The 1,049,383-nt window shown below is 40.1% G+C and overlaps 4 protein-coding genes and 1 long non-coding RNA gene across 11 annotated transcripts; 2 read left to right on the top strand and 3 right to left on the bottom strand.

The window, feature by feature from the left end:
- Positions 1-15,171: 15,171 nt before the first annotated feature.
- On the top strand, positions 15,172-55,031 carry TAF4 (TATA-box binding protein associated factor 4). The gene is made up of 16 exons (XM_080403644.1): positions 15,172-15,554; positions 17,525-18,613; positions 36,844-37,010; positions 37,544-37,663; positions 39,384-39,503; positions 40,245-40,367; positions 41,404-41,493; positions 42,555-42,806; positions 44,270-44,414; positions 44,771-44,885; positions 45,488-45,657; positions 46,267-46,397; positions 47,038-47,163; positions 49,341-49,397; positions 49,479-49,598; positions 53,499-55,031. The coding sequence occupies exons 1-16, from the start codon at positions 15,239-15,241 to the stop codon at positions 53,664-53,666; spliced, it is 3,309 nt and encodes a 1,102-aa protein (XP_080259770.1). The 5' UTR covers positions 15,172-15,238; the 3' UTR covers positions 53,667-55,031.
- A 38,090-nt stretch (positions 55,032-93,121) lies between these two features.
- Positions 93,122-557,408, bottom strand: CDH4 (cadherin 4). 4 transcript variants are annotated; one of them, XM_080403647.1, is made up of 16 exons: positions 556,491-557,408; positions 554,272-554,383; positions 272,668-272,891; positions 257,253-257,429; positions 195,663-195,818; positions 188,100-188,244; positions 174,488-174,660; positions 138,128-138,265; positions 118,177-118,362; positions 112,549-112,802; positions 108,973-109,115; positions 104,401-104,634; positions 103,082-103,315; positions 98,949-99,088; positions 96,872-97,036; positions 93,122-95,320 (listed from the first exon to the last, which is right to left on the bottom strand). In XM_080403647.1, the coding sequence occupies exons 1-16, from the start codon at positions 556,551-556,553 to the stop codon at positions 95,114-95,116; spliced, it is 2,751 nt and encodes a 916-aa protein (XP_080259773.1). In that variant the 5' UTR covers positions 556,554-557,408; the 3' UTR covers positions 93,122-95,113. The 4 variants fall into 4 exon arrangements, with proteins under 4 accessions (XP_080259773.1, XP_080259774.1, XP_080259771.1 ...); XM_080403648.1 differs by lacking the exon at positions 556,491-557,408 and adding an exon at positions 554,479-556,476; XM_080403645.1 differs by lacking the exon at positions 556,491-557,408 and having other exon boundaries at positions 554,272-554,472.
- A 27,777-nt stretch (positions 557,409-585,185) lies between these two features.
- Positions 585,186-629,095, bottom strand: LOC308070295. Its single transcript, XR_013930694.1, has 2 exons — positions 626,796-629,095; positions 585,186-597,470 (listed from the first exon to the last, which is right to left on the bottom strand). It is a non-coding gene; the product is annotated as an uncharacterized lncRNA (long non-coding RNA).
- Positions 629,096-1,001,832: 372,737 nt separating this feature from the next.
- FAM217B (family with sequence similarity 217 member B) lies at positions 1,001,833-1,010,432 on the bottom strand. 4 transcript variants are annotated; one of them, XM_080403949.1, is made up of 5 exons: positions 1,009,455-1,010,432; positions 1,008,259-1,008,464; positions 1,006,973-1,007,084; positions 1,006,786-1,006,871; positions 1,001,833-1,006,381 (listed from the first exon to the last, which is right to left on the bottom strand). In XM_080403949.1, the coding sequence occupies exons 2-5, from the start codon at positions 1,008,351-1,008,353 to the stop codon at positions 1,005,190-1,005,192; spliced, it is 1,485 nt and encodes a 494-aa protein (XP_080260075.1). In that variant the 5' UTR covers positions 1,008,354-1,008,464; positions 1,009,455-1,010,432; the 3' UTR covers positions 1,001,833-1,005,189. The 4 variants fall into 4 exon arrangements, with proteins under 4 accessions (XP_080260075.1, XP_080260076.1, XP_080260077.1 ...); XM_080403950.1 differs by lacking the exon at positions 1,009,455-1,010,432 and having other exon boundaries at positions 1,006,973-1,007,078; positions 1,008,259-1,009,445; XM_080403951.1 differs by lacking the exon at positions 1,009,455-1,010,432 and having other exon boundaries at positions 1,008,264-1,009,445.
- Positions 1,010,433-1,010,447: 15 nt separating this feature from the next.
- Positions 1,010,448-1,047,239, top strand: SYCP2 (synaptonemal complex protein 2; the record flags this gene model as incomplete). Its single annotated transcript, XM_080405900.1, has 44 exons — positions 1,010,448-1,010,993; positions 1,020,240-1,020,380; positions 1,020,623-1,020,768; positions 1,021,626-1,021,788; positions 1,022,378-1,022,402; positions 1,022,764-1,022,849; positions 1,023,683-1,023,771; positions 1,024,321-1,024,355; positions 1,024,972-1,025,114; positions 1,025,193-1,025,245; positions 1,026,243-1,026,288; positions 1,026,525-1,026,620; positions 1,027,094-1,027,154; positions 1,027,726-1,027,874; positions 1,028,772-1,028,846; positions 1,029,317-1,029,460; positions 1,030,533-1,030,632; positions 1,031,841-1,031,956; positions 1,032,724-1,032,819; positions 1,032,951-1,033,027; positions 1,033,065-1,033,181; positions 1,033,930-1,034,087; positions 1,034,446-1,034,540; positions 1,035,056-1,035,174; positions 1,035,962-1,035,992; positions 1,036,594-1,036,658; positions 1,036,766-1,036,823; positions 1,037,496-1,037,551; positions 1,038,080-1,038,128; positions 1,038,250-1,038,514; positions 1,038,813-1,038,880; positions 1,040,425-1,040,700; positions 1,041,497-1,041,686; positions 1,042,000-1,042,250; positions 1,042,377-1,042,547; positions 1,042,930-1,043,020; positions 1,043,605-1,043,745; positions 1,044,090-1,044,267; positions 1,044,864-1,044,956; positions 1,045,038-1,045,137; positions 1,045,878-1,045,936; positions 1,046,278-1,046,356; positions 1,046,793-1,046,849; positions 1,047,185-1,047,239. 44 exons carry the CDS (start codon positions 1,010,448-1,010,450, stop codon positions 1,047,236-1,047,238), a joined length of 5,208 nt encoding a protein of 1,735 aa, XP_080262026.1. The 3' UTR covers position 1,047,239.
- Between the last annotated feature and the right edge of the window lie 2,144 nt (positions 1,047,240-1,049,383).

The following is a 1,049,383-nucleotide window of genomic DNA, read 5'->3' as shown; positions in this document are numbered from 1 at the left end:
CTTATATCAGTGATAAAACAGCCACACAGTACTATGCAGTCCACAGGTTTATCCTCATGTCACGACAGCCTGCTTCCTTGCACACCGTGGCTCAGAGATCCAAATGCCCCAAGCTGTCCGCCCTGTGACCTTACGTATTTTATGGTGCTACCCTTCATGCTGTTTATACAGCCTGGAGAGCAGATCTCCCTCTCTGAACAGGGAAGGCTCCTTCCTTCTCAGTCTCTCTTAAGGACTTACATGTGCAGTCTTTCTCCCATTAGACTTCCATCGTTCTAGCATGGAGAGAGTTGCTAAAAAATATACATTATTTTGTATATATTAATTGAGCAAACAGTATTTTTCAATAAGAAAGTCAGCTCTTAAAGTCAATTTTTTTTAGCTTTTTAGGCTCTGCCTTAATTATAACCTATACAGAGCAAGAAAAGATTCCTTTTTTACTGCAGTAAACAGTGCCCTTTAGTGGACAAATTACTAGTTAGAAACTTCCCTGACAAAAAAACTCATCTAGCTCCCCTGTACGAGGACTGTCTAGTTTAAGAATGTGGAAAAGTTCAAGTGAAGATAAAATACTGAGAAATAATAATAATAAAATGCTCCATTTGGGGCAGTCAGAGATAATTATTTTGAATGGGAAAAAATGATGTCAGTATAGGCAATGCTACCAAAGGTAGAGAAGCAATACTCCCTCTTTTGGTTTATATTCTCCAACTCCATAATAACCCAATGTTCCTTATTTACACTCTTAAGATGTTTCTTAGAAATACTAAATGGGCCTCCAGGTTTTTCGGTTCAACTCAGTTTTTTTTCTTTACGCATGCCAAAATGTCACTGATTCATAAGCACCTCTAGTTCCTGTATTTTGTTCTGTATTTAGCAAAAGGTATTATGATTACTTTATCCTTTCAATTATTTTTTTAAATATCAGGAAGGAGAAAGGGACAATCACACGCACCGATACAGACTAATTAAAGCAATGTGGAAAAAGAAGAATACACAAAAGTGGCATGAACTATACACTGGTAAGAAGAGATATGCAAACATATCAGATTTTAGTTATAAACATCATGGCCATAAATTGACCTGCTTCTGGAAGATACTCTTATTGTAATGAATTTCCTCAGTATCTTTTGTTTGACAACAGTCAGAGATAACAAGTGTTCAGCAAGAAGAAATATGGCACCTGACATTTTAAATGCCCTGTTAGTGTTATTTATTCTGCTAAAAAATACAGTTCTTCATCCATTAAGTGTTGAAAGGGGGAATGAAAAAGCATCTTTCACTGTGTAAATTCATGGAAAGGGTGCGATCCTGGCATCCTTCATAGGAAGAGGGAATATTTGGCTTCATATAAAGAAGCCAATTGCAGTTCATCATGGTACTAGGAAGAAACTTAACGGAGTGGCACCTCGTGATAGCAGCAGACAGAGTTTTCACAGAACTGCATTTTGGACCACCGGTAACTGTGGTCTTTGGACACTGGGGGTAGGGTACAGTCAGAGTATGTAACTACATGGCTGGTCCATTTACAGGAAGACCTATGTTGCCAGAACTAAGGAGACTCCAGTGACAATTGGAATGCAGCTTGTGGCATTTGGGATGGTCACCACCGATACAGCTAGTGACATTTCATAGCAGTTAAAGAGCAACCTGTGACGTGCAGCCAGGCACTGGCTGCTGAACATCACCTCTTGCATCTGTGGAACAGTGGGATATGTTTGCAGTTGGTGGCAAAGAAGAGAAGAGAGATTAGCATGGAAAACGGAGGAGGTGAAAGTGGAAAAGAGATTTGAATTTGGGTGTGGCAGACAAAGCAAATGGTACAAAGGAAGGGAGAAACATGTAAGCCCTAGAGGAAGAAAAGTTAAAAACATACCAGTAGCCTCAAAGGGAAAGGTGGTAGCTGCAGGGAAGGAGAGTAAGTTCACCAAGGATAGAATACAACTCTGTAGTGATGCAAGGAATGGGTGGTAGAAAAAAGCCCAGCAATGAAGGAGAGACTAGAAAAAGATGGAGAAACTGAAAAGATGCAAAGATGAGAAAGGGGGGGGGGGAAATAATCCATCTATGTAAGTGTTTTTGTTCTAAATAAAGACAAGCAGAAGTAGAATAAAGAAAAAATACCATGTAAAGTCAACTGAAGGAAGCTAGAATAAAGGGAAGAGAGAGGGAAGGAGAATGGAATAAGGAAAAGATAGAAACATTAGTAAGTAGGAAAAAATAAAAAACTTGGTAAGTTCTATTTAGATAATCTGTGTTTCATACAATTAGTTTCTCCATTTCCCACAGTCTAAGAAAAAGAACTACAATGGTGTATGTAGAAAATCATCCTTCATTACATGAGTCTGTCTTGTATCTCAGGAAAAGAGGGATCTCTTCTGAAAAAAACTCCATCAAAACAATATGTATTGTTTTCTTTTTTATTCCAGAAATAAATACACAGGTTGTAATACCTGTAATACTGTTCTGTCCTCTCTCCCTTTTTCTTTTTCTCAGTTTTGAATCTGTGCCTCAGACATTTCAATCTTGATGTCTTTCATTCCACCCCCATATATCAAATTTAAAGTCAGTTTAACTCCTGGATTTAAATGAAATATTTTATAAAATGTCATAGTTTTAGGTTTTTGTGGGATTCGCTTATTTAATTAGTGCCTCGACTGTGTACTTAGTGGAACTAGCATAAATCTGCATTATTCCATTGCATTTCTCACCAATTCAAGTGCGTTGCACAGTCAAGACAAAATATATTTTACCAATAAGGATGCGATGGCAGAGAGCTTCAGCTTCTTACACAGACCCACAAATTTTGTGAGTGTCAAAGCAAGACCACAGTTTGGACATTGCTGTTTATTTCAATGCTCTAACTATATGAAATACAAATATAAGAGGAGGAAGTGTTCATGTGGGTTTGGCTGAAAGCAATCTTCTTATTTCATACAGATACATAGTCTTTATAAGTTATGGTGTCTGAGTTCTGTTATCTGAGACATTATCTGAGATTAAGCTTTACCTATAGAGATTCAAAAAGAAGCACTCTGAGTTACCTACTAGATTTAACAGGCTTGTAATTATACTTTTTTAACCGGCTTTATTATAAAAACACTCACATTAAAATAGTATTTTTTATCTTCTTGTCCCATGTATCATTCAATACCAATTTTTATACTGTAGTCACTTTACTCTTTTCCCTGCTAAATCAATAATTTTCTATAGTGAAAGATAGTTCTTTTCTATAATACAAAATGAGAATTTCTTTTCATATTTGTGAAAATCCAATGATAAAATTACAAAAAAAAATACTGGAGAATTTTTCTGTTTGCGTAGCACTTCCATGTGGAAGATTCAAATTACCATATGGGGGTTCAAATGACCAGTCTTACTTCTAAACTCTTCAGTTTTTTAGGTAGGTTCAATATATCCACTTAAATAAGCCAACAGTGCTGTTCTGACCTCCCCAGTCTTTGCTGTTTGTACTTCATGAATCTACAAGGCCTACTTAGAAAAGTTGTGTTTGGATACCTGAATTTATAGAGGTTAGAAGTCGTTGGGACACTTTTGATGCAACAGAGTAAGGAGGGAACATACATTTGCTTATTTTTATAAAACTGAAACATCTTGGACATGCATAACATCTTTTATTAGAAAGAATACAAACTGTTATTCCAGACTTCTTTCATACTCACATCACTACACTACAGTGTCTACTTTACAAGCTGTGAAAATGAGACTAAAGGGCCACACTTAGTACGATACGTAAGACCAAGAACACAACCCCAAATCCTGTCTGCTGTTGTGATTCATTCCATCGTTGAAGCATGAGGGGATGGAGCAGTTAGCAAATGCAAATACCTTTTATACTGAGGCTTTCTGAATCACAAATGGCAAGATGAAGTTATCCCGGCTAACTAAGTGGTGATTTATTCATGGGTGTGGAAGCTGGAGATCATTTTAAGAGATCCTTTTATGAAGACAGGTAAATGGATAATGCATGTGATAAAAAAAAGATTGACGAAGCTGAAGTTTGCGGTTTGGTCACAAAAATTGAAGGATGAAGTCTCACAAGCCAGACCTAGATTCTAAAAAAGGTGTTTAGGCGTCTCTCTCCCATTCAAATGAGTAAGAGAATTCAGACCTAAGTTTAGAAATAATTAGAGCATAAAGAGAGATAGTTGTCTATCTAGGACAGTGGGGAGCACTGAACATAGCCTAAAATACAAAGTTCCATTAGGAAAAATCTCTGCCTGGTGTTTTTTTGAGTTTTGCTGCATAGGCTGCTTTTTCTTGGATAGCGTTGCACTGAAGTGAACTGCAAGCCTCTGTGTGTCCTGCTCACAGACGCACTGATGTGAGGGGATGGGATGAGAGTGGGATTTCATAGTATTTCTTTAGGCATGAAGTGAGCAAAAGGTGGAGTGAAGAGCACACTGAATGGCGAATAGGAGACAATCAATGGAGAGAGGAGGCAAAAAATTGTCTTTGAGGGATGAAAAGCTGCAGAGGATTACTCTGCTTATAAAGATTTTGTAGGTTTTCAGGTTTATGCATTAACTAGGAGAATAAGAATCTGTGTATTTAGCTCCATGCCCAGCTTTCCAAGAGGTTCTAGAGCTGCAGTGATAACCAATGACCTAAACCCACTTCTAGGCTGAAGAGAGTCCAAGTTACAACAGGACTATTGCAACTGACCTACTTGGTACACTTGACAGTAGTCTCAGCAGAGAGGCTGAGGAGCAGATGGGAGTACAGCCTGATACATCGCTCTGCGGACAGTCTTTTCAGAACAAAGTCATATGTTTTGGAGAGTGCCAGTTGTATTCACTGCATATTTCAGATGCCTGGATGTCGCACGCTAGCAAACCTCGCCATTCCCTGTACAGAAATCTATCTTTACTAATTGGGTTTGGCTAAAATTCCGGAAGGCTCGATAGCAGTGTTTCTTTAAGAGCTCCTCCTTTTCCCCCTACTTCTTTCTCTCTACAAATTACTGAACACATTCTGGCTATCAGTAGTGCACACTATTTCATTGGCACTGAGGCTTGAATGAGGTTGAACCAAGACCCTTCTGCCCAGCTCTTGCTAGTGCAAATCAAATCATAGGTCAACATAAATCACTGGGCTGAGAACATAGAGGAAAGAGCTCCTTTATGAGATATTTCAGTTCAGAGACCTCATTTGTATTAATTCTCTACAGTGGACTCTGTTCTTGAGCCAAAGAAATGAATCTCTCTCTCCTTACCTGTTTTACAAACAACTAGTAGATTCTGCTTCTTTCTGTTCAGCCAGGTTAACTTGTCATTTTACCTAGGCTTGGCAGTATGCTGTTCTTTCCCTGCATAACATCTGCTGCAGTTTCATAGCTCGATTTGTTCTTGGACTTGTTTTAAAAGGCATGCTTCAGAAATGTCTTTGAGGATGTGAATTATTGGACATCGTTTTATCTGTTAGGGTGTTCTGCATTTATGTTTGTTATTTTACTTTTAAAAATAAGACTAAACAGGCTTTGGAATTTAAAGTTTGTAAGTTTTAATTCAAGTTTAGGTTAAAGATACTAAGAACGGTAAGGTAATTCATAGCGATAGGATTTTAGTGCCATTTCAGAAAGTAATTTAGTTTTGTATGACAATAAACTGGCATTTAATCTCCTTCACATTTTAGGAGCTAAACTATAAATCAATCTTCACATAAGACGGCAGTGTCTCTCTGGCTCACCAGTTCTAACTCACGCTTCTCCTTACTGTTGTAGTATTTGTGTACACACATTCCACACACACCTGAAAATTCTGACATCTACTGTTCCAAAGCCTTTGCATTATTTGTAATTCATACCTCCTTTCTCTAATATTTTATGTGTGACAAGGGTTTTATTAGTTAGTGCACTTTTAAACCACATTTTTCTTCTGTAAAGTAACCCTAATAATAACATTTGACATTTGGCACTTCAATTTTTTCCTTAATTCATATTAATATGCTCAAATTTTTTTCCAGTCCACCTCACAGCTTCATCTTGGACTCTGCATTTTACTCAGCAGCATCATCAGCATTTACTCGGCCCATGACATCACCTGTGACAAACTTCTAAAGGCTATCTGGGATGTGCAGTTGTTAGTAAGGTGTTTTGAAGGCAAAAGGTTTGTGCAAGTATAGCTGGGAGCAAAAGCTGGTCTGAAGAATCTCAATTGTTGATGAAGCAGAAAGAACCCCAAGTAGAGTTGAGGGTGAATGCAGGTGTGTGATGCAGGTGGCTCACTACTCCACCTAGATATAAAAGACGGTGGTGTGGCTCCTGTTGGAGAGATGATCCTTCTGAATTAAAAAGTTTTAATTTAGAACAATGAACTGCAAGTGAAGGTTTAAGGGTTCTGTTTTCTGTCAGTCTCTTTTAATGACAGGAGGACTTTAGGAAGGGGGCAACATGGCCCTGCACAGACTTTTTTTTTTTTTTAAGTCAGTGGAAATGCTGGTAGTAGTACAGGGGTAAGAACCAGCATGTTGTGTAATCATACCAGCACATGTACCTATATGTAACTTCACATAGCTTTTAAAATTGCAAGGATGTTAAGTTTGATGGGTTCTTGCTGGGGATGAAGGTGTAGCAGGGATGGCTTCAAGCTGCCAAGCTGTACAATTCTACTTAGATGGCTTCATGTCAAGTAATAGTAATGAATGAGTAAACTTATTGGCCCACTAAACTGTAGAGAGCAGCAAAAGTAGCTCCCTCTTTTGGTCTGCTGAAAATAATTCAGACCAACAAGTTTTATAGTTTCATAAAAACAATTTGACTTTCTTACACAAAAACATACACGTTGTCTATTGCTTCCCTAACTAATCATCTTTCCTAAATAAGACGTGGTATTTGTTGCCTGCCATTTCATCTGGTCGTTGATAAATGGTTACTTTACACAGATTGATGGGTTTATGGTCTTACCTAGAAAATTAAGTAAGAGTGACAGCAACCTTGTTTCGCTTTTGTGGTAATGGAAAAGTATTGCAAGTAACACCATACAGACCAAAGTGACAACAAGGAACAACTTAACATAAAAAACTTGGCCCTTCATCTGGGTGTGTCATTTCCTTTGGGTTAGAAGTTTTCCCCATCTTCTATTTTGAGAGATAAAATATTTGTCTGACTTTCTTCAAAACATGTACTAGTTTCCTCTGTCAACTGTGGGAACATATTCCATATCTGAGTTACTTGATTTGTTTGGAGTTTCAAAAACGAGCAAAAGCTCACTAAAAGGAATAGGGCAAGTCCTTGAACTCTGTCTCTGATAGTGAGAATATATTATAGGTAGTGTAAGAAAGTAACCTATAGTCTGAAATCATATTCTACTATTTTAGACTGCTGGAGAATTAAAAAAACACCCTTGTATAATAGCCTTTCATGCTGTGTTTTCATTAAGTCTGCAGCAGCTCAACGAAGAAGCTACAGCATGATTTATTTTAACCAGTTATTACAGAGAAGTCATTAAAAAAATAACTTGGCAAAATCTCGCTTACATACTTTTTGCATTCCAAATCCACAAAACGTTTAGATACAATCTCAATTCATTGCAACCAAAACAAACCTCCTTTACTAGATTTCATTTTTTTTTTCTTTAAATGATGATGTTTCCATACCTCTTCTGTCTGCACTGGCTTTCCAGTTCAGTGTCTTTTGTTTCTGTTTTTATAATGTCACCAAGATCAGTCAGGTTGCTCTGAGGAATCCTATTGTCTCCTAAGACTTGTAAGAGCATTTGGCAGACTATGAACTAGAAATGGAGTAGGGAAAATGATTTAGCCATTTTTGTCATCTGAAGATGACTTTCAGAAATGCTTACACATGTGATTATTCTTCCAGTTCAAGTCTACAAGAATCTGGATTTTGACCTGCGTATTGTATGTGTGCTGAAAGTTTTAGCAACTTTTCAGCCAGTTAGTTTCATTTGACATTTCTTATTGTTGAGCTAATAAGTATATATACAGACACACACACAAAATCCTCTTTTTACCTAACTCCTCTGTTTTAAAAGAAGGGTGCCATAGGGCTTTTGAATGATTTAGACAGGGGCATAAGGACAAAAAATGTGTCCAGCTCTGTTCCCATAACTTACAACCTCTAGGCGTTGTGATAAAAAACATGCCTATCAAATTCCATAGGACAAATGTTTTCAACTACAGCAACTGCTGTTTCGTGACTGATGTGGCATTAACTGTACCTGTTCTTGGCACTGATCAAGAACAAAGAGCGTGAAGATTTATCTTTAGCTCTTTCATTTCTTTTTTTTTATGTGGTTTTAAAGGTGAGCGAGTGGAGGGAAGCGTATAAAGAAAGAGGATAACACTGATTGCCATAACTGGTCAATTGTTAAACAAGTGTCCAGTAAAAACTCTTTTTGTTGGATCAAAAAAGCAATGATCTAAGAATGGTGTATCATGGTATTGACTGGAAAAAAATCAAGCAGTCTTCAGTTCTGTAAGGAGTTCCAGTGTTAACAGCGCATGCTGCTCTGCTCTCAGTGCACATAACGGGGAGTGCAATAGCATCACACCATGTAGGTTCCCATCTTCTCTGTCTCTTGGCTTCATCTGATATGCAGAAGATTATTAGGGAGAGGAGGAAGCAGTGCACATTATTAGCACATACAGCATCATCAGTGACAAGTTAGTAACTTGACCAGTTAGTATCTTGACATAGACAAGGAAATTTTCTGTGGCCTTTACATCTCAAGTGAAGCCTTCCTAACTATACCTCTTCAAAGTGACCTGAGCGACCAGTACTGTATGTCATGTATGAAGCTGGACAGAGCTGTAAGCAACTTTCTGACCATGGCAGCTACCAAGCTTGTGTCTGGAGGCACCGGGCTGATTTATCTGTTATTTTTCAAAATTGCTGGGAGGTGGAGAATTGGAATCTCGAGAGTAAAGGAGGAAAAGGACCAAGAGGACCAGTGATATGCGCTGCTCAAAAAGTAAACACTGAGGACTGGTGGAGAGAATGTTAGATATTGAATGATGCTGGAAGGCTCAGGGAAGAACTAGTACAGCTCTGAATCAAGAGGGCACAAAAGAGTCCAGAACTGGAGTATCTGTTGTATTAGTATACTGCTTAGGTTGTCTGAGGGCATATTGTTGGTAAAACATCCCTGGCAAGGTAATACTTTGCTCACAAAGAATCCCAGAACAATTGAAGCAAAAACTGCCCAAGTCACCTCTCACTAAAAATAAATACTTCAAACATATTCTAACAAATCCTGACTGTAAAATGTGCAAATTGGATTTCTAGTAATGAGACCCATCAGTAGGCACATTTCCTTGACATATTCTGTCAGAGTATCACTTGGAAATAGTGATTCAATTTTCCAAAAGTTACTTTAATTTGCTTAGAGATGAAAGCATTTTCATTTTGCCCAGTCAGTTCTAATAATTTGCTAAATTCAAAATATGTGAAATTATTGAAGCTAGTTGTAGTGACCAGAAGGACCACCAATCTTTTAATAATATTTTTTCCTGCGAATCATGTAGACTTGCACAAGAAAATTTTCAGAACAGATAAAACACAAATCTTTGATGACATGCCTGCTTCTTGTCTCTTCCACAGACAGAAATCTGGCCATTTGCTAGTAATCTCCATTCAGAAGATTTACTTAAAAAAAACATCTGCTAGCTGCTGTGATGTGTATTTGGAAACTTCCATCTCCTTATACAAGTGCTCTTTTTTTGTAGTAAAGTTCCCTAGCTCTTCCCTTACAGATGAGTCTGGATATTGATACTTCCTATCTTGGCAGGCAGTAAGTAGCCCGATAAATTAGATTAAGAGCAGTTGGGAAGTAGAAACAATATTCCACAGCCCCACAGTATATTCTCTGGGCCTCTTCTTTTGGGCACAGGATGTTAATTTGTGTGGACTTTGGTGTGCCTCAGTACAGCCATACTTAAATAATTCCCATGCGAATTGCATGTAGTATGTGTTAGTGTCGGAGTCTTCTAACTGTCTCATAAAAACTAGAGAAGATTGCCAAGGCAGTTGTGTGCTCAGCTAACTTTTCTTTTTGGAAAGCAAGCTCATACGTAGTCTCTCTCTAACAGATATTTTCTATGTATTTCCCAATTAATACCTAGGTATTGTTAAGTACCTTGTTTTTAAAAAGAGGATATCCCTCAAGTTGTCACGTAATATATTTCTTCAATCATATCTCACTATAATTAAATATATTTTATGAAAAGAAGAGTTGTTTGTTTCTCTGCTCCTCTTCTGGACTTCCAGTAACTGTTATGCAGCTGTAAACACTTAAATAAGCGGGTAGTTTTGCCATACCTCCTCCATAGCAGCACTGTGCTAGGTGTTCTGTCTGGAACACTGAATTGCAGTCAAAGGGCTGGTGCTTCTGTAGCTAGCAGAAATAGCCTGTCCTCAAGTGGAAATAGGAGTTTAGGTAGGTATGATTATCCTAAAATAAAAAGGGACTGTACAGTTGCTTTCCAAATCTACTGTTCATCTCTTTTTATTTTACAGTGCAAGGATTAAGACGTTTTCCTGGAGCATAACATACTTAATTTTGAATATTAATCCTTGACTATTAGGAGAATTAGACTTCTTCAGGGATTCACCTAAGGACAGCTGAAATACATGGGATGATTTTAAGACTAAGACTTTAACAGTAATTTCCAAGTCCAACAAGAAGACAGTAAAGTCCATAGACTGCAGAGAGACATTGAAGTTTTATTTATCTCCATGTGCATGTCTGTACTAAGGCTGCATTTACCACTAAAATCAAAGTAAAATACTTAAAACAGGAATATTTTTTCTACAGATTGTCAAACCTTTGTATTCCAGATGCATATGAAGCCTTGCTGTTTTCACTGAACACTTGTTAGCACAGACTGACAGCCATTTGCAGAAGAATCAGCACACAGGCTTTCAAATTTTACCAGCTGGGAGCTTCTGCATAGGACTGCATCATCTTCAGTCAGGGCTCCACTCCTTTATCTCCTCCTGACACTCTGTACTTACCAAATTGTCCATTGAGCTCTTGAACTCCTCAAAAAAGAAAAATTGGAAATGGGGTACAAGGCAGAAAGGTCAAGTGGGATACTGGCTATAAGGACAGTGAAGCTTTCGGAATAAAACCAAAATTTGCGTGGATTCTGTCATCTTGTTTGACTGAATTTGTGGAATCAAGGTGTTACTGGCTAAACCCTAACTTTCAGCATTTTAAATGATCAGTCGCTGGGTAAGGAACAGAGAAAGGGGCAGGAAAGGAGAGCAAAAAATTACCAGTCAAAACCATCACTATCAGTTTTTCATCTATTTATTGATGGGACTTTAGTATTCTGACTGGTCGGTTAAAACTTGTAGGAGCTACATACAGACACCCAAAAGCAACTCTCCTCACAAACCATCTGTAGGCTTCTCTGGTATGTCCCTTATCACCATAATCCATCCTGCCGTCACCTCTGTCAGATGTTCCTGTAATGAATTCTGGGTTAACTACATTTTTAGAAAACAAACAGAAAGACAATTGCATTACCACTTGCATCTTGAGATACAGGCTCTGTGCAATAGGGAAAAAAATAAGTATTTTAAATAATAGTATACTAAAACGAGCAGCGTAAAGGAACTGACGGTCCCATGAAGAGCAGCAAAGCTGGTGAAGGGGCTGGAGCACGAGTCTTATGAGGGGCAGCTGAGGCAACTGGGGTGTTTAGCCTGGAGAAAAGGAGGCTGAGGGAACACCACCTCACTCTGCACAACTACCTCATAGGAGGCTGTAGCAAGGTGGGGTCAGTCTCTTCTCCCAGGTAACAAGCGGCAGGACGAGAGCAAACGGCCTCCAGTTGCGCCAGGGGAGGTTTAGGTTGGATATTAGGGAAAATTCCTTCCCCAGAGGGTGGCCCAGCACTGGGACAGGCTGCCCAGGGACGTGGTGGAGTCACCAGCCCTGGGGGGGTTAAAGGACACGTAGATGTGGCGCTCAGGGACGTGGGTTAGTGGTGGGCTTGGCAGCACCAGGTTAACGGTTGGGCTCGATGACCTTAAAGCTCTTTTCCAACCTAAACCATTCTGTGATTTTTCCTGTATAGCTCCTGCTACCTTCTACTCTTTGACACTAGAGAGAATCCATACGTGCCTGTAACATTCAAGATCTTTTGGTGTAATTGCTGATGGGTGAAATAGATAGCATTCACTATATATAGAGTCTGATGACTACTACACCAACACTGATAATTACCAGTAATCCATTACTGGAATTCTTATGCAAGTTGCTCTTCCATACCATTTAAAACAGAAGGTGCGCAGTATGGGCTACAGAGGAGCTGGAATCCCAGTCCTGAAGATTCCAGTCTAGAAAGTTACTTCCAGTGTCAAACAAGAGCCAGAGAGTATGAAAAGATAAATTATTCAGTAATGAATGCTACACACTTATAATGCACAAGTTGTAACGAATCTCAGTTGCTCTTGTAATTTTGTAAAGTTGTTTACCTAGTATGGTAGATATGCCATATGGTACACTAAAGAAGAGTGTTAGAACAAGGACATGAAGATTTCTAGGTTTTTATTTCTGGTTTTGTATGCAACTGTAAACTACATTCAAGCTGTCCTAGAATGGGAGCAGGAGAAGAATATAAGCTGCCCTGACCCTTCATGCTGACTACTGCTGCCACTTGATAATTTCATCCGTCTTCCCTGTCACCCACTCTCCCTCCATCGCTCCTTGGGCGCTGTGGCCCAGCACTGGGCTGTACTCCTGGGTAGATGCCACGAAAGACAGACTGGCAGCCGCTCTGCGCCATCGGGCTGTTTTAGCTCAAGTCTAGCTTTTTTACCCTTAATAAATCATTTGAGCAGCTGATGTAGATTAACTCTTCCACTGGATAGGGAATGCGACCAGACTTCTATTCTGGATAGTTCTTTGGTATGTTGCTTATAGAATTTCACCATAGCTAAAACTAGCAAAGTGCTCCACTGTGGCAGTAGTGAACTGGCAGGGACCACCCCGCCTGAAGCTGCACTCCTGCCTCGTAAGAAACGGGCGGCACAACCTGCAACGCTGTCTGTAAAATTGCAGCTCCTTTGCAGCATTGTAGTTCGGCAAAAATTGATAAAATGGAAGTCATAGAGAAGAAAAATGTGTTTTCTTTCTCTCCCTTGAATTTTGAACGGTGACTGAGAAAAGCTGCAGAGTACAAAACACCTGAGAACAATAATAAAAGATTAATATAAAACTTCTCAGAGGACTTAGGCAGTCCCTTCCAGTGATGCCACCTGGTGAAGTGATCAGAGCCTTAGGAAAGGCTCAGCGCTGTAACTGCTCCTCAGGTTAAAGCAGGCGTGAGGACATGAGAAACTGGAACGGTAATATCACCATAAACTGTGGATTTCTAAGATTTTTGATTTAAAGATATTTACTTGCCTTCTTCTTTGAGGCCTACATGTTAAGAACAAACACCCTTCCCTTTGTTCCCCCCGTGAGCTTTTGCAAACAGCTTCTCCCTCAGACACATTTGCGTATCCAGGGCCAGGATGACAGGGGACAGTACTCCAGCTCGTATCTGGGGGCAGGATGAGCTGGGATGGTACTCCAGCACGTACGTATCTGGGGGCAGGACGAGCCGGGATGGCACTCCAGCCCGGTTCCCATCACTGGCAGTGCAGCCAGCCCGCAGAGCAGCTTCATTCATGTTACAGTGCAAGTTAAACGATCACCACAAATACGTAATGCAGGAAGCGTTGACACCCATGTTGGGGCAACCCTAAGCAGAGAAGACTTTGACCTATTTAAAGCAATCCCTTCTCACAGCTAACTTGTAGCTCTCGCTCTTCCAAGCCACCACCTTGACAATTGGCCACGGGCTACCAGGCTGGGCAACCCCGAGCACCAGCAGGTGCTGAGTGGATCCTGCTGCAACGCGGTCCCAGCCTCTCATTCCACCCATTCCCAGTACGTAAGAGCAAAGCTTATTTTATAGTCCTAAAATAAGAGGTGCTATTTTAAGCTTGATACGCCTTAAAACTTACCACATGCTACGATTTCTCTCTCAATTAATGTTGTCCCAATAGTTCAGTTTTCTGGGGGAAACAGTGCCTGGCAGCAGAGAGCGTTTCTTACAAGGCAGGTTGGATTTTTACTTTATTTACTTCCTTTCCGATGGTTGCACAACAGGGTCAAAGTGCAGCTCCCTACTGTAAGGCCGGCGCCCGGCGGGCCGAGCCCCCCCGGAGCTCGGCAGCCCCCCGGCCCCGCCGTCCGGCTCAGCCCCCCAAGGGTTAAGCGGCGGCGGGGGTGTAACACACGCCGCTACACGGGCGGGGACCGTCCCCGGCCGGCGGGGCCCCCGCCTCACGGCTCCAGTCGGAGCTGCGAGTGGCCCGTTCGAAATGGGCCTCTCCCTCTCTTCCCCCGCTCCCCTCGGCCTGCCCAGCGCCCCGCCCGCCCCGCCCGGGCGCGCTTCCCGGGGCTGGCCCCGGCCCCTCGGCGGCTCGCCGTGCTGAGTCAGGCTGCTCAGGCCGCGGCGGGAGCCTGCGGAGACCGCGCCTGGCACACGGCGCCGCCGCCCGCCCCCGCCGCCCGGCCGCTGCCGCACCGAGCCGAGGGGCCGCGGCCGCCTGGGCGGGCAGCGCTGCGGGGCAGCCCGCCTCTGCCAGCGGCGGAGGGAGGCGCGGGGGCCGGCTGCTCCTCCTCGCCCGCTGCCCCCGCCCAGGGCTGGGCGTGGGGCCTGGCCGGCCGCGTCCCCCCGTCCCCCCCCCCCCCCCCGCCCCGCCGCCGGTGGATCAGTTACACGCAGCTGGCACAGGTGTGGGGCGCCCTTCAGACCCGCGCCGGCGGGGGAGACCCGGACGCAGGGAGCAGCAGGGAAACATGCAGCCATTTTGGGCCGCGGCAGACAAAGAGCCGTGGCCGCCCCCGCCGCCCCGCCAGCCCGGGCCCGGGCCCGGCCCCGCCCGCCCCTAGAGCCGCGGCCTGCCGCGCCGAGCCCGCCGCCCCCCGGCCGCCCCCGGCCGCCGCGCCGCCGCCGCGCAGCTGCCGCCCGACTCCCAACTAAACGTTCGCAGCCATTTGCCCCGCCTTTTATAAAGGGCCGCCGGCCAATCAGCGGCGGGCGGAATCCCTCTCCGGCCGGTGATGTGAGGCTGGCGGCGTGCGCGTGCGCGGTTGGCGACGGAGTGTGTGTGTGTGTGGGGTGGGGGGAGGGAGGGAGGAGTGGAAGGGGAGGGGGGGGAGGAGGGAGCAGCTCACAGGAACCCTCCAAAAAAAAGATGGCGGCGGGCTCGGATCTGCTGGATGAGGTTTTCCTGAACACGGAGGTGGATGAGAAGGTGGTGAGCGACCTGGTGGGCTCCCTGGAGTCCCAGCTGGCGGCCTCCGGCCACCACCACCAGCACCACAAGGCGCAGGAGCCCCTGAGGGCCGCTGGGGGGCTGCTGGGGAACCATGTTGTGAGCAGCAGCAGTAGCAGCAGCAGCCCTAGCCCTAGCCCTGGAGGAGTAGTAGTAGGAGGCAATGCTAATGCCCAGACAGAGAGCAGCAGCAGCAGCAAGATGGGACTGAGTGCCCCAGAGATCACAAAAGCAGGTAACATGGGCAGGGGTGGGGGGCTCTGAGGGAGAGGGGCCCTCCCCTCCCCCCACTCCCCAGCTCCGGCTGCCTCCTTCCCTCACTGCTTTCCCCCCTTTTCCCTCTCTCCTCCTTCTCGTTGTGGCAGGAGCGGGAGTGCAAAGGGTGGTATCGATCATATGGGGGAGAGCCTCCCCTCGGCATGCCCCCTCGGTGTGTATCCGCGCCTCTGCGCCCTCCCCTTTATTTTCCCTCCTCGCCTCTGCTTACGAGAGGGTGTTTTATCATGTGTGGGGGCAGCCTCCCCGCAGAACCAGCCGGCAGTGCCCGTCCGTGACTCGGCCGGTCCCCTCCGCTTTTCCTGCCCTTGTTGCTGGAGTGTAAGAGGGGCTCTCTCGATCTGGGGGGCTGGGGGAGGCAGAGCCCACCCCCTGGGTAACGGCTGTGCCCCCCGTGCCGCCTGTGGCTGCCCCCCTTGCCTTCCCCGGGGGGGAGGTTATGGGGGGGATTCCCTTTTGATAATGCCGCCTTAGCTGTCTGTGTAAATGCTCCTTCCCCTCCCCCTTCTCTGTTGCTGAAGTGCAAGGGGGTGTTATTAATCATGACACCTATTTCCTGTAGAGGAGGAAGCGAGGGGGGATTTCAAGGGGAGGAAGTCCCTCAAAATGCTTCCCCCCCATATCTGCCCGCCTGGATATTCCTCCCCCACCCCCCTCCCTTGTTCCAGGGGCTTGGAGGGGGCATTCGACACCTCCGTTCCTCCTCTGCCCTCAAGGGGGTGTTGTCACAACACCAGGTCCCAGGAAGGGGGGGAATTCAGGCCACGACACCCCACCTCGACACCGTCTTCTGCCGCCCGCCCGCCCCCGGTAGCTCCCTGGGAACGAATGTGCCCCCTCTCCCTGTGGTGAAGGTGCGAGGGGCTAGTGTGAGGGCTGGGACTGAGAGCTCACTACATGGCAAGGGAGGGAAGCTGTTTTTCAGGGGAATTAAAAGAAATGCCTCCCCAGAACCTCTCTGCAATTCCTCCCCCCACCCCCCCCCGCCCTTTTTATTTCCTTTTTTTGCTTGCTTTCTTGTTGCTGAAGTGTAAGAAGATATTACAGACCCTCTGTTACGATTAATGAAGCTCTTCTAGGAGGATCTCCTTAACCCTTACAACGTGCATCTCTGTATCTGTCTGTCACTATTCTTTCCGCATTTCTGTCTCCTTAGGGCCAGGACCTGGACTGTGTGTGGTTGTACTTGTGGTAACACCAGGCCTCTCGTCAAGAGGCGTGAGGATTATTCAGGACAAGAAGCTACATCACCTTGTCTCTTCTCGAAACCAGCTTTGCTTTTTATTTATTTATTTATTTTTAAGTATCTCTGGCTGTGGGAACTTCAGATCTGGAAGAACAAATTCTGTAATAAAGTGGAGGGCTCTTCTGGTAACCTGCTCCAGGCCTTGCAGCACTACTTACCTTGACAGGCCAATGTTTTTCTTTCCTTTTACTTTTTCATGTTTTGCCATTGTTGAGCCTCCCGATCTAACTGTAGGAGATGAAAGGATTAGAGGGTAACATGTGCAGGGCATAGGGAACATGGCTTATTAATGTGTGCTCCACTGCTGTTTTGCCCTCTCTGCCATTGCACTTCTGTTGCTAAGCATTATGTCAGGTTCTAGAATGGGGAAAGAGGTCTAAGGTGGTCTTCCTCCTCCCTTCCTTTGGTTTGTATCAAATCTGTTTTCCCTGTTTTGTCTTACTGTAGTGTTGAAAGCAGGGGTGTCACAATTAATATTGAATATGCCAGTCTTTGGTGGGAAGTTAGAGGCTTCGAGATAATGTCTTCAAAGCTATGATCATTTTGTTCCCTGTCCCGTTTCTTGGCTCCAGGTGGGCTGCCTGGGAGATGGAGAAGACTTGGTGATGAGGGAGAACATTCTGTCTTCTCTGGACCTCTCTTCTTGCTCGTTCTTTCTGTTTAACCTTCTTGTTGTTTTGCAGGAGCAGGAGGAGTGCAAGGGGGCGTTATTAATCATAACACCAGGTCCCAGACTTCAGCTCTGGATGGAGCCACCACAACGAGCACCAGCACCACCACTGCAGTAGCAGGAGGATCTGAGGTCACTGCTGCTCCAGGGACCCTCAGTCAGGGCAAATCGGTGGTTATCAGCACTATGGCAACTGCCTTGTCCACCAGGAATGGCAAGATTGGGACCACAACAGTGCAAACTTTGAATGGGAGTAACGTGGTGATGAATTCTCACCACACAGGAAGTGCTGCTTTCTCTGGGACTCCTGTGACTGCTAACCCTGCTTCTGCACCTGCTGTTGCCCCTCTCGTTAACAATGGACCTGGATCTGTGGGGAAAGGAAATACTGTTAATGCTGTTTTGCCATCGGCTTCCAACACTGTCATCCAGACTTCTTTCCTTAATACTGCTGTGTCCTCTGCATCTTCCTCCTCGCCCACAGTTATCTCCTCGCAACCACCACCAAGCATTGGAACTGGGGCGCCTACAGTAACGCTTGTGAGGCCACCGATTCACACCGCAGGACCCACAGTAGCTGCAGCTGGTGCAGCCACTCAAAACGGGAGCAATACTGTGATCAATTCAACCATCAGTGTGGGGAGTTTTCCTGCTGTTGCTACAGCCACTGTGGGATCTGGAGTTTCTCTCCAGACATCGCTTGTGAACAGCCAGTCTGGTTCCACTGTGCCAGCAGCTCCCGCCACACAGGTCATCAAATCGGAGTCTCCTAAAACTATAGTCCAGGCAGTATCCCAACAGCAGACGCTGGCTACTGGTGGCCAGCCCAGTACTACAGGGGGTAACATGATTATTGGGCAAACTATGCAAGCTGGGCTCTCCAATGTTGCTCCCAATCCTGGTGGGATACCTCCTGCAGCTCCTGGCACCCCCACTGGAATGGCTAAAGGCACTGCCAATACAGTGGCACAAAGTCTGCCAAGGACTCCAACAGCAACTACGAGTGGAATCAGAGCAACTTTGACTCCTACAGTTTTAGCACCTCGTTTGCCTCAGCCACCTCAGAATCCAACTAACATTCAGAATTTTCAGTTACCACCAGGTAAGTAAGAGGATCGAGGGGTTTTAGTTTGGAAGTGTATTTCTTGCAGGGAGGAAGGGATCCAAATAAGATTTTTTTGCTGTTCAGTTGTGAGTTGTGGAAAAGGCATTACATTTAACAATGAGAATCATCTGGTTTTGAGTAGTAGCGTAGTAGCATTCTACTACTTTGCATATGATTTTGGGTGACGGAATAGTCTTTTCAGCAGTAATAATTTGAAAATAATTCTGCCTGGAGTCTTTGTTACTATGTGAGTATAGATGAAGCTGCAAATTGCCAAAGCATGACAATGGAATATTTTTATTATTAAATGAAGTGTTGCTATTTCATTTCTACGTAAGGCATTTTGACTTCTAAGGCGGTTTTGTCAGTAGTTCGTGTAACCTTTGCGTGCTGTTCAATTCCCTCTCTGTCCCTGCATGCCCCCAGTACCACAGAGCACTCATGAATAGAGAAGCGGCAGATACAACACAAGAAAACTGCCTTCTTTTGCTTTAAACATCTTCAGAGTCTAACTTAAAAACTCGCAGATTTGAAGCTTATGATCATCTTTTTAGTCACTGGAGTTCTGATACAAAAGGCAGTCTTCCTATGTCCTTACCTCACCCTGTTGTGTCTAGGGGTGCAGCTTTTGTAGTAGCTAGTCTCGTGCTTAGTGCTGAGCACCTCTGGACAAGCAATCTAGTCCTGAACTCAGTGAGTGGGTAAAAAAAAGCGGGATGAGAAGCATTTCTTTTTTGAGGAACTGTTCAGTCCCTCCTTAGATACCTTCTAGATTTGGAGATTTAAGCCTATATATTTGCTGTTACTTTGAACCAGGCTTGTACTTGCATCCAGGTTCATTTAAAACTGAAAATGCTTGTGTGAACCTACACATAGTTTCCTGTCTTTTTAATAATATATAGTAATAGGTATTCTTACTATTCGCTGTTTTCAGGGCAGTATACAAAGAATAGCTAACTGAATTTTGCTGCTAGTACCAAATGAAATCAGTGGTGGTTTGTATATCATCTATTTCAATTGGTCTTCGTAAAAATATATCTACTGAAACTCCTAACCAACCTTAAAACAATGCACCTGTCACAAAAGGTAGATCAGAAGCTGTACTATGTTACTGTACGCCATCGTTTTGTGTAATACACTATCTATGGTATGTGATGCCATGTAGTTTGATGAAGTCTGTCAAACATTCTGTGTGTCTTCAGTTCCAACTGGCATTAATATTCCTCATATGTTTTTTTAATAGAAGATTATTCCCTATAAGAGTAATTTAAATTACACCTGTTACTACTTCAAAAAATAGCAGTAAAACTTGTACCTTGAAAGTCCAGTGCTTAATTTGAAGCTCCTAAATTGATAGGCTGGAAAAGCCTTATTTATTTATTTATTGCCACAGTGTATCAAAGGATTTTTCATGTTTACAGTCTATTGCCATGTATACCTACGTTTTTACTAATGCTGCATTATAGACCTGATTATGGGAAAAATGCTACTGTTGAGTCCAGTGGGACCTTTTTTCCAGGTAGCTGATGTTTTCAAACTGCCATAGCACACTGAAATGTGTAACTCTTAGAAGCAGCGTTGCCAGTCCTTAAGCATAATTGGACCATAAATTGCTGCTTTGGAGGTCTTGATAGATCAAAGTAAAACAATATAGGTTCTAAACACTTCAGGTTTTTTATTAAGCACTTTTCTTGTCTGTCCTACACTTTAAGAAATATTTATAACTTCAAAATAATAGCATGACTTTTAAAATAAGCAAGTATACATGACTGAATACATAGAAATTGGAAATTGGGCTCTTGCATGATGAGACGGACAATATTGGAAAGGATTTTTTTAGTGAAACAGATTATTATTTTTTTTAAATTGCTTTGGTTTACATTTTTATACTTAGTGCAAGTAGCTGACTTTCAAAGTGTTTTGCATGAAGCGTTTCTTTCACAATACTTAAAAACCTGATGGATGTTGAGCTCTTACAGACATATCACAGATGCAAGGGCTAAGCATCTCTGAAAGTCTAGCCATGTGCAGCTGCTGTAACCTGTAGTAGAGTGCGTGTCCATTCATAGTGAAAGCAGAATAGATGGGTATGCTTTTGAAATCGTATTTCAAATTACAGTATCATAAGCCAGATTTTTAAAGGCAGCTTGGTAGTATGAAGCTGCAATTGCAGTGTTTGTATGCTGTGCATCTACTGTATGCATCAAATTTGCATTCACAAGTTTATGTTTTTAAAAGTTAGTAGTGCATGCTCATAGGGGTTTGCAAGGTTTAGTGCTGGAAATAGCTTCGGGTCATATGCTGCACATGTTGCTTTCTACACCAAGATTTACAGACACTTGGAAAGCAAATTCTTATGGAAGGTTTGACTGATAAGCAGCACATGCTTTATAGTTATTTTCTTACCCTGAATTACTGTTTCTAGCTCTCCAAAATGCAGTTAGCTTCACATGTGTGGAAAGCAGAATATAAAATGTCAGTAAGTGTTATTAACCTGGGACTTGAAAATTGGAAACCTTGAAAGGTTTCAAATGTTCTTTTAAAAGAACATCTGGAAAATAAACTCAATTAATGCTCTTTAAAATATATTACTTTTAGAATAATGCTTTGTATTACATCAAGGCATCAAATGTTGACTGACCAAGTTGGAGATGCTGGAAGAGCTAATGGGCCGTAGTTGTGACCTTACTGGATTCTGGTGTATCGCTTCTCAAAGAAACTGGGCTATTCAGAGTATCTGTGCATTAATAATGGTTTGCCACTTCTGACCTCTTTGAGGAAGAGGACTGTTGTGCTTAGGCTTTTCTTCAGGAGCCAATGTTGGAACTTGGTGGTCCAATTGGACAGATCCAGGTAATGAAGGTCCAAAAATAACGTTACTTACAGCTTCTTAGCAATGACATAAAAATATTGTCAGATGGTTTTCTAGGGGATGGAGACACAAGTTTCTCTGTATACAATAGTGCTTTAAAGATGCAACATCATACAATTTATTTTCAGTCACAGTTTCAAAAGAAGTTCTTTGTTTCCAAGTACTTCAAGCAATAATGTGAAATGTGTTGTGTACAGTAATATGATAAGGGGTAGGAAAATTGGTGACTTTGTTAACAGCAGAACATTGACTTACTGCTTTACAGATGCTCAGAAAAGTCTGCAGAAAAGTGTAACTGAGATTATGCCCTAAGATTAATCTTTTGCAGTGTAGGAGTTCTTAAAATGTTTAGAGGTCACTGCTGACACATGGTAGGATCATCTTGTAAAATGACAAAACTTGCGTGCTTTAAAATCACTTTTCAAAATACTGTCTTCTCAGCAATGCTGTAATACGGTTTCAAAACCAATGTCTATGAGCTTACACTTACTTTAGCAGCGCTGTCAACCTGAGGGTTCAAAGATTTGGTTTCTGTTCTTGCAGATGCTTTAGGTTGTTACTCTCTTCTGCTTTAGTTTTATGTATGAGCATCTCATAATAAGCTTTTAAAGGTGCCTGTGTAAAGAAAGGAGCAGGTTGGAGAGAGTGCTGTAGGTATACAGTAAGAACAATATAGAGCTAGTAGGTCTGGACAGTTTTTTCTACTAGCTTGTGTGAAACTGAAATCTAGAAACCTTCACTTCCCCTTGTCCCTCCCTCTTTTGTTTTACCTTCTGAGTGAATGTTGGTACTGTGAAAATTTGCTAGCTTGATCCTAAAGACTATTCCCACCCCCCCAATATGATTCTGTGATAGTCCTGTCTGTAGATAGCAGGTAGGGTAGGTTGTCTTTATGTAATTTATTTATTTATTTATTTATTTATTTTTTACTTCTGCTATCCTGACCAGTATTTTCATTAGCAGTAATGCAGTTGCGCAGCTGTAGTAGAACTGCTATCACAGATTTGCTTTGCTTTGTATCTAATAATAAAACTTCTTTTTTACTTTACAAAACGCAGTTGGATCTGCCAGTAGCTGATGATCAGGGATGAGGCGAGACTTCTTCATTACTTTCTTTCTGGAGGGTGTCTTGTGCCATTTCTGTGGTGGCTACAAGATGGGCCCTTTCCCAACTGAGGAACTGATGGGGCCCCTTTAAAAATTGAATGTTCCAGAGTTCTGAGCAGTACTAATGCAGATGACCCCTACAGTTGGTTTAAACTTACTATTGGTGCTTTCTAGAAGCAAAGGGGACCTGGAAGAACATTGGTGATATACATCTGCAGACCCTGGGGGGTGGACTACCTCTATTCGCATGTTCAAGGTTTTCTTCGTGGCCTTAGAGACTGTAAACTTCACTTGGTGCTAATGGAAGTTTAACTTTTGTAGAAACTGTTGATTTTTTAGCTTGTGTTAGCTATCCAAGAAGGATTCTGTCTTAGGCCTTGATTCTAGTAGCTTTAGGATGGGAGAACTACCTGAACACATACTGAATTTAAAGCACGGACTCGGATCCTTTCGAGTTGAGCAGTCATACTTTTTGGAGCTGGAGTCACTGAAAAGTAACGTCTGCAGGAGCAGTTCGGTTTCCTTCAGTAAGGAGTTGGGGTGCTAGGCTGTTGGGCAAAAGAGAGTGGATAGAAAAAGCAGAAAGGTGGCAGACTGAGAAGGATCAGACAGTCTTTTCATTGTAAAACAGTTTGTGTTACTTCTTCATCCTTTGGTGGGTTACTGTGTACTTGAAACTTACCCCAGAAGTATCTAAAGTAACTAGGAATATAAACAGATGAGGAAATCTACAGACTCCCATGATGCAAGAAATACAGAAAGGAACAGAAGAAATACTATGAAGTAGTGGAATGTAGTTGTTTCTATTTCTCACTGACTAGTAAGCGAGTTCAAACATATCCTGATTATAGTTTCCCTGTATGTTGCATGTACTGCCAATGTTATGCCTGTTAACTGTGTTGGCATGGCTCTATTTTGTTAAAATGATGTCTAATGCACAGTGATAGTAGGAGCTTCATAGAGTACTTATAGTATGTTTTACTTTCAAAGCCTTTTACAAAACTTAATCCTTGCAACATGCCTGTGTGGTTGGTAAATAAAGTAGTATGAACTCTGCTTTAGAGCTGGGGGAAAGAGCAAGTTAGAGAAGTTCTGACTTGCCCAAGGCCATGAGGGAATCGATATTTTGCCAAGATTAGAGCTTGGGAGTCCTATACTTGGCGCATAAAGTGGTATCTCTCTCTCTGAAAGATAACTGTGGATCTCTTCTGCAGCACTCCTCTGGGTGAGGGGTGGATTTTATGTTCAAGTCATGCATCAGCAAAAGGAACATTCCGCTTTATTTGAAATCTGCTACATCAGATCTGCCATATGTCACCAGGCTGAAAGTTGTGTTTGTTCTTATTGAAACTTTCATAACTGAGGAATCCTGCATGCTTAGCTTTGTACCTCAAAGAACTTAACTCAGAGCTGTGCAAGAAGTTATTTTTGGTTTTGTTAAAATGAGTGTCAGTGTCATGAGATGCTTTGCACATCTGATAAGTGTCTCTTTAAGCGATGGGTTCTAATGGGAATATAATTGCAATTCCGTTAAAGTATGAAAGCTATTAACTTTGACTACATATTGTTCAGTTCTGTTATGGAAAATACTGTTGTTCCTAACAGCCTTTGGATGAGCATGTGTGGATTTGCTTCATATGTCTGTCTACACTTGGTGTTTCTGGTTTTTTTGGGTATCGCTAGGCTTATGATCGAGGTTGTTGGTCAATCACCAGAAGAGAGTGATTTATTTCTTTTGAGCCATTTTGCACTCTACTCCTCTAGAAGTTACATGGTGTTTCTGTGTTCAGTGAGCTAAATGAGTTTTCCATCTCTGGAAATCTATGTGGGTTACTTCTGAGAGGAGCGCCTTGGTTTGAGGACCACAAATTTGGATGCTGCCCAGGACTTGAATCGCTTAGTAACACAGGATGCTGCAGCAAAGTTAGCAATCTGAGGTGAAAATGCAACAGTTTTGGGCAGTGATAAGACACAAATTAGTAGGTGTGACAAATTTTTTAAATTAAGTATTTTGGTGTATGTAAATTGTCACTATTGTTTGTCTTCTCTGTTTGGGAAATGATGTGTAAAAAGAGTCCTAAGAAAGCGTATGAAGTATTTCAGGAATGGGGTTGAAAATACTGATACTAGCCTAACTGTGTTTTAACAAAGAGAAGATACTGGCTCATGGAAAGCTTGCTTTTGGTTCTTACAAAATAAAAAAAAGTGTGGTCTAATACTAAGAGTCTGCTTAGTAGGAACCGGGACATAGAAGTCACTTAAGAACACAATATGTTAAACTTTTTTTGTTGTTACTATATGCAGTTTTTGACAGAAATACTTGAAATCAGCATTTTTACCTGAAAATAACTACTCTTGTCAGGGATTGTTCTCTGTGTTGAAGCTTTATGAATGTTTGTAACTCCGTTTATCTGTCTGAATCTGCTCCTGAATTTGATGCCATTGGTCGATGCTAAAAAGAAGGCTTCTGCCACTTGGAAGACAGGAAGTGTTAGCAAGTTTAACTTTTTTATGTTAGGCATATTATCTCTTGTGAAAGATTTGAAGAGGTAGTGGGATGAAAAAATAATTTTGAAAGTTGTGTTTCTCGCAACTGAAGACGATGAGAGAAAGGAATTTTTAGTTGTACTTAGTATTCAGTTGTATTATGATCTGTAAAGCTACATGTGAATGAAGGCCAGACTCTCTATAGAGAGAGAGTATGTGGTGCTCACAAGTTACAAAGGGCTTTTACTGTGCATGGCCACAGGGATGTTCCTGTGTACAAATAGTTTTGTGATCTGTGGATGTTGCCGAAGTTTCCCTGGTGCACGTCTGGGACCGAAGCCTCGGTACGTCTTTATCCCTTTGACAGATTTCACACAGTTGTTTTACAGAGGCAGTGGCTGTAGGGATATTCAGGCTTTGTTTTTGTGTTGTTATAAGTTGTTAATACATTAACTTGAATTTTGTTTTAAACTAATTAAGGTCTTGTCTCAATGCAAAATGTTGTAGTGTATTTATACTGATAGAGGTTTCTTGGAAGTTGTAAAACCTTTCTTGTTTGGATACAGTTTTTGCTGTATCAGCCTTCTTGCCTACTGCTTCCTCGTAAGAGAAGGAAAACAGCTTATACAGTAAGTATCTTTTACAGTGATATAGTTGTGTCCACACTGGAGCTTGTACTACTAAATTATTGTGACAAAATCGTCCCATTTCCAGCTCAAATGTTGAGAGAAGCGTAAAATCTGTACACAGACCAGGCTGTAATTAAACAGGTGTAAAGACTGTGCAATCACTCATATTTCAGATTAATGAAGCTTTTTTCCATTGAGGCCATTGGACGCATGAATAGAGCAATTTTTTTTTAACTTTATTTTTATTTTAGTTTTTATTTACCTTTTAGGACAGTTTAACCTTAGCTTAATCTGGAAACTTTTACCCTGGTTCTGTTCTGTGGTAACTTCCTTCCAGAAATGCTCGTTGTCTTCTGGAGGTACGGGTGTCTCGAGGAACTGAGAGCCAAGTTTTTACCACAAAATCTCCTGTCTTGGAGTAATTTTCTTCAGGTGTCTTTAGCGCAGTATTTAATGTAAACAGAAATAATTGTCCTTGAGGCCTTATTTATGTCTTTTATTAAGGGTTGTAAAAATACAGACTGTTATGGGGGAGAGTAAAACCTTCATTATCATCACTATATAATGGTATAGATTATCAATAATTGAGAAAGAGGTGATAATCATAAGGAATTGATAAAACTGCATCCTGTTTCTGCAGTGAGATCTGTTCGGCACCTCAGTAGAGCTGTCATAAGGCATTGTACAAATGCAGATAGTCTTTGGCTCTGCAACTGTTGTCAGCCTGGAAAGAACGTTTTGAAAATAAGAGTTTCTGCACTTGTATTACCAGTGATCAGAAAGTTACACTTTGACCATAAAAAGCTGATTCTCAGCAAAGTGCATAAATAAGTTATAAATCCTTTTACCCAGGGACAGTGCTTTTACTGTGTATTTGTACAGGATTTAGTGCAAGGTTTGGCTCTGTTGCCAAGCTCTTTTTGTGGGATTTGGAAAAGTATATTGATAAAAATTGAGTAACTTCTTGTCAGTGCAGAACTCTTGTTTATAAATTTGAACTGTAAATTATGAACACCTTGTATCTTTTAATTTTGATGCTTTTTTCCTTAAAATGCATTTCTAAAATATTTTTTCAGTAACATGTTGTAGCCAGTGCCTTGACAACTAATAACACAAAACTTGCACCAGTGTGATGTATTATTTTACACGGCTAGCGTGACTGTTTGAAGATTTGTATTGAATCAAGTAAGCTTGTTTAGTAAAAATGATCTAACTTACCGTTGTAACTTCTGGGAGTGTTGAACTTAAAGTTTTTAAAGTGTTAAAAGCACCACAGTACTTTGTACAGAATAAAGCACATGCTGGGTAGGCTCTGTACAGACAACCAGTATAAATTCAGTTGAAAAATCTGTGCTTTAGATACCAGAGTATAAACAAAAAATAAGCAATGAGGTGTGGTGTCACGCTCTAGTCTTTCTTAAATGGTTTGGGGGGGCAGCAAGGCTGTAGTAAGCTGTCTTCACACCTTCCTTCAGTTCATTAATCAAATATTTCTGTAAGGGAGGGTTAAATTTAGTGCGTCCCTCAGAATGTAATAACATCAGGTGCGTTCAGCGTTAAGTGGTGGCGTGGCGAGTGGGACCAGTTGTACTCACATGAGTCAGAAGTACCAGCTCCAAGGAGCAGCATGGAGGAGTTGCAGCATCTGTAGCAAAAGAGTCAATGGAGGTGGCCAGAAGAGTGTTTGCTGAGGGATCAGTGGAACAAGTCAGAAGAAGACATCTGGAGTAGGAAGGCTGGGGGTGGCTAAACTCTGCAGAAGTCTATAGAAAAGCATGAGGAGCTGTTAGTTTTTAATAAACATACATGCATTATGTTTGCAGTAGTAGCAAGGGTAGATTGGAAGAAGAGACAAGTGTTCATGCCATGAACCTCTTATTTCCTTTCATTCTTCCTTTTTTTCCCAGTGTATTATTTGGTTTTCTTTCCTTTGCTTTCCTCCATGGGGGAGGGGGAGAGAAAGCACTAATTATTTATGTGTTAGTCATACCCAGTCATTAAGCTTAGTCATTACTCAGGACTGTGCATTTGATGGTTGGTAAAAATCAAAACGAGACTTTATTTTGTTTAAAAGCTTATAGGTGTGAAAATACTTCTGTGTTCAGCCTAACTGAAGCAGCAGTGCTATTTAATAAATGTTGCTGTCAGCCAAATGACGTGTAACGTCATGTCCATGTTGATACTTTGTATTCGAACTCACAGGCATAGCGCTTGGCATACTCTCAAAGCAGAGTAACTTCTGTACCGGCAGCGAGAGAGTCGTAAAATCGCAGGCTGCCTCTGCAGAGGAGGATTTGAAGGGAACGTTTCCACCGAGGCTGCCCTGGGTGTAGCTGTCAGTCAGCTGGAATTGTCTGACATCGGGTCTCCATAGCTCCGGGTGAAAAGGTGAAAGAGTTTTTACACCTTACAAATGGTGTATACCTAGGGTAGGGCATTCACAGTGGGGACAAACTAAAGGAATGAGTTTTTTATCACTTTTCATGTACTTGTTTTAGGGTGTTGCTTTTTGAAGGAGAATACTGTGGATTTAATGCAGTATTCCTCATTAACTATTTGTGTGCAGACTGTGGTAAATGCAAAGTAGCTTGCCCATTCCAATTTCATCAGGTGCTTGAACTGCACTAATGTTGATATGCCTCGATATAGACAAACTGCCAGAAGTGAAGATTTAGTTGAGTTTTTCAATCTCCTATTTAGAATAACAGATCAAAAGAATTAGTGACATTTTTATTTTCTGTCTTCCTTTCTCAAAAAAGAAATCTGATTTTGGTATAACTGCGTTGTTGCTTGATATAAGCATATTGAAATTAATGGCAGAGCTAAATCTGGATCACTTTGAGATCAATAATTAAAGTAATCGGTTCAGCTCTTGATAGTGTTTTTCTTAGATCTTTCTGCATCAGGCTAAAGACAGATTTGTGTGATGATTGGGCTGCAGTTTGACAGAGCACTCCGGTGTTTTGGCTCTGTATGCTTGACTAGAAAGGAATGTTAACACACTTTCAAGGAACACAGCTTTCCAGAAAAGTAAAAATAGTTTCAAGTGACATTGTTGTTGAAGCATTTGTCAATTGTTGCTGTATAAAATGACATACTTCCCAGAACACTTCTTACACACCTTCTCAACTGAGCAGGTAAGATTTTTTTTCCATTTGGGATCACTGCTAAATACAATGGCTTTTTGGCACTCCAGCATATTTTTCCTTTAACTGTATTCTTAAAGGACTTGTGAATCAATAATCTACAAATGATTCACTTCACTTTTTAGACAGTACAGTTGAATTCTGTAGCTTGAAACTGTTTTCTTGCATAATAAGAGTAAGCAAAAACTTTTACTATGAAGTTGAATTTCTTTTGTCTGTTGACTCTTTAGTAAGAAGAAGCAAAAGCAATTTTTCATAATGTGAACTTGTGTACTTTGGTCTGTACAAAATACATTTTCTGTGCACTCCAGTCAGGATTTTTGACATTTTTTGAGAATGTATCTTTCATCTGTGTTGGTGATAATCGTAAATCAGCTGTTCAAGATTTAGTATTTCACAGACCATAACCGTTAGTTATGATCTGTGATCTGTGTTTGCAGATTGGGCATATGGGGAGAGTGATGACAGGCAAATGAAGCAGGGTGCTGTAGAAAATAAACTAATGCTGTACCAAAACTTTTAGGCATTGTATCTGGCTAAGATTTTACTTGATTCCAGAGTGACGTGAGCTGAAAAGCAGAAGAAGTGATGTGCTTTTGTCGATCTTGTAAGTTCTTGTCCAAAACTCCATGCCATGCCAATCTTCACTACGGTGTAATGTTTAGTGCCTGTCAGGAGAGACTCCAAGTGCTTTGTATTAGAGGTGCTCTGAAGCAACACCTGACGGTCATATTTTTTCATGCCAAGTTGTAGCTCACCTTAAACACAAAAGGTGCTGAACATTTAACAGGCACCCTTAAGATGTGTTCGGTGCAGCCTGGGCTGTGTGCTCTCAATACGAGTGTGTGCAGAGCCTCAGCATTCATTGCTTTAGGGCGCCCATTACTCTGAAACAAGAAGCGAGGGGATCTGGTACAGTATCTTGGGTTGCTCCAGTGTGCTGGACAGCTCTGTCACCACCTGGCTCTTTTATGGCCTGTAGACCTGCAACTTAGCAGGGAACGTATCTGCTGCTAGCTCAGTTCGTGCAGGCTGACCTCATCTGTGCCAGTGCAGTGCAAGTCGTGTGCAGCAGGTGAACTCACAGGTAGCTGTGGGCTCATTTTCAACAAGCTGGCTTGCTGGAGCTGGTACCAGCACTATGTAGACTTCTCCATAAGCACGATGGTTATCCTTGTGGAGCTAAGAAGCCTTTACACAAGTCACAAACCAACCACACTTGTTCATGAAGTTCAAGAACCTGGATTACTGATGGTGTCAAAGACTTTGGCAAGAAAGTTCAAGTAGAAGTTTTCTGGATTTGTTGTGCAGCACAGATCACCTGAGGTTCCAAGCATGTAAACTAATACAGTGTATCTAATGTGGTGGTGCACATCTCTCATCAAGTACAAAATACTGTGTCTTCAATAACATCTAATCCACAGCTGTGTTGCCATTCTAAGTTCTGTGTTGTGCATCTTGATTAGCAATTGCTGTTTCTCTTGAGTTGGTGTATAAATTGTCCTTCATGAGCTGCTATGCGTCTGCTGGTTTATTACAGATGTTCTTTGACATACGTAAATAATTCTAAATCTGCTAAAAGTTGTCTTGTATTAGGGAAGATTCCTTTAATTACCCAGATTTTCATGGAGCTGCGGTGGACTAGCACTGGTTCTTTCCCCATTTCCTGGCCTTCCGTTCCTATAGAGTGAGAACTTTTCCAGGCAGTTCAGTTACCATAAGAGGAGGAATGGTGGATTGTTGGACAGCATTGATGTCATACCAGGGTATTTTCTTTTCTGCAATAAGGTGCCATATCATGTACGTCACTGCTGCTGGAAGTTCTTCCTGTAGTTTGTATAGGCAGCTATCCTTTTCTCCAGCTGTCTCTCCACTATTCCAGCTTTTTTGTATTGGGAAAATCTTAGAAACTTTGTCCTTTTAAAAAGATTTTGCCATTCCAGAGTCTCTGTTTGCCTGATCCAGCCATCTGCAGAGCATTGACTCATCCCCTTTGCTTGATATGGGTTTTGTGGTGTATATGATACCAACTTGCATAACCTTACACACGCTTGCTTTCCTTTTGTTGCAACAGAATCTCTTCTGACAATGCAGAAGGGATGCTATTATAAAGCTTTCTTCTGCTAATACGGCACAGCCTGCTTATGGTTGCTGTCAGATTTTTTTTTGCCATGTCAAATGTTTGCAGCATCTTGCCACAAATGAGTATGTGCTTGAGAGCTTAAGGCACAAACTGCTTTGACGTTAAGATAACCTCTTGGTGAACTTCTTTGGCAAATCTAGTTAGGGTTTGAAGATTTGTCAATGTCAGTGGACTTTATGATCGATAACCCTCTTTTCTAGAGATGTTTGTAAGGACTTTGATTTCCTACACCAGAAGCATCAATCCTCTAGCTATTCTTTTAGGCTTGGACATTCTTTCTGAACATCAGCGTGTGTGTATGGAAGGTAATTCTTTGTTGCCTAACAGTTCTCCCTGACACTGACTGGTGGGGGTTGTTTTTTTTTTTTTTTTTTTTTTTTTGTTGTTGTTGTTTTTTTGTTTTGTTTTCCCTCTTCTGGAAATAAAGTTCAGTTACTTTTTTACTTTAAGAAGAGAATTTCCTCAGGAGACCGGAAAACAGTGTTCTCCATTCAATTTCAAGATCATGCATCCATTAATTCTTCTGTGATGTCTCAGCTGCTAAAATAAAGAACTTACTAAAAGTCTGTGTTCCTTAGTAATGGTTCTGAATTGATCTGGGTTAGACCATGAGTTACATTGTGGGTAATGAGCAAAATCTGTCAGACTGAACCTTCTGTTCTTCTGTTCAGTATCTGCGTCAGAGAGAGAGATGTTGTCACTAGTGATCTTACAGGATGCTTTCTAGGTTTTATATTTCACAGGTACGCAAGGGTTTCGTTCTTGCATGCTGGTATGCCCAGTGACAGGCATGGGCGTACCTTTGTATGGTCCTCGTGTTAGGTGCTTGCTAACTGGAGATGAAGTCTTTCAGTATGTCACCTACTGTATGAATAGAGTCCCTGAGAAATGGAGCATTTACTATGAGAGGGTAACACCTAGGTATGTTGCTGTTGGAGTGGCTTCTTGCTAGGTGTGCTTGTCAGAGGTGACAATTTGCTGCTGTGTATTTCCTCAGAAAACCTGAAGATGCCTGCTATATCTGCAGGAAGTTTTAACTCTGTCATTGGGAAGTCCAGCTCCAATAAATATTAATAATCTAGGTTTACCAGTGAAAACTGGTAACAGAATAGGAAACTCTTGGTTTGTGGTTTTTGGATGTAGAGGTTCTCTAGCAAGAAAGCTGCATGTCTCAGGGGTTATGTGGACAATCAGAGCGGTCTGCAAAGGCTAAATATTTTTTTTGTTGTTCTTTTATTATTCTGATAATTTTTTTCTTTAGTCTTTGCTAAGCCAAGCCACGTTTGAGAGAAAGATGGAAGAGGAAGGCATTAGAAAGAAGTCTGGTTTGTGTTTTTCTGACATGTCGTATGGCTAGAGCTCTTCACTTTTTATTCCAGTGCATGACTTTGCAAGTTTTACTAATTTAAAAAACCCCAACGAACAACAACAACAAAAAACCCCCAAAGCACAACACTTTTAAAATGGAAATGCCATTAGCAAATGGAAATACAAAGAGGGCAAATACAAGAGGTGAAGACAACACAGTATAGAAACATGCGGCTACATTATATAATAATGAACCTTTCCATCCAAACACTCTTGGAAACAGGAGAGATCTGGGAAGGTCTCCACAACAAGAACACGTGAGATGACCATTGTATTAGTCAAGAGTGCAAGTCGTCTTGGCATAAGGAGCAATCCAACTCAATTTTGTTAATCCTTCATTTGGAGCCACGATGAATTGTTTAATTCAAACTAAAATATGAGCCTCTTTCAGGATTCTTTTAATCCTCTAACTTCTAACAAAAATGGTAATTAATTTTCATTTTAATTAGTTTTTTAATGAGAGACTTGGAAAGAATGCTTGAATGTTTGCATTTTTAATAGTGAATATGATTTTGCAGTACACGTGATCAGAGTTTCTAGGAAAAAGAAGGCAGAGATGTTTAAAATGCCTAAGTTTTATTGTCACCTTTTCCTAATTGAACATTCCAATTATCTTTATTAGCTGTTGGGTCTCAAATAGCAATCCATCCATTTGTGGAACAAAAACCTGGATGGTAAACTTGAAGTATATTCTCCATCCTAACTTTAAATATGTTGCTGAATTGGAGAGGTGAGATACCTTGGTGTGATTCTAGTACCTGCTAGTCATTTCTGATCTAGTTCATACAGCATTTGCACCCTTATGCACTGGAGTTTGAGGTTATGATACTTATTTATATTTTAATATACTTAAAATCTAAGTTTTTGAATGTAAGAGAAAGTGGGTTGTTTTTTTTCTACATATGTGGCTGTCAGCTCTTCCTTTTTTTACTGTTGCAATGAATGAATCAACTGAGAGATGGTTAATGTATGTGTGGAGAGAGGGGGCTGTTATAGTCATACATTGATTTTGTTTAGAAGCGGGAAATAAATGGGACTTTCTTTTTAATTCTTAATCAAGTTAGCTCCAATGAGCTTTCTGAACTTCACTGAAAATCCACTTAATGCCAGCTTGGGTATAGTTTTGGGTTAGTGAGTTTCTCTTTTAGCTAATTGAGTTGGAAAAGAGTCTGTAGTTGGGCTGGGGGGAGTAAAGCTCTGAGAGCAGCTCCATCTCCCTTTTTAATGAATTCTCAACAAGACTGGAGAGGTGTTAAGGGTTTAGTCAAAAATTAGTTCTCTGCACACTACTGGTGGATTTCTGCGTGGAAGTTTCAATAACAAAGTTCATCACAATCTGAATTTTTACACCTTTTCTGAAATCACCCTTATATATAACTTCAAGCAAGTAAAATGTCTTATATCATCATACCACGATTAAAACTGGTGCAAGACTCGTCTGCTGCTTGTAATTGTCTTTGTTTATATGTAGGCCATCAAGTGTGCACAGCAATTCTATTTTCTAAAAATTTTTGTTTCTAAAAATCTATATTTCTAAAAAATCTATTGGTGGTAGACCCTAACTGAATGACATGCTAGAAACCATATAAATTGAAAATAGTTGCATGTCAAATATGAGTGCAGTATAAAAGAACTATTTAAATAGGGACCGAAATGAATATAGCATTGTATGAATTACTTTTTTTAACTTCAGTACCTGAGGGAAGGTTCAGACTTCCCATAGTTAGAAACTTAGCATGGTAGAGCTTAGAGTCAAGGTTTGAATTACAAATGATTGTTTTGTCTGTCTGCTGCCAAAAATTGAACTTTCTTGATGTGTTTTCTAAAGCTCACTTTAATATGCTTTTCAACTGTCTGTTTCAGCAGTTGTGCTATGTTAATGTGTAGGCATGTTCTCATTTTGCATGTAGCTCAGGGAGAATGTTTCATTGTTCAGGTATTGTGCCTGCTCTTCAGGGGTAGTCAACCTTCATTTTGTGGTTATCTCCCTTCTTTTCTCTCTCATTCACGTTTTGGGGAACAAAACAATGAGGTGACAGTACTGGTGTCCCGAGGGGTGGTTGTGCTGTTGTGGGCTGTCAATGTGTGCTGCAGACCCATTCCTGAGCCCGATGTGTGTATGGAGGTGCGGACTGGAACAGGTATTGTACAGCTGGTGCCTGATCCCATAAAGCTGCTCGTATGCAGGTGAGCTGCTTTGGGTTGGCACTTTCAAATAAGTGTAGTTGCTTTTGCGCTGAGGGAGAAGTTTATAAAACAAACACAACCCTCCCTTCCCAAACCCAAACCTAGAGTTAGTATCTCTTATGTTGCTTCTGGAAGGAAAAAATGTATAATTCTCTGAAGAATTTGGATGGTATGTTAGCCCTAGAATATCCTAGGGAAGCCCCAAAATGGTGACTCTTAAGGAAAAAGTTCCTTATGGGATGTCAGTACAATTCTGTGACGTTTAAGGGCTTCTGAAAGTACTGGCACATGTAGTTGCATGGGGCTTTTTCAGTTGCAAGAAACAACAAGCTTTAATATTTGCCATTGATTTGAAAATAGCTCCTGTAATCAGACTTCCACTGTACTGATATTTTCAGTTATAATAAAATCGAAGATGTCCACTGATTCAGTGTTTAGCTTCTTCAGCAGTTTACTATGAGGGATGACAAAAATGGGCAATGTGAGTTCATTTCCCAAGATTTTATGTTTGCAGATTTGGAGAGGATGCTAAGCTCTGTGCAGGAATGAGCTTGATGTAGTAACAGATCACTCTTTTTAAAACGTTGAATTTCTCTGTGTTTTGTCAGTAGCGCCCTCCTTGTAGTGTGAAGCTGTTGGTGAGAAAGTAGTGATGGCTCTAATGAGCAGCTAGCAGGATAAAGCTCTGTATTCACTATTGAGGTTTTAAAATTTCTTGTAGGCTGTGGTGATAGAGTATGCCCTTGCTGTTTTAATGAAAATGCTTCTCCCTACGTAAGTTACAGAAGAAAAGTTACTTTTTGGAAAGGCTTGCAAAATGTTTTTTGGACTTGACAGCTAAACTAAGTATTTATTTCTAGTCTGCAAGATTATAAGTAAGCTTTTCCCCCTCCTCCTTTCCTACAGAAAAACAGTTTGAGAATATTTGTTTCTAGATAGAACTGTTGCCCATAGCACATTGCACTCCCACCTTAACACTTCTAAATAAATTGCAATGGAAAGTCACCTTTTTGATGTAAACTAGTTTAACGTCTCAGTGTGACTCTGTTTCATTAAAAGAGAGTTAAGTAGAGGAGAAAATTAGGGGCAAATCAACCAATGTAATCTGGTTTTCTTTTGAACTCAATTTTTGTAGAAATCGGTATATGAATTTTTGCGGTTCAATGCTAATTTTCAAACAGTCCAAGAAAACTGTTTAAGGCATTGTCTGTAAACATTTCAGCACTTCAGCTGAATAGGAAAGCAAATAAAAGATTGATTCTTTTGAAGTAGTCATGCTCTGAGATGGCATAGACCAGATATTCAGATATTGTTGGAGAGTATGTATAGGCTTTTTATTCACTGAACAACACTTAAACTTTCTGATTTTAGTGGTGCCTCTTCATGGTGAAGTTTCCTCCTGTAGTTTGTTGCTCAGAAAGGCTGACTAATTTTGAGTGCCCAGTTTGTTTCCTTAGGTGGCTTTTCCAGAGCTGATGAGCTCCTGAGGCTCTCATGGAATGGCTGAGGCGTGCTGAATGAATGAGCGCTTGGAAAACAGTTCATGTTATCTAGATCCTGTTTGTGCCTTTGAGAAAGAGAGTCTGTCATCTGAAAATCTGCCTGGTAGAATCTGGTTCCCTATAGCTACCCAGTGGGGTTAAGTGTATTGATCTGAGTGACTGAGCAGGGAATGACTGCCTCGTTTCCCTCTCCATTCTATTTTTCTTTTGGGGTGTAACATGGCACAATGCAGTCTGTTGCAGATGCACACGAGAGAGATTATGATTTTACAGCCACTTTCGTTACTAAATTTGTTATGGGAAATTAATTTAGAACTTAGACAATCATGCTCTTATTGATAGTGAAGCCTATGTTTGATGGTATTTTTTTTCCTCTTAAAGACAAACTAACAGGAATCTTACCTATGGCAAGATTTTCTTTTATTTGCATTGTTTCATTAAACAGATTTCTTAGTAAAGAGCAGGTAGGATTTTTACATGATTGCTAATTTTAACTTCTAGTCACATGGAATTTTTTGGTTGGGGTGAAATCAACTCTGTTCTGATGCACACCATACTGAGCATTTTGATAGAGAAAGAGCGTTTCTGTAATTAAGCTATTCTGTACAAAATGTGATGATGCAGCTGGGTGGTTTGCTTGTCTTCTAAACCACTTTTGTTAGCGTGTAGTCTTTCAACAGTACATTAATTCCATATGTATCCAACTTAGATAAAAAAACTTGAAAAAATATGTGCTTACATTCTTTTGAAATATGAATGGCTCTTGACTAATTTCTTTTTTGACAGGCATGGTCCTTGTGCGTAGTGAGAATGGGCAGTTGCTGGTGATCCCCCAACAAGCCTTGGCGCAGATGCAAGCACAGGCACATGCCCAGTCTCAGCCTCAAAATACGATGACTCCTCGTCCTGCTACACCTACCAATGCTCCTCCAGTGCAGATATCGACAGTGCAGGTTAGTTCAGTAATTTGTACTGTTAAAAACTGTAAGTTTGTTTTTTTTTTTTTTTTGTTCTTATGAAGAATACACCAGAAAGTAAGATATAATGTTATCGATTTGGAGAAACCATTAATCGAACTGGTGCTATACAGGCTTTTCCACATGGTGTAGGCATTGCGTTTTGTTCCTAGTTCTGTTACAGTTTGGCTGTTACTCATCAAAAATATTTTTACCTAGCTGAATCACATTGTTTAAAACTGATATAAAGACGACCATTCAAGACCATATGTCATTAGTGTGCCTGTCTTTGCCAAAGAATCATTATCCTTCATGAGACTAAACGAAAAAAACGGAAATGGGTATACGTACACTGAGATAATCATGGTTGCATTAAGTTCAAGACTAAAAATTCTTTTCAGTGTTATAGTGGTCCTGATGCATTCTTTTGCATCTGTAATAATGGCAACTATCCAGAAACAAAGTACAAGATTAAGGCAGATTATATTTAAATATAGGAACTAATGTGGGTTTTTTTTCCTCTTCCTCAGGCTCCAGGAACACCTATTATTGCACGACAGGTGACACCAACTACTATCATCAAGCAAGTGTCTCAGGCTCAAACAACAGTGCAACCCACAACAACGCTACAGCGTCCTCCCGTTGTGCAAGTGAGTTTATAGAAAAGTGATGTATGAATGAGATACATTGGTTGTTAAGATAAACTGAAGACCTGCTCGAGACTGCCAGTAATAAAGGAAATGTAATTGCTAAGTGCATGGAGGAAGTATGTGCTGGATTATCCTTTGTAAAACATTTGCAGTTTTCAATTTACTGTGTATTTTAATGTTTATATAATTTTTATATGTATATTTTTCTTATTTCATGTTATACCTATATGCTTACATATATTTAAAGATATCCCGTTATTAGTTTATATTATCATAAAACTGACTAAAATAAAAAAACCTCTCGGCTTTCTGCCTCAAGTCACACCAATTCCCTTTGGATTTGGAGCTGTGATGCTATTCCTATGGTGGATTTGTAGTTCTCTGAATTCTGCAGCAAAATTTACAGTTACACTGGTAGCCTTCTCTTCCACAAGCCTTACAGGAGAGCCTGCTTCGGTCAGTGTACTTCAGGAGATTCTAATAACTTATACTAAGACACCGCTATTTCTCCATGTGGGCTGTCTTCTAGTAGCCTGGCCTGTATTAATGATGGGCTTTCTTGCAGATTTTTTTTTTTTGAGGGCGGGTGGTGTGAGTTTAAAACACAGTGCAAAAGTGTGAAATTCTCCACATGGCTTCCAGGCAACAGTGATACAATATGATTGCTGTCGCCTAATCTGTTTCATTGTGCTTTCTTCATCCTTTGAGTAGATGGGATTAGAGAATTTTAATTTAAAACATGCAGGTTTTGCTATGCATCCAGTTAACCTTTTTCCCCTCAAAGAGCCTTTGCCTATGCCAGTGATCTTTCCAGATCTAACAGTTAATTTACCTAACTGAATGGCCTTAATTTGTGCTGCTGTTACATTGGACAGAAAAAAAAAATCATTCCATCTGCATATTTTTTGCTGTAATGAGCATACCATGGACTTAATTTATCTTGATTTCACAAACTGAGACAAATTAAATCCTTGTCTCCTTTTTTTGTCTTCCAAAATACCAGTGAAAGCTAGCTTTGGCAGTGCTGGAGCCTCTTTTCTTGTGCATCCTTATATAAAGAGCAAGCTTACAAATGATTTATTACAATCCTGAGAGCTAGCCTTAGCTTGGTAAGAATTACTGTCTGTCAGGTTGGGTTGTCGTTAGTAATTAGACTGTTGGAAGTCCATGAATGTGCTGTGTATATGAAAAGTTCTTGTATACAATGTTGATACTTTAAAGGTAGTATTCCTACTTTGAATTACCAATTTGTCTGCAAAACTAGAAAAATGTTTTGTCCCATTGTTCATCAAAAAGACCTAGATCAGACCTGAGCTTTTGTGTCCGTTGTGTCTTTTTAGAAATTCCTCCCTTTGAAAGTGGCATTTAAGGGAGCAGGCAAAACAGCTATTGCATTCACAGAAATTTAGCATTCGTTTTAATTGTGTTTTGAAACCACAGTGTATGAGGCGATGTTTATGGTATTATTTTGCCGTTTTATTCAGTAACCAAAAATCGTGCAATTCTTAATCAACTTTTAGGAGCTCAGGTTTGAATGCGTAGTGGTTTGTGCCATCTGGTGGCTCGCTCTTTCCACTGCAGCTGATGGCAGGTTTGTAAACTCCTTTTTGTAGTAGCTGTGAAAGGTATTCCACTGTCCTGTCGCTCAGCTTGTTTGGCTCGGGAAAACAGGTTTTCCTGTGTTCCAAGTGAAATAATCTTATGTTTGTATTCTCTGCAGCCTCAGATTGTTCTGGGTGGTACTGCACAAACAACTACGCTGGGGACGGCAACAGCTGTACAAACTGGAACTCCTCAGAGAACAGTGCAAGGAACAACGGCAACCTCCACTGCTGCCACAGTAAGCTACTGAGTGCATTTAGAATCTTTTTTTACTCATCCCCATATACATGCGTGCAGGTATGTGTATATATATACACACGTACATAACACACACACACAGATCAGAGTGGAGACTAGTAAAGATGCAGGAGTCCTGTGAACTATTGGTCTTGAAAAGGTAATTTTAGTAGAACCATATAATTTACGAAGTGTGAACGCAGGTCACTTGAATTTTGATGGCTTTCAGAGTGTTAGTTTTGATTTCTCTTGTGGTTTTAAAGCACTCCTGTTTGTTAAAACATGTTAGCGGTATCTTACAGAAGAGTGAACTGTTCAGCACTGCAGAGTAGAATCAGTATGAGACTCATTCAAGATGCATGTTCCCAGGACTGCAAAAGAGGGGGAATCCATGCACTGGGAAGGAGGAGCTTTGCTGTTTGTTGTCCTGCTAAAAAGTGTATTTTTGCATACACAATGTGTCATTCATAAAATACTTGGTGTTTCCTGATTTCATTAGGAATCATAATTTATTAAATTTTGACAACAATGAGCAATACATATGTATACATGAAGCAAAATAATAATTTCAGCCTGATTATGTTTTAAGGGGTGAGGGACAGGAACCTATAAATAATATTCTGCAGTGATGAACTAGAGAAGGATTTTATTTTTCAGACTATACGGTCAGATTCTCTATTGAAAAGGGCTTATCTTCCTTTATCTGACTGTTTCCCTTCTACCCCTTCTCGTCTTGTGACAGGAAACTATGGAAAATGTGAAGAAATGCAAAAACTTTCTGTCCACATTAATAAAACTGGCGTCATCTGGAAAACAGTCTTCAGAGACTGCAGCTAATGTGAAAGAACTGGTACAGAACCTGCTGGTAAGAAGAGTTCATTAAAAGTTGTAAGATACAGTATCTGGGCAAATTTAGCCTCAAAACTGAGGTGTTTTTTTGTTTGCTTTCTTTTTTTGAGAGGAGGGAGATTATAAAATGAGATAAATCAAATTGAAACTTTGGTTCTTCTGAATCAAAATAAGCTTGTAATTGAGAGATTACTGCTTATACTCATGCATGAGAATGTGAGTTAAATTGAAGTGCAAATAGTGTAAATTAAATTCTACATGTTTTTATTGATAAAACAGTGAATAAAAAGATGAATTCTGTACTGGAGGGAGGATACTTCAGCTAGTGCAATAGCCAAGTGTAGGAAATAACAAGTTTTTACAAAAAAAACCCACAACAAGTAATATTATCTGAAACTAATGTAAAAACTTGACATAGGTAATATTTATAGAATGAGTGCTACTATTGCTTAGCCTAGTTGTTGGTAACCTTTAAGTTAAGGTAGAGCTCTCTATTCCAGGTGTCATCATGTGATAACCAGAGGTTGTCAGAAGACCAAAATTCAAAGTGTATCTTCTCCTGAGGAATATATATTTAGTTTTGAGAGACACATCTACCTTTTGAGCATGTGATGGGCACAACTTTTAGTTATTTGAAATGGGGTAACTGTAGTACCTTTTGGAAAAAAACAACACCGGAGATGGGGCTGCCCGGCTGCTCTGAGCCAATTGATAGTTGGCTAATTGCAGATCAGGTGAAGTATTCCTGTAGGTTCTGCCTGGCTCTTTGGTTTATAGATAGGACATTCCTGTAACAGTGAGAAAACTGGAGATGTTTCTTAAAATTGACTGAAAGGCAGGAAGAAGAAAAGGAAAGATGGGACTGTAGGTCTTACTAGTTGAAATTTGTATTAAAATTGGTTACTACCATAAAGCTATTGGTAACTAAAAATAGTGAAGGATGATAAAAACACTTATTTTCAATAAATTGTTGTCTTAAATGTTTTTTTATGTTGAATATCTGTAAATAAACTAACTTGTAAAAATTAAATTCTGAACGTTCTGTTTCGAAGGATGGAAAAATTGAAGCAGAAGACTTTACCAGTAGGCTGTACAGAGAACTTAATTCTTCACCTCAACCTTACCTTGTGCCTTTCCTGAAGGTATCTCATGTTCTGTAGTCTTTATATATTTTTGTACTTATATATTGGCAGCAAATGAACACAAGCGTGCCTTTTACCAGTGTAGGTAGAATTCCAAAACGGTGTAAATGGCAGTTTTAAATGGTGCATGGTTAGACTTTTGCTTCTGAGTTTGTTAGTATGACTCATTGGCACAGTCAGTAATGTAATTTCTACCATAAAGTTTTCTTTCTGTGACTTATAAGCAATTTCTCTCCATAGCAGCAAACCTATGAACTGATTTATTATCAGCTTTTTATTGGAAAGAAAACAAGAGATTGAATGATACAGAAAATCTGGACAAACTCATACTGTTGCCTGTGCTGTATACCTCTTAGTATGAATAAACAGAAAATTTGTCGCCTCTCAATAATAAGTCCCATTTGTCATAAATTTTATAGTAATTGAACACATCTCAAAATTATGTTTGTTCCAAAACATTTACCATTTGAAAATCAGAGGAAGTACAACAGCACTGTAGGGTAAGAATATAACTGCTTGACTAATATATGATTAAGGGTTATAGTTGTAGGTGTGTGTTGACGTTTCTGGGCACCTAAATGCTTTTTCAACCTTGAGCTGTTCATGAGGACAAAAATTGTTACCATAAGAAAATAACTAATGTAAGAATCCAGTAAAACACTGGTCTCTGAGCTGTTCTGAAGTCTTCCCTGGTGTTCCAGTATGTCTTTTAAGCCATCACATGTTATAGCTTGAGAGAGAGATAGATAGGAACACAATCAAGGAAAGCAGCATGGGCTTGGATTGTTAGATACATACCAGGGGGTCCAGATAGGCTTGCATAACCTAGATGCCCTTGATATCCAAGCTTCTACAGCTAAAGGTACTGTCACTCTGTCTGGCTTTAAATGTGAAGTAGCATTGCTGCGTGCACCCCAATCATATTTTCTCAGGTGTGTGCAGGTTGATACAATGGACTGAAATGAAATGCATTGCTTTATACAATTAATGTTTTCTTGTGTGATCTAGGATTAAAATACTCAAAAAAAAAAAAAAAATATTCTTTCCTTTCCTCTTTTCAGAGGAGTTTACCTGCCTTGAGACAGTTAACACCGGACTCTGCAGCTTTCATTCAACAAAGTCAACAGCAGCAGCCAACAACGCAAGCAACGATAGCCACAATTCCGTCTGCGGCAGTGCTTCTAAGCTCCTCAGTTCAGCGCACAGCAGGGAAGGCAACTGCAACTGTAACGAGTACTCTCCAACAACCTGTAATCAGCCTAACACAGCCTACACAAGTTGGTGTTAGTAAACAAGGGCAGTCTACACCACTGGTATGTAAACTGAAGTGCATCATCTGTTATTGCACAGGGTTTTTTTGATAATACAGTGACTTTTCTTTTTAAATTGGTGGTTTAGCTCAATCAGATCTTTGATCTCTTTAAAGAAACTAGCTACTAAGGAAAAAAAGTGGGATTTAAAATCCATTCTGGATTAAAATAATATAGTATTTCCTATTTTAGCATTAAATACTGGCAGATTGTCTCAGTCACTGCAGATCCTGAGAGCAATGTTCTGGAGGATCTTTTATTCCTCATTTCATAACTTTAACAACTTACGTAAAACATAAATTTACGCCAAAAGAGGAGAAAGAATAACCTTCTTGGGCCTGGACATAAACCAAATAAGAACAATATAATATGCATCACCTTTTTCCCCTGCTTCTCACAGCGAAGCAGCATCTGAGTGTAAGCTTTTTCTAAGATGTGTATTAATATACATTATTAAATTACTAGGGTTTTTTTTTGCTGCTTAGTACTTCAGTGTTCCCTGTAGAATGTTTGGCATTCATCTGAGCTGCTCTGTCCAGAAATTTTCAAGTAAAATAAAATGGAGAGATCTACTTTGTCAATCCACAAATATTTTTCACTTACTTTGAGAGAAAAACCGGTGATTTTATCAGTCTTACTGCCTTTATAACCTAGGTTTTATAGAAGGAGGTGGTTAGGAACCTAGCGAAGGAATAAAACCTGAACATTGACTAGTGCTGGATTTACAAGGAAATAGTTTGGCCTTTAACTTAACTATATAAAGTAGTAGCAAAAGAAAGACTTGCAGAGTTAAAGAGATGGAGCTTGCAAAATAGGCAGAGTCGGTAGATTTCTTTACAGTAGTTTGAAAGTAAGTTTTCTGAAAACTAGTTGAGGCCAGAAGACAGGTTTGCATAAATGGCTCTGTAGCATCGTGATGTAACCCTGCTTTTATGCGTTCATGTTCAGAAGCAGCATGGGTACAGTTGCCTGAGACTCAGTCTAACCTAACAATTGAGCAGTACAAAGCTACATGGCTATAGCTTATGCTGATTCTGGTTGAAAGTGGCATACGTAGAACCAGCTGGATTACCTTCATCGTGCCTCTATTATTTTTATTTCTGGAGTTTGTTCAGGCAGATCCAGTTTGCCTCTGCATCTCTAATGTAGAAACCACAGGCAGAAAATTTTAACTGAACCTTTGTGATTTATAGATGTTTGGGTTTTTTGGTTGTTTTTTTTTCTCACAGAAATAGGTTACTGATTTCTTTTTTTTGTGTCACAAAGTGGAATATTAATCTTCCTGTAAGGTATGATTTATCTAAAGAAATGTTTAAGTACCTTAAAATGTGCTTATTCTAGATCAATGAACAGATGTGTTAAGATCACAACTTACAAGTTGATTGTTAGGGTTTGTTCTTCCCACCTGACTCTTACCCTTAGTTGTGTCTCAGATTGTTTACGTTTTTTTTTCTTATTATTTGCAGGTTATCCAACAGTCTCAAAAAGCAGGGACGTTGATAAGGCCTCCACAGGTAACGTTGACACAGACACCAATGGTAGCATTGCGGCAACCGCATAGTCGTATTATGCTCACTACTCCTCAAATTCAACTGAATCAGCTTCAGACAGGTAAGAGGTCAAGGTATTTGATATATGCTATATTTGATAGCATTAACTGAAGTCTGGTTTATGAATGTCAGTTGTTAAATGCCCTGTAGCTTTATGGTGGCTGTTGTACTACTGCTAGAAATCTTTAGCGCATAGTGCCATAGTGGCTGGGGATATACACACGTCAGGGCAGCATTTACAGCCAGAGAAATTGTTTGGGTACTGGAATTGTGTGGGAGGGTCCTGTTTTGAGTGTGTGAAATGCTGAGACAGGGTCTTTGCACCAGACCCATTGCCATTCCTACCCCTGACTGGCTTGTAAATCTGAACTCTGGTACAGATTTGATGGGGTACAAATCTTGTCTTTCTCCTTGCAGTCCCTGTGGTAAAACCAGCAGTATTACCTGGAAACAAAGCTATTGCCACTGTTTCGACACAAGTAGCTGCTGCTCAGAAGAATAAACTGAAAGAACCGGGGGGAGGCTCTTTTAGGTGAGGAACCACGTGTATTTGTGCCTGTGCTGCCTGGGCAGCCTGCTGAACACAGGGGGAACCTTTCTGTGTGCTGCGGTGGTGCTGAATCGGACTGGGTAAACTTGCAAGAACTGGAAGGGGATTTTCTGTGGGCAGGTTTGCTACTTCAACTGAGACTTCAGCTGTGGACATACTTGTGCCAGATTGAATTTAGCGTTTAGCTGGCACTAAGGGTAAATACCAACTTCACAAACAACTCTGTTCCTTCACCTCTCCCAGCTCTGCTTGGGTTATTCGAATGTACAGCCTGCCTTAGTGATGAGTGTTATTGTTTTGGGATAGTGATGTGTCTGGTCTCTTGTTTCTCAGGGTGTTGAAACATTACGTAAGAAAGGATCTTGAGAAAACAGTTAGGAAGTACAAAACTGCCAAAATACTTCAAGTGCTCTTTGGAATCAAATTATGCTAGTTTTATTTTATCATATAATAAAAAAAAACAACTAAAAAGTGAAATAAAGTATTCAGGTTTACTGTGGAATTCATTATGTGCAGCTATGGTATTGTAGCAGTGAGTGCAGATAATCACTAAATGTGATTATAATGAGTTTTCCTTTCTTAAGGGATGATGATGACATTAACGATGTTGCATCAATGGCTGGAGTCAACCTGTCAGAAGAAAGTGCTCGAATATTGGCAACAAACTCCGAGCTTGTGGGTACACTAACACGGTCCTGTAAAGATGAAACCTTCCTTTTCCCGGCACCTTTACAAAGAAGGATATTAGAAATAGGTATGTTGATTTTTATATTTTTGAACTTTAAGAAAAAAATTTCACTAGTCTTGGGTTTAATTGAAGGCATTTTCCATAGAACTTGATTTGAATAGCTTAATGTTGCTGGAGTAGTTACCTTTTGTATATTCTGATGCTTCTGGGCAACCGTTCAGCTTATGAAAGTGGAATAATGTTAAGAGATAGCAAACCTATGGAGTCGCCCTCTAAAATGATGACAATTTAACATCAAAATTTCTGGACCTGGTTAAAATTCTGACTGCATAGACTGATAAGGCGTAACAAAAATAATGACGCTTACTTTTTAAAAAATAAATCCAGAAACACTTTTGTCGTGTTTACTTACTAGTTTAGAATTGATGGTGGAACAAAAAGCATTCCTCAATGATTTTTTATATTGTAGTATACAGCATTTATTAATGGATTGTAGATTTTGTTAAGCTAATGTAAACTTTCATACATATGCCTTTTCCTGTTTAATGCTTGTCTGAGAAATACCCAAAAGCCTTATTTTGCAAATGGCATTTAAATTTCCATGTCTGAGATTAGCCACATGTTTAGCTGTATCGTAAAATAACTTTTTACAACTGATTTGTGTCCTGACCGTAGGTAAAAAACATGGAATAACAGAAATCCATCCTGATGTAGTTAGCTATGTATCGCATGCTACACAACAAAGAATACAAAACCTCGTGGAAAAATTATCGGAGACTGCTCAACAAAAGAATATTTCTTACAAGGTAACTGTATTTAATTGCACAATTAAAATGGCAAAATTGCACAAATTCAGCAGGCTGGTGTGTTGGCTGTAATACATGCATTCAGGTGTTCCTCATTCTGTAAAGTCAGGTTGTTTATTCTCTTTGATTCGTCTTACATTAATATCTTAATACACATGGATGACTGGAACTCTTCAGTTGCCTATACAGAGTGGTTTTAAAACAAATGCAGAGAAACTGTGCCCTCCCCTTTATTTATTATGTCAAATATTTAGAATCTGAGTGATTGTACAATCAGATAGGCAGATAAAAGCACTGCTTTGAATTCCCGAGAGAGTGCTATCTGACAGATGTGTGTTCTTAATAAATGCAAATGCCTAAACAGTGTTTAAAGAACCCACACAGCTCTGTGAAGTATGTTCATGAGGTTAAAGCTGTGATGATATTAGTTAGAAGTCAAAATCTGATGATTCATGGAATAGAACAAAATGCTTTTAAGAATTCTAGCTGATTTGACTGGTGTAAATACATCCTTGCTATTTGTTTGAAAAGGACGAAGTGAACATTTGAGCTTTTAAATGTATATGTTCTTCTACAGTGCAGTACAATCTAACAGCTTTGTTAAGAAATGTAATGAGAAACATATTTGCCGTGTTTTCAGGATGATGAAAGATACGAACAAGCAAGTGACGTTCGGGCACAGCTCAAGTTCTTTGAACAACTTGATCAAATAGAAAAGCAGCGTAAAGATGAACAAGAAAGGGAAATTTTAATGCGTGCAGCAAAGGCAAGTGCTTGGATTTCACACACGTTTGCAAAGTGTCATTTTTGACGTCAAAACTGCAGTTTCTTTTCATTCTAAAGCACTTGCAATGAAGGGGAAGACTAATCTTCAAAGATGGAGCTTGATGAATGTGTTCTTCAGCTAGAGCTCTGTTCTGCTTTTCATGGTAAAGCATGTGAGACAGCTTCTTTGCCAGTCTCATTGCATGTTCCCAAATCAAAGTAGGTCTTAAAACTTAGGGGTTTGTACTTTGTGTTGTGAAAAAGATAAATTTTATAGCTTGGTGGTACTCTTAAATAGAATAGAGAGGTTACAGGTATTTTGGAGAGTAGAAATAGATTCAAAAAGATTTTTGCAAGTTGGAGAAGTACAGTAAATAGGAAGCAGTAAATGTAAGCACAAATGTAAGCATTAGACTTTGTAGTTTTAGTCAGCGACCTGAATACGGGTTCAATATGACTAGGCAGGAACACTCTAGAAATAATTCACAAAACAACTTAAAGTTTCTGTTGGGTTTGTGGTCTCCTATGAGTTGATAACGTCAAAATCCAGTTTTTGTAGTGCAGTGCAAGTTGTGAACTAACACCTTTGTTTCAGTTGGTTCCTGTTGGACCTGAGCTTGAATACTCAATCCAGTTTTTGGGCCCTACACAAAGTAGACTTCAGGAGGAAATTAATTTAAAGGTCTAGAAAATGTGACCTATAAAGTAAGATTAGAGAGTAAATCCATTTACTTCAGAAGAAAAAAGACTGGGGTGAGACATAAGTCTTCATGACTGTGCTTTGCACATTCATGTAATTCAGTTTGCTGCACTTAAAATGCAGCAGGAAAGACATAGGTTAATCGTTAGGAAAAGCGTAGTATTTTAAGGATACTTGAGCACTGAAATAAAATAGTTGATATTGTTGCTGGTCTAAAGAATGTATGGGATTAACAACAGTCAGGATTTGTTTGAATATAGTTAGTCTTGCTTTATGTGAGAGTACAGATGAAAGACTGTCTTGAAGTTCTTAGTGTTTTCAGTTTTATTTTTTTTCCAAGAAGTTAACTAAGACAACTGATATACGTAGCAAAACCCCCTAACAGGCGAACGTGTGTTAATAGTATTAGACAATAAAGTTTGCCGAAATTTTATGTTCTGTTACTTTCGTTCTGGTGAGGTTGAACCTCAAATACTGTGTTGTTTTGGGGCTTGGCCCTGCAGGACAGACCCTGAGGGGCTGGAGTGTGTCCAGGGCCGGGAAGGGGCTGGGGCACAAGGCTGGTGGGGAGGCTGAGGGGGGCTGAGGGCTCTCTCCAGCTGCCTGACAGGAGGGGGTGGGCAGGGGGGGTCGGTCTCTCCCCCAGGTAACAAGCGGCAGGACGAGAGCAAACGGCCTCCAGTTGCGCCAGGGGAGGTTTAGGTTGGATATTAGGGAAAATTCCTTCCCCAGAGGGTGGCCCAGCACTGGGACAGGCTGCCCAGGGACGTGGTGGAGTCACCAGCCCTGGGGGGGTTAAAGGACACGTAGATGTGGCGCTCAGGGACGTGGGTTAGTGGTGGGCTTGGCAGCACCGGGTTAACGGTTGGGCTCAATGACCTTAAGGGTCTTTTTGGACCTAAATGGTTCTATGATTTGAAAAATACGATGAATAGAAGTAATTGTAGGTGCTTAAGTGAAATGGGCAATTGCTAATGTAAATGGTCTGTTGGTCAGCGGTAGTTTGTTCCTATTGGAATCTGAATTGTGTGTAGGTATAGCAGAAAGATATGTTCTTAGTAAGTGCGTAGTTACACAGCAAGGGGAGGAATTTTTCCACAAAGTACAGGTCTAATTCCTTTTTTCATATGCAAAGTGTGTGCATTTCAATTCAGATCTGTGTAATATTTTTGTAATGGTTTTGTTTAAGGCATTAATGCTTAGCTATTGCTTTGCTGTTTTTAATAAAGCTGAAAAAGGGGATGCTTTTTCAAAAGTAGGTATCTGAAACTAGGAAATGGAAAACTACTTTTAATTTCTGGAAATGCTTTCCCCTGTTGCCCTCTCTGGGAGCTGTAGGTATTCTCTGTTCCCTGCTGAAGTTTAAGAAAAACTTTCATGTGCTGTGTAAAACTTAGAGTCTTTAACTGCTTTTGTAACCAAATTTATTTTTCTTTCTTTTTTTCCAACCATTCCATGTTCCTCCTTTATCAACATAGTCTCGATCTCGACAAGAAGATCCAGAACAGCTTAGATTGAAACAGAAGGCCAAGGAGGTAAGTGTTCACCTTAACATGAACTTTTATTTTGGAAATTGAAAGAAAAATAATTAACTCTGTTTGTTCCGGCAAATGCAGATGCAGCAACAAGAGCTAGCACAGATGAGACAGAGGGATGCCAACTTGACTGCATTAGCTGCAATCGGTCCCAGAAAGAAAAGAAAACTAGATTCATCAGGATCTGGATCAGGGACAGAGGTACAGTGTAATTGTAATCTTTGGTTTTGCTGCATCAGCCTCTGTAAAAAATCTTTCTGTTCAGAGCTTTTTCCCTAGTTTGTGGAAGTTTTCTGAGCAGCAGAAGTGTATTTTATGTTCAGATCTGTTTGCTCCAAAGCTGGGATCAATTTTTAATGTCTGTGTGGTGGCATAAGGAATAGAATTTGATTTGTCATTCCCTGATTCATGGAACTAGAGGAATGTTAGAAAAGCCACTGCTGTTCTCTCAAGTCTCTGCTTTTTTGGACCTTCGTAGTTTTGAGAAGAGATTGTTGTGGTTGTAGCCAGTCTAACTAAAACAAGTGCAGAGTAATGCTGCTGAGGTGGGTGCAGTGGTAGAATTGAATCACTGCTAAATTAGACAGCTGTAGCTTCAGGTTATAGGAACTTGCCTAATTTCTTTCTTCAGCTCTTGATTTGCCTTAGTTTTAGCTGTCTCTACAGCAGATTAGTTTGACGAATTCCATCTGATCACGATGATCTTGAATGTCCTTTGTATATTCTGCTGTTCAGTCTGGCCTTTTAAAAACTCTGCAAAATACTGTTAGTATGCTCGGTATCTGGTTAGTTTAATGTTAGTCTACCAATCTACCCAAATTTAAATTATCTGCTGTATTTCTAAACAAGTTAATAAACATGATATGGTATAAAATTGCTTTCTGTATGGAAGACATCCAATGTGGGATTTCTCTAGTGTTTAAAAAGAACCAAATCTTCTTAAAAGTTGAATTTTCAGGGCCAAAAGCTCTCTTCATAACTTGAGGATTTTTCCCTGCAGAGTTTTGTGACTAACAGCAAGTGACAGGATAGGAATAGTTTCATAATTTTGATTATTACTCCCTGACCACTTCAAATTTTCAGTGATGGAGCATTTATACTGTAGAAAAGCCTCTTGTTTCAAAAGAATTCACCTTGTTTTGTACTGAATTGCTAGAAGCAATAATTTCTATGTGCTTGATATAAAACGTTAGAGAACAATCTGAATAGTAGTAAATGTTTTTATTTATAAAAAAATCAAGCCTCGAGCATCTTTCAAAGTAGTTCTGAAATTTACTAAAATGCCTGTTTCTGATAATAAGACTTACTTTTATATAAGTTGACAAATTACGGTGTTAAAGGCTTATAAATGTGGTTTAAAATTATAAAACTCACAGAATGTGGCACTTCCACAAGATAGATGTGTATATAAATGAAGTTGTCTCTGAGGAATATGCCCAAGTATCTCATGCAGCGTTAATGTTGGCATTGCTTACTTATGCATGCTCAACTGTGCAATGTTAATAGTCTGTTAATGTCAGGTTATGGAATGTATTTTACATCTACTGTGAACACGTGCTTGTATTTCATCTAAATCTGACTAATTTCATTATCCCATATTAATCACTTACTGGTTAACCAATTAACTACAGGTTCCCTGGAAATCTAATCTTTTTGTCTGTTTAATTAAGAACCAGTTGCTTTTGATCTGATAGACTCACAGCTGTGCTTTGGCTGCTGTGTTACTTGACATTTTTAAATTGAGCTCCACTTGTCACCATTTGTGTACAGTTTGTAGTTAAGGCATATCACAAGAAGTGTGGAAAATAAGGTTTGTCATTACTTAGACACAGATTTGTAAATGCAAGCTTTTGATGTCTAGGGATGCTGAATCTTAATTACATGTAAAATCACTTCTAAGTAGTAATTGTACTGTTTTGTTTCAAAATTCAACAAAACAGGTTGCTGTTGGTTTTAGAGCTTTGTGTCGGTGTGATTTTATTGAAAGTTACCAAAAAGCATCTTAACTTACTCCATGCCTACAGGAGTAGCATAGTTTTGTGCCTTCAAAGACTCCTGAAATTTTACCATTGCGTTTGAAGTATTATAGTCTGCGTAATAAAATCAGGCTTGAGCTTCTACTAAAGAGTATTTAAACCCCCCCAAATTAAAAGTCCTTCCAGCCATTCTTTCTGTTGTCTTGTTATAGTCATATGTATATATCTGAGAAAACTTAGTTAGCATCCAGTGCTCTCCTGCATCTTCTAATTTCCATTGCAGTTGATGTACAACTTATGTGCCTAATTTCCAAGTGCCTTAAAATACCCCTTTGAAAATCCAGCCTTTAAACTATGTTCTAACTACAGGATTTCAGTGATTTGATGCTCACTGGTTCAACAGGTAACTTGCTTGAGTAACAAAAGTCTGACTTCACTGTTAGCAGTGTGGTGAAGCAGTAACACCTGCACTGAGCACGGTATACTACTAACCCAGAGAGAGTAATTTCTAGCACAGGTTTAGATTTGTTTCTTAGTAATGTGCACTGATCATGAATATACTACTTCCACGAGTAGAGAGGACTGTATTAGTGTGAGCCTCAGCAGCTTGTTCACACGGCTTTTGCACTACTCTTAAGTTTTTGCTTTTTTCAAGTCTGGGGTATTCTTATTTAGAACAATATTTTAAAATTCTCAAACTTTTAGGCAGATAAATTTTTATTCCCTAGTGGAACGTGTTTTGATCTTCTGGTGTCACTAAATATTGAAGTTTCATTAAAAATGAAAAGAAAACATTGTTCTAGTAAACTGGAGGAAAGAAAAGAATCCATAGATAAGCCACAGAAGTATAACCTGTGCCTAGTCACTCAGAACACCTTCATTGTTTCCATAAATACACAGAGAGCAAGGCATAGGCAACAGGCAACTGCCAGAAAGACTCCGGACTTTAAAATTCGCGGTGAAAGCTGGATTTTCGGTCTCTGTGTGCCATCTACTGGTGCCTGTGCCATCCTGCTGCCACAGCCGGGAGGCGGGGAGGGTGGAGGATGGATGCTTCAGCGCGGTTTGGGTCGCTGATGCTCTGAGCCGCGCTGCTCTTTAGCTGTCCTTGCTGGACCGTGCCCTTCTGGCAGCTGCCAGCCAGGCTGCGTCCCTCTGGCACCAGGATCACTTTTGCGGTACCATGTGCGCAGGATGTGATCAAATCCAAGTCTTCACTGGAAGAGAGAGATACCTTGTTACTATGTGGTGTTCCTGATGATTCTGATGGCTGATAGCTTTAAAGCACTCCAGGATTTCCTTGCTTGTAGAAAGGAAAGCATAAAAGTTGTAGAATTGCATTAATTGTATGTATCCTACCAGAACGGTGATTTCTGCAAGTGAAAATGTATGGCGTTAGCCCCAGCAGACTTGCTTTATAACTCACTTAATGGGCAGTTTACATCTAAACAGCTGAAGGATGTGGGTATCACTGAAGATATTGAACGATTTTTTAATTTTTTTTTCCTCCTGGTTGTTTGTTTTGAAGTGACAGATACAATAACACGCTATTTATCTCATTAGTTTGGATGGAAAACTACCAGTGTGTCCCAGAGGGCTAAGTATTGCTGAATGATGGAGAAGAGTTCAGAGATCGTTAGGGAATCTCTCGACTGTGTCTAGGATAGCTGCAGCTGTTGACACCAAAAGGAGAGCTCATGGCACCCTAACTGTGAAGTAAAGGGATCTAGGACATTATTCAAGACCTTGTGGTCCAGGGCATAGGACTGCTGCCCAGTTCATCAAGAACTCCAGGGCTACCCTTGGATCTGTATACCAACCTTGTGAAGATTATGGTCTCTTCCGTTTTGGTTGCTGGGATTGCCTACTGTTAGTGCCTTCCTAAAGATAAGAGCAGTGCTTTGGGTTTTTTCTGACTATATGAAATGCCACTGAATACTTCTGATTGTTCAACTGTTATTTATAAAAAAGAATTAAACCCAAATCTCTGATCTGGTAGCGTACAGCATACTGTTTGGTAGCTTCCTGTACGTAGTCACTTAGTTCTTACTTTGCATGTTTTCTCTGAACAGTTTTGGAATATCCGGGCACTGGCATGTTCTGATTTATCTGTTCTCATTTCCAGGGATCTGGTTCAAGTGCAGCAGTCCCAGGCAGCTCTGGAGTTGGAACAACCAGACAGTTTACGCGACAAAGGATAACGCGGGTGAACCTCAGGGACCTCATATTTTGTTTAGAAAATGAGCGAGAGACAAGCCATTCACTATTGCTATATAAAGCATTCCTTAAGTAAAATGGAAAAGATCAAGGTATTTTTGACGGAGAGACGCCTGAGGACATTTTTTAATATATTTGCAAATTACGCCTTTTTGTAACAAGCAAATGGGATATTGTTTAAAAAACAGCCACCTCTTTACATGGAACAGTTTTATATTCCTGTTTATAAATAAACTCTTCAGTATAAGAGAAATACGTTTCTGTAACAGTGAGGATACTTACAAGGCCTGTGGATACTATAAAAGGACAATTAAATTTTAACTCATCTCTTGATTGAGTGGCCTTCTTGCCAAACAAGCCATATATAAAGACTGACGGAATCGTTTAGCAAATAACTAGCTACCCTTTGTCAGCCCTGTAGCAGTTTCGACATTAATTGTGCATTTTAGTTCAGTTTTATTCAACTAAATCAATTACATAGGATATGTCTACAGCAGATGACCTCATTTCATTTAGCTTTTTTTTTATACAGTCAGTTAGCAAAGCAAACTGATTTTTTTTTTAAGAATATTTATCTTTCCCCAAAATGTTCAAAATCTAGAGGGATATACAATTAATTTTAAACATAACCTCAATTTTAATCACATTATTGCTTATTAGAGGCCCTGAAATCCCATAAAGGAGGGTTACTTCTGAATGTTTTAGCAGCATCTGTAAAAATGCATTTTATTTGCTATAGTTTGTAAAGCTGTAAAGTTAAAAAAGGAAAAAAAGGAAAAAAAGAGAAACCTTTTCAGCATAAATATATTTTACTTGCACTGTGTTTTTTAGCTAAAGTGAAAGCTTAGATTAAATAAAATCAGAGTTGAGAGGAATCATCAAAAGACTGTTTCTCAGTGTGAATCAAGTGTCGAAAAATGGTTGGTGTATTTTGTCAGTAATTGTACATAATTTTTGGCACATAACATAAAAATGGCTATGTAAACTATAATTATTTTGCTAAAAGACTGTATGCAAGCTGTGGGCCTACTTTAAAGATGTCCAGAGCAAAGTCCCTTCTTTGTACCTATTTTTTTATTACAAATATACTAATTGGTTCTTTATATTTTCAGAGGTTATTGTATTAAATTGTCTATTGATAGTACTTTTATGACTGTAAATACTTTGGCTTTCTTTGTGTGAACTCTCATGGTAGAATTTAACTCTCTTGCGTGTAAACTGAATGCTGATCAGTATTTTTATCAACACCTGACAACTGTTACACCCCTTTTATTTCGTCTTTTAGGAAATCCTGTCTTTCCATTTTTTTTCATGTAAATTTTGCACAGTTACTTGTTCATATGTAAATATTTTACTTTCAAAAATGAAGTTTTTAATTGCTATTGTTTTATATAGGATTGAAAGAAAATTAACTCCTTTATTAAAAACAAATTTATCTGTATTTGCTAATGTATTTTTCTCTCTAAATCTTTTCTCATCTTGGATTTATTTTTCTTGGTACAGTAAAAGATTAGTCTACTTGAGGGGTTGCCGTTTCCTAAAGATGCACTTTGGGTTTTTTTTTATTATTGTTTTGTTTTGTCAATATTTTGGAGGTACATAACTTTGTGACTCTCTACATCTCATTGTCTTGGGGGATCTTGGACTAAGATCAGTGGATAGTGGGTTTGATTTTGTTTTTTAAGCAGGGAAACTTTCTGAAGAGATTGTAAAAGTATTTTGGTTTTGTCTAATGAAGGTCTGATAAAACACTCTCTCCTTGAGCACAACCTGTTTCCTCAAACACAATTAACTGTGGTGGCTTTCAGAAGGGGTGACGTAAAACACAGAATTTGGAGCACAGCTGTGGAAGGATATAATCAGGGAGATGCTTTAGTTTGTTAACGTGAAAATCTGAGAAGGTGTCTTTCTCGTGCTTTCTGTCGCAAGCAGCTTCAAAAAGTAATAATTCACAACTGCGAGGGCCTAATCCTGCTATTAGGTAAATGGAAAAATCACATTAATTTGGTAATTATTTCTTGGATACAGACAAACCTTTCTACAGACTACAACCTGCTGTTGCACCGGCACCCAGCTCGGCACTGACTTGGTCCCATTGTCTCTGGAAAAACAGATTAGCCTGAAGTGATGTAGTGGCCTGGCGCTGCGCGTGGCACTGACTACAAGATTTTAATTGTTTGTAAACGCCAAACTGTCTTTCAAGTTGCATAATGTTATTAAGTGGAAAGAAAACAACTTTGACTTTTGGAAGAAACACTGTTGTAGCCTTTCTTTAACTGTAACGAGTATTGGTTGTAAATGTTAATCATCGCTGGACGGAGCACAGGATCTGCAAAGCTGTGGCAGGTTAAGTTGGGAAATAGCAAGTTGGAGGTAAGGCATGTTTGAAAAATTAAAGTTATGACATGGTGTGCTGTACTTCGCGCTCCCTCTTTGGTAGAGGTAGTAGCTTAGAAATATGCTGGAGAGGCCAAGGGATTTAGGAGAGAGGAATCTTCTATAAGACCATAGCTCTTGGCTTTGTTTTAAATAACAACATGGTTCTTAAGTGCACAGTCAGCCCTTCCCTCCATATAGTTTTTCTCAGCTTTTTAAAATTTCCCTTCTTTTAGTCTTGAAGAGCTGTTGGTGTCCACCTCCCTCCAGTAGTTCGAGTTTGTGTAGTTTTTGGCTGGGATATTGGCACTTTATTGTTGGTGCTGGAGTGGACAGTGCCTCGTAGCTGTGGGCATGCTGCTGAGGAGCTGTTCTCATGGCTTAGCAGTTGTTGAATTTGTGGTTTTTTTTTTTTTAATGATAAAAATGGTATCTATTTTTGAAGCTGCTCGGAAGCTTTACATTTCAGAGCAAAGTCACAGCTGAGGGAGGAGGGGTGGCATTTACAGGGCAATGCATGTGTACAGCAGCACTTCTCTTGTGCATTAGTGACCTGTAAGGAGAAAAGCTGGTTCTTTTCTGGCCCCTGCTCTTGCACAGCTCCACCAAAGAGTGAGGGTTAAATTTGCAAAGGAATTTCCTGTCCCTTTTCTTTGCCCTCTTCATCCAAAGACTGATGCAACTTCTTTGTAGTGCCCTCAAAACTGAAGGTGTGTGCATTGAAGATGGCCACAGCTGGGAGGCGCGCGCGCTCTCTCTCTCTCTCTCTCTCTCTCTGTGTCTACAATGGTTTATTTTACTTTTTTTTGTAATGCCACTTCCAGCTCAGTGTTGGGGACAGCTTGCTTCTCTCTTGCCTGTAAGTTTACCAGCATTCATGTATGTGACCTAGAGGTGGGCTTTCTACCCTGTTGTACAGGAGTCTAGATGTCTCTGTATTTTTTTAACACCTTTGATTAGTGCATAGCTGGAATGTTCCTGAACTACTGGTAACATTCCCTTCCTAGCACAAAAATTCAACAGAACAAACAGGATATAATAAGGTACCCTGAATTCAGCCTGTTTTTTGTATTTCATGGGCATGTAATTAAATAGATGTGTTTTCATCTATGAAATACACAGTGAGAGATGCATGCATGAATGCTCTGATAAATGCCATCAAACAATAACTAAGATTTTACTGGAGATTTTCATGTGATCCAAGAAATTCCCCATACTTCTGAGATCGTCTGAATTACAAATAATGGTGTGAGAAGTCTAATGCCATTCTAATCTTCACCATATTCATATGTTCACAGTTATTTTTCCATCTGCAGGGAAGAGTCTTAACCTTTGGGGGTAGGTTGGCAGCTTGGCTGGGCACACAGCTGTAATCACGGTTCCAGCAGTAGCGCTTCCCGGGAGCGTGTGTCAAGCTGTCTAGGTAAGTGTGCAAACCCTTACAGCTGTGTGTTCCAAGTGGGAGGGATCCCTTCTTTGAAGATTTCCAGTGTTCGCGCAAGGATTTTTACACATCTGGGCTTTAGGCAAGTGCAGGCCAGCCAAATGGATTGAAATGGGGTATAAAGTGCAGAGAGGAAAAAGTTCAGGTACTGGGGGTTGATCCTAATCTTAAGGTTTTTGGAAATGTTGTGCAAGCAGCACTGCACGTAAGGCCGGCTTCTGGGTATTTGGGGAGGTTTTTTGGCAAGTGATGTTCCCTGTTTGTGAAAGTTGCCAGGCTGGCAGATATGGAAGACGTTTGTTTGCTGAAGGGATGAACTGGGAGGGCAGCACGCTGCTGCCCGCTCTGCCTTGCTGACCTGCCTTTAACTTGCCTAATATGTGCCACCTCTGTAGGTGAGTGTCCAGGTCCTCCCAGTTGGAGTACCCTGCAGGCTGCCGGTGGGACTGGACTTCAGATTGCATTTTAATAGCACAGATCTGCCCCTCTGCTGCAAAGCTGCCACAGCCCAAACCTGCCCTCTCAGCTCTTCCCTTGCCACCCGGGCACGGTTTGCACCAGAGACTGAGGAGCAAGCCAGCACTCCTTTATTTTGGTGCTGTTATTACTCAGTGGCATACTGAGCTGTGAGAAAGGCAGCGAGTTCTTTAGAACTTGCTTTTAGGAATTCAGTTACGGTCAAGGTATTCCTGTGGCTCCAGAGGGAAACTTGCTCTGTGCTGCTGCAGACGTGGGAGTGCGAGCAGGAGCTCGGGGCGCACGGCAGGGGAGGCTTTGTGCTTCATAGCTGCTACCTGATTTTGCTTTTGTTCTGCTACTTCAGCAACAGCTTTCCTTATGGAACAGTGCACATTTTCCCTTTGTTTTCCTGCTTGGCTTATTTACTGTTACTTTCTGTAAGGAGCTGGGTTGCACCCTGTTTGGTTTCCTCCTGGGAGTTTCTCTGCTCTGAAGTCAATAGACAACTTGTACAAACAACACAAGCAGCCTTTGGTCTGTGATATGTACCGTGCTTCTGCAAAAGCACTGAATAAATGCATAACAAATCTCACTTTTACTGCATTGTGAAAGTATTGTATAGCTTTACTTGAGCCCTTACGTACTTTTCCAATTCAATAACAAAATTAAGTTGCCAAAAAGAAAAAAAAGTTGCTAGTGCTTTCTAGTTTACTGTGATGCATTTGGTACTCTAATTTCAAGTAACCACATTGGAGCGTTGCCCAATTATTGCACGTTGGGCTGTGAAGAACAATATATCTAATTTCCCAGGAGACCAATGTGGTGATGTTTAGATACAGCCTCTTTAAAGAGGAAATGAAAACCCTAATATTGCCTCAAGCATATCACTATTTAGCACTCGGGCTCTTTTACTCCGCTTTGAGAAGGACAGGAAAATCTGGGTAAGTTACGGGGAAAGCCCTTCACTTGGAGGTGGAGCTGGTGGGGTTGGTTGGTTGTACTTGAGAAATAGGAGTTGTTAAGTGCCTAAAAAGATGTGATACTCTCGCTCTCTTCATACTGGCACACAGCAGTGGTGTGTGATTTGATGTGGGGTTTTTCCTTCATATAGTAGCTTTTCTTTGTCCTTCTGACTTCTTGAATGGTGGGAGTACGTTTTGTGTGTCGGCGCTTATTCCTGATGCAGATAATGTTGTGGTTTAACCCTGGCCAGCAGCTCAGCTGCTCGCTTGCTCCCTGCCCCAGTGAGATGGAGGAGAGAACCAGAGGAGTAAAAGAGAGAAAATTTGTGAGCAGAGATAAAGACAGCTGGGGAGGTAAAGCATAAGCTGCGCAAAAAAGCAAGACACGGCACTTGTGTCCCACAGAAGGAGAGGCCTAGCACCCCCAGGGCAGCAGGGCTCCCGCACCACGGGGACTTGGGAAGACAAGTGATGTCCCATGGTATGGAATCTCCCTTTGGCTAGTTCAGGTCAGCTGTCCCAGCTGTGCCCCCTCCCCCTTTCTTGTGCATCTGCTCACTGGCAGAGCACAGGAAACTTGGAAAGCCCTTGACTTAGGATAAACATCACTTACCCACAACTAGAACATCAGTGTGTTATCGACATTGTTCTCATACCAAATCCAAAACCCAGCCCTGTACCAGCTCCAGAGAAGAAAATTACCTTGTCCTGGTTTCAGCTGGGATAGAGTTATGTCAGGTGTTCAGAGCAGAGCCCTAAACCAGTTGTGTTGGCAGAGCTGATGGTGAACACTGTTGCTGTCCAGCCGCGCTCCTGCCCCAAGCCCCTGGGAGGCCTGTCCCTCCCCGCAAGCCCAGCCCGAGTCCAGCAAAACCCCCTTGTTCTCTGCAAAACGCTGGAGAGCTGGTGTGGGCAGGGGTGAGGGCAGGAGCTGATAGCTGGGAGGGAAGGGAAGGGAAGGGAGACCTTCCCCTCTCCCCAGCCTTGCCTGGGGGTGGGCGAGCTGGCAGCTCTGAGCCCCTTCACCCCACAGGAGATGAGCCCCATTTTTAAAAGTAGCTAGACCAGGTAGCTGGTACCCACACAACACAAATCAGGGCTGTGCCAGCATCCCCCGTTTCCTTGGCAATGGGGGCACACAGTGGGCTACGTGGGGGGTGAGTGGGGTCCAGCCTGGGGGCAGCTGCCGTGGAAGAGGTGGGGAGAGGGCTCACCCCCAGTGCTGGCATCGCACCCCTGCGATGGGAATGGCTGGCTGGGGGATTTTACAGGCTTGGCCAGATCCTTTTGTGGGTTCATGAAGTTGCTTTGCCAGTGTGGGGGAAGGTGAGGAGGTGCTGCGTGACCCGGGGCTCCTGGTGGCCTGGGCTGCACCCAGCCGCTGCCCCTGCTCCCAGCCTGCTCTGTTTATTTACACATATATACATACACTTAAAATATGTGTTTGTGTATATATTTCTATATAAATACATGCATATGCACAGACACACACATATATATATAAATTTAAATGTTTCTGTTTTATATATATGTGTATATATATAGTATGTGCATATATATATATATTTATGTATAAAAGCCCCCCTGGCAGAGAAGCTCCCTTCTCCTGGCAGCAGGGCTGGCCTGTGACCCAGCAGGTCTCCAAAGCTGATTTTGGGGGATCAGGGAGGGTAAGTTGTCACCCAGAGCTGCTCAGAGGTGCTGGAGGGAATCCCTGCAACTGTGCGGCCAGGAGCCTCTCGCAGGTCTCGTCCCGCACATGAGACATGCGTAGGGGGATGCTCGCTTGGAGGGTGCGGGTACCAATAGCTCCTTCAAGGGAAGTCACTGGGTGTTTTTCAGCTGCATCCAGCGTGTGTCTCTGTTGTGGAGTATTTTGTGGGTGGATTTGGAAAGGAAGGGGGGTTGGGAGAGGAAGTGTGAGGGGGTGTGTGGGGGGGTGGGGAGCAATAAAGTGTTGACAAAGCAGTTCAACACTCAGCATGAGTTTAATGGCAGAAACCCGGGGTCAGCGCAGGGTTGGGTAGGAGAGAGTAACACGGTCAGCACCCAGCACTGGGGCTTGGGTGCCCCGCGGGTGGCGGAGAAGGAAAGGCGCGGGGGGGGGGGGGGAACTGGTCCGTGCTGTCCTGAGCCTTCACCCATGGGGGGCTAACACCGCTCCCCGCCCCGCCTCGGCTGAATTCCTGCTGAGGGAGCACATGGAAACCCGCCGCTGGGAATTGCTCTGTAATTGCCGTTAGTTCATTAACAAGGCGCCGCACCCGGCGGGCGGCAGGTGGTGCTCTGAGCCCGGCTACGCCGCATCCCTGCATCCTGCATCCCGCCTGCATCCTGCATCCCGCCTGCATCCCGCCTCCGTGAGATACGGTCCTGCCCAAACCACAGGCTGGGGTGGGGGGAATGCTTTTCTGTTTAAGGCAAAGTATAAATTATTCATTGACTGAGTGCTAATTAATACAAAGTGGGAAGGGGAGAAAGGGGAATGTAGCTTAGTTCATGTCTAAGAAAAAAACAACCCCAAACCTCCAATTAAAAAATAAATAAATAAAAAAAAGAAACGAGGACGGCCCTGTGTGCTTCAGCAGACTTTGATCCGAACGGGTGCCCCAGAATATTTATTTCTGTATTTAAGTCTTTTTGGAGGGCACAGTCACTGCGTGTAGCAGATGTCTGAGCTTCCAAGTGCAAAGGCAGGTACGAGCCAGGGGATTGAATCGAGGCGCAGAAGAAAGCGAGCTGCCGATTAGAAACGTTTACAAAACAGGACACAGATGTTCAAAGGGAACTTCTGGTGATGGCAAGATGTAAGAAAATCAGTGTCAAAAAACATGGTACACACGGAATCAACATTTTAACCATTGCCTCTTAATTTCCCCACTTCTTTCAAGTGCTGTGATTCCTACCAAGTTACAGATCTATAACGCTCCATACAAGATGTGTTTGAAGAGGATGGAGGTAAGCTGATGCCAGGACCTGTGGCTGCTGGAGGTAGGAAATCCCAAATATCTCAGGAATGTGCTTTGGGAGGGCTGTCAGGCAGTGAGAGCAGGGGCTGCCCTGGTTCTTGTTGCGATCAGCTTCACTGCTGCTTTGTGCCTTTGCAGGACAACTTCTGTGTGTGGAGGAGTGGGTTGGTGTGGGTTTCCCTGCTGCCTGGAGTTCAGCTGGGCTCCCTGTGGCTCTTCCTCCTAAATCCTTGTTAATCTGTGCTGAGTTGAGCAGTGGTGGGATTTTTTCCCTCCTCATCTATCACTGGGGGATGCAGTGATGGGTAGAGGTAGGCGCAGGGCCAGGCTGTGAGGACAGCAGAGGGTGACGCTGCTCCCATCCCATCCATCCACACTGCTGGCAGCAAGCAGAGGGTTCCGCCTGCCCCTGCTCCCAGCTCCCTGGATGCTTGAGTCACTGCACACCTCAAGGATACTCCACAAGCCCCACTCTAGTGTCACCCCAAGCTGGCTTGGCCCCAGCTGCCAGCACTGTTATGTCCTGGCCCCGACTGCCACATCGATTCCAGGTCAAACTGCCCCATAGGCAGCCCCGTGTTAGGGAATCGCTGGGTTTCTAGGTCGTTAAGTCCTTTGCTCTTTAATTCTTTGTCTCCTGAACACCCTTAAGGTGTGTTACAATCACCCAAAATGTAGCTGCTAATTGTTGGGTGTCCCTGGCAGGGAGGAAGAGCCGAGTCGCATTAAATTGCAATAATCAAGAGCTTCTGTAACAAATGAACTCAAACCTACTTGACAGGAGGAAGCAGAGGTGCTGCCTCACTCTCTGTGAAGGGCCATGTTTAGTGGTAATCTTATTTGTGATCTAATCAATATGTTTACTGAAGGAGAGAATATCATCAAGTATTACTTTAAGACACTTAGGGGATGTGACACCGTTTACAACTCGAATGTAAACGCGTTAGCTGACTGCATGTGCTAATAGGAAAAGCACGCTATGTTTTAGCAGGGCTGGAAGGGGGCTGTGTTTGGGGAGCAGGAGGGGACCTCATCTGCTTGGAATGTCAGGGATGGGCTACCCTGTCTGAGCCTCTCCTCAGCTCCCCATCCCACCATCTCCAAGCGAGTGCCCTGGCCCTTTCCTGAGCTCATGAGCAGGTGGTCACCTCCAGACTGCTGTGGCTGATGCTGACGCCTGCCCTGAGCCAAGCCCGTGTCTCCTGCCTCATGAGGCTGGAGAGATTCATTTCAGGAAGGTGATGTCAAAAGAGTTTTTTTCCCCCATAGGAGTTCAAGACATTGTTATGAACTGCTAACTAGTGCTTTCCATCAGGGAAAGACAAGTGGTGGCATCTTGCCTTCAGCCTGTCTTCTGCTTTTGCTACTTGCTTTGCTTCTCACTGATGCTGGGAGGGCCCCTTGACTTGGGTCAACACCAAGGATCATGAACCAGAAGCATCACAGTGTCCCCATTATGCCACCCCAGGCCGAGTAGAAGCAGATGGGGCTGTGTGGGGCGCGTGGTTGGGGAAGCGAAGGCAGTGGGAGGAGGAGGGCAGGCAGGAGCCGGCAACGCTGCGGGCAGGACCTGCCCCGGCACCAGGGCAGCTGCAGGAGCAGGGTCACCTGTGTCAGAGGACACTGTTTAAAGGCATTGCCTCTTTAAAGGAAGAGCCAGCTCATGCATTGGTAAGGAGGAAAAACGCTTTTGAAAGTGGAAATGAACTAAAACCAAACCCCCCGTTGGCTCTGTATGTTGCTGGAGAGGGAAATGCTGGCAGCTGTCCCCCAGCCGCAGGCAGGCGGAGGAGAGCAGGGCTTGTGCCCGCAGGTGAGGGTCCAGGGGCAGCCTGCTGGCTTCAGGGGCCTCCCTGGAAGCCTCTGCAAGAGCTGAGATCTCCAGGCTATGCCGCTGGCTGTGGGAGCAGCTCATGGGCACCCTCCCCTGCAGCTGCCAAACATCAGCCTGGCTCAGCAGGAGTGCTGCGGGAGTGGGGAGATCTCAGCGAGGGATTTGAGGCTCTGTCCCAGCCCAGTGCCTGGGATGACCACCAGCTCCATCTGTACCAAGTGTTTCTCATCCATTGGATGTTCTTAATAAGGAGCTGTTCCTAAAATAACTAGGGTTTTCTGAGAACTCCTGGTTTGCTCCTTCTAGGGCTTTTGGAGTGGGTTCTGATATGCCTGGGCCATCAGAGCTATGCAGGCACAACCTGTCAGTGCCGGTGATGGAGACTGAATGACAAAAGTCAGTGGGGACTGTGCCAGCCCTGGCAGCTCGGGGACACACGACTGTGGGGACGAAGATGAAGCTGTTGAAAGGTATATTTTCAGAGCCCTGTCTCCAGGGCAGCCCCCGCTGAAGCAGGAGTCAGAAGTATGAAAAATCAGGCTTTTTTTTTTTCTTTGGCGTGTTTTGGAAAATCTGGAGGCCTTAGTAAAAACTTACAGGGCATCACATAACATCTATAGCAATTAGGTTTTAATGCACCCAATGGAGGAGTTTCCCACTCACCCCAGGCAGTTAGAAGGTGCCTTTTGTCCTGAGAAGTGAGGGTTATACATATAAAAGCATATAATGTTTCCCTCATGAAGTTTTTATCCTGTCTAATGTATCCCAAAGCTCTTTAGAAACTGAAAAAACAGTCTCCAGAGTTTGGCTGTGGTTGCAGGGGAAGGGACGGCTGCTTAGTTCAATGCAGCCCCTGCAGACCAGCAGCAAGGGAGTGTGTTTGTGTCCTACCAGGGCAGAAGCACTGTCCAAAAGAGGTGGGATGGGACCATCCTGATGGGTTTTGGCCAGATGTGCTGAACTCCTGAACCATCTTTCAGTATCCAGAGCCCACAGCATTGCACAGGCACGCATCTACCCTGCTGCTGCAAAGCACCTTAAATCTGAGCTAAACTGACAAGGAAGCTGGTAGGAAAATAGAAACAACAGGAGAAATAAATGCTGCCTGTTGAATTATTTAAATTAAGACTTATTTGAAAGCTGTGTTTGCAGCAACCCCCTCCCCCTTTATTTTTTAATGAGCTCCAGTGCATTGAAAGGGGGGCAAAAAAACCCAATAAGCTTCCCCTTGCAGTTTCCTAACGTGTTTAATTAAACAAGTAGGAGAAACCCCTCCACCTACCGCTCCCAGATCAGGCAGCATCAGCGCTCCTTCCCCAGCACGTTATCCCTACCTGTGGGAAAAGGCCCCAGGGGATTTCTAGCAGGGCTGGGGGACCCCTGCTATGACTCAGGAGGGGTTTGGGGGTGCAGAGCAAAGGGTTCAAAGAGCTTCTCTCCAGGGAATCCAAAGAACACAGCCGGTCCCACTCATGTGAAGGCTTTCCTGCATCTCTAGTGCTGATGCTGCAGAGGAATGGACTCACCCCTTGCGTAGACCAAAGGGAAAAAATCACGGAGGGTAACATATGTCATTTTTACCCTTCTTTTGTTATTTTAATTGAATCGTGTCACATTGCTTTACTTTGCTAAAAATTGTTAATTAGCCGCTCAGAGCAGTGGGCCAGCAGGAAGGGGGAGGTCTTGTCTCTCTGATATTAATGCGGTAACTGCAGGGCTGAACTGGGGAGTCAAATAAAATAAACTATCTAGGGAATAATGAAATAGTTGGAGATAGCTGTGTGTGAGGAGGTCAAGCATGTGAGTTGGAGCTGGGGCCATTTGCAAACTAATTATGGCCAGTTATCTGAGCAGGGAGGTGGGCAGGTGGGATTAGGTGGGTTTTGGAAATTGTAACTCCACTCCTACTGCAGCCCCAACAGTAGGAATAGCAAAAAGCAGCTGATAGGGCATACAAGAAAATTATGATTTTTGCTTGTCTGTTCTTATCTTTGTCTCCCTACCTGTGGTCTTGTTTGGGAAGGGCCATCTCCCCCTGTACGTACCTTGCACGGTGAAGCCCTGTGTTGGGGGAGCCACCATTCACTGCTGTGCTTCAAGAAAATTGAAAAGCAAAGGAAACCCTTATGCTTTAGTTTTATCTCAAATACAGGAGGGGAGTGTAGGTGGAAAGCGAAATCGTTGGGTGGTGTAACACAGACATTCTGCTTTGCATCCAGGCTGCACAGGACAGGTGTGCGGGACGTGGCGGTGGCCGTGCCTTTCACCTGCCTGAGGTCACCAGCTCCCATGGGGCGAGCTGCCCTGGGCTGAGTGGGAGCAGAGAAGCACGAGTGGTGAGTGGGTTTCCACCAGAGCATGTTGTATGGGTGCTCTGGAGCTGTTATCTCAGCCAGGACATTCCCTGCCAGCTGCTGTCTCTCTGAAGTCACATAAATATTTTGGCTGTTGATCTCCTTGTTGCTGCTCTAGCCATTGGAGCAAGCTCGAGGCTGCTGGTCCCTTAATTTAAGGGGTACTGGACGGGAAAATGCTAAAGAGGTGCGATGTTTCAGGGATGTCTTCCCAAAGCACTTGCAGGAGACAGGTAGCTCTTTCCCCCCCACGCTGGCTCAGACTGCTTTTTACTCCTCATCTCCACTCACTTCCCGCTGAACCTCCCCGTGCCAGTGCAACGGGGCTGTACAACCCCGAGGAAGCCATGAGCAGCTGCTGGCATCCCAGCTTGTCTTCCTGCTGCCTGCAAGCAGGGAGCAGTGTCCCCACGCCGGTTTCTCTGCAAATCTTCAGTTGGCGTGTGGTGACACTTCCACAGTCAGAAACATTGTTCCTGGACACCCCGGCCCCTGTCCCTCTGTCCCTGCCCATCCTCACAACGCCAGTGCCCTGCTGCTCCTGCACCCACTGACTGGCAGGAATCGGTCCTGATCCAGCACATCCAGACCCGAGCACCGCTGCTCTCGTGTGGAGGGGGAGGGGGCTTTGCTTTAATTTTGTTATTATCAGATAGACTGAGTCACACCAAGATAAATACTGCAGATACTACAGTCTGTCTGCCTTACAAAGAAGCTAACATTGCTAGTTGTCACCATGCTATGAGAAATGCTGTAGAAATAGAGAAAATATAATAGATACTTCAGATTTGCAGCCTTAATGGCTTTACAGCACATCCTAATTATTATATATCTATCACATCAGTACACTGCGACACTCACATGGTATTTTTATTTAGCTCCATCTGGTGTATGATAACATGCTCCTGATACCAAAATGTGCATGAATTGGTACAAAATTTAATATATAGTTTTGCAGAGAATTTCCTTAAAAGATGTCCTGAAACAATCGGGCATCATGTAAAAAAATACTGCAGTTTGGACAAAGAAAGCACTTCTGGGGGGAAAGGAGGGACCCGAGTGATTGGAAGTACAGGTGCATGGGCGCGCTGGTCCGGGTTCCTGTGCATTGGACGTTGATGCTGTGTGCTGATCTCTTGGCACTTAGCCTGTATCCCGAGGTACAGGGATACAGCTTGATTTCAGGTTTTCTCTGGCTTTGCAAGAGATGCAGGAGTGGAAAAAGCCAGGCAAAGGGACACTGGAGACTGAGAAGCGAGATGGGAAGGGGCCAGCAAAACCCCCTGTGAATATGGGCCGTGGGGAAAGGCGTAAATACTGAACAGCAAAAGCAATCCTGCTTGCTGTTGCCTCCTTTGCCAAGAGTTTCTGACTTCTTCAGCTGTGCAGAGGAGAAAATGGCTTTACTTAAATGGCAAAACCAACAAAATAAATTCCCTGTTTGTTTCCCCTTCTCCTCGCCAATGCACAGTCCCCTGGGTCACACGTCCCCCACCGGCAAGCAAAGGGCAGCCGGATGGGTGCTGCCAGCCATCGTGGCACCATCCAGGGCAAATGGAACAGAACTGGGGGGTGTTGCAGGACACGTGTTAAGAGGGAGGAAGGGGCTTTGTGTGTGGGGGGGGTGGGAGTGGGTGAGTGGTGATAAATCCATTCCTAAGCTGTGGGGCAAAGGAGATGATGCACGGGCCTTGCTGCAAGCATCCCTTGCTGGGGAAACCCCCTGCAGAGCCCTGGGGATACACCAGCATTTAAACCCTCTTTTCTCTTTCTATTACAGAGATTCACCTTCGTTCTCACAGACATGCCCTAGAAAATGTAATTGTAGTGAACAACTCCAGTAATGAACTACTGGATCTGCAGAGAATCAGTTGATAGCCAGGCTAGCAACGAGCAAGTATTAAATACCTGGCTCCATCTAGCCCCAGGTGCCCTTGGAGCACGTTGGCACATTGCATTGACCCTTCAGGCTGCTTGAAAAAAAAGCACTGAGCAAGCACAGAGTCATAGAATGGTTTAGGTTGGAAAAGACCCTTAAGATCACCGAGCCCAACTGTTAACCCGGTGCCGCCAAGCCCACCACCAACCCACGTCCCTGAGCGCCACATCTACGTGTCCTTTAACCCCCCCAGGGCTGGTGACTCCACCACGTCCCTGGGCAGCCTGTCCCAGTGCTGGGCCACCCTCTGGGGAAGGAATTTTCCCTAATAGCCAACCTAAACCGTTCCCGGCCCTGGACACGCTCCAGCCCCTCAGGGTCTGTCCTGCAGGAGGGGCCCGAGCTGGGCACAGGGTTCGAGTGGCCTCAGCAGGGCCGAGCCCAGGGGGACAGTCCCTGCCCTGGCCCTGCTGGCCACACCGTCTGGGACACGAGCCAGGCTGCTGCTGGCCGCCTTGGCCACCTGGGCACACCGGGGGCTCCTGCCCAGCCGGCCGGCGACCAGCCCCCCCCGGCCCCGTCCCGCCGGGCAGTTCCCCCCGCTGTGCCCCCGGCCTGGGCGCTGCGGGGCTGCGGTGCCCACGGGCAGGGCCCGGCACGCGGCCCTGCTGGCCCCACACAACTGCCATGGGCCCAGACCCCCCAGCACCTCCTGCCCCCCAGCAGACCAGCCCGGTGCCTGGGACCTCCCCGCTTGGCCGAGGCTGCTGGTGGGTGACGCCAATTGGCCTGGGAAGCACTTCCAGCAGCTCCCGCAGGCTGCGTTCCTGCCGGTGAGGAGCTGTGTGAGGTTTTCCAAGATTGCCCGTAACGCCAGGTGCAAGAGGTAAGCGATACAGGCAGGTGAGCTGAGACCTCCCCATTTTGGTACCTGTGTATTCAAGTGGGATTTTCTGAGGGCATCTGGCTCTGCCTCAGTAGCAGAGCACTGGTGGCCACACAGACCCAGGTGCTGCGGTCAGGAAGGACAATCCCATCACAAGCTTCTGTATAAAACTGACCTACAGCCCCACGCGTCTGGTCCTACACTGAATGCAGAGCGTGCCCAACCGACTTGTGCCGCAGCAGAGGAATGAGGGGCTGTGCTATATTCACTGCTGGACTACTTTTAATCATATGTTTTCTTCCAAACAAAGAATTGCCAACTTGGTACTTAGAAATCAATGCATTTTATTCCTCACCTCCAGGCAGGCACTGTTTCCTATTAATGTTTTCCTTCCTTTACAGTCTAATTAAGGTCACCTGAACAGCAGAATGTTCCTGTGTTTGTTTTAAACTACCGTGCCTAATAATTTTTTTTTTTTTTTAAAACCTTGCATTGAATGGTCTGTGTCAGACCAGCACGTCCCTGCTGCAGGCTGGAGGCTCAGCACTGCCTCCCTCCTGCTCCAGGGCGGGAGCCAGCACATGTGGCCATATTGCATATGGTCTCCTGTGATGCTTTTCTTTAAGATATAGGAGCTCAGAAAAAGCCCTGGAAGCTGCTTGGCATTGACCCAGCCTCTTAGCATGAGCAGTAGCAGGGTACCTTGCCGTGGAATGACCTCTGAACAGTGGGAAAGTCCCACCTGAGCCCCGTGGGCCAGAAACACCCGAACAGTGGTGCATCTCCTGCAGTTTTCTTTGATGTAGTCCCCATGCTGTCAGCACTGGTGTCATTGAGCTTGGTTCAGTGTCACGTCTGATTTCATTGCAAATAACCTCAAAATCCTTTGAAGGGCATGGCTCCCCTAAACAGATTGTAGGACCTCCACCTACCTCTCCGCTATGTTTAAATCGAACTTCTCTGAATATATTACACCACAGAGCCATATGTTCAGTGCCACTTCCCTCAGCGTGTCATGTATTTCATCAGTTATAGGCTTCCTGAGATATATGGACATTGCCAAGAAAGGGAGCGGTGGATGAGCTGCAGCAAGAAACCCATTCTCAGCTGTTTGAGGAGGAGGTGGGCAGGGAGTGGGCTCGAGGGGCAACCACTATGTGCCATGCACAAGTAGGTCGCTTATATTTTACTCTGTAGATCCCATTCAGTGAATGGGGTGAGGATGACCCTTCCTTCAGCTGGTGTTGGTGGTCCTGCTTCTTGTCATAAAGCCTTGCAGCTTTCTGCACCTCTCAGCAGGCGGAGCTTTGCAGCTGCACTGCAAAGGTGGTTTTGCCACCCATCGGAGGTGAGTGGGTGCCTCTGCCCAGCCCCCTGCTCCTGTCATGTTTGCTGGTACGCCCAGGTTTGTTGGGTCTTTGAGTCCTGCTGTACCTACCCCAGCTAATACCCGATGCCCTGGGTCTAGCCCTGTCCCACTCAGTATTTTTCATGGTTTTCAGTCTGCATTTCCATGTAACACTTGGCTGGATAAAGGAAATTGGAGTGTGTCGGGCAAAAGGCATCAAGGGCAGTAATAAATTTTTGCTGCCATGGGAGGACGAACGTATTCCCTTCCCATCTGAGGAGAATGGTATCTGCTAAAGACCTGCCAGGTTTCATCTTCATTAATATTAACAGTCTCTCCATGGGGCCATCAGGTCCCCATCCCCGTAGCAGAGACCATGCCTCCTGCTCTTCTCCCACCATCCCCACCCTGGGAAAAGTCCAGTTCTATTTTGCAGGCTCCCTTGGCCCCCCCTGTTTTGCCCCCTTTGGCTGTGGCCACCCTGAGAGGGGCTGCCTGTGCCCGGGTGATGCAGCCACCACCGCTGGGGATGCGTGGCGTGCGGGAGGTGCTGGACCGCAGCACTCGGCCGCAGGCGCTGCCTGGCTCCGCGCTTGGCAGCAGTTTGGGTGCAGGCAGGGCACTGCCAGGCCCCGCTGAACGGGCACCGTCGAGTGCAATTACGGCTCTGAAATGTACTTTCCTGTGAATACGTTCCAGTACTGGCTAATATATGCTCTGATATTGGCACTGCTTTCGCTAATATTCCTGCCAGCAAATTCTCTGCTCTGCTTGAATATTCATGGGAAGCGAATGTGAAGAGAAGCACAAGCCTAAATGAGGTGAGTTCATTTAAAAATTCAGGCTCAAAATTCAGTGGCTATTTCTTGCAGCACTCACCCAAGCGTTAGCTCCTGCACTCTATTAATTTAAGCCTGTGTTTCGGACTTCTGAGCAAATTTTCTGCATTTCTCCCTCACTGAATCTGCAAACTTGTCCCCCCTCAAGATCAGTAGCTTTGTATAAAAACAGCAACTCTCCGCGCTGAACTTTGCAGTCAAAGGATTTGTTTTCCGTGACTCTTATTTAAATTATTCTGCCTTCACCTCCTCGTGCACGGTTCAGAGCGTGTGGCGGCTCTGTGCTGGGATTGAAATGATTCTTGCTTAGGCAAACTCTCATTTGAACTTGTCAAAGGAATTCAGTGTGTTTGTAATTAAATGCCTATCACACCTTCTTTAACCTCGCTTACATGAAGTCAAAGCGCTAAAAAAGCCTGTAAGAGGCAGAAAAGTCTCATTTGCACCTTGAAATGCCCATGTTTTCAGAGATCAATGCTGTCTGTATGAAACAAAACTATAAGCAACTTTCAAGTGCTTTTTTTGTAGTGCCTCTTTTACATATTGGATTTATGTCTGATTATATAGCGACTAAGGTGCAAGATAATAGGGAAACAGCCTCTAATGCATTAACTCCTTTACGCGTGCAGTGGCTCCAGCACGGCTTGCCTATGCTTTCTTGTGCTTACTCTCTCCTAAATATAATCATACCCAACCGAATGATGGAAAAGAAACACTACCATTACAAAGCCAAGCGTAGGAAGTTTAGACTGTATCAGAATTAGGGTAATTAGTGTTTGCATTACGCTGTTTCTCAGCTGTGCAACCAGTTCCAGGTGCAGGGGAGGCAGGAGGGGCTGCTGCTCTCCTCTTCCTCATGGGAGGTGCCATCAAGACCACCTGACCTTCTCCTTGCCCTCTGGCTCTGTGGCAGCTTAAAGCACGCCGCATCCATGAGTCTGCGTTGAGCTGGGAATTGAGCAAGCCTAAGCTTTGCCCAGCTACTGCTCTGCCCACGGTGCTATCAGGGTCAGCTGGAGGCAGGTACCTCTGTAATTGTCCATGAGCCACTCATGAAACACTATGAAATTTCCGATTAGCTGGGAAAAAGTGGAGATAAGCATGTAATTCTCAGTCCAAATTGAATCAAGCGTCCAAGAATCCTTTTCCCTCACCACTATATTACATCCACCACTGCCATCTCCCCTCTGCATCGTTTAGTGTAGGACGTTTTTCTTTTTAATTGGTGACAGACGTTATATTTGTAGTTTAAACTTTGCTAACGGATGGAAAAAGGGGGTTGTCGTCTTTATTTGATTAAAAAGAAAGGCTTTGCTGTTATGAGGATCTAATGCATAGCTTTTTTTGGGTTTCATAACCACTCCCGTGCCAGTCTGGTGGTGGCAGACTGGGTCTAGTCTCATGCAGCAGAGGAAAGCAGAAAGCTTAGTTTGAGATATGGCATCACATGGGCTTGAGGAGTGGAGTCCTGGACCGGGCTCATCAGGAAGCTCTGCCAAAGGGTTTGCATTAGAAATGCATTGATGCTGCTGAATATGGAAAGCCAAGGGAATATTAATGGACCATTTATTAAAAATCTCAAAGTCCATTTAGGAACCCGTAGAGACCCCAAGTAAACTAGAGATCAGGAGACAAACTGGTGCTGTTGTGTAAGGAATGTCAAGTCTGTGCAGCCAACCGGTTCCAGGCAAGGGACATCCCTCACGGACAGCACCCATGAGGAGAGACAGAAGGCCAGACCCCAGGTTTGCCGTGCCACTGACATCTTCCAGACAAAGCCCCAGCAGATGCTGAGCATGAGACAAATTGGAAAACCTTATACAGAGATAAATGAACGATGCATCAGGCCTTGGCTTGCCCCACTGGAGCAGCGTTTTGGGTGCTTGGAGGTGGCTTTTACAGGAATGGGTACCTACTGGAACTGTCCTTATTCTCTTTGCTCAGCACAGAGTAATTCCATTCTTCCCACCTGGAGTGAGTGCCCTTTCCCAAGGCTTTCTGATGTTTACTGCCTTTTGATATTTAGCAATCAAAACCTGACACAGACCCTTTTTTATTTCGTTCTATCCCAGTATGAAATTGTGAAAAATGTCCAAATCACAGGGATGGCAGGGAGCCTGTTCCACCCCATCTCAGTTGCTTTCCCAGCACTGGGCTCATCTTAAGAAGTACCAATCAATTATTTTTCTGTCTATGCAGCAGTTGCTCCTAATTGCTGTCTCCATTGTGCACCTTCTGGTTTTGAGCATGGCTAGTGGGAGGTTTGTGCTTGGCTTGAAAGGATGCAGGCTTTTAATGATCAGAGAACATGCCAACAAGCTGGAAGTTCACAAAGCAATGCCCTTATTTCTGATTTCCATTGTGAACTTCTCCCATCTGTGGCTTCTGGAATTTAACAATGTGGGGGAACCCAGAGTTGGGCAGGGAGGTTGCAGGATGGATGATGGTTCAACTGCAAAACCATCATGGGGGTGTTAAAGCAGACTTCTGGGGGCAAGCTGATGCAGTGGGATGGCTGTTCGTGGTAAAGCATGTTGGGGTGGTGCTTAGCAATCTGCATGCAAAAAGCTATGGTTCATCTGGTTGAGTTCACCCTCTTGCTGTACTCAGCAATCCCAACACTGCATCACCTGGATCCACCACCTGGAAATATTGGGGCAGGCAGGAGGGTTGAGCAGGCACCGAAACACTGATGGCTACAGCAGCCCTTCATTCCAGCACAGTCACAGCCTGTGAGTGGGACAGTGTGGTGGCATCAGCTTCTCCTGCACTTACACCAGAGGCTTGGCTTTGCTTCATCATTTATGTACCAGCACGAGAAACATGAATCCTGCGAGAATGTGCCTTATGCCCAAAAAAATTCAGCTTGGGCCAGGCGGAAGCAAGAGTCAGGTCACCCTGTCCCAAAGTGGCCTTTGCCAGTGAGAGCAAGACCCTTGGTGGGACAGCTGGGTGAGACAGCCCATGGCGATGGTCACTGGCCATGGTTAGCGCAGGGCTCCAGATGGATGCCGTGGTGGGTTCCAAGGGCAATGCAGAGCCGATGAAGTAGGATCAGCCAGCACCTTTGGAGGTAAAGCCCTGTGACGGAAGTAGAGGGCTGCCCTGCTCAGGGCTGGGCTTGCTGCTGCAGAGAGCCGGAGGAGAACTCACCTTCACCACCAAGCTGCTTTCCCCAGCCATGGGTCTTATTTGGCAGGACGGATTTGGACATGCTGCTTTGGCCAGTGATGCCTGTGATGGGACAGTGAGCAGCTGGGAAGAGCTGGAGGAAGGGACTAGTGGTCTTTCTCCCATGCTGGAGGGAAGCATCACTCCTGCAGCCACACACCCTGATTTTCTTGTACAGTTCCATGGAAGTGGGGATGATTGTGGTTAACTAGATAGGTTTTGGCAGAGAACTTTGATCCCATCAGCAGAGACAGGAGAGTGATGGAAGGGGAAGAGAGTGCAGGGAAGGGAGTGGGGGGGTGGGAAGCACTGTCGAGATGCTCCCAGCAGAAAGGAGGTGGCAGGTGCAGGGGGAGATGCTTCCCACTGCTGCTCAGATAGGCAAGGGGAGGGCAGGAGCTCGGTCTCCTTCCCGGGGAGAGCTTTATCTCAAACTTAAGCTGTGATTTCCATTGGTACCATCAGATCAGCCCCTGAAATGCTGGCAGAAAGGGCAGTTTGACATCAACTACTGTGGTCCTGTCTCTCCCTGGTTTCACAGCAGCCCACGGAGTGCATTGCAGACAGATGTGTTTGACTCGCAGACGTGATGTAGAGCAGAATATTAGGTGGTGTGTTGGGTTTGGTGATGCTCCGGGTTTTTTAGTGGGAACTAAGACACTGAACAAGCTGGAAGCAATGGCCTCAGTGAGCATCAAGCTGCCCAAATCCCTGTTCACGGGGCAGAGATCCACACAGCCACAGGGAACTCTGGCAGTCATGACTGGCAACACTCAGGACGTGGGGACGGAGCAGGCGGGTGCTGGCAGTCTGCCTGCTGCCAGCCCATCTCAGAGCCGGTTGCTTGTGCTTTTATTGAATCCTCCCCAAATGAAGCATCAGACATCCACGGGCTCGCATAGCTGATAGCAGCGCTGGGTGTGCAGTTCCCCTGGGAGCTGAAGGATTAATAAACCCAATGCAAAATAATTAATATCAGCTCTCCCTTTCTACCTTTCTTCTTTTGCAGGGGAGTGCTGTGCATAGGGGTCTCACCTGCATCTTTCTCCAACATGAAGGCCAGAGTTATCCTGCAGCTGCCACCATCCTGCTTCCTGCTTGGCTTCCCCATCTGCGGTGCATCCCGGAGGATGAAGCAAAACTTGTTGGGATCAGATCTTTTTTGTAAACGCAACCTCAGCACCCCCACACTTTAATACAGCACTTCCAGTTCTCTGCTGGAGGTTTTGTAGTGGAGGCTTCTAAAAAAAGGGGAATTTCTGGCATTATTTACAGTTAAAAAGATTGAGTTTGACACATTTATGGCTGAGACAGTAAATATGACTTACGGCAAATCAATTTACTACATTTGACTGCGACATACGTGCTGCCAGGGACTTGATTGAGAATTGACAGGGTTATTTGCTGGAGGGCTGGGAGATGCCGCCACGTTATGGTTGTCCAGGGTCCAGGCTGGAAAATCGCAACTGTCACAGGGTGCTGGGGGCTCTGCCTGCCCCAGCCAGCCCCCACCGTGCTGCTCCTTCTCCTCCTTGATCCTGGGAATCGCTAGCGGGGGCTGGGGCAGGAGGAGGCTGAGGCGGTCCCTTTGTGCTGGGTTGGCATTCTCTCAGCCTTGCCAAACTTTTGGGTTTGTTTTCTATCTCTTCTCCCTTTTCTTGGAGCCCATTTGGATGTCTGGAAACAGAGATGTTGAAAACTGAATTTATGCTACAAAGCAAAGTGGTATAGATAAGGGAGGGGGGTGAGGGGGGAGCTAGAAAGGCAGCCTTTTTTTATATATATTTTTTTTTCGCTGATGGCAAGTGGTAAGCATGTTTTATTTATGTATTCAGAGATCCGCCAACGTTATGTTTTTCTCCTGACTGATGCATTGGCTGCAATGACAGCTTACACCGAACTGGCTGTGCACGAGGCTTATTTACCCTCCACAGATGCCTTGCCAAGATTGACAGTGAATTATTCTGCACCTTGAACTGCGACTCAGTTAAGACAATGTAAATTTTGCCTCTTTATTAAAAAATGTTTTTTTTTTAAATGTGCAGATTATTTTTTCAATGAAAGAGGCTAGAGGCTTTTCTGACATGGAAAAAGCAAGGCACCTTTAAAAATTCTAGTAGACTTTACCTTCTACCTGCCTTGCTTTTCCCTAACTATGGTGTCAGTGGAGTGTAGGTGTCAGGTGAGAGCCAAAGGATGGAGATGCCTTTCTTCCTCTGTCTGCTGCCGGAGCACAGCTGGATTTTGCAGGACTGCTCACCCTGCCTGCAAGAGCTACCCTGTGCATTCCCAGTGCCTGCTCTCCTTTCCAGTTACACTGGTGAAAAGTCATTTGTCTGCTGTTCTCTGAAACACTTTTTTGGGTCCTGGTGGTCAAAACTAGATTAGAGCAAAGATCAAGGTATAAAATCTGAGTGAAATGCCCCAGGGTGCTCGTAGGGCAGCTGCCAGGCTGGGTCTGTGGTGGTAGGAGATGCTCATTCTCAGACACGTGTGTGCACAAGCACACACGTGTGTTTGGGAGAAGCTTTTACCAGCAGGAAAGTTTCTGTTGATGCTGGCTTGCTCGTGCCACACAGCTCCCCCCGCTGCAGCACGGCTTTGGTCCCGCTTCAGCCTCAGCTTGGGAACTACTTTGGCAAAATCATTGCTAAATGAGGTTTTTAGCAGCGTGCGGTATGGAAGGCATCCAGGATTGTGGTTTTCCAAGGTAACAGCCGAAGGAAAAAAAAAAAAAAAAGGTAAGACTGAGCTTTTGTTAAGTAATTAAAGAATTCAGACTTGCTGGAAAGCCCCAGGGCTGTGCTTCTGTGGCTGATCGGGAGTCTTTGTTTGCACGAGGCTGGTAAACAATTTGCGGTTCTTGGCAATAACCTGAATTATGTTGTACAAAAAAAGAAGTCTCAAACGCTGGGTTTATATAGTTATTTCAGAAAGGGAGAGGAATGAAGGAGGGGCTTTCTGATGGGGGATGGTGTTCACCAAGGTCGGTGTGAAGATGCCCTAGCTTCTCTAGCTCTGTCCATGGGATGCTTTTAGGTAAATAAAGTTCAGCAAAAGCAGAGTCCAGGATTAATCAGCATTGGCACTCCTTCCTTCAGATGAGGTCTAGCCACTGCTTTTTAAACAGCGGGGCTCGGTGCACAAAACATTAATATGCTCTGTATGTATCCTGGCGGTATGCTTACAGCCCAGAGATTTGCATGCTAAATCTATGCTCCTGGAGCCTCTACACCCACATCTTTAATTAAGCAATGCCCCGTGTTTCTGCTCTATAGGATAAGTGAATATATGCAACTCTAATGCACAGGAGATAATTTTGTAATGATTTCGCTGTTTGTTTAACTGAGGAGGAAGTTAACTCGGTGGGTTAGCCTTACCGCAAGCTACACTTTGTTGGAAAAATATATGGAGAAAGCAAACTGCAATTTCCCAGCTGGCATCAGCTGCCGAGACAGTGCCTTCGCCAGCGCGTGGGGGAGCGGTGGGCTGTCGGGAGCCTGTAGTGCTGCTCTGCTCTGCTCTTGGTAGGGCTGGGGTGAGCCCCCATCCAGCGGCCTGCACAGCTTTGGTCTGGGGCATGCTCAGGGGTAAGGGGAAACGTGAGAAGGGAATCAACCCAAGAAGCGCATCTAAAATACGCACTGCACTGCCCAGCCCTCTGAGGGTGACGTTTGCAGCAGAGGCTGAGGGAGCACATCCACCCTGAGCTGGGGCCACCCACTGTGTCCCCACACCCTTGGGGTCCCCACTGGTGCCTGGCCTGCAGGACGGCAGGCAGGTGGATGCTCACTTAAATCCCCTTCAGTCCTGCAAATGGATTGAGGAAGCTCCGCGGGCACCTCTTAGGAGGAGATTCTTCTTGGAGAGTCTCGTTTTTAAGCACTATTGACTCTGCCCAGCCTTGGGTCAAGTGGCGTTTGATAGTGTGGTAAAGGACACGTACTCCATGGTCTTTGTAAAGCCACAGGAGGGATATTTTTATTAGACACATCCACCGAGACTAAAAAAAAAACGTTTAGAAGAGGCACCCTTCTTTACTGCGCTGTGGAAAAGATCATCTGAATTAACATGAGCTTCTTGGCTATTAAATGGAAATTTCAAATGGGAAGAAAATTCTGCAGTGACTGCTAAATTGTGTGTCAGCAGAAAGGGGGGAAAAGCAATGTGTGTCATTCCTATTATCATCTTGAAATCCATCTTTCCTCTACATGCCATGACGGTGGATAATCCCCGATACGATGCCTGCATCGCTAATGTTTGCAGAGGCAGGATTCCTATTTTGGAAGACTTTTGCTCTACATATCTTATCCCCCACCTTGAAATTATGGTTTGAGATTATCTGAAACACTGAACACACTGTTCCTGGGGGGGTGAGTTTTGCCATCGGTGGCAGCAAATTGGCCTCTGAAGTCCGAGGAACCAAGAGCTTTTTGAAGCACCAAGTCACTGCTGGCGTGTGAGGGGCAGGGCTCCTTCTGGGCTGAGGTTTGACTTGTTGTGTCTTCACTTGCTGTGTGCCCAGCCTGCGGGGTTAGACCTGCTGACAAGGACCTGGGATGTTCTCATTACAGAAAAACGGTGCCAAGCCCAGTCAGGGTCAGGGTGAAATGGCAAGTGTGTATGCCAAAGCTGCAGAAGCGCATCTTCTAAAAGAAAAAGAAAGATCTGTGCTGCTTTTTTCTTGCCTGTGGACAAGCACAGATATCAGACAGGAATGCCAAGGTGTGATCAGTTTTGCAGCACCTGTATTTTCTTAACCTCTTGGTTGCACTAGGTGCGATTGGATGCTTTGCTGTGATGGGTTTAGATGTGAAGCGCATGAAGGTGGTTTAGGGGTGGCGAGATGGGGCTTCATCTCCACAGCTCCTCCTTGGGGCCCTGGCTCTCCCCAGGGCTGCTGTTGTCACCTCAATGGTGGGACAGCCCAGCTCCAGGGTAGGCTTACTGCTCTGTGGGGATTATCACGGTCATTAGCCAAGTGTCACGAGGTGGACAGCCTCGTGCTGGTGGGGATTTAAAGCAAGGTGTTGTAATTAGGTGGTGACGTACTGTATGAGTCAGTTTGTTGGCTTTGGGGCTCAGTTATGGTCTGTCACAAATCTCTCCAGCAGATGTCCTGGAGGGTCAAGGACAACCACATGCCTTTAGCCTTCAGCTCCCCCTGCCCCATAGGACAGGCACCGAGCAGGCAGGGAAGAGGTGGCTGTGACCTTGGCCACAGCTTTGGTTTTCCAAAGACCAGACCTGGTGCGTGCACATCTTTGCATGTGGCACTGAAAACCTGTGGACCAACTCCCTCCTTCAGCAAAACAACCTCAGCGCTAACAACTCCCTCCCCCAGCTCCCCGTCCTGCTCTGCCTGACAGGCGGCAGGAGCACAAAGATGGCCAGGAGGAGGAAAGTGCGGAGGGAAGCGCGATACAGGGGAGGAAAAACCTGAGCCGATGATGCAGACACTTGTGCAGAGGTTAAAAATGAAGTAATAAAACCTTTATACAAACTTCCAAATGCTTCTGTGGCCACACGCTGCAGCTCAAAGCAGGGAATAAATAAGAGAAAGCGCAGCTGGCTGTGGGCAGAGGGAAGCTGACAGAGCCATCACTCCTCCCGACTGCAGCTTCAGCAGGGGCAGCGTGAAAAATATGTCCCCACGGTGGCCCCATGGCCCCCGAACCACGTGGCCACTGCTCCCCATCCTCCTGGCTGGTAGAGAAAAGGCTTGGGGTTTCCTGATGCCTCCTGGAAGGTTTGGGCCATTGGATGGGGGGGCAGGAGGGATGATGCATAAGCTGTTTGTCAGGTCTCTGCAGCTCACAGCAAATGCCCTGACCGGCACAGCAGCCCACATGGTGGACATGGTGGTTTCATGTTCCCTGGCAGCCTGTCAAGGTGCGAGTTAAACCTTCTGTGTGGGTTGAAGGGTTTATCTTCCACCCCTTCAGAAAGCCTCTGAGAGGAGGTCTGTGGGTGGTGCAGGTGGGACACATCCCGCTTGGATTTGAGGAAAGATGGGAAGCAACCAGGGACTTTCTGGGATCTCATGACTTTTCTGCAGTGTTGGTGGAGAGGAAGGGCTCAGCTGGGGGCTGGGAGGCTGGGGGGGCTGCAGAGTGCTCTGCAAAAGGGGTATCGGGGGCTGTTGGGTGGCCCAGACCACTTGCCCAGTGTCCCCATGGGTGCGAACACCCCCTGTCCTGGTGATGCCCAGGGGTCAGCAGCTCCCCAGCTATAGGAGTCTGGGGTCTTCCCTGGGATTTGGGGTAAGGACAGACAAATTCAGCCCCTGTCTCCTCCAAAATGACGCAGGGCTTGATGCTTGAGACCAAAGGGCTGGTCTTAAAGTTGGGCCAACACAGGGGGCTCTCCGAGGGCATGTGCAGCATGGCAGGAGTTTTGCACAGGTCTGGCTCTTCCTCTTGCTCTGGAGCTACCTGTGAAGCTGAGCAGGAATCCTGGGCAGAGGGAAAAACGTGGGCATGGCTGGGGGTAAAAGTCCTATGAGCTCAAATCTGGCAGCACATGTTCCTGGAATAAGGTTCAGTAAATGCAACTGGGAATTCCCACCTCTGGGGCAGCCACCTGAGGGGTGGGAACCACCGTTATCCTTGAAACGGCTTTAAGTGGCTCAGTGTAATGGGACTTTTTATCCTCTTACTCTTTGCCTAGAGGAGGTCTGGGCTTTATCCTACCTTGTGAGCTTGGGAAATCCATGTACCCAACTTTCTGTTCTTTGGGTTGATTTCCTCTCTCTTGTGTGCCTTCAGATGGTTTCCTTTGTCTTTTCCTTCCCAGGCACCATTTCACTGTGCTCTCCTGCCCTGAAGAGCTTTGGTCACTGTTGTGATGGAGGAGAGCAATGATGAAAACAGATGTTTTCCGAGCGCATACCCCTTACTCAGGCTGATGCGTGGAGGATCCTTCAGCCCTGCCTTTGCCCTGGCTGTGTCTGGAATGGAGGTGCTGTGGAGATAAGGTAAAGTCCAGTTAAAGCATTTCACTGATGCACAGCAGCTCTGCATCATGGGCACCTCCAAAAAGGTGTTATCCGGATGCCAGGGGAGGGCAAGAAGCAACTCATGGGAGGGCAGGGATGATGCCACTTGCTGTCTCCCAAGGCTTTCACGCTATTTGCACTGACAAGAGGCTGTTCTTCGTTGTGTCTCTGGAGGTGCTAAAGACGTTGTGAATTCATCAGTGAGTTTCCAGAAGCAGAAATCTGCCACCGGGAATGCAGCTGGGCCCCTCCAGCTCCTCATGTGTGCAGTGTCCCCCCATCCACCCTGCTGGACTTTCTGCCAGTGACCTGACACCAACAGGCAGCCCCCTGTGCCACAGCAGCGTGAGGCTGCCTGCACAATTCACAAGGTGGGAACAGAAGATTTTTGTCCAAACGAGCTTCAGTGTAGAGTCAGGGGGTCTCTCCAGTCTCCATGCAAAAGCCCCTCCTGGCCACCCGGGCAGGAATGCTGGGTCACCCTGCCTGCACCGTGCTATGGCTCCTGGCTGTGAGCTGCGTCCGGCTCCGCTTCCAACCTCCGCTCTGTAAAGGGGTGTGCAAAAGCGTGTGGGTGAAACGCAGCTCTCCAAGAAGTTATTCTGCAGCCTCTGCAGATGAACTCACCGTCTCCTTAGCTTAAGGCCTGGGTAAAGAACTAATTGTTTGGACCTAAGCTGAAATCTGTTTCCACAAAGATGGATTTGTGACTCTTGCCAGCTTCCCCTAGAGGATTGCAACCTCATTTTGTTCCTCATGAACTTCTGCTGAGGTGTAAAATAACAACAATCTTGAGAGCTAAAATTGCTGAAGGATGGATTAAATTATAATGCAATCAGTCCGAAAGACCTGTCTGCAAGCAGCGGCATTAGGCTGTCCCGGGAGCGGGACACTGCCGGTGCAGGATTACCCAGCCCTTGCTGGCCGCTTTGTCTTCACCAGGAAACTGCATTTCTTGGGCAGGGAGATTACATTATCAGCCACCAAGTGTGGTCCTCGGGTGCCTTGGCATCACCCTGCCTAGGCCAGCACTCACTCTGAGAAGAGCTGTATAAACCCACAACAACAACAACAAAAAAGACACAGACGGCAATGAATATTTTGAGGTCCGCAGCACATTCCCGGGGAGGGATTACCTCTGACTTGCCGTCTCTGCGTGGACTTTAAATCACAACTTGAGAAGCAAGCCCTGTCTGGGGCCTGTTAATATGTATTTGTATAGGATTTAGCATAGCAGGGCTCCAATCCCACTGAGACTTTCAAGCATAAGCTCCTATAAATAACTAGGACAGAGCCCATGGGATGATTTTCGAGCATTTGAAATTCCCTGGGCCACGGCCTCATAGCCCTGGCAGCTCGGGGAGCGGCTGGCAGAGCAGGAGCCCCCTGGCCATGCCTGGCCTCGCTGGGCGCTGTCCTGCTCCCCATCCTGCTGAGCCCTCCGCCCTGGGGGTCCCGCAAGCTGGTCTCAGTGCCCTGGGGGTTCCGCACCCTGGTCTCGGCACCTGGTGCCAGTGCATCTCTCTCGTGGGGGGACTGGTTTTTTTTCTCCAGCAGCGATGTGGGGCCCTGAGTGCCTGGTGGGATGCTGGAGGGTGGATGCTGGAGGGTGGCCTCACAGGGAACGCGTCATTTCACAAGTGCCAGCGCGGAGGTGCTGGGTTCCTCCCGGCTCCCTGTAGCTGGCTGCAAGGGCTCTTGGAGGCTTTGTCCCTGCTCGGGGCAGGTTTAAGGTCTCCTTGCCACGGAGACTCATTTTTGCCTATATAAATTCTGTTTTATCTGCTCCTTGGGAAAAGCATCTGAGCTGACAAAGCTCTCCTTTGGCCCCTTATTTTTCACAAAAGGTGCAGGGACTTAATTATCTTTCTGGCTCTGTCCAATTTAGCTGCTCCTCATCAAGCTCAATGGTCTGTTTGGCGCAGAAGGGAAGCAGGGGAAGGGGACGCAGGCAGTGCAAGGCTGCTTTTTCTTGAGAAACCCTGCTAAAAAGACATCTCCTTTCTGGAAATGACCCAGTGTTGCCCTCTGCTCCATGCTCAGCTTGCAAAGGAGCCTCAGCATTGTTCGGCTGTGCTTATTAGGATGCTTTAAGAAAAGCGATCCTTGAGGACCCTGCCCTGATACACTCCTGCAGCAGGTAGGCTGAGCCTGGCCTTGGCCCTTTGGCCGTTCATCTGCATGTTCCTAAGCGATGAAATGGAGCGTTTCTCTTAAAAAGCCCCTTTTCTGCTTGGGCTGAAGCCTGTAGGTTTACCACAGCCTCCCCTGAGAAGGAGAGAGCCCAGGTGATGGGGACTGAGCTTCCACCTGCAGAGGGGTGGCATGGTCAGGGGCTCCCCCAGTGACTGGACATAACTTCCAGTTTATCTGGTCTCACTTTTTTGGTTCTTTACTAAGTTTGGTGGAAAAAGGTATTTTTTTGGGGTGGTGGTGGGGGGTGTTTTGGGCTTTCTGGGGGTTGCTTTTTTATTTTTTTGTGGAGATGTTGATGTGCTGAGATGGTGCTTGCGTTGCAAAATGGCAAGTTGAGCGGGGCCCCCCTTCTGTCGCACATGCGATTGCCTCGGTGCCACCAGGGTCCTTCTGCAGCTGCAGAAGCAGAAGAACAAACAAGAGCCACAAGCAGTGAACCGAAGCAGGACAAATGGAAAACCAAGATGCTCAGTGAAATATTTAGCGAACCATTTTGAGCAAGGAAAAGGTTGTTCCTCTTCTATTTATTATAAGGGCTGGATGCGAGGCGCTGCCTGCCTTCAGAGGGCTGAACGCCTGCAGTAAAGCCTTGCTTTCTGTTGGTATGTTTCCTTGCATTAAGGCAGGGAAGATGATAAAATGCTTTTGATCAGAGGCACTTAATAGCAGAAGTCTCCCGTACAAGTGTGTTTTCCTGCTTGCTGTACTTAGGCATGTGTCTCAGGCAGGGCTCGGTGGCTGTGATGATGCACAGCATGGCCGTGGTGGCACCTCATGCTGGCAGACCCAGGCGGTCCCTCCTTGGAGAGGGAGGTAATGCAGATTTCGTGTCAGCTTTGTCCTGGGTCCCCTGAGCCAGCCCGGCTGCTGCGCTGCAACGATGTTTGTTTGTTCTGGGATGGATATTTGCTCTCGGCTACATGTCTTTTACAAGGGCATAAATGTAATGTCAAAAGAAACCACTTCGGTAATGTACTCAAAAGTTAAATATTTTATACAGTACTATAGTAATGTGATGTATTGCCTTTGTGACATACTCTGCTTTTTGCCCAGGGTCTGGGATTTGGGACCATTTGCAGGGCTGGATTCCTCCATCCTCTCCTCTCCGGGGCCTCGTGTGCCTCTCTCACAAGGTGCTGAATTTCTTTCTGTCCCTACAAAATGCGAAGAGCAACTCAATCGCAGTTCCTGGCAAAAAGTGAATTTTGATTATACGATGGTTATTGTTTTAAGCTCTCAGGATCAATAATGCTATATTAAAGCAAGGTACTTGCTCCTTCTCGAGGTGCAATGTGAAAGGAGATTCATGATGATAAATGCATGGCAGCCCACGCGCTGGGTGCCGGGGACCTCAGCTGGGGAGTAGCTAGAAGGCACAGGCCAGCAAGTCTTCACAGAAATGTATATACCTATATGCCTAATTTGCACTTGCTCATCCCCCAGCTGTAGTAACCAGGTGATGTGTGACTGCCTTAGCAACTTCATCAGAGATGTTTGCAAGACGGCGCGGGCTCTGGAAGGCTCGGGTTGTAAGCCGAGGTGTCTGCAAGGTATGAAATGTATCCGGCAGCTTTAAGCAAACAGCAAAGCGTTTGCCTTTGGCCAAAGCCAAAGCGCTTGCGCAGCACCGACACCGCCGTGCTACCCGCACCAGTTGTCAGTGGTTCCTGGCACTGGGTTTATCCCACCCTATAAACCCACCTGGGGAAAGCTGTGCGGGCTACGGCATCACCCCCCGCCTCACCTGTGCCACAAAGGCTGGGAATGGGATGTTCAGCCCCTGATGCTACGGGCTGGGTATCGTCTGCGCAGCAGCACGCACTCAAGTGCATTTTCGCCGCGGACTATAAATGCTCTTGCACTACCTGGTGGTTACGTTCCAATCAATATGGTTTTCACAGAGCGGGATTAGTTATGTCACCTTTTGTACTCCAAGGTAACTCAAAGTACTTCATAAAGTAATGAGTTTAGCTGTAGATAGGACAGGTTAATGGCACGGCCGTTATGTACTCAGTGATAAAGCTTCCATGTGGCCTTGGATATTATAAATCTGGTTTATTAGAGTGGAAATATTGACAGAGGCCTGATTCTGCTTTACTCCTTCTGAAGCCTCCCAGGGATTTTTGACAATCCACTTCTGAGAGCTTCTAGCACAGATAGAAAGCGACTCTCATTTCTCAGCAGAAAACTGCTATTTTGGGGTGAGTGTTAACCCCTTGATTTATACTTGCAAACATTTGCAAGTGTTTGGAGGCTAAAACGGATCCAGGATAAGCATAAACCAGAGGGACTGTGCTAATTCTTCAGACCAAAATAGGGTCGAACTACTCTGAACTGATGCTGGCCGGCCAGGGCCAGCCTCGCTCTGCATCCTTCCCGTCCCACCTCCCATCCTGAGCATCGTGCTTGGCTGCCCGGCTCGGTTTAACAGCCGCTGAGTGTTCCATGATGATTTTTCCATATTTTTATTACCAGATCTAAAGGCAGATTTTTAAAGGCGCGCACAGCAGGCGAGCAGGTGGCACCAGGGGAGCGCACGGCGTCGGATCTTGCTCACCAAGGACAATGTAGCAGGAGTGTCCTACACAGAGTGGTTTGATGACTCCAATCACCCTAATGGCAGCTGCTGCTTTATGTTAAGTCCCGGCGGGAGGTGCGGGCTGTGCTGGTGGCCAGGTGCTCCACAGGCAGCCTCATCCCCTGGGCGACGGGGACAGCTTGTTCGGGAGGTCACTGCAGGGAGCCGGGGGCTGCAGGAGCGGCTGGGGCAGCCCCCCTTGCCCCTGATGGACAGGGCTGGGGCTCTCCCTGTGCTGATGGTTCTGCCGTTATTTGAATTATCTCCTCCAGAGAAAAAATAGCTCCTGGGGGCAGATGTGACCTGCACTCTCTGGTGTCCCTTGAGCAGCGCCAGAGCCTGCCATGCAGCTGCCAGCAGCCAGCGCCTGAGTCTGCACTGGCACTGAAATATCTCATTAGCGCTCACTAATCCTCTTTGTGCCTTTCCTACTATGAACCACCGGTATAAAGCCCCCCCTCCCCAGTTTTACTCCCAGCTGCAGGGCAGGGACGGTGTGGGGTTTGGGGTTCATGGCGCTGCACACAGTGAGACCCTGGCCCAGGGTGTGAGTCCCCAATTAGCCGGGGAGGGACAGTTTCTCTTCCACTGCAGGTGGCAACGACCCTCCAAAGCCACCGGGTCACTAATTAACGCAAAGCCACACAGTCACTTGAAGCAAGGTTTCCCTTTCCAACCCTGTCAGCCGAGTGCAGCTCAGCAAAGCCTGCAGGCGTTTCGGAAGAGGTGTGGAGTCATCTGGGTCAGGCTGGCTGAAAGCGCACCTTCCCGAGGAGGTGGACAGGACCTGGCGGCAGCCGCTTCCCGCGCCGCTTATCTCTGCCAAGAGGGGTCTGGGCGGTGGGGGACAGCGGGGAGGGCAAACCTGCCAGCAAGCCGTCACCTTTCGGAACAAAACCAGGAGTAGCCAGGAGGTTGCATCTTTTATTTTCCCAATTTTTCAGTCCTGGCCGTTGCACGAGGCCCTTGTCACCGGGTTGGAGGTGTGTGAGATTGCAGCCTGGTCCTTGTTTGCCCATCGTGGGGAGACTGTGCCATTACTCACGACCACCCCCCGCCGCTGCTGTCTCCCTGCTTGCAGAAAAGCATTGCAGCAAAAAAATAAAAAAATATTTTCTCATTAAAAAGAGGAGGTGGGGAGGGGGAGGGCAAGGCAATGAGCAGGGGAGATGGATTGTGCTGTGGCGCCGAGATGAGTGTGGAGAAGCTATACATTCATCACTGTGAGAGGGGACGGGGGAGAAAAATCCTACAGCTCTATCAGGGGAAAGCGTTTACTGTTGTGAAACGATGGCACTGCAAAGGACCCAGCACGCCCGTGGCTCGCTCCTGCTCGGGAGCGGGTTTGGCCCTGCTGGGTGGGGAATCCGCAGCTCCCAGGCTCCGGGGTTCAGGCTGGCAGCACCCGACTTCCCTCCCCATGGCATCCAGTGCCCTCTGCTTTGCACCAACACCCAAATCATTAATGCCTTGTTATCTCTGTCCCCTCATGCAGGACCTGCCCGGTGTGGGCAAGGAGGACGCAACCCCTTTGGTTGCCCTCGCTTGTCCCTGGTGCCTTTCATTTTAAGAGGCGTGGTGCTGCTCTGGCTGGTGAGTGCCTGTGGAGAGGAGCTGCTACGGCTGGAGGGGGAAGGAGGAGCGCTGGGGTTATTTGCAAGGTAACTAGTCAAAGGAGCTGCTTAGCTGCGTGTACAGGTCCCGCAGGTGTCCCCTGGCTGGCTCACACACATCGTGGTCCTTCACAGCACTGTAGGCTCTGCTTGGAAGAGGGAGAGGGATTGGCGTGCAGTACGGCTGCACACAGGGTCTTCTTCACAATGACTTTGCATACTAATACTAATACTGATGATGATGATGATACTACAGCAAAAGAAGCACAGCTCAGTCCCAGGGCTCCTGTTAGAACCAGGGCCTGGTGCTGCTGGGCAGGAGGGATGCACATGCCCAGGGGTGTGAAGGTAAAGGTGCTCAGCTGACGTGTGCTCCTGCTCACACACAGGACTTCAGGGTGTCATTAGTTATAGCTGAGCAAATTTTTCTTTGCATGTGGAATGAATGTTGCAAAAAACATAAAAAGGACTCTGGATACTTTTAGATTTTTTTTTTTTTTTTTTTTTTTTGACAAGGAGACAGCTAGGCCAGTGGTTAATAAAAGCATTTAATCTTCGCAATGCTTCCTCCGCTCCCACCCAGTGGCTGCTTTGACAGTGCTGGAGTATTGCATTTAGGGTTTTGGTTGGGCTTTTTTTGTTACCTAAACCAGCTTAATGTGTCCATTAACTCAGGTTTTGGTTAAAAAACCTGCTCCCTACTTAAAAAGATGTGGGGAAAAAGGTCTTTGTAATGCAAAAGTTTTATTCAGGAGAACAAAGAAAAGTTATTTCATTTATTGAAAAAAATCATAATCCCTGCATGCTTTGGTTTGATCTGAACCAAATTCTATTGCAAATTCTGGCATCTGCCTTTGACTTGGGAGGAAAAAAAAACAACCTAAGAGCCTATAACAACTGTAATAGTAGTTGTTACTATTTTTAATTTTGGTACAAAAGTCCATGGATTTAGGGGGAGAACAGCGGTTTTCATCAGCTTAATAAAACTACTCACATGGTCAAAGTTAAGCACACAGCTAAATCATTTGAGAAACAAGACTTTCTGCAGGCAGATAAGAGCCTAATAACACGATGATGAGAGCCCAGACTTTCCACAGCAGAAACTAATATTTGTGATGCAACAGTCTTGCATTATTCAGTAGTTAAAGATAATTCTAAGAAACAGAACAGCTTGAGAATTAGCAAAACTAGCAATAAAATATTCTTAGCTGACTCCGGGGGGAAGTAAATTGCCATGTACAGGATTTGCATTCATCTTAATGTTTATTAAAAATGAGACAACGCTGCTTTCCGCATGCTCGGCTGGAATAGCTCCGCAGCCTCTGGAACCACGCGTCCTTCCCCGCCCTTGCTCAGCCCCGGGTGCCTGCGGGACCTGCTGAGGCCCCTCACTAACTCGTGGCGTGTGTGGGTTGATGTTGGGGTGAGGGTGATGGAGACCCAACTACCTGCAAAATGTGAGTGGTCGCTGTTGGCGCTGTGCTAATTGCGTGCCTGGCGGTCGCTGCCTGGCCTTGCGGTGGGTGCTCGTGTCCCCTCCCCGGGCTCACAGGCAGAGGAAGAGCAGCTTAAGCAAGAAGCTGGTGGCCTAAAGGAGGTGCATGCAGAGAAGTGCTGCTGTGTGCAGTAATGCCACTGTGCAGGAGCTGGCACACTCTTTGCTAGGTGCACAGTGGTGTCTCCAACCATGGCTTTGCTCCTGCACGTGCAGAGAAGGTGGAGAAATGCAACTGGGAGCAGCAAGCTCAGGCTTCCTCTGCAGGGCACGAGCTGGTTTGGGGTGCTTGGTCATGCCCTAGATGTTTTGACCCATCCCTGTTCCCTGGCAGTAAAAGGACTGGCTGCTGTGTGCTGCAGCAAAGGCACTGGGCGTCCTGCTGCAGCAGCCAGGGGGATTACCAACATGCTGGCAAGTAAAGACCCCTGCATGTGTCTGAACAACAAAAAACCACAAAGATTTTGTGTCACAGGAGCAAAATTGCCACCTGACTGATTTGCACCAATGGTCCAGCGCAGCACAAGTGTGTCCACATTGGGCTGCGGGGGGAACCTGCACCACCGCCACCTCCTTCGTGGGCTGAGATGAGCCACGCTTCTTGCTTTAATGAACGCAGATTTCCCACCGCCAGACAAGTGCAGAAGCACCCGGGATCCCTGACCCCCCCCCCGATGTCGGTGTACCAGGAGCAACACCTGCAGGCAGGCCACCATTTACCAGCCCACTGCAAGGGTAAGTGAGCTGTCAGCAGCGAATAAGCTGGGGTGTGCATGTGGGAAAGGAAAATGAAATAAGGAAATAAAAATACTATTTTTAAAAAAAAGCAAGTGAGACTATTCAAAAGGGGGACTTTTATTTTTATTACACTGGAGCCAGGCGTCAGTGCGCCAGTTCAGCTTTGATACACAATAAATCAGCAAACCTGTCACTCAGTTTGGAAACCAAGATTGCAGTGGCACTAAAAACACATTGAAAACATTTACTTTCTTCCCTTTTTTTTTTCCTCTTTTGTTTTTGGTACAAAAATGGTACAAACAACAATACAAAATATTTGTGCTGTTGAGGGTTACAAAAAAAGGTTTTTGAACTGGGTTAACGGGCGCAAACTGCTTTTGCGCTTCAGCATGAAATACAGCAGAACAGCAGAAGTCTTCCTTGAGAACAACCACAGTCATGCGGGCTGCTACACAGCTTCTCCATCGTAAAAGGAAACATGCAAAATCATAATTAAAATAATAATTAAAAAGTGCTCCAATTATACATCTATATGTTGTTTTTTTTCCCCTATTTAATTTGTAGCTTCAAGCACTAACTACATTATGTACACATAGTGTGAGCAATTGTATATGGGGTTGGTGTGTACTGGAAAGAACTTTTATTTTCCCCATGAAACTGAGTTAACTTTGCGTGGGAGACACCTATGTTGTCTAGCTGCTGTTTTAAACATACTCATTCATTGTTATACAGCATTCCCCCCGCGCCCCCCCCCCCCCCCCGACGTTTTTTTTTCACACTTACAATGAAGAGCTCCAAAAGACATCACAAATAAAAGTCCCGTATTTTACCTTTAATATGTTTTTTTGAGACTAAACAAAGTTGCAATCTTGGCATCTTGTGTTGTACAGACCCTGCACTGACCATTGCCATTCTCCAATGCCCAAACGTCTACCCTATGTGAAGCAGTTGCAGGCGATACAGCCATCTCCTAAGTCCCACCTACTCCTGGAAGCTGGATTTGGACCTGACTATCCCTAAAAACCCCTCAAAAGAGGCCAAGCAGCTCAGCCGCAGGGGAGTGACCTGCCCGCCACTGCCTTACACCGCCAGCAGCATCGCCTGGTCCAACACGAAAAAGGAGAAAAAAAAAAAAAAAAAAAAAAGGAAAATGCAAAAGCACATCGGACACCTAGAACAGACTTGCCTATTTACTGTCATTAATTACCTGCTGAATCTCCTCGTTGCCTTGCAAAGCATTTCTGTGACTGATGCTTCTCCCTATTTACAGGCTACACAAGGAGCAGAGCGACGGCTGCGGGCACTGTGGTGCCACTGCTCCTGCACGGTCCCTGGCGTGGGGAAGTGCAGCCCTCACGCCCAGGAGCTGGGGAGGCCACAGGAGGTGTCCGGTGTGCCCTACGCCCTGGGAGCACCCTGTCCCGTCCCGTCCCATCGGCAGCGCGGATTGCTGTGTTGGTGCCCCCCGGTAACAGGGTAGGACAGTGGGATTTTGGGGACGGGCTCCCCTCTAAAAGCAAGTCCTTCCCCACCGCCTCATGGCGTGCAAAGAGCAGGGACCTGAACGTGTGGGCACTTCTTTAATTATTTGAGTTTAATGATTTAGTTTCGGTTAGTCAGAGAACAAGGATTCTGCTCTCAACACAATAACCGCTTCTGTGGCCTGTAAGAGAAACCAGTGACGGTGCGTTCAGGCAAAGGTGCCGTTTCCCCATCCCGGCTCCTTGCAAGCCACCGTCACCTCCAGCGGTGAAGGGAAATGTCACCTCATGTCCACCAGGATCAGAGCGAGGGGACCGAGCAATGGCACAGTCGCCTGCGTGTTCAGTGGGACCCCCTGGCTTAACGTAAGTTTTCTTAGCTGGGTTACAAACCGTAACTAGCATCAACATGCAAAAAGGTTTGCAAAAAGTGATCTCTTTTCACTGCTCGATGCGCTCCTCGCTTACCTTGTTGGTCCCACTGAGAGGAAAGGGGCCTGATGCTGCTGCTACTCTGTACAGCTCAGTGGTGGAGGATGCAGGGAGGGAGAGGAAGAAGAGGGAGAGGAGGAGGAAGAGGAGGAGGTCGTGTAGAGGGTGACTGAGCAGAACTGGGTCAAAAGACAACAAAATAGTTGGTTTGATTTATAAGCTTGTGGGGATGGAACGGCTGAATTGCAAATGCTGCAGATAAAATATCCGCTGATATTAAAAAAAAGTCGCCAACGGAAACAGGTTGGTTTATTTTTAAGCACTCAAACAGTGTTGTTTGACTCAGGTTGCATAAATATTCTCAAAAACCTGAAATGTTTAGACAAGCTGAAGTCTGACAATGACTCCTTCATGGCCAAGCGGCTCCTTTCACTGCACGTCCCATCCCCTAGGTGACAGCAGGGTGACACATGCTGCTGACCGGCCCTTACAGCCCCCGGCCCCAGCGCCGCAGCAGACGCCTCGCACCGCTGCCATCCCCTTCCCTACCTGAAACCCATCACCCCAGCCAAAGCCGCAGCAGACACCGTGCACCAAGCGCTCCGGAGCAGGGATTTAGCTCTTGGGTAAGTGGTGCCAGGTAGGTGGCACAGCATGGCTCACAGCGGAGACCTGGCCGGTATCCAGGGACCCGCACGAGCATCCCAGGAGCTGCGGCACCGCCCTGCGGATGGAGAACTGTCAGCATCGCCCCAGCGCTCGAGCCGCGTCCTTCTCCTGAGCCGGTGATGAGGTTACAGTGACAGACACAAAACACTGACGGGCAGTCATCAGCAAGAAACACCAGGTACATTTTTATTATTCGCTACTTCTGCTGTGACCGGGCAGCTTCTGCTGAGGTGCAAAGCCCCGATGGTGAAATACTCCAGCCTGTGGCTTTTCCGAAAGAAAAGGGGAAGAATCGAGACTGCCCGTGGGTAAGGAGCAGGGGCTGCAGGGCAACGTTCCCCCCTGCGCCAGGTGGCTGGAGGTTTGCCGGGGGCGGCCAGGAGGAGGTGGACAGTACGTGGCAGAAGCAAACTATGACTTTCACAGCGGTCACACAAGACGACTGAGTTCCCAAGTAGAGAATGGGAACTGGGAAAAGTGTCGGGTGCCGGCAGTTTTGCCAGGCACTGCGCTTCATCCCAACCGAGGCACATGCTGCCAGGGTGCAACGGCCTCGCCTCGCTGCTGCCATCAGAGCCGCCCCTCTCCCGAGGTCCGACCCATCGCCTCCTGGTTTCCTCAAGAACCTTGGGTGAGAGTGCATTCGCTCTCCGAGCCGTGAAAGGACAAACTGACCCATTGACTGACCGACCGACCGAGACAAAAAGAAAGATCGCGTCCTTGGTAGTTACTCACGTACCGGTGATGTTGGAGTCCCCTGGGGCAGACTTACCACATTCCACTTCATACAAGACACATTTCAAATGCTCGATAATGTACAGAAATTGCATTTTATAGAAAATATGATACAATGAAATATAAAATGCACTAGGAGCATTTCAAAAATCTATAGAGACGATCTTGCAGCCTAGTATACCCTCTGAAACGACGTCCACTCATCACCGCAAGCTCTCGTCCTCTCATTCTTGCGCTCGCTCGCGTGCACACTCCCCCCGCCTCCCCCCTTGAACTCTTAGCATTCATCTTGAGAATTAATAGAGATATCAAAAAAAGCGCGATTATCCCCTGGATAATCACTTTCCAATACTGTGCACATTCTTGGATTTAAATGAAAATATATCTAAGCACTTTTACAAGTTGTAGCGAACCCACTGCAAAATCGTCTGCAGAATATAAAACACAGGTAATCCAAGATTTCATAGCACATTAATTAAGTGGCTCATAATCCATTAAATGTGGTTTATATTACACATCCATGCAGTCTAAATCATTTTACAAACATTAGACATAAACCCACTAGTCCAAATCAGTAAAGGAAAAATGTAATAAAAAAAGCTAATAACTATTTGTTATTGGTTAAACTGACCCTACATATAAACTAGGTAGTATGCTACCATTTATAATACTGATGTTGAATTACGCCTGGATGCTGCAAAACCTCTTGCCTACTTGGCAATGCTTAGGCATATTAACCACAAGATACTTCACAGGCCCCTGTTGCACTTCTTTGCCAAAAAAATACATTGACTACGGATAGCAGCGCCCACCCATCAAACAGAAAGTACACACATGAGCCGACTTACACGGTGTTGTTGAGCTTTGGCTACTAACGCTCCAAGGCATTAATATTGTGCGAGCCTAACGTCACACGCAGGGATGGCAAAAGCGCTGACGAGCTGTCCCTGCCCTTAGCGCTGCCCCGGCCTGGAGCGGCGCCGCTCACAGCACCTGCCTTAGCGAGGGACACAGCACCAGCTGGTACCCGCAGAGATGTGGGACACCACCACCTAACCCAGCCGGCATTTACATCGCTCAAGAGGTTGTGGGAGCCAAAACACGCCGCTAGCATAAAAACAAACAAATGGACCTTTGGTCATTTCACAATTTACTTTGTAGGGTTTTAGGCAAGGTCTGTCGGAGATTTCTGTTGCAATAACCAAAGGCTTTATCAATGCTATAGTTCTATGCAGCTACATTGAGTGTGACCAGGTGATGGCAGAGCCCCCAGTCAGTATTTTGCATCTGATAACACTGAATTATATACAACATGACGACTAGTTCACCACCTGCTGAGGCTTAAAGATGGCTGTTAAGATTTCGACTCAAAACAACTTCCCCCCCACCCCCCACCCCGCCATCCTCTTCCATCCCAGAATGAGTCACCCCCTTAAAAAAAAAAAAAAAAAAAAAAAAAAAAAGGCAAAAAAGAAACAATCTCCACAGTTCCTTTTTGTTAACTCCTTCCCAGCTAGAACTGGCTTAGGGTCACATGGAGTGCTGCCCAGGATGGTTGTATGTTTGTTTTCATCACTCCTGAGATTGAAGGGAATCTGATACATGCACCAAAAGGCACTTTCAAATATATATATATATATATATTTTAAAAACAGTGCTTCTGTTCTAAGAAATTCAAGTTAAGACAGAGTGCCTTTCACTCTCTTTAGTCATAAAGCAGGTAAACGAGCAATATCCCAGCTGACATTAAAAAAACCAAACCAAAACAACAAAAAAAACCCTGCAGCAGAGACAAGTGTTCATGCGAGACAGCTCAACAGTCTAAAAAAAAATCGGAAAGGAAAAAAAAAGGGAAAAAAAAAAGAAACCTTCTATATCACCACTAAAAATAACAATACAGTCAGCAGGGGATATTAATTAAAAAAGCTGCCACATCTGTACAGTTCTTGCTTCTGCATCAGCTCTTTTGTTAACGTTGTTGTCTGTGGGTTTGTTTTTTTTTTTCTGAATTGTTTTTTTTCTTCTTTTTTTTTTTTTTTTTTTTTTTTTTAAATAATGTGAGGTCAGTTTAATCTTCCTCGCCTCCCCCGTACATGTCCGCCAGTTTCTTGAACCTGGGCCCCCAGTCGTTAAGGTAGTCGTAGTCCTGGTCCCCGGAGCTGGAGGAGTTGAGGGAGCTGACGGAGCCGGCGGTGGAGCCGCTGCCCTCATAGTCGAAGACGAGCAGTGAATCGTAAGGGGGGGCTGTGGGGTCGTTGTCGGCCGCACGCAGACCCTGGGGGGCAAACACATGGCATCAGTACCCACCGCGGGGTTTTGTGGTGCTGGTGCTAAGGGAGTGTGTTCAGGGACGGGGCTCCCGGCAGCAGAGCTAAGAGAGGATGGTGCAAGAGAAGAGAGGATGGTGAGAGAATGAGGGGCTTGGGGCTTCCCCGTGCCCAGCTGCCCCCAGCACAAACCCCACAAACTCCCAGTGCCTCTATAAGAGAGCCGGGTGGCGCGGGAGGGGTTTACTCCCAAGGATCCAGCCCTGCCCTTCCCGGGTGTGCCCGTTAAGATTTCCAGCTTGGCCAACGCAAGAAGGACCAGCACCCTTCCTCTCCTACCATTTGGTCATTTTGATGATTTGGATTCCTTCAGGAAAAACAAAATAACTCCTAGTAAAATGCTGCAATTAGGAGGGACTTGGGGTGTGTGAAATCCCGGGCAGAGGGTTGGGGAGCCTTGCTGCTCTGTGCGCTGTCGGCAGCAGTGCAGGCAGGTTGCGGAAACGGCCTCGGGATATGGAGAAAAAGAATTGCTTTGTTGCAGCCCAGCGTCAGGAAAAGCCTAGTGGGACAGACCTACAATAAAGCAAAATGTTCTGTACTCACACCTTCCGCAACCCCAGCCTCAGCGTGGGGAGATGGAGCCGGTTCCACTGCCGGGAACAGAAGCCCCAGCAGGTGTGAGAGCATCGTCACATGCATGGATGTGTGTAAACGTGTGTGTGAAGGATGGGCAGGAGCAAAGGAAGAAGGAATTTTAATGATGAAAATGAGAAAAAGCACAGCAGGAAATGGATATAATAATAGCATTAAATTGCTGTAACGTTTATTCTTCTGACTTAGGAAATGGATGATGTGTTTAGTCTCGGAGGAAATAATGCATTGATTGGTTTGTAACCAACTCAATCACTCAAAACTAAAAATGAGATAACCCAAACACGAAATGCATAGATATCTGTACAAGCGGATAGAGAAGCAGTAATCTAACACAAAGAAACCCGTAGGATCTGAGATGAAGCTCTCTGTTGTGCAAACTCTTTGAGGCTTTAGACCAAATAGAGCTTACTAAGAAGGTGCAGACTGGTGACACAATTACAAGCCCAGGAGCCACAGCTGGCACCTCTGGCTTTCAGCAAGCCAGGCAGCTGTGCCCTGCCTGCCACCACCTCCCTGCCACCACCTCCCTGCCAGGAAAACGCTCCTTTGGCCACGTCCAGACAATGTTTTTACTGACAGCAACTGCAACATTCACAGTGATCCAAGGGAGAGCGGGATCAGGTTATACCGCCTGGATGCTGAAAAGCACCATGTTTGTGATACCCACAAGTCAGAAATCTCACGCTTTTTGCTCACACTTTGGCTTTTTACAGGCTCGATGCCTCTATTAGGCCAAGTCCTGCATCCTTTGCTCATGCCAGTCATTCCCCTGGCTTGCATCAGACTTCTCAGGTGCATAATAGCATCACTTGATCCATGCAGCCAGGAAGACGTTGCATAGCTGATTTTAGCTGGCTGCTCAAGCTTTTAAGATGTGACACAGGACACCCTACAGAACTTACCTCATTAATAAAGTCACCAATATCCCCTGGATGTGGGATTACTGGTCTTATAGGATACTGTGGTTCAGCACCAATAGGTCTTTCATCCACTCTTCTGACTCCAGGTGTCTTGTTCAGCACATGATCCATGGTCTCCGGCTGCTGGAGCTGGCTTAAATCATAATCCTGTGACAAATGGGAAGGCATAGAGTGAAACCACGAGCTTTTCATTCAGACTATCTACCCACCCAATGTACAAACAAGTCGAGGGGTCTAATACTATTTCAGCTGAAGTTCAATGGCAGATTTTACATCTCTAGCTGTTACAGATGAACTAACATCTAACATCTCTAACTTACAGATGAACCCGACCCCTGAGTAGCTCATAAAACCAACCTCCTAAGGCTGTATCTTAAAACGTAAGTTAAATCAAACACTTAAACGTTTTCTGAATATTTCACACAGCCTCTCCATCTTTGGGATAAAAACCTGGTCTCTGTTTGTGTGTGCGTATGTATATGCATAACTTTTTGATGAAATACATAATATAATGTAAAGACACAGCATTGGTACACATTATTTACCATTTCCACAGAAGTAAAAACATTAAAATGTGTATTGCATTTATGCATGTAGGCCTTTCAAAGTAATTATGTTCTTTCTGCTTGTGAAAAATCCCAACAGAATAGGTTTCTATCAAGGAATGAGAACCAGGTAATATTTCATTAAAAATGTATTCATGTAGGTAATGGTGTTTTGCTGCTCTTCCTTTGCTGTTATTTTTAACGAATCCTTTCTAAAATATTTAAGCCTACAGTGTAGTTGCCTGAAACCAGATACTTCAGCTAGTTTGAATGCTTGTAACAGTACTTTGTTCTACTGGTAAAAGTATTCTTGTGCTCAGATGGAGATGATTGGATCTCCAGGAGCAGTATTTATAAATAACTTGTCAGCGACAAGGAAAAAGAAATGCTAATTGCAAGGATTTTTCTGTGGAACAAGAACTTCACAAGTTTTGGGCAAAGTCCCTGCTCCAGTTCCCCGGGAAGGTTCTCACCAGGCTCACAGCTCACCTTCGGATGCCACCAGGACCTCCACAGCAGGACGAGCTGCTTGCTCCTCAAGCACCAGCCCCAACCACTGAGAGCAGGACTCACCGCCACCCACCACACACACAGCAGCCGCTGCACGGACCCTGAACCATGCAGCCCACTTAAGCAAGCAAGAATAAAACCACTGTATGATGCAGAGTCACTTAATTTGCTTGAACATCACATCTGAGAGTGTCATGGGCTCTGGGGTTAGGTAGGAATAAAAAAACAGTGACTTAAACATGAGTGACCAAACTTTGCTCTTTTAGCTGAGGAAATACATCCGTAGCGGAGGGAGAGCACCTCCCAGGAGTGCAGACCAGTGAAGTTTTCATGCAACATCAGCAGCGGTGTCTGTTAAGAAGAAGCCACCGCAGAAAAACTGACACAACCAGGCAGGCTATGGCTTAGGGCTCTGTCACCAAGCAAAGCTTTGCCATTGTACGCTTTGCTGTGAAAAAGAAAATCCCCAAATGTATTTAGACACTTCACATAAACCACGTCCAGAAATTTAAAGAAATTAAAGGCATGTTAGAGACGACTAAGTAAACGCAGGGAAAGCCCACAGCAGCTCTAGGCTGAAACAAGTCAAAGCAAGTGCCTGCAGCCACAGGTCCGAGGAGAGCGGCAGCTGCTGGCTGGTTCTACCAAGATCTCTGATGCGGAATGGTACAATAAACAACTTTAGTGACTGAAACAACAGAAACATTGTTTAAACATGAGTTTAAACCCATTTTTAAACTGCCCCCCAGGGAGTAGAAAGATTCATGCGGCATCAGCCTCCTGGCATGATCCTGCTTGCAGGGGAGAGCGTCCCAGTGGCACGCTGAACCTAAGCTGGCTCTCACCAATGTCCACACCACACCAGGGGAGCCAATAAAGCTGCCTGGGGCACAAACAAGTGGAATGCAACCCTTTGCAAGTACTTTAGTGAAAATCATGTGGTTTCTGCCTTTTTGAGAGCACAGAATGCACAGCTGCTCCTTGGCCATGACCCATGGTCTCACCTGGTCTTCCTCTCCACCTCCCTCTTCGTCGTACTTCAGAATGTTGTCCCTGACGTCGTCCTCAGGGTCGATCAGGAGCTGCTTGGTGTGGCGTTCCTTCTCCCGGCGTTTCATCCACACCACGAACAGCAGAACCATGGCTGTAACGGGGAAGAAGCTGCGTGAGGCCAGGCTGCGCGCCGGGGCACGGCGGCGTGTCTGAACGCCTCGCCTGCCCTCTTCCACTGCGGAGAACTTCACCCGCTGCTAGTAAGAGGAATAAAATTTTATCCTATTGTGTGTTCTAATTTGTAAGGGAGAGATCAGTGCAAGCTGTAAATACTGTGACAGGCCTCCACTACAAACATTTCTTTAAGATCCATCACCACTGCTGATTGAGCTGATGTTTATCAGAAGTACAACACACAATCAAAGGAAAAGCAAACAGCAAGTGCGAAAACCTCAGCTTTCTGAAAATATTTGATGTAAAACCTGAATTTTCAGGAATAGATTTCTACCTTTGCTTTATTCAGGGGCATAAAATAAAGGCAGAGGGCAGACTGCTGCAAGGTGCTGGAAGCAGCTGGGTACAGACGACCACCACCTCTGCCTGACCGGCTGTCCCACCAGTGTGACACAGCGCTGCCTGTCAGCTCGCCAGCCCTGGCCATGGTGGTCATTTTGCTGTTGCCTGCAGTTGGCCAAGCAAGACTGGTTTGGGAAGCTGCATAGCACTGGGTCCTGTCATCCATGCCAGACTCCCTCATCCTCCTCCCGAGTGTCTGAGGGAGGCTTTCCAGACTTCCAGGATCATATTACCCAGGACATGAGCATATGCCTTTGGCCATCGATTTGCAAAACAGATCTAAGTTTGTTTGAAATCCTTTCAGAGAGCAGGGCTACCTTTGCAGAGCAGATCTGGTAGCACAGAGCCAACCTCCTCAGGCAGCAGCCTGTACGTGCCAGGCCCCGGCTAATCTCTCAGCACAGCGAGGGATGAACAGTTCTTGAATCATGAGAAAGTTTTCCCCATTTAAACAACTTAACCCAAAGGGAATGCTGGCTCCCCGTTCTACCACCTCATCCTTCAAAGGGCCACCCATGTCCCAGAGGCTGCGCGCTCCCTGTGACTTACTGCATGGAAATTGCTCTGGCAACTTAAGTCTCCACTAATAAAAGGCAACCGGACCTTGTCTTCTTCAAGAATCTGTCAATACATTTGTTTTCATTTTTGTGCTCAGCAGCTGCAAATAATGCCGTCAAAAATGAAATTCAGCCTGGGCAGCTGATGCAGCTACACCTCCCAGTAGCTGCTTCCTCCTCCATTCCCCACGCAAGCCACAGGTGAAGCTGTGGCAACCTGCCGGAGAAGGGAGCGGTGGATGGACAGCAGAGGTGGGGACGTGTGGCCCAGGTTCATTTCATCTGGGTCAACTCTTGACCGCACCGAACCGATGCAACCAACACAAGCGAACTCGGGCAGGACGTGAGATGCCAAACCTTCTTTGTGTTTTTTAGCTGCAGAAGGACAGCAAGCCATAGGGTTTTCTGTCCCTTTGCCCCTTCACAGAGCCTTGGCACTGCTTCGCCCAGGGCGAGGATGGAGAAGGGACCAGACCCTGGGGACACGGGTGGGCAGCCCAGACAGCAGCCCCACTGCCCAGGAGGTGGTTAGTGGGATCCGAGTTTTTCCTCCCAGCACCACAGTGTTTATACACAACAGGAATTCAGTGAAGTGAGCAGAAGAGGATGGGACAGCTAATTAGTGCCTTTGTGTGCCAATCGGCTGCCATCCCTGCCTGCCAGCTAACAGAATTGTTTTCAGATAGTTCAGCATTTCTTTAATGCTTATCCTAGATCTATTCAAGAGAGAAAGAAGAAAAGGAAAGAAAATGTAACTCTTATCTGCAATATAAAACCTCAGCTATTTAGCAGACTATTGAAGTCCACTTCTCGTTGTTCCTTTTCAAGTCTCTCACAACAAGATACCTGCCTAGTCCACAAAGACAATATTATAATGGTTACCGGGGTTTATCTTTTTCTTTCTTTTTTTTTTTTTTTTTTTTTTAAATGCTACTTTTTCATGCACTTGTGGAAAAATCTGTGCCATTAACGCCTTTACAGCTACCTTGAAAAAAAAAAATATCTTCAAAGTGTCAATAGCGGATGTAGTGCACTCTCCCTCCTTTTATTCACTCTGCAGAATGGGAAGTGCTATTACTGCTGTTAGACCCATTTTCACTCTGCATGTAGTTTTCCTTGAAATCTGTTGTCTTCACCCTTCACAATTTTTATGGCATTGCTCTTCTAAGTGTGTTATCTGTGCAGCTAATACATCAGGTATCAGGAAGAAGAAAACTCTGAGCCAAGGTAAAGGCAGAAACTTCCTTCACCTGAGCAACCTCAGATCTGTCCCCTTGGTGCTTCTTCCTTTTAAAGCCATCAAACCTTGACCTGCTGACGCTAAAATGGACAAATGGCACAAAAAAATCTTGCATCTGCCTTTTTCCAGGCTATTGTTCAGAGGTCATGATACAAAACAGACAGAAAGGAGGCAAAACACTGGAGGGATGTAACTGGAAACCTGCTCATCGCAAATTACATTTTTCATCACTGATACAGTGCTTTGCAGCTCTTGAAGATAAAAAAAAGTCAATTAGAATTACAGTGAATGTAAAAATAAGCTTTTGTAATAAAACCCATAATTTAAAATGGGATAATGTATCTGAAAAGGAAAAGAGGAATCTCTTAAATCAAATGTCCTTCAGCTGAAGTTAATTTCAGTCAATAGGATTTTCAACTGTTAAATCATATTTTAGCACTGGATTTATAAAAAGCAGCAAAAAGAAGCCCCGTGTTTAATCACCTCTGTGGCTTCCAGTGCAAACTTTTAGCCCCAGCGGCACGCCTGCACACCCCAGCGTGCCAAACGTGCCAGGGCTGACCAGCACCACGTCTGCTGCTGGGACCCCACAGCCACTGAAGGACAACAACTGAGCATCGTGGCTAGGCACAGGGACACTTCCAGCAGCTCACATGGGCTGGGTAAGGAGAGGGGACTGCACGGCCACAAACACCCAGTTTTCTTGCTTGCTCTCCAGACTGCTTCAGTAAATCAATTACACAACCACACATGCCCATCGCTGGCCCAGGAGGGTAGATGTTTGCCCAGAGATGACCCATTCTCCTAATGTACCATATCATATCCACATTAGGTGACATTTGTAGCATACGTCGCTCTGTCTGCTCTCTGTTTAAACACATTGGGGGTAAATATTAAATGTTATTTAGCACCATAACTCCCATTAGCTTTAATGCGAATCCCATGGTTTCATCCTGCGTTTCTTGATGAATATTTACCTCATTGTTCATTTCAGCGCTCATTTTTATCTATTCCTACTGTGCCAACTCCTGCTTGAAGTTATAATGATATCATTTTTATTTTTAAGTATATGCACACATGGTTATTGGTAATGCTCATGGAAGTCGGGACTAATAGCGTTGCTGGGCAAAAGGGATGGCTTAGCCTAGAGCAAAGGGATGGCCAAACCTTCTCTGCAATGCACCCCCAGTGCTCCTGACAAACTGGGGATCCTTCCTCTGAGTAGCCACAATCCACCATGACTCTCCAATCTGATGTGATTTTACAAGCAATGGGAACAACTACCATTCTCCTATTCCTGTGAACAACCAGAAAATGACAGCTACACACTGGTTCTGCCAGGGACTTGCCAGACTCTCATAACCAGTCCATCTGGTACTGGGAACCAGTATAACCACAGCCAGCCAGGGACCCGAGAGCTGTAGGATTTTGGACGAGTTTTTCAACTTTTTCCTACAAATGTGGAGAATCCTATCACGCTCACTATGTATAAGATGCTGTCAGGTGTAATGCTGTTTGTAAAGCTACTGGAGGCCTCAGAAAGAGCAGTCCGATGCGTGCCGGGAGCGCTGCAGCTCGTTCTGCTGGTGCTGCAGTGAAAGAGGTTTGAATGCAGATGTGCGACATCCCCCCCCAGCTCAGAGCTCCCAGCTCCATCCTTTGCATGGAGCCGGCATGGCTCTAGAAAAACACCACCTACAGAGACGGGACAACAGGGAACAGGGTGGGAAGCATGATGTCTCCCAGCGGTGTCAGCCCCTGCGGTACTTACTGAGCAGAATAATGATGCAGATCAAGATGGCGATGATGGCGCCCGTGCCCAGCCCCGCGGCAGCCACCGCCCCGATGGTGGTGCAGTCGCCGTTCTCGTCGCACGGGCACACCTTCACCTTGATGACAGACGTGTTGTACAAGGGGGGGTTTCCAGAGTCCGTCACGATGATCGGCACATCATACACACCCGCTTCCAGGTACATGATGCGTAAACTAAGTTGGGCGTAATCGCCTGGAGAGACCAAGACAGACAGAGAGATGACAGACGCCCTGGCAGAGCCTTGCAGCCACACTGGTACAGGCAAGGCTCCTCTGCCGGAGCAGTCTTCTGAGTCCTGAAGAAGAGGCTACCAACACCACACCCGGGCAGGTCAGCTGCAGACTTCTGCCCTACGTTTGGTCAACGACCAGCCTGGGTTTTGGAAAATACCGCGTGTTTTCACTGCTGCACTAACCTACCTTGATGCCATTTGCAAATCCGGTTGCAAGCATTTAACATGGCACGAAAGGCAAATGCTAAAGCATGGATGATGCTCCCTGGGTCTGGGCTGCTCCTGGCCACTGCTCACCCATCCTCCCACCTCAGGATTTTTTGGGAAGCCCACTGCCCACTGATGACATGCTCAGCCAGGAAATCCCTCTCGTGTTCCTTCCCATTGCGATACGAGAGCTGCAGGACTGAGCCCTGAGCTGTGAGGGCACAAGATATTGCTCTGGCTTGGCAAGAGGGTGCCAGACCTCAGCCAGAGGGACCAGCTTTGAAGCCAAAACCAGCCCGTGGCTCCATGATATCTTCCATCGTCTGCTGAAACTACCAATACGAGAAGCAATTAGGGCCATTTGTGGTTGCACACGGCAATATAAAAATCCTTCACATACTGGTAATCTTCACACTTACCTAGCCCTCCTGGTTCCACGCTAAATTAAAAGGCTGCCTTTATGCAATTACGGTCAGAGAAATGAACATTGATCCTGATTGTGGCTTATGACAATTACACTGGAGGAACATAAGGAAGACTGATAATAGCTTTTTTCCCCTTGGCCATTATGGATGATTTATACTCTGTTCACTACTGATAACTGTTCATAATTATGAACTGCATTAAAAAAAGCCAAGTGCCAAGGCTCTTAGAGTTATGCTGCAGGTCTGATACAAATCATTTCTGATTAACTATCTTGTCTATAACGTCAGCCATAATGTGCTTTAAAAAATAAAAATCAGATAAAAAAGTAGGAAAGTTTGGAAGTTTGAAACCGCACGTGGCCTCATTAGTGAATCAGAGTCCAAATGTCCTCAGGATTGCCTGCCCCATTTACCATTCAGCCGTGTTATGGTCCAGTTCTTCCTCACCGCAGATGGCACACTTGGCAGCTCGAAGACAAAGGGCCCAACATTTGGATCGATGTCAGCATCCGTGGCCGTTATGTTGATGACATTCAGGTTTGGCTTTTCACAGATCTGTGCCTCCTTTGGCAGGAGCTCAGGAGCATTATCGTTGATGTCGATTAGGTAGATCTGCAGCGTGCCAGTGCCGCTTGCGGGGGGTATACCTGAACGGGGAAGGCAGAGCCGAACATGGACTGATGACCATCTCTTGAGAAGCAACGGGATTGACAACACCATGGACCGGCCCCCTCTCTGCTTTCCAGTTTCAATAAACCAGGATTTTCACCCTCCCTCCTTGGACCTTATGAGGGACATACTGCACTTTCATGGTCCCTTGCTTTAAAAGGTACTATTAAAACTTCCCTAGGCGTCCTAATGTTGCCATTTTTTGCTCCTGCAGAACATGGAGGTAGAGTCCTGCAGATTTGTAGCCTATAGCATTGTCCTTAGTCAAACTCTAAAAATACAAGGAGGCGATACCCAGCTGCTGGCCCAAATTTTGGTAATGGCTGTTCTGAAGCGGAAAAACCATTAGAAAGATAGCTAACAAGAGGAAGAAGAGGGCTTGGATGGAGGAAAAAAAAAAAAAGTAAGTAGTGTAATCTGTTGGTCAGCATTTACTATAGGTAGCACTTGCTACCTATATATAGATTTGCAGACTGTTACAGTGCTTCAAAGAAAGCCCAAGTCTCCAGCCCATCCCACAGTCAGGCCTAGGGTTACAGTGAAAAGTCCTTGCTCAAAGCCTATGTTCCGAGCTAACCATCACCAAATGTGGTGGGTGACGCTAGTGACCCATGGCAGCAGCAGTATGTCCCAATATACAGTTCCTCACCCTCTCCACATTTGCCCCAACCAGCAGGGATGCCACAGCACAGCAGTCTTGGTTCGCCAGCCCCTTACTGATGAAGAGCCACATTTGTACGACTAATGACCACTTAAGCAAAGTAATACCCCCCCTGGTAAGAGAGAACAGCCTTCCCAGAAACGGCGCAGTATTTTCATTTCTCGCCCCACACGCATGTCTGGCAGCTCCGCGCTGGCCTGCCCACCGGCTCCCTTCTCGGGCAGCACTGCTTCAGCAATTCTTTTTAAAGTTTGTGCTTTCAGTCCTGGCTCTTCCTCCCAGTGCTGGATATAAAGCTACACAAACCACTTCCCCCACTAGGCTTTCAAAGGTTGCTTCTCCTTCCACAGACCTTCCTTCCTACATTCATTTCTCATTTCTGCTCCATCTTTCAAGGGAGCCTTGAAAACTCTGAAGGAGCCCTGAAAATCCTTCTTTCATGGTTCCTACATAAGCTCTTCAATCATTGATCTCATCCTTTCATCTAGTTAGCATAGTGTAGGTCTCCTTCTAAAACAATGTCTTTGATCAGCTTTGAAAGTTTCTGGAGAGACAGACAACCCATCAGGATACTGGGGCTGAACATGAAAACTGGCTTTCAGGACCAAGCAAAGTGATTTCACTGTGTTCACATTGCCCAGAACAGCTTCTGGGATGAACGCAAGCCCCACACTAGCCTTGGAGACGGACCAAATGCAAACTAGCAGTCCTGAGGGGCACCCACTGGCACGGGGCTGAAATAACCTGCAACTACCACACGTGCAAACGCAGCTTTGTTGGGTGACTGGGTGTTGCTGGGCTCCAGTTCCTCCTGGTTTTTGGTTCTTTCTGCTCCTGACTGCAGTTCTGGGGCAGTCTCGGGAGGAATGAAAAGCAAACAGGTTTTTAAATGTCCGAATACTAGAAACCATGGAACATTTCAAGTTATTTCAGCTGTCTTATGTGGAGAGAGCAAGAACATGGACAGAGCAGGTATTGATGTACTACCACAAAGGATCCTCAGACTTTATGCTCAAGAGGTGAGGACTGCTGTGGCACCACTGACTCCAGCGGAGGCTGGTCCGCTCCCTGAAATTAAGATTGAAATACTAATGACAGTATTTCAAAAGAAAAAGGAATGTACAACTGCTGCATCTACACTCAGCTGTTGCATTCTTGATCATCGCCTTTTTCACAGTGCCAGAGTCAGCGCGGCTGGAGCAAGGTACAAGCCAACTGGCTTTCATGTTCAGCTGCAAGCAGCAGTCACTCCCAGCCTGCTTGTGCGAAATTTCTAAGGAACTTGGGCCACCGTCCTAAAAAATCGTGGCAGAAATGAAGTAAACTGTGCCTGTGGCTAACCGGCACCTTGTCACTGTGTGCCTGCAGAAAAGCAGGCAGCTGCAGGCAGGGTCACTAACGCAGCCTGGTGGCCCACAGGATTGGGCCCCAAAGGGGAGTTCCCGTGGGCAGGACCCTGCTTCTTTCAGTTACGCAGTCTTTCTCCCCTACTCAGCTCTCTGGTTTATGAAACCTGTTGGGACATTTGAGTTCTCAGCTCCTGTGTGACACTGGTTGAAATTGGCTGAAGGGTTCAAACACTGCCAGGTTCCACACTTGTGTAGACACAGTGTGATCCAAGAACCTCTCTCCTCTGGGAAACCAGGCTAAAAATGTGCTGTTGATTAGGATTCCCCTTTTCTCCCCATTACACTGCAGCCAAGACTTTTCTTTAAGTGACTATCTCTGCACTGTAGCCCAGACAGAGCGGCAAGCATGTCCATGGAGCGTTTGGTTAAACTTCTTTTTTTATCACATACTGAAAACAGCAAAAATAACTTCAAGGAAACCAGATGCTGCTGTTGCTTCAAGAAAGAAAGAAAAATCCCCACCAAAACCTTGGGCCCAAAAGCCTTTCTTTGATGAGTTACGTGATGCTGGAGGACCTGCAACTTGGGAGAAATGTGGAAAGAGTCTATTAGCCTAGATGAAACTTTAGCTGTTATCCTAAGCACTCTAGACAGAATTTTAAATAAGGTGTTGCTTTATGTGCATTTTAATGGCTGCAATGTAGCAGTGATAGATTAATTTTTCAGAATAAAGAGATTTATCTAGGTCCTCACTTTCTGAACTGCTGAATGATGGATGTGGAGCTGCCAATGCACTGTAGCATCAGCGCCGAAGCAAGGGGTTAACTCCAAATCACGTTGTACTAAGTGCCTGGGATTTGCAAGGTTAGGTGGTGAGGATTAGTTTGACAGGTTCAAGCTCTACCACTGTTTCTGTGAGTGGTCTTGGCCAACTCATTTGACCTGTTTCGCCCTGCGGCTCTTGCAGATGAACACTGCTAGATCCCCTTGAAACTATTTTGGATTTTGCTGTCCTGGCTACCTTCACAGAGGGGAAGCTTAGGATGGGGCTGTGGGATCACACCAGTCCTACCATTGATGGCACAAAGAAGAGGCAGTATTTGCTTCCTGGTCCTGCTACTGAGCATTGAAACCCTTCCAGGAGTTTGCCCTGTCCCTGTGACCCAGGATGCAATGACTGAAGTGAAGCCTGAAACCCCAGAGCGAGGAAGTTTTCATTAGCCCTGCAAGCACCACCGCATCTGCTCATAACGGACATGGCACCCTTCAGCCTGAGGGATGGCAAAAGCTAACACAAAAACTGTCCTGGAAGCACCTCCAGAGTATGAGCAATATACTTCGGTGTTCACAGCCAAGCCTGGACTTAATTTTGCTGCTGAAGCATGGCTTGCGTTTGATGTGAGTACTCAGCACCCTGCAGGGGGAAGGTGAGGGTGGGAGAGGGGGAGGAAGGCCCTCTCCTTGTCCGGGGAAACCACTGAGCCCTCCACAGAGCCTCTTCCAAGTGGGAGAGTCAATGAACGAAGTAACAGCATGGCCACAATTAGGTACGGTTAGCAAAAAGATTATCAACCCCTCCTAATCAGAACGATGAAGAGAAATGCAGGGCAGCAGCAATGGATCACTTGCCCTCGCGTGACGCTAACGCTGAGGCTCACAGTACTAATTTGACCAAAAGCACTGTGTGATCTTTAATGAGTACAGAAGAGCAAGCCTGAACAAGGACTTCTCTGCAAGAGGATCTGTACTGGCCTCAGCCACTTTGATAATAAAACACCCCAGCATCCAGGCACGTCGATGATGGCTGAGCATTTCAGAAATGGTAGCGGACAGAGAGAGATTAGCTCCGATGACAGACAGACAGACACCCCTCATGAAAGCCACAGCAGTTCAATGGACCTATTTTTAATATCCTCCTGCCATCCCCTACAATTATTTCTGGTTTCCTGATGGAAGGCTTCCTGAACACTCTGATCAGCGCCTTTGGGACGATTACCAGAACCGGTGTGTTTGGCAGCCCTTGGAGAGCACATCCCTTTGATATTTTTTTAAGTTCAGGCTACACCGCTACACTGAACTCCCCAAATCGATTTTCCATTTGTCCTCCCCTTTCCCTTAATGACACTCTCCGTATACTGTGCACATTTAATTTACTCCAGCAATTTCCCATCCCACTTTCACATTTTTGACCATAAAAACCTGGGAAAAAGATAACTTATACTGACAACTCTGTCAGGGCATCATTTCTCTTAATGCATCACATTAGAGTCTTATTGAAGCATGAACAATGTGAAGCCTGGGCTCACCGTTGTCAGCCGCCAAGAACGTGGCCTCGTAGACATTATTCTTAATGTAGTCTGACTCTCGATCAAGGACAGCAGCAGTAGTGATCTGACCATTTGTGGCATTAATGTTCAGCCAGTTTGCAGGATCTGACAGCTTAGAGTATCTACAGAGAAAGGAAATAAATACATGGCAGTCTTTTCACTGACATACCCTTAATATTGCTTGAAATAAGGGTTTTCTGGACTCCTGACCCATGATTCAAAGGACCTCTGGATAACTGGTTTTGTTGACAAACAAAACGCTAATTGAGTATGTGGGTTTTGACCTCTACAATTATACAGTTTTTCTATTTCTTTCATTTTACAGGTTTTTCTTTCCACTCAGTGCCACGTACATGGCAGCTTCCTGCTGCTGGGAGTGGACATCGGCTGAGGTCTCTGCAGCCGAGGAGAAGTGGGGTCTGCAATGACCGCTGTGTCGGTAGCCTGAATTAGAGGGTGGAGTCCCGCTCTCTCCTTCTCTTAACATTGCCCTTCCTAAAACAGCTCTGGTTCTAAAGCCATGGATACGCCTGTTTTCTGCCCGTCACTAATAACAGCTTGGGAAATACCAGGCTGGAAGGATGGCTGATCCTCTGCAACAGAATCCTGTCTTCAGCAGAACGGCCCTGGGGACACGGCAATGGGAACTCACCGCTGTATTACAGCACGGATCCAAGGGGGAGGCGGTTTCAGGCCTGCTCTCCTGAAACATTTTCACATGTTCCTGAAACGGCAGGGAAGGGCATCCCATGCATGTGGCACCTTTGAAGAGGGCAGCAGCACAGCAGCGCCCAGCGTGCCCTGGGCTGGCAGGACCCAGCGGCACATCCACCTCCCAGCTACCCAGTCACCTCATCGCCCAGGTCTGTTCATGCGCTGTGCTGCACAGCCACCTACGAATGTGTCTTGTTTGGGGTAAATTTTTCCATATTCTCCAGATCAACGCGTTCTGTTTAACCTTTGTCACTTGCTTTTTTTCTTGGTTTTATTTTATTTGTTGCTTTTGGTTTCTACCTTTTGGTTTAGTACAGTTTGAGTTGAGATGGACCCTTGTTACCTAAACTGGAAGCTAATAAATGGCCAATCTATAAATTATTGAAATAAGCAAACAAAAGCTGAGCTTATTTCATGGGTAAATCAGACCTGCTGATAGTTTTATATAAATTTTTTTGTAGTCAGATACGCAGGTGGGAGAACTTCTGGCATTTGGTGAATATCCCTTTCCAGAAATGGGCTGTTTGAAGCTAAAACTCCAAGTGAAACTTGAGCTGCCTCAATCTGTGTGAGCAGGAAAGCAACACACAGCTGCACAAGCCCCTGCCAAAGGAAAGAATTACATTTCATGGAGCCAGACTCTTTGGGGTGTTTTCATTTATTTTAATATCACCACTGTGAGTCTCCTGCCCTTTCTCTGCTAAATGATCAGGGATCCAGTTTCAAAGCTGGCTTTGTGAATGTGTCTGTGGCTAACGAGGCTATCTTGAGGTGTGACATTGGCCATGCCAAGCTGTGCCTCACTGGAGATGCTCCTGCTTCCTTATATACTGTTTGTAAAAACTCTATTTCGTCAAAGACCATTTAGAGAGAGACTGAAAACCGTATGCAAGGCTTTAGCAGATGGATCAGCTCTCTGCAAAGCGGTCATCGTGGAACTGCAGGCTTAGCTTTTTGGGTATCTTTCCTCCTAACTCACCAATGCCAACTGTGAAGAAAAAACAAAATCTCCTTTGCATAGCTCACAAAGAACAGGACTCCATCAACACCCCCCCTGCTTCCTGCAAAGTCTTGGCACTGGGCTGTCCTGACGATGAGGGGCTAAGAGGTTGTACTGGGTTTGGAAACAAAGCGCTGGTGGATACACAGAATGTGTGTCCTGCAAGCCCTAGGAAAAAACAACTTGAGTAACTGGCTGTTCACATACACAGAAAGTCTTACAAGACCCTGCACACGCAGTGTGCGATGACAGGAACGGCTCAGCAGAGCTGGTCCTTCTCCCAGAAACGGCAGATGCTTCTTTGGATTATAGATCATCCACCTCCGGGTTAGAGCTGTTCTCCCCTCTGAAAACCAGCCTTGGTACGGACATCAGCAAAATAAAGACCCTTCAAAGGCCAATATTTCAAAAAGAACGTAAGAAAAACTGACTTGTTAGTTAGGATGGTCTCTCTCCTCAAAAGTCGCAATACCTGTCTAAAGACAACAAGATGAGGCAGTGAATAAACTATCATTTTCTAGACCAGACAGCTCTGTGCCAGGTGGAATATTTCAAACTCTTCCTGACACAAAGTGTCACAACTGATGTAAGTTTAAGGGGCCTCAGCTGTGGTCATGTCATATACCCAGGTTTTGCCAAAAATACTGCGGTCCTTACAGACTGAGAGTAAAAGAGAAACAAACCTCTGCGGATGCAGAACTATCCGAGAGCAGGAAACGCACATCCCGTCTGCACAGATGGAGGCTGAAATACTTGTGGAAGGTGTCACAAGGACCCTCATTTTCACACACACCTTTCTGTCAATGTATTTCCTGGCGGGAAGGTGTGTGAGTTGGGGTCCTGGAGCGTGGGATTCAGTCCCCAGTCTGCCCAAGCAGGACAAAACACAGGGACTGACACCCTCCTGGTCACAGCATGGAGTAAATCCAATCCTAAACTGCTTAGAGCAAACATCTGACTTTCATAAGGCTAAAATTTTGCCAGCTGAAGCCCACTCATGGAGAAAGCAGCTAGCAAGGAGGTTGTGTTTGGCAGTTGGTCTGAATGGAGAGGAAGGTCAGAACAAATCTCGCTCGCTGCAGGGCAGGAGGGGCTGCTGGGGTGCGTTGGATGGACTGGTGTTACTCAGATAGGGACTCAGTGCCAGTGGCATGTGAACGGGTGTCTGACTGCTCCGGCAATATGGAACTATATGACATCTTAAAAGCCTGTTCAGCAGCTGTCTGTAACCAAGCGAGCCTTGCTCTGGAACGGCTGACAGCTCCTCTTGCGCTGTGCTTTTTAAGCCAGGTTGAACCAAAATCGTCTGGAAGCAACACAAGCCATGATTAAAAATCCAAGTCACTCCCTTCAAGCCCTGGCCCCTTCTGTGCCTCAGTTTGTCCCTTGTAAAACAGAAATAACAAAGCTGCCTTTTTCTAAACCTCTGTATTTATAAAGCGTATGAGCAACACAGGTCAAAGCATCCTTGACAAGGCAGAGACAGAACACTGGTACAACGCAGCCCTGACCTCTGCCTTTGCAGCGGCGCGGGGCCCCTTTGCTACCGGCCGCTCGCATGTGAAGCTGCGAGCTGCCCCTCTGCGGCCGGCAGCGTGGGACCCTGCCCTCCCCGACCCAGCCGCTCAGCCTGGCTTCCCACAGCGGCTGGGATCCTGAGTTTACCAGCTTGCAAGATACTCCGCAGGCACTCGGCGGAGGGTGACAGTCCCGGCCAAGCACTTTACTCATATCACATCGGTCAGTTCGCAAATTAGCGTTCAGTGGCTTTGCTCCCCAAACTTGTGCAGCTGAAATCCCCCACCTGTACACCAGCTCACTTCGGCTGCCGGGTCTCCCACCTTACTGCCTGCTGCATGAAGCGGTCGGGATCCACGGCTGAAAACGTTGTCAGGACTGTCCCCGTAGGCACCCCTTCCTCCAGCCTGATTAGCTTGTGGTTTGTTGGGAAATACGGTGCTTCGTTGACATCTGTGACTGAAATGGTGACTCCTGCTGTTGACTGGAAGGACATCTGGATGCCACTGGCCAGGGGAGCTTGGTTTGATACCATCACTGTCAGCATGAAAGCTCTGTTCATCTCGTAATCGACTGCCTAAAACAAACAAACAAGCAAGCATAAAGCCAAGCAGAGAATAAATTCTATCTTCTGGCTGAAAGCTGCAAGATTTAGGAGGCAGATGATATCAAAGTCATTGCCTCATCTCCTTTCCTCCTGAGCTCAGGTCTTTTGAAGATGTAAATCCAGACCAGCTTCAATCCAGTGGAGGATTTGGTCTTCCAGTATTTGGAGGGTCACCTAGTTAAAAAACCCCCACAGAGCAAAAACTACAGACGGCAGGGAGGATTTGCCCTGTGTTTTGTTCCAGTGCTAAGTGGTTTCCAAAACAGAACCTGCCTGCGATAGCTGAGCGCTGGATGAACAAACCCACCAAGGGCTGCTCTAAATGCAACAGGCGGAGCCCGTTAAGAGAGACTGGACAGGTACTTAACAGTGTTATTAGCATTTAAAGCTGCTGCCTAAGTAATGAGGACAGTCTATGTGGACTCATGAGCCTCAAGTACTCTTCATTTTTCCACTTAAATGAGTTTATAAGCAGAGGTGGCACCACAAGGAACAATGCCTGGTCCAGTTACTCAGGTGGTCCTTCCAGTGGGACCTCTTGCCCTCTTGCAACAGGCCTCAGCATCTCCTGAGGCTACCTGCACGCTCCTGCGAGTACCTTGTGCTGCTGGGTGGCCACAGATCACTTCTCAACATGCGCATCAAGATGATGTGTCTTAGAAGCCAGAAAAATTGAAAAGCCATTGCTGGCACAACCGACTGAACCGCAGTATAATAATAATTTCTAAACCATCCCACTAATTATTATGAGGGAAGTCACTAATCATTTGCCAGGGAGGCTTGAGTTATGCAGCATCACACCTCTGCTTGTTAAAAAATGCTTTGCCGTAATTTATAAATTTAGAAGCGTAACCATTCTCGCTAATACCTTCCCTAGCGCTGAGTCTGCAAAGCGTACTCTCAGGGTGTAAAATGCCACCGTTATACCGACTTCGGCAGAGCTGTACTGATTTACATCAGCAAGATCTCGCTTCAGTGTTCTGTTTAAAACCCAGTATTGTCAGGAGAGAAATCAAATCATAGGAGGCTACACGAGAGAAACAAATTTCAGGGGCAAAAGGTAAAACAGTGGAATCTCTATTCGATTGAAGTGCAAATGTTCCTATTGCTAAATGGTTTCCTGACAGGCAGGGCCAACATTTAATAAATAAAAGGAAGCATAAAGATTCCCAGTACACCCACCAGCACTGATTCACGGACTTGTACCGCATTCAAAAAAGACGCATGGTAAAAGTTCCCATTTAAACACTATTCAAGGCCTTGAAACAATTTGACTAATGCATTTCCTCGATTTCTTTTCACACCCCTCTAATTTATATTCCACCAGTCCTCATTTTTTTCTGTGCGCTGGCTTGTTTGCTAACCTTGCCCAGAGCCAGCCTGCACCTCCCTCCCCACAGGGGCTCAGACGGAGCCGGGGGGGCCGATCCGAGCAGCTCCAGGGAGGAGTGATGCGGGGAACCTCTGGGCTCCGTAACGATGCACAGGACGCACTGACCGCACACATATCCGCTGGGATGCAGCCTAATGCAAGGGAGTGGTTTCCCCCCACCCCCAAAATGTAAAGCTGCTCGCTCACTCAGCTTCTTTCCCCTCTCTCCTAGGAGCAACAAAATCATGGCTGCAGAAAAGCTGTGCAGGGAGCGGAGCTGGACCAGCATCTCCAGTAACGTTTATCCCACAGACTGTCCTGGAGGCACCATGTCCGTCACGCCTCAGTCTGCAAGGGAGAGCCGACCTACCTCTTCCTCTTCTCTGCCCATCTGAGTCCTATTTCACATATTTTTGGAAGAAAAAAAAATGGTAAAATCAAGAGCCTGTACCTCCACAGCAGTGTTTGTGCTATGGTCCCCGGTGGGAGCTGAGCCCCTGGCTGCCAGGCACAGTACAGCCCTAAGCAAACTTCTTTCACACCGTAGGAAGCAGTTTCTACCAGAACAGCTCATACTTCTGCTCCCTAAAACCGCCTCCCTCTGAGGGTAACGGTGCACGCAGCATTCCGTGTCCTTCGCACCACAGTGACGCCTTCCACTTCCCTGCACCTCGCTGAAATGCCGCGTGCTGATAGCTCCAGCGGGGAGTCTGGGACAGGGTTTAGTGATGGGCTTGGCAGCGCTGGGTTAACAGTTGGACTTGATGATCTTAGAGGTCTTTTCCAATCTAAACAATTCTACGATCCCATGACAGCAGGGTCCTGAAAAAGCCCATGGAGCTGGTACATTTGGGACAAGGAGGTCCTGGACTGTTGCCTACTTTTTCATTTCATGTCCAAGAAGCACATAACATGAAATTAAAAAGCAGCACTTTTGCAGATACCCCTTGTTGGATTTGGATCTGGCACAAATGTCTCTGAAAGGCCCCCCCTGGAGACGCTGCACAACTTCCATCTCCACCAGTGTCCCTGAGCTGGATGTAGCAGAGTGAAGGTGAGGGCTCGCCGTGTGTCCTTTTCTCAAGGTACTTTTAACTGAAGTGAACAAATTTGCCTTATGTTATCGTTAAGGCAAATAATAACTGAAGCTTCAGCAGCATCTCCATTAAAAATTCACAGCTCTGATCCATGCAGAGTTTATAATAACATTTTACTTAGCCAGCTGCCACGGGGCAGCCACTGCTGCTCTTGGAGATTGTCTTTGGACTCTGCGGTGTCTCGTCGGAGTGGGAAGTTTCTCCCTCCCCTTGATCAAGGCTTTCTTTGAAGATTAGGGTCTTGCATGGTACGAAAATGGTTCGGAAAGGGATGAACAGAAAAAGGAAATGTTACACTTTTGGTGATGGGACTGGAGCTGCATATGGGGTTTTGCTGAGAGCAGCTGCTTGGAAGCATTTCTGGACCCAAACTCCCCTTAAAGGGGTGGGAATCCTTACAGAACACCCCTCCCTGTGTGGATGCTGTAACTGCCCTAGCCCAGATGCAAACCCCTTTGCTTGCAGCAGTGGGGAGTTGTGTATAACCGCCTTCAAAGAGCCACATGAAAAAAAAAAGTGTGTTCTGTAAATAAAAGGTTCATTGCTTAATTTTTTACCTGTGTTTTCAACCTACACCAGTGATCAAGCCAGCAAGAGGCTGCTCCCATACCACGAAGAACAAGCTCTGACCGGCCACCCAGTCTGACGTGCATACATTCCCCAAATCTTTAAGCATATTCACTTATTAACAGAGAACAAAATATTTCAAAGAAGAAGGTGGAATCCTAAGAGTCTTCCCTTCTTCACCATGAAAATTTAATCACAAGCAATTTCACTCATTCTCCCTGCTGAAAATACACCAAAAAGCCTCCCGGCTTGATAAGGGTAGGGAACTCCGGGCACCCAGGAGGATCAGGTGAGGTTATACAGTGAAGACATTCAATGCAATTTCAAGCTTTGAGCTCAGCTTGACAAGACAGGATTTTCATGTGGTTCTTTGCATTGTGATCGCTGTGGGTTACACAACAGTAGAAAGTCAACACCAGCATCAATGGTGTCTCGACAAATCTGCCCTGCTTTTTGACTGCAAGTTCTGAATCAGGGATGGCTCATTATGCAAAGTCCTTGTGTAGCAGTGATGACCATGTAAATCTGTTGTTCACTTTTATATGCCTTTAAACTACAGTCATGACACTTCGCGAGATTAAGAATAAGGGGTCCACTCCTGTCTGCAGTGAAAACGTTGGGATTTCGATTTCAGACTGGCTGATGCTGTCAACAGAAGTTAAACTCTTGCATTTTACTTTGTTTAGTGTTTTCTTTTTAAGCAGAAAATATATGCATACGGATACATGTATATTTACATACATATATGCCTCCACATACACAGGGCTGTAACTACTGCTAAGCTTGAAGAGGTTTTGTAACGTTGCACCAGAGAAGGCTGTCAACCGTCATTACAGAGCAATAAAGAGTGATAAATAAAAGGACCTTGCTGAAATACCATCTAGCAGGTAAGATGATGTCTCCCTCAAAGTTTCAGCAAAGTGGCATCTGCAGACACACACACAAACCTTACGGGTCAGCGAACGGGACACGCTCACAAGCTCACACGTTCCTACCAGTGTAACCTCACTGGCATTTCACTGATGTCATTTTCCCTAATACCCAAGCTGTATGTATTAATAATGACTGTAACTAATTAGCTACAAGGGAGCGGTGGTCTTTTTTTCACCACACAGCTATTCGTGAATCACGTTATTCTTTAAACATTAGTGTTTCTTCTTAAGTTGTTAATTAAAACTTTTTGTTAGAGAAGGCCAGACTTATCAAAAGATGCAGGCTTTATCCATCACAGCACGTATTATCCTTTTGAGGTGCAGTGCACAGCACATGCCATGCAAGCTCCTATAGATCACAGCAGCCTATTTGTGACACCTTCACTTTTTTTTTTTTTTAGTCAGAGGGAGCATCCACAGGCATCTTCTCTGGGAAGAGATTCAGTGAACACCGAATGGGTCTGTCTGTGTGTGAAATGACGGCAGAAGCGTTCATTGCCTGGACTGCTGGCCTCAGGAACTGGAGAGGAAGGAAATGCTGAAATGAAGATAAAGCCTTGTTCTTTGCAGGCAAGCAGGGAAACAGCATTTGATACCTGCAGATATCTTCAGGGTTCCACCTCACCTAACACTGAGGGCAACGGATGGAGGAAAGAAGGGATGATGGATATTTACAGTCTTATTTCTCAGAGTCTTTGGACAAGATTCTCTGCGGATTTAACCTGGGAAATGGCTTTCACCTGAGTGGAACTATCCTGAGCTGAGGATCTGTCCCACACTGTGTGTTTATCACTTGATACTAGGAAGAGGAAAGTTTCTCCAACTTTTCTCTGCCAAGCAACTCCATCGGAGGAAAACCTTTCCTTCTGTTACCAGGAAATTCACTCCTGCAATCTCTCCTCACTCCCTCCTTTCACAGAGGATCACTTGGCTGATCCCCTGCAGTGAAACGCCGCTCCTGTCTCACAGCTAACAGGGAGTTTTCTGGCCGAGAAAGGAGAAGGTGCAGCCTCTGCCCTAAAGCTGCCAGGCAGCACAGGGCTGCACAGCCCAGGTGCTCTTCCCTCTCACAGCGCTCAAAAAGCTAAGGAAGAGCAGGACACGGAGGTCAGGCTTGGATGCTGGGAAGAGCGTTCAGCACGTGAGTTTAGGAAAGCTTATGGTGGGTTGGGCTGAGCTGGGAAACCCTGAACCAGTGGCATACGCTTGGAGCCGAAGTATTCAGGACTCCTGCACAGAGATGGGGAACAACAGATCTGAGCACTCATATTCCCAGGCAGAGACGGCATGAAACAACTGCAGGCTTCTGGTGATCCTTGTGGCCTTAGCTAGCTGAAAGGGTGACAAAGATGGATTTGCTTTGGCTTCCCCCTTACCTTCACAACGGTTACCATGCCTTCGTTGGTGACGGGGTCTGTCCGGATAGTGAAATGGCCAGAGGGGTCTCCGCTGATGATGCGGTAGATGGCATTCCAGTTGGGGGAGTGAGGCTGGTCCCGGTCCATCACTGTCAGATTTGCCACCACAACTTCCACTCTGTTCTCAGGAACTTCTCCCGAATACTGTAAAGGAAAGACAGGAGCGGTCATGGTGGGAGCTTGCTGCTGGTCCTCACAGGTACCTCTCCTCCCCCCTACATCAGCACGCCAACTGGTTTTCCTATTTTTTTCCTTTGAACGTTTTCCCAAACCTTTCGAAGCCTAGTTTCACCTCTTAGCCCAAAGGAGAACAAAGCCGCTATCACCCAGCCACTGCCCAAGTTTCAGTAAATCCTCGAAGTAAACGAACAAAAAATGTCCCTGACATTCTCATTCAGATTCAGCAATCAGACAGTTAATGTCAACAGCAGGTACAAATGGCAGACTACAATGTGCATTTTTTAGGATGACTATATCCCTTTAACCTGAGGCATTTTGCCTCACTCAGATTTCAGTGATGGCATTTTATTGCTTCTTCCGTGATTTTATTTAATTTTCTTTCTTTCTTGCCCTTGATTTGATTTTGTCTCATTATTTGAAGTGTTTCTTGTGATCTTGCCACAGCCTTTCCTGGTGCTTAATTCGCTCACTTAGCACTGATTTTCATGGAGCATGTCCTGTTCAGGCACATCCTGATGCATTAGCTGCATTCTTTTCTGCTTCCCAGTCCTTGATTTATCACATGGGTGATCAGGGATCCTGGCCTGCGAATACTTCCAGTGTTCAGGGCTCACAAGCTGCCAGTAAGACACATTCCCAAATTTTCAACTGCCCTCATCTCTCAGCATCGCCTATTAGCAGCACTTGCAAATCAACACTCTGATTGACATATGGCAAATTAAACACTGGGGAAACAACGGGAGCGGCTGGCTCCAAGTCTGCCACTGCAATCCTGGCCCCAAACTGCAGGAGACGAGCACTTCCGAAAATCTGTCTTTTGGTGTGCACAAATGCCAGGTTATATAAATGATAATAAATCATTCCTTTGTTAGCACAAGAGTCCCTTTCCACTCCTAACCCTTCCCCATCCACTGGAGCCCTTCAGTTACGTGTGCTTATATTTAGTACATATTATTCCACCACTGACAGCAAAAATATTCAATCTGCCTTATGTTAACGTAAATTTAAATTCGCCCTTTAGTGGTATCCTGAATGGCATTTTGCCCTCCTTTCTGTTATGCACCTGTCCTAAACAAGTTTTCATTAGTGAATGCAGATGGCATCTCTTTCCAGCCATGCTGAGTGGTGAGGAAGAACAGTGGGAAGCTGCAAGATAATTCTAATTCTAGTACATGCTACAGATCTTCTTTTTGCTTTATTTCCCATGATTTCACTCATTCTTCACCCATTCTCTTGCCCAATTTGGAATCCCTGCAGCACACAGCTAAAGCAGGGGAAATATCATATGGAAATTTATCAAAAGCCTCTTGAAAAATCCATTAGATTATGTCATATGTACACTCCTATTATCAACCTTGTCTGAAACCCGCTCCAAAGAACTGAAGGAGATTAGTTAAGCAGGATCGTCTCGCACTAAATCCACATTAGTTATCGCCCATTTCATTAAATTAATGTTGTATGGCACGCCAGCAACGACAAGCTGATGAGCCCCCAGCCTCTTTTAGGAGGGGGTGGCACTGCTAACATCAAGGCATCGCATTGCCTTTTCAAAGGAGTTGAGCACTTTGTGCAACCACCTCAAACCTGTCACCCAGGACCATGTTTTTTTCCACCTGTTGCTACCGGGCTTGTGCCTTACAGCACCAAACAGAATTAACCCATCAAGAGCAAGCCATCGGCTGTATTTAAGACGTTTCAGAGGGCCAGCCCCACAGGCTGCCGAACCCCTTTAGTGTGTCATAACCCAAGTACTGCCGACGAGTTTGGGTTACCGGGAAAAATCCCACAGAATTGCCAACAGATTTTACAGCAGCCCGTGTAAAAGCCATCACAACATCCATTTTCAGCCCGTAGTAATAAAAGTTTACTACAAGACGTATTTTAAAAATATGAGGTATATTAAAAATTATAAATACACAAGCACATCTCAGTCTAAAGCCTGGAGGAAGATCGCAACAGATCGTAAAGGTTTTCCATTAGGGTAAACCCCACAATGCTAGGCACAGACGGTGCAATCCAGGAGTTCATCCAGTTGTTGATATCTATTAGGTACAGTTAGGGAGTATCAGTCCCAGGTAGCACTGAGGGAGGATGTTGTCTATTATGCTTAAAAAGCCAAATATTTTTCTGATGAGAACAGCACCTTCACTGGAATCACAGAAGCCCTCAAAAGACACCCAGGTTAAGAAGCAGATCTTGGAGAGATGCATCATGAAGAACAGAACAAGTTTCAGCAGCTACACAGCAGCAGCTACTGGGAATCCAAACCGGAGCCTGTCTTTCCTCCTTCTAACACTCCCCCACTATCATTATTATAAGTAAATGCTGTAATGTGTACTGTCCGCAATTGTCTTTACCTTTAATATAATTAAGTAATGACATTAAATTACATCTGCTAAGGGAAGGATGGCAGCTTTAAAGCTACCCACACTCCTTTGATGTCATTCCTTCCCTACCCTGGAGTAATTCAGGATAACGAACAATGCCATCTTTCACTACGCTGCTTTTCAGCATTCCCTGTGCTGCAAGTTATCTTTCATAAGATTACAATTGATTTTCAAATAAAGAAAAACACATCTATTCAAACAAGGTAAAACAATGGGCAATGAAGGAGCTGCTGGAGTAAACATAAGATTGATAAAGCAGTTCTTGACCTACACTTGTAGCATTTACACATATTCCCCTGTATTTCATTTAGCTTCACTTTCAATTATTGTGTTTGAAGTCCTTAATTACCAGACTGCTTTTTTAAAGACCATTCACAAGGATTTCTATGGCTGATTGTTACACACTTTGCTTCCCTTCTCAGATAAGGATTTGTCCTGAACCTGACATGTTCTTAAATCCTTGAATTCTGTAGCATCTTTCTTCCTCCCCTCCCATAAAAGCCCGTGCTGGCAAAAGTCCTTCTCTCATTTTGCTGGAACTGGCCTGTCTGAAGTCAAGCCTTGCTGAAAAGGTAATAATTCATTCTGATTTTCAGGTTGCTTCAGATTATACTACAATTGGTTAATCCCAGAGTTTGTCTTTCATCTCACTCGGTACCTGACAGCATATAAACACGCAGACAAGTATCACTCTGGAGGAGAAAGGGATTGACGTGGGGAGACAAATGATGAATTCACACAATGACTTGACTTTGTGCAATAAATCTGGGTTCTGGGTGGTGAAGCCTTGCACAGCAGAGCAAAACCAATTAGCTCACTGCAGCCACTCCTAGGGAGGCGTGGAATTGAGATGGATGAATACAAAGATAATTATTCAGGCTTGCTTCTAAAGGGAATTCCTTTCTTCCAATGTTCGTTCTTTTTTTTTTCTAGCTGGTTGTGCTAAAAAGCAAAGACTTGTTCACGTGAATGTCTGCAGGAAAGATTTTTGTGTTGTCTCCAAGATTTGCTAATGATGATGCAACATTTGTTATAGGCAGAAGTAGTTTCTGAAGGCTGAACTGCCTGGAGAAACAGTGATTTATGACCTATAGCTATGGATTAATGCAGAAGAATAAGGGCACCTCAGTCCTCTTATTAGACTCTGAGCCCTTCCTCCGACAGCTATGACTGCTGAAAAGTGCTGCATCTTCTCCCTAGCTCCCCTAGGCTGAGCGAAACTGAAATGAGAGCAAGAGAGCACACGTGTGCCCATGGCATGGGGTGTCCCATCCCTCACTGCTTTCTGCTGCCAGGCCACCCCCATCAGGCAGCGAGCTCTGGATCCGAGGGATGCGCAGCCAGGGAATCCCGCACAGAGAGGGCTGCACATGCCCACGCAAACGGTGCGAGCAGGCACCCAGCCTGAGCACCAGCCCGCAGCTCCTCCATGCTTAGAGGCATACTCCCAACCACCGGCAGGCATCCCAGCCAACTGTTTACCTTTTCCGCACAATATTTAACAAAGACACTTGAATAGCAGGCAAATTAATAAACAACTGTGGTCCGGTTGCAGCAATCTGTGAAAAATAGGAAAAAAAAGACGAAAATCTCCTAATAAATCATTAATTGTGATGTGCCTGCCCAGCTGCAGCGCGGAAACAAGCAAATGCCATCCTAATTGATTGCTTCTTATTCCATCTTTATAGGCCTGCATTTTTTATTGTGGGGGTTGAATAAGCCCAGAGGTGTAAAAAACCTCTAGATTGTACTGTGTATCTGCCAACTTGATATTTAGATCAATAATCCTCTTTTTCCCCCCACCTACTCCTACTACCGGTAATTTAGCTTTTCTTCCTAGCAGCCTAATTGCTGTTTTCTTAAGCCTTCCTATCAATTCTCTGACCTTTAATTTCCAATATTGTTTGCTGTATGGATGACTGTGCTAGGTCTGCAAGTTATCCCACCCCCCCCCACCGTACAGGTCAGACATGGCCATCAGCCTCCGTGGCGATCAAACAGCGAGCTCCACGCTCCCGCTCCACCGGTGCTGTGGCACAGACTGTGAGCTCGCTTGACCCCCCCCCAAATTGCCATAAAGTCAGGCATATTTTGCAAATCAGGTTTTGAGACGCTCATGTCTTAATCAGGTTTTATTAAAGAACTGCTCTGTCTAGTGTGGCCTCGAACGATGATCACTTTAAGTACCAACGTCCTCACTTTTTTTCTGAGGCAGCCCACAGCTCCCTTGCTTTGCTTTACACCAGCCAGCAACCCCTACGTAAGTCTCTCTGCCATTGTTTTCAGGCTCATGCCCACAACACTCCCTGCACTGCAGCGTCCCTGCTCCAACTTTGCGTTCACCTGGACCTACCCCACAGCCCGTCCATGTACGCCGATCACACTTCCGACGAGTTATATGCCATGTGGCAAATGCTTCCCAAAATGTTATCCGTAAAGCCCAAGGCGCTGCTGCCAGCTTGCGGTTCTGCTCCACGTTCCTCGCTCAGGAACGACTTGCTCGGGCTGCAATGCTGGCTCAGAGCCATCGGGCAGCACCAAGCCCTGCCCATCCAAGTGGGGGGAAGCAGTGACAACAAGCTCACCGACTTCTAAAGGATGCTCTGGACGTTCTGCCTGCATCTTCAGCGATCTGTGCTATTAAAATGCCTCACCTGCCTGCGAAGGAGCTCTGACAGCTCAGTGCTGGTGTGGGGGAGCCAATGCACCCGCCGCTGCACTAGGGGTTTCTACCAGACTGTTGAGCGATGCTCAGCGTGCCACTTCCATCTCTGCTGGATGAGTTTGGAAAATACCAGTTTGGCACTTCTGAAGCTGATCTTATGAAGGGATATAGACAACCCCTGCCGTGTTCCTGCAGCTGATGCCACCCATTGGCTTTATGCTTTGTCTTTACTGGCGTTGTTTTTTCATCTCAAGTAACGACTGGTTTTGGATTAAATTACAAGATCTACTCTTTGAATATGAAGACAAAGCAGGAACAGAGGAGAAGAAAGCAATACCCTTTCTTTCAGAAGAAGTAGAAGAAAACCCTTTCATTTCAGACTCTACGGTGTGAGGAAGGAACGTGCAGGTTTCACCTTGGTTCAAAGACTCTTAAGAGTACTTGCCAGGAGTTCAGAGACAAGAGCACATAATAGTAAAAGGATATTAAAAAAAAAAAAAAAAAAGTAGTTTGCATGTCTGAAAATGAGTACTAATTTTTTTTCATTATCAGATGTTACATTCTTGTGCCAGTATGAAAAGATGCCACAGAAATGATGACACAAGACACTATTCTGCTGCAAGATAACCATTTCCAGATAAATATATCTTATGAAATGAGGTTCGAAGTTTGCATAGAAATTTAGATATTTTATAAAAATGCATTACAACACAAAGGAGCTTTTTACAACGTTCATATGAAAGGTTTAAAAAGAGATTAAAATTATGTCCTTGGAAAGGCATATAGCCTTGTCAAGAAAAAAAAAAAGTCTACATTAACCCCGCATAGGAAAGTTGTACTTTATCTGTATTTCAAAGGCTATAAAGAACCACTTTAATCAACCTACTTGACTTTGGGACTTGCACGTCTCACTGAAACTCATGAAATCTGGCATAGTGTGGTTTCCAGAACACAAAAGCCTTTAATCTGTAACCCGGCACTCTGGTACATTCAAATCCTGATACTATCTCCTTGTTAGGAGCTAAAATTGTGTATTTATCCAAAATGGGATCTCATCTCGTCTAAATGATGTAGCCTTTGCAACAGTGACCTTTAACAATGGTTATACTCAACAATAAAAGATTTTGTCACGAGCCAGTGGAAACAGTATATGTTAAAATTCTGATCTGATAGCACAGCCTTTTATTTTCCAGTTTTAGACAAGAATCCTTTGAACATTTCATTTGCTCTCTTGTCTAACATACCTTTGTTTTTTGCCTACAGAATGAACAGCAGGAAAAGGTAGCTGATACCCTTCCGCAGACTATTTGATTGTCAGGTGTAATTAGTAATTCTATCTGTTAAATAGAGGCATAGATTTTAAAACAGCTGGAACTGCCTACAAAGCTTCATTTTCATAAAAAAAATAATTATATACATTTATATAATAAAACATTTTTGCACAGATACATCATTGCTTTACAGTGGTTGACAGCCCTATGCTTCCCTTCAGCTGCAGAACCCAAGGCAAAGTGACTTGCTCATGTCTCCCAAGGCAGCTGTAGAACTGGGGATGGAGCTGTGTCCTGCCCTCCACTGCCCGTGTTGGGTCCTGAGAACATAATTAATTCCTGTGTTACTTGATAAACCCATTAGGGCAGCCAGGATTAGTCTATTGATCTCCCCAGTGCATTGCCATGTAGCCCTGTGATCCCCGCTGAGCTCCCCAGATGGAAAACCTCCCGGACGGAAAGGCTGGCAGCACCGTGTGCTGGGGTGAGCCGCATCGCCAGCACCGCTCTGCACCACATCAGCTCCGGCTGAGGAACCTGAGGGGTTTGTACAGCTGGGGGAAAAAAAAAAAGAAAAAAAAAAAAAAAAAGGCCGAAAGAACAACCAATTGTAAAGCTCCACCATCCCCAAAGGCCAGCAGTGGTTCGGATATGGTGACCTCAAACTGCCAAAGCAGCAGGAAGACAGCTTTCCAACGCACAGGCTGTGCCATGTCCCCTTATGCTCTAAAATAACCCTCTTCCTTAAAAGAGGACAGAATTCATTCATTTGGTGGCATGTTAAACTTCACATTTCTTTCCCCTTCACACTGCAAAGTAGCAAAAAACCATACTGTTTTGAACAAAACTTAGAAAACATGTTTTTCCTGATTTACATGAACTGTGTGACAGAGTTCAGCTCCTAGGCAAGCAAGATATACTTCACAGGTCTGACTGTACTTCTTCATAAAACTTGTATAGAAGAGGATGTTTCATTTCAGGCACCTGGAATACAGTTTCATAAAGAAGGGCCTTAAGCTGGTAAGTCTCATTTAGGATTTTCTGATTAACTGCCCACTCCTAATAATGAGTTTTTGTTTTATTTTTTTTAGATTTTAAGGCATATAAAAGCTGCTCATGTGTCGCAGCACTCTCCAAACTATCAAGCTGCGACAAGGTTTTTTACCACCACATACCAACACACTCTTCACGCCAGTCCCTCTGCTGCCTTCTCCTGGTCTCTCCTCACCCAGGGCATGTGTCCTCTCTCTTCTCTCTGCTTCTTCCTTCCCTCTCTTCCTCGGCTGCTCCCTCTTCATTTGCTCTCAACCACTTAACTTAACCAGCCACACCTGCACCTTATCTACATCGGCCAACCCACCGCCCCTGAAGCCAGCCCACAGTTGTGTATTATCAACGCTCATTAGCCCAGCTTCATTCCACTACACTCGTGTGCCTTTGGGATCTGGAGACAGATATTTGGGAAAGGGAGAATTTTAAGAGTACTGAAACTGAATTTTTTACGTGCACTATAATCATCCTGGTACTGAAGGTTTTAAGAAGTTCCTTGAGTAGCACAGCTCAGCCAGTCTGCACGCTGACTCCTGCTCAAACCTCCTCTTCACTGCCACTGAAATCTCTGTTGTTTTCAGATTAGTCTCAGAATTAGCACATGGGGATTTTTTTTTTCCTGACTTGATCTGAACACCACAATCAGGCTGTAGAAAACCTGCAAGGTCTGGTTATAATCAGGGTTCCTCACTGGACAGAGCATCCTTGTAGGAGAAAGGCACTGAAGCCTACATTTTATTCTAAAAGTGCTGCTACTGTGGTCTGAAGATGTGATTTTCTGAGCCGGTGCCACCACGGCTAAATTTTTATGTCCTTACTGCTGCATAAAATGTAATGGCGATGCTTGTTGGTGGGGGGAGAGCTTGCACCCACAGGGTTTGTGTGCCCCCACCTGCTCCTCTGTGCTGTGGCTTCTCTGAGGAGGGAATGAGGAGTGGGGGAGGCATCCCCACCTTGCAGGGGTTGCTGAACAGCCCATCTGCTTTGCAGACAAACTCAGACTGTTCGGCTGCAGCCCTGCCCTGAAGCAACCAGAGGAAACCTGCCCCTCCGAGCCCACCTTTGGAGAGTCCCTAAAATCACAGAATCACAGAATAGCTTGGGTTGGAAGGGACCTTTAAAGGAGCAGGGACATCTTCAACTAGATCAAAATCTGGCAACACAGAAAAATGCATGCCCGTCTGCTTACAGTAATTCAGAGCAGAGAATGAAGACTAAATTAAATTAAATGTTGTGTAATTCATCAGCCTTGCCATGAGAAAGAGGCTTCTTGCTGAACCTGTGTTTACAACGGGAAAGCCAAAGCGCATGTAGCAGAGAGATGCAGCGAGCAGCGGGAGGATGCTGGGTCACACGAAAGAGAGAGTCACTATATACTTGTAAATTTAGGAAGGAAAACGTTATCATTTCTTCTCTGTTATTTTTTTTGGTAATTAAAGCATGTTACTACACGAAGCTGAACAGTTTGAAAAACTCTACCACGCTCAAAAAAATCTATGTGAAACCTTTTAACTGTCCTCTGATTTTAACTCTGGCTGTTCTCTGTGTTCTGACTCTTTCTTCTACAATTGGGAAGCGTTAAGACATCCTGGACAGTTAGAAATATTTGATAAGAGGAAACTCACAGCACTACCAAATCCTTTACTAAATCTCCCTTTTTTTTTCCCCTCTCTCCCCCCAGCGTGTCACTGAAGATTTCATAAGTGAAATGTGCTTAATGAAATTCCAGATATATATCCTCTTAACATGACATCCCTTGGAAGCAACTGTTTTTAAGGCAACAGAATACTGAAGAATTAAAAACCTGCCGACCCAAGGAAGTTAGCTAACTTCAGAAGGGGATTTATTTCAGTGCCTCGCAATAACCGAGTTACAAATGTATTTAAACTTCTCAGCCTTGCATCAGTGCCTGAGATGCTGTGTACTTTTAAGATAATGAAATAATCCACCGCAAATGGGTATTTGCGTGGGACATCTGGCAGACGTGGAGACATACCTGCCAGGGCTGCACGGATGCCCTTGCCTGTCCAGGGACCTCCTGGATGGTGCAGGGTGTCTGCATCCAGGCAATTGAATTGGGCCCTCCAAGGCTGGGTCTGGGCTCAGGAGGAGAATATGGATATTTAATATTTAATATCCAAAAGCAGACAGAGGCACACAGTCTAGAAGAAATCATTCAGATTTGAGAGAAATGCTACAGGTAGATAAATATTAGACAAGAAATGCTGGTGTGGGTAGATACGTGGGATATAGGAGCATGAATATCTGATTTCTCCTTGAAATTTTAGCTTGACCAACACACCAGAGATGATGGGAATGGTGTCTAATCCACACACACCTCTCAGGCGGGGGAGACCACAGTGATTTCCATCACAGAGCAGGAAGGGCATTTCTCTGCAGAAGTTCCCTTTGCCTACGGACACTTTGTCCAGAACAGCTGGCTGCGTCCCACCTCCCACGCGTCCCAGCACCTCCTTCTCCTGGGCAATTCCCCCACAGCACTAGGGAAGGCATCGCCCTGGGATGTGGTCTGTGGCTTCTCCCTCAGATCCCATACACATTAACGAGGGAAGGAGGAGGAGGAGGACAGAAGTCCCTGCTAAATGAGACATTGCACCAGGACATACAGCGTTGCCAGATGTTGCCAGTGAACCGGCTCAGGACGAACGGGTTACGGCAAGCGACAGCCGTCGGTGCTGTCACACCGCGTGCATGCAGGGGCAGTCTTGCCAGTGTACAGGTATCATCTGCGTTTTGCTAATATTAACTGCACAACCCAGGAAAACAGCAGGCTAGAAAATCAAACGTCAAAACAAATTATTATGTATCACTACAACGCTGATGACGGATACGGACATGCCGCTCAGCCCTGTTAATGACAGCTACCTGAAAGCACTGTAGAGAGAGCAGAGCATTGTGCTGTACATTCCAGGTGGGTGTACGTGCACGAGGTACGCAGGCAGAGGTTGGGCTGTTACTGCAACCGCTTACGTGCTGAGGAGGGGGGCATGAGCAGCTCCGTGGGCTCGACCCCCTGCGGGGCTGCAGCTCTAACCGGCTGAGGCTGCACTCTCTAGCACCAAGAGAGAAAGTTGTATTACACTTGACTTTACACCAAGCAGTACATGTGTCCTATCTGAGAAAGCCCAATAGAGTATTTTTTTATGTTCCTCTATTATTATTATTATTTTTTTTTTTTTTTTGTGACAGAAAATTGAAATCTGTAATGAAACCATCGTTCCCTTTTTTAAAATCACTGGTCTTTGGCAATTTTAAACTCCGAGGTCTGAAAAATTCATTACTACTAACTTCCATCAAGGGTGTTCCTGAAACCAAAATTACTTAATCAACTCAATTTAGCTTCTTGTGTAGACCTAATTCAGAAAAACTTTATCTTCTTGAATTGTTATTGCAATTAATTTCCCCCCCCTTCTTTTTCTGCAGCAGACGACATTTCAGTAATTAGATATTTTATAAAAATGAGTTATACATTCGGGGTAGTTTCACTTTTATATTTGATTAATCATATTACCACTGAGGTCTGGGTTTTGTCTCCAAGGAAAATTTAATGACCTCATTTTAATCCTTCTTTTAACCACCAGGCAGGTATCAATGAAGAGAAATAAAATTATATTCTCTTTTTTTTTTTCTTTTTCCAATCTCAAGATTACATTTGATGTTTTTTCTGTGTGACTGACCCATTTACAAGGAAGAATCTGGCTGATTCCAATTAGGTTCAGGACAGAATCAGGCTAAACACAGCCTTGAACTGTGCCTTAATAACTAATGCTCAGTGTAATGGAGAGGAACCAGAACTGTTGCACCAAACGGCAGTTGGTTTAAAGCACTGTACATGATTAATTTGGTGATAATTTGAAAATGAATGTACTGAAGGGAAATAAACAAAACAAAAGCCACTGTAAATTTACGTTTTGATTAATGGGGTCTATTAGTAAGAGACTTCTATGAAGGAGACCACATTTTTTTATCTCAATGCACATATACCCACACACTGTAATGGAATAATTCATATAAACCACAATTTATCTGGGAGTAGAGACTTGGATATTATTAATGACTGTTTGCCTTATATCAGTATCTATCTATGCTTTGAATCTAGCTACACGCATATCTATATTTGCGTATTTGTACATACACATCTTTGTATCTATCTATTCATCTTGCAGACTACACTAAGTAGTCTCGAAGGTATTTCATCGTTTCTGTCATCTCCTGCACTGGAATCACAGACCTGACAGAAATCACAGAAGGGGCTGATGCTCTTTTCATTAAGACATGAGGAATTATTGTTTTCTTATAGACTGAGAAATATCTTTCATTTTAGATGAAAGAGGTGATAAAATAAAGAGCAAAAGTTGAGTATCCACAAGAGAGTAAGAAACGTGCCCTGTTTTCCATCGCATTGCACTGGAAGGGCCTCTAAGCCCTTAAAGATGCTGTGCCTGGGAGGAGCCGCACTGCTCACAAAAAAAAATCTGCTCCCTGAGTTGGGGATCTCACTCTTTCCATACCAGAATCAAACTGTGCAGGCATCACACTTCCTAAGCTCTGATGAACAGGTTTTGCATTTAGGTAGGGATCCACCTCCAAAGGTTATTTGATTCAAAAGGCATGTGAAGCTGGAAATAATTTCTACGAAGCCATAAACGCTCTCCCAACCAGAGCTAACCTACGTGTCTGCAGCAGCAACGTCCCCAGCATTAGCGTGCAGAATCCTGGGCAAGACAGGATGGAAAGAAAGAATATTGCTTCTGCTTGTGCTCTCAGTTTGTTACTGCTACCTCTTGGCTTAACGTCCTTAGTCTGTGTTTGTTTGTTTGTTCATGACAAAGGTTTTCATCAGGACCTGCGATGAAAGGCAGAAATTCCACTTCAATTTATAAACCCTGAGTTTGTATTTAGGAAAACTACACTGAGTTGTAGTTTTTAAGACTTCATCGACTACATGTTTAATTGAAATGCACAGAGAATTAGGTAGATGCTCATGTACCCAAATGCTACTGGGCATATTAGCTTCACTTGAATATAATAATTTATTTCAGTTAGACAACGACAGCTCTGTAGCAGCCCAAGCTTTACTGCATAGTTCGGCTGAGCTTCATTTTGATTGGAAAACTGCAAGCGAACACAGCCACCTGGGATTTTCCGTGAAAGCACAATTGATTTTTAACGATAAAGCCCGTCTGCAGGACTGTACAGAACTCCAGGACTCCAGGGTTTGTTTTCAGCTGTAGAACAATGCAGTCCTGTAAATTTTCTCACCATGGTATTAGGTCTTTCCCTTTGCCAGCTCTGACCTGCACTGTTCAACTTGATTTCTCCCTCTTTGTGACAACCGCCTCGGAATTACACCACGGGCATAACGCTGATGATTTTAAATACTGCAGCATCCAGGCTAATCTATATTAAAATGTTATTGTAGACTTTCTGAATGGTGCAGGTGTAATGATGGGGACCGTGAGATCTGAATAGGTAACCGCATCCACAGCTCTAGTCTGTATGCTGGCACATCAGGTACATGGTGCTCAAGATTCAAGCCCTTGGTCCTTTTCAGATTTGGACACATGCCCGAGTCCTGGGTGATATTTAGCCACCCACTCCCACTGGGTCTTCCTGGGTCGGTGTGGTAAGACCTCTTTCTAGGAAACCCTTGGCAGACATCCTGGTCCATTCGTATGCCTGCAGGAAATCCCACTGAAACCCCGTTCCTGCTGGGCTCTCCCTGCACAGTGTAAGATTAATTCGTAAAACACGAGCATGCATGTAAGGGACTTCTCATAATGCTCACGTGCTGAATGCTTCTGGATACATCTGGCTATAAATGTGCTTAGGAAACCCCAAACCACTGGCAGGCTGACTTGGTTTCCCATTTTGGTTTCCTACCACCATTAAATATTGTTTCTCCAAACTAGACCTATTGAGATCATACATCACAGTCATGTGGAACTCAGTACCTTTCAGTCGGAAGGAAAAGCTGAGGGTTTTCTCTGCTACTTTGCTATTATTAACTCACCCTTAAAACCAGAGCTCAGCAGGATTCAACTTGGGGGGCTGGAGACCAGGTGAATCATCCACCCCAAGCTTTGCCACTTGCAAAAAAAAGAATCACATTTTGCAGCTCACATCAGCTATTTCTGCAGCTCTGGACAGCATTGCTCTTGCATTGGTTGATGCACAGCTATATTTTGTCCTCAAACAAACAATTAACATGAGAACAAATGCACACAGAACAAGGAATAAAATTCTGGCTTATGCTTGTTTGTTTTTCCAGAATATTGGCAAGTTCACAGAGCAGGAGGACTAAGTGAGCGCTATGCCATGGCTGTGAAAAAGGCAAATTTGATCCTAGGAAATATTAGTGCTCTTGTTGAAGACACTGAAAAATCTCATCTGGATTACTATATACAAATTGGGTCAGAAAAAAGAAATCTGAGCAGAGCCTGGAGCACAGCAGGGTTAGCAAGATAACCAGCAGAATGGAAAGCTGTAACGTAAAAAGGAGTTGGAGGATCTTGGCTTGTTTAACTTAACAAAATGATGCGCCCTAGTACATCAGGGTGGACATGGGAAAGAAAATGGGAAGGAAAAATCAAAACGGGAGAAGGAAGAACTATTTAGGGTAAAGGACAATGCTAGCATGGCAGTGCTGCATGGAGAGCCTGCTTCCCTTTCAAATTTCCAAGCATTTCTCGGAGTGGGCTCATTAGCATTTTCCACAGTACTCTGAGGAACCAGAATACCTGCACAGACAAAGGTCAGATGTTTTTGGCAGTGGAGTGCCAAAAACAAAAAGCCCTTTTAACTTGGGTCTCTCTCCATGTCATTTTGCTCATGAAGTGCTGAGCTCTTCACTCTGGATTTCAACGCCGACCGATTCAGTCCAGTACCAGCCAAGTTACTAACTCAGTGTTACTGTAGCAGCCAGAGATGAGTCTGATCTGACACTATTAATTAAATAGCCCAGTTAAAAGTGGCAAGAACTGCTTTTCCCAATGTACCTGCAACAGGTACTTGCCCCTCCACTGATCACTGATCAGCCAAATCCATTTTGTAACCTGATTAACCCTACCCTGCAACACAGCCCCTTCTGCTTGAATATGAGCATCTCTCTATGCACCGCTATTCCGTCCCAGGTGCTCTGCTCCGAGTTCACCGGCAGCCTCTGAGCATCCTGCCTTTCCCAGGCCGAGAGCCACCACTACCTGGGCGCTGGAAGCTGGGAAGCGCCCGCCCGTGCCCGAGAGTCGGGTACTAAACCTTTGGAGCTGTTCCTAATGGGAGTCAGTGCCGGGATTAGCCAGCGAGGCAGCGCAGCGGGAAGGGGATGTGGTCCTCGAGCTGCCTCTTTAAAACATGCTCCACTGGATTCAGCCTCGGAAGAGGAGATTCTCAAAGCAGTGCCAAAGGGCAAATTTTAAAGTAGCTTTAAATAAGACCTCCTAAGGCTCAGGAGCTTAAAGAACTTGAATAGCCCAGTTTCTTTTTTTCTTTTCTTTCATTTTTTTTTTTTTTTTTAAAGTAGAGGTTGATTGCCAGGCAGGTTTTCCCAAGAATTCACAAGCTCAACTAATCATGAGCACTTCAGCCCTGTGAAATAATATTTCCCTTACACAGGCTACTATAAAAACAAGTTCTGCACAGTAGGCAAATTTAAAATAACTTTTAATTAACATTTAAGACACAGAAGTCTGATCATGCAAATTCATCTGCGTCTCCTCTCTGCGCCTGATTGTTCCTGATTGAATACGATAAAAATAGACTTTGTACGAGTCAAGTGTAGGCATGGATTTCTTTAACTTCTCCTCCCCTCTGATTATGCATTTCCTTAGATAAAGTGGAAACCCTTGGATGGCTATTAACAGTATCACGGGTCAGACTGAAAAGGGCATCCTGCCTGATAGGAGTTAAAGATTCCACCGGAATTAAAGACATTCCTTCCGTGAGTAAAATAGATGCTTCCACCTTACATAAAACCTCACTTGAGACTATCCAGCATTGTTCTGTCTTAGCTGGCTTTTAATCTCTGAAATACCAACACTAATTTCATTGCACCCCCTGTTTAGCGGGGGTGAGCATCTGGCCAGAGGCTCAGCTACAGATCTATATTAGTACAGAAAAAACCCACAACTCGCCTGTACACAAGATAAATGTTTGCAGGGAGGCTGAGGCGTTTCCACATAATTAAGACATGTCAGAGGACATAACCCTGTTATGAGTTACAGAGACTCTGGATAACGGAGGGCACACTGATACCAGTACCTTGATCTTGTAACAGTAATGGAACCAGTTTCCCAGTAAAACTCCCTATAAACCCTTTAACAGTCCAGTTCAAGTGTCAGGATTCTACACCAGCAGTTGATTTCGCAGATGGAAAACCCACCAAAAATGCCATGAAAATGAACCAGCATCGCTACTCACTCTCTAAGGACTGTGGAAAACTTGAGCACGGGGGATTAAACTATCCTTTTCCAAGGCATCTGGCCCAGAGCCCGTGGGCACAGGCTGGTCGGGCACGCTGCGGAGGTGGCATTGCCCCTGCGCGCCTGGCATGTGCACCTCTGCTCTTCAGCAGGGAGAAGGATTGCCTCTCCATTTATTTTTGCGAGCAACAATGTCACATGAAGAACACAACACAAAGAGCAGGCTGAAGTCCCTTAGCCAGCTAGAAGAGCTTTCCCTGGGTCACGGTCCTGCACTAAATCATTAGAATTGCCCAAAATAGCTGCCTGTGATGTTTACGGCATTTCACAGGATGCTCCACTCTTCTGGCGCAGACCTGATTGCTTCCCACTCCAGGCTGGTCTCTTATGAGACATTTCCTCACTGTTAGCTGCTCTCTGATGCTTCTCAGCACAGCCAGATAGCATCGCAGATCAAGAAAACATTCACCATCACAAAAAACAAGAGCTGGAAAGGACTAGAGGAGGTCACCTCATCCTTGCTGCGCCCCAGCGCCTTGCAGTTCCATAAGGGTACCCTGGTCATGACCACCAGGACTGGTCATGACTCCTGCTGACGGACTTAAGAGTAACAGCGGACTTAAGTTCAAAATTGTTTCACCTAAAGACGGTGATTTCACACACCCCCCCCCCCCCCCCCTATAATTTTAGAATCCTTTGTATAAGGTGGAGCTTCTCCTTCCCCTGCTGTTGTGCAGGACCTTTCCCCAGCCTTTTGGGCGATGTGCTGAAGGGTACGAAAACCACACTGATCCGTTCTCATGTGGCAAACAATCATTCTGGACTTTTACTGGAGTATCTTAATTTCGTAAATTTAAGAATTTTCTATGTGATTTTATTGCTCCTTTTCCAGTTCTCATCTAGCACGATATTTCGATCACAGCCCATCTGGTCTTCTGGATGTCTGTAACCGACACACCTCCGCAGGTCGTCACCCCTGTGGACATGTCATTTGGGCACTTGTGTGCCTGTGTCTGAACTTCCACATGGTCCATGCACTCAGCCCCTTCCCCCCCTGCACGGCGTGCTCAGCTACGGCTGTGACCTGACTCTCCTGACCATCGCGGTGGCTGTTCTCTTCTCTCCCATCCCACTGTTAAATTTTACACAGTAACATTAATTCCTGCTGCTGAATATATGAGCTGTGACACCAGCATGGTGCAGTGTCCTCCTGAGCTACATTCTTATCCAGAAACGATTAAGTCTAAAAACACCCTGGCTGAATGACAGGTAATTTAGGAGCGCTATAGGGTGGGCCTTTGTATGTGTCTGTGCTGAGCACAGTTCCTTGAGTTCCTTTCATCTGGCAGCTTTCCAACAGCAAACCACAGTTTCAGTTATTTGGCCTATTTTGTTTTTACAACAGCATCTCAATACAGAAGTATTTAAAATAAAAGTATACTGTATCTCTCCAAACAGTTACCAGTCTTAAAAGAGACCATGAGCTTTCTTACTCTCTGAGGAGCTATAGATTTCCTGGAAAGAGATTTTTTTGCTATTTTTTAGAGGTGTTAAAATGCAGATCAGACTATTTAGGGACAGCAAGGAGATTCAGCTCAGGTTTAAAGAGACTGATCAGTCTGATGCTGTTGTCTCCATCAGTCAGGGAAAAACCATATCGAACTTTCATACTCGTGTGAAATTCATCCTGACTATACCTGGGAGTATATCAAAGCTGTTTGTTTCTGCAGATTTGGAAAATATTGTAAAACACCCCTGGTTTTCAAATCTTTATGAAGTCCCACGTACTACTGTGTAAAGCCCTTTGGCCCTTGCAAAACCCTTTCTTCAGTGATTGAAATCAGAGAAATAATGGTACACACCAATACTGCTCAGACGAAGAGTAGCATTTTCTATCCCTTTTAACGCAATTCTATAGGAAATGCTCTTGATGGCTTTTATTCCTTCTAGGTCTAACACACCCCAAGACATTAAATACTCTGAACTTACCTGAAAGCACATTTCCATTATCTCACCTTCCATCAGATTCAGCTTTGGAAAGTGTTCTGGAAAGCCATTAAACTATACCACAGAGGGATGCTGCCCTCCGGAAGGCACTGATGTGCATGTGTAACGAACCCTGCCATGGCTCACGCCGCTACCCGAAGCATCACCTCCAGCCTGCATCTGGAGACAAGGCCCAGGAACCCGGGTCATCTGCAACAATCTGTGCTTAAATGAGGTGGCCACTAGATGTCATTCCTTTTTCACACAAACGGAGGTTAAAGAAGTATTTACCTGGCAGAATGAGGTCCCGTGTCCCCGTCCCCCCACCCAAACACTAGCAAGTTGGGGCACACGCACTGCTGTGGTGAGAAGTCTCGTGGCCAGAGAGACACAAAGCTCTGCAGACCAGCTGCTAGAAAATTTTCAAGACAGGACAATCCCATGCTGGCAGGAGAAAGAACCACATGGCCCAAGACTTGTATCAGATTTTTACGGCTCTTTGCAACCGTATGTATCCCCCTCAAGGAGATATTTAACGACGACTGTACACTACCAAGCTCAGTGTATTCACTGGGACATGTGCTGCTGTTAAACCCACCTGCATTTGTTGGGGCAGCAACACGCTGCAGGTTGGCACCCAGATCTGAAAACACCTCAGGTGCCTGTTTTCATCTGACACAGGAGGAATTCAGTGCCTGCCTTTTTCCAAGAGTCTAGGTCCAAGTCCCTTCAACAGAAAACGCTGGCATGCTCAGGAGCTGAGCACATCACAGCCGTGAGCCCGGGGCCCGGTGGCGATGGGAAGGATGGACCCTTGGCTCCATGCCAGCTATGGAGCCGATCTGGGTCTGCGGTGGCATCAGTTGGGCTCAGCATGACTTCCTTGAGTTCTGCTACATATTTGTGGTTTGTAAGGGTATAACTAAGGGGAACCTTTGGTACTACATTAATAAATATCTGCAGACCCTTTAAGGTGGAATGAAAATTCAGAATAATATCAATAATAAAAACATTCCCCAAAGTGACTTGAGTACAATGCAGTTAAGACTTTCTGTATTTGTAAAAATTTGTTATCAGTTTAAGATCCATCACTTACTGCTCCTTGTTGACACTCGTATGAATATGGACAGTTCTCATTTATTAGCATGTAGACCTTTGTACGGCTCTGTGGTTTCTAAAATTACTACACACATTTCAGGTGCTCTATAGAAAAGAAGGCCAGAAAGAACCAGACCACATCATTGCACCTTCCAACTCTTCATTTTTACCTTAACCAGCTCTAAAAAATTTGTAATTTGCCATCTCTTTATTTCTCCCCTTGTCCCCCAGTAATAGCAACTTCGAGCACATAAGAACAGAATAGAGAAATACTGTGCTAATATAAGAAAGTTCTTTAACTGATTAAAACCAGATGTACTGAAGAATGTCCACACGTTTACTGCCGGTACACACAAATACATCTGTTAGAGCTATCAGTGAAATACAAATTTTACTGGATACTTGTTACCATTTAGAGTATTTACTGCTTCCTTGAAATCATAGCCCAGCTACTAAACACAAAATATCTCTTAGTGCTCAGGATTTCACTCATAAGCAATAATAACTCTGATATGTCTACAGCCAATTGCTGTGAAACAACTGTATCCTCTTTGGTGCAATCAGACATAGTCTGTTTGCCACATTATATCAGCTCCTTCAGCACCTCAGTGAAATTGGTCGCCAAATAGTGTTGCTGGTTCATGAATCATTCCTCTTTGCCTTTTCCCCTTTTTTCCTCCTTTCTCCCCCCCGAAAGTCTTTATTCCACTGTTATCTATCAAGTTCCTCCTGTCTGCCAAACCAGCTAAGAAAGACGACGGATATAAACATCCATGAATTACAAACACGTTGTGTGTCCATGCATCACTGTGCTGATGTATTGATACTTACAGTGCTGGTAGTGAATTCGGGTGGGTTGTCATTCACATCTGTCACCGTAATGATCGCTGTTGCCGTGTTTGAGAGACCATAGTTCAGATTTCCTTCCATATCTGTGGCTTGAACAATGACTATATACTGCTGAACTTTCTGGAAGAAAAAAAAAATAGGAAAGGAAAAACATGAGAAAGAAAAATGCATCCTGTAAAACACCTTGGTTTATTTTCTGTATACAAGCGCAATTCCTAAGTAGACTAAAGAAGTTAATTGGATTCAAAATGTTAGCAAAAAAGGACGGATAAAATTATCTATCGTGTTTTTGAAGGGATTTTTGCATAGATTGGTGGATATCACCTGTTTCATGGGAAAATAAAAATCCTATGGCCAACATTCCTTGGTTGAAATAGACATTTTTGTTAATTTTAAAGCATTTTCGGCAACATTAATTTCTGTCTTCTGAAAACCAGTAAAAATTTTGTTAATGTGTTTTCATTGAAAACATCACGAATAACATTATATCCCCCAAACTGACAGCAACATTGCCTGGCGTCTCTCCAGCTCATTCTGCTCACACAGTTCCATGCCCACAAAGCATTTTGATACTTAAAATACTCTCCATGTTTCAATCCTTAACACAATCTTGGTAAAAAAGGAGAATTTAAGTCCAGTATGGAAAAAAAAAAAATTCAATGCAATAAACAGAAGTTCAGGGGAACTGATTTAAATTCCTGGGCGCCCCAAACAACACGGCTCTTCAAGAAAAAGCCTCACAGAGCCAGCCATAAAATTCCTACATTAAAGTTCTTCTAAAAGACGCTGTATGTCATTGCAACTGGAAAATAAACCTGAGTAAAATAGGAGAGGGCATCTGACCTTGCAGGTGCGTACATCTCCTTGGGATGCTTCTTTACTTAGGAATATCTGCCTGCACTGAGAAAAGCCTCCTCGTCTTTAAAACTGGCCTCAACAATAACTTCTCATTTGGCTCTGCAGAATTCGCTGTGGGTGTCTCCACGTGCCATGCGCAGGGCGCACGGAGCACACTCCCGGCACGGAGAACCAGGGGGATGCAGCCCCAGCGTGACCCAGGGCACAGCTGAACCTTACGCCCCGTTCCTCAAGGATTAAGGTGTCATTACAGGTCAGAGCCAGGACACAAGGACTGAGCAGCTCTAATGGGGCATCCCAAGGGTGTGAAAACCCAATGGAAGAACAATGTTACGCAGGAAAAGCTTTTTGCAAAGCCAAGGGGAGGGACTTCACTGTGCAGAGACCTGCTGCATGCTGGACGGCTCCTGCTCTCCGCACAGCTCCGGTACTCAGGGGCTGCTCCTTTCCTGTACTGATGTACAGGCATGTGTAAAATGTCACATATCCACTGCAATTTCAAGGGGCAAGAATTAGGTTATTCGGGCCTCTCTATTACTATATAAACATTCCTGAAGTGCTGTAACTGGGTTCATTCTTTACCTCCTCTGATTGCTAGAATAACAGAGATCTGAATTTTAGCTTTATCTTGATTCCAGGATTTTTAATTGACAGATATTAACCTGCTGAATTGACAAGACATCCCACAGGAATCCATCAGCAACCTGCAACTGAGATGTATTATGGAAATGCACTTTCATTGTCTCTTGCTACTTTGTAAAATAAAACATGATGGAGAAATGCTGTTAGCCTGTGTTTCTCCTCATGCAAAAAGGTGCTGTTCATTACTCCATTTCTAAAGCACTGGGTAAACTGTAAGGCTGAAACGTCCTTATTAGTGAATGTAATTTCTATTTCATATGTAGCTTTTCATTCCGTATTCTCTCTTACAGACAACTTGGGAGGCTGACAGAAGCATTCTGTAACAGACCAAATACTTGTGAGCCAAATTAAGTTTAAATCACAGAAGGGGGAGGAAGATTATTTTAAAAACTAGTGGCCATCAGACTCCACGTAAATAAGAAAAGCAGGTTGGAGGCCCACATGAAGAGACTCCATTTCAACAGCGCATATAAATGGCAAAGCCACCTCTAATGTTCCTCACTGCAGTCAGATGGAGACACGTAATTCACAGCATTTCCGATTTGATGGCAGAGCTGTCGCACGTTATTGTAAAAGCTTCAGTGCTTCGTCAGCGACTGCAAGAGAAAAAAATGTTCCTGCCTTTCCATCAGCCGAGAGGGCAATAAACCAGCCTCCATCGGCGTGGGTGGTTCTTTCTGAACTCGGTGGTTTTCCATTTTAGCCCATCAGCAGACTGACCCCTGCAGAGCTGCTGGGCTCCCCGCTCCCAGTCCCAGTGTGCCCGCTGGGACGCCGGCAGCAGTGTACCTCCAGCCAGGGCACAGCCAAGGCAGCGCCCGTTCTGCGTCAAAAGCAATTCTGAAAGTCATGCCACCGTGATGCCAACTTTTATCTGAACTCCAAGAAAAAACTGCAGACCTTGGGTAAGGTCACATTCTGCCTGCACAGCACCTGTTGATACCAGGACCCAGCCTGCACACCTCCCACCGCCTTCAGCTCCTTTCTAGCTTGCTTTAATCACTCCTTAATCCAAAGCTTCCCCTGGAAAAGTGAATCCTCTTGTACAAGAGGGGGTAAGGGGCTAGAAAGTCTCATTTAAAAGTGCTGTTAACTTTGTCATTTTACTGCTTATTAAATTACACATACTCTGATGACACACGCATGTGTGTATGTGTACTCACAGACCATGTCTTATTAATCTCAGGTTTACAATAAATTTTTTTGATTTAACAAAGCGCCTTTCACTGAGCATCGTGCTACCGTGTTAATAAAACCCTCCATATAAATTCAGAACACTAAATTAAAGAAATTTAAAAGAAAGATTATATCAATCAGATAATACAATGCCAAAAATGAAAAAACCCAGAATTTATTCATGTACAAATGTACTGGCCACAAAAAGCTGGTGCGTAAGGATGGGAAGAGGGGAAGGATAGCAGAGGAGCGCTGCACATGTGCAAACAAGCACAGGGAGTCCAAGCCTAGTGAGAAAACATGAGGAATTATAGCAGATCTCGAATGGCTGGAGTGATCAGGTAGGTTCGTTACAGGAACGCGCACGTTTGAGATGGGAGCTATAGCAGGATGCCAGAGGCAGCTGCAGCAATCGGGGACACGCGAGAGGTGAGATGCTGGTGGAAACCTAAGGGACGTCACCAAAGTCACGCTGGTTTCCACCAGCTGAAGACCTAACTACAACGTTCAGAGCAGAAGTCCAATTTGACAAGGAGAATGGCCTCGGCTTGTACGTAAAGTTGTATAAAACTCAAAGGCATGCAAATCGTAGAATGGAATCGTAGCAACATTTAGGTTGGAAAAGACCATTAAGATGATGGAGTCCAATGGTAAACCCAGCCCTGCCAAGACCACCCAGTGGAAGCAGTCTGAGACTGGTCAAACCTTTAGGCACTTTTGCCATCCACATCCAGTTCCACCCAAAAGGCTCCCATGTGGGCACGAGGCTGGTGCTTTTAGTTTATAACCAGTTCCCTCTCCAGTGAGATTGGCCCCAACAGATAACAAATTACTGATTTTTTGTTTTTCTGTAGCTAACCTTTTTGCTTTTGTGCATTAAGCTGATTTTATTGAACTATTCAATCAATTTCAATTTCAACATGTCCTTCCAATTTGTCACAACATCTCCAGGGGCATCTTCATTTGTTGTCCTAATATTATTATTGTTACGACTATTAAAAAAACAGGCAGCCCCATGCCTCCAAGCACAAGAGACATTTTCTTGATGGCATTTTGATCATACAGAATAATTCTCATATTCTCTTTTTTTATAACAATGACATTTTAAATAGCACAGGACAGAAACTACAGCATAGAGGTAAGACAAAATGGTCCTAACCCAGAGAAATGTAAGAGTTACTCTGTGTTTGCTCTGACGGTGATGCTGTGGAACTAAAGAAATGAGCCTCTGCCCTGAGGGATGTAGACTAAAGACTCAGCCTTGGTGAAGTCCCCGGGAGGTCCAGTGGCCAGTATTTTTAATAAATCTAACAGATCTTCATGCTGAGGGAAAATAAATGTGCTGCTTCTATCTAAGCCAAGGAAAAAAAAACCCTCATCTTGATAAGTGCAAAGCTTTTAGTCTGACCCAAAAACTAAGAAGGGCTTTTGAAGGAACAAATCATGAAGGAAAGAATAATTAAAGGAACTGTGGAAGATCTAATCTGTCTGCTCTTCTGTCAATCATCTGATACAGTGCCACAAAGAAATACATCAACTACATTCCAGAAGATGGGAATCAGTTGAAGAAACTGGTTAAGCTGGTCAATGGCAAGTTGATCAAGGGCTTGGTTAAAAAACAGCAGTGCCTTGTACGGGAAGAAGTAACAGCTTGGAAGAAGGGGAACCTGACAAATAAATAACAGAAACAAGATGTGATTTAATAGTACAACATATAAGATAATGCAGCAAGGGACCAATAACAAAACTTTTCTGGAAGCTTTTGCACATGAGCAAGGAGGACAGGTACCATGTCCCACCAGCTCCCTGCCACTCAGCAAGGCACAAGCACTGCTGGCAAATGCATCGTGTGCAGTATTAGCACGGCACACACGGCAGTATCAATTCCTCATGTCAAGCACTGAGGGCTCATTGGGATGCTGTGCACAATCCCGGTCCCTTGTACTCACTGTGGAGCTACCCAGATCCGACCAGGTGCTGGCAGTGAAGAGCCCATTCACCGGAGGAGAGCCTAGAAGAGCTTGGCTTGTTTAGTCTAGAAAATGAAGGCAGATAGCAGATATGATTGCTGTCTATAAATACATCAGGAGGATAAACACTAGGAAGGCAAAGGAACAATTTAAATTAAAGGACAATGTTGACACAAAAACAAATGGGTATAAAGTGGCCATGAATAAATTTAGGCTAGAAATTAGTAGTTCTTTCACCACTAAAGGAGTGAGGTGCTGGAGCAATCTAATGCAGGGTCTAAGGAGCAAAAACGTTAAAAAGAATATAGTAAATTATGGAAAGAATCCTTCTGGTCTAGGTAGAAATTATGACAAATCGAGCTAAAGCAGAAATCAGATCTTCCAGCATTTTCTGTGTACAAACAAATCTTTAGGAAGAAAAGGAATAAAATCCCATTCAGTTCAAATACTGCCGTACATTTGTGTGAAAATGGTTTCAGGCTTAACACCAACCAGTTCCATCGGCACAGGCAAAGGAACAGGTAGGTGCCTGCGCTGCTTCGGCTGGGGCAGAGTCACCGTCCTTCGCAGCAGCTGCGCGGGGCCATGTTTGGGATTTGCGCTGGAAGCCACGTTGGTAACGGGGGGATGTTTCCATTGTCCCGGAGCAGGGCTGGCACAGAGCCGAGGGGCTGGGGGGCACACGGAGCCGGCAGGGGACACGGCCCCAGCGACCAAAGGGACATTCCATAGCGTGTGGCGCCGTGCTCAGCGTACAAACGGGGGGAAGGAGGAGGACGGGGGGCACGCTGGGAGCGATGGCGTTTGTCTTCCCAAGTCCCCGTGGCGCGGGAGCCCTGCTGCCCTGGGGGTGCTGAGCCCCTCCTGCCGTGGGGCGTGGGGAGCAAATGCCGTGTCTTGCTCTGCTGGTGCGCGGCTTCAGCTTCACCTCCCCAGCTGCCCTTGGCTCAGCCACGGGTTGTGTCACTCCTGCGCTCCTGACCGTCCCCCCCATCCCCGGGGGGAGCGAGCGAGCGGCTGCGGGGGGCTGAGCTGCCGCCACGGCGAAACCGTGACAGTGTCCCAAGCAAAATGACAGTTATTGCCAAGTGGCTCTCTCCATCACGACGGTACAAAAGACACGGTCTCAAATGCTTGGCCGAGCTGAGCACAGTCTTGCCGAGACAGGTTATAAACAAAAGTAAATTATATTCAGAAAGAGAATCTAAAAGAAAAAAGTATTTTAAAATGAACTCCTAGTAATGAAGTGCTATCTGTGATCCCAATTTTCAAATGCGCATGCATAGTATTTTTAGGAATACGGCTATTCCTGGTTTACACATGGCATTACTATAAATCACACACAAGCTGGGTAACTGCATACACCAAAGTCCAGAAATTGGTAATTATGTGATTATATTAATTTATATTTTGGACAAAGGGTTTGCAAAATTAGGACCTACATTTCCAAAGACCTGTACAAATATTGCCCAATTAATTACTACTTCCTGAGAAATGTATGACTAGCTAATTTTAGCATCATGTCTGGTAAAGCAAATAAGGTTACCAGGATGTTGCTGTAGGATATATTGAGTAGGAATCTACTGGTAAAGGAGATAGAAAATCTAAATCTTATTTCCTCCTGTGGCTACCCTCACACCTTCTTTATACTTACGTGTTTTTCTGTCTCCCCTTATTTTTGCAGTACCAATGAGAAGAATATGGGATGCTCTTCTGGCTCATTTTCTAAATAATTTTCTTACATGCTAGTGAAGTTTTGATGTTCACTTTTTTTGGTATAAGATAGTTGATGGTAATACACCAGTAATAAATACTGTACCAAAGCCAGGAAAGCCAATTTGAAAACAAATAAACAAACTCCTCACAAAACCACACTTGACTCTAGTAGAAATACTTTCGTAACTAGCCGTCATTTAAGCAAAACTCACAGGCAGACTTTTTAAAGCATTTATCCCTTAATACTCCCTACTTAGCCACAGTTAAACATGAACACGGATTTCCAGAAGAAAGCCCTAATCTGGGAGCTCAGTGAAGAAGGCAGCTTTCACCAAGCAACCAGAGCACCCGACATCTTTCACAGCTCCCCCCTAGAGAGGGTGGTGGTGGTGAGTGAGCTTCATCTGTGTGCCAGAGTCGAGCACAGAGTCTTTGATATAACTTGACCTTTTCATTTCTTACATATAGCGCAGCATCATGTCATGTGTGCAGCATTCTCGGCAGACATCAAACCCTGAGTCCATGCATCTTAATACACAAGCTGCTGCTTTCTGAGCTAAGGAGATGCAGTTTTGCTCCATCTCAACCATGCAGAACAGGACCAGGCACTATCAGAGGTGTTCACGCTCCTGCTAGGACAGGGCTATAACAAGGGAGGTGACCCCATTTTTAAAGCGAACAGGGCTGCTTACTCAGTGCTGCACAGCCATGAACAGACGGGTTCATTCTGTCCATTGGCTCTTCCTCCAGCAGGGCATGGTGTTCCCCATCCACGAGCATCTGGCATATTTGATGTTATGAGCTACCTGTGACTGCAGAGCTCCCAAGCAGGGGCAGCGCCTCAGTCACTGCATCTACCAACATGCAGCCTACTCTCCTCCAAACAGTGGTGTGTTAATTAAGCTGGTTTTCTTCCTTAATGAAGGTGTTGATGTGAAACACCCTGGCCTCTGACATGCAGGTCAGACCCTGTGAATCCCTGCTACCATCTGACCAAACCTGCCCGTCATTCAGATATTGATAAATGCCTCTGGGTCAGGAAAAGCCTTGGTGCCACCACCCACAGCTCTCCACATCGCACTTCATGGCACGCTCCCACCTCTCCTGCGCCATTAAAACCAGCACTGCAGTGCTGCCCGGCTGCTCGCTGTCACCACGTTTCAGCCTGGTGGCATTGCACGGAGAGCTGGAGGGAGATTTTCACACGCGGGGGAGATTTTCCTCTGCTGTTCTCCCAGGGAGAAGCAACGCCTGTGCCAGGGGCCATCCCCGGCTCCCACCGACGTCACACTTAACCGGAGTTTAAAGAAGAGGCAGGGAAGGGATGACTCCTCGTGCTAACCCTCCAGACGGCAGAGGATTCTGTAACTCAGAAAGAAGGAAAATATTCATCCAGGATCCGCTCCAATGAGCCCTCCTACTGCGCGCCCTGACTCACCGGCCGCAGCCCCGGCGGCTGTTCCACAAATCCTCAGAAACCAGCCCAGCACGTGCCCGTTTTTCCTAAGGCAAATAAAGCTTCAGAGGCCAGAAGCCAACCTCAGGATTTTCATTTGGCACCGCACCTATATTGCCAACCAGCCTTTCATAGCTTCCACCTGGCAGCCTGATTAACAACCAGCAATTCAACTTTTTGTTTAACACTTTCCCTCTCAGCACCTGAGACCTGTAACCTGTGGGGTCTCACACCTTATACCACTCATCTTTTTCCCTCTTAAGCTACTGCACTTTAAGATCATATTTTAAGGTGTTGCAATTTACATGTTTTAACCCATTTGGAGCAGCAGCTGCCACCGGCTCTTGCAGCCTCTCCCAGGGTGGGTGCTGAGTCTCCCACGCGGGTGTAAATGGGACCTGCTCCAGCCTAGCAGCTATTTTCTCTTTTGTGTGGCTGCTTCTGAAAGCAAAACAGCTTCTGGTGGTGGGTATGACACCCAGCAATAGAGAGCTGAGTTTTCATATGAAAGCATGAGGAAGTACTTTAAAAGTTGCCTGAAAGAAAGCCAGTATGATCTTTTTATCACAGAGAGGTTATAAAATCAAAGAACGCCAGAAAGCCTTTCAGGAGTCAACTCTGTTTGGCCTTTTAGTAGCGCGAGACCAAATAGTTCAGTGGCTGTTGCCCCTGGCTGCTTTTTTTTGTGTTAATCAGACAGCGAGAGTGGTGAGAGTGGAAACCTTTCCAAAGGACACTCGGTACAGCAGTTGTACCCAAAGCCTTCCAGCATCCCAGCTGCACCTCCCCGCAGCCTCTGTGACACGAGATATGTGAACCAAGCGGAATTGCTCACCCACCCCATCCCACTGTGAGAGGCAGGATTTCGCAGAACAGCCAGCTCCGGCAGCAGTGTTATTGACTAAGAATCTCATCTCAGAAAGCGATCTGCTAGTTGTCAGGGATACAAAGGGAAGCTTAGAAATATAAACTCCGAACAGTAAAAAGCCCCAAAACAAAACCAGAACAATCACCCCTCCCTAGCAGGCAGATAACTGAACACGGCACCAAAGACCAGGGATCCTGGTGGATCATTTTCATGATTTCTTAATGCCTGCTGCTAGCAACACTGCGCAGAGGAAGGGCTGTACTAAACAGGAACAGAGATGCTTTTGAGTGCGATACGCTGCAACCACACTCACCTGATATAGACACAGTCTCTTATTTTTTTCTTTTTTTGAGTGATTTTTATTCCTGAAGGATCAAACACTGAGCCTGGGCTATGAAGGTTTTTAAAAAACATCCAAGCTGAAACCCTGCTGCGGTGGAACACATGAGGAATATCAGTGCAGCAGCTTCTGCCCCAGGAAAGGGACCTACTGGGAAATACACCCACCACAACGGCCAGCTGGCCCGAATGCATCTTGCAGAGGGTTTGCTACACTCTGGCCACCACCTATGGCAACAGCATGTTTTGAAGTATGCTGTATACAAGGTTAATAACGAGGCAGGGTCTGTTTAACCTCGTACTTGTTCTAGACTGAGTTGCATAGGGTGGGGATTAGAGGTCATTTGTCAAAACTTGAATGCAGTTGCTTAAAAAATGTCAAAGTTCCCCCAAAATGTAAACAGTACCTCTATATTTAAGATTGTGACAGTGTTTCCCAGTTTTGGGAAGTATTACAACACGAACATAACATTTGTTGAAATTTTTGGGGGATTTTTTTGTCTGAGCCATGACAAATACAACACCAAGCCTGGAGCAAACAGAAATTAAGGACTGGCCTGTTTTCAGAAGATAAGTATGAAAAGAACACCATCACCAAAGACAGGCCAGCCTTGTGTAGCATTTCTGTTCCATTCTTAAATTGTTTTATGTACTGATGCTGCCACTGAGGGACCTAATAGATTTCCGTGACTCAAGGAGTCCCACGGAGGCGCTTGGTTTGCGCACAGTCTATTGGAGCTATTCAGGCGCTCTGGACTGACTTCAAAATTATGATCAGATTTATGATCAGAAGCTCCATTGTAACAGTATCTCTGTCCTTGGATAGTATCGACTTCCCTGTTTAGAAAGACTGTCAGTTAATGAGCTTCTCATATGGTTCTCTCATTTAATGCCAAAATTAGACTAACAGAATCATTAGAAATGGGTTACATGTCACTCTTCAGTGATCCAAACTACAGATCAGACGTAAGCCCAGAAGGAAGCAGGAGAGAAATAAGGAAAATGAATTACATGCTTCTGATGGTCAGCACTGATAGTCATGCAAGGGGGTGGCAGTGAGATGGTATGAGCTACAAATAAATTTCATTAAAAAAAGAGACATGACGAATATCTTGGATAACGTATTTTTATTCTGACTACAGCCACTGAATCGGTGCCAAACCAGAGTAGGTTGTGATTAAGGCTGCAGCTTGGAAGACCTGGGTTTCTTTTGCTTTTTCCCAAACACTCCCCAGGTGACCTTTAGTAGGTCATTTCATTTTTCCATGCCTCAAAGAAATTGAAAATAACACTTCAAAATGAAATTAAACCGCTTTCTTATCTCACAGTGATATCGTGAGAATAAAAAACCATTAGTCTGCTGAAGCAAAATGATGAGGAGGACAGCAGAAGTACCCATCTCCAGCACCCTTCCTTCTGGTGGCAACTGCAGTGGGTACCGGCACAGAAGTTGGCGTTCTGCACCTCAGCAGAAGCATGAAGCAACTCAGATCCAGCAGATGCTGCTTGCAACGACCGTCAATATTTTGCAGGCTTTATGACCCAGAGATCCAGGTCATCTTGCAAAGCACTCAGGAGGAGACCTGAGGAGTAAGCCTTCTAAATTTGGGCTGAGGCAATTTTTGTAAAACCATGAAATTACATTCGACTTCTCCTGGCCAGGAAGAGATGAGCAATAGTTCAATGTCTAGGTGGTCACATGGCAACTGTTGCTGCTGAGCGATGCCCTTTGGTAAATCTGCCAGCATTAAATTGATGCTGCTTCCAGGTTGTGTCTGCCACTTTCTGACAAAAGGAGTGAGTATTGAGAGACGGAAAAAATCCAAAAACCTCTGGCAGACCACAGAGACGGGGAAGTAAACAACAATCAGAGAAACATTTTTTTTTTAAATAAAAAAATGACCTTCTTTGGACTGGTGCAAACCAAATTCTTCCTGTAGTGTGTAACTTCTTGGTGATTACCCAGAGGCCAGGCTTTAGGATAAAAAAAAATCCTAGTTATGTCCATTGCACTCTTATAATCCACAAAACCTTTGCTGTCAAATGCTGCCAGAGCAATTTAATAAACAGGGAGAATGCCTTAATGTATTCTGAAACCTGAAAACCACCCATCATTAGCCCCACATGCTGTTTTCCTACTTTCTCTGCTTTAAGCCATTTAGCTGTTACAGCTGCTTTTCTTGTAAGTCTGACTTCTGTTTTTATCAGCCTGATTTGTTTTCTGGTATATCTCACTTGATTAAAAAGAGGAAGAAAAGCCTTTCACAATTCAAGTAAAACTGCCTTCTTCTTTCAGCTCTGTCAGGATGGAAGCTTGAAAAAGATCATCAAGCAGATCAGTGTAGGTGAATAAATATTCATAATATTGCTCATTATTTATACTCGCTCTTATTTCTGCAGACAGGCTTGAAATTCCACGCTCATGACACTGCTGCTATAGTCAGACCTTTTTGTTCTTAGGAACATGAGGTTTTCTAAATCCTCTCAATGCAGCAATTAAAAAAATAAAATCAATGTAATATATTCAACATAATACATTCAAACCATTTCCTCTAATCCTATACATATACACGTCGTGTGTGCAACACAAGGATCCTGGATTTTAAAATTAATGTCAGTCAGCAGCTCAACACAGGTCTTGGGAATCCATATGGTAGGTATGGTCTGGATAAAATAAACTAATCTGGTGTCATTTGTTATTCATTGCTGAGAATTATTTTAAGAAAATAGCTTGCCTAAGTCCTTGCAAGCTGCGTATCATATATGCCTTCACTGTGTATCATATATGCCTTCACCATTACAAATTGAAGGAACATCCAAACAGTGAAGGAACACGTTATATTCGGAAAAACAGCTGATTTAATTAAATTTGGCAGAATGAAAGGTTAGTGGAAAACAGTCAAATAACTGAGAAGAGATTAATGCAAGATGTTCCCTATTGTCTTTCGCTTAAGAGCTGTTTTACCCAGTATGGGTAGGGTCATGTCGTGTTGATTCGCTGAGAGAGAATGTGATTGACAGAATTCTTGGAAAAGAAACTCGGTTTGGTTTTGAAGTCGGAAATACTAATGGGGGCTTCTGTCAAAACCAGCTCTGCCTGCCAATGGCTGTTTCCCTGGCTTTAAGAGGGCTACACTCTTCCCAGCGCTGTAGATGAACGCTCCAGACATGATCCGCTGGCCAGGTTAAGTCAGCGTAGACCCAGCTGGAAGACCCCGCACTTAAAAGCCATCATGGGTACTACGCCTTGTTGGTACTACGCCAATCACTAATGTTGGGTCTACAGGATCAGCGCCAGGGATCGAGCAATGTAGGGGGGACAGCAAAAAGTCCTGCCTACCTCCTCCGTCGCTCTCCTCTGCAAACTCTGACCCCCAACGCCGTGGAAGTTTGCCAACCATTTTGTTTCAGCAGCAACTGCAGAGTTGCTTCGCATGGCACAGACCCAGCCCCTGCTCTGACTGCCACGTGGATGACACCTGAGGTAACCTGCAAGCCTTGCTTGTTACGGAAAAGTCATTTTTTATGGGAAAACACGTGCAAAGGAAAAGGTCTTCAGTGCTGTGGGAAAAGGAAGCAAAAGCTTATCCTGTGCACGAAGGATTTCAAGCTAGCTGGAAATTCTGACCCACAACATGAAACAAAGACATTTGAATATGAACCATCTTTTCCATTTGATATCGCTCGCTTTGTGTATATTTATAATGCCAAAGATATAACACACAAGACAAAAATATGCAGTTGATTAAACACCTGATTGTTGTACTACGCCTTGGTGTAGAAGAAGGGATACAATTCAGCCTGAATCTGACAGAACAAACACTGAGGTCCAGAGCAAAATGCAGTAATGAGGTTTGTGATCACTTACCAATGCAACACAGCTACAGTCACTTAGATGGTGCAAACCACCCACTGAACAAGATCTGGGATTAACGGAGGACAAAATGCCATACTCAGAATGAGGCATCTTGGTTATTTTCTTAGAAGCCAACGATCCTAATGTTTATATGTAGATGTACTAGATAAATACAAAAGAAAGCTTTTTTTATTAAACATTGTATTAATGCATTTGAGTGAAGTAAGGAATGGGTTATTATGTGTATTCTTACAAAAGGAAGCCCCCCAAAACAAAGAAACATTTGCAGAAAGCAGTCTTAATAGCGCAGAGCTTCCCGTGGAGCTTACTGATGGCTCTGAGCGCTCACTGCTCTCCGGGGTACAACATTTGGGGAATGAGAAACAGATCCCAGGAAAATATTGATTGCTATACTGAGCAGACATAGGTTTACAATGGAAAGCAGCTGCAGGGCATTTGGGCAAACTCACTTTTGGTCATGTCTGCATCTTTTGGGTTCAGTTGTTCCCAGAGGCTCAGCAGATGAACACTGCAATGAGGGCTGAAACCCAGCCGCTGGTGGCTCGGAGGCTTTGCAGATGCCTTCTGAAGGATGCAATGCCAGCTCTACAGGAGCCCAGCTTCGGCAGGACCTCACCACCCTCCAGGGTAGGTGTTTTCTGCTTTGGAGAGCGAAGACCTGTACAACTCAATATCCTGCCTGCTCAGAAGGTTTCAGACAAGAGATAAAATGGGAAGTGAGGAACAGGAACGAACAGCTTCATGATAAACTGAAAAACTGCTGATAAACTAAATGACTGAGAAGCCGGGCTGGCAGAGTGCCACTGGAAGAATTCGCTGTGATGAGCAGGGATGTTTTCCTTCCCATACTGGGCCTGTCAGCCTTAATCAGATCTCCGTTAGCAGAGTCACTGTATGTCCAGGTGAGACTACAAAGACAGCAATCATTATCATCCAGGAAACAAACTGCTCAGTGGCAGTGGCAGGAGGGGAAGGGCTGGTCAGAAGAGATCTTTAAAAAGCGCTCCAGAAGAAGTGTACTGATAGACAAAGTGTGAAATCTAAATGCCGCGTTTATTAATTGGAAAGAGCAGGGAGTTGACCAAGAAGGATTTTTGATAATCCTGAAACGTCCCAGCTGTACAGGGAGACCTTTGCCAGGGTAACATGGGCCCTTTCTTGTGTCCGTATGTAAAATGAGGATTGAGCGGTAGCCACAAGCCATTTCAATAATTGAAGGCAGAATTTAATTTTCTCAGATCAGGGCCTTAATCAAGCAGCATTTAATTTCTATGTTTTTTGTCATCTAAGGAATGCATGGCATCTCTGCAAGTGTCAAAGGCCTTTAAGTGACCAGGAGCAGGTTCCATCTTATGGCAGGGGAAATTTTATAAAGGACTCAGCACTGTAGAGACCCCCTTGAAAACCTCCCAGGTTCTTGTAATACGGAATTAACTTCACATTGCCACAAGGTATGAAAGAGAAATTTGCCAGCCATCTCTATGTAATGAAATGCAATTCCTATGGTTATAAAATTGGAGGAATGTAGCAGTTTCTTGGCTATTAGCTGCAAGAGGGACTTTCAGCATTTCAGTTCTCTCCATTCTGGCTACGTTTCCTCTAAAAAACATTTACGTATGGAAGGGCTGAATTTCATATGAGAAGCAAAATGACCCTGAATTTAGTAGCCTACATTATAAACTACTCAAAAGTAACAGGCTGAAATGAAAAATTGCAAAGCATAATTCTGACAAGATAATTAATCCTTGTTAACCCATGACCCGATCATATACGATGCTGCTCTGACGAGCTTACTGATATGCTATAAATAATGCCAGCATATTTTATTTTCTTTGTAGGCATAAATATTGACAAACTCGTACTCATTAAGCTTCTGTGAGCTGGGAATTATCCCCATTTCTGAAATGGGGAACAGGCAGAGGAATTAAGACTATTTTTTCAGAGGCATTCATCAGTATGGGGAGTCTTGAGATGCTGAATAGTTGTAAGCCTTCTTTCTGCGCAGAAGTAAAGCTGCATTGATCATATCCATACTGCACCAGTACCCATAGGTGCACCAGTTTCCTGAGCAGAATTACAGCAGAAAGCAACTTTTTGCCACTGTAACTAGATTGACTGTATGTTTTGGGCAGCAATTCATCGTTTTATGCTCAGTGACAGAACTAGCCCAGCAAGATGTACTGCAGATTAAAGATATAGGTACATAAAATAATTATTCGGAGACAAGCTGGGGTATGGATTTACAATGCCTTAGTCCCTCCACGGGATCTGTTTCCATGCTCCTCTTCATCCACTGTAACCCTGGGGCATCTTATCCCGCTTCAGGCTACATTGTGCTAGCTGCAATTTGTTGAATCCACGTTAGCTGCAACGAGTTTTAGGTTGGATATTAGGAAAAATTTCTTCAGGGAAAGGGTGGCCCAGCACTGGGACAGGCTGCCCAGGGACGTGGTGGAGTCACCAGCCCTGGGGGGGTTAAAGGACACGTAGATGTGGCGCTCAGGGACGTGGGTTAGTGGTGGGCTTGGCGGCGCTGGGTTAACGGTTGGGCTCGATGATCTTTTCCAACCTAAACCATTCTGTGACTCTATGATTGTCCTTATTCTAGTGTTGATACTTTCTGACAATTAGAAAAAAGTATGTTGTGGCATGAAGAATCCCTCAAAACTAAGTATTTTGGCTTTGGTTATGATGTAGAATTCACGTGAAACCATCTCAGCTGTCTGTGGCCTCATGCTCTATAATCTCAGCTCCCTGTGACTGGGGACACACGGGAAACATCCCCAGAAGTGCACCAGCATTTTCTTCAAAATCCAATTTAACATCTTGCCCCTGCAGCAGATTTAGAAGGGGCTGATGAGATTCTAAGTTTAATACTCTCATAAATAGTGGTGAGACGTGTACTTTTGCAAAAGAAAGTACCTATCCTACTCCTACAGCAGTATATAATGTGAAACTTCTGTAAGGCTTCTCACCTCAGGTTCTGGAGGTGGTGCACAAACCTACACCGAGTAAATGTTATAGATGTGTTGCTTTACTTCCTCCACTTCTCAGACAAAACTGCTGTGAAAGTAGAAGGACTAGAAGCTGATGTACTTCACTGCAAGCAAGAAGCAAGGCTGTAAAACCAGGCTCCGTGTGGACCTGGTGGGACCATCCTCTTCAGGCAGCACGTGAAGGGATTTGGGACTCTGGTCCTTGGTCTCTCCTAAGAATCTGGACGCTGTGATAAGTATGGGTCAAGATTTTTGTGAGACAGATTAACTCCTTGTGGGGAATAAGGCGAGATCATGAAATGTATTTAATTTTATCGTAAGTTGCGCTCATGTTTGTGTCCCAGAGGTGAAAAGGTTTTATCTCACTAACTGCAGTGTTTACCTCACTGAGGGTTAATGGGAGCTCTATGGATTTTTTATTTCTCTTTTCTTGTAGCAAATGTCAGAACAGTCCAGGTTGAGAAACGTATTAGCTGACAGCAGAAACAAAGTGCTAACTCAAATCAGCCGCAACAGGTCCTTACTTTGAGTCTTTAAGGTCTCTACCTACACCGTCAGCCCACGGAGCCATTGATGTGGGGCAGACCTTGCCCCACACAAAGTCAGCACTGTCCCTTGGAGGGGGTATGAGTGAAAACCGCAACGCACATCCCTGGCATCCCAGTTTCACCACTCCATTTGAAACAGAAAAGACTGTCCTGGGCTGGCAGCTCACTGCGGTCTAAACACTAGAAGGTGGACACCCACGGGAGGAGGAATCCTGCAGGCACTGCTGCGCTGAGGCGCCGGGGGGGGGGGGGGGCATGCGGCGAGCAGGCTGGAGGGGGGGCACGAAGGGGGTGAGATGGGTGCGGGAGCATCTCTGCGGAGGTTCTCTCATTTGCTTTATCGCACACATAAAAAAATTCACACTGGCCACGCTCCAGCAGCATGCAACAGATGCGGATTCAGGGTTTTATGGCTTTGCTCCTGGAGTGGCAGGCAGGTTTGGGAGGGTCTGTACGTTTGCCTGATGTTTTTTCAGCTTCTTTTTCAAGTGGAAGGGGACGTTCAACCCCAGGACCCGGTGCTGCTCCCTGGGGCTGTGCGCGCAGCACGTGACAGAATTGGGCTTCAGTATTTTTATAAAAGGGAAAAAAGCAAACAAACAAAATCAACAGATGGAAATCCTCAGATGGAAGGGGACATACTGGTTATTTAAAGAGCTTCTAAGGTCTAATGGAAAATTTCAAGAAGCCTTCCTTTTAGAACTAGCAGAGGTTTATTTAGCCCATATTTTCTGTTCGTTTTCAATCATTTTTCATAGCAAAGGACATTTGCTACCAGTGCTCATTCCTAGCATCTTCAATTGTGTATTCCTCAGCATTACTCTGGTTGCCACGGAGACAACTGAGATGCCACAAACAACATAAAGCTCTTCTAGTGCAGAAGCAGTGCACCGACAAGAGAAACATCCCTCGGAAACATGAAATCTTGCAGTGCTTGTATACAGGGCATGGAAAACGCGTGAGAGCTACAGGACATATAATGTGCTGGACCCCGAGTCTGGGTGAAGTGTTTCCCCAGAGCTGCTTCCCTGCTGCCAGCTGCTTCTCAAGCTGCACAAAAGCCATGAACCGTACTACTCTAGACCTGATGCCAAAGAACATTTTCTACCTGGATTTGAATAATGTGAATATATTAATTAAAGTTGATAATGGCTGATAATGATTTCCATCAGCAGTAGAACGTTGCTATATTTATCATTATCTATGAGATTCCCATACCTAATGGTAATTTATATAGAGAAGACTTAGACTTGAAGTAATGTCACTTGCCATCTTAACAACTTTTCTGGTAACACCTTTAAAGTCACAGATCATTGTTTTCTCAGACGACGAGTCCTTTTCTCAATATGTGAAGGAAAGCAAAGAGAGGAGATCAAAACCTCCAGGTTTCGCTTCGAGCAGCCTGCCCTTGAAAAGGAGCTGATTTTGAGACTGGCCACAACACTGGCAAAAATCTGAGAACAATTTAGCATTAGTATTTATTATGGACGCTACTTTGCAGAACTCCGATGTAGTTCATGGACAGAAGTAGGGCTTAAAGTAAAGGGAGATGGGGAGAGCGAGAACCGAAACTCCGTGCCTTGGTCCTTCCTAAAATCCATCAGAAGACACCTCTGAGACCGGGGAACGGCACCCCAGCTTCTCTGGCCTGAGCAGCACTGGCCCCAGTGGTTTAGGGCTGGCGGTCCCCACAGCCACCCCTTGGACGTCGGGGTAGGAGCATCTCTCCTGAGGCTGTGCGCAGGGGTCCTTCAAAACGGAAGCTTTGGCAGCAAGAAGTAGGAAACGTCTTGCAAAAGCCAGAGAGGAGGCAGCAGGAAGGAGGCTGGAAGATGCCTTCTGGGACACAGCTCTGGGGCTGGAAGGGTGGGCAAGGATGGCCCTGCCGTCATGGGGGAGAGGAGGGGATGACCAGATCCCAGCTATGGAAGCAGCCAAATCCTTGTGGTGGATCACAAAGGTCTATGACCCAGTGGGCCAGAGTTCATGGGACTGCCTTGGTACTCTCTCGATCTGGAAGTAGGAGGCATTTCTCCTGCTGCTGCTGTGCCTGGGCTCAGTGGGGCTTCTGGTGGGAGAGCCGCTTCGAGAAGAAAAATTAAGGAGTCAGACACCGAACATCAGCCAGTGACTGTGCTTTCATGGCAGTATAATCTAAAACCAGCTAAATTATATCTGACTACAAAAGCAGGGTTTTTTTTGATACCGGGTCACTGGATATAGACATGCAGCTGAAAATTCTAGGAAAAAAAATGAAAATAAGCATTTCCTATGAAGTAGGTCTTAGTGATACAAAATTTATAAAATATGAACTCATAAAATATGCAAAACAGATTCACTTTTAGCAAGTATGGACAAAACTCAAAACCATCAGTTACTGACAAACAGAGGTAAAACCAGTTTGCAAAATAAAATAGGAAAAAACCCATCTGGGAACCTCAAAATCTCTCAAAGCTGATGACATAACTGCTCTTGGTTTCAGCAGACCTAGACTCAAAGCGAGAACAACAGGAATCTTCTTAAATATTTGTTGTTAAGGTAAATCTAAAATGATTGTCTAGCACAATGTTAATTACATTGTACAGCAATCAAAACAGAGACGCTGTGTCTAATGAATCCCTACTCTCACCTTTGGAACAGAACTGGAGTGTCTTGTTCACCTCCTTATTAGCCCATAAATATTCTAATTAGGAAGCAACTCCAGATGAATAGGATTAGCAATAAGGACATTTTAGACTAGGTACACAAGAGATACTCAAAACTCTCATGTCTTATCTAAGGCTCTCCTGACATTTATAATCATGTAGAAACGCTAAATTTACATAGCTCTGCCTAATTAGACATGGTTGCAATTATGTTTGTGGGCTTCCTTTTTTTCCTGCCCAAGTGTAACTTACACTGTCAAAACAGGAAGCAGGAACTGAATAGAAGCTCAGCAAGAAATAAAAGTATTTTCTGCTATTTATTTTGTGCTGGTTTTAATTTGAAATTCATATTTCAAGCCATTTTTTTCAGATCACAAGCAAGCACTGGCTGTTATGGATCCAAGTCCAGATCACTGCTGCTTTAGATGTAAAAATGTGCTTTTTTTAGCTCAGCAGCATCTCAAGAACAGGCACTAAAACAGACCAAACCCTGCGAAAGGTGACACATGGTTTGCCTGTAGTAGGTGGGTCGCTCCTGCTCTTGATGAGAGCATGAAACGAAGAAACTGGCTTCTTCTGAGGACTGTGAGCTCCCTGAAATTCTCACCCTGCCGATGTATTTTGCTGTCTGCCCTGTCATTTCAGTCCCTCTCCCCAGCCTGAAAGAGCCTAAGCCTGACATTTCTGAAGTAATTCTGTGTTTGCCTTCCTTGGCCTTCAGGAAGATGATGAGGAGCAGGTAATCCATCAAGCTATATTTTCTGTGCAGCAAATGCTGGCATTATTGGGCAGGGGTTTGATAAATGGTGTGTATGTTATAACTGAATTTCAATATATTGTCTTTGATGTCTATAATCACAGATAGAGTTCTTTCACCTTAGCTCAAACATAAATCAAAGTAAGTGATACGCACTCAATTCAACACGCTTACACATTTCTGTTTCAGAAGTAAACCATAATCATGGAAACACATCTGTGTCAGCAGCCTTCACCTGCACGGAGCTCAGGCTGCAGCCAAGGTAGGTGGAGATGGCCATACATGTGTATAAACTCTCGGGACTGGGGTATTAGGAAATGCCCAAGGCAAACAGCCACAAATCCATTTTATTGACTGCTGAAGGTCTAATTCTCTCCACTCCCAATCACTTTGTTTGTTAGAAAAGCAGCATCTATTTGACTCCCATGTCATGTTTCACACTCCATGCAAATGATGCCAGCAGAGTTGCAGAGCCCTCGGAAGCCAGGCTTCCTGGTGGCAAAGGTCAGTGGCATAGCAGGACTGAAGAAAACCTTCTTAATAAAGGTTCATGAGGAATGAGAGAACAACCGAAGAACGGTATTGGAAATCTTCTGTTTACAGCTTCACTGCTTGCAATGTGGGAGAGGTGGAGAAACAGCAGTTCTGCTCGTGCAGGTTTGTAAAAGCCAAAACGAATCAATCAAGAAACCAAGTAACTTCCTTCTAGCAAACTAAAGAAAACCAGATCACGCGCAAAGTGGCTCACCTGAGCACCCTCAGACTGTTCCATGCACAACCCAGACCAGTAACGTCCATCAAGTCTAGGGTGAACCCAAAACCAGCTGAAACCCAAAGCCGGCTGAAGCCCAGCTGCAGCCTTCCAAGGACTTTTTCACTCGGGCTCCAGCGAGTTATGATGAGCTGGCATGAACTGAGTGCAATGGTGTGCTCCCAAAAGGACACAAAAGGTGTGTTTTCTTTGGCTAGGACATCAGCTGCATGCCCGCTTTCTTATCAAGCTTTCTGATCAGGAGTTGTATCAGACAAGATAGCTGGATCTGACAGTTTCCGAAGACAGCCCAAGGAGTTGAAACAAAATCAATAACCATACAAACACCACTCCCATCCTCTGCTCTGCTATATTTAAGATGAATCAATATGCATAAACGACTAGCGCCAGGCACATCTGCACTAGTCTAGCTCATAATCAACTTTGTCTTGTCTCAGCTTAATATAATTTTCCACCATATTAGCAGTCTTTATGATATCCTGTCTTTTCAAATAGACCTAATTCAGAATCACTACATAGTTCAATTGGATTATTTGAGTTGCACACAGACCCACACGTGCTCACACACACACACACACAAATCCGCTCTTCGGTGACAGCCTCTCCTCACTCCGCCGCGGCTGGGATTATAGCCATGTTTAAAGTGTTTGCAAGGAGGTGACACACGAGGCCAGAGCTAGCTTTTACCAATACCTCTGGCAGAAAAATTTATGTGTGTGTGTATACGTACACCTAACAGACTGGGAAAAGAAATGAACAAACTTATCAAGTACCATGCTGAAGCATCCATTAAAAACTGCACACACTTTTAATGACTTGGGTGAGGGTTGCTGTTGCATAAATTTATTTAACGTTAATGTCCCTAGTTTGCTGTAAATTTCACACTGTGAAATTACCAGGGCAATTCTAATGGAGCTGAAGCCTCCAGCTGCACTCTATGATAAAGGAGGAAATAATTAGGAATTCCTCTGGGAAGCCAAAGAAAGTCAAAGATCTCCTTCGAAACTGCTCCCAGATGAGCTGCTCATCAGCAAGCTCAGGAGGTGCAGAGCCACTCTCCAGCGCCAGGGGAAGTAGAACGAGCAGGACGCTTGTGCTGACGACGACTCCGCCATCAACTGACATTTAATTTGAAAGGATTGAAAGCTGGTGTCTGCAACAGCTTCTGCCAAGAAATGTATGAACAGTCAAGACAGAGCATGGAAGTGGTTTTATGTTCCAAGTTAGGATGATACTGTGTAATTTTACATCTAATCACCTAGTGTGAGACATAACCACCAAATACAGAGCTCCAAGAGCTCGTGCCTGAAGCTCTGACAGATGCCCGCATCATGAGAGGATGCTGAACTAGACGGGTTCTTCCAGGATGGCATTTTCTGTATTCCTTTGAACCCAGAGCTTATAGCTTTTGCCACAGTTCACATCAAGAGTGGAAAAAGGATAAAAAATAGTAACTGCAGAGACTCCTTTGTGCCAACATCCTTCCTCTTCCATCCCTGAAAACACCTCTTCCTCCTCCTTCTGTTTTATCCCCACCCTTGTCCTCCTTTGTATCTCCCCATTCCTGGAGAGGCAAGGACGCAGGGCAGATGTTTCTGCCCCCTTCTCCTGTCCCATCACACCCGCAGCATCACTGCGGGCTGACCTGGCCAGCGGTGCTCCCCTCCGCAGAGGCAGAGCCCCCCTTGGCCACCAGCCAGCCAGGGAGCAGCTGGAGAGCCCAGCCCCTGCCTCCCCCTGCCCCACGCTCCCTGCCTGGCAGCCAGCACCCTCCCCTCCGTCAGCCTTGAATTCAGACCCAGTCACGAGCAACCCCATAAACTGGTCAGACCATGCTGCTGAAATGCTAAAACCACTCATTGCCGGTAAGGAAAGCAGAGAAAGGTAAGAAAAACCATCCCCTAATGAAACAGACAGGCGGTATGTCTGCAGTTGCTCCCCGTGCGTCACTCCCAATAACACGTTGCAGTGTTCTTCAGGCTCGTTTCCCAAGAACAAATATAACTCTTATTTATAATGCAACAAAGGATAAAACAGGTTTCCTGATTCTGATAAGTGACTCTGTGATTATTTCTTCAATAAAACCCATCATGTCTTTCAGATTACTCTTTCACGTTTTATTCTGGTTTGGAAAAGAGAAGGCAGAGACGAGCGTCTCGGCGCCTTGAGTCACTTCGTTTATTTTCTCATTTATAAAACCCGGGGACCTGCTAGAGAACACTTCAATGGTACTTAAGGACTTCTGAACACTGGATTGAACTTTGCGGACTGGACTTGCAGCGGCATATAGCCAATGCACGGCTACAGAGAACATCACCCTTTATCAGGTAATTGCATCCTGCGAGACGATAACGCATGGACAGCAGGCTCGTGGCGTTATCACCGCAGATCACGACACAGCCCTCTCCTCGAACAGCAATCGTCTGCCTTTCCGAATAAGCAGCAAACTAATATGCTGCTGGGAAGCCTGTCAGCAAAACGCCTGTACAGTGCATCAGCATGCTCCAGATGTTGGCTGGCTGTACTGAAAGGGGGTGAAAAATGTTAAATGACATGTAATCACCCGCTTGGACTTTCTACTTACATTCAAATTTCTCTAACAAAAAAATGTACCATATTATTTACTGCGCCTTCTTTTAAGGTAGCTGTCACCATATGATTTAGAAACACCAAACATACTAAGAATGGGATTTTCTGTGTCAAAATGTCCCATTGAAATTCAGACACCTCCTTCTCACAGTCTGTGCAATCCTGCGAAGTAAACAGGGCCTGGACCTCACTGGAAAAAATCCCCAAACAAATTCTGTGTTTATGTAATGATGTATGTATTTAGGGCCACTCCAAACAGATACAGTTGGTTAGACTTGAAAATAACTACATGTGAAAATGCAAACAATAATTTATGTAACTTTAAATGAGTTTTTGCAAGATGTTTTGATGCGTTTTCCCTGAATGCTCCCCTGCACATCTGGTTATTAAGGATGTAATTTAGCCCACCTTATTTCCGATGGATGTCGTAAGAAAAGCACCATGCCTGTGCTCCTCTCTAAACCTGCCCTGGTACAGCATCTGGGGTCAGCAAAATAATGCAAAATCCATTTCTCAAATCTGTCAGTCAGCCTTTGAAGATGCTAATACTGCAGGCAATGGTCACTCTGAATTACATTAATAGGCTCTTATTGCAAACAGTGGAATTAGTTTTCAGAAGAACATCCCTAAATACCCATTTTGATATGGTGGGATGACAGTAGTGGCAGAGACCATATAGAGAGCTGAAGGAGCCTGAGGATGAAAACTGGTGGAGAATATTATGACAAAGTGGTTTCCCATCAGAAGATGCTAAGAGTGAAACTGCTCCCAAGAAAAGGCATTCAAAACCTCTTACTCACTTGGAATTTATTTTCATGTTACAAAATAGTCCCTTTAAAAGTGATTTTAATGGCTTGAGATAACTTTGACAAAAATAGATCTTTTAAAACATCAAACATCATTTTAGAAGACCAATGTCAATGTGACGTTTTTGCAGATATTAAAATAAAACCTGTTGATTCTCTCCAGCTTTTTTCCTGACCCATGATTACAGTTTTAAAAACTCATTTTTTTGTCCTAATCTGGGGGTGGGAAACTCTTACGGGGAATTTCCTGACTAATCAGGGTCAGCTACATGATTACTGATGCTTCAATTCCCGCTCCCACAGATATCGCTGAGAGAAATCTCCAGCTTTCTAGTTTGGGGGTTCACAGAAATGTTGCCACAGCCAAAGGAGCTGCAGGCGGGCCACCAACCCAAAGATCCATCCATTGTCCTGCAAGTTTCCCTGGTCTCCAGGCTATTTCACTGGCACTAGTGAAGTTTGGTGATGGCAAGCCAGTTTAGGTATGTCTATACGCGTCACGGTCAGGGCAGCGATTGCTTTGCAAACAGCTGGTACGTTGGATACATTCAGTGCCTCTCCAGCACATGCTGATGCACGCTACCTCCGCTTCTTGTCTCACAGGGCAGATTTTCCGATAGCTAGGAGCACTGGTACCCCTTCCAGATTTTCTCTTTCTGCTCCAATATGCGCTCATTTCAACGACATCTAGCTGCTGATGAACAAGCGAATGCTGTTCGTTACCTGTTCTGTCAAACACCACGTCTGCTTGTATCAAACATTAAGGGGGAAAAAAAACGCATGTAATTTACAAACCCTGTAACACATTTCCCATCACACTCCTCTGCATTGCCACGGCCACAGAGAGATGGAATCAGCCCAGATGAATGCATTTTCAGGGCTGAAGTTTAATGGCTAAAATAATTGCAGAAACATACACATCGCCAAAACAAAGCACTTCCAGAATAAATAACGCTTGGAGCATCCTCTCATCTGCTACTTCAGCTCACCTCGGCACAAGCTCCCCTGTGAGCAAACCACCTACAATATATTGGAGGGTATTTCAGACACTGCAGATCCCTATGGCTGGGCCAGCTGTACTCTGCTGCAAGCAAACCACAGGGTCGGCACAGAGTTAAAGAGAGAAGGATGCTGCTCGTCTTATCTCTCTGAAATTCACCTTTAGAAGGCGAAAACAATGCTTCCTAGGCAGGCATTTTATCTGGCATATGTTTGCTTGGGTGGTACCAAACTCTCCATTTAGAAAAGCAGGTACATACCAGAAAAGCTTTCCCAATTCTACAGGAGTCACTCACTGTTGAACTTACCAACCCTGCTTCCTATCTTCAGGCAACAGAGATCAGCCTGGCCAGTTTACCCCTGTTTGAGAATCCGCCCAAACCTTTAACCTTTAAACCAAGAGTCTTCCTCACGAATTCCACGTTGGTATGAACGTGAAACTGCACTCTATTTATTTTTCAGAGAGCTGTATAAATTAAGACTGGAAAGGCCAACTTATTGAATGTCTGTATAGTATGAATCACCACATTTTTATCCAATTAGTTCCCCTTCTAAATTTTAGCAATAGGATTTGAGGTCACTCAGTATGTGACCTGTTTACTTTAACTGAAAACTACACGTATTTTTCTAGAAAGGCATTTGGAACAGAAAGCATTTTAAGTCCAAAAAATGAATAGCTTGAATAAAACATCACTGTACTGACAACACACTCTACTTAATGAGGATTTCTTACGCTAAATCCCCACAATTTTTTCAAAATTGGAACAACAGAACAACAATGAAAGGAAAATATTTAGCCTAAAAATTAGGAGCAAAAATGGTGAGGTTACTATGACAAAAGAACAAACTGCCGCGCTGCTCTGCTGCTACAAGCTCCTAGAGGCTTTAAGGTGCAATTCTGGGAAAAACAACACACAGCACCTTCTGCCGGCACATGGCCCCTGGCAGGCCTTATCTGAGACCCTCTCCTAACCTGCAGTGAACGGAGAACTTCCCAAACCTCGGTACCTGACACTGTGATTATTTACAGCCAGTCTAGTGATGCTTGGAAGCGTCTTAACAAGAACAGCTCTCCCCTTCAAAGAGCCACGTTCTGGCACCTTTTTGGATACTAATTAGTACAGAACTCAAGGCATTAGACAGTATTTGTGGCACAGAATAGCAAACTCCCACATTTTTGTCCCTGTGCACACATTTCTGCCTTTTTGGAAGTACCACATCCCCAGCAACTACATACTCCATGATCCTGGCGCTGCTCCAAAGCTCAGATGAGATGTACTATAAAGACACTAGACATATCACTGTTTTAATTATATTTTACAAAGCACGTAATAGTCTCCGTGTTGTTTACACTGATAACTTTCCATTTTAAGAATACTTTTGGAATACAAGACTCTATATCTGGGCTTCTGACAGTTACATTCCTTTGCATTTAAGCTGCCTTTTTCTTATGTTCTGTTAAGAAAAGTCACTGCTGCAGACTGAAACATCCTGTAAACTCATTCATGCTCTGGCAAATGTGTCGAAGATAATATTTTAGTAAGAAATGTAGCCAAATATGCTTACAGGAATGAGTTGTGTTATTAAAAAAATGGTACTAGATCTAGGAAGAAAGACTTAACAAAGTCTCTCTTTAAAATGCTAATAACAGACAATGGTCTGTGGATAAGTTAATTAGTGGAGCCAGCTTGTGTTTAATTATTTCACTTGACCTGGTGCAGATTTAGACAATAATCCCGTTAGAGAGGGGAAGGGGCTGTTGGGAAGTATGTGATGTACCAGAAGAAAAACTTTAAATCTGCTGGAGCTGAGCAGGTAGTCTTCTATCTAAAATTGGAATGATACACTCTTCTCCAGTGTAAGACAAGCTCAAATGGAAAAAGAAATGCAGGTCTGAACCAGAGAGATTATGTTAAGGACCTGGTGAGCTTTCCACTCCGATACTTAACTTTTTCTTCCTCCTCCCTATTCAGCTGGGATTTTACTACTGAATAATGTATAAACCAACCCACTGTAGTCAGAGGTGGGATTCATGAGCAACTTGAAACAAGTGCAACCAGACTGTACCAGAACTCTCTGAACATACTAAATGTGTGTGAAGAAAGTAAAGGCTCTATAGACTATTAGTATATGTGGAATTTTCTTATGGAAGATGCTCTGAAGATTTCCACGCTTAAAAAAAGAGAACTGAATAGGTTAGGTATCAGTCCTATTCTTGCTCAGACTCTATAATCGGATCCAATTAAACTCAAACGTTTGTTTTATCTGAGTAGGTCAACCCCAAATCATGCAGCTTTTCAATTTGATAACATCTCTTCAATAGCTTGCCCAAATATGCATAAGAGGTCATTACAGTTTAATATGCAAATCAGTAGCATCTCCTCCAGAGGCTGTAGCACCTAAATGCTAACAATAATTAAAGAAAGCCAGGTGTATAAAAGACAGCCTAAGCCAAATGAAAAAAAAGAATTACAAAAACCAATGGTGAGCTACTCTGGCAGGCAGCAAATAGCCTCTGTGCACTGTCTGGATCGGAGGAAACTCTTCGTTTCAGCCAAAGGGTAGGACTCATTCTTGGTGGAATCAGCTCCATGGGAGATGTAAACTGGCTGTAGGTTTACTTTTACACAGTGGCTCTATCTGGTTAGAGCATCCTTCTGTGCACATCTTCAGAAAGCCACACAATGCACAGAGACCCGAGCTGAAAACTTCACAGAACAACCAGACCGATAAAAGCAGCACTGTTGCTCTGTTTGATCCTCTTTATTAAAACCAGAATTTGATGAGGAATGAAATGCCCTAGGACAGCAGCAGGGCCAAGCAAATTCAAGCTGTGCGTGGCAGCTCACCTTAGCAGATATTTATTGCAGAGAAGTGCTCTGGTGCCAAGGTGGGCTCCCCAGCAGCTCCTTCAACAGCTGTGTTTCACTGGAGCACAGGGATTGTCAGACTCATCGGGAGAGATGAAGTCTCCTCAGCAACTGGTCTCCAAACATGAAGCCAGCTTCTTAAGAGGACAGAAATGGCCACAAAACCATGGGTCGTTCTTCATCCCTCACAAACACCTCTGATGCTCTCCTCCATCAAAGGGCAAGAGGAGCAGTGAAGAAGACACCGCGTGTCTCAGTCATGAATAAGGCACTTCAGCAATGCCAACAGCCAGGCAAAGAATTACTGAAGACAAGTTCAAAATTAGCATTAAAAAAGTTGGTAGGACTGCTTCTGCTGGCAACAGGTTGCCCATGATTTTCTGGATCCCAACGAGTTTGTGTTGCATACACTGAAATAATGGGAAGAGCATGACAAGGTTTCATGGAAACTATCGAACTGGGCAGCTGGCTTAACAAACAGGCCCTGCTCTGCTCTGCTCTGCTCTTCCAGGGCATGCAAAGTGCTCCTTTGCCAAAAGCAGAGGTATCAAGGATTAAATGTCACACATCTATTGGTCAAGGATTAGAAATACAGGTGGCCATAAAGTGTGCTCTGGCTGTCCAGGCAATATGATTAAATACGTGTTTGTGGCACCATCTTACTTCCTCCATTAGTGTTTATCTTTGCTTGTCAATGTTACTAACTTCCTAAATCCCCCAGCGATGACAGGACCATTAGTGTCTAAGCACAGGGAGGATAATGAGTGAATATGTGTGGATGAATCCTCATCTAGGCCGAGTTTAAACAAACTCACTTTCAAATGTTGCCAACAGATCATCACAATTTGTATAACTAGTTGGTCTCCAGCCCATTACATTTGCATCCTCATCATCTTGCTGGTGAATTTTCTTGGGAGGTAAACACCATGGCTGTTTTCCTATCTACGCATTGGACTCCCACAGGTCCCAAGCTATTTATCAGCCTCTTTTTGTGGAAAGCTCTTTTATTCTTCAAAAGTTTCTCTTATCTCCAAACACTCTTTTTTTTTCAGTGAAGCACACACTCATGCTATTGTCTTCCAAGGCCCACGGCTCAGAGCCCTTCCTCTATCCGTTTTACTAGTCCACCAAGCTATCAGTTTTTTATCAAGGAAAACCAATCAGAAAAACCTTTCCACACACACGAGCTCCAAAACATGATCAACAGCATCATATTTAGAGAGTTGCTGCAACCATGCAGAAGACCAAAAGGTACAGATGATTCTGGTAACACTCACCAGAAAGACACACAGCCATCTATTGCAGAAACACAGACGGGGAGACATACTCTTTCTGTATGTTTCTGTACTGTACTGTACTGTACTCTGTACTGTATTTGTACTGTAACAAGGCTTCAGAAAAATGACATAATTCCCTTATGTAAAAAAAAAAAAAAAAAAAAAGGCGTTATTTCTATGATGAGGCTTCATTCACATCTTCCCCATCCTGCAACAAGGGCTACTGAGGAATACATTAAGCGGTGCTGGACCAGCAGTGCTTGGAGCAGATTTGAGCCCTACCCATCCGCTAACTTCTGCTATCTCAAATTACTACAAGTGGTCCTCCACGGGGTGCACAACGCATTTCCAAAGGCACTAAATGGGGTTAATAAAATGAACTTTCTTCACTGATGAGTGGTAGTGCTCCTCACCATAATTTGCTGAAAAAGGTAATTCTTGTCTGTAATGAGAAAATGAAATGCACGCTGGAATGATGGAGCAAGCTCAAATCAGTCCTATGTACAATGTAGAAACATAAACCAGAATCAAGCATATATCTACTGACTAAATTCAGCTTATGGCTAATCAGCTCTTCCTTTGACAGGATATGCTGCTGTGGAAATGGGATAATTTTATAACTGAATAATTTAACCAGTTTTATCTTTAAGTAATGGTTTCAGGCATATTAATATATAAAGCTTCAGTATTTACATTTTTGTTACATGGACCTGAAAAATTACAAGGTATCAAGAATAACACAGTATTCAGTGATAAATGACATTTACAGAGCGGCTTTCATCCCCCCCGAGTGACTTTGTGCACCACGAATCCCTGGGACGGCATGTAGCAGCAGGGCAGACAGCGCAGGGGCAAAACGCTTCCCGACAGCACAGGGAAGCTGTCGGACACGTTAAGGCCAAGACTAGGAGGGACAAGTAAAACACACAGCCTGACCTGCTGTGCAGTGGGTGCAGGAGTATTTTACCTGCTTATCCCTGTTAAGACTCTGGTAGTTTATGTCTGGCTTAAAGACATGTTCCACAAAGGCTTCCAATCATTACTTGAGTGCTGTGAGAAGTGCAAAAGCCACTTACCCTTGGAATTCTGTTACAACCCTTCATCTCAGTCATTGGAAAATATTTTGGGAGCCTGTGAGCCTGCAAGCTAAATACAGGGGCTTGTGGTTCAAATTCATAGAAATGGATGAGCTTCACTGGCAAAATACTTACTAATCTCTTAACTCACTCTCTCCTCCTGTGAGTTCAGCTGCAGATGCATTTTTGTGCATGTTTTAATGCAGTGGTACGGGAACTCCATCTTTAAAAGCAAGATACTTGTGGCTCAGCAGAACCTAACCACCTTGTTTTAGTTCTTCTCCAGAAAAAAATAATGGAAAGAACATGAAACCCAGAATCCCTCTCACTTTAAAGGACTGCTGCAATAGATACAAATAGCAAACACGGTGCGTGCTAGATTGTGCCTGTCAGAAGGTGACATCCTCTTAACCAATTTTGCATTAGTCCTTACTGCTCCTCGGAGATGGCTAATTTGAGTGAGGAAAATGGGAAACATAAACTCCTAGGCTGCAGTCAAGCCATTTGGATGTCGCTTTCTCTCATTCTTTGTATTTTGTCAGTACACATACACGACTGATAATCTGCTGCACGGATTCACTCATGTATCACTCGTATCGTGTCAAGATCCTTCAGCCTTACGCTGCAGCAGATGTTTCTCCAGCCCTGCTCAGAGGAGGAGGCACAGCTCTGCAGAACATCACATTGATATGCAGTGAGGGGAAATAATTAACAGGCAGAGATAATTTACAATAGAATAAATTTATTTTGTTATATTCCAGGGGTAGAAAAAGGATTGAAACTCCTGGACTCTCCTGTCAGGGGAAAGTTTCCTGGTACAGACAGTAAGGCTCAGCCTGCGTTACCTGGCGGCTACACCTAGAGTATCAGCTGGCTGGAAGACATAAATGCGGATGAAACCCCCTGTATTTGGGTAATCTCGAACTAGTGGATTGCCATCTACACGACTGTTTCATGAGGGTGAATTTTATCAGTCTCAACAACTAAACTAATTCCTATCACCAGTGCAATGTGTTGTTTGCTCCCAGCCAACGTCTGAAATGAAGTAACAAGGAGGTTTTGACAAGCTAATGCAATGACCTGGGGATAAATGTACCCAAAATAGTTACTACAGATGGTAAAACCCAATCTCCTATCAGTTTTCCAAGGAGCAGAGTACCTTTTTTCCCCCTTAACATAACATTTCAAATTTCTGCTCAGAAATCAGAAATGTCTAGTTGCACCAAACCCAGATTGCTGGAAAAGAAATCAACCATCTCTGTTAACAGGAAGAACTTCTCCCCAGAAAAATCCTGCCATTTCATTCATAAATAAAATAAGCCACTAACTCAGTTGTTGGCAGGCTCTCTCTTTTATCTTTCACTCACTTGAGAAAGACTAGCAACATCACATTTTTGGAAAGCCAAGTGCTGTAATCATAGAATCGGATTTCATGTATTTTTAAAAGCATTTGCAGCAGCAGAGATCCAATTGCTTTTAAAAGAAATACAAACACACAGAAATTCAGAAGAAGAAACTCAGAGCTCCTGGCTTTCTTCATTTCTTCAACACAAGATGAATGTGCCAGGAAGGGACTCATTTCTAAAGGAGATCTCAAAAAGTTAGCAACATTACACTACAAGCACTGCAGAACCGAAATACTTATTATCTCGAATAAGCCTGGATGATATCCGAGATGTCTCGACATTTATTGGCCTGCCAGCAGAGCGTGGGATCAACCAGCTCCTCTTCTCTCATTTCTTTTTTTTTTTTCCCCTCTTGCTTGCTGCAGGTCCGTGTTCATAAAATATTTAGGGAAGCTCTTCAGAGGATGATATTGCCTATACTATAGCCCCAGTGCAGGTTTACTGTGCTACTGAGACAGATATTCTGCCACCAGAGAAATCAAAAGAGCTGATGGAGCTGAATTACTGCACCAGGAGCTCCCCACCAGACCGACAGTCTGGGCTCGATCCCCGCCTGGGACGCCAGCATGAGCAGCGGTGGGCAAAATGAGATAACACGCACAATAGATCTGGTCCCTTTTGTATGGTTATAAGGAGAAATGTTACTTTTCAGAATGGCAAACAGAAATCTGCATGTTCTGCCTGTTTCTGAGCCCCAGCTGGGGACAGCTGGCCCTTTTTTCCCTCTTGTTATTTTCTTTCCAGTGGGGGGAGGGGGTGGGGGTGGGAAGAGAGCAATGGAATCTGGAATTCAGATGCGCTGCTAAATTAAGCTATCCGTTGGGTAGCATCTCCTAGTAGCACCACCCAGTTCTGCAGCAGCCTGCCATAAATTAAATAAGCTAGCATGGTCCCCTCCTACCCCTGAATGGTGTTACCCCTTGTTCACCTCCTGTGTTCACTGCCTTCCCTAGCAATCCACACGTTTTGTGCTCCCACCACTATCTGATCTTTCCCTCCTAGTTTGATTAAATCAGCTACAGATTTCCTGTGTTTCCCTGGCGTTTTCCTGTATTACAGCAAGTAGCTGCTTTTAACCTTTCCATCTAAGCCCGGCTGGCTGAACATACCTTTGAACCTCTGACGAACTCCAAATCCCTATCACTTTCCCTGTTAGTTCAAGGGATAGACGGTCCTTTGTTCCACCTTTGGCATTTCTCACCCTTAGGCATCCAGGAGCTTAAACCAGGCTGTTGCTAAACCGTCCTCCTTTAATAATTTTTATGAAGTGCAGTCCAATTATCTTTATCTTCCTTGGGGATCCATTCAATTAAGTGCAGTCATAATGAGTGAATGGACATAGAGCATTGTAACCATATTTACATCCAGATTAATGGGAACCAGGTAAGATAACTTTAAAGCCATCAATATTTTAATACCTTGGATTTTCATTTTGCTATCTTCAGCGTCAGACACATTTAGAGAGAACAGCACAATTTGAGAGGCTGAGTTTTTAATTTCCTCCTGGGTTTGTGGAAATGAGGGTTTAGAAACAGCAGCAAACTACATGAATTTGTCTTAAAATAGGTTTCTTGCAGGTTAACCAAAACACTTTTCATGACAAAACACAAGCTGAAACGCTCCGTCTGGTTTCTTGGACCTTTCATGAATTGAAGATAATGTAAGAAATCAGTAAAGAACCAATATTTAAGTGGAGATGCTGCAAGTATCAGAAAGTCAACAGGAATACTGAGCTAGAAACACCAGTTCTGAAGTGACTTTTCTCCTCCCTGAAAGACAAATGCTGGATCTGGAACATGGACTTGTCTCTCAGATGCAGAATAACTCGGACAGTTATTTTTGCTCCTGCTTTGAGGCACCTTTGCACTGCAGGAGCAAGGTAGAAGGGTCCAACGGAGACTGAACGGTTGGTTCTGTTTAGACACAGCTTAACATAATAGTGTCATAGGCACTGATAAATGTGTCAATAAGCATTTGGAGAAATAACTGGTATCCAGGGAATTTATCTTGGTTGTAGTAGTTTCAGCTGAATAGGTCAGATTTGTTAACATTTTAATTTACACAAATCTGCATTCCAAATACTGCTCTTCGGCTCCTTTTCCTAACAACAAGAAAATGTCAGCAGCAAAACCAAATTTACTTCTCTAATAGCTATCTCAAGATTTCAGGAAAAACAAACAAAAACAAAAACCCAATCTGTAGTACAGTTATGGGAGTGTTTAAACACATTTATCAGTTTAGACCTAATACAACTCTATGTTAATAAACCAGAAACTTTTGCTAACCCAGATGCAATCCTGAAACACAGCAGAGACCGCTGGGAATAACCATGTCCTGTAGCTTCAGGGCAGCCCCAGGATTATGCCCAGAGCTGATTGTTTCTCGATCCAAGGGTCCCTTGCCCAACCTGGTACTCGGCTTGGGACACTCAACACCATATTTCAACGCGCCAGCTTGCCTGGATTTCCCAGACCCAGTGCAACAGGGGAACTAACACGAAGCATATGGTTCCCCTGCAAGTTTTTAAAATACTTCAAATGCAATAAGATAAATAGGAAAAAAGACGACCATTTTGCCTTATCCTTTCCCCCTAATTATCACCTGCCTCTTTTTTCAGCTGATTTGCTGAGATTAAAACCTCTCTCCCACCAAGCTATCCCGATCTATGTCTCTGAAATTAATATAAACCAACGACCTTTCTGTACCCATAAAGCCCTATACTAAAATGCTGGCCCCCACTGATGTCAAGGGGGCAATAACAGTTCTGCCATTTCCATAAAATCAGCATTTTCCTGCCAGAATTCCGATCTTTCCTCCCAGTACTCTGCTACTGTCCCCCTGAGGGCTGCCAGCAGTTTCTACAGTGCTTGGTTCTCCTCTTCGACTGCAAGCATGCTGCAGGCTTCAGCATCGCCTAGGATAATCTACCTGCTTAAGATTCAGCTAACTTTCTGGTTCTCTAAATAAAAAGAGCAGGGAAAGGTCAAACCTGCCCTAGGTTGTGCTTGCCAAGTCTGCCACGTCAGGTGGGAAGGAACGGGCTCTGGTGCTCCTCCTGCTCCCCCAGCTCTGCTTCTTGCCTTCACATCTGGAAAGCTCTCTGCTCCACCCGACCTTCTCCTTGGAAAGCTGTTTCACACAGTGTCTACCCCTGGGCTGGCTCGCCCTGAAACTGTGCCCCGGGCAAGCCCCAAATCTGTGCTGTTCCCAGCCAGCAGCCCCGTCCCCATGCTGGTCCCACCGGCTGCCCCGGGGCGCTCCGCTTGCTTCTGAGCTGCTGCTGGTGCTTTTATCCGCTCCCAGCAGTGGCTCAGTCAGGATTCCTCCCGAAGCTGCCCTGCAGCTCCGAAGCAAAGCAGTGGCCCCGGACATGAGAATGAAATGGGCACCGACCGTGGCAGAGCAATGCCTGTCGGCCAGTGCTTGGCAGAGCACTCTGCAGTGGGACCAAAACACGCCGCTGGGGCTGATGTGCAAGGAAAAACATCTCCGAGGGGCTGGAGGTTTTCACCGCTGGGTTTGGTGTCCCAGGTAGGAATCCCAGGCACCAGCCTGCATGTGCAGCCTCCCTCGCACTCCATCCCTGCCCTCGGTCACAGGGGAGGGAAGGAATAGAGAACAAACCCAGTTTCTGGTGCCTTCTCTCGGAAATGCAGCACGCTGGCTCTCTCAAAATGGATTTTACTGGACTTGTTATCTCTGGGGACTGCTTGAACTTAAACATCCGAGGCCAAGAACTACGTAGGTCCTTACTTTTGTATTTGCCACACAGCTACACTATCTGTGGCTGGTTGCTCAATGAACAAATGATCCTTTCCATGCTTTACTTGATTGAGATCTCCTAACTGCATTGGACAGGTGACACTCCATGAACTGCACAGTTCGATGGGGAAAACCACCAGAACTTAACCTCTGGAGTTCTCTCCCTTCACAGCCATTGACACCAGTCCCCTCCTTCCCCAGTCACTCCGACGCACCGCTGATGCTACATTGATTTTTTGTTTAATGTATGAGGTATAGGGGCTTTGTCCTTGAGTTATACTCACAACTAGAGAAGGCAGAGCTCTGAGAAACATTATATAGCTTACACTGCCAGAGTACGTTCTTGTCAGTAAAACCAAAATTTCTTCTGCATTTGGAAAAGCTATACATTGTACAATGCCTGGAAGAAGAGGCATTAAAGGCAGAGCCTCGCACAAAACCAACATCACTGGAAGACATTTTCCCAGTTTGGAAACAACACAAGGATACCATCACGGAACAGGCAGCGTGTTGAGTATAGGCTGTGTAACTGCTTCCAAAGAAAACATGCAATGAACTAAGCAAGACAAGACTAGAAAAGGCTATAGATGTCTGGCACTTTAGTTTTCCCCTGACAGAAGGGGGACAAATGCCAATTTATTCATCTCCTGCTCCTTCTGGAGTATTTTCTACATCTTGTAGAAATACAAATTTACGCAAGGAAAATACCAGCTTCATGAGTTTGAAGACTCTCCCAGGGTTTCATTGACTGATATGGATTAAGACAAAAATGTCACATCAAAGCCATGATGCCCCACAGCTGCTGCAGAAGCAAAGACCAGGATCTCCATGTTGCAACTCAAACTTTCAGAGGCTTAGTATTCAAGACAGGGTTTGGGCTTTGCAAGTCAGCAACCCTCAACAACGGGGAACCTGGTACAATGGCTTTTAAACTCACCTCTCTGTCAAGTCCAGCAGCCACAGTGACAATGTCTCCCGTCTCGCTGTTAATAGTAAACATGTTTTGCGATGGGCTCTGTGGGGTCTGAGTCACAATTCGGTATCTCACCATCCCGTTCGCTGTAGTACTATCATCTGCATCATTTGCTGTCACCGTCATCACGTAGGTACCTTGGAACAAGAGAAGATGAAATATCAGGACTATCTCATTGCACAGCAGACTGCAGTCCCATTGACTCGGGGTCATGCATTTTACTCTGAAATGCTACGGAGCAGACATCCCATTTCAATCCAGCCAGCTAGGCACGGCGAGGATTATGAAAATAGCAACACTGCTGAGACTAGATGATCTGTAAGGATACTGATTACACATAACTGGTATATAGTGAGAATCCATATGAGGGTATCTATGATTAACTTCTAATTCTTGCAGTGATTGTAAGTTTTAAGGCAGCATTTTTTGTCCTGCAATTGCATAGATTCTCACAGGACATCTTTTTCAATCCAATCACTGCACTCACATGCATTCACAAGTAGAGTTTTATAGTGGAAAGCCCAGCAGACTTCTCAGCAGCTTCAGAAGGATCCCATCAACATGCCCATACCCAGTACAGGAAGCAACTGCCTGCTGCCTCCAGTTCTTGGAGAAAAGTCCACCTTTCTGGCCCCTTCTGGAGAGAATAAAACCCCATAATCCTGCAGAGCAAATGGAACAGCTGCTACCCAGCGGGACAGAGAATCAATGATTTGGTATGTGTGGCCAGTGATGTATTGAATTGTTGGTTTGTTTCTTGCTAATCATCAGTGTCTTCATTTGCCTTGCAAAAAGCAATCCCTACTTTCTAGATAGTTGGGAGTGCACTGATGCAGTGACAGGCTCATTATCACTGGAGTTTGGCAGCAGGGTGTTTTGCTAAAGTGGGAAATTATCATTATGAGGGTAAAAGATGTTACTTGATTGGATGGACTCCTGCAGCTGCATGGTCCTGTGACCCCCTAGAGCTCATAGGGCCCAGCTTTATGCTTGTTATATTGGTAGGAGAGAATGCCTAAAAGGGCAGACACATACTGGTTACAAAAAGAAATCCGCAACATTGGATTAATCTAGTAATATGAGACCTGGAAGGAAGAGTGGGAGGCAAAGAGAGACAGTGAAACCAGACACAACCTCATTTAGTGACCCCCAAAACCCAACAGCAACAACGGAGAGATGGAAGGTACCGCTTGAACGCTGCTCGTTTGGAAACCCTGAACAGACGAACCAATTTATGAGCCTGCTGTGCTGGAGGAGATGCAAAGTGGTTCCAACAAGAACCTAAGCTGATTCAAGATGGAGCCATGTGTTGTTTTACAAAAACAGTTGAGTGTGTTCTGCCCATTTGGTTAGATGTGAGCCACAGGCAAACCTGAGGACAGGCGGCTACATCGTTTCTTCCTGCCTCATCTGATGTGCCCAGATCCCCAGCTTGGTCACAGAGCTAGCAAGCCACCAGGTCAGAGAGGGCAGAGTGCTGGAGAGCTTGCATCGGTTTGCAAAAGACTTCAAAAACATACCCCGTGGAGGGGGGAAAGCTACCAATGGCTGCAGCATGCCCAAATTCTGTACCCTAGCCAAGTGGCTTTAAGCCTCGCGGCACGTATGCAATCCCCTCAGTATCCTCCCCGGCTCTGGGAAAACATTTCTTGGTGTTAGCAAGAAGTGGCCTCGTAAGTTTGTATTTTTGTACTGTGGAAAGTGCTTTGCTGATCTCCTTCCATCTGGCTCAATCAGGCTCTTTTTGTTCTCTGTGGTGAAGCATATTCCTGTGAGTTTTCTTAGTTCAATAAGAATTATAGATTAAAAAATAAATGAATGTGTAAAGCAAATTCTAATGATGAATACATTTCTATCTCTCTGCAATAATCCTGATTCACATTTGTGAAATGAAAACAAACTATTCAACAACTTTAACATTTTTCTGATCAATAAACTTCAGGAGAGGGAAGGAACACTGAATTGAAACAAGGCTGTGCAAGCAATGAATCTTCTTTCTCTTCAAGCATTCTTTTTTTGCTCTTTTGCAAAACCAGTTACATGAGACAACTGATACAAATGAAGAAGCCAACCCTTAGATAAGTACAGGGGAAATGTACAGGAGAAATTTAAATAGGAAACACGCTGAATGAGATGTTTGATTTGGAATATATGTTATCTTAACACATTCTATACTGAAAATGTCTCTGAACAGAATGTCAAAACCTGGGGCTAATGAAAACAGAAGTGGAAGAGGAAAACAGAATCTATTTTAGGACATGTGCAGTCTTAGGACATATTCCAAAAAAAACAGGTGGTATTTTGTGATGCACTTCTAGTGCAAGAAACAGCTCTGAAAGGAAAGTTATTTGGGCTACTAGGTTCAGAGAAGGGCACCAAACAGTTGTGGTCTTCCTTACTGGGATCTCTCAGACTGCACTGTAGTTTCCCAAATAAATCAGGATGTGTGCGGGATGGGGGTCCCCAGCCTGGCAGGGGAACCCAACAGGCTGCAGCTGTGCTGGGCGTGGGGCGAGCTGACAGCAGCTATACTGTGGATGGAGTGCATAGTGGGTCTCCTTCGCTCTCCCTGACCTTTCTGCTTCTTTCCTGCAGGGCAGCATTGGACTGAGCACATCTGCTCTAGAAAAAAGGGCTATTTCAACAGCATCTGACCTACATCCCCATAAAGGGAGATGGGACTGGACAAATGTCTCTAAAGTCATGAACTGAGCACCAGGGAGCTGTATTTCAAGAGGCAATCTGCTCCCTATCTCGTATCTTTAATTTTGATTATGAAACCCAACCACAGAGAAAATAAAGAGAGAAACTTGGCATTAATTACTAACTTGTAACTTAATAAAACGTCCTCTGCAAAGGGCCCTGTGTGGCTGCAGCACTCGGCAGCACGTGATGGAATTGCAGCAGCCGCTTCCTTCCCTGGCTCTCCCTGGGGCCACTTGTCTGACCACAATCTGCTGTAAACTGGCTGCAAATTACTTCTTCCTTTCTGCACTCTGGATGGCGGCTGATCTGGCCGCCCCTGTTCCTGTGCACACACATTTTCCACCTGGCAAAGTTGACCCAAGAATAAGAGCGTGATGGCACCTCCTATTCTCCGTGCTGAAGGGCACCACTCCCGAGAATGGCTCCCCGGGGTTCAGCTGGTGTAACTTACATCACCGTCCAGGTTCCACTCAGTGTGCTGTACATTTAGACTATCTTTAAGCAAGACATATCCTCTAGATACCTGTGTGCTGCAGTGAATGACATAAACATATATCTGTGCACAACAGTATTCAATAGAGCGATGAGGATATATACTGCTACAGTGTCTAACATCTTCTGGGTGCTATATCAAGTCTTCCACTATACTAAGATGGCTGGTGATGATTTACCTGCTATAAAAGTAAATAATGTGATGTTTCTATGTCCTATGCGTGGGGATATAGCCTCATATACTTTATATTGAAATAAAGGAAATAGATCCCCACATCCAGCCCCTCTGACTACACAAATTAGGCAAATATACAGCAGCAGACTGCACAATCCTCACATGCTCGAGGACTGAGGCTAGTGTAGTTAGGGTTTAAGGGGAAAAGTAGAGGCTGCCCAATCTGGCCTGCAGAATGTGTGTACACTTTTAGTGGAAATCCAGCTTTAAATCCCTATATCCTCCCCAAACAGAGACTGGAAGCAGTTATTACAGACCAGAAACACCGGGCAAACTCCTCCAAGTCACACTCAAGACCCCAAGGCTGCACTCTGCCACTCCTGGGTCAGACGCTGCCAGCGGTGATGGAACTACACCAGAAGTGTATGAGTGGGGCAAGAGGGACGTTACGCTTTCAGGGTACGAGAGAAGCAGTAGCTTTATTTTTCTGCTCTGAAGGGCTTGCTCTCAAGCACACTGACAATATTAAGTGAATGCGATGTGCCAAAACTTGGGAATTTGGCCCAGGCTGTGCAGTGTATCGCATAATGAATACCCAGTCCAGACGGTGTTTGGTATGTGTATTAAACTACACACCTGGCTACTAGCTCAGGTAGATAACCTGTTGAAAGAAAACCACTTCTCATCAAATAAGGCACATGGCATGTTAAATAAAACACCTAACCTAGTACATCATGTCAGTACTAAATCAAATTTGTTGCATGTTGAACAGCTCTTCCGAGAAGCAGATTGAATTATCATGCACAGCTAGTGATGACAAGATTACTGCGCATTAGCTTTCATTAACTAATGTGCCAAGTTCATATATCACCTGAGTTAAAATTAATATATGGCATGATGAAGGAGAACTATCAATAAAAGGCAAGACCCCAAGAATCTGCTGCTTCACAGTGCATTCCCTTTGATTTCCCAGAGACCGCATCTCCCAGATGTTATTTTGTCAAATGAGATATTTTTGTTTTGATCTAACAATGGACAAGACACACGACAGAGATACTTGAAAGGACCCCTTATGGAAAATATTCCCATTAGATTAATTAAGCTTTCTACAGGATAGGCAAAATAATGCCTTACAGACTTTGGCAGGATGGAAGCAAAGGGAGATTATTTTTACCTGTATATTCAGTTTCGTTTATAAATTTTAAAATTAATTGCATCTGCTTGTGAAAGGCTGCAAAAAGATACTGTTGGGGTCACTCTATCTCGTTCAGTCTCTCAATGTTAAGTAAAAATAAGGAAAACAAGAAAGATAGTTGCCCTGTGTATGTATAAGCAGATGAGCACACAGTCGTAAACAAATGTGTCCCCCCCCAGTGACTCTGGAATCTGAGAATCAGCTCAGTTCTTTCCAGCTCAGACGGTCCCAAAGCATGCCAAGGACTGCTAATTCACATCACGGTGTCTGCAATCTCTTTCTCCCATCTATGCAACTTCATTTCTCTGTAAAGACCGAGCTTTCACAGTTTTAAGGCATACAAACAGCATCTTAGAGCAGTTGTGCTCCCAAAGTCTTTGCTACAATTGCTTTATAATTACCATTTTTCTAAGCTGGTTTGATAGCCATTAGTTAGATTTAATGCATGTTAAAAGAAAGAGCTAATGGGCACTTACCAGGAATTCAAATAAAAAAAGTAAGATAAAAAACCCTTTCACTTTGCCCTTTATACCATATATCACTATAAAAATACACAATCCTCTCTGTCTACTGATGTGGTATAAACAGAAAAAGCTAAAACTTCATCTGGTTTTTACTGATAATGCTGATTCTCTATTCAGCTTTACCTTACAGTTTATATTTTTTAATGGCTGGTAAATGGTTGCAGAATCATTAAAGGTTGGTTAACCTTCTCAGTCTAATTTTGACCTACAAGATACTTAATTTAATCATTCCCCCATAGAAAAGCATTGAATCATTATGTGCAGACATGTGGTGATGGCCATATTACATTAGATCTTCACTAACCCAAGTTAATAATGGCTTTGTACTAATGCAAACCTCCCCTTACTCCTTATTTTTTTTCATCCCAAACTGGAAAGCTCACTTAGCGAATACTCTGCATCTGATTCTGGACAGAAAGAAGACGGTAATTGTTGATGGGAAGATTAAATACTAAAAAGCAGTGTAAAATTTACAGCATTTCCCCAAGCCAGAATTTTCCATTCAGAAGAATTTCCTGATACTAGCTCTCTTCCCCCCAGAGGATGGAAATCTCATGCCCCTACCCCAAACAGGAATACTTCCCCCTTTAAGGGATTTTATTCATTGCGACGAGGTCTCAGGAATAGAAACCGAGCACGCTAGAAAGGCAAAGATGTCACACCCAAGTTACAACGAGGAGTACATGGGGATCCTGAACAAGTCCTCAGAGTACACCTATACACCTGACTACCTGCATGCAACTTTCCTATGGAAAATATGATCTTTCTTACCAATCAACATGCTTAAGTGTGCCTGTGCTACCTGTCTTTTTAATTGATCAATAAAGCGAACAAGATTCTTCCATTCCCATCGCGGGGAGGCGAGGTGAGGGGCGGGATGGGGCTGTGTCCAGATACACAGGCTGCAATGCCACTGAGCTGTCCCAAGTTAGTTTTACTTGCCCTACCTGGGGTACCAGCAGCAGCCTAAAGGGCACAGCACAGAGCTCCTTATGGGTTAATTTACCTTGCCAGTAAGTATGAATTTGAGAACAGCACTTGGAGAACTGCTGTAGTGTTCAAGACCAAAACATCTCAGCGAATAAACCTGTATCTTCAAGTTAAAAAATAAAAGCATATTCACTAGTGATTTGAAGTACTTTCACATACTCATTGTTAAGGGTTTCAAATGAAAAATGGGGAGCCGACTCACCAAAGGTGCTGAGAGGAGTTATATAGGTAAACAGGAACGAGTGCAAGACATCAAGATGACAGAAGCACCTGAAACTCTACTGCAGAGGCAATAAATTGCAAATATACTTAAGCTAAACTACGTCCCACGTGCTCTAGATAGAAAACGCAATAGAAACAGCATTTTCCTTCTGAATTGATATTCCTTCAGTCACAACTGATAGCTGCTGTCATTCTCTTTCACTATTATTTTTGTAATCATTGGCAAATTTTGACCTTTCAAGCAGCTAACCTAATTCCTAAAGGACGCCGCTTCCTAATTAGCGGAGACATCAGATTCTCAGCCTCAAACAAGGCAAGAGCCAACCTAATGAGAATAAAAGAGAGCAAGCAGGTCTGGAGAGATGACTGAGCAAGCCGAAGATGCTGCTGTCATGCGGAACTGAAGTAACACCTTCTTATGGTTAAAATGAAATAAATACCTCTGGAGAGAAAACAAACGGATGCACTGAATGCAGCATACACTTGGGCACGGCCAGAGCTGAAGATAACTCCTGTACAGCAGCCTGCAGCCTACTGAGACCCCGCGTACCGCTGAGAAATAACAGAAGCAGAACTTCAAGGTGGGCAAAAGCACATTCAGCCTCGGAGCAAATAGTTTTCACTGCAGAAATCGATGAGCCTTGGCTGGGCTGAGTCCCTGCAGATGGATCCTCTTGACTCCCAGAGGCTAATTCAAAAACTGGAGAAAGCGTGACTAAGGACAAGATCTCCTGAACACCACTGCTGAACTGTGCCTAAAACCATGGCTAGGTTTTGTGCTTAACTGAAGGCACATGCAACTACCGAAATCAGGCAGATTTGGGTGCACAAAAACTGAGACTTACTACATCTTCTGCAAGGCTTGGATCCGATCCTTAAATTTTGACAATATAATATAATGTAAAATAATAAAGCAATCTAACATAATATAATACAAATACTATCATATATATAATACTATCTTATTTGTAAATGCTGGTTAAAAGGAGGCAGAGTATGGGTATTGCAGTGTTGTAACTCCCTTCTAAAGCGGTCACAGAACATGATTCCCTCTTTTTTTTTCCTTTATATCAACTTGGTCATTTTTTGTGGAGGGAAAAAACATCAGTCTGGGGATTTGCATTTTTTTCTCACCTACAGTCCTATAATTCACTTCCTTGCTCTTGGGACTGGATGCTTCTGAAACGGAAATTAAGAGCACAGATTTCATAACCACTCACCTCGAAACAAAATGGAAAGCACTACCACATGTGTCTGCAGAAAAACAATTTCTTGTCTGAAAATTGTGCTCGGCTGAGCAAAAGAACTTAAAAAAGGATATTGTGTATCCCACGTCTGAATGTAATGTGTGAGAGAACAGAGTCGGGCTGGACAAAGCCATTTTTAATAGCATATTAAGTGCAAGAATAAGAGCAGCACCTACCCAAGCTGAGGAAGGCACGGTATGGATGCATATATGTAGGCTCGTGATAAACCCAGAAGTAATGCACCCAGCCTGTGAAGAGATCTGGGACAACTGGAAGAATCTGTTGAGATTCTCCTCTGGCTCTTGAAGACTTTACCTTTACATGATCTCTCTGAAACACAGGGCACTGGCATTATTTCCAGTTCCCAGTGCTCCGATGGGAGCGTGCAACCCGTGCGCAACCTGGCTGCCCCCTGCCACGGCACCACCAGCAGCCGAGTCAGCCCAGGTCCATGAACCCATCCAGGTGCCCTGTTGAATTAGGACCTTCCTAAATTCCCAAATTAATTTACCTCCAAGCTGGTAAAAGAACATTGAATGTTTTAATTTTGAGCAGCACTATGGTGTTTTTGCAATGGGTTGTAATGGAAGAAAGGTGGTTTCACTCAGTGTCCTATTAGTTTTTAAAAATGAAGGGTCTCCCCTTCAGATCTCAGGTGCTGCCGCTTTTGTTTCCTCCCCTGCCACCCAGCGACCCCCGCTCTTCTCCTTCATGGCAAGAACAACCTGCAGGACACCTGGCACCTCTTTATGAATTGTACTGTCAGGCTGGAGAAGAGGAACAAGGCAGAATTGCAGAATCCAAATTCTCCACATGAATATATATACAAATGCAACGATATGCCTTAAAAGATTAATTTCACAAGCCTTAAATTGCAGTTTAATTTGAAAACTAATTCAGCCTCATAATTGGCTTTCTGTTCAAATCACTGAGGCTAAAGATTTAAATTCTTAATATTCAGATGACTTTCAAGTTTCTGGCCCCATCTGTGCATTAGTCCATGGTGTTAATCTCTGAGGGAATCTCCGCTGGCATAGAAATAAAATAAACAAACTGGGACACTGGTAGAATAATCGGCTTTTAAAATCCTTGGGTTTTTATATACTGCTTATTTTTATGAGATTTCTTTAACTCAATTTGCCACATATAGATTTGGCTTCCAGCTATTTCATTTTTCACGTGGCACGCTATCAACAATTATTGTATCATAGTTCCATGAAATCAGGAGGAGATGGGGAAATTTTAAATGACAACATTTCTAATGTAAGAAAGACCAATATTCCTTCATTTTGGAGGACCGTCTGTGCTCAGCACTCTTGCACACCCCCCCCCAGGGAGGGTGGCAGGAGTAAGCTATCCTATGCACCGTGAGAAAGGAGGAGCTGGAGGAAACTCTTGTTTCAAAGGAGCCACTTGGGCTCTGGCTACTGACTTGTAAGGGACCAAGATGTATCCAGAGAGTTATTGAAGTGGAAAGGATGAATGGGAATGGAAAAGGCCAGTCTGACAGGAACAAATTGTTTTGGAGAGATGTGTTAATTTCTGACAATCTTTCTGTTAAGACAAAATAGATACAACCCACAGCAAAGCACTCGAGTCGCTGCGGAGCATTTCACATTGACCTTTTCAGAACTGAACGCTTCAGTTAAGTAAGACATCCACATCCCACCATAAGGTGCATTTTGTGGTGGATATATCAAAACTAAGCTTCTGCAGTGACCAAAATAATCTTTCTCCATCACATTTTTGTTCCGTGATTAAATTCCCTTTTTTCTTTTACATTTAAGCATTTTCATTCTACCTTATCGAGCGACCTTTTTTAGGAGCTGCAGAACTCCTTTTGAAATGGCACTCCCCAAGGACACCCCCGGGGAGCTGCAAGCCCAGGGGAACACATGCAGGGGCAGGAATTGATGGGGTACAGAGTGGAAAAACCCACCCCAAAGCCCAGCTCCTTCATGCCATATGGCAGTGGAGCCCGTACGGTACGGCAGGGAGACGGGCTTGGAAAAGGCAGCAGAATCCTCGCCGGGCAGCGAAGCCGTGCAACCCGTCCCGCTTTATCAGCGCTTGAAAGGAACTTCTGCAGCTCCGGCAGAACTTTGCTGATTAAGGCTGCCAGAGGGACCGGGGGAATTTCAGCTCGAGCTTGCAGCTGCATTTTTAAAACTTGGCTGTGTTCTTCATATAGAGGCAAAGTTCAAAGAGGCAGAACATTATTCAATACGAGTAAAACACGGTCTTTTAAGATACCCTTTCAAACGGTGGCGTGTTAAATCAAAACAACTCACGGAAGGGGAGAGTAAGGAAGAAAGATGGTCCTGTGGAAAAGAAAATCCTGCATCACTACTCCTGCTCTGCATTTTTGGAAGGGCCTGCATTTACACATTTAAATTGTCCAGCTGCACGGCCTTAGGCTAGATAAGCTAGTAATGCATAAAAATGTTTTCCAGAGAGTTTCAGAAAAGAAAGAAGAAATGCAATTCAGTTTAAGAGCTTCACACATTTGAGCATGTATAGAGGCCAGGCTGTGACATGTCTTCACACTACAAAGAACTTTACTCCACCAAGAACGAGCTCCTGATTTCAAGAACACTATGCTACAGTGTAAGACACTATTTCAATTAAGTTCTTCTAATCTTAACCAGCAACAACAACCTATTATAATTAATAATACTTGACGATTTCTTCTCTATTCCTGTCAAGGGTTGCTTCAAGGTGACTTGCACAGCACAGCGAGCACGCTCCTTGGAAACCCGGGCAGTCTGAGCACTCCGAGTCTGGGAAGCCCCCTCACTTAAACCCCAGCATGCTGTCTGAGGAGTCTCTTCACATCACCGACAGTTCTTCCAGCTCTCGAACAACGCCCTGGGAAGGCTATTTGTGTTTTAGACTAAAGCAAACTTGCTTCTCCTGTGGGAGGCTAAGCACCCAGCAGTACTGCACCATGCTGCCGGTCGCAGCACACACCCTTCCTGCATTCCCATTTTCTTGGTTCACTCCAGCTCCTTTTGGCTTACTGGCTGTTGGGCCAGTAGGTCACACCTTACTTGACCACCCCCATCCCCTGCTGTGGCCAGGCACAATTTGCAGCTGTCCCAAAGGGTCAGCGACGAGGCACGGTGCTCTCTGGCAGCTCACTGCATCCCGGCTGCGATCCGTGGTGCAGCATCCTCCGGAGGCACAGCCCTGCCAGCAGTGCCCCTGCACTGGCTGCCCTCGCTGTGCCCCGTGCCCCCGGGTGTGCGCCGACAGCCCGTTCCTGTTCACCTGCAACGGGATCCGCCCCATGGACCCTGCTAAAGCCTTCCAGGGGCTTTCCCTGCAGCTCAAGGTCACTGCGCCCTGCTCAGTCTGTGCTCAACAGCATATTTTGATGGTCTTGCTCTGCAAAATTTCCATGGGTAGAGCTTGAGCTCCATATGTCCCTTTTTCTTCTTTTTGTTTTTTAATCTGGGCAAAATTCCTACTGACTTCAAACAGTTGTTGGCTGCTCACACTAGCTGCCCTCTGAGTAAGCACTTATTTGGGACACACTAATACTCCAGCTCCTTTTCTCATAAGAGGTGTGCAAAATTATTAAGAACATTGCAGATACTGTGGTAATCGAGTAATACTGCATTTTTAATCCCAGCCATTATAAATGGGCATATGGAAGATGTGAGAAATAACAATTGTACAGGATATCCAGGGAAGCATTTTGAGTCCTCAGGCGTAATTCAATAGCAATGAACAGTGGAAAATGAATGCTGAACTCCTGTAACATATAATAAGATTTTTTAGTTTGCTGGAAGCAAATCTGTACTTTATACATGGATATATGCATATATGTATTTATAAATGCATATACATATATAACATACTGTTGAATCAATACTGAACCCATTTTGCTGTTACCTCTAAGATATGAATGTCTTTTATTTGTCGACCACTGCCACAAATAATCATGAATTCTGGTCACTTATTTTTTCTCACTTTATTTTTCTCTCGCTGGTGTGGTACTTCCTTAGTTATTATAATATGCTTAAGCATCTCAAACTATAAAAAAGTTTCCAAATTTCGGCAAGATGTACTTAGCTAAATACATTGTCTATACTTGTCTCTACACAAAACTGGGATACGTAACTTTGAGGCAAAGGAGGAGTGTACAGACATCCACAGTAACTCTATGACCTCTCTATTCCTTTCTGAAAGACACAACGTCACGTTTATTGCCAAGTACATGGAACGAGGGCCTCAAATACCCAAACTCCCTGGAGGTTCTACAAAAGCAAAGAACTGAAATTCAATACTAATATAAAGCTTTAAAAGAACACCGATTAAACAGGGAAGAGGGAAAAAATCCCAAATACATCAAAGACAAATGTAATTGCTTTTGAATAAAACCAAATTGCTTTCTACCTACCTGCCTTAAAGGCAAGCACACCATCCTGGGATACAGAACACCAAAAATCACCGGTAGAAGCAGAGGCACAAGTATTTTGTAGGCAAAGTTATCCTATTCTGACTTAATAGCTCAAAGGCTTATCAGGATTTCAGACAAGAGGAGGATGCAATTTACTGCTTCTTTCACACAAATGAACAGAGCTAGTTAAAACATTTGGGAACACTTTGAATATCGATCTGTCCTAGAATAAGACGTAAGAAATTTGATTTGCTATGGAAATGTTGTATCAGTCTTCAAACCTTGATATGCCCCAAGGTGGCCTTCAAATGAAAACAGGAAAATCCTCTGAGAAGATGTCATTAGATCCAGCAGCTCAGGGACTTCTGATATCCCCCCTGCTGAGCAGGACCAGGATCAGCACTCTGAAACCAGTACATCACCACCACAGCGTAGCGGGAAGGGAGCTGTATCTATTCTTTCCTCAAAAATAATGTCACGTTTTGTTCCCACTACATGTCACCACAGCAGCCCATTCCTCACAATGCTGAAAGACAATCAATCATGACTGCGAATCACCTTGTTAAAAAATAGTGGCCACTGGAGACTTTCCTATGACACCTCAGGCAGCGGAGAAGCCGTGATAAATGTTTGCTGACACAAAACAAAGTCATGTGGTATTTAACCCCTCAGCTGGCAAACAACGGAGGATAAAATTGTCTTGGAAAAATCTCCCTCTGATTGCAGACTTCCAATTGTACTGGGGACAGTCTTCACAGTATAACTTATGTTCAAAGAAGGAATAAACTCATATCAGTTATGCTCAGCAATAAGGTAAAACAATCATGCTACAATACTGGAAACTGCAGGGTTATACTTAAATAACAAATCAACAATATAGTTGAAAAGAAAACATAAAGACCCTTATAACTGTATTTTTCCAAGCATATAAAACATGCTCACGTAAAAATCATCACTTGTATTCCGTGTACAGCATACAACCTCACTAATTTTTCACCCACAATTTTTCTGAAATTCTTTTTCAAGTTTTTCCCTATTTCACCCTCTGTAAGAAAAGGCCATGGGGATGGAAAACGAGCCAGCAATATCAGTGGAAATATCCTCACTTCAATAGGTTTGCATCGGGCCCCAAATAAGAACGTGCATTTTTCACAGCTCGGGACACAGACCTATCTGGAGGCTGACTGGGTGCCGGATATTGAGTTTGCAAATGAGTGGATTAAGTATCATGCAAGGCAGATACTCAGGATTTCAGGCAGAGGGTCAGCGAAAGGCCACTGCCGGGCCGGCTGGCAGTGCTCTGTAGTTAGAGTAACAGTCTGCACCTGCAGTGAGCGCATGAGAATGGCAATGGAGACATTACTCTTCAAAACCACTGCTTTTGCACATTCCACATCCAGGAAGGGACCATCAGGATGCAGGTCCCCTCTAACCCAAGCCTGCACTTTCTTTGCACCCAAAGAAATCCCAGACAGATTATCCTCACCTCCACCAGTCTTCAGAAAAGAGCCAGCAACAGCAAACCTCTGCTGCGTTTCCTCTATTTCAAGCGGCAAAGCCACCACGCCAGATCGATGTTTGAAAGCCCATGAAACTTTAAGACTTTTTTTTCCACAGTACCTGGTTTAGAGCCTTCATCAACAGATCCGTTATAGACTTGGTTTATAAACTCTGGTCTGTTGTCATTCATATCAATCACATAGATGTAAAGGTCAATAGGATTCTCCACCTTGTTTCCGTTCATATCCACTGCGTGAGCCCGGAGCTGGGAATAAGCACAATGAAAGCATAATATCAGCAATTGGATTTGTCGCAGAATGAGAGCCCGTGTTTTGTAAGAATTGACTTCACCTTATAAATACTGTCTTAAATTGAACTGAGAGGGTATCTAATTCCAGCAAAAAGCAGAGATGTGGTTTCCATCTAGACTCCTCACAGTTTTTCAAGCCTTAACACAATATTGAAATAATATTCTAAAATAGCAATTGTCAGTGAAAACACTTTAACTCTGGTGTAGTGATGCTATCTCCTTCACTGCTAATAGACCACTGTATTTTAATTTTTAAGACGTGGTGAACCTTGTCTGACAACCTGAAAAGCAAATTTTGCTTAGTTCCAAACAAAGTGAGGAAATGAGTTTTACTTGAGAAGTTTCTTATGGGAACCTGCAGCCTTTCATAGCCACTATAACAGGGATTAGTAAGTGAACAGATTTCAGAACGACACTAGCGTTGTTTATCCTTTATTTAATCATGGTCTCTAGGAACAGCAACAGCTACCGACCCCATCGCTCTATGCACCAGAAGACATAAAAAAAGTCCCTTTCCTTCAAATGATGGAGCCCCTGTGGCACTAAGAATGAAATATTTTTCTCAGGCTTGACTAAAATATCCAGTGATGAAGCATTACAATAACCAGAACCACAGTGTTAAGTCCTTAGTTAAACGGGAACTGTGGCTTTATCTTATTAGCAATAACCATCAGTAATAATGCTCAAAAACAAGAGCATCTGTTTTCTGAACAAAAGGGACAGATACAGCATGTCAAAATGAGTAATTAATAAAACAAAGCCATCAACAATAGTCTGGAACAATCAGTAATCAGGTGAAAAAAATGGATAGCTTTCTCATTAAAGGGAACAGATGGCTACTCTGAGTGGTGTGTGCGCTGACTGGAGCTGCCGGTGTCGGCTTAGAGAAAACCCAGCCGAGCAAGGCAAGGGCTGCCCGGCCCCGGCCGGGCAGGGGGGAGGCATCACCTGGGCGCGAGCGCTGCCGATTTCATTTGTCATCCCTCTTCACTGCAGCACCTGCGAGCATTGCTGACCCTCCACGCTGCCACCCAGCCCGGGGCCGGCGCTCGGGACGGCTGTGTGACACCCTGCAAGGCTGGCGGGAGGACGAACGAAGGCTTCGGAGAGCAGCAGCTGGGTGCAAGGGCTGGCTGGAAGAGCAGGGCTGAGGGACAGGGGACACGCCAGCTCGTGCCTTCAGAGGGCTCGAGGCCTCTGCTCCCTCCCAGCAGCTCCCTGGACCATCGGGCTGCTGCCGGGAGCCGGAGCCCCGGTGCCAAGGAGGTCTCTAGCTCCTCTGATGCATGACAAGTAGATGTGCTAATTGCATTAGCGCTGGTTTCTGTCTATCGCTCTCGCTGTGCCTATGATTGATGCAACTTTCTCCTTCATGTATGGTGTTCAGAAGTCCAGAGCTTAACAAAAGAAACTGCATGCTATTAGGATGGGCTGGATTAACATTTAATCAAGCAAAGAGAACAAACGGCCACATGAAATGAACAGGGATTTTTTTTTTTCCAAGGAAGTTAAGCAGCACTTTTTCTGTAAAGACCGAAGGAGTCTGGCTTCGTTTTCAATACAGGATGTACCATTTGTATTTCATGACTTGTAATGCTCTTAATATCTCCATTTCTTGCCTGCATACGAACTGGTTTGACTCCCACCTGTTGAGCTACCCTTCATCACGTCAGATGTAGCAATTCAATAACTTCACCAGTCAGAGGTCAGACTGCCTTTGAAAAAAAGTAATTCGGAGCTAAAATTAAAGTTATTATCTTCAAACTGAGGCAGCACTGGGCTCTCTCTTGCTGCATTTCCAGCAGCGGAAAAGGTTCCATTCAGAGATAAAGCAGAGAGCAAAGCTGCTATCTTCCCTTTCAGATCTGACTCTCCCCCTGCAAATTTTTAATTACATTTGATAACTTTTGTTTGAAATCTCCAGAAGTAAGGGATTTCTCAGCAATGCACGTCTATCTGCATGTTGCACTCACTAAGCACATGCACCCACAAATGTGTTAATTGCCAGCACTCAAGGAAAAAGATTCAATAAGCAAGACTGCAGGAATCTCATCCATCCTGCGGTGACAGGCACACATGTCACCTCTGTCCTGAGCCCAGCACTGGCACCTGGGCTGAGTTATGGGCGGGAGGACAGTGCCCGGGCACATGGGCACTGCTGCCCTGGCTAACGGCTTTTGGGCTGCCAGGAGGATGGCACCCTCTCCCCAAGCCCAGCACACCAGACACTGCACCCTCATGTCCTGGATTGTGCTGGTGCCTGGGGGTCCACAGCTGCTCTTCTCCTGCCCTCTAACGCAGCTGTTACTGCGCCCTTTCTGCACACCCCTCTTCTCGCTCCTGTTCCTTTCTTGCCTGACTTCAATAAACTTCTCCTCTTTTTTCCTCTTGTGCTTACTTGCTTGCATGAATTTTCTCTATTCACATTCTTTTAACAATTCTCCTGTGCCAACGCCTCCGTATCCTCCACAACGTGTTGCTCCCCTGTGGTCAGTGCCAGCTGCAGCAGAGGGAGGAGAGGCTTGAGCCAGAGGCTGGAATCTCAGCTCAGCTCCATGGGAGCTCTTACTCATTGGAGACCATTCCCAGCAGAGCCAGCAAAGGAAGAAGGGGCACCAGTGGGGCAATCTGTCCACTGGGAAACTAGTTTTATCTTTGAGGAAGATCTCCCTTGTTTCTCGTGCCCTACTCTTTGTATTAATGAGGGATCCTCAAGCTGGACAACACCCTGTTCTGGAGCTGTTCTTCGGATGCTGAGACAGGGCTCACTTGTGCCAGGCACAGTTTGAGTCTAACGTGGGGCTCAGCAGCTCAGGCTGTGACCAAGCTAGTGTTTTGGTGGTAGAGCGACGGACGGGATGAACAACAGATGGGTGTGAGTGCTTTGTGGCACTGGGCAAGGCACAAAAGGTGTTGGCTATGCTCTGTCAGGCACACACATCATGTGGAGTTAGAAAAACCACCAGTGAAAAGGCTGATGAGCACAACCTGGGCCATGGGACACATGCCCGACACAGGTCATGCACGACCACTCACATGGAAGCTGGTTGCTAGCTGGAGACACAGTTAAGGAACATTTATAAAGTTGGTTTGAAATATTTACATTGTCCTTAAGAGAGAGAACATGAAAGGAATAGAGAAAGAGTAAATAAAATCAAACAAAATACCTTGCAAAGGATTCTGAAAGATTAACACAGGTAGCCGGCTAATCTCCAGCTGGTGTATCACTCTGCTGTACACCAGCCAAGGAGCTGGCTAAGTATTTTTCAACAAATATTGTTTAAAAGTATGACAATTATTGCTATCATATTCAGCAGCAGCTACCACAGGTCTCTGACGTTTTTCTACTGACAGTTTCCAGTGTAAATGTAGCTGTTGGCATACAAATGATTCAGTATCATGACTATTGATTACACCGGAGGCTGGTGGTATCTGAAGGTAGTTAGTCAAAGTCAACACAGTGAATTGTGTTAAATATGAATATTACTTATGCACTAATACTACTAAAACAAATATACATTATCGATCAGTGACAGAGCCTTTAAGCAATAAGCGTACAATGTCATGCCTAATTTGTGTGCTCTTAATTGTGATTAAAGGTCCAAATTAAAAGTATTGTGACACAAATGGCTGGCATTCCTCACTAGAACTGGGTTAAAAATACTGCGATTAGTATCTCTTCTATCCCTTAATTTCTAGTAAACTTTCTTGCCTGCTTGCATTTCAAACAACTCCTTCTCAGACTATAACCCACCTGTTCTGCTCCAGCCATTTCTGTGACGGTATTTCATCAGTCTGAAGCTAAAGGCGTACACATGTGCCTGGGACTGGATTAGGACTTGCTTCAAAGTTTCCCCATAATGCACATTACTTGAGTATCATAATCAATGACTACTTACTGACATGTTTATGTTGATGTCTTTTGAAAACCGAGCTTGAAAAACATCTTGGAAAACTAACCTGTCAATTTACTATCCCTTGCACTTGCCAGGCCTAACTGCAGCTTGATATGAAACGGGTGTCTGGATCAGAAAAGACATTCAGAGTCACTAATTCTGTCAGCAGTACAAAAAGGACTGTGGGAACGCAGTTAAATAAGGCCAAGAGAACTCATGCATATTAAATATTACTACCTGCTGAAACTTACTTGGCATGCAATAAACATTAAGGGCTGACTGCAAGGGGAGATGCAACAACACACACCTGCCACAGCGAGATGGCAGCAGGAACGGGGAGAATGAGCTCGTGCCTGCTCTGGGAGTGTGCCCCCAGGCTGCATCCTCAGACACGGGCACTAAAGATGCTTGGAGTGGCTCCCACAGCATCACTCAGTGCAACGTGCAGTCCTGCACCACAACGTCGTGTTGCCTAAGTGGCTGCAAAGCCCTTGCCATTTTTTTCTGCTCATATTTGCAGCTGACTCTGCGTCTGGGATCTCTGGAGAGTTTGTACTGTGGTTTGCAGCACAGACAAGAAAACAGATGAGGCCAAAATGCAGCTGGACTTGCCATCACTACCACTGCCAATTGTGCTGGGAGGTTAATGCAGGAATGCCAGTGCGCACTGCACCTGGGCAGCCGCTGTGAATCCCAGAGGCGTATACATCTCTGCATTCATCAAGCTCAGAATGATTGTCCCTCAAAGTTCAAGCATGATGTTGAAAACAGGGGAAGTTCTGCTACAAAACTCCCGGTCTAATTAGAAAAAAATCTGTTTCACCTTAGGGAAAAAGGTAGGTTTCATCAGACAAATGGCTCACTAAATACGGGGAGAGTTAAAACACTAGTATTTTAAAAATGGTAGTCCTGAAGCAATACAGATAATTATGCATAAGAAAATATGTGTTGAAAATGTGGGAGTTAATGAAACAGAACTCGTCATATGTAGCCTCACAAACACTTGCAAATTCTTCTTCTTTTTTTATAATTAGTTTTTAGATTACCTGGGAATGAAACCAGCAACGACAACACTCGACAGTGACAGAGATGCTGAAAAGACTTCATTTTGTTTAGGACTGCAGAAAAACTGAAGCTATATAAAGGCACCCATCTCCAGCCAGTGCAGCAAGCCCGTACCGGACAAGAAGCCCATGTCCTACTGGGTAAAAGGGATGAGGGACAGTGCCTTGCAGCTCCACTGCCATCCTTCACCCCAGCTGAAGAGTTAAGCTACTAATCCAGGCTGAAGAAAACTCTACAGCAGATGTCAAACCCATTTGAAGATGGCCAAGCTCTACAGTTTGGATCTGAGCTGCGCCTCAGTCACTGCTCTTCCAGTACTCGGTTTAAGCCCGCTCCAAGCCTGCCTTTCCTTTCAATTAGAGACTCAGCTATAGGAAGTGATATAAATTCACTGACTTCTCCAAAACCCTCCACAGCCAAGTCTTTGGACTGTATCTTCTTTCTGGAAGCTGGCTTGGTTTTTTCCAGTGTTTAGAATCGTCCCTTCCTACTGTAAGTTTCTGTGCTGGTGTTTGGGTCATTGTGTTCTGCATGGTGTATCTATAAATGCTTTGTAAAGGGTTATTAAATGAACAGTTGATGGTTCAATATATCATCAATCCATTGCTACTGAGGCTGAAAGATCTAAAGGTTGTTTACAGCCATGACTGAAAATGTTCTCCATCGCCTTCTACTGTTCTGCTAACAAAGATTTTCTGTCAGTCACTATTCCTGTCGATAGGGTCTCATAACATACTTCTCAGCTATTCACTCCCTATAAACTACATCTTCCTGTAACCTTCAGAGGGTGAATATGCTTATTTACAGATGGATGTCAGCAGTTCAAGATTTCCGTAAGGAACAGAGAAGGCTGGAAATCCTGCAGGGTGTACGAGGCAGACTTACCCAGTCACCTCTGCCAAGGCAGGAATTCAGTTTACTGAATTCACTCTAAGCAGTAGGTTAAATTCCTTATTTGGAGGCACATGATCTGTTATTATGGAGGACAAAGTATTTTTTACCTTATGTTTTTGACTGAGTGATAGTAGACATCACTGTGGCTCCATCAAAAGTGTTACCTTGTGTATTGACTGCACGGTTATAATAACCTGGCACTGCTGAAACAATATCAGCAACGCTGAGATGACACACACAGTATCTCAAATATTCTTTTTTCAAAACAATCTCTCTTCAAATTTTCCTAGGCACAGCAAACAAAATAATTGTTCTTGTTCACAGAGGATAAAATAATTTTCCTTCGGATCTCCTTTTACCCAGGGGAAATATCTTTTTCCACCCAACTAAAGAGGTAATCTATTTTCTTTATCCTTCCACCCCAGTCCAGAAGCTGTGTCAACATGGTTAACTGGATACCTGATAAAGCTGACAGAATGTGCATCTCCGATGGCGCAGTTAGGAATATGGTGTCAGTGGAAGTGACCCATACCATTTCACTGACATTAGAGCATCCCTGGGAAGGGCTATTACAATGCCAATAGATGCGGCTAACACTGATACAAAGCAATCCATGAAACAACCTTTCACAACCACTCCAGGAGACAGCTAAAGCGTAGACGCAGAAAGTGTTTGAAATTTTGCAGGGCTATCATGCAAGGTGCAACACATTTTTTTAGCAATTTGTGGGACTGTATCTGCTCTGCAATTACGCTGTGCAATACAGGGGCTAGGATTTATATCAAAACATAACGGCCAATTACACTCTAAGCGTGCTGCAGGTAGAGCTTTTTATGAACCAGGATAGCACGAGGCACCACTTTAGAGTGCAATTAATCTTAATTAATTTCCTCATATTTAATATTAGCCTATCTGCATATTTAAAAACCTATCTGACACACCCCCATCATATTGCCTGAACATCTCCTAGTGATTTAAAATGAAAAATGACTATACCAATTATTGCATGTTTAGCTGTAGTAATGATACTTAAATTAGTAATTTCCCAAGCCATGCTAATGTAGTGATTGGCTTCTCATGGTTTTGGGGGGTTCAGTCCACCCATCAGTTCGCATGTGTTTAATAAGCAGCGTGAAGTTACACCGCTTTAAGCAAATGATGCCGACTTTGTCTCCTAAAAGGGCAGCAGTTCAGGGTCGCTTTGCATCGGCTTGGCTGATGTAGCGAGGGCAGGTTACACTGAAGGAAAGCAGAAGCAGAGCCAGCATCTCCATATACACCCCCCACTGCTCCGGCAGAGCGAGACTGAGCCTCGCCCCGTCAGCTCAGACCAGCAGCCAGCTCTGCAGCTCTCTGCTGACACAGGGAAACAGTCCCAAACCGCCAACTGGGCTCTGATTTTGAACAAAAGCCCCGGGCTTCCCAAAGCTGCATGTTCCTTCCTAACCCCAGCAATTCTGGTACAGTTTTGCTTTGAGCTTGTGAACCTAGATAAAACTCCAGATGTGTTATGCTTACATGGTAGGATGCTCTTTCTTCTCTGTCCATAGGGCGTGTCACATACATCCTGCCAGACACGGGGTCAATGCTGAAGACTTCCATCGGCGGCTGGTCAGCTCCCACTCCAGTGATACTGTATCTGATATGGATCTCTTTGTCCTTATCGGAACGAATCTGAGTGAAATAACAAAGACAGCAATCGATAAGTTTTGAACAAAAGCCATATGGATGTTTAAACAACTTTAAAGATCTGAGCCTGAAAGCTGCATAAATGTAATACCGCTGTCAATTTTGACAAGGGAGCTGTATGCCAAAGATTTGGTGAAAAGCCAGGATAAGTGTATTCCACATATTTTCAGCTATTTTTCTCCTCTTTTATTCATGACGATTCTCTAGGAATCATTGAAATTCTGACTTTTTGCCTTAGATGTGGAAGAGCCTATATGCATAAAAAAATGCTGTTTTCATGTTATCGAAACCCTAGGCTCCTGAAAGCATCCAAATTGTTCAGCCATAGCCAGAGTCTCCCAGCCATTAATCACTTCTGAAAACGCTGTCTGCAAGCTCCCACGTCGTGTTCTCAGTCCCTGTGACTGTGTGCACAAATACTCCCATGGAATTCGAACAACAGGGCTGTGTGCTCCCTCTTTCTCCAACCTTGTCTCTTGACAAGGCAAGGCTGGGAATGCCCAGTGGGATATTACCATTTCATGAGACTGTTTGTTGAGGAAAAGCTGTTTGTTACATTGCACCCGAAACCCTCTCCCTCCCATACCTTGGGAACATCACCATGAACCAAACACAGCACGAGTTACATGGACCTTTGATACAGAGCCAAGACAATAAAAAAGGGAGGTTAATATGTTGTCCTAGCAACCCTGACTATCTCTTTAAACTCAAATTTAATTTTCTGATCAAATGCTGGAAGAAGTTCTTGAAACAGCATGACTATTCCTGAAAGAATGTGCAAGGTACAAATAAATTACCACCCCCCGCACCATCACAAACTGTCTTGGCAGTATAAAAGTGACGTGCATAAATTTTTCCCTAACAGGTCTATGAATACAACAAAGTAGTGGGAAGATAATAGAAATCTCGTAGCTAAGTGCACGTTAGCGTCTCTGCTACGGCAGCTGCCTGCTCGGAGGAGCCTGAGTTGGCTCAGTGGGTTGCAGGAGCCCCCCGTGCCCTCCCAGACAGCCCCAATTTGGGGAGCGAAGGTCGTTTGCCAAGGGAAGGGGAGGCTTTGCTTGTCAGGCAAAGGAACTGGGACAGGGCTGTGGGCTGCTCTCGCACTCCTCCTGTATGTGACCTACTGCTATTTCTTCTTCTCCTGACGCGGGAGGCTGACAAGATGCTGAACGTGTTGGTGCAGAATAACATCAGATCCCCTGGCTCTGAGAATCTCCTTTGATGCCTTTGTCCCAATCATTACCAAGTTTGTCCACTGTTTTCTTTGTACTGCCTACCCCAAACAGCCTGCCTCTGCTAACGGCTAATAATGTCAGTTATTACTAGACACTGCCAGGATTGATTCGTGCTGCACCTACACTTCTGGAGCTGAAGGTCAGGGAATACAGACAGTTTCATCTGTCTTTTCTCTACAGGATTGACTGCTTGTTAGGCTATTAGTACCAAGGAAAATTGATTGGACTTACACTAGTATAATCACTTAAAAGAGGGGACATTGTGAAAGTGCCCTCACGCTGCACACAACAGTTTGTAGAGGTTTTTGTGGCACAGTGGGTATTTGTAATAGGGACCCGAGCAGACAGGCATGAATCCAATTTTTGTTAGCAAACCTGTGGGTGAAAGAGAGTATACTGAAATCAAGCTTTGCTTGCACAACTGTGGTTTTAATGACGGCAACTGACTCACCAGTTCAATAACTGAAGTTTGCAGTCCTCATTTTCAGAAAGTCAGCTTTCACCCTGCCAGGCGGAAAGGGCTGAAAACTGAATTTATGGGAATGTCTGTGCAAATGTATAGCTCAAGTCAGGGAGCTCAAGCTCTAACCCACTGCATACACATTTGTAGCTAGGCTTAAGGTTAGTGAGAATGTGGGAAGCCACAACTGGACCTTCAGCTTTGAGCCAGTGTGGGGTTCCCATCTTAGAAATTAAAGAGAGTAACAGGGGGACACAGTTGTGTGTCTGTCTCCATCCGTGTGGGTCTGCACAAATCCAAAGGATCTGTAATGCATCAGGATGAAACCAGCCCTGCATCCTTTACAAAGTTTTTCCTTAACAAAGGCTCAAGAAAAAAAACCAAACAACCCACCAAACCCAAGGTATCTGCACTTTTCTTGCCTTTCTGCTCACTGAAACATGGGAGCTGGGAGGGTCTCCCCAGCCCCAGCACGGCTCAACTATGGCTGTAACTTTAGCACAAGCACCAAACAGCAAATTAGTCTTGTTCCAAGGAACTAAAATGGAAGCAATTTTACCCTGAATCATGGAAGGGGAGAGTCTGTTAGTTCTTCGTGGGCATTTTTCTGCTCTATTTCCTGTTGCATATAGTACCCAGATGCCATTGTGATAGAAGCATTAGAAATGCATAGAGAGAGACAGAAACAGGGAAAAAGAGCCTGGATTTAAATATTCAGTGCTAAAGGCACTATATTTTATTTTCAGGAAATGCAGATAAACAGAAGCTCTCTAAGAAAGCTATGTACAGTTTAATAAAGTGTACGCTATAGGATGTCCTTGCAGCACTTTCATTAGCATTAATAGGGTCTAAGCTGTCTGTATGTAAATCATTGCAGATCTAGGAGATGAAATATATCATAAGATCCAAACGACTTACCCAATTATACTAAGAAAAATCCATAAGCTAATTATACTGCATTGAGCAAAACAAAGATAGGGGGAAACACGTTGCAAATATTCAGCAATGACTCATTATTTGTTGTTAATTGCCATCATCCTACAATAGCTTGCCAGTTACCTGTACTTAATTCCATTTCCAGTAAGAATACAAGGATGTGAAGTGTTCAGGAAAAAAAAAAAAAAATCACATAAGAAGTAGCACTTGTCACAGAAAGTTGCAAAGACTATTAACAATGAAGCATACTATATATTACTACCAGGGAGATATTCATCGCACAAAGGCACATGCTTTTTATATTGGAACATGTAATTTTAGCACTATTAATGAGATTTAAAAAAAAATAATAAAATTTCAGTAATCCTGTAACATTTTGACCAAAGGTTTCATTTGCATAATTCCCAGGGTGCAATTTAGTAAATCTTGTTGAGAAGTTAAGAACATTATCTGAATACAATGTAAGGTTTACTTCTTTTGTTGAAACCATTCCTGGAGCAGTTTACCATAATAATAATAAGAATAAAAACCCTCCTCTATTCCCAAGGAGCTCACTAGATCAGGAGAAAAAAAATTACTGGTTGGGCAAATTTACTGGCTGAAGAGTTGCTTTTTCCTTCATTTATGCCTGGGAAGTGAGAAGATGGTAACATAGCCATATGATAATCTTCTGACTGGAGAACATACAGCTGAATTATTTTTTCATTGATCTTTCCTTTTATAATGCAGTCAAGAGGTGTGCAGGGTTCTGGGTTACAGAACAGATGGCAGAAGGATAGTTTTCCTCAGCTACAGCTGTACATTTTTTACTCGGAGAACCCTTGGAGCTTTGAGCCTCTCCAGCGCCAGGCACAGTACAACACTGTGTATGATGACATGAGCAGGATGAATGATGATGGCTGATGACTGTCCTAAGAGGAATTTGCTTGTAAAGCAGCTTTTATGTTCTAAAAAAGCCCTCTGGGATAGAGCTTAGCGCGGACTGTTACACTGGTGAGGGAAAATGTCCCAGATCGAAAGGCAATTTACAGTGGAAGATGTGAACCCCGATCCTATCCTATCTCATGAACACAGGTGAGATTTTCCATGCAGGAACCCTGGGATGCTGAGTATCCTCACCTACACTGACAGATACAAATGGGCCATCTGGGAACTGTGGGACCAGCCACCAAAGCCACAGAGGGAACCTGCAGCAGAGCCGGGCACCAAATGTGCACTGCCAGACCTCTGCTTGGCTGTGGCAAGCAAGGACACAGTGGCCTTGAAGCCCAGCAGCGAAGCTGGGGGATGCAGAGGGTATTTAGCTTGAAGCATTGATGCACCATCCAAAACGGAGCACAAGGGCTGCAGTCAATGTTTGCAACTCAGAACCAGAACGCCAGGAATCTGACTCAGCTCTTGTTTCTATGGAGTAATCCCAGGAATAGGAAAAATCGGTGTGATTTCACAGAGGGCTATTTTCTAGTGCAGGTTCTGATATAATAACTCATATGTGTGAAAATGAACATTGCAACTCTTGAGATAATGCAAGGCTAAGCCCTTCAGAGCTGCCTTTCTACTTTATAGCAATGTCACATTTAGATGGGCTTGAAAAGCAGCCTGTGCTTGTGACACAGGACAGCATCCTGCTTTTACAGATAAAATCTCGGGGTTCGTGCATCTCCATCAGGATTTACTGGGTAGCTAAACTGTTTCTGCAAGTTTTACTGGTAAGCAATATTTCAGTTGATGAGCTCCTCTGAGGTACCAGATTTTATCACTCTGTTTTGCTCCTGTTGCTCCATATCCTCCTCGTGCTCTTAGCACTTCCATTTCTTGCTGTGGGGTTTTGAATTTACAAGCCCTCTCATCCTAGCAGGTGACAAGAATCACCGCAGATCGCTGTAACTCTCCTCAGGAGCAGAGGCAATACGGGCTACGGAAAGCTGTACTGTTAGCAGATTGGAGAACACCATTGAGTCCATAAATTACATAGTTTTTGGAGCATGACATTGCCAGAAAAAAGTAGCCCTAATAGAGATTGTTTAGGTGTGGATAAAGTAAATGCCTGTAAGCCTAGGAACCCAGGTGTGTAAGGAAAGGCTGAACAAAAAAGGACACCTGAGCCTACAGAAGAGAAGACGGATCTGTAACAACAGCACGTACCAAACGAACTACACTTAAGAGGATTCACTGAGCCGTACACAGTATGCGTTCTGCCCACCACAGTGGGATGGTACATGTAAGTACCTGCGAGTGTACCTAGAGAAAGCAAAGCAGGCCATTTACACTCTGTTGCATTTTCTATCCAAGGAGCAAACTAGAAAATCAATTTCCTTTGAAGTTCTCCAACTTGGCCTATAACATACGGAGTTAAGAATGCCCTTCAAAAATTACTTCATTTCCCAAATCTCCCACGGAATGCTATGAAACATTTGCACTAACATGACCTGGGGAGACTTAGACTTGATCTTTTTGTTTTATATAACCCATTATAATTATTAATGAACACATAAAGTAATGTAAATGATAAGCAGTAAGTGTCTTTTATTATTAAGCTCTTAGCTATTTTGCCCATTAAGAAAACCAAATTAAAATAATTGAAGACTATAATCTGTCATGCATTCAAAATGCTCCATAGAAATTCAGACAGGCAAACATATTCAAATTCTTTAAAAGAGTGCACTTAAGAGTCAGTCTAAGCATTCCAGGATTGGCTCATTAATTTTAGTGGAAATATTTTAATTCAGCTACTCTTACTGCTTATTGAAATCCTTGCTAAGGACTTACTTATTTATTTTTAACTGAATCTGCAATATGTTTAAGACTCATTTGTATAAAAGTTCTTAACTCTTATTTCACAGTTCTTTTAGAAGCCAGTAGAGACACATCTCTAGCTCTGTATTTCCAAACAAATTACTGCGTGCTGCTTAAAGAATCACATGTGGTTTCAATAAATAGATGCGAAAGTCAAATGGACAGTGAAAAATTAACACAGATTTGGAGACCCAACTAGGTTAAGGTGATATTTATTAACTTCTGTCCCTTTTTATCACAATGATCCCTTTTTGCCAATGATCCCGAGCTACTTTGCAGAAAGAAAGGACAACAGAAGAGCCTCTAAAATGCTTCAGATGTCTTCAGAGAAAAACATCTCTTCTGCGCCTTGCAGACAGGCTGCTTTGACATGGCAAGGGCAGCTATCATGTCTGAACAAAAGGAGTATTTCCATCAACTACAACACTGGGCTTAACAGCACCCTGCAAGTCTTTAGTTGCTACTGGAACAAAATGAGCGTCGCCGGAGCCAAGTCTCCCATGGCGGTGGTATTTGCACACAATGTTTAGGAAAAGATCTCTACTGGCCAAGAAAGAAAGGATGGAAACTTTAGAATTGTAATTGTGGATTTCTTTCTTCCCTCAGTTGGGGTTGGTTTCATCTCATACATAACTTTCTAAAAACTTTGTATCTGGTCTAAGATAGTCAGATAGACAGAATACCAGCAAGTCTTCCCAGACTGAAATCCATCCTCCTGTCTTGAACACTGAAGTATGCATCAAATTGCCTGGAAGAAGTGGTCTTCTTTTCCCACATATTGTACAGAGAGAACCCAGGACTATACTTAGACTAGATGCCTAATTTTCACATGTTTGAGATTCACTGCAATGAATGCCATTCTTTCTGCCGCTACAAACAGCATTTCGCTCCTATCACTACCACTACGCAAGAGGTTAAGTTTCTTGTTCTTCTTTAAAATCCAAATCCAAAACCGAATAGTAAAACCACTCCCTTTATCCTAACAGTTGGATGTCTCTCCTGCCAGGTTAAACCTTCCTCTGCTTCAGTGGAAACCTGTGCAAAGTGATTTATAATGTATTTATTTTGACGATAAAACAGAGTTAAACTAGTACGTCACAGAGATTAAAGCTGTCATTGAAGTTATTGATGTCACTGATGAGGCAGCCTGCATTAGAGAAGGAAAGGAAACTACAAAATGTTTGAAGCCAAACGAGAACAGCCCCTCATGCATGCCCAGCTCGCGCTTGGCCGCCTGCAGAGGAACCCATTCCTCATACAGCTCGCCTGCCTCTTCCCAGGAGGAGTTTGCTTTCTCTGCACGGACCCTGCGAGCGTTTGGCCAAGGCGCTTCACCAAATGTTCCACTGCTGAAAGCTTCCAGCGTTTCACAGGTCCTTTGGCTTTCACACGTCTCCCTCTGTCCAAGGGCTGTTCTCCAGCACAGAGAGGCCCTTCAGGCCAACTACTTCCATGTGGATACATTGGCCAACTACGTCCAAGTGGATACAATTCTCCAGAGCTTTCCCTATGCCCATCGGTAGCTTTGATAGTCTTCTCTCCCTCTCTCCCTTACAGTTTTTTTTGGAACTGTTTACCAGGGTTTTTCTCCTTTACCTGGATGCAAATGTAACATCAAGCAGACGGAGAACAGGAGAATATAAATCAGGCTCAATAAGGGGACCGTAATGCAGTGGGAGAGAAGAATTTCTGCCTGCAATTCTGGCCAATAACCATGTCTGACCCCATGCATAAGTATGGGATGAAAATGAACCTGTCAGACTCATGGTCCAATTCAAAACTACCATTATTCTGCTTGGCATAAAAGCAAACTAACAATTGCCTAGGAAACTGAATTTCATACATGAACAGATGAGATGCTACAAGCACAGAATACCTGGTGTGCAGCAGTGCAACCAGGCGCAGGTTCTGCGGCGTTTTAACTTTGCTTTCCTACCTGCTGAAACAGCAAAAATGTTATGTTTTAGCATCAGTTGCCTGGAACCAAGATGACTGAGGTCTGCAGGATTTGTGGGGCCAGTCTGCTCTGCGTAACTCTCTGACGGGGCTGGTTGCTGAGCCGTGACTTGGGACCAACAGCAGCGAAGATGCTGGCAGCCCAGCCAGGTCTCTGTCTTTACCAATGAAAACTCAGTAAATTGCAATTTGTTGCGTGGTCTTCATGATTAAATAATTAAGCAATTTTCATTACTCGCTATTATGAAGGTCAAGAAGCTAATGTGTCTGTATCAACTAACTGGCCAATGCTAATGGATCTTCCACATCTAATGGTAATTGATACGGCAGAGTAATTTCTAAAGCAACATGTGCCTTTCTTCAGGTCTTTTGCAGCTGGTTCAGTTTTTAAGTACTCCACTGTGGAAATGCTTTAGGCTGTAGCATGGTGAGTGAGAGGGAGGAGAGTGGCTCTGATGGGAAGAGAAGATTGCTATGGATCAGCAGAATACCAGCACGTGACCCACGTCTTATCACTGCCAGACGGTTGATAGCAGAAGCAACAGAACTCATTCTTACTACTCTTTCTCTTATCTCTCATACAAGAGAGCAGATTCTTCAGTGTAGTGACTGAAGGCATCCCAGTGGAGTTGCATGTGCTGCTACCAGGTGTGTTTTGGCCCTGAAGAACAGAGGCTGGTTCATACTGTGCAAGATGCAAGCGGCTGATATTAACTAACCGGGATTTGAAGCAGATGCACAAGCCCTCCTCTGCCGTAGAGGATGCTCCATGACAAAAGGTCAAAGAAAATACCCCTGAGAGTTCAAAACACACTGTTTCTTATTCCTCTGCTGGAGGAGCTGTGACAGGCAAGAGAAGATCATCCTTTAGACTCTATTTATGGAGGGCTACACACTGTTACCCTTACGCAGGGTACCATCCTGCAGCACGTTCTTGCAGCTGACCCTACCGCTGGCTGCTATGGCTATACCCAAATGAAGATTTAGGCAACAAAAACACATCACTTTGTCCTCATTTCTTTTTGAAGTGTGTCTGTCCTGAAGCCTCACGTTGCATCTGCCACAAAGCCAGCCTGGCAGAGAAAATCCAGCACCTCTCTGGGTAAAACTGAAACTCTGGGTAAAACAGGAAACGCAAGTGCTCAGTGCAGAAAATAAACAAGGGCAGCAAATACTGACCTGAAAAGGAGTAACCTGATCACTGTAACTAATGATTGAAGCCCTCGGCGAGTATAAATCCGTGTAGGCTCACTGGCTTCAAACACAGGCATGCTAATTTATTTCAGCTGAAAATCTGGTCCGCAGTGTTTAAAAATTAACCTGCACAGCAGAAGAACGAGTGAAGAACTATCTTTGTACAATGACACGCAGCAATTTAACACAAGCAGCATTCCTCTTGGTAGAACAGTGAGCTCGGACACAGGGAAAAAGTATTTGGTGAGGAATAAGCACACTTTTGTCCCAGACTCAAGGAATATAATTGGTCTTAGCGTGACCTCTGCTTTTGTAATGAGCTCTGGATTTCCCAGTCATATACAGCCATGCACTGCATTCACATTTTGTGTGACACCTACAGGCATTACTGGTCATGGAGAAGGGGTGCTGTGGCATCACTGTGAATGCTAGTCTTAGCATAAAATTCAGCTTTTGGACCTGTCTGCAGATAGTGAACAATAGCAAACAACAATAAAACCCTCTAGTGTGTGCACTCTGGAGAACAAAATCTGCAGAGGCTCATGTTTGAGACACTACTTTGGGATGCTTGCAGAGCAGGATTTAAAGTTCTGCAGTTCTCCAAGTGTCTCTAATAAGTTTAATTATAGAAAACGCAAACCCAATCGTTTATTCTGTAGGGTAAATTACATGGCACGGTGTATCCAGAAGTTATTTCAACGGTCAGTAAAGGGAAATGCCAACTGTGATCAGGCAGAAAATGAAATTCTCCTTGTGCACCACAGGAGCAATGCTAACGGACATCAGTGCAGGTCTAGACTTGATCATCCTTGTGGGTCCCTTCCAACTTGAGATATTCTATGATTTATTGTCCACTGAACAAGGCCAGTGTGAGATGACTTTGGTCGTAGGATTCATCCTCGAATGTTATGCAGACAAAACACTGGTTCCTCTCTAACTTTTCCCTGATGGCCAAATTCTGCCCATGGAGGGATACAGATGCTTCCGTCTGCAACAGGTAACAGCAGCTAAGCAGGACACCTGACAGCTGCATTCTTCCTTCAAGCAACCACTGAGCAAGACACCGTGAGAGCTCTGCAGTCAGGAACATTCAGCAGGGTAACAGCAAACAGGCACAAGTTGGGCACAAGCACCCCAGCCCACACGGCACGATCCAGCACCATGCCCACACGTACACACCTGGTGTCCCCATGCACAGCTACACACGCTGTGCACCAGCTACCCGTGCACCAGTGCTGAAGACCAGCGACAGCACACGCTGCCACGTGCTGCACTCCCCACCACCTGCAAGTGCCCAGCCTCCTGCTCCCCATTCCCAGCCCGCTTCCCCCTGCCCCAGCCGTCCTGTCTCACCTTCCTGCAGCTCAGTGGCTTTGCTAAGGGTCCCCCCGGCAGCTGCACTTGGGCCCCACTTTCCAAAGGTAGCTTTCCCTCTGGCGCGGGTGTCCTCAGACTCAAGACCCACCATTTCTGCAAATCTGCTTTGTGCCTCGGGGACGGGAGATTGCCTTCTAGGAAATTTCAAACCTGGCTGAACTCTGCTCATTTGGAATGACTTCACAGGGCTGAAATTTTGGCAAGCTTTTGTCTTTCATTAACTGTACTTCTGCATGGATTAGATCTGAGACCCCTGCTTAATTTGACTTGAATTCACGTTAGACTTACTCATATGACTTACTGATGTGTTTGCTGTCCTCATGCTTTTAACAGAAGAGGCAGACAGGCCTGCTTGAGGGCAAGGCGCCTTATTCTTAAATCTGTGATTAAATGATCTGGGATGTTTTAGAACCTTTTTACATCTCACTTCCATTTGCGGCTGATTCTGGTTTGGAATTTAACCCCTCAAAGCCAGTAAGACTCCTCAATAGTCATAAGCACAGACACAACCACCAGCCTCCCACCCTCCAAACCCCCCAGGAACAACAACCCGTTCACACAGGTAGTTCTGTTCGCAGAAGACACAAAGCACAGCTGCCTGAACAAGCAGCTGAGCAGCCACCCACCTGAACGGGGTACTCACACGGGTACACCCACGCACCCCACCGGCAGCCAGAGGGGCTGTGCTGGTGTGCGCTGGCACGCGTGACACTGGGGCACCGCAGGTGACATGCACTGCAGGGCAGCCCAGAGCTCAACTAACGTGCCACAGACCAATTACTTTCTAGGATCTCAAGAGGTTCACGATGAGAAGATTTCAGATTACTAACAGTTTGCAGGGGGGACACGTGAATTTGCTGATACCGTTTGCCTTTCCTGGCACCTCCACAAATAGGCACAAGGTGCAACCCACTTGCTCAGCTCTCCTGTGCAAACCTGCAGCTTGATGGGCTTGGCTAACAAGGATGGTGGGAGCCCTGTCTGATCTAGGATGCTAATGCTTGACTGCCTTTTTAATTGCAGATACTCTGACAGACATACTGAATTTCTTGTTTAATTTTTTTTGCAGTATTATTAATTGATAATTTAATTTCCGATCTGGCGAATTACATGCAATTCCTTCACCATCAGTTAAATGACAAGTTTAGAGCAGAACAGTTTAGGTAAGCAGATTGTCAGTGCTTATGGCTGTAAGACATAATTATGTACAGCCAACTGTGTAACGCGCTTGAAAAAATTATAAGCCTAGGCACAGAAATTAAAATTATTTCAAGATGAAGTTATACAAATACAGCTGCAAAAAGCTGCAAAATCCTATTAATTTATTCCAACTGTAGTGGGTAGTGCAGCAGGGTTCCAGCCCCCACCACCCTGCCAAAGAAAGTTTAACTGTAACACACGAGTAAGAGGCTGGATGTTTACATCTAAACATGGTTCCAGAAAACTATTTCAGCTATTATTTATGTACTCATAAACTTCTGGGCATCAGCTGGTAACTTGGCATGATGACTCCTCAGTGTGTCAGGGCAAACATTAAACACTAAATTACCATATGTCAGCTTTGGGTAGTTAATAATTCTACCACATCTTGGACTACTTGAAGGCTTTTCTGAAACTGCTGTCAAATCGAATCTTTCCTTCAATCAATAAAGCAGCACAATGAAATACACTATTTGTAGTGTCTAAAAGAATAGATTAGCAAAATACTGTAAATGCAACTGGCAGGGACTAACTCAATTTCTTAACGGGAGATGCCCAAAACACGTAGCAGTACTTTCAACTAGGTGACCCACACGAGGCAACGTCACGTATCCATATGTCCCCTACCTGTTTCTCTGTTACGTGCGCTTCTGGTTTGCCACCAAAGCCCCCCTACAAGCCCAGAGCTGCATGTTACCTGCAGATCTAACAGGCAGCAGTTAATTACGGGAACAATGTTTGTTCTGCACCGCTGGGTCTATCAATCGCAGCCGGAGGAGTAAAATAGAGAAAGGCTGCAAGCATAGAGAACGTGTCCGACCTTCTGCTTGTTTTCCAAGCTGTGTAATAGAGATATCTCTAGCAATACTGAAAATAAGGACCAGCAGCAATCTCTTGGAACAGGCAAATAAGGTAGGAAATGCAGAAATCCACATGCTGGGCTTTGTTTAAAGGGGTACTACCCACCCCAAATGGCACTTCTGCTGCCACTTTTACTCTCAGTCAAGTACAGCTGCAACTAACACACACTACTACAGTAAGTAAAACAGATTGGAAGGAAATGTCATTTCCTCTGTGCACTTGACAGCATCAATGACACATTTCAAGGTATTCAGCATTGGCAAATCAGGACCAGATCATCAGTGCAATTGTGTTCGTACCAAAGCACCTGAAACGTAAGTCAAATTATTTCTAGGGCTTGCTGCATGTCTTACTATGAGCATGCAGAAAATCTGGCTCCGGCTTCCCATAGCGCAGCCAAAGGTCATCTGTAGCCTCCACATGAGCTTTGGAAGATACTTTAACTTAACACAAACCGAAAGCAAAGGTGTTGCATTGCAGATGACTTCACTGAGCATCACCCAGCCTGGTCCTGGCTCCTGCAGGCAGTCCTCCAGGAACAAAGCTGGGAAACTCTGGTCTAGTTTCTTCTTTTGAAGCACAAATTAAATCTGAGCTCTTACAACATTTCTGTGTTTTCTCGTGCTCTTTGGTCTGTTCACTACGCCCGCTGTCGTGCTGCATTTTATAGCTCAATTGTAAGCCAGAAACATGCCCTCTAGGTTTTACAGATCCACTCCCTCCAGTACACGCATCGTCTTAAAGCCTTGTTGGAGACTGGTGACAGCAGGAGTGGCTCTGAAATGCAGTGGCCCCCCAACAACCTTTAAACCCATCAGCAGTGAAAAAAGGAAAACCAGGTCTTATAGACAATTTTTTTGAGGATTCTGTTTTTTTGTAATTCAGGTCACTCCATCTGATCCTCCACTGCTGACAGATTTAGTTGTAGCGGTTGTCCTCAGGCTGCACGGCCCTGAGAAAGTGATGTGAAAGTTGCTGGTGGCAGGAAATTGCTTTCATAATACTTTAAATTTTAAAAAGTTGATAATGACATAGGGAATAGGTCCTGTGGGAACAGGGAGGGTTGAAAATAATCCACCAGTGAAAGAACGGTGAACTGCTGACTTTCAGTTTTTAATTGGGATGGAATTACAGATTATCCTCTTCTATCAATCCCATACATACTCAAAAGGTGATACTAAAAAGGAACAGATTATTATTATTATTATTTCATACAGCATCTTTTTTTATCAGAGGAAATTAAAAGAAAACAGTCTGCCATACAGCAAAATCACACAGCTGCTTTATAAGCCATGCCTCGCTCTCCAAGCTAGTGTAAATCAGCATGGCTTCTTTTAGTTCAGGGGCTTTACACCGATTTCCACCAGCTGACAAGCTGACCCAGTATTTTTGTGGTGATTAGAGTGGGATATCGCTTCGTGTTTATTTCTAGGAAAGCTCAAAGTTGGCTCTTGTGCCTTTGAGAAGCTGGATGTATGCAGGGGAATGACATTTCTTCAAACTCTAAATCTTCAGGGCTTTTTTTTTTCCTTTTTTTTCTTCTTTTTAATAAGAAGCAGGAGGAAGATTTCCTGACCCTCTGAACTATCCCTGGTTTTGAATACACTACATGGTTTGCCTGTAAACAGAAGAAGAAAGCTCTTGTGTGAAACTTCTTAAACTGCAGAGGATGACGGACAGCAAATGGGATGCAAGCCAAGGAACATGACAATTAGCACAGAGAAAGTTTTCAGGGTTTATTCCATCAGTCAGCACTTAAGGAGGCTTTGAAGGGGAAAAAGCATCCTTTCATATATTAATCCACTACTTCTGCACTTTCCCCCTATTCCATGGATTTAGTGCTTAGCTGCTAAATATCTATATGCAGAGCTTTATTAAGAAGAGTTGGTTTGCTTTTTGAAAGATTCCACATCCATTAGTTTATATAGAGAAAAAAAAAAAAAAGGCAAAATCATTTCGCCTGCTGCAATATCCAGAGTTTAAATGACGATTTATTCTTCCCCAGCTTTTAGTGCTTAAAGATGGGGATGCAAGAAAAAGCCAGCATTTCTTCCAATGTTATTTCTGGTCACCACCTCACTAAGGAGTTGGGTTGTGCTACCAATGATAAAGGAACTCAGTGAAAGCGAAGAGAACCCCCTCTCCCCGCTTCACCCCCTTCCTGTTCTCTCTTGGCAGACTTCACATCTGAAGAGGCACCTTACTGTTCCAAGATAAAGTATTTTCTTCTTGCTTTAAAAAGAAAAAGTTCTGTCAAGCAAGAAGTTGGGCAACAGCAGGGGACAATGCCATACCAGTATTAATTAGCGAATTCCAAATGAATCATAGTTTGTGCTTAGCAGGGTATGCTTGAAAACCATGTGAACTTTTAAAATGCTGTGTTGAGCATAATAGTTGCAGCTTATTTTTACGTATTTTTTTAATAAGACTAACAAAGGAAGAGTTGCTTTGGAAGGGCATCTTATTCATTTCCTCCATGGCCCTGTTCCCAGGCATTTGTGCTCTTGTCCATCTCTTTATTTGGAGGACAACAGCCCTTTTGGTTCCAGGCCACTACTGGGGGACAGCAATTTTCCTCCAATTAAGAGGTGGCATGTGTGGCACTGCACCCTGAATCACCTAACAGGGGTGTGCTGTGACACACCACACTTGTCATTTCCATGGCTCTTTGATCCCCAGTCCCCAGGACTCCAAAATTTGCCTTCCCTGCAGAGGAGCGGTGCTCCTGCCGCCAGGCTGCTTCTGCCAGCGCTCCCATCGCTCTGCAGGTCGGTGCTTTCATGCACCCAGCTCCCTGCCTCAGCATGGGAGGCAGAAACGGGTGGTGGCTACATAGGGCAGCAACTGCAGTGACAGACTGATCTTAATTTCAGTATTATTTAGGTTGTGATTGAGCTGGGGCACCTGCCTGTGCAAGGCTCATCAATTCTCTTTGATTTGGAAGACTGTGCATCTGTGTCAGACTGTGAACTTCAATTTCAATGCAGAGCTCCATTGCTGTTTTTCCTCTCTTTCACTTGTATATTGAGTTGAAAAGACACAGGAATTAGAAATTGGTGCACGGGTACAGGGTAAGCAGTGATGGGAGGTTGTGAGCATTTATTCAGGTAGCATGCAAGAACAAGATGCCCTTGGTGATCTAAGAAACGGCCACACTTCAGCTCTGAATATCAGGGTGACGGTGAATCAAGAGCAGATCAGGCTGACAGCGTATTTCGCAACTGATCCGAGCTCCCTCAAAGGCTTGGGAAGCCGGTATGGAAAGGTTTCACTGGCTACACTTGAACAGGCAGCAGAAAACCCACACAGCTATCCAGAAGGTGGGTAGACCGAGCCACAGCTGACTGGAATACAGTGGTGGTGATTCAGCTTCAGAGGGGAGGAGGGATGAAACACCCCTGGGGTCCCTTCTGCCATAGGAAACCAACGCCACCTTCCTGGGGAGCATCTCTTTCAAGGTGGGTCGAGTCAAGGGAAGACACTGCAATTTTTAAACAATTGTGGTCTAAACACAAAGAATGTTCCAGAGCATTAAGAAAACTTATACAATGAAACATTATGATTTTTTTTTCTAGGCCTGTGTATTTCTTGAACCAGCAAAAGGAAGAGCAGTCTCAGGAAGCATTACCAACTCTGCCTGCCTGCTGGCTGGGAGGAGGAAGAAGGAAAAAAGGGGAAACCAAAAGAAAATAGAATCCCCTCCCTATTCTGCACCAGGATAACGCTGCTGCTTGCAGAAAGCTGGCTGTGGAAGGATTCAGCCACTCAAATCCACATTGCACAGCGTGGGTTTAATGTAACTCAAACCTGTCCACCATGATTTAGCAAGAAGAGCGATAATTGTGAGCCTCACATGTCTCCTTATGCTTTCTCTTACCCTGGCAAACAGAACTGACTGTGCACAGAAAAGCTGGGGGCTATTGCAACCTAAAGAACAATTGCAATGTCCACCGGGATCCAGAATATTCAGAGCTATTTTAATCAAATTACTATCGATTAGGGACAAACTAGAGTCTACTGAAGTTAATGGACAGATTTCCATCCACTTCAAAGGGCTCTGGAACAGCCTGTAACACAGAAACCAAGCAAGTCTCCAAATCAGAAACTGCATTTTGGTCTAACCCTGATTGCATGAGATAACTGTTTCAGCTGAAACATTTTGAAACTACTCTGCCAGAGACAAACATCAAACATCTCAAATAGCTGGAATCCAGCAAAGCTACCGGCAACCAAGGAGAGTCCAACAGCAAGTGTGGCCAGCTACAGCTACCAGAGACCTACAAACCAATGTATTCGCTCCACTGGTAGCTATGGAAGACCTTTATTAACTTAAAGTAGGAAAAGAACTCTGCAATTTTGTGCATGTATAAATATATATACTAACTTAGTTTTACTTTCCACGCAAGTTTATTTTCTTTAAGAAAGAGAAGACTTTTTCTTATTTTTTCCTGGAAAACTGTTACTGTTTAATTCCACACTACAAATGTATCGTTTGTCCTTTTGTCTTCACAGGACCTAATCATATTCTCTGAGGGATAAATACAGAATCATGACACAAGCAATTTGTTTAAAGCAGCTTCTCTTACTGCCTAGAACGTTTCATTGTCTTTAAAGCTATATATTTATGTGACAGCCAGACATCCGTTAAACCCCACAAATCTTAAGGGCTAAGCAGAATAAAAGGGATTTCTTCTTTTAGATTTCATAAGGGGAAAATCAGGCCTGAATAGTGGGGGGTCATGACTTTACCGACCTTCACAATATTGGGTTCTTCCCAGATTTCGTGTAATTTCAGTGTTGAGTCTGTGGAAGAAATAAGGCTATTTTCCTATTAAAGAAGCTAAAGAGAGCGAGCACTTCAAATAGCTTGTAGGGACCAGCAGCACCATATTGTTGTCAGCTCCAACATTATACTTCCCCGGTTTTCATTCATTCAAGAGGTTTAGCAGGTAAACAGATAAATCCCACTTGAAGTCACTTGTGCTGTGCTTGAATGGCAGTGGAGGCTGTACTAGCTTTCTTGATCACACAATAGTTGAGAAAATTTGATGCAGTTATTAAAAGAAGAAAGATATTGGGTTTAAATGCTCCATTTTATCCAGTTCCTTTTGTCAACATTCAGTGGGATGTTTTGCTCAAACTGTATCAGAGTAAGTACCAGAATATGCCCCCCCCCCCATATATATATTTATATACGCAAACACACACACACACTTTTTTTTTTTTTTTTTTTTATGGATGGATGGAGATCCCAGCACCACCATTACCAACAGAAGAAGAGAAGAATGCAAACATTCAACAAACATCTAGCTACCAGAGCCCTGATTGTCGGATCTTTTGATAGAAAACGGGACAGATCATTGTCCAAAGGCCGCAGGTTTTCCAGACCAACCCTTCCTAACATAAAACCCTTGGAGAAGTACAAACGTAAAGCACAGCAGTAGTTTCTGGGAGCTCTTTCTCCCGTTATGCTGCCGTTCTAAACTGCAACGCTCAACCAGAAAAAATGCTGTTTATTGTGCTTCTTCACACTGCTCCCAGCCAAGTGTCACCTTGCTGGTCACCTCAGGGTGTGCGACTGGAGCACTGGCCAAAGAGGGTGTACCTCCACCACATAACCATGCCTGGAATCAAAATATATGGTTTAAGCATCTCTTAATGTCCTATTATCTGTGGATCACTGACAGTGTTGATCATAACAGTCTGACACAACTCCGAAGGAGCTGTTATGGTCTATTGTATCAATAGGTACCTAGGGAGCCTTTAATCCGCAGATGCCTGGGTAATGACAGCATACCAAACCCACAGTATTTCTTTTTTCCTTAAAAGTTGCTACTGTTAACGCAGTAAAAAGAAGCAAAAAGTAATGTTCATTGTAAAAATAAAAGGCCCATTGTTTTTCACATGACAAGAGCAAAAAAAGTCTGAAACCCAAGGTTTTTCCCCTTTCAGTTGTAATATAAAAATGATCCAAAATGTTTACGCCAGGAGACAATTTGGAATGACTTGTTTTCCTGCTGAGCTATAATCTTGGTCAGCGGGAATGCTAGTGATGTGACTCAAACTGTACTGCTGCTGTAGTGTGAAGGAAAGAAGGGGTGAGCTGTCATAATTCTTAAATTAGCAGAAATGTTTTTTGTGTGTATGATGTGTGAAAGTATGAAAATAAGCGGGGGGGTGGGGGGAGGAAATTTTTTGTTTCCCTTGGAAACTGGTAGATGGATTTGAATAAGAAAAGTCTATTTCCATGTTAGGTTCTCACGAGGCTCCTGCATGCTGCAGAGACAGGCGTGGTGTGAAGGCACACATACAAACATACTGTTTTAGCAACAGAATTCAAACGATCCATAGAATATACAATTATCACTTAGGAAGTCATAGGCTTTTGATTTTTTCAGAGAGGATTCTTTCAAAAGACTTTGTGCAGTGAGGTCTGTGAGATGCCATATACCCAGAGCACAGAGGCATTCCCATTTGTTTTCCTGGAAAATGCTGTTAAAAAATGATTTGCTTAATAGAAAAATTGTGTTTAGAAGAAAAGAGTTAGAAGCTGCTTTGGAAACATTTGATTGCTCATTCTTTAAGCAGTATCTTTTTGCAGATACAAGATAGTTTTCAAAAAAGGGGATTAGTACACAAACATACAGTATCTCTGATGAGAAGAACATCGACTGTTCAATCCTACTCCCTTTTAATTCTGACATAGAAACACATCCACAAGAAGTTTTGCAAGAGAATAAACATCCATTGTGCTAGCAATTAAACCCTTACTCGTAAAAGGGTCTTAACGTTTCCACTGACAGTCATGCAGAAGAGTACCACTACCTCCTGAGAATTCTAATAAAAAAATTCTTGAACGCAGAACTGCGCTGTGCGACTTGGCACACTTTGGTCCCTTGGTCTTCAGGGGAAAAAAGGCTGGGTTACAACCCCCCTACGATAAACACACTCTTGACAGTATGTTCCAAAACATTATTTAAAGAGAGACTTCTGTTCACGTTATTAATGCCTTTAATATGGATTCTCATCTCCTCTTTTTATTACTTTGTGTGAGTTGTGAAAAGAGCTGGTCAGCACTTCAGAGCTCCCGCTGCTCATCAGTGACTGATGCTGGCCATAACGTTAAAGCTAACACCCCCCCCCCCCTCCCCCAATCCAGAATCCCTTTTTCTTCTCTCAGGGGAGGGACAGCAAACACATCCATCCCTCCCTGCCCTGCTCCTTCCAGCTTCCCACCAGAGAGCAACTCTGAGCCAGCACGGAGCTCGCTGGCTTCTTCTAGCTAAGAATACGGGAGCACAAGTTCTTTACAACTATTAAGCACTATATTACTTGGAACAAATCTACTGCCCTGTCAGCTCCCGGGGAGTGCTAGAGAAGCCCATGAGAACATCTGGTATCCTCAGAAGAAGACTCTGTGGGTGCTTGAGCAGCGTGTGCCCCCTCCCCTTGTACTGTGCTATCCTTTCCTCAGGGCAACAGCTGGCTTTGACAGCCTGTGTGTTTGATGGTGTGGATATCACACACATGGGAAAAGGGTCACAGTTTCCAAATCATCTGCTGGAGTAATGGGAGGAGACAGCTCCCCAGCAGCAAGAGCCAGAACATCTCTGCGCTCTGACATCATGTCAGGACACCGGGACAGTCAAAAGAAAACCAGAGATCTCCTGTGTCCTGAAACATCTGGTCATCTACATCAGACCAGTGGTGGTTTCAGATGGTGCCAAAGGCATCTGGGCTTCTCTCCTGTTTGCTTCATCTTCTGCACCTTCACTCTGAAGTAATTCAAAATATGGATCAGATGGCAAATTTTTAGTGATCATGAAAGCCAGGACCATTAAACGCAGGCAAACAGGACAGGTACAGTCCAAAGGTAAAATACTTCAGTCCTATCTTCTAATATACTAGTGCGGTCAGTCCCAGGCTCTGTCGGTAATAGTTTCTTATCCCGACATGCCAAGGGTTTATGTAACGTTTCTGACATGAACAGCACAGCAAGGAAATAAAGAGTCAGACAGTTCATATTCATGAGTAAACTATGCACACAAGGAGAGCAAGAGACCTAATCCATTCAGAGTCTGAGATCGGATCTCTGGGGATGCTTTAAGTTATTGCCCTACAGGATGCCTGCATTTTTTATCCAACTTAATGGTTTTCCTAATACCAAAATGCTACTAATTAATAATATGGCTGGATGAAAAAACTTGTATAAAGTTACTCGCAACTGGATTAAGTGTATCAAGATGTTTTCTTTGATATTGCCTTGTCAGTTCATAACAAGTGACTCTTCCATGCTTTCATGTCAGGTAATTCCCAAGAAATTCATGGCTACGATCTAAAATAAATGTGTGACTTTCAAATCAGCGAGGGCTGAATGATAGGAATTTTAAATTGCTGGGATAAAACTGCTAGCTACTTCATAACACTCATGCTGCTTCCAGATTTAATACCTGCCTTTTCAAACACTATCAATTCACTTAACATGTCAGTGGGGAATAACATTATTTTTCTTTATAAGGATCATGAACCATTTTCTCTTACAGAAATGTACCAATTACCCACATGCCAATTGTCCCAGACACACTCTGATCTTACAGCGTGGACATTCAATTCAGACGCACACAAAGCTTTCTGATGCTACAAAGAACCACTATGGGCTAAATACAGCACTGATGTAAGCAGGCAAATTTCTGCTGACATCAATGGAACTGCACTCCCCAATGCAGGTTCTGAGTTTTGCCCTCTGCCCTAAGAATCCGACAAATGCCGATGGAAGTCAGAGAGAAACCTTTCATGTGAAAAATACCTAATTTAAGGAATTAACAGAGTAAAGCCATAAAAAAAAAAAATGCTAGAAAGAAGACACTACGTTGTTCCACTTGCGCTGGGAATAGAGAAGTTGTGTCTTACTCTGCCATCTGGGACATGTGAGGATGGGGAATTACCACTGGGGCAAGGCAAGCGGTGTTTGTACTGTGCCTTGTACTGCTCCCTGCCCTCGCGGGATGCTCAGCATGGGGCGTGCAACGGGAGAAAGGGAGCCAGCCTTCAGCAAAGGCTATGCTCAAGGAAACATTGAGGGGTCAGGGACACGCGGTGGCACAGCTTGGCCACTCAGCGTGTAACGCTAGATGTAGTGTCTACAGGGCACAGCAAGTTAGCGCCAGAACTGGAAGCCGTGTATCTAAGCCTGCCCTCGCTAATTGGTCCTGCTGAGAGTTTGGGTACATTAGCCAGGGCAGAATGCCACACTAATGAAGCTGTACTGCTGCTGGGACCGGGGCTGGTAGTTCTGTAGGGCGCTGCCCTGTGCTAGGCAGGCTCTCCAGACTGCTCACAGCCACCGTGGCCACCTCTGCCTGCTGCTGCCCCATGCTGTGTCACCATACCCTGCCACTGTGCCACCGGGAGCTCTGCCTCCTGCAGGCGCTGATGGTAAAACAAGCCCTGACCGGTTAAAGTAGCTTCGTGACTCTGAAGTTGCATTTGCTGACTACCTCCCACAGCTATCAGCTTGCTTTACCTTGTGCAGGCTCCCGTGGAGGAGAAGGGGCACTGCTCTTTGATCCTGGGAGAGCTGGCAATGCTGGGAACCCTGCAGCAGCTCCCCGCCAATTTATTTCTGGTAATGAATTGTCCCACTGTCTCAGCATTGTTTACCGTTATTTATTCAGAGTATATCTGCATTATACATGCAATATATATATACATTATACACGCAGCCCTCACCAATGGTTGGTAGACCTTATTCTGCATTGATTGGGATGTGCTGGGAGGTATGCCAAAGACAGTTAGCAGAAAGTATCACACTGTACGTGGAAGTATTTACCTTTAAATTACCAATGCCTTTCACCAAGGAATGCTCACCCATCCTGCTCTTTTGAGAACTATTAATAAAGCTCCAGTTGAGGACTGTACTCGTTATACCATTGATGCCAACACAGGTTACAGACACGAGCACCATTCTCAATGGACTGATGAACTAATTGGGAGAACCTAAGCACTGGGTTGTAACAGTGCAAAGAAATAAACAGCGTTTTTTTAGATGTTAAATGTTTCTGAGATCTAGGTGACACGTTAAGAACTGAACTGTAGAAGCCAGCATTTCAAAACTAAAAGTGCTTTGCTCCTGAGGACCACGCATTGCACGATATTCCTCAAGGGTAAGAAATGATGGGATCATCAGACTGGAGCCATCACAGAGCTACTGTCAAAGCTTTGAGCTCGCGTGGTGCTCTACCTCAGAGCAAGGTGTCCTGCGTCTGGCAGCCCATTTTTACGATATCTGCAAGAACAAACGCTACTCTTCTGTAAAATTTGCTTTCATGAACTGAAAGGTTAAAAACAGTTAGGCAGGCTTCCTTAGGAGACAGGGCTAAAAATCAAATCACACTAAAATTATTCCTCTGATTTCCAAACGTTCAGATGCCTCACGCTGACCAGCCCAGCCGAGCTGATGAGGTGCTTGTGAGCACCTCTGCAACCCCCTCCCCGCCCCCCGTTACCAGCCACGCAGGAACAGCGCTCACAGAGTTATCTGAGCCCCATTTGTAAGGCTGTTATAATGTTAAGATGAGTTCACGGACCAAAGCCATATCGCCAGTCCAATACTGAACCAATACACTTGTGTGGTACTGTGGGAGGGAAAAATTAGGAAGAAGAGATGGGAAAGCAAGCAGCCACAGCTGCATGATGAAGGGGAAAGATCTCACTGCATCTGCAGACTGCAGTGTAAAACCTCTATGAGACATCAGGAAAGATATCCATGAGCACCAGACAAATCTAATCGGAGGTATTACAAGCAGATAATGCAAATAACGGAAGACAGAACAATGCGCAGTAAGAGAATAACAATACTAAAAATGGCATTTTGTATCTCGGACCACAATTTAACAGCTTAATTTGCACTGACCTTCAAGAAGCAGTCACAAATTTGATTTTAAATAAGCTGGCTGCAGTATTAGTGCTCATTCACAGAGCAGAATCCTGCTTGTCTCCTCTTAGTGGTGGCTGAAGATGAGGGATCGAGGGGACAACCCCCCTCTTGAATTTTTCAGCCATTCCTGGCAGACCCACGACCAAGAGATACACCCCACAGCGCTGCAGGAGCTAGGGGTGTTGTTGCAGATTACTTGTTCTCCTACAACCCAATTTTTTCATGGCATATTCCTCTTTTTAACAGGTTGCTCTAGTATTAATTCAAGTCAGTGAAGGCTGTATTTCTCCCCCCGTGCCCCAAAGGGTTCTAGTGTTACATAGAAGAACATTTAAAAAACCTGATCTTCTTGATTTTTCACACTTACTCCCAATGATGCAACAGGAGAGAGCTTGAGGCTTCCTCCATATTCCTCCCTTTTACTGCTACACCTTAAAAACATTTCAGAAAGTTCTCCTTGGTTGGCAGTAGCATATTGGGCAGCCAAATTTCTCGGTGCAAAAGCAGCTGGCGACCTCTCAGTGTGGCTTCCTTGGCCGAGTGCCCTCCACGCAGGCTGGCAGCCCCCACGGCCAGCCGCCAGCCTCCCAGGGCTTCTGCTTGGCCAGGGCCCCTCTTTGTTTTATTGGCCTTCATTTCATTTTCATTTTAATGTGACGGTAAAAATTTTATCTGATAATCTAAACAAGGTAATAATTTTGTGCTATAAAAGTGCCTGTCTTCTGTTGTTACTGCCACCAACATATATTGGAGAGTAATATTTGCAACATTATACAAAATTGTTATTCTATTAAAATGATAAAATGGCAGTGGTTTTATTACATGAGTGATTTTCCAGGCACTGAGATGCCCTTTACTGCAGACAAGAATAATAAACACATTATTCACCAGCACATTAGGGAACAATCCTGTGATTTTGGAAAACAGTTGTAACAAACAAGTAAGTTATTACAGTGACATGCTCAGAAAACATAGCCCCAAATCTTATCTACTGTAACTAAATACTGCTAATAGCCAGGGACTCTGCCTGCTTTGCATTTCAGCAGTTTGCTCCCAAGAAGTTGGCAAATCATAAGACAGACACCAAGAACTGTTCATGCACTTTTTGCAATCCCATCTAATCCAGGCCGTGGGATTTTAACCCTTTATTCCTACCGAAGTCTTAAGGATTTACCATCTGCCGCTGCAAAATCCATGAGGATGAAGAAGGGGAGAGGATTAAATTAATTTAACAAATTCTAATCCTGAAACAGTGTCGGCGATGTTAGGGCTCTTTGAATTCTAATGAGGATTTAAAGTAATGCTGACTACTTCCCCATTAAAAAGGGGAAAAATAATGTCACATTATCACATCCACAGCCTCTGCCCAGCCCGCGCAGCACTTGCAGTGTTTTATCTGACTGGGTCTATTACAGGGAACCTTCAGTTATCTGAGGCACCTTCCCAGCCACCTCTGCAACCAGAAGCACAAATCCATCTGCACAGGTCAGAGCTATGTTAGACTGTTGCATGAAAACATTATCAAGGTTATATATATTATTGTACATCCTCTATGGTTTTTTTTACAAGATAATCCGAAATCAAGTAATACAACTTGATATAACTGACTGGCAAAGAGACCTCAGATTTTATTCCCTCCTCTTCACTAATGCAAACGGACTTGCATCCATTGCCACCCAGAATCAGCTGACAGTCTGTGTCTGCAGGTAATGAATAGGAAGGTCAAAACAACATACACGCACCGGTTTGAGATGTCTCAGGTCCCCAGTGACTCTAGTTTAATACCAGAACACAGTGAACACAACATGGGAAGGCAAAGCAAAACAGGGAGAGTTTCAGCAGGAACAACACAGCATTCTCTCCTAACGTGTTTTGTCCTTGTCATAAAAATCAAGCATGGAATGAAAAACAGACCATCACTTGCACTTCAAATGATGCCTACCTACGTGCAGTGCAGTGATGTACAACATGCCCTCTCTGCAGCAAGCAATGTTACGATAGAACAACAGTTCAGAGACCCACATGCCATTAGAAGCACCTGACTTCGTGGGGGAAAGTGCAAATGTAAGCCATGCTGCGAAGGGAATTCCACCAGGGGAGCTGGGCCCTTTGCACTGGGAAGCGACTTTAAATGTTCTGTCATCGCTGCGAATTTGGAAAGGAAGCATATGGAAACCAGATGACATTTTTCACAAACTGCCAAGCAGATTTTGCGTGGTTTTAGAGAACACGTACTCCAGGGAGTGTCCACAGCAACTTGATGCTCTTGATGGCTAACATTTGTCTTGCATCTTTATGAAGAAGAAACGAGACATGATCACTCGTCTGTCTCGTGTTTCCATACAGGTACACGCTTCCCAGCCATGCTAGAAGGGCAGATGTTGCTAGCAAATGTCTTTTAAAGGAAGGAAAATAACGGGAGGAAGGGGAAGAGACTACTCAAGCGGATCGGAGGTTTGGACTGCTCTCTCTCCTGGAGAGCTCCTATGGGCAATGCAGATGCGCTGGCTGCAGCAATCGCTCCTTGGAGCACGGGGTCTTTATGGAAACTCTACACTACGCTGCAAATGAAATCAGTTTTCTTATTAGTCTCCATAGTGGTATAACAAACTACGGAACTCAAAATATCTAGAGACCAGTGGCTACGTTTTGATTTTCAAGCTTTTGAAACCTCTGTGCGCAAACAAACTCTTCAAAACAAATGCAAATTTGGCAGTTTATGCAACAGTGAAAGCCACTTGGGGGGATTAAAGGCTGATGTACTATCAGCTGAGAAAACGAGTAACCCTGAAACATAGAACTAGAGCTCCAACATTTGTATATTGATCCTCTATTAACTAGTGCTGCAAGTAGATTCTGAAGGACGCCAGTTCCTTAGTTTTCAAACCTTTTTTTTTTTTTTTCCCCTCCTTAGGTAGGAGGCAGCCAAAGAGATCTGAATGTTCACATGTTAAGAATCCCATTTTCACAAGCAGATCCTGAGTTTTAGAAGCATGGCCTGTAGCATACAAGCTCCAGATTATATTATTATTATGTACTGATACCAAATCTACCGAAAGCGATGGCAGCTTTTGAGGGCCTGTCAAAAACAAAGCCTGTAGCATTTTATTTATTTTGATGCTTGCTTTAGAGGAATGACTCACTGCACAATGTGATGCATTTGCAGATACTCCTTCATCTCTGCACCCCAAAAGAGGCAATGGACAACAAAGTGTCTGAATCTTGACCAAAGTGAGTATTTTTTCTTTTCTAAGGATGGTTCACCTGCTCATCAGGATGAGAACACGTAGCTGTCAGTGAGACTAAAAACATAATTTCAGAAACTACCAAAAAACTTAAGCAACAGAAACCTGAATCCCATTCAAATTAGCCCGTCTCCTTTGAGACACACTGCTAGCCTAGCAAGAATAAAAAACAACTTTCCCTTCTGTACATTGTGCTTCAGAATACTGTTATCTTTAAGACATTTTGTTCACTTCTTGAGAAGGCCTTATCAGGGAGACACAGTATGTTATAAAGACTATGAAACCATATAGCCAAAATGTGTGCTTGTGTGTGTGGGTGCATATCCATTGGCAGAACTAAAATAAATTTTAAAATACTTCCACATAGCCAAAGCTGGAAGACGGGCTGGTAATTATATGTGCATTCCAAGTAGACTACACACAGCGGGGGGTTTAAAGCATTCATTTAAATTATACCAATCGGCGCAGAAAGGAGGAAAAGAAACACTGAGGACATCAAATACGACACGCCTCTATAATGATACACAAAGTACTACATCATGGCAAAGGAGTGCCTTAGAAAATAGGGACTAAAATGTCATCCAAAAATGAGTTCCATCTACAGCTTTGCTGCCTCTGTAAATGCGTATGATCACCTTAATGAAGTATTTTGAGAAGACATGATAAATCACAGAGTTCAGAGACCCCATGGAATGTGAATACATGTGGAGATTTTCTTCTGGAGAAAAAAAAAAAAAGTGTTATTGCAAATGGAGTACTGCATATTGCACAGATATATATTTTTTTTGTGTGTGTGTGGTTAAACATGGAGGTTCAACAGCTTCTGGGGTGTGATAAGAAACTGGGTTTGTTAACCCCCATGCAACCAGCACATGGGACACAGTTGTCCTGGAGTGCCTGACCTACATGCCAGGGAAGCCAGCATGACAATGTTAGGAAATCTCCAGTCATGGTGCCTTGGGACAAGGGAATTAGAAAAAGAATTAGGATAATCTTTCCAGGCAGAAGATTTAAAGTCTGCTACAGTTATTCGCGATCGATCCCCAAAAGATTGCCAAGAAGTGTGTATCTTTAAACTGCTGCTAATTAGAAGGTTTTAAGACACTGTTATAAAATACCTTCTGCTTGGCTTGTAAGGGAAACCATTTAGACTAGTAGTATAGAGAACAAAACAGTCATAAAATGTTATTTGTAGCTTCTATTATATTACCATTACACTATATTATCACCAGCATAGCTACACACCTAACATAAAACCATTTAATGAAATGTTTGAACTTTCAGGAGACCTACCAGTAACCTTCTTGTTTTTAGCAATGGGGATGACATTTGTGGTTTGCTGCAATATAAACAATAATAATTACACATTGAGATGCTAAATGGGGATGAAAACTAATAGTGCCGCCGTCTGTCCGTGACCACACACACAAATATACAGAATCCAGGGTTAGTAATTTCAGAAGTTTTTTGGTTTGAGGATTATATCTTTTTTGGCCCGTATGCAGGGTGCTTTTTAAGTTTACATTAAAAGGAATGAGACAAGCAATGAACGCACATGGGCAGACTCAATTCTGCAAACTCAATAACTCAATGTTCTTTTCACTCCTGTTAGAATGGAACAACCTTTAAAAAGTTTTCACGATCAATTGGCACACTACGCATCTTGGCTGTTTTAAAACATGTATTTGGAATATGTTGCATCTAAATGCAAGCCATGTTGTTGTCTGAACATTGATTTTTTTACCCAGTAAAGATGGCTAATCTTGCCTGGCCAAATTGCTTGACCTTTAACTATTCCTTTAAGAGGAGCTAGTGAAAGTCCATCCCAGACAATTATTTGAGATGTCAATATGAAAGGTGAAAAAATAATGAAAATGTTCCCTAATTTTTTTCCACACGTTTGCTCCCACTTTGCATTATTTGCACTTTCCTTCTTGCTGCTTGCTTGTATGGATTTCATTGGTAAGCCACAGGCTTCTGCTTTTCGACTCTGGCATCAAACCTTGAGTTCTGTGAGACTGTTGTAGTCTTTGGTATTCATGCTATGTAAGATATCACAACAACCAGATGTGAGAAAAATATTCAGAAATAGCATAGGTTGCCCCAAGAATTGATTTGTGTGGGGCTTTTGTAGACGATTTATTCTATTTTCTGTTTGTTTCTTTCAATGGCTCACAGAAATAGCTTTCTTAAGACTTCTGAAAATAATAATACAAAAAAAAAAAAAAAAGGCCGCAGGTTTAGGTAAACAGAATTACGCCTGATCACAACACAATTACAATGTCCCATTTCTAGCAAACGAAGAGGGTACAGACAGCAGGTCTGACTTGACTTTCCATCTGAAAGCTCAGCCACTCTGATGTCTTTATGGATCTTTTACATGTTTTCTCATGATAATTTAGGATTAGCAGCTTTGAGAATCAAACCCGAGAACAAAGTTTCTTGAGCTTAAATTTAATTCTGGCTTGATTCTGATCCAACGTCTTTGTACATTCATCAACTGTGCCACAAAACACCAGTGAGCGCAGGATCACTTAGTGATCTTTTAGGCCCTGCAGTTGTTTTTTTTTTTTTTTTCTTGTTGGAAAATGGGAAAAAGATTACGAATTATGTGGCCTCAGCGCATTTCACAATAGTTGACTAAGATTTTAATATTACAGGATTTATCCCTTCCATGAAAGGAAAGGCCCATGAAAGCCATTAACACTGAATCACTGAAATCACCTGGTATACAAGAGGGACCAGGTCAACTCTTGGTCACGAAAAAGCAGTAAGATTGACAAGCATTCCTAGAGCATGGCAGTGACTTACAGGTGTGCTGGCTTTGCTTTAGAGACCACTAGAGTACAAAAAGAACAGAACCAAACACTAAAAAGAAAAAAATAGTCAACTCCAACGTAACGATTTACTGATGACCTGCACTGTAGCCATAAATTCCGGGGCAAACCTCTCCTCCACCTTGATCCAGAACTCTGGCGTGTTCCTGACTCCCTCCTCCCTCCCCTCCCGCTTTGTGGCTATTTGCTGCTATCTCTCCCAGGGGTGATATTAGCATTAGAATTATCACTGTGGGCGACAGCTTATTCCACTTTCACAGTGAAATACTCCTCGTAGAGTGTCAGTGTGCAAATAATGAGGGTGCAGTAAATTCCCACTCTATCTTACCCCACATTCTTGTTTGATCTGTGTTAAGCTTTTAGCCACAATATAGGAAATAAATACTCAGAACAGCCATTCCCTCCCCTTTGAGAAATGACCAAACTGCTACAAGAGATGGACGAAGCTGCTCCTTCTGCAACCTCCCTAGATGTGTAGCTGTACCAATGCTGCACACCCCCGAGAGCCCCATCCTCTGCCTCCAATATGCCGAGCCCAGTGGTGCTAAGCATGAGCTGGGGATGGGCTGTGACAAATATAAGACAACTTGACCTTGGGGCAGCTGGAGATAGGAGGGAGATTGAAGCAGGAGCTGGGAGCCTATGTGGAGGATCTACCTCCAGGTGGATCAAGGTAACCCCATTCCCAGTGGTCACGCACTGCAGCTCATGCCTCGGCACAGAAGGGAAAAAACCAGAGCCTGCTGGATCTGCGAGCAGGAGGCACTGGTGTGTATTTGGGGGAGGCCACAGGAGAGAAATTGTAAAATTCAGAGGGAACACTAGCTTTTTATGAAAAGGATTAATGCAAGAAAGCCATGGGTTTAAAATAGCCTAATTGACCCAAGCATAATGTAGTTCACAGTCACATGGTGAAAGCCAGGCAGTATTTGAATGCCTCCTCATCATTTAATATAACATTTCTGGTAATAGAATATTTAAATCCTATTTTATCAAAATCTCATCACTCAAGTGTAGGAGCCTTTTCCATTGCTGGAGCATACAGTGTTATAAATTCATGAAGGTCGTAATTATGAGCAGCTTCAACAGTGCAAATGTGTTTGGCAAAGATATTATGCCCTTTCTAAACAAGATTTGAGCGACTATAGCACACATTCAGAGTTACAGGGTTTTGCTTTTCATGTGCGCTGCAAACAGCAGACTATTCCCTTTCCCCTGAGATTCTCACTTGGACAGAAATGTCCCGAAGCCAAGAGGTCACCCCAAACCCACCACCGTCACTTACTCCAATGAGCAGACACAGACAAACACGCCTCCTTTCTCATGAAACTGGAAAGGCAGCATGTTCAAATCCTTACTTAATGCAACCATTTCACATCTGAATAATTAGTCAGGGAAGAGATCATTTCCCAGGATACAAGGACTGAGTACCCATAAGTGCAACTTGAGCATCCCCAGACCAGCGCTATAGGGGACTTGGTGGCCCCAGCACAGCCTCAGCAAGCTTTCCTCTCTCTCAAGGGACAACACTTTTCTTTTTCTCTACTTTTCATTTTTTGATCAGGAAACTGCTTCTCTGCTCAGATCTAAAATAAGGATGTCCCTCCAGAGTCACCACTGAGCTCTCAGTGTTTTCAGGCAGCGCTCAGATCTGAGCCGACCTCAGGGCTCCTGGGTCCCTGCCCAGCAGTGACTATTTAGCTCGACTTTTCTTCGTGGCGCCGGGATTGTGTGATGCTCTGCTCAAAGTTGGACACCGACCATTACCTGAACTACCACAAAACACACCACTTGTTACAAATCCCACAGCAACCAGGTTTGCTCACATGCTGGAACTGATGGAAATACCAGGTGCACATAGCAGGCCACGGTTTCCTCTCTGTAACACCTGGGTGATCCAACAAGGATTCAGTTTGGGCAGCTGAGCTGCTCTGCGTTTACACTGTAAGAAAGGAGATGAAACTCCTGTGACAGTTTTATACAGGGCTGGCTCTGAGCAGAAGGCTGCTGCGTGGGGAAGATGGTTTGTGAGGCTGTGACAAAACCAGCTCTGCTCCCTCTGGCCTCATTTAGCTATTTTTAAGCCCTGGAAAACCAGTTTGGCTGCTGCCACTGTTACCACAAAAGAGGGGAAAAAATAAATAAATTGTGAAATAGTAGTGCCAAATCCCAGGGCAACCATTTCCATGCACATCCATCTTTCCCTGCAGGAACACAGCTCATCACCACCTCCCAGGTTCTCCACGCTTCTCCCAGCTCCATCCCTTCTCCTATGGCAGGGGCAGCCAGCCACTTCGGTTCACCCACAGTGCTGGGAAGGCTTGAGCTGGCTCTGGTTTAGTACCTTCCTTGAATGAGGTAGCAGATACTTGTTTGGGAAGAAAAGGAAATTAATGTTTAAGGGTTTTATTTTTTAGCCAAACCTAAAATTATTTCCCAATAGGATGAATTGTCCTTTAGTTTGGAAAACTGACCATGAGGTTGAAGTCATCTGCATAAAATTCAAAGACAGATCAGTGGCAGAGCTGAGATTACTTTCACAGAGAGTAAGCTTACACTTTTAGCCTTCTGCTTTGTACACTTGAACCTGTGCATAAACAGAAAGTGGCCGCCTGACCTTCCATCTCCCCAGCTGTTCTCTGTGACCGGGCCAGGTGAGCCAGCCAGTGGCTCTTCCACTAAGCATTCCCTTGGGGAATGTCACTTGGGAGCCTCTCAGAGCTGCTATTCAACAAATTCCAGTGCAAACAATAAAGCTTTCCATGTCATCTGGCGAGTAAAGCTCTGCATGTTTTCTGCTGCGCATACTGTGGCACACCTTGGTACCCAGCTCTCACCAGACCAAACGTACTATCAACTGTACCGGCGCAGATTATGAACAATACTTAATTTCATGCTCAGGTAAGCAAATTCAACCATCAGTTACACACATAAAACAGTCCCTGATTTGGAGGTACACAAGAACAAAAAATACAAGTCCACGTTAGCTGAGAAGTTAATGTCTACTATTTAGCATTACACAGCATGGTAACACATCTTTCTAATCTATTTACTTTATCAAATGTCCCCTTATGGCCAATAAGAATATAGTTGTTATAGCATCCGAATGGCAAATCTCAACAACTTTCCAAATCTACAACTGCTCTAAGACTACTGAAATGGGTAGCAATTCCCACATGAGCAAACTAGAGTCAGACTGGATCCTAACTGGGTAGTTCTTTCATAGGGATTGTCTCATTGTTATTAGAAAACCCCCAACCTTTTATTTCAAAAAGCTTATTGCTAAATAAACCAGATATAGTGGAATTTGACTGATTTTCCTACTAACATACCTACTAAGCTTGGCATGGTGTCAGAGGGGACCACCCTTTCCATTCAGACCTTAACTTTTGCACACAAGTGTCAGGTATGTAACTTTTCTATTTCTACCATCAATGGTAAAACCTGTCATGAAACACAATGAGAAATTGCATTTAAGACAAGAAGATCTGCAGAAGTAAAAGGCAGCACACATAAAAGCTACTGTACTAGGTTTTTTCTTCATGCTCATGACTTCTAGGTTGCTTTCCAGCAGGATATATCCTTAAAGTCTTTTGTTCACATTCTTTATTCTCTTCTTACTTGCAAACATTTAACAAGAATCAAAGCCAACCAGCCACACAAAGAACACAGCCAAAATGCTCAGATGCAAATAAAGGTTTGAGCTACATATTTTTTAATAATCAAAGCAAGCTTCTCAGGTTTGAAGTAGAAATTCTAGAAGAAAACACACTAACCCTTTGGTATCTAGCTATAAACGCAGGGCAAGGGGACACAGGCTGCTAAGTAAATATTGAATTATACAGAGCCCTTGGTTAATATTTAGGTTCACTCTCCTGATAGTCTAATATAATTGATCAGATCCGCATTTTAAGACAAAATTATGAATGTGCTTTTTGCAACTGGTCCCTCTGTTGAAAGATAAGTTTTAGTGAAATTAAAATCTTCCAGTTATAGCATTTTACTTACAGAAAAGCGTCCACAGTATCAAGATCTTTGGTCATTTCCAACCAGAGAGAGAAAAAAATGCAGTCTAACAAAAAAATATCCCCCCAAACCCGACTTTTTTGATTAAAAAAAGGAATGCTTTCATCCAACTCATTGTCCTGAAAGTAAAGAGGTCTGAAGTATTTTATTTTTTTTCTTCCCATTATGAAACAAACACAAATTCAGAAGCTTGGGAAACTCTTGCTGAGGTGTAATCAAGGATGTGGAGACGCAATAACATACTATGAGGAACCTCTTCCTGGTGAAAGGCTGCTGCACCGGGAACTGGTACAGTACAGGGGGAACTGGTTCAGCATTCAGAGGGGCTGTGCACACAGACCATGGCACGTCCCTTGGCGATTCCCGAACTGTTTGTACTGGGATTGGGTGCGTGCTTCAGACAGGTGTACTCCCAAAGATGGATTGAAAACCGTGTGGTGGGATGAAATGGTTCAGGAAGGACTAAGAAAGGCAAAGACAGTCTCCATTGTTAAACCTTTGTAAAACTCCACCTCCAGCCAGCACTAAGCACAACCACCGCAATTTTGTATTATTGAAGTGGCTTTTGGAAGGATTTTGTATTTATAAACTTACCAGAAGAAAATTCCAAAGAAGGAAGTGCAAGTTGTTATACTAACAAGACATAAACCAACATAACCCACTGAGCTTTAGAAGCTGAAATCAATCGAAGCCTTTCCACTGACTTCAGTGAGAGCTGGATCAGGATTTAAAGAGATTACAATTCTGAAGTTCATCTCTGTTGCAGTTCAGAATTTTTCTTTTGTTTCACATCACATTAAAGATTCAGTGTCTCTCTCCCTAATGCTCTGAAATATAGTATGATCTATAAGAGAACAGAAAACAGAACTAAAGGGGAAAAAAAACCCTCCTACACCTCATTAAGATCTAAAGTTTGTCCTTAATGTGCCTACAAACTCAAAATGAATGTCTAAATGGAGACATTTTTTTCTGCTACAGGGTAAAGTGATTATAAATGTCTCTTTGTGCAAAAGCTTAGTGGTATTTTATGCAGCTGGCACTGCAGAGTTTGAAACATATCCAAGAAAACAGATTGTATCTTTAAGGTTAGAAATCAAACTTTCCATTGCTGAGGTGCACATTTCCTGGTAACAGGCTAAGCTCTGACACCAGAAGCTACGCAAACGGGATCTCTGCTGCTACGTTAAGTGAAGTGTATTGCTGTCTTTATTCCCTATGGCCTTTTTATCTATTCGTTCCACTCCCAAACCATCATTAAATGGACATCATAGAGTCATTTTTTTTTTTTTTTTTTAGTTTTCTGGCTTTTGTATCTCTTACCCTTCTTTTTCCTAATACCCATGCAGAAGTCTGCTAGACATCTTTTCCTCAAGTTTTTCAGCCCACATTTTCCTATAGACCCGCACACACCACAGGTGCCTTTGCCCATCAGCAAAGGCAGTAGCTTCAGTTTACAGGTAGAAATATCCCATGCTGCTAAACCTTAGCTTCAATAAACCTCATGCAAGACTAGAGAAAGCCCTTACACACATACCGTGACTCTTCCCAGGCTTCAGATGCATTTCAATGCCAAGCACATATCTTGCGTGTGTTCTTTCCAGCTGACTGAATTGACTCTCAAAAGCTTAAGAAACCCTATATAACCATATAGTGAAATCCCATCTTGCCTTTATTTCTAAATCCTGCTCTCACCCAGGGCTTGTGGGAAGGAACTGGACTGGAGGGCTCCCGGGAGGTTCCTGCTGCCAGGCACGGCAGGGACAGGCAGGTGGACTCCTGGGATGGAGCAGCCCTGGCAGCAAGCAGCCCACTCTCCATCCCTCAAGCAATCTGTGCTAAAATCGTTTGGTGATGTGCAGGTTTAAAACAGCTTCTCTGAGGTTCACTTGATTCCCACACAGTCATGGAAGCCATGAAGTGGTCTGCTCTCTGCATGATGAGCTACCCAACAACTGCCAGCTGTGTTCTAATTTGAGCTCCCAACTAGTCCTAATGAATAACCTCATGTACAGCACGGGCTCCACAGAAAGCATTGGTCTCCTATTCCTAGCTAGAGGCAGATGAGGAAAAAAAAATAATCCTATTTTTGGCTACAATTTCTATTTGATCTTCCACAAGCAGCCCTGCTTCTAATAAAACTCCACACTCAATTGCGCTCAGTGGGGACACCGCAGTGAAGAGCGGAGGGCATGGAAGACGCAGGCTTGGAGAATGGCAAATGAGTCTGTGAACCAGCTGGATTTATGACCCACAGTTTGATCCAAAGTGGTTTGTGGCCAGTAATTCCTGTCGGTACTGTACAGTACTGGCTTTTAGCTCATTCCGTGCTACCCCTACAGATGAGGGGATTCTCTTCTTTCCAAGATCTGTGATTGCTGCAGAGAAACTTCGGCTGTGCTGTCATCTCACCTCTAGCACTTGATCAGGTGTAGCCAGCACAGATACAAAGCGTATCCTCTGCTTAGGCACATACAGTGGCGAGAGATTATATTCTTGCAGCACACTGCTATTAGTATTCCTTATGTATTTGTAAGCACCTGGGTTCAGAGAGTGTGTCGGGTTAATACACAGCTCTGTGACTAATATCACTGGAGTTGACGGGAGCAGCTCCACAATTACAGTCTGACTCAGCACAGGTACCAGAGCCGGCTGCTCAGCACCAGCCCGGACCTGCCCGATGCCCTCGCGGGGGCACCTGTGCAGGGGGCTGATCTCAGTACTTCACATCCCCTAACTTAAAACCAGCTCCAAAAATTCAAGCTTCCCTGGAAAACACTGAGGGGAGAAACACGCAGATTACATTGAAGGTTTACCCACTTGGCCTACGACACAGGAAAAGCAAGTGCAAATATACTGTATCTCCCTGCTGCTGTAATTCAGAACCGCGATCTCTTGTCACGGATACCTGCTCAAACATGACCTTGACTCAGTCCCTGGCAGCCACGTGCTGCTAATCACTGATAGACAAACAGGCATATTTACTTTACGTTTACCTTTCTCTTTACCTCCATTGCAGAGGCTAATGCCACAGAACCAGGCTCCCCGATTAGTTCTGACAAACGGCAGTAACCCCGTGGCCCTCATTAAAGAAAGGCATTTCGAGAAACTGCATCCATTCCATTTTCTATCATCAGTCCTTTGTGAAAGTTGGATTGAAAGCACCTTGGTGGTACATCAACCTCTCCCAGAGGTAAAATGCAAAGAGCAGAAAATGATGCTCACCGGTGGAGAGAGGAAGTGATTAAAGGACAGAGAGAGAGAGAGAACACAGGATGAAATGTTGCCTTCAAGAAGAGATGCTGGGGATAAATATTGAAATTCTTCATTTTCAAAGAGGTGCCTTTGTTTTGTTTTCTGCTTCAAGGAAATCAGCCGCGCTAGTCCCAAAAGTCATGGCACGAATTAGCCTGTTATCATTCGGCAATCAGAGACAGCACCCTACTTACTGATAGTGGGAACTTCACTGATCCAACTAATACATTTTAAATATCCGGATCTTCCTGTCATATTTACTATCTGCATAAACTGATACTTCCTTTAAAAAAAAAAAAAAAAGGTGGGAAGCAGGGAAGAGAGAGTTCTGGGGGGTAGCAAAGATTAAAGGCAGACTGTCAGTCTGACTCTGCCTGGTTTGTATTTTCACTCCAGTGAGTGGAGTGTGTATAAATAATGCCTTTGATTGCTTCAAAGATGGGGCTGGTGTCACCATGGCACTTGAATCAAGGCACTTTCTCTTTGTATCGCTTCTGTCAGTCAGGAACAATATAGAACTTTTTTGTTAAAGCAGCCTTTAATTTCACATAGTAATTACCTATTTGATCAGACAAAAGGTGCTGTGAATGAAAGACATTTACTTGTTTGATGTGACTGAGCCCGAGTGTCACTACAGCTGCGAGACTGTCAGAGAAAACACTAGTGGCTGATTAGATAAGCAGTCCTGTGTGGAAGAAAAGGGTGAAAATGGAATAGGGGGGGAAAAAAGTCAAGTTCTACCTGATTTAAGTAGATTGAGAAATCTCTTTGAATATAATTAATGTAATTGTCAGAAGATGCAACTCCTATATAGCTTCACTGAGGTCAACTTTCCAGCCACAGGGTTAAATACCCTCCTCTCTCCCGCCACTTCATCAGACAAGGCCGATTTACAAAGCAACTAATGATCTGCTTGAAACTTGCTGAACACCTGCTGCTGTGTCACACGCTCATTCACACAGCAATAGAAATCACGCTACAAGGACACGAAGAAGTATCATCTGCTTCAGCCAATCTACCACTATTCAGATGCAAGTTTTTTGTTGGAAATCAGAGATGTCTCCTTGCTAAGGAGAGCCTTTTAGTACCCTTCTGGGTCACAGCAGTAATTCCAGGACACAGTGGGGATGACTTCAGTTTGTGGAGTCTTGCTGGTGTCCCCCAGTAAATTGTATAAAAAAAAAATTTGAGCGCCTGTGAGGCTTAGCTGGACCTTCCATCCACCCAGACCTAAGCCCCAGAACCACCCTCCCATTTTCAGTTCTGGCTCCAGCACAGACCCAGCCACAGATGGCAGAGGGATTCAGATCTTGCCTTCAGATCCAGCGCTCTACCCCACACGCAGTCATTTGTCTCCCAGTATTGAGGCTGGCCCATCACCCATCTCCAGCCAACCACGAAGGGTGGGTCTTGCACAATGACCAGGATTTTAAGGAGGGAAGGACCATCTTCTGGACGGGAAACAGATGAACTAGAGCCTGCAGGATGAATTCGCTCTTCTGATCATCTCTGGTTCACGCCAACAAAACTTTCAGTCGTCATCTCTCCCTTCTGTGCAGAGGAGCATGCACGAAGCACGGGGCTGGCAGCTTCAGCTCCCAAAACATTTTCCTTCCCTCCGCTTTCCTCTCACCATCCTCCACGAAAGCAGCAAACAGCAGACTGCAGCTCCCAGCAGTTTGTTATCGGTAAGCCCGAAGCAGGAGCAGCTTGGGATGCAGGCTGTCTCATCCATGCTAGCTGTTGGCCTCTCTGCACTAGCTGGTTAGTGCTGCACATGTTTAAAACATTAACTGGAAATATTTTATTCTGTTGGATAACGTATCAAACAACACAGCAATGAAACTTGCAAGGGCTTAGAAACTGTGCCTGGAGGTACTCAAGAGGTCTTGTGGACTCCTTCAGCAGCACGCTGCAGCAGTGCTACAGCACAGCCCAAGAAAGCCCAGGATGGTTCCCCCCCCCCCCTTAAAGTGACTCAACATGAGTGACTCATGTAGCACGGAGGCTGAACACCTTGATTTCTCTTTCTACATGCTTTCAAACAAGGCAGAAGGTGGAAGACAAAAGGAAAGCCTTCAGCTAGCTGACAATTTAATACTGTTTAGTGCATCCCAAATGGGGAAGGCTACTGGTGTGGTGTATGTCGTGCTGTGGGAAGGCTGGAGCCCTGATGGAAGCAGGTAGCAGAGGGTATGTCCTCAGCTCCGCTCACATGAAGAGGGGAACCTGTGCCTGCTCCTGCTCTGCCTCTGGCCAGCATTGCTCAAAGCATTCCTCTGTCTTATGTGGTCTGAGGTGCCCCCATTGCCTTGTCCACATTCTTTGCTTTTCTGGTGGTGGCTCTGCTGAACAAAAGGGACCCCCTGCACTGATGAGCATCTTCTCAGACCATATGTTCCCAACACTGGCTGAGAATTGCTTCTGAGGAGCTGCTGCTACATCATCTCACAAGGAACCTCTCTAGAGCTACAGACACTCTCAAAAAGGCAAAGCTAACACCACAAGAGCAACAGTTCTCTAAAAAAAACCCAAAAACCCCAAAACCCACCAAACAAAAAAAATCCACACAAAAAAAACCCTAGACCATTTCTCTTTAAAGCCTGCTCTCAAAATCTAATTTCACAGCATGATCACTTACTGTGTTGGAATTGCTTGCTTTCTTATTTGAATAGCGTAAAAATGAACATATTAACAAATAACACTCATAAAATTCACTGGACAACACAATGGAAAAAAATTACACTGCATGAAGAAATAGGTTACAGAAGTTACATCACCATTTGAATCAGATGCAATATGCATCAACCCAGGGAGCCTGTATATAGAATTAAAGAAATCATTTAATTTTAAAGTAATATTTTATTCAATGCATCCCTCAGTGCATGTAACTGCTAAATGAAATGCACCGCATGCTCTACAAACACATCATCACCTTGTAAATGAAATACCCATGATATTAAAACGGATATAACATTTATTAAAACCATTATGCAAAGAACAAGGTTGGATACTTGAACTGCTGAAGGCAAACGTTATTTCTGGCCTCTCAGACGTGCACGTGCTAAACAGCTTGTGGCTCTGAAACAAAAGATGGAGAAGTCTTTCCTAAAGGTGAGAATTCATTGAGCTGGAAAGAAACCCACCTCTCCTTCCCTGCAAGGAGCAAGGAAACTCGCTGGAGCACCGGGCATAGCGGTGCAGGAGGAGAGGAGCATGCTGCAGGCTCTGAGGAGAAGCGTTCCTGCCCCAGCACAGGGCACCAAGGTGTCTGCTTTGTTCCACATGAGGTCACTGTAAGAGCATGTTAAATCCTCTGCAAAGCCGAGCTATTTGGTTTCATATTGTTGCTTCCCTCTAGTCTAGTAGTAAAGTTTAATAGTAACATGGTTCAGGATCAGACCGTGACCCGTTTTCTCAGAGCGGCAGAGGCTGGAGTACAGGAAGGATTTGGTCTCTCGCCCTTACAGATCTGCTGTGATGGCCAAGGGATATTACAATCCGGAGACAGAAAGAAAGGAATTGTTTATTTGAGGAGTCCCAAAGTGGATAAGGAAGAGCTGAGCAGAGCTGCGTGCCAGAACGAACACCGCACTGAACATGAAAGGGTGATGCCACCTTCTCTGGAGCAGGTGTGTGGTGGAGGGATTTGTGTGGCTCTGGACCATCCTCCTGCCTCCTTGCCAAACATTCTTGCTGGTTATTCTCCCTGTGTATTTTCAAGACATTTGGCAAGTTTTCAATGCGGCCACCTTTACCATCTTCTCCTTTTCAAAACCCAAGCATTGTACTACCAATTAATCTGTAGGGGATAGGTCCAACTGCTTTAAAAGCACAGCTCTATTGTGAGTGCTCGAAACATATTTTTAAAGGAAAATCTCAGATTTTTCCTTTTTACTATTACTTCATCCTAGCCTATGGCATTTTTAGCTTTGCACAAAGGGTGCCTCTGCAGAACGCTAGCAGTTCAGCGGAGTTACACATTATAAAATCCTTCTATTTGTCACTGCCTTCAAGCCTCTTCAAAACGAATTCTGCTTAGGATATGTGAATGTAAAATGCTTGTTTCCTAATGAAGCGCTTTGAAGTGAGCTGTAGGAGAAGCTTGATTTTACCCTTCCACAGACACAAAGAAGAGTTCTGGCCTTTAAATGTTCTATCCTGAAAGATAAATTCACACAAACCACATAGAGCTCAGGCTGCCAAAAAGGGAAACACAAACTCTCTTCCCCATGCCTTTCAACAAATCTCGGTCTAGAACAGAAAGAAACGAAGCATACATTCAGCAAAAATGGGTTAAAGGAGAGACGAAGGGAAAATCCTTTAAAATAGTAATATTCCCTGAAATTAATCTCCAATCACACCACAAGAGACAGGTCCTTGAAAAAAAGAAAAAAAATGCACCTAAATATACATCACGCTGCCAGCCCTAAGTCTTTACAGAAAGCTATACATACCTACACAAATTTGTTACGACCCCAGCGCAAGCTGTGACGTTGCTATGTAGTACCAGCCGCTGTGCTCCACTTCACTTCTGGGGGTGCCAGTCCTCAGTTATCAGAAAAAGCCAAGTGGATGCAAATGCCATCATGACCACTTGTAAAACCAAGGTAAACCTGGCGTCTCCAGATTTATTATAAACTGGTTAGAGACCCAATGAGGCTAAACGGTTTGGAGAGACCTCATACTGGGATCTGCACCAGTTTATGCACACAGCTGTAGGTGGCCGAAGGGGAAAGGTGCATGGCCTGTGATGAAGCTTGCTTGCTGTGCAGCTCCTGTCTGAAAAATGCCCGCGCTGGTATGTGAACTGCTCATCTGGCACGTTACCGTACACCCGATCTTCTGCACTGTTCTGGCAGGGAGCTGCCAAGAGTTTAGGCATGGTGGTGCCAGCTTCATATCAGCACTGCACAGCCCCACACAGGATGGGTCCCCTGGCACTGGCATGCTCCCATGGCGCTTTGGTGAGGCAGGACAGGCTGATGCCCGACGTTGCTTACTCTCAACTACCCTGGACTTGCACTCAAATGACAGCTTTCCATTACTAAGCAAAACTGAGCAACTGAATTAAAGCATCTCATTTGAGAACACAAGTTTAAATTTAAACACTGCATGCATAAAAGTATTACATTTTTTGACTTTCAAATATTTGAGCATTGGGAAATCACCCTGTAGAAAATGTGCCTGGGCTGACTTTTTCAATAGCGCCGTCATTAACTGCTCACCTTCATGAGTCACACGCAATGTCCTGAAATGTCAGAGACTTTCTGGTCAGACATCGCTAATCTGATCAAGAGAACACCATGACATTTCATATGGCAACACACTGATAAAAGCTCTCCCACACTTCATTATGTAAACAGGTATAGCTGCTAATTAATGAATTGAAGTGGAGAAAGAAACTGTTGGCAAGACTGGAAACTTGGCCCAGAATCTCCCCTGGGTAATGGTTCAGTCAAGTGAACTAAGCCCTATCCGTGCTTGTTTGCAGGTGCAGCTTTAGCACCCACCGAAGCAAGCAGATTTTTTTTGCAATATTCACATTTTTTCCTTCCTGTTTTCTAGTTACTAAGAAATTCTGCTTTACTACCACACAGTTGATATCGTTATGTATGCACAACAGCACTCCACATCAGGCATGGAAAAAAAAAAAAAAAAAAAAAAGAGTTAAGGGCCAAACAACATCTCTCCAAAGAGGGCACATGTCCGAGCGGTGCCATCTTCTCCTAACCTCCTGCCATCCAAACACGGCAACGTGTTCAAAACACAGCAAAGCTGTGAATGGAGCAAGCTGTTCAAATACAGCTTGGCTGCAGATAAATCTTAAGGAAATGAAAGACTGTTTGGATTTGGGTAGTTTTCACTGTTGCCACGCAGGAGGGAGTGGGACAAAATTATGAGACTGTACAGAAATCTTTGGACAGTGGTAGGGAATACACGTTCTCTGCAGAGTGTGACAACTGAACCCATGCCGGTTGGAATTGGGGAAAAAAATACTGTCTCTTAATCATACCCCAGGTTGCCTAGTTTTTACATGCTGATAACCCTATTTAGTTTAACAGCACTATTTTACACATGATGAGGATTTCAGAAGCTCAATTAAAGCTTTATCATCAACATCAAAACCAGCATAGTTCACCCAGTACTAGACTTAAAAACCAGTAAGTGCTATACTCTCACCAAGAGGAAAATGGTTACATTTTTAGTACATCCAGTTTGGAAACCCGGGGTTGAATGAATGTGAGAATTACCAACTAGTATTTCAGGAGCAGAACCCAACTGTATTCTAAATAAAAGCTATTCAAAAGTGGCCTTTATCTGCAGAAAAATAATGAAGTACAAAACCTACATAAAAATTAGACTACTAATTTCAGCCCAACTACAATCAGATTTTGAACATGGGGGCCTTTGTTCATTACGAAAGGTATTAATACTGCTGCTGCTGATACGGAACATGAACTGAAACAAGTTTCAGTTTGGCTGAATTTTATTTTTAAAATTTGATTTTGTAGAACCATCAGCTCTGCTTTTAAGTTACCACAAGCAACATTCTAACAGCTCCAGAACAAAGGCAAAAGAGGTAAGGTGGGGGGATTACACTGCAGAAATTAGGCAGACTGCTCAGTTCTCAAAAATACCCTGGATTTCCTTTCTGACTTGCCAAGTCATTTAGGCTTGCCCAACACCAACAGCATTTGTGCCTGCAATTGAACTGTGAATTGAAGTCTGAGACCACGTACTAAGTATCTGAGAACAAGAGCCAGGTAGCTGAAGCTATAGATTCAGCCAGAATTCAAATTGCAAGTGAGAACTGGAGCTACTGGAAGAAAGGCTGGACCTCAGTCTTGTTGGATAATTTACTGCTTAATTTCTATCAGTTCCTTGTTTTAGATTTTATCAGGTGCCAGCCATAATTCAGCTGCAACTAGGTTTGTGCACGTGTATTATGAATATGCTATGCACCGTTTACTACTCAAGAGTAGTAACAGCAACTTGGATTTATACAACATTTTAGCGTATCTAGCGCTTCAAAGGGCTTAACAAAAGGAGATAACTCACCAGGACGGCAAGCCAACCTATCCATTACAAAATAATAAATCAGTTTTGAGTTCAGACTTCAAAAGGGAAATGGTAGATGCCCCATGAAAATCTCGGTGGGCACAGGTTTCCACAGAGCCAGATCCGAGCGGCTGCTGCAGCCGCATCCTTGGGCGACACATCATGGCTCTTGCCCAGCATAGAATAATGAACAGCAGGAATAGAAATGCTAATAATTAAGGAAAGGTTAAAATGTTCACAGTGTGAGAATGATGCATGAAAGGATACAACTGCTAAAAATCACTACAGCAATGCAGAATTTTTTTCAGAAACTCAATTCCAACTGGGAATATATTACCAACAAGAAGGAAATCCTCAGAGTAGGAGACCAATGCAAAACAGCTAGCAAAAACCAGCCAGCTCTGTGGCACGGAGGCACTGTCTACATTAACTAAAGCTCTATTCTGAACCAAAAGCCATTTGAAAAGCAAATTCAGGGAAACATCCAGACATGACAAATCCCAAAATTACTGTCTGAAAATTATTAAAAAACCCCCAAACACAAAAACCAACTGCAGACATTTTTCCATATGAACAGTTTGTGTTCAAAGCAGCATTTGTCCCTTAAAACTCTCCTAACACAGCTCCAATTCTGTGACTAAGCAACAGGGCCTAATTTTCAAGGCACGTGTTCAGTCAGACCACTTAGTCCAGCATCACAAACACTGAAGTGATCAGCTCCGCATCGATCTAACCAGTCACGTTCGCTGGCCACATTTCCCTCTTCATCATGCAGCTTCTGCACAAAGTTCACACCGAAGTTTTCACAAGGGTTTGCACGCAAAGACTGGAAAATTTGGTCTCAGCTATCCTCCTTCTTCTTAAACCCCTCAGCCTCCCCAAAGAAAGAAAAGGGCATTTACTATTGGCATGCCGAGGAAAGTAAAACACACCAAGAATTATTTCCAGGAGTCTGCAAGGGGTTTCTCTGGCACAGGTGAAGGCAGCCTGCTTGCCCAGGCCCCTCTCCGCCGCAGCGCCTGGTTCAGGCATGCTCCGTGAAGCCACCACAACAGAGCTCCACAGATCTGGGGCCCAGCAGCCACCTTCTGCTGCAGAAAAAGGCGGTTCTAGCTGCCAACCCATATCTCGGAGGGGGATCAGTCCTGCCGTCCGCAGGAATGACCTTCCTTCCTTTGCAGCTGGCACAGAGAACAAAATCTTGGTGAATGTGTGAAAAATTCTCCTTTACATCCCAAGGGTCAGGTGTTGCCTCAGAAGACCCTTCTGTTGCCTCAGAAGAAGCACTTCAAGAGCAACAACAACTGCCCTGGGCTTGTCTGGCTGTAGCTTGCACCTGACACACAGCATCAAGGGTCTCTGCTCTGGACAGACTGGGAACTAATTTTTTATCCATTTTAAAGTACATTTAAAAACAGAGAGAAGATAAAATTACCCAATATTGATATTCTCTAACCTGCTGGCTCAAAGCCCCAGCTTCAATCTCTCTCAGCAGGTCAAGACCTTTCAGCTACAGGAAAGAGAATTAAGTCACGGACAGATCCCCAGACAGACTGTGCGCCACCCCTCCACCTCCCAGCGATCCCTCCTGTTGGAGCTGGACTGGTGGACTGGTCCCCTCTCCTCTAGGCACAGCAGGGCTCACAGTTCCAGCTCACAATGACCTTGGACAGCCATGTACCAACATGGTCTTCTCCATTCACCATGGCTGCCTCCAGATATATGATTCACACAAATGATTATTCCAAAACCATCTGAGCTGATGCACCTATTTAGAAGTGGGCTTTGCTGTACCTACAGAATTCACTATACTGCACTGTTAACATGCTAAGAGAGATCACTACCTGTGAACTCCGCCAGACTTCCCATCTTCACATCACCTCATCCTCCAAAATTCAGCAGTCACATTCTGCTATCCATAAACCGCTTTCAGAACACAGTTTTAGGAAAGAACTTCCTACAACTAGTAGAGAAGTAACATAAGGAATAGCGATGGCCCTTCTTCAGGGAAGTACACTGGAGTTTTTATTATTACTTTTTACTATTACTTTCATATGCTCATCTGAGATTAGATGCTTATCCTAAAATTTTATTTAACACAGTTAATTTCCACTTGCTAACAATTATTATTTGCAAATCACTAGTCTTGAGCATAGAAACCAGCATATAAAGATTTTTCCTCAAAGATAGTATCAGCTTTGTACCAGAGAACACTGAAAAGGAGAACAGAGCCTGTAGAACATGAGTTGTCCCCACCTGCCCAAGAGATCCTGTCAGCAACTGGTTTCCTAATCACCATAAATTCATTTTCCATTTACTTGCTGCAATTATGCTATTGAAACCTGCAGGTCTGTTCCCCTCCCCCCCCTCCACTTACTCTAAACAGAATTCAATTTTAATGCCTACTGCAGAAGGCCAATATGATACAAAACCCCCAAACATTTCACTACTCATGCACTCTTATTCATAATATCACATCAAATTGCTGTAGTACTACCATATGGCGTTTGAGCACCATGCCAGAACAAGTTGTTCAGCTTGTCATAATCTCAAAAGCTGCATAAAACTTAAATAATTTCTCTATGAAGTGGAAGATCTTTGGGTTTAATAACTCATCAGAAATGGATTCTGCATTTTCCTCCTATTATTTCCCATGTTTTCTCTGATTCACATTCCATTTTCCAGTGCGAGCTATCAGTGTAAGTGGCTACAACTATGGGGCTGAAAGGCTCTAAATGCATCCTGTCCATACTTGCTTCTTGATCATTCATCATCAAATTGAATGAACATCTTTCTCAATCAGACAGATATATAATTATAAATAAAACCAGCTCAATCAGAAAGACTGGAAGAAAAAGATTAATGAAATCTCCCACACTTTGATTCAACCCTTAAAGCAATACCCTCAGTTGTAAAATGTCCACACTTCCACCCACACTGTCCTGTAAGAAAACACAGCAGCCTTTCAAGAAAACTGGAGTGGTGACACTTAACTGGTACATCAATCCAGGGAGAGACAACTGTGGGAATGCTCAGGGTTTCATCACAGATTGCTCTGTATTTACATTCTCAATTCCTAGGGTCACCGCAAGTCCACCTGTTTTGTTTTGGTTTTGTTCTAATTTTAGGTTTTTTATTATTTTTTACTCTCATGTCTGAGAAAGAAAGGTTTGGAGTGATGTAGGATTGGAGATGGAAGGTGCAAGAACAGAGACAGATGAGGCTTCAGCAGACCTCACAGTTTTCAGGGATTGTGACAGGCTCCTGACACCGAACAGCTGATAGCAGCGTGGGTACCATCCGAGATGGAGAAAACACGTGGGGAGATCTCACCGGGGACAACCAGCAGCAAAAATCAAAATGCGAAGGCAGAAGTAGCCAAGTCCCAAAATGGAGGGACAGCAGACAAGTCTAAGGGGGAGCACTGGGAATGCAGAGACATGAGGAAGGCAGGTAAGTATGTAGGGTACAGTACTGCTCTGGAGAGGAGAGAAGGGCGGTACTGAACTCCCTCAGGAGGAAGGCTTATTTTAGCAGCTGCTTATCAACTGAAGAATAAAAAGGACAGCACCAAATCAAGCAGAATTTCCTAGTCCTTCTTAGCATATATGTTCAGGCCTCGTTCACATATGGGATTAGGATAGGCAAGAACTGGTGCTGAGAACTGTAGGCTGGCACAGGCAGAGCACAGACAACTATTATGCAGCCTTTTGCTTAAAAATAAAACAGAACTGGGACATGTTTTTCTGGAAACTCCCAATACATACGAACTCCAGAAGACATTTCTATAATGGTTACATATGTGATTTTCTCCTTATAGCTAACAAGAAAAAGAACAAAGTGGCTTGTCACCAGCCCAAAGGGAAAAGCACTTGGCTGCACGGAGGAAGACAGGACTTGCTACATCTGCGGCTTCACAGAAGGAAAAGAACAGCTCTTTAAAAAAAAAAAAAAAAAAAAAAGAGAAGTGCAGAGTATATCTAGTGAATATAAGTGAAAGGGATCAGTCCTCCTCCCCTGATGAACAGATGATGTCAAAGTATCAAAACCCTCCACAGCTGCACACCTGGTAGCAGCAGACAACGGGTGACAGCATCCCTGCATCCCAGCGGCAGAGCTGCTCGAGCCAGACCAGCAAGCGGCCGGACCCGGCATCTCGGGGGTCGGGAGCCTGGGCTGCCCTCACCCCCCCAGCACTGCTCTTTACACGCCCGCGTGGGGCGGTTTGGCCACTTCCACCGACTTTGCCATGAGATTTTGTTCTCTCAACAGGCCCCAGCAGGTCTGAAGACCAGTGGGAGGGTTATCCCCGTCCACACATGCTGTTGCTACCTGGAGGTCTGTGTCTGAGCCCATGGTCTCCCTTGTTCTGCATTACTGGTAGAACTGGGAGGGCACTGGCAGGGCTCTGCAGCCCCAGATCAAGGTTCATCCATCCTGCAGATGTCCTCATGCTGCTGTGGCTCTTACTTTCAAGGACTTGTACCTTGAAAGAACTGAAACAGCATTAAAAGTCAAGGAAGGCCATTCCCACTTTGTGTTTTTCTTTTTCCTAAGGGCTCATCTCCTGACATGGCATCGAAGAAACAGAAAACAGTCTTAAGCTGTAAAGATCCATGCTCTAAAGGTGTCTGGGCATGAGGGAGGATTTGCTAAGGCACCCAGGTATCTAACTCCCATCAGCTCATAAGGTAAATTAAACCAACCAGGATTAATTTCTTCACTGTGCCTGCTCCTTCCCCACTCACCACCTGCGCTGGCTTCCATCACCACATTGCTCCCGACAAAGACATACAGAAATGTGTTTGCCTTCACAGACCCTGCCAGGCATGGCAGCGCTCCCACCCCGGTTCAGAGGCGGGTGGTGCAGGCAAGGCAGCTACAGGCTGCGGCTGATGCCAGGCGGGCTGAGGATGCTCATGAGGATGCCTCCATGCGGGCCGGCTGGATGTCGAGCCCTGCCACGGTTGGGATTTCACAGATGCAACAGGAAAGGGAAAGAGAACGACTTCCAGGAAGACTCCAGCAGAAGGGGTCTGCACAGCCCCGCTACGTGCAGCCTTCCCCGACCCCTGGCCCTAGCAGCTCTCGTTTGTGGCTCTTAATAAATACAGCATGTCCAAGAATTAAGAATTTTTTTTAAATCTGGACAAGGTAAACCGGAGAAAACAGAATAAAATATTGACTATGGGCTGCTTTGACATGCCTTGCTGTAGGTCATCCATCAGCACAGCCTCAAGGGAGTAGTACAAGCGGTCCATGGAAATCCGGAGCCAGCCGCGGTGGCTCGCTTACAGCAGGCTTACCGGCAGTGGTACCCAACAACACTACACTTTAGGTTACTTTAAATGATGTGTTGAAAGCACCTTATCCCAGAGAACAAAAAAGGAAATTAAAAAGCTGTTGTGTGTAATTAGCAGTTCTCTTTGATGGATCCTTTCCAATGCTACCACCTTTCTGCGAATACTTCGTTTCTTGAAGAACGATTTTGATGGAGCCAATGCAGACAGAACTTCAGAACAGGATGAGAAAAGGGAAGATGAATGGTGAGCGACAGCACCCATTAACCCAGGCCAGAAAACCCTCCCCAGTCTGCATTAACTCCTCAAATGCTCAATGCAGTTACAATAAAGACCGATGCAAAGGAAACTCAAGTTTTCCTTACTTTAAGATCACACCATTCAGCATTTATTCTCTTCTTTCAACAACATACACACTCAGTGCTCAGTACTTATGAATACCCTCTATCCAATTAATACCCCATTAAGCTGCACGCCTGCAGCGACTTTATCCTCAGACCACTGTATGGTAGCTTTTAACTCCATAATACCCCGGCATTATTACCATATTAGACTACAACGGATTGATCCAAAGCTCACCGAGGTTAACGAGGGCTCATTAAACTTTGAATTAGGCCCTAACTGCTTGGCAAACACGAAGTGAAATAGTACTTGTCAGATAAGATGACAGAGGGCATAGTAAACTTTAAGGCAAAATATTGAATGCTGATGATGACAAAGGCAGGCAATAACAGGGAACGAGTGGGGAGAGCAGCCGTGGGAGAGAATTATGATTATGTTACACTCGGTATCAAGCAGGACAGATTTGTGCCTATATAAATAGATACTGCCTGGTCTGACTGATGCAATTTTTATCATCATATGGTTAGACATAGCATAATATTGACATTCTGTCTTTCCTTTAGATTTCAGTTTTGAATTTCAGCTGGAGAGTATGATACTAGAGACTTGAAATCAGTATGACTCCTTCCCTAATTACTGATTAATCAACAGCTAAGGTTGCTTACATAAAGAGTCATGGGGAGAAGGAGGAAGTCTCATTAAGAACAAGAGGTTAAAAAAAAAAAGAAGGGAGGGGGACATTTAACAACTGGATGGATACAAAAAGAAAAGAAAAAGAGCTGATTTCCTAATAGCATGTTATACCTGAATGTTAAATTTTGTATTCATGTCCAATTAAAAAATTATAAGAAAACATTTTAATACTTGCAGATACCATGGGTTATGGTTCAAAAGGAATAACAAAGTTTTTTCCCCCCTTTTAATGACTTCAGAAATACATATATGTTGTGTCATTCTGTCCCTTAGGTGCTCAAAAGACAGAGCAGCTGTTTCATAAATTTTGAATTGCCTTTTCCTGTAGCATACAAAAAACTGTGCCATAAACATAACACTGTCTGAAAAATATTCGGAAACCCAGACAGTTGTTGGAAATGCTTCCTCCGATATTTAAATTCCTCTCTTAACAGGAGTTTCCCTGCAAAAACAGATGCTAACGAATAGTGTTTTTGCCATCAAGCTGAATGTGAATGCTTTGGTGCAGCATTTTCTTTTTTCCATGGAGACATCAGGGGACGCATTTCCCATCACTGAAAGAAAACTGCCACCTTGCTTCTCAATTCTTTGCTTTCAGATAATAAATAACTGCTATAATCTTCCATAAAAGATTTACACACTGATGATGCCCGATTCTTCTACTCTAATTTCTTGTTGTTAGATGCAGTTGAATGCCATTTACTGGTAAGTAAATTGTGTCATCACTTCACTGCAAACCACACTACTGAAAATGTAAGCTGGCCAAACATTTATTTTTGTTTTCCAACTCACAGAAATCCCTTCAGAGGGCTGTGGATTAACTAGCAACACTTTTTAGCACAGATCCTTAATCTTAACTTCTTTCCTTCTCTCTGCTAATATGCTCCCTTCCAGTGATGCCTACTTCAGAAATAACTCCGAAGAGCTTACAGTACGGTCACAAACACTGCCTTTTAGCTGCCACGCTTTCCACAGTGATTCGGAAATAAATTGGCCATTTCCACTGGATTTTTTGTAGTCCCATAGTAACAGGGGCACTGCAGCTTCACCTCTTCCCCCAAAGGAGTTTCATTAGCAGAGGGGGCTGCTGGCCGACCACGCGTTGCCAGCCCCTTTGGAAGGACAAACCACAGGCCCTAGGTCCAATCTTTTCACAACACAATGTGTGCCTTTCATTTTTTGGACAGAAACAACAAGCTGGCAAGGCCTTTCTCCTTCCTTAAACTGCCCCCCTTTTTACAGCAATAAAACGAGCTTCTTTGCTTAAATAAATGTTAGAGCTCACAAAGCCTTGAAGCACAGCTCAAACAAATAAGTTCAACTTCAAAACGGCCTGAAAGGGCTACAAACCCAAGTACGATGCAAAAACCTCCTCAGGTCATGTAACATTTTGATTAAAACAAGTGGAGATCACAAGTGAAAACAGGAATCAGGAAGTTGAAGCATCCCAGCGATGCCTGCCAGTACTATGGCATTTAAGGGTCTGGTAGCATTCCCACTAGAAAATTTTGGTTTTAGGGGTTTATAACTTGAGTCATTGAGGCTTAGACCTGGTCTCCAGAACTGGATCCCCAAAGTGCAATTACTCAGGCAAAGCTTTGCAAGGGGAGGGCATGCCCGGGTGGCCTGGAATGACACGGCTAAATACTCTGTAAGACTTCTTTTCCCAAGATGTATCTCATACATATATACACATCCCAGAAACCACACACAGACCCGAGGCAGGGAAGAGACCCCTTATACGTGTTACATGAAAGTTTTCTAAAACATCACCTTGCTAGTATAACAGCCCACGCTGGGCCCTCATCCCCCAGCTGCTCTCTCCCTGCCGATATCCTGGGACAGCAGTGACAAAGCACGTCCCCACGCAGCACAGCACCTGCACAGGGCTCTGCCAGGCTGGGAGCCCGCTCAGCAGCCCTCCGGCAATATGAACGGGCACCATGAGCCACACCAAATGCTCCTTTCACTCCTTGGATAGCTCACTCTTTGTCATACAAGACACCTGGGCTCTGGTCAGAGCAGCTCCCTTTGCTTTCCTCTCCAGCCACTTCTAGCTAAGCCTTACATCACGCTCTGAAAAATCACTTACCTTGAGGTCCTTTCCAGCACACCTCCCTCATCCTTAATGAAGCATAAACAGCTTCTGCTCTTCCTGGTGGCTTTTTCTACGGAGCACCCACAGTCAGGGTCAGGTGCAGACAAACACACCTCATTTCTCCATGGAGAAGACAACAAAACCTCCTGCACCTGTAGCCAAACCCCATCCCCCTTCACAGGTGAGCTAACTCAGCCCAGATGCTGCGCGGGCTTTTAGGGGATGCTGAGTTTCTGTTGGTTCATGGAGGAAAAAGGAATTCAATCTTTTTTACCTAGTGCCAAAAATAAGAAACCAAGGTCTACTGGCTGGGTTTTCAGGGCAGGCTTCTGGCTTGGTGTCTGTTAGGAAAAAAGGAATATGCTTGCATGACAAATGCAAAGGCTTAGATATGTGTGCACAACTGGAAGTGTGGTCTCTGTATACTTGCAGTACACACAGAGAAATATAAATAAAATCAGTAATCTAAGGAAAACTATATGCATGGCCAAAGAGATTGATACTGCATAGCACTGAATGCTTGGTCTTAATCCAGTAAGGAACTATTCATGTCCTTAGTTTCCAGTCACCGAAGAGACTCAGAAGAGCCACTGGAGCTACTTAAAGGCTCAAATTTAGGCACGTACTTAAAATCTCTGCTGAACAAGGGCCAAAATGTTCAGTACCATCTGCAGATACCCAAACTGCCTTGGGCAAAATGTTTCCCTTAATATAGTCCAAGGTTTTGTTTGTTTGTTTTTAAGTTGTCTAACTGTTCAGATAGGAGGAAAATGTCTTTTAAATTAAGGAAATTAGAAACAAATATGAATGTTATTAAAAATATGGAAATTATTAAAAATATGGTAAGAGCTACGGGAAAGAACAAATTGCAAAGAAATGAGGCCTTTGATGAAACTGGTAAATTGCTGCACATTCACTCTTTGCTGCCCCATCCTCTAACCATGGCTTACACCTCTCATCAGTCTGCATTAGAGACAGCTGAGAAAGGATTTAGATGGTGACACCTTTATCACTGAAAATCTCAGCCTTTATAAACAAAGCAATTAGCTGCAGCAGAAAAAGCTTAAAACTAGCCCAAGAGTAAATTCTCTTAAATCTTAAAACCCGACAACCAAAATTCCACGGTGCTGAATTTAATTCTTCAGCGGTGCAGACTAGCAAGAACATATGCAATAGTAAGGAAAGAAAAAGCATGATGGGTTTTTTGCTTCCTATCTCATTCCAGCCTGATACAGTGAATTTCAGCAACAGCCTAGCTGTCAAGGTTATATCTGCACCATCATTCTGCAAATCCAAACTCACACCCACACAGCGCCACTATGTCTTTGGGACTCCATTTCAACTCATCAAGGAAGCCAGGTCCCACGGTAACCTATTACTAATGTGGGTGATGAGTGTTAAATAATGAACTACTGCAGCAAAGAGGCAGATTGCAAGTTGTTTGTTCATGTCTCAGCTTTTTTCATTATTACTGTTTTTCTTTGGGAAAGGCACGAGCAAAACCTAAGTTTATTTCTTAGCAAATTAACCCACTGTTTTTGTGTACACTCTGTCTTTACAGATTTTCAATAGCTTTCATGAGCTGTGTACATTAGCTCCAACTATGCTTTCCTGTTTTTGCCTCTATGCATAATGACAGCCATACTGAGCGGCTATTACAGTTATCTCACTTTCTGGAGAGGACGGGGATGTAATGATATGTTGCAATATGTGCAATGGGGTATTACAGCTAAATACTCTCTGCAGTGACTGATGAACTATTTTGCAGTATGCCTGGTACGACAGTTCAAGGCGAGGGGTACTTATCCTTCTGTGCTTCCTACATTTCCTGCTCCCGAGGTGAACTCGGAGCAGGAGCTGAAAGGTAAGGGCTGGATGGGGGTAGTGGTGGAGGAGTGGACTAAGACCCAGCAGGTTCCCCCCAGGAAGGGAGCTGCTGCTTAGTCCCTGGGTTGTGGCCGACAAGAACCTTTGCATCGCTGTAAACACAAGCCCCAACATTAGCAGACCACATGCAGAGATGTAGCAGCTGAACTCAGACACGAGATGAAGTGACTGAATATAACCATCGACCAAGATTTCTGAATACTCTATAAAACCCGAGTCCATTATGAGACTCTTCAAATAACCCAAGGACAAGCCCAGATGCTGATAACTGGAGAGTGCTGCTCATGGCCATGGCAACAGCTCTGTGGTCTTGAACAAAGCCACTCTTCTGCCTTGGTTTCTTATTTGTGAAAGAAAGACAATCCTCACTTATGCAAACAGGTTGAAAAGATCAGATCCTCTACAGAAAAATACCTATAGCAAAGACTGGACGCATCATGGTTGGACTCTATGTCTTTTCCAAAGTAAAAACTGTATGATTCTAACAACTTTCATTTAACAAGTAGCAGTTGATGGTAGGATCACAAATATCTGCTAGTATATCCCACCTCACTGCCTCATGGGGATGCTGAGTGACTGCAAAACCATTTAAAACATTGTATGTGAACTCAGACCAAAGGTCTGTTACTGCAGTACCTTCTCGGTTTGACTCACTGCACCCCAGATTTTCACTGTCCTTCATTCTTCGTAACTTCTCAATTTTTCATGCTTGCAGATTTTGGTGGCTACATGATGGCTTTCCTTTCTAGGAATGTATTAGCACAGATCTGACCAGGATTTGTACCAACATTAGGCAATCATCCATGATACACAGAGGTAAGTTTTAAGGCATCAAGTGCCAAGTATAAACACTCATGCTGTAATGATGGCACCTGGACCCCGATCTGACTTTAACCCATACTATAAACAAACAACCAAAAAAGTAACAACCTGAAATTCTGCTTAAACATGAAGAAAATCAGAGATATTACCAATGAATTTTGAGACTTCTGAAATTGCATGTTGATGCTTCCTGATCAGAGTGGGAGCAGGCTCATTGCTCCCAATGGCTGCTGAGAATCTGTTTTTATGTTGTGTGGGAAATTAAAAATGGGTTGAAATTCTTTCATGCAACTGGGACACTGTATTTGATGGAAATTTATCACTTCCAAATTACACGGTGTTTTATGATTTGATGTTTTTTTATTATTTAGTGGGGCTTTTTTCTACTCATGTTACTATTCCCAAAGCATCCTGGAAAATGGGCAAAATCTCAAGGGCAGTACTTTTAGCTGAACTGGGCAATGGGAGTCCTTGATATTTGTCTGCAAAATGTCAATCACCTTAAAATCCCAACCTCACTTACAACAGTTCTCCTTAAGTAAGTAACAAAGCTGGGCTGGCAAAATGAAATTCTTAGTAACACACTGACAAACGCAGAACCACAAAGCACCAAATTCCCCCTTAGTCTGGATTTGAATGCATAAATAAATAAGGCTCTTGCATTTATTTCTGCTAGAAGACTGTACTATTCCATTCTGCAATTATGGAAAAATGCAGAGCACAGGCAAGATTTAGTGTTTGAGTTTTTGCTGCAAGACTTATGTCAGTAGAAAAGCATTTGTGCTCTTGGGAATCAAAGTGAGATTCACCCGTTTGTGGCAGGTGTTTTAAGCACTCAGCCTAACAATCTACCCACGCATGGCACTACAGCAATTCAACGACTAAATTAAATCTCTGAATATTAAATTAATGATGGAAATCTAAAATATTAATATATTCTAATTGAATATTCTCCGATAAATTATCTAGGCATTCTCAGCAATTTGATTTTACTTTCATTTCTTAAGGAACTTTCAGCTGCATAAATACAGCTATTAAAGCAATTCAAAAAGGGAACATTTTCTGCTCAGACAAGAGAACTCTAAACACAAAGAATCTAAAAATTTCTTTCATATGATTGATTAAATCATAGAGCCCAAGACAGCTGAATCATTAAATGACTGCTTTCCTTCAGTCCCTCTGGCTTTAGCAAGGACAATATAAATTCCCCATGGGTCTGAATACAAGGAAATACAGTATGTATAATTACAGTATAGGCTTGAATGCTGTTGTAAGAGAATTTCAAATGGAGCATTTATGCTGTAGCTGCACTTTTCAATCCATAATGCTGTATGTACGCGTGCTTGTGAAGCCTGTAAAGCAGTGGGCATCTGCTGTCTTCGACCTAGATTCCCAAATGGTATAGGCTGGTGTAGCCCCACCAGCTTTGGCAGACACACATGAATTTACATCAGGATCTGGCCTTCTATTCCTGTGAAATGCTGAGATTAAGAATGACATCTCCACACACCAGGGAGAATGCAAACAAAGGAATGTCGTTTGAGAAACATATATATCTATCTATACAGTGTGTGGTATATATTTAGGAACCTGCTTTAAACTGCATGTTTCTAAGAAATTTCAAATGGATGTGTCAAGAAAGTAGCAATGTGTTGTATTTCCCTTTCTCCATTCCACGTGTGCTGAGTCCTGGTTTGGTAACACACACGGGAGAGATCAATATCAGAGCCAAGACTGTGGCAACATGAATGCTTAATGAATTATTTTCTTGCTAATCTTGCTGTCTTTGGTGTCAGGTTGGTTTGTGGCGTGAAATCATAGTCAAGAGCCAAGAGCTGTTGCAATCTACATCCTTTAACCAGCTTTCAAAGAGAGGCTGTGCCTCTACAGAGCAACAGAACATGCGCAATGTGCCGCTCCTCTCCACCCTCTGGGCTTCTCCTTCTTATCTCTGTCTGACTGTCACAATAAAGACCAAATCACCTAATTTCAGCCGGTGACGCTCACAGGGGTACCAAAGACAAGATGTACTGAAAGCCAGAACTAGCAATTTGTGTGTGTGTGTGTGGTTGGTAAGGCAAAAGAAACACCTGTTCCCGTGAAGAACAACGAAGATCTGGGCCTATTTGTAATCAAGGCTGTCCGCGTCTCTCTCAGGAAAAGTAAGGTCTGATGTCCTTTGGGAGGCATTTGCAAGGCCCTTTCTCAACAAACCTTCTCTCACCACAGACAGATGCCATCTGTCTTGCAGCTGGGAGTTAATGGATTCTGAACTGCCAATTTCACAGCAGTAAGCAACGTGGCTGATAGAGGAGGCATGAGGGATTTCCTACAATAAAACTATTTAAAATAGTGCAAAGGTGCCTGCTGAAATAGCCATGATGAGCAAAGGAAATGGCAATATCGAGGGCTGATGGTCTGAGCTGGCAGGGATTTACAGCTCAGGTTACCTCGTGTATCTCCAACACCGGGATTTTAGACTTTGGGAGAACTGTTTCACTACACCTATTTTGTGCGCCAGGATGGGCTACGACACACAAACAGGCTGTGGAGCACTAGAGCATGCTATCAACTTTTTTCATATTAAGTATCCAGTTTCACCATATAGCTTAACGTGTGCTAAAGCCACCTGTGAGCCTGTCGAGGGGGGTTCTATTGCACCAAGAAGAGCTCTCTGCTCCGTTAACATGCACCATGCCACGCAAAACCCACCCAATCGATGATACCTCTGCCAAGGAGCAACCCAAGAATCTTCAGGTATATTATATTCTGCCAACTTGCCAAACCACTTCAGGACTTTCTGATTAAATTTACATAAAATGCATCCTTCTCTCTCATTCCCTGTTATACACAGTAGATTATTTCTAGTATTCTTGTGTCTGAGATTACCAGCACTCGGATATGAGAGAGCATGCTGTGCTGTAGCATGCAATCAAGGCAGTTTGTAAGAGCACCAAGATCCTGCCTTGGTCATCCTCAGTGGAATTTTACGCCACTGTAATGAGGATGAACAAGTTGTTTATCATAAGACATCTAATGTGCAAATACCACATTCTTCAGTTCCAAGCTTAATAAAGGCAAGCTGGAAAAATTAGGGTCTCTGCAGATCAAGTTAAGCGACAGGCAGCTTCTAAGAGCTCTAGAAAGGTTCTGGAGATAAAGCTGGAAGTTTGGTGCATTCCCACAGGCGAATACAGTTGCAGTGGTCGACGGAGGGGCCTGTTATCTAAGCATGCTATGACCAAAGGCTGGTCCTGCACAAGGCAGTCGGTCTTTTAAATGAATGATTTTCATGCAGCTCTGTGAGATGGGCCAAGACTTCTGCCTTCAAAACTGACTCCAGATTCTTGTTGGAAGGAAGCTAGAGACTTGCATGTGGATCTAAAACCGAGATACCTTTTGAAGTTCAAAAGAAGATGAAATACAAGATTAGCTAACAGATAATTAGATAATAGATAATTAAGAATTAGCTACACATGTAGCTAAAAAGGATGAGTCAGAGAGAAAATAGATGGTACTCAGCAAGGGTGCAACTGTTTAATATATTATCTTAGTTGATCAGTGTGCCTTCATGAGTCATTTGCTTGGAGAAGGAGGAGGATTTCATATTGGTTTTGTATTTTTAATAGGCATTTTTATGGACCTCATAGTTATAATAATGAGAATACCTGACAATTAGTAATGAAATTATCCTCACTACAGTAAAATATTTCACAGCAAGTAAAATCTTATTCCTAATACAAAGGTGGAAGTGAAGCACAAGGAAATTAAACTCAGGATTTTCATGAATGTTTGCAAAATAAATAAGCATATATCAATAAAATTTGATAACTGTTTTCTCAGCTGAAAGACAAACCCAAAATTTGCAAAATATTTTTTATACCAATAAAAATGATTTTTAGTGTATACATCTCAGATGTTTATTCAAACTCTTTGAAGAATAAGTAAATCTTTTCAGCAGCCAAAACTAATCAGAAATTCCTATTATTATTTTTCACATTTTTTTTTTGCTAAATACATTTCCTAGTTAGTGTGGTTGATGCATATGAACAGACACGGATGTTCCTTTGAAAGAAAAAACCCTGTGATTAACAGAGGTTTTTTTTGGCAGGGATAATGTTGTGACGTCTTCCTTTTTTTTCTATTTTTTTTTTCATTTAATGTATTTTATCAGAATGAAATGGTTTAATGAGCAGAGAATCACAGTTGATCCCAGCTGAACCAGACAGGGCTGCATTTCGAGGTATGTGGCTCCCATCAAGCTGCATTCACCTTTGCTATGATTTAAACTTCATTCAGGCACAGCCTTGCTAAAAATACTGACAAGTAACTAATCAACTTCCATAAAATGGAATTTTTACCTTCACAATAGGAAGCAGGAGTAGGAGGGAACCCAAACGATTTGCCTATGCATTTCAAATTAGTCTGACCTATAAAAATGCAAACAGCAAGTGGTACTATGAAAATGTACTTCTGGTAGGGCTTTTTGGTTTTTTAATACTCAGATCTTTCATGCCATCCCTTCCTCTCCTTGGAGGTAACCAGAACCAAAGATAGCAGAATGGAGGGACTGGTTTCCATCAGTTATACCTATAAAATGTAAGCTCAAGCAGGGCTCTCTGGACCAAAAAAAGTTCAGTGCCCAGGAACTACCGTTAGGTTTGAACGCTTTATATAAAGTAGCAGAGAAAACTGTGACAGCCCTCCTTCCGTACAAATGGGATCTGAGCTGTAATGTGCACTTCTAGCTCCAGTTTGTGAGCAGATGGACACAAAAATAGTCAGCGCCCAGTGAGCAAAAGCATGGGAAATCAGATCAAAACCGTTACCTAGATCTAGGAGACAGCAGAATGCTCCAGGGCAATCTGAAAATTATGTGGATAGAAATAATCATGTAGCGCTGGTCTTTGAAGATGTTGATTTGTCCTATTCTGGATGATTAAAGAGCAAAGTCTAACAGGGGGAGCTGTAACTCCCGCTAGGAATCACCCAAGCTTCATGTTCTGGGACCAGCAAATGGGCCAGATGCTGCAGATGAGCTGAAACTCAACCCAAGCCTGAAACATCAGGGGTCTCACGCTTAATCAAGCTGTATCTTTGTACGATTTTCCCTGTCATTATGATACTTTCTGTATGTCAGGTGAAAAGGAAAACAGCCCTTTTGTCTTCATTTGGGAAAGAAGAAATTCCCATTCTTCATGGGAAAGCAAGCCATTTCTTTCTTTCCCACCCCACTTTTTCTTCACTATCAGTGTTTCCTCTATCATCTGTATTTAAAAACTGCACTGGAATGTATCACTAAAAATTTGGAAGCTCTCTGTTTCCATCGGTTGTCTTTCCAAGGTTACTGGCAGTTTAAGCGATGAATGTAAAATCTTCCGTACCTATATAAAATTTATTATTTGTCACTTTCACTAATACTAGAGTTTTGCATTCTTGAGTCCTGTTTCATCTCCTGACTATAGGGGGGAAAAGTGCCAGAGAGATTTCAGTTCTTATAAATCCACAAATCTGCCACAGTAAGCTGGTGCCAAGTTGTCCTCTCACTGTCTAGTCAAAGCTCAAAAGAAATCAGCAGGGAGTGGGACAGGGTGTAAGTTCACTTCACGAGTACTCTGCTTATTTTTCAAAGGAATTCAGGAATTAATGTAAATTATTAATCTGATTTGGGAAGATATCTTTGACATATCATTATTCTCCTCTTCAGACATTTCTTCAACTTAGTAGGACAACACATGCACGGGTCACTCCATACCCAGCACTGCTGACCACAAGACTCCTTGGCTTTCCTCCCTGCTTTTCCAGGACAGACGTAAAAACAACTGTTGCTTTTTTATTCCTTGTTGTACTTCCCTAATTGCACAAAGCAGCACCAACAATTCAAGTTTACCCAATACTTGGTGAATTGAGAACATGCACCTTCAGTCACCGCAGGAGTCGTTGCACTGAACTTCTAAAGGACTCAGCAAGCTCCTTTCCTCCCCCCCCGCCACGGGATATGCAGAAGGGTATCAGCTCATCAGCATCAAACAGGTAACGATGACAACTCACTGCAGTCCAGGCACTGTTTCAAGACGCCTAGGTGAACTTCCTGAGGAGGGATGCCAATGACACACCACTGTTGCTCAAAATAAGTTCTGAAATTTTATAATTGTTGCCATTTTCTTCCAAGGGAAGAACTGAAAAAGTCTGCCAGGGAATTCTTTTTTTTACAGCTAATCTTTCAACTGCTCCAAAAACCGAAACCAGCACCCACAAGAGGAATAGCAACATGTATTTGTATTTTCCTAACACTTATCAACAGCAATAATATATCAACCAAATGTGTCTGTCAGAGGCCCCTTTTCCCTTCTTTTTCTTTTCCTGTCATCCAATAATCATCACAGAAAACCACACGGGTAAACTTGATCTCAGAGATATCCTTGTAAAGAAAGAAACCAGCAGCACAGAGAGGACGAGGGATCCATCTGCAGCTGCGGCAGGCAGCCAAGCTCCTTCAGCCCCGCCACGCATCTGCACCCCGGCTCTGCGAAGGAAGGGAAGGATGCAGCACCCCCTTGTCGCTGGGCGTCACCGAGCCCAGCTTTACACCTGCAGCCTGCAGGATGAGAGCGTGGGCAACGTGCCATCTTGGCAGCAACACCAGCACCTCTTGAGGGCCTGGTTGGAAGGAGGCAATTAGGCTGGGTTCAGCTGGGGGAGGGAAAACTGGGGCAAGTTGCTTTGGAAAAGAAGCGTTTCAGCAGCATGTAAAAGACAACTTTTCTTGCACGAGGGAGGAAGAGCAGAGAGCCTGTGCTTCCAGCCAGGCTTCCCATGCCATGCACTGCACCTACTAAATCACTAGACGTGCTGCAAAGTTACCGTTACTATTGTTATTTCTGTTTCTTTTTTAACTTACCCGAACCAGCTGCTGTGGAAAGGGTCCTCTGGAGTTTTCTGGCACGTTGATGGGGGGGATGACCCAGTCTCGCTTTTGCCGCCGCAGGCCATTAGCACTCTGATGCTGGCGCCACGGGAGCAGAGTGTCGCTTTGCTGCTGCGCCAGTTCTCCCGGCACTGTCTTTCTTCCTTTTGGCTGTTTTGGAAACAAGCAAGCAAAACCAGTTAGCTGCTTGCTCGCTTCTTGGGACTTCTCCCAACAGCGATGCTTCCTTGTGTGCAAATGGTCACATGTAGCTGTGAAAATCATTGTTATTAACATGATATATTTCTGCATTGCAAAGACACAATATGCTTTACTGGCAACTCTGCTGTCACTTCATTTTCACAAATACATGGAGCTGTCACTCTCAAATCAAGATGCCTCCCAGAATGTATCGTCTTCATCACACAAGCTGCAGGGAGATTTAACAGCATGTTGGAGTAAAGAAGTTTCTGCAAATTTCGAATAAATGCAACCTACCAGAACACAAAAAAAGCGAGAGCCTATGTCATGGGTCCAGTTTTACGGTACGGAGCTAGCCTGCTCCTTGGCATTAGCAGGGTTACGGTAAACTGCAGGTTCTGCAGATGTGTCCTGCCAAACCAACCAAACCGCAACCAGAGGGGGCACCAGCTCCGCGGCTGCAAAGGTGAATTAGTTCAACTTCTTAGTGCTCTGTGACGAATGACCTTTTAATAAGAGGCGGGTTTTGAACACAAAGCCCAAACACACATCTCCCCACACAACAATTTTCATTACTTGGGGCACCCTTGAGTCCTTCTTTGTGATTTTTTTTTTTTTTTAAATATGGATACTGCCCATGGCATACTTTGGTACTGGACACATTAAATTGCTGTGGCATAAAAATGGAGACCACGTTTTGGATTTAAAGAGTTTGGTTCATCATCAGAATTTTTTTGCCTTATAGAATGATGAGTCATTGAAATGTAGATGTGGAGAGGCTCTTCAAAGGCTACCCAGTCCCAATACTTATATACTCTGTGGCCTCCTAGGGTTCCAGGCATTACTTCTGGGAAGTCTGCAGAAAAGATAACTAACAAATACAAGATTTTCTTACCATATGGCGACCTGTACTCCCACCAGAAAATGTTTAAACTTCCATAAACCAGAAAGACTACAACCCACACTCTCTTTATTTGAGGAAATATTCTATTCAGAGAATACTGTTCTCTGAATTTTACAAATTTAATCTATTTTTCTAAAAAAAAAAAAAATATCCCCACCCAAAAACCCATGCCCCAAACCCCAAGAACACTGTAGGAAAACCCATCAAATTATTTTCTGAGTCTCCTACAATTTTAAGCCACACTCACTTTTTGTCGTACTCCAAATGTACAAACTCAAACATCCTACAAACATTTGCAAGCAGTTATGTGTAGGCACTGATTTCAGTGGGAATCATTGCTTCAGGGTTTATAGTTTGATGTAAACCCATCTATTAGCACATTTCTTGTTCTGGAAACGCAATGAAGCAGGCAGTCACCTCAAAACTAGACAGTATAGGAGAACTAAACAGTATGTCGAACTGAGCAGTGCTCCAAAGCTGTGTGGACCTTCTGGATGCTGAGTTGGGCACAGTAGCAAGGAGGACTTTCTCACAGTTTGATGGTGGCTCCGGTCTGTGTTACCTGTGGAGGGCAGACACCCACTGGCTGCAAGGGTTGGAAGCATATGTGCAAAAATGCAGCTATTTTTTCTGCAAACCTTAAAAATGAGCCACTTCCAGAGCTGAATTTTCACAGGACAGACAAATATGGTCTTTTTCCATCACACAGTCACGTTTCTCAAATCTTCCCTCATGCTAACTCATGCCACACCAAGGTGACTGCTGGTTTTTGTTTGCTTGATGTTGTTTTATACACCTTCAACAAGCACTGACATTAAGTTACTGCAAGTTCACTACACCACTGTTCAATATTTAGGTGTTGTTCTAAAAATACTCACTTAAGTGTGTAACAAACAAAGAAACAGCATCATGATGCAGCAGTGGGAGACCTCGGGATATTCAAGAGAGTGGTAGGTACTGTTGAGCTTATCCTTCCTATGGGATGCAATATGCTACATCCGATAGAGTTGTCATCTAAAAAGGGTTTTATCACCAGAAAGGTATCTTTTCTGAACACTGATGAAAACAATGTTATCTAAAGCAGATACCCAGAAATGAATGTCAACATGAAACAGGACTACCAGGCATGAGCTACAGAAAAGTGGATATCCCCCTTTTTTTTTAATTGCCTTGTGATTCCCAAACGGGGATCCTTTGAGAGCAGGTATTTGGATCACTTTATATAATTGGCAAGTGAGCATGGGGACAGATTATGAAAGGATGGTCAAATAATTTGTGCTCTGCTGAGTTTACACAGTGGAATGAGTCTGAACTAAAGACAGACTTGAGAATTAACATGAATCCCAAAGCTCCATGTATACTGAAATAATTAGTGTCAGCTCAGCAAGGCAGTACCAGCCTTTTTAGTCTTTATGAAATATTTGCTGGCAGGTGACTAGACAGTGACTAGCTTGCTTGTCACTCTTGATGATGTTTTCCTACATTAGAATAAATCATCAACATGAATCTGAATTTGGTATGTAGAATTTCAAAAGAGTCTTGCAACAACAAGTTTGGTTTTTTTTTTAAACAACGGCTCTTTTTTATCTTCATTTGTTGACAATGCATTCTCATGACCTTGATTTCTCTGGTGGTGTTTAAATACGTTGTACATGTTTTCTGCTGTTTAAAAACTGTGAGACAAATGCAGTAACAAAGTCTGGTGAGTACAAATGCCAGAACTATTCAGATCTCTGACTGAAACATCCAAGAACATCTCCAAAACAACAGCAACGACTAACGTCAAGCCCCAGGAAACTCTGCTTGCAAGGATCTTAAGTTCAACTCAAAAAGCAGAATGTGACACCAAATTAAATTAATTATAAAATGCAGCTTCCAATTCTGTTTTTGCTGAATTACAGTTTTCACTGAGCTAACAACTGTGCCTTCTCTCATGGCCCTACTGGCTGCGTGCTTTCCAGAATCTCAAGCAAACATTTTCAAAGAATAAAAACATTCCTCTACTGTTTGTAGTGTCATCAGAACACAACCTGTCCATAGTCTTCTCACAATCAAATCGAGCACCTCTAGTGCTATTGCTTTAGGGTGCTTTCCCTCCTGTTGCTTTTGTGAGGTGCCATCACCTTCTGCCATATGGTGAAAGGACGATGGGCAATTGCAGCAAAAGGGAAGCCAGTCCACAGAATGCACGCTCAGTGGAAAATTACATCCACTCTCCATTCTGAAAATTACACAGTGACAGGATCAAACACCAAACATAGAACATGCACGCATGGTCTTTGGCAATATGCAGACAATTAAATGAGAGTAGAAAATAATCAGATAATTCAGTAAAATTACGCCTATTACTTCAGGACATTGATAAGCTAGAGAAATGCAGCTGAACAAAACAGATGAAAACCTTCAAGTTCAAGGAGAAAAAATGATTACAAAGTGTGGGATGAAGAAAAACAACAGGAGAAAAGACCATGCCCGGATGTAAATTTGTTACGAATTTGGATTCAGTATGATCTAATGTCTTAGTATTCATATTAGGGCAGAATTTTTAAAAGCTTGCTAACGAAGCGATGCAAAGCGTGCCATGCTAGCTGTACTATTTAAAGCCTACGTTCTGCAAACCTGGGATCAACACTTTGCTCCAGCGTCCCTTCCAAGTGGCTTATGGCCCATAACTACGACGTACATACGCACAGTGCTGATGCCAGCAAATCATAACGCAGCCATTCCATCTTCGATACAATGCTTCTTCCTCTGAAAAGTGCAACTGCAGTATTCGTTGCATGCTCCCTGAGTTTGGTCAGGGAGTCACACTGATGGGCTGAGGATTAATTGCAGCACAGCGTGCAGAACCCACCCTACAATTTCCCTTGTCACTCTTTGGGTATTTTGGGGCTATCAGTTAAAGTCAATTAAAACCATACTGAAGTCAAGTGGAAACCTTTCACTGAGATGACAGGTCAAGCTCTCAGAAAGCAACGTTAGGTTGAAGGAGACACAGTCTCATCTATAAAAACGGGGCAATGATCTTGCTTCTCAAAGGTAGCTCCACAGAAGGCGTAGGCCATAGCAGCAACATCAACGGCACCGTACAGGAGTCATTTCCAGCGCCTTTTCAGTCTAGCATTGCATTTCACGATGACGACTACAACCTGCCGCATTCGGAAGAGGCCATGTAGCTAAACCCATAGGGATTTTCAGACTTTAAGAGCAAGCAGATTTAGGAAATCTTACTCCCAGCTGGTGGGGTTGTATGCTGCTCCAACTGACTCCATTTACACCACAGTGCTGAGAGCTCAGGGTGATTCCTTGTCTGCATTTAGCGCTGGCAACAAAACGTCAGTCGGAATAGCCATCTAATTTGTCTATAAGCTCCTGCCTGTACTAGTCCGTGGCTTGTCAGCCTTTTGTTTCTTGGGAGACTCAGACTAAACTCAATGCTACTCACAAAAGAGGGTGAAAAATACTACACTGAAAGAACAGGACATGTGGGATCCCTACAGCCCCTCAAGCCCTATGCTGCTCGTGAAAAGAAGGCTGCAAGCCGCTGACTTTTCACTAGTCCACAAATAAAACCAGTGAGTGTGAAGAAATACCAGCTTCCACCTTCCGCTACACTTAGCAGTAGCCAGTCTCGCCAGCTGGCACGTCTCCCCTCCCAGCCAACCTGCCTTTGATATCCGTCAGCCTCTGGCTACAGAGACATCTGGAAGTTATTATCCAGCAGAGCGTATCACAAACCCATTTACATAATATAATATCATATTTTGTGTTCCTGCTTAGCTGAACATTTTGGATCACTCTAATGTTTGGGTAAATAAGTCACCATTCTCCGCATATAAATAACAGTGCGTCTTAGGGTACGTTTGTTGGAGATTATTGATTTTATGGGGCTCAACCCACAAAAGGGAACGCTCTAGATTCAGCACTAAAATACATTATTCTTGCACTTGGAATAAAAAGTATCTGCAACTGGAGGAGAGCTAATAAGACTTTTATTTCCCAAGTACCAAAATTATTTACGATTTAACATGTGCTTTATTTATATGTCAGTCTTATTATTTTCATAGGATCTTTAATGCTCTGCCCTAGACATTTTTCAGAAAAGAAATAACACTTGGCTTGCTTTGTTTCTAGTGTCACTCCTAGGGTTTAACTGAGGCAATGTGTTTTTAATATATTTTTATCAGTACAAGGGGATACAAAGCCACCTTTAGTCCATTGCTCAAATATATTTCCCTTCATCTCCTATATCAATACACATTTTGAAAACTGGTACCATTTTCTACCAAAGAAAAAAAAAATCTATTTAAAAGTATTTAATCTGAAACAGTTTTGCTTGTTTCCATGGTAGCTGTAGAAAGGACAGGAGAAAATGATATTTACCAAACAGAAAGTAAGACAATGAAAATATAGCTTAGTTCTTTAACAAAGGGAACACGAGAGCGCCACAAAATAAACAGTTGCATGAATTCTGTTCTAAGGAGACAACATTTTGCTGACATCAGGGACAGCAGTGGCGGACGAATGAGCCCTTTTCTCCCAAAATGCACCGTTTCCTCAGTTTTTGATCTTTTAGCAGAGAAATATTTCATTTTGTGTTCTCATACAGTATAATGAAAGAGTAGCAGAACAAACAGCACATTTATTTACTTTAGGGTAATTGATTCTTTTTTATTTAGGTCATTGCTGAATTCGCCAGAGTTGGAGACAGGAAAAAAAGAGTTTTAAGAAGATCAGACTTTTTATTTTAGACTTTCATTTACTACAGTCATTCTTTGTGAAGGTATTCTTCAGGAACAGCACAGGCAAGGGATCCATAATCTATTTTTCCCCTTATCCACCTTCCAGAAATCTGTTGCGACTATCTGTATTAGCTCTGTTTACTACTAGTTGTAAGCTGTGGTAAATTTAATCAAAGATAACTTCATGTCACGTCCCATTACCATCACGGTGTAAATTGCTATTCATGAATGATTTGTGTCGAAGTGCTCTGAAAACTAGTGTTCTAGCAGCAAGATGTTCCAGTGCGCACAGTTCTTCAGCAGGGGCATTAAATTAATGTGTTTGCAGAGAAGCCACTAATTGACAATGAGACGTGATTTTAGCAGCAGACTTCCACATTAAAGATGATGAACGGTGTTCAGATACAGAGAACCCCCTCTGCTCCTAAAACTATATTAATAATTTCTGGTATAAACAGGAATAGAGGGAACCAATCCTGACAGGATATTTCAAGTGCCAAAACAAACTGTTTGATCATCACGACTTACAAAAGCAAACAGTGGAATCTCAGCGTTTGTGACCTTTATCAAATCTGGCTACATACAGTCAGGAATGTTATGTTTGGTTAGGAATGCATTAAACAAAATTACCTCTCCATTTATAGAAACCATACAAGTACAGTATAAAACATTTTAATTAAATCAGCTAGTTAAGCAAAAATTCATTACTTTTTTTTTTTTTTTTATCAGCTAGCAGTGGGGCTGCATAGAGCAGTTCACATTAGAGTCAATTAGTAAGAAAAATTGTCAGATTTGGCAAGTGCATGAGCTTCCAGAACACATCAGCTGACAGGGAAGAAAAAGTTTGACTAAAATCTAACAGAGTTACTGCCCCCAGAGGAAGAGGAGAAGCCGTGTAAAATGCACACACGTGCATCAGCCATGCCAAATGCCCCTCTCTCCCAAGGAGTCTACGTCAAAGCTGAGCAACTGCCTGTATGTGCGCTGTTCCTTGATAGCTGAAAAATGAGGCATGCATGCAAATTTAAGGTTGTTAGGTATCTGGCTGGCTTTGCAGGCTTTGGAAAATTTTATTTGATATAACTAATAAAATGTGATCAGTGTGGCTGAGGTATCAAAATGCTCCTTAGCGCTGTAGGGCTGCAAAGCAAGAAAAAAGCTGAAGGGAATTTTTGAACAGGGAGAACACAACACTCTGGCTTGTAAGTCAGGCGGGAGAGGACCCTTTCTTGACGAAAGCTGCAGCAGGGCTCTTAGTGGGCAACCGTAAATACCGAGCTAAGCCTGGACTCCAGAGACAAGAGGCACCCACTAGCTCTGGGCATAGATGGCATCAAAAAACCAAATACAATTTATTCTCTTTGATCAGAAAACCTAACAAGGTTAGTGGCTCAGCAAAGGACCTTGTGGACACAGACCGCAGCTAACACAAGCTTGCACCCTGAGCCAGAACATGGCTTTTCAGGCGGCTGCTGCCCAGGTGACCCCCACTGGGACAGCAAATGTTGTTTTCTCAGTACAATTTAATTGAAATTGAGAAATCACATGAACTCACCAACACCACCTGTTTGCCTAAATATTTAGTAAATTATCACCATTTTAAGCTGAAATCTGGTAAGTCACGAGAGCCCTTCTGTATGCTTTGCTTTTATACTAGCAGAGTAAGGACACCTGCAGGTAAGGCACGCTCACGTTCATTACTGAGCAGACATGAAATGCAAAAGGTATCTCCAAGGGGAGGGAAGTTTTGGCTGGGGTGGAGAGGCAGAGCTGTGTTGAAACGTATTCTGCGGTACCACACCACTCTGATGATTAGAGGTATCTCCTGAACTGCACACGGCTTTCAAGATTTCAAATGATGCTCTTCCTCTTCCATTCTCTGGAAGAATCACATACCAGAGCAGGAACATAAGAAATCCATCTGCCTTTGGTGGAAGCTTTTATGGTTCCCACAGGTTTCAAGCATCTGTGATACTCTTGTCATTGTCAGGCTCTGAATATTGCAAGAGCCTTCAACGAACAGAAGAAGATGACATCATCCACAAAGCACAGCTCTTGATGTACTTTTCTGCCTTGTTTCAAGGCTTGAACATCTTATCCCAACATGAAAAGTTCTGATGAGGTTGTTTCCTTGTAAAGCTCCCCACATCAACTTGACCTTTTCACATTCCCTTTGTAAGATCTAATCTCACAGTGCTTCTTACGCAGGATTGTTTAAGAAACATCTAAATTACTGTTGTAACTCGACTTTCTAGTGTTTACAAAAAGACACTTCTGTCTTCAAGTTAATGTCATTCTCATAATTGGAAGAAGCCATACACAATGGCTTCAGAACTACAAGCACTTCTCAAGAACATGGCTATTAAATTACAGAATACTACATACTTGTTACCTCTTCAGATACCTATAGGACAGGAATAAAGATGGTAGATCTCATCAAAAACTACACAGCAAAAAACGCTACTGCAGCTTGAGATTATGTTTCTCACAAGAAAAATGTATCAAGCACTTGGGCTAGCAAGCTGAGTACTTCCACCCAGATAAAACTTTTAACAAATAATTTGGAGAACTGTTCCAAAACCAAGCTGCTTTTGCTTCTCGAACTCAGCCTACTACAACTGTCCTTCATCACAGAAAGAAGCAGGCGCAAATCTACCCTTTAACAAGCCTGTGAAAAATTTTAATCTCATTTTATTTTTCTAAAGCCATGAGGATCAAAAGATACATGAATTAAAATAATCATAATGAATGAAATGTAACAATATTCCTTCTCTTCATAATGTTTGCAAGTAAAAAGATCACAAGAGATTTAAGAGATCACAAGCACCACTGCTACTTTAACACAAGTAATTCATTCTCCTCCTCCCCAGTGCTAGCGTGTGAGTTTGCCCTTTCAAGTTATCCTTTGGTTATTTCAAGAGGCTCTTGAGAAAAGGTTGTTCTTTTATTCCCCAATTCTGGAGTGCACCTAAGCAAATGCTTCAATTCAAACATGTGAACACATTTAATTTATCCCATTTGCATGATGAACTTTAAGCCTGTGTTTAAATGCTTTGCTGGACGGAGGCCCTGCTTGAGATCCCACTCCTCACCAGTGGTAACGACGCCTGCTTGGCTCACCCTGCCACGGTGCACTCCCGTGCTTGGTTGTTCTCCTCGCTCCTCTGGCCAGCAGCGCCAAGGGGGCAGAACTTGATGCAGCTGCACCACCATGAAGCACATCCAGCGATCAAGGACCTGGCCTCCCGGGGCTGGGAGGCACCGAAGCCCTTCTTCACTCTCAGTTGGAACTCCCAAGCTGTCTCAGCTCACTGGGCTAAAGAAAAAATAGGTGGAACCTCACAGTCCCTAAAAAAAGGTTTATTTTAATGAGTGTGCATGCATGAAGCAATTTTCGTCTTTACTCAAACTCGTGTTTACATGTAACTGTCAACGGATTACCACAGCAATGAAGGCTTTTTTAGGAAATTCAGTCCAACATATTTCTTGGAAGTGGCAGTCAGACTTCAGCAGTTAACAACAAAGAATGGGGAACCACAGGTCAAAGGCTTTGATCTGGCAAGGGCAAGGCACACATCACAGGCAGGCAGTACGCAGCAGTCCAAGGGTTTTGTTTTATCAGGAAAAACTTATTTCCGCATAGGCAGTTCAATCCTTAGGATTTCTTTTTGTTTGAAGGAAGACAGATCTGGAGCGAATTTCACTTACGGATGATCTTTCTAGTATGGCTTTGAGCATGACCCTTGGTAAGATGCTGACTATTTAAGAAGTAAATGCAGCAAGTGCAATGCTTGGAAACTTCCCATAGCGGGCTGATTTTCCAAGGCAACGAGCACCTGTGTGTCATATCTTATCTTGGCTTTGGTACAAGGCAATTTGATTCAACACACCTGAAAAGCAGGACAAGTAAGTTCCTGTCTTTTCACAAACATCACTTTCATCTCATGTGATGATTAAATGCTAGATGTTCAAATCCACTTAAGCATGAGGTCAGACAAGGTCACCTGACGCATCTTCATTAGAATTCCAGAATTAACATGAGCAGTCTCACTGGTAACAATTATATGATATTAATTTATTAGTCATCTGCTTTCTCATTTTTTCCACTGATCTGATTTATTAAATCCCCAAACAATGTCTCACAGGTTGCCTGAAGAAAACAGAAAACTCTGTATCTACCCACACTGAGCGTGATCTGTCAAGGTGTTGTTTCACTGATGAGGATACAGAAATAAAAATTATGCTGGCTGCCATTTTACAGGACTTAGTTACTGCTTTGGATCCCCCACAGAGGCAGTCAAAAAGCACAGCCCCAGCATAACAACACAGTGTTTAAAATTTGCATAAATATAGCCAGAAAAAGGCAGGATGACAAACATGGTCCCATTTCTTCAGCTCCTCTCTAGGGATAGCACAGTTTTATGGGGTAAACTCCATCACCCTGATGCCATATATAACATCTCATCCCAACGCAGAAGGAAGCAAAAGGAACAAATGCAGTGGCTCTTTTTCCCGTTTTCAGGTGCAGCCACTTGAGAGCACCAGGAAGACTCGGAGCACTGAAAGCACAACTCCCACTTCAGCTGTCATTTTCTTCCATCAGGAGAAGGCTACATCTTCATCGCTCCCAGGCCTGGCACAGAGCAACCTGGCTAGCACAGTAACCAAGGTCATAAACAAGATCAGTGCTGAATAAGCCTTTCCTTGCCCAGAGACCTTTGTATTTGCGATCAGCAATAAAAGGCTGTATTGGAATTTAAAATCTCAGCCAGGTGAAATGCCAGAGATGATTATTTAAAGGCTTTAAATAAAAAAAAACCCTCTGGCTGTAAAAATCAGCTTTGCACATTCATATTGTATGGCTGTGGACTCATACCTGGGTTACGAAAGAAGCCCAAAATAAGAAGAGACATAATAAAACACAAGCTGGGCTTAAGCGAGGATTGATTTCTGACAGTAGTTCTCAATGTTTTAAACACTAGCTGCATACCCATATATTTGCAAGATTTTAATTGCACAATTCCCAGTGATTGCAAAAATTTACATACTTCCATGCTCAGAATTTGAGAAGCTAAGACAATGAGAAACTTAGGTTGACATAAACATGATTCAGAGAAAACAATCTTTTTTTTTTTTTTTTTTTTTCTAAAATAAGTCACTGGCAACAGATGACTGGCATCCTACATGTACTGAATATACCCTGTATTTCTACGCTCTTTGGCTGTGAGTTCCTTTCTATGCTGTATTTCTACGATCTGATTTTAACCCATGAGGTGAGTACTACAGAAAAATAAATAAAAAAATAAAGAAGAAAATTTGACAGATGTGTCTTAACATCTTTAGGCACATAGAAGCACTAAAAAATTAAGAAAAGATCAATGTTAAAGAGGGGGGTGGAACTTCAGACAGGACAAGCCAACACAGGGAGCGGAGGACGTTGGTTGGTGCGGAGTGCCAAGGAGATGCTCAGACCGTATGGGCACAGAGGGTAGTGTGGGAAGCGGAGCACAAACGGCTGTATGTCTGTCCATGGACTTGGGAAGCCTCGAGTTTCTGCAGCTAAGAAACAGAGGGCACTCTGAAGACTGAAGTCTTCAGCAATGTCACTCTTCATAAACATAATCTTCATTTTTAGACTTTTGGTTGAATTAATATTCAATTGTTAGACATAACAGCATGCACTGTTACAAATGAAGACATTGTACTAATTGCAGGTAAGTAAAGCCTGGCTTTACTACGCTTTCTTCTGGAGCACTATCCCACTCAAGTTTACCTTTCATAAATGCTGACACAAACTACAAGGACTTCGTATTATTTCACAAAACCATCCTTTCCTCTCATTTCCTCTTCCCTTTCCCCCTTCCTTGCCTTTCTCTTCTTCTTTCTAAATTAGACTCACAGGTCTGATTGATACTTCATATTGCAACAACAGGCAGCCAGACAAGAACCGTATAAGAAACTTTATCTTAAGTATTTATTGTTATGCTAGAATATCACTTAGTTTCCTCTGGGGTAATTCGGCACTCCTGTGGGAAATATGTGACCTCATTTGCATTTTCTAATTGAATTGCTATCAGGTTTCCTGCAAGACTGAACAAAAAAAGTTCCTAGCTACTAACATCACTTGTATGAACCAGAAAAATGTTTACGTTCGGTTTTTGCTGGGGAGGAGGGGAAAATGTATGCTTCATGTTTCATAAAATACATTTTTAAAATCTTTACCTTCTTTGCTACCACTTCATCCTATTAGCATTAAACTTTCACAAATTCTTTCATTACAGTGGTTACCACTGAAAATGTGCAGATTTGCCCAGGTTACCCAGTCATCTAAAGCAATCAGCACATTTAATGAGGCCAACGCTATGAGGGAGGGGAAACTGTCATTGTATTGGGTCACTCCCCATTAAAATGTCAGCTTGCACCGAGAGTAAGGACACAGCTGTGGGATCTCGGGTGCAGGTACAGACACCAAAACCTCTGATTTGGCACACAAGGGAACAACTATCTTGACAGAAGCCATCCTGAACTAAGCTGCCACTCTGAAAACATGCTGGCCACCACCAAAGCTCTCCCAGTCCATTACGTGGATTTGCAGTTTTATATATTGTGATTAAATAAAGGATCACACATCCAAAGGGTCGTGTACAGAGGGATTTATCCTCTGTGCCCTCCCAGGAAGTAGCCCATTGCCTCCACTTTGCAGGCAGGCTATAGGAGACTGGGTTTGTTCCCCCCAGAACGCATCAGGAATTTGCAGCAGAGCAGGGACCTCACTTCTGTTCCCCCATGATCTCAAGCAGCATCCCAACAATTCTGACTTCTCCTATAACATTTATTCTGCAGTAACCTCCATAATAAACCAAATGTCTAATAATGGCCATTCCAGGAGGGCTAATCATGTTTTCACGAAGCCTTAATCCATGGATAATTGTGAATTAAATTCTGAGTTATCCTTTCAGAGGTGATTCAGAGGGGCGGCAAGCCCCCTGTCATGCCGTGGGACTGCCCCAGCTGAGGGCCACCCGTCATCGAGAAGCCTACACGAACACAGAGGATGGGTGAGCGAGGGAAAAGGACTTGTTTGTGCTGCAGGTGGCAGCAAAAAGAGATCAGTAGGTGCGGTAAGGCAAATTTCATGCCAATTATTTTTAATGTCTGGGAACTGTTCAGCATTTTCACAAAATCAGTCACAAATTTACAAAGTAAAATGGAAATGGATGTGTGTGCCAGAACACAGAGTTGGTCTCTCTCCTTCTCTCACGTCCTCCTCCCTTCTCTCCCGTATTTGCTGTCTCCATATCCTGAATATAACACAACAGTCTGAAATGTCTTTAAAAAAATTATGTGGTTCTGCTTGAGTCATATTATGCTATACAAAATCAAATGTGAAATCTGTTTCTAGTAAAAGCCATGAAATGTAGTATATTAGGGTCACGGCCTGAAACATATTGAACTGGATATTGTTAGGTTTTAGAGGTTTTTTTAGCATAACACTATTATTTTTTAAAATAATCTCATAATCATATTTATTTCTTTAGTAACCAAAGGATTGTTTTGCTTGCAAAAAGCACAAGCATTTAAATAAAACACAAGTCGGATGCCTGCTATAGGGACCCACATTAAAACTGCTTATGACCTTGTCATTAGTCTTGTTTTCCATATTTTTCCAGCCTCAAACTACACACTAATAAGGCTTTTAGAAAGAAGGGATATGAATTTTAAAAAGCTTAGCTCTCTCTGTTTTGAACCAGAGTTCAGCTTACATTAACATTACATGAATTTCCAACCAAATATTTTACTAAAACAGAAATGTGTACTTATTCAGTTTTCTTTCTGCTACACCGAGAAGAAATTTAAAGCAGTATATAAGACGTCTTACTTTGTTCCTTCAATATTTAATTACTTTTAGAAGGAAGCAGTATTTCTTTGGTTAGAAAATGGCAAATACAGTTGTCATAACATACAGGGCTTAATTATATCTTGCACAAGCCAGAGCCTCGCTGAAGAGCAGCAGAAGTGTATTTATAAGACTTTAAGCCATGCAAAACCTCAGGGGTCAGCCCACTGGGCAACTGCTAGATTTAAGTCTCTCCAAGTCTCTTCCTTCTTGCCTCACACGTGGCAAAATTCCTCTCAAATGGCACAGGCGCACGTGGCATTCTGACAGCAGGGCCCAGCAGGGCTCTCCCTCCTTCCCTGCTCCTTCCCTGCCCTCTCTGCCCGAGCGCTGCAGCACAGCGGAGAGGCCAGCCTTGCTCTTCTGACAATTACCGTGGTGCGTTAACCCCAACTACAGCCACCAAGTGACCCTGCCTGTCCCTGAACCAGCCGTGACTGCTCCCCAGGACACACACCTTCATCCTTGCTCTGCACATCTTCAAGGTCCAGCAATAAATCAGGCTCCTCATCCCACTCCCTGCCAAACCCTGCTGAAATGTAACCACCCAACCGTCAGAGGACTGGGGTTTGATCAGGTGCCAGACAGTGTAACTGCGTTTACTCGGTGTGGTACGGGGTCTTCAGCCCAAACTAAGGCTGAAAAGGAAGGAGGAGGAAATGAAAAGGTGAACTGCTGCTGCCAAAGGTGGTGCGGAGGAGGTGGGTGCGAGACCGCTACTGAAGGAACAGACCAGAAGAAATGTTTTCCTGGAGCAGTCCCCAATTCCGACAGCGCTGTGCAGCCCGCCGCTGGATTTAACTGAAGCAAATTGCTCTCACATTGCTGGGCAGGGACAGATCCTTCCTGCTTTTCAGCTACACGTATGAAATTAAAAAAAATAAAAAGCGAGCATCTGTAGCCTGTCCAAAATACTGAACAGTGCTGGCTTTTCACTCTTCAGCTGTGAGGAAGGGAAGATGCTGGCATTGAGCAGAAGGGACGTTTTTCACTGTGGTGCCATGTTGTGCTTCGCTGCCCTGCTGGCCTGCGCTGCATGTGGGCGTATGTCCCTTATCAGGCAGCAGCAATGCTTCCTGTCCTTGCTGCATTGGAAGGGAACAAGCCCAAATCTCCCCTCTGGAAGCCCCCCGTGGAGCTGCAGGGCCATGCAGATGGCTCACGGAGAGAAAGGACTCACTGCGAAAACCAGGGAGACATCTTAGCAGCACAGCAGTAGCAGCCAGTATGCAACTCACGGTGTACACTGTCACAAAATAAACCTGAATTTAACCATGAAGAAGATGGTTGACCGATTCTGGAAAGAGGGAGGCACCCTTCATTTGCAGGTTTTATTTCAAGTCTAAAGAATTAGCAGTAAGATGCAAACACAAGGTATGTAACCTGCAGTATGCAACAGAGCCAAGCGGTCACTTAAAAATACAAAAGCATGAACTTAAAGACCACTTCCCTCATTGGCAACCTTAAATAATTTCTGTCAGAGAGGTTCAAGGATCACTTGCAAGCAATTTGATGCTGCCTGTGGTATCTTCTACCTGCACACTTCCTTAGGAAGCACAGACCAGACAACACCAACAATCCAATGCCGCACGTAGCTTTTAAAGGTTTGGGGACCACAGGCAAAGGAAGAATGAAGTACGAAAAAGAGCTTTGAAAACTTCTTACCTTGTGGCCATTGTGTTGTGACTTCTCTGCCACCAGAAACCTGACAATCGCCTCCCATCTGCCCAGGGTCTGGGGATCCCACGCGGTCACCATCAGGACCAGCTGCTTCGAGGGTATCTGCACCGGGTGGGCAGCGTACATGGTCCCATCGGCTCTCACCTTGAAGTCCAGGCTGTTGGTTTCATACCGAACTCCCTTGTTACCGGCACAGTTATTAAATTTTACTAGAACAGAGAGTAAGAGATGGAAGAAATGTGTGAGATTGGCGTGATAAGGAAAGCAATCAAATACAAATTTCAGACATTTAATTTTCACTGATGTCTTCTGTATCTCTAATAACCATCAAGGAAATGATTTAACTGTTTCTTCGACCTTTCAGGAGTGCTCTTGTGCTTTATCTCCATTCCCCGGGGAAGAAGTTGTAAGCCATTTTTAAAGTATTTGATACAGTTTCATTAGATCTCAAACACAGCTGTTCCCCATTTCTACAAGTGGATTTCTCCCTTGTTGCCATTATCTTTTAAATTCGACTGGAGTCTATTACCCACACTGTGGGTATTTTTTTGCACAAAATGTTCTCCATTTCCCTAACCCTTCAATAACCTACTTACCAGATAGCCTATTTGCACATTCTTAACTGAAATTCAAAAGCCCATAACAATTCCATTATCAGAAATGTAAAAACAAACAAAAAAATTAAACTGTTTTGCAGAATGCATCCACTGCTGGAACCAGACCCCCCCCAGTGACAGCCGCAATCCCACCCTGGCCAACCCCCCCACACGTTAGAGCTGTTGCAAAGAGGAACTGTAAAACTTTGCTTCACAAATCACTATGTGTCATTTAAAAGCTTACACTGTCAGATCAAAGCTCCCCAGTTGCTGATATTTTTATTTTCGGTGTTTTTTGGTCAAATTCTTTCACAGTCTAGTTTGAAAACTATTTTTATTGGCATTATGAAGCATGTCACATACATTAGGCTGTAAAAAACCCAAACTATTATATGACAAAATTGACAAATCTGATAGAAACTCAACCTGCAGCTAATCATATAGGAAACAAAACACTTTCTGCCATTTGAGTAATCCACGGGGCGGAACACACATGTGGTGAAGGAAAACATATTGTACCCGTAAAAACATCTCAAGTGAGTGAGAATGGATATCCAGCTTTCTAGCTAGGATCGTTACATAGGTTCTCATGCTGCGCCTTCTGAGTGCTTAGCAGCAATGCTCCGAGCCTGCGCTGACAGAAGGAAAACCTGCTGGTCCAAGCCTGATGCAGCTTCAGCAGGCAACTAATTTTTGTACAAGAAAGGCTAAGTCAGATACTCCTAGCTAGCCTGGCTGTGGTGGGAGAAGGGATGCAGTGGCAACCCAGGTGAGAGGAGCTCCCCGGCCAGTTTTACCCCAGCCACCCCCTTCACCGCATACCATAGCTGACTGATTCTGCAGTGCTGCTTTGAGCCATATCCGGGACGAATCTGGATTTAAATATAAATATCCAAGGGATGGCACAGGTGAAAAACAGCCAGGGAACTGCTCAACAGGCCTGCTGCCAAAGCCCCTGGTTACCCTCACAGTGTGGAGAAATGAAGAGCAGGCTGTAGCGAAAGAAGGGAAAATCCATCCCCTCCTTCACCGACTGCACCTCTCCACAACCGGGGTGCTGTGATCACGTCGTAAATGTCCAACTTACAAAGCCTTTCCATGCTACGTGTTTATTTAGACCACATTCGTCCTTCTTTATGTGTGGTGGGAACTGTTACCTAATGCTGCAGCAATTACTGGGCACAAACGCCAAATATCACACCTTGATTTATAAAAGAAGATGGATAAAGTTATCTAGTATATAAAAAACCCCATAGGTAATGCTTTTAAGCAATTTCATTGTCACATCTATTTAATGACTACATCATTAAAATCTCGTCTAATTTGGAATCTAGGGCAAACAGAAGTGGGTTTGTCTATCTTTACTCCTCGTTGTAGCTCCAGCTGCAGCAAGTCACCTCCACACCTATTGCACCCGACATGCTTTATTTGAGACACTTGACCAGTTATATCTGTTTTCTATCTCCAGGAGCATAACAAAGATTTTTCAATGTAACAGCAACTACCATATCCTGCATTACTGAAAGTTTAAATGGAACTTTGGTCACAACTTTTTAAGGGACAGGGTATTACATAATTGCTACTCTGACCACAATTTAAAGCTCTTGGCACCCTTGCTTTCAGCCGCTGAGTGTCACAGCACAGGCAGACATTCCCACTGGAGGGAAGGAAGACTTCCATCCAGTTAAATAAATAAAGAAGAAAGCCTCAAGACTGAGTCTTCCACAGTTTCCAGAAAAGCCAGGAACTATCTCAAATGTCAAAGCTCAGGTGTACAAGTTGGAAGCCAAACTTAAAAAAAATACATGACTGCGTTGAGGTTTCCAACTTCACTATGTCCAAGCTGGACCTTGTGCCCTTCTTGAGGTACCGCATGCTGTGCAGTGCCCGGGCCATGGCACTCAAACCCGGCCAGTGCTGAGGGCTGCCAGTCCATGCTAGCAAGCCAACCCTCTGGCCTGGAGGTCAATAACAGCTCATCTCCTGAAGGCCAAAATTTCTTATCCCCCAAAACGAGGTTTCACTTCTAAGTGGGCTGCTGCAGACAACGCGTGGTCAACACTAGCCCCAAGACTCTGCAGCGCTACTGTCGATCCGGCCATAAGGGCAACGCCAGCTTAGTTCTCAGACCCATACCAGGCCCTGCTCCCTTTAACAGTAGAGACACAGTTTTTAGACTAGTTTGAAAAATAAGAATTCATGAAAGCACTGAAAGAGGTTAAACACACACACGGTTTGGTGGCAGCTACAAGAACCAACCCTGCACACCTGGAGGAACCAGGATGGCCTCAGAGAACCGTGAGGCAGCTGGTAATGCTAGGGGAGATCCCCCACACCCCTGGGGACCACCCTGTTGTGCAAAAATCCTTCTTCTCTTGGGAATCCTCCAAATCTCTCCGCATTCACAGCTATAATAAATATGTGCAAACACATCAAGTGCCTCCCTGCTAATATGTTATTTATTTTCATCTCCACGCCATCAGCGCTGTTAGAAATGAGGTACATCAGTTGGTGCATTATTGCACTCCTCTGCCTTTTTGGCATTACATTGCAACGGCAATGCAAAAAGCGAGTTCTATCCATACATCCTGAAGTACCCACATATCATATACAAAAAGACGTCTGAAGAAGAGAGAAAGGAGTGATAATGACTGCACATTAAAAACAATTCAGCGCTTGCTCTGATTTTATTGAGATTAAAAGAAAGGCCTAAAGTATACTAGTAGTCTGAGAGAAATAAAAATAAGATCCCTTCCTATAAGTGTACGTTGTGATTTCAGTACTGAAAGTACTTAAACATCTGCTTAAGACACAGTGCGTAGCTCCAATATGCTGCTCTGGTGTCATATGTCACTCTGTCGACTTTTATGCTCCATTATCTAAAAATGGCTACCTCTTAGACAAAGTCCCTCTGTGACTCACTAATTACTTCCATTAGTTTAAAACAAACTTGACTACAGACAGAGAAAATCCTGAGAGAAATTGTATTTTTTTAAACCAGCCATGTCTCTGCTCCACATTGCTCTTCTCAAGTAGCACAGGTAGAAGAATGCTCAGCAATGAATTAACACATCCAGCTCCTCTCCGAAGAGTCCTTAGGAGCTGCAAGCAGAGGAGGGCTTCAAGGATGTATGGATTCCATAGTGGTAGCCACTGTGAGGCACCACGCCTTGCACAGCTGCCGGAGCAGCAGCAACTGGCTATGGCTCACCGGAGCGGCTTTGCAGAAGATTTCAGCTGCACAGGGGAGATGATTCAGAAGCTCATGGGGGGCTGAGCATCAGGGATCACGGTGCTCAGCTGCGGTCAGGTGGAGCGGCTGCCATTGCTCTAGGCGCTGTTTATACATGGCATAGAAAACACATCTGCAACACAGTATAGACGAACCACTCACACTTCCATCACACGGCTGCGAGGGCTCTCATTAGAAATCCTGTGCTCAGCCTCCTCACTGCCCTGTGAAAATGATTCCCTGGGATGTTAAATGACTACTGAGATGGATGGTGTTATATATATATATATATATATATAAATATATATACACACACATCATCTATACATATAATATTTTTTCCAAATATATAGGTATAGTTTTGGAAATAAACCCCAAACCATTGTTCTATAATAAATAACATAGCTCAAGGAAAGGAGATCTCACCCGTATTTTCAGATTCCACCTCTTACCTCTACTCTTTGCTCTCATGGAAACAAATTAAAATTTCATCCAATGGCAGAAAACTTTTGCATTTTTTTTTTCCTTTAGAAAGCTCCGAGTCTATGTAATTTGCAGTTGATGCAACTCTTGACTTTAAAATAATTTAATAAATAAACACACAAACATTGGCTCTGTTTACTAGACTTAGATCTCTCTATGGACACAAATCCATCTTTCTTTGACCAGTTTGAAGTCTAAAGAACACTGCATGAATTTAACATTCAAAAGCTGCAGCATCAGTAATTAGGATTTCAGATAAACAGCAGAGCCATACATCTATCATTTTTACAGGATGGTAAAAAAACCCGCAAACTTTTTTTAATATACTCTGGAAAAATGTTCAGTGATGCTTATCGAAAGCTTATGCTGAAAACAGCATCAAATGCCTGATGAAAAGAAAACCAGGAAGGCACCCTCATTAGTGGGCTTTCAGGTTTAACCCTTTACCCTCATCATTTTTAATTGCTTCTCTATGAAAGGAGGAAGTACAACAATTTGATATGCTGAAACAGGTACTGAGTGATGGGCAGAAAAGCTGCAGGAGGCTGCAGCAAACTGCTGGGCATCTGAGGAAAAAAATGTATGTTTCTTCAAAAAAGACACAGGCTGAAAAAAAATTCAACAAGTTTTGCATTGTTCCCTTTTATTATTTAGCTTGTTAAGCTGGCTGGACAGAGTCAAATGATCAAGTGAGGATCTTGAAAGATGTACGAATACACTGAACTTCCTTGCCCCCCAAATGTCTGAGAAATACATTGAATTTAATAGGACTATAAATGGTATAAACCAAAGAATTCACTTTAAACCTTATCCTTCTGGATTCTCCTGTAACTTCTCCTAGTCCATTAAAAAGTGCCCCCTCTAGCAAGCTGCACAGGGCTGGAAGAGCAGGAGGGATAATACTTATTTATTAGGATATACCCCCTGGCAGGACACCACCCCACTGTTCAGGATATGGGTCCCTTCAGGACTCTGTTTTTCACCGTGGTTTCAAGAATTATCACTGCAAAGATGTTTCCTTCCTGATGAACTTCAAAGCAGTAAATACACACCACTACTTACAGCGGGATCCTACCTGCTTTTCAAGTTGTGTCCCTTGAACAGCTCCCTTTACACCCGGCGCGTCTGTGATAAACCTAAGCTGCCAAATCCATCCCTCGCGCCAGTTCTGCCAACACCATTAAGATGAGGATGGCTTAACGGTAACCTTCGGAAATCTCAGATGTTCAGGTAACCTGCAGAGTCCTGAGCATGTAGAGGAATGTCCCTTCTGTGTGACCTTTAGCAAATCGCTTCTATTCCTGCCCTGGCACTTTTGGCCCAGTGCTCCCATATGTCTGCACGCACTCACCCACCTCCTGAGGCTTCTGCAGGGGGGTGGCAGTCCCGGCCAGCACTGCTCTGCATGTCACCACATCAGAAATTAAAAAAAAACCCAAACAGCTCCTTAGTGGATAGGAATCTGCTGTCTAGTAACAGGCATGAAACCATTTAGTTAACCAAAAAAATGTCCGTATTCCCGGGCACGCTGTGAGTGCATTACATTCTCGCAAACTGGTTTCTCCATTAAGTGCTCCTGTGAAACAGAGCACGCTGTGCCTCATTGGAAAGCTTCATTTATTTGAGAAAGTAAGTATGTGGTATAAACTTTTACGTGGCCACATTTTCGAGGCATCTTTTTTTATGTTCACTCAACCTCTCTGCAATTCTGTGAGAAAACTGTTTTACAGCAGTGGGAACAAACTGCAGTCAAGTTAATTCCCCACGGCCAGAGTGGGAATCCCCGGCAAAGCTGGGATCTGAATCTTGAAATTCAGGCTCCCCGTTTCTCATTCAAGCTGCCAGGTGACACTGCCTCCATCACCCGCGCACAGGTTAACAAGAGAGAAAAACTTTACACAGGGAAAATGGATTTTTACAGGCACTTCAAAAAGCAAATAGAGGCAGGCTCTTACTCCTACGGACCACTGGCGTATTTCCAAATTGGCACTGGGTTAAAACATTCAGAAATGTCACACAACTTGTCATCACAATTGTTTTGTAAAACGGAGTCCTATGAACAAATGTAAATACATGGTGGAGTTCTGGGACTAAAATATCTTGTCTACAAAAGGCTAATGCTGAAAGCGTGGCGAGAGGATTTTGCTTCTCTTGCATTAAAAGGACGAATGTATCCAGGTACCGCAGGTTTTTCGACCACTCTGAAAGAATCCAGAGATGTTACTCTTTTGGTGTTTTGCGGAAACAAAACCTGACTTGAGCCATTACACTTGCAGCCATGCTAAATATTAGTCCGGAGTCCTATTTCTGTCCTATTCCTGCTTACAGTAAACTCCATACTACCATACAATAAACAACCAGATTTTCTTCTTGCAGTTAACAAAATACTCAAAGCCCTACTCCTCCTGTATAAAAAAACCAATGCAGAAATAGGAAAAACTGATGGCTGTAAAACCCGATAGCAACAACGTACAATTTTCATCCTCCCATTACTAATTTTATAGGTTACATTTTCAACCATGTCCCCATAAAAAATATTACACTAATAAAATCTTAGTGTCTTTATTTAATATTTATAGCACTGTGGGACAACCAAACTCTACTGGTAAAACGTAAAACCAGCAATTCAAACAGCTACTTCAGAGTCTAAGAAACATATCCCTTGTGGCCAAGGTTATGAGTATACAGTTTAAGAAAATGCTTTGATACAAAAAACTGTTGGAGATAAATGGATGTATGTTGGTTGATATATGAATGTATATAAAAATGTGCATGCCCACACCCTCGGCTTCACAAAGCATTGATTATTCATTAAGTGTTCTCGGAGTAAAACCCAAAAATAAGGAATGACTTAGGAGAATTAATGAACTGCCCCACAGTCTATCACCTGCTGAAAATATTTGCCATGATTTAGCATGTTCTTAATGTTATTTTCTTGCAATTAATGGTACAGAAATCTGCTGCAATTTTACCCATTTTCCATATCTCAGGCCAATGTGAAACATTACATCCAATTTTCCAGTGCATTATTTATGATCTCTGAGCTATGACTGCTAATATTTGCCTTACTGGAATAATAATAAATTACCATAACAATTTACCATATCTTATTATGTTAAACAAAATCTTTCTTTATTTATCTTCTTGTAATCTTCAGTTACAGTGAATCCTCCTATATGGAATAAGCAATAATACAACATTCCCAACATTCCCAACCTATTATATGCTTGCTAGAAATGACTCCGTGTGCTAGTCAACCAGTGACGCCTCTGAATCAGCAAACGAGTAGCCACCTACCTCCAGCAGAAGACAGCTGGATTTCAAATGGCACATAAAAGTATTTCATATTTAAAAGCACATTTTTAATTTCCCCACTTTAAACTCCAAAGCTCAACCCCCTCCACGATCAAATCATCCATGTAGGTTTTGGGCGCACACTGCTGAACTAACAAAGTCAAGTTCATCTGCAGGCTGTTTTGCTTTCACAAAGCCAGGACTGCCTCCCATAAGGTTTATGGGGCAAGCCTTGTTCATGCACAAGTAATTTATAAAAAAAAAAATAAAATGAAGTATTTCTGCGGGCTTGATAGAACTACATGGAAAAGTCATCTTTTCATTTCCAGAGCCACCTGAATGCTTTCAATGCCTTTTCCAGCTTTATATTCACTTTTAACAGCTCTTGCTTACACAGGGTTTCTGTTTCCATGGCCAGATGAAAAGGAACAATACATTTCAACACACTGAAATCAGGATCCTTTAGAAAGTCATTCTGTCACCTGTACAGTCGGCCAGTACCAATAAGGAGTTGAGAGTACATTAAAAAAAGATCTAAATCCCATTCAAACAAAACAAAACCAGCCCCACAGTAAACAAAACCCAATTCCCAGACACTGCCTGCCTCCTTCTTATTCCCACCAGTGCTATTTTTCATTTACTGGAAGCCAATCCAACTAAAATACATGTTTTTAAGGGGGGGGAGGAGGGGAAGAAGTATATTTCACTTTTGGTATTGGAATTGGAGGGGAGTACAGACCCCTGGAGAGAAGGACTGTAGAACATGATAGAAAAGATGAATCACTCTGGCAACAGCCAGCCAGCCATTAATTTTCAGCAAGCCAGGAGTTGGTCCAATTAAACGAGGCTCCTTTCTCTACATTAACATGCTTTACTCAGTTTTTTTCCAAAGCTAAAACATCAGCTTGAGACCCCAAAGGCTTTTCTATTTAGGATCAATCAATCTACCTTGCTGCACTGTAAAACATACACTGTCAGCTCTGAGGCTAGCTCAAAAAAGAGCAACAGTGGAAAAATTTGATAAATCGACATGTTCTGGCAGTTAGTAGAGGGATTCTGCCTACACTGTCACTTATTTTTATCTGATTAGAAACAAGTATTAGTAAAGGAAGTATTCCCCTCTATTCTCCTCCTGGTATTTAGCATTGGGTTAAGAGGAGTCTTTTCACCCCCAATTTTCTAAATCCAAGCCAGAAGTTTCCTACCACAAAGGCAGAGATACCATCCAGGTTTCAAAGGGTTTGAATTGGATTTGCATGATGTGGAACTCACATTCAAGCCTTTTCTTCAGCAGAGGAACATGAACTTGCATCTATTAATGCTCCATGTTAAAGACGTTTTTCCACTGCTTTCCACATTTTTAAGCTCAGGGCTTTACTGTGGGTGTACAACCTCACCTCTGGGGTTCCAGCACCTGCTTTGGCAACAATTGCTGTATTTGGGATTTCATTGCCCATTTGAGATCCTGTCACTCTCTTGCTACCCTGCTGAGACATTTCAGAAATTAACTAATAAGTGAGCCAGGGACTGATGCCAGAGGCTGGTAAGAAGGACACTTACATGGTCTGAAGTCCCCTGCAAAGCACCACTCTGAGCTGGGATAACTCAGAGGATTACCCTTTTCGGTGAATGCCATAGTAACTATGCTGCCGGCTTCCATTCTTGTTCTCAATAGACATTTTTATCCTTAGATAAAAGACCCTTTCACAGTAGTTTCAGTATGACAGTCCTCTGTTCTTAACAGTAAGGTAGACCAAAAGCCACTGGGATGTGCAGCTGATGTTTTAGCTTCGGATTAAAAGGCTAATAAAGAGAAGCTTGGTTTGGGTGACCTTGCAAATACAAACCACACCACACTTTTTGGCAAATGCTGGGTTTTTACAGGCAACCATTTTTGCTTTTTGCTCTTCTTTAAATTCCATGCATCTGTAGGATAGTACTGAGATTCACTATGGCACTAATGAGATCATTTTGCAATTAAAGGCTAAGTAGAAACAAACCTCTCACCACTCTACAGGAGAGTTTGGGTTCTCTGATTAAGCAGCAGTAAATAAACCTGTTTCACTCTTGGTGCTGGTGCACAGGCTTTCTATGATTAACTCTCCAAACAAGATGGACTGATTGACCCCATGGATTAATCAATGAGTTTCTCAGCTTCAGATCAAAGTGCAAGTTGTGGGAGTTCCCTGCAGTAGGATGTGTTTTAATTATTATTACTACAGCACAGAGTAAATAAATCCCAGGGCACTTTATTTGGAGGTTTTACTCTTAGCGCTAATGATTTTCACAACGCTCTCATGTTTGTCAAACTACCTACATGGGGAAAGATTTTAAACATCACTATGCATTTCTTGAGGAAAACCTACAGATTTTATGGGAGCTTAATGTGATAATTATAAAGGGAGGAGCTTATATAATTGTAGGGCGACGTCGAGGTTACAACTGCTGCTCGCCCATCTTACCTGCTACAAGGAGCACCACTCAGAGAGGCTACTGGGAAGCTGGGGCTGTGTTTGAGAAGCATCTCAGGTATGCTGCACGAAGCACCTTCTCCCCAGCACGGAGAGCCTGGCCCTGCCGGTACCAGGACCGTTCCTGCATTGGAAGCAGCAATGGGATGCCGGTACCAGGACCGTTCCTGCATTGGAAGCAGCAATGGGATGCCAGTACCAGGACCGTTCCTGCATTGGAAGCAGCTCCTGCATGACTGCAGCCATCCCTGCCAGCTCCCACCGCCCCACGGACAGCAACCTGGCGGCCCTGGGGGGGGTTCCTCTCTGTCACACATCTCTTTTCAGCTTGCCAGAACTGTATTTGGAAGACATGGGGAGCTGCAGGAAGATTTTAGGGAGAATAAAACCAAGTGCACACAAGCCATTTGCAGCTTAGGAAAAGAAGTTGAAAGAGATGCTCCAACAGTAGCCATGTCAGATAGCCTCAGGCTCCTCTCTCCTCACACTCTTCAAAACAAACACTCTCTCAACACCTAGAAACAGAGGCTGCACATGTCAGGGAAAAAAAAATATTAAAAAATCAGACACACCAGTAAAGACGCTGAACTCCTCACGGACTTCAGTTGCATGTAAACACTGACAACTTTGGGCTTGACTGTCTCGTCTTCCTTGGCCTGGCTCATGAGCAAACATGCACTGATCCAGGGACTCAAATCACAATGCAGTAAATGAATAGATGGTTCAGGCAAGAATATTAGAAATTTTGTTATGTGTAGGAATTAAGGCAGGGAAGCTATATTTAACTTGCAGCTGCTGTGCACCTCTGCTTGTCTGCCTGTGCAAAATGCAGCTGTAGCCTACACAAGTCTTCAGAGAAATTAATATTATGTAGAAGAAAACACTGTTTAGCACCTGGCAGGCTCAACTGCTGTGACGTTTGGACAAATTCAGAGTTTTATTTACAGATGGAGGCTCTGGGTTCTGTTTGTGGCACTTGGTCAGAGGGAGCAGGAGAAAAAAAAGTGGCCTCGATACCCAAGTTGCACTTCAGTGGGTAATAAAAAGCAGGCAAGTGGAGAGATGGCTGAGCTGCCTTGCTGCAGCCATAGCGTCCTGCCCCATGGCCGGGCTCCAGCATCCACTGAATTCACAGGAAATTCACCCACAGAGCAAGAAATTAACTAAAAAAGCAAACCCACAGTAAAACACAGCTTTACAGTCCCCAGTGTTGGTCATCACTGAATAAAAACAAACTTCCTGGTCTCTGCAGCCACCCTTGAACAGGCCATGTCCTGACAACTGCATCCCCGCAGCCATGGCACTCGGCTGCTGATGCTTCCGATGGGGAGACAGGAATGAGGGGGATTGTAGTTTTCCCTTTCCTATTTCACGTTCAGCCCCTCTGCCCCTTCTTCCTACAGCAGTTTCTGACAGAACGGCAGCACTCCCTTCGCCTGAAGAATCACCTCAGGATCCAACTAGCAACCTTAAATTTAACAGAGTGCTTTTGGCAGGGCTCAGCACCGTCAATTAAAACAGAGAGAGACTAAAGCCAGTAAATTAGAGAACGTGACAAATTCAGCACAAAGCACTGACGATCCCAGAAGGTATCAAATTTAGTGTTAAAGTAAAGAAACAATAGGGAAGTCCAAGACATTTCAGAGTGTAGTGAATCAAATTAAATTGCCTGAAATTCCACATGGAATACATTTGACAAATTTCTTCCCCCCTCTTCAGCTTTCTGTTTGAGATGAACTGTCGTCTGGCAGCTTCAAACGTCTGGCACAGCTTCAGCTTCAGTTTGCTGGGGCTGAATCCAAACACGAACCTGAACTTTACCAGTTCTGCTCTTTTTGTAAACATACTTGCTGTGGCTGCCAAATGCTTTCCAAAAGCACACAAAACCCAGAATCCAAAAGGAAAACATTGTCTTGCTGCAATAAAATTTGCATTTTACCCGCTATGGGTAGCATCCCGCGCGCAGAGCCGTCGGTCAGTCAGAGCCCATCTTGCCCTCCGTTTCCCCACACTCTCTGGCAGGGGCCGGGGGAGCAGGGATGTCCTGCGGGAGGGATGTGTCCCCCGCGCAGCCCCAACGGGTCCATCCTGCTGTGCTGCAGCCCCAACCGTGCCAATGCTGCTGCTTTCCCCGGGGCTGCACGGGCAGCTAATAATACAGCAATTAGCAGTAGGATTCCTCAGACGTGCTGGGTAAGACAAGCAGTAAAATGTCATTATACGTGTGTCACTGATAGAAAAGACCAGTTTAGATTACTCCAGTGAGTAGTCTCAGGAACAAATTCATTTTAAGGTAGGGAACTTCAAGGCAGAGGAAAAGACAGATATAAAGAGGGTTATGATCAAATTGCTCCTGAGCACAGATAGCATCAGCCATGATATATCAGATTTTTTTCCACTTTGCTTTTAAAACAGAACTGGTTTTGCAAAATGCTTACAACAATGGCACATTTCTTTGAAGTAGGATGCGATTCTTCACCAGCAGCATCCCACTACCTGTGCAGATTCTCTTACAGAAAACAAATTCTTTCTTCCTCCATTTTAAAGCTTTTTGAAACCACCAAGCTCCATAAAGTATCCAACTGCAGAAGGCTAAAATGAGGCCACCTTTAGGCTGAAAAGCAGCAAATGACAGAGGTGTGTGAATTCTGGCACAAGACACACAGGCAAGCAGATGCTGTTAGAAAAGCGTATTTCATTTCCACAAAGCATCGGCCTCACTCCTGAGAGCCACATGGAATTCCACCACTGCTCAAAATAGACAACATCTGGTTCATATAAACTCTGATTTATTGCATGTCTTCTCTCCCCTTGGATTTTAATTATTAGTAGATCTTGTAACTATTACATTTATATTTGTTTTACCCATCTAGATGTTTCTCTATGCTATTAACTATAAACTGAAAGCCCTTTCTAAAAATAGTACAAAAACATACTTAAAAATATGCATATGGCCTTTATTAGGGAAATTCTTATACTGAATTTTTAGATGAAGTAAAAGTACTGCTGAAACCACGGATTAGCAAGCAAGCCGTTTCCTGATTCCCTCAATAGGACGAGGCTGAAGAACTTACTTTTTATTACAATAATGCCCCCCGCCCTGAGTACCAAACTGAATGCTGTTCCTAATGTTAACCAGTGTGGTAATAAATAAAAATCACTCATTATTGCACCCAGGGGCTGTTTGGGGGGTGTTGAGCCAGTGTCAGTGGTCAGGTGTCAACATTTTGAAGAACCTCTCTAAGATGGCAGTTCTTCAGCAGAAGAGACAGATCCAGACCGTGCCTGAAGAATAAAACATTCTTTCTCCCTGGGGTAAGAGTAATACAATCAGGAATGCAGTAGTTGGAAGCCTTCATACTGAGTTTTTAATCTAAGGTGGTTTAGTTTTTTTTTTATGAAAAAACTTGATCTATCTGGGAATAAGTTGATTTAGAAGTGACTTTTTAATTTGTATGACTGAATAATTGCCACCATAAAAGAATATACAGCACAATAAACAAATACTGCTTGCAAACTTCAGAACTCTCGGCCACCACTTCATCCATCAAAACTAATTCTGTAAAAAACAAAGGATGTGACAAACACAACCAACCTTTTTCCCCACTCTACAAAAAGACTGAAATCTATTTCTGGAAATGTCATAATGTTTCTATTAAATGATCAAATCTGAAAACGTTTAGTGGTCCTAAAAAAACACCCTCCAAGTTGACCAGCAGCTCTCATCTCCGCAAGCCCAACACACTGACCAGGCAGCTCAGGTCCAAGCACTTATGCAGAAATCCTGTCCTACTCATGGCACAGAATTTCTTGGACTGATGGAAAACAGAAATTGCCACAGATGTCTAAATTGTTGAAATTGGAAAGGAAAAAGGGCCGATAGCTCAGTTTTCCTCACCCCAGTGTCAGCACACAGCGTGACTTGTGTGCTGAACCCTCCTCTGCACACCAATAAACCCTCAAGGAGGAGTAATATGAATGTAGGAAATATCTTGGCTCTGTATCTGTTTTTTAATTAAAAAGTTTTGCATGTAAACAGATACTTTCTCTTCTTCCAAATCCACACTGACATTCACTACTTATCATTCTGAAGTGATTGCTAGAGGAAATATGATTTTAAAATATCATATTCCACGGAAGATTTTTAGTGCTGCCCATATTTGTTGCTGCCTGGTCCCCTTTCACATCAGCTCAATTGTGAGAGTTTTAAGCTGACATCAAAAACTCAGGCCATCTGAAGACATAAAAGTCAGATATGAGGTTGTCATTTTATTTTTATTTATTTATTGACCCGTTGAAAAAGAAACATCGACTGGCTGATATATTTTAAAGGTTAAATGAGCATGATGAATGGTATCAAAGCAAGCCCTACCAAACCTGGAGTCCCACTTCTTTTATGAACTCCACAGACATGAACAGTCTAAAAAGACCACGATCCCAGTTTACCAATAGGTACCAGAGAGTGGTGAAGACACTTGAGCTGCAGACTCATCCTCTCCTTACAGATGTGGAGGGAGCAGTTGGCACCAACCCCAGGAGGATGCTGCGTTGGCTCATACGTCCTGTTACCAAGGCGGGTAGCAGCACTTCAACACTTTCAAGTCACACATTTGCAGTTTTTTCAAGATCAGGCCTCAGTAAGGACTGTCAGCTACTGCTGTCAGTAATGTCTAGCTCAATGTAAACACTTTGTTAGTAACGTGATGAAATTACACCTTCAGGTTTATTCTAACTACTAAAATAAACCTTTTCACAGAATACATATGCATTCATTTATACTGCAGTGCTATGACCACAAGTTTTAATTTTTACTCTTTAATTATTCAGCGTGGATCAGGTCTCAATTTATGCTAGTATGCAAAGATGAGGAAGAACAGGCACTTGTTTATCTTGTTTTTTTCCAATTAATTCAAGCTGTTCATTAATCACATCACTTTTCTACTATGTGATAAGAAAGAAAAACACCCCAGCAACCATCCAAGCAACAACAAAAAAGACTCCCTTTATAGAAAAAAGCAGAATTTTCTACAAAATTTACTTGCATCAACAGACTCCATTAAATCAATTAAAATATTCATGTGTAGGGATGGCTCATATAATTGACTCAGCCTACAAGGGAAATTTTTCTTCTTTTTTGCCTTTAATGTCTACAATATTATGAGTGAATTGACCTAACAAAGATTATATGATAGAGAATGGCATAAGTTTCATGAAGAATTTTGCATGAAAATATGAAATTGTCTTAAATTTCCCTCCTGCTCCATACCTGCAGTGACAATAAATGGTACATCAACCAGCAATGTCACATCTGTTACCAGATACAACCACTCCAAAAGGTCTACTAAAATTAACCACCTTCTATCTTTTTTCAATAAAAAAACTTGAGAAAAGTTGAAATGAGAAACAAGAAAAATCTTATTCAGCCCATAATTCATACAGTTTTAATGACATTTCTGACCTTTAAAACAAAAAGTATGAACCACTCACACAGACCCATTGGGCAAACAAGAAGTAACAAGAAAAGCCAGCAAAGAAAAGAGGAATCATGAGCAATCCTCTGCAGGAATCCTCTGCAGCTCCAATATGACAACATTTCTAACCCGTAAAAATAGAACACCATCAAAACTTCACCAGTCACTGCTCTCACTTTGTCTGAAGAGACTTCCTTTGATTACTCTTAAAGTTGTTGCTTTGATTACTCTTAATGTCCAGAAGTTTCCAATAAGTCTTGTACTAAGGACATATCACTGTTTGAAATGTGGGTGCCACAACAGATTATTATTTTCTTTTTTTTTTTTCATGTAAATACTAGCAAGAGCCCATACTCTGTCATCTGATTTAGTTACTGAAACTTGTCCAAAAGTGGAGATGAACTTCAGCGAGCCCTTCTGATTCATGCTCATTGAGCTATTAATAACTTTATCTTGTCAGTATGAAACATCAGGGTCCTGGGCTTTTAAAGATATCCCATATTTAGTACCAAAATCTGTGGCCTTGATTCTTTTTGCACTCAAGCATAGGTGTTGCTTGATGCTTAGTCACTACCCTTACATGCACAAGTCAGTTAATTATGCTGCAAGTTATTCTACTTGGCCATTTCCCACAGCTCTCATCAGACTCGAGTGTACAGTCGGCATGGTGCGTGCAGCTCACCACCAGGTCGTTACGTGGAAGATGGGGCAGACATTGAGCTTCACTGAACCCCAACCAGCCACACCACCAGCCCTGAATGAGGATGATTCAGATCTACACAGTTAATGTTCTTTCTGAATGTTTATAAAAAATAAAACAAAAAAGAGAACATTTTTTTTGTTGAACCTGGCTGCCACAGGGAAGTCCTTCTTTGCAGGACTGTCCCCTGTGAATGCATCTCCCAAAACACGTGGTCTGTGTCCTCATGTGCTGAAAATGAGGTCCCGGAGCTGCGCTAGGAGCCCCCACCACTGCACAGAGATGGGAAGGCGGGATGGGCAACAGGGCAAGCAATGCTGCAGTGCTCTCCTCTGTGTGCACGTGGGCAGGACAACTGCATGGCACCTATCTGCAGCACGCTTGGCTTGAGAGCTGCTTATTTCCTTGAGCACCAAAGGGATTGAAGCTGTAAAATGAAAAGGTAGTGGGGAGGAATGCAATCGTCTGGGGAAGATCCCCCCAAGCAGCTGTTTCAGAAAGAAAAATACAGGCTGTCTTGTTTAAAACCACTGTCATATGTTTACACAGCCCTCCTCCTTGGGTACTTGTGCTACACAACACCCCTGTGGAGTGGTGATATTACATGTTAGCTCTCTACCCTATTATTTCTGGCTGCTTAAGCAGCAAAGGACCAATATCCCATTCAGCTATGCTCAGTTGGTGCAAGAGGAATCACTGAGATAGCGCTCTGCAGCTCACTTCACACACCTCTCGTCCTTGTGTGGCACTGCTTGTTTTTGACAATGATTGATGACTTGTGCCAAGCCCTTGCATTCGCTGTTCTGAGGAACCAAATGGATATTTCTTCATGAGCTAACCCTTATCTCGCAAACTCTATGAGCTTTAAGGGTTGAAAGCTTGTATTCTGAAACACCTCCTCCTTTCTCCTGTGATTTACTGTTCATTTACACGTACTGGAAAGCTGGTATTTCTGAGCCACGTAGAGACGTCTCAGGCTCCGGTTTATGGAAAAGCCAGCCATGGAAACCCGAGAAATTAAAAGACAACACTCCCATCAGCATATTTGCTGGTTTTAGACCATAGTTAATAAATTGTCAATCATACATAATTTTACATTAAATTTCATTTATGTTTAAGTCACAATGGGGACTGAGCGGTGGTGTACATGTCCATCAACCAGTTTCCAGTGACCATCAGTGATTAACAGCCTCTGTTCACCCTATAATCTTGTTTCCCAAATCTAGATTGACATCTACCAGGCAGACTCGCTCTCAAGATAGTATTTACCCCAAAAGCAATTCACACCTGAAACACGGAGCAGACACATGACTATTCTTTTAGTGATGGTTTACCTCCTTTCTGAAAGTCATCTCTTATTTCTGGGTACTGGAAAAGCACTCAGGTCATTTTGCTTTAAAAGGGAGCTTCAAACTAAGCAGTATCAAACATCTCAGACAAAGCAGGAAATCAACTATAGGATTAAAGGATTTTATTCACCTACTACTCAACAGCCCACAGAAGAGCCACAGAAAGTGCTGGTGCCCTCTCCAACCTCTCACCCCAATGCTTGGTGGTGACAGTCTTGACAATCTTGGTTCCATCCCCATTATATACTGTTGCCTGGTATTCACTTTGATATCTAAAGTGAAGACTTAAGGATGGAGGTCCTTGGCTGGGCCAAATCATACTCATTATGAAGTCACATCACTGGGCAAACAAATAGTGTCACTTCATCTTTAGAAACTACCTCACCTACCAGGGAACAACTGAGCCCACTAAATAATGAGTGTCCAAAGGACTGGTGGGAAACTCCATTGCAGACCAGGGTTTACCTCCATTAATTTTGATTTTAGGCAGTTTTCTGACACTGTTAGAGTGGCAAGTAATGGCCAAAAGATGATCGAGTCTGCAAAGAATACACTAGGATAAACAAAGGAGAAAGCAGTAACTTATTCTATTGTTACATCCTGCTAAAACTTAAAACTTAAACAGTATTTAGCGATTTATTCTTCTTAGCTCTAGATAGATAAAATAATAAAATATTATCTTCTGTCTTAGCAGCAAGGCAGGGTTTGGGGACACGAGGTGAAATCATGACTGTTTACGCCACGGTTTAATTTAGCTGATTTGGGCTGAAAGGATTGCATTAGAGATTAATTACTCCTTAAGAGGTTTCTTTAAAGCAAGGAATTTAGAAAAATTCTGAAAAGCTCAAGGCCTCCTAATAACACATGACTATTTTGCTGTATTTCAGCCCTGAAAAAAAATAATTATTGAAGCAACAAAACTCTGTTTCTTCTAGTAATGAACAGTAAAAGCTTGTCTGGGGGAAAAAATAGTGATTAGATTGTGACTGTGTGTTACTTCCAAATGTAAAGCTATTTTGCTTGAGACAATATTAAGATGCCAGGATGCAAGGTTTGATCATTAATTTTGGCTAACACTACACATTAGTGTTGCTGCAGTCTTAGACTTTTTCTTCTCCCCTGGTTTTAGACAGCCTTAATCATGCTTACAGCTGATTCTAATTGCTGAATCGTATCACTCTCCACCTTCTCGAAAATGCCTGGGGCAAAAGAAATAGTGAAGATTAATGACAGACGTGTAATTAGAAGAAAATGTAAAGATCTTGTGTTAATCATTCAGAAATAATTTGATAAATATGAAATTCTGAAGAGCTCTCAGAGTAAAAGATGATAAAACGAGTACTGTAGCACAAAGCTAAGCGAATTTATATGTACCACACTCCTTGCTACTGGAAAAAGCGAGCTCACGTGAGCGCGCGCCAGTGTGTGGGTATGCAAGGGAGGCTTTATTAACATAATGGAATTCAGCATGGAAGACCATCTGTTTTAATTGAGCAAGCTTATTCGTACAATGCTTTGCTCTACTAATCTTGTTTAGATTAATGTTAATGTTCTATTAAAAGGTAGTTTATCATCCCACAATACTGAGTTAAAGTGATCACACCCATAGTAATATTCTCAGCTCTTACGGAGGCAGAGAGATCGCTCATTACCAGGCTATTGATCATCTTACAGTGCAACTACTAAGGCTGGGAATCTTGGTTAAAAGTAACCAGAGGTCTTTTTTCCGGTAAGGCTAAAGGCACAGATAAATAACTTCTATTTAATTAACTTAAAATACAAAAGAACACAGTCTGCAAAATTATTCTAGAGGAGCAGTGCTTTAGCTAGTAATACCTTTCATGTTGTAACAGAGAAAATAAGCATCAAACTGGGATGGGTTTCTCTGGATTTCTTTTCTTCCTGTGACACATCTCACCCTAACACCTGATCTGTCCTTCGCCTTTGCTTTTAATGAGAAAGCAGGAAGTTGAGTGCTGGTTGGAAGCACACCTATCATTAAAAACGCAGACAAGTCAAAAAAAGGGCAAGTCAAAAAAGTGTAGCAAAGCACATTTTGTATATGGATCTAAAATCCCCAAATAGTAGGAGTATATCCTGAAGGTTTAACTTTTTTTTTTCCCCCCCAAATATGGCCGAATCTGAAAATTAACTCTTGCATTCTCCATGGCTGGAGAATAATGTATCTAAATGTGCTGGTTATTGTTTTTAGGAGGTTATATTTTTATAACAAAATTACATGTCAGCCAAGAAATGAACCATTCCATCATTGTTTGGGGGGTGGGTGGGGTTTGGGTTTTGGATTAGCAAAATGTATTACAAGCAACTATATTTACAATAAAAATAGGACTATCATCAGAAAAATAAATTCTACACCCATCTGAGTTGCATCATATTCAGTGATGGAATACGTTCTCTTCCTTCGAATACCTAATACTGCTTGTAGGGCTTCATCCCTGCTTCCCTCCTCTTATCTTCATAAATGCCACTTTGACCCGCTCAAGCCCAGCTGCAAGCCCCCCGTGAGGATCACGCCTCCTGGCTGTCATCCCCCTCCACGCTGTCTGGTTTCATTGCACACCCCGCCGTCCCCTTTCTCCATCGCACCAAACAGCAGCTCTCTCTGACCCCTCAAACACTTCTCTCCCTGCCCACGCCACCGAAGCCTTGGCATTTACTCCTCTTGTTCTCAGCCACACAGCTTTGCCCTTTCTCCCTTGCTGCTCTGTCACTTTGGAAGAGCTCCTGGGGAGCTTGCAGTAACGGTACCTTCACATTTCCCTCCTTAAAACATCCCCTTTGCCAGAGCAGATGAAAAAATCTTGACAGTGTCTAGGCAGCTGGCACGCTGGATGACTGCCTCTTGTGTGGAAATGACTGTCTCCCTGTTTCTGAGGACTCACCCCATCTGTCCATCTCAACCCATCAGATGTGTCCTGTCTTCACTGAAATGGCAGCCTCACAAGGACAAGGACCAAGGTTTTTGTGGTTATTTTGTACAGCTCCTAGTGCAGTGGTGTCTAGAACTGCAGCTGCTACATACCACTGCGCAACAAATAAAGTAATAAAAGAAGCAACAAAAGCAGCCCCTCCTCCTTCCCAAATTTCAAGCATGGCTTGGAAGAGTCCACTTAGAATTTTTATCTCCTAAAGGAATATTTTATAATTACATTTTGGACATATGAACAAGGAAGATGAAGGATACCAAAAGAAGATGAAATATATGTGAAGAAATTCTTCATATGCCATTCTGAAAACAATAATCTCACAAAGCAATAATTCAAGTGAGACTTCTTCCCCAAATACCAAAACATGCTGGTCATTAATTAAAATTCAGAAAAGCTTGTTTGTGATACAAAAGCATCACCATTCCCCTTCTGCAAAACTGGGAACCTGAGAAGGAGAAAAGTTAAATGGTTCATCCAAGAAAACCCAGTTGACAGCTGCCAAACCGCAAAACAAACAACACTGGATGTTTGCTCTCAACACTACCTATGGGGATGTCAAAAGCTCCCCATTTCAGCCTGGGTAAATTTAAAATTTCTCAATAAAATCAAACCTGAGAGTAGTCCATGTACTGAGCTTTTGAAAACTCCATCTGAGCTGACTCCAAAATACACTAATTATATGGATTATGGAGGACACAAAAAGGACTCTTCTCATTAAAGAGTCACACTCCGAGATGAAATCCTCTCTCAAATTGGTGTACTCTAGTGAAAATGAGACCATCTGAGGACGCATGTTTATGAGCCACAATTTTTCATGGGAATGTGGGAACAGACTTAAATGAACCCCTTGATTTGCAGAGTGGAATTGTTAATGCTTCCCTCGGAAAGACAAGACTCATTTCTACCTCTAATGAGTGATATACATCTATAGCTAACAAGACATACAACCTCTGAGAGAATGTTGACAACTTCACAAGGGAGATGCACAAACCAGAGATCACACTAGAAAAGTTGATAGTGATCAGGGTTACAAATCACTGATTTCCTGAATATTTGTCAAGTGCCCGTTGAACGCTCCAGGCTGTGTCCAACATGCTGAAATTACAAGTGACAAAACAGAATTAATATACACAGACATCTCTGCCCCCATCTGTTTTCACGGTTGATTGTCCTTTCTGAACAATTTCCCAGCCTGGCTGTCCACACCATGCCCCATCCCTTTTGCAGAACAACTCTAGACCACGGACGTATGGGGCTTGCCTCACCGGCTGCTTGTTTTGTGGGGCATTTGCCACATTTGGGGGACAGCTTCCCTGGCATGGAGCGGAGAGCAGCTGGGATCTGTACTGCACAAGGTCCTGCATGAAGTTCTAAGATTGCCTGCCTCCAAGCACTTTGCTTCTTTGCACTGAACCTGAGAGAAGAGAAGTGGGAGAGGCAGCTGGGGAGTGTGAAAATGCTGGGGCAGCGTGAAATTGCATGGGAAGTATGAAAGGACAGGGACAACACTCTTAAAGAATCACAGTTAGCAGACAATTAACTTCCATATGTTATTTCATTCCATCATCAGCTCTACTCAACATTAACACATTCGAACCAGTTTTTCCTCTAGGTTGAAGTTACGCTGTGCGGTGCATTTTCAGTGAGGTGTGCACGGACCTGCCTGTCCTGCTGGGCTCATTACGGGAGAGGAGAAATCACCTAACCTATGATGTAAAACTACCTTTGCCTCTTCCCTTAGATTTCCTGGCTACTTCCTACATTTCCACATACGGAGGGGAGAGAAAGCTGCTCCTTTGGAGCCAGCATCCTTTGGGGTCACACCTCTCCAGTGACAATACTGAATGAGGTGTCTGCAGGTGGACCAGGTGAACGCGTGTACCTACATAAAAGGCACAAACCTAAACAACTTGTTCAGTCAATAACACAACACAGGATGTGACTGGCATTTTTTCCTCTCAAGACAGGTAAGAAATGCATTCAGGAACCTGTGACTAAGCTGCATGGGCTGTTAGCCAATGCACTGTATCTACACATGACAAATTATGGATTCATCCATTGTTTGAAAGTTTTGAATTCACTGTTGGTGGTAAACTTTTTACTAGAACACACAGATGGTCCTGCCTGATCTTGTTAATGAAAAACTCTCACACAGCTACAAAAACAGACGTGATCATCTGTTTTTCAACATTCTGAAAAAAATCTACAGAGGTGTAAGGTGCTATACAAATGAGAATAATTAGCTTGTGCCATCTGTGGACATTAAAAAAACCAGAGTATCTGTATTCCTATGTTTCAAAATGATAAGCATTATGTCTCTAGCAAAGTATGCACTTAATAACTCTTCAATTTATTGTGACCTTCTGCTCCAATTTACTTAAGGAACTATAATACTAGCTATGCCTCACACCTTTTTCGCCTTATAATTAGCAAGTAATAAAAAATGCCATTAAAAAGTAATAAGTCTGAAGCTCTCTGACAATTCACTGATTAATTCTGAAGATTTTAAAGCACATTGGAACATACTTGGCTAAAACATCAATTTTATCCAGTTCTCAGTACTGCTAACGAGCGTTGGTATGTGATCAAGTCTCACAGCTCACCTACACGTAATGGCAGCAGGAATTGAATCCTGCAAAGTTACATGGCTTGATGACACGATAACGCTTCCCAGGTCTTTCCAATCCAAGTTTAGTGGCTAGCTGTATTCTGTCCTTGCACACACAGTGCCGTATGCCTGGGGTCTTCTGGCAGGAAGGGCACAACACTGCAGTGGTCTGGGAATGGATCCCCTTAGCATCTGATGAGGAATAGCTAATATTAATGATTGCCTTAGAGGGAAAACAGTAGAAACGATCAGCATCCAGGACTGGATTTCACCTGATTCTGTATAACATCCTCTGGAGACAGTTAAACTACATCTCTATTGAAACCCAGTACTTTTGTCAGCAGCATTTGTTACGCAGAGCTCCAAAATGGACTTTAAGCCCTGAGCACCAGGTCAAAGAATTCTTTGTTTTATTTATTATTTCACGGTTTATCATTATTTTTTTAGGTGCTGGCAGCAGACCCCAGGTGTGCAATGCAAGATCAAACGATAATTGCCATGCCCCAAACAGCCTGCTATCTAGGTAAGATTAAACTATGTAAGACATCCTGTGCTCACCTTGTAACCCTAGCGTGAACACCTGTAGCTGCAATTATAAAGATACACTGTCCTTACTCTCTGATCTGTTTCATATCTCAATACCAGCAATGGTCTATCTCTGTTCGTATTTTCCTTGAAACCAGAAGAACTGTGTGAGGGAACAGGCAGCAGTCACTGAAAGCATTTTTTAAGTGAGCAGTCCCCACTCCTGACAATTTTGTGGTCTCACTAGTTTAAAAATCATCCCGTACTTCCTGGTCTTTTTGATTTGTACTTTCTGATTTGAGCTACTGTTAGACTGACTCACCTGCAGTCTTCAGAAAACATTCACAGATTTACCTGTTATAGATGGTTAAGATTAGAAGTGTGAATAGGCCAGACCCAACTCACAGCAGCAACTCTTCGGACTTTCTTAGGGACGCAGGTGAGATTAGTCAGTCTTTGCTGTCAGTCCGAGGACTGGGTGTTTTTTCATCTTATAAACTATTTTCGTCAACTGGCCCATTTTCATTTCTGCTCCTGAAATATTTCCTGTTTTCCCTCTGATTGCATTTATTTGTGAGATGCAAATGTATGGTCCTGTTTGTTGAAGGTTTGAGAGTACCTGCCTTTATTATGACTGCTGTGCTCATTTAAACTGCAGCATCTCCTAATTAATTTATTTTAAAATGTTTTTTTTCCAGACTCCCACTAGATAGAAAGTAGCATAACTTAACTCTGAGATGACTTCAAAAAGCCTGCATGCACCGCTATCTCCTAAGTGCACTCTGAAGTCAAATCAATTCACAACGTCATGTTCATAAAATGGGAAATGATAAGAAAAGAATGAGTTCTGTTATACAAATTACCAGCAATTCAGTGTGGTGCTTTAATGCCATTCCCGCTCTTCAAGGATGTCACTGAATGCACCAGGCAAGTAAAATGCCCATATGAAATTAAGACACTACAAGTAAATGTGTGCTCCTATATTGTAAAGAACCTCATAAACGTCAGAGGTTTTTATTTCATGCACACCACAGCTTGTAGAGACACCAGGAAACATTTGGTTCTAATGGGAAATTGATGTTCATTTCAGCACGTGCTGTCCATTAGTACGCGCCTGAGCGATGCTCTCCTGCAAGTCTGAGCAGCCAGACACACCAGCTGACCACGAGAGTACAGAAACAGTTTAGTTTCTATGTTGTTTTAAGTACCAAAGAGATGAGCAATTAATGTACTACTCAAAAACACTGTGTGTGAAGTCTTATGTCCCTTAACACAGGCAAGCATAGGGAATTCTCATTTTCATTAACTGGTGGCTCAAAAATTTAACAAAGTTTTGCACCACCACGCTTTTTCTACTCGTCTGTGTTTGACAACTCACCTCTGGAGTGTGCTTGCACAGATTCGAGGTGACAAGTTTGTACTGGATGGGCAGGAGGCATGGAAATTTTAAGGAAACATGCTCTGGGTGCGCCTGCACTTTACAACTTTTTGTAATCTTTTTTTCTGCCCACATTACTGAGCACAGGAGTGGCTGATGTCATCGCTCCACCAGCCAGACAAAACCCAGCTTGCTGCATTATCACATCCAGCTGTGAGCCCCCCACTTTCTCTCCTTTGCTTCCACATACTTCATTTCATTCCTGTTTACTCAACAAAAGCGTAACTGGAATGCATAGACAGAAGGCAAGGAGAGCTAAGGAAACACGTGCTTGGGGTAAAGCGGGTGACTGAAGGCAGAAGACAAAATGGTGCTGAGTCCAGTGATTCTGCTCATCACTCCTTTGCTGCTCCACTCATTTGTCATGTTCTGGGGTAAATGAGTATTCCAGGGTGTACCGACTGCATTAAGATGAGCTTGGCTGAATACTATTACCCTGCATTAAGATTTAAGCTGGATACTGTTATCATAACAAGGGATCTACATATATTGTGCTTTTTTCAGTATCTCCTGATACCAAGCAATGCTGTAAAAGCCTGGTGCAAACACACAAGGCCAGATTGCCAAGAGAGACCGGCATCTCAGCAGTTGCTGCAGCACCACAGGTAAAAATTAACTCAGGGCATTGTATCAGAGACGCTCCATTCCCATCACAACCCGTGCAGACAGATGGTCAGCCCCCCGTGAGCCAAACCCTGCAGTAAAGCTGGTAACTTCATTAGGTGATTCAAAGGAGGCTCCATCCCTACAAAGCTGGTTTCAGCTGTAGGGGAACACCTGAGCATCTGACCCCAACCTCCTTCAGAAATGGAGGTTGAGCCCTTCTCATCATCCAGGTACTATCCTGGGGAGGAAAGGAGGGAGGAAACCTTCAGCCTGCTCAAAGGCAGACTCCCCTTTCCAAGAGGAAAACACAGGCTCAAGTGGTGTATTTTTCAGTTTTGAAAATGCTAACAAGATTTTTGTGTTTGATTTTTGGCTTGAAGTAAGCGAAATCAAAATTGAGGGATTTCCATGTGTGATACTGAACACACACACACACACACTTTTGCATAAGGGATTTGTGTTTTGTAAATTATACCCTTTAGCCATATCACTAGTCATTAACCTAATTTAAATTTCAATAAGGAGATTCTCCGGTTTTATCATTAAAATTAACTAGCTCCTCACTGAGAAGATAGTCAGGAGGGTGAGGTGAAACACATCACCAAGTAAGTCTGATTAAATCCACTTTTTATGCAGCAGCTCCTTGTACTCCCCTGCAGTGATACAAAAGCAACTCCCATGCGACTTCCCCTCACTGACGGATAGCGTGTCAAAGTATCCCTTTTGCAGTGTCTCAAAGGCCACTCACTGCCTGCTGTTTCTGCTAACTGCTGTCTGTCATGTACTGCTAAGATTTATAAAGACACTGCTGGGATCATCTCACAAGTGCCTTTCTACAATGTGTTCAAATGCAGAAGGTCATTCCAGGAATTACCCGTTCAAGCAGCAAAGGTAATCCTTGGGAACAAATCTGTTTGCTCACTGTGCCAGCCTGTTGGGTGGCTGTGGTTATGAAGTTATGTGATGATCAGAAGTTTGCCATCAGAGCGTGCAATGACCCCCTGCAACTGCTCCCTGCTCCCCCAGGTGCTGGGGGATGCAGCTGAAGTCAGGCAAAGGGAAAAGCTTTATCTGCCAGGGGCCAATAGGAGAGGTTTTTTTCTGTTTTTTTTCTTTTTTCTTTTTTTTTTTTTTGTAAAAAATCACAGTAATGAGATGCTGTCGGATGCAGAAACAATCCAGAACAAGAAAATCTGCATGTGTGGGGAGGCAGAGCTTGGCCAGAAGAGGTGTCCTCAGGGCTCTGCGGTACCTGGCTGAAGCAGAGCCCTCCAGTTCCGAGCAGCGGCACGGGCCCACGGGGACACGCTGCAATTTAGGAAGAAATTAGCAGACAGGCACTGCCAGGGTGCTAAGCAGCAACTGCGCTCTTCTAGCCGACAGCAGGAATAGCGGGCAATGAAATCCCAGCCGTGCTGTTTAACAGGGTTTCAAGTATTCATCTGGGAGAACACTGCAAGTCCTGATGTGAAATGAGCAGGTGAAGTGGAAGCATCCAGATTTAATAAGCTTTTTCTTTACTGGGAAACTTTATCTAGCTGAATTCCAGCAAAAGAGGCACACGAGTATAACAAATCAAGACAGCGAGAAGTCCAGCTCCTCTATTGACTCGTGCCCTGCATCTCTAGACCAGCAGGGGAGAAGCCACAGGACTTTCAAGGCTGATTTGCTCGAGGCATATTCTTCTGCAGTTTTTTTGCTTCCAGAAGCAGCTTTAGAGCCAGGGGTCAGCAACAACAGCCAGCAAAACTGAACAAAGCAAGTGTTTAGAGCATATACAAAGATAAGGTAATTTTCCAGGGCTTCATCTAGAAAAAAAATTCCTCTCTATAAAAGGACATCCCAGAACTAACTGACGTGCCTGCATTTTATGGGTTCTGATGATGTAGTAGAAAATTAACAGGATTGCCTATTTCACAGAAAACAAGTAAGAAAGGACGTTGAAAAGAAATTGTATTTTAATTGGATTTCTTTGTTCTCTTGTTACCTTCAGCACCTCAACAATGCCTGCAGTACTAAAAACCTTCTGGGACTTTAAAAAGCTCCATTTCTTTGATTCCATTCTCATTTGAAACTTATATGAGAAATATTATTAGTATGTAAGAAAAAACATATGTACAAGAGTATGCAAAGGACACACTATGCAAACTTGAAGGTAAACCTGCTCCACACAACCAGCAACAGATGTAACCCAGAATTTCTAAATTCCAGTCAAATGAATATTAATTGCAAAATCCATCAAAGTACTTTGGGGAAAAGTGGTAAACTGTACATAAACATTCAGGGACGTTTTCAAATTCCCATAGTCTATAATTAGATTTACTGGATGCTATCAAATCCGAGGCTCCAGTGCAAACATAGACAGTTTTTGTTGTTTTAAGATGCGTACACAGATACATGAAATGTGTCTAATTACCAACAGTTGTTTTGTTTCCCTGTTTCATTTCAACAGCACAAATCTACTCAGTGTAAGTTTCATGTACACCGGAATAATTAATTGCAAAATCTGAATGTCTACAAAGTTAAAAAGTAAAATTAAAAAAAATGGAAAATAGCCGTAAGCATTTGATGAAGCCGTTTTGCCAGCAAATTTCAGGGTAGGGATTGTGGTGTCTACACCTCTCATACAATTTATACCCTGATTCATTAAGTCTCATCTTTACTTTTCTCATTACAGAGAAATACAAACAAAACCCCTTAATCCTGCAATTTCATCCAGGTGAAGGGAACAGTTTGCATGAAACCCTTACGGGTTTAGCTAGACTGCGCCTGCAACAGCTCTCTGAAGTCTGCAGAACCAAAATAGGTCATCTCGAGCCACCGGATCTTTGGAAAGCGCCTCCAATTTCCCCCAAATCCCCAACCCCTTTTTGAGGAAGAGTTTTAAAGATATTTAAAAATACTTGAAGAATATTTTAAAAATTTGCCACATGCACCCATATACACATACAGGTTACCTAAATGACAAGGAGACTACAGGGATGTTGCAGTACAGATAACACCCTTACTTGCCTATGTGCTTTCCTATCAGAGAAGAATTTAACTCGTCAGCGTTTTCCCCTGCAAAACAGATGCTGAACCTACATCCAGAGCTAAAACGACGCAAGGCTTGCTGTCTCTCATATGCAGTCCATGTCTGCATCCATGTGTTGGAATATTTTAGTACTTTTAGTAAATGCACAATTACATATCATTTTAAGACTAAATTCACAGGATGTTTAAATACATACACACCCAACAGACACTTCAGGAAAAAAATTATAGGTGAGATTCTTCAGTCTTAACTATTCTATGCAAAAATATTTCCCAAACTTGAAGAATGAATACACTAACCTGTTTGCTAGTGGAAGTAATTTTAGAATTAACAAGAACACTTATTATTATTATTTGTACTTGCACGTTTAATTTTAGAAGTGTAAATCATATAATTAAAGCTTTAACATAAGTGATTATGTTGAAATGCAGCTCTCCATGCTATGAGAAAATACAGAGGGACGATTTTGGGTTTCTGTACTTTAAAAAATTCCATGCATTTTAGAAACACACTATAGAATACTGTGTTAAACATCATTTTTCTGGAACTGCACTGGAATAAACTAACGGGCGTCATAGCTGCTTGAGCATCTTGGCTTTCAGTGAGGCTTTCACCAGGTTCACAAGTGAAAAATCAGGCAAACTGAACACCTTACCTAAGGTTTTTGGTGACTGCTGCACACAGGAGATGCATCCGTGTTCTCCAAGGCCTGTGGGGTTTGGAGCAGAGCAGCCGCAGACCTGTGCATGTGCAATGGCCAGGGCATGTGAGAGCTGCAGCAGACAGGCAGATCCCTTGTCAGGTGCTGACATTAGATCCAGCACAGCCTCCTGGGACACGCTGCCTGGCTGCCCCCAGCCAACGTGCATGACGAGTCCACGTGAGAGCACGCCAGCAGCAAGAGAAGTTGTGCTGGGCAGAAACCAGTCCAACAGCCTCTCTGGCTTCACTGGGGTCTCAGATAATCCAGATTACTCTGCCCGTGCCATGAGGTAAGGAGGCAGGAACAGACAGCGATCGGAGATGAGCTGGCTTATGATAACTTGTTACTCCATTGTATCATGCATCTGGTTTCTGAGACTCTAAACTCGAGAGGTGCCTTAAGAAATTTAACACTCCACATGTCACTCGGTGACATTGTCTGGGATTCAGAAGACAACATACGGATTACAGTAATTGAATGCTGCCAAGGACAAGAATTTTGCCCCCACTCTGATGAAGCAGTAAGTCCCAAGGACAGTATTTTTTTAAATTCCTGGTTCTATCATCAGCAGGACTTTCCCGGTGCACTCACGGGAGAAGACAGTTCCCAAACATGCACCTGAGGTCTCCCACACAGAGGGCACTGCCACCCGACAGGGCTGTCACACTGCATTTGGGCAGCGGGAGAAATTCGTGGTAGCACAGCACAGAGGTCCTGTGGCCATACAATGTGGGCTGAGAGGTTCTCCAGCACCCAGAGCAACCCAGGACTATGAAAAAGTACAAATTACTTCTAGCCATTATAGCTGTAATAAACTTCTTCCATACGAGATCTCTTTCTTCAAAAGGAGTACGACTACATCTCCTCTCTATTGCTGAACAGGTTTAACTGCCAGACATTTCTGCTGCTTTCTTTTGCTTGTCTTTTCCCCTTACTGAAAAGAATCAACATTGCTGAGCTGAAGTAAACTGATAGCTACACAAGATAATTTTTTATAAAACACTTATCATTTCATATTGCATTAATAGGCTTAACATAATCTCTTAGACTTTGTTGGAAATCAGACCCTAAGGGAATTAGAAGCCTAACTCACCTTGACTTTCCATTGTATTTTGAGCCTAATTGGCTTAGCATCTTTTGAAAATTCTAGCTTTAATTATTTGTTACATTAGTTCTTAAAGTTATAGCTGAGTAAGAAAAGTGAATAAAAAGCTGCTTATCCCACTTTCTAGGCAGGTTAACAACTCTGCAAATGCATCAGCTGAACCTCTTTTAGAGAAGCACTTCAGCCTCTCCAGCCTCCAGGTTCCAGGAAGCCAAATGCTTGGAGCATCCTGAAATCCAACAAGCCGATGAGCAGCAGCAGTGAAGTTAACCTTCACCCCATGAGTTCAGTTTGAACAACTGGCAAATTGAGGTATCCACTAACCTCTGTTCCATGGAGATGTTTTTTTAAATAATCTCTTTAATAAGCAAAACTCAGACTACAATAATAAGCCGCCCCCCCCCCCCCCCCCCTAGAATTATATTATTCACAGCCTACTTAGATCCAGGGCAGAGGATGCTTCTATACTTTGTAAATTAACTTAATCCTGTGGCCCATATATTATTCTATTTTCCTAGACTCTGTGTGTCCTTCTATGAAATCTTCATGTTCAAATTGTGGTTTGCAAGGAACTGGAGCTACCTGTCAGCACAACTGGTATCCAAATCACAGAACCTGTGCATGCAGAAAGGCCATGACCCAACACCCCAAGAGGAAAACAAGCAGTACAATGCAATCAGCTGGCATCCATGTATGTATTAATGGTCTGTGATTTTTGCATTATATATATTAACGCCTACAATTCTATGAACACTACAGCCAACGGTAATCACTTCCTGTGCTTTTCTCAGAACTGCTTACTAACCTCCTTCATGGTCTTTTTGCTGTTTGTGTAGTTCCTTTGACACTGAAAAGATTAATATTTTAAAAAGAATGAAGACACTATGTGCCACTAACTTCTTGCTGCTGTACACTGGCAAATGCACAAACTGCAAAAATCAATGAGCTGCATGATTCTCTTTGCTTATAGTGCTTTTACATCTTGCACAGCTTCTGTCACAGCTCAGCATCCAGTCTGCCTAAAGTTCATAACTCTAAGATACTTGGAGGAACAGAGATGAAGAAAGGGCAGTCTGTAATTGTGGCATGTCTCTCAGAGATCTACAGTCCCCCCCAGTGCCAGTGGGGGTGGAAAAGAAAGGTTTCCAGCCAGGTCTCTCTTCCACTGTCACTGAAATACCTTCATTAAATCTGTACTGGATTTATACTTGCATCCAGATTTAAAGGGGAATATCCCATGATTAGAAGAATGAAGATAATCAGGTGCTATTCCATAGATGCCCGAAGAAGTTTACCAGGTTCCCATCTACCTTACTGCCTAAAAACTTTGCTATATGCATGTGATTTCAGATTTGCCCACCACCACACCCTTTCTGCCAAGCACAAAAGACTGGCATTTATTTATCACTATTAGCAGGGCACCAGAACTGGGCTTTAATTCAGTATAAGCAATACTGGTTTTCTACTCCTCCTGACAGCAATTTCAAAGACAGTCAAAATGAGACTGGATCCCAGAGTGATAGGTAAGTTAGAGGCACATCATAAAAAGCTTTGTAAGAAACATTATGGGGTTGCCTCCAATTTTTTTCACAAATAATGGCAAAGCTATACGTTACACCATTTCTAAACAGATGGGAAGTAGGGTGAAAGACAGGAAGGTTTGTACCACAGATGAGAACTGGATGTAGGATGTTACATGACTTAAACCTTCTTCCTCTGCATTCCTGTTCATTGAACTGAACATCAGGATAGCCATTGGGTTGCAAAAATTGATACTAGGATAAAATATTTTCCTACTTCATCCACCCAGCGAGAGCCAGCCTGGGTCAGCAGGGACTGAAAGCTCACGCTGCATCAGTCCCCCTTGACAGTGGCTGCCAACGTGGAATTGCAGCTGGCCCTGACGGGTGGGCTTTGAAGCTCGGCTGGAACTAACTGGCAACTTTGCAGGCAGTTTCATTTGCTCATAAAGCGCTATGCAGAGAAATAATATGAATCAACCATACATAAATGAGGTAGTTTGTAACTAAAAAGGAGAAATAAAAAGAAGAATACACTCAAAGGTGTCTGCTCCTTTGGGTTGTTACAGCAAATAGCCAGGGCACATATCCATAAATACAGCTGGAGTCTAACTTTACTCTTGTTTAAAATAGTAGCACATTCACAGATTTCACTGGCATTATTCCCAATTTACATTCCAGTAAATTGTAACATCTCCACTCCCTGCCTCCCTCCAGGAGCAGAGCTCCCACAGGTTCAGGACTCCAGTGATCCCTATAGAGGCTACATTTCTTGGTCAGTCCTGTCTCTACGCCTGGGAGAACGGATGCTCACGTAAAGCAGAGGCTATGATCCATATGTATTATGGCCCTGGGGCAGAGCTACTTTTACAGAGGGAAGAAGAGGAAAGAACATATTTGTCCCTAAAGCTGGCAATTTAAAGCAGCCTCTATGTTGATAGATGGTCTATCTTTTTGTACAAGCAATGCTACAAGACCTAGGTGAAACGCTTTTGTGGAATGCTTCAGAATTACCCATGTTAGAAAGCTCCTATTTGTATAAATTATTGTTATTATTATTAGCCTCTAAAGGAGGTTCCATCCTGCAGAGATGCTACCTTAATAAATCTGAAGCTGATTTTAAGATGTAAACAGTTTGTTGAAATATTCGGCGTTCAAACTCTTCTGCTGATTTCTGGAAAGGTAGGAGTCTAGCAGAAAAGCAGAATAAATCTTAAATCTGTAACAAAGGCAAGTTAACTTCATACCTCTTCCTGGTCTTATTGCTATCCGTGGCACAACTATTAACTTGGGAGGGGGTGGGGGGGCTAGATTTGTTTCCATTACAATATGTATTACTGCATGAGGACTTTAGAATATGAATGCTCTATATGTTTTCTGAATTACAGCAACAGGGTGCCCTGCGCTGAGCTTATCCTTTTTCTCTTATTTGTTTGGCTGGCCCACGTGTTTCTCTGTTTGCAGCCTAAGTAAACTTTACGGACGTGTGGAACGGTCAGCTGGCTAGCACATAAAATACTGAGAAGGTCAAAGTGTGTCCTAGGTGACCGCACTTCATATTAAATACAAATACATCACTGTATTTTACTGAGAACATGCAACAGCGTAGAACAGTGGTTTTGTGACAAAGGTATAAATACAATAATTTTCCAATATTCTGTGAAATGTGAAATGTTTTAGCCATACTTTTAGAATATGACATTTCAAATAGCGATCCTACTTCCAGAGGCATCTGATTTCCACACTCACCAAAACGAGGCCTTTTAAATTTGCATTTTCTGTTGGGAGTATTCCCACTGAGTGCTCCTGTCACCGACTTGCAGGTGAAAAGGGAATGTTACATATTTAACTTGTTCTGGGTAACATTTTAGGGAGTTAAAATAAATACTTGAAAACACATGTCAGAGAATTTCCCTTAAATTGCATGCTAGAAACAAACAGTATCTTTTATCTTTTGTACCACAGTCACCCCCCCTACCACTGGGTAAGGGGAGCTGCCATCTGGGGGCGGAACACAATGGTTGAGCAAAAAGTCCGTCCTGTCCTACGGAGTACAGAGAACAGACTGTGGATGGGCAGGGAGAGATGGATAAGGGAGGAGGCTTCAAAAAGACGACATCTTTTTGATCAGTATGATTTTTTTTCTTAATTCTTCTAAAAGGGCAATATAAAAGTGTTGGGTTGTTTTTTTTTTTTCATTCTTAAATTCCACATTTTTATGTTCTCTATCTTATCATCACATATTCATGCACTGGTTTCCATGTCTGCCTGGTCACTTTGCCTGTAAACTCACAACAGCTCAGATCTCCTGAGAGAATAAATTTCATTGATCCTAGCATATACAGTTATGAATGTATTTTTTAGTGATATTGGCATCAGAGAATATATTTTTACTTTGAGTTAATCAAGATTAATATTTTATCTTATGTCTGGCTAAAACGCCCACCTATATGAAGCATTTTGCTTCAGTTGTAAAGATGAAATCTTTTGAGCAATGTAATATTAAGCACACACCAAATTTTTAACAAGGTTGTTATCAGGGTAATATATGATTAAGACTGACTGTTTTGCTTCATAGTCAATCCCATCTCAGCATCCTTAAACAACTCATGAGTACATGACAGGCGTACACATAGCCATGTAGCGGTATGCTTATACAGACGGATCAGCGTGGCATCACGGACACCTTCTGGTGATGTAAAGAAAAGTTGAGTCATATTTGGAACTTTCCTCCAACTGTTTATTTTAACAACTATGGCACAAGGCAACTGAGGGCAGACAGGGAACTCTTGTGGTCTCACTGACCCATTTTCTCTCATCTGGCCATTTCTAGGCTTATGGAGGATTCTATGAACTCCTCCAAGCAGGTACCCATCATTAATATGGGCAATCTGGACGTAGGGTTTCAAAGCCCTAAATTCCTGCTCTCGGAAAACACGTCTGTTTTGATCTCTCTATGCAGCCAACCAGTAAAAATGTTGCACATATTTTCTGCACCTATCCAAAGAAATTTATCTTTCACACCCTACTTCATGCCATATGTTGGAAGCTGAAAGAATGAAGGATTTAGCTGTCAGTCTCTGAAGGCAGTACAGGCCCTCTTCCAACTGCACACAGCGTCAGATCTGAAAGTATGACATTTCACTTTAGCTTCTGTCAGCACTATCTGCAGTGTATCACTGGTGCACTGTTGAAAATATTCTTGATAGGCAGCTCATATGCGCTGGATAAAGTGCTCATTAATCTTGCCTTTAAAGTACTGAGAAGTTGGGTGGTAAAATTCTTAAGTGAATGCGCTTGGCTCCAGCACAGAACGGATGCTCCCACTGCATTTCCCAGCCAACAAGAGTATTCAAAAACTGCCTGTGAAGTTATTTCAGCTCTGTTTGTTTGCTTTAGGTATGCTGGTTTTCCTTACAAAAAATCTCCTTCCTCCCAGTCAGTTTTGCGTTGGCAGCGGGGCACAGCCACTGCAGCGACACGAGTGATACTTGCAGAGCAAAAGCCGCTGCTGGGTACCAGCTGGGGATGGGTTTTACCGTCCCTGCAACCCTCTGCCGCACACCTGCGGCTGGTCATGGCCTTAGGATACAACCCTGCCTCGCAACAAACAGAATTAATTCTCTCACCGACATAGAGGAGGTAAATTTTGAAAGAATGCTTTCAAGCCACCTCAAGGAATAAATGCACGGGGCGATTTTTCCAGCTGCTATTCCCCCCATGCTTGAATATTTTGGTACTTAGCAGGAATAGTTCAGTCTGCAAGAACCTGGTTCTCTGACAAATATTTTAAAAATGTTTTCACAAAACAAGGACACTTCATGAAACATTTAGTGAAAATATGGATTTTTGCTTGTTTTTAATCCCTTCCCTATTAATAAAAGATTGGTTTTTTTAAAGATTCACTGTTTATTTTTCTCCCTCTGCAACCTAATACAGTAGCAACAGACAGTAGGTTAGGCATTTGCCAACAGCAACAAGAAAACAATAAAATGAAACAGAATAGTATTTTTTTAGTCCTCCTCATGCACCTAAAACTCCCTGAGCAGAAAATGTATGATAGGAAATTCATTTTAACAAGGGACTATCAATCACTTCTGGTGATAGTCCTCCAATTTGTTATTACTGTTAAAGTATTTTATGCTTCCATCAGTGTTCTCTTATATGAACTTCATAGCAGAACATACTAAATACTTCACTAATAGTTGAAACGCTGCTTTTCTTAATGAAGTCAAACCCATGTTTTGGATGGAGCCTGCCAGCATAATTCTGTTAGGAATAAAAAGCTGAAGAAGAAAACAAAATGTCAAAGAGACCAACCTCTCTTGCAAGACATTTATACTGTAAGAAATACCCATAATAAAATAAATGAATGCCATTTTTTTTTAGCTTTATCAATCTCTGTAGTCTGCAAACATTCCTACACTAGACAGATATGTTGGTTAAAGCTTGACATGCTCACTTACCAAGTACCACGCTAGACGATGACATTAACCTGCAATGATAAGCTATACCAGAGCCTGCTGAAGCTTCAAAACCTCTTAATTTCAAATCAAGCTGGTAGGAAAGTGGCTGCACCAACTCTTTGTCTACCTGAGGTCCTGCAGGAGAGTTACAGAAAGATGTTCTTTGATTCTTTCACATGAAAGCATGAATGGATCAAAGAACTTATCCAGAAATGTTCCTCAGACTCCATTCATGCTTGTAGAACAGAAACACAGGCTCAGCACCCCACTCTTACTAATGCCCGTGCCTTATTTTGCCATGGTAAAGCATGTTTTGGTCTACAATATGACTATCCACATATATTAGCATGTACAAATGCCTACACCATGATTTCATATGCATGTAAAATCCTAAAACATGTACACTTTACTAGGGGATCTCTCTCAGTAATAACATTCAGCCACAAACTCTTAACAGCTGAGTGTTAACCACCCTCTGCCAATATCTTAACATACATACCCTTCACAACCCATCTGCTTTGGAAAAATCTGGCAGAGAAGTTCTGGCAGTGCCTATAAGCTATGCCCTATGGCACACAGAGGATTTGGGGAATAAACTGGGGGCAGGAGGTTCCCCAACAAAAAATGTCCTGTCCCCCGTGCAGGCTGAATGACAGCTCAAGCCTTGTAGCTGTGCTGTGGCTGTACAAGGAGAAAACCGATCTCCAAGTCTTTGCTCTACAACACAGTGTCTTCATTCCTATCTTCCCTTAACGATTTCCAGGTCCCAAGACCATATGGCAAGAATAATCAGTGGGCTACTAATGGTGCTGAAAGTGCATTAGTAAAAGGGGAAGCATGCGTGCCAGAAACACGCCTCCCTTGAGAATCCCACTGCAGGAGATTTGGAAATGAGCCACAGAGACCCTGAATCTACTGCTCACCGCTAGCTTGAGAAAGAAGGCACACAGGGTCTGAAGACAACCACCTGCTCAGTGAAACTCCTTGGGATGGAGCTTTGCCATACTTATCAGCTGTCTGGGATCACGGGGAAGGAAGCATGGCATTTCAGGAATACCAACCAGACAGGACCACACCGGTTAGAAAGAACACTTTATGTGACAGAAAACATCTGCTGAGTCAATGTCTAATTACCATCCAAATGTCAATACTCACATTTTCTGCTGTGCCCCCGGACACAAGAGGCTCAGACCAACTCGCACGAGGTACATGGGAAGCAAAGAAGTGAGACTTCACAACACATCTGCCTCCTGACTTAAGTCCATAGAATAACTGGAATTGGAGTTCTGAACAAATAAGGCTTAACTAGCCCTAAAGTAGTAAGAAACATGTACAAAATGCCTTTTAAGTAAAACCTGTTGAACCTTTAGACCTCCACATTAAGTCTTCAAACACTCCATCTCACAAAGGTCAAGCATCCGAACAAGAATTTGACTGATGTACAAATTTAATGACAGATGCTCGCATACACTCAGTGTGTGCATGTCAGAATGATTGTTCTCTGCATCAAACTGCCGTTCACATTTCCCTGAAATGATCATAGCCTATAGATGCACAGCTGTGCAGGGATTTCTACCTGCAAATTTGCACACATCCCTTATCAAACAGCAGAGCATAAATAAATGTGCTCAGCAGATAATACTTTGCCCATGGCATCTTGCTGTGGTTCTACCCAAAGAGTAGGCTGAATAGAGAGGGGGGTAACAAGGCAGATCTTACCTTGAAAGGACCAAACCGCAGGAGATCATTGAGGAGTTTGGAAAGGCACCTATATGGTACGTGCACACCTGGTAGGTCTAACCTGCCTGAGACAATTTAATTGTACCACACAAAATAAACAGCTCTCTCTGCCATGTCAAAGCATGTAGCTTCGCTTATCAGCACCTAAGCCATTCTCGGTGAAGCAGAACTGAAGTGTTTATGTGAAAGCTGCTTATGTGGCCAGCCACTTGAGAGTTCTCACTTTAAAGTACCATGAAATAGGCACACTATTATGGGAATTAGGGACACTTCTCAACAGAGGGCCAGCTGGCAATCACAGGGAGACCCAGCTTCATCTGGAAGGTGATTTTGCACAACTCGCCCTGACCCACCGCACATCTGGATAAACCCAGAGGATGGCGAAGGCTTACCCCTGGCAGTGCCTTCACCAGGGACAGCCCCACAGCCAGGGATGTTGGAGCCATCTCAGGATACTGAGGAATGTTTCAGGAAGGTGTACTTGTCTTATGTTTTTGATTCACCACTATTTTACTCAGTAGACATTTGGAAGTTGTTTCCTCTGTGAAATCTAACTCACAGAGAAGGCTCTCTTCTGACACATTACAAATTTCAATCAAAAAGTTATAACTTGCTGGAAGTGCCATGTACAGCTTCCTATTAACATTCCAGTGCCTACCGTCACAAAATGTTATATAGGAAATTCAGTTACATTTATTTCCCTGAGGAAGTATTCACACTACCACAATAGGTAAAGCTGGCTTGAAAAATTCTGAAAGAACCTGAAGTGTCCTGTGGTAAAGTTGCCATGAAGCATTTTGATTTCATTGAAACAAAACCTTACAGAAGGAATATTTAAATACTTCAAGTTGAAAATTTTGAGAGACAATCACATGAGAAATTTCCATTCCATTTTTTGGGTGAAATTCCAAAATTTCTCCCACAATAGATATTTCCAATTTTACTGTGCTCCTGTCTGAGGCTCAGCCTGCCCTCAGTTCAGTGGGAATACTAAAATCCAGTATATCCATATTAATAAATCCATATATATGCTAGAATATATGTATTAGCAATGGCAATTTCCACCTCGATACACACCTATTGACAAAGGACAGTTTCCCAGTTCTTTCCAGTCACCTGGTTACACAGCCAGTCAGTAAATAAGGAAAAACCTCTCAGTATCTTGGAGGAGGCAAAAACTCTCCGAAGTTACTCAGTATTTGCATCTTCCCCATGCCAAAGTCAGCACGCACAAAGGCAGCTGGACCTGGCACACCAGGCACCAAGCAAGGATCATCTTCCCAGCTCTGCCAGCGACCTGCCCCATGACACCAGGCAAACCACTCCTCTCTCAATCTTCCACCCTAACGTTATCAATCCTTTCCTTGCCAAATGTTAGAAGATCTGGGGTTGAAGGGTGATCCCATCTACACTTCAGGCGTTCCCGTCATTGTGAGACAGTTTAAAACATCTTGAGACTATGTCCACTAGCCCATTCCAGCAGCGTGGACCTTCAGCACAGAGGCTTGGGTATTTCTCTCTCTCTAAACTCTGCTGTGCTCCAGCTAGACCAGCTACTATCTTGTTTTTTAATATGACTAACAGCAAATGTAGCAGTGAATACAGTACAGACCTACTATTTAGAACGTTTGGCATTATTTGTCATTTCTGTTATGTTTCGTATGAATGTCTTTCCAGAATGTGGTGGATATATTAATGACGAGGAAAGCTGCTGTTTTAACAGCAATACATTATCCCACTAACGCTTCTCTTTCCAAGTATTTTCATCTCAAGACTACAATTTCAGGCAATTAAGCATTTCACCATCCCTGGGAAACAAGTAATTATTGTCACTTCCATCTAACAGACTGAGGATCTGGCAAACACCAGTTGCTGCCTAGAACAGAAATGGGAAATAGGTTGTTAGGAGCTGCTGCACAGGGTCGAACCCGAGTGCCATCTCTCTCAGCATGCTGCACCCTGCCTGGGCCAGAGGAAGACAAGGGGGAAGACAGTGGGAAAACTGGGCAATTGAGGAAGACAAGGGGGAAGACAGTGGGAAAACTGGGCAATTTATCCTGACCCCATCATCAGCTCAGTTCCAAGCAGTTTCAAGCTGTCTTTTATTTATCAACTATAGTATTTTGGAGCTGTGAATGCTTCTCAGCCATTTAAATGCCATATTTCCTGTTTAAGATCCTCACTAAATTCTTAGTGTCAGTGACATCTTGTGGCAATGAACTCTTTGCTACAGCATATGGTGAATGCCAGCATGAGAGGGACAGGCAGCAAGCCCAGGGCCAGGCAGAATTCCTGACTGCTGGCACCTCATGTACCTGTTTGGCCCAGTGCAACGCTAAACCCCAAGCAATCATTTTGTAACAGAGTTTTATTTCAGCCTGTAACCTGTTATACAAAGGGCTATCCGAGTGAAAATATGTACAGTTATACCAAACTCAGAAACTATACATGATATTTCAAATTTCCTGTCCTTTGTACCGCTTGAATGCCTGGGCTTCTGAAGTCTGTATGAATCACCCCAAGAGCTTCCCAGCTCAGTATGCAAATTTGGCATAAAAACCGTTTAAACAAATTGTTTGAGTTCCTAAGGACTCAAATAATTTTGTTTTCTCTTTTTCTCATTCTTTCTTTTGTAGAATAAAAAGGGATTAGTGCATGTCCAGCTATCTAAACTGAGCTCTTTTAGGAGAAAATGTTGACAAAGGAGAATTTATATTTTTATAGCTCTGAAATCCATGCAGAAAATAAGTACTTCTAAGATAAATACCGCAACTTCATAACTTCAAAAAGTATTTGATGAAACAAAATCAATTTTCTTTAGCTGTATTTCATTTCCTTCTGTTCTAATATTTTCTTTTTTAGACTTCTGTCACTTCGTATTGTTGGTCTAGTGAGTACAAAAAAACCCCAGCAAAAAGTCCACGGCTTGAGACCCAGCCTGTTTAAGTAAGTGAGAGTCTTCTTTACTCTCAGCAAATCTGAGGTCAAGCCCTGTTACAGCCTGAAACAGCAGGGCAGTTTTGCATCACAGTTATTTCTCACTCACAACATTCAGCTTATTTACACATCTTTCCACATATCAGCACTTGCTGTCAGTGGGAATTCTGCATCCCAGTACTGTTATTAAGCTAACTTCCATACATGTTACTTGCACAGGGTTTTAAAAGTTGGGGGAAAGAAGGATCCTGGGAGAAGAGAAGCAAGGGAAGCACAGCAAACTAGAACTAGGTCATTAGGTACGTTCAGATTGCTAAAACATTACAATTATTGACATGTATCTGAAACATGTAGGAATTTTCATTGAACTGAATGCACAGCCTTGTGTTGTAAAGTACAAAAGACAGACAACAACCAGCCTTTTACAGCCTGAGGAGAAAATGTGCAGGGAAGGCAGGAATTTTAACAGGCAAACAGCAAGGCATCAGATTATTCCAAGTACCTCTCAGTCTCTTGCATTTGAAAAATTGTCTGAATGGTTTGCTCAGTGTCTAACACAGATTTCAGGCACTGGCAAACCCAGTACTATACACTGCAGTAAGACATTTAAAGATGTTAATTTCTCACTGCAGTTATGTCTCAAAGTAAAGAGGGAATGTTCTAGAAAAAACACTGGACAAAACCAGAATTTTTGTCAATTGCTATTTAAACATTTATTCAGACTCCTGCCTACTCTCTCGATAATTGTTTCCCATTTAGACAAGTAATTAAAAAGCAATTGTGCTATTTTACATGTGTTACCATCAATTTACTTTTCCACCGCATATCTGAAAAAATGCGAAATGAAAGCACTTGAGCCTGGATTTAGACAGTCTAAATTCCACTTGAGTTCCTGCACCTAATGTTTCCAATTAGTGAGGTGTCTCTGCAGACCCAGCAACCAGGAATTGGGAGCTGACAAGCCTGAAGCCATCTGAATCCGGGCCACCATGCAAGCATCTTGTTGCAAAAACACACCCTTATCTGCAAGGGCTTGAATCAGCAGCAGGGTTTCTGAGCTGGGGCGTTGCTTCCATACACAGTTTCAGTCAAGGGTATTTTGTTGACTGGATTTAAAGAGAGGTTATTGATGATTTATGTCATAAACAGGGGTAGACCCTTTTGTAAAAAAAAAAAAACCAAAACAAAAAACCCCAATAGTATCTATCCATAGCCTGGATCCAGAACCTCCCTGCGGCATTCATGTAATTTGCAGTCCTTCGACTGACTCAAGGAAGGCTACAGTAAACAGTTGCAAAATACAGCTTTAGTAAGGACTCTTGTTGAAGAAAACCTAAAGAATGGAACTTTTCCTATGAGGAACAGAAACCTGAAATAGATAAGAAAGCGTTTCTGAGTATTGAAGGAAGTGTCTGACCTGTACTTACCAGCAAACATGAAGGAATGTAATCTATCCCCTGAAGGGTTCCTACTTTACAATAGGCTGAAGACAAAATGTTGGTAACAGAAATCTGGAAGTCCCATTCCTTCTGAAAGCCAAAATTCTGTAGATGTTTGTCAGTAAGCACTGGGTTTGCTTCCATACCAGATTATATCTGTCTTACATGCATCCATTCTTAAATAATATGGCACCAACTGTAAAAGCCACATACCTCCACAGCTGGGTGACAGCCCTCTGTATCTGTACAAACCAGGGTTACTAAAACAAGATGGGCTGTTGACATCTGTGGCCTTTAGAAATGCATTTTGTACCAACAGCACAGACAGAATATAAGCAAGAAGTCAGGCTGTCTGCAAACAGCTTGAACAAGAACAGCTCCAGGAATGTCAGAGCAAGGAACCTGTGCATACACTGGCTACTGGGAAAACACTATGAACATGTTAACTTATTTTCTTACTCATCTTGATCAAGAGGGACACAGCAAGGATGGCATTCCATTTGCTCACAAACAATAGTCAAGACTTGACCAGTGCATCAACTTCAAACATGAAGCGGATGTGTAACAGAGGAAAGCAGTGTCATCTCCTGAAGTTATCGAGTCCTGTAAAGTCACCTGGAGAGCCTTCCAGGAACAACTCAGACTCCACGGTCAATGCAAGCACGTTGAATTGGCTCAGTCATCTTCAAGAAAGCAGATCACTGTTAACTCCCTTTCAAGTCAAAACAATTTCAAACTCACTTTCTGAAAGTTAGGCACCTAAGCACAAGTGGCCTTATTTCCAACAGCAGCAAGCACTAAGGCACTCAAAAAGATGAATGGAAGCCGTGATTGCTCACCACTGCTGACAATCAGGTGGCTTGTAGTTAAGTGTCTACATCTGCAAAAGAAAAAAGCTGGCTCAAAGGCTTCATTTCTACTGCAAGTGCAAGCTGGGGCATTTGAGTGCCTTGCAAAGTCTTGCAACCTCCAGCAAAAAATACTAAAAGCATCGCATGGGTAATGCTCCAATTTGCAATTTGCAGTTTTACCTTCCTAAATATTTTAAAAGTTTGACATCAGTTGCAAGCATAGGTACCCCAGAAATGTGTGCCTTCCGCGCTGCAGGTTCCCATGGGATCCTGACATCAGGCAACTCTGTACTTACACCGAAGGGAATACTGCTGACTGAAGCCCATTTGCTGTGAAGGATGGACAAGAAACTAAAAATTTCTTTAAATAAACTCTTTTAAGTTGGATCCATTAGGCTGGAGCTTACTTTGGCTGTATATTCTTGCTGTATTTGGGGTGGGGCTGTGACCTGTCAGATATACTTAATAAATCCTGCCCCCATTTAGTCCATTTATTTTAAGAATCAGCTGCTCAGTAAAACACAGAGAAGGATCAAATCACACCAGGAAAATACAATCAGCAGTCCTTGCTCTGAGACCCTGTCCTTCATGCATAGAGAAGAGTGCCCATAAATCTAGAATGGTGGATCTGAAAAGCTGAAATAGGATTTATTTGGATGCCTTCCACACACTGCAGCTATATTTCATAACCACTTACAGTGCTCACTAAATTTTGACATGGCTGTTCTTGAAAACACACAACTGGGGGGGGGGGGGGGGGGGCAGGGGGGAGAATTAACTGTATACCTTCTACCCCCTCAAGAAATATCAGACCAACTACATTACAAGCAAAATCTGAAATCCGTTGCTAATGCACCATAACTCTTCTTGAAAAGGTGTTTAAAGTTCTAAACACGATGACAACTCAGAAATATTTAAAATCACAGCCCAGACCCCCTTTTTTGCAGTCTCACCAGGATCTCAGTTACCATGTTTTCTCCCTGTTCACTGTCAAATTTTCTGCTTCTAAACAATCAAAATGAGGAAGCGTTATTCTGTGAATAGGGAATGTCCTGACATCTAAATCAAGTTAAAGAAGAGGGAAACAAAATTTTCTCCTTTAGAAACAGGGTTTTTTTGAAAAACAAATCATGTCATCACCTACAGCTCAATACACTGGTTCAAAGCCTGACCTCAAGGAAAGCACGAAAGAAGAAAGTGAATATTGAGAAGGGTGTCAGCTACTATACTTAGGAGAGAAGGAATTAAGTTAATGAAGAGAAATTAAGGCTGAATATTAAGATGGGGGGTGTGTGTGTATAATTCTTCATAGAGAGGCTTCTTTCTCTTAATGCAGCAAAACACTTCAATGGGTGCTTTTTGCTTTATGGAAAGATTTACAATCTGTCTGCGTGTACTAGGTGCTTGACTTCCTATGGCTTTCAAAAAGAATTAAGATGCCCTAACTGTCCTCTACACTTTCGGAAGTTTTCTCCTCAGACCCTAACTAATCCTTATTCACTTCACTTGGTCCATTTCCAGGCTAAAAATTAAGCACTCAAGTGCTTTGCATAAGATTATGGGATGATGTTGCAGAAGCAAGGCTGAAGTCCCACCACGTGGAACATTTCAGAGGACCAGCATCCTGATGAATGCACAAGAGTGGCCAACCACTCTCGCTTGGCAGGGCGGGCTGAAAAGAGCAATCCAGCACCTCTTCTCTATTTCTGTTTCTTCTAACCAGAAATCTGGTTATGTAACGACAGGCTCGTAAGTTTCAAAACAGAATTGCAGCTTCTGTGCAAAATGAAGTTTTTCCTGAAGGCAGTCCTTTTATGCTTGAAGTACAATAGATACTCATGTAACTATGAACCACCATTTTAATTTTTCTTTTTGCCTCATCAAGTGCTTACTGAGCATAAGGTACTACCTGTGATAAATGCTACCTGTCAAGGCTTTACTTTGATCATGCTTCAAGAAGGAAGGATTTTCAAATAATTTGCTTGGAAATTTTTAATTCTTAAGTGGGTTGTTTGTTTGCCTCAAAGGAAGCACTAACCTATTTTACATTGTCAAAAATCTATTTTTAAACAAAGTTTTCCTTTGTACTTTAAACATTCCCTAAAAATACTTCTTAGGCTCAATTAAAATGAAGTAGATGTTTAAACTATCGTCTGATTCAGCAGCTCTGTCACTGTGCTTACCCACTGCCTATGGAAGGATCAAATCTGGCCAATGGCTCTGTTCACCTGAATTAGGGTGTTGAGTTAACACTGTCATTTGTCATGGCACCGAGGGCCCTCTGACTGTGTCAAACCACAACAGGAGAGATTCCTAGTTTTGCTTAAAATTCTTTTAAAAGTCACAAGCAGAGCACGAGTATTACAGCCCTTCCGATGGTTTATATTTAGTGTCAAAAATAAAAGTAGGAGGCTTGGTGTGGGAGGTGGTTTAAAAGGTCACCTCTATAGCTTATAGAACGGATTTGCCTTGCTTCACTAAGCCCCAGACACTGTACTTCAATTTTACCAGTTAAATTTGACTTTGCAGGACTGGACAGGAGTGGTGCAATTTATACAGTGTGGTCAGCAGAATCCACAGTGCAATGCATCACAGCTGAGCAACTGCAGGAGCGGCCCTGGGCTTGGCTCTGCGCAAGACAACTTTGCAGGAGCAAAACCAAAGCAGCTTGTTTTTCTTGTAAAATGAAAGATTTGGAAGTACATTTGATATTCTGAGCTGTCATGCTGGAAGTGACTAGTAGCCTTTTTATGGAAAAAGACAAAAAAATAGCCAGGATGCTATTATAATGTAAATATTACCTGTTAACAGAGGGAACCTAGCACTAATACTACCTATTTTAATCAATAGTAGTAAAAGCTGTAGCAGGAGAATGATTCTCCTGGTAATGGAGACTTTGCTTTCTGCATTTGAGGGATGCTCTTTTCCACTCCATAACATGTCTGAGGGAATTATTCACAGAAAACACAGGAGCTAGACCCCTTTGTTTTGCACTTGATGTTCTTAGTCTCAAGAATTTTATTAAATCCTTTCACGTTAAAAAAAAAAAACCAAACCAAAAAAAACCTTAGAGGAAGGGAAAAATAAAGCTTTTCCCTCCATTTTATTTACAGACACTGCTAAGCCTCCTTAAGCTACTTTTGACTCGCTGTCTCATACCCCGACAAAGCAGATGTGAAGAAGGCAGATATATAACAGTACAGCATGCACAGCAGGGCTGCCAACTGTCAATAAATTTATGAACAGTTTGTAGATCTACAGGAGTTTTGTGAAAATTCTTATTCTTTCAGTAAAAACTGGCAAGCTCTCTTGCATCTTGGCAAAAAGATATATAAAATTACAATTCGAGAACATACTGGTCTACTTCCACCTGGAAAAAAACCCACAAAACATAACCCTGATGTTGCTGGATCGGATCATTTCTGCATGGAGCTCTCAAATTCCTCTGATGCTGGAATGGATAACAGAGTTGCTGATGTTTAAAAGTAATTGGCAAATGAATTCTGCAGGATACTGAATATTGTGCGACAGAACGTGAATGTAGTTTAATTAACCACTAAAATAGAAATACTTTGTTTCAAAAATAACTTACTGACACTGGAGTTTTAAAAATAACCATCTAGAATTACTTTTATGACTAATCACATGGGATATTTCCCTTTCTGCCCCAAAACTGGATAGGTTGATATTCAAATGCAAATCTGTACAAACAGCTATGAGCTTTATTTTCATTGATCAACTTGAATGTGCAAAATCTGTGCTTCCAAATGTAAAGGCTGTACTGAAACTGTTTTGCATAACTGGCTTAATATGCATGAAATTATAGGGGCATCCTACAAATTAGTCATTGCGTGCTTTGTACTTGCACCTGTTTCAGTATCTATAACCTGCCATTTGCCTGTATGGGTCCAGCAGGCAAAACCGCACACCTGGATACCCAGCATACATAAACTGCAGTGTACAATCCGGTGCAAGTACAATTACAGAGGTCAGCTCGATATCCAAAGCCATTTAAAACATCAGGCCCCAAGATCTCTTGCTGTACAGCTAAATCTTAAATTCCGTTTTTGCCTCTCTCCAGTTTTATGGATTGCCAAGTTTTGATTTAGAGAAGTACAGCAAGAACACTATTGCAGAGAAGCCTTGCCTGCAAATTTTTATTGTAACAGAGTTGAATTTATTCCAGCTGACTTTCTGCAAATGCAAATAGGACAGCTAAAGATTTCACATTTAAGTTTAAGCAGAATTTTGAAGGCAGCAAGCATGTCTGTCTGCAACAGCATCTCATGAGGTTTCAAATCTCTTACTGTGGTTGAAAAAATTATGAAGAAGCTACCAAATGTCCATTCTTCTCAGTAGGTTTCCTGGTTCTCTAGCTAAAAGTAAAAGATTCTTGGGGCTCATGCTATCTGTCAGGCTTCACAATCATTTTGAACACTTCAGCCACTAACCACACATAATCCACACCATGGTTCTACCAGCTACTTTTATCAGCACGAAGTGTTCAGGGCCAGGTTGGATGGGGCTTTGAGCCACCTGATCTAGTGGAAGATGTCCCTGCCCATGGCACGGGGTTAGACTAGATGATCTTTAAAAGTCCATTCTAACCCAAACAATTCTACAATCCTATCAGGGGCTTAATAGAAAAAAATTAAGGAACTGAGATTGTGTCTTTATCTTCTTCCTTTTTTTTTTTTTGGTTTGGGTGATGATTAACATGAGCCTTTCATAACAGTCTATTTTGAAAGTTATTTTAAATGCATAAATTTAAATAGTACAAGTGAAATACACTGTAATGTTTCTTAGCATCCTGGATGTCAGAAATGGTGTGTGTACATAGACAAACACCCCACCCGAGCAGGGGAGGGAAGCAGGGAAAGCAAGAGCACACATACATACCCAGACAATCATTCTGGTGGGAAGAAAAAAAATAAAATTGCCTTATATCAAACTGAGATTAAGTGAATTTCTGCCACTGCTGAATGACTTGGGAACTCTATTCACTTTAATGTACTATGAGCTGTCATTCCCACCTTTATACAAAGATACTGAGTTTCTCAAGAGCAGCTTGAAAAAGCATTCAACATTTTCTGTACTTTCTATATGTATTTTTTTCCATTAAAATGATACTGCTGCATGTTAGCAGGAATAACACAGATCTCTTGTCTCCCCTGGTTTTCTGTTTGTATATATTATTTATGGGGAGAGCTGCTCCAACCCTTGCATTTAGGCTACCTAACACTTGCTATTATAAAATATTATTATGACCTTTTTCGAGTTCTTAACACTGTCATTGTTTGCAGCTAGCCTTCAAAATTCAGAAAAAGCCCTGAAGACTTTTCCTTGGTCCATGAAATTCGTTTCAGATTTGATGGGTAATGATTTGAAAATCTCCATTTCCTTCTCTCCCTTTGTCAGCAACGCTTTGGTAGTCTCCAGATAACATCTGGACACATGGAAGCGCCGCACCCAAGGCAGCAGCACATTTAACAAACCTGCAAAAGCTGTGTTTTGAACTCCACTCCTGCCCTGGCAAGGGACACAGTCTGTGAACCTGCACGCTGACCCTAGTTCTAGTCCTTCCAGGAGGAGTTCTTCAGCATGGCCACTGGTCATGTGGCTACAGGATGCCTTGGGACTGCTGAACCCAGCCTGTAGATATTTCCCTTCAGACTCCTGACTTTCCAGCGCCTTGTCTGTGCATTACGTATGACTTCACATAACATACATTAACAGAGATCCCGAGAGACCGGCATTAACCTTTCGCCCATTTGTGCAACAGAAAAAATGGGCAGAGCATTAGAGCAATTTAACCGTATGTGCTCAGGAGTCCCCAAATCCATGCATACCACAAGGATAGCCGACCCAGCTCTTGCTCTTGGTGGATCCAAGATCAAGTCAAGAACAAGCTGCAGTTACGAGCGCACCAGCCATTTACAGGAGGCAGCCCGGGGGGAAACAGCAGCATCGAAAGCCATTTTGCAGCCGGTGTGTACCTATGACAAGAACACTTTCAGCTCCAGTAATTCTTTTATACTGCAGTAGGGACAAGATGACAAATCTGATTATATTAAAGTCCACTCTTTCACCCAGCTTTCCAAAATTTACAAGTTCACCATATGCTTTAATGGCAGAATAACCTGCCTCTTTTTAGGTAACTATTGTTTCAGTTTTAATGGATTCAATCCTGTCACGCATGCATTGCCATGTATACTGAGAAGTCAGCTCCTGTATATTCATGGGCAAACGGTCCTTTTGCCAGGACCCTGCACTGTGTGCCTGCTATCTGACAGACAGCAGTTCAGGACTGTTTGCAAATGGGTCTTCTCCATTTAGGGACGTTTGTAACCAAATTTTAAAAGATAACTTAGGTGTCTATTTACTAATTAGGTCAAATTAACATCAGAAGCATATATATATATATATATGCAAACATGTAGGGAGGGAGAAGGCAAGATAGTAGATAGATAGATAAACTGTCCAACCTATTTTGCCACCTCACAATTTAACTGTATTCTACTGCATCAGAATTTTTTTTTTCTTTTTTTTTTTTTAATTTCAGAGAAGACATATTGCTCAGTTTGTCAGTGAGCGAAAATTCATACTAGGAACTGCAAAGAGCTACTTACTGGCACCGTATACAATTTACAGGTAATTCACATAAAATTGTATCTCCTGTTCCACTGTGTATTACAGAACAAAAGATATGCCTGCAAGAATGACAATGTTACATCTGCATAGAGAATCTGTGATTATTATACAATAAGGCACATTCTTCCCACGTACAACTTGTGGAAATGTAGATGACCTAAATCAAGGGCCACATTTTCATACCACTTATGTCAATGGGACATCGCCACCAAATACGAAAAAAGATAAATCTCTCTCCCAATTACACTGAATATAAACCCACAAAATACACACTGGAAAGAAGGGTGGTGGAAGATTTGGGTTGTTTGGTTTTTTTATTTCCCCCTTCCCCCCTTTTTTTTTAGGAGGGTAAAATTACAGATCTAGTCTAATGTGTTGTGGTTTTTTCTTCCTGGTATGTGGGTGTCAGGATGTCACAGGTTCCTCTTCACCTCATGAAATATGGTTCTGCTAATGTTTCCCTCACACTATAACAAAAAGCCAAGTAGGTGGTATGTACTGGCTTCCAGAAGTGCAAAGTCCCATTATGTTTTTCAAAAAATTCAAATGTGGTCTGCAGGATATGAAAGAGTTTATTCTGGAGAAGGGATGGATTTTTACTCCTTAGCATCAGTGTGCACACACCTGCACCTGTGTTCACACATGCATTAACACCAACCAATGGAGAAACCCCAAAATAAACATAAACAGCAGCAGAAACCATGTGTCATACTAACCCAGGAGAAAATTCTGGGGCATGTAGGTGTGAGGCTATTTAAAGGATTTCCAAAAATGTCAAAATGTTAGCAGGTTGTTTGGTTTTTTTTTTACCTGCAAAGCGAGGGTTTGCAAATACACAGTTTTCAGCACATGTAGAAGCAGTGTTGAGTCATAGGTAAACATTTTGAGCCTTGGACAACACTGACTTTTTGTCACAAAAAAGCAGAATAGCAGCTTATTATCAGGATTGTACAGAAACCCAAAGTGTGGAGGATAGCAGTAAAAACCCAGAGCAGCCTCTTGCATTCAGTGGGACAGCCCTTCCTAGTGTTATCAGCAATACCTCAAGTCATTTCAGCAAATCTTCCCCTAGGAATATTCAGTTTAAAAAGTGAATGAGAGATGTTTACCCCCAGATGGGTGGCATCCACCCCATCAGATAGATGTTAGGGACTCTGCTGCAAAGGAATTACTGGTTCTTCCTCTCTCCCTGGTGAGCAAGAGGAAGAAACAAGAATCCCACTGGGAACATGAGGAGGAATGCCCCACTGCATGCACTTGCAGAAGTGAGTCTGCACACCTGTAAGATCTCACCAACAGCTATCGCTGCACCCAGCTGTAGCAGAAGTTTTAAGAAAAGCCATGTAAGCACCACCAGAGTAATCACGGAAGAGGAATATTTTTTGTGATGACTCTTTTCCTCATGCTACTTTCATCAAATATATAAAAGATCAAATAAAATCCCCAATTACAGCATGTATATACAAGCTAGCTCACACATAACTAATCCATATACTAATGAGTGCAGTATTTTAAGATTTGAATTCCAAGGAATTGAGTCTTTGGAGAGCTTTCTAAAAACACCAAGCAGTTGGGGGGTGCCTGATGCTCTTCCTCCTGAGGTTTTGTCACTTAGAATATATATAAAAAATTGCTCCTTTCCAAAGCAAGTCCCCAAATGAAATTTTTGCCCTGAATGCTATCCTTCATAATTTGCATGTAGTTAAACACTTTACATTTTCTGCCAATTTTTACATTATTTACAGTACAATGATGCCTAGTTTTAATTGAATATTTAAATAAATGCTTTCTAATATATGAATACTTAGTGTTTGCAACGGGAAGAGGCAACCTTGCTAGAGATAATTATGTCCTACTTTGCTTTGGAGTTTATTTCCATCACAAAATAACCAAAAGAATGGGAACACAATTTCGGCTAAATTGTATGTTTACTCATATATAATTAACAAGGTCCATATCTAACTTGCATTCCAAACTCCTCAAATGAATCTGTTTAGGCAGGAAATAACATGTCTAATTGGTCTAAACGGACTAGTTGCATCCTGTCAAAACCCCTTTCCTCTGTCAGATGAGACCCCTCTAGCCCATTGCACTGCATGTGCAGTTTTTGCCAAGACATGTGGGAAGGGGGTTGATCGGACGGAAAAAAGGTCACTTCCTATAAGGCAAACAAGTAAGAGGAATAAATTCCCTTATGCTTGAATATTAATCATTTGTATCTGAATAATAAACACGTCCCATGAGTCTAAATGATCCACTCATATTTGTAAATGAGCTATCCATAGAGATTATTCCCACTTAAACTTCTGAAGACCCAGTCATGCTGCTGCTGAAGTCAATAGTAACGTCTCCATAAACCTCATTACGCTTTGAATTTATCAGACCCATAATAAAACACGACAGTCTTACCATTACAGTATAGTATTTCTCAAGCTTCAAACTCACTGTCAGCTTCTCTAAGCTATGGATACCTAAATCCATCCTTCTGGAAACAACAGTTTCATGAATTCCATTCAAAATACACACGTATGCACACATGTACATGTTATTCAAACCAACTGATTCTGGGAGCTGCTCTATCCAAGCTAATACCCGCTGCATATAACACTAATCCATATGGATATATTTTCAAAACAGCTACCAGTGCATAAGAGAATTTCCAAATTAATTACATGTAGTGAAGTTCACAAAGGTGCCATTTCACTAAAAACACTGTTTCTGCCAAATGTTTAACACTTAAAACTTAAATGGTGCCATATATTACCAAGTTCACAACTGCAGTTGTGCAGATAATTAACAGCCACTCTTAAGTTACATAAGAAGATTATTCCTTTAGGATGCAGTGCTTTAAAGGCTTCAGTTTGCTTGTTTTGATTCTTAGAAGTGCTTTGTTTTAGCAAGTGCCATTTTATACCGGTTCTACAACGTTAATGTAAAAGACATGAATATGAATGTGCAGTATTTACAGGAATTTCCCCCCTGCATTCTGCTCTATTTTGTCATACTGTCTGCAGTAGATATGTGATTTTTATTTTCCCTTTAGCAGTGAGGTAATTTGCCCATGTTATTTGCTCTGTGGGCATCCTCATAACACATTCTGAATTTATTTCATGATGTCTCTTGAAAGCACTGTGAATCCAAGACATGCCGAATCAAACTAATGAAGTAACCCCTACACTAACAAACCCTCCCTGTCTCAACTCTGTATAGAAGCAGAAAGGACATAAGACTGATAGACAAATATTAAAGATATAATTCTCTTGGACTTGGTCCACATGTTCACAAGATAATGAGACCTTAACAAAGACACAGAGACCCGTATGAAATATTAGATCTGACATTTCATTTGAGGTGAAAATTGCCAGTCCTCCTAATGACATCTTTTCTTACCAGGTACAAGAAAAAAAAAACGGACTGAACTGTAAAAACTTGCTTTTTTCACAGCGCTGATTTTGATCTTACCATGCCAATTTTCACTGAAGAATTTTAAAATGAATACAATGAAAAGCTGGCAAGAAAAGAAAAAAAGCAAAAAGCAAGCTGCTGGTGACTCACCAAGAGTTTCTTTAATTTTAAGAGATCGACACCATGAAACAACCTTGCTGATATCACCATTATTCCCTAATTTGTGGCTGGCTCAGGCTTCTAAGATTTAAAATGCTCTACAGGAAGCAGGGAGGCTGAATGTAAAGCATAAATGTGCCTCCTCCAAGTTAACGCTATTTATCTTGAAATACTGAGGGGGTTAAAACCAGTTTACATCAACCTAGACATTTTCATTCTTCAAGTTGCATCTTCAGTTTGGCTTGTGACCTTACAATGCAATGTGTCAAAAAGAGGAGTCATCTGAATCTTTTATTCCAGCTGTAGTATTGCGTCCTGCATACATTTATACATTTTGTTTATGCTCTGATGTCACATCCCATTCCACGTTGGTCACTCAAACACAGCTGCCAAAAGTTATTTTCATTAAAGCCTTTCAATGTGTTGGTAGGGGAAGGAGGTCAGGCCTGAGATGTCTTCGTTTTTGTTTGCTTGCATTTTGCTGGGGTTTTTAGAAGAAAAGAGAAAATATCAAGAATACAGAAGAAAGGAAAAGCTTCCCAGACAATACTGCAGAACAAGTAAATGCCGCGGCACATACTCACTCCAGGAAGATAAAAGAGACACTTGAGTAAAAAGTTCCATTTCATTTATTCTTCAAGAGATGACAGGAGGTGTAAAGCAATAATTGTTACTTCACCAAGTCCGTGGCTTTATCCCAGAAAAAACAAGGGTACCCTACTTTAAATATTGTAGAAAAAGGTGTTGAGAGATCCTCAAAACTGGATCTTTTCCTGATCTGCAGCCAGACTGCAGCAATTAGCCTTTAGGGTCTCTGTAGAGCTCCAACATAATTCTTGAGGCTCGATCTCCAAATCACTGTGCACAATGCATCAATCCAGATGGGATGCTAACAATGTGCTTCCTTTTAGTAATTTAGCTAATATAACTGCAATTATTGGCTGTATTCTTCCTTTCTTCTCCTCCTTGTCCCCTCATGAAAATTTTGAAACGTGGGCAGACTCATCCCTACAACATTTGTGCCAGCCCTTAACTCCAGGACCAAGCTGTTAACGAGACTTGATTGCACCGTAAAGGTCTGAATAATGTTTCCAAGCTTTCCTGAATGAAAATCCCTGTCAGATGTTCTGCAGTGCCCTGCAGACCCCTACATTTTCCAAAGCCATGTCAGAGCCAAAAGAACAATGCAACATGAACTAAAAGCCCTTGCTGAAACTGAAGCAGCACACCTCAAGAAAGCAAGTCTCAGGGTTCCAACTCCATTACAACTATCTGGGGGGCTAAAAGTCACTTTCATGTAACGACCCCACCTTAACAGGATTAAGGCTCTGTTTAACAGCTTTGTCGGTGACAGGGACAGTGAGACTGAATGCACAGTGGGACAGATGTACACAGATGGACAGCGGGATAGTCTGCACCCTCACCAAGTTTGCTGACACCACCAAGCTGTGCGGTGTGGCCAACATGCAGGAGGGCAGGGATGCCATCCAGAGGATGATCCTTGACAGGTTTGAGAGGTGGGCCCACACGAACCTCATGAAGTTCAACAAAGTCAAGTGCAAGGTCCTGCACACGGGCTGGGGCAATCCCAAGCACAAATACAGGCTGGGTGGAGAATGCATTGACAGAAGCCCTGAGGAGAAGGACTTGGGAGTGTTGCTTGATGAGCTCAACATGATGTGGCGATGTATCTTTGCAGATATAAGGAAGAAATTCTTCTCTAGGAAGGTGGTGAGGCACTGGAACAGGTTGCCTAGACAAGTTGTGGATTCCCCATCCCAGGAAGTGTTCGGGGCCAGGCTGGATGGGGCTCTGAGCAACCTGGTCTGGTGGAAGGTGGCCCTGCCCAGGGCAGGGGGGTTGGAACTGGATGATCTTTAAGGTCCCTTCCAACTCAAACCATTTTATCATTCTACGATTGATTAGAGCAATTCCTTCTCATCAAGTTGCCTCTATGTTAATGTCAGCTTTTCCATTCAAAACCAAAGCTAATTCTAAACTAGTATAATCTTGGAGGATTCAGAGGGGAAAAAAATTAAAAGGAGAGAAAGTGAAGGGGAAAAAGGGAAAAATGACACATGACAGCAGACTATGCTAGTTGCTATCTTTGCACATAGTAGCAGCACAGCCTTAACATTATAAACTCAAAGGTCTTGGACGTGTTTGATGTTAAATGACCCCAGTGAATCATAAAGTAACCTTGCTCTCCTTGGCTACACATGCTTCATGAAAGATGAATAAACATAAGCTGGTCTGGTATCCTGTATGTGTGCTTGGTGTAATCTTGAGATATTACTGTGAATCCTTCCAGACTGTCTAAGCCCCTATGAAGGGCATGTTATAAAATGCATTCATCATCTGCTAAGAAGCTACATCTGGGACATTCCAGCTTCTAGGTAGTCACTAAAACCAAACAGGGAGAAATGGCAATCAGCAAGATAATCAACTCCTACTACCCAAGAGAGAAATAACCCAATCTCTCTTTTGAACATTCATGTTTTCTTAAGGAGATTAAAATCTGGAGTTGATTTTTAAGTAAAGCTATGGAGAAAAAGAAGGATAAAAATGTATTTTAATTCTTCCAGAATATTAAAACACAATCTGGAGTGATCAATATCAATAAGAACCCAAAGCAGTTTTACTGGTTATGAAAAACTGGACTATTAAATGCTAGATTGGAGAGGCCAAAAACCCCCAAATCAATGCTTATTTATAGCATCATTCCCTTGATAGCTGTAAATAGCATCATTTTCACGGTTATAAAATGCACTGGCATGTGCTGTGATTCATTCAGCACAGGTCACTAGTTAGATCCAGGACAGCAGAGAAGCGTGTACTTAAAAAAAGTGTGTATCTAAGCCCCAAAAGGTGGCCACTATAAACAGTAACACTGCTAATACACCTTAGTATTTGAATGGTATCCTCTACTTGAAAAGAGAATTTATTCTGCCCAGATATAACTATAAATATACCGTTCTTGACAACCGCTAGTGATTCTTAATTATTTTTGTTGCTGTTAACATGCTGGACCATATTTCACTAATGTTCATAGCTGATAATGAAAGAACTGTTTATCCTAAATTCCAAATTTTTTTCTGGAATAGAAATATCGATCTACCAGCAAACAGCAATTTTATTTACTCGATATCCATAAGAACAGGCTTACAGAAGTAATTTTAATTATTAAGTTTATGTTCAGCAATTATATGTTATGTACAAATTTAATTTCTTTTGTTAATTTTAATAAAAAGTCCATTCCATGCCTGCTGTGTTCCTCTTCTGCAACGGCATTTAAAAGATTAGTCTTAATTATGGGCTTCAATATACAATATGAGGAGAAAAAACCCCAACAAAACCACCAACAATGATGGATGGACTGCATGGCTTTCTGCTAATTTCTCAGCAGGCACAAACCCTGTGGCATTAAAAATACAGAAGGAAAATTACTTGCAAAGTTACTGAGGGAAAAATACCAAAAAGCAAACTCAGGCAATATCTGTGTCATGTAGTGTATATAGCACAAGCTGTATCTTCAAAATTTCCTATGTGCAATTAAGTCATATTGTAGATGATTTTGGGGGGTCAGATTTTCAGAGACCATTTGCTGGCCTAAAGATTCAGCCTAGTGCCTTGAAATGAGTGAATTATGTACCTGATCAAACTCATTTCACTGGGTGTTAGGGAGCCACCTGATTTTGGCATTCTGCAAATCCCACCAGGCACCTGCCTGCATCCTTGGGGAACTGAATCCCTTTAGACAGCTGGATGAACGCTGAACGTGTCCACATGTCTGCGTAACTACAGACGGGGAGGAACATACACGCATGCATACTCTAAGGACAAGCATGCCTACGTGAAACACGGCATCTTTCTGAGTCTTACACATTTAAGCACAGCAGCAATCAATATCGATGGATCTTTTCACTGATCTGCATTTCTGTAACGTTCCTCCACACACTCTGAGGGAGGAGTAGTTAGAAACAAACATTAATCAAAGAGATAATATGATGGCGGAGCTACATGAGCATTATCTGGTTTGAAAGTTTTTGTTGCTGCTACCATGTCCTTAGCGCAGATGAGCACCTCGAAGCTGATTAATGTGCAAACACACCAGTATCTTGGTGACAGCTCAGGAAACCAGCTCTCAGCTTTCCATTCCCACCCCCAGCTCATTTATGGGGCCCAGATGGACTTTGCTCACTGAGAGATGTTGCATTATTTGGTCCTCATGCCAAGTCCTTCCAAGCTCAGCAGCCATGCTGCCTGCTTGAATTGAACAATTCATCAGCCTCTCTCTATTTGTCCAGGATCTCAATGTGCTCATTCTTTTCTTTTCCTCTCTGCTCTTTTTCCTACAGTTCAGTTCAGTCTGAATTTCATTACAGCCTTTCTTCCCAGTGTTTCAGTACATCCACATTCATCCACATTAACTCTGAATGGCAAAGTCTCACTATCTGTTGGGAATGCTGACAACAGATTGTTTCATAATTAATTGAAAGGCAAAACCTGGACATTCTCAGTCAATGCTGATGGGAATTACTTCGTCCTGCTTCAGTAAATCAGCAGTGCATGGCACAGGGTAACCAATGCTCAAGTTTAATAGTAGTTATTTCACTGTGAGCTAAACATACAATTACAATTCGTGCTTATTTTAAGGAACCTTGTAAAAGCGCTGCTTCAGTGGTGAGTAGTATAGACATTTGGGGTAGATTATATCTGGTTAAATTAGCTAGTATTTGCCTTCAAGACAAGATTACATAATATTATAGCTTCCACTTTCAAAGTCAATGTGGATGTGCAACAGGGATCAGACATCCATGGTATACAACTATCCTAGCAGAAACATGGAAAAAGGGCTCTGCCTTTTACAGCACACATAAACTAAAGATCAATTCAGTGCACATTTAATAATGTTGGTGCCCAATGGCTGAAGATATCTGGGACATAAAGGATATGGTGTACTGTGTTTTTCACACATGCTCCTGTTCTGCCGAGTATGGACTAGATTCTAGTTTTGGTAAAGCTCAAATAAACCTGTATGAAGTTATTCTATAGTAATGTTAATGCAGTTCCTATCTCAGTGTATCAGGTGAACTGTAAGACAGAAATTGCCACTTGAGATGAGGCCAATGGTCTAGAACTACTTCCCCAGTCTATCCCTGCGCTGCAGAGCCCATCCAACAACCCACTAGCAGTCAGCTACGGAAGACGTATCAGCACAAGGATGTTGCTCATTACTCCCTTAATTAGTGCTTGTTCCGAAGAATGAAGGTTTGTAGCCTTTACTAATCCAACTCTGGACATCTTTCTTACCTAGAAATCACGGCTTTCACTAATATTATCAAGCTTTACATCCCATAAGATTTAACATACTGGATCTGATTGAAGGTCTGGCTATGAATTGCATCTTACCTTTGCCAATGGCCAGTACTAGATACTTCAGACATATAATACAAAGGTACATAAATAAACATGCTTATATATATTTATAAATATAGATACATACATGTGTGTGCCAATGCATAGGACTAGAATGCATATTACATATGCATAAACAAACTTTCTAATAATGGATTAGTGAAGGATTTATTATTGTTCCACATGGCTGACAAAGCAGCAATCACAATGTGTGCAGGTGAAAACAAGTGACAGCAAAAGCTGAGCAAATGAACGCTGGAGTTTTGCAGGCTGTGAACAGCTCCTGCAGAAGCGGGACTCCATGCTGCTGTGTCAGCCCAAGCCTCCTGTTTAGCAAGGTGTACAACTTGCTCTTTCTACCTTGTTTTTGAATGGCCACGCTCTGAGGCCACATTTGCTGAGTGGAGTGAGCAAATAACAGCTAGGGTTTAAAACAGACCTAAGGAAAGGCCATGCCCCCCCCCCCCCCTTTTTTTCGTTTAAGAAGAAATTGGGAAGAAGGGATATGTTGCGCAAAGAAATTCAGCAACTTATTATTATTCTGAGAAGCTGACAAAAGAGCTACATTTTCAAAATGAATGAACTTTTGTAAGGAATAGAGTACTAAAATATTTAACCATTTCAAAGGCCAAAGCTCCCTGTATCAGAGTTTTGCTATCTATGCTCTCATTTGACTGAACCACAGAAACAATGGGTGAAACCAAACTAACAGAGGTTTCAACTAATACTTTTAAAATGCCCCCTTTATTCTGTTCAAGATACTTCATTAAAATACAAGTTAATCTTGTACTATATATTATTGTACCTAGTGACAGTATACTAAAGGATCTGTTAGGCTTTTCATTACAAACCCCTATTCTGTGCCACCAAAAAAAAAAAAAAAAAAAAAATCCCTCTGGGCTGAACCTTGGCATACAAGAAACTTGAAAGAAATCCATTTTGTGGTTTTTGAATTCTAAGAGTGCAAAGAAAATTGATTTAAAATGATTAAGAGACTATGTCGTGCTTATGTAACTCAAAAAATAAAATTTGTGTTTCTAAACAAAATCCTGCTGGTTTATTAGTCTCTACCATAAGTCAAGCAGTCTTTCTTTTAAAACAGAGCACTCTGCTCAAAATTAGAGATCTTCTTCTACCCTTCCCAAACATATTTTCTATAGATGAGAACTTCTACAAGTTCTACATAATATTCCATCAAACTCAGATGTGCATCTTCCATAAAATATCCTGGATGCATCAAGACTGTGCTCAAATGGGTAGACATAAGTGATTTAAAAAAGACATGCAAATAATGGAAAAGGAAGAATAATGATGACAGCAATTCTGGAAGCCATATGAAAACAACCTGATTTCTGCCTTTGAAGGAAGAAGGGATATTTACAGCATGAGTGGCTGCTTCCTTGCTGCTCCTCTGTTTTGGAGGAGGTGACTGGGACTTTTTGAGTGTCTACATTGTGCAATATAGGGTTGTGGAGAGCGATGCATTGCTGTGGGGGAGTTGCCACCTCTGCCTTACACACAGATGACATCCCTGAAGCAGGAGAGCCACAGCAGCCAGCTGCCCCATGTGCAGATGACCGATACCAATACCCCCACCATGGGGACCACACCAGACTGGCATCCTCCAATAATACATAAACCAACAATGAGCTCCTGAATAAATCCCTTTGAGGCTGCAATGCTTAGTTTGCATTGTTGATGAGACAAATGAAATGTTCTCAAGCCCACTGGTCTCCAAACGTGGACCCATTTTTGCAGCTGATGGTGCAGATCAGCATGGTGAATGCTCCTTGCCATGGCAAGGCACTTGGCTCACCTTCCTGGTACCTCCTGCTCACCGCCAACACAGGAACAACCCCCACATAGTCCTTTTCCTTCTACACCTTGGGATTTATCCCAACACCAGACAACCATCATGACTGTAACTGCAGCAACCTTGCCACGCTCCTCTGCTGATACACATGGGTTGTCCCGTGGCCCATAAAATCACCTTTCTCCTCCAGGGACTGAATGTCCTCCCCATCCCTTCATCAGCTTTGGCTCCTTTTAACTTTCTGCAGCCTGGAGCCAGCATGACTCCTGCCCCACTATTGAACTCATCACAGACACATTGGTTGTTCCTTCCCTCAAGTTCTAAAATCCTCGCTCGATGGGCAGATTAAAGGAAGCAGACATCGACTCCTGGCAGTGGACTGAGGGCTGGATCCTGACTCAGCCCTTGCAATGACACACTTCTGCTGAACTCAATGGGAGTTAATCCGTAAAATGACTGGCTAGAAATTGAATCAGGATGTCAAAAGTCAGTTCTTTATCTTCACAATCCAAAATCTTTATTAAGTTCTCACTCAACCAAAACTTGGCAAAATCAATGGGGCAAATCTCAAAGTGCTTACTCCGTTTTTATAGTGTTAGGACTAAAGCTAATTTCTATTGACTCAAGTTGGAGCTTATTTGAGACAGGACTCAAAACAGAGTGAAAAACCTATAGGATGCTCAAAAATAATTTTGAGTTTTTATCCCTAGTACCTTTTCCTCTCTAGGATGAAGAAAATGGGATACTTGCATCCACAGAAAATCTTTGGAGATATGGTCTTGCCAGAAAGCTTTTGCAAAATCCTTAGTTCTTCCTTCAGTGCCCCATTTCCACCAGAGCTGTTGTTCACCCATGTAACACCTCCTTCTCACCTCTTCCTACAGAATGAACAAATATTCTTCACATTTTCCCCAACAGATTTTGGGGTAGGAGCAGAAAGGCTGAGAAATTCCTTGTAAGGTAGTTTTGTAGCTGTGACTGGTGCTCTTGTTTCTTATTTCCATACCAGATTAGCAAACAGTGCTCTCTCTCATTTACCCTTTCTGCCGCCCAGTTTTACTGTGCAGCACAGTAACTTGAGACTTCTGTTTAGTTTAATTCCCTGCTTCCTTCCCCTTTGCACTCAGGTTAATTTTCCTGACGTTGGTGACTAAGATCTTGGACTTTTTAACTTTCTCCTTTTTCAAACTGATTGGTAAAAAGTGGTAACTTTGCTAAACTAAATCCACCGGTACTAGAACTACTTCTAAACTGCAAAGCAGGGCCATGATAGAGTAGGGACACAAGCATTTCTGGATCCCACAAAGCTGTGATCTGGCTCCCACATTTTTAGGTACAGCCCCTACATCCTCCAGCACAGCATTTCTGCCTCATGATTTGTGAGAACTCATGTAACTGGCTGTATCAAATTATGTACCTTTGATACTACATTGGCAAATGTGCTGGTAGAAGTTCAATTACAGACTCCCTTCTTGTTCACTATGTTTGCTGAAAGGACAACAACGTCTTTCTTCATCTCACAGCTTTATTTTACTGCTCTGAACAAGGTTGCAACGTTTGGAGCCACTGAAATGGAATCTGTCCTAAATAATCACAAAACGTGCCCTTTGCAATTTAATAATCTTATACAATAGGAGTATTTATGTACACCCACTGAAATAAAATGGGAGCACAATCATCCTCTGATATCATTACAGGGCTGATGGAAGTCTTCCTGAATTTAACAGATATTTTATGTAGATAACTCTAAGTACATAAGGAATTTAGGCACATAATATCAACAGTTTTCAGAGACGAGAGTTCATTCTGAAATGAAGCAGCTCATTTATCTCTCTCAGTAGTGCTCTGTGCACTATCCACTTTAATTTTCCGACAGAAAGGTGAATAATAGAATTATTCAGATAATCCTCCTCAACCCCTCCCCCGGTCCCAAAATCAATAAAAACTTTGTTTTCCCTTGAATTCTCTCCCTAAAGTACAATGAACACATAATTCAAATACTCACAGGTATGCACACTTCATACAAAATGCAGCATTAGTGCCTCGCGTTGCCTTTGATTTGGCATTCTTTTAGTAACATGGGAGCTTCCTGGATGCTCCTTCCAACGCAGGCTAGACAACAGGAGCTCTTACACTACCCACCTTCATTTACGAGCTGGTATTAAGAAACACTGAAAAAGACAATCATTATTCTTTGTCTGGTTTCTCATTTGTTCTGTGGCTGAAAGACTCATTCCAGCACAAAATTTTCCATCCAGTACTAATGCAAACAACTACTTACAGGTTAAGCAAGACGGAAATGTTTTAATCTATGGATTGCCTAGCATTTATATATCTGTGCTCTGACAGATAATTACTTTATTAAAAAAAAACAAAGGAGAAAATGAGCTGCACTATGGCACTATTCAGTGTTTTAAAAAACAGGACTAGGTGAAGCAGTAAATTTCTCTGTCCCAAAGTTCCAGGATCTTGTATCATGATACAGAGCTATTCTCCTGGCTCGCACTGTCAGCAAGACCAGATGGGTCTGATTAGTTCCAACCCAGAAATACAAATGGTTGACAGTCTGTATGAGACAACAGGGAACAGAGATTCAGTGAAGTGAAATGCTAGAAAACTCTAACTGCACAGAGATATTCGCTGCTCCTCAGTCTACAATAAAGGGAACACCAGGAAACGAGTAAGTTTGGCCCTTATTCAACAAGCATGCTGAGCTAAAAGTAGAATAGCAATCCAGTTACTGCATGATTTCCTTTGTCTAATACATCAGTTATTTAAATGTAGTTGAAATGCTAAATCCTCATGCTATATGGACTGTAGTAATGGGAGGAGTCCCCCGATCAATGATACGGGCATAATTACATTCTCTGCTGTAGATGGAGCTGAAAGACCTTGCAGTGTAAGAGAATTTTTTCATTTACTTATCTTAGTGATGGACAAAGTCTGTAGAAACATGCTTCTCGCATTTACAGAATCAGCTAGGTATTACGGTAGTAAAAGATTAAGTCTGCTAAAACTGATATTAAGACTGTGGCATCCTTCAAATTGCTGTAATTCTGCAGAGCTGCTGAAATCCTTTCTTATGATGAGTGGAATTATGAAAAGTAAATGATAAACTCTTAATAATTGTGGAATACTTGTTTTGTTTCATAAGCTTAAATTACTTTTAGAGTGCTGCACAGGAGGGAAGGCCCATTTGCCTCTGAATATAGCCACATGAATATTACGAGACAGCAATAACTGCAGCAGGATGGATACTTGCTTAGGATTCAGGATATCAGAGTAGGTCTCAATTCCCCAGTCTTCCAATCAGTCATTTCCTCCCTGTGCCATCTATATTCCTGGAGATGTACTGAAGATCAGTACTCAGTACTGGAGATCAAGTAAATCCCTTAGAGAGAAAAATATAATAATCTATTTAAAAAAAAAAAAAGGCAAAAAAAAAGCAAAAAAAAAAAAGCTGCCTCAAGGACAGCCTGGGTAAGCTCTGTCTAGTTGATTTAGAAAACACTTTAAAGACTCTGATAAGCTCATTAGTACCAAGGACTAGATATATGCATTCAAATCCTTATTAATACAGGAGGGTAACATCATGGATAAATATCTTCCTTTTTCTTTTTAATAGAGTTCCTACGGACCACAGATGACAGGATGTCTTGTTTCCTTCTGTGGTCATTCACTTCCCTGCAGCAGCGCATAAATGGACCAATTGTTGTTTCCTTTATTCTTTCCTGGTAAAGATGGAAATCCAGTCAGAGGAACACAAGGGTGACACTGTCAAATTCCCCATCTTTTGCTGGGAATCTCGGTGTCATTTTCCACAGTGAGGTCATCCTTCTTTCAGTAGAACTGAGGAAACTTGGCACAGAGCAGCTCAAGCTGAGAAGCAGTTGCAGAGTTCAAGAGCCACCACTCCAGCCACCAGATGCCTTTTCATAGGGATGCAAACACTGTATCACACTGCCTATTTCACATTTGTAAACACAATTCCCACTCAATCAGCACACCATTTCCACTAAGATTCATCCTTTCTACCTGAAAAAAAGTTTACATCAACACGTTTGTCAGCTACAAAAACATGAAGAACCACAGGAGACGTGGTTGCAAGGTCCTCACTCAATACAGCCAGACACCACATCGACACAACAGCTGAGCAGGTGGATAGCCTGGGGCCAGCAAAATTCATCTATGGCAAATTACAAAACCTGTTATTCTTGCTGTGACCAGGCCCTGAAATTTTGTCAGCTCTACACAGGAGACATGGGTGCTATACAAATCCTACCAAATTCAATGACAATATCTCTACCAACTTCGGGGGCACAGGACATAGCCTCTACCTGTAAGTCTTGTGAAATTTTCTTAGCTTCTTGAAGGGCTCCAGCCTCAGGAAACAAATGACGTGATTTCATCGCTCATTGAAAGCGAAGAGGTTATTAGTATTCCTCACTGTCAAGAAAACTTGGAAAAGTCACCTCTGAAAGCTCTAAACCCAAGATACAAATATAAAGAACGATATATGTGTCAGTCCCTTCATTCCCAGTTTTGGAGGTCTGATTCTTCTTTTGCATCGGTAATACTGCAATATGTTACCTCTCCTTCAGAACTGCATTAAAGTAATAACTGCAATATCTACCTGCTTCACAAGGGCGTTGTGAGAATGACTGCAAATATTTCCACAGTATTTTGAATATGTAAAGTCTTATATATTTTAAATATTATTCTTATTTGCATACAACAATGCAAACAAGCTGTATCCTGGATCTCAATAAATAAAGGGTGAAGGGTGGGTGGGGGTGAACAAATGAAACCCCAAACTTAACTACCACAACTCCAGATGAAGGAAGCCCCATTAACAGTAACGCTAATCTAACCTCAGTGCTGCATCATGCTTCAAATGGTCAAGTAACATCCTAAAAAAGAACAGCTATGACTACCTGCATGTTCTGCATAATTATTTAAATGAACAGCCAAGTGTTTTCTGAAAGCGCGGGGAATCTGTCACTCCAGCAATGTCAAACACCACACCTGACTACTTGTGCTTACACTGAAACATAGCAGAACTCTGCCATTTATCACAGAGAGGACAACAATGACTTGGAGATTAAGGGCTTGCATCTAGCACATCATTCACTGGAAAATATTGTAGAAAACCTTTTAACATGCAGAGATGGTTCTTCTGGGTGACATTCTTCCTTCTTTAAATCATTAGGAATGATTTAAAATGGACTGCACTTCATTGGCTGGCACTATTGTTATTCCATTAAATGGTATCAGAAGCTGTTTAACCCTGCTGCCCTGGAGGAAGATGAGTTCAGTTCTGTTCTCAGACCAAACGAAAGGTAATCAAACATCAGAGGTTAGGTGACATTCACGTATAAACAACAGGCCCTACTCCTACTTTGGTTGTGTGCTTCAAAGAACCACCTGTAGGTACCTAACGTCAAAAGGTTTTCCATATCCCAATATATGAATAAATGTGTACTCCAAAGGAAGAATTCTTGAGAGAGTTGCTTTGTATTTGCATCAGGATTTAAACATATTTTCTTAATTTTTAGCAGATATGCAGATAAAGGCCAGAGATTAACTAGAACTGTGACTGCAAACTTTTACACCAAGGTTGCCCTACATTTATGGGTGGCTTTTATCCAGAGCCCTGGTTTGGGTCCTGTCTTGAATTATTCAAGACAGAAGTGCTGTATAAATCCAAGTCTAACAAAGCCGCAGGGATCTCTCTTCCATAACATCATCACTAAAAGTTCAAGAGATGGGGGTTTTGACTAGAATAGAAAGATGCAGAAATGCCTCGAAGAAAACAGTAATTATTACAAAAGGTCCTAAAATCATGCACAAAAGTGCTTGTGGTGAATGGGTCTATTGGCACAAAACAAAATGCACTGCTATAACCTGCAGACCCTCTGAGTGCAGGAGCCCCACTGACTTCAGAGGAGCAGGGCAAATGAAGAGTATGATGCATACGTAAAGGAACAGCACAGGGACAGCCTGAACCGTGGGCTGGGGCAGTTCAGAATGATGCTGAGCAACCCAGTCCAGCCTGCAGAGCCTGGGAAGATAAATTACCTCCTGAAATATTTCTGATTCATCTGTTCATGTTAGTAACTTTTCATTTATGTTTCATTACTCTTCCTTCCCAAAGCAAAGGAGAGAAATCACGGACCCATGTCCTCAGTCCTGCTAGCCCGTGCTCATGGGAAGACAATGCAGGAAAATAAGAGCAGCCACACTTCACCCTGAAGCTGCAAAATCCTCCAGGCTACCAGACAGAGAACCAGCTGGGCACCTGGCTTTGCAGTGGTCCCATATTGCTTAAACTCATTCATCCAACATAGCTCCTCCTAGCTGCTGGGCTTTCCTGAAACGTGCTAAGACCATCTTTCTGCCCCAGGCACCCCCTCAAGCACCCCTTCCCTCAGCTGATACAATGCTGGCTGTGGATGCTACCTCCAGGCTGCACATGGATCTCTGCACAGCAGACCCAATGGCACATTTTTCCTTGGTGCTAAGCAAGAGAAAAACAGAAGGGAGAAAGCAAACACTTGTTCCAAGAAGCTACTTATAAAATAATCACATAACTGTGTGCTGGAGAGAAAAACCCGCCACCTGCAGCTATCTCTTGAAGCTTTATCCTGCATGAGGACAGGAAAAGAAAAGAAGAGGCGCAAGTAGGCGGTTCAGGAGGAAGCATCCTGGTGAGCAGCAAAACTGCTGGGCTACACCTGGGTTATCACTTGGGCTCCCCCACCATTTGGGGAGCCGTTTCATGCCCACTAACCTGCGCCCATCAGAACACGTTGTTCTGCAAGATGCAGATGGAAAACTCCACACCAGAGTGAATATACAAAGCAAGCTGACTTGCTGGAGATTTGACTTCTCTCGAATTACTGTTTGATCAGGGAAGGAGCAGAGTAGGCAAGCACAGTTGCTATGACTCAAGCTAGGGATTTTCTCTGCTAGGCAGTTTTTGTACATTTCCTTAACTGGAGAACACTTTCTTTCCCTCCTCAGAGTAAACTCATTTATGCAGGAAGCATCAACAACTAAAAAGTCACCTCTGGAGAGAATGAATCTAACAGCCTCTATCTGAACCAATCCAAATACCACATCCACACATGCAGAAATATACCATGTATAGAAGAGGTTTATCTTTAATCCTGGCACTAACCATGAGCTACTTTTGGTTGTGATACAAATTCAAATCCACACCTATAGGTAAGCAGGAAAGACAGATTTTGTGGTTGACCTCAGCACGGTCACTCACTATCTTAATACTTCTACTACACGAACCTACCTGCACTTAGACTATAAAAGAGAAAGATGGAATAATTAAATTTAATTCAGGAATCCAGAATGAGGAACAGAGGGATAAATCTTAATAGGAACATGGGATTAATATCTTAGCATAAATAATAGTCTCAGGAATTGCGTTTTGATGATTCAACAGTTCTGCTATAAATAATTCACATCAATAAAAGAGAGATAACATCAAATTCAGTTGGAACATTGGTTAATCTGAGAATAAAGTGAAGGACTTCAACTAAAGGACAGCTGTAAGTAACTGCTCTACTGCATGGGGAGCAGTACTGAGTATTTTCTGCACATTCACGTGCTACAAACTGTTTTCCAAGGTTACAAAAAAGTAGATAAGGGGTGAAGGAGGATAAAAAAGCTGGCAGTGGACAGAGCTTAAATGCCCACACTCTGCAACAGAAAATCAATGCAGAACAAACAAGTCTGCTGGGTGATTCCTTGTGTGCAACAGTAAGAAATATTTCATAATTTCTCATTTAGAAAAACACCTATGTTTGCTTGTGAAGGGTAGTGACAAAAAAGGCAGTGACAAGAAGGGTAGCACAAACCTGAACCCACGCATCAGGACTTTCTGGTTGCTCATTCCAGCATGTCTTCGTGGTTTCCACCTCGGTAACACAAATAGAGAATGGGCCACCCATGCTAATAAAAAGCCCTTTTTCTAAAGAGCATAAAAATACATAATAAATAAGCCATGGAGCAAGGAAGTCCAAGGGGCAGGTGAAGCACAAAGGGATAAACGACTTGTCCAGTCACACAGAGGAGGTAGGGATAGAACTTGGTATCAAACCCAGGTTTCTTGAGTCCCGGGGTATAACACAGACTGTAACACTGACCTTCTTCCTGTCCCTGACCCTGGTTTTGAATGTGATTAACAATGGGATCAATATTAATAATGTATTTGTAAGGGTTATTATTTTTCAATGGTGCTCTTCACCCCAGGGAGGTTTCCAAAGCACTTTAACAATTATTTATATATGAAAGTCATTTTTCCCAAAGAAATGCAGCCATCCTTGTGATACAATGTGGCAGCTGTGCTGCAGTGCAAAGCAACAGTAAAACTAGTTGAGGCCAGAAACTAAGGAAAGAGATTGCACCGAGCAGAAACTGCGGGAAGTATTTAGGTAACAGACCGCAAGATTTAATTACACAAGTTGAAATCTGGCCAGCAGGCATGAACAAATGTTTTCAGTGTGTTGTGTTTAAATATTTTAATTTACTTTTTTTATAAATGTTATTGGAAAAATAATGAAGAATGGAAAAGGATACTTGTTAGACAGTGCATTCCCAGAAAGTGAGAAAAAGTTGGTATTATAATCCCTGAAAATGCTGTAAAATGTATTAGAAGTTTAACTGCTATTGAGATTTCCTTGAACGAAGGCATAAATTCTTTACTGTAAAACACAAAGAACACTGTCATTGGAAAAACAGGCACCTCTATTGCTGTCTGCAGTGATTCGTAATGATTTCATTTCTCTTTAAGTGTAATAAAACCCTACAGATTACCTTGACTTCAGTAGATCATGGCTCAGACCTTAGGTCCTTAGTTCATTCAGTAACTTAACTTACAGTTCTTTTTGTCTCCAAGTTCTTCCAATGCCATTTTGTTTTAATGAACTGATATTTAATATGTCAGAGCACAACCCATCTGTCCTGACCCCGCCTGTGTCCCTTCACACAACATGTGCAAGCAGAGCAAAGGTCACCAAGACACGTTTGAGATGTTAATTACCACTGCAGTGCCCTCCAAGCTAAGCAGCCAATGCTCCACTGTGCTCTACAACGTTCATCATCTGACCTATTCATTTATCAGGCTTATGAAGATCTGAAAAACTGGATCTAGGGAGCTACATGATGGACTATGCGTCAAAGGCATTCTACCATGCAAGCCAACACCTAAACACGTCATAATATGTTACCTCGGAAATCCCTGCTCAAGTCTAGACACATCCTCTTGGACCCAAAGTTTTGTTTCAGGGACGGCTGGAATTGGATTAGCTTGGAGAGGCAGGTTTAGTTTTCTGTGGATCACTGTTAGGGCAATTAGAGATCACAGTGGAGATACCAGTAAACTATATCTGCTTGGAGAGTGGAAATACGCTGCATTTGGTACATTATGTCTTAATGACAGATGAGGCTGGGATCAAATGATGTGATAAGTATGCACAGAACCCTTATTACTGAGTACTGGGTCAATGCCATATAATTATGCACAAATAACATATGTCTTGGGTGATTGATAATACTCCAGCCCACCTATAAAAGACACACATTCTTCATGACTGGGCCAAATCACATCCCATAAATGACTTAAATCGTTTGTTTGCTATCAATTTTTCATCTCATACTCAGCAAATCACCTTGACATCTGTCACTTTAGTCTCAAAGACCTTCTTTAGAAAAAGCCTTTTTGTGGTGAACTTCATTAGACGTCAGTGGAATTGTACCTATTCACTAATTTGAACATCTTGGGAAGGGGCTTGCAAAAATGTGGAGGCCTGGATATACTGTTAACCACACATGCCACAGGATAATTCAGTTTTGCTTGATATTGTACTATGTTACTATATTTTTTGTTTTCTTATGAAAATGCAAAGACAAAACTTCCGTGAACACAATACCTACTATAAACTAGCATTTTGAATGCTAGGTAGCTTCTGACTTCTGCTTTTTTTAAAAAAAAATCTTTTCCCACAATTTATTTTATTATAGTCCATTTTGTTGTGCTGTTCAGTGCCAAGGCTGTTAAAAGTTATTTTAGAAATCAGAAATAACAATGTACTTCTGTGAGAAGTAACATGCAACATTTTGTTGGTGGTGCCTCAGCAACAGTAAATGTCACATTTTCCATGGGTGTGGTGCCTATATAGTATATGCCCGTAATATCCCAAAGTTAGCAGTCCTTTCAAACAAATCCGCTGTTTAAAGTATAAATGGAGAGGATTTCTTTCCAGGATCCCAATTTTCAGGACCTGTCACAGCTGAATGTCCTCATCTAACATTTCTCATCTCTTCTGCTAGATGCCTGTGAAAGACTTCTCTGCCAGAGGCATGCCCAGGCACTTCAGTCAGCTTGGTTTCATGCTTGCATTTTCAACTAAGCTTAAAGTCAGAAGGACAAGCCTGGATTTAGGTGGTGTCAGCAGCACACAGAAAGAAGGTTCAGTCAACAAGAGTTGCTGGATGCCTTACCCCCATATTTGAGAAAAAATGTGTAAATGAAAAGTAAAGGAACAGAGGAGCAGAAAGCAGCAAGACTAGAGGAGACACTCAGCAGCTGGCGACGCGGCTGTAGTAACATTCATCCTCTCCCCTCTCGAGCACTTCTTGTTTCTGCTGCCTGTCCCATCTTCATTTATCTCAATTCTGCCCTGGAAGACCTAATGGAAGATGTGGCGCATCTGATCCAACTCCCACTTAAGTCAAAGGTGTAATTCCCTGGATGTCCTGCTTTTCTTGGTGCCACCTGGAAATCCTTGCCTGTCAAGCAAACCAGCTTGCAGCCACTGATGCAATACTTTACCCACCTGTAAGTCGGACAGGAATCATGGCCAGCACCACACAGGGCTCCTAGGCCTCATCCCCACCTCAGTTCTGATCTGCACAAAGCCCTGCTACAAAACACCTCTGGTCTCCCTTAAAGCAGCTGTTTATTTCTGCTAATTCAGACCTGAACCATGAAATATTAAGTAGATATTAGAATACAGAAAACTCTTTGAAAATAGACCAGTCCTGTAGCCACAGCTTTCACCATTCTCTTCATACATTAATCAATAGATCATATTTAATTAATTAGCATCAAGTTCACTTGGTGATAAAAGTACAATTTCCATGAATAGGAAAATAAATTAATGTGAAAATCCAGCTACCAGGCTGTTTTAAAGACTCTCCCCCACTGACTTAAATGGGATGATGGATGTCCCTTCCTTATGTTATTAGGCTTTTGAGTTTTTTTATTTATTATTATTTTTTCAGAGGGAAAGGAAAGAGAGTGTTGTGGTTTGGTTTTTTTTTTAAAGATGCACAAGATACACCTTAAACTTACTGCAGAAAAGCCACCTGCCTGTAATGGCAATGTCACAAGCTGACTTAGATGGTACCAGGAATCTACTTATCACCAGGCCAGGTATCAGCATTGACTTAAGGGCATACTTAGGATGTGTGTATCCTAACTTCTCCAGACAGCACTTGAGTCTAGAAGTACAGAACGTTTACCAATTAGAAAGCCAACCCAAAGCATTTATTTACAACCAGAAATTTAATAAACTGCTTATATACTATAGAGTAAACACCTCTTCTGCTGCCGAGTAAAGTATGTTTAATATTCAGGATCTATCTGCAATGTTATCATGTCCTCTTCATTAGAGCATCAGTTTTGTTAATTAACATTTACTCATGTGAGTAATCCCCTTGACTTTAATTGATCCATTTTCATGAATACGTAGAACATAATTTTATAGTTAAAGAATTCAATTCCTAGTGAATGCAACCAGCCGCCGTTCTCAAAGTTTAATTCTTAGCATAATAAGGAAATAAAAATGAGTACAACACTTTCCATCAGATAGAAGAGAAACGTGTGTAAGGGAACAGTAGGAACAAAAATGAGTCCGAGAGAAGATACCTGGCTATCAAATCCATTTTGCTTGCTCCCTTAGCACAGAAAAAAATATGATGCTCTGAAATACAAAATTTTTAGCTAGAGATAAAGTAGAATCTGTTTTAATGGCACGTCCTTCACTAACAGTTCCTGTGTTTTCTAAAGGGCCAAGAAGCATCTGCCCTTCACATTTTTGGGAGTTAACAGACTATAAGATGATCTCCTGAGAACTGAAGGTTTTCAAAGAAAGCGTTAACAGTATAAGCTCCACCTGCTTCCCAAAGATCCGTTCTCAAGCTCTCACTTCTCGGACCTGCTCTGTGCTTACAGCTGAACCTCCTTCTTTATATCCTTTTTATTCTTCAAACTCAAGGCTTCAAGATGGATAAGGGAACTTTCTATAATGATCCTAAACAGCAGAATAGTTTCATAAAAGTCTATGGTAACTGAAATTTGGAGGCTTTTTTAAGGACAGCAATTAAAGATGATAGCCAGTGTTTTTTCTTTTCAAAATTCCTTATCACATTTCAAGAATATCAGATTACAGATTTAGATACAGATATGAGTATGGGTCTCTGTAAACTCCTCCAGGCTGATGGAGTGGGTAAGGGCACTAGTTTACCTCCATTTGTAAAACCTGATCACAGCCATAGACAGCAGTTCTTCACATTTCATCATGGGCTTTATGTCTTTAATTTTACCCTTAATTCAGAGTCTGAGGACACAGTGTTAAGATCACGAATAAATCTTTGACTTAATAAACTAAAAAGAAGTCACTTTAAATAATTCAGAAAGAATTAATATGTTTCAGGAAGCAAACCAATTTACTAAGCTAATTGCTGTGTATATTTTTTAGAGGCTATCTTTGAAAAGGTGGCTTTAATCACCAGGTACCTTTAGAGTTTTCTCATGTGACTGATTAGAGCCACACATCTAATGGGCTGCAAAACCACGAATGAGAAACACTGGTCTTTCAGATTCACTGCCGCTCCCTCTGATTACTTTGTGACCTTGCCATTCCCTAATTTTCATATATAAGATAATATTCTGTTAACAATGTTCAGCAGATGTCTACAGGGACACAAATGAGTTCATGTGAAATTGAAAAATAGAGGCCTTTTCAGCCAGCGCCTGCACCCATTCTGGTTAACCCAGTAAAATATCACGCGTTTTCTCCAGAAAGGCATTTGCTTTCGAAGAGACTGACATTAGCTTTGGTAAAACAGCTGTCATAATAGCTGAAACAGTATAAAGATTATGGTCAACATGTGAAACTTTTTCCAGAAACAACAGGATTCTGATGCTTTAAACCTATTCCAAATCCCTACAAAGAGAAAGGAAAGGAGAAAGCACTCTCACATCTCTTTGAAGATTCACTACAAAGTTATTTCCTTTAGTTTGGTAAAGAGGTAAATAGCAAACCAAACCAGGCAAACAGTTCCTTTCATGTGACGCAGATGGATGACCTACCAATTCTGTTTCAGACCACATTATGCTTTGACATATTAAATGTAACATAATATTTATCAGCTAGTGCTATAAATTGCTTTGAAGATGAAAAGCCCCTTAAACCAGGTTTGGGTGGTTTTGAACACAATTAAAAAGATATATTTCAAAAACATTACTTTCTCAAATGAAGTCTATTAAAAAAAAAATCTGGCAGAGTGGGATTACAGGGACTTTGGGGGCTGGAGGTGTAGGGGATGAAGGGAATGAGATACAGTTAGCAAAAAACAATTGGCAAGAACTGTACCTTACCCACGGCAGGTTGGCAGCAGTCTGCTATCAAGTTCACAGCAATTAGCAGATACAGCCTGATGCACATGCTCTACCATGTTTTTAGCTGGCAAAGTCCCATTAGCGATCTAATGGAGAAAAATGCCATAGATGGGCACTTCACTGCATGGGAGGCACAGCATCCCTTTGACATGCAGGTGTTTTGCAGGTTCTCAACTTGCAGCATAGGTAAGGTGGAAGAAAGAGTACTTGGGTTTGCTCCAAGATCTCAGTAGCTGCTTCATGTGTGAGACACAGTTAGGATTATTATTTATTAGTAAATTTATCATTTTATGTTATGAAATAATATCCCATTCCTTGCCCTTCCAAGACACGAACACTTCAATTAACATACTCTTTTTCTTTTACTATAGCACACTGGAAAGGCATGAAGTATTCACTGAGGAAAAAAAAAAATAAACCACAGCAAATTATATATAAAGCCAATAAAGGAAATCAATTAATTCAATGAGACATAAGATGTTAAATTACCATGTGAGCTGATGTAGTCAGTGGTTGTTATCAAAAGCCTGTTGAGTACTGCTAGAAAAGGATGTCACTGAACGCCCATTATATAATTTAGACACTTTACAGTCTGGATCATAAACATATCGATTACGTCAGCTAGGGGTCAGGTAGACAGGTAATAAATCATTGTTGATCTAGCATGTTTAGTTCATTGCTTTCGACGAACTCCATGAATGGTTTCCAAATCTCATGCACTGCAGTATTTTCACTTGGGTATGGGCTGCATGCACATAATTTTTTTCAGACAGCAATATCCATTCTTGCTGGTTTCCTCTTTTTTTGCTTCACTATCAGTGGAGCCAGACTTGATGGTGTCATCGATGGAGAGGGAGGAAGAAGTGGGGGAGTGCAGATGCTGCAATCAACTTTACGCTGATGATTTCCTTATCAGAAAGTCTGAGAAACTGCTTTGGTAGGTAATAAAGTGGATGACCAAAGACAGCGTGAAATTTGGATTACAACTGAATATACAAAAGGAAGTGGCAGCTGCAGTAGGGAAAGTAGCATTTCAGTTAGATGAAGAACAGGAGAGGGAAAAGTTGAGCTTGCAGAAGTGGTTCTCCTACTGGGATAATAAAGACAGATTTAGTGGCAATGTGCAGACCTCCTGGAATATTCAACCCTTACACAACTGAGCTTTGGGTTGCTGTTTTCTTCCCAATCGCAGGAGGGGATGTATTGTTTCAATGAAGGGAAGATGACATGTTCTCTATCTCTAATGCTCAAGCATGAAAGTCATTCAGAAAAAAACAAAAGCTATCAATGATTGCAGAGGTACCTAGTGAGCCATGGTACTGAAAAGTCAGTAAGTACCATTACTGAACATCCAAAGCTATCTATAGCCCTCCAGTGCTCACTGTTCCCTGAATCCGTACTATTCTCCTTCTCTGGATGCTCTCTCTGACACTTGACCCCCTCCTAGAGCAACACAGCTTCTCTTCAGCTATTATTCTTTTTCTGTTGTCGACTGTTTTGAGCTGAGGCTTCTAAGGATTGATGAAGCAGATAACTACCCACCAAAATCATACCTTTTGACATTCCTGCTACTACATACACACACATAGCTCCAACACTGCAGTCACAGCAGAAACCTCAAGCCACTGTGTTGCTTTTAGGCACCTACCAGCAGTAAGCATCTGGCCAGAGCTATCTGGAGCTCAGTTTAGGCTGGGTTCTCCCATGAGTTCCAAGGTAGTTTATGCATGTCCACTATTTTAGGAATTAGCTAATTTATCCTCCTCCTGACTGTTTTAAAGCAAAACAGGAGGAGGATATGCTTTAGATTTTCTTCCTTTCCAGTGGAAGATTTTATTCTGATGGAGAGAGAAAGAAAGCAAAAAGGGGAAGAAAAAGAAAAAATAGGAGCAAAACCTAGTCTGCTCATTTCTTTCCAGAGCATTTTCTAGGGCAACAGGATCTATTGCCCATGTCTCACTGCCTCAGCATGACTATTTAGCGTATTTCAACCCAATTTGGTCCATTGTAAATGCCATTTCACCTGGTCATGCAGACAGAATCTCTCCCAGTACAGCCCCAAATTAATATCTGGTCCTTCCTTTTCTAGAGTTTTACCAATGATGATGTGACTCAAGGAAGAACGTACTTTCTGTTACTTTGGCAAAGTTTTCAGTTCCACTCACATTCCATTTTAGCTTCTCCAGGAACCATTTTATTAGTTGGAGAACTCATCGTTTGAAGTAGAGGATAATTAGTTTAAAAGGAAGGGATGCAGACAGATGCCAAACTATGCATGGAGAATTTGAAATATCTATCAGACCAGGTAACTAAAAAATGAAATGCTGAACCATCCTATTTATATTGGAATCAAGCTACCATAGGAATGGGGGAAAAAAGTAAGAAGAGTAGCAATTAATGCAACCCCTGCTGTATTAGAGACTAACATCACTCAGTAACAAGAAGAAACGATGTTTTTTTAAACACCCACTGCTATCTCACAGAATGGTAGTTAATACAGGAAATATACAGCCGGGTGATTTGTTTCTGCTTTCCTCTTTCACCACTTTCCACCATTTCCTTTTCCATTATAAGAAACATTTTCACAGAAAACATCTGCTTTTTGCCCCCAGGTAAGATAGTTACAGCAGAATTGTATGACATGATTCAAGAAGAGCTGGCAATTGATATTAATTGAATAGCGTTGTTTTGTTTTTTTTTTACTTTCCCCTGAATAATATTTTAATGGGCAGAATACATTACTGAATAAAAGCAACTGATCAGTCATTTAATAATTTGGCAAGCTGTAGCACAGGTAACAGACGGTATCAGAAGAAAACTTACGTGATCCAAGTAAGTCATAAAACCAAACCACAAAGCTACTCACAAAATACATCATCATGTGCAAAGCCTGTATGCTATATAGCTACTTGTTCCTTGCAAAATCATAGAATCATAGATTGGTTTGGGTTGGAAGGGACTTTAAAGATAATTTAGTTCCACCCCCCAGCCATGGGCAGGGCCACCTTCCACCAGACGTGGTTGCCCCAAGCCCCATCCAGCCTGGCCCTGAACACTGCCAGGGATGGGGCATCCACTGCTTCTCTGGGCAACCTGTTCCAGTGCCTCAGCACCCTCACAGGAAATAATTTCTTCCTTATATCTAATCTAAATCTACCTTCTTTCAGTTTAAAGCCATTCCCCCTTGTCCTATCATTACATGTCCTTGTAAAAAAGCCCCCTTCAGTACCCCTTTAGGTACTGGCAGGTGCTGTAAGGTCTCCCCAGAGCCTTCTCTTCTCCAGGCTGAACAACCCCAGCTCTCTCAGCCTGTCTTTACAGGCAACGCCCCAGCAATGTTGCCAGCAGCTACAATATCATCAATGGAGGTGCCAGAAGAAAGTCACAGAGAGGCGCCAGCAGCATGCAATAAGGAAGATGCACCTTCAACAGCTGAACAGGTAAAAAAGGCAAAAAATTACTGCTTTCATTTAAAAAAACCACAGAGAAACTAAAGATGAAGTTAGCTTGATTGTGCTTGTGCATGTCCGTATGAGCAAGCAGAAGTAAATACAGAAGTAAGTATATGTAGTGGTGTGAAATCCAGTATTATACCTATACCAGTAAGTACCACATGAGGTTCAGAAGGTTGTGGAATATAGTAATTACGGACAAGTGCCCAGAGATACTGCAATGCCCTATTCTGGATTACATAAATTAGCCACTGTTCTGAGAATGGGCATTAAAAACAAACCACCCCCGCCTTTGGATTCCTATCCTGACTATATTAATACATTTATTAGCTTCAGCATCAGTATTTTTTTCTCCAATTCCTGTATTAGAATTCCCTTTCTCAGCAGGGGGGGTGCCATTTTTTTTGCTTCACATTTTCCAAACGTTGTCCTTAATCACTGCTGAAGAAAAACAAAATAGTGAAACAGAAACGAAAAGAAATGCATGTGAAAGAGTACAGAAAAAGAGTTGCCATTGAACTCTCTTGTTTTGGTTTTGGCAGCAATCATGAAAGGTAAAATGTTTTTAAAAATAATCTCACGACTACAAGGAGTGAACGATTAAAAGAGCTCACAGAGTACAGGGTTGGGCTGTATCCACAGCTGTACCAGCAGGTTACTGAATGACCTTGCACACACCTTTCTGCCTCAGTTTCTCTGAGTGTAAAATAACTGCAATGATATTGACTTTGTGAAATGCCTCATTGCCTCAGTATCTACTCATGAAAAATACTATTAGAAGAGCTGAGTATAATTATTAGTTTCCGAGCCGTCTGCTGTAAGCTGGTGAGGTGAATCAGCTGACTCAGTAATGAAAAGTCAGTTTTCCTCCTCAAGGTGTTACATGAAATTGTTATCTGAAAGACTTAGGACCTGACCTTCAAAAGAATTCAGCTCCCTGGAGTTCCAATTTCTGGCACATTTTTAGACATTCAGAAACGACTGCATTTCCAAGTGAGCTTCTCCCACAACAGATCCCATCATTTGCAGAAAGGTTTTTCTAAAACTCCCACAAGTCCACTCAGCTTCTCCCAAGAATCCCCCCATCCCTCATTATCACCATGGGGCAGATTTCAGCACCTGAACCTGTATTTTCACGTGGAAAAAAAGACAGCACGTGCCAAATTTCTCTACTCTTGCTCTAGAAAAAAGCCTCACCACGTGACAAAAGAGCATGGAGATTTCTTCTGTTCTCCTCCTCTGTTTTAATCCCACAGGCAGCTCTGATTAGGGAAAGCAGTAATGACAAAAATTAATTCTCACGAAAGATACAACAAAGACCTTAGGGCAAAATAGCCCTTTTTTACCCACAGTGTTTGCAGGGTCTTATTTCAGTAAGAAAGTGTTTTTATCCTGGAAAGGAAATGTAGTCTGAGGAAGGAAACCAGCATTTAGTCACTGTCTCAGAGTACAGGATGTGTGTGTGCCCATGCAAGTGTGTAAATCTGATGCTGTCAGCAAAACTTGCTGCCTTCTGACAGACACCCCGTGCAGCCTTCAAAACTCCTACAGTCAATCCTCTCACCTGTCACACTGAGACACAACCTGGACTGGTCCTTCCCTTCTTCCTTTTTCTCCATGAAAACAGTAGAAGAGGTACAGCTCTGTCACTTGGAAGTATGAAGATTATGGGATTCTCTGGCACAGTCTTTCTCTGAGGGCTTATTTTAAACATTTTTATCTTCCAGCTCACTTAAAACTGTAACAAATAAAACTAAATGATGGTGTTAATTTTGGCTGCTTCTCCGTGTACTGCTGCAGCCTTCAGTCTTCTGCTGCGGTCTACCCTCCAGTGGCACATGTAGTGGAGCTGTAGCAGGAGGCCTTAGCTGACTTTACACAAAGCTTCAGCTAATAACAATTTGCCAATTTATCTTCCTCCATTGTTCTCTACTGCTTTCCACAGGGGGTAACAAAAAAAGTTCCCAAAGCTTTTCTTCTTTTTTTTTTTCTTTTTCTGCACACATATGTCTATATAATTATCAAAGCATCACTTAATGTTCACTAAGACAGATCGCGTCACTGAACAATTCATTTTCCAACACCGCAGCCTGGTATGACTGGGCCTTTTGGCAGTAATTGAATCCAGTCTACTGCTGTCACAACAGAGAATTTATGAATAATAAATTGATTGTAGCCAGCAAAGCCAAGTCTGAGATAGCAGGTTATGTCAAGGAATAAGAAGAAATTTAAAAACACAATAAAGATTAATTTAGAATCAAACCTGCAACGCTTCCACAGTGGACAATAAAAGCAAATAAAACTGTCATTCTTATATGACATAATCTATAGTGCCACAAAGTGCATGAGCTCACAGATGGAAGTAAGTGAAGCAAAACCATAAGCATACCCAAAATCTTAGTGCAGACATAAGATGCAAAGTAAGAATTCAACATGATGGTCTGTTGTCATAGCCCTAACAGTTTTTAGGTTAGGTTAGCGTGGTTTATAGGAAAAGGTAACATGTTTTATTAGACAAACTGATAACGCAAAATAAAAGCAGGCAAGCTTTCTGGCATGTATTTGTGAGATCTCTGGACTTTCAACAATCACATTTCAAGGTTTCTGTACAACCAAAAGGAGAAAATACAAAGGAACTCCACCCACCAAAGAAATAGCAAGAATTAATGGCCACAGACTGAAGGCAGAAAATAACTTGTAGGGTGCAACTTTCTTTACAGTGAAGGCACTTAGGAGATGGAACAAAGGGTCAAAAGGAGGAGCATGTTCCACATCTCTCTGCTTTCAAATCATGACTACCTGCCTGTCTGGAAAAAGCATTTTAACTGCACAGAAGTTACAGGAGCAATGGAGTCGCTGGGTAAAATGCTACAGATTGTGATCTGCAAAAAGTCACTGAGTGCCCTACCAGTCCCTCAGGGTCTTAGACTGCGTTAACCTCTGTGTCCTCTGAGCCACTCAAGGCTTTGCAAGTCCAGACCCCAAGCTGCAGTTCATCTGCTAAAAGGAGCTAATTACAACAGCACGGTTGGTTCAAAGAGGATACTCCAACAATTTCTAATGTATCTCCTGTTATTCCTGTTGTCTGAGAAACTGTCTTAGCTTAAGCTTTCTCTAGTTCCTGGCTCTGACCACAGACTTAACAATCCCACTAAGCCTCCAGAAGTGGCTGTTTCTGGACTCCTCGCAAATTCAGAACTGGCCTGACTTGATGATCTTCAGCACTGCTGCAACAGTTGTGGCTGAGGCTTCACTGGGGCAACCAGTGCAAGCCACACCTGCCCACGCCTCCAGCTTTTGACACTTTCTTTGCACACACTGGGCAAATTCCCTGCACATCACCTACAGGTCAAACCACAGGAATGGCATGCATGGACTAATAGCAGCAGATGGTCTAGCTTAATGCTTCCCAGGGAGCTGATGGACTCGATAAAGTAATCATTAGCAACACATTATGTTGGTTTCATGAGAAATTGTCCTCCAGGAATGTAAAGTTAACACGGATTAAGATCAAGACCTCCCTTCAGAAGTTGGCCATTAACAGCTGGCCAATTCTTCTACTTTTAAATAAAATGAGTAATCATAACTGAACTCAATTTGTACAACCCACATAGAAAATTTTATAACTAGCTCCACCCTTCATTTAAAACAAAAAGTTCAAATAATCTAAACAAGAAAAAAATGGCATTATGTGGACCCACCCTCTTTCACACAGTAAACTGGAAGTAACCACTTCCCGCTCAGTGGATTTATGAAGATGGGTGCTAGAACAAGGAGAAAACACTGATGGCATGATGTCTCTGGCCACAGTTTGACTTCAGCTTACTTTTTAGTTGGGGCATGTCCTGACACCTAGTATCCAGATTTCCAGCACCTGTATTTCCAGCCTGGCACTGCAGTCACATTTGCAAAGCTTTGAAGAATCCCACCACACCTACAAAGCTTCTACTTTGAAGATGTACATTTGAAAAAATCCAACCCATCTGCTAGTAAATGAAGCCATAGGTTTTACTGGCATCATTTTCAATAAGGAAACGGTTCTCAGGACAAGACTGATTCCAATGACAAGATATGGTAATTGGGGCAAAGAAGGGTAAACTTTCAGAACTGCATCACATTGACTACCTGCCTGAAAAGATATGTGGATTTGGACATACTCAGGTCAATTCCAAGGGCAAAAGTCACAATTTCAGGACAATTAAAATAGTAAACGCTTTCTTCAAACCTCTGTTGACTTTGCTAAGAACACAAACTAAAAAAAAAAAAAAAAGGAGAGAGAAAAACCTACCTATACATTAGTATGGATGTCTGTATTCAGAAAAAAAAAATATCTCCACGCTCTGGCATCTTATCATATCTGCTCTTATTATATTCTTTTTGGATGGTATCGAGTGGTTCTATCATTATTAATAAGACATGTTGATACGACATTCATAAGACAAGCTAAGTTCTTCCCCAGAGTCTGACAGAATACAGACTAGCTGATAGGCTACTATGTTCTTCCAAAATTTATGGACTTTTCTTATTGCACAAGTCTTCCCCCTGCCAACTACTCTCCCTCCCCATCTAAGACACCTGGTGACAAGCAGGACAGCGTGGATGGGGGATGGAATCAAATGTTCTGCAAATTTGCCTTTACTCACCTTGTCCTCTCTTCCCTTCCTCCCACTGCCAAAACATCAGGATGAAGCAGTGACAAGGGACTGTGCATCCCACGGAGGAGCTTTGTAACACTCTCCCCTTCAGCAGACTCTCTCTCTCACACACATATGTTTGACTTCACTGAAGAAGTTGCCAGGGAACCCAGCCATGATGGAAAAGTAAATGCATTGAGAAAGAGGAATGACACTTTTTTCAAGGAAGGACCAAAATAGTATTAATGCTGGGTACACTTCCACCATCTTTTAGAACAGGATCTTAAAAGTGCTTTGCAAATAAACAGCCTGCAACATCTCTCTTTTAATTTGCAAGGTCAAGTCTTGCACTATATCAAAATGATCAAAAACTACAAATGGTCAAGAAACTCCCATGTGGAGGACTGCAATTATTTTTTTTTTTTAAATATTCTTTTCTTTTTCTGGTTTTGTCATGGGGTGAACCTCAGACATTTCACAGACTTTCATTAAAAAACACATTATGTTTCCAAAAGTCTAAGAGTCCATGCTCACGTGAGGGATGGAACCTAGGGAATTCGTGGCCTTTCCCTGCTGGTTTCTCACATGCCTGGTGGATATCCAGCTACTGGTGCTACCTGTGTAGGTATGTGCAGAAATGCCTTGTGGCTTTTCAACAAAAAAAGCGCCCAAAAACATTTGAGACTTTTAGTCATTAAGGCTTCCTCAAAAGTTATACAATCCTATGAAAAACCTCAGTATTCATTATCTAGTGTGGTGCGACAAAACCTTTCTCCATTGAACAGTGCTCTCCAACCTGTGTGCCAGCTGGCTGTCATCCCATCGCGCAGCTAAAATAGACGGACACGGGGTAGGGAGCTCGGCAAGTTGGCTGTGCAGCTGCCAGAAAGAGCTGCCTTCTCAGCTTGGTGGGGAAGAGGAGGAGGAGCAGAAGAGCAATGGGAAATGCTACCTTCTGGTTTTGGGGCGGGGAGGAAATAACCCACCCAGAAAGAGGATAGCCTTCCCTCCTCTTCAATCTCTGTCTCTCCTCTACTTGCATGGTCCATGTATTTACCATTACTGCAATTTGTCTTTAGTGTGCTGGCACTGTACCACCCTCTAACAAAGACCTGACAGTCTCGTGCATCCTTCCAAAGTGGTTATCTCATATAACAATAGAGTTATATATCAGGTGAAATCGTCGTCCTATTTAAGTGAAGCTTCTTCTGCCTTAAATGGAGGCAACATTTAATTCCTGTTTAACTCACTCCTATCCTTACCCTTGTTTACATGTAACCCAAATGTACATGTACTTCTAAGGTTATAAATTTTATCACATCTACCACATTCCTTCTGCAAAGAATATGTCATGTGCTTACTAAAAATGAACAAGTCCCTACACTAGTACTGCAGGAGATCAGTGCCCCCTACCAATAGACAGAGAAGATCTAATTGCACTTAAACCTCTTACTGCACATATGACAGTAGTATATCACGCAAAGTCAAATCGTCAGTACTTAATTTAGGAATTTTATCACTTTACAGTCATAAATCGGTTTTCAGAGATACTAAATTTTGTGACAGAATGTAGGCTCGCCCATAAAAAAGCACCTGTATACAAAACTACCTTCTATTTGGCAGTTAGGCCATTTGCAGAGGCACATGTGTATTTATAGTCATAAACAATAAAAAGAGACATTTTAAAGGAAACATTTCAAGGAACTTCTATTCTTTGCAGAACTACTGAAAAGGTACAGATGAATACTTATTTTTGGATACTGTAATGCTCATCACATCTCATCCCTTTTATGCTCTGCAGCTTTAGATGTTACTGGTCAGATTTTACCCTCTTTCACACTACAGTAAAGCTAGGCTAAATCCACTGATTTAGCTCAAATTACTTGAGTTTTGAGCTCGTCTCCTAGAGCATGGAAATGTTATTTGTAGGAAAATGAGTTATTGTATTTTTCTCTCCATTAACATTGATGTGTTTCATGTAACAAATACTGGATATAGCCACTGCATGCACTACCAATGATGAGAGAAATGCACTAGAAGATTGGAACCTAATTGTTAAATGATCTTTCTGATTGTCAGAAAATTAATGGCACACTGTAGGCCATGTAGTGCATGCCTTGGAAATCTCAATGCAAGTTCCCAACTCATTTAAATAATTTCAGTTTATACATTTAATTTGCTTTTAATGCAGACATTTAATTTGGTTTTGTTTTGTTTTTTAAAGAAAAGCACCATGTATTAGGAATCTTTATGCACACACATGTACATACACAATTTCAAAGAAAGTGCTATTTTCAAGTGAATTGTATGAAATGCAAAATTAACAAAATGCAAATAATATAAACAATCTAAATTAAATATTAAAACAATGCTGTGTTTGAATGACTGAATTTTATTTTCATAAGAAGCTAAACTATAAACCATTCTTACCAATGCAACACCCAGCTGTTTGGTGTTTAGCTTCGGAATAACATTATTCTAGTGCAGCTGCTGTTATTGTTTGCTGTATTTCTGCCAACTCGAGGAAGCCAGAGATGTTCGTCTAGCAAAGAGGGACAGCTCTGATGAAAGCTCCAGTTTGACAGATGCTCCCATCAACAACTTTGTTACTCTGATTGACTACATGGTATTTTAGGCAAATTAACCTGTCCAAAAAAATTCTTTATTGCTATGCTTGTGGCACAGATGGAAATATGAACTTGACAATTCTGGGTACTAGCTTAGCAATTAACTGAGATGTTTCAATAGACTAATGAACTTTCATTCAAAACATGCTCTCTGTCAAGAGAAGAGACAGGCTGTTGTTTGAGAAAGCGTTATAGAATGTCAAATAGATCTCGACAGCGATGTTACCATGAAATCTGAAATATTAGAAAGGCACAGAAAGAAAGTCATTTAACACCTTTATAATCTCAGGAGATCTGTGATGAATCTTTATTATCGAACTCTGAAATTCTATCGCATTTTACAGTCCTTTTGCTGTAATTCACACCCTGTATAATAGTTCTCCAGTCACTAAGGCTGTTCAGTTTTGAATGGTCACCCTTTAATAGAAAGGGGGAAGAAAATAATCAAGCTGTCATTTCTCTATTTCATGAAGATATCAACATCCAACTAAAAAATTATCTGAGTCTAAGAAACTATTACAGGAAAAACAAATTACCTGAAATAGTAAGGTAAAAAGAGAACTCTGCATAATTAGTATATATAGATAAATATGAAAAGGATTAATTTGTTTGGGGAGAAATGAAGGTAAGGTTCTAGATAGCCTGAAGAAAACTAGCAAAAATGACTTAAAAGCCTGCATTTGATAAACTGAATTGACATTTGTGGGATCCATCTTAAACTGTGTATCTAGCACTTGTAATGCAATAATACTGGACAAATCACACCCTTGTTGGCCTGTTCCAACTGCTGCAATAACCGTACTCTATGGCCAAGTTGCAGTTGTTTTGCCACCTCAAATTGCACCTGATGGCTATGATAGGCAAATCACCAGCTGTAAGGATTTTCCAGCCATCAAAGCACTTCTCGCTGGTGCATGAATTCTGTCTACTTCTGAGCAGCAGCCTTCACCTCACTCCAGATTTATGCATGTTACCAGGACTGGGGACAAGCGGCGCAGGCCAGAAAGTAGCATTTTGCTGGGTCAGAACTGAAAAATCTGCCTGTTCTTCCGGGAATACTTTTCAAACCAATTTATTCAACATAGGCAATACATTTTTGACAGTTGCATTATATTTCTTTTGTTGGGGAGGAGCTAAACACGTCCCGTTATAGTCGTGTACCTAACCTTGAGTGAAAACCTGCACTGTGACAAAATATAATCTACTTTTCCTACATACCTCGTAAACAGCTTGACTCTCTCATCATGAAATATTAAAGCCTAATATTGCAGTTGGTTCCTTCTGAGTATTAAGACTTGGAGTAGCCCCAAGCATGTCAAACATGCATTGGAAACGCTACAATTTTAAAGCAAGGCAACGTGTTAACTGATATACTGTAATATTTAGTCTAAAAACCTTTGAACAGTTTTTAAAAGTCTTTAGACCATTAACTACTTGATGACTTAATAGCTCTAAAATGGCCATTAAAATTTAAAGCGGACTTTTTAAGAAGTTGTCAATAAATAAAATAATATGAAAATACTGTACTGCTATGTTTAATCCTACAACAAGAAAATTGCTTCTCCTGCTTAAACTAACGGCAATATTCCCACTGGTTTCAAAGTAATTCCACATATTACCTTGTAACTTGGACAACTGTCATACCACAGCAGTTCTTCGAGCTGACAAATTAATAAACCAGGTAAGACGGGCAAACAGCCCTGACCTGTGTCTGCACTTTCCAGGTACACCAAGGGCAAGGTTCAAACTCCTGCTGCCATGCACTCACTGCTCCAGTCCTGCGAGGGCAGAGCAAAGCCCAACTCCTTGTCAATATAAACCCCTGGAGAAAACATCTTGATTCCTTTCTCAAACCGTTATATGCTTCTTACTTCTATTCCTCTTGAAATTATGCTCATAGCCATAGGTAGTGTAATTAATTATGCAGACTATTATTGCACATGGCATACCGATTTCTTACATTTAACCATCAGAGCAAGCCGTTTAGCAATGACAAATGGGAATATGCTTTCAGTGTTTTACTTCTTGTTAAGGACAGGATCACAGAAAACAGGCTATTTTTGTCGAGCAGAATCTTACAGGAATGTTTTCTATCTACCGTCTCACGGCAGGTTCGTCCCAACATTCCCCATTTCACACAATTTCCCAGTATCAACTTAGGAACATTTCTTAAGCTCTTGAGATACCATTCAAAACCCAAGGCAGCCAGAAGGCAAACATCCATTTAAGCATCTTTAGGCAGCTATACATGATATTCACCAACACATTCCTCGCCTAAAACACTTGCCCTGATGCCGCTGGATCAAATGATGAACACCGTTGTTTGGAGCTAAGGGGGACAATTCAAATAAGGTTTGCGAAAGAGACTCTGTGAGGAATTACTCCATCCAGAACTGTCAAGGTAGGCTGAGTCCCTTGGGAGAAACAGCAGTCTTGTTAGCAGCAAGTTGGAGGTCAACTGATAGCCTTGTAGGAGACAAAAAAGAACGAGGATCTCTTTGTTTAAAGGTGATATTAGAGCAAAAAGCTCTGAAGAGCACTGAAACAGGATCTCTGGCATACCGACACATCATGCTGAGATCAGTACGGTATTTCTGTCTCAACCTATTTGTTTTATATTTTCTATCACACAGGCCTGGGTGCATGATGTTACACTGAAGCTCACCAGAACTGCTTTGTCTGCGAAGGCTTCGTCGTCAAACAGGGAGAAATGGGCAGACAACCTATTGACTACACAGATCAATTTCTTTAGTTACCCTCACCCATGAAACCCTGCCAAATTTCAGCACCAGTAAAATCATCTGAAATTCCCTTTTAACTCGAGGATGAAGTTTCCAGCTCTTTAGAACAGTCTGCTCCGATAGGTGGTGATGGAAATATACTGCTGAAAGAAACACTGTAGTGAAAGGCCAAGAAAAGTCCTGTTTGCAGGAAAGTCAAGTTAAAAGACTTGCTTCGGTAACTGTAATCAGCCAGCCAGGTTAAAGGCAGTGCTGGATTTCCTGAAGTCCTCAAAAATTCTCAGGAAGGCCTGGCTCATGCCTAGAGAAGACAATGAGTCAGCGCCTGCTTTTTCTGTTTGAAAAGTTTTCCTGTTTCTCCCTCCATTTTATTCGTATTGCACTGAAAATGAAAGACTTGGCAACTGTCACATGCCTGGTGTCTCCTGCAGCACGGGGTGCATCAGAGTGCAGAGAAAATGAGCTCCGTAAGACAGGAGGAAAATAAAGCTGGGAGGGCTGGTGAGGTACTGCCAACATGACAGCAATGGTGGGGAATTGCAGCCCCATCTCAAGAAGGTAATGGGACTGCCCTGCGTGAGGAAAAATCTTGAATGTATTTTATGATCCTCTGAACCGATGGAAAGAGGAGGAGGAGGCAGCATTACCTGAATGAGGAACATATCTACAGATATATATATACACAAACATATATACATCATAATATTTACAGCTGTAAGCTTTCGTAAATCACTGCACTGCCTTGAGTCTGCAAAACATTTCTGATGATTTCAACAACTAATTAACTGGTATTTTTTCCTTCATTCTCCTAGTTCTTTATTCACTATAAAAGTGACAGTTGTAACTCCTATAAAATGTTGATTCGATTCAAGACACTTAGTAAATTTATTACCAACACTTCCAAAGCAAGATTAAGGAACACCCTACCAACCTGTTCCTAGTTTATAAATAAATTGTACTTCCTGACGCAGGAATTACGTGTTGTTTGGGTGAGGTGGTGAACTGCAGCCAGACTTGCGTTTTATGTAAATCTATGACAAACTGGCTAATAAGCATTCTTTATTTTTTATTAGGTTTTTGAAGATACCTCACCAATTTCACCTTTGCATTTGCTAATTCATTACATTTACCAAGTCCCATTTTTCTGTATGGACAATATACTGTGCAGAATAATACTTTTAGCTTTCCTTTGCAGATAAATCTGATATATACGCTCTTCTTTAACTACTGGCTGTTCAAAAAGACATCAGCTAATTCTTAAAACAGAACCTAAACAACCTTTCTCTTTCATTTTTCACAGCAAAGTTTTTTATTTCCTTGAGACATTAAACTGACAACTACAGTCCCATTTCAGTTGAAATGGTAAATACTGCTTCAGTGCTTGCTGCTGTCCATGCGTGCTTATTATGGGTGTAAACGTTTGCTCTTGTTTCAGAATGGGGAGCTGAAGGCTTCATCCTGCCCATCATATTTAATTATCACCATAAGGTCACCTACTCCTCCTGCCTATTACAATGATGGATCGTACCTCATACTCCATTTGTAAATTTTTCATGTATGCACCATTTTCTTATTATGGTTTGCATTGTGCTTAGCACGGCAGGACTCTATCCCTATGTGGTAGTGTAAAACAGTAAGCATAAAATATTAGTAGTCATTATCAGTAGAAAATAATTAGATGACCAAGACTGTGATCTCCCAGTGACAAATCACAATAAAATGCTATACACCAAGCATTCAGGATTCTTAAAAGCATCAGCAGAAGCCACTGCTGGTGATAGAGACAAGACAAGAAGCCACAGACAGAAATACTGTAATGCACTCAAGCAGCATTTCCATCAGCTGCGGAACATCTGTCTGTGCTCCTCTACAAAGGAGTAAGCCAGGCTCACTTGGAAGTTGGTGAATCACCCACAGAAGGAGCGTCTCCATCTGCACCAACTACGCAGGACACCTGCGGAGAACAGGCTTCTGAGTTAGCTGCCTCATTTGGAGACTGACACTAAGGAATTCAAGCACTCCCCTCTGATAACTGGTAAATGGCGCATGGGCTGCACGACAGCAGCTTCATTAAGAAAGGTGTGCTTTGAGACACTAAACCTGTAATGTTTTGCTCTGAACTTCTGTTAGATGATAACTCAGTATTATTAGAGAGGTTTCTTAGTGATTCAGAAGATGACACATCAGGAAACAGTGTGCACCTTGTAGAGCACTTAAAGCTAAAAATCTGAGACATTCAGAAACAGAAGCTTTTCAGGGAGCTGATGATAAGCCACAGCAGCCACCCAGAGGCCTGCCCAGATTCACTGGCGATGTCAATCAACACAGCTCCACTGATCACAATCACATTAAATATTAGACTTGAGCTGAGAATCAATCTCATGGCTTCTTTTGTTCAGTGGTCTCTATATACTTATTTCTCATTTTTCACTCAGGCAACATGAAAACACAAACAGAAAAGAAGCATCCCCACGAAGGTGATAATGAGATGGTAAATCTAGTGATTCTCCTGGCGTTCCTGTAAGCAACAAAAAAGGAGCTGTTTGAAGTAGAGGTTTCCATCGGAAACACCGAGGGTAATCTTTTAAATACTGCATTTATTCAATAAAAATACTTTAGTGAAGCTGCACAGGCTATGGTCTTGCAAGGGATCCTCTCAAATCCTTTGGGTAATGAGTCCACAATCACAGTTATGGCCAGGAATGCCAGGATCACACTGCATCTGTTCTACAGACAGAAGGTGCAGGAGGTTTGACTCCAGTAGCTCACATCTCTGGGGCACAGGGTATATGCGGTTGTGCCACTGCAAAACAGCCACCCCCATCTCCACTGTCTGGCTATATATTTAGCACTTTCTCTTTTCCCTTTAATACCTAGAAACAACCTATTTATTTGATATGCAGCTCAGTGCCTCAATAACTACTCCTTTGCCATTATTGATGGAATTTGCATCCTTACTAATACTTAGAATGGGGCATTATCAAAAATACCATTAAAAATATTAATGATTCTGTCACTAAATGGCACATTTTTAATGGCACCTACTGTATTAAACGAGGTACGCTGTGAGCAAAATGGGTATTTTTTGAAAAGTATGTTTAGTTTGCAAAGCTTGGGTGTTGTCCAGCACAACTGGCTGTACACAATTAAGCAAATCCCTGTCCATAGATTACAACACAGTTTCCCCTCATTAGTGCAAAGTGAGTGACATTTTGAACTTTTGTGGGAAGACATATTTCAAGAAATAAGAGAAGCCGGTGTCTGGAAGCTAACTGCCAGGTCATTACCGCACCAGCGCTGTGCGATAACTCAATAGCAGCTATGGAAACTGAGCTATGAGAGCATCCACGGCAACGGTTCCTCCCCACTAGTCACACCACAACTTGAAAAATGTACTAGGTAACCTGGCAGACAGAAACTGTTAACCAGATACACTCTCCCCATGGACATACTTTTCTGTCGACCCCACTGAAGACAGAGAAGTTAGTAATGAACTTCTCTCCAAGGCAGAAAAAATATCTCTCTTTACCAACAACCTCCTGATGATGGGAAAGAGATGAGACTGCCTAAGTCTGTGGGCTCTGCTTCTGGTAGCAGCAGCTGGTTTACTCACTTGCAGTGCCTCAGAGGCATTATTCTCTTAATCAGCTGGAAGGGGGAAAAGCTTTCTCTCCTTACTCTCTTCTTTGAAAAAACTCATACATACTGTGGTATGTGGGAAGGGCTGTGGGTACTCCACTGCTTCCCCAGAGCCCCTCAGCTGCTATAACTCAGCTGAGCACCATCTATTGAAACAATCATTTGTTTATATTAAATCTTACTTCAAACATGATAATGGTATCATTTTATATTTATACAGTGCTATTCATCCCAGAGGATCCCAAAATGTTTCAGCTACTTATGGGCAGCAGCTGTTTAATAGTGGATAGTACAACTGCACAGCAGTGCAGGGCAGAAGCAGAGAAGAGCTCTGCATCCAACAAAAACTACAGGGGGAATTTAGGCAGGTGAAACAGAATTACCCAAATTGCAACTTAGCCAAGACGCCTGGGGCTAACATCTCTCTGCTCACAAAATGTTGCCCTTAACAATTCAGAGGGCATTCATCTGTTGACAAATAGAGAGAAATGTCTTTGGATATTCATGCAGCTTGCTCAACTCAAAAGCAAATTGAAAATTATAATAAAACCTGTTCCACATTCTTCATTCATTAAAACTGTGTTTGTGCCACGTTATTTCTGGGCATATTAGCATCTGCTGGGAAGAGCTCATTAAATGACCATTAGCCTGGTCTCCTTTCCAAGACAGTGCAAAAGCTGAAAGTCTGTCCTTCCTTCATGGCACCACACGCATAAATGGCAATAAGGCAGAATTTCATTTTGGCAAGAAAGATAACAGAGGAAGTTTTTTGTTGGAAGAAACTGTGAAAGGGAAGATAGTGCAGGAAAAAAGATTGCTGAATAGGAAGCTTAGGAAGAAGTACTGCCACAACCATTGAAGAATGCTGACACCCACAAAAAACCCAGAGACAACTCTGGCCACTGATCTAGAAATTTGCCTCATGTTCTTGGAGATCTGGTCCATCAACAAGTCCAAAGATAACTTACAGTGTTGGAATGTCTATTAGAGCAAGGGTGTACACAAGAAACATTGTGTAGCCCCAAAGCTTTCCAGACACTTCTGTAACCAGAACCACACTGCAGCAAAGTGGAAGCAGCTGTGGAACTGATGGGCAATGCCTGCACTCCACTACAGGAGGAGATAAAGTTGTGGGAACAGTTAAATTGAGGAGAGAATGAGAATCAGATCTGACATGGGAAGCACCAAACCCCAAAATAATTAACAAGTTCTCCTGGTTTCCTCACGACAGATCAGCTCTGAGACAACCTAGAGATGACACATTTACATTGCTTTTCTTGTCTTTTTAAAACAAATTACTTCTCCTACCAGCAGATCACAAAGCATGAGAGCTGGAGTTAACAGTCACAAAAGTAATATTGCAACTGGAGAAATGAAAAGATGGGAATAACCTTGCACTCCAGAACTAAATAAAACAAGGTGAGGGATACAAATTGTATTTCTGGATTTTTAGTTTATGGAAGGCTTTTCCAGTGGAGAGAGTGCAGCAGGGCACTGCTTTTATGGGCTGTGTAAACATCATGGCCTCATGTCTTGTCCCTCTCGCTCTTACCCATTTTACTTTTCAATGTAACTGGAATATGTATTAATAAGGAGTAACAGAAACAGGATCAGGGCACTACAGTCATCTCCCTTATTACCATGTCTGTGACATTCTTTCAAAACATCTAATTTGGATACAGTCGGTTGTTGGCAGTCATGGAATAATCTGGCAACTGTCCTCATGACCACAAAGTAAAATTTGCAGACTTACCAGACCAGGAGATCATGTCTTTCCCTGGAGGTATGACTATTTGGTGCTTTAGCCTCATGTCTCAAGAAAACAGTATTTAAGAATCTCTATGTCTATGTGTCACCATTACTCACTCATCTCCAGGTATCTTCAGAAGCTTTTTGCCCAGCTTTAGCTGAATTTGCCAGAAAGAGATCTCGAGAACTTCTTTTTCCAACAAGTTCTAGAAAACTCAGGCAGCTGGGGAGAAACAGCATTAATAACTCCACTGAGGAAAGCTGCAGTGCGAGCTCAGCTCCTACCGTATTCCCAGTAATCCCCCTGGGACAGAGTCCCCATGAATGCTCAGTCACAGCACTGGCTCTGGAGAAGGCGGCTCCAAGAGATGCCCCAGCAGGAAACCAGGCTTCAGCAATTCACCTGCTTATAACTGCTAATCTTCCCTGTCGCAACTGCTCTGGCCAAATAGATTTTGGAAACTTCTCAACAATATTGTGTGTCAGTGAGCTCCACAGACTAATTAGACACCACAGAAAAACTTTTCCTTTGGGGTGCCTTCAGTTTCACTGACTATCCCCTCCTTCCTTGCAACCCAGAAGGAATTATATAGTCTACATCTCAGACAGTAATTACTATCACCTTCTCCTCTTAATTGATCTGGCTCCAGTGGGCAATAAGAAATTAAAATAATTTGCAGATATGCTTAGTGTTCCTGAAGTCCCACCTACACTTCGTAGTCTATTTACTCTAGAATCAGCTGGGTCCATCACTTTGATGGTAATGCTGCACCGTTCTGGCTCACCGAGCCGTCTGACTAGCCAAGTTTGAAGAAGTTCCCCAACTAATACACAAAGCCCAGCTGTAGCTGTTGCAATCGGCAAATACTTGATCACCAGCACTGCAGCCCTTGTGAAACAGCTCTTTCTGAAGCTCATTTGGAAAGAAACTGAGGCTCACTGCTCTCCTGTCCCCTGGAGAGACAGAGGATTATGAAGAGGTCTTCAAGCTGCCAACATTTATACATTTGTTCCACTTTCATTGGAGACAGAGAAACACATACATGCAAGTTGGGAAGAGAGGATAAAGTCTTGGAATAAAAATAGCATATTTAAGGGATTAATTTCAGTTTTGTTCCTAGTGATTTCAGCATTGCTTAATTAATGTTCCATCTTGACTGCTGAGCATGGACAGATATTTTTTTTTTTTTAATAGGAAGAGAGAGCTTCGAGCACCATGTGTTTTTTCCCAAGCACTTGCTCCTCCAGTAGCTAAATGTGGAGATACCACTTAAAGCAAATTGTGCCCTCTCTCTGCCCTTAGCAAATAGTCAGTGATTTTTTTTAATTTTTCCTTCTATGTACAAATAATCTGCATCTATCACCCACCTTTCAAAAACAGAGAAAATCCAAACCCCAGCCAAGTTCAATCTTTCCCCCCTGCACTCTGTAAATTTAGTCAACAATATTAATCCACATCGAACAATTCTGCAGAGTACAACAACAAGCTAGTTACACAGACAGGGATGCATTTGGAATTTAAATGAGTTCCTGTTATTCTCACTCTCTTGAAGCCTGCACAGTGCTGAAGAAGCCTGTCTAATGTCTCTTAAACAGTGAAAAAAATCAATTTAAAATATTTTTAACTATTCTGCTAGTACTATTGTCTGCACTCCTGAAGGAGAGAGTGTTTCTTGACTCACCTCCCCCCGCCCCACACACAATTAAAGGCAGTCATCAAAGATACATGTTACCCTGGTTGTCTTGACAATGCTTTATGATTAAAAGACTCAAATACCTTCAGCTTATCGTGCATTTAAAAATATAATGAAAACAAAGAATAATTCAGCATTCTGCAAGTTTGTTGTTTCTTCATTCTTTCTACTTTAAAATTCTTTTATTAACATGATTTATTATTTCTATTGCAATACTACTAATGAGGCCAACTTGTATACTCATTGTGCTAGGAGCTGTACAAACAACAAAAATAATGACAGTGTATGCTACTTATTCAACCTGCATTCATACAATATATTCTCCCATCCTCAACTCAAAACTCTGTCTAATGGTTGGGCTTAATGCTTATCAGGGAAATAGTAGACATTTTTGTATATTTCTTGAAGTTGGATCAGGTCATAGCCTTTTCTTCCTGCACAGCATTCACTGAATTAAAACACATTATTCCCTTGTTTCCTTTTCTCCAACACATCAAGGGATTATTCAAAAAGAGAAAAGAAAATCTTGGCTACCTTTCAAAGTAGGCTCATTTGTCCATTTGTGTTCTCTTGAACAGCACCAGGTTGCATAAGTTAATGTGGACTGTACTCACCTACCTCTGGCTTCAAAGCATCCCTTCCACCAAAGTGCTCATTAGGGAACTCTCCGAGCCATCACCAATAATCTCTATTCCACGCCCTCTTCTATTGCTGAATATAACCTAAAGTTCCAGCCTGATGTCTTTAACATTCAGGAAAGCCTTTTATTGATCCATATGAACTAGACACGTGAACGAGTATGTCACTGGACAAGCAGAAATGCTCAGTGCCTGCAGATTCCCTCTCACCAGTCACAGAAATGAAGGCTAAGATTGAAATGCATGTTGGAATACTGACTGTGGAATACAACCAGCTCTCAGGGCTGAAGATAAATTCCATCATTACAGTCCCTTGCCTTAGAGAAAATTCCAGTTAAACTCTGGCCATACAACACTGTACCCCAAAACAAAATCCCTAATATAACGTAGAGTGGATGTTTTCAGAACAAAAACTGAGTACTATTTGTGTGCTGAACTGACCACGACAAAGGAACGTGTTTGCCTTCCAAGCCCTAAATATTAAACAGTATTTTCGCTGAAATCTTTGCTCAGGAAAAAATCCCTTGCTCTCATTTGAGCTAAAAATTTTCTTGGTCTTTTCTCCTGGGCTCTTAGAGCTCCTTTATGCATTTTATTGTAAAGAAAGAGGGAAGAATTATGGTAATTTAATGTTTATTCTTCTTTGTGAACCACTCTCGGCTCTTCTGTATAAATAACTAAATGCTCTTATTAGTCCTAACATACTGAGAAATACATTCTAGTTGAGACAGTCTCAGTGTGAAATCTATGGAAAATCAACTTCTGTCTCTTGCCCTTATTTTTCCAACAAGAGTTTGATATTTGCCTCTATTTTTTTCTTGCCTGCTGTTCCAACAGCAGCACCCCTCCATCCTTGCTCTTACTGGGACAGGAATTTTCTATTTTATGATCAGACTATCCAGCCCTTACATTTACTTCATCAGTGTGCATCTTTCAGCATACAGAATCTGTTCTGCAGGCTCCACTGGACTGGGGCAGACACCAAGGAAATAAACAGCAGTGCCAGGAGCATAGATGCCACTATTCCTGGGACTGCTGCTAGATACGTTCCTGGGACAAAGCATCATGAATTGCAAAGACCTTGCCACAGCCCTGGGATGCTCGCATCACGTGGCCATACCTGTGCCAGAGGGGTAGTCAGGATGATGAGTATTTCACTAACACTAAACATCCCTCTTGTTTTAATTGAAATGAAAGGTTCAGGAAAGATTGTAATTTCCGGAGAAAACGTCACATCACCGAAGTATGCAGGACAGTAAATCAAACTGCATTCTTTTTCTCCCAAGCCTGAAATTTCCCTGCACTTCAGGCCCAAACACTTTTAAAAGAGTAGAAAGACATACAGGTTGCTTGTAAAGTCAAGGAAGAGAAAAATGATGGTTCAAATTTTAAACGGATTGAACTGCCCGGTGGAAATATCTCTCACTTCTCACTAACGAGGTAGAAAGCTGAGAAGCAACTGTGGTCCTCACTCAAGTGAAAGAGAACATGAAAATTAAGTACAGCATCTGCTTCGGCATCAGCTCTAGAGAACTCAGCAAAGATGGGCTGAGATCAAGCCAACCTGAATTTCAGCATCGGCTCTGAATGTGTCTTTTTGCCTTGGGGAAACGACTGCTTCTCTGCTGCCATTTTTTTTTGCCATCTGTAAAATGATGATGATAATATTAATTACCTACCTGAGACAGTTATGCTGAGGTATAGGTTTTATCCCCACAGTATAGCACATTTCTGTAGAACTATAAAACCAGAAACGTTTGAGCTGTTATAATCTTTTCCACACTACAGTTGTATTTGTAAGCACCCAGAGCTCAAATTGCAAGTATTTTTTCTTTATTCTCACACTGATTTCAATAGGGCTTCTGAGCACAGAGTGCTTTCAGGAGCCGTTTACATGCATAGGTCTCGGAGTACCACATCATCAGTGAATGGAAATAAATACATAGTAAAAAAATAACAGCTGCAAAACACAGGGGGATATTCTACATCAGAAGAAAAATCCACAGCCTCAAAAGAAGAAAACAGTTCAGAAAAACTTGGGGTTTTTTTTCTATGAAATATGGAGATGAGCAAAGCTTAAACGCAAATATGTGTATCTCTATAAACACATAATTTTCTATCTTTCTAACACCATTCAAAATGGTAAGGAAGACTACACAAATGACTTGTTGATTGCACTGTGAATCTAAGAACTCTCTAATTATTGCTGCCATCTACTCATAATTTCAGAAGCTGAGTTGTTTAAAAAAAAAACCAAAACAAAAAAGTCAAATCCTGATGCTAATAATTGCATTTTTCAAGTTATTTTTCCTCTCTCAGTACAATAACTGCTTGTGTGTGTTAATATTCCATTTCTATTTTATTTTTAATAGTTTTACAAACAAATGCAAATATTGATGATGCAAACTCCAAGAACAGAAATAATTTTTCAGCAAATGACACAAACATCAGGAAAAGAAAAATGCATGGCTCAGGTAGTGCACGCTGAGACCTTCACTGCATCTTAAGAAACTTTCTGTACATCTGAGGTGGGGAGGTTGTGCAAAGACCTTCCAACTGTTTCTGAGTGAAGCTCTGCACCACGCTGCTGCACGGCTGTGCCTAACCCTAGGCCAGTTGAATTCGGGAGCTGCTCAGCTATAAGCTCTCTTACCAGTTTATGGAGATCACCCATTTATGGGAGATCTCTCCTGGCTCAGTGGCCTGGGCCAACTGAGCGTGTAACATTGACTGCAGCCCATAGCTCTTGCAAGGCCAACAGGCAGCATGGAGAAGTCTCCCTCATATGGGCTTCAGCCCCTTTGGCTTTGGAGCATACAGGCATTTTTGGAGGTCAAGGTGCTATTTAGCGTTAATGGGAATGCAAGGGATAATGATGAATACTACTTGTTTGTAGGCAAGTTACTTAATACATGCCACAATAAAGCAGTAAAGAATACACACCTTACTTCCTCGGTCAATGAGAGACATTCCTTTTCTTCCCTGTAAATCAGTTCTCAAGAGGAAACTTGCACAAAGAAAGGTGGCAGTATTTTCCCTTCCCATGTTAAGGAGAATAAGAAGCTCTGAATTCTCCTTTTGCATAATTCCTTTAGAGGCACATGACTGAAATAAAATCTTTTAAAGGGGCATCATTCTGCGTAGTGCAGAGAGGTGAATTTGTATTGATGTTTACAAGAAGGTGCCACAGAAAAACTCCCACAATGGGGCTTCTGCCTAACAAAGTTAAACGCTCAATTTTTTTTAAAGGCAGCAGTTCCTCAAGAATGTCACTGAGGCTGGATCACAGAAAGGGTGAATGCCATGAACTCCTAGTCTTCATGCTGATCAAAATGCAACTTGTGCAGAAGGGGCTGGATGAACCTCAAGTGCACAGCTGCTTGTTTTACAGTTTTATTTTTTACATTCTGAAAGTTTATGTGATCTAATTAGCCATTTTATTTCACAAAAATACATTTTGGCACTGTCGGACTTGGAATGACTCAAATGCAAGGGGCTTGCCTATGAAGGAATCAGACAAGCGCACAGAAAACAAGCATTATGCGTCCGTTTCAGAGACATTACAATGGTGAAGCAGAGCTAAGCTGCACTTGCATGCAGATTACTTCACTGATGTGAAGCTCTTACATACTACATATTTGTTTAAATCTAGCTAAGAAAAAAAAGTGACATCTAGTACCTAAGTATTACTCAATCTTAATGCAAAGGCTAAGAAAGGGAGAGGCAGGAAAAACATTGTGTGTTCACCCATATGCCCCTGGGTTATCTGCACTGAAACTGAGCAGCAGCACAGGCGACACCAGGGGACTTTATCACAGAGCCATCTTACTTCCAAAAGCTCTCTACCTTCTCATCATACACTGCCTGCCCTTTCCTGCAGTAGCTCCTCTGCCTCTGATTTTATCTGGTTACCAGAGAATGTGGATTATGTTATTCCTCTTTTTCAAGCACCAGCACTGTTAAAGGGGTTATCCAAGGTGTGGGCTTTGCCAGAGAAAACACAGCAATTAGGTTCCTGTATCTGTAGTTACTCGGCAGCATAGACACCCCAGGGAAGACATCCTTGCCACAAATTTATCCAAGATATCTGGATAAACAAAAACATACCAGCTCTGGAGCCAAATGTCAACCAGCCACTTTCAAAAAGCACTGAGATAAAACATCTACCCGTGCTTAGCGAGCGGATACGGCCTACAGACTACTTGACCCAAAGCAGCACTTAAGCAGGATGCATGCTTAAGTTAAGACACATGCTGCTCTTGCACAACTGTCTTCTGAGAAAAACTTTTTTTCACAGCCAGTGGGCAAAAATATGCCCTTCCTCCTCTGCCTTGTATTTGTATAATGAAGGAAAACCACCCAAATTAAAAGGCCTGAACTGGGACAATACCAGAAGATTTGGAAAACAAGACAGTCTCTTGCTAACATCTTACCTTTTTCACACCATCTGTGATAAAAGCAAAGTATTAAAGCATAAATTAGTCACAGAATAGCTGCATACTTAAAACATACAGTCTACTTGAATTGAACTTGCAAGGTCCTTTGTTAGAATCCTAGATTCATCATGAGGGGATCAAAAGTAACAGGGAAGGGGTGAACCTTCACAGTTGTCTCCATTCAAAACCAAATACCCTGACAACAAACAGGCCAGGTATCCTCTGGCTGTGAAACCCACCAGGGATACAGAATAACTTGTGCTTACTGCCATCACTTCATTGCGTTAAACCTGTAATTTGAGTAACCTGAGGCAAATCATTACACTTACAGAACATCTTGAAAACGTTAGAACAATAAGCACTTTGTTTAAAGGATTTGTGAATGCAAACATGTCTAATCTATACACTCACAAAGAAAACCTCAACCTCTTTCTGCTTGTCCTTGCTTTAATCCAACTCACAGGAAATGTCATCTAGCTCAAATTGACAGTGATTGATAATAAGGATAACAAACCTTTTTACATCACATGCCCATCTATCAGTATTTAGAATATGAATGTCTCTCGATGATGCATGAAAGTGCATTTGCTTCTCTTAAACTGATGATGTATTCATTTCTTTTTGTTAAATGAATAAATCTTACTGTGTTTCTTATTGTTAGCAGCAATATAATCATATCCCAACTTGGATCAGGCTCACTGTGTTTGACAGTGTACACACATATGATGAAAGACAGCCCTTACAAAACAATTGGCTGATCATGGCGAAATAGCACCACTTCACATTTAAAAAAAAATATGGCAAAGATAATAATTGATGGCCCTGTCAGAAAAATAAAAACCTGTGCACTTGAATATGCAGATGAGGAAAGGGATCAGAACTTTTCCTATCATTTAAGTAGCTTTCACAAGATGCTTGCCCAAAGTCACATCAGTGTGTTGGCCCCTAAGTCTCGGCTTCCTTGGAAAACACATCAAACACAAGTTCATTAAGCGCCGCCTTCTATGACCAGACATTAAAGACACTTTTCATCACTAATTTACGTATTAACTATTTATGCAGGAAGAACTCAAAAAAGCGTAACAGCACATGTATGCTGGTGTACAGCAGTGTACATGCAATATACATGGTCCCTTTTGCATTTATTATGAGATACAGTGACGTGCTAAAATGGTTTTCACACTATTATTTGCTCTGCTCTAAAACTTTGCTAGACCAAGGAGGTTCTAATTTTCCTGTGCTATTAAATCCCACAGATTTCTTACACTTTACCAGGTTAACCATCAATTCACATTTCCTTGCTCCCTTCTCTAGCTATTTTCTTGGACAAAAATTTTAGAAATTCAATGCAAACAAGGATTTTTGAGAAGATCAAGGACACTTAAAAGTACTGAATAAACAAAAACATTCTGAGTGAAGATCAGAAGGGTTACACTGGCCAGTGAAACTTTTGCTGAAATCATGATGTTCTTTAGATGGGCACTGTAAGCAGTGGCAGGTTACTTCATACCCCTCGCCTGACTGACTGCTGGAAAACAGCTGCAGAATGGGTCCAACTTCCCGGCAGAGACAGGACATTAAACATGCAATTAATTGCATGGGATGATGTGCCAGGTCTTCAACAGCCAGTTCTGGCCCATACTAATTCCAGCTACTAATTGGACTCTTGCCCCATATTTGCCGCAGCAAGTCTCATACATACTCCTTATGCAGCAATACATATTTAAATTGAGGGCCGCAGCAATGCACACTCAATCCCATAAACACATCGCCAGTGTCACCACATGAAGATCTGCTCCGTTATAATTTAGGATAGATTTTTAATCAATTGTGTTGATTTACTAAGCTTTACTGCATTCTAAATGAGTAGCAATACATAACACAATTTTCAGACGTTTTAGAAACCTTGATCATTTACCCCATTAAATCAGAGGGAGAAACACAGGCTGCTAGCGGGAGCATGTTTTGTTTCTTATATGCAATTCTGTGACAACAAAACACACCGTAAAAATGCATTTGCTGTTTCAGTTGACATATAACACAATATTCTGAAAGAAAATATTAGCCTTGCCACTGCTATAGCTAGTGATATGTCCCCTTGAATTTAGTACATGCAATAGGCTAGAGGATAAAAACATCCCAAAGATACCAGAAGAATTTATAAGTCAATGATCTGCTTATGAGGAATGGAGACTGCTGATGCAAGCTGCAATCTTACTGATAAAAAAATGGATTTCCCATAGCATTGCCGATAGCACTGGGAACTAATTGGCCTGAGTTTACTCCTGCTGACTATGCTGTGTTCATTTTGGCTTGCTCTGGAGGACCCAATCAATCACAAACCCAAGCTGCAGCTGACCCGTAGGCAGCCACAATTAGAACTCAGTTCCTACTTAAAGGTAGAAAGTGAATTTAACCTGATCTAAGGGAGAGAGGCTTGAAACCACTTGTAGTCCCTATAATGTTCTATCGCTTTAGACAACCCTTTTCCTTCTAAGCAGCATTTTTCATTGCTTACAATGTTTAGGAAAGCTCACCCACCATTCCCGCAGATGGTTCCTCTCCCAGATGCAGGGCAGATACAGCAGGATGCTACAGCAGCTCAGGACCCTGAGGATCAGGCCCACAGTTCTTAAGGAACTCACTGACTTGCTTTAAAGAATGCTCTATCTAAAACCAATTATGTCTTGCACTTACAGCACTTTTCTGAGCATTTGAAAATTTATTTTCCTACGTGCCACAGAAAAGCAATCCACAAGAAAAAAAACCCTTAGAATAAGCTGTGGGTTGCAATGCATTTAGAAGCAGGCCATGCACATCCTTGGAAATGCAGACACAAGCACACTTGGATTGTGAATCTGTTTCTACCCAGGTGCTTCTTGGAGAAAAAAGTTTTATGGAGCTTTATGAAGATGTGGATAGGGACATGGCAGAGAAAGAACAGGCAATCCACCAACATGGATAGCACTTCATCCAGGACACAACAGGGGATATAAACTCCCAGCTATTGCAAAGCTTTCACATCTGTGCTTCCAAGCGCTTCTTCTGGAATGCATGATTATGGCTGCATATCATGTCTTGCAACAGGGTGAGCCTATCCTAACCCTGCCTCTCATTCTCTTCCTGCTGAGAAAACAGCATTTGTTTATCTCACAAGTCACAATATAAAACTCACTCTTCTCATACGGTGCAATTTCAGCTTTAGGAATTTACAGCAGGGTTAAATTTGGCTGTCATTTCTAAATGTACAGTACAGACATGACACAGAAACTGAACTGCTTTAGTATCACTACTGCCTCTAGACAAAAACTGTACTTAAAACTGCAGGTCACAGAGAAGTCAAAAGCAGTTACACAGAAAAGAATGCCATTAACTAATAAAAAAAAAATCTCATAATAGCTTGTATTTACTAGCTCTGCATTTTCAGAGGACTCCTTTTAAAATGATAAATAAAATAAATGATTTTCAATGGATGCTGAATTTCAGAACTTTGTCCACTCAGCCAGGTACACTCAAAATCCCTTATCCTCAAATATGTTTTCCAGACTGTGTAGTTTTATCATTCAGAGAATAACACTGTTTTTCTCAAAAGGAACAAGTTAAGGGACAAGCAAGTCATATTTCAAACTGGTCACATTTTTTGGCCAACTTCAAATCTCTTTGTACATTCTTGTCTGAACCCTCTTCCCCACACACAGCAAGAAACACACATCTGGTCAGGTTAAAGAAAACAACAAAGCAGTCAAGAATAAATGGAAAAGTTCCTCTCTGAAACAGGAGGAATTAGCTTTGGATGACTATGCTTAACACATTCCTTTGACTTAAACAACCAAGCATGGAAAATGTTCAAACAGAATTTAGGAAAACAAATTGATATTTCATGGTTAAACCAAAAAGATGCTAAAATGTTGGATATACTGGCCTTTCCTCTAGTTAATAATATGCATTTTCTCAGCACTAAAGTCCCTTCTGCTTTGTAACTGTCTAGAAAAAGAATGATTCCTGTTAACTGTAACTGATTTTTTTAGCATCATGTGCATAGCCACTTTTTAGATCTGTTTTAGAAACATAGTATTTCATACTCACAAAGTTACATGAAGAAAGTAATTACCATTTAGATAAAACAGGACAGGATGACAACAATTCAACTGTTGTCCAAATCATAAGTTTTTCAATTCAAACAAGCATTCATTATCTGGTTTTGGTGACAGCTACTGTAGGAGAGAAAGCTGTGGTTAATTGGGCAACAACTACAAACTAAACACTCTTATTAAAAGCAGAATTCTTTTAGACTCAAGTTTCTAGGCTCTGTTTCTTTCTCTACAGAGTGAACAGCTACACAGCACAAACTCTGGAAAAAATGAAAACCACTGAACACTGAAAAAGAAAAAAAATTCGATTTTTCAGTGCTGTATTTCAATCAAGATCTGGAACGCATGGAGTAAACACTGTTTAGACTATAGATCCTTTGGAAAAAAGCAAGTGTGAATATGTGAAAGATTGTTGAAAAAAAAAATTAAATAATCTTTGCCTGTTACATACAGAGCAAGACGCATACCTTGCCAGATGCCATACTTCACACAAATTCTGCATAACACAGCATAGCTCTGAGCACTGCTCCTCCTGCTCCTTCTTCTCTCTGTGAATGTCTATAGCTACTGAGTTCAACCACATTATTAGGTTGTAGTAGTAGAATCATAGAATGGTTTAGGTTGGAAAATACCATTAAGATCATCGAGCTCAACCGTTAACCCGGTGCCGCCAAGCCCACCACTAACCCACGTCCCTGAGCGCCACATCTACGTGTCCTTTAACCCCCCCAGGGCTGGTGACTCCACCACATCCCTGGGCAGCCTGTCCCAGTGCTGGGCCACCCTCTGGGGAAGGAATTTTCCCTAATATCCAACCTAAACCTCCCCTGGCGCAACTGGAGGCCGTTTGCTCTCGTCCTGCCGCTTGTTACCTGGGGGAGAGACCGACCCCCCTGCCCACCCCCTCCTGTCAGGCAGCTGGAGAGAGCCCTCAGCCCCCCTCAGCCTCCTGCTGCCCAGGCTGAGCCCCCCAGTGCCCTCAGCCGCTCCCCACCAGCCTTGTGCCCCAGCCCCTTCCCCAGCCCCGTTCCCGGCCCTGGACACGCTCCAGCCCCTCAGGGTCTGTCCTGCAGGAGGGGCCCGAGCTGGGCACAGGGTTCGAGTGGCCTCAGCAGGGCCGAGCCCAGGGGGACGGTCGCCGCCCTGGCCCTGCTGGCCACACCGTCTGGGACACGAGCCAGGCTGCTGCTGGCCGCCTTGGCCAGGAGCTCAGGTCCGTCAGGCAGGACCTGCCTTTCATACCCCCCCGCTGGCTGGGCCTGACCCCCGGCTGTCCCGCACGTGCCACGGTGGCACTCAGGGTGAGCTGCTCCGTGGCCTTCCCCGGCACCCAGCCCAGAGCCCAGGCTGGGGGGGCTGCACTCCCGGGATCCTCTTTCCAGCCCTTCTTGTAGCACAGGGAGATGGCCTCTCCTGCACCTTTAAGATTTCTTTCTTGAAGAACGTCCAGATTTCTTGGACTTCTTTGCTCTTCAGGACTGCCTCCCAAGGGACTCTGTCAACTGGGCTCCTAAAGAGGCCAAAGTCTGCCCTCAGAGTCCAACATAGCAGTTCTGCTGACCCCTCTCCTTACTTCTCCAAGAATCAAAACCTTATCATTTCATGATTGCTGTGCCCAAGACAGCCTCCAACCATCACATCACCTACAAGTCCTTTTCTGTTCACAAATAACGGGTCCAGCAGGGCACCTTCCCTAGCCAGCTCACTCACCAGCTGTATCAGGAAGTTCTCTTCCACACACTCCAGGAACCTCGTATACTGTTCCTCTCCGCTGTATTTTATTTCCAACAGGCACCTGGTAAGTTCAAGTCCCCCATGAGAACAAGGGCTAGCGACTCTAAGACTTCTCCCAGCTGCTTATAGAATATTTTGTCTGCCTCTTCATCCTGGTTGGGTGGCCTATAACAGACTCCCACCACGATGTGTGCCTTGCTGGCCTCATTCCTGATCCTTACCCATAAACACTCAACCCTACTGTCACCATCATTAAACTCCGTGCAGCAGCTCATTCATCAAAAATATTTAAAACAGGATTCAGAAAAATTCTGTGAAAAAATCATCATCAGAACATGCACTTTATGAGATTCCTGAATAACAGTGGAACAAATATGAGAGCTGAATTTCTAAGTATAAACCTCCCATCTTTGGACCAGGAGCTGGCACTGCAGACACAGGCAGTACCAGTATATTCGCTATTACACCCTGCTGCCCAATAGCAGATGCTCTTGTTCTTATTCCTGCTGCTCCTCCAGGCTTGGTGCAGATAGGCCTGGTTAAAACTGCCAGGCCCTTCAGGTCAGAGTCACCACCCTGCCATCAGGAGACATGTGTGTGAGTAGGCCAAACCCAACAACTTATCAAAAACAATGTTCCATTTTTCCAGTCCCCTTGCCCTTTCAATTAATGGGATTCTGCTTTATTCCGCTGCTCTTTGTGCTTAAATCTCTTGGATTTCTCAGGTGGTGACTGCTAAATTATAAAATAATTTTGAGAGGTTTAGCTAGATGTACCATCTTGTTACACAGTATCTTTTTATAGGCCTCATATATAGGAAACACCAGCCCCTGAGGGTGTCTCCTGGTCCCTACCCTTGGCTCTTTCAGACTATAGCATTTTAAGCAGTACTTGCCCAGCAAAAAACAGCTTTCTTCTTCTTCTTGTTTTAAGTTTATTAATACTGTCACATCAAATCTCAACGCAAAGTGATGCAAAGCATCATACGCTAAAAATAATGTGTCGGAAATGGGACAGTACTGAAATATTTGCACTGTCTACAAGCCAGTTTACTATTTCCTCCATTTCAAGCTCTTTAACCCAATTCTCAAGTATACCAACACAACAGGGAGTTAAATTCTGATGAATTTTAGGAGAAATACAGACAGACCTGAGTATTTAGGTCACTCTTAGTGAAGTTATTTTGAGGACATTTTCATCATTTTTGTGTAAAATAATGAAAATGCTTACTTTTGACTCCACCACTCCAGTGCTTATGGTTCCATACAAGCTGCTAAGGTGCCCACTAAGTGAGAAAAGAGGAAGAGCACGAGTAAAAGACTGTTACTGAACAATTTAGTTTGGAACAGACCCTGGAAGTTCATCTGGCCAAACCTCCACCCAAACCAACGAAAAAAGGGTGAAGAAAAAAGGAGAAAGGTGGCTTCTAAGTTTTAAAAATCTCAGAAGATATCCAAAGAAAGGGAGATGACAAAGATGGTTTGAGAGACAGAGAGGAGAACTGTTTCAAAGCTTTACCAGCTGACAGAAAGGATGCAAAGACAAGGAGGGATGTAGTTCTCACTACCTTTACATGGAGAACAGACATACACACCAACCCAGCTGTGGGGGGATTATCAAACAAGCAGATACATTGTGGGAAGTTTACCTAGTTAATATAACCAGGCACTTCCGCGACATGCTAAGATGCAGTAACGGGAAAGTACCTCTACTGTAAGAGATGTGCAAGTTACAGAAATAAATGCAACCACAGTCAACAATATCCAAATAGGTGTCATCTTTTCAGTAATTAACGTGAAGCTGTAGAAGTAGCTGGCTTGGGTTGTGCTGGATATTGAACAATGACACCCTCAGTCCTTCACATCAAGGACAAATGCCCACTCCAAGTTATTCACTCCTTTACACTTCACACATGCATCCTTCGAGGAATGGCTCCAATCCACCTGGCACCCAGAAATGTAGGAAACAGTGTCATAACATTTAAGAGTTTAAAGTGCAGGCACAATGTGCCAAATTGAGGTAACAGATGGGGATCCAAACATTGCTAAGTGCTACCTAGCAATGCAACATATGCAGTGCCTGGAAATTGTGACATCACCTAATGAATTAAAAAAGTCTTGCACCAATATTCAAATTGCCTTTTTAATCAAGACGAAAACTGGAGACCAGCAAAGAACAATAGTACCAAAGGTAGGAAAGATAACAGTGCCAGGAAGAGAAAAGATAGCCACCCTGGTATCTCTGAGTGACAGAAGTGTGGATTCTTTGCAGTCCTCATCTCTTCCCCTTTCTGCTTCAACAGTTTTTGGCAGGCAGATAGAGACAACCTGTGAGATAGTTTTGTGTTGAGAGTTTTGGAAGGGTAGGCTTGTATCCAAGAATTTAAGATAAAAAGCTAAGTGGACTTGCAGAATACATCCATCTCCTAGAAGCTAAGTATGTACTGTACAATTCGAGGGTCATCAGTTGGATTTATTTTTTTTTAACTGTTAAGCATGCATCAATTTTATGCAGGTCTTTATTTATATTATTTCGAGGGATTATGACGAAGAGAAAAATTGGTACGAAATGTTGAACACCCAGTTTGAAAATTCTGGCCTTCAGTAAGAAGATGAAAACACTTTTTATTGATTCAACTTTCATTCTAAACTCATGTAATTTAACCAGATATGTTCACAGCTAGAATTGCTGCATGCTGGAAATCCTTCCTGGCAATACAGAAGCTACCACTTTACCACTCCACAGATAATTTTCTCATTACATTATATACTACAGTTAGAAAAAGCTCAGTTATATATACAAGTGTACAGTACAACCAGTGATTGTAAAAATATGCATAATGCATAGCTAGCTTGCCCAAGTAATTAATGTGATTATGCATGCAAAGCAGGTAAGTGCAATAATTGGGTTGCTACGCAAGCTGTGCAAGTGCATGCACAATTCTGCACACCTAATGTTTTGGGAGGTTTGCCCACTTGGGGAGATTCTGAAGTTCTGTTTTGCAATCACAGCCTAGAAAATAAAAATAAGATTATTTCCTGTACCATAAACTGACCTAAGCAGCAATGCTATTTCCCCAATATAATTAAATGTTAAAAGCCTTTAATTAAAGAATATAAATCAGAGTGAATAATTTCAGACCATCGCAGGCCTATAATACAGGATACATTTGTTGCTGAAAGTCTGTATGAGAACAAAGCCATAAAGATGCCATTCATACCTTTTTAAATGGTAGATTCAAGTATTCCTTTTATTGCTCTGCCAAACCAGCAATGGTACCACTTCCTTTTCTAAAACATTTTTGGACCTTCTAAATTTCAGTCCAACTGCTGATGATGACAAATGACGGCCTTGGCTTCCCTGAAGTCCTACCCAGAACAAAGCGATTCTTTGTCTTGAAATGCCTGAAGCATACCTGAGGTTTGAATTTAATTCTCTTCTGTATTGTATTTCCTTCCACCTCAAGCTCTCAGACAGGGATTTCTATTTGCTTATGTATTTATTTTAGGGATAGAAAATCTTATTGGTTTCCTTGACATGGCTGTGCTATTACATGCTGAAAGTACACAGTGAAGGAGCGGCCCTGGATGGAAAGCAGGAAACAGAGCTGCGCTTCCACCTGCTGAAGGGCAGAATAATCCCTCTTTTTCTCGCCTTCTCCTTCCTGCTCTGTGCTCTGAACTGCTGTCAAGCTCCCCGTCAGCAAAGTGATGAGCATCCATATATTGCTGGCATAAGAATGTATTTATGGATTGTGAACACAGAATACTACAGTAGGGTAAATGCAATCAGATTTACAGATAAGATCAAGGCCTCTGTAAATAGGAACTACAATAGAAATTAGAGTGAGATAGAGCGGGAGGGAGGAAGGTTTCTTGAATTTGAAAGCCCAGATTCAAATTCAGCTCAATGATATTTACAAAGCCTTTGTTGCCACTTTCTACAAACATTCAAGCATTCAGGTTTTGTAGCTAACATTGAGGAATAAGACAGCAACAGATTCTGAGCTTGTAAATAATTTCCAACTGTGTATTCAATTCTAAATTTCAGTTTCTACTGTGCTGGGTAATTGTGTAAACAGTCAAATACAGAAAAGGAAACTAAAGCACAGGATAATACAGAAATCCAGTACCACAAAATTTGGCAATAATCACAATCCAAAAAGAAAACAAAACCCCAGAATGATGCATCAAAGACCTTTACAAATAATTTCAAATATGGAACCACTCTAAGGATTTTGTGATCAAATCTTTAATAAAGAATTCCTCAAAGGAAAATGTTAGAATTACTCAGTCCTGATCAAATGAATAGAGTATGTAGATGAAGATAAGTAATGCATCTTTTAAAGTTGTGTTCTAACAGTAGAATATTGCTAAATAATAGTAATTAATATCCTCATAACTGTTAAGTATGCACAAACAAGCACGCCAGCTCTCCCTCCATCCCTGCAAGCACAATATGGGTTTACATCTGGTCTCAAGAAGCAATGGGCAAATCTCAAACAGTTTGGCTGTTCAGTTCAGATACGCGCCCAGAAGCATGGGTTCTTATCCAAAGCTTACTCAACCTACCTGAACCTTTTGGGCCAGCAAAATGAAGCTGGCAAGTCTAGTCAGAACAGGCGCTTGCCTAAAATTTCTGGCACTTACTGCTTCCAGTTGGGCTAGAGATACTGCAGGAATAATCTTTCTTTTTTGACATTTCATATTGTCATAGTGGCAGGAAGCTGGAAGTGTGGAGATGTGCAACATGCAGAATGGAAGAGAAAAACATTTAAACAATCTGAAGCAGAGTTTGCAGTGAAAGCCTGGTAGCCAGGAGCTGTATTCTGTTCTTTGTCAACTATCCATGGCATTACAATCACATAACAAAATATTTTTCTTTTTTAGCCCTTTTAATCCTTAGATTAAGCACCAAGCGGTGCCTCTCTCACTCCATTGTTTGAGGGGTGCACCCCATCATCCTCAAACAGCACTGCCCAAGGCATGCAATACAAGCGTGGAGCAGACCCTAATCTAGCGGAGAGTTTCAGTACCCCACCAGCTGAGGCCTTGCAGAAAATACTGCTGGAGCAGCGTTGCAGAGGCTGCACCTAGACTTCCCTTTGCCCACTGCAGCTGGTGCAGGGGTCCTGGTTCCATAGCTTTCCACATCAGCTATGTGGTGAAATGGGGTGTGGGTGCTGGCTGTGGGGAAGCACCAGAGTCTCTATGCTAAGCAGAGCATGGATGGGGTCTGCTACACTCTGGGGCCTCACTGTGCTATAGAAAGATTGGGATGATGGAGCTGGGGGAAGTGTCATGCACCAGCTAATGGAGCCTCTCCTGGAATGGCACAGGAGGAATGCGTCTCTGGAGAGAGTCGGAAATTTAACTAGTGAAAAATGCAGCTGCCTGTAACAGGAAGAGGCGACCTCTACAACACAAAGTATCTCTGAAAAAATAACAGTTTCTGTGTAAGACCAGTATTTGTGTCAGTACCTCCTATTATGATATCAATGCGCCACCCACTGTTTCCAAAGCACCTGTTTACTGGCCATAAGATATCTAAAAAGAACTGCTCCTCAGCTAGCCTGTGATTTCACATTAATGGCATGATGCAGAGAAGGCTTTGAAATAGCATGTGAACAGTATTTCACACCTATGGACTTTCCAGGTAGTGCATCAATGATAAAATATCCTTTGTGATCAGCTAGGTGATCCTGGGAGGACAGGGAGAATTGTCTGAGAAGCTGAAGTAGAAATTAAACCTAAACCAATACATCAAAAAAACCAAAACCTCAAAACACCCCCAAAAAACAGTGAAAAAAACCAAACCACAACAAAATTCAGTTATTTGATTGTACTGAGAGGATGGCAGATTTTCCCCTGGAGATGGAGACAAGATTTTCTGGCTGGGAGAGCTCTGATGCAAGCAGCATGCATGACCAAACCGGTCGGCTGGGTAGCACGGTCCAGTAGACCGCGGGAGCCACTGTGAGCCAAGAACTCGCAAGCTCTAATCCGAGATCTGTCACCATTCACTGCACAGCCTTGGGCAAGTTACTTAACCTCCTTGTGTCTCAGTTTCACCATCTGTAGAACTGGGCTAACACTAACTTGGCTAGCAGATAGGGGTATTCAGAGGCTTAATCAAGGATAGCTGGAGTGATTAAGTTCCAGCTGCTCGGTTTGTGGCTGCAGAGACTCACTGCCCAGCGTCAAGCCCCAGCACTATGGCACTCGAGCCAGGCGCAGTGCCCTTGGAGGAGGGCAGGGAAGGAAGGCATCACTACAACACAATATACAGGTCAGCATCTTCCAACTCCAGCAGCCAGCGTGCTGACTTGGCATCGCCCTCCTCCGAGCCCTTGGCTAATGCACACTAGAGAAAGCCCATCACTCCCAGCCTGTTGGAGCTGGGAACAGAGCCAGGGTGTGCCTCCAGGCAAAGCCCCAAGGAGAAATGAGTGGACTGACCCTCCACACATGGGAAATGGGAGCCAGGTACACCATGCTCTGACTGTGTGCTACAAGTGGCAATGGAAACACAAAGGCATGGGAATTGTGCTCCATCTGCCCTTCTAAAGCACTGCCGACTGGCATCCAAGCACCCCTGGCCACAAGCCCAGGCAAGATCTGAGCACAGCCTTGGCTCAGGCTGTCTGAGACTTGCTAAGGTCAATCCCACCCAGAAGCTGAATCATGGATTTGGGCCACCAGACAGCACCAAACTGAAAAACTGAGGGCTCTTGCATGAAAACCCTTGCCTGCTCGAGTTTAGTTGTTGCTTACCCCACCACATACTTCTTTCAGTCTTGAGCTCAGTGTCTAACTCCCTCACAGAACTCTCCCCACCTTCTGCGCGTTGCATCTCTCCTCGTCATTTTGATTCTGTTTAAATGCACCTCCCTCTTCCCATACATTCCCTCACTTTCCAGGCATCTTACAGTAAATTTCTAGTGGTCATCAAACATCCAGAAGAACACAGTCCATCTTTCAGCTTTCTTCCTGAGACAGTCCATTTGAAAGAAGGTGCTCACGCCCTTTTCAGTATTTATAGGACAATTCAGGCTAAACAGGACCCATTATATATATAAATAGGCATTAAGTGCATCTTGGAATAAATGTCAAAGTACAAGTGTGCACAAGTTGCAAGGAGACTCTTTAGTAGGAAAGAGAAAATATTTCACATGCTATTAGTAATCATTGCATCAACAAAGAATGAAAATAAGACACAGTAAAATGGCACAGTTTTAAGTCAATCCCTATAAATCCATGAATCAACTTCATTTCAAAGATACGTGCCAATAATTAGATGACAGAAAAGACATTAATTTACCTATATGCAATTTATTTCTTAAACCTTCTTTCCAGTGCTCCAATTCCTTCCTGTGACCTTTGTAGCATGACAAATCCATTTGCATTTTCCAAAAATTGAACATAGTCAGAAATGCACTCCTATCCAGGACTCATTGTGAAAAATGGAATGCTTTGATTTAGGAAAGACTATAGAGCACTTGCCCACTACTTGCAAAACGTTCCACCTAGAAATATAGATCAGTATTTCAATCTTTCACATCACCAATATTAAAATTTATTTTTTCACAGCTTTTTCCCACTGGAAAGAAAAACTCCCAGACATGGCACACTGAACAAAAGAAGCTCCTGAATGAACAAATCTTTGTCACCTTGCTTTTTTTTTAAAAAAAAAACCCCAAACCTTCAATATCCTATTAACCTGTCACATATGCTACCTGACTTGTGCAGACAAAGCAAAGCATTGTCAGACCAACCTGCACAGGGAAGCAGAGAGAGGGTCAGGAAGACCAGTCTCATAGGTACAGAAAATGGTGATGTGCTGGTGCATGATCATTTTTGTGTTGGCTGGCATCTCCATGACACTGTATTACAGGTGTCAATGGACTGTCATCAACCCTTCCCACATGAAGCCAAATACTGTGTTGCTGACTCTGAACCGCAGCAACAGCCAGTCAGTTTTACCGAAGTAAACACCAAGAGAGGATTACAGTATTTGGTTCTGAGTTTTCACAAACAACTTTATTTCTCTCTGTGTCCTCTGACCTAGGTAATTAAATAACATTTAAATCTGGATTAGGGCATCTAAAATACGACCTCTGTTTTAACATGGTGATATCTGTGGTATTGCAGATACAATATGGTAATGACTGAACAGATGTTTAGGAAATTGTGTACACTAGCTGATGCTGACTGACGAAGGATTCCTATTTCAGGTGTTTGGCTTCTACGGGTTTACACGTGCCCCAGCCAAAAAGTGTTTCCTGCTTGAAGATGATGAACTATAAAAACCTCTGTGCTTGCTAATTTCCATGGCAAATTAGAGTTGGACAAGTCAAAAGTAAATCTCTCCTCCATATACAATGATTTCCAATGACCCAACTTCTCTGCATGTTTGCCACAGTGAAACTACCACAGTCTCACTGGTTTATATGCACTTTCACTGAAGAAGTAACTCCAGACTCGCATAAAAACTCAGATCACAGCCTAGTCCAATTAAAGCAAGAAAACACACAAACTGTTTTTAAAACACCACATCCTGTAACTGCACTTTCTTACAGAGTGATGCATACCACTGGATTAGAGGAGACTATTCCCATTAGGAAGCATAATTCAATACAACAAAAGGTGGCAAAATTGAGCCTGGATTGATCAAGAAGATTTAACTTCAAATTGACAATATTGCTGAGCAGCGAGGCAGGGAGTGCAAGCCTAATCTGGTTTCCTGCAGCACCACACTAAATGATGGCTATCAGTATTCCAATCAGTGGCTGATAGTTTTATTTCCCCCATGAGTTTCTCCAGGTCATCCCTGACAGTTAGAAAAGTGCTTAGTCGTTTGGGTTGCATTGAGCAGATGGTTTCTGATCAGAGATTAGTACTAGAGCCTGGGGTCAGCGGGCTGCCAAACAAACTCGTCCACAGGCTGTCTATTACAGTCACCCTTGGGACCGCAGTTTTCTGACCGCTATAGACAGGTGACTCACTAGGCAATGTTACTGTACGTGTTCAGGCCTCTCTATAGTATAGCCGGAGCTTGCCTGATATATAATTTATATCCCTGCGATTTCACTGCCTGGTGCTACAATATCACTTTTGGCTTTGGGTCACTCAGTATAGACTTTTGAAGGAAATGGAGGGCACGCAGAGGTGGTGGAAGAGAATGATTAAAAGCTAGACCATCCTGGCTCTGCAAGAGCAGAGTCCCCACAACTGCGTTTAAGCCAACTCACATTTTTCAAACCTCAGATCAGCATGACAACAGCCATCTCTTTTCATAGGTTTATTATTGTTCCACCAAAAAAACCCACAACCCCAAACCAAAAAAAAATGGCAAGATTAGAAACGTCAAAAAGCTGGCAAACTTGCAGAACACAAGCTGGTATTTCAGGACGGGGGTACTGTGGCTACTGCTATGCATGGTGTTAACTATTTTCTTTCTCCTCATGTGATTCAAAGGTGAGTTTTTGTGCTGACCTGACTACCAAAGAATTTAAGTGCATATAAACCAGAAACAAGCCCCATCTTTACAGGTCTGGACTCTGAATAGTGCTTATTTTTACTAAAACATGAGGACTGAGTCTTCCTAAGCAACGTATCTATATTGTGTTTGACTTGAAATTTTCACAAGTTCGGTAAGGTTTTGCTGCCATAGGAGGAACACAACGGTAATGCTATGCCATAAGATCCTAGGTCAAACCCACTTTTTACTGGTAAAGGTGATGAAGGAACGAAGCTGAGCTTTGCTCTAGTACACAGTTACTTTAAATACCACTTCTCATACTGCTACAGTACTGCAAGAACTATTCTAAGGACATACAGTACATACCATACAAACAAGCCACAGGAAGCCATGCCCTCCAAACCTGTGTCTATACAGAGCACAGGAAAAGAAGAGTGGGGAAAAAAAACGTAGATGGAAATAAGTTGCTGAAGGTAACATAGAAAGTCACTAGCAGAGTGAGAACTATAGTCTCTTGAACCCTGTCTCAGCATCTTCAAAACCATCTGTACCATAACAGCAAGCAACTGTTTGCAGTCATCTTGTTTCAGGGAGTTGAAAAATAAAGGAAAATGTATCAAGCCATTTTACACTTCCAAAGAAGACAATCTTATTTCCTCCAATTACAATATCCTATAAAGAATGGGTACATGTTGCTTAGATATGGTACTACATATACAAAAATAGGTTCCTAACTGTTTTCAATTAAGAATTACACAACAGTATTACTGTGGGGACACTTTTAAGTCTTGTTTACTCGATTCCATTTTAATCTACTTTCTCATATGTGCTTTATTTTTGTATATGCATTTAATTATGCTCTTCTGTGACAGTATTAAGTCAGATCTCAACCCTGCAAACACATGCACGGTTAACTTAATGTACATACAGCCTCACTGCACGTTTATGGATGTCCAACTGGAAAGATCAGGGTTTCATTGTTTTCCATGTATAGTGATGTTTGCCTCATTCATTCCTACTATTCTTTGAAGTTATTTCATTGATTTACTTTGACATTCATGCATTTATTTCCAAGCCAATACAAAATTTATATGATGTACAATTTAACGCAATGAAAAATCAAAGAATCGGATTCCTAAAAGAGGAAAATCAGGAAGTTATCCTCACGTCAGAGGAGCTGATGTAAAACTATACAAAAAATAAAAATCACATCTAACCTGCCTTGAGATCTATTTTATGGTCACAGCTTGAAATCTGTTTGAAATTACCATGACGGCAACATAGCTCCTCTCTTCGCAGCATTGTTTCTGTGTATCTAACAGATCTCAGAGGCTCAGGTTCTGAACCCAGTCCTCTTAATCACCGAAGCACAGATACACTTCATCAACTCCACTAAGCAAAAATATTCAGGAATGTTCAGACAACTACAAAGAAAGAAGGTCATACATCACAGACAAACTATATCTTAACTATTATAACCTGCAGTATTACCACAGTAGCAGTTGGTTTTGTTTCCAAGTCCACAATAAAACTCACTGCCTCCAAGCCCTGAACTAGCTAAATAGGGCATCTGCTGATAAACACAATCCCCGATGTCTAGCAACCTCTGTGCAAAATTCTTGGCCACTGCAAACAAACATTTCTAACTACATTTAGTACTCCAAATGTTTTCAGGTGTTTGGTACTGTGGCTTCAAGCAATTGTACAGCACAATCTACAGCAAATGGTCAGCAGGATTTCTTTGGAAATATAGCAATGAACGTTCACAGAATGTTCACAGACAAGCAATAGCTGGGTAAGCACACACGTGGTTTGAAGTATTGAGAACAAGTACAATTCCCAAGTACATTCTCGATTTAGGATTTGTACAAATTTCTTCTTTGCAATCTTGGTGATACTGGAAACCTTCCACATTTTCTTTGGGCTTCTACTTTTTGCGTCAGTTATTAAGTAACCCTCATCCTCCTCAACACATGGGCAATGCCTCCCGCACACCAATTCTGTTTCCACCCACTGTTGGTATAGGTGACCCAGACCAGCTGTCACATTACGTGGCAATAGCTAATGTCATGTTTTATCCCAATAATTACCCAGAAACTTGCACTACCGCAGCAGCAAAAACAAATAACCAGAAAACCCAGCTCTGGAGGGAAGATTGCTGTGCAGCAAAGCTGCCATATTTCTGTGCAGGTTTACCCCAAAATAAACATATACGCAAGCACTGCACAGGAGGCCACAGCCCAGCTACACACATTCAAATGAACGGTTTAATACACAGCTCCCTAAGGATGACTTTTCCTAAATAAACTGCTAAAGCACTGGAGAAGGCTGGATGGATTTCAGACAGTAGGTCCGCTCAAACCTATTGCACACGAGCTCCTACCAAGCGCCAGATGTACGGAAAATTTTGAAGTGATTGAAATTAAAAAAAGGGAAATCAAATATCTTCTTGGACAAACACTCTGAGGTAGTAAATGAAGGTATGTGTATGAAACAGAGAAATGAACACCCTATTGTGTTGTGCTAACTGGAGTATCGCTATGCTGCTTTCTCAAAGTTAGTAGAACATTAAAGGAATTATTTCTCTTGGCTTGATCAAACACACAGCCCTAAGTACTGACTTTTGTTTGTAGGAGAAGCCCCAAACAAACAGTGCCTTTCTATACCCAAACCCCTTCCTGAAATAACCAGCACCACTAACTGCAAACTGGGTGGACAAAAGCTAGTCTTACTAGATTCTGCAGCTTTTCACAACATTACTGTCCTGCCTTTTCTTGCTGTGGCTTACTCAGCACTGACACGGCAAGCAGCACTGACAGTTCCGTTCCACCACCAGGCTCCTGAACAGGAACCCACAAAATAGCAAGATGCAACAAAGTACACCTTTCCCAGAACTTCCACCTCTAGTTGGCTGCAGACATGAAAACTGAATCATTGCACATTTCTCTTTCCCACTCTGAAGGTAAGTTTTTCAAGCAAAACCACAGTATTATTGGGGGGGGGTGGGGTGGGAAGGTTTTTTAGTGCAGCTAATAAAAGCATAGATGCTGAAGCACAAGCTACAGCAAATACAAAACAGTGTATGTCCGTGCACTACTAAATACCAGACAAAGCTGCCAATATATACTACTTGCCAGAATTACTACTATGAGTATATGCCATTTATACCTTGAACTATGTGTTGGTAACCATTTGAAGTAGGATTTGCTTTTGTTCCTTAATCTCCAAATTTCAAAGTAATTTGATTTCAAATTTCAAAAATTCAAAGGATTTCAAAGTAATCAAATTCTACTGATGTAAATGGTTGAGCATGCAGTGTATTTTGCTTGAGTATTAACAAATGTTCCTCTTATTCATGAACCACCTTGTAAGCAGGAACTTACTTGAACAAGTATTCCTGGAAAATGAAAAATAAGTTCCAAATATGATTGCTCATTAATCCCTTTTCATATGCAATATTCAAAGAATTCTTCTTTCAAAGGTGTTTTGAGAATGAATGAATTAATTTTTATAGTGCTGCAAAGGTGTAAACTGCTATCTAAGTGTTAGGTATTATTATACTACCAGGGTCTAAGAGTGCTTGCAGCCCCTCTTGGAAACACTAATGTTTGTACATCTCTAGTAAAAGGAGCTAGAGAAACGATAGTTGAAAATCTGCATAGCCTATTTTTTCACCCAAACATCACTTTTAATGTATAATCAATCTTTATGGTCTGTTGCTGCAGGGAAGTTGTAATAGAATCAAGTTTTCATACAATTGCAAGTTGTATGAATCTTTCAAAAACAAGATTATAGCATTCTTCATTCCAAATCAGTATCGATTATCCCTTAAGTAACATATAAATTACTTCTAGTCTTAGACATCTCATGTCATATGAATATACTTAATAATGGGAAACATCCCTTCTACCACACTAACAATGCCATCCTACTTGCTGGGCTTGTTTAACGAGAAAGATTATTCCCTTCCTTTCCTCATATTATTTTAAACATCTTAGCCAACCTGTGTATCCTATTTTACTCGTTACAGCTGATCTGTGCAGAACTTTCCAAGAATGAAGTATTTTGTGACTCACAACTTGCTGGTCCTGACCAAGAGGCCATTTCTTTTAATGCTGGTATTTCCCCACTTAAGGATTAAGCCCATTCTGAAGACACATTACTCAAACTCTCTCAGCAAGAAGCAGAATTCAAACCATTTATACCAAGGAAAGAGTCATGAATCATGTGGGAAAAAAATCAGAGGAGGCTTCCCAGTGCTGTATGGGTGTTTGGCCGGCTGATTTCTACTAACAGCCCTGGAAATTCACACATGAATTGAAAACATGAAGGTAAGTGAAATCTCTGTTCTGTTTCGTATTTCTGCTGTTTCCTCTCTACTTCCAAAATACCTTTTAGAAAAATAAATAAATAAAACACAACAGTGAAATTTATGTTCTCTATAGATTGGAGATAAGACATAGGGCAAAGAGTATGAAAAGTAACAAGTCACTTGGATGAAAATCAGGAAATCGGCAGTTTCCTCCTTGGTTGGCTACTCAGCCAGAATGGTGCAGTTCACTGCATATAATCTGGTATTCTGCTACTGTACCTCTATATGTGGCCAAGACAACAGCCTGTTTGATCATCAGTTATTAGAGCGTATTTTTGCAAAAGCAAATACAAAGTTCTCTTTATAATAAAATATTCTGCATTATCTTTCATGGTTTTAAACCACAAAATGCTCCTTACATTTTATCTCAGGATTTAATGCTTTTTGAGTTTACATTTCAGTTGTGATGATTAACTTGAAGAAACAAAGTAAACTGCATGCGCTTTTTTAGCCCCTAAGGACAGTTATTGCTTAGAATATAACTGCAAAGTTATTTTTACATTGTAGGAAACTGAGTATAATGTATATTACAGCTCATTTTCCAACACTGGATTGCATCATAAATATACTTTAAGCTGCCAGTGTTAAAATTATAGTGGAAAATTAAAACAAGCATAACCCACATTATTTTAAGATGAATTTTATAGCCAAGTATGAACCAAAATGAAATAAAAACACACTATTTGGATCCAAGAAAATTTGGTAGAAATAATACACAAAACTGTTGCGGATATAACCTACTTAGCAAAAAAAGTAGATGAAAACATTTGCCATCTGTTGAGAACGTGGAACTGGTTTCCCTATTACAAGCAGTAATCTTAAAACCAGGGATTAATATCTGTACTAGCAGCACCTCCAGTAAGTCCACGCAGAATGGTTCAGAGCTCTGTTCGTCTGCAGCAGTCCTCAACCCCCTGAAGCCTGGCATGCTGGCTCTGCACCACAACAAACCATTCTCCGGGAATTTGGCCTGGCCACAGATGGCTTTTCATGTTCTCACACGGGCTGGGGAGCAGAGCCTGCTATTCAGGAAGTGGAGATTCAAATATCAACAAGTCTCTCCAGCTCACCCAGGATTGAGAAAAGACAGAAACTGGCTGGAAGTGGCTGGGTTTGGGAGTTTGTTCTTGTTTGCTTGTTTGGCTTTTTCCCTTAAAAGGTATGAACGTTAATTCACCTCAAGCCCAAATTAGTTGTGGCTGAAACTCCTATCAGACAAGTGGTGAACTATGAAGGCTGAAGGATATTTCTTTTAAAACACTGATGCATACTTGATCAACATTATATTCTTCTTTTCACATATATACAGATATACTTAAAAGATTTATAAAAATCCTTATACTAATTACTGCCTATAATTAGAGATCCTGCTCAGGTTTAACAGTGCACGAGCATGTCACACAACATAGCACTGCTTCGTGCCATTTTTGACCACAGGAGAGAACAGACCATTGCCATGCTGAAGTATTAACAATTAAAATATATTGGTCTTATCTTATACGCTGATGTTGATACAAAATATCAGAAAAGTAATGAGGACTTTGAGTTTCTAAACACTGAGTTTCAGAACATTGAGGACTACCTGTTCCAGGAGCTCAATTTTACATTGATAAGCTCGACTGCTGCAGCAGTAAAACAGAAAAGCCACAGCTAGTTCAAGACTTTTGGCAGAAAGATGGGTTCTGTCTTGACATAAAAATAAATTTTTGTTAATTCATAACACATTGTGAGGGTATTTTTTGCATTTTTCATCTACATGTCCTCAATAGTCCAATATATATTTTACTTTTCTCTATTCACTACCTATAAATATCTTTGAAAAACTACCAAAATCTGCCATGTCAGGTATAAATGGAATCAGACACTGGGATTTCACAACAGTGTGAGTATTATAAAAGATTATTATCAATACAAAATATTTGAAGAAAGTGCACAGGGTCTTTTATTGATCACTGAAAGTGTTTATCAGGGAAGAATCAAACTTCTAATATTCCCTAAGCATGTGTGAGAGACCACTGCCAAAGACAAAGTTGTGGGTTTGCTGAATTCTTAAGCTGACTCAAGAGAGCAAGTATTCTCTTTTGAAAAGTTCATAATGAATAAGATTCTCACCTTTTTAAATCAGAAAATTTAATTGTCTACACAGTCTTGCCACGACAAAAAGTTTTGGTTTTTTACAGTATATTAATTAAAAAAAATTCTGTATGGATCTTGATTTCAATTTTACAACTCTGCATTTGTTTACTTTCCTTCTTCAGAAAGACCAGTGCCTTTTATTCAACATGGTTAACAATGTTTAACATCAGAAGTTTGTCATGTGTATGTCATAAAATCAATGGCTAATTTATAAAACGATTCTATTTGTTGTTACATGAGGCATATATTTTCTTTCCTTAGTCAAACGCTATGTCATTCTAACAATTAAAATTAATGCCATATCACTCATAATTAAACTTGTCATATTTAAAGTTAGCTCACCAAAGCTGAGATCAACTTGATATTCCTCAAGACTCATTTGGACATAATGTTCTTGAATATACCTCCAAGTCTGTATCTTGCTTGCTGTTAAACTGATACAGCCTGACCTCTTCTTGCTTCAGAAAACCAGCTCTATTTGTAAACTGAACATAAATCTTAATCTATCACTTAATCACGCCACCTGTTGGAGCATCTCAACTTCAAATTTACATCTATTCATTATTACAAATACCAGCTTGCTTGGTGAACATGACACATGAAATATTTTTATATATATGATACTGAGCTACAGGGTCTTATAAATATTTCCTAAGTTGATATATACTTGAGTGAATGCTCCAGACATTTTCCAACTTAAAGGCTCTCACAATCCAGGTCATTTTGAAGGAAGACACTGTATTGTTAAGCCTTCTCTCACTATTTTGTATTTAACTCAAAGAACCTAAATTGAAAATACATAAGAAAAAGGAGACAAAACCCCCAACTTTATAATAAAAGAGAGTAAAATAACAACTATATATAAAAAAAAAATCCAAACAAACCAACCCATGGTAATACAGAGTATTTCATTAGTATTTCACTGGTTAGGGTAAAAAGGGCTGTGGGGACAATGTACCCAACTTCAACAAAGAAAACATTTCAAGGAATGGAAGATGGGTAATATAACCTTTCTCATACCATCTGCCATTACTTGATTTACAGAAAACACGCACATCTGATTAAACCACAAAAATCATGAGTATTTCTGATGAATAATACTAATTTCTTCCCTCCATCCTTAATCCACTGCCTCTAATATACTCGGTACGATCTTCAGATGCTGTAAATCAGGGTGGGTCCATCCAAGCCACTACACACCAATTTCTGGGGTTTTTTTAGCGTTTTCTGGCCATTTTGCTCTCCTCCCCTTATCATTCCTTCTAAATGTAAGTAAGCCAGTTTTATGAACAGCAGATTTCAATAAGGGCACGATATATTACACACAATCAAGAAGGGGTCACCACCCTTCCCATCACACCAACAGTTCAGATAAACCCCAGGCCAGGGCTGAACAGAGGAAAGCACACAGTATCCCTGTGGTCTCACTACCTTTAAAAAAAGTCCATCGCCACAAGTAGGCACACACTGGCATGCTCAGCAGAGTATGAAGGACCACAGGCCACTGGATAACCTTTTTTTTTTTTTTTTTTCATAAAGGACAACATTAAGACTCCATTTAAGCAGATCCTCAGCTAACAGTCATTATGACCACAGGGGAAGCAAACACAGAAGTGGCATGAACTATACTGCCAGTTTCCTCCCAGAGACACAAACGACCCAAGCAGAGGCATTAAAATAACCAGCAAGACATTAATAATTAATTCAGAATTCACCGTAACAATACTAATTATGGTGTGTCATGTGGTATTATTGAGAACATAGTATGTGCTTCTACAGGAAATTAATTGTAATTCACCAATTAATGTGGTGTTCTGAAATGTGTTTTTACCACTACCACTGGAATTTAAAAGCCTGATTCAAATCTTCATCTCAGTGACATGTTTTCTGAAAGCAGAAAGAATTCAGACAGATTTGACGGCAATTTTATCTACACAAGATACAGGGCTGAGTTTCTCAACCAAGTAGCCTACAGGGAGAGGGACCAGAGTTTTGTTGGGTATTTCAGAGACCGTATCCAATTCTTCTGTAAGGCTTATCTCTCACCTCCTAGCTAGACCGAAGGATCTAAGAAATCCCTCTCATTCAAATCAAACATCAATCCAACTCCTATTGTTCCTTTCCTTATCGGAGATGCAATCCCCTTGATAAAGAAGGATGCACGATGCTTCTTTAAGCACTTATCAATACTACACCCGCAGCAGACAGCAGGCTTGTTCAAGGCTATCCATCTCTGAGCAGCGCAGACTGACAGAGGCTAGAAAGCCTGCATTTATGAAAAACAAAATATTACTGCAAGGCCACGGGTGGTTTTTAGTTACACTTTCAGCCCACAAAGTCAAACTCGGAGGCTTACCTGAGCAGGGAGCCTCATATCCCTGCCACACAAACGTGTAAGAAGAGTGAACATCCTGCAGCAGGGCAGCAGATTTTATCAGCTTGCAGGTGAGGAAGAAAAACCTCTCAGGAAACATGAGCAAAATGCTTCCACGTTCATTTACAACCCTCAATACTGTTGGTATGCCCTGGGGTGTTTTTAGATCCTGACTCTCTCATGTCCCCTCTGGACAGCCCCTTCAGCCCAGCGCCGAGCAGCCCCCGACTCCCACGCAGGCAAGGTGGACAGGAGCCCTGTTTCTCAGATAGTTGCACAGGCACGATACTGCTTTAAAATGTGACGAATCAGAAGTTCATTATTCAGTCATTCAGGGAAACATTAATACAAAATCACTTATGCCCAGAGACCTATGCAGATACCAGGCCAAAGAAAAAACCCTCTGAGGAGGGCGGTGATGTCGTCCCCTGGCGGGGCCATCTCCCTCTGGCAGAAGAGGTGAAGAATTCATGGGCGTAAATAATGAACTGCCTGGCACACGAAGAGCGACTGCCCTGTGCCATCATACAGCACAAGCACCCTAATTTACCTGTATCATCCTTCTAGAAAATTTTTGATAGCATACCTTAATAAATGTGCGGCTTTATTAAGCCCACCCCTTCCCTTCTAAAATCCCAGGCCTAATTCTCTTTTCAACTGCTCATATGTCTGGATCAAAGAAAAGATAGATTTTAGTGTATTTTCAAAAATGCTGAGCTTGGAAATTGTTCCTAAAAATTTCTAATTGTGTCTAGCTAAAAAGCTGAATCACACTTTTATCTGAAGTGGGGAAACAACTCTCTTTCCCACCCCTAGAAATAGCAGGGCTGAGGAAACATTCCCATGTCCAAAGGGAGAGATTTGTCAAAATAAAATCACAGCGGTTTACCTCAGACAGGCGGCCTGCCGCAGCCTCCCCTCAGCAGGCGCCCAGGAAGGGGCCATGCTGCCCTTCCACCTCCCGCCAAAACGCTCGGGCTGGGCTGAGGCCCACGCGCCACCTGCCCCTCGCACCGGCACAGGGCGGCTGCCCGCCGCGCCAGTCTGCCGGGGGATGCCCGTGCCTCAGCACCCAGAGAGGCGAAAACAGGCTTATTTCTTCAGTGATGCTGAGGAGAAAACACCCCAACCCACATCCTTCCATAAAGGATGTGGGTGCAAGGAAGCTTTTACAACAGGACTGCCACGGGGATGTTCCTTCCCCAGAAATGGATGAACCGAGCCGTATGAGACGATCAGCCAGACCCTGCTGTCCAAGACCATGGCACACAGCCATATTCCAGGCTTTCCACGTTGGTCCCTTCACAAGCCTGTTGTGGTCTACCCCCTCAGGCAGCTCCACACCACCCAGCCGCTTGCTTGCTCCTCACATGCAGTCGGGGAGAGAGGCCGAACAAAGGTAATGCTCGTGGGTTGAGAGAAGGGCAGTTTAACAGGGCAGAAAGGAAGGGAAAATAATAATATCATCAACAACAGAGTATACAAAACAAGTGGAGCACAATGCAGTGGCTCAAAGCCCACGGACTGATGACCGGCCAGCCCTGAGCAGCAGCCACCACCCCCAGTTTATACGCTGAGCACAATGCCACATGGTATGGAATGTCCCTTTGGTCACTGATGCCGGCTGTCCTGGCAGTGTCCCCTCCCAGCTCCTTGTGCCCCCCAGCCCCCTCGCAGGTGGGGTGAGGAGCAGGGAAAGGCCTCGGCTCTGTGTAAGCGCTGCTCAACAACTACAACGTCAGTCCTCTCACCCTAAATCCAAAACACAGCACTACACCAGCTACTAGGAAGAAAATTAACTTTGTCACAGCCAAAACCACGGCAAGGCCACAGTTTCCTTCCTGTAAAGCCAGTTTAAAAGCCCCTTCTTGCTGCAGAGTGCTGTGCCATGAATGAAGGTGCCCCCTGCCCCCAGGCAGTGGCACGGACACTCAGCCCCGTGCAGCAGCAAGTGGTACCAGGTCCCCATGGCCAGGGCGGCTCCGACTGCTCCATCTCCATCTCAGGGAAAACAATATGGAGATGACAAAGTTAGCTGCTTCCTAAAATAGCCTGTAGGAACAATATACTGCCCTCCAGCCAGCCAAACTCAATGCTCATTTTTATTACCCCATTTTCTCAACACCCTCTGCTAACAGAAAAGTTGCCTCACCACCTTTTTTTGGAGAATTTTCCTTTTTAGCTCCATCTTTCAGACAGGCACACTTATCATATTCAAGGCTAGCCCTGCAAGCAGGATGTAAATCACTTTACCAGCTCAGCTGCCATGTATTTAATAACTTATTCACAGTTGCAGGAGGGAAAAAAGGTTAGATTATATGGGGGGGTAGACAAAGAGGGAATACAATTTCCGAGAGTTATACAGGACTTTCCATAAATACTTTGATTAAGTATCATGGTGGAGGGAAGATCCTTCATCACATTGCAGAGGCTAAACCTGGACTTAGAATTAAAATTATGCTGGTGGTGGTTGATGCCCCTTGTGCATGGGGGGTGGGAAACAGCTGTTTGTAAGCAAGAGCGAGAGAAGGGGAAGTCAGTTTGCTAGGAAAAAAAAAAAAGAAGGGTGGGAAAAAAACAGGTTTTGTTTGTCAGACAGAGCTGTACAATTGTCTGCAAATGCCAAGGAGGGCAAAACTCTCCAAAGATATGTCAAGCCCCTGATCCAGCTGTCAATTGTTCTCGTAGGCAGAAAATGAAGGATGACATGTGAAATGAATTCGTGCAGTACCTGTGCGGTGGAAGCCCTTCTCATCCTCCCTGGCCCGGCGCTACGCAGCCAGGGGCCGGGAGAAGAAGGGAAGCGCTATGCAGATTTTGCTATTAGCATGATTGACCTAATATTGGATGACTCTGTACCCAAGTGCTTATGTGAAATAATAAGTCTGGCTACTGAGCAATTATTAAATACAAGGAATTGTTAAATCCTTGCATTGTATGTATTCTAAAGGAAATTAATAATTTTGAACTCTGGAGAATACAGTTTTATAAAAAGAGAAGAAATAGCAAATACACAATAGGGTATTTAAATGCTAATACAGTCAAACAGTTTAAAGCATAGCATACATTTTAATATCGGTTTACTGAATACTAATTATGCTCTACTAAATAGCAGTAAGTAGCATTTATTATGATTTGTTGAAAGTATCGATCCAGATGGTGACAAGTACAATTTCCCTTTCTGCATATATCCTTAAAAATACATATTAACAGATTACCAAGTCTTCTGAACACATGTTTTTCTTTGAATATTCTGTTGAAACTATCAGTGGCAGCTTGATGTGTTGTAGCCCAGTATTATTTCAGCTCAATGGTATGAGGCAGAGAGATTGTTATCTGTGATCTAAAAGTCATTCTCCTTTACTACTGAAGGCTGACAACTTTGCATGTTTTTTGCATCTGGTCACATACTAGACTATATGGAGTGGAGAAGGGTCTTAAATAGCCATCCCCTGTGTGTTTTGTCAGCAGAACTAACACTGTAAAAACAAGTGGATCATCCTGCATCTGGAAGTATTTGAAGTGGTGAGCCCCACAACGGGCTGACTGCACTGCTCAGTGGTCTGCAGCCCTGAAGACCCTCATGTATGGGTAAGGCAGACAGGAAGGCATTCAGCACTCAATGCAGTGCACCCGAATTCCCTGTATAATGACCACAGCGAAGCAAGCAGGTCCATAGCCTAAACAAACACCTTGTGCCCATGCCCATTATGAAAAGTACCAGTCTGTGAGGAATCCATTGTTTTTAATTAAAAGAAACTGCTAAACAATGTCAGACAAACAAAATTCAACCACATTGCTACTAAATCAAAGAAAGCTGTCTGGAATAGAAACTAGCACAGAATTTGTCCCCTGGCCTGTACTATATGGCTCTTCTAAGTACATCTGGCAACAAGCACAAAACAGTTCATTCTTAATAAGTATTTTTAACCATAATCTTCAATTTGGTTAACATACAATACCTGCTTCATTAAATGCAAATTAAATATGCACTTAGGAAATTAAATTTAAAGCTTTTTTGTTTTCTTTTATCTGTTACATCAAAGATACCAAAAAAGCAGTGGTTTTATTTTTTTCACGTGCTTCAGAAACATAACGTGAACAGAACTGACTTAACGGGAACATGAATGCAAAAGTAGATTCAACTCTATTAACTTTTACAATTTTGCTGCAGAAATTGTTTCTCTTGATATTTTAATTTCAACTTTGCTGATCGCAGAAAGAAGCAAGGTCAGAACCTCAGCTGATGTTCCTTAGACTATACAGGATCACTTAGCATAATTCAAGCAGTTGTAAGAAATTAGTGCTGTACGCTACGATAAATGGGTTTGTGTTTGTGTCTCTAATGTAACAGGATCGGTGTAAAAGAAAGTACTTAGTTCTGTAGTTCAGCTGAAATAAACATTACAAAAGGTCAATTTACACTTCCAAGATTACTTGTAATGACACAATGTTTAAGAAATTATTTCAGTCTAGCATTATTCTGCCATACAGCTGTAAGTAGGCCATCAAATCACAAATGTTTTACCATTTATTTTTATCATTAAAATTAAGAGAATAGTACTGTGTTTACACTGTCATAAGGGTAATGTATCATGGCGGTGAAAGTAACAGAAGAACATGACACTGATGAAATTAGCAGCATCTTCACCTTAACTTACTGCTAGGAACTTTACAGTCAGAAACATCTGCTTTTGTATGTCAACTTGATACTAAAAAATCAACCCAGATTATAAATAGTTCTCTAACAATTTGCTGATTCTGATGAGCAGATGAAAATCTGCCCCTCTTCCCCCGCCGCTCCCCTTGACAGGCTTTCAGTTTGAAACCACAACTTTTTAAACCACAAAGGTATTTGGGTATATACAATTAGCAAGTTACTCTGTGCAAGCAAAATGGTAAAATCCCCTTCCTACACTCCCACTTATACTTTCTTCTTGGAATAGAAGTTATTCACGGCAGGTGATGTAGCGAGACAAAATGGCTTTCAAGAGATTTGCAAAAAGCTTTTAAACTACGTATCCTGTTTGTTTGATTATGACTATATGCGACTGGAAGTTGGTGTGATAAGACTGAAGCCATTCAATTCCAGTACTACTGGAATACCGCCAAAGCAATTAAGGTTGCTGACTTGGCCACAAAGCTGAGAATATATAAAATAATTTTACCCCATCATACTGTGGTAATGGGTACTTGCGCCCATAGATGAGGGAGAAATAACCATACAGCACGGATTAAATCAACTGACAGACAATTCACGGCGAACAAACGGCTTTCAAATGAGAGGTAAAGCCCCTGCCACCAGTCCGCCCCCAAAACTGGGAAGGAGTTTGGGTCCTGTTGGAGTCATCGCTAACGACACCTTATGGAAAAGAGACTCTCCTTGCATGGGCCTCCAGCGCAGGGCAGGTACCAGGCGCACAGGCTGCAGCTGGACCCCAGGAGTGAGACCAGCCCTGGTCTCTAAACAGGAGATGTGACAGAGTGCCCTGGCTGGAGTCCACTGCATGTCATTTGCACCATAAATCCAGGGTACAGCCATACTTTTAAAAAAACAAACAATAATAAATGAAACATTAAAAAAGATGCCAGACCCATGACATAGACTCTCCTAGATGCTGCAACAAAAGACAAGCTCTTCTCTGACAGATGCTAAACTTCCACTTACAGTCCAGTACTTAGACGTGGTGCTGAGACACACTGCTGGGCAGATGCGGCACCTTTAAGTCAGAAAGCTTGCTTTCTGGTCCAGAGCAGGATGGGTGGATGTTGGCAAGTTTGCCTTGTTTTCCTTTAATGTATTCAAATGAAGAGTCCCCAGAGGGAGCAGGCATTATGCTACAATGCTGAGGCATAGCCTTACAAATCTGGTGATGCTGATGTAGAAACATACAGTCAGCTTACAAATCTCCCAGCCCAGCTTCAATTTTCTGAGATTCCTATTTGAACTTGGTATTCTCTGCCCAGCACTAATTCCCAGCAAGGCTGTGTATGATTCACCAGCCCAGAAGACAAGAGCAGCAGCTAGTAGGGATATGGAAGATACACCTCCACAAGCAACGCTCTTAGTCTTGGCCTGAGCACAGTAGAGAAACAAGCAGGTGCTGTAGCAACCTTTGGGAAGGGCTAGATGAACACAACCAAACACACACAATTATTTTACAGCTCAATACTGCTTTGGGCTATGCGACCAGCAGTCCGTACTGATGAGAGGATAGCATAGCACACCTGCAAACACACAAAGGGATGTATTTCAAAATGAAGGGTATATAGTTTATTGCAGCTCCAGGACAGCAGCACAGCTCTGCACCAGCTAGCAACCTTTACATGCTGCTTAATATAATTATCAATATATGATAGGGGGGGGAAGGGGGGAAGGCAAGTAAATGAGGAGTTGCCATAGCAACTGCTGCCTCCTAGGAATACGAAAGATATGGGACCACCCTCACTGAGAGTATGTTTTATTTATTGTTTTGTATTTTGAACGTTCAGCAAAGTTATGCTGCTGGACACTGCCGTGCACGATGGCGACCTTCACTTGGTAGCACTCGCATTTTGTCGGTTAGTTTTGCCTCAAGAGAGGACCCTAATTTCCAGTGCTGAGAAGCAAGGCTGAAGGCAAACTCTCCGATCAGCATGGTAACAGATGCTTGTAATTCAAATGCCTGCTGATGGTCAGCACTTCCCATGCTAAATTATAACACGCTCCCAATTTATAAACCATCTAACTAACAATTAAAAGTAGAAAGACAGATAAATTAATTTCAATCTTCACAATGATAAGCATGTAAGAACCACAGGGTTTTCTGTTTGCGGTTTTTTAAAAACATGCACTGCTTTTGCTCTAAAATCACTATGACACTGATAGCTGAACTTTCACGTATTCAGAACATTTAAAGTATATGCCCAAACCCGCATTGGTATTAACAGGACAAAGGCACATGTCAAAAAATTTAGCTGTACAGGAATGGCAGTAAGTACACAATTAAAAGTTAAGTATAAGCTTAAGCTTTGAGGAATTGCAGCTTTACACTGTCAAATTTAAGCACACAAGCATGTTGCTACTGCTGTACAGAACTGAAAGATATACATTTGGAGCAAGGGAGACAATATCACCATTTCAAGATCCTGATCAGTTTCCAGGACGCAGAAAGGCACATCACAAAGAAATAAATACACTGCTTGCATACCAGCTTCATTATTATTATAAAATACTGGGGGTCATCTTCAGAGAACACAACATTTTACAGATACTCTTATTTTCATGAATGGACACCTCAAGAGAAAAGAAGTAAGGTTGAGGATAAAATGCAAGATTTAGTAGGAGTAGTAGAAGCAGTAATAATAAAATAAAATAAAAACCCCAACCCAAATTCCATGTAGCTACCTCTAGAAACCTAGACTGTGTTCATGAACTCAGAAAATAATTTCTCAACTTAACTGAGGCTAAGCTTTGTCACTGACATCAGCAGACTAGTCCCTTTCTTCTCCATTTTTGACTTTATCTCCTGTTCAGCTTATACATTTCTCTTTTTATTCCTGCTGTAGAGTTCTTTAGAGATGTACTGCTAATTCAGCCAGCAGAGACAACATGATATCCATTCCCCCCACCTATCATTTCCTTGAATAACAATCCAAATAATAATTCTTACCTACAGAGCAACATTCCATTAGCACAGTGCAAATACACTTGCATATAGTATCAAATATAAACTTCTAAAAAATATTAAAAAATCAGTATTACCAGCTGGAAGTAGAAACAGATGATAATGCTGAAACACAAAATAAAACAATAATTAAAAAAAAAAGAAAAAAAAAAAAGAGGCAAACAGAAAAAACATCAGCCTCCACTCTTGTGCATTTCCTTATCTGAAGCAGACTGGATTTAAATCAATCTAAGTCTATGCTGAGTTTTAAAAAAAGCAAAAATTCAAGCTTACTCTATCTTTTGAAAGCAGAGAAACAGAATTCAAATCATCCTTCTAAAAAATTCTCATTTAAAAAGTGTCATGTATTGAGCAGAGGTATGTGAACAGCTGACAGTGGCAGTGTAATATTCACTTGGCTGGGTTAGGCCATATGAAAGAAAGATATTCACCCTTAATTTTCAACCTTGAAAAATGCAGATTTTTTTTCCTGCCCCGCAAGATGCCTACTCAATAATGTAATAGAACGAGACAGAAGTTATATGTGTGTGGAAGGGCGCTAACAACACAGCCAAGACAGCAACGGTTTTGCCATGTTGTTCTTCAAGAAAGAGGGAGAGACAAGAAGCAGAAATGTGAGGTAAGAGGGTGGGAGCGAGAAAGAGGTTTTCTGTGAGGAGGATGCATTACAGGACAGTCATACAACACGCTCTTCCCTCTAGGCAAAAGACAGTCAGTGAGTAGCAATAACAGCTTTTACTGAGACAGCAGCTGTAGCAGTAGGAGCTGCAGCCTTAAAGAAAGACACATTCCTGGTTTCTCTTTTCCTACTGTCTCCTTTCCTAACTTTCTAGCTTGCTTTGCTGCCAAGTCTAAAATAACATTGCTCTGTGCATCACATCATTTTAGAGAGAACTGTTAACTCCTGCACTCTCCTGCCAGAGGGGAGATGCACGTCTGAGCATGGTGATAGCACAACTAACTCCCTGAAAACGTTTGAGCAAAAGGTAAACCTGCCCCTTAAACCGGCTGAATTCCTATCTCAGTATTCAGCGCAGAGTGGAACAGCTCCAAGAAGAGGTGCCCAGCCCACTGAGATGTGCCCAAATATAACACCTGGCAGCTGGCACACCTGGACACCACCGCCTCTTCAGCGAGTATTAGATTATTTTATCCAAGCAGAACAGTGGCAGGAGGAGAAGCTGTGAGCAAATTTTCCACCTCCAAAATCCTCAGTGATGTTGAAATCAGGATGATCTCCTAGGATGTGAGACAGTTGAGCTCAAGTCTTACAGGAGAAGAAGGGAAGGTGAGTTGGCAACTTTCACACATTTAACTCTACTCAGAAGTGAGGACAAAGAGATCATTCCAGAAAAATATCCTTCCATAGCTCTGCCCCTTGAGTTCAGCATTTCAGTGCTTCTCCCACAAGTGTCTGAAATGAACTATCCTGTATCAGGCCAGGTGGAAGGGTCTGTCTGACAAAACTTTTTTTGCCTCTCCCTTCTTTTTTTTAGGGGGGGTGTGTGTGTGGGAAATGGTGGTGAGGTTTGTTGTGTTTGCCTTCTTTTTTTCCATTTCAAATTATGAGAAAGAGAGATGTGGGGGAAAAATAAATCTTTACAAGCACGTCAATCCAAAAACAGATCTATCTCTGCTTTGGTTGCCAACGTGGAAAATCAATTGTTCATGCAGCCGAATTTGTAGGCAGAAAGAGATCATCAGCTGAATTTCCTGATGGGACACCACAAATGCTGCATCGGCCCATAAACCTGCTAGCAAAGACTGCTGCACCATTTACTGAACCCCACTCAAGGCTCCATCACAGGTGACTTCTAGCCGTGTCCAAGTCTGACTTCCCTACAGATGGGCACGAGAAACTCTGCCCTGATGGACTCACGCCTCTGAAGCGCTACCATATGACACAAGCAGCCACAAAATCGCTCAGGAGGGGAATGAAGGCACATCCGCTTCATGCTATGTTTATTTCAGCATGGGGCAGAGCTCCAAGCGATTGCAAGGCAAGACAACAACAACAGCAGCAGCAAGACTTTTCAGTGCTTACACAGCCGTGAGGTCTTTTTGATGTCAAGCACACACAGTGACTGATGATGGCAAAAGCGGGTGTGGGGAGAAGTTGTCAGGATTTGATCGTTTAAGTGAGAGACACTTCAAGGGAGAAGAAAATGTTCAAATTATAGAAAGGCCTATTTCACTCATGCACTTTAAAATTGCAATAATCCATTTGATGCCAAAAAGAAGAAAGAAAAGAAAGAATCAAAGAACAATAAGAAAGATGTTCTGGTTTATAACTTTACTGTCTTCTCTAGAAATTCTGTAGCCCTTTTTCTTCCTGTTCTATCATGAATCTTCCACAGCTGTAAAAGCCCTCAAGCTACAGAGGTTTCAGTCTGGTAAGACTGTCTGTGGCTTTTTACAGCTGAAGATCCATGATGAAGGACTGAAATATCCTCAAGTTTGCACACTTGAACAACACTAGAGATAAGAACAAACTTTAAAATCCTGGATAATCCTCACTTTACTAATAAGCAATTTTATCTAAATCCTCCTTTAAAAAATCGTGCTTCCCTGAGTGATGCTAGGGGAAGTAAGTTACCACGTCCAATTTCCAGCTCTATTCAGCAAGTATTAACCCCAGCCCCTGCCAAGTCACCGGGGCTCTTTGGTCCTCCTCATCTCAGCTGCCAGGAGTTTCACTCTCATCCTTTCTTCCGACAATTTGAGGTTTAGCTCTCTCCAGGCTCCTTCCTGCATAGTGCCAGGTATCCCACTCCCACGGGCTGCCCTAATGCTCGCTCTCATCTCACAGTACCCGTCCGCAGCATTACAGAACACTTACTCCCTCAACACCCTCGGGAGGTAAAGAAATGCTATTACACTTTTATGGCTCTGAAGCTGCAGCAAAGGAAGGTGAAGAGATGAACTTGCAAAGGTGCTTGTATCCCAGGGCCCTGGTTAAAGAGCGCTGACTAAATAACTTCTCGCTTTGGGTACCCAGAGCAGAAACTGCAAAACTCTGTGAAACCCTGAGTCTCCCTTGTAACTCACTCGAAGAGAAAGAAACGCTGCCTTCTCACAGAGAGTTTTTGGACTAATGTGCTTGCTCCAGGATGGAACTGATCAGAATTCTTGGAGAAAGCAAAGTTTCATCCAAAATATGACAATTAATTAATCAGCATGTTCCAAACCTTTTGCTGAATGCAGAACACTTCCCAAAGGACCCTCCAGCAACTACCTCCCCACAACAGGATGGATGGACAGACACGGGGACACACACACACACCACTTTTTTTCTTTATCTACACCCAGAGAAGTCTTCTGAGAGGCTTGTTCAACAATGAGATTCCCAGGAAACTACAGTGACTTGCATGCATTCACACAAACCCTGTAACAGCCCATAATCAAACCCCGAGTCAGTGATGTGTTTCTTCTAACGGAGGAGCTAGGGTTGGTCTTGAAGACTGAGCTCATGTCAACGGTACTGACTCAAATAACATAATGCACAAGTTCTTAGTCAAGAAATGAGCACAAGAAGCACGTAACTAGGTAGTTCATATTGCTCCAAATTTGTACAGGTGCTTACAATGACAGTGCAGTGCAGCCACAGTTACACATCTAACTTACTAAATCTTAGGAGCACCATATGGAACTACACTTAGGAAAGAGAGGGAAAAACTGGACACCACACAGGTTGTCCTTGACAGGAAAGCAAACAGAGGCCTTTTCTAAGGTGAGTCAGAAGAGCTATGACATTACTATACTGACCCTACTTACGCTGTAGAGGTAAGTTGTAGTTACAACTTATAGCTGCAGTTGTAGCGCAGTTGTTCAGATGTTAGTTGGAACACAATCATAGCTTGAAAACATTTTCGTTGTGGAAACTCTGCCTGGCTTCAGTTTTAATTTTGTGCCCTGTTTAGAAGATTAACTGTGAACCACGGTATTGTATTCCAGCTGGCTCTGCTCTGGAGAAGCCAATCCAACAGCAATGTAGGACTTCTGATCAAACCAGCATCTTCTAGCAGCATGCTGTACTTCCCTACGGCTCGCAGAGCCACGTCCCTAATTAGTGCAACCACGTCAAAGAAGTACACATGGAGGTCGAACCATGGCATGTGTGAACCTGGCTGGTAGGTGTGCTGTGTGGAGAACCACTGCAGTAAGCATTACGTATGCAGACCTTTGCCTGGCTATCCTTGCCACCCGGTTTGGGCAACACGAAAGCAGTAAGCCATACTTGTAATACACAGGATGAAAGACAATAATTTGTTCTGAAAACAAACTGAGTACCACTGAACAATCTCATGCTGCAATACTCAATTATAAAAAATGCAAGGAAGTGATTGAATAATTCCTTTCCTCCTTAGGGAAGAAGGAAAACTAGATCTTCGGAAATGGGGAGTATAAATGGCAAGGCAAGATCTATTCCTGAACGAATTTACCTACAGAGCAAATACTTTAAAAGTTTGTGGGTTTTTTTCCATTAAAACATGTTTATTTCTGAGCTTATGAACCAAACAGAGCAAACTGCACATACATTTGAAATTCTGCATTAAAAATGTGTACAAACATTTCCAATAATCAAGATGACTGTGAAATGTTTGTGCCAAGTATTTCAATAGCTCTTCTTCATTTGAAGATGGTTCATATCCATCACACGGTATTGGTTCCAGGCCCAGTGTTACAGCCTGAAGTACTCAAACACCATGAGTCAGCTCCCCTAAAAATCATTTCAGTGACTTAAAATGAGACACAATACATACATAAACCTTGGGTTCTTTTTAAACTTCCTTTTACCTTACATGTACATGTACCTTACCTTACGCTCACATTCAGGCCGCTTTTTTCTAACACTAAGTTAAGAAATTTACTACAAAAGTTGATACACTAAATGTGAAAAAGGCCATTTTCTCACACTCATGTTGTTTCAGGAACCGGAGGGTTAAAACACCATTTATCACAAGGGAATCCTGAAGGTCAGCTGGCTGCTCCCCGACCGTGAAGGTGAGCTGAAGCCTTCCTGAATCCCACAAGTACGCTCAGCTTATTTGACTGCAGGAGGGTGAAACCCCGCAGATGGTAAGAGTAGTGTCACTCCAGGATGACACTGGCAGTGACAATGCATGGGACACTTTGCACCTTAAGTTATCGAGCTGTCAAGTAATAATGCCCCCGGCAGGGGGGAAGAGATTCCTGGCACGTGGTATGTCAGGGTGCAAACATACCTGGGAAAGCTCCTGTTTCTGCTCAATATGGGTTATGCCTTTGTGCTGATTTATCTTTTTAAGATTTTAAGTTGTTACTTTTGTTTATGACATTTTCTCAGCAGCCATCACCACCCCATCTTGTGTCCAGCCTTGCCAGGCTGCGGTAGCTCCAGATTGCCAGAGACAGCCTCTCTGCCTAAACATATCAAACAGCAAAATTGTGAAATTTCAGCCTAAACAATGGCTTCACATGCTGGAAAAGTAAAACCTCAACAATTCACACCCAAAAGAACCCACAAAACCCCACCAGCCCTCCAAACAAAATGAAAAAGAAAGTGCCAAGAGCTTATCATGCATATGAAGTAAGTGCATGCAGAGTTCTGAAGGGATTTTATTTATTTTTAAAGTCAAATGCTCCCTATCTCCATGATGGGCAGAACCTGTGCCCCTATCCTTCCAAATATCAGCATAAACAACATGAAAAGCTACCCATGTTTTGTTGGTTGGTTGTTTGGTTGTTTTTTGTTTTTTTTTTTTTTTTTTTTTTTAATTAAGCTGAGCCTTAAGACAGCCTCCTGTCAGTTTGGTTAGTTAAAAGCCAGAGAAGCTCAGGATCAAAATACTCCAGCAAAGTAACCATTCCGCAGCCTGTTGGATGGCAATGTTTAAAAAACATAAAGGGAGGGAGGAAAAAAAAAAAAAAGAACGGAAAAAATCCTGCCCTTATACTCTCCAGTGTTCATAGAGAAGCGCTGCATAGAACTGTCACAATAAGTTAATATGACAGTATAAAAGCCAATACCCACCCTGGGATTATACAATAAATAGACTCCATTAAACTACTCTGTAAACTCTCCTGTGAGAAATTTCTCTTTGATCCAAAACTTAATAGGAATTATTTAATCATAATGAGATGGTAATAAAACAGCATCACCTGAATAAGCTATTTTATTACCTGTTTTATAATTAGCTCTTCCTCATTATAATTCTTTCAGATATTTCAAGCTCATAATGTAAAGGGCACATATAGAAGGATCTGGAGCAGATACATGTTTGTATTTGTGCAAAGGAATCCTTTACACAGCATCCTGTATATTTTGGTATTTGTAAAGTTCATGACCGCCCTCAAGAGAACTCCCACAAGCAATCTTGTCATAAGGATGATGGAGAAAGGATGATGTCCTCTCCATGCAGGCCGAGTAGCAGAGAGCAGGAAGGGTGAGCTAGTCTTCTTACCTACATTTTGACTTTACCTGGAAGGGGTGGGCTCCATCTCCTCTCTCTTGCTCCTTTGGTCCGCCCGTCCTTTCTCTCCTGTGGGTGGGCACTAGGGACTCAGATCAAATCTAACATGGTCTGGGTTTGGGTTTTTTTGCTGGGTTACTTCTCAATACCACAGCTACACAAGCACTTGTGCTGGCACCAAAAAAGTGACAGGAAAATCCATTGCGCGTTTACAACTCAGCCCATGGTTTAACCCACCTCTGATGACCTTGTTCACACAATTTTATTTTTTTTTTCAAAGACTAAGAAAATCTGGCTCCAACTCCTGTAAGAAACAGCACCACCTTTGCCTTCTCCAACCTTGTGCCGAATGTCAAGTTCCTGCACCACAGCAGTGTTATGCAAGACCTTAAAAACTACAGATAAATGACATGGGATTGGAAAAACAGCATGGCTTCTCACCAAAGCACACCATTGAGTATGACTGGACAACCATTACTGAAGCCTTCCAAAAACTACCTGGTGCACACCATGCAAAATAAATCATATGAATGATTTATTTTCACTTGCTAAAGTTACAGGCAACTGAAAAAAAGTCTTACAATGGAAAGTGTCGAGAATTGTTAACTGAAAATAAGGGCATAGTATGTACGTACATACACAGAGCTATTTAAAAAATAATGTGACATAATTAGATTCTACATTTCTGGAAAGGGTTTTTGATCACACAGATGTATAACCAGAAGCCCTTACAGAACATCCTACAATTTTTAATGTTCATGCACCCTGTACAGCTGCACATCTCTTAAACAAGGCTGTAAAAAGCAGTGTTTCACACTTATTTTCCTCTAGTCTAAAACTTTATTTAAAGATATGAAATCTTGCCACTACTGTGAATTTTCTCTCTCCAGCCACAGATCCCTCCCAAGTATTTTCACACAGATGCCACAAAAGTTAAGAGCATTAGAATAATTTTGTAACACCTTGGTATTGCTAATAATTTCCTTTAGTGTAATATTTAGTCCATCAGACTCTGTTTTCTTCTTAGCGCTCTCTTTGAGACCTCAAAAAAGTATTAACGGATAACTTGACAAGCCTTTAAATGCTGTTGAGCTCATAACAAAAAATTCATGCCAGAAACCAGAGCCCTGGCTGCATACGTGCAAAGTGTTAGACAAGTTTCACTCTAGTAAGAAAGTAATTGGATTAAAACACATCATTTGATAATTTTGCAGTTAGTCACTGACATAAGCATGTAAGTAATTTCAATTTTGCAGGAAACTAGTCATCTTAGCGCAGTTACACGACTGGGTAGAGAATTATTTGTAGGAAACTCTGGAAGACTGCACTATTTAAAACCATGTCAAAGATGCAACTGGAAAAAAAAAAAAAAAAAAGTTGTACAAAATTCTGTCAATATCTCAATTTGTGAATTACCCAGCTCTTGATAATCAACTCTACTAGAGTGATTATGGGCTAGGGCCAAGAAGGGGCATGTGTGATAAATATCTCTCTTTTTATGCCTACATAAAATGCTCTTATAACGTGAATAAAAAAAAAAAGTAGATAAACAATCTGTGATGACAAATTAGCATTTAAAATTTCTAGGCGATCTAACCTCCTCTGCACGTACTCTGAACAAACACTAATAAAAGTGTTCAGCACTACAATGTAGCTGTTTTGGTAGCTAAACAGTAATGGAGCAGATGCTTAATATCAGCCTTTAAGCCTCAAAAAGTACAAATACAATTAATTGGCAGCCCAATTTTAGAGGCTGGGTTGTTAGAAAAAGAAGTGTCTTTCAAATTCTGACTGTAGGCAGAATTTTTTTTTGGGGGGAGAGCAGTGTGTTATTTTGAACATAATTAAAACCTCCTTTGCAGTGGAAGTATCACCTTCACTGGTGTTTCCCCCACCACCATCCATGGGTATTGAATTGTACTTATTTATATTCTTTTTGTTACATGGAGAAAGTCAAAGTCTGAGCAACCCCTGATAGTCTTTTTCAAATGGACAATTGCACTATTCAGCTCTTAACAATGTAAGCAATTTGAGGCTATCAGTCTGTTTGCATGTGTTTTCACTGTGCTCAGCACAATGAAACCCTGATCTTAATTACTGGCTATCATCATAAAAGTACCACTATTACTACTACCAGCACTGAGTCAGAAGCATTGTTTTATACATGACTACTAGAAGGTGAACCTTCCCTGATCAATCTGAGTGAAGTAATGCTTAAAATAAAATAGCCTTTTAAAATAAAATCAGTTTTCATAGTCTAAAGTGCTGCTGGAAATAGGACAATATAAGCTATTCATTCCCAACACTGTTTCTGCGAGTACAATCTATGGTTTATAATTAACAGATATACAGTTCTTTTCCCCTGCTACTCCTTTTTTAAGCTCTCCTACATTTATGACTGTGCTAATTCCCAGTGGAAGTGCCTACACCGCAATGCTGCTGAAACTCCCCTTGTAGCAGAGTCCTGCTAATACAAGGCATTGATCCAGCAGCAATTACTAGCAAGGTAGTAGAAAAGTTACACTAATTCCCTGTCTTTATTTTTTTTCCCTATGCTGCAGGGTATCTGTTTCTCAGACTGCAAGATGTGTGCAGCACCTGCTGCTAACGCTGAGGTGCTCCCCAGAAATGAGGGCAATGCTCACTGCCCAGGTACGGCGGCCGGGCACGGAGGGTGCTGTGGCCAGCAGGAGGATCCAGGAATCTGCTCCCAGCTCTGCCTGATCCTCCTCCCTGTGACCCAGGCTTGGGGAAGAGGCCACGTCTGCACCTAATCCAAGGCAGGGGGGCATTTCAGACAGGTCAATGGCCTTTGCTGACTAAGTCCATTACTGATGCACTTGGATCCTTGCCCTTTTCTTGCCCTCATGAAGCCCACTGAAAAGGTGACGCCACGTAAGCACCCAGAGGATGAAGGAGGGATGAAGGAGGATTACAGCATCCATACCCCTTTAGGAGTCTGCACATTATGGAAACAGAATTGAGCTGACCCTGCTGATGAGGATTCTCTCCCAGGCCACACCACTTGACATTTCACCCATGAAAGAAATCAACAGATTTTAGGGAGATCTGTTTCATAGCACTGCTCTGTCACACCTCTCAAGAGAGGAGAGGAAAAGAAAATTAAAAAAAAAACCAAAAAAACAAAACACAGCAAGGGTTGAATTACGCTGCCTTATACATCACTCTGAACTCTATCAATTTCTTCTATTTCTTCTGTAAAATGAAGAGCAAAGTACAGACCTTAATTTTGCTGACACTACCCCTGCTCAGTAAATAAGCATTCTGTATCAATATTTACTTCCCTCCACACAAGGCAATAAACCATTGTTGGAATTCAAATCTTCCTCACTCCTCACTCCCTTTCACAAGTCTCCACTACCCTGAAAAAAAATCAATCAGCTGTAGCAGTCACTCCTGAATGGTTCATAATAGCTCAGCTCAGGCACTGGGCAAAATTGAAGATTATCATCCAAAAAGCTAGTTCCCTATGAATGCAGCCCAGTACTACAAATTCTTCTTAAATTTATCACCAGCTATTTTGAACAGGCATCAGTTCCTGTTCAGTGTATCTAGCAAGGCTCAGGGAAACACCCAGACACAACAGGCTCAGCCAAAGGCACCTCCATGCAAACCACTTGGAGCCCGCACAGCCACAGTCTGTGGGGAACGGCCAGAGCATCCTTCCAGCTGGGGGCTCAAAACACAATCGAAGCGAAGTCCATGTTTGGAGAGACTCAACACACAGCAGGTTAGGGGTAGCCTGTCTGGTTACCTAGAGAGGAAGGGAGCACTGAAGCAGATTACAGGAGCAGCAGTCATCACCGCAGTCAATTAAAGCAGCTACTACAGACAGCGGCAAGGAAAACAGTGGAAGACCCAGAAAACAGCCGGCTTTCAGGTATACCAGTGTTTCAGGGGGGTTGTTTGGTTGGTTTTTCCCCTCAAATACAATCTCCAAGTGAAGTTGTGCCCCTGACAGAGGGAAGAGGGAGAGCAATTCAATTAATAAAAATAGATTACCTTTTACCAAGTTAAACAAAATTGAATAAAAATGGAATACCAATGCACATGGCAGATTTATGCTAACCACTTCATTGCAAGTTAGAGACACCTGGGTATGATATTAAAAAAGATGAAATTAAACTTCAGTGACTGCAACAGCAGGTGACAGGGCAGCGCTTTCCCTTACAACATCTTTCCACTGTGACATATATACTTCATTCTGCCTGAATCAACTTTTAAACCAGCCCTTCTTGAGAAAACTAAATAATATCTCCTGCACTTCTCCATGACCCTACTCATATCTGAGGGGAAGGGGAAGAGGGCTGACACCAAAACCAGTTCCCAAACACACAAACTATTTTTCAGGAGTAGTTCTGACCAGATTCCAGAGCTACAGTTTGTAAATGACGGAAATACTTTGTTTTTCAATGTACCATGCTGCTGCAGCTGAAGTTGCACTGTAATAGTATGTATATAATGAAAACACAAAGCCATACAAGGAGCCTTTTGTTTAGACACTATGAACAGTTTGACATCTTTCATCATAGCCAGCACAATGCCAGAATTCTTTTATTAGAAAAAGTCACAAAGATGTAGAAAACAGTAAGATCCCACATTATGTAAATGCTAACTGGGGACAAACAGCTTAATGTCTAACAACAACAGCAGGCACTGTAAATTTAGCTGCTTGGGTTGAAGGGTGTTTTGCTTATTATTTCTATAAAGTCATTATTACTTCAACCTTATTTACACACACATAACATACAGAGCTGAATGCATCATATTCTTGTTAGTGCTATGCAGAAAACACTTTCCCCCCATTCCTTGGAAATGAGATTTTTCACTCTGTAGCACAACGCGAGCACCGTCTTCAAGGATAAGAATAAGACAATGAACCAAAGGCTGCAGGTCTGGGCCTCCAGAAAACCTATGGAGTGCAGACAATCAACTCCTGAGCAAGGAAGCTGCTGGATTTTTAGCATCCTCTACTCTTAGAGTCACCATCAAGCATACTGTGATACCAGCTCCTACAGCGTGTGCCTGAACAGGCGCCCACTGACTTCCCTGAGTGTTTACTACAAGAGTGGGGCCTTAGCATCAATGAAAGAACCACTTCCCACCCCCGCCTTGATTTTGCGAAACATCTAAAATTCAATTAGTTATGCTTTCTCTCTTCTTCTACAGCCTATGCAGTTGATTTCACACTGTGACAAATGCAGCTTGGCTTTGAATTTCAGCAGTAAAAGCTGACTGCCCAAATGCAAGCAGAAAGCAAAAAAGCAAAGTGATGCCATCATGGCCAAGGCGAATTAATCTAAATTTTAAACAAACACTTGCAAAGCAGTTTCTTAGGACTATTCACCTTAGCTTTCCTCCCTCCAGAAAGAAGCACCATTTGAAATGATCAGAAAATCCTTGATTTCATGTTTCTAGTTATGTCTACAACATATTCTATTTCATATCACCACATCATGGAGAGTGTTGGAGACTATTTACCTTTAAGCACAGCAGTAAGACTGTTTAATTCCAACGTAAGATGTCCAAGATGACAAGCTGAGGACAAACAGTCTTTTGGCACATCGGCCACTTCAACACACAAAGGTTCAACTAAATTCACAGGAAGTACAGGGGAAATTGTCACCATTACTAAATATGAGCACAGAACTACATGAAAAAAACTGATATTTTTTTTGCCTAACAAGACAACTATACATATAACACAAACAATAAGAAAGCAGAAAATAAGGTCTATATGCATGTGTTACAAAATTGCGACAACAGCTGCACTCTCCAAGCCCCCCCCTCACATCATGCCCCCACGATATAAACCCCACCTCCTCTTGACAGGAGAATTTTTTCCATCTTTAATTTTTACACCTCCTTCAGATCCCAAACATCTGCTTCCATGTTGGGATACAAAGCATGCGTGCTTCCATTCCAGTACACTTCACGTGTCCTAAGTGCAAGCATGATCTTTAAACTTTGAAACAGCACAAATCCACCCATAACTGCTCATCAGGAAAAATAGAAAGAAAAGAAAAAAAAACCACCACACCCAGTACTACTTGCCTTCCTTTCCAAGGCAGGGGGTGGGGGGCAAGTCAAATGCAATTACAGTCCATTTATTTGTAGTTGCAAATAATGGTGAGTTTTTTGTATTTCTTATTGGTAACAGAAGTATGAAAATCAGTGACGTGTAGCAGCCAGACAGTCTTACTTGGCTCTGAAGCAGCTGAATCGTCGTAGGTGCATCCATGAAATTTCAGTGCCAATGACATCTCTACTCAAAGCATACAGCTCCATTATATCTGCGTGACAAATATCTAGCTCAAGAAAACACTACCAACAATTGGCATTTGCAGACAAATGGACCAGAAAGGCAGAAATTACGGCAATCGCTGTTCATTGATACATGGTACGTTTGTTTAGGTTTGGGGGTTTCTGGCTGACAGAAAAACAGCAACTTGAGTTAACCTATCAGGACTTCAATTTCAAAAAAACACCTTGAAGCTGAGAAGGAACTAGGATATACAGGTATTACTTAGTGCATATTGAGATAATGATGTTCTATTGTTAGGAATCATCATGTAGTTACCACTGCTTCCAATGCTGCACTTTGTTATTGCAATGTAGAGTCTGATGGCAAGACTTTGCCTTAAGATTTATCTGCAAAACCACAGTGACTTCAGTAGAAGTCTTTTATCCGTAAGAAATTTTTTGTGAAATGATGTGTGTGGGTAGAGTGGAGGCAGTAAGAGAAGCAAACAGAGGGAAAGACTGGTAGCATAAAAAAGAAAGGTTTGCCATCTCACTGCACCATTCTTTTACACCATCACTGCACATCAAACCTGCTGCACAGCATCCACGTATGACCACTGCTGCAAGCCGTGGAGTGAATCAGAGGCCAGAATCTTGCTTCTGGCTGTAGGGAATCATTAACATCATTAATAAGCAAAAAGGACCTATAAAGAAAGGGCTGAAATATTTTTATGCCACCTCTTTACTCAGTGACATAATAAGTGTTTAGTGTAGTTAATAAGAAACTATGCAAAGGGGTACAGTCCCACGCTGAGTGCACAGAGAACAAGGTCTGTACTGGGGGAGATGTGCCTCTGCCCCAGAACTGCCCAGGCACCTGCCACTGCCTCTGCCTGCCCCTGCAAATACACTGATGTGGCCCACGAAGGCAGGTGACACCCTTTGGGATGCAGCACCTGCTGCACTTAAAACCTCTGCCATGGTTTTCATACAGATCAAACCATCAGTAACTTCGAGGTGAAGATCTCCTGCACAATACAAACCCTCCGAACCGCCTCTCCCTGGGACGTGCACTGGTGGCCAGCAAACACCCACTGCTCTCCTGCCATGCTCACATCCAACAGAAGCATCCACCGTGCTACAAGGAGAATGCATACGGTACATTTTTGAGAATCACCCCTGGACAGATACTTGTCCTATAGTATTCTCCCCCTTCATGACAACCTGGCACTTGTCATCAGCACAGCACTGCCAGGACACCGCCAGCCCAGGCTCAGAGTGGCTGTGGGGGTAAGCAGCCTTCCTGCCCACCCGGGTTAAGTAGGGGCACAGAGAAGTCACGTAGTTTGGGACCAAGCTGCAAGCAAAGCCAAGAACGCAGGTCCCAGCGTTAACCTTTTGAAATTGTCCTGCTGCCCATGTAAGCAACTACAAACAAGCTCTTTTAGACCATACTTAGAAGCTTCACGATATATTTCTCCATTTACTCTTTTATCTGAGACTTAGTATTAAAAAGGCTTTTTTGAAAATTACTTTTGTCTATTTAATTAATCTTCTGCCCATATAAAAATCTTAAAATTATTATGAACACATTCAATTTTACTTGCATTGATTTATCTCCATCTGATGGCCTATTTTATCTTTTATAAGGCTCACAATAGCAGAACTGGGTCATAATGTAAGTAATACAGTAGTAATGTACATTTTAGTGAACCCTGTTATTAAACCTCTCATTCCTCTCTGCTCAGTTCAGAACGAAGCCCATTACAGCAATTGGACTTGTACTGCTTGGATAAAGCTCGGTCAATTGAACTGACTCAACCTAATTTTTACAGTCTTAATCCTGACATTCAACGCACCGAGGGAGCCAGTCCCACCGAGGGAGCCCTCCTACCGTGCGGCTGCGTGAAGGTAGACACTGCCACAGTGGCTACAGCAGCGTGACAGGAGATTTTACAAGAGACATGGAGAGAATGAGAGGGGAAAAAAGGTCACCTGCAATCACACTGGGGAATGGTCAGAATCCACTTACTCTGAAATCATTCTGGAGCAGAACCTGCAGCGATGCAGGTGCACTACAGCTGACTTCATTTTCAGCTAAAAGTCCAAGGAACTGATTCAACTATGTAAGAGTCTTCACCACCAGCAACAAGCGCCCTTGCAAAGCTCCGCAGCACGAAAACAGCGCGGGATCATCTGACCTTGCACTGGAGATGAAGCCCAGCAAAGTCAGTGCCTGCGAAGGGCGTTACTTGGTTTGCTGCTAAGTTTCCGAGTCCCAGAAGTCAAATGCTGCAGTCTGAAATCAAGATAAAACGAGCTGTATCTACTTTGCTGCAGGCTGCTTATCAGCAGCGTGGAGACATCCCAGAGACTCATTAAATACAATATACATGAGAGATGTGGAAATAGTTCCTTCCAATTTATTGTAGTATCAACGTCCTTAGGTGATAGATTCTGTCTCTGTGAATACTGTTAAGAACAACAGCACATGACTCTTCTGAAGACTTTTTTTTTACCAGGTAAGAGCCACCTCAATTAACCCAGTGAGTATAGGGGAGATGAAGTATATAGGCTGCTATTCAGAAGTTGCTTGAATTTCATTTCAAATGGAAATTCATCACCATGGGTGAATTCACCCACTTTAGAGGGCTAATAAGAAAGCATTCCAGCACTTTGGCATCCTTGTACACAGTAAGACCTTTAAGTGAAGTTGAAGGTCTGCATCCAACTTGATGCTTTGCTTGGAGACCACCATTCTCCAGCATCTTCAGTGTGTATTTTTGGTACTTTTAAAACACTTATGAATGCAGTTCATCAGTTAATAAGAATTTAAAGGGCAATATTTTAAAGTTACCTCTAGAATTAATATACTTTTTCAGTTTACATGAATTAAATGTGCAGTTACTGCTGCACCAGTGCATTTGGTATTTAATTTCATGCAATGACAATAATGGATAATCATGGCATTGAAAATAGGATTCCTTTCTTCTTCAGACCTTCTAGTTACGCTCACTTTATGAGAAGGAAATACAGTATTTTTACAGTAACCACCAGCCTGTCTCACCTTGCTTTACAGACCAGAAACGCAGGGAAGTCTTGTTAAACACACGTACTGAGAAATACACCTTTTCCAGCACACGGCCACCGCAGACGCCAGCACTACCCTGGCTGGACAAGGCAGCACGTACGAAAGAACAGCGCAGGGTCTTGTACCTATGAGCTTCCCCTCCTCTCCTGGCAACACCACCAGACCAGGTTTTCATCCATTCCTCTCCGTCCCCACAACTTCTTGCTCTCAACCCTACAGCTGCACCTCCAGACCACCCGCAGCACCCCTAACAGGGTGCAGGGACCACGTCTTTCTGCCAATACTTCACTGGTCTATTGTACCACAGATAGAAAGGGAAAAAATATTATCCCTACTTAATTAAAATTAACGTTACCTCTGAACACCACACAGAGGTATTATTACCTAACCTAGTCTTCAAGGGAAGAGAAAATCCCATCAGCTTTATTTTGTCAATCTTTGCAAAAGTCTGTAATTCTTATTAATACCTTCTGCCCGTGGTACTTCTGGAAACTGTTAAAACTGGAACAGGTCCCCAAGTAGCACAGAATAGCCACAGTCACAGAAGATATTCTGAGAACATGGAAATACTGCATGTCCTCATTTTATCTCTGATTTATGAAACAGCTTCAAGAGCCCCTCTCTAGAACTCAGTGAGCAGGGGAATAAAAAAAAAATCCCATTCACTCTGCAGAAAGATGTGTTTCAAGACCTAAACCACCAGAGAGACTCAGTGAGAGGGTCTTTTGTTGTTTTTATTACTTAAATTTTTTATATATACGCTACTGTATATACACAGTATATATATGTATATACTGTGCATAATGTGTATATTAGTCTACAATATGCACATATTTGTGTGTGTGTAGTAGGTAGGCAAAAAGAATTCCAGCCCAGAAGTTTAGCAATTCACTTCATCTGTATCAGCCCGTTTAGAGGATAAAAATCTGTGGTAAACCAAAGATAACCATTCTCACCACAGCAATTGCCAATTAACAAAATTACCTTTTTATAATGGCTTGCAGCCTCATTTACCTTTCACATTCTTAGTAGTGCTGAATTGTCAGGCAGAAGAAAAATGAATGCTACAGGTGTTCCTTAAAAACTAGTAATAATGCATCACACGGAATGTAGAAGTTCATGAAATAATGATGCCACAGGGGTTCACGGTAGAGTAAGTATCATATATGATCAATTCTAATCTACTACAGGTGTGACTGTCTCACTTATTTAATAAAAGCAAGATAGGATTGAGAAAGCAAGTACGTTTTCCATTAGGATGGGAAATAGAAACTAGCATTTTATGCTGGGCTGTGTTTTGAGGTAGAGACACAACTCTTCATCAGCTGGACCCTCATGAAACCCAACCAATATTGTCATTCTGACAGCAAACATCATAGCCTTTCTCACAGACATAAGAAAGAAAAGACAACAATTATGTTTAATTTTCATACAAACTAACGTGTACTGAAGTTCTGCTGTCATCACTAACTCACATCGTGTTATCAGAGTGCTTTTTTCTGCAATATAAATCATTAAAAGTAATGGTCTTAGAATCCAGAGCTTTACTTCATGTCTCGTGTGTGATACCTTTCAGATGTGTTACCACTTAACTAGTATTAAATCTTCTTTTTGTAAAATCCTATTTCTTAGCTGTTTTCAACCAAAGCACTAGCTGGCTGCCCAGCATATGTCTTTCCAGCTGCCTGTCCCAGGTCGAAAGGTCCAGCTGAAACAGGTCAGCTGGTTTCAAGATGAGGGTGAATAAAACATTTATTTATGCATTAACACAATTTGGCAATCTTTACCTGAAAAGATGTGGTATCTGCACAGTTTTGAGTAACGACTAGTAATTGAACAGGGAGGGCTTTAAACATGAGATATGCCCCTTCGCCTAGTCCTGTAAAAACTGGGGTCTCAGCTTGCACACAATCAGCAAAAAGCTCATCTGTATTTAACTGTTCAGTCTTTAATACGTAACAGGCCAGGGCTCCAGGGGAAGGCTCAGGTGACTGACATGAAAGATGGAACGGGGTCAGGGCATGGCAAGAAGTCAGGCAAAGAAAGACTAAAGGGGTGGCAGAGGTGGGGAGGACAAGACTGTGATGAGGGGCAGCGGCTGGAGAAGGGACAGGATGTTCACAGCTAGGGCAGGGAGAGGCAGAAAGGATGAAACGGGCAGGGAGTTGGTGGTTAAAGATTGCAGAGTCCAGTCAAATGCTCTCCTGGACATACCTAAGGAAGAAGCCCCTGCCAGTGGATGCCTTCCTTACCCTCACCAGGGCCTGCCTGAATGGAGGAACACAATTTTTCCACTGCTGTCTGTGATTTCATTATTTTAAGTGCAGGGGCTAAATATTCACAAGCTGCAAATGGACTCAGCGGGAGCTGCAATTTGGTGGTGTAAAGTGCTGTACATTGCTAAGTAGGCTGAAAAAACCAGGTCCAAGTCATCTCAGATTGGACACCTGAAATTAATGGGTAGCTTTGACCTTAATGTCTTGTTGGTCAATTCAATCCTACGACATGGGGGAAAAACTGGAACTCCCTTACCTCACATGGAGTTTTAATTCAAGAAAAGAAACTCCCAAGTACTTATGAACCAGTCAAATACTAAAATGATGAGCACTACAGAGGAGCCCAAAAGGAAATTAATTCTGTCTTCAGAACACAGCTTGAATTATGAGCAGAAATAAGGCATAGGGGACACATTGATTAATGAAAGGAAAACAAAATATTGAATAGCCTCTCATTAACTGAGCATCCTTCTTTCTGTGCACTGAATGAGGCCAGGGTCCTGTGCAAAAATAGCAAGAGACCACATAAAGGCTTTATTGTAATGCAGATGCACGCGAGATACAAATAAAGGTTGCACAATCTTCATTTGAGGATTTCTTAAGGTTTGTGTGCTCTGTTCAGCAGCCATTCTAATATCCCTTAATGCAGGTATTTTTGTGTGTAACAATTTATTGAGAAACATATTCTGTGAATGCTGAAAGGGCTGACTGCTTCCATCAGATAAACCAATTGTCTAATCTCACGAATACCGGTGCGAATGAAAACTGTATTTGGCACATGATTTATAAAGAGACGATGCTTTAAATATCCAAGTACACTCCTAGTGCTATATCAGCTAATTTAAATAACTCTACCTATGTAAAAACTCCTCTGAACTGACACAAGCATAAGGGCAATATTTTTACATTATATGGAAAACAACAGCATCTATTCAATTAGGGAGAGATGCATGTTTAAAGCACATTTTGCAAAATGTGACAGCATAGTGTTATATGTGCCATTAAAGATACTCAGCATCAATGACTTTTGAACTTGGTAATTTTCCTCTTAGTATGGTCATAGTATTATACTTTTAAAATGGAAATACATTTCAAAGAAATAGCCCAGAGGTTATGGAATATATCACTAAGCTAATCACAGTAAAGTAATATCATAGGCAATATTAAAACCCCAGTGATAATTGCCCCAGGTACTTAAAGTAACAGCAGCACTTTCTGTACTGCAGAGCAAGACAGCCAGTACTGTACCTGAAACAGAAACGAGGCTATGAATTTTTCCTTGATTTAAAGGCTTTAGACTGAAATATACTGACCTCTTCACCTGACTTGCTGTAATACTTGAACATACATGGACCCTTTACCTTCCAGCTGCTTTCACTTTCTTAAGGGTGTTTCCTATAGCATGTGCTTTACAAGAGCAAAACCAGGACAATGGGTATCATGCAGAAGAAAGACCAAGGCAAGGTGGTGTCTGCAAAGTCTTTGAGGATGGAAGCCCTGTGTTTACTCACATTACAGGCATCTGTCCACCTGCACCCCTACACCAACATGCACTGGGCCCACCTAGACATAATTTTTCTTCTTAAAAAATATGAATTTCATTGCAATTGTCTCTTCTGAGGCTCAGACCGGACTGAAGAGTGTTTAGTTGCAGTTGATTTATGCTACACTGGAACAAGAAATGTAGTTACAAGACCTTGTATGACACCAGCCTGCTGCCTGCCCTCACGCTCCACATGCAATGCTTGAACAGGGCATCTCAGGACCTACATAAATGGGCCACTTGAGTCTCATTCTGAGGAGACTCAGTTCTGTTTCTAGAGGCCATAATGCATCATATGTGGATTAGTCCAGAGAGAAACCCATAGCGTTCACGCAACAGGGAGTTGCAGAATCGATGCAGTCATGTCGCACCCAGCCAAGCCTGGCAGTGCCTCGGTTCATGGGCACGTTACCAGCAGGAGGGCCCGAAACAAAAACAAGTGGAGGCAAGGCACACAAAATTTGTAGCATTCCCAAATGTCCAAGGAAGGCGCGATCACTGCTTTGAACAGATCTGCAAGTACACTCAGAAAACTCAAAGTGCTCCTCAACCAATTACAAAATCGCAGCACTAGTGAGTAGCACGAGACATGTGTCCCAGTTAAACCACCATGAAAGTTTTCAACGAGCATCTGTACTTGGAGAGCACGTCGTGCTTCTCTCGACTAATACATAGGAACAATAAAGTCAGTGAACTTCCCAGTGCAATGCACCAGCCAGTTTGCTACAAGTAGCGATGTCCATCTTTCTGGAGGTGAAGGGTCTTCCCAGGCTCCCCCCTCCCCGACAGCATCGCTTACCAGTCACATCTCCCCCAACACCAGCCGACACTTCCTAAAAGCAGCAGCTGAAACCAGAAAAGGCGATTGGGTGGAATTTCTTTGTTACGGTCAAAAGTGTAAGCCACTTTCATTTGGCTTCTGCTAGCAACTGAAAATAAAGCAGATCTACTTATAAAACAACTGTAAAGTGCTAATGTAATGCTGTATTATCTGAAAGATGGTTATTATAATCAAGGCAGCTCTGCTTTACTCTGCAATCTCCTAATGAGAGACACTGGCAAATACTATTCCAGATTTTGTGGGAGAAAAACACACTTTCATTATTTTTTACTTCTTTATGTATAAACTAGATTATACAGAAACCTGACACAAACACCGGCTTTATTGGCTTTGCTTCATAAAAGTTGAACAGGCACCTCTAGCAAAGGGGAGATGTTAAAAATATTTTAATATGATGCCATTACCTGTATTTTGCTTGAGACTGAAAACTGTCTTGACTTACTGCTTCAAGAGCAACACACAACAATGTTGTGTTTAAGCAGTCAGAAGCATTTGTCTCCTTAAACAAGACGTTATAATAACTCCTTTTGTAGCCTACTGAAATAAAATTCCAAAAAAACTCCTCTCTAAATAAGGATAAACAACATGGTGGCTTGATCACAGCACACTGCCAGAACAATCACACTTATAATCTTAGCACTGACAGCATATTTAGCAATCTCAGTTACAATTACTTTGGTCTCATTTCACAATATCCTCAGGATGATGATTCTGAGGACGTTAGAAGGAAATCAGGAACTGTTTCCAGAGACACAGCCACAACTCAGCAGCACAGACTAAGGAACAAGAAAAGTCAACAGAAGTAACTGCAAAGGAACAATATTCTCGAACAAAATCTACATGTTAAAAAACACTTATTTGTGAGCATTTTTTCTTGGTGTATACCTGGAAGATAGAAAGAGGCAGTGGAAGTTGGAGGGTTTTCTGCAAAATTTATGAGATGAAGGCACGAGGCTACATTAGAAGCAGTAATACCAACTGATCCTAGTGTTTAGTTCTTATCTTTATGATGTATATATTTGCCACGAGTAAAAACTGCAGTGCCCGAGGTTCCCATGTCTAATTTCCACCCTTTCAAACAAAAGCTCTTTCCAATCTGGTAACCTGGGAAGTCTGGAGCATGATTTGTTAAATCAGATCAACGCAATAGCTCTTACTACAGTAATAGTCATTTCTGAGATCAATGAAAGCAGATACACGTTTCAAATTAATTTAAAAAGTGAAAATAGCCTGGCATCATATTTTTCTTAAGCAAAACATTAAAACATAAGCAATGAAGTCTGAGGGATGTAATCAAAAAGAAACACCTTCTTTTACATTAGAAATGCTCTGAACTGCTGTCTGTGTTGTTTCATCATTTTTTCCATTAAATCAGACACTTCTAAATCAAGCCCTTGGGGAGTAAGAGACAAAAGTGATGAGAATGCAATGTGTGAATATAAAAGTGGAGCATGTGTTTTATAACTAACTCTGTTCAGAGATCAAGGGAAATGTCACTGTTTATAGCCATCAGTAAAGAATCAATGTAATTATATTTGTAGTATCAATTCAGGTCATTATTCTAATACACACATCGTAAAGCCACAATTACAATTTACATCTGCATTGAACAGTGCATTTACCTCTTAAATGTACGTAACAAACAAAACAAAAACCCTCTGTTCCTTTACTCCCCTACACACCCTCATTATTTCAATCTTGAAGCAAGATGCAGTTCAGCCGCTCAAATTAAGTCAGAAAATAACACAGTGCAGCTGGATTTGCTCGGAAACCTTGGAGATGTGAGTTCAGGAGTGAAACCAGAGCACCAGGTCTTTAAGCCTTTGAGACCTGGATGCAGTAAAAACGTTCACTTCAGGGCAAAGAGAAGAATTCCCAGATCTGGGGCAATTCCCACTTCAAAAAATGTAAGATCACTGCACCAGGATCCTTCTTCCCCCTGCTAATGCTGCCCCTGCCGGCTCACCACCTTTGGGAGGGCTGGATATCAGGAGAAGAGAGACGAGCTCTTCTGGTACACTGCTCAAAAACTGATCTCTGCTGCTATCCACACCAAAATAAAACACTTTGCAAACCAAACTGTGTACAGGAAAAACAGCCTGAAAGCCCTTAATCCTCCCTCCATGGCTCAAAAAACCTGTGAAGGTTAAAATTATAGATATTTACACTATAATATTTTTGTGGCATCGTCAAGGATCCATTGAGATGAACAATCAGCAGATTGTTTCAGCCTGTCTGCACACTCACACGCAATTTAACAGTTAATGTGACTTTGTAGTCAACAACAATATATGTAGTCAACAATATATGTGGTCAACAAATATTTCAAAACTCCACATGCTGCAGCAATGGACTGCCTGCTGGGAGGGCATTGTTGGTTTTATTCCATTCAGCCTTCACCTATAGTCCACCTCAAACTTGAATCTCAAGTATAAATCTATTTCGCACATAAGTCTACCTCCTCCTTCAAGAGCTCACCAATTAAGCACGCACAAAAATTATAGGGAGGTGAAAACATTCTTACAAACTTAGAAAGCACTGCAAATCTGTGACAGATTTTACCAAAATTGAAGGGCATCGGAGCTTTACTTGTTCAAAAGGCACCCAACTTCTCAGCATTCAGAGAACTTTCTTGCACTTCCAGAATGGAGACACTTACCTAGAAAAAAAAGCACAACAACAACAAAAAGGACACATTAGGCAGAGCTAAAAATTCTGGGAAAGTTTTACTTTTTAAATTATGAGATTGCATTGGACAAATTTTCATTACAGATTAAAATCACATATCATAAACACTTTATTATAGTAACGTTTCATTGATAAACAGATCTCAAGTATTAATACACCATTAATGCATATTTTTCAGAACGGCTAACCAAGTTTAAGAAGTTCAACAAAACTGGAAATTGCTGATGCTTATCATAACTATCAGCAGGGATTTGTTAATACTCCCAATTTAAGTTTAATCAACCCCTTGTTCACCAGCCGGTAAAGAGAGCCCCAAGCCCAGACTTCTACAAATCCATATACACTAGGCAAGCTGATATCAAAGTAAAACTTAAATATTAAGGTTCAAATTACAGGTGCAACCCAATTCAGTCATTTTAAAACATCATCTCCACCTCTGGAAGCCTTGTCCCAGCAATGAAGATCAGCACACTCGGGATCAGCACCCGGAGCAGAGGCTGAGAATACAACAAAACCCACTGGAAAGAAGAACAGGGAAGAATTTCATTGGCAGAAAAATGTATAAAACAGTTTTAGTTATCTACCAAGTCTGTTTATTATTGCTATTGCCTGGAAAGAGCTCCCCTGTAACATCAGTTAGCATAGACGTTTCACATGCCTGAAGTCTCTTGTGATTAGAGCTGGGAGAAATCTGGGAGAGGAGCTCTGCATTTGTGGCTTCCATTCATCAATCCCCCTATTCCAGAGAGAATTTTAGCACAGACTTAAGTCCCAGTGACTCAACTGGACTTAAGTAGATACGTATAAGTTGAACATCAGCTTAAGGGCCACCTGGAAGTGAAATCTAATGGCTTACATCACTCTCACTCATTTCTCCTCCAAACAAGCTGCTATTTCTAAGTTGTTGGGGTTTGTTTGTTGTGTGTGTTTGTTTGTTTTTTAAAAAGGGGGGGTAGGGTGGGGGGGTGGATTGGAGAGAGAGAGAAAGTCTGCAATACTATTTATATCCTCCTAAGCCTTCGGGACAAATGCTTTACAGACCTTCTAGTCTTACAGAGTGCAATTTATAAAGATTAAAGATTAACATTTATAGAAAAATGCCTTTCCCTAATACTGTAGGGATGCCATAAAAAGTAATACTTTTCATTATAATACCACTTTATGGTACATGAGAGCTTTAGTACCCCACAGGTCTTTTCCTTCTCAGTATCTGGAGGGGAAAGAACACACATTGCAAAAAGTAGATGCTTCTTTCCTTCTTTCTTTCTTTCTTTTTCCAGCTCAGCAAATATATATCATTACTTCAGTCCCTTCAAGGTGAGCTTTGTTGTGCAGAGAGATAAGGCCCAAAGCAGAGGCAAGGTTTGAACAAAATTAGTCATTGTATATGCATTTTTATCCGTTTTGACAATGTAGAATTTTAATGAAGGAATGCTACAAGGATTTTGCTCTGAAACAAGCAGTTTAATTCTCTCTGTAATTCAGAAAGCAAGTTTAAGTAATGACTTTATAATTTTTAATTATCATGGAAGAATCCTTTTTATGTTCTCTTTTCTTTTATTACTCCAGTATATCCTATCAGAAATTTAATTTTCATTTTCAACTATGGCAATAATATTTTTCATTATTTCACAAATAAAAAACATTACAATGAACAAATTGGAGAGGGGCACATGCATGAAATGGCATCAGCCTAGAGAATATTTGTTTCAGTTTTGCATCCAAGCAACTTGTAAAATCTTCAGTAGCTGTAACAAGCGTCTTTCAGCCTTCATTCCCTTACCACGACTGCTCTCCACTCAGCGCCGGTGCCAGCAGCCTGTACGGCCACCCCTAGACCCAGCGACACAGTCACTGGGTTTCATGCTGCACTACAAGGGATTCACAACCACTGTACCCACTCTGGCCCACAGTGAAAACAAAAAATAAAAAAAAAGAGAATTGAGAGCATGCTGGGAATACCTAGCAGGGCTTAGGAATTGCACAGAAGTGACAGGATGAGTTTACAGCTGAGTTGGTGGGGATAAATATTTGCAAAAGCCTGTTCTCATTGTGCCTACAAGAGTTGTTGGGTGCCCAGTGCAATCCACCCTGCTGCTGAAGGCAGCTGGAGTTGGGCAGATTTGATTTCAAAAACTGACTCAGACTCTCCCTGTCCTACATCTACCCTCCTGATAATTCCTGCGAATGCTGATAATTAGTTTGTACCTATTTGATGAAACTCCAGCAGATGATACACAGCAAACAGTTCTTTGCCTCTGCCCATGTAGAACTTAGAGTTCAGTGCAATCAGAACAACAACAAAATCTCAGAACTAATTATCTGCAATATGTATTCTTATTTTTATATAATTTTGGCACTTGCCATCAAAATACCAGGCTCATAAAAAATAGATTTGCCTTCTATACAGATGATCTATTACCACCACAGCTCATGCTATTTCCTCAGAAGAAAATGAAAAGCTCCATTTGAAACTCACTTAGCAGCTGGTTATTCTGCATTTCATACAGCAAGCAACACCCATAAAGGTGAAAATGAATAATGATACATTTGTGAAGAAGTCACAAAAATTCAAATGCAAGACTTATCCAGAGCTTTGATACACCAATCCTCTTAGACAGTTTATAAAATAATGCTCTGCGCACAGTGGGGGGAAAAAAAATAATTAATTCCACCCACTGTACAAAACCAAAGGAAATTCACCTTATAAAAGAAAACCAAATTAAACTAACTAGGAGGCCTAGCAGGCTTGTAATTCATTAGGAGCAGCCCTTAGGTCCCTCGGGAACAGCCGCACGCACTCCGCAGAGCTAGGAAACGTGTAGCTAGAGGAAAGCAAGACTGGAATCAGCTGAAAATTTGCAAATCCGAAGAATGGTTCTCTTTTGTTTAATTCATTTTAACACTCGGTTGGCTTTGGTAGATGTCTCCTGCCTTGTTCTGCACGCAGAAACTTGCCCTCCTCATCATACCCACCCCTCACTTGCTGCACAGAGGGGTTTATCCCCAGGGCTGCTGCCTGCCCAGCCCACCCCCGCTGCCACAGCCTCCTCCACCACACCACCACAGCCAGCCTCTGTATTCTCATAATCACACTACGAGCATCCTTGGGCATCCTTCTAGAGCAAGGTCACACCTCAGTGCTGTTCTGCTGGTGCCAAGGGGAGACACAGTCCTCAGGATCCTGGCCAGGCTGACCACAGCGAGCTACGGAGGCCAGCAGAAGCACCCCCTGCTCCACCAGCACCACATGCCCAACCACCTCTGACTAGCTATGGCACTGCTTGACACCAAGTACAGTTTTTCCAGACCCTTTTCCTGGCATTTCTGTGGTGCTTCATGGTCCTACCAGACATCTGCGCCCAAAACACACCACTCTGCACTACAATGAAAGAAAAAACCAGGCACAGCAGACTTGGTCTCTTCTTCTCTCTGAATGGACTTCAAATCATCCACTGAAGGATGGTCAACGTGGTCATCACAGACACAGCTCCCTGCTAAAGTAACTGAGGCTGTCAGAATTCAAGACAAGATAGGAAAGTAACGGTGACTAGGCAACAGTGTCAAAAGCAAGCGTGAGTTGTTGTGTTTTGCAGAAAAATTCTGTTCTTGATAAATATTTTGCACCATCTTTACATTTTTATAAAAAAAGACTCACGTGCCACATTCAAGCTTTTTCTTCTTCAACAGAGCTTGACCACAGACTCAGAAGCAAAAAACCAAACACATCCTTGTCCAGCAGAGAAGCTACTATGCGTGAAGTTTTCTTGAGACAAACCCCATCAGGAAAAGAAGTTGTGCGGAACACAGCGGACTTGGTCTGAGAACACCAGCGATAAACATCTGAGCTGACTTTACAGTCCAGCAGCAATACAAATGGTGCTGAACACCTCTCAGAAATACGCCTGGTCTCACTCAAGCTCATCAGACTGAAAACTTGCATAAGGATTTGTGTGCAGCATCCAAGATTACCCACGAGATGACAAGAGCGCTCACAGTTTGGGGTGGATTGCTAAAGCAGTCAGGCGAAGTTTAACAGGCAGGGACAGGAAAGCTTTTGGAGTCTGGACATACAGAGATCAGCTGCATTTGAAAGACACAATCCCCCAGCACAGGCGCATATTATTCCTTTATGTACATACAACATGGAAAATACTAGTTGTATTTTAAATTTGTAACACGTCCCATATTCACAGCATTTCTCCTTTTTGCTGAAAAGGAGCTTCCAGGCAATGCTGCTGCTTGTACACCTTGAAACACACAATCCCTTTTTTAACAACTGCAGTGAATTGGATGATGCACGTTAAGAAAGTCAGACTGCTTCTAGCTGCTGGGATAAAATGGGTCAGGAGAGCAGAATACAAGAAAACTACCTCCCTCCGATTGGAGTAACATCTAAAACCACTGCTTGTACCCCATATTTTTCAAGCTGTCCTTCCATTACAGCACGCAGCTCAGACAAGAAGTACAGAACAGCGTGACACAGCTATAAAGGTGTTCTGGCATCTGAAATAGGTGATAAAAGCACTGGGGGAAGGCAAAGCTTTCAGGTACCTCATTCTCTGCCAAAAGGGAATTATCCTCTGAAATTAAATGAGTTGATGGAGACAGATGTGGTCTGGGTCAGGAAGGATGATCCACATTAACCAGTCCCATGAAATGTTGTGGTGCACAGTTCAAATGATGAGGACGTAGAGATGTGTGGATTATACTGAAAATACGTTTCTGCCAGGAAACAAAGTACAAACTAACCCATTTTCTGAACCTGCAGCGACCTGAGGGAAAACAAATACATCTTAAACCAATCTTGTTCCAAGCCCTTAAATTCCTGTTTTGTAATGGTAAAGGCTTAGCAACCATTAAGAAAAAAGTACTTGGGATTTCTGTTTGTCCTGAAACTTCTTCAGTCCCTCCAAAGGACAACCTGTACCAAGAGCAGGTAAAGTCTAAAAAAAAAAAGGGGCCCCCTTCGAGCCAGCAATGCACTTCAGTCTCCTGAGGAAGATAATAAATGACCTCAGGAGCATTGCAGTATTATGTAAGAACTGACGTTTTCCACGTAGTGCCCAACTCATTTTTCCCTGAATTGGATCAAGACTCCTGGTCAAAAATGGGTCAGGTTGACCAGAATTAGCAGTTAGGAAGAGAAATAGGATAGGAGGGATGAGTGGATAAACTGCAGCATCATTGGGTACCAGTGCCATGCACTGCGTACTCCTCCAGAGAATAATAAATTACTTGACAGTTACAAGACCACAACTTCCTACCTAACCTACAAAAACAAAAATAAATTTCTTTTTTGCCTAAAGAATTAATAATTTTTCAAAATCCCATTGAAATTAAAAAAAAAGGCAAAAATGAAAAAAAAGGACTTGTCAGTCACAAACCCCACAGCAGTCTTTACCACTACACCTTGGAAGACATCCTCCTAACAAGCGCGCACACGTAACAGATTTCTTTGTAACACCACACTGACATTCTGCAATAGCTACTCCGACGGATCCCCCAGAGATAAATGCTACAAAACCGAGCCAAATTATAATGAGAGTCTGTATAGCAGGGCAACATAACATACAATTACTGTAACCTTGCCCTGAGGCATTTCACAGGGAGATGAAAAAAAAAATAGCCTGCATTTAAGTATTTAACAGTTTTTCTGAAGAGGAGAAAAAGAGGAGGCTGATTTTCCTGCTCCTTCTAGAGCCAGCAGCATTGGGCTATACCAATCAGATGGAGAGAAGCTGGATGATGGAGCCCCTTTGTGAAGGACAGGATTGTTGGGCAGCCGTTAGACATCGCACACACTGGCTTCCCTCTCATATGAGAAGAAAGGACAGTGCAGCATTGCAGCAGCTCATTAGTAAATGAGAGAGGCAGATAAAGAGTGGAGAGAAAGCAGCAGCTCTCTTAGGCCAGCCAGCAACCACACTCCATTTTGGAGTAACTTTGTGTGTGGTCTGCAGAAATTGGTTCCCTGAAGACCATGGTGAGGACCTCAAATTATCCCTGACACCGCCCCAGTGGTGTCTGCCTCCTAATCACGGCCACACTTTGCAACACATTCAAACGCCCCGTGCCCGAGGCACGACAAAAAGGATGGTCCCAGCTGCTCCTGTCAGCTGGTGGAGGCTCGACAGCCCCTTTCCTAACACTGAGGGGAACCACAGCCACCCAGGTGGCTGTAAGACCAGGCAGAGCTTCCAGAACCAGGTCTGCTAAGAATTAGTCTCTGCTGATTCTCTGTAGGACATGAAGTATTGACACTCATTAATCTCTTAATAAAAACCTAGTTCAGCTGTTTCTCCTGAAAGATCTGTGAATTCCAGTTCCCACCCAAACACTCAGTCATTAAGCTCAACTGGCTAATTCTCCATTGGTACTTCCTTCGGTCTTGTTCAATAATATCCCCAACATCACCTTAACAGCTGAGCAACCAACCGAGAGAACGGTATTACTCTTAGGTACTGCTTAAGCAAAACACAGTGTTCATCCTTTTTTCTTTTAATTGGTAAAAAGGAACTTATCGCTATGGATAAAGATCATCCTGCCTACACATCCATCCTCAAGTCTCTGCTCTACACCACATTGCTTCATTACACCCAGGTGCATAAAAGCCTGGTTTTGAGAATATTAGACAGACACAATACTAAAATACTTGGTTCACATCTATCAGAGGTTAATGGCAAGCGAGGCTCTGGAGCACATGGGCAAAGCCATGCAGCTCTGTATTTAAAGCAGTAAGTGCCTGGGCTGACGGACTACAACAACTTCATTTTACTAATGCCCCACTGGGACCTTTTGAATCTTGGCTCCTGGAGTGCACACACTTCCAATATGAAGCATACACACAGGAATGTATTCAAGGTTCCTCCCAGTCCAACCAGTACCATTTAGAAACATGGCATCAAGAAAAGCAAGGCAAGCAATTAAATGCTTGCGTTGACAATCAAGCCACAGGGCACACAAGTGGACTGGAGAAGACAGCAAGCCAGCTTGTGTGTCCTTCCCCGAGACCCCAAAAATGGCAGATTAGGTTTTGCATCTGAAACTTCGAGCCATCGTTAGCTGTCAAATTAAAAATGCTTGGGGAGGCTCTGCCGATTTGGAAACCATACCACTATACAGAGAAGTCAGGATTGTATCTGGTGACCGTGGCTCAAACTCACCTGCAGGCATTTGTGATTGTTACCGATGCTGTGATTCAAAAGCAGACCCAAGAAGCACACAGTGGCGCATGCACGCCAAACCAAACAGCAAGGAGGGGGATGAAAAACACAAAACTCACCAAACACAACATTCCCCCAAAACTCTGATCCCTGGAATTAAGCCGATTCCCCCTATTCTTCAGGGAGGAGGGGAAGAACCAAATTTTAAAATTCCATTGCTGAGGCATGCATCCCTTGAGCCCACAGGTGCTCACTTCACTGCTAAAGAGTAAAACTCTTGCCAAAGTTATCACATAAAAAATGAATCTTGCCAGTTTATCCTCTATAATTGAGCTGCTCTTTGGGAGACAGCCACAACTGCAAAGAACCAGACTGTGAAAAAACATTTACAAACACAGTTAGTATTAGCTTAGGTATATGCTATTATTTCTTAAAAACAGGACTTTTTACTAGAGAAGCTCAAAAACAAGACCAAACCACCAAAAAATCCCCCCTTTTCTTCCTTAAAGCTCTGAAGATGAAAAATCCAAACCTCAGTGATACCTCATAATGCAGCACTATCCTCCCCAACAGCTATTTTATGTAGAAACGGGCTTTGATGCAACAGGAATACAATACAAAGGAAATATTAACCAGAAAAATTAGATACTATTTCATCTTATTGTCTCAAATGGTGCCATTAGCAGCACTTAAAATAATGATAATTCAAGATTATCTTAATTATGTTTCATGCTATTTCAGGGTATACTGGTGGAGACCAGGGATAAAGGAGAAGTTCACTGTGGCCGGCAGTGCCAGCGCCGCCCACCACCCCACACCTGGGATGCAGAGCTGAACTTCTGCTCTGCTATGAATTCCCCATTGACACCTCTATCTCAAGGGCCGACAACTCCGAGCATCTTGGCAAAATTCCAACTCGATAATTAGAATGTGTCTAAAGTGCTTATTTATTTCTGGGGGTTTAATTGCATAAACATATACATTTGCTTTTTTGGATAGCCATGAATGTTGCTGAGCCCTTTTCAATGTCTTTAGACAGTTTACTCCGTGGTTGATTCATGCTGCTGTAGGTCAAACCAATTCTATCGCGTTCTAGTTCTGTGCTAGCTAACCGTCCACAGGTTTCTATCAACAGAAACATTACAACCAAAAAGAACAAAAGAATTTCATCCTCCTTCAAAATTAGATGATAAAGCACTTACAAATCAAATTTTCCCCCCTCAAAGTTTATTAATAATTTTGAAACTGCTCTATCCTCAAACCTAGCAGTAAATTAATTCTTAGTGTACCACTTGCAAATTTCCTGCGAAATCCCATTATAATGTAGCCTTCCGTTTAATAAAGCAGACTGTCATGTATCAAATATTTTTTTTTCAATTTCACTATCATGCTCTAGAACAATGTTTATTTTATCTCCAACTATCAGCTAAAGTGCTATTATTAACCATTTATATTTCCAGATGGACACAAAACCTGTAAAGGACACGCAGGAGGGTATTCACACCTTTTTACAGGGTGTGAAGTTTTGAGGCGCAGACAGGAACCCAAGCTTCCACTTAACTGCTGCCATCTCTGAACAATGTATCAGAGTCCTCTGGAAACTATACAGACTATCTAAAGAACTTCGGTTCCCCACAGGCTCCCAAATTAGATGTCTGTTCCAAGATGGTGTCAGTATCTCATGTTTTCTATTGGATTAACTGGAAAATGTGTCTAAAGCTGCTAGATCTCTTAGAGGGGGAAAAAAATCTCATTCTCCACTATTACATTCTACAGGTTCACAATTTTTTTATGTCATCAGACAACTAAAACACTGGTTTCTGCATAAATATTTTCCTAACTTTGACAATTACTTTAAAATAGGAAATAAAATGCTCAACTTGACTGCAGGCTTATTTTCCTATTCATAACACACTAAATATCTTAGGAAATCAAAAATTGATCCTTTGCGCAGTCACAGTTTTGTACTCACAATTAAACAGCAGATTTTGATATACAGTAGGCACATCAGACAGGCAATTAATTGCCTTTATAGCACAGAGTACTCCGTTATAAATGTCTGTACCAAGAAAACTGAAGATACCACTTCTACTGAGCATTACTAAACCCATTACAAATACAACAGAGCAGAGCATTTTCACTGTCCCTCTCTACCCCCAAATATCCTGCTGAGAATATATTTAGCTTGCAATGGATAAAACCCATAAATGTTGAATCATCATCACATTCTGGATGATCTTCTTTTAACCTAATCAGCCTAAACTAGGAACAGTGCTGCTGAAAAGTGTTTGTTAATGGAGTAGAGGCATCATCATGCGCATCAGGTCCAGCAGATAAAAGGGCTCTGAGGCACATCATTCTACAGGAAATGAAGCGTCGGTGATGAACATCAGTTTCTCATTTTAAATATTAAAACAGGCCGTGGGACTTTGCCCTTTCTGACTGGGACTGAAGCAACAATTTGAAAGGTTAATTAAATGACTAATACGTAACGGGGACATGGCGCAGCATCTGTAAAGCAAGGTCTGTCCATGGAAAGATGTGGCTTTAAGTCTGCAGGCAGCAGAGACGAGGACCAGATCAACATAAAGACATTCAGGAAAGTTGAGGAAAATCAACTAATGGTGTGCAGTCAACGTGCAGAAGTTGCAGTACATTAAACCCCAGCATGAATACTCCCACAAGAGAGCAGTCACCCTCCTGGGTTTTTGCTTTAAAGCCATTTTTCTCCTGAATGTCAACATCCACACACCATTTAATGTGCTTTACCTTGCGCTTCACACCCACCACAGCAAACTTTCTGGAACTTCCTAAAACAAACAAGGCTGGTGGGTTTACAGCATACATCTCACAACTGCTGTTTTTGTTTACCCCACATCTAAGCTTCTCCTTATGGAAGATTATTTGTTTGTAAAGGTATTGCCGGGCGTACAGCAGATGTGATGAAAAGCAATTTGGCAGCACCAGTTCTGTCCTGAGAGCTCTCTGCTGCCCGGTCTTCACAAGCATTACTTTTAGAAATTAAATAAAATACAGCAGAACTTTTGTGTTTTACCTGACTTGTATACAAGAGCGGTGGACAGCAGTGTATCTAAAGTCACAAACTCTGACCAGATATGGCTTCTTCACATCTGCACCTCTGTCCCCATGAAATTCAGAAGGAACCTTACCACTGGCTTCAAAGGGACCCAGCATGTCACCTGCGGAGCACTTGACTCTGAACATCTCCCTTCAGCAGCATGAGGAACGCACACGTTCCACAGGTCACCCCTTTCCATTATAACTTGGGGAAGTGGAACTGAACTTAAATTTTGTATAGAATTTATGTGCATGCACACACAAAACTTTTCCCTCATTGCATCTTTGTATATGTTACTGACTGATGCATACACACCAACATGAACTTCTGTTGGGCTTCTCCCTCACACACTTTTGCATCATTTACTACATTTACATTTAAGCAAGCTGGTCAAGAAACTGAAATCCACATGGAGAAGACTGAGATTTTTCATCCTAGTCATGCAGCAGGGAAAAAGAAATCCCTACATTTATTGCCAGCTTGGATTCCTACTACAACATCCTGAAGTGCTCAATAATTCCATAAAAGCTTTGCAGGTCAGAAATGTCTTCTGCTCTACAGCTACTAAGCCTTCCCCCTCTTGTAACACAGGTCACAGGAGTTCTTTGAAGCAGTAAACACAAAATGCTCAAGGCATTAAAAAATAATATTTTGAAAAAGAAAAAAAAAATAATGTTGAAAACAATCATAATTATGTTTTAAAGAGAGGTTTTGATTGCTTAACCTAAGTCACCTAGGGCATAATGATTACCAAATTCATAACTCTTCCCCATCAGAGAGTAAATGGAAAAGTCTTATTAATCTAAAAAATATTGCAGTATCTTTCTCTGTTTGGAGTGAATCAACAATATATATAGCCCTGGAGGTATTGAATTTCTTTTGTATCAAAGAACACCAATAATAATGTACAATTCCATTATGGAAGTGCATCTCAAGAAAGTGAGCACTGTCTAAGATTACAGAAAAGAAGAAAGTCACAACTCAGTACCTGTGATCCCCAGAAAACATGCCAATCTTCTCCCACCAGATGGAACGATCAAATAGTCTCAGGTGTTTGTAGCTCACAGTATAAAAAAGGGATGAAAAATGGAGACTAGTAACTGAAAAAATTTTATGCAGTTTGACAGGAAAACTTTACAGCCTAGCTCCACCAACAAAATATTCTTAGCAAATTAGAGTTGCTCGAAAAAAAAAAAAAATATATATATATATCAGAAATTAGCAGAAGACAGCACAGAGTTTGCACTGATTTTGGAATCCAAAGTAATTCAGAGATACAAGCATTCCCTAGAAGCACAATGAGAAGGTATGATTGGCAAAGAAAGAGGAGAGTATCTGGCCTAATAACTCCACAGACCTTCAGCAAAGCAGAGTAGTTTATTCACTGGTTGCTCCCTGGCTTTATCCTCCCACCTATGAAGAGTGTCCTCAGGCACCATCCAGCAGTTAGAGAGGGGACCTATGGGACTCATTAAAGTAATTAGAACTGCTTGAACATCAGCAGCAGATGATGCCATGGAGGACTCTCCCTACCCTACTGTTAATATGAGATGTTAATTCTGTGAAATCTTTTCTTTTGTGTTGTGCTTTCTACAGTAACTATATAAAGCAGAGCCCATGAGAAAAGACCCACAAAGCTCCCTGCAAGCAAGATATCAGAACGGGCTTGTTTACCATGCCATGGGCATCCAAGTGTTTGTAACTTTAAACCACTTAGCACCTTCATAGGACTTTTAAATACTTAGTAAGGCAGTCAACTGACTGAAATAATGGGAATTTAAGCAGGTGCAAAGCTAGACTTCGCCTGCTCCTTTTGAAAAAACAGCATCTAACTTGATTCCTCTTTTTAAGGATGAAAATGCTGCCTCAGCTGAAAGCTATCCCAGGCACAATGGAGTTCCAGACAATGCTAAAATTAAGCTCAGCACCCGAGGCTGACACCAGCCCAGGAGCTGGAGCTCCCCTCCACCCGGGGCAGCACACGCCACAGTCCACACGGCTGCCACAGAGCTTGGGGACAGCCAAGGCAAGGGTTACCTCGACAGCTTTAATAAAGATGAAACTTCCTATTTAGATGAAAGACAAGACACTTGGGCACAGCCAAGCTAATTGGCTTATATTACCTGCTGCTTATATTTCCAATATATTACCAATTATAATTAAAAATTTAAAAAAAAGTGCCCAGTGCACTCTGGATAGCCAAGGAAACAGTGTTCTTGCCCCAAATTTTCTAGGTCAAAGCATAAAGCAAGTGTATGAAAGGGAAATGAACATAACAGATCCATGAGCTATAAGTAGCATTGCTGACCTTCTGGAATAATAACTGATTATTGTGAAATTGTGAGAAGTCATTACATGGTAAAGGAAAAAAGATCCTAGGTATCAGAAAGGGCTAACACTTAAATCTATATGCAATATGAATTCATTTTGTTTCTCTTTATACTTCGCTATTCTTAGACAGATAATGGCTTCATGAGACCTGAGTTATTGTCCATATGTATCAAAACAGGAATGTGCTCTTACGTTTCAAAGCATTAAATGAGATTTACTCCACAGTAACTTCATTCTGACTTACCGAAGCAGGATTTTCCATGCCCGGCACTTCTGCCACAATAGAAAATCTTCTCCAAGAAATGCAGAGCTTAGTGAAAAAGTTACTATTACTAGTGTCTTGATACTTAATATTGACAGCCCAGGTCATCACATGTAACTAGCCTATGACTAGAACTGTCTGGAGGAAACAATGGATTAAAGAAGTGGAACCAGCAAAGGACAGCTGAAAAGATGCAAGTGCATCCTCAGCGCTCCTGAGGACTCTCGGCATCCCCAGCGGCACCAGCGGGTCCCTGCGGCCGAGGCTGCCCCTGCCCAGGGACCGGGGTGGACACGACAGGCACCGCGCTGCTTCGGCTGGGGCAGAGTCACCGTCCTTCGCAGCAGCTGCGCGGGGCCACGTTTGGGATTTGCGCTGGAAGCCGCGTTGGTAACGGGGGGATGTTTCCATTGTCCCGGAGCAGGGCTGGCACAGAGCCGAGGGGCTGGGGGGCACACGGAGCTGGCAGGGGACACGGCCCCAGCGACCAAAGGGACATTCCATAGCGTGTGGCGCCGTGCTCAGCGTACAAACGGGGGGAAGGAGGAGGACGGGGGGCACGCTGGGAGCGATGGCGTTTGTCTTCCCAAGTCCCCGTGGCGCGGGAGCCCTGCTGCCCTGGGGGTGCTGAGCCCCTCCTGCCGTGGGGCGTGGGGAGCAAATGCCGTGTCTTGCTCTGCTGGTGCGCGGCTTCAGCTTCACCTCCCCAGCTGCCCTTGGCTCAGCCACGGGTTGTGTCACTCCTGCGCTCCTGACCGTCCCCCCCCATCCCCGGGGGGAGCGAGCGAGCGGCTGCGGGGGGCTGAGCTGCCGCCACGGCGAAACCGCCACAGGCACAAACTGGAAGACTGGAAACTCCATTTAAATGTAAGAAGAAACTACACGATCTCCACGGGTGACTTCCAGCCTCCACCACTCCACAGCGCCGTATCCTCCAATACATCTGCTGTTCACATATATGAGCATTACTAGCACAATATTTAATAATTATATCCTTAACTATGTATAGATTTTGAATCCAATTTGAGAGAATAATAAAACATTCTGGATTTTAATAGGTCATCAACATGACAGTCTGGTCAATACAATCCCTGAGTCATTACTCATACCGCATTCTCCATTCTCACAAAATAAATCATGCCAAAATAATATGGAAGTGTTTTATAACTTTTTAACTGCTGTATTAAAACCAAAGTTATTTCACAACATTTCTGCAAAAGAAAGAATGTATTTCACATATTACAAAAATAGGGGAAACTCAGAGACAGCTTATAATGTGATTTTCCCAAGGCTATATATAGCTAGGATTAACTGACATCACATTCACCAAAAAAACTAAAATAGCAACAATAGGAAATCCTCTACACAGCACACATTCGTGAAGCACCTTACTAGCTTTGGCCACTCTTCCAACCATTTACTCACAGTTGAAGGGAAAATTCAGGTTCCTATTTTTGAACGTATGTACAGTCCAGACCCTCTCTATGCATTTCATGTCAGGTGCTGTTCAGTACCTATTTGCTGCTTGTTTCACTGCTCCACAATGTTCTGCAATATTAAATTATATGCAAATAGCTATAAAATTATGCAGTTGGAAGTAGAAACAAGCTGTGTCCATCACTTCAGATATGTGCGGTCATGAAGCAATGCTGTTCCATGCAAGCAGCATTTCTGTCCCAATTTCCTCCTTTTTGCAGCACTCAGGGATGGAGCAGAACCTACTGCATGGTATTTGCAATGACAGATGAACATCTTGATCCTGTACTGCTTATGATCAAAGCCACCTTTTCTCCAAATCCCAGCTCTGACAGTTGCATTTTTTACCCATTACAACACAACCTAGCGATGTTTGACTTTAACTATTTTCTTACTAATATTATTTTAGAGAGTTTATATAATAATGAATGGACTATTCAATATATGCTCAATAATAGTTCATGCAGCCTCCAAGGGTGAGGTTACCACAACCATTTGATAAATTCCATGAGATTCTATAGCATTCCCCTGAATGGTCACCAAAGAACAGGTTGCAAGGGAATGAGGTCTTCCTGAGGAGCAGATTATAAAGGCAGCTTTTATGATATACATTAACAGAGGTCAGAGGCAAGGCTACTGATCTCATTTAAGAAGGGAAAACACTAGATCATAATGATGGCATGAGAATGGTGAAAATAATAGCATCATTCCCCTGGTTCACGCAAGATCTGCACTTTTTGCCCAGTTAAGTCCTTTTCACTATAAAAGTACTGCCTAAAGGTGCCTTTAAGTGTAGATTTGCAGACAGCATAGAAATAGGCACGTGTATCACATCAACTGCAGCAGGTGACTTTTTGCCTAAAAGTTACTAGGAATAGATACCCCATTTGGAGCAGAAAATCGATTCAATGCTCACGGCATTTCTGGATCGAGAAGACATGGCTCTTCAGGTTAGAGCAAACTAACAACTCCAGAAGTAGACCAAAGCCTAAATAACAGTAAGTTTTAATTCCTGGCTTATATTGGGAAATTTTATACGGTACTTACATGCACAGTGACAGTTCAAGTTCCTTTTTGAGCTTGTAGATACAAGCACTGACCCATGCCTTTGAGGTTGTGCTAACCACCGTTAAGAGCATCTTGTTACTCATATAATTCTTTTCCAAATTACTTTAAGATAAAAGAAGCAAAGAAATAGCCACATAGAATCAAACATGATTGCTTCGTATTAAACGGCTGTCAGTTCCACCAGATCTGCACCAATCTTGGATCAAAGGCCGTCACACTTGGACACTTCTCCTTTAATAGCAGCATTCATGCCTGGGCAGCGCTGGAAATCTTTAGCTTTGTTCCGATGCTATCTCAGTACTTGAATGAGTACCTCATATTGTACTTAGTGTCTCTGGCTTCATACCTTCGTTCACTTTTAAATGAATACTTCTGTTGGCAGAGAAGTACAAGTACCTCCGTGAAGAACAACTACTCCCTTAGAACACCTGCCAAGCCCAAATCTGTTGCCATTTCAGTTTGTGAAAAAAGAATGCAGATATACACCGTATTTACCAAGCCTCTTGTAGAAATCCACCACTCTCACACAGCTGCCCACAGGGCTATTCCCAGTGCTACCCTAGCCCAGAAATCCCATTTGAAATCAGCTAGAATTGCCATTAGAAGGATCAGGTCTTAAATTCAGAGCAAGTCAAACAGCTACTGCAGCAGCTTAAAATTGCGTTATACTGTAAGGATCAAGCATTATGGTGGAAGTAAACGGGTCAAAACCATTGCCTTAACCTAAAGCAGTGCAGCTAGCAATGAACAGCTGAAACTCTTGTCAAAGAAAAAGAAGAATTATTGTCCTCATTTAGAAGGGTCCTCAAACCAGCAGAGGTAACTGCCAGTGCTCTGATCTCAGTTGTATCAGGTAAGTGGATAGCAGAGCACCCCAGTGCATTCCATACATATACATTATGAACTTTTATCTGAAGGTATTAATAACATTTGGAGCCTAGTTTGCTGGGTTTTCCCATTTAAACAAGACATAAAAAAGCCTGTCCCCTGAATAGTCTTCTTGGGCATTCATTTCCACGCTCTGCAAGAGAACACCCACTGTGCTCCCTCAGCAAACACCCCTGCCAATGTTCAGTGTCTATGATCAAAGTTTCTCTTGGCTTTCAGTGGGGATTTGGAAGCACAACCTTCAGATGTAAAGGACTGTTAAAGGAAAAAAGAAAAAAAACATTGAAACCAAACCCCTCGTGTTTTGAAGCCCTACAGTAACTCAAAAGACTTGACTAATACATGCACCAAATTCTACATCTCCAGGCTTTACCTCATTAAATAGGGAAAAATGTAAAAATGCATGACCTGGATGAAAGAATCATTCTTTTCTGCTGTGTTCTCAAGTTTTTGAAATTGGGGACTTTGTTCTTAGCAAAACTACTTTGGTCACAACTCTGTCTCCACTGGATGAAAATCCACATCATGAAACTACCCGACCTAGTTTGGTTCCACTGTCCAGTTCTTCTCTAGAGAGATTCCTGATTAAACTCAAACTTTTTCCATACTTTTGATGGCTGAGGCATTCAAATTAGCTATCAGATCCTTAGCAAAGTTGGTATGAATATCTTGCAGCTCCTGTGCTAACTCAGACTAGTAGATGTATCAAGGACAATAGTTTCTAGCATTACACAAACCAATTAACCTTTGCCACCTTTATGCACTATGGAGAACTAAAGATAATAAAACATTTTAAAAGCCTTGTTTATTTCATACTGAGTGTTATATTTATATATATATATTATATATAATATATATATATAAAATATTATATATTATATATATATATATTATATATATATATATAATACTGAGTATTTCATACTGAGGTAGTTATGAACTGTTAGGCTCTGAATCACTCTGAGTTGCCCTATACAGATCAAACTTGAGTCCCTCAGCTGCAAAAAACTGTACCCAAACCCTGGCACTTGTTTCTCCTAGGTTAGCTAATTCTTCTGCAGATAAAGCTGGCAAAGAAGTACACAGGGCACACAGAGCTTTAAAAAAGTCAATCTATGTCTTACAGAGTTGTTCATTTCTACACTGAATACATTTATATGTCATCAAAACATTATGCATTTTGGGGTTAACACAGTGTGTGTGTATCTTGAGCCTTTCAGAAACTGGAAAGGCAGGCAGATAGGATGGGTAGGGAAGATGGTAGAGAAGATGCGTGTTTGACACATATGACTTCCAGTTCCTGATTTTGCATTCAAAGGCAAAGATGCCCAGGCAAGACAGTGTTCACAGGATTCCCTACATAGGAAAGATACAACAGGCAACGCCATATAAAGTAGCCTATTACCATTGGTATGAGAACACTATTAATAAAAAATATGTAACCTACTTAATATTTGAAAGATCAGCTTTAAAGTTTTCTCTTTCTGAAAACATATCTTTAGAAAATATTGAAATAAATCAAGCAGCTCAAGCATGTTCAAACACTAGGCTAACAATTCCTGAAGATCAGAAGGTACACACCTGGTACAGCTGTGCGCACACCTCCTACAGAAGTCACGTATGCAAGCAGAAGGCAGACTGGAGCCTTAGGAACCAAGCAGGTATTTCAGCCAAGAGTTCATTAAAACAATCTAAAGTGTATATGCTCACAAATTTCACCAGTGATGTCAGCACACAACCCAGAACAGATCTGCCATAAAGAGATTACTTGATTTCCTCCCTTTAACAAGTAAATTGGTTAAATCACAGTGGTATTTTAGTGTCTTGCTAAAGGTCTATTAACCATGTCACTGTTCTTTAACAAAAAAGGGTTTTCATCATGCTTCACCTCTGAAGTGAAAAATCAAAAGTACTATATGTATGAATTCAATATTGGAATTGCAGAACGCCGATTTGAATTTTAAGATTTGATCCAGACTACCACCTGCATGCATGGAGCTACACACAGCACTAACTGCTATCAATTACATGGACACAGAACGTCTCATGGAGAAATATCCAGTGCGTAAATGGCACTTTTGGGTGTGTATGCTTTTCCTAGTCAGTGTTTTTATTTAAATGTCAACAGGATTATCTTGTTATAGCAATCTGTTCTAAGAAGGGAAGGAAAAAAAAACCAGGGAGGGAGGAAAAAAGCTTCCAGCTGACCACCCAGGAGTAGCTAATCTAATGGGAAAAGGTGAAACCTGTATGACATGCATTTTTTGGTCAGGTTGATGGGAAGCCTGAGGGTGTCAGAAAGGCAGACCAAAATCCTTAAGAAACATATAAAGTGGAAAAAGCAACATCTGCCCATGGAAAGATAGGAAAAGCAGGGTCTAATACAGACTGACACATCATAACTAGTGTTTATGTATATTGCCAAAACCATTGCCTTCTGAAATTTCCAAGTAAATTTCAGATTTCGTCTCTTAATCACTTCAGCATTCTGCTCTTGTCCAAATGTCTTGTCAAAAAGCATTACCGTGACTTAAAATAAGTTCCGAGGAAAGCTAGAGAAACTTAAACGACGTCTATGAAACATGGCACTTCTCATCTTAATTTTAAAATAGCGTCCACGTTCAGATGCAAGCACTACGTTCTGTGCCCCTAAAATTTACACCACCTCTCAGGCCGGAATAAGAAAGCATGTTGAATAATTCCTCTCTTATCACTTACTACTGAAGTGTAAAGTAAATCTGCCGCTGTTCAATAAAATTCCTCCTTGAAATCACGAGTCTCTGTTACTCTTTCTGTCTCGGTGGCATTGAGTATTCCAGGTCACCGCACAGGTTAAGTGAACAACCTCACAAATGCAGAAATAACACAAACTGAGATTGTTCCAATTTCCCCACAGTAGCACTTTAAAAAAGAAAATAATCAGATCTACCATCTCCTTCCAGATCCGCACCTCCTGCCTTTTATTTATTTAAGATTTTGGTACTTCTGGCCTCCTTAATACGACTGGCTCTCCCCTGAGCGTTCATTTCGTAGTCATCTGTTCTCATCCGCAGCATCCCCACTCTCTCCGAGCGTTCCTGTTGGAAAGCACCTTCTCTCAGAGCCACTCTGATCCCATCAGTTTGTAGTTAAAGCTCTCTCCCAGAATGGATTTGCTGAGTTCTGGCACTCGGTATGGTTTTGAGTTTGGGGCTTTTTTTCTACCCCACTTCCCCCCCCCCCCCCTCTATTCCAAGTAGTTCATTAACCCCGCATAACTGGCAATTAAGAGAATTTCTTCTTGAGAAGGAACATTCTCTCTATGAAATCCATCCAATTACAGAAAGATGCAGAGCTTAAATATAACAGCCTCCTCTCCTGTTAATTCAGCGCTGGTGAATTCTGCATGCTTTAATTTATCCCTTGGTTACAACATAAAGCAATGCTGGAAAATTCTTCTTTTTCTTTTTTTCTTTAAATTGTTTAAAAGCCCCTGCAAGTTGGGTAAATCCTGACAGTTTCACTCTTCTGAGGATTATTCCCACAGAGATCAGAAAACACAACTTTGGGAGCCGTCACAGGTGTTTATTCTAAGGGCATCCATGGGTCTCATGACTGTACTAGCTGAACGCTTACAAATACTTCACGTTTTTCTCCTAGACACATTCTTGTAGAAAGAAAAGTTATCTTTCATTTACAGGATGATTGTAAGACTAGGCTGTTTGTCCAGGCTGACACAGGCCGTATGTGGATGCAGGACCTATACCTACCTCATACCCTTATAGGAGGCAAACGTGTTGGTAGCCTGTTCCCAAACCCCCAAGGAGACACAGTCCCATTGTCCCAAAGAGACTTTCCCTGTCAATCAGCAGATCTTCAAGGGACCGAGCAGGAGAGAGGCGGAATATTCACTTATCAAAAAGGGTGAAAAGGGTACAAAACCACTACTACTACGTTTTATACAACTTTACCTATTTGGCATAATTTGACCATGTATAATGGCAGAAAGATCTAACAAAGGAAAGCTAGTTTGGTTCTAAGAGAGTGTTCACAATACTAAAAAAAGCCACCAACTTCTCAGGTTTGCTTTCCGTGTCTGATTCTCAGCTGGTACAAATTGATGATGTTGCTCTGATGCAGTTCTTTTTATGTCTGCTTCGCCCTCTGTAGAGTGTTCTCGGCACAAGGCATGGCAATCGTGGGGTTTTCTACATGAAGAGTGAGCATCCAATTGATGACATAAGATAAGCAGAGTAATTAAAACTCATGTTTAGAGCTATGAACTCTGGAAAGAAATGTATGCAGATCAACAGTTATCAAAATACAGCCTCTAATGAAAAAAAGATGATACAATTTGAATGCATTTATTCATAGGCAGCAGTGTTCATTACTGTACCCATTCACTGTATGAAGAAATACAAGGGATAGACAACAGAAACCATACAGCAGTTGAACAAACAGCATTAGACGCAATAACCTTCCTGCTAGGTAATATGTATTCCGCCATTGCGCTGGCTGTTTGTTTCCATAATTTTCCAGCTTTCAGTACCCATCTACTGCAAAGAGTTTCTTCTGCAATGACTCTTCCTCACTGCTGCTCCATCTGCCAGCAGGTAAGGAAAATTCAAAGTTCTGTTTGGTCAGCATGACCTCAGTCGGAGAAGAAGCAAATGAGCTAAACATACCTGCCCAGTGTGTTCCCTGTCAGAGCAAGCCTAAAGTAGCTCCTGAACTCCAGTTTCCTACAGAGCAATGCAACACACAAATCACCAGGTGGCTCTATTATGTAGCAGTCATTACCAAAGAAATCCCAGCCTTACATAAGCCCCAGCTTTCATGTAGTGTAACGCCACATGATTATTTGAATAAAAATGCCCCGTTTCCCATGGAGACAGCTCCCCATGGCTTACACCTTGTTGGGGACAAAAGAAACGACCTGGAGATGCTGTTAACCTCTAGAAAGATGAGAGACAGGCTCAGATGAAGACAGAAAAGCGAATGGTGGCAATGACTAATTGTCTAGTGCAGAATTCAACATGGTTACCAGCACATAAACTCTGCCTTCGGGAAATTCATTTAAAGCCCCTTCCTCTTCAGAGCCTGCACTGGGATAACCACGACGAGAACTGACCCTGTACACAACCTGGAGGAGGGCATCCTGCACTGAAATAGAAGGATTAGTCATCCCATGTCTTCCCAGTCATCCTACTGGCAACTGAAGCAATCTGTTTACTATTTTGGTAACCAACCCATGTATGTAAAGACAATTCTCACTGTATATTACAAATCTAACTACCCTAAGCTTGAAGTTTCTATGAAGTTATAGATGCACATAAAAAAGGTCCTATTCTTACATCCCAGTTAAAAGGAACATATCTTCAAGTACGTTGCCTCTCCCCTGCAGACCCAGTCACCAAAATCTGCAGCAAAAGCAACTGGATTTACAGCCCCAGACCACCTGGGGATGAGCAGGGAAGTTCAAATGCAAGCATCAAAAAACTTTAAAACCGGCACCTCTACTAACATTTTATACTGTTATTTTACCTACTCAGTTTAATGTGATCACTGTCAGGGCATGAAGCTGAACATCTACATAAGTCCTCACTTGCACAGGACTTTGTCAAGAATTGCAAAAGTAGCTGCCATAATTAACATCAAGAAATTTTGAATAGACAGGTTTATGCACAGCTAACTACTTTTTTTCAGGCTGTAAAAGACAAACTTTACACATAAGAAAATACTACCCCTGGGTATTTTCAGATGTACTACATCCAAGTCACTTGGCACCCATTAATAAGGTAAGCCAATTTTCCAACAATCAGTAGGCACACTGATATATTGCAGAAGCTACTCTAACTATAAAGGAAACCTCCAAGGGCCAGAGATTAAATTCTCTTTGCCTGAGGTCAAAAGATCTACCTTAGTCCCTAGTGACCACTTGTGTACATCACAAAGCCGTTGCACGATTCAGCAAAACTGGCAGCCAGAAAAGTCGTCTTCCACGCTAGAATACCAGAGGGATTACAATTCAGAAGTGAGATGCTTTAGCTCAGCTACGTCAAGGAAGCTTCTTCCTCATTTGCATCTGCCTGTAGCCAGACTGTACGAACCTGATGCATTACATGGGCACCCAGGAATCACACCAACATGAAACAAGCAAACACCGAAACAGGAATCTATCATCCACCCTCTTTTACGTCAAAGGGTCCTTATCAGAGCAAAACATGGGACGCATTTTACTGGAAGGTTAGGTACCCAAGTGAGTTTCTGAAATCACCACCCAAGTCAGAATGGTGCCGTGGATGTATGACGTAAATCGTTAATATTCTCTCACGTTGGTGACATTTTAATTGCATTGCCTATTTTAACATACTCGATTTGGATTTTAGTTAACTGTTTTTCTTGATTTTATTGTGGTATTTAGTCGTTTATTATAAATTGACATGGTTAATTCTCAGTCTCATTTGCATATCTTCATTCCTTGCTTAATATAGACTCAGAATTTGATGGACATTTGCAGCTATACGGTCATTTCCATACACAGAAGACAGAACCTGAACATCCGATGCAGATGTCAGTGTACTAACACAAGGACTAGTATCACAGCAGAAAAACAAAAACAAAACAACTGTCAGAAGAAAATCACCATATTAAAATTTGCATCGGCACTGCCCAGACAATATCCAGCACTTGCAGGTTGATGGGTATTATACAATTCAGAACATGCATTATGAAAGAAGTCTTCGTTTTTGTATGCAAGTGTTTCCACCAGAAAAATGCATCTGCATGTAAGAAGCGGATGTCAATTTTGATACACGCACTTTGTAAGAACATAAAATGAAAATGCACTGTGCTTGCTCTGCCCTGTAACACCTGTTAACGCTCCCATCTCAGCAGTTATGAAAATCAAGCCCAGAGAAATAACCAATGATTTCCCAACCTTCACTTGAATAGAAAATAGCATTTCCTTAATTTTACACTGTAGTTTCTTGGATTTTTCTTCTTGAAGAACATGAAAAGAATAATGATTCTACCGATGAAAAGCCCCTGTAATAACTGACTTTTACAGTTCAGAAAGTACCTCCAGTTCATACGGCATTCAAACACCATCAGAAGCTGCTCACAGCTATGTATGTTATCCCTCCAAGAGCACTATTCTTTAATTATTTTCATCTGTATGCAAAGATGTGAAAAGAAACCGGAATCTACTTGAAGAAGTCACGATGAGGATCAGCACAAATCCCCACAGTGCGTGAATCTACAGTATCCACTTGATCATTCATTAATTGCTACTCCATCATTTCAGGTACTGCTCAAATTAAGTCCCCCCTCTACTGTCCATGCTGACTAAGGGCTGGAGTCCCCAGTAGGGATTTGATCAGCAGTGTCACAGGCCACCTACGCTGCGCCTTTACTTCAGACACTTAGCTAAAAATGCGTAAACATTGGCTATACTCCAAAGATTTTTCGAGGTTCACTTTGACTTCATGCCCACAAACCACCCAACATTGATTTTTAAGAAAAGGAACCCTAAAAATTGGATTATACTTCGCTCTCTCTGTGGCATCCCAGGAAAACTACCTCAGCCCAGATTACGTTGCCTGTTCACATGATTACCTTAAACATTGGTCATCCTACCCTGATTTGTTTGCATAAACTCAAAAGGATTAAGCTCTCATGCGCACTGCTGCGTGGAGACCTCTGATGAGCACTGCTGTGGCCAACAAAGTTGAACTGAATTGACCATGAAAGCTGACTAGTACGTGTTGGCAAGGCTGGGTGCTTCAGCTAGACAAAAAAATGGGGTCAGCATCTCTATTTGTAATGATACAAGCACGCCTCCTCCTGCACACAGCCCTAGCAGGGTCTTTACTGGCTGTCTCTTATGGTCAAGGTAGTATTCCTTAGGGATACTTATAAATGCTTTCTACATTTAAAAAAAAAAAAAAAAAAAAGAGGGGGTGCCTGAATTTAGGGTTTAATGAATACAATGCACACTGCCTAGCCTGGGAAAGCAAAGCTTAGGCCAAGCAATTTAAAAGCAAACAATATTGGACAGAACAGTTTTTACATGAAGAGCTGTTTCTGTTCTGCAACCCAGTTAATGTAAAGGGGGAAAAGAAAGGCAGCATAAAAGGTTCCTTGTCAAAGTGCAGTTTGTCCTGTATCATGAGGCTAAAGTGCAAACTTGTATAATAAGATATTAAAATCTTTAATTATTTCCTTTTCTTCCAGTACGACAGCATCCACCTGTAGCCATCAAACATGACCTCTGTTCAATCCATCCTTCCCTCTTCTCGGCACACACCTCCTGTGTTGAGGCTTCCCGAAGAGCGCGCTGCTGGGCAGCACACAGCACTGCTGCCAGCATTAAGGCCAGTCACTCGCTCGGTATTGTAAGCCATGAACGCTACGCTGCAATAAAATAATCCATTAGCTTGCGTAACTCCCACCCTCAACTTTTCCAGCCTCCTTAATAAGCCATTAGCGACAATAACTCCATGTGTCATGCTCACAGCAAAAAGCAAACTACCAGGGATCAGAATATTTCTAATTGAACTCGGTGGCTTCTAGGAAAAGTTGTCATCTCCTCTCCCCTGCACTTAACTTTATGTAAACTAACAGGAGTGTGAAAGTTTGTTCCTTAATAATTTTATCATACGAAAATGTTTCAGACGCTCCAGTGTTCTTACACAACCTATTCCCATACAAAAGTCTTTTCCTCCTATGACTTGTTTGTTGTTGTTGTTTTTCTTATTTTTATTTTGATTTTGTAGTTCATTCTCAGGACATGGATATTCTCTTTGAATAACAACCTAAAGAAATTAAAAACTTCTGTTACCTGCAGCAATCGCAGCACGTGCCATTAGAAAAAGCCTTTAACAATATCTGTGATTAAATCAGTTTGGTTTGCCCTTTTAAAAATACTTCTGGAACTCTCAGAAAACACATTGTATACTTTTATCTCCAAAACAACATAGCAAAAACAAATGACACTAAAATGACATTATGTATTTCAGGAGATTAGACATGAGAGGCATATGTAATTAACTGTACCTAGCTGGACAGTAAATGGCAACTAATTCCATCCTGCCATTATGCATAGAACTCCCGACTTCCTATTTTGGGTAATCTCTCATAAGAAACAAGAGAATATCCATGAAAAACAAACAACGTTGCTGTTGTGCCGGAACCCAGATTGCCTACTGAAGCCTCTTCTAGGGAAACAATTTTAAAAGCATCTATTTAATCCACACAGGAAAGACAACAGATTTTGAATTGTGGTTAACTGTAGCAATCGGTTGTTTTTTTAGTCTTAAAAGTAAACTCTGTAGCTGCAGCTTAGAAGCCAGCGAGCCAGCCAAACGGACACTAAGCCAAAACAATCCTACTGGAAATTTTCTCAAAGGAATCCATTTTAAGAACCGTTATTTTAACTTACACTACAAAACACATTCACTTGCCCATGGACTCAGGCACGCTGGCATCGGCAGAGGCTGCAAAGGCACTGAACCGGCTGCGTGCTGGAGAGCCCGGAAGAGGGACCCGGCCGCCCCTGCGCGGGGGTCACTGCGCTGCTGCGGGATGGAGAAGACAAACACGGAGGGGAAAAGTAAAGAAGGCAAAACAGCAGGCAAGCAGACAGGACTATTAAAAAGAAGAAAAGAAAAAAAACCCTGTTTATTTTATGAAGATGCTGTATTTCCTCCATGCATCCACAAATTCTTAATTTTTCTCCCAGAAAACCAGTTTATAAAACCATTCAAACATATGCTTAGAGTTAGTAAGACCCAGACCTGACCTTCATTCAGCTTTCTGATGAACACTGATGACTTCAGAGGGGGAATAAAGCAGCAGCATTTGTTTGTGACAGAACTTAGTTGTAACTTTGCTTTTTTTCCTACATTTTGATAGTTACTCCTCAGTTACAAGCCCAGTGCTGGAAGCACAGTGCTTCCACACAGTTTTAACCAATGCAATTCATATCCTTCAGGACTTCTTTACTGTTTCACATTTAATGCTGAGTGTGGTAACTAATGGCAGAGAATCAGGATCAGCAGGTAAAGAGGTGGAGATCCTTGAGATTTCATGGCTGCTTAAGTTTACTACATATAGTACAGCAGTAATAGATTTCTCTTGGTGACGAAAATGATTTACAAAGAAGGAATGACTAACGCATCACCAACAACTCTGAATATTGTTCCTCAACCTGACAGAGCGGGATCAGACAGACAGGACTGTAGGCATCTCCGTAAGACAGCCAAAAAAAAAATCCAGTCACCTCAACTGCCAAGAGACATTACAGCAGATCTTTGCTATAAATCAAATGAATGTGAGTCTTCAGATATTTTTATTTTAATAACTTTGCCAGCAGTGTCTTCTTTTGAAATTAATATATCTGCTCTAGTGGTTTTCAGTTTTCCTTGTAAAACAATGACAGCTAATAGGAAAGCACTGTCATGTATTCTGACTAAAGGTAATGTATATGTGACAGCTGTGTGATCATCAGTAGGGAAGTATTTCCAAAAGACAAAAGGAATAATTAAAATCAGCCTGCAGTCCTAGCTTTGGATTTAAATGTTTAAATGTTTTAATTTGAAAGAACAATGGCTCCTCGAAGCTCCTTCACAACCAGTACTGACAGCCTGTCATTTCTTAACCAGTGTTAAATAACACTTGTGCAAGTCTGAGCACCAAACAGTAGATTACGCCTGATGATCCCTAAAACAGCACCAAGGCTTCCAAGAGAGCAAACAGAGCTTTGAACCTTCTGAAGTATTCCAGTAATGAAGCGTCTTTGGAAACTAAGCTAACGAGAGAAACGTGGTTAGCCTGGATTGCATTTAACTCGCTTTGCATGTGCCATTACTTTGTGCTGCCACACAGTAAAACCTTGAACGTGCTGTGCCTTAACGTCTCGCCCACGGACACAGCGTACGCACACGTACAAACAGCCCCTTCACCACCGAGGACCTCTGTTTTCCATCAGAAAGCCGATCCCAGAACACAGAGACTCTGAGGCAATGGGGGAGGCACAGGGACGTACCTGTGCTCACCACGAAGCCAGGTGCACATCAGTGGCCAAAAATATGCAACTACAGCCAGACACGTTTTTCATCGAAATACAAAGCTTCACTCAAGAAGCATCAAATGCTTCTAAAAGTTTGGGGGTTTTCACAAAAAGCTGACTTCTTCCTGTGGAAGATTCTGCCTGAAAACAACTTGATATATCTAGGCTAACAAAATATTTTAATGAAAACAACTCCCCTTTCCCCCAGATAGCTCCAAGACAAGGTGTAAAAGAAAAAGGGTCCCTTTTTCTAGTGAACAGCTTCAAACGTGACACAGCATTCCTCTGCAGTCTCCTCTTCTCCCTGTGAAGAGTGGATCCTTCTCCCACTGAAGCTCGTGGCTTCAGAGCCACACAGGCAGGAATATGCTTCACATTAAGAGATTCCGCATTTTCCCTCTCTCTTTTGAGAGAGACATAGAATGAAACAGTAGTGGAAGGGTAATTATTTCCATTAAAGCAGAAACTCCAAATCCCCACCACAAAATAAACACATGTGCGTGTCCAAAGTGTTTTCCATCTAACAAGAAGCCAGAAGGCACAGGCACAGGGCTGGGACCCACCGGCAGGTATATACTGACAGACCACACTGCCCCATCAGAACGACTGAATAAACAACGTGGAAGAGAGAATTTGACCGCGTTTCAGTAACATCAGTGTCACTGGAACTGTTGTGACTCCAAACATTTCCGGATCCTGCTCCCCTTCTTCTCTGCATACATCCTTTTATGATAACGCAAAAGAAAACAGAACACCACAGGCTTCTCATACAGCAGATGTTTATTAGAAAAAGGTCGAGCATTCAAAGAAAGACAGAACCCCCAGACAGCACGGCAATGCATTACCTGGCTGAAACAAAATAAAACATTCTAACATTGCTCAACACTGCCTTTAACCACACAGCTAAAAGGGATTTATTTTTTTTTCATTTTAGATTATATGATTCCTAAGAGAAAACACTGCTGTAAATATTCCCTTTAACTAAACACTTTCTGATTTGACAGATTTACTGGTGACTAAAATTAATCCATCACAGCAAAGCAAGAAGGGGAAATACCAACCAAACCATTTTCCTGTGAATTGGGATTTTGGCTTCATTTAGCTGCTTTTAATTTTTCTAGCATCTGTATTATTTGTTTCTTCTCCCTTTCTGGGCATGCACATCATGTTTCAAAAACAAAGTCAGACCTTGTACAGCCTGGGAGATGTATGGAGGGGCACAGAGGGAACTGTTAACCAGGTGGAAGAGGAGGTGCACTTAGAGCAAGAAGAGAAACACCTGCATGAGGCTCATAAACCCACACTCATCCTTGGAGCACACCGGGTACCACACGCTGCCTGCCGAGTGCCCCTCAGGGCAGCCCTTCTCCCTGACCAGGATTCCTGGTGGGATCACCACCCACCTCGGAGACGATCCTTAAAATCAGCACCAAGGCTAAACCCGCCGATCGCCCATGATGCTAACAGGCAGATTCCTGAGGAGCCCCAAGCGCCTCCAAAGCCTGCTTGCTGTTTTTCTTGTATTTTCCAAGTAGGAAAAGGAGATCGTTCCAAAAACAGGAACATCCCTCCCCTGTAGTTTGCTGCACCCTCAAGGTTTCTTTCTAAACATCTGGTCTGTCATGCTGCAAGACCTTGGAAGGGGCCTTAGGCTAACACACTGCCATCGCGTGAGCATCTGAGGGCTCGGCTGTGCTCATCGGCAACAAAAATATCATCAGCTCATGAGAGCTCAACAGCAAAACTCCCACTCACTCCAATGGATTAAGATTTCACCCAGAATATTTTTGCAGCAACTGATTTCTATTTCTCTGGTTTTCCATATATATTTCCAAATATACTGATCAGTTCTCAGGCAAGTATTTGCCTTTGCTTACTGCAGAGGACAGCTCACGCCAATAAACATTCTCAATGTTATTGAAATACGGATACCCAGATCTGCAATAAATTTTGCATAGGAGATGATGTACAGTAATCAGAAGACAGCATCAATGGAATGCCAAGTTACTCTTACTCCAAGTGTGCCACTTTGCAACTTTTCAAGTGTTCAATAAAATATAAAAGTCTTCCAAAGAGTACTCTACACATATAATGTTTTCCTTTTACTGTAAAATGCATCTTATTGATTTATAATGTACTTTCAAGGGGAACAAAACCTAGCCTATAAAACTAAAATTTAGAAGAAAGCATGACTGTCTGTTGTAAAGGGAACTCCACACCATTAGTGAGGAGGATACATATTCTCATCATTTCTGATGGACAGACTGTGCTCTACCATTGCTTACCTCGCATAAATAGGAAACAAAGGACAAAAAAAATGCAACTATAGATGCAAAAAATAATCAGTACTTCTAATGCAACACATAATTTAGACAAAGTCTGTCATTTAAGATATAGAAAGCTGCCAAAATGCATTTATTAAAAGTGCTAGAGATTAGGATCTGAGCCTTAAAGACGCAAATGAGGAAACCAAGTTGTTTGTTCTTCAGTTAAAACTGAAATTCTTTAATAATTTACCAAGTTTTCATAGGACTATAATCAAGACTTGAGCATGTTCAAAACATTATTGCTCCTGTTTTTCTTCTCTTTAACTTCTATTCCAATATATTTTTGTTTACAGAGTGTTTTATCAAGATAAAGTGCAAGGAGTTACTCACAGCTGAACATGGGGGAAATCTTTTCAATTCTCATTATTCTACCACAGCAATAGTTATGTTTGTTCAAAGTAACAAAAATCACCTATGCTTTGGGAAGATGAGATCTGTGTTGATGTTATTCAAGCCTACATGGTAACTACATTTAGTTCTCATGATAACAGAAAAAAATCTGCTACCCTGTTTAGGCAGTAAGTACACCAGAAAGGGCTTTTGTAGTAAAACATCTTAGAGCAATGCCAAAGACAGTCCATAGATAAAACCACTCTGTTATTTATTTGCTAAGGAAAGTTTACTTAAGCTTACAGCTGTGGTGTAAAGAACTAGCAAAATAATTACAAGTGAGAGACAGTCACGCTTTACAGCTCTAAGATATTAAACACATCATCCATTAAAGTCTCACCCTGTTACTGCTGTGCATACAAAACTCACATTGAAGCCTTTGTGTAGGAAGTTTTTAGCTGGCACAGTTCAAGACGGGAAAGGTGTAACTCCTGATCTGCAGAGATCTTGGTAGGTACAGACCTGACTAAGAGTGCTTTTAATACCTAATATTAATATACACTACATTACAGGTCCATTTATTCTTGATTTACTTATGATGTTATATATCCCAGCAGATGCACGAAAATTCTGGAAGGGCTGTTGTTCGAGCTTCCCCTGCTCTCCCACAGAGAGCATCCAGCCACTGCTAGGCATGGCAATACACACAGACAGAAGTTAAAAGTCAATAGCACATCAACTCAGCAGCACTGCTCAAGAGGTCAGATTAAGAATGCAAAGAACGTTATCTTGTATTCACTGAAACAATAGTTTTGCTAAATAAATATCATTGGAAAGCATTGCCAAAATGGGAAGCCTTTGAGTTTATGACAGAAAAGGAAAGCTGGTTCATCTGCACCCTCTAACAGGAAAGAGAAATCATTTGAACGCCCCACTGGAAACAGGATTCCTCTGCTAAGGCTCACGAGCTCTCTGGGAGGCATGGTGCTTTCCTCCCCCTCAAACCCCCAAGTAAGGTTTTCAGCTCACGTGTGCAGGATTGGTCTGCACTGCAAGTTGCCTTTCTCTGAAGGAGCATCGCTTTAGTAGGGACCAGAAAGATACAGAAGACAAGAGAATGAAAAACTTCTGAAATCCAGGGTGAGCCTGGAGCACACTACATGTAACATGTAAAGAAATACTTAAAAGATAAACCTTCAGAAGTAGATCAGGCCATATGGCCAGCAGATCTCTCCTCTCAAATCACCTCTGACTTTGAGACACACATTCACAACTAACCCTTGCAATAAAAAAAACAGAGAGGAGTGGGAATGAATTCCTCAGTGCTTTCAGAGGGTTTTGTGGTTGTTGGGGGTTTTTTGTTTTGTTTTTTTGTTGCTGTTGTTGTTTTGGTTTTGGATTTTTTTGCATTTAAAACATACATTTGTAGAGCTAAATTCCCTATAAACAGCATAAATTTCATAGTTGATAACATCTGTGACTATACTTTGAAATTCACACTGCTATTAGTTGTCCTACACTAATTTTTGTCTGAACACAAGTTTTGCCTGAAAACAGCATTTAAGCCGTTTCCTTTTTCTCAGCCTATCAACTCTGAAAGCCTATTAGAGAGGGTGACTTTTTCTTGAAGAATAAAACTAAACTGAGTTTATTTGAAAGATCAAACTGTAAGGACAAGACTGAAATAAATGTTTGGCTGCTATATACATCAAGCTCAGAAAGTATATAAACAAAGAGCATGCACAAAAAAGCAAACATTGGTTCTGCAGATTCAGCTTAAGAAAATGACAACTGTAAGAAGGAACCCATGTGATTAAATGAAAAGTAGCTGTAAGAGAGCTGAGAAGGCATCAGCTAAACCACCGGTTCCTTTAGTCAAAATTCGGATCACGCAGCACTGCAAATGAGGGATATCCCCACTGCGAACTTCAGTTGTAAAACACAGTAACACCAATATTGCTATATTTATCATGAAGCAATTTAAATGTGACCTAAAGACATGCCAAGAAACTTGATGCATCTTTGTCTTAGATGTTCTCAGAGGGCTGCATAAATCAACAGAAGCTGCATCACCTCCCGACACAAGCTGGAAATCTGTACCCTCTGTCCAAAAGACGTGGTGATGCTGGTGTTTTGAGATGGCGGGTGCAAGAGATGAAGTGCTATTTATTTTTCAGCCAAGACTTGCCTTCGTGCCAGTCACAAGTTTTGCTACTTCTCCAGCACAGTTTGCTACCTACTTCTCTGTTTCTTCTGCCTTTTGGCCAGCTCTTCCATGGATCCTGATACTCAATTAAAATTCTGTTCACAGAGTAAACTTTCCAGGGTTTATAGCCCATTTCATTGTGCTTTAAGGCGGAAGAAAAATAAACGTAGACCTTAACTTTTAGTTATACTTATTTTGCATTCTGAATTAATTTTCACTGCCAGTTCTTCCATATGCAAGTAGCTTGTTGATATAGAGATATTGCATTACAAGTATTATCTATTTTAGAGTGTATGGGTGGACAACATATGATGGTTCAAGAATTGACGCCAACAGCAGGTACTAGACACAAAACAATGCAAGCAGTACATTATTTACAGTGCATTCTTCCACACAGTGAAATGCTCAGCGGAAGAAGAACTCTATTTGCATACTCAAAAAACCCCTTTGTCCCCCTTGCCCTGCAAGGCTGGATCCCACGTTCTTAGCCTGGACCCCCACTACTCCCCCATAGGCTGTGTTCAACATCCACTTCTTTTTTGACTGCTAATAGTGGCCCATAACTTCAAGTACTGCTATTTAGAGTCTGTGAGTCTTCCCTGATTAATTACTATGGAGAGATGATACCTCTGGGAATCAAATACATCGTGTGCTTAACTCCAGAATAGACAGTTCTTGTCAATAACGTATCCAAGCAGCTTAAAACTTCAATAGCCTGGTTTCTTATACACTGTAAGTGGTGCTGAATATTCAGTTTTATTTCTCTGTTTCCCTGCCAGTAGGAAATAAAGAACACACTTTTAGCTAAATGAGAACTGAAGTGCATTGGAAGAGTGCTATAAATTATAAGCAGGCCACCAAATAAAATTCAATTTTCAGGTAATGTGAAGGTGTAATGCATCTGGAGAAGCTGTTTTGCATATCACAGAAGACAGCAGGCAATAAGGAGCAGGGAATGACTAAAACCTGATCTGTCACATGCAACTCTTTGATTGTTCCCCCTACTTTACCTACTCTAATCGCACTGTTGCAGTGTTGATTCAGAACACGGCGGCCCGTGAAAAATGTCACCATTCTGTCGATGTTGCGGATCCGCTGGCAATTTCAGCAAGCACTGGATGCACATAAAGGGTGATAAGGCACTACATCCTGCCATGCTCAGCAGGTTTTCCATTTCCTCCTGCAATTACACATCAAACTGTTTTAGCTTCACAAGCTTCGGCACTATAAATGGCCTCAAGGCAGAAGTCTGCTTCACACACTGATGAGTCTATCTTCAAAGCAGAGTGCAAACTCAGGTTTTGGGGAGAGATTTTTTTTTTTTAAATACCCTTTTTCCAGAGCTTTTAAGAGTTTACTTAGAGATTATTCCTACCATTATCTCCATGTACTCCAATTAACAGGCAGTTTTATATCAACATTAACTGGAGCTGCCTCTAAGAGGAGATGAAAGCTGTGCATACACTAAGAGCAAGGCACTGTCTGCAGAAGAAGCCTGTTCAGAGCATTACATCTTTACATACCGGGCTTTTCCTTTTGCCACCCCCACCCCCCCCTTTTTTTTTTCCTTCTACAAGGCTATCTGGAATTCCAGACTGATAATAGGCAAAAGAATCTGGTTTTCAGATGCTCAAAACCTTGCCTCACACTGCAGCAATATTGCCAAAACTGTCTTTCTCCTGTTGCTCCATTTAAAGCAATTCATGCGTTCTGGTACAGATATTTCCAACAGTTTCATTTCACAGCTGTAACACCCCTTCCCCACCTCTCGCACCCTGTGCAAAGCCACTGCATCCTCACAGACAGGGGGCTGCAGACCCAGTCGCAGCTGCAAGGCAGCCACGGTTTTTTTTCTTTCTCTTCTCACCAGTTTGGCCTCTTTAGCATACAGACCCAAGGAGATAAGTAGATAGTACCAACAAGACGACTCTAACTGACACTGCCAGAAAGCTATCCTCTGATGTCATACTTGCTCCCAAAGCGTGCTAACACTTTGAGACTATAAATGCAGCTCCTGCCTTCCCGATAGGCTGAGATCTTTACAACTGGCAAAACAATTGTAGCATCTGAATTACCAAATGTAAGCTGAAAGCTGGGATGAGGCCGAGATGGAAACAAGGCAATGTTAAAGTTACTGCGCTCAAACATTCTGGCACCGCCACTGCTCAGACGCAGATACCCAGCTTTACATCAAACTGACGACTCCCGGGGTGACCAAACACAACTGCAGCAGCGTCTGCGGACCCAAGCAGAGGACAAAACCTGCCCTGAAAAGACAGCTTTCACCTACTCACACTTCTCATGCTGGCCATGAGAAACAAGATGAGATACAGCAGAAGCCATAACCCCCACCAACTCGTGAGTGGCCATGACTAAAACCTCCACCTGCCTCTGAGCTTCAGAGCCCTCAGGAGGACTCCAGCGAAGTCAACACCGCAACAGCCGCTACAGCATCTGCAGCTCCCGGGACGCGTACGCTCACTCACACAGGTCCTCAATAGCAACAAAAAATGCAAAAAACACCTACAGGTGTTGCCAGCTGCAAGACACACTTGCAGTTTCTCCCACAGCCCAGCCTCGAGATGCCTTCAGGGAGATGTTGGGTCTAAGAGAAAAAACCACCATAGCCACAGCACATGCAGTTCTCCTCTACCCACCCCCTCACAGACAGCCGCACAGCAGGGATCCAAGTGGCCGGAATGACACCCTTTGCCATATGACAGCAGCAGCAATATGAGACACAAGCCTTTGGACTGGTTTGAAGTCGATGGTTTGTGTGGCCTCCACCTCTGCGAGACGGCATGACAAAAGGACTGTCAGAGAAAATGAGAAGCAGCAGCATTTTGCCACTGAAAATGAACAGAACAAACAGTTCCTCGCATGCTGTAACTGACAGCTTGTTCCTGTGCCTCTGCAGTGACCCTGTCCATGAAGAACACAGACCTTTGTTAATATGCCTCAGGGCGTGTTAGTATCCACTCCCAACCTTTGAGAAGCTCAGCTGCCATTGTTTCCTAAAACGAGCTTTGGGTTCCTTTTTTTAAAGAAAATAAAAAATATTCTAAACTAATGATTTTTAACATACACCTGATTTTCTGATTAAATAAATTATTGAAACATGGGCATGTACGCCGGCCCTCCTAACCAGGACAGCACTGTATCCATTTTAAAACATGATTTAACTTCCTGAGCAGCAAAGACCCTTCAAGGAGGGAATCTACAGCTTCAGGCAGCACATTCAAAGTAACAGAATGGTTATTCTGATGATCCAGCTTCTGACCCCAAGCTGTCCACACATACACACAGCGAGAGCACCGCAGACATGCAGGGCTCCAAAACCATCGGCACCACCAACCGCCCCGAGCCCACCGCCAGGAAGCAGGGAGGTGCCGGCCAGGAAGGCAGAAGAGGGTGTTTGATACCTTAATAAAACTTAGTACAGCTCTGAATATTAGAATGCCAGTAAGTAAAACACGGGACCAGTGAAACAAGCCTGAATGGGAGAGAAACTGCTGGCCCAGCAGGAAATACAAGCAAACCTAGGGAAGATTTATCTACCTCCCTGTGATCTGCGCCTCAGCAAGAGCTGCATCTGCCCCGAGCGTTTATCATCATTGCTACCTGCATCTTTGCCGCTACCTTTGCCATCCACGACAAGATACTTTCCAACCCTTGTACTTGCTGCGAAGTCAGATGAGTTTGGCATTGCTTGCTACTCTATCTTAACCACCTGCTGTTCGTAGTAAAATAACGATTTCCTTCCTTCTTGCCATCTCCTCTCAGGTGGCATTGTTATAACACTGGCTGGAATTCTCAAGTGCCACTCCAACCTGAAAATCTCATCAGAGTAAGAAAAACCTCTTCAAAATTCCAAAAATAAGCAACCACTATAATATGGCTGGGTGGGTTCTTTTGGTACTTTTCGGTGGTGGTGGTTTGTTTGGGTTTTTTTAATCTGGAGATGTTTGCTGGTCCTTCCATTTAGAACCACAAAGAGAATGAGAAAAGTGGGTGAAAGGCTGTGAGAAGGCAGGTGCAGATGGAGGACACCCATCTGAAACACAGACCGTGTTGCTACCAATACGAAGAGGAAGTCTGATGAATTTCATACACAACAGCCACTTCTGCATAAAGTCTGTTTGCAAAGCAGCAAATCAGGACTCACCGCCTTGAATACTTCTTCAGAAAAGCCTCGTGAAACGTTGTTTACTATGGATCCCTCTAACCAGTGCCAAAACTGAACCAGACCTGATCGGAACCACACCATCCTGAATCTGCCTTCTGGATGGAGGTAGGTTCAACCTTGCAAAGAAGGTTTCGGCGACTGTTTACAACATGTCCCTCCCAGGTGAGGCTGGGTGATTAAGAAGAACGATTAAGCCCTGAAGGTCTCCTTATGAACAGGAGCGTAAACAAGCTGTGGTCAGAATTTAAGTGGCCTCTACTAAATTTAGATTCCATCTTCTGTGAATAACCCTTGGCCCACCACGGTTAACAATGCGGTTGGGAGAAGTACGTATCTCAACTGCTGCTGTAAGTTTGTTTTTTTTTTTTTTACTTGTGGATGCTGGACGAGTTGATATCAATCAGCACAAAGAACAAGAGCATCCTTCCATCTTCAGTTTCTCAGAAAAGCCGTATTTCAAAGAGTCTTTAATGGACTATTAAATACTACTGAGGAAAACTTAACCATGATCACTTAACCAAGAAACGATGAGCATTTTCAAGCAAATCACTTACCACATCCGCATCAGTAAGTGATTTTAGTGAGCATCTTTGTTCACTTTATTCTAATGTGAGCTTTCTACAATCCATCTGCAGTATATCTTGCCTGAACACTTATGTCAAACATCCGGAAACAAAGCTGGCAGGAGGGCGGGAGGAGGAGGCGACATGCCACACCAGCTGAGCGGGGCGCAGGGTGATGGGGACCGCGACCACGTGAAACTGCAGAGCCTAACTACTAAAGGTTCTATAAAAGAAAATTATGTTTCTCAAAGATATTAGAATTATTTGAAATTCAAGTATGTTTACAGAGTAGTTCAGCCCCTTCAAAGCATAAATTGCCAGATGATGTTCAAGTCACTTCCACTACCCTGACACAGCTGACAAATGCACCATTGAATGATTTTATCACTATACAAACTCATCATAAACATCGGCACACCACTACAGTAACGAAAAATACCTTATAAAATGTCCTGTGTGAAATTTAAAATTTGATATGCCTTCTCTCTGACAGCTATCATGTATTAAACTCCCCTTTTAAGTACAGTTAAAGCCAGGTGAGTACCCAGGTAGCCTTGGATACCTGCACTGGAAATCACTAACCAGACGGAGTTCAGAGAAGCTAAACAACAACAGTATTAACAGCATCTAAGTTCACAGAGTATATTTCCTCCAAGAACAACGCGTTATCTTCAGATGCCACACGAGCCATTTATATGAATCCCGACAGGCAGTGAAGATCTGTGCGCACTGACAGCTGAAAACAAAAATTGATGCAGGTGGTTTTCCCGTTTGCACGTATGTTTTGTAGGAAAGACGCACAGCTCTTAATCCTGCCTAAGTGCAGTGAACAGTAACACTAAGAAATTATGAGTACACAGACATCTTTATTTTTTGCCTGCTTGACAATCTATATTTTCTGTAAACAGATTTATTTCTAAGCTATCCATATGCATACCATTCCCAAAGTTTGCATAAAGGTATACTCCAATAGCAAACAAAATAAAATACAATCACTCAGGGTGTGGTGAAGGGCAAAAAAAAGGAAGGTTGGCATAACATATAATTTAGACAAAGAGCCCAAACTGAATCTGAACTGCAGGAAATAATGGAATTGGCTCCAAAAACAAACAGACCACTGACATGCAAAAAACTGATGAGGTTTTTTTTTATTATTATTTAGGGTTTTTTTTTTTAAAAAAAATTATTGTTACTTGCTTATTCCCCAAAACCTCTGGGTACTTTGTGATGCTTAGCAGAAATCATGCCAATGAAATGGGCAGTATTTGGATGTCTCCAGATTTGGCAATACTGGATAGCTCCAGCTGCTCGGTTCATGCTTCTCCCCTTCAGGACTCAATCACCTCTGTGTGGAACAACTTCTTTGTGTATAAAAACATCTAATCCACCTGACGGCTATAAATGATGAAACAAGGAATCAAAATTCAGATATTGCTGGATGAGCCAGGCAGTAGATCCAATTTGCATCATGCAAGCAAACAAAACCGCTGCAAACTGAAGCCCAGAGAAACAACGATACCTTCTACGTGCACATTTCCTGCTGTTGAATCAAAAATGTTATCTTTTTATATTTTTGTGTATGTTTGATGCAATTACTGGAAAAGTTTTTAGCTTGTTACACAGGTTGTCAGAACAGATTAATGCCTTCTGGCCTCGAAATCTATGAATCTTTGATACATTTCGCAGGAGCTGGTGGAATACTACCATTACTTTTAAAATGCCTAGGCATACACTTCTCTGGCAATCTGCAAGTTATTACTCACGTTTCATTTACTTAATGCACTACCTTCCCAACAATTTGAATAAAACTTTCTATGGGGGAGGCATGTCAGGGTATGCTCTTCAGTATTCCTTTGAAATAAAATTCTAATTGCAGTGTATTATCTGCATTGAACTGAACATTTTAAACGGGAATATTTAAAAAGCTAAACAGTCTTGCTGAGATGATTCCACCTGAAGTGTGACTGGAGCCTGATTCTGTCCATCTCTGCCTGGCTACGCCAAGAGAATTTGCTGTGATTGACTGGATGCACCCGGGAGTCAACCAGCCCTCTGCCCCTGCTCCCACAGCCAGGGCGAACACGAACGGCTGCAGAACACACTGCTTCACACACCTGCCTGCTCCTTCCACCCAGGTACAGCACGGATGCAAAGACAGGTAGGGATTGGCAAATAAAGTCTGTTTACAGAGGGAAAGAAAAAAGAAGAAATAAAAGAAGCAAAATATCCCACAAATATGTTTTGCAGATGGTCTCAAGCATGCACCTGCTGAAGAAAAAGCTGATTTATAATGCAGGGTCCAGTCCCCTTCTTGGCTAGTAACACCACTGCGTTTGGAAATTCGCAAGTCAAAATACATTCCCCGTGCACTGAAAACATATGCAAAGTCACTTTTTTAAACCACTTCCTCCCCTGTTTCCTCTGTGTGCCAGCTTACTGCTGTACTTACAGTATTTCATGGGCTTATTAATATTGCAGCAGTACAACAAGAATTACTACAGCCAGTGCTCAACCTGAGGCTGCATGGAAGGGGGTTGGTCTGTCAAACCACCAGTGACCAACAGCTCCAACAGCTGAATTCGAGACGTCGTGAACGCTTTCCTGTCAGCAGCAAGCCTCTGCCTCATTGACTATTGGCTTGTTCCAGAGTCGTCCAGTAAAACTGCATTTTTAAACCTAACCTGCATCTACTGGAGCTATCCACAAGCAGAAGAATTTTCTGAAAACTGCACTAGAAGTAACTGAGATACTTCCTCCATGATCAGAATTATACCTTTCTCTCGAAGCTAAACTGTTTTCTGTGATCAACAGCTCTTCTGTAGTACAAACCATGATTTTTTTTATACTATAGAAAACCCAAACATACTGTGTCTACATATCTTATTTTAATAGCCATACACTATAAAGATCAATCACTGAAAACGTGTAAGTCCAAGTCTGAGATTCATTTCAAGCATACCCAATGGCCAGCCAGAGGTTTGCGAGACATCTCCAGCTTACCCTTAGGATTTATGTTTGTAAATCCACTGTCTCCCTCCTTCTCACATTTGTCCAGTATTCACATCCCATAAAAAGCCACAGTCAACAGCAGAAACAGGATGACACCGCGATAAAACGCCATCTCAAACCTGCTCTGTCCCTACCAGAGTGAACCAGACTGCAGAATATTCCTCCTCACTTCGAGGACACTAATTTTGCAGAGACGATTTCTCATACATTTTAACCAGTCTTTCTTCCACTTGGAGTTTACAAATTGCAATAAACTGCTTAATTTTAACTTCTTTTATTACAACTATATTTCGCTCGGAGTAGCTCCTGAACAGATTCTTCCCCTTCTAGATTTTTCAGTCCGTGGAGATTGTTCTAAGTTGAATGACTGTAGCCAAAAGACATCACAAAGTACCTTAGAAAAAATATTCAATGGAAGGAAAGAAAATAAGAATGACAAGAAGCAGAAGACTGAGAGAAGCTGGCTTTAAAATGGCATAAGAAAAAAATATCTACCTAGATCTGCCCTAGTTCTGGGTCCAAACTGAGGCAAAAGACGAGGCTCCTTCAGGAGCACGGACGTTCCCACAACAGCATTGGTTGTAATGTGGCCCAGACAAAGCACAATAAACCCAACACTCCCCCTTACTGTTCCTCCCCCATAAAAGAATATCCTTCCTAGAAAAGATGATCCAGATTGTGGGATACACATATTTTCAACAGATCTTTTACTTTTCATCATAAAAGCGAGCTCCAGCAGCTCTGCCGTGGAATTCACTGTGAAATAAAATTCACAACCTGGCAGCAGAGTCTGATGAGCAATATACAATCCTTCCTGAAAGGCCCAGGAGGATTCTATTGTTTTGAGGCTTAATTTTCAATTTGCATCTTTAAAAAGGTATGATTTCATCCAAATTCACTGGTCTGCTCATTTATATTTATCTGTAAGAGACCACATTTTAGTTCCTTTGAAAAGAAACACAGTAAAAAAATTTATGTTCAAAATTATTCTAGGAGCACTACTCATATTTCTTGTTTTATTGCAATCTGCTTGGACAGAGATGTGACTAATTTGTTTTAAAGGGCCTGATTCTGCAGACACTCGATACTCAGTAATCCCTTTGTGTTCTGTATGTAAAGCAGCAAAAAGAGGAGGTCAAGTGGCAAAAATCGGCACAGTTTCACCGCAGTCAATGGCTTTAGGCTGATTTACACCAACAAAGGATAAAATCCAATATGTCAGAATGAAAAATACAGAGATATTTTGCCCCATGCTAAACAAGCCTCTCCTTAACAGTGACAAGCTGAAAACTAACTGCAACTGGAATCAATTAAAATTCATCGCAAAGCACTTAGTAGCTTGCTTCAAACCAAACAAAAAGTTGTGCCTCGCAGCTTACAATATCTTGGGAACGTTCAAGCCAGCTCCCTTCAGAAAAGGCTCTTGACTATGTTTCTATAATGAACAACTTAAGAACTGTAAATGCAACGTTAACTCGTGGTAAAACCTTCAGGATACACAATGATTTTGAAAGAGAGCAATTAAATGGCTAGTTATTTTGAACCCGTGTCCCCATTTAAACTATTTTCCTTGTAGTCCATCTGCCAGAGAGCCTTTAAGGCAGACAGGAAGATGCAATACCCATCACCGAAAGCTTCTATTACACTAACATTTCCAAAAGACCTGCAATGCTGACTATCATGAGTCTCATTAAGAAAATGCAAGTTGCTCCGCTATCCTTAAATATATTAGTTCCACGGGCATTGTGTACAGAAATGAGATGGAGCTCTTACAACAAATGCTACAAGGGACAGCATCACGCTCCCCTCTCCTGCTGTTCTCCTCACGGAGCTGGAGATAGAGCCAGGGTCCTGCTAATGGAAGCTTGGTCCCATCTTGGCCATTTGGTACTTTTTTATCACAGAAACTACTGGATTTAAACAAAACATGGAAGGGAGGATGGTGGGAGCCTTCACAGTTCTCTCAGCAGGAATGAGAAGTTTCTCTCTCATTCATGACTACCAGATGGCAAAATGAATTCCATGAGGAAGACTAATTTTAGGGTTTATATTTTTACTACACAAATTCAATAAAGTAAATAAAGAATGTGAAGAAATTTACAGAACTCAAAGGAGATCTTCTCAGTATGCAAAAATTCAGGAATGAATTTAATCGCTGTACCTGAAGAAAGAGGAGACATTACTAAGGGAAATTCGTTATCCTACACAACGTTCATTTTATTCACCATATCATGAATAGCAGGCACTATCAGCTCTTTGCATCAAAGCTCAAAAAACTCCAGCAGTGCCCTGGGATGAAATCCTTACCTACTGGAAGCAATGGGAATGTGATAACTTCAGCCTAGGCAGGATTACAACACAGGGATTTGATGCACTTGATGAATGTGCTTCCAGACTAATTTTTATTTGGAAACCTTCCCACCTCACCTTTCTAACTTCCTTTACAACACTCTTCCCAACACCTTCACTGGCAATCCCTCTCCAAAGGCAAAGAATAATCAAAAGATCAAAGCCTTATTTTGTGCAAATCATACTGTGCACAACTAAAAATTTACTGCTAATCTCAACATTCCAATAACTGGTTACCCAACCTCACTTTGAAAGCAGAAAAAATAGACCAATAAAAATCACAGAGAGTTCACTTTGTGGTTATGAGAATCACTAGTGACATCAAGACCCCTGCAATCTCTACTTTTTCTTCTAAATCCTGGAAATGAGAGGTTACTGGAAAAGTTTTCCTTTAAAACAAATATATAGAGACCTTTGCGACGTGCAATACAGAAGCTGGAAAACATGAAATTACTGTGCATCTGAAGTCCTCGAAACCAAGGAACAAATAAAAAACATTAACACACAACTCCCTCTGCCAATCTCACAAACATCTGGAGACTGACTCATAAGGTTTGGGTTTTGTTTTTTTTTTTGAGGTTGGCACAACTCTGATGTTGTATGTTATGATTTGACCAAATTAATCCTTTAGGAGTAAAAGATACTGAAGAGAATAAAACAGATTAGATAAATACTATTTTTGTGTATTTCACTGACTTTTCCAGTCAATGTTATTTTTGTGAGACATTCCACACAGCGACCTTCAAGTAGATCTCTAATGTAATAGCATTAAGTAAGTGAGAACTGAACTAACAGAGCTGAAGTGTTCAGCAAAACCTATCACCGAGGCTGCTCCATCTGCTTTTACTTATTTAGGAAACAGCAGGTTTCACATATTTGAGATGAAACGAATGAGAAAACATTACAGCAACATAACTTCCTTCAACTGAAAATATCCACTTAACAGATTTTAAAACAGATTTCTAATACATGTAGGAAGGGTTCCCTGATTTTTTTTTAATTGGCTCAGTGAAGTACAAAGATGTTTCATTTCTCACAGGTTTACTTCTGTAATACTTATTTGTTTAACAGTTTTGCAGTGGAAACGGTGCTTCCAGCTCATGCTGCTTCTTCCTACAGAACGTGGCTAAAATCTGTCCTTTTTTAAAAAAAAAAAATAAATACAAAATGTGTGTCTCAGTGGTGTGAAGTGTTTATAAGGTGCTTGATCTTACCCTTACATGACACCAAGGAGTAGCTCCTCAGGCCCATGCTCCTCCCTGCACCCAGCAGCCTCCCAACACCTCCTTGTGCACACATCCACATGCCGCTCCCCACACCTCTGGCTACACACGAGCCTAGCTCCTACCGAATTTTGGATTCTCCAACCTGGTGCTGCAGGTGCTGCAGCCCCACCTCCTGCCCCAGCCGCCTCCTGCTCCCAGCCCCCTCCCCACACGCTCTGGGCTCCAGCACCCTGCTCCCCCAAACTGGCTGCACATCACCAGCTGCAAAGCAGGCAGCTTTTCTGGGACAAGCATCCTTGATGCTGGGTGCGGGAAGCTCATTTCTGCCTTCCAAATCCCTCCAAAAAACTCTCTTCTTTCAATACGTTCTCCAAACACGGCTGCTTCTGTGCTGCTCCATTCACTTTGTGCCAGGGTTGTTTCATTGGCCAAGCCATGCAGCCAACCTACTTGGGCTTCAACGGCTTCTCCCCAATAGAATGATTTGATGATAAAAGCCAAGATATCATCAATCCTATGTTTCCCAAAGGAAACCATTCCTTTAGTACCAGATACACACACACACCCATATCTCTCTCTCAATGCAGACAGCTATGCACTCCCGCGGGCTGAATCGGGTCTTTCCACTTCAGCTCAGCATAGATCAAATACCCAAGCTCCCCACACAAAAAAATCTCACGTATCTGCGATATATTGCACACTATGGACCTTCTGAAGCATTGCAATCTCTGACTGTATCTGTGTTTTTCTTTCTTAAATGTATTATATACACACAAGGCACTAGAGATACAATGAGATACAATAAATTAAGAGCAAAACTACAAAACTGGAGGAAAAACATAAAGCAGCAAATTCTCCTTCAAGCCATCCCACACCTGACAGTATTACCATTTCCCTGTGCAATCATCATCAAGAATCATCATCTAGCTTTTTTGCAACCATCATAATTGTAATTAAGTTTCAAAGAATTACGTCCAAGCCAGGTGCTATATACAGTTTTAACGTCACTGGTCATTTCTGAAATGCTAAGCAGCGTAAAATTTTTCTGATGTTTAATGTGACAGCAACACACCATTGTGACAGAGTGTGCCAACTGTGAAAATTAAATAAATTAGCTCAATCGCCAAAAGATGGCATTGTTAAGGATGCTCCCCAAGTGCAGCATTATTGCCTACATGGGGGGGGGGGAAAGGAAACCTCACCTTTGAAAGTAAAATTGAATTCTCTTTTTCTTACTTCTACAGAGCAAACTGAGCTAAACGAATGGAATCAGGCAAAAGAGTAAAACAGCAAGTATTTTCTCTTTTTCAGACTGCCAATTTAAAACAGCTTGGTATTTGTCCCAATTCCATAAGCTTTATGGTCAATAAACAAAAGTAGTATATACCCCAATTATTTCCATTTACCATAGTTGCCAGTCATTCATATATTTCAAGAAAAAAAAATTAAAACAACGCATAAAGACTTTCATATTTTCTAAAGGTTACCTACTGTAATTTTCAGATTTTACTTAAAGAGCAAAATTGATAGATGAGTAAGCATTATTTAAGTGAAGCACTGTACAACGGGGGGAAAATCATCTGAAAAGTTTATTGATATCCTCAAATATTAAAAATTCACTTCCTGGTAAGATAACTTGTTTAGCACATTAATAAAAGAGCTGATTAAATCACATTTGTCCACGTTAACAAATTTGCAGCAGAAAGATATTACCAGAAAACAAATCTCAGAGCCTGAAAAAATAAAGTGATAGAAGTCTGAACCTGTAGCTTTGCATTCAATTTTAGAACAGTCCACTCCAAATACTGGGGCTCTGTCTATTTGAACCTAAAACTACCAGCAGTGTAACCACAGCTCCTTAATGCTAGAGTTGACATGAGCTAGATTAATTAAAAAAATCAAGCAGAAATAATTTGCTTACTTAACGCATCAAAACCAATTGAGAAGTTGAATAATTAACCCATAAGTAGATCGGCATTTCAGAACTCATCTTAGATTATGAGGAGTTATTTGTTAAAATAAACTATCACCTGAAAAGTTATGTGGTAGAGTTTTCATTTTACATTATAAATCACAGAGTAACAAGCATAAAACAGCGGTTTGTTTCAATAGGGTGCCAAACCCATATTTTGATCACGTTGACAAACACTTCAGTATCCTGCGATGAGTGTGCCATCCAATTGTAACTACCATCCAGCACTTGGATTTTACCACAGCAAAATTTACCATCGAATTTAACTGATCTTTTGACCATTTCTACAAAGCTATCTGGTTGTAATATAAGTTCATAATAAAAAAAGCTGGCAGTGAAACCTAACAACTCTCCTACCTTGATAAAAGCCTCAGTTCCACCATGCTGCAGCACATAAATTCTCTCTCAACCATTTCCAAGGAAAAATGCTGCTACTCCGTAAAACTGCACCGCACGCCAAAAGTGATCACCAAGTCTGAGTGACCTTGACCCTGGCACAGCATACTCAGATGCTGACCAGCACCTGTCCATATGTGGCCACCATCTGAAAAAAACAGTAAGTCATTATCCAGAGTTTGCCCAAACGCAACACTAATTATTGGCAGCACATCCACGGGCTACAGGACGTGCAGAGTCACTTCAACATCCAACTCTCCTCTTGATGCGGATGAGGACTCCTCTAGCACCAACAGTCCCACGGAATTACAGACGGGAGCGTGAAGGAGGACAACAGCCTGGGCACAAGAGTACGAAATCCGATGAGCCTCTAAATAGTCTGTGCTGAGGTTAAAGCTTCAGCAACAGCATCAAGTATCTGGGAAATGCTTAATTTTCAACAAATTATGATCTACTTGTGCATCCCCCAGATTCTCTGTGAGCCATTTAAGGCCTGCAAGATGCACAGGATTTTAAAAATCAAATGGTTAAACATCAGGTTTTACCAGCCGGCCATGGAATCGCTACATCTCTATCCTGGTTTTGGCTGGGACAGAGTTAATTTTCTTCTTCATCCATCCTGTGCATATAAAAGCAACACAACATAATCCAATTTTGTTTTGTCATTTTTCTGCATAACTTAGTAAGTTAAGTTAAACATGTATTTATCTCCCTTTTGAAATATCTTGCTAAAGGCTAAAGCTCATGTTTATTTGTACAGACAGAAGATACATCTCCCCACAACGGAAGAACAGGTTTGAGGTTCAAAAAAAGGTATTAGCAACAAGAAAGGGGCATCTGGTTGATAAATGGAATACTCCATGTAACTCCTTTTATTGCTAAATAGATTTTGCTCAGAGAAGGAGGCATTAATTATATGTAATAGCAAAAGACGAACCGTACGTTATGTTTTCTGGCCTGCATGGTGGTAAAGTTCATGATTCTAAAGAAAATGTCAATCGCTGTTTGGCAAAGGGAAAGGGCTGTAAACCCAGCTCCATGTGGCTTCTTTGACGGTATGGACAGTACGCCGAGTGACAAGAACAAGTTCCTCCAGCAATTCTCACTACATGATAAACTACCTTCTGATCAAATTTACTTTAGTATCTTTCTAAACCAGCACATGGGTAGAAGGCCCAGCACAGTCTGTATTTTGCCTAAAGAGATATAATTATTTATTCATTTATTTTTTAAAAGCAGCACAGGAAAACAAACTCCCAGCAGCCTAACACAATGCAATGCCCCTCTCCATACCTCCATCCTCTCTCCCTTCCATGCTGTCCCATCTATCACGGCCACCCGTGACAACACGACCAACAGAAGGACACCAGCAGCATCTTTACTGCCCTACCAACAAAACCAAGAAACAACATGAGCAGCAACTCGAAATGGCTTTTCATCCTCAAAAACAGAGTAAGATTTTAGGGGACTTTTGCAACAGCTGTGTAAGACAGTGAGCCACAAAATTCACCTCAACCACAAAAAAAACAAGTCACACAGGCTTTTCAGTGTCTGCTAAGAAGGGTGTACAGACTTGTATGCAAATCTCAACAGAGGCCCACGGTCACCACGTCACTGACCTGTACGCTTGAAGAAATACTAGAGGACTGTCCAAAACCTGGAGGAGCTGGCACACCCAAGCACTGCGGGTCTCACCATCTCCCGTGCCAGAACTGGATCTGACACCCTGCAGTCAGGCAGGCAGCCCTCCCTCTGATGTCCCGTGGGAGCTCAGTGCCCAGCTGCACCAGTACAAGCCCAGGGCAGGGCATCCAGCTTCCAGAACCACACCGGCACTTACAAACATCCTGGTCTCTCTCTCATCAACCTCCAGCATTTCTGAGTGAACAGCCACACAGTACACTCAGCTGCAATGCTAGAATCGAACTTAGCATTTGTCATAAAAGACATCTCAGGAAGATTTGTACTTAAATATATTTAAAACCCCAAATATTTAGAGTTCAGCGAAATCAAAATAAAGGCACGTACAGAGCATTAGTGCAATCATACAGAAAACCTTTGGTGGAAACATTCCATTACATTTCCAACATGGTTTTGGTTTTCAAGGACTTTATAGTTCTTACTTTACCACTGCCACATGGTTACAGAAGTTTATCGGCCTGAAAGCATCAATCATTAAGAAAAGGAATCCTTTCTAATTGAAGCAATAATATTAAAGAGACACATGATGCCACAGGCCTGGCTATAAAGCTCCAGCATACGGTACAACTCCTGCATAAGGCAACTCATTCAGGACTTACTCTGATGCCATCGGGTTGTCCCAAGATACGTAACATTATTAGACAGACCAGTAATAGGTTAAATTTCATAACAAAGCCCAGAGTAAACTGAGTAACAAATCTAAGACTACAAATTGAACTGGCTGTAGCAGCTGCCACTGCTGATGCTAACACAAAACTTTATTTGATTTGGTAACAAAAAGGGAAAATATGGGCAAAGAAAGGCCACTGTCAAACAGTCCAAAGGCAACTATTTTTGCAAGACAAGGGATAGTTTAATTTACTGGACATGGTGAGCTTTGCAGTGAAACAAACTACAATCTAATTACTCGCTGCAAAACAAGAGCTTGATTTGATTTTAGGAGAGGTTCTCTCTAATTCCCTGTTATCGTTTTGTCACTGTAAACTTAGATTTTGCTACAGGGCCAGTGAGTTTAATTTTCAAATCAATCCTTGATTTACACACACATGCTGACTGGCGTGCATGTGTAATGTGTAAACTGTACGTCCCCAGGCATGACTCTTATACAAACAAATGTAATCCGAAAAATATCCACCTACCCCGTTTCTACACACATGGGTCTTGGGGTTTAAAGACAGTAATTACAGAAAGCCCTCAACCACCTGCATCAGGAGGAAGCAGCATTGAAAACTCAAGAACCCAGAAGATACAAAGCACCTGGCACAGAAAACGCACACCAGTAAATAAGCAAATCTTTGACAAACTAGGTTTCTAGAGCATCTACAAAGCCAGGTATCCACAGGTATAAGAAAGAAGAGTAATTCTGCATAAGCCACAAAAAGTGTAACAAGATTTCTGCTACGAGCGATCTCTTACAAGTGATGTTAAATTGTTCAGAAATGATTCCGTTTATGACTCCTCTGAAATTTATTTGGAAGTCATCAGAGGAGCTGATCCTCTTACTACATCGCTCTGTAAGTGTAAAGGATCACACGCGACACTTGCTACATTATTTAAAAACATTTTACACAATCATCCCACACATTTTCAGTTCGAGAATCTGAAATACAATGCCATCTGAAGGCCTTAAAGATGTACTCTTGTGGAAAACTGTAAAGGCAGGAGCAAAGCCTTTGGAAGGTTGGTCAGGAGCGCCCAGCTTGCCACTGTGCTCCTGCAGCCCAGCCAGTGCCGGACCCAGTGGACCACCTGCCCAACACCACTGATGGCATCTCACGGCGAGCAAAGGGAGTGCTACAAAAGGAAACTGCAGCAGAGGACTCCTCTCACAACTCTCTTACTTAGACAGACCAACGGCACAGGAGAACCATGCATTTTGAAACCGCAAGGAGAGGCCATACACACATCACCACCTGCAGCTCATCATCAACAGTTTCGAAACATATGATTTATTTGACCACCTGCAAAGTTTTAAAATAATGTTCCCCATAAATTTGGAATCACTAACAATGGCAACCTCTGCGAGAGAGAACTGCTGCCTCCATCTGACACCGAACGCGTCAGCAGTGAATTCAGCATCTGCCGTGCTTAGCAAGATACAAGTTACAGCCAGAAGAACATACCCAAACCATAACTTGGAGATGAAACTTCTGTGTTTGAAGTGCCACGTTATTTTCCCTCATCCCCGGTCAAGCTCTGCCAGTGGTAAGGCATAAAACCAAGAACAGCTGTAGGCACAGGAAGCCTGAAGCGAGCAGGGATACAATAGCAAAGCAATCAAACAGCCCATGAGCTCACAAGCAAACAAGCAAGATGTAGTAAAACGCTGTTGAGAAAAATCACAATGGCACAACAAAATTGCATTTAAGTTGACTTGAAAGAATGAGAGCACAGCTCAGAAATGTGAACAGTTCAGGTTTTGTGCTAGGTAACCACTGCAAACTTGACATTTCTTCTCACCTATTCTCCCACATAGAAGTCATCTTCTGTCAGAATATAAAAAGTTATGTCTGTATTAATCGTGTACAGAAAAATCTAGTGCTGTTACCGAGGTCACAAATTATGATAGATGTGAATTAATGTGGCCCAGCTTATTAAAAAAAACTGGTATGTATTTTCCTATGGAGATTCAGAGGGCAACTGCTCTGTGGGAAATTACAGACAAAATAAACGGTAGATATCACCTAACGAGGTTAGCAAGTGTTGTGGAGATTTTTTTAATAACGTTGTTTTTATTACTGCCTTCAACAGAACGAAAGCAGCTACTTTTGGAAAAAAGCTCTATTTTTGATAACAGTAAGCATTAACTCCAAGTTTATTTTCTGCCCCTATGCCTGGAAATGTGCCTCTAGCAAACAATTAGATCACGGTAAACAGAAAGACACAGTAAAACGATAGCTGGCAAAACAATGACGCCGGTACACTTGACATTTCAGAAGGACGGTCTCTTGAAGTCACTCGCTTCCTTGTGCCTTTCTGAAAGGAACATGAAATAGGGAGATTCTGGTGAATGTGGAGACAGTCCGAGATTTTTTGAAAATGTCAAATTTAACAGCATGAGGAAATGTCTTTTGAATCAGAAGATGAGAACTCAAGGGAGTTAAATTAACAACATAGCACAACATTTTACCAAGTAATAGCACTATATTTTTTCTTTTATGGAGCACTGCTCGGGGCAATATTTAATATCTTGAGTTTAATGAACTTTTAAAACTACTCAATAAATACTCAAGGCCATGACAAGTACAATCATAAGATAAATTTAGCCCTACTCCAGCAGACTATATCACTTTTTGTTATTAAAAAATGTTAATTTTAATATACTAGGGGACTTCATTTCTATAAAATAAGGTGTCAGGGTTTCTAAATTCATATCACAATGGTTAGTTTTCATTAAAGATGTTAAGTACGTTGTCATTTTTAATAAAAATACATGGTAAGCCTTTCTTTCTAGGCTAATAATAGGACTTTGGATAAATAGTGCTATCTATAAAATGTCCCAGCTCTCAGCAAGGCTTCCTTTAGTCACTAAGGTGGTTAAGAATTTGGGAAATTACTGAATGAATTGAATCCACATACCTAAAATATTTCTGATAGACCTCAAAGTGATGACCTAGCTAATTATTGCATATTAACATATTATGCATATAAACTAACACAGCTAAAATAAATAAATAGATGCTACATCTATAGGAACACTAAAATGAAGTGACATTCAAAACTACACAGAATTCACTTTTCAAATGTGATGAAAAATCTAACGATGGAACTGGATTGGCGTTTCTGCAAAATTCTGGCACATGTATACCAAACCCACTAAATTACTTCATGGCTTTGGATGGATTTGAGACTGTAGTAGACGGGCAAAAATCATTGTCACAGTGAAGTCAACTGGAATTTGCTACTGCCTTCGGTGGGACCACATCCCTTTTCCGTTGCCATTTATGCGAACAGAGCCACTCTCACAGTAGTATCACTCGCAAATAACACCTGGAAGTTGTGTTATTCCTGTCAGCATTTGTACAGAAGAAATGCATTAAAACAATGCAAAAATTGCAATGTCAAGTAGTCAAAAGGTAGGAGGCACTAAAACTGGGGTTATGAAGGTAGGCTATCACAGAACCACAGACTGGTCAGGGTTGGAAGTGACCCCTGGAGCTCACCTAGCCCAACCCCCTGCTGAAGCAGGGTCACCTCCAGCAGGATGCACAGAGTCCGGTCCAGGTGCATTTTGAATGTCTCCAGAGACAGAGACACCACAGCCTCTCTGGGCAGCCTGTGCCAGGGCTACATCACCCACAAGGTAAAGAAGTTCTTCCTCATATTCAGAAGAAACTTGCATCGCAGTTTGTGCCCGTTGCCCCTTGTCCTGTTGCTGGGCACCACTGAAAGGAGCCTGGCCCCGTCCTCTTGACAGTTGCCCTTAAGATACCTGTAGATGTTCATAACATCCCTTCTCAGTCTTCCCTTCTCCAGGCTCAGCAGGCCCAGCTCTCCCGGCCTTCCCTTCAGAAGGGAGGTGCTGTGGCCCCCTCATCACCTTTGCAGCCCTCTGCTGGACCCCCTCGAGTAGTTGCCCATCCCTCTTCAACTGGGGAGCCCAGAACTGGACAGAGCTTTCAATTATCTTTAATTTCAAAGCATCTTTAGTTAGCACTACAAGGAGTATCTGCCTGCAGTTGTTCAAGGGCATCTCATAATTCTCCGTCTACACCATCTCCTGATATCAAGATGGCATATCAGAGAAAAAAAATGAAGTATCAAGAAGTTTTGCTCAGTGGCACAAGAATGCCAAAGAAAGAGTTCAGCATATACAGGTCACCACACTTCCACACACACACTGGTCGAGACAGCACAACCAAGGACACTGTCCATGTTGCCTTCATACACAAATACATTGCTCCTCAAATGCCTTCAAAACTGACTACAGTTTTATATATATGCTCTCTGAGTTATCAGACACAAAGTACTAAGTAGTCTTCCCATTTATTTTTCATTACCTGCCTGAAAAATGGAGAAAATCAACTGCTGCAATTTGTTAAAAAATATACTTCTGAAAATCTGTGTATTGATTTAACCTCTTTCATGCCGCATTTCTTTCAATTCCCAGAAGCATGCCTTAGTAAAACACCCCTATTAGCTTCAAAGAACAGCCAGGATGTACCATGTGAGTTATGCAAAGATTCCTCACACGAGAAGTATCTAGCTCCATAGACACCAAATAACGTTCTGCTTGCTTTAGCTTTCCATGGATATGAAACATTGTATTTCATCTTTCCCTAATATCAAACTTACTAGGCCCACCCCAAAACAAGAAAAAAAATGGTTTAAAGTCAGCATGCCTCTTTCTCATATAAAATATCTGTACGAGATCTAACTACATAAACATACTGCCTTGCCTTCAAAAACTTATGTATGGCGTCTCTCAAGCTATACAGATAATTTGGACTGAAAGCATCCATGAAAAGCACTCAGGATTACAGAGAACTCATTTCACTGCTTCCTAAATTTTTTTCTCAGTCTGATGAAAAGGTTTAACCATCTTTATGGGACACAGGAGGCTGCCATTCTGGTCCACTACAAGGAGTGACAGAAGTGCTGTGCCTAACCGGTCACCACCAACACCTGTTATTATTCCCAGCAGTGCTCTGCCAACAAGGCAGTGGGGCCACGTGCCTGCACCCAAGCCACCTTCATCAGCTGCTGTTGTCACATTTAATGTGTTCTGCAGGTACCAAAGCAAAGCACTTATGCTCTCCATTTTCCCCTTAATAAACCTTCTCTGCACCTTCTCCCAATTTAAAAGGTGCTGGTTCTTGTGTGTTTGCATGAGCTGCTCCACCAGCACTGCCCTTGCAAAGTGCCGAGACCGGCCAAGGCATGACTCGCATCTCTACAGCTTTTTGGGGTGTTTACCTCTCTGTTAGATAACGCACAGCTGCAACTAGTTTTAAGATGTAAAACCACACAGATTTAACATGACAGTTTACTGGCATGAACCTAGCTGAATATTCAGCCAATCTGCTGGATAACCTCTTAAATCAGGACAGCCCATTTCCTTAGCGTTCTCCCTGACCCATACCTGCTTTTTCAAGAGGAAGGAGATCCAACTCAACTTCACCAATACAGCGCTTCTGCAGGAGTGCTCCTCAAGGGATTTAAACCAGGTTTTTGCCAACAGCTTCTTAAATGATGCTGATTAAAGCTGCATGTGAGGGGGTGGGAGGTGGCTTCACCTCCTACGTTGCCCAGTCTGCACTATGGGTCTCCCCAACCACAGCTCTTCCAGAAGCCCAGCGGCAGGTGGGCTCCTCAACTTCTACCACTCCAAGAGGGACTACAGAGGTCCTCACACCCATCAGCTCTGCCACTTTTCCAACCCACTGGCAGGGGTGGATTCATGAGGAAGCATTCAAACTGGAGCCACCACAGCTGCACAAGCTGGGCTTGTCCTCCTCCAGGAAAGGCAGGCACAGATGAGACAGTTTATTGAATCAAACACAATCACAGCAATGGCTTAGTCTTGCCTTTCTTCTGCACTCACACTTTTCAATCATCACTGGTGTCAAGGAAATCAGGATCAGTCCCTGGGACGTAACAGCTGGACAAAATCAGATAATCAAAATTGAAGAAAAAAACTTAGGTTTTCCTCTGAGTAAGGAGTAACAGCCTCTCCAAGGCTATGATTTCATACATTTATGCAGTTAGCAACAAGTTCTTGGGAACAGAAAAATTACAAAAAGTCAGGATTTTTTCATCTATCCATCATTCCTAGGTCTCAGAATCTGTCACAAGACACACTCTTCTAATTAACCTCTCCCTGTTCTTCCTTTTTTCCAATGGACAGTCAGTTCCTATATTTATATAGGGTCTTTGAAGAACAGCAACACGCTGTGCATTTAGCAGCATTCCTTTTAATGAATTGTTCTCTTGTCAGTCTCTACAGAATGAGCTACTCCACACCATCACTCCATACGTCACCACCAGGCAAGCCTCATGCTCAGTGTTATTAGAGTTGAGTTCTGCCACCCTTGCACTCAAAGCAGTAGGCAATATGAAAAAATGATTATTATTAAAAAAAAAAAAGGTTCTTAAATACAACTAGTTAATTCATATGTTATCTTCTGATGCCTGGAATTGCTTTCCCAGATTTACAAAGACATTTTTAGGGCTGGAAAAGAGGAATCAGGTGGCTTCTCCAAAGCCACAGGTCCAACCGTCTTTGACCCAGCCTGTTCCCTCTTCTCTGATCCCACCATTACTCAGCGGACAGAGCTCCTGATTCCTGTCAGCTTACACACTAAATACACTTACTGTATCAGCCGTACTGTACTAGACATTTCCCATAGAGCTGAAAAGATGCACTTTCAAACTTGCCAATTATCTTTGCTGAACATAATGCTACCCAAAATAATTGTGTACATTCAGTGCCATTTTCCTAAGGATTTTCTTCTCTTTAATTACATCAGAAGGCTGCTGATCGCAGCTGATGATACAGCTTTGTCAAAACGGAGCCAATGCCATCAAACGCAGAGCACAAAAGGCAAGATGACCTTTCTGCTGTATATGCAGCAACAGACCAAAGTCAAACAAATCAGGTAGAAAACAAGACTAAAAAAGGAACCCATTATTATTGCAGCCATGCAACTAGGTAGAAAATTTACACAGGGAAATTTCATGTGATTTCCCTTCAAACACAGGCCCGATCAAACTCACGCCACCTTCAGCACTTTGCATCTCCAGAGCTGAACGGAACAAACCCCTTTGTCTGTGGGCTGCAGGACTGACGACTCAGCAGATTCATCACTGGGGGGGGGGGGGGGGGAATTATACTCAGTGCTTGCATTCACATTGCTTCTATGCAATATGCTGAAATAATTTATATTTCATCAGTCAGGCCCAACCCACAGGCTGGCTTACACAGGAGTTACCTTGAAGAATAGTTGTGAACAGAAGAAAAATAAATAATCTGTATCTTTATCAAGAAAAATCCATTTCTTCCAGTTTCAGACAGAGGTTTCCAGTCTCACAGGAGTAATGGGACACAACCACTGACATTATAATTCAATAAATGGAAAAGAAATCATATCTTGTCAGTCCATCTTTAGATCACAGGGCCTCCTTCTTGTTCCTTCTAGCTGACCTCTGCAACAAAGCTGTCAGCTTGAAAGAGCTTAGTATCTTGAGAAGATAACCCCTTTAAATTTCTTCCCTGGCTCACTGTCATTCTGTCAACTAGGAGAAAACCTGGCCCAAATTTGGGATCGCTGGGAATTCTTTCAGCTTGCTCAGTAGCATGCCAATGCTGTGTGCATCTGCCCAGGGTAAACTCCCAAAGAGCTTGAGCCCATAAACTGTCAGGAGTCCAAGAACTCCACAAATGCCTCTTAGTAGCACAGTGCTTGTAAATTAGGAGAAATCTGTGGGCTGAGAAGGTTTAATTGTAGTTGGTCCTGTAAACGCATAGGCAATATCATACTAGAAAGCACTGACTTCAGCCTACCTACACATCTCTGTCCCCAACCTTACTTGACATACTTGTAAGGACAGGAAAATTCCTGTCCTTTCCCAATGGGAGGGACTCGTGGTCCTCCTCAACCAAAATGGGAGGCTTTGCCACAGAGATGGGCCTGACTGCAACCTGATGGTGCTGAGTGCCACCTACACTCTTACACCTGCAAGGAAGTCAGACCTAAACTAAGGAGCCTGTGAATCTCAAAGATTTTCCTTGTATTCTTCAGGAATGTTTTCTGTTAATTTATGGCAGTTGTGACTCAAACACGGGCAGGGGGACATGTGGCCAGTTTGAGACCCTCCTTCCTTCCCCCCATAAGATGTTACATTTGACAGCATCAGTGCATCGGTGCCTTCCAGTCACCTGTGCTCAAACTCAGGGGGGTCCGGGAGCCCCAAGTCCCACTTCTCACAGACCTGAAACCCTCTCCCTCCCCCTTACAAAACACAACAGTGAGCGACACAGCCTTTCTCAGTATGGACAGTTAAAAAAATATCAAATAAAGCACTTACAACAAGGGCGGTGTTAACCATTGAAGATTACAGGTCTTCAGACAAAAGTGTTTACTTCTTGCACAGCTACCGAGTAGCATGTCACACATTCAATGTGCACATTTCAGTGTGGCTTGTTTTCCTTCGCAATGATGCAGAACAACTTTTGAAGAAAACCAGTCAATATATAATACCTGTGTATTATACCAATGTAAGAATAAAAATACTAAGGAATTCAACTAAGGCTAAAAGCTACCACTACTAATTCTAAATATTGTGATAGAAACCAAGATCTTGAGTAATTAACATTTGGGCAGTCAATTTAGCTACCATCCCAGCTGATGCTTTGTGTTTCCTGATTTCGCTGTACTTCTTGAGAATTAAGTCTTTGCCATCAAAATCATTCACAGTGTTAGGACCAGAATCAGTCTTTCATTATCTGAAGCCCATTTAACAAAATTTTCCACAATCATTTTTCAGTAAAATAAAAGCTTTTAATATTTTTCCCTTCCGCAGCTGAGCAATTTCCCATCACTTTTTACATGGTTGCGTTTCAAATACTGAGTGGGTGATAAAGAGCCAGGAGTGAGAAAACTCCAGAGAAAAGACTGACAATCAATTCAAAAGACATTATTTATTAAACCATATTAAGTGAACATACATAATTTGCAAGTTCAGTCGTAGCAGCTGACATGCGTCCTTTTAACTGTCCTTATTTTTAACAGTAAGGTACAAAACCTGTATCAACCACCCTAATATTGGTACTTGCCAATTAGTATGCTTTTAAAAATGCATCTAATGGACAAATCCAATCAGATTTATTGTAGGAGTAGAAGAAGTTTAGTTTAAATTGCTTGCTGCTGGTGCAATGGAGTATTACTGTCTGCCTTTGCTATGAACAGAAAACAACATGAAGGAATTTGGATGGGAAGTTAGCAGGGGCTGCAGGGTGTGTACGGGGTTTTTTGATCTTAAAATTCAAGAGTGTTTCTGACAACATGCAGAGAAATACCACGCATTTTGTGGATCTAAAGACACCAAAGTAACACGATTACCAGCCTCTGACATTAGGCTTAGCATACAAAGACAGAGATGGCTAGATTATTACATCTCTATCAAGGAACATGGCATTACAAACTTAGGCAAAGGAGTGGGATGAAGTAGAGACAACAATGATTAATGTATGAACAGTGTCCACTCAACCATTGAGACAGTAATAAAGGTATTAATTTGGCTGCAAACATTAAAATATGTACAGTAAGATGGATTTTTGAACAGTGCAGTGTGGCATAACCTTAATACAGTACATTAAAATCATTCATTACAATGAATAAATAGCTTAATGAGATTTGAAACATCTAGCACTCTCTGTGTAAGCGAGTGATGAAGTGAAGCTTGATACTGCCACCACTGAACATAAATTATGCAGAAGTAATACTTTTAATGTCATCTATTCACTGGCATTGTTGCTTTTCTTAAAGTGTACATCTTTCTAGGACAGTATTAAAGTAGCCTGTGCAAGAGTCTACAACAAATTCACCTACCATAGCCTGATTTGCATAAAAGTTAACAAAATAAAAATATGCATGTATAATGTGATTTCCTTCCACTGATCAGGGTTTGTGAGAAAGACGTTGTACTAGGGGCTTAGGGTTTCTTTTTGGTGGTGGTGGTGTATTACTCCCAAAAATTATGCTGCCACATTAAACATGATATTCTCTGTTAAACAGCAGGAGAACGCAATATACCACTGTAAACTGCAAGGGTGTAAGATAAACTGCTGGAACACTTTTTCCCCCCTATTAATTTAAACAACTTATTAACAAATCAAGCCATTCTATTTAAATTACGCGCCTAACCATGTAATTAGTTAAGTAAAACCACTTAGAGCACATTTTTCTTCCCATTTTAAACTGTGATGTTGGAGCAGTTATATGCTAAAGCAGAAAGAAAAGCAATTACTCTAACGATGATTTTTTTAAAAGGCTGGTACACACGTTCTGTGCAGCATACACAAGGCTGTGGATTTTGTTTAATGATCACTTATTTCTTTGCTGTGTACAGATGCAGCTCTGAATTTTGGATTAATTTCAATAAATATAAAAAACTTTATTCTAACTGTTCCAAAGCACTTGTTATTTACATTTGGAAGTGCAGGATTACTCATGCATGGCTGCCTGTCAATTAATCCAATATCACCCTGTGGATTTTCCCATTTGTAATTGGAAAATAGAGCTTTTCTGGTTCTCTGCAGAAACAGCAGCCATTTAACTACAGGTGGTACTTGCAGTGGCAATGCAGACATTTATCCAATGTTTATATAAAAAATAAAAGCCCTATTTCCTCCGGAGACAGTAAAAGCATTATTTGGAAGTTATTTTCCTGTCTCTAGTATTAAACTCAAATTTTTTAAATGACAGAACAGAAGTTACAATTGCAGCAATGGGTGAAGGCAATTAACAATCATAACAGCCTGTGGTGGTTTCGCCCCGGCAGCAGCTCAGTCCCCCGCAGCCGCTCGCTCGCTCCCCCCGGGGATGGGGGGGGACGGTCAGGAGCGCAGGAGTGACACAACCCGTGGCTGAGCCAAGGGCAGCTGGGGAGGTGAAGCCGAAGCCGCGCACCAGCAGAGCAAGACACGGCATTTGCTCCCCACGCCCCACGGCAGGAGGGGCTCAGCACCCCCAGGGCAGCAGGGCTCCCGCGCCACGGGGACTTGGGAAGACAAACGCCATCGCTCCCAGCGTGCCCCCCGTCCTCCTCCTTCCCCCCGTTTGTACGCTGAGCACGGCGCCACACGCTATGGAATGTCCCTTTGGTCACTGGGGCCGTGTCCCCTGCCGGCTCCGTGTGCCCCCCAGCCCCTCGGCTCTGTGCCAGCCCTGCTCCGGGACAATGGAAACATCCCCCCGTTACCAACGTGGCTTCCAGCGCAAATCCCAAACGTGGCCCCGCGCAGCTGCTGCGAAGGACGGTGACTCTGCCCCAGCCAAAAGCCACACGCAGCTTCGGTGTGGTTACTTGAAATAGGGCAAAATATAGTAGAGAACATTAGTAGAGGATTTCAGGATTACTATGCAGTTTTATCAAGGATGCAATGTTTTACTTTGCCATTTACATGGTTCCGTACTTATTCTCCTAAAAACCACTTAGTTCATTCTTTCGGCTTGGAAAAAATAGAATGTTTGGGAGAGCACCTAAGAGACCGACCACAAACCTGCACTTGCCATCAATAGCCTGTTAGTTAAACCAGATATTGATGATGGTGTTTGGCATTTGTGGCAGGTCGCTGACCTGTCAGGGTCCTGGGCCACGACTAGTAACACCACAGACTGAAATCCAGCCTTTGACTCTCCAGTTTCCACCCCAAAATGTCCCCCCCGGCAACATCTCCTCCCTCGGGACAGGAGCATAGCCTCTCTGCAGGAGCCGACCGGCAGCCAGCGGAGTCACTGATTCACGCTGGGACAATGAACTGGGGGAACTGGGAGCACAGCCTGGAAAGAAACTGCCCAGCTGCAACACATGCTGAAGTAGAAGTTTGCCTTCATACCAGTGCACACTGATAGCAATCCTTTCTGGTTTTCCCAGAGGACCAAAACCTGCCTCCATAACTAAGAAAACAGATTGGGCTACTGGTCAAATCCAAGAGAAAGCCGTATTTTGCCCTTCTAGCCCCTGTAAGTGTACTTCAGTGGGATTTCCTACTGAGCTGTTCTCAGTAGCGCATGCAAACTGCTGATGCTTTCTGCTGCTCCCCGCAAGCACTGCACGTCGAGGGGAAGTGACCCAGAAGAGCGCTCGGCCAGGACGCCACGCGGGAGACTGTGACAGTGGGATGGGCTGACATTCACACAGCCATGCTGCGTGAAATCTTGTGGAAAAGCTGATGGATTACTTTGAACACTGGCTCCCAGAACTCTTACATATTCAATGCCAAAAAATAAATAAATAAAAAAAAGAATAAAGATTAACCGAGTGTATTCCCTGCAGCGTCCTGGGAAACTCTGTATTTTACCCAGTTCAGAATCCTGTTAAGTTTTCTCATGGAGCACCTATTTTTCAGCTACAATGTGGCCTCAAAAAAGTTAACAGTGGGCCATTCCAGTCACCCATGCTTACTCTCCCAAGTCTCTTGGATTCGTAAGGTATTCATAGACAATTATTTACATCCCTTCTTAAGCTATTTCCTAGATGGGATTCATACAAGCATTTTACTCACTGGATATTTCTTGGGGGACTTTCTATTTTACTGGGTGCCATTACACTGACCAGTCACAGATAAAACCACAGAGCTCAACTCTGCTGCAGGATAAATAGGTGTTTACCTTTTCTACCATCCAAAGGCAGAACTTACAGTGGAAGACGCATCTCAACTATCACAATAGCATTAACATCACTAATTATTCATCAGATGCAGAAGTGAAGCTTGCTGACCCAGTCAAACAGCTCCCTTTTCCCCTCTCGATCCTCACTCTGTCCCTATCTCTGCAACACATGGCAGAACACCAGGGTGGTACAGCAGCTGTCACAACAGGGGCCCTGGGCTCACGTTTGCGGAATACATCCCAACCCAACTACACGCTTCAGCAGCTATCGCTTTCAAAATTCAATAGAAATTAATTTCTCAACAATGAGGGCAATTAAAAGGTCTGCATACTATAAAGTAAGAATACCTGCTGACACACCAACGTGTTTTTTCTGGCAATGCCAACCGAGCTGTAAACAAACCAAGCTGAAACTCAGTGATATTAACAGGCAGGCATCACACTTTCATGCTCTGATTATGGGACTGTTAATATGGTTAATGAATCAGTTACTAGTTTAATACAGTATTAACTCCAACACAGCTTGTTGTACGGTAAGTTACACATAGTAACTAGATTCTGTCCTCTAATTAAAGGACTTAACGTGAAGCAAAAAAGAAAGCTTTCATTTTGTTTGTGGTAAAACATTAGTGTTAAAAGGTTCAAAACAATCAATGCAATCAGCAGTTCTGGAGCTTATCTGTAGTCTTGTTTTCACCATTCAATACCAATTGGTTCAACATCCAACCATGCTTGAAATATGAACAAAAAAATAAATAATGGTCATTAAAAAACCCGCTGATGACAGCAGACCAACTGTACTACCTGGGAAGCAGCAATTTCCTGAGAGTAAAGTCAGTTAAACTGGGGTTGTTAGAAATAAATCAGGAATACTGTAGTGGTCCACACTGGCTTCCTCCTCTTCATACAATGCATCCAGAAAAGCCACACAAGGTTATGCTTGCTGTGCCCAAATGCCAACACACATCCCCATGCAACCCAAACGCACACTGTAGATGGGAGGATTTATTGCCCTGCTGTGCTACAACCACAGAAAGCTATAAGAAGAGGTGGTGGATACTGGGTAAGAAAAAAAAAAATTAGACATGGCCTGTGCAAATGCAGGAATAAAATCCTTGAGGGAAGCCCATGCTGCCAGGAGGAAAGTGCAGTGCCTCCCAGGGAAAGGGGGCTTCCCACACCCTTTGCACTCAGACCTGACTGCAACCCTCAAAACACATCTGCAAATCCCTCTCCTAACAGAAACAGCATGAAAAGCCTTCCCTTTAGCTAAGTTTGATCAACATTAAAGTTACCTTTTCATACCTCCACAACCAAATTCACATAGGGCGCAAAAGAAAGGAAAAAGCAATTTTGTTGGAAGGGGGCTGGCGCACGCAGCCGCCTGGCACAGCTCCCAGGGGACCACCAGCACAGACCCCCTTGTGAAATACCTCTTGTAAAGTACTTGTGCCGATGTAAACTGGTCTAGTGGAACGTGTCCCTACCCATGGCAGGAGGGCTGGAACTAGATGACCTGTAAGGTCCCTGCCAACGCAAACCATTCTGTGACTATGAAATTCCTGCAATGTGGGTCTGTTTTTTTGGTGACAGAAATCCCTTGTGCCCTAATCACACGTACAAGTGAGAGTCCTACTTCAAATCAGCAGTTCCTGGGCCACTGTAACCATTCTGGGTAATGCACAGGTCATCAGGGTACCTATATTTAATTAAGGAGCACACAGCAATCTCCACAAAGGCAATATATTTTTCCTTCCTTGAACCCCTCCCCCCCCGCAAACTCCTAAGCGTTCACCCTGAACATCTTCTGGTTTTGACATATCTTCTCAGTAGCTGCCTCGGACCCCTGAAGAAAGCTTCCACCGTAATACAACAAAAATAGAAGAAGCATGACAAAGTGTCTTTCCTTATCCCAACAGCTGGCTTTAACTAATTTTCAGTTATTGAACAAGCTAGCACAGGTGTGGAACGTTTGTGGGAAACTTGGTGGCATGCAGATAAATGAAAATACCAGCTTCCTGCAGCTAACAATCACGCAGAATAGCGTATGCGCCGGCTGCCACCGCTACCGTCAAAACAGAAACCGCAGGGTGTCATCAGAATTCAGGTGGAGTACACACAGTGGCTTTCCTTTCCATAATCATTTTATTAAGCAGCTTTCAAGATACCTAAGCTGCCGCTTTAACAGCCTGCAGACGGAATTGTCTTTGGCCACACATTCCAGAGTTAAATCTAAAGCAACTGTATGTCAGATGGATGTTATCATTTGGGGGGGGCAGGGGCGGGATACAATCATGTTTAGCATTTTCTTCAAGACTAGAGTAAGGAAATGACATTGCCTTGGCTGAGCTCAGGCAGGTTATTGGCATGGCTTGTCACATTTGACCCACAGTCTCGATGCCACCACAGCTCAGCTCTTCTCTTACCTCTTAGTGGAGCTAAACCATGAGTCAATGATGACATTACAGCAGAGGAAGAAATTCCAGTTGTCACAAGTGAGAAATTTTCAGAGCCAAAGATTACTCTGGGAAGCTTCATAAAGTATGGGGCTTAAAATTCATAAGCGTTTTTGTAAACAGTTCTTCAAGTCATGTAAGAAAGCAGACCTCTGACATCTGGCCTTGTTGCAAAGTGTCATAAACTCTGACGACGAGATTTAAATTGCAGCCTAGCTAGGACAAACCATCAGTCACCCAATGCAAAACAGAGTTTAGCAATTTCAGTCTCTCGTTTGGAAAACACAATACAGTGGTCCACAGAACTGTTTGGGATGTAACTTCATTTTCACATACGGAAGCAAAAGGATCTCTCTGAAACTAGGCTAAACAGCAAATGCAGATTTTTACTTGCCAAAAATGGGTACAATTAAAGAGGCAATCTTTTCTCAGAAGCCAACTTTAAATTTACACTCTCTTTAATTTGGTTAAGTTCAAAATTGAAGCAGATTTTTCCACTCACTAGAATCAACATGTGCTTCAAAATGTCTAATGAGGAGAAGTTCTGCATCAGGGACAGATGCTAGCTCTACATGCCAACTGGCCTGTGTTTGCTAGCCATTCGGCCCCAAGATCTGCTCACTCCTCTCCCCCCATCATTATCACAAAGGTACTCCCTGAGAGATATGATCCTTTATTCAGCAGGTCTTACTCTATAAACACACGCTTAAGAAATAATTAGGCTTGCAAGTCCTTATGCTCAAACTTGTGGCTTTTTTCAGTTTGAATGAAGCAACAATTTTCAGAACTCCTCTAGGAACTAACTCCAGGATCTCTGGGAATGCTACAGACCTCAGTAAACAGGACTTTTTCCTAATAATTTGTAAGAAAAGTGGGAAATTTGAAGTAGTAAGGCCGATAGGAGTAACATAGTCCTCTGAATAATGAACTGATTGTCAGCTGACAGCAATCATTCTACTCTAGAGAAATTCTTTTACAGTTTAAATACCGTGACACCCCTCTGCCCACAGAAGCCATTCCACACCTGCTTCTCCTTCTCATTCCATTGATCACCCTTTTGTTTTGTTTTACTGAAATACAGTGACAACTAATGAAGTGCTAACACCGCAGCAAAGGATAGGGCAAGATCAAAAGGCTACCTCAATATTCCCTCACAGAAAAAGATCTCCTTAGGTGATCAAATTGTGTGAAAACTTGAGAACTTTGTATAAATCTATGCATTGCCATTACAGGATCAGAGGGCAGCCCTGGGAGAAGATGCAGCTGCTGGTAAAATCACAGCATTGCTGTCAGAAGACCAAACACTGAACTGCATTGTTTCCATGTTTTCAATTGCAGAGGCTACAAATGAAGTGCCAAAATATTATTTTTAACATGTGATAAAACAAAAACATCTTCTCAAGTCAGAGAAACACTTTCATTTTTATTGAACACGGTAAATGGCATTTGTTCATGCAGCCAAAGAACAAGGCGCACAGGAGGTCTGGGGATCACACCCCAGCAAACGTATGAAATTCTGGGTCACCCCACTCAGTGTATTTTCCTCACCACTAACGAAACAAGCAGAGCTGGCAATACCAGCACTAACAAAGCCTGGCTCCCCATGGTTAACTGGGAGCTTAGGCAAGAGCTTCCCGCAGTGGAAGCAGTCAGAACGTTCCGCCTGCCGCCTAGATGCTCCAGGGTCAAATAAGGTGTAGGAAACGTTGCTGTTTTTTCCCTTTGGTAGAAGATTTTTCCCCATCTGCCCACCCATAATCCTTGTGGGAACTTTATTATCTGTGAAACTTCTACTTCTTGCCAGCAATATCTGGAATGAGGGAGTGAAGCTGGCCAGCTGCTGAAAAATTTCTGGGAAGTCCATAAGGGAGAGAGGCAAGAGGCACTCAAGCTTTGCTTCCTTAGAACAGGCTGAAAAGCTCTTGACGTAATGCTGCCTACTCAGAATTGCCAGAACACAAAGAAAAAAACCCCTAAATTATTTATTTTACAGAATATTTATAGACTAGACAAAGAACGCGAGCTTTACAATAGTTTCTTTTTATGTTGAGTATTTACAGACCCCACCTCTGTATAAATTTAACAGAAGTTCCCTCCCACAAGACACACCTTTACCTAAAATACTTTAGCCTAGGCAACATGGCAGTAGGAGAGCTGAATCTATTTGACCTTTTATTTTTAATTAAAATTCCCCTTATTTCTACCAATTTTTCTTCTCAATGGGATACAGCCAAATCCATTTTTCTCTGCTTGTAATTTTCTAAGTCTGAATAAATGTCTCAAAAAAACATACAAGCTATTTTGGTTCTTGGGGCAGGGGTGGGACAAAAACAAATTGTTTACTTGACATTTCTAACACCCAAAAAAATCCGAACACCCACCCACATAAAAACAACCTGAAGACTAGATGTGCCCACTTCATTTGCAATCACAAATGCTTAAATTGCACGCACAGCCCAGCCATATACACCTGGACATTTTTCACAAACTCAATTAAATGCTCCAGTGCTTTTCAATATTTTTCTGCTTGTCAATATAACGAGCTGCATGCATACAGAAACCTCTGCCTTTCAATCAGCCTTTTTATCTAGTCCCATTACTTTAGTGACAGTGTTGTGTTTTGCAACATAACAACGCGGTGCTACACAAACAGCCGTGATGAGCCACACCATGCATTTCAGCGTTCTAAGGTATTAAGGCTGGGTTTAGACTGGACTCTTACAGGTCCTCCCCCAGTCCCTAATGGGGGGAAGCCCTCTTTGAGGGCTTTTAATCTGAAGACTTTCCCAAGAGGCTAATAATGTAACAAAATTATAAAATCTTGAACCCAAAATTTAGCATAGACTGAACAACATGCCAGTATTTCTCCTTCCTTAACAGAACCAGTTCACTAACACCAAGGGAAATCCAACTTCAGGTCTCTGGTATCTCCCCCTCTACCTTTTTCTGTTAGAAGAAATAATCCTGAAAGGTCCCCTATGTATCTGTGTTTCTTTTTGTTTTTTTCTTATTTAATTTCTGAAGTATTAAGTACAATTTCTGCTATGGACCCCATCTTATGCTTCATTCAAATAAAACTGCTGGCACATTGCACAAAAGCTCCTTTTTCAGAAATGGGAGACCTAAAACGGAAAAGGAACTAGGTCTATACTATGAGATTATTAAGGAAACATTTGTCTTTAAACTACCTTAATTCCCAGTTCGCTGCTGTACTGTAACACTAGGCTCATTGCTTTCTCTCTGCCTACAGCGCAATAGGTTGTGTGAGTACCAAGGGGACTAAAGTAAATTCTTTGTTATGTCTACACAAAGTAGTAAATGAAGCATGCAGCTCAAACCTCTCCTGCAGCGGCCAGATCCTCAGTGCTTTTCCTTTTGGAGTGGGAGATTTAATGCTATTTTCTTTCCTATATGCTTCATCTTTCAGCTTTAGCATAAAAAGGAAAGGAAAAAAAATCTGAAGGCTTCGTTTTGCACTAACTGCTCCCTTCAGATTCCAAGACATGTCTTGATGAAAGCTCGGCTGTGATGGAGCAAAATCAAAAGAAGAAGAAATTTCACCCCGTGAGATGATACTTAAAAGGGGGGGGGGGGCCTCAGGAAAAAAGTTCTTTATTTAGTAATTAGCCATAATCTTAGATAAGACAACAGATCAAACAATTCCTCTTAAAAGAGCTGCTGTAGGAAAGAAAGAGAGGCTTTCTGTGACGGTTTACAAATAATGCTAAAAAAAATTTTAAAGCGGAAACACTGGCAAACTTTCCTATTAAAATTAAAACAGATCATGCAGTTGCGTCTGCTCCATTCCAGGATACAAAATGGCTCTGGGAGAACTCCAGAGGAAAAGAGCTGTGAATAAGCGTCCCCCTTCCTCCCCAAACGCAGAGCTCCAGGAGGTTTCTGTTTTGCAAGGATTTCCAGGGATACTTACTGTGGGGCCACTTGTCCCTGCCAGACCTTGGGCTGGGGTGGGGGGACACAGCTGGGGAGCCCGGGCACAGGTCTCAGTGCACAACTCCTCACCTTCAGGTTCCCAGCACATTTCTCTGCCCTCTCCCGCTGCCGACTCTCGCCACCAGGTTCAGACAAGACTTCAAATCATAAATAATTAGAAATTCCACATTTTCCCTGTCATTGCAGCACCACAGGGAAAATAGTTTGGAAGAAATCTTTGTGTTCCTGACGCCTCCACTGCCTTAAGACCTGAGCCCACCTTATAAGTCTAATTTCCACAAGTGTCATCTACGAATTACCAGGATGGTGGGCTCCTGTGGACACCTGTGTCCATCAACTCTAAACAAACTTTGGAAAAGCAGGTGGATAAACTTGTTGGCCTGAATAAAGCTGTAAGAAAAACCACACCCTAAACCTGCCATCCTCGTTTTAGCCACATTCGTCCTTGGACACGTCCACACTACATCTGAGTAACTTCCTAATCCCAAAATAGTCACACTGGCTTCATGAACTAACACTTACCAACTTGCCAGATGCTTTACCTCAGATGACAAATTTTGTTTTATATACGTGATGAAGACTCAAATCAAAACCCAACTGTAAATATTTTAATGAGAGGCTTTTTGTCACATCGTGAAAACCTAATTAAAGGGCTCGTTAGATGTGAGAGTAAGCACTGTCTAAATAAAGCTGCTGTCACCTTGCCCTGTGCTTGTTATAAACCCCAGCTAGAGAACCCACCGGTGCTCCCAGCCCACATGTGGCTCACTGCCCCTTGTGAAGGCTGGAAGGGTCTCCATGGGGTCTGCAAGGGCTGTGCTCTGGCAGTGAGGTTGCTCAGGCTGCTGGATCTGGGACAGCACACCTTCCATCCAAGGCAAGCCAAACGCAGGCTCCGCGCATGGCAGAAGGGCTGGCATTACAGGGATGAATCCAGCAAAAATCAGCTCAGTGCTGCCTTTCCCCTGCGACCAAAGTTAGCGGTGCTTTTGAGCCAGATTAATTGCAAATTGTTTCCTTTGCAGTCATCTTGTGCTGTCATTTTATCTGCATTACTCTCAGACATCTAAAAAACTTCAGACAAAGAAATAAACATACACTCACTTAGATGTCAGTTTGTTTCTTCTTAAAATAAACATTTCTGAAAAGGTACTTTCCCAGTCACAAAAACATAAAACAAATCTACAGCTGTAATTTCTTTGTTGCTCTTTTTTTTTTAATATTTAATAACAGATTTTTTAAATCCCAACTTCAAAAAGCCTACAAGGAAACCTATTATGTTTGCATTTAAGCACATGCTTGACCTCCTTTATAAACGTTTTGCCCCTTTCATGCAGGGTACTATTAAGTTTCCAGGGGTGATTGGGAGTTTAAGGCCAGGAGTCACTGCCTGACCTTCTGTGCATCTGTTCAGATTCATTTACCAGCCACTGCATCCTGGGTGCTCTTCTCGCATACAAAAGCCCGGTGATACCGAGCAAGCAGTGACCCAGGCCATGGATCAATCCATGCTCTCAAGAATCAAACCACGAGAGGCGAATTCTGGAACATTTTTCCTTCCGATTGGTCTTTACACATATTTTATACTTTGTAGATTTATTACATGACTAGGTTTCAGCTGTTATTTAAATGCTTTTGCTGCTAGAATATTTTCATCAACACTGCTTGTCCTTCAGAGCAAATTAATTATCCAAGAGTTAAAAATAGGGAAATACAATGCAAGTTATTAAGCAAGAACTCTTCTATCTGTATGGCTGAATGGAATTAGGAATCCTTGGTCTGCCACTTTCATCTAAGTCCTGAAGTACTCAAAAAAAAAAAAAATAATTATGAGCTAGACTATGGTGGGACCAAAGCAGCATCCATGCCATTCATTCATGGCACAGCACATCTCAGTAGATGCATGACGGGACTGTGGCAGTGACTGAATGTGTCAGGGCTAAAACCACCAATACACATCCACACAGAATTTGCAATAAAATGGGCCCTGCACTCTGGCAATACATCTTCACACTTTGGCAAGGTGTGATCTTGCAGGTGGTTTTACTGAAAGCGGTGACACTAACCAGGACACGGGTTACCACATCAACTGTCTCGTGTTTTTTAACGGACTATGCCAAACTTGGAAGTTTGGATTTTCTAAGCTGAAAGGATTTACGGCAAAAACAATTTGGCTAGGTGGAGGTGCAACTATTTCTGGTGCCTCAGAGTATCTTACACATACATTAACAGGCACAGAACGTATTTCTGTTCCTAGTTCCATATTTGGGAAACAATGGTCAGTGTCTGTTTACAACAGTATTTTACATTATTTACAATCAATAAAAATTAATTTAAATGTAAAGCTGTAGCACATCACTATTTGCCAGCTCTTCTCAGACAGGTTCAAATACTTAAAAGGCAAGACACTCTTTAAGGGAGCCGATACCACATGGATCTACCAAAGGCACGAAGAAATCAATACGTGAATGAAAGACTGATCCAAGTCCAGCCCAGAACAGAGGCTGGGCAGGAAAAGAGCCCTACTATGGAAAATAAGTTTTCCCCAAATATCATTGAAAAAATTAAGATCCTAACTTTTTTACCCTGTATTTTGGTGGTTGATGCCATTCAGCTTGATGCAGATGCATTTTAATTTCTCCCCAAATTACAACTTTTATAAATCAAAATATTTTCTACAAACAGATTTCAGATAGCATTTTGTTAGTGGAAAACTACATATGGAAAAACATTATATTTATCTATTTGCATTTAATTTTAGTAACAACTTCATTTTGAATTGAGCATTTTCTGTCACCTTTCTTTTCTTCAAAGTGCCTGTTTCCCAGGAGAAGGTTAAGAAAAAAAGAAATTGTTCCACTCAAAAGTATTTGTGAGACTACAACTATTTCAGTCAGTGATAGACACAGGCATTAATGCAACAGATTTATGCATTAATTAAATACAGTTATTAGACTTTATACAGGAATAGGGTGACACATTCCTTGATGTGCTACAATGGTAGTCAGGAAAAAATAAAAATAGAATCTAGCCGACCCTTTTGACCCTAATATCCATGAATCCATCAACTTTATTTCACATTCACTTGACTCGCTAGCTTCACCCACGTTTATAGGGTAAGTAGCAAACTCTATGCATCAAGGTCTGCATCACTTCAAGGTTAGACAACTCTCAGTCAATCAGTGTACCTCCAACTGGTTACAGTTCAGCCAGAACAGCTGATGCTAGCGCCTGTCACGCTCGGTATTGACAACAGAAATTAAATCCTTACTCAAAACTCCCGATTTGCTTTCCTAGGAACTGAGCTTAAAGCTCTAACATAAAATATGCTTCACTGGTCTAGGAACAAAGAAATTCTCTGTCCTCTCCATGTACCAACAGGGCCAGAGCTGGATGGCCCCAGCCTGTCTGGATGATGCACAGGGAGATGTTTTCAGTCACAGGACCCAGAACCTGTTCCAAGACACGGGACCAAATCAAAGCTGAGTAGGGCTCCCACCCTGATGAAATCACAAATGTTTTAAAGAAGAGAGTTCTAAAATTAATGATCCTGGAAATATACAGCATAAAAGCCACACTTGCAGGCTCTTCTACTCTAATTTATGCAACACTTCAATATCAAGGCGCCACACAAGGTTAGGTAATTGCTATTCGTTAGGACTCAGCAGAGAGCTTGACAGCACCATCCAGCTGTGCATGTCCTACCCCAAACTGCTGCATGTTTTGGACTTTGTTGTTTAGTGCATTTTGCATCCAAGCTGCACATTTCTTCCAAGTTATGCACTAATAACATTATTGCTCTTTAATGGCATTTTTTATTATATAATTATGCCAGAAGCCTCACAGACATGGAAAATATATGTGCACTAGCATTTAATTGCTTTATCATCATGACTATAATCACAAATGAGGACCTTCGAGAACTGAAAGCCAACTGAGGCTTTTACTCATTCAGTTCTACCTGTCACCATAATAAACATTCCTTCGAAATCTCCCATGTACTCTGCTGTATTTTAAAGTACTACGTATCAGAGTCTCATTTATGTATTTTGAGTGGGTGGCTGCTTTTATACAAAACTGTTTCCATTTCTCAGGGTGCAATACACTGTGAGATGGGATGAACAAATGCAAATTAAGTATTTCCACACAACTCCTTACGGCACACGCTTCGAGGCAAGCTGGCCACCCCATGCTCAGGGTGCCAGTGGAATTGTGTTACGTGGGCACCTTCCCAGCCGCAGGTGAGCCTGCCCAGGGAATGCCCCGGGAGCGGGCTGGAGCCAGCCTGGGCTCATCCAGCTGCTCATGCCCAGCTTGGCAGGCAGTCCTCTATCTTCTCCTCATGCTTGGACATCCATCCTGCTGTGACTGTGGGCAGGAGGAACAAGCCCATGCATGTTCATGACACAGATGATACTACTACCTCAGTAAAAATACTGTATGCAGAGCCCCTGAAAGACCAGATACAATCTTACAAAAAAACCCAAAAACATACACACAAAAAAAACACCCAAAAAACCAAACCTCCCCCCCAAAAAAAACCAAACCAAACACGCACAACCCACACACACAAAAAACCAAAAACCCCATGAAAAAAAAAAAAAAAAACCCACCACAAAAAATGCCACCATCCACAACAAAAAAGGGGACATTTCCACAGTAAAAACAAAGCCTCTCAAAAAAACAAAACCCCTTCACACTAATGCACTGAAACAGGGAGGATTATTTTATATTAAGTATGGCTTGCTTAAATAGTAGAAAACTACTTAAGTTCAAGACCTGTAATTTTAAAGAGCTCAATGCTTGGAGTTAGATCCTATTTTACAGAGCTGTAATTGATTATCAACTTTTCTAGGTGAAAAAACTGGGAGAACTCTTTTCAAGGCTATTTGAAGGTAAAAATTATTTTGCATGAAAGCAACAATTAATTAGCACTCAGCAAGGTTCCCTCTACTCTATGCTGTGAAGTAAAAGCAGGTCACTCTGCAGCCCCTCACACCTGTTACAGGTCACAGAGCCTTACCTGAACACAGTATCTTATTTGCTGTTTCAGCACCTCAAGGTTAAAGCTTATTTTCCTTCCAAAAACAACAGCAAGTAATTTTTGCTTTTCAAGTATGACTGTACCAAGGGATGGAATCGGAGACGCTTCTATTTGAGAGCTGAAAGAATTCAATCACTGCTACAAAATTCATACATTTTTAAAAACTATGCATTTGTGCTAAGTTACCCAGCAATGCTCCAGATCCCAAGGCTGGTGCAATCGGCACCGCTTTCTTTAGGCTGCAAAGCCTGCTTGTTCCTCTCCATGTGCTTTTTTCTAGAAGGACACCTTTAACAGAAGGGCCACCACATTCACCCTTCTTTAAACTTGCTTAAAGAAGGTGAATTCTTCTCCGTCTTTACTGACTGAGACAGGGGGCAATCTCCATTTGATTAGTTAAGACGGCTGGCTGGCAGATTTAAATTATTTGTGTATCAGTATTGATGCTGCTCCACATTTAGTGTAAATGTAATTATCATTAGGGCAACTCAGAGCTATCAAACGAAAGTACTTTGAGGAATGTCAATGCTTAAGTAGAAATAATTGCATGCACACACACAGGTGGACTCAGAATAAATTCTTGGGCTCCTTCCACCCTCTCTTCCCCATCCAATTTCTCCTCTGTGTATCTCTGCTCTCATTTTCTCATACTACTTACAGCAAAAGCTAGCTGGGAAGACCAATCAAATCCATGTAAGCCAAGCTTTGAAGCTCACCCACTGCCCTCCCTGGAGCTGCAATAGTTCTCATGAGGTTAACCCTGTGCTCTGCTGAAGCGTCAGGAAAGGCTCCAGTCCCGTTCCCATCAACAGCCAAGAACCTCGGCTTTGTACCTGGAAAGAATGGTCTAGCTCATCTCCCCTCTCCCCACTCTGTAACTACTTTGCACAGGTCTCATAAGGCTGCTGGGCCAAAGCCTTGGAAGGGTCTTCATGAGAAACATGGAGCGCAAGAAAACGTCCAGGAAGAAGGCAGGAGAGACATGGGAGAACTTGAACTTTTGTGATGCTGGTCTTCAAGGAAGATTTCGTGACAGGGCTGCTCAATGGTCATACCTGGCTGAGTCAATAGCAAAATGAAGATCCATCGGCTAGGACATCAGGCTGTGATATGCAAAACAATAAAGTGTAGGCTGCTAGTCTACAAGACGTTTCCTATGGGGTTCTGTGCAAGCCTTGTTTAAGACTCATCTCGCTTAACCTGAGCTTAGAACGCACAGTCTAAACCAGTCTCCACCACCACCATGTTCAAAACGAGCATTTGGTCCTCCTTACCAGGAGAGGACAAACAATGTTCAGCACGTTTCTCCCTCTCCCTGCTGACCAAAGCAGGGGCTCATAAAGCTACCACTGGCTCCATGCCTAACTTCCCATCAGCCAGGAAAACAGGGGCAAGAGCAGCGCCTACTACCCAGTAGTGCTGGGTGGCCCAGTGACCCACGATGGATGGTCTGGGGAGCCTGCAGATGGACCACTGGGAGCGCTTACTGGGCCAGGTCTCCACGGAACACAAAGGTACTGCCAAGCTGTCTCCTGAAGATGCAATTCCTTCTGAAAAAACAGACCTGCAAAGAGTCAAAGTAGAGCCCCCAAGCCAGATTCCCCCTACTCTACTAACCTGGGTGAAAAAAAACAAACCAAAACAGACTGAGCTTCCTCGGCCTACCACTGTACTCAGGGAAATGACTGCAAGCTGCAAACAGAAGACTACTTCCAGCTACAAAGAAAAAAATTACCCCTAAAAGCAAGGATTTAATAAAGCCACTAGAGCTTTTTTCATTGCACTATTAGTTAAGATTTTTGAATACATAAATGAGAATTATTTGACTGACAGCCTTTTTATCAATAGTATAATCATCTTTCTATTGTTGGAATAAGTCATTTATTTCAACAGTAGAAACATTTATTTCTAATCTGCAAAAGTAACCCTTGGTAGTATAAACGAATTTAAAGAGAAAGGCGATTTCTTATCCACAGAAAGCAGCAACAACACTAGCCAAGGACAATGGTCTGCACTTTTATTAATGCAAACAGTAACCTTCTATTTCTGCACTTGAATTTCTAGCCTCAGAACAATATTAATGTCTACAACAGAACTAAATTTATGGTAATCTAGTTTTATCATACATTATTTAAGTATCAGGACATTTATCTATTAATCTATCCTTTTACCTCATTAGTGTTAATATTCGCAGCCTGCTTACTACTTTCAAGGGCAAGTCTGCTTCACCACCAGCTGTCATCATTAAAAAAAAAATTCTTTTATTTATAAAAAAATGTAAAGTAGTGAGCTATGTCACAAAAACTAGACAGAGAACATACTTTTGCAAACAGCCAAGTGCAGATTCCTACTTGACTGAACAGGATCATATTTTTAGGTTCTATAATTAATAGCTAACAGCTTTAAAAGTCTCACTAAATATTCATTATTAGAGGGAAAATTGAAAAGGTCTAATCCATTTAAAATGTCTCTGACAACTGCCATTAAAGCATCCTTGTGCAATTTGTCATAGATATTTATATTTAGTCACCACAGAGATGGATCGTAGGAGTCCGTATCCTGTGTTGTTCTTCCTCTTTGTTAAGCACAAGTGGGACAAGTGTCAAATGTTATAAAAACACCTCACACTCCGAACTCCTCTCCAAATACACAGATCTGGGTATTTGCATTGAGTGACAGGGGGTGTGCTTTCTGCAAATCCTAGAATCGTAGACTGGGTTGGGTTGGAAAGGACCTTTAAAGGTCGTCTAGTCCCACCCCCAGCCATGGGCAGAGACACCTTTCCTCCATCAGGCTGCTCAGAGTCCTGTCCAACCTGGCTTGGAATGTTTCCAGGGATGGGGCACCGACCACCTCTCTGGGCAACCTGTGCCAGTGTCTCACACCACCCTCATCGTAAAAAAAGTCCTCCTTCTGCCTTGTACATGAAGTACACTGCTGCCAACCTTTAAGGCTGCAGCATATATCCTTTTTTTAATGCTGCATGCCACCAGGATGAGTGGAGTGACAGGTGACATGGGAACATGGAGCCATCACTTCATTTACCACTGCTTGGCCAAGAGGGACCCTTCCCTCAGCTCGGGCAAATCTGACTTCACCAGGAGCTTGAGCCTGCCCTTCTCTCCTGACAAGACTGATTCTCCTCAAGGTCTAAGAAGATGCTGCAAATGTCAATCCTGCCCCTAAACAATAAAGTCCATGCTTGCATTTTCATAATAATTAATACTTTTTCCCTGTTGCTTAATATAGGTTTCAAAAGCCAAGGGTTTAAAAGTTCATTTTACAACTGATTGAGATTCTGCTTGGCTCCAGTAATAAGCTTTGCTTGGCTTTGAAATTGCCCATTTTCAAGTGGATGGAAATCCACTGTATATAAGCAACATATATGATCTTTTTGGTATATATTTTTCGAGGATTACAGTTTAGTTATAGTCCCATTCTCATGCAATCACTTGAAAGTTATGCTGCAAACCTCAAGTGAAGCATGTAGCTGCTGTGAATTCAGGAGGCCCAGGGTGCCTGGTACAAGTAGTTTAAGTGGTATGGACTGCTCTTACAATCAGTGTGTTCTCAGAAAGCTAAAACTCAATTTTTCAGACTGAAATGCACGACTGGCAGTAATCCATAATCCTGACACAGTGTCATGGGTGCCAAAGAGCCTCCAGTGAGTGCTGCCTTTGCATTTTTAAAAATGTTTTATGAGCTCAAGACCCTAGAATTAAGTATCTTTACTTTGCAAGAAACCTGCCATCTACTAATGCTATAGGAAAACGAAGCCAAACAAAAAAACCAGCCAAGCACAGAACAAAGGATCTCTAACCCATAAGTAAAGTCTCTTTATCCCCAAATCCTCCACTTCAAGGGCCTGAGTGTTAAAAGCTAAGAGCTCTCAGCTTCGAGCCCATTACCATTTGCTCTTTTTTATTTGTACTAAGTTGCTTTTGTTGCATATGAATGTTAAAAAAGGGAGCAAGACAAACAGATGAGCCTACCACACGTACAACTGATTTCTTACAAATGACCAGGTCTTCTGTTAAGGACATTGTAGAATTAAGCAGTATGGAGATATTTACAGTCCTGGCAAAAGATGGACTATGTTATAGTGAATTAGATCCCCAATCAATTTCCTAATTGCCAGACCACAGTGTTTACTAACCTGATTCCAGAATTACTGCATTCCCTGCTCTAAATAAAACCATAAAACACCCTATTGGTTATTTAACTAAGAAAGCTGCTGATGCAGCTCCATTTAACACAAGGGCATGACTTTTTGTTTATTTTCAAAGAATATGGAGGCTTGGAGCTTCTTACACACAGATACCATCTCCATTGCCTTTCAGTCAGTAAAGCAGAGAGGAAAGCAAAAGGGCATGCCTGGAGCAGCCCGAGCAGGATTCTTCTTCCCTGAACACCATCACAAAAATCAAACATTAGTTTTTAGGAAGAGTTACTGCTGTGATCCTGAATGGAGAAATACAGAGCTGGTCGCAGCTGGTATTTCATTAACATTTCACAAAGAACTGTGCTCTGGAACAATTTCTTCAGGTAAATTCTGTAAATGCTCTCTCTTAAATAAGGTTATTGATAAAAGAAAAAAAAAAAAAAAAAGAAAAGAAAAAAGATAGTAGCACTATATCAAGTATTCTCCCAGAGGGAAAATTTTCAAAGTAGTACACAGACACCTTATGCATCTTTTTTCAAACTTTGTAACCTTAATATTTCTTAAAAAGATATTTTAATCTCATCACATGAGCTTCAAGCAAGCGAGCCTGGATGAGATCAGTACTGCTTTCAAAGCCCTCTCTGGTGCCCCTGCAGAGGGGAAAGCAGAGTCACCCCACACACCAGGACGGTGGGTCAGGAGGAGCCGCAGGCTCACACGAGCCGTCCCACCCTGCTCAGAGCAGGTACACAGCACCTCTGAGTCCACACATCACCTGCAAAATGACGGGCAGCGAGTCTACCCACTGCCCTTGGGCACCTCAACGCACACTGAGAGGTTCCAGATTGATGCCAAAGAATTCGGGTACGCTTACAGAGACAGGCACGCTGGTACATCATGAGAAGTCAGCAGAAAGGACACCTTTGTAAAGCTTGAACAAAGGTCGGTATTACACGCTGGGCGACTGGTCCTTCTGCGACGCAGCCACCTGTGAACTCATGTTATTACCTCAGATAAGGCATAGTCTGACCCTCCATCTCCCACCCAGGTTTTACTCTCTCAGCTGAGACAGAAAAGGTCCAGCTTCCCGCACTCATAAAAAACTTCAGGAGATTTTCACAACAGCACAGACATTCATCATCATTATCCTATTCATTTTTAGAAAGGGTACACATAAAAGATGCCTGCAATCCATATTCTTATGGTGTGCATTAACAATGGATTGGAACCATGCAGGCTTAGAAGCAACACCAAAACAGTGTGCAGAGGATTGGGAGAGCAGACCCTGACTGCTTTATCCAATTAAGAAGCTCTATAATGCAACCATACCAAACCTGTGAAACAGCTGTAGTTTAGCCACCACCTGTATTACCAAGCAGGGGTGCTATGAGATGACCTCTGTAGGTACCACACAACTTCAACTGTTCTGTGATCCCAGGTCTCAGCAGGATTGCAGATCCTTGTAAACTGAGTGCATCTGCTCAGTGCCCCTCTGGGACAGTTTTTTCCCCACCTCTACTTTATTTTTCCAGACCTTCCACAGCAAGACACAGCATGAAAAGAAACCGCAATGTTAAGAAAGCTGGAACTTGTGACAATTCCATTAAGTGTTTTCTCATGGCTCTGGATATCAAAACCTCAGAGAAACCACACCTGGTCAATCTGTAGATTCTCAGTTAACACCAAAAGGCAGGACTGAACCCTACTGTAAAGTGACTGTATTAATTATCTATCAATATCTAAAGATAAAAGCCTAACAGCACAGAAATTCACTCATTCCAGCTTTGGCTCCTCCTCTTGTGTCTTCCATCTGTTGGCATCCACGTGACACCTCACAGGTGGATTAATGCTACTTTCATCCAGAGACAATAGATCTTTCTGGGGGTTTACTCTGTGCTCAGCAGCGAGGCTCTAAGGCACTATTTCAACACAACGTTACATGAATTATTGTTACTTAAGATAATACCAACATACTAAACCTGGAGGAAAATTATTAAAATTCTGCACGTTACTGTCATTAAGCCATCGCTACCACCCATCCCCTCCCACTGAGGTTAAACGTCTGTCCTTCTGTACCTCAGGACTCCTCTAACATCCCTTAATGACTCAAACTGGAACATCACACCACATGGTAATTTGGAAAAGAAGTGAGAAACATTTAAAAACAAGAATAACAAAGACTTTTAAAAAATCACGAATAAAATATGAGAGAAGTATTGGTCCCAGAGTAGAATTTATGAGTAGTCTAGCAGCTGGCATGGGAAGTTTCTGCCCATTATAATTTTTAATGTCCTAGCTATGATAAAACTAGAGAAATTATAGATAGGCAAGTACAATTAGGCCAAATAATCCATCCCCCACCAATACAGGGTGCGTATAAACTGCGTAAGCAAAAGGCGTCCCAACACACAATGGCAATATGCTCTACCCTGACCTGTAAGTCCATTTTCATGACAATTTAATTCCACGAGTCTGAAAAAGATGGAGTCACACACAGCAAAATTGCATTTTAATCAATTAAATTTATACATGAACTATTATAAACTTATTGATCACAAACTGAGAGGGCTACTTGGAAATGCTGGTCTGCTCTGTCTGCCAACATAGCTCTACGAGCTATTCTTGAAGTAGGTGCTTAGACACATACTTATCTTTTAAGGACGTGACAGTTGTACTGCAGATAATGTAAAGGCTCAGACTTAATCATCCTGCTGGAATGGAGGCTTCCTAACAAAATCCCACAAGGGGCAAGAAGTTGTGGATGTTCACCTTACACAATGCCTGTTAACTACTCATCCTGAATGTTTGATAACCCTTCCTGAATGCTTTCATCAAACCAGTGGGTCTGACCTCAAACCAGTTCACACATTTAAATTAACATGCAAATTATACACTTAGATCACCTAGAATCTGCCTTTGAGGGGCAGAAATTGTTTGACAAGCTTTATGATGACATTTCAAGAATGATGCAGCTGCTTGCAACAGGGCATGTAAGATGAGAGAAAGCAGCACTCAGCTGCATAGGCATTCTGCCTGTGTTGATGCCTGGCTAAAACCTCATCCTGGGGGAAAAACAGATTTTTAATATCCGACTTCTAATCATTATCACCTGCTAGAACAAAAAGTTTCAGGTGAAAATTATATTGTTAAGTCCAACAGCTGGCTTTGAAGATTTCAGTAGCACCTCTAGCTGCAGAGATAATGGAACACCCTCCCGGACAACTCTCAGAAAGTCAGATTTTAACAACAGAAGCTCAAACACCTTTTTCCACAGGTGCCTCTCAGACAGTTCCCCCAGATGAGGCAAAAAAGCACTAGAATTCTGGGAGGAAGTCATACAAACTGCCAGGAAAATTAGCATACGACAGACAGAAACATACCACGCAGACATCTCTAGCAGGTACCTGAATATATGACAATCCCTCTCCGAAACACTTCTGGAGTCAGCAGCATGCAATGCGACATCAGGGCTTTCAAGTCAACAGGGAGCAGGATGCCTGGCTGAAAATAGTAATTTTTCTTTCATTGTATTGTGTCACCACACTAGGAGCTCAATATTCTCTGATTAGCACTGAGAGAAATCCTCCTTCAACACAAGCAACACCGTACCGCATCGCCAGAACAAGCGGCGGATGCAGCTCAGGGCACAGAGGTCTGCATAGGCATCACACAGTTTTTAAAACACACATTATTTCCCATCACTGGAGAAGCAGTCTGGATATTCTACCTTAATAGTAAGAAACTAAAATATGAAGAGGATGATTACAGTAAAGTTTTAAGAATGATCTAACTTCTCTTTTTAAAGTGTAGATCATGCTTTGTAAGGTAAGTGGATTTCCACAGACTAAACGCCATAGGAAAGCTGCTGCACGGCGGTAATGACGAGGGCACAACTACCAGGTCAACAGAGAGACAGAAACATTTCTCAAGAGCTCAGTACTCTAGAAGAAAAAAACAGAGTTGCTCCATCTTCACTGAAGTTGTCCTTTGGGTTTTTTTAAGCTTATCTAATTAAATCAATGCAAACACCCACAAAGCTGGACTTATTTCAGTTAATGATGCAGTTAAATTTATTTTAAATTAACTTTAAAAAAACAACTGTCAAATAGATTAGATATATGTATTCCTCCAGTTAAATTAAACTTCAGTTAAACTGATGGAATAATTAATCTTGAATGTCAAGAAAATAATAAGAAATATCTCATATTTACATACAAAACCAAGTTCTGCAGAGTCCTAAATTAGGAATTTCTGTCGAACATCTGGCTTCACACATGGTTAGATTTCATGGTTACTAAAAATTTTAAATTCAAAATTTTCAAAGAATTTATTGTTTTGCATAATTAAAAAAGTATTGCTTATAGCACCCTAGGGTAGCCATGGTGATCCACAGACAATCAGACTTTTAGGAGATTATGGGTTCCAGCTGTTTGCTTTGCCTAGTAATCTCCCTAAGGTGCTGTTTCCTCATGATACCAGTAATCACTTTTCATGGGTTTACATAAAAGGTGCTGTATATCATCAAATCAAAAGAAGGTTATTGCTCTCTTCTCTTCTTATTATGCTGAATATGTGGCTTAATCCTAAAAAGCAGAAAGCCAGAATAAAACGTGTATTTTTACATTACAATCGATCTACCAGTTTTTATTCAGTGTATAAAACCAAGCATTCAAGTTGCCCATTAACAAACTGGCGTCAACATTACACATCAAATCATGTAAATATACTCACATTTTCAGAAGTCATACTTGTCTAGTAGTGCTGACTTTTCAAGTTATGCTCAGGCTCAACAATACAAAGCCATGACTTGTCAACATCATCTTATTAGTTTCACTCAGCAACAATCCCAGTCATCACGTTTATTAAAATACAGATTGTTTTTGTATCCTGTTGAAAACTATGGGAGATTTGCCATGGCAAAAATTCCCACTGCCTTGTAACATCTTTTGAAGTTGGAGTGAAAACTCAAGCATTTCCTATCTCTTCTGCATCTGACAGAAATAAACCTTGCATGACTCTTCTGAGGCACCAGAAATAGTCTATGGTTAAGTTCCTACAGCCATGAAAACAGCAGAACACACCACGAGGTTATACTGGACGGCTCACCACTGTTCTGCTGTCAGCAGCAGCCAGCTCACAAGAACTAAGTGACATTCCTAGAATTTGGAGCTAGGGTCTCCCAGTCTCCGTAAGCCAAAAATCAACTGCTCTAAATTATTTCCCACTTTTTCCAGCTGGAAAGCTACTAAGTTATGTTGATTTAAAGTAGAAAGGAAATAAAATATTAGGAAGCACCACCACCTGCCCTTCAGTGCCCATGCAATGAAAATTGTTCTGGGCAGCAAAACCTGAACTAAAAATACCAGTGTCTTGCAGACAGGAATACTCTGGAAGCAAAATCCACAGAAAACGCTGTGTCCCTCAAACAGGAAAGCTGCACATACAGTATCAGTGGACCAGGCTTGATTGAAGGGCTGCTGTTGTTTCTTCAAGCCAAGACAAAGACCCACCTGGCCGCTGAATTACTGCTGTGCACCAGAAACCCCTGGCAGCTGTGCAGCTGGTGTGCTGAGCTTTAGTCCTCTGTCACCAAGTCAGTTTTATATTATTTTCTGCTAATGAGTAGGTGTCGCAGCACTTTCCAGACTGTCAAGCTGCAACAAGGTCTTTTACCATCTCATACCAGCATACTCTTCATGCCAGTCCCTCTGCTGCCTTCTCCTCATCTCACCTCATCCAGGACATGTGTTCTCTCCCCTCTTGCTTCTTCCTCTCTCCTCTTCTTCCTCGGCTGCCCTCTCTTCCTTGGCTGCCCTCTCTTCCTTGGCTGCCCAACCACTTAACCAGCCACACCTGCACCTTATCTACATCGGCCAACCCACCGCCCCTGAAGCCAGCCCACAGTTGTGTATTATCAATGCTAATTAACCCAGCTCCATTCCACTACAAGTAGGTGTAACAGGCACAGCAAGAAGATGGCTCCTGCCTTGGATATCTGCAGACTGAGCTGGGGAGAGCTGAAGTTGTTAGCTGCCACATCTGACAGCAAAAGCTCACCAGCAGCAATGCCCGTCTCAGACCCTGAGCTGATGAAATGCAAAAGGGAATTGTGACCACAGATGTCCCCTTATCCCCTCTGCTTCACAGCCGCCTAAGGGCATTTTAGCCTTACACACCATACTTCCACACCACCTTTCCCCTGACAGCTTAGTTTTAGTCGTGTTCATGCAGGTCTATCAACTTTTCACTCTGCCACACCTCCCCGAAACACCGACCCAGACCGGTGCGAGCCTCCACGCAGCCCGCACCTTCTGCACCGCTTGATGCGCTACCCACGGCCAGCACGTGGCAGCTGCCGCAGTTTTTCCAGTTTAACTGTTCAGCCCCTTGAACTTGCAGTACCGCATCAACTAGCACACACTGCGGGGATACACTAGTCACAGGGGCAGGCCTCTACAGTGTTTTTTCCCCCCAATTATTTTTCTGCAGCAACATTTATCCCCTCAATTTTAACCATTCTATACTGCATTCTGACACTGCACAAAACATCTCCTAATTAATACAGAGACGTTTTGTGGACTAGTTTACAGCTAGTGCTCCACTAGTCCATGGTTTATGGGGAATGGTCTATTGCTTCTACTCAGCATTTTAATATCATCATTCTGGACACCTGATTGCTGCTTTGCTTATTGCAAGGTTTCCTTTCTATTTTTTTTTTTTTTCTTGGTAGGAACTCAGTGATCTGGTATTTAAAAAGTTGTTTAAAACAGAAAACCTGTAATCTAATACAGGGACTGTCTTAAGCAGTAAGAAGGACAAAAAGAGAGTTTGGATATAAAACCCACAAAATTCTGTGGTGTAAATAGACTTTCACTGATGAAATTAATGCTAAATACATGGCTAGACAACGTGAAGAACCTATGTTTCTGAAGAGCGTAATAAAGAGATATTTCTGGAAAACACATTGTTATGTATAAGGAAGACCTATCAGTGCCTACAGTTTAATAATTAAAACTAGGCATATTACTCTCCAATAAATCAATTTTTAAAGCAGCCCTTGTAAAAATTCCCTAACAGCATGTATATAGGTCTTTCCTACTATCTGAACAATCTTCTATTAAGGCTACGATTACAATGAGGATGGTCATTAATATCTCTAAACATAGATAGTATTAATGAAGATACTGGAAGCACTGATCATTTCATAAGCGAGCTAGGTGTAAAAAAGAAACTCTCCAGCGGCAGTTCTTGAGATGGGAGTTCATGTGGACATCTTTATTGGGATTATGCTACATGTCCCATGGTGAAAATGCCAGAAGAGCCAGTTCCAGTGACCTAGTAGCTGATCCACAAGAGGCAGCGTACCCGGTGCAGACAGGCAGAATGGGAAGAGTACAAACTGCAGCTAAGGAAATGTGCTTGGTGCTTTGTACCAAAAAAAAAAAAAACCCACAAAACCCACCCAAACCAACCCAAAACATTAATTTTAAAATTTCTTATCTTCTACCCATCTATTTTAACATAAATAAAAATCCAGCTGCAATCAATAAATTCTGTTGCTGACTGCAGCAGAGTCAAGGTTTCACTCATGATGTCTAAGGACTACAGACTAAAATACAGGTTTTAATTTTTCTAGGTTACCCCCAATCACAAGTATTTTTTAAAACAAGCTATACTCCTTGCTTTTGACAAAGACAGCACACACAAATTCTAGAGTATCTTAAAAATCCACACAACAAAACTAGCTGTCTTAAATTGACGGATTACAATAATTTTGTCATATAAATGTCTTCTGTGACAGTCACACAAGCCACATTCATCAGCAGCCCCTGAGCAGGCAGCCTGAGCACATGAAGCCCTACAGACCTGCTTAAGCATGGTGAACGAGAACCACAGAGGATAACGGCACACACCAAGAGCATCAGCCCTAAATCCTGAACAACCTTGACTCCCAAAATTCTATCATCCCTCCCTTCACTGCCCTGCTAAAAAAGGGCAAGAAGTTTTGTGACCATTATGCATGTTACAGTGTCTTTTATTTTAAGAGACTTTGAAAGCAGCAGGGGGGAAAAAACCCCAAATAAACAAATAAAACCACTCACCATATTTGGTGTCAGTCTTTACTGTCACTGCAACTAAAACTCTTCAAAATAACAAAAGCTCCACAAATGTTATTAGCAAAAATTTCACACTTTTTAATGGATATTTACAGCTCTAAGCAGTCTTTTAATTACTTTTGCTATTTGCATCTGATGGTTTGGGGAAATGTTGAATTCAGATATTAGACTATCAAGGACCGCTGGATGCAGTCCAACAAGAAACTGAGATCAGACTAGTTAAATTAGCCATCTGTCCTAAATAAACACAAATCAGAATCACTTCTTAATATTCTTTCAACCCGATCCTAAGTGAAGCAAGAACTTTATAAAAGGCGGCAGCTGTGGTAAGGTAGACTCCAAGGAAGTTTACATCCATCCATCTGTTTTACAACGTATCTTAGTCTCAACACTTCAACTCTGTAAGTACAAAAAAATGTCCTAGATATGGCATATGAAGGCCACATGATAACAACCAGATTTCAGTCTTTAAATTGTCATAAAAATGAATTAATGAATTACATTTGCACCGGTTACTGTTCTAGTTAAATTATTACCAGGAGAGTGGCTTTATCATGTGCTGGTTCCTGTTCTCATTACAATCCATTCTCACGAGAACTTACAATCAGAATTTTAATGCCTCGTTCATTCTGTGAAAGACAGCTGTAAAAATATATTAATTTGACCTTTTCAGAATTTTGTTATTTCATTTGGTGCCTATTCTTATTTCCTCCTATCTTCAGCTCCTATATTTGCTCATATCTATAAATTACTACAAAATAGAAGTATGTCAGTAAGTCAGAAGACTTTTCTGTTCATTTTCTCCACGCAGGGTGAGGAGTACAATCTCATGACACTCCTTCAATACCATATCCAGGCCAAACAAAGTCACCGCCTTAAGCAATCATGACACTCCACGTAACATTTCATTAATGGTAAGGGAACTGCAATATCCTAAAAGCACAGAGAAATACGATATAACCCACTCACAAAGCAAATAGCAAACATCATCTCAAATGAGCCCTTTCCAGGAGACAGTCCCAGAAGATGACCTAAATCGGACACTTACCCTGAGACAAAATGAATCCCTCTGGAGACTCCCCCCGCTCCACACTGACTACAACAGGAGCCTTGAAGACTAACTTAGATTACAAAGTAAAGGTGGTTTTAATCCTCCTAATTGTCTTTGCTTGTGAACACAAGCCAGGAAGCTGAGCTCCCAGGGACCTAGTATTAACCCAATACACTTCTATGCTGAGACCAACCCAACAATCTGTGCCTGAGGAGCTGGTGGGAAGCAACTAGCAAATGCACAAAAAAGACATTACAGTCCTAAAAGGAGTATTTTATCTCTTGCCAGCAGCCCACAGGGACTACTCCCTCTCGTGAACTATGCACGGGCTTGGAATCATTATGCCAACCCTCTGCCCACCATAACACTCCTTGATGACTTTATCCAAATTAATCTTAACTTCACAGCATCCGAGGAGGTTAACAGAACGCAGATTTATCAGACTTCAGAATGTGACTTTTATTTCGTAACCAACAGTGAACAGCCAATCTCACTGTTTTACCTCTAAATCCGGCACGTTGCGCTACACAGCTGTGGGGTACCAGTGACAGGCTGAGGACTACCGGTCCAGAAGGACAGTGTTCAGGCGCTACCTTCCAGGCAACTGCTGATCTGCATTTGCAAGTTTTGGATGCTTCATGTGACACCAGATCCTAGAAATTATTATTTTATTTTTTTCTAGATCAGGGTCATAACTGAACAAGATAGTACATCACCTTTCAATCACTGATTTTTAAAGCACTCTTTAGGGTTCCACTTAGCCAATGTACTACTAAAATTACACCTAGCTAATTACATGTGTGCTGCCCAGGAAACTTGCTGTAAAATTCAACTGCTGTTCCACAGCATTTGCTGTAAACTACCCAGAGATGGTACTTTTATCAGCATCACATCAGTCAGGGCTACCAGTCCATTCAGGACCCTGAAGTAAACCCCATACAAGGATCAGTACCAGACCCTTCAGGAGAAAAAAAATGAAACACACATCATCAGATAACTTACTTCTCATCTGGTGGAGTTTTCACATTCTACTCATCCTGCTCAATTCAACCCTTCTGTTCTCACAGCAGCTTCAGTTACAATTTCCCCTTTCTACCTGCCTTGTAAGTAAAGGCTTCTCCTGTACAGCTACCTGTGATTACATATAAACACAAGTTAAAGGTAGTCGGGCAGAAATACATATATATATATATATATATATACACACACACACACACTTCCCCAGGTCCTTGGTTCAATTTCAGACGAAGCTAGGTACACACCAACCCTGTGATAGAGTAACACTTTAAGCAGTCAGTGATGTAGGAACCTGAACTTCCATGATTACACTGTTGACGGATTTTGGTTCCCATGTTGCCTGTTTACTTCTGAAAATTATACCCGTAACACCTACCGCATCATTACATGAATAAAAGCTGTTTGAGCCAAACCTGACTGCATTTCCCATCATATCCATCACACAGCTGACGACAACAACAACGTTCAACCCCAAACAAGGACAGAAGGTGAGACAGATACCTCCCTGTCTCCAGTGATTTGTTGCTCAAGGGTATTAGAGCCATAAGTCACATCTTTTACACAACACTGCTCAGCAACACAGCTCCTCTGAGTACGAGTTTGTGTAACTATGTACGTGCACTGGCTAAGAGAACTCGCTTCTCCAAGGCAAAGCCATCTCTATAAAGTGTTTTACCCATATCCCAGTGACTTACTGGGACCCACGTGTGACTTTCATTTCAGATGAAATTTCTATACCCTACTTCTAAAGGCACTGTCATGGTTTGCTGTCTACAGTTAATGAAAAAATCCTGAAAGTTGACGTCGTACTTCGCAGAGATGATGCTCCCGTGATCGTGTCACTGATCCAATGAAGGTAATTGCATGCAGTGTTGTTATCACGAAGCTGTTATGACCTTGAAATGTTAATTCCCAGAGACACTAGGGATTGGAGATGTCAGCGTGGCAATGTTTTTGGCTTCCACAGGGGACGGAGCGTGTTTGCAGCTCTGCTCTTACAGCAACCCCTACAGTTTAGTGCATGGAGTGGAACTGATGCCTGTCTCCATAGAGACCTCCTGTCCTGCTTTTGAACACAGAAAGAAAATGGGAACTATGACAACAGACAAACCTGTGGGATGAGAAGGCATAAACAAGTCAGCAAGAAGCCCACAGTAGTACACTGGGGCCAAGGCTAGTGTTTTCCTTGTTATCCAATATTAGCATAAATAGATAACTAGAAGTACTGGGGAACAAAACGGTTTGCATAACCAGCATCCACATCATCACAGGGCTGAGCCACAAGTCAGCAGCTTGACATGTCTGGATGTTCAGACTGATGAGGAAATACCTCAACTTCCCTCCCATAAAAGTACAGTCCTGGTCCCACAGTGCTGTCATCTTGCCACCACACAGAGGCTGAGACACTAATGCTTAAAGCACTACTAGACTTAGCACAACAGCTTTACCCAAGATCATTTTAGGTAGAGAATTGGAGGTAATGAAATTAGTTGATGAAGAACAAAAAAAAAAAAAGTCTCTTGATTTACTACATCCTCTTTCAGACAACTTGAAGTAAACCAATCTGATGACACTCCTCTTCTAGACAGAAACTGCTCCTGCCTTCTCTATACGTGCTATTCCTCTACACCTCACTGGGTTAAGAAAACTTTTCCACTTAAGGGCAGAAAAATATTCAAGAATTTTTAAGAGAAGCCATCCCTATCTAAAGAGCACCCTTGGTATTTGTAAAGCATTTTTCAAAAGTAATTTGTTCTAAGGATGATAAAATCAGCCCTTCATTGTTTTATTAGAAAGCATCCGTTACCTCCAGCACACAGGGATTCATCTGGATAGCAAGAGAAATGGCAACAGGCAGCTGTTTGCCAAGTCCTGGAAGAATTAGAGCTTGTAATCAACTTCTGGTCAATTTTTTCCAGACATAGCCTGGATGCATGGGCTCCAAAACATGGTGCTATATCAGTTTCAACCTCATTTCCTAACTGGCAGTATAATAAGATTTTTTTTTATATATGCAGCATTTGTTCAGCGACTCCTGATTTACACACCTATACCCCTTTCCTACAGGGGAAAAGCCACAGCACCATCACTGAGATATGTTCTCGGGGTAAGGCAGCCACCTAAAATAAAGCTCTCCATATAAAAAAATGCTTTACTGGAAGCACAGGGCCCCTCCGAGATGAACAGTTTTTCTGTCCTCTGTACTATCTCCACATAAGTATCAGTGCTTGAGATCGGCTCTTTAGATGTTTAGCTATTTTGCCAACTTCACTGAACAAATTCATTAGCATTTCACCAGTTTTTCCATAACACACACACACACTCATTCTCAGTTTAGGGGATTACCATCCACCAACTCTCCCAGTTTAATGTTGCAAAAATCAAGTTGCATGGGTTCTGAAGCAGCGCATTGTCCAGAACTGTGCATGCAGAAACATTTTGTACTCATTCCTTTGTCAGTAATTAAATTTGCTGTTCCCATATGGGACACAATCTTCCCTGAGTCTGCAACAGAATCTCTTTGATTGCACTGATAGATTGAGATGATGTTCTCCTCATTATTATATACTTCAGATAACAACAGAGATGGAAAGGGTCCACAGCTAATGAGATACATTTTCACATAATAAACAATATATTGAATAAATATAGTTTCATCGAATCACATCCTGGGATGCCCTTCTGCAGGTACATGCTACAGTGCAAGCAGTATTTTACAGACTTAGGGATGGGAGGTTCATCAACTGGTAAAATAAATACTGTAACTAATCAACTTTTCTATTTTACCAGTAAAAGGAACAGGGCTAGATAGCCTGCTACAAAGATACAATAAATTTCCTAATTTTAAAGGAAGTAATTTAATATTTTTTTTTAAACCACAAACAATCAGGTGAAGATATATAACAGCTGCTTTCTGCATGCTTTCACCAAACTGACCTTCACACAGAGAAACATGTTACAGCGTTAAACCCACAGACGGACATTTCCAGGCTTGTTTAACAACACCAGCACCAGCAAGCAGGTTATTTGATAGTTGCCCCACAGAGCAATATATGAATGTATTCACAAAATGCCACAAACAGATAAGGAAGCTTTATAATCTCTGCCACATATGGAAGAATTGCACAAAAACCTCCCTGGGTCATACACGTAATTTATAGATCTACAAAGAGGGGGTGCTCAGGGCAAGCGTAAGATCCCTGCACAGACAGAGCCTGGGAGAAGGTAATAGTGTGTAGCCAGGGACAGATACCACAATATAGGAGGAACCCATTATATCAGATCTAAGCTATATCCCGGAATGCAAATCAAAACACAAATAGTAGATGATCCATGACACAGACTCATTTTTCATGGGTTCACAGATAAGGAGCTATTGAGGCAGACAAAGCACAGTTAGAAAATTTGTATTTTTGAGAAAAGTGCTTCTGCTCTTGCAAGGACTGGCAGGAGAGTCAGGGCATTTGAGACCAAGCAGCTCCCCCTTCCCCACTTTTTTTGTTTGTTATTAAAGGTCATGTTAATAGGCATAATCATCAGTGAGCTATCTGAAGGGCTTGAAAAACATATAATTAGCTGTAAGCACACTTTATTGTAAGTAAACTCAACCAAAAGGCTATAAACAGTTCTAATCCTGTTCCAAAGTCCATCGGAATCAGATACTCCTATGGATTGCAATGGGCATCTGATCAATCGCTTTTCACACGTGAACACACGCGGGAAAATATTTAAGTTACAGTCCCACATTTAATTTCATTTGTTAACAAGTTTATTTACTATCAAATATTGGAATCCATCAATGACATGATTACCCTACTAAATCATCATTGCCAAATGCAGTCTGCTATGCCTTTAGCAAGCACAGTGATTTATTTTCTCAAAAGATGCAGCATTTTTTCAGTGAAAAAGGGAACTCTTGCAAAAAGAAAAAATAAAAATCTAACAGCTGAGAGGCTGATTAATTTATCCTTCTTCTGCTCTTCCCCCTACCCTAAACCAGCCAAATATGTATTCTATCTCACTTAAAATAAAAAATGTGTTTTGTCACCACTGACTTCTTAGGAGAACTACCTAGCATACATGAGTACAACTGGACTGACTGATTGCCTCCAAAATCATCTCAACTAGTGGAGGGGAGAAATCACAAGAGCAACAGTGATTCACAAGTTTGAAATGACTTCCAAGCAGTTTTTGCTAAGGTGCTAAGGCTGGGCTCAGGCCACTCCAAGGGTGAGATACTAACACTGGGGAAAAAAAAAAAAAAAAGGCAGACTCTCTCTTGGTTTAACGTTCTCATCTCACTGCTGTTTCATACACTTATGCACAGAACTGGTGTATGCCTGAATAATTTGTGATATGCATTCTGACAGGATTTTTTGGGCAAGCCAGCAGCTGAGAAACTTAAAACTACTTCTCTAATTCACATAGGCAAGGGAAGTTTCACTCCACGTCTCATGATACTGCAGTGTACTACAAGCCAACACCAGCACTGCAAACATCTTCAGGGCAATGAGAGCTGTGCACACCATGGAGAAGACCAGAATCATGCAATTGCTTTTTTTTAATGAATGGTCCATCTCAATAGCTAAGGCTTGTCTTATGTGATTTATGCCTGTTGATCTGTGATTAACTGTCGCCACCACAGCAAGATTTACCGCAGTTCATATTATAATTGGAAGTAAATTGACTGCTTATAATAAGAAAAACCCACTGAAAAATCTGTAGTAACAAGTATGGTATAGACTGCACTTCCTCAGAGCCTTTGTGAGCCACACGCACTTGTCTCATCCATCACAGAGCTGCATTTTCATGTCAATCAATCACCACATTAACAGGCTACTCCATTTTCCATTGTAAACATGTATTTACTTTCTAGAGATGCTTCTAGAAGGTGGGAATCACCACTTACCTCTCAAAGGCTTCTTGAAATATTGAGAAAGTCAATATTTATCTAATGAGGTAAAAAAAAAAAAAATCTGATCTAATGTTCTCTTTAGTAGGGACAAGGAACAAGCAGCTGGGTTTGATGGCTTGGCTCACACTGCCACATCCCTCACGCACAGAAGATTTCAGTCAGGAGCACCATTACATGAATCTAGTGTTTGCACAAGCTGGTGAACATCAGAAACACCCTCAATCTACTAAAGATGGGATAATTTTCTGTTCTTGTTCTTTGTATCTAATTATCTTTACAGTCAATTTAGCTTCAGGTTGTAAGTTCACACCGTATGGCCTCCCAACAAATCTCCCACTCTTCTACGTTCAAAATACTTTCATGCCAAAGAAATATAAAACAGGCTTATGTGAGCAAATGGTGGAAAACCTGCCTGTCTTAAAAAGCCAAGATGACTATTTATAATTAGCAGTAAATCCATACGCAGTGTTTAACTGATAACTATCTCACAGAAATCAAAGTGCAGTGCCAACAGCTGAATATCTACAATAAATAAGTACACTTTATGAAGTTCATACAGATGAAACATAGGACGCATATTTCTATGTAAATGCACAATGCGTTGCTTTACCAGTATTTTCCTTCTCTGCAGACAAGACCTCTTATGTAAAGGAGAAACAGCAGATAGTAAGAGGGGTGAACTCAGACGAGATGGCTATTATACAAATGCAGCAAATTCCCAAATAAAATCAGAATAGCAGATAGGAAATCAACAATAGCATGCATTCGTGAAGGCAGCCCTAGGGCAGCTTTAGTTAACATCTCAGCAAGTTACACAGGTTTTACTTTCCAATTCAATAAAGCTTCGAGTAGCCACACTGCAGCAACAGCTCCTCCATCACATGCTGCCCAAGCCCTACCCCCTGAGACACAGACCACTTTCTCAGAGCCAATGCAACTTTTGGCATTTCTAAAGCTGTAGAAGGGTGGATAAAAGAGCAGCACGTTCACATTTACAGCACCTTCTGCCGGGTGTTGGTGCTGCTGCAGCACATGCTGCTTCAGGCCAGAACACACCAACCACGGTGCTGCCACATGGCTGCAGGCACTGCCTTCACCAAAACAGCACAGCTCTTTGCAAGTCACATCAAAACTCGTAGTTTACCTGGCTGTAGTAATCCGCACAGGTCACACCGAGCAGCCCGGGAGCAGGGGAGGCTGAGGTTCAGGCACCACGTCCCTGGCAGGGAAGGCAAAGCCCCGTGCCAGGCACCCGAGTGCCTCCTCACAGGAAAACCTAAAGCACCGGCGAGGCAGCATGCCAAGCACCTCACAGGTACCAAGGAACGGGGCAGAACCAGAGCTCTGCCTGCCTCACAGGTGTCCCCACCTGCCTCACAGGTGTCCCCACCTGCCTGGGAGCCACGGCCCCCACCAGGCCCCCAGGCAGCCCCTCAGGTCCCACAGCAAGCACCGCTCCCTGCACCCACCGGCCTCCCTCAGAGCAGGTCACCACCCACGCAATCAGTGCCAGAGCAGCTGCCTCCGAACCCCACAGCTGCCCGAACTCCCGAGGTGATGGCAGCTCCAGGTGCCTATCGATATTTGACCTCCAACGGAGGATTGCTGCTCCCCGCCTGCGAGAGCTGGTGGGGTCACCTCAGCCCCTCAAGCTGCTGGGGAGGAGAAGTGTTCCTCAGAGATCCTCACGCCCTGCTGATTCCCGGAAGGAATCAGGGTCTAGACCTAAAGAATTTCAAGGTTAACTAAAAATCTGCTGCAGGGGAGAGAGGTGTCTCCCATAAATGTGGAATTTACGCTATTAAATTCTACCCCTCTATCGAACTACCTAACCACAGCAGGCCAGGTGGTCAGAATGATCTCACACGCCTAGAGAAAACACGCACCCTAACCTTTTAATGTGTGTTCTTCTCTTCTTACAGTGTAGATATATCAAACACTGTTTAATTTGGAGGAATTGAAAACTCATTCACATGGGAAGCATCAGTATCTTGTTATAATGGGCTTTTAATTAAGCAGACAGTGCACGGCGCTTGGTATGATAAAGTAAAAGCTGTTAATGTTTCCCTTACTATTGCCCCTATCCTATGAAACATAACACAATCACAAAGTCAACTGAGAAAATAAGAACTTTATGGAATTTTCAGATTTATGAATAATAACAGACCCCAAAGCTCTTCTATGCCAGCAGATGGCAACCTTCAGATAAAGTAAAAATGTGTCATTAGCAAATGCAAAATTTGAAATTAAAACTATATGAGGAAAAAAAATATTCCATTCAAGGGCTGAAATTGCTCAGAAGTTATTCAGAATCACTCAAGTTTCATTTTATAAAAGAGAAAAAGAGGACAGAGAATGTCTTTTATTGGTTTGGCTTCACTTTTCATCCTAAAAAAAAAAAATTAACAAGTTCAAGAGCAGTATGGAGACATACATTAATGTGAAAACTGAATCTTTTTTTCTGAACAAGTGAAATATTTGAGGTTTTCACGAAAATTAATGTTTCTGGTTCCCTTTAAAGTCCCTCACACAGCTGTCAGCATGGCCAGTTTTACTTGAGCAGATGTGGCCCACAGCTGGATACCCCACCCGATTAGGGAAGAGGAGGTGGGAAGGGCTACACTGATGGAAATGAGAGAAGTCTGAATATTTCATTGCTATTAGGAAATAAAACTGTGTACTCCAATTTACTGATTTAAAATTCAGCTGCATCTCCATCTCATAATACGTGGTCAATGCATCATCAGGTATGCAAGAGTATACTGGGCTATGTTTAATTTCTGTTCTTCAGAAAACCTGCACGTCAAATTCTGTTCATTGTTGGTTCTTGATTTTAAGACCTCGGGACATCATGAAATACAATCACACTTATAACAGGAGCAGAAACCCAATAACACTTCCAATATCCATGCTGATCCTAGCTCAGTGTGCAACCATGGGAGTGCTGGTTAACACATATGCCACTCTGCTGTGTCCATTGATAAAAGAACACTTCACAACACATGCAGCAAGAATATTTTTCTTGTTTCGCATCATATTTTTAAATTAAATATATTTGTAGGATGTAAATTAAAAGAATAAACACTGCTTACATTGTCAAATTTAAACGCAAACATTTGCATGAGATTTATTCCAAGACAACTCCTCCCACATTCCCACAAAGTACTTCTACTCCCTCAAGCCCAGTTACGGTTTTTTGATTTTTGCATTTCCTCTTCTACTTGAAGCAGCCTCATTTTATTCAGACATGGAATTCCACTCTCGTTTGGGAACATTACTTCTCTTTAATATTCATACAGGTGAGATCAGAATCAAGCCTGAGACAACGCTAATGCCGTCCCAGGAGCGTCCTTACGGACCACTGGGTCTGATAGCCTCTTCAATTAGCTCTGGAAAGGCTGACTTCTTTGGGAAGTCCCGTTGCTCCCACCACATCACCATGAGAACCACCTCTGCTCTTAGCAACTCCTGCTCTCCCAAAGGGAACATACCCAAATGAAAATGGTTTCCTGCTGTAGTATCTTACTCTGAGGTGGAATGACATCCAAAACTGTATTTGTAAATGGAGCTGCAAATTCACTGCCTGTGATCTTCTTAAAAAAAAAAAAAAAAATCATCTAGGCATAGCTCAGACACAAAAACCCTACAACCTGCTACCAGAACTCTCCAAAGGGAACTCTCAGCCTCTGGAGAACAGAAGTGGGACAGTTTATCAGCTTTCAAGAGAATGACAGAAATGGAAGCTAAAACAAAATCCGTAACAGCTGGAGCAATTTTCTTAGAATTAAAATTAAAAAGCCTGACAGTGTCATAAAAATAAAAGATCTCAGAAAAAATGATGCAAATGATGTTATTAAAGTAAGGTTTATGAAGTTTGAGAATAATTACAGATAATGTGTATTTATTACTCCTATAGGATCAATCTGTGGCACAGATTTTCATATCTGAAGCCAAACGTACAGATACTTATCATATCTGTAGTTATCTTTGCTCTCAACTCCCACTCATCTCCCTAGCGACACATTTACTGTTTCCATTTGTGATATATCAATATTCTTCGGTTTATTTATTTCAGTTTTCTCTTTGCAAGAAAAAAAGAAGAAAGCTTATTTTAATCTTTGATAACAACCCCCTACATTTCCGAAAGGACCTAAATCCAAGCAGTAAAAGCCTATGTCCAGATTGTCATATTGGGATACCTACGTAATGGCTGATCCATTTTAAGATCAGAGAATAAAACCCGAGAGTTAAAGAAATACCTCTAAATACTCAATGTATTCTGCAGTCAGAGGAAAGAGCAGATTTTCTGCTCTTTTGAAGACACCTATCCCAGCACATAGCAGGGTAAATTAACATCTCTGAAGCTGAAATACTACACACCTCACTGGGCTCACCATCCACATATGAGGAAGGTTGTAGCTAGGTTTCAATTTATTGCAGTCACAGGATCAACTCCAGACAAAAAGGAGACTCAGCCCCGCTCCTGCTGACGGCTGTAGGTGGGAGCAGGGCTGAGCAGCAGGCGTGATTTAAAACATTCTGTACCCACACCGCTCCCGCCTTGCAGGGCCAGTCAAGCCAGCAGCGCCTTTGGGTAGAGGGATGCCGTAGGGCTCCCCAGACCTCTCTGAACAGAGGTTAAAGATGTTTTCATCTTCTCCCTCTCCCCCAATGTGATACCGTTCTCCCCAAACTAGCACTCGATACTTGCTCATCGTACCGTTAGCTCAGCCCTCCCTGCGCCAACGGTGGACAGGTGACTGTGTAAGTGGCAGAGCCCAGGCTTGCTGCAGTTTGCCACATGAGAGCTGTGCAATGGAAGGACACCACAAACACTTCGGCAGTGCAGCCAGCCACAAGCGTTTCCTCTACACAACCAAAATCTCCTGTATGCATGGATAACACCTTCGGGCATCACTGCTTGGGCAGCCTGTTTTCTCCCACCTCCCGCAGCTCTAGCCCTAGCAATTCTGTATGATTCTGGAATCATTTGTGAGATTCCCTTTGCAGTACAAGTACAGAGCCCTATACAGACATAATTGATTTTTCAAGAGTACTTAACTCTTGCAACCTAGACACCTTTACTTCAGTCCTTAAATGCAAGAAGCCTATTTTTAATTCTGAAACTACAGTTCACCTTACTAAATAATACAGAACGCATCACTGAACCAAAATCCAAACATGCAGGGGAAATAAAACTACCATAAACATATTTCTGTAAATAAGTTTCCCCTAATTATGGCAAATACGTAACTTTGCGATACTTATTTACTTTAAAAAAATAACTTTCAGAGGATATCTGCATCCTTTTTTCCTGGGATATGAAAGAGTTTCTAGGCACAAATATGAAATAGGACAATAGAACACATTGGCATATTTTGGCCAAGAGGGTAGCTAAAGTCAAAATTCACTCTTCTTTCTTGCATTCCCCACTTGTCCTGAGCAAACCCAGCCACACGTTTTCACTAAAATACATGATGGAGGTAGGGAGAGGGGAAAAAAAAAACCCACAGTACTTTGTTTATATGGCATATAAGTATATATGGCAGTAATCCTACACACTGGTCCTGCTCTGCAAAACCAACTATTTTTTAAAAAGAAGGAAAAGAAAGAAAAAAAAGATCCAAGTAGCCAGGCAGACAAAACCTCACTGTTTTCTTTAGCTAAGAATAGCACCTTGATTTCCTATGACAAAACACCACCTCCCCAAATGTGTTAAGAGATTTCACTACCGAACGATTTCTTTTTATCATTATATCATTTTAAAAGTTAACTTGATCAAAACACACCATTTAAACACGTCCAGGCTGTCTCTAAGTCTTGTACCAATTATCCTGCAGTACTACACCTTTTTCGACATTGCCAAGAGAAACATCACCACCTTAAATACCCTCATTCGTTCTGAAAATATTCTTACCTCCACATCCTGTAGTGGCATCTAAGATCATTAGAACAGAATAATTAAAGAAATCCCTTCTAGTTTGAAACCTTGAAAATTTAAACCAGCTAATAACTTGACCCAGAGCTTAACTAGGATCCCACAGGGCTGTCCACGAGCCCGTGACACCCTGCCCGGTGGCACTTCTGTCAGCACCCCTGCTCTCTGCAAATACAGCCAGCATCACATCTATTCCATTATATTGAAAAGAAAAAGTCTGTATTTTGGTACACCATCAAATAACGAAATATTCAGCCTTTTCAATGACTGCCTCCAAATATAGGGCTGTTCTGCTAAACACTGACACGTTTTATTTCACTTCTTTAAATCAGCAGGTATGCAAAGGATGGTCAAACCTTTCTTAGAAAACAGTAGAAAAACAATGAAGAAGGGAGGAGGAAAAAAAAACGAAGTCCCTTTCTACTCCTGAAAAACTTTTAGAAGAGTTATTCTTGAGGAATTAATGGAAAGAAACTATTTTTTATACACAGTATTAAGTGATTAAAAGCTTGTTCATCACTTTGCTTAGTTTAATTTTAGAAAGGCCTACTTGCAGATTCTTTGAAATGCATAATTAATTGATAGCAGCGTGGTTACATCAGTACAGAAGCGAACGATAGATGTGAAGTGGTTTCGTCACAAAAAAATACAACCAGTACAGGGCATGATTACAATATCCAATTTACTCTGCCCTCCAATGAAGTTGTTTGATCTGCACATCTGATTGCACAATCATCCATAAATATCACTTGCATTAAAATTTTTCCTGGTTTGCAACTCAATTCAACTCCTGCAAGATATATTTTTTTTTTTGTCAATTGAATCTGACAGAAAAATTAAAATAATCCTCTTTTACCTCTGCATTATCCTTTAAGTACTTAAGTTTTAATTATATCTCAAGTCTACCTGAAGACATTTCGGGCAACTTCCAATAACGTGCATAAGCAGTTGAATACAGTGTAAAAGTGCATGTAATTTCCAAGTCCCCAGTTGTTAATGAAATCCCAAACATTCAGATTTTAATTGAACTAGATAAAGATTAAGAAGCTTAGCAGCAGCTGGCATTGCGAATTAGTTCTCAGCAGATTTTTATGTTGTACTCTAAATCATTGCTTTTGTAATCTTCCTAAATTGTCCTTTATCTTGCTAATGCAGATATGATTCTCAGAAAGCATTAGGCTTCCACTGTTCCCATTGCCTGTAAAATCTTGAACTGTAAAATCTTAATAGTCTTTTTTTAATAAGTATTATGATCTATATGTATAATGTGCATTCAATAAAATCTTACTGTAATTAGAAGAAAAGTTTTTAGGTTTTTTACGTGACCTGTTTTACAGATTAGATTTATTAAACAGCATAAACTGTTGGAGCTGCTTTAAGACCTATTTAGAGCTGTCTGGCATCAGATGAAGAAACAGTGATAGACCCAGCGCTTGGGGCTTGGCTCTCCGGGAGGTTCATTAGGAAGGCTCCTTCTCCTTCTGGTTCAGAGAGCTCAGCATCAACACAGCTATGCTGCTTAAGCGCCTGACAATACATCATCATCAGTGATCAAGCAGCATCTTGCCTGCAAGGACTTTCCAAGACTGGGAGAAAGGATTCAGATGAGCGCCGGTGGGAACAGCTGCTCCCCGTCTCCAGGTCCTCTCCCTCCAGCCCAGGTCGGATGCTGGGAAGGGCCCCGCACGCATGCACACACACACACACACGATCTTTCTGCAGAGCTTGGACTATAAACTCTGGAGCAAAGGTCTGTATTTGAAATAACCCTGACGAATGCTCTCTCAGGATTTGTTCATGCATTATAACAGCTCTTAAGAGAGTTACAAGTGCAATTATTACCTGCATAATAAAAGGAGTCATATTTATACATCTCGGTTGAGGATGCACTTTTCTTATTCACACTAACATAAATAAAAGTGGAGTTCCTGTCTTTATGGGAAAAGTAGGGGAGGGGAGGAGAAGGATAAATACTACTACCACCATCAGAAAGCAATAAACACTTCAGTCCATTTTTCTCCCTCATAAAAAATTCTAGTTATTTCCTCAGCTAAACGGTATTGGTCTTTCAAGTCTGTTGGTAAATGACCAACTAACGCAGTTACATATGCACTGAAGAAGAAAATTATAAAGAGATAATACAGCTGACTGGCATTAAAGTTTTGAACAGAACGCAATTCTAACAGTTCCACTAAGGTATTTTAATATTAAGAATCTTGGCTGCTCTAGTTTTTTCCTAATAAAGGAAACATTTGGCAGAATAACAAACATCAATGTCAGAAGAGGGGAAATAGCTTCACCTGCGTGCCTTGATTTTTATTTTTTTTTTAATTGTCATACCCAGACATAACTGATGGCATTTCAGTGCATTCTGTTGCCCCAGCCTCTTCCCTACTGCATTTTTCCTCTTTACCTCCCGTACTGAACCAGGAAGCATCACTGCCTGCTGCCAAACCATCAGTCTGCTCCAGTGCAGGCGGCTGCATGTCAATGATGACTACAGTGATCATTAGTCCATACCTCTCTTCAAAGAATTATGTTTGGTTCAGCAAGCTTTGAGATCTCTGAATGAGAGATGCTCTAAGTAGTGCTAAGCAATTTTCTCTCCCTCAAACTAAAATGAAGCTGCTAGCTTTTCATGTCTCTTTAGGCCCCTTATTACTTGCCATTTCCCCTTAGCAATCTTCTCATTCCAAACACTGACATTCTGGCAGCCCAGCTATTTTCAGAAACTATTATCTAAGTTTGAGATTGTGAATTTTTTGCTAAGTAGTTTTTCCAGGCAAGCATTTTGCTACCTAAACTTCAGTGAACCTACAAGCAGATTCAGAGACTCAACTCTACCTACCTTTTTTTTTTTTTTTTTTTTTTGCCATAAAACAAGGAGTTAACTTCACAGTGTTGACTTCTCATTTAAGCCATTTTCTGAAGTACAGCTCTAGTTCTGAGAGTGACTTAGGCAGTTCAGTCTCAATTTTCTCAGCTCTTTTATGAAAGCTTGACAATTTTTTTCCCCCCTAACATTAAATAATACCTTCTTTGGATGTTCCTGGCTCATGTAGGGTTTTTAGATGTCTGCTGCTGATTCCAAGGTGCCCTCAATTGAGCATTCCTTGAAAAGCCTGTTAAGAATTTTGTGCTTCAAATTACTCCCATAAGAGCAACAGAACGCGTCTCCCAAATTGCTTCCAAGGCCGGAGGGTTTCTCTTGCTTCAAGATAACCCGTAAATAAGAACTTCAATCCATTATTATTTTTTTTACCTGCAAAACAAATTATGCAAAATCAACTGACACCAAAGGGAATTTTGCTAAGGACTTTATTGGGAACACACTCAGTTCCAACCCTGAGAGTCAATCATCCCTCCTGCAGCCTTAACCTCATGTTTCTTCAAAATTTACCAATGTGCTGTCAAAATAAAAGTAGCAAAATTGGAAATATTTGATTTAGAACAAAAGTGAAACATTTAATTTTCCTAAACATACAAACAGGCATGCACGAGATCAATCATTCCACATAACATTTGTCTTATTGCATGAAAATATGCAGGGTGGAAACTGCAAACAAATTATAATTATTTGGACTCCTGTTAAACAAACTAGTGAGCCTTATAATTAGTAACATAATCACTTTAAGACAAATATACCAAATAAAATAATGGGACTTCAGCACTTCTGCACATGATAATACTGACAATTTATGCTTTGTTAATTAGCTAGTTGCTTTATCAAAGTTTGGAATTCTGAACCTCAGAGTGTTGCCACCTCCTTTGACCTGAGGATTCATTCTTGATTCAAAAGACATGCAAGAGCAGAAGAGAACTTCCATCGAGTTCACACACAGCTTCAAGACCTGCTTGTAGGGATGTTGATTGTGCAGGACAATTGATCAATAAAATTCATGTATTTCAATCCTTTCCTTCTAACACAACCCCACTAGTCCTAATTGATTTCTCTGCTTGGCTAACAACCAACTCAGATGCTCACTGCCTCGAAAACGACTGACCAACACTAAAAGGTGGTGTGGCCATGCCCAATGGATAAAAGTGATTGAAAAGAGCTAGATAAGTTATTTTTCTGATATATAACCACAGATGCAACTACTTCTGTCACTCAAATCATAAGGCAAAGAATGCTTCACCAACTGACCACTGGAGTTATTAGGATTACCCATTGAAGTGCCACTTGCAAGTGTTAAGACATTCTTCACACAAGTCCACATTTAGGTGTGTTAATGTGTTGTCTTACATGGGGAAGGAAGACCAAAAAAAAGGTAAGGACCTGACACCAAGGTGTAGACAAGGAATGCTTGCAGAAGCAGTTCGGACGAGCTGAGGCAGCAGGAACAGGCTGAAGCAGAGAAGCTGCCATGTTAATCACCAACGTGCAAACAAGCGAAGGCACTCCAGGATCAAAACTCATCATATACCAAGGTCACTTCAGAGAACAGAGAAAAAGGTCCAGTGACAATCTCACATTAAAGGTCTGTAACCCCATCAGAGGAATTTACTAATGAAAATTATTTCATCCAAAGAGCTCTTTTAAGCCTAAGTAGAAATCACAGGTTTCAGCAAGTCTCCACAGAGAAGCAGAAAATTACATTTTAAAACGCTGCATAAAGCTGAAGGACTTATAAGCAATACAGGGGCCCTTAACGTGGGGTCTCACATGCACAGAGGCTATACGACATGATAGTGGGGACTTGCAGAACTGGGCTCTGGGAAAGGCTCAGTATCATTCAGCAAAGAACTTCTCAAGGAAGAGCAGGTTATTATAGCCTTTGATTGAAGTGAAAGTTCTTAGAAGTGTTTGTGCCTTTTTTATACTATCACATAGAATAACCAAGGTTGGAAGGGACATCGAAAGATCATCTGGTCCAACCTCAAAGTTTTTATTTACTGACTGCTCAGCAAATTAGTCTATGACTTTAAATAAAAACACAAGCTCTGACTTGCATCCAGAAGCACAGTTTTTGTTGGTAGAATAATTTCAGAAATGCAGACCTCAAATATAGCATTTATTTTCTCAAAGCTCAGAATTAAGAATTAGTTGACTACTGGTTTGACTTTCATTAAAATATCTTTCTTCAAAAGATCTTTAGAAAAGGCTCATCACCAGCAGGTATTATTGCCCAACTTAGTCAACTGAAGACAAAAACTCCACCTGCCAACCACACTACAAAAAATAGGTGCTCACCGCATGCACACAAAGGCTTGTGGGTTTTTTTTAAATATTAAATGAAAAAGAAAAAAGCAACATTTTTTCTACTTCTGTTTTGCTCTCCCCTCTATTACATGAAAACAATTTACCTGTTTTCAGACTCTGCCTACCATTACTTTGTTTTCACTTCATCTAAATGCAGTGAATAATCTTGGTCACGACTACAGAGACAAAAGCTAAGAGAATTCAATAGTTGTTCCACGCAGCCACAAGATGTTGGTGACACCTGTAACGTAAAGAATGCAACCACATACTGAAAGTCAATCTGCTTCATTCACAGACCCTAACGCACCAGCCTCCCAAACCCACTTTATTCATTTTTTTTTAGTAATTGCACCAGTTTTCTGGACAAATATATAATGTCATAAGAACAGATCTATACTGACAACCAAGGCCAACTGTATAACGCTCGTCTAAGTGGCAATGAGATTCATTAATTAGGTTGCTGCTTTAGAGTGTTGTTCCCCTGCAGCTATATTCTGCTCAAGGGTATTTTCAATAGTATTGAATAGATGAAGCAATTACTACGCAAAATCCACTAACTGATGGCCAGTGTCAGATTCCTCAGGCCAGAATTTGAAAGGGTGTGTGTATATATATATTTACTTGATCAAGTGAATGAATTTAGAGGAAAAAAGAAAAGCAAACAAGAATCCCCAGTGAGACAGCTTATGTGTTCTTCACTTTTAGGGGTGTGATCTTTAAAACAAAGCTTCCCATTCCGCAGACATAATGCTGCAGACACAATTAAGATGTAGAAAGGCTAGCTACAGGATACCTAGCTGCCTGATTGCACATGCAAATCAGGTTGGTTGTGATCTAGAGGCACATACTTACTCTCGCAATTAATGGCAGGCAAAGAGCTTTATCTACAGTTATTTGCCCTCTTTACTGACAGCACTATAAGCAACTTGTAAAAATAATAAAAGCTTGAGTCCAGCTAAGTGTTTCCTGTTCTGGTATCTGACTTACATGCTACTTACTGGTTTATTCCTGTAATGTCATTTTTATAAGATGACATATCCCTGAGCATTGAAGTTAAATAAACACAGCACAAATATTTTGGCTTTACTGTAAACGTGTGGAAAGATTTTCTTCTTGTGAATTGCTGGCATGGTTTTTCTTCCCATTTTGCTGCCTCAGTTACTATGATGTTTAGATTGTGACTCATTAAAGTCAGGAGCAAAAGTATTATTTTGAAAGTTTAGGATATCTGTAATTCTAACTGATCTTCCACCTGGCATTAAATCTTCAAAGAATGTTAGAAAGTGTCTTAAAAACTTGAGATGCCTGACTGTATACAGAGGAGGAACAGATGCACCTCTATAATTTGCCCATAAATAAGTAAAAATGAAGCCATCAGCTACTCGGCGATACTTGCATGCAAGCAGGCAAACATCTTTTTTTCCACTTGTTTTTCACAGTTTTAAACATCTTCTGAACCAGACCTTACAGGGTGTCATTAAAAAGCTTTAAACACTGATGTGTTTGTTTTTAGAAACTTACTGTGCGGAAGTGCCATCTCATAACTCTCATCCTTAAATAAAACCTTTCGCCACTGCCCTTGGCCTCCAAATTCTGTGAGACCCATATACGGCAGTAAAACACACACGCACAAAATACATGACTTCTGTTCCCAGAAATAGCGAACACTCAGTCTGGAAAAGCTTCCTTTCAGGTCACAGCAAGTCAACTGCTGAAAAGACGTTAACATAAATTAAACTGTTCCTGAAACCCAGCAGACACTTAACTGAGTTCTCCTGGTCTGTGTTCCCCCCCTGCCTCCCCTTTTTGGTTTCCGATTTTAGGCATGCCTTGGAGCAGAAGTGTACACCCTTCTCTAAGCATTCACCTAGCTGAGCAACAAAGGGAAAGAGGAGAAAATTGACAAATTTGACAGACATTTGGCTAGTTTTTAATGGAGACAAGTTTCAATAGACAGATCTAAAAATCAAGTTTTGACCAGTCCAATACCACTTAGAGCATTCAACTTGGAAACTTCCTCTTGTTCTTTACAGATTAAATAAGTAAGTATTTAAGAACTCATTTATAAGACACTGGGCCCACACTCTCTTCTTCCAACTGATTTGATCTATTCATCTAAACAGTAAAACACGACTACTGACACAGCAGGAAAAGTGGACTAAAGGACATGAATTTAACGAAAATTCTTCAAAGTAACGTGGGTAGAAACAACACACAATTTGTGACTTGTGAATTCCAAGTAAGTTAGCTACAGAAGCACAGGTGAGGAATTCATGTAGTAGGAAATCCTTCAGGCTGCTGAGGTTCCCAAGCTTGAGAGAAGTATGTCTGGGTAGGTGACCAGATGGGGTATCACGCTGATGCTTTGATCTTTTCAGTAGGCTGTGCTGGTTTCTGTAATGAGCCAGAACATTGTCATTTGAATTACACTTCTATGAAGCAATCCTTTCATTCCCTTATCTAAAAGGAACAGAATGAAAAGAAACAAAGAAATCAGCTGGTTTCTGACTAAAGATTTTCAGTGCAAATTATTAAGCTGAGAATGGAGTAAGATGTACATCAGTGGCTGACAGCACACGAGCTCCTGCACCGTACCGTAGTATTTCCCCGTTATCCTGTCACGATTCCGGCAGACTTTTTTCCATTTCCCTTGGCATTTTCTAGTCCTCCCTCAATGCACAATGAGACTGAAAACTTTCAGTGCTGCAGCACCAGCCACACTGACCTCTGCAGCGTCACCTGGGCTCTCTGTCTAAAGGCCTAAAGACCTTTGGTATGAAGGCCATCCATGCGTGTGATCACTGCCTCCTGCCTGCATCCAGATACATGTATGCTTCCAGTTCTCTTTTATTACTTTCTCCCATTCACAGACAATCAACCTTGAGGAGCCCTCTTTCTCAATTATTCAAATCTAGCAACCGCTTTTCTTCTGCCTCACAGCCCTTGCTGAAAGAAAACAAGTCTTTACAGACAACAACAACGATACCAAAAAAACCCCCAAAACAACAAACCCACCCACAACAAACACCCCCAAACAAAAAATACCACCAAAACAAAAAAAAACAACACACCAAAAATTTCTGGACAGACTTCCCTATCACCCTGCTCTAAAACAATGTCTGAGCAGGAGACTGAACAGCTACCTAAAGGCATCTCTTATTTGCTTTATTCATTATTCACTCCAAGATATAAGCTAAGAGAATCCACACATGGCCAGGATCCCACTGTGCTAGATGCTTTATAAACTCAGGTCAGGGAAATCGTGATCTCCATCTCAAAAGATTATTTGCAATCTAATGAAAGGCAGAGAGGTAGATACAGAGGAAGACAAGGACACACTGAACCAGCACTAGTCAACATGTAAGAACACGAACAATACACATTTGGTTTGTGGGTTGGAGTTTTTATTTTTATTTGAAGATACTCATTTCTGTCACATCCTAAAAAACCCTAATACTAAGTCATCGCATGTACATCTGAAAGTGAGCAGGATGTCTAATACCTGAAAGCCATTCATCGACACTTTGCCACCACCTAGGTTATACAAAAGTCCTCACACTACAATATAGAATCTCTCTCGAATCTCTATTTGAGAAATAGTTACAAGCATTATTCCCCTCCTTCTATACGCTTTGATCAAGGAGACTTAAGAAGTATGTTCTACCACGCTTTGATTCCACTTGAGGGTTTTTTTGTTGTTTAAAGTAGTGAATAAAGATGACAGGCAAACAGTCTAATTAGCACAAATATCTTGTTTCTTGAAACTTCTGGCAATTTTTAAACATCTATCGCTCAGTATTATTACGATACTCTCCATTACCAACACTGAGCTAGCGTGGACCTTTCTTCTGCCACAACAGCAGCTTTCTCACCCGTTTGCACCAGGAAACAAGGTATTCACGCCTGCATCGTCCCTGAGCTGCCACGTGAGAGGCCCCCGGAGCCCAAGGGCAGCAGGACCCCTGGCCACTCTCACCTGTCGCACACATTCCACAGGGTCAACGGATTATACGTGGCTAAAGCACACATCTGTTGGCCATCACTCAATCCCCACTTGCAAGGCTCAAGGGTCAAAGCATATTTCATTTCACTGGGTGGCTGCCTCCAGCGGCACGTCCCCCACCTGTCGGAAAACACATCAGGGCTCTCACTCAAACTCAAGGATTTCTGTTCTCCGTCAAACTCCTGTTATTCCCTTCTCCGGTAAGGAAACAACAATCACCAAGCCAGACCACAACCAACCCCTGTGGATCAGCAGGACTTTATGACAAAAAGTTTCCTACATTTGGCTAAGCATATGTTGAAATGAATCATGGCAAACTTTATTAATGTATAAAAGACGTCGCTGCTGGAATGCCTCAGCCCGAGGCGTAAGGTGGCAGAGCCCTCGCAGCATCAAGCACTTGCGATAATTGAAGTCTGAAAATATTTCACAGGCAGCTGAAATACCAATTTATATTTAAGGAAGATACTGAATTACCACAGATCACACACAAAAAAAGGGTGACTAGAGCAACACTCGTGTATTTTGTTATTGGACTCTAAGCTTAGCATTTGATGAAGAGCCATCTAGTTTTAACCTAGATAAGTTGGAAAGATTATTCATCTAATGTATTCTCTGGAAGACTGCAGCTCCAGTGCTAATAAGGGAATTTAATTAGATGGACAAGCCTTGACAGCAATCCGTTTCCAATACACTTAGTATTGAAATAGGCCTGGGTGTTCCAAGATTTATAGAAGAAATCCACTATTCGAGTTAATGTGGAAAAATATCTGAAAGTTTTGACTACCCAAGATGTAGGCTCTTGTTTTTCTGACTTTGTGACATACAGCGCATTACAATTACACCAACTGCACAGATGAAACCCATGTTCCAAATACATATGCTATAAAATTTGAGTAGAATTGATTTTGCCCTCGGCATTAGTAAATCTCATGAATTCCCTGGAAATCAGCCCAGGACAACAGACCATTCAGAACACCAGTGCTTCCAAGCAGGACACCAACCGCTTCGCCCTCCTACGGCAGCACCCAAAGCCCCAGGAAAGCCACTGTGCACAAGAGTATGGTATGAACACGAAACGCAATCTCTTTCAGTTTATGTACAATTGAAAAAGACATGCACACACATGAAATCCACAGAGAAAAAAAAGCACAAAGGCTAGTACTTTCTAAAATTGTAGAGGGAACAAGCCTGCCAGCAGGCTGATGAAACACTTGAGATAAAGTAGCATAATCAATAACAATGCTGCACCTTTAAAAACCAGCAAGTACAACGCGATCAATTCATATCTCGGTGAAGTAGCGTAATAAAAATCTGCAACTACAATAAGCTAATTTAATGATACTTTATCAAGCGCTCACATTTTCAACTACTGTTGTTCACGGCAGAATGAAGCCTGTGTAAAAATATGTCATGAGTCAATATGGCATTCTACTGAAGAGAAAAGACCCACATCATTAAAATCTTAAGTAAGCCTTCATTAAATAAAATACATGAAATTAGCTCCTTCAAAAGAATTTAATTAGTCAACACATTCAGGTTAAACTCACAATCTGCCATTGTGGTTTTTTTAAACCATTCATTTTCTTAAAGCTTTGTCCTAAGAAGGATTTTTTTTATTGTTATTATTTTTATAATACCGTTAGAAACCACGGTGCCTTTATGAAAAGGACAAAGTATCCCTTGCAAGCAGTAAGACACATTTTCATTGCTCATGTATATAGAGCGCTGCCTTGTTAAGGCAATTTCAATCATTTTACGCATCTTCATTAAGTCAGAGATACGGTTCAGCTTTTCACAGAGAGAAACCTCAACAGCTGCAGAGAAAAGGAGGGACAACAGATTCTTAAACAGAAAAGAGGAATTACCAGTTATCTAGCTTGAAATGAAACCTCTGGGAAGCCCCATCTGCAGTCTCAGTCATTACAAATCACAATAATTATGTGAGCTCCCAGCCCATATATAAAATTTCAATACCTATGAAAAGCTGCAATACTGCAATGTCCACAACACAAAAACATTGCCAGCTCATTTTGCGAAGCTTCAGGCTACTTGTAACACCGAGAGAAGATGAATCAATAAAATGTTATCAGTAAAACAGTTTGATTCCTGCACAGTTAAGCGCATGGCCACTTCTATATTTCAATACCCTCAGGTCAATATAATTTTACACAGTTACCCAATTCTCAGCAGCAAAATGATACTGGTGGATGTCTCAGATATTCAAAAGCACTTTTTTCTACATGGGGGATTAAAAAAAAAAAAAAAAGGAAGGGGGGGGGATGAAATCACTTGTTTCCTATCTGGTTCAAAAACTCACATCTTTAGCACAGTCTTAAGTGCTAGCAGCTCTTCACCCCAGCTCCAGTAAATTAAGTTACTCTGAATAGTTCACTCTGCCAAATCCTACACGTCCTATTCACCCCACGCTTAAATAGGAGTTTGGGAAGGAAAGCAAGTCAAATCTGGATTTGGCCTTTCATTTAACGTAAATGTGAGACATAAAATAAGAAGTAATTTCTGGCTGCTCAAGAAAATCAGGCTGTTTAAGCAAACTGAACTATTCACCAATAAATTCTGCTAGGCTACTCACCACAACTGAGGAAACTGTAAATGCTGCTGACAAAGACTAACTGCATAGTTAAAACAACATTTTGCCCCATATCCAGATAATTCTTCACGCATACTCTTAATTTCCAGCTTCCCACCTGGGTATGCAGTAAAATAATGCCTCAGGTTAATCACATACCTCCAGAGAACTGCATTTTTTTGCATAAATAAGAGCAACAAGTATACCTCCAGACCTGAGGAAGTAATAATAATCGTCGTCTGTAAGAAACAACAGTGCTCCAGAGACGGGGAACATTCACAAGGAATCTCCTTCTAGTCGCAAGTCCACTTTCCTTGATTTAATTTGACAACGTCCTAATGAAATAGTATAAGCCTATTACTGCACCAGTCTCAGGCACCGTGAAGTCAAAGACAACTGACTTCAGCAAGACAGGACAGTAGTTCCAAAAAGGCAAAAATACTAAATTTTTATTTTTTTATTTCACTACCAACTGTGAACCATTTCCTTCTTTAACTCCTGCACTAGAGGACAAAGAAATAGCAGCTCACTCAAAGGCACAAAGCACTTTTCACTTTTTTATTGCAATACAGACTGCTTATTCCTGTATTCAGTTCTTAAAAAAGTAAAAAACATTTTAAAAATTAGAATGTCCGTAACGCAGAGTCTACTCTCCTGCCATAGCTCTTTTAACAGGTTTGGTTTCCTTAAATACTTAAAGAACATCGGAAACAGCTGAGGGGCAAAACCCCCTGGTATATATGTCACAATTCCCTCACCACATTTCTGTTATTGGGAAATTAATGCATTTCTAGCACTAAGTTTTCGTAGTCTGAAAATCAGCAGGAAAGGCCTGATGGCCAGGAAATAAAGCACACAAATTTATGGAAAGACAAAGATGCACTAACCCATTAATTTTTGTATTTTGTTATACCACCAACACTGTTCTCATAACTTTCTTCTGAACAAGTTTCATAATTACAGATTCCCAGACAGTAAAGCTTAAGTGATCTCCATACTCTGCTTTCCTCTTAAACAACCAGCCAAACCACCACGGATACACACAGAACAAGCAGCCTGTCTATTTTACTAGAAGACTGAGCTCATGAAAATCCAACTGCATCAGTCCTTCTTTTATTATTCTTTCAAACTCCTAAAGCGAGTAACTTCATTGAGCTTGGCTAGAGCCTTCTGAATAGAAATTCCACTGGGGAAAGAAGTTTTAGATTAACAGCACAATACATTCAGAAATCAATAGATAAACCCTTGGCTTGGCAACACTACCTGACACCATGAGACTGAACTAGGTCTCAGAAAAACAGAACAAACCGCTCAGAAACAACTTTCCTAATCTGTCTGCTTTTTTTTTTTTGGCATTGAAACCAGCAACATGAACTTCACCTCTGCGTCACATGCAGGGAATTACTGTTTGAAAAAACATTCTGATTCAATAATACTTTCTAACTGTAGAAATACATCCGTCTTTGCATGAAAACCAGGAGGGTTTGTTTGGTGGTGCTTTTATTTTTAAACTACAGAGATAAAGCTGAAAAGCAGTCAGGCCACTCAAAGATACCACATGTACGAGGTGCCCACCCTCCTGATGTAATGCAAGCACCTTCAAGTGAGAAAACGATGTGATTAGACACTCACATGAGGGAGGAGAGAGTGAAACTTCTAAACGTATTGTGAAAATTCTTCAAGACTGGTCTCAACTTCCCTCAAACGCCTGGCTTAGACAACATCAGCTTAGATTGATCTCTATGCTGGAAGCAGGATGGCTTTCACTTTTTGATCTGTACGACCTTTTCTCCGCTCATTAACAGTGCTGCTTAGTGTTCCTTTCTCCATTCACCAGAGTCCTTTTTGGATGGATCACACACACTGGAGGGGAGAGGGTGAAGGGAGCAACACCCACACTCCACCAAAGAAAGCCGGAGCAATTTTGCTATGAGCTGCAATGGTGAAGCTCAACTGGAGAGCACAGCGGAGCTGGCTATGCTTCTTGAATACACAAAGCCAGTAGCTGTCAGTGAGCAGAAGACATGCTTTTGCCACTACCCATGTGCCTATTATAATAGTCTCAGACATCCCACATCTCAGCTCCGTAGGATGTCAGCAAGACACAGCTCACCACAAAGTGCATCCCACTGCTTCACCCCCTTGGTTGAATTACAAACCCACTCAGACTAGACAAGAAACATCCATATACCAAGGCACAAAAGGAAATGGATTTCCCAAAATTTTGGTAAGTCACTCGAACAGCTCTAATGGCACAACCTCCCAGACTCAGGCACGATGCTTCACTGGTGCTACCATTGTGTGATTTTCATTACAAACTTACATTCATTATTTATTATCCTGTAATTCTGTATGGCAAACGTAAAGAAACGTTGCCATGACAAACACACATGGTGTTTTCATACTAACCTCATCCCCATGATAACCCTTCCTTCCTTCAACTAACAGAACCCCGTTTTATTACATCTCAACTAAACAACCAAAATATTTTCAGTACTGCTGACAGTAGTTTTATAAAGGGACAGATCGCCAAATCTAAAAATCCTCTGCAGGAAAGCAGACGAGCTTTACGCACAGCCAGACTTCTCAGATGCCATGGGCTAGGATACCATGTTATAAGGCTGTAAAACTATGGCCTGTGGCTCCAGTCCAGCCTGCAGAGTAATTTAATCTAGCTCACAAAGAAATCAGGAAAATGGCCTCTGCTGTGCTGAATCAGCAGTGCTGGAAGCCGTGCCACCCTCGATCAGCTAGTAAGAGCGCTCTTTGTCTGCAGTGCCAACTCTGTGTAGAGCAACTATTGGGCAAAAGAAAAGACCAGCAGGAATATTATGTGCCAGATTTTCAGTAGATGTAAGTCAGAACAGTTCCAATGACTTCAGGAGTTGCACTGATTTACATCATTTCAGGATTATAAGGATTTACTTCCCCTGGAAGTTTCACTTCTCTTTTTTTGTCTTTTAATTAAAAGAATGGTGTAGACTTGGCAGCAGTACGAGTCTTCAACAGGCTAAGATTTGGGAAGGATCTTGAAAAAGTTTTGTAAAGCTCAGGGAAAGGCAGTAAGCCAGCTTTAGTTTAAAAAAGATACAGTGGTTAAATTAAAATTCACAAGATGTATACAAGTTCTGATCTATACATGAGTAAGTATATACTTTCACTCTTTACACTTGAGCTCCCTAAATATAACAATGGTAAAAGAACAGCAATCAACAAAAACTTTGTTCAGTCTGGTTATACATCATGAAAAACTATCAGCACAGATGTTATCCCTATTTATGAGTCATGACTAGGGCCAAAACAAATGCCATGCATTACTTCATTTTACTTTTTTTTCTCCTAAGTGCCAAAAAAATCACTGCCATCAGAAATAGGAAAAAAACACACAACTGGAAAAAACACGGGGTACTGCTCATCAGGAAGAAAGCCAACTAGGGCAAAGTTTGGGTTGTTCCAATTTCCAAATAAACTCGTAACTACGACATCGCGTCTCTGTGACCTCAGAGCAGTTTCTGTTGCTTATCTGCTCACGTCTCAAAGAAAGATCCACAATAAAATAATAAAAAAAAAAAAACCACCAACTTTTGTCCAAGAGAGTGCCTAACGCAACCCTCAGAAATGTGCACATACCTCTTTTGTTTCCCATAGGTGACCGCGATGGGGAAAGAACAGAAGGAAAGTGAGAATCATGCTGGTGCTTCAGCTCCCTAAATGGGCAACAGATTTATGCTTGAAGACTGCAAGTGAGCAGAACCTGTAGGCATGGCCATGTGAAAAACTACATGCAGTTCCTCTTCACCCCGTTCCTGCAGACAGTGACCCACTATCAAGCCAGCTGAGCCTTGAGAAACACTTAGAATTAGTCACAAAATAAATAGGACGTTGTTTACTAGTGCAATTCAGCTGATGGGTTACACAAGAACTGAAAAATAAACTGTTTCAAAAGCCACCTAACAAAAGAAAACCTTAAGCCAAAATGCCTCTATATTCAAGAAATGTAGCCTCGTTCCATCATATCTTTTTCAGTACCTGCCTCTGAACAGGTCAGTGTTAAATCTCCTGCTTCCAATGAGTCCAATTTAAAAGTGTTCTTCAAAGGCTTCTGCAATTTTAGGAGTATTAAATTTTATACCTCCTAAGCTATTTATTAGCTGGGGAAGTACTTAATTGACATTCACCAGATATTAACTTTTTTTGAGCCTGTGTTACTGCTTTTGGTGTATAACCTTGAGCTTCCCCCCACTTTTTTTTTTTTTTTTCTTGTTTTTCAGGACAGCTTTCCTAAGAACACTAGGTTTCTTGGTGTGTGGATTCTGTACAAATTTCTCCTGGAGGTGCAGACAGATACACTGCAATGACAGACTGTTCACAAGGGACCCCAGTGCAAATGAAAGGTTGGAAAAAACACTCAGAATGTTAATAAACTGTTGCAGAAATTTAGTCTTCTCTTTAGGTCTCCATAATACACACATCACTTCTGGAGTTGTCCAGACCCAACAAGAACCATGACCCAGCAGGTCTGGGGAGTAACCAAGCCTCTGAGCACTCAGCATTCCACAGCTCTCCTTCCCACCCACCCTAATTTCTTTTTTTATTTATTTTTTTTTTCAGAAGCAACCCCACTCCACAGATGTTAAACTCTCCCTCTTAGAGTTGCATTGCCTAAGAATACTACTGCTGCATGCACAGAACTTTGCTTCGTCATCATGTCTTCCCAGGCAATGAAACTTGCAATATTATTATAAAGGTAAAACCAGCTGTGCCACTATTGCTCGGTTCTGCTGCCGTTTAACAGGATACCACCAACATTATGCCTCAATTCACAGTAGAAAGGGAGAATAAAATTTTGTTTTATTGAAAATACTTGGAAAACTCATTCCAGTAAAATGCATCTTCCGCACTGAGCTTTGCCAAAACACCACAGTTATTTCACCATGCTTAGAAATCCCCACAAAGACTCATGCAACGGGTATTCAGTGTTCGTTAAGGGATTAAACCTCTACTTTATGCCTGACATAAAACCCAACATTTCTGACTGCCCACTGCCCCACACAGCCCTTCTACACAGGTTTCTTCCCATCAGGAGGCATCAAAACCATTCGATATGATTAGAGTTGCTTGCTTGTTAACAAATATACCAACCAGTCTTTTAACTTTTAATTTATCTTATGTCTCAAACTCCAGGCAAACAAAAAGAAAAAAAAAATCTCTTTCAGTAAACTTTGCACAGAGATAATCAATCTACTATTCAGTTATTTGAACAAGCATCTAGAGTTTAGCGATCTAGAGATCATTAAACTCCTCCTGATGAGGGTGTCTTGTAGTTCAAACACAGCATAAGCAAATCTTTGGGTTCAATCCAAACATTTTTGATAGCTGCCATCCTTGAAGTTTTTGTCTTGCCATGACCTATAGTTTCTCCTTTGTCTAAGCAACCATACACATTTTTCTTCATCCTCAGCCTGTCCCTTCTCTCCACAGGAGAGGAAAAACCCAACCTACATGAAAAATCTTTTATTTTTATTTTTTTTTTAAATGCCATTTACCCCCCATTTTTTTATCCTCTACAGAGGGTCAGAAGACAAGAGGGCACTGAATCCATTGAAAAATGTCCAGAAGCCCATGAAAAAAAAAAAAAAAAAAAAGAAAGTATACTTCACTCAATTCAGGCACAACATAAAAAGTATTTAAAGCTTCTGGAGATGAGCAAAACAGTTCTCTTTCATGTGTAATAGTGTAAACCTTCGGTTTTGAAGGGAGCGAAGCAACCATCCAGCAATAATTAGGCTCCTGAAAGTCAAGTAGCAAGGCATACAGGACCTGAAACGATGACTTTTTCTGATTCCCCAGGGAAGCACTTTCACTGGGGGGCGAACACTGGAAATCCACTAGCTCTGCTTTCTTTTGCCCCCTGAAGGGAGATGCTCCAGAATCAGATCTTAGCAGCAGAGGGAGTCTGGTTCTCTTAACAGAGATCAGCATGCATCTGGCTTTCTTCAGTTACCAAAACCACACAGGCATGACAGGCAAAATTAAATATTTTTAGTGTTTAGTATCTCTGTGTAAGTGTGGTCTAGGCCTTCTAATAAGCTCTACAAATAATATACATATAATAAAAACAGGCAGTGCAATACCCAATTGTTTTGTGTGGAGCAAACACCTGGCTTTCAACACATTACAAGACCAGACAGATCACAGGATGGGGAAGGCGCCACAGCAAAGGTCAAACCCCTCAACCATCAGGACAGAAAAAACAGACTACACCAAGGAGCCCACACCCCACATACAGGTCCAACGCTTTGCTACTTCAGCTTTAATTTAGCCCTGTTCTTCTAGCTTACATTGGGATTAGGAACAGCTCCTTCAATAAAAATGTCCTCTGCTGAGCAGAGCCCACCAGCGTGGGAGGCCAGCCCAAAAGGCATGCCCAGCAGCCTGGGAACACGCCTCTGGTGCCGGCCAGCAGTTCAGCTGGGGCATTTAAAGAACCCTACAAATCCAGTGTGTCCAATACCAGACTGATTGGAAGCAGATCTTCCCCACCAACAGTAACAGCATTTCGTTTAACTAACGTGAACCTCTCCCAGGCTTTTAATCTGGAATGTTTCTAGATGGTGAAAATTTAAAGATCCCAGTGTTTGTAACTCTCATAAAAGGCAGGAAAGGTACTGACAAACGAAGACATTTGGATTTGTGTTCCTATGGGTCCCAGGCATACAACATCAAGACATAAAAGGCTTGGACTACAAGCCACTATTTTAAACATTAGTTATTTCAGTAACTGCACCCACAGCATAATAAGTTTTAATGTTTCATGGTCAAAGCAGAAGGCTCTATCACATGGGCTCTGCAACAGTCTGTTCGGAACTGGTTTTGTTCAATGCCGTTATTAACAGAACAGATAAAGGAATGCAGCATATGCTTGCTACATCTGCAAGCAACACGAAAGCAGGATGCAACTGCAACTCTGTTGGAGGTCAAGATTAGAATTCAAAACAATCCTAACAAGTCAGATCAGGCCATTAAAAGAAAAGAAAAAAAAATGTAATTCAATAGAAGAGCAAGATAACCCTATTCAGTAGGATTAATCAACTCCACACAGAAAATGACTGGGTAGGTAGCGGTTCTTCAAAAAACGATGTGGGAGGTTATACTGGATCACAAGCAGAACATGAGTCAACAGTGTCATACTGTTAAGAAAAAAAAAAAAAGCACTCATTACATTAGATAAATCAACTGGAGTATTGCCTGCAAAACAGGCAAAGCAATGCCCCTTGCCTGCTCAGCACTGCAAGATAGGGTTGGCATAGTCAGATCAACTTGAGCCATCAAGCTAGTAGCAAAGATAAGGGCTGAAAGAAGGGAGCCCTGGCACGACACACGGAAAGGGAACAAATGACTGGTTCAGCCTATAGAAACTAAAAAAAAAAAAAAGTTTCAAGTATTTTGGGAGGGAGGGGGAAGCAACAATTGTTCCTTGTGTCTATGATGAGTAAGGCAAATCAAAACAGGTTTAAACTGCATAAAGAGAGCTTTAGCTTAAACACGAAGGGAGGACAGGGAAGTGACACTATATTGGCAGTGGTCCCTACGACTGGATCTTCATGACCACACCGGGCACAAACCTATCACAAAGGAGCTGCTCAAGCCCTGAGGAAGGCACATGCATTAGATACCCTCTGGAGTTACTCCAGCCCTGTTTTTCCATGAGTCCGTGAAACACCAACAATCAGATTGTAATGAGCAGGTCCAGGTAATGCCACCAATAGCTCCCAGTGAAATCAGTGAGACTTCTCAAAAAAAAAATTGTATGGCCAGAAGTACCTACAGGGCAGATAAATATTCAGGGTTAACTTCCACAGAGTTATCTATTAATCACCACTGACTATATCAGGAACAAACAGCTGATTAAATTGTAACCTTTAAACTAGTCCTGATTTGTACTTTTTCAAGTGTAACAATTTCTTTATGTTCTAGCATCTTCACAAACTCATTTCTTGATGCTTTTACTACATTCATACACCAATAACCTCAATATGCTTTTCCTACTACATGGTGAAGTAACAACTGTTTGTTTCACCAACCTGCCTTTTATGATTCTCTAGACAAGAACAGACAGAGCGAGCTGATACAGAGCTTTGTATGGAACAATTTTTGTGATCTTGACTATTTATCTTTGGAGAATTGCTATATTCACCATTATTTTAAAGATAATTTTGCTTCATACGGATTGGCATTACTACTACACAAATTCAGCATAACAAAATTTTAGACTAAAAGTAATTTTTGTGACTAAACTATGAACTGCTACAAAATTTTGATTTATAATAGGCATAGTAATAGCCTTAATGACTGCAGTGCTTCCGGGTATCAGTAACACACAGAGGTTGGCTCATTTCAAAACAGAAAGGGCATTATTTCCCCCCCCCCTCCTTCATGGGTGTCCCATACATATCTTCGGGGTCCCTGGCAGAGCTTCCAACATCCCCACTGTGACCACTACACCGTGGCTGCTATTACCATGCTAATGTTAATAGGCTGTAGCTTATGTGACCCCTCAGAGCGGGAGCTATCGCGCAGCATAACTAGCAGAGTGCTGAATGACTGCCACTGGCTCTCTATTACAGAAGACTCACAAATAGTAAGGAACAGTGGTGGGAAAGTAGCAAGGGCAAAGCAAAAAAAATAATTAAAATTTTGTTTTGGAAGGGAGCAGAAAGCAGGAATCTAAAGCGGCTGACAAAGCGAGACGCTGGAGCCTGGGGTCATGAGGCACGGGGCAGCAGGAGCGGCTGGAAGTCACTGTTTCCAATGAGTGCAGCCCATATGCCAGAACATTTGCCACTTCTCTCTCCCTCTGTGCAACTGCAATTCAAAATTAATAAATAAATTAGGGACAATGAATATAAGCAAGAAAAATCATAAAGCCTGTGGCAAAAAGAAGTGTTGTTCCACCCGACTATTTTTTGTATTGCAGAAAACTTGCTTGGGAAAGATTCTGCAGAAAGAAGCAAAGTAGCCAGTTCTAATGACAAATATTTGGGGAAAACAGAAACTCCATATGTTCTGCTTTTATTCTACTGAAAATACAGAGGAAGCCAAGAGCTTTTTGATTTTAAGTGTAACGTTTCCTTATGCCAGGAGACAAACTATGCCGAAGTTAAGTCTGGACATTAATGGAAGCAAACAGCAGAATGCTGGTCCCTGGTGTTTCAATTATTCTCTCTTTAGAGGTTATGCTTCCAAGAAGTTACAGAAACAGTTTCCCTGTAAGGATTAATTTTTTTTTGCAGGCTGCTGGAATGTTTTTATTTAAAGCTACGTGGTCTGTATTTGCAGAAGAGCTCAGCTGGTCACTCTGCCTTTCCACCCACCCACCTGCCCCATGTGCCACAGGACCACGGTGCAGGGGGCTGGAGGCACCTCTGAAGAGCCTCTGGCCCAAGCCCCTGCCCAGCACAGGGTCAGCCAGCACTGTGCCCAGCTGGCTTCCCAGTATGGCCAAGGACGGAGACTCCACAACACCTCAGCACCCTCTTACCCTATCTGACAACCCTCACACTCAAAAGTTCCCACTTTTAAGTGGAATATCCTGCATTTCAGTTTGTGCCCGTTTCCTTCTGCCCTTTCTCTGTGCACCACTGAAGAGAGCCTGGCTCCACCGTCTCTGGCCCTGCCCATGAGGTATTTATACATGATGATAAAGTCTCCCCCTGAGACTTCTCTTCTCCAGGCTAAACAATCCTAGCTCTCTCAGCCTCTCCTTTTAGAAATACTAATAAATAAATATTTAAACAAAATATCAAACCCGATATATCACAGCATACTGAGCAGTAAGAAAACCCTCTGATGGCATGGCTGGCCAAGGACACTTCTGCGCTTTACCTGCAAAAACAGCACTGGGGGGGGTCATTTCAGCACCAAAAGACAAATTGAATGTAAAGCCAAACGCTCTTCAGAACCTTTGGCTAGTGCACAGAAGGTTTACATACACAAAAATGGGTACCGATCGAGCCCCTCAAGCCAGCATAAATTTCTACTGCAGTGCTCAAGATCAGGGTCCTGGAGAAACCAGTCTCTAGTCACTGGCACAGGTTCATGTCAAAACCACTGTCAAACCATTTGAAACTGGAGTTCCCAGAAGTAAATATAGGACTTTATTTTTCAAGCACCACCTTCTGGTCTTAGTTCTTACTATTTCCATTTGTCTAAAAATAAAAAAAAAAAGTAGGTTTTATACAGGAATGGCACTAACTGACCATACCAGTAGCCTCAAATCAAACTCCCTTCTTTTCCTATGTTAGCCAAATTCATTCTATTATACAAAAAAATATTAAGCAGATTTCCAATAAAATCCTATCCTCTGTAGTTCTAATCTCTTCTTGCCCTTCAAATAAGACTTTTAAGTATTATCTATATTACTAAAATATTCTAGGAGCTATGCACCTGGCCCATGCTACAGTCTAAGGACTTCAATAGCTTTAGTTTGCAATGAAATAAGCTACCTCTAGAAAAACATTATACTCATAGAAATTAAGGCAGAAGGAGGCTTGCATGTAAATATCAATGAAATAAAGGTGCTAAGAACTGGCATTAGGTCAATGAAAATTAGGAAAAAAGTATTTCACTGCTAGATTAAGATTCATTTACCACATGCAAAAAACCCTAGTATTTCCAGAATGCTTTCAGCATCTGCTCTGTGAGATCAGAGCTCAGGAGCTCTGTCAGCAAGTCAGTTTCTGAACAAAGAAGTGACTTTAAAATTAACATTTTCTAACCTTGAAAGACCTAACATTATCAGTTTGGAATTTGGAATTCAAAACAACAGGTATTTCACAATAAATAACAAATTGACACTGCTCCAGACATGGCTTATTTCCTAAAAGCCTAAGCATAAATAAAGAAATGAATAAATTATTCAATAGAAATTGTTGTCTCATTTTCTTCCTTAATATCTGTTTGTTTAGAGTGCCTAATCTGAAGCTGCGTAATTCTTTAATATACAAACCCCTGGAAAAAAAAAAAAAAAAAAAAAAAAAGAGAGAGAAGCTTCAAGTCTGTTGTTGGAGAAGCTGATTTATTCCAATAAAAAACAGTTAGCTCCCCAGAATGCAGAAAAAAGTAATTTTACTTGGGTTTGAGGAATTTGGTTCAAAGCTCTGATCTAGAAAGCAATATATACAGTTATTAAACAGTGTAAGGGGATTAACTCTACAGAGTGTTATTGACTACTCCAGTCTCATTAACTGCAATTTTATTTAGATAAAAATGTCATCTTAAACATCATTTTTGTGTCAGAAGTTAGATCTGAAGAATAACATTAAAAATAAATACGCATCAGCAGTTCCCCAGTCTGCAGCAGCTCTTCCTGGGGTCTCCCCTGGAACTCACGATTGAAATTATGGTTTTGATTTGCAACATGCCCATCAAGAGAAACTGCTTTTAAAAGAAGTTGTCCTGTGGAATGTGAGAAGTGTTTTCTGAGAGGCAGTTTCACTGGAGCATGTACAAGCTTAACACAGAAAGCTGATGTCTGTCTGCCTCTTTTTCCTCCAAGAAAGGAATGAAGAAAGGTTAGGGAAAGAGTTCTGGGTTCCCGGTGGACTTTTGCCTACTTTCAGATTTTATTAGGGAACTGCGAAGCTAATTATGTGTACGATAACTTCAGTAACTGATTTTCATCCAGAATCACAGACCAGAAAATAAAAGCATGAATGGAAAAGTCTGTCTTTTAAACTCGGAGCAGCTCAGAGAAGGCACTGGATATTTCAGCAGGCTGCAGCGGAGCTGCTGTACTGCTACAAGGACCAAGCAAAACCCTCCAGAGGTGCTGAAAAATACCACCAAACTCTAGAACAAATCCCAATACCCATCACGGCCTTCACTTCTGAAAAACATCTATATGACACACCAAAGAGAACTCAGAAGATGGAGGCACAACGGGGTGCACGGGTACCCTGCGGCCACAGGTGGGATGCCTTCGGGATGGAGCATCCTCCCAAGCACGCTCCAGAGGGCAGACCTTGACCTGCAGAAGCCTTTAGGAACCAAACTCCTACCAAAATTAACAGCAGACGGGTATCTATGTATTTTCTGGACTCTAGACACAGGAAAAGTGCAAAGCCAGAAGTACAGACAGGCCGAACACCTCATTAGCCAATTCATGTACCAGGGCCACACAACACTGCAGGCACACGCTTGCTTACAAGGTTACTGTTTGTTACCCCGGGCCATGCTCCTTCCCTCTAGGCACAAACAGGCAAAGCTGTTATCTTTCTGGAGGAATACTAGGTCTCATGCTTTTGCAAGGGTGAAATTTCACGTATGCAGTAGTATTTTGGGGCTGTATGAATATTTTCAAGTACAGCTCTTAGTACATTTCACAACACACTCCACATGCAATTTCCTACATTACCTTAACCACAAGAACACAGTATATTTACCTCCAAAAGGAGGTACCGTATATAACCCTACAGTTACTATTACATGAATTACCAGCAACCAGACTCAAACATAGTTTTGCAAAGGGTCATTCTCCCCTCACCCTCCCCTTTTATTTTTTTAATTTAAAATTTGCTTCTACATTATTCCATGACATGTTGGCATTTTTTGGTCTACCTGTTGTATATTTTCTAAACAGTATCCACAGCCTTCCAAAGTTTTACAATTTGAGGTGATGAGGGCTGAAAGGTTTTGAAACCTTAGCAGAGAGAACAAAAAGCCCTTGACCATAAGAGAATATTCTACCTCTAAAAAAAACTTAGGAGCAGAGGCCTCCAGTCTAAATTCTTATGAAAAAACAGGTATTTCAATAAAGTTATGTATTTTATTTATATTGAACCAAAAATAACACTAGTAAAAATCCTAGTATGGAAGCAATTACATTTTTATACATTTGAAGCTTGGCTACCTTTGGTTTCGTACACTTGCTTGAAGCAGAACATGCTGGCACTGTTTATTCATCTTCCCATGTGAAAATAAACTGTGCTTCCACATGTTTCTACCCAAACGTAACTGCCTACGCAAGTGAAGTTATCCTGCTACATCAGTATAGGCGCTATTTAGGACGGGCAACAGAAACATGAATCACTACAGATGAAGAAGGGGCTGTACATCTCAACTGCCTGTGTTTTCTCCTGGTTGTAAGGACAGCTATATGTTGTATTGTTTAGCTGCATTTCTGAGAGGAGACCTGTTATAACTGGCACTACACTGGAAAAATAACGTATTTAACACCATGATGTCATTCCTCCCACTACCAGTTGCCACGGTCTCACAGCATGCCAATAAAACATGAGTTTCTAATTTTGAAAAATGTCTTTTTTATTACAATATTCAAAAACTTACAAAAATGGAGAAGAGCATAAACCCACTAACAAGATTATCAGTCCCTCTTAGATCATCTCGCATGTCACTTTCAGCATCCTACTCCTTATTTATCTCCTTCCCCGAGAGGCCACTAGTCATCATCACTCCTATACACCTGAGTTAATACTCAGAGATCAGATCCCCTGAGTCAGTGCTGAACTGTCTTCAGTGCAGTACCTCATGTCCCCACCCCTCAGGACCAGTGCTCTCACCATTTTAAGTTAACATTAATAATTAACAAAGAGAAAAAGATACCGCTGCTGTTAATTGTCCTCCACCATACTGCAGTCTTTGAGATTTTTCCTTAGGCTAAAGAAGAAAACAGTTAAGGATCCTACTTTAAACATTATCATGCATCAGTGATCAAGACTAAGTTCATTATCCTGGAAACAAAAACAAAGACCAAAAAACGTAACAGATTACAGCCCAGTAACTTCTCTTAAGAGATGCAGGGACAGCATTTCTAAGGATGGCACTGGCGCCACAAATCAACTCAGCTAATACCCCACCATCCCGCTACAGCATTGGCAGGGATATGTAATACGTGGTATTTGTGGCACTACTGGGGAATACTATTTTAAGTCTAATTAACATGAAATTTTTAGAATGCAGATGCTTTTCATTTATACATAAAACAAAATGCCGACACATTTCTCCCATCCATTTATCATAAACAAGTTAATTACTGTGTAACAAATAGCTCCTGCTTGAATCTGTATGTTTTGTGGATGTTAGAGAGCTGACTCAGGCAAATAAGTTGAACCACATAGTAGTAGTTAATAGCTTATGGCATACTTGCAATAAAACAATGACTCTGTAAAAGCTCTTGTTGTCAAATTAAGGCTAAGCTATTTCCATTGGAATAAGTCAATTATAAGCAGTCATTATCTGTTTAACTTGATTCAAACCTAAAATACTATAAGCACTTCCATTTTGATACATTCATAACACTGCATACATTTGAGAGCTGGATATTACAAAGCTTAAAAGGGAACGAACTGCTGCGTTTATTGCCACCCAGCTTATCCCCAAACCACGTAACATCTAAACTTGCCAATGCCGGCTGAAGTTCAGCACTACGCTGAGGTCTACACACGACTGGATCTCTGAGGAACAAACCCTCAGGCAGCACAAACTGTCCCAGGACTGCCCACATCTCCTCCCTAAGGAGAAAGCGAGGATTACGGGATTAAAGACTTTACATATGCCTACTGGAAGCCCCCAAGAGCCATCTGAACTCCGTATACGCTTCCCCCCCTCCAGTTCCATGAAAGCACTAACAGGTGAATTCCCGTCTACTTTTTCTTTAGGCAAACAGTCCCATTTGGCCTGAAGATGAATTACTGAATACTGATGAATAAGATGGTGGTAGCTGGCAGCAAAGCTTTGCGTGGTAAGATGGTGTGAAACAGTACATATGTCAATCTATCAAACATGATAATGTAAGCAATCTGAACTCATTTTTGGTCTGAACTATTGTACAATACTTCACCCAGATGGAAGAAAGAGATAAACATTTTATGCTTCAGACATAGCAAGTGTTAGGAAGTAAAATTAAACCTAAACTGGAAAACTACCAATTTTACATGCCAGAGTATATATAAAGAACAACACAAGCATGAGGAAGAATTTTCTCCCCCGTTACTGTACAGATTATTAAGATATATTTATTTCCTATGATAAACAGCAGCATGTATTTGACTACAGATTAAAAGCTGTAAAGATGGTAGTTTGCTTATTAGCAAACATAGCATTTGCACTTTTTTTTTCCCCCCTTCCTTCTTCAGTTGACAAAATGCTTACAAATCATGTAACTCATGACAGTGTTATCAGGACATGAATCTTACAAGTGGTGCATGCAAACATAATATCCCAAGGGCCAGTTCAGCCCTAAATCATAGAATCTTGGAATCGTTTATTTGCCATGACTAACGCAAAACTACAATTGGCCCTTAAAGGATAAAATTAAATAGAAACACATTTTCATTCAAATCAACTTGACAGCCTACCTAAATATAATTTCATGTTTAAAAAATACCAGTTAAAACTGAAATGAAGTGACAGCCACTGTGCTGTCTTCTAAGTCACTGCCAGCTAACTCCGCTAAACAGACCTTCTGCTCCATCCCTATTGTCCACCTATATAAAAACACAGCACAATTTATCAAGCACTAACCTGCAAAAAAGACTCCTCCTAGCAAATATATTGATGACATGACTTTCTACAGTGTTTGGAGGACATTGTTTATCAAACAATTTCCGAAGCTAAAAAGCATGAAATCGACTGGGTATACAGGCTGGCCTGTGAAGCCTTACAGTGTATATGTCTGGGAAAAAAACTGCTACAAAATATAAATAAACAATATAAATCAAATATAAATAAACAATTGGTACTTGGTCTCTTCATGTGTAGCTATATTCTTGGGCTTGTCTATTTCAAACCGCTGTTTGGTTATCTTTCAAGCTAAAAATAAACTCCCCAACTTCTACTAATTGATGCCAGGCAGTCAAGAGAATTCCTGAACAGCAAAACTAAGACAACTGGGCTCAGAAACAAAACTGATTGCCAACTCATGTAGAGAAAAAATGTCCAGTCCTGGATTCTGCGGAAGCCAGAAAGAACACTGACAACTCTCCCTCTCTTCTGAGAAAAATCGAAGTAAGGGAGCAGGCGGTCGCTCTGGAGGAAGACCGAAATCCCAGCTTTCTGGCAGAGACATGCATGTGAGTAAACATACTCAGGAAAAAGTAGCAAAGGGTTTATAAACCCTTGAGTAGAGCATCATGTCACAACGTGCTCCCCAACTTACACAACATGCTATGTTTTTAGAACTGCTGCGGCGTCCACCGATCATTAGTGATTTAACTCAAGGGGAGAGCCAGGGGGTGGAGGATTTTGATTTTCAAAAATTCTCTTTGGAGCAAAACAATGGCTTTTCTGCATCATGCAAATATAAAGTTTAATTATTTTTTACTTGAAAGGGAGACAGATCAATGCGCAGGATAATCTATTGTTACTTGGATTACGAAGATGTCTTAGAGTTTACAATCACAAGAGTAGTTATAATCCTGCAATTACTATAAAGCTAATTGGTAGTTTCTTTTTGCATGTGTTTTCATGTTGTCAGTGGGGCAGTAATGAAAATGAATGCCACATTTGTGAACAGAATGTCTGTAGGCTTGTTTACCACATTTCCAACAACAACGTCTGCTTTATCATGCATTTCAAAGCAGAGATAATTTAAGGAACTTTCAATTTCATACATAAAAATACTTTCTAAAATATCAAATCTAGGGTTCCTTCAGACGAGGTAGGAGTGGGAGACTTAAAAGTGAAGTGATGACCTCACATACTATAGGCAAACAATCCACCTGAAGCAGACAGCACGCGGACTTCGAGTGATTCATCTGTATTCAAAACTGCACTCAGGTAAACCACTTAGTGTTTCATCCTCCTACAAACATAATTCTACAGTCAATTTTACCATCAAACCCAGCATCTTTAAGCCTCCTTTCACCTCCTGAAAATACAGTTATTGCAGAACCTATTAAGCTTTTTATTCCACTTACCTTTGAGTAACTTCTGCCCTTCCATGATGTTTTGGGAAACGAATGCTGTGTAGTCATCTTCTGAAAAGCCAGGCTTGCATGTGGGTCTAACTGTAAGATCCCCATTGTGTGCCTGCAAAAACAAAACAAGGATAACACACACCATGACTTTCATCATTTGGGAAAGTGTTTTGCACCCAACGACTAGGTGTTCAGGCATGGGCAAACCTCAACAGTAAAGCAGCGTGCAAGTAGAAACTGCTTGTGCTGTATCTGTTGGAGTGGATCCATACTGTAGCTGCAAAAATAAAACGGGCCAGCAAATAGTTGCCTGACTACAAGAGCGCATTGTTTGTAGGAAGGCTGGGATACTGGGCACTGTCAGAAGAGGGGAGGAAACAAAGAGCAGCAATTCATCAAGGCCTGATGTTGCAACATCCAAACCCGAGGTTTGCTATTGAGAAACCAGGCAAGCCCCAGGACTGAAGGAGGGGAAACACCCCAGCTCACTGCAGCCTCAGGAGCCTCTGACCAGCTGAAGTCCCCTTCCCTCCCCTCCACCCATCAGAAGCCTCCGAGGCTCTGCCTGCTGCTGCCTCTGCAACCCCCCCAGGCTCTACGCGTGCCAGGGGCAAGGAGGGGATGCCAGCTAAAAAAATGTAACAATGCCACTGACTAGCACAGCCCCATGCACAACCTGCCAGGATCCCGGGGGGGAAGCATCCAGCTACACACTCAGCTGCAACTTTGCACTGCGCAGTGGGGAACCAGCCCCGGCCACGGGGACAGGTTAGTCCAGTCACAGCAGCCCAGGCACCTTGGGAGGGGGTACACATTCCCCAGCAAGGAAGGTCTCAGACCCCAACTTCAACCAGCTCACTGACAGCACGTAAGCCAGTGATTTATGCCTAACAAGTGCCAGGTTATATATGCACAAACAAGTGCTGGCGGGATTTCTAACGCTCCCGGGCTGTCAGCAGGGCTAGGCAGAGCATCACTTAGCAATGCAGGCTGCACCTCAGATGCCTCCAGTCCCAGCAGCGCAAGCTGAAGCCAGGGGACCAGAGAGTCACTTCCCCGAGAAAACGCAACTCGAGACATGCACCTGCCTCCCCGGGGAGAGGAGCCCCGCTCCCCCGGGGTTCCCGAAACTCTCCTGCACACAGATGATGCTGCATTACAGAGAGTGGCAGGAGGGATGAGGAACTAAGGGTCCTTTCGGATAAGCTTAGTAAGCAGAAAGCCAGCCAACGTACTCTGCTAAAAATCACGCTCAGGAGACGGATGCCAGCTACTGCATGGGAAGCGCAAGGAAGCAGCGGCTCTGTGGACTCTGACCGTTGCTGGCAAGACGTTGCCATTAAGGAAACATTTCAAAGGGTCTTACTGAAGATAATAGGCTTTAAATCTGAAACCACCCAATTATGATGATGGTGCTTGCTAGACGAGAGCGCATCAGGGCTATTTCTGCGCACCCACCGGCCCCCCAAGGGCTGGGACTTGGGACATCTTCACAGATTCAACTTGGCACAGGGGATTCAGGCAGAAAAATAAGCGGCTCTTGTTTCAGCAACGAGTCCAGCAGGGAATACAGCAGCCGCCCCGCTCGCACCGTAACACTGCAGCCACGCGTTCCGGCATTTGTTGATGTTCTGCGGATCATTCCCAAATTCGAGGGGGGGGACCCTAAAAACCCCGAACTTTTCAGACCACAAGCCCCCAGCAGGGCTCAGGCCCACTCGCTGTGTTGACGGGCTGGTAGAAATAAAAGTTGAAGGCGCCGCGGCGGCGGAGGGGCGGCTGCCGCGGAGCGGGCAGTGCTGCGCGACCGCGCTGGGGCGCGGGGCTCCGCGGGGGCGGCACCGCCGCCGGGACACGCCGCTGCCCCCGAAGTTCGCCCGCCGAGGCGCACCGGGGAGGGCAAGTTTCGCCGGCACCGCTGAGGCACGGGATTCAGAGGGAACGATACCGCTAAAAAATAATAATTAAAAACTACAGTGATGATTTAAAAAAAAAAGGGGAAAGGGGGGAAGGTGGAACCGGCAGGGAGCTGCGGGTGCCGCTCACGCACCCTCGCCCACCCCGCCCGCGCGGAGCGGCTTCGCGCCCCGACCCCGAAGTTGCCGCGGCTGCCGTGCCCGCAGGCGGCGGGCGCGGAGCGGCTGCGCAACCCCCGCGGGGCGCGGAGCCCGGCGGCGCCGCCCGCCCGCCCGCCCGGGTCCCCGGGGCGCACCACTTACCGCCGCCGCCGAGCCCCAGACGGGAAGGAGCAGCACCAGCAGCACCCGTGAGCCGGTCCTCATCGCCCCGGCGGCGCCCGCCCGCCGAGCCGGGGCCGTGGCGGGGGCGGTGGCGGAGGCGGGGGCCGTGGCGGTGCGGCTGGGCGCCCCGCGCTGCGCAGTGCCGGGGCCGGGGGGTCGCTGCCGCCCCGCTCCCGCCGCCGCCGCTCGCTGCCCGCTCTGGGCTGCAGGTGAAGCGCCCGCCGCGCGCCGCCGCTAGGCCCCGCCCCCCGGCCCCGCGGCGCTCGGGCACGCGCCGCCTTAAAGCGACAGGCACCGCCCCGCCGCGCCGATTGAGGCGGCGGGGGTCGGCGGCGGCGCCTCGTTCGGCGCCCTGCGGACTCCACCGGGGGTGGCGGGGCGCGGAGGTCCCGCGGGGAGGCGCGGCTGCCCTGCCCAGAGAACAAACTTGCCTGTCCGAAGGCGATAAAACTAACGCGTTCAGCATATCCAGCGGAGAGGGGCGCCCAGTGAGGGACAAGTGGCGGTCCTCTGAGGGAAAAAGTAGCACATCTAGGGGAAAAGTAATATATCCAGCGGGGGGATGTACCTAGTGGGGAAAAATCTAACGTGTCCAGGTGAAAAATAAGTGTCTCCAGTGAGGAAAAACTAGTATGTCCGAAGGGAAGACGTACATCCAGGGGATGATGAGCATTCCCAGTGAGGAAAGCACAGCCCAGGCTGTGAGGGAAAGGCAGCGTGTGGGGGAGTAGGGTGTCTACAGGACAAATGAATAAGTCGGGGATCTAAAAAGTAACCTGTCCCGCTAGGAAAAACTGGGATACCTGAAAGAGAAAGAAGTGACACCAAAGAAGCGGGAGCCCCGCGGCGCGGCAGCCCCGCCGCCCCTCAGCGGCGGCGGCGGGAAGGGCCGGGCTGCGGCGCGCAGGGCTGGGCCACCGGGCCCCGGGCCCCGGGCCCCGGTAGCCATAGCGGGGGAGGGCGCAGCGGGGGAGGGCGCAGCGGGAGCCGCCCCGAGGGCCGGGTGTTTGGGGTGCGCGGCCGTCCCGGGATCAGGTGTAAGCCGGGTGGTGGCTGAGGTGGCGCCTCAGCCGTGGGCGGGAGCCAGCGCCCGCCCGGCCCTTCCCTGAGCGGGGCGCGACCCGCCGGGCCTGGACCCGTCCCCGCCAGGAGCGGGTAACGCCAACTCCGCTAAACCGGGGGTCTACCGGGGTAAAAATAAAGGCAGAGCAAAACAGGGCCACAAAGCAAAACTTCGGTTTAGTTTTCGCACAAAACTGCAAGTGGCAAGCAGCGGTTACCAGTGCTGAGTGTGGCTGCTGCTCTTTGCCTACAGCGCGACCAAATGCTGATCCAGATAGGATCCTTTTCCTTTCTGAATGCAGCTCAACGCCACAAACAGGAGTTCTCTGGCATGTATGTTTTGTGCATATAAATCCAACAACGATTTGCATAAATAGATGCATACTCTCTGATATACGTGCAAAATCAGACATTGCAGCTGAAAAATCTGGCCATTAAACTATTCCGTTAGATTCACACATTTCCGAAAGAATGAGACACATAAATCCACTGACTGCATCTTTTGCTATTCAATAGGTTTAATAGCATTGTGTTAACACCTAGAGATGTTAGCTAAGAACTGAGACCTCATTGTATTAAGCTCTGTAGACACAAATAATGAAAAGATTGTTCCTACCCTACCAATTTACAGACTTAGTGGATTATGGGGTTTATTTTGTTTTTAAACAACTATTTCTGAGTTTGTTACACAACACCAAATAAATCCTATCATTGTATTGAATTTAGTGTACACCCTTTCTTATGAAGCGCTTTCACAAAGGCAGAAATAATCAAGTGATGCTAACACAGCAAGAATAAAACCACCTATGTAGATATGAAATCAAAATTTGTCCCTGTTATTTTTATCCTAAATTTCAAAGTTTGAAGTAGGTTGTTCCAGGTTGAAGGGCAGCTGCAGTTGTTGCTATGTCAGTAAAACTACAGGTACTCTGGAGACGTTGGGGATATTTTGGATTTGTGCAACTACAGTGCGGATATTTCCTTGTGAATACCTATGGCCAGTTATTTTGACTCTTGCTGGACTACAGCTGTTGCTATGCATGTGCTCGCTCTGTTTGATAACTTCGTTAATATGACAAGTTGTACAAGTATTGTCAAAATAAGTCTGACACCACAACAGATTGTGAAGAAAAGGCAGAGCAGTAGTGAAAAAAAATAGAATTCTTCAACATGTTTACAGTTGATTTCTAATCTGATGGCAAATTGATTTTTTCCCCAAACTAGTTTGCCATCCCTCTTTTCTAAGCAATGGTAACTGACTCTGTACTTGGGGAACAAGTCTGTAAATGGAGTGAGCATGCTTTCCGGTTATGTTTCTGGGAACACTGGCCTATGGGAGACACCAGGTACCTTCCCAAACCAAGGTGTTTCCAGAAGAATCAGATGACAGTACAAATCCAGTCTTTAGACAGCGGAAATCACTGGTTTATATGTGTGGTTGTTTTCAATCTACCATTTTCCTTCAGCTCTTGGCACTGATTAATTTTGGAAGGAATGAGTTTTGATAACTGATTAGCTACTGTTTCAGCTACCTCCTTGTTTAGAAGCACTTAACATGAAGTGCTTAGAAAATATCTCCTTTCAGACCTTTAAGGAGAATTAAGATATGCCATTTACATTTTTGTACTATTGAATTTTTCACAAACCGTTACATTTAAGCATACAGGTCTGAGCTGGGCCTGAACATATGTTATTTGGGAGGGTTAGCTTCAGACGTTCGCTTCACTTTGAGGCTGCCGGGAGGCTGGCTATGAATTGGTATTCTTGCATAAAAAGGAAATAGGAAGCTCTACTGTCTAACATATGAACGCTACAAGATGCGGATTTGGCTGGATGAAGACATTTAAGAGCGTACACATGCACAGTGAATTAACTTGCTAAACACCTCAAGAGCAAAACTGCTGATCCTAAGAGCCAACTTGCTGTACTGCACAACACTCAAGAGAATAAAAGGCTCATAGATGAGACATCTACAGAACTGACTGTGCCAAGATAATGAGGAGCACAGAGTACACAAGGGATTTTTCTCTCCTTGATGCACACGTGTAATTCCTATTGACAGCAGTGGGAGTTACACATACATATCAAGGGGACAATGGAACCCTTAGTTCTGGAGATGAGTATCAGATGTGAGCTGTGTTACCATGGATAGAAAATGAGAGAGAGGGAGGTGTGATCACTAAGGGACAGTACAACATACAATAAAATTGTCAAGCAGCCATCCACTATGTGAAAGCATGGGAATAACAAATTAAGTGGACAGGAGGTGAGAAAACAAAGTCTCAAGAGACTTTTGCCTTCCTAGCTTAGGGCTGATATCTGGATTCCTTATTTGGGAAGTATTCCCACTGGCTTGACCTGTTTAATTCTCTGATAAGTAAATGTTTCTCTGAACTCAAGTAAACAGTTGTGGCGTAGATGCTAAGGATGAAAAATGGTTTTGTTAAAAAGTCTTAACAAGCAAGGAAAAATTAAATTAATACAGCGAGCAAACCACACCTTAGGTTTCTTCTGCATCATCTGACAATTCTTGCTTCTTAAATGGAAGATAGCTAGGTGACCAGTGATTTGAGAGTCATTATTACTAATTTTGGTTTGCGTCAAAAGTAGTAACAAAGGACAGAACCAGAAAGATAATGATGATTCTGGATTGATAGATAATGGCAAATTAATGAGTTTATGTCAGCATTTCAAAACTGAAATGAATGAGAAATGCCTTCAGGTGTAATCCACATTTGGGATCTTTTGGGGATGTGTAGGGAAGACAGAACAAGATGGAACTGAACAATAAAGTGAAAATCAAAGCTGTGAAATTAGTGACCAGGAAAAGATGTAAACATCTACCAGATCTAGACAAAAACCAACAGAGGAAATCTTGAGTAAGAAGACCACAACTACAGAGGGAAAATAACTAACAGTAAAGGCCAGACTTTGGTAGATTTATGTAATTTTTTAAAGCAACAGCAAATCACTAACTACACGAATGGTTGGGCACAGCTCAAAAATCTGGATTACTTATGATCTGGCTCCAGTACAAAATCTGAAGACAAAATGATGAGTCACAGAGGAGAAAGTGACTTGGAGAAAGAATCCACAGGAAAAAGCAGCACCAAGCAGGAATGGAATATGCATTAGTCTAAGTTGATTCTGTACCACCCTGCGTGTGATACCTGTGTGCTGGAATGGCGAGAAAGATACAACTGTCTTCCTGGTTAAACAGATCTTGCAAAGTCACATTTTCAGTCCTGCCAGACATGCTGCAATGCCGAGGAATTTGAACTTTCTCTCTTTTACAGTATCTGCTCATCAGTACCTTGTGGATCCTATTGATTCTCCTTCTGAGCTGGTAATGCAAATGGCAATGAGGAAAATACAGCTTCAGAGACCCTAAACAAAACCTTCCTTCTTTAGTTAATTACACTGACCAAGGGAGGCCAAGTTTAGTGTAGTTTGACCTCCAATTATGAGACAAGCTGTGGTCTTCTCACTGAACTATGCAAGCATTAATGGCAGCATGCCAGCGATGGCTATATTAAAATCAATTTTAAAATCCCAATTCTATGTCTCTTTCACCTTAGGTGAGGTAACACACCTTATACTAATGTAACACTTATGAGAATATTGTAAAACAAAATTGACCTATGCAAACCAGTAAAATTTCTACTTTTTTTTTTTTTTTTTAGTTCATTTATTGCGTTCTTGGAAAAAATGAAAAAAGGCAAAAGTAGACTGAGAGGTTTAATAGCTCTGTATCATTACGGTGGACTGCAAAAATGAAAAAAAAAAAAAAAAAAGCAGAATTAGGTTTGTTCTCAGAAGATACAGTGGGTGCCTATTTATGTCAATATGCCTCTTGTAACAGCTTCAGAGAAGTGACCTTCCTGGTTCATGGGCAAACCCGTGTGCCTTAGACACAGAAAGTCATCAAGGAGAATACACGGCAAGAGATCATCCCTAACACATCAGTCAGTCAGCTGCCCAGGCTGCTCCATGATGCAATGCTTTGTATTCACGGACACAATGAAACCCCACCGGATTTAGTAAAAAAAAGAAATTAATAGCCATTGTGCCATTTTACAAGTGGGAGGAAGGCCACAGATTCCCAGTTTCCCTAAAGCCCCCACAGACTTACTGATTTTAAGGCACTCTTCACACAAACATGTGGTTAAACATGATTGTGCCATCACCTCAGAAACAAAGAGTTACCTAAAGCAGTCATTGTCTAAAATGGTTGCATTCACAATAAGCTTTACACTGTAACAGCAATCTGAGAAGAACCTTGTTGAAGTAATATAAACCGAGTGATTTCCTCCCCACCCTCTCCATGCACCCTCCTCAGCAGCTGAGGAGGAGACGCTTTTTCTAACAGTTCCTGTCCCTGCCGTCTCCCGTACCGCTGGGCATCCCCACACTTACAGATTCAATGAGGAAACAGGGAAAGGGGGCAGGATCTAACCTATGAATCCTTACAGTTCTGTAATTTTTATTCATTGCACACCAGAAAACTCCACATGAATATCAACATAATTAATAGCTTTTTATAGGGACTGCCAAAGGAAAATGGGAATTTTTCAGACTCGCAGCTTTTGCTGGTTTTATTGTTTATAGCAGCAATTGTCCTCATAATTTCACCATTGCCTTTACTTCCTCTTTTGGTGGATGTGGCTCCATCTACATTGAAATGTTCACATTAATACAACTTATCCCAGTCCACATCTCAAAATAAGTTACACTGGTATACCAGCAATATTAATAAATAAACAGACTTCTAACTAGCAAAAACGTGAGGTCCAGATCTAGCTTTCTTATATTACTGACAATACATGCTATTCTTCTTTATCAGAAAAAAAAAAATATCTGCACAGATTGGTGAAGCATAAATAGATGTTATATTCTGAGCTTTTTCTGCCTTTTGTGGCACCCAGCTTGTTTGTATGCCTCCCAAATATTTTTTTCCTCCTGAATATATCCAACAGTTTTAGCACCATGACAGATACTCTGAATTGTGTGTGTGCGTGCTAAATGCTGAGGCAGAAGTCCTCAGAGAAAGCCCCACTTACCTTTTTAATATGAAGTCATTTTCTGGAGCTGTCAGTATTTTTGGTCAAAAAACACCTGAAGACAAAGCCCTTTACAAGAGACAGCTCTGACAGTCTATGGATTTGAGTAGTAGAACTGAAAAGATAAGAAAAGAAAACTTGGAGCGAGGAGAGAGAGAGGAAGAGATGTGCTCTTGTAAGAGATTACTTTATGACAAAATATCACACACTCAAAGAAATTCAGCATATTTCCAATTAAAAAAGGTAGTGACAAATTCACAGCATTTGTCTCCATACAACTTCAGTCAAGTTAAAGGTGTATTTGAAATTTTTTTTTAATATCTGTATCAGTGATTTAGCTATAAATGAGAATAATAACATGATGTGGATATTACATGCCTAAGTGAAATAAAATCTAGAGATAAAAGAAAGGGAACTATTTAGGAACATTCTGTGCATGGTCAGCTGCATAATATGGACTGACTGTAGGCCAAAAATAATAAAAAACGACGTCCTCCACACATGCATAAACCGAGAGGAAGATAAAGAGTAGAGTCACACAGGTTAAAATTTGGTAACTACCATTGGTACTTGCCACCTGACTACTGTTCAACTGACATGCTGGGTTTGGATGTTGGTGGGGTTCTTGCATGAGCCCAAAGAGTTCTGTGTACAGAGTAGCTGCCACCTTTGCCAATGTCTCCAAATATCTGAACTCCAAAGATTATTTTTTTCAGGTTCATGCATTTATCTAACAAGATTATCTGTGGTTATCCTATTAACTCTGACCAATAGATCCTGTGGTCTCGCATCACCTAATCTCTTCCCAACTGCACACATGCTTTCAAGTCAGAGTATGACTGTGTCTAGGACATTTACAATGTGGGTACATCCAAGACTGGGTAAGCCCCAGCTAAAAAGTAACTCTGACAGACAGTGGATAAGTGTGTGCTTTCGATCTCTTTGAGAAAGAAATACTGTGGGAGATATTCCTGCACTATCTTCTGTTATGAGCTACAGGCAGACTTACGGTTTAATAAAGCTTATTGTAAGTGACATTACTTCAGTGATTCTGATGGTGCTAATCCATCAATAGAAAATGGCAAAATCATGTGACAGGTTTTATTGTAGCCTAGGAAGAAGCACAGGATTTAAATGGGACATTTTTATTGTAAGATTTTAACAACAAATAGAAATTACATCTGGTGCAAGTTACAGGATGAATCGGGTAACCCGTACTTTACGTATCCAGATATTTCAACAGAATGGTCATTTACACAGCTGATCCTGAAGTATTTTGTGAGAGATAAATCTAATAACCTTTCTGTGAAAACCTCAGCAGGATGCAGACACTATAGTAATCCGTATGCAAGCTACCACGTTGTAGTGTATGCTGTCAGACAACTCAATTATTTTCTTCCAGATCTAACATAAGCTTCTGTTTAGTAAACATGATGAGAGTCAAACTTTTACATATATATATATAAAGTGCTTAATTTGCATGCAAAATTGCCGTAAGTATGTATGCAAATAGGAAAACTCATGCACAGATGACTAATTAAGTGCATTTATGTGAGAAATTACCCAATGCACGCATGGAATCTCAGTAATTGTACACACAACTCAGATGTGCGATTGCATATGCATTTTGGACACATAACTGATTGAAAAAATTGTTTCTCAGTACTGTGTTGGAATAACTGATGCAGAGCACACGATTAGATATACAGCAACTGATAAGGCTTGCAAAAGAAACTGCAAAAGCTCATGAGCTTTACAGTAAGAACAGAATTTACCATCTCTACCATTAATTTTCTCCTGTTCACTTATAGCCTGTAATGTGCTAATCCATGGCTTGAAAAGAACCATTTCTGTAAGTACTGTAAAGAAACAGTCAAAAAATAAAATCAGTGTGATGGTGCAAGAGATGGTGTCATTAAAATTAAACGTGAAGTCTATAGCCTGCTGTTGCCTGCCCAGTATGTGTTTTGAAAATAAATGGCAAATTTTACTTTATGTATCTTGAGCAAGCACCCTTTCTTCTCATCCAAGCAGGGTTTGTAGTATGACAGAACAATATCCCTTCAGAAGATTCAGTGAGTTTTGGTGAGAAAAGGGGTATCTGTCTGTTTTAATTTTCCAGGCATTGATGTTTTTATAGGTTCCTTTATCCCTAAACACTGATTAGTTTTCTTTGTATCCCCAAAGTTAACTAGTTCACATGAACTTTGTTAAAATTCAATACAGTAAACAAACTCTTTCGCTATGATACGATAAACATCCCTGACATTGATGTCCTGCAAAGAAAAATACCTGTCCAAATTGCTTTGCTATGCTCTGGCTACTGAAAGCAGGGATACATCCTCAGCCTGCTTTGTGAAGTTTTCCTGTTTTCTTTTCTGTTCCTTGTGTTGATAGCAAAGTATAATAGCAGTTAGGGTAGCACCTTTTTATTTACACATGATGTAGAACTTGAGGTGAAACGTTTGTAGCCACTAACGCAGGCAAGAGAGACCTGTCCACCTTTGTGGGCGCAGTCAAACGAGGAACACGCACAAGGGGAGCAGGAGAAAAGAGGCTGGAAAGGGATATGCTGGGATCGTTTTGCTCAGAGCCAAAGTGCTGTTGTGCTGGAGAGACAGACTCACAGCAGCGTCGTGAGGCTCTGAACGTGAAAAGTCAGAGGAGGGAAAAGGGACGTCCTGTTTTGGTTTGGTTTGACTGTATCCCTCAGATGAGATTTCAGAAGGGAATATTTGAAGTAGACTTCTGCCACTGAGTGGTGCTATATACAGTACAGCGTCTTTATGATGCCACAATTTACAAGGAGGAATAAATCAGAACACTGTCAAGCTGATTAGACTGATGTAGACACTTAACAAGTGTCCATTACACTCAGATAATCCTTCTGCGGCACTGGATAAATCAGGAGGAAAACCAGGCCAATCCAAATGATTAAAGAAATCCAAAGATTGAGCCCTGGCATACAGCATTTGAAGTACAGGATTACAGAAAACAATTCTAATTTTTTAAAAGCTTTGTCTGGCTTGGTTTTGTTCCTTTTTAGCAATTAGTATTTTTTCTCCAAGTTTATGAGTGTTAGAACCTGAAATACTTACCAAATAAAACTGAAGAAAAAAACCCACTTTGTTTTAATTAATACTTGCTATTACTCCAGAACAAGTAATCTTATTTTTAAAACAGATGCCCTATTTTATATCAGCTGACAAAAAGAGTAGGACATGTTCTTTCTGGAGTACATACCTACATGTAGATTTACTCTCTCCCACCCTCCAAAAAAGACAAAATTTAAAAATAGGATGTAAATTTGGAAGGAGAATGCAAGCTTGCAACTTCTGCTACCCTGGGTCCCCAGAGAAGTGTAAATACAGCGGGCAGAGGAGCTATTTTGACATTTTGACACCCATGCGAGCTCTTGCCCCAAGCAACTACACATACGTGTTACCTCTCAGTCACAGCTGCAGCGGTCAGGAGGAGTAGACAAAGCCACGCTATCCCAGGAATGGAGAGGCTGAGTTCAGGAATCACGGAGCTTTTCTCCTATTTTTTTGAAGGTGGAGGGATTTAACTGCAGCCTGTGAAGCAGCTTACTCCTTTGCTCTGCCACTGCTCTGTCCTGGAAAATGAGGAAAGGATGGAAAGAAAGGATGGAGCAATGACAAACCACACACGTTCCAGGATCCCACATGGTCTGTTGGAGCATTTCTGAGCTCACGATGGAGCAAATACAGCACTTTGCCTTGAGACACCCGTGTAGATGGCCTGTCTACAGCCGGGCCCAGACACAGTCTGGGAGTCAGGATTTTTTATCACATCTAAGGTCCCTAAAATATTGCCTCACACTGAAAACCAATGACTATCTGCCTGTGTGAGCTGCTCTGCTGAGCAAAATGCCTTTAAAAGAAGAGGTGGAACTTCTGGGGAGAGGATTAGAGCCTTTTGTGCACTGTATTTGTGTGCATGCTGCTGGTTTATTCACAATATCCCCAGAGAAGTGATTTAAATCAAGAGTCAAAAGCCGAAAGGGTATCAAAGCTGTACAGGAACTGATTACTACTATAAATTTTGCTGAAACAGGCTGATGCTTTGCTGATTCTTTGGTCCTTTTCTGGTAAAAATATGTCAGCGTTAACTCACAACATTGGCTTCTCTGTATTTTTCATTTTTGTTCTGTGAGATTATTTTTAGCTGCTCTGCATTAGCTCTGCTTCTGAAAAATATTGATAGGCGGAGGCTGCAGGTTCTTCTTGCAAATAACAGATGATTTATTGACAGAAATGCAATGATACAAATATATCCATAAAATTAATGTTCCCCCCACTGCTGTTTTTGAGTAAAGTTAGAGACAGATGCTAAAGACAGATGTCAGTTTCTCAGGAGAGAAAAAAATATCACAGGTAAATCAGTTTTATACCAGAAAATCTGATCAAAATAGTATAACAGCTGAAAAACAAGTAAACTCTTAAGAGAAGAAAGAACCTTTTTCAATTTTAGAGGGAATGGCAACGCCCAAAGTAACTTTATGTGACTTATTTCTATTATAACATAATTTCTGAGCCCCAGAGAATAGCTAGATGAAAACACATTGGGAGAAACACTAGCTGTCCAAAATGTCCTCTGGAGAGAGCAGCACAAATGCAAAATCAGTGTCACAAACCGGCTCAGCCGCAGAACCAGAAACAGTGTGATTCTTCTGAAATTTACTTATTTTCCATGCATCACCAAAAACATTAGCAAATCAGGAATTTGCATAAAGCAATAATCTAACAGGTAAATTTTAGATGATCTGAGAAATTATCCTCCATTCATACTAAGCTTTTGAAATATTGAAGTAATAAGCTATCCTAAACAAAGAAAAAGGTGAAAACTAAAAAAAAATAATTGTGAATTCGTTAAAATATTATTTCAAAATTTTTGAAATGTTTCATTTACATTTTTTAGACATCCATTCATAGATTTAAAAATAAATGTATGGTGGTCCACAGTTTCTATGGGCAGTATTTGAATTTATCAGTGGCTTCACCATGACAAACAGAGCAGGTCCTCAGCACCTCTGCAGTCACCCTCAGGTTTCCCAATATTTAACCAGTGTATTTCATCCTTAATGTCTGCCTTGTGGTGCAGACCATACAGTATTTTCCAAGTGTTAGGAGTCATTTTCCCAAGGCCATTGCATTGTGGCATCAGTCCGGTGTGCTTGTCTCTCTGCGTTTCCCGCTGTTCATCTAATTCCTTCTTTAACACACTTTTTGATCAGAAGAAATCCAACCATAAGCAAATTCCCTGAGCTGAGTAAGTCTTACTGTTACACCTCGGAGCAGACAGTACAAATTCAGTAGCAGTGACCTCAGTTCCTCAGCCGAGTTTCAAATCATTATTGATTTTCTGATATTAATTTTCTTTATATTCTGGTGACTGTAAGTTTGGCCTTGGATCTCGCTACATACAATTAATGCTGGTTTCTGACATCACCATCTCTGAATATGTGAAGTGCAAAGAGTGCTGTTGTTGAGCTCGTGGCTTCTGGAGCTTTGTCCTGGCTATGCACAGCCTGGGGCAGACACTGCTCCCACTACCCCAGGGAAAATCTGGAGGTATTCCAGAACAACGGTCCCACCTTTCCAGATGCCTAGAACTGGGAAATTAATCTAAAATTCTTCCCCATATGGCTGATCCACCTTGTTCCCGGCTGGACACGCATGGACGTTCAGTTAGGAGTCTCTTCATTTAGGAGACACAGGTCACACACTCATGGGTTAGACTGGGGACACTTTCATGGACTGTTTTATCTTCGGTGATTATTTGTAAAAAACAAATACAACTACTTCTATTTAAATAAAAATCAAGGGAAAATTCTGGAAACATGGCTTTGTATTACTTAGACACTAAGATATTCTTAGTGTTAGTCTCATACACGAAAAACTTGTTTAAATATTAGACATAATTCCTACAGTGGTAGAAATGGATAAGGAACTTGAAAGCTCCAGTTTAAATTTGCAAGAAGCTTTTTGTCAAGAAAAATAGGGATAACAGCTTTGGAATACAAATGAAGCACTGGGTAGGTTTTCCCTAGATGTATACATCTTGTATGTATATTAACCTGCAAACTACAGACCAAATATTGATTAAAATTTGAAATCAACTATAAATTGTCATTTATGCTAAGTATCATAAACAACCCAATATCCTTTCATCTCTCAGAGTTCATGAAGAATGGAGACAATAGCATTCCCTCACAGAAACTATAAAGAAGTCAAAAAGCAGAATGAGGATTTTAAGAGGAACTTCTAGATGCACATATTTAGCTGAATTTCTAGTAATATAAAAGGGAAACGTTTCTGTTGAGCTCACTGCCTAGGGCTTTGAATTGCTGTACGCTATCATGCAGTATGGACTATATTAATTATCTAATTTAGACATTTATATGGTCATCAGACAAGTGAGGACCTGGAGAGAAATCCCTAATTAACACTTTGGAGTTTGATAAGGGGCTGTTACTGCATAGTGCTAAAATATTATTTTTGTCTTATCTTATGAATGTGTCAGGGCAGATTATGTTAAATGCTACCTACATGCATAATCAGATGACATATCTCTGGCAAGGCCCACAGATAACAGTCTGCAAATGCACATTTATTATTTTACAGTTCAGAGTGTTAAAAGGAGAACAAAACTTGCAGACCCAGAACTACAGCAAACCCACCTCGGCTGTGTCTGGTGTGTCACACCACTGGTATTTGCCTTGGGACTTGGGGACAGCGTGTTTGGTCTGTGATGACACTTAGAACAGCTGGAAGCCTGTGCCTGTTCACAGCACCTGGAACCATTCTGTTGGCTCGGTATTGCTGAACTCTCCAGGCGTTCCCTTTCTGCTCCCTGACATGCGTTTTATGCAATAAACCATCGGTAGGTGAATTAAAGCCATCAGAATTCAATTATACCAAAGGAATCCCTATGTGATTGCTCAGGTTAACCTTCATTACTTTTACAAAGAAGGGAGAGCAGGGCAGGGAACCCACCATTCAGCTTTCAAAACTCCACATTTCATTTCATTCAGATTACAATCCACATTTTATGGCATTATGAGTTTGTTGTGAATACTGAATATGTAGTGCAAAAATGCCAGCTCTGAAGATCTTTTTTTTTTCTTGACAAGCTTTCTGGGAAAAGTCAGAGCTGCTCTGCTGTTTGCATGCAGCCTTCCCATCCTTCTCAACTGCAGGATTGACTTGAAACATAGTGTGCACTTAAAGATCTCTTTCCTCATTAGATGTTTTGACTTCTCAAGGAGGATGAGCAGCTCTATCACCAAAGCAAAAGAAAGTAAATTCAGGGAAGAAAACATACATGACGGTTGGTTTTTATTTTATCTTCGTTGCATGATCCAACACTGTTGGTATCAGTGGCATAACTCCTGCTATATTGTCCAATATTGGAGTTTAGCTGCTACTGGGAAAAAAAGTTTAAAATGTTTTATACATATGTATTTATATAAATAAATGCATATATCTCTCAATATATGTAATACATATATACATTTATACACATATTGTAAAACTTCCATGATCATCTGCCTGGATAGTATTTTTTTTTTCGTTTTCTGTTATTTACAAGTATGTATAATACAAACTGACAAGTGCTATAGCTGAGGAAAGAGGCGAGAAACAAGGACCAAAGGTCCTTGTTAAGCAGCAGGATGAAAGATGGCTTAGTGTAATTTTGCAGGAGGGATTCAGTTTCACAGATTTCCACAAAAGAAATGTGGCTATTACTGGGGGTTTGCAAACAGCAAGCTCAGTAACAGTCCTATTCAATTAAAAGTACATAAAGTATTAATGTATTGCACCCCAGTTTATGTTTAAGGGGCTGTAGAGAGTAATGTCTCAATCACAGGAAAAAAGCCCATTGAGTTACTCCTGGGCTCAAATCCCGTATTTGTAGGTATCATCCATTACCAAACAGCACTTCATTAACATGCAAGATGTTTCTACATATTTCCTAAACCACTGATGAGGTTCAAGCAAGAGATTTAGGAGAGTTGAGTTTAACCAGCCAGTCTATCCCAGAAGCCCAGGGAAATCTCAGATCTGTCCTCTCAGCTCAGTAGTTTGCTACTCATGTGTAAATAGGGGTTGTAGCGCTGCGAGGTGGCGTCAGGATAAATCCATCAGATTCTGAAAGACTGGATGCTGCCATAGCGAGGATCAATGAGGACTGGAGCGACCGATGTGTAGCAGGTACACAGCTCTGTACCTTGAGAGCTTGGTAAAAATGGGACATTAATTGGAAGCCTAGCAGAAAAATAACTGTTTCAAAAGATACATGTACCTGGTTGAGGTGTAAGTCATTAGCTCTCACAGCGTGATGACCCAATCATGAAAAAGACCTGGCCATCCCAGCTGATATGTATCTGATTTCCAGGTTTGAAGGAAAATTAAAAAAAAACAACAAAGCAACTTGTGAAAACTTTATAACCCCTCTGCAGCTTGTTGAACCTGATCACTACATGTCTGCATAGGTAGATGTTGGAATGAGCATGACCCAACAAAGCCTCTGTGTGTTTGATTAATGGAGTGCCCCAAAGTAAAATAGTCATGCTGAAAATCTGAAGAGAAATGCAAACTTTTAATAACATTTTCAAATTATTTAATCATACCATCAGGCCTGACCTTGTTTGATATGAAACTTCATTACAGCCTGGAATGTTAATATAGAGTTCCAAATGCATCATAAATTACTGGTTTCTTCAATGATGCATGGACCTGTCCTGCTGTGGCCAACTGCAATTTTAATATTTTCTTAAGAAATGGCGAAATGAAGAATTAGCAAATAATGGCATGATCCTGAAATTACTGTTCTAGGAATCACAGTTTATTAATCGGCTAAAAAGGATAAAGATATTACTCACTTCTCACAGATAAATGATGCAGCAGTCCTTTTTTTTTTTTTTTTTAACCAAACCCTAAATGCTTAGTTTTGAATAGATCCATTAATAATCAGTTCAGCTGACCTACCTTTCTGCAACATGACAGGTCTGACAGTCAATGAAGGAATTACTGCGTGTAACTGGCAATTTTACCATCAGAAGCATTATTTTGTATGCAACTAGTACCTTGTAACAACTTAAAAATGGTATTCACTGTTTGAAAAGGGTAATATAAAAACACTTGCAATATTGACTGACAGAGAACCTTATTTGGAGCTTATTATTTAACAACAAAAGAAGAAAAGTGAGTGGACTATTTAAAAGGCTAGAGAAATCAGGGAAACTGAGAGGCTACTATACTTTGAGTTTAACGATACATTTTTTAAATGATCTGCAGTAGCCACACACATTTCTTTTGGAATTAAGAACAGAGCGTTGCTTGAGGTTTGATGGACTTCAGGAATAGGCCAGTCCAGTCATCCAGTTCAGCAGTCCAGATTAATTGTTTCGTTGATTTCAATGTGATTGGATTGAACTGTAATTTTCTTTGCTTAATCACTTATCAAAGCATCATAAAACTCTGCACAGCAGTTCTGCTGTGAATGAGATACTGGCCCAGGAAACATTTCCCTTCACGTATTAACATGCCTGTCTTCACTGAGGTCTGAAGGTCCTTGTTGTGCATTGTATACCAAAGATGAACTGTTTGCTATCAGCACTGAATAATAACAGAGCAGTCCTGGAAATAAAGCTAATAAAACATTGTGCAGCAATTAAAAAAAAAATTGCATTTTGTCACATAATTTTCATATAATGAAAAGCATGCAAATGCGGAGACTCAAGCGGCTTGAATACTCAATTAATAAACATTTCAAGATAAGTTCAATTATCATTATGACCAACACAATGAACCTTTCTCTCCCTTTTTTCCCCCAGCTCTCTGTTTGTAACCTCTTCTGCAGTCTTTTGAATCTGTCAGATTCATTTGAAAAGCATTTAATGTAAATAAAACACACACAAGACAGTTCAGCTTTTTTCCAGGATAGCCATCCAAAGCTTTGCTTGGCAAGAGGCAACAAAACTGAGTAATATTGTGCAGAAGTCTATAATTTGCTCTATAATAACCTCAGTTTGCTTTATTTTTTTATTTCTTCTGGCCATGAGACATGTCAGGAGTTTTCATGGGCAACCCATTGCCCAGAATTAATTGGCTGGAAATCACAGTAAGGGAAGAGTTTCATTGTGTTCACCCATAATGTTTAACAGCTACTTAGCAAAGAGAAAGAATAATGCAGAATAATTATTAATTGAAGGAAAGATTCAGAACACATTAAACATGGTAAAACAAACTATTAGGTCCAATTATGCCACTTCTGTGAGCATTGCTGTGCTATCTTTAATGAACTCACATTTGAAAGCTCAGTTGTATATTGGGCAATGGTTCAAACCCAGAGACACATCAGTCCCAAGCACTAACTCACAGAGAAGTGCTAGACGGTGGCTGACTGACAGCGCTTCCCACTGCAATCTGGATTTATCTTAAAGAACTTCTATTCAGCTCTGCTTCAGATCAAACTTCATTTCACTAAGAAAATCTAGCGAGGTCACAATGAAGACAGTCTGCCCGCAGACACCAGGCATCCTTTAGTCTGTTGTACAATCATACATAGAAGATTTTAAGAACAAAACTGCCAGATACCTTATCAGGCGGAATTGCCACAAAATCCAAAATGTCGAGTCTGCAATTTCCAGGCCATGGCGAGGTCTGTTTGTGAAGACTACTAGTTGAAAATGTGACTTGAACTTGCATTTATCTTAGTGCAAAAACATTACTGGAAGAACTAATATAACCAAACATATAGCTGGACAGTGCGCTGTGTCAATTACAGAGCTAAGAATTAAGGCTACAGAGAGAAGAAAATGTGTTTTGGTGAGAAAGTCATCTCTAGAGTTACAATTAAGATGAAATTTATTGCCTCTGCTTAACATCTGTTTTATATTTATTCATTCTGATAAAAAAAATATATCCTGGATCCAAAGCTTCAGCTTCCAAAGTTGCAGAATAAATGTTAATTAAATATTTGATATAAAGTCTTTTAAAAACCCACTGAAATTACTCAGTTTACTTAAAATAGGACCCAGCAAAATACAAAGGGTGGTATCAGATTCCAGAATCAAGTCTTTCAGTTCCCTTGAACTCTTTGCATTTAATGTGAAATATAAAGGACTAACTTTTATATTTGTTTCCCTCTGGTATAAACAGACTGCGTAATGAGCTGCTGTGTGATATGAGCTGAATGTCACTCAGAAGGCAACACATTCACAGCTCAGCGGTGGCTTTACCCCTCTTAATCTTCACCTTATATCTGAGATGTTCTTTCCCTTTTTCCTGGATGCTCATTATGTATCTGTTATTCATTCACTTTGCTGGGTTTGAATAAAGATGGACTTCTAGATATGACATAATCTACCAAAAACTACTAGAGAAGTGAATGTCATTTGCTGAAAAGCCTCATGCTCCTGAACAGCTTGTCAGTCTGCTAGCTCCTCAGAGGTCTGTTTCCCCATTAGTGCACATTTCCCCAGTTGAAGATTTAAGGATTTTTTTCCCACTGTCACAATAAAAAAAGAGGAAAAGGAAGCAGGTGGTGTCATTTCTAAAGTCCAAGTGTTTTTAATGATCACTCTCTATTTCTTCAAGTGCAGAAATTTCAATTCTGATTAAAATGAAAAAATGACAAGCCATTTACAGACAGACCTCCGTTCTCAAAACGTTCTGCTCTGAATACACAATATGTTTTCCTATATAATGCATGCACCATATTTCAATATTAATTATATGCAGGTCTCTTTCGGGTCACATACTAATTATATCTATTTAGAATTTATCATGCTACTTCCAATAATGTGCTGTCATTGTGTCCTGTTGTTTTTCCTTGCCTGAGGCAAAAGGAAGCTACAACAAACCTGAAAATATTGGCAAGAAATGTTCATTTTAAAACATATGGGGAAAAGTTGCACTAAGGGGCCTGCCCAAAGCTCGCTGAAATCAACAGGAACCATTATATTAACCTCAAGGGAAGATGGTTTGAACCTGTTAAATGTCTACAGGTCTGTATGACGAGCCATGTGCATCTCTCACAATGCAATGAAATGGTTATGCTGTAACCATCTGTAAATCACCAAGGCAGCATTCAGCATTGTGCCAGAGAGGGATGCAAAGAGGAATTTGAGCTTTTCTCATTCTGAGGTGGTTAGGCAGGTACTAAATACCACAAGATAAAGAAGAACCAAACCCTCTGTTCCCAGCCATCTCTAATGTAACCGTTTCATGTTAACGCACAGCATTTTGTGATCACTGGATCTGTGCACCAGGCAATAACAGTGGGATTTTTGTGACTAACTGCTGTATGCTATTGGATTCAGATATATCACATTTAAATTTTTTTGCTGTATTACAGGCACTAAAGACATCAGAATATTTGCCAGACTTCCTGTGCTTACAATTTCCTTTTATAATGTCTGGTATAACTTGGTCTGCATTTACCAACCCATGGTATCTTCTCTGTATGAGGAATACTTATGGTTTGCTGCACCAGTCACAATGAAGGTTAAATGGTGCTTGCTTCGTGCCACCAGCTTACGAGCACAGAGCCAAATTTTCAATGGAGAACCTCCCTGCATAATGTACAATTATTAGTGCTGAAGATTTGCATCTGCTTTCAAGAAATAGGTGCCTGCAGGACTGAACATAGGTAATGCTCAGAAAAAATGCAGGCACTGAAGATCGGCATCTTGGACAAAATTATGCCTCTCAAGATTCCTAGCTACCTAAATTGTTAGTGCTACATTACTAGTCAGCAATGATACAAATCAGACAGCCAGTGACTCAAGTGCAATATGCAGGAGGCTACCTCATCCAAGTTTCCATGCATCCCTTTAACCCATCTACTGCTACTGTCAGTCCCTTCACATTCTGTGCCTTTCTGGCTTGCGGACACATCAGCACTACTCTAAACACACCACTCCTCTCAGTTCTTTGGTGGTGCCTGTATGTAGCCTGACTCCCAAAAACAAAACTCACAAAGTACAAACATGAAATGGCATTTACATGTCTGTATCTCACTGTGTTTATTTTTTTTTTTTATCTGTAATGAGAAATTTTCAGAATAAGAAGAAAAAATGTAATATTTAGCCCACTAAGTGTATTTTTTTTCCTGATAGGTCTCAGCAGAGAGCAAACTGATATTCAGGTACAGAGAATGCATTCTCTGAAGCCAAATGTAATTTTATTTTGGTGGGCCAACAATCAATAGAGCAAATGCACAGTCATTTCAGTAATTGCCACGGCTTCCTGACAAATACTTACTAGAAACTCATGGCTAGATAATCTCGCATCCCATATTACAAAGGTGCTCAGGACAAGAAGCAGTATGTATCTTTAATGTATGTTAGCTCAAACATTCAGAGACACTTGCAAATTAAGAAAGCAAGTATGCAATTTTTTTTTAAAAAAAAAAAAAAACCAAGGTCATAAGTCAGATTGTCTCATCTTTTGTAAAAGCCTTATAGTGGAAAAAGAACTTCACTTTACTTACCCACCTAAAAGGTAGCAGGGCCCATTAAGTTTGTAAAACCACATATAAGAACCTGAAAACACTACTCCCAAGATCTAAACGCCTAAGAACACCCTTTTTACACGGAGCTTATTGCCTCCATTCCTGCAAGACATCATTGTTGTAGGATCCCTCTTGCAATTAGCTCTACCTCATGAAACTGCAGTAGCAGCAGTAAATCCTGCTTTGATAACTGTTGAGCAAAAGAAGGTGCCGTTCCGGGGTCTGCCTGCTTCTTTCAAACCTTCTGGTCTCCTGCTTAGCCCAGAGGACTTCGCTCAGCACAAAACACTGGGAGAGCAGGTGTAGCATTGCCACCTGTAGATGAAGGAAGAGATGTTGTTATTACGATAATGATCTAGAAGCAGACTGCCAAATACCTCAGTCCGTAGCTGATCTTCCAAAGATTAGATGGTCTGGGCTGTATTCTGTGGGAGCAGCTGTGGTGATCAAAGGTGCTTTATATAGATTTTTATTGCCTGATGAAGGGAGGAAGAATTCAGACTCAGAAATTATGTAGGAGACTTGTAAAGCCAGCAAGGTGCTTCACAATTCCAAAAACTAAAACCTGTATCCCTAATATGAAAAATGTGGCTATTTTAATTAGAAGTTATCATGAGTTTTAACTATGGTTCACCATAGAATTTTGGACCCTTTTGGAAGACTGAATACTACCCAGCTTGGGATGATTCCTGGCATTTTTAGGGCCTTTTGAAGCTCATGTAAGATCTGATATTAGTCGATTTTTAAAATGCTTTTTAGGAAACAAAGGGTGGCACAATCACCAATTGTGATGAGGATTACCAAAGATAAAAGTAAAAAGCACATTTTTCAAATGTATATGACTTAATGATCCACTTTCTCCTGATTTGCCACAAGGGGTGAAATCCTGTTTTACTCAGTTCTGGAATTTTTACCAATGGCCATTAGTCTCAGAGTTTTAATTTATGCAGATCAGACACACAGGAAACTGAAAGCATCTTCATTTCCCCTTTTGTTCTGAAACAAGAAATATTCTTTATAGTATCTAAGGAAATGTCCATAGTATGAGAGAGACTTTTGATAATTTTTTTCCTTCTAAGGAAAGCTATTCTTTTATATAAAGGGGGAAAAAAGAAAAAAAAAACCAACCAAAAAAATCCCCCAAACATTTGAAGTGTTCAATCAAAACAAACTTAGCCTTGAGTGTTGTTGGGAGAATAAAAAATTCTTCTGCCAGAAATCTTTCTTAAAGGTAATACCATCTTTAAGCAACCTTTTTCAAACGTAACAGAAAGAGTAGGGGCTTTATTTGTAGTATAATTAGTGAAGCTTGCAAGAAGAAAGGGAATAAAAAAGTATACACATGCTTTTGCAGGCTAGGAAACGGAAAGAAGAAAGTAATTCAGACTGGAAAAAAAACCCCAGCAGTCATAACTGTGTATTAAAGAAACATTGTCATGTACCTGTCCGTACCTGAACAACGTGACTGCAGTTGTTCAGACAGAAAGACAGACACAGAGTTCATTAATCTGAAATGAGAGTGAGAATGCCTACAAATGCACAAAGATACTGTCAAGCTGCGAGCAACTGAGGGCCACCTTTGGAAATTGTTTTCAAACCCCCCACTGTGAACATACAAGTTCAGAGATACAGACGATTCCTAAGACCTAAACCAGGGGTTTTGTTAGCTGGGTTCAAAGTGCCAATGTGTAAATCCAGCCAGTGTGCTTGGTTTTTTCCCTTGTTCACAGCTGTCTCAATCTGGAGCAAAGTTATTTTAGTTGGCAGAGACTAGACCCAAAATACTCGTGGTAAAACCTTCCTTTATACCAATCTTACAGCATGCTGTCTTCAATGAACCAGATTCTATTGTGCATCGAGGTGGTGCTGCACTCAGCAACAAGAGGGAACCGTTGGAATCTCTCCAGTTGGAATCCTTGCCTAAACACAGGCTAATGTTGTATTTTAGTATGAGCATCGTGGTATCACCTGCACCATCCTTTCCACACTTGCCTGACCTTCCTGCTCTTAGTGCTGATGGATCTCCAACACCACAGGACATGGGAAGGAAAGGTGGTGAAGCTGGGTCCGTACTTGTAAGGGTTTGCACCCCATTTGAGATAATCTCTAAGAACCTGAGGACAGTTTTTGCCTCTTCTATCACCTATTTCCACAGAAGAAGCAGGATATTTGTCCCAGTAACTAATGACCAAATCCAGAAAAAAATCTTAAGCTTCCTCCACCCACAAGCAGTATGAGACTGGACGTGGTCATTCGAGGCAGCCAGGTACTCATACTCATAGCTTTCCATTTAACTTACTCTGATTGCATACACAAAATGGATAACAAAATGCACAAAGTGTCTAAGTAGACTTGAGCCTGAAACTCTCCAAATTGGCATACGTGGCTGCAATAACTGTGTATACAATTGAAATTCAGCTCTGTTCTGCAAAATGCTAGCTTTACACCTTGTTTTCCTAACCCATTCTTAACTGAGATTCTTCATTTTACACTGTAAGTACACATTACATTTGTTCTCATTAATTAAACAACATAAAACCTAAAATGTATATTGCAAATATAATAATGTGACTGTTTTTTTCTGAAATAGTAGTTCTGTATACCAAGGAATTTCAAAATAATAAAAATATATCTCCAATCTAGTTATGTTTGGCCACATGTAGCCACAGTAATTTCTTTTTTTAAAAAAAAGAATAAATAATGACTGATTAGCACTTATGTTTCCAAAGCTTTTGTGATCCTCCATTTTTCTGCTCCCATGCTACTCAGTTTGAACTGCTTCCCTACAAACCTGCACATAGCAAAGCATGAGTAAACATTTTCAGAATACATCTCTCACCCTGAGGATCCACACTTGATTTTGATATAAAATGTTATTAACTTTAGCTCCTAGTACAAAAGGTCTTGATCAATAATTGTTTCTACCTGTCTATCTTATTTCTGTGTATCTTCTAAGACACTTTTGGGCTGCTGCCAAAACATTTTGGTTTGTAAGCACATAACAGTGTATCATACACCTCAAATCTGTGTGGGTTTATCTTATCTTTTCATTAGGTAGAAGATGGGGTTTTTTTATCTTCATAGATTAGATTAGCTTAAGGTCACCCTGAGAGAAAAAGAAGAGAAGTGAAAGAAGAGAGAAGAGAAGAGAAGAGAAGAGAAGAGAAGAGAAGAGAAGAGAAGAGAAGAGAAGAGAAGAGAAGAGAAGAGAAGAGAAGAGAAGAGAAGAGAAGAGAAGAGAAAAGAGAGAACAGAACAGACAAAACTAGAAAACCTTAAAGGGGAACCTCTGAAGACCTGCCCATTTACTACCTCTTGACAGTTCCTCAAAAATACATTGTCACCATTTGGCCATAATGTTCAAAAGGTCAAGTAGTATGGCCAGATGATCCTAAATATCTCATCCAGTGTTTAATTCTTGAAGAAGCAAAATCGCTGCATGTTTTTTTCCTTTATTCCCTTTATTGTCTATAATGAAATTACCATCAGGTGTAAAACCACAGAGACACAGAAGCTGGTAGTTTCTTGGAGTGGGCTATTTGTAAGATTTTGTAAGGTGATTCCGAAGTATACCAAAATAACTAAATGGGGGGGGGGGGGGGGGGGGGGGGGAACCCACTTATTCTGTCAACTCAGTTAATATTAAACCTGAAGGCAAGAAGTTTCACCTTAAGGGTGACAGTAAGTAGGGCGACCCCTGTGAATTCCCCAGTGACACCATGCCATCAGTGGGGATATTTAACATACCGTTGCTAGCACAGTCTTGAAAGCAGTCATGGGGCTATGGATCAGATTGGGTTAAGAGCAAAGTGGCTACCAACGTACTAAGAAGGCCAAGGGTGTAAGTGGGAAGCATGAAGACAGTCTCCGGAGACTGTAAAATCAGCAAGAGTTAGTTTCAGTGATGAATAAGCATTCTGATGTCTTGGCAATGGTCAGTGGCTCTATATCTCACCCATTCATTCAACTCAAACTTACAAATAAAACTTTCTTCCTGCATTCCTTTACTTGTTAAAAGCCCTGAACTCAATGTGTTTTCATCACCCATGGTGGATTACCTCAGTGACAATGCACCACAGGGTGCATATTTACTGATAGCTAGGATAAGAAAGGTACAACTTTTTACAACATTATTATGAATATATTTTAAACCAACTCTCCTTTGGTAGTGGAGAAGGAGCTGTGAGCAAGGTGTCTGCAGGCAAAGCAAGCAGGAGCCCCTCTGTCATCTGCATACCTTTAAACTTTTATCTTGAAAGGATGGAGCAGGAACTCCAAAACAGAATGAATTGCACACAACATCAAACATTTTTAAACTCATAAAATCTATTTCCTGGTACATGATAATTTTGCCATAGCTACCTTTTAGCTAATTTCTGGGTGAATTATATTCTAGTAATCTGCATTCAGAACATTAGTAAAACATTAAAAATTCTTCAGGGTAAAATAAAAATCAAAGGAGTTTTCTGAATGTTTGAAAATAGTACAGAAAAAGAGGAAGTGGTGAAGAAGAAAAAGCAGCATGCCTGGAGGTAGCAGGAGAGGTGACTCTTCCCTCTCTTCTGGTTGGTATGGGAACACTCTCAATTTCAGCATTCATTCTATTCATTTAACATTTGAGGCAACTTTCTGAGACAAAACATAGTATGAGTCTTTGAACTCTTCATTGTTGAGAGTTAGTCTCTACCTCACCAGAAAGGGCAAAGAGCTTCCTCAACAAAATGTTGCTACCAAGACACAAATACCATCAGTTGGCTAATTGGGTGGGAGAGGTTAAGGGGGCAGGGCTCACGCAGAAATCCTGCTGCATAGCAAGAACTGGCATTTCTTGTGTATCTTAACCACAGATGAGACCATGTTTGTTCAAAGAGGTAAAATCCACTTCTGTAGTGAAAGCCATTCAAGTCTTTTATGAAGCTTCAACCTGCAACCTCTCACTCCGGCTTCAATGGATTCCATTGGAGCAACAGCTCTAAAAAATCATCTAGCATTGATATGTTTTTAAGACCATATATTTAAGACCATTATGCTTAACACATTATATTTAAAAGAAGTTCTGCGAAGTACATGATTTATATTAGATTCTCATGATCTACATTGTTTCACAAGATCTGTGCTAAAGATGGAATTTTGGAGGCAGAGCGAGTGGGAGGCTGTGAATAGTTTATTCAAAAAAAAAGTTAATTAGAACTGAAATTATTCAGCATTTTGAGTCAGATTTGGCAAATAACTTGGGCTGGTTAAAAAAAAAAAAAAAAGTGGGATGTAGGTGACCATTCACAAAAGTTGCAAGGCGGAGAAGTCTACGTACCTACCATGTCTCAGTCACAATGACATTCATCTCAATACAGGGACGTGTGGGTTCAAGCCTTCCATCTGCTTGGTTCAGAGCAGGATTTTGGGAAGTGCACTCTCCCATGTTCCTGGTGAATGACTAACCACTGGTCTAGCAGTGACATCAGCAGCCACAAAGATTCATCTCTCTTATGAAAAGAAAGAAAAAAAATGGTGATATTTTGAGTTGACATATTCAAAGGGTCTGAAACCTATGAAAGTTTCCAATTTTTGGTTTGTTTGTTTTCAAGTGACACAATTTCACCCCCTCCTTTCCCTTCAACTTATAGCTTATAAGGCACTTACCTTCCTTTCCGGGGTGAGCCTCCTAATTTCAACAAATGGACTTCTCATTTATGGTCTTACAGGGGATTCATCTCACCTAACTTCAGATCCCTATAGCGGACAAAATATCTTTGAATTTAATCCTCCTGAGATCACTTTTATGGAGTCATTCATCTAAGCTTTTCCATGTATCTGCTGTCCAAAAAGATGAATCACATGTAGGTGGCCTACTTTCCCCGGCAGGCTCTCAGGGGTGATGAGCAGGGGGGCACTTCCACGGTAGTTAGCTGTATTTGGTGACGTGAATCCCATCCTTGATGGGATCCTTTTTCCTCACCTAAGACTGATAGTAAAAGCAAACATAAAACACTTCCGTAATCCTGTAGCTTTGCTCTGATACCAGGATACTTTAGAAAACAGGCAAAATGGTAACTAGTTATTCTAGCTCTCCTTTTGATTTCATATAATGCAAATTAAAAGTACTTATCTGCTGTATAAAGACTTGGCATGTTTAAATAACTATTATCCTTTAAATATATTCCAGTGATGTAGGAATCATTATTCTAACAGATAGAATAGGCATTAAATCCACAGGGGAGTCATTAAAAGATGGCTATTCCTCTCTGTTTGACCGAAGCAGTGGTTGTAATGTATTTATTCAGGATTTAGCAAATGGAATTCAATTAACACTGAAATGGTGTTAAATTGAGTAATTCCTATTGTATTTGTCTGACAGACAGGAGTGGCATGACCTGAAAAGTTAAAAGGAATGGTATTCAGCCAGGATCTCTGTGTTCCGCAGCACTTGTTGACAGAATGTCACTAAACAGGTATATATCCTACTTAACTTCTTAATCATCTGCTTAACACCTGTAGTAAAAAATAAGGACCAAGCAACATTTATTGACATTATGTGATACAAGTCACACTTTAATAGGAATAATCTCTTCTATGCATAGTGGCTGAAAGCAAGCTTAAAATTCATTGTATTAGTCCTGTTTGAATCAAGTGTTCTGATACCATTCCATTCTACCCAACAAGAAAGAATTAAGCATTATAGAATATCTTGTTTCTCTGGGACCATTTTTATTTAGGCACAATGTGATTTTAAGGTATGCAGCAAAATGCTGTCTTTTCATACTAACGTAGTACGGAGGCATGTGTGTTTAACACTTTATATGCAAGTGTGTGCATCTACATACATAAAATCCAGAAAGCTACAGACATGTGCAATGCATATGGATGAAGAAGGTCAAATGCTGAATATACTCTATATAAAGCAAGACATTACATATGATGTGAGTGTCATAAAACAAGGCAGGTACGTGACTTCCCTACTTTTGTAAAACCTCTTCAGCATGAACAGATGGGGCTGGGGTGGCGTTTCCTGCGATTATCCGTGGGGAATGCAGCCTGATGCTGTTGCACACCAGACCCTGCTACTCATCAATAAAGTTGCATCCGTTAATGCATTTGTTTGGCTGTCCCTCATGTTGTGCATCTTTCACACACACAAAAATATCCGTCTGGAAATGACATCTGGCACATGTTGAATGTAGAGGAAAACAAAGAAAAATTACGTGAGAATGTCCCAGTAAATTTATGAGCCTTGTTAAGGCAATAGCCTTGCTAACAATCCACAAAGCTACTGCCTCAGATCTCCCACAGTACAGTACTGCATTAAAGCAGTAATCACATTAAAGGATTTTACAGAACGTGGATATAATTTTTCTTTTTAATAGTGGCAAGTGAAATGGTCCTCTTGTTTTGGTTCTGAAACAGAATGTGACCTCAGATGAAGGAAATAATTATATTTTACTTTTCTATTATTTCTATGGTTCAGATCTTTCTAGCCTTAAGCACCTATATGATTTCACTCACATTAGTATTCCCACTAGTTGCCAAATGTCTCATTCACCAAAATACTAAAGCTCATGCTTAAACTTGGGCATGTGCTTTACTGCTGGTGGCTGAAAGGGACTGGGATGTTAGTTAGACTTAAAGGAAATAAAATGTCAGTAGAATCCTTACCCATACCCCGTCGTGATCCTGACGAAAGGGTTTCATTGTAATTAGCATGCAAGTAACGAATTTTCACAGGAACAGAAGTTGCTCAATCAGGTCAATAGAATTCACAGTTGAATAAAGCTAGATTTTGTTTGTTCTTTTTAAAATGTAGATGTGATTGGCAATACTAAAATGCATTTCTGAGAGCATTTTGGTGAGCAATTTTTAGGGGACCAAATCCAAAGCTCCCATTTCAGAAAATAGATCTGTTGTTTACCTAATTTAATGTATTTGCAGTAACTCCGTACCAAAAATTGCTTTTGATAAGTATACACTAAATATCCATTATCAAATACAGAAGTATAACATTTATAAGAAGCATTTTAAAACTTTAACCTCAATTTGCTGAAAATACTTCCATGTGATTTTGATATATAAAGAAGTACACTGTTTAGGAGGAAGAATTATGCCTTTAGCTGCTCTCTAAAATATTCAGATGTTCAGAAAAGGAGGCAAACATATGATAAAAATCCCGCTGGACATCACAGTCCCCTTTGGAGCACTGGAAAGCAGATGGTGTCTTTAAAAAACAAGACAAGAACAGTCTTACCAAAAAACAGATGCTCTCCATTTTCCAAGAAAGATCACTAGCAACTAGTAAGTTCACACAATAAACTTCTGCTGACTCAAGAAACATATTAAAGAGTTTAGGATAAAGAAAATTATCTAGAATATTTCAAGGGAGGAATAACCTGAGGCTCAATAAAATTATTTTTTTTGTAACTATTATCCTCTTCACATCAATCCAGACTTATTTCCGAGACAAAAGATGAAACAATAAAAGCTCCAGGAGGTGAAAACATCATCTAGAAATTTGGGAAAAGAAAACAGTGCTGTTCTAAAATCCTTAAAGAAAAATGTGGAAGTATAGAAGACAAAACATGTCTTAATGCAAAGCAATTTATACCACAATTTCTCTAAGAGGTCCAGAACATAAAGAAATACAGAAATATATATGTACATAGAGGTACACCTACAAAGAGTAACTGTTCACATTTATGGTTGCTGAAGTCTTTGTTAGTGCTTTTCTCAAAAGTGATGCAAAGCATTAAGAGATGCAAACACTGGAACATTTGGGATACATTTTGGATACATAAATTTTGGACACATAAACCAAACATCAGTTACTTCTAAGTCGACAAGTTTAAGAGCACAGAGCAGTTTCCAGGAGAGCTGCTGGACACTATGCATGACTGTCATGTGTCACTCCACACAGAAAGCCACAGAACTACTGTTATATTGTATGTATAGATTCAACATAACATCTTTTTTTTCCCCAATAGATACTGAAAAATTAAAACCACTTTATTTTTAACCACACTTCTTTTTTCTTTTTTTTTTTTTTTTTAAATGAATATATCAGTCTGCGGACTTCAGTAATTCAGGGAAAAGCTCATTAAGTCAAATTCTATAATTGGATTTTTTAAGGGAAAGTATGAGAGAACATATAGTGCAAATTTTAAAGACACTAAAGACATTTCTACTTATACATTCAGAAGGAGAGAAACCGTAACTGTGAAAGTCATCTGATCACAGCAGGAATGAATTTTCATTTGTTGTTTCCATATGCAGCACTGGATAATTGGCCAGTTGTGTTATTGCAGGGGATGAATATTCCTCAAAAAATGCGGTATGGATGTAATACAGAAAATCTCCTGAGTAAACACTCCACTGACATACACTGGTGCAGTTGCATTAATTCTGACACAGTAATTACAGTATATATAACTAAAAAAGAATCCTAATTCTTACTTGTAAACACCAATAGGCACTGACATGTCACAAGTGGGGTTGTCCTGTGCTTTCTATCTGTCATTGAGATGTTGCCAACACTTCAAAACAATGTACTAAACAAGTACATTAAAAAAAGATGTGACACCTTTAAGAAGCATTTAGGGGTAGGAAGTAGGGAGTACTATGTACTGGTGAATATTTAAACCAAGATTTAATGAGACAACAAATGTACTTGTGCTGGTAGAGGCAAGCCACCGATCGCTGTAAAAGGTGGTGTGGATTTTTCATGCCCAACCCCCTCATTTTAAATCCTGACCTGAATCCACTTGTAGCTGGACAGTGTCTTTGAATCCATGCCACCTTTGCCCACTTCAGGGAGCCTCAGAGCTAAAACCCACAAAGTTATCTTTCCTCTCCTTCAGTCAAGGGGCTATTCTGCCTTCGGTCCAACCCTTCTGTTCGGCGAGCTGCTGTGTGCTGCTGTTAATGGAACAACCCTCAAATCTCGATACCATTTTTTTGAGTTTTGTAGTTAGGTCTCTACAAATACCTATCTACCATAAGCATACAAGGAAAAGAACACCCTATGACAAAAATCTGATTCTCAGTTGTTTTAACGTGAGGAACTGATATCTGTAATAGTAAGGATAATAACAACAATATGTTTACAGAGGGTTTATAAAAGAAAAAATCTTAATGTTTGTGAAGTGCTGAGATACTCCAGGAGCAGTTACATAGGGATGAACATTTAAGGCAGGTATTTTTCAGCCTGGGCCATAGGCAATTCATACAAAAGCAAACCAACAAAGAAAAATAAGGTAGAAGAAAAAAGAATGGACTTTTCACAGAATCTTCCTGACTGTCACATTCCAGTCCAGCAAAAGTAATTTAAACTGAAAATAATTTCCATTCTGAACCTTTCACAGGCCTTTCACGGGGCTCGTTTTAGCTTCTTTCATAACAATTCTGCATTTGGCTCATCTTCCCCTCCCTTCTTTCTTTTAAATCACAGTCAAACTTAGATAATAGAAGTAGAAAATAGAGAGATAAAGACTTTCTGCTACATTTTTCGTATTCAGGTTAGAAGATAATTCTGTTTACTTGGTTCAGGTAATATTCCAGTTGTATTGCAAGCTGCCGCAGAGGAATGAAAAATTGATTTTCTTCTTGTAAAGTATAGCGTACATGAACACCTATAATCTTTATACATTTACAGTGATTTTTAAAAAGGCCACGTAGTACATAAGCATGTTAAAATCATAAAATATTCTACAGGCCATACTGTCTATAGGATCCTTTAAGCTGAGGCTCTAATATCTGCAGAAGCAAAACCAAAATGCAAGCTTACACATATGGACTGGGTGCTCTGCCTGCCTACATCCACTGAAACTGCTTCCAAGAGCATGCTGGACGCAGGTTTCCCAGTTCCATTCTTGGGTACTCACTGCAATGTATACCACTATTTGTCTAGGAGGTCCAGAACATACAGAAATACAGAAATATGTGCACATAGATGTACAGCTACAAAGTGTAACTGTTCACATTTATTGTTGCTGTAGTCTGTGTTAGTGCTTTTCTCAAAAGCAGAGGACCACAAGGCTGCCTGTTTCTGTTGACCCACTGCTGCACGTTGCATTAGCTCCAGCCCTTGGCTGGGAGATGAATTTTTCCTTTGCCAGAGAGTAACTGATTTTCAGACTTGTTAATTTAGTCTTTTTTACCTGTTAGATCTGAGTTTTCCTAATTACAGAGTTACTCTGTGTTCATCAGAATGTGGTTTCAGAGATTCAGAGACAAGTGTGTGAGGCACCTGGGAAAGAAGTGCTAAATCGTTTCTTTTACCTCATTTCTTCCTAGTCAACTGGATTTCAGATTTGGCTTATCAAAACTGCTGACTCTTCGCAAATACAAAGATTTGAATTAACATTTTATTCAAACGTCACCAAGATACTATTTATCAACATAATTTAGGTATAGAGAACAAGAGACTCTTATTTTTCTTCCTAGCAAGCAGGCTAAAGAATGTTAAAAAACGTATTATCACAACTGGAAAATAAGCCTAGTAAAATGTGGCCTTGGTGTGTGTGTGTGTTTTGTGTATTATAAAACTGCATGCATTTAAATGATGCTTACCCTGTGGGCTTGCCACTTCACTGCATGATGTGTCACAGTCTGAACACCAATAAGGTTCATAATTTGGCTTTGCATCCTTTCGTAGCACTGATACAGCTGCATTTTCACTTTTCTGGGCAGAGCAAAATGCCACAGCCTGGTGCAAAGGAAGCCGGGCAGGTATGTGGCAGCAGAGCATCCAACGGTTTAGACAGCATCTTCTTAACCACTGCAACCACACCAGTATAATTATGACACTGGAGTTAGAGCTGTACAGCTCCCCATGGGGAGAATCTTACTCTGCAATCAGAGTGCTTTTTCTTTGTTTGGCTTATGTTGCTTTGAAAGGTATAATTACAGCAATATAGTTACATTGATGAATTTCTCCATGTAGACAAGTCCTTACATAATGCTGGGCTTGTTTATTTCCCAATCAACTATTACAACTTTAAAAGCTATCATTGTTTCATTTACTTGTTTGGCATTTACCTCCTTTCTGTCATTGATATTGCTTGGCATATTACTCATTCAATTGTTAGATACAACTATTCCCCTTAACTGCTATTAGAAATGCCATCTATTTTCTTTTGTTAATTTCTCTGCATAAGTTATTAACTATCTAATCAACTAATGTTGTAACTACTACACATTTCACTGCTGAATGATGTATCCTTGCACCAAACAAAAGGCGAAGCCTGACTCTCTCTCACAGAGGCCAATCCTTCTTCCCACTGCTTAGTATTTTTTGCATCTCTTTGTCATCCTATATCCACAACTAAATGAATTTCAATCATTTGCTAAAGAGATATATATATTATAGTATCAGAGAGTCTGTTATATTTTTCATAAATTATCAAGCATGGAACCAAATGCAGGATAAAACCCCTCAAACTATGTAGAAATGATTTTGAAGAATTTGCTTATAAACTATCTGTGAAGATGCACATTGCAACTGGTGACACAGATTGCCTGTGGCAGTAGCTGCCTTTAGTTCCCATTTGTTTCAGCAAATAAAGATGGTAATACAAAAATCAGAGTCTGAATGTGTGCTTTCCAAGCTTCTGTAAGCTGTTTTATGTCTAGGTCACTACAATATTTTGAATATCATAAAAGGTGGATTGTTGCAAAAGGTGTGAGGGGGAATGAACAGTCTGCAAATTTTGAACACAAGGTGAATACCCTGCAAATTCAACCAAGAATGAAACCAAAAAATCCACATTTATGGTATAAATCAAAAGAAATTAATGCAATTTTACCTAGCTAAAATAAGCTTCAGAACATTTCCCCCAACTTAACCAAAGTGTTGGTAACATGGATGTATGCTAACCAGTAATTAGGCCATGTATGCTGCTTGATTTGACTGATCTGAAATATTCTTAGCAAAGCCACTTCACTATCCTAGGGTAACGTTAAATGTCTGATGTCCCACAAAAGTGAGTAATGTTAAAATGCTTCCTTAATTGTCTTTAGCATTAGAATAGATCAGTCAAGTAAATGGTCCATGAAATAAAACCAACAACACTTTAACATGTTTTATAATCATGGGTCAAATGCCTGTACCCCCTTCTTCAGGCAGTGAAAGCAAGGTGCAAAGGGTGATTACTCTGATATCAATATTTATAGAAAAGTTAACCTGGTAAGACCAAGGTCTCCTAATTCTTCCAATTGCTTTTCTAATACTAAATATCCAAAAGATATGGGGGAAAGGAGTATACAGGTGGGGAAGAGAGGAGGAGAAGATGGCAAAGATGGATGGAACCCAAAATGATCTAATCACCATCCAATCTGTTTAATGGTCAAACACAAATTAAGCAACAAAAGTAAAAATTAAGGATTTTGGGTGGAGGGATAATCAACCCCATCCAAGAAGCCACCTCCTAATAAAATCCTGTCCGTCACTTCCTTTTCAAGTGTGACAGTTTCCCCAGCTGCTGCAAGCTTGTTTGTCCCTAACATTTTGTTCCTCTCTCCTCTGTACACTTAATTGGCCTTTACGCTTAAGCCTACTCCAGTTTTGCCAAATATAATAAATATAACTTTGCTATTTACCAGTTCTCAGGACTTCAGGGAGTGCTGAGTTCCCCAGGAGTGAAGCAGTTTCATTTAGAAGCAGCTGACGGCAAGGACTGCACTTTCCTAGGTGGGAAGGCAAAGAGGCCAAGCCACACCGTGCTCAAATATTCCGACCGAAACGCACGGGGCAGCCTCCTTAAAAGTAGCTGCTGCCTGAGATGTGCCTGTCAAATGTAACAGCAGGGTGAGGTAACAGAGAGGAGCACAGGAAAGGAAAAAAACCCACATTCTCCTCCAAACCCTGAAGTGTTCCCCAAGCGTAATTTCATGGGATTTCCCATGGAGTGCTTTACCAGTTCTGTGCTGTGGGCTGACCTGCAGTGAGAGCTGTACAACCCCCTGCATTAACAGAAGTGGCAATGCAAGCTCTTGGGTTTTTTGATCAGATGTCAAGAGCAAACTTTGTCGTGACAGTGCAAAGAGACAATGATGGACAACCAGGTGTTTATTGATTTTCACTGCAAAAACTTTGTTCTCCGTTACCCTGGAGAGGTAGTTCTAGCTTTTAGGAAGCCAGACTCTCTATGACTTGGCCTTCCCCATCCCTAAATTGGATCTTTCAATATAAAGAAATGTTACATCTATTTCACAACTTCAGCAAGGTGAGAAGTAACATCTTATGATTTACCATCTTTCTTAGCAGTGTAGCATTACACAAGTGCCATCCATCTCTGGCATATATACTTTAATATTTTCCCCAGCATGTATATGAATTCATGACCTTCTCTATACATTAAATATTAGGAGTTCTTGAGTGTTACCACACTTTGTCAAAATAAAATCATCTCCCCATAGAAAAGGGACATCGTAAATTAATATGAAAATAAAATTGCTCAGCAACTTTCACAAACTAGGATACAGTGGTCAAAACGCTGTTTCTTACGAAGACAGCAAGGCAAAATAATAGCCCCTCTGCAAGCAAAGCACTAATGTAATCAAACAATATCTGCTGCTATTAATGTGACTTGTCAGGTGTTCTTCCAAAGCTTATCAGGAAACCTGTGGCAGGTTTTGTTGTGACTGTATTTAACACCCTAGTCACTCAGTCCATCATGATTTGCTTCTCACTTGTTACTGTAGGTGTTCCAAGCTCTTGCAGTTTGATGTTTCACAAACTTTGCAGGCAATATATTGGATTTAGCAAACAATTCTAAACTTGCCAAGTTTCTGACCATAACTTAAACCTACTTTTTCCTCCCTCAAAAGTAAAAAAACCAAAGAAACAGAAAAAACAACAAAACCAAACCAAATTCCATCTCTGAAATGCTACCAGTGAATTCTGAGCAGCTCATCTAAGCTAACTGCAGCTTATCTAGGCATGCATAGCCTGGGATGAATTCGCTGCATGCCTGGCACTCCCCACAGCTCTCCATTTGGACATTCTTGGGCACAGGCTGAGAGTGGAGTTGCTCACACTGCACAGCAGGCACAGAGCCAGTGTAAAACCGTTAGCTTGCACAAAGTTCATGCTCTGATACTGGAAACGAGGGGTGGTTGTGCAAAAGAAAGCAGAGGGAGAATCTGGTGTTGCATAAGTATTGATCACTTCCTCTGCCTTTTCCCAGCCAGACCACTGTTAGCCCAGAGCTGACTGGGAAATGCAAATGTTCTTTCAGAACCTGTGAGTGCCTCTATCACCAGCCCAAACAGCAAACAAAGCCGCTGCTCTGTTCTGCAGTGATTGCTCCAATCTTCACCAACCATCGGCAGCCCGCACTAGGTGGAACATCCTTCCTGCCTAGCTGCTTCATACTCAGATATTCAAATTGCAAATGAAGCCCCTTTCATATTTTTAATCTAATATTTCTCATTTAAACGTACGTCTTGCTAAGCAGCTACATAATTTGAATCAATCATATTCCTGACTCGGATGAGAGGCTAGATGTGGTGGTAATGAAATCACTTTGGGCTGACGGTGGATTTGAGCACAGCTTCCTTCCAGCCCTGTGTTTGAGGGAGAATATGGCAATTGCCTGAAGGGGGAAGATCTCTAGGAACGTGATCTAAAGGTCACAGTTATACAGGAAAACACCAGCTGACTGTATTGGACTCTGGATCCAGCAGTAGATCCTGCTCTTCATATAGCAGCACACCATTGCAACTCACTGCTATTTTTGGTGTGGATTTTTTCTGCTCATCCTGCTTTAACTTGCACATGCCCTTTGAAAGCCACATTGAGCATGGGATCTCAGAGCAAACAGCTCTCACAACTGACTGACCTGTAGAATGATTTACACAGCCTTCAATGGCAATATAGAATGATGATATTTACAGCCAACCAGGGCCAACAAAGATACAAATACAGAGCTGGGCTTAACAGCCCTGACTAATGGCAAATATAATTAAAGGAGGCCAGACGGTGACATTAGTAGTCAGTTAATAACCACACAAACTGTCTTTAGGAAAATGGCGAGGTTAGGAATCATTTGAAAGAGATTTGTCTTTATTTCTATCTGCACAAAAATGCTCCTGAAAATGCAAGCCCTTCTTTGATGCCTGAGCAGAAATGTAAAAGCCATCTTTGATAAATGCATTTCCTTTATCTTCCCTTACACTCTACTTGAGCATGTTTAAACAAATAATCTCCCATACTGACTCTTAGTTAGCAGGAGTGTACAATACCTGGAAATAATCAGGTTGAACTTGAAAGGCAAATACGTCCGAGAATGCACTAAAGTCATGTTAGACTCGGCACGTTCTGAGTGTCCTGAACTGGTCCATATTTTGAAGAGAACAAGGTAGACTGAAAATGTTCAACAGACCACATCCTGCGTTTCAAACATAATGAAGAAAGAACAAAGTAGAAAAGTCATTTGTCATTTATTCTCATGTAGAGGGAGGGCACTTGGCCTGGGACTCAGCATTAGTAGGAATCCCACAGCATATAGATTATACAGCTCGGCTTTTCTTTCCAAATACTATTTCACAAATGTCTTTGTGTTAAACAGAGTAATTAGTGTATTGGGAGCCCTAGCACGCGGGCATTCACTGTACTGTGGGACAAGTGCCTCTATTAGTGTATCATATCTACTAAAATCCAATAGCATCTAGTGCTGATGCCAACAGCTCTAGTCAGAGACCTTTCTCTTGAGGACCCTTTTCTGTTCCTTTCTTCTTGTCCAATGAAGATATTACTTCTTGGGTACTAATTGTACGTCAGTGAGATCTAAATTATCTTCTTTTTCTGTAAATGACACAAAAACCTGGACTCTGCACCCCACAACCCTGTGGACTAATTTCCAGACAATATTGCACATTTTCTATGCAGCTTTCTTTTTTTTTTCAGGTGCTTCAGTACTGAAGTATTGCAACACTGTGTAAATTATAGTTTGCAAATCAACAATGGGGATTTTCACAGTGATTTATAAAACAAAGACTATCTCTTACCCTGTGGAGAGAAGAAAGGTGGAAAAGAGAGGGAAGGCTGAAGGCCATGTGACGATGTGGTAACCAGAGAGGCTAAATCATATGCTGGAGTTACAAATTTTGTGTTCTAAATCACAAGCAGGTTACATATCACTGAAGCAAGCTGGTGTAAAATCTGCCCAATAAATGAAGCTCCAAGCAAAATGTCTCTTGTTTTGTTCATGTTCTTCAAATGTATTTTATAAATAAAAGGGAATATGTCAATAACCTATATCCCTGTATGGAGCCAAAAGTTGAAACAAAATCAAGACTCTGGTTAGTGCCACTCTTTAAATGAAAACACATGGAAGGAAAGGCAATGACTCTTGTTTATGAAGATGTATGTGACAAGAGAACCAAAGAGAGAAGGCAGAAGGGAGCATCACATACAGCTTAGATGAACTGGCAGGCTAAGAAAAACTTAATGAGCAGTTTGGGGTCAATTAATGACTAGAAACAGCCAGGAGTGATAAGCAAAAGAACTTTCCAGTGGTGATCATGCATGGTGCATGTTCTTTGGGGTGGGGGGTGGGGAAGACTGCATCACTATAATCTGCATTAATCTATTTTTCTTGCTAAATGAAATAATCTACAGCAACTGAATCTCAATTAATCATATCTAGGTCAAGCAAAGGCCAGTGTCTGTATAGCACACCTCCACTTTTATACGTGATCTCTGTGCCAGACCAAAATAGATATTTATGGCATGAATTATGTATAAATATACACACATACATATGCATGCATACATGTATACAGGACTATGATTTATTCATTATTCTTAGACATTCCAGATAAAACAAGTGGAAACCAGTACTGGAGGATATGCATTTACACTGACAGAGTAAAAACTGATGCACATTATTTATGAAGCCTGTTCTGTCAAAGTATGTTGGTTTTGATGATCCTATTCGAGTGAATGCCACCCTTATCTGTCAAGTAAGACACACACCAACCTACTACTTCTCCGAGGGAGAAAAAAGTGCTCCCAAAAAATGCACACCTTCTTATTATAAATATGTATCAAGGCACAGTCAGATAAAAACATAAGCCTTGATAGACGTATGTTTTTAATTGGCACCATACAAAAATGTACCCACCATGTGTGTGCACAATCATATAGCCACAGACAAGGATTTGCAGTTTTAAATCAGGGTTTGTATTTTCATTTCTGTTGGCACTGAAGAAGGCAGAGAAAAAAATGTCAGAAAACTGGAAAGCAGCAAAGGGAAAACTAAAGATATTCTTCTTATTTGTCAGAAAATAAGAAGTTCAGATGCATCTTGTCATTGAAACAGTTTCGTTCCTAATGTTTCATTTTTCCTGCTTGTAGTTGAAGACTATTATAGAAACTAATAGAGGTGGGCAGCAATCCGATTTTCTGTTGTATATGTCATTCTGAGATTTTGACAGGCCTTAGGTTTTTATAATTAAACAAAACAAAACAAAACCAGAAAATAAGTTTATTGGGAAAGAGAATCTGATTGTGCGTAGTTGAAATGTGTCATTCAGGTTCCAGAGATTTACAAGATAATCCATTTTCAGTTTTTCACAAAGAGAATGATCAGAGCTTGTGTTTTTGCAAGATGTGTTTTTTTGATTAATGAGGAAAAAATGGAAAAACAGTTCACTGAATATTTTTGCTGCCTAGAATTTAAGTTTTATGTTTTGCAGGGACTCTGGCTGAGAGCACTGACATACAGCACTACAAAAATGAAGGAAGCTCCATGACAGCATTAAGTTAATTTTGGATTTACTCCAAAAAAGCTAAAAGCAATATTTACTTCTATATTTTTAAGAAGAAAAAATGTGTACTAGGTAGAAAATATCCTCAGAATTACTAATAAAAAGGAAGAACAAACAGAAAAGGGAACTGAAAAATATTGCAGAAAGGAATGGACCTAACATGAACCAATGTTTCAGATTTTGTATGGAGTTTAATGAAGCAAGCATCAGAGATTTTAAGAGATGACAGCAAATGTCAATTTTCTTTATTTGTATTACTACTAAATAATCTAACCAGAGATTGGAGCCTTCTTGACTGAGAAAATGTATGAATGTCACAGCAGGAAGGGAAATTATTTTTTCTCCTCAAATTTGCAGGTATTCTTAAAAAGTGAAGTCCTCAAATGTTAAGTTTTTTAATCAGTGACAATCTTTCCCAGAGCCTCCCAAAGAAAGTGCTCTCGTGGGGTGTGTGTGAAAATCTGAGTACTGTCTGTTTGCCTACAAAACAATTAATTGTTGGACAAAATTTTGCCTCCAAGTTGCACTGACTCAGACCAGAGCAATCCCACTAACCTGGGAAAGCACGAAACCGGTTCTCTTTCTCAAATCCGTAACTATACTTGAAATCAAACACTGGGCTTCGCTTTTCACGCCGCATACTTAATCCTGAATCCCTATCTGCTTAAAAACTTTTTGCATCAATTTTTACAGTTTCTACATATGCCTTTCTAAGCAATAATTCAGAACTAAATTTTACACTGAAATGTCATACTATATCTGTTCACTCCAGTTTTACAATGACAGAATCTCAATGGGCCATATAGGTGCACGATGAGAATACACAACGTTAATCAGGACCATAATGTGTGAAGAGACAGAGCAGCTCCAGGTTCCTCCCGTCCAGTGGGTGAGGGAAGGGCTGTGAATGGTGCCGCCTGGCCCTCAGTGATGCCTGGGACACCGTCTACCACAGCATCTCCTGGAGACCCCAGCCACTGTGGCTGGGCTGGGGGTCTCTGAGCTGGGGAAAGCCCTGGCTGGGCGGGCGGGCCCAGGGCATGGTGGGCAATGGAGGTGACTCCAGCGGGCGCCGGGCACAGGGGGTGTCCCCAGGGCTCTGCTGGGGCCAGGCCTCTTCCATGTCTTTATCGGTGCCCGGGGGGGATCGAGCGCAGCCTCAGTGCATTCATGGGTGACACCGAGCTGGGGGCAGGAGGTGCTGGGGGGTCTGGGCCCATGGCAGTTGTGTGGGGGCCAGCAGGGCCGCGTGCCGGGCCCTGCCCGTGGGCACCGCAGCCCCGCAGCGCCCAGGCCGGGGGCACAGCGGGGGGAACTGCCCGGCGGGACGGGGCCGGGGGGGGCTGGTCGCCGGCCGGCTGGGCAGGAGCCCCCAGTGTGCCCAGGTGGCCAAGGCGGCCAGCAGCAGCCTGGCTCGTGTCCCAGACGGTGTGGCCAGCAGGGCCAGGGCGGCGACCGTCCCCCTGGGCTCGGCCCTGCTGAGGCCACTCGAACCCTGTGCCCAGCTCGGGCCCCTCCTGCAGGACAGACCCTGAGGGGCTGGAGCGTGTCCAGGGCCGGGAACGGTTTAGGTTGGATATTAGGGAAAATTCCTTCCCCAGAGGGTGGCCCAGCACTGGGACAGGCTGCCCAGGGACGTGGTGGAGTCACCAGCCCTGGGGGGGTTAAAGGACACGTAGATGTGGCGCTCAGGGACGTGGGTTAGTGGTGGGCTTGGCGGCGCCAGTTAACGGTTGGGCTTCATGATCTCAAAGGACTTTTCCAACGTAAACCATTCTATGATTCGATGTTTCTTATTCTGTTATTCCCCCCAGCCAAAGACGGATAACAATTTGTAGGTCATCCAGACTTCATGCAGCAAATTGTGAAAGCTCCACAGCAATCAGGATACAAAAGTTCACTAATGATGAGATGACATTTTTGAGCTAGGGTTGGAAATAAGTGCTATGTGGGTGTTGGAAACAACACGGTGAGATATGACTTCCTTAATTACTCATTGTATTGAAAACCATTTGTGAACAAATGCACATGCATAAATTATCTCTCTTTGGTTGGTAATGTCCTTTTTTAAGTCCATTCAGCAATAGAAACAAGCAGTTTTTCTAGTGATTCATGTTGCAGATGTGTAATAAGTGAGGCCAGATCTTAACAGCACAACTGTTTTCCTTTTTTTCTTGCAGACTATGAGCTCAGTAGGTCATTTTGTGCTACATCTAATATTTGTTCTGCATAAATTGTATTCAATTTAATAAATATTATTCAATAAAGAAAATGAAAATTCATTTTTAAATAAACTGAAATTGAAGATTAGCGAGTGTGGAAGCATTCAGAATTGCTTTATCTTTTAAAGCTAGGAATGTCCAGAAATTTTAAAAAACCCAGTGTAAAGATATCGTCTAATTTTATAGTCATAGATGTGCTCTCACCTCATGAGACACAGGTTTCTGTAGTGGAGATCTTCAGTGACTGGTGCATCAGATCACTTCTCCTGTCCACATGGATCTTGGACTCTGAATTTTGGTCCACTTGTGCTTTGCTTAATGAATAGAGGGGAGAAATACCCAAATCTTAAAATACCTCTTTCCATCAAAATAAAATTTTACTAATATGTTTCAGTTACAAAACCCCTTAATATGCTTATTGGGACTAAAGTAGCCTTCATTTTAAAGATGCAAAAACCAGCTGAGACTATATCTGATGAAACTGAAGAAGCTGAGCAATTATGTCAGCAGTCTACATGTCTAATGAAAAGAAAACTTACCATCTAGCGCTAGCTGTGAACAAAACAAAGCAATTATCACCTCTATATTTAATAAACAGAGAAAGGAAAGCAAAAAAATCCCAAATGTAGATCTGTTTTTCCTGCCATTTTGTTACAACAATCCCCTGAAGTAGTTGCCACGTATTTAGGAAATAGTTTCAACCTTCACTTTAATATTTACAATAATATTTTTTAATTTAAGCATAAGCATAATGTTACATTTCACAAACAGCAAATAGTACTTTCCAATGGCATCCTCTCTATTTATAACATTTTCCAGAGAGTATGTAGATTCAGACAGGAAGCCAGCAATATTTACAAAAATTTCACCATGTGAGAAAAAATGTTAGGGAACAAGTGTAAAGCAAGAAGATGAATATAAATGTCTTTATAAAATATACCAAAGCTGTTAATTTTATTATGACCAAGAGTACTTGCTAATGACTAGAGGGGAAAACTTTCCAAAAAAATTAGGAATTTGCCTGGAACGAGATCAGTTTCTGTTTGCTAACTTAGACTAATGAAAACAACTGCCAATCACGTCTGTTCATAAAAGAAAATGTCTTATAGAAGCTAAAATAGAGTTAAAAGGTTGAAAGGCAATGCAGTGCTAGGTGCTACAGGTTATGAGGCTATACTGCATACATCAAGCAAAGCCAATAAAATGTGCCTGAACTAAACTCAGTTATGCTTAACAAAATGTCATTGAATTGCACCAAAGTCAATACTGTCACCTCACACCCACATTAGTGCAGCGAAGATCAGAATCTGTTCCCATGTTCTAACATCTCAGTCAATAATATAAACATTTTGATTTTCACATTTCTGGTTTTAGATCACATATGCTGCAGAACAAACAACGGTAGTGACATTATTGGCTATGAACTGTATACCATATATTACTGTAACTGCTATTATCATGTGACAGTGCTGAAAATGCTGTTACAGGGAATAGCTGAGCAAATAAAAACAGCCAATAGGTAGAAAATTAGAATGGGACCACAGAGGATTTGCTGGAAATCTCTCGTACAGCAGCAGCCAATGAAGGCAACTCTTTACTGAAAGACAGGTTGCCTTGCTGTTTGCATTAGCTTTGGGACATTTAACAAGCATCTCATATGCTTAGGAGTTATATTTGTATTTTATTTGTTTAAGAGAAGTCTTATTGTTTGTAAATGGATTACTTACTTGTGCCAGATATTGTCATTTAAAAAAAACCAAACCGAATAAGTAATATCTCGTTTTATTGGGAAGGCCTTTTTAATCCAGTGAGACTGCTTGGGCAGTGCTGCATGGTGCTAAGTATATTTGACTTATTCCAAATAAGAATTATGATCCAATGTCTCGTTTCTCCCAATTACCCCATCCCCATCCAGTCTGTCAGGAGTAGTCTAAGCACTCAGCAAGTAAAAAAATCCCAAGCTATATTAAAACTAGGACCCCTTCATGCACTCTCAAAAAATTAGATGGGATGTTTTTATAGATGTCTCAACAGAACCCCAAATTATGTGTTCATGTAAAATTTTTGTAAAAGTTTATAGGTCAGATCACCTTTGTTTTGCAGAGAGAACTGGGCACAACTTGGGGAGTCCACACCACTTTCACCAGACTGACAGCAAAGCTTGGTCTGTGTGGAAAATTCAGAATTTGTGCCTCTGTTTTGTATACACCTCAGTGCCTCGGAAAGCAACACTTTCCCCCTTAACTTTGTCCTTTCTGTTTGGAGAATATTCATCTTTACCTGTCTCTGTTTTTCATGGAGTGCAGCAGACACCATAACATTTTATTTATCTCCTTGCTTCTAAGTTGTGTTTTTCTCCCAGGGCAGTCAATGAAGGACTTGGCTGTTGTTCTCTGAACCTTGCCCAAACCCCTGATTGATCTCACCGGGTTACCCAGCCCCACACCACTGTGGGCCGCCTTCATCCTTAATAGCTGTTGTTTTAACTCTGTATTCTCTAATCATATACAGGACTGCGGTGCCCTTACCAGGAAAATATAAATCTTACTCCCAATCCATTAAAATAAAAAGGAGAAAAATCCTATTAAAAAACCCAGGATCTGAATCAAGTCCATAATAGATACCTTCGAGTGAGGGAAGCATCAGCTCAAAAAGGAATTGGTAGAAGGATGTGTGGAGGGAAGAAAAGAATTTCCTTATTTTTGGTCTGTATGTGATGCAGAAAAAAGCACAAGGGAGTACACACTGCATGGAAGTGTTGCTCCTTTTTCTAAAAGCGAAGGAGCTGGTGGAGCAGATAAGGTTCACGATGCCCCACTGCTGAGCCTGTGGGTAGGGGTGATTCCACATACACTGGTTGGAAGGTGTAATGCAGGCTATGGCGGTGGCAGTATAGTTTGGCACAAAATGACATAAATTCTGTGGATTTCTTTAAAAATTAAGTGAGGAATAAAGGTAAAAAAACCTGGAAAACTTTTAGAATACGGATTTCAAGTCCCATGTGAAAAATGTATGTTCAGTAACAACAGCCTCTATGTGTGCACTCTTGGTCAGTCCATGCTGAGTTGGTGACTGTTTGGAGTAAAGGCCACTAAGAATAAGTTCGTATTTTCTAACGTGCTGTTCTGGGCCTTGATAACACTTCACACTCGTTTTATACCAGATAAGTAAAAATGTCAGGTTCTAGTCATTGAAGAATTAGGTCCTGTGGCTTCCAACTATAGATAGGATTGGGAAAACCTCATCCAAGCCCCAAAAATATACTCTAGCCGGTAACAGTAAGACCACAATGTAAAGCTGAATTTAATTCCATAGTAGCATATTTTCATACTGCGTAACTTTTTATCAATTCTACTAACCTTTTCACTATTGAAAGGGATTTTTTCCCCCTCTCTTTCTTTCCTGATGCCAATGATAACTGCATTTGACTTTTTTTTATCATGGCATGATAATTTTGCAGTAATCTTTCATAAATCTCAGCATGTTCTCAGAAAGTAAATGATGGCATAATTTATCACTATTGAAAATGCATTTTGTGCCATGACAGTATAATTAGACATTCTTTTCAGGAGACATATTAAGTATATACCAATGTATTAAAGCTACTGTGCTGCAGATCCATTTAGTTGATTTATTCCTTGTCTCTGGCTACCTTGCCTTATTATGATATCCACACAATCATGCATTCTCATAGCAAGAAGAAAAAAAAACACCACCAAAGCTCAAGCAAGGAAGCAACACATTCTAAGAAACAGTATCTGCAGGTTAACTAATTCAAGTGGGAACAGGATGCAATTTGGTTGCACTTTTGTACCAATTCAAAACACATTAATTATGCAGTGATCAAAATAATTTCACATGCATAATGCTGACCTCATTCACTAGAGGGCAACAAAACCCCAGTTTAAAAAGCCTCCACCTTCTACTTTCAATGACAGAGCACTTTTAATAAGATGCTGCATGGATTTCATAATGAATACCCTATTAATTTTACATAAGTGCAAAGTTACTTCTGAAAAGCCAGTTAGGCTGTTGAATATACATGATCTAGCCTCCCAACAGGTGCCAGGAAGACATAATTCGAGTCATAGCCCCCCCCAGCACCAGATCAGTGGGTGTGTTCATTTGTTTGAGTATTACTGTTTGCCTCCGCTTACCCTACTGAGCACCGTTTCATAAAGCCCCCTTGAACATTACACTGTTTTTGTAGATCAAAGCGTGTGGGCTTATCTAGAGATCATAAAGCTACCAATGTTCAAGCTACTCAAACTGTAAATAAAACCTCTCATCCATCTGACTGGGCTTTGCTTTTGATCAGCATGTTTTTGGGGGCTATTTTCTATGCCCCTTAGCTGCTGCTTATGACATTACCTTCTCATTTTGACATTACCTTCTCATTTTGACTAAGGAGCATGCATATTGTCATGCTTAACTAAAATGCAATAGAAAACCTTTGCTTGTAATTTTTAAGGGTGTTTGTTAGGAAGCCTGAAAGAGTTGATACTATCTCTGCCAACGGTCTAACAACTAATTAGTTTACTATGGGCTACCACGTTAGCTCTGCTAATTTAATTTTGAAAAGTTCACTCTGCATAATAAAATCTGGTTGCTGGATCTTCTCCTGGAGTTGTAAATAAGAAATAGCTATTACTGTTATGGTCTATTGAGAAAGGGCTTCATACGCTGTGAAAAAATGATTACACAGACACAGACCCAACCAATTGAAAAATAATTATGTGAATTTGTCTTTTGTCCTTAGATGCAAATAATGGCTAATGCAAATAAACTGCCAGAGAAGTATTTTTATGTGCTTTTTATACTATGAATAAGAATATATTTAACCCATTTTTTATGAATAGCTGATTTTTTTTTTTCCACTGGTTTTGTTAGAGATGATTGTTAGGACCAGATGCAAACACCCATCTTTTAGAGCAATTGCTCCCAGAAACAAATCCTTGGCCTCCCCTTTAAAGGGGTTCATCCCAAGAGGTGACCAGATATATACAAATGCATCCTTGTGTTTCAGAGGCAGCACAAAGATAAGGAAGGAGAAGGGGGGCTCAGAAGGGGAAAGATGTACAAATACATTTTTCTATTACACAGTTGACAGCCCCTTGGGAAAACAAGTCTAAGAAATGTGCAACCTTGAAATGTGTGCATGCTGCAAGGGATATTTTCAATGTGAACCCTGTGTTCTGATTTTCAAAGTCCTTAATCATTTGGCTATGCTGTGGAAGAGGGGTATACTGAAGCTCCTAAAACAAATGGAAAGGTTTGATTTTGTTTTCTTCTCCTTGCAGAAAGGCAGAGTAAACCCTCTCTGCTACACCATCTTGGCAGTGCACTACAGCCTACACGTTGCATGCCTAGTTAGCAATATTCTCCTCTCCAAACAGTACAGCATGACATGTCCCCCTTCCCACCAAAGTATTTAACAATTTCCTTTGAAATGCAACTCATTATACAAAAGCAGAACTAAATAAAAAATACTCCAGAGAGAGAACAGATTGCTAGATATAGATTGGATGTGCAGTCTAATCTTTCACAAGCATTAAATATTTAACATAATCACACCACAGGTGACAGGAAGATGTCTGCATTGTTTAATTAGACTTAATTAAACATAAGGAAAATCTAATACTAATTCAGGTCTAGCTTTTAAATTGATTACAAAACTCCCTTTTTAAAGTACTTTTGTATCTGGAGAAATGTATTCTTTCTTTCATTAGCTGGGGAATCCTTGCCATGCATGCTCAAACTCCATGAAGAGACGATCTGTTGTGTTCAAAAGCCCATGGATGATACTAACATCCCTCTACTGGGTTAAGGACAAAGCCAAAGGACTTGGCACTTCCAGCATGCTGTAACGCTGTGATCTTCTGGCCATATTTTGTATAAACCATTACGCTCGGGACATCATTTTTTTCTATTACCTCTTTTATGGTCTTATTGTTTACAAGAAAATAGATAGAGCATTTAATTATGAGATAGACTTAATGTTCTATAACAACTCCTGTATGCAATAGATTGCCTCTGGAACTCTGCTCACAACTCACATTAATGCGACAATTGAAAAAAAAAAACCAAAAAACAAAACCAAAAAAAACCCCAAACCAAACCAGTGTAACGGAGAAGATGTTTTGCAAGAGGAGGGCAATATCTAATGCTACGAATCATTCCCTGATAATATTCCCATGTCAAAGAATCAGAGTCAATTTACAACATACTACTTTGTTTCCCAGTCATCTTATTTAGTAACAAGTGGAACAGCCTTGTAAGGGTCTAACCTAAAAGGAGTATTCTCATGGTTGGGTCAGAACATAATCTGGTATTTCCCCTACAAACTGAAAGAAAGGATTAAAGAAATCAAGCCATAACCTTCCTAGAAATGAATTAATCAATTCACTGAGCCCCAACTCTGCCAGGTAGCCAGTCACTTCATGACCAAAGTCAGTTGCAAAGGTTACCAGACTCACCGCTATATGTTGCTGTGATATTACATATCATTGTAGTGCCTTAGGAGAGATCATGTATTGATGCAATGTTGTAAAGTCAGTACTACAGCTCTAAGCTTTCTTTTAAAAAGCTTTTTTTTCACCTGATGCCATGTCTCCTTTCCTCCTCCTTTCTAGGTCACTGCAACTAATTTTTTTGGGGGGTAAATGCATGTTGTGGAAATTGTATATGCAGAATCCTGGTTTCCAGTTGTGTATTCTCTGAACGTGAAAGCTGGAGTGACTGCCATTCACCCTCACTGTGCATCAACTTACTACATGCACAGGTTGTATACATGGAGTGTTGTGTACTATGCATATGCATAGGTGTTTTATCTGGACCTATGGGACAGAACTTTAAGCCTCTTCTTTCTTTAAAAAAAACCCAAAAACGGATCCATATTGAATTGCTGCTACAAGTTTGGAAGACAGAGGACATCTCTCTCATGAAATGGCAAAACACCCATAAAAGCAGGTGCTTTTATATATAAATACACACACACATATATATAAAATATATATATAGAATACACATAATGCTGGTAAATAACAGACAAACTCTTGCTCTGGTCACACGCAGCTAAGGACTATTTTTTTTGCTTATCTCGGGCAGAAGGAGGTTAAGGCTTTTTGCTTTTTGTTGGGCTAACATGTGTCATCTGGTTGTGGTGAATCACACTCTATTTATCTTTCCCAGTCCTTAGTACATACAGTGTCTGACATGTTTCTGTCTGCTTTGTTAGATAACACAGCTGATGAAAGCAATAACCATATTCATGGTGCACTATCTTATTCACTATTGTCCCAGTCAAATTAGGGCTTATCTATGGAGAATAATTGGTAGGCTCTAGAAGTTGCCACACTTAAAACACAGAATAGATAGTAACCTTACAGGAAATACATTTTAAATTGTAGGCGGAAATCAAGGGCAATTTCTGGTTGAGGCAGTTTCTTTCCAGGAACAGAAAAAAATAATGAAACAATATTCTACAAACAAAGATAAAAATAAAAAATGTCAACCAGAAGAAAAAAAGCAGAGGGAAGTATTGTAATGGGAGGACACTCCCAACAGAAATGTCGAAAACGGGTGAGCAGCACAATCCTTCCATCTAGAAAGTATAAGATATTTTAATTCTAGGCACAGGAAACTAAATTTTGTGAGTTGAGAACTTTTTACTTGTAGCAACTAGGTAGAAATTGGGAGCATTAGCACCTAGCAGAAGGTATTCAGCACCTAAAGGGCGTGGATTAGACCATGCAGGTGATTAATTCCCAGTTACACAAACTCAGCTCAAGGTTGATATAGTATATATATTTTAGGGCTCTCCTCTGTAGAAGGTACATTGATAAACTAGAGATTCTACTGAAGAGAGCAATAAAAATGATAAAGTGGACACACTGCTTGTCCTAGGTAGTCAGGTTGAATGAAATGGATATGTGCCGTATGGAAAAACAGTGACTAAGAGGGGATGGGTTACTGGCATATAAATAACTGAAGGTTAGTATATCTGATACTCCAGTGAGGGATTAGTGCATTTTAAGGAGCTGAAATACAAATTCCAGACAGCTGTGATTCAGTAATAGCCATCTCTAAGAGTGCTAAGACCATCCCACAAAAATCCCCAAAGTAAGGTCATCCACGACTATATCACTGGCATTGCTTCCCATGTGTCCTCCCCCATGGAGAGAAAGGAGGGGCAATGATCCTCACCAGGAGGAAACCCTGATTAATCTTCTCCTCCCAGAGCCTCACCATACTGGGACACCCGTACGATGAGACAGTAGGAGAGTGACCTGCCCTCGCACCCAGCCCCATGGAGATGCATTCACCGGGCAGCTCTGGTTCTACTGCCACATGCCTAAAATGCCAAGTGATGTCCACAGGTGAATACAGGCAGTAATGTTCCCTTCCGGCAGGTCAGAAATTATAGTCACAGTCTGGGCTCAGTTTTAAGCCAGAAAAGGTAAAATGTCAATACAGTAATGGGAAAACAACTTATGCAAATTTCCCTGCTATCAGTCCAGCAACAGAACAAAACAAATGGTAGAAATGACTGAGCAGGACTGCAGAAACATTACATGTCCCATAAGCAGTGCTAACAATTCAAATGTGTGTTCTCATTCATGGCTAAAGCGCCAAATATCTTTGATAATGTCCTGTTAGATAAACTTGTGTTACAAAACATTCATAATTGACACACTAACACAACGATTCAACCTTCTGTTCCAGAATACACCGTGATGTTTGGGGTTTTTACCTGTATCAACTCTTTCCAGCATGAAGACATCAGCAGAGAGCGAACTAGAGACAAACATTAACAGACCTCACACATCCTCTCATAGGTTGGCTTCCACCCGTGTGTAGGCTCCAGCTCTACCACAGCCCCTCCCTGGAGGACATCTGGCATCCACAGCTTTGTACCAGAGTTCCAATAGGGAAATATTAATGTTTAAACTATAATGGGTCTGATTTAATCTGATTTCATTAACATTTTATTAACAGCTGTGTCTAGGCAGTCATTTTAATCATTTAGGTGTATTTCAGGGGTGGGGAGGGAGGGTTGAGCAATTCAGGGGAAATGACAATTCAAAGTCAGTTCAGTCCTGCAGTTTTTGTCCAGCAAAACTCATACACGATTAAAGCTAAAGTGAGCTGGCCAGTACCAGGACAGAACATGTTCTGTATAAATGTCTTCTGACAGCATACATTCTTGCTGAATGTAAAACGAAGAATGACATATGCTGGGTCAGTGCTAAGTCCCACTGGCATATAAACAGATTAATATTTATAATAAAACCCTATAGCCTTTCAGACTTTTGAGTTGTCAATAAAGACATTTTGAGGTAAAAACCTCAATGCACTAGCATTTATCACAAAACTTTTATTAACATGAAAAGATATTTCATCTATTGATGAACTTCGAGCTGTTGAAACTTTGTGTTGGCAGCAAAACCAGATATAGATCCCTGTTCTTCTGATTACTAAATCACAGACATCTAAACACTTGAAGCAGTCCCCTTAGCTTTTGGCTGCAGTTCTAAGACAGCTGTGCTGCTCTGATGCCTTCCAATAGGCATGCAGTGATGTGCAAACACACCAGACACTAGTGCAGAAAAGCTGCCTCTCGCTGGCGTAAGATGCCAGCTTTAGCAGCTGTTTCTTTAACCACTGCTATATGACGCATGGTCCTGAGTAGGAGAGGAGAAAGTGAGCAACGTTTCACTTCTTCAGGTGCAATCCAGCTCCTTACTAGGTATATAATTTGCAAATGAATGGCAGAAATTTCAACATCATGGTTGCAAATAAAATCCAATATAAAATCCTCTAAGACACAACATACTTCAGTACTTCTTCATATTTCTTAAACTACCTCCACTTATTCTGAAGCTCTTAAGCCTTCAGCAGTTCACAACATAATCATTTCTGGATCACAGAGAGAAAAAAATTGTACATAGTATACAGCATGTAACAGTTTCTGACATTTTTAAAGTCTAAGGGACTTGAGAAACAGCCCTCAGTCTGCCGCCCACCCAGCCCCTACAAAGATAGCAACACACAACCAGAACTATGAAATAAAATTAAATACAGTTTATCTCCTCCATGACATATCTATTACATATACTGAATTGGAAGAAGCTAACAATAATAACTTTCCCTCTGTAATATCATACTTATTTCAAGCACTCAAAACCAGAAAATAGCTCAGAACATTCTTGCTCCAAGCCTGAGTTGTCATTTCTCTTTAAATTTCAGCCTTAGTTGTAATTCTTATCCTGGTTTATTCAAAAGCAAGCACTCCATCTCCCACATAAATTCTTCTGGATTTCCAAGAAACATAGATGCCAGCTGAGTTTGACAGCAATAAGTAAATCGTGGGTTCAGAGGTTTCTGATAGCACAGTGACTTAGTTTAAGACTTAAATTGCAGAGCAATAAGCTCAACTTACAAAATACAGGCATCTTTGAGGCATTCTATGTAAGCATTTTTTCAGGTAAACCTAACCAAATTGGTACATTGGTTTTGTACTTAGGAGAACAGAGTTTTCCAGTTGTCCCATTGCTTATAAATCAGCAGAAATCCCAAAGAGCCAAGGGCTCCTTGTAGACACTCCGGTGCTCAAATCTACTCAGCACATCACCTGTTTACAATCTGCTGAGGTTTGCAAACAGATTCAGAGGACTCTGAGTCAAGCGATTCTGACCTGCATCCACCCAGTGATTCAATGCTGCTGCATCTTTCTTATTAAGCTTAATACAGCTTTGCTGCTCAATACACCTTTTAACAAGTACCACGACGTATTAGTGGGATGTTGCTGACACTGTACGCTGTCAAATTAATGCTGTTAAACACAAGGTCTTTGTTTACAGTGCGAAAATAAGCTGTTGTTGAACAAATGAGTAGGTAAACATTTACAAAGCCGGAGAAAAGGCTGCGTATCTAAAGCTAGGATGAGGGTGGTGAATTCCTTTCTCCTTTAAGAAAAACTAGCACAAAATTATTCCAATGCAGTCACTTGAAGTAGAATGACTTTTCGTGGTTAGTTTTCTTTATGGAACTAAGTGAACTTGAGTAAAGTGCCAGAAGGAGCACTGCTTTCTGGAAATATCTAACTTGAAAGCAGAGATGTTTCTGTATAGGTAATAGGCTTATTGAACAGACATCCAGATAACACATTTACATGAAGACTGGACTGAATATAGCACAGCAAAAAGAAGAGACAGCGCATCTTTTCCCTTAGAAGGAGGGTTTGTCTCCTTAGCATCACTCCTTCACATCAAATCCTCAACAAAGGTTCTTCTGTGATACCACCAAGAAAGGAAAGTCTCACCTCACATCCCCAACAGGTATCAAAATCCTCAAAAGCAACCAGATGCAAAGGGGTTCTAAGGCTCCTCCATCAGCATGCTGGCTCAGACAGAGATAAGAATGAGGAAAGTGGTGGGAAGCTTTGTGCAGTCCCATTCTTCAGCATATCTTTGTGAGCAGCTTGGATCTTTCTCAAAGCGGTGGTTTTGTCAGGGTCTTATTCAAAGCAGTTTTCTATTGTGACCACATTCAAGTCACTGGGACATAAAGGAGCAAAGTGAAGCAAATATGCAGGAGCTGTATTTTTAGCAGGCTGAAAGCAGTCCTCCTTTAGCCAGCACAATTTGGAAACTCAAGTTCATCCCCATGAAAGAGTGTCCATGTGAAGATATTGTTTCAAGGAAGGGAAAGAATCCTGTACTGCTTGTCATGTCCTGAGCTTACTGCACTGACAAAATGTATCCTGCCACAGACTGCATCTGGAATCAGGAGTAATTATAAAACAGGTGAAACCCCAGAAATATACATACTTAATACCAAGCTTCATGGACCAATTGCAAAACATGCCATTCATCCCCTCCATACCACTAAACCAGGATTAAATTTAGTGCCAGTCTTATTCCTGACCTGGACTTTTTTTTACTGTTGACTGACTCTGACAAACACTCCATCACAGCTTTGAAAAGCAGAGGCTGCTATGGCTGGACTATGCCTCCTGCCATGAGCAGTACTGTAGCGCTATCAATAGCCTAGTGCACCATTTCTCATGAGTGTGGCATTGAAAGCCCACATGCATGAAGGTATTTTGCTCTGTACAGATCAAATACAGCAAAAACGAACACCAAACTGTTTGCATTGACTAAGTCAATCATCTTGGTTGCACCAGAGTGGAGACTCCCTCACTGCTGTCAGAGGAATGAATAAGCCCACGCCAGACACCAAAGCTCCCTTTTCAGCGGAGAAGGCAAGCTACTGACACACAGAAAAATGCAGGGACTAATCCAAGGTTATAGAATGTGTTGCTCCTCTTGCCCACTGAAAATAATAATCCTCATTTGCAATGGACTCTGTTGGCCAGAAGGAACCATTGAGATGCTCCTTCAGCTTCAGGCCCCTGCCAGCTCAAGGACCGTGTCCCAAGTGGTGATAAACTGGCTATTCATTGAGACAACCATATTTCTCAGTTCTTCCAGCTTTCCTGTGTGCTATAGATAGCTATGGTTTGTCCAGTAAACCACACAGGGAAATCAGAGAAAGCACACATCTTCAGAAAATGAACTTTCTTCATTAGCTCTCATCACTTTGATGTCTCCATTTGGTCCTGTGCACTCTCTCAAAGGCCAGGCTGCTTTCTGTCAACTGATTTCTCTGTTGAGGCTGGTTTGTATTCATGTGTCTTGAAACAGCCTATAGCCTGCAGTCCTGCACTCCTTGGATCTACAGGCCAGCAGGACCACGCAGGCTGGTGCGTGCAGAAGCACAGTTGCGCACTCTGTGAGAAGCGCAGTTACCCAAACTCTCTATTTCGTGGCAGGCACACCCAGCAAAAGGGTTTTCATACAGTTGATAGATACACATGGGAATCCAGACAGAGTAATTGAGAAAAGTCTCTGGAAGAGACAAATACAGACTTGGTATGCATAGGTGAATTTCAGGAATCAAAAGGTTTGGCATATGACATCCAATTTATTTATAGACAATAACTTACCAATATTTGTGTGTATGGAATAACATTAATATAAATCAGCTCATAATATTTTGGTAGCGATATCAGTCTAATTTGAATTTTATATTTCACAGTAGTATTGAATGCTAGACTTGATTTTTTTAAAGTAATTAATGAGCTAAGCTACCTGAGAGAAAAACAAAATGATGATTATAATTAGAAGTGTTCCATGGCTGCTACTGACTGTTTAGATGTACTTACAGGTAACATTTCTAATTAAAACCCGCTTGATGCTTAGACATCTCTCTGTTCATTCGTTATTAAAAAAAGTGAGATATTTTTTTTTTTTTGCATTAAGGAATCCCTTAATAGAAAAATAATAGAAAAAGTTACGTGTAATTACATTCTCTGTGCTATTTGCAGTGAGCAGCTCCTATGAGAAAATAAGCTGCAGGTGTGTCAGTGTAAGAAGTGCTGGCATTGATTTCACTTGTTTGGAGTATTCCACCTGGAAGCAACTTTGAATTTGGCTAGGATTTTCAAAGGAGCCTGAAAGGGTTTGGGGGGTTTCAGGGAATACTGGGTGCCTAACTCCCTGAGGGCTCTGTGAAAGTTGCATTATTTCGGCCAGAGAGGAGGAAAAATGAATCACCCCAAGTTATGCTGCTCAGAACTACGTAAAATCACAGGAGTTGCAAGCACAGTCCAGGATTTCTTAAAATGAGCCTAGGTCACTGACAAAGACAGGCTTGCAGTGAATAAGGCTGATCGATGTTTTCCCAGTCAAAATACATTTCAAGCCACTGCTTTCAAACGAAAATTTCAGTCATTCATGAAAATGAAATCTGTAATGCTGCCTAAGAGACTCCACTGTTCAAATTTCCAGTATGAGCTTAAATATTCTACATACAGGGGGAAAAAAAGCAAAAGCCAGATGTGACTAGATTTGCCAAATTCCAGGGCTGGCAGGGAGAGTTTCAGTTATACCAAGATTTCTTTCTGCTGACGCCCTAACAAGACTGCACGTATTTTCTTCTCCCAGGCTGAGGTCTGTGTCACTTAGATATGGATGGTTGTCACCGATGCTCACATTATTGATGCAGTTATGTTTATGATTCTGAAGCTCATTAACTTGCAATCATAAAATGGACTAATGGAGTAGCCCTTCTGCAGATGCAAACTGTCATACCTTTATTGACTTCACTAAACTGATGCTGGTTTATATCACATGAGAGTCTCATCACGCAATTTGCATTGTTGCCCTGTGTGAGCAATAGCAGTAATGTTAATAAGCTCTAGCAGTAGTAAATTCTGCCTCCCACTTTGCATCAATGCCAAAAGGTGAAGAGGAAGCTGAAATAAGGTATAATTAACTCTAGAACTGTATGTTTGAAAGAGGAATAGTCTCTTCAGATGATCTGAGGAGCTGGGAGATAATCCATTTCCCCAACATCCCTCTCCTGGCTCAGGATTTGGTTCTAAGTACAAAGGACAAAAATCCAGCCTTTTCTCTTTGTCCAGATTGTACTTTCATAAGACAGGGAATCTGTACACATTTGCTGTGTTCAATCACTTCATGATCATTAGGTTTTTTTAAAAAAAATATTTTGAGGAAACATCTTAAAAGGCTATTGGAACCACAGACATGACTGAAGGTGAGTCACAGAGTGCAGGATGTGTGCTCCTGTCTCCCAAACCACCGGGAACTTTGTAGCCAGAAAAAACAATATCAAAGCGCAAAGTGGGGGACCTGTTTGCTTTGATAGTAGATGCCTTGCTGTCCACAGGTTGCACATTGGAGAGTGTTGGGACAGGATCACATGTACTGGAGTGCCAGAAAAGTCAAAGTTAGAGATAAGGGTAGGAAAAAAGAAGAAATGGCTAAATGCACACACACACACCCTGATATTGCTCACTGTGGAGGGACAGGCTTATGGAAAAGATGTGTGAATAAGGCCACCCTGCTAAGTTTAAAGTGCTCTTTTGATATCAAGTGTGCCACTTTCTTCTGTGGGAAGAATGAAGGCAGACATAGCACTTATGATTTCCTACTAATTTAGAGGGGTGGGGTTTGAAGCTTAATGATAATTAGTTTGGTTTTCTTCATAAATTACAGTGTGTCAAAACTCTTCTCAGCCATGATCATGAATTCAGGAGTTTGGCTGCTTTGATCCAGGTCAGCATAACCCAGAAAAGCAACTACCTAGACTAGAATTTTTATTAATTCATCTAAAATGTCATGCTTGCTGCTAGAATAGATGTAGAATGCTGTAGACAGGTGCTTAGATTTATGTTCTCATTGACCATTTTTGACCTGGATTTGGCTAGTGAAATTGCAATATTCATAATGTGAAGCCCTTGGCCTGATTTCTGAGATTCTCCCTCTTTTCAGTCACATGCAATATGCTTCCTTATTAATCAGGATCACAATGCCACTCAGTTTGCAAACAGAGCAGTAAGTTGCTACCCTTCTAAGTGATGGTATGCTTGGACACACATAACAGGGTACTCACCCTCTTCTGTGCACATGCAACCAGTGAAGTCTGGCTCTCCAGTGTGACAATTAAGAGGCTGAAGTTAAAAATCAAGACTAATAAGTACATATTTTAAATCAAAGTTAAGCAAATAGGATGTGAAAAAAAAATCCAAGTTGTTTCATTTATAATAAACTGGTGTGCAAAATGCAATATGGTCTCCCTGTCATTTACGTACTGTGCAATGCATGCCCTTTAGAGAAGTAAATTAGCCATGCATGACATTTATCTAGTGATGTGCCTATCATAACATCATGATGCAGTGCAGGTAAAATAACTTTTCACAACACAGAACTCAAATCTCATGCACAGCTGGTGAGTCAATGGAACGGGTACCCGTGATGTGATGCTATTTGACACCCTTCAGCTTCCCGCTATGAATTAGCTACGCAGCATCTCGCAGCAGTCTATACACTCTTACTAAAGTGTTGCACTATGTGTAACAACACAACTGATCTTTTATCTATACATGCTTCTTCAACCACTCCTCTATCTCAAGTTGATGGCTTAAAAAACACAGGAGCAATGCAGGTAATTTAACGTGTTAGAAAAAAAGAAAGAAACTAATTTAGGTTGTCATTAAATCTTTTGCAAATCCCAAGATTTTGTTATATATCCATCAGGAACTGAACTCAGGTTCAGTGTTAGAAGGGATGCTGAAATGAAGGGGAATGCTTACTTCTGGGTCTGATTAGGGCAGAGAGGTTAACTTTCCTGTTTCAGTCATGCCAGTGAAAACTTCACAAAAACCTATATGTACCAGAGAGAAATGTGGGGTAATCATCTGCTACAGCTTTTTATATTGTTCCTTCCCTCCTTACTGATGAAATAAAATAATAATAATTAAAAAAAAAAAAAAGAGGGGAGGAGATCTGAGCCACAAAGTGAGAGTTCAGATCCAAAGCTTCCTCAAGCACCAGGATTTGGCCTGGCTTATTACACAGGCTAAAAGTCATGAAAACATTTGAATGGACTTTCCAAGGTTGAAAGATGTAGTTTTCAGGTGAATCTTTAGTAAAAAACTTTCAAAGGCATGGAGGGAGGTTATGGAATAGCGGGCAGTGGGCGAAGGAGAAGCTATTGTATTATGTGCTATTCTGTTGCCAGTGCCTCTCTGTCTGACTCTACTTTTTCTCTCGAAGCACCTTAGTATCGTGGCTGCGTGTGAGCAGCGGCAAAGGGCGCAATGGCAGCTGCGACTGCCAGTGCCAATGAACTACCAGCACTTCACTCCTCACCTCGCCCAGCGCACTGGGCTACTCTGCATGGAAGTCTCTGTGAAATTAAATTCTACTCTGAAATTCACTCTATAAAAAGGAGATTTGTGCCCCGGTCCTCCACATCACAGTCTGATCTCCATTGTGCATGAAGTCCAGGGAAGCACATTGCCTTATTCAGACCAAAATGACAGCAAATTATGTTTACATTATCATTGGGATATTCATACTAATTCTAACAAAAAAACAATCCTAGTTCCAGGACTAGGGATAGGGAACAGTTCTAGGGAACGTGCTCTTTTTTTGCAAGCAGCTAGATTTAAATCCAGGTCTGTAACACAAAAGCAACATCAAATGCAAAATATATTCTGCCTCCCATGAATGCTTCAGGTAATTTGTGCACCTCATCCTGAATTTCAGAACTACCTTTGTGAACACCTTTGAGTTTGGAGAATCGCACCACGAAAGAGGACATAAATCTAGAGTTATTAAAAATATGCCATAGAAATACAATTGTCTAGAGTATGTCACAGTTTAATGAGGAAAAAATTAAATACTGGAGAAACGATACCCATAATCGAACCTAGTAAAGCAAGCTTATTATTCCAATAACCTGGGTGCAAGGCCAAGGTAAAAGCCAGTTCATTTATTTTCTGTTCTTCTGAGCCAGCTGCAGCTGAGTCCTGATTTTCGCAAGCAGACCCAAAGAAGGCAGCAAAAGGAACTTCCCTTTGAAATTATTTTTCATCTGAGGCAGCGCTGAATTATATCTTCCGTGACACCACACAGCTGTGTTAATAACAGAATTCAGCGTAAGCTCCCTACACTGCTCATTTCCTGGAGAGCTTCTTTAGTGAGTATCAAGGTCCGAGCAGCAACAAAAGAGGAGCATAAGCTTCTTTTGTAGTGCAGCTAATGAAAGCTAGAAACTATGCACCATGATCTTAAGTGGCTTTCTAAGATACATTGCAAAGTTCTCGGAGAGTAAATGAGGCGTATACCAGTCAGCCACGATGACAATACCCACCAGAACAGATCTCACAGCCAGCCATTAAACACCTACAGAGACAAAACTTGAAAAACAAAGCATTCATATGGCATTTTTGTAAGGAAGGTGGAGTGGGATTTAAAATAGTTCAACATTCAGTAACAAAGTGAAGCATTTGTTTGTCATCCACCGCATGACAGGTGCTGTCATGGGCATTAGTGAGCTTTGCCAGAAATTCCCAGAGTAAGGCAGTGAGGCTTTACTCCCACTGTGGGAAAAGTTTGCAGTGGGAAAAGTTTTCCTTTATTTGTTAATGTTTGCCTGATGTTGTCCATAAAATTAACTACAGGCAAAAAAATTCACTGTGTGTGTACACATAACTATGAGATTTGTGCGCTCAGTCAAGCAGTTACAGGTCCCAGAGTTCTTCCTAAGCACAAATGAAAGTGTGAATGACTTCCCAAGAGAGGAACATCTCAGCTAGCACTGTAGCTAGCCTTATTGCCAGAAGTAATGCTCCTTTATTAGACTAAATGTGAGAAACAGGGATTGAGAGGAGATGTTTCCACGATATTCCTTCTTCAGGTGAGATTCATAGGTCTTAAGATCTGTCTTTTTTTGTGTGTTTGTTTTCTGAATACCAGTTGAACTAATACAAGGTATTACACGCCCAACAAGAGCGGGAATGTATTTTCTAAATGTCCTCATATTCTGCCAAGTGTCATCCCCTAAAATCTCTGTTTATACACGACCAACAAAAACGTATTGAGAGTTTGGCACCTGAAATCTCTGATAATTCATTCAGTGCTGGCTTTGCTCAATGCAGCAAGATGCTGAGGATTTTCACTGTTTCCTTGTCCAGGCTGCCAGGGACTACAGCATCACGAAACGTTAGATCTGAGAGAAAAAGTCCCTCCGGCAGAGCCTGAGTGGCACAGAGAGAAGAAGGAAAGAGCTGCAGTGGAACTCTCAGGGACAAGGAGCAGAGAGAGATTAGGATCCCAGGGGAAAAGGATAGGTTCTGATGTTGATTCCACTGAATAATCGTTCAGTAGACCTCTGCAAGCCATTTGGAAACCGGACCTAAATATAAAATAATACGGCAGCCTGGAATTGAAGAATATGGTTTCAAATAGCATTTGTAACCACACTGGAGTAGATATTGTTCATAATAGAGTGCAGCCCGGATCTGCTGTATATGGGTGCTCTGGGCGAGATAAGTAACATTTCCAAAGGAACCTGTAAGACTTTCATGAATGCTGTTTTATCGCTATCATCATCTGTATTTGTTCCCAAAAGCCGTAGCCATAGATCACAATCCCAAAGTGCAAAGCCTTACACAAAAGGCCCGTGACAAACCTGTGTCTGTGCCTCACACAGCTTACAACCTCAGCTGCAGATAAACTCCTTTTCTCGGCTCTAATCTGTTTTGCAGGCATTTTTACAGTACCATGACAAAGAGAGATACAAGGAACTTTCTGCAACAATACCAGGAGTTACACTAGCGTGGTCCACTGACACTGTAAAAGGTTCAGATTATGACCTGATTGCACAACACATCATACATAAAAATCACAGAAGTGGTAGAGGGGGCAGGTTATACCTAGCACATCCATCAGCAGCAGAAGCCAGTACAAGCAGATTACCAGCAACAGCAGCATATATTGTAACATATCTCTCCGTTTTTGTCACTAAGCTGTATGAAGCATTTGCTGTAGAATTATTCTTACATCTTTTCTGTTGATAAGCTACTTAGCAAGGTAGACTTGAAGCTAATCTGAGTACTGTATGGGAAACGTGATATGCTGTTTCACTGTGCCACTCTTTGATATTTGGTCGCCTCTTTCCAGGCCCTTTTTTGTGAATTGCAACTGCTATCCCAAAGCTAAATCCTTTGGCCCATACACAGGTCATAAAACGGCCCTGAATGTAGAAGCATCTCCTGAAAAGAAGGAAAAAAGGGTAACACATTTTCTTTTAGTTTGGACCTGAGAGCAAGGTGGTGGTTGTGGTGGTGGTGGTGGAGGAGCGGAAGGAATTTGGTATCTTTAAACAAATTCCTCTGAACTACACAATGAAGCAATAAGATTCTGCTGTGCTCAAGTCTGATGAATGACTTTTTAATACAATTGACTCCCCTACATAAAATCTATTTCTGAAGAAGAAAGTTCATGTAAATACATCAGGCACAGTTCCAGTGGCCATCGGACAGATACTCCACAGTGCAGCCAGTATCTTGTGATTATTTTCTACGGTAAATCTTTCGACAGTCTAAAATAACTCAATCAGAGATTTTCAACAATGAAGTTTATAATTTCAAGGTTTTCCCCTCCTCTAATCAGCAGTTTTATAACCTACTGATCTTCCTTCAAAAAGAGCTGGTGATGATCAGTGTTTATTCCAAACCATTTAAGAAGGCAGCTGTTTATTAAAGTGCCAACAGCTATGATTGATTTCTGATGCTCATGAGTGCATCTGTTTTCTAGTTAATGACATCACTGCAAGCAAACAGATATTGCAAGCTGGGGCTCTAATGGAGAACTAAAGCAGCCATGCCTTCTCTATAAAAATAAATCCATTTCACTCAGAAAGAAATCTATTAATATGTCAGACGTTCAAGTTACATTCATGCCAATTGGCATTCTTATACGCAACTGGCATTTCCTCAAAAAGAATCTGTGGGTTAACTGTTTATATTAAAGTCTCTGAAGAGGACATCTGTTAGTCGAAATTCCAAAAGTGGCAACTGATTTATGATCTAGTAAATCACATCTGTACAGGGAAAAAAAGGACTGAACCATAGTGAACTAACATCTGTCATCAGCAAATACAGACCATGATAGCGAGTGAAAAATGGACGTATTTCAGGTTGGGAGGGTTCCCCTTAATTCTCCCCTTTTTGTGATGTTTGAGATAAGGAATAAAAATGTATACGCCAAGCTCCACTGAAACTTGCAAAAGTAATAGCATTTTAAACCTTATTACTTAGGACCAAATTCCCATCTGGTGTAAACTAGCTCACTTTTTACTGGCTTTGCCCTCTCCTGCTTCCTCAAGAATGCACTGCAGACCACAGTGTTGTCAAGAAAGCACCAGTTATTTCCTTTTAAGAGTTGCTTTTCAATATGACTTGATTTCTGTTGAAGAAAATATAAAGAGCATATGTAATGCTTTCCTTTGCAGTTCCTTGTATGCATCAAACAGGGATATGGAGCTAAAACCACTGCTGCCTACCTGCCTGCTCCTGGAAATCTCTAGGAAATGTTGTGTATTTTGTGACAAACAGGGTTTGTTGTGCTCAGGCTGCGACTCGGGAACCCCAAACAGCGAAGCGCCTACCCCAACCAGAGCTTTAGCGTTGCCCTTGTGAGGGTGCATCAGGACCCTGAGTACCAAGCTCACCTTTGGGAGATCTGCCTCCTACTGCCACATGCCTTGGTGTTGGCCCAGCTAAATCTTCTGGCATTTCCTTCACAAGTCCCTCTCGTGTTTGTCTCTTCAGTATATGCTTCTTTCAGCGTGCATTGTGTTTCACCTGTCACCGCAATACTGCATAATGGTGAGAGAACTGAATCAGATGCACTAGACCTTAAACCCAGGCATTTAAAATTCTGCACACTGGAAAAAGTTTTAAAAAAATATGAGAAACAGTGAAATCACAGTTTGAGGCCTGAAAGAAAGCATCCAAATTTCTTAGCTTTTGAGTCTTTTTCTCCTCTTTCCTGGCTCTTGACCTGAGTAACAGTAGCTTCTGAGATTTGGAAACATTATTCTATAGCATTGCCTGCTTTCTCCCTATTATTTCATTGTCTATGCTTTTCTTTCCACCCACATTCTTCCACAGGAGCACCAGGGAACACCACTGTTCTCTTTACAGAAAGCAGGAGATGACCTACTCAAAGCCTAATGAGTCTTCTCATTTGTGTTTAAATCTTTAGCTTTGAGACTAAACTTAACCCTACCCAGCCAATTTTCATCCTTTTCATTTTCTAACTTTTCTCTTATATAACAACTCTGCATCTCATATATTTTCCTAGCTTCACTCCTAAATTCACTCCAATTACAAATAAAGTGTGTCATTCCCTATTTTCTCTTATCTTCCAGCATCTTGAAGTAATTAGCAAAGCACATTAGAAACAGCAGAAGGCACTGGCGAGTCACCTGACTGCAATAAGTTATCGACAGCAAAGCCTGTCAATGTTAGCTCTTTTGCTTGAGATTGTAAATCTCCTCATTTTAACCTAAAGAGGCTTCTTATAGCACAGTTTGATCCAAAGCTGGCAGAAGCACCAGGTACTTAGGGGCACCAGAGAGCTTGGAATCACGTCTCACTATTGCTCTACATAACAGTTTGAAATTTGTAGGTACCTTAACTTGTCTCATCAACGGCTCCACACAATCGTTTACAATCAATAGTGGGATAATAAACCTCCATTTGTTTCAGAGACAGATTTTGTATAATTAATATTAAATGTAACCTGCTATTGCATAAAACCCATCATGCATCTTAGAATGAAATGCTTCCACATGGTCCACAGACCTGACATTTGTAAGCCTGACGACCCATTTTAGTTTTCCAATAGGAAAATGAGCCTTGGGAATTGCCTGAGAAATCTCACCCTATGTCTGCTGGGAATTTTGAGACACGAAGTAGCCTCTCCTATGATTACAGTGGAAATATTTATAATGGAGGGAAAATAATAATTTTGCAGTAGGTTTTGCTAATTCATACTGACTATTAAATCAGTGTACTCATTTTGCAATGTTTGATACCGTTTCACTATATTAATCAGGCAGCATATTCAATAATGAAAACAAGCTTCTTACAGCTTTGGAAAAAGCAAAAAAAAAATAGAGTTGCTTTCTCATGACTCCTTTTTTTAGTTATTTTCAATTTGAATGAAACTTAGGGGAGAAATTCTAAACCTTGACCTTTCCTACAATAGCGTAGTGCATTATGCTGCCCTTACTCCATGGGCAAGTGCTTTTCTAAGCATCCCTGATGCTGAATTTGATATCCTAAACATTTTCATTAAACTCATTTTTTTGGGCATGCATTATCACTTCAGGTAGCCAAGCAGCAAGTGAACTTCCTGCTGTGATTATACACAGCAAGGCATCCAGCGTATTCAGGATACAGGCAGCAATTATGCAAACCGAGCCGCATTGAAGCAGACCCTTCTTAAAGGTGGTTCGGAGGAACATATTGAACAAGTTATGACTGGGGAATTATCTAGCAGCAGAAACAGCAATAGCACTACAGCTGATTAGATCATTTGAGAAATCATATTGACACGTTTTTGAATCTCGTAATTTCATTGCCATCATTTCCCCAAAACCGAAGACCTGGTTTATGGGTAATGCGCACACAGACAGGTTGCCACAGAGTAAGATGCTACTACAGGTAAGTGCATCTGCACGGGAAGCTTCCGCAGAGCAGATGACAGGCATTACATTTACACATGGGTTTGCCCAATGGTAATCAACAGACTTAAAATACCAGAGGGACAGAAATGGCTTAAGGTGACTGCAGGGGACTAAAGTATAGGAAATCACATCCAATTAATTCTGCTGCTCAGAGAACAATTTAGCGTTTTCATTTATTTTTTGTCTCATTCTCAGATGGCATATGGCTATGGTTTCTAAATATAGGCTGCATTTAAACATTGACTGTAAAAAGAGAAAACACTTCCATTATTTAAAAGCTTTAGGGAGGATAATTTTGCTGCCCAGTTTCCTCTGAATTTGAGGTGGTGAGTTGCCAACTGTCCTTAAGCAGCTGACCGGGGTATGCAAACAGATGCATTCAGCATTAGCACATTATACTCTTCCAACACTGTGATTTGAATAAGAGAATAAGAAGGAATATATTATTACTGCAGCCATCAAATTAGTAATAGCTTGTTGGGGTTTTGTTGGTGGGTTTTTTTGTTTGTTTGTTTGTTTTTGTTTTTTTTTTTTTTTTTTTTTTAATTCCTAGTAAAGGAGAACATACAAGTTCAAGATGAGAAGAAAAACGTACAACAAGGTAAATGTATTATAATGTCTGCTCCCTAAAGCGCGTAGCACCATATGCACATGTTTGTGAAGGATTCTGCTTCAGTGAACAACTCAAACAACACATAATTTCTCTGATCCTGTTTGATCCCCGGAGAAACACTTGCAGGTCGCTGTTTAAATGAGGAGAAAATTGGTTATAAATCAACATAATTTTCAAATGTATTAATCCAAAGAGGACCCAATTTTGTGTGAAATGGTAGCATTTAGAAAGGAGTATAAGAAAATCTTAGTAAGAAACCCCCTTGACTTTAATCCCAGCTAGCATCCACATTTTAAAATAAAATGCTATTACTCTCTCATTTTTCAGGTATCCAAATTTACCTGAACATGAAGGTATAATTAATCATAAACAAATATTTACATTTTTTGTAAACATATGAATGATGGAATATTTGATTCCCACCCTTTCTTGTCTAACTTTAGGATAAAGTACAGTCTATCAGGAATAGCTGTTGTAATTTCTTAGGGCTTGTATTTCTTCTGAAAGGAAATGGCTTTAAATCAGAGCAAGGTGACATGGATGCATTAATGCCACAATTTTTAACTAGCAAGAATAGAGGTCTGAATTTAATGACATGCCACATAGATTCATAGAATCACAGAGTCATTCAGGTTGGAAAAGACCTTTGAGATCACCGAGCCCAACCGTTAACCCGGTGCCGCCAAGCCCACCACTAACCCACGTCCCTGAGCGCCACATCTACGTGTCCTTTAACCCCCCCAGGGCTGGTGACTCCACCACATCCCTGGGCAGCCTGTCCCAGTGCTGGGCCACCCTCTGGGGAAGGAATTTTCCCTAATATCCAACCTAAACCTCCCCTGGCGCAACTGGAGGCCGTTTGCTCTCGTCCTGCCGCTTGTTACCTGGGGGAGAGACCGACCCCCCCTGCCCACCCCCTCCTGTCAGGCAGCTGGAGAGAGCCCTCAGCCCCCCTCACCCTCCTGCTGCCCAGGCTGAGCCCCCCAGTGCCCCCAGCCGCTCCCCACCAGCCTTGTGCCCCAGCCCCTTCCCCAGCCCTGTTCTCCGCCCTGGACACGCTCCAGCCCCTCAGGGTCTGTCCTGCAGGAGGGGCCCGAGCTGGGCACAGGGTTCATGATGCTGAAATTTTTCCCTTTGCTCTGCCGTGTGTCCCCGCTGAATGGAAACAGCCTGCAACTGTGTCCTGCATGGGTATGCAGGAACACTCACCCTGAGCTCCTCTCTCCAAGGAACTTGCAAACAGTTGTACCTTAAAAGGTTTTTGCTTACATCACAAAACTACTGCAGAACTTGTCACAATCAAGCTGTGCTCAAAAGGAAATGAGCTGCTTTGATGTGTCTATAGAGCTTGTTCTTTCCCTTCCTTTCTATGGCTTAAGTGGAGAAGAAGTAGAAAAAGTTTCCTGAATAAGACCCTACATTTATGCATTCAGTTATTGATAGAATTTTTCACAAGAAGAATTCACTGAGGGGGCTAATCCTGCAAAGCGCTACCTCTAGTGAAGTCGAGAGCGCTTGCCAGAGATGCTCAGTGTCTCACAGACTATACTCCAACTGACTGCGCAAGAACAAGATGACTTCAAGGTCAGAGAAATGCAGAGAACTTAAATCTCTGTGTGCTTCAGACATCAGCTGTGCAGAGTGCCTGTATTTCACATTAGGAGTTGCCACATCATTTTTACAACAATTTTTGGAAAATACAAAAAACCAACCAAACAAAAAAACCCCAGCAAAAATACAAAGCAAATACACTTCAAGACAAGAAACTCAAGATTCCAGTTAATATATACTAAATCATAGAAAATTTGCACTCTATGGCTTTCTCGTTAGCTGGAGGACAAATTCTCCTCTCTTATGCTGATAGAGCTGTTACAAAGTTAATGAGTAAGGTCTAGTCCAACTGGCTTACTGAAGCCAGCATTTTTTCATATCAATAAGTAGCATGCTGGTACTAAGCAATATGCTTTTATCTCTAAACATAACAGCATCTCCAAAGTATCCATAAACCAAAAACCCAACCAAACGATATGAAAAATCCAAACCAGCATTGCACTGATGCGTGGCTGAACCCATCAGTAGTCTTGTCTTCCCAGAGGCGGAAGGTCCAGTGATTAAAGTGCACAAATAGGGCTAAAAATCTCATCTCATCTCACCACTGATTTACCGTGTGACCCTCCCCACCTCCTTTCAAGCAAATTATATAGTTCCTGTGACTTTTTTTACCACATGGTCAGGAAAGTACTATTCCCCTATTTCTCTAGCTCATACAAATTGTGAGAAGCAATTACTGCTTGTGAAATGCTCTGAATACATATTATCTAAGCACAACTAAGGAAAGGAATGGTAATTACTCATATGTTTCATTTTCCAGCACATTTAAAACAATTTTCTGTGCCTCAGCTAAAGCAAACACATCCAAACCTGACGTCCCTCAAACCCCTGCTCTCGACACGCAAACATTATAGTGCAAATGCATAAAACAGGCAAGTCTGAAAGTCTTTAGTAAATATGTTGGCTGTTAGAGAAGATGAATTACAAAGTTATTTTCTTGAGCATTTGCATTTACAACACTTTCATCTAATTCAAGCCATCCAAATACAACTTGTCTAGTGTCCTTCGGATAACAATGTCTACCAAAGTATGCTACATGCTGGAAAAGGCAAGTTCTTCCTGAAGGAGAGTGAAATGTGTGTACATATACATTTATTCATACATATATATAAAACACAGAGAGATATATGTAAGTTTATAAAAACATGAGTGTTGCAGAGAAATCAGGTATCTATAGTAACAAGATGCTGGTATTCTAATGTCACTGTACTTTCTCATAATAGGACCATTAATGAAATAGTTGTTTGATGTTCCATCAGATATAATGATAGCTTTTTGTGCTGTAAGTAGACAGCTATACAGATGTCTGCAGATACATTGTTATTGCCAAAAAAAATCCTCAGCAGGGCCACTAGAAAAAAACCCATCATTCTGTCCTCGCTTTCTTTGATTTATAGGTGAAATATTCCCAATGCACATTCAATATCAAAAATACCTGCAATTTTAAGAATGCAATGGTTTCCCATATGCCATAATGTAACAACAACAAAAAAGTCATTAAAGTGATAGCAAGAATTCATTTGAAATATGAAATGAGAATTGTCAGATGAGGATAGCAACATCCTATCACATTCTAGGATCCACCGTTCAAACTTGCTGATCTGGAATTCTCTCTCGTTACCCGGAAAACTTGTACTTCACTGGCATAAAATTATTTATGTGATTTTATTTTTATCAGATAAGAAGGGAGAGCATAGTTTTGAGTATGGATTATTTATTACAATACTTTAAAAAAATGTTTTTAAATTGCTTTTGCTACTTCTTCCTACGCCACCACTGCTTTATTCTTCAGCAGATAAAGCAAAATCCACTCATATTTGGACAAATATCTCATCCTTGGTTGGCAGGAATTTACATGTTGTAACACAAACATCTTCCTCTCTTTCTTTTGATTGTAAAGCAGAAAAAAATAAAGTTGTAAAGCTTCAGATGTGAAGGTGGAATACGGTTCTCTGTGGGTCATTTGTACCAACACACATTAACAAAGTGTTTAAGTACAGGCTCATTTTCACTTTTCTACACTCCAAGGCCTAATGCTGTAACTTTTCAAAGCGAAGGAGCCTCCTGCTGTTCTCAAGCCCTACCACTGAGGAACAGCTCAGCTCGTTAGGTATTTACAACAGCTATTCTGACATGCAAAGCGTGGCAGCATCCTATCCTCCTCTTCAGCTGGACTTAGAACTTAAGTGACAGCAAGTGACTTCTTTGAAAATATCATTACAATTATTGTAGGTCTTCTTTAAAGAAATGAGAGTTTGGAAATGATGTTTACTACAGATGGCGAATTACAAGGGGTCATACACACGATATAATAAACTGCCTTTAACAAACAACTGATTTGTGTCCTGTTTTCTAAACATGCTTATAAGGAAGGCTTCACTCTGGGTCTGAAATTTCACTTTAATTTTTAAAGTAATACTTCTCAGCAAGACTAAATCTTCCAAAAAAGATAACAACACCCTGAAAACAAAAGCTGACGTATTCAGACATCTGTGCAAAGATATGAACAAACACCTCAGAGACTGAACAAAATCAGTACGTAAAATTCATGCAAATGTGTTCCAAGGCAAATGACATTTCAGTGCAATGTGTATGCTGTCCCTTTCAGTCTGAAACTACTTACATGCTCAGAAATCGCACATTTCTCCCTATTATCCCTATGCATTGCATTTCCACACTATAATTTTGATTATAGACTTTTCAGTAATATGGCTCCTTAAATTTAGTACCCTGAATAGACTGATCAGCCCTTCTAGCAATGAAGAGCACTAAACTTCCAGTTTACACCTAATGATCTAAACCCAAAAGGGATCCAAACTACATCCAAGCAGATGCAGCAACCAAGCCCATGACACAAAAAGGCAGAAGAGAGTTTCCCATCCCCACAGTCAGCAGGAGGGGCAATCAAAGGGGCTACTCACCCTCAGAGTCCTTCATTTATAGCGCTTAGGGATTCATGTCTGCAACACCTTCCAGATATTCAGTAGGTGGCTGTCTTCTGTTACTGGTGTGAAGTACATTCCCCTCTATTTCATACTTGCTTCATCAAGGCTGGACAAAGAGCCTTATCACACAACCAGAGGTGTACCTCGTATCACCCAGGGCTGACCAAGGAGGCTACAGTTCCCCATGACTATCCTCACAAACACTTCTCATTCTGTATATTTTGCACAGGAGTTACTCTATTGTATTTTTATTGGCTGGAAAATTAATTATGGAAGAGTGTTACAGATACTGAAATTAAGGCTTATTAACTTTTTAGGAGGACATGGCTTTTATTTGATGTTCTACTGCACATATGTGTAAATATTCCTGCAGGAAAAAAAAGATAGTGACCCTGTTGCCTAAGAAAAATATATGCAGCGCTTTTACAAAAAAATAGAAGATGGATATCTTCACCTTGAGTCCCATCAGCCATCACTTTCAGACAAATTCTGTTATTGTTTGAGTGCACTCAAACAGCAAAAGGTGTTTTACACAGCTACAGTTTTATAACTGTTTGCCCTTGGCCTGGGCCCACTGGCATAAGCAGAACTAGTAAACATCCTGCACAAACACTGCATTTCTTTTGTTATCAGAATTTAAGATGTAATGAATCAATTTTTTTTCTGAGTAATTACAAAGCATTCGAAGTTTTCAAACCTTTATGACATAAAGCAAATTATGACTTACAGCGTAGAAATAATAATAAAGGCTTTGTAAAAATTTATAGCTTCCTGCATGTTGTAAAAGTGCCTTGCACATTCATTATATCTCCCACTAGAAAATTATTTCCATGGTATGCTTTAATGAATCTGGAGATAGTTTCAACACCTAGAGTGTTAAGAAGCAAAACTATTATTTTTCCCTTTGATAGATTGAGGCAACTTGTAAGGTTTCATCCATTTAGTAGCTGGAACATTTTCAAACACAAAGCTAAATACTACCCTTATCTTATAAAAAGGGGAAATTAAATACATTGTTTTTACACTCAGTGCTAAACTTTGGTATCTCAAATATGGCTACTTAAAAAAAAAAAAAAGGTGGCCAAGAAATGCTGCAACCTATCCAGAGCACTGAATTACTTAATTTGAAATGCAGAATTCATTTTAAATAGAGAACCACAACTGATTTTAGCCCATCTTTATAATGACTAGACTAGATAGCATTAAACAATATTTGTCTGTAAGCCTGAAAACCATAGCATAGGGTCTAGTCAATAACAACTCAAATTCACTTATCTAAAAACTTACTTAATCCAGGCACAGATATTTTTCCCATCTGTACGTACAAGGAGAGGTACCTGTGGCCAAAGCAGAGTCTTTGGGTGTCCTTGCAGAGTAAAGAACAGTGCAGCGCAGAAGTGGGTCATCTGGAAGCTGTGCTGGCCTCAGAACACTTACGGGTGTTTGAGTAACTGAATAGCCAGCTGCCACTCTTACTGAACTGAAGTGAAAAAAAAAAAAAAAAATGTCAGAGTGAGTGAATTGACTTTTCACTGTGCAAGTGTACCCAACTCCGCTTGCAGGTGAGCAGCCCTAGCAGCGTTGCCCCAGCAGCAGCCCGTGCTGGCAGACTGTGCCCGTCCTGCCCTCCAGATCCCTAGCCTGCATGCTGGTGAGGCTGCAGCAGCGTCCTTGCTATCCCATACGGACTATTAGAGTCATGGTTACAGTCGGTATCATTACCTAAAGGAAACAGGGCATTCTAATGCCTAGGAGAGTATTAAAGGTAGATAAAAAGTGACAAAACCATATTTAAATACTTTGTTGATTTTTAGTTCCATTTGCAAAAAAATTCAGTTATTCTTATGCATTACAAGAAACAAAAGATTCCCAAAGGGCAGCTCCTATATTATATATGTACTGCATAATGAAGAATTCCAGTTTAATAACTTTTCACAAGCACTAAGTTCAGTTTATTTCCGTACATGTTTTCCTAAAAGTCTAAACACAGCAAATAGATATTTTAAGTATCTCTGTGGAAGTTAATTGTTATTAAGGCTTTACTCAGTTCTGTCATGAAATTTAAAAATTTTCTTTGAGCTAAACCAAAAATAAATCAGCAGCATTGCATTTGATGTAATTTCAATCAGGTTTTGGTGACATCTCTGAAATGCACGGGGGATACTGAAAGTGAAACATTGTCTTTGAGTAGTTTATTGCTGTGAAGCTCCTCTCTGCATCTTTGTTTTCTGCTTCCAAACATTTTAATTTTTATTTTTTTTTAGAGTTAAATAACGTGCAATCAAGAATACTGCAGTCCAGCTTTTCAGACAGGGCTGCTTCTGGGCCCATGCATGTTCTTCTGGATGTCCGGTCTATAATGGACACCGCTTCTTGCCCTTTTCCCTAACATGCTTCCATAATTCCGACCCCATGTCCCCAGGAAGAGTGTTTTGCAGGTCTAAGCCAGATGTGGTCTAACATAGGCAGGCCAGCTCTGAATATCTGTAGCTCATAGTAGCTCATAAAAAGCAACAAAGAGCTAAACTCCTGGCAGAAGAACTAGTAGTAGCCTGTGCTCCATCATCTCAAACAAATGATATTTCTCCCCATCAACATTATTAAAGCCTTTGTGTCCTCTGCTCTATTTATCACTGTCTGTCTTTCTTTTCTCATATCACATATCTTGGTCTAACCAAATTCTTAACATTAAGCATCTCTCATGAGGCAGCGGTTACAGCCTTCCTGTCTTTTCCAGCTACACACACATAATTAATAATAATAATGATAATAAAAAATAACTGTGTGTAGCTGGATGAATTATTCATAAGTGAATATACCAAACTGCTCGACATTATCTTCATCTTCATATATATCCAAGAAAAATGGCTATGTATCTTTCAAAGTCATTTTTCTGTTAGATAGAAGAGTAAGGTTTTTGATGTATGCACAGTTAAGTACAGTCAAGTGAGCATAATGCAAAGCAAAACTTACCTGAGCCCTGCACCATTTTTGCCAGACCACACGGCTGACTATGCAAACGGAAGCCTTTGCAGATATTACCAAAGAAATTATGCATGCATATTGCCCACAAATATGGATTAATTGGTAAATTTCTTCTTTCATGTATGCTACTTTGCCTGACAATTTACCGATGTTTTTATATACAACTACTCACTTCCTCCTTTCTGCAGAACTGCAATTTTGGAAACTGCCTAAGTAAGTGAATATTTTTGCCCCTGTTTCCATTATCCTAGCATCATTTTAACGGAGTAGAAGAAAATGCCAGATAATACATCCTTCCTCGTTCTATCTTACACTTTAAAATACAATTATAGTCAAAATGTGAATCTAAAAATGGACTCATGGGACCGAAGTCTCAGACACCATAAACTGGCACAGATTCATTCTTTTGAACAGAACTAGAGTGTACAGCTGAGAATTTGTCATAGAAGTTTTATATCAATGGATTCACTTTAAACTGCAATAGTTTCCAAGGAAAAAGCTTTCCTGCTTACCAGCCCGATAAAAAATTGTAAATTTAATATCAGTGATCTTGGTAATGTATAGGCAGGTATAAATGATTCTGTAATCAAAAAAATGAACAATTCTATTACTGATGTGTGGAGCCAGATTCAAAGCAGACACGCCCCCACCCCCCCCCACCCCCCCGCCCCCTCCTGCCGCTAAATCTGCCCCCCATGTTGTCAGGACCATGGTTTGTGGAGTAACCCATGCAAATACAGCCCTGAACTCAGGCAGCAATTCACATTGCTGCACCAGAAAGTTTATCACAAATGTCATGGACTTGACACTCCAGAGCATGACAGTACTTCTTGAGTTTTTATCCCTAATTTTTCTGGACTCAAAGAAGCTTTGACTTCTGTCCTGCAGCCGTCCCGCAGTATTTGTGGTTATCCTCCTGGAAAGACAGCAAGGAAAAGATTGCTCTTCTAGTGAGCGGCCGTGACAACACGAATAGCAGTGCTAAAGCTGGTGGTAGAGAAAATGAAGATGGCAACTACACTGTGAGGTACAGTCTCCTAAAAAGTAAAAAAAAAAATAATCCTTGTTTAAATCTGCTGCACAAATGGATAAAGCTGTCTGGCCACCAAAAGGAGCAACCTGATGGAGAATAAGAGACAGCTCAAGATCACTGAAGGACCTGTAGCTTTGACCAGATTTTTTGAGCAAATCTAGTACATCCCTCTAGTTCTAGCTGTTAAGCAAGATGTGTGCCAGCACCCAGTAACTTACACAGAGAGTCACCTGCTTTTAATATATGTTTCTGACTTTCACAGACAGTTAACTAGTAAGTTTCTATCTTCTCAATAATACGAGTATGAAGAAAAAATTATGTTAGATAAAGCAAACTGAAAAAAAGTCCAATGTGCTTTCACATCTTTCTCATTTCCACAAAATGGGATCTACCTAGAGCTCTAATACTGCTAGACTTCTAATAATAGACCTCTGATATCAATACACAGTAAAAGCAGGCAGAATTATCTAGATGAAATTATTTTACAATGTATTTAAAACTCTGTAGTGATATATTTAAGTGATGTAAACGGGGGTAGCTCCACTGATGGCAATGGGTTTTAAAGGAAGATAAGGGCTGTAAAACAGTGTCTGCTAACAGACTACAGCATATGTTACGATTTAGAAACTTAAACAGGGTAACTTGGAGAGTGACTGTACTCTTTTAGCATCACTTTTTATTTCAGAGGCTCTCCTAACATGACTTATCAGAATACAGTGTTCTGTTTATTAGTAATTACCCTTATTACTATAGAAACAAACAGAAATTACCTATAATTTTCCACTGCTGAAGTTCAAATACATGATTGTATTACTGAAGTAAATCCCTAGGAATATTTGAAAAATTATATAATTATCTTCAAAATGTGCTAATAGCCCTAAAGCAAATGGCTTTTTATTGCATTTGTTACTTGTGACCTCTTAGCTCAATAATTCAGGAGAAGGTGACTGCAACCACTTTCAATCTAATGGAAGGGCTAAATGCAGTTTGATTTGTGGTTATTTCTGACAATCTCAAATAATTATTTCTCTAAAACAGAGAAAGTGATACTAGATAAAAAGATGCACAGCCGAAATATTGTGTAGCCACAGGAAAATATGAGGTTATTGCTTTGCTACAAAGCAAAGAGGCACTAGCAAGGAGTGACAGTTCAGTGTGAAAAAGGACTTCGCATATTCTTCAGAAAGAAAAAAAATGTTCCAAAGCAATACCTGATTTATTAATAATTGATGAACAATATTAACAATCACTGACAATAATTGATTGATTTTTTTCTAATAGAAACAGTTCAGAGAGCCCAAATGCCCTACTTCCCAGCTTACTTGTACCATAGGCACCACCACAGAGACATGACGCTTTAGACCTTGCCCGACGCACAGAGCAGAGCGCTCTGTGCTCACCTGCTGAAGAGATCTGCAAGTCCACAGTCTTCACCCACAAAAGACATCATTTAATGTGGTTCTGGCACAGCAACTGGACCTTTCTCCTCTGATCCACTATTGCTACCACCAGTTTGGCATCACAAACTTTACCCAGTAAATCTCTCTTGTTTTACTTGACCACCCACACCCCAAGTGCAACATTTTGCACAGCTCCCGGAGGACAGGCAAAACAGCATCGCTGCCCAGCAGAGGCTCAGCTCTCTTCTTGTGGAAACATGTAGTTAAGGGAAATAAAAACTCTACAAATGGGAAACATGGACTGTGCTGCAAAAGCAAAACTTACTAGTAATGAGAGTATGTGCACAAGCAATATGAATTTATACCTGGATATCTATATGTCATACACAAATATGCACCTATGCACATGTGTATTACAGAAGATGTAAGAAAGCTTTACATTTGCTGATTCCTTTAGAACAGGGGTCCACAAACTATTTAAAGCGGGGGCTGGCACGTGGATGAAGTGGCAGGAAGTCATCTGCGGCTGCTTGGTTTCCCCCCCGCAAGCCCTGGCAGGGTGTGCGTGTGTGTCTGTCTGTCTGTCTGTAAATACTGGGGGCTGGATTGAGGACCCTGGGGGTCATTTCTGGCCCACAGGCTGTAGTTTGAGGACCCCTGCAGTTTAGAATATACTTGCTAGCCCACTTACCCATGTTGTACTATCATCCCCCTCATAACTTACAGCTCAAAAACTCCAAAGAAAGTTACTTTATTTTTCATTACAAAGTCTGGTTTTCCTGCTCCTGCAAATTTTTGCTTCTGTCAAAAAATATAGCTATTTGGGGTTTCAGTCTGCTTAAAAAAAAAAAAAAAAAAAAAAAAAAAAAAAAAGATGATTGTGGTAACAGAGACCCCAGCAGACATCTTCCTTTGTAATGTGTTTCATCTGCCCTCAGAGCTTTTCATTAAACAATTTGTTGTCTGATTAGGGGAGGACAGGACAGGGAAGAAATTTTTTTTAGAATTTGTTGTTAAATGCCCTTGGGGGTTTTTTTGCTTCCCCCCATCCCCCCTACCCTCCTTTTTTTTCCTAATACCAGTATGGCATTACCTGCGGACAGAATCAAAGGGGGAGCTTCAGAGAAGTCAGATCATTGAGGGTTGTCTTTATGTATGTTTTAATGTTTGCATCTTTACTATACAAGGTACTTTCTGGGAACTCTTCAAGGAAACTGATTTTTCAGTGCACAAAAATACCCACACATACCTGCACATAAAAAAGGGATTTTCTGTTAAGTGCTCTTGAAGCATATAGGCTGGGATGGCCTTTCCATCTCTACTGGTTAGCAGGTCAACTGCCTTACTCCAGCGCAACCATGGACTCCTAAAAGCATTTTCAGCTTTGGGAACAAACTGATCTAAAACATTTTAAGTCTGACCCTGCAATTATGTTGTATTGAGCAGGATGAACACATTTATTGCCTCTTGCAATCTTCCCTTTGTCCATTCAAATGCAAAGAGCACTGATAAACATTAATAGCAACCAAGTAATAGTTAAGCCATGACATTCATTTTTAACCTATTTCAGTAAATATGTCCAGGACTGCCATTTAAAGATAATGTGACAGCTGTGAATGGCATGGATGTGCAATCATCACTCAAAGCTACATGGAAGACAGAGCAACTGGAAGAATGTCTAAGCTAGTTTTATAGACACCAGTGTCCTCAATTATGTTAAAAAAGCCTCATGGGAAGCACTTTTCTATTTTACCTAATGCAGTTTAAAGAAAGAAATAGAACTTGTAGGTGTGACCTATCACAGAGATTACCTTGGGTCTGTAATTTCAGATAAACCTTAGCATTTAGGTGTAAGTATGTGCAGGAAATTAAGTTCTTCTCCATGGACAGAACATTTGCCTAGAGAAATACCATCGGAGAGTCCATGAGAAGCAGCCTTCCTGTTCCACAGACAAAAAAGCCTGGTCTGGCACAGTCTGGATCACCTCTACCCCAGCTGAAGCTAATGGAAGCAGAGAGAACCCAGCAGTATCACCCCAAGCCACTTCCCAGTGGTGGAGCGGCAATTTCATAATGACACCCAGAAGGCCCCTTATAAATAGAAGCAATACTACAACTCCAGTGCCACCAAAGCTGGTATTTATTCTGCAAAGAACATGTAGCAATTAGTAGGAGCCTGTCAAACTATGCGTGGCAAATTACATGCATCATGAATTTTGGGCTGTTTTCCTCCTGGTTTTCTAAATCATTAAGAACTAGTTCTGATCTTCCAAGAATGTATTTTTAAATTGAAACACTGGCATATAATTTCTGGTTTGTTTATGAGCTAATCAATTTGAGATTTTAGCTATAAATTTTATCATTAATATTAGAACAGTACTCACATTATCTGTTCAAACGTGGCAAAAGGTATTGGGTGTCATTGGAGCCCTCCCCCAAAGCACAGTATTTCTCTGATTGTCACTTATTTTATATCGCATCTGCAGTTTCTGTGTCTCCCCTCTAGATCTGTGGCCTGATCTGTAGATTTGCATGGAACAGAAATTTCAGGACTTCAGTGTGCAGTAATCACTCAAACTTAGCACAATTTTACCTAATTTTCATAGGCATTTTGTCCACATGCATTCTTTCATGCTCTCCTGCCATTTACTCTAGATACTGCTTTAATACAATGTTTTTAAACTGAAAGCATATGCTTTGGAAAATTGCTTCTCAAAGCATTACACCCTTCATCTCCCACATCCTGTGATTCAAAGGTACAACTTTTCTCAGCACCGAAGATTTGCATCACATGCATGTAACATTACCTGCCTTCATAACTACCAGGATCATTGTGTTTGCAAACTTAAAGCCGTCATTTCACTTATATTTAGGGTGCTTATTGCAAAGTTTAAAGACTTCATTAGCAGGATTCAAAAAGGCCATTAAACACCATTTTTCGTTGTGGTGAATAGAATATTCAAGAGAGACTGAAACTAACAAAAACCTTAAAGCTGGTTGTAAAATTAGAAAAATCTCCTGTGGTTGCTGATACACTGTGATCACTCTTGTAATTTTAACATTATTTGTTATTGTAGGTTTGTCTGTTGGGAAGTGGGATTTTTTGGCACTGCAGGTACAGTGATTGGTGTGAGTCCTGTTTTACTTTCCTGAGCTTTTCGCTTAAGGTAATTACCACGGGAAGCCCTACCAGCAACAAAGGGTCCTTACAAAAGTAAGATCCAGGACATGAGGTTCTCATTCACAAAACTTCTAGAGATACATGACAGAAGCTTGATTGACTTCAAACCAGCTCTTAGAAGAGACACTAGTAACTCAAATCCAAACCTATTCCTCAGCTACTTCCAGAAATTTTTTTTTTTTTTTAATATTTAAAACTAGCTCACAGTTTGGAGATGAAGGGGATTGCTGTTGACACAAATGCTCAGCATCTCAGCTGTGGTACCTTACAACCCTGCTCTTGTAACACAGGGAGCCCATTCCGACTATGATGAAAGCTAACGGCAAAGAAAGGACTATTTGCATATTTGGTTTCTAAAATGAAAGCTGGGCCCTGCCTCTCCTGTAATTGCTGTCAGGTTGAAGCTATCCTCCTTTCAGAGCACTCTCCAATGCAGCTGGGAAAAACTGTAACCAAGCAACAGCCAGTTCACGGTCCTGAGCGTTCGCCCGTGATTGACGTGAGGTCCGTCCAGCTGGAGCCTACTGCCATCACTGCTGATCCAACCATACCCTGCTCATGGGGTGTGTGTGCTATCGCCACCTCAGTGAGCATGTTCTCTGAACATCAGGAGGCACGTAGCAGCTCTTGCTCTGCTGGCTGCGAGGTGGAAGCGTTACAGGCCAAGCGTTCATTCTTCATTGGACCAGCTGCACACACGCCACTATGGGATGTGAGGCTTGTGGAGGAGCACCAAGTAGTGCAGGAGCAGGGGACAAAGAAGAGTTTTGCCACTTAAGCCAGTGCAACTCCAGCACAGGACCTCTGCACAGTGGGTACATCGGGACATTGTCACTTACTGGTCATTTCGATGAAACAAAATGTCTTGATTCGTTCCCTGTAATGAGCAGGATCTCTATCCTCATGTGCAGCTTACGACCAGTACTAAATATCTCTTAGCCCCAAGGGATCACTTACATCCTTTCTGCTGTCTTCAAGCCTGAATTCTAACACAAAGGCTTTACGTTTTAGTTTACACAGACCCTAATCAGTAAGGTTATTTCTCAGAGAACTTTTCACGCCAGAAAGGTATAACGGGATTTAAATCATGTCTATGGTGTAGCATGGGAGCTTGGAGTATTCTCTATCTTACACATTTTATCTGTTTTTATCCATCTGTGTCAATGAAAACACACAGGGAGGCAACAACTCTAGCTGTAATTGGTGGGAGCTGTAAGTACAAATAAAACCCAGTTTTTCTCTTTAGTATATACAACATATGGAGCAGTACTGTAGGTCAGGAGAATTATTTCTCAGCGTTCTGTGGGTAGGTTTCTGACAGCAGTGTTATTTTTCAGTGTTGCAAGATTTAAGAGTTATGACATTCCTGTTTCTTTCTAGATTGCCTTGATTGAGATCAAAGTTCAAGGGTTGTATTATGTTACCCAAAAGATTGCTTTGCTCCCGTTGTTTTCAAAGAATTGCATGGATCTGTATTGAGCAGCTTAGGAAGCAGTAAGCCTTGACTTCATTCTTGCTGGTATTAATGAAAACCAGGAACAGAACAGTGAAACACAATTAAGCTCATGTAAAAGAGAAGAGACTCGAGCCCACATAATTTTTGATTGTTTTTCTGCTTTGTTATTTACAGAATGCCTAAAAAGAAGTAGTTACTGTAAAGATGCAACTTGTTTCAAACTATTTTCTTTGTTATATCATTTTTCACTACCCCTGTTTTTCAGGCCAAAGTCTTTCAGAGTAATTCTGACTTCAATGCCCTTTATGCTTATCATATAACTCCACAAGGGAATTATATGCACTGGATAATTAAGCATCTTTGCTGATGGTAGTCTTTGAGTATGGCAAGATTCTTATTTTCTGAACAATTTTCTCATTCGCTAATTTGAATCTGGCCTTAAGGTGTTTTAGAAACATTTGCCTGAACTCACCTTATTATCCAGAAGTTTTCTATGTTTTCCTAACCAACATACTACAGCTAATTGCTAACGTATGTACCCGCTTATAACAAAGCCTTTCTCCTAAGTGAGGAGTCCTCTCCTACTTCTGTCTTTTCCAGCAATGAAGAGCTGAAACCTGTTGCCCTGAGAAGGACAGGTAACTGATTTATTGCCAACGAGAACAGTATCCCATTGCTATTTTACTGTTTGTAAACAGTTCTGAAGATTCTGTATGTGAGTGTCCTGAAACGTCCTAGATATGAGCCAACTGAAACTGAGGGTTGCGCACAACTGAGAAGATGCATGCTATGAAATACAAAATCACTCCAAGGTGGAATCGTGACTTGGAAGCCATGGAGCAAAATTCAGGGAAATGGAGCGATATAGGGCTTAATTTTGTGAACACTCTAATCTGTTTTACTTTACACATATGGATTTTTCCCTGTAAAGCTAAAGAACTACTTGAATATTTAAAATTAAGCACACAATTAAATGATTTTCTGAATTCTAGCCAGACTGCTCAGCAACTTGCTGAATTATCCCTCTGGAGAGCAGTTTGTCTTCTGAAAGCCAGTTTGTCCACCCTTAATGAAGCACTTCTTGCCTCTGTCCTGTGTTTTCTACATACACTTTTATGAAATGAAATGACCACCCTGCCACCCTCCAAACACTTTGGGCAACTCAAATATTCAGCCCAGGGTAGCGTTGAATCCAAATTCTTGGCAGAAGCAAGATCTGTACCATTAGATCAGGAGGACAAAGTGTGAAGTGCATAATTATGCGCTCTTTGCCAAACTTGAACAAAAGATGAAAACTCAGAAAACTGCAGCTCAGGAGGATGAAGAAGTCAGCCGCCATCCCAACTTTATCACACACAATACAATGTTTCTGTTCTGCTCTACAGAAATACAAAACACAAGAGAATATGAAGAGAAATCATCACTAACAGGCTTATATACTTCATAAACACATACCTAAGAGGACTGCAGCTCTGCAAACAATCTGCCTATGACTGACAAAACATTTATTAAATCAAACAAGATGCTCTTGGAACTTCCAAAACAATTGAAATGAGAGGAGAAAGGATGAAGTGAGGCACTTGGGCCTAGTGAAACTATCTGAGGCAAAGGTATCAAAAATGCACAAGCCAAGGGGCCCTGAAATGTTATTTTTCCTCTTTGTCTGATAATTCATTTTGCTTTTACACAGGCATAAAAATTTATGACAACCCAACTCTCTTACCCACTAATTATTTCCTATGATAAAATACACAATGTACGGTTTTTAGTTCACCCCTTCCCATCCTCACTACACTAAAACTAAAATGCCTGACGGTTACAAAAGCTATCAATGCATTTCCAAGAGGAAAAAGAAAAGTTTAGACAAACTACAAAGCGTTTGCAACTAGTAACCACCTATAAAATCCACCTATTAAGAGCTCAGTCAAACCTCTCAAACACCAGAGATCTGTATGGAAGTGTTCAAAAAACCTGTCCCACCACGTCAGCAGCAATTCAGCTCTTCCTTTTCCACGTCACTAGCTACACCCTGCGCTGGAGGGACTGCATCTGAGACATTAGCAAATGTCCTTCCCATCTGACCCGAGCCACCCAAAAGGCTCTCGTGGAAGTTAATGGGAAGAATAGAGAGGAATCAGGATGTGAGTGAGATATTCTAACAGCTAAAACAGTCCCTCTGTCTGATTTAAAATAAGGCTTGTAATACAGCTGTTTGGTTTTACACCTCCAGTTCTGCTTTCTGATCATTATCACAATGACAAAGCTGATGAGGAGCACTCATCTGGTTTTTACTCAGAGATTAACATCACTGAAGCCCAGGCAAGCTGGCAAATGAATGATGACACAGTTCCATATCTCTTAGCTTGTTAAAAATTGCTGCTTGGCTTTCTGTGAGGTAGTTCCATCACACAATATATTTTTCAGGAGAGGCATGTTAAATCTATAGTAGCAACACACATTCTGTCAAAACAAGGAAACGTTTTGCTTGCATTACAGCAACGAAACAACTTGCTGAAACGCCATCTGAAACAGAAGGCTCAAGCTCATCAAATCTACTGTATATTCATTATATGCATGAATACTCCTTGTAACGACAAAACTTAGCCTGTGGCTATGAAGAAAGTATAAGATAGTAAAAGCAGACTTTATCCTTTTACTCACTACCTGACTTGTGGTGCAAAGACAAAGCAGCTGTTGTAAGGACCATACAAGATCATACGCCAGTCTGGAAGAATCGAACACACGGATGCAGATGGAGTACAATGTGTCTCCCCGTTTAATAAATCTGTCTCTCCCAGTTGGATAAATTGGGTCACCTGCAAAAGTTTTATTTCTAACGGTATTTGGAATTAGCTGTGCTAGGAAAGCTGCTGGAGGAAGTGTTAGGAGTGTCCATAGCTGAAATGGATACTGTAATACCTAATGACATTTTATATTTTTGGCAAAAAAATGGCACTTAGTTATTTTAAGCTATCACATTCCACCATGCAATGGCAGAGGGAGCCAAGATGATAAAATACCAGCTGTGAATTCTAAGGCCTATTCTCTCTGTCTATTTTTAGGTATTCAGGTTGCTATCAGCTCTTATACCATTACTAGGGGAAATAACATGACAGACCAACAATTCAGTGGAGGAACTTAGAGCAGCCTGTCAAACCCAGGCTGTCAGAAAGACCCAGATTGTTGGTATTCAAATTACTAGCAAGCTAGATGACATGAATGTAGCTCAAAAGGCAAAAAAGAAATCACCTACCTTAATAACCAAAGGAAGGTCATTGCAAGGGAGGTCTGTAGGAAAGTAAATACTGATGGACTTACTATCTTCAGTTACCAAAAGAAAATCAAAGTAATATCCAGGTTATTGAATTCCAGCAAGATATCCATCTGTATAGACTTCCCCCAGATGGAGACTAAATAGCTAAAAAGTGACTCTAGAATTCTGCTTCTGAAGTTTCTAAAATCAGACAACTTCACAATTGGATCTCTGGCACCTGTAATCAGCTATTTCTGATTACAGACCCAGCAAATTCGGAAAACGCACACAATTTTGAGGGAACAAGAAGAAAACTTTCACAGAGGTTAGCAATAAAATAAAAGGAAGGAAACGGCTCTCAACCTACCTCAAAAATTGTATCTATTTAAAAGTTCTGGCTAAAACTCAGCACAAGTACACATAACCTTTAATACCTTCATTGTTAAGATTTGCCAGTTAAGAAAATTCTATTATCTGCCTTTCTTAGATAGGAAACAGTATACAGAGAGCCTCGCTTGTTCAGTGTCATAAAGGGATCACGTAGTAGAGCTGAGAATTAAAACTTGTTCTCATAGTTCTCACATAAATGCCATTGTTCGTGAGTCCCTTAAATAAATAGCACTTAGAGAAAAAGAAGGGTTAGCGGAAACAAAACTTATTGCAATTTAATGCAGGAAAGAACTATAAGAGACTTTCAAGAAATTATCTGACCACTTACAAAAAAACCCCCACAAAACCACCCACCCCACCCAAAAAAACCCAAACCTAAGAGGAAGGACTATTTTTAATTCAATATTTTAATGGAAGAGCAGATTACGTTTTTAATATGAAACAGAAAATCAAACATTATGCATTCTCAAATAAAGTTGGAAGTGATATTGGAATGTATCATAATAAGGTCTTCATAGCATTTAAAGGAAAGTTCTTCTGATTCAAACTCATTATCCATTCTACAATGTTCAAAATAGTCAGCAAAGTCCACCTTACCTACATACATTTATTATGTTATCATTTATATAATGATGAAAGCTCATCAGTTCGGAGCTGCTCTGTGAAAATGCTAGGTTGAAGAGAATGTTTTTCAACTTGAAATAATCAATAATTTAGTTCTGATCAATTCTAATTTCTATGCAAATCAATTCTGTAATCCTAGTCCATCTATTAACTGAAGCCCACACTGAATAAACTTGATCACACGAGTAGGCTAAATCAAATTCAGGCCTGTAACTTGATATTAAAGTGAAAAATTAGCCATGATGGTCAAAAGCTGATAGATGGACTCAATCACTTAGATACCAGGAGTCTGGCCCACTGATAGCATTAGAAATACTCAGATCTTAAGCATGCCCCCAATATCCAAGAAGAAACTCAGCAGCACAGTGGATGATGTGCTTTTGATATTGTGAACATTTTTGTGAAATATATTCTCTGCAATATGGTAATTTCCATAAGAATATTATTACACAGCATTTATTTATTGATGCATACCACATATTCATGCCTGTCAGGAGATGTCTGCATGAAGATTTACTTTAGTGGATATACTATAGCATCCCACCAAACGATACCTTTTTTACGGGTGTTGAAACACAAACAGCCTAGCTTCTGATGCTTTAAAATTATCCCCATTAGCACGACCTTCTTAAGCAGTTAATTCCTGCTCCTGGATATATTTGTAGCATGGCTGGTATATGGCTTGAGGAAAAAAGTACTATAGAAATCTGCAGTCTGGCCTGTCTCCAGTTTTCCCCTCCAGCACATATTTTCTGTTTGCTTCCTCATTATTCTTCAGTTATATTCTCTGCTGTAGCATAATTCACATAGAATGGTTTATGTTCGTCGTGGTCTTGGATGACTACAATTAAAATCTTTCACTCCTACTAAATGTTGCCGCTGTTGTGTGTTCGCTAAACAAGCATTGTAAATGAACAATGAGGAAGGAACTGCACACATGCAGAAGAGGAAAGAACACTGAATAAATCCTATGCTCCTTCCTCCTTACATCACAATAAAGATCATAAAACCCCCACAAAACCAAGGCAATAATCCCAAATAGCCAGGAGCTTACACTGACAAAGTGGATGAAATCTTCCTTCTGGTGCTTCCTTCCTCTCCTTTAATTTAGTTGTAAAAAACCTTGGAATAAATTCTAGGTTCTCCAAATACACATTAAAAAGAGTATGACATAGTGAAAAAAATCTGCTTAGAAATAATCTGCATGTAAGGCTGCATTGTTCAAAGAATTTTTCCAAGCAGCACTTTGACTACATGTCCCCATGAGAGACACTCCGTTCATCATCTAAAAGGCTGTAATTAATTGGGAAAAAAATAACTGAAGGCGATTACTGGGAAACACATGGGAGGTGAGATAGACTATTAAATTTATTTCCAAGAGGAGACGTGGAAAGTATTACATTTCCCTGTCCAAATAACCTTAGTTAATATACATTGATCAACTACTGCTTCAAATATATGCACAGCTTATCAGTTTATCAGCATCTCAAGGTTTTGTGCCAATTGTTCTGACATGTTCTCAATAAATATGGTAATAGCAAAAGGACAAAAAATAAATGGGGAGATCCATCTTTTAGTGACTACTAGCACCTCAGTAGATCAATATATGTCATAACATTCTTATCATTTGGGAAACAGAAATCCTTTTATGGCAATAAAGCTTTAGTATTTTAGTTATTAATTTAGATCAGCCATGACAGACCCCAGAAATTTCAGATTGGTACAGGCAAAACACAAAATTAATCCAAAATAATTGTGAAAAACCTTTGTGATCCCCCAATTGAAGGGGGCAGATTCCAATTCTACCATGTGATGGAATTCTGTAAGGTAAGTAAAAAAGGCACTAATGTGCTGCCTTAACTTACGGTCACTGAGAGAATAATCAAATCTTGCTTTCTGGAATAGTAACGTGAGAATTGTCATACCAAATAATATAATACTGCCAAACACAGGCTAGAAAATTGTTGCTGTAAGCAGTGGGCAATAGTAGGTGCTATGACAGAAACTGTTGAAGTTTTTGTAGGTTTTTCCATATTCTGCAATCCCAAACTCTCCTTTCACAAAGGCAAAGAAAACTAGTTGTTTGAAGTGGGAGGGATGATACTCCAAGTAGTTTTAAATTGATCTAGTGGAATGGGGTGTTATTATGTCTATAGCCAGCTATTTTTTTGAAACCTGTCAGTTGCAATTACAACTATATCTATACAGCACTGCACTTGGAAGTCTCCAAACAGTTACCAATTATTAATTTTTCTAACTTGAGAAATAAGTTATTAAACCCTTTTGGCATATGTGCAAACTAAGAAATCTGATTCCCAATATAAGTCAGTGACAAATAAAATCCAGGTCATCTTGGCTTTTAGTACTGTAGCTTGCTCAGCATTTTTATAGAGCGATACATGAAACATTTTTCCTCTAAAGATATATTCAACGGTTGGACTTGATGATCTTAAAGGTCTTATCCAACCTAAATGATTGTATGATTCTATGAAATTTAGCTCATTTCCCCAATTAGAGTAAACATTGATAGCTACTGTCTAGTTGTACTAAATAGCAACACACGCATTCCTGGAGTCAGTATTTATCAATTAACACAGAATATCAACCAAGTTTTAACAGCTGAATATGTGTCAGTCACTTTGAGCTTATGAACTGCTGCTTAGACTGTGAAGGCTGGAAGGAAGCTTAGAAATAAAAAGTATATATAGATTGTGTATGTTCATGAAAAAAAGATGATATCAGATATAGTCAACTTTTCTCTTACCCGAGGACTGGAATTTATACAGGGCATATTTCCGGAAAAGGCTATGGCTGTATTTTATATTTGGCTGGGCTACCATGGTGGCAATACTAATCTCTGGCACAGGGGAAAACTGTCATGTCAGACCAACTCCAGCTGTCCACTCCGCCTGTCACTTCCTTCATCTTCAGGTTTGTAACAGAGGGATGGAGGGGTCTGTGAGCACGGTCGTGAGGACTTGGCAGCACAGATCCGAGGGAGAGGAGGAGGACTGGAGGAGGAGTCAGGAGGAGGGAATGGGGAGAAGACGGCAAGGGAATTAGAAATGAGAAAATGTTAAGAGGGGATAGGATGGGCAGAGAATAAAAGCCTGGACAGGGAAAGGAAAGGGAACAGGAGGATAAAGAGTAAAAAACCACTGGATGTCCCTTAGGGATACTTGCTGTCTGGAGAGAAGAGGGAGTTGATACACATTTATTTTTAAACATCCTCAGTGCACAGGTTCTTTCAAGGTAAATCTGGATGGCTCTCGGTGGGCTGCCATGTCACTCTGAAAAGATTCTCCCCCAGAGTAATGACATCAAGGCATGCATGACGGACTCCACCTGATGTCATCGTCTGTGGCTTTCAGCCATGTGGCACTCAAGAAGTGCAAAGCTAAAATATATGGAAGGCTCCTCAGAGAGAAGAGCAGAGTTTCAGCAAGACACATTTATTATCTTGAATGAGAGACATTTGTCTCCTTCGATGCCTAAGCACACACATCTCAAGGTGAATAAAACCTTAAAAATCAACTCACATAGGTGTTCTGGGCTCATACAGAACATACAGAGTAACACTAACAAACAGGAATTTTAGGTGCAGGTTCACTTGTAGGGTCTTGGTGCCAAATTTATGAAAAATGTGATTTCTACATGTTTTTCCAGTTGGATAGCCTAATCATGAATTGCTGACCAGAAAGAAAATTATCTGAGCACAGACATGAAAGTGAAATTAAATAACAAATCCTCTGCTCTACTTTATCACGACCTGTTCTTGCTTGCATGAAACGACCACTGGAAGGGAATCAAGAACAAGCAATTGATGTTGGAACACATAACGCATTCAACATGGCAAGGGCTAGTGTGTAAGGACAACACTACCTAACGGCAAGGTGTCTCACACCAGAAAGCCCTGGGCCTTGGTGCTCCTCTGAGCTGGTTGCCTTGCTCACTTCAGCAAGGAAGTCTGGTGTGTTTTCTGGTAGCGTAGCCATGATGGATAGCAGGGATAAGGCAATATCCATTTCCAGTCTGTGGAGAATGATTTCTAGCATTTTCATACTCTGTAAATGAGGTTTTGTGGTTGGGGCAGCTGGAAGAGTTTTTTGACATGGGTGTTCCTACACTCTGTTACAGCGGTAAACATCAGTCCTCCCTCAAAAACATTACTTCTTTGTTAGAAGAAGAAGGAAAGAAAGTCCTTTAAAAATTCATGTTCACTTATTATTCAGTCTAAAATATTTCTGAAAAGTATTTTCCCTATATTCAGATAGGGGTGGATATAACAACCATCCATAATCGAGGGCATCTTCATCCAGAGATAATGGAACAAGTAGCCCAAAGGCTGCCTTCCCCCTGCACTTCTTATCAGTGGTCCTGCAGCTGGTCTTCAGAAAAAAAAAAAAAAAAATTACTTTGCTTTGAGTATTAAACCACTGAACATTCTTTGCAGCTTTGTACTTGGTCTAGTACTTTCTATTTCTCTCAGTTTGATAAAACTTTGGTCTATAATTAAGCACACCACAATGTCATCCCAGTTTTCAGGGGTCTGGAATATACCGGCATATGCCCTTTTGGGAAATTTTAAATTGCCTTCCAATCTTTTTTCAGAAGTACTATGTTCTATATCTCTGAAAAGAGTTTATTTTCAGTATAAAAAGGTTATTTCTTAGAAAATAATAGTATCTTTAATGTCATTTAATTTTCTTTCAAGAAGGGTCCTCCCCTTCAATTTAGCTTTTGTTTAGCTTCTTAGAACTGCACTTTAAGCTTTTCAGATTTGCAGACATACAATTTTGAAAGGCTGGTTCATTAATTTTTTCCCTCAATTATTTCATCAACTGATCATACAGTGATATGTGATGAAACTGAAATTCCAAAGAACAAATGAAATCAACCTATAAAAAAATATGAAAATGACAATCAAGAGGCAAATAAATCTGAAACCTACTTTTCCATTCAAAAGCAAGCAGTATGTTGTGCTTCCCTAATCTTTCCATATTTCTGTTCTCTTTGCCAACAGACAGAAGATTAATCTTAAAGGAGCTAATGACCAACCTCTGTGGGCTGTTCTATGAAGTGGCATAATAGCCTGAAAAATACTTGGGGGAAAATGTCACCAATGCAATGCAGCACTGCATCTGCCTCTTTCAAAATAGCTAATGCAGACTACAAGAATGTGTTACAATCATGTTTTTGCTAAAATAATAACAAGAAACTCTAAATATTTTTGTCGTTCCTCTTAGAATTTGTGTCTGCAGTTACTTTTCAGTCATTCCATAAAATCCCAGACTAACTGACTCCTTTCAGTGGTGGAGTTGCATTAATAATTAATACATCAGGATCACATACAGAATACTTTAGCTAATTTTAGGACATGTTCACAGTGCTTTTATGGAACTTCATTAAAACTCACTGCAGGTGAATTAAAACTTTGCCATTTTTTTTTTTTGTCTATTTGTTTTCTGTGAGTGATGTTTCAAGGGCATATCAGAAACATACTAAACCATGAAAGACTCTATTCAGCAAAATTAAGCTTTTCTGATGCTGAGTAATTAAAGCTCCTCAGGCTTCCACGGCTCTATGCAGAGCTTGATCCTCACTGAAATTTAAAAGAAAAAAAAAAAATCTGTTTATCACCATTACAGAAAATCATCATTATCTTTGCATTTGTGAGCCTATTCCCAAGAAGTCATTAGAAATCTGCATACTGCTACACAATGAGGGAAGTTGGTCCTGTAGTCAGAGCGCTGCCCCTGCCTGCGTTCAGGCGTTCAGCAGATAATGCTGTGGCATCAAGGGGTGGCCACACTGTAGCTGACCTTTCCTGTCTCTATATCCTAGCTCCGAGTTGTCAAAATGAGAACAATAATATATTGCTAAGGCACAGGAGTTACAGAATGCCAAAATGCCTGTATCCCCTTGAAAAAAAAAAAAAAAACACAAACCCAAAACAACAAACCAACAAAACCCAACCACCATGGGTTTAATATATTTATGGTATATCTAAAAATAGCTGCATATTTACTAAAAGGAGGTAGCACCCAGAGGAACTAAGTTCTAGTATGTCAAAATGAAATGCTGAAGAGTACAAATAGTTAAACTTTACTCTGGGAAACTGGATATGGTAAGGTGACTGCATTTGTTATAAAGCATCTCTTATGTCTTTCTGTAGCTTTCTATAACTTCGGTGTTGCCAATTCCACAAAATGAATTTGTAGGCTGAGCAAAAGTCATTGGATAAAGTTAATATAGTTTAGTGTCTTGCAGTATATGAAAAAATGCACAAATTTGTTTTCACAGATTTTCATTTCTCCAAGTCTAAATTAAACTTCCAACATCATATGCTGCATAGAGCTGGAGCTTCCACTAATACACCTGTTTCCACAGGAAGAAGCAATTGTTTCTCAAGAAATGATTGGGAAGTCAACAGAAAGAGTGATGATGAATTTGGCAAGGACAGCCAAAGGAGAACTCAGCCATTTCTACATGCTGTATTCTGCTTTGCATTCTTGTCTCATATAAAAATTTCATAACCACATATATTGCCAAAAGTATACAACTATGACAAAAGAAAACAACAAAACCACCTCTTGCTTCTCACATGTACAGTAGGTCTTAGCAAAACCCAAGTCAAGTGATGAACAAAATTTAATACAGATCTGCCTCTGGGTATTTTGTCACTTGCAGTCATTTCCACCATAGCAGTCAAAACTATCCGCTCCACGAACGCTCTCACACCAGGCTATAGCTGCTTCACCAGTAGTGTCCAATGTTATTAGAAGCTACCACTTTCCAATAGAGGAAACTCATTAACAGCATACATCATTGCCTCTAATTGCCTGCAAAGGACATTCAGATAGCCATTTTGGATTCATCTATGATGACTGTCTGCAGGCTGATGTCAGCAAGCTCAGAAGCAGGACCGCTGACAGCACTGAAGGTGAGAGCCCAGATGATACATTTGGAATTGAGGATGCACAAGCTGGTCGGTAAAGCAGTGATGTAATATAGCTATGAGACAACAGCACCCAACCACTCTGCCTGCACTCATATGAAGAGGAACAACAAGAATCACTGAAAACCAGTGACCTCTCCTCTCCTTGAGCATCCACAGCCAGCACCGTTGGAACAGCATGCCAGATGTGATCATAACTGACGGACGAGGCTCTGTAGATTAGAGTAAATCTCACCCAGTGCATGGATAGGAGTACAGGCATGTGATAGTAGAAGTAAACATTCTTAAACTTGCCACATTTCTGCATGCCACTGAAATCCTGCAAATTCAATGGTGAAAACTGGCTGTAGAAAAAGCTGGGTAAACAAAATATTAAAAGATGTTCTGCTTGAATTCAGTCCAACAGAGAAGGGATGAGAGCGCCCAGACAATAAAGGAATATATGGATTAGTCGCACACTTTGTTCATGCGATGCCTCTGTTCAGTTAAACTTGCCCTTCCTGACCTGCCTTCAAGATGTGTTATCATATTTTCTCTGAGTATTATTTTGGAAAAAACAAGACAAGCAATTCTTCTTTATTGATTTCTTCTGCCAGGTTTCTTGATGCAGAAGTACATTTTATGATCAAACTTCAGTCTTTACTTTTATGGTGGTAAACAATATATGGTGTATTTTTTTTTTTTTTTTAAAGAGTAAGTGCGCATGTGATGGAGGAGGTAGAAGAAATGGGTTGTTTCAAATCATTCAAAGTTCATTCTCTGTTTTTTTCCTGTTCTGCTACTTCAACCTACTTTACAATAACCGTCACTAGAGGTTAACAGTCTAGTATTGCCCAGAAGGCAAAAGAAGTGGGAATCAACTTCTTCAAAACTTTCCTTCCTAATTGCCAATTAAATATGAATTAAGTCTTAATATGTATATCTTCCATACAGTTAAATACTACCAGAGCATGAGTCACAGCTCCCTTTGATGACTGGCTAATGAAGTCACCGCTATGTAAGCATGCATGCACATACACGCAAAAATTTATAGCTACTGAATTTAATTCCTAGTGCATTTTTCCCTTCTTGAGAAATTGCAAATGAGTTTCCCATCCTGCCCTTTAAGACATTTGCAGACCTTACTGTATCTTTAATAGAAAGTGAGTATTATCTCTCTGTGTGAAGGCTTTGCAGGAGAAGGCCACATTGTTTCTCATGCAACTTTGAAAGAAAAGGACTGGCTAAGAATCAAAAAGATGTCACAGGTATGTACACTGCCACCATTAACTAGAGACAGTTTTGATGTCTCCCAGAAGAATATTCAAGAAAGTTATTTGAAGAAACAAAAAGAGAAATCTGCTCTTCCTTTAAAAGCTGATTGTAAGTATTGTAAAGGAGTTGAAAATAGCATTACTAGACATATTTATAAAATAAAGCTAAAAGAGAATGGTTATACTAAAACTCAGTCTTGTATTTTGTCAGAGAATAGGCAAGGGTGGAAGAAAGGATTGTATGCAGCACCTGATTGCTACAGAATGTGGAATCACAGCATCCATCTATAATTTACGAATTACTGCAACTGTTCATATATGGTTAGATCATATAGTTCGCACCCCAGTAGCCAGACTAACTCTGACAGAAGGCTTTCTATCCTTCACAAAATGATGATCAATAGCTGTTTTTCTAGAAATTATTAAAAGAAATATAAAAATATAGAAATATGCAACCTCACAGGTTTTTATAAGCAGCATTGACTGACAGCATTATTTCAAGACCACTGATTTCTTCTACAGTTTGGGGTGGGGTGGGGGAGCAAAGAAACTGTTCAGATTGAAATGGGGAGAAATCATGAAGCAAGAAATAAAAGCAGATGTTTTTTCTATACACAGACCTAATATACATGCATTAAATCATAATTTTGTCTAAGTTGAAATTGCTTTTTAAAGAGAATTTTTAATATCATTTTAGGGGAAACAAATTAAATGATCAGTTCTTCAAATGCTGGATTCTTTACTTGTCAGCAATTATTGAGTGTCAAGAAACAACATACCGTACTGCTCAGTCACTAGGTTCTGGGTACACATCTTACCATTAGGAAGACACATAAACAGTGAGGTGCGTGATTAATGCTTTTCATTGTAAATGGAAAAGCATAGATTTTCTCTAACAAATATCTAGGGAAAAAAAGCTTCACATTGTCAAATACTGAGTAACTTAATCAATATGCAACACTAAAGAAAGCAGAAGCACTCTAAAATACCAGTACATCTGCAGGTATGAAAAGCAAGAGTTCAACCTTACAGTTTTTGCAGTGGGGGTGGTATGGCAGATTTATTTTTCCTTTCCACAAAAAAGACTGTCACAATAATATCTGGCCTCAGCACAAGCCCTTATATACATAACATGGAGGAAATCATGGCAAATACTTGCTTAAAGATCTAATATCTAACTTGGAAAATCTTCCCTTTCCTAGCTTAAAGAAATAACAACTCTGTATTCCTATATATAAAAGAATATGCCTCAGTATTTTCATGGTTTAGGAATGTTTGGAAACTTTGTAAATATGCTACAAATACTGAGAAAAAAATATTGTTTTGTTCATGATACTTTGTTAGCGTGAAATTTGCTTTTAATGTTACTTAAACAATATAGAAGGAAACATGTTTGGTTTTGTGGGTTTCTATTCTAAAATGCACAGTATAAACATCACGTTTTCTCTGGTTTCTCCACTACAATTGCAGCATATTCCCATTTCATAGACCAAAGCACAAGTCTTTCCATGACAGGTACTCTTCTGTTCAGTTCTGCTTGTAGAATGTTTTTATCTTCAATGTGTATATGTATAAATATCTCTATACATACAGACACACTTTTTTCTTGGTCAAGGATCTTTTTGTCAATTAACTGAGCCCTTGCCAAAAAGCAGCAATCCTGCAAATAGTAAGATAAAATCTGTTCCTACTGCCAAAACTCTCAGTTTCAGGATGCACAGAGCAGATAAGGGAAGCACAGAGAGAGCCGAGATCGTTTACATCTTCCCAGTTATCAGGCAGGTGCATTCAATTGAGCACACAAACTCCAGTGAACAATGTTCCCAAGTGTCATGAGTTTTCCAATAAAATTCAGAGAGTTCACAACAGTCTTGCCCTTGGATAGCCCTCTCTTTGAGATAGGACTAAACTCTTGGCTCTTCTGCTGTTCTGGTGGTACATCTGCAGGTTATTACTTTGTTAGGACTGAGCAAGCATCTTTCCTGCCCCTTGTACCAACCCTTGCTTCTGTTGTTAAATGGCATTATATAGCTTAATTTGGATTTTGGTGGTTCTCCAAGCATTTGCATAGTAAGAAGACTCTTCAAAGTACCTGCCTTATACGCTTTCTGGCTGATCACCATGGTCAAGCACAGGTGGATGCTTTGTGCCAAGGTTTGGAGGTAAGTGCTATTCCTTACTCGTGTCATTGTGCAAGCAGGCAGATAGCATTCAGCACACACCAGATCAAAGAACTTTTTCCATTGGACTCTATCTTTATTCACAAGAATTCACAACAAAAGCCTGGAGAACCAGCAAGTTCTTCAACAGCAACAGTGACTGCAGAGTCAAGACAAAGGCACACTGATATGTCTAAACGGCTTGCATGATGAGCCACTTCCCAAACAACTGCTCTTGCACCCACTTGCAAAATGAACATCTCTGCTAGCCACAGCATAGATCTAAACCCAGTACATTTCTCTAAAACAACCTTTTTGTACCCCACAGGGTCATAAAACATGGCAAGCCACAACATACGGTGCTACAGCTCAGGCTAACCTGGAGGCTGATTTGCACCAGCCACCACAGGTGCCGTCCCCGTGTCTGGAGAAGCCTGCTGCCTGACTTCCCTGCCGCTTAGCCAGGGTACTGACAGACCCTTTTGTCAACACATATGGTGTATTTTCAAAACCAATTTTAAGTTAGCCTGGAGGCCACTTGACCTGCCCTCCAACCAAATTATTTGTTGGTGAAAATTAAGATCCAAATCACTGGAGACTGCCAAACAGAAGGTACAGCTCCCCACACATCATTTTTTAAAGGCAGAAAACAAGCCAAATGCAAACTGAGGTTAATGCAATATATACAAGAAAGAGAAATAAGATTAGATGTGATGTATGTGCCAAGAGGCCTTCTTCAGGCAAGGGAAAAAAGAGAATAAGGTTAACATCTTTGATTTTTCCCCTCCCCCTCCACAAGAGCTGAGAGGAGTCTTCATAGCAGCAAGGTCAATTCTAATCTTATTTCCTTATTTCTCACAGTTATTTCATTACCTTCATTCCCATTTTTTAAACTCCACAGCAAAAATATTTTTTTCCAGAAATCTCTGCAATTTAGAATCAGTTGAATATCATAGCAGATCATTTTAAATAATTAACGAGACATACAAAGACAGAAACCTCTTTAAACAATAGCCACCTGCAACAAATATTCTAAGAAAACGCACCCTTTTCTTCTTCTGAATGGTTGCTGCCTCTCATGAAAACATTAACATTTTGAACACAAAAAAATGATGTAATTAGCAAGAACTTTCTCTATTTCTGTTCTCATTATTGCTGATTACCAGAAATTATCAGGCAAATAATGGTAGCTTTCTTTTTTTATGATCAATTTATTCACCCTCCATCTGATTTCTTGGGTGATGAACAGAAATTTAGGCTCTTCTGTCTGTGGCACTTTGTAAGAGAGGGAGAGAGAAAATGGGGTGAGGGAGGGAGAGAAATTAAACAGCAAGTATATGTAAAGTGTCAGAAAGCATTTAAATGATCTATGGCAACTTACAATTTTGCTTCAAGCCCTGAAGTTTTTTTTTTTTTTTGCATTTTTGTTAAAATCACAGCTCCTAGAATCATCTCATTAGTCCAGATATCATTTATTAATTATAACAATACATAAAACGAGCTTCTCACATAGCAAAAAGATTCAAAACATGTTCTCAAAATAAGCTTGAAATGACTGAAAGGCTTAAGAGCTCCAGACAAATAAAGCCACCCCCCAAAATCTTTACAGACAGACCCCAAATCTCATCATTTCAAAGGCACTGTCATATTTTGGGGGTAATAATACTCATTTTCTAATAGTCGGGCAAGACTGTTACCATGGCAGCTGGCAAGAGATGGGGATTGCTTCCACTTAAATACCAAAGCACAGCCAAGTTTTAGCAGTTGCAGCAAAAGCTATCTGGAAACACTGTTGGGGAAAAAAAAAAAAAACCAAAACCAAAACCCAAACAAAAAAACCCAAAAACCCCACAACCCACCCAAAAACCTGTGCTGAGTTCTACACTGCTAGAACTATTGGTACTGCTAGCACTATCCAACTACCTAATTTAAATCTATCTGGCATACATCTTCACAAGCTGCATTCAATCTCTGAACTATTGCATAGATACCCCTTTATTTTTTATGAGGTTTAGGAAACGTTTTTCTTGCTTGAACCACTTAATACCCTGTTGTTTAGGGTACAGTTGAGCAGGCTCATCTTCTGCCTGGGAGGACTCCCCCCCAGCCCCCCTCCAGGGAGCTCTTCCCTGCAGGCACAACTGCAGTTCCCATGCTTAAGAACAGGCAAAATGATTTGCTTTTCAAAATGAAGAAAAAAAATTTACTATTCTCAGCCTGAGACTTTGCATTTTAAGCTTTAGCCTGGAGCAAATTATTAAGGCAGAGTTACTGTCTAAATCCCTGGAAATAGGGGTTTATAGTGAAAATACTGACAGATCCATAACTATAGCCATGCAAATACAGCAGATAAAAATATGTATAAATTATAATGTAATTTAATGGCTTAAAGAATTTTTACTGGGGAGGAGGGTAACATCTGCTTTATTTCGACAGTGTAAAATGTCAGAGCAGAATCCAAGGATGTAGCAGAGTCATACTCTATACTTCTTGGAGATTATTTGACAAGAACAATTTCAGTGTTCTATTTAATGCACTTACGACAAATTTAAGTGATGAATTGATGCCTGAGAGACAGTGTGGCTAGAATTAGGAGAACAAATTTTCTTGTTATGGGAGCAGCTACAGGCCAGTTCAGTGCTAAAAGGCATACTAAAAGTTAGGTAAAGGAAATCTGAAAAGAGTATTCTGTCAGTGGCAGTGAAAGTGGAAAGCTATATATTTATTAAACCATAATGTCACTAGGTTATACTTTGAAGTATCTCAGAGGCACTGACTCCTCAAAGTCTGTGGATACAAGGAAAGGATCAAAGTCTTTTTGGAAAAGTCAGTTTGCTAAGAAAAGCAAACATTACTGTACAACTCTAGATGTCACTTTTAGTCAAATATCATATTATTTCATTGATCTCCTCTAATATGGAATAAAATTGAACAAACTATTCTGTAAAAATGAACCTTCACTTAATAACAGTAGAATGAAGTCAGGCATCATCCTAGAGGTCTTATTTTTATATCAGCTTCCACATTCAGTAAATAGTTACAGCCATGTTGAAATCTGCAATTACTGGAGGTCTAATCCTGCCAATGTTCCAGACACAGTATTTCACGGGGAGATATACATCCATAAAGGATATAGTACTGGACATTTTTACAGCATAATAGCAGAAAAAAAGCCATATGCAAGAAACATTTTGTAGAACAACTTAAAAACAAAACATGCCACCTTCCAAAGATTTTCTGGACAGAAGTCCTCTGACTCAGGCTTCATCAACATTACCAAAAACATTAAGACTGTTTTCAGCGCAGGTGAACTGGTGGCCTGGTTCTAGAGAATCATGAGCTTAAGCTGAGAAACTGCATTTGTTTTGTAGGATATAAAAAAATCTTAGGGATCTCAGTAAACCAGCCAGCAGCAAAAGACCTGCATCTGGGTTTATAGGGCTTGCAGAATGATTAGAATTTGTATGATCATGCATTTTGAATGAACTGTTTTAAATTATTTTCCACTGCAAATGAAACATTCATATTCATAGCACTGAATCAGGCATGTACAACTAAATGCTTAGTTCAATGTACTGCATCCTAGAGACTCACCATAGAACTGGCATCAGCAGAGATTTAAATTAGGATAGAGTCCAAAGTGGAGAGAGAACAGAGATGCATGTTGCTCTCTTCCAGGTCTTTCAAAGAAAGAAGGAAGGAGTAACACTTGCTGTCGGAACAGTGTCTTGGGTATTAAGCAGAGTACACCAAAACCTGCAAGTCTTCTGTAGCAGATTTTATCATTAATGGCCTGAAATGCAGCTAAAAAATTACAGCTGCTTCACCAAACAAAAAAAATCACAGAACAACTGGAAAAAGCTGAACTGCTGATTTCCCACCAAGGTTATTTATTGGGACAGAAGTTGTGGGTCTGAAACATAGGTGTAATTCTTGCCTTTCACTTGAATTTGAGAAATAGGATCCATGGAATCTAGATAGAAAACTCTGTCCCGCTCACTCAGAAGACTGATCCTCACCCAACAGCTAGGAAGCATCAGTACCTTATTATGCATTGATTACAGCTATTGCCTGTTGCCCTGATACACCATGGTATCATAATTTGTGCAATTACTGCCTCAGGCAGATCATGTAGCACACCCTCGGGAGTGATGGGTTAGGGATCTGCGACACATGGCTGAGAAGTACTAAGGGTAAAGCAATCTAAATGCAGGGGTAGTAAAGTGCTGCCTGATCTATATGATCAAAATAGTCCATGTTTGCAGAAAGTTATTGGAAAGAAAGGATGGCCACTTGGTGAAGGAACAGGGCTCAGGAGATCTGGGTTCAGTTCTTAGATCTGTCAACATGTGGCCATAGGAACATAACATATTGCACTTTTTGTCCATTTGTAAAACAGAAATTATCATTCCCTCCCAGAGTTTGCAGAAATATGCAAATGTTTAGCACAAAAGACCATGTACTCTGCACAGGCATGCCTAAGCTGAGGATCTTCAGGCATAAATAGGTGCTGATATCCTTAAGAACACTGCACATGTGAATTAGAGATGAAGCTCTGAGTGCAGGTACAGGCTGAGAATCAGACTAAAGAAGGTCAAGGTGAATACAGCAGCGCCTGCTGCTGTTACTGCTTCTTCTAAACTTTATACATTAATGACATTAGAAGAGAAGATGAAACAGATTTTATGTGCTTATAAATATTGTAAATGAAGATGACATATTTTTTTTTTCTACATTTTTCATAGTCAGGGTCTACTGTAGTTGAAGAGTTATGCCAGATATAAGTATTTAGTAAATGCAAATATAAAGAATAGCCTCACTTAATCAAGAAGAAAAGCGAACAATCAACAACTCGGGTAGCATCCCCATAAAATCATGTTGTTGAGTCCATGGAGTCATTGGTATATGCTCGTGGACTTAATGAAATCTTCTAAACCAGGTTTATGCTGCTATATCTGGCCTGTTTTCTTCCATAGAGAAATAAACCATGGATCTATTTGATTTCAGGTCATTTTACTAACCAGAAACTAAGTTCTAATTGTACATACACAGTTTACAAGTTGCCTTACTCTGTTTTCAACTATTGAACTTGTTGACCTATTATGTGGTGGCTCCTGACCCAAAGTGTAACCCCAAAATTAAGGTTCCGAGGGTCAATTTGGTTTCCAATTAAAGATAACATTATTGCTTCATCACTAAAACAGGCTACTTCCTATGAGATTCGGATGAACTAGGAAGCTACATCCATGGAAAATCTAGACCATAATGCAATTATCTTGGACCGAATCTTTCCACTTTTTATTGTCTAGTAACTTTATGGTCACTTATCCAGCTTTGATGAATAAAACTACTGATTTCTCCCCACTCCCATTCCTCTTTCTTCTAATGGCTATTCCCAGTAACACTTAACTTTACCCACTAACGTTATAGTCAATATTTTTGTTGTTTGAAAAGAACAGAGAAAATGTTTAGGAATTTAAAATAAAAGCCAAATCAGGAATTCTCCCAAAATGTATTAATAGGGTAAGATTGTTCTTCAGGAAGATTCGGACTGGCCAGACCCATGGCCCATGGCAGTTGTGTGGGGGCCAGCAGGGCCGCGTGCCGGGCCCTGCCCGTGGGCACCGCAGCCCCGCAGCGCCCAGGCCGGGGGCACAGCGGGGGGAACTGCCCGGCGGGACGGGGCCGGGGGGGGCTGGTCGCCGGCCGGCTGGGCAGGAGCCCCCGGTGTGCCCAGGTGGCCAAGGCGGCCAGCAGCAGCCTGGCTCGTGTCCCAGACGGTGTGGCCAGCAGGGCCAGGGCGGCGACCGTCCCCCTGGGCTCGGCCCTGCTGAGGCCACTCGAACCCTGTGCCCAGCTCGGGCCCCTCCTGCAGGACAGACCCTGAGGGGCTGGAGCGTGTCCAGGGCCGGGAACGGTTTAGGTTGGCTATTAGGGAAAATTCCTTCCCCAGAGGGTGGCCCAGCACTGGGACAGGCTGCCCAGGGACGTGGTGGAGTCACCAGCCCTGGGGGGGTTAAAGGACACGTAGATGTGGCGCTCAGGGACGTGGGTTGGTGGTGGGCTTGGCGGCGCCGGGTTAACGGTTGGGCTCGATAATCTCAAAGGCCTTTTCCAACCTGAATGATTCTATGTTCTAATACTTAGGGATCTGAAGTCAATAAAGCAAAAAATATTACCTTTACTATATTTTTTCATTCCCATATTACTCTATTTTATCAAAAGCCATGCACTAAGTGATCAAGCTAATCTGAGGCATTTAGAGCAAGGGACCACATGGTAGCTTGCAAAGCATTGGTTGTTCACAATAATTTGGACATGGCAAGTAGCCAAAGGACTGCTCGCAAACATATGGTTATTTATTTCCACTAATCAGGCACTAATACAGCCTGTTTGCTACATTACTTTATAAATATAACAAGCTTCAAAAAGAAAAAGGACCACAAGTGCACAAAGCAATTAATGAAAACAGGCCAAAACAGCATGTAGAATCACTAGCATCCTGAATCCCAAAGTGATTTACTAAATTATTTTTCACTATCACTCGACAAATCCCCAAAGACTGGCTCAAGCTTAATCTGCTGTAGCATGTTTGACTCCTTTCTTTAATCACATATGAAATGGCATCTTCTAGAGTGACACATCAGCTGAAAAAGTTTAACTGTTGTTCTGAAAACAGCATTGATCCATGTTTTATTATAAAGGCTGTAAGAGGTGTCTTTCAGTTAAAAGAAAGTGTGGGGGAGTGAAGTCCATGCAAGCGGCAAGAACAACTGGGTAAATTTGTTTTGGTAAGAAATACATTGACTTTAAAATGTGTTTCATTGCTCCAACTCTTTCCATGACCTTAGATTCTTTACTCTCTGCCAAGTGCCACAAGAAATCCTTAGTAGTCCATGGAATGCTTGAAACCAAACAAAATAATTACTTTTGAATGAAAATGGTATCAGCAGAAACGACTAAATAACTAATCAGAGTATGCTTCTTCCTGATTATCCAAATCACACAGCCTTTGTTTGCAGTTTCTGAAGCAATCTGGCCACTGCTGTTTCCCAAAGTCGTCCAGAGCTTTGAGGTAGATCCATCTAGATCTTTTTCTTATTGCTAGCAAAGCAAATCCTGCCTGTTTTTAGAATGGGAACGGGGATGACTACACTTCTTAAACAGAGAAAACTAAAAGTAGACCAGAAGAGAAATAAAAAGAGTTTCTAAGCAGTAATCTCCCTACCAGCTGGGTTGTTGTGGGGAACTCTCACTTCAAGACCTGCATTTCTGTATTCAGAAAACGGTGCTTGGTCCCATCTCTCTCCATCAACATGAATTCTGGTGCTGTAACTACCCTGAGCACTCTTGGCTTGTACCAGCCCTCCCCTTCCTCCGCTTCTGTCAGGCTGGAACCACCCATCCCTGCACATCATCTGTGACTCCTAGAGCATCTCCTGCTTCCAAAACGCCCTACTTGATCAAGGCACAGCTTTCTCTAGGGAGGGTAACACATGTGCTGAGGGCAAACAGAAGAAATGCTTTTTGTCACATATTCCAATAGCTTTTGAAGGCAAAACCTGAGAAATTCAACACACTTCAAGGCACAGTTTTTCTAAGACAACTGTGTAATCAAAGATGAGAGGGCAGGAACCTGACCCTCTGCTGGGAAACATCATGCTTCTGGACCACCAGAGCACACTTTCATTTTTTTGAACAGACAAGTGTTAGGTGAGAGGAGCATGTGTTGAATTATGGTCTTAATAAGAGTAATTCCCTCTGATGGGATCTCACTGGGGATCCTCAATAGCTCACCAGAAACCACTGCTACACAAATCATTGTCATCACAAGGTCTGTTGTATGCTAATGAAGAACACTGACTTCACTGTTCAGTTATTCAAGATTAAATGACATGATTTACAATCAGAAAATGCAGCTAAAGGTTATGGATTCTGAAGTTGCTAGAACAAAGCAACAGCACCAGACTAATGTTTGGATTTGGCATTCAGCGAGGATAAATGTTTAAGGAAAACCACTGCTAACAGGTTACAGAATATTTTCTCTGTATATGGAATAACTATATGACCTACAATGTCACAATCGTTTACTTCTTCAGCTTTTTGCGATATACTAATAGCTCTTAAAAATAATGGCTAAATATTTTTAATAGGAACAAATATTTTTCAGTTGGAGAAACTAAAAAAATCATTATGATAAACTGGTAAGCCAAATATTCTTTTACCCTCTTCTAATGAAAAAAAAACCCTGAATGTCTTTTAAATAAAATTTTATGAAGTATTCAGTTCTTGCCTGAATGTATAGAGCCAGAGTTTCATCATAAATTGATCTATTTCCTGGGGGTTTAGATCCACAAAAAACGTTTACTGGGTATAAGAGCTGACACAACCTTATCATTAGTAGCACAAATAATGCTAGTTAATTATACTAGAAGATATGCTGTCAATTTATAATTTGCATGTACAGAAGGTTTATTAATTGTGATTATTAATTTTCATTTATCAAACATTCGTTTAACAAATTCTATGTCTTTTGGAAATAAGGAAATGAAACCAAAAGAAAGGAAAGACAGGATATCAAATTTCCAACCCCAAGCAAGGAACAAAACAACTTTTGCAGTAGCAGCTAAATCTTCAGAAACATGCAGGGTATCACACTGAGGGATTTTATTACCCAGCAGTGGAAATACATGGGTAACATCTGTGACTGCTGGATGGTGGACATATGCCAAACCTTCACAAAAGCATGAGACATCCTGGAGAGGGAGAGGGAGGAAAAACCAGAAACTTATGCTGCCAAAGTGCCAATAATGTTTGTAAACTAAAGCCCATGTAGCAGACAGCAGGACTGCAGAGGAAATTCAAGGCAACAGTCAGAACAGTCAGTGACCTTCCTAAATTATTCAGAATGTGTCATTTGTTTGCAGTCTGGAAACTTACTTGAAACTCACAATCAAGATTTGAATCCCACTTCTGGTTTTGGATAAATAAAAACTATTTCTCCATGACCCATTGAGACTAATTTGAATCCTGCTATGGAACTTTCCTAATTAACCCATTGGGTATTTTCTTGCTCTTTCTTTAAACCACTATTGATGTTTGTTTTAGCGCATCCACAAACGTGAGCACCAATTGGACTCTTTGCTCATATAACAGGGCAAATTTAAGCAACAGCAAAACAACAGAATAAATCTTATTTCAGCAAAACATTTTTTTCCTCTTGGGAAGGATGTATCTCATGTTGACCTGCTGAAAAGCCCACCAATTCATTTTACTATGTTAAAGCTACAGAAATGGAGATGCTAAAGTTCAAAAGAAATCAAGACATGCAAAAGTAAAGACGTTCTGACCATAGTTAAATAACATTGTGTATAAAGTTCTATATACCTAATTTGAAAAGCAAGGTCAGTTGTAGGATATGCTTAATACTGCTCTTTTTGACACACTCTGGTATAGAATTAAGCGATGGAAGCTAGTCTGTACTTATATTCCTCCTTCCTTAAATCCAGCTGGGTTTTAGTTACCTTGATGACCCTTGGAAGGTGCTGTCACTAATGGATGGTAGAAGGCAGGCTGAGATTTATGGAACTTGGAAGACAACTTGTACTGATGATGGCTTGCCACCTGCTCTCCAAGATCCCTCAAACATCAGGACCATATCTGTGGATAACTGGCTAGCTGAAAAAGTTCACATAGACATAGTCCAGCTGGCTGGACAAAAATGCACATCGCTCTCAGCTTATCTGAAGTAAAGCAAAAATACACTGTCTTTGGCTGTTCTTGTTACACAATAACAGGAAGATTTCGGTGGGAAAAGAATGTTGCAGGTGGGAACAGATAACTACAGAAGAGAAACTAGGGGCGGGCTTGGTATTTAGGCAACTAACCAATAATGAGCTTAACTTTTGTAATATGTATGAGCTAATTATAACAAGGTATAAAAGATGACTGTAAAGCACTATAAATGAAGTCTGCTGATCACTCATATTGAGTGACTGTGTCTTCCCTCTGTCGCAACAATATCTTACTGAAAACCAAAACAGTTTTGACAGATCATTATGTACTACTACCCCTGAGTCTAGTTAGGACTCTCAATAATCCAATTTTTTCAAAAGGCCAAATAACTTAGTTGTATCAACAAAATGTGACTCTTCAGTGTTGCTCATAGTGATACTGAGTTACTGAGTGTTTTCCACTTTAACCAAAGGCTGTTTGACTTCAGATCCTGAAGTTCTTTCAGGCAGAATTTCTTCTGAGGACAAGGAGAGTTTGCCTAAGAAAAGCCTTAGTAAATGATTTTGATGACAACTTCCCTAAATTTGAGGTGCACTGTTTCCAGTAAGATAGTATGTAAATTAGCATAATGCCTTCGTTTCCTTTTCAATGAAGTAAAGGTACTGTTTCCCCGCAAAGTGAAGCCAAATCTTCAGCTATTCAAAAATCATAATTCTACTTTCTCACCACCATGTATCTGCACTTACTTTCAATTCAGTATTACTGGAATCTATGACTGAAAAATATAGCAAATAACTTAAAGACTCTTTTTCCCAATGAGGTTTATCAATTTATACCTTTTTTTACTGATTATCAACTACGAGCTTCTCAATAAACATGTTTTACTGAGATACACATCTAACTTTCAAAACACACATGCTGCATCAAACTCATACAACATTTTATCACATGTCAAGTTATAAGACAATGTTACCATTTCATTCTTTTATACTAACTCCAAAATTCAATCCAAGGTTTCTCTGCCTTAAAAGGCACGATTAGTTTAAATTTCTGTAAGTGGGCTTTTCTTCCATTATTCATATTTAAATTAAGTTCCCTTGAGATAGAAGAAAAGCAAGGAATTTTTATCAAGGGACTAATAATATAACCAGTGAAAAATCTGAGCATTTTTATATTGAATTTATAAATCATGCTAGCAGTAATCAAACTGTTTAAATAATATATAGAGTTTAACTATAACATACTTATAGGCATAAGTAATTTTAGTGATTTTTAATGCAACAAATCACTCAGAAAATATTCTCAGTTAATCATTAGCGTAGTCAAGTTTAGAGAAAGGTATACGTATTGTTCACTTCATAATTTGGTAGGAATGGCCGAGTCATAAAACCTCATATTTCGTGCCAATTGATTTACAATTTCCTAAAGATGTTTGGGTACCCTGACAAAGTATCAATTTCTCTTCGCACTATAAGCCACTATCTGCAGATAAAATAGCATGTAATTAAACTCAGGAGCAGGAATTAATTAAAATATACATGTGTAAGAGTGCATAGACATATATTTGTTTATTATAGAAACAGTAAAAGATACCCACTAGCACAGATATGGGTGAAATTAGCCTTTTCATGTCTTTAGTATTTGCTACAGTATTGATCACAAAGCCAGAACACAAAAGCCTCACAGTAGTGACTACACAAAGACACTGGGAGGAAGGGGGTATAATTTGGGGCGGTGACTGCATCAGGCAGCAATGCTGAACAGATTTCATGGTCTCATTCTACACATGATGGTTCATTCTGAACATTGAGCCACCATCTGCCCCCACCTACCCTGAACTGCAAAATCTGTAGGTCCTTATGAAGCAGCAGTTCTGCGATATTTAGAGGGCTTGGAGCTCGTCTTTGTAGCTTCCCCTCTTCCCTCCTACAAAGGAGCCACAAGAAGGGTTACACAGTGTGTAGTTCAGAGATATTTTCTGAACAATTAAGGTGGAATCCACTTAAAGCATTCAGTGCGAGAAGCGACTAGAGCTCGGAGAGTTCAAACCAGACATACTCTATTGTCAGCCTCAGTTACGCGACATGACATTTTAATTAGAAGGGGTCAAAGCTGAGAAATTTATGTCAAGACCTAGATCTGAACTCTCCCAGATTACTATCATAGTAGAAAGTTGATTGGGGCGCTGTTTTTCAATCTCGCCTCTCATTTTCATGTTGGAAATAGTTCTCTATCTGCATTTTTATCAATATTCACCCTGTAACTTTAAGAGAGTTTTCCTTAACTTTGTTATCATCTCTATTCTTCCTTTTCTTTTGTGACAAATTCCTGCTCAATTGACATAGTTATTGTGTTAGAGAAGTACAGATATTTGTGAAAATCGTTATTGGAAGTACAAGTGTTTTCAGATAATTACATTTTAGGTTTTTTGATTTTGTAAATTCTTTGTTGAGCGCCAAGTCAGTTACTTATAGCACTTCAAGACAAAAGAAGTAACTCAGACTACAGTGGAAATACTGAAGGCCTGAGGTTTATCAAGACCAAGATCCCAGATTCACATGCATGTTTTTAGCAGTGGCAAATACCCTAATTCAACATGCTGTGTAGTTTTTATGCTACTGTATAAAACTAATTTACTTACTCTGTTAAGGGTATTCTATGATGAGGTCTTCTGTAATTAAGAGATATGAGATGAAACAGTGGATACAAAACCCCTGAAAACTGCCTGCTAGCTTCAGTATATTTTTTAGGCCCAAACTACCTAGATTATCACTTAGATTGAAAAGACTATTTCTTTAGATGTTTAGATATTAAAAAGGGCTAAGTAAAAAAAATAAATACAGATTAAAACCAAAACACGTTCTCCATATAAACATGAAAAAGATTAGCACAGCCATTACAAAAATAGCATAACATTATTCACGTGTAACAATTGCTTGAGATTATTTGACCTTTGTACCATAGTCTTTGCATATTAACCATACATCTGAGTTCAGGAGAACAGCAAGAGTAGTTCCATCAAGCTATTGCTTACAGCAGTGTTTCCACTGCCTTGTACCCCTAAATTAAAATGTCTATAGCGAAACAGGCCAGAATTACAAGACATACCTGGAAAGTAGAGTGACTGTAACTCATACAGGAGTATGCTAAGATAGAGTCCCCTATAAAGTTAATGACAGTTAATAATGCAAAATTAACTCAAGAAGCAATATTTCTCCAATGTTTTAGTATTTTTAGCGTATATCTTTTCAAATAAAGTGATGGGTCCTTAAACCATTCCTTTGCAAGCTATTGAAAAAGGAACCCTGGTGCTCTTCAGAAAACGTCACATTTAAGAAGGTCACTCAAATACACAGATGTTCCATAGGAAATTTTATCTAATTCATTCCAGGCTGATAATAATCCAAACCTGAGTATTCTTAGTATTATGCTCATCTACAACTTTTGTGCTCCTTAACATCTAACACATCTGCCTGCATATAAAACGACCGTTTCTCTACTGTGCTAACCTTTCCACTATGCTTCCCTTCATCTGTTACTGAAAAATAGAATTAATTTGTATTAGAAGTTCTAGTGGACAGGAATGCTTGTCTTGATTTTATTTTAAAGCATCAGGGACACATGTGAAGACTTAACAATAAATAATATTATAACCTTAAGTTCACATGGTCAGTAGCACTATGGTAACTGGAGGCAAAAGAAGGGTGTTAGTTGAATTATTCTGATCCTTTCGTCTCACCCAACTGAGACACCAATATTTTTATTGAAATGATATGTCACGCTTATAAAGAAAAATCTCTCAACTGTCATCTTTTCTCCTTGGCTAGAAAAACTTATTCATACTGACTGTGAATTTGCCCATCCTTCAAGTCACATCTCTGGCTCCAGCAAGCCCAGTCACTTTGTTCAAGTTGTTCAACAGTTGTCTATTAATTTCAGTGTGATTGGAGGATACACTCAAAATATCTCAGGGGACTCTTATGACCTTGTTATATTAGGCTTTCAAATGGATATAAATTTTATTCCATGGTTCAGCCAACATGGGTTCTATTCTTGGTTCTGTGATGTGAATCTAGGGAAGAAAAACCCAACACTCTGAGGGCCATGATTTCCAAAATAGAAGCATTAAGGAAGGCGTTAAATCTCTGTGTGTGAGAAAACACAAAAAGTGCCTGGCAAACAGTTCTCCTGTCTTCCTGCTATCAGAACTGAAAGAGAATACAGGAGGCACATTCTCGAGGACGATCAACACTGCTGAGTAGAAGGGACTTTGAAGCCTCCAGGCAGAAGTGGCCCCACTGATGCATCCCCTGTCTGTAGACACCTGCTCTGAGTGGCATGTGGAACCAGCCCTGGTGTATCCCAGTGTACAATCTTGTATGTGAATGGCCCCGACACTATGGGCAGCTTTGAGCCATCTTGTCCAGCTCTATTGGAATGGTAGCTGCATAAGGGCAAACCCACTAATTTTTACAGATAACTACATCAGGGTTTTTAATTATTTTTTTTTTTTGTGTGTGTGTGTGTGTGTCTTTGGAATGTAAGTCATTTGAAGTATGTATTCTGGAGAGATGCAGCATCCATGACACAGCTTTCTGAAGTCAATAGTCCAGCTAAACCCACATCATGAAATGAAATTCTAATCCAGATTTTCAAAAGATTTGGTTTCAATTTAACTCAGTACCCATTGAATTCAACAATAAAAATATTAGTTTTAAGAGGGAGCAGCTTTAGGTCAACATCATTCAGTTTCTTTCTGCATACTTTTCAAAAACATGTACAAATACCTCCCTCCAAGCACATTGATAGATTTTGTCTCCAGGGCTGCATCTTAGTATCAGGGAAAATTTCTGTTTTGACGTGAATGGAAAGAATAGGATAGATATTTTAATGTCTTTCCTCTTCTGCTGCCTTGTCTGCAAATACATGCATCTTGGCGACAAAGGATTTATTACAAGCTAAAGAGGAACATCTTTGTGGGTGCCCTTTGACAACAGGTACAAGCACTGTACTGCACAGGGGCAAAATAATACAATTTAGCCTATTGTATTCTTGCAAAGGAAAAGGTTAAAGTGGAGATTGAGTTTTTTATGGCTCAGCTCAAAGGAAGGATTAGCTAAGAAAAGTTGTTGATACCCACTGACAGTACCTACAGTTGCCTTTCGTGCTGTATTCATTTTTAGCAATAGAACAGCAGCCAGGAGAATTATAAAAGGACAGCTGGACCCCCAAATGGCTGACGTCTCTGTAAGATCTGGGTGATTGCCTACCAGGGATCACAGGTGTGCATTAATCATGTTATAATGTAAGATAAAATCCTTCCTGAATCTGACCAGTTGGAGTGCCATTCTGCCCTATCTAGTACCTTCAACCAGTCCCAGGTAGCTAGTTACACATTGTAGGAAAACACTTTTTTAAGTGCTCCCGCTGTCTGAAGGATGTGGTCTGAGAACTCAAACTTCTGTGGGCCTTCTGCAGGCATCGTAAAACACTGGAAAGGCAGGTATGTCTCAAGGATAGTGCTCTACTGAGGTCCTTGCTTCTCACAAAAGACAGAAATCATTAATTTTTCATTTAAAAAAAATAATATATCCCCAGATAATCAGGGATTTTCAAATTTAATGACTTTGGTAGTGCAGAGATACAGTTAGGTTACCTGAGCCTGGAAAAGATTACAGCAAAGTACATAGTTTAAAACTGATGATTCAGGGCATTAAGAAGAACAGGAATAAAACAAAGGGAAACTAACTGTCTGTTTGTTAAATCTGTGAGGAAATACCCATGCTGAATACTATCTTTGACCAGTTTTCAAACTATACATAAGAAAGGCAAGACTTGTGTTGGACTTCATATGCTTAGGAAGGCTTTGTCCTTTACTCTGTTTTTTTGAGTCTGTAAATTCCAAAATAATGTACAGCTCTGAAGACCTGTCTGGAACACTGCAGAAATGCAAAATGCATATTTTTTTTTTTTAAGAGAATGTGAGACAGAAAAAACAGTAAAAATTAGAGGAAGGAGGAAGGTTGGGAGGAGGGGTACACGGAAGGGTTCCCACAGGCATGATCAGGCAATAAACTTCTTAAAAGATCTGCTGTTTGCCATAGGAATATGTTTTCAATAGGTTCTCTAGAAAGATAAAGTAGCTGAGGACAAGTCCATAGTCATCACACATGGACTGATCTTTTTTTAAAAAAATTGGTTTCTTGAGATGTCTCAGCCTGAAAATACAAGCAGTGGACACAGCCCAAATCACTACTGATTCTCAAAAAACATAGTCCAAGAATACCAGAAGGGAAATGTAATAAGATTCTTAATAAGCTTAAGATGCACACTTGTTTATGCCTTTATCTTGTTTCAAGAAATAAGGTTTTTTAAATATCTGCTATTGGCCATACAGAATTTTGCTGCCTCTGTTTCAGAAATTTAATTTAGTCCCATTCTTAAATGCTTAGCATGCATGATGGTTTATTTCCTAATCTACCATGAAAGAAACTCAGAAAATATTTATCTTTTTTGTAGGGAAGTGAAGAAAAGGGAGGTAATCATAGCATTGTCTCTAATGTAGTTTCATGCTTTCCTTACAGGCATTATTAGATTAATCTGATAGCTCTCAAACAAATTTTTCTACCAGTGATGATCCAAAGACATTTTCAATTATAAACTTCCCATATTATGTATATCATGATTATGACTTAGTAGACAGAAAAGCCATGCAGTAAAGGCTTTCATTGAGGAAGTTTTCTCATATCAATGTTGAACACATTTTCACAAAAATTGATTAAAAGCAGAAATTTCTCTATCAACTTGCGTCTTTAGTCTTTTGCTATTGTCACGAGATAAAAATGTCTTTTTTTTTTTCCTGTTACATTTTTTTCCTGTCAAGAAAACAATATTTAATTCTTTTGAAGTACACAAATAATACCCAGCAGATGATGCCACATTGGCCTATTTTTTCTAGGAATACCAGGATCCAAACAATGCCCTTGCCTCAGCAAAATAACAACCCTCAAAATGTTCCATCATTGTTTTTCTTGCTGCTGCAAGTTCTTTGCAGTGTTAAATTAACCGAATGGGTTTTGTGAACAAAATCAGTATAAGTTGTATTTTTCCTGCCAGCATGTTAGCCTTCTTACTTGTGGAGTCTAAGAAAGCTTGTGCTCAGGCTTTCTTTTTTTATCTTCTACCAGACACAGGCTGATACCATGGTTGTTACTCAGTCTATTCCCACCTTTCTCCTTGAAAGGCTTGAGCTGTACGTTAGTAAGCAGCTCTGCCTGATGGATTCTCATTAAGCTGCAGCTTTTGTGAAGGTTTCACTGCAACTGCCATTTATCGCACACCTGAAAGGATATGTTTCCTGTAAGACAGGTGGATTTTAACAATCCTTTTTCTGTCTCCAGTGCTTTCACTCACTTGCTAAAAACTTGTAGCAGCTACTCTAAGTTATTAGAAGCAGTCATCAAACAGAGGGATACACTAGGGTCTGCAAAGAGTCTTAAAAATCTGGGGTTGGATACAGGAAGGTGCAGGGAGATCTAAACTCTATTTGGTGTCAACAGAATATGAGGACAGTTGATGCAATACAGAATCTGGTTCCTAATGCAGCTCAGACTGAAAACACATTACTGTTCATTCTGGAACAGGTGGAAACAAATCCCTTGCCTGACTTGTGTGGCTTCAGTCTGTATTTTAGGCAAAAAACAGCAAGTAATGATTTTCTTCAGAACTGTAAAACCACAGAGAAAAAGCCAGGCAAGCTAGTGTTCCTTGTTTGGAGCTCGATAACATCCTGTAAGAAATTAGAATTGACCTGTAAAGCATTTTTTTTTTTCTTTTTTTCTTTCTCTTTATAAACCCCTCAAGCAAGGTAGGGGGGAAAAAAAAGGAGAGAAAATTCAAGCAATAAATGGACATTTGAATTTTAGCTTATGAATAGAAAGTACAGTGCCAACATCATCTGCAGCTCTTTGGCTTTTTTTGCAATTCACTTTTAAAAGTGTAGCTGACTAAGTGTTTGAGAAACACAGGCTTCAACTGTTATTCATGGAAATACAATGGTCCCAGAGAATTCAAACAGCCGTTATGTATTTGTCAGCTGTGACTATAACCCTACTGTTCTCTTAACAGTATGTTGAGGGCACACTTGTTTGAAGGGTATTACTGGTATCTTCAGGTCTTCATGGTTTAAATATAGGTAGTTTCCCAGATGGTGGCAAAATCTTTCTCCCAATAAAGCAACTGTTAAATGCAGTCACTGCAGCATGCACGCAAACAATCAATCATCCTTTCTTTACTAAGTTATTTAACAGAACATACTTCTCTGAAGCTTTATATAAACTAAAGAAGCCTGTGTGCACACAGGTATAAGTACATAGGTATTTGCATGACCATGCCTAAGATTATTAACATACTGTACTAGTGTCCATCTGATCTCAAACCCCAATGCTGAAGCTCTCTGCAGGTACAATATAGCTGCAGAGATTCAGCTGTGGAAATGAGTGCAATTCCATAGCCGTTATCTGTGGCAGGGCTAAGATGACAGTGTAAAACCGCTGACAGTGTCATCTTTTCTGATGTGATAGCACATGATTCCTGATTTTTACAAGGAGCCCTGGAATAACTACTATTATATTACAAATGAACTGGTAGAGAACAGCCAGCAGAGTTATTTATAACACAAAAAACAAACCTAATATATTCATGGCAAATAATTTGGGAAAATAGAGGAAAAATACACCAGACTCAGATCAGTGATCAGCTGAAGCTGGAAATCATCTCAGGGATCAGGACCACAAACTTGCAGAGGGTTATACATGTGCTTGATTTTATAAAATACTAGTATTTCCTTTGGCTTCAGTGGAAATATTCACTGTATAAAGTCACACAGATGTCTAAATCTGTGCTGGATATGTTCCCAAATGAAGATGGACTAATTGTATGGTCCAGAATAGACAATTCTAAAAGCCAGAAAAAGATTATTTTGTAAGAAAATGTTCTAAACTTCATCCAGACTTTGAGCATGAACAGCATCTAACCATATTAATACCCTGCAGAATTACAGGTTTTTACCTTGTTCACCAAAACCTGTTTCCTGCAGTATTCAGAACTGATCTAAAAAACCTGTAGTGCCCATCCCCTTTTTTCATACTTTTCCCTATATATGACCAGTGATAGATGGGATATGGTAAAGAATAATTGTTTGCATTTTAAATACACATTTTCAAATGCTAGACTTTATTTTTGGGGTTATATCTCCATCTGCACATGAATTGCTGCTGCAAATATTAACATCTGAATGGAAAATGACCTGATTTGTGAGTATGTGCCAGGTTGCTAGCTATGCAAGTGCTAAATCCATATCCTTAATTCCAAGGGTAGGCAAATTCACTGAAGGTGTATCTCAGCCAGGATAGAAACATGTTCCTTAAGCATCCGTAACCATTGATGTTGAGGTGTGTATCCAAAAGGCTAGAGATGGCTCATTCTAAAGTAGAAATAATAGGAGTTTGGTGCACAGGTACGTTACAAGTAATGTTTGGGCAGTAATTTTACTTCTTTATTTCTAGGAAGAATGAAAATTAGATTAAAGCTGGTTCAGAAATATAGGCATTCTCCATTCTAAAAAAGCATATAGACTTCCCTCTCATTGTAACGTAGCTTAATTGAAACTGACTTGTCTCCAGTTTAACTTGCCATTTACAACTCCACCTTCTATACCTCACACCCTTTGGATTTATATCAAGCCCTTCATCTCAGATGTTAGGGACCTTCACCTAACTAAATAAACAGACTCCTGCAGAACAGTCAAATCACATAAAAGTGAAAAACTAAGGTGCAATGTGGATAAGTAAATTCTCTGTAGGGCTTCTATGGATAAGTTTCAATATTTCTGTTTTCATTTTCCAGTCTCGTCCCTTATTTTGGATTAACAAACTTTAAGTATGTTAAATATTTGCTTCTACAATCGAAAACAAAACATTTACCAGGAAGTACAAATATTATCCAGAGACCAATACGTTTGAGGCAATGATATCTAGGTTCCATCATTTAAAAAAGACAGACAACTTTTGCTAACTCTCTCGGAGTCACTCAGCAAGGGTAAGAGTCTACTGAAATGCAATAAAAAGGACAAAATGTGACATAAAGCCTGTAGAAAAATTAAACCAATTGTACAGCAGCAGAAAGATAGAAAGAGCATGTCTGTCTGAAGAGAGAAACATAAGAAAGCAGATCATTCATGTATCAGCGGATCAGGAAGTATCCAAGACCTTTTACTGAAGTAAAAGACAGATTTGCGATGATTTAGGCTGCATTTTGGTTTTTACTCAAAAATGTTCTTGCAGTCAGTTCTGGATGCCCACATAGAAATATCATCTATCTATCATGCTAACGTAGATACTCTGATAACTGGCAAAACTAGATATCCCCCAAAAACTCTGGCCTGCCATCCGACAAGACTCACTCATTTAGACAGTCCAAAGGACCTCACTTTACAGCTTCAATGCAAGGGGGCATAGGGAAGAGCGTAACTTCCAGCAGTCCTCAGGGCAGACTAACGACCTTCCTCAAAACCGTGGGAACAACAAAAGAAATCCCTCATCAGGATACCAGAGAGCTGTCACGAATATTCAAAATTACCAAGGAAAGAACACAACACATTCAGACTTTTACTATCAGAGGCAGATAGTCTGTATAAACTCCTCTATAAACCCTTTTCTAATTAAACGTCCAAAGAAAAAATAATAATTACTAAGCCCATTTACCCAAAGTTATTAAGATTATTTATATATGTTTGTTTCAAATACTACATTAACAAATGTTGACAGTTTTCCAATTAAAAATTAGAAGCTTGCCAATAAAAACAAGCAAAGGGAAACAAAAGACAAGATTATGAGAAATAGTTTCCATAGCTCCTGAACACCTTTTAGAAGAGAATAAAGGCTATTATTGAATAGTCTGTCCCGACTCAGAACAACAAAGAAGGGATGCACATCTCTTTTCTACTGGTTTGATACTTCCAGTGTATTTTGGAGCTTCTTTTCCTTTTTAAAAAACTATTTAACCTTGGCAGAACACACAAAGAACACAAGGGCTGAGAGAGAGAGCGAAATTTTACCTCACATAAGTTTAGTAAGGAATAATGATTGTTTCATTTTTCACCAGTTCATTTTAAGAGCCATCTGAGGCATGTTAGTATTAGTCCTTAGGAGGAATATATTCATCCCAGTCCAATTAACCCTAAAATGAACAATTACAATCCTGCTCATACCCAGACAGTTGTAAAATGTAAAATTCCATGGATGAAGATACCTAAGGCTGAAAAATTCTCACTGAATCACCAAGGGAAGCAGCGGGGAAACTTCCCTCCTGTTGAAGCAGTAAGGCACTGCAGCAGTAAGGCATTGCTTAACCAGCCAAATGCAGGAGATAACACTGTGATCTAACAAAATGTCATGTGTCCCCCAAATAAACGAGAAAATGTTTCTCTTATGAAGGCTAGTGGCAAGTTATCTCCCAAGCACATCAGAGGGAGGGGGCATTAGGTCTGACTGGACCCTCAATAGTGTTCCAAAAAGAGACAGTGAAAAAGCTCTGTTGGGAAAGGCTTCGCTCTGATGAATGCAACCCACCGCACACAGGGGTGCAGGAAGAGAGCGGTGTATGTCTCCTCATCGCTAATGAGGTGTATGTCAGCAGCTGCATACCCAGAGAGATGCCTTTCAGGTTTAATCTAGGTATTTGCAGATTAAGTATGGTCTTCTCATCTTTTCCCCACCTGTGTCTTTAGTTGTATTGTCTTTTAAGAACGTTGCACATACTTTGTTTGCATTCTGTGCAGAGTTAAGAACATTTTCAAAGAGGTTTACTAATTACCAGGCATTCTTCATCTGTGAGTACTGAAAACTTGTAAAGCAGAGTGCTGTGGCACCAGAACTCACGTACCTGCTCCTTGACACATTGGGAATTTGGGTGCTACTGTTTTTAATACCCACAGGGTATAGGAGTGTGGCCTTCATTCAGCTGCTGGCACCACAGAGATCAGAAAAAGAAGTGTCTTTCAGTGCTCAGTAACAAATTAGAAGTTCTCATGTACCAAGATACTGGGAAATACAACTGAATCAAGTATTTAGATAGCCACAGATTAAAGTAGTCCTTTTTTTCCATACATTTCTCATAGCATTTCTTATTTAATCAGAAATTCATGGAGATACATGAAACTTAAGGATATTGGAAAATTTACTTCTTTTAAATAGGCACTATGAGCATGCATATTAAAAATATGGAGATGCAGAAAGACTAAGCAATTTGCTAGAGACAGCAAAGTAATGCTATTGAAAGAAGTAAACCCAAACTGTTATATGCAGGTGCTGTATTTCATCCACTTCATATTTTCTGTCTGTGATGTCAAACATTTTAAATCATAAAAGCCCTGATAAGGTCTTCTATTTGGTGTGAGTGAACATGGTAGAAAGAAAGGGTATTATTTATGTTCATAAGATTCTAAATGCACCTTTTTTCATGCCTGAAGAGGTTGGACACTTGGTTATGCTGAATCAGGTGATGCTGTCAGACAGACTTCACCCATACAATGCTAACAGTCATGTACTATGGCTGTGCCCCAGTTAAAAGTTTTATGATCTCAGGGGTGTTGCATTTCTGAGGTGAGCTGTGATGCTAATGAAAGGATCACAGAAGATACTGCAGTTCAGATCATCCATCCTCTATGGAGTATTGGCTATTTTCACAACCAAAGACCAAGAATCATATTAGATAAATGCAAAGTGTTATCCTAGTCCATTTATCAGAACTGATATTATTTCAAAGTACTAAACTGAACAAATTTTAGAAAATATATACAAATTATATCCCCAATGTTTTGCAATATTTAATGTATACATCGACTCATTACCGGAAAGTGTTCATTCTTGGTTTTATCTTTTATCTGAACAAGTACATTAAGATACAGTAGACTGAAATCTTAATAACGTAAATTCACATATTTCCTCATATTTATAAGAAAATATGCAATTTACATCGACAACAGACAGCCGTGAAGTTAAAAAAAAAGTAAACCTCTGTTAAATGAACTACAGCACTAACAAAAATAACACTACCTACAAAATTCGCCAGTCACACAGAGTAGGCATAGCTCTGACATGCCAAGGTAAGCTTTCTTCCACCAAACTGCTGATGCAGTTTGTTGACCTTAGAGAACTCTGCCATAGACTGGCAGATTATTTCATTGCTCTGGATTCACTACTGAAAACATCTTTTTTTTTCTGTCAATTTGGTTCTTGGTTTCTCTGATGAGGATAACAATTCAGTGGGCAAATATTCTGAATTATGCCACTGTGATTTTCTGGTACATGTGCTTTACTTCCCCAACTTCTAGCAACACGTTTCACTGCAGGCCATCAAAAGCCATGAAGATGATCCAGTAGAAAGAAAGTAGTTAATTTTTTATCTGATCCATATCAGCCATTTCAAGCACAAAATAATTCTACAGATACAGTTAAAACTATATAAAGCACAAGATGAAAATATTCTTAAGTGGTGCTTGGCCTATATGTCATTAAACATGAACAGATAAAGCCATTTGCATCCCAGGGAACTAACGATTGAGGTAGCACTCATACTACCAAATGATGTAGGTGAATGTATCAAATCAGCCTGGATATCACCACAGCTAGATCTCTTCTGCCATCCTGATAATCCACAACTTTTTCTCGGAGAATTTGGCAGTCTCACCTGGTTACATCAACAAATCTCACTGAATCTCACTTGGTTTGTTATTCATTTCCCAGAGGGTATATTTGAAGCAGGAATTTTAGTGATCTCCAGAGTGTAAATGCAGGGAAAGAAAAAGCTTTGCTTATAAAGAGGGACTCAAGTGGTCACACTCTAATAACTGAATTCAGGAGATTTTCCCAACTGAGGCAAGAAAATATTTGCTAAAAATCTGCAGTTTTAGGGAAAATGCAGAGTTTCAAACACATTATCCGCTTTACTAGAAACCTGAACTACTTCAAATTCCAACACCTGACTGTTAGCAGATCTGAAAATAGGTATCTTATCTTAAACCTAGCATATTTGTGACAGCTGTCATATTTGCTGACATATCGGAGATTGAACTGTGGAGCTGTTGAAGCAAAAAGTGAAGGCTGATACAGCCTGAGCTAATAATCCCTGGATTGAGCTGCAAGCAGATTCTTTCTAGGTAAACCATAAAGCAAGTTACGTGTTCAGTTGTTAATATCAGATACGGCATTATGACATCTTCTACAGGAAAGTAAAATTGTACTCACACTTGTGGAGTATCATCAGGTTGCTGCATAAAGTGTGTTTTAAGATTCAGCATAGTTTTTTAGTTTGACTTTAGAAAAACATGAAGCATAGAGAGTAAACACAAATTCACATACAAGAAAAACACATGGTTACAGCAGAAACTGCCAATGGATGCAAGACAGAGAAAGATATAAGAAAAAGATCCTTTGCCACACAAAAAGAAAGATCTGCCCTTTCAGAGGCTTCACCCACAGAGTCTTTTACATATGTAAATCCATAATACTTATTATGACTGTAAACAAATTGTCTTTTAAATATTACTATATTAATGTAAAATGTATTGTCTCTATAAAGACCTGTAAGTACAGACCTAGACTACGGTGACTAGAGAATTCACTGAAATCAAGGACTTTCCCTAAGAAAGCCCTTACACCCAGATACTCATACCACAATTTAACTCTTTGCTATTAGATTGCTTATATACACCACTATCTTTTGAAGACCATCAACATTTTTGATAATTAAAACTAAAGTAAATGTGTAACAGTATGAAATGAGATGATTTCACATATATCAGAGTCTGCATATAGACAAAGGTGGGGGTTCTTTAGTTTAGTTTTTTGAGTTTTGGGGTGTTTTTTTAAGGAAAGTTACTTTACAAGCCTCTAAATTCATACCATCATGAGCATTTTAGACTGCAATTACTCTAAGCTTCCTGTGCTTTTGTAATCATTAAACCAAACACATTTGACGTATAGTAATGCCTATTTGGAATCATCTGAAGTTAAAACCAGCAATCCTAGAACAACGGTGTAAACAGGTAAACAAGTAATCTTGCACACTTCCTTTCCTCACTTCTCTCGATCCATTTGCTCATGGCAACACCAGCAGTCACTGCCAATGCAACACGTAGGAGGCACACACAATACATTTGTCCTTGTAAGCTTCTATCAGCCCATTTCTAATGTGATAAGCTATTTTGTTTGATTAAAATGCCTGAAAGTAGTTTTTAAAGCACATCCTACTATGGAATTTAATCCTTCTCCAGCAGAAGGCAGAATAGTGAAGGTTGTTGTTGCTGTGTACATATGCCAGTGTTCAAAATAATCAAAATGCTTATGTTTGGCTGGTATTAAAACTACTTGCCTCCTATTGGCAATGCTTTGTTATTTTTTTCAGGTTTCAATGTTTTATAGAAGTTTCTGTCACACACACACAAAAAGATTAGGCAAAACTAAGCACTGCAGAGCACATAGATCAATATACTGAGCTCTAGACAAAAGCTGCATGACTAAGAGGAAACACACTTGTTCATATGTACAACACAAATCAGAAAATGGGGAAAAAAAAGAAAGATAAATATTTTTTTATTTATTCAATCATATAATATGCCATGATCTCAGAGGCAGCTATTCCCAGTTATATCAGTATGAAAAAGAACAAAATATAAAGCCAAAGCCATATATCCTTTTCAAACACTAACTAAAAATAGAACTTAATACAAATTGGTACACTGTATTCCTTATTTCTTGTTACTGTAATGGAAGCTCTATCATCCTGCAATGCCCTACTTGTGACCTAGTTCTTTAGATAACTGAAAAGGTCTCAAATTTTACCCCAGAAATCCCACCATATACTATTCCAGGAATTCCTGTTCATCTACTCATTTCTGGACAAATATATATGTACTAAATTGACACAACAGTTGGAAATCAAAAAGTCTGTGATAAGTACACAGATTCTATTATTATAATTGTTCTCTGAACTAAGATTTTCTGTAATATTCATGATAAATTTTAGAATGGATGACAACATTTAATTTGACATGTAATTTCACTTTGATACAGTATTTAAGAATTGAGAAATACAGCCATCCACTTTTTCTGATATTCATGTTAGGACCTCTTTTAAAGTAGAAAGAAAATTAGTATGCACCTGCTTTCTAAGTGTTCTGTGAACAACTTAAGCTCCCAATTATTTTAAGTAAATGCTTTAAGATTTCTGCAAAATTGAATTGCAGTAATTCTTAGTTGCAAAATGTGGATTTTACTGCTTTCTTCTGAGGACTTGCACTTAAAATCAGTTGCTCTGCTTTAACAGTCATAAGCCATTGGTTTCAGCATATTTACTCTTTGTTTGGCAGATGTGTAACTAAGATTAAGTTGAATTTCTCAAAAATAATTTTCAGACTAAGAAAACTAGTGGAACAAACAGCTTTGTTTTCAGCCTTAGCAATATTGACATTTAATGAATTCAATTAATTCAAAAATGCTTCTCTATTCATAGAAAGCCTGAGTTTTAGGAATCTACAGCTTTGAGAAAAACAAATTAGCTCTGAATTTTAGCTGAAAAGTCACATTATGGCATGTGATGTCAGGTTGCATCAGCCTTGCTTTATTCTATGACTCCAGGAGTGGCGCAATCCAAAGTGACTGCACAATACAACGTGTCAGCTAAAAAACCTGAAACAAATTAACTTTTATCAACATTATAGCTTAGACAAATGCACTTCTAAGAATGAGAATTCACTGCCTTCAGAAAGAAAAAGAAATAAAGAGAGAGAGAAAAGGATATGGCTAAAATGTTTATAAACTGTACAACAACAATATATATATTCACTAGAGACTGCTAAGGATTTTATTACTTCTTCATGTCATCTGTACATCCTAGTGCAAAACTCACATGTACCTGTCATCTGCCAACTCCTTTGTACACATGAAGCCAATGAAAATCTAATTCAGAAGAAACAAGCGATCATTGCCAACACACACATGCACCCCTACTTTTTTAAACTGATCACAAGTTCTTTCTCCAGATAGGACTGAGCTCAAATGTCACCTCAAGTCATTCCCATATTAATGGAGTTCCTACATGCCTCATACACAAAGGCTATTTGGAATTTCCACAACGTAGTTTGCTCTGATTTCTCTTGCTATACCAGGTTTCTTGCTCACTGATTTTTGAAACAGGAAGCTTACTTTCCTCTTATCTCTTTGTGATACTGACTGTACTTTTATTAAGGTAGCAGGCATAATGCAGAGACAAGAATAAGGTTCACAGGAGAGCTATTTGGTTAAAACAGCAAGTCACGCATACCTAGTTAAAAAGTTAATTGATGTATTATAACACTACTCAAATATTTCTGTTCTTTTCTTTCTCTTCATGCCAAGAGTTCCTTTGTGTCCTCCCTCTGCCTAAACCCACAGTTTCTCCAGTTATAAAACTCAACTGAAGCAAAATTTGAAGTTTATATATTAGCACAGACTGTGATTCCATTGCAGGTAGGTGTAATGGGCATCAGGTCAAATGTTGAGATGAATTGTGCTTGACATCTTTCAGGGACGTTCTTGCACATCTGAATTGCAGAATGTGCTCTGTGCCAGCTTAATTCAATTGATAATAGAGGCTTCATACTGACCATGACACATTTCACATGTACAATCTCTTAAGCACAATGGGATTTTCTTCATAGAACATTTCTGGAAACATAATGACTTGGAGATTACATTAAGAGTATGACACAATACAAGGTTAAAATCTAAGAGTTTATCTTTAGCTTTTTTGGGAGAAGAGCAATTTTTATGCATCTTTGCAGGTCCTTCAGCATCATTTCTAAAACAATAAAGTTACCTCCACACTGCTAAGACATGAAATGTATTCAGTAAGAGGTAGAATTTGCCAGGTATTTACAGATATGTACTCTATATGTGGAAATACAGGGAACAATTGTATTCTCTATAATCTCCCTGGACTCAATGGAAAATGCCCTACAGAGTGTCTAGAAATACTGCTTGCTATTAGGACCTCAAATGCCAGCCTTAATCTACACATCTGTAATTAGCCAATCAATACTTACTTTTCATAAGAAAATAAGATAAGAAACCATTTTCTGTGTATCATTTCAAAGAGAAAGCATTTAGTTTACGGAATCATATACCTTTTAAATTGCTATCCCTAGCTTTGCTCCCACCTATAAATCAAAAACTAGAAAATGTACCAATATTTTATGCATTGCACCGTAAAAATTTAAAATCAGATTAGAAAACATGGTTGCCATGGTACCTGAGAACTACACTTTCATGCAAAGCAATTTAACAAATGCAAAAGAATCGAACCTTACAGCAGGCATGGTAAATTTTTTAGATAAACTTAAGAAGCAGCTGTAAGGATATTTCCAGCTCAGTCTGACGGCTGGATGGCTTCTTGTTCTGTATTTCAGGAAGCTGCATCTCTGTGTCTATAACTGCTTCAAACTCTCTCTAAGGGCTGAAATGTTCCTAGGGTGAAATCTTGATGTTATTCGAGTCAATGGGGGTTTTGCCACTGACTTCAAACAAGACAAGGTTTCCCCCTGGCTCTTTGAAGATAGATGACAAAAAGAAACATTTAGGGAGAACAGCGGTCTCAAGCCAAGAAGGTCAGGCTAAACCACAGTGTGGCATTGCATCTTTGCTCATAGAAAACATCCATGCAGCCTGTTTTTACAAAAGCTGCTTCTCTGGATCTCCTGAATCAAATTAAAGAGGGAAAATGTTCATGAATAACTGGTTAATTTCTATTTCCCAGTACGACTGTGGTGTTGTACACCTTATTTTCTTTGCCTAGGGGCATCACTAAGGAGAGAGAAGAACAAAGAAAGAAACATCAGGAATATCCAGGCAAATAAAAGCCAGAAATAACAGGGACTAAAAAATAACATAGGTTTCCATGCAATTTTGTGCCAAAAAATGACATCTTTTTGTGTTGTTCTTACAGGAACATTGCACTGGAGAGCTCCTTCTTCTGGTATCACTGAAATTTGATTCACAGAGACATCTAAGTTGCACAAGAAAAATCTACTCCTTTGACAACTAAGAACCACCTTGACAGACTATTAAATTACTCTTCAGAAGTCTGGGCTAGGCTTTCAAATTGTTTAACACCTACTATTTTCTGTTCTGGCAGCTGAATGAGTTAGTGGTCAGGAGAGCAAACTGGTCATTTTTCCAGATTTTTTTTAATCTGGTCAAAAGACCAGAAGTTCAATGCTTTTTTACAACTTAGTCATTTCAGCATGACTAAATATTAGAAAAGTTGTTTAAAAAAATCTGTTCCCAGCAGTTTGCTCTCTGCAATTTATATATCTTGGCCTGTGAGCACATTAATAGCGAGAGCTGAATCTGAACATGAAAAGCAAGCCTCCTGTTTTGCCGTGCCACCAAGGGGCAGTGCTCTGCCTCCCACTGCACTGCTTCATGACAGGATTTCTGTGCTCATCCAGGAGGAGCAGATGTGGCCAATGTGCAGCTAGAAAAAAAGGAAATTGGCAACAGCTTCCTTCGATGCTTCGGTGAGATTATTTGCTCTAAAAGACACATTCCTAAACCAGACTTCTGATCACGTCAAGTACCACAGAAGGTCTTGTACACTAAAAAAAACCTTCAGAAAAAAGCAAGCCAACAAACAAGGAATCTGCCCCAGACAGGTGACTTGATTGCAGTTATTCTGCAGCCCAATGGGATTGCTAAGCAAGAGAAAAGATAAAGGATCCTTTTGTAGATACTTGCAATGACACAGCACACGTGTATGCACATCATGTAACACCTTTCACTTCTTTATCCTTTGCTGCTGAGGTTTAGTTTTGAAGGAATTATCTCACTTTATAACACAGAGGATTGCCAGTGATTTAAGTAAGACTTTTAGGAAGCTAAACCTCCCTTTAAAAATAGCTTTTTAACAGACCAAAAAAAAAAAAAAAAAGAAAAAGAATACAAGAGTCTCACTCCCTCAAAGATTCATGTAATTTTGCCAAGAAAAATTAGGTATTGCATTGGGACAGCAGCATAATATGTTGCATTGAGTTGTGAACTGCTGAGACAATATCCTGATACTAAATTTGAAGGGCCGCATTCTGTGCTGCTCAGACGTTTCACCACTTCTCAGTACAGACACATCCCCCAGAGCCACCTTCTGCTCACCACTTCCTTCTCCATCGGGGAGGCAGAAGGTGAGGAACAGGGATAATCGCCCACATCAAGCAGCCACTGCAGTGTGTTTGGGTTCGCTAGAGCACACTTGCACAGAAAGTCACCCTCACTTTAAAAACTGCTTGCTATGACTAGAATATGCATTCTTCAAAAAAAATTGAATATACAAAAATGACAATGCCTGCATGTTCTGTCTACTCCTAATTAAAAGGACACACAAAAAGAGGTTTTTAATTTGTTTCCAAGTTGCAAGGAACAAAGAGTGGCCATTGCCACCTGGTGTCTATCCCTGCAAATTCAAGGAGATGAATCCAACGAGTGGCTGCTCTGGTAGAGCCCTTCCCTTTTTGGCTATTTTCTAGCATTTCTTTCCCCTACTATCCTCCAACCTGTTTGCTCTGTCTGCACTTAAAAGGCCTCAGAGCTTCTGCCAGCCAGGAACCAAGGTACTGGGCCAGTTCCTTCTTGGCAATGCATTGGTGAGGGGCTGCTCCTGTTTTTATATGGAACCAGCACTGACAGGACATGGAGAAGGAGATGAGGTTGTGACAGCTATCTGCTGCAGAGTCTCATTTGCATCAGGACAGGAGGTTATCAAGGCACCGTAAGACTATTCCTTCTCCCATGGAAGGAGGAAAAAAGGTTATTGGGTTATTAAAGGTTGACTTATTTAGGAATTGAACTGGAAATGAAATTAAGTTTATTGAATTCACCAGGACAGTTGAAATTCCATTGAGACTGTTTTTTGAAGGGATCACTTATTTTGATATCTTATCTGATATTTTTATAGTTCTTCATAGCTTCTTTTTATGGAAAATGAAGTAGATTGGAACAATGGAACTGCAGTAATATCAAAGAATTTTCTTTACTAACTTCTGGTGCACTGATTTTGGCAATACACAACTTCTAGTTGTAGCAGACAGGGAGAGTCAATGTGATGTTACCAACAATGAAATTATGCCTGTCTGCAGTCTGTGCTTTCTCTTTGTACTAAAGCATCTACCTGTGTGTTTCACTCAAGCCTCTGCTGTTTGAATAGATGAGAACAAGACTCAGCCTTACATTTCTGGTTCTAATTAATAAGACTATTACAGTGAAATACCTGATTTCTAGAAGGAGGCAACAAACATTTCAATTTCTACTCTTTTCTTTTCCTTGTTATCACTCAGCCTTGCTCAGAAAAGTTCTATAAGGTTCAACCTGTTTAATTCCATTTTGAAGAATGCATTCAACACCACTTAAAAAGTGATACCATTAGCTATTCATGTTATCCAATACATTTCAGATTAACAATAATCTATCATAGTGCATAATGATTATTAAAATCTAAGCAATAAGAGCTTTAGAATAAATGAACTGGCACACTTGACTAACCTTGAAATCTGCTTTATAGATTAAAAATGCTTTTTTGCCACGAACACTTCAGTCACTTCACTTTCCTTATATTCTTTCTATCTGAATTATATTTCCTACTCTTCCCTCATACACTTGATTCTATTAAAACAAGCCAAATAATTTTGAAAGCATTCAGTGTACACCTGATCACAGAGTTTTCCTACTTCTAGGTCATCAACAATGAACTCATACTTGCACTGAGTTTCTCAAAGCTTTACCAGTGAACATATAAAATCTACGCTCATGCAGACATAGAGAAATTTGTAATATATTTATCTAGGTGGTATATTTTAAATTTTTATTTAAAGAAATTTGCTACTCATTTATTTAACCCCAATTTCAATGGTGACCTCTAAATTTAAAACTGAATAATTTAGGGTGTTTAAATTAAGGTATCATAGATATAGAATACTGTGCTTAGTAACTACAGTCTAGAATGAAAAACTTCTATTCCAACAAAACTGTTCTTCTGTTAGAAAAAAGGGGAAAAAGGGGTGAAAACCCCAACAAACCAGGAAACAACTTCCAACAAGATATTACCAAAAGCTTATAGTTTACAGGGCACAGGAGATAGATATTAAAATGAAGATAAAATAGATAGGACATAACTCACAACACAGTGATAAAAGAAAAGAAAGGGGGCAAGAAATGTAACAGAGCTGAAAATGAACACATGCCTATATGATTTGTGTATACACAACTGAAAGGTAAGCAACCCAAATTACATGACAAATCAACATTAAAAAAGTTACTTGAAAATAGATAACAAGCAAAATCAATGCAAAGCCACTTTAAGTCCAAACAGAAATAAAAAGGGATAAAATAAACATCAATAGGATTAAAAATAATAGGCCATGTATATAACACATTTTCCTTTTTTTTTTTTTTTTAATTGACTTTGTCATCTAGAGCAAACAACAGAGGTCGCAGTGCTGCAGATGGCTGCACAGCAATTTTTTACCTATAAGAAAGTCTTTCAAATTGTTAATTTATCTCATTAGGAAAACAAACTGTTTTATCAGAGATGAGCACAAAAGCCTTTGACATTCTGAACCTGCTTAGAATGCACTGGTGTTCGGTAGGCAGTACACAATTTTGCAGTTCACACGCAGGGTTGGTGTGTTGTTAGGAGATAATTGTTACACTACATGCAGATAGATAAAGGACCAAAATTCCTTCCTTCAGGAAGCTGAAACAGTCATGTCTGCAGGGAAAGAGGCCTTGGGAATCTTATCCTAAAACACTACTCATATTCATAAATGAGCATATTCTTAAGGCAAATGCAACTGGCTTTCCTTGCAAAGCAGGTGAATAGCCAGATGCAGTAGATCCAGGTAGGCATAGATCTGCCAGTTTTCTCACTGTTGCTCTTCCAGCTTCTCTGGCTACTACTTCCAAGCACTGATGTGTACCAATGCGTAAGAGAAATGCATAAAGCATGAAGTGAACAAGACAGCAGCCCTGTTCTGCCCCCTCTCTTCCATGTAGCAGCAGCATGCCTGCATCCAGTGCAAGTCAGGGCCTTTAGCCGTTACAGGAGGGTACAGGATGAGAATGGTTATTTCGACAAGAAAGGGGGAAAAGAAATCGTAGGAGGAAGAGTCAGGGCTCTTATTTAAGAGCTACAGTTCTTCACATATTGTTATCTTAGAGAATATTCTTCCCTCATGTTCAGAGATCCACATTTTGCCCTGGAAATAAAATCCCCTTTTATTTTACACTAAACCCCAGCTTATTTGCAAGTCCACGTAGGCAGCTGATTCCTGGCACTATCTGGCCAAACAATGACTAATTGTTACTGACTTCCCAGATGGTCACTCTAATAACTGGAGAAGGGCAACCAACCTAGCAATCAGGTTTCATTTAGTTGAAGACAGCACAACAGCTGTCTTTTTCTTTCCTACACATTCAAGCAGAGCTTTCTGTTGTTCTAGTACTCTCCTGAGCATGCAGCAAATCGAGCTCCAATGAGCTGGAAAGCCCTGCTTTAGATGGCGCTTTTGCGAGTTCTCACCCCTTTCTCTTTCCACATTACTCTGCATTTCTGTCTGCTACAGTTGCCCAATAACTTTCAGTGGGGGAAAGTAGCTTAAATACATGTACTGCCTCCATAAATACATGTACTCAAACTCCATTTGAGTTCAAAGGCAAGCATCTTATGAGACAGTATCTAAAAGTCAGACAGAAAGCAGAAAGAGAGACTTTGCAAGCTGACAATTGAGTTCAGAGTTCTCACCCAACGTGGGATGCGCTGGTTGGCTCCCCCAGTTGACAGCAGCCAGCTAGCATCAGGCCTTGGCAAAACAGCCAAGTAGTATCTCAGGTATGAAATTATTAACAAAGTCAAGATTCAGATTTCATCAGCCTCACAGAAGCTGGGATACCAAGTTAAAAAACATTTTTAACTCAGCGTGAATTGCAGTGGATACATCTAAGCTATATCCATCAGGGCCAGAAAAACTCAAAGCCTAATCTAATTAGCTGGCCTCTATCACAGTACATATACACGGACCAGAAAGGCATCGAGTTTGTCTGTTCCTGAAGCTCCTGACGTCATTCTGTAAGAAAAGCATATATAGCTCAAATGGATAGGCTTTTCCTGAAGAATGTTACAGCAATGGGAAATAAGAGAGATCAAACCTTTGCCTGGAACAAACTGTTCTGGCTTAAAGGCCAAATAGGTCAGAGGAACCTTTGAGGCAGAGACAGTCTGGCACATGCTCTGATATAAACAATGAAAACTGGGGTGATGCTCCCCTGAACCACTTTGGCCACAGCAGAATTAAAACTCTTTCAATTGTGTATTTGCACTTAAGCAGAAAACCATTTCTATCTTAAATGCATCTTCTGAATGTGTTGTAGTCCCTGACTTCCAGACTGAATATGCTTCAGCAAAGTGCTAATCTCACAGTTATCAGCTACTGAGACTAACATCTCAGGTGAGAAATCAGACCTCCACCATAGATTTTTGATTTGTCAACTTTCTTTCCTTGGCTTCCCAGTCTAGCCTTTTCGACAACGTATTTGGTCCCATATTACCCCAGCAGAAGGCTTAACAGACCACATGTATTGCAGCTCGGAGCACTGAGGGAAGAGGAGCCTGTTTGCAGGTATGACTTACAGAGGCTTGCCAGCCACCCCAGTCACCACCGCATTGCACCGCTGTAACAGAAGAGCCAATTCCTTCGTGGTGCGGGCAGCAGGTCCGTGCTGGCTGGCTTCCTCCCAGGGCTAGGATTTGGATTACCCTGCAAGTCCTGTAGCAGCACAGTTCCTCTGCTAATCACATAACGCAGCTCTGCCACTGAAAACCATCCCCCATAACAAGTCTCATGTGACCTACCCTACATTAGCCATTTGTGGAACAATTACAATGGTAAATGCTACAAATAGCTAATCCCAGCACACAGCTTCCCCTTTGTTTCCTTTACTCCCTAAAAACACCAAACCAGTAAAGACGTGTAACACAATGAAATTCCATAGTACTTCTTTTCTCATAGTTTTTAATTGCAGTCATGTTGGAAATATGAAAATCACATTACCAATTGTTTCTGAAATAATTTCACTGTGAAACACTCTTATCTAAATACCAAGAGATGAAATTACAAATAATAGAAAAAGTTCCTTGTATATCTGAAGGGGGATTGATTACCCTAATTTTTTTAAGGAAGTTGCAGCCATTTTTTTGGTTAGTAAATCACTTTTCAGTTAGACACAATTTCTGCAAATGTGCCATATCACATGGTCAGAATGATTAGTTTTCAACTGTTTTTCCTAAGGTGAATGGCTTTTGTACGTATCACTTTTTATGTATAGCATTTCCTAGGAAACTGCATAGGTAAATAACTCTTGCTTACTATAACTGGGATATTTTTCCACACCTTTCCAGCAATTATCTAGAATTATAAATAACCTTAGTAGGACTCAGTGACTCTCATGTAATAAAATAAAATATTCACTAATATATTTTTTTTAAAATAAAAATATTCACTAATCAGAGCTTTTCTTTCCATTTGGCATCTATATATAAATATCATTGGTGCTCAAGTTTCTGAATTTGGGTCTGAAGAAAGATTCAGCCACGTGGACCCCAGGTGGGGAGGAGAATGTAACCCGAGGGTATATGGTTTTTCATCATGACTGGAACTGAATGTGCAATCTTCAACTTCGAATATGAACCTCTGCCCACCGTACTGAGTTTAAACTGTTAGTATGGGAATGCACAGATTCAGCACCTCTATACTCTAGGCATAAAAAGGGCACTTCACACACTGTAGTAAGTAGCTGCATTTAGGGAGACTGTTAATGCCCAATAAATATTTATTTCTGCAAAAACATCTCCAAGTAGGAGCCTAACTCAAGCCAAACATATCTGAATATGAATATGAACATAACCTAATAAAGTGTTTTTATTTTTAAATTATACATTGCATTCAGGATTTTAGAATACATCAAAAATTCTCTTTGTTAACTTGGATTAATATTTTAAAGCTGGAAGTATGACAAGGAGACAAAAGGAGTATTGTAGCAGATTAAACTAAAACCACCCTTGCCACATTAAAATAGCTTTTAGAAATAAAGGGGCAGCTGTTCACAGGATGAAAAGAAGTTGGAATAAATGAAACAACTACATGATGTCTTGATAGCCTGATGTATACACTCCAATGCCACAGATCTCTTTTTGTACAATATTTATATTTGTTTCTCAGTAAGATTAACTGTGTTCTTATTATTCATTTACATTTACGATCGGTTCCAGAACAGCTCTCAGACCCCCTCTACATCTCAGTTTTGCCTCTAAGCATGATAGGAGAAGAAAAACACCACCTGTGCCCTGCAAAAGAACAGTTTCTTGCAGAATATATACTAATGAGAGGTCAGGCCACTTTTTCCCTTTTTTTCTTTTTTTTAGTAGCCTGAGCACTGGTATATTTTCTAAATTTACTTCACAACAAAAGAAAAGCTAAGATTTCCTGCAAGCTCCTTTGGATAAGTAAAATAGTAAGTATTCTACCCTGTGACTGTATCTGATTGCCCAAGGGAATGCCATCAACACTGGCAACTCCAGCTAAGGATAGCTCACGGTGCAGAGGCCACAACTCTATTAAGAGGTAGCACACAGACAAATGTAACTGCAAGCCACAGAGGAAAATTAACATACTCTGAAATGTAGTTAAGTCAAACATGAACCACATTTTTTCCCAGCTGGCTAGCTAACTGATTTGATTTTAGGACTAGCAGTTCACTCATGCAGCTTCCTCAAAATAAGTGTTTTTATTTGCTCTAAATCCTATGCATGTCACACATGGATGAAGTAAGTCTTGTTGCCACATGAAGAAAACCTAAGAAGTCCTTGGCTGCTTCCCCAGCTTGATCTGAACAGTAAGCCCAGGGAAGATGACTTCTCAAAGGTGTCCCGTGACTCACCAGAACCTGCACATGGCCCTGACATCCATCCCACAGAACCTTCCACAAACAGCCGCTGCAGGTTCTACATGAGGCATATCCCTACTTCTGTAACCACTGCATCTTAGCCATCAAGACTTTCTCCATAGTAGAGTTCTAACACCACGTGGCTGACAGCATTACTGCTCACCCTCCTCGGCACGTGGAGTTTCTATTCCTGTAGCACAGTTCTCAGAGAATTTTCCCATAGGAAGAAGGGAATTGCCTATTCTCCGTCAGTCTTGGGGCCTGCTCCTGTCCCAGCAGCTGGCTGACAGTGCAGAGGTGGAGATGACCTCCCCATCTCTTCTTTCCATCTCCAGCAAAGACAAATGGGCACAACTGGTAGGGGAGGGCAGGTCTCCTTTAGTACAGCACTAGGGTGAATACTCACTGACTGAAGTACAGGCACCTTCCTGTGCCAAGCTGTTGAGTTAGCACAGGTGGTATTCACCCTCACAGCAACAAGACAGACTGGTCTGGAAAGCTCTACAAATAAAATCACAAATTCTGAGAAGGTGAGGCTTTGTAGCTGAGGGCTACACTCACCACTGGGTCTCAACCACCATCCCTTGTGCACCCGCACTGTAAGCGGGTTGTGCCCCCTGCCAGTGCTGGGAGGGTGCCTGCATGGCCTCCATGCACGCTCTACACTACAGTTGAGACAGAACATTTTGCAGACAAGTATGACTCGGCATGAATAATTTCAACATCTGAAAATATTTAAGGGCCTCAATTCCATGTCTAGCTGTACAGTAAGACAAGAAATTGTTTAAAATACTTAAGGCTTTTATCTGTTCACAGTGATCCATATTTTATTCAAGAAGTACAGGTGTATTGGCCCATATCCTCTAATTCACAGTAGAAGGGATTCTGTTCTGTCTCTGCTAACTAACATTTCATCAGTTTTCCCTTTAGAAACACACCATTTTGTCTGATTGCAAAATTACTGCTTAGAATATTGATCCATACAGGCAGTGTTTTGCTCTGAACTTATTCATTAGGAAAGGATTAAGGTGAGCAATAGCAAAAAAACCCCAAACAAACAATGTTCTTTGGAGTATATAAGCACTGTGTTAGAAATTAAGCACCACAAAAGTGAGTCATAGGGTAGAATGGATCGATGGTAAAATTCAAATGAATGCACTTGCAGCTAACAAGTGATCCAGAGATGCTGATTCTCACTGCAGGGCAAGTGCTATGTTATAAAGAAAACAAAACAAAAATGAATTTATCATACTGTTCTTCACTTGAAGCAAAGCGTGAATACTTCATAAGAAAAATGTATGAAGTTGAAAAATAAGATTAAGATAAAACAATTTTGCTTTTTGTCCTCTTGCTCACAGTGAAGCAGTGCTCTACAAATTATTAGCCCAATATAAAACAGGAATAGTTTCAAGAGAAATCCCTAGAGAGGTCTTGAAGGCAGAATGGGAAAAAAACCAACAAACTAACCTGGTTTCCTGCCCTGTACCTTACTGGCCCAGCACTATGTCCGTATATCCTGCCTCAGACAATAGCTAGGAGGAGCTACACGTCATTATTGCCTCCATGAGCAAGAAATGTACCTATATACTAATAAGAGACCCTTACATTATCAGTGCCTGAAGCTCCTTAAAACAAAGGACATATCTCAATGTACATCCATGTAGAAGCAGAGGCTACTCCCAGAGGCCCAGTCTCAGGAACGCCTTGGCACAAAGGAAAACCAGCAGAAGAATCTTTACATATGATGCTCCACATACAAATAGGCAGAATCTTGAACCATGATCTTTCACTGAAAATACACAAACCAACCAACCAATCCTCATTTATTATTAGCAGGCAGAACAGGCCAGTATTACACAGAATCACTCATACAATGGCCGAGGTTGGAAGGCAGCTCTGGAGAACACGTCCCCACTCCCCACTGAAAGAGTCACAGTTAGGTTAGGTTGTCCAGAATCATGTCTAGGCAGGGTGTGAGTATCTCCAAGCATGGAAACTCCACAACTTCTCCAGGCAACCTGTTCCAGTGTTTGACAGGACGTCTGAGCAGTTGAGAGTCAGCCACATGAGGTCTGTGCCAAACCCCTCCTGGTCTACAGCTCAGAAGGACCTTCAAGGAATCCTCTGGCATGCTGCTAAACCCAGGCTATCCTCCACTGAGCTGGTGCAGATAAGAGCGCCCTGAGGCTGTTTTAAGTTGCACCATAGGATAAACAAGCTGCCAGCTGTCCCAAGGCTTGGGAGTCATAAAGGCTGGTTAGAGTTGTTGGGTTTTTTAATACGTTTTTATACTGCCTTCACTACAGGTGAGGATTGACTCCATTATTAGATACCCTGTAGAACAATTCAGATGCATCTTTTGGGGTATTGATATTAATGTGTGGAACTACTTTTGCTCAAAATCTCTCAGCAAGTGTGCACCAAAGCAAGACCTATTAAACGAGTGGCAAAAGCCTCCTGCTTACCTGAGAAATTACTGCATGGCAGACACAGACTCTAAAAGCTTGCCATTTTTCTGAAAATACATGCAACTCTTACTGTAAGATTTAAGGCAAGACTGTATACATTAGCATAGGATGACGTGTGAATAGTCTTTTCCCCACCATTTCAGTGACACAGTCCTGCCACATAGTTTGGGAAGTAATTTCTTACTGGTTGATAGTCTAATGTGTGTGGCACATTATACCATGCCTAGCACATGAAACTCACTGATTAAGTGCCTGTGTGAGTGAGGAACACATGATAAACATGTCAGGTTTTCGGACATATTTTCTAAACAGGATTGACAGCACTGCTCTTTGTTATTTTCAGATTAAGCTCTTTTTCTTCGACTATGTTAGAAACAAACAGCAGAGACAAAATGAATCCCCAGACTTTTCTGACTGTATCTGCTTTCTTCCATTGAATGATGATAATGCATTGCTTCCTTTAGGGTCTTATTCTAGCTTGATGGTTTCCAGTAATACATTTCATGTCACTTCCAGAGTTGTCCAAAAATTGTTCAAAAGGATTTTCATAAAACTCAAAACAAGCCAAACCATTTCTAGGTGTAATTTGGTAAAAAAGTAACAAAAAGAAATAGGACTTTGCTATCTTGTGGGCAATTACACAAAGCAGCTCTAACATGTAAATACAGCTACATAAATTATTTGCAAATTCTGTACTACAGATATGAAGGAAAAATAAATAGTTACAAAATACTAAATGCAGGGTTACAGCTAAGAGGGACTATTTTGATTGTCCGTGCTTAATGTCCACAAAATCAAGAATTATTCCCACATCATGTCCATACCTCTTGATTTAATTCGCACATGCTTCATTGCCACGTAATGAAGAATCTGTAGCATCTCTAGATACTGAATCTAGAAGCTGTATCACCAACTCATCAACTAATTCTGGGTCGTCACTTCTAATCAAAATTGGTTACTATATTACATCAATCCTTTCAGAACTATATTTCATTGCTTAAAAAAAATGCTTTACTTCTAAAGCAGAATTTTTCTAGAGCCAGTTGTAATTTTTTAGATCATATTCTTTTCTATCACAACTGAGGAACATTTTTATAATCAAAAATTATTTCCCCAGTATTTATTCCCAGCAGCAGGTATTTTCTTATTTAACGGTCAGTGTATGATGTAGATTATAGATTATTTGTACAATTATACATAATATAATAAAGAGCTTAAGTATGAACATTAGTATGAAACAAAACACTAGGTGCAAGCATCTCCAGAATTTATATGGTTCAGAAGTCTGGGGACACATTATAAATGCTCTGTTGGCTATTATTCAACTCCATTTTCTTTCAGGCAGAATACCTTAATTAGAATCATTGAGCAAGAGACATTTATGAGAGAGGGAGGATAAGAAACTAAATGAACAGGCTTGATTAGTACATCCACTATAACGTACAAGAACCAACAATTTAGATAAAGCTGAAGGGCGACCATAACAATGCTGTTACACAATATTTGTGTCCCCGATTTTCTGCATGAAGGGGATTGTCCGAAATTCTATACCCTAATTATCCCAAATTTTTAATGGTTAATTTACTTATGAAGGGGCACAAACAAACCCAATTTAAACAATTTTTTTTAATAAGACCACAGTTTATCCATATAAAAAAAAATCTATGCCTATATGTATTTTTAAAACTGAAAACAATATAGCAAATATTTTAAAGAAAATCAAACTGAAGTTCAGATTTCCTCTGGGCATCATGATGTAAACACACTTGTTCTGCATCACAAATAATACGTTCGATCAATGTTCAACCTTTGAAAAATCTTGAACAAAGTTTCTTTCAGAATGATCAGAGGCAATCACACTGTGGGTTGCTGCTTAAAAGCTTTTACAACTGTGTTCACGCTAGGTTTCATGTGGCTTCAATACCTCCTATGGTTACCTTAGAAATGTAGTGATGTTGCTGAATACATCCCACAGATGTTTTGGTATCTCTGAAGCTGTTTATCCACATAGAACAGGTCAGCTTTGCAGACTGATGCTAGAATGCCAGTTAGTAGGAAATTTTTTGTAGGAGCTGAACAGCAGCATGAGGCTAAAAAAAATTATGAAAGAAAAGCCACCTCTAGTAAAAGAAATATACAGATGCAGATTTCTAGATTCAAAAAACACAGATCCAAGTGTTGTACTGACAGAACAGTAAAATCCGCAAATGATCAACCCTGTGATTATAGCAGTATCGTATGAACTACATACACATCAGGCACTTACTGAGCTCCCAGACAGGAAGATCAGAGTTTTCTGACAAATGTGACTGATTTCTTTTAACACACACTGAATTTGATGCTCTGGTTCTTATATCTGGATCTGATGTTCTCTATAGGGAGTTATATACTCAAATATAAACACCAGTGTAGCACCGCTACAGCTTGAATTTAACCCTAAAGTGTCTTCTGGTTCAAGATAGTACAAAATACACCTTCAAAGACCAAACGTGCTGTCCTTTGAAAAATACATTGTCTAAGTCTGCATTTATTAGAAAATCTGACCACTCACCCTGCAGCCTGCTACTAAGATTTGCCAACCTAAGTTGACTTCAAATAAGCACGACCAGCTTTCATTCACTTTATGCTGATATAAAAGCAGAATTTAGCTCTGTGATATTGCTGGAGTTAGCTCCTACTGTAGCGAATAAAAATTCCTGATCAATTTGCAGAACACTTGGAGAGACAGCCTGAAGAACTGAGCATGAAAGAACCCAAAGAAAACATAACAATTCCACAGGTACTTTAAAAGTGCACTGAAAGATAAATAACCTTTGTGTAGTACTAGCCAATGATTTAAATAATACTTAGATTTAAATAATAAAGATAGAACTCTATGGTACAGAGAAACTTCTTTATAAAAGGGAAGGGTGTGTTCCTGGAAGAGAGCTGTCCCCAAAATTGCTATAAATTCAGTTCTAAAAAGCTTTCCACTTTTAAAGATAACAGCTGTAGCAATGCCAGTCCCTTTTGTACTTAAAATACTAAAAAAGAAGGAAGAATATTCATTAACTTAAACTGTCAAAACCAAAAACTTGACCATAAATGGCAGCAACACTAAATGCTCCCCAGAAGTTAGTTTGGCCTTGCTGTTTTATTCATGATAACCAGAAGCTATGGGGCAATTACAGATACCATAATCCAAAGATATAGTTATAAAAAAAAAAAAAATATATATTCATTCAATCTGTCTAAAACTGACTTCATATAGCATCAGTTACCCTAAACATTCACCCGTTGCAGAAGTGGCAGGCACCACCACAACAGAGCAAGTGCTTCACATTATAAAACAATTAACTTCTCTGCTCAAGGAAACTTTTGCTGCATGTAACTGACCCAAGGTGGAAGTTTGCCAGCACTATGGATCAATAACTGTTTCTCTAATTAAAAAAAAAAAAGCTTCCATGAGAATTTTAATGACCAGAGGTGGCCAGGGCTTCAGTTTTATACTTTGCATGTTAAAGCTGGCACTGCCAGCCACTCTGTGTCTTCTGTCATGAAGTTGCAACTCTTGAAAGCGCTGACAGGAGATTGAATTCTGTCCTGCTTGTAGACATATAACAATGGTTATAGTTAGAGCTCCCTTGTTAAACACAGAGCCATAAGATCCCAAGGGTATTTTTATACCCTTTAGTGCCATATGTTGGCATTCATTTTGGATGTTACCTAGAAGGCTACACCTCTTGGAATATCAGAACTGTATTTAGATATTGCAAAGCCAAACGATTACAAAGACTAGTTAAAATAAATTTCTTTGACAACAGCACAATCAGCACAGAAAACAGTTTTGGTGACCTTTCCATTACTGCATTGTGCAATACCTAAAAAAGGCTGCTCCAGCTACCCATTAATTACTCCTTGTGTTGGTTTTGGCTGGGATAGAGTTAGGTTTCTTCATAGTAGCTACTCCGGGATGAAATTCTGGATTTGTGCTGGAAACAGTGTCGATAACGGGGGATGTTTTCGTTGCCCCGGAGCAGGGCTGGCACAGAGACGAGGCCTTTCTCTGCTCCTCACCCCACCCGCGAGGGGGCTGGGGGGCACAAGGAGCCAGGAGGGGACACAGCCAGGACAGCTGGCACCAGTGACCAAAGGGACATTCCATACCATGTGGCATCGTGCTCAGCGTATAAACTGGGGGAAAAAAGAGGACAGGAGGGGCATTTAGAGTTAGAGCATTTGTCTTCCAAAGTCACTGTTAGGTGTGTTGGAGCCCTGCTGCCCTGCGAATGACTGAACATCTGCCTACGTGGGATGTGGTAAATTAATTCCTTGTTTTGGTTTGCTTGCATAAACAGCTTTTGCTTTACCTATTAAACTGTCTTTACCAAGCCATGCGTTTTCCCACTTTTACTTTTCTGATCCTCTCCCCCATCCCACGGGGGAAGTGCGTGAGCAGCTGCATGGGGTTGAGCTGCCAGCCAGGGTTAAACCCCAACAGTCCTTCTAATATGACTATGCTTACTGAAGTAATTTATAAGAACATAATAAATGCTACAACTGTGTGGCGCTGTATATTTGTAATGTCTCTGTTACACTGTAAATTGCACCATAAAAATTGCTTATATACCAGATTCTGTAGTAACAACAAAAAATATTCATTGCTTGCTTGAATAAACCTCTTCAGGTATTTTATTCCACAAGTCCTAAAATACTTAAATTCACAGAGTTGTATGTATTGTTTAAATAATCAATAATCCAGCACTACACCCAGCAATTCTTGTTTTCAGCTAATACTGTAGTTGTCTAAAACATCTTCTTTTACTTCTGTCTATAATATCCTTATAGGGTTTTGTACACCAAGTCTTCTGAATAAGAGATACAGACTGTGAAAGGTTTTTAATGTTATGATGATTTGTCAATTACTATGCCATTTTCCGTGGCTAGAAAATTAAAAATGCCACAAATTGTTGTAGCGACTTATTATTCTTCCAGTTACATTAAACCAAGAGTCAAATGCACTAGTCATTTGCTTATAAGTTTCAGGGATATGTTTTGAAAATTAAGACAGACATCAAAGATGACAGAGCTCTTTCCTTCCGCTCCTCAAAAATATGATAACTTACTCCCCCACGCTCCAGCACCTGGACTGCTTTTGGGTCTGTCTGTCAGTCTTGAGACCCTCCGCTAAAACACTGGGGTTATTGACTCTCTTCCTCACTAGCCCTCTCCGGCTTCCTTCTATCAGTGGGTATCAGGTAGGGTGAAGTGTCTCTGTCCCCCCTTTGGTAGTTCAATGGAGAACACTGCATGAAGGAGAATGACGACAAAGTGCATAAAAGTACTCAGTTCTGTTCTTTTACGTACAAGTTATGCTCAGAATAATAGAGAAGAACAAGGAAAGACTCCTTTCCCATTTTAATAGAATAGAAAATGAAAAGTAATAAAATAACAGTTCAAAGTGAAGGTTTACAGAAGAAACCATAGCTCATGTATCATTCCTTTGCGGTTGCTCTCAGTGTGCCCATGATGCACTCTGCGCTGTAAATGATAAATGACCTGAAAGGGGCCTCTCCTAGGAGCCAGCTGCAATGGCACCTCCAAATGCCACTGTAACAAAACCTTGCCTGCTTAATTTTTCCTCCCAACTGCCGTATATCATTTTTGTAGTAAGACAATTTTTCTTCTTCACAGAAGCCACCCTGAGTGCTAAGCAATCTTGCTACAAACCAAGCAACAGAAGATAATGAACCTCACTGACAACCCCATGCCTGCCTTTGTTTGTTTCAAGCCATATCTCCCCCCAAAGGAGGTAAATACCTAACTATGTAACTTTAGAAAACACCAAAGCTATAAAGTTTCATTAGTTGGACCTGGAGGTTACTAATTCAGTGGTCCCCAATTTTTTTGGAGGTATGTCTCACTTGCACCCCTCCCCTTCTTGCCACTGCCACCTAGATCACAGTTTCCTCTATATGGCACCACTCTATAGTGTTCTGACTCCTGCTACTTTCTTCTCTGGTCTACTGTGCCATAGCTCGTTGCTGTCACAGCTCTCTTGAACCGTTCCTCAGCATCCCTGCCACTGTCTCAACCTCTGCCTCTAGTTTCTTCACCTCCAGAGAGCTTGTTGTCTTGGACTGATTTCAAATGCATGCTCGCCTGATGATGGTCAGACACCCACAAATCAATAGCATATTTGTTTGAACCTCTTTCTCACAAAGGTTTCCTTTCCCATGAAGTTCTGCAACAAGTTCACAATACTAGGACAAATTAGGCAAGATTAGCATCTTTGTACTGCTTTGTTTAACAGAGTCCCATCAAATCCTTGCACACAGAAAACAAGCTTGTCACATTTTGCAGGTAATGGTGAGGTATGAAAGGCTAAGTTTTTTTTTTTTTTTAAAAAAAAGAAATAGTCAAATATGATTTAGCCCAGGTTTTCTGAAGCATTTAGCCCTTTGCAATCCCCACAACACATCACATCGCAGATGCTTCTATGAATTGTATACTGTCCTTACTTTAAGGTGAGAAGCAGATGCTCTACCTGACTATGTACTGTTTTTTTTCAATGGAGAAGATTGTGAAACTTCATGATCCTGAATCTAATTCCATTTTGATGCCAGGCAGAAATACTGCAGAAGCAAGGCACAAGGCTTTGATATTACGAGCAGGTCACATTCCTGGTGTAGACTCCATCTATGAATGTCTGAAGATCAGAGTAAAAGATTGTAATTACTCATTTTCTTAGGTGGGAGTTTATCAGAACAGGCAGTATTCAATATTTGACATCTGTCCCTCTCCACATTTACACTTAAGTTGCAGGAGTGCTTTAAATGAATAATTTATGTGCATAATGTCAGTGGAAGGAATTAGAAAATAACAAATATTGAGGTGTTGAGCTTTAAACACATCATTATTTCTTGTTGGCTTCCTTTATGTCTCAAGTTTTGTCCTCCAGGATACCCAGAGGCTGCACCCCTTTGTTCAATATACTGCTTCTACTTTCAGAATTTTTCTAATTGATTTAGGAGAAAAGCAAGTTTTAATAGTTTTTTTTTTCCCTAAAAACAATCTTTTTTTTAATCTTCAATTAAATATTCTCAAGATCCAAACTATGTCTTTAACATCCTTATTTCCCTTATGTTTACTTCCTTGTTCATATCATGTCAAAATTAAGATTAGTTAAATAATTCCCAATTTCTTGTTCATTCATGAACCCACGGGAATTAAAACCCAAAAAGAATCTTTTTCTCACCCTTTATAAAATAGCCTTTAGAAAGAGATTCCATTGTGTCTTTGAAAAAAAGCATTTGGCAGTACCCATCTGATGAAATCTTGCCATTAATGGTTATGGTCTAAACATCAGAGAAGCTTCACTTACCACGCGCAATATGAAATAAGTATCAATAGTCTGCATGTATGCTGAAAAACACCAAAGACAGAGTTGGCTTGAGGCTGCAATTAAACCCACCATACATTATTCACAGCAGATGTGGTTCTTTTTGGTGAACAGGAAAAAAAAAAAAAAAAGGAGATTGAGAAGGAGCAAGACAGACAAGCAATATAACCATTTTCATTTGGGCACAGACCTAACAATTGTATCAGCATTATCAAACCAATTCATGATTCTTTAATACTTATGTTTCCTTTCTCCTCCCACCCCTGTTTTGGGGGTGAGGAGGCTCTCTCTGTTTCCTAACCTTCCCCTTTGCTTTCCTATGGACACTTTCAACAGTGAGCACCTTTCAGCTGTGTGACAAAAGCACAGGTACATCAGAAAATCTTTTCACATCACGGAGGGCAAAGGTCAGGGAAAAAGAGACATTGCTGATAATGTTTCACAGGTCATAGGTACCACATCAAATTTTTAAATGCCTAAGTGAATTAGGTAAACATTTTTACCTTTCAGCTGAAAGCTGGGCGGTTATAAGACCCTAAATTTTTGAAACTAAGGCAAAGTAACCTCCCCTGCTGCAAATGCTTAATGCTAAACAGAAAGACCTGCGTACTACTTAATGCTGTTAGTTGATTGCATAAGCAGAATACAGAACACAGTGACATCAGAATTACTGTCGCTGATTAGACATGAACTTCTACAACCTACTGAACCTATGGTTTTGCTTTGTTGTCTATGCATGCTAAGGTTGTTTCTATTCTGCTTTAAAAGAAATGATAACAAAGAACTTAAAATGCTTGAATACTGATAATTTTCAGGATATAACCTATAACATCATAGAAGAACTAATGTGTGGGCTGAATAGGTTAAAGAGAAAAAATAAAACAAATTGGTCTAGCAACATTTAAATGATGGCAAATGTAAGTTTAATATAAAACCATATTAGAACAATTGAGAATCACGAGAGACTGATTTATTATTTATATAGCACACTAAAAGTTATCTGTAAAGGAAATTGTGTAATATGCAGTAAATTAGACAAAGCTGCACTATAAATTGGGATTAAATCTTAAACTGATTTTAATATTTAATATGCTATCATGACTCACATTTTCAATAACGGTTTTTCAAAGTTCAGGAAGAGGCATGAAAGCAGACAGAGGAGGATCAGATGCAAAACCTTGCCTTCTGATGATGCAAATTAGATCAGATCATCTCTTAATTGCCAAAACCAGACAGAACTAGCACATGTCTTCTGTTGAGGACCTGGTCCAAAACTCACCAAAGAGACCAGAATAACTCCCATTAAACTCAAGGGAGTTGAGGTAACAGTAACTGCAAGTTACGTAACTATTAGGGCTAGATAAATTATATTACACAGGAATAAAATAATTACAAGTTCATTTGGTTTATTTTTAATGATTGTCCCAGTGGAACACCGGCAAAATTCATGCTTTGATGGGAACAATAATGGTATGTTAGAAATAAATAATTATCCCAGAGAAGCATTCGGAATTATGCTGTTTGACTTGAACAAAGTCAGAGCTGAAGTGCCCATTTGAATTTCAGACTACACACTAAGCAGGCAATATCTGGGCATGAAGTGACATGATTATATTCTTTTTGTAACAAGGCAGGGTACAACAAGATGGGTTCTTGTATACACTGGAATGCATTACATAAGTTAAAACTGGTTTATTTGTAGTTTTACTTATGGTCATACGGAACACTGTTTTGAAAGGTTTTGATCTGCATGGCTTAGTCCTACCTCAGACATTTATTATTCGCACTACTGTGAAAAAACAATTGTCTCACTTACGGTCAATGGCCTTAACATACTGTGCAAAGAAAATAAATCAAAGTCCTTGACTGAAAAGGTTTATAACTGAGGATGTCAAACAACCGACAAACAAAACCAGGGACAGTTCAAGGAAACCATGACACAGCTTTGGTCAGCAGTTTAGACAGTGGTCTCAGCACATTGGCAGCCCAACTCCTGTCAGGAGAGCTTGAAAGAAGAAAAGGGTTTTTGTTTCGTTGAAGGTTATAGAGAGTGTCAAGGGCAACACGGAAAAGACACCAAAATACTACAAGTAGTCTATGGGGGCAGCTGTCAGGCTGGGGAGAGAAGTCAAGCTACTACTGCTTCCTAGAAGATGACAGGAAAAGTGGAATATGGCTTTACAGAGAGAAAACAATTAACATTTGATTCAGTGGAGTAGGTGGAGAAAATCACATAATCCAGGGTATGATTTCAGCAGCAATAGTCTGCATGGAAATGAGTGGGTGACATTATTGGTCAATACCAGAGAAAAGGATGTTGTGCTACTAATCAAGACATGAAATGACACATTATCTGCACAATACTTAACTTGTGGATTACTAAGAAAAACTGTATCATAGGTAAGCTTTATAGAAACAACTTGCAAAGTATAAATATATTTATATCTGTAAGAATGAGGAAAAGTCAGGGTAAAAATGACTTCAACTCTTCTTTAACACATTAAAATGTCAGATGTCTAAACGTACCTATGGATCAATATGCTGAATTACGATTTGACCAGCCTGGCTGTCAGTAATATAGCTGGATGGTTCTGCATTACACAAGTTGTCTGTTCCCTGTGGTCCAGACAAACCCTCAGGAGTTCTGTTTGAGTGCCTGGGCCACAGTTTAACTACTCTGCACTGCTCTGCCTGATGTAATATCACTCGCCTAAAATCCCCAAGAACTGTGAGTGGAGCAGGTTTAAAATGAAACATTGTCATTTGCAGCTTAGACTTCACTAATCTTTTTAAGGTTAAGGTGTCCTGCATGGGAAATCATATTTAGTAGTCTGGAATGTTTTGAGCTGCTTAAAATGCCTAATTGTCAGTTTGATGGATGTAAAATAGGCATACAGCAGATAAATTTGGTCCACAGTGATTTAGTATTACAAACGGTAGTGCTTTCTAGCATTACCACTCTAAGAAATGTCGATTTTAATTAACACTTTACTTTAAAAGACATTGTTTTGAACATGACACATCAGAAAAGGTCTCCTTATCTGCATGAACTTCAGACTCCTGTGCTAAGCAGCATGGCTGGAGTTTGCTTTTAAGCACAAAGGAAATCTTCCATTAAGAACTCTTACTGGGACATTGCCATTTTTTCCTATGATCACCTGGTTCTAGGACAGAGTTGCTATATTAAAATGTTTCTATCACACAAGACAGCTGCCTCCTTGAGTCACTTCAGCTCTTGTAGCTTATTTCTTCATTACCTCTAAAATTAAGGTTTGATCATGCCTAGTTTTGATTCTAGTTAGATGTGAAACATCAGAAATTGTAGTGTGTCACTGGGATATACTGTTGCTTATCTGTCTTTTGTCAAGTTTGATTAATTTAGCACACTGACTGTATATTATTAGTGCAAGATCTGGGCCTAAATAAACAACGAGAAAGATGATGTTATGAAAAAAGACATATATATATAGAACTAAAATAACCCCACCCACCTGAAATCACCTATTTTGGAAACCAGTAGGATTTTTTTTCCCTCTGACTTCAGTAAGAAGTTTAGGCTTTCCACTAAATATTTTTTTTTCATTTGTGACAGTCACTCTCATTAAAACTCCATGTATAGTATGCAGATTGTATTTGTACCTTTGAATATCTCCCCTCTCGGCTTTTATGTATTTCTATCTTTGCTACAAACATATGAAAGCCAGTAGCAGTGTTTGGGAGTTGGCCTCCTGTAAATGCATGGCCTGGCTAGACTGCCTTTTATTATCTAGCAAACCAGTAAAAGAGATGAGGATACCTTTAATTCCCAATGCTATCTAGTCACTTTATCTATTGTTGAAAGTGAAAAATTCTTGGTTCTTAAGGGAAAGGCAGATTAGGAAGTAAAGGCTTCCATGAAAAGTACACCATTCTCTTTCTGCCTTATTAGAATCCATGTTTATGAGGTGCTATTTATCTTTCTGTTTTTCCAAACAACATTGTAACTAAAGGTTTATTGATTTCTGGAAAGTACAGGCTACACAGCAGAATATGAAAAAAACCTGCTGTATTTCTTTTACCTAAAGACATCTGATTTTCAGAAGGTAAAAGCTTATAAATTAAAATTCCAGGCATTTTCTGCACCTGCTGACTCCAGACCCAGTCCCAGGATAATAACTCCCTGAAGTCATACGTAACAGCACGAGCTTGACAGCAGTGGGGCTGAGACCCACTTGCCACTTCCACAACTCCCTCCATAACTGTCATTTTAAAGGATATTCCTGCACACTCGGATTCCTATCAAGTGTGTCACCAGGTGGACAGGGCAACTGGACCCAGCTTGTCAGAGCTCAGCTGACTTCAACATTTGGCTAGAGGAATCACATGGGGTGGGAATCGTGGCATAGCTCCACCTCTACCAGGTTACATTTGATGCACAAAAATCACGTAGCCTCTCCTATGGGAGAAGAAACTCTGGGAGTGCTTCTGTGTTTGTTCCCCAGTCCAACATCTGTAAATCCCTCTCACTACAGATCAAAGAGAATAGGCTAGACAAATAGTCCATTAAAATACTTTCAGGTGTGTATTTCTATATATTATTACCACTTTATTGACAAAATATATCCCAGATAAATATAAGCCAGCCTTCTTATGGGAGAATACACTCTGAAATATATTTCTGATGCCAATTATAAATACTAAAGCTAATTTATTTTAAAAAAAAAATCTCAGCAAGAACATATCCAACCTTTATCATGATATGAAAAAAACATTATGATTTCCAGCCTGGTATTACTTTTATGAGTTCCATTCTTTCTCAATAGAAACTGGTCTGGCCAGACCTCGCTATTTTATTTCTTTTATTGTAACCATTAAATCAGCTTTCATTTCATTACTCTAATTGTGCCTGGGAGCAGCAACTGCCACCTTAAGGCACATAACCTAATTTAAAATGCTCACAGCTCATTCCACCTTAAAATATATTGCAGTACTTAGGATCAGCGCAGCAGGTCAAGCTATACAACAGCACTGTTGTGATCAGAGGACTTTTTGGCAGTTAAATCAGGAGAAAGACTGAGGCAATGTAAAAAAGTAACATTTCTCTTGCTTAAAAGATACACAGCAGTTGACATAACCATTTTTTATTTGTACCTTAAGTGTCTCCAGAGCATTCTTATTTAGGTAGAGATTTCTCACATAAGGAACATTTCTCGGCACAGCACACAAATATCTAATTCACTAGGATGATTTTTACCATGGGGATTATACATGTAAAGAGCCACCTTGCTGGGCTGTGAGGGAAAAATCCATAATGATGATATATAAGTCTGTTTGTACTGCTTGTGTGGGCCCCTTCTCCCATTGTTTTTTACTATCTCCCAATCTTTTATCTATTCTAAGCCTCGCTGTAAACTGCATGTTACCTCTATTTTACTGATAGGGAATTGAGAGACACAAAAATTAAACAGCTACCTAACATTATATAGGGGTGCAAAGACAGAGCTGGGATTTAAATTCAGGTCTCCTGGTTCCCAGGTGAGTGCTCCATATCAAAGGTGCTGTTGTACCTACTCCTTTCCTTTCTTATTACATAGTTAACAGACTTACAAATATTCCTACCTTGCCTACAGCACTGTTTCTGAAAGGCTTTCCTCTGGCTAAATAATTCCACCTCCTGTAAACAAGACCATAAGCTTGAAGAGACTAGGGGCAGATCTTCATTATCAAAAAGTGCAATTACAAATGTAAGTCTTGCTGAACATTGAATAAAGGGGCAAACCAACAATTACAGTCTTTAACATCTACAAAAAGATCAGAAACACATCCAACCCGCCTCCTATTTGTTAAATGAAATCCCTGCCTATAGCGCTTTGTAAAGCAGTGGACAGTCCCTACCAGACCAAAGGTAATGAAGCCAGGGATGCCAAGGAGACAAATCCAGGATGGAAATCAGGATTTGTGTAATATACAAGGTGTAAGGGAATTTAGTACAAAGAATTGATAAATATCTGTTACCCAATTGTATGCCTTGGAGGTAGGACTGGGTTACTTTCCTTTGTCTTGTAGCAAATCAGCTTGATAGGAAATAACTCACCACCATTCCTTGGAAGGCACCAGCTAAGAAGCTGCTCATTTCACTAGGTAAACAGATACCAACTGCATCTCAAAGCCAGAGGCAGTGGTAACAGATCAAGTAGTCATTGGACTGGACTTGTACAATTATTGGATCCGTTCCACTTATACTGCTGTTCTGGATATGACAGCAAGAGATGCATCCATAGATCTTAAACAAAAAGGAAAAAAAATATAAAATTCCCACTTTGGATGAGTACTATGGTGCAACATCTGTTTAAATACTTGCATAAACATATATACATACATGTTTCTAAATACACACACACGCCATCTATAAAATAGATTCTCAGGAAAAGTACTCAGACTTTTGTTGAAATATATGTTCAAAAAAGGCAAAGTGTAAATTTCAAAGTTTCTTCAAACCTTCTTTTCACAGACATTTTTAAACAATTTTTTCCCTTCAAACAAATCAGCATATTTTAAAAATTCTTCAGTTGAAGTGTCATTGATGAAATACTCCAGGCTTGGGAACTTCACTATGTGATACGAATGACTAAGCTGTTAGCTTAGGCATTCCAAAATGACAGTTTTCAGAAACCCCTGATGCTGTTTTCATAATGTAAATCAAATGATTGAGTGGCATATGGTTATCCCGTTGTTATGACATAGCACCTATATCTATCTTTTCTTTGCATCAATAAAATTAGAACTTGAAAAAAAGCACTCATTTAAATTGGAACACGAAACAAACACTAATTTAAGCACATCATACACATAATGTGCAGGCATATATGCATATGCTTGATACATATTACATCTGACATAACTTTAACCTGCTTCAGAGTTAAAGAGGCAAAGGGTGACCGGAGACCCAGGGTTATTCCATCAGCCAAAATGCTTCCAGCATCAATTCATGGACTTCACACTATATTCAATGCAGGAAGAGGCTACTTTTCAGAACGTGGCATATATTCATTTGAATTCCTGCTTATTAGGGGCCTGATTCTCACTTGTTTTTAGACTTTGAATTGTTATGCACAATAGTGCCAAACATGGTGAAAACACTTTGTCTAAACTTTCAGTGGCTTCGCTCAAATATTATTGATCCCACCTTCACATCCTTTAATAAATATATATTTATTTTTACAAAGTGCAACAGCCTAGGCAATGGAGACTGTAACCAGTTGCCTCCATAGCTACTTCAGGGGCAGAGGTTCAAAAGCTGCTACAACCCCTCCATATCCACATGACTGCGGTAATTTTGCTACCCAGCAGTGGGGCACGGGCATCATCCCTCTCCTATTTGACTGTCCTATGTGTGCTCAAGACATGCAATTTTAACAGGGAAACCAGCAGATCATTAATTTTGAGTATCTTCCCTAGATCTTTTCTCTGAGCAGCTCTGGAGCAGAACACAAACACCTAATCCATGAGGATTATTTTTTACCATAGAGATTATGTATGGTAAAATGTGTCATATAAAAATCTTTGTGATGCCCCGGTGGGATCAGAGTGTGGGGAAAATGCCTATTTTGAAAATGTTACTGGAATATAAGTGAAAAATATAGTCATTTGAAAAGACAGATAAACCTGCGATCATCAAGGCTTTTAGCTTATATTCAGGAAGAACTGGCAACCATTTCAGTAACTGGCTGATGATTTCTTTGATGCAGTAACTTTTTTGTACATATTGGCAGCTTGCTTCTAAACTAAACTTTGTAACCCAAGTCTCTAGCATGTTTAGAATTGCAGATGTGTGTTCTGAGAATTTGCAGTGTTTGCCAGAAAGACACTATATGATATTAGCACAGTTGGTTCTGAATTTTAAACCCAAATCTGATGTGCTATGACTCACAGCCTCAGGAAAGAATTAGATGAATAGCTCATAAGGGGAGAGACACTGCCTGAATATCTTTATAGAGGAGATATGCTGAATAATAACCATTATCTCCATACCACAAGCTACCATTCTATTTAGGATATGGTGTGCTGCTATACAAGCAGAGAGTGCCACACAGATAGTCATATCTGTATTATCTTTAATATACCTAGAGTACCAGAAATCACTGAAACTGCAATAGCACAGACCTCACTGATGGCTTGTTCTCTCAGTTCATATCCAGGATGCCTCACTGACACCCTGCGACAGTCCATTCTGAAATCCATGCTGTCACAACAACTCCATAGTCACGAGATAAGAGCTAGCCCAGGTATCCCTGCTTGTGATGACACCTCCCCTTGCAGCACAGACATAACCTCAAAGTAGGTATGATACAATGAACCACTATCTGTAATGTACAGAGTATTTGCAACACTGTCTCAAGCTAGTCAGCCTTTAATTTAGGTAACAGGCATTTGATTTACATTCTTGTGTCAAAAGTCCCTCAACACTATCTACAAACAGTAGGTACAATTGATGAATCTGGGCCCAAGTGGATCTGGGAGGATTTTCTGTAAATAAAAATGTGTGATACATATGGTTCTAAAAAGTCTGGGTCATCTCATCAACTATGGTCGTTACTAAATCTAGAATGACCTTATTTTCATGGTTCCCAGATTCCATCATGTACTAGGATTTGCACTCAGCATTTCTTTCACTTCTAGGGCTCAGAAGCATGATAGTTGGCTTCACGAACTTTAAGTAAAGTGTCTCCAAAGACTTATAACACAGAAGTGAACAACAGCTTGTGGCGTTGTAAGACTTGCTATCCCACGCAAGTCAATCTGCTCCAGGCATCACCAATATAATTCTTTTTGAAAGACCCAATAAATGTTCGTATGATCTGATTATAAATCACAAACCTTTTAATGACTTACAAGAGGACACTGCTTTGCCTGGGGAGGAGATGCACTTTCATTTGGCTGACTTTACTACCTAACTAGACTCACATCTGGAACATTATAATTGACAGCACGTTCTTAGCCATCATCCTATGAAAGTAACATGGAAACAGTCCCATTCATTCTGCATTTTTACAAGATGCCCACACCAGTTAAATAGTAGCTGGGTTGCTCCTCTCTGATTATGTATTTTGTGTTTCTTTTTTAGTGTGAGAGACCTCATGACATTATTCTTAAATGTCCTGAAATTTAGCAGTAGGACATAACAGAGAATATCGATATTCAAATAACACATTATTTGCTGTATCTTACACATCAAAATTCTTAGCAGAAATTGAAGCCCCACTATACCTCAGTTCTATAAAAATAAGCAGCATGAGGCCCTTGTTCTGGAGAGTTATATGTTAAATAGCCCAAAAGAATGGACAGAGCTTGGAAGGGCAAAGGCGGGTTCATTTGTGTTTTGCATCCTTTTAGGGGTAAGGTGGTGTTTCTGTGTCTGCTTACCTCTTTATTCTTCACTTAAGTTTCCTTATCCCATTGTCTTACTGGAATCACACTCAGCCTCCAACTTCAACTTTGTGAATAAGAAAAGGACGGTACTGAAGCATTCATTCGCTTGCCTTCCAATTTCTGATCACAATTATTATGAAAAGACAGGGATTTGCAATAGAAATAGGTATGTTTTACCTGTATTTACAGATATTACCAAGTATCTGGCACTATTTCTGGCTCTGTACTTTTACATCCTTGTTAATGTTTCTAGACTATACCCAGGATGAGTTTGTGTGCTAATTCCAGCAGATTTGGCTGGTGAAAAATATCTCCATAAATAGAATTTATCCTTTAAACTTCAGTCCCTCTCCTTCCCTGCTGTGCAGCATGTTTCATTTTTCACAAGGTGCAAAAAGAACCTACTGATGATAATGTCCTTTTGCTCCTCTAGAAAAGGAAACTCTTAAGGCCTTCTGGCAAAATATGTCCCTATTTAACGAGTAACTGAATAAATGCAAACTCCATGGGGCTTTGCTTAATGGTGCAAGCAAGTATTTCTGTTCAAAGCTGAAGAAATCATGGATGCTAAGTTAGAAACACTCCTTTCTGCTGAAATTCAGCTCTACACATAATCAAGGAAATGAACTCAGCTGAAAAAATACAGTTCTAAAGAAAAATTCTCCAAATTTCAGATTTTTTTACTCATCTATGTCCCTATACTCTCTTTTTTAAAGATTATATACATACAACAAAATGAACAATATCCAGATTTTTTCCCCTTTTTTCTCCACTCTTTATTTTGTGATGCTGAAATTTTCAGCCATCCTTCAAGTCTTGCAAAGGTACCGAATGGAAAACAAAAGAACAAATGGGAACTGGAAGGAATAAAGCAGCAGGGAAGGAATCCCAGAACCTGAATAGCAGGAGGCAAATAAAACCTGAAGGCTTTAGTAACAAACTAAATATCTTAAAAATACTTTGGGACATGTACATAAATAAAGCGATTTTTCACTAGAATGAAAAAAAGACACACTTTTTTGATGAAAAGTGGGCTGGAGTGAAGACTTGACTGACCCCATGAGTACAGTAGTGCTAATAATGCATACCTTGCAGGCTTTGCCGGTCCTATACAAACTCCAGCAAAGTCTTCATGGCTTAAACACTAACCTTTTAAAAAAAACTTTTGTTTTCTCCCATGCTGCTCACCTGAACAGAATGATAGTAAACATCTGCAAAGGCAGTTCTTGTTTCCCTTTACAGCCGTCCTTAAAATCTCCAGTGCTGTAATGGACCTACAAAAACAATGACAGCTTGAATTGGACAGCTGAATACCGACACCGCTGTATTGCATCTTAAGAAATATTGTCTCCTGGGTTATTCAAGCTCCTTCATAAGCATCTGCAGTCTTTTTCTTCTCCTCAGAATGCAAGATGTAGGGTGAAAAGACTGGATTTTTTTACTACAGTTCTTAGGTACAAACCACCCAGAACCTGAAAACAGCAGCAGCAACACCTCAAACCCTCTCAATTCTTACTGCACTGTCATAGCTGAGAAGTTATAATGCATTTCTCTCATGCATATAGAGGATGGCCCCGAAAGCACGTACAATACCCATGGGTCTACAATGGGTGCCAAATGGCAAAGTTGAAAAACACTTCCTTTCAGCTTAATCTGTTGCTGGTAAGGATCTCTTGGATATTATTTTGAGGCTCAGGCCAGAATTTGCAGGGTCCAGAGAAAATATAGTGGCAATGTAATAAAGACCTCTCCAGAGAAGTACGGTTTCTGGAGCAAAGGGAAAACATTAACCTAAACATTTCTAAGGGAAAAAATTAATGGTGATAAAGTGGTAACAAGATTTAGTTGGATAGAACTAATTATTCATGTTCAGGGATGTGAGAAAGGACTTGCTTTGGCAGTAAGTGCACTTACTGAAATCAAGAAAGAGTAATAAGCCCAAATATGTGCTTGCTTAGGGGAAAGACTTTCAAAATTCAATGTATGGAAGTAATTAGATTAGAGAGCAAATTAGGATGGGAAAAATGGCACCAACTCACTTGGAGTCAGAGTATGTAAAAAAATATAGTTTCTCCTTATCCAGGACACAGACAGTGGACTAAAACTCCTACTTTCTGATCAATCTTGTGTCATCAGACATTTATTTTCTAGTCATGAACGACTAGATTGAATTAAAATATAAGCTCACCTGTCAAATTAAAATAGAAACTCTCTTGACATTCAGAAATAAACATCAAAAATAACTAATTGCTACCAGAGGCTGCTACACTTAGAACTATTCATATACAGGAATAGAATATATTCTGTTACTAGATTAATGTAAAACGTGTTGTCTTTATTACCCTGTTGGGTGTTAAATTCGAGAAAGAGAAAAACGATAACCCTTTCAAAAGTCTAAGGATTTTTGTTTTTATTTTTTTTTCTTCCACCAGCAAGTATTTCAATAGCAGCATAATGTATATATGCAAGAGTATCATAAATTATAGCGTGTTAGGCCAATACAACTGCATCTACACTTAAAACCTGCCAATTCTGTAGTGAGTTTATTTACTCAAACTGCCATTTCATCCAATGTAGTGAAGCTTTGCTGACATCTCAGCATAATCTATCTTACTTAAATGGAACTTTGTTACATTCAAATATATGCGTCCTTAGTTTCAGGCTGACTCCTAACTTATTGCACATTGCTAAAAGTAAAGTAAGATATCTGTTGATGTATGTACTCTGAATACAATATCTTCTTATGAATTTGATCTTGAAGCTGTACTAAAACACCTTTTTAATCTCCTCTGGAGGAAATAAATATTAACATTTCATCTCTCATAATTCCTAGGATCCACAGAAAATACAATACCTATAGTACAAATTCCCAAAGGGAGACTCTGGGCTGCCGAGGTTACTTACTGCAGCTTCAATCAATACCTACCTTTCAGTCACCTATTGTATCCTTCAGCTGTTAAGGAACTAGTCCCAAGGTGTGCCGATACTTTTTTGTGGCATGATCTATTTACCCTACTCCTGCAGAAGAAATGCTCTTGCTCGCTCTGTCTGCTGACAGGAGAGGCTTCCCTTTAACAGCAGCAGGGATAGTGAGGGACATACCAAAGGAAGCTGTTCTCTCACGGGAAACTTTACTGCTCAAACAGTATGAGGTTATTAGAACTTTACTAGGATTTCTCAACTGTCAGGAAGCAGAGCTACAATTCCCTTGTTAATAATAAGTGCTAAGAGATACACAGCAGTCCTGGAAAACAGTGTGATGTTAAACTCCTTGGAGTTTGTTATTCCTGGGCTTTGGGGTTTTGATTTGGTTTTGGTAGGGTATTTCTCCCCCCCCCCCCCCCCCCCCTTTTTTTTTTTTTGGTGCCTTTTTTTAAAAAACAACCAACCAAAAGGGTTATTTCACGTTTCTCTGTTTTTCTTTAGTTCTGCATTTACTAGAATTGTTCTTTATTCCTTCCATTCTTCTATCGATCTGGGGGGAGAGGAGGCACAGAGGGAAATGACAAATAGGCTGCATTCGTCCCTTCCCTTCTGTCATTTGTTTCACGGATAAGTGAGTAGAAATGAAGACAGCATGTTCCATGCCGAACACTGAGAGCATAGAATATGGCCTCTAGCTAAAGCACAAATAATTTCTATGCATGATGAATCCCTTCAATAACAAGAGCCCTGCTAATGTGGGATCAAATCACAGTCATTAACTCTTGGCACTGTTCTTAAAAAGATGATACAGAAATCCAAACAGCATCCAGCCCTAGTCCAGTATCACACACACTAGCCACTGTTTCAGTTGGTAATTTACTTTTCTCATCAATGTACTGGTATAATTAGAAAAAAAAGCCATCTGACAGGATAAACTCCTCTAAAATCAATAGCCTTCTTAAGAAAATGATGGATCATTCTGAAGTAAGGGGCTGCGGTATAATTCTATTGATGGTTGAATTGACTCTGGGACTATAGCAAGACCCGTAGCTCTGTGCGATGAGTGATTTTCCATGGCAAGTAACAAACTTTTGAAACAAAACCATCTATTCCAGTGCTTCTTATTTTAAGTCAACAGTACCTTTGTTCTACAGTTACTGCGGCAAAGACTTTCAAACTGAGTTCAGGCTTTTTGACAGTGACCCAGAAGCTTTACAGTCATATAGAAACACTTCTCTTTGCCTCAAGCCATTTTTTACTTTTTTTTTTTTTGTAATTATTTTTACATTGTTAATAGTTATTTTCCTGTTTTAATTTATAATTTTATTATTCAGTATTTTACTTATTAAAAATTCTGTTGTTAATATCTTGCAATGTGTGAATTATATATTCTCTTAAAATCCCCAAACAATTACTTTTCCTCACTTTAAGCATACATGGTATTTTATTTTTAAACAGTACTTTCTTTGGGGATTTTTTTTTTTATTTGCACTTCCTTTTAGTAACTGTGCATCCGTATAGGTATTTTACATTTCATTCTTAATGGATTTTTCTATGAAAAGAAAACTAGTAATTAGTAAAGAGTTCTACTTAGATGGCTGCTTCTGTATTCCCCATGTTACTGTTCTTTAGGGAACAGTATATGGTAAAATATATACTACTATTTCACAAATGAGGTTCCACAGAAAATTAAACTTCAGTCTGTGTTTCACATTCTCTCCATCCAGATAAGGGATGTCTCCGGTGTATATATTTTTTGCCAGTAAATGCACTAGAATAACTACTGCTTTCATAAATCGTCACACTGCTATTGGATTAGCCAGTTTGATACACCACTGACATCCTGGGTCTGTTCAGAGTTTGTCAAATAGAAATGGACTCCATTTCACTCCACTCCAGTAAGGCTGTGGAAAAATGCTAGTTCATAAATTCTCTTTAAGTGCCAGCTGAACAGTAAGCACGTGGCCATGCTGCCCACCGGTATGTGTAGGGAGCTCTCTCTTACCATGTTTGTGCCCTTCAGTGACATCATGGAACATGTAGTTCTCATTCTACTTAAATGAAGACAATTTAATAATAAAGACTGGCCCTCTAGACCATGACAAAAAACCTGCTGACCAAATGATTCCAAAAATCCTTGAAGCTTAGCTAACTCCAGAAGCATCGATAACATGAAAAAATACCCGAACAAAGAAGGAGATGCTACAACTGATTTACTCTGATTCAGTGTTTCATTTCAACACAGAACACATTCTTTTTAGATCTAGAAAACAATCTAAAATGCTCAAATTTGACTAGCCCAGACTAAGACACAGATTATACCCTCCCAGGCCAATATTCAATAATGTCACAGAAGAGAGAGAGAGAGAGAGAGAGAGAGAGAGTGTGTGTGTGTGATGGTTAGCTAATAACTTTCCCTGCTGCTCTCTGAATTACGTATAGACACAGTACTGAAGCGGTCTGTATTAAACTGAGCCAAAAAAGAAGATCAAGTGGGATTTTAAAGCTGAATCAATACATGATTATTTTGAAAACAAGTTTTTATGATGCTGCCATATGATCTCTTCTGGAACAGGATACATGTTCTGTTTGAAACCTCTTTTATCAACTTTCTATGCAACCTGGGTTAAAAATAGAAGATTTATTTGGAAGTGAATTCTCACTGTTTTTTATATATGAAATGAGAATGTGATATTTTTAAAATGCCTTGACTTTTCCCCTCATAAAAAAACCAACCAAACAACAAAACAAACCCAAAATCAAACAAAAACCGAACACAAACAAATAATAAGCATCAACTTTTCCTTAAGAACTTAATGGCTACCAACAGCAAAGTATTCAATTGAAATCAAATAGAATGTGACAGACATAACGAACATGGAGGACATAAGATTCTTGTTTGTATCTCTTCATACAGGAGAGAGACACAATTCATATTTGAGTAATTCAGTTTGAGCTATTTTTCAACTACAACACTAATTCTGATCTGGGTAACAAAGAACAGAACCGCTGTTTCCCTTAAGTGAAGGCACCTCATCCCAGCGGTCCCACCTGTCCTTCCATGCTGCTTCCAGCCACCCAATATCCACAGACATACCCAGGCCCTTTTCTCACACAGCAACACCACCTGCAATCACCACAGCTGGCAGGACTCAAGAATTTTTGTCTGTTAAGTATTTCCGCCTCATTCTACGCTTGTTACAAGATCTGAAGAGGGAATCAGTTTGTGTTTCAAGTGCATAAGCAGAATAATTTAAAGAAATCTATTCTTTTTATTATACTTTTCTTGCTGCTAAATTTATAAAACAACTGGACATCATTGATAACAACTGAATACATCATCTGTACTACTACTTCTGTAGTTCTACTACAGAAAGTGCATCAATACAAGAGTATTCTAACCAACAAAAGGGGAATACAGTGCCTTTAGACAGCTGATTGCAGGTTTGTGTCTAATGACATAGTATTTAAAGAAATATAACTACTTCTTTATTTAAGAACATCGGATACTGTTGCAGGAAACACCTTAGAGATCACTGTATCTAGCCATCTTCTGTTGCAAGCTACCATATTTTACATGTTCCCTCTTAAAAACTAGTATTAATCTGCTATAATGCAATATGAAGATCAAAATTAGAACAGTATTTTCATCTGCTGTTCAGTAGTTTGTCTCATCTAAAAGAAAAGTCACAGCTTGAGCTGTGTAATCTCAGCAATAGGTAAATCTCAGTTTATTCCGTACCAACCTCCTAGTAAGCCCTTTGGCTGAATTAAGCTCATCCTTCCTCTTTTGTTACAACTCATGTCATGACATTAAAGGTCATGTTCCTTCATTTCTGTCACTTTAAATTATGTCATCAATATCATGAAGTGATTCAACAGAGAATTTAATAAATGCAACAGAATTGTTAAAAACATACTAGGTGTCTGCTTTTTGTATATTCCTGCAGCTCCTTTTATGATTTCAGCTAATGCTTTACATTCTTAAGAGAAAAAATCAGGTGCCTTGAATATAATAGGAAATAAGTTGAGGATGCAAGTCTAGGGAGGAAGAGTATCTTAAATTCCAGTCACACCATGCCTATAATCATAGCAATAGCACCATGCATGCATTCATTAAGGAAACATTCAGTTACTGTCTTTGCAATCAGGTTTAAAATGATTTAGCTCAACACTCTATCCCCAAAAGCATACATCTGTACTAAAATAAGAAATAAATAATTTAAAGGTATAAATGTTTATTGAAAACATTTGCATCCGACTCAATCAAGTGCTTAGTTGTATACTTTTCAGTATAACTATTTTACTTCCATGTTGTTGTTTAGTTTTTAAATGAGAAATTTAGGTTCCGTTTTTCAAACAAAGCACCCTTCTGTTCCCCCCACCTTCTGGCAGATAGTCCCAATTTAGTTGCTAGAAGATGACTTGGAGTTCCCTGCTGGAAACACAAATTGAAGGTATAATCCAACTGTAAACACACTATTTATGTTAATAGCTGGGAAAAAACAACTTGGAGAATTAACTGCCACACAGAAGCATAATGTGTGTGCTTTCATTGTCTGACAAAGCAGCAAATACTCTCGGAGAAGGAAATAAAATAATGTTGTTTCATGTGGTATCAGATTAAAATATGATATTTTATGTGAAAAATATTTTCTGTAGGTTTAATTTTGTGGTACCAGAGATTCCCATTTTGTAATTTTTCTTCCTTAATTGATTCATATTTTTAAGTTACAATTCTGCATGCAACTACATGTGTTACATGTCCCAGGAAGCAGAAACAAAGTCATTCAAAAAACAACTGACCAGCTGGATGCTCACTATGGAAAGGGTAGAGGTGAACCATGCATAAGACTGGACAGATCTTTTACTAAACTCATAAAATCCAAGGCTGGGAATAAAATGCATATGACATCTGCATGGAATAGCCTTTTCAAAGCAAGCCTTACTCATCCAACAGAGGTGGTGTGTACCATCACGTAGACTAGAAAATCTCCATCAGATTGTAACAAATTTCAGCAACATGTTTGGGTCAAAGTAGGTTGCTTTGTGTAGGAGACCTCCCAGAGCTAACACCATCTATTCTTTCTTCATATAAAGACATTGGCACAAAAGCACCCCTATCTCTCTGCTTGTTTCTCGCTCATATCACAACCCTGCCCATCTCAGGACTACACAGATTTGAACTGAAATACCATGCATCATCAGCTTCTGTTCAGCTGTAATACACGTTCATCTGAGTTCCGAACAATGCAACACAAATGGAAATACTCTATATTCCTCTGATCTATGTGTTAATAGCATCTCTAACAGCTGTCAGGGGAGGTGCAAAAATGTTGTTCTTGACTTTGCTACTCAACACTCAAGATGTTATAGTTTCCTGAATAATCCTGAGTAGCAGAAAATGAGTTGCCACTCCAAGCTGCTTAGAATCCTGGATTAAGGTACTGAGTAAGCCTTAACTCCTCCAAGTTCGCAAGGAACTACCTCCCAAAGAACGAGGTAACTTGTTCCACAAACAGCTAGGCTGCTCCCATACGCACCAGCGCTGTTTGGTAAGTGAGCAACAAGAAACACATCAATGTCAGAGAAAGTTTCCCATGAAGGGAGCAGACACAGAGGCAGCAACAGAATCAACAAGCCTCACCACCACTAAGTCCAGGGAATGCATTCCTAAGTACAGTTTCTACTTTAACCTTTTCCTAGCCATTTAAATGACAGATGGAGTGCACAATTCATATTTCCTTAGTGGATTAAATATTTAGTTTATCAATTTGATCTGTTTTTTTCCCGCAGGCTTAGACTCCACCTAAGGCAAAACACATCAGGGTTCCACACTGAAACAGGTCATATATACTATGACATCTTCAGCATTAATTTTTAATGGTTTAACAAGTTTTTTTTAAAAAATAACTTTTTCTTTCCTACAAAGTGTTTTCTTCCAGCTCTAATAACACCATTAAAGTATGCCTTACAAAGCCAGGTGACCAATTCAGTTATCAACTATTGCTATTATTAGTTTCTATTTTTATTATGAATATATCTCAGGACTAGAACCCATTTTGCCAGATGATGTGCAAATATATAGTAAAATTAAGTCTATACACTAAAGTGCACAATAAAATTACTGTGATTAATTCCTTTTTACTTGAATCATTATCCACTGTCATGAACATATTGTGTTAAATGCTGCACATATGTATTATTTCCATTCTAAATATTTATAGGAAAAATAAAAAAACGGATAGTAAATAGGAAAACAGTACTACAATTAATTCTGCCTCATGAATAAGGAGGCACAGAGAAGTCAAATGACTTCATTCAAGGACACACGCAGAGAGTATGTGGCAAGGTTGGGAACTGAACTTAATTTCCTAAGTCCTACTTCAGTACCTCAGCTACAAAACCATCCATCCTTTCAGCCTACCTGCTTTTATTTAGACTAATTTGTTGAAAGCCCAATCAAAGAAAAGCTGTAATAAAAGTGCTTAACAAAAGCTATTGAGTAAGGAAAAAGGGGAGAAGAGAAACCTCCAAAATAAGTTACAGAGCTAACTATGTGTAAAATTAAATGTTTTAAATCTTTTAGTTGTTTAAATAATATTAAATATACATACAATGTTGTGGGGAGTAGGAATATCAAGGGAAAACCTTTCAGTAGCTCTGGGGTTGGAAAGGAAAAAGGAAAAAAAAATAACTGAATGTAGAGCACAGCACGGAGAAGAGGGATGAGAGAAGGGGAAGGCTGTGGTAGCAGGACAATAAATGAAAAGCTGCCTGAGTAATCTGCAAAAAAATAACTTCACACAGACCTAACACCTGCAGTCCACCTTGGCCAAGGGACTCTGCCTATACCTTTCAAGTAAGTGAGGTCTGATGGTCTTTCTTCCTGCCTCTCCCACCTGGAATTACATTTTTTGTCACTGCAGCTTCCAGCAAGATTTCTATCATGTGCTGAAGCACTTCTTTTAACCATCACTTTTTTTTTTTTTTTTTAGCACAGGAATAATAGATCTTTACACCTCACATTTTCTCTTTTTCTAGAGTCCTGTTAAGGAATGGACACGTTCAGTACCGCTAACCACTTACTGCAGGCTTTTCAGCTGAACACACAGAAGGAAAGGAACAGCACAAGAAACCTTCTCACTGCGTCTTAGTAAAATTTGGTTATTTTAACCCTAATGCTAATCTTAACTCTTTCCCTTTGCAGCTAAGAAGTCCAATATCTCTGGGGAAACAAGGGTTTGTCTCACACACTTTTATACCTAAAGTAGCTGAAGGTGATTGAGTCAAACCATGGGATCTACAACTCTGCTCTTGCCTAAACTGTCTGACAAAATTTAGACTGTTGATGGAGAATTTACTTTTGCCAGGATTTGACTGCATTCAGCACAACTCCTCATATGAAAGGCATCAAGGGTGCTTAGATACAGTCAACTTCACAAAACAAAAGCCTGGGCTCAGCACAAAACAAGCAGGCAAAATCATTTCTGTTATCCTTTGGGTTGAAGTTATGAAGTAACCTTTTATTTAAGACATCACTGATAGCCTTTGCAAAGATTTTGCACACTGGTCACAATGTATAAACTATTTTTTGTTTTCCAGATCACTCCCACTCAAGGTATCACTGTTAGTTAAATCTATTAGATGTTGAAAAAGTTGGTAAGTTACTGCAGAGGGAGAACACACCACCGTACGTAAATCTAATTTTCAGAATGATTGCTTGTCAGATTTCATATTGGTCAGATCTCATTTATTAACACTGTTAGAAAGCGCAAAATTTCTTGCTCTGAGCTCACACCTAGAAGCTTGGCATACAGATATTTGATTCAGTAGTCAAAAATTCCACAAAAGAAATTGTCTATTATATATTGTATATATAAATACAGCTATTAAGGCAAACTTCTCTGTATTCATTCTAAATTGTATTCTTGAATATCTCTGAGCATCCAACGTCAAATCTAATTATCTGAAGGACAAATTGGAACAGCTATATAAGAATAATCTTTCATTATGAAGTATGAATATTCTAAAACATTATTATGGAGATGATGCTTTCTTTTTTCTTGATGAAAAAGTTAGAATATTTTTAAATGTAACTTGAAACGTCATTGTTTTGCATCCAAAAATATTCCAGGAACTTCTATACCTATTTAGCACATGCTACAGTTTTTTTGTTCATCCTCTGAGCTATACTAAACTACCTGTTGTTTGTCTATCCAATAATGACAGGTAACACCACTTAAGAAAATTAGAAGTAAACAAAGCAAAAGGCTCTTTTTCCCTCCCAGTCAAGCCTCTCCTCCAGAAAAAACAAGACAGGTCCTACAAACTCTTCTGCATGTGAGTAACCTTTATTCAGGCAAATCTTCTTAATAAAGTCAGTATTTCAATTAGGAAGCCAACAACCACTCACATGTAAAGTTTTAAGTACTGATCCCACTAAAAAAATTACAATGATGCAGAACCATCAAGCTGTATGTATTATAGGCTTATGTCTCAAAATCTTTTTAATTCATTAGCTCAGCAATAAGACTTTCACTACATGTTAATCATTCATTCAATGCACCTTTCTTGAGAGAAAGGACCAAGGCAAACATGTTCCTTCTAGTTTGTTTTTAAAGGAACATATATGTATGAACTACATATAGCGTTGGACCTCAAGAAATAATCAGGAGTAGCTCACTGGGCAGTCATATTCTGCAGGGAATCTTACACAATGAAGAGAAAAAACTGAATAATTTACGCTAAAATCTGCTTGATTTACAACCTTCTGTACTATCACTGTGGGAGACAGCGTATGGAATGAATCCTTACAGTAAAACTACTTTTAACAAAAGAAAAAGTTACTGAGCTCCAAAGATTGGCCAGGCCAACTTAAATAACCCTGATAACAAGATATCTAAACCCTAGAGCCTCTAAGAAAGAAAACAAAGACAGAACTCTTACAATAGCAGTTTTAAACTTAACAGATGGGTTATTCCTGTCTGAGTTACTACAATGCTGTAATGGATCTGGGCCCCATTGTGTCAGGTGCCGTGCAAATACAGAACAAAGACTCCCTGGCCAAGGATCTTGCAATCAAAGTACAAAACAGGGAAAAAAAAAAAAAAAAAAAAAAAGATGGATACAAATGAACGCTAGAGTCCAAGGAAGCAAAACCACAGTATTAGTGAGGGCAGGAGACTTAGCACTGCAGCAAGCTTGCTATTGTTAAATTTATTGTAGCAAAGTAAAGTTTAAAGGAGGACAGAGCAGGAGGAGAGGAATGCATCTTTTTAGATATTTACAGGGAGCCTTTGTCAAGCACAAGAGCAGCGCAGAGACAGTCTGCTTCAACACCTCATGCTGAGTTTGTGGGTTCGAAACCCCGTATTTGAAAATTTCTTCCAGTTCTGAAGGCAAGCATTTAGATTCTTGCAAAGGAAAAAATACCACTGAACAAGCAAAGTGTTTGCTAGAAGATAAAATGAGTAAAGGCTAAGCAAGACCCTCAAGTGGTGTTGCCTAAATTAAAAAAAGAAAAATAAAAAAAATCTTTTTAAAGGAATTTGAGGACATTTAATGCAAATTTGGCTCTGTTGAAAAAAAAAAACAACTGCAATTTAGGCTCTTAAAATCCTACTGTTTAGCAAGAGATGAATTCTTGAATATTCATTATCTTCCTGAATTGGAATGAGTGTTGGAAAATGAAAAATCAGGAGATGTCAGAAACAGGGAAAACAGCCAGACTTCCTCTGTGTGAAACATATGTGATAGATTTGTTGAAAAATAAGGAGAAATAAGTTCTTTAGATTACAGCACATAGGTAAGCTATTTACAAATAAAAAACTCATGCTGAGATCTTTGCCTTTCCTGCAGTCTATTCTTTGAGATCAACTCAGGCATTAATTACATAAGTGACCCTGCCGCTAAGAGCCATGTGCAGAACACAGGGTGCAGAGATCATCCTCCATTTGGGAAGACAGGAATTTGGCCTTCAGGAAGCTTCTGACTGCAGTCAGCTATTGATATGGGTTACTGTTGGATGTATACAGCAGTCATTTACCCTGCATAACTACTAAAGGAAGTCATCTGCTGTTTATGGGGATGAGCAATAGAGTCGTTAGCCATGAACACAGAAAAATTGTTTCTTATACCTGAACAGGCAGCTTTCTGAAGGTGTTCTATAGCCTGAGAGACTGAAAAGGTTGTACCTTCCTTCAGCAGAAGGCTCGAACTACTGATGTTGGTTTTTTGTAAATCTCTCCTACAAACCAAATTTTTAAAGATCAACTGCCAAGAATCAACTTTGGAAAGGAAGTTTATTAAATCTCTTCAAACACAAAGGCGTAAAAGACAAAAATAAAGCAAATCGTTGAAGAGGAGGAAGGCAGTATGGGGTATTGATGAGGATGCTAAGACAACTAGGAATGACTTTCTTCATAGAGTACATTTGACTTGTATATGAGGTTTCAATGTCTAGATGTGGCTTCTAAAGACTGTTTTTCTCAAGGTACAGTACTTTTCGAGTCTGTTCATAATTACCATAGAAAGGCTCAGTAACATCACCTTCAAATTAAGTAATATATAAAAAAGTGAGACAAGATTTGGAAGTATTTGATGCAGACTAATAATATAAAGACAAATCAGATCCAAGAGGCTTAATCTAAAGCAACCTGGAATAAAGGGAAATCTCTCTTTCCTTGGGTATGATCTGAAGATCCAAATAATTTTTCAAAGACATATACTTAGGAGAAAAGGAAAACATACAAGTTGTATGGAACATTTCTGAGCTTATTTGCAGCTAGGCAGGTTTCTCTGCAAGAGTTGTTTTGAGGAGCAAGGGCTCCTTCTTTCCAGCCTGATATTTTTACTTCATGCAGTAATAAGTAGTATTAATATTCCTGTGCATCTGAATGCCTGTGTGTACATGTGCATCTCTCCCAATTCCTTTGCCTCTAATATCGGGGAAGGACAGATCAAACATAATTATTAATATTTGACCAAATTTAAACACATCCTTTTTCACCTTCAAAACTTCTAACATTCTGCATACTACTACAGACAAATACATATTTCTCCCTTGGTTTGACTTCCACTAAACACTGCTGTTCAAGTTTAGGTTTCAATGGAAAGGTCATAAAAAATAGCAAGAGGCAGAATTCATTTAAGTAGAAATTATGCATATCACTGAAAATTAGGTTTGCATATCTTTTTTTGCTGCACGGTAAGATAGAATAGCTCACGGCAGAAAGCCCAAAACTCAAGAAGTGTAACGACTGCAGCTGGATTGGACATAAATTGCTTCTTTCTCTGGAAAAAAGGCAAACCAAACCAAAACACCGAACACCACCCAAAATAAATCAAACCCCCAAATCCCAGCCCAAACCAAAAAATACCCAAGGTATAGATTTTTTTCTGCTTTTAAGGTACTCTGAGATCTGTTACTAGAAAGCTGTATCCAAATACTTGATATTATCATTAATATGGGTACAAGAGGGGTCTTATATTTGTTGTTACCCTGCTGTACAAAGGAACATCCAGCCCCCAAATTTAAAATCTATTGATATTTTTCATACACACCAACAAATCTCATTTAAGAGCACTGATGAATGAAACAAGAATCTCCTATGATATATTCTGCACAGACAGTATTACTCATGTAAAGACAGGCAGCTGAACTGAGAATAATTTGAACTTCTTTATCAGAATTTTAGGTACACAGGACTAGAGGCATTCAGATGTGATCTTCACATTCAAAAACTGCTTAACTTTTACACTGTTTAAGGTATTCCATAACTTTGTATTGCAGTTTTAAATGAACTTTATTTATGAGAGAGAAAAAACTGGCATTCCACATTTCTTATGAAATTAATGATTTTATGCATTGTAATTGTTCTGATTGGAGGACTGAGCTCTGGAATAGCCTGTCTCCCTTCCTTGGGCGTTCTGATTCTCTGCACAAAAAAAGAACATGGGTGTTTGAAATAAGATATGTTTAGGTTCTACTAAAATACCATGACAACCTTCAGAATGACTCACTTTCAAAGCTTTTCCAGAATAATCTGTAAAGAAACATCAAATATTTCACACTATTATGGCAGAAAATGAAAAGTGTTCCATTTCATGCTTAATTTATTTTGTAATTATAAATCTGTTGGTAAACAGTACCATAATAGGCTTTGCTTTGTGCCTACTTATGCTTTTGAACTATTTGAGTTTTAATACGTTTTCAATAACAAACAACATGATAATAACTGTTCTTAGAAATGACCAGCTAGGATGCGTTCATCCCAAAGTAAATTTTTGCATGCATCACATACAACTGCTAGTAAGGGACATAAAAAAAAAAAAAAAAGATAGAAAAGAGTATGGCGATTTTTAAACTGCAGAAGTAATCATTTATAACTAGAACAATTTAATATTAATTCTACCATAACACTAGTCTTTTTTAAAAAAAATCAGGAAGACAGTTTTCAATTAAAATCACTTTTTGTATAAAAATATTGAACTAGCATATAGGTGACTTCTCATAAAGCCATGGTCTCATATTTTACTATACTCTCTCTGATGTACTCCTGAAAATAGGTTTAGCTTTCTCCTGACATATGAATGAGTACTTTAGCTTTCTGTTGCTCTTTCTGGAGCTTCGCTATCACTTAAGAAAGCGGGGGTTGGTATTTAAATATTTGCATTACCAAAATGAAAATGTGAGAATTCATTTGACATCCTATACTGTATTTTAAAAGAGCGTCTTGTTCTGCTTCGTTGAGGCCTTATAGCAGGAGTTAGCACTGTCCATACAACTATATGCAAGTCAATTACCAAAAAGTGCCTTCCTACTTATATATGCAAAATATATGTATAATTAGAAAAAAAAAATTGAAAAATAGTCTCTCATCTATGAGTCTTTGCTCATATCCGCATGCAGTCTTTATTAATTAAAATATGATCAGTTCCCCTAATATTTCTAGCGTAGAGTAGTATGTAAATTCACATTCACTGAGTTGTTAACAACTTCACCCTCAGCCGCGACAATGGCTATGGATTTGCAGAACAGACAGATATTGGAACTGCTATACTAGCAGAAACAAGCATAAATATTTACAAGACATCAGGGAGTCCATAGTTCAGTGTCAAGCATTAGGAAAAGCAGGTTTGTATGTAAGATAAGTAGTTCATTTTATGTGGCCTTACATACAAATTCACAAGAAAGTTCAAGTAGCCAAGTCCATTCCACCATTACATAATTTATGAGCACAATTGCACAACAGACTCTAAGGCTCTTCCATCACTGTACCCCGAGTAAAAAAGGAAAGCCTACTACACTGTGTTTAAGTAGTGCGGTTACCCTTTCTGTGAGAGTGACTACGTTATGAATACAAATTTAAAGACCGGTCTAGGTAGGTGTTTGTGATGTAGGGCGAGTAATGTGGTAATTTCTCACTGAAGTCTGTAAAGACTGCGTAATCCTGAAGATATGCTTTTAGTAAGGGAGATGGCAAGTTAGTTGTCACTCAAATCAAAACATCAGCTGCATAGAGCAATTCTAACCGCAGATAGGAATTCCCTTACAGCACTCCCTCTCCCAGCAAATCTGCTCCTAAAAAAGTCAGAAAGTGACTGTGTAAAGTTGTATTTCATTACAAAATTAATCTGTAATAACAAGAAGAAAACGCACAGATGTATAGATAAAGAATATGAAGTCAAAGTTCAAGTGAGAAGCTAAGGTACTTTTTATATAAACACATTGCCCACAAATTTTAAAAAAAGTCTTACAAGTATTGTCCTTGATTTTTAACAGACTATTTTACAGAAAATAGTTTAACAAGTGATCTTTCCAGTTTTACTTCTTTCTATAATCACTGTAGGGGTAAATATCTTTATTATATATTGATACCTTTCAATACACAAACATCTGGCTTTGTCAAGTTCCAGCATGCGTTCTCTATGATTTGCCAAGTTTTAAAATTAGTTAAGAGAATGCTTTAGTTCTCATCTTGTTTCTTGGAAGCATTATTGTACCTTTTGACGTCATGACTATGATGAAGTTGAAAACTGTATTTATGCAACTACTGTTAACCAGACTAAGGAAAAAATCAGGTATTTATAAGATCAAAATTATTTATTTTCACATCATCTTTGTGCAGTGTGGTAAAAGGCTGAAGTTTGAGAACTCAATTGTTATTCTAGGATATGATTAAATTATTTTCACTTTTGCAGTTTACTAACATACTAATAATATTAATCAAAACATTATTCCACTTGTAACAATAGAAATAAACAAAAATAATTTGCATAATTGCAAAAATTATTCTTGAACACATTGTTGTACCAAATAACCCTACTGTTTTAAATGAGGCCAACATCACTTTGACTTTCCTCATAAGTTAAAAAAAATTTCATCATGAGCTTCATAAGTTTTCCTTTCCAAGAAGTGATTGTCCATTATTCATAATTTATTATTCACCTAGAAAAAAAACCACAAACCCCACAAAATATAATTCAGGCAGAAGTTTGAAGTAATTGATTAAGGAAGCAATAGTAGAATGGAAAAAAGGGAAAGGTTTTGAAAGCATAACGGGCTAGTGACTGTTGAAAGTCACTCACAGCGGAGGTCCTTTTTCTTTTGTATTTAGTACCATCCTTCCATGAACTGCAAACACAGCAGTTCTAAAAACGGTAGCATAATTTGCCTACAGAAATAACAAACATTTAGCAGTTATGCCTATATGTATTTACTTACCTGTATTTCTATATACAAACAAAAGCAATTAAAGGAAAAAGGCTATTTTACTGGATAATTCATTTGCAGCAAAACATTCCACTAACTCCTTAAAAAGTTCTGAAAGCAATTCTAAATTATGTATTAATAAAATATGCAAAGAACACACACGCTTTCTCTGTCTTTACACAGTACTCTGTACACAAGGATCCTGATGCAGGACTACTGGTTTTGACTTTTGTTATTTATTTTCTTTGCTTTCTTCATAAGTATAGATTTACTTCTAAAAATCTTAATGGAACTGTCATTACACAATGGAATTAGCATTAAAAAAAAATCTTTCTATACAGTTATAAGGAAAGTTTCTTGGTATACTGTGCTTACTGCAGTATTTTCAAGAAAGGAACAAAACTTTTGTTCGGTGGAAATGCTGGGAATGATTCCAAGAAAAAAAAATCTACCTAATGGCAAATTATACCAGTGGGACCACAGGGTTATGATTGACAAATAATAAGTTGAAGATGACACCAGAAGATTAGGTACTGCAGACCTGAAAGCATGCTTCCTCCAGAAATGGGAAAATTATGCATTAAGCAAATTGTTTTTAATATAACACACCTTCTTAAAATCAAATTTCAGAAACCAATGACCTCTGTATCAGCTGCTTTAACTACATAGTTAATATTTCAGAGTTTCCTGGCTCCATTGGTATCATCTGGGCATATAATTGCCAAAATGGGGCTTACACTGGAGCTATGGAGACTCTCTAAAATCTGAAATCTCTAGGAATGTCACAAATGAAAGACAGAAATACACGGCTGCTTCCAGACCTAACATACACTGACTTGCTGGCCCATCCTCAGGAGATCATTTGCAGTTATGGAACTAAAACTTGGCACTGACAACTTATAATATTGTTTGGATCAGTAAAACAGTAGCCTACTGTGCCTTTAAAAATTCCGGAATTTCTAGAACAGAAGTGTGGCTTTCCAAGACCTGCAGTCTTGATCCATCAGACAGGACACTGCTAAACAGGAACACTGTGTTCCATATGCACAACCATCTTTATGCTTAAGTTTTTCATTAAACAATGTGAATTATAAATTTCACATGTCTTTGGACAACACAAACCTCACAAATTGTACCTTACTGTGGGACTGTACGGTCAAAACTTATACAATATTTCTATTGGATTGATTGAGAAAGGCTCTAGGTTTATTTTCCCTGTATCATCCAAGTCGAAGGTCATTTTAAAATCTTTTAGGCTGTTCTTTTTGAATGATTTTTATCGTAAGAAGTTAATTTACAAGCTTATGGACTTCGCAGAAATGATAGATCTCTGAAGACTTTTTGAGAAGCGAATAATCAACTTTGTCAGCTTCCTCGACACTCCACATGATTTAGTTTCTGGAATAAGTGAGGCAAGTGGTGGTCTGCTCACTACACTGAGGTCAAATAACTTCTGACTGGAAGCAGCAAAAATAAAAGACAAAACCTTCCACCTTCTAACACATAAGAACACAGTGTAAGACCACATCGCTGTTTCTTGTACAGCACCACAGTTCAATCTTAACGTCTTATGTAAAGTACTTGTTGAGAATTATCAACCTTGGCTAAAATCGGGTGATGTAAAATGAGGTGTTTATTTCCTTTCCACATTGAAGAAAAAACATGTTTGAGATCTGAAGAGTGCTAATTTTCTTCATATTTTGAAGCAATCCCAGAATTAAGTTTTCAGTTTTTCAATTACAACTTCTTTAGTACTGAAGACTATATCTAAATACTGTAAAGACTTTCATTTGAGGATACTTTTTTTTCATTTCATACTAATATTTCCTTCATTAAATCCTCTACATCAATGTAGCACAAATAAAATGTAATTTATGTGTCTCTGACATAAAAGAATGCTTTAGGGAATTAGATGGTCATAAGAACTAAACCCATGGTATTGGCTTAAGCTCAGTAGTAGGCAAAAACCTGAACAGTTCTGATTGTCCAGAGATGTTATCCTAAATCAAAATCACAGCAGACAGCATGACTGAGGCTAACATCTGTGTGTGTGTGTATATATATACACACACACCTTTCTCAAAACTTTTCTCTTTCCATTCTGCACTTTACAGCTCTGAGGGTCACCTGTTCAATACATTACACTTACCCATGTTGCCCCAATAGCATCATGCATTATAAATTCCATGATTCTTTAGAATACATGAATTTATAGCCTCACTTTTGTACCAAAACCAGCTACATTTTGATGAATGAGATCTCAGACTAGATAAGTAAATAGAAAAAGGGAGAAGGATGTAAGCTTGCAATGTATAATTTATTATAAGAGCCACAAAAATACCAGTGCTGAGAGAAAACAAATTATTGGCCTCTCATGCAGTGACCATGAGAAAGTGATAAATAATTCATTATATAGTACTCATCAGACATTTGAACAGCTCATCTGTCCTATTTATGCCAGCTAAAATGAATTCAACCTATCAGTGGCAAATGTATTTTTAATGTTTCTCTTTACCTTCTGTGGAAAAGGCAGCTAAAAAGTCCATCTTCCCTATGAATTACATTATTCATTTCATTATATATTGTAAACTGTTTATTCTTGAATAGGCTTTTCCTGTTAAAACCAGACCTTTACATCTTAAGGAAATTTCATGTCCTTCATACTAGGAAGCAGAAGTTACCACAGTTGTTTTCTAAGCTGTGAAAACATGGTATTCTGATGGGAAAATACCTGTCTCATACTAAACTTTATAAACATTTGGAGACAACCATGGGGTCTCCCTCCTTTGGAAAAGAAAAGCCAAGCTGCATAACACTACTTAAGCTTCTTAAATGCCTCCTTAAATTGAAAAATTACATCACATGTTCATGCAACAGGGCATCAGTTCTCATAGTAAACATTTCAGTTGTCATATCTACATAATATCATAATTTTTAAACTGTGCCAATTAAGCAGTCAATAAATAAGATATGAGCGATCTGTGATGTAGGCATACCTCAACATCTTCATATTCAGGTGCCATCATAATAAGAGGACCACCCTTCCACTGACTGTAACAGAATTATGTGAGCTCCCCATAAACTCTGAAACAGTTCTTTATAAAGTAATCAGCAGCCATTTCATTTGAATTTTATACCTTCCGCTACTACTTAGAAACTGTACCTTGAAATTATGTCCTGCATAGAAGCCATGCCTTGAGGAAGCTTCTAAGCAAAACCAGAATGTTTTTAAATTACTGCAGTGTTAGCCTTTCAATGTTTTGGAATTTCAGTTCAGGATGGATATAAAAAGAAAACCGAGAACCTGAACTAGCACCTGTTAACTGCGGAGCTTATAGCATGACTAGAATATACTGAAAGGGTCTCCTTATCAAACAACATGAATAAGCTTTATGCAGCAGCTGAAGACAGACAATGCACAGGCACACATGTGTACTCTTTTCCACACACATATTTCTATGGGAAGCTTGATATCCACCACCATGTTCAATTTGAGGAGGTTTAGAATTTTTAAAATTTTTCTTGCCAGCGCCAGTGTTAAAATGCTCTTTCATCATGCTATAGAATCCTACAAGGAATCTAGAGAAAATAAGGTTGAAAACCTATGTGCAAAGATTTTGACTAAAATTTGGCTTTAAAAGCATATGAGGAATGAGAACCTCCAGATACGTAACCCTCAACAATTTTTAAAAACAAATAAACAACTCATACAGGGAAGAGGTCATATCTCCAAGCAGCATTTTGTAAGAAACAAGCCTGAAAATAAGCAATTGCCTGAAGAAAAAAGGCTCATGCCAGTTGAATTTGTACCTGTTAGCTCTAAAGACTGTATATATTTGTTTTCCAACTGAGAATAGAACTTTCAAAGATATTCAGAAATTCCAAACCAGATATGAATTTTAAGAATCTGTTACTACTCACTCATAAAAGTAAGCAATTGGAAGCCATTATTACCAAGCCTTATTTAACCTCTTCGGAATATGACCAATACTGTAAACATTCTCTTCATGTTGTCCTTGCTGTTCTTGACTCCAAGTGCTATCAGTTTAAGGCCCTATTATAACCCAAAAAGTAAGATCAAGAAATTTGAAACTTCTAGTGCTAGGTCTCAATTTACTTTCCAGAATTTATGTCTTATTGCAGTCGTTCAGGCTGTTAGCCATACTGCTAATCCTAAATATAAATAACCCTAGCTTTAACATGGGCTTCAGATCCTACTATAAATCAGAAATTAAGATTAAAGAATTCAGAAGACATCTTAACTGCCAGTTTACCCTTCTGGAACTTCCGGAATACCCCGATTCATTTCTGATCTGGAGCTACTAATTGCGTTTTAACTTTTCTGAAAGATAGGAACCAGCCAGAAGTAAAGAATGGTTAATTCAATCCTACTTACCCCAGACCTATGCCTAGATATTTGGATCTTGAATACTGCACTCATCCTGATATACAGCCTCTACTTTTTATAACCCCATCTTTATTCTGGCCTTAACATTTAGCTTTAGTTCCACTACAATCTAGATAATTCAAAGCCACTTACCTCTAGAACTTTGCCAGTACTGCCTGCATTGAGCTTCCACAGACAGTTCTTTTCCTGGCTTAATCCCTAGAGATGGAATGGGCAGGGAAACATGAAGAATTGAGAGTTCTGAAAATACAGCTACCAACAGCTATTTAAAGGTTAGCTTTTGGGTTCAGAAATAGGGAATTCCTTTCATTTCTATACATCTCTGACATCCTTTGACTTGCATTACTTATAATCATCCCTCTGTTGCCATGGTGCATATCAGGCTTGCAATAGTGAACAGGCTTACTGTCTCTACGCTGACAATAACAAAGAACACAGATGGTCACCGCTATTATTTCCACTCCCTCAGTGTGTCCTTGTGCACTTGATAGAGTCTGGAAAATGTCTGTGTTACTCCACCCATGTAATATTGACCACCACAAAAGCTGCTGGAGCTGCAATAACAAGATTGAGCACAAAGAGTTTCAAAAATTTCTGCCTCCAAATAAGAAAAACATACAAGCTCTTACATCAGAGATAGAAGGTCCTATCAAGGATATTGAAATGTAAAAAATAGGAAAAATATGCTTTGATAACAAACACCTGCTTAGATGAAGCAAATTCATAGTCAACAGTAGCCAGGGGCTGTTGATAGGGGCTCAGTTCCCTAGTCTTTATTTGAATAAAACCACCATTGAGACCACGAGTAGGTTAGCATGAAAAAAAACAAGAGATAGCATTGTGCCAAGAATCATCAGCTGCTAAATGAGCTGATTCATCAAAATACAGCAGAGAATACTTCATCTTTCCATGCTGCCCATCTCCCAGTGAAACTTCCTATCTTTCTAAGACTTTTCAAAGTCATTCTGTCTTAGCTGGTTAGTAGATTATTATTGTCAACAAAGCTACTTTGAGGTGTCAAAATATTCTTGTGGGTGGCCAAATATTTAAATATCAGAACAGCTTAATTAAAAAAAAAACCCAAAACAAAAAAACAAAACACAAAAACAAACACACACCCCAATGCTGATATGGTGTATAATTTTTGCCTTAGTATTTTGTTTCTGAACACTCCGGTTCTGCTTCTTCACATTTTCCAATGGACTCTAATATTAACACTTCTTAAATGCTACGTTTTGTGGATGAAAGCAGAGGTTTCAGCTTCCAGTGAAGCTTGTATTAACTACAATGCCAGTAAAGTCAATGATCAAAGCTCAATTTAAAGGTTTTCTTCAAACAGAGCAGAATGAGTTTCCATGTGCGTTCTGTATAAATACAACAATTTTCAGGACCAGACAAATTCCAAGGTTGCTTTAAAACAGAATCGAACCAGGGCTTCATAATGACATCTACCAGCAACTGTAATTATATACAGGCTTGTGTTTCTCTTGCAGGGTTGTGGTAGACGTATAGAATCTCACAGTTTTGAAGAGCCGTACAAGCTGCTTCTTCGCAACATACTGGCTTTTGGAGAGGCTTTATTCCAGCTTATCCTTATGGCATTACCTCTGATAACAGTTCAGTAGGTTCTTTTATATTTAAGGAATCTAATGAATCTTTTACAATTAAGTTCAGCTACATCAAGATTGGACCAACAGTTTATCTTCAATCTATCCAAATTTGTTGGTTGTTGTTTCTGATTGAAAACAGAAGAAAGCAAAAAGAGGCAAACAGTCTGAATTTTTCTTTAATATGCAAAACAGAGATATTATATCCACTATTTGCAGTACAATTTATGACAGGCAAAAGCAGTTTTGAAAGTTATTTTCCTTTAAAAAATTGATTTTGCTTCTGATACCCCTTTGTTTTGCATTTATTAGCAAGTGATTTATGAAGGAAAGCAGTTAAATATTAGAAGTTCTGTATTTTCATAGTTCATTTTTTCTCAACAATTCCATATAAGCTTCTGCTCTGTTATGAATTCTGAGCTCCGTATTCAGTAATCACTCTTTATGACAACGTAAATATGTACCACATTATTTGTGAATTAGAGAGCAATTTATTTAGGAATTTCAGAAAATTACTTCTTCTAGGTGTTATTTTACAGTCTATCCATTTTCTCTTTTATCTACGATTGCCTCTTCTATGTCACATGAGCCTTAAGAGGTATTTCAGACAGATGTGAATTGCAGGATTACAAAAGAAAAGTTTCAAAGAAAAGATCCAGCTTTGATTGTGGCCAGAAGGAAAATAAAAGCTCTACGAATACTAGGCAATAGCTAAAGAACCAAACAGGACCTTGTATAGGGCCACTGTTAGGGATTACATAAAAATATATATAATGCCAGCAGTCACACAAGTCTGGATCTGACAACGAATTCTAAGTTCCTACTTCAGTATGAAGCAAGATTACCTGAGCATCCTCCTAAAACATCTTTCAGGAGTTTCCACACTGAGAAATACTTTTCCTGTGAATTAGAAGACTTCACCTGACCCTAAAGTATTCTTTCAGCTGGATTTTGTGAAAGCTCTTCTTCACATATTGAAATTGTGTAAGCAGTAAAGGCTCAGTTCAAGACTCACATTTCCACCAGAGACACCTGGTGCATAAGTTTAAATAAAATATGGCTACAAAAAGAAAATTCACCTTACGTAACAAGAAACACTTGGCAAACTACATCATACACACACAGCGGCTAAAGAGAAAAATATTTTTGCTACACATTTAATGTGCTAATGTGCAGCAAAGTAAATAATTAACACTTAGAGCCGAGATAATGATTTAGCAGTTCTTTTTCTACGTAACCCAGGTGCCAAAAAGGCCACTTGAGTTTCTATTGCCTTCTCCTACCTCACTCTAATGAACACTGCATACAATGGGAAAGAAAATAAAGGCTTTTGTAGCTCCTCATTAACAAATAAGGTGATTTTAGCATTTCAAAGTCTGGACTAAAATCTTGGGCAGAAGGCTTTATTAACCTGGAAATAAGGTTAACTTCATCCTTCACCTCTGTTCCAAGTCTGCAAATGTTACAAAACTGTTTATTTAAGAAGTACAGAAATGCAATATAGGCAGAAGTCAACCCACTGGAAGGAAGAAAGAGTTCTGTTCAGCTGGGCTTGTGCTAAAAACTAACCCATCTAAAATCCAGGAGCACTATACCCATTCCTGGCTGTTATCCACATGAATATGTTGCCCAAAGCTCTTTTCCTCCCCCTTGCCACATCCCATCCATTGGCTGAAAGCTGTTCAACCTTTCCCCTCCATAGGGAAACTCACCTACTGGCCTATTATACCAGCTCCCCAGCTTCTTATGAGCCCTTCCAGGAGCCTAAAGAGTCAGGACAAGGTCTTTTGTCTCTATTTTGACTCAAGATCCAGTGCTCACCAAGTCAGAGATCAGTAAGACTTTGAATTTTCATCAGTCACATAAAACTTCCTGTGACCATGACACATATGCTGGCAAATGACTGTGGATCTAATTTATTGATAGTAACTTACTTACAACTTGACTATGTACTTGACTATACCTTAACTCAGCAGTAATATAAATGACAGGCTGAACCTAATGATGCTCCAAAGCATGAAAACAGGTTCATCAAATTAACATCCAGTAGGAAAACAGAATGAAGGCAATTAACACATGGGGATGCAGTGAGATGCAGACAGACCAACTGACAGAAAAGTGCAAAACCCAAGATGCATCAAATTAGATTCCCCCTGGATTATGAAAATCTAGGGCATGACAACCACATCATGAATATTACCCTCATCTCAAGCAACTCAATGAGCAAAGTATTCTCCCACAGAAGTACCCATTTAGTAGGGAGGGAGTGTTTGCTGCAACAAAGGTGCTGCAAAGACCTTACACATACTTGAAGACTTGTAAGCATAAACTGTACTGGAGCCTTAACACATCAGGAATCTGTTTTTGGAAATTTGTAACCAAGTTACAACCACATTTACCAAAAACTCTGGCCTATGATTCCTGTGTGTGTTTTTGGAGTCAAACCTTTTTACAGGCTCCACAGTGACATTTAATTGGAAGTCTGGGTGGTACATTCAGCCTTATGTCAGCAAAATAACTTGGGTAAACAGCAGTAAGCAAACTTCAATGGATTTATTTACCACACAGTTAATAACTTGGGTGAACTATTTGTCTTGGGTCTAATATTTATTTTGGCAGAAAACTTGGTACACATGCTTTATTCTTTTTGACTCTTATATGTACGTAAATTTTAGAAATATCCATTGACAAATAGCAAAGTTCAGAACCTTTTCCTGAAAATAAACATTTCTCTATTGCTTTTGTATCAAAGTGTTACTAAGCATTGAATTCACTCAACAGAAAACAAAAGGTTCTCTGACTGTCTCATACTTGCATCCTTCACTTCTTTTAAACAAACAGTAACACTCTCAGGAGAGCATGTACCACACTGAATTACTTTATTTTCAATAAAATCCAGCAGTGGTACTATAGTAACTGTCTTCACCATGATTAATGTACGAAACATTTTTAAAGCATGTTATTATTACTCTAAATTACATTTTGCTTGAATTAATTCTTATGCATGGTTACTAAGACATAAAGAGTTCTGAATTGCTAATTGTAACATTCATACTTGTGAGATAAAATGAGATTCAACAAGTACGTGTTGCTGGAAGATTTTTAGAGAATTTGCAAACTAAAAACAAAAGGGTGCAGCATATTGTAAAAGGCAGTCTACAGGCTACCAAACCAAAGGGTTATAGTGCCAACGACGTCCTTAATTAAATATTTTTGTTAAACTCCAAGACCATCATGTACTTCCAGCTAAATGCTGTACAGGAAAACAATTTTATTCTGCTCTTACATGCTGTTTTCCATCTTATCTCTATTGTTATGTGTTAAATCTTCTTTCGTCCTAAAACAGTCTTATCTGTTTCCTAGGCAAGGTACTTACTCGTAAATTTGTGATAGATTAAGATGTACTGGGACTACCAATCAGATAATACACAGAAGGACCTGGGCAGCAGTTCTCACTAGATTTTGCAGATTGCTTTAATGACACCTTTGGAAAACCTTATCTTCACCCTATACATTCATTAAATGTATGTTTTGCATGTACAGAGACTTATACAGATGTGATTGAAGAATAACATGGAAAAAACATTAGACTCCCTCTCCTGTACTTTCCACAGCTGTAAACAATTGATCCTACAGAAAACAGACCTGGAGATGGAAGGAAAAAAAAAAACATATGGGCATATCAGGGACCAGGTGCCTGCTTCTCTAGTGAAAGAAGTAGCATATGAGCAGGCACTGAAGGCTTCATAGACAGATAAGCCAGCTTGTTCCAGTCTTTCCCAGTAATAGCCAGGCTAAGTAGCCAGAAGAAATAATTTTCTTGTTTTTAACCAGCTATAGCACAATTGCACATTCTGTGCAAGGACTGAAGCTTGAGAGAATTGAGAGATGCTCAATTCTAGTATGACAATGGATGTTGCATCTGAATTTAGCATCGTTGCAAAATTTTTTCTTTGAACGACAGTCAATTCATTTTCTGACTGCTTGGCCCACAGTAGTCCTAAAAACCTAAATATCAGCATCAGAAACCTGAAGTGCATCTGAGTCAACCACCATTGATTTTAGAGAACTACCACAGTTTTAAAATGTTTGTTGAGAAAATAATCAATTTGTTTTGTGTTCTGAAACACTTAAGTGTGTTTAATACTCATAGATAAATCAGGGAGGGGGGGAGATATTTAACCCTAAAAATTGATCAGTTGTTTAAATAGGCCCTCTCTGTAGTTTCAACTCTGCTTTCTCAAACTTGCACTCTAATTATTCCATGCTTCAATATCCCAAAGGCAATTACGCCTTTTTCAGAAGTTATTGGATAATAATAAGTACGTTCAACAAGACTTTCAGAAAAAGCCTATCCAATGCCTTATTTATTAATAATGGCACATACTTTGATTTATATGGTATGCATTCAGCAAAGAAACAGACTGCCTCTTGTGGAAAGAAAGCTCCCTCATTTAGCAGATAATGTTGTTTCACCTTCAACCTAGACAGAGTTACTGAGAGGTCATCAACAATCAAAGAAAAACTGTGGTTGTAGCCCCACAGAGACAGAACAGGTGTACCACGAGAAGAGCAAATTTAGAACAGGCACTATGTATGGATTGCATAGAAATGTACAGAAGTGCTAATACCGTGGTCCAGTTACCATGTGCATAACGGTAGCAGCAGCTTTGTCACCCAGACAGACGCCAGTTCTATTTGCATCTCTCTGCCCCTTGACTTCAGTGAGCACAATCAAATTCTGCATTTGCCATTCGCTTAAAGAAACTGTCCCTCTTCCTCATTGCAGCTTTCCTGTGTGGCTGGAGAAACAAGGAGACTCACAATTACCTCCTCAATCGGCTAATAACTTTGCTAGCTAAGATCTTTATAGGTTTTGCTTTCTATAGCCTATGGTTTGTGGGTTTTTTCTGGTTTTGTGTGGGGTTGTTTGTGGGTTTTTTTGCCAGTTCAGGCTTATGTCTACATTCAGAGAACATTCTTTCATAAACTCAAATGAGTCTTTACCTTGAGAAAAAAGAGATTTAAAGACCACAAGGAAACAGAAATCATGTTTCTTTCTACGAAAAGTGGATCGGTCATTTTGCCTGCTTTAGAAACCACTCATAGTCAACCAATCTGTGCAGTTACACGAGAAACCATAAAATTATTTAAAAGGAATGTAAGAGTGTTGTAAGGGGAGAAAAAGAAGAAAAAAAAAAAGCCAAACAATTTTTTTAAAAAAATCACTGGCATCCACTTGGTGGTACCTAACTTTTTGGAAACTAATACATATCACTGACTGCTTTTAAGGCTGAAATATTCTTGCCTTTGAAACATTTTCTCTTGAAACATTTCTCTTCAAGTCTACATCTAAAGAATATGGCATCACAAAAGAATGTGAGAAAAACCTGGAAGGTACCTTAGCTTGTTAGTCCACTAAAAAAAACTTGTTTACAAAAAAAACCCACAAACCAAATAAATAATAATAATAATAATAAAAAAAACCCACACCAAAACTTTTGGGCTTAGGGTGTTACATATTGCTTTACACTGCTTTAGTACCTGAAGGGACAGCTACCTGGAAAAGTCCCATTGATCCAGCTCGGATCCTCAAACTATTACAGAAGCATTTACCCAGAGAGCGCATTCAGAATGAGAAAAATGGAAGTTCTGTATTGGTCATTGTATACTTGCCCAGACTGTTACCAGGCTGAATTCATGCATCACCACAATGTATGAGATGTTATCATGAGGTCAGGGACAAGACTCAAGAACACAAAATACAAAGAAGTTGACTTAAAAACACTTCAGGTATTATCTGGATGCCAACTGATAGTCAACGACTAAGAAAACTAAAACAAAAGCTGGGATGAGAGAACCCTCCCCTTAGAAAAATGAAGGCTGATAGGGAAAGTGATTATATTTTATAAATTACATGAAGGTACAAGCACTGCAGAACAAGACCACCTATTCAAGCTAGAGGCCAGTTTTGGCACTGATATTTTCAGATTTTAATTGGAAGAATATTCATCCTTTGAGATATTCAAAACTTGACAGACAAGGCCCTGAGCAGCTTGCTCTAAGCTGGCCCTACTCCAGGTAGGGTCTCAACCAGATAAACTCCAGAGGTTCCTTTCCAGTCAACTATTCTAGGATTGTATTTTAAGGTTTGCAAGTATTAAAGCTAATGGTTTTCAGAAGACCCCTATAACAGAAGCAATGAGGATAAGAACTCCACTGCATCAAAACAGCATAAATTCAGGAAAGGGACTTTAGATGACAATGCCATCAATAGCAAAGAGCACAACTCAGTGCCCAAGAAGGGAACTTCTGGTCTTGTATTCCTATAAAAAAGATGTTAAAAAAAACCCCAACAAACCAATTCCAGAAGAGCAGATATTAATATCCAATAGACTTACTCATTTCACTGACATGTGACCTAAATTTCTTTCCATGCCATCGAATGACTTGCATTAGTAACTGGCATTTCAAAGGGGAGACTTTACACACAAATGTTCCATGTCACTATGATTAGTTTAGCTTTTACACTTTAATAAAGTCTGGGTTTTGTCTGGAAAAATGTGAATTCTAACTTATCAGCTAATACCTGTAAGGCAAGGAAAAATAGTAAATGGTAAGATATTAGTGTCTGGACAGATGCTATTGAGGAGTTCATCTTAAATCACTGCAAGGCCAATATATTTTATGCCTATAATTGCTGCTCAAAGTTCACAGTGGCATTTTGCTGATGTGCCTAAAATAGTCTTCATGGGTGCTGTTAGAGTTGATTTGACAGTAGTTAAGGTATAAGGGGCAATGATCCAGCTGAATGCCTGTCCAAGTCATTTTGATAAGTGTACAGCCTGTGCAGAAACTTCTTAATTGCTCCAATATTCTTCAGTTGTTCCTGTTCACAAAGTCTATGAGAAAGGTCATCAATCACAGAGTTTGTGAATTTTTTATGTTTTGCTTGCTTAACAAAATACATTTTAAGGAAAGTAAAATCAGTTAATAAGAACTTAAGAAGGTTATGATGTTCCCTTTCCTAACAGCAAATTTGGAACATGAACCATTTAATATCTGTATTACAGGTGAGGCACATGGTTAGCACTACACCTTGCTCTTACCTTATTCTTGCTTTGCAACAGAAAACATTATCCATCTTATTTAAATGTGACAATAGTAGTAAATAGATCCACAGTAATTAAAACCTTGTGGTAGACTGAAAGGGGCAGATTACATGGTTAAGTAGGAGACAATGTCAGGAAATCCCATATCCTGTCTTGGGCTTGCCACTGACTCAGTTAGATTTGGACAAGTCATTTAATAGTTTTTACATTTTTGACTAACCATGAAAGAACACAGCCTACATATAGCAGTATGCAAAATGTCTGTAGGCATCTGAAAACACAGAGCAACTTCACAACTTTAAGGATACTCTTATTACTATGACATGACCAAGACTGCTGGCTGTTAATCTGGGGACACAAAGAAAGATAAGCCTAGGTGCATGTCACTTTTTTCCTGGCTACAATCCAATGTAGCTGTGAAGAAGGTGACAAAAAAGCTGGTGGGTTGACTTTATTTCACTGGTCAGTTCCTTTGCTTTGGAATAATCTTGATGCAGAAAAAGGTGCCATTATCCCATGAGAGATACCAGGTCTGAATTTGACCCTTTATATCTAATACTGTATACTTTTCAGATCATATCAAGGTTGCCATAGAAACAAAAAAGATTTGAATTGAATAGCAGAAAATTCAAAAAATATATGAATCCTGCATAATTTGTTGACACTAAATATCTGTCGTCTGAGGCCTGTATCACTTAAAAATTACACATTTTTGCTAAGACAGAAATCGAAACCTTGGTAAAACACTAAAATTTTTACAGAATTTTCACATTTTTTCCCACTTGCCGTGGAAATCATTATTTTTTTAATACTGTCTTCAGTTAGGGATCCCTCCCTTGTTCTGCCAGTATTTTAAATAGAAAGAAATCTGTCATTTATGTAAAAAAAAACAAAACAAAACAAACAACACAAAAGATGAAATTAACCTCTATCTTCCCACTTCTTTATATTTGCTCTTCCAGCCCCGTCTCTCATTTTAAAAGCTTCTGAGATATTACCTCCAAAGACTCCCAGGTTTTAATATTTTTTTATTCCCCAATGTTAAGTAGCCCAAAAGATAAACTGCCATTATATTTCCTTTTGTTGCAAATATTTTCATATCTGCAGCTACAATGTTTCAACCTCAACCCCTTTCCTTATAAACCAAAAACATACCAGTAAGCTCTCTCCCAGTCTTTGATATAGTAACAGATGGATCCCAAACTGTCGAAAGACACCCACTGACTTCAAATCTGTAAAGTTTTAAAGTGCATCTGTAATGTGCCAATCCCCACTGCTTTCCACATTCCTATGGAAAATTATAAAGGAGAGGATTTTAGGTCCCTGATGCAAGCGTCCTGAAAAATCTCTCTTTCAGCTTTAGCATTTCTTCTCTGAAAGAAGTACCACCTGTGGATTACCAGTTTTCCAGATGACAACTGCAGTTATGAAAATAGAGACTGTGTGAGTAGGTGCAGCCCTGACCTGATGGTACTGCACCGCCACTGCATTACTCCTCGCTGACATAAAAGTCCGCCCCATCAAAGATCTTATAGTTTCCTTCCCCATTTGCTTCTGCATTCAGCATATGGCACCATGAGGAAACCCACAGCTACACACAAACTCCAGTAACTGCTCAAAAGACAATGTGCTTGGTTTTGGGGAAAGGAACTCTTATCTGATGTTTGAAAATGAATAAATGAAAAGCTTCAGCATCACAGTAGATTAAAATGGTTGTTTATATGTGGAAAACTGGAATGTGTCCCTTAATTCCTGCGATATTTACCAGTGGTTCTTTTTATGTGCATTTCAGACACTGACTCATCTAACAACACTGACACTGGAAGAGGATTACCAACACTTTCAGAACATATACTGCTTTTCCACAGCTACAGGATCAGGTTTATTATACGACAAACAACAACGGAAGTGTCTCAAGTAGATTTAGGACAGGAAGAACATGGAAGTCTCCCCCATTTAACAATCAGTCCTGATTAATTAGTAATATTTCATCTCTCCTTGCAATGAAGATGTAACAGGCTATGTGTTTTTCTATTAAACTCAGCAAATATTTACATGGTCTTGTCCAAAACATATTATTTAATTTGTTTCATTTTCAGGACAGGAACAATTTTTTGAAGAAGCATCCTGCAATTCACCTTTAGAACTGGCATTATTGTTCTTTGGACTTGAAATATCCTCAGCAGCATTGTGAAATAGCACAAGAGAAAGACATTTTCATATCTATAAAGAAATTCCACTGAATAGGAGATTTGATGCATTTTTGTTCCTCTGAACGAACTAAGAAACAGAATTCTGTAACAAACAGATTTAATGCAGCTTTCATCATACAGAGACCAAATAAAAATTATGCATATCTAGAAAGTCTGGTGCAACAATTATTTCAGCAATTAAGAGACTGAGGAATTTGCTATAGTCATTGACAACTAGGAATAAAAGACACACAACATGCCTTCCCGTTACACACAGCTGTTATTACGTACCAGTGGGTAATAGCAGCTCCGTTACTTACTGTGATTCAGGATTATCATACTGCTGGCATGTGCAAGCACAGTTTTTCAAATTCTACTCTGTTACAGCTCTTTGATGAGTTTTGCAAAAATTTGCTCCTCCTGCACATTTTTACATTAATAATCTACTGCAGTTCTGTTTCTATTTAGATTATATTAGTGAGATAAACGATATTGAGATGAACATCCAGACCTTTGCTACACAAGGCTAGGAATTAATTACTAAAATGATGGAGGTCAGGATCACCTAGGGTACAGTCTTGCCTCTTCATGAGTTAATTTTAAGGACTGCAAGTTGAATTTTTTCATGACCTGTGCTCCAGCTGACTGCCATTCTTCTACATGAGTTACTTCCACACTATTTTAGACACCAAGTAGCTGTCATAGTACTTTTTCTGGAAATATTGAAGGAGATGTCTGCCAAGATTAAGCTGACGGAACAAGGACCACAAATACAGTAAGTATGGGTTTGGTTCAATTTGGCAAAAATATTCTATTGTACCATGCATAGTATCTCCCAGTTCTTTAAGTGAGGATACCTGTCCCTCTCACCTGTGTAGGAAAACAAAAGCAAGCTATTCTAATATTTTATTAAAGTTGAGCATTCCTTTCACTAGCAAACTTTTCTGCTTCAGAGCATGTTTATCTTGGCCTATGTTATTCACAGGAGGCATTATTTTTTTCAACTTTACAAACAATTATATTTGTTTAAAGTTTTGTAAAATATTATAATAGATATAAATGGGTTGAACTTTGCCTCTTGGCTGATCAAGAATGTCACCTAATTAAACAGTTTTGTGTTACTGCCATAGGCTTGGCAAGAAATGAAGTAAACAAATACCAAGCAATTGTATTTCCATAAAATGCACGACACTGTTGACTTCCATGCATTTACAGAAAGAAGTCGTTACTGAAAGCAGAGGCAGAAAAGATTTTCTTTCAATGAATGAAATTTTGCATTCTATACCACAAAAAATGATGTCTAGCATAGCTGGTAGAAGGTGAGTGAAGCTACACTCTGAGGGAGATAGAAAAACTAAATATATTGACAGAATTTTTCTATGTAGATGGCAGTTTAACTCAGTGCCAAATAACTTCCATATATTGCAGGATAACATGAGCAGATAAAGAGTGAACCGCATCAGAAAAAAATAGAAATGGCTCCCAATATTTATGAAAAAGCCACAACAGTCTAGAACAGAGAAAAACAAATCATTGATGTTCTTTATCCCGGACAGTGTGTGTAAAGGAGAAAAAAAAAAAAAAAGAAAACCAAAATTTTTTTTCCTGCACCCATTTCTAGACATGCTGGAAAGCTTATTTGGAGAGGAAATACCCAGTGAATTTAGGGACTCTTTCAGCTATCTACACATAAGTTGGAATCTCCAATTAACCACACCAACTTTTTGAATCTGTACCTATAGGGACTTGCCCACAATTTCATCCAACATTGAGACAGTATCTCATGCTGCGTTTTTATATCACATCTACATATGCAGCATATGGTGTTTCTAATCTAGTTTTTGAATTTTCAAAACATGGGGACTTACTCCCCTAAGAGTGATCCAAATTAACCTTCACTTGTCCTCTTAATTCTTATGACAACAGAAAGACATGTACATGACACAAACCTCTAATGCATGTTCTGTGTTTAAAATAACACTATTCACTTTTATTTCCCTTTCAATAACATCACACAAATGTTTTGAAAACCTGAATAGCGTTTTTTTATGTAGTCTTACCATAGTGTTTAAAAAGAAATATTCAGGTTCCCAGCACAGTTAAGATGATATCTTATATTCAAAAGTTGTAATTGAGCAGAGACATTTGGCATAAAGATACATCTCCCCCCACAAGTAAAGTATTAGACATAGCATTAAGAAGAGAAACTATAACACTGATTATCTGGCTTTCACCAATTCAGGCAAATAACCTTTTAGCTTGTCAAAACCATAAATATGTAATGTATTCCAGAAACAACTTCAAAAATTCTTATTGTAGTAAAGAAAACACTTCATAATCAATATGCATTGATCTGCATTGTTTCCTAAGAGTGAACATTTTAACAAATGCTCCCCGTATGAGGGCAGCACTGTCATGTGTTCTAGTAGACAACAAGGCAAAGCCAAGCCAATAGAACCCATGCAGGTATTACTCTCCCAAGTTACAGTTTGTAAAAAAACACCAACAGAGTCCTTTGGTCTGAGTGCTTTATCAAACAATGTTAACACCTGAATTATTGTCCTGTTGAAGCATGCTCGGAGGTGAAAACAAAACGTGTGTCACCCCTTTCAATTCTGCAGTCATTTCAGTGCTAAGAAAGTTTCTGCCTTTGGAAGACTGCCCTATCTACTTAATACATGCAAGATGAGGATTTGCAGCAATAGCTTGATATACCGAAGTAATCTTGACAACCTCTGCAGCAGCTCTGGCAGCAAAGTGCCAACAGATCTAAAGTGTTAGACACTACTGTGCCTGCACCTCACTTGAAACTTTCCCTCCTATTACGGAGAATCCCCTGCAGAGATGCAGTCTGCAAGGATAATCTGCTGCTGCAAAGCCCAGCCAGCCTTGGCTTCCCTTCCTCAGTTTACCCTTCCTCTCCTCCCCTTCGCATCGTACTGTGCAGACCAAAGGGAAGGGCTGGGATGTTATACTTCATCTACACAGAAAAGAATGTGGCAATGAACAAAATTATTAGCAATGTTAGCAAGTGGTATTTTCTCAACACCAAGCATTTTAAATTAGTTATCTCTTACATTTTAAACAACATTACCATATATTATTATTATCATTGCTTTAGTTAATTCTCTAGTTAACTCATGCTTCAGTCAAGTCAAAATTTTACTTCATAATTAGAGTCTTCTATTCTGCCTATTAACCTCTTAACATTTTTGCAAGTAGTTAAGTACAAAGAATCTATTCTTTCTTCATAATTAGGAAGTGTTTTAGTTTCAAGTCCAACCTGGGCCAGCAGGCAGGCTTGACAGACCTTTAGAGATTTGTTGGAAGTGAATTTTAATCTCACACTCAGAGAAGCAGAAGTAACTTCACATGGAACAGCCTGCTGCTCCAGTGCAGCAGTAAATTCTCACAACAGTAAGTGATCTCAGTATTTGCCAACACTAATAAAAACATGTTTTTCACATGAAGGAATCAGCAAATGAAGTTATTTTTCACTATTAACTATGAAGGTCATAGAAAATCGCAGAGGTTCACAAGCAATACCTTAGAGAGATTTTGGACAGATTGAACTTCTGTTGTGCTGGCTGCAAAGAAAAGGGATTCCCAAAAACCCCAAAAAAACTTTTATCAGATGCCTCACTAAGACATGCTTCAAATCATAAAACAATTCCTCTTACCTAGATGGGATAAGTAAATGGAGAGAAGAAACAATATTATATGATCAATTATTACCAACCAGCATTTGCAACACTGACTTTGCAGCAAACCTCTTCCACAATCAACAGAATTAGAACAAAATAAACCGCAAACTTTGTTGAGTAAATTATACTACCAAATGAAATAATTTTGATCTTTTTGTGGACATTCTAGAAATGGAAAATAATTTATTCCCCAATGTCCTTGAATGATGACTATTTTGATTTATTTCAGGAGGAATCAGGAGAGTCAGAGAAGTGTGTGAATGTGATGAATTTTGTGGCTGACACTGGGTAGCAGTGCAAATGGATCTATCGTCTTCTTCTTGCCCATTAATGCTAATGCATGTGCATTGAAAAGAGAATATAATCCATAATATATGCACAAAATCTGCATTATTGTTGGTACAAGAGTTAAGCTTGTCCTTGGGCTTCAGATAAATTCACTGCTGGTGCTCTTTTGTTTAATAAAAGCTTCATTATTTTTCCTTTTAATTGAATATTTATACTTCAGAGCAGCACTAGTAAGACCATTTTCTACTGAATTTTTACTGTAACTCAACCATCCTCCTGTTTATATCTCTTTAGGGGTGAGTGAATCTGACTCCAAAACTTGATAGAAGCCAAATATAATTGCCTTTGAAGGTTCAAAAAAGTTGAATAACTTCTCTTATGAAATAATTTTCTAAATTTCTTCACTTCTTCAGCCTTGCATAAAAGATACAAATATCCAGCCAAAAGAAGTGATTTCCAAGAATACCCCATTCCAGGTGAGCAAAATTCTCACGGACATCAGCTGGGCCAATGTCCCACTCCTTACAATTTTCCTTAAGACAGATTAAAAAAACAAACAAACAACAACAAAAAAAAAACAACAACCACCCAATGAACAATGAAAATTAGATTTCCAGATCATGTTTTGAGGCCTGCGATGATTAGATAGATATGACTCTACACATTCAGGTGTTTCCTTTGCTATGTTTCATGTCACCTGTTGCACGTACTTGATCAGTTTTCCTTGGTGCAGCTGTTGTGTTGCCAGTTTAAGGTAGTGTAGGATTCTTTTCTTTGCAGAATTAGACTGAACTTGCTAAAGTTGGTCCTTCTATAAGAGGTATTACACTCACATCTGTCTATTGCAACTGCACCTGTGCAGTTAGTCTGATCAAATACAGAAGCAGTGTTTCTGGAAGAACTTAACCATTCATGGAAACATGAATATCCACAACATCAGTTTAAAAAATGCAGGAATAAAGCTATAGCCCCAGTTGTTGCCTCACAGATATGAAAGTGACAGACATATGCATTTAACAAAGATGTTTCTAGCTTGTTCTATTTCTACTGCAGCCCCCAGAGCTCCACCTTCAACTACAAACTGCAGTACTCTCTCATGGTATGCAGAGAAGACTTGTATGCAAGTCAGCTTGCTCTTCCAGGATACTTAGCCAGGATAAAGAAAACCAACAAGTTTTCCTTAAAAATAATAATAATTTAAAAAAAAAAAAAAAAAAAAAGCAAAAAACAAACAAACCAACCCACAAAAGTTAAAACAAGAAAAAACCCCAAGAATAACAGCTGGGATATAAAAGGGAGAGACCATTTTAAAGAGTTGGTAATAAAGAAAATACGAATGATTACTACACACTTCAAGCCTTCCTCTGTCACCAATATATGATATCAGTATTTAGAGTTTAATTTCTTACAAGATTCTATGCCTTCAGGAACCATAGCATTAAAATCTACTGGTCCTGTGAACACTTACCTGTTTGGCTTTTTTCCCCACACATGCTCCCATCTACTGACATATGCAATTTAGATGTTCTACAGCATACCCCTGGCCTTGCTCAAAGCAAACCCAATGCAGTGAATATAGCATTAAGCCAATGGCCTTTGCTGCTCTTGGTTTACAGAGGGAAAATAAGAAGCTATTTCTAGGACCTGAATGCAGAATCTGCTCTAAATTAGAAAGGCCACAGAAATGAGGAGTTAGTCTCAATAAATAAAGATTTTAAACAAAACACTCCCACTATTGACAACATACAGAAAGAAAGGAAAAGTCCATCTGTACTTGTTTATCCTCTTTTGTCAGACCTATAATTACAAATGGGATCGTGATAGTCCACAGCAACCTTTATTCTATCACAGTCTCCAAGCTAAGGTGGAGAATTGTGGTTTAACACCAGCCAGCAACTAAGTACCTAAGAGGGAGGAGGAAGTGAATCAGGAAAAAGATGAAACTCATAGACTGAGATAAAAACAATTTAATAACTGACATAAAATAAATACTAGTAATAATAATATAATGAAAAGGAGAGAGAAGGAGAGAGGAATAAAACCCAAAGGGAAAATAAAACCCACTAACAACTCAGTCGATCACAGGTAGTCATCTGAGCCAAGTACCTTCCATGTGCTGAGCTCTTCAGGCTTGCAAGTCTTAGATGGGAACATTGCCTTTCACTGTTTTTCTAACACACCTGCACAATTAAATGGCCTTGGTTTCTCTCCTTGGATGGATTTGGAAACAAAGAAACACACACTACACCCCCCAAAGTATTCTGAGTGTAGGAGCAGGTTGAGATTAACATTGCCACTGAAAGGGAACTGGGTGGGGAAGGGAGGAACACCCCAAAAGCTCTACACCTCAAAAAAAACAAACAAACAAACAAAAAAAAAAAAACAAAAACAAAAAAAAACTTGAAAATCAAATTATTTTCAAGCTGTCTAAGTATTGCTTCCTATTCAATCATAATGCTAGGTTTGGAACAGGCTCTGAACATGATTGTGTCTGGTGATATGAATTAAATTTTCATTTCAGGTCCCGTGATGGAAATGACCCTAATACAAATTCTCTAGAGAAGATGTTTGCCCCTTGTCACCAGCTTAGATTTAATTTAAGAGAACATTAAAAAAAAATATATAAAAGGTAAAATTAATATCACTATGTTTGCTATCCTAACAAGATTTGTGTGAGGGAATGCTGGAGAAACAAAGAGCAAAAAGAGCACTTGAAATGTTTTGACTGCAAAAGCTTGCAAAAATGGTTTCTTCCCATCAAAGAAAGATGCCAGTAATAATGAACTTTCCTATAAATGAGACTTAAGGACATAATGGCCAGTATAAAAATGAATGGGCAGTTGGATTCTTGCAGTTTAACAGGTAAGAACTCCAAGAGTTGACTCCCCAGTTTGCCAGAGTATAAAACCAAACTTAATAGACAAGAATATATATTTTTTTTCTTAAAAAAAAAAATAAAATTAACAAATCATCCCAAGAAAATACAAGCAAACACCAAGTGACTTATATTAGTGGAGAATCACATGCAACAGCTTTGTGCTTCATCATAAACATATGTTGCCTCTATTTTCTACCATCACATTCCTCAGACAAAGACCCAACATGGCTTTCCTTCCTTTAGGTTACACCACAGCTCATGAGATGCTGCAAAAATGTTAAACTAGTAGAAATTTTACTAGCAGAGAGTGGTGACACTTTGCACCAAGCTGGTGCAACAGCAAGCAGCTCAGTAATGCTAATAAATTGACCTCAGAGCTTGAAGGGCTAGTTACCTTATTTCAGTTACTCAGCATATGAAAATCTTAAGCACATTTTTGCATGGTTATGAATTGCAAAGCTGTACAACAGCCTGTGAAATTCTTCCTTTGCTCTCATATGCATGTGGTTGAGAGGGCACAAACAGGTATAAGGGCACAGGCAAATATGCTCTTATCAATCAGGTTAAATAATTCAGTTCTTCAGGGTCTACTTCCTCCTTTAAAGTATTTTTCAGCAACTAAAATGACATTAGGTGACCAACTAATCTGTTAATCCTTTGGGATGCAAAATAAAACTAGTTTGCTTCAAATATCTCCAATTTAGCACCTCTGTGTTCAGGACTGTGTACCTGCATAAGGTATAAGAACAATTGGTTTAGTGAGTGAAAGCAATAAAATGTGTGTGAGCACAAACACCACAAGGGCAGTTAAATGTTTTAGCAGGTATTAATCCCACAAACAGCAGCACCGATGTGGTATTTGCACAGACCTAGAATCCAATTACCAACACCTCCTGTATGGTGTCTAAAATTGTGACACTATTAAAAATAGGATGGCATTCTTAAAATCTACATTTAGATGAATAAATACAGGTCAAGTGGTTGCACTTGAGGCAATTGTTCTGGGAGAACTATGATTTTTTTTTTTTCACTAGCAGGTTCCAGTTCTTACTGGCAAGTTTAGCAAAAGTGCACTGAAAGGATGCCAACAAACACATAATTAGAGATAATCCAAGTAATCAAGTAAGAAAAGTTTCAACTCCTTATTTTGCTACCTTAAAGTAATACAAATGAAAAATCGTTCTGATATCCCACTTCCAAAACACATTAAAGAGAATAAAATCTCTTTCCACAAGCTTCCTGTTAGTAATAAGCATTCTGTGCCCAGATGTACAGCACAGTAACACAATTTATTCTATTTAAATGTAAAAAATATGTACAAAATGCAGCTATTATCTAGTTGCTGAAAGGTATTTTCTCCCAATTCAAAAACTCTTAAAGACATTTTAGGGCAATTAGTTAACAAGCAAGTTCTGATTTTCAGATTTCAATCAATGAAGGCAGCATTTTAGAAGTAAAATAGGTCCATTAAGGCCCATCAGCATAGGTGTGATTTCAGGGAAGGTGGATGGCTTTTCTCTTCCACATTCCCGCTGGAGCCTCACCAAAAGGGAGGGAAAGAGGCATCTGAATAGAGCAGTTTATTTCCGCAGCAGCACGGGGTCTGCCCATACTGCTTAAACCTCCTTTTGCTGATGAATTTAACAACTATACTTGGAAGCTCAAGCCACATTTGAGGTCACCTGTCAGTCGACTGTGTTCCCATTGTGTCATGCAGTAACCAAATCTCCAGGGCGGCTTTGCAGTGGCTCTACAAGCCTGCCATTTATTCATGGCACACTAGCAGCTAAATTATTTCTAAAAGGTAGCTCCTCACAGACCACAGTCCTTATTGATGGGAAAATAAAGTTGCCTAGCCAATATGGAAATATTTGTGTTCAATATACAAGGGACAGAATACACACTTTCATGTTGTATTGTATATGAACATATTATAACCTCCTAAATGACAGCATTACACTTAGCTCTGGTCAAATGGGGTGGAGTGACAGAGTATTTACAAGGATTTTCAGTGAATACAACCCTTTAGAAGGACCAGGGTTATTTTAACCTTGTGTCTTTTTGGTGGGTGGTAGAAACACAGACAGTGTCTGCTCTGAATACAAGTAATACCAGTTCTGTTCAGCATGAAGTTCATGCAGATCTGTACAGACATCATTTACTACAAAAGTTGATAAAACACTTAGGAATTTCTCTCCCAAGTATGAACTGAGATCAAGCCTTTCAACACATGCTTACAAGCTTGGCTACTGATACTTTCAATTTAAAAAAAAAAAAAAAGAGAGAGAGACTTTAAAGATGCCACTCAGTTTTCATATGGTGGTGTTCCAATACACAAGGAAAACGAAATACAAATTTTAAAAAAACATTTGTATCTGAATAGTGTAGAATAAAATAATAAATTTAATCAGACAGTGTACAAATCACTGCCCCTTTGTATTAGCAGTAGCTGTTGGCAGAAGGCAGACCCAATGTTACAGAATGCTTCATTCTGCAGTTTTCCTTTAGGTGTCACATCAATTAGCCAGAAAAAATATTTAACTTTCCTCAGGAACAAGCTGTCTTTGTCACTTTGTCTTGACTTTATCTGTGTGCATTAGACTCTGCCTGAAGAGTTCTTGAAGGCTCCTCAACATCAGAAACTGAAGCTTCTCACTTTAAATCATAGTAACAGCAGTGCCCAACTTAGCTGGCAAAACAGAAGAAAAATGGTCTCAACTGCAACGTTCCTTAGGCCTACACTATGAAATCCTGGATGCATGAAAAATAGGAGTATTCTTCCACTTTTCCATTCCAACTGAAGGCCAGGGAAATTTGACTAGAGAATGAAATTTTTCAGTGACTGTTTTTTTAAGTAAGAAATACCTGTTTATCAAAATGGAAAGTATTTACAGAAATGCAATGATTATGAATTGCTTTGTGGAATTTAATTTATACTGAGTTCTTGCATGTCTTTATAATGTTATATATAGAAAGAAAAATACTGAGCCAGGCCTTTACATAGTAAGGTGAACATAAACACCACTGAGTTAATGTTATATTATTGTGACTCAAGACAATTCAAATAATTGAAAATATCAAAGAAGTGAATGATAAAAAGGATCTAGATCTCTTTGATGAAAGTAATTTCTCATTGAATCAGATATGAATGTTAAGTACCTTTAAAATTACTCTTAAAAAAAAAAAATTAGCACCCACAAATTACAGATAATTTTGTCTTAGCAAGACATCTTCAAGTACATTGCCTTTACAAGTCTAACCATCCACCAAAAGAAGAAAGCTTTTTAGGAATGGATTTGAAGAGCAGGGTGTATGGGAGGGTGCGGAATGCTCATGTTGATGTTACATTATCAAAATGTGTTATTTATCATGTGATGAGTTATCATGACAGTGTGTTATTTTAGTTATAGTATAATGCTTCCTCTTACAAAAATGCCGAATACAAGATTTTTCTTGCAATTAGTTTGTTTCTATAGATAAAAGGGATTTGTCTTAACAAGAAAGGAGTTTCTAAAAGGAATAATGGTCTCCAAAGTTTAGTCTATATATAGTCTATGTATGTATATAAATATATCTGGAAAAAACACCTCTCTGAACACTGTTGTCTTAAAATAATACTGTATTGACCAAACATATTTCAAATTGTACATACCTCTATGAGCTAAGAGATAATGAAATGTATTATTTACACGAGTACATTCCAAAAAGGACTTTGAGGGAAAAGACAAAAACAAAACACTTGCAGCTTCTTTACTCCCTACTTAAGCACTGAGTCAGAACCTGAAAGACTACTCACTGTTAACACATTTCAGATGTAGAAGACCTAGGTTAAAATCTCCAATATGTATATGATGGAATAAAATTTGACAGCAACTGCCCACACTCCTGGTCAGCGCTTTGCACACTAGAGCCTTTCCTCTGCTTGCTCTCCCTCTTCTCTTCGCCACCCCACAGCAGAAGAGAGAGTTCAAACCCAGTACAAAAGCTTAGGCTTCTCTGCAAAAACACTTATGTCATTCCATCTGCTGTGACAGATGCACCATCAACCTGTTAGCAAAATATGGCAGCTACAAACAAGGCCAGAAAGACACCAACATGAACTGTGTAACCTTCCACCAGTCTACATGCCAGAACGTAGTAGCGTGTCCTCCACGACCCAACTAATTGCACCACAAACTCAAACCTTATAGCCTCTTAGGCTACACTTTTTAAGTGTTGAAACAGAATATATTTGAAGGACATACTGAAAATTACATGCTAACAGCCTATCATACCAAGACAGGCACCAAATTTCATACTGTTACCCACATACTGGTTTAATGCCACCTGTTAACATATCAACATTTTATGTTGCTGTATGCTGTATGCTGAACTGAGATAAGCAATAATGACCAAAATCTGATGTTGGAGGATATATTACATCAGGATATTTCAATTTCATTGATCTGGACTACATTATATAGTTAACAGGTAAAGTGAAGTTTAAAGTGAACTGTACGTGCATGTGAGCAATCAGGTTGGGAAGAACACCCCAGGTGCTCCCCTGCACCACCACCACAAAGTAGCTATTGTTCTCTTTGGAGGCATTAGCAGCCAAAAAATTGCCTTCTCCACTTAACTCCTGGCATGAGCATTGCTAGCTCCTTTTGGGGCTGGATTTTGGATATACAGAAACCTATCTAAATACGGAGGTTCTGCTGTGTTTGAATGAAGGACCTTTTGTGTGTGACACTATGCTTTGCACGCACTGTTAAAAAAAATTTCACAAGATAACTGGGGTATACAGGAGGCTTATTTCAGCTGAAGCTGTTTTACAAGAAGCATTTTTTTTCTGATTGTGCTCCACTTTGACAGTCCATACATAATTTAAAAACAATATATTTTCAATTATTCCGAGCTCCCTAAACAAGACAATTTTTAGGGATGTTAAATATAACCAGGTAATCATTAAAAAGTTGCTTATGTTGCAATTTTTTTGCAGTTCAAAAGCAATGTTAAAATTTCTTGGTAGTAAATGAGACCTCTAGGGAGGAATAGTTGGAAAGAGGTTTAATCAGATTTTCCAGAAGGAAGAGGGGAAAAAAAAAATCCAGAAAAATAGCCTTAAACTTTCTTACTCTTTTGGAAGTGAAGTCAAGCCAAATAACCCATCCATAGTAAAGTTATTCCAACAGCAGCATCTTCCTGATCTCATGAAAAAGCACTGTCCAGGTAAGTTAACTGCATGACCAGAGGTGTTTGGGCTGCATTGTCCAAAATGTTCAGGTTTGTAGTTTGACATGACCTCATTAGTAATAAATTAAATCAGAGCCTAGCAGGATGTTTTGAAATGCCTGCCAGAAGTTACCGAACTGACAGCCTATTAAATCATATCTCAGTGACACCTTAATAAGAAGTCAAAAGAAATCAGCTTTATCCTTCTTGACTAATAGTTCAGCATTCAAACTACTAGCAGGCTACAAATGTTGTATATGCAAAAATATCATCTCAAAGATGTACAGACATATTGAGTCTCACAGTTTTCTTAGAGTTATAAGTGATTTTCTTATTAAAACCCATATTCACATTTAGCATTTACTGGAAGTTGATTGGTTTTTACTAAAAGGGAAGAAATTTTGCAGCATGCATCCAGATCACCTGCTGCTCCAATTCTGAACCACCACGTTTTCTCTTTGCGATTCCCTTTTACATTTCTTGAGTTAGTATTTTCAAAAGCACTGCAGTAGTGAAAATTCCTTAGTTGTTTAAGCACTTTTGAAAATGCTTCTTTTTTAATTCAAATGGGATTGATGCATTATGAAAAGCTCGGCAGAAGCTCTCAGTTTTCATAGCTCACTTTGAGGCTGGTAGATCTCCAACCTTGTGAAAGAGCCTTATTTGCTCATAGGAGCCCTCTGAGACTATAAAACATTATTTAAATGCAACACATCCAAGAAATTTTCCCGTTTTGGAGCCCATACAAGTTTTCTTATCTTCCACTTTATACATGGGTGTATCAAACCCCCAAATATGTTAAATAAAATGTCTTCAAAAGTCTAACTCCAAGAATCCCATATCTTCTGGCATTATTAGACACAAAAAATGTGCAGCTGTTTTCTTATCCACAGTATGAATGATGAACTCTTGGCCTTTGTTGTTGTCAACTTTAAATAGTCAAACATTACCTGAACGCAAAATACATTTTTAAAGACATAAAAAGAAGAAAAATTATACAAATACATGCCAGAAGACTCCTTGCTGTCTCAGCATATTTAAGATGGCTGCTTTTACCTGCTTTCTTTGGAAATCCTTAGGGAGGAATTTGAAAAACTTATCTCGGCACATAGCTACATGGTATATAAATTACATTTTATGCAAATGTTAAGGTAAACACAGGGGGAACAAAAAGTAGCTCCACACTTCCAGAGGTGTTCCTAAAAATCCTAAAGTCTTAATGCAAGGACTGTGCTTCTGCAGGGAAGTTTTGTTTCTTTTTCATCCACTGAACATTGGAAGAAAACAACTTAATGGCATCTTGAAGTTATTCAAACTGCAATTGTATGTGCCAGCCAACACTATCATACAATTGTGTGGCTTTGCATCTATCCCATAGTTTCTTGACATTTAAAAGCAAGTGTTCAGGAGTATTTGGCCAAATTTTATTGATTGTATTAAAATAAACCATTAAACACAAGACCAGCAATATTAAATGAATGCAGATACGTCATGAATGCCCTTTTAGAATGGAAGTCTCCACTCCTGTCACCGGAAAGAAAAGGAAGAAAACATGAGCTCCACAAGACAAGATGACAGCCAGGTTGCTCAGAGGATAACTGTTTGCTGTCAAAATAAATTAAACTGTCTAGAGTTCCTATTAATTTGTTTCTTGTACATTGAAGGAATTACATCTGAGAGGCATTCAAAAGAAGAAACCTGATCAACAATATTAATTTTGGTGTGTAAATAGCTTGAGGATAAAGAGTGATAATCTCCAGAGTCGACAGGATGGTTTTATTTATTTACTGAAGAAAACAATATAGAGTTGTATAAAGCCTATTTGTAGTAAACTAAATTATTCTTGATGAAGTGCATATGGACTTGATTTATCACCAGTGCTCCTTGCTCCCCACTTCTGTTTAGGGGACCACACCAGAAGTAGCAGAATTTAAACTGCCTCTGGAACTCAGATCCTTTTTGTAGTGCTGTTTTACAGGTGTATTTCCAGGTAAGTTTTGTAAGAGGACTCCGTGTACCATCTTCTCTGAAGAAATTATTTCTAACCAGTAAGTCTGTCAAATCTGAGGGAAGTAGTAAACGTTTTATTTTGGGCATTCCAAAAACTGCAATCAGATATTTCTATATCATTTTAAGTTTAAACAGTATATTAGCACTAATTATCATCACAGAAGTTTACAGCCAAATTCTCTGCTGCCATAAGCAGTGGCATTGTCTTCTGGACTACATGACTTCTGTTGTGTCCAAGCAGGGGTGATAAAACACAGAATCAAAAAACAAATAAAAAAATATACCCAAAGTCTAGGTTAGGTTATTCAATAGTTTTGGTTTTGCTTATCATATCCATGAAAGATATTGATGAACTCTATCAACTTCTTTTCCAATTATTTCCAGACAGAAAATTTCCCAGATAAAGAAATCTTCATGTAAGTACATCGATATAGAAAAGTATGTTATTTCAAACAGCGAGAATCCCCTACTATGGAAAATTGGTGCCACCATTTGACTGAAGATGTTAATCTGCTAGTAGGATGCTCAAACTTCTCCAAGCATGTCCTATATGCCAGAACAAAACTGGGAGTTAAAATTCTTCCCCTTTTTTATTTTCCTCTTCAGTGCATTCCTCTATTGAGCAGAGGGATCATAGTAGACATTTAGTCCATTACATTAGCTGTTGCCTTCCTCTTAATATTGCATTGGTTATATTTAGCGAGCATGAAATGTCCTGGTAAAGATTCCCAGCAGTGACACCTGGCATTGGGATTTACTAATGTGAAATCAGCTTTACTACACACAGTCAGTTTTAAGACTGGATCTTATGAAATTAGCTAGAGACATGCTTTACAGTTTCATGCTGGTTGATTTATTTATTCTTTCAGAAGTGTAATATACCATTCTGAAAAGTGATAGTATGGCAACTTCTTACTCAACAGATCTCTTATCTGTGTGCATTCAATCATTTCTGTTGACTAACATGTCCGGACTAACATCCAAACCAAGCCTAGTGTTCCAAGGCCCAAGAGCACGCCTGCAACAAGCCGAGCTAAAACTAGGTGCATTTCACACTGAAGACAAGGGAAATAGCAGTTCAGTGAAAGGATGAAGAAAAAGATTAGATCATGATAGAAAAAAAGTATTTAGGGAGGAACTGAGAAGTGGACAGAGAGAAGCTGGTGAATCAGGACCTAGTTAAAACCCAGAGTGAAGATGTTGGAAAGAGACTAACAAATCTGGAAGGATGTATGATTTTTTTATAAAGGTTAAGACAAATAAAGGAATGCTTTATTACATTCTTCAAACATAGAGATATGTATCTAAGAAGAAACAGGAGAACTGGAAAGAAGAAAAAATGCAAAGAGTCTGTAAATTATTTTGCAAGGTATGGTATTCTTTGATAGGAAATTTAGTGCTAGGATGTTACAATAAATAATCCAATAAATATTAACATTACTATATGGGATAGAACAAGCTGGGACCGGAACATATACTGAATTCATGGAGGGCAGGGAAATGCCTAAAGCAGGGGTAGCGCTGTGCACTGTTTTGGGCAGGGATGAAGAGAGCCAGAAAGCTATCTTCAGTACGGTACATGACATGAGTTTCTAAAATATGCATCAAATAGAATACCAGAGAGATGAAAAAGGGCCTTCTTCAGCAGTAAACTCTAACCTTGCTGCTGAGAGAATTCTAGGGAAACAGCTACTATGGGTAGCTGACTGCAGAGCTGGCTTCTCCTCTTTGCCTTGAGCAATGCTTCCCTATCTATGAGCACCATTTATTTTTCATCTAGCCTCAATGAGCAGAAAGTGATAGCCTAAACAGCCAGTATAATTTCATCCTCTAAGACACAGAAGATTTACTTCATGAGTACTAAGAATTATACACCTAAATTACCTGATCTAATTTTTTCTTTTACCAAAAATCAGACACCTCAGTGGAAATAAGGCAGTGAATGTAAGTCTCCTGAATGTCTTTGGAAAAGCTTTTTCAGGCTGAGAGCATGACCTGAAAGGGACCTGTACAGTTACAATTGGTGAAACACTACAGTATTTGTTTCTATTATCATAGAACTCCTGTATTTGATTTAATAACTCTTAGGTCTCTCTTTAATCCTGATTTCTGAATATTAGAACAATGGTTACATATCTCATATTAATAGAAAATAAATGCTTCCCATGCTTACCCAAAATTATAACCTAGATAAATATTTTTCTAGGAGGTGCTATTAGAAGTGATTGTGTTCTGTATGTTTTGCACTATGTAACACTGTTTTATGGTGTTATGTGCAACTGAAACTTAAAATCACAGGGAAAAACCCATCCAAAGGAAGAAAGCATCTTTAAATGGTCTTTAAAGCTCATGTTGCAGAAGCAAGCTGGCCAACAGTAGATCTCGTAAACAAGCTGTGAGCCAAATACTAGTTCTAACGTACTTGGCAAAAGCTTGTAATTGCAGAGTATATTAAAAGAACTCAAAATTATTAGGTATATGTATAGATGTATGCATAAGCACTGTAAACCTACAACCCACCCAAAAATAGTGGTATCATTCAACAAGTAAAACACTCAGGAATTTTTTATTATTATTTTTAATCAAACACTAATCAGTTGTCAGGAAACAAATTTTTATGTATGTGTGTGTACTAATATATAAAAATGAAGTTGTGCTTTGTGAAAAAAGCCCCATACATAAATCATGTGCCTTTTTTAAACTTGCTGGTTTATTTTGTCATTTTTGTAATCCTTTGTTCAGAATTGAAGCAGCAAAAAAAGCAGATACGGATAAAGAACAATGAACATAAAATAATTCCTATCAAGTCTCTGCTTAAAGAAAGCAATTCAAAACTCATTTTGAGAAACATGGAGGTGTTGCCCAAGTTTTACCTTGTATGTCAAGCTGATTTGATATCTAACATTCAAAGTAAACCAAACAGTGCAAACAAGCTTCCTGTAGAAGTGGAGATGAAAAGTAGATAGAAGCTTGTTGATTCAATGAAACTACCATTTTAGTACAAAGTTCAGCTTTAAACTTCAGCCAGAATGACTGCAATGGGAAAGAGGTTATTTAGGTTATTTATTTAAAACACACATGAGTTTATTTTTGGGTGGGATGGGTGGGGTGTGTGTGTGGTGGGACATGAGTGGTGAATTCTGTTTTACCAAAAAGGAAATAAAAGGGTGGGAGGCACAGAATCCAAAACACCAGACACACATGAATGCCTTTTCCATAAGAGTCTTTCATTTACTTGAGATACACAAACAAATTTGATCTAGATGAGTTTTGTATAAGCAAACACTCAAATGTTTAGCAGTTTACCTTAAATTACTTCCTACAAACTACTTGAACAGCTTTGCTTCTTGAAGGCAAGGAAACAAATGCTATGAATTTGGTAAAACTGTAGATTTCCAGGGGGAGAATGGGGGGCAAGGGAAGAAAGTTACATTGTGTAACAAAAATAACATTCCTATTCCAGCAACATTTTAAATTCCACTGCTACCAGCTTTATATCCAATAGCCAGAAAGCAAACAAACCAAATGCAAGGCCTACCAAGGATACCAGTACTCAAAGTTGTAGCAGTGAATAAGTGCAATCTATACATTGCTCTGCTGAATACAAGAATGACAAGTAATTTAGTCTTATGTATCAGTAAGTATTCTCCACATAGGAATTATGATTTTTAATTAAATTTCTTAAGCTGGTTGTGTTGATATCAGGCTACAGGAGTACCTGAACAGGGTAGAGATATAAATAGACAATTTGATCATCATTGTAGCACTTTCCAAGTCTTTGTATAATCTGTACACAGAAAAAACCAGAGAAGTGCTTCCCCTTGCACAAGCAATTTCAGATGGAAACACTGCAGAATGCATACAGAAAACCCAGTCACCCACAGATTATTTCAGATTCAAGATGTGTGTTTCAAACATTGACTCATTCTATTTTTCAATTTTAGAGCGATATATTGTTTATTTAAAAGGAGAAAAGTCAATGTGTGTGTGTGTATATAGGTATGCACATTGTTTTAAAAATCTTGCTCAGAGAAATGAACCAAAATTGAAACATTATACCAAATGTAACACAACTTAAGCATTACTAAATTTCTTGTCTTTCCTGCATAGAAGTGACATAAGTGGGAGTTAGTGGATACATGTGCACTCAAATATCTTGGCAGATACTTGCTCTAGGCTTAGTGTCTGACACAAAAATCTCACAGCCCTCCTTCTCAGATGTTCTTTAAGTTGAGATAAATGTCCATGACAATATAGTTCACTGAAATTCAAACAAGGACTGGAATAGTCTCTCCTGACCCAGGTCATTGTTTCACAATTCATGGCCCACGCTTTCCAACAGATGGCTAGCAAATCTTGCATTTCAAGAGTTTGTTTTACTTCATATTTAGATGGCAAGTTTTATCCAGTTTATACTATCCTCTTTACAGGTCTGTACACAGCAGAACACAATAGCTTTCAACTCCCAATTGTATATCAAAAATTACTGATAAATAAGAACATATTGAATATTACATCTGTGAAAATGCACAATATTAAGCTATGAATTGTAGTATCAGAAAAATTAAATCAGATTATGCATAATCTGGGAAAGATTCTAAGTTTTTTCTGCATATAGTTTTGGAAAAAGTAATACGAGGAAAATTACTGGTTCATTACCAAATATTTCAGCTTCCCACAATACTCCACAGTACATTTCCCGAGAACCCAGTACTCCCCTCAGTACTACCCCAAACTGACAGCTATATTTCTAATGTAGAATTGTCAGCTCTGTGAGATAGAACATTGGAAAGTCAGTGATAGCTATAGGTACTCCTCAGTCCTCAAGAACAAGTTTTAATATGAATTTCCACACAAAACCCACGATATATCCTCTTGCAGAATAACGTACAGAAAATTACGGGTCTACATATTTGAAAAGTAGAATGACTGCTCTGGCAACAACTTTTATTATCAAAAAAAAGGTAACAGAAGGGACAAAATTTGTTAGCACTTAGCACAATGGGAAAGTACTTTGAGAATCAAAGTCCATTTCAGAGAGAACATAACCTTTCATGCTACCTAATTCAGTGAAAGGGGTGATCTACTGAGCAGGCATTGACAGAGCAATTGCAAGATGACATAGGGTCAAGTTGCAGGAACTCGCCATCTCCAGTTGGCTCCAGACAAAAAGAAATTTTTGGTATGATTTTTGTGTACGTGCACACTATATTTAATGCTTGTGCTGCTTACTTAAGTCTTTTTTCTTCTCATACAAAGCATATATCCTAGACACAACAAGATTTCTTCCATTAGAAGAAACAAAACATATAGGCTTTCTAAACACACTACATAGAAACCTGAGGTATGGACAGTAAATAATATTATTTCAGAGCTTTCAAATCTATAAATCAAGATTATATATTCAGCTCCTGTTTTAAGAGGATAGGATAGCTTTATTTGTTACTTATCTAAGTGCTTCCAAGATTTGCAATAGGGAACATGTTTCTTGAGCTGTGTTCCAGAAAAAAAGCAAATCTTTTAAAGTTATTGCTGTATAGAAAGAGCATGCCTGATCACGTGATAGGTTTTGAGACTAAAAATTTGGAGTGATTGCAAAACACAGGAATGGTGGTAATTAGAATCCATCATATAGGTCACTTCAGATCATGTCAGATAATCTTATCAAACCACCAAGACCCAAAGAAGCAGAGAGAAACAAGAACTTCTCAAAATGAAGATCCAACTCCTTTGATGAACAGCTCTCGCTGACCTAAAAATTTGTTCAAACACCGACAAGGGAGGACTGACCACCTGTGTAATTTCAGATCATGTGCTTAACCTTTAATCATTTCCGAACAGTCTTAAATCAACCTTTTCAGTATCTTACCTAGCACTGATGCCAGACTAGTCCCTAGATCCCTGGACACTTACCATTCAAGGATATTAATACTCATCCTTTAAGGACTTGAAGACTTCCCCAACCCCCTACCCCTGTTATCCCCCTCTTTGGGTTTTTAATTTGTTTTAAACAGAAAATGATACTGATTCCAAATGATACTGATTTCATCTTACTCCTATATCTAATCTGATCATGCTGTTTTAAAATTTTTCTTTTACCAGGTTTCTCTTTCCTTTCCTAGAGATGGAGCATAGTATTCAAAATTTAATGAGAAATGCACTCTTTTCATATATATATATGAATGATATAAAGGACTAAACCAGCAATTTATACCTTTGCTTGTTCTGCAGTGGTATTATTTTTACTTTTATGGTTTGTTGCTTCATTTTAGAATGAAAGGTGCTGAAACCAAGCATCCAGAAAAAAATGTGTTCTATAAAGTTTACCACAAAATTATATCACAGACTAATTGTAGCAACATTTCAAACTAATTATAGGAATTACTGTAAAAAGTTTTCCAGGGATCATCTGCTCCAGCAAAGGCTACCGACAAAGAGCAGCCAGAGAAAAAGAAACCCTAACAAAATACTTCAACAGTAGGTAGAGAAAATAGATTGTAACTAGCATATATGAAAATCTTAAACCACAACACATTAGGTATTTTTGCTTATGAAGTGAAAGGACTAAAAGCCCATCTGCTAAGTAATTGTGTATTGGTCATGAAATACATGCATATTTTGTCTTAAAGTGGGCTACCTTTTGAGGTAAATTTTGAATAAGCCACAGAAGAAATTTTGAACCACAAGAAGTAAACCAGATGTAGTCAATAATGAGACTGGGCAGTAACCAATTCTATAACATTATTGCTGAACTTCCCTAAGAGACTACAGTGCTTACACTGCTTACCATTAACAACAATAGAAGCAAACCTTATGTTAAAAATCAGGCAGTTAAAAAGAGGAGTCACATGCAAGGAATAAAACCACTTCTTCCACAACTGCCAATCAAGAAAGATTTTTCTAACCTGTACACCTGAATTACCTCTGCAAATTTTCTGCATAGTTAGAACATCTATCTGACCACATGATTAATCTTGCATTACCCACAGCGTGCCAGTTAACAATGCCTGAGGACACAGACAAGTTATTATTTTATGTTCACATTGTAAGCAAGCACCTCCATGTCCTCATAAGGAAAGAATCTTTTCCAGGAAAGTACCTTCAAATCCTAGCAGCCCTTTAGAGGTTTTGGAAAAACTTATGTCTCAGTTTGGGGAGGACGGGCAGGCATAAAGCACGGTAAAGCAAAATATTGCATGTTTTGAAATTAAAATTAATATTTTCCTTATGAGCTGTTCAAAATTTGTTTTCATTTTTAAATAAACTGGTTTTCTGATTAAGCTCTTCTCTACTAGAATAAACAAGTTCAAACAAGTCAATTTGCAGCATCTCTTTACTGTGTTTTGCTTCTTTGTTCAGGCACCTGACTTCAATGATAAGATGCAAATAAGCAGCCACATTCTATCAAGAGGGGTCTGTAACTGAAAATTCTACTTGCAACATCTTAATAAATAATTTGACTGCTTTCAGAACTGACTACATGCACAGATAAAGGTTAAGTGCAAGACCAAGTACTTTAACCCATGTATGTTGCAATTTTACCTCTCTGCCTGGATGACTGCTTCATTTAGAAAGCTTAGTGTCCTCATGTTTTTAGGTCTGCAGACATTCTTATTTCTCACTCAAAATGATGCCACTACAGAAAGTCCATACAGAACAACCTTCCTTTGCCCAAACAAGGTTTATAATTCGTAGTTCATCAAGTATTACAAACCTGCTCTATCCATACCAAGCAGAATGAGACTATGTTGCAGTTTGGATGACGTGCATGCCTAGATGTTGACAACAAATTATGTCAAGTCCATTAGCTTCTTCCCTCAGTCTGCCTTCACTGAAGGCTGATAAATACCACCATAGCTTGCAAAGATTTATTTTTTTTTTAATGATAAATGCAGTTATAAAATCTGAAGTGCTTACGGACTGCACTTGGGAGAAAAGAGGGCATAAAAACCCCTCAGATAATCTGGATTTTATCACTTAAGTTTGTTTTGTTTGGGACCTGTAAAAACCGTATACGAAGAATCTTAACCTTCGCAGTCAGCCAAACAAAGAACAACATTGCTGTTCACCTGACAGCAGTGCTACTGTGCCATACACTCTCAACAACAATAACCATTAAACAGTCATTGTTCATATTGTCTAAATGCCAACAGAAACATTACCATGCTTTCATTTGATCTGACAATGTATCACCTGCAGATATCATCATATTTCTCAAAACAAGTCTCCAAGACAAGTTCAGGGGTATGAGTCATTCTTATAACTAGATAAATACTGTCCTGAATATATCCAACAGATACACTGCACCATATTAAGACACAAGGGAGGTGAAGGACCGGTTGGCTTCAAAATAAGATTTACAAATCACAAAATGTATTCATTGTTAAGAATCTTGTTATTTTAAAATATCACAACTATTTAAAACATTTCACGTGAATGGGAAAGGGATTCACAAAAGTAATCCATTAATCTTTCTTCTAGATCATAACGTTCAAAGACATTTAAAATCCAATGTGATCAAAATATAAACACCTTATTAGCCAGGTCACTAAAACTACAGTAAGCTCAGCAAGATGTCTCTCACAGGTTCCATTTGAATGCACATTCATACAAAGCAAGCAAATTATTGATTAGGTGTAGGCAAGTTATTGATACTATTGTTGTTCAAGAGAAATTCTTAAATGCAGCCTATCATCCATTATGTCACAAACATTCACACTTCCGTATCTTACACAGAAGCTGACAAAAGAACTGCTTTGTCTTTGTCAGACTGCAGCAAATACAGGAGAGCGTATGATAGTAGCCTCAATTTGTAAAGAGATAAGCGATAACATGATCTTGGATATTAATAAATCCAGCCTACCAGTCTTTTACATAAATAATTCCATTCTATTTTTATCAAGCAGTAAACATTAGGGGGAGAGATGAAACTGATGTTTGTCAAGAAAGGATCAATGAAGATGAAAGTGTTTCATTTATTGATTACTAGATGTTCCTCGGAATTAAAACACCACTAGATAATGTCTCAATGTTCAAAAAGTAATGATTTGCCATTTTTTTCCAGCAATGTAAGATAGTTGCTGGATGAATTTTTCCTTTAAGCAAAAAGCACATATTCAGCAGACGTTAATTGTTTTGCTAATTCATCTTTGTTAAGCTGTGTTCTAAGTTACCACTGACAAAAACATAGTTCAATTCTACGTGAGTACTTGAACTGTGAATCTATGTGTATGATCCAAAACTCGTTTAAAAGATTTGCACAAAGTTCTTAAAAATCATATAAAAACCAAGACACACAGCTGCTAATACCATAGGAGTTTTATATAATTTGAATGTTACAATGACAGTAACATATTGAGTTCCTTGTGGAGACCTATATATTTAGAATGATCTAAATAATTTTTTAATTCATCCCTCGGAGTCCCCCTGTATTTGGTCCATTGATATGAAAATATATTTTTTGTTTACGTGCTCAGCCCAGTCCATCCTCTTAGGGGTCCAAAGGAATATTTTTGTATAAGCAGATCTAAGAGTTCTTCATGCCGCAATACCTCTTAGAAGCTTCCACCTGCTCTAGAAGAGCATGAGGAGGTTTTTTGCACCAATATTTACACAATACTTTTAGTTCAAGTGGTAGAATTCTGTAACTGTCACAAAGTGTATATGTGACAGACTGAGAAAAGATCAGTCAGGAAATGCTGGCGTTACTGTGTAGACCATTTGCAATTTGTACTGAAGCAAGATTTAAAGAAGAGAAGTGATCATTGTGGTTTAGTTATTCAAGTCTTGCAGTTTTGCTGCCACAATTCATTTCCTTAATTATACTGAAAATCATTTGCCCTGAGTGTTAACAGATTTAATTTATTTATTTATTTATTTTTATTTCAGATGGTAATGTATGTAAAAAACCTTTGGGGCTTAATGAATTATGTAACGTGTTTTCCTTCGCTAGGACTGGAGATCACTTGTGGAAATTTCATAAATATAGGAAATTATTATTGTAAAAACTTGAGCAAGTCAGATTTGTAAAGCGTCTGCTCTTCTCCCTTCCTTCAGTACTAGGAATGATAGCTATACGTGGATGAGCACATTAGCTTAGTATACTATACAATTTAAATTAAAAAAAAAAAAAAAAACCACAGAAAAATTCATTCTCACCAAGATTTTAAAACTGCTAGACTAGTAAACTGCTAGACAAAGGCTTAGGAACAGAAAATGTTTAGTAAGGATTTCTTTTAAGCTGAGATATTTGTTTTTTTCATTTAATATCTGTTATATTTAAATACTTTAGAAAATAACCAAAAAGAATGATGAAATGTAGTGAACACTGCTATTAAAAAAGCAAGCTATTTCGGCTGTATCAAGTTCAGCAAGATTATACTTCCTCCCTGAGAAAATCATAATGGATATGAAGAAAGTAGTTTTAAACCAATACCAATTAGGTCTCAAGGGTTGCAAATAAGCAATGGAAACATGCAAGACAGGGAAGAAAAAGGGAAACACTGTAGCAACTGAAACTGGGTGGGTTGTTGGGTGTTTTTTCCCCAATTACTTTTTACCGTTATTCTGAAGATGAAGTGATCTCAGCATAAGACCACCACCTCTGTAACTGGTACCCATTGTAGAGATGGTACGTTTCCCTTCTCAGAACTATTAAACTATACATTTTCCCTAATGCCACATTTATAGAAGAGTTGAAAAGACTTGTAACAGTCACTTTAAATACATAATACCTTTAACAAGGCAAGGGAAACCTTTCTCTCTGAAAACAGAATTTGAGTTATGCTAAGTACCAGTCACCCCATTTTTATTTCTAATCTCCAAGACCCTTGATGTTGTATTTAACTTGCAACTGAACCCCGCTTCCAAGAGCCACACATTGTAAAGCCTATAAATATTTGGTTGTGCTTTTAGAGAACATGCAAAAAAAAAAAAACAAAAAAAAAAAACACCACCAAAAAAACCCCACCACAACACAAACCCCAACACCTTAATTTGCAAGTGTCATGAGGTTCACATTGTCACTTTGCTTCACTTTCTTAGTATTCTTAGTCTTGCACTTTTTCATTCTACTGCTCTAATTATATCAACACCCCTCAAAAATAGCTGTGCAAATGAAGCTGTCTATGGTAGCACAGAAAAGGAAAACTGGCAGGATATCAGCAAAAACATACAAAATAATGCAGTGCATTCTTGTGTTCTCTCACAGTAACTGGACTCCAATACCTTAATCCATTTTCAGAAAATCTCCACAAAGTCTGATTTTACAGCTCTGTAAAGTCACACTCATTTCCAGAAACCCTCTCTTGTCCCCACTCCCCCAGAAGAGCAATGGCCAATGAGCTGGATTGTCATAAATTCAGCAATCAAATTTACACAGCTCTGGAGGTGCAAGTAAAATGAGTATTGTATCTTCATTTCCTTTGTGGCACTTTATCAACCTCTTCCTCTGCTGATGGTAGAAGTCAATAAAATCCTATTAGCACTAAGATCTTGTATTAAGTTTGACAGTTTACAAATTGCAGGGGTTTTCATTTCAACTATGAGCAGATTGAGATACTCTGGAGTTTCACTGTATAAAATTGTTAAAGTTTGAATAAAGTTGATAGAAATAATTTGGGTGTATTTTTGCCTCTTATTTTAAAGAGGGCAGCAGTAGCAAATCAAACAAAACAAACCCTATAAGCCTTCCTGAGAGATTCACATTAGCCTAAGCAGGAAGATCAGAGGAGTCACAACAGATCTATATTTAGAGCAAAACATTCAACTGATCTCTCTGTGGGGCTGATCCAGCCGCTGTTTGAAAATAACACAATCCTTCCTATGGACTCCATGGGCTTTGTATCAGGCTCTGTTGCTTTCTATAATCACAAGTAACCACTCTTGCAAAATGAGTAACACATCCTAAGAGAAAAAGGCTTAAAGCAACTGAACCTTTAAATAGGTAAATAGATAGAGATACCAGCAGCAGGGATGGAGTTGGCACCTGCAGAAACAGCAATCAAGGGTATGGCTGACCAGCTGGTAAATGAATTAGGAATTATGCCAGAACAAACTTAGGGACAAATCTAAAGCTATTCCTGCAACTGGGCAAATTGCCATAATTTCTGCACTTATCCACCTGGTGATTTAAATTCCTGTTAAATATTATTTTAAGAAAACAAACACTAGTCCCAGCTGGTGCTATTCTTCCAGTACTAACTTTCTTCATTGAAGAATGCTCTCAGGGAGGAATGTGGGGTAGAAGGCATTTAAGCAAGACCTAGAAAGCTCTTTTAAACAAGTAATGTAAATCCAAAGCAGATGACTGGAAACATGAAAGAAGGGAGAAGGAAAGAAGGACCAAATTCCAAATTTGGCCCAATTTCAGGACAGCTTGCAAGAAAATCTCACTGTGCAATATAAAAATCTCACTGATTTCCTGGATAGCCTACAAGGGTAAAAGGGTAAGGGGGGTGGATGGGGTGGGGAAGAGAAATGGGAAGGAAGAATGTAAACAGAAGTAGCAGGAAATGTAGAAGAGAGTGGAAAGACAAACATAACAGTAAAAAAAAAATGGGGTGCAGGACACTAAGAGTCAGCAGAGAGCAAGGCTAAGCAGAGAAGAAATAAATGAAGCAGTGGCTAAGAGGGCAGCTTTCCTTCACACTTGTTTTAGCCTCAATAAAAAAAAAAAAAGTGCTTGGCCTCATTTAACATGGACTGGGAACTGTGGAAAAATTGCTATTAGAATGAATGGCAAGCAGAGCTTACCACAGCTTTGGGCTAGATTGTGGTATTATTTTCAAAACATTTCCCAAACCTACAGTACCATTTCTGAACAAGTCTGAAACATTCTTTATTCCCAGTAAAGGAATTTCTAGTGCAGAATTTCTCTCTCTCTTTCTTTTAAAGAATAAGGACTTCCCAAATATTCACACACCCCTGTACTTCCACATTGTCATTGCTTTCAATAGGTTTTCAGATTCAGGAAGAATCCTAATTCTTAAATTTAATTTCTAATCATCTTTACTCTTGTTCTTCTGTTTAATGAAGGAAAGCTGTTCAAAGCTTTTAAAAATATACTTCCCTTTTAAGTATACAATCTCAATGCCTCTCAGAAATCTAGTACTTACTGGACACTGAAAGGATATGGTTTCCTCTGATTATTAATTAATTTACTGAATCAGAACAGCACCACTCAGATGATTCGATGAGAAAATAAGTATGGGTTTTGTATCAACACCCTTTTCAATACCAACAATTCAAAAGATTCATATAGAGTTTGTGGCTATACATAGATTCCTCAGAGCACCACTCTTACTGCGTAAGACAGTCTTGGACTGCTCACAAGACAGAGTGGGAGGCTTTATTTTGAAGCAAACATTGCCTCTAGTAAAGATGTTTGCACACAGCAATAACTTGCCAGAGTATAAGGCCAGAAGCATTCCTAACACCCACTTATAAACATTCAACTAGATCTTTTTTTTTTGCCTAGAAACTGTACTTTATGACAGAAAACTTTTCCTGCTTCAAGTAAATATGTCCAGGTATAACACCAGGTAGATTGTATTTAGCCATCTATCACATTGGCTATATACTAATAGTGCACCTTTTAACCATGGACACGCTCTAAAGTTGCTGCCCTGACATCTGATGCTGTCTGCTCTCCTTTTGCTGTCCTTGAGCTCAGGCTACAAGGACAGAGTGGCAGAATTCTGTGAATTCAGCACCACAGTTAATTTATTGGCACTGTGACTTCGCTGTTTTAAGTAGTTAGAAGTACAATCTTGCAGGCTTAAATTTCCTCCTAAACAGCAAAATAAAAAATGCCTTTCTATGGTGCTTAGAGAAAATAATCTGCTTGTGCAGGTGGAATTTCAGGGGTGAAAAATGAACAATTTGTGTAAGTGTTTATTTTATTTATTTGAAATGGAAAGCAATTGGCTATCTAAATTGTCAATTAAAGCTCAGAGTAGGCCAAGTGAAAATTCTATACTGCCAACCTACACCCCAATACCAACCATAGTTAAAGTCAGGATTTGAAAATAAAAATCATAAATCCAGGAAAAGAAAATCATCTGAAAACCTTTCTTTACAGAAGATTTTTGGGGGATTTGTGCTATATCACCCAATTAAACCTTTGCATTCAGAGCTATACATTCGTCATGTGAAACCTAGCGAGACACATTCCTTTACTTTAGGTACAGCGTATGTTTGAGCAACTAGTGCAACTGAGAACAGATTGTGTTAAGTGTCTGTATCTCTGAAGAAAGGAAGAGATCTTAATATTGTTCCCCAACCAAAACTGAAATAATAGTATTCTGTCAAGTCAGTGGTGAAATATAAATACAGTGCATAGGACATTCCCTCTGCCTTGTGATATTGCTATGAGTGATGCATTTTTAGCTTTATATCAGGAGACAACATCTCAACATCCTTTGGTATTTTACTGCTGTGCTGACTAACAAAATGCAGCATGCGACCCCTTTTATTTTCTGGTTCATCAGTTTCATGTCCTTATTTACTTGCCATACATTTTAAATCTAATGGTACCCACCACAGGCAGCTCAGAACATGCTGAATTTAAAAGATATCAGCTGACAGCATCATTGATTTCATAAAAGCCTATTTAAAAAAAAAAAAATAGCTGTTCACGCATGTATTTTTTAAATACATAACATAACAGTCAATCAAACAAAGGAGAGGCAAAAAAGATGGAATTATGGATTCTTCTGTGTTTTCCAACCTGGGAAAACACCCAATTGTGTCTTTGCAAAAGTTTATTTTGTACACTCTCCTGGAAGAGGCTTGGACTTCGTTCCCTTACTACAAAACTTGACAATGCAATGGCCTCACATAGATGGACAAATGCTCAGCTAGCACAAAATGACAGAAGCCCATTTGATGGTGCATGCATCTATCTAATTGCACTCAAGTTCTACCAAGGAAAGAGACAGTCTCCAGCATGTTCTGCTATTCCACTAAACTCTGGGTTTGTTCATCCTGTGATTTCAAATGATGCTGGGAAGTCCTAACTGCACTATTGCTTTGCAGCAAATGAAAAATAAGAATCTTTTCACAATTTGCCACTATCATAACTTGAGTGGTTTTGCTTCACCTACCAGAGATATTGATTTTGTATGATAATCAACAACTGTCATGTAAGATGCTAGACTTCTTATTGTTTAGCAGTGTCCTTCGAGTGGCTGACCGTATGCTATTAAGTTACTAAAGAGGTAAAAGTCATGTTTTCAAACAGGAAAGAACAATATCTAATAACTGGGGTTTCGTTGTTCTCACTGAACTAGGTAAGATGTTGCAGATACCCCAAAATAAGGAAGCTGAGCCCAAATACAACCATTCCGTACCATTAATCGCTTGGATCTGGAAATAACTACCACTCACAAATGGAAAGAAACTCCACGCCAATCAGAAAAATCTGCTGCTCTCAATGACAAACTGTAACTTTTAAAATAAGATTTATTTTTTAATAATAAAAAATAAATAAATAAAAACTATAACTGTACTTCAAAATTGTGTGGTTTTTTAAATAAAAACTTTATTCCTTCTTTATGGTTAGGCTTCTTTATCTATGCAACATATATTTTATTAGAATTTAAGAAAAAAATGTGTATTCAAACAGTCTTCATACTGTCTAGGTTAGTTGCTTAACTGAAAGCCCTTGTTCCAAGTGGGTCTAGTATGTTAGAATCCTTGACTTTATCTCCTCTATATAATAAAAAATAAGAACATTTTACAAATATAGGCCTTTAAAAGGAAGTACTCCGCAAGGTAACAGAAACTTATTTATAGAATCATAGAATGGTTTGAGTTTGAAGGGTCCTTAAAGATCATCTAGTTCCAACCCCACTCTGCCTGCCTTAATTTCTTAGTAGGTTTTGGTTTGGGTTTTGTTTTTTTTTGTTTTTTTTTGTTCCCCACCAACACATCTCCCTCCTAAACCAACAGAACTAATTTGTTAAGTCTTTTACTTCCTTTGCCCCTTATGCTTTCACTGATTCATGAAGAGCACTGTCAAACACCTGGTGCTTTGCTGTTGCTGAGTAGTCCAATTATTATTTGGATTGCACCAAAATTAAGTTCCTTTTACACATGGCTCAGCTGCCCTCTCTTGAGATTATTTTCATGCTCAAACAGTGGCTCTCAAACAAGGAGTGGTGTATGATGTATCTAAAGCAAATTTCATCTGCCTTACTTTCTTTCCTCTTTCCTAGGCTTACAACTACACGGAGTAACTGAGCCTGGGAAACGGAGGCAAAGATGAGAGAAGCTGAAACAAAGAAGACAGAAAGCCACCATTACAGAAAATAAAAGACAATGGGGCAGCTTGAAAATAGTGGAGAATCACTGCAGTATAACTGCAGTACAGGTCAATCTTCTATAGGTAACACCTAGGGGCACCATAGTTTGGTATAGTTCTTCCTACTGCCCCTTTCCCTCCCTATATTGCTGTCAGCAGAGGCAACACTCCCCCCAGCACACAGCTCGCTCCTCCCCAGATGCTTTCCAGCAGTAACCCTAGAAGTGTTCACAGAAGGACTTTACCCTTATTCTAATCATGCTCTCACATACAACACCTTAAGGCACATAGAGAGCTTGTTCCATGCTGTCATGTAAGAATCAGTTCTGTCTACCAGTCAATATAGTATGAACAGAAAACAGGAAACTTCTCTAAATATGGGATGATTTTAAAATATATTTTCTACATTAAAAAAAACAAAACCAACCACAACTAGCTACTTCATCCAGAAGGAGCAGCTGATGACCTGAACAGCATTCCTGAAGCAAACGCTAAGTATAATCCAAACCACTGATGAGACAAACACTCACAAATGACTCAGCAGTCTTAGGTTACCTGTAGCACTACTACTTTTAAGCAAGTCTCATCAGATAAGCAAGAGCAGTTTACTGCTGGAATTAGATAAAACATTAAGGCATCTAGCTTAATAAAGTGTTTATGTTCTTGATCAAAATATTAAAGCTGTGCTCAGGTTAAATTAAATTCTTTAAAAGAATAATGAAAGAGATCTGGCTACAGTACTAAGAAGAATTATTTCATAATAAACCAAAGTATGGAGAACATATTTGAGGTGATGCTAGGACTCAGTAAATTCATGTCCTCCTCCCTTTAAGAAATACAATTTGCTATTACATTAACCTGATGCTCTTAGTTTTCTTTATGAATTAAATTGTCCTTTCTTTAGAAGTTCAAGTTAAATAAAACTCTCCTCTAAGTTTTAAGCACCCATAACATTGCCTCATAAAACCACTGCCTTTTCAATCTGAAACAGCTTTAGCCTAATTGGAGTTATACACAAAGTGAGATAGAGAAAATTAGGGCAATTATCACTGTGTCTAAAACAATCAAGGTAACCTCAACAATGCCTTAATTGTCATGGCTGGTTACAAAATCTTCTAATCTATCAAGACAAAAAAACCAAAAAAAAACCCCCAACAACAAACCCCCAAAACAACAAAAACTGTAAGAACTTTGCTTTTAGATATTTGCTATATTTGTTGTCAGGTATTGTGCTAGACCAGGCTAGTTAAAGCCTATCTGTGATTACACAGTCAAAACCTCTACCTTAACTATAAATAAAATCAGTAAAACTCAACCCTCAGAAATCTTATGTTTTCTTAACTATCAAACCATTACAAAAGATTTTGAGGCTGATATTACAGAACATTCAAATACTTATTTCAGGATTTGTCCTTGATCATACATTTTGAATAAATTCAAGTATAGAATTCATTTCACATCCAGTGATGTAATATAATAGTCACTTCCTTTTTTCAATTAATTTAACTCTCCCATTTCGTCATTTTGCACACACTCCCAGTAACTAATTTTTGAGACAGTGTGAAGTATATAAAAATTGTTACATAAATACTTTTCAAAGTATAATTGTTGTAAGAAATGACGCCACTGACAAAGGTGAAAGGCAAATACCCAGAAGTTAATGAATTATCTAGAATAAAAGCAAACTTTACTTTCTATAAGGTAAAAATTAGACTTCTTATATAGAAATATTTTTCTCTAGTCACAGTAGCAAAAAGGACCTAGAAAAAAAACATGCAGGTTAAAAGAATTCATACTAAAACCAATACTTATACAAAAAAACCTTTATAATTAACATGATGTTGCAAACAAGAGCTTCATTCTTCTACTAAACTCAGTGGAAGTTTTGTTACACACACACCAGGGAACAGGAACAGAAAAAAGAAACAAAGAAACAAACCCTGTACACAGGAACTCCTACATAGCCAGTTTGGGCTATTAGTAAAACAAAGGTTTAACCCAAAAATTCAGGGCTTTTACTATGTCCATTTAGGAGACCATTTCTATTTAGGAGTGTACTTTGAGAGAATTTAACATAATAATACGATGTAAAATGTGCAGCAAACATGCCACTAAGTCATCAGCTACCGCAAGTTTTTGCTTATCAACAGCTATTTTACAACACTGATCAGGATTAAAAAGGCAGCTCTTCTTATAAAAGAACATCTCTGCTTCCAACCTCTATTCCCATATGTTTACACTATCTGTTCAAAGACCTATTAGATCTAAAATCTTTGATATATGACCAGCTACTTCTGCACAGCTTTTTGTTAACTTGAATCTAAACCCAGCAGGGAAAAGGACAAATCAGCTCTTTTATCAAGTGTTTTCAGTATCAATTTACTATGAACAGGCATGTCCTTTGCTTCTTCAGTGCTCCAGTACATCATGACTTTAGAAGAAGGACAAGTGAAGAAGAACAGAATTCAGCTCCTTACTAATACACTTTTGACATTTATTATTTCTGAGTACCATAATTATGAATGGTTTATTTTTGAATAAAGATTCCAGTGAAAAGTTCTGGACATACACATTGGATGCATCACTATGAAAGTGGTGAGGCACTGGAACAGGTTGCCCAGAGAAGTTGTGGATGCCCCATCCCTGGAAGTGTCCAAGGCCAGGCTGGATGGGGCTTTGAGCAACCTGGTCTGGAGGAAGGTGGCCCTGCCCAGGGCAGGGGTGTGGAACTAAATGATCTTTAAGGTCCCTTCCAACCCAAACCAGTCTATGATACAGATACTTATTTCTCCTGACAAACATCACTTCAGAAGTGAATGCCAGTCTGCTGGAACCTGTTCATAGAGAGGTAACTCCTGGAATCAGATCCGCCTTACGCCAAATACTTAATTTTAAGAAATGAGAAACAAGCTTCAGACTTAATTCAGACATCTACCATTGATACAAGTAATGAGAGGCACATTAAGTCGGGAATTAGTAAATAAGAAACATCCAGCAAATCTTCATTCATTCCTTGAATGAAAAAGAAATAGCTTCTCTTTCAAACACCCAGGAACTCATAAATTTTGGTGCTTTATTATGTCTACAATATCCCAGAGGCAGCCTAGAATGGCAATGTATCTCTACATTAAAAAAAGAATATGGAAAATATCCTCATGCAGATCTCTCTACCACTCAGCTCTGAATCTTAACTGAGCAGAGTTCTTCAAACTAACTAAACAATGCACAAATGTGTATAGATTCAAAGTTCAATTTCTTCAATCAAAAAATCCAGAAGGCACTGCCAAAGTAGGCCGGGGGGGGGGGCAGGGAGAGAGAAAAAAAAAAAAGAAAAAAGAAAAGGAAAACCCAGCATCTGCTAATAGCAAAGCCTGAGTTTAATATTCCAAACAGAATTACAAAACCTCATGTAATGACAGAATAATTACTCATACATAAAGCAATAATTTGCATATTGTCAGAAATAAGAGTCTTTAGGAAAAATTTTTAAAAAGATACAAATATCAGCATTTCCACGAGCATTCACTACGTCTCTAACTTTTGCTTCCCTGACTAACACCCCCTCTAACTCCAATCAATGAGTCAACTGCAGCAGGTCGAAAGCAACTGTGATAAAATGCCACCTTATGAAGTAACTACCTTCATAGATCTTGCCAAATGAGTCATAAAACTATTCATCAATATCACACCTTGTGCAGTACAGCACAGTTATGAGGTAAGCTCAGGAAGTTCTCTGATCAGAAAAGCTTACTCTGTTATTCGATTTGCAGGCTATAAATCATGATTTCTTAAATTCGGTACCACCATTAAGTAAGGAATGAAAACCTTCACTATCATTAGTTGACAGCTAACAAGGCATTAACATTTTCATTAACAGTGCTGACAAATTCAAATCGATTTTTAAAGCTCATTTGCATCATATCCTAAAAATGTGAACTAGAAGGGAATGGCCTGACAACCTGATTATATGCTATAGCTTAAATTTTTGTTTTTCTACTTACGTTTACAAGTGAAGTATACATCATATCTGGTTATGTTCTAGTGTCCTCAGATTTTTAGTTTGCAACTGCTGTATTAAACTTACAAACTTATGGCTAGCAGCTACGTGGTGTTCCAACTTCAATTTGCTTAAATAAATACCTACCACCAATCAAAAAAGATTGTACATATAAAGGAAACATCGAGTATTTTGGCTTTATTTAAACTGAGGAACAGAGAAGAAAGGGAAGAAGATGGGAAAAGATTACAGTATAGTACTCAGATAACAATGTCAGTTATGCAACATCCAGAAACACAGAACTATGGTCTTTTCAAAATGTCAAAATCCCATTTCATTCCAGCTTGGAATGACCTCCATGGAACAATTAAATCACCTCCACCAGCAATGACCGTTCTCCATTAATGTTATCAAACTTGAGATTATGTAGAAACTGTACATCAAAAAGAGTATAATAACAAACACTGCGAGTGCAGAGATAAATGCTCTCATGCACACAAAGACCTGAAACACGTGAGGGTGATAGCCTTTGAATACATTTAGTTTGTGAGAGACCCCAGTTTGAGCATTCATTTCACCTATACCTGACCAGGGACAGGAACTAGTTCCTCACACACTTTGTCTCCTAGCTTTTTGGATGGATAGACCCTTTTTCATGGAATTAGGTAAACTCAACAGTCACCCAAAATGAAAGCCTACCATATATGTTAGAAACTGGTGAATTTTTCATTCCAAGTTCCAATAAAATATCTGGTTTTTCTTTCAAATTTCATTCAAAGCCCTTCACCCAAATTAAGCACTGCTACTGGGGGGGGGTGGGGGGAAGTAATTCCATAATTAAATGACAGCTTCTAAAATGAATTAATTAAATCATGTTTCAATATCCCAAATTTGGTACATAAATACAGTTAATCTTGCTTTCCTTTTTGCAAAAGCACTTTTGATACAGGAGAGCAAACAATTCTGAGAAACAGATCCATACAAGTGTGTATCCAGGGAAGGAAGAGTATTATGCAATTTAGAGTTTCTAGATACCTTAACAGCAAAACACATAGCACTTATTGTGGCCATTAGGGAAAATTTATTTTTTAGTTATACAGCATTTGTCTTTAGTGAGAGCTACATGCATCTGACAGTATGATCTTTTGATTCTAAGTAACAAGAACCTATTACAGTCACAAAGAATTTTACAAGATAAAAAAAATAATCATTCTAGAATTGGCACCTAGAAGACCGTGGTGAGGTACCTTTACTGCCATGATGGTGCAGAGACAATCCTGAGAAATCTGCATTGCTAAAAATTCTAGACTGCCCATGTGCAAACTCCTATTGTTCAAATTGGGTGTGCTGTCTGTCCACGGTCTCCATCAGTTGCATTCATTTGCCTCTCTAGAGGAACACACAAGCAGGGATCAATGGTGCATTTACCTTCTCTCATTCCCACCTGTAGTCATCAGGTTTAAAGATGAAAGAAAAACTGCTATTAATTAAATGGGCTTTGAATTAGACACTACTTGCCCAGAACAACTGTTTCATAATTAATTTCCCATAAATTAATCTTTACAGTCAAAGCTAACATGCTTTGCCATTTTGGCAGCAGAAAGAGAACAGCATCCAGTGCGTGATGTGGAAGTTGGTATCTTCCCCTCACCAAGTAAAAAAACCTCTCAAAGTGACCTCTCTCCTTTTGGCTCCGCTGACAGTAGCAAGCAAAGACTTATCTGTGCTGCCTCGCAAAGCACACATAATGCTTTAAGGTTGTACCCACAACATCTGTGTCCCTTAAGCCAGACAAGTTCTTACGTAGGGTGCAAGGCAGTAAGAAAAAAAACAACAAACAAAAAAAGGTATTTTAAAATAGCAGCACCGAAACATACTTTTTGAAGATGTTTTGGAGGGTTTATGCCAAAAGCAATGTTCTTGATAAATAACCAGTATTCATTTGAAGTTTCTGATATTTTAATATTCTTAAAAGTAACACTAAGAAATCTCTTTCAAGATCGACAGTTATACCAGAACTAGCCAACTCTGAGGTGTTTGTTATTTCATACTGGTTTCTTATCTGCTTCAATTGACAAGGGTTTTTTTCTTAAGTAATCTGTCAAAAATTATTTAAAAAAAAAACACTTCAGAAATTTTAGTTTTCTGTTTGCCAATGTTTCTGCACCATTCTTTCTCATATATGTTGATATTTTAATAACATGCAATTCAGCTTGTGTTTGTCCTTATATTTCTGTAATTAAAATTAATAGGATCCTTGCTAAAATTCGTTTTCTGAAACTGCAAGAGAAGATAAGAAACTATTTAACTTCCAAAATTATTTAAGTTAGCTGTCCATATAATTAGACACAAGTTTCAAAACCTACACCTTCTTTTCTTAATATATCCCTAGGAAATAATATGCCTTCCTCCCACCCAATGCAACGCTCCACCACCCCACCACCCCCCTCCCCCATCAGTTTCAACAGAATATACAATGCAATAATAATAACCCAAGTTGTGTTTAACTTTTTGCTTGGGACTTAGGAGGAAGGCTAATACAGAGTAAAGAGGAGTGAGGACACACTAAAGACACACTAAAACCCATACCAGGTGAGTTTCTCAAAGGAACACTTAGAGAATTAGCCAATAAAATTCAGATTAAGATATTGGAGACTGTGGAGATACTGCCAGCTGGAGCTGAACTCCTAAAATAGCAAATGTGTCTATGTGTTTAGGCATCCAGTCATCTTTTCAAAAAGTTGGCTTACAGCTCTGAGTAAGTTTTTGGGTGGTGTGTTTTTTTTTTATTATTATTATTTGGACTGTCACAATTTTGACAGTTTTGAAAGAACTTCAGCTATAATGTCTATAAGCAGTATTTTTCTAACCACAGTGAGATTTAAAAGGAAGAAAAGTTGTGCAGAAACATGAACAAAGACAATACTTCACTTTATTAATAAAGTATTTTTTCAGCTAGCTCCAATACTGATTTTGTTATTGTTAACCTACCTGGCTTATAACACAATTTGACACATGTAATTAGTGTTAATACCAGATGAGAAACAATGTCTAACTAGTCATTTCATGTAAACACACACACAAACATTATTTCTCTATACAAGGAAATGGTATCTTAAGTTGACTCAAAAAGTAAAAAGAAAGTAGCCTTAGGAGAAAAAACATTGACAATGTGTCCAGAAAAACTGGCATGGACTACTGAATTTGTTTGGAGTTTTTTTGTTTGCTTGGGTGTTTTTTTGTTTTTTTTTTTTTTTTTTTTGGTTGTGTGTTCTTTTTTTTTTTAATAATCCATTTTCATAAAAAGTATTTGTGATGATCAAATAGTAATGTAAAAATACGAGACATAGTTAGTTATGATCAGAATCTCTAAGCTCATAATCAGTTTAATGCCAGCTGCCCCAGAATGTTTTCCATAATTTGCAATATATCACTCCTCCCAATTCCTAGATAAAAACCAAGTACGGGCTCAAAAATAAATTATATACTGAACACTCAGCTTCGGTGCAAAAAAGAGTGTTTATTAATTACTTTCTGCATAGTAAATGCAAGGGCTACCTCAATTCACATCATTTAATGTTCAAGAAAATGAACATTTCCCCATACCTGACTTGCCATAAAATGGAAGCATCTTATAGAACTGCAAGAATTGTGTGTTCAACTACTTAGGGAAATACAGATCTTCTACACTGGCAGATTTACAGAAATCTGAGACAGATTACATTATTTGTTAAATAAAGACTTCGAAATCTGGGATATTTTTATACCTAAACATTGTAGAAAAGCTGCTGGCTAATACCTATGCCACAGGCATTAAATTGCATGAGGTACAGTCTCCTCTGCACATGCTCCATGGTCTGATTTACTTAGGGTCTAATCAATATGTTCCATGCATCTTGTCTATTGGAGCTCTTCTTATTACATGCTCAATTGATTCACAGAACAACAGCAAGCTGTAAAAGGCTGCACGCCCATGGATAAAGCAGATATTGTTCTGACCTCCACCCACTGGCTTAGATAGCTAGTTTTCTGTCTGCCTTCAGTAAAGAAAAATATCCCAGCTACACATTTTGTCCTTGAACAACAGATATTACATTCACTACACAAAAAGTTCTTGTTAACTTTCCCCTTATTTTATTTAAAAACCAAAACACCCACCCACCATGAAAATCATGGTAAACTACTTATTCCTAGGAGTTTTATATAAATATCCTCTACTTGGAAAATTTTGAAAATATGCACATCAAATTCTAGAAAGCAACACTAAGACAAAACAGACTCTGTTCTCTGAAATTACTGTAAACTATAGATTAACACAGAAATACCACCTTATTATGAACACCATGGAATCGTATTGACCTAGGAAAGCTTCTGTTACTTGAATTAATCGTTATCTTTAAAATTAAGGCAGCATGAAAAATAGAAATAAAATCCATCAAATAATAAATGAAAAACAGAAAAAAAATAATTCCCTTCTCGGGAGAATATTGGAATCTGATAAAAAAATAGAAAAGAATTCAAGCAGGAGGTACAAAAAAAAGATCCTAAAGATCGTAGTGAAAAAGGAAATGGAGGTATAAAGGGAGAATTGTGATCTGAAAGGATGGGATATTGCTTTTGAGAATATCTGATATAAGGAAGACCAAGCTGAGATAATGATATATCACATACTTTCTTACAGTTAGAAGACTATTTAATAGGTTAATCTGAATGCTGGGAAAGCTGAGGGGCAGACATAAAACACTAAGATCCCTCAATATACACATAAGTGAAAGACCTTTTAAGCACGCTACTGTGAAACAATAATGCCCGTTTCTGCACTATGAGTCACTGCTAGTATCTCCGAGTGACATACAAAAGAGATCTGTGAGAAAAAAACCCACATTTCTTATACATCAATGTACAAGAGAGCAAAATACATGTAATTGCTTAACCATATTAATATCATAGAATTTAGTAAAACTCCTACAAAACTGGAGAGTTTCCTTACCTTAAAGAATTTGTAGTCTGTTTACACCACATACACCCGCTGCCAGCTAAATGCTTAGTACCCACAGCAACCTTTCCCAATCCACCTGCTGATTCAACCAGAGCAAACAATCCCAGAGATGAAAAGCACTCACCATTTAACTTTAATAGGACACCTGTGAACTTAAGGACTTTACAAGAAGCTGAGCTCTTATAATTAGTAAAGTACTTAACACAATTTTACTAGATCAGGGTTTAATTCCTGACAGATTTCCCTTACCATGTTTGAGGAATTTAGAATGTCAGGTGGTTATTGAGCTAAAACCAAACCACAGAATTTGGTTAGTGGCCTTTCTAGCCTGGTGAACATGACCCAGGTACTTAATTCCATTTACTCAGGATTAAGGCTTAAGCTTGATTCTAGTGAAGTCAATGGAGTTGTACCTGTAAATATGCATGTCATTGCTTCTCAGTAAAAAAAAAAATAATCATTTGATGGAGATAAAATTAGGGGAAAAAAATAATCTGGTTTCTTCATCCCTAATACATATTGACAGTATATTCCTTTCTCATGTGTTTTGATCTGTCTTCTGTCAGATCCCACTGTGTCTCACCCTTCCAGCTTCTAGAGTACGGAGTATCTAATATAAAGAATCAGAGCACTTTCTCTCAGTGTCTCTGCGAGGGATGAGTGCACCTGTGAAGGTTCTGACCCTTGTTACTAGTACCCTGGAGGGACAGTAGAAAAGTAACAGCTACAAACTTCAAAGCTGAGTTCTTGCAGATTTTTTTTACAAACTAACCCAGACAGCTTCTAGAATATTTCTGATAGCAAATAAACCAAGGAAAATCTCACGGACAATCTGATTGGCAGAAAGCAAAACTCTGGGCTTTAAACTACAAACTCCCTGAGGTACCATCCACATCCATACATATTTATAAAGAGGCTGGAGAGGGGAGGAAGATGTTTCTCCTCTCCCTTCTCTGTATGTTTTGAACCAGAGTATCAATTTCTAAATCTTTTGTGCAAACCTTGTTAGATCACAAAGTCCACATGCAGCTAGAGGTTAGTGAAGACCCACTAAATCAATTTGGAACTAATGTCGTATCAGGATTTTAGTATATATTATGTTATTAGAATGTTATTTTAAAGTAAATTTTAAAGCAAAGGTTTTGATTTTTTCGTGATTAAAGAAAGTTTTGCTTTTAAATTTAAGCAGTTCACAATAGCAATGCAGGAACATTTTTGTAATCCTGCCAAGGCTAGTATTAAAAATGTATGGTTATTATAGTATCCCCCTTTGTTCGGCAGTATGAATTTCAGCTTTTCCCCCTCCCACTTGTGCAACAGTGTAGCACTACAAAGCCAACGGAACCGGAAACATTATTATAGGATCAAGGTACCTCACCAGAAATTGAAAGAAAATAAATAGTGAAAGAATCAGGCAGTTATATTTTACTGACTAATCTCATACTTAATTATATTTTTTTCCTCTTGGATGGCTACAGTAGTTTCACCTAGTCCTCAGCTACTGCATTATCAACAAAAGAAAATGAAACAAACTGCTACAATTACTTGTCATCCTGCCATTTCTCAATGCTAGTAAGTAATTCTATGATTCATTCAAGTGGGCTGTAGCTTAGATCAGGATGTGAAAAAACAGTCTTGTCTTAAGCTTAAGAATATTATATTTATAGGTAAAAATATCCAGGTTCCATCTCTGAAACACACATGTTACTCCTTATTAAACTCAAAAGAGAATGTCTATAATTTCATCATGTTCCCTCTGTGGATGTAGGCGTAGATGACCTTATTCACTCCCATGGAGGACTGGAGAAAAAAATACAGAAGAAAAATGTCTAGCTGAGGATATTGCAAAAGTGGTAGGTATCAATTATACTGCCTGATGGGATGATGTTTGTCACTTTTTTGAATCATTTAATGTTGCTATGAAGATATAAATGCATTTTTCCCTCCAAAAAAATATTTGAAGCATTGATGTTTGCTAAAGACCAAATTAATTTTAATTTAATACAACCAAGAGAGTAGAAAAATGAGTGCAAAATCTTCATTCTTTGGAAGTTCTTATTCTCTTGCTCTTGCCTTAAGCAGGGGGAAAAAAATCCACAACAAAAAACCCCAGAGAAAACTGGGTTCAAGGAGATGTTAAAGCATGTCTTTCTACGTTATGTGTATACAAAGTAATGTAAAAGTCATCTCATACTGTTTTCAAGCCATGTTCCCTAAGCTTTGCCAAAGTGCGCTCTAGAAAGAGCATGAGAATCATTAGTAGTTTGGAAGTACAGCAGATGAAGCAATAAACCCAAGGAAGAAGCCAGGGCCTGGATTAGAAGGAGGGTTTGTTTAGAATATAAAATTTCTATATACACTAGTCTATGCTTTTGCTTTGCATTATGACACATCATCTGTGTTCTAGTTTAAAAGGTTATGATTTACACTTCAGCCATGAAAAGAAAGATTTCCCCTTTATAAAATACCACAAATACATAATCTGTGGACAACTTGCCATCAAGTTGCTATACTTATCTTGGTCTCTTTAATCCCCTGTGCTTTCCCCTGAGTCTTTGTGTCTGTTAGTCATCTTGCACCGTTTATTACATTATGATCTTTGTGACAAACCGTATTTCTTAAAAGCAAAGACAGAGTTCAGTGAAATGAAGGCCTGACACCTGGCTGAAGTCTCTCTGTGCTATCATGTTTTAAACAATTATGATAATAAGATGAGATATGTCTGAAAGAAACTTGATAACATTGTAATAGTCTATACACTCTATTTCTACTCACCTACAAATTTAAATTAGATGTATCCTATTTAGTATATTTGATCTATTCTCTGGATTTGAAATGGCATTAACTGATGATTCTCCCTTAACTTTTTTTATTCAAAGGACAAATAGCTTTTTCTAGCTGGGGGTCAAGAAGGGGAAATGTTCCTTTATAGAGCAAAAGGAGAAGGAACTCCCAGATAATTACTTATTATTCTCTTGTCAGGTACTATCATTGTTCTGCCTAGAAAAGGAGAAGAGAAGCAGCACTGAACTGGCATTTTATGATAAAATAATAACTAAGATAATAATTGATACAGGGTGGGATGTATTCCTGAGCTTTGTTACAAGATCTGGGGATCCAGGGACTCTACTTCAAACCTTTAATCATTTTTGAAAAGAAGTCAGTATACGCTTAATTATCAGGAAATTAGTCATGAAAAACAGAGTTCTTTTCTATTTAAACTTTCTAATTTAAAGGATGCACTAAGCAAAAGAGAGATCATACATAATTTAATGTAATAGAGGAAGGGAATTAAAATACAATTTTCACTCTTCCATCTAATAACACTGTTCTCTCAAGCTCTGGGGATGTTGTTTAAGCCAAAGGTGGTGGTTTCCTTGGCAATTCTAGGTAAGAATAGAGACCCTTAAAAGAAATGAATAGAATATGAGGGCATGAATAAGCAGCATTTACTAAATTGAGGGTTAAGAAAATGATAAGAGATCCCTGAAGAAGGCTTAACATTGAAGATATAATAGTAGAATGAAGAATAAAATGAAGGTTAATCTTGATAATGAAGGACATGAACCCAGAGAAGATGACATTATCAACATGTTAACACGTGCAGAGTTGGGGTGAGAATTGCATGGCTTGAGACAGCCAATGATGTATGGAGCTTTTCACCTGCTGCTCATTAGGGTTAATGTAAAATTGCTAGTAGAGAGCGGCTGCTTGAAAGAAAGCACCTTTGCAAAGGTAGCAGTCTATTCCAAGCAAAATGAGGATAGGGGCATTTAACAGAACAACCACTGGCTCTTTTAGAGTCCTCTGGGGGATAGGTTTACTTTTTGGTGAAAGTTGGTGTTTATTTTCCAGTTATTAAAAGCCCTGACCACAATCCTGATCTAATATAAGCATTAGCCCATTACCCTGCAATGCAGACCAAGCTTGAGAAGATGAATACTGGCAATTTTAAGAACAGCGAAACACCATAAGCCCTAACAGATACCTGACTAACAGTTTTCCAAGCACCTCATTGCACCTACTACATGTTATCATGAGGCAGTATGGAAAACTGTTTAATTCTACTAATAAACATCAACATTGGTCTTAACTGTTACCAACAGTTACCTTTGAGCTGGAGTCCAAGGATTTATTGAAACAGCAGGTGCTGTCTATTTGAAATTTGTTGTTGTTTTCCTGCAAATGTCCAAGTGAAATCCTCACTTTGTGTCCAGTAACTTGCATCCAATGTCTCATTATTTTGTATTTCGTTCTCCATTTACTGCTGAGTTCTCAGCTTTTACTTAGGGAAGCACCTGATAGGCTTATATGAAACAAAGAAAGGCAAGACAAGGAAAATGACTCAGAATAATTTCACCTTCTGTCTTTCAGTTTAGGCTTTACATTCTGGAAATCTGGATATTTATGAATACAAGCTAAAAATATAAAAATAATAATACAAGTTAAAAAATGGCCGAGAACTTTTAAGGTTCATTTGTGCAGGAAGACACAGAAACACCTCACTGCTGTCATGACTTTGGAGAGCTCTGATGGTATGTCAAAGACTCCAGTGAAAGGATGAAGGAAATGAGAGGACTCTGATTCAAACCTGGAAAATGCTGTTAGAACAAAAAGACACCAATATTACGTATGGAAGTAAATTTAAGATTTAACAAATGTGTGGCCAACTAAATGCTAAGCCTGAATGACTAAGATTCAGCAACAGAGGAAGAAAACAAAAATACTACATTTTCAAGACTGGCAAAATCAAATAGGTGTATGCAGTAAGATCTTGGATAACACTAAATAAGTAACTAGTAAGTTAAATTGCATATTGATTACTTCTTTGCTATTCTGTTCTGTGAACTAGAATTACAAATTACTGGTCTTTTAAATTCAATGTTGTTTCTTACCTTCTTTTTCTTTTCCTAAGATTTTTATTGCATTTTAAAGGAGATTTGTGGTACTCTGATGTAGTTCCAGTAAATTGAAGCCAGCCAGGAAGATACTCAAATACTTCTGAGAAGTTGGAACATATAATTTCTGGCCTTCCTCAGTACAACATATGGTATAACTTTCCTCACTTTTAAGAGGAGTTAAATAAATTTAGTATCAAAATCATAACTTCTGTCTTTAACCACATTTATCAAAGTTCTTTTAAAAAAGTTTCATTGTTATGACTTTTTGATTATTGATGAAAGCCTCTGTAGCTTAGAGGAGCTTTGTTAGAGAGAATAATAATAATTTTGTGTTGTACTTTGGTCACCATTTGACCCAAGATATTTGTATCCAACCACAGAAACTATGAAAAAACAGAACGTGATAATCAATGGATTCTGAAAATATACCTACATATAAGAAAGTTTTTCTGCATATATATATGTATATATGGCATTGTCAAGTCACATTTTCTGTTAAAAATACATAGCCAGTGTTCTTTGCATTCTGCTGGAAATCAAATAGCTTGTAATGTTTGCGCTGTTTGAGATGAAGTTTCTGTATCTTTATTGCAATATTCCTTTAGCTAACCATTTGAGTTTTTAAAAAAAATTAAAAAACACTCTGGTATTTAAAACAGTTATTTCAGCCTGCCAGGTTTATTAACAGGTTGCAACATGTTGCAGACCTGATGTAACATATATGAGACAGACCTAAAGTAACAATAAATGTAAAATTTGTCTCTGTCCCACCAACAGTTTTGACTGTGAAGTGCAATGCAAAATACACTTTTGGCCACCTGGGCAAAACCACTGTGATTCTTTTTTACCCTATGGTGTAAAAAAAAAAAAAAAAAAAAAAATATACAGTCTTGCATTTCAGTTATGCCCTCTCTAAAAAGTGCCTCCAGATATGGGTAATCATTTTTTGATCAATAAGAGACATAAAATTAGAACTGTGAGAAAAAAGGGAAGATTTACAAATTTCCCAAGCCTATAAACTAAGACTGTATCATACTGAAGAGCAGAAGTGGTGAATAAACACATCTTTGGTCTCTACTAGTGCAGTGTCCCTATGTCTTGTGATGAGAAAATAGAAAATGGACAATATTGCTTTGACCTGCATTCCTGCATTAAATGGGGCTCCTGGCTTTTGTTCAGTAAACAGTACACTTCTCCCAGTTTCTGGTGTTTCTCTTCATTTCTTTGTTAAAATAAAGATTTTGAAGGTCTTCTGCTTTTCCTAAACTTTTTCCTGACTTGCTAATCTGTATTAGAATTAGTTCAAATTCAGAGAGAATATATGAGATAATTTGTAATTTCTGGTGCACTGTTCATTACTACCTAGTGAGTACTCCCGAATTTTATTAGGGAGGATGAGATATAGAACCCTAATAATTTGTAGAAATATCTGTAGAGCCCCTTAAACAGATTTGTAACTTAGTGATGGACTCATCAAAAAGCTAAAATACCACCACATTACCATATGTATTAAAACAGTGATACTTTTACAATTTTAATTTGGCAACAATAACAATTCAATTAAAAATCCTTTTGAAGGCAAAGTTCTGCCACCTTCTATTGAATAGCACCTGAATTCACAAAGAGACTGATTTGAAATCTAGGGGTGAGAAAACTCAGTAGTTTTCCAGGCTTTTTTTGAAGCCTCCTGCTAGGCATTATGGCTTCATTAATGCTTCATGGCATTAGTGCAAGGACACACAGCATGAACTACTTACAAAAGTGGTGTTCATTAAGGATTGCCTTATAGACCCTATGCAACATTTTTTGTTCCCAATTTTAGAATTTTTCTTTAGAACAGAGACACAGAAAAATAACTGAATTAACAGTGGCAATATCAGAGAAGCATCACAATAAACTGGCATTACTAAGATAGCAAGGATGGGAGCTAGGACTCAAAAAAACTTTTTGATTTTTGAGATTATTGTCATGATTAAATACTCCTAAAGCTATTGGCAACGTAGAAAAAAGAAAAAAAGAAAACAATCAAGTCTGATTTGAATGATGAAGCTCTATTGCAAATCTTAATCACCACTAGCCATTAAAATGGACAAAACCTTTCCATTTCAACAACTGGCAACAGCAAACTGCTAACATCTCAAATACAGCCTTTCCAAATAATTTTTATCCCCCAAAACCACATTTTGTCAGGATCTTGACTGCACTAATTAGGTCTTAATGGCCTCCACTTACACCCCTGCATGTGGGCCCAGGGCCATCAGTCCCTGTCTCAGCAAACACCACAGGTGGGCTTGTCTCAAGCTCAGCCACATCTAGACCCTTCCTAGCCATCAGCTTTGCTGAGCCAGGCTCAACCTGTGGGCTGACATCCCAGCCTGGCCTCATCACCACAAACTTGCCTGGTGACATGGGCTCTTGGTTGAACTCAGCTAATTGACCTTTCATGGCAGCCCGATTATCTCGCTCTGCTCCCCTCCTTGGGAGCAGCTCCCACTGTGCCCTGACACGTTAATTAGCTTTCAGTTTAAAATCTTATGAAAAAATTACATTCTCATTACCATTAAAGTTTTTAAAGGACTTTTTTTGTCTTTTGATAACATCACTGAACAAAGTGGGGTAACTTGTCTAGGCTTTAGGCAGACGAAAAGAGGCTTTCATAATAGAAAAAGCCTTCTTGTACTTATGGCCAAGGATGCATTTCCTTAATCCAAAATAGTAGACAACTACTTTGAATTTCAGAGTAAAATCCTGAGAAGATAGACAAGTTTTCACATTCATTCCTATATGCTTTCTTTCATGGACCAGTGACAGATGGTTCACAACAAGGACTATGAAATAACATCCCAATTATACTATATTTAACTGTCCTTAGAGAAAACCTTCTAACCTGCGGTATCATGGGTCAAAAATCTTGGCGTTTAGTATCTCAAGCTTTCTAAACATGGTAGAAATTCTGAGTGGAGTCTTAAATGGTATAAACTGAAACATAGTTTGGTGTGTGGGTTTTTTTTTTAATGATGTAGCAGCATAGGGAACCTATGCAACTCTAACAGTTGAGGACCAGAAAGATAATAACTTTTAACAATGATACAGCTGCCTTGTAGTGATCAAGTGTTGCTATGATTCAGACTGTGCTTTCACATTCTAGGTTGAACTCTTTAGTGATCTCACAAGGGAGCTCTATTCAAAAAGGTTTGTGAAATATCCCAACCAACAGTGAACTATGTTTTACCACTTAATTCTATACTGGCATCTTGAGATAAGTCATATTACCCTTCATAAATAAATTGTAAAGCAGTGCAAATTCTGCCTTTTTTTCTCTCTGCTCTTATTTGTTTATTTTATTCTGTTTCTTATATCTGAGTACAGTAAAGCTTCAGCGTGATCCACTCTGACATCTGATCTTTTTAGCCACACAAGAGACAGGTGAAACCAGACTTCTATGTAAAGCAAAGGCAGTTTAAATTACTGACACCTGTTCTCTATCAGTAATATAAAAAACAGCAAACAATGTGACAATTCCAAAGCATAAATCATCAAAACAGTAGCATCCAGTGATTAAAATCTTGATAAATGGCACTATATTTTTGAAATAAACTGCATAGGTGCAATTCAATATTTAAATACTGTGAAGAATCTGCAAATATCACTGTCTCTATAGGTTCTTCAAGTGTGTGGTTCACTCTACAGAAGTGGAAGGCAGATCCTGTCATTTTAAATCATGTATGTTCTATTTTGTCTATAACATAATGCATAATGATAACATGAACTAGCCATTTTCTTAAAACCACATAACAGGCTACAAGTATGAGTGTTGTACAATTCATAGGAGGGGAGGGTTTGTTCCACTGGACAGTGGCAAAAGAGAAAGAGGTATAAATATCCATCTGGAAAAAAACATTTTTTTCCTCCAGAGTATCTGGTCGATGAAAAGAACTTATTTGAAATCCAAGGATAATTTTAATTTTCTGAAATACATAATTTTCTTTAGCCATTCTTAACAAAAATATTCAAAATAGGACACCTATTTTACAAACTAGTATTTCTACAATTCTTTTGTGTGTAGAATGCCTATGTCCAAACACCACTTCCCAAATCAGAGAATCATAGAATCATTTAGTTTGGAAAAGACCTTTAAGATAATCAAGTCCAACTGTTAACCCAGCACTGGCAAGTCCATCACTAAACCATGTCCCTAGGTGACACATCTACATGTTTGTTAAGTATCTCCAGGGATGGTGACTCCACCAGGTCCCTGGGCAGCCTGTCCCAATCCTTGACAACCCTTTCGGTGAAGAAATTTTTCCTAATATCCAATTCAACCTCTAGTAAATATATCTGGAAATGAATACATGCCTTTTGTTTACACAGACTACTTCACCAATTTACTTGATTTTTTTTTTAGAAGCACATGAGTTTAGATGAACAGCTTAGAACAGAGATCCAAGCCTTAGGCACTGAGTAAGCGAGTACCTTGATCAGAGTGGTCTCTAAAGAAAGTAACTAGTTTGTCTTTGGCCAAATACAGACAAAAGTTTCCCAAATTCTCCTGTATCGTGCAACCAAAAGTAAACTGAAGAGATACTGTGATTGACTACAGTACATAACCAATAAGTTCTTTATCCAATATCCAAGTGATTATGACAACTCAGTTCCTCATCCTTTTCCTGGTTTATTCATTTTGAGACATTTAGTACATGTGTTTTCATGGTTTTATTTCATTTTCTAACATTCTACTTTAAATAAATGATCAAGCAGGTTTTCCAAATACCGACTGACAATAGGTTACCAAACAAGGATTGGTTGTAGAAAGAAGTTCATAATTTATTCAAATGTCTCTTTCATTTAGACTTGAAGAAAAAGGCATTGTAAGCTGAACTGCAACTGTCTTGCATAAAACAAAAGCTGGTCTTGTTTTCCAAGTGTACTGACAATACTAATCATCCATTTTCTTGCTATAGTGTTATTTGAATAGTCTAACAGTCAAAACATTTTAAGACACTGAAGATTTACATCAACCATAATGATTGAAAATCTCCTGAAAGCCACATTTACAAAAGTCATCTTGTATGGTGATAAGTAATTTAGGTACTTATTTTTCTTGACTTCTCAAGGAAGTTGTTCTTTCTTCTTCATAGAGGGGTAAAAGTCCATAAAACACACTTTTCATGTTCTCTTATTTTATCCCACAGCAAAAACCTGTGTCTTGGGTTGAACCTTTTGTTAAATGTCTCCCCCCACACCCCCACTTTTCTTATTTATAAATCTGCCTATCACTTCTGGGAAATTGCTACAATTTATCTTTTACTTTTCCTTTAGTTTGCAAAGTTCTTTTTTGTTTTCCTTTCTTAATTACTTCTTGCCTCAAAAAAAACCTTAATTCCCTCTTTTTCTGTTCTTCCCAAATCTCTGTTATCTAGATACCAGAGTCAATGGTAGGTCATGTGAGAACACTTATGCACTGCTTCCAGTCTCAATGACTCTGCATTACCCATTCAGATGTAATTAGCTCCTACTAACTTACATTCTTACTTCAGTACTGATAACCACACACAGCTTTTCAGAATAGGGACAGATGTCTTGCTTCTGCTGCCTCATCTCTTTAGAATCCTTTCCCTCTGCCTCTCTGGTCATTTATTTCCTTTGACTTGAAACCCATTTCCTTATACAGTAAGTAATTAACATGTATTTGGACATTCTGAAAAAGATGCTTCATTTTTAACTATTATTTGACATGCAGTTGCATAAGCAAAATTTTCATGTAGCTGCTCACTCTGTGTTGTTTGCAGTTCACATGATGAATTATGCACACAAATTGGGTAACTGTGTAAATTCAGTATCTTAAATGTATTACTGCCATAATATTTTTTTGCCTTCTACAGCATATACTGCAAGTTTTACTGGTATCGACAATCAGTAAAGTGTAAAATATCCAAAAAAAAAAAAAATACATCCAGAGGTTTGTGACCCTGCCCACTTACTTCTGCCAGAATTTTTAATTTGCTTCTTCCCCACCTCCAATCAAAGTATTTAGTATCCTTCCTAAAAGTAACAGAAATAAATTAGGCTATGTAATTTATTTTTCTTTAAACTGTAATCAATGTACTAGTTGTTAGGAAACTTTTGGAAGTATTAATATGCCTAAAGTTTCAGAAACCAGAAGGAAAACAGGAACAATTTTTTAAAAATTGTATTTTGAAAATCCAATGTTTTACTTCTGAACATGAGGCTTACAATACTATACAATTTCAACTCTAAGCCACAGGAATAAACTCAAAAAAAAAAAAAAAAATCCTCTCTCCAAAACAATCACTCATAAGGTGTCTTTCAGCTTATAAGAAAGAGCAGATCTTCAGGCTGTATAGAATGCTGCTAGCATCCTTTAATATGGAAAATGCTACTCAAATCTTAATTTTAAAATTGGTTGTTTTGAGTCCCCCTCCTGGATGCAGCTGCCAGTGTATTACAGGGGAAGAGGTAGTTCCTGAAGCAGCAATAGTTGGTAGGTTATGGGAGGTTTTTTGTTTTGTTTTTAATTTAAAAGATTCCTTCTATCCATCCAAATGAAAACCCTTGTGGCAGAACCATCAATGTATTGATTTTTTTAATTTTTTTTTTTTTTACTCTGTTGCATTTTGCCTATATCACCATGACTAATTTGTTTTAAAATCATACCCTTTGGTATTTCACAAATTCTGTTAGAGCAGGTAGGTTTTAGTATTTTCCTACACTATGTTATTTACCTTTCCTTCAAGAAACATGCAGAGCATATCTGAGATAACAATTGCTGTATTTTCTCAGCAATGTTGATAACAGATGATATTTGGGCTTGCGGAATGGGAGGAAAGGGGGAGTACTGCAAAACATTCCTTATGTTAAAGAATTCTGTAGAGTTCAGCAGGAATAAAGAAATATTCCTCCAATAGTAAGTGAAAATATTTTGAGTGTGACAAAAAAACAAGTAATTATGGGTTACTCTTGTTTTGATTAATCTTAGGAAACAATTTTTCCACACTGACCCATCAGTTACCAATAACTACTTTAGCAGATGCTATTTAGCCAGGTATTCTGAGCTCTGAGCAATGTCTCTATCACAAACATGACTATACAGTTCTTCAACAAATACCTAAAGTTTTCAGAAGCTGAAAATCATCGATTAATTCTTCTTTCCTTAAAAAAAAAAAATCAATGCAAATGTGCAGTTAAGATTTGGCACACTGGAAATAGCGAGGAAGTGCAATGACTTTCACTTTATCAGCCATTCTACCAGGGAAATCTTCACAAGTGATAGATAAAAGTTTCCTGTTATATACTACTTGTTTACAGCAGCGTTCAATGGATAGGGAATCCACCTTATGTTGTATAACTAACATTCCTTCTTTGTTCCATTTAAGGAAAAAAGCTAGGATCTCCTGTTGGTCTGAAGCTCATATCAGTTTTATTCATCATCATGAAAGGTTTTAAAATGATGATGTTTAATGAGAAGTACATCATTCAGATGGCTTTCAAGCTGTGACTCAACAAGACTTCATGAATTCAACCTTTCTAAACATACCTTTACTTTACTTTCTGTGACTACTTCATGACACAAATTAATGTTTCATTGAGCTAATTGGATCCTTGCAGCTCCTAATTTTTTGCAGATACACTATTTTGAAAATAAACCATGAACCTTTATCTTTGAATACAAAAGCAAATATTCATTCTATTTACCTGCTCAAGGTGATGTGAAACTACATCTCTGCCATGTGATTGAAGGTACAAGCTCTTTACTTCCTGGTACCCCAATCTAGATATTCTTGGTTGGTTATGTCTATTTTTGTTAATCAGTATAAACAGGCAAATCCATGCAAATGATTTACTGGGCCCAGAAAATGAACGCAGGCAAATATTTTTCAAACTGCCCAGAATACTCATTGAGCCCCTAATGTTGATAATTTTGTGATCAGTTGGGCATATAATTCCTGTTCCCAAGACAAGACTTTTAGGGATCCTAGCCATCAAGAGAAAAGTAAGCAAATATTCTATGAAGTCAGCTAATTGAATCACACATCTTTTTTACAATTGGGACTTCAGAGTAATAGTATGCCCATTTCAACAAACTAAAAATTGTTCAAGGTGTTCCAGTGCTTGTAAATAGAGCTATCATTCAAGAAAGGAAACAGAAAATTCTGTATTTCAAGGGTGTCTCAACTCTCTGCATCACCACAGGAATAACAAAAAGAAGTTAGCAGAAATCTTTTCATGTCCTGAAAAGTTTCTGCTGAATAGCTGTGTATAGAAATGTTAGGTCTCTAACCTTCTTCTGAAGAGAACACTCAGCATGATGCACTGCAGCCTGAGAACATTTAGAATACCACTATTCTGAAATCCTTCATATGCTGTATTGAAATACTTCAGACGTTATGCACAACAGTATAGCTTAGCAGCAAAAACATTTGCTGAATAAGCAAAAATATAATATTCAATGATCAGGAGATCATATTGAATAAGTAACAACTTAACATAAAATTTTGAATTCTCTTTTGAGAAGCAACACCCACTTCTGTAAGTTGAGAACTTGGTTCATTTATATATAAAAATGCTTAATGGCATATTTCCCCCCCCACCCCTCAGTAAAAACATACCATTTTTATGAATGCAGTAGACTCTGAACTAACACTTCCCAAGCAGAGTGTTTTAGAACTGCCACAGAAGAGCCGTTTCACTATATTTCTGAATGGAGCGAACCTGGTACACAGAAAATACATGACAAATATAGAATCCATAATTCAACACTATTCTGTTAAACTCCAGTGCTAAGTATGCTCCTTGGAATATTTGCAGGAGATTTTCATACTCCCGTTCTGTGCTTCTACCAATTCTTTAGAAATGTTTCAGATAAGCCTTCAGCTGTCCAAAGCCTTTGTACACTGAACCATTCTCCTACAGAGTATTTAAAACATACAATGACACTATCTAGTGAACAACTTGGGGTTTCTTATCCTATTTTATTGGACAGACGACTGCATCCCTGAAACTGTAACCATATTTATCCCAAAAAGTTGTTCATATGTGAAAGCAGTAAACTAATCATAATTCTTAGGATACATAGTTTGTGCATGCCACAGTGCTATGAACAGGCAAAAAAAAAGGTAGGATTTTAGGTTTTTGTTTTGAATTGCTATGCAAAGTCTTACACAGTTTTTTCTTAGTATATCAGTTGGGGAAATGACTATATTTTTTTTGCTCTTTAAATGTAATTTAAAAGTCTCTTTAAAATGTAATGCATTTCAGAATAGCAAAATTAATTGACAAATTTGTAGTTACATCCCCAGCTATCAAGCCTTTAAGATAGAGAGATCTATATACACACATATATATACACACACTGGGGATTATAAATGTGCTTTCACTGTTATAACAATCAAATGAAGAACATGTTCCAAGTGCAGGATGACATAATGCCTGCATTCTTTTGAGACCCTATAACCTTTAAGGTACTAACAAAAAACCTGCCAATTTTTTCAACAATCTTTTGCCCTTCAACACTCCTGTTATGACATCAATTATCTTTGATGGCAATTTAGGTTTTGGATGTTCTAAATAATGTAAAATACTAATGGAACTCAGCAGGGAAATTGCTTGGGTGTTGGGGGTTTTTTGGTTGTTTTTTTATTGTTGGGGTTTTTTTTGCCTTTGAGCATCTCTGTACCTTAGAAGTATCTCTTCTCATTTCAGTGCTTAAAGTAATTTACTATTGTTTCAGTGAAAAAATATTATTCTCCATGATGTAACAATGCTTTAAAGGAAGAGGGAAGAATACACATACATAGCAGAAGCCACTATATACTTCCTATCCTCAAATATTGCAGTGCATGAGGGACTGGCACCTTTTTTTTTTAGCACTGTACTATCTTATTAAGCAGAGATGATCAGGAATATTTTTTCATAAAAATTTCATAGAAAATATTCAACTTTTAGGATGTGAAAGCATTTCCATATTTTTTTTTAATGAGTCACACTTCAAACCAGAACTTTGAAATGCAGGTAGAGTAGTTTTTACTGTAAACAGTTTTTCTCCCCCAAAACTCTCCTCTGTGGTTTTATGGTTTCGGTAACACGGAAGAGGAGCAAGCACCTATAGGGAACTATTGAAAGATAATTAACAGAGGTGGAAGAAGCTACTCACGGATATACCTACTGACGTAAATGTATAAGGTAGACTAAATCAGAACTTCTCACTCCTTGGTAACAGTAAGACATACTAACTTGGGCATCTTTACAAATGGTTAGGAAGTATTAGCAGAGCTGCATCTTTTCAAACCTGCTTCTGAATTTGGTTCTTGGATCCAAAGTTTTAAGTCTCACAGAAGAAACACTGTAGGGGGGTGGGCTTTTTTATGGTTTTATTACCTTTACTCCCCTTTTACAGAAATCTGTGAGCTTCTTTCTACCATAATTTTCAAACCCCATGAGGTAGTATAGTAACATTTCTAAGCTAAAACATTTCAAACCTCAGTATTCAAATTATTATATAAAATTAAAATTATGTATACAAATCATAGAATGGTTTGGGTTGGAAGGTACCTTAAAGATCATCTAGGTCCAACCCCCTGCCATGAGAAGGAACACCTTCCACTAGATGAGGTTACTTAAAGCCCCAGCAGAGGCCCACCTCTCATGCCTGTAAAGGTCCCTCTGGAAGCATCCCTTCCCTCCAGTGTGTGAACCATACCACACAGCTTGGTGTAGTCGGCAAAATTCCAGAGCAGGCACTTGGTTCCAGCATCCATGTTATAGCAAAGGTGTTGAACAGTACCAGTTCCAGTACCAACCCCTGAGGAATGCCACTCATTACTGGTCTCCACTTGGACATCAAGCTGTTGACCACAACTGAGTGCCAACATACAGCCAATTCTTTATCCACTGAGTCCTTATTCTAGTCCATCTGTGAAATCCATGTCTCTCCAGTTTAGAGACAAGGATGTCATGTGGGACAGAGTCAAGGTATTTGCACAAGTTCAGGTAAATGACATCAGTTGCTCTTCCCTCCTACACCAACACTGTAAGCCTATTGTAGAAGGCCACCAAATTTGTAAAGCATGATTTGCCTTTAGCAAAGTCATATTGGCTGTAAATCTCCTCCTTATTCTCCATGTGCCTTAGCATAGTTTCCAGGAGGATCTGCTCCACGATCTTGCTGGGCACAAGACTGACCGGCCTGTAGTTCCCTAGGTCTTCTTTATTTGCCTTCTTAAAAAAAATGGAGTTACATTTCCCCTTTTCCAGTCAGTGGGAACACGACCAGATTGCCACAGTTCTCAAAATCTTTGATTATTGCTATGTTCTTTTAATTCTAATGAGTTAGACCTACTAAAATGCAGTTAACAGTGAAGGTGGCATTTGTTAAACGAGCATCACAGAACCACACTACAGAAAGGAGCTATGTTATTGAGTAGTTGTTCTTTGTATGAATACTGCTGTGCTAGCTACAATCTCATCAACTTGTGAGCTGTTCTTCAGACACTTCAAATGTTCATAGTGTAAACCATCTCTTCTCACATCTACCTGCCAGATGACTCAAAGCCTGAACATATTGCTAAATGTCTGACTAACCTAAGTATTACAAGCAACATTTGTATTTATGCCTGAATGTTGATATGGGAAGAATGAAGTCTAGTATTCTCTATACACTTTGACATACTATCAGTTGTACTTCCTTGCTGCATTGCTGCATAAAAAGGTGTCTATCAGAAAATACTTGGTTATTGGAAGGTTCTGAAATGTCTGACTGACTGTAGTCCAGTGTTTCACGACAAACCAGATCTTCATATACATACAGTTTTTCTACAGTACACTTCATTACTTTGCCTATTTTAATATGATTAATTTTCAGAAGACTTCACACACATTTGCAATTTAGATTATTAGAACAATCTGAGAGGACTATTCAGAGTTTTTTTTAAATTAATTTTAAAAAAATCACAATGCAAAATCATCATTAGCAGTTTTCAGTTGCATTAAAATACAACATAGACACTGTTCATTCTTCTCTTTGCAAATCCACAAATGGATTTCTTTGACAAATCTTGAAGTAGCAGGTTTTATTTTTGGCTATTGTTAACACACTGAATTAATCCAATTCATTCATGTGAATGCAACAAGTTTTCAGAATAAGAAAATATAACCTCTATTTTAGAGTTTAGAAACTTTAAATGACAGGAATATACCAGTAACAGTTTGCTAGAGCTCTGCAAGAAAAGGCAGAGCTAGCATAAGCAAAGCAAGGAATATCCTCTTTATGAGGCAGTCTCCTAGACAAGGAGACAGATATTACATGTTCCCCTGCTCCAGGCATTCACCTTCTGTCAATACAGCAGATCTAACACGAGGAACAAAGATACTGACTCCTGCTGACACTTGAATGACTGGTGGCACTTGAGCTTTAACCAAAGCTGGGTGCCGATCTAGCTTGTTTATTGAAATCTGCATAATCACAAAGCATGAAAATATTCTACTACAGCAATCAGAAATCCTCTTTTAACATGTGTTATTTGCAGCAAGTGCAATACGATACAGCCATAATTTTCAGGATTAAATCTCCACTCTGGAATGATCAATGAATCAATAAAACCTAACAAAACCTAATTTTAGGGGGCAATACTACCAAAAACTATGTTCACCAAGAAAAAAAGCAAGAAGTAAAGCTAATTACTTTAGTGCAGTATTCCATTTAGCTATAATTCTACAGTCAGTTAGCACTGTTTAATTGTACAATTAATGAACATAAATAAACCTTACAGTTTATATCTACTACCAACTTTATTTACTTATTTAAATTGTGGGTTTAAAAAAAATGCAAACAAGCTCATAAACATGTAACTCAATTCATGTACTACTAAAATTACATTTGTTATCTACATTTGGGAGTTTCTGAATTGTTGAACAATCACTTCTGTATTTCAGGATGCTGCTGATGTTACTGGAAACTAATGTGATATCACCCACCCTCAAAAATAAACAAACAGGTGTGAGTTTTACATGTACACACATCCTTCCACAAATTGAAATAATTCTACCAATTCCTAAACTACCTACAACATTAATTCCCCTCCCTCCCTCTCCCCCAGTTTGCCATCCATCCACTGGGTATTTTATCTGTTTTGATTTGGGTTTTTTCTACTTTTATTTACCTCTGCAAAAAAGGAACCTCAACTTCATCTGTATTGACATACACTGGTTATATCTTATCCTCTTCATAACACAATATGAGATTCAAATTCAGCTCTTCACAATGCATTGGTCACTCTACTGCAGGGCCAGTACCACCTAAATGGTTATTATTTAGGGCCACCTTAGCTTCACAACTGTTCTGCCTTTAATCATCTTCCCTCTCCTTTACTTAATGTTTCGCCATATGCTACTGCTCTGAACAGAGGTCTGAAAATAGCTGGCAAAATTTTATACAATGAATCACTGGGCATCCAACTCCCGTTTCTGTATGTATAGATCTAAAGACAGACTTTTTTTACTACATATCCTGTACTGATCAAGCTATACAGAACACTTGAAATAGTACTAAGTTGCATGTAAAACAGCTATAAAAACTTCTGTATTTCCACAATAAAACAATGTAAACCTAAATAAATCTTTCAACTTAAACACATAATAAAATACATATTTTGGATATTTATTCAGCATGTGGCACTTCTGAGGCTTCTTTGTGCCCTGATATTTATTTTTTCTTAGTGTGCAGCTAAGATGTGCGCTTTTTATTCTCAGCAATAACTTCAGTCCTTCGGTTTCTCTAGGGAGACAACCTGACCCACAGATCTGCATATATAAACTGGCTAATGCCCACAATTGCCAGAGCTAGCATTGTCTGGACAGTCTGGCCACATCCACATCACACAGGTTCTCTCTCTATCCCAGATTTTGCTCCTGAGACCCTGAGACACCATTTTTTGGTGGTGGTTTCAATTCAGTATGCTTGCAGATTGCCAGCTTGGGAAGTTTTTTATTGACTGGTTCAATTGAGAGAATTAGTTGATTGGGAAGTCTAGAAATAAATGAGCCATAGAATAAGGCCTGGGAGCAAAATGAAAGTCAAATTTACAGCCTAGCTACATTTATATAGTACAGTTTTGGAAAACCCAGGGAGCAGACAATCAAAGAAAACACTGTTTGGGATCCTGATACTGGAAAAAAGCCTTCAAAGAGCAGTGCCACTTTCCATATCCTTCCTGGATGCCCCAAATTAGACACTGATTATTTACAAAGCAGACAAAAGAGGCCTTTAAAGATATAAAAATCCTCAAAGATGACCTGAAGAATGGTCTCTGATCCCCAAAATACATCTGATTTCTCTAACTATATCAGATGTTCCAATAAAAGATATTTCCTCTTGTCCTATCAATGACCTTCAGATCAGAACATCTAAAGCAAAATACCACTGGAATGATTCAGTTCAGAGTATGCCAGCACTTAATCTTCAATCTCTCTCTTTAAGTGAGAAAAGGGGGGATGGGGGGTACTGTTAATTTTAGCCTTCGCTTTAACCTCTTTCCTCTGTTAGGTGCTATGTGAAAACATGTTTTTTCAATGTTTATCCTGCTGTTCTGTATTGTGTTAGTTCCAGGGAAGTATTTCTATACAACATACTCTCAGGGTTGTGTATGTTCCCAGACTATACATTTGCCCACAGCAAGCGCTTTAGGGAAGTGATGATGAAAAGGTGAAGGAAAAAACAGGAAGACTTGAAGGTATGAAAATAACACTGTCCTTGAGGAACAGGTAAGTCACAGGCAGAGGTTCACAGGAATTTTCTACACAATAGGCAAAAATATAGAATTATAAGGATTGAGGTTTGAAGATCTTTTTCAAGTACATAAAGAAAAATATGCTTACAAAGGAGAGAATAATGCTCTGGAGGACAGCAAGACTTATTTACTGCTGAAAGAAATACATTTTAAAATTAATTTTAAGAAAGGAAGATGTGCAAGAGATACAGAGCAACTGCATTTAGTTTAGATTATGTGAACACCAAGGGTTCCAAGCCCTTTAATCCTTTTCAGTGTCCAATCTATAATACCTCCAACAAAAGATCCCTTGCTAGTAGTGGGATCCAGCAGTATGCCATAGGAAGCCTGACAACTCACTTTCAAAAACTGCTATGGTTGTCAGCATACAAATACACTCAGTATTAATAAACCCCATGCTCAGAAAACAAGCAGAACCTGAAAAAACATGATATATTTTTAAAACTGGAAATTCACATTTTATGTTCTTTTATCTTTCTTCTTCACCTGTTTTTAAGGGTTTGTTTGTTTGTATTTTTAACTTCAGGGTATACTTGGGTTCATGCTTCATGCTTTTCTCTGCAGCCATAACAGCCAGATATTTACCTGGAAAGGAAGCTATGATTCATAGCCATTTAATGACTCCTGAAGGTAAACCTTTAGGAACATCACCAATTATTACAAGACAAGAGCTAGGAGCCTATAGTAGTAAATATATATTTCTATACATACTAGCTCATACAACAGATCTTACACAAATTCTGTAGCTTTCTTTTCCTCTATTCGAGAAATGATGTTTGCTTTGTGGTACAGGAGTTGCTACACAGGTAGATCAGAACAGATAATGTAAAAAAATTGCAAAATTTTAAGCAATTTAGAACTTCATTTGTGTTTCTGACTCCAGTATTCATTTCCCAGAGAAACTCTACTGAAGAGATATGGGAGGAATATTTTGGGATCTGCTAGAAAATGTTCAAACTGTAAATATGGAGTTGCTTTTCTGTGAAAATTTTCACACTGTTATCCTGTTTCTACTTGGAATAAAAATACAACATGCGGCATAAATGACAAAGCTAATTAAATATTCCCTACTCACTTTCAAAAATGCATTACAAACCAGTAATTGTTGATATTGAAATGTATGAAAAATACTGCAAGCCATTTTTGCGAACAGAAGCAGAATGCATCAAGACAGTTACTTGTCAGGAATTACTTTTCCACAGACACTAGCATGTATTTAAAAATCTCTAACCTGCTGTGCAGCAGCTACAGAGTGAAAGGAGAAAAAGGTTAAAGATGGCCTTGGAGCATCTTTTGTAAGAGACCTACAATTGATGGCTAAAAAAGCCTAAAGCAAAATACAGAGATATTTTCCTCAGGGTGTAAGAATTCAGCTGAAAAGTGTTTTCCGAGATTGGAGCTGGGCCTTTATAATCTTCAACAGAAACTCAGGATAAATTTGAAGTGAATTGTAGTAGAAGAGTAAAAATGTTGTCATGAAACCAACCTAAGGAAAAAAAAATCAGATACAGGCAAATTTCATCAGTGTTAAAATAAAAATAGTACAAAGCACAGAAATATTTGTAATCTTGTGGATTTTGGTGTATTGCTTAAGTCCGCATTTTCCATTTGAAAACTTGGAAGAAATGAAATTAACAGCAGGTCTAACACTCTCCCTTTTACTGACTGATTATTTTTTCCCCACAGTCCTTTCAAAGTAATAGTGTTTAAAAGTAAAATTAGAGAAGCCATTTATTTCTATGTGACCTTGATATTACAACATTGCAAATTCTTAGAGACTATTTTGGACTCCAGACATCTGTGTCTGTTAAAGACAACCATTACGGACCTCAAAAGTTTGTTTATTGAGCTGAGCACTATTCAGTTTATTTGCAGGACACTGTACACTTCTGGCAAATCTATTGGAGGAATTCAGTACCAGTGCTACTAACCACACTTTCAAAGCAGCACTCAGGATTTCTTCAGCTTATTCTCAAAAAATAAAGTTTGGATGATCAACAGCACTGTGGCTATAGGATGACCATTTAAAATGCAACGTTGCAATGTTTTATCAAGGAATTCATCTTTGTAAAAAGCAGCATATGAAGTTATTAAAAATGTGTTTTAACCTGTCTTCTACCCTCAGAACGTTAAGTACGTTAGGCAAATCTAAGCACCAAAGAACTTTACATGAGCAAGACCTGGTTGTGTAAATAAATTTCATTGAGCAGGTATTTTGTTAAACTTGCCATAACTTTCTAGATTGACAATTACTTAAGACAACAGCAAAAGTAAGAATGTGTAAATAAGACAGAAAAAATACAAGTCAGGTTTTGGTAAACAGTTATCCTTAAAAATGGATTTTACACTGGTTAAGAAAAATGCATATTTTGATTGTCTCAACAGTACTCAGTTACCTCATCAAGGTTAACCATTGAGTTTTATACTCCTCTCACAATCCTTTTTTACTTTTTTAATGACAAAGGGGCAGAATCTCAAAATACCTAGCTCTTTTCCCACCATATTCAAGAATCAAAAATTATGAGTTATTCCTCTTCTCTCAAGGAGAACACTTCAAATTTGAGAGAAAGCTTCTGATCCTTTGGTGTTGGACGATTAAACTCATTTAAAATCTTCAAGAGAAGTCTGGGAAGCAAGGTCTAAAATCTCAGAACTGCACATTCAGTCCATGACAGCACTAAGAGATTAAAATTCAAAATTGAGAAGACCTAGGATACAAAGTGTGCATATTTATCTGTGGGCATTATTTAAAAGCCTGTTTGAAGTCAACTGATGACTTTCCAGTTAATTTGATAAATTTTAGAGTAGGACACATGTACATATGATACAATAAACATTTTATACGGTTGCTGTCACACCTGTCAGTAAAATGAGACTTTAACAACTTGTTCATGTGTCTCAAACTAAATTAGCACTGTTATAAGAAGAAATCTTAGAATAGAAAATACAGGCAATCTTGTACAAATGAAGACTATTGCGGTCTCTGTAAGATGCTGTACATTAGAAAAATATTAATTTTAAGCTTTTGATGTAGATGTTATCCTGATTTCATGCTAGCTGAAAAGAACAATTTTTGCTGATAAAATTAGGTCAGTGATATTTAATAGGGTCCATCAAACCAACTATAAACTTATTAATGATTTATAAGCTTCAGTTATCAGATCTTTCTTCATCTCAAAGTTTCTTAGTTTTGTTCCACTGCCTCACCTCCTATCCTGCAATCCTACTCAAAGACAGAAACTCCTATGTCAATACCTCTTCAAAAGTCTCATCCAGTATGCATTGCTTCTCCAGTGAAGTGAAAACAAAACGATCTGGGAATCACTTGACACAAAGCAGGACTGCAGTTAGCTTAACTACAATTGTATGTTTCTCTCATTACTCAGTCTGAACATCCTACTTCAATCTTGATACTACACCAGCATTCTAAGACTTGACATTGAACGCAATCATATGTGATCACTATGACTGAAGCATAATTGTCTACCTTAACTTGGTCTCCTTCTACAGCCAGTAAAATAATTTCAGAACAGTATTTCCTCTTGCCTTGAATACACTTGATCTTGAACTTTCTCATTATCTTACATGAAATTTAGCCTAGAAGGTCTTTTAAAACTCTTCAATGAAAGCACCATGCTATCAAAAAACATTGAGAGAATCATGGATGCTGAAGAAATACTTGTACCATGGATATCTTTTCCTTTTGAAAAAACTCCCAGTATCTCCAGAAACACCTAAATTAAAAACAGGTTACCAACAGCTATACATAAACAGAGTTCTCATGGTTTTAACTGTTCTGCCTGTTCACACTTTATATGACAATTAAAAACATCAAAAAGAAGTACATTTTATCTTCAGTTACTTTAAAATTAATACAAGTTTTCTTTTTGTCAATATTTCCACTTTATTTTTTTAAAGGAGAAAGCTTACAGTCCTGAACTCCTAAGAAATGTATAAACAACTTGAAGTGAGAGAACTTAGAGAACTTAAGAACTAGACTGAGAGTCTCAGAGCAAATCACAAGTCCTAAAAAAAGTAACTACACTACTGGGACTCAGTATGCATGAAATTTTAACATTAGTAAAAAGCAGTGAATTACAATAGTGAGAAATTAGTTTTGATTTTGTACATCTCTTCCTTTCTATTTGTCACATTATGTAGTGAGCAATGCCTTATAATTTTCAAATGTTACGAAATTTCTACACATTTCTATTTTGGCTTTCATTTCATAGCAACAGTAAAGCCGTGATGTGCTCAGGTATACAGAATATAGCCAGTACTTGTCCACAAATGTTTAAAAACACCTCCTTTTGGTACAAAATTGTCCCTGCCTGTAAGTCAATTAGGAATTAAACCAGTGTGGTCCATCAAAAGGAATTTTTTTTTCTGGCCAACTTAGTTTTTGTCTGGATATTTAACTTCCTCAGAAGTATGGGGTGTTATGTCACATGACAATTAGGTATCTGAAAACAACATGCCTTTTATCATAAAGGCTGGTTTTGATTGTTTGTATGTTATTTTCGATGCCCCCACCATTAAGATAATTTCTTTCAAGCTCTGGCCTCAATAAGACTGATCAGTGGAGGTCTAAATGACACAACTACAATTTCTGCAGGTGTTTTTTTGCCTGAGGTGACGTGATAGGTTTCTATTCCTTTACCAAGGGCCATGTTAATTCAGAACTTGAGAAGTGGATACAATGGGGATATAGCATCTGAGAAGTAAATATATACAGATATTAAAGGGAACAACCTTTGCAGAAAGGCTTAGAAGTGAAAAATTTAAATCTGTCTGAATCAATACTTTTTCAAAGATAACTTGCATGTTTTTAAATACATATTGCAAGCAATAAGAAATTAAAATTGCTCCTAAAAGTTCCACTGTATTCTAATTGAATGCTCACAAACATAACTTCCCAAAAATATGGTCTATGAGGTATATGATTTAGTTTCAGACTAGGTTTATATCACATTTCTAGCTCATAATTTGATTTTTCCAGCAGCTTTCCTCAAATGTATGTGACCTTATAGTGTACAAAGAAGAAATTTTCTCAATTAAAATGCTCTAAACAAGTTTCATTTCACATTCATGGCCATATTGGATATGAGCATGCCTTAACTCCTGATAGTGCCTGTTATCTGTGAAAAAAGATATGGGACCATTTTGGTATAATCCTTTTGTAGACTATTAGTCTCAAAGAATGAGTCTTTTTTACCAGCTACCCCATAGCAAAAGGCACATGGGAATAACTATTTTTTTCTAATCATTCTACCATTAAACTATTCATCATTCAAACCAGTTTTTTTTCTTTGAATGATGAAGATGCAAGAGTAGATCGTGGAGTATGTGAGCGTTGATATTGAATCTGCCCTATTGCTCCCTTCCAAGGTTTAAGTTTGTCCATAACAATTTCCTATAAAGGATAATGTATTTAGAAAAAGGTTTGCTCATAAATATTTAAGCTTTTTAAAGCAATTGTTTAGACTGTTTGATCTCTGTTCCATAGATGCACAAAATATTGAAAAACATCCCTTTGTCCATAATTATTTTGCAAGGTTTTTTAATTTGTTCTCCTTCTCTCATGACATCTTGTTAAGAAATAACAGTTATCTGAGAGTTTTTAATTCCACTTAAAATATCTAGAGTGGAGGGGTGGGTGGGTGTTCTGGTTAGATGCTGCTCTTCATGCTAAGAACTCATGACCTTTCATGAGAGGTCTTTAAAACAGTAATGTTTCACAGTATTTCAATATTTGAACTGGAATAAGAGTTCAAGTATGCTGAGGATCAGGAGGAGCTGTAAGCTTCAATTCAGTCTTTTCCTCAGTTTCCTGATTGTCCTGCAGGTTTCTGTACTACTCAAGATCTTTCTTGCAAAGCAGTATCTGTATGATGATCTGTTTTAAATGGCAGACAACCTTCCCACTTTTAAGAACTGAAACCCCAAAATTCTGTATACTCAAGAGCCTGAAGTTACATATTTCAGGAGACAATACCTGTTGTTCAAGAGAAAGCAATGTCTTTCCACAAGTGCCAACACTGTGTGGGAGTGGGATGAACATGCAGCTGGTTCCAAAGATGACTCCAAGGAGTTAACTCCCTCAGGCTAGCCTCAGAAGCTCCTCAAGCTGAAATTCCTACTGCCACCAGCAAGCCCACTGCAACCTGTGAGATACAACTTTCACAAAGTGGTACTCAAACTGCTCAAAAACTGCATTCAAGCTGGCCACTCCTGACTGAGTAGAGACTAGAATTTTCAGCAAAGGCTTTAGCTTTTCTCCTCTGCCTCCCCCCCCCCCCCCCCCCCCCCTTCAATGTAAAAATATGTATACTTTTTTGTAAATATGCATATTTTAGATGTATACTTACATCTAGATGTAAAAATACATATACTTTTAGCAATGCAAATGCAGAGTTAGTGGCATCCCGTGTGGCAGCAATGCACAAGTTCCAAAACAATCTTAAAGAGAAACCTTCAGTTGTCACTGAAAATTGATCCGCTGAACACTACAAATGACACAGACACTACTACCTTATCCAGACTGAAAACATACTACAGTCCTATTCTAATCAGATGTTTAGTGTGTATTATTAATAAATTGCTACTACAGTGAAATATGATGATTTTTAAAAAATGAGTGTTATTTACTATTGCTGTAGAAAAAAATTGAGATTTTCTGGACAATGTGGCCCCACTGAAATCACTGAGAATCCAAGGGGCCACATTTGTCCAGAAAATCTCAAATTTATGAAGTTTTATGTTAACTATTATGTTATTTTCTTATACAGAAACCCCCAGATAAACCCAGTGAGGGACTTGGGCCCTCACTCTGTGCTATTGCTCAGTCTTGTAAAAAAAACCCTGGCTTTATTCATGTGAGCAATCTCATTGATGTCTCACATATAGAAAAGCTAAAAGTATGATTGAATTCTTTTCAAGTAAGATCAGAACTAATGCTAATTCAGTACTATTCCAGTTCCTGTTATAGGAAAAAACATTATCTTGCATTTTTTCCAATTGTGAAGTACAGAAATAGTTCTTCATAACAGCACTTTAAGAGCAGGAGAAAATCAGTTTGAAAGTTTTCTCCAAATTGCACAGCAAAGTTGTATTTGATCATCTTGCAGGAGCTGGGTTTTTTTTCAGAATAAAACAAACAGCAAGTTATGCACACAAAAGTGTGTAAGACATCAAGAAGGAAAAATTATTCCAAGCTCTAATCATGGGAAGGAAAGTGATAATCTGTTAGCACAAACTGGGTAAACTAAACCTGTCTTTCAACAGTTTCTGTTGTTTTTAATTCAGTGTGAGATAGAGGGAAAGGCATTAAAGATTACTGACTACCTGTGTATTTGTCCTCCTTTTTTATACTTCAAACACAGACTGACTCCTGTATTCATGTTTTCCTGAGACTAGCTACAGATTTAATGAACTGCTCTATTTTTATTTCCTCTTTATGAGAAGATTCTTTGATACAAACATCTTTTTTTAAAAAGACAGGTTTTAAATTTCCATTGTTGGAAAATGTGACAATCACACTATGTAGAGAACTACAGCTGGATTCAGAGCAAAGTTACTCTGAATATTCTTTATATCCTGAATTCCTGACTTCATTACATACAAAAACTGCTGTGAAAAGATACCTATAGTTGGATCCAAATTCCAGTTTGAGGCCCTATGTAAAGCATCTTTCCAAGAATACATAATTAGGCAGCATTTGTTAGTCAATTTGAGTGCATAAATTATTGAACATGGGTTAATTCTGGTTGGATTAAAAGCACCACCTGTTCACTCCTATAAAAAAGTACCATAATTTCTGTTTCAGTGAAGTATTTAATTCTTACGTATTTGGTTTCATCCTTTCAGTATGCAGTTGGTTTATGAATACCCTCCAATACTGAGAGAGTCAACATGTGCCCCATTTAGTTGCTCCTCACATGCTTGATACTGAAGCACTACAATTCCAAACGTGTTTTCCAGGTAGAGAAAGCAATACAGATCAGGGTAGCTCAGACACATGTACCGGTGTGTGTAAAGGCTTAAATGGCTGCAAGGCAAACTGCCATTTGTCAGTGAAGTTCAGAACAGTAGTGGTAGTTACTACTTTAACACAGCAGCTCTTGAGATGCAAGACTTAATGCCTGCTAGAAAACAGGTACTTACCAAAGCCTTTCACAGCAGCTGTAGCATTCTGCTTCACTCAATAGCTGTTAAATACCAGACTGCTGTGGAAAATGCTCCTTTGGCCTTCACATGTAGATTTGTTTCCCAATGACAATCTTTAAAATGGTTTTACAACTGTGAAGTTTAGTAGTGGCTCAATAGACTGCATTGAGTCACCGACAATCACTATAAAGGTTTCAATGCAAATCTTTTTCCACTGAATCTTTCACTTATGGTAGGATGAACCTTTGACTTGCTTAGCATTTGATGAGAAGACATGAAAACTCACAACGCTGGAGGAGAAACAGAAGATTACAAGTCACTTAAAAATCTATGTGGATCCATAGGACATGGATCCAGTGGTACTTTAAACCCATTGATTTTGTAAGCAGATTCACAGCTGTGCCCTAGGACACAGACCTGGCATACTCTATTCTATCATTTTTATCTTTAATTGGTGCAGAGCGCCTATCCTATACGGTCCTGTGTACCTGAAAGTGGCTATTTTATCAAGATACAGGGTTAAAAATTTATAAGGTAACATTTGTTGAAACAAGCTGTTCAAGGAACCTGTTCATAAGATGCAATATGGGGGAAAAACCCAACAAAAACAGTGCAAGAATTTATCCAAGAAGTTCTTCTAAAAGTATTCTAGGGACACTGTCAGTTCTTAGAACAAGATAAAGTGAGTTGTAGACACTACAAAAGCATTACTGTCAGCAGCATGAGATGTTCAAAGGAGAGATACATTTAAAGCCTTTCAAAGTAGGGGGCACTGTGGGAATTCTGTGGAGGCTGGGATCAGAGACTCCCTCTCTCCTCTTCTAGCTGTTGAATTTAAAACCTCAAGTGTTCAATTTCATCAGTAGAGATGTTGAAAAAGGAACCCATGAAAACAAGCCCAGCTCAATAAAAGCAAGGCTGCAATACATGAACACAGTGACAAGGTAGCAACAAGACTAAAATGTTGCTCAGAAAAGGGAAATAGTAATTTTAAGTTCCAAACAGAATAGAGTGAGAATAGAAGAGGGCATGCATGTATACGAACCCTCAAAGCATCCCGTCTTCCTCCCTGCTTCTTCTTATATAAATATATAAAGCATGTGTATGACAGAAGTAACAGGGACAAAAATGCAGAAGTGCTAGATTTTGAACAGAAGTTAATCACTCAGTTTTTTCTTTGCAGGAGTTTGGGCCCTCGTGCTTAAATATATTATTGCAGGTAGCTTTATTGCCGTAAACTTAAACTTATTCTTACAGCTCTGGGACCTCAGCCTGAACTCAGTCAGCTATGTAAAGTATTGGTCCCTCAAATGCCAGAAGTCTTGCCAGAATTACATGCACTTATTTATAAACACTGTTATCCCATGGAATTCACTTCAGGTCATGAACTTCTAGAAACTTAGTCAGCTGAACAGAGTATAGACTTTTCTTACAGTATGGGTAGAGACTGGCACTAAACACTAAAGATATGTGACTCTGTGATCTCATCCTCTACTTGCTCATGCACAAAATTGTTTTTCTCTTCCACTTCTCTCAGATCCAGACCTTTTGATTTTGGTTTGATGTGCAGATTCAAAAACATAACTGTGAAATCAGCCTGGTTTCACCTGGCTTGAAGTCAAACCTAGTCAGTTTTATACACTTCCCGTAACACTTACAAGACTGTTCAGGCCAGCCAATCTTTTCTTCGTGACCCTCATGCAAATTTCCAACTTGTTACTGAATGGAAAGTAAACCTCATTGACGTAGGAGGCCTACACAGCCTCCAGTTACTCCAAGTCTATTTTACCTAATCAGCACTACAGTTTACAAGCTGCAGCATTTGTAAAGCATTTACCACCTAGTTAAAAACAGTAGGGTATGTTTGTTAAGAATATTTTTATTTCTATAAGGTACCAGGAGAATATTTTAGCATTTTTCTTTTGATGTCAAGTGCTATCTACCAAACAAATCCACTCTTTAATTCAAGAGAATGCAAAGTAGGTGGAGAGCTGCATTTGTAGGTTTGTGATTCTTGTTTAAGTAGCTGCTTACATAAATCCTCAGGTATGTATGATTAATTATTTGCTTTCTAATCCCTGTTCAAAAGAATGCATCTACTTTTATGTTTAAATCAGGTTTTAGCATCCTTTTTAAAGCATTTGACAAATTAAAAATGCAGACACCTGTACATTCAAAAGAATTCTTGTAATGCTATTGATAATCATCTACTACTTAGCATGCCTTTGCTAAAGCTGTGATGAACTGTCACACATTATCTGTTTGCTATGATGTTTGCCTTGGAGTTAAGTATATTTTCCACTAAGGTTTACAATCACACATTTCACAGGGGAGACATTGGCATTCCAAGCACTAACACAGATCTTGAACATCAGGCTAAAACTTGGATATAGGGGACTGTATCTATGGGAACATAGTACAAGTTTAACCATTATATTTAGAGAATCACCTAACAAGCCAGGCTGCATTTGGAGTAAAAAATAGCCCTTGACAAGGCAAATTACTCACATGGACAGATCTATGTAGAAGAACAGTAAAGACCTTCCTAAAAATACTTATGTCTGCTATCCTACAAACCTAGTTCAAGTGGTAAAGAACTATTGGCTTAAACACACGCATACACCCAGACTTCCAGCTTATGAAACCATTCTGTTGATGTCTCTCAGCCATTACTTTCTTGAACTTGTTCAAGTTTACATGCATTTCTAATCACTGTAATCCAAAAAAACAATGGCTGCTCCAACCTTAGAACTGCTTATGCAAAGGTCAGCAAACCATTTCTGATCTAGGCTGCCCTGAGCAGTAAGCTGTTCTGGAGTAAAGGCCCTAGTTATGATTTAGCACCTTTTCATGAAGCCACACATGTATGTAAAATACTCTTACAGTCACACAGCCTCCAAACCACTGGAGGCTCAGAAAGCATCAGTGGACTTTTTTTTTAGAAAGGATCATAGATAAAGTTTTAACAAGGAATTTAATTATTCCCTGATACCAGTTATTTTAGGGGAGTTATCTTTGGCCTGAAACAAATAAATCAGGTCTAAAATGACATCCTTTTCAAAAGTCTTCATATTTAAGCTTTGAGACTAACTACAAAACCTTATTAAACCTTATGTAATAAAAAAATAGAAATTGATAGAGACCTAGAAACATCATCTAACCATATCATATCCCAAGGCAGAATCAACTATGTCCATATTGAAACTCTATACCTGAATTATTTTTTGTATCAACAGTTCCTAGCTTTTGTCTAAATTGGGACCTTTCATATTGGATTCAGGTCATGAAGTTTAATACTTAATTACTCCACATTTTGTTATGCTTCATTAACTGGAATAAATGTAATACTTGTTGAACAGTTAAGTCTCTTCATGGCACATGCAATACAAAGACTTGTTACATCAAGCTCAGTGCCAGTGGTAACTCAACTATCTTCCTCAGTTATAGAACACACAGATTTTCCTGCTGAGTCACCTCAAATTCAATTTCTCATTAAGAATTCAACAAAATTACTTGCCCATGAATTAACAATGCTGAATGCCAACACAGATATTGAACAATATTACATTTCAGTCATAAAAAGATGTAATTGCAGTTGACAAGGCCTGCTTAATTTTTTTCTTCTTTTCCATTTTTGATTTACTGATCCTGTCTTTTAAATACATTGGGGGTGGGGGTGGAATATACCATAACTGTTTTGTAGGATTTAAGATGTATCCCAGCAAGTCACACAAATAATGCTTCTGTTTCATCTACACAACATTTCAGACATCTTCTCCAGAGTGGTCTGGTGGACTGTGGACAGAACAGTGTTAACTGTTCCTGGTTTTACTCACTAACAATACCCATTATCCTCAAACAACGTTTCAGTGCATGAAACATTCTTTGCCTGGCACAGTCACCTGCTGGCAAGTAAAGTAAACAACCCATGTAAAAGCAGGTAGAATTATCTTGCTGCTTCCTAGAACAATGTGCATGCTACCTACCATACCCTTTTTCTTTAATCTTCAGTGCTTTGGCTCATGTAATAAAAACCAAAATCCAAATAAAATTAAAAATCCAATCCAAATTATAACATTGCTTCTAAATGCCACCTATTTAAGCTGAGACAATTACCCACAACCCTGGATATTCATAGTATCTCAAACCTGACGAGCTATGAAAATTAAGCTGTAATTCATTAGAACAGTATTTCTGGTAAAATGGAAATAACACAAGATTGTACTGCTACAGTATTTTGAACATATTTCCAGGAACTCAACTAAAACCACATATAATTGAATATGATTTTACCCAGAAATCTCAAAAGAGCAAGCTGTTTTGGTGACTTTGATTTTGTTTTTATTTAATAAAAATTGTCTACTTAAAGCAAATTCTCCATTTACCTCATACTGAAAAAGAAACTAAATTTATCGCTGCAGGATTCTATGTATATTTCAGAACAGTTCAACCTGTGATGTTCTATCTTCCAGTACATTTTCTTCCCAAGAAATGAAGTGGAGAACATTGCTGGGTATATTGAACAGGCTCCAATGAGACTGATGAGGAACCAAGACTATGTGGTACAGCTGGTTAAGTCTGGTAGGGATTTTTCAGTTGCTCTCTTTTACATATGACTCATTGGTACATCATGCTGCTGATTGCTTGAGTAAAAGTCAAATATACACAGGTATTGAGAGCTTGAATAACAGTAAAATAATATGCAGGTATTGAGAGCTTAAAACATACTTGAACATTAGATTCAGCAGCTTGCTTTGGTAATGTCAAATTCAGGTGCAAACAGACTAATATACGGACTTTGCATTTACTTGAAAACTCCAACAAAATATTTTGCAACAGCATTTGCTGTGTCATCAAAATTCAAACATTTTTGCAGAGTAGCTCAGTTTCAAGCAGAATAAAACCCACCTGGCTTCCTGGCAGTTAGCCTGGTTACACAGTTCCAACACAATTGCCTAGAAGTTGTGGACGTTACAGTATTTGCAAAGAATTTCATGTTTTAGTTGTCCCAAGAATCAAATGCAATTTCATTTGCAAATGCAAATACTGTACACAAGGTTAGCCAAAGTGAATTATTTAAACAGCAATTTGCAGACACAATCACTAAGTACATTCACACACGCAGTTCCTCAATTTCCAACGACATTTCCCTATACTATATGTGAAAAGTGGACTTTAAATAGCAGAAGAAACTTGGCCACAATGTACTAAGTTTTTCTTCCACATAGATTACAAATGCAGATAACTACTTTTGCAAGAAAAGTAGAAACATTAAGAAAAAGTGTGTGTGGTTTCTTTTGTGTTATTATCCTGAATATTAGCATATTCAGCCTCTAAATAAATTGGTAACTGTTTTGCTTTATCTGATGCATCCTTAAGTCAGCATTACTATAAAATGCTAAAATATTATTTTTAATGATATTTAGCTATAGATGTCAAGACATGTTACTGCTGACTGACATTTACTTCTTTTTGTACATTTTTGGGGTTTGTTTTCCTCTAGCATAATCACTTTCCCTGTTCTTACTCCTTAATATTAATGGATAATTTAGTAATCAGAGAGGAAATCCCAATCTATTTTTATTGGGTTTTCAGTTTTAATGGGGGGTCTGCAGTTTTAATAGTTTAAGTACATTCTTCCATTCCTAGCTCTGGTTACATCAGCTTTGCTTTTAAGTAATATCTTCCAATACAGTTAAGTCATTGATACAAATCTCCAGATGAATTTAAACCAGGGTTGAAAGCTGGGTTACAGCAAGAGGCTACAGGACCCATTCAAGTTACCTTATAAAATTGATCCTTTAAGGACCTGCTGTACATTCTAGAAACCAGCTTGAATACTGTCTGCATGGGTAGCTGCTACTAATGGTCTGAACTGGCAACTACCCTGCTGCAATAGTGTTGGCAGAGGTTTTCACAGAGCAGTTGATCTTTGAGATCTCCAGAAAAAATGATAAAATAAATACATGAGCAAAATGCTGTTAATGCTGCTGTCCAAACATCGGTGTGCACCTATCAGAATGTCAGCTAAAATTGCATAAGTCTTAAGCCCCGAGGTAGAAAAGTAACTTCCATCAAGACATGTCTTCTTGTGGTCTTTCTGTATTCAAGCATTACAAGCTTGTGAATTATTACAAATGCTGGCACTTGAGGACTAAGCTTGTGGGAACAATGTACTTCTCTAGATGATTACCAACCATTCATCTGGCTAATGTGAGGCCAAATCTGGCCTGACTGCCTGGCTCAAGAGAATATAATTAACTCTGCAGTCAGGTTGCATTTGCAAAGTAGGATGAGCCCCAGGAGGTGTCCACATGTGAGCAAGAGCTGATGCTGCCACCCAGCGCACAGAAACAGACTTGCAACAAAAATCATGACAGGTGCTTCTATACCAAGGAGTGTAAGCAGATCAAACAGCCCCTTGTGGCAATCAATATAAAAAATAAAAATATACATACATAGATTTTTTAAATTTCCCTATATCTTTGACCAGTTGGAAACATAAATGGATTTTTTTAATTTTCCTACATCTTTGACCAGTTGGAAAATGATTACTTACATTCTTCCACTGAAACATCCCCACCAGTAAGGGGTGACCTTAGGAAACCATGTTTGAAAACAGCTAAGTACATTTAAGTATTATTGATTGCACAAGTAATAGCGCCAAAAGTGATTACACAGTGTGGTACTTACAAAAATAATTACACTTTAGAAAATCGAAATTAATTTGTACACTTCTGCTACACTTTTAAAGTTGTTGACATTTCATTGTAGTGCTTCTAATGAAATGAAAATTATTAATAATTGTTTCTACTTCAGTGTGACAAATGTCATTTAGGTTAGGATGTGAATTTGTCAGTATCTCATCAGATCACTAAGTTGACTTTTGGTTCACGTTAGTATTTGAAAGGGGGGTTATTCGTATTTCAGATGCAACTTTACACAAGCTACACATACTATGATCAATAGGTATGCTGATTCCTAACTGTGAAGCATCTTGTGTGATGTAGCCCTTTTTTCTTAGCAATCACTCCAAAAAGGCATAAAAACAATGGGAAATGAAGTTACCTGGACAAAAGATCAAATTTTTTCTTCAAACCACTTGAACAGTTAAAGAGTGAAAAATAAACTAGTGCAATTAATGTAACACCTGGGCCACTGCTTGAAGCATCATTTCTTTATTATTTCCCTAGCAAATTAAGTCTTATTTTGACATATAGTGAATCACATTGTTCAAGTATGGAAAATAATCAAACGAATAGCAAGAGCACCGAGTACAAAAAAAGAGATCTACTGTGTAAAGTAAAAGTTAAGTCATATTATGCCTCAGTATTTGTCTCAGACATCACTCCTAAAAACAGTTATGAGATTAGTACAAATAAAATAATTAAGCTTTTAAAATACTGCAATAAAAATACCAAAGGTTCTTAGAGTACTTTAAAAGCATTAAATAATTAAAATTCACACAAACAATACACGAAGACCCTTACTATTCTAGTTTTATAGTCAGGTAAACTGACAACCAGATTATTTGTCTAGACAATTATAGGAAATCATTCAAAAAGTTACAAATGGTGTTCTGGAAAAGCTGTCTCTGTGCTGCTCGGACAGTTCTCATCTACTGCCCTCATCTTTGGGAGGAGCCTTTGCCTCAGGACACCCTATCAAGATTCAATAGCTTTTCAATAGCTGATCTAAAAGGGCACAGAATGAAACATCTCATTTTTTATGATTTAAAAAAATCCATAAGAATGTAGAACCCTCATTATTTGGAAAACCCTTTACATTTTGCACCACCACTGTTAATTCATGGATTCACAAAAGTAGATAATTTCTATCCAAAGATCAATACAATTGTTTTGTCCAAGTGCTGCTTGAACAGTACTTTCCGTCATATAGAAACAAATATGTTAGGCTAAGATAGCTGGTCTGTATATGCAGTCGTTTCCTCAGAAAGAAGTATTATCAAGAGTCAGTTTTGTAAAATCAAAGCCTTATGCAATGATGGCTGTATTAATATTTTAGAAGTTTTCTCATTTATCCAGAGCTTATTTCACTAGCTCTGATTTATGAGAAAATCTTGGTTGTAGATGCCACACAGAATATAGCAGCCTGCTAGAGATTTGCTCTGCCTGTACTTGGGGAATGTGTACTCCTGCTTTTCCAGTTGTTACCATAAAACCAAATGGCATATTGACAGGTTTGAAAGAACAGCTTGTAAAAGCCACCCATTCAGTAAACATGTATTTGTTTACAAGAGAAAAAAAAAACATCAAAAAACCTCCAAACAAAACAAAACCAAAACTGTAAAAGCATATGTGTTTCTAACAACTTTCTCCTAGATCTGGGTAGAATTTTTATTCCTTTGTTAACATTGTAGGCACATTGACAACATGGTATGCTTTGTACTGATTTTATTATATTTTGTTTGCAATTAGAGATAGCAAGGGGCTATTTAAGGAACTTGTTTTCTCAGAGATACAAGCGAGTATCCAACATGGTGACAAAAAGAGTTTAAGTGGTCAAACTACAGCAGCAAGTAAGCAGCCAAAGAGTCTGGCACAGCCAGCTGTTTTTTGATTATAGGAATGACCCACTTCTTACCCACTCTGTTAATAAGCTTTCATGTCTAGTAGATTAACAAAAACCTCCTCAAGTAAAATGCTTGCCTCAGTTTTCCCTTTATAGTCTTATCAGTAGCTTCCCACTTTGCCTTTTTTTGTTAATCAATAAGTTAAAAAGTTAAATAGATTAGGAAGCCACACTTTTATTAACATTATGCTTTCCTCTTATACCCATTCACCTATAAATCTCTCTATTTACCCCTGTTCATTTTTAGCACACTCATGATATTTAGATTGGTGATGTTTATTTCTCCTACAGTCCCAGTTCTCAGGCTCTTAAGATTATTAAAGAATCCCAACTTCAATTTAAAAATCCTTATACTGCTAGCTCTCAGGTTCTGGAGAACAGTATGAAAGTATGACTCAAGTGTACTCTAAAAGCTCTATGTGAAAGGCAAAGAAAAGGTTTATTCTGAACAAAACAAAAACCGGAGAACACATTTTTAATGTATTCTCAGAATTGCTTATTGGAGATCTTTTTTAATTCCTAGGTTTCATGAAGCAGTTATGTTTAAGTGCTGCATTCTGATCATAAATGTATATTTTATACAATTGTCACAAACCTGGTACAGTGTATACAGGCCAAGTATTTCTGAGGAGCACTATCAGAATGAGCAGAGCGTTGATACTACATGGCCAGTAAAATCTCCTCACTTGTATTGCTTTCTCATAACAGTAATGTACAAAGGGTGACAAACTGGGGTAGGTTTGGCTCTAGTAACATGCCCCACTTGTTCACACAAATTTTGCAACCTGGCAATGCTAGTCACATATAATGTTGCCCACCAAAATCATCCTTAGGTTTTCATTTTGTCCTTGGGTGATTTAACAAACCCATGTCCCTCAGGAGGCCAGCAAACACCCGACAATAAAGAATGTTCCAGACAAAGCTCTCTCACGCATTTCCTGTCACAGGAAAATAACTGCCAGCTTAGTATCTGCTGGACGCTAGCCCTAACAAACCGATTTGACAGTGCTACCTTTACCGCAGCATAGCCCTACTGAAGAATCATAGAATCATTTCAGTTCAGAAGACCTTTAAGATCATCAAGCCCCTCACTAAATCATGTCTTTAAGTGCCACATCTACACATCTTACCTCCACAGATGGTGACTCCACCACATCTCTGGGCAGCCTGTTCCAGCGCTTGACCAGCCTTTCAGTGAAGATTTTTTTCTTAATATCCAACCTAAATATCTCCTGGTACAACCTGAAGCTGTTTGCTCTTGTCCTGCTGCTTGTTACTTGGGAGAAAAGACCAACCCCCACCTCAATACAACCTTTCAGGTGGTTGTAGAGAGCAAGATCGTGTCCCCTCAGCCTCCTTTTCTCCAAGCTAAACACCCCAGTTCCCCCAGCTGCTCCTCATAAAACTTGTTCTCTAAACCCTTCACCAGCACTTTTATCTATTTAAAAAAAAAAAACAAAACTAAAATATCATCTAAGTTTTTGCTTGATAAATATACTTTAAGTAGAACCCTGACTGAAACTGTGCTGGCCAACAGCCTTTCCCTCCCCAGATCCCGTGAGGGTAAACCCACTCAGACTTACCTCAGCCTGCTGCTCTCACTTTTGGGGCAAGAATTCTCATGGTCTCTCCCTCTAGGATTTATAGCTTCAGAGACAGGGGCAACAGGAAAGATAAATAAAAGGCAAGGGAGATCAAACTCCACAGAGTTTTAGGGACAGAGCGGGGGTTGCTTGTGCTAGTTGTCCTTGCCCTGCTAGGGGAAGGGGAGCTGGCTGAGGTCTGTGAGGAAGTGCTGCCTGTGCTCCCTCAGGTGCAGCTCCAGGTTGCCTGAACACCAGTTGCCTCTAATTTGAGGGAAATTAAGCTTTTTTTTTTTTCCTGAATGCAGTTGTTGCTGTTTATCCTGCTATCTCCCAGGCTGTGAAAAGGTAATGAAGCTAAAATAGCTTCTCAAGCCATTTCTTGGGGCTGGCAGGGATTTCTTCTGGTTCAAGGCTAGGCCTTGCTAGGTAGCAGCCTTCAGTAGCTTAGTTGTTCGGCCTTCAGCCATGCCTGTGTAGTGGTAATGCTCTGTGTTCAGATGACTGTCTTTGAGCCTAGTAGGCTGTGTATGCTCTGCTCCCAGCTGATACATGGCTGTGGTGTGCCTGGGGAGGGGGTGCTGCTGCGAGTGTTGGCTGCTGGGGTGCATATGGCTTGGGGGGAGAGGTAGAGAGCTGCAGCCCTCAAATATTGCATCAGGGTTTTGTCTGGCTTTTAGTGAGCCTCTGCTCTGTGGCAGTTGGTTTGTGAATCCCTGGCTACAGGCTCCAGAATCTGGAAAAAGGAAGGAGTTTAGACTTCAACATAAAAGCCCTGGTTTCACAGACTGCCAGAGAAGTAAATAGGTGGTGGTTGCATTTGCAGTTCCATGTGTACATTGTAATACTTTCAGGTAAGTCTGGCTGTCACATCCTCCTTGCAGAAGGTGTTGCTTTTTGTTTCAGCTTGCTTCTAAAGGAGCTGAGGTGTGAGAGAAGCTGCTCTTGTCTGTAGCTGTGGTCAAAAGGGATGTGTATGTGGTTTATTCTGCTGAGTGGGGAACATGAAATAAAAAGAAATGTATGAGAATCGGGCTGTGTGAGAAATAGGAAAGCTAAAAAGGCCTGTATTTAATCCATTTATAAGCTGTGGCCTGATAAGCAAGGGTGGGGAATCTCAATTGCCACAATGGGAGACAAGTAGATAGATGCTGTATGTAGCATTGCCATTTTTCTGGTTCAGAATTACACTACTTTCTTTAGGTTGTTGTTCCAGAGTTTGCAAAGAAGCTTTGAGCTCTACGCAAATGCCTGTGTCTGGAGAACTTACAAGCTGGTTCACTAATTACAGAACAGGGTGGAAAGGTTACAGTTAGAAAGCTACAATATAGGCAGATCTGCAAACCTTAATTGTACTTTAGTTCTAGTCCTGTTCACGCTACAGTTGGAGTATCATTTAGAGGTTAGTATATTGCTTAGAGGTATGAACAAAAATCCTTAATTAACACAATAGCAAAGAACTTTGGTTCTTATTTGGTCTGAAATAAAAAAAGATTTTTAGCTGTGTAATGATATATTCCCCTGAAGTGAAAAATTAGCACGTTACTAATATTTCTTTCTAAACCTCTTGATTTTAAATTAAGAATAGTAGTTTTGTGATTGAATCCCTGGGTAGAAATTCAGTAGATTTGGGTTCCATTCTCAGATCTGAGCCAGACTCATTATGTGACCCTGGGTTATGTGTTAGTTACTAGGGCTAGCTTTTCAGCACCCATCTGCTTTTAATTATGAGTACACTGCAGCTGAGAAATTGCCGATGGGACTCGCAAGACTTTTTGCATTAGCTGCAGTTGACTTTGGATCACACCTTTTTATCTGTCTGTTTCCTAAATGTATATGTATGGAGAAACAGATGCTCTAGTTAACTGGGATATTGGAAGTGTGTATTAATTAACATTGTGCACTGCTGAGATATTATAGAGAAGGGAATTGTATAAGTAGAGAAATACATTTATTACAATAAATTAGCATAATATTAATACTACTGTCCTGATTTCTTAATTCAATTTGTTAGGGTAACAATTTTGCAACTTTCTGAAGTTGTCTCTAAAGCACTAGATGCCATCTTTTTTTTCAAAATCTCTTAATTTCTATGCCACTGTAAAAAGTAAATAAAATATATTCAAATATTTCCAGTCATTGGAGTTAAGGATTTGCAGAGAGCTTAAGTATTTTGGAGGCAAAAAAAGAATTTTTTTAAAGGAAAATATTTCTAGAATGCATCTTCCTATTATTTAGGATAGGATCTAGTTTCTGATATACAAAAAGACACTTTAAGAGTTTCGATTGTGTACAACTTTTACTTTCTAACCTTAGGATATCTACATATGAAGAAACTCATCGTATGGCTACTACAAGAGGAGAGAATGCAGAGAGCAACTTCTACTGCTTCCAAGGTAAGGAAGTTTTTAAAAAAATCTAGAAGTTGAATTTTTACCACCTTCTGACAGACAAAACTTGCTTATTGCTATTGACAAGCTTTTGATACTGTTAACTGCATGTCATAGCTCTGGTTCCTGGAATGATTAGAAGAAAAATAATGTTTAAATTTAAGCTTTGTAAACTACTGTTGTCATATTTTACCTGAAGAAAAAAATTATTTTGATGCCACAACTTTCTGTTGAAAGTGTGGGAATGTTATTTTGTTTTGAGCTGCACATTTGACTAACAGAATGTGGTGAGATGCATCTAAGCTGAAATTTACTTAGATAGCAAAGGTGCTTGTAATGATTGGTATAACGTGCACATGGAGCAAGCATGTTTTGTATGGTCTGAACAGCTCTCTGGCTTTTCTTACCATCACCTTGAGATGGTAAGCCCACAGCAATAAGTCTTCTAAATTAAACAGATGTGTTTTGGTCTGAAGATTGGCCCTAGTGGCACACCTGTAGCCAGTTTGATTTGTATGCCAACATTGTCGGCACCTTCTAGGCTATTTGTCCTCTCCTGAACACTCTGATGAAAAAAACCACGTAAGTTCTAGACTATGAATTTAGCACCTGTTTCAGGCTGAGTTCAAAAACATTGGTTAATGAACAAAACAAATTATTTTACAGGATTTTAATTATCTTTATTCTCTTACTACTTAACCTACTGTTGCTTCTTACCGTTTATTGTGTATTGTTTTGTTACATGGTATTTGAATGTAGTATGATTAACTGGTACTGTTATGTCCATCCTAGAGAAAGTAAGCATGGATTTGATTGTGAGAAGTAATGAGCAATTTGTAGGGTGTGTTCCAGTTCCTCCTGTGTACAAAATCTGATGGGTTTGGATGAAGAGAGAGATGAAGTAGATTAGGAAGTAATGACTGGAGGACAGAGTGTATTAAGTTGTCTTCACATTTAGATCAGGATGATTATAACCAGAATCTCAGGAGCTATTATTTTAAGCATTAGTGTTTAATGCAGTACACTACATTAAGTTTTATGTACAGCAGTTGGAACCTTGGGATGATTACTGTAAACTTTCCAGCACTCCTAGTTTTCACAATGACCTTTTATCTTCATTAGGCAATACTCTGAAATTGGCCTAAGCATACCAGTATGGCTTCTTTGGTAGTGTAAACTAGAATATGTACTGATGTTAATGGAGCCGTTCACTTTTATAATTGTAAATGAGGTTCAGTATTCTCTCACATCAGCAGTCATAGTGGACATCAGGAAAGTAATTTGTCAGCACTGATGTAAAAACAGTGAAAGTGAGAAAGACACTGACTCCATTATTCAGTGTTTAGTATCAGAAATGTGTGTGAAGTCTGTATATGTATTTCTGTCATAGTTTAACCCCGGCTGGCAACCAAGCACCACGCAGCCACTTGTTAACTCCCCCTCACCCAGAGGGATGGGGAGGAGAATCAGAAAGGTATGTAAAACTCAAGCAAAGCAAGGAATTCATTCACCACTTCCCATGGGCAGGCAGGTGTTCAGCCATCCCGAGGGCAGCAGGGCTCAATCACGCATAACAGTTACTAGGGAAGACAAATGTCATGTCGGATGTCCCCAGCTTCCTCTCTCTTCCCCCAGTTTATATACTCAGCATGACATCATATGGTATAGGATACCTCTTTGTCTAGTTCGTGTCACCTGCCCTGGTTGTACCCCCTTCCAGTTTCCCATGCCCCTCCAGTCCTCTTGCTAGCAGGGCCCAAGAAACCGAAAACTCCTTGATTTAGTATAAACATTACTCAGCAACAACTAAAACACCAGTGTCTTATCAACATTGTTCTCACATCAGAGCCAAAACACAGCACTGTACTAGCTACTAAGAAGAAAACTAACTCTATTGCAGCTGAAACCAGGTCAATTTCCCAAGCTTCACCTTTACATGTTAGGAAGCAATGAATGGAAAAGAAAAGGGACAGAGGAAGAGTGATTTTCATCACAAGGAGAGGACAGCATTTGCCACTGTCTGACCCTTAAGTCTAAAGCCTTTCTGTTATTTCTGGTTACTGCAATTTTCCTATGTCGAAACTGGGCATAAGAACACCAATCACCTATGCATGCATATATTTTGGTTTTGTCTATGAAGTTTACTGATACTTCAGGTAATGTCTACATTGATACAGAAATTAGTGAACTGTTTGTGTCTGCTAGGTCATGACATTTGCTCAATAGATTATAACTATTACTTGTGGATTACTTGAGAGATAAAATGCTATTTAGATTTTTAAGCTCTAATTCTAATACAGTTGTCGGGCAGGAAAGATGATATTCCAAGTGTAAATCTAGAGCCCTATTGTTACAGCCAACACACGAAATAATTTGAATTTTTGAGGCGTTACTATGAAACAACTACATAATACAAATAACAATTTATAGGTAAATGACAGCTAGTCAGGCAAGCTTGAACATCTGTTTCATAGTGAATGAACATTGAACACTTCTGGCACCTATTGCTCTATTTTTACCCAAAAAATCCATACAATATTTAAACCCTTTTCATGCTGCATTTTGATGACTCATTATTCCATATTGATATCATACAAAGCTGTGATTTCCTTATGTATAAAAAAGACTTGCTGGGTTTATTTGTCAAGGGAATTTGTAAGGAAAACTTCTATAGAGTATAGAAATGGTAAGACAGCAGAAAGTATTTAATCATGGCAATGGCTTTTTCAAGTGATTTTTCTTTGTGACAAACCAAATATGTATTGTATTATTTGTGGATCAGTATATCTAATGTCAGCACACATTTCTGTTTATTGACTCATTTTATCATGCTGAACTGTCACAAGCTTCTTATTAATTTGTCTCTGAAGGATCAAAATGCTTTAATAAATATGTTAGTTCCTTTAGATCTTAGGCTGAAATGAAACTGTTAGTTAAATGTACTGTGACTTTGAGTGAAGATACCTTTAGAGAGATTTAAAATGGGAACATGTTGTATAAATCTAAGACTGACAAAGGACAATGCATCTTTCTCTTAATGGCCAATTAGGACTCAAATACAAAAAAATTAAAGTAAAAAGCCCTTTTCTGTACAAGATGTGAGACTTCTTTATGTGCTACGATTGATATATCAAAGGGATAATTAATTTTGCAGTTTCATAGTGAAAACTCATTGCTTGTGTGGGCTCTTCATTTACTTGAACACATTGATGTGCTTTAAAGTCAGTCTACATAATGTATGCATGTATGACATGAGGGCTCAGGAAGGTGTCCACATTTCATTACTATGGAGACACCTGTAGTTAGGAAGTTGAATTTTTACTTTAATCAAGGATATGAAAATGCATACTGCTTTCTACAGCTGGCAGTGACAAAACGGAGGAGGGCTGAAGGAAAAGCAGACACTAAAAGGACTGTAAGACCTTATGTGCTTCTGCAGAGGGAAGTGAATGTACTTGACTAATGGCAGAAAGCTAATTTTTTGCATAGTCAAAGTAAGTGTGCCCTTCTGAGCAAACAGCAGTAAATGCTTGGCTTCTATCAAGGGATCAAATATATGAACCTCCAAACCTTTGAGTATGAACCCACTGTAGTCTGAGCAGTTGTATTCTATCTGTGTGTATTTTATTGTATTTGTGTGCTAAGTTAACTAATATTCCTGACTATACATTTCACCATTTAAATAAATTATACCTTAGATCTTTCCTTTGGTTGCTCAAGTTTTTTAGCTTGTTAGACTAGGCTTTTAGCCTCAAGAGTTTGAGTTTTTATTTTATATGTGGGTTTGGAAACTAAACACCCATCTCTACACATCTCTGTTTGGAAGTGCCTGAATCTTTCTATATATCCTTCTTATTTTAAGAGTTTATATTTTTTAACAGAGATATATTTTTATTGCATTAACATTGGTTAATTCAGCCTTTTTCTGGAAATGCCCCACAAGTATCAGAAGCTTGCCTTTTTGTAATAAGCTGGTCTTTGATAATTATGCTCACATGGAAATGTTTGCAGTAGTTAGCAGGCCAGATAATTTTAAATGAATAGCAGTATGTGGAAACAGAATTTTATTGATGTGTGCAGTTGTGAATGTATTGCATATGATGGTGTGTGAGTAGCCATGCTTGTAAAACATCTCAGTATCACTCTTGAAAGGCGAGCCCCCAATGGCTGAAATTCATTTGTTTTCAAGTGCTAGTGTATGTGTTTGTGTAGCTACAGAAGAATGCATGTTGTATCCATGAGGGGTTCGCTTGCACAGACCACCTATCCATCACTCTGCTTCCTTAGAAACATTAATAGTTTGGCACTACTTTCTTTCCCTTAAATCTTAGCATCAATCCATGATATTGTTACAGTACATTACATGGCTTTTCCTCTGTGTCATTGTATATTGCCATTGGGAAATGAAGTATAAAAAGGCTGCCATTAGAGCACATCATTAAATAAGACTGCATGAATTCCAACTGTTGAACAATTGATCAGTTCCATTTTGAGCCAAAGAGATGTTTTATCCCAGTTGAGTTCTTTTAGTACAAAAAAAATAAAATAAAAAAAATCCATGTTTTAGTGGTGCCTTTAATTTCCTTTAATTTTTCTTTCAGTAATTGTGCAGTATATCAGCCTTTATCTTGTAAAGGAAAAGATCAAAGCATACCAGAACTTATGTGCATGTGCTAAATATAAGAAAGTTAGAAATTAACTCCCAAGTGCTGTAAGTTTTCTGAACTATCTGAAAGTAATTCACACTGAGGGGTTGTTTTAAGATGCCCTTTTTTAGCTGGATGCAGAGTGCAGTCACAATTGTTCAATTAAGTACAGCAATAAAGACTGTATATACCTTCCACAGCATTTTTTTCCTTGTGCTGAAATTGTTCAGTAATTATATTCAGTTTCCTAGTTCACTTATTTTGAAGCTTTGGCATTCTGCAGTGGTATATTTATGAAGTTCTTCAACTGTTTGTCTGATAACCTATTTCACAGAGGCTGAAATATGTATGTTGCAAGAGTAGATCAACAATAGTAGATAGTGTAGACAGGTATGCATACAGGTATGCTTAAGCAGTAGCTCCTCTGGCTTTTCTTTCTCTCTGTGTTTGGACATGACTGAGCTACCTATATCCTCTGGTTTAGAACTTAGGTAACCCAATGTCCCTACTTAGTTAATAGCAACAAAGTCAGTTGCACTGTATTGTGGCTGGAACATGAAAAACTAAACAGCTTCTTTCTCTGACTATATTTTAGAACAGCTACAACAGTCAGCTAAGTCTGAGACAATCCAGCGTAGTCTAGAGGTTTTTGAAGAGTTGGATGGTTGCAGGGGAGAGTTTGCACCACTACTGTATGGCTAAAAAGGTCTTTTCTTGGTATGCCTGATTAAAGGAAATAAGCAGTAAAATTGAACTGTTTCTGCAATAGACAAAACTGACTTCAGAAATGGACCATAGTTAAAACATTTTGCTTTAACAGAATAGTAGCTGAAAGACGTATTCATAAGGCTATAATAAATGTAAAATGCTTATTGAAAAAAAAAATCAAGCTATAATGTTGAGACTTGATTTTTCTTAGTATGAACCTGTCCTTGCACATGTCTGGGATATAGACATCTGCCAACGGAATGCATACAGAAGGCTGTGGTTAGTTAAATACAGATTTGGTGTTGAAGTAGTTTCTCTTTGGAGATTTTTATATAGACAATTTTGATTCAAGTCTATGGGGGTTTTAGTATCTTACAAAGTTCTTCAGTGCTGAAAATAAGAATTTAGTATTAGACATCTATGTGAAGAAACTGTTCAGTGAAGCGGGTATAACTTGCCTGTATTGCTACATTATTACTGGTGGCACAAAAATCATGCTTCTGAAAAACTGAGAACCAGTGCAATGTCAGATCAGGCTCTTCTATAGGTAGACATGTGACTTATGTCTTTACATTACCTAACATAGCTCATGGACTTAGTTTTCCATCTTTGTTTGGAGCTAGTGAATGTTCACCAAATTTAAATCATTCACCAAAGGATTGAGCTTTAAACATGTAAATAAGATAGACAAAAGGGATTTTCAGGTGTTTAAATTGTTTAAATTAGACAGTAGCACTAAGGGTGACAAATTAGTCTTATTCCACACCACTGATTATCATTAGATCACTGTGTACTGTTATTTTGTTGAGAAATATATTGTGACATTTTTGATCGTGAAGACTGAATCAGGATTCTTGCTAGAATTACTGTGCGTTGGAACCCTACATCCATCTTCTTTAGTGCTTGATGGCAATTGTCCTGTTGCATCACTGATGACACCCAGTGACTCAAGAAATAATAGGAAGTAGAGAGCTATAGAATGTTCTTTTTATTCTTGAACTCCAGCAAGTACTTAATGTCATCTATGTGTCTTCTGGTGCTCAAAATGAGCTTATCACAGTAATTGGAGAACACACCAGTTCATTTACTAAAATGAATAAGGTTACAGAGCTGTTGCTGCTCTCAGATACCACTGTATCTTTAAAATATCTTTACGTTTTTCTTATACATATCATCAAATAGAAAAGCAATCACAGTGATAAAATAATGAAGTGCATTCTAATGGAATACTTTGTGATTATGGAGTTAAACTAGGTGTTTTTTGAAGTAAATAGTTACCAGAGACCTAATACAGGCTTCATTACTAGTTTCTGCCTAAGTGATACAGAATCCTGTGACTCTTGCTTTCTCTCTTATGGCTGGGGGATGGCAGGTCCAAATATACTAGTGTGCATTCTCAAGTGCCGTAGGAGTAGAAATTTGACCAGTTTCTCACTGTGGGAGAATGTAGAAGCTGAATAGATGTGAAGTAGTTTCATAAGTCTTCCTGAAACTAGATGGTTGAGTTCAGGTAAAACCACTCTTTTTGCTTTGTACACTGGTCACCATTCAATCAGAGTCAAATTTGAACAGACAATTTTCTTTTGAAAGCTGCCGCAACTGTCTCTACTTGAATTGCTTTCAGAAAATAAAACTAAAGCTCTGTTTTTGGAAACCCTGCCTGTTTTTGTGAAAGTAGGGTTTGCAGTTCCGAGAATTAGCATTCACATATCTTGAAGGACAAGGTCTGCTTTGTAATATTGCTCCTGCTTTATTATGTTGATGCTTCTATAAATTTTTTGGCATATTCTCTCAAATGTATCATGACATTTCACATCAGACAGAATTTTTTCACAGTTCCTCAGTAAATGGCAATCTTTCCACAGTCTCTTGTTGGGTTATTTTGCAATCCAGTCTTATGAAACCACATTCTGCATAAGAAGCTGTCTAAAGGAGGCTGCTGTCTCCTCTGAGGAAAGCTAATAGGCCTTTTTCTAAAGACAGTCTCTCAATTTCCTTACTAAGCCAACATATTTTTTTATTGCTCTGTGTGTGCCTTTATCATGATTTTAGATCAATAAGAAGTATTCCCTTGATTTTGGTGGTTGGGAATCAAATGCTGAAATTATAAATTCCTGTTCAGAGTTTGATTTCCTTGGAAAGCTGTATTAATTTGGGTTAACTTGCCAGCAACCTTTTCAAAAACCCTTTCCCTGTTTGTCTACCATGCTGTGTTCATTGTCTGAATTTTGTTTCCTAGCTATTGTAAATCTATAGCAACCACATAGGATTCTTCTCCTATGGAATAACTGTTTTCTCTTCAATGTCCGTTGTTCACACATTGGAAGAGAAAGTACTGATAGAGGTGGTGATGCACTTGGACATTCAGTCCAACAATAGGTTACACATTCCATCAAGCTTCACTTGAAAACAATTTGTCTTTTATGGGCACGGCATAATTTGTGAGCTGGGATTTTTTGTAGCACAGGAAGAACTTTGAAGCTTGAACATCAACAATACTTGAAGAATAGTCTTGAAAAAGTGTTGATGGTATTGCATTACATCAAGTAATGCAAGACCTAGAGAGTTGAGCTGGCTTGTGCAACAAGCCTGACTGAGCAAACAAAATGGTCTTCTAGACATAAGGAAATGGGTACTGCTTAAGGAGTCATAAAGGTTGGCACTGTGGAGATGACAAAGCTATAAGATGTGCTTTGTTATGTCACATGAAATACTGTTTTATGTGGAAGCTGTATCTGTTGACCTAATCAGAAAAAGCAGCTACTTAGCCAACTTCAAGATGAAAACTTCAAAAAGCCAGGATGTCAGTTAATGTAGATCACTTAATATTTTGGTTTAGAGCTAATTTACCTCAGACTATATTTAACAGAAGCTCTGGCCAAATAAACTTGGTGGATGTGGGTCAATGTTTGATTGTATAAAATACATTAAATTTTAAGGCCCAGATCTTGCCAGTTAGGTACATGGCTGCTAAATTTAAGTGTGCAGATATGTCTGAATGGTCAGATACAGGAAGTTTCTTAGTAGTCCAACCCTGTCCATGCAGAAGCTGCGCCTAAGGTATCAATGCATATGACGTGTACATGTAGTTCAGAGCACTTGCAAAAAGGAATGCTGCAGCTGGTAAAAGTTTTTTATTATACATTAAAATAAACTGAAACTAAGTAGTGTAGTTGACTAGCACCCCCTCACCAATGTGCTAATAATTTCCAAACAAGGTACAAGATCTCTCCTGTATTTCCGTTGTTTACTTGGCTACTTGCCATCTCTCCCATGCTCTATATTCATGTTTCATGTGATAGATAATTATATATTGTGGAATATTTTATTTATATTACATAACTTTGCCTACTTTCCCATCTGAAAACTGATATGAATTTAACATTCTCTCTAAAAGTTATGTAATCTTGATGACAGGTATTTAAATGTCTGCTTATCTATTTCTGTCATGAAGACCTTCTGCCATGCAAATGCCTCTGGAATGTTACTTTGTTCTTTCAATAATAACACATGAATAATCTCAAATCAGTGATAAGACACTGGAACCAGGTGTTCTACTGTCTCTGTCTCTTCTGCCCCATTATGGTGCTTATGACACTATTTATACCTATAGATGTCAAGAGGACCTGCTCCTTTTGTCAAACTGTAGCAGAATATTGGAAATGTATCACATGAGTTTTTTGGCCTTATCTTCCTTTTGACAAGAAGTTCTGTGAACACACTGAAGCTGGAGTGTAATACTACCCAAAGAACACTATTTTTGTAGAATGCAGCATTTATTAATGCTTGTCCCATAAACCATGACAGTTGAGGCACAAAATACATCTTTGTGAAAGTGCTTATTGCTATGATACTGTGGCAAAAAGAACATACTCTGGATTTACAGTGATATAACGCTATTATGACTATTGCCTTTGTTAGAACAAATATTAGCAGAGTTTAAAGGGAAAGGGAAAAGAGTGTAATTCAACTGCATCTACAATGCATATGAAGTATTTAAATTGATTCTTTATTCTCTCTGAACATTTTGATCTTTTGGCATATGAAAAGTAACTACCATATTTTGACTGTATGGAAAGTTCCCCTTCAGGTTATAGAGGGAAGCTGCAGGAGAAAAAAAAAAAAAAAAAAAAAAAAGATGGTCCATTGTTAAATTTTCAAAGAAAGATTCAGGGATGAAAGCAAAATTGAGATACAAAGGGTGTTTTAAGGTATTTAATGTTTCAAAATGTGGTTCTGGCCCCTGCCTACTGGCCAGTTTCAAATTTATTGCCTAAGAACTGAAATTTCAAAGGTGATTTGGAAATGCCTTTTTTCCTACATTAACTAATGTGGGGACATATGGCCCTTTAGTCTGAACACATGGCACTAAAAATATACGTGTGGAGTGCTTTGTTTCAGAGTCACATTTTCCCTTTCATTTTTTTGTGAAATCAAAGTTTTTGTGTTCTTGAAAAGACTGATTCTGTGTAATGTGGTGCTTTGAAATACTGTTCTTTTGACATTGTAAGACCATGAAAGGTAGAACTTTGGCTAACTGTATTATTCTTTCACCTTAAAGAGACATTGTCAAGCTTGCTGGGCTCTAAATATGACCCACCTAGTTTTGTTTCCTTTACTTCTTACTCTATTACAAAGCTTATTTGATTCTTTTCTACATACAGAACTTCAAAGTTTTCTTCATAAAATTAAACAAACAAAAATCCAGAAACTCATTTCAAGTGACTTCTACGTAATTCAGATCAATGTAGGTAGATGATGGCAGTGTGCAAACTTCTCTTCAACCCACTAGTGCTTATCAGACAATGAGCAAAAGTGATTTAGAATGAGTAATGTCTTTTGATGTGTGGATATAGTGCTGATCAAAGTCAGTGATAGCCCTTCATGCAAATCCCAGGACAGGCTTTGTCCCCATTAAAAATATATTCCATTACAATAATTGTCAGACACCCCCCCTCCTTTTTAAGTGGAAATAATTTTAATTTGACCCCTTTAAATCACAAATGCAAATAAAAAAAACCCAACCAAAATTGAAACACATACTTCTGTTTTAAAACTGAGTACCTCCATCCAACAAAACTAAATCCCTAATGTTTTAATTACCTATAATGATCTCCTTCACAATATTCTGTTTATTATGGCCCAGAAAATGGTCTTATTGAAAACCATGTGCCACCTTTGTGCATGATAAATTCAGTATGATATATATAAACACTGTTGCTCAGTAGGTTCTGGTTAAAAATAAGTATCTTTCACAGTTGCAATCCCATTGTCACCTTTATCTGACTATCTAACCAAAAGTGCAGTTTAGGTCTTGGTACTTAGCTGAGTTCACTTACGTAAATGTCTGTACATAGCTGACAAATTGTTTTTTAGTGATCAGAAAGTTGCAAGAGCTCAATTTTCTTTACATGTTGAAAATGAATTTTGGAAACTTACTGTGAAAAGAAAACTCCTGACCTCAGTAAAAAACATTTTCTGCCTAATAGAAGCAGGAAACACCCAAGGCTTCACTTTGAAGTTCCTGAAACCCAAAGATCTGAATGAGTCTGAAATATCCAGAGTCCTATATAACTACAATCATATACCTCTGTGTCTGTGGTAGGCTTAAGTTCCTGGATAAATATGAATTAGATCAATGGTTAGAGAATACTGCATTTCAACAAAATGTGCAAGTGTCCCAATCCGTGGAATATTCCTTTCCCATTGCCCTCTGAAGTAGACGGCCAAGAGGGGACTTGAGCATTATTTGCCTCAAATCTTTTTTGTGGAAGTGCATGAATATTGTGTTTGATGGGGGAGCTCTATGACTTGCCAGGTCAAAAAAAAAAAAAAAAAAAAAAAAAAAAAAAAAATCCTACCAGAGGGATGTGGATTAGGGAGTTGTAATAGATAGGCAGACAATTGAGAAATGAATCTCATTTCATAAATTACAGATTTACTTCCAGATTGGAGTGAGCATTACCACAAAGTTTGGTGATAAATGAGGAAAAAATAGAAACAATCTTCTTTGGTTCTACTATCTAAAATAAAATTGAAGTGACAATTTTTCAAGTGAGAATACGTTGTCTGCTGCTTTGTCTGGTTCTTTCATTTCAGCTTTGTTAGATCTTTTGTTTCTTTGATGCTCAGAATATTGCACCATTTGGCTCTAAAACCTACATTAGAAGAGCATTAATTAAAGGCAGACAGTGCAATGGAGACACTGTTAAAATTATGCTTGAAGGTACAATGTAATTAATTTTGTACAAGTGAAACATAAAAGAGAGAATGAAACCAGAGGAAATCGCAGCATATCCTCACAAAATGATAATGAGAAATACAATTGCAAATCAGACAAAATGTGAAAGGACATATGGAATAATTAGACTTCAAGAAAGAAATCAAAACAAAGGGTAACCTGCTAAATGCTCATAAAATTTAAATGAAGAATATATAACTTATGTTCAGGGTTCTTGGGCTTTGTTTTGGGGTACTTTTCTGTGGAGTGTAAGACTTGTATTACCTGCCAGTAACATGAAGATGTAAACTTTACATTCATCTCCTGACATGTATGTAAAGATTTGAGTATATAGCTTCACTTAAGAACAAGTTCTCTGTTATAAGCTCTCTAAAAAGAAGGGGTTGGGAACTGGTTTGTGGTTCCCGGGTTGAAGACAGAGGGCACATGACAGTATTACAGTTAATTATGTCTGTATAGTAGAAGAAAAAGGCTTTAGGAAACTGCTTTATTTTAATTGATCATTTTAAGTAACAATTAAACGTCTCCAGTACTTTTTAGAACACCTGTGGTTCACCTTCAATTGTGAGTGTTCCTCAGTAAGGCAGTTTAAAAGCTACCAAAATGTGGCTTGAACATTCATCCTGTACTCCAGAGCTCCAGAAGCCAGAGGTTTCCAAAGGTCTATGATAGCAGTCTTTTCAAGTTTAGCATAAAGCAACATAAAACAGAATGAAAGATTTTCATATGTTTAAAGATCCGTTGCATGTGATGAACTTCCTTTGATGGCTTGGATTGCAAAATTGTCTGCAGAGTTTTCGTTCTAATTGTACAAGAACAGTTTATATGTTGGAGTGACCACTGTGGGAGGACAGTACTACTTGTCAGTACTATCAGTGGGACCAGTTTATAGGTGATTATCAAAGCCTTTGTTTTCTTTTGCTTTAGAAATAAACAAAAAAATGACAAAAATATGAGAACATTTTTTCACCCACACTTTTTTGTGGTGGCACAGCTTAGCTTCATTAAAAGTTATGCAACATGTGGGTTTATCCCATCTAGGAAAAAGCAGTGCTATTAAAATTCTCCTAGCAAGTACTTCAGTGTATTCATTGCTGACAAGCAAAGACAGTAGTTGTTTACAATGAGAGGGAGAAACCCTGAAACTTTTTTTAAAGCTTTGTATAGATTTATAGTAAGTTATCTTCCCGAAGACTCTGTAGATTATAACTTCTTGCTAATTTCAAAACTTTCCAAAGTGTGATACCTACCTAGCTAGGTTCCAGTAGTTGGTTGGTTTTTTGTTTGGGTTTTTTGTTTTGTTTTTTTTTTTTTTTTTTTTTTCACTTTAAGTTGGGATTCCTCTTTTTCATTGCCTGGATGAGTCAGTTTATTACTGTCCTCCAATTCATCAGAACCAAAATGAAAAATGGCCATTAGGAGCCAGTGGGAAGTTTTTCTAGATGAGGATCAGCCCAAGTATTGTGCAGTTCTCCAGCTGTGGGTTAGAAAGGTGCACATTGTTTTCTCAAAAATAGCAGTTGAACAACAGCATTCCCAGGTGATCTAGACGGCGTCTTGGAAGACTAAAATCATTAATTGCCCACAACTTGAAACTACGCACAAAAAAGCAAAATTGATGCCTTAATATCCTTGCAATGTTGCTGGCCTTTCTACATTTCTAAAGCTTTCTTAATTAGTCGCAAAATCCTGAGCTTGAAAGAAATGTAATTTATAGCACATTATGAACTTTTTCCAATGTATGTAGTTAGTGACCAGTCCATACTTCTTTCTCTGAAATGTCAAACTACACAATTTCAAAACCAAATTAAAGGAAAAATAGCTAGTGTGGTTTTTTGGCCTTCATGGCAAAACTGTTAGCTATTACAATGCAAAAATGTCAGATTAAGGGGAGGGCTTTATGAAGTATGATTTACAGTAAAACTCAGAAGATCCTTGACCTCGTAAGTTGTCTACTTTGTCACAATTTGCACAAAACTATAGGAAAATAGGAACTTCAGAAGGGCAGAGAATGTTCACACGTTATTTTTCATAAAAACTTTAGAGACAACTCATTTAACTGAAGCTTAATCTTTTTTTCCAGTGTCAAGGCTTTCTAAATTGTCTGCTATAGTAATTATCAGTGTGTTTCTGGGCAGTTGTTTGTTTTTTTTTTTTTTTAAATATCTTTCAGAGTTGATTATTACACCCATAAAAATTGTCCAAATAAGCAGCATAACCCTCCAAGATAATATATTCTTTACAGCTTATTTCTACAAATATGCTTCTGTTGTTTGGATAAAACATATGTAGGGAATTGATTCTCTTATTCATTTCAGTTTACAGGGTTTTTATTAAGAGCAGATTTTGTCTCTACCAATTAATCTTTGCAAATTTTTTTCTCTCCTACATGAATGCTCACAGAATTTTGATAATTAGTAGCTCAATTCATTGCTTCATGAAAGGGACTTTTAATCTGTTATGTTTTACACTATTTCCCTGAAGAAACCTACTGAATTTCAAAGCAGTTATGTTTTAATGCCATACAGATAATATTTTGAATGGTAAATATATTTTGCCACTATTAGTGATGGGGGGATATCTCTTCCTAATAAAAATGCTGCTTTTAGTGTTGCACTAGGATTTTACTGACAGGTTGTGAAAAGTTATGTGAAACTCTGCTGTTGTGCAAGTATAATCAGAAGAGCTGGATTGCAGGGGAACATGCCTTCATCCACCTCTCCATTCCAGCCACATTTGAGAGAGAGGTTTTGCATTGCCTGTAGATTAAACAATAAAGGCAGTTATCTTAAACTTCCCTGTAAAATTACACCTTTCTTCATTGCCTCTAACCTCCTGAATGTGCTACTGCTTCTGTAGCTGCTGCTGTCATGGAATCTGAGGTGCAGAGAAGGATTGTTTCTGTATTACAAAGCTGAGGCAGAGAAACAAGAAAGACCTCTCCTGACTTCAGAGCCTCTAATTTGTTACATTTGTTTTAAATTCTGGCCCCCTGAATATTTGAGTAATGCCTTTGCTGCCAAATTATTCTTTTTTTGCCCTCATTGTGATTAAGCTTAGAAATGGTGTATGCTATTTATGATGTGTGTAACCACATGTAAAAAACGCGCAGGTATTTCCTTACATAAAAAACCCATAATATTTTGAAAGTCTATCTAGTGTGAAACTTTGAAGTAGATGAGCAAATTTTTTTTGCACCTTATAATTTTAGCTTCTAGCTCATGTAATTAATCTTTTCCTGTTTTGGGAGTCTTACAGTTATGGTAACAGACTTTGCTAAGGAAGAATTTTGGAAGTAGACTACTTGCAAAAAGTAACAACAGAAAAAGCATTTTCAATATTTCGCATCAAAGTGGATGCTTGTGATTATTTTTTTTTTCCTATCCAGTAAGGAAAATCTGCCTGTCTAGTGATGAGGGCATGACAATGAAGCCCATACCATTGCAGCTGATGGCATTCTCTTAATCCTAATTCAGTTTCTTAAGGCCTGGTTGTTAATGCAATTGTGTGATTCTTGTAGAATTCTTACAATGACAGTTTTCATTCATCCTCTTGAATTAACACAAAATGAGTGCTAAACAAACAGTAATATTATTGCTGCTGTTGAATAATGCACTCACTGAAGCAGCTGCTAAAGGCAGTGTCAATAGGGAAGGTATATCAAGCACAGTACTCAAAATTTACTGTAGTCTGGTCTCAATTGAATTTCTCACTTCATTCAAAGAAATTTGCTTCACAGAATTCAGAGTTATGTATCTCCAACCAACATTGCAGCTTGTTTCAAATTAGGTTGTGGTTGTGGCCACCTGTCATTACACTGCCAGCTACTATTAAACCATCAAAGCAGTATTTTAGTTGCTTTGATGTAGACTGGAATTGTATCTACTGCTGAATGATGATTAGATTAAATGTTACAAATGTATCCAAAGGGAATAGAAGCACTAGTCTACATTTGATCCACCACAATTTCATTTTAAGTGTTTCCTTATGTTTCTGTTATTGCGGATGCATTCCTTTGTATTTATACATGCTAGAACAGCAGAAACAGCTTCTTGGAATATAATTGAAAAGCTACCATTAACAAAGTCTGTCTTATTAACATGGTGTTTCATACATCAGAACTTCCAGAAATAGATCAGTAGGTAAGATTAAATGTGACTTAAAAAAAAATAAAAATCCTGGCTAAATCAAAAAGCTCTAGAAAATGGATAGCAGAAATTTTCCCCTTTTTAATGTAAGTCTGTCTTTTAACAGACTTTGCCCATGGATATGGGCAAAATACAGAAGAAAAATGAAGTTCTTTTGTTCAGGTTTGGTAGAGAAATCTAGTTCCTACTTGAGATTTATTGGCTGCATTCATGCTGTGCCTCCTTGGTCAGTTAATATTTCTGTATGGTATTTAGGCTTGACCCAGGCACCCATTTTATCCTTTGACAGTCTGCAAGTACCTTCCTTGCCCAAAAGTCAGCCTGTATCAGACTCCTTTTTAGAATGCTAGGGCATCTGCAAGTGTTGTTCCCACTTACAGTTCCTGGAATGTGAAAACAGAGTAGCTGGCAACTCAGACTGCCGAATAGGTAAGCATGTCTGGAAAAATGGACCAAATATCAGATGTACCTCAGGTTTCCTCTACAGGATATATTGACAGTATAGCCCCAGGACCACCTTCCAGTGCGTCTACACATGGGTACTGTAGACTAGTGGTCTTCTGTCTTTGAGACAGCCTTGAAGAACAGCACTTCATAATGTACAATAGCTAGATCTAATCTCACTCCAGTGTCTTCATCAGGATGGTAATTTTATGCCTTTGGGGTTATTAATTAACCAGGAAAGTCCTTGATAAACTTCCTGGGTAAGGATCCCAGAAGGAGATAGAGATAACTTCTTTGAGGGAATATTGGAAGAGATGGTCTACTTGCCAAGTATAAAATGTAAACCAAAACCAGAAGGGTAACATAAGATAATAGAACAGGATACAGAAACAATACAATCCTAATAAACATAATCAGCATTTTTGTATTAGCATGGGATTGGACTGAAAAAAAAATCAATATTTTTAAGCAGTAAGTCTTGTTCAATACTTTATATTCATACTTTTACAATAATTTCAGATTCATGCAATTAAGGCAGATTGCTGACATTTGTCCCTAAATCAGTGTATACAAATCCTTTCTGTTCTCAAATTTTCAGGTTTTGTTAGAATTCAGTCAGGAATTTCAAGATCACTAAAATTAGTTGGCTGTACTGTTTTGCAGGTGGCCAGCTTAGTTCTAATGACAGCAGACTTTCTGTACATATGTAAATCCCTCTTGGATTCACTTTCATTCTATAGATTTTGAGTACAATCCACTAACTTAGACTGTCAGGGGAATACTTTCTGTAAAATGGAGCTTACAGTTGCCATCATTTCAAGGGATTTTTATGTATCACTTACCTGCAGAATTGCATGGTGACATCTTGGCAGTGTATTGGTACAAGATCCCTTAATGTGTTTGGAGTAATGTCTGTAGCAGCCAAAACAGTAATATTTGGATCATTGTTACGGGAAGCAGAAGTGCTGAGAAGAGCATTGCTATGTTTCAGCAGAAAAGATCTTTTCCCTCACTGTGTGAAATTTTAAGGCAAAGAAAATTTTTGAAAATGTTGCAGCTACATAAAGGACTAACTTTTATGGGATGTATATGTGAAATCAGGATTCAAAGCATAGATTCAGACAGGGATCTGAAACTTTATCTTATATGAGCAGCCGATAAGTTTTTCTGTCCCAGACTAAATACTCTGCTTCTTATAAATTAGAAAAACTTCAGCAGGAGAGACTGAAAGAAATGCACTTCAAATCCTAGTGGTGAGATTCATATACAAGTATGGACCACAAAACGTTGCAGGAGGGAATCATTCCGAATCTGAATGGTTCTGACTGAACCATCCGCACCACTGCAGTAATGAAGAAATAGTTTTTACGAATTAGTTTTCACAGTAATAAGATAACTAAACTAACTAATCCACAGAAGCAGCCTTTTAGCTGTTCCAGAATTGGTTTGTAACCAAAAGAACCCCAAATCCTACATAAATGTGTGTTTGGTGTTTATTTGAGCATTTCTGGAACCTGACCACTGTCTAATGATTCATCTCTTCCTAGAAAATGCAATCCAAAACCAGATGCTGACAGCTCTTTATTCTGACAGTGATATCTTTATCCAGGTTAATGAAAGGAAGACACCCATTAGTAACTAATGCTGGACTTGACACTTTTAACAGAAAATCAGTCTGAGATCAGAACCTGCAAACATCTGGCTCTACGTTTGCAATATAAATGTTATGTAATTACAGAAGGGCAAAGATCCAAAGAGAAGGAGAGAAGATAGGCATTACTATAATGTGTCTGATGCTGCATGCTACATTTCCTTTTAGATAAGCAAGAACATTTTTTTTAAGCTCAGTTTCATACTTCAATGTTTCTGATTTTCAAGAAACTGCAAAAACGTTAACTACAGGCTTCAAATGAAGGCTGTTTTTATGATTAGAAGTATAGAAAAGACAAATGTGTTTTTCTCTTGTTTTTCTGGCTGATTGCAATAAAATACAGACACAGAGCTCTTTCTATTTGACATTTTCATTTTATTTTCTACAGCAACTCAAATGTATTTCAAATCACCCTTCTAAGTAGAACATCTACATGATGTTTGGTGAGTGGCAGCATTTTAATTGTGGTAGGTCATGGAAGTCTTTCAAAATGATACATGAATAGGGCTATGCAGTTGGTGCCATGGTTTGTCTAAGTTAATGTCTCTCAATGGAAAATGGGTCAGTTTTGAAAAATTAAGAACTATCATTGACATCAGTGCAGCCACAGCATAAATGTTCTTGATTCAGTACAGTCCAAAACCCTATGGACATGATTTTAGGGCTAGATGAACTAGATTTTGCTAAAACCTATGAAAGTCTTGTAATTGACTTCAAAAGGCTTTGGAATGGTTGTCTCGTAGTGAAGTGTGGAATCATATCTTAAATGTGCTGAAGTAAATATATGATTTTACATAGATCTTTGTGCAAGCAGCCTGCAGTGGGGTATGTCTTTTGTGAAGGTTTTCAGTGCCTAATTCATATGTCAGAGGAGCCTTTGAGAAGCCCTGTCATTTGTTTTGTAGAGCTACATGGGAACTGAAACTGTAAAAGCTGCATTTGCTTTTGAAGAAGAAATAAACTAGAGTTAAAATATGTATTCTACTGAAAATGTGTTGCAAAACCTCATCACATTTACATATTTAAAAGGTGTGAGTTTAAAGTAGTTAAAACTCATAAGATTGGAAACTTTTAAAACAAATTATGTCAGACTTTCTGAAGCTCTACATAAGATCACCATCAAATATTTTTCTTTACAATAGGAAGAGATAAGTAAATTCCAGCTGCAAAACTTACCCTGTTTACACTATCCTGAGGTTACAAGAAATCTCAGATGATAAACGGTAAGTTTTCCTGCAAAGGTTTAAAGATAAATGTTAACTGCTGCTACTGTCTTTTCCACATAGTGAGAAGCTTTACTCTGTTACTTATGCAAAGGATAACGATGGTCTGTAATTCCCCAGGGCAGATTTGCATGGTGTACTAGATAACCAATTCTGTGTTAGAATATCAAAACCCCAGGTCTGAAAACATCACCACCACTCTAGCATGGAAGGGAATAAAAAATGTTGTGTTAGTCCTTAAATTAAGGTGAAACGATGCCCTTCTCCATATAGAATAGGCTTAGTAGACCCACTACTGGCAATTGTTGCATGTGCACACAAAGCTAATGATCAGTGTTAGGAAAATATAAAGGACCTACTAGTGACTAACTCTTTCCATGGAGACCTATGGAAGGCAAGCAAGGGTATATAAAGTTTCTCATGTATTCCAGTGTAGCAGTCAGACTTCTTTTTAGTGAAAGCATGTACTTCAGCTAGTGGTGGCAGGTGGTAAAATATTTAATATTTATTTTATACCAACCACAGTGAGGCCAGTCTTGTTGCCTGAACTTAGGTGTTACCTCAGTAAATAACAAACAGCATCCCTTGGACTCACCCAATCTTTAATATTGCTCTGTTCAGCTAGGTGCTGTATTTTAGCCACATGGGTGTTTCATCTGTGTTTTCAAAATAAGTGAACATATAAGAAAATGAACACTTAGTCTCAGTAGCCCTAATGCAATGGGACTTGAGTATTTATGTAATTTGCAGAAGGAAAAATAAAAAGTTAATTATTTTAAATAGGAAAAATAATGTCTCCTTAATGAGAATTTAGCAGAGCATTCATTTCCTTAATCATTTACTTTCCCTGTAGAAGTCTGCTATCTATGGCTCAAACACTGCTGCAAATAAGGGTATCTAATACCTATATTTTAAAGTAAGACAGAAATTCATTGCTTGTTCCTCCTCATTTAAACTTCACAAAAGAAAGGGGTTTTGGGTTTCTTTTCACAAATTCAATACCATAATAATGTCTCTTTGGATCACTCCAGTCTACGTCCTTCACTTTAAAAGTCAAGCTCAGCCTTGAACAGTTTGCTACCCATTAGTAAAGCTTATACAAGTGTTGAACTGAAGTGGATATATTTTCTCTCACTACAGAAATCTTACACTATACTCATCACTGTTTAAAAAATGTAAACACACCTTGGTGTGCGAAGACCTTCACCCTAATGACTCTCTTCTACAGTAAGCAATGAATCTATAGTATGCTTCAAATAATGGTATTTAAAGGCTGGAATATTAACTGCTGTGAAGGCAGACAACGGAAAGGAAGTGCCCTGGTTAAATGAGACATTAGCATAAGAACGATGGCTCACAGCAATGGAAATATTAGGAGATTCACACTGTTCTGCTTGCTTCATGATGTAAGGCTTCCCTCTTACACATCATCTGAACTAATTCTGATTGTCAAAAGAAAATGGCTTTGTAGATATGGGGCAGTTGTTCATGAGTGATGCATGGGCTCAGCTGTTGAGCTTTCTTACCCTTTTCTGGGATAACGTGGGTTTCTTAATATGATATGATCTCTGCTATAAAATGTATTTGATTTTCTCACTTTGGGTGAAAGACATTTGAAAAGTCCCAAGTAGCTGGACTTTAGTAGTGGGTCTGTCATACGGAGTTCATCATACTTAGGGAAAGCTAAAAATACTAAGTCTAGCTTGCTAAAGCTAGGGAATTTCAAATTATTAAAAATGAGAGGAAGAAAAAGCTTATTATCCAAAAACAATGGAAATGTGCACAGGCCAGGCATTAAAAAAAAAAAATCTGTGATAGCTGGAGAATAAAAAAATGCTATGGGTTGTCAATTTTAGAGCACGATACTGAAAAGTAACTATAAAAAGGACAACTTAGTGTCTTGTTTTCATTCCCTGTAGTGACCTCCATATCAGATCTATAGCATTTACAAGTCAAGATTTTTCTGACTTGTACAAACTGAAATATACCTTAATTTTTAGATGTGTGTTCTTACTGCTTTGTGTTTGGATTGATGGGACACAGTGAAAAGTCCTTTGTGTCAGTTTTCCAGTTTGAGGTTATAAAAAAAGCTATAAAACCTAGAAGGCTCTCGTAATAGCTCAAACTGGAAGTCAGAATATAGTGTCTAACAGCCAGGTAGAAGAGACCAGAACATTTATTTTAATTGCCTCACAGGAACAAAACACTAACCAAATGTCCAATTCATATTACCAGTTCTATTTACATCTGTGTCTTATTAAATCTGCTAAGGCCCTGGTTTTTTCTTATGGGGCATCCTCTACAAAAATCTAAAAAAACCCAAACAAAACAAACAAAAAAAGAAGTCAGAGGATTAATTTTTTTAGGAGATTTGGAGACTTGACTCCTAAGGATTTTAATGCCTGTGTCTTCAGGAGATCTGAAGCCTGAAATCTCCAGCTACATTGTAATCATCTTAAATCAGTAATGCTTGTTCCCCCTGTCTTGTTCTAGACACCTTGCATGTTATAAACTGTTCATTTTTGTTCACAGAAACCTTAGATTATAAATAGCAATACTCATCACTTTTACTTCAGATTAAATTGTTGGGGGAGAAAGATTTATAGCAATTTTAATCATATTGTCAAAACCACAATAAGCTAATGTATCAAGTTGAGAGTTTTTTCCAGTTTTATGACATAATTACTTGTGTATTAGACCCACAACAAAAATAATAGCTCTGCAGTAACAATGTTTTTAAAACTTTATTAGTAGTGTTTGCCTTAAGATAAAATGAGCAATTACCAGCCCATTAAAATCTGACAGGTAACCAGTTACAAGAAAGACGTTGTCAAGGTATTTCACCTAAGTAAAATCAATCTTTCACTGGTATTCTTAATTAAGGTAATTCCAGCTTGGCTCTTATGTAAAGCTCATTTGGAATTCAGAAAAAATAAGCCTTGGAAAATAAATAAACCTGCTCTAGTGTACAGCATTTTGCAACTGAACAGTTAATTGTTTATGGCCATTCATAATAAGATGAAAGGCATCAGATGACAAAATTTTCTGAAAATCTTCCCATTTTATTTTGGCACTATATATGAGCTAGATTTTTAGAAGATCTGGCTGCATGAGTAGATACATGACTGAGGGCTGCCAAATTCTAAAACTGTCAAAAATATGGTGTTTAAGTGTGGGTGGATTTCTTTTATTCTGAGAGAACTAGAGACTGGAAACAAGCTACCACTAATGTGTAACACAGCATCAGGGACTTAGCCCAAACTTAGTCACTGATTACATTTCCAGCTTTCATACTGCTGGACATCTACTTTTGTGATTAAAATAATGTGACTCCAGAATTCACTTTGAATGCCTAAGATACGTGCCTTAATGTCTAATTTTCAGCACCTACCACAACTGCAAACTACTTCAAAATGGGGCTAAATTAATTAATTGCCAAGTTGTTGTATGAAGATAGTCTGTGGGTCTTCCACTGCAAGCTTGTGCTTTAATTCTTGCCCTGAGTTTGTTCCATCTTTGAGACGTGTTTTAGAGTGTCTAGAATAAAAAACAAGGAAACAATATCTCATTTCTTAAATGCTGGAAAACTAACTATTGTTATAAAATTACCTAAAAACCTAATCTGGTGATTTTTATGCAAACAAGCTGTTGCCTGCACTTGCGTGGAACGGCCAGACATTTAATTGGATGGAGGGATGAATTATTTAATGCACTGCTTGGGTAACTGTTTCAACCCTACACAGCCTGCAGAGTGCAGTCAGAAGAGGAGAGGTCTGCCAGGGGATTGTGGCACAAGAGTTGAATCAAATTTGGAGCTTACTTGAGGTTGTCAATGAATATTGCAGTATCATGGATGGAAAAAAGCATTACCCAGTCTAGTATGCAGTGGTTTCACAGCTCAGTGGAGTAAGTAGAAGAGCTATTTATGCAGGCTCAAAGATGATTTTACTTGGATTCTCATGGAAAGTAGTTACACTGGTGGACAGTAGACTGTAGTTGGACACTTTGTGAATATGTAGATGTCAGTATAACAAAAGCATTTTTTGTAGGACAACAGAGTGATCAAGTACATGTTAAAGGTTTATGCTTGAGGAGATTAACTTCTTTTTTAATTATAAGTTTAGTGATCCTCTTTCACAATATATTAAGTGTATGGACAAAGCATTTAAATATTTTGTGTTTTGGCAACGAGTCTGACTAACATTTTTCATTCAGTATGCTACTGTATTATTACATTGCATGTTAACTAATGTAATTACCAAATGTATAGTCCATGATCTTCACAACAGCTACTTAACAATTTTGGGATTATATGGAAAAGCATTTGTAATTTATTTTGCCTTTCCTTCTCCCCCACCCTTTTACAATGCTGATGCATTTGCTTGTTGCAGCATATTCTTTAGTACTTGTCTTCATTATTTACACAGCACCATCTTCAGTGAATCCACCAGGTCTTCTGTGATGTAATATCTGTCACTTCTAGGAAGATTTCTCTTCAAAATAATTATATTCATGGATAATTGTTTATTTTCAGAGACTGTTCCATATTGTCTGCTCACCTCCAATCTAATTTTATTTTGATAGACTAGAATATCAGCCATGCTGTTCTCAAGCCTGAAGTTAATGTATTCATTAGTTATAATTGCTTCCAGTGTGTCCTCACCAATCTTAGTCTTCTGGTTATTTAATGATTCTGATTGGATGTTCAACACTTTTATCTGGGTTAATTTACTATTCATAGTACAATGATGGATTATTCATTTTGTTACCCAGATTACAACTGTAAATGGAGTTATACATCATCAATGAGAGCACCACAGAATCATTTAGCTAAAAAATGCCTTCTAGTTATCTTGAAGCAGCAAAGATAGTCACATAAAAACTTTGGTTGGCAGTGCTTGCTGCCCAAGGATGGCTGAATTCATTAGCCTGCTATGAATTGCCATAAAGTTCTGTAAATGCTACTTTTAAACATTGTTTTATGTGCCGAAGTGTACACATGTGAGTCCAAATTACGTTGAGGGAAACCTAATAAAATGTAAAACTAAGTGAATGGTAGTAGGGATTTTATAAAGGGCAGTGAACTGGAGCTTAGAACTCTCAAATGCTTTTCAATACTTCAGTGAATTTAAGGAGGTGGAAAAAAAGCATTATAAAACCTTTTAGATTGGAGCCACAGAAGGAAAGATGGCGCAAGTCCAGTATCTTTATTGTCCTTAATATAACAAACCCCTTAGCTATAGCTGTGTTAGCAACTGATCTGTTAAAGATAACTATCAGACTTATTCTGAACTATTCTGTATTGAGTTTGAGTAATGTGTGAGCACCTCTGAGTGATGTAACTAGTATCTTGCCAGTATGTTTTGGCATTTCTTGCTCTCAGAAAAAGGACATTGTACTTACTGCAGAAAATTGTGAAAGTGTGATGTTTGTTTATCTTCATGAATGAAAATATTTTTTTGAGATTGAAGATTTAATAGATTGAAGTAAGAAAGAAACTAGTTGACTGCAAGATAAGGCTCAAATAATGTGGCACAGACAGTTTTGAATCCAGCTTGAGTTCTGTGAATTGTATGGATTCAAGTAAAGTGAGGAGTAACAGGACAAGCCAGTGAGAAATGCCAAGTTAGTGGATGAATTCTTGTTAATCCTGTGCTGGAAGCACTGTTGAACTTCAATCTTGCAAGAATTTTGAATGGCCAAAAAAGGGCAAAACATATTGATTATGATGTTAAAAAAAAAAAATCCAAAAATTTTAGTGAGAAGATAATAAACAAAAGAGCTCATCTCATGGGATGTGATTCACATTTTGAAATATTTTACCAGCCTTCTGTACTTCCAAAACTGTGTAGAAGAGGCTTAGTTGGGGACCTTATATTTTGAAAGTAACTTCTTAACCCAAGCCTTTCCACGTGATGTATGTAGCCTACCTGTGTCACTATTTTTGTTGTTCTCCTGTTGCTGTTTGAGATGAGATTTGCAAGCTTCTATTCATTCGTGATTTAAAAAACATACAGCAGGTCTTATCGAGATGAAAATAATCAGCATCTGCTCAAGTGTCCAGTAGATATCTATTATTTGAAGTGCTATATCAAAGAGGAGCCAAGAGCTGGGCAATTCTGGTCACTGAAGATAATGCAAAGTCCTACAGAAGCAGTATCCAGGGATTAATAAGCATCCATGCTGTTCACAAGTGTGCAAAGAGGAAAACTTGTTTGAAAGCCAGCAAGCACTCCAGTAGACCTGTGTCAAAGGTAGCTTGATGAGGGAGAGAATAGTATTGCTAAATTAAATTTAGGTAAAGTGGCCAAACCAGAGGAATAGTTGTGTATATACCCTATAAATGAGCTAACCTACTTTTGGGGAGTAATATCATGGAAAGAATTTCACTACATTTTAACAGAAGTAAATGTTCTATTCTGTATTTCCTCAGTTTTAACTACATAAAAATAACCATCTTCAGGAAAGAATTATTATCAAAAATCAACAGACAGACTTTTTTTTTTTCCAGCTAGTGACCCAAAAGAATTTCAGGGCAGTTAGTATGATATCTAGGCATTATTTCATGTAGTGTGCAAACTGAATAAAGATTTCACAGCCAACAGGTTACTTGTCAAGATTTATCAAATAATTGCCAAAAAAAGTTAGAACTTGTATAGGCTGGATTCATAAATGGATATTTTCATTATAATTGTAGCTCCCTAGGGTTTTTTGGTAAGATAAATTTTCATTGAGTCCAAATAAAAAGAATACTGTCTGATGATAGGGTATTTAAATAAGCCAAAAGATGTACTTTAAATATACAAGATGCAGGAATTTTCGTTAGGTCTTGCAGCTATAATGAGATGTCTTGCATTCGCTCATGGCCTTGTGTTCTAAAAACATGGAGAAATTGGGCCTCGTGTCTACAGATAACTTTAGAATTATGCTTTTCTCTTAAATATCATTTATGTTTTCAATTAAGATGCAAAATGAACTAAGTAATGCAATAGCTCTACTATGTATTTGTGTTATTCTTAGCTAATGGGGATGTTGAATGAAACTTTTATATGATATATGTATCAAAAATACTGGACAGTCATTGCAATTAGGAAAATGTCTTAAAGGAATAGAATATTCAGTCATTTAAAACATCCTTGTCTCTGCCCTCATGAAATACAGTCATTTTGGCTGAAGGAATATGGGGAAATTTGAGTATCTAAAGATGGAGTTACAAAACCAGAAACCTAGGGCACTTTTCATAATCAGATAATCAGCACAGATAAGCAGAAGTCTCTCTCTGTGAACTCTGTGCCGGTCAATATTTCCTGGCTTCAAACTCTTGTACATGAAATACTGATTGTATGCATTTCCCCAAAAAACAAGGGCTAGAAAATGAAAAAATTAAGCTTGTATATTTCAGTATCCAACTTCAAAAACTGTGGGTCAAAGGATCTCTTAGAGAAGCCATCTTTTAATTAAAAATACTGAGTAAATTATTATATTTTACTTCTTGGAGGCTCATTGCATCACAATTCTATTACAAAAAGCTGTATTGATTCTTCCAAATAATTATTAAATGCTAGCAGAAAATACTCAGAAAATGAGTAATTTCATTTAATGACTACTGAACTCTCTCAGCTATTGTGTACATCAGATTTCTTGAATTCCCACATTCTTTAAATATCAGCACTTGCACTTGCCTTGTAGAACAGGAGCATTTCCTCCTACTGATTCAGAAGATCAAACCAGATGATCACTATAGTTCTGTTGCTCCCAAGACCAGTAGCAGAATGAACTAAGAATTGGTAAAGACGTCACTGAGGACTTGAGAACTTTTAAAAGCTTTTCTAAAGGTGCATAAAACTAGCATTGAACGTACGTTTTCAAAAAATTCAAAACCACCTTCATTAATGCCTACTTCTTAATGTCCCCTTTCAAACTTGCAAGAGTTCATGCATTTAATTTATTCTCCAATGTCATTAATTTTCTTCAAAGATATATTTCTTTAATTAAAATAATTACTATAGCTGTCACTGATGCAACATCATCTTTAAGTTCCTCTTGGGTAGCATTTACAGCTGAGCATTCATCAAAAGTGTGCCTGTTGTCAGTTTGGTGTTTGAAATCTTGTAGCATTCTGGGACCGTTTCAGTGCCTTTGCAATTGGGCCTAGGGGAAAAAATGTATAGCAAGTCTTTCATTGCAACGCTTACTGGTAAGTGCCATAGTTTTACCTGGCAGTTGATGAGTGGAAAGAATTTGATAAATGTGTGGAGACATGGTAGAAGGCAATGGGGGAAAGCAGCAGCAGAGCTAAAGAAGTCCTGGCATTTATAGAGTATTCTGCTCTGACCTGATATCAGCATCTAGATATTTAGCGACAAAATGAACTAATGTGGGGGTTTTTGAGTTTCAAGTTTGTAGGGTTTGATTCTTTTCTTGTGACATAAATTAGGAATAAATTGGGAGTAACACCATGGTCACCACAAATGAAGTAAGCTAATGGCTGCATCATTGGGTCACACAGATATTTTGTTCTCTCAGAACCCAGTAGTCAAATGCATTTGTTACTGAGCACCGTATTGGGCCCTAAATCAGCGTAATTCATAAAAATCCAATAGACACAAGAATTGTACCAGCTAGTAAGGGGGAGCAAGAGTGGTGTAGAATGCCTTTTCCCACCTCAGGAGACTTTTGAAAGAGGATGTGGAAAAATTTTCACCAAAATCTCTAGCAAGCTAGAATTTAATCAAAATTGAGGAATATAAAAGTGAGGAAAAGGCAGAAATAAAATGTAAAAGAACAGTAGTACATTCTGAAATGAATCCTGGAAAACTAGAGGGGTTTGATGCCAACAATCATTAGTCTGAAAGACAGAACATGTCAGAGTAAAGAAAGCATCATGCAAGAAAAATTAGTGCAGCATGAGGAGATTTTTTGACTTTTCAAAACTAAATGAATTTATGGTAAATGATGGACACACAAATTACCTTCAGTGTCCCCTTTTATTTTTTCTTTTTCTTTCTTTTTTTTTTTTTTTTTTTAGTTATCCAAATACTGGTTTCAACTGTTGGATTCTGAAATCCTGTATGGAGTAGTATTCCTCTCAATTTCAAGAGATCCGGTTTAAAAAAAAAAAAAGAAAGAAATGGGATCAGAATTCTTGCTCTATGTAGGAAGCAATAGAAGAGCTGCCTTTGTCATTATGCATGCTTCACTTTTAGTGCTCACAAGGAAAGCATTCATGTTGCTTGTAGATGCAGCCTGCTTGGAAAACCACTAGCTTGATAGAATGTAATAGGCGGAGAGATGAAGAAAAAGCTTGTGCAGAAGTTTCAATAAATACCTTCGTTGTCCTTTGTATTCAACCTGCTGTCTGTTTGGCAAAGTCCGGGGGATAGTCTCTGATCACTTAGAGGTGGTGCCTGAGGCATGACTGTGCGTGGAGATGTTTAACCTGCTTGCTGTACTGTGTTCTCGCAGTCAACTTGGCACAAGTTTTTGGTGATGGTGTTTCTTGGTTTTTTTCTTTAGCTTCTAACCGCAGGCGGAGTGAGTTTAGGTTCAGAAAGAAGCAGTAAGCACAGACTTGGTGACTTACAGGGGACATAATTTTACAAGAATATAAGGTGGTGGATTTGGGGATCTTGATCCCTTGCAAAAACGTGCCTGAAACACCAAAATACAGCAATTTTCAGTTTTATCAATACATATTTTTTCATTCTGAGATATATCTATTTTTTGAGAGCCACAGGAGCATTTAGGATAGGCTCTGAATTGTCTCCTAGACATCTTCCGTGCAAGTTCTTGTTGCCTTTGTACTAGAAAGGATTTGAATGTCTTGCATCAAGCACAATTTTACTCAAATATTTGAATTAAATACATGCTTATGAATTTTCAGGATGATAGCCCAGATAAGTAGAGTTCTGTTAGCACAGTAGCTACTTCTGCTTAGTAATCTGTGATCTGAAAAAGAAACACTCATACTCTGGTTTGGCTAATAACATTAAAAAAAAATATCTAAAACTCAATTACTAGGATTTGGTGACCTTAAGAAAAGCAACAGCACCTGATTAACTGATGAGGAAATAAACAGCAGCAATATAATGCGACCTTTAAAGAGCAGCTTATGAAAATCTTTTTGAAACATTTCTACTCCAAGTATTTGTTAAGAATATACTTCCTTTAGTTGTTCTTCTGATTCTATATCACTACTACCATAGCATTTGGTTTTGTATCACAAATTCCCCGTTACTGTAATGTTTTACAGGCTGTGCAACAAAACACTGACTGAGATTACAATTAGTCTTACTTACCAAACCCCCTGTATGGGAGTTTGTGGGAGTCTTCTTTCTTTGAATGTAAACTTTATTGATGTGATTATTTACCTCATGATATATGCAGTGTTCTATTCTGTTTTTAATTTGATCAATGAAATACCTTTATAGTGCAAGTGGCCCCACTAATGGATATGTCAAAAAAAGTGCTAGGATCAGACCTAGAATTTCTGATAAATTTTCATGTTGACTTTTTCCCTAATAGGATTATCATTAATAACAAAAATAAGAGGCTATACAGTATTGTTTAGCCACAGTTCTTAAATCGGGCATTCAAAAGAAAGCTGGAGATCACTTTTTAATGCTTCTGTTCCAAAGAGTTGGAATGTGGATCCATGAAAGTAATCAAAGCAGAAGTATTAGAAAATATTTTGGAATATTTTATTTAGTATGGGGCAAAGTATATAAAACCTGGCCTCTTTTAATATGAAATAGGGCACAAGGAAGCACATTAAAATGGAACTTCCTTTTGTATAAACGTTATTTATCGAAATTCAAAACCATAATATATAACTAGTTCTACTTCAGTAAGTTTCTTTCAACCTTTTTGTTGACTTTCAGCTGTGAAGTAAATTAAACTATTTTTCCCATCAACAGGAAAATAATTTCCCATTTTAATTAGATTATCTACAAGTTTTTGTCTATATTGTAGAAACAAATGAAAATAGAAATTCCTCAGATGTTTGAGCACACCATCAAAAACTTGTGGTTTTCCTGTAATTTTTAATATAAAAAGTCTGTTGAAAGCTGTGGAATCTATTCTTCATAACATTGCTGTAGTCATGCACAAACAGTAACATTCACCTCTTTCATTTACATTCCTTACCTTCATTACCTTACTTTCTTTACCTACTTACCTTTCATCACCTTATACTTTTGCTCACTTAACTGTTATACACGTCCATTACTCTGCTCCTGGTTTGTTTCTTTGAACTGATGTTGGCTGTTTGCAGAATGCGGGAAGTCAATACTTCCCATCAGAACTCAAGAAACACCAAAAACTTCAGGAATAATTTAAAGGCCTCCTAAGGTGCAGCCACCTGTGTTCCTTTTCCTTCTCTTTGTTCACACAGAAACAGTTGACTCTCTAAAGAATATGACCCAGATCTGAAATGCAGACAGGTATTTCCCCGAATTTGCATGTAAATATAAAATACTTGTATATGAAATTTAATTCAACGTGAAGGTAATCCTGGAAAAGGTGGTTACTATCTCACAGATGTCCTTTTTCAAATAAGGTGTGGGTTGGGTTTGGGTTTTTTTTTTCATGCTGGAAAGGGATTCAAGAGCTCCTTATCACCATGGATGTTGCTTTTTTATCCCCACAAAAAAACCTTATGTGGCCAGTACAAAGAGAATTGTTTATGGTTTTCTGAGTGAATGCCAAGAAAAAAAGAGCCAGAAAACAAAGACAAAACCCTTCTTGAATTTGCTGCTTTAATTTTCTGACAGTCTGTCACACAGAAGCATAAAAATCCTAGAAATTCACTTGATATATTTCCTTTAAAACTATTTGGAAAACTGAGTGTGCACAAGTCTTTGAAGAGACTATAATCTAGGTTGAAAGCATAAGAGGAGACATATTAGAAACTTTTTTCTTTTTGTTTTCTCTCAGAAATTGAACGGGACAAATAATCACAGTACTGTTCTCTCAAATGCAATTGAACATCTGCCACAGGATAAGGATTGACAGACTTTACGTGTGTATCTGTAGAACCTTCACACAGTAATCTCTACTTTTCCCTGACAGTAACTGTTCATAAGAGGATGTTACCTTTGGTTCCTCGCTTTCTCATTTGTCCATCTCCTATCATCCAGCCTTCCTAGCTTCTTTCCTACTTCTGTCTTTTGTAGATCCTAGCTTTGCCAACATCTTTTGTTTTCACCATTCTGATAATAAAAGTGGAATTCCCCCATATATATATTATTATTTTAAAGTGTCTTCCAATATTACCTGTATTTTTTTTTTTTTAGTCTTTTCCTTTTGCTCTCACATGGAAATTAAGCTTGTAGTGTTAGTGGTGACTGTCCAGTTACCTGCCTCTATCTGGCATGTTTCTCCATCAGCACTTCTGAGCCATTTGCTAGTTACAACCAAAGGAGATGAACAAGTATTGTGAAAACAAGCATAAGTTCATGCTTTCACTTTGGCCAAATAACATGCACATATTTGCCAACCTATGAGCATGCCTGTAGCTCAGAATTACATGTCATATATAATATTATATCTGTAAATGTAAATGTATGCATATTGGTTTATGTAATTTTATTGATACAGACATCTACTACATCATAGTTATCATACAGCAAGTATTATAAATGAATAGTCAAATAATAACTGTATCATAGCAAAAGTTAAGCAAAATAGATGTTGTAACCGTAGTGAGCGCTATTCAGCCAAGCAGCCATTGCTTAATCACATTCTCAGCAGACCAAGGTACAATAGCTAAAAAACTTTGCAAAAAAAGAAAACTTCGTGGTATCTGTTGCAACATTCCCCAAAAGATCACTACTGGAAATGCTGCTTCCTGGACTAAAAATTGCAATAAGGCAGATAATTTAGATATCTACAACAAACCTGCTACAGATACAACGTACAAATATTGAAGTACTCTGCTGCTTCTATGTTTAATCAAAACACATTAATTTAAAATATGCATTTCAATCCCAGTCATTTCGTATTGTATATATATGTATTGGTAAAATAAATATAGGTCTAGTATTGTTTAATAAAAGAATAACAAAATGATTCCTGACATAATCACCTTTAAGCTTATCCCTGACCTCATATATTTTAATTATGTATAAGAGCTAGCAGATCTCCTGTGCAACAAGGAGCCCTTCATTACCTGTAATTCCTATTTTATAACTTTTTTGTTTGATCTGTTCCAGGAGTCATTCTGAAGAAATTCAACAGAATAAATTATCATTCTCCCCAACCATTTGACTATAGCTTTGAATATATAATGTATCCACCCATGTATATTATTTATGAAAGATTGATTATTCTTTCATCTCAATATCCCTTTTATGCCAAAAGAATTTCAGATTTAACACTTTCCTTCCTGGCCATAAAAATTAGCTCACCAAATGCATCCCACATGGGCATGTCCAAGCTAGCTGAAAGCTCATTTGGGTAGGTCAACGTGAGTTGCAGTTACACTTTTGACTCTTAGGCTACTAGAGGTAACTCAAGGGATAGGAAGGTGAATAGGTAAATGGACTTTTTTGTTATAGTCTATGGCCTGGTTGATGAAATGTGGGCTTTTAGAACTGGATCAACACAGAATTTTAAATTTAACTTTTGGCTCTGATTTACTACTTTGCTGCACCAGTTTTAGCCCAGTAAGTGGAATAATACTTTTCAAAAACTATACAGGAAATCAAGGAAAATAAGGATAAACATGAACTGAAGAGATATAGTTGGAAGCCATTTAAGTTTCACTGGGTTTGCTATGTTTCTGGAAATAGAATGAAAATAAATAAAGCAGAATGTTTGAGTTGGGAAAATTCTGCATTTACTTTTACCTCCAGGTTTTAGTAAACCTGAGAAATCTGTGTTTCTCAAGGACAGATGGCTTCATTACCACTTACAGTGCACTGCTGTCATTTGACAAGTTTCATACCAGACAGAGTAAGATGGTGTCTCCTTATCAAACAATGGTGAGAACTTCTGTCTTGTGAATGCATTATCTTTCTTTAAACTGTTCTTGGGATGGTCTACAGGAAAGGGTATATTAAATATGCTTTCTATTTGTACAGCTTTTTAAACATGCGTGCACACATGCAGTTCTCAACAGCTCAGCTCAGATATAATTTCAGTTTCGTTCTTAAAGTACTGCACCAGTTACTGATTATGCAAGGATATAAAGAATGAAAGCAGGATGGTTGAGTAATCCAGGATCATTCTTCAGCTATGAATTAAGTTGTTCCATTAACCAGAAAAATCCTCATTGTGATTGCAAACTTCTCAAAGTCCTTTCTTCTGTCCACGCTGTAGCCTTTGTCCAGTTTGGAATCAGCTTCAGCTATTTTTTTATGTAGAAGCCGTTCTTATCTAAAAGCCAACTTAGTAACAGTGACGAGGGTTACATGAAGAATATAGACTGTTATGTGGGTCATCTAATGCCCCATGGTGTCAAGTACACTTATTTGTGAGGGCTTGCTTTTTTTATAGGTACATTTGGTGTTTTTCTTCCTGTTTGTTCTTTTTTTTTTTTTTTCAGAAACTACATTTTACCTCTAAGATTTCAAGTGTGACTGGAATATGGATAGTCAAGAAATAATTAATCTTGTAATTCAAGGGTTAATGTCAAAGATATTCAGAACATCACTACTGCTTTTTAAAATAGATATATTCAACCTGTTAGGTATTCCTTCATAGGTGTTTTCTGAAGTGATGAGCTTTGCAAAACAAGGCAGTTTTAATTTTTCATGGCTTTTCAAATGGTCAGTTATAGTCACTCCCTTTTTATCTTTTTCTCTCCAGTAGAATTATAATTTTTTTTTTTTTTTTTGTAGAATGTCTGTTCCAAGTTACTGGGCAAAATAACTGGATTTTTTGTTGTTGTTCTAAGGACAGTGTGAAAAAAAAAATATTTGAGATCAAATGAAATATGGCTTTCCTAAGTGATGGCTTTTAAAATATAAATATCATAAGGAAACATATTTTGCAAATGGTTTATTAAAACTATGATTTAAAGACATGACATCAAAATATTTTCATATTATGCTTTTTGGGGAGGGAGTTGGTTCTTTTGGCCAAACTAACTCTTGATAGAAAGCTGAAAGACTGCTGCAGGCTTTGGTTAAAAATGAGTCAAAAAGTTTCACCTAAACTTGCTTCTGCATTTTATGATAAAAACATGTTGTCAGGTTGTCCAATAAGGTTTTCTTTTGAAATGTGTTGCCAAAGTAATAAGCAGAGTATAAATTATTCAGTCATCACCCTGTCAAGGACTGCATGATTCCCACTGGCATTTTGGAAGATGACACATGCAAACCAAGGCCCTAATTCTGTAAAGATATCACATTCTGAAGTTTATACACAAAAACAGCCACAGTAACTTTCATGGGACCACACTGGCAATAAACTGTGTTTACTAGCTGCTTTCCTGTAAGATGTTGCAGTAAAACTCGCTCCCACAGAAGCTCTCTGTATGTCTTAACTCCTGCTGATTCTAAGAGCCATATTCTTATCAATAAAAGAGATAGACAATTACAGTTTGGTAGTCTGCATGCTCACTTGGAGTTCAAAGGAGCAGCTTTTCTTTCCATACCTGCCAAATATTGGTTAGTTGACCTTAGTAAGTGACTACAGCTCACTGTGCTTCAGTTTCTTCCTCTTTAAAACTACTTTTAACACCTCCTGCGCAAAATCACAGAGCGCACCATCTGCAATGAGTATAGGTCTTTGTTTTTTCAGCAGTAAATAGTTCAAGAACATCTGGAATATTAATAGCTGCTGTCACAGGGAATACAACAGTATTCCACTGCATTTACCTTTCATATTTAAATTGCACCACAGTATGTCTGTCCCTGGTAAATATTTTGTCCACCAGTAAGTTTGGTTTGGATCTAACTTTGTATAGATCTCTTGGCAAAAAACTTTCAGTGCTTTAATTTTTTTCATATTTTGTATCCCTTGCTTTCCTTATTTGATCAGTCTTAGAAAGCTTTCTCCTGTTTCTGTGTCCAGTCATCTAATTTTCTTTGCTGGTTTTAGTTATTTACGGGGGGTGAGGTGGGTGTGTTAATGTTTCTGGCCCATTGAAATTCTCACAGCTTTTTCCAATAACAAGACAATTCCTCTTTCTTTTTGTTCCATGCAATGCTGTTCTGCACTCGTATGACAAAAAGTTTTCTGTATGAGATTTACTATGTAGACCAAAGCAAGGAAATCCCTTCATTAGTAATACCTCTGCTTGGCTTAATCTGATTCACCAGAGTTAAACTTAGTTGGAGTGGTTTGTGGCTAGAGGCTATTATTTCTCCATCGCTGAAAGACTCTGAATTGCAGTATTTGACATTGCTGGCTGGGGATCTTGTCTTCAACACACACAGTTGATGCTCAGACATAGGCTTTTGGCTGGCTCTAGTGTTCCCATCTGTTTCCATGGCATTGTTCCTGCTCACAAGGTGATATGCCAGTTCTAATAGGGCAGAAGTGCCAAGTAAAGATCCATTTGGATAGGTGGACTCATTTATGCTATAAAAGCCTTGTGTCATGCAAAAATTACCCTCTCTAGAACCTTAATGTCAGGCACGCACTGTTCTTTTTTGCATTTGTTCTTGCTAGTTTCTCTCTGTACAGTACCTTTTTCCTTCGAAAGCCTACTCTCTTGAACACTGTGAAGTCAAGGATGCCCCCAGGCAGTTACTCTGTCTTCATCAGCACACCCTGCTGAACTGGAGACGGTCTCTAATTCAGCTCCAGTGAATTATTTCATTTGTTTTAAGAACTAACCAAGAATGCTGTGGCTGATTATGATATTATATCCTGTTAGTTCTTAGTGTATCACACTACTACTCTTACTACATGATCATTGTCCTATTTTTTAAATAAATATTGCACTACCATGCATTTAGTTATTCAAAGAGTAACTTTGTAAGTAACTCTGTAAGTAAAGGGCTTTCTTTTCATGTTTATAATTAAACTGATGTCATTGTTCTAAGGTCCTCAAGCCATTCTAATTGATCCTGAAACTCTAAAGGTTAAAAGTTCTCCTCTTTCAAAGATATCCACTTTAATAATTTATCTATTACTCCTCTAATATACATTTCTTTTTGAACTTGTCTTATCTTTCAGGGGAAAAGGCAGTTAGCAATGAAAAAAAAAAATCTATTTGCAGTCTTAGGCTCCTTTGTCTGTTATTACTAAAGTGCTTTCTGTTCTATACTTCCATTAGGCAAAGCCTGAAGAGTTTGGTATTTTGGGTCCACTCTAACTAAAGTTTGTCAGCATGCTATTAGATAACCATGCTAAAGATGTGTAGCTCAAATTTCCATGTCAGACTGATCTGGATTTGGATATATTCTGAAGCTGCTTGGAAGGTCTTCTGCTTTTGTGCTAGTGCAGCCTTCAGTAGTGTTTGAATTATCATCATGAGACTGAAAAATCAGTGAAGATGGAGCCACTTTATAAAAGAAAAGAAAAAAAGGCTGGCTAGAAAAATTGTTATAAACAAACTGTATGATTTATTGCAAGGGGGAAATGAGCTGGCTCCATGGAAAATGGACTGTGTACTGGCAGACCAAGAAGGGGAGACTAGGCAGTTGCTCAGGATGTACTCATTTGCAGTAGGTCAGTATCTCTGCCTCCCACTCTGTTAACACCTCTCTCCCTGTCTTAATTTTATTCTTCTAGAGACATTTTTTAAATTACTGTTTCTTCATCTTCTCTTCAAAATTAATGACTGGATAATTATTATTGTAAATTAGGGTGCCTGATGGTGAGGAGATCAGCACTAAAACTTCTTAGTTCTAAGGGAAACTCGAGGCTTTATTGTCCTGGAGATCTCCAGTTATGCAGCATAATTTTCAGCAAGGAGAAATGCAGGCTCTTTAAAAACCTAGTCTGTCTGCTAGACTGTTATGCACATGGAGAAAATGAGCATTTTCCCAAGATACCATGTGTGCTTCAAGAGTTAACAGAGATGATGAGACAAGACCAGGAACAGACTGCAATGTTCCTTTCCAGCTTTACTCTGCAAATAAAGCTAGATCATCAAATTGTTGGTCTCAAAAATATGTTTTCGCTTAGTCCTATATCCATCATGGGATTAGCTAATCAACCTGTAACGAGCCAATTATTTTAACTGACTAATATAGAACAATGCACTCTGCAATTTTGTATTATGGATGCAAAAGACAATAGATAGCCATCAATGACTGCTTTTGGAAATTTGAAGCAAGAAAATTTGAAGCAGGTGTTTGGCCCTGAGTTTGGTGACCCATTTTTAGTTTTATAACCTTTCTCAGGAGCATTGAGAAAGTGGGACTCAGCCAAAATAAACGGGCAGAATAGATTTGTGGGTTTTCTCAGACACATAGGAAATGGCAGATCTCAGTTGTGTAGCTCTTCTGGCTCTTATATTTTTGCACAGTATTATGTGTGTACAATAGTCTGAACCAATATTTGACCATTTGAAAAGACAGATGAAGACCAAAAGAAGCCTATTTAACTTCAAAAATCTGAACCGTTAAAACTAAGCATCAGTCAACAACATGTAGGAATAAGTAAGAAATTGAGAAGAAATTTTGAGAAGCTGTGCTGCATATCGATTTCTACCGAGGTATGCAGTATGCACAGGCTAGCTGACAGGTGTCTCTGCTGAGTTTTGTTGTCAGATGTCATGCAGGAATTTACTGATATGTCGTATACATACTCACTTATAAATAACTAATATGCTTGCTGGGAGGAATTGCGAATGATCAACAGGACACAGAATGTCAAGTACTGCATTTCTTTCACACAACTCCTGATACGCCTTCTAGCAGAGTATCAAGTGCCTGAAGAAGTCCTATTGCTCTTTCAGCAACAGAAGTCGTTCATGTTATTTGCTGTTAATCTTTGTGCAAACTGTGACATTACAGTTTTTTTTCATACCAAGTTATTTTTCTTTGAAATTATTTTAATTTCATGAATTTTTGGAATTGTTAATTATGGTAAGGAAGGAAAGGCTCACAGAATACCATCTGAGTACTGCATGCACAGTAAAGTGTAATAAATAACAGTTTTTAAACATTTCCTTCAGATAGTTCCTGTACAAAGCCTGCAATTCATATCAGCTTCCATTTGCATATTATCTTTTAAATAATACCAAAGAAATTTCAGTTAATAACTCTTGCACTATGCATCCCAAACACTTTCTGTTGAGGATATTGGCATTTGGTCAGCTTAAATACCTGGCAAACAGAGATGGAAATGAAGAAAAGCTGACAAACCAACTGACGCAGCAGCAAGAAATTATTTTAAAGTGGCACATCCTGCATTTAAAATTGTACAAAATTCAGGTTAAATGCAGAAAAAAAACAGTATTCATGAAGAAATTACATGTTCCAAACAGGTTTGATTATTTTGCTCCAGCCATCAAAATGCAGTTCCTATACCAGCAGGAATATAGGAATAGCATTCCATTTCCCCAAGTAATGAAACTGGCAAACTCAACACTTAAAGTAGCCTGTGGGGTTTTTTGTTGGTGGTGGTTTGTTGGGGTTTTTTCTATGGCAATTGGGAAAATTGTATTTTTATTTATTCTGTCATGCTGGTGGATAACAATTATGTGACAATATGGTAGCCTTAACAGAAACTTCAGTACGTATGTTTGGGATAACTATGTTAATATAGTGAAAAATGCTGATAGAATGTTATGTCAGCCATCATAAATTACTTCATTAAGCAATAGTAAATGAAAAAAAAATTAAGAACTAAAAGTTTTCTGAGTCAAGGTCATGATTGGTATAAATATTTTCACCAAAATACTTCTCCTTGGGTAGCAGGGATCTAGCTGCAGAATAGTGAAGCACTTAAAGCACTGAATATCTGAAGTTGGAATTCTAAAAACAGATGGATCAAAAATCTCTAGCAATTTCAAACCAAGAGAATGGGCCACATTTTAGCACCTATGGATATCTGTGTCATGTTTCCCAGTGTCCTTTATTAGCATGGTTTTAATAGTACATTCTGTCCTTCTAAAGCATTTGTGAAGGAAATAAATTTATTATTATGTATTTGACTATAATTTTTTAACATTAACAGCACTAATCTACTTTAAACTGATATGGGTACTAAACTTTAGATTCAAAATGGCTACCAGAGTATTTGGAATATCTGTAGAATATCAACAAATCTAGCATATCATTCCCTTCTTCTAATGACATTTGTGCCGTATATGTGAATCAAAAAGTCAAATAGCATCTTTCATTTTCATCACAACATGATTTTGCTGTCTGACATTAATACAAGGTCAAATAAACATTGCATGGGAAGGAAATAAATCCAAATTTGAAGTCTGAAAGGGCAGTCATATTTCTTGAATGTTCTGAATGTCAGCTTTTTGATAGAAAACTAATACAATAGCAAAGAGTGTGTACATATGTCAGCTCGAGTTGTCTTTTGTATTCACATCAAAGTTTAATTTCTTTGAATCTTTTGTGTTTCCAATTCAGCAGTATCTTATGGCATTTATAATATTTCTCTTAAACTGCAGCAAAGGAAAGGCTTGGAAAGGTCAGACATTCTTTACCATTTAAAATAAAATAAAACTAAGTTAATAGATAGTATTTAATAAAACAAAAAAATGTTTCACATACATGTGTTGTTGAAGATGAACTTCCCTTAGAGTTTTGTTAGCATATAGTATCTTGTAGAATTTAAGTTCTTCTGGCAAAATACTACATTGAGTGTCCTAATAATAAAGACGCATTTTAAAAAAAAAAAAAAAAAAAAAAAAAAACCAAAAAAAAAAAAAAAAAAACAACTGAGGTCCATTGTACCTTGTGACTATAATGATAAAGTTATCATTCAATGGCAGCACGATTAATACAGTCATCCTGTGACCTACATGTACTGGAAAGTGAAATAGAATGTCAAAAAGAACAGTAAACTAGTATTTAATTCAATAACTGAAAACAGACAGTATTCTTTTACTTTGCAATGTTAGTTTTGTTTGATTTTGTTTAGTTTGTATGGTAATAATAAGTAAATGTGAACGTCAGGTGTAATATTTCCCCAAAAGATTTTGGTTTAGGATTTTTTTGAGGGTGTCCACAGTTATTTCTGATAAAAAGCTGATTGCCACTTTTCCTTGCCAAAATGGGTCATAATATTCAGCAGATTTAGTTGGTGTTCTTTATAGAGTTACCTTATAATGGCCTGAATTTTTCTATACCTAGTGAGGAACTGTAATGAGACAATTTTTTTAAACTTTTTTTTTTAACCTTGTTCCTAAAGAGCATAGGGCATATTTTTCTGTATACAGAAAAATAACAATTTTCCTTGAAGCAACCCTCCTAGAATGAACTAAGTTGTTCATGATTATAAGCATCTCCTCTTAACAAATAAAATAAAGGAAAAGTTATCAAGAGGAAAAGTAACAAAAACTTTAACGAGTTTTGAAAACAGTGCCCTGCTTTCCTAACACTGATATTTCCAGGCCTTTTCCTATTACAAGTCAAATGTTACCTAGGGCATTATTTCCATTTCCAAGGTTCAAAGTTCACTCTAATTTAGCACACATTAGTTAACTCAGAATTCTAACCTGAAAGTACCTAAATGATTGTTTCCTGAATTTTCGCACAATCTGTAATTTAATTTGAAAGAGGGTTTAGTTCTACAACTCTGGTCTTCAACTGATATCACCAATGAGGCATTTGAAGAAAACAAGACATCAAATAAAGAAGCCTACTAAAGAAGTAAATGAAAAAAAAAAAAATCCCAAGTGCTTTCTGACATAGGCAATCTAGTAGGTAAAAATTTTCCCAAACCCATAAAAATGTTGCTCCAAATTCTCGGGTGAGCCAAATAAGCTCTGGGAGCACAAAGGAGCTTTTTAAGTTGCTCCCAGCCACAGAGCAGCCTCACAATATGCTAGCCAGGGGCATAAACTGCTCCTTTTCAAAGGAACAGCAATGTGAATCCCATTGCACAGTGCTGATGCTCAACCTGCCCTGCACTTGCAGATTGGACCTTATAGTAACAAGCGAGGGGAAGTTGGAGGCTGTTAGCTTTCAGGTTTTGGCATAAAACAACAATTTTTTTAAGGATGTTTCCTATCTCTTCCTACCTCTGAAAGGTAGATGATCACATGTGGAACCATCTATTTCTAATTTCAATTGATGTGTTTAAAAAAAAAAAAAAAAAAAAAAAAACAACTTTGCATTTGTAATGGAAGAAATTGCCTTTTGTGATTTTTTTTTTTTTTTTTTCCCTAATTAGACATTCGATACTTTTAATTGTTTTCATTGTTCTGAAAGCAGAGAAACAACTATGAGTGGAAAGAAAATCGTCACAATCCATAGTTATTTCTTTAAATAAAGACCTAGATAGAAGGAATTTAATCTTTCTTTCATTATTGCCTGTGAAATGAGGTGAGAATATATAATTCTCATACTTTTACCAGTGACTCAGTCAGGACATTGTGCAAGAACCAATTGTTATAGTAATTGAATTTCAGCAAAATTTATGAATACTCTTCAATAATGTCAAGTTTATTGAAATCTAAAAAGAAAAAAACAGAATACTGTTCTGAATTATGACTTAAGAAAGAATTGTAATATATACAACTTGGAGCACCATTAATAAAGAAAACATTCTGTACTTCACAGGAAATTAGTTTTCTAACTATTTGTGCTATTATGAAATGTTACTGCATGTAATCATTTGAAAGGAATATTTTCCAAAATTTATCTTCAATGCATTATCCAAAACATTAAATGAAGATCAGTGGAGATTTCCATAGCATCACGATGGCAGTGAACAAGGAAAGCTGAAGTTAGAACATTAAAACCTTTCTACCATAATTGTCTTCTGGTGAGGGGCTGAGCAATTCAATGTGCTTGTATACAGCAAGAAATTTGAACATCCTTAAGAAATATACTGTTGTTTGCATACAGATTATTATTATTATTATTATTACATACTGTGTGTGGATCTGCAATTTTGGAAGACTGAAGGAGAGAGAGGTGAAAGGCCATGATACATGCAGGATCAGCCGATGGTGTGGATGATTTTACAGAGAGGAGTGACTGGAAAGTGGTACCTCATGGTGAGCACGGTAGACAAGGAATCTGTGTTTTCCCTGCACTCATTTTACTCTCCTGTCCTCTATTCTACATATTGTACTTTTCCCTTTCTACCTTCCCTTCTTTGTGCAAAGAACATGACAGAAATAGTCAGGACTGTCTTTATGATATTAAGGTAGTTTGCAGCCGTGGGCTTTTTGAAAGTGACCACCACTGAACACATGGCGACTTGCTTTATCGAGGACCGTATACAGCTCAGTAAGTAACTGTCTATTGATTTGGGGATGTTTAGAAGAAATGCATCTTAAGAACTTTTAAGATTACAGTCATCTACTCTTTGCTGTACCAGAGGAATTAACAATTGGGTTATGAGGACTCAGAGAGAGGATTTCATTTGTAATGGGTATGTTTTCAGTGGGCTGAACTGATACCTTTTGCTTCAATACTGAATCATGGTGCTGAGCGTTTGCACGTCATTGTTCTGTTTAGCCAGAAGATCTGATAGAAAGTCCGTCGATCTTTCACCAGTAGGTCCAGACCATTAGAGACATAAAGCCGAACTCTATTGGAAGATGGCTGTTACAGTTCTTAAGTCCACCTTAAGTTAGAGTCCTCATCCAAAAGCCTGACTCATTTGTGAACTGCTTAGATTCAAGTTACTAACAACAAAAATCTAAATGCTCTTCTGTGCACATTGTGCCTGGAGGACAGCGCATATTCTCATTAATATAGCAGTGTCACCTATGATTGGATTGATGGAAATGATTTGCAGAGGATTAGGAAATCTTGTTCTGTTTTACCAATAAACAGTGTTACATTATCACATTTCAATAGATAATTCTATTGCTGTGCCTTTTCTCTTGAAAATTAACATGATTTTCAGAGGGAAAATAATTACATGTCATTCATAATCCATTAACTAGATAAAAAAAATAAAATTGGGTGTGTATTTTCAGAGGGAGAAGTCTAAAGTATCTACACTTCCCTCATGTGGTATAATAGTGTAAAGGCTTCTAGTAAACTTATTAATCAAATGCAGTCCAGTAGCTCACATTCCTCTTATCTGAATAGAATTATTTAGGAGCATCAGAAACAGAATTTAAGAAAAGGAGCTTTATTTGAAGACTGTTGCTAGTATTAATGCTGGTGAATACTAAAGGAGTTTAGTTACAGAGTTACTGTGATTTTGCAAGAAAAGCAATTTGGAGCACATCAACATGGACACTGATTATTTATTTATTTATTTTGGGTGCAATACAAACAAATAACCACTAAAAATACAAGCCAAACCATTAATGTTTCCCCCTTACACAGAAATTTTCTTCAGCAAATCTCAGGGGTGTTTTTTACAGAAAATATCATCGGTCCCATTTTACAGATTAGGAAGCTGAAGCACTGGAAAGGCAAGATATTTGCATATATTTAGACAGAGGCAATTACAACACTCCTTTGAGATCTCAGTGCCTGTCTGCTCCTTAACTAGTCAACTTTGCTGTCACTGTAGTGATGCAGGTTACTTCCAAAGAGACCACGCTAGTTGCTGGGCATTTTTTGTAAGGAACAATTTTGTTCCTTTCTCTCCTTTTTCATGTTTTTCAGCTCCCAACCATTTTAGGGGACAATAGCTTGTGGGTTTTTTGCCTTTTTTTTTTAACTCTAAACTAGACAGGCAAATTTAATGATTTTTCAAATACATTTGTTGTTTTTAAATAGCACTTGCCAAAGAACCATTAGAGCTATGATTAATTCCTTCTGTCACAGGAAAAAAAAAAAAAAAAGAAAATAAGCCATGAAAAAGCTGCAAGGCTTTTAAGTATGAATAATTTGCTGATGGTCTAGGAAGAGATTATAGTGCTGAATACACATCTTTATAAATATTAAAACAGATTTTTTTTTTTAAACAAAACTATACTTCAGGACATGCTTACAACAGCTAAAATAGCTATAGAATTGTGTTTTATTTCTATCCTCTGTCAACTTTCAAGAAATTGATGTTTCAGAAGAGCCATCATGCCAAGATATTTAAATCAATCTAACCTACTTTAATTTTAATCTTCAGAAATCAGCTAGACCTTATTTGGTTTCTGACTTCATGTTGGAAGGTTTGCATAATTATAGATTGTTATTCAGTGCTTCATTTCAACTGAAGTACTGAATTTGTTGGAGGTCTGACTACTGCTCTGCATGTGCCTCTGTTTCTCCACTACTTGTGGAGAGCTATAGTCTTCTAATTTGAGTGTATCACTGAATGTTTTGGTTTTCCTCTGTGAACGTGTGACCAACTGAAGTTGGTGCAACTATTATCATTGTTAGCAGCAGACTTTGCTCCTTCTAGGCCCGTACCATATCATAGTACTTAGTCATATTGTAAATATAGCAGTGTAGAAGCAACAATAGGAATTTTGCAGAATTTTCTTACAGAGAAAGAATCTGTGATAGCAGGCATGCAAGAGTTACAAGTAGGAGAAAAACAGTCACTACTGGTGTTTAGATGATAGTGTGTGTCACAAAGCAGAACGAATGTCTGGGTATATATCGTGGGCAGGTGTTAGCTTCCACCACATAATACCAATTTACAGCATGTGTTTTGATTTGGGACAGATATTGTGGGAATATTATTCTCTAATGCTTGAAATGCTTTTCTTCCATAACTTAATCTGCTGATACTTTACTTCTCTGTCCTTCAGAACTGTGACTTACGCCTTTACAATAATGCAAGACTTAATGTGTGAATAGTTCTTGCTTTAGAGTTTGGCTAAGGCTGTGAATATGTGTGAGGTTTGAAACAGAAAGGCAGAGAGCTGTCTTTATTGCTGAATTGTGCTGTTCATGTGATTTCTGAACACTGAAATAGGTTGTTGTCTCTTGCAGATAGCTTTGAGGTCTGTGAGGTACATAAACAAATTTTAACTACAGCTATGTGGCCCAAAGCTGGTTTTGTGATAGCTATTGTTTCTAGACAATGTGACAAATGCTTTTTAAATCATTTACCCATTTTCTTCACTTGTCTCCCTTGGAAATCGGCTTTCTTTTCAAGTAAAGTTATTGCTAAAAATAGGATATTTTATCCCGCCGCCTACAACTTCACAGCACCATATGGATCATTAAGACCTACAAATTCTTAAAGTAGGGCTCATGAGGAGTGTACAAATCGACTTTCACACTCACTAAATAGACATTACTCCTGGAATACTATCATACTGGGGATTAGTTTGTGAAGAAGAGGACTATACAATGAAAGAACTATTAAATGGCCAGCAATCGACTGCAAGCCAACACAGATGTGCTCACTTGATAAAAGTAGGTCTATTTTAAGAGACAAATTATGATAGTTCATTATGGAGAGGAAAATAACATGACACTATCTGATGCAATGTCCCATTTCACTGCAAGACACAAACTGAATAAATCAACACTATTGCAAACTTCATCTTGTGACTTACAGATTATGGCACTCTGGAATCCATCCTGCTGTAGGGAAGGTAAATGCTGTGAAATTTGTGTTTCTAATGCAGCTGTTGGCAAGAGGTTGTTCTGCAGATTCCCAGTATCCAGCGTCCCTTCAATTTCTTGGGCATTTTCACCTTTGTTACTGGCTTCCCAATGTCTCTGATGCTGCTGTTTTCTGGGCTTTTCCAAATACAGGCTGTACACTTGTTGTCTAGTCAGCATGGGAGTTATATTATCTTCCATCTTAGTTCTTCAGACTCCACAATTTTTGCTTAGTGTTCTGTGTCCTAGTTAACATTAGGCTGGAAAGTTCATATAAACTAAGTACCGGTGTGATCCAGGCAAAATACTTCCTTTATCTTTAAGTATGGCCATCCTCTTTAACCAGTTAATCTCCAGGTATATGAATTAAGCTTTGTGAATTGTGTAAGTACATACTTAGGGCCGGAAGAACATGCCCTCAGCATACCATAAAGTAAATAAAAGCTAAATACAGTTTTGGTATTCTGTAGGATTTAGATATTGGATTTTTTAATTATGTTGTTTTCATGATATTCAAAGGAACTGAATCTTGGCTAGTTAAGGCAAAGCATGCAGCATAATCTGTTAATTTGGACTATTTAATAGAAATAATTCAGTATCTGGAAGAAAGAGAAATTGTAATTACTAGCATATTGCTGTAACCAGTCATCAAGATAAAATCACAGGAAGCAGGTCAACATTTTCTTTTTTAAAAAAATATTTAAAAAATGCCAAATTGTAGTTGTTTGCCCTAAGAATTTCAGCTGGGTATTAAATAGAATGTCAGTTTGATCTTAAGTGTACTGGATTTAATAGAGTGGTTCCATGAATTTTGATGACACCTCAGACGAGTTCTACCTGTGTATTGTACAGTCAGTAATCAACAATTTGGAGCTACATTTCTCACAGTATCGTGAAAGTGCATGTGTTAGTGCATAACAACTGCAACCCAGTGAATATTCTTAGGTAACTTCTTCAAGCCAATGGAAAAAACTTTGGCAGAAGCTTTCTGAGGCTTTCAGATAAAATTGTAGGAGTGAAAGACTCTGAATAAATTACCCACATATATAATGCATGCTCAAAATACGGCTTGTTCTTTCCATCTCCACCCCCTGTATACAGTGTCAGTACATAATATAAAGTGCCTTTTAAAACTGGAAAATTTACTTGACAAACAGGTGTACACAGATGAAGTGTGTTATGTGTCTTCAATTTTGTGTTTTAAATGTCTTAATCATGATTCATGACACTTGATAACCTATAGTTAGGTATTACCATAATCAGGTACAATTTTGTCATAGATCTATGTACAAATTATGTTAAATAATTGTTTTGAAATCATATCTAATCATGAGAAACAGCATCCTGGAAAATATTTCAGACAGTTCAGGTTACAGTACTTGTAGCTACCTAATTGATAACTAGTTTTCCCTGCATCTAAAGAAATTCTTTCACCTGAAAACATGAAGGCCACACAGGCCTGGTGGACTTGCAGCTTACCCATGGAAAAAAAAATATTTGAACTCATTTATAAACAGGAGATACATTTTTCTTTTTTCTTTTTTTATTTTTTTTTAATCTTTTCAGCTGTAGCATTTTTCTTGATGAAGAAGTCATTAAGATCAGGGAAAGCACAGTGGCTCCACCATACTGATCAAACTGCTGGGCTGTGTTAAAAAAATGACAACATATAAGCTCAGCAAAAGGCAGCAGAACTGAAAAAAAGCTCCTACCGGTGTTTTTAATGAGTCAGTATTTCTGAATGAATAATTTAGAAAATAAATTTAACCTTTTTTTCCTGCATTCAGATTAGGATCAAAAGGAACCCTATTTTGTTCACATTTATCTATTATTCATAAGTAAGTGGTCCCCTGAGATTGATCACTGTTTGTTCTTTGAAATGTTTGCTGTAATTTTTCCATTGAGTGATATTATGTTTGTATTGGTTGGAATGAGCGCTCAAGAAGTCCTGCTGTGGTATTCAGATGCAACATTTCTCTTCAAGAGCCATGTCCATCTCTTCTGCATGGGGTCTTTAGGTAACCTTCCATCTTTTGATTTTCCCTCTCAAATAAGTGTTTCAAAAATGTATATTGTTCCTATATATATTTAGTACAATATGCTGCTTTAATTCTGCAAATCTGAAACTTCAACCTGTGGCTAGCTTTTGGAAATCCTCAATCTTACCCAGTTCTGGCAAGTCAAACATTACAACTTTGACTGTATTTCCAAATGTATTACTTATAACGAGATGACTACAAATAGAAAGTTGATCTTTTTAGTTACATCTCTCAAAAGATCATTATTTTGCATAATAGATTAGAGGTCACTTGGACCTTGAATTTAAGAATAAATTAAGTATATGCATTTAGCATAGTATAAGGAAGATTACACTGTCTTTATTAGTAAAGTAATAAGCTACTTAGAACTGTATTAGAACAACATGCCAGAGTTAATATACAATATTAACATGTTAGTCTTGACTTCTTCCTTTTTTAATAGCATTGCGTCCTTATATATCACTTTGCTATATTTTCAAAGCTACTTCTGAGACACTTCTGAATATTTGACAATGTTGTATGTTTGGAAACTTTATGGGAATAATGTAAATGTTGCTTTATGTTAACAAATAAAATAGTTCAGCTGGAAAGTATTAGGTAGCCACTGCCATTTCATGTGGTTTACAAATGGATTTATAGTGCATATATAAATTAGAAGCTTGGGGCGGGGGCGGGGGGGGAAGCAACATGTTTGAAGGTTAGATCTCTGATAAAAGATCTCTGGTATCTGTAGTTCAGTAGTTCTCAGTAGTTCCTGCTGTAGTTCTATAGATTCTACAGCTATTTAGTTCTTGTTTCTACTAAGCCAAAGGGATTGTGAATACAGTAACAGACTGTTAAGGTTGACTCTTAGAATACCTAACAGATTTTGCTGCTTTCTAGTCCAAGTGTATATCTTGTTTCTCTTCAAACAATGTGTGTAAAGTTAAAAAGAACATAACAGTAGATGAAAATACCATGTACAATTTGGGTTCAAAAATGAACGATGAAAATGCTCATTACACAGACCCTAAATATATAATAATAAACCCCCCCAAAAAACCAGCAATAAAACCAACCAACCAGACAGGAGAAAGCAGACAACATTCTCACTTGTAGCCTTATAGATTACAAAACCAATGAAGTTCAACATTCAGATGTCTCTTGCTTTTCAGCTGGGAACATCTTTGTCAGCAAGGTCTGATTACTTCTCCCTCTATTTTTAAGGGAATTTTTCATGAAATCCAGTGTAATAACTGATTTCTTTGAAGAAAAATATTGCCACAATCTTTATTTAGTTATTGGTTGTACATTACAGAGTTCAGCTTTCTAGAATGAGAGACACAGTGTTGATTCCTTCCTGAAATTTTGTAATCATTGTATATTTTCTTCTTTTTTTTTTTTTTTTTAAGTTTGAAGAATAGTATTTAAGCTGTCAGGGCTTACTCAACAGGACAAGGCATGCTAACTGAGACACGGGAAGGGTGATTCTGGATTGCTTTGTTTGTGAGACAAAGTATTGGTATTCTGCTATTACCACATTAATACGTGATGTTGAGTTTCTAATGCAAAAAGCCATAGTTATGTTAGCAGATATTTTAAATACAGAAGAAAATGCCTTTAACCAGTTTGGGAAGATAAGTAGCAAGGGAACATGGAGAAAAGAATTGGGAATGACAAGAGGAAAAATCTACAAGATTAACACATTTTCCTTTCCTTTGTTGGGTATGAAATTATGTATATTAATTTCACATCCTTTCTCAGGTTATCAAGCCATTATTCAAAGATAGCTTTTTTTAACCTGCATATCCAGTAAGTAATTTACCCTGAAAGGCAAGAATACAGAGAGAGCAGTGTGAAAAGCCTTTTTTATTTTTACATTGTTTAAAAAAAAAACAACCCACAGAGAAGGACCTTTGATTACTAGTCATGAAATTCTATTGGAAAACCTTGAGTTACACAGAAAGATGGAATCTCTTGGGTTTTGTAAATATAATTTTAAGTTTTGGTTCCATATATCCTATAAAAATCAACAGGAGTATAAGTAATGTCTGGACCTGAATTCCCATTTATTTCACAGTTTAAATAAAACCTCAATGAAGGTTCAAATAGAAACATTTTATAGAGCCAGGCATTTTCATAATTATACACTTCAGGTATTTTCTCTTTTTTCTGAAGTGTTTGGCACTGACTGTCCCTCAGAAAGAGACACAGGGTCGTGGCTGCATGTAGTCCGGTTTTCACATGGCAGTTCCACTGGTTTGTTTCCACTGGCTTAAATGAGAGATTTAGTCATGCAAAGAATGCACATTAAGAGGAAAGAACACGGAAGTTTGGTTAATGTTTGGTTATAGGGGCTTTTTCTCTCAGTGCTGTTGAGGTGAGGAGTTTTATCACTTTATCAAGGAAACACTTAAAATCCATTTTAGCCATTTTATATTTGATTAAAAAATTGATGTTACTAACTAACATTGCACGTTGTTGCCATTGCCACTATGATTAATTCACTGAACCAGTTAAGGGGGTAAGATGAAAACTGAGGTGAAATCTAGGAATGTGTACGCTCAAGACAATTTCTTAAATGCCAGTTCCTATGAGGAGTGACAAATGGATCTCCCTGCCTTTTCAATATTGTTCTTCTCTTTCCCTTAGTTTACATGTGGAAGTTGAAGTGATTATTTCTAAGGTGGGAAATGTGCAGTCATTTAATTTCTGAAAATTCTAAAAGGATGTCTTGCTCAGGAGTATTGCACGTAAATGCAGAGCAATTGTGCTGATTTATCCTGGCAGCCTAGCATCACAGGATAAAAGGAGGTCATTTCTAAGTAAAGATTATCACTTTCTTTTCCCACCCAATACATTTATTTTGAATCAGACAAAGTTCTTCTTTCTTAACGGAAATTTCCTAAATAGATTTATCTATAGTTCCAGCTGTTTCTCTCAATATGCCTATCTTTGAGTGGAAGGAAAGGTTAGAAGTTAGGCCATTACATCTTTCATTAAAAAATTAGAAGTAACCATCTCAGGAGGATATTTAAATGAAGTTGTAATGTTTAAGTGAAAAATAAAGGAATCTGTATTTTCAACACTAACTCGGGAAAGCTGTGCTATGTTCAAAGCAGGACCAAAATTTGTTCTGCGGTGGGAGAGCTTGCATAACCAGACTGCTGCAATGGATGTATGCAGGGTCTTTAGGAAGGACTGGCTGAGCAAGCAAGGCGGTGTGCAGAAGAGAACATGGAGCCAGACTCTCTCAGTGGTGCTCAAAGGACAAAATACAATGGACAAAACCTGAAATACATAAAATTCCGTTCAAACAGTAAAATATTTTTTTTTCCCCAGTGAAGGTGGTTAAACACTGGAGCATGTTTCCCAGAGAAGTTGTAGAGCTAAGCGACTTGCTCAAATGCAATCTTTCTTTGATCAGGGAGATTGGTCTACACAATCTCTAATTAGTATGATATAATAAAATATATAGCTATATAATATAATTATAATATCAAATTATTGGGACCGTTTCTGAGTTCCAGTTATGTCGAGGTAATGTTGCATTTTTGGAAATATATTTTGTGATTTGCTTTCTTATTTTTGACATCTACATATTCTAGGGGCTTTTTTTTCATTGTTGTCTTTACTTCCACTCTAGAATAAGATATATTTTCCAACAGGTTTGTTTCATGACTACAGAACTGTGATTTGGGGCCATCCCATGAAGCATTTTTAAACAAATCCCAATTATGATTCACATTCTAGCCTAATACCCACATTTTCTCAGGATCGCTTTTTCTTTTTCATCTTTGAAAATGTTAGTTGTTTACACATAGAAGCTTTCTGATAAGAACATGGGCTTTTTAAATTTTTTTTCCAGCATTTTTTTATTGGAGGGTGCTTTTTCACAAGCCAAGTAAATTTGTTTTATGGGACTTTTACAGAGCAATTACTATTGTGAGGGGCTTTCATTGTGCAATTAAGATAAATGTTCTGCCACATTCGTTAATTACTGGAACACTGAAAACACCAAACAAAACAAAGCACTCCATCTTGAAAATAATTGAAGAATCACTTAAGGTAGAGCACCCTGGATTGGAAAATGTAAGATACTAACAAGCAGGCTGAACATCTGCTATCTATATGACTTCCTATATAACAGGATATGTCAAAATGAAGATATTAGAGGTGCTGTCTACCTCCAAATACATTCTGCTTCTGAAAAAGGCTGCTTTCTCAGTAAAAATTCATGAGGATTGTAATCATGACTTTACCATTATAAGAGGTAGTTTCTGTGATGAGGTGGCTCCAAGGGAAGCATCTTATACGTGGACCTTTCTTCCACATCAAATTTGCCCCAAAGCTGGTGATCTAATACTCTTATGAAGTCCAGCCTCCATCTTCCAATCTCAATGAGATAACTTGGCACCTTCATTTGTCTCAACAACAGCCAGAGTTGCCTCTACCTGCTCTAGCAGTTATTGTGTTGCCAAGAAAAGTTTATGAATGCCAAATTTCAAATTCCTGAAGTGGACAGTCATTTCTGACTGTCATATATTCCAGTTTTCACACAAGTGGTGATTGTTAAATCTACTGTAACCATCAAATCAACTTACTTCACAGGACTGCTGTGAAGATTTCCAATCTTTATGCCATCTTTTGTCCGTGCAGTTCATCACAGTCCCTATGCACCACTTAATGTTTAATGTATTTAGCATCACAAATCCCTAAACAGTGTTAAACCCAGTACAGAGGAGGTAACTGAGGTATAATAAATTTGCAATAGAACAAAGATTGAATTCTGGTGTCTGAAAGTTGTCACTCCAACCACTGGATCAACCACAATCTGCAGGTTCTGAGCCTCTGACAAGGCTGTATAACTGTTATGTGAGATTTAAATCATAAACACTTTTAGTTAATTGTAAGCTGGGTTTCTTTCTTGGGTTTCAGACAGGCAAAATAGTGAAAAGGTATTTCTTTATGAGCAGTAATCCTTTACAGGCATTTCTCTACCATTTTGCTTTTCTCCTTGCTCCTCATTAGCTGCATTAGGCATCATAATCCCATTATGGAAATGGGTTCATGAGCTAGGAGACATCCTCCCCAAACAGCATCTTCTCTAGAGAGTTAAGGAGCAGCGGAAGACATCATCTTAAACCGATTTCCAGCCAATCGGAATAGGAATGTGTGCAATCAGTGACCAAAGCCACATTATAATAAGGGAATTAGGAGTGAAACCACAGTGTTCAGAAAATCCATTTTCAGGCTTTAGGAATAATTCTTCCCTGATGACTCCCAGTTTTCAAGGCTTGTTTGTCTGATAACAATGAGAAAATTCACTCTTGTGCTGCATAATGGAGTGCCAAAGTATACGGCACATCCAAAAAAATCATTTCAGTACTGAAATCATCTGTCAAATGCCATAATATCTATCTTACACAGCTGAACAAATTTGCCAATCTTTTAGTAGAATATGATAATGGTGATGAATGCATTGACAAGATGACATGTGCCTCAGCAGCAAGCAATATTTCAGAGAGGGATTTTCTTTCTAAAACAGAGTAGATCACAATCAAAGCTGTGGGTAAATTGCCATGTAGAAATTGAGGAAGATTTTTGATGATCCTCTGTCAAACATCGTTCACCATGTAATGGTTAATCCTGTGGCAAATATCGTGACTGAGGAGGTGTGTATTTCTGTGTCTGCTATGGGCCAAGACTGCCCTAATGAAGTTTTTATTGTAGACAAGATTATATTCCAGCGCTTGAAATCAGGGATTTACTATTCCTGCTGAACAGAAAGAATGTGCGGATAGAAGACCTGCCTATTGGAAAGTGCTAATTTTTCACTTTTCAAGCAAAATAAAACAGTGCTTCAATCTTACCCAATTCATTACTGACACAAATTCCTATTGTACAGAAGTCTACATTGTGTCCCTGTTGTGCACACACTTGGTTTTGTCTGACACCAACCCGTGGTCTGTATGAATGAAGGAACGTTGATCCGATTGGCAGAATGACCTTCTAATCTGGAGATAGTGTAAGAAAACAGAAAGTTACTTTGCTGTTAAAACAAGATTCAAACATTGACATGGCCCAAGCTATTTCCTTCCCTACTGTTCTAGGGTCCTTCTCAGAATTTGTGCTCCAGGCTAAATAATTGTTTAACCATTAAAGTAGATTTCTTCTCTCTGAAAATGCCTCCCACTCAAAGTAGGGCATTGGCTTTGATATATGGGAATAAAATGGGATGGGATTTTGAAGTATGTTGATAGAATCGATTCTCTAGCTGTCTTATATGGGGGATCACTGGGTGCCTGAATTTGATTCCAACCGAGAAGGTGTGGTATCTGTGCATTGGAAGGATCCAAACCGCTCAAATTTAGTTACCATTTTATTATCATAAGATCTTTGCTACAAAGGGGAAATCAAATCAACAGTTTTATCACAGATGACGCTACCTAGACATCTTAATAGAGTAGTTTGTTTTATTAAGTTTTTCTGTCAATCCATAATTGTATATAGTGAGAACTACTCATTTGTGCATCATTGAAATAAGTGACTGTTAGATGAGAGACAACTTGAGACCCACTTTCATTTGCATTTAGCAAGTCAAGCTGTTGTTTTTCACATAATTTATTAGATAAGGTTCAGAAAAATACACACGTTTTGATATCCCAGGAAAATACTTGTGTTTCATCTCCTGTGTCTGTTCTCACAGATTCCATAGGAAAAATCACACGTTGCATTTATAAAAATCTATCACTAATGATTGGGAGGAGACCTGTGTAAAATATTTGCATAGCACCTTCTCTGTGGGCTAAATGATGTGAGAATAGCCCTCCTTCCGATTTTATTACATGCTTGAAAATCATTTCAAAATATGAATCAAAAGGCTTGTTAAAGTAGAAGAAAATGCATTGTAAAACAGACATTTGATATTTTTTGGCTCAATTAAATCAAAGGTTGAAAGATGATTTCAGTTGCTGACCTGAACAGAACAGTAGACAGTACTAGGCAGGGGAGGTACTGAAAATAAATCTCCCCATGAAACACTCTCCGTCTGTCTTTTTCCCTTGCTATAGGGAATGAGCTAGAACTTTCTTACGGTCTTGCCTCTGCAGCAGCTGAGCCCCATTTGCAGCTCTGTCCACAATTCACTTCCCCCATAGATGATCATGCCCATTTATTCTGGCCAATTTAGAGCTAGAAATTATTTGCTTGCGGTGAGTAACAGCTAGAGACCGGTGCCTCCGTGTAGAAAGCACTGCTATGAATATGGAACAGAGCACTAGATGACCATGCAGCCTATTTACAAGCTCCTAGCAGACCCTGCATAACAAACCATGCAGTGAGTGCACAGGTAACAATGAGGTGGTTCTGGTTCTGATATTAAGCAGCAGTCACAGGTAAACTGTATATAAGGACTGAGATGTCACAGTCAGGTTACATGGACCCACAAAAAGTTAATTTAGCTCCTGCAAATGAAAGAGACTCTTACTGCAGGTCTGCAGTGGCTGCCTGCCTCTCACTGCTGCGTAGCAGCCGCCAGATTCACCCACAGCTTCACAGAACAAGGCAGACTGCTTAAAACAGACAAGCTGTAAATTGACACGTTCAGAGAGTATTTTTTACGTCATATTTATAATAGGACAGATATTTATATAATAAAGAGCGTCAGAAGGTTATTAATAGTAGTAACGAAGAAACAGTTTCCCCAGAATAGGTACTATGTGTAGAAGTCTGTTAGCAAAACCAAGGATATGGATAAGTGCAGTATGTGAGGTAAAAATCCTAACACTTTAGGCGCTAATGATTTCTGTTGCATCTATTTGCAACAAAAGTGGTATGCAAAGGAGTGAAGGACAGAAAGGTTGATATGTAAAGCTATTTTGGTAAATATGATTTAGAAATAACCTCCAAATGCAAAATAAGAATTTGCCAGGGAAAGCTCAGCTTCCGGTAATTTGGAAATAGGTGCGTCCGATCTGTTACTACTCTTTTAGAAAAGACGACGAACTATTTGATGAATTTTGTCTGTTCTTTGAAACAAAGAAATTAGTAATGAAGCATTTTATTCTTGCTGTGTGGTGACACAGATCCTTGGGAATTACAAAAAAGAAAAAGACAACCTTAATGGGAAACCTATTGAGCAACCTAATTGTACAAACTACTTCTCACGTTTTATCTTATTTACATTAAACAGGCAATTCACGTCCATGAAAAGCTTTTCATGGGATGAATTTCATCTCTGAACACCATTTTGTGCTTTATTATACTACATTGATGGGGTTTTGGGGGTACTTGTTATTCATACTTTTTTTTTTTTTTTTTTTTAAAGAAATGGAAATATGTTAATAAATCCAGAGGGTGGCCTTTTTTCTTCCTCATTCCAGAAATATACTTCCAGGGAGCTTAACACATCAAATACTTAAACAGTGTACAACAGCTGGCTTGTGCTGGCTTGTGCACATTGTTCTTGCCTGGTTCATGATAGCTGTTGTGAAACACTGAATTTTGGGGGAGGCTCCAGGCTGTGTTCTCACAATTTCTCATGTCCCAGCTGGTGTTTAGGAACACCAGCACAGTTAAAAGAGGAAGTCAGGAAACTGGTTTATCTGTATGTAAACCTCTGCCCTCCCTTGGATAGAATTAGAATTTTTCTATTATCTACAGCTTTTTTCAGACAGCCATATGACGTTGTATTTCTGGAATAAAAGGGCTGATTTTTTTTGCTTTGGGGATACTGTGAGGCTAGATTGTACATCTGCTTCTTTGGAACCCAGTCCCAAACGCAATCCCACAGAAACATAAAGAACTCCTGCATAAATAAGTGCCTTTAAAGAGCTTGTATAACTCAGACTACAGGAAGTTTTGATTGTCGTTACTATGAGTGCAAAGCAGAGATGACTAAGTGGTAATTAACTTGTTATTGATTTCTTAATAGAGTTGTCTCTTTGTTAAAAATAGGGTCATGTAGGGAAGATAGCTTATCCCTCCTGACAGACTGCTGGAGAAGTACACTCAGCCTGCTCACCCTGAGGCACCTTTCCATGCAGTCTTGCTGGAAAATTATTTCCAATTTTTATCTTATTCTCTAGACCTCTTCAAGAACATCGTGACCTCCTAAAAGCCTTTTCACCTATGAATGACTCTCCAAAGTTTACATCTATACAAGTCAGTATAGATTTGCCAAAACTGTTTAAATCAGAAGTAGCCCAGTCTGTGCTTAGAATTACCCGGAGTTCTATATTCGTAAATCATAAAGATGAAATATGTGCACTGAGGCAGTGAGAAATATATCCTCAGTGTAGATCATTTTTTTATCATGAATATCTTTGAGTCACTTGCTAATTCTTCTGGTTAACTGAAAGTGACTTTTGTGGTCTTTCTCCTTCTACAAAGAGTACTTACTGAGTTTTAACTAGTGCCTGTAGTCTCCTGAAGCTGTTGTGTCTTCAGGGTACAGGTTATGTATTCTATATGCAAGATATAGGGTTTAAAAATTTGCCTGTGCATAAGGTGAGAAAGAATTTGTTTTCTCTGTGGACAGTTGTACTGTCAGACACCAGAGTTTATGAGCAACGTAGAGGTGGACACCAGAATGTATCATAAGAGAGAAGATGTTTTGTTCTTTTGCCTCTTCTCATTAGAACCCAGAGGCAGGATAATATAAGCCTGAAGGAAACTGCTTCTCTTCACAGTCACTGCAATTGTGGCTGCTGGAGCATGTAATTACATGGAGGGAAAAAGAGCATGCAATGAAAGGTTGTTGAAAGCCTCAGGACTCCTAATCTCTCTGTCTGTTGTTGGGAAGTAAAGCCCTCTGTGGCAGAACATGTTTGGGTAATTGGAAATGGGACACCTACAGCTTTCATTAGCCTGACTGTACCTGTGCTAAATAAATGTATATTGGTAGTATTTTCCTAATGTCCAGAAAGTTCTTATCTCCAGAGAAAGGGAAAACAGGCAATATTTTAGAATCTGTTCAATAGTTCTTAAAACTAATCAATTTAATAATGGTGCAATTGAGAATGAAAGCAGTGCATAATATTAAGAGGGTATAGCTGGAGAATGCTTCTTTGAAGCTCAAGAGAGAATAAGTGATGGCTAGGGGAAAGGGGAGAAAACCAGCTGTGGGGTAATGTCAGTACATCCTGACTTCTCTTTATCAGGTTCACCTTTGTTTATAGAGAGGAAGCTAGAGAGAAACCTTTGTCTATCATTGTGTTGGACAAACAAGAAAGGTTTGTAAAACCAGGCAAAAAGTGAGAATTTGTGTGTGATTTCCTTTGTCACTAAGTTCCCCAACCTTCAAACCAACAGAGAAATTTAGAAACAATTATATTTTGTGTATTTCAGATATATAATGAGCAATATTCTAGATATGCAGGATACCAAAGGTAAAATTGAGATGTTTCATTCTGCCCTGAGAATGGGGATGGAATATATGAAACCAGAGAAAAAAACTCTCTTGTCAGAGAGTTCAGCTGTCATCCACAAAGTCACAGTGCCCTTGCACTGTTGTGCCCAAAGCAGTGTGCCTTTATGGCTAAGAATGCTAATGGTATCCTGGGCTGCATTAGCCAAAATATTGCCAGCAGGTTGAGGGAGGTGATCTTATCCCTCTACTCAGCACTGATGAGGCCACACCTGGAACACTGTGTCCCATTCTGGGGTTCTCAGTACAAGGGAAACATGGACATACTGGAGAGGAGAGCTGCAGAGATGATTAAGGAACTCATAATTAATTAATTAAGAATTAACATCTCTCGTAAGAGGAAAGGCTGAGAAAACTGAGACTGCTTACCTTAAAGAAGAGACAGCTCAGAGCTAGGAGGTCTTATTAATGTATATAAATACCTGAAAGCAGGATGCAAAGAGGACAGAGCCAGGCTTTTTTCAGGGGTTCCCAGTGACAGGACCAGGGTCAATGGGCACAAGCTGAAACACAGGAGGTTCTGTTTGAACATCCTGAAACACTTTTTTACTGTGAGGGAGGCTGAGAACTGGAACAGGTTGCCCAGAGAGGTTGTGGAGTCTCCATCCTTGGAGATATTCAAAAGCCATATGGAAACAGTCCTGGGAAACTGCTCTAGGTAGCCCTGCTTGAGCACAGAGGTTGGACCAGATGACCTGCAAAGGTCCCTTCCAACCCCAACCGTTACATGATCCCATGATTCTGTCAAGCCTATATATTGTTGCAGCAGGGGAAAGAAGTTCTGCCAGTAACCCATTTAGTGTTGCTTACTACACCATCTAAGATGGGTATCGTTTTGGGGAGGATGGCTACTAAAACTCTGTAGTCTGCTCCCTTCCTTAAACATCATCTCACCATGCAGGGTGAGGGCAGGGAGAAAACTGTTTCACTAACCAATACAGCGTTCCACAGGGTTCGGGATCTGGCTTTAAGGCAGCAAAGAGATGAAACCTAGAGCTTCCTCTCCTCTTCTTCTCCAGTGATGGGAAATAATGCAGTTTGACAGCAGTGCTTATTTTTGATGCACTCGGAAAAGGGGAAAAGAGGCATAGTTTAGATATGCAAACTCTTTCTTAAAAATAAAACTGTAAGATGTGGTTCAGCCTACATACTTTGCAGAAGTATGACTGGACACAAAACATGTTTTACACGCTCCTACAAAAAACCTTTTTATAAATACTAGATCAGTGTTTCTCAAATACTCAATCTCAGCCTTCCCAAATCTCTAAAAGGGGTCATAAAATGCTACTCAGCAGAATCAGCAGCAGCTCCACTCCTACAGAGCAAAGGAGTGTGAACAGGCTGTAATTACTGGCTTCAAGTGTTCTCAGTAGTCAGGGACCTATTAGCTGTCATTAATTGGTGGCAACAGTTCAGGCAGTTGTGCAAAGACATATGAGCTGAAAGGCCATTGCAGGTTCCAAATCACAGCATCAGAGCAATGGGCCTACTCGGATAAATTGCAAACATACCTCAAATTCTCCCAAAGACACTATGCCTTGTTACAAATCTGATTGCAGAGGAGGTATGTGTTACTGCCATTAGATGAGTGTTGTATTTGACATTACCCACAGTGTTGCATTCCTATGTTGCATTTGAGCAATGTTAGGGAGACCTCGTGTACAAATAGTGAGCAAATAGTGACATAACACCAAACACTCCAGCTGATGTATTCTGTGTATGTGCATTCAGCAAGCACTGACATAACTATCGCAGACCATCTGAAATACACAACTTCTTAAAAATACAAGATAAACCACAGACCTGTTTGAGTCAAGTCAGCGTTTTTTAAAGGAAGGACGACAAGAAACGGCATGTTCTCTTCTTCATTGAGCTCTCAGTTCATTTGTTTCCTAGCTGACCCCAAAGTAGGGAGTCTTTACTGAAAAGTAGAGTCCCGTGTTCAGTGTCACAGAGATGCACTCAAGCAGAACAGGCTCAGACAAGTATCTTGGTGCTGAGCTTCCAAATATTGTTGTCCCTTAAACCACTGACATCTGAGGACAATAGAACAGGCATTGAACTTTTAGTCGCTGCAGAATGTAGAACACTTCAAGCACCTGTATTGAATGCTTACAAGGACATTACCAAGGCTAATTGCTATCCCCTACACATCTTTTACACCTTTTCTTCCTCAGTGGTTTTACCAGTCTTTTTCCTAAACAGACAGGATACCCTGCTCTCCCATTTAACTGACTTAAACTGTTTGGCAGTGTCAACTCTCAATGCAGTTAAGATTAATTGTGAAGTTACAGGTAATTCATGACACAGGAGTATAAATGATAGAATACACACTTGCATTTTTGTCTTGTTTATTTTATAGCTTGTTAAATACATTATTTATTGTTGTTTTACTATAGTTTTAAAAATATTTCACAGTCATTGGCAAGACTCTCTAAAGACACGTTATAATCCATCCATGATGAACAGAAGCTCCCATTAATGTTAGTGAGAGTTCTGGATCAACAGCAAAATATGGCTGTAGGGGTTGTAAACATGCTGTAGTAATCACAGCGCCTCCTTCATGGGGGTTGAAGGGCTGAAGGAGAACTGCTAGAAGTAGACAGTGTTACTATAGTCGGATCCTGTATCAGGCTGGTCAGCATCTGACCTCAGGTCTCATAGTGACAGAAAAAAACTCTTCCAGAACAAGTGTTAGCCAAGATTTTAATACTGAACTTTGCAAGAACCATAGAGCTTGGATTCTCTGAACTGTGTAACTTCCTAAACTGTCTTTCAGGTTATCGTTCAGATCTATTCTTCATGCAGACCAGTGATTCAGAACATCAACCTCATGATCTCTTTTCCTCTTGCAGATATTTTTTTGAAGTATTCTGCTTCCAAGAATTCTCCCCACCCCCCCCCACCCTTTTTTTTTTTTTTTTTTTTAAGAAAGGATTTTCTCTCTAAAACACTGTAGCATGCTTTGCCTTTTATGTCTCTGACTGGGCATGAAGTCACTAGAGCTTTTCTATTTACTGCAGTTGGGAGAAGAATTGAGGTACTTGAATGATCTCTTTGGAGGAAGGACTATTAATCTAGGTCTTGCATGTATTTATGTATTTATGAGGCTGTTTAATGGATTATTAAAAAGACTATTGAAAGACTATTCAGCTCTGCGTACTGTCATCGTATTCTTCATTTGTTTCACCAACAATACCAGCTTTAAGAGATTTTTAGTAAAATTACCCACAAGCGTCTTGTTTCCCTGCGTGCCTGGAATGTGATCCCTGTGGAATTGTATGAAGTTTCTACAGTGCCCTCCTCTTAACTCTTCCTTGTAACTTGCATCTGCTACAATTCTGTGTAAAGAGCTTGACAATGCTGTCTATGCTGTCGCTATCACTCTTCCACTTTGTACGAAGACCATCTTTTCATTATAGAAGTGTACAGTACCTGAGGGACTGTGTGGTTTCAGTATGAAAAGAGAGCCATTATATATTACTAAAATTGTGCTCAGTGCTGACTTTAATCATCAAATTAATAGTACATCATAGTTTATTAAAATAATCATAAATGTGCTATTCAGTCTCTTTGAACTGTTTCAAAACAGTTGTTAGTGTACTATGCTTATATACACATACATTTTTAGGAGGCCCACATGAGTTCTAACAGATGTATTTTTTCAGCTGTCACCAAAAACTTCATTATTAATATTTTTAGAGTCAGCTCATGGAACATTCTAGCAGCTGTGCATCTAAGAGCAATGAAAATGCTTCATTTCTATTACTCTCCTGCAATAAGTATTTCCCTGGGACACAGGGAAAGAAGAAAATACAGCGTAGGGAAATGGATGTTCCACTTTCAGGTAGGTCCACAAAAAAAAAATAAAATTATATAGTCCTGTCATCTTTGGGAGAGACACAGGACATGTTCTCACCCTCATTAACAGTGTGAAAGCTACAACTGTTTGAATGGTTTGAATTGGCAAAATAAGCCAAGATCATGAATGCCATCGTGGTCAGTATATATAGCACAATTTGAGGACAGCAAGACCACTTACTCAGGTTTGTTCAGTCACTGAAGGCTTAGCCCTAATAAAAATGATAGTCCTTTATTGATTAACCCGTAGGTCATTGCTCAGGTAAAACTGCTGTAAAATGCCTTCCTTAGCTGCTTGCCAAAAGTGAAGGCCATGATTTGTTTTAGCCTCCTGTCCCATTGAGCACAGAGAAACATATCACAAACACCTGTGAATTTTTGAAACTCTCATCTGATTTTTATCTGACCTTTTCCTGAAACATTGTTACACAAATACATTTTTCCAGTCAGACCTTGGTTCTAAATGGATAAAAGGACCAGAGAGAAAATAGGATGTTTCATTTTGTTGCTTGTTTGGGATTTTATATATATAAGCCCCCAGTAAATAAATCTCTGAATGAAAAATTGATGCAGGTTTTCTTTTTTTACCTTTCTCTCCTTATCAGAAATGCACTGAGCCTTATCTCACTGAATATATTCACTGATCTCGGCTATTCATTAGAAGTAATAGAACAGCTAAATAACTTTGGTACACAGCAGCTCCAACATATTTTGTTTAGTTTTTTCAATAAATCATATTGTCAGAGGTTCCTTTATTTTACTGTTGTGTCACTGTAAAAGAATGAACTATATTTTGAAAATTTCCATCCCTGTTGCTTAAGCTCTGCTCTACTAAGTTTAATACCCTGACAATTCTAACCATAATTTACTCCTTGGAACAGGTCATTAAGTACGCATTGCTGCTTCAGACTTCTTCTTTGATCCATTGCCTTTTATAAAATATAGAAACAGTCTAAATAGTCTCCATAGAAAGAATTTTCTTTTAGCTTGGTATTTAAGTATGAATCATAATACATAATTCACCCACCCATCCAGAAAAATTTCTTGCACTACACAGACATGTTTCTTTTATTCTCAGAAAGCTGTATAGTGCTTCACCATTTGCGACAGTGGACTGACTCAGAAATAATAAGGTTAATCATATTACCATAGCTAAGTGAGCAGATATGCTGGTAAAGCAGGTAGTATCTTCTGTGTTACCTGGAGATAATACAATTGCTCTGTGGCAATCCGCCAGTGATTGTCAGAGTCACTTACAGGAGTCTGATGTGATTTGGTGTGTAAAACTATCAGGGTAGCTTGGTTGGGGATGCATGATAGTATTATAAGCTTCTCCCATGGGCAGATCAAAGCAGGTAATAACACATCAGGGAATGGTCACTGTGATGATACAGCTAATCTCTAGGGAGGAAATGTCATCTTTTTCCTCCAGAGAATTGTACTCAATTGCCACAAAGTAGGAATTTTTATGAATGATATAATCATGTTGTAACTATGGAACGACGTCTGTCACTCCCAAAAAAACCTTAGCCTTCAGAGCATCCCATTTGGGTCTATTAAATTAGTTTAAGTATTTGCAGGACCCTACACAGAGAAAGCATCTATTTCTACAGTGTTAATCAGTCAAATTGCATTAACCTTATTACATTGATAATATCTCTGTCTAGAACAGGTCTGTTTCAAATAAGGGTGCTTAAACTGTCTTAGGGTCAAAGAGTTTTTAAGTTGAGGGTTTTTTTATAGAAAGACCAGTGTTGTCTATAAATACCTATGTGATCACTGCATAGGTCATTTCATCCTCCTAATGTATAGACAAATTTTGCTATCCATCATCTAAATAGTCCATGAATCTTTATGCAACACTACTAGTTTATCCATTTTTCATGTTTATTTTTTCATAGATATTAATCATTTAAATCTATTTATAAAGGTAATGTATTTACATGTCTAGACATCTGAATATTCAAGCTCCATTTCTCATTCCATGCAGCAAAAATTGATTAGCCGTACCTAGAGAAAATTTGTCAGAGAGTAACTGCCAATATTAACATCTGCCAGCCAATCTTCTTTATAATCAGCAGCAAAAAGAAGTGATTTTGCCTCTTGGGAGATCTTTCAAAGTTTTCTGTCTCAATTTTCAGTTTGTATCTCTCAGCGGTGTGAATATGAATAATACTACAATTCTCCATAGCTTCATCTATCAAATGTGTAAAATGGTGACAGGATCCTAGTAACAAAACACTGGGGCAATGATGTCCCCTAGGCTGCTCTATTAAGAAAAAGAACAGTCAGCTTAAAGACTTGTGGTCTGGAATGAACTCTTGGGGTAGAATTGACCCAAGGAGTGGACAGTCATAAAAAACAAAAGATCAGTGCAAATACAGAAGCACTTATCATGTCTCAGTAAAAACAATGTTAGATCTTAGCAGCTCAGGGTATGTGTGCTTCAAACAAGCCAACAAACAAACAGAATGTTAGAGATGAGATATCAAAACCACAGAGACTTGGTGGATGCCAATTCCTATTAATTTTAATGGGCATCCAGCATCCAGCTTCCTTGGGATCATTTGAAATTCAGTACAAAGCAGTAATAAATGCTTATATTCCCCCGTTCTCCTTTTTCACATCAGTAGTGACTCTTAATGTGGAAACTAAAACAGGAATCTAGCCAAAGAAAAGGCAGTCAAGGTGTAGTAGAGGTATAGTCATGCAGCGTCAGGCCATGGGCAACTTGGCTAGTTTAGTAATAGTGTCATTCCTTTCCCTTCATGCAGAATAGGAATTGAGTAAAAGGTGATTTCCATTTGCTGGAGTGCTATAGTAGTCCTTAGTATGCTAAAGAGTGGCTAGAGGAGTTCCGAGGCAGGTCCTCATAAGCAAAGATTGGCACTGTGGGAAGCCACCATCAACTGTATGCCACTAACATGTCACTGTGTCACTAACAGACCTGAGTATTTCCAATAGTTTCCACACACCCACAGATGTAAGGTAGATATGCTCGAAGTAGAGTACACATGCCTCTGTTCATAGACACAGGAACATAAAGGAGCAGCTGGCTTGCAGTACATGTTAAAAAGCAAAATCAGGAAACTGCCGTCTGTGCCTGCCTGCCCTGAAGAGCCACTGTTCCTGAAGACAAGGCTGTGCATCTCCTCCTTGCATGGTATTTGCCTTCCCTGAGCTTGACAATACACCCACCTTTACTGAGCCCACAGCATGCAAGAACACGTTATCACACCCAGGAAGGTTACAGTGCCTGGGATGTCTATTGTTATACCATCTTTCCCCTTCTATAAGCCACTATTATGAGTACTGGACTATTCATCAGAGAGTTTGAACTGTAAACTAAAAGGTTATTTGAGAATTTGAATTGATGTCTTAAATGGCACATCACAAAACTGTTGGAATATTCTGGTCTTTAATGATGACCTATTTAAAGACTGCATCTGCAGTGCTTAAAGCAACTAGCCTTAAAATCTTTTCCAAAAGGAATATTAGAATTGTTTGATTTCTTGTATTAATTTTCTGCTGTACCATTCAATAGAAGAGCAAAAAGCTTGAGGCAAACTAGTAGTTATTGGTCATATACAGCATTTATTAAGAAAATGGGCTGGGAGATAGATTTATCTTCCTTAGTTATTGTGAGTTGCCTGAAAAGAATTCTTCATCATACTTGAATTCAGATTATAAGAACTAATCAATGAATCACAAGTAAGAGCATTTTCCTTGGCTGTAAAGTATATTTGCTACCAATGTAATATACACTAATAAGAAAGGTAAAAAAACAAGTAAAATGGCTGAATTCACTCTAAAAGATAATTGCTTGTCAACTAGCAATCACAATCAGAAAGTAACTGAACAAAACATATCCTTACAAATAGTTGTAAATTAACTCAGCCTCATTGACCACAGCGCAGCCGGGCTGATTTACAGCAGCATCTGTCCCCTTGTACTTACAGACTAAGGAAGCGTTTTATTCATAAGTGGGATTTTTCTGAGAGATAAAAGGCTATCTTTCCACTTGCCCTCCTCTCATTTTTTTAAAGAGGCTGTTGGCATATTATTTGAAAAGCCAACAACTGACTGAGCTGTGCTCAATATAATGTCATCATTTATACTTCGACTTGGAAACATGTGCACCAAGATTGTAGTTATTTTATTCCCACAGAGGTAACACTCTATTTTAAGTGCCCATTAACTAATCCTAAACAGCAGTGGAAAATCAGTGGAAATACATGTGACATCTACATGAATACCAAGTGAATTCATGAAGATTACTGCTGAATACAAAATTATTCCACTATAGAAGGGATACTTGAAAGAAAAAGTTGCTGAAATAAGGAGCTAGTCATAAAAAATATGTGTCATTCAGTAATAGTTCTTTTATATTATATGGCTCTATTCATGGCAGTTAGTCTGCATTTCTGTTATAAATCACAGCTTTCAAGGGCTTAAAACTTGCCTATTAAAACTTAGTCCGTGACTTGGTCATAACACATATGTGTCTGGGATTAAATTTTGTTTTAATAAAAAAATTTAACAACCACTTATTGAAGCTGAGTAAAATGTTAAGGGATTCAAGTGCTAGTTTAGCATTGTTAATAAGTTGCTTTTGAAGTAAAGTTATATAGAAGTTTTTAGATATAATTGTTACTGTTTGGTCCCCCTAAAAGAGTTATGAGGAGAATTTCAGTAAATGTCTGACTGCTCACGTGTCAATGAGTGCTTGAATTTCTCTTTGTGCCAATGGAATAGTATGATCTATAGAGTCTGTGAACATGAGAGGCAAACCCATAGCTATTGATTTAGCTCTCAGCATCTAGGTGATTGTTAATAGACCTCAGTTTCTAATGGGTTGGGACTACTTTGTTGCCAGTATTTAGATGCTCAATCCATATCTAGAAGCTTGGCTTGAATTTTAGGAGTGCTGAGTTCTCCCAGTGCCCATTGAGTTTAAACTGGGCCAACAAGCCCAGTGGGTATCAGCATAGGTGCTTAATTTTATGTTCTAAGATTTGGATATATAGTCCCAGTTAATGGGAATAGTTGTCCTTTGTCTTCCTAGATCTGATGCTATCTAAATATTCCTACATTTACCTCATAAACTGTATGGAAGGCACAGCTTTAACCCACAATGTTAACACTATCAGCAGTAAGCAGAAAGAGAGGAAAGAACAGGTTTGCTCCTTACTAACTTCCTTGTATAGACTTCAGAGGACAATTAAATTCTGAATGCAGAATCCAGAATACAATATGAAACACGGAAAAATGCAGACTTATAATTATAGTGAAACCAAGGTTGATGTAATCTAGACATGTTCAGAATGATGAAACACATTTACAATCTGCATTGTTATTATCTGCTAACCCAATTTACTACACGAGTTGATTTTCCAGTCAATTTCTCTGAGTTAAAATGACTAGGATGGAGTACATAAGACATTCACTCACATTTATTCCAATATTTGTATGCAAAGACAAACATTTGTCATCTCTAAAATTTAGATATCTCATTCTCTCACACTTATTCTTTTATATCCTCCACCCCAGTACAGCCTCTCTCTGCAAACTTTCTCCCAAAACAGTAGCTGATATATTGATGTCACTTCCCCATTCTACCCATCCTGAGATGATCGCTCTTCAGAGATTTAGCAATGCTAAAGCTCATAAAATTACAGGAAAAAGGCATTGATGGAAGGTTAATTTAAGCTGGAATGATTTGGGGTAAATACAGTCTTTTTGGCGGTGTCTGCACACTATGTGGCAAAGGGACGTCCCAATTCAAGACCAGGAAACAACATGCTGCCACAATATAATACAAATTCTCTTGAATGTCATATTAGGAACTAAACAGAAAACAGGTGAAGTGCTTGTCCTTCTGAATATTTCTGCAAAACAAAGCAAAACAAAATAAAATTTCCAGAAGGAAAAAAGTAATGGATTAAGTGAATTGATCTTAGGAAAAGATGTGATATTTTGATAAGAAATACCTTAGATGTGGTAGCCAAATCACACATTGGTTTCAAATGGCTAGGTTCTTTGGTTAACACACCCTGCTTTGATTCTCATAACATAAGATGTTGATTATTTTCTGCTCATTTACTGTGATTTGTAAAGTAAACCCCAATGATAATAAAGGGGGGGAGGGGGAGGAAAAACAGAAGGAAGTAGTGGTAAAGATAAGAGAACTCAAGTTAGATTGAAAGGAAACTGAAGGGAGACCCTTGTGACAGCCCAATTTAAGAAGAGGTTTGCAACTACGTTCTTTGCTTCTGGCAGTCTGTATGTCTACATGTCTTCTAGAATAACTACATACTGCTTTAAGCAGGAAGTTATGAAGATTTTGGAGCTATACCTAACCTAAGCTTTTATTGGAGCTCCATTTACAAAACTGGTTTAACATGTTGAGAAGAACCAAAGGTGAAGTAAAACTTACTTCTCTGACAAGGGTCTCATATTCTGAATTAAACAAAGGGAGACAGCTGGAAGAAAAAGTATATATCAAACAATGTGAGAGTAACACATCAAACCAGTTAGCTTCTTACCATTTCTTCACTTAAATAGAAACATTTAAATATGTACCTAATAAGATTAACTTTATAGTCTAAATTTTATGAAAGCTTATATACTTTATCCACTTTCTTAATTGACTTTCTTTAAATCCTTTCATAAATCTTTCCACTTCCTTGAACCTTATGAAAACCTTGACAGAAGCTGAACAGCTGGTGTGTTGTGACCCCACATTTTCCATGTTGACCTGTACTGCTGCATCTTTTCTGTGAACTTTCCCTGCCTATTTTTTGTGTCCATCAGTTACCATTTCTATTCTACTTCAAAATTAAGGTTCCAAAGTCAGATCTTGGGGTATTTATTCTGTTTGTACAGTAGCTTCCAGAAGAAGATAATGGGAGAGAAATATGGTGTGTAGTTTTTACTATAATAAACTTAGTTCAAGTGTAATTAATCAAAATATTTAAGGCTTTGTATATAACTTTAAAGTTTTGTATAAACATTGTGCTAGAAATAAGTCCTGTCCATGCCGTCATTCCTTTGTGGTTTATCATTTGTCCTTTTTCTCAATATGTTTAATTGTACTTGATAAAAAATGGTGAAAGAAACTCAGTAAATTACAGTTGCTTCTTTCAAAATTTTATATGGAAAATTGCAATTACATCTTTCAGCACCAGGGCTAGCTGCCATTTTCTTATATCTTACAAGGAAATACATCTTAGCAATTTTCTCTTTCATTTTTAGAGTTCTCAAAGAAATTATATTGCACTGAAAACTCTTTGTTTGGATCAAACATCATTTGCCGCTTTTTTTTATAGTCCCATCAGTACTAACTGGACAATTAAGATTTTTTTTCTTGTTTATTGAGTGCAATGATTAACTGATCCAGTTCTCTTTATACCCTATGTGTATGCATTGCATGCAATGCATTTTCTCTAATTAAATTAGCAGATTTCTGTCAAACCAATTGTTTTATTCAGTTGTGGAATAGAATTCATTTTAGTGCCTTTACTCATTTGTTAACTGAGGGGGAAGTAGCTACATATTTTACTTGACTATAACCTCCAGGAATCAAAACTTGGCTGACAAAAAAACCCAACAAACAAAAAAAAACAAAGAAAAACCAAAAAAACCCAACCAACCAACCAACCAAAAAAAAACCACCAAAAAAACCCCTCTGTAAAATTGCTTTGATTTTTATGAAAGAATTAGACTAAAAGAAGTATAACTGCCAGGGTTTTGTTTTATACAGTTCATCTGACAGCACAATCCTACAAGTCATCTACAAGTATGTTACTTATATAAGGACAAATGAAACTGAAACACACAGCCCTTTGCAGAACAGAGCTCTTCCAGAAGCAGTCAGGCAAGTAGGATTAGGTGGGACGGAGTTGTCCCCTCAGGAAGATGGCTGGCATTACTGCTGTAATTCCCATACCTGCTGCTTCTCAATCTGACACAATGCTTAGCTAGAGCATCAGCATAGTCACAAATGCCTTACATTTCTGCTTACCTGTTCTATGATGGCACAATAATTTAGTTTGTGGATTGATCATTAGAATGAACAAAGATATAATTAAATTAATGTAAAAGTGAAGGCCATTGCTGACACTTCCAAATTTGGTTTCCTGTGTAACACATAACATCAATAATTTTGTTAAGAACTTAAACCTCCATTTCAGTGGTGTTCTGCATGGTTTATATGCCTGTATTTGATGGGGAACCACAAGTTACTGCATGGGATGATTCAGTCACTAGTTATTGTGAGAATGGTTTTTATTCACTAATCTGAGTCAGAGCCTCTTAGCTTTGGTGGTGTATGTATATACCAGCATGGGGTTGGTGCATGCTTGCTATGGAAATAAGAAAGGTCCATGTTTGTCCTTATTTACTGATGATGATACTGAAATAGGCTTCAGCATAGAAAACCGTGGATATACATTTATTTACTTCACAATATAGTTGAACTGCTATTCTCTCACTGTCCTCGATTTAAGCTAGATCTGCTGTATTTTGTCAGCATTCTACACTATGATCTTGGTGTAGCTATAACCTTTGCAGTTCTGGGACCAGGTTAAGCCCCAGGAAGCAGAGCTTCACATTACAACATTACACACAGAATGTTGAATCTAGCTTTTGGAAATCCAGATCCTCTTCAAAAAAACTTGGAGTATATTGTGGCTTTCCTTTGGCTATTGTATAACACACCTATGTGTGGAAAGAAAGCAAAATTATTTTCACGCTGCATTTTTTAAGGGGTAAAACATTTTTATAGGTGTCACTGAGAGAAAGTATTTAGCTAGCATTCCAAGCAGCCTTTAGGAGAACAATATGTGAGCTTTATATCCTTCTTTAACTTAGCATGCAGGCATTCTCATCTTATCTATTCAAGAACTCTTTATTTTTACTTTTCTTCAACATTTCTGTTTAAATCCTGTGACTTTTCTTTTTGTGTGTGTGTGTTGGGTTTGGGTTTTTTTTCCAAAAATACTGTATTTAATTTGGTTCTACGTGGCCCATCTTTCCTAGGGTGGATTTCATCTCTTAAGGATCTTCCAGTGCAGTAGTAACCACGAGTATATAACTCTGGGGCTCCACTTCCTGTAATGTCTCTTCACTGAATACAGCACCAAGGTTATTGCAGTGGCATGGAAAGATTTCCATGGCACAGACTCAAGTTGCTTGGAAGGCTGATATCTCCCTTTGTAACTCTAATCTCCATGGCTAGGAACAATAGAATTATCTACCCCTAGACATGATCAGTGAGTCTACATTATTTTAAGCAGTTTCCAATCTTAAGTCTTGCTAATTAATTCATAGGAATGAGCATGTAATGCAATTTAGTGATCAAAGTCAACATTTGCTAATTTGGCAATGTTATTTATAAAAAAAAAAAAATTAAAAAAAAGTGGCATGCAAAAAGGGGATAAAAATGCCTTCCTGTAGGAAGCTGAGTCACTGAAACAGATCCAAAGACTTTGGTAATTTGGTTTATGTTATACTTGATAGAACCATAACACATTAATCAAAACAGCATCCAAGCCTAGTGAAATGGCAAATCACATTAAATTGTTAGGCCGCTAGGTCAGAATTTCACCAGTAGATTTTTCAAAATGAGATAACAGAGTAAAAAAGACTGTATAGATAATTTGTTTGTATAGGTAGTCCTAATTTTTTCTAATATAAATTGTAATGCACTTATATTCAGTAGCATACTCTCTGCATCCTTTATTTTTTTCTGTGTAAATGTAATGAACCTAAAAAGTAAAGGTTTTGTTAACAGTGGTGGTAAGAAATACATAAAGCAAATCATTGATCATAAACAGCAATAGCAGGTTTTAGTGATATGACAAAACTGAAGCATGCTGCATTCTTCTGTGTGCCATCTACTGGCATTTCTTTAAGTAAGTACTACATGTATTCATACGTAGAGAAATCTTCTATTAGTCCAATACTAACACATAATCTGTAGCATTACACTTTTCAGCTTTCCCATAATTTTAATTGTGGCCTTATTTTCCCAGTCTATATCTTAAAGTCTGCAGTTTTTAACTATTCATGGTTGCTTTTTATTCAGTTCATCACCCAGACAATAGTGGTCAAAGAAATAAACACTGTGACTCAAAACTCAAAATCAATCATCAGGGTTCTATCATTACCTTGTAATGTTTCAAAGTGTATGAAGATGATATAGAACAAGCTTGTAATTTGATCTCTAGCTTCATCATTGTTCTGTATTAATAAGAAACTAAAACAGCCAAGAACTCAAAGTCCATGGTTGGAAAAAGCAGTTCTCGGAGACAATTTTCATTTTCAGAAGTGTAATAATTTGCTCAGCTCGTGTACTCAGCACTTCATATTTATGTTCAGTATGTCACTGGGAAGCATGTGGTAATATAGTTTTTGCTGGCCAGATTGGATCAACTCCAGTATCATTTTTCCTGCAGTGATGAAATCTGCCTTGAAAATTCTGTCCTCAAAATGCATTTCCTAGAGGAAGTGTGGAATGAAGTACATGCAGGGGGTGCATGTGTGTTCTGCTAAAGAGATTAAAATAAAGAACTGGTGACCCAGCCATGCATTAGTATCATGATTGCTTCTTTTGGAAGACAGTGAAGGTAGCTGAATGTCCAATTTGCCATGTGTCGGCCTGTGTTCCTCATCTTATTTTCAGACTAGGCTTGCATACAGCTGCTGTGTTATAAGGGAGAACTGCGATGGTGCTCTTTCATGCCATATAAATGCTGAGAATGAGCTTGACAATGGGCAATGTTAACTCACATTCATTTTAGTTTTTTCCATTAGTTTGTGTGAGACCCATGCTTGAAACTTATCTGCAAACTTTTTTGTACTTTTATTCTAGTCTAATGCCTTTATAAATGTCTGTGTCTATGACAAAGACAGGTATCAATACATGTCTTTCTCAATGAAAAATAACCAAAAAATACAAAAAGTGTGGACAAAAGAGCAGATTCTGGCAGAGTCCCTCACTATGATTAATATCTAACTCATAAAAAGTTCCATTTTTGTAATCCGACAGGGATTTTTTCCTGATATGTGTTGACATAACATTTGCCATTTCATGGCCACAGTCATATTGATGGTCCAAGTCATTCTGTGATCAGGTAATATAGCCATGTCTTTCTCCACCTCTTCCACTTTCAAACTAAAGACACACACACACACACATTGCACTAGGAATTCTTGTTATTCATCCCTAATTGAATGGTTGTGCATTTTGTGCTATTACATCTCATTCTATTTCCATTACTCCAGTTCTAAATGTAAACCAAATTGTCCTGTAGGGCATTCCACTCTTCCTTCACATCTGATGATGTCTCACAACTACATTTCAGTGCCAAATGTCACAAGCATTGTCCTAAGCTTTTGTGTCAGCTTAGTAATTAAAATTTTAAATTAAATGGGCCCTAAGACAAATCTATTAAAAAAAAAAAAAATCCACCAGCAATCTTCCTCCCTAACTAGGCATTTAACCTGAGTGATGAGTGACTCTGATGGAGTCATAGAAGAATTTTTTTTAATGGTTAGTTTTTATTCTTTTGTAGTAAAGGTAAATGACCAGTCTTGAGAGAAGGGAGAGCTAAAGTCCATGGTAACTACTTAGATGCTTAAAGTTTGTGTGCTCAAATTTTTAGCTATAAATATCAGAGGTAAAATTTCCCTCTTAAACTTTTTTCCCTGAGTGGAATCTTGTCTGTGTATCCTGTTGCCAGAGCAACCTGTACTGGCACTGCTACAGTGGCAAAGATCAGCTACTGCTTTCAGAACAGACATAATGATATAAATGTGTGCATTAGGTCTGGTTTTTATTAAACATTCATACTAACATTATCTAATTCTGTTTTCCTTATTTCATAAAACTATGGAATGTTTCTTTTTTTCACATCTGAAATCAGTACAGAACAGTGAACAGAATTCCCTAGCAAGTAACATCCAATATTATAGCTTTTGCTAATTTTCTAATAATGAACAATATTATCAGAAATTCACAGGGATAGGTAATGTAATGCTATCAATCTGATGTCCACTAATAGCAGATGCAAAATTGTAACAGATATAGCTTGTGATGGTGGAAGACTTAAAAGAAAATTTGCAGAAAGCTTTTTGATTCAGCCTTTGATCCTCAGCTATACTCAGATCACAGGTCCTACATGCCTAAAACTTCCTAGGTTTAAGTACCCCTGAAAAGATAGAGGAAGCTCAAAGCATACATAGGTAATTCCCATCTGAACAGAATTCAGACAGTACATTTCTGTCTTTTGCAGCTGAACCTCCTCACACATACACACTCCAGTGCCTAGTCAATTAGTTGCTTGGTTAGAATTTTACTTTTCACAATTTCATCTACTCCTGTTGAAATAAGAATTAATAAAATTATACTAACTGAATGTCTATCTCCATTGTTTTTTGCTCAGTAATTTTGTAATAAAAATAGCAAGCACTACAAATTGTCAGTCTTAAACAATTACGGTACCACAGACAACCAAAACCACCACACGTGAACAAATATTGAAGGACTATCTTCTCTTAAAATACAATGCAGATTATATGTATAACATATACAAGATTTTAATGTTCAATATAATTCTGTCTTCTGTTGTGCTGTAAACATTACTCAATATGCTGGTGAAAAATAATACAAAAACTATTCAGCTATTCCCAGCAGACTTTGAATGCTTTTTCTGGGTGTAGCTGCATAAATTAGAATGAATTTTGTTTCATTACAGACAGTAAAAAAGAAGGATTAGTGTGGAAATCATTTTTAGTGAAAGTTTCTATCAAGAATATAGAAGACACAGTGAAATGTTAACCAGATAATCTGAAAAAGCTCCTGGCTTTTGACATTATTAGAAATAATATGGTCTTTCTTTTTATGACCTCTGACACAATTTTTGTTTGCTATTTACAATATGTTTCAAAGAGCCTTCTATTTGATCCAGAGCAGTCAATGAAGACAATGATCATCTCTGTTTTGTAATGCTGGAGATAGAGTTGATATTGTTGTCCTTTTTGATGTAAATTGTGTAAATCATTACTCATGCAGTTTCATCAAAAATAGCTTTTCAGTCTGGGAATGTATCTTTTTCCTCTCCATAGGGTTAATCCTATTTCACACCATACGATGAGGCAAAAGATCTGTAAAACAGAAAAGGACCCTTACATGAGCTGTCTAGCATTGATTGTCTTTGAAGGTAGGGTCACGTCTGATCTGGACCTGTCATTACTGCAGCATTTCATTTAGAGCATATTTCCTTAACTAGCCACAACAACACTTCAGCAAATACCTGAGCATTTTGCCTGAGAACATTAGGGTTTAAACACATTTCTGAGCCCAAGCTGTGAGTAATATTCACATGCAATGTTATCAATTTTGATGCCTGAGCGTGTGTTATCTTGATCTAATGTCAGTTATTTAGAAACAAAAACAAGCGTTCATCAATAGCATTTCCCTTTCTCCTGAATCAAACACATTTGTCTACTTTGCTCAATTTTCCATCTCCACATTTTCCCCTTAAATTATAAGAAACATTCTTTCTCTGTTCTACTGGGAAATTTACAATCACATGGTCTCTTACAGTCCACTTTATTCAATATTTAATGTTTGTCAGCTTATCAGGTCTGAGATATGTATTCTTCCCTACAGGATGGTACCAGGCAGCAGAAACAAGAGGCCACTCTTTATGTGGCAAAGTAAATATACATATATATATATATTCTCCCACATCATCATTACAGAGCAATCAATTATATTGAAAACAATATAAAAGGAAAGCTTTCCCACTGTACATTCTACAATGCAAGAGAATTTAGAATTTATCCAAATTGCTCAAAATTTTCAGTTAAAGACAAAACAGAAAACTTACTTTATATCTACCTAACCTAGATAAAATTAAATCTTTCCAGATTATTTCTTTCCAGTCTTCTACAGTTTATTGCTTCTTCTCTCTTCATTCATTCATTAAATACAAACCCCAACAAATATGTCATTTCACTACAGCTTACTGACAGCTCTCAGGTATATCACACTCTTCGATCTTAGCAGTGCTTACAGCATTGGCCCACAACTTTAACAGAATTATTCCTGGAAATAAATCCAGTTCAGACTAAGGCCTGCAATGTAAAGTCTTAAATGTGTTTGCTAAGAACTAAAATTAATATTAGACTCATTTCATTATTCTCAGCTTCTTACATCATGCCTTCCATGGATGTTTTGAAAATTACATTAAAGGTCAGTTGAAAAACCAGCTGCAAATGTACATCTAAGACTGAATGGTTCTATAGATTCCTGTAAGAACTTGTCTAGTATTATTCACCATTTTAAGCACAGTTGCTGAGGTTAATTAGATTTCTGACCCCTAAAAATTTTAACTGTCTCTGATGACTTACTTTCCAACTGATAATTTTCTATGAGAAACAGAAAAAGAATAACAAATAGACTATGAATAAATAAACTCTTCATATTCATTCATATGAGGACAGAGAATATGTTTCTGACATTTAATTAAATATCCAAACGTCCACAAGATCTATAATAAGCCACTTTGCAAGACGTCTAAATGTCAAAGAAAAACACATTTTACATGAAATGTTTTTCTACCACTGAAGCTGTGAAGAAGATACAGCATTTTTTTAAAAGACACAGAAAAAACAAGCACATATTTTATCTTGAAAGTACTTTTTCAAAGGCTTCTGAACAGCTAGTTGTTTGCAGTATGACGCGTGGAATTATTTTAATTTATCACACAGGAGTTTGAAACATTAGTTTTACAGATATGCCAGGCTGTTCTAATATAATTCAAGTCCTGAGACTATTTGATGCATAGCAAAACACTGGAAACATTAAATTGATTCTTTTACTAAGTTCACCTGGCATATTTCACTGTGATCTGAAGATTTTTTCCTGTAGTTAAATGCTGCAGAAAAACTGTTTTAACCTATACCCCACATACATACTACTTCTTCCTTCCTTTTTTGACAAAATCTTGACAATATCCTCTGACCTGTTGAAGGGATGTGCTATGTTTACCCTGCTAAATCTGCCCCATGGCTGTGATCTGGTTAATGTAATTGCAGTGAAATATAATGGTTTCCTATATGGGCCTTTCACATCATAGGAAACAAGGGAAAATTGCAATTCCTTTCCTTCTCAGGGATTCATCCAGATACGGTAGCTCATTGTTAGAAAGTTGCCAAGATGGTAAGTGTTGCTAGATTTGCTGTGACTTATCTGTCTGCTTTTTGAAGATAAATAAAATATGGGGGCAGTTTGTACAAAAAATGCTGAAATTACAGTCAGAATGAGGTTCATTTGCAAGTCTTTTTCTATGGTGGCATAGCATTGCTCTTGAAATACTGGGAGGTCTTGCATTCATGCATCAAGAAGATCATGGTGTATTATGGTCATAGGTGAAATGACAGATCTGCAAGGTGGCCCAAGCAGCAACTATAGAAGAAAAAAAATATGCATCATCGTTTTCAGAACAAACTGCAAGCAAAGAGGCCACAAAGAAAATCATACAGGCATTATGTGGAAAGGCGGCTTATGCTGTCAGTTTGATTCTCTGTAGCTGCTTCTGTGCCAGCATATACTTTTGCACTGTATTTCTTTGCGTGAGGTATTAAACCTAGAATTAAACCACTCAGAAGTGATGTATGTTCCACTTGACTCCAATACACATAACACATATTTCCCATCAGTTCAGAAGTGACATTCTGGCCACCTGTTTGGAGACACCGACGCTACATTTGACCTGTTGGTAAATCCCTCCAAAATACAGTACTGTCTCCTTTAAAGTAGCAGGTACAGCATGACAGCATTGTGTGGAGTTAGGTCATCTCCAGTGGTGTCATCCCACCTGACCTGTCATAACATCATGCATATTGACATAATGCAATACCTTTGTCACATCATATCACCAGCCTGGATGGTTAGATGCTACTTCTTTCCAAGGGCAGCTATTGTAAATGTCATTGCATTTGCACACCGTGTCAAAGCACATACAGTGGTTTTCACATGTCAGACCACCATGTGTCTGCTGTTACCTGTAGTGTAAATGGATAGTTAAATAAATTGCCTTCACAGAGCTTTGTAAATAATCTATTAAACAAAGAATCACTGCTATAAACAACCCAGGGTCACAGTTTCAGCTCTTTGACTTCTTTAGTGGATTTTCTGTTTTTACCAAGAGAGCTTCTTTACATTTTTTCCTAATTTGCCACCAATATTTTAAAACAGTTTTGGGGTTTTTTTAAAGAAAAAAAATAAAAAAAAGGATAAGATTTGGCACTGATTATTGTTAGTCTGTTCAGAATACAGGAGGAAGGTTAATTAGCTTTTCTGACCTGAAGAGTCTAGGAAGGTATCCCTGGTGACTCACTAATTGCTGCTCAATGCATAATAGCGTCTGTGAAGCAAAGTGCATGAAGCTAGACACTGATAATAATGTTACTTTGATTTAAAATTCTATACCTGCAAGGACATAATGCTGTTTCAGTACAGCATGCACTCCACTGATAGATCTAAGTATTCCCCAACTATTCATTTATTTTATTGGCAATGCTGGTCACTAATCTTAATTTGAATTTATACCAAGAACAACTGTGTTTCTCAGATTGAAAGTAAAATGCTCTTTAGGGTATCATTAAAGCATATTCTGAAAGTTATTTTCTCATGCATAATAAATATGTTTTCTGTTAAGACAGGTAAATGTGCTGGAGTTGACTTATTTTTTTAGCTATGCTGATATGTCACACAAAGATTATATTATTTTTACTAAATAAAAATAAAGAATTAGTTCCTGTTAGGAAAAACACCTCTGAAATGTGAAAGGGAGAGACATTATGTTGTCTTTAATAATGGTGTGAAACCAATATACCATGAGGAATTTTAGGAAACATATAGAACCCAGCTCACAGAGTATCAGAGAACTGTTCGGTGTGTATGTCCTTCCTTTTGATATCTATCATGTGACATATAATGATGAGGATTTTAATAGGCAGCATAGATAAGTACTATTGGTTCAGTTAATCAGTAGCTGTCAGGTCTGTGTTTTAAAATTCCATCAGAGAGCAAAACACAAATTTGCTCTTCTTAGAAGGTTCTGTGGTGTAATTTTCTTGAACAGCCTTTTGTTTAGAAGTGTTTAGTTTGTTTAGTAACTACAAACACATTCTTCATGTAAGCTTTCTCTCTGGTGCTAGTGGTGCAGCTTTATTTAAATAGGTATCCTAAAGATGCTCATTGGATCACTTATAAAACATTTCTTCAGCAATCTGTGCTCCCCTAATAAATTCCTACATGAACATCCAAGTTTCGTTTCCATTAAGTATATTACTTCCAGTGTCCTGGTCAGTCTTGGAAGAGCAGGTGTGTCATTCATAGTTTAACTACATACAATTTGTTAAATCAACCAGCTATATTCATTCAGTGACAAACTATAGGCTTAAATGATAAATTTCTAATATGATATCCTGGAATTCTGGATTAACAACATCATCAACAAAAAAAATAGTTCATGGTATATTTTCCCTCTCAGCAGTTTATAGCATAGTTTAAAGGTTTTTTGGTAGTTACCCTGCTCCATCTGCCAGTTTATTTACCACCTTCCTTCCTTGCATCTATTCTCCCCTGAGCCAGGTGTTAAAATTGAGCCAGGCCTATAGGTTAGGAGGATGCTGACCCAACAGAAAAACCTCATGTACCCTTGCCAACACCTCTCCATATAGGCAGCTGGCAATAGTGACATAGCGTGGAGATGAAGCAGGAGAAAGGAAAGAATGTAAATGTTCAGACATTTCTTCTGTTAAGGCTGGCACATTGTTTATTACAGTCTACTTCTGGGCTATAAATGAAAATAAATAGCTTGAATGATACATCTGCCCTGCCCACTGTTTCTTTGCTAGGAACAGGACTATGGATTATTAGTTTCCCCAGAAACTCCATCTCAGTCACAGAACAAAATACCAGTTCTGGGAGGTTTATTCTTTCTCTGGGTAGACTGTGGGCCTCCTGCTGCATGGACATACAAGGTCGCCCCATCCCTAATACTCCTGTTCTTCAAGGAACATAATTTGGTGCTGTGCAAAGGAATGGGATACCTAAGTAGTGTTGGGAGAAAATGAGAAGAAACGGCTGGTCTGATCTCCTTTACTTTCTGTTCCCCTGCTCATAGCAATGATGCAAATGCCACAATCTAGCATCCTGCTTGTCTTTATACCTTGGTTCCAGACACAGTTCCTGATGTTCTCTGTCTGTCACCTATGGACAGCAATAGGAGCAACACAGGTGGTGTTCTGTGTTTGGGCAGACTTAACCTACACTCCTGGAGACACTGATGACTTTGCCTGAGCAACCTGCAGTACAATACTTACAAAATCAGCATTATGGAAACCATATCTTTGCCTCCTATTTTTTCTCTCATTTCTATTTCAGCTCAGATATCCAGTAGCTTGACAGATAAGGCATTGCCAAGTCACAAAAGACTTTACCTATATCTTGAATTTCCTGACTTACCTTATTAAGCTACAATCTGTTGCACAGAATCACACAATAGATGTGTTACAATGTAACCTGACATAATAAGTTACTCCCATGATAAAAGACAGAAGACATGCAAAAACTGACTATTTTTCTTATCAGCTGAGCAGCTCTCAAAGCAAACAGGAGATCAAGTCAGTTGAATCTAGCATATATTTAATTTAACAAAAATTAAAGCAGATGTCTACTAATGTACGGGATATTATCTTTAGGCTTTTTCTGAAAAGTATTCTATTTGTAATATAACCCTTTATTCATTACATTATATTTCTGCTCATTGAATTTGAATTATTTTCATAATCTAAAATGAAATCCTGAGTACTTGTTCGGGGCCAACTTTTCTTACCCTTATTCACCTCTTTAAACATTATTTATGATTTGGCCAGCATGACTCTCCTGCCCCTCCGCATAGGAGCTTCATGTCACTTGAATAAAGTCTCTGGTTTTGGAGTTTCAGATTAGGAAACCAGTAGCCTAGCTCATATTCATTTCAGTTTTTAGTGGGATAGTGAAGACTTGCTCAGTTTCCAGGCCTCTGTGCTGTTGGGTTATATATTTCTGCCAAGTCCAGCCAGATTATTTATTGCCACATTGGAGCTCTGCTCCATACACAGATCTGGTGGTTTCCTCTGCAAACACTAACGTATTGCTCCATGCAGTTACAAAACAGCTGAAATGAGCTAATAATCCCAGCTAGATTTCCCTTAGATCCTGAGCTTTTCTTTAAATTAATATATATGTTCTCTTTTGTCTGCATTCTGTTAATTTCTTTTATGATTATTAAATTTCATTATCCTATTTTTAAGTCTTTCTTGGTAACAGGAGAAATAGAAATGCCATTTAACTGAAGCTTAGGTTTCTAGTGCATCCATGGTTTTGCTTTAAAAACAAAATCAAATTACTTTCGATAAAATTACATGATTTGATACCATTGTGAGCCATTTTCTCTTTCAAACTTTCACTGTTACTAAAATGATTTGCCCTTATTGTCATACCCTTCCTTTAGCATTTTGTAATATAGTTGTAAAAGCATGTATAGTGGGGTGTGTTAGATGCTTTTAATTTTGTTTCAGATGTAGATCCTCGGTTCCATGAAACTTGGGGTAGTTATAAAATTTGTCAGCACTTTCAGATTTATGCTTTCAGAGGCATTGTTTAGATACTCAAGATTTACACAGAAGACTATAAACTAGCAACAGGCAAAATCCACTTTCCAAGCCTAAACATGGAAAGATTAGTGTGGTTTATGCACCATCTTGTGAGATGTAAGGATAGGACACCACTGAGAATGCCAAAAAGGAAGAAAACATCTTACAGATGGGGTGCTCTGGGCCTGAACTTTAAAAGTAAACAGTCCTACTTCTCTGTATTATTTTGGACATATGTGCTTTATCTATACGCTGTATTTCACTGAAGTTCAAACAGCTCGCTAACTGCAACAACTGAATCAAAACTCAAACAACCAGGAAGGAAGCTGGTGCTTTTTGTGAGATATATTATTGTAGGCTTTTCAGGTGCAAAGCATTCTGCTATTGAGCCTTTGTTGCTGCCAGTTTGCCCAGTGCCGCTACAGAAATGCACAGTAAAAGGGTATCTCTTGAAATACAAAACAATATTGTCCTGAGACAGTCAGTATTCTCCATGTTCAAAGGACTTTTTTGCCAGTCCTGCTATGCATAAGTGCTGCCTTGATTCCTTGAGATGCAAAAAAGGACTGAAGGATGAAGAAGAAATGTTCTGCAAATGGAGGCAAATAGCGTTCAAGTGCAGCTGAGGCTTATGTTGTTTCTGCATCACTCACATTGGTATGTGGTGCAGCAGGAACAGCAAAAAAAATAGCAGGTCACATGGAGAAAGAGCAGGGAAGCTTCTCTTTCTTAATCATAGAATCATTTAGGTTGGAAAAGACCTTTAAGATCAAGTCCAACCATTAACCCAGCACTGGGAAGTCGATCACTAAACCATGTTGCTAGACCCTGCTTCTGTGCATTTTTAAATACTTCCAGGGCTGGTGACTCCACCACGTCCCTGGGCAGCCTGTCCCAGTGCTGGGCCACCCTCTGGGGAAGGAATTTTCCCCAATATCCAACCTAAACCGTTCCCGGCCCTGGACACGCTCCAGCCCCTCAGGGTCTGTCCTGCAGGAGGGGCCCGAGCTGGGCACAGGGTTCGAGTGGCCTCAGCAGGGCCGAGCCCAGGGGGACGGTCGCCGCCCTGGCCCTGCTGGCCACACCGTCTGGGACACGAGCCAGGCTGCTGCTGGCCGCCTTGGCCACCTGGGCACACTGGGGGCTCCTGCCCAGCCGGCCGGCGACCAGCCCCCCCCCGGCCCCGTCCCGCCGGGCAGTTCCCCCCGCTGTGCCCCCGGCCTGGGCGCTGCGGGGCTGCGGTGCCCACGGGCAGGGCCCGGCATGCAGCCCTGTTGAAATCCTTTTCTATATTCTGATTTTGAGACAAACATCCTGGCTTTTCTCTCACTCGTGTTCTAAATGTCCTTATGTGTGTACCTTATTCTTGAAGCTGGTGTCTCTTGAGTAGAGAGATTATGAGTCTGATTTTACACAGCTCAAACAATTGAAGCCTCTGCTGTGAGCTTTAATATAAGTGGAATCAAGCACTAAACTCTACAGCTGTAAGCAGAAGCAGATCAAAGCTTCCTTCTCTCTTGTAGGCAGCTTGTGCCTCAGAAGTGAGACATGGACTTGCCTGTGTTTCAGGCCAGACTTACAGAGCTGGCTTAGACGCACGGGGCACTGGCAACACGGACCTCTGTCAGTGCAGGCAACTTTTAGCTGAGGGACGATGTCCCTAACCCAGACGCCTGGTGAGTTCAGGCAGTGCTGGAAGACAAACAGCATGAAAAGGTGTGATAAGACAGCAACTACCATATCAACATTACTTCATATCTACTCCAGGGTGTGAGAAGGGGAGGGAGGTTAAAATTGCTGGCAGGACACTCTAGGGAACAAAGGTCTTACTGAAGAGAATTTGCTAATTTTTCTCTGTAGTTTATCTGAAATTTCTTTTGTTCTCAATACAGCATGCTTTCTTTTAAATCAGTAAAGCCACATATTTCTGAAATATTACTTGTCAAGGGCACCTAGGGGAGATAATTTAGTTCTCTCAGGTTTACTGGGGTGGGGGCTTATGCCAGAGTTGTTTAATTTTTCCAGCTGGAGCCTCCAGGTAATTGAACCTGACAACACCTGGCAGAAGGGTTCCACTGAGTATCTCGTTCATTGTGTAAAGGCATTTTTATGTCACTCCTCATCACAATGTCTGAGTAATGAGGACACATATCTTCTTTGGGCTTTCTTTTTTGTCTCCTATCTTCCCAAAACACTACCATAATCCTGAGGTAACCACACAGCAGTGGCAAAAGATATGCACTAAAATGGGGTTCTTATCTGCAGTTTTTATTATCCCATGCAATATTCTCACAGAAAATTACTTTCTGAAATGTGCTAAGCTGCTCTTTAGCTCTCTAGGGCACTGTTCACAATTTTCTGTAAGTGATTTTTGTTTAATTTGTACCAATACAGGGACAGATATCTTTCACCCTGACTGCCATCAACTTAATTGTAGCTATAGGAAATATAAAGGCTATCTGACTTTTTATTACTGAGAGTAAAATAATGGGGCATTGATTGCTTTTCTGTTTCTGTATGGCACAGTGGCTAAACTGGTTCCTAAGTTCACATAACTTTATCCCAAATAAATGCTTCATTTTAACATTAATTGTTTTTTATTTAGTTAGACCACGTTGCCTTTAGTCCTTGTTCCTAATTGCTAACTCACTGCATGTAACTCAGTCATTAGTAACCATTAGGCCTTCAGTCAGTTACAGGTGCATGTATATGAACGCTGCCTTTTGCTGGTTTGCTTTTACTTTAAGAAAAACTGTAGAGACAGAAAGTGCTCTAGCAATTAACAGAAGCAGAATAGCCTAATTTTCAGTTTGTTCATTTTATGCACATTTGCACACTCAAGAAAAGCAAGGAAACTAGGACAGGAACACGAACTAGGTTCTCCTGAAAGGACAGGAGGACACAGACTTGGCCTACTCTATTGCAACTCATGTTAGGTTTTGCATCAGACAGAAGAACATCCTACACATCTGCTGCTGGATTTCTGTGGGAGTGTAAAGACACGCACTGCTGGCACACCTCTGCCAGGTAGGAGCTTCACAGCAGTGAGACAAGGTCAAGGTGAAGTTCAGGCTGCCAGCAGCCTTTAGGAGTAGGCAGGGGGTTAGATGTGAACTGCTGGGACAGCAGTTGTGTCCAAGGAAGCAAAAGGCTGGGGAGGTTGTAATACAATATGTAGGTTACGAGGAGATCTGGATGAGCAGAAGCTGCTGGTTTCCATGGGGCACACTCTACCTTTGTGCTTATAATGTCGAGCTCCCATTCTGCTGTGGAGAAACGCAGTTTTTTCCCCTGTCTGCTGCATCCTCAGCCTCTGTTTTCAGAAAACAGAAAAATAAGTGTGTATGCTCCCACATGCATTTTGAGGGAAAGCCTAACTGTTTTTAATATATTGATATTCAGAGCACTTTGAAAGGGTTTACTTTAGTAAAGCCTATCCCCAGGTAGTATGTCTAACTTGGCCACATCACTTTAAAATGTGACAAGCCAGAGAAGAACAAGAATAACCAAAAATCTGCAGGAAAGACTGAGAGGTTTGGGATTATTTAGTCTAGAAAGTGAATGTTTTATCCTTTCCATGGTGCAAAAATGGAGACAAACTGGTTTCCACAGGCATGGTGGAAAGGGCAAGAAATAGTAGGCCTACATTGTAGCAAGGAATAGACATTAGGAAAAACTTTTTTAATGGTAAGGATAGATAGGCAATGGCCTCAGGAGGGAGGTTACTAATTCTCTGTCACTGGATGTTGGGAGTTTTTTAACTTACTTTACAAATGTCTCTTGGAAATGCTGTATGTACCTTTTCTTGTCTGTAAGAAAGGACAATGTCTGTTAATGTTTTTCAGTTATTTCACATTCCATTTTCTTGTAATTTTTCTTCACTTTTATAGATGGGGAAGTAGGTATAAAGAAGCTAGCTCTCTGATTGTCAAGCTAGTCTTGTTTCTTAAGAAATCTCCTGTCTAAGACCTGTTCTCAACAGAGGTACTTTACAGATCTGGTTTTGGTTAAGGAATACCCTGAAAGAAAACCTACTGAAGCATAGTCTCCTGATGAGATTCTCCATTTCTTCTTTAGATATTTTATTTTAGCAATATGTGTAGGATCTGTGAGTTTCATGAAAATGTATACTGTGAATTTTAATGTTACAGGATCGTTCTGCAGGGGAAAGGGAAGATGCCTCACCTTTGCCATCTGTCTTTTATCTGTAGTATTTTTACGTAGCATCTAGCAACATGTTTTAACCTCATCTACTGTATAGGAAATTGCTTACCTTCCCCCCCACACACCCCCCCCACACCCCCCAATATAGCATCTTCAAGAGTAGATTCTGTGTCACATATTACAGAGAAGTACAATCTTCCTGGCTGTTGGAAATTCTGTGCAATATCTCAAGCTAAAATGTTTTTGCACAATGATATTGGCATGTTGCTTATTGCATCAACAAAAAAAAAAAGTACATAGTGATACTTTTTGGATGGATTTTTAAACAAACCTTGCTTGTAGCTTTGAATATATACCCCTACATCCAATGAACAGTTAAAAATATCTATGAATAAGTTAACACCTGAAAATGTAGGTTTCTGTATATGGCTTACATAAACCATAAAGGAAAATTTTTCACCACGTTTAAATTTTATGCATAAATCTCCTTGGGAAAAAGTTCCATCCCAGTGACAGCGAGTTTTAGGCTAAAGTAAACATTTTTCTCTGCAAATGGCATATAAAAACCATAATTCAAAATAACTAGACCTATATCCACAGCTTTCTTCTTTTTTACCCATAGTTAATCCCTCAATTCTCAAGTAAACCACTGCCAGAAGCTTTTCCAGCAAACAAATTATGATTTTCTTTGTTTACTTTCATTGTAATTACTGACTCAATTGCTTCAAATAAACCAGTCTAATAGTGGTTGACATAACAAATTATATTTCCCCCCCTCCCAAGGTTTCTTAGTTAATCTCTGATTGATGATATCCAGGGTAAAAAATGAGCAAAATTATAGCTTTTTAAATATTTCTTTGGGGGAAAAAAAAAATCCAAACCCCAAATTTAGTCCACCATACATAAATAGGTAATTTTATTAATGTTTGTAGAATTATTTTACCAAAATGTAACATAAATCAAACCATGTTTAGATATTCCCTGCTTTTCCTCCATGGTAATTCATCATAATGTATTAATATATATCACCTTTTCATACTATTAAGACTCCATACTGTAACTAATCTTATTCATTTTTACACTCCCTGAAGGAGCCATTACATTGTACTCTGCAAAAGAGCCTTTTATAAATGTCTCCGCAGGGCAGATTGACACAATATACCCTAATGGCTACTTGGAAGGTTTCGTAGTGTGTCCTGGGGATGATCTATTTAATAGCTTATTTATGCTATGGACTGAACTCACAAAATGTATTGTGCCAAGAATCTGTGAAGTGGCATTTCAAGGGTACATCACAGCAAGCTGAGCCATGATGTCCTTTGATGCAGTAAAGCATCTATTTGGAAATTTTAGTGAAGTAGCTGTCCTGGCAATTGACAGAAATGTGCTTAGAGAGAAAAGGTGAAAAGAGGAACGAACGTCTGCATTCTTCATTTATCTTACTTGGACAATAATAAAGATGAGACATAAAAGAGCATATGCTTCTCTGAATCCCCTGAGATTTGGTGTTACAGCCCACCCAAATATCTATGTTAATTCTCTGCATCAGAACAGCCTAAGTGGAGAGTCTGCTGAAAGAGCCATTTGGTTGGAATATCTCCCTCCTATAGACCTTCTGTGCCTTTCTACTGAACACGTTTCAGCACAGTTATGAGACTGCTTTAATTTGTACCAGCCTACGTGTTGGCAGAAAAGTTATGTGAAATTAATAAAAGCCATCAAGCACCAGGAAATCATATAACTGTTTCCTATTTTCATATTTCTTGCAACCGAGACTAGCCAACTTAATTCATTGCGCTTTTCTCTAAAGTTCTAGCTTCAGCTCAGAAAAAACAGTAGTATTATACCTGTCAAAACTTCTATACTATTGCAGATCTGGAATTCTTGATGTCTTCTTTGAAGACATGAGCATTCTGTTTACACAAGCTCTTAGCATGTTCTTCTCCAGCCTGAATCATATAAAAAAAATATATATGCAAGACTTAAATAGCAAAAGGAATTTTAAAAACCCTTACAAATTTCACTAGTATATATTCACATCTTAGTTTGATTATGTTGATATAACATCTGACCTAGCTAAAGCAGATGGTAGAACATGTCACTTCTGGCATGCTGAAAATACAATTATTTCTCTGTTAACAGTGTTAACAGGTGAACTTGGAAACTACCATACCTCACATGACATTTTTGAGAACAAATCATTAAAATCTTCAAAGCATAGTCCCATTTTTCTTCAGTCTTATAGTCATTTGTCAGAGTAAATGTTCTGTGCACACATAGCATACTGATTGTAGAATCAATCTCTGAATAGTCATTGTCTGTTTACTGCTCTTCAGTGAAGTTCCTGTTTTTATTTTCATTAGTTTTTGTTGTTAATAGTGTTTCTACAGAGTTTGAGGGGTTAGTTTCAGCCTGAGCTTGAGTTTTCAGATCTCTTACGGTCTTTATTCCAAGCCCTAATGAGACTTGTAAATGTTTATGTATTCATCTCGTATATATATGGAATGGATCTAAATAGAATAAATAAAATAAAAGAAGTAAAATAATAAGAATGAGATTGTATTGCTAACTGCAGCTGCCCAGTGGGAGGTGCAGCCAGACTCTTGTTTCTTTTGAATGATACCATCAGTCTAATGCTTCTGGCTGAAAAGAATTCTTAACAGGTAACTTCAAATCACTGAACTTTATGGAAGCTCTGCATCCATAAGTTCACTACATAAAGTTACCCCAGTTACAATATAAGCAGTTATGTGAATTCTCTCCAGCTCTATATAGTATGCTAAAACACAGCTTTGCACTGACCATGGTTGCTTCCAGAAAGAAAAGGATGTGTAAATCTTGAGAAAGAGAAATATGGCTTTAGAATGTATTCCTTGATCTAGTCCTCCATCACTAAATTAAACTTCAGTGACTTGCTAGGAAAATGTGTTCTTTTTATGTGTTCCCATAAATCGTGCATTTCAATGCTGTATGTATCATTTTTATTATAGGGGAAGGAAAAAAAATTAAAGAATCAACATAGGCAATATTTCAGCTCCTAAAAACTAAGTCTTCTAGACACTTAGGCTACATCAAGTCTAAAAGTGGAATATTATTACGAATCCAAGAAATAAAACTCAAATCTTCTTAAATTGCTCCTTCAGTGGGTATGAGCACATATTAAGAGTACTGATTAAACTACATTACATCACCTTGCAGAAACAAGTAAGAAATAAGAAAGGACTACAAGACAAGTAAATGTATCTGCCTTGTGTGGCTCTTCCTCCTAATTACTTACTATGATTTTGAATAATCTACTGGGCTCTAATATGTGACTTTGTCATAGTCCTTTTGTTGCAAATATCGTATCAAGGAGTACCATGATATGCCATTCCCTTGAAGTTACTCATCAACAATCTCAGTGGGTCAAAACTAGATAATTAGTTGGTTTTGTATAACTCATATTGTTATAACCACTTTACATCCTTGTTTTTCTTTGCAGGAGCTGAGAAACTGAATACAGATCAAGCATAGATCATTCCTTATAACTGTACCCAGCAAGTCCTTGGAGATCCGCTAGCAGAATGCTCTCTTTGGACTTTGGGTGACCAGCTTCTTCCTTCATTGTTTTGCTGCAATGCAAATATATTCAGCACCAGGTATGTTGGTCATGAAACTACCTGTACTAGTCACTTTTACTAAGATAATGGTTAAAAGGCCATTTTAGCAAGTTAGTAACATGGGTGTCAGTGTCTAGAGGCAAAATCAGTGAAGGCTACTTCCATTACTGGAAGTAATATTTGGATTATGGAAGGATTATGGATTATGGAAGGAATATTTGGAATAATGGAAGAATAAACATACTTCCATTAATTCAGCTACTTTGAAGTACAGAAAGCAGAAATTCACACAACATCCTGAAATTTTTCATTAAATACCTTCATATGCAGAAATGGCAAGAGAACTAGATGATGACAGACTCAAAACAGTAGATGAAAGAACTGCACAGTATATGTGCTAAATGGAATGACTTAGTAACTGCGTTGCTATTACAGTTTGAATGTAGGCTGAGATCATGTTGCTTATTAAGGTTTTAAAGCTTTGTTGGACAGTTTTTCCGATGGATTCCTATACACTCTTCCCATGGGAATTTAGCACAGGAATATAAACCTATAACAAATTCTGAACACTTCAGATCTGTATCTCAAGGAGATACAATTTGCTAGAAGTCTAATCATTATGTAGATTGTGTGTTTCGGCAGTTTGGTTCTACAAGCCTCAAATGCACTGCTGTCACATGGATGTCAGTGGTGCTACCATTTACTAAGCACTCCTAAATATATGAATTGCCTGTTTAAAACTACATAATTTAATCTTACGGGTTTTTACCTCACAATGTTTTTGTCCATAGCAGAACTGTATGAAGTGAAATATGCATCAAACATTGTTAAAGTAAAATGCATTTTTGGTACTTACACCATTTTACGTCCATAGCCTCATTGTTAAAATTGTTAAGATAACATAACTAGAAGTGGTGTTTTGGGAATCGAATATCTAAGTAAAGGGGTTGACGTATTGATACCTCAGCAGGTACATGACTTTTTCTGTTGATCTGCTATTCAAAAGTGGTCAATGTCTTCTGCTGTTGTTTGTATTAATTTCAAAAAGCTGCAAGTGCTCAGCTCCCTATAAAGCTAGCTCCTACTGAAGGCTGCTTCATCTCAATTCTTCCTGTGGAAAATCTGGAATATGGAGTAATGATAGATCTTGCAGAATGCGTCTCCTGACCAAAGAAAGCTTAAATTTTTAACCAAAATTATTTGCTTGGCAGGGAAGTAGCTGGAGACTTTTCTGCCACAACTTTGGGTTTTGGGTTTTTTTCAACACATGATAAAAGTTTGTTCTAGCTAGACTTTTCTCTTACTCATAAAAGTTTTAGTTATTCAAGGTGAAAAATAGCTTTCTCTCAACCAGCTCTATTGTCACAACATTAAATAAAAGCATTCCTTTCACTTGTGTGAATAAGAGTAAATTAATGGATTCTGGCTGCTGCAAACATTTCCGTGTATGCATGTCCTACTTCTGAAAACTGAGCTTTTAATAAGAGGATATAACTCTTTTTAAATATGGCAGACTAATGAAAATGAAAAGATAAGAACACAACTCTCCCTTGCACAGACTCTTTGCTGAAAATTAGGTAGTAGTCTTAAGTTTCAATGGGACTGACACTTTTTTCAGAACATTAACTAGGCTGGCTAATATTCATTCTCTCTTTCTCTCTCTTTGGCCCCAAAATATAAATGGAAGTTAGAGCTGAGGCATAAAAGATCTTTTTGACAACTTGACTCTAAACAGTTTAGTAGAACTGCCATAGTGCTAAGGAAAATGTGGGACCCAGGAACTTATATGGGAAAGAAAATAAGAAGTTAAAATTATTTTTTTTGTGGGAGTGAAAGCTGGAACATTTTTCTTTTAATATTTCATATATATTTCAAACCTTCGGAATCTCCCCAGTTTGGGTGTATGTATTTTCTGATCATCTGATAGAATCTTACCTTTCAGTCTAAGATATGTCTAATTAGACTTGGAGGCCACATCTGCTTCACGGCCAGGGCGTGATAGCACTTGTGATTATTTCGGAACACATACTACTGTCTGTCACTCTAACCGTTGCAGTCTGATTTAATTCAGTAAATATTGCATTATTAGCCTTTACCCTAATTAGCAACGTCTTGTGATTTATTTTCCTTACTCCCACACAGTATCAGAATTGCACCAAAGAACAGTATAGAATTTTCTGCATGCAGTGATTTGTTCTAGAAGACTACTTTTCTGTGACAGGTTGTACCAGCTGAATATGTGCCGAAGCTCATTACCTTTTGGTAGCAAAATTATTAAACTTTCCTTTTTCCCTGTTGTTCTGTGGTTCTACAAATTATAATTAAAGTATTAATTATGGTGGCTACTTAAGTGTGACAAATTAAGTTGACTATATGGCAAAGTCAGTCAGTACCCTTGAGAAGTGCAGCCTTGTTTTAAAGATCTTGCACTGAAAATGGAATGTTTAACAACAAGATCCATTCCCTGGTGAAACTGTGATTAAAAAAAAGGTGCTTCATACAGCAAAAGGCCTGCATATAACCTCTTCCTCTTTACTCTTCTTGTCTGCCCTGTTCTGCATCTTGATTAAAATTTTGTAAGCCTTTCACACTAAAGTCTTCTTACAGCTATTTTAAAGACATAACCAAGAATCCTAATTTCGAAAATTAGTGTACTGAGGTTACAGCCAGATGAAAACTAGCATTATCGAATGGAAGCAAGTTAGAACAAAAAAATCCTTTTCACACATGGACAAATTCAGATTTTCATATTTGTTTTCTTTGCAAACTTTCTGAAAATTTTGGCAAGTCTTTTCTGTGTAAAGAGACCAAGCATGGTAAAAATGGCAAAAGGTAATACTGTTTACTTTTGAAGAAAGGAATTTTTTTTAAAAACCCTAGATTTATCATTATATTCTTCTAATTAGTTTGGTTTTCTTTGAACACTAAGGAAACAATGGCTGTGTTTTTAAAAATAACAACAACAAAAAAGCCCCCAGATTTTCCCAAAAAAGGTAACAGATTTTTTTAGTGGTGTACAATTTCACTGTACTTTTTAACATCTACTTTTCAGAGGCCAGTGGAAATCTGTGTTGCAGGTTCCTTCATTTCTTTAAAGGAGTTAATAGCTTCAATATTATCAGACAAAGGATATAGTGTGCAGTAGATGTTTCCTGCAAATGTTTTGTTACTTAATGTGTCCCAAGCCCGATAAACAAACTCCACAGAATTTTGAAGTAAGGAGAATTGTTTAAAATGCTGTTTGCTAGGAGCCCATGCCCCACTTCTACTGCCAATTGATGTTTATTGCTTTGGTTTGATTGCATTCTTTACATTAGATTCAACCCTGACTCTCAGGTCACTTCTGGAAAGGCACTGGATCAAGATTCAGTTTCAAAAATTCAATTCCATATTTTAGTTCTAGTTTCTTTTGAGGTTCCAGGTATGGCTTTGGATCTTTTTGACTCAGTTCTCCATCAATAAAATTGGTTTGGTTTGGATGTTGGTTTCGTTTGGTTTGGTCTTTTAAAGTCATTGCTTAGATTTATCATATCTTTTAGGAGGATTTATTCGCTTGAGTAACTGTTCTCATTTTATTTCTGTTCTCTAAGTGTCTGCAATAGGAGTTTAACCTGAACAAGGAATGAAGAAATTGCTCTGGTTTAGAGAACAATTTTTAAAATGGTTCTGTTATTTCTGCCCCATTTAAAGTTCAATAAAGCTGTTGAGGTAATTTGATTTTCAGCTGAAGACAAGCAGAAGGCTTGTACTTGGACAACAATATGTCATTCAGTAATTGTTACTTTATTGAAAATGCTGATTATGTGGAGCTATCTTATATGGTGAAGTCAGAGAGGAAAAAGTCATCTTTTTACTTCATAAGTAGGTAACAGAGCTCATAAAGAAGTCTAATAGACAGCTACAACATAGGTCATGTTTCAGATCTTTTTCTAGAAAGCATCTAGTCTGGCCATCCTGCTCAAAGCAGGGTCAACTACAGCAGGTTGCTCAGGACTGTGTCCAGCCAGGTGTTGAGTATCTCCAAGGATGGCGACTCCACAACCTCTCTAGGCAAACTATTCCAGTGCTTGACTAACCTCATAGTAAATAAATAAATAAATAAATATTTTCAAAAAATGTTTCTTGTGTTTAAATGGAATTCCCTGCATTTCAATTTGTGCTTTTGTCATTGGGGTGAGGTTGTCTGGCCTTTAGTTCCTCAGATCCTCCTCCTTGTCCTTGTTTCTTCCCGTCCCCGGAAATCTCCCCTGATCTCCACAGCCCCCTGAGTTTTTCTCTTTAGAATCAGTAGCCAACTTCTGTTTGAGGTAATTTCTCCTGATAGATTAAAAACCCTTTTGGTACTCTAGGTATCCATCCACTGTAATTATGCTGCCTCTTGATCATTACTTGGAAATCATGTTTTTCAATTTCAGGAAAAGTCATGCCTTTGAGGGCAAAAAAGGAGTGGAGGAGTCAATCCCAAAATGTTACACTTCTGGTTTCATGCTGCCAAGTCAGGAAAAGCTCCCACTGACCTCAGTGAAATGAATATTTTTTTTTCTTTATGGTTCCATTCTCTCCCTGAACAAGTTTGTCTGTAATAGCGTTAGTCTAAATTTGGATTTGTATCAGCAAAATCGGTTTTCTTCCCTCTTCTTTTTGGGTTTCATTTTTCTGAATCTAGAACTCATGAAATGTTAAAGCTGGTTGCCTTAAGCCAAGCTTTGTCATTACAAGTGCAATAATGATCCATCATCCCCAAAAAATCTCTAATATAAACATCTGTCTGTTAATTAATTGTTTATCTGAGTCACAAACTTACCAGACAAGATGTGAATCCTTTTGTGGTTAGTTGAGTAATTAAGTTCTTTGTTCACTGCACAACCCTCACTTAGCTTTTGCGTATCAAAAGTCTCAGCAAGGCCTTCAAGGAAATGACCTCTCAAAGAACGAATAGCCTGGCACAGTATGGCAGGAGGATGGAGTTTTTGTTGAACCATGCCTTATGTTCTTATAAAAAGAAAACAAATAATTACACAAAGCATTTACATAAAAAGAGAGCGTAAAGGATACCGTTAGGATGAATCAGTTGATCAGTACGTGCTTGGGGCAGAGCATATGTGGATGAAGGGAATAATCTGTTCTTTCTTTCCAGCATTTAAGTCGCTGTGTGATACATTACAGCCAGCCTTAAGCAATCCAAAATTATGGTATCATCTTCTTTTAAATAGGGCATTTAGGACCTTTTCTTTGATCAATGTAAGAATAGGAATTTTTGTTTTCTTTTCAGTAACAATGAAGGTAGAATACCTTGTCTTAGTTTTAAACAGAAAGATATGCAGAAACGTTCTTAGTTGGGAAAAAGTCCATGATGCTGGCAATGAAAACGGTGACTGAACAGCCCTGGCAAACAATCAAAGCACTATGTGACCCTCCATTACTGAATGGTAAGAGCCTGTATGTATAGGTGGGGGACCGGTTGGCTGTGTCACTGTCTGGAATCACAGTGTAGGAACTAACTGGCTAGACCCATGGAATAATATATTCTCCTCATGTATGTTGAGAGGGAAAGCTTTATAGCCACAGTGTGGGTGAAGTTCTGTTTGCCCACTCTAGTATCACAGTGAGTGACACTTCACTTGTGTTGTTATCATTCACAAAAGCGGCATGTTTAATTTACACGTTGCTTTCTGCTTGTAAATCCAACTGAGCTGTCGCATGGCCAGGTTTGTTCTTTACCTAGGTACAATTCTTACACTTCACCTTTTATAAAATCTCTCTCTTTAGATAATCAGCACAGTGTGACATCCATAGTCATAATTTTATTCAAACTTCTGTATTAATTTAGTTCTGTTGGATAAACTGATGTTAAACTGAATTTACTTTAATTTGTGAAATAAGTTATTTCAAACAGATATACATTACTTACTTGCTCATCCATATAGTTCCATTGAAGAATGCAGCGGATCAAATTCTCTCTTACAGAAGCAGTAGCAAATTAGAATAACTCCATTTAAAGCTTTGGCATAAATAAATTTAGCATAAATAAATCCCCAGGCCAGAAATACATCTCTGAAACCTGAGCTCATTCTTTCTTTTCATTGTTTAAAATAAAATTAAGCAAATGGTTGAATGCCTTCCTAAATCAGGGCAGAAGATTGAAGTCTGATCCATTTAAGCTACTTGCTTAAGCTAGGGTAGAAGTGGAATACCCAATCTCTTTTTCAAAGTGATGAGTCTATTATGAAACAGGAACAAAATATATTTTTTTACCTTTTTTCCCCTGCATAATTCACTGTAGACATTTCCATATAACATACTCTGACCATACCTATACGTACAGAAGTGGCTGTTCATATCTGTGTTATCCTATGTAGTAAGAACAGACTTTTATTCCTAACAGTGAATTATTCTTGAGGGAATCTGACATCTTCTAGGAAACCTAACTGGCAAAAGTAATAAGTAGTAATAAAACAGAAGCAATCTTTGTAATCTCAAGATTAATGGATAAAATGTTTATGCTGAAGGTTCTCTTCTGCAACAAACTGCTGTTTCCACCTATTTGCATTTTAATGGTTACCCTAGTTCTGAAGTTAAAATTACAGACTTTTCCCAGCTGCTCTTTAAATGCTACATTATAATTTTGAGGAAGCATCATACGTAATTATATTTAATAGACACAGAATTGATTGAAACACTTAACAAAAACAAAAAGCCCAGACCTAATTTTGTAAACATGTTATTGTACAGTAACCCCCAATGAGTTTGTTCTTAAATCTCCTAATTAATTTTTAATTAAAAAGCTCAAAGATGCTATTATACTTCTTGTTGTAAATGGCAGCCTTATGTAAGCATAAATGACTTAGCTGCTCAGACAAATATCTTCCATTAAAATCCATGTTAATGAGAACTCCTGAACACAGTATTTCAGAGATTTAAACAGCGGCAGCACTAAAATAGTCTAAATATCACATGGGGTTTTGTTTTTTTTTATTCCTCCTTTCCTTTTTGTCCGAGAGATAGGTTTGTACAGAACATAACAGGTTTGCACATGACAAGCTGTCCGAATTTCCATTTAGGTGCATCACTTCTCTCCCCATTGCTACTACCAGCCTATATATAGCATTAACTAGCAAATGAGAGGGCTGATCCAACTAGCCTCTACTTATGTGAGGGCAAATGGGCACCATATCAGTAAAGTTTTATGCAGATTTGCTTTGTTAGATGACTACTGCTCTTATTAATGAAACACTAACCTACTGAATAAAAACACAGACTAGCCAAATTCCCAATCTCTCCTATAAAAGGGATCCACCTTTCCATGATTTTAGTCCATCTTCTTGTTAAAACCAGCCAGAGGATCTAAGCCAGTAGCTGAAACACAGTGTGTTGCTGTGGGGATGGGCTGATGTCACAAATAGCGGATTATTAATAGCATAAAAACAGCAAGTGCTCCTTTCAGAGAAGCATCTTTAATAGCAGGGGAAAAACACTTGAGACAAAATCTCATTTGCTATGTTTTTCTTAGGTTTTTAACCAAGAAGGGATGGGAGGTGGAAATGTAGTGATTTGTATGCTTTAATTATCTGTCTTCTATATGATTATTATTAACACTGCACAAAAAAGCAGCAGAATTTAGAAGGTTGGAATATGTGAGCTCAGTTTTGCAAAGCTGCAGTTTTCATTTTCAAACATGCAAAGTTTTGTTGTTAGGACAAAGAATTAAAAATAGTGATGTCTCCTCTTAAAACAGATTCACAGTAGCTTCCCCCTCATAACTTTTCTCATCAGGTTCTTGATATTTTAGAAATGGAAGCTGGTGCAAAAATTACTCAGGCTATTTAGAACTAGATTTTTCTAACTGTATCAGGAATAAATGACAGTATATACCTTCAAAACCAGGAATACCCATCCACTCAATCTAATGGGAAATACCAGATGCATGGTCTCGTTTGAGCACAAGGCAATATTTATTGCAATGTACGTCCATATTTTTAAAAATAATTACCAATACTTTTTAAATTATTATTTCACTTGCACGTTTGTTCTGGAGTGTCAGGTTTTGGGGGGAAGCAGTGTGGAACCTCAGACCTGCATTCTAAAGGTGAAATGTCCCATATAGTCAGTTTTCATGCCATATCTATCATTACAGTTTCTGTTGTCTGGAAATCAACTGTTCAATCATCTTGTGGAAAGTTTCACAAGGAGGTGAAAACAAGTTGGCAGAAGTATCTGCAAGGCAAAGGGCCCTTGAAGGTGCTGGTCAACAAAATTGTTGTTTATTTGTATAAAAAGTATACACCAAACACATTTTTTACCTTTTTGCCCTATTTCTAAAGAAAGAGAGTCTCTTATTTGAGCAGATTATTTGTACTGATTCAATAATCAATCCAAATGCTATGCTGTGAAACTTGTCTCAGAGAAGTTTGAACCTGATAAAACTTTTTTGCATGACTACTTCATGGCCGATTTTTTATTTTGGTCATTCTTCCTTCAGTAAAAAAAAGTGGAGGCAATTGGTGTAATCAGTTTCTGCGCACTATATATTGTCATTTTGTGCTTGACCGAAATACAGGTGTATTGGTGACATGGTGGTTTTGAAAAATCATATTCATAACATTTGCTGCTGAAATTAATAATTCTGTGGTGTTCAACACAGCAGTTCCAAAACCAGTCAAATCTTTCTCAGTTCCTGGAATGCTCCAGCTACTCTGTTTTAGCTCAGTCTTTTAAAATGTGATACTATAAATCAAATGTGTTACAGTAAATATTTCTAGTTGCTAATGGCAGGCTTTTACAACCATGAATGGTTTTGTCATTTCTTTTTTTTTTTTTTTAAGATCTGTAATAGTTACAGATCATAAGTCTGAGATGTAAATGCTATTCAAATTACCTGTTCCTAAATTGCCCACAGGAGATGTTTGCCTTGAAGAAAGCCTGATTATAAGAGTGTATAGCTCATCGCACTCCAAAATAGGATCTGTCCTCTCTTTCTCAGAAGTTGCAGCAGCAGATGCAAGTGAACGAGTAGTAGCAAACTGTGTTCTATAGCTTGACTATCATTTAGATCTTTATGAAATTAAATCGGGTTCCATACAGAAAATCAAATGTTTTTATCACTTATATTATCCTGGGCTCCTACAGTTCAGAAGATTCATAATTCTTTTCCTTAACAGATCTCAGGCATTTTTTTTTTGTTGTTGGCAGAGAGAGAGGTAGGACAGCAGTTTCACAGATGTCATGCTTTGTACTATCCAAATGCAATGAAAATGCTGTTTCCCTCAGTGCTTCAGGGCTTATTTAGAGTCCTTTTCTCGTAGTCCTGCTCTTTCCAGTTAATAGATATCTATGAAGAAAAACAAGAGAGATCTGGGTGGTGTATTTTGTTTTGACTATTTCTCTAACTTTTCTCCTGGTTCTTCATAAGGCAGACACCTTGGTCATCATTCATCTGTGCACAGACCCTTCCTTGTGTTCACTACTTCAGGCTTTTTGAAAATCCTCAACTTTCATGGCAAACCAACTACGAAGGCTTGTGTACAACTGTGTTTTAGATGATGGCAATGACTGGTTGTTGTTTGCAGAAAAGATGTTTAAGTGTCTAAAGGAAGACTATTTTCAATTACACATAACTTGTAACAATGCCTTTTACTAATCTGTATAAGAAAGAAGTTCACCTCCTCCTCCTATCTTTCCATCATAGAGGCCAGAAGATGTGGTGAAAATCACGGTAGAGTAGCAGCCAACATACTTGAAGTACTGTGTATTCACCTGAGTATCTTCTTTGCCAGTGCTTAGAATCTCCCATAAGAACACCAGCTGTGCAACTTGTCCACCCAGCTGATAGTACTTCAAATCTGCTTAGCTTCAGAAATTACTTGCCTGTGTAATCTAATTTTACCCAATGTTCTGTTTAGAAATAAGTCCATTTACCACTCACAGATTGTTAGTTTCCTGATTTAATAGTGAAATGTTGAAGAAAAAGCAGTGTTTCTCCCTCATAACTCATGCTTTCATCCCACTTGTTCATACTCCAGTAATTGAAATTACAGTCTTATAATTGTGCAGACATTGATGATTTTGCAAATGGAGGATTATTAATAGCATAAAAACAAGAAGGACCTCTTCTCAAAATGTTATTCCAGCAAAAAGAACCAGAAAAATATGCTTGATTATTTCTTCATATTTTTTTTGTGCATTCTTCACATTTTAATTAGGCAGAAAAAGCAGATAAGATTTTCTTTCATCAGCATGAATATTAGTGAATCATAGCAGAGAAGAATTTTATGGAACATTTTACATTCCATGAACTAAGATTTTTGTAAATTCTGTTGACATTAAGATTTAAAAAAAAACCTTTTTGAGAAAAGAAATACAAACTGGAACAAGGTATTCATTGGTGTTTCAATATAAATCTATATTTTTCTTCTACATTTTAGTAAAAAATATGTACTTTGTTTATGGAAAAGAGAAAATTTTGCAGGTGTTTCTGTATATAGATGCTATATTGATTGCCAAACCTGGCATTCCTATGTACTTTGCTGCTGACAGGAACTTCTGGTAGTATCTTTTGGTCTTTTAGCAAATTGTAGGTGTGGAATCTATGTATTACCTAAGTATTTGAATATTTACTCCCAAGTGAAGAGCTGGTCAGGAAAACTGCATCTTTCTTTACTGGGAGGTGTGGGGGCCAGGTCAGAACTTTGGAGTTCCCGTTTGCTGGTGGTGCTGGCATACTGTCTTGCAGCTGGAGGTCCCAGCCAAGCATCTGCACTGGAGATGCTTCTCCTTCCTCCTTCCTCTCTGCATGCCCAGCATTGCAGTTAGCCCCAAAGTGGTTCACAGGAAACAGTTTGTTAGAGTACAATGCCTCAACTACTAGTTAGGAGAAGGAACAAAGAACCAGGGGACAAGAGATTGCCAGAATGCAGTTTTAGCACAAACAAAGGAAGTATTTGTAACACATTCCATAACTGCACTGTGAATTAATGGAGGACACTTCCACAAGGATACAGTAATGATGTGGATGCATTTTGTGGCTCAGCAAGTCCTGAAACTGCTGATACAATTAAGAGAGGATACCATGGAAATGACCACTTTTCATACTTGCCACATTTCTTATACTCTTTTCCTGAGCTGGATACCAGATACAGAGAGAAATGGAATTTTTGGCCTAAGTAATTCCATTCTTAGGAATGCAATTTTACTTTTCCATTGTACCTGAGGTGGTTTTATCTTTATTTTGTACATGTATATTTAGCAAAAGCTTTTAAAAATCGACCATGCTATGAGTATCTCATTGCTAAGCAACAATATATTCTTCCCTCCTACATGCCTTCTTGCTGTTCTGTGAAAAATAGGTATAACAAATGTGTGAAGAGTAGGGTGCTTTCCTCTTTACAGAATAATCCATAGAAAGGCTTAGCACTGAGCAGTTCTGGTCACTTATTTCTGAGACATGGTATTGCTGCCACCTGGTTACCAGCTAAAGCAGTAATGCAGTAATGGTCTGCATCCCATTGCTGCGCTCTTGAAAACTTGTCTTGAGATTTCTGCTTGGGTATAAATTCTTCCACACAGAACACTTTTATATGTGCTGGTGGCCACGTACAGTTTGGGATGCTTTGAGATGACCTAATACTGCGTGAGTTACAGTCCGGGGGTACTTCACTTGTAGAAGAAGAGGCTTGTGGCAGCTTCATTAGTGAGCACACCTTACAGCTGCATTGGCATGCAGGGCATTGTTTAGGGGCTGTCCTGGTGGAGTATTACTGTTAGCTCTTCCGTTTTTGTGTTGATCAGAAGATAGTAAAGTTGTGCTGGGCAGGGGAGGGGGAAGAAATGTGCTTTGTCAGCTAACTGCACTTCTGGAAAATGTTTGTCAAACCATCTGTTGTTTCAGTATCTTTCTGGAATTAAAACAGTTTTGAAGCACTACGGTTCAACAGCTTTAAATGGGGTTTTTTGTTTGTTTTCTGTGGTGCTGCTTTACTGTTTCAGTTCTCTTGTGAATGTCTTCAAAAGCTACCAGTGTATTCTATGCATTGTAATTTCACTTTGTAATATCAGTGTTGTCTGAACACCACTGAAACTGCTGTGGCAAGGGCACTTTGTAGAAATAAATGCTGGCTAAGTGTTAAATATGATCCTGCAGTTGTAGAACAGATTGAACTAGAAATGCTCCCTGGCTTACAGTTTGTGCCTGAACTCCTGCTGAACATGAGTTTGGGAAAGCTGTAGCAGTCGTAGTCAAGGGTCCCACAGCAAACAAGTAAAGAAAGCAAAATAGTTTCCATTTGCTGACCCTCTCTTTCAGAGGTGTTGGCATGCAAATTGGTCTAATATTTTGCCAAGTTTCCTATGCTAAGATACATGTAGCTACTTGAATTTTCAGTGGTATTATCCTAAAAGGATCTTTATTTCCTCTTTACCACAAAGGTATGTAAAGGCTGTTTAATTACATATAGAGGATTGCCTGAATTCCTTTGTGGATTCTGTTTATCTGTGAGAGAAAGCAGTCATGAAATCAGCTCAGATGTGAACTTGAACGAAATATTGCACAGTAAGGCTTGATGTGGGTGTCTTTATTCCTTCCTCAAGGAGAGCCCTTAGGCTGTTGATTAGTGTAGTATGGGATGGCTATTCCAAACCTATGTTCCTTTTTTTGATCAGTCATTATAAGCCTAGTCTGCAATGTGACAAGACATTTAAAAGACTTTGGTATTCCCCAAGATGGCAGCAAAACTATTCTGCAGTTGAAGTTAATACACTTTGTACCTATATACTTTGCTAGCTAGAAGTTCCAGTGGTAACATTAGTATTGGAATAGTAATCTGCCATAACATAACATAGAAGTCAATGGCAAAACACACTGATCTTTTCATGTGCTGGCTTAAAGGTCAGATTGATAAACTACCAAATGCTTGGATACATGGAAGAAGAGTGCCAAGACCATGCTGTACTCCTGTGTGTACTTTTCTCATGGGTTGGTACAGTGCAGGCAGGCAGTTAAGTAGTAGGGAGTCATAGCTCCACGTAATGTGCCAGGTAACAGCTGAGTTAGGACAGAATGGAAGTAGTTTGCAGAACAGAAGATATGTAATTCCCTTCACCCAGAGCAAGGCAGAAGCAGCAGCCATAGTATTGATCTCCTATCCAGAATTTATTCCTCCATTGTTCCTCCAGAGCAACAACATAATGCACTTTAATCAGAGCAAATAGTTAATACTCTTTTTAACCTACAGCAAAGTAAAAAAAGTCATGTGCCAATAAAGATACAGTCAATTTACCCATAATTCTTCTATCCACACTCTTCTCATTCATTTTTAATGAACATTTTATATTTTCCCTTTATTTCTTCTTCCTATATTATTATATACACAAGGGGGAAGAATGAATGAAGTTAAATTGTTTCTTGGGTTTTGCTGAGCTGCCTAGTGGGTAGATAAAAATAGCAAGTGCCAGTGGCAAAGTCTCCCGAAAAGTGCTAGCACACTGTGAAAGTGCTAACACATTGTGCTATTGAATCAGCACTGAGAAATCAGATTTTCCTCACGTTTTCTTTAAACTTGAGGTGACCTTTAGAAATGCATTTGCATCAATGTAGAGAACCTTATTACTTTGTCATATCAAAGAGTAAGTGCTGTCGTCCCGAAAAGAGTTCAGCTACAGGTCCTGGAAATTCCTTTCTTTTTCTCCTAGGCTTGATAGGACATAATAGATTCTGGTACTGGAATAAATAAGCCACAAACACACAGTAATGAGAGGTATTGTCTTTGGGAAGACGTTATTGTACAGTAATTTATAGTTCAGTACTGCAGAAAGTTCCTATTTATGAAAGGCTCCACTGTATCATTTCTGAAAACCATTTTTATATACTTGATAATTCCACCTGCTTTCCTGAAATTCCACAGGGCCTGAGGTTATCTACAGCACAGACACTGTTACAATTTTTAAACAAGGTTTAGGGCAGCAAAGCTATAGCTTAGATATGGCTGTTTTCTTGCATATTGATTACGTAGAAAAAGTTTTTCCTTATGGGGTCAAATTCTTAAGCTCTTACTTGTGGATCAAATTAAGAGAGATTGAGAGCTGCTGTGCCACCTATTGATTTTGAAGCAAGCAGGAATTGCTCAGAACTTCTTACAGTCAGGCTTGAATTAATCAAAATTCTTACGGGTTGAAACTTATGAATTGTTAAATGACTTAAATTATTTTACACAATAACCCTAATCTGAAGCTTACTGAACTCGATGAAAATACTATTTTATGCTTCCATGGACTTTGAATGAAGATTTATATTACAAGTTAGACTCGGAACAGGTCATGACCAGTAGAATTGGACAAATATTTAGAAACTTGTGTGCTAAAAATGAGACTCGAGTCAAACACAGTATCAAAGAATGAAATATTCACAGCAAGATAGAGGAGGCTCTAGGTGGCCAGTGACTTTCAAAACAATAAGACTTAAGCAGATGCTTAAATGTGGAATTTCAAGAAGCCAGAAGAAAGCTGAAAAAGTGCATTATTTAATGCATTGTAACTGGCTTGTATGTGTTCTCCGTAGACCGAGGGCAGAAGGAATATGATTTTCAAAAGGTAAATACAGTTTCCAGCACAGCAGGTAGTGGTTCAATCCCTGTGGTTATCCAAGATCTCCATTGCAATGTACATGTGCTTATAGTATACAGTAAGAGGCACAATAGCATCAAAGATTAGCATAGAAACAGCTACAGTGAGCTAGAATAAAATTGTCTCTAACTTTTATGAGACTCCCCGTGCAATATTTCTTTACTCAGAATTTTTTATTAGTATATTTTGATCTAATATGCGTAGCAAAACTGGCCCTGAGAATTCACTGTGGGAACTTATGTATGTAGCAGTTACCTTTCCTATCTCAGTCTGATGTATTAGTTTAAATAACCAAATAATAGGTACAGAATTTTAAAGCAGATAGCATCAACATTTGCTCTAATTTGTGACTAAGAGCCACTGCATTTTGTATTCATATTTAGTATGCAATAATATCACTACTGACTTATATGAAATACTGACGCCAACAAATCACTATTTTTCTTTGTCAAGGTATTACTTTTACACTGATCAGGGTCTCTTGGTTTCTTTCTTTTTTCTTTCTTGTGGCTTAATTCACACATTAAAAATAAGTATATTGCAAATATATTAATAAATATTATTTTTCATTATCTTCAGTTTACTCAGGAAATAGCAGAGGTATTTAACAATTACTTAGCATTTATCTTTACAAAGCAAAAGAACGATTATAAATAACAGTGAAAAGGCTTATTGAAGGCAAAGGAGGTATAAGTACTGAATTATCTGATGATCAGAGCAGCTGATGAATAATTCATTATCCCGGCCTTTTCCAAGAGCCAAACCTATGAGCAGTGGCCACTGTAATTGCGGACACCAGGTGTCATGTTATTAAGCTATTAATTTGCTTATGCAGTGTCATGCCACATTATATCACATCAACTCTCTGTGTGGCCCAGCATAATAGGGATTTTTAAGTGTTGTAACGTGGTACAGCGCAACAGGGACACAAATCAAAACCAGCAGCACTTCAGTAGATCAGCTGTTCTGTAGTGTGTATACAGGCTATCACTGTGGACATCCATCTGTAATGAAACCATTAAAATAGAAGTGGGATGGAGAGAGAGCTGTCTGCTAGGCATCTCCATTAAACTCAGGTACTTTGGCACATCCCTAATTAAAGACACTAAGTCTTAAGTTCCAACTGACAAACCACTAGATCTAGACAACATACTCTCAAGAGTGCTTGAAGGAGTAATACAGAGATGTGAGATGCTAGTCTCGATGATTTCATGGACGATTTCTAATTAGCTTATACTTGAGAGGTTAACTTGCAAGTCTGATGGGAAACTAGCCAAAGAATAATAGAGTCTCCGGGACCGCAAGTGTTGCTTGTATGACCTTACATGGATTTTATGTTCCTGAAGAAGTGCAGCCTGCCATTTAAAGAAGGATGGCTTTGCCTGCTCCCCGGATTGATCAGGAGCGGTCCCTCCCAAGGCAGCAGCCAAACAGCCACACTGTGCAACTAGATGCTGTTAAAGGCTAGGCATAAGCCAAAAGCCCTAGTTCATTATTTAGTAGGGAAGGCAAAGGTCTCAGGATATTATTTTTTTCTATTCTACCACAATCTAAATGAAGCAATTGTCAATTAGTACGAATACTAGAGTCTGTGACAAGGACTCTGCAATAAGCATACATAAGCAAAACATAACTGAGAAGCTGGTTTTTGCTTTTACAAGTGTATATAATCAATGGCAATTGGAATCACATTGTCACAGATGTAGTTGCCTCTAATCTAGTACAGGCATTCCAGTAACAGACCAGATATCACATGTAAATCCTAGAACACGGCACACTGAAGATAGGAATTTCATCCACAATTCATACTTTTGGTGTAGATTTATTTTTTTTTTCTTTTGGATGCTAAAGAAATAATGCCTTTTATGAAGAAATCTTTCAGATCTGAGTGAGAAAATAAAGGCTTGGAAAATTGCAAAAGTTGTGAGAAAAGTTTATTCATGTTAAGTTTATTGTCATGGGGGAAAGAAGACTTTATTAAAGATTTAAATTTAATAAAGTAATAACTCAAGGAAGAAATAAAAGTCTTGATAAAGTTGATCCAAAAGAGCCTAACAGTAAGAGGACTTAATCTGAAGGCTTATGAAATCAGGAGTCAAATACAAACTATATAGGGCAGGTTCATGTAGCAAGTAATGAGCCTGCACCCCTGCGTAACAATGTAAGAGAATATATTCAAGAAGCATCAGGATGTAGATGGAAGAATTAGATGAGATTCTTGACACCAGGGATTAAGGGTTGTGGCATGAAAATAAGAAAAGGATCTGAATCGGTGAACATGTGATGTATCTTGAGCCGATGGCTTTCTCATTCTTAAGATTTTATTTGTTTTTCAATAGTTTCTTTCTTGGAGGTAAAACACCATGGTGGTTTGTGACCAGGCTTAGCCTGCTTCCACTTCTGCTGTCTGTCAGTCCATTTTCCTGATCGTTTGGGGCTGAGTTCACTATTCTGCAGCACAAGATTTCTTATTCAAAGTTACCATTTAGGGTAGTTATCTCTAAGTCTCAGCACGCTGGACCTTGTCTTCAGAAATATTTGGTTACATCCAGATCCTTAGGAGTCAAGCTTCAGAGTTTCATGTGAAAATGAAAGTACCGACAGTCAGAAAGATCTAGTTTGAAATTGTTCACACTGAAAATGGCTGTTATGCTGCGTATTGATTGAGCACCCCAGATCCCACAGTCTGTCCATTTCCCTCCTTGCATTTTTCATTGCACTCTTTACATTTACCGTGGGAGAGCTAGAGTGGCTCTGTGGCAAAAGATAAGCTTGCATCTTTTTCTGTCTGCATCTGGAAGAGTTTACAGAAAATACTTGACCTTGAAGTATAAAGATGTAAAGGGAGTGAATGAACATGATTTCCTTTGATTTAGATTACAGTACAATTTTCAAAGCTTCCTGACCCTTCTGATTCCTTCTTGTGGCTCTTCCAGCTGGGAAACGCTGGTCAGCATGAGCCACCTGAGACCTGCACACTGCTAAAGCAAACCACTTTGCAGGCATAAGAAAACACACTTAGAGCAGTTTGAATCAGGCATGGTTCTTCCTGTGTTGAGTGAGGGTGAGAGTTAATTACAGCTAGTCTTTCAAAAATTCTTTTAGTCCATTTCTGGTATCTGTGGAGATAGTGATTGATGAGGACACAAACACGCTGATTTTACTGCAGGTTATTAACATTCCAGTCCTTGCGGGATCACCACCGATCCCACCCAGCAGAGACCACTCTCGAGTGATGTCACTGTACATTTCTCTGCACAATCAATTCAATAAGTAAAGAGTATGATCATTGCAATTACTACTCTGGTTAGCCCGCTCCACTACTTAAGGTAGTAAAAAATAGATGTTTCTTTTGCCTAGTGGCAAATTCTCATTGCCAGCCTGTCATTAGCAAGGAAGCAGTATTTATAGTTGTCTTTAGGGAGCTCTATCCCATCGTGCAGTTAATTATGATAAACTATTTTATTTGTAAAAATGCTTAAAACTGTTTTGTACTGTGGCAATGCATGGCTATAAAGGAGCTGCTTAATTAGGATGGTCAAACCAGCAAATTTCTACTGCAATACAACAGGGAAAACATCAAGATGTGTCTACTCTGAAAAATCAAGCTGTGGTTGTAGCATACTCTGATGACACACACGTGTGATGACAACTGAAGACAAAGGCAGTTTTCAGTGTTTCAGCACAGAGCAGGCTCAGTGCCTTCTCACCAAGGTAGATGAAAATAAATTATGACCCCCCAGAGGAGCTAAGGCCCTAACATGGCTATCACGTGGCAGGCAGAGACATGGGCTTTCCACCTGACAGGAGTAGCATGGAGAGCTGGATTGTTTATATGGAAAAGGAAAGCTTGCTGCTGGCGCTCACTGATGATGCTCAGCTCCCTCGCAGTGATAGTGGTTACCCCCATAGCGCAGTCCATACAGTCTATGCCCAAAGCCATTTGGGTTTGTCTTGCTTTCCGGGGCTCTAACACAGATGAAATAGGTAGCGGTGTGTCAGTAACCTTGTTGCCTCCCAGTATCTGTCTCCTGCCCTAAGCCTTCAGGTGGCCCTGCAAGTGTGTTAGCCAAGGCTGGGCGTGCACAGCCCAAGCTGAACTCGCATCTTCAGTTCACCATAGACCCACTGTCATTGCTTAGGCTCCGCACGAGCTCTGCACAAGCAAACCACTGAATTTGTGTTAGAGTCCATGGATCTTAATGCAGAAGCAGTTTACAAACACGGATTTGTGGCAGGACCCAGGCATTAAAGACTGCTACAGCACACTCTGAAATCAGTGTGAGACCTTGTCCTGGCTTCAGCAGATCTGAAAATGTTCTGAGATTCAACATAAGCAAACAAACAGCTAGTTTATGGATGTTATAATGAAGGATCTAGATGAGGGAGCTTGCTGGAGCCTTTTATTGGAGGAGATTCTTAGATTTGTACAGTAATAGTTGAAAAGCCCCAGTACTGCCTCTGCTGGCCCACATCAGTGTCTTTCATCATGACACTGCAGAAAGGAGGACTTGACAGGCCATAAGGCTGCATGAGCAAAAATATTCTTTATCTTGGGGAAGGAAAGAAATTATATTAATATATAATGCCCTACATTTAACATTCCCTCAGTACCCACCCACTTCTGAGTTACTGTACTTGGGGATGTGATCATATATTAAATACTGTGAATTCAAGATCTTTTTATTTCTGGCAGTTTGTCTAGAGCTATTCTATAGAATATGTTCAGCTTTTATATTCATCTCAAACCTGAAATTTATTGAAATGATATATTGGTTAGTATGTCTGGGAATATCTGAAACTATTGTATTTTTACTCTTTTCTTTTTGTGTTTCATATACCTGTCAGAGGAACACACGCACAGATATATGCACTTTCTTTTGCAGTCAATAATGAACTAATTAGAGCATAATTAGAACAACTATTGCTTTTTGTTGCATAAAATCATAATGTCTCAAATGTGAGTCACAGGCTGTCTAGTATAAGATGCACAGGTAGCTTGGCCTGTGCTTACTGGTAGTTTTCCTGAAGCTTTAATTAGGGCTTCTTGCTGGCTCAGGGTTTCAGAAATGGGAAAGTAGTTTGTGGAAAAAGGAAATTGTTTTCCTGGTCAGCTGCTAAATCAGGGGCAGAGCCACAAACAGGACTGTGAATTCAAGGATTACAGCCTACAGCCCAATTTCTTGGCCCTTTGGTTATAGGCAATCACAAAATTAAGAAACTTTATAAGGCTGCAAAGCAGTGCTTTTCAACGTAAATGTTCTAGTTGCATTTTCCAAATACTGTTTACTTTAAATTACTGGTACAAGTCAATATGGTTCCAAAAACATTTTTTAAAATATAGGAATTACAGATAAAGAGTTTCCTTTTTATGAAGAAAGATGAGGTATGTAGACAATGAAAAGTTATGGCTCTTTTGTAAACCTGTCAAAGTTTATGAGGCTGTCTGTCTGAGTTAGATGGGATTTGAGAGTATGTTACTGAGCTCTGTGTACATGGTAGTATTTTTAAAAAAACAACAGCAAGAACACATTTAGAGGATATGTTTCTTCAGGTTAAGGTGCCAGTCTAGCTCATGATACAAAAGAAGTTAGTGCAAACTCAGGCTGAACTAATCTAGGGCAATTTTTCACAAGGCAACCACTTGCATGGCTGCAGTGATACTGGAAAAAAAAAGCAACCATGCTGAGACAGTCCAATTAAAAATTGTCTTTTTTTTAGGGGAAAAAAGAACTATAAATCCAAGTCAGAAGAGGAGGGTTAAAGAGAAATTAATTTTTTTATAGCTGCATGGTGCTTGAATGTGCTTTGAAGGGCTCTGTGTGCACAGGCAAAGCAAAGAAATTAATCTTACATAGCAAAGAATATTTGCAGTATTGGAAATTCCATGTAGAGTCCAGCTTTTGTTTCCTGTGGGGACTGAAGCACAGTTTTCTGTAACAAAATAAACAGTTAAGTTGTTCTGGAGATGTATTTTCTTTCAGTTCAAATAAAAATTGTATCAGAACATAAAGGTGTAGTTTGGGATGAGTGGGAAAAGACCCAGTTCAGCAATGCACCACTGTGAACAGTGCTATTAAAATGACTTCATGTGTAAGCATGTTTCAGTTCTTTGCCCGGTAAAGACAGATGGAAGAATTTACTTAAATAACTAGCTGAATACCTGGGGTCTGGTCACCTGGAATCATCCTTTCATGATGAAAATGTGCTTTTTAAACACTCAACTAACAGTGGCTGGGGTAAAATCTTAGGTTTCTTCACTAATTCCATGTTAATTATTAACCTTTGGAAAATAGGTTAAAATACTTCCCTTTTATTAAAGAGTTTAATAATGCATTTTTTCCAGCAGATATATGCAGAACTAATACTTTTGAGATGAGTTTTTGAACAAAAATGAGTATGGCGCTGAATTGTAAGAAATTCTAGTTTAATGCTTGATTAAAGAGCTGAACAAACTATATGTCTTAACCAAACATAGGCATTTGTGTGTCTTTTCCTGGGAATTTGGGACAATGAAAATGCAGTTGTAAATTTGTCTTTTTAATAAAAACATAAATTAATTGCAATCAATAGCCATTATGAATGCGTTACCTTGTTAAAAGCAGTATTTGTCATTTCTATGTCTTCTTTCTGGGCATGCTTAAATAACTTGATAGCATTTCTATGAGTTGGATTTTATTATAGCTGATCTACGTAGGCTTACACACAGCTTGACATGCACAGGAAAATGGTAGGCAAGGAAAAAGCTAGAAATAATTTTACTATTTTTTGGACTAAGCACTAAATGATATTACCTTCGTCAAATCACAAATTCTCTCCTGCTCTGCAATTTACATTCAAAATACCCTCTCATACTAAATATAAATTCCCTAATTACATGCAGAATCTGTTTAGTTGTTCATTAACTACTCTGAATCAGCATATTGGACCTTTTCATGGGGTGGGGTGTGTGTGCACCAGGGGAAGTTCCTATTTCTGAACATCTCAAAACTCCTATCCCTGAAAGTTAGAGATCCCTCTGTAAGGATTTAATACAACTTTTAGACATCCCTGTCAGGAATGCAATTGCACTTCCATGTTAGTATGCAGATCCTTAGAAATACCTGTATGAGTTAAATTACAGCATCATTTAATTATTATTGTCATTCCTACTGCTATCCTGTGTATGAACAGCCATGCAGTTCATGGAATCCTTAGGGTTTTTTTATGAACTATGGAAAGTTCTGATATAGCCCCATAATGTAGTATATGCTTCCTTCTCAACTTGCAATGATGAGGCTTCAGAAAAATTAGCATTATTGTAATCCTTTCAGACTGTAGAGAATAAGAAATAATGCAAAGAGCTCAGCTGTCTGCATCATATGGGATTCTCCGTGTCCTGTTTTTAATTCATTTTCTCATATTTGTTGAAGATGCTTTTAAACCACCATGAGTTACGGTCTGTTCAGCTGCAACTGGGGAAGTAGCTGGAGCAAAGGGCAAACCTTTGGAGATTTATTTCATGCTGAAGCCTCCTTTGTAAATCCCTAATTCCCTTTATTCTTAGAAGTAGTGAAATCCAGTTGGACATTATGATATTTAAATGTGAATGTTCTTTTCATTTCCATCTTCTTCCAGAGGGGTGGATCACATGCTGGGAACCTTTTTAAAAGAGAAATAAGGATGGCTTTGGAATTAGTGATGCAAAGATGTTTTACGGTAGCATACCGCAGTCAGCTAATGCCTCATTGTTTTCTCACTGCAAACAGTGTGCGTATTTCTCTCATGACTTGTCCTCTTCAATCTTGTTGCATGTAATCTGTCAGAGCTTATGAAAAGACAGTTCAGAAGTTTAGCTTGTCAGAAACTAGAGTTGGTACAGACCAAAGTTAAAATCCTCATGCATCCAGTTGCACGCTTGGTCATGTAGTACCAGGACATGATTGATTTATGGGTAAAGTCATGACTGTTGGTGGTTACATTCAGAATACAAATAAAAGCACATTTGAGAAATTTTGGAATATCAGTGCTGTAATTACATGCATGAACATGAAATTAATTTGACAAACTAAATTGTATGTGGGATGCACCTTGACTGAAGTCCTAAGACAAGCTTCCATTACAATGACGGAAACCGAAAGCATGCTCTATGTTTTACAGAACTAGAAGGTTCTGTATTTTCTGAAAAAGTATGTTTTTCTTATAAACATTTGCATTGCTAACTATGAAATCTGTGGAGAGCCAGGGCATTTAAATATGTGCATAATTTCATCTCACAATCAAAAGACCCTTCCTTTTCTTCAAAATCAGGTAGTCTTCACATCTTTCTTAAAATAATACATCACTATTCATGTTTGATGTAATTCTGAAACTGTTTAGTCAGACTGAATGGATATGTGTGTGTTTGTATGCATAAACATATATATATACATATGTATAAAAAAATCAGTTTCAAGCATTAGGGGAATAAACACCAGCTTGGACCACATGTTAATCTTTTTTTTTTTGGTATGCAGTGACTACTTCTACCTTCATAAGCCTCAGCTTAAAGTGTAAGTAAGAGTTGCTCTATCTGTTGTAGCAAACAATAAGCACAAAAGGATTCAGAAAGTAATAACAAAGATAAATAACTTTGCCATAAAATTTCAGGTCCAGTAATTTCCCATTTATATTTTCTCACTGAATCATATAGTCCCAAGCAATGCACTTTTTTTACGTCTGAGCTGCATCATACAAAATAATTTTATATCTAATACTTCCCAGTGTGTCCAAAATATAACATCACATGCACAATGCATGACAGGGTGGTCGATGAATTATACAGAGCCTTCAAATAATATCACTGCGAATGTGATTTCATAGGCTTTCTAAGGCAATCAATCTTACCATATTATGAGGAATGAATTGTCAGTCAGGGGTTTTTTATTTTACCAGGAAGGTTTCAGAAGCTGTTACTTAATGCTACTTATTGTTGAAGGCTGCCTGCTGAATATGTTTTTCCTGTGTGAAATTACTGATGTGTTCTGTGTGTCTTAAAGTTTAGATCCCGGTTAGCATAGCATTTTGCCAGAGTCCATTACTTGAGGCTGGAGGAAATGTTTGCAAGTGAAAGGAAGTGGAAACTTCCAGAAAGAGGCGGAACTAGTAAGAGCAACAAAAGAATAGGTTTTGTATATGAAAAGCTTATCTTTGTCTTATGTAAGCGTAAGTCCTCTTATCTTTTATCTTTCCTCAGTCTCACACATACTCCCACACACATTTAAAATATAATTTGAAATGACAGCTTCACCATGTCTTCTGAGAGGAAACAGATGAAGCTGGACTTACCTGGTTTTTCCATGTAAGTGACTGGGATGTTTCTCCATATTGTTCTTAAAACAGCTGCAGTGCAGCAAAGAGAAATACCACAGTGGCAGAGGAGATGTGATTTAATCTTACCCAGGTTTTTCACTAGTGTTGCTTGCAGGGTGGTCCAAGTTGGCTGAATAACTGGTATGAGGTACCTGTGTAATTCTGACACAACCATGAAGCCTTTTGGGTTACAACAGCTTCATTTTCTTTAATAGAAGCTTTATGTAGCTATTTTCCACAGTAATAGCTGGGCTCAAGACTACTGATTCATATCCTATAGACAGCTGAACAGATGGCTCTCTTCACTTAATTATTAATGTTTTCTAGAGATCCAATCATGTTGCATCAATGAGCCAAACATAATAAGACAAACATGTCAGTCTTCAAATTTGGCTCTTACTACTGGGCATTGATCATTAAGTCACTTCTCATTCTGTATCGGTTATTCACCTGGAAAGAAGTGAAGGCTTTATTGGCCTCTGAAAATCTGACAGTTTCACAGGGAACTGATAGTGCCCACGAGCAGATTCCGAAAGAAGTAAAAGTGACAGAGGATGAACCCGCCAGTTCTTCACCTCATGCCATCCCCTGAAAGTTGAGGTTCTAATCTTCTTCTAGATTCTCTTCCTGAATTGAAAATCTATTAATTGAAGGGGGTGGGGGGTGGGGAAGTTGTTTTTTTTCCCCAGTGAGGCAAATATAATCTTCAGTTGGTTACAGCAAACTTACAGATTACTGAGATGGAAGAATCCTGTAAGTGTGAAATTCTGCTTAGTATTTACATAGATACTGTCATCTTTCTCTTTCTCTAGAGACAAATGCAAATGTGTGCCACAGATTTTATATATGCCATTAATTACTGAACACTGCCTCACTTGCATATAGCCAGTGAATTCTATAAGTTGTCTTCAGTGTGTAAGGGATACAGAGAAATTGTGCCAAAATTTTTCAGTTTGTAACTTACTGTCACTTCTGGAATCAGCTTGTGACAGCAGATGTTAATTCTCTGCTCAGTAGAAAGCCTCAGCGCTGGTAAGCAGTAAAGTTAGCAAGAACAGTTGTCATAGTTCAATGCAATCTTAATGTTTCCAGAGACTTTTATATTCCTGCTCTATTGTGCAGAGGGAAATTTAACCTAATAAATGGAAAACTTGTTGCATTGGCATCAAAGGCACAAAGCTAACCCTAATATGGGTGGATGTGTGGAACACATATGAAATCCAATGAACGGGTTTTTTAAAAAATGGAAAAAGCCATTAATGGATTTAATTTATTACATAAAAGCAGGACATGCTTCAGATGAGTATCATACTACAATATTTATATGTAACATCTTTCAGAAATGTTTTCCCAGCTGTTTTTTATTCTATTTTAAACAGCTCCTCCTCACCTGCTTCCAAATGTTTGTCTCAAGCTCACAGCATAATACTGTTCAATCACGAGGTATGCCCTGCTTATTGCCAGAGGAAGGAGCATTTTAACATGAAGACATCACTTTCATCTTGCATATTCTTTCTTGTCACTTTCCGAAACTGGAATATACCCCAGTGGTTTCAATTCTTGTACCATATACATTGCTTCATTGAACTGGCTGCTGCTGACAATATAACATGTAATTTCAGGTATATTCTGCTTTTTCACAGCCTCCCAAAAAATGATCTGTTTCACACAAATATACCGCATCTCCATTAGCCTATCCATTCAGAGCTGCAGTGAGGTTCCTAAATGAATTCTCCCATTGTTCCCACTTGCCATGTTGTTCATTCAGTTGTGGAATAGTTTTGGTAAGTCCAAACTGGATCCTTTTCTGAGAAAAATAAATCAGTTCTGCAGCTGAAAAGGACTGCATGCCATCCAACAATCAGTGGGAATGCCAGGTCCAAGCCAGCTACTTGCTCCTTTAGGCAGCTCCAGTCTATGTGTGTGAATGGAGAGATCCCAAAGACCAGACTAAATTCAGTCCAAAGTAGCAAATGAACCTTAACACTGATGGCTTCGTTCTTCTGGTGCTTTCCTTTTGCACCCAATTATTTGTTGTATAGACAAAGTCCTTGTAAGCAGATAATTTTTAACGATGGTAGTGGTGAAGGGGTGGGGAATTACTGCCGTTAACGTAGATAAACAGCTTGACCTGCACAGGCTTGCAACTGAAAAAAATGCCAACCTGCCTTTTATGCAATGCACTCTCAAATACAGGGTGATGTCTCTTGTTCCAGAGGGGCAAATATGAGGCAAGTGACTTTTTTTTTTTTTCAGTTGAGATGAAAATGTTAGTCACTACAGTGCTTCTTTATGTATATATTGTAATATAGAAAGATATGTAATGATACAAAATCGGACTGTATTTTTCCTTTCTTCATATATTTCCTTTAATCTGATTTATGCGGTTTACTGAAGATTGTACTTTTCTTTGGAAAAATAACACAAAGTAGTTCTGCAGACTTATGTTTAAGACCTCTTGCTAAATAGCTAATATTTGTGACTGGTGTTCTGCCTCTGAAATAAGCATGTTATTTTCTAATACTTAAGAACAGTGCGTTTTGCTTTCAAAGTGCCTTGTGTGCAAGAGCTTCTCTTTGTGAAGCAAAGTAAAAAAAAGGCTAGATTATTATGTACCTAGAATTAATTTCAGTGACTAGAAATCTGGACCTATATTTTCCCCCAAGGCAGAAATACTTGTTCATTTCCCACACAGTTATTCTATACACACAAATATCCAGTAAAACACACTGTCATTTGAATTATTTTTCTGCCTCTTCTTGTTAAATAGTCTTGCAGATGTGCACACATTGAATTAATATTTGGCTGCTAGAACACAATGAGAAAATATTTAAATTATGATCTCGTTTGAATTAGGTAGACTCAAAACTTTTAATCTTTTGCTGTGAATTTATATTGGGTTTATAGACTATTTTTAAATGCTTAATCTTCTGTGAGGATACATATGTTTCCAGGATTTTTTAAGAGTGGTTCTGATGTTTGAATTTCCTTGATCTTTCTTTAAACATTTTGTATTGATCTAACATATATTTAAATAATTTACAGTAATCACAGGAACAAATGCACAGTCATGATGGAAGAAGTGTTGCATAAACATCCAATATATTCCAACACCCTGTTTCATACTGTTATTATGGGAATAATATTTTCTTCACATAAATGAACACATGCAACATTTATTATATAATGTATTTTAAGACGTTTCAGTAAGTACTGTGTTCCTTGGTGTTAGACTTTGGACTTAGACTTAAAATAAGATAGCTTTAAAAATCGCTAGTTTGAATATTTGCTCACTGGAATGGACTTTTGAGCTCAATCAAACTAGTTAATTTAAATTCATTAATTAGAGTCAATATTAAAGTATTATTTATAGTATGGTATCATTAATCCAAGTTTATTGCCTTGCTGTGTTAAGGTCAAGGTATAATGAGGAATACATCAGGCTCACAGCATTGTATGATCTAAACAGTCAAAAGAAATAGAGGGCAGCTGCTTTTACTTGTGGGTGAAGGCCAGTAATAGCTGAGCCCAAAGCAAACTTAATCTTCTTAGATAGAGCTTTCTTTAATATTTCATGCTGCCTCTCAATATTTTTTTTTTTTTAATTTCTGTGTTGTCACTCTTAACTAAAAATGAAAGCATAGAAGTCACAACATGGCTATACTTTCTGCCCAGCTGTAATCAAACGTACTGGAAATGTCAGAAGGAAACACAGGTTCATGGGGCATTGCTGGCCCGGGTTTGTGAACCAGAGTAGTTCAGACAGCACTGATGATTTCGGAAATGCAGCTCAACATTTTGGTGATTATCTGAACATGGCAATAGCTCCAAACCTGCAGAGGTTTCCCCAGTGTGCCTGCACAATAAGAAATGGTAGCAAGACAGAAAATAAAACATTACAACATTGAGTCTAAAAAACATTGTTTAATATTATATGTTAAAGCCAATATGCCATCCTTAATTGGGGTTTGGCATCAGTTTTAATCACAAGATAACTGTAAGATTATAGGTATACAGGAAGGTTATTTCAGAAGAAGGTTTGATGTGTTTTTACAGCAGTTCTATTAAACTGATTGGACACTTCTGGGTGGATACACTTAATCCAGTATAGAAATATCCTTTTCAGTTTGACATGTTTCATTAAAGAAATCAATCAACCAATAGTCATTTTTTCACTGGAAAAAGGGAGAGAAGAAAATTCTTATACACCTACAACTATACATATAGTAGTGGTTAATCTTTCCAAAACAGAGATTATCGAAGGATCAGAGATCAGTTATCACTTTAATAAATATTTTAAAATATATTTTCAAATTACCATTCCTGTGAAGTTATTACACAGAAAACACTAGGTATCACTTTGCATAATTAAATGGGAGTTTTGTATCTCTAGAGTATTTTTTAAAACAGAATTCAGGATACACAGGCTAACACCCAGACCTGCCAGATTTGTTGTTAAACCTTAGACCTCAGTACTATTAGGATTCACTGATCATACTGCGTGACCAGGCAGTTAAGAATATAGTGAATACTTGAGAGTGTTTTAAAACAGTTGTACCTAAGTACTGACTGTATCAACTATCTCACTCTTTCACAAAAATTGTTCTTTCGTTCTTTTCAGCCATAAAAGACAACAGATTACTGAGCAAGCTGACACTCTATCAGATGCAATCCATTTTGCTGTAGCTGTTTGCTTGTCAGATTTATTTGTAGCAGTATCTCATACCAGACATCTCATACAACTGCAGTTTCTTACACAGACATTTCAAGAGAGCATGATGAATCTTCATGGCAATTTATATGGATCCAGATGCTGGGCATTTGCACAGTATTAAACACAAAGTAGTTCTTCATGGGAACACCTTTTAAGAGTACAACTTGTATATTGTTTCACTGAAGGATTTGGGTTTCTTTCTGTCTACTGGCTATTTATAGTGGGATTTCTTCTTGTAAAGTTAATGAATCCTGAATGCGTCCTCAATTAGATTGGAAATATTTCAGGTTTCTAGATTTGAAACATAATTTATTAGCGAAGAGGTATCATATGCTAAAATTGGTACAAATATCAATTTTAGCAAAGCATACTCAGCATCACAGGATTTTAGAAGTGTTGAGCACTGTTGAAAATCTGGGCCAAAGTATTTGCTACTGAAACACTTGCAGACTGCATTTGAAAAACAGCCCACTTATAAACTCTTTCCAGTGTAATGTCCAACGTTTCATCCTTCACTTTAGCTAATCGAGAACACTTTATACAACTATGTCCACACGGAAAATTTTATCTTTTGTCACCAGATTTTAGGTATGAAGAGAGATGAATACATGAAGTGCATTGGATTTTGATTCCCATTATACAGTTGATTACCTCAGAAACTATAGGCTTTGCCTTTCCTAGTCTACAATATACGTGTGTTCACTGAGAGTTCGGTGTGACTGCGGGGAAGTTGCATCACGGCAGTGTATGTCTGTATTTACATTGCTGAACAAATTTGTGACAGTGGTTAACATGAAAAATGAAGCAAACTCTTGTCTTCTCTGGATTCCTAGCTCCAAAATTACATGGAACTATGAAGTGTAGGATTTGTCTATACCGTGCAAAGCACTTCTGTCTTACAGTTCTCCAGCTTAGCTCAAATATCAGAAGCATGGTACTTGATGGCAACTTTGACAAGACAAATTGGCCTGCTCGTGGACACCATGCTGACTTTACTGCTTTTGTAGCTACACCATAATATTCTGCAAGACATAGGTATGTTCATAGTCCTATTGAAATCAGATAAGACTTCATGGGGTCTTGTATAAGATAGTATTTTTAACGGCATACAGTATGTTATAACAACCCATCATTAGTTCAGCGATGAATTTACTTTCATTTCAGATACACAGCACCAGTCCTGACCTATGCATCCATATTCCAGGATCACTAGGACTGAACGACGCAATCCATGCCCAAATCCCTAAGGATCGTCAATTCTGATGAATGCTACCCAGCTAATTTATCAAAAGTTTATTGCCAGATTCTGACAATGCAGACACTTTTGTCCTAATTTTCTTCCTAAGAAATACCATTTTAACCTGAATCCTGGATACAAAAAGTGCCGAAAATTATTCACATCCATTATATGCAATACCTTCTAAATAAGTAGTCTCTAGACAGACACTTGTAACGTGATTTCAGCTCTGCCCAGCAATTCTGCTAAGAGGTATGGTTCAAGAAGGAAACCAGATTAATTAAAACTATTTCCAAGTAAAACAGGAATGGGAAATAGATAAGGTATAATTATGAATAATAGAATTGCTGTTTCCTACCCTACAAGGAGTAGCAATACAGATCATTAGCATGAATTGCTTTGTGGTTTATGTAATTTGCAATTTTTTTCCTGGATACAGATGAGGCAAGGACATACTGAGTAACCTGTTGTGGCGTCATGATTTTATTACTGGACCTGTAGCAATTCGGAACTCAACTTGAAAACCACTTGTATTATCTTTCTTTTGCATTGCTTCTACAAAACGCCCCTAGTATTCTCCATGGACTTGAGTATGCACTATGTTAAACTCCATGGAAACTGTATTGATAACAGCTGAAGTGCTGGGGCTCATCATTAATAACTTCTGCTACCTAACAAGAATGGTTTATGTTGTGTCCACGCAAGGCAGTCAGTGTTTTGCCCATGAGAGGTTCTCGCACAGTTATTTCCCAAAACTTTATATTCAAAGGCTACCTTATCACATTTTAATGAAGATTCTGTTTTTACCACTTTCAAGAATCTCTGGAAGATTAAGGAGAGGAAAAAAATTACATGGTCATTACAGTCTGTTGGATTTTATTCTAACATCATTCTTTACAAGACTGTGAAAAATTTTGTTCTTCAAGTAGCAGCCTGTGGGTGGTATAAAAAAATGCAGTTTGAGCATATCCATGGATTGCTGAAGTGCCCACAGGTATGTGCATCCGATGTTGAGAAATCAGGAGCAATTCTGACCTTTCTACCTGGAATTGGGTATTTCTTCAGTAATGGATTTTCCCCCTACTGTTCTGGTTCGGGTTTTTTTATAACAAAGGGAATTCGTTGGTCACACTGGCAAACATTAGTTGCTATAGAAATGCATAACTGTTTACAGGTGCGGTATTGAATTGTGCTTGCTTCCTGGGACTAACAAGTTAGTTGTATTTATCTGTTATGGACAAAATAGCCTACAGCATTAAGGGGAACAGGGGACATAAAGGTTAGAGGGGACAGAATGCCTTGAAGCTATTCATCTGCCTTTGTCTTTAAAGATAATGCCTTTTCAGCTGCAGTGTCTTACACTATTCATTATGAAACTTCAGCTAGAAGCTCTCCTAAAATGCAAGCATTGCACTCTGATCTGTATCCATGAAAGAAGGAACACAAAGCTTTCTAAGATGTAAGTTTGTGTGTTTTCCCTGTTCCATCCACAAGGAGAGTATGCAGGCACCTTTTTTCATGGCACACAGAATTACTGTTCATGTAGGACCATGTTCTTCTGTGTACTTCTGAGGGGACACACTGTTCAGAAAGATCTTGCAGACATATTATTCCAAACTTTGTTATAATGGAAGCACATCTTCTCCTTGGTATTCAAAACATATTTAATAACATGTTAGGGTTACATTTTAGAGCCTAACAATCTGTTTCAGAGGCTTCAGGAGTCCCCATTTGATGCTGCAATGCAGTTGCTTTCCCACATCAACACAAGATAAGGGGCACAGAACAAGCGCCTGTTACTTCCATCTGCCAAAAATCACAGATTGCTTTCCTGTACCTGCCTACTCCATGATACATTTCAGCTTTAATGACAGTGGCCTACTGTCATTTAAAAAAATGTACTTTTTTATACAATCACTTTTCTAAGTTCTTTAGGCATAAACCCCTGTTGCTTGGTTGGCAAAGCCTTCATTTTGAAAACACTATATATGTTCAATGTGTTAGGTATATGCTAAAAATTATACAAACCAACCATGTATAATTCTAGCATAGTGATTTTATAAGCAAATTTTTAATAACTTTAATTTGATAAAACTTTGAATTAATCTCTTTACTCCACAGGAGCTATTTCTTTTAAATAGTATGAAACTGAGGATCTGGTCCTGCAGAGCAGTTAATTGGGTATTTAATTTTTGTACACCGAGTTGTAACAAAGAGCTGCTATCAGTCTGTAAATGCCCCATTAAATCATATTTAGGAAAAAAATAAGCATATGTGAGCAAGATTCAATACCCTTAACTGATTTATATGCTTGACTTGGCTGTACAAGGTCACTTCATCACTGAATTCATTTTTAAATATAAGCTGACAATGGCACACTTTATTTAAAGAAAGTTGTTGAAATAACTGTCGCTGTGCCCACAATGGGCATGAATTGATCTACTTGGGAAATTAATTTTTTTTATCAAGGTAACTAACAGACAAGGCACAAGGTCAGATGTTGCTTTCCAGACAAGCAAGCAAAAGCAAGATTTCACATGGTCTGCCTGGCTGTTTGCTATGTTGCTCTCATTCATGCAAGCTAGGAGGCAGAGGTCTGGTTTTGATCCTTCCTCTTTCTGAGAAGTAAGCTTGAGTTTGGGGACTACCCCACCGTTTCCATTATCTACTAGTTTCTCTGGCATGTTTCCTTAGCCTCATTTATCAAGCAGCCTGTTCCTGCCTATGAAGGACTTGCGAGTAAGAGCTGGGGGTAAGAGCAAGGCGCTCTATGGGAATACCCTGATACCACCCTGGACAGAGCGAGGAGTTGTACCAAGTGAAGTAGATGCCTACTCCTGAAAGGAGAGTTTCCCATTTTGGAAGACTGGGTGGTTCACAGGACAAGAATCTAAACTGTTGCATTTGGGATTCATGGGGTTTAAAAGCTGAAATTTTAAGTTTTGATTCTGCATTGCTTTAGATCTTGTTCTGTCAGCCACTAAATGACACCACCAAGGTGGGAAGCCTAAGTTCCCAGTGTTCCTCAGTGTCTCATATTCAGTGTGCTCTGTCGGTATTGCTCCCAGAATGTAACACTTACATGCCCACTCCCACACATGCATAAAAATAAAATGTAATGTCTAAAGCAGTAGAACAAATGTAACTAGTCTTGGTATTTAAATTCATCTTTCTGCATTAGTTTTTTCATATAAAAATTAAACTTAAGATCATTATTTGAAGAAATTATCTTTTCAAGGAACACAATACCATAATCTGTTACACAGTCAAATATAATCTTTTTCCTTTTTTCTTAGTTTAGGTAGACCAACAAAGTTATCCAAGTTTGACAGGAAAAATGGTGAGGGGATTTTGATCTTTAGGACAACTTAACATTAAAACATTGATAATACTATAATATGACAGTTGATGCATAGTTTAATTTCCCTTTTCCCCTCAGTTAGGACGTTTTCCTTACCAAACTACCAGTAATCACAGAAATGCAACAGTGACATCTCTAGGACAGACTCAACATCCCCTTCATTGTAGGCTATGTCAAGGAGGTTCAGTAAAAGATGATAGAGGATGCGTGTGAATTTGCTCTCAGACTTTTACAAAAAAGTAAGATGATTGCAAAAAAAAAAGCTCATGTGATTTCTTTTTTTTTCCACTTGTTTTGATGTATGATGAAACTGTTCAAAGTTTCATCTGATCTTAGCTTCCCAGACCTCTTAGTCTTTGTGAGCCCTTTGCATTCCCTGGGTGTTTTCAATCACTAATAACAGACCTGCAGTTTTTGGAGTAAATCCTTCCAAGTGTTTCAGAATGCAGCCATGGATAACAGTGAAAAGGAAGCCCAGGCTTATTTTTCACATTCAGATACAGCTACAACACCACAAATGTTGTTGCACTAGCATGTTTATACATCCTTCCTATCCCACTGTGGTTCTTTAATGGTTTCATTAGATGTTCCACACCACCATTTTTGTTTGTTCAATTAGAAAAGCAAAATGTCTGCATTACAAAACCAAAGTATTTTGTCAATTCTGTTTGAAATCTTTCAGTTCATTTTCTTCTAGTACATTTTTAATTTTCCATGCTATTTGATAAACTCTATCATCAGAAATAAATCTGATTTTAAAAAATAAAATTCAGAATTATGTTGGGTTTTTTTTTTTATTAAGTTCATGTTTGCAAAGAACCATAATTTGGAAACTTATATATGAAACAAAGTTTATTACAGAAAAAAGAACCCGTAACTACATTTCATTATCATTCAGTGGATGGAAATATCTGCACTAGTTCTCTGTTAGGTTCAAATTCTCTATAAGCTCTGCACATTATTTCAGAACTTCTGACACAGGCTTATAAAAATTCTGATGTTAATTATCTGTGTGTGTCCTCAAGTGTACTCTTGAAATGCCCCACCATATGCGCTTCATTTAGAAATGGTGTAGATATCTGATTCTAGGCAGCCACTCTCTTTAAATTCAATTGCCATAGTACTAAAGAGCACATTTGCTGTGGAAGCTACAAGAAAGTAGGACGGTTACAGTATCACCTGCATTGCTCATTAAAAAGGCTCATTTGCTTGAAAATGCAAATGCTATATATGGGCCAACAAGAAAAGGATTTGTATTATCTATGAGACTTTTCCCACAGAGAAAGTAGATGATACAATTAACCTCTCATTTAATGTATTTGGGAAGGAAACAAACTTTGAGCGAATTATATTTGAGAAAGATAATTTCTTACTTGCCTCTGTGTCTGAAAAAGTTGTTCCTGGCAGCTTTACAGATGGAATTTTGTGCCAAATGAACTCCTCTTCTGAAATTCCTCTTTTTTTACCTGCTCTAATCTACATCCAAGAATAATATGTATTCTTACAGTACATTATATTGTTGCTTTTATTTCAAGAAAGGGCATGAGAGAAAGATTAATGAGTGTTGTCTCAATGACCATATAGAAAGAGTATACAGTAAGACAATAGAGTAAGAATCAAAAGGTGAGACCAAACAACTATTTCATAAGTGCTTTCAAACTGCAAAATGTCTTAAGAAACAGTAAACTAAGTGCTGTTTGAGACATCTTGCTATAATCTTAATATATACAAAAAGATGCTTCTGGATCACTACCATTTTCCTTCCAAATCTTGCCAAAGCAACATTTGCTGCTTCTCCTGTTTACAGAAAGCTCTGCTAATTTGTTTGAGGAATAAATATTTTAAAAAATTAAATACATTTCCTACATAATACTTGGTGCTTTAAGCTTTTTTACAAAGCTTGAAAAATTTGATAGCTAAAAGCCTTCCTTTTTAAAAGAAAATACTACCATAATCTATCTGCCTTCATTCTAATCACTTTATTTTTTAAAAGAAAAGATCTTAATCATCTCAACACATCAGCCCGTCATAGTCATTCCCCAGTTAAACAGGGCACTCTACAAGGACTATGGAATATTCTTGTGGCCTTTCTTTCCTTGGAAATAAAAAAAGGAGGATTTCTTTCCACTTCATCTAATATTCTTCTGCCCTAAGAAAACTGAAGCGTATTGTTTTCTCCTCAAAAGCTTCCATTTCTCCTCCTTCTCCTCCTCCCTTTCATTAGCAGTCTCTTCAGTGAAAAGACTTTTTATTTTCTCCCATCAGGTGGACTAAAGAAGACTACTTTAGTCTTCATTTACTATATTTCTAGTTTTTATGTTGAGCCTTGGGGTCACAGAACCTTCTCTCTCTTTCCCTCCTGATCCCCCCATGCAAAGGGAACACAATTTGTTCCTCGTCGATACCAGTAACTGGTTATTGGATCTGAAGAGTTAATTCATCTCTATGTTACCACTTGTGTTCTGTCTCGTTCTGCCCCTTTCTCATCACCAAGAGATGCCCCTCATTGACTCATCTTTTGTTAAAAACACACACACAAAAAAGAAAGAAAAGACGGAAAAACCACAGTATTTAATCTTTTCCCTTCTGCCTGATGTTAAGGAGGTGGGGAAAGAGCTTATGCTGCCCTCCTCCCTTTCTGAATAACACTAGCAGAATCTAATCAGGGCTATCATCTTTTCTTCCCTCCTTTCCACTCCCCCCAGCCCCGTTTAATTTCATAGTACCGTGTCATACAGAGCACTGCTTTCTGGCATGCAAACTCAGGACCACAACTTTGCGTGATGGCTCAAGACTACCCAGACACATCCTGTCTTATGCCTCTTGCCAGACCTTAGTACAGGTCCTGTAGTTTATCATGGATATAGAGAACTTGGAGGACATAAGGGCATTGGAAAAGGACAATGCTGATTCCCTCTGTCTGAAGGATTACATTAATATTTTCTGCCAGTAACAGATTAAAGTGTTGGGAACACAGAAGTGCAGTAATGAGCTCAATAAAACAGAATTATTCTATGCTGACTTAATATATTAGAATCACTGCTAACTACCATTTTAATGTTACTCAGGCTATGTGCTGACAAGACTTCTCCACAAAATGGATGAGATAATTGTTCCTTCTAATTGTTTCATTTCTGAACTGGAATTCCTTCCAGATTTCACCATTCTTTTATGACTTTCTGTATGTTTCCAGCCATGCGATGCTGACCAATGCTATCTTCGGTAATCTCATGATTGATCTCTGTCTATAATCTAGTATCTTTCTAAGATGACAGTCCTGTTTCTACTGTGACACTGTCCATTTATTTAAAATGTTTCTGCTTAATGTCTCTTCCCTTATTTTTCCTTCATCTTTTACTCCAAACGGTGTAAGTGCTCATTTATCACTTGGTTACATACCATATTTTCATATGCATCACAATGATTAGTGATGCATACAAGGTCACAAGCAGTCAAGTTGTATCTGAAGAAAACATTTGTACATGTTATTGACAGTGAAATGTTATTTGGACAGCTCTCCAAATACTTATGTGCGTACTTAATTGCCATGTGGTTTTTATTTTTTCTGTCAGTCGACATCAGTGGAGCTGTTCAGGGTAATGAAGTTGTATGAGATTACAGGTCAGGAGCTAATGAAATAGCAGGGCCCATGGCTACTCAGAGAGACTTGGGCAGTGAGCTCTGCACAGTCCACTCCTTGCCTGCAGCTCCACTGAAGTGTCAGATTTGCTTACATGACAATCTGTGTGAAACTATAGCTTTGGACCACAGCAGAATGAATTCTCTAGCTTCACTGGGTATACATATCTTTGCAAGCATTTGGTGGACAGGACAGTAAATGTTTTCCCTGGAACAGTTGCAATGGCTGGGCCAATGAACAATGACTTCTAAATACTTCTGACATCCATACAATCTTGAACCCTCAGGAAAAGCTAACAGTGATGGTGACATGTCTGCGTAGCATCTCTGGGATGATCCTTTTCAGATGCGTATTTTCATTATCTCCCACATCTACAAGGCTTTCAGGAATTAATTTAAAGGACAGTGTACCAATTTGAGCATCTAAATACTGTCATGTGGCAGTTAACTAGAAGTTAACTGTAAATGTTAATAAAACACAGAGGAAATTTGGTGAACTGTTTGAATCTGAATAAAATGAGGCAACTGTTTGAGATTTTCAGTATAATATTTGCAAAGTCTATGTAGTGCTTATTACTCTGTGATGCCCCCTCACTCTCCCCTGTCTTTTTTAGTGCTTGAAGTGTTTCTTCAATATCAAGATGTTTTGCTGGCATAATGCTGATACTTCTAGGTGAAGTTATCGTATTTATTAATAATTTGATAGTATAAAAGAAATACATCTAAATCATTGCAAAGAAATCTGTAAGTGCATACTAATGACATAGATGAATGCAAAATTTAATTTCTTATTTCTTCTCCTGTCTTGCATACAGCACATCCTATGTTGGTTTCACTCTATTTCATGTTGTCATGTTCTCCAGGTCTCACAGACCCTTCAGACAGGAGAGGGAAACATTCTGTGCTTGCATTTATATTTTACATGTAGAATATGCCTTCAAAACCTCTACACTTTAATTTTACAATTTAAACACACATAGGAGATGTCATCCATGAAGGGTGAGTATTATGTATCAAAAGTGTGAAGGACCCATAATTCACAAGACCCTCAGGTATGAATGAATTATGAAAGCCTTTCTCATGAGTGAAAGAAACATAATCACTCTTCAAGGGTGAAATATTCTATTTACTCCCAATATATTCATTTTAGTCTATTTAAAACAACAACAAAAAGAATGTATTTAAATCCCAGTGTGTGTCTTTAAGGGGAAAGAGTGACAAATATGTTACATTCATCAAAACACCTCTTTCTCCCTTTCTTTTATTTTCACTTTCCTGAACACCATGATGGAAGCAGAGGATTAACCAGGTTTGTCTACTGAACTAACTTAAGCCCATTGAGTTGGGCCACTGGCTGGCATGAAAAAGAAGAGCTGTGTTTTGAAAATATTTACCTGTGTCTTGTACCAGTCATGAAAATATGATGGTGATATTGGGCTACTTTCTGAGCTGGATTAGAAATCAGCTGTGTTGGTCCTGATAAATTTAGAACTTTATGCATCAGAACACTGATGCACTGAGAATTGATTTGCTTTTATCTTGTTTTATTGTAATTTTGTTTGTTACAATAGTAGAGGTGTGTTTAAATATCTGTAGACCCCAAAAGATGCGTATACCTGACTACACTGAAGATTTCAAACTACAACTTTTAATCTCATTCTACAGATGGGGAAATTAAAGAACACGTTTGACAGGTGGATTGATGTCAGGGTCAGAAATAGATCCCAGGTCTCATGCGTCTTCATCAAGTACATCACCCACCAGACCACACGTTCAGAGAACCTTAAAACTGGACTTGATCCTTGTGGGTACTAAGCATTTTTTGCAATATAGAAAATGTCTCAGCTTTCTTGACATTGGTGGAAGTTGCCTTTGCTCAGTAGTGGATACAACTGATCTTTAACTGAATATAACATAGGAAGAAATGTTAAAAAAGAAGAGATGTGAATGTGCAAATTAGTCATTTATGAAGGCCGTGAATCTCATCATCAGAGCCTCAGGAAGGATCTTAAGGTTTACGAGTTCTGCCATTGTGCAGAATGTGCTCTGCAGTTTTGAGAATCAGGCCCTTAAACGTGTATCTACAAGTTAACAGTAGCCTCTCAGTACTAAAAAATTCAATCTACACTTCATGGTGACATCCTCTTCCATGAGTGATCCCAATTCTGTGAAAAAAACCTCATCCTAGTCCATTTTATCCAGCACCATGTACATCAATACAAAATAAATACAGAGTGAGTGTACACCTGAGTAGCATTGATTTATGTATGATTTGTAGTAATGAAAAAAACAATGGAACAATGAAGAAAATTGTTCTCAGCTTTTAAAGCTTGCTGTAGCCATCCACCTTCAGTCATGTGCAGTGTACATACTATGCAATGCTCAGTTGTGTGTCTGTTCTGCTTGTCAGCCAACATGTTGTTGAATGATGGGTCACAAAATTCCCAGGAAAGGTAACAAGCATATCTAAATCATCTCTCTATTCTTAGTCTAGCTAAGACTGTGTAATAGACATGATTTACAACATTTTGTACTATCTGTGTGGATTAGGAAGAGGAATCTTGATAATTATATAGGCTTGCTGTTATTTAAATATTTACCAACATTAAACACCAAAGGGGCTGTGCAAATGATCCAGGGGATTCATATTGTTCTAAGCTAATATCCGTTGTACAATATTATGCAAATTGCGTAAACTTTATTTTGTTGCTTCTGCTCTGAGAAGTGTATCCCAAGGCAGCTATTCACTAAGTTGAAACAGATAAAGTTTTAATAATAAATAGTGATGATGAATAAGTCAGAAAGTTTGTGCAATGCTAACGTACTTGTTGGCCCCAGGGTAGTTTATTAGATAAACAAGTAGCATTTTATAAGTTGCCTGCACATAAGTGGCTTTTGTTTTCCAGGAAATGTTTGTATGATGAATTACCAAAACATTAGGTGTTAACAAACCAATTGTGTTTATTTTCAATTTTCCTCAACTTTCCTGAGACTTAAGATGTAAACAGCAAAATTCTACATTTGTTTTACGTTATCAAAATGACAGTAGCATAAGAAATCAAACTTTGCTATGGGACGAGGGACAAACTCGTTCTGCTTTAATGCAGAATTCTGAAGCCAAGAAATAGAGCTGCAGCTCTCTTCATTAGTATTCAGGGCATTTTCTGGACTTAGGATCTTTGAGAGAGTAAAAATTAGATTAAATAGTCCAAGGAATACAGGAGTCCCAGTCTGCCCATATTATACTTTTGGCCACTTGACAGTATTGACCCGTGGTAGATCAGCTGAAAGGCATTTGTATGATTGGGAAAGAAGCCCTGCTAAATTAAAAAGGAATGAAGCATAAACAAGCTTATTTAACCAGCATGTTGTAATGAAAAACCAGCCAAATGTATTAATGACTCTTTCTACTCTGTACAGTATGTTTCTGACCCATACAGGGCTTTCTTTTTCTAAAGTACATTTTGAGCATCTGCATTCTAGTTATGCCGAAAATCCCCTGATGATACATCAGATCTTAATAAACACAAATCACCATCATTTGGAACTTTGCTGGATTTTTTTAAATGTAAATAACAAAACAATTTTATATCCTTGCACAGAAAGAACAGATGGTGCACTGGTGAGAAGGGTCTCTCATTAAATTTTCTTGGATTTTACAGCAGTGGTCTATAGTCTGTCTAGTTACTACTGGACTGCTGTGAATCAGTGATGGAAACATTTTTGACATGGGGCATGGCTGCAAGATTTTTGGAAAAAGACTTTCTGTATTTGCTATTAGTTGACAGCATCAGTCACAATTTCCCTTCATTTCTACTATTCTTATGGCTGGATGGATTCTGAATTGCTGCAAAATTATCAGGAATATAACGTCTACAAAATGACTCAGAAAAACAAATGGGTAGGCATTAGGTTTAATGGTTGGAATTTTGCACTACAGGAGACAAGATTCCCATTTCTGCCTCTGCCAGTTTTTTACCACTAGCTAAGATAAGCCATGACAGAGTGCTAGTGGGTTCAATAGTTGTGGGGTATTTTTTAAGAAATATGTAGCAGAAATCACATTTTAGTTTTCAAGAAAATTCTTTTAGCTTCATAGATGAGAAGTAACGTAGAAAAACCCTTCTTTTGGCTGTACATCAGCACACCTGTGCTCACATTTATTTCAGAATGAAGTATAAAGATATGCAAAAAATAAGGGGAAAAAATGGATTAAGTTTTTAAAACTCAAAACCTGAACTTTGCAGTGTTTGGGCATAGTTTTCAGAACAGTGAAAAGGGCAGAGAAAAATTTAACTAGCTACCTGCTCTCTGTTCCCCAAAATAAATTTGATCATTGAGGTATTTTGCTCATACACATATGGGATCCAACATGCTCTCCACTTGTGGGAAGCCTCTTTTGCTCACATCCTTACTCTGCACTGAGGTGAAAGTCCTGGTGTTCAGATTCTTGCTAGAGAGAGAGAGTGATGTTTGGCTTAAAATTTACACATAAGAGTGCTATGAAAGTCGAAGCAGAAATTGTTTTTGAAATATTTTGGTTTTCTTTAAACTTGAACAGTTGAGGAATATCCTATGAGATCTTCTAGAATATCACTTCATTGCTTGTCAAGTGCATTTTTTCTGTTCAAATTTTCCACATTAATGGTCGTTGGTATGATACATCAAGCCCACTGGTAGAAGCATACAACATGATTCATTTCATGGGCAGGAGATCCCATGACAAAGACTTACTGGAGCGGGAAATTAGAAAGATGCTGTTGCTGAAAGCCATTAGCATAAGAATGCACTTAAATATAATTTAAAATAATTTACCCTTAGAAGAAAATAGAAACATTTTAGATCTAAAAAAAAAATCTGGCAAAAAAACATCCAACTTGTTGTACTTTTAATATGTGTTGTGGAAACCATCTTTCATCACACTTGTGCAGTATATGAACATTAAAAGTTTCTTTTGGAAATGTTACATACCCAAATTGTTTTAGTTCAGATCTTCTGGAAGCTAAGTATCTTCTCTGATGAAAACGGAAACTAATTATGTACTTCCCCCTACATTCTTTCAACATTACTCTTTGTTGATAAAAGACATCTCGCTTTCATTCATCCATCTTCCACATCCTCCCAACTACATTAAAATAGTCAATTACAGTCTTTTATTTCTAGAGTGAAAGGTCCATTAGTTTGCAAATTTCTGCAGAACAGCTGAGCATACTAGCTTTTGTTTTGTCATTTGAGAAAAAGATGTTCTTCAAGAGATAATGAACCAGGTCCTCAATAGATATATGTCAAAATAATTGTTTGACATGAGCAGAAAAGAGATGGAGGGAATGACATGGCTTAGGTGATAAGATGAGGAAAACAGTATTTTTAATTGAATTAGTATGGAATTTAAAAGGTTAACAGAAACTGAATAATGAGTTTGCACCAGAACTAGCAAAAGATTACTGAAGAGATGGCCACTCCTAATATCTGAATTGATACAGGCTAACCCAAATCTTCACCCCAAAATTGTTACATTTTCCAAAAATGCTTGCAGATTTTAAAATATGGTCCCAATACTTGATTTCTGGTTTGTGACCTTGATCCTCTTCTTGTTAGGTTACCAGCAACACCATGTGTATTCCATTAATCCAGCATTGCAGTTCTAGGAAACACATTAGTTGGTTACGTCTAGCAAGGAGTTGACTTATTCCTGAGTTAAACCATCATTCTCATGGTTTATGAAAGTTGTAATTTTCCCAAGAAATAACACAATTATGTAAAGTAAATAAGTGTGCATGCTCATATAGGCTCACATGTCCATGACCTGTGTGCTTATAGACACAAGATGAAGATAACAACTCCAAAGAGAGTTCTTTTTCACAGCACTCCTGTAACAGCAAATTAATTCCACCTCCTTCCTGCAAAGAACAAAGTGCTTTTTTTTAATGTATAATATTACAGTCTGTCTGTGACCCCAATGGTAGGAGGCTATTTAGACAAATTATCTGAGTGCCAGCTTCCACAAGGCTGCTGAACTCCACCAGGAAAAAAGGGAGTTTATAATCTTCTTCAGACAATTTACTCAGCACTCCAGTGAAAGCAGGTAAGATTTGGGATTAGAACTCACATTGTTTTCACTAGTGATATGCACTCTTGAAGTAGCTGATAAAATATCAGTTATGCTGTATTAAGTGTAGTATATAAATTGAATCAATCCCATACATAATTGCTCCCTTCTTTCAAACCAAACAAAACATGTACAACCCTCAACACCCTGATGCGTGCCTTAAGGCTCTGTTTTAACAGCTTGCACGTAATTTGCATTTAGCAAGCATCAGCTATGACAATTTTTGTATTTGGAAATACCACAAGACAAGTACACTAGATAAAAGATTCAAGATAAATTTGCACATCTTACCAATGATACAGCAATAAAACCTGCATTATGTCACTAACCTACATGCAGTACAAAAATTTAAAACCATTTTTTCAGCTACTCTCAAGATAGATTCTTAACTTACTGGCCAAATTGTTGTTTCCTAGCATTTATATATATGCAAAGAAGCAGAATCAGACTGAGTAACTGCTTGACTACCAGATTTCAATGCATGAAACTGGTGTAGACCTACTTTACAGTCTTTGTAATTTTAATTTTCACAGCTACCTTCATAGATTTCTTGCTGCAGAGAAAAATATTCCTCAGTTTTTGACTGGAGTCTCTCTTAAAATACACTGGCCTCTCCAAACATGCCTGTAGACTCATGACAGGAGAAAATCAAAAGGCAATGTTTTGAAAGAGAACCTGCTGAATTTGGGTATGGAAAGAAGGAAGAAGAGAAAGAAAAATTATTTGCTAACTGTCAAAGTAATGTAGTTTGAATTCTCATTTTGCTGCAGGTTCTTTTTGTTATCCTAGCAAATTGGAGGGGAAGAGATGGGGGTGCATATTCAGATACTTAATCCATGCATCACACAATTCTTACTGTCCTGCCCAGAAGAGTCCACAGGCAAAGAGGTGATATTCAGAATTCAGCTTTTTCTTTCTTGCCTGCTAACCCATCCCTCTGCTCTTGCTCTTGAACTGTGACCCTCAACAGAGCTAGAAACTTAATTTTTTACATTTGCATTTTCATTTGAAAAAAAAAAGAAGAAAAACCATAAAACTCATCAACCACAAAATCCAGAGAAAGCATGAAACTCCATAATAGTCAGTTACAGTGGCTAAAGAAATACTGAAATATTCACTGATTTTTTTTCTCTTTATTAATGTAAACATAAAATATAGGTAAATGTGTTCTTGCAAAGAGCTCTTGTGTGTTATCAGTGGGGTATCTTCTGCAGTTAAACTTAATAGTGTTCACTAGTTTGCACAGCACAGGTATTTGCCAGTGGCAGCAACATCTCATGGTCTGTGTCATTCACCCGAACTGGGCAGTAACTTTGGGGTCCAGTTCTGCATATAAAGTTAATCAAGACAGTTCCATTGGTTTCAGCATATACTGGATAAAATATTGGTCATATACCTTGTAAGAGTGTTTCATTTCATTTTTCTACCTTTAAATCATTGTTTCTTAAAAAGACCTTTCTTTTCGTTGGGAAGTAATGCAAATTGTTCCTCTTCCAGTACTCAGTCTTCCACTAGCATGGTTTGCATAAAAACAACAGTCTCAGTGCTTGCAAAGTGCTCTTGTGATAGCTCTAGAAAAGCCCAGAAGGGCCTGACAGTTTTATTCACTACCAATAGATCATCCATGAGTAGATTAAGATGAAAATTAGTTCATTACAAAATTATAATGTCATGGTGAAAACAACATCCTTTTCTGCACAATAAACTTACAGCATATGTCTAATGTGGAAAATGCAACCCACAGACAATCACTTGAAGAAATCTGTATTGCATATTAAACAACCAAGAACTGCCTCCTTCTGGGCTATGTGTAAATAAATGATCACAGTATTAGGCTTCAAACAATCTGACTTTAGAGAAGAGAAAATAAAGGCAGTGTAATGCTGACACACAAACCCTACAAAAGGCTTTTGGCTCAACTCAGCAGCCTTTTTACTATTAAACCAAACTAACTCAAAAAAAATCTTTAGTGGAGCACCGTTCCCTAGTGGCTACAGCAAGGCTCTTAGGGCTCTGTGAATAATTGATTTTTTATTTTTTTATTGGTTCAGCTGCCAAACTGAGAGAAAAATAAATTCTGCTTGGGTTGACCCTAAATAAAGTTTTTTTTTGTGAACATGGAGTATTGGAAAAAAAGTTTTATTTTCACCCATGAGTGTTTGTTCAACACCACTTGGGTCCAGATTTTCAGTGCTTTATTCTCTACTCTGAGTCCCAAGCTGACCATGTGGCAATATAGTGACAGACAAGGAGGATAAGCATTGTGTCAAAAGGACCTTGCAATGGTACGAAATGTGAGTCTAGGCAGGTAAGTGGGAGGAGGTCATCCATGAGGCTACCTACAGATTGAGAGCGTGCTGCACAGAGGAGTAGCACTGCGGTTTCATATTTTATTATTATTTTCTGTATTTGGTTATTATTTTTATCTTTTGAAAAGTATGAGTTACCTTAAAATGAGCCTGCTTTATATTTGGACATCATAGCAGTTTGTTATATATATTAACTTACTAATGCTGCTGTATTTATACTGGACCTGAACTGATACTGTGCTCTAACGTGCCAGCCACTATGATATTGTAGTCATCCAAAGTGATGCTTTTTCTGTACTCAGAGCTATATGTACTTTAGCATAACCTGGAGATGTCAAGGCAACATTGGTGTGGAAAATCAGACTGCAATGAAGTTATTGATTGATTTGCTATGTAATTTTAATGTCAGTTCTGAATAGACTTTACTCAGTTCATTATCTTATGTACCAACTATGACAAGAGTATCAAAAAGGTTTCCATGTGATTGATTTCCCAAAATTCCTCTATAATCATACCAGGTAACCTATTACAATGGCAAGCTGTTTTCTAAGGTTGTCTAAATAGCAGAAAGGATGGCATTAGCAGGATATCTTCACTTAGTGCAGTTGTTTCATGATATAAAATTTGCTCCCAGACTGTTTCTTTTAACCAGATGATCAGAAATTTGTGGCCTTTGGTGTAGATTGTGAAAATGGCAATAACCATAATCACCTCTATCAGAGGATTACATGTCCAGAAGGCCATATTCTCATTTTGATGATACTGGAACAAAGCAGCATTCAACACAGAAAGTCCACCAGAGGGAGGTTAAAGTAGCATTGGTTTGGGAGCCGGCATGGGGATGCTTTAATTGATCACATACACATTGCAGCTTCTACCCGCAGGGCTCTCGTGTCCCCAGTAGAGAGAAAGCCTCTTTATCCTTCAAAGTGTTAACCTTCCAAAAAGGTGACTCTGTAGGGAAAACTCTACCTTCTTGTTTGAGGAGTTCTGAATCTAGCTGAAAGGCAAAACATATATGTCCTTCCTTTTTAATGCCAGGTTTAACAGAATACTAAACGGAAAAAGGCAAATTTCTGAGCCAGCAAACAGAGAAAGCCAGATTATCAAGCTGGTCTGGTTTGATCTGAGTCATAAAAATGACACTAAAGAATTACTTCATTCATTGTCTTGCAGTGCTTGCCTAATAATATTTGCATAATTTTGGAATTATGAATTAGTGTCAAGCCTATTATGTGATTTTTACAGTACAGTCCCTCCTTTTTGCGTCCCTTCTTCCCTCCCCCCTTCCCCATTACCTAACACTGCTGATTTTACAATCCTGATGGCTTCCAAGACACTCCTCTTCCCTCTCTATCAAAAGAGGATCCCCAATGTTGTTCCCAAACCTCACAGGGCACATCCTATTGTGTCCATAGATGATTCATATCAGAAGCTTATATAAGTCATCTGTGTGGTCCTATGCACTTGATAATATGCACATTCACTGCTTGCTGGGAAACACCGCCAGTGTTTTTCACCTTTTAACAGCATCTCAAAAGCATGTTAAGCCAGAATACTCTCACCACTGCCCAAAGGCTCTTTTTATGCTGTGACATCCATTCTCACACCTTTCTGCACAGTGTGTTCCATGGGGCTTGTCACTGCTTCACCTGCAGTCATTTGCAGGCGTTGCCCCTTCTGTGCTGCTGTGGTGGGAAGAAAGCATGAAGGCAAGAAGTTTCAAGTGTAGTACTGCATGTTTGGTTTTTTGATACAGAGAAGCCAACAAAACCTTACTTATACTTATTTTGGCAGAGAGGAAGGACTTCTCAAGCTGTAAGAGCAGAACAAATCAAAAGATCAGTAATCTTCTCATTACAGATAGGTCCATCTCAACACTATTAAATTAATTTAAGGTCATCTGCAATCTAGTGGTTTACACAGTAGATAAGACTTCCTCAAGGGCTCACCTGTGGTGTTAAAGGAGAATCTTCAGTTGCCCAAGCCACAGTGATCATTTACATTAATATTGCATGTTGTGGCGTTTAATTAACCCTGAGTAATACTTACAGATTCTCCAAACCAAAACACTGCTACTTCCCAACATGATGTTCTTCCTCGCTTCCCCGCTCACCTTCACCTTTCTTTTTTGTAGAGAGAAACATGTAAATAAGGAGAAACATAGCACTTAAGTGAGACTGAGACAAATCATTGTACTTTGATGGCTTATTCCAGATCCCTTACACAAAGGAAAGGACTTCTTAGAAATTGTACATAAAACGATCACTTTTTCTTCTTTTACAAGGCTTCACTTGAGCAAAACTAGAACTAAATGTGACATAGAAAAGCACATAAACTGGAGGAAGAGATGTATCTGAGAATGGAAATAGAAGCTGAAAATTTAGACTAGAGTCTAAGCTTGTAAATCACCATCCATTTTTCCAGCTAGCAAAGTAAATGTTACAGTATTCACACAGCTGCCAAAGAAAAGTGAATGTCAAGAGAGAGCAGAGGGAAAGGAGAGGCAAAGGCAAAAAGAGCCTTTCAGGGACTTCTGCCACAGGATCCTCTCCCAGGATACCTTCGTATCACCAAAGAGGATTCATTCCCATACTGGGAGAGCCACTGTTTGGCAACTATTATTTTTCAATCTACTTCCATTTCCACAGTATCCTGCAGAGAGATTCTTCTAATTGTTTGGGACGGTGGTGGGGCAAGGGAGATGTCAGTAGAATTGATTAATAATATATAGTATTTCAAAACAACAAGCTTTTAGGGAACAAATGAGTCTGCAATGCCTTCAGGATTGTTTGAACATTCTCCTTCTCTCCAAATTTCATGCCTTTCCTCCACAGACATCCTCTTGAAACTCCAGTTCTCAGTTCTGTATGAAAGTGTCTCAGTGACACTGCATTTGAGGTCTATGCTCCCATCTGTCACCTCTTGCAAGTCATAATGTGTTGGCCCAGGACAAGTCTATCTTGCTTGGAACTCAATGCCATTACCTTGGAATGCTTTAGACCTCATCTGTACATATAAGAATTCAAAATATGAGATAATGCATAGATAGCTAGTAAGCATAACCTACTTTCCTTATTGAACAGCAGTTTCACTATTTCCTTGAGCTTTGCCATCTGTCTGTCTCTACGTATTTTGTTTATCCACTATTTAGATTGCAGGCTCCTTGGATGTAGGTGGTTTTTCTACACTTATACAACAGCTAGTGTGATCATGTTGCAGTTCATGAAAGGGTCCCTACGCCAGCACAGCACAGATTGTTAAACAATATCTTCATCAAAATTTTTACCACAGGTGTGAATCTCTTTCAGTTTCCTTGAAACCCAAATTTTACTTTTCACTTCCCAGACTGCAACATCCACAGCATGAACTGAGCATCAGCTAGCCCTAATTTCTAAATTTACTTTTTCATTCAGCTGGTATAAAGTTTTGTATGGTGGCCTTTCCATGTCATAAATATTAAATGTTAATGTGTAAGCTCCATCTGGAAGACTCTTCATTCTTGAATTCTCAGCTCCATTTCCTCACATAACAACCAATAACAGAGATCATTAAATTAGAAGATTTTTATTTAGGAACACTGAGAATGTAACCTAGAGTAGGCAACATATGCAAAAAATGAAGGAGTAATGTTTTATTGACCAATTTTTCTTTATTGCTGCTTATCTATGAAGAAATGAGAAGATAAAATCATTACAGTAGTATAACAACTACCATACCAAGTATAATGCTGCAACAAAATCTACTTTTTTTGTGTGCTTAAAGTATAAGGAAAATATTCATGGAAAACATTTCCTACTAACTTTTCCAGTGTTGCTTACTGTAATATGGAGCTTTCAATTTCTTGTGGTCTTATTTGACACTAATTATTCCCCTCAGGATGCTCCATTATGCTCAGTTTTCTTTGCATGTGTATGTGCTTGCATGTGTGAGAGAGATGTAAAATCTATTGTTGCTCACTGTAAATTTTATTCAAATTCAACAGCATCAATTTATAATCGCTTACATTTACAGAATGCTTTTCATTCTGGATGATCCAAATGTGCTTTTCAGACTTTCATATAAAGCAATGTAGAATGCAGCCAATTTCATGTGGATTGTTGTACTATTTGATAGCATCCAGCAGCATTACATATGTGGTTTCAAACTGAAAGTGAGTATCCAGCAGCAATGCCACTGCATGTTGTAGGATGGATACGGCGCCTCCTAAGCTCCAGGAGAATGCCTTTCTAACAGTAGTAAGTCTTTAGTGGTGATGGCACTGAAAGTGTGACTTCAGAGCAAGGACTGAACTCCCACAACTCACTGCGCAGAAAAGCAGAAACCTCACTAATCACAGTATTTTGTTCCTAATCACATACTTAGAGAATTACTTCAGCTGTGCTACCTTTACATTGCCTGTGACGCCTATCTACCCCTTTGGTGAGCCGATCAAGTTCACTGAGTTAATCCAGAAAATCAATCCGAAAGGAAAGAAGAAAAAAGCAGTATAATTTTCTGTTAAGTGAACTGAGTTAACTCACTAAAGGTCACTTAAGGACTTCAGCCAGGACAAAAAGATCCTGATTGTGCTGCTGGGAGCTTGGGGAGGAGATGCAGCACATTCTACATGTCAGGAGCTAGATTGGCCTGGGTTTGTTGTCAGTCTGCCTGGAAGAGTACCTGCAGCAAGGCCTCCTTTTTAGCGCCTGCTTCAGAAATTAGACAGTTGCATTCCCATCTGAACATCACCAGAACTGCCTTCCTACATCACACTTGTCTTTTTCTCATGAGCCCCCAGCAGACAGATTGATTTTGCTTTCCTTTGGCTGCGAGATCTTCTGGAAATGCACAGTGAGTGCTGAGGCACAGATGCAATGGAACCACACAATATGTGTTCTCAGAGTTGAAGTCCACTACTCATAACCACAGTGATCTGGGTATCCCACTCGAAGCAACACTAGTGCAGAATTCCGGGACCAGAGTGGCTAGGGAGTGGCAGATGAAAAGCAATACACTTTGTGGCCTTATGAAGAAGTAGTATTTATCATATTTTGGTTTCTCTTGTAAAATCAAGATAGTTTTTGAGGGAGCAGGCTGTCACTCTGATGTAGATTTATCTTTTCCCTTTGTAAAAATTGAGTTCTTCTGAAGCTATTATATAAAATTCATGATTTTATAATAGCCATGTCTAGCTGACAAGTTTTGCAAACTCTTCCTAATACAAGATCAGATATTCACTTGAGCAGGCAGAGGTATGGAAATTAATGGAAATATTAATGAGACTAGTGGTAAAGAAGGATTTTTCTCAGCCCAAAACAGCTGAGATCTGATCATACTCTGAACATCAACGGCATTTTTTTTTGTTTTGGGAAGGGGCTTGGGAGATACTAAAAGCAATATTGTTTCCTTACTGTTCATAAAACTAATATACCTATAACTCCAGAGGACTTTTCCAAGTCATCATTCAAGATATTTGAATGTATCTTATATACAACCGTATAAATCATCCTTTTGAAGAAAATGGGGCTAAACACAGGTGTATCTTAGATATGTTAACTGTTTTGTTGTGGAATCTAGCCCGACTACTGACTGCCTTTTTAATTCATATATTTTTCATCTGTTATTAGTTGCATTTAGAAGCAGAATTGATGCATTTTTTCTTATTGTTTTAAGTCATTCTCTTTCACAGAAATAAAAGCAAATAGAAAGCAAGTCCTGCTGGCTTTCCAGTGGATATATTACAAGTGTTTCACATTGTTTTTTCTAAATATTTTCTGTAATTCCCTGGACCAGCTGTTAGTTTTAACGTACATCACAATTCCATTAAGCATGACACATAACTGCTGCAAACCACAGTGCACCCATCAAGCTGATGTTTACCTGAAGGCCTTTGAATAGATTTTGTCAAGATCAAAAGTAATTACTTTGTAAAGTTCATTTCCCACCTCGCATCTTTTTTCTGGTGAATAAATATTGCAGAAGGATGAAATATGGATGGGTCATTTACATCCATCACTTTTAAATTTTAGTGCTAGGCTTATGGAGCTCATTGTTGTGTAAAAATCATTTGGATACATTATTCTAAGTTGAATAACAGAGTACTTCAGATAAAGAACTAAATGAAGGCTCTCTCTTTGTCATCTTGCATTAAATAAAGCAAAGGGAAGGGACTGTCTATTAATTTTATGGCTAATATATCTTCCCTCTAAATGGCTACACCTTGTAAACATTTTTGTTAACAAATATTATTAAAGTGCAATCTGATTCAAACACCTATTATGCCTTATTAGAGTAAACAAAAATATATTAAATTACCTACAAGGTTACATAATTTCATTCAAGTAATAGATATTTTTAAATTGCATTCACTTTCCATTTAAAGACTACTTGGGAATGTAACTTTCCTCCAAATTTTTGGGGATGATTTCATTCTTGAAGGCACCTGAAGGCATCAATAAGCAGTCTCCAGTAAAGTTTTCTTCATGCCATGCTATGGAAAAGCAGAGACAAGACTGAGAAAGTTTAATGCCAGCCTTTTTTGTCCATCTTTTTGAAGTTTAAGATCATTTCTGGTAAAAAGTGTCTCAAGAGGAATCATAAAACTATCAGAAATGATGTGATAGAAAAACTTTCTCAGAGAACACTGGAAGTTGCTTTGGCTTTATTGTGCTGGTTTGTTTCCTCTAACTACTCTTATTCTAATAAGCTTGGAGTCACTTTACTCTCTTCCATGGAGTAGTATTTTATATGTATTTGTAAAAGAGGTCAAACAGTGGCAGTGACATGACTGGCTTCTGGGAATTGCTATGTATGTCATGACATTCCAGTGAAATAATATAAAGGAACTACATAAATACCAGTATAGTTTCCATTTTTAAAATGTGCTCATAATTCACACATCTGTATATTCACTGTTTCTGTTATGAATCATTTGCTAACATTAAATTACCACTTTCTACTAGAGCAAGGGAAACCTCAGTCTTTGTGTAGTTCTCTCAACATACCAGCTACAGTTAGTATATAGGTCTGTATTGGGTGGAAAAATTGTTATGCTCCACCCATCAAATAATGCATTTCAAATAGGGAAGCTCAAGGTCTACAAACAAAACCATGTACATTTTGCTATAGCTCTGCTTGAAAACCGGGAAATTGATAGGATTCTGAAAAAAAAAAAATGTGACATGAAGTGACCTGAGAGGGTCATTCAAGTCCATTCGGCTCATTCAAAGATAATCTGTATCGTGGCCATTTTTTTGGAGCCAAAGCAGTAATGAACACACAGTGACATAATTTGAAGGTTGACACACATACCTGCTTTTTTTTTTTTTTTTTTTTTTTTTTTTTGCATGCAGACTTCCAGCATGATACTGATTTTTATTTTTTTTTTTATTTTAATTGAGATCTAAATGAACATGCCACAGGAAAACTGATCCTAAAGTGTCTGTAATGGGTTGTCCTTTTTTTAATTCCCTCCAACTTAGACATTGGTATCTAAAGTAAAAATAAAAATACCACTGGGTGAGGACCAGGAGGATGTTTTATGTATGAACTTGCTTCATAAACAGTTTCAGAGAGATTTTCAGAAACCCCAAATCATGGAGGATTTTGCACACATTCTGTCTCATAACAAAAGGTTCATCCATAACATTTGTTAATCTAGGTTGGTGTGACAAATTGAAAGTGTTTGAAAGTCTCTCAGGACAGTTCTTTAAAGTGTGTTTTGCTCTCTTTTTCATTAAAGTACTAGGCTCATGTTTGAAGATGAATTCTCAGCTGGAAAGTTTCTTTTAGTTTTAAATGGAGAATTGACAGATTTTCTTAAATTAGGTTTTGGCTGCAATCCATCCTTGTCTATCAACCTTTCCAGAACTCCAGTTTCCTCCTCTCTTATCCTTTTCTTTTTGAGGACAAGGGTTTTAAATTAAATAAATAATGTTTGACATTCAGGGAAAGGTAGACTAATGTAAATTTTACAGCAAAGGGGGGAAATTTTAGAATTGGAGAATGAACAGTGCTGAGGAATGGTCTGTTACAGCAGTCTGTGTTTTCAGATTCTAAATATCCTTAGGGAAATTAGGAGTCTTGCCATGTTTGATACCCATATCCAGAAATAGAGTTTTGCCTGCACAAGCATTAATTAGCAATTTTGTGAATGCTTTCAAGAAGGCCAGGGATCTACCAGAACACTGAATGTTTCCATTCCCATTAAATGCCTGTTTGGGAAAAGAAAACACTAGATGCATACTTTTTACTGAGTTGGACAGGAGCTGAAAAAAATTATGCTCCTAAGTGGACCTTCAACTCAAAGTAGGTTGGATCTGCTAGGCTGTGGTAAGACTTTCCAAGAAACTAGATTCTGGCAACAACAAACTTCCAAATGCGTAGGAATTCAGATTAAGCTCTAAGTTAAGTGTCTGAGTCTTGTCATTTCTGGCAACTAAAGGTGTGCACACAACAGTGATTAGATTGCCAAGAGAATTTGAGTGTCTTCAGCAAGTTCTTTATCCTGCATTGTCTTCCTCTCTCATACACAGTAAGCACTTCTACAGCGACTGGGAGTAACACAAAGCAAAAACTAACTCCATAGATTTCTCTCCTTTATTGTTAAACAGTTCTGGAGCTTCTTGGATCATGCAGTATTGGCTGAATCCCATTCAGAGAGTTCCTTGTCTCAGTTGCCTCACTGACTGTATATTCATCTATTACCTGTTCTGTTTTCTGCTGAAATATTCATCTGTCCAGCCTGAAGTAAAATGATTTATCTTTAGTCATTACATGAATTCTTATGGCAATAACATTCAGAGGAGCCTTTTACTGAGAAATAAACTGTAGGCTAAAATGTCACAGAATTTTATTAGACAATCTAAACTTAATTGCAAATAAGTTGATGCACTCATAAAAGATGATGCAATGTTTCTATTAACTCCAACATATGGTAACTATTCATGGGAGGACAGCAAATAGACATATCACTAAATGTTGCTTTAAAATGATCAAATTAGGAAGCTAGTTATTTTTTGAAATAGAAACTTCTAATGTATTAATTACTAGTGAGACTTTACCTAGCATTAGAAGTATTTAGAGGACATTGCTTATATAAAACTGTGATAGGAATTTGATTATTTCTGCAGAGGCACTGGGTAATTTGGAATAATTTCCCATGATCTGTGATGGAAATGGGAAAAGAGCTCTGTTGCCCTGAAGAGCTGCAAAGCTTATTTAACACAGTGATCTTTCAACCTCGGTAATAAAGTACAGTGCAAGCAAATAGATGTACCTGCTTTGGCATTTCATCTCTTAGAAAATCTTAAGCAGTGTTATACTGACGATTCTTGAAAACTGAACACTCTATTTAGAATAAAATGTCTTCTGCTCATTGAAGTGGTAAGTCGGACTGGGAGCCACGGCTTCTGGCTTCTGCACTCACTTTTGCCACCAAGCTCTCCAATAATCATGTCAACCTTCTAAGTGCCCTGTGTTCCAGTAAAGGTCTTGAACACATTTCCCTTCTTTTACTGATGTTCATGTGAGGTTTAATTAATTAATTAATTATACAGTGAATGACACTTGTAGGTAGAACATACTGCAGATAGCATAGTTTAATTATTTGTGTCATTACTGTCCCTATCTTTAGAGATTTTAGTGATAAGCCCTAATAATTAAATGAACTGTGTTAATTACAGTGCAAACTTTATTCTAGCCTGTTCTCATGCTGACATACCATCCCACTTTGGCTTGATGTACGCTTTAAATGTGCCATGATGACAGGTTAACTTTAAAGCTGTTCTGAGTTAATCACATGCTGCTAGAGACCATTGCACATAGACAAGCCCTGTGCTACAGTTCTATACAAAGCACAGACAATTATATTTTGTTTGCCTCAGCTAAGATATTGACTGAATAAAGAGTGAGAACTAAAGCCACCTCCGAATACTGCAGTCAGTAGACGGTTAAGCAATTTCAGTTTTTTTCTTTCATTGCCAAAAATCAAGATGGTTCCTGAAGACATTTAAAGTCTATGAAGACTTGGCTAAATTACAGTTGTTCTGCAGCAAGTGTAATATGTAAGGGAGGACTGGAAGGAATCCAGGGAGCTTGTTTTCCCACCAAAGATCCTTTGTAGGATATGAAATCATACTGGAAGGGCAGTGTGCCCTGGAGGATCAAACACCATGGTATGAGTTCATATCTGACTATGTGATTAGTTTGACACTGCATAATATTTACATAGCCACCTCTTTAGGAGTTCTGATTAAAGCTCTAAAATTATATCAGGGATGTATTCAGCAGAGCTGAATATCCCCAGTCTGAACAGATTGTGACCATGACACACTTCCAGTTTTCTCTTTGCTTACCCAAGTAGCCAAAGGACACCTTTAAAAGGTTTAGGAGAGTACACCAGTAATGTCACTATGGAAACATAATCTTTCACAGACTGTTGCTTTAACAGAGCACCATCTTCCCTCATGCAGTCCCCATTTACAAGTCTTAGCTGGGAATTCCCTGCAGGGTCAGTGAAAGTATAGGATTCAGGACTGGCATGACCATACAGAGAAGGACAAGCTCCAGAAATAGGATATCAATGAAAAAGAATACTAAAGAATGTTGTTAATAGCTGACTTACCATATCATTTAACAAAAAAAAAAAAAAAAAAAAAAAGAATGTAGGTTGCTAATGGTATGGGGGTTTGTTACAAAACAACAAGTTTAGAGGGCAAAAGAAGAAAATTTACAAGTTAATGGATGGTGTGGGAAGAATATCTTGAGTACTTATGCTGAGGAGGAGGATCGTAAGCCCTCAGGCAGATGGTCAACACAGAGGATACAGAGCCTACCGCAATTACTACCTAAAAGATTTATGCCCTACACTCCACAGGTAGTCATACTCTTGCTGCCAGGGCCCAAAAATCCAGTATCCACTTCCAATGCATGTTTGTGTTATCCCGTGTTTGTTCTGTTAATATTTATCTTGTTCAGTAGATACATGTTTCTGTCATAGTTCTTAAGAAATAGTGTACTTGGAAAGTTTTTGTAGCTCTTGAGAAGCAGCAATTTCTGCATTATATAGGGTTTTTTTAATTAGTACAAATAAAGACCCAGCTATTTTATGCCACTATGAAAGAGGTTAGAATTTCATAGCCACTTTATAAAAGTATTGTCTTTGAATTTATAAAACAATGCCTTCCATGTAATGTGTGATAAAATACTGTGTGATCTGGAATATAAAGCTTGAAGATGCCACTTCTATTCAGGTGTTAGGGATGGGCAAGGCTGGTTCTGCTATGCTCTTTTCCTTCCCCAGCCTGTTTCCGCGGCGCAGTGTGCCCCTTTCTCCTCAAATGAGACTTATGCACAGGTACTGAAGCCAAGCTGCATCCGAATGCTCGATGCTTACGTAAGCAGCTGAGAAGTTGTGCTTAATAAGGCTTCAGTTCATAACCTACCTTAGATCAAAAAGTTGAAAACGTTTAGGCTTAGGCATGCTGTGTTTAGATGGAAACCACATAAGGAGCTATAGCTGAGTTATCATTTCAGTTAACTTAACATTGGAGACAAACACTAGACAGGACACCTTCATATAAAGCCCAGCAACAGCAAATTTATTTAGCCAGGAAAGTCACTTGAGACTGATCTATACGAATAGCAAGCAGTTTTCCTTATGGTGTAACTGCATCTCTTCCAAGCAGGTTTGTTGTTTTTTTTTTTATTTATTTGTGTGTGCTGCTGGGGCATACAACTGTGCATCACCATTACTCAGAGAACATCAGGTTATGTGGCTGCCCCAAATTCTCAAACAAGTACCTGCAAACATTTTGGTTGAAAAAGGGAGTTCAGCTATTCAGAAAAATCAAAAACATATATGCAGCTTGGTGACAAGTGATTAGATATCAAGAAGCAAAGAAAAAAAGCAAGCTGTAAGTTATTAATTTAAAGTGACTTCAAAAAGCAGTTGCTAAACCTCTAGTGAGGTTTTCTGATACCTACGCAGGCTATAGATGGTTGGTGAGTGCTTAATAAAGCATCTGCTCATCAACTCAGTTTCTCGTGATTTAAACTAAAAGAAATTCACTGCAATAATTTAAAAACAACTATTTTTTTTGGAATGTTGTCCTGGTTCTGGCTGAGATGGAGTTAATTTTCCTCCCAGTAGCTGGTGTAGTGTTGTCATTCAGACTTAGGACGATAATACTGCTGGTAGTATACCGATGTTGTTGCTAAGCAGTGGTCAAGGACTCCTCAGCTTCTCATACTGCCCTGCCAGTGAGGCGGCTGGGGGGTAGGAGCTGGGAGGGGACACAGCCAGGACAGCCAACCCCAACTGGTGTTGTGGTTTTACCCCAGCTGGCAACTAAGTACCACACAGCCACTTGCTCACTCCCCCCTGCCCCAGCGGGGTCGGGAAGAGATCAGGAAAAAGATATAACTCATGGGTTGAGGTAACAATTTAATAATTGAAACAAAATAAAATATAATAATAGCAAGAAGAAAAATAACAGCAACAACAATTGTAATGAAAAGGAAAGAGAGGGAGAGAGGAATGAAATTCAAAAAGAAAAAAAAACAAGTGATGCTCAATACAGTTGCTCCCCCCACACACTGACTGTTGCCCAGCCAGTCCCCAAGCAGTGATCTGTGGGCCCCAGCCAACCCCCCAGTTTATATACTCAACATTACGTCCATGATATGGAATATGCCTTTGGATAGTTCGTGTCAGCTGTCCCGGCTGTGTGCCCTCCCAGTTTCTTGTGCTCCTCCAGCCCTCACGTTGGCAGGGCCTGAGAAACTGCAGAGCCCTTGACTTAGTATGAACATTGCCCAGCAACAGGTAAAAGTTATCAACGTTGTTCTCATACCAAATCCAGAACACAGCCTTGTACTGGCTACTGAGAAGAAAACTGACTCTATCCCATCTGAAACCAAGACAACTGGCCAAAGGTATATTCCATACCACATGGCATCATGCTCAGTATATAAACCAGGGGGAAAGCTGGCTGGGGGCCACTGCTCGGGAACGGGCTGGGCATCAGTCAGCGGGTGCTGGGCAATTACATTGTGCATCACTTGTTTCGTATATTCTAATTCTTTTATAATTATTATTAGTAGTATTTTCCCTTCCTTTTCTGCCCTACTGAATCATCCTTATCTCAACCCATGAGTTTCACTTTTTTTCCATCCTACTTGGAAGGGGAAAGCGAGGCTGGCCACGTGATGTTTAGCTGCCTGCCAGGTTAAATCGCAACAAATGTCCTGCTGTATGTTTCTGTACAGTGATGCCTGGCTGAACAGAAACTGTAATGGGCAAATGTTCATAGTTTTCAACCGGATTGCTTTAATAATGGATCCATCATTACAGGCCTGGAGTACTGTGAATAAACAAAAAGAATAATGGATCTAAATCTTCCATTGTGAGAGACAGGTCCCAGGCTGTCCCTGCCTAATATGCAAAATAGTGCCAGCAGGATGAACACCTAGAAAAGTGTCTCATTTATATAAAAAGTATAATTAGAGTTGGTCAATTTATTTCAGGGGAAAAAATGTTACTTATAACAAAAACATTTTGCAGAAATATTTTTTGTCAGGTGTTGAAATTAGCGAAGTAATGCTTAGGAAAATACATCAGTCACTTGCCATGTTTACCTACTTTCCACTGAGAAAATGGGTAAGCAAGCTTTTACAATCAACAATTTTCATATCATTTTAAAAAATAATGTAAAATTTCAAATGAAAGAAAATCATGATTGTTTAAAAGAAAATTACAGAGGAAAGAAATTCCAGAATTTTTACTCACCATTAGTGCAAGACTGCCTCTAAAATAAACCTTCTCAGATCCTGCTTCTTATCCAAAGGGTAGAACACCCCAGGAGTCTTTACTAACTGAAGAACTTGGAGTTTACTTTTTCCTGAGAAGAAAGAAAAGTGAAACAAATTATGACACAATCACAGTAATCTCCCTTTTCTTCTGGATAGCACCAGCTACTTGTTGACCTGCACCTCAAACTTTTTAGTATTTATGCCACAGGAGCTAGCCAATGACTTCATAGGTGCAGGGTGACATCCTCAGTTCCAATTCAAATGTCATTCATAAATGGAATTGGGAAATGGAAAGGGGATTTCACTTAAGTGGTATTAGGATGTGAGGAGGAGGGAAGTGGTAGTAAAAACAAGAGGAGAATGGAGGACAGAGAATATCAACTATTATAGCTTTAATAGTGTGCCAAGATAGGAAATCGATGTCTACATGACTATTTAAAAATTCGTCAAATAGAGATAAATTAAGATGCGTGAACTAAGGGCAGTAGTGAAAGTCATTATTACTGTTACCCCACTGCTTCTCAGTCATGCCTGAGCCAAACTTGTATTCAGTAGAGCAGCATGAGGCATAACCTGGTGTGGTTAAATAAATAGACTTGAAATGAGCATACATGCACCTAGGAAGAATTTTCCATAAATATTTGTAAATATTGCCAAGTAGTTGCATGTAGTTGCCCAGTATGCCTGCTTTTGTTTATCCTGTTGTGTTGTTAAGATACTGTTATGTCATTAAATTGACATGTCTGAATTACAGGTAGAACAGAACTTGTATGCTTGTACTTGATCTGGACAGATACTTTTTCAGTTTCTGCCTAAACATCACTTTCCCCCCACCTTTCAGACTAAGCACCAAGAAGTGATGCTTTCCCCACATTACTGAAGCTGCATGTTTAGTGAGGCATTCCTAAGGAAATGCAGCTAATGCAACTACATTGTATCTGTGTCATACCAGTTCATGATGCCCAGTAACTTTTAAAGTCTGTTGCCAAATTTCAGCAGAGTGTGAGAGAGGAGTAAGGTTGAGAATATCCCTTGCTGGGATTCACGCAATATACTGGGGAAGCATCTTCGTCTTGCCTTGCTCTTACCCTCTTCCTCAGTGGCTGATGGTTGTTCACTGTGGGAAACAGAACACAGAGCTAACTGGGCTTTGGGCTGGACTGGTAGACTTTGTACTGAAGAATCATTTGCAATTGTACTTCTCAGGTTGTGGAGCAGTTTGTAGAGCTTTCTTTCAGTAATTTTTACCATCCATGCTTTTACTCATTCATTTTTGCCAATCTCTTTGTTGTGAATTGAGTATTTTCCAGCTAGAGTTAAAACACAGCCTCATATCCCAGTTGTGCATGCAAACATGATGACCAAAGTGCAATAAAATGTCTGTGAAGGTTTCAAGTAAGCGAACAGGATTTAGGAACAGATTAGTTAGAGCCTTGAGGTCCTAGTGGTTTGTCATGTAGCTCCACCAACAGACCATCTCATGCCTCGGTTACCTCTCCTGCAAAATGAACTGTCTATCTTACTGTCTTTTATTAAGGCTTTAGAGATCTATGCAATTTTTATTTGCTATTGCTCTTCTGCCCTTCACTTCTGTTATCTTTTCTTGTATTTTAAAAGCAGAAACATTAGACCCATGCTACTCAAATAACTTCAGCTTTTGAAGGGTTGTTCACTTGCTATTGATAATAAAAAGTGAAGTAGTGGATATTTTGATTCTGTTCTGTCTTGATAAGGTTGCTGTGATAGGTGAGTTAATAGAAAATAACTAGAGCAGATGTAGTAATAAATTACTAACCTGACAGATTTGACATATCTCCACCCATGTACTGAAGATAAGTTGAAAGATGTGTGTATGATTAACGTTGCTTAAATGGGTGGCGTCTGAATTAGCATATTGTGCTGTAGGCACTTGGAAGCTTCTATATTTTGTAGTAAGACTTAGCAATTAAATGGGACTTTACATCATCAGAGTACTCAGAACATGAGAGATTATGTTCCATTAAAAACAACGATAGATTGTCCATACATGGGAGACAAAGAAAATACATAATTCTCACCACAAGCATCAAAGTGTTAGGGGCAGAGAGCGATGCTAGAAAGACATTGCAGTTCAATATTTTATAATAAGATATTTTTGATAATGAATATTGTTACACAAGAGTTGTCTGGCTGAGAACTTGGATGTACTGTAGGAAAAGCTGCTTATTCTTTCTAGTTTGAGGAGTAGTTCCTGCAAACATTTAGGTATGTACCTAGCTTAACTTTAAGCGAAGGACTGTTTCCATTTGATTTCCACAAATATGAACATGGATCAGGGAGAGAAAGAAATGTGGGGTTTCTTTTTCTTTGATATGTGCACTGAATGCAACATGTGTAAGCGGCCAATACGCCCTAACAAAGACAGATAGTATCTTAATATTTTTTCCTTTCATATTAATTTTCTTTGGGTTTTTTTTTTGTGCAAAGTGTGTATTTTTTAATAATTTCTTTGTGTGGTCTCACTCAGATTCTTGATCTATGAAAACAGTACTGCAAATGTACTGTCAGGTTTTCTAGCAGCTATGTCTTGGTGAAGAGAAACCATGTTTTGGTAAATTTAAATGGAATCCAATGGCAAACTGATAGACCAGGGAGGAGATAGTGAGCTGAAGAGGCAAAAGCAAGAGTATAAAATGGATTTCAGATACCTTTTCTACCCTTGGACTTTGCCTTTTTCAATGGTATGTACCTAGCTGAACAATAATAAACAATGTGATGCTTTTTGTTTAAAATGCAGCTATATTGTGTGATGCTATGCAGTGCACCTACACAGACAGAGGGAATCTGGTTGACTGTACAGTATAAACATGAGACAGGCTAGACACAAGATGCTGTCAAAGGTACAAAGTCAGCCGACAGGCACAATAGATAACTTCCCCTTTTTGATTTAATTTAGGTTAGATATTGTTGGTAACCATAACAGAAATATTTTTTTAAATAGGTGCAATTTTAATCCTTTCTGTTTCTGTTGAAATATTTCATAGCAGCAAGAATCATTTCAAAGACTATCATGTGATATTAACCCTGAACAAATGAATCGGTGGACAAATCTTGAGTGATTCTAAATATTTGCTAAGAATCAGCAACTCTCACTGCACACAGTAACACCGCAGGAGCTCAGCACTTCATTATGTTTGAGATCAACTGCCTTAAATCCAGGACTATTTCTGACACAGTTTTAATAGAATCAGTTACTCTAATAGATGAATGTGTTGCATTCTTTTTTTCTTTACTATTGTTCCCTACTTTTTCTTCAAAGAAACTTTTTCTTTTCGATTTACAAGAGAGAAACTGAAGTCCTTTGATCTCTACAATGTACGTACTATTTATACCAGGGATGGTGAAACTGCTGTTGTCTAATTATTTTTGACATCTTGCAAATATTTGCAAAATTCTTCATGGGGATTAAAAAGATCCACAGAGCTCAATCTCTCTATGACAAAGAAACAGTGTTCTCAAAAGGCAAAACAATTGTTTGTTTGTTTTCTCTTAGAGAAATCCTAGACATTTATCTTCCAACATGGCACATTTTATCTGAGATAGCGAATGAATGCATCCCATTTTTAGAAGATCACTACGTTTCCATAAATAGAACTGTTCCTTACAAGATCAAAATAAAATAGTGCTAAAAATGGAGTGCATTTGAAAAGAGTCAGTTCCACCTCTTTAGAATATTTGACTCCTCCTTGTAGAAACTGGTCTTTGCAGAAGGTCCTGGTTTAGGGTGCAATATCTTTGAGCTTCTTTTAAGTTACTGATTAGAACAAAGTCTGTGAGGTCATCATATATGCACTCCCCTCCATTGGCTTATAGAACATCTATTACTTTACATGTATTTATTTATTTATGCAAAATTAGTTCAATGTGAGTAATTAACACTTCCACTTTAAAAGAAGAGCCAAGTTACCAACTCTCACTGTGACTGAGACTCATTTTGTTTCTGGGGGTGGTTTTATCCCTAGTCCCATGAGTGAAGGGGAGGGGGTTATCAGCTTTCACAAAAATCCAGTCTTGACTGTTTCAGAATCTTGAGAATATGGTCCAAATGGTCAAAAAATGAGAAGCTGAAGTTCATTTTGGAAAGCTCATTATTTTTTGATTCCTCATGGAATTTGTAACACTTGGGATAGGCAATAGTAATGAAGTCCACAGAAATCCCCTGAGAGTAGGCAAGAGGTTTGGAGAACATAGGGGAGCTATCAGATATGTGGTCTCAGTCAGGAAACACTACCAAAGCCAGGCAGAATTACCAATGGATGCTATCTCCACTAAGAATAATTCACCAGATTCGGAGACTTTATATACTTTCTCCAGTGAAAATGGATAATTTCTGTTTTCAGCTAGGCTCTTTCCTGAATTTTCAGGGATTTTTCATCCACTTGCACAAGTGTGCACTGACAGATCATAATAAAATAATAATATACAATTTCCCATTAGTTGCCAAAATTGTCCTTTTTTAACTATTATATAAAGTGGGGGGAAAGTAAGTCATAAGTGGTTTTGCACTGCAGAGTAGGTATTTTGCTACCTTCTTCAAAATGTTTATATTTTTTACGTGGAAATGAGAGAAGTACTATAAAATAGATATGTAACTTCTTTAATGATACAGTCATACAGACTTCATTTCCTTAGTAAATCTCTTTGGTTTCTTAGAAAAGCTGTATTTCTTGGACATGACATGAGTCATACGGTATAAGTGCTGTGGCAAATTCTAGGCAATCTATTAAGAATGTCACACTGTGTTCTTTATTTCATGTCCTTTCCAAGGTGAACAGAAGTGTCATCAGCAAGTGGTTTGTGAAGGTGTCTGTGAGTGTTGGCAGGTAAATAATTTTTTTAAACCAAAGTTAACAGTCCATGTAATCATGTGCATCAATCTGATTTCTGTAGAGGCAGCTGTTCTGCTTAGTCTGCTCTGGTAAGAAATCCAAAATGTGCAAGACGAATGGGGGCACAGGGCTGGCAAAGGAGCACAGGAAGAGCATTCGGTGAAGCAGGAAGGAGATGTTATAACCCTAAAAGTGTGAGAGACAGAGGGGCTATGCCAGATCCATACAAAAGGAAAGAAAGGAATCAGAGCCCTTGTAGGTTTGTAGGTGGCTGTTTAGATAATTCTCCTGTGATTGTTGGAAGAGCTAGAATGCTCTTTTCAGAGAGGAAAAAAATGACAAAATATTTAAAATGCCAAAGCTGTGTACGAGAAATCTGCCTGGCTATAAATGCCTTTCAACCTTCTGATGTTTGCATTGGCTGGTTAATCTGACTCTGGGTAGGTGTTCACTTAATGACAGTTGTGCAACTAGAGCCAAATCTTGCAGAAGAACAAGGTCAGCTCTCATCTATTTCGAAGGGTTCCTTGAAGCCCTGACCAACTTCTGTTCACATAAGCCATTAAATGGGGATCTTCCCTGGCGTTATGGGTCTGTTCTGCTGCTTTGGAAAGGCTGGTATAAACTGTCCAGCAGACCCTGATACTTCCATTGTGGTGAGATGCTGTGTCACATCTTTCTAACAAAGCCCAGACTGAAGAAATTTCTATCACTGCTATAAGAGGTTCCTTCAGCACCAGGCAGAGTGCCCAATGTTATACTTTCTGATCAGATAGGTCTTACAGGCAGCCTGTGGCTATGGATGGTTTCATTGGGTCTTCCAGTGTATTTTCACCTTCAATTGCATTTAAAAATACAAATTCATACCTCCTCCTAAACCCTAATACCTTGCACAAAGACCATTCATATGTTACCCAGGTCCCTTTTCCCTCTTTGTATACCACCTTTCAGTAGCACAGTCCTCCTGTTATTAAGCCTAGTGGCCACGGAGACCACCAGCATCTCATGGCCTTCTGGTGGGTTTAGACATCTCCCACCCCTTCTACTGGCAGTTGACATAAAGACTTGAAACTCTTAACGCTGCTTGGAGAATCTCTTCCTCTGTACTTCAAATGACATTTTGCTGCACTGCCTTCAGCAGAACTGCAGTGCTCCGATCTCCTCTCGCAGCTGAGCAGAGCTAAAGCCTGTGTGGCTTGTACAAGTGAGTGATGGCCCAGTGCTGTCACTCTCAGGATATGTTACTCACTCAGGGTATTTACATCTTAAGCTGGACTGACAAAGGAGATGAAAAGGAGGCTTGGTTGCTTGGCCAGCTTTTTGTTTATAATTTAAAAGAGCTTTTGTATTCATACATTGCATCCCTGTTGCATTGTCTCTATTTCATCCAGGAGCTGAAAAAATTTATAGCTCCCAGATCTCATACTGTCTTTAAAATATTGTGCAATAATCACAATCAGGACACTGATAAACAACAATTAAAAAGCTATTTCTTATTAACTATTTGCAATTTAAAATTGTGTATTTCAATAATAGGATAAATTAGGCGTATGTCAAATATAAGACAAATTAGTTTTGCCAATCTGATTGTAAGCCATCCAGGTCAAATATCTTCCATGATGACAGAAGTTAGAAAAACTTTCCACAGATGCTTCTGTTTTCTGCTTGGAGGATAGATTCCTAAAATCAGTCTAGATTCGAGCTTTGTGAAAACCCAGTGACTCTAGCTAGTGGTTGTAGCATCTCCCACTTGTAAACCATCAAAAGCCTAGAGATCATTGAGGCTGTTTTGAAAGGCATTAGTTTTGTTTTAGGAATCAGTGAAGAAAAACCTGTCGTCAGTCATCTCTTGTGCTACAGCAGCACTCCGAGGTTCTGCTAGCGCTCAGGCTCCGATATGCTAGGTGTGCAGTGAGTATGTCGGAAAACACGATCCATGCAAAGAAAAGGTTGGTGTAAAGAAAAGAACAAAACTTTTCCCTTTGTGAAAATATCAGCAACTCGCACATTTTGTAAACATTTCCCCAAAGTCTCCTTGGCATAGACCACACAAATGCAGAGAGCAGCAGACGGCACCCAGCAGGTGTCTGGATGAAATGCTGCTCCTGAAGAGATTTCCAAAAGCAATTGCACTGCCTTTACCTTTGATCTTTTACCCAACCAAAAGCTTGTTGTGTTTTTGTTTTATTTTTTTTCCTTCATCTCATCCCTAGCCACAAATGCATTTTACAGAATTTATGCCCTTCATGTTTTTCAGATACTACGAGGTATTTGAAATCTGATTGGCAAGGCTAAATATCTTATTTCATTGGGTTTGCACCAGTTATTTACAGGAATCTTTCACTCTTCAAGTTATATCGCATGATTCTGAGTATTAACACAGGACTAAAAATACCTGGTCATCCTCCTGTTACTGAGTGGCACAGCTAATGTTAATTTAAGCCTTAAAATATCAGGTAGCCATTTTTAATTTAGAAATTTTGTCTCATGAATTCTTATAGATGCTGCTCCAGATCATCAGCTAACCAATATTCATATAAAGTTCTTACTAAGAAATATAAATATACCTTCCTGTGTACTGAAAATCTTCAAGTACTTACATAAAAACATATGCCTCATGGTAGGCTTTAGGTGTGCCATCTGTCCTGCTACCTTGTTAGCAAATACAAAGACGCAATATCTGCTGCAAAACATTTACCATCTGAAGTGAATAAAGAAATCATGGTGGGAATGTGGAAAGAAAGCTTGTCCACACAGGATAATCAGGCTGCGAGCACTGGAGAATGACAGTGTTTCTCCTGTGCCATACATCTCTCTCCCCACATCCCGAGTGAACTGCCTGTCCATGATTCCATAATGGACTGAGAGAGTAACAGGGATCAAGCCTAGCAGTTAGGTTTATGTTTAAAATGAAGTGGTACAGAGGTTATCAAAGACTTCTTCTTGATGATGGTATTATTTTACTTTGTTTCTGTGTATTAATATTCATCATGTCAATGAAGAGTCCATTTTTTAATTGAAACAACTGGATTTTAAGAGGTACCTTCTCAGCTGCTTTTAAGTAGCTGCTATAATTGCCAGAGGGTTCTGAATAGTATCTTCCCATGATGAAGGGAAAATGTAATCCATGCAGGGACAAATAAAGAAATAAGTGGTCCATCAGGAGGTTTTCTAGTAAGAACTGAGCCATGGTATGAAAAATGTGACAGCACCCAGGATGGAAAGGAAGGTAACATGTTCCAGATGACAGGGCATGCAAATAAGTCTCATGTTTTTAGGCACCACAGTAATTCTCATTTTTTAATCCAAAAAGGATAGTCACTCACATCATTTCCTTCCACGGCACAGAGCTGAATTGATAACATGAGCTCATGCCTACTGCTCAGGGTTACAAATTCACATAGGCATTTCCTTTGCCTCTTGCTCAGCCCTGACGCCTTGCCCTTTCCCCATCGGCAGGGAGTCCAGGTTGCTTTACAAGTCCCTTCACCCTTCCTGAAGACTGCCCTGTGAGCTGTGGTCTGCTGCTCCTGCTTCACCCAATTAGTGCCTCTCAATGCGGCATCTCCTGTCAATCATTCTCATGCCAGTGGTGTTGCTCCCAGCAATGCCAGTTCAACAAAGAAAAGACAAACAGTCTAATGGTTGCCAGCAGCTGAAGTAAGGCTGGGGCAGAATAACTGTTTCACGTATTTTAGGCATTTTGGAAATATTCACGTACACGAGAACAAATCACTATACAGGTATATGAATGGCAAAATGACATCTGAGTTCAGCTCTTTGGTACTAGCTGTAGTTCAGTCCTGTTGCCAGCGGCAGGGATGTTCACTAATTGAATGGAAAGCATCAGGATTTGCCTGTGCACCCGCTTCTCCTTGGAAGCCAGTCAGTCAGGCACACTTCCATGGCACCGACTTCCACAGCTCCTGAGGTTTGGCAGGAGCAGTGATGTGCAGCAAGAGGAGTCGTGCTGCCAGTCTGACCACAGACCGTGGCCCCGATCTCTGCCATCTTGTTATTAAAAAAGAGGAGCAACAGCTGTTTTACATTTAAGAGACAGAAACAAATCATTCTTGGGAGGAAGGAATAACGAGTGAGTCTTGAACAAACGCACCTGCAAACAGTACTGAGCGCTTCACACAGGTTCTTGTTTCAAGCAGCCTCTGGGCTGCGTGTTATGCCATGAAAGACATGTTACTTACTGTGCCTCTGCAGCTCTACTGCACTATTTAACTTGTCAATTTATGGCTGCACAAACTTTTGATTTCATTTTCTTAGAAATGTCTGATGAGAAAAAAGTGTCTCCTACCTTACCAAGGCTGACTTTGACTCACTAACCTGATACTTGAGGGCTGATACATTGATTTCTTCCTACATTGTTTAGAATTTCCTGATCATAGACTCCCTAACTAGAGCATAAATTCTGAAGATAAGGTGGTGGCATCATGCATTACATGCTGTTTAACACTGACATGAAATCCTTCATCTTCAGGCATGCAAATTTCCTGCAGCTATATGATCTGGTTTATGTATCTGCACACTAAAACCACAGAAAATAGTTGAGTCACTGCTTGCAAAAATCTATTCAAAAAGTTAAAGAAAAGAAAATCCCCATTGCCAGTTTCCTAACAACAATTTCTGGTTCATAGTATTTATTGAACCTGTGTTATAGCACTAGCAAGTATGAAGTCCACTTAAATGAAAAAAAAAAATAATCTTTGCATTAAAGGACACAAAAAAATTTGGGGGTCCATGTTTCCTTTAAGCCAGTAGCAGTGGCCTTGCAGATTACATGCAACCATGTCTGGGTACCCATTATCTAGTCCATTCTCCTCTTCTGATGATCAGATATATTTTGACCAGATGTGTTCCAAATTATTCAGAGATGATGATTCCACTGTATCCTTAAGCCATCTGTTCCCACACTAGCATTAGAAAACTGACCCTTTTCATTTTCTTTTAATGAAAGTGAAATGATAGACTTCTTGTCCTACTCTCCAAAGACAGGGAGAACAATCCAGTGGCAACATATTTGAAAACCACTGTTGTCCTCAACTCTCCTTCGGTCTTCTCTTTGCTTCAGCAAACCAGTCCAGGTGTTTTGTTCACTCTTCTCATTTTATCAACAGCTTTCCCAAAGCACGAATTTCATACCCAGAGATAATATAATTAATCTGAAGCATTAGTGCTCATTGGAAATAAATAATTGCTACCTGTGTTTTAGCAAAATTGGATTTATTATATATTTTTCTGTAATGATGTGGCCTTATTGACTGCCACTATAACTCCCACAAACCTTCTGCATTATGATGCCTGTTATATAATTTTCTGACTAGAATATTTAGCAATTATTTGATTGCATTTCATCTTGTATTTGCCTTGTATCTGACTGGCCAATCATTCATGGAAGGTCTCAGCCTCAAGCTGATACATAATGCCTCAATGATCCAGCTTGCTAAGGGGAGGAAATGGGTCCTGTAATGCTGCACCTGACATCAAAGACTTTGAATTTGCATTCCAGACCTCTTAATAATTTCCTATTAGAATAATACTTAAAGCATGGAAAAAAATAAATATTAAATGCTAATAGAAAGTGTTACAACTTCTTTTGTGCAATGTGGCTCATTGACCTGGATAGTTTTATATCACTGTCAATATATGTGGGATTTTTAAACATCATTATATACTGTATTCCTGTTTATGCTTCTCCATTTATTGCTGTGGTAATACATTTGGCACAAGGGACATATATAATGCTAACATTTCTATGATATACATACCCAATAAAAGCTTTTTCAATTTCATTATTTTGACAGGCAGATTCCATTAATACATCCACAACAATCATGTTCCTTTTCTTCAGAATCTAGGAGAAGAGGATTATTAAAAATTACAGACAATACCCCTATACACTTAATCTCTCCAAATTCACTTTACAATTGTTGTCAACATCAATAATGTCAGACAGTATAATCAGGTTTGTATAAAACATCAGAACCTGGATATTCTCCAAAGGGGATTTCTTTCCCCACCTAACAATGCAACTGTTTGGTTTTGTTTTTTTCAGTCAGAAAAATATGCTGCCAAATGCCCATGGAGAAGATACGTGCTGTGTGATAGCCAGGTCACAGCTTCTTCATCTCATCCCATTCTCCATACTCTACCTTTGGTCCACCTTTCCATTTCAAAAAACATGTCATAAATAATGAGGAATAGGTCTTCCAGTGCCACAGAAGCTCTTCTTTAGGAGATGTGAGAGCTCAGAGAATCCGTGTCCCTTCTTCTTCAGCTGTCACAGGTTGCATGTGAGCAGCCACAAGCTACTAGCCAGTGGGGAAATTACTGAAGAGTTTGTTGAGAACTCATTTTTTTCCACCACTAGTTTACTCCTCAGCATAAGATGGAAGTTAAAATATGTGGACAAAGTAATTTTTTTGCTGGTTTTAGCATGGATTTTGAAGAATGCTTGTTGCACTGTTATCAGGCTTTGTATTTCCAGTGCATGAAAAACATTCTCATCACCACCAAGTATGCTGCATACCAGCTGCTACAGTGGCGTTCTTAAACACAGTTAAAGCTGGTAGAATTCCGCTCTTACTAATTTTGACACACAGAGCAATTGAATCCTTTTGAAAATCCACATTTTCATTAAGACATTCTGGGGGGGAAAAATTGTATTATCTTCATGTATATTGCTTTTAAATCAAACTATGCCTACTGATTTAATCTTTCTTTTTATTGATACTAGCTTTTCAGTATCAGTATCAACTCTCATTCTGACCAACCCTGTATGCAATGTTTATAAAATCAGCTTCTGTCATGACTTTGTACAAAATAACTGTGCACCCACTTTCCTACCAGGCCTATTAGTTAATCTATCAAACAAGATACAATTTTGTTTTTCCATTAGGTTCCTGGAAAGTCAGGCTAAGCGTGAGCAACTGGAGTTTGTTGCTGGTCTCTGATGTGTTTTTTCAACAATTCTGTGAGTCGTCAGGCAAAGATTACTGAGATACAGAGGTATTTGTATCTTAAATCAAAAGTGGTTCAAGCTGGGAAGTGACTTACACACTGCTAAATGTTGTCTGTACAGGTTTCCAACAGTGTGTTGTTAAGTAACGATTGCTTAACGGCATGCACTTTATATTGAACAAAGGGCTTTTATCCTTTTATATTCTGGTGTTGTCTAAATTTATTGTAAGTATCTCTGATGGCAGAGACATATAACCGAGAATGACTCTAATGTTTGAGCAATAATACAGCATCGATAGCATATATGTTTAATAAGTTTAACATGAATGATGACCCCTAATCTCAGTACAGTCAGGGCTTCAGTCAGATAATCTGATTCCTCTTTTCTTAATGCCTGGTTTGTAAACCATAAGATAGATGGATACGTCAGATATATGCATATGGATATAGATCAAAAGGGTGACTGCACACGTTGACAGGACACTAATTAAATTGATCCACAGTTAGTGATTACCTATTCTGAGCTGTTAATTTTGCAAGTGATAAGATAGGCTGCCTTCTTTTTTCTAATTAAAGAGGTACTGATACTGTCTATCTCCTCAAGACAGTGAGTGCCACCTACTGTACACCCACTGTCTTGGGACTGCCAAGAATTCATAACTTAATGTGAGTACACCTGAACAAAGAGAATACTCTGCAGGAACACACAAAAAGTGCTTCTTCATCTGACCTACAATATGTAAATCTCCTCACAGAATAGATAGAGAACAGACTGAAACTTCTGGATGAGTGTATGGAAATGTGGTTAAGAGTTCTTCCATCAGCTGTCCTACATGCTCATGCAAGTGTTTTAATAAACCGAGGCAAAGACCTCCAGGGAATCTAAGAACTGTGACCATGATACCTCCAGTACCGGGGCACTGGATTTTTTGCTAAAGGCTCCATAGATATCCTGTGGTCAAACCCTGATTAAAATCAGAAAGTAAAAGTACCGAAGCAGTTGAGTGTTGATATTTAGAAAAATAAAACACGGTTATATTTCTGATAATCATCTCAGTGAAACAAAGCAAGGAAAAGAGATTATAAGACACCTGTCAAAAATGCCTCACCAATAGAAACTTCATGGGTAGTTCTGAGAAAATGTGCTTTGTGGGGGTTCAACAAGCCTTTCAGTGACTGTGCGAAGACAAATACTAAAAGAATACTGTTAGGAGAAGCTGGACTTAATAATGTATTTCAGGTTCTGTAATGTGCCAGACAGAGCTACCATTTTGCATCCTTAGAAACAGCACTGTTGTCTCAGGAAGTAATGCTGAGAGGGTTTCTTGACAAACTGTTTCCAAAGAGGTTATGCAGATGCACAGTATTTTGCATGCTGTTCAGTTTTCATGGCAAAATGGCATCTCCATGCCAAAAGGAGATAGGCATGACTTCTCTGATGGATGGGACAGGATAAAGTGATTTGAATCAAAAGGCAGAAATGTTGAAGTTTGACTAAAATCAAAACGAATTCAAGAAAGGAATCCTAGTCAGTCCAATGTCCTTGGAATTTCACTCCAGTGGGAGATTAGAAGCTGAAAACTTACTTCAAATGGCTACACAGAAAACTTTGCAACTGTTCTACAGGAGGGATTTGCCTGTAAGCAAAAAGATACACAATTAGGGACCTTGCTTGGAGTTGGAGCCAATGACCATAGTATTAATAATAATATGTTTTTTATTTCAGAGAGATTTGATTCAGATAGTTGGCAATAAAAATGAAAAAAAAAAAAAAAAAAACGAAATTAAGAAGTAAAAACAGTTCAAGGTCAAAAGATTTTATAAGTGATGAGCTAACACAAGAGAGCTGTGTCTATTTAATACATATTGATCAGCATCTCATGAACAAAGGATTTAGGATGGATCCATACTTTATTGCAAACCTTTCTTTCAATCTAATAGATTTTTGTGTTTATAGGCCAGATTTGTAATTTAAGGGAAGGATTTACAAGAGCAGCTAAAGGATGTAAGCACTCAGCTGTTTATGAAGTTCAATGGCATTTGAGTGCCTGACTCCCTCAGGCTCTATTACAAATTCTAACTGTAACCTATTGACAATAATCTTTCAGTTCAGAAAGCACAAAATGGTTACCCTTTACGATAACAGAATATTTGTTTTGTAGCCATAACAATAATCTAGTCTGTCTTCCAGGGACTATTTTGTGGTCAAAATCAGAACAATTGACACAATTTACCTCAACGGAAAATTCAGCTTTGTGTATATGGGAATACTGACTTTACTATAGATTTACAGTCACGAGTTCCTGCCTAAAAGATGTTATCACCTCCTCCAGCTTTTACATCCAAAAAACTTTTCCCGCTTGTCTGCTCCCTGACCATCTATTCAGGAGACCTTCAACAATTCCCCAGTATCTCTAACCTGGGCCTGATCCAAAGCCTCACAGACTTTGTTCCCAGCTACCTTTTCCAAGGAACTGGTCTGCTTCCAAAACAGCTACTCTGATTCCAGCAAACAGCCCAGACCATCATCTCACTGCTGCTGTCCGGCTCTAAGAGTCTAAATTACATGTTAGGACATAAACCCAAGAGTTATGCATGATGGAGATGGATCTGGAGTGTTAGGTAAAGACCCGATTTGTCTTGTGGTCTTTATAGGTAGATTTTTCAGGAACAAATTCTAATTAATATCTGCACATGCGCAAAAGAGACCTTCCTTCTGCAGCTGAGCTACACTTGGTGTGAGGTCTGGAGAAAGGAGCAAACAGGGCTTAGAGACACATTCTGTTCTCCTGATAGCTGGGCTGGCCAAAGGCAGGGACAAATGCCTGGTTTACAATTGTGCATGTTAGATAAAGCATACTAAGCTTTATAGCCGTCATGGCAAAACATTCCTTGACTACTAAAATGTCTGCTAAAAAGTGCAAAGAGACAGTGAGGAAATTGAATGTCTTTGCCATAGGGCCAAAATAAGGACGGTGGGAGCTGTTATGGGAATACTTAATAAGGTCTCTGAGTTGCTTTAGCAGCTCAACATATCCTTTTGACACAATGCCTGTAAACAGTGATTACTGCTTGACTGAGGGTGTGAGGAGGGAAATTCCAAGACAAAGTTAATTTACATCTTAAATGAGTTTCCTCTTAAGAAACACACCACGGTAACAAAATTTCAGTATTGTAATGATGAATGTCACCACACTGTACTGACTTTACTGCCTCATAATTAAATAGAAGATATTCAGTTGCATAGCACTTGAATATGACAACGCTTTATGTATTAATTCATTCACCTTGCAATTTCTTGACCTATTTTTCATTTTTAGAGGCACATAATGGTGGGCTTTATACAATAGCATAGTATCTGAGGGCAGTCTCTGGGTAGTCATGGAGGTAGGGAAGACACCATTACTATTGGCTTTACATAAGCCTTCCTGATAAACTGAAATCAAAACCTGGAAGTACATTTTTTGAGGACTTTCTAAGTATTCCAATCTAAGTAAGGAATTAGGTCCTAATTCCCAAAATTTGGTTCTAAATATTTTCCATGAACCAAATGACAGCTGAAAAGGAGAACTGGGAACTATGCTGTTCTTTGGTTGTGAATTGCTGCTTGTTGATTGTAGGGATTGCCTTCATCTAGTGAAACAGAGAGAAACACTTAAACTCCTGTTCAAACACACCTTCTCCCCACCCCTGCTAGTAATTCAGAAAGTGCAAAGAACGTAGTCTGCATTTTGAGTGTTAGACAAACTTCCCAATAATGATGTTTCTATGACACATTAAAACCACCTACACTGAAAGATGAGATATTAAATCAGCTGGTTTGTTTGTTTGGGTTTTCTGCCTGTTTCTGTCAATGTCTCACTCTGTGATGTTTGCCAAGTATCTTACAAGAACTATGCAAATGCCTAACATTAACCATCGACATTCAACAGCTCTGAAACAAAGCTCGGTTTTTCAGAGCTGTTGAACTCTCACACTCTCTGTTCAAGTCAAGCACACGATTGTTTCACCCTGATCATGCTCTTGTTAGCAAATATCCAGCAACTTCATAGGAGGGTGTCAGTTTTCCTCCTCATTCCTGATATAACTAGCTTCTCTACATGAAAGCACAGACTATAAATAATATTGGAAATTTAGCTTAAAAAATGCATATCCTGATGAATATTTATTCAGCACATTAAAAATATCATGCATGCCTGGCTTTCATTTGGCTCATAAACGTGAATATTGAGAAAAACCTAAAGACAATATTTATTCAGCCCATCAGCATAGCATCAGTAAAGGAAAACTACTTATTTCTTTTTAGGATACTTACACATTTCCTATTACTGTCCTGTCAAAACACTTCATAATCTTTGGAAGTATTTCTCTGAGACAGGAAGGACTGTTCCCATTTCACAGCTGGAGAAATGTAGGAGACATTTTTATGACATTTAATTTCCACTAATTCCAGTGGAGGTAGATGATGAATACTTCGTTAAAATCAATCTCCAAGTTACTCACCCAGGGTCACAGTGGGATCTCCTGAAGCATGATTTTCAGAGTTGCAGATCAGCAGTCAGCCTGTTGGGACACCAAGCTTCCTGATTTTCCTCTCATGCTGAGGGTGCTTTGAGTACCATGACTCGGTGCATGCGGCAGTAGTAGCTTCAGTTTTCAGCTCCAAAATTTCCCCATTATCCATCACACCATAGTGGTAGCTTGCTCTCTGGCTCCGTTTTGGAGTAAACCACCTGGACCTTCAAACAGGAGAACTTAGTTGTCTTAATTTATTGGCCTTGGCAGTGCTTCCCAGCTCCTGTGATGGAGGCATGCTCCACTTACCTTTTGCTGTTCTGTTGGAACAAGATGCCAACACAAACTTTCTCCTCCACCGCCTGAGGTCCTGATTTTCTTGGGAAGAGACACTATTGGGTCTGGAGAGAGATTTTGCAGTTTGAGTGCTCTTCCATGTACAGAGCTGCTCTGGAAACACAGTGCCTCTCTAGTACAATTACGTCTAGGTTTGCATTACACCCTTCCCAGTAGTGCTCAGCTAACAAGCACTATTAAGTCTTTTTAGCTTTAGTGTTGAGTCACTCCAGAACTCTTTATTCTTGTGCATTCCAGTTTAGATTTGAAGAGCTACTGTTTTATACTGTGATTTCTAAGAATATCTGAATAAGAAGTTGCTCAGATTCTACCGTTCAGGCTTTCTCAACTTCTGACATCATTGGGAAAGTTTAACTTGTTTTTCCAAATATAGCATAGGTTTGTCTCCTTTTGAATTTATACTTCCCAAAACGTTCTCTTTTCAACAAGACATATGGCTCCTCCTGTGCAAGGCTGGATCTGTAAGCAGAATGCCCTGGTCGCAGTCACATCTGACCAAGACACGTACGGGGCCCCATCCTCTCCATTTCCTTCATTTGATCACACTGGCTTTACTAGAATTGTCCTTATTTTCCTGAACATAACAGAAAAAAGGATCAGGCACTGGAGTAATAAATTCTTTCTACTGTAGATGGAAATAGGAATTCACTTGTCACTACTGCTTTCAAATGAATTTCTAAATGAAAATACCTTTTATACTGTCAGTACTGTAACACAGAGATGACAGGTTCTGTTGGTTTTCCATCAGTTACAGCCTGTGTCAGCAGCTTTTCAGGATCCAGAATACACTCTAGTTTCTAGTAAAAGCCATTTCTTTTTGCTAGGAACAACTGTGAGTGCTAGTGCCTTGTAATACATTTGTTATTCTTTTTTTCGTACAAAAATCTGTAACATGTTCTTTGGAAGATTTGTTGGTACAGCTTCCATAGTCACCTTCTGGTCTTTTCCATACCTCTTCTAAATGCAATTCAATTAAATAGGTTGATGGTGTTTGTATTCATCTAAGTAGCATTCTTGGAAACATGACAAGCTGAACTAGACTGATTTTTTGTGGTTTTATGACAGTCCTGGACATACCTGATGTTTCTTAAGCTAAATGTTGGAAAACAAAAATATGATTTTATACTTTTTTTAACTGTGAGATTCCTGTCTCTGGTTATGTAGAAGCTATTCTGGGCTGAAGGCAAATATTACAGGATAAAAAATACTCTTTCACAGATAGCCTGCAAAATATGTGGGAAGAAAATTCAAAAGCACAAGTAGGAGTTCTGTGTCTGACTCTTAGTACTTTTATTGTGGATGCATCTTGAAGCCCTAATTAGGGACTAAAATCTCTTGTTTCAGACTCTATCAAGGATTAAAAGATGACACCCGCCCATGTTTGATGAAGATCAGGAGAGATGGTGATGGACTACAGTTCTGAAAGAAATAGGTAAGCTTAGTATTTTTTCTTCTTTTTTATATTAATATGCTCATCTCTTCTAATCCCAGACATTTTACCTTTATCACTTCCTTGCAATTAATTCAGAACTTAGAAATGTGACACTTGCCTTGCCAGCTGTTTACAAATCTCCCTACATAACTGAACTATTGCATCTCAGAGCTGATTTGCAACAACTCTACTAACTCAGCTCTTGGCCTTTCATAAGGGGAGGCTTCAACTATGACATTCTGTGGCACTTTGCAAATGCTTAGAAAAAAAGATGTGAATGCAGGGTCTATCAAGATCACTTTCAGCATCTGCGTAATCAGGATTTGACCCAAAGGCCAAGAAGCATTGCTTGTTTAATTGAATTTCTCCATTATTTCACTTCTGGACAATAACATCAGTGTGACAGACAGCAGATTTCAAGTTAGCAAATGTCATATTAACCCCATGAAGGCTTGTATCATCAAGAACTACAGTTTGACACTATCAGATGTCTCCCTGAGCCATGATTTAGCCATTTTAAAACACTGAAGAGAAGGAAACAGATCCTCCCTACTTTTTGTTTCTTCTTTGAAGTATCAATTACCTCAGTATGCAGAGCATCTTTGCTGTTTATGGGGCTTATAGGTTTGAATACTGAAAATACATATCAGAATATGTAAATCGTTCATGTGGAAAGTTACGTATAGAAGGTCAGTTGCAAGCATAAATCCCCTTCTTGTGCTCGGAAGCATTCATTTGCTGGTGTAAATGGATTCTCCCATATGCCCTATAAGCCTAGAAATTATTTGAATAAAACCCTTTGGGAAAGCAAACAGAATGAAACGAGCTAGACAGTACAATACAGATACAAAAAATGCAGAGGTGTCTTTCTTATCAGTCATTGTTGCTGTGTCTTCATGGAAAGAAACAGTGGACAAAGAGAAAGATTTCTATATAATGGACCTGCTTAAGATTTTCATGCTAACCTCCTCATACTTCTTTTTCTCAGTCCTGTTGTTTTATGCTTTTAAGTGGTACTTCCCTTGCATGATGCTGATGAGGAAAAAGGCATGTCTTAAGAAAGAAAACTCCTCTCCACTGACAATATCAAAATACACATTTTTATAAGTAGATTTGTTTTGAAAGAGGGTATCAGTAAGCCTGGCTTAGTTTTGCATCTTGGTACTGGAAGGTCAGTAACTGGCCTGCTTATGCCATCTGCTGGATAATTACAGAACTGTCTTTACACAGGAAAAGCCTCTATCAAGAAGCATTATTATCAGTGCCTTGAAATAATTTGATAATTGAATCCCTGAAGTAATTTTCTTTCTTACGTTATAGAATTTAGAACAAACCAAAATACTGAATTATTAATAATATATATTCAACTATTATGAATAATCAGTAGTTTGTACAAAAAAGGTTTTTGTAAGTGTGGTCCCAACAATATCGATCTATTTAGTGAAGTTATGCTTTATGAAAAAATACTTTTTTATACTGCTCTTTTACTAATGAGAGCCCTGTTTTCTCAAAATACTGGGTTTTCATCTCCTGAGGATAATCAGAAAGAAAGAATAGATGTTAGTCATGTTACATAATACATTACTGGAAATAACCGTGCTGTGTGATATTCTTACTATTCTGAGGCAAGTGGTAGAAGAACCTGCAGGGAGCAGATGTATGACCTTCTAGAAATTTCAGCTTTCCTATATTACTTATTCATTTGGTCACTCTTGCCAGATCTCACACTGGGTAATTACATCTGTCTAGGGGACAGGGAAAAAGACTGAAGGATCTCCACTGTCTTCTGTAGCCTCATTTTGCTTCATTTTCCATAGTATAGAACGATTATCTTGCACACCGGGGGTTCCTGCAGCATCCTTAGCAGAACAGAGATGACACAGGCAGAGCAGAAGAAATCTAGAGATTTTTCTGTCAGAGCAAAAAATGTTTTGTGAGTTTGAGTTCCAGTTCACACCCCGTAGGGTAACTGGAAATAGTAGACTCCTACCACCAGCGTTAAGCAAAACAAAGCGGGCATCTGAAATATTAAATATCAAAGTTTTGCAAGTGCCTTCTGTTTCTTGAGAAATGTACCAGTCCCCAAGAAATGTGTATTCATGATAAAATTAAGTAATTACAGCAGATATTGACAATTATTTTATTTTAGACATCAAGAAAGTATCCTGGTCAGATCCAAGTTAATGTGCTATGTTTCACTAACAAGGTTAGCACAGGAGGGTGGATGTTTCCATTTTAAAGACTTCTCATCACTGTTTCAAAAGTAGGAAAAAATGGGAGTTTGAAGAGCAGAAATGGCACGATGGAGTGATGGTACAGCATCCACTCGCCTCTGCTTTTTGCCTGTGTCTTCCCTCGCTTTTCCTCAATCACCAGCTCTCCCATCCAAGTGCAATTACAGGCTAAAATGGAAAGCCACGCTGAAATGGCATAATTCTGCCATTATTCTCAGTCTTCAGCATCAGCCCATGCTAAGCAAGAAAAAGCCCTTTTTCAGTTTCTTTGAAGGTGATAGTGGCTTTTGAACGGATTGAGAAACTTTGCCACTACCACAAGTGCTACAACATCTGTTCCCTGCTTGCTCCCGGAAAACCTTAAGAAAAATGCCCAGCTTGGCCTATGGGTTTTTTTAAAAAACACTAACCCAACCCTCTGTTACTGAGTGTTTAATTATTAGGATGTGAAATACAGCACCACCTAAAGCATTAATAGAAGGAACTAATTATAGCCCACTCAGCACTTCACTTACAACATCTCTTGTCATTTATTCATCCTTTAAATGACTTCTTGAAATACCTTAATCAGGACAAATGGATCCTTCAGAAGGGAGAAAATGACCCCAAACTGGCACAGAAAGATTTGATTAAGACTTACGCTCCTTCTGTGGCAGCCTAAAGATCCCGGGGGATCTGCCATTGCTCAGCAGAGTAGAGGAAATAGCAGACAGGGGAAATGCTTTCTGTCTGAGACAAAAAGATGTTATTGCTAACGCGCTAACATCCACTCTCTGTAGGACCATCCTACGATCAGTCTCTCTTGTTTCCTTTAAAACTCCATGTCAGAAGTTTGGTTCCAGTGTGATTAATTTCCCCTTTACTGATTGTGTGTCATTTGCTTTTAAGTAAGATTTTTATAAATGAGGCAAAACAAAGACGGAGATGACGATTGTACGGAGAGAAACATTTGTGCTGCTGGGACTCCCACTGACTTGGGCACAGCAGGGGCCAGAAGTAATGGGGATTCACAGGCATCGTGATTAGACCTCTCACTGCGAACAGGTAATTGAAACAGTATAGACCATCACCAGCATTTACAAAACAGCAAGCCATGAAGGTACTTAGTTTAAAGCAGACCCTGAACAAACCGGAGGCTTCACGCACTCCCTCTACCATTACGTATGAGCAAAGCATAAGCTGGGGCCATGGGTAATACATGCTGGTGTTTACACAGACCTCACTCCTCCAGCACCAGCCCCGGTGCTGCCCTGGGCCATGGCTGCTCCTCTGCGGCTCTGTGGGCGATGCTCGAGCAGTCTGCCCGGCCCTGAGGGGAGGGTGCCAGGCACAAGCAGAGGGGCCTAATGTGGCACGTTGCTTTGGCTAAAGTCCTGTCCCTCAGCCCAGGTTTGCTGCAAGGCACTGGAGGAGAAGGGGTTCATGTCAGGCAGGGACTTCACATGAACATTTGAAGGCTCCCTCAGTGACTGGGAGTCTGATGGTTCACTGCCACCCTCAGTGAAAACAACAAGGGTAACAGCAGTTTTGAGGCTCAAAGCCCAATTGGGATATCATCATATTCAGTGTTGTGTGGCACGAGGCACCATGCTGCCTCCAGACCCTTACCACCTTGTCTCCTGACGCAGACCTCAGCCTCACACGGTTAAGAGCCGTTTAATGACTAGCTTCCTGCAACAGTGTCTTCAGAAGTGTGGTTGATGCGTATGTGAGACGCAGGGGAGAAATGCTCCAATTTGTACATAGCTTTCACTACTTGGTAATCACGTGTCTCATGAAAGCCCTTAAATAATCTTTGATTTATAGTAATTTAGTAGTGGAGCATCAGCTTGAGTCTCCCTTCTGCAAACTCCACTAAAAGTAACTGGTGTCTCAGGCAGATGTTTCTAGCTTTTAAGATAATGACAGATTAATAAACTAATCTAGGTTTCCTTCACTCCTGTTTGAGACGAAATGTCGACTCAAACCTTATGCACAGATGGAGAAAGAAGTAATTGTCATATGGAGCTGAGGCACATACCCACAGCACCAGACCTTCTGAATCCTCTGTTGAGTTTTGTTGTTGTCCAGACATCCCCTGTTGATGCACGACAGATTACCCGTCCGTATTTTGGCAGCAGGGATCATAATAGCTTTCAGCAGCCTGAGCTGTTATTTAGGTGTTTGTAGCATGCTTTGTCATTGTGACATAAAAGTGCTCATTCCTATTAAAAGGCACATAGTGACATTTAAAATATTAGTACAATCATTCAAATGAACTGAACACCTCGTTATGCACTTACATGGTACATTCAGCTACCAGAGTTAGATAAAAAGATCAACCAACAATGTGATCATTAACAGGAGTTTAAATGTCACATCACCAAATTTGTGACTGCAAATGCTTATTGAGAAAAAGGAGGAATATTTTTTGTCCTGGTAACTGCATAAATGACGTGTCTTCACAGGAATTATGAATATAAAGATACTTCAATGATTACAGTGCCAAAAGGGGATTCTGAAAATCTAGATCCATTCTGCAAGACTCTTTATGATTATGGGAGCTGACTTATGAGTTCTGTGCATCAGTCCCTTATCTGTAAAGTGAAGGTTTTAATTATTGCTTCCATCACTGTTTGCTTCAAGACTGTATATACTAAAGATTTTGTACTGTTTTCATATGACCATAGCAGAGTGCATACTCCTCGGGTCTGGTCAAAAGGAATGGCGTAAAAAGCTGCTGCAAAGGTCAACATTACGGAGCACAATTGCTAAGTGTTGTTCCTTGGTGTGCTGTAAGCTCTCTGTGACTGTGGCCAACCAAGGAGCTCTTTCAGCCTAAATTTCTGCTCTTTAAAGTGTAAACACTACATCTTTACCTCACAGTCATGCTGGGAAGCTTTATTAGCTTAGTGTGTATAAGTCTTCTAAATCCTCGAAGACACGGCAATAATGAACGCTAGTACCCGTACAGGCACATTGTATACAATTGTAAGACCCTCCAGTGAATGTTCTCATTTGCTGTACAATAGTTTTTCATTGTAACAGTTCTTTTTTCTCCGTGCAAGAGTGAGACAACTTTTACTGGCATTAGCAACTGTGGGTCTGATCACACCTAATGTTTTGGTGCTTGTAAGCATGGTGTGCTCTAGGCCCAACACAAGTTGACAAGAACAATAAACACACAAAATACATTCATTACTATTTTTAATCTTGCATAATCTTCAGAAGAAATAGCAAAACACAGCACAATTCTATTCTTACCAATGTGGTTATAGTTTGCAATAAAAAAGTCATCTTGGTTATCAGCAGTGCTGCTAAATCGCTGGCACACATGAAGTCTTCCATCTGGAATTATAAATTAAGAACAGTTTATCAGAGTAGTGATTTACTGTGTAAACAGATCTTGCTGCTGGCATTTAGGAAAACTTAGCTGCCTGCTACTCGGCCAAATTCTTTTATCACACTTGACTGAAGTTTCCAGTCTTGAATTATTAGTTAATAGCATCTGAGCAAAAGTGTAATTTATTGTTTAAGAAAACTTCGAAACAGAAGAACAGTGTCATAGATACCAGACTTAGTGCTTGCCTTAGGCAAAGCATTTTTCTCTTATCACAGAACTGTAATAGAACAGAATTAAGATTTGTGACTAATCCCATCACTTACTGCATGTATAACTTACCTAATGGTAGAACATTATCTTCTGAGCTATTTTTTCCTCATTCATGTATTGTAACACCAACAGCCATCATAAACATAGGTCAACTGCACACATTCAGACATGTACAAATCACAAAACTTAAAAGTAACACATCTCTGGTTTCCATATAGAGAATTGAAAAAAATTGGTATCACCCTTCCTCTATCATTTCATCTGTTTTAGCAGTGGTGCTCGAGGAAACCCATGAATTTCGTCATCATGGTCACTTGCAGCTAATTTAGAGAAGGTAATTTTGACGAAAGGAATCACCATACCTTGCCCTCTGTCAACAATTCCTTAGCATCTATAGTATTCGCAATGGTGTAATAGTACTAACAGCCACCAGATGCCAGCATAAGCATGCAAGCACCAAGTGAGTGCCTGCTTTCTACTGAAAGGCAAGGGGGGTGCAGACCTCTCCGGTCATTACATGGTTTGTCACACTAAGAACAGATGTGCACTTCCTCTTCGATGTTTCAGTGTCATAGAGAAATAAAAGATCGGATCATCAAGTCAGATCCACATGGCACTGTACTAAAGTTAATTTTGCATTTAAAGAGACCATTTACCGGAGAAAGGACTGTATCACTGGCCTAGCTGGTGGTTGCCTTCTCTGTTCAAAACTGCCTTATTTTCATATGGAACTTCGACTGGAATTTCTAGCCCAGTCGATCTGTTTTTTTCCTTTGCATATTAAATTGAGGATCCTTAATATCAGGGGTTTTTTTGTGTAATTCTGCACAGAATATGCCAAAATCACTCCATCATCTCTGCAGGGTAGAGTGGACCTTCCAGGCACATCACATTCTTGGCTGCAGGCATGGAAACGGTGTAGGCAGCAAGAATAAAAGGGCAGGTACTCGTTGTGCAAACATACTGCAACACTTTCAAGTGCAGATGGTTCTTTTTTTCCACATTTGCCAGTGCTTCTGCCAGAAGCCTTTGCAACACCGTAAAGCAGTCACAGCCTTCTGAAATTAATTGCATGATGGAAATCACTTCTGACAGATTTCTTCCAGAGCAGAAAACTTTGCCCAGTGTGTTCAAAACCAAGGCCTCACTGCCAATGGAGACAGAGCAGGAACTATTTTGCTCTGGTTCTCCTTCCTCAGCCTATCTGCAAGGTTCATAGATGGTCCCACAATCTTCCAGTGTGTTTTGGTAATATAGTTTCTAAAGAAGGGAAGAAACAATGCAAGTCATCATGGAAGCTCCTACTGCCCTTTTGGAAATTAAAAGAATTCACGGTAGGCAAAGCAGGCAGGTAAGCCAGGAGGTTACAGTGAAAAGTATGACTCTCTCCGATAAGGAAAAGTTTTACTGAAGCTCTCAGCTGCATATGCACCAGAGCCTGAATGTCCCTCAGAATACAAATGAGGCAGAAAAGGACATTTGATCTGTCCTGGACCAGACAGCTATCCAGTAAACGGCATGGGGGCATGCAGTCTGGCCCAAGGAGGCATGCAGGACAGGCCTGTGAACATGCAGTGGCCAGACAGGACACAGCAAAAACTAGAATTTCCCTGACAGCACAGAAGTGAAAAAGCAGGCAACCAAACTTTAACCCTGCACAGCAACAGAAAGCATGTTAGCCCCAGTTCCCCATCCTGAAGAATTTGTTACAGGTGACAGGCCCCAGCCTTGCAATAACTGCTGGGTGACCAGCGAGAGGCAGAGAGAAGCCTCTCCTCTGAAGGAATTTTCAGCATGGAAGAGCCTTTAATGTTTTCCCATCAGATATATCCCTCACTTTCAATTGTAATGCTTTTTAGATGTGGGCTGACACAGTAGCTGAAACCCTAGCAGCTTTCCAGTTTTGCAAGCTCTTTTTCCTATTCTTACAAGCCAGCTTGACAAAGGAAGGATTCAACATTCATTTCTTACCTGGCCCAGTATTTTGTCCACTGCCCGTATGGTGCAATCGAGGTGTCAAACCTGGAAAAAAAAATGCATCAGTAGCATGCAGGCCATCCTGGAAGACAGACATAGTATCTCGTATTTGCACAGCATGAAGTCACCTACTAACATTTCTTTCAGACATAAATATATGCAATTATCTTTCTCTCTGTTACATCCACTTCTCTTGGGCTGTCTTCTCCAGTTACATCACAGCTTATTCTGTTCAGGGACTGTTTCTTGTTATGAGTATATAATCCATGTCTACGTAGAGTCACCAACTACAGGCATCCTTCATAATCTCCATTAATTAAATAAGTTTCACCCTCTAAATTTATTGGAATCCTTTTCATTAATGGCACCAAACATGACCTCAGAACTTTGTAATGTCTGCTCACACAGGTAATCCTAGCTCCTAACTAAGGTCTTAAGGATTGGGGAATTGGGTTCTCACATACATAAAAAGAATATTTTACATTTTCTTTGCCTGCTGTAAGACAGAAATTGTTCTTGGAGCCTCCTGGTGATCCCTGCGTACTTATGAACAGAACACATGGGCAGTCACCTACTGATGTAGACCAGAATTTCTTTCAGGCATTCTTTACAATAAAAACAGGCATCTGTTAGAGAATACAGTACAAAAATCCACAGAAAAAACTCAAAAGCCTTCAAACCCCCAGAAGTACATCCTATAGTCATAAAAATACTACTAAATCCTGTCCACACTTTTACAGTATGTTAAGTAGAAGCTGTTGACCAGCATGTTTTTGATAGGTATCTCAAGGATGATGGTTCCATTTCACTTATGCCAAGAACTGAATAAAATCTTGTGCATGTTAATTCAGGTACTGTAATAAGAATTTTGGAAGAAGTTACACTTCCCAATATTTAGAACAATGACCAACGAAAAAAAGGCTAGTCTCAGACTGAAAGTTGTTAGAACAAAATAAGTTGTCAACAGTATTTTAAATCCCAGTGGAATCTCCAAGTGACACTTATTTTCTATTTGAACTATATTGCATCATTCTTCCCACTATTACTAATATCAAACCTCATTCTTGGGATTACCAATTTCTGTGGTATAAAAAAGGGCATTTACATAAGGAAAGAGGCAGTTACCTCAGCAATCACTTCTTTTCCAGCCTCCATAGACAGAGGTGGCAGACAGAGGTGATCTGTCATATCCAGCTCAGCCTCCATACAGGGAGAGGGGTGGCATTAATAAGAATCTGAACCAGGCTGTGAAGATTCACACTTCTGCAGATAATCCCCTTTTCCACTTTCATTTACTTCCCTCTTGAAGACCCTTGTATGCGCAGTGTGACAAGAGATGATGTGCCTCCTCATCTGCTGGATTCATCAGTAGGATGAGGCACCTGGGAAGGTCCTGCTGATACTGAAAAACAGTAGGAGTGACAACAGTCTGTCACCAGAGTAGCATTATCCAGGCCATGCAGAACACCACTCCCCAGATATGTTTAGTGGCAAAAAAGCACTTTATTTTGTGCAATACCAAAACCAGAGGAAACATAGACTAGTACCAGATTCAGCCACACAACACTCATGGTGTAAACGTGAGTATATGCTTTTGCACTTATTTGAAATAAAGACATCCTGCTCTCTTCATTATAGCTGATAAAAGTCTCTTCACCTTCTTGAGGCAGAACAATGGCTTTCCTTTGAAATCCTGGCACATAAAACTGGCAAAGTAGAGTACTGGAAACTGTTGAAAGAAGAAAGGGAATGGTGAGATGGGCATTGTAAATAAATAGATCTGTGTGGTTCAACACAGTGGGTTGATGGGGTACCCAGCCTGGTTCCAAATGAGCGAATTCAGAAACCTTCGCTGCAGTTCTCTCTTACTGTAATGCTGTATTCCTCCTTGGGAAACTCTAGTGCATTGCCATGAATATCTTTAAAATTTTTCTTGCAAAATAAAGAGCGATCCAACAGTTCACAGTTGGTCTGTGTACAGTATGGAAATGTACCTAAATGAGTAGCAACACAGGTATCAGAGTGGAATGAATACTATCATTTAGATATCAGAATGGAACAAAAAAAAATCCTATTTTGGAGCTGCTTCAGTCATATTTGGCTAGCATTTGGCTTCAAGTTGCATCACTAAGTCATTATTTCACCTTTCAAAAGTAGTAGATTCATAATAGTCAACCTGTGCATTAAACAATACTTTTAAACAAAATCATCACCTGGAGCTAGAGTTGGGTTATTTGAAATGACTACCTAATATAAAACACACAAATATCCTTGGGGTCAGACAAAAGCATGCTTTCACAGGTGCTTCCCAATTCTGAAGTATTTATACATTCAGTTTTCTCTAGCTGCATTTCTATGATGTTTGTCCTCCATATCCATGAATGTGCAGGAGATTCAATTCTGAATACTGAATTCTCCTTTGTTACATTTATTTCTACCAAGCCCAGAGCATCTGCCCTGGAACAGCCATGTGTCTAGTGAGGGGGAACAGAAAGCTCTCCAAAATTTATCTTTTCATTATGGAAGGCAAGACCTTGCACAGAAAGCCACATTGAACAGTAACTATCAATTTGATACAGTTAGTCCACAGAGACACAAATAGAAATCATCACAGAATAAACATAAGGAGACCACAACTGAATATTTTTTGCAAGAGGAAAACAAACCCACACTCACATATTTCATTCATACACTTGTTATCACATTTCTTTCATTATGCTTACTGCTTATGCACACTTTTCTGCTTTTTAAGGAGAAGCATATGCTTACTCTTACGTAAAGTTACAGGAATACAGCTCTGCAGCTCATCCAGTATTATCTCTTTTTTTGTAATGCATAACTATTTGCTTCCATTCTCTTAATTAGGAGTTTATGTGTTTACAACTCAGTGTTCTGGCAACTATAGCTGTAATATACTTGGATTTCAGGACAACCTTTTCATTTTTTAAATTATCGTCAAAGGTCATACCAAAAAGAAGATAGAAAAGAAGTGTACAGATATTTGTAGAAGTCTAAACATGCCACAAAGATTTACAATCAATAGAGATGTGGAAGTTACTTATTGGTCTCTGCTGAGACAATCATCTTAGCATTTATTTAGAGGTTTGAAATAAGAAAAGGAGGTCATAAAAATACATACTTAAAATTTTTATAGGTTTGTCTCATTCTTGTGAAGCATTTAGCGATGAGAAAGCAATTCATATTTGCCAACAGTTGTAAGTATTTTTTAAAGTGTGTTACCTGATAAGTTGGGGTCTTTGTCAATGGTATGATGTACAATACACGGCCATTTGCATCATCTTCTATAGGAAACAATCCAGTCTCTGGAGATTCATCTACCCTGGGTCCATTGATATACTAAATGATCTGTTATGGAACAGCTTTTGAAAAGAGAAGTAGCAAAAGAGTAGGGAAGACAGAACAGAAATGTAAAGACTACAGACCAATTCTCTTCATGCCTTCTCTTTGCAGATGGGGCCTTTCTTGGCTTGGTCTCAGCCAACTTAACAGCTGTCTTGGCTGCAGTATTGCTTCTCTTTGCACCATGGGCAGGTGCACAGCCCTGTGCAATGACTTTCTTACTCTCCCACTCTATAGTCTTTCCCCCGAGTGTGCCTGCAGTTCCTGTAGGAAGGAGCAGCATACCCCCACACCGCACAATTCCACCCAACTCTGTGTAAATAAGACAACTTTGAACAAATAAGTGTTGTGCTTTTTCACAAGTTGCTGTTTGATGCACAATTCTTGCCCTCTCCTGCCTTTGGCATTTTATTGTACAATCTGCGGTGATAGATACCTTACTGAGGTTCAAGAAGAAATGTTACTAAAAGGTTGTACCTGTCCAGCATGTTTTGGGAATGGTCCTTTGTCCTCCTCTTGAACATCAGTGGTGCTGATAATCCAGGTCATTTTGTATGCTGTATGTGGACTGCCTAACTGATAAGAATCTACCCAGTATTGGCTGCAGTGAATTTAGTGTCATAGTTTACATTTAACAGTTGTGTATCTGTTATTATAGAATATTGACTACAAACCTGAATAGTCTTCTTTTGGATGGCTTGTCTTAAGTTGAGATTTTCAATTTCATGAGAAAAATTGTTGGCAGCAGTAAACTTGTGGGGGGAAAAAAGGTGATTGTGAGAAGTGTGGTTAAGTAGAAAAGTTTGAAATACCATCTAGGAGGAATTCGGCTTCACAGAATCATATCAATCCAGTTTTGACAGCTTTGTATTAAATTGTATCTAACCCTGGAAACTCTGCAGGGTTTCATTCCAATCTCATTGCAATTTCATTCCAATCTCATCTCATTCCAAATGAACTGGCGTGAGAGCACAGGTACTAATTTCTCTGGTCAGGTGATGCCAGCCCCAGAAACACGCAAACACTGCATCTAACAGTCTGTGGTATTATCTCTATGGCTTTTCTCAAACCAAGTACCGCCAGCTTTTACAGTATTCACCTCTGTCTCTCTGTGTCTAGTGTTCCTGCAGTTGTCTGGTATTGACAGGACATAGACCTACTACTGGAAAAAAGTTATCGGGGGAGTATTTCAGGCTCTCAGAGACCCTGTCATGTGACCCTGAGTGTTCCAAACATAGCTGATTCACCAGATTGAACACTGGACCAAAGCCTCTAATCCAGATGAGTAAAATAAACTGTTGAGAATGGTGACTGCATCCTAATTAGCAGGATTTGACCTTTTATAAGCACAAGCTTCCTGCACCAGCTTCAAACACTGCTTTATACTTGAAATCTTTCACTGTGAAGGGGTGTGACCACTCAAACTGCTGTTAACTCACAGGTAGCTTGCACACATCCACCCAGTTCTCACTGCTTCCATGGGGAAGCTCGTGCTTGCATGGCTCGTGCCACCAAACGCTTCCAGCGGCAATTCACAGATGAGACAGAGCTCTGCCTGCACAGACCTGGGTGAAGGTCGGGCCTTTACTCCATGACCTTTTCCTATAGAAACAAAATACTTACCGATGTGCCGTGGTTATAAACCTGCCGGGCAATGGGGGTTCACCAGTAATGCCTTAGAGCTACTCTGTAAAGCTGTAAATCACACAGGGAAAACCTCTGTCACATAACAACAGTAAGCAAGGCTGTAACTCAGCACTTGCACATAGTATTTATTGGTTTTGTTCCAGGTTCAGCTCTGCTGGACCCCCTGAACGAGCTGCTTTGCCCTCCATGTAGGTGTAGCCACTTTTAATTGTATTGGAAGCTTTAACTGTGCACCCACACTGCTCCTGCACAGCGATGGCTCAGACCATATCCCTTCCAGCCCCGCCATGAACCCCACAGAAACACTCGTGGAAACACCACCTTGTTACCGGGGGGGTGTCAGCAACCCAGCCAGGCCAACACTGGGCAGGGGTCACCACCCTGCTGTCCCTAGCTGGGGTAGCGGCAGGCTGGCTCCTGGCAGCCCCCTGTGAGACCCCTATGCTAGGACAGTGGAGGTGGCAGTGGGGACAGGCTGGGCCGTGTGTGCACTGGAAGCGGTGGCACCCCAGCTGGTACCCCCTCCAGCTGGTACCCCCCACCCGCCCCCGCAGCTGCTGCCTCTCGTCAGACTGAATTAAAAAAATAGTAGTGGAGTGTTGTTTCTTGAAAACTGCAGTGACTGAAGGCCAAGCTCCATCCCTCCTGCGGTGGCTTTTTCAATCCATCTGCACCTGCCACTTCCAGCATTGCACAAACCAAACGTGCCACTCCTGCAGTTTTATGACCCTTCCACAGCTAGAAGAAAACATGCAGCTTTCCTTAACGGTTACTTGGAAATGCCATTTCTTAGTAACTTCACGGTTGTTTGGAAAAAATGCAAACATGCAACTTTTTACTTAATGGGAGCTATTTTTATCTGCCACACCCAGCAGCACTACTTTTATATCGTTTTGAACCAAGAACAAGTTTTGTAAAAGCTAACTTGACAAGGGGTATAAACACCAGACTGCCCTGTTCAACCCCAAAACCACCAGGCAAGCATGAACTTACATACCCGCAGCTGAACTTCCCACCCAGAGCTTGTGAAAAATACATTTTAAATAAAGCTGCATAAAGAAGCAGGTAATGAAAAATTAAGACTTGTAAAAACCACGTAAAAAGAAGACTGAGTGACAGAGAGTGGGGAAAAGTCCTGGCTTCTGTGAAAACTATTTTTACAGCATTTTCCATTCTCCTGTATTGCTTTTATGGACACAAGGAGGTTTATTCCTGTTTAGAACTGGAAAGTAATTAGTTTAGTGTTCTGGAAATTGTGAAAGGAAGACTTAGGGAGGAACTGTTCTTCTGTTCAGGGAAGAAGAAAAGCAATAGATCACAGAATCATCATGTCAAAAAAGCCTCAGTTTCATTTAAGTAACAGTGAGTGTGTGGAGAAAGGCAAGCAGATGACCTTCCAAGATTCCATCTTTAACAGGACAAAATAACAGTAACAGGCTTAAACAGCAGCAAAGGATGCTATGGTTTAGACATCAGGAAAACCTCAAATAGCAGGAATGTTCTGATTGTAAAATTCTCTGTGAGATATCACATACAATTTTCCAATGCTTCATATAAAATTACAAAAATGGCAAAGCAAAGGTATTTTCAGCAATGAGAAATATAATTTTCTTCCCTCTGAATCTCTCTCCCTTCATTTTCATCTTGATTAGTCTCAGCTGAACATATGAACACCCCGTGTGTGAAATGAAGTTAAACATACTTTATCCACCTATACTAGCAATGTGAGAATGGGGTTCTCTGCAAGCATCTACCCATACATCTCTGCTGTTCTTTGGATCCTATTCTTAGTGTCCATTCTGTGTTCCAACTCTCATTCTGTGACCATTCGGTGTCCTAGGGATTGTAACAGAGGATGTGAAATTCACTGATTATTGCCTTTAAACAGAAAGGTACGAATATGATGAAGTAAGTTTTTCCTGATGATTTCATATATATATGATTATATTCGTGTATTATATTTCATATATTAACACAGCCATTACAGAAGCGATTGCTGCGTGGCATAGAAATAATCATACAGCTTTAACTACCTAACGTGGCCGTTAGCAGCAATACAGCTGAGATACGCTGAGCTACAAGCTCTATCCTACACTGCAGTAAAGAAATTTTCTACAAGAAAAATTCAGAGCTGCTGCCTTGTAGATAATGACAAAAAATACAACTGAGTAAGAAATAGGTAGTATCTCACTTTTAATGTAGTAAATATACAGTAACTTTGAATTACAAGATCACTTTCCAATTAAATTACTAGCAAAAATATCCACAAAAAGTTCAAGTAAATAAGAATACATGATTACCAACATCAAAAGCTGGCTGCAAATTCTCAGTCGAGTTCCAGCCTTCCCAGACAGAGTGGTCTGTTTAATAATTTTTCAGAAGAAAACCCACTAATGCCAATGGGAGCAACAAAGGCTCAATACCTTTAAAATAAGGCAAAAAATAGTACAATGTAAGCAATTTCATACTGCGGAAATTCCAACTGTATCAGCTCAAAAAAAAGGTATTGCATACTGACTAAAAAAAAGGTCTGTCAAAATACTCTCAAAACTTCTAACAAGATCCTTTAAATAGCAAATACAAGATAAAGTTACCTCGAACAACCGTAAATGAAACCCAGCAAGGCCAAAGCAATAATGGGATTATGGTGTAATTAAGCACTCTGGAGTCAAAGACAACAGTTTAGTCCCATGAAATGAAGAAGCGTCACCACCCTGTGCGCGTTACAGCCCTGCTCCATCCCGCTGGGCACGGGCAGCAGCAGGCACGGAGGGGCACTGGCACTGGCAGCACGAGGCTGCAGGGGGGCAGCTGTGGCCCCAGCCCCCTGGGAGAGGGGCTGCAGTGGGAGGTGACAGCTCCCTGCTTCTGGCAACCCACCTGCTCTAAACTCAGCTCTCAGAACCAATACCGCTGAGCCTTTTTGCCTCCGTGAGAAGCACTGTCACTCCAGGACCACAAATTTGTACCAGCAAACGTAATCTCTCATTTGGAAAGAAAAACAGGGTCTATGTCATCAGCCTTAACAAGCGGCCACCCCAGGACTGAGGGTACTGAACCAGCAGTATGGATTGATTTGAGTCTTCCTCGAGGAAGATGTGAAGCCCCTCTTCCCAGAACAGCATGCATTGCTCATGCAATGATAACCCCTCTATGGAGCACAAACTCGGAGTAATGGCAGCAGCTCGATACCTGTACTGCGAACAGAATGGGGAGCTGAAGGCATGGTGAGGAAACTTCACACCTGCTGTACGTAACTGAAAGCTACCACAGGGTGCAAGGAGGTGCAGGGAAGGTAAAACTCTAACTGACCACAACATTTCACTGCAGAGATGCAAGTAATGGAGAAAAAGTAAGTATGTCAAGAGAAAACAAATATTGTTTAAAATTCTTTGTGGTATGCATTTAAAATGCAGTTTAGCATTACTATGGAAAACAGTTTATACATATGGGAGTAAACCTGTTTCTTCACATCTTTGTACAGGGTAATTTCACTGAAAACAACAGTTATTCAAAGTTTATACTAGTATAACCGAAGTAGAATCTGACTATTTATTTAAAATGCAACCTGAGCATATTTGTTCTGTAGGTAGTACTGCAGAACATTAAACCTTTAAATTATCTAGACAAAAAATGTATCACTCTATTTAAGTATGTCACATTACGGTAAACTTCAAGAAGCATCGCCAATGCTAGGCTTACACACACGTACGATCATTCTGCCAAACACAGGGGAAAATATAAATAGCCACACACAACACTGCTGGGGAAGTATTTTAATTCCAAACTGAATGTATTTCATGGAATAAACTTTTCTGCTATATTCAGAAGTGCTTCAGAAGACAATATCCATCAATACAAAATGAGGGAAACATAAACCATAGTCCTCTTTGTAAAAGGAGCTCTTTTTATCTATAGGCCCAGAACATTGTCAATTTGAACTGGAAGCAAAAGTGCTGCAGGAATAAGATCCAACCCTTACAAGTCTGCTGATGCCAAGGGCTGTTTGATGAGGTATACACAGAAACTCTATTTCTGTACGTGAACAAAGACAAGTAATAAGTACCAACTGAATGAGCGAAAATTACTTGTGCAATTATCATACAAAACAAACTTATCAGTCAGATCACAGCCAAAGCTTAATGATGAACAAGTACTCAGACTTAATTTAAGTGGCACCACCATCTCCACCTGTTTAACTTTTGAGTCTCCAACAACAGATCGATGTCCACCAGATCACAGGCACTACATTAAACCAAAACTTTCCTCTATCTTTTGTGAAAAAAACTTTGCTCAGTGCCAATCACCTTTGCTCTTTTCAAAGCTGACTGAAACACTGTTTACTCTTTAAGAAGTGATCATGCAAAATGGGCCTATATCTACCTTCCTTATAACCCTAGGAAAGCGTCAGTATAGAGTAACATCTCAGAGGAAAATTTAGCATACACTAATATTCAGTGCTGTAATAACATGCTGAACTAATTACTGCATCTAACATAATTTGTTTCAAAAACCTGTTGTTCAATTGATCATTGGCTTGGTCCTGCTCACCTTGCTTTTCGTGCTTGTAATAGCGCACTGAAGTAGTGTACCAAAATTGTGCGCTAAAGTAGTGCTTATTGGCAAAAGCAGTCCTACTAACCTTCACTACTATTAACGTGAATCAGGCAAACTTGACTAATAAAGGTTTGTAGAATTTGGCCAGAGCCTGAAATTCTAGCACTGGATGTAAGAACCTTTCATCTAAAAAAAGCTGAAATACACATTGAGTCCAGAACAAAACAGAAGGATGAAATGGCAACAATAGAATGTGCTGGTCTTCTGCAGCTGCTGGTGTTGAATGCCATTGCCTACCTTTCACCACATCTCTGACACAGGCAATTTATTCGATCTTCGAGCATGTCTGATTAAGTTTCACTTTAATTGCATAGAGCTGAATGTACATGCAACTACAATTCATTTTAACTGTAACTTCACAAATACTGAATATGGAACTATAATACCGTATATTATATGTTTCCTTTATCAATTTAAAATTTCACATTTGGTCTCCAGTAGACTAGGAAAAAAACCACTAAAAATATTTCTTAAACTATTCCTGAGCAATGTTTGTATGTACTGTAAAATACACCAGTTTATTACTACATTTATTAATCTTCTCACATTTTAAACTACATAAAAATCCATGCTTTGAAATTTTACAAAGCTGAAGATCCAGTAGGCACAATGAAAGAATAGAAACAGCTAAGCATCTTTAAAACTAAGATGAGATCAACAAGAGAAGTGCAATTTAACTATATACATAATGTACTCTTTAGTATTTGCTACTTTTTCATTTTCTATCACAATGTGAAGAATCCACCTGTAAAATCTGGTCCACCAGACCTCAGCTCACTTCTCACGAACAGTTCACTGTGATGATGGCTGAGGAGGAAGTTAGTGCTGCTCAGTATTTCACTTTAAAGTACAAAACATCCTCTAGATTTTTATCTTTAACAAGATCACGTCCCCAGCTGCTGTGATTGATGATGAACCCACACCTGAACACTCACTGACCTATCCTTCACATTCTCTTGTATCTCACAGACACAAGAGAAAACAGAGGGTCCCAGGACAGGACCCAGTCCTGGCTGCACAGTTTCTTTCTGCAGGGTATTTCCCCGCATCGCTTCACTAAACCTTGAAACAATTGCAAGCTAACTGAAGTAGACTGGACCATGGAATAAGTAATAGTCATCTTGGGTGACTGAAAATAGGTATCTTTCGTATCAAAATATATCTTTACTTGAACTTACAGTAATTGCCTTTAAATCCATCCTCTAAAAGTCTATTTTTTATGTTTTGAGAAGCTACAACTTCTGTAAATTAGGCCTCGGAGTCTCTAGTAATACCCTCATTTTGCGTTAGTCATATATATCCGTGTGCAATTTGAAATCTGGTCATTTCCTCTAAACAACAAAAAGCATCGAGGCTTACTGAACTTCAAGAAAAAGCTGTCTGTAAACACAGTGAAGGTTTCTGGGTATAAAAATATGCATTCCATTTTCTTAGTCTGTCACTATTGAAGCTGTGTGCTCCCTAATAATTGTCTTAAAAAGAATCCTTTCTGCATTAAAATATTTCATAGCATTATCTCCATTCTTCTTATTATCAAAAAATAGTATCTAATTCATCAAAAAAATTCCAATTAATCATCTTCTGTGAAGAATCAGATTGCCTTTGCATAGATAAGCACGCGCCATTATTTTATAAAAACAGTTGAGGCCTTTTCCATCAGAAAACACCACCATCACACCTGTCTCGCAAAATAGCACATCTGTTCAAGAAAAAGAGCATGGATTCTATTCACTCAACCACACCAAGGTAACCATAAGAAACACCACAGACTTCAAGGGACTTCAACTGGTACAAACAGGAGGACATATTATAATTATGTATTTCTCTGAACTTTCATACTCTGCTGTCCTTATCTTCATTAAGCATTGTAAATGTTTTTGAGGAAAGACCAATGGAAGACACTTGCCTTCAGGTAAAAGATTTCCTGCTGGCCTTGCTGGCTTAAGATCAAATATATCGAGATGAACAGTGCTGACTTAGAACCATGCATCAAGAACATATTTTCCTAGGATCTTCCTATGAAGAAAACATGACCCTTCTGCATTGGCCAGATGCTTTCTAGAGGTCAAGAAGCATCAATATTTACTAATTTATTTTTTCTTCACTTGAATTTGTGTGACATTTGCTTTATGCCATTTGTTTTTATTTTCCTGTCCCCTGTTGGTTTTTTAGAAGGAACGTAATTGTTGGCATTGCCATTTTTCTTTGGATTTGTACATGTGTATGTTTTTAAGCCTTTGATGGGAGCAGCTGAACCATGAAATACTGGGGTTTGCTTAGGGGGTCTGATATTACCCATGCTTTGAATTTTAGAATTGTTCTCAGCAGGCTGCATGTTGAAAAGCTGTTGCTTTGCAGTTGGGGTTTTTTTCAGTTCACTCCTTACTTCACCAGATGGCCTCTGAGAAGACACTGCACATCCCATTCTCTCAGAAAGTTTCAAGGGACCTGGATGAGAATACAACTGGTGACTTTCTTCACAGAGTGAACTTCCCTTGTGACCCAAATAGCTTCTGGGCAGCTTTGTAACACTTTCTTGGGGAACCACTTGCTTGCTAGGCAAAGGACTGAGTAATGGTTTGCTTTTGCCAGGGCTTTTTAGGGTACGGATGGAGCCAGGAGCAGTCTGTGGCCTGGCTTTGGCTGCCTTTCCTTTCTCGTTCTGCACAGTCTGCATTTGCAGCCATTCCAGCTGCAAAAGGCGATCAATGTATTTCTCAAGGAATCCTGTTGGCTTTGGTCGAAATTCGGTTTTACCCTCTACATTAACAAAGATGGCCAGTTGCTTCAAGTCCCATGAGTTGAAAGGGGGTGGGAGGAAGTCCGGGTAGTAATATTCTGATTCTTTAAAACCCATATCAGGGACACGTTCCAAACAAACTGGATCAATTTCTTCAGCTCTGAGAATGAGTTCTGGCGGTGTGCAGGGAGATGGGAGAATGGGAATCCTTTCTGAATCAGAAAGGTCACTGGCACTATCATCTTCAGCATCTTCTTTAATAATTTGTACCGACTCAAAATCCAGAAACATTTCATCTACAGATGCTTCTTGCCATTTAGAAGTGCATGGACCACCCTCAGCAATGTGATCTTCATGATTCTTTTCCAACTGTTCTTTTTTACTGCAATAAAAATGATGCATTGGGACATCTTTAACCCTACAGAAGCTACCTTGTGTGCTGCCCTTTACGCTAGGAGGGATCCTGTGCAGAAGAGGTTCATTTTGCCTTCTTTCTGGGAGACTCCTCTTTGGTTCTTGTACTCTGTGCAGTGATGTGCAAATACCTGTGATCCTAAATAAAAAAAAAGATTGTACCCTATTAGAATGATTAATGTCTTTGGAACATCAGTCTACAAAGGTCTTGCTACCCCCTTCAAGGACAGGGATCTACATGAATGAAGTTAAAATTGGCATGGAAACTTGGTAATGAGGTAAAAATTATTATTTGCTGGCAGAGGTAACACTGCCTACTACTGAGTTTTTGATTTATTTTATTCTGATTTTGCCTGAGAACTCACTAAGGCAGGATAGTGAGTTTTCATATTGATAACTTAAATTTGTTGTCCTCATAAATGCTGAATCCTGGGGCCAGTGAAGTCAAAGGCAAAACACAGAAGCCATGATTTCATCACAAGCATTTTACATACCAGTTTGAAATGACCACAAATTAAACAAATAATCTTAACATAAAACTACCTTTTTGACTGAGTATTGTCATCTAGCTGGTTTTTTCCCTTCTTAAAAATACTTGGTTGGTTACCATCTTGAGTGTTACAGGAAACCTGAAAAGATGTGGAAAAGTATGTGACATTATTAAGAAGCTGACATAAAGTAAGTGCCCTTTTTCTGTAAACAAAATAAACAAAAAAACACAATTATTTACCTTTTCAATGGCACTTGATACATTTTTGCCTAATCTTCCAGAAGAAGGCTTCACATGAGAAATTGGTTTATTTAGTCCTTTGGTGCTTGGATGGCTTTTTCCATTACTGTAACTAGCAAGAATTAAACAGAGTATCACATATAAATAGCAACATATGTGGTCGTCAGAATAGAAATACAATCAAAGTTTAGAGTGCAATTCAGTTTAAGAAAGAGCAAGAGTTGACTGCAAATCTTCTTAAGACTTGAAGTTCATCAGAACTATGCCATGGTCACTTTCTATTTATTATACTAATAACGCACTACTGTATTTTTAATACTACTAATGCAAAAGTGAGTAATTCAACCAGATGATATAATAATATAACTTAGCCCTTTTATAGAAGATCCTCTATCAGAGGATCTCAAAGTTACTTTGGGGATAATAAATAGTTAATATTACAGACTACTTATTTAACTACTAATTTCTGTAATACCTGGCACACGGTCCTACAGCAATTTAACAAAACTAATTATAAAGTACAATACAAAGGCCACTGCAAGCCAAATCTTGCTTGCCTTTCTCATCTGCATAGTCTCAACAACAAGTAAAGGATTATTCCTATGATGCTAAGGAGCGGAAGTGAGCAGGATGCATACAGTCTATTCTCGGGTGTTAATACAAACTGTTTCACAACAAAGGCACAAACAAAATTCACCATTTCACGTTGTAATGGGGTTGTGGAAAAATCAGAAGAAAAACTCACATGCAGCAAAAGTAATGGCATTACTGATTTGGACAGCTTGAAGATTTCTTCAATTAAATCATACATTCCTGTGTAAGCACACAGGACCACTACATCAGTGTATTCTGTACGAATTAGGAAACAGTGTTCGTTTTACAAACAAGAAATTTTACTGATTTTAAAAAGGAAAGCTTGAAAATTCATTTTAGAACAGAAATAAGCAAACCATGTCCTCCTAGTTTAAACTGGTTTGATTGCAGTGTGTTTAATTTGTCAGACCGTACATCTTGTTCACAGTTTTTATGTCAGTATAGTCAGATTTTCTTTTAAAAAACATGATTATGTTTTCATGCTTATGAAACAATGTAAATAAGTCTTGTGCCTCCAGCACCGATGCAGTCATGTCTCTCGCTGTGACCTGCATGATCATACTGCACCATCACTTCTGTTGCTGCAGCTCGGGAAAGGGTGACAATCTGAACAGGACAGTCATGCTCTTACTGACTAATCTGCAGTATCTACAGATTTATGTAACTAGAAAGAGAGAAGATAATTTCCTTACTTTACCATTCCTTTGTGGTTTTCATTGGTTTGGCTTTCCTTTTTCCGTGTCTCTCTGTGCAGCAGTAAAGGATATTCCTGAATGCCCGGTCCCATTACTACCCTTTTTAGACAGTATCCGCAGCTTGACTTTTACATGGTCTTCAAACGACTCCAGTCTTTCAGGTTCGCCCGACAGAGAGCATCAAACACGGGCATCGCCTCGGCCTAGGGATGCAGTGAACAAACACCGTGTGACCCCTCCCCACAGAACCGGGTTGTAAAGCAGCAAGATACCCATCACAGGCCGCTGACGCGCCCCGGACAGCACTGCCCCCGCCCAGCACCCGCGCCGTGGGAGCCAGCACCCCCCGCCCTGCCGGTGCCGGGGGGAGCCGCGGCCCCGTCCCGGGACTGGTCCCGGCGCGGCACGGTGGCCCCGGCAGCCCACGGGCGCCGCAAGCCACCGAGCTCCGGCCGTGAGGTTTGGGAAAAAAAGACAGCGGTGGGAACGTACAGGGAAACCCGAAAGGCAGCAGCTGGCAGCGCCGCGTTTCCGTGGGATGTGCCCTCAGCAGTTCGCTCCCCCTGTGCAGCACCACGCGCGCTGGCCGGAGCCGAGCATCACCCACGGGCGGCGGGTGCCCCGCTCCCCCCTCCCCCGGCCGGGTGCGGAGCCGCCGCCTCCGGGCCGCTGCCAGTGCCTGCCGGAAAACGCGCGCTTCCCACGTTCGCGCTGATTTTGTACCAAACACTCCCGATTTTTTTCTTTTTCCAAAGCAGACCTCTCGGTACTCGTGCATTCCTACTAAAAATGCCCAGAGCTGAATTCGTAGCATTCTTCCAGAAACTGCGCTCCCGCGGCGCGCCGCGTCCCCGCCGCTGCGCGCCCCCGCCCCCGCCCGTCCGCCGCTGCGCGCCGAAACCCAGCCCGCCCCGCTCCGCATCCCGGGTCGAGGGGGCGCCCGCTCCGGCGGGGTCCGGGGCCGGCACAACGGCCCCTCACGCTGCGCTCCGGGCCCCGGCCGGCGGCGGCTCTGCCCGGGCCGGGCCCCGCTCCGCTCCCTCCCGGGATGCGCCAGCAGTTCCTGCCGCTGGCCGGCGCCGCGCTCCGCACGGACAGCGAGCGGAAGGCAGCGCGGTATGTAACGCACCGCCCCCGCGCACCTGCTGCCTCGCCTCGCCTTCCCCCCGCCGCCCCCGGCCCCTGCCCCGTACCTGCCGGGCGCCTCCGGGCAGGCGGAGGGCAGCGGCGCCAGGCGGGAGCGCGCAGGCGGCGCGCACAGGCCGCGCGGCTCGCTGGGCGCGGGGTAGGGGCGGGCGGAGGCGGCCCCGCGCATGCGCCGCGGTGGGGGCAGGGGGCGGCGGCCGCCGCCGCGGGGCTGGGGCGGGCAGGGACGGCGCCGTCGCCGGTCCCGCCGTGCCTGCGGCCAGCGCTGGGCCGGGCCGGGCCTCGCCGCGGGGCGGAGGGGCGCTGCCCGGGGGATGTGGCCGGTAGAGGCCCCGGCCGCCGAGCCCTCCGTCCCCGGCCACAGTCCCGAGCCCGCCCCCGCGGACCCGCCCGAGAGCCCCCGCGCCCCGGCCAGCCCCTGCAGCAGCCCCGGGCTGGGCTCCGGCTCGCTGCCGCCCGACAGCCTGCAAGCGCTCCCCAGCAGCGGCAGCCCCCGCGAGTCGCCCAGCATCCAGTGTGACAGCCTGGAGTGCCCCTGCTGCGGCAGCGGCTCGGCGTCGCTCGGCGCCGGCGAGGACAGCCTGCAGGGCCCGCTCGCCGCCTGCCCGGGCCGAGGGTGCTCCGGGACGTGCCACAGCAACCCCGCGGCGTCGAGCCGCCTCTCCGACAGCCTCGAGTCCTCCCTGGCCCAGCACGACAGCCTCCAGTCGGTCTGCAGCCTGTGCGAGAGCTTCAGGTCCTCCAGCATCAACGGTGACAGTCTTGAATCCCTTTCCAGCCTGAGCAGTGGGTCCGCCAGCCAGTGAGCCCGCCTTCATCCCCCACACAGTGCGCTGGCCGCTGGGTCACTTCCACCTACGGTGAGAGCTTCCTGGTTTCTGCCCTTCCTCCGGACGGCTGCGTTGATTCTGGCTGCATCCAGTGCCGTAACCTCCAATACTTACTGGCGGTAGCCGCCATTCCCAAGTTACACGCTTCAGAGAGGCAGTGCTCACTGTTACCTGCAGTGTTAACGCTGGTTTTTTTGTCATCGGTTAGGAATGGAGGTACGTGGTCCTCGGAGGAATCCCAGCTACCTCTCTGACCTCTATCAGAACATGTTACGAGCTGAAGAAGCACGGGGACGCGGGCAGCAGCAGCCCCCAGCAGTCCACACAAGTAGCAGCAAGGCTCTTTGGAGCAGCACCCTGGCCAAGGGGGGCCCCCAGCCAAGTAAGCTTCAGAGCAGCACTTCCCCCAGCTGCGATCCCGCGCTACGGCCTATCATCCGCCGCCGAGCCAGATCTTTGCCTACATCACCCGAAAGAAGGAAGCGAGCAGCAGCACAGTGTCAAGTTCCCGGATGCCAGAGTCGCATAAACCGGGTGAGATTTGCTGATGCTTTGGGCTTGGAGCTTACTGAAGTGAAAGTCTTCCAGACAGGGGAGGATCCATCGATCCCCTTGCATGTCCTTTCCAGGCTCTCCATAAACTCAGACCTCTGGTGCAGTAGCTCAGACTTGGAGTTTTCTATGCAGTGCTTGGTCCCCGACTTCCAGCAGCCTGCGGACAGTATGGATTTCTCCTCCCGACTTCAGGAGCAACAGGTGTGTCTTGAACGAGTGACCAGCTCAGATCTGGGGCTCAGTGGCACCATCCAGGTTCGCAATATTGCTTTTGAGAAGCAAGTATCTGTGCGATACACCTTTAACCAGTGGAAAAGCCTCCATGAAGTGTGTGCTCATTGGCACAGTAGCATCCCTGAGAAAAACGGGCAAGATCAGGTTGATGTTTTCACTTTCTTTCTCCCTGTGCCTCCTTTCCTCCTTCAGCTGTGCTCTGTAGTCCAGTTCGCAGCAAGGTACCAAGTCAACGGCCAGGAGTACTGGGATAACAACAGAGGCAAAAACTACATTTTAACCTGCCGGATTCACCCCCTTAAGATGCCTAGGGAATGTGAGGAGAGCTGGATCCACTTCATCTGAGCCAAGGATGTGGACGCAGAGCAGCTCGTCAGTAGTCTCGGTGGCCCTCTCTTCCTTGGCATGGCTCTCTGCTCCCATGGCAGCAGTCTCCCTTTTTGAAACCTGCCAAACCTGCCAAAGTGTTTCAGGGTAGCAAAGTAGCCAATGACCCGAACAAACTGTTCTAAACCTTTCAGAAAGTAAAAAGGGCCAAAATGTGTATTGAGTTACATCTGCTGGAAGCTCATGTGATTTCTTGTAGTGTATATGAGCTGTTGCAGGATGATTCCAGGGGATGCTGTCAGACTACCTGAGAGAAAAACAGGACATTTCATGTTGCTAGGAATGTTCTAGGTTGCATAGAATATTTGTGATTGTTTCCTAAATGGACAGTGTGGCTTTACTGGTTGCGTTTCTAATTTTGTTTATATTATCTCACTAAGTCTGGGCACTATTCCATTTATGCATAATTTAGATGGCAGACACTGTGGGGAGTGCTTGTATTTATATATATATATATAAAAAAAACCTAGGACTGTAATCACGTTAAATGTTTCCTTTAATATTTGAGTTAGAAATTAAATGTTATTACAAGCAGAACATACATGAAAATGTGCCATCAGCCCCGTTTCCCTTAAGAAAAGGCACTTTTTTTTTTTTTTTTTTTTTTTTTTTTTAATCTCCAGTGTTTGCAATAGGCAGCAGGAATGATTGTTACTGAAGTGTGTGTAAGGCAGATCTTCACGGGGAAGTTCTCATCTTTTTGAGGTGATGCACAAGTAGGCTTTTTCTCTGGGTAGTGGTACAGGAATTGTCCTTTCCTTGTGCACCTGTTTTTCCTAAGGGAAACTAGAGCAGTTTTGCATCTGTGTTGCAATTGCAATTGAAGATCTCGAAGCACTGTATCAATGCTAATGACTTTACCACTGTTACTGGTAAATATATAAATCAAGACATTGATATGAGATAGATACATTTATTTAAAAAACAAATAAATAGACAGTACAAGGAGCTGGTTACAGAGCCCTGGAATAGCATGCCAGAACCCTGAACGATGACTCCCTGTTCCCCAGCGTCCCAGTGCTACTGCAGTAGTATGTTTGAATTCTTTAATCAACTACTTCTCATTATAAACCAGTTGAACTCCAAAAAAAGTTCATGGTAAAAGCAAAATCATGGTTTTACTGGTAAACTGATACTTAGACCCATAAACAGAATCCCTTCTGCAGCAGGGAGAGCACAGTAACACTAAGTGCAGTCTGCCCATGCTTCTTGCTCTACTACTTTAATTTTGTGGTTTTAGTGTGATTTAAGATTGGCAACAGGCTTAAATCTAACAAGTAAAATATTCTCCATTATTTTTTTCATACATATTCATAAGTGCATGGAAAGTTTAGCTTTATATGTGTAGCATAAATTTTCAAAACTGGCTGATTGGATGTATTGGAAGAGCTGCTTTTTAGGCCTATACCACGAAAATCAGGCCACTTATCTGGGCATCTTATTTTGGATTGCTGCTTATGCATCAAAATCACGAGTTGTTCTTAAAATCACCATTGTAAGCAACCCACAGCCAAGTATATATCAGTCAAAAAAGCCTAGTATTTCTGGAAGTGCAGAAACCCCAAGAAAATTCATGTGTCTGGCAACTTAATGTTACTCCTTATTTGTGATACCCATTTAGCAAAGCTGGGGTTTCAAGTGAAGAAGCTGCCTCGTTCCATTAGTCTTTGGCTTTCAAAGGAACGGAAATCATTAATGATTCTGTGAGCTGCAGAGCACCTCTTGCAGAGTACTGAGAAAATTCAATCCTGTTTGAAACCTCTGAGAACTGACCATGTAGTTTCCTTTAACTTTGTATTGGAGTACTGTTGAGGTTGAACGAAGTTGAAATTGTTTTGAAGGAGTAGGTGAGGCTGAGGTGCGATTGCGAGCTACAAAGGGTGCTGTCTCCTTTCAATCCGCCTGCTTTACTTTCTGTATCTGGGTTAGAGGAGTGACCATTGCCAATGTAGCAGCAGCTCTTGTCTCCTGGAAAAATCAATGCAGGGAACTGGAAGACTAGTCTTCCTCATATGGCACAAAAAATGAGAGCTCTGTAAGAAGGGGCACTGCCTAATTAATTGTAAGGCTTTATTGCCTCCTGTGGTGGGCTTCTTATGGTTAAATGACATATGACAATACAGGACATAATATATCTGAACTAGTCAACATAGAGTCTTCATAGTCAATGGAGATGTTTTTCCTATGGTTAGCAGACTACCTGCGGTGTGACACACTGCATCATCTCTGCTGAGTGCAGAGAGAACGCTGCAGGACTAGTTCTGCCATACTGAAATTCTCAGCATTCATGCAGATTGTGCCAAATTATGCCAGAGTCTGTAGGTATCAAGTTAGATGAGCTGAAACACACCTTCAGTGACTGCAGAAGAATCTTTCTTGGCGTGAATTGAAATTGCATACCCTTACTTTTGTGAAACACTCACTTAAGGAATTTCATTAATTTTTATCTAGTATTGTTAAAGTCCATATAAGCAAAGTTTTATGTACTCGTCAGCAAAGTAAAAAGAAGACAAACACACATGCACAGCACTTGTGCTGAATAACTTGCACTATTTTAAAATATTGTTCCCCTCCCAAACTACTGTATTTCTTCCATCAGCAAAACCAAGGCATCACCTTTCAGCACACCATAAAAAATCCTGTTGTTACCAGACTGGTATTTGACACTAGTTTACAATGGACATTGCTGGAGCCCAACACAGTACTTGGCTTCCTGGCAGAAAGGTGCTGTTGCTGTCTTCTGGGAGGGACTTTGTCATGTGCCAGCAAATGTCAAATCTGAGTGGTGTTGCAGGCCGGGATAGATTATGTAAAGCTGAGGTTGTCAGTTTAAAGGTTAACGTCATGTATACAGTGTAGGAGAGAGGTGAGAAATGAATGTCTCAGTGATGTGAGTTTGGCTTGTATTGTCTTCCTTCCACAACCCCTCAGGGTATTTGCATGTGCAAAATCTTGAATACTGAAGTATTATTCCAAGTTTGCCTTTTGTCTTTGCTTGTCTTGCACTGCTGGAGAATAATTGACAGTAGCTGTTACTAAAGCAGCTGTCGTGGCTGACTGTGGGTCAAGCAGGCCTTCCTCGTAACGGACCTGCGGGTGATCTCTGGGTTAAGCTGTTAAAACATTCACACGAGTACTGGCATCTGTCACATGTAAGATGAAATTTGCACTTAATGTTTTCCTGTCACATTCAGTAGTGATTCTAGGTGACAAAAAGGGGATTAAGCCATTAAGTAGTGGTACTAAGTTGTGAAGATAAGCTTATGACCACCGTTATAAATTCTCAGGACAATTTGGCTGCTTGCACTGTGTTCAAAGTGAGCACTTCTGTTATAATGAGGATTTTGTAAAAGTGAATTCCTCACAAGGGTTATTTGCCATATAATGCACTTTTAAAAACTTGTATTTATTATAGTGATGCAATAAATGAATGAGCAGTCCACAGTTTCAAGGTTCTTTCAAGCATGTTTTTAAAAAATACATATGGAATCCATGTAAATGAATAGGTGTTGTCTTTCCTGATGAAATGTCTTCTCGAGAATAAAGTACATTACACAGTGTATCAGTAAAGCACATACATTAGACAAAAGGTCATTTTGTTTCAGTGGAGAGTTGTATGGTTGCAAAGTGCTTAATTCATTTAAAAAAACAGTAATAAAACTATGGCTATTGTAATACAAAAGACTGTAATAAAAGCTTTTCATAATTTTATGTTGGTTTTGTCAATGGTATGTACTCCTGTTAATGTTTAAGAAAATTCATGAAGCAACTTAGTGCTGGATTGTTACTTCCAGAGCAATATACTCAGGAAAGTAAGGTGAGTTCAAGTTGCTAGAAAATGAACAGCACTTGATAAAAATACAGTGGTTAGTCTATACAGCTGCAAAAATGATCAGGCTGCCACTTCTTACATGGAATTTGCTTCCATTTCACATCAAGAGTTCTGCACAAGCAGCACCTGCAGGATTAAGATACAACATTGGGGAAAAAAAAAAACCCAAACAAACCAACACTGCCAACTGATTCTAATATGGTTTCTTGGAGAAGAAGAGAAAGGGGTTTTCTAACAGCACTTTCCAAAGCTGTGCTAGACTGTACTTAACACATTAATTTCTGAGCCCCTCAGTTGTGTTATTCTATCTTGCATTTGTTCTTTCAGTTTTCATTGCTGCAGTCTATCCTCCCAAAACATGTTCTTTTCACTCAAAGGTTTCTCAAAAATGTATCTGGCGACACATGGTATGTTGAGATGTCCATTTCTGCAGTAACTGATTTGTCTTGAAATGCATCTCCAGCAGTGTCAAGTATTTATTTGATACAGGTCAAGATGTGAATAAACTGTTGCCAGGTTTCTTCTAAAGCAAAATTGGAGACATTTAACTAGAAGATATATATTACCAATTACTTTTTAATCAGTGTTAATAACCTCAACACTGCATTATCAAAGTTGTTTAGGGGAAAGACGATTATTGCAAATCACAATTTAAATGTATGGGCTGTCTATATTACACTAAGTTGCTTCAGAATGTCAATGTCAATTTCTATTACAAAGTATACCAATTACGTGTTATAAATATAAGCATGTAGACCTATAAAGGAGGGTGCTTTTAGAAAGCATGATGTTATAATACCTTATCTTTATGACTCTTGGTTTTCCATTTTCCTACGCTATTGACCTAAATCGGAACTAGCAGTAGTAACACCTTAACTGTCGTAACTTTACCCAATAAAATAGAGTATTAAGAATCACCTGGAAATAAATACAGCAGCCACAGTGTCACCTAGCCAGAAGACCAGCAAAGGATAGAGATAGTGGTCTTTGATTTTAACAAATCTCTTGAAAACAATGTGAATTTGCTTGAGCCTCATGGGTGGGGATGTGTGTAAGAGTATTTAAGAGAAGGACTGACTTTTGCTGTGAACATCCAACCATCAGGTTTATTTTACAGATAGCATTATTTTTAATGTAGGTGTTATTTTGACATTTGGCTTCAAATTCATAGTTTCTTTGCATATATCTTACAAACACAAAAAATTAAATTCCAACTTGTACTGAGTAATATGCTAACAGTCAATCGTAACTGCAGTACTTAATTTAGTGTCTCATCAGTGCTCACAACAATTTTGTATGTACGTTACAAGCATTGCCTGGTAAAGACACAGAGCAGCAAGTCTAAATGATTAGTCATTTGTCAACAAGAGTGTAATGTCAGCGCTGACTTCTTTCCTGATTAGGCTTTCTCCCTCAGATCTGCAGCTGTATCAGCTGACACTTGGTATTAAAACTGTTGGCATCAACGCTTCTGACCCTTTAGTTCTACATACAACGGCAGCTTGTTCCAATCTGTGTAATGCATAACTTAATGAAAATTCTGCTTTCTGCTGACCTCCCTTCTGCTAAACCAAACAGAATGTGAGCAATCTGGTCAAGTGGAAGGTATCCCTGCCCATGGCAAGGGGATTGGACTAGATGATTGTTAAGGTTCCTTCTAACACAAAACTATTCTATGATTCTAAAATAGGCATTAGGGGATGTTTATTTCTGTCTGTTTGACACCAATCATGTCAGCGTACCTGGTGCAGGAGGGAAAGTGTATGATCCACTTCTCCCAGACTTAATGACTCACTTTTCTTTCACTCTAGAATGAGTAAGGCTGTTTTCTTTACAAGATCTGAAAATCTGGAAATAGTCTAAGCCTGTGTTGATGCTAATTCAGTTTTTACAGAAAATTTTGGATGCTCCAGGTTCCTCATGGAAAGTTTTGTCCCTAGTAGGTTTCTCAGTAAAGCTGTACTTCTACAGATCTGTTTCAGATCACCCACTGCTTTCTACTAAAGCATCCCAAGAACAAATGTGACAGCAGCTAATGCTGCAGTTAATCCCTTGAACTGAGCATGCCTCCTGCAAAATGCTCAGCACTACTCACGCCCATGGGATCAAATCCTCAGTGGAGAGGATCCAAGTCTCATACCACTTGTCATTTTCTTGAATTACAGTGACATCTGGTGGTACTTTAAATACTTCCTGTACAGCTTTTTTACCTTTTATAGTATTTTGTTTTCTTATTTTAGGAAGTCAGTGGTGGTACTTACAATTGCTGCAAGTTTGCCTACTGTGAAAGGTGGTTGGTCTCCTCCATGTTCCCCTACTGCTTATTCCGGGTATGAATGGAGATGCCTCCTGATACTCCATTGGAATAATACAAAAGATTCATGCTGAATGTTAACACCTGTTTGTGTTAGATAGATACACCAGTATCACACCAATACTAGTAAAGCCCCACTCTGGAACGGCTGGATTTCATTTGAACACCTTACCCAGTTCCCTCTGATGAAGAGCACAGAAGCCAGCAGGTCCGTGTCTGCGTTGCTGTATCGGCCTTGCCTACTCGGGCACTTCGTGGTGGTGGAAATGTTGCTGAATTAAGCGTACAATTGAATTATGCTGGTTTAGCAACCTCGTGCCCCCTAACTTCTGCCTACACTATGCACTGAAATTAACGTTCTACGTACTGGTTATCAGTAACGACAACCTGTAACGCAGAACGGAGCAGCAGCGGGCCCGCGTAAGCAGGTGCTTGGCTACCGTGGCTACTGCACACCGCTGGCACCGCACCGCCGAGCCCCGTTCCCGTTCCTCCTGCGGGCCCCGGTGCTGGGGCTGCGGCAGCTCCCGCTCGGCACGGCAGGCAGGGGCGCTGGGCGGGCAGGGGCGCTGGGCGGGCAGGGGCGCTGGGCGGGCAGGGTAGGGTAGGGTAGGGTAGGGTAGGCGCCTCACCCGGCGGGCAGCGGGGCTCTCACAGCCATCAGGGCGGCTGCAGCACGTCCGAGCGGCGCCAGATCTCCCGGCCGCAGGAGGCGCCAGCGCAGCCAAAGACGGCTCCTGGCGGCCCGGCCCTGAGGGGGCTCCCCGTGGCCTGGCCGAGGCACCCCTGCTCCCACCCCACGCCGCCCCCTCCGCGGCAGCTGACCGGCTAGGTGAGGCCACCACAGGTGCGGAGAGAGGAGAAGCCTCTGCGCGGGGATGCCTGACGGTAAGGGAAACCCGCCTTGCGACCCGCGCCTGCGGTGGCGATTGGCCCGTATGCCGCCCGCGCGGGCAATGATTGGCTGGAGACTACCGGCGCTGGAAGTGATTGGTCGGCGGGAAGCGGTGCCTTGGTGTGCCGTGGCGGTCATGTGAAGGGCGCCATGCTGGGGGGCTTCGCCGCCGACCTCCCGCGGCCAGCAGCTCTGCCGGCGCTGAGGTGGCTGGTGGCACGGGGGTGCGGGGCCTTTGCCTCCCAGTAACAAAGTTCTTGAGGGAGGTGCTAGCCACTGCGTGTGTGTTTGGAGGGCGGAGGTCTTCCCCCCTGGTCGAAAGGAGGCACGCAGAAGGGGATTCATGTTTTCTCTGGCATGTCTGACTAGGACTGAGCAAAGAGGCCTGTGAGGTGATAGCCAGGCTGCAGTGGAGGCTGCTGCATTCTTTTGCTGCTGCATTGGGCAATATAGATTAATTTATACAAAGCATAAAGAAGTTTGTTGGGTTTTTTAAATACATTGACTCTCAAAACAAGATACTTAGGTCAGCTTTTGAGTATTAAGAAAATGTTTTCAGAAAACTATAATTTTGACATCTTCCTTTTTGGTGATAGTCATGTCAGAGCGCACCGCTATGTATAATTAGGATAGCTTTTTTACCTGCATGCGTTCATCACATTTTTCTTAAATGATTTAATTTATTATTTTATAATGAGGCCCTTCTGGAGTTCTGCTGTTGACTTACCTATTCTGAATGAATTAGTGAAGGTTTTTTTTGTTGTTGTTTTTTTCCTTGTGGAGAAATACGGACTGTCCGCTGCAGGACCCTCTGTTCCTCCATTGCCAAAGTTGATCCTTCCTTCCCCTCTCATTTTAAGCAATTGCTTATCCACGCAAGGGTGTTTCATTATATCCCCAGTTAGTTTAATTTCCTAAACAGTATTTAGCCGAGTGACAAATTCTGGAATTTGTAATGTATTTTGACTGATCGCTGGTGTTCGTGAAACTGATTTGAGTCTAAGTCAGTGAATTGTGTTTTGGTGATGTGATGGTTGTTCCCTTATGCAGCTGAGTAGATGAACTGCAAAAATGGCAGCCAAGAGTGAGATGCAGGTATGTGTTTATGGACCAGGATAGTTGAGTATTGATTGTTTTAATTACTAGCTTAAAGCGCTGCTTCTGGTATTTAATTACAAGTAAAATTCGCAGTGTGGAAAAGAATGTTGTAGGAAGAAATTTTCCTTTGATGTAGGTTAGTGCTAAGTAGCTGGGTAGGAAGCAAGAGGAATTGGAAATAGTTACTGATTAAAATCATGCATTTGACATACATGAATCAGTTAGAATGATGCTTGAGCTCAAAATGCTGAAGTCTGTTTATAACTGGTCTAGAAAGAATAGAGGGGCAAAATAGTCGAGGAAGGCAGTAGTGCTCAAATATATTAACATCTTTTAAAATCAGTAATAGATAACTTAGAAATGCAAAGTATTATATGTAGTAAGGATGGGATATTAACACAGTGAGAACTTATATAAGCATTTGTTTGTAGCATGAGGAAAGAAAAAACATTCAGTTAAGGAAAACTGGCACATAATTAAAAACTCGGTTCATAAGTATTTGCATGATTAGTGTATTAGATATGATGTTCCATGCTTTAGGTTTTACATTTATCGATTCTGTGATTCAGAATATTTTCTTAGAATGCAACAGGTGATTGCATAAAACCTATGCTAAATCTTGCGAAATTAGTATTGGTGTTAAGCATACAGTAATACAGTTGCTCTGTTTTCTTTTATCGTTGACAGTTTGAAAAGTTACTTGATGAAGTTACAAGAAAAAAAGATTTCCGATTATTAGAACAGTTTGTGGCAGCAGAAGACTGTGAAAATGCCTCTCACAAATGCAGCAACCAGTTTGTCAACAAATTAGACAAGCTTCTGTGTTGGGTAATATAATTATTACATTAGTGTAATCTATATGGTCATTTTAATAGTCTGAAAAAATGTTTTTCATTTGGCTTGGTTTATACCAGCAGTTGATTTGAAAAACTGAAATAAAATTCAAGAACAAAAATTCTACTTCAGGCTACAATTAAGGTGGCTTTTGAAAACAAAAAGGCATCTGGTTCATTAAATACAGGTTCCTCTAGAACTGTATACTAAAGTCAGTATTGTAATTTCAATTTCAGGAACTTGACAAACAAGAAGTCAAAACTATTTCCACTTTACTAAATTCTGTTCAGAAATGTTGGAACAAAATCAGCATAGCAGGAGAAGATGGGGTCCCAGCAATGATAAAACATGGCTTTATTGGAAGGATAAGTAAAACTATATAAAGCATACATGAACTTCTTAAAAATATATATATAATTTAATAGAGCATGCGTAAGTACTGCCTGACTGCTGAACAGCTTAGTATTTGATTTGGCCCTTGACTGTTTCTGAATTAAGAATTTCCCATAACTTTGCAACAAACGTTATTCAGATTTAAATGTTCCTTGACAAGTGACTCCTTATAAAGTGATGCTGCTCTAAGTGAAGGTATTGCAAATTATGCAATATATAATTAATTTAGAAATGCTTACAACAAGGTGATATCTTTATATGAACTTGCTATACTGCTTTTGATTGAGGAGTTGGAATTTCCTGGTGCAATTTATTAATTATTTTGTTAATACTTGCAACAGCAATAATGTACCTTTTCTTTCAACAGGTTGTAGTGCTACTCAGATTATTTGGTGTTATTTCGATCTGTACGTTGAATACATTAAATCATTTGTAACTCAACATAATAAATATACCGAAAAATAGATACCACTTCTTACTACTTTCACCAGAGACTTCACTGAAGAAAATTAATGGCAATGTCAGATGTGTTACTCGATTGCCTTCTCAACTGCTTTACTAAAAAAAACCCCTGGTGTTAACTTCATGCTTATATTCACATCTGCAAACATACTTTTCCATTCAGCCATTATCCATTTTCAGCTCTTCTGTTTGTGATGGCAGGTGTAAAAGTAGTCCTCTAGTTTTTGTGTTAAAATATCAGCTACAGAAATTACCTTAGTTTGAAATCACCTACATTTGTTTAGTGTGAGTGAAAAATTTCAGTCTGGCACTAAAGTATGTTCAGCAGACTGGTAATGTTGCTGTTGTTTCAATCATTGTATAGTTTGTATAATTTTACTTCAGTATAATATGTATTATTGTCCTTCTTCATGCTATTAAAATAGATTTATTTTCCCTTTACGTGGTTAATTGGTTTGAAAAGGTAAAAAGAATTTTGATCCGTGGAGGAAATGAAAAGAATGAAATGCTTACAAATCTGGCTGAAGATTTCTTCAACATGTTGCTGGTAAAAATATTTTGATAATAAAATACATTGTGTGTATTATTAATAAATTACTAGTAAATTAATTACCAGTAGTTTATCAACAAAAGAATTTCAAATGTGTTTCTATTGTTTCCATTTAATATCCTTTGAAAGTTAATGTTACAATGATTTCTGATATAGATTGTAAGTCTTTTTGGATAAACAATTTGCCTGTATTCATACTCATTTTCTGTTCATGATGAGCATCATGAAATAAAGAAAACAACTTAAGTGTTCAGTGAACAAAAAAATTTAATCTTACTCTAAATTTGATTACATAAATTATTGGTATGCTAATCCCAAGACCTCAAATTTATAAGATCTGTGAGGTTTTTCCAGTGCATAAAAAAATTTATCATTGGGGAAGTAATTTCCATAAATTTAACTGAAATATAATATTGGAAAATGACACTTGGTATTAGAAGAAGTCTCATGTTCTTCATTAAGGATGAGATAATTTTATAATCTTAAATGCTTTTTGATTACTTGCTTTAGGTACGCTACCTGATTTTCATGCTGTAATATTTACAGTATCAAAATGATTTGTTTTGGTTTTGTTTTTTTATTGTAGGCTATATGTGATAGCAGACCTGAAGGTGAGCTTTAAAAAAGTGTATGGTAGATATGATAGTTAACCTTAAAATGTCTCTTCAGAATACTTAATCAGTGTATTTTTAAAATAATCTCATGCCCAAGGGACTTACGTAGTGGTGCACAGGAATAGTAACATCGTAAAGAGCCATATTTGCTATAAACTTTAAATAACTGTTTTGTCTTGCATTTAACCATTAAGCTTAAGATGTTTGGTTGGGTCTTATTTTAATATCAGTAATCTTGTATGGACAGGAAGACATACTATATTTTATTTCTAAATGAAGATGAGTCTTTATCCAGATGCTGATGAGGGGGTACCCTAATACACTTTTTATAACTAATTGATTTCTTCCTATTCATTAGGTAAAATGCAAATACTAGAAAACTTTGTTGTGAGAACATGTACACTCATCACTGACGTAAGAATTAGTATTTATGTTCAGCATGAGGTAAACACTCTTCTTTCTAAGCAATAATTTTCTGGTTAGTGTTTTAACTGTACAGATGCTGCAAAAGGAAGACTATTGTGGTGCTCTAGTAGCAGAAGGATGATTTAATGTTTCTTTGGGAATATTTGTTGTCATTCGTATGTTGGGGTTTGGTGTTTGGTGGGTGTTTTTTTTTCAGATTACTGACTTTTTTTGACAGTTATTAATAAAACAATGGTATTAAGATTCTGGTGAGAAAGCTGTATAGAAGCGTAGGAAATAATATGCTCTATTACAACTGCTATAAATAGGATTAAGATTCTTGGCTGTAAATTCCTTAGATACTTGTAGGAAACCTGCATACCTTCTAGTATATTACAAATGTCTCCTATTTATTTTTGTAAACTCAGGTTGTCAGGTTTTCCCTTCCCCCCCCCCCCCCCCCCCAAAGAAAGGGAAAGTTACGAAAAGTCTTCTATAAAGGCTGCATCCTCAAAGGAGAGGCTTTTTAATTCAAACTTAAGGTACACTTTAGCTCAGCAATAGACTACAGACAGCACTCCAGCTTTGAAAGTTTTGGGGATTTTTTGATGTATTTAAGGCTGAAAAAATGAAGCATAGCCCTTTAACAGCTGATGTTCACATTAAAGCTTATGTAATTTATTGGAATTAATGTAGTTAGTATTAAGATAAATGGCATTTAAGGTAAGATATAACTCATTTTCTTTTCTTGTTTTGCAATTATTTCTCTTCAGTGGTATGAAATACATTGCAAGGGCCCAAAATAAGAATAACTTTAAATATAAAATAAGTTGATAAAGTTTATCTCACTCCCCTTTTTCCACTCTTCTTAGGTAGTAAGAAAACTGAATTTAATGCTTGACAACATGCCTCGAGATGTCAGGAAAAAAGTATTTGCTACAAAGGAAATGTTGCTTGTCATGTAAATAATCTTCAGTATAATTTTTATAGCATTATATCATTTGCATAGCTGGGAAGGCAGTTTTTACTAAGACATGCTGCATGCAGATTGGTCCCTGCTCAAATCACTTTTGCATTTGCTTTTGTGTTGCCAGTGGTAGTGGCTGTGGGCAGGTATTCACGTGGGTTATTCTCCATTACAAGCCTAAATTTACATCTTTCCTGATCTGGGTCTTCTCGTCCCAGTTGTTGTAAAATAATTAAATTCTTATTTGTAAGTATGTATGTAAAGTACAGTGAATCAGTCACTGGAAGGACAAGTTATTCACACTGGGAAACCTTTTTACAGCATTTGAAAAAATAAATAGAATAAAAATTACGTCTATCAGGTGGTTCACTTCCCCAGTAGTACTTTCAGATGTATATCCTTAGCATAACAGACTTACCCCTTTGATGTCTAATAGTTTAGTGGAAGCAGGGTTTTATCTCATACATTGAAAGCTTGTAATTAATAAACTTCTATGCTTTGTGTTGATGTCCTGTTTTGATGTAATGTTACATTGTTTGGCAGGAGTGACATGGGGAGCAGAATTTTGGATGCTGGAGGTGAGCAAAGGACGTAACAGACAATTTAGTAGTGAGCTTAAAAAATTGCATGCAGACCCATTAAAGAAGCTGCAGAATGTTGTGATTAGAGTCCTCTGGAAAATAAAAATAGTGCATGAAAGCAATCTGCAAAATAGAATGTTTCAGATCTGTGTAGTGTGTGGCTAACTGCAATTTTCAGTCCTTCTGTAGAATATAAGTTTTAAAATAAAAAAGATCGTAAGGAAGTCAGTCTTTTGAGGATAGTGAAGTGCTAGCCATGTTTAGTAGTACTGTAACTTCTCTCAGGGGTCACTTGGTATCCAACGGTTTCCCAGTTCTGACAGGTGAAAGCTGGAAAGTTCTTACCTCTTGCTTGTACACCTAGTGTTGCTCAGATGCTCTTTGAAAGTTTGGTTGAAATTTCATTTTGAAACATAAGTTGTTTAGTCATTCTTATTCCCTTATCTATATATCCTTTTATCTGTGGATCTTTTATGGGTTACATATTTGGATGTGATGTGATAACATAGTAGGAAATGTTCAGCAGTGCATATACCAGTTTCCTATGTAATATTTTTTTTATATCATTAGTATCTTTAAAACTGCTATTCCTGTAAAATGTGTTGTGCTGTAGACTATGACCTGCAAGTAGCCATTACAGAAGCTTTATGCAGAATGGTATCAGAGAAACAAAGACGAGAACTGGCATGCAAGTGGTTTCCCATGGAGTTTGTGTCCACTGCATTTAAAGGAATTAAAGATTCTGAGTTTGAAACAGTAAGTCTTTCGAAAAATATTTACAGGCAGGTAAACATTCATTTTACAAATCTTTAAGAACTTTCTGTGTTTTAATAGGATTGCAGAAAATTTCTTAACCAGGTGAATGGCATGCTTGGAGACAAAAGAAGGTAAAACAATTTTTTTTGAAAGCCAATATATTTTCTTTTTTGGATTTCTTGACCGTTCCTTGGGAGTTACCTTTGTATCATAAAGACTGGTTTTGGGAAACTCTGAATTAAAAGAATACAAGCAAATAAGATGAATATTTCTGTGTTAGGAAGTCAACAACCACATGAAGTTAAGATAGTTTAAAAATATTAAACAGTAAAGAAATTGAGTAATACCATCTTTTGGTACATTGTCACTAATACTGTCTTCTCTATTAAGATGTTAATTTTTTGTAATTCCTATTATTTGGAAAAAACACAAACATATGTTTCAGATTAGTAGATAATTGCTTGAAGAACTGGTCACTAAATAAAGGACATGCATTTGAAAAGATCCTTAAAAATATAAAGTGTTTGCTTCGCTTCCTTTAATAAATGTTTGTAAGAAGCCAGTTTTTGTATTCTAGTCAATTCCACTGGAAAATTTTGAGATGCTCAATAATTGAGGAAACATCATTAACAATCGCTAGTAATCGGTTAGCGTATATTCCTTTATTGATTTAGGGTATTTCCATTGAGATAATGATCAATGAGAACATCTGGTAGAGAAATGGGACATGAAAAAGAAAAGAAAATACGAGCTTTTTTCTTATGCATATGATCACATGCTCTGCATCTTACTTTTTATATGTCATGACAGCAAAGAGATTGTATGTCTTTCTGTTAGGTGTATATTCAGCTTGAATACCATTCTTAAAATACCAGATAAACTAGATATATGAATGTTGTGACAAGAGGTCTGAGACCGCTGCTTTCATTGTGAGGCTGTATACTTTTTCATGGTGTCTCCTTTGGGAAAGAAATGCAGTCAAGTGACTGCTCTTTTGATTGCTCTGATCTCTTGGTCTCTGAAGCACACAAGATTTGTGCTGAAAATACAGTCCAGTCGCTGTGTTCAGATACGAACAGTGTATTTACAGCATTTTAGGATACTTGACAAAATACCCTTTTCTTACAGGGTTTTTACATATCCGTGTTTATCAGCAGCTCTTGGTGAATATGAGGTAAGTTTCAGACTTAATCATATCCACAGATTTTCATTAGTGCAGTTGAAGGATTTCTGCCTTCTAGTAAAGAAAGAATAAGCATCAAGTAAAAAAAAAAATCTTTTTTTTTTTTTTTTCAGGTGTATACAGATCTGCATGTATTCAAAGTTTCTCAGACTAACACAAAGCCTGTTAGCTGGTATAAATCATTGTTCTCAGCTCTTACTCTTTTTATCTTAATGTTTTTGTTTTAGCTACAAATACCAATGGATGAAAATCTTGAAGAATTTTGGATTGATTTTAATGTTGGTAGCAGAAGTATATCGTTCTATGTGGCAGCAGATGATACAGTAAGCTAATTTTTGTTTGCCGTACTAGATTGTTCTGAGGCAGTAGATACACATACTTCCAAGTGTATCAAATTTGGTTCCCCCATCAAAGTTACACATGCAGTTACAGTGTGGAGGGGAAAAAAACCTGGATTCAGTGTACATATTTAGATCGAACAATTTCAAAGTAGTGGCTTTCTAATACTGTTTGCAGTTTTAACACATGCACCTGTGAACAAGAAGCCATTTACAAAATTTCAGTTACAATTTTTGTAGATGGGACTCAACTGTTTAGTTTAATGTCTCTGGCAAAGCTCTTTGAAAATGTTCACTCTTATAAATGGAGCTTCTGTTCATTGTCACTCCTTGTATTGTAACAGAGGATTAAAAAAATTTAAAAATTGTCCTCACTGAATAACTTTTTGACCACTGCATTTCATTTAATTGTAATATAATGCTTTTCTATCTTTAAAAATATGCATTTTTCAAATAAGGATCATCAGTGGGAAACAGTTGTTATACCCGAAGAAGAGGTAGCCCTATACAGCCTTGAAGGTATTGGTGTTCAAAAATGTGACCTTTGTTACACACTAACTTGGATTTTCAAATTGATTAATAGTAAAGTACTGACTCAATTCTCAGCGAAGCAAAATTTCCACTTAAAATATTATAGGTACTGTTTTTATCTGGGTTACAATTGCATTGCAGTGACATTTGCATTTTAGGCATGCAGGTATGATTTTATTAAAATAATTTTAAAATAATGTCTTGCATCACATTAGAGTTAATTTCAATGCAGAATAAGGCATAAGACAATGACATTTAATAATGTTCCTTTTAAACTACTTAGAATAGTTTTGTATGTATCTGTAATTTGTCTGCAGCAATGGTAAATAACCTTCAAAAGAAAATTCCACAGGGCAATATACAGAATAAGAATTTCTAAAAGATTGAATCTTGAATTGTTTCACTAATAAAATCTATTGTAGGATAGAGTGAATTAAATAAAATATATATCTTAATAGCTGAACTGAAGAATGCCAGCAAGTTTCATGTATTTGCAAATATTACATGAGATCTTGCTAAATTGTAGTGAAACTACTTTTCAAATTTTGTTTTTGTCCAGAAAAAGATTCAAAGAAATTATTAACAATAGATCTAAAAAGACCAATGAATGTGGGTAATCAAGAAGGAGATATATTTTTTTTATATTTTGATTATATCTTGGACATCAAAGATGTAACCAGAAAGATTTATGGATTTAGTAAGTGTAAGGTAAGATTTAAACAACTTTCCAAATAGTTTCCAATGGATTCAAAATAAATGTCTCATTGTCACATAAATATTGTTATAGCTGTGATTATCAGTATCTGTTTATACCAAATATTTCTGATTAACATGACTGCTACAGAACAGTATTTATCCCATAATTTATTAAGCTTCAGTAAAGATGCCCAATAAGGATGAGGGGGAATGGCCTTAGGTTGCATCAGGGGAGGTTTAGTTGGCTATTAGGGAAAATGCCTTCACTGAAAGGGTGGCCCAGCACTGAAACAGGCTGCCCAGGGAAGTGGTGGAGTCGCCATCCCTGGATGTATTTAAAAGATGAGTAGATGTGGCACACTGGGACATGGTTTAGTGGTGGGTGTGGCAGTGCTGGGTTAACGGTTGGACTCAATGATCTTAAAGCTCTTTTTCAACATAAATGAATCTGTGATTCTAAGATTTAGAATTAATTGCAACAAAACTAGCTGGAAAAGGATCATCATAGCTTAATGTCAAGTTTTGCCTAGCATGTATAATTTTCCAGAAGCACAAGAACTGGATGCTTAGAAATATGGAAGTCTTTCAGAAATGCTTCATTAGTGATACCATTTTGCAGTATGCTTACCACTCTTACGAATTTACTCATTTAGTAAAAAATTTTTAGCAAGCCATAGCTTATTCCTTCCAGCTTGTAACAAACTTCTTTGCCCTGAACTCTTGACAGACTGAGAAACTCATGAGGAAAAGAACGGCTGTGAGCTTGAAGAATTCATTTTCCCCTGTAACCTGATTTCAGACACCTGAGATCTGACTCTAAATATTTTTTTCCATTTATTGTGTAGTAATAATAATAAAAAAATATTGAGAAAAGTGTGTATTTTACATAAATGATTACTCACTTTGTAGGACTTTAGTAAGAAGCAGTCTGCATCAGTTGCCAAAACAGCTGTACATGTCATTTTTGATGAAAACGGATCACAGGTATTTTATTTCAGTATGCCAAGATGGTTGTTTTCTTGATTTATATATTTAGTCTGATTATTAGCTAATTTGTGATCATTCACCATAAAAATAAGGACTTCTAAAATGCCAGTCAGTAAAAATAACTCTAAAACCAGTTAAATGATCTCTAGTAAGTATGTGTGTATATTGTATATTTGGGAGGACACCAATATTAATATCCAAATCATAGAATACTTCAGACAGATGCACGCAAGGGAAATTCTTTGATGTGAATTGTGATTTGATAATCCATCCTAACTTATTAAAAATAAGTTAGGTCAGATGCTTTTCAAAGTAAAAGTGTATAAGCTCTGAAGTTTATCAAAATCGAGAAGGGAATGTGTTAGGGTAAAGAAGTTGCGCTCTGTGTGTTCGTATAAATACAAAATATAAAGCATAATAAAATCCAAATATTGTATAAAAATTTAAAAAATCCAAATATTACATAGGTTCTGGTACCAGAAAGTCAGTTGTTGCCACATTTAGAAGAAGAGGAGCAACTCAGTAAGTACAAAATCCAGCAACTTCCTGGAACTTTGAGGACTCCGAAGAAAAATCACATTCAAGAAAAATGCAGAGGTCGTTCCTCCGAGGTAAGTAGGATTATCAAAACAGTAAAGTACCAGTCAATTTCAATATTTATCATATTTTATATTATAAAACTTCTGTTATTTTACAGTTGGGATATAATTAATACAGGATTTGTTTTATCACTTGACACTGACTGTATAAATGCCTTTGCAAAAAAATGTATCTCATTATTATGTATTTTGAAATTATAACAATGTGACAAAAATAAAAATAATTTGTTAATGTTCTTTAGACCATCATGCTCTGAGAATTCTCTTTAAAGAGAAATATTTTCAAGACACGCATAGATCTCTTAGGATATGCAAAAGTCTAGTGTAGCCTCTGGAGACTTGTTAATGATCAGCAATAGTTATAGCTGTAATTAGAGGCAAGTCATACAGGCTTGGCATTCACAAATACTGATGATTACAAAAAGCATGTGGTTTTCAAGGTGAATCCTGTATTCTGGATTATTCAAATCACAATTTCATGGGACGGCTGCTATGCATAACTGATTCTGTGGTTTAAACTGACAGGAGCCCAGTTCTTTAAGCCTGGTGTTCCTTTTGCCCCACAATCACTCTGAGATTTTAAGTGTATTATGGATCTGCTAGGGCTAACTGCAGAGATGCTAGGGATGGGGGAAAACATGAAGCAGTCCTGCCATGTCTTCATTGTGCAACAGACACACAGTGCATGTCTTGCTAGAAGTAGTCTAGTAAACCTGTCCCTGAGGTTCTGCTGGTTTATGGCTTATGTGATAGCTTTGCAGAAATTCCTGGGAATCAATCTTGGTTACTTGATTGTTAACAAGGGACAGGATTTGTCCATGCTTTATTGAATTAATTTAGAAAACAACAATCACTGATCTCAGTTCAAACTAAATTATATAAATTATTGTATAATTCAGGTGTTTGATGAACTTTCTCTGAAAAGGGAGCTGCATAAAAATCATATGCCATTGATGTGTGCAGCAACGGTAACTGACATTCCATCAGTAGAATGTATCAAAAGACTTGAAAGTAGATTTTTTAAAATCTTGTGTTGTCATCCTTAAGTCTGTGTATTGTGGCCAAGTTTTTTCTGTTCTTCAAGAGAACTACATCTTGTAAAAGGAAAGTGTCTGAAGCATCTGTGTTTATTCCTGGAACTACAAGATTTTCCACAAGGAGTCCACTGGTATTTGCTAGCATGTGTAAGTTTGCCAGTACTTTCAGGTTAAAAATATGCTATAAATCATCTTTGAAATACAAGCATGAACTGTGATCCTTTGCAGAGCTGGGAATGAAAAGTAGACCTTACAAAATATCCATAGCAGGTGCTTTAAACTTGAAATTTTTAAGCCAGGCCACTTGCTACTGGTCTATAGACAGGATGCAGTGTAGTAGCTGCACACGCGTTCCAAACAGCTGAAGGCCACCTATTGGTTTTACTGCTGCTGTCAATCAGCTGTTTGTTCTGGAGCAAGCTGAGAAGTCGTCTAGAAGACCTAAAACACAGGTGTTTTTTCATTGCTTACCTCATACACTCTTGGTTTAAAGAATTCTTAGCAGTTGGTGCTTTAATAGAAGTTGCAGTGGAAAATCAGCTTTCTCCTATGTGTAATCTGTCACTTGCATTTTACTCTTACCTTGAAACTGCATGTGTTTCTTCAAGGGGCAGTTGATTATATGGCTAGTGAGCGAGGTGGGATCCACTGCAAGGTTGAGTCACAGGTCCAGGGCTATTGATGTTTATGTCAAAAAGTGCTCTTACAGCAAAAAGAATAAGGAAGAGACTTTATCACAAATGGGAGATATCACTTTCCTACTAATAGTCTTACTGTAACAGATATTTAATACTTTTGACAAGGGAGAGATCATAAGACAAAGACCAGTAGAGGCTGGAAAGGCAACTAGTGGCAGAACATGACTAACAATTTTCTCGCTTTAGCTGTCTCAAGTGCACCAGTATCCTTAGTTATGTATATGCATATATCACGTGTAAATTAAGAGTAACAGAGGGTAGAAAAGCATGCATTTTCAGATTACGATGGAAAAAGACAAGAACCTCTGCAAATTCTTTTATTTGGAAATTAACCACACAGTCTATTCCAGCAAAAATACATTAGAGTAAAATCTTCAAATACATGACCATTTTATACCAGAGTCCAGCTATAAAAAGCATCACTTGCCTCCAGATATCCACAGTCTGTGGGCTCATTAACCTCCATGTAACTTAATTGAAATCAATAGAATTATAAAAGGTACGTAAGGAGTTGATATAAATACTAGCCAACTTTTTTTAAAGTTCATAGAATAGGTGTGATCATGGGTAGAACTCTTCATATTAATGTCAGAGAAAGCACAGTAATTGTGACAGAAGAAATGGTAGAATTTTAGCATGTTTCTGGTTTGTTTTCAGCCACTCCTTGTAAAGGACGATTTAAATTACCTTTGGAAATGATGAGCTCTGCTGGAAGGTCTAATAATGCGATGAATGAGACCAGAACAAAGAGTTTCTGTCAAGAACCTACTGGAGTATGCATGTCATCTGTAGCTAAGTCTCTTACTTAGTTTAACATTAATTTCCATTTTAATTTGTTCCTACTTCTTATTTTAAAGAGCTAGAGTTTGGCAGTCAGCAACTCACTTTTAGAAAATAGTGTGGTTTACTTTATTACATAGTGTTTTCTTGTCCTCTGGATTTCAGGTTTAATACATGTAAAGTCAGACTGAACTCTTCCAAAATCAGCTAAATTTGCATTCACTCATCAGTTCTGACCCCAAAGTTAATTTGCTTTTACTAGATACTGCAATTCTTCCTTTGTGTATAATGAGAACAGAGTATGCATAGAATCTTAAATTACACAGTCTTGAAATACTCTTAAAAAAATGTAATACATTCAGCTATATTGTGAAATGTTAACGTCTTCAGGTTATAGTATTTATAGCATTGGTTTTACGTATTTTTGATTAGACATTCACTAAAGTCAAATGAAACTACATAGATGTCACTGAACTGCAGTTTGAGTATATGTGGTTTTGCTTCTGTTCCAGTTGTACAAAGACTTCATAGTAACATTTTTATTTTATTTCTGTCTCTAAATGGCTTTCTGGGTCAGATTCCAGCCATACCTTGGCCTATGGGATTCTGAAGCATTTTTTGATATAGCCACATTTTCCAAAAAGGCTTCAACATCTAGAATGTATAGTTTAGAATATTTCAAGTGTTACTTTATAGGAGAATTTTACTTCTTTTGCTTTTACAGATTATAATTGTCAGTGTTACTTATTGTGCATTTTAGAGTGGGCAGAGACTTACACTAGACAATGAATTTTGTGAAACAGAACAGAAGAACAGAAATTCAAATATCAGAGATGAGGCAAAACTACCTGAAAAGGTATTGAAATTAGCACTTCTATGAAATAGAAAAATAATCTCATATTTTATTAGGGAAGATACAGGTTTATGAGGTTATACTGTTTATAGTCCTACATAAATAATTTTCTTTTGGGTGTTATCCCATTGTAGCAAATGTGTGCTGAAGAAGTTTTAGAAATTATGCAAGAGGCAGAAATTGCAGCCACACAAAAGCAAACTTTAGGCAAGTAATTTTACAAGTGGTGACAGTCCTTACTTTTAAAGTTTTTTTTTGTCCATTTCTTTTGTAATAATAATCGATACCAAATTAATGTCTCATTTAGATGAAGCGTCAGAGATTGTTCCTGATTCTCAGCCAGCAGGGAGAAGCAGCAAACCTCTGTAAGTATTGGAAGAGAATACTAAGTCACTGTTGTCACTTATATAAAAGAATTATTTTCAAATATTCCCAGAATTTTAATTTTGTTTCATAGTTTCAGAAAATACCAGAGTTTAATTATCTCGCCCTCTGTGAGGGTTGCACTGAGAACTGTTGGCTGTGTAAGTCAGGCCACTTTTATTATGTTGTTTTGTGGGGGGGGTTATTCTGAAATTCATGGCACCGAACCAGTACTCTTACACACATTTGCTAAGACTGCTTCATGATCAGTACTATTCTGTTGGTATAATCAGAGACTTTAAATTAGTGAATTTGTCTGTGAAAATAGTACCCGTTGACAAGATCAGACTAGGAGTTAAAGTAAGCTTTAATAGTAACAAGGAGAGCAGTTTGTCCAGATGACATCAGAAGGTAAAATACAAATGAGATAGGGGTTTACATAAGTGAACGGCACCATAAAAAGTAGTAGGTTTGACACAGCACATAGTTACCTAGGTTCAAGCTTTAATGATGGTCATAGGATGCTGTTGCCTTTTTGAAGTTGACCTAAAAATGTATGTTGATTCTGAAGGTCTGTCATTTTACGATGTGTTGGTTTGCTGCAGAATGGTAGCAGGCTTAGGTACCAATGTAAAATGCATTAATATCTACAAGATAACACTACTTTCCAATTTTGTGATGCATGTTTATTATAATTAATACTCACTTTCTGCAATTCACTCATAATAAGATGGTATTAACTTTTGTTAGGCTGTCTGGTCTTTTGGAGAGTTCCTTTGATAAAACCAAAACATGGAAAAAAAGAGCATGCTCTGTTCCTGAGAAGGATGTAACAATTGGTGACAAGCAAAAGCTAAATTCATCATTGGCACGTGCATCCCATCCAGGTTATGTTCATACTTTTAACTGCTAGTGTTAAAAAAATTTCAGATTGATTAACTGCTAGTGTTACAAATTTTTCAGACTAATTTATTACCTACAGCTGTGCTTTTTTTTTTCTCCCCTGTATTAGTTTCTATTGTTAGTGAAATAGCTGTGGAAAAAACCACATTTATTCCAGTTTTTGAAGTATCTTTCCCAATAAACAAAGAAATTAAAAAAGAGAAGAAAACCAGGAAAATGTAATTGATACCAGGAAGGAAGAAAACTGCAAAGTACTTAGTGGACAGTCAGTGTTAATCATTTGGAACAGAAACAACATGTTGAGTACAGAAAGGAAGAATATTTGAGCTATTACTGAAACAGCATTTAAAACATTTCTTTCAGCTAGAGTGTCGGAAACATCTTTGACTTACGATTTTACAAAAGAGGAACCTGATGTTCTCTTTAAGGAAGCTGCACATCCAAAACAATCAAAGATGGTGAGAGTTTCTTACCTTCATTTCTTTGACTTGCAATTAAGAGAATTTTTGAGTTTTCGGTATTTCGGAATTTGTATTTTACTTTCATTTAGTCACAGACTTACTTTTAATGACTTTTCACTAATACAAAGTGAATTAAGTGTTAGCTTCACTGTTTACTTTTTCAGTGTGACTGATAAAGATGATTTTACTCTGAATTCCTTTCTAAGAATCATATTTTAAAAGAAATAATTCTTAAATAAGCACCAGCTTCTGCTTCTCATACACTTCTTCATCCACTTTTGAATGTTACAGTACACAACCACAACATTTAAAAAAAAATATGTGCTAAACTGATGTTTCGTTGCTTGCTATTTGAACAATGCAAAGGAAAATGGTTTTCAAAGGAATGTGATTAAGTACATCTAGAAGACATTTCATGAAGTTTAGGTGATTGTTGGGAACCTGTAGTTCTGTTTGCAGCTTTGCCCTTCTGTTAAATGGGCTCGAAGTTGAGTCTTAAACTATTTTTATAGAAAGCAAAGTCTGAAGAAATGACAGATGCAGCAAAATCACTGATCAGTAAAATCAGTGACAGATACAAAGGAAAGACTGATGAGAAAAGCAAAGCAGGAGGCTCTTTGTGTATTAACAGGTATGATGTGAATATTTACTTTTGTATTTATTCTTTTTGTGTATGTGTCTGTGATCTACTCCTCTATCTAGTTATTTCACATCCTGCTTCCATCTGAATCATTTGTTTGCTTCTGATAAACCCTATTGTATAAAAAGCAGAAGACTAGTATTTGAATAGTTCCAGTAGTTCAACTATAAAAGCTGTTAGAAACTTTATTCGGTGGTCTTCTGCTTATTCACTCACTCACAACAAGTTCTGTGAAGAGAAATTGACTGGGATAGTTCATGGGCACTGCACATGTTGGGCGTCTCCATTATATCATCATAGCTTGGAGGTCAAACTTGGATTCAGATATTAATTTTCTGATTATCTAAAGTTCCTAGTTCTGTTTTTCTCAAAGAGTTGACGGTTAGAGAGTTTAAATTTAACAAATTCTTACGTGAGAAATCTAGTCTTACTTTGCTGGACCTGATGGTTGGAGATAGACTTTACATATCATTCCATGCTCTCCCTGAGGGATTGTAACTGGATGACAAAGGACTGGAATAGTTGGGCTATGTCACCTATTAAACCTTTTGGACAGGGACTTGGAAGACATGGAGCAACTGCAGTATAGCAGTGTGATATGGAATGAATTCTTCTAGAGCACAAAAGTGAAAGGGGCTGATCTCTTTTAATCCACTTGGGTTTGTCTTTAAATACCTGAAAAAATTTGTTGTGGTTTATAAGGCTTTTATTTACATAAGCAGTATTCTAATGCATATATTGTCATTAGCATTTAACAAAACATATCTTTATTTTTTAGACCACATTTAAATAAATCCTCTGTCTCTAAGGTAACATTATTGCTTTTGTTGGAATTTTTTTTCATATTGGATATATGTACTTATATGGTGGCAGCTAGTAGATGTAAAGCAAAAATCCACAAATACTGCTGAACATTAAATATCTGTAGATGTTAATGTTAATTATGCATTGATTGTATATACTTAAAATACTTTTAATGTATTTACTTATGTGGATATTTTTACAGATAACCATCAGCCAGTGGAACCCAAATTAATTTCTGTTTTCATATTGTATAAATCAGATCTGTTCCCTTTGAACATGGCAATGTTAAATATTTAGAATAAAAATATTACCTTAATGAGATTATAGAATCCTTAAATGGGACACAGAAATTAGTCTTAATGTTTGGAGGGAAAAAAATGGTGAAGGTTTTATTGATATCCTTAAAGGATAAATTCCAAAATACTTAGTTTCTGCCAGCTCTTGTCCCCTTTTGCTGTATTGTACCGTTGCTGATCATGTGGAAATCTGAGCAGCTGCTAGGTTTTTTAACATGTTCACAATGAAGAACTTGCTTTTTGAGATGACAGTGTGTATGAATGCATAGTCCAAATTTGACATGTGAGTTAAATTTTTATTTATGTATAGGGAGAAGTTTGGGATAGAAGCCTGAAAAGTACTACTTTTCTTAATGTAACTGCTGGTCATATTGTGTAAGTAGTCAAAACATTTTCAAACAAAATTTCTAATTACCCCTACCTAACTTTGTGAGATGTTTGTTAATTCAGTCACAAAATTGACCTCAATGTCTGTTTGACAGGGATGATGTCTACAACTTTAACATCAGTGTGTTTGATGAGCCTACAATAAAGCTTGGAGTAAGAATATAACTGAAACTGATATGTTACGAATAGAATATAAAGGAGCTCAGTCAAATTATATCTACTGAAAGTATAGTTAACATCTAAAAATTCAAATTATGTTACTGAACTTGGCATGTAAATACCTCCATCACTTTCAAATGTATCATACATGCTGTTCTACAGTTCTGGCCACTTAAAGCTATTACAGTGTTTTCCTGAAGTAAGAATGAAACAGTTGTTAGGAGTATCGCAATTTTTTTAATTTTAATTTTTAAATTATCTTACTATTCTGAAAGCATTATTGCCATCCTTCCAATCCCAATCGTAAAGATATCTTTGCCCAGATGTTTAAGTATAATATCTAGCTAAGGTAAAAGCAAAAGACAACAAAAGATCGTTTTGCTTCTTATGGCTTAGCAGAGCCTGCTGAATTGGTGAAGGTATTGAATGGAAACTCATTTATTAGTTTGAGATACTGAAAGCTTCGGTCAGTTCCGGTTGGTTTTAGCTATAATCTCTGTTCTTAAATAATTTCTAAGATAGAAATTAATTGTCATAAGTTAATTGATGAGTATAAAAACTGAGCAAAAAAGCCCCCTAGCTGTTACTGTCTGTTGGCCTGTTTAATTTTGTTCAAATGTATAACAAACGAAAACCTTCATTTGTTTTATTTATTTACGTTTTTAGATCCAAGAATTGCATGTTACTGAACTGAGTGTTCGTACAGATCCGAACAAAAAAGGGTAGGGATGTTACATTTTGTTCCAGTCTACTGATTATCAAGAATAGTACTGTCTGCATTCTCCTGCCCAGCATTCCATTATTAATATCTAGGGAATTTATGCATGATAATACCTTGACTGAGTTGTTTTTTTCAAGCAATAAACATAGCTGCTGTGGTCTCCTAGGCTGTATCATGACTTTCCTTTGGGAAGCTGATAAAAAGAATGTGTTTCAGGAAGAAAACAGCTTTAGTTCTCTTCATGGAATATCATGGGGATATAAACTCCTGAATAGAGGGGGGTAGGTTTTTTTTAATGTTCAGCCTGCAAAGGGATGTATTGTTACTGTGTGTTCTTACCGATCCCTAGCAAATAAACACGAGCCTTTAAGGTTTAAGGTGAACAGGTATTTCCAAAATGGGTGTGAAAACAAAAGTAGGTAAGTTTGTTTGAATCCTCAGTCCACATACCACATGAATAGTAGAAAGATTTAAAACAAGTTATTTTTAAATGTGTCATTTAAAGGTGTTTTTTCTTCTTTTAATTAAGGAATGCAAATGACAGTAAAACTAGCACTGAAGTGACAGGAAGAAAAAAAGTAAGGTTCAGATTTTTGTGGATCAATATACTTTGTCTTCATGCTTTAAATATCAATTCTGTAAGTAACAGGTATATTAAAAGTAAATCAGTAACTTAAGAACATTTTGGTTTTTTTGTAGACTAGAAACAATCGAAACAAGAAGCATCTCTTTAGTGATGCAGATACAGAATATGGAGGTGATGAGAGCAAAACAGACATTAGTTGGCTACAGGAAGCAAATAAAAAATCTAAAGCCCAGTTAATTGATTACAGTAGAAATAAAAACTTAAAGAAACCAATAAGGACAGGCAAAAGTAAGAATGTTTTTTTTGTACTTAAGAATGTTGCAATAAGTTTGTCCATAGATACTAACTGCACAGCATATAATGTGTTGTGTTGCAGATAAAATCTGGTTTCATTGTCTTATTTCCAAGCATAAAGAATTTTCAGATTAGCTGTAATAATTTATAAAGGTTAACTTTGAAAAAGTATGTATTTTAACGTGTAAAATTATTGGAGGATGAGACAGGCAGGACTTGATTATAAAAGCCTTTGGCATTACAAAATAATGTGCTGAAAGCTGTTTACTGAATCTTTAAATTTGTGGGCATAAAAGTGGTTCTGTGATTTTTCCAGCTAAAAGTCTAAATGTCAACCATTTGAATATTTTGCTGATTTTTCTAACTTTATGTGTCGTAACAGCAGATAAATTATCTGAACCTGCTTGCCGTGTGGATAAATGTAAAGGCAAAAATGCAAATAAGGAAAAGGTAAATGTAAAGTTGTGACTAGACTGGTAATACAGTTTCTCTAGTGAGTTAAGATATTTTGAATATGTTTTAAAATAATTTTTCATAAATACATGCTGTTTCTCCATGCTTATTTCAAGATCATTTGTTAATACAGCTGCTTCTTTTCAGGTACTTTATTCTTCTTATGTAGTATTTAGCTAGTGTTTCAGGCATAATACTAGCTGTGAGTTAGAGTGATTATTATACATTTACACTTTTCTAGGTTTTATTACTTAATATTATTGATTATGCCTATTTACTGCTTAATAGCCATCTGCTCCATTGAATATGCCATTAGCTTTTCAGCAAGGGTTTTCATGTGTCTTGTGCTTAACTGAATTTTAATACCTTTGAGGTTATAATTTCTTTTAAATTAATATGTGTAACATCATGTAACTGTGAAAACAAAAATGCAATAGATATTCAGAAAGAATAATCATTGCAAAATATTGTAAGCATGTAACTTATTATACTCCCAACTAACAAGTGATTATGAACATCAAGGGAAGGTGCTTGTAGATGTTTGTAAGTCACAGTTTAAAAAACAAAACCAAACATAGGAACAAACAAAAAAAGCAAAACATCAAACAAAACCTAAAAGCTTCCCATGTCCCCTTCTAGACTATATTTTTCTCTCTCAGACTATACAATCACTATTCAAAACTTGTTAATGTTGATAGCTTAAAGCTACATACATGCATTCAATGTAAGTCATACATACGAAAATATGATCACCACATGTAGGTATTGATGGTGACATCTAGTCCATGTAAATCAAAACTGAAGAGGGCTTCAGTTGCCCAACATTTTATCTGTCTACTTACTAAAAAGTGGCCTTTTTCATTAGTGAAATTCCCCAGATCTGCCCAAACACATTCAAAATGCCTGCTCTGAGGAGGCGGGGGTCCAGTACTGTGTAGACTTAGATGGAGAGCATCTAAAGCCCAGGTCGCTAATAGACCTGGTCGTGGAGGTGAGGAAGCTAGCACAGTGTACGTTTTGCATAGAGCACTTTTCAAGAGAGTAGGAGGCAGAAATTCTACTCTTGCCAGCCTCTCCTAGTCTGAGAGGTGCTGCACTTATATTTTACATCCCTTCTAATGTCAGATCCCTGGGGTACTTTCAGTGAGAACATGCTTTGCTCTATTTCTGAAAATTGACTGCTGTGTAGAGAGAGTGGCAGTAGTTATGATGTAGAAAGGGACAGATAGGAAGGAAGCCTGATTCTAGCCTAGTGGTTAAGGTAAGCGGTTCAGAGGTGATGATAAAGGATACTGGTTCCTGCTCACTATGCAGGCTTTTGCTTTTGTTCATTTAAATGTGCACATATTTGGGGGAGCAAGCTTTGGAAATGCACTTTAGCTTTGCTGTAGTTCAAAAATGGCATTGAGTTTGCCTCTTCACTTTTTTTGACTCTTACTTTCCTGACTGCATTGTGTGAAAATTATTTTCCAAAAATGCTTATTAGACTGATGGTTGGACTCTGTGAGCTGGTAAAGTTAAACTTTTATTGGTTTTGAAAGAATGGATTTCAAGTAATTAAACGCAGTTACCTGCCATTTATTCTTACGTATTTATTGATCATTCTGATACAAACTGAAGATGTTTTTATTCCTCCAAAGATAAACAAACGTAAAGAACAGAATCTAAAAACTGATGAAACAATAGAAAAAAACACCAGGCAAAAACTACCTCGAAGAGCAGCATTAGCAAAAAATTACAAAGAGCCTTCCAGTTCAGAGTCAGGGAGTGAATGGGAATTTTCAGCACACAGGTCTGAGGAGAAATCAAAAGTACAGGTATACAGTTGCACTTTATTCTTCTGCCCACTTCTGCCATATTTTTCAAAATAAACTCTGGTCTACTTTGTACTTAGTACTCCTGAATTTTAGGTGCCCAATATGAGCAAGTTGAAATTATTTTTACTTATTATTTCTAGTAGTGCCTTTTTTAATACTGAGTATTTAGCTGCTTAGAAAATCAGTCCTAAATAATCTTCTCAGTCATAATAGTATTTCAGTTTCTATTTATGAAACTTTTTCTGCTGCAAACAACTATTGTGTCCTTTATCTTAAAAACAATATTTTGAAAGTGTCTATTAAATGGGAGGTTTTAGTGAGCCAAATTTTGTTCTTTTAGATAACGTGATTTTGATAATGCTATGTCTATTCTGTGTACAATAGAAGATGCTGACTTTGATAGAGGGTATGTCAATACATTTGCTGAATATCCAAATAGTATTTTTAGTAAATGAAGCAATAACAGTGAGTGCTAAAACATTTTCCTTCTTTTAGCATAACATTTCGATGTATATGAATAGGTCTATAAGCTTCATTGATGAAATCCTGAAGCATTGGTAATTGCTTCCAAAAGTTAAGAAGTTCATAAGAATAGAAATTTGGGTGCCGAATTAAACAAATTCAGTGTTTATTGGAACACCTGATACCCTTCTGAATTTAATTACTTTTAATGATGTTCCATTTTGAACCTTCTGCTTGTTCAATGGTTCATAAAATTAATGTGCTTTTTCCCTGCATACATATACACTTCTGTATGTTTACAAATAATGTTCCTATAAACTTCATATTTTAATAGAAGCATATGAATGAGGAAAACAAGGATGATAATCAGCAAAAGAAATTCAAGAATATTGTATCTATGGAGCCAAAGACAGTAGCTAACTATGAACATAAAACATTTATTAAATCAAAGAATTCTGCAGAGCAACAAAAGGAAATTGAAGTGCCTTCATTTGAGAGTCCTGCATCTCTTGAGATAATGAGATGTAGGTATTTTGACTTTCAGTTTATAGCAATACTGTAGCAAAAGTTGGAGGTTAAATGAGGGTTATCACAGTAGTACAATTTTACATTTATTTCATGCATTTAAAACAAGAGATACATCCCTAAGTGTTAGAATGAATCTGGTGACCACTAAAATAGTACAGTGTGTGCAAAAACTGCCAACACTTAAAGTAAAATTCCACATATCTGAGACTTGCAAATACTTATGTGTTGGAACTGTTGGCAATATGGGGTTTTCACTTACCTTTTTTGACTCTCGTTCCTCATGCTGACAGTTAAGTAACTGTTTTCTAGGTTCTGAAGGAATATCAGAAGGAGACATTACTCAGGAGCATACTTACAGTGAAGTATCACCTGATCTTCGGGAGTCAACACCAGAAAAAAGGGAAATGTTAAACTTTGAGAAAGGAGTCTCTCCCAATAACTTCTCTCCACAAAAAAATAATATTGAAAGTATATGTCTAAATCAGTCCCCTGAGGTGACTGTTAAAAAGTTAACGTTTGGAAATAAAAGTTTATCACCAGTTTTAACTGAAGCATCTTTGGTAAGAACATTGAAGTTACTCTACATGTACTTCAACTAAAATTGTTCCATTCAACTGTCAACTGTTTTATGCTTTTGTATGTCTCCTTTCAATAATGATTTATTTTTTGTTGTTGTTAACGTGTAGCTTAGCTTAGCGACATACAAAACTGTCAGTGGAAAACATGCAAAGGGATCTGTATCTGAACCATGTGATAATAATGAAGATTCAAGTTTCAAGCATTGCTTTTCCGACCTACTTTCTATTAAAGGAAAACTGCAAGCTATCACTAAACCTATCACCAAAAGTAAAGAAGAGGTATGTTACTAAATCCTTTGCTTTTCAGAAGAGAGCTGCAGCTTTTCATCTATTTTATCTACTTTACAGATGGTGAGAATTAAGGGAAATACATCTTCCTTAATGTTACACACTAGACAATGTTTACTTGTCTCCTGCTTGGAAAATCCTAGTAGTTAATTTTAAAATATTTGAGATAAATTAGGGAATTATCATATGGATACAAGGAAAGAATTGTATTCCAACAAGATCAGTTATAATTAATATCTTAAATAACAGGGAGTTACTATAGTTGTTTTCATGTACCTAGTTTAATGAAAAGCAACATAAATGTGGATTTCTGGTGAAGACTTCTGAAAGTGCTTTAATCTGGAAGCTCATAAATCAGTGACTTTTATTTTAGGATTGTGTACCACCATCTCCATTATCCGTTTGCAGTAGAAGTAAAGCACAGACTTGGAGTGAAGAACCTGACGACCCCATACACGAGTCAGGTACAAAGATTTAATTTAAAGCAAAAGACTTTCTATGTGTCTCCATAAAGATTAAGAAAAATGTTTATTTGGCATAAAAATACAGCCCAAGTTTTTAAATCTTGTTTTCTTTTATATATTTTTCAGTATTATTCCATTTTACACTCTCATGTTCTCTGCTGTTTTAATTATTCCAAAAAAAACTCTGAAAATTTGGCTCCAAAATGCAGTTCCTGTAAAGAGCTAGGTGCGCTTTTAAGAGAGTTAGAATACTGGTATTCTATGTATCAGTATATACTGATATTTACTGATACTAGAAAAAGGTGGGGATAGTGGTATTATCAGGAAAAGAGGATGAGTCTCTTCAATGAGTAAGTCTTGCATGTGTCCAAGTTTCGAGTTCCATTGAAATCTTGTTCACGTACATCAAGTTCTTTCTATCTACTGAACACACCCTCCATAAATGTACTGCTTATTATTTTTTATGTAGTTCTTGAGCTTTATACTCCTAGAGTTTGGATCCAAAGGGTCAATAAACACTTTATCCTCCATGTCATTGCTCTAAGTAAACCTAAAATTAAGCATTGTTTTCATGTTTATTAAAGGATCGAGTATACAGACATTTCTGAAACGAAGGTACCACAGTGATACAGAAGGCAGTTCAGATGAAGCAGAAACAAGCAAAGAGGAGGAAAAGAAAGGACTCAGAACAACAAAGTTACAGCCTAGAAAATTATCTAAATCAGGTGATACTGTTACTTACAGAAGTTGGTTACAGAGTGAAAGTTGACTATAGTTCTGGAAAAGTTGAAAGTAACATAAAAAATGAAAGATTTAACAAGAAAAGAAAATACCCATAAAAAAGCATTTTACATGTTTTAAAAAAAAGAAATAAAAAGAAATGCTAAATATTTAGAGACTATATCCATTTAAAAAGTCAGACAATTGATACGAAAATAGAAACCAGTCTCGGCCATCTAATGGATGAAATTAATCTATATATAACAAAAGCTACTCTAGGCCCTGTTGCAACTTCAGATAGGATGCCTTTTCATACTGAATTGTGACATCTTTTTTTACTTCTCTTCAGTGTCTGAAAGCATATCTACTGTATCTGTAAATGATATGTCTGGTTTGGATGGGGAAATCTGGGAACCTGGTTCTTCAACTATCAGGATATGTCAGAAACTCCAGAAAGAATTTACCAAGAAAATGGAGGCAAGACATTTCATATACATTATCAGTTGTCTGTGTGGGTACGTGTGCCTGTGAATGATGGCTTGTCTTATACCACAGAATTTGCTTAAAATGACATGAAAATAGCTGTGTGCATAGAACTTCAAGAAATGACAGAACTAATTTCTTTGTATGCCTTTTTCAATCCTGTTATATAGTTAACTCTCCAATTATTTTATTTCCCAGGTCTGTTGTATTTTTTATCCTGTCCGGTGTTTTAAAACAAATTTAGGTATATAAAGCAATGAGCATACAGCAGTTTGATTATTTTTTTTTCAAATTATCAAACCCATGAATGAAATTTATTTGCAAAAAAGGAAAACATGACCCTGAATAGCATTTTCATCTAAGGCGGCTGTTAAGCAACATCATTTGTTCAATGTGTACCTTTTCTATTTTAAGGAAATATATTTTTCTAATAATGTACTTCTAATTAAGTTAGGTAGAATTTTATCAAAAACATAAATCCATGTTAGTTTACATTTCATTAACAGAAGGCTTTTCCTGAAAGGATAGGGAGATGATAAAATATTTTTTGCTTGGTGTGATTACAGTACTAAACATACTGCAGGTTTTTTTTCCTAAAGTGAAAATAATCTGAATTTAATGTTAAAACATCCTCATAGAGTCGCTCACAGAAAATGGATCATTTTACTAAGCAATCACTACGAGCTGCCCATGAGCATTTGACAACAATGTGTTACCAGCTCCATGAATGCAGGTCTGTAACAGAAGTTTTATTTTAAAATGCCCTTAAAATGCAATTAATACCTTCTAAAAGTAACTCATTTTGTTTTGGTAGGATCAGGCAGCTGGACAAATTTCAGTTTACTCTCCTTGAGGAACTTGAGAATTTTGAAAAAGATTCTCAGTCCCTGAAAAACATGGAAAAAGAATTCTCGGTTTGTATTTTAATTGCTTGATCATGGAGAAAAGTGAAATCTTAGAATCCATAGATTACTCATATCATCTTTAACTTCAGATCATTAATTCTGATTTAAAAAGCCTTTATCATTTTGCTTAAAGTTGGGTCAAATTTCAAATAATCAATTTGAGGTGTTAAGATTGGCCAGTGCTGTACTGTTACAATTTCTAGATCACCAATATATGTTTTTCTTCATCGAATAAACTACTACTTTTAATGGACTATTTACCCCACTTCATGAGCCTTTTTTCAGCTGTCCTATATGTAGAAACAGCATGTAGGCATTGAACCTGATATGGTGTGTGTTCTATGACAAGCCAGCTGACGTTATGGCTCTGCTACTTGCTGTAATGTAAAAATCAATATAAAAATATTAACGTAAACATGAGACTATTTGTTTTTTTTCTTTTACTCTGGCTTAAATTATACGGAAATTCTGATTAAAACTTTATGCCTAGTCTTTTTCAACATTTTGAAACTAGAAACAGGATTTTGGTGAAACTGGTTCTGTGAAAATAGAATTCCTGAAGTGCCTCACCCTGCCAGCTAGGCTTTTTTTTTGTTCTCCCAAGCTTCTGTGGTGACTGTGAAACTCCTACCCATTCTGTGCTGAGCTCGTGATTGTAGATTATTTTATTCATATTAGATATTTGTCAGGTTTAGTTCAGAAAATACTAGTTCCTACTAATTATCATCTATTAATATTTTTCTTTCCAGACTTTTTGGAAAAAACATACACATACTTTTAGTATGTACATGAAAAATGAGCAACAGAGGTTAGTAGACTTCATTATCCCAGGATGAGATTTTGTGTTTGGCTCATTAGAGGTGTAAATTAGGTCAACTACTATTCTCTGTGCAGTGTCTTTCTCCCATGAAATAGAGCTGGTAGATGGGATGAGGAAATTAGATTAAAATGTTACGTTACAGGAAAAATGTAATTACTTTCCATGTAAATTTCTCAACATACCTGAGGGACTATTCCATCAGTAACAACGATGGTAATATTTATCCATGCTTTTACATACATCCCATTATTTGTGGTCTATTTGTATTTGTGATATGTGTGGGAAGTTCATACATAGCAAAGCTTTTTGAACTGCTTTTATTTCTTCAGAGTTCAGATTCTTAAAACTTCATTTGAAAATAACATCTACCGTACTGTTGACTATGAAGAACGTGTTTTTACTTCACAGGTATGGTGAACTTCTGTTTCTTTCTTGTTATTAATCATTCTTCAGTTTTGCCAATAGGTATCAGTGTTGACTTTTTTCTAAGTGAAGTCTTTATCCTCAGCACTGTATTAATGGCACATAAATATTTCTGTAGTTCTTCATTGTCATAAAATGTCCTTTAATGTTACAATATTCAGTGTTTTAGGCCTAGATTTCACCGATTAGAAGTTGTGTGCAGTTATGTGGAAAACTGCTGCAAGATTTACTCTGTATTCTGTGGTGTTGTTTATTAGTGTTCATCATTGGAGAAGGAACAATTTTAAAACATGTCCCCTAGGCAGGTACCTGTGTGTGCATCTGTATCTCTCAGTTATGAACCATTTAGGGATGTAATTGTCATCTTGAAAATGGGTTACCAGTTGTGAGCAGAGAAGGCGCATTCAGTATCTTTTTGTAGATGCATCTGATGAAAGAAGATGTAAAAGGACTCCAAGAGAAACTTCTTAAAGAAATGGTAAATTAAATCACCTTGTCTTCATTTTTATTAAGTATAGCTGTTTGAACACTATAAATTCCTAAAAATTGTAATTTTTAGTCCCCTATTAAAAACAAAAATTAGTCAGAATGCAGATACCACTGGCATGTTATACTTTAAACCTTACCTGGGTAATAAAAGCAGCACATACATATAGACATACTGTTTTAGTTCTGAATTGTAGTATGTCGAATGGTGACATGGAAAAGAAAAATATCATATTTTATATGTTAAAAGCAGCATATGATATGTGCCAAAATTACAGTATTTTAAAAAAATACTTAAAGTATGTGTAATGTAATGCCTTTGCACAGCAAGAAGAGGAACTGTGTAATGTTCGCAGAGGATTGCAGGCACTGTTTCGATAAGATGGAATTCTGAAGTAATATTTTCAGGTACCTTCCTGAAATTAAAGGTTAATATAAATACTCTTTTATAATGTAAAATTTGACAACTTTTTTTTTTTTTTTTAACACTCAAGGAAGCTATTGTAATGAAAGCATATTTTATTTAGTGATACTAAAATCTTTGTGGCTAAGACTTTTCCTTTTATATGTGACATTTGAAATTATTATACTGAATCTGCTAAAATGCAATATGTATATTTTTTGATTTTTTGCATATGCTATTTTTTAAGAAGTCTTTAACTAGGCTTGTTCACTGACTTTCAGAGAAATCACTTTGAATTTCACTTTGAATCTATGTTTGGGGTCTGTGTGTACAGAATACCCCTTTTGTCTGATCCCAAATACTGTCCAGAATTATTTAGGGATCAAATCACCTGATTTGATCTCAGTCCTGTTTGTCTGTGGTGTGTGTTAGACTTCAACAGGAGTTTCTAAGAGCAAACTAAACACTTGTGGTTGAACTACATTGCAAATATTTGTATTAAATATTTCAAGAAAAATATATATTGTCTGTCTTTTATTTTACAAAATGTCATCACTGTTTTGTTTCAAATCAGTAAAACCTATTTGCACATCAGTCAAATAAAGCTTACTGCTGCGCAAATATTTCATTTAAGACAACAGATAGCAAGAGGGCCTGCTATCTGTAGCTCAGAAATACATCCTGCATACTAATACAATCTATTCCATATACTTAGATTTCAGATTTCCTAAGAAAATGACCAGTGAGTCATAATTTACACTTCTGCTTTGTTGCTGTGTATCAACTATAGTTTCTTCTGAATGTTTATGATGTGCAACTTCTAAGCTAATATTTCTCTTAATTTGTTTTTAAATTAAACAAAAACCTACCTTGCATCTTATAGTTCATTAGCAATGTTTTAATCCTTAACTTGCAATCCTGCATGTAAATACTGTAAACTTTAAAGGCTGAGAACAATACCTTTAATATTTTTCATTTAACTTATCTTTAAAAATGGGGATTAAAAGCTTACAGCTGATCAACAAGTAACAGATGTAGAGAGTAACTTGTAGAACGTGTGTCTCTTGGAGCTTGTCTGCATTTCCACATGCAGAGCTGCCTTTTTACCATGGAACTGATTCCAGATGAACACTGCCAGTTCATTCAGCGCGGCACTAATGCAGCTTCCCAGCTTCTGGAGCAAGGCTGAGGAGGGTACATGCTTGTCTGATGTTATGACCACAGAGGTTTCAGAAGAATGTAGTAGCCAGTTTTGGGGTAACAGCTCTTCACAGCTTAGTTACTTTATAGCACTTATTTTACATTCTGTTATACCTCTTATTCTGTGCTTTGGTTGTCTTTAACATCATACACATTTCTCTATTTTTTCTTCCATTATTCTCTCTGCCCTGTGAACTCTTTGCTTTAGTTTCCTCACTACTATATTCCTAATACTGCTGTTATCAACAGAGGGACCTTTACTTACAGTAGCTTTCTTTAATCTAATTTTTTCTCATATTACTGAAACCACTGTTTATTGCTCAAACTCTTAGTTATTTTCATTCCAGCTAGTTCTGAATGCAGCTATTGTGCTATATGGCTATTACTATCATGTAATGTTTTTTGAAAAGTCTAACGGACTGGCTTTCATCATTTTAAGTTGTTGGCTGTTACTTAGGTCTCATGTTGGTTTAACTTCCTTCAAACCCACCAATCATTTTTTCAAAGTACTTATCAGTACAGGTTCCCTGCTGAACCTCACTACTATCTGCATCTTTGGTACTTAACCAGTTTCCTTTGATTAACTCTTCGTTGGCCCACACAGTGTCTGGCCTACGAGTATTTCATATATCTGTGAAGTTACTCTTCATTATTTCTGGCAGTCCTCAGACATTTCATAAAGTTTATTTTCAGAGAGGAAAAATGGCATGATTTAAAATTGAATTTTAAAGTAAAGTTAAGGTAGAAAACTCTTTGAAAGAGGTCCTTGAAGAAAATGGGAAAATCTATTGTTTTCTGAATTACTTCTTTATATTAATAATGTTTTTACATTAAAGAAAAAAAGAGAAGTCCACACTCATAGATTGTAGCCTGAACTCAGCACTCACCAAGCAAACTACTGTAGTTTCAAAGTTTGCCTCAGT

Source organism: Falco punctatus (genome assembly GCF_963210335.1).
Source record: "Falco punctatus genome assembly, chromosome: 10".
NCBI classification, from domain to species: Eukaryota; Metazoa; Chordata; class Aves; order Falconiformes; family Falconidae; genus Falco; species Falco punctatus.
The sequence above is the reverse complement of the archived record's forward strand: the minus strand, read 5'-3'. Positions and strand labels throughout refer to the sequence as shown.

Bases quoted from the DNA above. Each gene is read 5' to 3' on its own strand.
- FAM217B (XM_080403949.1), bottom strand. From the start codon at position 1,008,353: ATGGGACCGGGCATTCAGGAATATCCTTTACTGCTGCACAGAGAGACA. The intron at 1,007,085-1,008,258 runs GTAAGGAAATTA...AATTCTTGCTAG, and splicing joins AACCACAAAGGAATGGTAAA to TTACAGTAATGGAAAAAGCC. The intron at 1,006,872-1,006,972 runs GTAAATAATTGT...ACATCTTTTCAG, and splicing joins TATCAAGTGCCATTGAAAAG to GTTTCCTGTAACACTCAAGA.
- TAF4 (XM_080403644.1), top strand. From the start codon at position 15,239: ATGGCGGCGGGCTCGGATCTGCTGGATGAGGTTTTCCTGAACACGGAG. The intron at 18,614-36,843 runs GTAAGTAAGAGG...CTTTTTTGACAG, and splicing joins GAATTTTCAGTTACCACCAG to GCATGGTCCTTGTGCGTAGT. The intron at 40,368-41,403 runs GTAAGAAGAGTT...TCTGTTTCGAAG, and splicing joins AACTGGTACAGAACCTGCTG to GATGGAAAAATTGAAGCAGA.
- CDH4 (XM_080403645.1), bottom strand. From the start codon at position 554,470: ATGCCTGAACACCTAGTCGTTGGGTGCAAAACACTTTCCCAAATGATG. The intron at 272,892-554,271 runs GTAAGTGGAATA...TCTCTGTTCTAG, and splicing joins AGGGCAGAAGTTACTCAAAG to TAAAATTTAATAACTGTGCC. The intron at 138,266-174,487 runs GTGAGTTTAAAA...TTTTTCTTCCAG, and splicing joins CTGCTGGACTTGACAGAGAG to AAAGTTCAGCAGTATATAGT.